The sequence below is a fragment of the Schistocerca americana genome, chromosome 2 (genome assembly GCF_021461395.2).
Source record: "Schistocerca americana isolate TAMUIC-IGC-003095 chromosome 2, iqSchAmer2.1, whole genome shotgun sequence".
NCBI classification, from domain to species: Eukaryota; Metazoa; Arthropoda; class Insecta; order Orthoptera; family Acrididae; genus Schistocerca; species Schistocerca americana.
The window spans coordinates 625,068,572-626,222,004 of NC_060120.1; the positions used below are offsets into that span (position 1 = coordinate 625,068,572).

General features: G+C 43.4%; 2 non-coding genes and 2 pseudogenes across 2 annotated transcripts; 1 reads left to right on the top strand and 3 right to left on the bottom strand.

Moving 5' to 3' along the window:
- Window positions 1–3,346: 3,346 nt before the first annotated feature.
- LOC124597631 lies at window positions 3,347–3,464 on the bottom strand (annotated as a pseudogene).
- A 122,976-nt stretch (window positions 3,465–126,440) lies between these two features.
- Window positions 126,441–126,514, bottom strand: Trnat-ugu. Its single transcript has one exon. It is a non-coding gene; the product is annotated as a tRNA-Thr (tRNA).
- A 246,518-nt stretch (window positions 126,515–373,032) lies between these two features.
- LOC124596883 lies at window positions 373,033–373,150 on the bottom strand (annotated as a pseudogene).
- A 508,489-nt stretch (window positions 373,151–881,639) lies between these two features.
- On the top strand, window positions 881,640–881,713 carry Trnat-ugu. The gene has a single exon. It is a non-coding gene; the product is annotated as a tRNA-Thr (tRNA).
- Window positions 881,714–1,153,433: the final 271,720 nt, after the last annotated feature.

Below are 1,153,433 nucleotides of genomic sequence, written 5' to 3' on the forward strand. Positions count from 1 at the left end.
TGTCACGTCCCACGGCCTGGAGCCTCACACAGATAGCCCTCTCGCACGCAGCAGGCCGTGCCAGCCTGCCTCGTCAGCAGCTGATGTAGCGCGGCTTAGCAGTATTGCCTACGGCGCAAGGTCGTCCTACGTATGGGCTGTGCTGAGCCTGACAGTGCACGGTGTCCAGTTGCAATGCGTCGCTGCTGCCGTTCTGTGGGTTGAGGTTCATTTTCCAGTCACTGCCAGGAGAGGTCTCGAGCTCGTAGAAAATTAATACAGGTACTCTGCTACCTACGAAAAGTATCTGACTCATGGAGAACTGCATCCTCCACCAGAGGATACCCGCAATCCGAGTACTTGCTTCCCTGCCATTATTAATCAAAGGTACCTTTAGTGGGACACTTACGACAGGTCTGGAGATGGTCCATACCCTGATATTGCCACAGTCAAATCTGTCGTCACATACATCTATAGAACCGCACTTGATCGGGTTTGCCTTTACTAATGCTACGCCCTTTCTCATGCGATTCACACTCCTCCAAAACCTTCTCGCAGCTGGGCATCTGCTGTAGCGGAAGGTTAGTTGCAGGTTAGTGCCAGCCTGCCTCGTCAGCAGCTGATGTAGCGCGGCTTAGCAGTATTGCCTACGGCGCAAGGTCGTCCTACGTATGGGCTGTGCTGAGCCTGACAGGTTAGTTAAGTTCTTTGTTCAAGAACATCTCACAGAATTTAAGTTTTCCAGGTCGTCAGTGAGCGCCAAAGTAGTGTTCATCGATGCTTAAGATTCTCAGTATGTTCATTACCGGCTCTTCCGAAGTTGATTTCTGCACATTCTGCCACTTTGAATCTAGTGGTATGGGTTTCATTCAACCGGTAATTAGTCAGAATGTTTTATTTAAGCTTAAGTTGACCTTCTGTGTACAAAAATGGGTAATTGCACATATACAGTGTCGTACCGAACTAATCCTGCGCCCTTAGCAACACTGTCAAAGATATGTCCTCGCCTCCTTCCCCTCCTCGGCCCCTTTAAAATTACCTTTCTGCAAATTTTGCAGATCTTGTGACTGTTGAAACTACGCTCACAACCTGTTGCAGTCAATGACCTTTTGTTAAATAACCTCAAAGCTATTCTTTGAAGCCGGCCGAAATGGCCGAGCGGTTCTAGGCGCTACTGTCTGGGGTCGCGCGACCGCTACGGTCGCAGGTTCGAATCCTGCCTCGGGCATGGATGTGTGTGATGTCCTTAGGTTAGTTAGGTTTAAGTTCTAGGGGACTGATGATCTCAGAAGTTAAGTCCCATAGTGCTCAGAGCCATTTGAACCATTTTTGATAACATCAAAATAACAAACACATAAATAAGGCTGATGCTGGTGTTGGTCGCGTGAAACATGTAAAAATAACAGTGGCCTCACAACACCAAATGCGTGACAATGCAGCCGATGACCAACGGCAGAGCATACATTTGTTTACTCGAGGGTTCAACTTAGATGAAGACTTTGTAGTTGACTATGCGCACAAGAACTCCAGTAACGTAGTTATTCACCCTCCGAAGCCGTATTATTGAATTATTGTTTACTTACACAGCAGATGGTACAAATCGGAAGTTGGGAGCAGCAAAAGTAGTGAATATCCCCCTTTCACCTTTTTTGCATTTTTCCTCCACTGTGGAGTCTTCCGGCAGTCTTCATTTGGAAGAAATTGGAAGTATTCGGTGTAGCAGCATATTGGATCCAGCAACTGCTCGCAAAACTTTCGGACCCTGCAATACGAGCGGTGTTCAATAATTAAAGCAACACATTTCTTTTCGGTCAGTCTCGACTGAAAAACTGCAGAATTTGTTATGGGACATCGTGGAATATTTCCGCTTCAAACCCTATAGTTGCAACAAATTCCAATAGGTGGCGGTGCTAAGTATAACCTTCGAAATGGTGCCGATAACAGCGGTGCGTTCCATACAGAGAGGTATCACTGAGTTTCTTTTGTAGGAAAACCAGAGCACTGCAGATATTCATAGGTGCTTGCAGACCGTCTTCGGATACGTGGCAGAGGACAAAAGCACGGGGAGCCGTTGGGCGAGGTCATCACCGCAACGAAGTCGCACAAACCCATCCTATCTCCCGCGTGCCGGCCAGCCGCACACAGCTGTGACTCCTGCAATGTTGGAACATGCGAACACTCTCATTCAAGGTGATTCGATGGATCACTGTCAAAAAAGTCTCAAATGGCTCTAAGCACTATGGGACTTAACATCTGAGGTCATCAGTCCCCTAGAACTTAGAACTACTTAAACCTAACTAACCTAAGGACATCACACACATCCATGCCCGAGGCAGGATTCGAACCTGTGACCGTAGCAGCACCGCGGTTCCAGATTGAGCGCCTAGAACCGCTCGGCCACAGCGGCCGGCGATGAATCGCAGTCAAACACCTCGCTGCTCAACGGGACGTGTCTGTTGATAGTGCTGACACACACTTCCTCGAGCTGCGGTACTCAAAAATGTGTGCCCCCTCGGTTCCTTGCCGCCATAAAGAGCAGCGAAGGACCATCTGTGCGGATTTACATGCGCGTTTTTTGTCGAGCATCGTCATAGACGATAAAGCATCGGTTCATCATTTCGAACCGAAAACAAAACGGCAATCCATGGATTGGTGCCCTCCACCTCTCCTCCTAAGAAAAAATTCAAAGGCGCATCCTCAGCTGGTAAAGCCATGGAGACAGTCTTCTGGGACTCTGAAGGGTTTCTTTTGCGTGATGTCCTCCCTCATAGTGCAACGATCAACTCTGAAGTCTATTGTACTACTCACAGGAAATTGAAGAGACGACTTCAGTGTGTTCTTCGCCACAAAAATGGAAACCAACGTCCTTTTCTCCATGATAATGCAAGGTCCCACCCAAGTTTGCGCACCTAAGAGGAGCCCACGTAATCATTGGACTGTTCCTCATCATCCACCATGCAGACCGGATCTCGCACCTTGCGACTTCCACCTGTTTGGCCCAATGAAGGATGCATTCCGCGCGAACCAATACGTGGATGAAGGGGAGGTTATTGAAGCAGCAAGACGCTGGCTCCGACGTCGACCTGTATGCCCATGCGAGCATACAGGCTGTCGCATTGAAAGAAGATAATGTTAGAAAATAGGGTTTTGTAGCTGAAACTCCTCCCGCACAGGACATGAAAGCCCAAAGGTAACGACTGTCCGCCGTGTCATCCTCAGCCCACAGGCGTCACATGATACGGATATGGAGGGGCATGTGGTCAGCACACCGCTCTCCCATCCGTAGGTGAGTTTCCGAGACTGGAGCCGCTACTTCTCAATCAAGTAGCTCCTCAGTTTGCCTCACAAGGGATGAGTGTATCCCGCTTGCCAACAGCGCTCGGCAGACCGAATGGTCACCCATCCAAGTGCTAGCCCAGCCCGCCAGCGCTTAACTTCGGTGATCTGACGGGAACCGGTGTTACCACTGCGGCAAGGCCGTTGGGTTGTAGCTGAAAGAGAGGGGAATAATATGGCGTATTTTAATCCAGAATAAAACCAACCTGCTTTCGGAAAAAAGTGCTGCATTACTTATTGAATGCCCTTCGTACTGTAGCGAAGTAATAGTAAGAACACGATTGCTGAAGATGAGGGAGCTATGTAAGTGACAGCTGTGCGAACCATGTGCACTGTTGCCACTAAACCATGTTAACAACAACATCTTTTCGGTTATGGTCGTTTCTTTGTGATACTCCTTGGACAAAATGACACTGTGACTTGGGTGTGAGTTTTCAGTCGCGAGCCGAGGGGAAGGTTTATTTTCGAGGCAGAAAGTACGAACACGAGGGACAGAAGAATTCACTTGCCTCTCGCGGCTGCTACTCCAACCGTCTCACTTTCTGGATTTTTATTCCGGTCAGGTTTTGTTCCCCCTGTGTGCCACCGACGTTGGCGGGAGCCCATCTCGCCACGCCCTCGGTACGTCCCTGTTCGCATATTCTGCCTTGGAGGAGTACAGTTCCCGAGCCGTGCTTCTGGGTCTTTGGTCTTCAGTTCGGGTATCAGCTGTGTCAGCGACAGTCCCGTGTGGCGTTGTACCTGTATGCAGCGTGGCGAGTGGCCGAGCGGGTTCGACGAAGGAACGTGGGCCGTTGCTGCGGCGTGTTTAGCCGCTGTAATGCAGATCCGCTGCTGACGGTGATTGGGGTTTCTTGGGTATGTGAAGGACAGATTTCCTTCGTATCTATTGCATGTAATTCAAAGTTAATGAACCGGAGTCGTTGAAGTGTTCATCGGTGGGTTTTGTTCATGATAATTGAATACCCCTGTGCACTGAAAACTATCTTGGCTGTTTCAGTTACCTTTGATCTTGCTGCCTGATATTTTGACGGCATTTAAGGGAGTACCGGTTGGCTCTGAGCACTATGCGACTTAACTTCTCAGGTCATCAGTCGCCTAGAACTTAGAACTAATTAAACCTAACTAACCTAAGGACATCACACACATCCGTGCCCGAGGCAGGATTCGAACCTGCGACCGTAGCGGTCACGCGGTTCCAGACTGAAGCGCCTAGAAACGCTCGGCCACACCGGCCGGCTAAGGGAGTACTAGTGACGCACAACCAATAGACATGAAGCCGTGTTTAATGCATACCAAGCAGTGCGTAAGTTTGTGACTGTGGTTCAGAAGCGGGCCGCAATATTTTCCCTGATTCCCTTTCTATTTTAATATTTTATTTGTTGTTTTAGAGGTTGTATAATCAAATATTAAGACCCACTGTCACTTATGTTAAGTCTGCTTAACGTTAGTTTGTGCCGCGTAGAATTAAAGGTTTACTGATAACTAGTTGGGTTAATATCCTTCTGTATCTGTTGCGTCAGAATGCTGTCTACCGCTGATGTGTTTATGTTTCAGATAACTGACGGTGGTCGACGCGAGAAGCTCCGATCGGGGTATCACGATGGAAGAGTGATAATTAAGGACCTGGATCGGTGTCTATGGTTACGTTGTTAACGTGGGGTAATTCCATCTTGCCGGTGGAGCGTTGTGGTTTTCCGCAAGCTTACTTGAAGATCAAAGTTGAGTATATTTTTATTTCACCTTCTGGTCCGTGCATCTCCTGTATCTGTTAGAACCTTTCCCTTTGCTCGCGTCCATCACTAATTTCTCGTAAAGTTGGGGCGGTCCCGTGTTAAAACGATTTCATATGCTATTATTATACTGAATGTATTACAATACTGTTAATTTTTCAGAAATTTTAAGACGAATTGTGGAAAGATCTGAGCTTATTGGACTTAAGTGGATTAATGTTCTTAGCCGGGTGCTGAGGTACATGAAAACCAGTTACTATGTTAATTGAAGCATGTTTGAGATTTGGCTGATTGTGGTTTTATGAATGTTGTTTTATTTAATGAAAGTTGGTTAAGCAAAGTTTGAAAGATCTGAGTTTGTTGGACGTAATGCATTCTTTAGCTGTTGGAAGTAGTCGGAGTTTTGATGTGAGTCATGTGAAAAACAGTTCCATCTAAGCCGGCCGGAGTGGCCGAGCGGTTCTAGGCGCTACAGTTTGGAACCGTGCGACCGCTCCGGTCACAGGTTCGAATCCTGCTTCGGGCATGGATGTGTGTGATGTCCTTAGGTTAGTTAGGTTTAAGTAGTTCTAAGCTATAGGGGACTGATGACCACAGCAGTTAAGTCCCATAGTGCTCAGAGCCATTTGAACCAAGTTCCATCTAAGTCATGAAGTTTGTGTGATTTAGTTCACTCAGTCATATTTGATTAATGATGGTTTTATGAACATTGTTTTAATTAATGAAACTTGGTTGAGACAATTTTGAAAAATATGTGGTTATATGAGGCAAGCCCCTTTCTATTATCGTTGCTACTGTTAATTTGGTAAGAGCAATATGTTTGTAGTAAAGAAGTGTGTGGCAACTACAGACTGGTTGTGTGTTTAATTTTGATGTATCGAAAGAGTTCCACACATCACAAGGTAATGACATTCCAGGTTACATTCAGCTTTTGGTTTGCATATTTGGGAGAATATTCGGCATACTACTGTTTTCTACGAGGGGTGTTCAGTAAGTAATGGAACACTTTTTTTCTGAAAACAGGCTGGTTTTAGTCAGGATTCCAATACACAATGTTATTCCCCACTCTTTCGGCTACAAAACTCTATTTTTGAACATAATCTCTGTTCAATGTGACGGCATTACGCCACCTTACTAGGACGGTCTGTACGCTCGCATGCTACCACTCTACTGGGCGACGTCGGAGCCGCGTTGTTGCAACAGCAACTTCCCCATCATCCACGAACTGCTTCCTGCTGCCTCTTTCATTGGGTTAAACACATGGAAGGTGTGAGATCCGGGCTGCATGGTGGATGAGGAAGAACAGTCTGATGAAGTATTGTGAGCTTGTCTCGAGTGGGCAGACTTGTATGAGGCCTTGCGTTATCATGGAGAAGTTTTGCTGGGAGCAGCACAATACACTTCCGCGTTGAGGGAGCATGAGGGAGGACCTCAGAATAACCCCTTCGGAGTCCCAGATGACTTTACGGCTGTGGGTGCAGCTTTGAACTTTTTTCTTCCTGTTCGAAGTGATGAACCCATGTTTCATCGTCTATGACGGCATTCGACAAAAAATTGTCACGGTCAGCCTCATAACGCGAAAGAAATTTTTCACAAATGGTCTTTCGTTGGTCGTTACGGTCTTCTGTTAGGCGGCCGAGGAACCCAGCGTGCGCAACCAAATTGGTGGACGGGTGTGGGTCAGCACTGCCAACAGGGACGTTCAGTTGTGCGGCGAGATGTTTGGTTGTAATTCGGCGATCACCTCTAGTGAGAGTGTCCGCACGTTCCAACATTGCAGGAGTCACAGTTGCGCGCAGCCGTCTTGCACGCAGTGGATCCGACAGGTTTGCGAGATCTTGTCTCCCAACGACTTATAGAGTTTTTACTCAGTGCCAGGTCTCCGTAGATATTCTCCAAGCACCGGTGAACATCTGCGATGCTCTGGTTTTCCGCCAAAAGGAACTCAATAATGATAGTACTCTGCGTGGAACGTACCTCCGTTACAGACGCCATTTTGAAGGCTACGTATGGCGCCGTAACCTATCGGAACTTCATGAAACTATAGGGACTAAAGAGGGAATATTCCACGATGTCCCACAACAAATCGCCCATTTTTAAAGCGAAATTAGCCGAAAAAAAAGTATTGTATTACTTATTGGACGTCCGCTTTAAGTTACCTATTACGTGGGTAAATTACGTTAACTCAGGATTCAGAAAGTCGATATATATATGCATTTTTCAGGAAAAACTGTCATTTGAATCAATGTGTGGCTGCTAAGTGGTACACATGACGGCAACTCGGTTAACTGGCTTCAGTGAGACAAATCGGTGACTAATGACGTATCTACATCATGCGTTTAGGTGTGTTTATTGTTCATATTCCAGTAATTTACATGAAACGCTAGCGAAAGCCGACTCAAGTGACGCACTGGCATCGGAAAAAGAAACAGGGATTGGCTATAGGGCACTAAGAGTGGAACATCGCACTAGACATCGTAGTCCGAGGTTCTCTTTAACCGCGAGAACAAGAATTCTGACGCCAACTTTGGCCCTGCATGCGGTCCTCAGACCTGATCCGCAACGCACAGCGCACTGGGAAGGCGCCCGGAGACTCGCAGGCCAGCCCCGCTCGCGGCCGTGCATTATTCAGCGCCGGCCGCCGGCGGATCAAAGTCGTTTAGAGCAAGTTTGGAACCGCTGCGACACACAAAGGCCGCTCTTTCCCAGGCCGCCTCTCGCCCCCGGCTCGCCCTTCAGTACACAAGCTGCCGCCACGCCATAAAGAAGTTCCAGCAGCCGATAACGCAATTAAAACGCGCTGAAAACAGCCGCCGCGAAGGAGGGGCGGGAACGGCTTCCCGAATATTTTAACGATCGACGTCGCGGGTGTCTGACGGTGCACTACGGACTCTATGCTAGTTTCAGTGCGAAGGGAGTTTACTGCCTCTCTGACCCCTTCCCACAAATAGAGCATACTGTCACCACTAATTTTAATGTGCTATGTATGGATACCTATGATTTTAATTTTAATATAATAGTAAAAAAATGTCCGCCTCTGTGGCAGAGTGATCAGCGCAACAGGCCTCATGCAGGGGACCCGGATCCGCTTCCCGCTACTGCTAGTGATTTTCCCTTGGTGGGACGGGCAGAGTTGCACTCAGCCTCGCCATGCCATTTGAGGAGCCATCTGATAGACAGGTAGCGGCTCCAAGTTCTAAATGTCGCCAATGACCGGGATTACGGTTTGCTGACCCCGTGAACCCCCCCCCCCCCCCCCCCCTCTCACCAGTACTGCATCTCAAAACGTTACCACTGCAATAAATTGAGAACTACTAACACTGCAGTGTGCTTCCTCACCCCAGCCAACGTTCAGTGGGGTGAGGAAGCACGCTTCTGACGTTTGAGCTAAGTACAGCTATTGACATGGTACACACGTATCGTGAATAATTTAATGATTATAAAGAATCCGCCTCGATTGCAAATAGAAACCGGCTGTTGACCTAGGTTTCGGCGCGGTAAACCACGCCTTCTTCGGAACACACTAAACTACAAACTTCCTAAAGAGGCATGGTCCAGTATTAATACAGAACGCCCAAAAGGGCAAAAGACTCGCATAAAATGTAAAATAAACGGTACATGCGTCCCATGTCAATAGCTGTACTTAGCTCAAACGTCAGAAGCGTGCTTCCTCACCCCAGCCAACGTTCAGTGGGGTGAGGAAGCACGCTTCTGACGTTTGAGCTAAGTACAGCTATTGACATGGTACACACGTATCGTTTATTTCACATTTTATACAATAACTTGAGTTCATAATTTCAATGATGGATTTTTAAATTTCTATTTTTTATGGAGAGAGGTTTCTTTTATTTTTATCGACTCGTATTGGTGTATAATCGATGTCTCTGCTTTTTAAATGCCTATCGCGGGGAAAATGTAGATCGGCCCTTCCACTGTCGGAGAATCTGCCTTCCTTTTTGTTACTATGGTTCTGTAAGCTACGTGTAAGTTAGGTTCTGTATGCTAAATTGCATGAATAATTATTGTAATATCTCATATGTAGCTTGTCTGTCATTTCAGTTCCATCACCTATCCAATTTTCCTCATGCAAATAATATTCATTGAACTTCTTGATTTTTATTTGAGGCTCCACATAAGAAAATTTGGTGACGAATTGTTGAAGGCGAAGGACCGAACGCTAATCGCGTTCTCTCGTGGCATATTTCTTTAAATGAAACCAAAGACTCGCTGAGATGTTTCGTAACGATCAGTTTTCAGTAACTTACTTGCTATTCCTGTAGTAAGTTGATCGGTCACCTGCCATCTAGCAAGCGCGTTAATCAATGTTCTCACTGGTCTGATACGAAAGCAGAGGAAGAGGGCACATTTGAGGTAAAAAGAACTAAATAAATGTTAATTACCTCTTTTGCAGCTAACTATAAGACGAACTATATTATATTTCTCGCTGCCATGTTCAGTGATGCTTGCTTTCTCGTAAAAAACCAAGAATGTTCAAAAAGGCAGCCCCAGCTGAGGATGATGCGGCACTCGGTCGATAACTCACGGTTTTCAGGGCCCGATCGTGCGATATGCTTTCTTTAACTTTCAATATAATAATAATTTTTGAATCTTCTTCTTCTTCCGTCATGCGTTAGGCTTTCCCTCAGCCTGTTGCAGCTACACCTGGTCCTTCCATCGTTTTGCAGGTCTTCCAACGATTCTTTTACCTTGCGGAGTATATCGCCAAAAATGTAGTGCTAATCTTGATTTGTCCATTCGTAACAGATGGGATATCCATTGTTGTCGGTATTCGTCAACCTTACTGTTTATATCGAAAATATTTAATTCCTACCTGACATCTGTATTTCTTTTGTAGTCTAGCTTGGTGTATCCTGCTATGTACCTGAGGAATTTCATTTCATTGGCTTGTAATCTTATTTTATCTTTCTTTTTCATTACCCAAAATTCACTTCCACATAGTAATGTTGCTACTGACAAAACTTTATAAAATTTTAGATATGTTTACGTTCTTACTTTACGTTGGAGGGCTCTTCTGATAGTGCCATTTAACTAGTTAAATTTCTCAATTTCGTCTTTTTGATCTAGGTCTGCTGTACGACAGCATGGTTCCTAGAAATTTGAATCTATCTACTTGCTCTACAACCTTGTTGTCTATAATTATTTTTGTTCTTACTGGATTTTTTCCACAGAAAGCCATGGCTTTTGTTTTTTGTATTGATAAGTACATATTATATATCCGGAATGTTTGGTACAGTTCGTAGGAAGCTCTCTGCAGTCCATCTTCATTATTCGAAATTAACACTTGGTCATCTGCGAATAACAAAGTCATAATGTAATCTTTTTGGTTGAAGTTATATGTGTAGTTCTTTACTTTCATTCTCCATTGCCGTATAATGTCGTCAATGTATACAGGGTGTTACAAAAAGGCACGGCCAAACTTTCAGGAAACATTCCTCACACACAAATAAAGAAAGATGTCATGTGGACATGTATCCGGAAACGCTTAATTTCCATGTTAGAGCTCATTTTAGTTTCGTCAGTATGTACTCCAACTTGATCAAATTGTAAATTTTCACAATCAACATGTGTGGGCTGACGAGAATCCGCACGCAATTGTGCAATCACGTCATCAACACAGATTTTCTGTGAACGTTTGGGCAGGCAATGTTGGTGATGTCTTGATTGGGCCCCATGTTCTCCCACCTACGCTCAATGGAGCACGTTATCATGATTTCATACGGGATACTCTACCTGTGTTGCTAGAACATGTGCCTTTACAAGTACGACACAACATGAGGCTCATGCACGATGGAGCTCCTGCACATTTCAGTCGAAGTGTTCGTACGCTTCTCAACAACAGATTCGGTGACCGATGGATTGGTAGAGGCGGACCAATTCCATGGCCTCCACGCTCTCCTGACCTCAACCCTCTTTCATTTATGGGGGCATTTGAAAGTTCTTGTCTACGCAAACCCGGTACCAAATGTAGAGTAAGCGTTTCCGGACACATGTCCACATAACATATTTTCTTTCTTTATGTGCGAGGAATGTTTCCTGAAAGTTTGGCTGTACCTTTTTGTAACACCCTGTATATTAAAAAGCAGTGGAGAGGGGCTCCAACCTTGACGAACTCCTAAATTGATAACCATTGTTGTTTCTTCATTATCCCCAATTATTTGGATTCTTGTATTAGCATAGAGCTTTTGAACTAACTGTACAATTGGTATCGGTGTACCTCATTTTATTAAAATTTCCCGCAATAGTTGTCTATTTACTTTATCAAAAGCCTTTACATAATCGACGGATAGGATGTGCGTTTCTTTATTGAATTCCTTATGTTTTTCTATAAATTGCTGTAGCATATATATACTGTCTGTACAGCTTCTCCCCTTCCTGAATCCATTTTGTTCTTCTGACAGCAGGCACTTCATAATGGGTTTTAGTCTTTCGGTTATTATTCTAGCATAGTTCATATACGCCGTATTTAATAGTGATATACCTCTATAATTTTCGGGTTTTGAGCTGTCTCCTTTTCAAATATTGGTTTTATGAGTGAGATCTTTCATTCTTTTGGTATTTCCTTTGTTATCCAGCAAAGATTAAAAAATCTGAAGGATCTTTTTTTAAATGCTACTGAAGAATATTTTATTAGTTCGCTGTTAATGCCATCACTTTCTACTGCCTCTGGGTTCTTTGTACATCTGAGAGCATGTTTAATTAAACTAAAATATATAACATTTGTTATGAAAACTGGACATATTTGTAACGGGGAATTATCTGCTATCATTGTTTATATCAAATACGCTTATTTTCTGTATGTCGATCAAAGTGACCAACTTTTGGCAATGTCTCCCATCTTCATCTCTGTTAAGCAGTACAATAAATTACAAATGTGTTCCTGTGTTTGCAAACCTAAGAAAAATAATTTAAATACAATACAAAAGTTGTACAACGTACTACCCAAATCTGCAAAACTTAATCTATGCATCAGAACTCGATGAACCACGGAAGTCGATAGACACCTCCAACGGTCGAAACTGGGCTGTAATGTCATAGTGACGTCAAAGAAAGCTATCACTGAGGTAATCCTAACGTTCGCACTGTTTGAGAGTTGTGAGGTGCCAAGAGCATGGGGACTAAACGAACCGAGGAATGGGGTCGGCGTGCTCTTTTTCGGATGAGAGCATATTCAGTTTGACTAGGGTTTCTGAAAATACTCTCACACAGGGAGAGGGGGACACCTAATGCACCCAGGAACACTGTCCAACATGATCGTTTTGGAAAGGGAAGGAAGATTACGGTTTAACGTCCTGTCGATGTCGAGGTCATTAGAGACGGAGCACAAGCTCGGACAGTTTCAAGAATGGGGAAGGAAATCGGCCGTGCCCTTTCAAAGGAACTATCTCGGCATTTACCTTGAGCGATTTGGGGAAATCACGGAAAACCCAAATCAGGACGGCCGAACGTGGATTTGCAAATGCGAGTCCAGTGTGCTAATCACTGCGCCACCTCAGTCGATCGTTTTGGAGGTCCGGATGCTATTGCGTGGAGAGGGATAATGTTGCATGGATGTATTGACCGACAAATCTTTGAACACGGTACAATCACCGGTCAACATTGTCACACTGTACTATCTCCCCGTGTGGGTGTTTAAGGGTCGCATTCGGCCTTAGTCTCATTTTTACGGAAGGATGACAATTCGCGACCGTATTGAGCAGCGTAGGTGGATGACGTCTTGGAACAAGAGGATATTCAGCGAATGGACTGGTCTGCCCGTTCCACCGGCTTACATCTCATCGAACATGTGTGGGGTGCGTTGGGAAAACGTGCTTCAGCAAGTCCACACTCATTAACAACCGTGCAGCAGTTATCAACAGCGCTGGAGGAGGAATGGACCGCTCTCCCAACCTTGTGGCCAGCATGGTTGATCACACACTCAACTGAGAAACATGTAATGACTTTTGTAATGTAGAAGGGACCATCATAATTGCGATAAAGTGTCATTTCCATTTGTCTCATTGCGTATTTCTTTCACTTATCTTTTATGCTATACTGTAGGAGTTCTTTCTACGTTGGGCCAGGTTTCATCGAACTATGTTACGTGGCAGCGACACTTCACGTGTGAGTTACTTTCGTACTTCAGTTTGCACACCAGTATATATATAGCGTAGTTCTATAATAAAATAATAAAAAATATTAAAATTTTTAAAAAATTGATTGGTATAAAACTCCTGCAGCGTTATAGACTGTGCTCTACACATGCTAACGGATCTGAAATATAAAACAAGTTTATATATACAGATATACAATAGGTGGACAAAAATTTGGAATCAGCAGAAATAGAAGTTGTTGCCAACCCGCCTGGGTAGCCGAGAGCGCTAATGCGCTGCTTCCTGGACTCGGGTAGGCGCGCCGGCCCCAGATCGAATTCGCCCGACGGATTAACGACGAGGGCCGGTATGCCGGCCAGCCTGGGTGTGGTTTTTAGGCAGTTTTCCGCATCCCGCTAGGTGAATACCGGGCTGGTCCCCAATTCCGCCTCAGTTACACGACTCACAGACATTTGAAAACGTTCCCACTATTTTATGACTTACACTAGACGCAGACAGCTGGGGTACACTACTTCTGTCCTGGGAGGCTCGGGGTGGCGTCAGGAAGGGTATCCGGCCACCCTCTGCAATTAACGCTGCCAAATCCGTAGTAACAACGCCGACCCCGCGTTGGAGTGGGACAGAGGCCCCGAGAAAGAAAGAAGTTGTTCCCAGCTGGGCACACGTGGGAAAGCCTAGAACGTTATATTTTACTTTTGACATGAGCATAGCTGCTCCAAAATTCTGACTATTGCTTTTTAGCAATATAATTTCACGATTTAGCAACATTTCATTCAGATGAAGACACCCCTAGTAGGCTTCGAAACCTAGGTCAATGTACCTACCGTTTATGGGTAACCGGTTGGCTGTTTAATCCTATGTCTAAACTAGTATACGTTTGCTCAATAACAGCCATGTTCAAAACTGTAATAATAATGATATATTATTATTATTATTATTATTGTTATTGTTGTTGTCGTTGTTGTATTTCAAGATTTTATATGATTTGCTCACATCAGTTCTTAGTATATAGTACAGCTTTACCAGCAAAAAATTACATTTGTCAAAAAATATCAGAAGAACTTGTACGCATTCTTGTTTAAACAATGATGGTAGCAACGAATGTTCAGAAATTTAATAACTTCTTAATTTATACGGTATAAAATCGAAGTGTGTCTCGCAATTGACAGTATTTCACTTAGCTTCAAAATTGTGAAGAAAGATCTATAGACAATGAATCTGCGAGCATAAAAATGGATGACTGCTATATCTTTCGGTTGTTTCTACCTACGTTCGGGTAAGTCAGTCTCTCAGTTACTGTTTTTTCTTAGTGTAGCATCTTTCTCCTTCCCTCCGTTTCCCCTTCCCTCCTCTTCCTACGGTTTCCCGCATCCACCTCTGCACTCAGCAACCGTGTCATATTTGTTTGGGAGCAGGTTTGACCAGCCAGTGAATCGTTGCAATTTCAGACGCCCTGTAACCTGCGCCCAGGGGAACTAGTACCACTGAAATTTGCGTCCAGAACATGTCGAGGGAAAGTCCACTAAACTTCCCGTCCGAACTACACAACGTAGTCTGGAGAAAGAAGAGACGGGGGCTTCTACGTGGTGTATTCATGAAGACGACTATATATGATCCAATAAGAAGTGTCATGTCAAAATTTTTACAGCCATAAGTGAACATAATTTATCTTAGTTTTTGTCAGAGGAATCACAAAATTTATACGCAGGACCGGATCTTTAAAAACTTCAAACGAAAGCATAGAAATCAAACTACAAACAGGAAATATATAAACCTTTTCTCCTATACCTGACAGAGCGTTCTTCAAGTTAAATATTAAATAGGAGGGTGTGCTGAAAAGTAATGCCTCCGAATTTTTCAAGTGAAAACCCTTAAAGATTTTTAAATAAAACGAACGTTTTTAACAATCTACATCTCATTCTTCGTGTCTATATATTTATTTCCCAACATATTCACCTTGGCGACGAACACATTTCTGCTAATGAGAAATCAGTGTAGAATACTTGATGTTCTTGACGGAGCCACAGCCTCGCTCCTGCTTGCTCCGCTTCAGCACTCTCAAAGTGAAGTCCTCGAAGGTGTTCTTCAAGTTTTGGAAACAGATGAAAATTGGATGGCCAAGTCGAGACTGTAAGGAATGTGATAGATGACAGTGGAACCGCGGCGTCTAATTGTTGCACATGTCGCAGCGCTCGTGTGTGGTCTGACATTGTCAAGGCGAAGGAGAGACTGCTCCGCGTGAGGACCAACTCTCCCAGTCCGGAACTCGATTGCAGCACGCTGTTTCTCACGCACCGATACAGTTATGTTACACACCGCTATGTTACACGCAGCAATTCGGAGCCGTCTACCGGCAGAGAGCTGCAAATATGTAAACAAGAAAAATAAAGCTGTATCATGGTAATAACGTTTGTTTTATTTTCAAAGCTTTAAGAATTCTCACATAAAAAATTAGGAGGCATTACTTTTCAGCATGCCCGCGTATGATATGGTCCATATCCGTGGATTAGCGTATGGTATATATAATCTACAATAAGATGCAATGTCTTCCTAACTAAAAAGCCATGAGAGTATGCAGCAATAGGCGACAGTAGTTTTTTCTAATTTGTGTTAACGCCCCGATATGTCAAGGTAGATGGTGGGACTATCGAAATGTGTACGACACGTCTAAGAAGCGAGAAGTTTATTAAATCCAGCATTCGGTTAGATGGACTAATCTGATGAGAGCTGTCTGCTTTGGCAGACTGCAAGAAGCCATAAGCGAACTGGCGACGGACAGTCGCCATTTCATTTCCCGTTTCAGAGCTATGAGCCGAAGCAGCGTGAGCAAATGAGTTACGACTGACGCCGATTCCCAGGACGATGCCTGGTCCTTTAGCACTTGATGTTCCCCAGGGAAGGTTCGTGACTTGAAGAGTAAACAGAGTTGCGTTGAGACCGTGGGATGCCTATGCAGTTAACTGTGCGGCGTGTGTCGTGAGGAAGACCATGCGGCATAGGGAGCAAATCTTCGTGCGATGTGGAGACATCATTACTGACGATGGTCATCTCTTCCACTGTGTAATCAGTGACCTTGTCGATTCTGCGAGCGTTTTCAGGAGTAAATACATCAACTTAATCAAATATGGATAACATTCACCTAATAAACATCCAAGACTGATTGTAAATTGCCTGGCTTTTGCAGATGACAGGGCACTGATTAATGATTCTCTTGAAATGGTGACAATGTAGGTAAACTGCCTCAGAAAACAGGCCGCCAAAGTGGGTCTTCAAGAGTCGCTGGAATAAGAGAGTTCTTCACCAACATCAAAGAAGTTAACAGAGAGATGTTAGCAGATCAGGCAAACATCAATAGCCGACCGCGGTGGCCACATGGTTCTAGGCGCTGCAGTCTGGAACCGCGCGACTGCTACGGTCGCAGGTTCGAATCCTGCCTCGGACATGGATGCGTGTGATGTCCTTAGGTTAGTTAGGCTTAAGTAGTTCTAAGTTCTAGGGGACTGATGACCTCAGATGATAAGTCCCATAGTGCTCAGAGCCATTTGAACCATTTTTGAAACATCAATAGGACTGAGAAATTTAAGTATCTCGGCGAATGGATTGAACCCAATTTATCAGAGGAAACGTCATTATCCATGAGAGTCAACAAGTTAGAACTAGCCTATCGATTGATATGAACGCCTACAACAAAAAATGCCTGTCACCTAATCTGAAACTTAAGCACTACACGTCAGTCATGGACCAGAAACCCTGTATGCCATGGAATGTCTTTTCATGAATCAGAGAGGTCTGATGGAGAAATTGGAAGTCAGAGAGAGGAGAATCCTCAGGAAGATCCTAGGCCCGGTAGAAGAAGATGGGGAATTTAGAAGGCGACGTAACTCGGAGCTCTACGTACATATCGAGATATCGAGAGGCTCTATGACTGTGAAAAAAAAAAATGTAGCTTTCTATAGCCATGTTGCAAGATTGCCTCGAAACAGACAAAACAAGAAGGTTCGCACCACTTGGCTGACAAAAACTGAAAAGGACGTTAAAGGACTGGGAATAACTGATCTCCAGAACAGAACAGATTGTGAGATGTAGCCTGAAGGAAGTCCGAGGATTTCAGAAAAAGCCCCGAAGGAAAGGTGCCCCCTGGGCAGAAGAAAGGAGGGAGTTACATCAGCAGAGGATGCGGCAGTACTGTGCAAAGATCAAAGCCCAACAGTTGAACATGCGTGGTTCAAAGTAGGCCCATTCGAAACAAGAAGAAAACATCCAGGAATCCGCCGTGTTGCAGTGTTTCAAATGAAAACGTCTTATATCCCGTAGCCGTAACATTTAAATGGACCGATTATGACGAGACGTGCCTTGATAGCAATACCGCTTAGGTATGCTGTAAGACTTCTATTGGCGGTGCAGATGTAAAGTTGTCCGGCGCAAAAAAGTTCACCAGAGTACGGTAATGACGTTCACCAGATTACAGCAATGAAACCCACAACTGTAATCGCTCAATTAGCAGTTGTCTTCATATCTACAGCTAATTACATTTATATAGAAACCATGTCACGACAAAAAACAACAGATGTCTTCATATCCACAGCTAATTACATTTATACAGAAATCATGTCACAACAAAAAACAATTTATACATATTATAAAGATGTATATGCGTATGTGTGTGTTTTTTAAATCTGCTCCTAAGCCGCTGCACCGATTTCAACCAAACTTGGTACACCTGTCCCTTACTGTCAGGCAACGGGTAAGAACCACACAGTCATAGTTCAGCAGACGTGACGTCATAAACTCAGAGATACGTGGAAAATTGCCACATTGTGCATGACGTTTAACTTTATTACTTCTTTTCTACTAGCTCTATCTGCAACACATTTTGGCGACAATATCCACATATGCTGCTAAAAAAGTACCTACATAAATGTATCACTGTACGACATATAGTTTAAGAGATATGGCGTCATAAACACTGAGAAACGTGAAAAATGCCTTATCATGCATGAATTTTCAATAAATTTATTCATTACTACTAAGACACTGCTACAATCGAGTCAACATGCAGAAATTCCTGACATCTGATGGCGCTTTTGACATCTTTCAACGCAAGCACAAACGGCTGTAGGGGAAAACCATAGACGTGTATACAGCAATTCACGCACTGCCACAGAGCCGTTTACAAAATTGCTTTGCAGACACGCGAATCAGCTTCGCCCAGCGTACACAAATTGTTCGAAATCACGTTTTTTAATTTGGGTACTTCACTTATACATTGTATTTTATGCATATTTCTTTCTACTAGCGTTTCATAATTTCAAAGCTGTTTTCCCGAATACATGGAAACAATATTTTTTCAGTATAAGAATTTTTAGCATATTGCAGCCCCGTCAGAACTGTGATAGACTAATATTTTGAAGAATCAGCCTCCGTTGAACAAATTTTCTGGTCTTTACCAGGTTTCGGCTAAATTAATCTAGCCTTCTTCAGAAGCATAAAATTACTATAACATGCCAGAGTAAGGCACAGTGAACATTAAAATTAATGCCCATAGTACCGTGGTACCACGGTACTATAGGTTTTAATTTTAATGTACCACGGTACTATAGGTTTTAATTTTAATGTTGACTGTGCCTTACTCTGGCATGTTATAATAATTTTACGCTTCTGAAGAAGGCTAGATTAATTTAGCCGAAACCTGGTAAAGACCAGAAAATTTATTTCTTCAAAATATTAAAATATTATTTTTTCAATATTTCATTGCAAACACAGTTCGTTTTTTGTATTCGTTTCGAAAAGAAAATTTCAAAAATTAATGTGCGGGCAATGCCGGATTTGTCAGCTAGCAGGTAAATAAAATCTGATATAGATATGTATTCCAGTGTCATAAGGTCTCATGTCATGATGTGCTTATAGTTGGTTCACAGCCATAGGATTAGTATCCGAAATCCTCTTTCGAGATCTGTTTCCTGTTTACAATCATCTTTCACTTGTACATACTCTGCCATTAAGATTCCTCACTACTTGCTTCTAAGGTTTAACGTTATATCACGTTTGCAGTGTAAAAATGTTCTTACAGTACATCTTCAGGAATTTATGGAATCTTTTCACGCTGTTCACCAATACGCCTGTGGGGCCTGTTTTGGGGTTGGAGACCAGACATCGAGGTCATCGGTCACATCGGGTTAGGGAAGAATGGGGAAGGAATACGGCCGTGCCCTGTCAAAGGAACCATCCCGGCATTTACCTGGATCGATTTAGGGAAATCACGGAAAACCTAAATCAGGATGGCCGGACGCGGGATTGAACCGTCGTCCTCCCGAATGCGAGTCCAGTGTGCTAGCCACTGCACCACCTCACTCGGTACCAATATGCTATCATCTCTGACGACAAAAGTTATTGACTGACGGTGACGTTCAAACTGAAAATCAAGTAACAAAATAAAAGCCGTAGAACATTTACACCTGTAGTTTTATTCATGGTCTTGCCATGCTGCGATAAGGAAATCAAATTAAGTTTTATCAACCATAGCAAAAAACAGCGTGAATTTAATAAGAAAGGATATAGAACTAATCCGCTGAATTACAGATCCAAATCACTAACGCCAATTTGCGGTAGGATATTGGAACATATGTATACAGTGTTCGAACATTATGAATTGCCTCCAAGAAAACAGTTTACTTACAAATAGTCAGCGCGGATTCATAAAATTCAACTAGCTCTTTAATCTCACGAAATAATGAGTGCTATCGACAGGGGATCTCAAAATGATTCCGTATTTTTAAATTTTCGTAAGATTTTTGACACCCTTCCTCACAAGGGACTTCTAGTGAGATTGGTTGCCTATGGAGTATCACCGCGGTTGTCCGACTGAATCCGCGATAGGTCACACTAACTGACAGAAAGTCTTTGAGTAAAATGGTTCAAATGGCTCTGAGCACTGTGGGACTTAACATCTGTGGTCATCAGTCCTCTAGACTTAGAACTACTTAAACCTAACTAACCTAAGGACAACACACACAGCCATGCCCGAGGCAGGATTCGAACCTGCGACCGTAGTAGCAGCGCGGTTTCGGACTGAAGCGCCTAGAACCGCTCGGCCACAGCGGCCGGCTAATCGCGTAAAACAGAAGTAATACCCAAAGAAATTTGATGGGCCCTCTGCTGTTCCTGAGCTACATAAACGACATAGGATACAATCTGAGCAGCCCTATTAGATTTTTTGCAGGTGATGCTGTCACTTACCGCCTTGTAAAGCCATCGGATGATCAGAACCAAATGTAAAATGATTTAGACAAGATACCTGTATGGTGAGAAAAGTGACAAGAGACTCTAAATAATAAAGAGTGTGAAGTCATCCACATGAATACTAAAATGAATCCGTTAAATTTCGGTTACACGATAAATGACACAAATCTAAAGGCTGTAAATTCAACTGAATACTTAGTGATTACAATTACGAATAACATAAACTGGAACGATCACATAGATAAAGTTGTGCGGAAATCAAATCAAAGACTGCTATTAAATGGCAGAACATTTAGCAAATGCAACAGTTCAACTAAAGAGACTGTATTACAGGCCGGCCGGTGTGGCCGTGCGGTTCTAGGCGCTTCAGTCTGGAACCGCGTGACCGCTGCGGTCGCAGGTTCGAATCCTGCCTCGGGCATGGATGTGTGTGATGTCCTTAGGTTAGTTAGGTTTAAGTAGTTCTAAGTTCTAGGGGACTGATGACCACAGATGTTAAGTCCCATAGTGCTCAGAGCCATTTGAACTGTATTACACCAAGCCTGTCCACCCTCTTGACTGATGTCCCTGTAGTTTGGTCCTTTGATACCCCAAACCAACCAAACTCTTCTGCAGTATAGTGTGGTATCCGCATCAGATGGAACTGACGGAGGACGTCGAAGAAGTTCGAGGGAGGGCAGCTCGTTTTGTATTATCGCGAAATGAGAGAGGGAGTGCTGCGGACATGATAGGTGGACTGGGTGGCAATAATTAAAACAAAGGAGTTTTTCATTGCTGCAGGATTTTTTCGTCAAATTCCAATCACCAACTTTCTCCTCCAATATTCTGTTGGTGGCCACCTACATAGGGAGAAATTATCATAATAATATAAGCGAAATCAGAGCTAGCACAGAAGGATTGAAGTGCCCTTCTTCCCTACGAACCGTTAGAGAGTGGAACGGTAGATAAATAACTGAAGATGGTTCGATTACTCCTCTACCAGGCTCTTTATTGTGAACTACAGAGTAATTGTGTAGATGTCAGTGTAGACTGTGGTGGTCTATAAAATGTCGTAACTGTAGAACATCGTAAAATATAGAGAGTAGGTCGTTAAATAAGAACTCTAAAGGAGAAGAAAACGCAAAATAAAATGCGAGTGAGCTTTCACTCTGATTGTCCTCGAAGATCGTGCTCTGTCTGTCTGTCTGTCTGCAGGTAATTAATTAGTATGAAAAAACCACTTGCGTTTGCACTGTGATTAATTATTCAAGCGCAAATAGCAATTACACGGTGTCGCTGTGCCGCAGCATTTGCCGGAGAGGCAAGCCGCGAAACTGCGGATACCGCCCACGGTCGTTTCAGTTCGCCAAGAGCCGCTGATCTGTGGCGTAGGCGTTGCAGCCGGCGAGGTGTGGGCGTCATCCGCAGGCCGTGTCCTAGCTACCAGCACCGAGCAGCCCGGCCGCCCACGCGGCCACGAGTGGGCGGTCTGACAAAAGCGCCGCCAGCCTGTCTGCGTGGCGCTCTCCGCAGCCCACCCCTCTGCACTTACATTAGTCGCGCCTATGTCACATACAAGCTCCGCAATGAAGTTAGTGTATTACTGTACCACTAGAAGCGTGGACTGATCCGTTACGGTAGTGTAGCGCATCAGTTGGGTTCAATGAGTGGCTCTATAGCCGAGTCCGCGCCGGCACGGTAGCTCAGCGTGTTCGGTCAGAGGGTTAGCTACCTTCTGTAACAAAAAAACTGAGTGAATGGATCAACGTAGAACATAAACGAGTGTCATCGACGTACGCCCCAAACAAATTCAATGAACAATATACAATACCGGCCATTAAAATTGCTACACCATGAAGATGACGTGCTACGGACGCGAAATTTAACAGACAGGAAGAAGATGCTGTGATATGAAAATGATTAGCTCTTCAGAGCATTCACACAAGGTTAGCGCCGCTGGCGATACCTACAACGTGCTGACATGAGGAAATTTTCCAACCGATTTCCCATACACAAACAGCAGTTGACCGGCGTTGCCTGGTGAAACGTTGTTGTGATGCCTCGTGTAAGGAGGAGAAATGCGTACCATCACGTTTCCGACTTCGACAAAGGTCAGATTGTAGCCCATCGCGATTGCGGTTTATCGTATCGCGACACTGCTGCTCGCGTTGGTGGAGATCCAATGACTGTAAGCAGAATATGGAATCGGTGGGTTCAGGAGGTTAATACGGAACGTAGTGCTGGATCCCAACGGCCTCTTATCACTAGCAGTGGAGATGACAGGCATCTTACCCGCATGGCTGTAACGGATCGTGCAGCCACGACTCGATCCCTGAGTCAACAGATGAGGACGTTTGCAAGACAACAACCATCTGCACGAATAGTTCGACGACGTTTGCAGCAGCATGGACGATCAGCTCGGAGACCATGACTGCGGTTACCTTTGACGCTGCATCACAGGCAGGAGTGCCTGCGATGATGTACTCAACGACGAACCTGGGTGCACGAATGGCAAAACGTCATTTTCTCGGGTGAATCCAGGTTCTGTTTACACCATCATGATGGTCGCATCCGTGTTTGGCGACATCTCTGTGAACGCACATTGGAAGCATCTATTCGTCATCGCCATACTGGCATATCACCCGGCGTGATGGTATGGGGTGCGATTGGTTACACGCCTCGGTCACCTTTTGTTCGCATTGACGACACTTTGAACAGTGGACGTTACATTTCGGATGTATTACGACCCGTGGGTCTACCCTTCATTCGATCCCTGCGAAACCCAACATTTCAGCAGGATAATGCACGACCGCATGTTGCAGGGCCTGTACGGGCCTTTCTGGATACAGAAAATGTTCGACTGCTGCCCTGGCCAGCACATTCTCCAGATCTCTCACCAATTGAAAACGTCTGGTCAATGGTGGCCGAGCACCTGTCTCGTCACAATACGCCAGTCACTACTCTTGATGAACTGTGGTATCGTGTTGAAGCTGCATGGGCAGCTGCACCTGTACACGCCATCCAAGCTCTGTTTGACTCAATGCCCAGGCGTATCAATGCCGTTATTACGGCCAGAGGTGATTGTTCTGGGTACTGATTTCTCAGGATCTATGCACCCAAATTACGTGAAAATGTAATCACATGTCAGTTCTAGTATAATATATTTGTCCAATGAATACCCGTTTATCATCTGCATTTCTTCTTGGTGTAGCAATTTTAATGGCCAGTTGTGTACATTAGTACGTTTATTTACGCTACGTGCACTTAATAATTGAATTACACATAACTTTGAATGCTGTATGTTCTTCTGCGGTGCTCTTGTGTACAATGATGGGAATGCAGTCTTTAGTCCTCATGCGCTTATACAGGGAGATTTATTGATGGTGTTACGAACTTTCAGGGATGACGCAGAAGGGTCAATGTGTCAATTTAAGGTCAGGGACGCTGGTCCAGAAACGAAGGAGTCAAGAGTTATGAGGAAAAGTAAGAAAAAAGATCTAGTAAACATGGGCTCTAAACTTCATACTTTAAGAGCTATGAGCACTTTTTAATCTTCGCTAATGTGAAATAGATATCTTCTACTGAACAAGTGCTCGAACCTTTTAAGGTGAGCATTTTGGAGCCCGTGTTTTCTGGCCTTGTCTTCCTACTTTGGTCTACATCTACATACATTCTCAACAAGCTACCATACGGTGCATGGTGGAGGGCACCAGTACTAGTCATTTCCTTTTCTGTTCCACTCGCAAACAGATCTAGGGAAGAGTGACTGTCTAGAAACCTCCGTATTAGCCCTAATTTCGAGCATCTTATCTTCGTAGTTCTTACGCGAAATGTATGTGGACGGCAGTAGAATCGTTCTGCAGTCAGCCTCAAATGCCGGTTCTCTAAATTTCTGCAATAGTGCCTCGCAAAAGAAGCGTCTTCTTCCCTCCAGTGATTAGCATTTGGGCTCCCGAAGCATCTTCGTAATACTTGCGTAGTAATCGAAGCTACGTTTAACAATTTTAGCAGCCAGTCTCTGAGTAACTTTGATGTCTTCCTCTAATCCGACTTGGTGGGGATCCAAAACACTCGAACAATACTCAAGAATATGTAACTCTAGTTTTCTATACGTCGTCTCTTTTATAATTGAGACAAACTTTCCCAAAATTCTCCCAATGAAACGCATTCGAGCGTTCGTCTTCCATATTACTTAAAAACTCTTCGACCCAGTTACGTATCTGGGAACCTAAACCGTAAGTTCGGACCTTCGTCAACGGTCTGCAGTCTGGCACTGTGTCAAAAGTTTTCCGTAAATCTGGGAACATGGGATCTGCCTGTTGACCTTCATCCGTGATTCGCAGGATGTGACTGAAAAACGGGCAAGCTGAGTTTCGCACGAGCGATGCTTTCTAAATCCGTGTTGATTTGTGAACAGAAGCTTTTCTGTCTCAAGAAATTTATTCTATTCGAACACCGAATGTGTTCGAGAATTGTGTAACAAGCCGATGTTACGGATATTCATCGGTTACTATGCGGCGCTTTTTTCCAGTAGCTTGGGGCGTATCGCTGGGCGAGAGATTCGCGATAAAGGGCCAAGTACAGAGTACTCTCTGTAAAACCAAACTAAGATTCCATCTGGACTTGGAGACTCACTTGTTTTCAACTCTTTCAGTAGCTTCTCTACGCCACGGATGCCTATTTCTATGTACTACACGCGGCAGTCTGTGCGACAGGCAAACGACAATATATCTGTACAATCTCCTGCGTGTATGATTTCTTAACGTGAGATTTAAAATTTTAGCTTCCCTTTTGCTCTCTTCTATTGCGACCCCAGACTGTTAAACGAGTGATGGAGTAGAAGCCTTCGACATAATTCGTGATTTTACTTATGACCAGAATGTTCTCGGGTTTTCAGGAAGATCTTTCGCTAAGTGTCACGGTGGAAATTGTTGTTTGCTTCGCTCATTGATCTAATAGTACCTCCCCCCAAATATGGAAACAGTATCGAAGATAAACAGGTGCTCATAGCTCTTAAGACATGCATTTTACATCCCATACTTACTTGACATTTTCTTCTTGTTTCGGTCCTTACTACCACCTCTGAAAGTTGCCTACTCTACCTCAACAGTACCGGTATCTGTATTCCACTGTCAGGTATATCAGGGCGATTTTCGATTATTGTTGCGTACGACTTCGTCCACAGCGGTAAGGAGAGGTAAACTACAGAGTGGTGTGGCAAATGCCGTTGTAGGAAAGCTGGACAGGAGCAGGACTGCTTAGCGAACAAATTAACACAGCAAACAAAAGATTTGACCAATTCTCGGGTATCCGACCGGGTAGCGTCGTAATTTCTCCACAATATTTCGGCAGACGTACACTCTGCCATCTTCAGGTGGTGCCTGACGAATGCTGTGTTATTCCTTCCGGCTCCCTATATATACTAGCCGTTACCCCCTCCACCGTTCCCCTCCTGGTGTCTTCGGTGCGGCTGGCGCGGCGGCTACTGGAGGTGGTGGGGGAAGCGGCGCCTGGGTCTGAACTGGGGTCTGCAGTCTCCCTGCTGCCGCCGCGGGGGCGCTCATCGATCTCTGGCACCGCATCTTTCTCTCCAGGCTGAGTGCAGGGTTCCAAGCCTGACTAAGTTGAAGGCCACTGTTTTTGTTAATTAGATCGTCCTGTAGTCGGATTTCGATGGCCTCTTTAGAAACGCAGTCCCAGAAGTAGGAGGATTGACAGAGTATTTTTGTTTTTCCACAGTCCACAGTATGGCCAGTTTTTATACAATGGTCAGCCACGGCTGGTTTAGTGGCCTGGCGTAATTCGGTATGGCGCTTGTGTTCGCGGCACCTCTCTTCTACAGTGCGGACTGTCTCCCCAATATATGATTTTCCGCACTGACAGGGAATTTGATAAACGCCTGGTTTTCGAAGGCCTAGGTCATCTTTCACTGAACCCAGTAGAGTCAAGGTTTTTGCAGGGGGTCGGAATACACATTTCACATTGTGTTTCCCCAGGATTCTCCTGATATTTCTTGAGGTTTCCGACAAACAGAATGCACGTCAATGACTTGCGTGGAGAAATTACGACGCTACCCGGTCGGATACCCGAGAACTGTTCAAATTGGAAACTTCAGATCGCAAACAAAAGGTTTACTTAACTTGTGTTTCTACAAACGTATGAAGATTCATTACAAATAATGCCCTGCTTATACAACAGCAATTAGGATGAGGCTCACTGCACTAAGCATGATCGATGTTGTCGTAGCGATAAGGCTCCATGTGCAAGTGGGCTGAGTGGCTGTCGCCAGCCATCCTATATTGCAACAGCCTATGGTGCTCATGGGACAGAGATGCTGGAGGTTTGGCTCAGTGGGCGCGTACCATTGGGTCCGCCAGACCCCGCGCAACCACTATCGGCGTCTAACGGAAACTTGAGATACCTTTGCAAACTGCGAAGATGACCATGGGGTGATATCGACGTATAATATCATACTTATAACTTTTGATTGAGTCATTCCCAGACCATGGTCCCTACCTCAGTTGATACATTTACCCTTCTCCATCATCCACGAAAGTTCGCAACATCGTCACGGAGTCTGTATATGTCTGTGAATGTTAGTAATGCTTAGCAACGCAGTGCTATTTCGATGTAATGTTCCCCACTACATTCTTCCACGCTACTGTCGATAACTCTCTCCATGCACTGTGTCTGGACAGAGCTCTGAAATGCGGCTGCTTGAAAGGATCGCCGGCCAGTCAGAATTTCGAGCAATGAGGTCATATAGATTTGCATTCTCTTGTGGCGTGTGAGCGTGGCCCCATCCGACGGGGAACAGCGAGCGATGGAAGGGCGACGTTCGCCCGGGGGCGCCCCGACGGGAGGTTCAAAAGTGCCATCTCTCCCGTAGTTGTGGTGCAGAGTGTGGTTGACGATGCCGTCGATACCATACCATCAAATACCTTTATGTCTGATCACCATCGCAAGGGGAAATGTTTACACCAAAGAAGCATCAGAGCAACAGCTCAAGATTCGGTGTAACTCGTTAGCATAGAAGAGGGAATCATCGATCTTAAGCCGTTATAGCATCACTTAATAGGGTTGTAAACAGGAATAAAATGAAACGTACGAAGCTCTTTCTACTTAGCAAGGGTGACGAGAAACAGATTACCTGACAGGCCAAAGTGTAAATTTCATCTCCAGCGCAAAAAATGTTACTATTAATGAGCAAAGTTCAACAGTACTGTACTATACGCTTGAACAATCATATACAATCTTTCGCTAGACGAAAGATCCGTACCCAAAGACTGGAAAGTTGCGCAGGTCACACCAATATTCACAAAAGGTAGTAGGAGTAATCCACTAAATTACAGGCCCATATCGTTAACGTTGATATGCAGCAGGATTTTAGAACATATATTGTGTTCGAACATTATGAATTACCTCGAAGAAAACGGTCTATTGACACACAGTCAACATGGGTTTAGGAAACATCGTTACTGTGAAACACACCTAGCTCTTTATTCACATGAAGAGTTGATTGCTAATGACAAGGGACTGCAGATCGATTCCGTATTTCTGGAAGGCTTTTGACACTGTACCACACAAGCGGCTCGTAGTGAAGAGTTCACAGTTCGTAGTAACTGACGGAAAGTCACCGAGTAAAACAGAAGTGATTTCTGGCGTTCCCCAAGGTAGTGTTTTAGGCCCTTTGCTGTTCCTTATTTATATAAACGATTTTGGAGACAATCTGAGCAGCCGTCTTCGGTTGTTTGCAGATGACGCTGTCGTTTATCGACTAATTAAGTCATCAGAAGATCGAAACAAACTGCTAAACGATTTAGAAAAATATCTGAATGGTGCGAAAAGTGGCAGTTGACCCTAAATAACGAAAAATGTGAGGTTATCCACATGAGTGCTAAAAGGAGCTTGTTAAACTTCCGTTACACGATAAATCAGTCTAATCTAAAAGCCGTAAATTCAACTAAATACCTAGGTATTACAATTACGCACAACTTAATTTGGAAGGAATACATAGAAAATGTTGTGGGGAAGGCTAACCAAAGACTGCATTTTATTGGCAGGACACTTAGAAAATGTAACAGACCTACTAAGGAGACTGCCTACACTACGCTTGACCGTCCTCTTTTAGAATACTGCTGCACGGTGTGGGATCTTTACCAGATAGGACTGACGGGATACATCGAAAAAGTTCAAAGAAAGGCAGCACGTTTTGTATTATCGCAAAATAGGGGAGAGAGTGTCACAGAAATGATACAGGATTTGGGCTGGAAATCATTAAAAGAAAGGCGTTTTTCGTTGCGACGGAATCTTCTCACGAAATTCCAATCACCAACTTTCTCCTCTGAATGTGAAAATATTTTGCTGACACCGACCTACATAGGGATGATAAAATAAGGGAAACCAGAGCTCGTACGGAAAGATATAGGTGTTCATTCTTTCCTCGCACTATACGAGATTGGAATAATAGAGAATTGTGAAGGTGGTTCGATGAACCCTCTGCCAGGCACTTGAATGTGATTTGCAGAGTATCCATGTAGATGTAGATGTAGACAGACATGTGCTAAGAAATATTGCGAGGCGTGTTAAAAACCCGCCGTGGTTAGACAACCGTGTTAGAAAGCTGCTACCAAAACAAAGAGGGTTTCAATGCAAATTTAAACGTAGCCAAATTCTCAAGGGGGAAAAAACTGAAAAAAGCCAAAATTGCTGTAAGGAGAACCATGCGTGAAGTGTTCAACGAGTTTTTGTCTAATCAACTGATTAGAGTCGGTCGGTGTGGCCTAGCGGTTCTAGGCGCTTCAGTCTGGAACCGCGCGACCGCTACGGTCGCAGGTTCGAACCCCGCCTCGAGCATGGATGTGTGGGATGTCTTTAGATTAGTTAGGCTTAAGTAGTTCTAAGTTCTAGGGGACTGATGACCTCAGATGCTAAGTTCCATAGTGCTCAGAGCCATTTGAACCATTTTTCAACCGATTAGACAAAAAATCTTGAAAAGTTTTGTTCTCATCTTAAGTCAGCAAACGGATCGAAGCCACCTGCTCTAACACTCTGTGACTGTAACGACATCGAGAAGGGAGATTACAGAGGTAGGGCCTAAATACTAAACTTTTCCAAAACTGTTCGTTGCACGAACATCAAAACGACAGATATCGAAATAAGCGGCCGCTGCGCACAAAAGTAACTGAAGTCGCTCAACGGATGAAAGACCACTGGACCTAACTGGATACCAGTAGTTTTCTACACAGAGTATGCGGTAACTTGCTCTTCTTTTAGCGGCAGTGCACATTGTAGGTCCCCGGAGGAAGGAAGCGTTCTTGATTGGAAAAAAAAGCTGCAGGTCATTCTCATTTTGAAGATGAGTCGTCGAACTATACGCACAAAACTATACGCCTACTCGTATATCTCTGACGTCTGTTTGTTGTAGCATTTTGGAATATGTTTTATGCTCACATATTATGATATTTCTCTAGAATAGGAATCAACATAGGTTTCAGAAACAACTATCGTGCGAAACACAGCTCGCACTGTCCGTCCACGAAACCCAGAAAGCAGTAAAGATGGAGGCGCCCAAATAGATGCCATGTTCCATGACTTCCCGAAGGCATTCTATACAGTTCAACAATGTTTCCTAATGAACAAAATAGAAATATCTGACCAGCTGTGTCGCTGGATTGAAGAGTTTCTAGCAAACAGTGAAACGTCCCCTTTTGAAAAATGATACATGACTGTGCTTAAACTGTCACACAATATTTTTAGCGCAACGCACTCTGACTTTCAATAATCCCTACAAAAGAATGGCCCTGACTAACATTAACCTATACCTTTCACAAATCACTTACCTCACAAAAATCTTTGTTACTCGAACTACTGCAATATAGCGAGCGCCACTACTGCCAGGTAAATAAAAGATTCTAACTACTGAAGGCACTAACTACTGATAGGCATAGTTAGCAAATGAAAGATTTTGATAGAGAACAAATGATGTATTTACCTACAAGTCATAATATATATAGAAGTTCATGACATCCAGTCTTACAAATTTCAAAACTCCGCCATCTCTCTCCCCACATCCACCACAGCTGGCGGCTCACCTCCAACTGCGCAACGCTACGCGCTGTTCACATCCAGCTGCCGCTGCCCAACACTACAATGGCGAGTATTACGACAATGCCAACCAGCCACTGACTGCACGCAGCACAGCCAGTGATTTTCATCAGAGCGCTACGTGACGTTACCAATGTAAAAACCTAAACAGCCTACTTACATAGCCCCCATGCTCCCCACAAAAAAAAATTACAAATTGTTTAGGCAGTGGCCAATACAGATTTGAAAAAAAATTTTCATAATTACAATAACAAAGAAATCAAATGCACACACTTATTGATACAATGTTGGTCAAAAGCTAAAATTTTCTCACAGTCTATAAAGACAGTCCTGATCGTTCATCACAGTAAAATAGCAGTTTTTTTCTCAAAGTCTGAGCAGTAGAAGAAAATGCACAGGGAAGTAGTGGATTTCCATGCAGTCTTGAAGAAGTAGTGTTGTCGTTCCAACAGAAAGACAATGCTGACTCTTGACATGCAGACAGGTAATGGGCCACAACAGAGCAAACCCACAGCAGAGTCAGTCCAAGTTCAAGAATATTGGTAGGTAGGTCATCACAAAGCAGACCCACTGTAGTCCTGGTAGAGATTATGGTATTGGTGGACCACCAGAGGTGCAGACCCACTGTAGTCCTGGTAGAGATTGTGGTATTGGTGGGCCACCAGAGGTGCAGACCCACTGCAGTCCTTGTAGAAATAATGGTACTGGTGAGTCAGCAAAGGTGTAGAGCCACTGTAGTCCTTGTAGAAATAATGGTACTGGTGAGTCAGCAAAGGTGTAGAGCCACTGTAGTCCTTGTAGAAATAATGGTATTAGTGGGTCATCAAAGATGCAGACCCACTGTAGTCCTTGTGGAGATGGCCAGCAGCTATCTGTTGTGACTGTGCAGGTGCACAATCACCATTGAAGAGTCTTTCGGAGAATATAACAAGTCCATAAACCACCACTTGTGCACTCACAAATTTTTTTTTGAAATGTCCTTAGAACCAGCAATGCTGTTATCCAGTCCCTTGCTGAATTATTGACACACGTGCAAACACTAACAGTCCCTACTTCTCACATATTGTCCATTTACTATGACGAACAGAAACGTGTGCAGTGAAATGGAACTTACAAGTTAATAATATGATGAACTGGTATCAATTACAATTTTATAACATAAGAATACAATAACAACGGTACAAAATACATCATTAAAACATAATAATACAGATAACATTTGTAGTAATAGGGGCTTTACAAAAGAATAGAAATAAACATATATATAAGTGTTACAGGAATTATGACATAAGTAAATACATAAAAGATCAGAATAATTATTGAAACATCAACTTCACACATGAGCATTAAAATAGAACATCTTTACAAAGTAAATAACATATTGTTAATGCAAATTATATTTGAGGATAACAGTATTCCTCATCATAGTCCATGTAGCTGAGTATTAGAAAAATTCTACAACATAAGTCTTATCAGATAAACATATAAAGACAGGAAGAACAAAAGTACACAAGGGTACACAAACACATAGTGGGCTAACACAAGGAAAGGACAGAGTTTGTTTTACTGCAGTATTTTGCAAACAAAACTTTCTTTACCTCTCGGAGATCTCCCTTCGTTCTTCATTATTTCCAAAAATTCCTATCTATACCTGCTTTCTGTACTTTTCTCGTATGGCCTCTCAGTGCATTTCTTCAAATTCATCGCAACTCATTCTCTTATAGGCTACCCCCTCTTAAACTAACTTAAATCTACTGAGCTCAGATGCCAAACTAAGGGATGAGGCAATGCAGCAGCAAATTCTTTTAATTTAGAAGGAATAATAGGAAACAACGGAGCACGATGTGAGATAGTAGATGGTTTCGCCTTTTGACAACGTTTACAAATAGACAAGACTCTTCGAATTCTCTTTTCCATATTGTTAATATAACAAGTAGTCCGAAGAATATGACAACATTTTCGTGGGCCAAAATGTGCATAGCTGAAATGAATGTACCAAATGAGCTTATTAACAAAATCGTCAGGAATGCAAAGTACCCATAGCTTGTCATCAACAGTGCAGCGTTTGAACAGTATGTTGTTTCTAACCAGATAATAATGCCGTATCTGAGTGTGTGGCTTTTCATGCCATTTACTTTTGATATCTTTCCAAATCGGATCTTTATCTTGTTCATGAGCAATGTCCTTTAAAGTGATACGTCCCCTTTGAACAATTATACATGACTGTGCTTAACCTGACACACAATATTTTGTTAGCGCAACGCAATCTGACTTTCAAAATTCCCTACAAAAGAATGGCCCTGACTAACATTAAACTATACCTTTCACAAATCACTTACCTCACAAAAATCTTCGCTGCTCAAGCTACTGCAATACAGCGTGCGCCACTACTGCCAGCTAAATAAAAGATTCAAACTATGGAAGGCACTAACTACTGATAGGGATAGTTAGCAAATGAAAGATATTAATAGAGAACAAACAATGTATTTACCTTGATATCATCATATATAAATATAGCAGTTCATGACAAATTTCAAAACTCCGCCATCTCTCTCCCCACATCCACCAGTGCTGGCGGCTCACCTCCAACTGCACAACGCTACGCGCTGTTCACATCCAGCTGCCCCTGCCCAACACTACAATGGCGAGTATTACAACAATGCAAAGCAGCCACAGACTGCACACAGCACAGCCAGTGATTTTCATACAGAGGTGGCGTTACCAATAAAAAAACCTAAATAGCCTACTTACATAGCCCCCACGCTCCCCACAAAAAATTTTACAAATTGGATTGGGCAGTGGCCAATACAGATTTGAAAAAAATTTTCATAATTACAATAACAAAGAAATCAAATGCACACACTTATTGATACAATGTTGGTCAAAAGCTAAAATTTTCTCACAGTCCATAAAGACAGTCCTAATCGTACATAACAGTAGAATAGCAGTGTTTTTCTCAAAGTCTGAGCAGTAAAACAAAATGCACACAGAAGTAGTGGATTTCCATGCAGTCTTGAAGAAGTAGAGTTTCCTTCCAACGGAAAGACAGTGCTGACTCTTGACATGCTGACAGATAATGGGCCACAACAGAGCAAACCCACAGCAGAGTCATTCAACGTTTTGAAGAATATTGGTAGGTAGGTCATCACAGAGCAGACCCACTGGAGTCTTGGTAGAGATTGTGGTATTGGTGGGCCACCAGAGGTGCAGACCCACTGCAGTCCTTGTAGAAATAGCCAGCAGCCATCTGTTGTGACTGTGCAGGTGCACAATCACCATTGAAGAGTCTTGCGGATAATATAGCAAGTCCATAAACCACCACTTGTGCACTCACAAAGTTTTCGGAACTGTCCTTAGAACCAACAATGCTGTTATCCAGTCCCTTGCTGAATTATTAACACACGTGCAAACACTAACAGTCCCTACTTCTCACATATTGTCCATATACTATGACCAACAGAAACGTGTGCAGTGAAATGTAACTTAATTTGAAGAACTGGTGTCTATACAATTATAAATTTACAACATGAAAATAAAATTACAAAGGTACAAAATACATCATTAAAGAACATAACAATACAGATAACATTTGTAGTACAGGCTTTACAAAAGAATCGAAATAACATATCCATCAGAGTTACAGGAATTGTGACATAAGTAAATATATAAAAGATCAGAATAACTTTTGGAACATCAACTTTACACATGAGCATTAAAACAAAACAGAATAAATAATGTCTAAGCATATTTACAAGGTGAATAACATATTATTAATGCCAATTATATTTGAGGATAACAGTATTCCTCATCATAGTGAATGTAGCTTAATATTAAAAGAAGAAAAAATTCTATGAAACTACACAGAGACAGGAAGAAAACAAATACACAAGGGTACACAAACATATAGTGGGATAATACAAAAGGAAAGGACAGGGTTTGTTGTACTGCAGTATTTTGCAAACAAAACTTTCTTTACTTCTTGGAGATCTCCCTTCATTCATCATTATTCCCAAAAAGTCCTGTCTAAGCCTGCTTTCTGTATTCTGTTCATATTTCTTTCAAAATAATTATTTCTGATTGTACAATACTCATTTGGGCCCAAATCTTTTTCATATACCTTCGCAATGCATTCTTTACCTATTCTCCATAGTCAGTTTCTTATATAGTCTACCCCCTCTTAAGCTAACTTAAATCTACTGAGTTCAGATGCTAAACTAAGGGACGAGGCAATGCAGCAGCACAAAATAAGTAACACAAACAGCAATGACCAAAAAAATGGAAAATTGCAAAGCAAGCTACAGTAAATCTAAATTACCAAGCAATGCAACATTACAACTAATATGAGCCAATGTGCAGCAACAAGAAAAATAAATGAGTAGTAAAACTGGCTTAGCAGAGTAACACAAAGTCAAATTCAGTAACACTATGCCTGGCAAACAGCAGTAACTTATACCTAAACATGACATAGCTCAAGCAGAAAAAATATTACAGTAAAAACAACAATGCAGATAAGGGAAATGTATATTCACATCTTAATGTCTATGTAATTAAAGTGGTGCACCACAACAACTTATTGTAAAAGAAATATTACCATGTACTTGAAAAGAATATTATGTATGCAGTTACTGTTACTAGTCCCTTCTTATTGTTCTTTCCTTTCCAAGTGCTCCTTTTTTGAAGAATGTGGATCACAAAATTATTATTTAATAGATCTGTTGACAGAAAGTGTTCACATTAGCAAATGCATTTAATTTTATTTTATGAAACCAATGCTGCAACACAGCTGGAAACCAGATATTAAACAAAATGAGCAATCTCTTAACTACAAAGACAATAGATGTAAAATGTTTCTAATCATTTCATTAGGCATTTTAGTAAATATCATAAATTACGAGCTCCACAGTATGCTTTCAACAAGGAAATGTCAATAGCGAGGACAATGGCCTCCCCTTTCTTTTTTTCTACCTGTGCCGCTGAAAGGCTAATGGCTTAACCTGACACACAATATTTTGTTAGCGCAACGCAATCTGACTTTCAAAATTCCCTACAAAAGAATGGCCCTGACTAACATTAAACTATACCTTTCACAAATCACTTACCTCACAAAAATCTTCGCTGCTCAAGCTACTGCAATACAGCGTGCGACACTACTGCCAGCTAAATAAAAGATTCAAACTATGGAAGGCACTAACTACTGATAGGGATAGTTAGCAAATGAAAGATATTAATAGAGAACAAACAATGTATTTACCTTGATATCATCATATATAAATATAGCAGTTCATGACAAATTTCAAAACTCCGCCATCTCTCTCCCCACATCCACCACTGCTGGCGGCTCACCTCCAACTGCACAACGCTATGCGCTGTTCACATCCAGCTGCCCCTGCCCAACACTACAATGGCGAGTATTACAACAATGCAAAGCAGCCACAGACTGCACACAGCACAGCCAGTGATTTTCATACAGAGGTGGCGTTACCAATAAAAAAACCTAAACAGCCTACTTACAAAAGATGTGGTGATGAAGTTTTCAAAGGCGACTTTCTGAATGTAAAGAATACTGAAATTTTTCTCTAGGTTGCCTTCTGTGTTACTTTTCTCAAGCCCAGTCAGTGCGCGTGACAGTGCGTCCGCAGCAATGTTCTCCTTGCCGGGAACGTAGACTATTGTGAAGTGGAATTCTTGCAGAAACAATGCCCAACGTTTTAACCTGTCATGATTTAATTTTGAAGACATAAGAAATTGTAATGCACGATGATCACTGTATACTTTTACGTGTTTACCAGAAAGAAAGAAACGGAATTTGTTAAATGTTCAGTAACGGAATAATTTTTTTCAGATTTTGTTAGAACTCGGCTAGCAAAAGCAATGGTTTTCTGAACAGTAGTGTCATTTTCTGTGGCTTCTTGAAATAAATGGGCACCAAGACCGACTTTAGAAGAATCCGAGCTATGGCTGAAATCTTGTGACAGATCTGGATGAGCTAGTATTGGCACGTTAAGTAGCGATTCTTTCCAAGAATTGAATTCCAACTGTGCTTGTTCGTCCCAGCTCCAAATAGTATTTTTTCCAGTGAGAGAACAAAGTTTTGTTGTAACTAGAATTTGTATATTCAGAAAACGACGGTAAAAATTTACGAGACCTAGAAAACTGCGGACTTGTCTTTTTGTGGATGGAACTGGAATGGCTCTGATTGCTTCTAACTTTTCAGGATCTGGCTGAATGCCTTCAGAAGAAATAATATGTCCCAAAAACCTCACCTTTGACCTACCGAATTCAGACTTTTCCAAGTTAACTGTAATTCCAGATTCTGCAAAAATACGTAACAAACTGTTGAGGATGCGATTATGTTGTTCCCATGAAGCTTCTGCTATTAGAATATCGTCCACATATAAGGTGATGTGACGTTTTAAGAACTCAGGTAATATGGAATTTAGCCCGCGAATGAATGCTGCCGAAGAAATGTTCAAACCAAAAGGAAGTTTCCGAAACTGATAACAAACGCCGAAACAAAGGAAAGCTGTGTATTTTCTACATTCTGGATGAAGTTCCATCTGATAAAAGCTGGATCTGAGATCAATGGAAGACAACACTTTTACACCATTAAAATTTTGAAGAAGTTCTTCCAACGTTTGCGGCCTGTCTGATTCAGGAATAATCATAGTATTGATTTGTCTCGAATCTAAGACAAGCCTGATCGATCCATTTTTCTTCTTAACAACATGTAATGGATTGTTGTATGAGCTTACTGCAGGCTCAATAATGCCCTCGTCAAGCATAGATTGTACTTCTGTTCTAACACGGTCCCTATAATGCGCCGGAATTACGTGTGGTCTAACACAAAATTTAGTATGCTCACGAACACGAAATTGGTATTGAAATCCCTTGATTGTTCCTGTTTTGTGAGTAAAAACTGTGGAATGTGCTTGTAAAATCTCAAAAAGGTCCTCCCTATTAGTGTCATTACAATTCTCAATTGTTTGAATTTTATTCTGAATTAACTCATTACTATCAAATGCGCCGTCGATATCATCCCTGTCAGTACTTGCAGAGTGATTGTTAGTGTCAAGTTCCGTCGAAAATTCCGAACTGTTGTCTAACAGGAGGTAAAGCCGATTAATTTCTTCGTCATGGTTTGAGAGCCAATCTTGAAATTTCAAAGCTACTGACTTACCTTCTTTTTCTAAACTTATTTCAGCATCGTGAAAGTTTAAGATTGCTTTGTATTCATTCAAAAAGTCTACTCCCAGTATAATTTCCGTCGACAGTAATGGAACAATAAGAAAGTTCATAGAGAAGCTGTGGCTTTGACAAAAGAATTCTAAGTTGGTTTGTTGGCGTACATCTACACTTTTTCCAAAGATTGCACCTTGTAATTTAATCTTTCGTAACGGAAATGTGGGGCAATCGTTCGATTTGTTGCATTTGCTAAAGGCTGTTTCACTAATTACTGAAATGGGACTGCCAGAGCCAAGTACTGCCGTAAATTTTACGTCATTTACTGTGAATCACAGGATATGCAATGTTGTTATGTTTTACGTCATGTTCTTGGAGTAAGATGTCCCTAATGTCTTCCATTTTTACGTAATTACTAGCTACGGCAGCTGCGTCGTTAGTTTCATACGTACGTTTTGTGGCTGCCAGCGGTATGAGTCATTGCCTATTGTCTCTTTGTTGGCGCGCGTCGTTATTGGGGTTTGGAGACGTAACTTCTACAAATTCACCTTGTCGAGAGGGCCCTGCCCTGTTTAAATCCCGCCAGTTCTGATGCAATTCAGGTCTGTCGTTACGATCATAACGTCTGTCGTCATGTCGGTAGATTCCATAGTTTCTTTCTTGTCGGTCACGTGGTGGAGAATTTCTCCCTGAATCATAACTGCGCGCTGGACCGTTGCGTCTAAAGTTATTCTGTCTCCCTTGATAATATTTATTTTGGTTCCCATATTGTCTGTTTCTCTGATTGTCTCTGTGATAGTCATTACCGCGGAGAGGTGATCTTTCCCTGTAATTATTACTACTCTGCCAACGGTTGTCATACGGGTGGTGTCTGTTTTGGTCACGATTTGTGTTGTGAGAATAGCCTTGTCGTGTCCAGTTATTATTTCTTTCATCGCGGAATTGCGACGGATGTGACCTGTAGTGATTGCTTTCCTGTTTTCGCATCCCGCGACTGTCTGTGCCAATTTCTAATTCTTGTAAGAGTCCCTGAAAAGCTTCAATGTCATCTTTGCAACGTCCTGCTAAAATAATATTTCTTAAATGTTCAGGCAATTTCATTAAGCAAATGCGGATGAGTTCTGAAGGGCTGTATGGGTTTGAAAGATATTGATTCTTATGTAACATGTCTTCAAAATATTTGACAAGACTGGAAAATTCTGATTGTTCAAAGTGTTTCATCATCATGATGCTATGTTTTACTCGGTCTTGTGTAGCTTGAGACCAATATGCTGAGAGGAAGGCATGGTAAAATTCTCCTTCACTGTGACAATCGTGAGTGACCGATCGCATTCTTACAGCTGGTTCATTCTCTAAATAGCCACACATAAATTCTAATCTATGCTCTAATGACCAGTTGGGAGGAAAACAATTAAAGAATTGATGGAGCCATGCTTGTGGATGAATGTCGTTGCCAGAATTCTTAAATGTTTTGAATTTACGTGTAGTAATGAACAGCTTATAGTCAAAATCATCATGTTGGCGAGTCACATGTCGGTCATTGTTACGTCGTTTCGGCGGTTCCATCTCAAAATTCGGTATACCTTGCCAATTTCTTTCACAATTTCCGAAGTGTCCTGTGTTATTATTTTGTGGTTGTTCCGTATTTCCAAGTCCCTCTTTCCATGTTGGAGCGCGAGTGTCCTCTGAAATATGTAATTTGTGTATTACTTGTGCCAACTGATCTTGTACTTCCCGGATTTCTCTTTTGTGTTGCGTATTAATTTGATTCTGATTTTGTTTGAATTTCTTAATTTGTTCATACTCGTCTGTGTCAGTGATGGCTACAGGTCTTGTGTCATTCAGATCATCATCTACCTTTGTAGATAAGTTAGTGAACTGATCCGAAAGTTCGGCTACTTTCTCCGATAGTGTACTTATTTCCTCAGTGTGTTTTTCTGAACCAAGTTTCAGAGTATCTACTGTGTCCTTTAAGTTTACCTGAGTTTTTGCAAGTTGCGTAACCGAATCGGTAGATGCAACTGAGTCAATTTTAGCTTGTGTCCTGTCATTTCGGATTCCTGAGGCGAGCTGTTGCCGAGCGATCGATCGATAATGCTTCCCTGTTCACTAATTGTTTCACTGCCTACGCCATTGTTTGCCGCCCGCTCCATTTCCCTATGCACAATTACCAAATTACTATGTCTACTTAATTGCAAGCGCAGCTGCGAAATACTTGGTGCAAATCTACATGCATGTCACAACTGTTTTACTGTACAACAATGAAAAACTACAATTACAAAGGAAATTCTCTCTATGATTACGCACTGGCAATAAACAAAAGCTACACTAATTACACAAACTAAAAGAAAAAAATCAGAAGATTCCAGTGAGGTATCCTCGGCTAAGGGTCGAAATATGAAACGTCCCCTTAGAAAAATTATATACGACTGTGCTTAAACTGTCACACAATATTTTTAGCGCAACGCAATCTGACTTTCAATAATCCCTACAAAAGAATGGCCCTGACTAACATTAACCTATACCTTTCACAAATCACTTACCTAACAAAAATCTTCGTTACTCGAACTACTGCAACATAGCGAGCGCCACTACTGCCAGCTAAATAAAAAATTCTAACTACTGAAGGCACTAACTACTGATAGGCATAGTTAGCAAATGAAAGATTTTGATAGAGAACAAATGATGTATTTACCTTAATAGTCATAATATATATAGAAGTTCATGACATCCAGTCTTACAAATTTCAAAACTCCGCCATCTCTCTCCCCACATCCACCACTGCTGGCGGCTCACGTCCAACTGCGCAACGCTACGCGCTGTTCACAGCCAGCTGCCGCTGCCCAACACTACAATGGCGAGTATTACAACAATGCCAACCAGCCACAGACTGCACACAGCACAGCCAGTGATTTTCATCAGAGCGCTACGTGGCGTTACCAATATAAAAACCTAAACAGCCTACTTACAACAGAACACAGCATGTCATTCTGAATGGAGAGAAGTCTTCACACGTAAAGGTAAATTCGGGCAGGCCCCAGGGGAGTGTTATACAACCATTATTTTTCGCAATACATATAAATGATCTCGGAAGTTCCACAAGGCTTCTCGCGGTTACGGAGAAGTTGCAATGCTAGAAAATTGCAGCAACATGTAAGAAGACTTCCAGAGCACCGAAGCTTAGCGCAAGGAGAGCAATTAGCCCAGAACATATACCTGCAAATACGTAGACGTAAGGATGGTTTACTGTATGATTACAAAATTGCAGAACAATCACTGGAAGCATTAACTTTCATAAAATATCTAGGAGTATGCTTGTGGAGAAATTTGAAATAGCGAGTAAGGCAGATGCCGGACTGAGATCCATTGGAAGAATCCTCAGGAGATATAGTCCATCAACAAAGGAAGTAGCTTACGACACTCGTCCGATCAATACTTGAATATTGTTCTTCAGTATGGGATCCATACTAAATAGAAGTTGTAGAGGAAACAGAGAAGATCCAAAGAAGAGCAGCGTGTTTCGTTGCAGGTTAATTTAGTAAGTTCGAAAGTGTCATGGAGACCCTCAGCCATCTCCAGTACCAGACGCTGCAAAGGGGGGAAACGGGGGGGTGGGGGAGGTGTTCGCATCACAGTATGATCTTCTGTTGAAGTTCAGAGAGCGTACGTTGCTAGAATAGTCAACCGAAATATTGCATCCTCTTACGTACATCTCGCGAAAAGACCACGAAGATAAAATCAGACAGATTCGAGCCTACGTAGAGGCTCAGTAGCAGTCGTCTCCTGCGAACCATTACTGACTGGTACCGGAAAAGGGTGAAGTGACACGGCTGCACAAAGTACCTTTCTCCACACATCGTGACATGGCATGTGGAGTAAAGATGTAGACGTATGGATACGGATGCAGATGTCAATCGTCGGCTTGTTTCGAATGTCGCGAATGAATACGTACGGTGTACATCCTCACCACGGACAGGAGATCCAAGCCTTGAAAACAGATTATTTATTTTTTTCCTGGGCATCAAGGTGACACCAGCTTCTAAACAATGTGAATTTTTCTTGCTTTTTCGACTTTACGGATGAGGCTATTTTACAAAGTTAACAATATTTGATGTCCCGAATCTCCACCAGAAGGCGCATGAAAATCCCCACTACATTCAAGAACATCATCACGAGGAAAGATTTTCGGTAAATGTTTGGCCTTGGAGGTGTCCGTGACAACTTGATTGCATTTTTCATTCTACCTCATCGATTTAACGGACAAATGTATTTACAGTTTTTGCAAGTGTAATAACCGTACTGTTGGAAGATGTTCCTTTCCTCACACGTCGAACGATATAGTTATAAGAATTGTGCTCCACCGCATTTCAATATGGTTGATGAGCGCTGGTCGCATGGTCTCGGTAGTCCCCGATAATGGCCACCAGGATGGCCCGATTTATCATCACTGGCGTTTTTTGTGTGAGTTTTTATGAAAAACAGCGTCTACCAGACACCAGAGCTGATCGAAACAAATTTCGAGGCCATGACAATCTTTCTGGCCACTCGTAGAATGTTCTGGAGGGTGCGCCAATCATTTCTTCGACCCTATTAACTTTCTAGCGATGTTGGAGGCAAGGAATTTCAAGATTTTGCTGTGATTTCAGAAGAGTGTTTATAATTCAGTTCCTGTTTTCTCTTCCACCTTAGTCTACGCTAGCCGATGTATAGTAATACTTACGATAACTGTCTAAACATCATCAAAATTTAAAACGGGTGACAGTTAAATTTCATTATTAATAAAATTGCACTTTACGGTAACACATGCTGACAGTCTTACTTTTAGCGTGGTTGGTTTAATGACCATGCTTTATTCAATAAACAGAACAAAAAAATCGAGTCTAATGTAATCAGTCATGTATGGAAAATTAAATTTTGTCTAGCTTTGACTTCAGCTACAACAAGTACCTTCAGCTAATTTAATCAAAAAATGGTTCAAATGGCTCTGAGCACTATGGGACTTAACATGTGAGGTCATCAGTTCCCTAGAACATAGAACTCCGTAAACCTAACTAACCTAAGGACATCACACACATCCATGCCGGAGGCAGGATTCGACCCTGCGACCGTAGCAGTCGCGCGGTTCCGGACTGAAGCGCCTAGAAGCGCTCGGCCACCGCAGCCGGCAATTTAATCAGCAGCTGCGATTCTTAAGGTACCAGTTCTTAGCAGGGGCTAGTTTAAATGCACACAGTTCCACGCTCTCGTCACTGATTGGCTGTCGATTTAACATCGTAGCTCCACAACGGTGCGTTTTCAACATGTGGTTTCTCGGAGCAATTTTGTTCGATTTGGCATCCCCTATCCCGCCCTGACCTTCTAATGAGGCAATTTTTTTCTCCATCCAGTATAAACTTCGCAATAAATATTTCTACCAGCCTATCATTTGTATACTTTGTGTTTTTTGTAATCAGAAACCTGTTTCTGAACACTCTTTTGACCACAGGATACCACAACGTAAAAACTAAACCATCATTCTCACTACAGTTCAGCAGAACGAGGTGACTCCAGTCACGAACAGCAGTACGAGGCTTTTGTATACAGTTCAGTCTGTCAACATGCCTCGAAGGGCAGCATCGCGCATTGTCACTTTACTGCAAGAAGGGCCGTTAGTACTGGAAGTTGCCCTCCGAAATGGCATACGGAGCAGCGGGTGCAACATTCAACCGCTATTGCAAGTCATGCAACACTGAAGACCTGGCCTGTAGTGATTTCCCGCAATCAGCAACACTTCATTGAATGAAATCTTCTCGGTTTTCTAGCCGTGTCATTTCAAATAAAACACTCGAGCTTTCTTTGGCTATCTCCACCATTGTCTCCAGGATTGAAAACACCGACTGCCGGGGCTGACATGACTTTCCGCTTGTGTAGGCACGATTACAGCATCTGGCACCAATCAGAGAGGGCCGAGGTGACTCGTGCTGGGAAGACGAGTTGGGCAGATCGCAGCAGTTCCAAGCCTTGATATCCAAAGACGGGTACAGAGCCTGCGGTGTGTGTCACAGCACATGACACTGCAAGTCTTACGACCTGCAGAGTTTGTTTCCTGTAGGGAGATAGTTACTATTTGAGACAATTTAATACTTCATAGCTGCGCATTTAAATAGACTCACACTCTCGATATTCATTGGCTACATTGTCATTGACATACTCATTTGCTCCCTGGACTCGGATGTATGTCGCGATGTACATCCAGCAAAGCAACTAGAGTGATACCACAAGTTCCTTGTGGGGCCCATATTTCCCGCGGGCCGCAGTTCCACATTGGGCCAGAATTGCTATGAGCTGCCCAACTCACCTTCTACAGACACGTAGTATCGACCCTCTCTGATTTGTGCCACATACTACAATCGTGCCTCCGTAAGCGCAAAATTGCGCCAGCTGGGTAGCCAGGCGTATTTACTCCTGATGACAATAATGGAGGTAATCATCGAAAGCTTGAGCGTTTTATTCAAAATGATGTGGCCTGAAAACCTAGAAGATTTTCTCTGGGATGCCGCAGCAAAAGACTCCGAGGAAAAACTTAATTCTTTGACCATTACTTTGTTATTATTATTTCTATTAATGTAATGAGATACAAATTTTTAATCAATGGAAACATGTAACAACTTTGAAAAATTAAAACACGACCTGTTACATAAATATAGAGAGTAGGTCTAAAGGATGCAATGAATTTAGTAAAGGAAGGTCAGCAAGCGAAGCTGTTGATCGCTACCAAAAATTCGCAGCTCAGATACTGAGCAGAATGCAACAGAACTGTGTGCTGCCGATCTGGAGGCATCTGGAAGAGCTGTGTAGCATGTCAGTGGAAATTGTAAAATAAAAATCATTGTTCAACTATTTATAGTGTGATACCTCTGTGTATATTATGTTATATTTTTACCAAACTGTTGGTAGTAACAGGCCGGGGTGGCCGAGCGGTTCTAGGCGCTACAGTCTGGAACCGCGTGACCGCTACGGTCGCAGGTTCGAATCCTGCCTCGGGCATGGGTGTGTGTGATGTCCTTAGGTTGGTTAGGTTTAAGTAGTTCTGAGTTCTCGGGGACTGATGACCTCAGAAGTTAAGTTCCATAGTGCTCAGAGCCATCGCTAAGGTCTCAGGTTCAAATCCTGCCTCGGGCATGGATGTGTGTGATGTCCTTAGGTTAGTTAAGTTTAAGTAGTTCTAAGTTCTAGGGGACTGATGACCTCAGAAGTTAAGTGCCATAGTGCTCAGAGCCATCTCATCTGTTGGTAGTATACGTAGTTCATTGCCCCAAGGCGGAAGAAATACTTACAGTGAATAAAACGATGTCTATACGGAAATGTGTACATATACACGCCTAAGATGAAATAGATTTGTCTGCTGCGACCATTCGCAAGTAATTAACAGGAAAAGTTTTATCGTAGTAAAATGGAGCAATGCACAAACATAACGTTAACAACGACAAGATGGATATGATGTTGGGGCAAGACAGGGAGCAGTAACCGTGAACAGAATGTGTGCTTGGGGATGTTTCAAATGGCTTCGAGACCAAAATGAAAAATGTGTTGGCCTTCAACTGTCATAACAACAGGCTACAAGATAAGTGCGACAGATTGTCATTGAGTTTGGTGTCAGAGGAGCAGGTAATTAGCGAGGATATTGTTAACAAGAATATTTGCAAACATTTGGTTAAAAGTAAGATCACAATCTGTATCGTGTTGTGTCACACATATTAACTGACGAACCATTAGCCTGATAGCCAGTACTTTCAATTCTGTTGCAACCGGAAATCAGTATGGTCATCTTCACCCCAGCAAGAAATCTTGTGAGTCGAGAACGCGGTAAACAAACTTTCAGGTTTCAATATTCTTCGTGTTGCCTGGAGCAAGTTGAATAGAATCGTAAAACGTAACATAAATCACAGCGAAGCTCTCAGGGAACGCTTGTTTAAATTTTTAGAAATATGAACTGTCTATAATCACCATAAACTGCATATTGTTTTTGTATTTTCAAGACATGTCTGATGATGATCGTATGAGATCCAAACCGGTGAAAATAAAAGTAACTTCTTTTGCGAGCACAGACTTTTAAATTTCACAAATTGTGAATGAAATCTGGAGTGGAAGAAGGAAAAGAGCCGTTCCACTCTGCAGCTGGGGATGCCGAGGCTCTCTGTGCTGTGGCTGCAGCAATCGCCGACATACATCTACATTGCTCAGGACTACCAGTTCGTGATTTCGCCGGATCTCTGGGCAAAGTACACCAAGCTAGCTCTAAACTAATTGACTGGTTGGAAAACGTAGGTACTGATTATTTTCCTTTTGTGTATTTAACTGGTTGTTTATCATTTCTTTGTTTATAACTGTTAATATATACTAAGCCGCGTAGAGTGGCCGCGTGGTTTGAGGCGCTGTGTCACGGGCTGGGCGGCCCCTCCCACCGGAGGTTCGAGTCCTCCCTCGGGCATGGGTGTATGTGCTGTACTTAGCATAAGTTAGTTTAAGTTAGTTTAACTAGTATGCAAGTCAATTAGTTTAGAGTTAGCTTGGTGTACTTTGTCCAGAGATCCGGCGAAATCACGAACTGGTAGTCCTGAGCGATATGTCGGCCATTGCATCAACAGTTTGGTCCCTTAGGAATTCACATACATTTGAACATTCTGGATATATACTAAGACAAAAAAAAAAGACACACCACGAAAAAATATTCGAAAGGGACGTAAATCGGTAGGTGTGATTTACATGTGCAGATAAACAAATTGACACTGATTGCTATAGTTGTTGGATGTCCTTATCATGGATAGTGTGCCAAATTCTGTCCAATTGGCGCGTTAGACCGTGAAAACTCCGAGCTGGTTGGACGGCCTTACTATAATGCTCTAAATGTCCTCAATTGGGGAGAAATATGAAGAATTTGCTGGCCAGGATAGGATTTGGGAAGCACGAACCAATCAGTAGAAACTCTCGCCATGTGCGGCGGGCATTATCTTGCTGAAATACAAGCCCAGTGGTGGTGGTGGTGGTGGTTAGTGTTTAATGTCCCGTCGACAACGAGGTCATTAGAGCCGGAGCGCAAGATCGGGTTAGGGAAGGATTGGGAAGGAAATCGGCCGTGCCCTGTCAAAGGAACAATCCCGGCATTTGCCTGAAACGATTTAGGAAAATCAGGGAAAACCTAAATCAGGATGGTTCGAGACGGGATTGAACCGTCGTCCTCCCGAATGCGAGTCCAGTGTGCTAACCACTGCGCCACCTCGCTCGATTACAGCCCAGGATGGCTTACTATGCAGGGCAATAAAAATGGGCGTAGAATATTGTTGACGTACCGCTGTGCTTTAAGGGTGCCACGGATGACAATCAAAGAAACCGCATTCCTGATTGTTGGGCAGCATGGCAGGCGGCAGTCATATTGATATCTTACCGCTGTCTAGGGCGTCTCCGTACACTTCTCCGGCCTGGAATATCATTGACTGGAGTAGAATTGTCTTCAGTGATGAATCTCGTTTTGACTGTGCCCCGATGACCAGCGAAAACATTCTTAGATGACCCGAACAGCGGTGGGATACCACTCTGTCTGTCGCCCGTCGTACAACCCATGAACTGGGAATAATCGTCTGGGGCGCCATTTCTTTTTGTACAAGATCCCCCTTAGTCACCATCCGGCACACTTACAGCACAGCGGTACGTAGACGAAATTCGACGCCCTATTTTGTTGTCCTTCATGACAACCCATCCTGAGCTTACATTTCAACAACTGCTCGTCTTCATACTTGCCAAACGCTACCTTGGCAGCAGGATAGTAGGATATCTCCCCAATTGAGAATGTTTCGAGCACTGTGGGCAGGGCTCTGCTACCAGCTCTGGAGTTTTGACGATCTAACACGCTGATTGGACGGAATTTGGCACGGACGTCATTGGCAGAACTCTTAGAAGGTGCAACAGGTCTACCAAAGAGACTGCTTACACTACGCTTGTCCGCCCTGTTCTGGAGTACTGCTGTGCGGTGTGGCATCCGAATCAGGTGGGACTGACGGATGACATCGAAAAAGTACAAAGAAGGGCAGCTCGTTTTGTATTATCGCGAAATAGGGCGAGATAGTGTCACAGACATGATCCGTGAATTGGAGTGGCAATCATTATAACAAAGACCTTTTTCGTTACGACGGGATCTTCTCATGAAATTTCAATCACCAGTTTTCTCCTACGATTGCGAAAATATTCTGTTGGCACCCACCTACATAGGGAGAAATGATCATCACGATAAAATAAGAGAAATCAGGGCTCGCACGGAAAAATATAAGTGCTCGTTTTTCCCGCGTGCCGTTCGAGAGTGGAACGGTAGAGAGACAGCATGAAGGTGGTTCATTGAACCCTCTGTCATGCACTTTATTGTGAATAGCAGAGTAATCACGTAGATGTAGATGTAGATGCAGAACTCTGTCAATCTGTGCCAGACCCAATAACAGCTCGCATAAGGGCCAGAGGCAAGCCAACACGTTATTGACTTCTTCAGTTTGCGAGACTCTTTCTCTTGAATAAATCATCGAATTTTTCCGACGTTGTAATCATTCTCTTGTCTGTAAATCTACGTCTGTGTGGCAATGGGGTGCACACGGAGCAGTGCAGAACGGAGCTGCTGAGGCATCATCGCATATGGGCGTCAGACTGCGCCGCTTACACGCGGACCACTTCCCTACCTTTCGGCAAATTCCTTTGTTGTGCGTCGGTGTTTTTGTCTTAAGTGTACTTGTGATTGTCGAAGAGCATCAAAGGTGAAAATTGTTGTGGCTAGACAAGACAGCCTAGACACAATGAGAGGAAGCCGAAAGGCAAGCGTTTAGCGAAAGCTGGATGGCGTGAGGTCTGAAACAGGATACGTAATGAATGCTATAAAGAAAAGTACGTAGCTTCTGGAATACTTAACTTTAATCCATCCTTTTTGGTATATCTGGAGATTGTGGCGATACAAGTGAGACTCTTTAGATACATGCAATGTTACTAATGGCGCCTTGCTAGGTCGTAGCCATTGACTTAGCTGAAGGCTATTCTAACTATCTGCTCTGCAAATGAGCGAGGCTTCGTCAGTGTAGTCGCTAGCTACGTCGTCCGTACAACTGGGGCGAGTGCTATTCCGTATCTCGAGACCTGCCTTGTGGTGGCGCTCGGTCTGCGATCACACAGTGGCGACACGTGGGTCCGATATGTACTAATGGACCGCGGCCGATTTAAAGCTACCACCTAGCAAGCGTGGTGTCTGGCGGTGACACCACAAAATGTATCTAACAAATGGCGAAAGACCAAGCTTGCAGACCAGTGCCATTAAACCAGCAGAAATAAATTACACAATATTTTTGCCTTATCAGTCTTACGATAGGTCTTCCTATTTCGGCCTTTTCTGTGTGGGAACGCAGTGCAGACAGAGTAGTGCAGAACGGAGCTGTGGGGCATCATAGCGTATGGGCGTCAGACTTCGCCGCTTACATGGGGACCGTATGAACTTATCGTCACCGATTTGATCCACACTGACAGCGTGTGTAGGACACGGCTACGATATCAACATGTGTGAGCAGGAAGACGCAGCTCCCAATCGTTTTAGAGTAAATCGGGTTTTCTTGTATACTTTGTATGGCTGCTAGTATTTAAGGAGACCGCAGTAGGGCGAGTTGGCGTATCGTTTCAATAAGCGCGATGTCTCGGGATCGAATCCCGCTGTCTATGCTTCTTTTTCTTTTTTTAATTCTCACGTAAACTTCTCAAGATGGAGATAGTCTACACACGTACACTATTAAAGTAATTCCTCAAAAATGTACTCTGCTGATGCAGTCTGGCTACATTCATTTTTACAGGCAGGTAAGGAACCTCATAAAGTGACTACAAAATTGCGCGTATATCATGGAACAGAATAGAGAGATATTTCCCGTAGAAGATTGTATAAAAATTCAATCTATCGTAAAATGTCAGCTATCTGCACCAGTATTCGTGCTACGCCACGAAACGGTGTGATGACCGAAAACCGTTTATGAATCTAAATCAAGTTTGTTTTGCAATAGACACATTGAAAAAACTATAAAGATGCAAAAATTCGGCGTTCGTTACATGTTCCATATGTCGCAATAATTACTGTTTTCCATATTTCTACGACCAGTGTCATCCTGATTTGTGCAGTGCTTCATATATTATACAGATTACAGATTCTCGTACATGTCACAAATGTAGACAAAATAATATAAATGTCTATCTCCTGTACTTTTTGAATTTCAGTCTCATTACGAAAAGAAATTTCTGCTGTATTGAGCGCACAGATTATGAAAATAGTAAATGACTCATTAGAAATAGCTCATTTTCAGAGTGATGATAAATCTGTTGATTGAATTACATGGGAATAAAAACAATTGTCAGCAGCGAGATTCGATCACGAGGCCTGGCGTTTATGTAACTGAACGCTTGTTGAGAAGGCTGTGGACTCGTTTTTAGCGACAGTACGAAGTACACTGGTTTCCAAAATTAATGCAACAAACCGTTACTTACTCGTCCTGTATCTAATTCACGATATAATCATACGAACTGTGACAAACGATGATGTCAGGGCACCTATAAAACGGAGCAGTGTTTGCCACGTAATCCGAAGCCACAATCGCTGTGTACAAAGTCACACACGGTGCAGTATGACAAAGTGAAAACGTCTAGCAGACTCTCAGTGGTGGAGGGCCATACGAAACAGGACAATCGGAAACTGATGTGGTTTGATGGCTTAATGTCAATCGTTCTGTTCTTTCTGGAATGTGGCTACAGTTTATAGAGATCGAATCTGTATCTCGAAGACCAAGGCAGGGACGGAGTGACATCAGAAAGAGAGGAACGTCATTTGGCTGTGAGGGCGCAACGGTACCGCCTTAATCCCGCGCAGCAACTGGAATCTGACCTCGCAGCATCCACTGGAGGTGTTGTATCAAGACAAACCGTGTAGAGAAGGGTTCGACAGAGTGGTCTTTATTGTTAGAGTCCTGCTGTATGCGTCTTGAAAGACGGGAATGTCTAGAGTGGAGTCCGTCAGAATGCAGCCTGGACAGTCAATGTTCTTTTCACAGATGAATCCCTATTTGGTCAGGAGAGTGATTCTCAACGGATTCGCATCTGAGGGGAATTGCGGAAAGAGATCGATATCGTGGACGAACGCTAGTGGCGTGGGCAGCGATTATGTTGACCACTCGAACACTTCTTCATGAAATTGTACAGGTGAATCGGAAAGGTGTAACTGCTGTCAGGCACCGCGACGAAGTCTTGAGACCTCATGTACGGTTGTTGCTAGGTGCTGTGGGCCCAGACTCCGTATTGATGGACGATAATGCTCGACCTCATAGGGCACGAGTGGTTGGCGTTTTCTTGGAAACAGGAGATCCTGTTCGCATAGCGTGTCCTATTCGCTCTCTCGATTTGAATCCCACAGGGTGTCTCGGATGCACTAGGGAGAGAGGTTGCATCACGTCAACATCCAACAGCCATTCCCCAAGACTTGCGAGCAGCTTCGCAGGAGGAATGGGCGTTAATGGCTCAACATGACTTTGACCAGTTGTCGGAATGCGTGTGCAAGCCTGTTAAGTTGTAAACAACGAAGAACATTTTCGTCTACTGTTCTACATGTTGTATTCTTTACATTCTGTTTAGTTTGGTATCACCTTTTTGTACTGTTTTGTGACAAAATAATAGTAACCTTGCAAAATTTCCGTTTGTTGCTTTAATTTTGGACACCATTGTAGATAAGTAAGCCTATAATTTTCGATTTTGTGAAAAACGTTTCAGAGTTGCGTCTTACTGTTTGCGTATGCTGAAGTCCTAGACGTGCTCCACACAGCCTGTCAACATAAATGAAATGGGTGTGCGGAAGTTCGTATGTTTCCCTTGCTGGCGCAGCGGCGGGCCGTGGCGGTTTCTCGATAAGGAAGTCGCACAGAGATTCGTGGAACTGCGAGGGGCCCCGGCTCGACAGCGTCATCGCCATGGAACCAGTTAAAAAGGTGTGGGGGCCGCCTGCCTGCTATCAGTTTCCTGGCAATGTTCACACGTCACAATAAGCAGGATCGCGAGTATTTAAAAACATGTAAAATAAAAATAACACACACACACACACATATGCACGTACACGTACAACCAGGCGCGTGCTATTATCTAACAACAGTGTAGGTTGCAGTATAACGCTACGGTGATTCCTCTGCACCTCCATTTGACTTCATGCTTTTCTCGCCTTCATCACCTGGTTAAAAGAACCTGACGCCATTCATTGGTTAAAAATAAACGTTTTCACTTACAGTCAAATACAAATACATTACATGTACATCTACACACATACTCCGCAAGCTACCCTGCGGTGCGTGGAGGCTAATACTCTGGCTCCACTTTCGTTTTCCCCGTTTGCGAATGGTACGTGAGAAGAACGACTGGCGATAAACTTCCGTATGAATTCTAATATGCCACCAGGCTCTTGCCGGAACGTATTCTCACGGAATTTAAGCAGAAACCTGCCCCGTGATACGTAACGTCTCATTTATAGCGTCTGACACTCAACACCGTGGAGAATCACCGCAACGCTCTTGCGCTTACCACAAGGTGCCGTGGAGAAATGTGCCGCTCTTCGCTAGCTGTTGTCTATATCTTTTGTTGAGCCTACTGGTTAACGGTCCTGGACTGATGAACAATTCTGAAGAATCGTTAGAATAACTGTTTTGCAAGCCACTTCTTTGATGGCTAAATTACATTTCTTTAAGAGTCTTCCAATAGACCTTACAAGAGGATCACACAGCAGTCGCATTTTTGTAATTTTTTATATGTACGGTACGTGAAGTTCAGAACTCAAATATTAGTACCCCAAAATAGTTCAATGTAACCCTACAAAATCTGGAGAAAATCAACTTTGATGTTTTCCGACCGTTTATAATGCGCTACAGCAAGGTACATTTTGCTCAACATGCCGCATGGCTGTGTGTTACACTGCTCGCCTGCCACGTAGGAGCTTTCATGCCGATCCTGACTGATGAAAATTTTTGAACCGAGGGCATGGAAAAAAGTCAGTAGCGGCCGCGTCTCGTTTCGGTCGTTTTTTTTCATTTTTTTTGTTCAGTTCGAATACTTACGTCATTTTAATACAAATATATGCTAATTAACAGATCTACAATTTCTATTTTTATGAGAAATGCACTTCTTATTATTTCTAATTACATATTGCACACGAAGATCCAGTTTTCATTGCAATAATAAATTCTTAATTACTGATCTTTTAGAAAAGGTTCTTTAGATTTAAAAGAAAACATTACAAATTAAATTCATTTTCATCCTCATGTATTTTAAGCTTCGTGGTAGTGCGCATGGAACATGCACCTTTGCTTAAAATTTTTACAGAGCTGGGAGGCGAATATTCTACCGCACAGCCACATGACCTGTCCAGAAAAACTGACTTTACTGTAGTAGCATACTAAAGACCTTCGGAAAATTTCAAAGTCAAATTTCTCGAGAATTTTTAGACGTGCATCGAACTACTTTTGCTAACTGATATTTGAGTTTTGAACTTCACGTACCACGAATATAAGAAAATTACAAAAATTTAGTTGCCGTGTGGTCTCCTTGTCAGCTTGGCATCTGCTTTTACTACTGTTAATTTTGTGTGCTCATTCCAGATTAGGTCACTCCGGGCGGTTATGTATACGGTAGCGGGAATCAGTGTAAAGGCACGGATATGTGTAGGAAAATTAACATTCTGAGTTGGAATGGTTGGGCACAGTGTATATGCAATAGTATGAGATCCCATATACTGACAGATGACAACCAATATTGTAACAATGTCGTGCAGAAAACAGTTCTCAAGAGATGGAAAATCAAAAATCGGTGTGTATAAGGAAATGGGACTCCCTAATCGTCAAAGCGCCATGAAATTTCGTTATATTCGGCGCACTATACGGACAGATCGAAAATTATTATTTGAGGCATCGAAACGGTTCCTTTTGCGCAAAGACAGGGCCACAGACTGTTATTCTTCTTAAATTGTTGTTGGTTTACAGTTGTCAGTAACTGGTAGACATGTGCGATACATTTTGTCAAATGACAAACATCTTGCTTTCAAAAAACGACTGCAGAAAACTGCTCTGACACCCAAACACAAATAGCCTAGACGCGGATTTGCTGAAAAACATATGTCACGGCTTTAGAATGGGTTAAAGCGATCTTCAGTGATGAAAAGTAGTTTAATGTAGATGGGCCAGATTGATTTCAATATTACTAGCATGCCCTGAGAACAGACCAACAAGTAAGAATGAGCACAAATTTTGGTGGAAGCGTTGTGATTTGGCCAGCCTTCTCCAGTAAAGGTAAATCACGCATTGTTTGGCTGAATACTAAAATGATTTCTTATAGGTACACTGTGATGCTAGAGACAGAACTGATTAGAATGTATGACGACCAAGGAACGGAAGTCTAATGTTTCAACAAGATAATGCACCTATGCATGTTTCTGCTACAACCAAAAAGTGGTTTGAAGATAAAGATATCGTTGTTTCACCCTTGCCTGAAAGTAGCCCAGATATGAAGGGAAACTGCTGTCTCATTAGAACGTACACTCCTGGAAATGGAAAAAAGAACACATTGACACCGGTGTGTCAGACCCACCATACTTGCTCCGGACACTGCGAGAGGGCTGTACAAGCAATGATCACACGCACGGCACAGCGGACACACCAGGAACCGCGGTGTTGGCCGTCGAATGGCGCTAGCTGCGCAGCATTTGTGCACCGCCGCCGTCAGTGTCAGCCAGTTTGCCGTGGCATACGGAGCTCCATCGCAGTCTTTAACACTGGTAGCATGCCGCGACAGCGTGGACGTGAACCGTATGTGCAGTTGACGGACTTTGAGCGAGGGCGTATAGTGGGCATGCGGGAGGCCGGGTGGACGTACCGCCGAATTGCTCAACACGTGGGGCGTGAGGTCTCCACAGTACATCGATGTTGTCGCCAGTGGTCGGCGGAAGGTGCACGTGCCCGTCGACCTGGGACCGGACCACAGCGACGCACGGATGCACGCCAAGACCGTAGGATCCTACGCAGTGCCGTAGGGGACCGCACCGCCACTTCCCAGCAAATTAGGGACACTGTTGCTCCTGGGGTATCGGCGAGGACCATTCGCAACCGTCTCCATGAAGCTGGGCTACGGTCCCGCACACCGTTAGGCCGTCTTCCGCTCACGCCCCAACATCGTGCAGCCCGCCTCCAGTGGTGTCGCGACAGGCGTGAATGGAGGGACGAATGGAGACGTGTCGTCTTCAGCGATGAGGGTCGCTTCTGCCTTGGTGCCAATGATGGTCGTATGCGTGTTTGGCGCCGTGCAGGTGAGCGCCACAATCAGGACTGCATACGACCGAGGCACACAGGGCCAACACCCGGCATCATGGTGTAGGGAGCGATCTCCTACACTGACCGTACACCACTGGTGATCGTCAAGGGGACACTGAATAGTGCACGGTACATCCAAACCGTCATCGAACCCATCGTTCTACCATTCCTAGACCGGCAAGGGAACTAGCTGTTCCAACAGGACAATGCACGTCCGCATGTATCCCGTGCCACCCAAAGTGCTCTAGAAGGTGTAAGTCAACTACCCTGGCCAGCAAGATCTCCGGATCTGTCCCCCATTGAGCATGTTTGACTGGATGAAGCGTCGTCTCACGCGGTCTGCACGTCCAGCACGAACGCTGGTCCAACTGAGGCGCCAGGTGGAAATGGCATGGCAAGCCGTTCCACAGGACTACATCCAGCATCTCTACGATCGTCTCCATGGGAGAATAGCAGTCTGCATTGCTGCGAAAGGTGGATATACACTGTACTAGTGCCGACATTGTGCATGCTCTGTTGCCTGTGTCTATGTGCCTGTGGTTCTGTCAGTGTGATCATGTGATGTATCTGACCCCAGGAATGTGTCAATAAAGTTTCCCCTTCCTTGGACAATGAATTCACGGTGTTCTTATTTCAATTTCCAGGAGTGTATTTCATTGGTCGCGCTCGGAAGAACCCTGTCACTGGAGAGCAAAATCATGCGTTAGCGCACACCCAAAAAGGAAGAGTAATAATTCATTTCTTTGCTGGGAGCGCTCTGTAGAGATCACCTAGATCGCAGGGTACGGTAGAGGGACTTTGACTCCCGGCTCTGAGGGAGAGCAGCCTTAGATGCAGGACAAATAGCTTAGTTTCGTAGCAACCACAGCAGACGCTCCTGGCCACTGGTAACTCTAAGTATGGCGGGCAACAACAGGTTTTCTAAACAGAGTTGTAGGAGGCACACGACCACTACGGTCGCAGGTTCGAATCCTGCCTCGGGCATGGATGTGTGTGATGTCCTTAGGTTAGTTAGGTTTAAGTAGTTCTAAGTTCTAGGGGACTTATGACCACAGCAGTTGAGTCCCATAGTGCTCAGAGCCATTTGAGGCACACGAAGAGCTCAGATTAATATTACTGACTTCAACTTTAAAGTACATGTATCAGCAATTACAGGCTCAACATCCACTCAGCCAAGGTAGTAAGTGCATGGAGTGATTATTTGTGTTGTTCAATCCTGCCTCCTTGATCAATAGTTGGCAATCAAATGGCTCTGAGCACTATGCAACTTAACTTCTGAGGTCATCAGTCGACTAGAACTTAGAACTAATTAAACCTAACTAACCTAAGGACATCACACACATCCATGCCCGAGGCAGGATTCGAACCTGCGACCTCAGCGGTCGCTTTGCTCCAGACTGTAGCGCCTAGAACCGCACGGCCACCCCGGCCGGCAGTTGGCAATCACTGCGCGGCTACCTTCCCTAATTTTTGTGCTGGTTCTTACTTATTCATTCTAGATCCATTATCCGACCTTTGCCAAGGTGCTGATATTTTAATTCATTTGTAATATGTGTTGGTATTTGTCGAACGTAACCGTCAGTCTTTGGTGCACTTTAAGTCTACAGGGACTTTTAATAAATAAAATAGTGCTTATAGTGACTATTCACTTGCATTCAGTATTTCGATGATCACCATATTTTTATCATCTTTGTGAGCCATGTTACAGGTATGCTAGCGTCACCCGTTTTTAATTAATTAATTCAATTCATTAAGTTACCTGTTGCGTGACACCTGTAATTGAATTCACGTGATCCTATGGAACCGGTCTGTTTATCAGTAAGGTCACCTGGCACAGGTCATTCGGTATCCATATGAGTTTCGATTTCTCAGATGTAAATTGACACAAGCATTTGTCGGGCTGTTTTCATGAACAACGGCTCAGTTCCCTCACAGAGTCTTGCCCACCTGTAGTATTGTGCCGACGGGAAATTAACTCTAAAGTCTCTTCTTCGTATCTCTTTCGCACCTACCTTACGTCCACTCTGCCACCCATTTCTGCGAACACACCACTTGTCACAACTAATGTGTTGTTTGTTGGCCTGATATTTGGCGGAAAAAAATGGTTCAAATGGCTCTGAACACTATGCGACTTAACTTCTGAGGTCATCAGTCGCCTAGAATTTAGAACTAATTAAACCTAACTAACCTAAGGACATCACACACATCCATGCCCGAGGCAGGATTCGAACCTGCGACCGTAGCGGTCGCTCGGCTCCATACTGTAGCGCCTAGAACCGTAGGTGGTTTCCTGCACCCGATTAGGTGAATACCGGGCTGATACTCATGTCCCGCCTGTTACACAAACATTTCGCAAACATTTAGAAAACACGTTCACATATTTTCACGCGGGATAACACAAAACTGAGACACATGAGGTACATATCATTAACAATTCCAAATCCAGATTAACATGCTGACTCTGTGAAAATATGGGAAAAGGCCAGCGAAAAAGAAATAATTTTTAATCTGTCAGAAAGTTTCAGTAATAATTACTTTACTACGACATTTATGGTGGGAAGCCTCAAGGAAGGCACTGAACATACCTGCATTCGTCCAGAGTCGGCGCTATTGTCAAAGGAAGCGTAATCTGACACTATCACAGATGCTATGTACACTGATCAGCCAGAACATTGTGACTACCAATCTATAGATAGTACATCCACCTTCGGTACGGATAAAAGCGACGAAGAATCGTGGCATGGAAGCAATGGGGACTTGGTAGGTAGATGGAGGGAGTTGTCACCACGTCTGCACACAAAAATAGAAGTCACCTACTTCCGGTAAATTCCGGGGAGCGGACCAAGAGCTCTGACACCACATTCAATCACATTCCAGGTGTATGCTGTCAGGTTCAGATCTGGCGAGCTGGGGGACCACTGTGTTCCTCGAACTACTCAGTCACATTCCTGGTCTTGTGACAAGGTGCCTTTCTGAAAATGAAGGTATCGGGATTCATCAGACCATGCAATGCTCTGGCACTGCGTCAACGTCCAGTGCCGATGGTCACGTGGCCATTTCAACCGTAGTTGCTGATGTCGTGGTGTTACCATTGGCACACGCATGGGTCGTCGGCTGCGGAGGCCCATCGTTAGGAGTGTTCGGTGCACCGTGTGTCCAGACACACTTGTTCTCTGGCCAGCATTAACGTCTGATGTTAGTTCTGCCACAGTTCGCCGCCTGTCCTGTTTCAGCAGTCTGTCCAGCCTACGATGTCAGACGTTTGTAATGACGGATGGCTGCCAACCCCACGGCGTCTGGACGTGGTTTCGCCTTGGTTTCATCACGCGTTGAAGACACCACAGCACTTATCGAACACCCGATAAGTCGTGCAGTTTCCGAAATGCTCATGCCGAGCCTCCGGGCCATTACAATCTGCCCTCGGTCAGATAGATCGCGCGCCTTCCCCATCCTACACACTGACAGTACGCTCACTGATACTACATAAAACGTGTGTCTGACTAGCGGTCATTCCTCGCCAGGTGACGCTGCTATCGCCTGGACGAGTTTACATCGATAGTAGGTCGCTAGTCATGTTTTGGCACACCGATGTAACATGAATCGACACTAAACGATCAGATTACCAACTACGGACAAGTGATTACCAGCATGCACATATGACTAAGAATATTGATTAGTTATTTTGTGTATACTGGCTAAGAGTGGAGAGGTGATACGGATGGGAGATTCGAGATCCAGGTAATGATTATTTTAAACTTTTTTATCGGTGAAACCTTATCATAGCAGACAATCGAAGTGAACTGTGGGAGACTTCAGAAGAAAGGGCAATGAGTAACTCAGGGGTTCGTATGTCGGTGCGGAAGAGGAACGAAGCAAGCAGTTGCCAAAACTGACTCAGGATTATGCGGAAAGGATTCGTGCGGTGATCAGTCAGCTTAGACATTTCACGATAATGGTACAGCGTGAAGAAGATTCAGGAAAAATGAACAGTGAAATCGTAGTCACCATAGGTATCAAAATTCTACGGACAGCGAATGAGAGAGAGAAAAAGCAAAACAAAACCTCGGTAACAAATAAGTAACTTTCGATGTGGAACCACGCAGCTGCGACGACGAATGTTCTGATTTACATGTTTTGTTAACACTTTTATTTTCAGGGCGAGCTTTTGTTATACGAAATAATTTTACAATATAGACGATGAGGTTACCATATTGGGATTAAAGGTTTTTTATTCTCTCTATGCCCGAGGATCGTTCACCTATATTTCAATGGCTTTGATGTAACCGTCTAATAATGTAGGACGATAAAACAAATAACTTAAGACAGATGCTTCATGTTTGGAGCCGGCCGGAGTGGCCGAGCGGTTCTAGGGGCTACGGTCTGGAACCGCGCGACCGCTACGGTCGCAGGTTCGAATCCTGCCTCGGGCATGGATGTGTGTGATGTCCTTAGGTTAGTTAGGTTTAAGTAGTTGTAAGTTCTAGGGGACTGATGACCTCAGAAGTTAAGTCCCATAGTGCTCAGAGCCATTTTTCATGTTTGGAAGTGATATATCTGTATTTTCTTGTTCTTATTAAGTTAATCTTTAGCTGATAACAGTGCCTCTAAAGCTGTTGACGCTGTCGTATCTATGTGATAACTAGCTATGCCCGAAGCCGTAGGTTGGGGATGCACAGAACTTGGCCCACGGACCGCATGCAGCCAGGCATTCTGAGAGGGCCCGCTTCTCACCGGTCGTTTTTGTGGTTTTCTCGTTTTTTTACACATTTTTCATTCCTTCCCTAAATGGAGAGAGCAGACCCTTGTAAAACTGAGTTCTTTTGTGAAACTTCCTGGCAGATTAAAACTGTGTGCCCGACCGAGACTCGAACTCGGGACCTTTGCCTTTCGCGGGCAAGTGCTCTACCAACTGAGCTACCGAAGCACGACTCACGTCCGGTACTCACAGCTTTACTTCTGCCAGTACCTCGTCTCCTACCTTCCAAACTTTACAGAAGCTCTCCTGCGAACCTTGCAGAACTAGCACTCCTGAAAGAACGGATATTGCGGAGACATGGCTTAGCCACAGCCTGGGGGATGTTTCCAGAATGAGATTTTCACTCTGCAGCGGAGTGTGCGCTGATATGAAACTTCCTGGCAGATTAAAACTGTGTGCCCGACCGAGACTCGAACTCGGGACCTTTGCCTTTCGCGGGCAAGTGCTCTACCAACTGAGCTACCGAAGCACGACTCACGTCCGGTACTCACAGCTTTACTTCTGCCAGTACCTCGTCTCCTACCTTCCAAACTTTACAGAAGCTCTCCTGCGAACCTTGCAGAACTAGCACTCCTGAAAGAACGGATATTGCGGAGACATGGCTTAGCCACAGCCTGGGGGATGTTTCCAGAATGAGATTTTCACTCTGCAGCGGAGTGTGCGCTGATATGAAACTTCCTGGCAGATTAAAACTGTGTGCCCGACCGAGACTCGAACTCGGGACCTTTGCCTTTCGCGGGCAAGTGCTCTACCAACTGAGCTACCGAAGCACGACTCACGTCCGGTACTCACAGCTTTACTTCTGCCAGTACCTCGTCTCCTACCTTCCAAACTTTACAGAAGCTCTCCTGCGAACCTTGCAGAACTAGCACTCCTGAAAGAACGGATATTGCGGAGACATGGCTTAGCCACAGCCTGGGGGATGTTTCCAGAATGAGATTTTCACTCTGCAGCGGAGTGTGCGCTGATATGAAACTTCCTGGCAGATTAAAACTGTGTGCCCGACCGAGACTCGAACTCGGGACCTTTGCCTTTCGCGGGCAAGTGCTCTACCAACTGAGCTACCGAAAGGCAAAGGTCCCGAGTTCGAGTCTCGGTCGGGCACACAGTTTTAATCTGCCAGGAAGTTTCATATCAGCGCACACTCCGCTGCAGAGTGAAAATCTCATTCTGGAAACATCCCCCAGGCTGTGGCTAAGCCATGTCTCCGCAATATCCGTTCTTTCAGGAGTGCTAGTTCTGCAAGGTTCGCAGGAGAGCTTCTGTAAAGTTTGGAAGGTAGGAGACGAGGTACTGGCAGAAGTAAAGCTGTGAGTACCGGACGTGAGTCGTGCTTCGGTAGCTCAGTTGGTAGAGCACTTGCCCGCGAAAGGCAAAGGTCCCGAGTTCGAGTCTCGGTCGGGCACACAGTTTTAATCTGCCAGGAAGTTTCATATCAGCGCACACTCCGCTGCAGAGTGAAAATCTCATTCTGGAAACATCCCCCAGGCTGTGGCTAAGCCATGTCTCCGCAATATCCGTTCTTTCAGGAGTGCTAGTTCTGCAAGGTTCGCAGGAGAGCTTCTGTAAAGTTTGGAAGGTAGGAGACGAGGTACTGGCAGAAGTAAAGCTGTGAGTACCGGACGTGAGTCGTGCTTCGGTAGCTCAGTTGGTAGAGCACTTGCCCGCGAAAGGCAAAGGTCCCGAGTTCGAGTCTCGGTCGGGCACACAGTTTTAATCTGCCAGGAAGTTTCATATCAGCGCACACTCCGCTGCAGAGTGAAAATCTCATTCTGAGTTCTTTTGTGCTCAGTCTAGATGGCATTGGGGCAGGAGCATCCCAATTCGGAATAATAACTTGGTTCACGGCACGATATTTTTGAACTTGCGGCCCCTACATAATCACAGTAAGGGATTTGCGCCCCGCGGTATTAGCAAGTCTGAACACTCCTGCTACAGATCTGTTAATGAAGCCTTAGTGCTGAAATGTTTTCTCTTATGACCGCATCTGAGATACAGGCGAGAACTAAGAAAGATTTTTACGTAGCCTTACGTTAAGAGAAATGACGTTGCCCCCCGTATGCAGCAAAAGAAAGCAATAAAACAGCCATTACTGAGGAGGAAGCAGCTTGAAGCATATTAACTGAAACCGGTGGTGATGTAATTCTGGGTACAAAGAGACTAATAATGAAACGATTTTAATTAATTTCCAAAATTTAGAAAATTAGTATGGTTAGAGATGATCGTGGCTAAATGTCGAAATGAACGACCATTGTTGGAGTGAAAATGAAAGTTTTTCAAGGACGTTACTCTTTTGTGTATTTGCGACATACGCATGCCAAGAAAGGCGAGTTGTAGTATGATACGAAGAAAATCAGCACCCTTTTCGCTTCAATTACTTATACCCATCGCGTACTCCGTAGTTTCCGTAAATAGTTTGTAATAAATGCCGGGATGGTACTTTGAAAAGAACAGGCCGAATTCCTTCCCCGTCCTTCCTCCAATGCGAGCTTGTACTCCATATCTAATAACCACGTCGTCGACGGGAAGTTAAACCCTGACCTTCCTTCAAGCACTATCACCGACATATTCATCCCGAGAGAATCGGCAACTTTATTGCTATTTGAAACTCATCTCATCTGTTCTTCAGTCTCATCTGCACATTTTGAATTACATGACCGTCTCGATCTTTCTGAATCATCTTGTCCGTTTCTGTGTCTTGTGTGTGTCAGAACCTCATATCTGAGTACTCTGATTCATGTTCTGACACAAGAAAACTGGTTGCTGTCGCAACTACTTAGATCTAAAGATGATTCAGAGAGATCGAAACATGCCACGTAATTAAAACTGTGCAACCGAGACTGAAGAATAAATAAGAACTGCTTTCTTCATTCCTTTTCCCTTACGTATTTCTCTGGAGAAAAATTAAAGTAATTTGTCGAAGCTTCTACATTTCGTACTACAGTGTTCCTGTCTCCCATGGCTGCCGGATTAGCAACCCTTTACAGCACTCCACTAAGGCACTTCTGTCTTTCACTGACATCTTCTTGGACTCAAAGCCCGTAAATCTGGAGAATGATGGCTTCTGAAACAGCTTTTTAACTCTCAGAGAAAAATCTCATCTAACCTTTTAATCCACTCTCTTACTTACGACTATCCCCTTTACCCGTTACAGGATTCCTCTACGAGATTTATTACTGTTTCCTAACCAGATATTCATTTCCCTCTTTTCGTGTAAAGTCACTAGCTAGTACGTAATGCATCTGACTTCCGGCTCTCCTCCTCGCCTACGATGTTTATTCAGTTTCCTCCTTATATCCACACCTCTATGAATTTGTGAACTGATTAGGAGAAACGTTAGCTTTATCAAACCCATGTCTCGGAACACAAGTCGGATCTGGTCCCTTGCTTTTGGCGGGCAGTGCTTTTACCAACGGAGTTATTCAGCCACGAGTCACGGTACGCCATGATTCTCTCGGCCTCACAATACTTTCTACTTTTAGCAACTTCCTGTGTATCTTCCTTGAACGACTTGTATGAGTCAGTCGGTGAGAACATTGCTTGATAGTCAAGGGGAGGTGTTGCTTGATAGTCAAGGGGAGGTGTTGAAGTACTGCTTGTACACCAGTTTTCACGTTGGGTAGTTTCACATCAACCTACATTCCGTTGCAGACTGAAAGATTAATTCTCTTCTCGGGAACCCAGTGACGTTTCACTATGGTGCTGAAGTGCTGGTAAGCGACTCGTTACGTAAATGACCATTAGGAGATAAATTAGGATATGTTACCGATAGATTCGGTCTGTTTCGTCAATGCATTTCGTAGATGAAATTATTTTTTTCAAAAAGAATACGTCATCTCCGCCCGCTTCCCCAAAAAAACTCTTTGTTAGTTGACTGTCATCTTTTTCCACAGTAGTAGATTTTTTTATCGTTTTGTCGTAACATAGTAACTAACGTGTAATTCCACATCTCTACTTGGCAAGTTACCTTAAAGGTATATGACGAAGAGTTTATCTACTACCATTATCCTATCCTCCCTTCCCCGTTCCATTCGGGAATAGTGTGCGTGAAGAAAACCTGCTGATACGTTACCCTGTAGGCTCCAATTTCTCTGATTTTCTCGTTGTGGCCATTTGCAAGACGTATCTGGGAAGCAATACGTTTTTCAACTCCACTTGAAACGTACGCCGTTGGGATATCAGCAGTAAACGTCTCCGTAATGCACAACGCTTTTCTTCCATTGGAAGTCGTTGAGCGTCTCCGTAACACTCTCGCGCTTACTAATTGATTGCATGACGAGAGACAGCGCTCTTCGTTAAACATTCTCTGTTTCTTCTATTAATAAAATCTAGTAAGAATCGCAGACTGATGATCAAAACTCAAGACTCATTCCAACAAGTGATTTCCCCGTCGTTGCTTTCGGGGATGAGTTACATTTCCTTAATGATCTTCCAGTGAATCTCAGGCAAGAATCTTTTGTCCCCTACAACTATTTTTTAGTCAAATGCTTGAGCGGAGTGAAAACAAGACTCCTTAGGATTACACAATGAACTTCTGTCCGAATTTTCGTAGCCAAACGAAGGGTGAGAAATGGACAAATGGGGTATCGGTTTGATCATGGTGAGATCATCTTGTTTTGCAGAAAAGTTCAATTGGTTGAAACTAAGAAAAGACTTAATTAGTGATTTGAGGGAAAACTGAAACACTTCGCGAACAGCTGCTGCTAACTTTGTAAATGAGGTGTCGAAAAGTTCATCTCATCGAGGCCTAGCTGTTTTGCACATAAAAAGTGACATTGAAGTGATATCTAACGGTCATAATGACTTCTTTCGAATAAAGTACTAAATTCAGGGCACTTCGAGAACAGAAGCTGCTAGGAAAGCAAATACATGAAGAATGGTCCTGCTTTCGGTACAAAATTTGAAAATAAAACAAAACTGAAAGAAAAGCGGTCAAAAGTTTTTTTGAAATGATATCTCTAAAAGTAGAAAATAAAATAGATTAGAGAAACATTTGCTGCGCCTATGAATGATGCTCGAAAGCATGTACAGCAAATGTGCCGCTTGAGAATTTGAAGTTCAATTTTTAACTTATAATCTTAGAGTTTTGAAGAGGACTAGAGGGTATATCCTGGTGGATTATGTAGAGTTGTGTGCTGTTGTGTGGCCTCGACGTACCTGTCATCTGTGCCCGAAGGTGTACGAATTTTCAATCGACACTTCATTTGGCGTATATGACTTCGAGCATCATGCAAAGGTGCGTCCAGTGTTTCTCTAATTTATTTTATTTCTAACATTTAGACAAATAATTTCAGAAAACATTTGAGCATTTTCTTTTCAATTGTTTTGTGTGGTCATTCCACTCCAGGTCGCCCCGCACATATTCTACCACGTCTCTTATCAGTGATTTATCGTTAGTGGTGTAATCGGACAGTAGCGGAGATCTTAAAGCAGTAGCTGAACTACCAAGTCAGCTGGGCTAGGCTGTGGAAAGAAAGAGACTATTGCCATGCTGAATTAACCATCCTGGCAATTCTTTGAAGTGCACGAAACACCAAAATCAGAACCATGGACGCGAATTTGAGCTTTCGAGCAGCGGTCCAGCGTCGCAATTTTTACACTACGTCTTTGGTTTCGTAAAAAGTAGCTGTGCGCTTTCTGCAGCCAGAAAAAATACAGCACACGTAAACGGAACTTTATCTCAAACTCTTGGCACGTGTAAGCACTTACTGAGTAGCTCTGCTATCTGCTGCGAAGTTCTGTTCCTGTCAGCATTCTAAAGTTTGACTGTTAGTGCTGCTCGTTCACTGCTATTTTGCAGTTCATAGCATACACGTATTACAAGAATTGCTAGCTGCCCCGGAAATCGTCAGACAGTGCGCGTTTGTGTCCCTACGGACGTTCTGTCATCCTCTGCCATAGTCTTCATTGCATAAGTGAAGGGAACTAGCAATAAATTTAAGGGCAGTTCCCCAGGAACGAAGGGCTTACCATTACTGAAATAGAGACCCAGTTACATAAGAGCACGGGAAAAAGGACGGCGGGGAAAGGAAGAGGCTTACTGGCAACGTAGCTAAGGCTTGTGACATCGTGATCACAAACATGATAAAATGAAGCGATTTGTAAGTTTATAGAACCTGTAACTGAAACAAAGTGTGTTGCACAGCAACTATCAGCTTGCTGAGAGATTCTGATACACGAAAAGATAAGTTCAGATGTGAAATTTTATTAACCATGAACGTCAGGTAAAGTATTTAATTGGTGTGCTTTTTTAATGTTTTATTCGAGATAAGTGTGAGAAGGCATTATTCTTCCCAGCTGATTGGGACGAGTTCCATGATCATTTATTTATAGGAAAAGGCAGGTGTGGAAGACAGTTGAATACGTGATGGCAGTTTGTCTAACAGACACACAAGCGTTTGGATTTAATTGCTACGCTATGATATGAATATAAATCCGACAGTGTTTTAAAGAAATTTCGAGCAAAACATAAAATTATTGCTGTCATTTTCGTTATTGCCAAGCAGAGAAACTGACGAAGGATTAATTAGAATAGGGCAAACGACGACACGAAAGAAATAGAATGTCCGGAATTGAGCTCTTAGATTCGATAGATGGCAAATATTCCAAAATTAGTCCCTAATTCCCAATATCTGGAAAGAAAATCGTGCAGAGAGACACATGTTGCGAATGGGTAAAGTTTGAATTTATAATTATTGACGGAAATAAGACAACGAAAAAGAATAGCCAAAATTCAAGTGATGAACTCTAAATGCGAATTTCGTACATTGGGAACATGCTGCAAATTATGTTTGTACTGAGGTATGTAGTGCAGAAGGAAAATGGATTAGCCTCAACGTAGCTTATGATTGTCAGAAAACCAGCAAACAACCACAGTTAACGTCTATATTTCCTTCAGGTAACTGTAGTGACCAGAATTTTAACAGTCTTGTTACCACTAATCAACTGCAAAGGAAATTAAGTAAAATTGCAGACGTTTGAAACCAATAAAAACTCCGCTTGCCTCAAACAAGTATAGTACATGAATATGGATGTCGCTGCCGCCGTTTTCATTTGTACAAGAGACTATGTGCGAGTCTTAGTAGTCGTTATATAGTCAGATTCCCATTACATAAACTATGTCTGACTGGCTGGACCGGAATTTGAACTGCCGTCCTCCCGAGTGCAATGACACGTTGGCTTATGGTAAGGTTCTTGTTAACGGTTATGATCTGTCATGCATCTGAGTATGATGCCACATTACACGTGAGGATTGGCCGTTTCTGATCGAAACTGGTTAAGATAAGTAGTAGGGGCAGCATTCCCTCACGAGTCCCTACAATTCTCTCGAACCCAAACTGATCTTCTCCAATGTCGGCTTCTGTCAATTATTTTCCATTCTTCTACAAATAATTTGTGTCGCTATTTTGGAACCAGAACTCATTACACTAATAGTTCTGTAATATTCACACTAGACTGCAGTAGCCTTCTCTGGCATTCAAATCACACAGTCCAGTCGTATTACTGTGACCACTGAGCCGTGGTGCGCCTTTTCTGGCACACCAGCTCTTTGGCAATACTATCGATTACCCGGCTGTACTACTATCTTTGCCCCTGTTGTGATCTGGCGGTGGGTATTTGCGGTAGTGAAGTTGGTCGCCGGGACTCGCTACGAGGCGCTAGGACGTGCTTGAGGGGCCGACGGAACAAACACGCGGTCTCGGGCAGCGGTGGCGCGGCCGGTCTACCTTGCAAGACGGTCGCGAGTTTGTGGTGGACCTGTCTGATGTCAACTTCGGGCGCTGCTCGTAGCATTGCTTTGGGTCCTGTTTTCTCGGGGAGACCCATCCCTCGAGACCATCTCGAACAACGCTCTCCAAAGTGGTTTTGGTGCCTTCGTTTCGTCAAACGATTTGCGTTGCAGCGAGTGAACTTGTTTGTCGGTTGGCAGCCGGCAGAGTCTGTGTGACTGCATGCAGACCAGCAGTTACTATTTGCTTTAAAATCCGCTGGTTGGATGACTATTAAAAAGAAAAACAAAATTTGCAACCAGTTATTCTGTTATTAGTAAAACTTGTATTTGGTAAAGCTACTCATTTATATGTACTTCCTTATATACGTGCACTTATTGAATGCACTCACTCAACAGTAATTGGTTTTTGTATTTTATCTATTTATTAACGCATATTGATTGATGTTTGGTTGGTGTTTGCCGTGTCTTCTGCGGTATGTTTGTGTTCCAGTTTCTGCGAGTTGGGGTGCGTGGGTGGCTCCAGGTCCCGCTTAGGTGCACAGAAGCTGTGACGTGCCGTCTACTGGGAAGTGACTCCCGGTTGAGCCCCGACGCTTAGGTGTTGTTTGGACGTCTGGTCGGCTGCTTCCGACATTTAAGTTAAGTCACCCTCGCCCAGACCAGCCTGGGGTCACTGCCCGTTTGATGAATATAACCTATTACCTGTGTTGTTTGTTTTTTTCTTTAAAAAAAGGGGTTTTAAAATTGTTGAATATGAATTATTATAGCCAAATGTTGTGCTGGTTGGGTTTTTGGAGGTTCTAAACGAACTGATGCTTTTGGTAAATTACCTTCATATTGTATTTTTTTTAAACGAAGGGTGGTATTTTTTTGTAAATCAGTTTCATACTGTAATTTATTTGAAATCTCTGTGGGTCATCCCTTTAAGTCTGTTGGTAATTGTTATCTGCTGTCTTGCTTGAGAAGCAAGATATCTGTAATATTTTATAAAAGGAGGCTCACGTTGTCTCTTACCTGTTTTGAATAAACAATGAATTTGGTAGTTGTTGTTTAAGGAGCGACATTACAGGGGCCTTGACCTTCCATCCTGGGTGTATTCCTCATCCCCACTTCCTAAGTAACAACCACCTGTCAAAAGCCCGAATAAACACCTTTTGCAGGGCGGACGTGAACGAAGAGAGTGATGTTCTGAAAGTCACCGACAGGGACGTGGAGCCATGCCGACTCCACTGCCGTGGCCAACTGCGCTGGGTTTCTCGAGTACGATCCACGAGGCGAAGAGCTCGATCGAGGTGGTCCCATAGATTCTTGATTGGGTTTTAATTCGGGGAGGGGGGGGGGGGCGGGGGGAGGGTTGGTGTCCGGGAAGTACAGTACACTCATTTTGGTGCTCTACGAACCACGCACGTACATCGCGAGCTGCGTGATATGTTGCATTGTACTGCTGGTACATGCCACGGTGCAGAGGGAAAACAAACTGCATGATCCCAAAGGACAGATGCATACTTGTGCTGATCCACTGTGCCTTCCAGAATGATAAGATCAGCCAGGTAATGCCACGAAAACATTCCAGAGCCCATAATGCTCCTTCCTGCAGCCTGCACCCCTCCGGTGATTGTTGCCGTACATGCCAAATGCCATATTTCCGACAGAGCCTAAAACGTTATTCCTCTGCCGCCACCCATTAGATGTCCAGCTCCTTTGTTGAGGTGCCTTCGTCCCTAATGAACAGCAGCCAGCATGGATGCAGTAACAAGGCATCTGCTGCAGTGGTCCATACGCAGCAATCTTTGCTGAACGTTGAGGATTAACTGTTGGTAGATCCTTGGATAATATGGGCAGTCAGCTGCTCAATGGTTGCACGTCTATTCGCCCGTACAAATCTTCTCAACCGTCGTCCATCCCTGTCATCTATGGACCGTGGTGCATCGCAGTTGCCTCGGCACCAGTTTTGGATAGAGCCATTTTGCCATTCACAGTATACTTTAACCACGGCGGCGCACAAACAGTTTACAAGCTTAGCCGTTTCGGTAACGCTTCTACCCTTGACCGCAAAGCCAATTATTATGTTTTTTTGGGCACCAGATACGAATAAAACGCTCTGTTTCCGCGTTACGACAGCGACTGCACTGTTGTCCGAGTCCCGGCGACACCCTTCACATATCTTCCACTGCTAGTGTTGTCGCCTGCCGTCAGTTAGTGCTTACTGCATGCTGACGACAACATAGGCGGTGGTCACATTAATGTGACTGCACCGTGTATTACAGAGAGTCCATCGCCAGTCTTGCATACGTATCTTGCAAATCTGGTGGAAAAGTTTTGTAATGGCTGTCTATCCTTAAGGATCTCAATAATCCCAAGGCTACTTCATGTGGCTTGTTTCTACTAGGCTCTTTCGGAGCTCTGTCAAATTCCTCTGGCAGTATCATATTTCCCTTCTCATCTTCGTCTACTTCCTGTTCCTTTTGTGTGATATTGGGTTCAACTTCATTTCCCCTGTATAGTCCTACATATTTCATCGACCTTTCAGCCTTCCCTTCTTTAGTTCGAATTAGCTTTAACATCTGACCTTTTGACATTCGTTCGGCTGCTTTTATTTTCTCCAAAGGTCGCTTTCATAGTCACAAATGCTTCTAGCCTTTCATTTGTCCTCTAACCATTCGTACTTTGATATTTTCCACTTTCTGTCAGTCTCATTTTTTCACATATCTGTATTCTTTTTCGCTTGTATTCATTTGCTGACTTTTTATATTTTCCTCTATACTCAGTTAAATGTAATATCTCCTATGTTATCCAAGGGTTTCCAGAAGGCATTATCTTATGCCTCTTTGATTCTCTGCTGCCTTCACTATTTCTTCTCTCAAGGCTGCCAATTTGCCTTCTACTGTATTCCTTTACCCTGTTTCAATCAATCATTGCCTCATGCTCCGTTTGAAATTCTCAACAACTTCTAGTTCTTTAAATTTATTCATGTCCAATATTTTTAAATTTTCTAGAGTTATGGTCAGAATCCGTACCTGCCCCTGGAAATGTTTTGCTGTTTAAAAACTGGTTTCGAAATCTTTATCTTATCGTTATATAATCTGTCAGAAACCATTCAGTGCTTTCAGGCCCCCTTAACGTTTACTTATTTTCATGGTTTTTAAACAGTTGTCAATTTCAAAATTGTTTTCAAGGGACTACACCTTTCTTTCGTTTGCTCAATCCACGTTTTCCTATTATTTCTTCTTCTCTTCTGTTTCCTACGTTCTAATTCAAGTCTCCTTTAAAAATTAAGTTTTCGTCTCCCTTAACTATTTGAATAGGTTTATTAAATACTCACACTCTCTTTCAAACCATTAAAAACATCGCCTGAGCTGTTAAGCATATAACCTTGTTCTACGGCGGTGGGTATTGACTTTGTGTCTATATTGTCTACTATAATGTGTTCACTGTGCTGTTCATAGTAGCTTACCACATTCCTATTACGTTATTCATTAATAGAGTTAAATCTTCATTAACTCCATTTGATTTTATATTTATAACTCTGCTATCAACTGACCGCAAGTCTTGGTTTCCGTACTACATACTTCACCAATTCCCATTATAGCTAATTTGAACATATTCATTATTCAGTTTAAAATTCTGTAACATATCAATCCAATGGAGTACGCCCTTATCACCACTATTTAGTCGCCAATAGCAAGAGTCAACTTGCAAAGTTTTTTTTATTTAGGCGCTTCGGGCATGGCCCTCAACAGAATGTCTGCAAACCATCAGAACTGCCATGAAAGCAGAACTTATACACTGAGGTGATAAAAGTCACGGGATATCTCCTAGTATCGTGTCGAACCCCCTTTCGCCTGGTGTAGTGCAGCAGACGTTGGAAGTCTACTGCCTCTACAGCCGTCGATGATTGCGACAGTATTGCCGCTGCAGGATTTTGGGCACGAAATGACATCTCGATTACGTTCCATAAATGTTCGATGGGATTAATGGCAGGCCATCTGGGTGTCCATATCATTCGCTCGAGTTTTCCAGAATGTTCTTCAAACCAATCGCGAACAACTGCGGCCCGCTGATGTGTCGTACTGTCATCCATAAAAATTCCATCTTTGTTCGGGAAGATGGAAGTCCGTGAATGGCTGCAAATGGCCGCCAACTATTTCCAGTCAATGATCGGTTCATTTTCACCAGAAGACGCCGTTATTCCATGGTTCAAATGGTTCTGAGCACTATGGGACTTAACATCTGAGGTCATCAGTCCCCTAGAACACACGTCCATTCCCGAGGCAGATTCGAACCTGCGACCGTAGCGGTCGCGCGGTTCCAGACTGAAGCGCCTACAACCGCTCGGCCACTGCTGCCGGCTCCGTCCACTCCGTGTAAAGACAGCCAACACCATTGTGGAGTCCCCAATAGATTGCACAGTGCCTTTTGACAACTTGAGTCCACGGCTTCGTGGGGTCTGCTCCAGACACGAACCTTACCGTCAACTCCTACCAAGTGAAATCGGGACTCATCCAACAGGCCCAGGTTTTCCAGTCGTCTAGGATCCAACCGATATGGTCAGAACCCAGAAAAAGCACTGCAGGCGATTTCGTGCTGTTAGCAAAGGAAGTAGCGTCGTTCGTCTGCGGCCATAGCCCTTTAACGCCAAGCTTCGCCACACTGTCCGAACGAATATGTTCGTCGTACGTCCCACATTGATTTCTGCGTTTATTTCAAGTGGTGTTGCTTGTCTGACAGCTCTACGCAAACGCCGCTGCTCTCGGTCGTTAAGCGAAGGCCGTCGGCCACTGCGTTGTCCGTGGTGAGAGGTAATGCCTGAAATTTTGTATTCTTGCCACACTGTTGGCATTGTGGATCGTGGTATACTGAATCCCCTAACGATTTTCGAAATGGAATGGCCTGTACGTCTAGTTCCAACTACCATTCCGCGTTCAAAGATTGTTAATTACCGTCGTGCGGCAGTAAATCTTTTTACCCGTATCACCTGAGCACAAACGACAGCTCCGCCAATTTACCGCTCTGTTATACCTTGTGTACGGCGATACTACTGCCATCTTTATATGTGCATATCGTTATGCCATGACTTGTCACCTCAGTGTACACGACGTGTGATGAGTAAACATAATGAAATTAACTGACAAACAAGTTTACGTACCAGACAAAGCAACTTAACAATAAGCATTGTGTTACGTGTTATCTATAGTAGCAATGGTACTCAACTGGCTGCACACAGCCGTTAAAAAAAGCTAGCTATCGTAATTCTGACCTTGCATTAGAAGTCGACAGACAATTTTTAACAAAATTAAAACCAGAGTACCAGAAGAAAGTGCGAAAACGTGAAATAGTATAAAACCGTTTTAAGGAAAATTGAGAATCACAAAAGTGCTCAAACAAATGTCCATCATTAATACTTACGATACGAGCGTGATATGACGGGAAAATAAGCAAGGGGGATTGAGGGGCATGGTGGGATGAGCACGAAGCAATCCTAGCTCATATAATTGAGACCCAGCGACATTAAGTATTGGCAAATCAGTATAAAGTGAGACCGACTGTAGACGTAATACGTATTTCACAATCACATATATAAGATCAAATAAGATCAAAGAGTAATTTCTTTATTGTCAATGCAGCAAGAGACACGAGTGAATGTGACCAAAATGGCAACAGGGTAGGAGGGGGGGTGGGGGGAGGGGGGGCGAGGAAATGCTTAATGGTGTTATTCCGCTGACGATCCATGGACCCAAAGTGATGACTGCTGTGAGCTCAAGCAGCAAGGAATGTGACAGTATCTTGATGTCCGTGTGGAGGGGCAAGGAAAGGGGCTGTGGTGATGTTCAAGCGAAGTGGACATAGGTATCATCTCCGGACAAGAGCACTTTGAGTATGCTAAAGTAACAGATGGTGGATGTAGACAATGATGTGTGGCCGAGCGGTTCTAGGCGCTTCAGTCCGGAACGGCGCTGCTGCTGCGGTCGCAGGTTCGAATCCTGCCTCAGGCACGGATGTGTGTGCTGTTCTTAGATTAGTTAGGTTTAAGTAGTTCTAAGTCTAGGGGACTGATGACCTCGGAAGTGAAGTCCCATAGTAATCAATGAAAAGCACCAGTTTGCTTTTGTTCTACAATATTACTTTTATTGTACACCGGTTTTCGGCTTACAAGGCCAATATTGTAGAACAAAAGCAAACCGGTGCTTTTCATTTATTATAATGTTGTTCTACCAAGAACCGAAGGAAGACTGTGTTAATATGAAGTCCCATAGTGCTTAGAGCCATTTGAACCATTTTAGACAATGATCTGCAGATAAAGATCATACTATTGTGATTTCTTTGCTGGCTAGCATAAGGTAGAATAAAACACAAGAAGTAATGGTCTTATAGCACTCTTTTGAGGCACGTCCGAAATTACTTTTCCATCTAAAGGTTTGTCTAGGTTAAAATGAACAGTGGAGATCGCAATAACATGTGTTTATTTACCGGATTCGTCTTATGTCAAAGCCATCTTCAGAATTTTTGGGCCCCTATGAATGGTACTGGCGGCTCCACAGTTTTCTCGTGATACCACGGTCGTACACCGTTGACTGTGTACGATCGTACACTGGTGTCACGAGAAAACCGCCAGCATCAGTCATAGCGGCCCAAAAATTCTGAAGATGGCTTTGACATAAGACGAAACCGGTAAATAAACACATATTATTGCGATGTCGACAGTTCATTTTAAAAAAAATGGTTCAAATGGCTCTGAGCACTATGGGACTCAACTTCTGAGGTCACCTGTACGCTAGAACTTAGAACTACTTAAAAACCGAGCGAGGTGGCGCAGTGGTTAGACACTGGACTCGCATTCGGGAGGACGTCGGTTCAATCCCGCGTCCGGCCATCCTGATTTAGGTTTTCCGTGATTTCCCTAAATCACTCCAGGCACATGCCGGGATGGTTCCTCTGAAAGGGCACGGCGGACTTCCTTCCCCATCCTTCCCTAATCCGATGAGACCGATGACCACGCTGTCTGGTCTCCTTCCCCAAACCAACCAACCAACTACTTAAACCTAACTAACCTAAGGACATCACACACATCCATGCCCGAGGCAGGATTCGAACCTGCGACCGTAGCGGTCGCGCGGCTCCAGACTGTAGCGCCTAGAACCGCTCGGCCACTCCGGCCGGCTGTTCATTTTAACCTAAATATAGCATCATGTCGCTGCTCTCCATAGATGACGTTGTCTAAATTTGTAAAGATTCCTCTCCGGTGAGTATGACATCCCGTGTTCTGTTTGCTAGAAATTTTTCAATCCAGTCCCATAGCTGGCATGATATTCCGAACGCTCCTCTTGTGTATGTTTACGATTTGGATGCCTGAGCAGGGAACGACAACACGTAGAAAGGATCTTCTTTAGACGCTGGACGAAGCTCAGGTGGTGACTACGGCGTGCTACTTCACGAAGCGTGCAAACACCGTGCACCGACTCGCGGAGCTGTCTCACCTGGAGCCGTGCGCCGCCGCGGCGTGCCGGGCGCACTGCCCTGTTGCGACTGGTCCCGCGGCAGAAGCATTGCTCGCACCTGCAGACTCGGACGACTGCACTGGCGCGGCGGCCAGCCTGCAGCGGCGCAGCCAGCGCTTTGGGGACACGTGTCGCACCGCCAGCGGCCGCAATTATCTCGCAGCCGCCACGCCGCGCTCACTAGCCGCGCGTCAGCGCGTTACACGATGCGTATCCTTTCTCACGTTCACCTGCCAGCGGCAACCAATCAATATTTACGTCAATACTTGGTTCAAATGGTTCAAATGGCTCTGAGCACTATGGGACATAACATCTATGGTCATCAGTCCCCTAGAACTTAGAACTACTTAAACCTAACTAACCTAAGGACATCACACAACACCCAGTCATCACGACGTCAATACTTGAATGTTGCATCGTTTGCTGAGAGAGTCTCACCTCGCCATCTTCAGGTGTACACCAATAATACACTGGCCAGTCACATTTGGACGATAACCAGTCAAAAGCTTGAGTAGCCCTCTTCTGCAGCGCAGACAGCTGCGAGACGTGCTTGGAGAAAGTGTAGGAGGTAGCGACGGGCATGTGGAGCCACGCCGACCGTAGTGCCGTGCCCAGCTGCGCTACGTTTCTCGGTTGAGGGTCCATGGCGCGTACAGCCCAATCGATGTGTGATAAAATCTTCTCGTGTTGACAGCCGAGTCAATGTTTTGTTCTCCAGCAACGTTTCTTACATGCCATCTGCAGGCGAAGATGGCAAGTCTTCGCCTGTCAGCAAGGTCGCAGTTCGTAGTAATAGACGGCAAATCATCGAGTAAAACTGAAGTCATATCAGGTGTTCCCCAGGGAAGCGTCCTGGGACCTCTGCTGTTCCTGATCTATATACATCACCTGGGTGACAATCAGAGCAGTTCTCTTAGGTTGTTCGCAGATGATGCTGTAATTTACCGTCTAGTAAGGTCATCCTATGACCGGGATCAGTTGCAAAGCGATTTAGAAAAGATTGCTGTATGGTGTGGCAGGTGGCAGTTGACGCTAAATAACGAAAAGTGTGAGGTGATCCACACGAGTTCCAAAAGAAATCCGTTGCAATTCGATTACTCGATAAATAGTACAATTCTCAAGGCTGTCATTCAACTAAGTACCTCAGTGTTAAAATTACGAACAACTTCAGTTGGAAAGACCACATAGATAATATTGTGGGGAAGGCGAGCCAAAGGTTGCGTTTCATTGGCAGGACACTTAGAAGATGCAACAAGTCCACTAAAGAGACAAATTACACTACACTCGTTCGTCCTCTGTTAGAATATTGCTGCGCGGTGTGGGATCCTTACCGGGTGGGATTGACGGAGGACATCGAAAGGGTGCAAAAAAGGGCAGCTCGTTTTGTATTATCACGTAATAGGGGAGAGAGTGTGGCAGATATGATACGCGAATTGGGATGGAAGTCATTAAAGCAAAGACGTTTTTCATCGCGGCGAGATCTATTTACGAAATTTCAGTCACCAACTTTCTCTTCCGAATGCGAAAATATTTTGTTGAGCCCAACCTACATAGGTAGGAATGATCATCAAAATAATATAAGAGAAATCAGAGCTCGAACATAAAGGTTTAGCTGTTCGTTTTTCCCGCGCGCTGTTCGGGAGTGGAATGGTAGAGAGATAGTATGATTGTGGTTCGACGAACCCTCTGCCAAGCACTTAAATGTGAATTGCAGAGTAGTCATGTAGATGTAGAAGAAGATGGCAAGTAAGAAACTTACTGAAACGTTGTTGGAGAACGACACATTGACTCGCCTGTCAACCCAGAAGATTTTATCATCGAGATTCGCCGAGAAAGCCTGCATTCTCATATACCGATCGATGTAGTCTCACAGATTGTTGATTGGGCTTACAGCCAGGGAGTTTGAATTCAAGGGGAGTGCAAACGTGGTCAACGGAAAAAAGGGGTATCGTCCTTGGTTAGTATTCAAAACGTCGTCGGTCCCGGGTTCGAAACCCACCACCGCTTAAATTTCGATTAATAATAACCATTGGAGGCCGAAGACTTCCGGCATAAGAAGTCTCCCCCATTCTGCCAACGGCCACGTCAAAGAGGGCGGAGGAACGGACAGAGGTTCTGGGCACTATCTTGTCCTTCGGGTGGGAAACTGCTCGTAAGGGCAGAAGAATCAGCAGTGATCAACGGCATGAGAATGCAGAAGGCAATGGAAACTACTGCACTGAAGACACATAACGCGTATCCACAAGACATGTGGCCTGTAACTGGAAAAGTGTCACGATGATCTCTCCATTCGCAAAAGATTCTCGAATAGTCCTCCATTCGGATCTCCGTGAAAGGATTGCCAAGGGGGAGGTGACCTTGAGAAAAAGATTGAATAATCAACGAAAGTATAACGTTCTACGAGTCGGGGCGTGGAATGACCGAACGCAAAGTCTCAATCTAGATATAGTAGGGGTGGAAAGAAGACAAGGATTTCTGGTCAGATGAGTATAGGGTAATATCAACAGCAGCAGAAAATGCTATAACGGGAGTAGGATTCGTTACGTATAGGAAGTACAGCAGAGTGTGTGTTACTGTGAACAGTTCAGTGATAGGATTATTTTGACCACAATCGACGCAAACCAAAACTAACAACGATAGTTCAGGTATACATGCGGACGTTGGAAACTGAAGATGAAGTTCTCTAAGGCTATAGACACAGCAATAAAGAATTGCTCAGGGGCCAGTACAGTTGAAGACGAATGCACATATCTAAAAAGGGCAATCACAGAAGTTGGAAAGTAAAACATAGATACAAAGAAGGTAACTGCGAAGAAACCATGAGCGACATGAAATACTTCAGCTTATCGAAGAAAGAGGAAGTACAAAAATGTTCGGGGAAATTCAGGAATACAGAAATGCAAGTTGCTTAGGTTCTACATAAATAGAAAGTGGAGGGAAGCTAAGACGAAATGGCTGCATGAAAAATGTGAAGAAATCGAAAAAGAAATGATTGTCGGAAGGACTGACTCAGCATAAAGAAAACTCAAAACAACCTTCGGTGACATTAAAAGCAAGGGCGGTGACATTAAGCATCCAACGGGAATTCCACTGCTAAATGCAGAGGAGAGGGATGGGGCCTATATGACGGGAAGGACTTGTTTTACGACGTGATACAGGAAGAAAAAGGAGCCGACAGGAAAGATTTAGGTGACGAGGATGAGAACCATAATTTAAAGGAGCTGCGGACAGCTTGAGATTAAATAAGGCGGAAGGCGTAAATAACATTCCATCATCATTTCTAACGTCATTGAGGGAAGTGGCAACTAACCGACTACTCAAGTTGATGTGTGGAGTGTAGTCTGGCGACAAAACATCAGACTTTCGAAAAAATATCATCCACACAATTCCTAAGACTGCAAGAGCTGACAAATGGGAGAATTATCGCACAGTCAGTTTAACAGGTCATGTATCCAAGTTACAGAAGACTGGAAAAGAAAATTGAGGATGTGCTAGATGACGATCAGTTTCGCTGTAGGAAACGTAAAGGCACCAGAGAGGCTATTCTGACGTTGCGATTGATAACGGAAGCAAAACTAAAGGAAAATCAAGACACGTTTATGAGATTTGTCGACCTGGAAAAGGCGTTCGACAGTGTAAAATGGTCCATGCTGTTCGAAATTCCGAGAGAAATAGGGGTGAGCTGTAGGGAGAGATGGGTAATATACAATGTGTAGAAGAGCCAAGAGGGAATAATAAGTAAGAGTGGACGACGAAGAACTAAGTGCTCGGTTAGAAAGGGTGTAAGACAGGGTTGTAGTCTTACGCACCACCTGTTCACCCTGTACATCTAAGAAGCAATTATGGAAATAAAAGAAAAGCTCAGGAGTGGAATTAAAATTCAAGGTGAAAGGATATCAATGATATGATTCGCTTATGACATTGCTGAAAATGAAGAAGAATTGCATGATCTGCTGAATGGAAAGAACAGTCTGATGAGTACAGAACATGAATTGAGAGTAAATCGAAGAAAGACGAAAGTAATGGGAAGTAGCAGAAACGAGAAAAGCGAAAAGTAGATGAAGTTAAGGAATTCTACTACCTTGCAGCAACATAACCAGTGGTGGACGGAGCAAGGAGGACTTCAAAAGCAGGTTAGCATTGGCAAAAAGGACATTCCTGGCCAAGGGAAGTGTGCTAGTATCAAACATAGGCCTTAATACGAGGAAGAAATTTCTGAGAATGCACGTTTGGATCACAGCTTCGAATGGCAGTGAAACATGGACTGTGGGAAATCCGGAACAAAAGAGAATCGAAGCATTTGAAGTGTGATGCTACAGCCGAATATTAAAAATTATATGAGCTAATAAGGCCAGGAATGAGGATGTTCTGCACAGAATCGAAGAGGAAAGGAATATGTGGAAAACACTGACTAGGAGATGGGAGAGGATGACATGACATCTGTTAAGGCATTAGATTAGGGAATACGTTCTTTGGTACTAGAGGGACCTGTAGAGGGTAAAAACTGTAGAGAAAGACAGGGATTGTAATACATTCTGCAAATAATTCAAGACATAGAGTGCAAGTGGTAATCTGAGATGAAGACGTTGGCGCAGTAGAGGAATACGTGGCGGGCCGCAGCAAACCAGTCAGAAGACTGATGACCCAAAAAAGGAGCAGAAAAGCATCCTGGCGCTCTGCGAACAACATACGTACACTCTGAGCTGTGTGAAACATTCCATGTCCTGCTGGTAGATGCCAACATGCCAAACTGCACATAGAGGTGGAAATGCTCCACAAAAATAGATGCATACTTCTGTTGATCCATCGTACCTTCCAGAATGACGAGCTCACTCAGAGAACATCGCGAAAACAACCGCAGACCGTATTCTCCCTCCTCCGGCTTGGATCCTTTCGACAACTGGGTAGGGCGTTTCACGCCATACACGCCAACTGCCATGTGTCCGATGGAGCATAAAACGTGGTTCTTCTGAAAACGACACCTGTCGGCAGTCAGTGGACATCCAGTTGCGGTAGTGGTGTGCAAATTCCGGCCTTCGTCGCCGAAACACACCAGTCGGCATTGGTCCACGGACGAGAAGCCATGAACCAGGAGCCCGCTGCTGAGGCTCATACGTGGACAACGTTAGCAGAACGGTCGTTGTGGAGACACTGTTGATAGCCCCTTGGTTCATATGGGTGGTCAGTTCCTCAACAGTTGCACGTCTGTTCGCCCGTACATCCTTCGCAGCCGTCATTCATTTCTGTTATCTACGGCCCGTGACGCAACACAGTTGCCTCGACACCGCTTTTAGAACCGCCATTTTGCCATGCACGGTATACTTTAACCACGCCGGCACGCGAACAGTATACAAACTCAGACCTTTCGGAAATGTTTGTACCCCTGGCTCGAAAGCCAGTGATCAAACTCTTTTGGACGTCAGATATATTATTCCGCTTCCGTATTACGACAATTTCTGCACCTTTTTCAGTGTCCGCGCCCCCCCCCCCCCCCTTTCCCTCCTCTCCGAAACGCTTTTTGTTCCCTCCCCTGCTACTGCTGCCACCTGCCATCTGCGAGTGGTTATTGCATGTTGACGTTAAATATAGGCGGTGGTCACACTGCATACAGTGTAGTAGAGGATACAGTAGGATGGCATGCCTGCATTTGTAAAAGTATACTCAGACACATTCTTTGCATCTTACGAGACTCACCTTTTCAGTTTTTACAGATTATCGCTAGATGTCGGAACTGAGACGTGACATTACTATTCTTTTCGAATGTGAGTTTATATGGAATGTGTGGTGTCACGGCCAGACACCACACTTGCTAGGTGGTAGCCTTTAAATCGGCCGCGGTCCGGTAGTATACGTCGGACCCGCGTGTCGCCACTGTCAGTGATTGCAGACCGAGCGCCGCCACACGGCAGGTCTAGAGAGACTTCCTAGCACTCGCCCCAGTTGTACAGCCGACTTTGCTAGCGATGGTTCACTGACAAATTACGCTCTCATTTGCCGAGACGATAGTTAGCATAGCCTTCAGCTACGTCTTTTGCTACGACTTAGCAAGGCGCCATTACCATTTGCTATTTATCGTGTGATGCATGTACCATCAGACCGATGTTCACCAATTATGGATTAAAGTTAAGTATTCCAACAGATACGTACTATTTTTGCTAGTCTCATATCCCTGACCTGTTCCAGGCCTCACGCCATCCTGCGTGAGCTTTAACGCGTTCCTTTCGGCTTCACCTCGTAGTGGCTTGGCTGTCTTGCCAAGTCACAACAGAATGTACTTAAACGAGAGACAGGAGAACAGACCACAGAATAGGATAATATCACTGTTGATTTAAATGTAAGAGCTATAAATGATCAGTTAAAACTAGCAAGTTTGTTTAATAATAACTTCTTAAATGCAGTAGGAAGTATAGAGACAAACATTTCGAGAGAAAAATCAATGCAGTATATTGATAAAGCAGCTCACATATAGTTCAATCACACGGATGTCTCACACACCTGTCCTTATGAAATTAAGAAAATTGTATGTTGTCTCAAAACTAAAAGCTCATATGGACTTGATGGTGTTTCCTACAGAGTTCTAAAGATTTGTTCGCATATAAGTACTGTGTTTACAGGTATATGTAATGCATCATTAACTCAGGATTTTTTCAAGAAAGTCTGAAATATGCCTTTATTAAACCCCTCTATAATTAAGGTGATAGAAGAGATGTTGAGACTTACCACCCAGTTTCGCTACTGACAGAGTTTTCAATAATTTTTGAAAACAGCGACGTATTCTAGAATAGTATCCCACCTGAGCAACAATAATGTTCATAGTAACTCACAGTTTAAGTATCAGAAGAACTGCTCAAATAAGAATGCCATTTAAACGTTCACTCATCAAACTTTACAAGCATTAATGACCTGTTGGTTCTTTTCTGTGGCCCACTTAAAGCGTATGACTATGAATCACGATATTCTTCTAGACAAACTGAGGTTTTATGGAACTGATGGTAGTCAACCAATGGTTTATGTAAGATCTAAACAAAATAATACAGGAAGTTGTTGTTAATGACTGAGCAATGGTGATTCTTTTGAATGGGGAGAAATCACTTTTGTGAGTTTCCTCGACGCCCAGTCTTGAGTCCATTATTGTTTCTCATTTATGTAAATGACCCTCCACATAATGTGCAACGAGCAGAATCAGTTTTTTCTCAGATGGCGATAGTACTGTAATCAATCCAAACGTGCATACAGCAACAGAAGAACTGGTAAATAATGTTCTTAAAAGTAATATTAAATGGTTTTCTGAGAATGGGTTCATTCTCAATTTCAGAAAGACACATCATATTCACTTCTACACATACGGAGACACCGCACCAATGATAAGTGTAGCACGTGGTCAGGAAATAAGGATTAGGATAAAAACTTTAGGTGTCCGTATTGACGAGAATTTAAACTGGAAAAACACATCTTGGAGCTCGTAAAACAACTTGATTCAGCCACATTTTCGCTTCGAATATTACAAATATTCCGGAAACACAAATCAGTAAGTTGAAATATTTTGTGTATTTTCATTCAATAATGTCGTAGGGAATAATGTTCTGAGCAAACTCACCTTCAACAAAGAAAGTCTTCATTGCTCAAAAACGTTCTCTAAGGATAATTGGTGGTGCTAAGTACAATGTCATAGAAACCTATTTAAGGAATTGCTCATTTTGACTACTGCCTCGCAGTGCATTTATTCCCTCATGAAATTTGTTGTAAATAATCCATTCCAGTTCAAAAGGAACACTGATGTATATAATTTGTAAGGTGGCAGAATAAATGAAGGTCAGATTCGTACCTTACATGAGAGTTTTATACATCGCAAAGGGAAGGTGAATATGACACATAACGTAATTTGGCGGTAATGAGCAAATTTGCCTAGCAGTACGTAATGCAAAAAGGGATGACACTCAATCGACAGTGATTAACACATCGTTCCTATAATGCATTTTTGAGCAGAAGGTGAAGCAAGCAGAGAGAGACGTTTTTGTTTGGATTTCAGAGGGATGAGGGCAGAGGCAAGGCTGTACTACAGGGGGTACCATGGAAACCACTTAAAGGGATGTCCCAGGCAGAAAGTCAACGACCGACCAGGTGGCTCAGACGGGGAGAGTGAGCATAACGGCCCATCTGAGGGAGGACAGGAAAGAAAGCTTTTAGAAAACTGCGTTTCGGAATTCCAAATTGATATGAAACAAGACCAGTGACGCATTTTCGATCACATGTCCAGTGAGTGGTACACACATGAGAGAATCAATGTACGCATTCAGGCGTCTGGAACGGGCACAAAACGTCCGATTGGCGGAAACGCACTAGGAAGGAGAAAAGAGCCAAAGTTTCGACGCAATTTAATGGTAAGGATCTTGCGATTGGTAGAGAGAGTTTCCACAAAATAAGAGGAACGCTCCTATTGGTCGAAAAAAGCCGTGACAGGAAGAACGAAAGAACCCAGGCGGGGAGACAGTTCGGCTATGAGTAAGGCAAGACGGAAATTTTTGGGGACTCTTCTCTGAACTGGCGTCAAGTGCAGAACGGCGCGCATAACGCTCTGTACGACGCAGAGGAGTACAAAGTGTATGTAGGAGTGGACATGTTTCCCAAGGACAGGTGCATACAAGTGTTGATCCATTGTGCCTTCCAGAATGACAAGAAAATATTCTCCAGACTGTAATGATCTCTCCTCCGGTCTGGACCTTTCCGACGACTATTGCAGGGTGTTTGCTTTCAGACGTTTCACGCTGTACACGGCCACCTGCCATCTGAAAGGGCCACCTGTCGCCAATCAGTTGAGGTCCATTTGCCGTATTGGCGTGTAAATCCTAGGGTTCGTCGGCAGAGACCCATACATAGCAACTTCCGCTGAACGATTGTTAAGGGACACTACTGGTAGGCCCTTAGTTCATCTGGGATCAATTGCTTAACATTTTCACGTCTATTCTCCCGGAAACGTCTCCATAGCCTTTGTCCACTCTTGGTGCTCCTTGTGGTGCGCCACAGTTGCCATGGCACCAGTTATGGATAGCGCCATTTTGCCACGCACGGTATACTTTTTTCACGGCGGCACTAGAACGGTTCACTAACTTAGTTGTTTCGGAAACGCGTCCACCTTGTCCCAACGATCACGCCCATTCAGACGTCAGATAAATCGCTCCGTACCCGCATTGTTTTCCGCGTCCCCTCGAAACGCTTTATATATACTCCACTGCTAGCACTCCCATCTTTCGTCAGTTCGCGGTTATTGCATGTTGAAGTCGAACATAGGTGGTGGTCACATTAATGGGAGTGATTAATGTATAATGGTATGACACAAATTTCGGAACCAGATATTTAACTGTAATACATGTCCAGGGGCATATGTGGATTCCGTCCATAATTTATTGGTTGTGAACTGTAGATTAAAACTGAAGAAGCTGTAGAAAGTTAGGAAATTAAGGAGATCGGATCTGGATAGTTTAAAAGAACTAGTGGTTGTTGAGGTGCTCAAAGGTAGTATTAGGAAATCATTAATTGAAACAGGGAAAAAGAATGCAATAGAACACCAGTGGGTGGCTCTGAGAGATGAAATAGCGAAGGCAGCAGAGGATCAAATAAGTAAAAAGAAAAGCCGAAGCAGAAATCCTTCGATATAACTAGAGATATTTAATTTAACTGATAACAGGAGGCAACATAAAAACGCACCAAATGAACCAGGCGAAAGGGAATACAAAGGTCTAAACAATGAGGCTGACAGAAAATACAAAATCATTAAGCAGGAATCGCTAGAGGACAAATATATAACTAGAGAAGCACTTTTAACTAACGGGAAAGATAGCGCCAACAGGAAAAATAAGGAGGCCTTTGTACAGAAGAGAAGCAACTGTATGATTATCAAGAGGTCAAATGGAAAACTGGTACTAACCAAAGACGCTAAGCTGAAAGGTGGAAGGAATATTTGGAGGGGCTATACGAGGGAAATGAACTTGAAGACAATATTAGAGAAAAAGACGGAAGAGGAACTATACGAAGATGAGACATTTGATACTGCGAGAAGAATTTGATGGAACACTGAAAGACCTAAGCCGAAACAACTCCCTAAGAGTAGATGAAATTCTCTCAGAGCTGCTAATATCCTCGGCAAAACCAGCCATGGCAAAACTATTCCACCTGGTGTACAAGATGTACGAGACAGCGGAAATATCCACAGACTTGAAGCATATAATAATTGGAATTACAAAGAAAGCAGCTGCCGAAAAGTGTGAATATTACCAAACTATCGGTTTAATAAGTGATAGTCACAAAATACTAATACGAATTCTTTACAGAAGAATGGAAAAAATGGTAGAAGGCGACCTCGGGGTAGATCATTTTGTGCTTCGGAGAATATTGGAACAAGCGAGGCAATACTGATTCTACGACTTATTCTATAAGATAGACTGAAGAAAGGCAGACTTACGTTTATAACATTTGATAATCTTGCCTGAAATACGCCCTTTGAAATTCTGATGGTAGCAAGGGTAAAATAAACCGAATGAAGTGTTGTACACAGCTTGTATAAACAGGCAGCAGTCGGAGGGAATGAAGGGAAAGCAATAGTTGAGATGGAAGTGAGACAGATTAGTAGCCTATCCCCAGTGTTTTTCAGTCCGTACACTGAGGAAGGCAAAGAAAAACTTAGAAAAGGAATTAAATTTGGAAGTGTAACACTAAAAATAGGAGATGAGTTCTGCTATTCTGGCTGTAAAATAGAGAGGACGTATAATTTACACTGGCAACGGCAATAAAAGCATTTCTGAAGAACAGAAAATTGTTAACATCTATTATAAATTTAAATGTTAGGAACTCTTTTGTGAAGGCATTCGTCGTATAGAAGCGAAACGTGAATGATAACCAATTCAGACAACAAGAGACCAGAAGCTTTTAAAACTTGGTGCTGCTGAAGAGTGCTGAAGATTAAATGGGAAGATCGCGTAACTGATGAGGAAGTACTAAATAGAGTCAAGGAGGAATGAAATCTGTGGCATAACTTGACGAAAAGAAGGAGTCGGTGATAGGATACGTTCTGAGACATGAACGAATCATCAGCTTAATACTGGAGGCAACGGTGGGGGTAAAAATTGCATTATCTTGTAGCTTTTAAACGGAGGAAGGACTTCTACTATGGAATAAGTGATATTTACAATTTAACTGTTTCTTTTATGTCTTAACAAATTTCCCTGCCCAAATAATGGAAATTTGTGTTATATACCATTAGCTTCCACTATAAACTGTTTTCAACTTATAACTGATTTTTGAAAATACTTCTCCTTGATTTGATTTCACTTGCTCATAATTGGTGTGTAGTAGAGTAATAATGTAACACAGGGACTATTAAATAAAGTATTGACAAGATTTTCTGGATTGCAACACTTCCAAATTTTAACAGAATATTCGTTCCTAGGACCATGACCACGTTCTACCTCGGAACAGTTTTTCACATTTAGAAAAAACTTACTTTTCCAGAGTAATCTCTGTAATTTCAGAGGAAGGTTGCAGCACAGATAAGGTGACTACCATCATTTGAAAATGGAGTAAGAAAGTGTATTAAACTTCTATTACTGGCTGATTAAAGGTGGAAGTCTGAAAGTCTGAAGTGTGTTCCAAAGCACAACACTTTGCCCTACACATTATCATCACTTGGTCCATCTCTATTGACTTTATATTTAACGTTTTTGGCAATCTTTGTATATAACAATACAACGTTGTACTTATTCAGAGTTTTAGTTATTGTCAACGGGAATATCTACAATAGTTTGCTGCCTAAAGACACTGGCTGAGAAGTTTGCACGCAGTTTCGATGCAGTTCTCTCTCTTGCATTCTGAGAGGAGCGAGACTTTTTTAACTACTGGGGACGCGAACATATCCCATAATCACTGCAATACTTCTGCAAAATAGTCAGTATGACTTTAATGTGACACTTCGGCAATCGCTAATGGAATTTTACGCAACCCACCTAATTTCATATTAGACTAGTTTCATTTCAGTCTGCAAGTAATCTGAAACGATCTAATAATTTCGTTACGAGAAATACCCTAAGTGCTGAAAATGTCAGACATGACAGAATATACTTTGAGGAACCTTTTCCAGATGCTCTTGTAAATCAATATAAAACACTGTTGATGGACCGTTGGTAGCAATGACAACGGAAGATTTTAAGAAACACTTCAAAGACGTCACTCTGAGCACTTCTTTGAGAAATCAAATGGTTATCTCATTGTGCTGATGGTACTTCATCATCTCGAGTGTCAGTCAACAGCCTCTCGAGTTAGTGTTTGTTCTGTAAGGTGATAACTGTAGAGCCGTTATATGTAGGTACCCTGCCACACGGTTTCGTCTTCAGCTGCCTTTTATGACGCCACTGCTACAGTAGCTACGGATTTGGGATGTGCGTCTACCTTAAATAACGGACTGAAAGCACATTCTTTTGAAACTTTGTACCATTAGTGAAGGATTTATTTGACGATGCTATCGGAAAGAAACGTGCACAATACTTAGCGAAAACAGGCCTTGAACGAATAGGCAAGCAGCTGAGTAGTTTATAGAATGTAGTTCTGTTGACTTCATGGCGACACGGCTCCTATGGGAGATGATACACTGAAGAGCCAAAGAAACTGGTACACCTGTCTAGCCGGCCAGAGTGGCCAAGCGGTTCTAGGCGCTGCAGTCTGGAACCGCACGACCGCTACGGTCGCAGGTTCGAATCCTGCCTCGGGCATGGATGTGTGTGATGTCCTTAGGTTAGTTAGGTTTAAGTAGTTCTAAGTTCTAGGGGACTGATGACCACGGCAGTTAAGTCCCGTAGTACTCAGAGCCATTTGAACCATTTGAACAACTGTCTAATATCGTGTAGGGCCCCAGCGAGCACGCAAAAGTGCCGCAACACGATGTGGCGCTGACTCAACTAATGGCTGAAGTAGTGCTGGAAGGAACGGACACCACGAATCCTGCAGGGCTGCCCATAAATCCGTAAGAGTACGAGGGAATGGGGATCTCTTCTGAACAACATGTTGCAAGGCATCCCAGATGTGCTCAATAATGTTCATGTAGGGGAAGTTTGGTGGCTAGTGGAAGTGTTTAAACTCAGAAGACTATTCCTGGAGATACTCTGTAGCAATTCTGGACGTGTCTGGTGTCGCATTGTCGTGCTGGAACTGCCCAATTCCGTCGGAATGCACAATGGACATGAATGGATGCAGGTGACCAGACAAAATGCTTACGTACGTGTCACTTGTCAGAGTCGTATCTAGACGAATCAGGGGTCCCATATCACTCCAACAGCACACGCCCTACACCATTATAGAGCCTTCACCAGCTTTAACAATCCCTGCTGACATGCAGGGTCTTTGGATTCATGAGGTTGTCTCCATACCCGTACACTTCCAACCGCTCGATACAATTTGAAACGAGACTCGTCCGACCAGGCTACGTTTCCAGTCATCGACAGTCCAATGTTGGTGTTGACGGGCCCAGGCGAGGCGAAAAGCTTTGTGTCGTGCAGTCATCAAGGGTACACGAATGGGCTTTCGGCTCCGAAAGCCCATATCCATGATTTTTCGTTGAATGGTTCGCACGCTGGCACTTGTTTATGGCCCAGCATTGAAACCAGCAGCAATTTGCGGAGGTTTGCACTTCTGTCACGTTGAACGATTCTTTTCGGTCGTCATTGATCTCTTTCTTGCAAGATCTTTTTCCGGCCGCAGCGATGCCGGAGATAAGATGTTTTACCGGATTCTTGATATTCACGGTACACTCGTGAAATGGTCGTACGGGAAAATCCGCACTTCATCGATAACTCGTAGATGCTGTGTCCCATCGCTCGTGCGCCGACTATAACACCACGTTCCAACTTACTTCAATCTTGATAACCTGCCATTGTAGGAGCAGTAACGGATCTAACAACTGCGCCAGACCTTGTCTCATATAGGCGTCACCGACCGCAGCGCCGTATTCTGCCTGTTAACATATCTCTGTATTTGAATACTCATGTCTAAACCAGTTTCTTTCGCGCTTCAGTGTATAATCAGTATGGTTTCGAACAGTGACACTGTAAGTACGGTGTCCGATAATACTGAATTTTGGGACCGGTGTACACAGTTTGTCATGTTCGGGAGTATCTTAAGTGGCAATTTATAATTTCATACCGTCAGTCTTCGCCACGGATATCAGTAGGTAATTAGACATAAGAAAACGGTTGGTGTGGAACGTATGGAAACAGCGCAAAGAGTACGGCACAGGAGGAATCGTAGACCGGGCACTGCCCCGCAGAAATGTGACCGTGAATGCCGTGCGTTATTATCGCCAGCCATGTCTAATTTTGGCCGAAATAAAGAAAAAGAGTGGTAAGACAGCATCAAGCGAAGTGACAGCACAATCGTGCCTTCTCCTTACCACGTTACAGTGATTGTCCACACCTCGGGGGCATATTTTCACTTTTATTAATGGGTGATTAATCTTTTCATTTCTCAGGATTCCACTTCTTTCGTTCTCTTTATACATTGCCTGACAAAAAGTGAAGCAGCCGGAAGGGAAGGAGGAAACGAAATGAATCTCGGTTAGGAGGGTATGTAATATTATTTCAGTGACTACAAAATCGTGACAAATTTAGAAAGAACTTGTTGGCAATATGAACCCACTTGTCAGTATGACGCTGCATTCCCTCTGGCCTGCATCCATAAACTCAACCGTTTGGAAAGGATGTCCTAAGGCTGTTGTGTCCTACACCTGAGGTAAGAAGCTGGCGCAGAATTGCTGAAACTGCCTTTGATACCCTAGACACTGGCTCTGGCACGGAGCTGACGTCCGAGCAGCTGCGACACGTGTTCTGTCGGAGACATGTCTGGGGATCTCGTAGACCACAGGAGCATCTGAACGAGACGCTGACAGTTCACACAGACACATGCCATGTGTGGACGAGTGTTGTTCTGTTGAAAAATGGCACAACGATAATGTAGCGTGAGAGGTATCACACGAGGACATAGGATGTCTGTACCGTACCGTTGTGCCGTCACAGTTCGCTAGATCACGATCAGCCTTATCTGAAATTATACCCCACACCTACCCACGCCGTGACGAGAAGAGTAATATTGTTTTACATTTCCAAAATACTGGGGGAATGGGACCTCTCACAAGGTCGCTGCCATACTCACCGACTATGATCATCCAGGGCATTGCTCCATACTACCTGCTCATGACGCCATTTCAACTACAAATGTTTGTGTTGGGGCACTGACGCAGGCGACGCATGGAACGGCGTTTCCCCAGTCCAGATGCTAGTGGTGTCACACCAACGGAGTGGAATAGTGGTAGGGAAGTGGGGTTTGTAGGACACTTTTGATATCAAATTGATACGCAAATTAATTAAATTGATCAATTAATCACCCCCGCCCCCACCCACCACCCGCCCACGCCCGTCCCCAAACACACCCATCCAGATGACGTCATGTGTTTTTCTTAGCCTGTACATGTGCCCCAGCCCATCCCCCTCCTCCTCCCCACTCTCCTCTTCTCCAACCTACCCTATTGGAGGGAATTTCGAATTTTGGCGGCAATTTCGAATTTTTGTGGAAATTTCTATGTCCCATGGCTGGGCTGACGTCCCCCCCCCCCCCACTTAGGAATTGGCGGGAAATTAAAATTGGCGGTACCCTTTCCGAGACTCAACCCTGGTCCTCCTGGGCGGAAAGCCGAATTGCACCCCCCTAACACAATTAAACCACCAGAGGCGCTTGGAATTGATGGGAAATTAAAATTGATAGTATCCTTTCCGGGACTCGAACACTGGTGTTCCTGGACGGAAAGCTCAAGTGTACCCGCCTAATACAATTAAACCACCAGAGGCGATTGGAATTGACGGGAAACTAAAAATGGCGGTGTCCTTTCCGGGACTCGAACCCTGATTCTACTTCTTTTTTCTACATCTTTTTCAAGCCGATCCAAATGGGAATAGAGCTCAATAAATACATTTTTCGTGTCACGGGACTGGAAGTGCCGCCATCGTGGATATTTAGAGTATAAAAGGAGGCATGACAGCCGCAACCGATCAGTCTTCCGTGATAGTTGAAAGTGTCAACATGGATTCCTCCGAAGTGTTTAACATGCCTCAGCTATTAGGTAGGAGGACGAGGCTAACCTACCAGCGTTTTGGTTTATGGTTACTACTGGAGAACCTGGACAATCTTGTTTCCGACATTGGTAACATAAATTACACCGAAAATGGTACGCTCCTTGGCAAGAAGAATTTAAATGTGCTTATTCCTATTACAGAGCCGTTTTGCGATAACATTATGGTAGTTAAAATCTGTGATCAAGGGGACTATCAGGAGCAGGTAGAGAAAGGATGATCTGTAATCTTAAAGAGGGAGATGTGTGGCTCATTTGTCATCTACGTAGTAAATTCTTCCACGTCACTTCAAGGCTTGGTGTCAAGGGGAAGTTACCATTTCTCTTACATGGAAGGGACAGTGTGACAGCAAGAAAAATACTGGATAAAACCGGCAAGGAAACAATGGAAACCATTTCGAAGAAATATAAAAATCCTATGGCTATACCATATAAAGTGGAATTAGCCGACGTTAAATTGGATGTTCTAATTGAAGAGTTGCCTGGAATATTGCAGCAGCTACTTGTAGACGATTATTACCTTTCGAATTTAGACATAACGCAAGACTTTTCGGGAATTTTTAATAAAAAGAAGATGTACGACTACCTAATATCAACCCACGACTTCTGCGTGGAAGGAGACCATCAGTGAAGCAGAAATGTGATTGTGACAACGACAAGACAGCTGGAATAGACTGTTTAACGTGGATGAGCTCCAATTGTAAAGGCATATACCAGATTTATATGTCAAATCACAAGTACTGGAGTAAACAAAGTTATCGGTGACAAGCTTATAGATTTTATAAAGTGTCCAGACACGCGATTATGGGAAACTCTTACGCCTTCTTTGGCTAAGGAGCATGGCATTACCAGGCTGGAAGCTACAATATACAACTACAGAATGGATCTTGTGTTCGACCCAGTGCAAAGCTGTTTAAGTGTATTAGACACCACTTTACTCTGTACCAATTGCGTCCATGTGGTGTCAGCTAACTAATAATTTACAGAACAGTTGCTGTGTAGTGTTTAACAACGTCCTGCAATTTGTCTACTGCGGTAATTAGAATACCCGAAAATTGACTGGTGTGCATGTATGTCTGCCGGACATTCAAGACCGAGAAAAGCTTGTAAGTTATGCTCTGTCTGCATACAGCTTTCATTACCTATTTGTAAACTACGTGGAGTTTCTGAACTGTGAGTCCAACAAAGACAATATAAGTATTATGCATAAGTGTTATGTTAAAGCAGGAGAAAATTATTTTTCTCAGTCTAGAACACTGTTCTCCACAATACCGGCCGATAGAGATATCACCGAATTGGGACTGATTCCTACAAATAATGTTATACCCCAAGTCTTAATTAAAAGGACCAATATATCAAACAGACTTAAACCATTCCCCGTTAAAGAAATTACTCCTTTAAGTGCAGTTAATGTATTAAGTGTACAGAAAAGAAAACTGAAATAGAGGACGTTGGAGTAAAGAAAAGGAAGCTGTACTACATGGAGAACACAGCTTCAGCTGGGAAAGGAAGAAGCTATTGCGGATGTGCAGGCCAGGTTTACATACGGATTTAAACACACTGTATATAAAAATTTGATTGCAAAAGGGGGAATACAAAATATTGGCATTTACAGTAAACAGCAATGGGAACTGATTTCGTGTTGGAGCACTGGCACAAATCAATGGAATCGAGAAAGTTTACTATATTAAGGGACACACGAAAAATGTGGTTGAATGGATAGACTTAATTCCAAATTCCTATTTGGATCGGCTTATAAAGGATATTCTATCTACGTGTGGCGAGCTAGATGTTGCCGACCTAGCAAAAGAATAATAAAACCGATGGAATGACTTCATTTAATGGACACTCGTTCGCAAAAATTGTAAACTTAAAGTTCTATAAAGAAATCCCGCAAGAATGTGGAGCAGAAGAGTTGCAGACATACACACAAGAAGACGTGAAACGCTTTAGCCATAGTATCATGGAGGAGATACGAGGAAAAATAAAAATTCTTGAATGCTATCGCCTAGAAGAACTGCAGGAACGAACTGAGCTAATAGTTAAAGCCATAAAACAAGTACTCTACAGGAATAAAATTAGATATGCATTAGAATTCGAGAATATACCTTCTATGTATTTGTCAAATTACTGGTTGGAGAAAGAAATAGATGATTCGGATGTTGATTTAAGTTATAAGTTAAAAATTAAATTCTATAATATTAAAACTAGACCTAACAAAAATAAGGAATGAGTTGTTTTCTGTGTGTAAATGTATATGCAAAAGTTAATAAATATTTTGTACGAGAAGATTTACCTGTCTTATTCGCTAACCGACCAAAAATCCTAAGACATTTCCTATATACAGCGATCTATGTGCATGTATTTCGGATGTAGAAGTGGGTGGTTGGATGACCTTGAGAAGTAATTGAAATTAGGTAGTTGAAAGCGTAGTGACCCCTTTTCTTGCCTATATCAAGCTAGCAGAGCTTTTATAGTTCGTAATTTTTCTCTGCTGGATGGTACAGAATAACGATGATAGAATGTTTGGATGAGAGACGTGAATGGACCCTGAGAGACACAGACCTCCTTCAGACTACCTATATGTAGTTCGGAGATGTGTCGCAATGCAGTAGCAAAATCTTCGTCCTTCCTCCATGCCACGTAGGATGTGTAGTCTTTCTAATTTTCCCAACAAGAAACACCACCGTAACTGTTCGTACTGTCTTTTATACTACGTCATATTGCAGGAGCAGGCTTCGTTTGGCGCTGACCCTACACGTCATACACGGGTGGCGGAGCAACGACATGTTCCCATTTCCACCGAGTGGTCAAAACACGGTCCTGTAGCATTAACTCGGCTCACGCTATTTCTACACGGGTTTCAAAATGTGATAAACATTGCTCTCTCCGACTTCTGGGTAAAACTGATCTCGCTATCAGCTGCGGTGTGTATTACAATACATCGCTCCTTATCAGTGGCGTCTTCCTATCGCTACTGTCCACTGGGTTATGCTGATAATTGCTGCGTAATGATTGACTGACACCATTCTCTTGAGATGGAGGGAGCCTTGTCGGAATGCTGGATATCTGCTACTTGGCGCTGTGGAACATGGGATTAAATGTAGGAACATGGATTCCTCCGAAGTGTTTAACATGCCTCAGCTATTAGGTAGGAGGACGAGGCTAGCCTACCAGCGTTTTGGTTTATGGTTACTACTGGAGAACCCGGAAGTGTTCCTGATTGCTACAGACTCATCCTATATCCATATGCTGCGTGCCCTACAGATGTTTTTATTTTTAATTTTTAATTTTTTTCACCAATAATTTAACAGTGTCTCTTTTTATTTGTGCTACCTCACGAGTATTGTGAACAGCACCTTCGGCGATGGTCAACACTGGAACAGTAATCATGTACATGACTGGAAAATGAATGAACAATGCTTTTCGAAACGGAGCACCCGGACATCCGCTACCCTTTCGGTGGGAAGATGAGATTAACTGTACAGCTAATCACCTTCGAATAACTGCTGGAAGCGTTCTCAATACCGCGAAGTCTTCCAGTTTCCATAGTTGCGATGTCTTCCACATTTTTTGTCAATGAGAAACACCGCGTCTGCGTTTTATTTCTACCAGCCTGTGTTGTGGTAGCTGTATAGTTTAGGTCATTCGATATTCAGTTTTCTGTGAGATCCAGAGGATCGAAAGGTATCAACGTCGGTTTAGCAGCAACTGAGACGGTTCTCTACTTTATGGTATAAAAAGCAATGTATGGCGGTGTACACTGATTGAGTGTGTTACAACTGAAAAAGACAATGTATTTAACTGCTTATGAAGGAGCAATACAGGAACCCCCTCGTGTGACTGATAGTTTGTTGGATATGGCCATCCTACAGTACAGGTGATGAAACTTTACACTGGTCTGTGGAAGTGACTTCGATCATAAACCATCTGCTGCAATGAACCAATATCAGTATATTTAATAGGATCGCCACATATGTTTGGGTGATAGACATGAATGCACCCTGAGAGACACAGATCTCCTTCGGACTACCTGTATGTAGTTTGGTTCTGGTTCTGAGCACTATGCGACTTAACTTCTGAGATCATCAGTCGCCTAGAACTTAGAAATAATTAAACCTAACTAACGTAAGGACATCACACACATCCATGCCCGAGGCAGGATTCGAACCTGCGACCGTAGCGGTCGCTCGGCTCCAGACTGCAGCGCCCAGAACCGCACGGCCACTCCGGCCGGCATGTAGTTTGGAGATATGTCGCAATGCAGTAGCAAAATCTTCGTCCTTCCTCCATGCCATGTATGGTGTGTAGTTTTCCTAATTTTGACAACAAGAAACAACACCTAAACTGCTCGTACTATCTCTTCTACTACCTCGTGTTGCAGGGGAAAGCTTCGCTTGGCGCTGGCCTTACACACACACTGTACATGGTTGGCGGAGCTATGACACCATGTTCCCATTTCCACCGAGTGGTCAAAACGCGCTCCTGCCGCATTAACTCAGCTCGTCCTGTGTCCCCACAGGATACAGAATGTCTTAGATATAGTGCTCTCTGACTTCCGTAAAGGTCAGACTTAAAGTGGAACGATCACATGGACTAAGCTGCAGGTAGGGCGGGGCAGAGACTTAGGAGCAGTTACAAGATGCAGAGGGACTGTCTAAAAAACAGCGCTGGAGTTCTTGGTGTATGGGATCCTTAGCAGATAGATTCGAAACAAACAAACAAAAAAAGAAAAAGGTTGCTCGTTTCGAGATACGAGAGTGGCACGAATATGATTCGCCAGTGGCTGCAATCATTAAAAGATGACTCTACAGGATCCAACGCAAATATGTGATTTAATGGGTAGACTTGATTCCAAATTGCGGACAGCATTTCTGCTTTAAAGCGTAACACTACCAGCGACCCGTGTGTGCCTCTGTAGACTAAAGACCTCTTTTTATGCGCGGTGATGGTAACATAGGCGTTATGATAGCGCGGTCTTACGCGAGATGTATATTATGGGCTGTATAACCCCTCTGTGGTTAGCTTCAGATGTCATTTCTCAATAGTGTTCCTCGAAAAGAAAATTGTGTCCCCTCCATGGATTCTCAGATGTCCTACTTGGCGAGCGTAATCCGACTGCTGACAAAATTATTCGACATGCAAAGTCACTCTCACAATTAGTTTAATTAATTAGCCTATCAAATTGATAGCAATGACGTGCCGCCTGGTGGGTGGAAGAGATGGTTAGGGCACCACAGAATGATTCTTAACAAGCGTTTCTTTTTTTTTTTCGTTTTGGCGATATCTTTTAACGAAATTTCAATCTCCCACCTACACAGGGCGAGACAGGCTCTCACGATTTGTTTCGTAAACGCTATTATGATATAGCATCGCACTGGTAAAAGGGGACCTGCCACAGTGTACAAAACAGCTACGTTCTCTTGAATTATAGCTTGTTGTTGTCGAATGTAAAATGATTGTGTTTTTTCCGACATGTGAGCCAATGACATGAAAGATTGTATTCTCTAATGTTATTTCACGTGCTTGACAGTTTATTTACAGACACTGAACGCAAGAGACGCTCTTAGGTCATGTAATTTGTTCAACAAGCTGGAAGAAATTGCTTAATATAGAAGTTTTTTCTTTGGAGTTTATATTCTCGCCTTTTCTGTACTCTGATGACGCTTTCGAGATAACGAAAACATTCTATGGTTATCAGTAATAGTCGAAATTAAAGTGTTTTCCATCGCAGAACGAGGGGCCTATTGGAGGCGTTTGGGGTCTGCCTACTCTATGTCAGGTCGCCGCCACAGGTGCGCTCTTTAACCATTAGGGGCGGCTCTGTCACTATAGTTTAGACGAATAAGTTGCATTGAGGCAGCCGTCCTTTGGTCTCCTATAGTTTAGTTGACTATACATGCTACTGTGCTGGCGTAGGAGCGTCATCCCAAGGTGGCAGCCAGACGGTGGAAAGCAGAGTGCGGGCAGCGGCCTTAGAAGGTGGTAGCGGGAGCGCGAGACGCTCGGCGGAGCATCTGGCCGTTTCAACAAGCCTGTGCCCCCCCCCCCCCCTGTCACCTGTAAGTGGATGGAGGGAGTGCGGTGAAGGGAGTAGGGGTGGAGGGAGGGAGGAAAAGGGCCTCGATTTTCGGCAGTTTGTGGACGTCTATCGAGAAGAACACGCGTTCAACTACAACCCCCTCTGCAGTCTTTTAGGACGACGATTTTCCACAGTACATGTGCTGCATTATGACCTGTTCATTATGAGTGCTGTTTTTTTTTTTCACGACAATTTAGAAGAGTAACTAGAACTGTGACACTCTTTTTCCATCAGTTGTGACAGCGTGTATTGATTTCGATTACCTGGGCTGCAGGATGGGTTTTGAGCTGGTATCTGTAGCGAACTCTGACGTCAAACAGCGACAGATACTGTATGCTTACAGGTAATACACTTTTTAAACTCCTCTCTGACCAACACCAGCATCTCATGAGTTGAACGCATTTCCCACCAAAAAGAATAAAGATAGTACCTTACACCCCTGTCTTTTTCCTGCCAGCTTGTAGGCGAAGGGTCGAGTTTGAGTGTGTCTGTCACTAGTTTCGATTGGTATTGCGAATTTTTTCGCAGCAGGGTAACACCAGTTGTATAATGTTGCCAATTTTTGAGTTTATTGCGCTTTTATGCCGTCCTTGTGTAGCGCTATGCATATAGTTCTGTAATTAGGCCCAATCTTTGTGATTAATTATGTAATTAGGATCGATATTTGCCTCAGTTTCCCGACCAAAATAAATAAAGTACACTAACCTAACCTTCCTCTTCCGCATCTGGACAGTTTCATGTTTCCATCCAGTAGAATCAGGGTTCGAGTCCTGGAAAGGGCACCACCATTTTTAATTTCCTGTCAATTCCAAGCGCCTCTGATGGTTTAATTGTGTTAGGTGGATGCACTTGGGCTTTCTATCCAGCAGCACAAGAGTCCCGGAAATGGCACTACCAATTTTAATTTCCCACCGATTCCAAGTGCCTCTGGTGGTTTAATTGTGTTAGGGGGGAGCAATGGAGCTTTCTGCCCAGGAGGACCAGTGTTCGGGTCACAGAAAGGGTACTGCCAATTTTAATTTCTCGCCAATTGCTGGGTGGGAGATTGGGGGGGGGGGGGGGGGGGGACGTCAGCACAGCCATAGGACAAAGAAATTCTCACGAAAATTCGGAATTGCCACCAAAATTTCGAAATTGCCGCCAAAGTCGAAATTGCCGCCAAAATTCGATATTCCCGCCAATAGGGTAGGTTGGGGAAGGGGGAGAGTGAGGAAGGAGAGGGGCTGGGGTACACGTGCAGGCTGAGAAAAACGCGTGACGTCATCTGGGTGCAGGGGTGGGTGTGGTCGCGGGCAGGGGTGGCCACAGGGGGGTGGGCAGTGTGGAGATGATTAACTGATCAATTTAATTAATTTGCGTATCAATTTGATATGAAAAGCGTCCTACAAACATCCACTACCCTACTGCTCGGAATAACATAGTGTAAGTAGGCTGTTTAGGTTTTTATACTGGTAACGCCACGTAGCGCTCTGTATGAAAATCACTGGCTGTGCTGTGTGCAGGCTGTGGTTGGTTAGCATTGTTGTAATATTCGCTATTGTAGTGTTTGGCAGTTGGCTGTTAACAGCGCGTAGCGTTGTGCAGTTGGAGGTGAGCCGCCAGCAGTGGTGGATGTGGGGAGAGAGATGGCGGAATTTTGAGAGCGGACGATCTGGACGTGTGTCCATCAGAAAGAGTAAATTTGTAATATTGGATATCATGGACTTATATATATATGACTTTTGACCACTATTAAGGTAAATACATTGTTTGTTCCATATCAAAATCTTTCATTTACTAACTATGCTTATCAGTAGTTAGTGCCTTCAGTAGTTTGAATCTTTTATTTAGCTGGCAGTAGTGGCGCTCGCTGTATTGCAGTAGTTTTTGAGTAACGAAGATTTTTGTGAGGTAAGTGATTCATGAAAGATATAGGTTATTGTTAGTCAGGGCCATTCTTTTGTAGGGATTTTTAAAAGTCAGATTGCATTGCGCTAAAAATATTTTGTGTCAGTTTAAGCACAGTCATGTATAATTTTTCTAAGGGGACGTTTCATATGTCGACCCTTAGCCGAGGATACCTCACTGGTATCTTCTGATTTTTTTCTTGTAGTTTGTGTAATTAGTGTAGCTATTGTTTATTGCTAGCGCGTAATTGTAGAGAGAATCTTCTTTGTAGTTGTAGTTTTTCATTGTTGTGCAGTAAAACAATTGTGTCATGCATGCAGATTTGCACCAACTATTTCGCAGCTGCTCTTGCGATTAACTAGATATTATTTTCAGTGCTATGCTAATATGTCTTCTTATTTTGCTCTTCAAATTGTGTTTTTCTGTGTTATGTGTGAAATATTGTGACAATAATGGCGTGTGAAAAACGTAATACTAGGCTCCGAAGTAAACTAAGAAATGACAGTGAAGACGAAAGCAGTGTGTTAGCGCCACTGTGTAATGAATTAACTAATGTTCAAAGTAGTAATTTGGTAATTGTGCATGGGAAATGGAGCGGGCTGCAAATAATGGTGTAGACAGTGAAACAATTAGTGAACAGGGAAGCATTATCGATCGATCGGTCAGCAACAGCTCGCCTCAGGAATCCGAAATGACAGGACACAATCTTGCAAATATTGTAGATTCAGGTTTTGCGTCCTCACTGTTTTCTCAAATAACTCAAGACACATTTTCTGCTTTTCAAAATGCGAATATTGCCGGTTCAAATGCACTGCCGAATAGCACTGAGGAACATGTTTCAGACACCAGTGCATTGTTATTTCAGTTAATGCAACAAATGGGACAAAGGCTACAAAAGTTAGACACAACTCTTGAACAAAATCAGAAACAAATGGGACAAAATCTTCAAAAATTAGACACAATGGAACAAAATCAGAGACAAACACAGCAAAAGTTAGACATGACGGAAAAAAATCAGAGACAAACACAGCAACAGCTTCAAAAGTTAGACTCAATGGAACAAACGCTTGACAAAACATGTGAAGGTTTAACTGCTGAGTTACTTAAAATCGAATCGAAATGTCAAAAAGTCTGTAATGACGTAAAAACACAAATTTGTGAGCATTTTCAACCTATTTTTTCGCGTCATGAAAATGCATTACAGAATCACGAAGCAGCCATAAAAGAACTGCAAACTATTCTTCATGAAAATCACGACACCCTGCAAGCTAAAATTGACTCAGTTGCATCTACCGATTCCGTTACGCAACTTGCAAAAACTCAGGAAAACTTAAAGGACACAGTAGATACGATTTCAACACAAATGGACACTCTGAAACTTGGTTCAGAAAAACACACTGAGGAAATCAGTTCACTATCGGAGAAACTATTCGAACTTTCGGATCAGTTCACTAACTTATCTACAAAGGTAGATGATGATCTGAATGACACAAGACCCGTAGCCTTCACTGACACAGAAGAGTATGAACAAATTAGAAAATTCAAAAAAATCAAAATCAAATCAATACACAGTACAAAAGAGAAATCCGGGAAGTACAAGATCAGTTGACACAGGTAATACAAGAATTACATATTTCAGAGGACACTCGTGCTCCAATACGGGAAGAGAGACATAGAAATACGGAACAGCCACAAAATAATAACACAGGGCACTTCGGAAATTATGAAAGAAATTGGCAAGGTACACCGAATTTTGAGATGGAACCGCCGAAAAGAAGTAACAATGACCGATAGCGACTCGCCGACATGATGATTTTACTATAAGCTGTTCATTACTGCACGTAAATTCAAAACATTTAAGAATTCCGGCAACGACATTCATCCACAAGCATGGCTTCATCAATTCTCTCATTATTTTCCTCCCAACTGGTCGTTAGGGCACAGATTAGAATTTATGTGTGGCTATTTAGAGAATGAACCAGCTGTAAGAATGCGATCGGTCATTCACGACTGTCACAGTGAAGGAGAATTTTATCATGCCTTCCTCTCTGCATATGGGTCTCAAGCTACACAAGACCGAGTAAAACATAGCATCATAATGATGAAACATTTTGAACAATCTGAATTTTCCAATCTTGTGAAATATTTTGAAGACATGTTGCACAAGAATCAGTACCTGTCAAACCCATACAGCCCCTCAGAACTCATCCACATTTGCTTAATCAAATTGCCTGAACATTTACGACATATTATTTTGGCAGGACGTTGCAAAGACGACATTGAAGCTTTTCAGGGACTCTTACAAGAATTGGAAATCGACACTGACAATCGCGGGACGCGAAAACAGGAACACAACAATTACAGATCACATGCGTCACAATTCCGTGATGACAGAAATAATAACTGGACACGACAAGGCTATTCTTACAACGTAAATCATGACCAAAACAGACACCACCCATATGACAACCGTTGACAGAGTAGTAATAATTACAGAGAAAGATCGCATTTCTGTAGTAATGAATATGACAGAGATAACCATAGAAACAGACCATATGGAAACTAAAATAATTATTATCAAGGGAGACAGAACAACGTCAGACGCAACGGTCCACCGTGCAGTTACGATTCCGGGAGAAATTCTCCACCACAAGACCAACACATAAGAAACTATGTAAACTACCGACAAAACGCCAGGCCTGAATTTCATCAGAACTGGCGGGTTTCAAACAGGGCAGGAATCCTCTCGAAAAGGTGAATTTGTAGAAGTTAGGTCTCCTAATCCCAATAACGACGCGCGCCAACAAAGAGACAGACAATGACTCGCACCGCAGGCAGCCACGTGCGCCGGCTGGCTCAGAGAAAAATAACATAGACGCTAACCTTGAGAAAAATTTGAGCATTCTTTACCAGTGTACCATATACCACATGATAATTCCGTTGAAGCTGGAGCTCTGGATAGTAGGAAGAGTAAAGGCTTGCACCACATTTCACATGTAAAACCGTTTATTGAAATATAATCTGCTTTTTAACTTAGTCTTTGCCATAAAACTTTTCACTTCACGTTACTAGTATGCTTTGTCAGACTTAGAAACTGTTAACATGCAACAATGTTTTGAAGTTAACTATCCAGTCTAGAACCTAGGGAACATATTTAGATAGTAATTACGAATACATTGCTATAGTGAACAGACGACACAGTGTTATTGTGTATGTACATTCTTGCTTGTTAGTTGCACGATTACGTAACGACTATAAGGCTCACATACTTAGAACATATACCGGTATTGCTAACGACATTGTAATGCAACATTTTGGTTTACTTGAAAATACATTCTGGATTTAAAGTACTTTCTGAGAGATACCAGATGACACAGTGGTTAGTTTATTTGACAGCTACACGATTATATCACGACGCTACTAATGTGTGACACAATTTGCATTGTAGCTTTTGCGGTGTATCTGTTTTATCTCTGCACAGCTTTCTGAATTCTTCTGGAAAGGAAAACATGTTTTAGTTGTAACTTTTGTGGTATAGCTACAATGAGACAGCCTTTTCCATAACACAACAATACGTTACATTATAGTACTTTCTTGATCATGGTAAGGTACGTAATAACTACGATATCTATACGCATAGAATTTCACTTTTGTTTGTTACGAGGTAAGTACATTGACTTCTGCAGAACTTTGCTTAGGGAGGACTATGACTACGACACTTCGAGAGAATTATCTTACAAGACGCACAGTTTAGCGCTACAGTACGCGTATTTGAGTGATTAATTGTGTACTTAAAACATTTATTTTTAAAGATTTTTGAATTACAAAGATACAAAGGTTTTCCGTGATATATTTCACTCCATTGCTGTATTCTGGAAGACCTGAGGGTATAATTACATTAATCCTCAGGGTGGTACACGCTTACTTTGTGTACCATGTGTTTGGCAGGCACAAGGAGCCCTAGCTAATATGATATTTACTTATACAATTTTGCACATCGGTACCATATTTCTCTAACACATAAATTACACAGCTATGATCATTTAACTGAGAGAGACAACTTTTTTTACTACATCAGTGACAGATGTTTAAGTAATTACACAGTTGGATAACTTCACACTTATGAAATTGTATTTTGTCTGTACTTTGTGAACTGTTCATATTTTTTTCGGAACCATTATGATACTATGAGAGCTTTGAATGATGTATTTGGTATGGGATCATGATTTTTAAAGTACGTTTGTGGTAGGTGACATTATTGAAATGAGCAGAGAATTTTTTTTAGGTTTTGAAACTATTGCAGAAAGCTAAGACGTTTTTGAGATTTGACTGAGGTATTATAATGTTATTATTACGATGACAATGTGTATTATGCTGTTGAAGTATGTTTATGATCAATAAGCTGCTGCTATATGAGGAATTTGATTATGCTACGTATTTATTATGATAAAATATTCAAGAAGTGTGGACGAAGATGTATATGTGTAAGAAGGTAAGAAATAATGAGTAGTGGCTAGGGACTCTGATTTGTGAAAAAGGATGTTGGAAACCAAGAATTGTACTTCAAGAGTTATGAAATGTGTGTAAATGTGTGGATGTATCACAATGCCGACAAAAATTTTTTGGACACTGTTATATTTATTGGATTTTGTTTCTACAGATTTGTAACGCAAATATTTCGACTTGTGAAATTTTATTTGTATCAAACTGTCACTGTAGCGGAAACTGATGTCGTAAATATTTCGGTAAGAAAGCTAAGTGACTTTGACGTAATGCATCGTGGGCGTCCAGCTGTGCCAGCCGCCTGGAGAAACAGCCATCAGGTGAAAAAAAAAAAGAAAGAGGCCATTATCCTCGCTATTGACATTTCTTTGTAGAAAGCATCGCAAATACGACATGCTTAAACTTGAAAACATATGATTACACTGTGGAGCTCTTAATTTATGATATTTACTAAAATGCCTAATGAAATGATGAGAAAAATTTTACATCTATTGTCTTTCTTGTTGAGAGATTGCTCATTTTGTTTAATATCTAGTTTCTAGCTGCACTGCAGCATTGGTTAAAATAAAATTTAATAGATGTACTAATATAGTTATTTTATGCCTACAGATCCAGTAAATAATAATTTTATGATCTACTTCCAAGAAAAAGAGGGAGCATGAATAGACATTTCCCAACACAGGAATCGCATAAATAATTTTTTTACGATTTGGTAACTCGTCTGCTAGAGTAACTTCTCGTGATGCATCACTCTAGTGTTAAGATGGGACATAGGTATTAAACATGGTCATTTTTACTGTAATATTTTTGTTGCTTGAGCACTGTTATGTTATTGCATTTGCTGATGCTGCTTGCCAGGCATAGTGCTATTAAATTTCACTTTGTATTACTCTGTTAAGCGAGTTTTACTACTGATTTATTTTTCTTGTTGCTGCACATTGGCTCACATTAGTTCTAATGTTGCATTTGCTCTGCTAATTTAGATATACTGCTGCTTGCTTTGCCAATTTGCATTTTTTTGTCATTCCTGTTTGTGTTAATTTGTTGTGTGTTGCTGCATTGCCTCGTCCCTTAGTATATATATATCTGAGCTCAGTAGATTTAAGTTAGCTTAGGAGGGGGTAGACTCTATAAGTCTGTGGAGAATAGGGAAAGAATGCATTGAGAGGTTATATGAAAAAGATTTGGGCCAAAATGAGTATTGTACAATGAGAAATAATTATTTTGGAAGAAATATGAATATAATACAGAAAGCAGGTATAGATAGGACTTTTTGGGAATAATGACGAATGAAGGGAGATCTCCAAGAAGTAAAGAAAGTTTTGTTTGCAAAATACTGCGGTACAACAAACCCTGTCCTTTTTGTATTATTCCGCTATGTGTTTGTGTACCCTTGTGTATTTGAGTTTTTCCTGTCTTCATATGTTTATCTGATAAGACTTATGTTGTAGAATTTTTTTAATGCTCAGCTACATTCACTATGATGAGGAATACTGTTATCCTCAAATATAATTTGCGTTAATAATATGTTATTTTCTTTGTAAAGATGTTTATAGACATTATTAATTCTGTTCTGTTTCAATGCTCATGTGTGAAATTAATGTTTCGAAAACTATTCTCATTATTTTATATATTTACTTATGTCATAATTCCTGCAACACTGATGTATATGTTTATTTCTATTCTTTTGTAAAGCCTGTACTACTACAAATGTTATCTGTATGGTTATGTTATTTAATGATGTATTTTGTACCTTTGTTATTGTATTCTCATGATATAAAATTGTAATTGACACGAGTTCATAAAATTGAGTAACTTGTAAGCATTCATTTCACTGCATACATTTCTGTTGGTCATAGTATATGCTCAATATGTGAAAAAAAGAGGACTGTTAGTGCTCACACTTGTGTTGATAATTCAGCAAGGGACTGGTTAACAGCATTCCTGGTTCTAAGGTCAACTCCAAAAACTTTGTGAGTGCACAAGTGGTGGTTTATGGACTTGCTATATTGTCCACAAGACTCTTCAATGGTGATTGTGCACCTGCACAGTCGTAACAGATGGCTGCTGGCCGTCTCTACAAGGACTACAGTGGGTCTGCATCTTTGATGGCCCACCAATACCATTATTTCTACAAGGACTGCAGTGGGTCTGCATCTTTGATGGCCCACCAATACCGTAATCTCTACCAGGACTACAGTGGGTCTACTCTGTGATGACCTACCTACCAATATTCTTCAAAATTTCGACTGACTCTGCTGTGGGTTTGCTCTGTTGTGGCCCATTACCTGTCTGCATGTCAAGAGTCAGCATTGTCTTTCTGTTAGAAGGACAACACTACTTCTTCAAGATTACTGCTCAGAATTTGAGAAAAAAACACTGCAGTTTTACTGTGACGAACGATCAGGACTGTCTTTATGGACTGTGAGAAAATTTTAGCTTTTGACCAACATTGTATCAATAAGTGTGTGCATTTGATATCTTTGTTATTGTAATTATGAAAATTTTTTTCAAATCTGTATTGGCCACTGCCCAAAACAATTTGTAAAATTTTTTGTGGGGAGCATGGGGGCTATGTAAGTAGGCTGTTTAGGTTTCTATATTGGTAACGTCACGTAGTGTTCTGTATGAAAATCACTGGCTGTGCTGTGTGCAGTCTGTGGCTGGTTAGCATTGTTGTAATATTCACTATTGTAGTGTTGGGCAGTTGGCTCTTAACAGCATGTAGCGTTACGCAGTTGGAGGTGAGCCGCCAGCAGTGGTGGATGTGGGGAGAGAGATGGCGGAATTTTGAGAGCGGACGATCTGGACGTGTGTCCATCAGAAAGAGTAAATTTGTAATATTGGATATCATGGACTGATATATATATATATATATATATATATATATATATATATATATATATTATGACTTTTGAACACTATTAAGGTAAATACATTGTTTGTTCTCTATCAAAATCATTCATTTGCTAACTATGCCTATCAGTAGTTAGTGCCTTCAGTAGTTTGAATCTTTTATTTAGCTGGCAGTAGTGGTGCTCGCTGTATTGTAGTATTTTGAGTAACGAAGATTTTTGTGAGGTAAGTGATTCATGAAAGATATAGGTTATTGTTAGTCAGGGCCATTCTTTTGCAGGGATGATTGAAAGCCTGATTGCGTTGCGCTAAAAGTACTGTGTGTCAGTTTAAGCACAGTCATGTATAATTTTTCTAAGGGGACGTTTCAATAGTATTTGGTCCACAATACAACGAACCTTCCTTGCGGTGGTCAGATGTCGACCGGAACCATGTCGACGAGTATGTCTGGCATGACGTTTCCATGCAGTTCACAAATCTGGATACTGCAAGAGACCAGTCGGCCAAATGGAGACCCACAATGAGGCCCATTTCAAATTCTGTAAGGTGCTGAGAACACTGTCTCACACGAGTATGCATTATCTCCACATACTTCACAGTGATCACGTAACAACTGACGCTTTTCTTCCGCCTTATATTCCATATCAGTCTCAAGTCTTGGTAACATCTTGGTAACAACACCAATATGAACAACACTGACAACACGGAGACACACCGGTTGCCGTTCTACCTGTCGCAGAGAATTGTGACGCTGATCATTTACACTCCCGCCAATATCAAATTGAAAAACGTCGAGAATCGGCTCTACCGCATAGAAATGTGTTACTGGTTATGTCTATTTCTTTCGGAACAGCATAAATGTGGTATCAGTTGAAAGTTTGTGCCATCAACACCAGTGCTGGGAAGTTATGTATCAGACCATAATTTTAGGGACAAATGATTACAGAACTGTCCCCTGAAATTTTCTGACTTAGTAACAGTCAGCATCCCACAAAGAACAGTAAAACAGAGCAGTTACTGTTCAACATTAATATCACATACTTTCAAACTCACAGAAAACGAACAATACTAAAACGTAATGTAAAGTCATCAATGCGCGCGGAAGAGGGTCAAAGAGGTCGCAAAAGCTTTTACAAGCGTTATATGAGAAAAAGAGCGTATTCCAGGGCCGCTGTGCACCGTAAAACCACAACATATCAGCGTTCTGCCTAGAGTTGAAACAAATGACATATTCAAAACCGGAAGGATGGGAGGTTGAAACGAAAGTTAGATGCCCAGTCAACAATTCGGATGGTAGTACAGAGCCATGACTTCGTTGATGGAACCGTGCAGACACTCACCTGAACTGCTTTCAGCAATCCCTTGAAAATCTACATCAGTTTCGCAACTCTGCGCCTATACACTTGGGATCTACTGTTTTAACTAGTGTCATCTGGCTATGTTTTTCGTCCTGTTGCCATGCAAACGATAGGCAACACCTAAGTGTCTTGATCGATCACAGTGCGTTCCGTTTTCCTCAGTCAGGTCTCAAAAATCTGTACGATACCTTATAAAATGAAGGTGTACTACTACAAGTAGTACCGGATTGAGACAAACTAGACGACTACGTATTGAGAGGAGCTAATGACCAACAACGCATTTCCCTTTTTCATTCTGGTGCTGTTGTTGTCGACCATAATAGACATTGCACCTGACGTGCAGTAATTTGTTCTAAAGTACACTCTCAGTAATAAAAAGACGCACCACGAAAGAATCATCCGAATGGGACGAAAATCGGTGTAATGTACATGCAAAGACAACAAATGATTAGAATTTAATAAAAATTGGATGATATATTCAAGAGAAATAGCTTCACAACTTAGGCACGTCAGTAACGTGTTGGCCTTATGCAAGCAGCTACTCGGATTGACACTGACTGACACAGTTGATGGATGTCTCCCCGAGAGATAGCATGTCAAAATCTGACCAACTGGCGTGTTAGATTGTCAAAATCCCAAGCTGGTTTTAGAGTCCCGCCCAGGACGCTCCAAACGTTCTCAGTTAGGGAGGGATCCGGTGACCTTGCTGGCCAAGGTTGGGTTTGGCTGGCACGAAGACAAGCAGCAGAAACATTCGCCGTGTGCAGGAAGGCATTACCTTTTGAGATGTATACCTCGGATGACAACCAAAGGTTCTGCTGTGTAATGAAATGACTCCCTAAACCTTCTATCTTGGTTGTCAGACCGTGTGGCTGGCGTCTCCAGACCTATCTTCGTTGGTCATCAGGGTTCAAGCCGAATGGTCCTGACAACATTGCAAACGGCCCTGTTAGTGTACAGGGGTCAATGGTAGTCGGTGCAAAGAGCGCCGTGAGCTCAGTCCCTTTTCTGTGAGCCGCTCTTAATAGTCCTTGTAGTTAATGAAGCGTCAGCTGTACTTAGAATCGATGACATTGGTGAATACGGGGCTCTGAGTGCCTCTCTGGTGATTGCTCGGTTCTATTGTTCTGTGGTCTCTCTAGGTCAACCACTTCCTTCTTGACGCTGTGTTCAACTATGGTTCACCCATTCCCGCCAATATAGTCGAATAGTGGCATCGCTCTTATTCAAATGTCGAGCGATTCAACGATTGCTCCAAAAGGCTTCTTTGGACCCAACTAAATGTCCTCCCTAAGTACTGACGTATGCGCGTATTGGGGTTCACGCACCTGTCTGCAAGGTATAGTTACTGTCCAACTGAGTACTCGGAATTCAATTCGTAAAGAATTTATGCCCTGGTATGACATATGCCCTGTTTACTATACTTAGCAGCTGCGCGGTAAAATTGCTCTGCAGCGTCACACATTTATCCATCAGACGCCAAAATTCACAATTTTCCATTTCCGTCGGTACCTGTATAAATATCAATTCGTGACCAGTTTGCGTAACTCCTTCGTGGTCTTTTTTTTTTGTCTTACTGTGCGAATAAAAACGAAAGTAATGAGAAGTAGCGAAAATGAGAGCAGCCAGAAACTTAACATCAAGATCGATGCTCACGAAGTAGGTGAAGTTAAGGAATTCTGCTACCTAGGCTGCAAACTAACCAACGACGGAGGAAGGAGGGCCTCAAAAGCAAACTAGACCTGGCCAAGAAAAGTCTACTAGTATCAAACATAGGTCTTAATTTGAGAAAGAAATTTCTGAGAATGTGCGTTTGGAGCACAGCATTGTATGGTAGTGAAACATGGACTGTGAGAAAACCGGAACAGAAGAGAATCGAAGCATTTGAGGTGTGGTGCTATAGAGGTGGACTGATAAGGTAAGGAGTGAGGAGGTTCTGCGCAGAACCGGAGAGGAAAGGAATATGTGGAAAACACTGACAAGGAGGAGGAACAGGATGATAAGACATCTGCTAAGACATCAGGGAATAATTTCGATGGTAATAGAGGGACCTGTAGAGGGCAAAAACTGTAGAGGAAGACAGAGATTGGAATACATGCAGCAAATAATTGAGGACGTAGGTTGCAAGTGCTACTCTGAGATGAAGAGGTTAGCACAGGAAAGGAATTCATGGCGGGCCGCATCAAACCAGTCAGTAGTCTGACGACTCGAGGAAAGTGTGCGTATACATTCAGGCAGGATTTTGCTCGCAAGCTTACAGCGAAGCGCCAAATACAGATGACTGACAAATGGTGACCACCGAGGTAGGTGAGATATCTTCAGCAACACCCTCGAAATTTCTTACACAAAGTGTAGAAAGTTTCCTGGGAGGTTGAGAGCACGATTCTCAGCCTCGAAAGAATTCGACAAGCACAGCGAAAGATAAAAAAAAGCAGCCGCTTGGGAGCACTGGACCTTCGGATTTATAGTAAAAAGGTGTGACCCCTCAACACCGTGACACAGTTTTTTCTCCAAAATACACTAACACATTTTTTAATGTCAAGGAATTCTCGATAATCAGCTATGAAGTTGAGAAATAATTTACTTATTCTACGCAAAATATAAGTTTCGTGGATTACAGTCAAAAGCTTTTTAAAATCCAAAAAAATTAGAAAATATTTAAACCGTCAAATATGTAGATGTCTTGAAAGATGTTGAAAGATATGGCTATATATTAATTATGTTAAAATAGTTGTTGGCTTTTAAAAATACATTGCAAAGGAGATCTGCATAATGTAAACTAAGCTTTTCATTACACTACCTGCACAGGAAGCATTTTGACTGTAGGTCGAGGGGTTAACTAGTGTTATGGGGATGAGGTGGCAATAGATTAGTAGTTACTACGGTGGCTAGGTTATGGTTATTGAGAGGAAATATGAATGCAAAATGCGAGAGGTGGATGGCGCCCTCATGTGAGAACAACGGTGCAAGGAAGATTAATTGTGACAGGTAGGATGAAAGTAAATATGCCTTTCATTGTGTGGGATGAGAAGGCCGTTTGAATTTTTGTTGGGAGGGGATATGGAAGGTGGGTTTGAAGGTTTGGGGTCGATGCATGATGTTGGCAGTAGCTCGACAGCATGCCACGATTGTCGCCTAGATGTGGTGGGGGAGGGGAAGAGGGAGGAAGGAAGAGTGGAACCTAGTGTTTGGAATGTATAGCATATAAGATTATGTTGATTGTGAAAAAAAAGGAAGAGGATTTTGTTGAGATGATAAAATATTTAAGAGCAGGTTAAAATGGAGAGCATAGTATTCAAGGATTTCAAGAGACTTACAGAGAATAGAGAGTCAGACATTCAAGTGACAGCAGCTTAGGAGAGGTTGGATCAGATCAAGCCTTTTTAGATGCTGCAAATGGAAGAGGGATGCAATCCCTATGTTCGGCATTTTAGCAGTTTCGATTACTTAGTTTACAGTCTACGGAGAATGTGAGGTATTTTAGTGAAACAATTGATTGGATAGCATCCTAAAAGTGTTAGATAAAAGCTATGACAGAAATTGTGGGTAGTTTATCATAGGACTGTTGCCTGGGATTTGGAAGGAATATCATACCAACTGTGCGATGGGACTTGAGAGTTTCTAGCAGACAGAACACAGCGTATCATTCTGAAGGGAGCGACTTCTTCAGATGGAAAGCCAACTTCAAGCATGCCCCCCCCCCCCCCAGTGTGTTGTAGAAATATTTCTTATTTCTTTTCAAAATATATGTAAATGACCTAGTAGTTTACGTCGGAAGTTCGATAAGGCTTCTGGCGGATGATGCTGTTGTATACAGAGAAGTCTCGACGCTGGAAACTTGTAGCGAAATGCAGGAAGTCCTGCAGAATACAAACATGAGGACCCTAATGTATGATTACACAACTACAAAACAAACACTAGATGCATATAGTTTCGTAAAATATCTTGGGGTATGAGTACAGAACCTCCTGAAGTGGAATGATCACATCAAATTAATCACGTGTAAGGCAGATGTGAGATTGATCCTTCGGAAGAAACCTCATGAAATGTAGTCCAACAAAGGAAGTAGCTTACAAAACACTGGTTCGAAAAATACTGAATATAGCTCGTCAGTATGGAATAAGTACCACACAGGACCGATAGAGAAAATAGAGAAGATCCAGAGAACAGCAGCACATTTCGTTACGGGTTCATTTAGTAAGAGAGAAAGCGTCACGGAAATGCTTAGCCAACTTGAATGGCAGACGCAGAAAAAGAGGCGTTCTGCATCACTGTGTGGTCTGCCATTAAATTTCCGAGAGTTTACGTTCCTAGAAGAGTGAGCCAATGTGTTGCTTCCTCCTACGTATATCTCGCGAAAAGACCATGAGAATAAAATTAGACAGATTTGAGGTCGCGCGGAGCCCTACCAGCAATCGTTCTTCCCGCGAACTGTACATGATTGGAACAGGAATAGAGGGAAGTGTCACTAGTATAGAAAGCAACACATCATAATGGATGTACGCATACAACCACACCTCTTGAGGCGTACACCACGTGTACGCCCGTCACGTGATCCACACCGGTTCAGAGCGTAGTGCAGGCTGTGTCAGTGTGAGTGGAGCAGTGCAAAGGGGACGATGGCATTCACAGTGAAGCAGCGGGTTTTCTTTGTGGAAAGTTACGTGACAACAAAGTCGTGGAAACGGTATGGTCAGTTGTTTGTTGAGAAATTTAATGGTGTCAAAGTGCCAACAAAAAGTGACATCAACGCTTAGGCCTAGGATGGTGGCCGACTGCCTTTGCTTATAAGAAGCCAAAACACATTCCGAAACCTGTCCGCACACCAGAAGATGTGGCTGCATTTCACTAGAAAATGCTTAGACCTACCAAATCAACCGACGCCTGTCGCAAGAGACCAGCATATCACGTCGATCGTATGAATGAATACTCCATCTCGACATGCACATGCATATCTACCGAGTGTCTGTTGTCCATGCAATAAAACGAACAGATGCTCCTCAGTGCTTCCATTTTTGTGAGTGACTGTTCAGTGAGAAAGCAATGAATGGCTTGGACATGGATCTGTTATTTATGTCTGTTGAGGCCTGTTTCACCTTATTGGTTACGTCAACTCACAGAATCACAGATTCTGGGCAGCGGAGAATACACATAGCTCCCACTAAACACCGTTGATCAGAAGGGTGGGCAATGTCTACACACTGCATTATCGGTCCCATCCGACGCTGACTTCGGTGCGTTACATTTTGAAACCATTTGTGGCAGCATTAACGGAGGAGCAAAGGATCTACAGTTACTTCCAACAGGAACAGCCAGCCGAACTTTGGAGCACATTTACACAATCTTCACGCCTTTCAGAGTTTTTAGCATAGGTCAGTCTGGTCACGGCCTTAGTTGGCTACCCAGGTCACCTGACCTGTCAGTGTGCGATTGTCTTGTGTGTGAAGCCCTAAAGTCTAAACTGTATCGTAACAACCCCTGTAATCTTCAAGACCTGCAGCAGAATATTTCACATGAGACTGCAGCAGTTCCAGCAGTCCAGCTTCGATCCATTCAGCAACTTGCTGACCAGGACTCAAAAGTGCCAAGAGATGAACAGTTCTGCTATAAAAGGAGAGCTTCTGTTGAGTTTGGAAGGTAGGAGACGAGGTACTGGCAGAAGTAAAGCTGTGAGGACGGGGCGTGAGTCGTGCTTGGGTAGCTCAGATGGTAGAGCACTTGCCCGCGAAAGGCATACGTCCCGAGTTCGAGTCTCGGTCCGGCACACAGTTTTAATCTGCCAGGATGTTTCATATCAGCGCACACTCCGCTGCAGAGTGAAAATCTCATTCCAGTTCTACTATAGTCACGTTAGTACTATAATTCCTTTCCTCTGCTGTGTTTGTACCCCGGAACTCTGTTCTCAGGGCCACTTTTATATGCCCCACCCTGTAGACCTAGATACAGAGGAGCTTCTGGTTGCAGTAGGAGGTAAACTGTTAAAATGGAGCTAGGGCGACCATTGGGAATTATAGATTGTAGACTAGGGGCAACGGAATGTGATGTCACTACCGTAATGGAGGAGGTGAACGGGAGGGGACTGCTTAGAAGCGTCGGTGTAGAGAAAATACGCAAGATTGGAGAGGAGAGCGTTGAGGTACACTTGTAGTGGGTTGGAAGATATGAATACTGGTATTGTTGGCAATGACAAAGAAATCTGATAGCAAGAATGGAATGTGGTGAACATAGTTAATTGGAAGCTTGAGAAGGAGACTGCAGTCATGTTAGATCATTGGTTGAGTTCAAGCTACACGCAATGGCATACTTTCTTTCTACTGTTAAATTTATGGAAAAGGGTGGGGTGCAGGAATTGCTCATCAGACGAAAATTTGGTTTAAAAACCACACTGGATAAAAGGAGGGGATGGATGTAGATTTAGGTGTCAGCGAATGTGTCGGGAGAGGATGGATTCGGAAACCTTGCTCAATACTAGGCTGAAGTATACGGGTCTGTAGGAGGAAGTGTCACTGGACGCATTTTGAGTTTAAAGGAAAATAGGATTCTGGAGATTTTCCAGAGATCAGGATAGTAAGATGTATTGAAAATGACATCGTATGAATGAACTTCATCAATAAAGGGTGCAGTCGCTATACGGTATTAGTAAACACGCGCATTTAGAGTGGAGAATGAAATCACGCCAATCCGATGAACTGCGGAGAGGAAACGTGGATAAACCTCGTATACGATACGGTTTCGAATCCAGCATCACTGAAGTTTCCAGACGTAACAGTCACGGGAATATCAGATGCCCGGCGCCGGCCGTGGCGCTAATAAACACGTCTGCAGGGAGAGCGCAGTGCGGCGTGAATGAGGCTGCGCGAGCCGAGTGCTGCACAGCTGCGGCGGATCAGGCGCTGCAGCGCGACGGCCCGCGACTCGCCTCGTCCGAATTCCCGGAAGGCGACGTCACGGGCTGGGTGGGACCGCCGCGCGTGCAAAAACCGGGGGCCGAGGTCGAATTTCTCCAGCAGGCCTTACCAGATTGAGACTAAGTGGGAACCAAAATAAACAATGAAGTCACGCCGCCGCCGGCTCCCATTTGACAATGTTAAGCGGCGGCGGCGGCGGCGGTCGCTGCTATTGCGCGAGGTGGAGACCGGCCTTTCCCGCACAGGAATTGCGAGGGATCAATGACAGCACGGGTTGCAACTGCACACAAGTGCGCCTGTTTTTTGACCTGAGAAATCAAAAACTGACACGCTACTGAGGAAGACAATCCTGTAACTGTAGATCTTAGCACAGGATTAGAGCACAGGATTCCATAAAAGTGTTACACCAACTGAGGTAAAATAGGGGAAGCAACTGAAGCAATTCAAATGGGCTGGTATCAGAAGTAAAACATCAAGTGTATCGATGTATCGAAAAAAATATCATCCGCACAGTGCCGAAGATAACAAGGACAAATAAATGCGAATAGTATCGCACAGTCATCTTGAAACTCATACATCCAAACTGCTAAAAGGAATGATATACGGAAGAATGCCGAAGAAAAATCATGATTTGTTGGATGACGCATAGTTTCGCTTTAGGGAAGGTAAAGTCAGTGGAGAAGGAGTTATGAGGTGGACTTGAGGCTTAAGTTATAAAAGAAAATTTATACAATATAGGAATCATCATCATCATCATCAGTGTTGTGCCTAAAGGCAGGTTTTCACATGGTAGTTCTCCAGGCTGTCCGGTCTTCTCCCATCCTCTTCAGGTCTGCATAATTTCCTCTTCCCTTTATGTCGTCTATCACCTTGTATCTCCTTCTTCCTCTTAGTCTACTCCCACAAACCAATCCTTCCAAAACATCTACTAGCAAGCACTTCCTTCTCAATGAATGTCCCAACCAGTTCTTTTTCCTTTCTCTTACAACCTTCAGCAGACATCTTCTCTCACCTACCCTTTCCAATACTCTTTCATTACTCACTCTTTCCATCCAGCTTATTCTCTCCATTCTCCTCCACATCCACATCTCAAATGCTTCTAACCTTTTTTCATCCTCTCGTCTCAGAGTCCATGTTTCTGCCCCATATAGTGCCACACTCCAGACAAAACATTTGGCAAGCCTTTTCCTTAGTCCTTTGTCTAATTTGCCACATAAGAGTCTCCTCTTTCTGTTAAATTCCTCCTTCGCTATAGCAATTCGAGTTTTACCTCCTGGTGACATCTCAAGTCTTCAGTTATTGTGCTTCCGAGATATTTAAATTCACTTACTTGGCTAATGGTAGCTTGTCCTATTTTAATATTGGACAGTCTGCGTCTTGTACTGATGACCACACTCTTTGTTTTTGCTGTGTTTATTTGCATCCCATATTCCACACAAGCTTCATTCATATCTTTGAGCATGTTATTCACTGTCCGCTCACTTTCTGCCACTAATACCATGTCATCAGCAAATCTTATACATTCTATTCTCTTTCCACCAATACATATTCCTCTTTTCCCATCTAAACTTTTCGCAATAATCTCTTCAAGGTATACGTTAAACAACAGTGGGGGAAAGGCAACAACCTTGTCTAACACCTCGTCCAATGCTGCTTCCTTCTGACATTTCATTTCCAATCCTTATCCTTACTTTCTGGTGTAAATATAGATTCTGTATCAGTCGTCTCTCTTTCCAATCTACTCCTTTCCTCTTCAAGATATCCACCAGCTTGTTCCACTGAGCTCTGTCAAAAGCCTTTTCTAAATCTACAAAAACAGCAATGATTTCTCTACCCTTTTCCATATATCTTTCCCCTATAGTTCTTAGCAGGCCAATAGCATCTCTTGTTCCTTTTCCTCTTCTAAATATAGGAAAAGAAGGATGATATGTACAAGAACCAAGAGGGGACAATAAGAATTGAAGACTAAGAAATACATTCTGCATTTAGAAAGAATATAAGACAGGGCTGCAGTCTCTATCTCCTACTGTTCACTCTCTACACTGAAAAAGAAATGACGGAAATAAAAAAGCATTCAGAAATAAAAGGAACATTCAGAAGTGTGTTTAAAATCGCGCTGAAATTATGTCAACGATATCATTCGATGACGTCCATTGCTATCCTCAACGAAACTGAAGAAGGATTGCAATACTTGCTGAATGGAAGGAACGGCGTAATGAGTACAGAATATCAACTGAAAGTAAACTAAAGAAAGACCCAGTGAAGGGTAGCAGACACGAGATTAGCGATATAGTTGACGTCAAACTTGGGACCGCGACGTAAACGAAATGAAGGAAGACTGCTACCACGGAGGCAAAATCCATATGACGAAGCAAAAAAGACATGAAACGTTGGCTAACACAACCAAAGAGGGCATTCAAGGCTAAAATAATTGTGACTGTAGCTATAGCCAAACAGGCAACCACCTTTTCTGGAGTGTTTTTCAGTGTCTCGTACACCAAATGCTTCATATCCCTCCATAAGGAAACGCCACAGGTCGGGAGTACGTGGTGGACACGTTCTGGCTCACCCCTTCCAATGTAACAATTGAAAAAAAAAAAACATTATCTAAATGTTCTGTGACATCAACGGCAGTGTATGATAGGGCCTGGTCGTGTTCGAACCATAATCGTTGCCTTACTGCTAACGCGACGTTCTCCAACAACTCTGGTATATTTCATGGACGAAGACATGGCAATTTCCTCCACCGAGCTTATTAGGCAGAAGATAATGCCTAATCAGAAGGTCGTGAACAATAACAACCCACACATTTACGATAAATCACTATTGATGGTGGAACATACAAGTTGCCGTAGCATTTTCAACTTCCAGCCATGGCTGTTGTGGCTGTTGAATATTCCTTCTCTTGTGAGTACAGCCACTGCAGTAGACAAAATACACGTCTGGAAGTCAAAGATGTTTATAGTTGGAGTAAATGCCAGTGACAGAATTCCTCTCCCTGGGGAAGGTCATTAACTGATACATCTTGTACCTTCCGATACTTGAATGGATGCATGTCTGTCTATTGCAGGACGCTCAGCACATTGGCGTTGGACGTATTTAGTTTCTTGGCCATATTTAGTTTGCTGGTGATGGGGTTGTTCTCAGTTCGCTGCAACACACCTTCCTCAAACCAAACAGTTGGACACTACCAGGTCTGCCAGCTTCCCGTCGGTCTGGTCTAGGGGATCCTGATTCACGAATACAGCCATCGAGCCTTTAAAATGTGACATTATTTGGTAACCCCCTTCCTGGAAATCGCTCAGCATAAAGGCGCCTTGCTGCATCACGCCTCCCTATGAATAAAATGCCTATCAAATGGTTCAAATGGCTCTGAGCACTATGGGACTTAACATCTGAAGTCATCACTCCCCTAGAACGTAGAACTACTTAAACCTGACTAACCTAAGGACATCACACACATCCATGCCCGAGGCAGGATTCGAACCTGCGACCGTAGTGGCCGGCTAAGATGCCTGTCTGTTTCAGCATTATCGGCCATCAAGAACCTGTAAGCGTGAATACAAACTTTCATGCAAAAATAATGTAACATAAACAACAACAATTTTATAGGTTAAGCCAGGGAGGTATACACAGCTATCAGTAATGAACACTTTCGCTTCCTAGCAGTAATATGTAACTGTGTTGCAAATCACATTCCAATGTCAACGTGTTGCCGGCCGCGGTGGTCTAGCGGTTCTGGGCGCTCAGTCCGGAACCGCGCGACTGCTACGGTCGCAGGTTCGAATCCTGCCTCGGGCATGGATGTGTGTGATGTCCTTAGGTTGGTTAGGTTTAAGTAGTTCTAAGTTCTAGGGGACTGAAGACCACAGATGTTAAGTCCCATAGTGCTCAGAACCATTTATTATCAATGTGTTGCATAAGAAACAGTCAAAACAACTGTGAACGTTGGCCTAACGGAACTCCAGCGTCAAATCTACCCCTAGTGGGTAAACAGTGCACCTGTAATCTTTGTGGCACAGACCAAAATCTCATAGCTGTACAAATTTGTATACGTAATTTTTTACATCCTCTGTACATATAAACAGTGTGCAGAGCAGAGCCGCTGTTCGACCCACAACTGGAGGAATACAGGGGAAGGTTCAGAAAGGGTACATCATGCTCTAAACGGAAACTAAAACTGAAAAACATTAAGGTACATAAAAAACCAAGGACAAAGGCATATATAATTTACTTCATTGATTTCAAGAAGAAGTATAATCGAGTGATAGACAACTCGTAATGGATAGCAGATAGAAGATCTGTAATAGAAGAACTGGACTTGAATTAGAAAACAAGTAACATAATAAAAGCCACCATTACAAACACGTATTCAAAAGTTAAATTCATGGGCAAAGTATCAGACCCATTTCAAAGAAAAAAGGGAGTTAGACAAGGGGAATGGGCTTTCACCATGCATTTGAGAAAGCATCAGAGATTGGAACAAAAATGTGAAGAGTGGAATAAGACTGGGTTACAAAAAGAAGAATTTGAAAATCACCTGCAGTGCCTTTCTAGCTGATGTGCCCCTGTTTGTTGCAACAGTGGAGGAAGCGTAGGAACACATCCTTGAATTAGAGAAAGACGCAACTAAAAAAAGTCTTAACATTTCCTTCTAAAATCATCACAAACACGAAACACCCAAATAAATACTAGAAGTCCAAGAACAAAACATACAAACAGTTAAAGAATTTAAATATGTGGAGAAATGGATGAGCTGGAATACTACAGGACGGAAGGTAATAGAGTGCAGAAAAAGCAAACTTGAATTAGGCTTCCAGTTGACAAAAGAGACATAAAACAAGTAACCCTTTTCATGGGGGTCCAAAATTAAGCATTGCAAAACAGAGATCAAGATAGAAGCATTCTACGCAGCAGAAACCCTAACCATGAACCGCGTAGGCCAGATAGAACAATTAGAACTAAGTGAAAGAAAAATTTTAAGAAAAATCATGGGAACAAAATTTAAGGATAATAAAACAGTATAGTTCAAGAAAGAAACTATTTACAAAAAGTATGAAAAACTCTCAGATACCAACCACATAACGAAAGCTAACTTCATTGGCTGTTGCATATGAAAACTGAAAATGACTTAAGAGAATAAAAAATTACGGAAAAGTTATTAAGTGATAGAACAGCTCGAATAAGTACTAAAAACGAAAATATAAAGTTCCAAGACAAATTTAAAATAAAAAGTCGAAACTCTTCATCTCGGAAAGGGATAGAAGGAAGATGTCAGGGTGAATGAGGAAATAATGGTCACAAAGGAAGAAACAACACACAAGGAAATGATTGATTCATCGTACTCCTAAGAGGATGAAACAAAAGAAGAAGAAGAAAAAGGAGGAGGAGGATAAAAAGAAGAAGAAGAAGAAGATAGTGTGGAAACTATGAAACGGTATTTATAGGTAAAATTGTAGTTTTAAATACATCGTTGTTTTCCTCTGACAGATCACCTTGGACTGCCATAATACGATCGTTCTTTCCTTTTCTTCGTACAAAATAATAGTTTCTCGTGATTGGTCACCTTACAAAAATTTCTTCCACAAGAAAGTGACATCAGTCACGCATGGTTTCATAAATCATGCACGAAACAAGTTTTGTTTAAATAATAACAGGATTTTTACCCAGGAAAACTGCATCTTTCCTACTATGTGCCAAAGATTATCATTTATTTTATCTCCAAGACTGTATTTCATTTATCGTAGTATCTTATTTACATATTTCATGAAATGAGGAGATATCGGACCTGTAACGATTTACCATAGGTCGGAAGAAAACACTAAGCTGTTGCTACAGTATGTACTGATAACAGAAGCGACTGGAAGCGTGACATCTCTGAGATACAAAGGCCATGCACTTACCGTGATAGTCTCTGCGCCTTGGCAACCGAGCGTTCAAATCCTTACCTGCAAAAATAAAACGGATACCATATCAAGACACATTTCGAATTTCAAACAAGGAATAATATTTCAGCTTACACACCATTAACTCATCAGATTCTCTATCAACGTAACAGCAATATTCCGATATAGGCACCCTGGATAGAAAATTACTCACTCCTACGAGACCAGTGCAACACCGTGTGACCCGACTTTCTCTTGATAATGGCTTCATTTCGGGAAGGGAGGGAGCCCACAAGTTTCTTCACATACGACGTATCCAGCTGAAGCCACCCACTGATGATTAGATCCCGTAGAGAGCGCGGAATGGCCGCGCGGTTTAGGGCGCCATGTCACGGATTGCGCGGCCCCTCCCGCCGGAGGTTCGAGTCCTCCCTCGGGCACGGGTATGTGTGTTGTTCTTAGCATAAGTTAGGTTAAGTTAGTTTAAGTAGCGTGTAAGTCTAGGGACCGATGACATCAGCAGTTTGGTCGCTTAGGAATACACACACATTAGATCTGGTGGAGATACCAAACAATGGGGATGCTTGCTATGTTTAACTCGCTGTTCCAAGTAGTCCCGGGCATTTTCTGTGGGATTAGAGACGGATAATTCAGCGAGGCAATCAAGATTTGATAGGGCGCCTCAGCGTTCTTCACAACAGAAAAGTGTGTGTTTGTGGCGCCTAGTGAACATAGCTGTTGCACTCTTGGAAGACGGAGATACTAATTATGAACATGTAGATGAAAGCGCAGCACTTGGTCATCGAGAATGTTGTAATATCCTGGTTAATGTTCACGGTGTCCTGAAAGGGACCAAATTACCCAAAACATCACAGAACCACCGCCGTTATGAGCAGCACTCCCCAAGTTCTTGGACCATCCGTGTACTCGACGCCTTGCATCATCTGAAAAGAGTCAGCTCAGTGACTCGTCTGACCACACTAATCGTCTCCAGTCCGCTATTGTTCAGTTTATGAGTTGTTCGGCCCATCGAAGACGTGCAGCTTCATGTGCCGCTGTGAGCAACTGCAAGATGCCCTACTACAAAAGTCCTTTGCATGTAGTTCCTTGGTTGAGATGGACATGCATTCTCTAACAGTAGCAATTCCTGTCGTGTTTGAAACCGTCTCCGGTCCAGGCACCTTTGGTCCCTTTCGTTGTGGACCTTTGTACGATCATTGTGACATCGCTGCAGGTGGTAAACCATTTCTTGTCGAACACTGAACATCACCTTTGATACACTTTCTGTCGTTCTGTCGCGTCTCCAGGATGACCCATGTTACTACATTTATTCCATAGAAGTTACTGGCACATACACACCACTTCACTGCCATGACTTATAAGGTCCAGTAACGTTGAAGGATTATACGACGGCCTGGTACCTGTTCTACACTACCTACACCGCTCCAAAGTGACCACTATGTTCTCTTAAGAGAGTGACTAGCATTTTCTCCGGTGAGCTTACTATAATAATTGTAGCACTGAGGAGAGCGAGAAAAAAGGTTTCTAAAACGAATGCAAGTTGAATGTAAGTTCGTATCATGGCTACGCAGCCAACGTGATGAAGTTATACCGGAAGTGTACAAAAATAGCGGGCCGGGGTGGCCGAGCGGTTCTAGGCGCTACAGTCTGGAACCGCGCGACCGCTACGGTCGCAGGTTCGAATCCTGCCTCGGGCATGGATGTGTGTGATGTCCTTAGGTTAGTTAGGTTTAAGTAGTTCTAAGCTCTAGGGGACTGATGACCTCAGAAGTTAAGTCCCATAGTGCTCAGAGCCATTTGAACCATTTGTACAAAAATATGGAAACACCAAGAACACAACACATTAGCACGCCTCTACGGTGTAGGAAAGCCACTGGCATTCAAAACACCATCCAGACTTCTCGGAATGGACAAATACAAGTCCTGTACAGTTTTCAAGGGAATCTTACACCATTCTTCCTGCAAAATAGTGGCAAGTTCAGTAAAGACGATGGAGGCGGATAGCGATCACGCAAATTTCTCTCCAAAGCAGACCACGATGGTTCAATAATATTGAAATCTGGTGACTGTGGTCATCAGGAGATGCGACAAATCATTCTCGTGCTCATAAAGCCAGTCCCGAACAATGGGAGCTGTGAGAACAGGGGCATTGTCGTTTTGCGACACAGCATCACCAGTGAGGAACAAAAATAGTATCATAAGGTGGGCCTGGTCATCTAAAATGGTCACACAATCCTTGGCAGTAATATGACCTCGCAGATTAACGAAAAGGCCCACGAAAAAGCACCATATGGCTGTCCTGGGAGCTGTGAGAACAGGGGCATTGTCGTTTTGCGACACAACGTCACCAGTGAGGAACAAACATGGTATCATAAGGTGCGCCTGATCATCTAAAATGGTCACACAATCCTTGGCAGTAATATGACCTCGCAGATTAACGAAAAGGCCCACGAAAAAGTACGATATGGCTGTCCAAATCAAAACCGAACTCCGCCATGTTTCACTCTCGGGACCTAAACCTGGCCAAAAGATGGAGAGACTGAGGTACAAAACTCACATGACCAAATGATATTCTTCCATTGCTCCACAGTCTGATTTTATGGCATCGCCTGAAGATGGCTGTAAGGTTGTCAGCCGAAATATCGTGGAAAGAAGTCGATGAGATCCGGCTGCAATCCCGAAATCTTGTGGAATAGGTTTTCTTGTTATTGGGGATTGCATCACTGATGGGTGGTTTTGGAATTCTAGCTCGCCCTGCAATTTCTAGCTTATGGAGCTCCCCTCATGTTATTTTGTTGCTCACAAGGTATCGCAAGTGTGACTTTCAGTCCTGCAGCGACTTTTGTAGCTCTCCGTCATAATAGTCTTCACCGCCCGTCCATCGCGATTTCTCGAAACACAATTTCGTCTACAGTGAAGAATTTCTCATTGCCCACTCCTTCGGTTTTGTCGGAGAGATCCTGGACAAATTTAAGCAAATTACTGAGTTTATTACGCAAATATACATGGTCCACTTACATTAATGTGACCACTACATATGTTTAACATCAACATGCAATAACCACACACCGATGACAGGTGACAGCAATAGCAGTGGGGGCTATATAAAGCGCGTCGGGGGGACGGGGAAAAAAGTTGTAATATGGAAACGGAGCCATTTATCTGATGTCCAAAAGGGCATGGTCATTGACTTTCAGGACAAGAATGGAATCATTTCCGGAACGGCTAAGTATATACACTGTCGGGAACCGCCGCGGTTAATGTGTACCGTGCATGGCCAAAAGTGACTATCCAAAAACGGCGCCGAGGCAACTGTGGTGCATCACGAGCCATAGATGGCACGAGAGAACAACGGCTGCGGAGATGCGAATGGGCGAATAACGTGCAACCGTTGAGCAGCTAATTGCCCAGATGAACCAAGGGGCAACCAACAGTGTTTTCTCAACGACTTTTCAGCGAACGTTGCTGTGTATCGGTCTCTGCAGCATGTGCCTGGTTCAAGGACACATGCTGACTGTTGTTCTCGGTGACGACGGTTGAAATTTGAACGCCAAAGCCCAAACTGGACGTCCACCAAGTGGGACAGATGGCCTTTTCAGATGGATCACGTTTTATGCTTCAATTGACAGGTGGCTGTTGGCGTGTACCGGCGTGAAATGTCCGATAGCATACACCCTGCAACAACGTAACGGCAACAACATAATGGTCTGGGGAATGTTTTCGTGGCATTCCCTGAGTGATCTCGTAATTCTGGAAGGCACGCTGGATGAACATAAGTGTGCATCTATCCTTGGGGAACATGTTCATCCCTACGGACAATGCTGTGTGTCACACAGTTCGCAATGTTCGTGCGTCGTTCGAATAGCCCCAGGATGAATTTACTGTATTCCCATGACCTCCACACTCACCAGATTTAAACCTGAAGTTACAATTAAATTAATACCATTAGCTGCTGACGGGCGTTGATATATATCAACGGGGATAGTTGAAAATGTGTGCCCTGACCGGGACTCGAACCTGGGATCTCCTGTTTACATGGCAGACTCTTTATCCATCGGAGCCACCGAGGGCACAGAGGATAGCGCGACTGCAGAGATTTATCGCCGGCACGCTCCCCGTGAGACCCACATTCTCAACTCATAGTCTACACACTCCGTTCGTAGTGTCCCTGCCATTATACCCATTACTCGCGGTAGACAATCCACCGCGTCCCGTAAGAGTTCAGGCAAATCGTGTGCATCCGCACTGAAGAAGGTCATCAGACGGTTAGTCTTAACGATATGAAGATGGCATGTCCGAAAGAACAGATGCCATCTTCATATAGATTTAAACCTAGCCAAGAATTTGTGAGACCATCTCGATCGGATGGATCCTAAACCGCCACTGGATTCGGCATGTCTCCACATTCCTCTCTGAACCTTCCTGAGTTTCTTTGACTCTTTTCCAGTACGTCACGCAGCGGTCTGCCATGCAAAAGGGTTTGAAAGGTGGCCTCATTAATATCATTAGGCAGTGTATATTCGGCAGCTTATTGTCTGCTTAGGACGCGTCATTACGAGCGGCTACACCGCTAAGAGTTGTTTGAGCGCCGAGTATTTGGTTGAACGGTCACTGGCCGGCTAGTTGCCAAGGCGTAGCTGGACAAGGTAGATCAGGCGTCGGCCCGAGGAATGCAGCCGGGCAGCCAGGGGCTGATCGGCAGGTTACAACGTGGAAATCCTAAATGGAAGGGGGACAGAGGATGTGGCGACATGATTTCTGAGGCTAGCCAAGATGGCCAAGAGACTGACTATACAATAAAACTTGGGATTCACTGGAAATACCAAAACGGCTTACAGCTTTTTATTTGCGGCAATGGGACGAGCTTACAGAAAATTAAACCAAGGTCATAAACATATTGACTTAGTTATTAACATCTGAAATTATTATTGTGTATAAAATCCATGAGTAATAATGCAGACACGCAGTGCATACGTAAGGCAAGTCATTTTAAAGCTCTTCATATCAGTAGTGAAGAGAACAAGCCACTTTTATTAATAAACCTTTAGATAAAAGTAAACAATTTATAGAATAATATAAAGAAATATGCCTAAATCAAAATTTTTTCATATGAACGTAACTGACTAACGCCAGCATGAGAATTACAGCCTGTGATTCCATTATTCCTATGTCTACTTAGCGATATTTTGATGTTTTAATGTCTCTGGAGAAATCATTTTTAGTAGCGTAGGGTTGCAATGCCAAGAGCTACAAAGTTGCCTATTATGGCATTGCTAGATTTGTAGTTGAATATCGTAATGTGAGGTTACTAATAAACCGAGACTATTTGATGTGTATTATGAAATATACAAATATATTTCGTTCAAGTTTCGCGAATGGTGGCCAGGTTGATAGTCAATGTCGTGAATAGCGCAATAGTGATGTGACATAGTTTTTAAATACGCATGCACGGCAAGGTTAGGTGTCTTTGTCGGTGAGCGGTCAGTTGCTAAGAGCATTTTTACGCCAGATTGCTGCTTGGGTCTAAGTGTGTTATTTCGAACATAGAATACTTACGTGTACGAGAGGATAAAACTTAGAATATTTCCGGAACCCTGAGTGCTGTTGGACTTACAATCTCAACCCAAGTTTCATTGACTGAATATTTTAAAACCGTTTATGGGCAGCTGTGAACTATAATATATTTTATAATGAAATGAACACCCTTAGCTGCTTACAGGCGTTGACATACTTCAACGGGGACAGATGACAATGTGTGCCCCGACCGGGACTCGAACCCGGGATCTTCTGCTTACATGGCAGACGCTCTATCCATCTGAGCCACCGAGGACACAGAGGATAGGGCGACTGCAGGGATTTATCTCTGGCACGCCTCCCGCGAAACCCACATTCTCAACGTATTGTCCCGCACTACGTTCGTAGTGCCCCCGCCCATTATACTCATTATTCGCGGCGCGTTGCTGATTCCCCTAATTCGAATAAATATTTGGTCAAGAGTTTGAATGATCCGCTGCAGACCACATTATGATCCCATGGGATTACTTCATATTGTTTACCTCTTTGTTTTCATTATTCACTTATTGCTTGTTTATTTATTCAGTCATTCTCACTTTCGCTAATGTCTATACTAATGAAAGGGCTACTTGATTAAGCCATATTTCAATGACATAAGAGCAACAGTGTATGACCGACCCCTTTTGATTCAGCAAACCACACAGAAGTTTAAGGTTTTGTCCTTGCCTTCAGTTGATCATGTTGCTGTTACTTGGTCTCGACAGTAGCTGTGATAATCCAGCCCCCTAAGGTTCCAAGGATTACTGTAAATTATATTCTATCTATTATTAATTTTTCGGTCCTGATTTCATAAAATGGAATTCAAAATGTTCTCGGTCAAGCGGAGGTCGTCGGGCGCGAAAGTGTCTGAAGGAACTGTGATATACACAGTGCTATACTTTATCAAAACACACGCAAGCAGCTGACTTTCTTCCCCCTCCCTGCCTGGTCCACAACTCTCTATGAGCTTCACTATACTGCCATATGGCACTTCAGTCGCCGGCCGAGGTGGCCGAGCGATTCTACGCGCTACAGTCTGGAACCGCGCGACCGCTACGGTCGCAGGTTCGAATCCTGCCTCGGGCATGGACGTGTGTGATGTCCTTAGGTTAGTTCGGCTTAAGTAGTTCTAAGTTCTAGGGGATTGATGACCTTAGAAGTTAAGTCCCATAGTGCTCAGAGCCATTTGAACCATTTTTGATCCACTTGAGTCAGTTCATTCGATTCGAGTCAGTTTGGTGTGCCATGTGCCCACTCTATCTGTCACAGTTCTGTTGTGCTTGCTCCTTCTCTCCAGTACAGTTCTATAATCTGTAAGGCGTCGAGATTTTTTATTTACACTTTGCAAGACTGGTTTTGCAGCATGGGGCAGTTTTTGTGTGTGTTTATTTCACTTGTTTGAGATTTAATACACGTGGCATCGAGAGTGACGAGAATAACTCCCTTACGTAAATTTGCATGTTTCAGTTATAAACAGGATGGAAGCATCACTGGAGGGGAAGCCAGTTTCAGTTAGCCAGTTAGCCACGCTGTGACACAATGGCCTGCAGAGACGCAACCTAGTCAAGGTCAAGTGCAGGTGACTGGCACGGCGGAGAACTGGGGGAAGAACAGTATATCACGTGAGCGGCGCGTGAGAACATGGAGTAGTAATAACGGGGGTAACAGACCTGGCAGTTCACTTGAAAGCCAGCCAATTATACGACACTGTGCTGATGAAGCCATTTGCTGATTGGCCAGCCACGGCTACTAGAAATGAAAGAGCGACTGACATTGGGTGTTCCATCCAGTGTACAAACCCACTGTAGAGGGAAGAGAAGCTAAGCTGAGGAACGCGAAACTGCCCAGCGCGACAGTCACTTTCCCTTGTGACGTCATCGACTGTGGACGAAGGACATCCCTTTCTGACGTGACGCCAGGGAAAGGATATAGAGTGGTTTGACCCCTTTGTTCACCAGGCTTCAAAATAAAGTCAAAAGCTGGCTGAATTCTTTTGGTAAATCTCCTGAACGGAACGGAGAACGAAGAGAGCCAATATAGCTAAATTCTTGCGAGAACAGTGAGGGCAGAGTAATACATGTCGCGCCGGCCTTGCACTTGTGTATAGCGATTAAAAGCAGACTAGGGTAAAGTTAACGTTTTTCACTTCACTAAAACGTAGGGCAAGTTTGCTGATATAGAATCATACAGGCTCAGTATAGGATTTTTGTAGATTTACAGATCCGACGACACACGGCAGCAGCCAAGCCGACGACGCTGTGCAATACAAGGTAAGGGATGCAGCACGTAACGCCGAAGATAGCCGCACGGCGAGGCCTCGTGTGGTACGGAGTTGTCCACGCGGGCGAGCTGCACTGTACGCGGAAACTCAGGAGGAACGCTTTAGATGAAATATAGAATTAATAATTTCTGAAAACGAACATCCAGCTATACTATTGATTTGACTGATAAAAAATGTTCAAATGTGTGTGTAATCTTATGGTACTTAACTGCTAAGGTCTTAAGTCCCTAAGCTTACACACTACTTAACCTAAATTACCCTAAGGACAAACACACACACCCATGCCCGAGGGAGGACTCGAATCTCCGCCGGGACCAGCCTCACTTTCCATGACTGCAGCGCCTCTGACCGCTCGGCTAATCCCGCGCGGCATTTGACTAATCGCTTTATGTTTTTCCATGGTATGTGATGAGTGGTTCATATACAATTTTTTTCTGGGTGGTTATTGCGTTTTGTCATCTATATGGGATTACCCCATTGGTCTATCTAAACTAGCAATGGTTTCATCATCAAACGACAGTGCAGAAGCAGAAGAGAAAGTTACCGGAAGATGAGCAAAACTGTGCATTTCAATAGATGAAATAGAAGACTGAAGAAAACGAGGTAGATTGACAGAGTTGATTGTACTTCGTAGTTTAAAAATTTTGTTTCGTGTGGTGTATTTCGAAGAAGGGCTCAATACACAATCCCACATCTGATTTTTACTCACAACTGGAAACGACGACTGCTTATACATTTCTCCAATCACAAAAAAATTAAAGACGTCAGTTGTCAGTGGGCAGTGATTTATTTCAGTGGGGCAAACTGAAAATTTGAGCCGGGCCAGAACCCGAACCCTGGTCTGCTGATATGTGCAGATACGCTGATCGCTAGGCCACCAGGACACAGTGGTCACCACAACCGCACAGACTACCCTAGCGCACCTCCAGTCAAACCCCAATTCTCAACTTGTATCACACGCTACTGATGGGTGCCCTTACTCATTATCCTCACTACTCGCGGTACCTCGGCGATTTCCATAAGAGCTGGAGTTTCATGTGCATCGGCACTCAACGGATCAAATGGCTCTGAGCACTATGGGACTTAACATCTGAGGTCATCAGTCCCATAGACTTAGTACTCAAAAATGGTTCAAATGGCTTTGAGCACTATGGGACTTAAGTTCTGAGGTCATGAGTTCCCTAGAACTTAGAACTACTTAAACCTAACTAACCTAAGGACGTCACACACATCCATGCCCGAGGCAGGATTCGAACCTGCGACCGTAGCAGTCGCGCGGTTCCGGACTGAGCGCCTAGAACCGCTAGACCACCGCGGCCGGCAGACTTAGTACTACTTAAACCTAACTAACCTAAGGACATTACACACATCCATACCCGAGGTTGGATTCGAACACTCAACGGATCATTGGCCGTACATATATGATGTCTGTTCTTTCGAACATGTCCGAAAGAGCAGACCATATATACATAATATTCTTCTGTTACGAAATATTGTTTTTGACCTAATTTAACGTTGATTTCCAGCACTACACATTTATTGATGTGAAATACCAATTCAATACGACGAAACGGTTATGCTAATATAAATACACACGTTTAGTAGCCGGCCAGTGCGGCCACGCGGTTAAAGGCGCTTCAGTCTGGAACCGCGCGACCGCTACGGTCGCAGGTTCGAATCCTGCCTCGGGCATGGATGTGTGTGATGTCCTTAGGTTAGTTAGGTTTAAGTATTTCTAAGTTCTACGGGACTGATGACCTCAGATGTTAAGTCCCATACGGCTCAGAGCCACACTTTTAGTATGATGGACAGTCGGAAGCAAAACGGGACAAACCGGAAAAAGTAAATAAAATTTATTATTTCAAAAGTAATTAGCAAAACTGTTGCCGGTCACTGTGGCCGAGCGTTTCTAGGCGCTTCAGTCCGGAACCGCGCTGCTGTTACAGTCGTGGGTTCGAATCCTGACTCGGGCATGGATGTGTGTGCTGTCCTTAGGTTAGTTAGGTTTAAGTAGTTCTAAGTCTAAGGAACTGATGACCTCAGATGTTAAGTCCCATAGTGCTCAGAGCCAGTTGAACCAAAACTGTTAATGCATTTATCCCACTGTGAGACAAGACGTATTCAGTGCCTTCGTGGAAAAATTTGCTTGCTTACAGAACCATGTTGTACCCAGGCGTGCACTTTTCGTCCGAAGCAAATCAACGGTGACGATTGTCTTTCCTCTGGGCTGCAAAAGCATGGAAATCGGATGGGAGGAAATCCGGGCTGTATGAGGAATCTGTAAGAGCTTCTCATAGAAATTTCTGCAGCGTAACAGGCAAGTCGGCTCCGATAAAGTCGCGATGACCTTTTCCTTTGACTGCCAAGAGCCGCTGCTGATTGAGTTTCTGTGACACGGCGCCACAATTAACGCACAGCGGTACATGGACACTTTGCAGAAATTGGAGCGCGCCACCAAGTCCAAACGCCCAGGAATATCGATGTATGGCGTCCTTCTGCTGCAGGATAATTCTGGCACACATGATTCCAAGGTTGTTTCGGATATGCTGCAGAAGATTCTCTGGGAAGCCATTACACAACCTGTTCTCTCCCCATGCGATTTCCATAGTTTTGGAGCCATGAAGAAAGCCATTTGTGGTCATCTATTTGCTTCGGTCGAAGAGGTGTATGATTGGGTACAATCACGGTCCCATATGCAAACATAAACATTTTTCTACGAAGGCACTGACCGTCTTGTCTCACAGTGGGATAAATGTAATAACAGTTGTGGCGATTACTTTTGGCCGTGATTTTATCTTCCAAGAAAAATTTTAAGGTTATTTATGGAATGCCTCTTGTAGTTAACACATTAACTGCTGACGCAAGCCACTGCGAGTATGAAGTGTTGTTTAGTTTCGTCGAAGGCATAAGAGGAGCCAGAAAATGTATTTAACCCCTGCCAGATCGATTTATTGCTTTCCGAAACACGATGAAACATGAGAGAGGAAAAGAGGAATGCGCCGACGGTGTTTCCCGTATGAGCAGCCCGGCCATTGTGTGTTCCGCGCGGTATCCGATAGCTGGCTGTTGCGGAGGCGCCGATATTCGGCGCTTATTGTGGAGTGCGGTGTTATTCGGTCGCCATAGCGACGGCACTCGACGTCAACGGGCCGCCAACGCGCGTCTGCCGCTGCCGCCGCTCGCAGCAACAGACACTGACGTCACGGCATCGCGTCTGGCGAGGCGTGCAGTTTTTAGTCGCGCCTTTCGTAACGGCGCGCGCGGCGGAAGTCGCTCCAGCGTCAGGTCGCGCGTTGGCGGACAGCGTCGGGTCACCGGCACCCTGCAGGCGACAACGCCCACGAGCCGGGGACGTCCGTTAATTACGTGAGCTCAAAATGCGGGGGGGGGGGGGGGGGGGGGGGCGTAGAGAGGGGCCGGGAGAGGTCTGGCAAAATCTCACGAATCTCATTGCGGTGGGAGGAGGGGGGGGGGCGTCGCAATGAAAATCTCACTTCAACTTTTTAATTCAGAGAATGTATATTATTATGACAAGTAACATTTTGTAGAATGAAATTTTCACTCTACAGCGGAGTGTGCGCTGATATGAAACTTTCTGGCAGATTAAAACTGTGTGCCGGACCGAGACTCGAACTCGGGACCTTTGCCTTTCGCGGGCAAGTGCTCTACCGACTGAGCTACCCAAGCACTTCTTCCTTTCTTTCAGGAGTGCTAGTTCGCAGGAGAGCTTCTGTAAAGTTTGGAAGGTAGGAGACGAGGTACTGGTAGAACTAAAGCTGTGAGGACGGGGCGTGAGTCGTGCTTGGGTAGCTCAGTCGGTAGAGCACTTGCCCGCGTGAAGGTCCCGAGTTCGAGTCTCGGTCCGGCACACAGTTTTAATCTGCCAGGAAGTTTCATATCAGCGCACACTCCGCTGTAGAGTGAAAATTTCATTCTAGAAACATCCCCCAGGCTGTGGCTAAGCCATGTCTCCGCAATATCCTTTCTTTCAGGAGTGCTAGTTCTGCAAGGTTCGCAGGAGAGCTTCTGTAATGTTTGGAATGTAGGACACGAGGTACTAGTAGAAGTGAAGCAGTGAGGACGGGGCGTGAATCGTGCTTGGGTAGCTCAGTCGGTAGAGCACTTGCCCGCGTGAAGGTCCCGAGTTCGAGTCTCGGTCCGACACACAGTTTTAATCTGCCATGAAGTTTCATAAGTAACATTTTGTTTTATATAGCTGATCCTGAGCATAGACAATTTCAAACTGCCCACCAATCTTTACGGCCTCTCTGAACTGCACCGAATGCTCTATACGTGCGTGTGCCCAGGACTCCACCGATCTGAAACAAGTGCCGCACCAATGTTAGGCCGGCCGGTGTGGCAGTGTGGTTCTAGGCGCTTCAGTTTGGAACTACGTGACGGTTACGGTCGCAGATTCGAATCCTGCTTCGGGCATGGCTTTGTGTGATGTCCTTAGGTTAGCTAGATTTAAGTAGTTCTAAGTTCTAGGGGACTGATGACCTCAGATGTTGAGTCCCATAGTGCTCAGAGCATTTTTAAAAAATGTCAGATTTCATTTGGAGAGTTTTCTGTCGCGTCAGTCGAAAGCACTGTGTGTCAATGTGTCAGTCGTGGTCTTCTACAACGCATACAAAGCTGGTGTTACTGTGTTCAAAATGAATTTCTCTCAAAACTATTACAGTGCTTGTATTAAGTAGCATGCCGAGAAGTCGAAACACACATGCGACCAACAAGTAAAAAGTTTGTGGAAGAAAGCTACGCTGAAGTTCACTGACAAGAATTCTCTCGGTGATCATTTTAAACCAGAGACTGAAAAGCTATGTTATCATACGGTTAAAAGCAAGATACAAATAATGTTGTCTTCCATCTGCAAAGCAGGTAAAGATTTAGTGACATTTAAAGTACATAATATACCAAAAAAGGTCGATTTTTAGGGATCCGTGAAAACGGTTAACACTACTACTGTGGAGCCTTTTTGTTCGCCTGTCTCCATTCTGTCCATCCGGATCTTGCTCAGGGTTGTCGCGTTTAAATTAAGGTATTTTCAATCAAATGTTAAAAACATTGTTTAGTATACGTTATAAATAAAATATGGTTTGAAACTTCCGTGCAGATTAAATTTTGTACCGGACCGAGACTCGAACTCGGGACCTTTGCCTTTCACGGGCAAGTTCTCTACCATCTGAGCCACCCAAGCACGACTCACGCACCGTCCTCATAGCCTTACTTTTGCCAGTACCTTGTCTCCTACCTTCCATTATGAAAAACATGGCTTTATTAAAGTGTTTTAATAAATGCTTGGAACAGATTGAACAATTTCATTTTTACGTATTTTACCCGACTGATGGGTAAACCTCGCATCTCATCAATCTCACCAACGGGTGTGAGGGTCCGAATTCTAAAGAAAATGTCTCATGTATTAATGGACGTCCCCTAAGCTCTGCCCACACCTGCTATTCATAGCTGTTCCATTCCACTTGCTAAGAGTTCTACGATGAGATATACGAACCTGACATTCGTTGTGTCAAAGTTGTAACATCAAGTTTTCTCTATAAAGCATACTGTAATTTACGAGCGGCATTTAGCTTTTACTTACAAAGCATCAACAGTGGTGGTTCTGTAAATACTGCATATATGACATAGGAGCGTGGAATGTCAGATCCCTTAATCGGGCAGGTAGGTTAGAAAATTTAAAAAGGGAAATGGATTGGTTAAAGTTAGATATAGTGGGAATTAGTGAAGTTCGGTGGCAGGAGGAACAAGACTTTTGGTCAGGTGATTACAGGGTTATAAATACAAAATCAAATAGGGGTAATGCAGGAGTAGGTTTAATAATGAATAAAAAAATAGGAGTGCGGGTTAGCTACTACAAACAGCATAGTGAACGCATTATTGTGGCCAAGATAGACACAAAGCCCATGCCTACTACAGTAGTACAAGTTTATATGCCAACTAGCTCTGCAAATGATGAAGAAATTGATGAAATGTATGACGAGATAAAAGAAATTATTCAGGTAGTTAAGGGAGACGAAAATTTAATAGTCATGGGTGACTAGAATTCGTCAGTAGGAAAAGGGAGAGAAGGAAACATAGTAGGTGAATATGGATTGGGGGGAAGAAATGAAAGAGGAAGCCGCCTTGTAGAATTTTGCACAGAGCATAACATAATCATAGCTAACACTTGGTTCAAGAATCATGAAAGAAGGTTGTATACCTGGAAGAATCCTGGAGATACTAAAAGGTATCAGATAGATTACATAATGGTCAGACAGAGATTTAGGAACCAGGTTTTAAATTGTAAGACATTTCCAGGGGCAGATGTGGATTTTGACCACAATCTATTGGTTATGAACTGCAGATTGAAACTGAAGAAACTGCAAAAAGGCGGGAATTTAAGGAGATGGGACCTGGATAAATTGAAAGAACCAGAGGTTGTACAGAGTTTCAGGGAGAGCATAAGGGAACAATTGACAGGAATGGGGGAAAGAAATACAGTAGAAGAAGAATGGGTAGCTCTGAGGAATGAAGTAGTGAAGGCAGCAGAGGATCAAGTAGGTAAAAAGACGAGGGCTAATAGAAATCCTTGGGTAACAGAAGAAATATTGAATTTAATTGATGAAAGGAGAAAATATAAAAATGCAGTAAATGAAGCAGGCAAAAAGGAATACAAACGTCTCAAAAATGAGATCGACAGGAAGTGCAAAATGGCTAAGCAGAGATGGCTAGAGGACAAATGTAAGGATGTAGAGGCTTGTCTCACTAGGGGTAAGATAGATACTGCCTACAGGAAAATTAAAGAGACCTTTGGAGATAAGAGAACCACTTGTATGAATATCAAGAGCTCAGATGGCAACCCAGTTCTAAGCAAAGAAGGGCAGGCAGAAAGGTGGAAGGAGTATATAGAAGGTTTATACAAGGGCGATGTACTTGAGGACAATATTATGGAAATGGAAGAGGATGTAGATGAAGATGAAATGGGAGATAAGATACTGCGTGAAGAGTTTGACAGAGCACTGAAAGACCTGAGTCGAAACAAGGCCCCGGGAGTAGACAACATTCCATTAGAACTACTGATGGCCTTGGGAGAGCCAGTCATGACAAAACTCTACCATCTGGTGAGCAAGATGTATGAGACAGGCGAAATACCCACAGACTTCAAGAAGAATATAATCATTCCAATCCCAAAGAAAGCAGGTGTTGACAGATGTGAAAATTACCGAACTATCAGTTTAATAAGTCACAGCTGCAAAATACTAACGCGAATTCTTTACAGACGAATGGAAAAACTGGTAGAAGCGGACCTTGGGCAAGATCAGTTTGGATTCCGTAGAAATGTTGGAACACGTGAGGCAATACTAACCTTACGACTTATCTTAGAAGAAAGATTAAGAAAAGGCAAACCTACGTTTCTAGCGTTTGTAGACTTAGAGAAAGCTTTTGACAACGTTAACTGGAATACTCTCTTTCAAATTCTGAAGGTGGCAGGGGTAAAATACAAGGGGCGAAGGGCTATTTACAATTTGTACAGAAACCAGATGGCAGTTATAAGAGTCGAGGGGCATGAAAGGGAAGCAGTGGTTGGGAAAGGAGTGAGACAGGGTTGTAGCCTCTCCCCGATGTTATTCAATCTGTATATTGAGCAAGCAGTGAAGGAAACAAAAGAAAAATTCGGAGTAGGTATTAAAATTCATGGAGAAGAAGTAAAAACTTTGAGGTTCGCCGATGACATTGTAATTCTGTCAGAGACAGGAAAGGACTTGGAAGAGCAGTTGAACGGAATGGACAGTGTCTTGAAAGGAGGATATAAGATGAACATCAACAAAAGCAAAACGAGGATAATGGAATGTAGTCAAATTAAATCGGGTGATGCTGAGGGGATTAGATTAGGAAATGAGACACTTAAAGTAGTAAAGGAGTTTTGCTATTTAGGGAGTAAAATAACCGATGATGGTCGAAGTAGAGAGGATATAAAATGTAGACTGGCAATGGCAAGGAAATCGTTTCTGAAGAAGAGAAATTTGTTAACATCGAGTATAGATTTAAGTGTCAGGAAGTCGTTTCTGAAAGTATTTGTGTGGAGTGTAGCCATGTATGGAAGTGAAACATGGACGATAACCAGTTTGGACAAGAAGAGAATAGAAGCTTTCGAAATGTGGTGCTACAGAAGAATGCTGAAGATAAGGTGGGTAGATCACGTAACTAATGAGGAGGTATTGAATAGGATTGGGGAGAAGAGAAGTTTGTGGCACAACTTGACTAGAAGAAGGGATCGGTTGGTAGGACATGTTTTGAGGCATCAAGGGATCACAAATTTAGCATTGGAGGGCAGCGTGGAGGGTAAAAATCGTAGAGGGAGACCAAGAGATGAATACACTAAGCAGATTCAGAAGGATGTAGGTTGCAGTAGGTACTGGGAGATGAAGAAGCTTGCACAGGATAGAGTAGCATGGAGAGCTGCATCAAACCAGTCTCAGGACTGAAGACCACACAACAATGACATAAAAGTTATCTGTTCATATTGACCGCGTCATATTGCAAAGTAACTGCCACGTAATAAAACCGACGCTTCAGCCACCTCTTTCTCTAGACTTATACAACGGAAGGATGTAGGAATCACGGTTTTATATACGGCGTGGCACCACACACGTATAACTTTTCTCTGAACTGACTGACCATGGAAGCCGACGGTATTACATACATAACTCGTTTCTACGTTTAGGTACTTATACAGGGTGTTACAAAAAGGTACGGCCAACGGTCAGGAAACATTCCTCACACACAAAGAAAGAAAATATGTTATGTGGACATGTGTCCGGAAACGCTTACTTTCCATGTTAGAGCTCATTTTATTACTTCTCTTCAAATCACATTAATCATGGAATGGAAACACACAGCAACAGAACGTACCAGCGTGACTTTAAACACTTTGTTACAGGAAATGTTCAAAACGTCCTCCGTTAGCGAGGATACAAGCATCCACCCTCCGTCGCATGGAATCCCTGATGAGCTGATGCAGCCCTGCAGAATGGCGTATTGTATCACAGCCGTCCACAATACGAGCACGAAGAGTCTCTACATTTGGTACCGGGGTTGCGTGGACAAGAGCTTTCAAATGCCCCCATAAATGAAAGTCAAGAGGGTTGAGGTCAGGAGAGCGTGGAGACCATGGAATTGGTCCGCCTCTACCAATCCATCGGTCACCGAATCTGTTGTTGAGAAGCGTACGAACACTTCGACTGAAACGTGCAGGAGCTCCATCGTGCATGAACCACATGTTGTGTCGTACTTGTAAAGGCACATGTTCTAGCAGCACAGGGTAGAGTATCCCGTATGAAATCATGATAACGTGCTCCATTGAGCGTAGGTGGAAGAACATGGGGCCCAATCAAGACATCGCCAACAATGCCTGCCCAAACGTTCACAGAAAATCTGTGTTGATGACGTGGTCAACGCTACCTTGTACAGTAGCAACTTCTCTGACGCTGACATTAGGGTTATCGTCAACTGCACGAAGAATTGCCTCGTCCATTGCAGGTGTCATCGTCGTTCTAGGTCTTCCCCAGTCGCGAGTCATAGGCTGGAATGTTCCGTGCTCCCTAAGACGCCGACCAATTGCTTCGAACGTCTTCCTGTCGGGACACCTTCGTTCTGGAAATGTGTCTCCATAAAAACGCACCGCGCCACGGCGATTGCACCGTGCTAATCCATACATCAAATGGGCATCTGCCAACTCCGGATTTGTTAACTTTGCACTGACTGCAAAACCACGTTCGTGATGAACACTAACCTGTTGATGCTACGTACTGATGTGCTTGATGCTAGTACTGTAGAGCAATGAGTCGCATGTCAACACAAGCACCGAAGTCAACATTACCTTCCTTCAATTGGGTCAACTGGCGGTGAATCGAGGAAGTACAGTACATACTGACGAAACTAAAATGAGCTCTAACATGGAAATTAAGCGTTTCCGGACACATGTCCACATAACATCTTTTCTTTATTTGTGAGGAATGTTTCCTGACAGTTTGGCCGTACCTTTTTGTAACACCCTGTACAATAAAAACTTGTTTTACTTATGAATGTGGAATTTTTTAGTATGTTTATTACTCCGTTTTACGTGTTTTGAAGTCAGTAGATTTTTCCTACCTTGCTCCCAGAGGTTACAGTCGAAAAACTCTGTTGCATTATAGTCTTTCGCTATTTTTCGGCTTTTAGGAACTCACTCTATATTTCGATGTATTTGACTTCTTTGCAACTCTCCACTTTCGTAATTCTCAAATAAGTTTTCAGTCATATTTTCCAGTGGCTTCGCCTGTTATACGTTCAGCACTGTATTTCTGTTTTGACTTGTTTTTCATGTATGTTGTGAGTACTGCCAATATCATGGGAGCAATGTTTTTAAGTACTCTGTCGTGTGTGTGTGTGTGTGTGTGTGTGTGTGTGTGTGTGTGTGTGTGTGTGTGTGTGTGTGCGTGTGTGTGTGTGTACGTGTGCGTGTATGACATAGAGGGAAAGGATGTGATTTCGCGATGTAAGCAGTACTCGAAATGCAAATAAAAACAAATTAACACAGATTAATGCATTGCTGAATGCGAAAGGGTTGAAACTACAGTAGAAAGGAGATAAGTTGCGTGAATCTTTACAAAAGCGAAGTTCAAACAACTCAAATGCAGAAAAAATAAAAACGCGGATTACTGAAATCCGAAGAATCGCGAAGGGTCAAACCGCAAGCACGTTTTTGGAATACAACCTCTGTTAGCAACGACAGAAGAACCTGTCGATATGAAAATATAAAAAAAGGAGTAACAAATGCGGTAAGTAAACTGCACACCACAGTCGTAAGTAAAAAAAAATTAATCTAAATGTATCAAAAATATACGACCATGTTTTGTATGCTGCTCTCAGCGGGGGCTCTTCATGGGCGACGTTTCTTCCGTACAGTGATCAGTAACGTTAGACGACTCATCAGATATTCACTAAGTTACTCCTGGCTTCTAGGAAACCCCCTATATGGGACAGAAGTCCAAACACAGCATTTATCGTAGGAAGCTCCAAGCGGATGCGTGGGTCTCATGTCTGCGGTCTGCCGATGGTGGGTCCCGCGGCAGATGCTTGTGGTTCTGCCCTGGCAGCCCCACCGGTTTCTGGCCGCTTTCCGAAGTCGGCTACTGGTTGCTACCAGACTCAGTACATGCATTATGTGTGCAAGGGAATTCCTGTCTGTCAGTAAACAAAGAAAAACACAGCGCACTAGAAAGCAACAACGGATTGCTCAACATACGCCGTACCTTCAGAGTACATATATCCGCATCGTTTAAGTCACATATTTACATTCACTTTTAAAGATCAATGCACATCTATACGTGACATGTTGCATCAATTTTCCAAAGACACATTTTAAAGGTGCGTTTACATCGATATGTGGCGTTTTGCTAACTTATTATTCGCTACCCTCTTCTTATTGTAAAAATCCTTATTTTCTCAGTATTTCGTTCTCCTCTGAGCAACTATCTGTTTCCTTGTAATTATTCTAAAATACTTATTGTCTCCATATTTGTTGTTACTTTTATTCAATCTGTATATTGAGCAATCAGTAAACGAAACCAAGGAGAACCTTCGAAAGGGAGAAGAAGTAAAAACTTTCAAATGGTTCAAATGGCTCTAAGCTCTATGGGACTTAACATCTGAGGTCATCAGTAGCCTAGACTTAGAACTACTTAAACCTAACCAACCTAAGGACATCACACACATCCATGCCCGAGGCAGGATTTGAACCTGCGACCGTAGCAGCAGCGCGGTTCCGGACTGAAGCGCCTAGAACCGCTCGGCCACATCGACCGGCGTAAAAACTTTGAAGTTTGCCGATTACATTGTAACTCTGTCAGAGACCGCAAGGATCGGCAGTTGACGGAAAGAGTGGTGTCTTTCTTGTGACGCGGTTCTGCTGTTCCCTCCGTTTTAAATATGGACTACCGCTTTTAGCGGGCTATTTGTTTACACCTGGAAGTGCACGATGGGGAGTGGCTATAAAGCAAATCTTAATCACCTGCCGATTTGTCTTCTAGTGCCGAAAAACCGGTCGTAACATTTATAAGTATTCTACAGCCAGTGCGGATTATTTATTTCAAAATCTAGAAAAGAGGCTGTGAAATAAACGTCAACAATCCTAAAACAAAAGCAATAGAATCTAATCCAATTAAATTAGGGGACGCTGAGGTAATAAGACTAAAAAACTAATATTAAAAGTAGTGAGTTCTGGTATTCGATATCTGGGCCGCAAAATAACCGCTGGTGGCCGAATTAGGGACGATACACTCTAAGAGAGAATAAAAGTACAGCAAGTAGAAATTATCCCAATGGACCGGAAACGGTTAGATGTGATACACATGTGCAGTCAGACAATTTCAGAAAAACTGGATGATTTATTCAAGAGAAACAGCTTCACATAATGAACAAGTCAATAACGCGTTGGTCCACCAATGGCTCTTACGCAAGCAGTTGTTCGGCTTGGCATTGGTTGACAGAATTGATCCCTCCTGAGAGAAGTAATGCCTAATTCTGTCCTATTGGTGCTTTACATCATCAAAATCCCGAGATGGTAGAAGGGCCCTCTCATAATGCTCCACACGTTCTCAGTTGGGAGAGATCCGGCAAAACTTGACGGCCAAGCATTGTCTTGCTGTAATGTAAGTCTAGGATGGCCTGCCACGAAGGACAACTAAACGGGGAGCAGAATATCGTCGACGTACCGCGGGGCTGGAAGGGTGTCGCGGATGGCAAACAAAGGAGTTCTGCTATGGAAAGAAACAACACCTCAGACCATCTCTCTTGGTTGTCGGGGAGTGTGGTGGGTGAGAATCAGGTTGGTACCCCACCGCTGTCCGGGGCGTCTCCAGACACGTCTTCGGACTGGAAACTCACTGGAATGGTCTTCAGCGATGAGTCCCGCTGCGAAGCGCGCGCCGACGGCCGACGAAGGCGTCTCCTGAGACGTCCGGGCAACCGTGGGACACCGACCTCATCGCCGCCAGCCATACGCCCCGACAAGCAATGAGTGATGGTCTGGGGGCCACTTCTTTTCTTAGCAGGACCCCTTTGTTTGTCATCGGCGGCACCCTTACAGCACAGCGGTAAGTCGACGACATTCTGCTCCCCTTTATTGAGAAAAAAAATAAAATGGTTCAAACGGCTCTGAGCACTATGGGACTTAACTTTTAAGGTCATCAGTCCCCTAAGGACATCACACATATCCATGCCCGAGGCAGGATTCGAACCTGCGACCGTAGCGGTCGCGCGGTTCCAGACTGTAGCGCCTAGAACCGCTCGGCCACCCCGGCCGGCTTTATTGAGAACATTGGGAGCCTGATGATCAGGGCGCTCCAATCGGTTTGGGATTTTGACGCTCTAACGCTCTAATTTGACACGATATTCTTCAGGACATCCAACAATCAATGCCAAGCCGAATGACTGCATATACGAGGTGTGGCTAGAAAAAAACCGGACTAGTACTGGTGAAACAATAAAACGAATGCAATACGGCTGAAAGTCGCGTGGCCTGTGAATTGACTCTCGCTCCGTCTACTGCTCGAGTTTCATCTGCCTCCTGCACTCAGTCTGCCCGTGGCGTCTGTTTTAAGTAGTTGACGTTTTGTCTGTGCGTCGGAAAATGTTGAGTGTACAGAAAGAACAGCGTGTTAACATCAAATTTTGTTTCAAACTAGGAAAATCTGCGAGTGAAACGTTTGTAATGTTACAACAAGTGTACGGCGATGATTGTTTATCGCGAACACAAGTGTTTGAGTGGTTTAAACGATTTAAAGATGGCCGCGAAGACACCAGTGATGACACTCGCACTGGCAGACCATTGTCAGCAAAAACTGATGCAAACATTGAAAAAATCGGTAAACTTGTTCGACAAGATCGCCGTTTAACAATCAGAGCAGTGTCTGAGTTAACAGGAGTTGACAAGGAAAGTGTTAGGCACATTCTTCATGAAAGTTTCAACATGAACAAAGTGTGTTCAAAAATGGTTCCAAAGTGTCTCAAAATTGAACAGAAGGAACGCCGAAGAATGATTTGTTCTGACATCCTGGAAAACATTGAAAGTGATCCCACCTTCTTACAAAATGTTATTACTTTCGATGAATCGTGGTTTTTTACTTACGATCCCGAAACTAAACGCCAATCGATGCATTCGAAAACTCCTGGTTCTCCACGACAAAAAAAAGCACGAATGTCAAAATCGAAATTCAAGGCAATGATGATTGTTTTTTTGACATCAAAGGGATTGTGCACATTGATTGGGTACCAGAGGGACAAACAGTGAATCAGCATTACTACATTAGCGTCCTGGCTACCCTACGTGAGCGAGTACGGAGAAAACGGAACGATTTGTGGAGAAAAAAGTCATGGATCCTTCACCAAGACAATGCCCCAGCTCACAGTGCGTTGTCAGTGAAGACGTTTTTGGCAAAACACAACATTCCCATCTTAGATCATCCACCCTACTCATCTGATTTGGCCCCCTGTGACTTTTTTCTTTTCCCTAAAGTCAAGTCAGCTTTGAAAGGAACTAGATTTGAGACTGTTGAAGCAGTAAAAGAAAAAGCGACGGAAGTAATGTATGGACTTACCGAAAATGATCTGCAGCATTGCTATGAACAGTGGAAAATTCGTAGGGAGCGTGTAGAGACCGAGGAGGAGAGTACATTGAAGGAGATAACATGAAATTGTAAATAATTGTAAATAAATGTTTTTTCCAGCATCAGTCCGGTTTTTTTCTAGCCGCACCTCGTATAAGGGCCAGAGATGGAGCAACGTGTTACTGATTTGCTAAATTTGTGAAGCTCTTTCTCTTGAATAAATCATCAAATTTTCTGAAATTGTAATACTTTGTTTGTCTGTACATGTAAATCACATTTACGGATTTCCGTCCCATTTTCATGACGCCTTCGTGGTGTATCTTTTTTCTTTTTTTTTTTTTTTTTTTTTTTTTTTTTTTTTTTTTTTTTTTTTTTTTTTTGTCTTAGAGTGTACAGGAAGTAGATTGGCTGGAGCAAGAAGAGCATTTCCAAAACACAGGAATTTCTAAACATCGAATATAAATTTATGCGATAGGAAGTCTTTTCTGAGCGTATTTGTCTCGAGGCAAAGAAGTGAAATGTGGACGGCAAATAGTTCAGACAAGAAGAAAATAGAAGCTTTTGAAATGTGATGCTAAAGAAGAATGCTAAAGATTAGATGGATATATAACTAGCGAAGATGTACTTTATCGAAACAAGCAAAAAAGTTTATGATACAACCTGACTAAAGGAAGTGATTGATTGGTGGACACACCTTGAGGCATGAAGAACTCGTCAGTTTGGTAACGAATGAATGGACGTTTCGGGAAAGGGGGGGGGGGAGGCTAGGAAGGTTAAAATTGTAGAAAAAGAAGAAGACTTGACTACACTAAGCAGGTTCAAACTGATGTTGAGTGCAGCAGTTACGGAGGAATGACGTAGCTCGCACAGGGGAGATTAGCTTGGAGAGCTTCAACAAACCGGTCTTCGGACTGAAGACCACAACAACATACTTATTACAATGGGAAATTATTTTTTACAGTCCCCGCCATCCTTATGTCTAAAACTACAAAGCTATGGGTCTTGTTACCTTTTCTAAATTGAATCAAATTTATTTGCTCATTTAAAGTCATATCTTTTAAGTTTCAACTGTTGTATTTGTGTGAAGACCAGTGATGCCATTGTAAATGTATTGTAGCGTTCTGGACACAGACAGCCTCTTCCAGTCATTATTCTTTTCCTTCTTCCAACGTTATAAATGATGTTGATGTGAGAACACATGTGCCGTAGCTGAAATTTCTATGTCATTTGGCCCATCATTTTTTATGAAATGAATTGCTGACAGAAAGAAGATCTACGTCCCGATGCCCACAATCATTTATCACCTGTCGAAACATATTCAGCAGATGGCAAGGGCGTACTACTGTTATTCAATCTACCGTGTCGGATGTACCAAAGCTATCACCGAGAACGAAAGCTGTATTTATATCTATTTGTTTGTTGTTGTTGTTTCTGAATACCGGTGTCGTTCGTTATTTTGCAGGAACCTGTTCTCCGCTTGTGAGTGTCTGAGTTTGCTCATTTTTCGTGGGGTAGTCATGAAGCATCAGTGATGACCGGAATAGAAAAAGGTGTGCAATTATTGTTTCTTTGTTTGCAGATGTATTTCCGCAGTGCCGGCACACTACGAAATTCCTGTGCCACAGTACCGTAGCACGCCATTACAGGAGCCAGCGCAAAATGGTCAGCCCACTCACGCTATAGTATCGTGTAGTGATTTGTCTTCTGTATTTGACGGGGAAGAACGTTGCTAATTCCATACAGGTTGGATGGGGAAGCGCCAATTGTGCTATTTAGCCTACCCCTAGACGCTATATTCCGATCTCTGGTGACCTACAAATGATCATGCAAATTAATTTAAAGGAAATGATAATGTCGTGCAAACGGAAACGTCTTACTGAAATGATAATTAATAGGGGTGGCCCAATCAAGCATGAGAATACGGGTACAACACGATGCACATAGATATATTAAAGAGAAGAGGGATCATCTAGCTGTAACAGAAACAATGAGCTCTCTTACAACAGACTTCGACATATGAGCTAACCCATAAATACAACTGAACGAACTTTTATAAGTGGACAAGGGGTTATACACTCATGTTCAGAAAGAAACAAAACACCTTGAACGAGCAGAGATAGGACGCTCATATTAAAGGACGTGTACATTATTGAGTTCTGCACAAATGACTAGCATTTCACTCACCTTAGTTCGGCATGTTTCCTGTCGCCTAGTAGGCACAGGGTCCGCCGTGGGCCCTGATAACGTGTCCCATGCGTGATGGCATCGACGCGTATAAGGTGCGAAAGGCGCCCTCTGGTAAAGTGATCCATGCTGCACTCATCTGGTTCCAAAGTTCACCTGCCGTGGTTGTCACTGGATCACAGCAGTGCACTCGTCTTTTCACCAAATCCCACACATTTTCGATTGGCGACAAGACTGGTGATCTGGCGGGACAGGGCAAAAGGCTGACATCCTGTGACACCAACAAGGCACGTGTTCGTGCAGCAACATGTAGTTGTTCATTGTCTTGCTGAAAAACGGCGTCTGTGGTGTTGTACAGAAAGGGTATGGTTGTGGGTCGCAGGAAGTCATTCACGTTGGTCACATCTGTCACAATGCCCTGGACACGAACCAACTGTGATTTGTGGCTGTACCCAATAGTACCCTACACCATAAGGCCATGAGCTGGAGCTGTATGTCTTGTGCGAATGCAGTCACAGTCTGCTCACCCTGTCTGCGGCGATCCAAAATACGACCATCATTTTCAAATAAAGAGAACCTGGACTCGTCCAAAAACACCACGTGATTCTTTTCTTGGCCCCAGTCACGACCTTCCATACACTATTGCTGCCTAGCATGTTTCTGCACATTCATCAAAGGTAGGCGGAGAAGTGGACGTCATAAACGGCACCGGACTGTCATCCCTGACAGTGTACGTTGTGTTACACTATTCCACTGTTGCGCCAGAGCCGAGATGGAAGCAGATCTATCCTGCAATGCCATTCGGATGATGTGTCGATCTTCTCGAGGGGTGGTCTGGGTGGCGCGACCTGATCCATCTCGTCGTGTTCTAGGCCTTCCGTGAACCATTCTTCACACACCCGTTGCACTAACGAAGCAATTCGTCCCACACGAGTAGCAGTTTTCCGGATGGATGCTTCAGATTCACTCATACCAATAATAAGCCCTCTTTCAAACTCACTGATGTGACGGTACGGTTCGTGCACAGGTTGCGAGGCATCCTGCACGTCTGCTCATGTCATACAGATTCATTACCTTCGGTTTACAGCGACAGCGAGAGGCGCAGGTACGTTTTGCCGGTAGGTAGTGTTGCTCAGCCATATCGATGTTGACCTTGACCCTGCGCGCTGACATAGTTCAAATGCAGATCATTTCCGCAGAAGATTCTGAAGTACGTGGCCCGTGAATATGAACGTCTTATCTCTAGTCGTTCAAGGTTTTCTGTTTTTCATGAACATGAGTATAATTGTAAACTTTAACCTTGGCACTTGGGTGGTAGCGATAAAATCATAATTATGAGGATATTTCATGGATACGACCAGTGACTGCGGGAGTGGTTAGTTGATTACCGAAGGAACACAAAGTAATAGGTACGAACACTAGAAAGCTCACCAAACAGCGTAATGAAAGCAACTAGCAGGCTGCGGAACGTAAAAACTTTACAACTGGCTCCTGAATGAAGTGAACTAACTTGGTGCCCCTATTCCATCTGTGCTTGAAAAGGTGCCCCATCTTACCAAACTCGCGTAGGGTGAATGCGGGTGGCAGCGGCGGTACCGACTGGACCCTCTAGAGTACATTTCTCTCTCTGTACTCAGTGCTCAAGTGGAGACGTCCTCCTGTCGGACAAAGAGGCTCAGCTCATCAGTCGTCCAACAACAAATCTTTACTCCATTATCTCCCAGCGAGAAATGTTCTCTACCTCAAATGTTCTCTGTCTTAAAACTCTGAGAATTCGCTGTTTCTGTTGGTGCAGGAATCTCGTCGGCCAGTACAAGCAGACATTGAAGTTACGCCCAATGAAATTTTAGTATGGTTAAATAAACTCCTACTCTTGCGGATTTCGTTATTATTCACCAATAGCATTGTGGCACGAGAAGAAGCCAGGAGACTTCTTCCATGATACGATTCTGGGGCTGAAAAATGAGAGCGCTCTCACATAGCCAAGCATCAAAAAGCGCGTGCTCTCTGGAAAATAATGCTACGAATCAGTAGCAATGTTCGTTTTAGAAATTTAAACAGAACGTTATTCCTCAGTGTAGGCACTAAGGCAAGCGGCGGTTCTCACTGTGGACTGTCGAAAGCAACACCTGGTTGGACTCTTCATCCTCCTAAAAGGCTTCTTCGAACAATGTTCTGTTTTTCTCTATAAGATAGCCCTCCCACCCACCTGGCTAGAATCTTCATCCTCCTAAAAGGCTTCTTCGAACAATGTTGTGGTTTCCTCTGGAACATAGCTGTCCCATCCACCGCCTGGAGTACGATAAAGGGAGAACTGAATGCCGTGTCGGTTACCTGATCTGAGACCCATCCTAGGTCTGTGACCAGTTTTATGGTCTAGTTTGTTGCTTTTGAGAAAACTCGTACCTTTAGCTAGCCAGCTGATAGGCTCTCAACTCTGCAGTCCCTCACCATAAAAAGCGAAGTGAAAAGAAGGCAATAAACAGGACAGCCACTGGTGGTATTGAATGTGCTCAGTAGTTACGAAGCAGCGTAAAGGGATAACAACATTAATCAAGGGGAGGAGCAGATAACGTTCTGAAATAATTTGCGCGACAGTTTGAGACAAAACTTTCCACGTAACAGATCGTTATGTGGTGCAGATGCTACAAGCATAGTAAGGAGAAGGTGGTGCTGCAGTGGTATGGTCCAAACTGTTGCGGGAGCGTACTACCGAAATCTCATGATGAGGTTACGGGTATCGGTCGAGACAAAGCGTTGCGGGCGTTTTTGCCCCACGACATCGGCCAGCTCATTGTGCACGAAAGACAGTCATATATGTTGCTTCTTTTGTGTATGAAATTTTGCCTCAGTCGCAGTACTCTTCCGATTTGGCATCCACTGGTTTCTTTCTCGGTCGTCGGCTGAAGAAACCGCTGTGTGGCAGGCAATCCCAGAACGACGGCTCTGTGCTTTTCGTCGTGGAACGTTTCCTGAGCAAGCAAGATGCTGACCTCCAGAACAGTCTCTGCCGAATCATCCACCCCGTTGGCAATAATCCTTCTAAATTAAGGTTGGATATTAAAGAAGAACTATCATCAGGCTTCACAGACTCACCTTGATTTTTTGTGGTGACAACTGAAACATAATCACTTCCCTTCAAATTCTCCGAACGACGTGTACCAGTATTTAGGTCGTACGACTCGCACTTGGGGGAATCGGTGTACAAATCCCCGTACGGCTATCCTGATTAAACCGCGTGAGACAAGTACTCAGGATGGACAAAAATATGGAAACGTCGTGATAAAAGCATGCTTGAACAAAATGCAGACGCTGGCCAATCCTGCAGGTTGCACTGTTGTATTTGATCACGATCAACGGATATGCAATGTCCTCAATAATTTCCACCTGTCAGTCGTGTCCAGAGAAATGTTCTGTGTAGCTGAGTGCATTATGTCGTAGCTGAGTGCATTATGTTGAAGCCCAGTGCATTCAAACCCTAGCCAGGGTAGCCGAAGTGTTTGGTGCCTTAAGAGCCTCCGTATTACAGATTTATACCACATACAGGGAAAGCGAAAAAACACCATCTGGTAAGTCGTAATGTTGACGAAAGAGTACGTTGATTGATCGTGACGGCGGTTACTGAAGAGGATTGGGACGAAAAATAAGTGGGCGATAGCTGGAAAAGTCACTGCAGAACTGAACCTGGTAATAGCGAACCCTGTCAGCACCAAAAGAACACGAAAGGTGTTCCATAACCAGGGAATTGCAGCGCTAAAACTGTTCATCAGTGATGCAAATGCCCATAACAGGGAAACGTGTTGCCGACGCCATAAAATCTGGATTATGGAGCTATGAGAAAAAGTCGTTTGGTCGGGTGAGTCTTGTTTCAGATTGCTTCCAACTTCTGGCCGGGATTACGTCCAAAGGGAGAAACTGGCCGGTGGTTTGGTGATGATTTGGGCGGCCATACGTCGTGGTGTCCCATGGGCTCCATGGTTACTCTGCAAGGTCACACTACTGCCAAGGATTATGCGACCATTTTGGCTGATCAGGTCCAACCCATGGTACAACATTCGTTCCCCAGTAGTGACGCTGCGTGCCAACACGACATGACGCTTTCCACACAGCTCGTATCGCCCAGGACTATTCTCGTGAGTACGAGGATGATTGCCGAAACTCGCCTGGCCACCACTTTCACCAGATCGCAATATTATTGACTCTTTGTGGTCTACTTTGGCGAGAAGAGTGAGCGATCGCTATCCACCATCATCGTTACCTGACTTGCAACTACTCTGCAGGAAGAATGGTATACGATTCCCTCAAACACCCTGCGACACCTATATTTGTCCGTGACTGGAAGCTCTTTCTGATGCCAAGGGTTTTCCAGTTCCGTAACAGGCATGCTAATGTGTTGTGTTTTTGGTGTTTCCATGTTTTTGTGCGCCCCTTGTACCTGAATACGGGCTATTTCGTTACCATTCCGAGGTCGTGATTCGCCCCCTTGATGTCATCATTGATGAGACGATCAACCTTAACCTTACTTCCTCCCTTTTCGATTGTACTTTGCATTACCATAGCTGTAGCATTGATTCAAGGGCACATCGATGACTCATAAAATTAACCGAAGCAGGAGTTACGCACAGTCCGTCGACGAGCTGGAAGGAATTGCATTAGCAGCTTACTGATGTCGCCCCATTATAGCAGTATCGTAACAGACTCATTGATCCTCTTCCTCCGCTTCATCTGGGCCTGAAAAAACCGCCGCCGACGCAAAGCACAGCAAACAACGGAAGCGGGACAGCCATAAACGGCAGCACAGTTGCGTATAAATACACAGATGTCGTCGCTTTCTCGAGTTCAAGATTCACATGCCTGGTAATAGTTGACGATGCTCCAATTACCACATACGCTAGGAATGTGGGGAAGAGTATGCTTGTCATTAGGCCGGGTCCACTTCTTAAATGCTACACATATTCTCTAGCAAGCAATTCCGCGCGGATATTCGTCGCGTGAATTTAACAATGGCGAATTTCGTTCACTAATATGTTTTCTCTTCTTTTTGAATTTTTATAGTTCGTTGATATCCATTGAGCAGAATCGGCAACTGAAGTACACACAAAACCGTACTGAAAAAGTTTTGCACACTCCCATGACTTACACGAGTTCTGAGTGAGTATTTCTTAATCGGAAATCTCTTCCTGAATACTTTTGACCACTACGTACAGTCAATGGAGTAATGGAGGTATTGGTTAAAACAGTCTTGGTCGCAGTTTTATTTTTTTTATTTTTCAGCGACGCGTTTCGCCTTATTTAGGCATCTTCAGGTTATCTACATAGAAAACAGAGAACAAACACATCTATTTAAGAATCGCGATTGCATTGTGCAGACTTGGATAACCTATAAGCATGTATAAACAGATCACCTATTAAAAGAGCAAACACCTTATTTTGGTATTTGCTCTTTCAATAGGTGATCTGTGCCCATCAATGTGCGGCTGCTGCGACGCAGTGTGCTGTAAGTGGTGTACAACGTCTGCCCTCGGTAGCCAGACCACGAGCCACGGTGTGCCGGGCTGCACGTCAGCGCAACGTGCGAGTCGAGGCTCGGTCCGTCTCTGCTTTGCTCGCTACTTCTCGGAAGTACTTGGTAAGCGCGACATTTCATTTAACATTGCGGTGTAGCATTTTCTGTCCGCACTACTTTCTTCAGTTCAGCAAAATCGAGGTGTCAGCGCTGATTGCTCTTCGCTATTTGTTCTTAGTATAAAAAAGGAGGTCCAGTGGCTATTTGCACAAAAAAGGCAATCTGGCGACCTATCGTCACAAGCCTTTAAACTGAATGAGAACGACAGATTATATTAGATTAGGTTCAGTTTTCGTTCCAGAGACCGAAAAAATGAGATGATTCTCGTGGGTGTGGAACATGTCAGAAAGTATAACATAAAAACATAAAACATTTGAGTATAATACTTACTACCCTGATCATTTCTCAGGAGATTGTCAAACTAGGTGAATACAATACGGTAAGCTGGAATAGCTAATATTTACAGAATTAATACGCTGTCAGAATGAAACATTGTTATGCACTATTAATAAATTTATCGTATACAAAATACCTAATCTTGACTGTTGTGACAAAGTACAGTCAAAACTGAAATCTAACAGACATTTTTTCTTAAGCTGGCTTAACGGGAACTGTTAAGATATTCATCAATAGAACAGGAGGAGTTGCCTAACAAAAGTCCTTCAAACCCTGTTTAAACCGTGCTTTATCTGAAACCAAGTTTTTAATGGTTGCTGGCACTTTATTGAAAATCGGTGTTCCTGAATATTGGACCCCTTTTTGGACCAAGGTAAGTGACCTTAGTTCTTTATATGTAGATTGTTCTTATTCCTAGTATTGATACAATGTATTGAGCTATTGGTTGGAAATAGAGATATATTACTTGCAACAAATTTCATTAAGGAATAAACATACTGAGAAGCAGTGGTTAGAATACAGAGTTCCTTGAACAGGTTTCTACATGATTTTCTTGAATTTACACCTGAAATGGTTCTTACTAGACGCTTTTTCACGCTAAATAATTTTGTTCGGTTTGATGAGTTAGCCCAGAATATGATCCCGTATGACATATTAGAATAAAGGTAAACAAAATATGCAAGTTTTTTATATATTTATATCTCCAACATCTGACATCATTCTCACTGTAAATACAAACTTGTTTAGGCGCCTAAGCAATTCTGTGATATGCCCTTCCCAACTGAATTTATTATCATGTAACACTGTAAACCTCTTCGATCTCCATGTCTTCATATGTTATACACATTGAATTAGCTTTCAACCATTTATTAATGTCAGTGAATATTTGATTAGCAGCTATTTCTAAATCTGTAATTGACTTGTTACTTATTGCAATGTTTGTATCATTTGCGAACAAAACGAACTTAGCATCTGGCAGTGTAACAGTCGAGAGGTCATTAAAGTGCACAATAAAAAGCAATGGACCCAAGATGGAACCTTGAGGAACACCATAGTGATTAATTCCCAATCAGATGAAGACTGACTGCTTATTGCACATGTATTTCGCAACGACACCTTTTGTTTCCTGTTAGTTAGACAAGACTCAAACCATTTCGCAGCAATGCCAGTGACACCGTAATATTCTAATTTACTTAACAGAAAGGTGTAGCTCACACAGTCAAAGGCTTTTGACAGGTCACAGAAAATGCCAGTAGCCTCTACATTATTATCTAACGAAATAAGTACATTCTTACTGTAAGAGTAAATAGCTTTCTATTTATCAGAACACACAGAAGGCAAGGATAAGAATTTTCAGTATCTTTTATGTGATATACAGTAGCACGATCGACGGGTACCGCAAATTTGCTATGGAACAGCATTAAAACAACATGCAGGAAGAATATAAAGATTTAATTGAACCATGAAAGAACAAAAATTTACAACGATCGAGAGACGGTATTCATTGTCCTGTACATCAAGAAGTATGTTGTACTAAATGTTCGGGGGTGGAGAATGTGATAAAATTGGTGGTATGAATAGTAAATTTTCTGAAATCATATGCATTATTCCACTGTGTTATGGTGCTGCAGGAAGTGTGCAGCCTGGCTGAGCTCTCTGGCATTCGTACATTCGTGTGTTGTCCCTGCTATACAGAATCGATAAATAAGTTTTATGTTTGGCAGTCAACAATCGACAGCCAAGTTTTATCTCTGACAACGATTATCACTGCCGGTAAAGACTAAACTACGACCACGCCCCTTTCCACAGTATTTATGTCGCCCTCCGACGTCCGACCCTTTAGTCGGTAAGATTCAACAGAACCAGAAGTACCTATGAACGAAGCGTTGGGGACGTAGAAGCTTCATTGACCACAACCTACTACACGGAAGATTCACCAACAACTTTTCAGTGTGTCAGCATGCGTCGAAAAGTCATTTGAAGCTTATATGGTGCACACATTATCACTTTATAGTAGGGAAAGTTGCCCGTATAGGAAATTGCCGTTAGAATTATCGTATACCACAACAACTTCATTCCAACATTCAGCTATAATTATGAGAGACAAAACACTGAAGATCTGTCTTGTAGTGGTCGTACGTAGTCAACAACACCAAATGATAACCACTACCTACAAATTATGACTTGTAAGAAAGGGCACCTGTCACCTATGGGTAGCGCCTTTAATTAGTAATCAAAATGTCTTCCACTCCGGATTCTAACACCTCTACTACTTAAATTTCCAATAAAAATGATCAGTACTGGTGGCGGAAGACTTCCGGCATAAGAAGTCACCCCTCATTCTGCCAACGGTCTTGTCAAAGAGGGCGGAGGAGTGGACAGAGATTCAGGGCACTATCTTGCCCATGGGGTGGGAAAGTGTCCATACAGGCGGAAGAATCAGCGATGATAAACGACATGAGGATGCAGAAGGCATTGAAACCACTGAATTAAAGACTCATAATGTGTATCCACAGGACATGAGGTCTGTAACTGAAAAAGTGTCATGATGAGCTCTCCAACGGCACAAGATTCCGGAATGGTTCCCCATTCGGATCTCCGGGAGGGGACTTACCAAGGGAAAAATGATCATGAAAAAAGATCGAATAACCAACGAAGGAATAACATTCTACAAGTCGGAACATGGAGTGTCAGAAATTAGAGCGTGGTATGAAAGCTACAAAATCTGAAAAGAGAAATGCAAAGGCTCATCTAGATGTAGTGCAGGTCAGTGAAGTGAAATAGAAAGAAGAAAAGAACTGGTCAGATGAGTATAGGGTAATATCAACAGCAGCAGAAAATCGTGTAACGGCAGTAGGATTCGTTATAACAGCAAGGTAGCGCACAGAGCGTGTTACTGTGGATAATTCAGTCATAGGGTTGTTCTCATCAAACCAACACCGATAACGATAGTTCAGGTATACAAATGTCGGAATCGCAAGATGGAGATGAAGAAAGTATATGAGGATATTGAACAGGATATATTCAATATTCAAGGAGATGAAAATCTAATAGTCATGGGAGATTGGAATGCGATTGTAGAGGGAGCGGAAGAAGAAAGCATTACGGGAGACTGTGGGTTTCGTACTAGGAATGAGAGACATCAAGGTCAGGCAGAGATTCCGAAATAAGATACTGGATTGTAAGGCGTATCCAGGAGCAGATACAGACCCAGATCACAATGTAGTAGTGATAAACAATATGTTGGAGTATAAAATACTAGTCAGGAAGGATCAATGTGCGAAGAAGCGGAATACTGAAGTACTAAGGCATGAAGAGATATGGTTGAAGTTCTCTACAACTATAGACGCTGCGGTAAGAAATAGCTCAGTAGGTAACTTAGTCGAAGAGGAATGGACCTCTCTGAAAAGGACAGTCACAGAGGATGGAAAGAAGAACTTACGTATTAATAAGATAACTGCAAGAAACCATGGGTAACAGAAGAAATATTTCAACGGATCGAAGAAAGAAGGAAGAACAAAAATGTTCAGGGAAATTTAGGAATACAGAAATACAAGTTGCTTAGGAAGTAAATAAGTAGAAAGTGTAGAGAAATGGGTCATGGGTGCATGAAAAAAAATGATTGTAGGAAAGTCAGACTGAGCACATAGAAAAGTCAAAACAACCTTGGGTGAAATTAAAAGCAAGGGCGGTAACATCAAGCGTGCAACGAGAATTCCACTGCTAAATGCAGAGGAAAGTGCAGATAGGTGAGATGAGTATAATGAAGGCCCCTATGGCGGGGAGGACTTGTTTTATGACGTGATAGAAGAAGAAACAGGAGTTGACAGGGAAGAGAGAGGGAACCAGGATTAGAATCAGAATTTAAAGGAACTGCGGGCAACTTAAGATTAAATAAGGCGGAAGGGATAAATAACATTCCACCAGAATTTCTTAAATCATTGGGCGGAAGTGGCAACAAAACGACTATTCACGTTGGTGTGTGGAATGTACGACACTGGAAAAGTACCATCAGACTTTCCGTGAAACATCATCCAGAGAATTCCGAACACTGCAAGAGCTGACAAGTGCAAGAATTATCGCACAATCATCTTAACACCTCTCGCATTCAAGATGCTGACGAGATTAAGGAGTATACAGAAGAATGGAAAACAAAATTGAGGATGTTTTAGATGACGATCAGTTTGGCTTTAGGAAAGGCAAAGGCACCAGAGAGGCAGTTCTGTCGTTGTGGTTGATAATGGAAGCAAGACTGAAGAAGAATCGAGCCACGTTCATGGGATTTGGCGACCTGGAAAAGCGCTGCACAATGTCAAATGGTGCAAGATGTTCGAAATTATGAGCAAAATAGTGGTAAGCTATACGGAGAGACGGCTAATATACAACATAAAGAAGAGTACGAGAGAATAATAAGTGTGGAAGCCCAAGCACCAATTAGAAAGGGTATAAGACAGGGGTGTAGTCTTCCGCCCATAGTTTTCAATCTGTACACTGAAAAGTCAATGATGGAAATAAAAGAAAGGTTCAGGACTGAAATTAAAATTCAATGTCAAAGGCTATCAATGATACAATTCGCTGATGACATTGTTTCCTAAGTGAAAGCGAAGATGAGTTACAGGATTTGCTTAATGGGATGAACAAGTGAAGAAGAACTGCAGGATCTGCTGAACGGGATGAACATTCTAATGAGTACAGAATACGGACTGAGAGTAAATCTAAGAATGAAGAAAGTAAGAAGTTAAAGAATTCTTCTACCTAAGCAGCAAAGTAAGCGATGATGGGGGGAGAAAGGAGTACAACAAAAGAAGACTAGCACTCGAAAAAGGGGCATTCCTGGCCAAGAGAAGTCTATTAGAATCGAACAAAGGCCTTAATTTGAGGGCCGGCCGTTGTGGCCGAGCGGTTCTAGGCGCTTCAGTCCGGACTCGCGCTGCTGCTACGGTCGCAGGTTCGAATTCTGCCTCGGGCATGGATGTGTGTGATGTCCTTAAGTTAGTTAGGTTTAAGTAGTTCTAAGTCTAGGGGACTGATGACCTCAGATGTTCAGTCCCATAGTGCTCAGAGCCATTTGAATCTTAATTTGAGGAAGTCATTTTTGGGAATGTATGTTGGGAGCACAGTATTGTATGATAGTAAAACATGGACTGTGGGAAAACGGGAGCTGAAGAGAACCGAAGGATTTGAGATGTGCTAGAGACGAATGTTGAAAATTAGATGGACTAATGAGGTGGTGCTCCGCAGAATCGGAAAGTAATATGTGGAAAACACTGACAAGGAAAAGGGGCAGGATGATAGGACATCTGTTAAGACATCAAGGAATGACTTCCATGGTACTAGAGGGAGCTGTAGAGGGCAAAAACTATAGAGGACGACAGAGATTGGAATACATCCAGCAGATAATTGAGGATGTAGGTTGCAAGTGCTACTCTGAGATAAAGAGGTTGACACGGGAGCGGAATACGTGTCGGGCCACATCAAACCAGTTAAAATACCGGTGGAAAAAACAGAGAATGAAACCGTGTAAGTAGAAAGTACCATTTTAGAAGGAAGTTGGTGGGCTGTATTGACCCACACAATACACAGCCGTCGCCAAACGAACAGCTTGACTTCAGGAAGCCCACAGCGAAGAACAATAAAAATCCCCGACATTGTGGGTTTCGAAGGGATTGGCATAGGAGCGCCTTGAATGAAAACTGAATCAGCAGAATCGGCATCTTTTCGTTGGTGTACGCAGGTTTTGTCTGACGCTTGACGGTCGTCTATGACGAGCGTGCAGATGAGCAGGTTAGGCGGAGCACGAAGGTAGCTTTGAAGTCATGTGGGCTAAATCTTTAACAATATTCAAATATATTAAGCAATTTCAGCAGGTCAGAGCGCATACACTAAATGACACAAGAAGATATCCAGCGCTCAATTTACCAAAACGCAAAACTTAATTTCAAACACAATAGACTACACGATAAAATAGTGTGCTCCTTCGAATTTCATCAACTTGACAATAACGAGGGCAACAGTAAAAGGAGAGCACAGTAATCAGTCATATCCCAGAATACCAAAGCCTAAAACATACCCAATCCAACTCTCACTCCTTAACAGTAAACAAGCAATTAAGAAGAAGACAAAAATCAGCAATACAATACAGCCTCTGCTGGACACACTAAATGGGAACAACAAAATAGTGTTACCACCAACAACTGGACATTGAACCTTTACTGAAAAGAATTTTCAACACAAATTCACAGGGCCCTTCAGTGCCTTCGCCGTAGTTGAAAATAGTGGTCTCTTCGTAACTTAATTTGGTCAGTCCAGCCTAACTTGTGTGCACTACGAGATTGCACGAATCAAAACTGGCACAATGTCCTTACACTGTCTTACCCAAAAACAAATCTCAGCTGACAACACTAGACTCCCAGACACACTGCATTCCCGCAATCCACAAACCCAAGCACCATGTGCTGCTGCAGACCGAAGCAACGCCCCGTGTTGACAGTAAGTGACAGTCAGCCCAGACTGCAAGTCTCTCGTTGCTTTGCTCCACTACTTCCTGTTTTGCTGCATCCAGCCGGCTGCTCTCCTAGGAAGTTGTTAGCTGTGTTATCATACAGCTGGCCATTGTCGAACTCTTCTCCACTGTGGCTACATCAGATGATGAGAATGGCTACCTCGTCCTCCATGCAGGGACATAAAACGAGCGCGGCCAGACGGACGCTGAGACTTGTGCGCTGCTGTCTACAGCTGCTCCGTTGCTGGCACCCAGTTGATGTGACTTCCTTCACTGAGCCATGACTCGTGTCTTCTTTAGCTTCTGGCCCTTAATGCGACAGCGGTCGCCTGTACTCCAAGGCTCCGCTGCTCGCTGCGCTACATCGTGAACCAGCCACTCTGGACGAGGCGCACCCTACACAGCCCGGTGTGGCATGCAATCTTCATCCGCCGCTGGTGGCCGTGGCCCCTGCTGATGCTGCTGATCCTCTGCCGTATAGAAGACTGCTCCTCACTGTGGCAGCACGCTTCTCCACACTTCACCATGGTGCTGTGAACGGCTATTCTGCTGTTGCATGTGCGCTCTGCTATGGTGGAAGATAAATCAGTACTCGGACCAAGAGACAGAGACTGGAATATGACTGTGCCATGAATTGCTGATTCACAGTTCGCTGTTAGTTAAGGACGTGGGACGCTTCTCGCCACATATTGGCGATGGGTTTGTCTTTCAAGACGATAATGCACGAGCATGTCGCACCTCTCACAGGAACACCTTCCTAGGACGCAGGAGAAACAGGATGGAAGGCCTGCAGTGTCTGTTGACATGAACTGGAGTGAGCACATTGTGGACCAACTGAAACTCGTAGTCCTCCTCGTATATTCTATGATTCAGGCGGGCACCTGTAGAAGAGTTGGACAGCCTTGTGCAGCGCCCAGACCTCTTTTTGGACAACGTACAAAGCAAGATCCAGTCATGTTACAAAGCACAGGTTGAAGCATCATGTTATTGGATGTTACCTATCAGCAGATATTTCAAACGTGAAATATCGAGCAGATTGCCTTCATTTCGTTTAGTGTTCTGTTTTAAAATCGGAGTGAAATTGTAAGGTGGCTATAATTTCGCACCTTACAAGAACTCATCCACATATTTTGCCGTGATCTACAAACACAATTAGGAATCATGTGATAGGTTGTACATCGTATATATAAATTAATAAACGAGACTGACATTGTCACGTACGTCTTGTAAATAATTGTTAATGCTTATTGCATGAAAGGTGATGGAGTCTTTATTATAAAAACGGCGTAATGAATGATTGCCTATTGCCTATACTAGTAGAGGTTGAAACGTCAGTAGAGATGAAACGGCAGGCAGAACTCGAGCTCTGGGTGGAAGGCCCGCATAGGTGTTGGTCCTGCTTAAACACAGGATGTAGCTAGACGGACGTCATGGCACCTGAGCTCTGGAGCACAATAGGGTGCCGACCGGCCGCTGTTGTAGTAGGGGCCGGAAGGATAACCGGATAATACTTCCAAACGCTGAAAATCTTGGACGCAGGTGAGAGGAACGAAGAAACGGCACCCCGGAAACCACACAGGCTGTGTTATTTCGAAGGATTTTTACTCAGAAGCATACCACTGTACGAGTATAGGTCTTTCCTCGCAAACTAAAATGTGGTTGGTCGGCGTTCGGAAAAATCTGTAGAGAAAGAGAATATTTCGTGGTTTCGGGAATATGATTCGTTTTCGGAATTACGAGGGTGGGGAGCCGAGCCTTGCTGGGAAGCCAGCGCTGGAGAGACGAGATCTTTCTTTGTGAGCGCCCGTGTGTGACGGTCGCTCGATTTCAGCTTTTGTTGGTACAGACGGACTTGCTGTCTTTGCTCTCATTAGAGTTTATAGTTAGAACAGTTAGGAACTGTACTGTTGCGAACCTATACGATTTTGGACTTCACCTCCGGGTTGGAAGTCGTCGTTGAGTACGCAGCGTTCAGTAATTGAGAGTACTTCTTCTGCCCATACTTACGTTGAGACGTTATCTGAACTCTGCCCTTGTGATTGGGAGTTCGCGTTTCTCGTCTGTAGAACACAGAGAGGAGAAGACAGTATTACAGTATATTCGTCAGAGGACCGTCTTCTGCTGTCCTAGTGTTTGAAAGAGTTTATTTGTGGCTGGAGTTCTCCATCGTCGCAGACGAGTACGAGAACCATCACTTCGACGCACCGGACGCAGTACATACGGTGATATTGCAAATTGCTTCGGCTTATTAGGGCTATAATAGCTAAACAGCTGTGATCACATTAGTTTATTTCCACTGAGGTTCCACACCACCGTAGATCATCTTTGAAAGTAGTGTCTTCTAGTGTCTGGTACGTAGATGATGTCAGTCATTTCGCGTTATTGATATTAGATCGCGCAGTCATAAGAAGGGGCAGAGTTGGGCAATTGATCAGTAACTTATTTAGGAAATGTAAACTTTGTAATATACAGGTTTTTTAATCTACAATAAATATATAAAGAGAAACAACGTTTATCATTTAGTAGGATTAGTGCCTTCAACATTCATTTAGGTTTAGATTGTAATTTACAGAATTAAGAGATCATAAGATCTGCTTCAGGGGGTAGTCAGACAGGGCCAAATCTTCATTTTAGTGTTAATGATTTTCCGTTGCGCACATTCATTTTTACACCCGCCTGGAGTAGCCTCTTGGAAAGTATTCTTACATTTCCTGCTTTCCTTGAATCAAGGCCCACACATGTTAGGAGATATCTAGTATATGTACCAAAACAGACGGAAAAGGCCCATCTTGGTTTAAAGGTACCAACTGGAAAATGTTGCGAACACAGACACTGTTATACTCTACCTATAAAAGAGTATACAGGGAACTGATAGAGAAACTTCATTCACAAAGCCTACAATAATTTGCACCCTACGTCCTAGCTAAATTAGAAAAAATTGTCTTGCACGAACTGACGACAATGTAATAATCCCAAAAGATGCACTATGAGTAGACTACCAAATGTTATTCAAGTGTGATCTTTAAAGCCTTAGAAGTAAGTATGGAGTCTGAAAATGACTGTGGTATGTTCTATACAGTTTGCCTTCAGCTACGTAATCAGTTCCGTCGAAATATTCCAAATATTTACCTCTGAATGAGCTGTTCGCAATGTGTGTGAAAGATGGAATTGTATCCATTCACAGTTTTCGTCGAAAGCGTCTGCGCAAAAATAAGCAAAAATAAGCATGCTCCGCAGCAGTCAAAGTTTCGGCACCTAACTTGATGCTGCCGACTTATGGCCACTCCTCTACCCGCATAATTTTAACAACAAAGAAAGTTTCAAGGAGCTGTAAATTTCGGAAAAGAAACAAACAAAGGATTGTATTTTCTATTGAGATACAATATGTAGTCTTCATTTTTTATGCAGGGACGGGGTTGGTGCGGGGAGAAGGGCGAGGGAGGGGGGGGGGGGGAATTCCGCAAACAATACTTCAACAAACAAATAAGGATAATTTACACACACCAAGACCTGTGTATAGGAGCGATACCCATATAGTTTATTCCATGTGGTATGCTCGATATATGAAGCAAGCGAAATACCATCTGATTGCTAGCAGAATGTAATAATCCTCATTCCAAGGAAGGCAGTCGCCGACAAGTATCAATATTACCGAACCATCAGTTTCCTAAGTCATGGTTGGAAAATACTGATCCGAATTATTTACAGAAGAGTCAACCTCGGAAAATATAAGTTTGGGTAGCAATTAGATGTAGGAATACGCGAGGCAACGGTGACCCTATGCAGTTTTTAAATGATAGACTAAAGAAAAGAAAACCTAGGTTTGCAGCATTTTAGATTTAGAGGAGCCTTTTGACAATGTTACCTGGACTACACTCTTTCAAATTATGAAGGTAGCAGGGATAAACTTGCAGAGAAACCAGACTGCAATTGTAACAGTCGAATGACATGGAAAAGAAGCAGTATTTGAGAAGGTAGCGAGATAGTGCTGTAGCCTCTCGTCGCTGTTATTTAATCTGTACATGTAGCTGGCAGCAAAAGAAACGAAGTAGATATTTTGAAAGGGGATTAACGTTCAGAGAGAAGAGGGGAAAATCTTTGAGATTTACCGACGATACTGCAATTCTGTCATAGACGTTAAAGGAAGATCAGTTGAGCAGAATGGATAATTTCTTGGACAAAGGGTACAAGATGAACATATAAAGAGGGAAACAAAGATAATGGAATGGAAATCGAATCGAAGGAAAAAGAAAAGTTGTGGCGTAACTTAACTAGAAGAAGGCAACGGCTGATGGAGGCACCAAGAAATCGTCAGTTTGGTCATGGAAGGAAGAATACGGGGTAAAAATTGTTGAGTGTGATCAAGCTTTGAATACAGAAAGCAGTTTGAAAGAGAGGTTGGTTGCAGTAGTGACACAAAGAGAAAAGGATTACAGACTAGCCTAAAGACACGTATCGAATCAGGCTTAGGTCTGAAGACTACCACAACAATGGAAGGCTTCCTAATCGAAATTTTCCACAGCATCCCTAGATCGTGTCAAACTGGGAAGGTTATTTAGGATAGACCATTGCCGGTTCCTGTCGAAAGTATACCCAAAACGTGACAACCCATAGGTCATTGCTGTTTTCGAGAATGCTCAATAAACAGATGTACACGACTGATTCTTTTATTGCTGATGTCAGTGTGTTGTAAAACTGTAAAAGGCGCTTATTATGAAATCTTTAGAGAATGGAATTCTCCGCCGTAGGGGGCAACATGGATTCCACAAACAATAATCTTGCGAAACTCAGCTGCCTCTATTCGTCCATGAGACCCGCCAGAGCGCAGTAGATAACTCAGACTGATACCGTGTTGCTTGAATTCAGATAGGCATTCGATTCAGCAGCTCATGACATATCGGAGAAGCTTTGCGGCTGGATTCAAACTTCCTAGCAGATAGATCTTAACACTCCCAAGGGGGTTATCTAGTGGATAGCGTAGAAGTCCCGAGAGATGTTTTGCGCACGATGCTGTTGTATAAAGGAAATTTGTAACGGAAACTGTCAAATGAGGATCGGTGTCCGGCGCACGGACTGGTAGTAGGCCCTCAACATTAATTAATGTAATGTGTAAGTAGGAGGAAATATACATTACTGTTCTATTGCACTATTGGTGATAAATGTTCTCAGAACCGCGAAATATTTTGGAGTACTCGTATGGAGCGACTGAAAATGGAAAGCAACATAAAACTCGTAGGAAAATCGGGTGTCAGGCTGAGATTCATTGGCATAAACCAAAAGAAATGTAATTCACCGACGATAGAGGTATCTTACAAACCCTTCGTTCGCCTTTTCTTGAGTTACTGCTCGTCAGTGTGAGACCCTCTATTAATCCTAGGTTTATTAATTCTACCCGATTATGGGTCGACGGTGACGAGCAGTGCACAGAAATCTGTCGAACGTGGGTTTTCTAAGCTACCGCTGTCAGTGAGTTACTCGTACATTCTTTAGCTCTGTAGAGAAGCGTTTCGTTTCATCACGCTAATGAATAATTCTTAAAGAAACTCACCACTGAACATATTAATGAAGAATGGGAGAGTATTAGAGTCTTCGGAAGGCGGCTATTGGAGCACTGGGAACAAGATTTAATAGATATGATAAAAAGGATTACGTATATAGAACGAAGAATTAGAAAAAGTAATAAGACAGAAATTGGAAGTACACCTAAAATATCTGCAAAGATTGCCAAAATTAGGAGCAGAATATATGAAAAAAGAACAATTGCTAAACGAGAATATAAGAAAGCACATAGAGGAAAGAGCAAGTTGTGACAGATATATAAATAATCTAGAAAATGATATTCATTGACAACAAGTAGTTGCCTATAAAGCAATCATACAATTAAATACACGTGGCAAAGATACATTTATCATTGACATAGTCAACAAAAAAAGGGGAAGAACACTATAAAAGTTTTTGGTATGACCAAAACTTAATGGAACAGGCAGAAAGTTATGAACCTGTGAAAGAGGTGTATGTACTCACATAATCAGAATCAGAATTAGAAGAAGCTTTAAAAAATCAAAAACAGAAAAGCACTTGGAATATACGGCATCAACAATGAGTTATTAAAAGACGACAGAATTCTCACTAAGCTAAGTTTTTCTCATTCCCTACATGTATGCTAGGACAAAGATCACAAGTTATTGTGTACTCAGTTTTTAAGAAAGGAGATAGAAAAAGAGCGTAATAATTACAGAGGAATAACTGTTTTAACAGCTGGATATGAAGTACACACAAAAATTTTAACTGAAAGAACAATTATAACTGAAGACAAGAGAGGATTTAAATTGGGACGAATAATAATCATCATACGCTCATCCAAGAAAGGAGCCAGGTGGCTGATTTGCTTATAGCAATGTCTGTCCAATTTTTAAGACAGAACGCACCCTTCTTCACTGCTGTATTTGTATCTGCATCTTCATCTACATCTACATAGATACTATGCAAGCCACCGTAAGGTGCGTGGCGGAGGGCACCATGTACCACTGCTAGTCCTTTCCTTTCCTTTTCCATTCGCAAATAGAGACATGGGAAAACGACTATCTATATGCCTCCGTATGAGCCCTAATTCTCGTATCTTATCTTCGTGGTACTTCATTGCAATGTATGTTGGCAGCAGTAGAATCGTTTGGCACTCAGCTTCAAATCCCGGTTCTCTAAATTTTCTCAACAGCGTTTCTCAGAAGGAACGTCGCCTTCCCTTCAGGGCTTCTCATTGGAGTTTCTGAACAACTCTCTAACACTTACTGTTGTTCGAACCTACCAGTAACAAATCTAACAGGCCGCCTCTAAATTGCTTCGATGTCTTCCTCCAATCCGATCAGATACGGGTCCCAAACACTCGGTCAGTGCTCAAGAATAGGTCGCATCAGTGTCCTATGTGCGGTCTCCTTTACAGGTGAACCACTCTTCTCTAAAGTTATCTTAATAAATCGCCTCCCCTACCACAGTTCTCACTTGCTAATTCCATTTCACATCACTTTACAGCGTAGCGTCCAGATATTTAAACGATTTGACTGTGTCAAGCAGGTCACCAATAATACTGCAACCGAATATTACGGGGTTGTTCTTCCTACTTATCCACATTAAATTACATTTTTCACATTTGGAGCTAGCTCCCATTCATCACATCAACTAGAAATTTTGTCTACGTCGTCTTGTATCTTCTTACAGACACTCAGGAACATACAAGATGACTTAGATAAAATTTCTAGTTGGTGTGATGAATGGCAGCTAGCTTTAAATCTGGAAAACTGTAACATCCGGAAATCTTATCGAGGAATTCCTTGGCGTACCTGAAGCGCGTGCTTTCTCGGTTCAGAAGACTGCATCTCGTCACCCCTTGTTCTTTAGTTATTGCTTTCCAGTGAACTATCTGTGCGATCTGCCGGTATGATGTCCTGATGGCCCTCATGTCAATGATTCGACCTTTCCCAAAATCCGAAAGAAGGCGATAAGTTGCACGTGGATGTCTTCGGGATATGCTGTGTTGTCATCTCCATTGGAATAGGTCCAGTAACATTAGACTCAATCAATAGTCATCATATTCTCATACCATTCTTAATTAGTAGGAATGACTTTTTTTCTACTGTAAATAAGCTCGCATAAGGATGCAATTTTAAACAACATATCCTAAAGGCATGGGAATACTGCAGAATCAGTTTGGTACCATTTGGTCAAGGTTTTCATTGCGTAATATTTTCCACTTCTGTTAGTGTGATTTTCAGTTTACGCTAGGCAACTAGAGCAAGTATAGTTTTTTTTTTCTTAAAGACAATAAGGAATCACTTCTTTTTAAACTTACATGAATAGGTGTTTCAGGTTTGTACCCATCTTCAGTTTGCTTAATAAGTTACTTTATTTTGTAAACTGCAGCTGTCTTCCATTCTGAATCCAACTGCTACTTGATTCGGTATTACGTGCATATCAGACGCATCTCTACCCACATTGGTGTTCATTTGCTGGGCAGCATTTACGTGACCGACGATGTATAGCTCTCATAATATGGCGAAGAAATAGGAAAAAAGAAGCTACTGGATGCAAAAAGCAAGATAATTGCAGCTTTCAGTCAACTAGTCGACTAGTACTGATGATAAATATGTTTGAATACTAAGCCAATCGAAGACGTGCGAAAGTCAGAATATCGGCATACATAATGCTCAAAAATAATGACTGCTTGCTGTAAAATGGTTCAACTCGACCACAGCGGCCGGCTGCTTGCTGTATTTTATCAAGAAATTTAACACGTTGGTACATTTTTCAACCACCATTGTCAGATATAAAATAGAGTTTACTTTTTACTTAGTATTTTTTTAAATAATTTGACAGATTAATAGTAGATGGCTACTAGCAACGAATTCTAGGAACACAGTTCTAGTGAGAAAAAGAATTAACCACTGAACTTAGAGTTCACGAAATGTTGAAGCACAAAATGTGTACGGACGTTAGGCATGTGTGGTGCTGAAACGTGGACGCAATTGAGACCTCACTAATTTCATCTTAACTTCTGATACGTGGACTCGAAGAGAATATCAAGTGTAAAAGTTCCTCATGGAGTCAAAAAACAGAGTATTTCTGTTGCAGCTTTGTGAAAGGTGTCTCGTGGATTGGGAATACACTGTGATATGGATCTTCGCGGCGTCATTCATTATTGGCACTGTGTTAGTTTCGTTTTACCTGTACCCTTTTATTTGTAAAAAGTACCTGGACCGCTACTATTCGGAAAAAGTGTGACGTGGATGTAAACCTTAACTGTAACTGTGCTATACACTTGTTACCGAATCCGGTTGGAATAAGAAGGCGTTTTTTGAAATAGTAAATGACTTCACAGATCTTCTGAACTCTTGAAATTGTAGTAAATCGTGCAGTATAACACTGAACGTGTCGAGGAAGAAACCGCTATTCAACAGGGTGGCGTTGCTGTCAGGGTTCCTCCGAGCGGTAATCCGTAGGTAGCGGTCATCCACTGCCGCCCTTGGGCGGCCTGAGCGAGGCATGTCTCTCTGTATCTCCTCCATGTCCGAATAACATCGCTTGGATACTTCTCTTGTTGACAGCCCTTCCTGGCGCAAAGTAACAATGCGGACGTGATCGCACCGCGGTATTGACCGTCTAGGCATGGTTGAACTACAGACAACACGAGCCGTGTACCTCCTTCCTGGTGGAATGACTCGAAGTGATCGGCTGTCGGACCCTCTCCTTATAATAGGCGCTGCTCATGCATCGTTGTTTACATCTTTGGGCGGGGTTAGTGACATCTCTGAACAGTCAAAGGGACTGTGTCTGTGATACAATATCCACAGTGAACGTCTGTCTTCAGGAGTTCTGGGAACAGGGGCAATGCAAGACTTTTTTTGATGTGTGTATTGTTTGTTAATCTACTATCTTGCATTCGAAGTAAATGTCCAAAAAACAAGAGTCTTCTTATTCTCATTACATTTGAAATATTTTCTATATATTGGTATATTTCAGCATTATTTCGTAATTTCCAACCTCCTGTTGCGTTTTGTGGTCCTAATATTTTCCTTATAATTCGCCTTCCTAGTGCTTATAATTTATCTAAATTATAGTTTAATGTCAGACATTCGCTTGCATATAGGCACTCTGGCTTCAGTACTGTGATGTAGAGCCTTATTTTTGCGTTTTTGGATAGACAGTTTTCATTGTTGAGGTCTGTGGTGATACCATACGCCCTCCCCACTTTATACAACCTTTCCTCTATTGCAGATATTTCTAAAGCATTTTCTTGGATTATCGCCATTAGATATTTGAATTTTTCTACCCTCTCTATTTAGCCAATATCTGTTTTCAGGAATGTTGTAACAACTTTAACGTTTACTACAAATTTTGTTTTTTCTGCAGAAATTATTAAGCCAGTCCTGCTGGCTATTTCTTCCAGGAGATTTATTTGACTTATAGCAGATACTACATTTTCGGCAAGCATAGCAAAATCATCTGCAAATGCCAGACAATTTATTTCGATCTTTTTGCTTCCTCTTCCTATCTTATAGGTAAGATATTGAGTTAAAGAAGTTTTGAAGTTTTTCGTTCAAAATTCTCACTGTTTCCTCTAACACCTGTTTTTATTTTGAAAGGACGTGAAATTCCTCCCATAAATTTCACTTTACAGACTATATCTGTAATTATTGCACGGATTACGTTTGCCAGTTTAGACTTTACGCCAAATTCTCGTATTATTTGATCTATAGTTTCTCTGTCAATAGAATCAAAAGCCTTTTTGAAATCCACAGACATAGCTACAATGTCCTTTGAATTAAGTAATCTTTGGCGAATTACTGTCTTGAGATTAAGTATTTGTTCTGAGCATGACCTTCCCTTCCTAAGACCGCCTTGATATGACTGTCTAGCGTTGTTTCTATTCTGCTTAATAAAATATTGGAAAATACTTTATACACTACTGGCAGTAAAGAGATTCCTCTGTAGTTATTTATATCCTGTTTATTACCTTTTTTATGGAGTGGATGTATCATGGCAACTTCAATTCCTCTGAAATTTTTTTCTGTTTTCCAGATTTGTCCGAAGAGTAAATTTAGTTCATTTGCTACATTTGGCAAAGACTGCTTCAAAAGTTCACCTGTAATAGAATCTTCCCCACTACCTTTGCTGTATTTGAGGGTTTTAATTACTTCTTCAATTGATTCTATAGCTGGTGGTACATCTTCTTCCAAATTTTCATTAATATCTGAGAATTCCAATCTATGTCTTGGTTCAGGGCAGTTCAAAAGCTGATGAAAATATCTTGCTTAATTCAGAATTTTCAATGTTGCTTAACCAAATTTTGCCGTTTTCATTTTTGAAACAGATATTTGGAGTTTGATAAAAGTTACAGGTATTATTTTTTACGAAGTTTTTGCCCATTTCCAAAAGTTTCGTCTTTTCATAGGCTCGTTTGGTATTTCTGATTAGCGCGGCTGTTTCTTTTCTTTGTTGTTTAAATTGATCATAATCTTCAATTTTCTTTGAGCATTTCCATTTTTCCCATTTTTTTATTCCTCTTTGCTGTGGCTTCTTCGCATATTTCATTCTACCATATTTTCCTTTTATTTTTTATTGACCCAAATGATTTCTGTACAGCGATTATGAACTGCTTTGGCTGTTTCTTGCCAGTTGCCATGTTTAGCCACTTTAATTTCGTCTTGATAGTTTTTAATTGATTTTTTTGTTACAGTAAGTTTGTCTGTATTATATTTTATTGACCTTTGTGACTTTCTTTGCTCGTTACTATGTAGGTGTTTGCCCTAATTTTTAGAGAGGTAATGAACTGAATCAAGTTCACCATTCCTGACTACTTTCACATTCATGATATCCATTGTACTTTTTTTGGGACCCACCAGGTTAGCTGAGAGCACTGATGTGCTGCTTCCTGGACTCGGGTAGGTAGGGCTGGCCCCGGATCGAATCAGCCCGGCGGATTAACGACGAGGGCTGGTATGCTGGCCAGCCTGGAGGGTTTTTTTAGCGGTTTTCCACATCCCACTAGGTGAATAATGGGCTGGTCCCCACGTCCCGCCTCAGTTACACGCTTTGCAGACATTTGAAAGGCATTCGTACTATTTCATGCATTACACTAGACGCAGACAGTTGAGGTATACTGATTCTGTGCTGGGGGGTATGGGGTGGCGGCAGGAAGGGCATCTGGCAACCCCTTCCAACTAACCGCGCCAAACCCGACTGTAATCACACCTACCCTGTGAACAATGTGGGAGGCAGGCGCAAGCAAAAGAAGTCTTTCCATTGTACTTTTTAGCGAAATAGTCACACGATCTTATTTATTATTATTATTATTGTCATCATTACTAAATCCTGAACGACGCAAATCTTGACTCGAAAGATAGAAGACAAATATTGAGTATACGCAAAAACCTAATTGTGGGTGCCGATATAAATCAACAAAAATGAACCGCCAAAATAAACAAAGTTGTTTATAGGTACAAAACATAGTTGTTTCGTGTCATCAACATCTTCAAGCAGAAATCAGTAATGATATCCAAATAAAATAAAAACAACAACATAGAATTAAACGGAATCCATTGAATAATACACGCAAAACACATTGGTGTAGTAGCTTATTGTCATATTCGTATATACTTCAAATAATTCTGAAAAAAGTTCGAGTCTTAAATCAAGTGGTCAGGACATCGAAGTAAATCATAACTGAAATAAAAATTGGCAGAAACAATATTTAGTACCTAGATATCTTCTCTTAGAATTAGAGGCAGAAAAAATGCTGTACAGAGATTGCAACAGTAACTACAACATGTTTTCTATCGCAATAAGACAACTACGGGGGCGTGCTGAAAACTAGTATCTCGAAATCTTTTGTTTGAAACCCTTAAAGATTCTTAAATAAAACAAATGTTATCAACATTCTACGTCTTTTTTTCTCGTGATTACATATTTGCAGCCATCTGCCGCTAGAGGACTCCGACTGTAGCATGTAACATGGCGGTGTGTGTCATAACTACGTCGGTGCGTGAGAAACAGCGTGCTGTAATCGGGTTTCGAATTCGAAGAGTTCGTCCACACATGGAGAACCCTCTTCTTCTCCTTGATAATGCCAGACCACACATGAGCGCTGCGACATCTGCAACAATCCGACGCCTTGGTTTCACTGTCATCGAGCATCGTCCATACAGTCCTGACGTGCCCCACCCGAATTTCATCTGTTTCCATAACTTAAAGAACACTTTCTAGGGCTTCAATTTGATAGTGGCAACGTGGTGCAAGCAGAGATAAGATTGTGGCTCCGTGAACAAATCGAGTATTCTATAGCGAAGGTAGCAATACACTGGTCTCTCGTTGGGAGAAATGTGTTCTTTTCCAGAGTGACTATGTTGTGAAATAAATACTTAGACGTCAGTAACAAATATGTAGAATGTTAATTACGTTTGTTTTATTTAAAAATCTCTTAGAATTTTCACACATAAAATTCGGTGGCATTACTTTCCATCACGCCCTCGTATTTATAAGACACAGGCAGTCAAAACCTTCAGACAGAGAATGGCGTTATCAGGAAACTGAAACAGGACACTGTTCACAACGGGTAAGATGTTCTTAAGGGTCATGGAGATGTGGCTGTGGGGAAGGAGAAAGTAAACCAATTGGTCAAATATTAGTGCCAATGAAGAAGTTCGAAAGGAATGAAGGAGAAATGAAAGCTCGTAAATATTGTTTAGAAGGTGAAAGTGAAAACTCTTGGTGATGTGTGTGTACATAACAGCTTCTTATAAGAAACAATGGTGAGGCAGAACATGACCACTGTCCACCAAGACACTTAAAGCCACCTGCTAGTGTCATGGGCACGTGACGATGTAAGGGAAGTATAGTTGTGGACCAGAGGCGTATGGGGAATCATTAGAGCGACGATAAGGGCTGCAAAGACGACTCGGCAGATTGTCGAGATATTGTATGTAAGAATGGAATCATCAGCCGAAAATAACGTCAGGAAACATATCATTTATGTGAAAAAGTACTCAAATGCCGATATTTCAGTGAACACTAAATACCTTATTTCTTTTATCTCTCTCCTTCTCTTATTGGCATTACATATTTACTTTCCATATCATTATCAGGATGTTAGAATAATTGTTTCTGGTATACATAACTTTTCACTTTATTAATGGCCAAATTATTTAATAGTAAATCCTAATAATTTTTTTTTCGAGAGGGGACTCGTCCTTAGAGAAAAATCTGTGTATCTAACACCAGACACAAAGTTTATGAAATAAACATAAGTAGCCAACGCAGAGATTCAGAAATATCGTAGTAATAATGCAAGTATCCTCGTCCTTTAAACAAACTGAAGCAAGCATGTGCGCGTAGTTATAATTTTTTGTTGCATAATTACACAGAGAACTACATTACTAAGCGGTTAACGCGGTTCATGACACCCGTTCCCAGCTGCAGGGTGCCTATCTAACTGCTCCCAGGATAATAAAAATTAGATTTCCGGTACCAGACTTGGTTCGCTTACCACTTACTGTCTGGCCGTAACAATCACCTACGTATCAAAAAGGTGGGAGTGACGGGGAACAATACGTGTAGCCCACGATGCACAAATATGCAGATTTTACACATTCAGTATTTGAGAATGAGATCACTTAGTAACTTGCAACCAATTTTACACATAATTTCAAACCTTTATGATACTTTTTCTGGCTGACACTCACTCCCCCGCACACACAGGTATGCACAAAATGATGTAAGAAAAAAAGCTTATCGGTTACTACAATTACGCTGGTCATGTAGTAAAAATGCCACATTGGGCATGAAGTTTTAACATATTACTTCTATATTATTAACTTTATTTTCAGCGTGTTTCGCGGACAGTATCCACATATTCCAGTGAACGTATTATGTATATCGTGGAACGACACAAAGTTCAGGAGATAATACGTCATAAACATGGAGCTGCATCGAAACGATACGGCAGTGCGAAATTCAAAATATGTGGCCAAAATACGTGTGAAATATGTTAAATACATGTGGCATGTGCGTACATGGCTGAAGTTGCGGGTTAAAAGATCCTCCTACACCACAGGATCGACTTCAGCCAAGCTTGGTACGCATGTTTCTCATTATCTGGAAAGAAATACTGTTGGGGTAAGAACCACCAATCTCGGGTGGGGATGATGGACAAAGGAGTGCAGGAGAGAGACAGGGGGGAAGGAGGAGATGGACGCAGACACGGGGAGGAGGAAAATTTAACATGGTCATAATCTACTCATGCAGAGGTATAATCTTATTTTAAAGGTTGAGCACAGTAAGTTAAGTGTTACATACAGAAACTGTGTATTTGTCTTGACGCAGTGTAGCTCACAACGCGCAAGTATCCAGACTATTTTCTTCAATCATTTTTTGAGATAGAGAGCACTTAGTGAGTTCCAACAAACTTTACACATAATTTAACACCTTTTCCTAAATTTTCCTCGCTTATGTGCTTAACGTCAAATGTTTAACAAGTTAACTCATTTGTAAAGTAATCTGAAGTTTGTAGTTGTATTATACATGGCAGCCCGATTCTTTAAAGGATCGAGAGTTTACTGGTTTATAGATCATTAGTCTCGTCTTTTTATTCATAAACGGTTTGATGACCACTATCTGGGCGAAACTGGGATGAAATTTTTAAACTTTTTGCGACTGTTGTCGCAATAACATGAAAAGTGAAGATAGCTGTGTCACCATAATTGATAAACTAAGCAGATTATGTGTCAGATTAGTTACAAAGAGACCATTCGAAATGCTTGCGGAGTTAACACAACCCTTATCTGTTACAAGGCAAATTGACTTTTTAAAGTGGTGATGGCTTGATATTTGCAAAGTAATACATTTTGCAACAGCCCATGCTGACCTTGTTCCTTGGACTAGAGGACAGCTGACAGCAGAAGTGGTAAGCACCCGCTATATCGAATTTAACTCTTAAGACCCTTTTAAGAGCAACGTTAAACAGCAAAGGGCACAGTACTTACAGAGGTTTTTTGCCCTTTATCACGACTATTATATGTCACCTTTTTTTCTAAGTTTGCTATCGAAATTTGTGATTAGCGCCCGCAGAGCAAACGTAAAATCTCACATCACGAAACAATCATTGTCTCTGGGAACGATAACGTACTTTCCATCCTCAAAATACTGCAGTAGTTTTTGCACTAATTCTTTACATGGCCATTAAGCTTTCATTTTCAAAGCGAAGCAGTGGACAGGGCAAATGCCATCGATTTGTTGACTGCTAAGGTTAGTAAGTTCCGATACGTGTGATCCCGCTTCTACGATAAGTTGAATAACAATTACTAGCGACGCAGCTCCGAGCACATTGTCCACTCTCATGAAGGTATCTAGTCCTTCTGAGAATGAATTAACGACACCAACGAGGAGGAGGCTCAGATTTGCCTATACAAACGAAAGAAAACAAAACAAAATGACAAACCAATGACAGTTATAACGGAAGCACGGATTTCGACAATACAAGTAGTCGATTTTGGAAATGAAACTATGAGAAGCAGCTCGCGAGAGCAGTTTGGACACGAGCGAGATAACACCAGAGTTCTACGGACAGTCGCAGCACATAAACGTTGTTCGATAAGTGTTTTATAATCCAATATAACTATCTGGCCCAAATATACACTCCTGGAAATGGAAAAAAGAACACATTGACACCGGTGTGTCAGACCCACCATACTTGCTCCGGACACTGCGAGGGGGCTGTACAAGCAATGATCACACGCACGGCACAGCGGACACACCAGGAACCGCGGTGTTGGCCGTCGAATGGCGCTAGCTGCGCAGCATTTGTGCACCGCCGCCGTCAGTGTCAGCCAGTTTGCCGTGGCATACGGAGCTCCATCGCAGTCTTTAACACTGGTAGCATGCCGCGACAGCGTGGACGTGAACCGTATGTGCAGTTGACGGACTTTGAGCGAGGGCGTATAGTGGGCATGCGGGAGGCCGGGTGGACGTACCGCCGAATTGCTCAACACGTGGGGCGTGAGGTCTCCACAGTACATCGATGTTGTCGCCAGTGGTCGGCGGAAGGTGCACGTGCCCGTCGACCTGGGACCGGACCGCAGTGACGCACGGATGCACGCCAAGACCGTAGGATCCTACGCAGTGCCGTAGGGGACCGCACCGCCACTTCCCAGCAAATTAGGGACACTGTTGCTCCTGGGGTATCGGCGAGGACCATTCGCAACCGTCTCCGTGAAGCTGGGCTACGGTCCCGCACACCGTTAGGCCGTCTTCCGCTCACGCCCCAACATCGTGCAGCCCGTCTCCAGTGGTGTCGCGACAGGCGTGAATGGAGGGACGAATGGAGACATGTCGTCTTCAGCGATGAGAGTCGCTTCTGCCTTGATGCCAATGATGGTCGTATGCGTGTTTGGCGCCGTGCAGGTGAGCGCCACAATCAGGACTGCATACGACCGAGGCACACAGGGCCAACACCCGGCATCATGGTGTGGGGAGCGATCTCCTACACTGGCCGTACACCACTGGTGATCGTCGAGGGGACACTGAATAGTGCACGGTACATCCAAACCGTCATCGAACCCATCGTTCTACCATTCCTAGACCGGCAAGGGAACTTGCTGTTCCAACAGGACAATGCACGTCCGCATGTATCTCGTGCCACCCAACGTGCTCTAGAAGGTGTAAGTCAACTACCCTGGCCAGCAAGATCTCCGGATCTGTCCCCCATTGAGCATGTTTGGGACTGGATGAAGCGTCGTCTCACGCGGTCTGCACGTCCAGCACGAACGCTGGTCCAACTGAGGCGCCAGGTGGAAATGGATTGGCAAGCCGTTCCACAGGACTACATCCAGCATCTCTACGATCGTCTCCATGGGAGAATAGCAGCCTGCATTGCTGCGAAAGGTGGATATACACTGTACTAGTGCCGACATTGTGCATGCTGTGTTGCCTGTGTCTATGTGCCTGTGGTTCTGTCAGTGTGATCATGTGATGTATCTTACCCCAGGAATGTGTCAATAAAGTTTCCCCTTCCTGGGACAATGAATTCACGGTGTTCTTATTTCAATTTCCAGGAGTGTAGTTTGTTAGAGGTCCCGCGAATTGAATTCAGAGCATACACGAGACGCGCGTTTCAGCGAGATATTACGTTTCAGAAGGTCGAATTTTAAAGACATACAGAGAAGCAGCTGTATGAATATTAAGAACACAATTGAAAAAATCAGTACTAAGCAAAAAATCGACACTGAAAGATGGGAGGAAAGATAGAGGAGGTGTACAAGGGAAATGAACTTGAAGGTAATATGATAGAAAAGGAAGAGAAATTAGGTGTAAGTGGGATGGGAGATGCGATATAGCGAGAAGAATAACAGAGCACTGACGGACTTAAGTTGAAATAAGGTCCCTGGAACAGACGACATTCCTTCAGAACTGGTGCTGTCCTTGGAAGACTCAGCCATGACTTGGAATGGAAGACGTGTAGTACATACAAAATGTTCTCAGACTTCAAGAATCTGCTTCTTTCTTCTTTTTGCTGTGCCTTTGTCGCGCATCTGCGCAGGATCGATATGGTTATCAACTGATTTGGCATGGTTAATTTAAGGGGTGGTAGGGCGGAATGTGTATACCCAAAGTGGCTGAGTGAAGTGTGATTCATATAAAACCGTGCGCAAGTTTTATAAATTTTTGCGAATCGTGTTACTTAGAAGACCGCGCCTACTCCTCATCACCAATTTCGTCCAAATTTTGGAATATACACAGGATTTGGCCAGAAATGAAAGTGACGAAAATGGGAGCTCCATATGGCCAATCGTTTGGAAAAAGAAAGCATTTTTGATTGGGGTCGGCGCGAGGCATGAGCCATTTACGTTAGCGTAGTTTCCAGGTATCCTTGGCACAGTTGAAAGAGTCTTCTTTTTTTTCTTCTTTTAGTGTTCAACCCTGAGGTTGGTTTGCAGCAGAGTGCCATTCCTCTCTTCTGTCTACCTTCCTCTTCATTTCCACGTATGTGTTACATCCCACGTCATTCATGATCTGTTGCATGTATGATATCCTTAGTCGTCTCCGCCGATTCCTTCCCTCAATAGCTCCTTTTGCTATTGCTCCAATGATGTTGTTGTATCGTAGGATGTGCCCTACAAGTTTGTCTCTTCTTGTTTGGATGTACTCTTCTTAGCACCTCTTCATTTGTTACTTTGTCTCTCCAGATGATCTTCATCATCCTTCTATAGCACCACATCTCCAGGGCCTCTAGCCGTCTTCTCTCTTCTCTTCCACTTGTCCAAGTTTCACATCCGTATAGGGACACACTCCAAACGAAACCTTTCATGATACGTTTCCTTATTTTCAGAGTGATGTTGTTGCATGTGAGTAAGTTCCTTCTCCGATTAAATGCAATTTTGACCTTTTGTATTCTGGTCGCAATTTCTTTCCGGCTTCTACCATCTCTTGTGATTTTGCTTCCCAGGTAAGTAAATTACTGTATCACTTCCAGCTCCTCTCTTCCAATTCTCATTCTCAGAGGTTCTGAAACGTCCCCTTTGAACAACTTATACATGACTGTGCTTAACCTGACACACAATATTTTAGCGCAACGCAATCTGACTTTCAAAAACCCCTGCGAAAGAATGGCCCTGAGTAACATTAAACTATACCTTTCAGAAATCACTTACCTCACAAAAATCTTCATTACTCGAACTACTGCAATACAGCGAGCGCCACTACTGCCAGCTAAATAAAAGATTCAAACTACGGAAGGCACTAACTACTGATAGGGATAGTTAGCAAATGAAAGATATTAATAGAGAACAAACAATGTATTTACCTTAATAGTCATAATATATATAGCAGTTCATGACAAATTACAAAACTCCACCATCTCTCTCCCCACATCCACCACTGCTGGCGGCTCACCTCCAACTACGCAACGTTACGCGCTGTTCACAGCCAGCTGCCTAACACTACAATGGCGAGTATTACAACAATGCAAAGCAGCCACAGACTGCACACAGCACAGCCAGTGATTTTCATACAGAGGTGGCGTTACCAATAAGAAAACCTAAACAGCCTACTTACATAGCCCCCATGCTCCCCACAAAAAATTTTACAAATTGTCTTGGGCAGTGGCCAATAATGATTTGATAAAATTTTTCATAATTACAATAACAAAGATATCAAATGCACACACTTATTGATACATTGTTGGTCAAAAGCTAAAATTTTCTCACAGTCCATAAAGACAGTCCAAATTGTTCATCACAGTAAAATTCCAGTGTTTTTCTCAAAGTCTGAGCAGTAAAATAAAATGCACACGGAAGTAGTGGATTTCCATGCAGTCTTGAGGAAGTAGTGTTGTCCTTTCAACGGAAAGACAGTGCTGACTCTCGACATGCAGACAAGTAATGGGTCACAACAGAGCAAACCCACAGCAGAGTCATTCGAAGTTTTGAAGAATATTGGTAGGTAGGTCATCACAGAGCAGACCCACTGTAGTCCAGGGAGAGATTACGATATTGGTGGGCCACCAGAGGCGCAGACCCACTGCAGTCCTTGTAGAAATAATGGTACTGGTGAGTCAGCAAAGACGCAGACCCACTGTAGTCCTTGTAGACACGGCCAGCAACCATCTGTCGTGACTGTGCAGGTACACAATCACCATCGAAGACTCTTGCGGACAATATAGCAAGTCCATAAACCACCACTTGTGCACTCACAAATTTTTTTTTAATTGTCCTTAGTACCAGCAATGCTGTTATCCAGTCCCTTGCTGAATTATCAACACACGTGCAAGCACTAACAGTCCCTACTTCTCACATATTGTCCATATACTATGACCAACAGAAACGTGTGCAGTGAAATGTAACTTAATTTGAAGAACTGGTGTCTATACAATTATAAATTTACAACATGAAAATACAATTACAAAGGTACAAAACACATCATTAAAGAACATAATAGTACAGATAACATTTGTAGTAATATGGGCTTTACAAAAGAATCGAAATAACATATACATCAGTGTTACAGGAATTATGACATAAGTAAATATATAAAAGATCAGAATAACTTTTGAAACATCAACTTCACACATGAGCATTAAAACAAAACAGAATAAATAATGTCTAAACATCTTTACAAAGAAAATAACATATTATCAGAAAAATTCTACAACATAGCTCTCATCAGCTAAACACATAAAGACAGGAAAAACACAAATACACAAGGGTACACAAACATATAGAGGGATAACACAAGGAAAGGACAGGTTTTGTTTTATTGCAGTATTTGCAAACAAAACTTTCTTTGCTTCTTGGAGATCTCCCTTCATTCATCATTATTCCCAAAAAGTCCTATCTATACCTCTTTCCTGTATTCTATTCGTATTTCTTTCAAAATAATTATTTCTGATTGTACAATTCTCATTTTGGCCCAAATCTTTTTCATAGAACTTAGCAATGCATTCTTTACCTATTCTCCATAGTCAGTTTTTTTGTATAGTCTACCCCTCTTAAGCTAACTTAAATCTACTGAGCTCAGATGCTAAACTAAGGGATGAGGCAATGCAGCAGCGCAAAACAATTAACACAAACAGCAATGATAAAAAATACAAAAGGCAAAGCAAGCAGCATAAATTACAACTAATATAAGGCAATGAGCAGCAAACAAGAAAAATAAATGCGTAGTAAAACTGGCTTAACAGCGTAATACAAAGTCAAATTCAGTAACATTATGCCTGGCAACCAGCAGCAGAAAATGAAATACCTAAACATGACATAGCTCAAGCAGAAAAAATAGTACACTAAAGATAACAATGCAGACAAGGGAAATGTATAATCACATCTTAATGTCTAAGTAATTAAAGTGGTGCACCACAACAACTTATTGTAAAAAAAAATTACCATGTACTTGAAAAGAAAATTTGTGTGCAGTTACTGTTACTAGTCCCTTCTTATTGTTCTTTCCTTTCCAAGTGCTCCTTTTTTTTTTTAGGAATGTGGATTACAAAATTATTATTTAATAGATCTGTTGACAGAAGGTGTTCACATTAGCAAATGCATTTTATTTTATCAAAGCAATACTGCAACACAGCTGGAAACTAGATATCAAATGAAATAAGCAACTATGAAAAGCAAAACATAAAAATATCATTCAATAGTCATGTGACATTTCATAAGTTAGTAGAAATTCTCTCAACTCTCGTAGAAAGACGCTTGTCGTAATCAGGTGTGCAGATGTATCTTTCCAAGTAATGAGTGTGTCGTATTTGCGATGCTTTCTCTAAAGGAATGTCAATGGCGAGGATAATGGCCGCTTTTTTTCTCCACCTAATGGGTTTCTTTTGTCAGACAACTACCTCTCAGCTGGGCGCCAAAACGCATTACGTCAAGGTCACTTACCTTTCTTGCTGAAATATTTACGACGGCAGTTTCCGCCACAGTGACAGTCTCATAAAAATATTTCACAGGTCAAGAATTTGGGTTACAAATCTCTAGAAACAAAATCCTATAAATATAACAGCGTCCAAAAAATTTTCGCCAGCATTGTGATACATTCACGTATACACACATTTCATAACTCTTAAAGTACGATTCTTGGTTTCCAACAACCTTTTTCACAAACCAGAGTCCCTATCCACTACTCATTATTCCTTACCTTATTACACACATACATATTCGGCGACACTTCTTCAATATTTCATCATAATCAAATTCCTCATATATCATCAGCTTATTGATCATAAACATACCTCAACAGCATAATACACATTGTCATCAAAATAATAACATCATAAAAACTCAGCCAAATCTCAAAATCGTCGTAGCTTCCTCCAATAATTTCAAAACCTAAAAAAACTCTCTGCTCATGTCAATAGTGTCATCTACCTCAAACGTACTTTAAAAATCGTGATCCCATACCAAATATATAATTCAAAGCTCTCATAACATCACAATGGTTCCGGAAAAATATGAACAGCTCACAAAGTGCAGACAAAATACAATTTCGTAAGTGTGAAGTTATCCAACGGTGTAATTACGTTAACATCTGTCACTGATGTAGTAAAATAAATGTTTGTCTCTCTCAGTTAAATGATCAGATAGCTGTGTAATTTATGTGTTAGAGAAATATGGTACCGATGTGTAAAGTTGTATAAGCAAATACCATATTAGCTAGGGCTCCTTGTGCTTGCCAGACACATGGTACACAAAGTAAGCCTGTACCCCCCTGAGGATTAATGTAATTATACCCTCAGGTGTTACAGATTACAACAATGGAATGAAATGTATTACGGAAAACCTTTGTATTATTGTACTTCAAATATCTTTAAAAATAAATGATTTAAGTACAAAATTAATCACTCAAATACATGTCCTGTAGCGCTAAATGTGCATCTTGCTGTAAGATAATCTCTGTGGAAGTGTCCTAGTTATTGTCCTCCGAAAGCTAAGTTCTGCAGAAGCCAATGTACTTACCTCATGATAAACAAAAGTGAAATGCTTTGCGTATAGATATCTTAGTTATTACGCTTATTGACATGATGAAGAAAGTACTGTGCTGTAACGTATTGTTGTGCTACGGAAAAGGCAGTCTCATTGTAGCTATACCACAAAAGTTACTACTAAAACATATTTTACTTTGCAGAAGAATTCAAAAAAACTGTGCAGATATAAAGCAGATACAGCACAAAAGCAACAATGTAAATTGTGTCACACATTAGTAGCGTCGTGATATAATTGTGTTGCTGTCAAAGAAACCAAGTGCTAAGTCATCTTTAATCCCACAGAAAGTACTTCAAATAAAGAATGTCTTTTCAAGTAAACCAAAATGTTACATGAAAATCTCATTAGCAGTGCCGGTATATGTTCTAAGTGTGTGAGCCTGATAGTTGTTACGTAATCATGCAACTAACAAGCAAGAATGTACAAATACAACACTGTGTCGTCTGTTCACTATAACAATGCAATCGTAATTTCTGTTTAAAAATGTTCCCTAGGTTCTAGACTGGATATTTAACTTCAAACATTGTTGCATGTTAACAGATTCTAAGTTTGACAAAGCATACTAGTAATGTAAAGTGAAAAGTTATATGGCAAAGACAAAGTTAAAAAGCAGATTATCTTTCAATAAACGGTTTTACATGTGAAATGTGGTGCAATCCTTTACTCTTCCTAGTACGCAGAGTTTCAACTTCAACGCAATTATCATGTGGTATACGTCGGATTCTGTATGGTCCATTGTAAACTAGAAAGAATTTGTGACTCAAGTGTTTCTTCTTATGTGACAACGAATGAGCTTTAACGAGAACTTTCTGACCAATATACAATTTCTTTGCATTTGCTTAACCGTGTAGTTTTCTCCTTTTGTCTGCTGCAGATTTTATATTTTTAAGAGCCAAATCAATTATGTCTTTGTGTCGAAGTTTACGTGTATTCGGGAAAGATACAAGCTCTCTGATTCTGTTCGGTGGTTCTTCATTCTTCAGTACAAGAGTAGGTGGTAAAGCAGTGGAATCATGAGGCATTTCATTCAGCACATTTTGAAATAAGTGTAAATATCTGTCCCAATGCTGATGCTTTCTGTGACAATAAAGTCTGCAAAGCTTATTGATTTCTTTCATAATCCGTTCGGAGGGGTTACAATGTGGTGAGTACAATGAAATAAAAACAGGTTTGATTTTATGGTTGCGAAGCATGCGTGACCAAACAGCAGATCTGAATTGCGGTCCGTTATCTGAAATGACTTTACTAACGTGTCCAACTTCAAGTAAGAAATTTTTAACAAAGGCGTTGGATACAGACCGTCCAGTGGCTTTACGTAACGGTGTGAAAGAAACAAATTTTGAAGTAAGTTCAACAGCGACTAGAACGTACGAAAATCCATTAGATGTTCTGACAAGCGGTCCCAAGAGATCAACAGCAGCAAATTCTTTTAATTTAGAAGGAATGATAGGAAACAGCGGAGCACGATGTGAGATAGTAGATGGTTTCGCCTTTTGACAAAGTTTACAAATAGACAAGACTCTTCGAATTCGCTTTTCCATATTGTTAAAATAACAAGTCGTTCGAAGAATATGATAACATTTTCGTGGGCCAAAATGTGCATAGCTGAAATGAATGTACCGAATGAGCTTATTAACAAAATCGTCTGGAATGCAAAGTACCCATAGCTTGTCATCAACAGTGCAGCGTTTGAAGAGTATGTTGTTTCTAACCAGGTAATAATGCCGAATCTGTGTGTGTCTTTTCATGCCATTTGCTCTTGATGTCTTTCCGAATCGGATCTTTATCTTGTTCATGAGCAATGCCCTTTAAAGATGTGGTGATGAAGTTTTCAAAGACGACTTTCTGAATGTAAAGAATACTGAAATTTTTCTCGAGGTTGCCTTCTGTGTTACTTTTCTCAAGCCCAGCCGGTGCGCGTGACAGTGCGTCCGCAACAATGTTCTCCTTGCCGGGAATGTAGACTATTGTGAAGCGGAATTCTTGCAGAAACAATGCCCAACGTTTTAACCTGTCATGATTTAATTTTGAAGACATAAGAAATTGTAATGCACGATGATCACTGTATACTTTTACGTGCTTACCAGAAAGAAAGAAACGGAATTTGTTAAATGCCCAAACGATAGCTAAAGCTTCTAATTCAGTAACGGAATAATTTTTTTCAGATTTTGTTAGCACTCGGCTAGCAAAAGCAATGGTTTTCTGAACAGTAGTGTCATTTTCTATGGCTTCTTGAAATAAATGGGCACCAAGACCTACTTTAGAAGAATCCGTGCTAAGGCAGAAATCTTGTGACAGATCTGGATGAGCTAGTATTGGCGCGTTAAGTAACGCTTCTTTCAGAGAATTGAATTCCAACTGTGCTTGTTCGTCCCAGTTCCAAATAGTATTTTTTCCAGTGGGAGAACAAAGTTTTGGTGTAACAAGAATTTGCATATTCAGAAAACGACGGTAAAAATTTACGAGACCTAGAAAACTGCGGACTTGTCTTTTTGTGGATGGAACTGGAATGGCTCTGATTGCTTCTAACTTTTCAGGATCCGGCTGAATACCTTCAGAAGAAATAATATGTCCCAAAAACCTCACCTTTGACCTACCGAATTCAGACTTTTCCAAGTTAACTGTAATTCCAGATTCTGCAAGAATACGTAACAAACTGTTAAGGATGCGATTATGTTGTTCCCATGAGGCTTCTGCTATCAGAATATCGTCCACATATAAGGTGATGTGACGTTTTAAGAACTCGGGTAATATGGAACTTAGCCCGCGAATGAATGCTGCCGAAGAAATGTTCAAACCAAAAGGAAGTTTCCGAAACTGATAACAAACGCCGAAACAAAGGAAAGCTGTGTATTTTCTACATTCTGGATGGAGTTCGATCTGATAAAAGCTGGATCTGAGATCAATGGAAGACAACACTTTTACACCATTAAAATTTTGAAGAAGTTCTTCCAACGTTTGCGGCCTGTCTGTTTCAGGAATAATGATAGTATTGATTTGTCTCGAATCTAAGACAAGCCTGATCGATCCATTTTTCTTCTCAACAACATGTAATGGATTGTTGTATGAGCTTACTGCAGGCTCAATAATGCCCTCACTAAGCATAGATTGTATTTCTGTTCTAACACGGTCCCTATAATGTGCTGGAATTACGTATGGTCTAACACAAAATTTAGTATGCTCACGAACACGAAATTGGTATTGAAATCCCTTGATTGTTCCTGTTTTGTGAGTAAAAACTGTGGAATGTTCTTGTAAAACCTCAAAAAGGTCCTGCCTATCAGTGACATTACAATTCTCAACTGTTTGAATTTTATTCTGAATTAACTCATTAATTTCAAATATGCCGTCGATATCATCCCTGTCAGTACTTGCAGAGTGATTGTTGGTGTCTAGTTCCATAGAAAATTCCGAACTGTTGTCTAACAGAAGGTAAAGCCGATTAATTTCCTCGTCATGGTTTGAGAGCCAATCTTCAAATTTCAAAGCTATTGACTTACCTTCCTTCTCTAAACTTATTTCCGCATCGTGAAAGTTTAAGATTGCTTTGTATTCATTCAAAAAGTCTACTCCCAATATAATTTCCGTCGACAATAATGGAACAATAAGAAAGTTCATAGAGAAGCTATAGCTTTGGCAAAAGAATTCTAAATTGGTTTGTTGGCGTACATCTACACTTTTTCCAAAGATTGCACCTTGTAATTTAATCTTACGTAACGGAAGTGTGGGGCAATCGTTCGATTTGTTGCATTTGCTAAAAGCTGTTTCACTAATTACTGAAATGGGACTGCCAGAGTCAAGTACTGCCGTAAATTTTACGTCATTTACAGTAATGTGAATCACAGGATATGCAATGTTGTTATGTTTTATGTCGTGTTCCTGGAGTAAGATGTCCCTAATGTCTTCCATTTTTACGTAATTACTAGCTACGGCAGCTGCGTCGTTAGATTCATACGTACGTTTTGTGGCTGCCAGCGGTATGAGTCATTGCCTATTGTCTCTTTGTTGGCGAGCGTCGTTATTGGGATTTGGAGACCTAACTTCTACAAATTCGCCTCCTCGAGAGGGCCCTGCTCTGTTTGAATCCCGCCAGTTCTGATGCAATTCAGGTCTGTCGTTACAATCATATCGTCTGTCGTCATGTCGGTAGATTCCATAGTTTCTTTCTTGTCGGTCACGTGGTGGAGAATTTCTCCCTGAATCGTAACTGCGCGCTGGTCCGTTGTGTCTAAGGTTATTCTGTCTCCCTTGATAATAATTATTTTGGTTCCCATATTGTTTGTTTCTCTGATTGTCTCTGCGATAGTCATTACCGCGGAGAGGTGATCTTTCCCTGTAATTATTACTACTCTGCCAACGGTTGTCCTACGGGTGGTGTCTGTTTTGGTCACGATTTGCGTTGTAAGAATAGACTTGTCGTGTCCAATTATTGTTTCTGTCGTCACGGAATTGTGACGGATGTGACCTGTAGTGATTGTTTTCCTGTTTTCGCATCCCGCGACTGTCTGTGTCAATTTCTAATTCTTGTAACAGTCCCTGAAAAGCTTCAATGTCGTCTTTGCAATGTCCTGCTATAATAATATGTCGCAAATGTTCAGGCAGTTTGATTAAGCAAATGCGGATGAGTTCTGAGGGGCTGTATGAGTTTGACAGGTACTGATTCTTGTGCAACATGTCTTCAAAATATTTCACAAGACTGGAAAATTCAGATTGTTCGAAATGTTTCATCATTATGATGCTATGTTTTACTCGGTCTTGTGTAGCTTGAGACCAATATGCTGAGAGGAAGGCATGGTAAAATTCTCCTTCACTGTGGCAATCGTGAATGACCGATCGCATTCTTACAGCTGGTTCATTCTCTAAGTAGCCACACATAAATTCTAATCTGTGCTCTAATGACCAGTTGGGAGGAAAACAATGAGAGAATTGATGGAGCCACGCATGTGGATGAATGTCGTTGCCAGAATTCTTAAATGTTTTGAATTTACGTGTAGTAATGAATAGCTTACAGTCAAAATCATCATGTCGGCGAGTCGCATATCAGTCATTGTTAGGTCGTGTCGGCCGTTCCATCTCAAAATTCGGTGCACATTGCCAATTTCTTTCATAACTTCCGAAATGCCCTGTGTTATTATTTTGTGACTGTTCCGTATTTCTATGTCCCTCTTCCCATATTGGGGCGCGAGTGTTCTCTGAAATACGTAATTCTTGTATTACCTGTGTCAGCTGATCTTGTACTTCCCGGATTTCCCTTTTGTACTGTGTATTGATTTGATTTTCATTCTGTTTGAATTTTATAATTTGTTCATACTCTTCTGTGTCAGTGAAGGCTACAGGTCTTGTGTCATTCAGATCATCATCTACCTTTGTAGATAAGTTAGTGACCTGATCCGAAAGTTCGGCTACTTTCTCCGATAGTGAACACATTTCCTCAGTGTGTTTTTCTGAACCAAGTTTCAGAGTGTCCATTTGTGTTGAAATCAAATCTACTGTGTCCTTTAAGTTTTCCTGAGTTTTTGCAAGTTGCGTAACCGAATCGGTAGATGCAACTGAGTCAATTTTAGCTTGCAAGGTGTTGTGATTTCATGAACAATAGTTTGCAGTTGTTTTATGGCTGCTTCGTGATTCTGTAATGCATTTTCATGACGCGAAAAAATAGGTTGGAAATGCTCACAAATTTGTGTTTTTACGTCATTACAGACTTTTTGACATTTCGATTCGATGTTATGTAACTCAGTAGTTAAATCTTCACGTGTTTGTTCAAGCGTCGTGTCTAACTTTTGAAGATTTTGTTCCATTGTGTCTAACTTTTTAAGATTTTGTTCCACTGTGTCTAACTTTTGAAGATTTTGTTCCATTGTGTCTAACTTTTGAAGATTTTGTTCCATTGTGTCTAACTTTTGAAGATTTTGTCCCATTTGTTTCTGATTTTGTTCAAGCGTTGTGTCTAACTTTTGTAGCCTTTGTCCCATTTGTTGCATTAACTGTAATAACAATGCACTGGTGTCTGAAACATGTTCCTCAGTGCTTTTCGGCAGTGAAGTTGCACCGGCAACATTTACAGTTTGACAAGCAGAAAATGTGTCTTGACTTATTTGCGAAAACGGTGAGGACCCAAAACCTGAATCTACAGTATTTGCAAAATTGTGTCCTGTCATTTCGGATTACTGAGGTGAGCTGTTGCCGAGCGATCGATCGATAATGCTTCTCTGTTCACTAATTGTTTCACTGCCTGCGACATTGTTTGCCGCCCGCTCCATTTCCCTATGCACAATTACCAAATTACTACTTTGAACATTAGTTAATTCATTACTCTGCGGCGCTAACACACTGCTTTCGTCTTCACTGTCATTTCTCAGTTTACTTTGGAGCCTAGTATTACGTTTTTCACACGCCATAATTGTCACAATATTTCACACGATAACACAGAAAAGCACAATTTGAAGAGCAAAAATAAGAGAACACATTAACATAGTACTGAAAATAATATCTAGTTAATTGCAAGCGCAGCAGCGAAATACTTGGTGCAAATTAACATGCATGCCACAACAACAATGAAAGACTGCAACTACAAAGGAGATTCTCTCTACAATTACGAGCTAGCAATAAACAATAGCTACACTAATTACACAAACTACAAGAAAAAATCAGAAGATTCCAGTGAGGTATCCTCGGCTAAGGGTCGACATATGAAACGTCCCCTTAGAACAATTATACATGACTGTGCTTAACCTGACACACAATATTTTTAGCGCAACGCAGTCTGACTTTCAAAAATTCCTGCAAAAGAATGGCCCTGAGTAACATTAAACTATACCTTTCAGAAATCACTTACCTCACAAAAATCTTCATTACTCGAACTACTGCAATACAGCGAGCGCCACTACTGCCAGCTAAATAAAAGATTCAAACTACGGAAAGCACTAACAGCCAGCTGCATAACACTACATTGGCGAGTATTACAACAATGCAAAGCAGCCACAGACTGCACACAGCACAGCCAGTGATTTTCATACAGAGGTGGCGTTACCAATAAGAAAACCTAAACAGCCTACTTACAGTTCATATTCTGTTCCTGTACAGCATACCATCACTTTAGTCTTTTTACTATATATTCTCATTCCATATTGATTGCATAGAATTTTTTCCATTGTTCTGAGGACTTCCTCTATATCTTTTTTTGTCTCTGTGACTGTAGCAATATCATCTGCATAACGTAGCATGTCTATCTTCTGCCCATTAATTTTGATCCCCACCTCAGTAATTTCTCGAAATTGGTTAGTTTCTCGAAATTGGCCTATAGCTTCCTGGATGTAAGCATTGAATATAAGAGGAGAGAGAGCACATCCTTGCCTTAACCCTTTTCTAAAATTTGCTTCTTGTTCATGGTGACAGTTCCTAATCACTGCCACCTCATTCTTATAGAAACTATCACACGGATGTCTTTGTACTTTATTCCACTTTTCCTCAGCACTCTGAACATCTCTTGCCAGACAACGTTATCAAATGCCTTTTCCATGTCTACAAAGGCAATACATATTGGTTTATTTTTCTGCAGTTGCTTTTCGATAACGAGTCTCAGTGCCAGAATTGCCTCTCTTGTTCCCAATCCCCTTCTGAAACCAAACTGATCTTCACTCAGCATATCCTCCACCTTCTATTAAAAAAATTATCTTCAGAACTATTTTTAAGAGAATTTTTGATGCATGTGATATTAGGCTTAGAGTTGAAAGAGTATAGTATGCTGATCCGAGGGTCAAGGGGTCAAGTTCCTGTGCGGAACATCTGTTTTTATCTTTCAATTTTTTCTACACTGCAAGGCAAACCGAAATAATGTTCATTATATTGTATTTATTAATACTTTCATAAAATATATTAAATGGAAAAACAAACAAAAATTTGTGATTGTAAATAAAGGGAAATGGATAATGAATAGTAGAGAGTAGTTCACGGAAAAGCCTGAGATGACATTTAGAAAACTGTTTGAATATCACGTCGACATTCCATTCACTTCAAAGCAGTCTGTAAAAAGTAAGTTACGAAACCAGTCATCAGCCTGTAGCAACAGGAAACTCTGAACGCCGGCTGAGTATCGCTCCATTAGGGAGACTATCGTTCCAGAAAGACGTGATACACCACCTGTCGAGGAGGAGGCCGGTCGGAAAAACATATTACAGCCAAGGACGAGGCCAGCGCACACATTGGCAACGAATCGTTCTTTATGTGAATGGTATCTCATAGTTCGTGGATTTTGTTTTGCTGGATTCGCGAAATTTATAAATAGGGACGGCCCTTAGGAGTTGCAATAACACTAATCAAGTATGCAAGAAGAGTGCTAACTACGTGGCTGCAAGGTGATCATCAGTTCCCAACTAGATGCTACAAATAGACAGAGTGAAACTGATAATCAGATATTCGTAGCACTCTCCACACAGGGTTACGCTGTATGCTGGAGCCGTGTGCAATCTCCATCTGCATCTAAATCTACTGCTATATTAATACTACCTTATGGAGGTGTGTGGCGGAGACCAACTCCGGCGCCACTATCATTTCGTTCCTTGTTCATTACATACGCGAATGGCGTGTGGGAAGAACAATAGCTGGTAAACCTTCGGTTGAGCTCTGATCTCTCTCATTTTATCGTCGTGGTCATTTCATGAGATGCATTCGGGAGGAAAGAATATACTGCCGACTCTTCTTGCAACGTACACGCACGAGTATTTAACGGAAAACTTCTCCCTCATGCATAACACCTCTGTCGTAGCATCTGTCACCGGCGTTTGTTCAGCTGTGGCGAAATGCGCCAATCATCTTTGAATCTTTTCTGTTTCTTGTGTTAATCCAGCGTGGTAAGTGTCCCACACTGACAACCAATAACTCAAGAACGAATGTTTTGTAGGCCACTTCTTTCGCGGATGAATAAGATTTCAACAAGACGAATCTTAGGGTGACCCTGCATCTTCCTACAACTAATTTTATGTGGTCCTTCTACGTTAGGGAACTACAAATGGCTATTCCCAGGTGTTTTACGGTTTTTGCTGTTTCCACTGATTTACCGCCAATAGTTTAATCGAACACTAATGGACCTCTTAGCTATTTTTGTGTGCAGTACGTCACATCTCTTTACGTCAAGGGTCCACTGCCAGTTCCCGCATCATTCCTTATCACTCTGCAGCTCTTCCTTCATTTCGCTACAGGTTTCTGACGTTGTAAACTTCCCAGGGATAAAGACACCGTCTGGGTGGATTGCCCCTATTTCGTCTCAAAATCTTCTCCATGGTGGGAGCGCACACTGAAGCAAGTAATATTCTCCAATGTGGTAGAAATACTTACACTGAATGTTTAAAATTCATGGCTGACGCTGGAAAAGAACAGTTCGCAGGAGTGCACATTAAAAACAGAAGGAAGTAAAAATTCGTCATAAATAATTCATTTGAGAAGAATAATTACGTCCACAGCTACAACAATAAAAGAAAAAACCAACTGTATTGCGCATTACTAAAGCTGGTCTGTAGCTCTGAAAGCTCAAGGAGTAGCCACAAAAATCTTGCTGATGTGCTCACTAGAGTATCATAAAATATTGCGCAGCAATGTAAATTTTAAATCTGCTCTAATATATTTTTTTCTCGTCAATTCTTACTCCATAAACGAATATTTATTGACAAGTCAATTCATATGTAACAACAAAAATAGTTACGCAATTAGTATTGACGAGTGATATAAACATTTTTTATTGATTGTAATCCACTATGCTGTGAATAACCAGCATGTAGCCACACCTGTAAGCATATCAGTGTGCGCCAAAACTCCTTCGTCACAATTTTGGAGACTGCTCGCAGTTATTTTCACAGTACGTGAAATGTTTTCACAATTGTGAGTACGAACAACCATTAGCTGTATAAGGCAATGACGACAATGAAAATCTGTTACAGCCTGAGACTCGAAGGATTTTCCACTTCATGCGGGTGGTCGCCTTAATCGCTCTGGCTATCCGCGCACAAATCACAGCCAGACCCAATCTTCTATATATTGTCGTTCGTGCATAACAACTTGTATTCGTATACATATTACGTGATTGCCCTACAGGGGAGGATGTTTTTAGTTTAAAGCCGCTGCCTGATATCGGCGAATAAATACGATATTACAGCACCTGTATTGTAAAGAAGATCGATACCTTGCTTTTTTGGAGATGCAACACTCCATCGTTCTTCTTAACAACACAGGCACAGCAATATCGCATTTTCAGAGTACTCTGATGTAAGGGACTCGAGGTATCCGTTGGCTCGTTGCAGATTAAAAATGTGTTTATGATTTATTCGATTGGTTACGCCAATTACATCCGTTTCCGTGAAAGTACCTTCACGACAGCGGAAAAGCCTGTAATATGCACTAAAAACGATTGATCTGGATTATCGTTGGCGCCACTCACTCAATTCCGAAAAATATGTTAGCAATCTTTTTTTTTTTGAACAACTTTACATGTGGAACGAAATAGACAGTTCATCCACTTTGATGTGACCACGTGTTAAAAGCGTCAGTAAGCGCCTCTTAGAACGCACACGTGCTGGAAGAGCGTCGGTGACTTTCTGGACGGTACCGACGGGGCTGCAAAGCCTTGCCGCTGCGCTGGCGGGATCCGCCCGGTCGAGGTGACCTCACAGATTCTAGATTGGGTTTAAACCTGGGGATGCTAGGTCAGACGTAAGGTCCTTATAGAGATATGCAGCCATAAGCACAATCAGTATAAATACGACTCTAAAAATGCTGATGGGCAGCCTATCAGCATTTTAGAATCATATTTATATTAAATCTGTGCCAGAGGAGTACAGAAAACTCATCCTGGTGCTGTTCGAACCGCGCACTCCGAGCTGTGCGACACACTGCTTTGTGCTGCTGGCAGACGCCGTCGTGCCGAGGAGAAACAAACTGCTTGTAGGGGTCGACGTGGCCCCCAAGGAGGGGAAACGCACTTGTGTTGATCCATTGTGCCTTCCAAAATGTCGCGAAAACATTCTCCACACCATAACGTTCCCTTCTCCGGCCTGGAACCTTATAACGATAGTTGCAGAGCCACATACGCCAACGGCCGTCAGTGCGATGCCGTATAAAACGTGGTTTCACAAGCTGCGACATCGGCGCGAAAAAACAGTGACCCATATATGTAATAAGTTTCCTTTAATTTTCGTCTATGGTTACAAACTTTTTGTTAACAGATTACCGGTTTCGGTCTTTAGTGACCATCATCAGATCTGCAGAAAAAAATGGGAAAAACATAAGTACACTCGCAAACTGTATACAGCTTAAGAACAGTATATAGCCCACAATGAAAAGTAGTACTGGCAAAATTTACATTTGTGCGATTTAAATAGGAAGAGGCACAGCTGTTTCATAAAAATAAAGTCCTAATGTACTGCAGCCATAGTGGCATCGGCAAATTCTAAATGCGGAATCAGCACCAGCATCGTCTGTAGTACTACTGACAACATGACTCGTGCATGTGATGTTATTTATACGAATTTGACGATGCTGGTGCTGATTCTGCATTTAACATTTGACGATGCCACTACGGCTGCAATACATTAGGACTTTGTTTTTATGAAACAGGTATGCCTCTTCATATTTAAAGTGCACAAATGTAAATTTTGCCAGTGCTAGTTTTCATTATGGTCTATGTATTGTTCTTAAGCTGTATACAGTTTGCGAATGTATTTATGTTTTTCCCATTTTTGCTGCAGATCTGATGATGGTTATTAGAGACCGAAACCGGTAATCTATTAACAAAAGGTTTGTGACCATAGACGTAAATTAAAGGAAACTTATTAAAACGTGGTTCATTTGGAAAGGGCCTCCGTCGCCACACAGTGGACGTCAGTAAGCTGTATTGTTGTGCAAATTCCAGCCTTTGCCGCCGATGAACAGCTGTCAGCATGGATACATGGCTCCTGCAGAGGTCCAGACGCAGTATCGTTCGCTGGACGGTTGCAGAAGAGACAATGTTGGTATCCACTTGGTTCATCTGGGCGGACAATTGTTCAACAGTTTCACGTCTACTCGCCCATACACACCTTCGCAGCCATCATTCGGCCCAGTCATCTATGCACTGCAGTGCACCATAGTTGCCTCGGCGCCGGTTTTGTAAGGCACCATTCTGCACTGTGTTCCGCAGAACGGTCGCTGAGGAGACAATGTTGGTATCCCCTTGGTTCATCTGGGCGGACAATTTCTCAACAGTTCCACATCTACCCGCCCATACACATCTTCGCAGCCGTCATTCGGCCCAGTCATCTATGCACTGCAGTGCACCATAGTTGCCTTGGTGCCGGTTATGTACAGCGCCATTCTGCACTGTGTCGCATCTCCCGACACACTTTATATACAATCCATTGCTAGTGCTGCCACCTGTCGTTTCTTAGTGGTTATTGCACGTTGACGTCGAATATAGGCGGTGATCACTGGACCGAGTATTACTTTCTTTACCGGAGTTATCGGAACACCCAAACGCTGCGTTGTGAAAATACTACAATAACATAAAATGAAGTCGTCTGCAAACAGATGCTGCCGCCAGTCAATTGATCGACATGTCTGTTTCAATATAGTGACGTGATGCGCGGTCTGTTATCATCTGTGGAGCAACGGAGCGCGGCGGGCGACGAAGGCAGAGGCGGTGACCTCGGGCCAGCGGCCGAGCGTGCAGGCGGGCGGCGGCTGCCGCGGCGTTTACGACTTTGTTTGCGTGCGGCGGGTGGCGGGCGGGCGGCGGGTGGTCTCTCACTGACGGCGCAGCCGCGCGTTGCGCTGCCAACACCCCGACGACCCGGCAAACGGCGCAGTCAGCTGTTTTAGTTTCACTGTACAGGAACGAAAGCGTCGCAGAAAATGAAATGATCGTATGACATTGATGACCGGGAGTCCCCACCTGGGGAAATTCTACCGCCGAGTTGCAAGTCTACTGAGGTAATACCACACTGGGTTACTTGCATGTCGTTGATGATGGAATGGTGATGAGGACAACACACTGTCCTCGAGTGGAGATGCCGCGCGGGATTAGCCGAGCGGTCTAAAGCGCTCCAGTTATGGACTGTGTGGCTGGATCCGGCGGAGGTTCGAGTAAACAAAAATGGCTCTCAGCACTATGGGACTTAACAGCTGAGGTCATCAGTCCCCTAGAACTTAGAACTACTTAAACCCAACTAACCTAAGGACATCACACACATCCATGCTCGTGGCATGATTAGAACCTGCGACGTAGCAGTCGCGCGGACCCAGACTGTAGCGCCTAGAACCGCTGGAAGAACGAGTCCTCCCTCGGGCATGGGTGTGTGTGTGTGTGTTTGTCCTTAGGATAGTTTAGGTTAAGTAGTGTGTAAGCTTAGGGACTGATGACCTTAGCAGTTAAGTCCCATAAGATTTCACACACATTTGAACATTTTCGAGTGGAGAAAATATCCGATCCTGCGGGGAATCCAACCTGTGCCCGCTGCATGGCAGTCAGACTCGCTGACCTCTCATCTAAGAGGGCTGACAGGGTCGCAGGATGCAGTTACTTATAAAAATCACTTATAAGGTTGAGCGGCACCCACGTGCCTTTCTCATACTGTGGCATCAAGCAGTCAGGCCTGCAAGATGAGTGGTCTGCCAAGCGAGTGGATTCATTCTTATTTATCGAGTAACATGAACTCTCGTACTCACAATTAAGTCACCAATCAAACTCCTGTATGAATAATACGCAACGGAAACACGCATCTGACTATCAGTAATTTACAGAACTCTGACTGTACACTACGCACTGGCAATACCACATTTTCTTTTTGTCTTTTATTTAACGGCTTTTGTCAACACGTGGCCACCGCACTGAATATGAATGGCGCACACATTATAAATTCGGGACATTATGACAACATACAATTCGAAGGAAAAGTCCACCAATCTTTTTCTTTTCACTATCTTATTTATTCCGATAAATTCTCTAACCTAAACACACAAATTCTATAACCTACAACAATAACACATGAGAAATTCCGCCCAGTGGGCATGGCTTTACATTGGTGAATCTCTATATTATGGTCTCGTAATTATTTAACGCTACAGTGCACTTTCTGGATAGGATGGTGGATCTTTTATTATATCTCACACTTCGACTCTCACAATCATCATCACGAAACTTTCCTCCAGATCGAGCGGTACAGAAGGAACAAGCATAACCCACTAATCTTTTGAAACTACCTTGCTACTCTCCCATGCAAACCACACATACCCAAATTACATGACATACATCACACTACAATATGAAATACAAAACACTAAATAGTCACAACACTATCACTTTCAGCTTTCCCACTTCAATTAATATTTGTCCCAGTTTCACATGACACTGCCCCACTTCGTAATTCTACTTTCCTACTATGAACTCTGGAGATATATGCACGTCTTCCTGTGCAATGCAAGCCAAGTAGCGTTGCTGGATAGACGGCCGACTCACCTTGCTTCTCTCTCAGAGTTTGAATCTCGCGTCACAAGGAATCATATCACGCAAAGTAATATTAAGAACGTATTCATCACACACGCGAGTCCTCAACTGATACCATGGACGAGTACTTCTCTTTATCTTTTGTCTCATACACACATAAGCTCAGAGCTTAACTTAAGCACACGGAAGTATTTCAACTTATTGCTACACGTGGTTTTATTGTGACCGTTGGTCACTTCCGAAGATTACTACGATCCCATTAATATTACCTGCCTGACATTTAATTCTCCCCACAAAAGTTCCTGAAAAAGAGAAATTATTATTTCAAACTACTCTTAAATATTCCACATGCATACCATATCTCCACTCTTTTGTCTTTACGGAGCACAACTAAGATAGGTCTTAACAGCACAAGATCCAGCGGCAGAGTGCTGAAACATGGCCGTTCTCGAGGTCCTCTCGCACCTCTACTGAAGTGGGGGAGCACCTTGCTACCGTATTGGTCAGCCACATTTCAGGCGCTCAAAGCTCAGGTAAATTTCATCTCTTTGGTCCCACCAAAGGTGGCCAAAGGATCGTCTCAAAGATGATGATATATTCATATTCACTATCTGCGGTTAGCAGACGACCATACATTCATTCATTTCACAGATCTCACCAAACTGGATGTAGGGACTTACTTTGTGGGAGTGCACATGTGATCAATTAAATAAATAAATTGTCATGCTTTCCCACACTGGTATCCGGCTTCACTGTATTAATTGAAATTGAGTTATTTTACAAAAAAAATGTGTTGTTCTGACAAAAATAATGAAGTATGTTGTACCTATTTTAAATGTCGGGCGGTACTGTACCCTTTCAAGGTCATTGAATGGCGCTTCCGAGTAATGACAGGTAGTAACCCGTCTTATTTCGCGGTTAAGTGAGTTGAATTTTGGTTTTAATGCACGCCATGGCGTGAAGATTGAGAACCTGTGCGCGACGTCCAAACGTCACAGCGGCGGAATCCAGGCGGTCACCGGCCGGTGTGGCCGAGCTGTTCTAGGCGCTTCAGTCTGGAACTGGGAGACCGCTACGGTCGCAGGTTCGAATCCTGCCCGGACATGGATGTGTATGATGTCCTTAGGTTAGTTAGGTTTAAGTAGTTCTAAGTTCTAGGGGATTGACGACCTCAGATGTTAAGTCCCATAGTGCTCAGAGCCATTTGAACCAGGCGGTCTTGGCGCGCGAGACAAATGCATGACGTGTCTTACCGAATGTTAACTGAGAAATGTTTACTCGCGGACAAAGATAAATCCACTGCAGTGCTGCATGTACAAAATAGTCTTCATAAGGGTCACCAGCGTATCTTTCACCCGCGAGATACTGTCAAACTAGTCGCTGCTCCAAATCCAGTGACTAATGTCCCGTAACTATCTAGCTCCACTGAGTAAGACTCTGAAATATCATTGGGAGGAATACCAAATGTGGGCTGGGATGTGACTGGGAAATTGTGTTGAGGAAGGAGACGCGCTAGGGTACTCCATGCATTTCTGCAAAGCTACTTTGCTAGGATGGCGTAGTGGTTACCTTATCTGTCTAGCGATTAGGGGATCCAGGTTCGTCACTTCGTCTGCGTGTATACATCACAGATGTTTGAGACTTGTAAACGTCTCTATAACGATATAGTTCAATTCAAATTAATAACTGATCCCTTTTACCGTCCTCCCAATTCAGATGATGCAGTTGCTGAACAATTCAAGTATGGCTCATACAATTATATCTGGTGGTGACTTCAATCCACCATCGATGTCTTGGCGAAAATACTTGTCTGAAGTAGTTGGTAGGCACACAATATCTTCCGAAATCGTAATAAATGCTTTCTCTGAAAATTATTTTGAACAATTAGTTCAGGAGCTCATTCGAAGTGTAAATGGTTACCAAAACATACTCGACCTCTTAGCAACAAATAATCCTGAACAAATAGGGATCATTATGACGGATTAATGACCGCAAGGTCGCTGTAGCAAGACTGAATACCGTAACATCCAAACTTACCAAAAATAAAGGCAAAATATGTATATCTAACAAACCAGATAAAAGTTCGCTTGATGCCTTCCTAAGGGACAGCCTCCATTCCTTCCGAACTATGAAAGTGTATAATAGATGTGGCTTAAATTCAAACGAATGGTCTCGACAGAAATTGAGAGACTTATACCAAATTAATTAAGAAGAGATGGAACTGACCTCAAGTTACACAAAACGGTCAGGACGCTGAAAGCAACGAAGAAAACATGCCAGCTCAGTGCGAGATACGAAACTCTCTTTCGCGGTGTTACTAAAGACGGTCTTCCGAAATTCCTTCATCAAAGAAGACGAAGTAAATGTCCAAGAATTCGAATCAAGAAGTTCTCACGAAGTAACGAGTGCTATCAACTGGGAATCTTAAATTGATTACATATTTCTAGATTTCCAGGTGGCTCCTGATACCATTCCTCACAAAGGGCTAGTAATCAAATTGAGTGATTATGGTATATCGTCTCAGTTATGCGACTGAGTTCCTGATTTTCTATCAGAGAGTAACGTAACTACGTAGTGACTGACGGAAAGTCGTCAGGTAACACAGAAGTGATACATGGCGTCCCACAAGGAAGTGTTATGGGCCCTTTGCTGTTATCGATCTATAGAAACTATTTAGGAGACAATCTGAGCAGCCCTCTTACATTTTTTGCAGATGACGCTGCCCTTTACCGGCTATTCAAGTAATCAGAAGATCAAAACCAATTGCAGAAGGATTTAGACTAGAAATCTGTGTGACGCAAAAATGCGAATCGACCCTAAATAATGAAAAGTGCGAGGTCATTCACAAGAGTAGTAAAAGGAATTCGTTGAATTTTGGTCATATCGTAAATCATACAAACTTAAGGGCTTTCACTTAAACTGAGTATCTAGGAATTACAATTGCGCACAACTTATATTGGAAGCTCACATAGATAATGTTGTGGGGACGGCAAACCAAAGACTTTGCCTTACTGAGAGAAAAATCAGAAGATGTAACAGGTCTGCTGAACAGAGTGCCCACACTACGTTTGTCCATTCTCTGCTAGAGTATTACTGTCCCATATGGGATCCTTACCAGATAGGATTGACGGAGGTCATAGAAAAAGTTGAAAGACGTACAACTCGTTTTGTATTATCGTGAAACAGGGGAGAGAGTGTCGTGGATGTAGCACGCGAGTTGGGGTGGCAATCATTACAACGAAGACTGTTCTTGTTGTGGCGAGACATTTTCAACAAAATTTAAGTGGCCAAGGTTTTTTTAATTTCAATTTATTGGCGTTCGGGTCGTGTCCATTCAGCCATAGTCATGGCAAGACGTTATGATACCGTACTGGAGACGATTTTCTTGTCACTTAAGACGATACCAACGTAAGGACAAGACGATTTTATTGTTAGTTAAGACGATACGAACGTAAGGACAACACCCAGTCCCCCAGCAGAGAAAATCTCCGACCCGGCCGGGAACCGAAACCGTGTAGAATTCCCGGCTCTGACGGCGGAGCTACCGAGGCGGACCGTCTCCAACGTCTCCGAATGAGAAGATATTTTTTTGACACCCACATACATAGGAACAAATAATCACTGTAATAAAGTAAGATAAATCAGAGCTCGTACGGAATGATATAAGTTTTCGTTCTTTCCGCTCGCTGTTAGAGAATGGAACGGTAGAGAAATAGTGTGAAAGTAATCGAATAGTCCATGGGTATGCTGTCGGTTGCTCATGTCCGTGTAATGTTGGATCAACAAATACCCCGGAAGACATTGAAGAATCACGTTGTGAAAGTGGTTCGATGAACCTTCTGCCAGGCTATGAAGTATGTACATGTACATGTAAAGAGGGACTAACCATTAGATGACACGAGTGACAGACTCGACAGTATAAAAGTAGGCTCGGGGTATTGTGGTGACAGTAGAGACGCAGTAACAGCAGAACGAGTCTGTCAGGAGATCTTAGTGGCGTCGACTAGTCATTACACATTACCTGAGTAATAAATCCGCCGGGAACATTTCAATCCTTTTTAAGTTTCCCATGTCGACTATTGATGATGTGAGGGTGAAGAGGAAACGCGAAGGAACAACTGTTATGATTCTCGTCGTCAGTTGTTATGATGACAGATGGCCAATGCTAAATATAAACATATATCGCAGTTTTGGCAGTGAAGTCGGTAAAGAGCTGGCTGCATCGTCTGTATCTGCAACGACTGAAATAATTGGTAGTCGTTCATCACCATCATCATCATCATTTAAGACCGATTACGCCTTTCAGCGTTCAGTCTGGAGCATAGCCCCCTTATAAAATTCCTCCATGATCCCCTATTCAGTGCTAACATTGGTGCCTCTTCTGATGTTAAACCTATTACTTCAAAATCATTCTTAACCGAATCCAGGTACCTTCTCCTTGGTCTGCCCCGACTCCTCCTACCCTCTACTGCTGAACCCATGAGTCTCTTGGGTAACCTTGCTTCTCCCATGCGTGTAACATGACCTCACCATCTAAGCCTGTTCGCCCTGACTGCTACATCTATAGAGTTCATTCCCAGTTTTTCTTTGATTTCCTCATTGTGGACACCCTCCTGCCATTGTTCCCATCTACTAGTACCTTCAATCATCCTAGCTACTTTCATATCCGTAACCTCAACCTTGTTGATAAGGTAACCTGAATCCACCCAGCTTTCGCTCCCATACAACAAAGTTGGTCGAAAGATTGAACGGTGCACAGATAACTTAGTCTTGGTACTGACTTCCTTCTTGCAGAAGAGAGTAGATCGTAGCTGAGCGCTCACTGCATTAGCTTTGCTACACCTCGCTTCCAGTTCTTTCAATATGTTGCCATCCTGTGAGAATATGCATCCTAAGTACTTGAAACCGTACACCTGTTCTAACCTTGTTCCTCCTATTTGGCACTCAATCCGTTTATATCTCTTTCCCACTGACATTACTTTCGTTTTGGAGATGCTAATCTTCATACCATAGTCCTTACATTTCTGATCTTGCTCTGAAATATTACTTTGCAAACTTTCAGTCGAGTCTGCCATCACAACTAAGTCATCCGCATATGCAAGACTGTTCATTTTGTGTTCACATATCTTAATCTCACCCAGCCAGTCTATTGTTTTCAACATATGATCCATAAATAATATGAACAACAGTGGAGACAGGTTGCAACCTTGTCTTACCCCTGAAACTACTCTGAACCATGAACTCAGTTTACCGTCAACTCTAACTGCTGCCTGACTATCCGTGTAAAGACCTTCAATTGCTTGCAAAAGTTTGCCTCCTATTCCATAATCTCGTAGAACAGACAATAACTTCCTCCTAGGAACCCGGTCATATGCCTTTTCTAGATCTATAAAGCATAGATACAATTCCCTGTTCCACTCATAACACTTCTCCATTATTTGCCGTAAGCTAAAGATCTGGTCCTGACAACCTCTAAGAGGCCTAAACCCACACTGATTTTCATCCAACTGATCCTCAACTAATACTCGCACTTTCCTTTCAACAATACCTGAGAAGATTTTACGCACAACGCTGATTACAGAGATACCTCTGTAGTTGTTACAATCTTTTTTGTTTCCATGTTTAAAGATTGGTGTGATTACTGCTTTTGTCCAGTCTGATGGAACCTGTCCCGACTCCCAGGCCATTTCAATTATCCTGAGTAGCCATTTAAGACCTGACATTCCACTGTATTTGATGAGTTCCGACTTAATTTCATCCACCCCAGATGCTTTATTGCACTGCAATCTATTGACCATTTTCTCCACTTCCTCAAATGTGATCCTATTTCCATCATCATTCCTATCCCATTCTACCTCGAAATCTGAAACGTTACTGATCGTATTTTCATCTACATTGAGCAACTCTTCAAAATATTCCCTCCATCTGCCCAAGGCATCCACAGGATTCACCAGCAGTTTTCCTGACCTGTTCAAAATACTTGTCATTTCCTTCTTACCTCCGTTTCGAAGACTGCTAGTTACACTACAGAATGGTTTTCCAGCAGCTTGATCCATAGTCTCCAACCTGTTTCCAAAGTCTTCCCAAGATTTCTTCTTGGATGCCGCAATTATCTGTTTGCCTTTGTTTCTTTCTTCAACATAACTTTCTCTGTCTACCTGAGTTCTAGTATGTAGCCATTTTTGATACGCCTTCTTTTTCCTTTTACAGGCTGCCTTGACTGTGTCATTCCACCAAGCTGTTTACTTCATCCTACTTTTACACATTACTGTTCCAAGACATTCTTTAGCCACTTCTAGTACTGTGTCCCTGTACCTTGTCCATTCCTTTTCCAATGACTGTAATTGGCTACATTCAACTAACTGGTACCTTTCTGAGATCGCTGTTATGTACTTGTGCCTGATTTCCTTATCCTGAAGTTTCTCCACTCTTATCCTCCTACATATGGACCTGACCTCCTGCACTTTCGGCCTCACAATCCCAATTTCACTGCAGATTAAATAATGATCAGTGTCATCAAAAAATCACCTGAATACACGTGTGTCCCTCACAGCCTTCCTGAATTCCTGATCTGTTATTATATAGTCAATGACAGATCTGGTTCCCCTGCCTTCCCAAGTATACCGGTGAATGTTCTTATGTTTAAAAAAAGGAGTTTGTGATTACTAAGCCCATACTGGCACAGAAATCCAAGAGTTGTTTCCCGTTCCTGTTGGCCTCCATATCCTCTCCAAATTTACTCATAACCTTTTCATACCCTTCTGTTCGATTTCCAATCCTGGCGTTAAAATCACCCATGAGCAGAACACTGTCCTTGTCCTTTACTCTAACAACTACATCACTGAGTGCCTCATAAAACTATCCATCTTATCTTGATCTGTCCCTTCACAATGCGAATATACTAACACAATCCTAATTATCTTGCTAGACACTGTCAAATCTATCCGCATCAGTCGTTCGTTTACATACCTTATTACAACTACACTGGGTTCCATTTCTTTCCTGATGTAAAGCCCTACAACCCATTGTGCTATTCCTGCTTTGACTCCTGACAGGTAGACCTTGTATCCTCCCACTTCCTCTTCTTTCTCACCCCTTACCCGAATGTCACTAACAGCTAAAACGTCCAGCGCCATCTTACTTGCAGCCGCTGCCAGCTCTACCTTCTTCCCAGAGTAGCCCCCATTGATATTAATAGGTCCCCATCTCATTACCATTTGTTTGCCAAGTCGTATCTTAGGAGTCCCTGGTTTGTCAGTTAGAGGTGGGACTCCGTCACCTCCAAAGGTCCGAGGCATTTTGCTCTGATTGTTGCCAGCATCATATTTAAAGTACTGGGGAAGCAGGTTGCTAGCCTTACTTGCCCCGAGTCCTGTTGGGTTTTGCCCCTAATGGTTGAGGGACTAACCAGTGCATTTGGTAGTCTTTGCCGTATGAGCACAAAGGTGACCACGACTCAGAATATGTCCGAGATGCCCAGCCTTATTCCAAAGTAACTGGTATCCCGACTGTCGGGACCACTTACTTGGCCACTCATACGTTGCCCGTGGTTCATGAACTAGGACATGACTACAGGAACCCACACCATGAACCACCAGTCGTTGGTAAAAAATAATATATATTGTACTTAACTTGTGTTACAGGCTTCTTCATATGTGCATACATATATTTACAGATATCTGGAGAGGCATTACTTATGCCATACTCGACTAAGCGTTTTGTTAGAGCTAAGCGTCTTGCTTCCTACCAGCTGAAGGCTATGTTACATTCCTAGTTGACGTCCCGAGCAAGAGTGGACGAGAGCTCACTAGATACTTGTCACAAGCCGCGGAGCAGTGCTAGTCGCGACTCGCGGGTCCAGCGATATCTATTAAGGACCGCGGTCGATTTCTGCAACCCGTAACAAGTGTGGTATCGAACGTTGATACCACAACAACCACAGATAAACCAAGAGAAGGCTGACGTCAGGTGCTGACCGATAGGGCCCATCGAACATTGCGGAAGATGGTTGTAAAAACGCATAGTCAGCGGAAGCAACCACTCGTCAGTTGCAACATTCTTCCAGCAGTCCAGCTACGCAATGACTGTGCGTATGGAGTGAAACGATTGGGTACAATGGTCGAGCAGACATTCCTGCTGTCAGTGCTAAGTGTCGATTGAGATGGTGTAACGAGCGATGCCAGTGGACGATGAATGGCTAGAATCGAGTGACGAATCACGCTATATCCTGTACCAATCTGATGGAAGGGTTTGTGTTTGGCGAATGCCCGGAGAACGTTACTGCCATCATGTGTAGCACCAACAGTGAAGTACGAGCAAGGTGGTGTTACGGTGTTCTTCGTGGTTAGTATTTGGTCCCCTTATTGCGCTTAAGAACGCGCTAAATGGCGAAAGATGCGAACACATTTTACAGCGTTGTGTGCTGCATACAATAGAGGAGCAGTTCGGAAACGACGATTGAGTGTCTCAGCATGATTATGCATCCTGCCGTAAAGTTGCATCTGTGAGGCAGTGGTTTATAGCTTGTGGACAATGGTTTGTGTTACTGAAATGGACTGGCCTACGCAGTGGAAAGCTTTTGGGATGAGTTAGAACGTCGACTTCGCTCCAGGTCCCAACGCCCAACTACACTGCCTTCTGGTTTCGGTTCTCGAGGAAGAATGCACTGCCATTCGTCCGCAGACATTGAGACACATCACTGAAAGTGTCCTCCAGCAGAGTTCAACCGTCGTAAGTCCGCAGCTCGTGGTCTAGGGACTAGCGATGCTACCTCTGGATCGCGACATTCCAGGTTCGATTCCCGGCCGGGTTGGGGACTTTCTCTGACCGGGGACTGGATGTTTGTGTTGTTCAAATGGCTCTAAGCACTATGGGACTTAAGATGTGAGGTCGTCAGTCCCCTAGACTTAGAACTACTTAAACCTAACTAACCTAAGGACACCACACAGATCCAAGCCCAAGGCAGGATTCGAACCTGCGACCGCAGCAGCAGCGCATTTCGGGACTGAAGCGCCTAGAACCGCTCAGCCACAGCAGCCGGCTGTTTGTGTTGTCCTCATCATTTCATTATCATCATCATCATCACCATCATTTCTGAGAGTGACTAGATTGGATTGTGTACAGCAAATGGACTGTGTTAAAATTGGGACTTTGTACGGGCGCTTATGACTGCGCAGTTGAGCGCCCAACGAACCAAACATCATCATCATCAACTGTCGTAAAGGCACATCCCATATTAACTGTAACGGCGTAAAGTCAAGCGCCGGCACGCCAGTCGGGAACGAGAGAGCAGAGAGGGCTGTGAAGAAGACGTCAGCCAATTGCACGCTGACCCACCCCTCTCCAGGACGACAACGCGACAGCAGCGGCCTTAACATAAACGAAGAGAACATAAGCGCAGCGCCTAACTGGCCGCGGCCCAGTTCTACAGAAGCATCAGTGACTAGTGACCTGAATAGAAGAGTTAACTGTATTACTTTGCTTGTATTAGGAGTTGCATTTTCTTAAGAAATTTGCTTATTGTTTATGTCGCCCTTTGCTTAGGACGCATCTGTATACGATAAATTTAAGTACTGTAATCTTTAATTTTCGTAATAAAACTCATTAGTATGACTTGTTTGAATTGTTTGACTAGAGATCCGAGAAAGTAGGTTTCCTAGACACCCCATATTCGACAACTAGGCTTGATTCAACATTCATGTCTACTGATGGGTGTCTGGGTACGTTTGACCACATAATGTATGACAGCATTGAAGGTCAAATGGAGTGGGCGCGTCACATAGCTGGGGGCGATGGATGATAGATGGACCAAGAAACTCCTTTCCTGGATTCCGAGAGGTAAGAAAAGACCCAGAAAACGAGCTAAATGAAGGTGGAAAAAGAACATTAAAACATGAGAAGAACAACATGGCTGCGTATTACTGAAGACAGCAGTGCATCGAAAGGTCTAGAGAGGGCGAATGAAATGCGTGCTGCTATTGATAATAATATCAATATTCATTTCGAGCGCCGGGTAGGGCAGGGTGCGCAGACACAAAGCACCGAGGTGGTAAAAAAAAAAAAAAAAACAGCGATGGGACGGAATGATGCTATATTATTATTAAATATAGTATGAAGTCCCACATCAACAGTTCTGATTCAGACTCTGTGGTGTTTCTCCCAATCACTTCAGTGAAGTGCACCCGTTGCTGCCCTACTACCCATTTCGAGCTACTCCTGTAATATCTTTGAATGAGACGGGGCGTTAAAGTCTAGCGTCTCTTCGGTTTCGCCTTGCTTTATTTATGGAGTGAAGTTATAATACCGACCGATAAATGGCAATCAGTCGCTTAGTGCACTGGTAGATGAAAATGCACGGGTTTGATGTAATCTGGCGAACTAAACGCCTTGAGATAGTTGCGAACTTTGCAAATAAGGGAGTTTGGAAATCCACGGAGAGACCTTCAGAGCTTTTTTGGTAATTCTGTGCTGATATGTTGCGTGTTTGTTTGGATCATTTCATTGTCATGCACGACTGAAAAATGATTTCGACTGAGCACTGTTGTAAAAAATACTAAAGAGCTGTAAATGGGATATTTGATTCCATGAAAAATACCAGTTATGAATCCACTCCTAAGGAATTTTGATTTTACGACGACTGAACATTTATCTGATGCTTTGCAACACCGTCTTTCATCACATACCTACAGATGGTTTACTGAAACTGAAACCAGCTTTGATCAGTGGTGTGCATGTCTTATTGACGGACAGTAAATATATTTAAAACATGCGATCACGCCTTCTTCGTCGCACAATTTTTTTCTCAAAAAGACCAAAAAAGTCTTCACTCCCACTCTACTTTGGAGAAAAGACCACCAGGATCAGTAAATGTATTCAGAGATGAGCTTGAGTGGGTGCAAGCTGCCGTAATAGGTGTGCGACTGACGTGTCCCCTACCACGCACGATTCGTGAGGGGGGAAAAGTGAGCAAAACTGCGGTACAATTTCAGCTGGGCGTCAGGATGCTTTTGGATTTTACAAGAAAGACTGTAGCTTCAGGCAAAATTGTTATTAATACTGCAAGCCTTTAAAGGTAGAACACATGCGGTGCGTCTGATTATTATACATTTTAAAGATGCGGCAATGACAATGCGGCGCTAAGGAGCCTGAAGAGAACCAAGAGGACGAGCGATCACGGGTCTGCGATTACGCGGCAGGGGAGGGGCGAACTACGGCGAAGAACGAGAACGGCAGTGGCGCGTTGCCAAGCGCACATTACATGTCTGTCTCACATATGGATTATCGTGTGTGCGCTCAGGGCAAACGAAAAAAAGTGCACATATTTACAGTCCATATTACTGTCTTTTACAGGGTAAGGAATACAAAAAAAGCTGGAACAAAGATGTGCTTCGTATACAACATCTCAAATAGACATCAAATGAAAAAAAAAAGAGAAAGAAATAGTTCTAGCACGATATGCCTCCGAGTTCAGCAAAAGGGCAAAGGCAACAGAGAAGACTCTTAACATTTGCACTGTTTACGGGGGGAATACCAGCGAAGAAACCACGGCAAGGCACACGCGCTGACGTTTCCAGGAGGGTCATTTAACTTGGACAATCGACTTCGTACAGGAATACCACAGAGTTTTGATGAAGGAAGGCTCCGCGATAATCCACGCTGTTCTTTTCAAGAAACTGCTCGATGTGACGGACTATGATTAGTTAGCAACTTACATTTGATGGGAGAGGATCATAAATCAGGTGTAAGGAGATCACACAAAGTAGGCAAAACAGTCAGCGGGTGACCATTTCTGAAAGCTCTGCTTGTTCGCTGTCAGTTGTTTAATACGATAGACCGTGAATAACATTGACTATTGCTTTATAGGTTGCTATTGCTAAGAAAAAGGCTGCCTTTGTGTGAACATCATAAAAGAAACGAAACTGTTCTATATCGATTTTTATGGTCGTTCTGCGCGCTTGATTGCGCAGTAACAAGGCAGAATGAGGAGGGCAAGTCATATCACAAAGAAAAATGCAATATTATTTTCTCATATTTTTCGACTGGAGAAACGGGCGGTTCGGGCAGTAAGTGGTGTAAATACACGAACCTCTTGTCGATCCCTGTTCACGAGCCTGGGTATTTTGACATTGGCTTCTCAATATATATATTCCTTGCTGTCATTTCTTGTTAACGATATCAGCTTATTCCCAGGAATAAGCAGCGTTCACTCGGTTATTACTCGGCAGAAAACAAACCTGCATTTGGATCGGACTTCCTTAACTCTTGCACACAAGGGCTGCAGTATACTGCTGCATCCATTTTCAATAAGCTACCACTCGAATTCAAAAATCTTAGCAGTAAAACACGCGCTTTCAAATCGAAACTGAAAAGTTTCCCCATGGGTCACTCCTATTCTGGTCGTGCGGTTAAAGGCGCTGCAGTCTGGAACCGCAAGACCGCTACGGTCGCAGGTTCGAATCCTGCCTCGGGCATGGATGTTTGTGATGTCCTTAGGTTAGTTAGGTTTAACTAGTTCTAAGTTCTAGGGGACTAATGACCTCAGCAGTTGAGTCCCATAGTGCTCAGAGCCATTTGAACCATTTGAACTCCTATTCTGTCGAGGAGTTCCTTGAGAAATTAAGCTGATTCTTGTTGTATTGTTGATTGCTTTTACTTAAACTTATGGATTGACTTTTTTCGGGTTCATAAACATTCTATTTTTATATGTTATTACTTTTATGTTGTAATTTCATGTCCTGACACGTTCCATGACCTTGGAGATTTGCTCCTCAATTTTATCTTACGGAACTTGACATGTAAATTAATAAAATAAATAAAACAAGTACCCTCACAGACACCAACCACATCGCACAATATTCCAAGCCTTTATTGGGCGTTTGTGTGATCATGGGTCTTTTCAGACAAACGAATTTGCAGGGAGGCGGCGGAATGTGCGTACAACAGATTTGGAGGACCGGGCTCTGCAGAATATTGAGACGAACCCTAGTACAAGATCCAGGCAGGTGGTCCGCCAGCGTGGTGTAAGCCAAAGTACGATTATCTGCAGCGTATGTGCCTCAACGGGAAGGATTTTGACAGTGGGTTTTTCACTACACCATCACAATTATGTGATTTCTTTCATCAGTCCTCTTTACCGACGAAGCAACCTTTACCAGAACTGGCATCATCAACCTGCATGATCGTCATCTGTGGGCTACAGACAAGGCACGTGGTCAGATCTACCGTGGAAATGATGCATTTTCGGACACATGTTCGTAGAACTTTTTTCCCCATTTCTAGTCAGGAATCCGTCTCTGCAGTTTGTCGGTTTTATTAATGTTCACCCTGTATGCAGATGGTAGTAGTACTGCGTACACAAGATATAAAAGGGCAGTGCACTGGCCATTGTGCTCAGGTGGTTCGTGTGAAAAAGTTTCCGACGTTATTATGGCCGCACGACGGGTATTAACAGACTTTGAACGCGGAATGGTAGTTGGAACTAGAAGCATCGGACATTCCATTTCGAAAATCGTTAGGGGATTCAATATTCTGAGATCCATAGTATCAAGAGAGTGCCGAGAATACCAAATTACAGGCATTACCTCTCACCACGTACAACGCAGCGACCGACGACCTACAGTTAACGATCGAGAGCAGCGGCGGCGGAGTAGATTTGTCAGTGCTAATAGACAAGTAACACTGCGTGAAATAACCCCAGAAATGGTCTGATCAGATGAGTCGATTTCAGCTGGTGAGAGCTAATGGTAGGATTCGAGTGTGGCGCAGACCGCACTATGCCATGGGCACTGTGCAACAAGCTAGTGGTGGCTCCATAGTGGCTGTGTTTATACGAAATGGAATGGGTTCTCTGGCCCAACTGAACAGATCATTCTCTGGAAATGGCTATGTTCGGCTACCTGGAGACCATTTGCAACCGTTCATAGACTTCGGATTCCAAAAAACGATAGACTTTTTATGGATGAAAATTCGCCGTGTCATCGGGCCGCAATTGTTTGCGATTTGTTTCAAGAACATTCTCGACAATTCGAGCGAATGATTTGGCCATCCAGGTCGCCCAAAATGTATCCCGTCGAACATTTACAGGACATGATCGAGATGTTAGTCCGTGAACAAAATCCTGCACCGACAATACTTTCGCAATTGTGGACGGTTGTAGAGGCAGCATGACTATTTCTGCAGGGCACTTCCGGCGACTTGTTTGAGTCCACGCTATGTCCAGTTGCTGCACTACGCGGGGCTAAAAGAGCTCTGACGCGATATTAGGAGGTACCCAAGACTTTTGACACCTCAGTGTAATAGCTTAAGATCAGGCGAACGGCAAGGCCACACTAGTGGGCCTCCTCGAATTCTCGATTAATCCATCTCTCATTAAACGTTTGTGTTAGGTATCTTCGTAAGAATGCAAGAAAAAGAGGTAGCGCCCAGTACTGCATAAAGAACGATAATTGTCTTCTCGCAAGGGTAATGTTCTCCAATAGGGCAGCTTGTCTGCTCTACAGAATTTACTAATAAACAACGCTTTCTAATTTATTCAAAATGTTCAAATGAGTGTGAATTTCTATGGGACCAAACTCCTGAGGTCATCGGTCCCTAGACTTGCACACTACTTAAACTAAGAACAACACCCACACACCCATGCCCGAGGGAGGACTCCAACCTCCGGCGTGAGCGGCCGCACATCCGTGACATGACGCCTCATACCGCGCGGCCACTCCGCACGACTCTAATTTGTCCGCCAACGAGTATCGCGCTATGATTCTGTCATCCACAATTCCTGAACACACAATGATGCTGAAGCAATGCTGATGGCTTGTATCTGGCACCCATAATTTATTTTATTTCCCCATTCTGCAGGGCTCCAAACTCATTCGTAAGTATAATAGAAGCTGTAATGTGCAGGATGTCAGCAATCCATCTCAGGATTCACTGGTAGGGCTGTAAACTGGCATGGTCGTCTTGGGACTTGAGGGCTTGGACATGCTGTAAGTGATGTCAATGAATTAGCCGCATGTGTAGAATTCACCACATTCATACCTTCAGCAGCTCCATTGTTATGCACACTTTCTTCTCAACTATCTACTCGTCGCAAACTCTCGCTCCTACACGTTACCCGACCACGATATTATTGAACTTGGCCTCGTGTGGCCGTCACCGCAAACATACGGTAACTGTACAACAAGTACAGTGGATGGCTAATAGAAGGCATAGTACTCTGAATGCTTTCAGGACAGCTGTGCATGTACTATCAAGTAGTTCAGCTTATCCTCGTGAAATATCACGATGAAAACTCAGGATATGCCGGCCAAAGCGCCCTGACCCGCAGGTGCAATAATATTGTGGTCGACTGTACCTAGGGCGCCAACCGCGTGTTGTCTACTGAGATGCATTGTCGCGAGTGATCGTGTAACAGCAGTCGCAGGAAAAACGTGTTGAAATTTGATCATATGGAAAGAGGCGTTCAGGATGTCATTCGACGTATATGACTTATGCCTGTTGGCTAAACCATCGCAGAATAATATGTTTACCGAGCGAGGTGGCGCAGTGGTTCGACACTGGACTCGCATTCGGGAGGACGACGGTTCAATCCCGCGTCCGGCCATCCTGATTTGGGTTTTCCGTGATTTCCCTAAATAACTCCAGGCAAATGCCGGGATGGTTCCTCTGAAAGGGCACGGCCGACGTCCTTCCCCATCCTTCCCTAATCCGATGAGACCGATGACCACGCTGTCTGGTCTCCTTCCCCAAAAACAACCAACCAACAATAATATGTTTACTATTTCCCGTGAAATCCATTTAACTGTTTGCGTTGTTCACGCTGCGCGAAATCGCTGATCCTGCTCTGATGCCAGCACCACGTAAAGCGATACGTACAGAATGGCTTATGCAGGAGAAGGCGGGGCAACAGCATCACTGTCGGTGGATCAAGTACAGAGGCGAACACAAGCAATAAGAAATGAACGTCACCTGGAAGGCAACATAAACCACACAGTACTGACCGCCTTCCACACAAGTAAAATGGCCCACGCCTCATCCAGAGCCGGCCGAAGTGGCCGTGCGGTTCTAGGCGCTGCAGTCTGAACCGCGAGACCGCTACGGTCGCAGGTTCGAATCCTGCTTCGGGCATGGATGTGTGTGATGTCCTTAGGTTAGTTAGGTTTACCTAGTTCTAAGTTCTAGGGGACTAATGACCTCAGAAGTTAAGTCCCATAGTGCTCAGAGCCATTTGAACCATTTTGAACCTCATCCAGTTTTAACGAGGAACATCTACCATAAAAGTGTGGAATACTTCTTTTAAAAGACCCTTTTAGTAGAAACAGATACCCGGCTAGCAGTTTTATAAGTATCTTAAGGGCCGCGAGGGATAAGCCGAGCGGTCTGGGGCGCTGCAGTCATGGACTGAGCGTCTGGTCCCGGCGGAGGTTCGAGCCCTCCCTCGGGCATGGGTGTGTGTGTATTTGTCATTAGGATAATTTAGGTTAAGTAGTGTGGACTCTGACCACAATCTATTGGTTATAACCTGTAGATTAAAACTGAAGAAACTGCAAAAAGGTGGGAATTTAAGGAGATGGGACCTGCATAAACTGAAAGAACCAAAGGTTGTACAGAGTTTCAGGGAGAGCATAAGGGAACAATTGACAGGAACGGGGGAAAGAAATACAATAGAAGAAGAATGGGTAGCTTTGAGGGATGAAATAGTGAGGGGCAGCAGAGGATCAGGTAGGTAAAAAGACGAGGGCTAGTAGAAATCCTTGGGTAACAGAAGAATTATTGAATTTAATTGATGAAAGGAGAAAATATAAAAATGCAGTAAATGAAGCAGGCAAAAAGGAATACAAACGTTTCAAAAACGAGATCGACAGGAAGTGCAAAATAGCTAAGCAGGGATGGCTAGAGGACAAATGTAAGGATGTAGAGGCTTATCTCACTAGGGGTAAGATAGATACTGCCTACAGGAAAATTAAAGAGACCTTTGGAGATAAGAGAACCACTTGTATGAACATCAAGAGTTCAGATGGAAACCCAGTTCTAAGCAAAGAAGGGAAAGCAGAAAGGTGGAAGGAGTATATAGAGCGTCTATACAAGGGCGATGTACTTGAGGACAATATTATGGAAATGAAAGAGGATGTAGATGAAGATGAAATGGGAGATACGATACTGCGTGAAGAGTTTGACAGAGCACTGAAAGACCTGAGTCGAAACAAGGCCCCGGGAGTAGACAACATTCCATTAGAACTACTGACAGCCTTGGGAGAGCCAGTCCTGACAAAACTCTACCATCTGGTGAGTAAGATGTATGAAACAGGCGAAATACCCTCAGACTTCAAGAAGAATATAATAATACCAATCCCAAAGAAAGCAGGTGTTGACAGATGTGAAAATTACCGAACAAACAGTTTAATTAGCCACAGCTGCAAAATACTAACACGAATTCTTTACAGACGAATGGAAAAACTAGTAGAAGCCGACCTCGGGGAAGATCAGTTTGGATTCCGTAGAAATACTGGAACACGTGAGGCAATACTGACCTTACGACTTATCTTAGAAGAAAGATTAAGGAAAGGCAAACCTACGTTTCTAGCATTTGTAGACTTACAGAAAGCTTTTGACAATGTTGATTGGAATACTCTCTTTCAAATTCTAAAGGTGGCAGGGGTAAAATACAGGGAGCGAAAGGCTATTTACAATTTGTACAGAAACCAGATGGCAGTTATAAGAGTCGAGGGACATGAAAGGGAAGCAGTGGTTGGGAAGGGAGTAAGACAGGCTTGTAGCCTCTCCCCGGTGTTATTCAATCTGTATATTGAGCAAGCAGTAAAGGAAACAAAAGAAAAATTCGGAATAGGTATTAAAATCCATGGAGAAGAAATAAAAACTTTGAGGTTCGCCGATGACATTGTAATTCTGTCAGAGACAGCAAAGGACTTGGAAGAGCAGTTGAACGGAATGGACAGTGTCTTGAAGGGAGGATATAAGATGAACATCAACAAAAGCAAAACGAGGATAATGGAATGTAGTCGAATTAAGTCGGGTGATGTTGAGGGTATTAGATTAGGAAGTGAGACACTTAAAATAGTAAAGGAGTTTTGCGATTTGGGGAGCAAAATAACTGATGATGGTCGAAGTAGAGAGGATATAAAATGTGGACTGGCAATGGCAAGGAAAGCGTTTCTGAAGAAGAGAAATTTGTTAACTTCGAGTATAGATTTAAGTGTCAGGAAGTCGTTTCTGAAAGTATTTGTATGGAGTGTAGCCATGTATGGAAGTGAAACATGGACGATAACCAGTTTGGACAAGAAGAGAATAGAAGCTTTCGAAATGTGGTGCTACAGAAGAATGCTGAAGATAAGGTGAATAGATCACGTAACTAATGAGGAGGTATTGAATAGGATTGGGGAGAAGAGAAGCTTGTGGCACAACTTGACCAGTAGAAGGGATCGGTTGGTAGGACATGTTCTGAGGCATCAAGGGATCACCAATTTAGTATTGGAGGGCAGTGTGGAGGGTAAAAATCGTAGGGGGAGACCAAGAGATGAATACACTAAGCAGATTCAGAAGGATGTAGGTTGCAGTAGGTACTGGGAGATGAAGAAGCTTGCACAGGATAGAGTAGCATGGAGAGCTGCATCAAACCAGTCTCAGGACTGAAGACCACAACAACAGTGTGTAAACTTAGGGACTGATGACCTTAGCAGTTAAGTTCCATAAGATTTCACATAAATTTGAACAGTATCTTAAAGAAGAGATCATTTAATACCTGGGAATGGATGTGTGTGATGTCCTTAGGTTAGTTAGGTTTAAGTAGTTGTAAGTTGTAGGAGACTGATGACCCCAGCTGTTAAGTCCCATAGTGCTCAGAGCCATTTGAACCATTTTTTCTAGTTCTGTGCTTTGTCGGTTGCTTCCAGCATTCTCCTCAAGGCTTCTCTTTTCATTTGAAGAGGAAAATTCTACGCCAAAGTGTGCCCTGATTTTCGAAAGTGTTCGATACCTGTGCCGGAAGCTATCATTCTTCCACTTTCTCGTTTGTCATTATGTGTAATGGTGACGCTCCATCAGTTCTTTAAAATCAGTTTATGTCTTCCTGTCTCCTTAAATTGCTTCCTGTGTTTCTGTTCTACAGGGTGAAAAGTATTTAAATCGACAAACTCTGGGAGGTTGTAGGGGACATGAAAACAAATATTTTTCCTTAATGTCATTTTTTCGTATGAGGATTATTTAAACCGGCGGAGGCCGTATAACGCTCGTCAGTTGTTAGAGGCCGTATTACGATCTGCAGTTGTTAGATGGCGTATTACGCTCTTCAGTTGTAGGCTACTGCTGTCCACCAGTGTAGCAGTGCATTGTCTCTGTTTACTAATGGAGCGATACACCTGGGGTGAGTACACTAATATGGTTGGTGCGTACTACGTAGCGCACCACAACGGACGAGGTACACAGGGGGTTTATCAACAACAATATCCTAATCGCCGTATCCCGCATCATACGACCTTTGCTGCTGTGTACCAACGTCTGCGTGAGGGACGCCGTCGCACGGTAAGAACGCTGCAATATGAGGAAGCTGTCTTGCAGCATGTGGAGCGGGATCCTTCAATCAGTGCAGTTCTTCGTTAATGTGTGGGTCGGTGTTGTTGGGGACTGTTTAATTGGGCCATATCTGCTACCTAGGCCATTAAATGGCAGGCACTATTACAATTTTCTCGCCAGAGCATTGCCAGAATTGCTGGAAGACGTCCCGCTCCCTACAAGAGAACGCATGTGGTTCCAACATGACTGGGTGCCGGCACATTTCGGTCGTCGTGTGCGTCGATTCCCCGACCGACGGTTCCCAGAAACGTGGACTGGCAGAGGTGGTCCTGTACCATGGCCTGCTCGATCCCCAGATATGTCCCCTCTGGACTTTTTTGTGCGGGGCTAGATGCGCAATCCTGTTTACGCAACGCCTGTTGCACCAGAAGAGGATCTGGTTGCCCGGATAGTAGCAGCAGCAGGAACAATTCAGGATACTCCTGGGGTTTTTGCCCGTGTCAAACAGAACATGATCCGACGGTTTAAGCTTTGTTTACGTTTCAATGGAGGCATTTTTGAAAATCTAATGTAACCGAAATTGGGTTGTGTTAATGTGTTGTCTCTTGGTCATAAAAAAATGGAAAAGTGTTTGTTGGTTTAATTAATTTGCGACCAGAGAAATCTTCCTCTACCGGTTTAAATACTCCTCATAGGAAAAAATGACATTAGGGGAAAATATTTGTTTTGATGTCCCCTACAACCTTCCAGAGTTTGTCGTGTGTTTGTCAACTGAAACTACAACATTACTGTTACAGAAAGGACAGAGCCGGACAAAGCGCCTGGCATGAATGGGCAAAGTAGCCACTTAGTTTTAAACTCAAAAGGGATACATCAGTTAGGGAGACACCAACTGATTTTGAAGAACTGACGGAGTACCACACTTACAGATAATGAAAAAGGAGAAAATATATGAATGATAGCTTCCGGCACAGGTATGGAACACTTTCGATAACCAGAGGAGATTTTGGTGTAGAATTATCTTCTTCAAATGAAAAGAAAAGCCTTGAGAAGAATGATGGATGGTTCAAATGGCTCTGAGAACTATGGGACTTAACATCTGAGGTCATCAGTCCCCTAGAACTTAGAACTACTTAAACCTAACTAACCTAAGGACATCACACAACACCCAGTCATCACGAGGCAGAGAAAATCCCTGACCCCGCCGGGAATCGAACCCGGGAACCCGGGCACGGGAAGCGAGAACGCTACCGCACGACCACGAGCTGCGGACAAGAATGATGGAAGCAACCGGCAAAGCACAGAACTAGAAGTGGAACAGCAGCACAACGGCGTGAACAGGATGCCATACAGCTTACATACAGAGAATGTTAAAAAAAAAAAAAAAGTTCTTGAATGGTGTTCCTGCTCCCGGCAGCGGGCCAGCTGCGACTGGTGCATGCTTTCGCCGACCGCAGCTTTCACGACAGCGTTTTAGAGGCAGTCCTGAGGCGTCGTGATTCAGCCGCTTATCCGGAAGGCCGGCCGCCTCGCCTTGTGAGTCACGCGTGCCGCGCCACCGCGTAGGCACGCGAGCACGCAGCCCAGCTCCGCGCCGCACCATCCGCAGGGCCGCGTCACCTTGCCAAGGGCGGAGCGGACCAACTACACTTCGCACACTTGCCAGCCGCACTCTCCACGCCTGCACGCAAGCCTTTCTTCGCTGTTCCACGGATTTCCTCGCGAATGCTACATTTTCATAAGAGAAATGATTCTGCCACACAGAAATTCTTCTCTGTTGCATTAATCAAGGAAGCTTGAAATTCGGCTCAAAGGAGTCTATAATCTTCCCCTGTAATGGTTCAAAAACGTGTCGCTGTGAGACGTCATCTCGCTTCAAAGAGCGAGATGCCGACACATATGAAATGAAGGCCACAGTCCAAAGTTCATGTTAGGTGTAAGGTCGGTGTCATGCTGGCATCGAATTTCACCACAGTTCCATTCAGTGCCATCGTGGACATGTCACAGTGGAAAGGAACGCCGGTAGACAGGGTTGCCTGCCCTCAGGCGCTAGAGTAGCTGCGAGGCTCCACTCAACTGAATGGGTGTCCAAGTCTCTGACAGCTACATTTTTTAATATGCTGAATAAAGATGTGTGTGTGGCACCGAGCGTGTTGGCGAGCTGAGGTATGTTAGAGGGACCCTTTGCCGTTTTACTCATGTATATGTCACTTTTTCACCCCTGCATTATCGCGCCACAGGGAGGCGCGAAACAGGAGGGATGCAATAACACAAACACCCTCTGTTGCTTCCGATCACGTTCAAATTTCGCCTAATGATTTTGAACAGCCCCTAGTGGTACGCCGGCTGCTGGTGGCCGAGCGGTTCTGGAACCACGCGACCGTTACAGTTGCAGGTTCGAATCCTGCCTCGGGCATGGATGTGTGTAATGTCCATAGGCTAGTTAGGTTTAAGTAGTTCTAAGTTCTAGGGGACTGATGACCTGAGATGTTAAGTCCCATAGTGCTCAGAGCCATTTTTTTAACCCTAGTGGTACACAAGGCCAAAAATTGCTGTCTTGCTGCGCTGCAAAGGGACGTGATCACTTTCAATTGGGATGCAGCCCCACAATGTCCTTAGAGAGGTCTTGCAACGTCCGCCAAATGCAGCAGCGTCAAAAGTTGTCTAGAATATCGGTCTGATGCTCACTCCAATGAGAATGCTTTTCGAGCGCGCTATTGAGGGAATCAACGCCCCAAACGAAGGGCTGATTTCATTGACGCCCTTTATGCCACCTCTTGAGGATTTATCGTATCAATTCTGGGCGATGGTGTGACTGAAATGTTTTGTTTGGCCACGCACAAAAAATCGCGTGAATCTAACGCTTGTGTCAAGGTTCAGGCCTCAATTGCAGGAGGCGTCATAAGAAAGGGTGGAGTGTGGCTAAGAGGACGTATGACAACCTTCCTTCCCATCCTGTGGCATGTCCACGGTGGCACTGGGCAGAACTGTGGTGAAATTTGGTGCCAATGAGACATCATTAACCCACCGTACAGCTCACTGGATCTTCTAAGCTGTGGCCTTATTTCCGCATGTGATGATGTCTCAGGGCACCGCACTTTCGCGCCATTACAGAGGAAGATTGTAGGCATCTTTGTCTCAAATTTCAACCATATGCTTCACAATGGGAGGCAGTTATAGGGTTTTGCGAAAATGGCAACTTTTTTGTGTACATCTGAAAATTTTAATACCACTGGGGTCGTTCCGAAACTAATGCCACTCATTTGCCTTCAGGAAACTGCAAACGGACACAAAACCACAATAATTTTAGCTACAATAATTCTTGCTACTTACTATAATTTCCTCATAGTATCCACCATTCGTTATGTAGTTTTACATCTTTGATGACAGCATTTGGATCTGAAAATATTGTCCTCGTATGCCCAAGGAGATGGTAATCTGAAGGTGCTAAATTAGGAGTATACGGTGGATTGGTAGGAAAGTTAGCTACATTTGGCAATAAGATCCGTGGTCGCAAAACCGATGTAGACTGGACAGTACTGTGCTGCAATGCGGAAGTTTGTCAACTTCTCAGTCCAAATTCTGAAAAACAAACTTTCTGGCTAGACAGTGTCAGCTTATACCGTTCTGAACCTACAGTTGCTCCAAGACACCCAAATGAACCACACCCTGCTTATTCCAGAAGACTGCACTTCATTTTGCCTGCAGACGAATGTATATTTAACTTCTTCTTTGTAGGACAATTAAGTAAGTAAGATAAACGTGTTACTTTGTCACTAGATGAATTTCATTTCAGCTTTGTCATGTGTGTACTCGTTATGTTTTTTTCTGTATTGTGTTGTAGAGAGTAGATTGTCAAATGGTATGTCACACTATTATATTGCTGGGTACGGAATCTGTTTATCATATCAGTGTTGAATCCATTCTCTTAGTTTATTTCTTTTAATGCGTGCATTTGCTGTGCGTTCTTCTGCTTGTTTATGACTTTTGAGCATGTGTCTGAAACTTATTTGTTTTTGTGTCGCTGCTTACTTTACCGTATGTCCCAAAAACGATTACATACTGTAAGCCACATTTCCAGCAGAACAGATGTCCGAGCACGACCACTGACCCTACGAACTAGTCTCAGCTATACGAACAGCACAGCTAACTGCATGCGTAGGCTGGCTTTATGATAGTGCTTCATAGATTAGTAATTTTTTAGAACAGGTCAAAGTAATATAATATATGTCCTTAGTCTACGATTTTGGTTTGCTTGGTCTACAATTTACGTAAACATTAGTGCAAGTAAGTGCGTTTTGAAATGAGTTTATTCTTTGCGAGTGTCACTTTCACCTACTCTTACTTTTGATTTTACAACAGACGTAAACTTGGACTACAGTGTGAGTCATACATAAAAACTGGAGCTACACAACTCTTACATCTTTTACCTTTCGGCAGTTGTGTGGTTAACCTGACTGATGATATATATCTAAAAACAACAGCAACAACGAATAAATCTAAACTTTCTTTGCTTATGAAGGATTATGCATCTAAATGTGTTAATGGCGTCCTTTGGCCGCCTATGTAGACAGTAAATGTCTGTTAAAAAAATATTATTTCTGAAATGAAACTGGAACCAAGTTACTATTTTAGATAATCACGCTTTCACTCCGCAAGGTGCTGATGTCTGTTATATTTGACGTGGTTTGTTGATGTATCAATAGATGATGTCAATTTTCTAGGGAGATATCTTTTTGAGAACGTACAAATGTTACGATTGGCACTGGACACATCAAAGGCAAATGTTTGTGTATTACTTGATGCTGTATTACTCTCAAACCTTAGATGACTGTCTTTCTGCTACTTTTATTTGCCGGACGGAGTGGCCGTGCGGTTCTAGGCGCTGCAGTCTGGAGCCGAGCGACCGCTGCGGTCGCAGGTTCGAATCCTGCCTCGGGCATGGACGTGTGTGATGTCCTTAGGTTAGTTAGATTTAATTAGTTCTAAGTTCTAGGCGACTGATGACCTCAGAAGTTAAGTCGCATAGTGCTCAGAGCCATTTTGAACTTTTAGTTATTATTTTCATGTGTACGTTTACTGTGTACGACAATGATGTGTTTACGTAAATTCGAAATTCACCAGATCACGTGAAGATGAGAAACTGAAGGGTCACCCCAGCTTGGTACACATTGCAAACACATAATAACTGTAGTGACTTGGCAAGACAGCCAAGCCACTCAGAGGTAGCCGAAAGGCACGCGTTTAAGCTCACGCAGACTGGCGTGAGTCTGGAACAGGACAATGTCTTGAGAATTGCAAATAAAGTACGTAGATGATGTAATACTTAACTTTAATCCATAATTGGAGAACATCGCTCTTGTTTATACATAATTACAATCTCAATATAAACTGGTAATGGCGCCTTGCTAGGTCGTAGCAAATGACGTAGCTGAAGGCTATGCTAACTATCGTCTCGGCGAATGAGAGCGTATTTGTCAGTGTAGCATCACTAGCAAAATCGGCTGTACAACTGGGGCGAGTGCTAGGACGTCTCTCTAGACCTGCCGTGTGGCGGCGCTCGGTCTGCAATCACTGACAGTGGCGACACGCGGGTCCGACGTATACTAATGAACCGCGGCCGATTTAAAGGCTACCACCTAGCAAGTGTGGTGTCTGGCGGTGACACCACAATAACTATCCAGCATCGACTGAATGCAGATTAACAGGGCAAGAAAGAATTTAGATTTTGATGGTTCACAAATTATACTGCGATTTACTCCTCACTGCCCTAACGTCGCTTATTTATGTTTCTAGGTGCCTCCCATGTTTGGCATGGCAGGATCGTTTTGCAGTCTGTCTCAAAACACTGATTCTCAGAAACTTTACCATAGCTTGCCTTATGGGAAATGTCCCCTATCCTCTCCCGCTCCCTCGCACTCCCTCTCTCTCATCCCCACCCCCCCCCCCCCCAAAAAAAAAAATTCTGTGTAAAGTGACTAGCTACAGGTTTCCTTAAAAGAAATGGCGTAGCCTCTCCTCCCCCCCTCCCCTCCCGCCCCCCCCCCCCCCGCCGCGGCCCCTAATATACATACACATATACACTTATCGTATTGCCTAGCCTCACTAATTAAATATCTAGTGGTACGTCTTAAGAGTTCATAGCTACCTGTCCCGCAACGAACTTAATATCAAAGAAAGTTTGTCTACAACCCACAGCACCTTCGCAGAACCCTACAGTCGTTTGCAAGTAGCTGACCAGTTTCCCTACAACAGAGTTTGTGTGTCTATTCCATTTCATTAATCTCTTTGGACAAAGGTACACATGTTCAGCACTTCGGCTTCAGTCTTTTACAAAGCAAAGCCAGTGCTATCAAAGCATATAATTTCAGTTCACCACAGAATTTTGTTTTATTTGAAGAAGACATTGAACACAAACAGTAGTTAGTCTGTGCAGGGCTTACAGAGGACCAGAGATCATAAATGAGTACTACAAACAAGCTACATGAATTCTAGTGCAAGTATGAGCTTTCCGGACAGTTCTATCTCGAGGCTCACTGTCAGCTGAAGCGAGGTCGATGAGTTCAGCGCAGATGGACGGCTTCCAAACCGGCCTTCGTGGTAGGGCCGGTTGCCGCTTGCTTAACCCGCCACTTGATCGCCAGCGGTCTGCTCGCGGACAGCTGAACGCCTGACGCGAGGAATCACTGCCGGCGTGAGTCAGACGCCGGTCCGCAGCTGGGGCGTCGCACGTCGGACCATTCATTCCCCACAAAACAGTCCGCATGCTCTCCAGCCGGACGTGAATCAGCCTTCTTAATGGACCTCCGCGACATTCCCTGCCAGTGCAGCACGTCCTTCCCGACTTTGTGACCAGATCTACCAGCGCAGTAGACAGCCAACTCCTTAAGCCCTAATTAATCATGTATTTCCCTCTTTCTTTTCTCCGTCACATGTCTCCTGGACGCTTGAGAGCGTACGTCGAACAAAAGTGTCCAGTTATCTACATCTACATCTGTACCTGCATCTACAGCTCTACTCTGTAGATCATTGTGAAGTGCTCGGCAGAGGGTTCTTCCGAATGTATCACCAGTTAAGTTTTCTTCCCACTTCATGAAGTGCGGGAAGAATGACTGCTTAAAATCCCCCATGCGAGCTGTAACCTGTCTAATCATGTTTATGGGGTCCCTGTGGAAGCAATAAGCAGAAGGCTGTTGCATATTCCTAGATTCCGCAGTTAATACTGTTCTGGGAACTGTAAGTAGATTTTCGCGGAATCATTGCGGTCTACCTTCAAGCGTTTGCCAACTCAGGTTACTCATCGTTTCCCTGAAGCTCTTTCGTGAATCAAACTGACCTGTGACCATTCAAGCTGCCGGTCATTGTATACATTCAATATCCCCCGTTCGTCCTATTTTGTTCTGTAGTTCCAATTTTTTAGGATGGGTCGCACGAGTCTTTTGTATGAGAGCTCCTTTATAGACTGACTGCATTTCTTCAGCTTTCTATCAATGAACCGAGGCCTGCCATCTGCTTTACCTGATATTGGGACATCTGATCATTACATTTGATATCCTCACAAATCGTAACATCCAGATATTTACATCAGTTGAATGATTCCAATTGTGACTCATTTACATCATAGTCATCATCTAATACTACGTTTCTGCATTTTGCGAAGTGCACAATTTTCCATTATTCGAACTTCAATGCAATTTGCGAATATTTCCATCACACTGAAATCTTACTAAGGACTAAATATTTGTACACTATTTTCAAATAGTACTTCATCATGGATAACTGGATCATCTACAAAAACATCTGAGGTTATTTCTGTATGTGTCCAAGGCTCCACATCCGAGATAATATACAGCGTTCTCACTACCAACAAATGCTCAATCGAGTCAGAAATTTCGTTTAATATTGCGATTGGTACTCCATACAATTTATCCTGTGAACCATTGACCTTGCCGTGGAGGGTCGGCTTGCGTACCTCAACGATTCAGAAAGCCTTACTATAGGTGCAACCACAAAAATGAGATATCTGTTGAGAGGCCAGATAAACGTGTGGTTCCTGAGGAGGGGCAGAAACCTTTTCAATAGTTACAGGGTCAGCAGTCTCTATGACTGACTGATCTGGCCTTGTAACATCAGTCAACATATCCTTGCCCTGCCAACGTCTGAAAGCATGGAGAAACTACAGCCGTTATTTTTTCCGAGGGCGTGCAGCTCTACCGTACGGTTAAATTTGATGGTATCCTCTTGGGTAAAATATTCCAGAGGTAAAATAGTCCCCCATTCGGATCTCAGGGTGGGTACTCCTTACGAATATGTCGTCATCAGGAAAAACTAAATTGCATCCATTTATCGAGTAGGCAGGTTAAAAAATTTGAAAAGGTAATTCGAAAGGTTGAATTTATATGTAGTGGGAATAAATGACGTTCAATGGCAGGAGGAACAGGACTTCTGGTCAAGTCAGTACAGGATAATAAATACGAAATAAGACAGAGGTAATGCAGGAGTAGCTCTCATAATAAGAAAAGAGAAATGAGAGTAACCTACTATGAACAGCATTGTGAACGCATTATCGTAGCCAAAATAGAGATGAAGCCGAAACACGCAGTGGTACAAAGAGCCTTGTTCCAAAAAAGAAGCGAAAACGAAGATGTGTGCGTACTGTGCATACCAGAATAGATCATTAAGAAATTGGTGTGGTACACACAGCTATGCCCACTTTGGGTCCCACAGATGCTTCCTGTAGCTGAAACAGTCTGTGTTCTTTAATAATATTCGGAGGGTCTTAGCACAGTTATATGACAACTACTTTCGCACATGACGAAGAGACTGGAACAATGTATGTTGAAATAAATGAAGTTATTCAGATAGTTAAGGGAGAGGAAAATTTAATTGTAATGGAGGACTGGAAATCGATAACAAGGAAAAGGAAGAGAAGGGAAAATAGTGGTTGAATATGGACTGGCGAAAAAGAGGAAGCGGTTCGGTAGAATTTTTCACACAGTGTAATTTAATCCTCGCTAATACTTGGTTTAAGAATAATGAAAAGATGTTGTAGCGTGAAAGAGACCAGGAGAGACTAGAAGGTTTCAGGTAGGTAATGGAATGGCAAGCCACAAATTTCGGAACTAGATTTTAAACTGTAAGGGCAGATATCGAATCTGACCATAATTTATGGGTTATAAACTATTGATTAAAACTGAAGAAATTGGAAAAAGGTAGGAAATTGAAGGGATGGGACCTGGATAATTTGAATGAGCCACAACTTGTTGGGATTTTCAGATGGAGTATGGGAGTATTAAGCAACGATTGACTGAAACAGAGGATATGAATACAGCACAAGATGAATGGGTAGCTTTGAGAGATGAAATAGTGAAGGAAGCAGAGCATCAAATAGGGAAATTGAGCAGACGAAACTGAATATGAACGAATAAAAAATGACTGTTGAAACAAGGTCTCTGTAGTAGAACAAATTTCGTCAGAACTACAGATATCTTTCGGGGAGACAACCATGGTAAAACTATTCTACCAGGTAAGCAAGATGTATCAGACAGACAAAATACCCCCAGACTTCAAGAAGAATGCAATAATACCATTTCCAAAGAAATCAGGTGCTGACAGATGTGAATACTACAGACCGGCAGTTTAATAAGTCGTGACTGAAAAACACTGGCACGAATTATTTACAAAAGAATGGAACAAATGCAGAAGGAATGGAAAAAATGTATAAGGAATGGAAAAAAATGTAGAGGCCAACGTTGGGGAAGATCATTTTGGGTTGCGAAAAAATGTAGGACCACGCGAGGCAATAACGACCCTAAGACGTCTCTTCGCATATAGGTTAAGGAAAGGCAGATCGACGTTTATAGCATTTGTAAACATAGAGAAAACTTTTGACAATAGTGTCTGAAATATACTCTTTGAAATACCAAAGGTAGCAAGAGGCGAAAGGTTATCTAGATCTTGTACAGAAACCAGAAGGCGGTATGATAGTCGACGGGTATGAAAGGGAAGCAGTGGTTGAAAAGGGAGTGAGACAGAGTTGTAGTCTATCCCCGACGTTATTTGATTTGTACATTGAGCAAACAGCAAAGCAAAGAGAAAGTTGGAGAACTAATTAGAGCTCAGCGAGAAGAAATAAAAATCTTGAGGTTTGCCGATGATATTTTAATCCTTTCAGAGACAGCAAAGAACTTGGAAGAGCAACTGAACGGAATGTACAATGTCTTGAAAGGAAAATATAAAATGAATACCTAGAAAAGCATACAAGGATAATGGAATGCAGTCGAATTAAATCAGATTAGGAAACGAGACACTTAAAGCAGTAAGAAAACTAATGCCATGAATTTCAGTTTGAAGAGGGAAAATGACAATGTTAAATTAAATGTTGATGGCACCTGTATTGACTGTGTAACAAATGCAAAATTTCTAGGAATGAATATTGATTCTCAGTTGAAGTGGTGTGAACACACAAACATACTTGCAAACAGAATGTCATCAGCATGTTATGCCCTTAGAATCCTATCATCAGTGTGTAACATGCATGTCTTTTAGTTACATACTATTCGTATGTACATTCAATTCTTAGCTATGGCATTCTTTTTTGGGGAACAAATGCATAAAATATGAACAAAATTTTCAAACTCCAGAAAAGAGCCGTAAGAATCATAACCAAAAATAGTAGTCGAGCTCATTGTAAAGATCTGTTCAAAGCACTGGGGATTTTAACTGCTCCGTGTAAATACATTTAACAGTCAGTTGTACACATCAAAAATAACATTGGTACTTACTGCACAGACAGTTTTGTCCGTGACCATGGAACAAGAGCTAGACTCAACTTACATTTACCAAGAAAAAATAAACATAAAACTCAAAACAGCATTTTCTACCAAGGAATGAAACTGTTCAATAAATTACCAAAAGAGATAAAAGAAATTGCAAAAATACACTTATTTAAAAAGGCAGCTAAAAAGTGCCTGTTTTATACATTGAAGGTTTACTTAGATAAAACAGAGTAGGGGTTTGGCAAAAAAATGTTACACAAATAAACAATAATAATGATTATAAACAATAAAACATCCAACATTCCACATAACACCTTCACACTATGTTTTTTCCCTTCTTTCACCCTTTTCTAGAAAAGTTTACCCCCAAGCTATGCATTGCACAATACTAACACCTCTTCCTCTTTCTGAGCTCAACATCACACTCATTATAGAGGGATGCTGACTCAGTTTTTCAGAATAGCAGATGGAAAGCTGTGGTACAGAAAATGGCCCAAAGATCACCAGGGTGTGTGTGTTTGTGTGTGTAGTGAGTGAAGTGTCATGGAACAATGTGTGTGTGGTGTGTGCAGTGATTGATAGTGAGGCATGAGTGAACAGTGTGGCATTACATTATTTAATAAGTTATTTGTAAAAAAAGTATTGTATACCAGGAGTAAATCTAATGATTGTCTCTAACTAGAAGTTTGTAAGTGTATGTGTATACGAATTATATTATTTTAAATTGATCTAAACTTGTAAATACTTTGACATGTCCTATAACCTTGTAAAAAGAGATTTACGGATGAATAAAGCTACTACTACTACTACTACTACTACTAGATGATGTTTGACTTAACTAAAAGAAGGGATCGGTTGTCAGGACAAGGAGACAAGAAATTGTCCATTTGGCACTGGAAGGAAGTTCGAAGGATAAAAATTGTAAGAGACTAAGGGATGCAAACAGTAAACAGGTTCAAATGGATAGTCCAAATAGATATAGGCTGCGGTAATTATTCACGGACGAAGAGGCTTGCGCAGGATACCGTAGCATGGGGAGCTGCAGCAAACCACTCTTCAGCCTGGAGACTACAACAACAATAACTCCGTGTGATTGTACTTTCGATAGTAAGTGTTGAGGTGGCAGTGCGCTGAGTTACAAATGACCGATATTTAGGGAATAAGAGATGATTGTCAGCATGGGGGCGATTCTATTCGAAATATCTCATTACATTTCAGCTAGAAATATGTTCTTGGATTCTGCAAGGTGGGGCAAATAAGAGCGGCCCGGAGAACGGAGTTTCAGGTTACAAAAAAAAACACGGCACAAGAAAGGAGATACAGTTCTAACCTGACTATAATAGATGTTGAAAGTGGGCACTATTCATCGCTTGGCACTTTTGGGCCTTGGTCAGCAAGTTGCTGGAGCAGATCGAAGTTGGACTGCTGGAATTCCCGTAGTTCGTGAAGACTATGAAGTTGTTGAAACACACCTTAGACTGGAAGGATTCCTATAGGAAGCAACCACACACTGACGGATCCGATGACCAGAGTGGCCAGCTAGGGCCGCGACCAGACTGATCTGCGCTAACAACTCTGTCATTCCGTTATACACGAAGATTATGAAAATGTGCTCCAAGGTTCGTTCGGCTTATGGGCAGTTGCTCCACCCTGTTTTAAGTATGTTGGTGTGCTTATATGCATACATTCACGTCCAGTGGTATCCACTCGTCCGGGTCTTTTATTTACTCCACCCTGTACAATATATTTATATCAATGACATCGGACAGTGGTTTTGCGGATCACTTCCGCTACCTTTTCATGCAGGCGGAAGTGCGCGTGCTTATTTCATACTAAAACTAAACTAAACTTAACTCCTCCCGCACAGGCCATGAAGGCCCAAAGCTACCGACTGGCCGCCGTGTCATCCTCAGTCCACAGGCGTCACTGGATGCGGATATGGAGGGGCATGCGGTCAGCACATCGCTCTCCCGGCGAGACCAGAGCCGCTACTTCTGAATCAAGTAGCTCCTCAATTTGCCTCACAAGGGCTGAGAGCACCCCGATTGCCAGCAGCGTTCGGCAGACCGGATGGTCACCCATCCAAGTGCTAGCCCAGCCCGACAGCGCTTAACATCGGTGATCTGACGGGAACCGGTGGTACCTCTGTGGCAACGCCCTTGGCTTATTTCCTACTACTGGGCACTATTTTTTATATATCTGTGATATATTATAGTTAAAAGAGAGGCTAACTCAACCCAAAGTTCTGTATGGAATCTGATAGCGAGTTTCGCGGCCACCATGTTCTTACCAGACTGTACGAGAGATGTACAATTAGGAAACGTCCTAAGATGAGAGGCAGTCACCTACAGACTACAACAAGACATGATTTTTGTAAGCAGCACCGCAGATGTATTCTTTGAAAAACAGATTAAAACAAACGTCATTTTGATGTGGGAGTATCGTAACAGCCTAAGTGGTTGCCCAACGATTGTTGGTATTAGTGAACCTTAAGTCTCATAATACGTTTTGGAAATAACGAGAACCGCGAAGCAAAAAATGAATTTCAAAGAGACTGAAGTAACTCCAGTTGTTCCTTCTTGGATTTCATCGTTTGGATTAGTAACCACTACACTTCTACTAAGGTTTGAAAATCTTCTCTTTTATCGGCAAAATGTATGTTAATTGGGGCATTAATAGCTTTTTGTTGTACCGGGGGAATCCAGAAAATGGCTTTCCTAAACTTACATTTCGAATCCCTAAAACAAAGATCTACGTTCCATGGAAGCAGCGCTAAAGGCGACAAAAAGCAACAGAAGTCTGGAAAAGAGAAAAATTTGAGAAATTTTGTCACAATGTCCAGGGAAGTGGCTCGACAAATCATTACTCTACAACACAAAATTAGTTATCTATGAGCTGCAGTGTGTTAAGGCGTAACAGAGAAACGATTTCAAAGACATACACAGTGAACACAAGTAAAAAATGTTTACTAAACATATCAAATGCATACCTTAAGAGCTATGAGTACGTGTTGATCTTCGGTGAAACACGTCACTTCTACTGCATGCTTTTTGCTTTGCATGTTTTGGAAGGAGGTAGTATGGACCAAAATAAGAAAAATGTCCAGTAAACTTGGGCTCTAAAATGCATATCTTGAGAGCTATGGCCACTTGTTCATTATAAGAGATATGTTTTACTGTAGCGAAGATGAACAACTGCTATTAAGTTACAGATTTTAGAGCAGACGTTTACTCTACAGTTTTTTTCTTGTCTTGGTCCTTACTACCACCTTCCAAATATTAGGGAAGGTAAGTGCTCATACCTCCCACGGTGCGCATTTTAAAGCCAGTGTTTACTTTTCCTTTTTTTTGGTCCACACCATCACCTCAGAAAGTTTGTCGGTGGAGTTGTGGTTCACCTTCTGATTCACCTCCCCCCTCCCCTCCGACCCCTCCCCCCCTACACGGGTATATCATGAAGGAGTTATGCACACAAATTGATATTCATTCAGGTATCGAGTGAAAATGCAAAAGCGCAAATTTTGGTGATTCTGTAGCGCAATTTCGCCGCGAATCTGGAAGGAATAATAAACAGAGGACATGTCTGTCTTCGCCAGGCCATAAAACTTTCGCGAATTTCATTCTGTTTACTCGGTTGGACAGTAACAACTGCGAAGATGAGAAACATAAACGTAGATATCCCCGGTGTAGCAAAGCAGCTTAAATCACTTGATAAAGGTCCAGATGGTATACCAGTCAGGTTCCTTTCAGAGTATGCAGATGCAATAGCTCCATATTTAGCAATTATATACAACCGCTCGCTCACAAAAAGTTCCGGACCTAAAGACTAGAAAATTGCTCAAGTCACACCAATACCCAAAAAGGGAAATAGGAGTAATCCGCTGAATTACAGGCCCATATCACTAATTACGATTTGCAGTAGGATTTTGGAACATATACTGTATTCGAACATTATGAAGTACCTAGAAGAAAACGATTTACTGACACATAGTCAGCACGGATTCAGAAAATATCGTTCCTGCGGAACACAACTAGCTCTTTATACTCATGAAGTAATGAGTGCTATCGACAGAGGATGTCAAATTGATTCAATAGTTTTAAATTTTCAGAAGGCTTTAGACACCGTTCCTAACAAGCGTCTTCTAACAATACTGAATGCCTATGGAATATCGCCTCAGTTGTGCGACTGGATTCGTGATTTCCTGTCAGAAAGGTCACACTTCGTAGTAATAGACGGAAAGTCATCGAGTAAAACAGAAGTAAAATCCGGCGTTCCCCAAGGAAGTGTTATACGTCCTCTATTGTTCCTGATCTATATTAACGACATAGCCCTCTTAAATTATTTGCAGATGATGCTGTCGTTTACCGACTTGTAAAGTCATCAGATGAACAAAACAAATTGCAAAATGATTTAGATAAGATATCTGTGTGGTGCGAAATGTGGCAATTGACCCTGAATAAAAAAAGTGTGAAGTTATTCACATGAGTACTAAAAGAAATCCGCTAAATTTCGATTACGCGACAAGTCACACAAATCTGAAGGCTGTAAATTCAACTAAATACTTAGGGATAACAATTACAAATAACCTAAGTTGGAACGATCATATGGATAATGTTGTGGGTAGAGCAAACCAAAGACTGTGATTCACTGGCAGAACACTTACAAGGTGCGACAGATCTACTAAAGAGACTGCTTAACCACACTTGTCCGCCTATTCTGGAGTACTGCTGTGCGGTGTGGGATCCGTATCAGGTGGGACTGACGGATGATATTGAAGAAGTTCAAAGAAGGACGGCTCGTTTTGCATTATCGCAAAATAGGGGTGATAGTGCCACAGACATGATACGTGAATTGGAGTAGCAATCATTAAAACAAAGGCGTTATTGGTTGCGACGGGATCTTCTCATGAAATTTCAATCCCTAGTTTTCTTCTCAATTTGCGAAAACATTCTGTTGGCACCCAACTACATAGGAAGAAATGATCATCACGATAAAATAAGAGAAATCAGGGTTCGCACAGAAAAATTTAAGTGCTTGTTTCTCCGCGTGCCGTTCGAGAGTGGAACGGTAGAGAGACAGCTTGAAGGTGGTTCATTGAACCCTCTGCCAGGCATTTAATTGTGAACAGCAGAGTAATCACGTAGATGTAGATGTAATTATACCTCGCACACAGGCACGTGAACATTATGTGCATATGCCAGAATTTGAGAGAGGACGTGTAGATGGGCTCGATATCTGAATAGGAGCGATGCCCTTGTACGGCGATGTTGGCAGAAATGGGTGAACCACGGCCGGAGAGACCGTCAAAAGCGAATATAGACGACAGAACGTGAGGACCGAGCGGACGTCAGAGCCGCTCTCAGAACGTTGCATTCTTCATTATCATCGAGCCGGCGTGCAAGTGGTGCTTCACTGACCGCACGGACCGTTAATAGGCGGCTCGCAGAAAGGGAACTGAGCTCACCGCGCCCCTTGCGCCAACTACCGCCGTACACCAACAAACCAGTTTGCCAGTTAGCAATGGTGTAGGGCACATTCGGCCTGGAATCTCATTGACTGGAGTATAATTGCATTTGAACTGAGCCTCGATGACCAGCGAAGACGTGTCTATAGACGCCCTGAACAGTGGAGGGAGAGACCGGTGACCTCGCTGTTTGGTCCCCTCCCCCAAATCAACCAACGAAGGAGTGGTGGGATATCAACCTGGCTGTAGTTCGCCATACGGCCCAACAACCAGGGCTCCTTGATTGCCATCCGTGGTACCATTACAGCACAGCGGTACGTTGACGATATTCTATGCTCCGTTTTGTTGTCCTTCACCGCAAACCATCCTGGGCTTACATTTCAGCAACCGCACAAGGCGAGAGTTTCTACTGCATGTCTTCGGGATTGCCAAACCTTACCTTGGCCAACAAGGTCGCCGGATCTCTCCTCAATTGAGGACGTTGGAGCATTATCGGTAGGGCCGTCCAACTAGGTCGAGATTTTGGTGATCTAACGCGTCAGTTATACAGAACTTGGCACAGTATCTCTCAGGAAGACATTCAACCACTCTGTCAATCAATGACAAGCCGAATAACTGGTTCCGTAAGGGCCAGAGGTGAACCATGCGTTACCGACTTGCTCAATTTTTGAAGCTCTATCTCTTGAATAAATCATCCCGTTTTTCAGAAAATTGTTATCGTTTGTTTATCTATACATGTACGCCATGTCTATCGATCTAGTTCCACTCATATAATTTCCTCATGCTGCGTCGCTTATGCTGCTTTTGTAACGGGAACGGCACGTTTTAATGTTGCAGAATGACCAGCAAAGGTATTTATTTAATCGTATGGCTAGGGCCCCCCGTCGGGCAGACCGTTCGCCGGGTGCCGGTCTTTAAATTAGACACCACTTCGGCGACCTGCAGTCGATGAAGATGATAGGATGATGATGAGGACAGTATAACGCCCAGTCCCTGGGCGGAGAAAATTCCCCGACCCAGCCGGGAATCGAACCCGGGCCCAGAAGATCGACAATCCGTCACGCTGACCATTGAGCTACCGGGGGCGGACGAGCAAAGGTATTGTCGACGTTTGACTTAAATAATCTGGTGTATTGCACAACGGGAACAGCAGGAGTCCGACAAGGACTGATAATATTCTATAGAGTACTTATTTGTTATATTACGTAGGTAGTGTGTTTAATTTCTGGAAACATTAATATATATTAGTAAGGTTTTTTTCCGATAAACCTCGGAATTGTTATCGTTCATAGTGTTGCTTATATCTAAAACATTTGATTGAAGCAACAGTTTCCACTATTATTTACGTAACAGTTTTAAATCACGAACTTTTTCGTGCAAAACAATGCATAGTATACGCCCACAAATAAGAAAAGATGTGATATCTCCAAGTCGATGTAGGTATGCATTGCCCCCTTACTCGAACAATAAATGGAAAGAGTCAAGCTTCATCAGGACTTCCTCTTCAAAAATAACCAAGCCATATTCTTTCTGAGTTCTTGAAATCAGCAATCTTTCTAGAGTGTTGGCAATCATAACAGTTTTTTCTACTAACGAAAAAGTCCCATAACTTCTTTACCAGTTTTTCCCTTTGATCTAATTACATTCAAAAGAAGCTGTCATATACACAGGATGGCAGCACCTTCAGCGTCAAAATTATACAAAAGGTACAGGATCTTAACCTCGCTGTGAGTATCTTGATATAAGTAGCTTCCTGTATTTCGCCAGTTCAGCGATGTGGAGACAGATTTGGAGAGGCGCCGCGGTATTATTTGTGTGTGCACTACACACCGGAAGCAGCTACTAGGGTAGCAGAGTACGTGTGGCGTGCACACGGGGGTTTTTTAGGTTAGAGGGACCCCCCTTGGGCGAAACGATAAAATACCTGACGGCTTACCAGAGAGGACATTATCATCGTTGATAAAGAACGTCCGTCCTCAGAGACCAAAAACAGGAAAAGTTAACGTAATATTGGTAAACTGCAGGAGTATCCAGGGCAAGGTTCCTGAATTAGTATCTCTTATTGAAGGAAATAGTGCGCATATAGTATTAGGAACGGAAAGTTGGTTAAAACCGGAAGTGAACAGTAACGAAATCCTAGACACAGAATGGAATATATACCGCAAGGATAGGATAAACGCCAATGGTGGAGGAGTATTTATAGCAGTAAAGAATTCAATAATATCCAGTGAAGTTATTAGCGAATGCGAATGTGAAATAATCTGGGTTAAGTTAAGTATCAAAGGTGGGTCAGATATGATAGTCGGATGCTTCTATAGACCACCTGCATCAGCAACCGTAGTAGTTGAGCGCCTCAGAGAGAACCTGCAGAACGTCGTGAAGAAGTTTCGTGATCATACTATTGTAATAGGGGGAGACTTCAATCTGCCAGGTATAGAATGGGATAGTCACACAATCAGAACTGGAGCCAGGGACAGAGACTCTTGTGACATTATCCTGACTGCCTTGTCCGAGAATTACTTCGAGCAGATAGTTAGAGAACCAACTCGTGAAGCTAACGTTTTAGACCTCATAGCAACAAATAGACCGGAACTTTTCGACTCCGTGAATGTAGAAGAGGGTATCAGTGATCATAAGTCAGTGGTTGCATCAATGACTACAAGTGTAATAAGAAATGCCAAGAAAGGAAGGAAAATATATTTGCTTAACAAGAGTGATAGGGCACAAATCGCAGAATATCTGAGTGACCACCATCAAACGTTCATTTCTGAGGAAGAGGATGTGGAACAAAAGTGGAAAAAATTCAGAAACATCGTCCAGTACGCCTTAGATAAGTTCGTACCGACTAAGGTCCAAAGCGAGGGGAAAGATCCACCGTGGTATAACAATCATGTACGAAAGGTACTACGGAAACAAAGAAAGCTTCATCATAGGTTTAAGAGTAGTCGAATCATAGCTGATAAGGAAAAGCTGAACGAAGCGGAAAAGAGCGTAAAGAGAGCAATGAGAGAAGCATTCAACGAATTCGAACATATAACATTGGCAAACAATCTAAACAAGAACCCTAAAAAGTTTTGGTCATATGTAAAATCGGTAAGCGGATCTAAATCCCCTATTCAGTCACTCGTTGACCACGATGGCACCGAAACAGAGGACGACCGAAGAAAGGCAGAAATACTGAATTCAGTGTTCCGAAACTGTTTCACTGCGGAAAATCGTAACACGGTCCCTGACTTCAGCCGTCGCACGGACGCCAAAATGGAAAATATTGAAATAAACGATATCGGAATTGAAAAACAACTGCTATCACTTAGTAGCGGAAAAGCATCCGGACCAGACGAGATACCCTTAAGATTCTACAGTGATTATGCTAAAGAACTTGCCCCCTTTCTATCAGCAATTTATCGTAGATCGCTGAAAGAACGTAAAGTACCTAGCGACTGGAAGAAAGCGCAGGTCGTTCCCATTTTCAAGAAGGGTCATAAATCAGATGCGAATAATTATAGGCCTATTTCGCTTACGTCAATCTGTTGTAGAATAATGGAACATGTTTTGTGTTCTCGTATTATGACGTTCTTAGATAATACAAATCTCCTTCATCATAACCAACATGGATTCCGCAAACAGAGATCATGTGAAACTCAGCTCGCCCTATTTGCCCAAGAAATTCACAATGCCGTAGACACTGGCGAGCAGATTGATGCCGTATTCCTGGACTTCAGGAAGGCATTTGATACGGTTCCGCACTTACGTTTAGTGAAAAAAATACGAGCTTACGGAATATCGGACCAGGTTTGTGATTGGATTCAGGATTTCCTAGAAGAAAGAACACAACATGTCATTCTTAACGGTTCAAAATCTGCAGATGTAGAGGTAATTTCGGGAGTACCGCAGGGAAGCGTGATAGGACCTTTATTGTTTACAATATACATAAATGACTTAGTTGACAACATCGGTAGCTCCGTGAGGCTATTTGCAGATGACACGGTTGTCTACAAGAAAGTAGCAACATCAGAAGACTCGTACGTACTCCAGGAGGACCTGCAGAGGATTAATGCATGGTGCGACAGCTGGCAGCTTTCCCTAAACGTAGATAAATGTAATATAATGCGCATACATAGGGGCAGAAATCCATTCCAGTACGATTATGCCATAGGTGGTAAATCATTGGAAGCGGTAACGACCGTAAAATACTTAGGAGTTACTATCCGGAGCGATCTGAAGTGGAATGATCACATAAAACAAATAGTGGGAAAAGCAGGCGCTAGGTTGAGATTCATAGGAAGAATTCTAAGAAAATGTGACTCATCGACGAAAGAAGTAGCTTACAAAACGCTTGTTCGTCCGATTCTTGAGTATTGCTCATCAGTATGGGACCCTTACCAGGTTGGATTAATAGAAGAGATAGACATGATCCAGCGAAAAGCAGCGCGATTCGTCATGGGGACATTTAGTCAGCGCGAGAGCGTTACGGAGATGCTGAACAAGCTCCAGTGGCGGACACTTCAAGAAAGGCGTTACGCAATACGGAGAGGTTTATTATCGAAATTACGAGAGAGCACATTCCGGGAAGAGCTGGGCAACATATTACTACCGCCCACATATATCTCGCGTAATGATCACAACGAAAAGATCCGAGAAATTAGAGCAAATACGGAGACTTACAAGCAGTCGTTCTTCCCACGCACAATTCGTGAATGGAACAGGGAAGGGGGGATCAGATAGTGGTACAATAAGTACCCTCCGCCACACACCGTAAGGTGGCTCGCGGAGTATAGATGTAGATAGATCCACTCCTGCCGTGACTTACGATAGACCTGCCTAACGCTGTTTGGAATATTGGCGCTGTAGCGTCGTAGGGTCGAGCCGTACTCGTCTGCCTTCATGCCCAGCAGCTAAACTCGTTGCAAAAATAGTATTATCTTGTGATCTTTTAGTCAAATTTATCTAAGTACCAGCAAGTAATGCAAATTTAAATACGCAAACGTTGCAATAAAAGAAAATATTAATAAAATAGTAAAAAGGGTAATGTCCTCCTGAATAATTTATGTAGGTCTACATCAAAACGTTTATACAGCTATGAACTTTTATATTGCTACGAACTTATAATTTACTCGATCAGTTAAAGCCCACACAAATTAAAATGGTTGTCTTAGAAACATTATTTAGACACGAAACCAAAACTGCAAAAATTTTGAAAGGCAGTAAAATTTTCTTGACAGCGTATTTAAAGTGGTAGCGATTCCACAGTTACTATTTAAACAACACTGGTCGGTGAAAAATAGAGTCATGTTTCGTTAAAGTAAAACAAAATATTCGCCATCTTATAAATATGCAAAGTTCACTATAGCCATCAACACATCACAAATTGCCTAATCGTGAATAGATTCCCACAGTCCATTCAACAATAATTCCAGATTTGCTGCCAAAAAAAAAAAAAAAAAAAAAAAAAAAAAGACAAATTTCAATGTTACTCTGCACGTCGCCTAACCTTCGCGAAATGTTAAAGCACCAGCTGGCTTACCGATTGCCAGTCCCATAACACTGGAAATTATTCTGTGAACAAATGCTAGATTACTAGAGCTGAGGCTCGTCGCCCAAAATCAATCACTTCACAGGTACTAAAACCACGTTATGAACTCCCCAACACATCACTTACCTCTAGGACTGCCCCACATAGCATGACCGTCCGACACAGAATGACCTGGAGCTACCGTTCTTTCGAGCTTGAAAGCCATCAGTTTGTCCACCAAAAATCACAACAAACATAAATTACAGAAAGGGATCATCATTTAAAATAAATACAATCTACAGATACAAGCCGGCCGCTATGGCCGAGCGTTTCTAGGCGCTTCAATCCGGAACCGCGCTGCTGCTACGGTCGCAGGTTCGAATCCAGCCTCGGGCATGGTTGTATGTGAAGTCCTTAGTTTAGTTAGGTTTAAGTAGTTCTAAGTCTAGGGGACTGATGACCTAAGATGTTAAGTCCCATAGTGCTTAGAGCTATCTGAACAGTTAAAACATATACGTTAAATGAAAACTGCTTTTCTCCCGAGCCCCCTCGGACCATTCACATTGTCCTAAGTCTAATAGCTGATGAACAATTAAATAAAACACGAAATTTGCACACGCGCCTTTACGATAAATGATAAAGAAATCTAGTTAAAACTTGATAAAAAAAATGTGACCTGTTCAATAGAAGCGTCTCTCTGCGCTCTGTTCAATGGTGGTTTAAAATATCAAGTTCGACTACCACTTTCAAGTGACGAAGAGTCTTTAATATGGGCCAATTTTAATATTTGACTAACTAAATCAGAAATCACGTGATATCCTCAAGTCAATCTGAATATGCATTGCGTCCTTACTCGAACTAGAAATGGACAGAGTCAAGCTCCGTCTGGACTTCCCGTTCATCAATAACCAAGCCATATTCTGTTCGAGTTCGCGAAATCAGGAATCTTTCCGAAGTGTCTCAGCATTTGTACCTTAAGAGCTATGAGACTTCTTCGACTGAAACAAATCTCTTCAACTGCATGCTCTTTGCTTTCCATATTTTGAGCGGAGATACTACGGACCAAAACAACAACAACAAAATATCAGGTGAAGTTGGGCTCTACTATGCATACCTTAAGAGCAATGAGAACTTGTTCATTTTCGCTACTGCAAAACGCATTTTTTTTTTTTTTTTTGCACATTAGCGAAGATGAGCAAGTGCTCATAGCTTTTATGGGACGCAGTTTAGAGCCTATGTTTACTAGACTTTTTGTTTCGATCGATCGTTCCTGCGATATCCATGAATACTGACGATTCCTCCTCGGACAGCCTGTATCCAGGATGTTCAGAAATTCCCATTGCAAACTTCTAGGAGTTGTAGAGAGGAATGAGTAGATAATATTTTGAATAGGAACTCATCTCCGCAAACGAACTGTTTCCGTGCTACAACCTTTTGAAAATATGTTGGTAACGCGACTACTTTTACATCACTTGTTTTATAATTCCACTAATTAATAGGCACAGAAATTGCTCGTGTACTCGTTGGCGGGTTCTCTTCAATGGGATGCAGTGCGGCCTCTTCCAATTCGGGTGTGCGGGGTCTCCTTGGAGCACCACCGTCACGACTGCTGACGGTGAACGTACACTTCTCCAAGCAGTTGTGTAATTTTGGCGAAAAGGGTATGCGATGGCGTCGGACGTTGTAGATAACGATCTTGATAAAGGTGACGAGCAGCTCTTCCATTAGCGTGAATTTCGCCATTCACAAGGTTCACGTCGGAGTATTCTATAAACGTGTTCTCGACCATGTTGCTCTAACACTCCCAGACACGTGATTGAGGCTCCAACCAGGTCAGAGAGGTAAGACAGACGTCAGATGACATCAGCCGATCCGACGTAACACCCCACCACCATGACTACCCTTTTACATACCTGCCTAGCAAACATGCGCGTTTCCGGACATGGGTTCCTATTCAAAACGTTATGTATATACAATCTCCTCTCTACGCGTCATAGAAGTTTGTAACGGGAATTTCCAAGACCCTGTATATGATACTTCGTTATAAAGGGTGTTCATGTTCTTTGTAAGTGTGGAGAATACGACGACTTGGCACATTTGCATACCAATAATTAAAAAGACATGGACAACGCAATAACTCAACCTGTTGGATCAAATTTAAACAAGTGATACTCGGTCCACAATTGATCATATTGAGGTAGGGAATCAATGTTCAGAAATGCATATTTATAGTCTCACGCACATAGCACGCACTGCATAACGACAACGTAGCTAATAGTAATTGTTGAAAGCGACGATCCCCCGGTCTCAATAGACGTATCGCAACGGCGCTTGCAGTTCTGCCGCACTCTCGAAAAAAGACCGAGTGTTTGTTGTACAGTGGAACTGGCAGCAGGTGATAAACAGCGTATTCCCCTGAGCACCAAACAGACTCCCTGTACACAACGTAGCTCATAGCACAGGTGTCATGTGTCGACTTCGCACCAGCGCCTTAACCAGAGCCTCACGCTCACCACTATCCCTAGTTTCATTTGCCCATTGCATCAGACAGCTTTTGATTTTATCATGGTGAGATGTGTTGCTGTGTATAGGGCGCTATGCGTAGTCAAAGATGGAACGTTACTCGTTACGAGAGTTGGCAGACATGCACTTAATGTACAATGCGGCAGGATGTAGTGACCGTAAAGCAGCACTAATGTACAGAGAACGCTTTCGCAACTGCCATCATCCTAAATGGAATAAGTTTATCTCCAAGGGAATCAACCTACAAGAGACATGGTCGTTCATGTCACAGGAGCCAGCCGAGGTTCCCCCAAGGACATGTCTGAGTACTAGACTTTGAGAAGATGATGTTAGACCACGTGGCTCACCACCCAGCAATAAGCACCCATCAGCTTGCCTATGAAACACACACTTTGAAGAATGCAACGTGGAAAGTACTGGTGGAACAGGTATTATACCTCTATCACGAAGAACGTTTGCAACCACTTGAAAAAACGGATTTTGAACCCTGAGTTTACTGCTAATGGATTATCCACCAAAGTGCTGTAGTGCTGTATTTCATACAGTTCGTGTTGTTCACGGATGATACTCCATTCACCCGCAATGGCGTTTTCAACAGCTGCAACAGTCATGTCTGGAGTGAGGACAATCACCACACTACCCACATCAGGGGCCAACAGAAACGATTCTCTGTCACATATGGGTAGGCATTGTCCAAGACCATCTAATATGCCGTACTTGCTGCCTCCCCATCTGCCTAGTCCTAATTTCCTGATGTTCCGACGAGATGATCTGCCATCGTTCTTGGAGATTGTACCCCTTCTTGTCTGTGAAAGAATGTGGTTTCAACACAATGGAGCACCAGCCCACTTCAATATTCATGTCTGTGAGCACCTGAAGAACATGATTGGAAGGGGAGTCCTGTTCCACGGGCAGTGCAATCGCTGGATCTTATTTGATTACTGGGTCTCACACCTCTCGACTTTTTCCTCTGAAATTACATCAAGACTTCGGTGTATGAAATCCCCCTTTAAACTTATGAAGACCAGGATCCAAGCTGCATGTCTCCTGGTACAACAGACACCAAAGGTCTTTGAGAGAATTCAGCAGAGCTTCATGCCCAATTGTGATGCATACAATGACTATGAGTATGCTGTTGTTATGCGGTGTACACCATCTATGTCGCCGGCCAAAGTGGCCGTGCGGTTCTAGGCGCTGCAGTCTGGAACCGCGAGACCGCTACGGTCGCAGGTTCGAATCCTGCCTCGGGCATGGATGTGTATGATGTCCTTAGGTTAGTTAGGTTTAACTAGTTCTAAGTTCTAGGGGACTAATAACCTCAGAAGTTGAGTCCCATAGTGCTCAGAGCCATTTGAACCATTTGAACCATCTATGTCCATAACACAATAAATATGCACTTCCGCTCACTGGTCCCCTGTTCCAGCATAATCGGTTTTCGACCCACTATCACATTTCAGTCTGACCCTAAGAGTAGAGACACCCTGTACAGTATGTGTGCTTTGAATAGATTTCGTGATGTACATAACATTAATGTCTCGGTACATGCGCCTCGGTGCCGCAATTATTCTGATCAGATTGATTTTGCCATACGTCGAAACTCCGAATTATTGTTTAAAGTACCCCTCTGTAGCTCCAGTCTGCCATATTGCGACATCGGCCACTTTTCGAGCCGGCACCGTCCTCAACGTGGTAGTACTCAAGCCAACGCTTGCCTCACCTCACCTCACCCCTTCGGTGCGTGGGGAAAATCACGGATCTCCAGTCACTGTCCGCTTGTTCTCCGGCGGCAGCGTGGGTACCGAAGCTGACCTAGCCGCCTGATTTCGCCTCGGCCCCTCACCCAAGCCATAACTTGCAACTTCGTAACTCCAGTAACTTTAGACGTTTGGTAGCTCGCCATCATTTACGTTATGTTGCAAACTCTAAGGGTCGTGGCAAACGCGTCACACAGAGATGGCCCCTGGTACGCGGCCGGAGTGGCCGTGCGGTTCTAGGCGATACAGTCTGGAGCCGAGCGACCGCTACGGTCGCAGGTTCGAATTCTGCCTCGGGCATGGATGTGTGTGATGTCCTTAGCTTAGTTAGGTTTAATTAGTTCTAAGTTCTAGGCGACTGATGACCTCAGAAGCTAACTCGCATAGTGCTCAGAGCCATTTGAACCAACCCTGGTACGCTATACGAAATAAATATTCGGCCGGTCGGCAATCCGAATTTTATTACTAAAGCGTCCGAAGGCCAATTCGCAAATGTCTGTCATCTCTCTTTTCTTGGGTCTGGGCTCTGATATGGAACTCTGTTTTGCTGTGTGGAGCAATTCTTGCTTTGTTCATTAGTATTGATTCGCGCTTACATTACTTGCCGTCGTTAAGTTTTGTCTCTACTTCGTTCTCTGAGACTGACGTAGCGTCAATGTCGCCTTCCACGCGCTAGGTGGTTCGCGGCAGTTAACTGCTCAATTTGTGTCGGGATGCAGCACAAATACAATAATTAATGGTTAAAAATCAAGGTTTAGTGTTTTATTGGCATAAACACCTTATTAAAATGATGATCTCATAGCAACTGTTCAAACTATGAGAATTGTCGCCAGCAACATTAACTCAGGCTGAGTGATGATTTGGAATTTAAGTCCATGACTCGTAATTCTGAAAGCACTCGGCTTCTGGTGGTATCTCTGTCGGCAGACATTCCAAAGCTACCCAAACTTAGTCTACAATAATTCGTAGTACAAGTATGAAGAAAATTATTCAAACAATATTCTGTGAGCCCGACACCATGGCTATAGCCGGCCGCGGTGGTCGTGCGGTTCTAGGCGCTGCAGTCCGGAACCGCGGGACTGCCCCGGTCGCAGGTTCGAATCCTGCTTGGGGCATGGATGTGTGTGATGCCCTTAGGTTAGTTAGGTTTAAGTAGTTCTACGTTGTAGGGGACTGATGACCTAAGATGTTAAGTCCCATAGTACTCAGAGCCATTTGAACCATTTGAACCATGGCTATACTCCAACGTCAACAGAAAGTAAAAGAAACTATCGAATGTCAAGAGTTCATATATTTCTATTTCCTCGAAGTAGCGACTACGGCATAAGCTATTATGTGGAATCCGAAAAGAGGATTTGTAAACAAGTTGGCCGATTAAGATAACAGTAATTTGGCAACCCCAATGAACGAAGATATATCCCTTTTTGTAAAATCCGGTTTCTTAAAAAAATCGTGATCGCAGTATTCGTTCACCTCGAAATGGTCACTGTATACATTTTTACAATTATTTCAATCGTTGAAATTCCTTTGGCATAAAACTGAGAGAAGAAACGTCGTTAAATGGAGGGAAAAGAATAGAGAATCTCTATAAAGTAGAAGCAAAGGAAAATGCCACGATGACGGGATAGAATTCTGTTGTATGAGCTGCATCAGTGGATGTGAACGTTTTTGACTCTTATCGTATCAGTGCAGTGTATTCTTCATGCTTTCTGTCTCGTTTCGAAAGTTTACAGAAACGTGTTTCTAAGAGTACATGCAGCTACTGTGTATTGGACGTTTTAACGTTGTTTTTAGATAAGGAAGAAAGCTATAGCTTACTGAAGTGACATTTGCATAGTATTGGAAATTGCAGAAAAAAGGCATTAGCTGTCATATTCTGGTGGCACGTTACCTCAGGCGATCCCTTCGGTCATCGCTTGCCAACCTTGCCGAATGGTGCGCCCTGGTGATAGCAAGGATCGCTGTGTCAAGAAGAAATCTTCGGATACCAGTCACTGATTGCTGACTCCTATTTTGAGTGGACCAGAGGTGGGATTCTTCCTACAAGTCGATCAGGGCGCCTGAAGATGGCTAATGTAGCGCTGAAACTGGCTGCTCAAATAAAATAATCAAAGGAAATTTAGTCGGCTGAAGATATTTTGATTCGACATTTTATGAAGAAAATTATTTTTTCCCCAGCACTGTTATGAAACTGATATCGATTTATGTGCACGACAGGTACGTACCTGCAGCGCACTCGACAATGAGATACGCAGTTCATTGCGGTTCTGTCGGCACTACGCAGACGACACAGGTAAACAACAAAGATGTTTAATTAGGTTGACCTAAGCAGGACTCATTGGACGCTTTCCAAATGCAGTTTCAAGGTATCGGCGATAAGTCACCTCTCTCGGTAAGAAAATCACGCTTCTGTAAGAAACGCGGAGAATCGCGTGTGCTTTACTCAATGCGGGGAGAGCTGTTGTTAAGAAACTACATCAAGTGTGTCCGTTACATAAGGAAGGAACAGAAAGTCTTGTCGCTGATGAGCGCAACAATGAACGGGGGATTGTATGTGGCAGACAGCTATACCATTGATGTCACTCTCGCAGCTCGACAATAAAAAATAGCATGATGAACTCATACAAGATATATACAAAGTAAATGTGAAAAATGGAGTCCTGAAACTGTAAAGAAATTAATTACAGATAGTACTGATAGAAGTATGCACATATACATCGAAGGTAAAGATTTTGTTAGCGAAGTATGTGGATCACAAAAATTGCCTAAGACGTCCCTCTTTTATCTTTACTGAAATGAAAAGACAGTAGCTGGTAAAAATTATCCGAAGTGTCTTCAAATATGGCTGGTAACAGAGTTTGGGAAATTCAATGATAAACCATTGATCGGACATCTTTGAAGAATATATTATGCAAAGATGTCATTATGTCCAGATAGCAATAAGTAAGAATGTAAAGCCAGACAATCGTCGGATATAAATATTGGTACCAGATACGTTTGGGAAACCATCGTAATTATTATTACATAAGTTTTTATAAGGATCTGATTTGACTAGTGAAAAAGAATATCACGCCGCATTGTTACATATCGCCTATACTGTGGAAAAGAATCAATTATGAGACAAAACCAACTACAAAGGTGGCACTTGTTGACTTCAGTAGTGTTTAACTGGAAACTAGTGAGCTAGAAGCTCTCTTGAGCCGGGAACAAAACTGAAATGTGTGTGGTTGCGCGTGTGACATCTTGTGTTGCATGTCTGGTGGAGGAAAGTTATTTTTGCCTTGTCTGATCGCACGTCTTCCAAAACTCTTAGAAACTCTAATATTGGGTCCCTTATGTGCTCTAAATCGACATCCATTTCTTACATCACGTTAGCAGACAGTTGTTGTCCTCCTCGCAGAGCCATCAATTATTCCACCTATTAGCTCTCTTCCCCCCCCCCCCCCCCCCCAATTCATGATGAACCATGGACCTTGCGTTGGTGGGGAGCCTTGCGTGCCTCAGCGATACAGATGGCCGTACCGTAGGTGCAACCACAACGGAGGGGTATCTGTTGAGAGGCCAGACAAACGTGTGGTTCCCGAAGAGGGGCGGCAGTCTGGATGATTGACTGATCTGGCCTTGTAACACTAACCAAAACGGCCTTGCTGTGCTGGTACTGCGAACGGCTGAAAGCAAGGGGAAACTACGGCCGTAATTTTTCCCGAGGGCATGCAGCTTTACTGTATGGTTAAATGATGATGGTGTCCTCTTGGGTAAAATATTCCGGAGGTAAAATAGTCCCCCATTCGGATCTCCGGGCGGGGACTACTGAAGAGGACGTCGTTGTCAGGAGAAAGAAAACTGGCGTTCTACGGATCGAAGCGTGGAATGTCAGATCCCTTAATCGCGCTGGTAGGTTACAAAATTTAAAAAGGGAAATGGATAGGTTAATGGTCAGGTGAATACAGGGTTATAAATACAAAATCAAATAGGGGTAATGCAGGAGTAGGCTTAATAAGGAATAAAAAAATAGGAGTGCGGGTAAGCTACTACAAACAGCATAGTGAACGCATTATTGTGGGCACGATAGACACGAAGCCCATGCCTACTACAGTGGTACAAGTTTATATGCCAACTAGCTCTGAAGATGATGAAGAAATTGATGAAATGTATGATGAGATAAAATAAATTATTCAGGTAGTGAAGGGGGAAACTTTAATAGTCATGGGTGACTGGAATTCGAGAGTAGGAAAAGGGAGAGAAGGAAACCTAATAGGTGAATATGGATTGGGGGTAAGAAATGAAAGAGGAAGCCGTCTGGTAGAATTTTGCACAGAGCATAACTTAATCATAGCTAACACTTGGTTCAAGAATCATAAAAGAAGGTTGTATACATGGAAGAACCCTGGAGATACTAGAAGGTATCAGATAGATTATATAATGGTAAGACAGAGAATTAGGAACCAGGTTTTAATTTGTAAGACATTTCCAGGGACAGATGTGGACTCTGACCACAATCTATCGGTTATGAACTGTAGAATAAAACTGAAGAATCTGCAAAAAGGTGGGAATTTAAGGAGATGGGACCTGGATAAACTGTAAGAACCAGAGGTTGTACAGAGTTTCAGGGAGAGCATAAGCGAACAATTGACAGGAATGGGGGAAAGAAATACAATAGAAGAAGAATGGGTATCTCTGAGGGATGAAGTAGTGAAGGCAGCAGAGAATCAAGTAGGAAAAATGACGAGGGCTAGTAGAAATACTTGGGTAACAGAAGCAATATTGAATTTAATTGATGAAAGGAGAAAATATAAAAATGCAGTAAATGAAGCAAGCATAAATGAATACAAACGTCTCAAAAATGAGATCGACAGGAAGTGCAAAATGGCTAAGCACGGATGGCTAGAGGACAAATGTAAGGATTTAGAGGCTTATCTCACTAGGGGTAAGATAGATACTAACTACAGGAAAGTTAGAGACACCTTTGGAAAAAAGAGAGCCACTTGTATGAATATCAAGAGCTCAGATAGAAACCCAGTTCTAAGCAAAGAAGGGAAAGCAGAAAGTTGGAAGGAGTATATAGAGGGTCTATACATGGGCGATGTACTTGAGGACCGTATTATGGAAATGGAAGCGGATGTAGACGAAGGTGAAATGGGAGATACGGTACTGCGTGAAGAGTTTGACAGAGCACTGAAAGACCTGAGTCGAAACGTGGCCCCGGGAGTAGACAACATTCCATTAGAACTACTAATGGCCTTGGGAGTGCCAGTTCTGACAAAACTCAAGCATCTGGTGAGCAAGATGTATGAGACAGGCGAAATACCCTCAGACTTCGAGAAGAATATAATAATTCCAATCCCAAAGAAAGCAGGTGTTGACAGATGTGAAAATTACGGAACTATAAGTTTAATAAGTCACATCTGCAAAATACTAACACGAATTCTTTACAGACGAATGGAAAAACTGGTAGAAGCCGACCTCGGGGATATCAGTTTGGATTCTGTAGAAATGTTGTAACACGTGAGGCAATACTGACTCTACGACTTATCTTAGAAGAAAGATTAAGGAAAGACAAACCTACGTTTCTAGCATTTGTAAACCTAGAGAAAGCTTTTGACAATGTTGACTGGAATAAAATGGTTCAAATGGCTCTGAGCACTATGGGACTTAACATCTGTGGTCATCAGTCCCCTAGAACTTAAAACTACTTAAACCTAACTAACCTAAGGACATCACACACATCCATGCCCAAGGCAGGATTCGAACCTGCGACCGTAGCAGTCGCGCGGTTCTGACTGGAATACTCTCTTTCAAATTCTAAAGGTGACAGGGGTAAAATACAGGGAGCGAAAAGCTATTTACAATTTGTGCAGAAAGCAGATGGCAGTATAAGAGTCGAGGGGCATGAAAGGGAAGCAGTGGTTGGGAAGGAAGTGAGACAGTGTTGTAGCCACTCCCCGATGTTATTCAATCTGTATATTGAGCAAGCAGTAAAGGAAACAAAAGAACTATTCGGAGTAGGAATTAAAATCCATGGAGAAGAAGTAAAAACTTTGAGGTTCACCTATTACATTGTAATTCTGTCAGAGATAGAAAAGGACTTGGAAGAGCAGTTGAAAGGAATGGACAGTGTCTTGAAAGGAGGATATAAGATGAACATCAACAAAAGCAAAACGAGGATAATGGAATGTAGTCGAATTAAGTCGGGTGATGCTGAGGGAATTAGATTAGGAAATGAGATACTTAAAGTAGTAAAGGAGTTTTGCTATTTGGGGAGCAAAATAACTGATGATGGTCGAAGTAGAGAGGATATAAACTGTAGACTGCCAATGGCAAGAAAAGTACTTCTGAAGAAGAGAAATTTGCAAACATTGAGAATAGATTTAAGTGTCAGGAAGTCGCTTTTGAAAGTATTTGTATGGAGTGTAGCCATGTATGGAAGTGAAACATGGACGTTTAATAGTTTGGACAAGAAGAGAAAAGAAGCTTTCGAAATGTGGTGCTACAGAAGAATGCTGAAGATTAGATGGGTAGATCACATAAGTAATGAGGAGATATTGAATAGAATTGGAGAGAAGAGGAGTTTGTGGCACAACTTGACAAACAGAATTGACCGGTTGGTAGGACGTATTCTGAGGCATCAAGGGATCACGAATTTAGCATTGGAGGGCATCGTGGAGGGTAAAAATCGTTGAGGGAGAGCAAGAGATGAATACACTAAGCAGATTCAGAAGGATGTAGGTTGCAGTAAGTACTGGGAGATGAAGAAGCTAGCACAGGATAGAATAACATGGAGAGCTGCATCAAACAAATCTCAGGACTGAAGACTACAACAACAACAACAACAACAACAACAATAGCTCTCTCGTCTATGTTACAGCGGAATTTCTATCGCTCTAATATTGACTGCGCTTGCTACATACCTACGAAAGGCAGTGTCCACGAAAACCCACATATTCTAAGCTTTTTCTTCCCCCAAAATTTATTGCCTTTAGTGTTTCTTACAGCGTTAAGATAATTATCCTTGGACGGCCTAGCAGAAATCGCGTCGACTTCTCCCTTGTTTTGTTAAGGCCTACTAGCTCCCTTCCTCGTTTGTTTCTTCTTCTGCCTCTTCATTCTTTACTCTATTTCTCCACTTTTATTGTTCTTTTACTGTCCTTTGGCAGCACGACATATCAAATGCGTCGAAGTGTTTCTGTCTGGTTTTGCCGCAGTCCACATTTCCCTTCGAAACAATCCTACACTACAGAAGTATCGTTTGGATAACTTCTTCAGTTTCACATTCACAGAACTGATATCTAAAGAGAAGAACTTTTTTGAGTACTTCCTTCCGAATAGATTGATTAATTATCCAGATTACAAGGTATCATAAAGTCTCAAACGAAAGGATCCACTCCAAAGACGATTAAAAGAGAGGGGAAGTACAACAATTCTCATTTGTAATTGAAATTATTGTGAATGCGTGTTATTTTTGCGTCAAATAAAATTATTGACTTTAATAGACTGAATGAGAATTAGCTTCAGGCCATAATGTCATTACTGACTAACGTCGTGCTTGGTGACGAATGAGCATATATACTGGTAAGCCAAAACGTTGTGACCACTGCCCACCGCGACGTTGGATGCCTCCTGGTGGCGTTGTAGGCAAGTAACGCGGTAACAAAAGTATGTAAACGGGGCGGACGAGAACAGCGGATCACTCTAGCGAAGATGTGGGACGCAAATGGGGAAATCCATCGAGACAGGCGACTTTGACAAAGGACAGATTATTATTACTAGAAACCGGATTATATGCATCATAAAAACCTTAAAATATGCATGCAAATATGCATGAAAAATGGTTAAAAATGTATGTAGAGTGTCGACATATGCAATATCAAATAATATAGAAGAACATGGTGATTACTGCGTGCATTATATCTCGAAGTGGAACCTGTGCATATCCTTCTCGAGTAAGAACGCCAGCCACGCGAAAAATCGATACATTTAGCCGGCCGGGGTGGCCGAGCGGTTCTTGGCGCTACAGTCTGGAACCGTGCGACGGCTACGGTCGCAGGTTCGAATCCTGCCTAGGGCATGGATGTGTGTGATGTCCTTAGGTTAGCTAGGTTTAAGTAGTTCTAAGTTCTAGGGGACTGATGGCCTCCCATAGTGCTCAGAGTCATTTTTTTTATACATTTAGAAAGCTAATGTCATTTTCCCCCCCATGAACCATGGACCTTGCCGTTGGTGGGGAGGCTTGCATGCCTCAGCGATACAGATAGCCGTACCGTAGGTGCAACCACAACGGAGGGGTATCTGTTGAGAGGCCAGACAAACGTGTGGTTCCTGAAGAGGGGCAGCAGCCTTTTCAGTAGTTGCAAGGGCAACAGTCTGGATGATTGACTGATCTGGCCTTGTAACAATAACCAAAACGGCCTTGCTGTGCTGGTACTGCGAACGGCTGAAAGCAAGGGGAAACTACAGCCGTAATTTTTCCCGAGGGCATGCAGCTTTACTGTATGATTACATGATGATGGCGTCCTCTTGGGTAAAATATTCCGGAGGTAAAATAGTCCCCCATTCGGATCTCCGGGCGGGGACTACTCAAGAGGATGTCGTTATCAGGAGAAAGAAAACTGGCGTTCTACGGATCGGAGCGTGGAATGTCAGATCACATTAATCGGGCAGGTAGGTTAGAAAATTTAAAAAGGGAAATGGATAGGTTGAAGTTAGATATAGTGGGAATTAGTGACGTTCGGTGGCAGGAGGAACAAGACTTCTGGTCAGGTGACTACAGGGTTATGAACACAAAATCAAATAGGGGTAATGCAGGAGTAGGTTTCATAATGAATAGGAAAATAGGAATGCGGGTAAGCTACTACAAACAGCATAGTGAACGCATTATTGTGGCCAAGATAGATACGAAGCCCACGCCTACTACAGTAGTACAAGTTTATATGCCAACTAGCTCTGCAGATGACGAAGAAATTGAAGAAATGTATGAGGAAATAAAAGAAATTATTCAGATTGTGAAGGGAGACGAAAATTTAATAGTCATGGGTGACTGGAATTCGAGTGTAGGAAAAGGGAGAGAAGGAAACATAGTAGGTGAATATGGATTGGGGGATAGAAATGAAAGAGGAAGCCGCCTGGTCGAATTTTGCACAGAGCACAACATAATCATAACTAACACTTGGTTTAAGAATCATGAAAGAAGGTTATATACATGGAAGAACCCTGGAGATACTAAAAGGTTTCAGATAGATTATATAATGGTAAGACAGAGATTTAGGAACCAGGTTTTAAATTGTAAGACATTTCCAGGGGCAGATGTGGACTCTGACCACAATCTATTGGTTATGACCTGTAGATTAAAACTGAAGAAACTGCAAAAAGGTGGGAATTTAAGGAGATGGGACCTGGATAAACTAAAAGAACCAGAGGTTGTACAGAGATTCAGGGAGAGCATAAGGGAGCAATTGGCAGGAATGGGGGAAATAAATACAGTAGAAGAAGAATGGGTAGCTTTGAGGGATGAAGTAGTGAAGGCAGCAGAGGATCATGTAGGTAAAAAGACGAGGGCTAGTAGAAATCCTTGGGTAACAGAAGAAATATTGAATTTAATTGATGAAAGGAGAAAATATAAAAATGCAGTAAGTGAAACAGGCAAAAAGGAATACAAACGTCTCAAAAATGAGATCGACAGGAAGTGCAAAATGGCTAAGCAGGGATGGCTAGAGGACAAATGTAAGGATGTAGAGGCCTATCTCACTAGGGGTAAGATAGATACCGCCTACAGGAAAATTAAAGAGACCTTTGGAGATAAGAGAACGACTTGTATGAATATCAAGAGCTCAGATGGAAACCCAGTTCTAAGCAAAGAAGGGAAAGCAGAAAGGTGGAAGGAGTATATAGAGGGTCTATACAAGGGCGATGTATTTGAGGACAATATTATGGAAATGGAAGAGGATGTAGTTGAAGATGAAATGGGAGATACAATACTGCGTGAAGAGTTTGACAGAGCACTGAAAGACCTGAGTCGAAACAAGGCCCCCGGAGTAGACAATATTCCATTGGAACTACTGACGGCCGTGGGAGAGCCAGTCCTGACAAAACTCTACCATCTGGTGAACAAGATGTATGAAACAGGCGAAATACCCTCAGACTTCAAGAAGAATATAATAATTCCAATCCCAAAGAAAGCAGGTGTTGACAGATGTGAATATTACCGAACTATCAGTTTAATAAGTCACAGCTGCAAAATACTAACACGAATTCTTTACAGACGAATGGAAAAACTAGTAGAAGCCAACCTCGGGGAAGATCAGTTTGGATTCCGTAGAAACACTGGAACACGTGAGGCAATACTGACCTTACGACTTATCTTAGAAGAAAGATTAAGGAAAGGCAAACCTACGTTTCTAGCATTTGTAGACTTAGAGAAAGCTTTTGACAATGTTGACTGGAATACTCTCTTTCAAATTCTAAAGGTGGCAGGGGTAAAATACAGGGAGCGAAAGGCTATTTACAATTTGTACAGAAACCAGATGGCAGTTATAAGAGTCGAGGGACATGAAAGGGAAGCAGTGGTTGGGAAGGGAGTAAGACAGGGTTGTAGCCTCTCCCCGATGTTGTTCAATCTGTATATTGAGCAAGCAGTAAAGGAAACAAAAGAAAAATTCGGAGTAGGTATTAAAATTCATGGAGAAGAAATAAAAACTTTGAGGTTCGCCGATGACATTGTAATTCTGTCAGAGACAGCAAAGGACTTGCAAGAGCAGTTGAATGGAATGGACAGTGTCTTGAAAGGAGGATATAAGATGAACATCAACAAAAGCAAAACAAGGATAATGGAATGTAGTCTAATTAAGTCGGGTGATGCTGAGGGAATTAGATTAGGAAATGAGGCACTTAAAGTAGTAAAGGAGTTTTGCTATTTGGGGAGCAAAATAACTGATGATGGTCGAAGTAGAGAGGATATAAAATGTAGGCTGGCAATGGCAAGGAAAGCGTTTCTGAAGAAGAGAAATTTGTTAACATCCAGTATTGATTTAAGTGTCAGGAAGTCATTTCTGAAAGTATTCGTATGGAGTGTAGCCATGTATGGAAGTGAAACATGGACGATAAATAGTTTGGACAAGAAGAGAATAGAAGCTTTCGAAATGTGGTGCTACAGAAGAATGCTGAAGATTAGATGGGTAGATCACATAACTAATGAGGAAGTATTGAATAGGATTGGGGAGAAGAGAAGTTTGTGGCACAACTTGACCAGAAGAAGGGATCGGTTGGTAGGACATGTTCTGCGGCATCAAGGGATCACCAATTTAGTATTGGAGGGCAGCGTGGAGGGTAAAAATCGTAGAGGGAGACCAAGAGATGAATACACTAAGCAGATTCAGAAGGATGTAGGTTGCAGTAGGTACTGGGAGATGAAAAAACTTGCACAGGATAGAGTAGCATGGAGAGCTGCATCAAACCAGTCTCAGGACTGAAGACCACAACAACAACAACAACGTCATTTTCTGAATACTTTCTGGCAGAGGTTAGGAAGGGCGCCTTTCTGGGATTATTTTCTAAAAATTTGTAAAATGGGGGACGCATACTGTATTTAAAGAATTGATCCTTCTTTGCTATATTTGTCAGTAACAAGCAGATGCGATGCGAGTGAGTCGCAGCAAAACAATAGATATGTACAGCACCAACTTCGAGATATGTCGCATGCAGAGGGGCACGCTCAAAAACATAGTATTTCATTTAAAAAACAAAGTGCAGTCATGATTTTCCTCGAACAGCATTAACTTTTAATTACTTCTATTGGACCAAAGCATCATTTACAATTTATTTTACATTTTTCTACTATTGTAAACATAAACGACCAAATACTGTAGTAAGATGTTTCTTCGCTCACTCAAAACATTTTTATAAGCAGAAAAGGACCGTTCTGTATCAATTGAGGTAAGCGGGCAGTATTTGAATTTGGGTACTATGTTTCTGGTAAAAGTTCACCTATTCCATCGGTAAAACTCTCAATTTGGCACAAGGATTTAAAGCCGGGGTTATTGTTTAAAATGTTTTCAAACTTTTCTTTAAGTTTTCTTGGGAATATCTCCGGCAATGAGTTCAGTAGAATAATTTTATTCATAAACTGAATAGATTCAATCAACGCCAAATCTTGAGTTTCAAGCTTTTTAATACTTGCAGGTATATGGGAAAAATGAATGCTAATCAGCAATGTCTTCCTTAGTTCCGGAATCATAAAAAACTTCCTTGCACTGCGAACTGCCAAAGCCTCTGCTCTATCGAAGTCGTTTACTACGCCTCTAATGGCCTCGAAATGTTCATTGCAAAACAACACAGCTTCGATCCACGTACCCCAACGAGTTACCTCTGGTTCTAGAGGTAAAGGCACAGTGGTAATTTTTCTTTGTAGGTCTTGATGAGAGAAGGAGCCTTTAGAAAAACGTTCTCTGTGGATGAAATTAGTTTATTTACATTCACAAACATGAAACGAACTTCTTCAGCAAGGCGTTGTACTCCACGACCAAAGCATGTCACACGAACCACATTGGGATGAAATACTCGGAAGGGTTTTCTTGCTTTGATCATACAAGGAGCAGCTCCTGAAATAAACACAAACACCCTTTCATCTGCAGAAGCTTCTGGAAATATTTTTCTAATGCCCTAATTCACAAATCTGACGATCGTAGAATGATTAACTTTTTCAAGATCTTTGCAGCCCGCTAAATAGCAAGAAGAAGGCTCTTCTTTTAAAACACCAAGAATTAAATTTGCAATGTAACGGCCTCAGGTGCCTGTAGTTTCGTCAACTGAAATCCAGATAATGCTGTCCTTGAGTTCATTGCGCATTTCTTCCAGAACATTTACGTAAATTGTCGGTATGTAATTTTTACGCGATGTTGATTCATCTGCAATATTTTGATTTAAGCAATATTTCCGCAGGAAGCCTTTGGGGATAGGGTTTGTAAGTTTGTGAAGAGGAATATTGCTTTCAATGAATGCTTCACGTAGATCCATGTTAAACCGACTTTTATTGTTAACTTTGGACAAATCCCTGCTACTGCAACTTGCTATTGTCAGAAGTTGTTGTCGTGGTCCTTTCTTCTGCAGTCCAGCGATATGAAGACTTATCTTGACATGCTGGACTATTTGAAACTTTTTTTGCACGAAACGCTTCTTTCGCAAACTCGACAATATAAAACAATTTCGTCATATGTAAATGTTCCAGGATGGTCAGCTATCCGTGAAAAGACATTTCTTTTTTCGAGCGGCATGGCGCACAATACGTTACGCACTACACGTTGTAAACACGTTCAACTGTGAAACTTCCTGGCAGATTAATAAAACTGTGTGCCGGACAGAGACTCGAACGCGGGACCTTTGCCTTTCGCGGGCAGGTGTTCTACCGACTGAGCCACCCAAGCACGACTCACGCCCCGTCCTCACAGCTTTAATTCCGCCAGTACCTCGTCTCCTACCTTCCAAACTTCATAGAAGCTCTCCTGCGAAACTTGCAGAACTAGCACTCCTGGAAGAAAGGATATTGCGGAGACATGGCTTAGCCACAGCCTGGGGGATGTTTCTAGAATGAAATTTTCACTCTACAGCAGAGTGTGCGCTGATGTGAAACTTCCTGGCAGATTAAAACTGTGTGCCGAACCGAGACTCGAACTCGGGACCTTTGCCTTTCGCGGGCAAGTGCTCTACCAGCTGAGCCACCCAAGCACGACTCACGCCCCATCCTCACAGCTTTAATTCCGCCAGTACTTCGTCTCCTACCTTCCAAAGGCTAAGCCATCTCTCCGCAATATCCTTTCTTCCAGGAGTGCTAGTTCTGCAAGTGTCGCAGGAGAGCTTCTGTGAAGTCTGGAAGGTAGGAGACGAGGTACTGGTGGAATTAAAGCTGTGAGGACGGGGCGTGAGTCGTGCTTGGTTGGCTCAGTCGGTAGAGCACTTGCCCGAGAAAGGCAAAGTCCCGAGTTCGAGTCTCGGTCCGGCACACAGTTTTAATCTGCCAGGAAGTTTCACATCAGCGCACACTCCGCTGTAGAGTGAAAATTTCATTCTACGTTCAACTGTGTACAAGTAAACAATGGACGTGCGACTAAAAGCTTGGGTAGTTTAATTTAATTGTTGCCAACGCGTACGATATGACAGCGGAGGGGATTAATCGGGGGTGCTGGCGCAGGAGCGTTGACTCTGTCTGCCTGTTCCTGCTCCTCTTCTGTAATGATTTCGCAGGCAGTGGTCTCTCGGTCAGCGATTGCACGCAAGCATGAGATCAGGAGATATACAGGATGATTCTGCGGCGATGCAAAATTTCAGGAATGATGAAGAAGTGTGAATGTATCGGTTTGAGGTAAGAGACCCTAGTCCAGAAACGACCGAGAAATCTATAAGCAAAAATCGTTCTGATACCTCTGACAATGGGATACATGGACCTGTACTGTTGTTGCTAACGTTCAGAAATGGTAGTTGGACCAAAAAGAGAAGAAATTTTAGCCGGCCGTGTGGCCGTGCGGTTAAAGGCGCTTCAGTCTGGAACCGCGTGACCGCTACGGTCGTAGGTTCGAATCCTGCCTCGGGCATGGATGTGTGTGATGTCCTTAGGTTAGTTAGGTTTAATTAGTTCTAAGTTCTAGGCGACTGATGACCTCAGAAGTTAAATTTTAGCTAACACTTTGCATTCGCAAAGAGTACAACACTTGTTCCAAACTTGTACTGATCGACGCCAGTGATATAGACTGGTGTTCTCATTCCAGTAACTGCCATTCTGCGAAGACTGTTCTGTATCAGTTTTACTCACATCACCTGTCGAATTACACACGACCTCTGTAGATGTGTGCATGCTGAAGAGATTATCACTCGTTATTGGTGTATATTAGATATGAGTCTGATACATTTGTGAGTACTGTGGTGATATACGAGACGATTAAGAAGAAGAAGAAGAAGCGTATGATCTATACATAACGGAGTTCCAGATGTACGGATTTTGAAACATTTTATGTGCATCACTCGTTCTATCACTTCTGTAGTACTATTGTAGTGTTTGGATTCCATACCAAGAGGGTACTGAGAAGAGAGAAATGATCATAGATCATAAACACACGATCCTAAGCTACACGATTCTGCACTTAAACACGTTATGAGGATAAAGCCATGTGGTTCCCGAAATATTAGTCACTCTAATGTGGGACATATATGTCCAGTATCTGAAATACACCCACCCTGCAAGTTTTCTGTCCGACTGTGATGACAAACTTTAAGATGATAAAACTGCTTCCTTCTACACCAAATAAAAACATAGTTTCTTTGTGATACATACACAATATAGCTTTCTGGAGGCGTTAGCGCCCGCTGGTCACATTCGATTATGGTTCAGAAATTATGCAGTACTTGCATCAGCCCTACAAAATGATTTCCAGCAATGGAAAATGCATCTTTTGAAGAAACTGACAAATGCGGTGCTTGACATGTGAAATTACACACCTTGCTGCGCTAACTCTGCCAACACTGGCTGTCGAGCAAATGTACACACAGCGTTAACAGTGCCTCACAAACCTCTGTCAGTGACCTAGAAAATGAGTTCGAAATATTTTACGTAAATCACTTGTGCTAAAAATTCTGAAGTATTGTTCCAGTGTTCGCTGACCATACCAAGAAGGTAAGAGAGAAATAATCATGGAACGTAAACAACGGCCAAGGGCTACACGGTTCTGCACTTAAACATGCTATAATGCTAGAGCTGTTCGGTTTTCTGACCTATTAGCTGGTTGCAATGTAACGCTGTAATTATATAGTCCAGGAAACATATTTGCGATACCTGACCTACATTCACCCTGCAAGTTTTCTATCACATTCACTATGGTGAGTAACTTTAAAATGATAAAACTGCTACCTTCTGCACCAAACAAAAAAAGATGTAGCTACTGAAGAGAGAGCAGAGGTGGTTGCCCAGGTATCAAATATCAAAAGAACGCCTACTTCTGCCTTGTGGTCACTGGACTGTTCTGATGGCAACGCTCAAGGCGCTCCCTGGGTGGGTGAATAGTGAACTACTGCTCAGTATACGTTTTGGCGTCCTTTATGACTGTGCAGGTTACAGGCATTGCCTGGAGGAGTGTGCTTGTGTTCTTAAACATCTATGCACACATGTTTATTGCTCGCGTATCATGTCGTTTCTGGAAACCCAGAATCAGCTCTGTAGGAATCAACATGGATTCCGGAAACAACGATCGTGTGAGACCCAACTCGCTTTATTTGTTCATGAGACCCAGAAAATACTAGATACAGGCTCCCAGGTAGATGCTATTTCCCTTGGCTTCCGGAAGGCGTTCGATACAGTTTCGCACTGTCGCCTGATAAACAAAGTAAGAGCCTACGGAATATCAGACCAGCTGTGTGGCTAGATTGAAGAGTTTTTAGCAAACAGAACACAGCATGTTGTTCTCAATGGAGAGACTTCTACAGACGTTAAAGTAACCTCTGGCGTGCCACAGGGGAGTATTATGGAACCATTGCTTTTCACAATGTATATAAATGATAGTAGATAGTGTCGGAAGTTCCATGTGGCTTTTCGCGGATGATGCTGTAGTATACAGAGAAGTTGCAGGATTAGAAAATTGTAGCGAAATGCAGGAAGATCTGCAGCGGATAGGCACTTGGTGCAGGGAGTGGCAACTGACCCTGAACATAGACAAATGTAATGTATTGCGAATACATAGAAAGAAGGATCCTTTACTGTGTGATGATAGCGGAACAAACACTGGTAGCAGTTACTTACGTAAAATATCTGGGAGTATGCGTGCGGAACGATTTGAAGTGGAATGATCATATAAAATTAATTGTTGGTAAGGCAGGTACCAGGTTAAGATTCATTGGGAGAGTCCTTAGAAAATGTAGTCCATCAACAAAGGAGGTGGCTTTCAAAACACTCGTTCGACCTATACCTAAGTATTGCTCATCAGTGTTGGATGCGTACCAGATCGGGTTGACGGAGGAGATAGAGAAGATCCAAAGAAGAGCGGCGCGTTTCGTCACAGGGTTATTTGGTAAGCGTGATAGCGTTACTGAGATGTTTAGCAAACTCAAATGGCAGACTCTGCAAGAGAGGCGCTCTGCATTGCGGTGTAGCTTGCTGTCCAGGTTTCGAGAGGGTGCGTTTCTGGATGAGGTATCGAATATATTGCTTCCCCCTCCCGAGATCACGAATGTAAAATTAGAGAGATTCGAGCGCGCACGGAGGCTTTCTTCCAGTCGTTCTTCCCGTGAACCATACGCTACTGGAACAGGAAAGAGAGGTAATGACAGTGGCACGTAAAGTGCCCTCCGCCACACACCGTTGGATGGCTTGCGGAGTACAAATGTAGATGTAGATGTAGATGTGCACCCAATATATGGCGAGTGTTCTTGTAATTTAATTACTTGATTTGCTTTTGTCTGTCTGTACACGTGGGGATGGACCACATCACTCTTTGTGATGTGATCACCAGTTAGTAGTTCCCACCATTGTGACTTGGGGGCTCTGGGGTCACACAGTAGTTGTCCACAGACCAGGGGACAAGAATTCTAGACACAGTGGAAAGCAGACATGTTCTCTTGAAGATCCCGATGAAGCGTGGTGAGGGTGTTATTTTTTTGTAGCACCGTCCATTTACTTGGAGCTGTTAGTGGGTACTCGTTTTATAGATTCTATTTGCGGCATATGTGTCAGGCTGTTTTTTTCTCGATATATTACTCCCACCCCTAATCTGTAGTACTGTACTCAAAGCAGACTGGGTTTTTTCCTTGATATGTCATTCCCACTGCCAATCTGTAGAACTTTAACCAGAGCAGCAGAAAGCTAGTGAGTCCTTCCTCTCCAGCATAGACTGACTCCTTTTCCCACAAACTAGGTGAGGGGAGGAGGGGTAGGGGTGGCGAGAGGGGAGGGCTGGATGATTTACCAGAGGGGAAGGGTTAATTATGTATCGATTTAATTGATTAGTCAATTGGTTCAATATCAAAGGTGTGTTTGTATCTGTGAAGGGAGTTCCCAGACGGGTGGGGGATGTGGCGGAAATGGGGGAGGGGTGGGGGGGGCTTTCTCAGAAGGATGGATTATCCCCAGGGCGTCATAAATCAACCCTCAGGAGAGAATAAGCCAAGTAGCAGAACAATAGGTTAACGGTGGGGAAGAGGTCATAAATTAATCATTTGCTTGTGAATGTATACAACTTGCACTAACAAAACGCCCCAGAACTGGCTGTGCCTTACTACTTTGGTGGTCCCATTAAGCCATTCTTTAGGTACACTGAAGTTGTACAGCACTGTTTATAAAAAGTATCAGGTTTGCTTACAGTTTGGTGCCAGGTTCCCTGCTCCAATTTTTACCCTATGTAGCCACATTTTGATAACTGTAGGAGATGCTCATCATTGGCTCATGGAAGACGTGCCTCGTTTCTTGAGGTCAACCCTGCCTGAGATGGTAGCCAGAAAGAGGATATGCCGGCCGGAGTGACCTTGCGGTTCTAGGCGCTACAGTCTGGAGCCGATCGACCGCTACGATCGCAGGTTCGAATCCTGCCTCGAGCATGGATGTGTGTGATGTCCTTAGGTTAGTTAGGTTTAATTAGTTCTAAGTTCTAGGCGACTGATGACCTCCGAAGTTAAGTCGCTCAGAGCCATTTGAACCAAAGAGGATATGGCCGCACATGGGAAGAATTTGAAAGGCGGAACTATAAAGCCCCCAGTTTCCCTGTGTTTGGGAAACAGTTGCTCAGTGACTCAGTGCATCTCTCCAGTGTAGCTCGTAGACAGCGCCGATATCTTCTCCACACGAGATGTGCCTGTCTCGTCATTGTTATGCTTGGTCCTTTGTCAAGTTCCTCAGTTCCCGTTAGGCTCTTTATCAAGTTCCTCAGTTCCCGTTACGCTCTGTACATTACTCTGTGGGTGACTACCTGTCCAATACTCGGTGGGTGGACAGCTGTTCAAAAGCAAGGTTTCTTCTGTGCGCTGTATGGAATGTATGTGTGTGTGAGTGCTTCTACCTAAAGTTTAGTTTAAATTTAAGGCTCCATTTTCCTGCGGCTACGTATTTTCAATAATCTAGATTACACAGTTCTGAAAGACCCAATTTCACTGTGCTATCGCCACTAATAAAGTCCTTGTCTCATTTTTCTTTTTTATCTTTGGCGATTCCTCCCATGTGTCAGCAGTTTCCGATTTCCAGGGGCCTCTGTCGTTCCGGTTATCTGGGCCTGGGTTTCTGTCCTCCATTGCTTCCTGTGTATATTCTCCCCTTCTTAGCGCTAACCTTCCCTTCGTTCTTCCAGGCAGCTCACATTTTAAAAATCTTCCTTCCTCCATGTGTCTGTACAGCTGTATCGCTATGTTCTCCAAAGTTTTTCTTATGGGGTACTTTAACACCATTCGCCTCCATACTCCTAATTTTTTATCCCATCTCGCCTCGTTAACTCCAGACTTCTTCTATACCACTTCCACTGTTCCAATTTTTTCTCTAAATTTTCTTGTTTTAGACCACACCTCAGCTTCACACACTGTGAAATATTCTGTTCTTAGTGTACCACCTGATATTATTATTCCATACTATCCCTTGCAAAGTTTTAACAGATCTCTTCACTATTGCTGTTCTGGAAGCAATATCGTTGTATTATGTACTGGATTAATCTGTTAATTCTTCCTCTGCTAATTTTCTTTGTTTTTCCCTCAAATACAAATTTTTATCGAGACAAAAAGGGACTAAGAACATAAGCTGCCAGGCACATTGATTTATATCAATGGCGCAAGTTGGAAATTTGTGCCGAACCGGGACTCCTACCCGGGTCTCCTGCTTATTAGGCAAATGCCCTCACCACTACGCCATCTGGACCAGTGGTCACCACAACCACGTGGGCTATGCTATCACGCCTCCTGTTAGACCCAAATTCTCAACAAATACAACACACACACACTAGTGGTTCAAGTTAAGAATTTGGGTCTAAAAGGAGGCGTTATAGCATAGCCCATGTGGTTGTGGTGACCACTGGTCCAGATGGCGCATTTACCTAATAAGAAGGAGACCAGAATGCCCACTGGGCACTAATATATTTATTGCCTTTGTGTCTTGAATCGTGGTGGCTGTTCTTTCAGTCCTTCAGACATGTTCGAAACAACAAGCACCACATATAAACAAATGTTTATGTTGAGTGATTTCAGAAGGAAAGAGGAACCCTATATTTTGTACGCCACAAGTGCGAATGAAAGAACGAAAAGTGTCAAAATTCAGCCTCCAGATCGCTTTCCTTTATTTCCATGTGATTAGTTACCAGCTACCCATCTTCAGAGCTATTACAAAAATTTATTTTATAATTACAATTACAGTAAATTGCAAATGGTTTAAAAATTTAAGTTTAGAAAGCTTCAAAATTCTTAAGAAATTAGTTATGAAACAAATCTGTGCAATGTGCCACTTGTTGCAGTTACCGAATAACCTGTCGAGTGAGGAACTTAAAGTTCACTGTCATAACTAGCCATACACTGGCCTGCTGCAGCTTTATCACCTCCTTTCTTTCTTTAGGTGCCTGATCAGTGTAACAACTACTACGCTGAAAAGCTCCCTCAACTTGTAGAAACTGCACTGACGTAATACATAATAAATTAACGTATATTAAGCATAAAACCCTAAGCTGGAATGTAATTGCATTAAAATATTTTAAAATAACTTTAAAAATTACCAAAAACTTTTTGTATTATGTTATAGTGATCTTAATTGCTGCAATGTTTGTAGCGCTCGAAAGTGCCCTCTGTCGATTGACATAATACAAGGGTTGCCCAGCATGTAATACACCGCATTTTTTCTTCAACAATTCTTTATTGAGTTGCGATCTGAAGTTTTCCCGGCGTATTTACAATTTGAACAGTTCTAGGGTATCCACTGCATTAAAATGGAGAAATTACGACGCTACCCGGTCGGATACTCGAGAACTGTTGAAATTCTGTATTGAACATAATGAGAACTAGACACACGAAAGAATAGTGTTTTATCAACACACCATATTTTTCCACATTCCACGGTCTTCCTCTACCGCGAAACAAGGGGGTGTATGCCCCGTCGGTATCATTCCTTTTCTGGTTGTGGAGCCAGTGCTTCGCTGCATGAATCACCTCCTCATCGTCCTCAAAATGTCTTTCAAGAACGACATCCTTTAATGGCCCAAAGAGGTGGAAGTCCGAGGGAGCTAGGTCAGGACTGTAGGGTGAACGGGGTAACACCGTCCAACCCCGTTTTGCGATGTGTTCAGCAGTCCTCAGACTTGTGTGGGGCAGATCGTTACCATGTTGTACCAAAACATCTCCTGGGTTGCTGTCGCGCTGAAGTCGCCGAAAGCGCGTATTAAGTTTTGTTAATGTGTTGATATATGGTTAAAGGCACTGCAGTCTGGAACCGCAAGACCGCTACGGTCGCAGGTTCGAATCCTGCCTCGGGCATGGATGTGTGTGATGTCCTTATGTTAGTTAGGTTTAACTAGTTCTAAGTTCTAGGGGACTAATGACCTCAGCAGTTGAGTCCCATAGTGCTCAGAGCCATTTGATATATGGTTCTGAAATAATGGTACCGCACCTTGGCATCAAATCAATGAGAATCGCACCTTCACAGCCCTAGAACACGGTGATCATGACCATATCGGCGGAAGCAGATGCTTTGAATTTTTTTCTTCTGTAGGTAGTAGGAATGGCGCCATTCAACAGATTGTCGTTTCGATTTGAGCTCAAAATGGTGAACCTATGTTTCATCACCTGTGACAATCCGGGACAAGAAGGCCTCCCCTCAGCTTGAAAACGTTGCAAAAAATGAAAACAAAAGATTTTCCGTGCGATTTGTGATCGACCGTTAGACACCGCGGGATCCATCTTGCACACACTTTTGAATATCCAAGAGAGCGGATAGTTGCATCCACACTTCCTTTGCTGATCGAAAGTTGCAGCCCCAACTGCCGAGTCGTAATGCGTCTGTTCTCGCGAATGACGTCAGCTCGCTGCAGCATGTCAGCTATGACAGCCGTGGATGGTCTCCCCGGCCGCTGAAAATCGTGGAGCTCCGCTGAACCGCCTTCTGATGACCTCATTTTCCGTGCCCAGCGACTAACTGTACTTCTGTTGACAGCAGATGCTCCAAAGACTTTGCACAAGCGTTTGTGAATATTCCCCACAGTTTCTTTCTCTGCAGCGAGTAATTCAATGACGGCTCGTTTCTTGTAACGTGCATCACCTACAGACACCATTTTGAAACTGTCCTGCAGCTATGCTACCCGTCGGAAGTGACGGAAACTTGACGCGCTAACTCAGGAGACTAATTAGTACATACGCATCGTTTTGCATTCGTAGCATTGTTTTCGTCGGAGGAAAAAAAATGGGATGCATTACTTTCTGGGCAGCCCTCGTACATAAAAGATGTTCCTAAATGTAACAAATGAAACACTGATGAGGACATTATTATTACTTTATTAAAAACTTTAAAAGAGCTTCAAAACAATCGAAAATGTCTTCCCCTCTTTCCACTTGGCGATCATAGAACCAGTAGCGCACAGGAGTGCCCTCTATGCTCTGAAATAATTCATACATAAAAATGATCCTAAGCGAAACATATATGAAAAATCAGGGCTTTAACATAATTAAACTTTGAGAGAACAATAGAAAATTTCCAGGGTTATCTTCTCTTCCTCTTATTTGGCGCTCTTCGAGTTACCACTGAGCGAGGCCGAACACGGCGCCACTCTGAAGTTTCCTCTGCTGCGTGCAGTTCGCTGTCGCAGCTAATATTTGGTAAAGCTTCGCACCTCATCCCAAAGCAAGGCTACAACAAGTCTTTGAAAATTTCGTAATAATGGAGGAAGAGATTAGTAAGTAACGCCCCGTCGATAACGACGCCATTAGATACGGAGCACAATCTGGGATTAGAGATGGATGGAGAAGAAAAGCGGGCCTGACCTTACGAAGGAACCGTTCCGGCATTTGCCTTAGCGTGTTGGGGAAATCTCAGAAAACCTAAATCAGGATGGCCGGAGGCGGGTTTGAACCGTCGTCCCTCGAATGCGAGTCCAGTGTGTTAACCACTGCGCTACCCTGTTCGTTCGTAATAGTTACTTTGCATGAAGTCACTTTCACCTGGTAGGCATATATTTCTAGCTCCTCCAGCACATTCAAATAAAAACTTTAGTAACTTTGTGTAGCACTTTCATTTGCTCGCTCATCGTTATCTTTCACATGTGCTCCAAATACTGTCCGACTGCTGTGACTGGAATGTTCCTTATACCGGATTTGGAAATTTCGCCCCGTCTGTCATATGACATACCTATCACAGTGTGCACATTTTATCTTGTACATTCAGGAGTTGCAGTATTTATTTTGCTCCGTCGTAGTTGGTCTATGCTTTAATTTCTGTGCCATTTGCCCTTGATTTTGAAATGCGACGGCAATGCTTTTTCGGGAAGATTTTAGCAATTATTTCCGACACACACCTTTTGTATGACAATATCTGCTTGACTCTAGTCTTGCGATTGTCCTTACTTGTACCGGAAAAGTTGTTTTGAATTTTGTTATACATACCACCCATCTCGTGTCACATATGCATTAGCTGTAGCAACTTGGTTAATAGTATCTGTTTCTCTTTGTAATTCCTCTTCCCTGAGGGATCAGTTTCAGAGTTCTGTTGCACAATCGATTAAAGTACGTTCTTTTGTGTTGGACTGGGTTGAAGAACTGCGTAATTAGAGATAGTTGATTACCTCAGTTAGCTCCCCGCCGTTGGTGTTTGCAAGTTTAATGATGTGCCTTTCTGCCGGTGTTAGCTGTTGTTAAGGGAATACCAGCAGGGACTACGAATTTATCGCTCTTGGCGACATGTTGTGCTTCCGTACTTTTCCTTGAAAGGATTTAGTCTGACGTTTGTTAAGCTGTGGTTAGCGATGGTCTAATTGTTCTTTAAATGTTTATGTGGCTTTAAGTGCTGCGCCAATTAGCCTGACACCTATTAAGTTTCGTGTGCAGATGATACGTCATCGTTATTTTACCGTATAGAAGCCCGTCGTTGTTAGTAACATTCGTGGGGAGCGGGTTCGCTTGCCGTATAAGCATATCCGTTGAAGAGACTTGCCTTTGGGTGCGATCCCTTAAATTGTGTTTCAGTAAATATTAATAATGTGACGTAGGTCGTGTTGTATTGCGGCGCATCCGGGACTGAGTGGGTTTACTTCAACAAACTTTTATAATACGTCGCTAGGCATTGGTGCTCACATTTATTGCTTTATCACTAAGTTTGAGTAATTGCTAGCGATTAGGTTTATCTGGCAGTCATTGGTTTTTGAAGTAGGTAAGTACGGCAGTCACTGGGATATCCAGCTGGGATGAAGTCTGTTGTAGTAGTAGGGTTAGTTTGGTTGTTTTATTATTCTTTTTTACAGACCAGTGCAGCTCATGTTTATGGGCCTTAAGACAGTTCTGAATTATAGTGAAGCCAGTGCGCGATATATAAAATATCGGCTAAAGCGGCTCACTTGTCGTATTTAGATGTTGGTCTTCTTCAGCGTACACGACGTCGAGCAGGGTCGCATTTCTAAGTACGTTGTGAAACACGTGTAGCCTTAAGACTTGCAGAGTGGTAATTGGTATGTGGTCTATTTGCCGTAGATGGTGGTTGGTCCTGACCCTGACTGGGTTGTTGTAATTAGATGTCGTTTCAGTATCGTGACAGGGAAAGAGTCCAGTCCTCCACTTAGGTACAGCTCATGGGACCGAGCTGGAGTTACAAAGGTAGTGAACCTCTCCTGCAAGTAGATAAAGAGTTCTGTTGTTGAATTCTCGTTTTAAGCTCCCCGTATTATGACTTATCTGCAGACAGAAAATTGTAGGAATCGCCATAGATTCCGCGAAAAACAAATCGTGTGGAACTCAGCGCGTACTAGTCGCCCACTACACCCAGAATGCAGCAGATACCGGCGCTCAGGTTGACGCCGTGACCCTTGACTTCTGGAAGACGTTCGATACAGCTCCAGACAGTCGCGTGATGAACAAATTGCGAACATACGGAATATCAGACAAGCTGTGTGACTGGTTTGAAAAGTTTCTACCAAACAAAACTCGGCATCTCATTCAACAGTGCCCATAGGTGTTCGTAAGGGAGTGGGGGGAGGGGGGGGGGGGGGGGTAGACCTGGGGGGGAATGGAGTATTTTCAATAATTCCTAAGATGAATGGCAGCTTTAAGTACTCATAAAAATTCCAGTTCGACCTTCTTATAAACCTGCGTAATATCGATTTTTAAATCATTTTCTTGAAAGAGAAATACCTGCTACATATTTTTTTCTCCTAACGGGTGGATGGGTGGGAGGAGGGGGGGGCGGGGGAAAGCTGCCCCGGGTATAAAATCCCTTGACCTCATTCTCAGGTGTACTCCAAGGAAGTGTTATACAACCACTACCGATTAGAATATACATAAATGACCTACCAGGTAACGTTTGAAGGTCCATGAGCCTGTCTTATATACAGGAGCTGCAACGCTAGAAAACTGTGGCGAAATCCAGTAACACCTGCAGAGGGTCGACGCTTGGGTGCAGGCAGTGGCAGTCGTAACGTGTTGGGAAGGTGGAAAATCCCGTTATTGTACCATTGCACGAGTGCCAAACGCTCACTGGAAGCAGTAACAGCCATTAAATATCTGAAAGTAGGGCAAGGAGCTATTTACAGTGAAACGAACGTGTAAAACTAATCGTAGGAAACGCAGATACCACATTCACTGGAAAATCCAGTCCTCAAGTAGTCTACCCACGAAAGAGGTAATCTGCAAAAACCGCGTTCAACCGAACCGATACCTGAATACTGCTCGTCAGTCTGGAAACCTTACCTTATGGGATCAATAGCTGATGATTATTTTGGATATGGGGCGCCGAACTGCATGATTATCAGCACTCTGACGAAAAGTTAGGATGTCATTCTCTTGGGGTCGCCACATACGGAGTATGTCTCCCCTCCAACCACTTTAGCACTGGTGTCAATACGGTGAGGATAGTGGGCGGATCTCTAGCCAAATCGAGGGCTGTTCTGATCGCAGTATACAAGACACGCGTCCCCAGAACAGGGGATTCATAGAGGAAATACAGAAAAGCTAAAGCAGAGCAGTGGACTTCGTCACATGTTCGTTTAGTATGCGTGAGATCGTCACGGAGATGCTCACTCAACTCCTGCGGCAGACGCTAAAAGAGAGGCTTTGTGCATCACGATCTGGTTTACTGTGGTTCAAATGGTTCAAATGGATCTAAGCACTATGGGACTTAGCATCAGGGGTCATCAGTCCCCCAGACTGAGAACTACTTAAACCTAAATAACCTAAGGACATCACACACATCCATGACCGAGACAGGATTCGAACCTGCGACCGTAGCGGTCACGCGGTTTCGGACTGAAGCGCCTAGAACCGCTCGGCCACACCGGCCGGCCCGTTTACTATGAAAATTCCGAGAGTGTACGTGCCAGGCAGTGTGAATCAATACGTGTATTGCTTCCACCTAAGGATATCTCGTGTAGACCGTGTGAGTAAAATTAGAGATATTCGAGCTCACTTAAACGCCTAGCAAAAATCGTTCTTCCCACGCAACACACGCGGTTAGAACAAGAAATTAGAGAAGTGACAGCGGTACACAAAGGACCTTCCGCCATACTCCATCAGGTAGCTAGCTGGGTCTACGTGTAAGTCTAAATTGCTTGAGCCGAGTACAACACTATTTCATCCAGACGTCAAGACAGACTAGACTGACAAGAAATGTGAAGCATCCAGAAAGAAACGAAATTAAACTTCGCGGATTAAGTGGGTATGTTAATGCTATTTCAGTGATTACAAATTCGAGGCAGATTTACAAAGAACTTGACAGTAAGAGCTCAGTTACCAAATGACGTCGATCGCGTGTGCCCTGGATACATGTACTTATCGATTCGGAAGGATGACATAAAGACACTGTATACTCTTCGGAAGCAAGCTGACCTACAACTGTTGTAATTGGTCCGTGATAGCCTCGATTCTGGCACTGGGACGGAGTTTACATTCCAGTCGGTCCCACACACCATTTATCTGGGTCGGATCTGGAGACTTTGTTGGCCACGGTAGATCCTCGACATCACATCATGTGTGGACGAGTATTGTCCTGTTGAAAAATGGGACCACGATACTGTCAATTGAGAGATAACACATGAGGATGCAGAATGTCCGTGACGTACCGCTGTATCACCAGAGTTCGTTCAATCACTGCCAGCCGTGACCTGAAGACATACGCGATGGCTTCCCCCACCCTGTCGCCGGAGTAAGACCACTCTCCAAAACAATGGACTAATGGGACCTCTTCCAACTTCGCCGCCACGGTTGGTCATCCGGGGTACTGCAAAACCACGATTCATCGTTGAAAACAACGTGAAGCCATAGAACTGCAGTCCATACTTGCCGTTCCCGGCACTACTCTGAACGCAGCGTTTTGTGTTGTGTTAACAGCAGGCGATGTTTGGGGCGGTAATGACATAGTCCGGCTGCTCCTAGTATCCGATAAGTGATGCGTGATGACATAGAATGTCACAAACTGTCAATTATTTGACACAGAATGTCACAGACTGTCCATTATTTGTTGTCGGATATCTAGTGCGGATGTGAAGGATTTGCGACGTGCTTTGTGCAGCGATCGCCTCTTTTGATGGCCATACTTGGCTGACTGGAACCTTAACGACCAGTATGCCTGTCCTCAAGTTCCCATGCTGTCCAACATTGGTCCACTGTCAATATCCAAATGCTCTACAAATGTGTAAATTACAAAAAATGGTTCAAATGACTCTGAGCACTATGGGACTTAACTTCTGAGGTCATCAGTCCCCTAGAACTTAGAACTACTTAAACCTAACTAAGCTAATGACATCACACACAACCATGCCCGAGGCAGAATTCGAACCTGCCACCGTAGCGGTCGCGCGGTTCCAGACTGTAGCGCCTAGAACCGCTCGGCCACTCTGGCCGGGTGTAAATTACACGATTCGACTAATGAGACTACCTCATCCAGGTGCTGATAAACTTGCCTCACACGATTACAAAGCATCTCAGTGTCCCGCACAATGATCACGTAACATCTGGTGCTGTCCATGCATCTTATATACCCTATAAGGCCTGGTAACGATACTACACAAGAACACCACTTACGCACTACGGCGGCTGTTCTATTTGTCACAGAGAACTGCAACTCTAGTCGTTTTCACGCCCAGTAATGTGTGTATATGTAAGAACTTACATTGACATCTGACAGGGTCTTCTGGGAGCATAACGTTTTTTGCAAGCAGTGTACAGGGTGTTCCAGAAGTCCGTTAACATTTGAAAATTTAATACTTCACACAATAATTTAGGCGGAGAGGTAAAAATTGATACACGTGCCTAAAATGACATACGGTTGTACTGAAAAAAAAGTGCACCTGACCAACAGATGGCGCTTCATCTGATACAAAAGGAATAATTAACATAACTATTGATTTTTAGCAAAGACGATGTCCTTTATATCAGACGCTCAGCACGTCTGCCATCATTCATCAACAATACGCATAATGTAGGAACAATATTGTGAAGTATACTATACAAGAGATCGGTAGGTATGGTGAGAAACTGTCGTCAGAGACTGGACGGTAACGGTAGACTTGCGGCTTCAGGTAATCTCACATCAAACGATCACACGGATTTAGGTCTAGGGACCTAGGAGGCCAAGGATGGTGGAAGAGGCGGCTCAGCACACGATCCCAGCAAACGATGTGCGCAAGAGATCTTTCGCACGTATAGCAATATGCGGTGGAGTGCCATCCTGCATCCACGAGGTTTCTGTCAGACACAGTACAGATGATGTGATTCTGTACCGTATCGGAGTACTTCAGACTCGTCATGTCGACAGTTTGAAAAACAGCGCCCCGCATCTTCTTGCGATCACGATTGATGCGGTAAGTACACACCACACGGTGATTTTCTCGTCGTGCAATGGGTTTTCCATGACATTTCTAGGATTTTAGGCAGCCCAGATTCTCTGGTGTGGGTGTTGATAGATGCTTGATGTATGAAATGGGCTTCGTTAGTCCACAAGACAACCAGTAGTTATCTGCCCCTATTTTTCATGTGCCCACAACGCAAATGCTCTACAAGTCACAAAATTGGTTGCTAAAAATTGTTGATGACGGCGGATTTTGTCCGGATATGATTGGAGAGTACACCATAACGCTCTCCAAAGAGTAGTGCCTGGAATGCCGGTGAGACGTGCGATTTCGCGAGGGGTGACGCTGCGGATATGAGTCGCTAGGTCTCTATTTCTTCTCGAACTGTCCGAGCAACAGTAACACTTCTGTCTGGTCGCCTACTAAGGTGCCAGTCGTCTAAACGACCCGTAGCTTCTAACTTTGTGATGATTCTCTCTACAGCGACGAATACCTTCGTTATATCGATAGCATCGTAAAGCATCCATTCTGGTAGTAAAACTTCACTAACAGTGCCTTTTCTGACACTCTGTAACAGTAGAGCCCGTTTTCGAGGGCGCTCTGGTAAATTTCCGGGAAAGAATGAAACATTTTTCTGCGTCTTCATGGTTGGTAAGCTTGATTACTCCAAGGATTGTATGAGAAATTTCAACAATGTATAGCAAAAGTTAATTGTTGACAGCCGGCCGCTGTGACCGAGCGGTCCTAGGCGCTTCGGTCCGGAACCGCGTTGCTGCTACGGTCGCAGGTTCGAATCCTGCCTCGGGCATGGATGTGTGTGATGTCCTTAGGTTAGCTAGGTTTAAGTAGTTCTACGTCTAGGGGACTGATGACCTCAGATGTTAAGTCCCATAGTGCTTAGAGTCATTTGAACCATTTTTGAACAAATTGTTGACAGCTGTCTGAATTTTTCAGTGTGTAGCCGCGGTTAAAAGTGGAGAAAATAGAGTTTTGTGCTGTTATTAATCATTTTTATTTGAAGTGTTTGGTCTGCTGCACAAACAAAATCAGATCTGGATTACGTTCATGCAAACTCTGTACCACAATTTGAAGACTGTTTGCTTTTGAATCAATGAATTTAAACGTGGTCGGACAAGCACTGAAGACGAAGCGCTCTGTGGTCATCCAGTTGAGGTCACCAGAAAGGAAACCATTCATGAAATCCATGATATGGTAACGCAAGATCACCGAATACAAATTCGTGAGATATTAGGTATCTCAGCTGAGCGAGAGCTTAACATCCTGCACGGAGAATTGACTGTGAAGAAACTGTGTGCGAAGTGGGTGCCGTGATTGCTCTCAGTAAAGCAGACACACGTCCGGCACAACATTTGAACACATTACACCTACATTATTCTGTGAATCGGTGCATTTTCAAATGTTAACGGACTTTTTTGGTCAACCCAGTGCAATTATTCTGCTTGACTGCATTCACACACCACCTTCCTACCACGTATTATACTACTGGCCATTAAAATTGCTGCATGGCTAAGATGACGTCTACAGACGCGAAATTAAACCGACAGGAAGAAGATGCTGTGATATGCAAATGATTAGCTTTTCAGAGCATTCACACAAGGTTGGCGCCGGTGGCGACACCTACAACGTGCTGATATGAGGAAAGTTTCCAACCGGTTTCTCATACACAAACAGCAATTGACCAGCGTTGCCTGGTGAAACGTTGTTGTGATGCCTCGTGTAAGGAGGAGAAATGCATACCATCACGTTTACGACTTTAATAAAGGTCGGATTGTAGCCTATCGCGATTGCGGTTTATCGTATCGCGACATTTCTGCTCGCGTTGGTCGAGATCTAATGACTGTTAGCAGAATATGGAATCGGTGGGTTCAGGAGGGTAATACGGAACGCCGTGCTGGATCCCAACGGCCTCGAATCACTAGCAGTCGAGATGACAGGCATCTTATCCGCATGGTCAACGGATGGGGACGTTTACAAGACAACAACCATCTGCACGAACAGTTCGACGACGTTTGCAGCGGCATGGACTATCAGCTCGGAGACCATGGCTGCGGTTACCCTTGACGCTGCATCACAGACAGGAGCGCCTGCGATGGTGTACTCAGAGACGAACGTGGGTGCACGAATGGAAAAACGTCATTTTTTCGGACGAATCCAGGTTCTGTCTACAGCAGCATGATGGTCGCATCCGTGTTTGGCGACATCGCGGTGAACGCACATTAGAAGCGTGTATTCGTCATCGCCCTACTGGCGTATCACCCGGCGTGATGGTATGGGGTGCCACTGTTACACGTCTCGGTCACCTCTTGTTCGCACTGACGGCACTTTGAGTAGTGAAGTGGACGTTACATTTCAGATGTGTTACGACCCTTGGCTCTACCCTTCATTTGATCCCTGCGAAACCCTACATTTCAGCAACTGGCTCGACACAGTACGCCAGTCACTACTGTTGATGAACTGTGGTATCGTGTTGAAGCTGCATGGGCAGCTGTACCTGTACACGCCATCCAAGCTCTGTCTGTCTCAATGCCCAGGCGTATCAAGGCCATTATTACGGCCATAGGTGGTTGTTCTGGATACTGATTTCTCAGGACCTATACACCCAAATTGCGTGAAAATGAAATCACATGTCAATTCTAGTATTTTTGTCCAATGAATACCCGTTTAACATCTGCATTTCTTCTTGGTGTAGCAATTGTAATGGCCAGTAGTGTATTTTGGAGGAAGTGACCGGCACCGTAGGTCTTGGCTGAAAATGAACAAAACGAAGGAACGTTTGCTCCCTGGCGTTGGCCTCCTCGCGACTGTCAACCGTACGAGGTGCCGAGTGGGGCGGCGACGGCGGCGGCGAGCAGAAAGCGTGCGAGGGCGCGGCAGGGCGAGGCCACCCAGAGCCCAGCCGCCAGCCGCCAGCCGCCAGACGCCGACCAGGGCACAGGCAGCACCCCCTGTAAAAGAAAGCCTGTCTACGTAGTGCGTGACGTCACAAGATGGCTACACAGATAGTCCTTTCTTCAACAGTTTCACGGAACAGTGCTTGTGAATAGTCGTTCGGCGAGTTTCGCGTCAGTTTACTATTATAGTGAATGGTGTTCCTGCGTTAGTGTACGTGATTTGGTTGTTTAGTTTCTGTGCACTAAACTGGTGATCTGTTTTTCTTGCCTGTGAAAATTTCGTTGCCTGCAAAATGCCGTATCGTTGTTGTGTGCCGAATTGTAGAGGAAATTACGACGGTGGACCAAAAGTAACCGTGTTTAAATTTCCGGAGGATGAAGCAATGAGAAAGAAATGGTTGTCAAGTATTCGCAGAGATAACTTCACTCCTTCTTCAAGTTCAAGAGTAAGTATTTGTTTTGTTTATTTCTTAAAAGAGGTTAAGTGTGCTAACAAAGAATAGGCACTTATGCAGTAAGGAAGGTCAGCGACATTTTGACTAATATATCAGATCTTAACTGAATAAGTGCCGAAGAAAATAGCGTTTCGTTTTCTTGCCCTGGCAATTCTACAGTTTAGCTGGTATAGGTTACATGAATTCTGTATTCTGCAAGTTCAACCAGTATAGCCTAAGCACAGTCATACTTACGTAGTTAAATATCTCAGTATATCTTTATACTTACTGTTTATGCTGCCTGTTGTTAGGAATAAAAGTCGGTTTATAATTAAGTACGTGCACTTAAGATACAGACGATTTTCGATGTATTCTGCTTCTGTATTTGTGTTTCTTTTTGCTGTAAAAGTCTTTAGGAAGTTGCCTGTTCAAAAATAAGTAATGTGGTGTACCCAGAAATTGAAAATGAAGTAAAAACAGTGTCTCAGTCGCTTGTTTTTAATAAATTATTGGTGGGAATTTGAAGTCATTGCAAGGAATGTTACTATTAGGGAATATAGTAGGCTTTAGACTTAACAGTGAACCATAGACAGGAAAAATGAATGAGTACATGAATGGATTAACAGGCCATCACAAAATGCAAAGGGAGAAACTGTGAAAACATATAAAAAATACTTGTGGATTTTACAAATTCTTACTTTCTGGGTCTGGAATTTCAGATACATGCCAGTGGCCTACACAGCTGTCTTATAGATACACAGCTAAAGTACTTGAAAGCAATTGTGTGCTCATGTTTAGCCTAATAGGTAGCACATAAGTGGCAATGTATTAGTTCATCATACTGTCAGTTTTCATGTAAGTTATGAACTGATATCAAAAGCAAAACAGTGTCTATCTGATAAAAAGCACTACCTTTAAGTATTTCATAGTTCTAAAGGTTACACAGTGTTGACAATTACTTTGTATTATTCTGTTACTGTGTCACAGTTGCTTCTTGGATTACACCTGTGTGAGTTTGGTGTCATCATGCTTTCTTGTGTCCGAGGTGTGTGTGTGGGGTGGGGGTGGGGGGAATAGAGCAAGACATTAAGCAAAAATCCCACCCCTCTTGTAAGTATGAGCTTCAAGGCTAACTTATAAAAAAAATTGTCACTGTTATTGAATTATACTACAAACATTAGTCAATGTTTGTAATTTTTGATGGGGAAAGTACTTTCTTCATTTCACCATCTCTTTAAGAGCTTGTTGCCATGACATGTAACTGCATGTGTTTTGATATTTTAGTGTTATTGTTTTATAGAGTTACTATTCCATGGCCACATTTATCACTTGAGCATTCTTCTGCATTTTAGTTGGGAGTCTATTTGTATTTTAGAACTAGAAACTAACTTTATATTCATAAATTGTTTTCACACTATTAATATTGTCATCACATTCAGTTGTAAGCACCTTTTTCATTTTTTATTCATTTTTAATTACAGGTATGTCATGTTCACTTCCACAAGGATGATGTTATTTGGGAAACACAAATTGTGGATGAAAGGACTGGTCAGTTATTAAGAGCCCCCCTTCTCAAACCACGTTTGAGACCAGATGCAGTTCCATCACTACTCCCAAACTGTCCTTCCTACCTTTCAAAGGAAGAAAGTAGACGTGAAGGGCCAGAGGAGAAAAAGCAAAGGCTTGAAAATGAGCAGTTAGCTGCAGCGTTACAATATAGTTTAGCATCACAGAAGGACTATGAAAACACTTTCAGCTTCAGTTCTTTAGAAGAGTTGATGTTGCGTACGAAGGAAGTGGATTTGCCCAACGAGTGGAGTGTGATCGAAAAACACAGTGATTTTGTTTGTTTTTTAAAGATAATAAGAAATCCAGCACCATTAATCACACATTCTGTCGTTATAGATAGTAATTTAAATGTTTCATTGTTTAAGAAAGATGTACAAATTAAGACATTAGGAAAAAGATCTTTTCCTGTAATTGTAACCAATATCCATGAAATTGTCAGTGTACTGCAGGAGTTTTCAGACACAGATTGTGGGCACTCAGAAACTTCTATAGATAGTATTGTAGAGATAGTGAAAGACAGTCTAGGAGTGCTGAAAGACAGTTTACAGGAGAGTGAAAAGGAGATGGTAGACTTTATATATGAACAAGTTAGTCTCATAAATGTAAAGAAATTTAATCATAGGTTTAGTTCTACATTTATGATACTGTGTTGTTTGCTATTTTCAATTTCATCTCATGCTTACAATTTTTTACGTAGCAGCTCATTAATGAAAATGCCACATCCAAGCACTCTGCGTAGGATCTGCAGCAAATTTAATGTGAATCCATCTCACGAAAGGCTTGGGGGAAGTAATTTCCTGTCCTATGCAAGACAGAAATTTCAATACTTGAACAGCGATGATGTCAATGTTGTTTTGAGTGTAGATGAAATTCATCTAAATTCTTATTTGGAATATAAAGGAGGTAGTGTTTTGGGCATGTCATATAACTCTGAATGTGCTGCAAATTCAGCATTTGTATTTATGTTGCAGAGTGTCAAGTCTTTGTACAGGGATGTTGTTCACATTTTACCGGTGAAAACCATTTCATCTAATGCATTATACGATGTGCTACTGGCCATAATAAATGGCCTTGAACTAATAGGCTATAGGGTTTTTTGTGTGGTAACTGACAACAACAAAATCAATAGCAAAACCATGTCAATCTTTTCTCTGGATAAAGCTGTTAATATAGTTTTTAAACATCCATCTGATCCTAATCGCCCACTTTTCTTTTTGATTGATGCCATACACATTGTTAAATGCATAAGAAATGTGTGGCTGAACCAAAAAAATGATGGTAAAGATATGTTTTATCCTCAGTTTCCAGTTAGAAAAGAAGTGGAAGAAAATAAGTTTTCTGTAGCTTCTTTTAAAACACTGAAACAGATTTATGACATAGATTCCAGTTCTTTAGTAAAATATTGTCACACATTGTCTCTCAAATCACTTTGCCCTACATCATTAGAAAAACAGAGCATGAAATTAGTGCTGCAGATATTCAATCGACATGTGTCAGAGGGCCTTGAGGTAGCTAGTGATAAATTTGATTTGAGACATGCACCATCAACAGCAGAATACATTCGAATAATAACAAAATGGTTTGATGTCATGAATGTGAAATCAGTGTTTAAAGGGAAACACAAACAGAATCCTTATATGGATCCGTTGACAACTGATAGCGTTTCTATGCAATTTTTGCTAGATTTTCTAGACTGGCTTGATGTGTGGAAAGCAAAAGGTTTGTCAAGTGGGTTTCTCACAAAAGAAACATTTTTTGCTATTCAGCATACAACATATGCCGTTGTAGAGATTGCTCGATACTGTACTGAAGAGCTAGGTATGAGCTATTTACTGACAGCCAAGCTACAAACAGATGTGCTTGAGCGGCGTTTTGGAAAGTATAGACAGCTTGCAGGTTCCCAATACAATGTTTCAGTGACACAAGTCTATGAAGCAGAAAAGAAGCTTCGAATTCAAAGTGTAATGCCTTTAGTTTTATGTTCTCCTTCCTATGGCAATATCACAGTAGGGGCCATAAAATTTTTTATGTTTTCTGAAGTTGAAGAAACAGACACATTAGACATAGAAGTCAGTGTAACTCAAGACAATGTTCTTTCAGTGAAAGATATTGCAACGTCTTTAACTTTCATTGCAGGCTACTGTGCTCATGCAGTGATTAAGAAGCTGAAATGTGAGAGTTGCCTTAATGAAATTGTGATTGAAAAGGAGTTGCCAATAAACGAACATTTTAGTTTGATACAGAGACTTGATCATGGAGGACTAAAATACCCATCAGACACTATTTTAAATATGATTGTCTACACTTATATTGTCATCAGCAAACTTCTCAAAGAACATGAAAGAGATTTTCTTGCCTGTACGAATCAACGTGCTATTGCCTGTGCAGTAGCACTTGCTACTCTTCACGAAAATGACTTTTTATTATTTGATGGGGTATGCTGCAATGGACATTCATCCCAGGCAATAATGAAAAGTGTTGTTTGGGTTGGTGTCAATATATTTTTAAACAACTACTGTAAAAAGGTTAATGGAAAAAAAATTTCAAAAAACACTCAGCGAAAACTGCAAACTCTTACAACATAACTTTGAAATCTTTATCTTAGATTCTTTTTAAATCATTAATACAAAACCTGTCATCAGTAATATTGCCACATCAACAAATGCCTCTTAAGCTGAACTAGTCAGGTTAATCTGAAACTAGTCAAACTTACCAAATTGTAACTTATGGCTGAGAGTTTGTATAAATATTTTAATATACAGCTGCTAACAGCTATCAACACTAATAGCCTAACGTGAAATTTTTATCAAAGAAATTAATCTTTAATATAAAGAATCTTACACTAATTTTTTCTCAGTTGAAGTTGGGTGGTGAATGCTACATACAGGAGGGAGGAGAGGGGGTGTGGCAGGCAGAGAGGACCAATAGTAATCTTTTTATAGTATGTGAAACCTAAAAATCAATTCGCTTGCTTTTCCGAGTATGACTTAAACCACTTCTTTGCTGCATGCCTTATTCATAGTATTTCTAATTTGTGTAATAAAGTTATGTGGCCCAACATGGCACATGCCTTTGACAATGACAAGACAATGCCATTTTGATCACCTTCCTTTATTATTTTGAGAAAAACTTACACAAACTGTGCTATAGCAGACTCCACTTTTTTTGCAAACAAGGTTACTTTGTTTTGGTGATAAATGGGAGACAAGAGCAAAATTGCTCTATAGTTCTCTACATTCTCTGCAACACTTTTCTTTGTATACTGAAGTTATTACTTTAGCTTGTGATACATGTGAGAAATCTGCCAATTTGTAATGATTCATTAATTGTTATTGTTGAAAAAGCTACTATAGTATTTATGGATTCTTTAGGTAGACAAATTTCGATTTCACATAGTGTTTGTGGTGTTCCTCTGTCTTCTACTACTGTCACTGTTATGAGTGCAGATGTGCATGCTGTGACAATTGCCTCTCTTTTTCTGAGTTTACTACTTTCTCTGCAGCTGTTATAACTGTTGTTTTCTCAACATTTTCTTACGTAGATCATGTTTGCATATATTTTACTACTAATACAAATGGAGAAGCTGGTAGGGGAGGGCTTTGCAGTACTTTCATGGCCTTCTTTGTGTATAATGATTGGCAGGTCTCCTCATCTAATAGTAATGTAATTGTGGAACAGCTCTCACTTCTGTTACAAGCACTATTGAGTGCCACTAATTCTCAGGTTGACTAATTACTGAGCTCTTTAAATAGATACTTGCTCTGTGCCATAAAGTGCCTTCTTGTTAGCTCATCTTTGCTGAGGAGAAAAATATCTGAGGTGGACTCTCAGGTATGCCCTTCTGTTGGCTTTTTGAATATATTTGTTTATAAGAGAATATTAAAAAAGCTTAAGCCTGTCACAATTGCTTTTCACTCACCTAATCTAATTAATGTAACCAGATCATATTCCAACACCACTTGACACATTTTTGCCACATAACATACACTTACAGTTGGTAATTACTTGCAATTTACAGGGTGACCTAATATAATGTGTATATGCATCGCCATTTTTCTACTACAGTGCTTTCATATGCATTCTTCCTACACAAAACTTTATGGTGCAGTGTTTTATTTGCATTCTTTTAGTGTCCCACTTAAAGACCTTCCATTACTACCCTGGAGATTATAAAATAGCAATTTAATCATTAATGTTGTTCAAAATTTATCATTATTATTCCTAAAATTATGAAACTTAAGTCTCAAGAATGTGGTTATTGTTAATGTTTGGCCTTGGTGTCCAGAAGTCTTAATTATTTTGTCACTACATAGTATTCATGCTGTACATCTATCATTTTCTATTGTGAACCACTATAATCTAAAATTTTTCTCATTCCATGTGTTAGTGATTATTGACAAGAGTGTATGGAAGATGAACAAAAGAAATAAATAAATTCATTCATACACAGAATTTTTTTACTTAATTTGCATTCATTCATATCAGCATGGTCAGTAGATGAAACTTGTTTTCCACTTTTAAACAATTACCAGTATATATATTTTGGAATGATGATCTGTTAAAGTATTGCAACTAAATAGAGCTGAACCACCACCCCCACCCCTTTCCCCAAACTTACGGAAGGATGAAGTATCTAAGCCACTGGTGAGTGCAGCCCAAATGTGATGCCAAATGAAGGTAAGTGTTCATTTTTCACAATTATTTCATCACAGGTCACATCACGTCATAAAACTTCTCAACAGATGAAATGAAAGTTTACTTTGTAGTTGAAATTTATTTATGTGCAATTCATGCAAACAGTTTGTTTCAAAGTATATACTTCTTAGTACAGAAACATTCTTTCTTCAAAGGTATTCAGTTTAGAGCAGCGAAATTCTAACCTGGTAATCTGTATTTTGAGACCTCTTGTAATTTCAATACATAATGGAAATTTAGTTAACTTACTGGGAAAAGAGAATTCATTGAAATTTGTATTGGCATACCAAAACTTTATGGCAATACCATTACATACTCATCTCAGGTCAGTGAGATTTTCTTAATGGAAAGAAACTTTCTTAGGGAAAGGTGCACAAACTGAGAAGAGATATCATATCATTCATTAGAACTGCATTTCACTTAAAAAATATTAACAGGAGAAATTTCTTTAAATTTAAAAAAAAAGCATGAATACAAGGTTGCTGAAATGGTGGACTAAAACATATGTAGAACATGTCTTTCAGGGCAGTGTTAGTTTTTGAAACGACTCATACTATTGCTTATTACCAGTGCCTCTCTATAGGGGGTGTTATAATTCGAACACTATTTGCCCAATTTTCGTGTTTCTTTTTTTAATTAACAGGTATATCATCCAATCAGGTTTTAAAATGGATTTTGCTACATAAGGAATAAACAGCGGCAATAACAGTGTCCGTAAAATGTTAGCTGCCAGTGTGCTACTTTGCAAAGTGCCGTCCACATTATTAGACCTGCGTCAAAGTGATGCAATATTTAACTCAAAAAACAGAACAAAACCCCTAAAAGAAAGTCCGCGAGAGCATACGAGAATCTTTCGCGGATGGCTTTCAATCAAAATTTTTGTCATTAAAAATCGTCTTACACAGGAACTGCAAAACGGAAGAATGGTGAATGGTGGTCAGCCATAAAAGATAAATGTATACCGTTGCAGACGTTTAGATTGGCCTTTTCGAGATTTACAATTTATACTACAGCACTTACAGTTTAGGAATGGTATTGGGAAAGTGCACACTGGTGGCAAACAATTGCACTTTGTGTAGCTGACGATCTTTGAACGGCTAACCAGACTGCCATCAAACAAGTCGTGACAATCCCCATTAAAGCACTTTTAAAGTAAACTACAATAAAATGGGTCCATTCATTTGGGAGTTTTGATGCCTCAGATAATGAAAGTTATTACAGCCACTTTTTACGTCGGGGCTAAAAGGTATGCAGAAATAAGTTACAGACAAAAGAACTGGGTCATTTGAGAAAGGAAATCTTGTAATTCATGAGAGAGGTATGTCAGATTTCTTTACGAATTTTCCTCGTACGGTTCCCGTAACAGTCTATTGCTGTGGCCAAACGGACTGCGAGCACCGGCACCAGACTACGTGCGTGACGTCACTGAGCGGGCGCGCAGGCTTTCCTCTATAGGAGGTGCTGGCACAGGCCGGCGTTCCTCGCAGCGCAGCGCCGCGCCCTGCCCCGGTGACTCACTGCGGTGCGTGTGGTCCGCGCTCGCACTGCCGCCGACGCTGCCGCGCCCACAGCGGGACACCACGCACTCCTCTCCCCGTCACGCTGACCGCCTTGGCTCTCCTCTCCCGTTCCCGATTCCTGCCTATAGCGTTATGGCGTGCTGGTTAAGGCATTCGCGGGAAGCGGGGTTCGAATCACCGGCCTACCATTTAATTGTACTTTCGCGTGGTTTACCTAGAACGCCAAAGCCCAACGCCAGGATCGTTTCTTTGACAAAGTCAGCACCGCTTACCTCGCCCAGCCTCGCAGAAGCTTTGTTGCCTCCTTCAGGGTGCAGGACAATTAACAGTGAAACCTGATACGGGTGAAACTATACCACAGCAGTAGAAAAATGTTCCAATGAACATGAGGCCGGAAACGAGACGTTCGTGACATATTTGTCAACGAGTGGTTATGAGAAGCCACTGATTTCGGAAAGAAATTCGGTATCTGAAGAATCCGCACACCTGGTAGTGGACGTTAATATGGAGTGTGTCACCTTTACAAAAAATGGTTCAAATGGCTCTGAGCACTATGGGACTTAACTGCTGAGGTCATCAGTCCCCTAGAACTTAGAACTAGTTAAACCTAACTAACCTAAGGACCTCACACACATCCATGCTCGAGGCAGGATTCGAACCTGTGACCGTAGCGGTCGCGCGGTTCCAGACTGTAGCGCCTAGAAGCGCTCGTCCACCTCGGCCGGCGTCACCTTTACACTGAAGAGCCAAAGAAACTACTACACTTGCCTAATACCACTCTGTAGCAATTCTGACGTGTGCGGCGTCGCATTGTGCCGCTGGAATTACTCAACTCCGTCGGAAAGGAAATTGGAAATTTGTGGTAAGGTTTTAGGGGACCAAACTGCTGAGGTCATCGGTCCCTAAGCTTACACACTACTTAAACTAACTTACGCTAAGGACAACACACACACCCATGCCCGAGGGAGGATTAGAACATCCGCGGACCGTGACAAGGCGAGTTACCCGGGCGGCTACCCCGCGCGGCTCCGTCGGAATGTACAATTGACACGTATGGGGGGTTGGGCTTGGGTTGTTTGGGGAAGGAGACCAGACAGTGAGGTCATCGGTCTCATCGGATTAGGGAAGGACGGGGAAGGAAGTCGGCCGTGCCCTTTCAAAGGAATCATCCCGGTATTTGCCTAGATCCATTTAAGGAAATCACGGAAAACCTAAATCAGGATGGCCGGACGCGGGATTGAACCGTCGTCCTCCCGAATGCGAGTCCAGTGTGCTAGCCGCTGCGCCATTTCGCTCGGTGACACGTATGGATGCGGGTGATTTGAAAGGATGCTTACGCGGTTGTCACCTGTCGGGGTCGTATCTAGACGTACCACGGGAGCTATGTCACTCCAATTGCACACGCCCCAAACCATCTCGAGCCTTCACCAGCTGAAACACTCCCTTGCTGACTTGCAGGGTCCAAGTATTCATGACGTTGTCTCCATACCCGTACACGTCCATCCGCTCGATACAATTTGGAACGATACTAGTCCGACCAGGCAACATCTTGATGCAATAATTGGATCTGTGTCACCTGGCCACCAAGAGCTGTTGCAGGACGATTTGATTCAAGGATCGAGTTACATGGCTCTTTCCGTGTATAGCGATTTTACGACTATGATGACTGGGGCCTGAAGATGGCATCAATGTAATGCCGAAATTGGTAGCACATAGAAGTGCATAAAATAAAATTTTGGTAAATTATTGCGTCAAGAAGTTCATGCCAGCCGTCGTCTCACGATCCATAATGGATCAACGAACACCAGGCAACATGTTTCCAGTCATCAATTGGAAGCGAGACTCGTTCAACACTCCAATGTCGGAGTTTACGGGTCCAGGCGAGGCGTAAAGCTCTGTTCGTGCAGTCATTAAGGGTACACGAGTGGGCCCTCGGTTGCGAAACCAATTGGTGAAGACTGCCAGTCTCGCTAGCGGGATGAAAGCAGAGCTCACCATCTGCAGCATCGTCGACAGGACTGACTGCGGACCTTTGGTACAGAGCCGAGTGGAGGGTCTGAATCAGAGGCTGAGACGGTTCTGCGACCATGTGGGCTGCAGATTCCTCGACTTGCGCCATAGGGTGGTGGGGTTTCGGGTTCCGCTGGATAGGTCAGGAGTCCACTACACGCAACAAGCGGCTACATGGGTAGCAGGGGTTGTGTGGCGTGGGCTGGGCGGTTTTTTAGGTTAGATGGCCTTGGGCAAGTACAGAATGGGCAACAGCCTCAACGGGTGCGGGGCAAAGTCAGGACATGCGGGGACCAAGCAGCAATCGGTATTGTAATTGTCAACTGTCGAAGCTGCGTTGGTAAAGTACCGGAACTTCAAGCGCTGATAGAAAGCACCGAAGCTGAAATCGTTATAGGTACAGAAAGCTGGTTGAAGCCAGAGATAAATTCTGCCGAAATTTTTACAAAGGTACAGACGGTGTTTAGAAAGGATAGATTGCATGCAACCGGTGGTGGAGTGTTCGTCGCTGTTAGTAGTAGTTTATCCTGTAGTGAAGTAGAAGTGGATAGTTCCTGTGAATTATTATGGGTGGAGGTTACACTAAACAACCGAACTAGGTTAATAATTGGCTCCTTTTACCGACATCCCGACTCAGCAGCATTAGTGGCAGAGCAACTGAGAGAAAATTTGGAATACATTTCACATAAATTTTCTCAGCATGTTATAGTCTTAGGTGGAGATTTCAATTTACCAGATATAGACTGGGACACTCAGATGTTTAGGACGGGTGGTAAGGACAGAGCATCGAGTGACATTATACTGAGTGCACTATCCGAAAATTACCTCGAGCAATTAAACAGAGAACCGACTCGTGGAAATAACATCTTGGACCTACTGATAACAAACAGACCCGGACTTTTCGACTCTGTATGTACAGAACAGGGAATTAGTGATCATAAGGCCGTTGCAGCATCCCTGAATATGGAAGTTAATAGGAATATAAAAAAAGGGAGGAAGGTTTATCTGTTTAGCAAGAGTAATAGAAGGCAGATTTCAGACTACCTAACAGATCAAAACGAAAATTTCTGTTCCGACACTGACAATGTTGAGTGTTTATGGAAAAAGTTCAAGGCAATCGTAAAATGCGTTTTAGACAGGTACGTGCCGAGTAAAACTGTGAGGGACGGGAAAAACCCACCGTGGTACAACAACAAAGTTAGGAAACTACTGCGAAAGCAAAGAGAGCTCCACTCCAAGTTTAAACGCAGCCAAAACCTCTCAGACAAACAGAAGCTAAACGATGTCAAAGTTAGCGTAAGGAGGGCTATGCGTGAAGCGTTCATTGAATTCGAAAGTAAAATTCTATGTACCGACTTGACAGAAAATCCTAGGAAGTTCTGGTCTTACCTTAAATCAGTAAGTGGCTCGAAACAGCATATGCAGACACTACGGGATGATGATGGCATTGAAACAGAGGATGACACGCGTAAAGCTGAAATACTAAACACCTTTTTCCAAAGCTGTTTCACAGAGGAAGACCGCACTGCAGTTCCTTCTCTAAATCCTCGCACAAACGAAAAAATGGCTGACATCGAAATAAGTGTCCAAGGAATAGAAAAGCAACTGGAATCACTCAATAGAGGAAAGTCCTCTGGACCTGACGGGATTCCAATTCGATTCTACACAGAGTACGCGAAAGAACTTGCCCCCCTTCTAACAGCCGTGTACCGCAAGTCTCTAGAGGAACGGAGGGTTCCAAATGATTGGAAAAGAGCACAGATAGTCCCAGTCTTCAAGAAGGGTCGTCGAGCAGATGCGGAAAACTATATACCTATATCTCTTACGTCGATCTCTTGTAGAATTTTAGAACATTTTTTTTGCTCGCGTATCATGTCATTTCTGGAAACCCAGAATCTACTATGTAGGAATCAACATGGATTCCGGAAACAGCGATGGTGTGAGACCCAACTCGCCTTATTTGTTCATGAGACCCAGAAAATATTAGATACAGGCTCCCAGGTAGATGCTATTTTTCTTGACTTCCGGAAGGCGTTCGATACAGTTCCGCACTGTCGCCTGATAAACAAAGTAAGAGCCTACGGAATATCAGACCAGCTGTGTGGCTGGATTGAAGAGTTTTTAGCAAACAGAACACAGCATGTTGTTATCAATGGAGAGACGTCTACAGACGTTAAAGTAACCTCTGGCGTGCCACAGGGGAGTGTTATGGGACCATTGCTTTTCACAATTTATATAAATGACTTAGTAGATAGTGTCGGAAGTTCCATGCGGGTTTTCGCGGATGATGCTGTAGTATACAGAGAAGTTGCAGCATTAGAAAATTGTAGCGAAATGCAGGAAGATCTGCAGCGGATAGGCATTTGGTGCAGGGAGTGGCAACTGACCCTTAACATAGACAAATGTAATGTATTGCGAATACATAGAAAGAAGGATCCTTTATTGTATGATTATATGATAGCGGAACAAACACTGGTAGCAGTAACGTCTGTAAAATATCTGGGAGTATGCGTGCGGAATGATTTGAAGTGGAATGATCATATAAAATTAATTGTTGGTAAGGCGGGTACCAGGTTGAGATTCATTGGGAGAGTGCTTAGAAAATGTAGTCCATCAACAAAGGAGGTGGCTTACAAAACACTCGTTCGACCTATACTTGAGTATTGCTCATCAGTGTGGGATCCGTACCAGGTCGGGTTGACGGAAGAGATAGAGAAGATCCAAAGAAGAGCGGCGCGTTTCGTTACCGGGTTATGTGGTAACCGTGATAGCGTTACGGAGATGTTTAATAAACTCAAGTGGCAGACTCTGCAAGAGAGGCGCTCTGCATCGCGGTGTAACTTGCTCGCCAGGTTTCGAGAGGGTGCGTTTCTGGATGAGGTATCGAATATATTGCTTCCCCCTACTTATACCTCCCGAGGAGATCACGAATGTAAAATTAGAGAGATTAGAGCGCGCACGGAGGCTTTCAGACAGTCGTTGTTCCCGCGAACCATACGCGACTGGAACAGGAAAGGGAGGTAATGACAGTGGCACGTAAAGTGCCCTCCGCCACACACCGTTGGGTGGCTTGCGGAGTATCAATGTAGATGTAGATGTAGACAGACAGTCGCGTAAGAAATGAGAATAAAAAATTTCGAGTGATATAATTACGAATTCACAGTATCCGGATTTTTTTTCTTTGGTTGTAGTTCTAAACCTTGATTGTTCTCGAATTTCATGATTCTAGGTCAACGGCAAGTACCCTGTTTTGATGAGTGGGTGAGTTTGCGAGAGCAAAATATGTGATATTTATGGTGATATCTTTAATTGCATTGACTTTTTACGCCGCCGAAGGATCGTGGACTTTAATATGTGACATAAGTTTCAAGTTGATACGGTTATCCGTCCCTGAGAAAAAAGGGTTTGGAACAGTCGGACGACAAAATGATCCTATAACATTCCGTATCTACTGGTCTCTTGGAGTAAAAGTAATTTTATGATTTTAAGTTGTGTTTTGTAAAGATATTATGCGCCTATTTCTACGTAACAGTGGTATTGATCGATAGTTGTTGCTATGAATTACTGTTTTAGTTGTATTAATTTAAAAAGTAATCATTTGCAAAGTAACTGGTAAAGAATAATAATAAATTTCGGTCAGGATTAGGTATATCATCAAATAGACAGTATTATCGCGAGTACAGTTTCCATGAAGTGTTGCTAGTCACTGCAGGTTATTTGGTGATATAATTAACACCACTGCATTCCAAACTAACGTCTTTAGTGTCATGCTAAGTGTGTTTTCTACATACAGCCTCGCACAAGTGCATTTTGCTCTGTTACTGCATAACAATTCTTGCCCAGTGTTTGCGTGGTATCAAAGTCATTACAATAATTTACCAAATTTAAATTTTGCTTGTTTTGAAGCTGGCGAACTTTTTTTGTCCAATCCAAATTCATTCAATGTTTCGTATACAAAATTACGGCTAACTACAGTGAAACATTAACCTATTATCTTTTCTTTACATTTCGATCGTCGTCGTACATATAATGATGACCAGGCGAGGTGGCGCAGTGGTTAGCACACTGGACTCGCATTCGGTAGGACGACGATTAAATCCCGCGTCCGGTCATCCTGATTTAGGTTTTCCGTGATTTCCCTAAATCGCTCCAGGCAACTGCCAAGATGGTTCCTTTTAAAGGGCACGCCCTACTTCCTTCCCCATCCTTCCCTAATCCGATGAGGCCGATGACGTCGGTGTTTGGTCTGTTCCACCAGATGAACCCAACCCAACATAACGACGAGGTGGTAACTGTCTATTTTGTATCAGTAAGCACTGATACTCGTATTCGATGCCATCTTTCATTTGATTTCGGAACATAAGGTACACGTGTAACAAAAACATTATATACAGCGGCGACTATAGGTGCGTTACAAGTTGAATTCCCATGATGCGAAAATATACCGGTATTTCTAGGTTCAATGAAGATAAGCCGTTTTCATAATTTTCTGGGTCGAATTTCGACGAAACAGCACGGTTTATGTTCGGTCCAGTACGGTATACAATTGTACTATGTGTACATATGACGGAAGTATTACAGCAACGCGTATGTGCATGTGGTAGTTCTGTGCAACAGACCTGTGGTTTAACGTACTCAAACTGCTCTGTGCTTCTCCTGGAGTTGTGCTACGCCATGCTGTGGCTCATCATTCAAAAGTTCCTCGACAGGGGCGAGACGTGTGAGGGGCTGTGGATGCGCAGAATGTTGCAGCGCGCCGGCTTGCACCACTGCTGGGCGGGCGCGACGCCGGAGCGTGCCAGACGGCGGGCCGTATTGATTTCTCAAGGCGGCAACAGGTCGCTCTCTCGCTCGCAAGCAGGGGCGGGAGGCGGCAGAGGAACAGACGCCGGCAGACGGAGCCACGCACAAAGGCGCGCGCCGCGCATTTGTATGGAAATGCGGGCACCGCCCACAAAAACAGCGCAGCGGCCGCAGCCGGCGGCTAATGACGAGTACAGCAGTCAGCAGACAGCAGTCAGCGCGGACGGCCAGGCGTCGCGAAGTCCGCGGCGCTGCAGCCGCGGAGGCAGGGAAAGCCGCGGCTGGCTTTCTCCGCACAGCGCACCGGCTGACGCGCATGCCTGAACGAGCCCCTCGCGCGGCGTTAATTGCAAACCTCGTAACAAGCAGCCTCAGAGCGGGCACACGCCACAGGCAGCTGGCGTTTGTACGAGGACCTGCCTGTTTCTCAGAACATGTCCGTGGTCCTAACCTACTCGTTCTCACCTACCAACGGAAAATTAACGGTTGAGCACATTACAGACTGGGAAAAAGCAGTGAAATTAAATTTTCGTTCATTTTGTCGATCTTGCAGCAATCGTTAATTCATTGTATCTCATTTTCAACAGCTTACTCCGGTTCAGTGGTGAACCGCATTACACGGTTCAGTCACATTAACGTGACCGCCGCATACGTTCGATGTCAGCGTGCGATAACCACACTTAGAAGCCAAGTGGCAGTGTGTACACTGAGATGGCGTAAATCGTGGGACACATCCTTATATCGTGCCGCTGTCCATTTCTCCCACGTAGTGCAGCAAAATGGTTCAAATGGCTCTGAGCACTATGGGACTTAACCTCAGTCCCCTAGAACTTAGAACTACTTAAACCTAACTAACCTAAGGACATCACACACATCCATGCCCGAAACAGGACTCGAACCTGCGACCGTAGCGGTCACGCGGTTCCAGACTGTAGCGCCTAGAACCGCTCGGCCATCCCGGCCGGCCATAGTGCAGCAACTAGACATAGAATACCGGCCGAGCGGTTCTAGGCGCTACAGTCTGGAACCGCGCGACCGCTACGGTCGCAGGTTCGAATCCTGCCTCGGGCATGGATGTGTGTGATGTCCTTAGGTTTGTTAGGTTTAAGGAGTTGTAAGTTCTAGGGGACTGATGGCCTTAGAAGTTAAGTCCCATAGTGCTCAGAGCCATTTAACTAGACATAGCATCGGCTCAACTAGTCGTCGGAAGTCCTCAGTAGAAATATTGAGCTGTACTGTCTCTATTGCCGTCCGTAACTGCGACAGTGTTGCTGATGCAAAAGTTTGTGGATGAACTGACCTTTCGATTATGTCCCATACGTATTCTATGGGAGTCACGCGGGCGATCTGGGTGGCTAAACCATTCGCTCGAATTGTCCAGAATGTTCTTCAAGCTCGTCTAGAACAATTGTGGTCCAGTGACATGGTGCACTGTGTAACCTCCCCGCAGAAATGTTAACGAAAAATATGAGCCAAGTGTAACCTCCCTAAAGAAATGTTAAATGGAAATGTGCAAAGCGTAGCCTCGCCACAAAAAATAATAATTAAATGAATTTTAGATATTATGACCTCAGAACAAAATTGGCCCCGATTTATTGTCTGTGTGCAGAAATGCATTCACATTTAATGTTACCACAAAAATTCTATTCTCATTTAATGTCAAATTCGAAACGGAAAAATTCCTAAACACAAAAATAATAAAAAGTTTTGTAAACTGATGAATTTTATGAGGACAGCAGCGCTGACCTTCGGCCCTGTATTCTGAATAAAAGAGCAAAAATTCTTACCTCAATAAAACTGCAATTATATCTGCTCTTAATTAGTCATTTTTCGACACAGCTTCGTGCAATGCTGGCGTATATTTTTTTTTTTTTTGATTCTTGGAAGCAATGAAAATGCATTGGAAATTCTTTAAATTGAAATGAATGCTTTTCTTTAAAAGAGTTGCTTTATATTATAAAAATTATTATTGGGGCATTTTTGAACAAATTAAATTACAATTAACATACATTATTAAATATGCGCAAGGCTGCTTCTTTACCTTCTACAACAATACTCATCCTCCAGAGTCCTGACCAGAGTCGCGAGCAGAGCACACAGCCGACGCATGCCGACTCCCGCCGACTCACGCAGACTACTCCAGACTACTACCCACTACTACCGACTCGCTACTGTCGACTCGCGCAGTCAAGCGCAGACTAGCGACAAGCAACAACTAACGATAAACTACTCTCTGGTCAGAGATTCTGTCATGCCTCGCCCATCGCCGGCAAAGCATACGTCTTACAACTGTCATTTATAGAAATTCCATCGTTGTTTGGGGACATGAAGTCCATGGTCTCCATGTAGCTGAAAATAACTATTTCCAGTCAATGATCGGTTCATTTAATGTAAACACAGGCCACACCATTATGGAGCCTTGCACAGTGCCTTGGTCACAACTCGAGTCCGGGCTTCGTGGGTCTGCGCCACACGTTAACCCTCCCATCTGCACTTACCAAACTGACATTGGGACTCGTCTGACCAGGCCACGGTTTTCCGGTCGTCTAGTGTCCGACTGATGTAGTCACGAACCCAGAAGTGGCGCTGTAAGCGATGTCGTGCTGTTAGCAAAGACACACGCGTCGGTCGTCTGTTGCCATACCCCATTAACGCCAAATTTTGCAGCACTGTCCTACGGATAAGTTTGTCGCCCGTCCCACACTGATCCCTGCGATTATTTTACGCTGTGTTACTTGTCTCTTAGCACTAACAATTAACGCAAACTCTGCTGCTCTCGCTCGTTAAGTGTGTTGGACATGGTGAGAAGTATCCTTAGCACACTCTTGACACTGTGGGTCTCAGAATAATGAAAAAAATGGTTCAAATGGCTCTGAGCACTATGGGACTTAACATCTGTGGTCATCAGTCCCCTAGAACTTAGAACTACTTAAACCTAACTAACCTAAGGACATCACACACATCCATGCCCAAGGCAGGATTCGAACCTGCGACCGTAGCAGTCGCGCGGTTCCGGACTGAGCGCCTGAACCGCTAGACCACCGCGGCCGGCAGAATAATGAAGTCCGTAATGATTTCCGAAATGGAATGTCCCATTCGTTTATCTTGAACTACCGTTCCGCGATCAAAGTCTGTCAATTCCCGTGGTGCGGCCATAAGCACGTCGCTAATCTTTCTACGTGAACCACCTGAGCACAAACGACAACTCCGCCAATGCGCTGCCATTTATACCTTGTTCAAGCGATACTACCGCCATCTGTATATGTGGATATCTCTATCTCATGACTTCTGTAACCTCAGAGTAAAGCACGTCCGGTGTACGCGGAAACAGTACAGTCCTTATCGTAATCCGGAAACGGGGCGATTTATATAACGTCCAAAAGGGAATGATCATTGACTTTTGGGTCAAGGGTGGAAGCATTTCCGAAACGGGTAACTCTGAACTGTTTGCATGCCGCCGTGATTAAAGTTCACCGTGCATGGCAAAATGGCGCTATCTAAAACCAATGCCGAAATAACTGTGGCGTACCATTGACCACAGGTGAAAGCAGGGAACGACGGCTGCAGAGATGTATACGGTCGAACAGACTTGCAACGGCTGAACAACTGACCGCCCAGATGAACCAACTGTGTCTCCTCAACGACCGTTCAGCGGTGGCTGCTGCGTATGGTCCTCCGCAACAGGCCCTAGTTCATGTACTCTTGAGGACTGCTGATCATTAGCGACGAAGGCTGTAATTTGCACGCCAATACCGCAACTGAACGTCCACTGACAGCTCGCAGTGTCTGTGCATGATTTCAAGAGCACCAGGTTGAGTTTACTCCCTTGGCCACCAAAATCTCCAGGTTGAAACCCAATAGATAATGTGTCTGACTACCTTGATCAGACTGTTGGTGCCATGGAACCTCAACAGGGAAACCTTGAACAGCTCGCCATGGCAATGCAGTCGGCATGCCTCCACACACCTGTTGGTACCTTCCAGAACATCACTGACATTCTCCTTGCGCGTCTAGCAGCGGTCCGTGATGCAAAAGGTGGCTACTCAGGCTTTCGACAGATGGTCACGTCAATGTGACTGGACAGTGTATTTCAGAAATAAACTAAAATACCGTGATATTACGTTACCTGATTTACTACATTTCGTCCAGCTAGAACTCCATCGTTCAACTAACTAAGCCCTATACCAGACGTGAACTGCACTAAAGTAAGTGAGCTCGCCAAAGATGGCGTAATATACAGAAATGTTTATACGAATCAAAGACAAATCTTTTGAAACACTGACATTTTTACAGTGATTTCTTATTCTGTATCTCAAAATAATGTCTTTTTGTAACCACACGTATAAAAATACATTTTATGAAATAACGTTTTTTAATTTTACATTTAATTACAGCGAGCTTTGCTGCATGCAGCATCGCGTAGTGGTAAGCGTTGCTGTGATGCGGTTCGCCAGTTTAAACCCGATCACTCGCAATTATTTGTCATTAAGCACACTAGTCTACGTTGCTCCCACTGGTAGGAGCAACCTCGAATCCATACATACCCTTTTGGGTAGCCATTCCATTTCCTAAATTTATTTTCATTTTTAAAATATTTTATACAAGGACGTGCTGAAAAACAATGCCTCCAGTTTTTTTTGTGAAAACTCTTACACCTTTTTAAATAAAACAGACGTAATCCACAATGTAAATCTTGTGCACCTTCAAGGTTTCTCGGCGGATACGTTGAAAATAGTCTAAACGGGTTTGCCGTCGGATCACGTTGTGCAAATTCCACAATATTTCCTCGGATCAGCTGTTCGACGTCTTCAGGTGGTTCAAGCTTGCTGGAGGCTAGGTACGACTGTTAGTATCCGCTCGTCGACGCCCCGTTTGTAGAACACGCGCGCGAAGAATGCGCAGGCGCGGAATTCACGATGCGCAGTGATTTGCAGATGGTGCCATACTCAAACGCCCTCTGCCGAAAATCGCAGAGCGGCTCTCCTGCGAGTGCGCTGTACGCTATGTTTATAACAGTGCGGCCAGACGTCACTCACTAAAAAACTATACTGGACCAATGTTATGACGGGTCTGTTATCGAAAAATCTTGATTTTCACATCGTGATTTAATAGTAGCCAAAGCAGGGTTCCAGGCTGTGCTCAGTTGAAATCCCGCATCCATGTTGTTGAGATCATCGGCCGTACGGATATGTTTTGCTTCCTTAATGACGCAATCCCAGAAAGATGATGCCGGGGATAAAACTTAGCCGCGCGGGATTAGCCGAGCGGTCTTAGGCGCTGCAGTCGTGGACTGTGCGGCTGGTCCCGGCAGAGGTTCGAGTCCTCCCTCGGGTATGGGTATGTGTGTTTGTCCTTACGATAATTTAGGTTAAGTATTGTGTAAGCTTAGGGACTGATGACCTTAGCAGTTAAGTCCCATAAGATTTCACACACATTTGAACTTCTTTCATAAAACTTATTTTCATAAATCATACGATGTCCTGTATTCAGACAGTATTCCGGTTGACGAAGGCGTGTATGGCGGTGATGTTCTTTGAATGTTATTCCCATTTGTTCGTTCGACATGGCAGGATAGAATTTGTTTGGAAATTTTGTTTCTGTTGACCCCATTTTACGATACTGTGTTTTTCCTAGGGCTAGTACCGGCATGTTATATGGATGATATCCCGTAATGTAGTGTGTTTCTTTTTGGTTGACTTTTTCTCCCTATTGGCTTAAACCTTCTTATCTGGAGAGGCAATCTTTCTCCGTTCATCGAGATGCTCTTGCCACTTTCTCCTATTTTCTTGTATTTTACTGAGGATATTAATATATTCTGTTTTTCCCTATTTCTGAATTGTGAAATCTATCAGCTCTCGTGCACCCCTTTAACTGCTCTGTTGCTTGTATGCAGATTTCTCGACGTTAACGTATAATCGACGATTCACTTCTGTAAAAAATCCTCGTCTATTGTCCTATTGTTCAAAAATGGTTCAAATGGCTCTGAGCACTATGGGACTCAACTGCTGTGGTCATAAGTCCCCTAGAACTTAGAACTACTTAAACCTAACTAACCTAAGAACATCACACACATCCATGCCCGAGGCAGGATTCGAACCTGCGACCGTAGCGGTCGTGCGGTTCCAGACTGTAGCGCCTTTAACCGCTCGGCCACTCCGGCCGGCTGTCCTATTGTTAATCACAATTTTTGCCCGTACAGGATGTTTTCTTTTAAAGGCCATTGATTCTGTCTTCTTTTCGGGAATCGTCATTTGGTACCCTTCGCAAACCTTACCTCATAAACCAAATAAATCTATTCTCCTTTGTATGTCATCTCCAATCTCTGCCAGCAGTTAGGGGTCTATTTCCGAATTGTGTCATCAAAAAAAAAAAAAAAAAAAAAAAAAAAAAAAAAAACGTGGATGAAATGCTGCACCCTTGTGTAACTCCTTCGTTTGCGGCTACAGAGTACCATTTGTGTCATAAATTAAAAACGTTTGTTAGATATTGCCGATGTCCTCTTTTGTTCATAATTCACCACAGTTTGTTTGCATCAACATTATCGTGCACCTTAATACAATTACTGACTGTTGAATAGATTCACGTATTATGCTCTCTGTGTTTTCGATTATTTGTTTAATTATAAATGCTGCATCTATTGTCGGCCCGCCCCACCGAAATCCCATTTGTTCTTCGGCTCTCAGATATAGGCTTCAACCTCTTTTTTTCTTTTCCTGCGTAAACTTTGTGTGCGGTGTCAAGTAAGGTGATTCCTCTCTATTGTCCTCACCATTATTACTGTCTCCTTTTCTAAATTGGAAAAAAATATTAGAAAGAATAAAATAAAAGTTCATGCAGTGGGTTTCATATCGCACCCAGAGAGATTACGGTTTCAGATCAGATGAAAGTAATGATAAAGGGTAGTTATTAGTTCACAAGGATAAAGATAAATAAACGTAAATGTCGTGTGACTAGGGCCTCCCGTTGGGTAGACCGTTCGCCGGCGCCGGCCGGAGTGGCCGAGCGGTTCTAGGCGCTACAGTCTGGAACCGCGCGACCGCTATGGTCGCAGGTTCGAATCCTGCCTCGGGGATGGATGTGTGTGATGTCCTTAGGTTAGTTAGGTTTAAGTAGTTCTAAGTTCTAGGGGACTGATGACCTCAGAATTTAAGTCCCATAGTGCTCAGAGCCATTTGAACCATTTTGAACCGTTCGCCGGGTGCAAGTCTTTCGATTTGACGCCACTTCGGCGACTTGCGCGTCGATGGGGATGAAATGATGACGATGATTAGGACAACACAGCACCTAGTCCCTGAGCGGAGAAAAGCTCTGACCCAGCCGGGAATCGAACCCGGACCCTTAGGATTGACATTTTTCGCACTTACCACTCTGCTAGCGGGGCGAACAAGGATAAAGATAAAAATATATTTTCCAGACAATGTGGTACCGACTAATTGAGAAAAGTTTCCCGATTCTCTGATGGGTCGAGTAATGGAAGAAGATGAAGAAGTAATCAGATCAAAACTAATCTTGATCGTCTTGAGCTCCGCAGCTGATTCTTGTTATTATTATTAAGTATGTATTAAGAGGAAAATAATTCCTAGTAGCTGGTAGTGGCTGTGTAGTGAATGAGATGATCATTCTTATGAGTGGAACTGAAATGTCGTTCCCTGATGCAGCCTGAATCAAAGGCTTTCTGATGTCGAAGAGGAGGGACGGAGTTCCGAAGTTCCGGAACTTAAATTTGCTTTATAACAGGATTCGGCGATTAAGTAGGTACAGATTGAAGACGACTGGCTGGTACATGCGCTCCGGAGTAGCAAGTTCCGAGGACTTAAAAGATGCGAAGGGAGCGTTTACGTCATGGTTAAAGGATACTAGGTACGTGTCAGTGTCAGGGGAAAGATTAAAAAACTAAGTTACACGCGTTATGAAGGTTAAGGTGATAGGAAGGTAGCAATAGAATCTGGGAAGAAACGTTTCCTCTTATACAATTAACGAATTAGGGAGTTACATGGAGACATGGCTTAGCCACAGCCTTGGGGACATTCTCAGAATGAAATTTTCACGCTGTTGCGGATTGTGCACTGACACGAATCCTCTTGCCAGATTAAAACTGTGCGCCGGACCGAGACCCGAGCCGGCCGAGGTGGCCGAGCGGTTCTACACGCTTCAGTCCGGAACCGCGCGACTGCTAAGGTCGCATATTTGAATCCTGCCTTGGGCATGGATGTGTGGGATGTCCTTAGGTTAGTTAGGTTTAAGTAGTTCTAAGTTCTAAGGGACTGATGACCTCAGATGTTAAGTCCCATAGTGCTCAGAGCCATTTGAACCAACCGAGACCCGAAGTCGGGAACTTTGCCTTTCTGGGGCAAGTGCTCTACCGATATATTTTAGTGTTTTAATTATGTATACAGGGAGACGGTAAAAGTCAACGGAACAAGTGTCAGAAAAAGTATAACACAGCAACAGAGGTCCAAAGGAATCAGAGTCCCAAATTAATACTGCTGGGTATTTGCATTTTTATTAAACTGGAGTGCCTCCTCTATTTTTGCCGAAGCAAGAACAAAGAATTCACGATACGCAACGGACAAACAAATGAGATCTGCGGTAGACAGGAAGAGCAGCCATGTACGCCACGCCACGCCGCGTCGAGTTACGAGTGAGCTGTGGTTGGGAGGCGGCTGTCCAGGGGACTCGGTGGTCGGGGACGCTAGCTTATTACAGCAGGGCAAAAAGCGGCGGGCGGAAGCTTTGATGCTGAGCTTCGCACTTTCACGCTTGCTTAAATCACTAGAACGTCAAGGCCGTGGACTTCTATTTATGACGCTGCTTACTAACAAGTAGTTACATCTCGTTATAACACAAAGAAAAGAAGAAAGTGATAAACTTAGAATAACTACTGCGCAGAGGCTGGTAATACAAAATGAACAGAAGGAACAACAAGGAAAATCCTCTCCATGCATTCCTGGCATTGTAATTAAATGTAGTTTCTTTCACTAATCATGTAAGCCGGCCATTGTGGCCGAGCGGTTCTAGGTGCTTCAGTCTGGAACCGCGCTGCTGCTACGGTCGCAGGTTCGAATCCTGCCTCGGGCATGGATGTGTGTGATGTCCTTATGTTGGTTAGGTTTAAGTAGTTCTAAGTTTAGGGGACTGATGACATCAGATGTTAAGTCCCATAGTGCTTAGAGCCATTTGAACTAATCATGTAAATAGTGACAAGGACATTTTTGAAACTTCCTGCCAGATTAAAACTGTTTGCCAGGCAGAGAGAAATCGAGAACACTGCCTTTAGGAGGCCAGGGCTCTACCGGTCCCTTTATACATTTGTGTGCGTCAGCAAATCAGCAAATACGAGGCGTGTTTTTTAAGTAAGTACCGTTTTGAAATTAAAAAAAGACATGCTAAGATATCTCAATAATTTTATTTTTACATGAAAGCCTGTACCTTAATCTGTGCGCTGACGCCCTTACAGTGTCATTCTTCTTTGTTTACGTTGTGTACTGAGTGTTTAAAATGCCTCCGATAGTCATGAGTCTCGCCGACTGTAAAGTAAGGGCTGTTATAAGATTTCTTACTGGTAAAGGGCTAAAAGCGATCGATATTCATCGTGAGATCTGTGCAGTTTACGGAGGAAACATTATGAGTGATGAAATGGTAAGAAAGTGGGTGAGAGCATTTAAAGATGTACGCACAAATGTGCATGATGAACAACGGAGTGGGCGTCCTTCGGTCGTTAATGAAAGTTTGGTGCAGGAAGTGGACAATAAGGTGAGAGAAAACAAACGCTTTACGTTTTCCTCCTTGCGGGATGTCTTTCTTAATGTTTCTCGTAGTGTTTTGTATGGCATTGTGGCCGAGCACTTGAATTACCGAAAATTGTGCGCGCGTTGGGTACCGAAAATATTGAAGGATGTGCACAAAACCAAACGTTTAGACAGTGCATTGACTTTCCTTGAGCGGTACCACAACGACTATGATGATTTCTTAAGCCCAATTGTTAAGGACGATGAAACATGGTTGGCCTACATCACACCAGAATCAAAGCAACAGTCCACGGAAATTGAGCAAGGGCATCGTTTTGCTGCAATACAATGCCCGTCCGCGTGTGGGGAATCAGACCAAAGATCTCATCACGTCTTTTCGATGGGAAACTCTAGATCATCCTCTGTACAGCCCCGATCTTGCGCCCAGTGACTACCATCTGTTCCTGTACTTGGAGAAACACCTGGCCGGTCAGCGTCTTCAAGACGATGACGAAGTCAAAACAGTGGTGATGCAGTGGTTAACAAGTCAGGCGGCAGATTTCTATGAGGATGGTATTCAAAAACTGGTACAACGTTATGACAAGTGCCTCAATATTGACGGAAATTATGTAGAAAAGTACACTCCTGGAAATTGAAATAAGAACACCGTGAATTCATTGTCCCAGGAAGGGGAAACTTTATTGACACATTCCTGGGGTCAGATACATCACATGATCACACTGACAGAACCACAGGCACATAGACACAGGCAACAGAGCATGCACAATGTCGGCACTAGTACAGTGTATATCCACCTTTCGCAGCAATGCAGGCTGCTATTCTCCCATGGAGACGATCGTAGAGATGCTGGATGTAGTCCTGTGGAACGGCTTGCCATGCCATTTCCACCTGGCGCCTCAGTTGGACCAGCGTTCGTGCTGGACGTGCAGACCGCGTGAGACGACGCTTCATCCAGTCCCAAACATGCTCAATGGGGGACAGATCCGGAGATCTTGCTGGCCAGGGTAGTTGACTTACACCTTCTAGAGCACGTTGGGTGGCACGGGATACATGCGGACGTGCATTATCCTGTTGGAACAGCAAGTTCCCTTGCCGGTCTAGGAATGGTAGAACGATGGGTTCGATGACGGTTTGGATGTACCGTGCACTATTCAGTGTCCTCTCGACGATCACCAGTGGTGTACGGCCAGTGTAGGAGATCGCTCCCCACACCATAATGCCGGGTGTTGGCCCTGTGTGCCTCGGTCGTATGCAGTCCTGATTGTGGCGCTCACCTGCACGGCGCCAAACACGCATACGACCATCATTGGCACCAAGGCAGAAGCGACTCTCATCGCTGAAGACGACACGTCTCCATTCGTCCCTCCATTCACGCCTGTCGCAACACCACTGGAGGCAGGCTGCACGATGTTGGGGCGTGAGCGGAAGACGGCCTAACGGTGTGCGGGACCGCAGCCCAGCTTCATGGAGACGGTTGCGAATGGTCCTCGCCGATACCCCAGGAGCAACAGTGTCCCTAATTTGCTGGGAAGTGGCGGTGCGGTCCCCTACGGCACTGCGTAGGATCCTACGGTCTTGGCGTGCACCCGTGCGTCGCTGCGGTCCGGTCCCAGGTCGACGGGCACGTGCACCTTCCGCCGACCACTGGCGACAACATCGATGTACTGTGGAGACCTCACGCCCCACGTGTTGAGCAATTCGGCGGTACGTCCACCCGGCCTCCCGCATGCCCACTATACGCCCTCGCTCAAAGTCCGTCAACTGCACATACGGTTCACGTCCACGCTGTCGCGGCATGCTACCAGTGTTAAAGACTGCGATGGAGCTCCGTATGCCACGGCAAACTGGCTGACACTGACGGCGGCGGTGCACAAATGCTGCGCAGCTAGCGCCATTCGACGGCCAACACCGCGGTTCCTGGTGTGTCCGCTGTGCCGTGCGTGTGATCATTGCTTGTACAGCCCTCTCGCAGTGTCCGGAGCAAGTATGGTGGGTCTGACACACCGGTGTCAATGTGTTCTTTTTTCCATTTCCAGGAGTGTAGATTAAGATACAGGCTTTCATGTAAAAATAAAATTATTGAGATATCTTAGCACGTCTTTTTTTAATTTCAGAACGTTACTTACAAAAAATAACACGCCTCGTATCGTCAGAAAAACACAAATTAGGAAAACTGACGGTTCCTTGTGAGCAGATAGCTGGTAGGGACGATGGGAGATGAGCATGTGTGAGGAGCTTCCGGCTCGATGGCAGGGCGGGGGGCAGAGTGGCAGGAGTCGACCACACGACACCTGACCACGGCGTACCCAGCAGCACCAACAAACCAGAAGTCGGCAAGAAGTGACAGTCAAGGAAGCAGATAACTGTGATCATGAAATGCCATCGTGTGAAACAGCAGAGGTGGGTGGGGGAGAGGGAAAATGAGAAACAAGGATAGTGCCGCGTCAGGTGCTACGCCTACCGGGGCTTGAAGAAATTTCAATTGGTGTTACAGCTCGCGTCACATAGGACGGCGCTTCCGCGCATAGGGGGCGGAGCTATAAGGAAGCATGGAGGGATGAGAACAGCGCATGCGCGGCAGCAGAGAGCCAGGGAACACACGTTGCTGAACTGCGCTGCTATGAACAGCAGTCAGGCTCATTTGCCTACGGTACATCGTATCATACCTTCAAATCTATGAGAGGAATAGAACATTAAAACCAGTTTAGGTCATGAGAGAAATATTAATTCAAGTCTTGACGACGTTGCGTCCACTGCTCCATAGATTTACTCTGCGCGACATCGGCAGGCGAGAACAGTTGACCCAGCTTTGTGAAGACGTGAAGTACAATTATTCTCAAATGACAATTGTCCAATTGCTTGCAATCATTATCATTTATTGCGATTTGAGCTGTATTATAAGTTGAAATTTACAACAAAATTAACTTCAAGCACAAACCGAAATCATTATATTTGCTTGGACGCTTCTACTCAATACAATTTTAAAAAATGTGTAATGTGTGTGTGTGTGTGTGTGTGTGTGTGTGTGTGTGTGTGTGTGTGTGTGTGTGGATATAGTTAAGTGTAATCACTGCACGTAAAAAAGAGTCAGTGGTAGAAAAGACTAATGTAAAAGAATATCGTAAAAATGCTCAGTAAGTTGTATTTTTCGCTGTTAACGCGCATTATGAGTGTAAACTAATTAGTTCGACATTACAGTGAGAGACCACATTTATAATCCATTGAAGAAGCAAACAATTAACCAATACCTGCAAATAACTCCAGGGAATGCTGACCCGTAACACCGGAAACTACCGATATATCGTCAAGTAACAGTTACTGTCGTTTTAGGGCGTTATCCAGTTCGTGCCTTGAAAATGACAGGGGTTTACATGTGGAAATATCGGACTTCTGACGAATTGATCCAACTGTATTCTCGCGTGTTATTACAGCATACAACAACAAAAAAATGGTTCAAATGGCTCTGAGCACTATGGGACTTAACATCTGTGGTCATCAGTCCCCTAGAACTTAGAACTACTTAAACCTAACTAACCTAAGGACATCACACACATACATGCCCGAGGCAGGATTCGAACCTGCGACCGTAGCAATCGCGCGGTTCCTGACTGAGCGTCTTAACCGCTAGACCACCGCGGCCGGCAGCATACATCTTGGGAAAACTTTTAACTTCTCCTTGAGTAATATGTTGAACACTATAGCCTGCGCAACTCAAAGGATACAAAGCCCTATTCAAAAAGGGAAATTATTCCGTATGCAACTGATATGTTCACAAACACATTTTTTAAATCATGGGTCTTTAAAACTAAGAAATAGTCTACATCGTAACACCATCGTTACTTATATTTGAGTCAGTTTCCAAAAAATCTGATTGTAAATTTACGATAATAGGTTCAATGCTTATTTCCATCATCACTTCCCTGTCAAATTCTTCTTTCTGAAGCTTTTCAGCAAGTCACACAGACTGTGCCCAAGCTACAGGTGGGATATTGTCTACTGTCTTATGCACAAGAGATTCATTGCATGTTATCTTGAACGTTTTGTTTGTGTCTCCCACATAGCCTTAAAACTTTGACCAAATTAATTCCATGGGGCTACACTGACAGTGACACGTGGGTAAAAGTAAAACTGTGTGACCCATTCACGTGCAAGGAAGTCAAGTTTGTACGTCGTCACGCGACTTGTATAAATTAACGAGCTGCAGCAGATCAGTACTAGTCTGGTTTATACTGCGCTTAATAATTTTATTTTTAAGCCAGGGAAAATTATCCGCTTTTCTCGTGTTTGTACTTTGTGTCTTCTCTGCAACAGTTGAATCACAGCTGGCAATGACCGAATTCGAAGCACAGTATGACAAGAATTGTGAATCACGTCACGCAACTGACGGAGTTCACTTTCCGAATGATAGTCACTGCTGTTTTTCTTACACGTAAAAACAACTTTATTCTCAGAAGCAAAACCAGAAAAAGAGTCGGCATGCTGAATAATTCAAAAAATGGTTCAAATGGCTCTGAGCACTATGGGACTCAACTACTGAGGTCATTAGTCCCCTAGAACTTAGAACTAGTTAAACCTAACTAACCTAAGGACATCACAAACAGCCATGCCCGAGGCAGGATTCGAACCTGCGACCGTAGCGGTCTTGCGGTTCCAGACTGCAGCGCCTTTAACCGCACGGCCACTTCGGCCGGCTGCTGAATAATTATCCGACAATCTATCCCTATGAGAACTTTGAAATCGCCAGTACCATCACTCATTTTTAAGCATATCTTCCTGGAATGATTGTAATTGACCCATATTTCATCAAGATGTTGTTGTTGTTGTTGTGGTCTTCAGTCCTGAGACTGGTTTGATGCCAAGATAATACACTGTTAACCTACCTCCTTCTCTTCTATCGTGAATATATGGGATATAGCTCGTGCTGCACCTATGTCACTTCTTTGACCTAAAAACTCTCTTCTTAACATGTCTGGAACCACCGTCTTTTAAAATTCTTTACACTGGTGAAGCGCTTACCATCGAAGCCAATTTTCTCCTGCGTAACTGTAACATTCATCATTCACATGGAGCACTTTAAAACATCGTTGTTAAAACCATCCATTTGTGTTACAGGTTCCTTGCGGTTTCGATGCTTTCCAGGCGACACGAAACAAACTTTTTCTACGGTTCCTACTGTTCTGACACTATCGTTTGACTCTCTTTACAGTTCTCTTGCCGTCACCACATGGTTCTCGAGTCCGTTCTTGTGTCTTCAGATGTCAACAGTAGGAAACTTGCTTTCAAATTCACGTTTGAAAAAGTTATAAATGCAGTAAATAATCCATCTCGCTTGCTTATGAAGCACTTCACATTTATTGCCGTCACCTGACTCTTTTTAATCTCACTTAAACATTTACAGATAGACATTCACAGCTATACTGCTACAAGGAAAAAAAGAAAACAAGGAAAAAAACTGACAGCTGGATGAATAAATCGGCTGTCTTGAAGTACGGCAACAGTGCAGCATGTAGGAGCGAGATTCCCGCCGCCTAGCTGTAAATCGCTGTTAGCCGCTCGGAAAGAGAATTAATATTATTAGCTGCCAGTGGCTAGCGGAGGAGGATGCGCAGAACGGCTGAAAATTGGTTCGCCTTGCTACATGACGCGGACTTTGGTAATGCACCTCGATAACAGTCGAGCCAACCGCGCCAGGCACATTCCAACTGAGCGGAGATAACTGGCGAAATACGCACAACAGCGTGGATGTCATTCAGTCATTGCGTTTTCATTCGGGAGGAGGGTCCAAAGATCAAGCCACGATTTGTCCATGTATCCGTAAATGTAGGCGACAGGTGGGGAGTCGGAGGCTGGCGTGTAAATATCCAAGAGTTTGCTAAGCAAAAATGGCTCTGAGCACTATGCGACTCAACCTCTGAGGTCATCAGTCGCCTAGAACTTAGAACAAATTAAACCTAACTAACCTAAGGACATCACACACATCCATGCCCGAGGCAGGACTCGAACGTGCGACCGTAGCGGCCGCTCGGCTCCAGCCTGTAGCTCCTAGAACCGCACGGCCACTCCGGCCGGCTGTTTGCTAAGCGTGAGCTCAATTTGTTCATGGTTTTAGACACAAGGCCACCACACAGCACCGGATATTGGTGAGTCAAAGTCCCCGGCCTTCAAGGGAGGGTGGGTGCATTTTATTTGACCTTAAAGATGCTACCAGCCATCATAAGGTACCCCAAAGCGGTTTGTAGGCTGCGGTCAATCGCCGGCGACATCAGAAGGACCTGTGCTATGTGCACCAGCTTTGAAACTACAGAAACGTTGAGATATTCCACACGTTTGAATGCATCAAGGCAACGAAGGCGTTGGGTGATTTGGTGGGCACGTTGGTAGTTGACCACTGCGGTGTGGTGGGTGGTAGACGTAATGACAATGCCAAGGTAGCAGAAGCTCTGGACACAAAGTAGAGGCATTCATCTCGGGTCAGTCCGCAACCAGTTTGTATCACCATAGATTAGACAATACTCAAAGCACTGCCCGTCATATCCCTGTACGTGGAGATCAAATCAAGTATGCTCTTGGCCTCTTCTCATGAGCAGCAACAGGTCATCTGTACAGGCACAACAGTGGAACGTGTATTGTCGCACGGTGAATCATGACAAGTGCGTCATGAGACTTCCAATAAGCGGATTCACGGCGAGAGCGTAGAGGAGCATCAATAGCGGGCATCCCTGACAAACGGAATGGCAGACTGGCAATCTGGCAATACGACCGTTAACCTGGATAAGTGAGCAGGCGCTGGCATAGAGACGCATAGGATACAAGTGAAGGGTACTGGAAAACCCATCCGTTCCATGATGCAAAGAGAAAACTATGTCCTACGAGATCAAAAGCACTGTTGACGTCGACAGCCACCAACGCTGCACGGAGGTTGCACGTAGCCACGAGAGCGATCACATCTCGAGATGCACCAATGGCCGTCTGGGCACTGACGGACCCACCCAGCATCGTTTGTTCAGTGAATATTATACTCGGAAGGCTCTCATGGCAACGTGTTGCCAAACTATGTCCAAGTACCTTCCAGTCGGCTTTGAGTAAGGTTAGGGGGAGATAATCGGCAACCATAGTCCCCTGTGATGTCTTGTGAACTGATGTGAGAATGTTTTCGACAAATGGCGGCGGAATCATGTCGGCAACAGTTAGTTCTTGGAAGATCACAGTCAGTCCTGGCGCCAGAAAATACTGGAGCACCCTTCGTTGTTGCATCCTTGACGTCATCACACGTAATGTCCTCCATCAGCGTTTACGCCTCGACGCCCGAGATGGTGCGAGCGATGTGGAACAAAACTAGTCCAAATCATGAACTTCATGTTGCTGTACTGGTAAATGTGCCGACAGTGAACCATAAAACCAGCCACGATATCTGCCTAGTTGGTGGCCCGATGCCCAATACGAGTGACAAGCCCTGAAACCAGTTGTTAGCAGCCGTATTTCCTGGCAACCACGATGTGGTGAATTGGGTCTTCCCACAACGAAGTGTCTTAATGGCGGCTTCTCGCCACGGGTCAGCGCTAGTAAGAGAGCTTTGATTCTGTTGCAGTCCATCTGAACAGCCAGAGGGGGCAGTTGCATATCACGATCGCGCAGTGCAGAGAGGCAGAATTCTGCAGTATGGCTGTTCCATGCAGATACTTCCCTGCCAAAATGCATAAAATCTCGCCCTGCAGCGTGGTGCATCTTTGGATCCTGTGACTGACTGGCGTCTCGGTAGGAGTGCCGCACTGGTTCGCTCAGTTTGTCGCTGTTTGCGAGCAAGGAGAAGGCGGCACCCCTGCGGCGGTTAGTGAGTTGGTGTTGGTACGAGGCAGCAGCAGGTACGGACTGAGGGGCCAATCTGTTAACATGGTGACCGTTGGGGCCCCTTGGTGTATTCGGAGCCATACGCAAGGTAGCATCCATTATGGCTGAATGGTTCAAATGGCTCTGAGCACTATGCAACTTAATCCGCAGCTCGTGGTCGTGTGGTAGCGTTCTCGCTTCCCACGCCCGGGTCCCGGGTTCGATTCCCGGCGGGGTCAGGGATTTTCTCTGCCTCGTGATGACTGGGTGTTGTGTGCTGTCCTTAGGTTACTTAGGTTTAAGCAGTTCTAAGTTATAGGGGACTGATGACCATGGATGTTAAGTCCCACAGTGCTCAGAGCCATTTGAACCACTATGCGACTTAACTTCTGAGGTCATCAGTCGCCTAGAACTTAGAACTAATTAAACCTAAGGACATCACACACATCCATGCCCGAGGCAGGACTCGAAACTGCGACCGTAGCGATCGCTCGGCTCCAGACTGTAGCGCCTAGAACCGCACGGCCACTCCGGCCGGCCATTGTGGCTGATTTCTGGGTTTTTCAGAGTGCTCCGGTAATTTGCCTTCTGGAATATTCTCGCCGCGTGCAGTATTCACTTAACTTAGAGTTCAGTAATTGCTTGGCGAACGTTACTTTACTTCAAGGACTTTATTAAATCTTGAAAAACCTAAATACCTAATTGCCGAAGCTCTTGACTTCAGTGTCGTAATGTGAATGCTATTTTCTGACAGCCTTGGCTTCTAAGCGGTGACACTGTAATTGCGGCACTTGTCCACGTGTACGTTCTCCTGTATTTCGGCCTGTGGATGTAGCCGGATGGCATCTCGGGTGACCGTTAGCTGTCGCTGGAGTTTTGATTACAGATACAGCTGCTAAACAATTTAAGTCTTCCGGATATTCTGTTTAGTGGCTGGTTTTAAGTACCCGTAAATGCCTTTTCGAGCTTGCTCTGCCTTGTGATCTAACGTAACGAACTTCAGAATCTATTTTCTTTACACGAGTTTACGAACGTATATTGTACTTAAGTTTTCGAACTTCTAAATACCATCTGTAATCCACTGCTCTTGATAGTGAGCTTGACCTAACTGAGTTGCACACTTCATGTAACGCGTTGGACAGTTACCAGACGTAAAGTTGTAAATTTTCCCTCTTTCTCGGAGGATTCATCCTTGTTTGTTTGCAATTTAAATTTGGAACCTTTGCTCAATCCCATCATTTATACTAGTGTGGGGATTTATATAAGAGTCATACGGCCGTTTAAAAATTTGGGTTAATTAACTTGTTGTCTAGTCAGTTTTGAGAGTGGCCCCTGCGAGAGTAAGGGTAACTTCGGCCTACTTCTCGTGATATTAGCTATCTCAATTATTGTCGCTCGTTTTAAATTCCCTTGCGTAAGTGAAGCCTTTTGTTTAAACTGATATTTCTCTTGTCTTTAGGACTGCTTATGTAAGAGAAACTTTCTGTTTATTGTTATACATCAGGTGCAAGAGAAGATTGTGGTTTTAATTATTGTTATGATTGATGGCCTGGGTTCGCCATCTACGTCTCCTATCCTCTGTCAGTCCCATGTTAGGACACTTCACGCAGGCCTGGTGCACTCCACTCACCAAGCCGTCAACTTGGTTTGCCAGATACCCGCGTTCGCACGTAGTCAAAACCTCCGCTCCAAGGCAACGGCAGCTGGGCGTGGTAAGGCGTGTGGTGTTTAATTTCCGCAGCGCATGACTGTGCCACACTGCCTGCCGTGGGAGGAGGATGGTGCTGAAGAAGGCTCAGTGGGCCGAGAACGCCAAGGGCCTGCATTCTGCATCGTGGATAGCACTGACGAGCCCTTGGGAGGCATAACTCCATCCAGGCGACTTGGAGAATGGGCCGCATTGCTTGTATAGTTGTGCACGTCGCCATGTCGAATCTCCCAGATGTCACAGAGGTAAAGGTCGCGTACGGCGAAGCAGAGGAGTTGAAGTGTCATTGTTGGCTCGTACGATTTAAAAAACAACTGAAGTTGCAGCCAAGCAGACAATGTTCGTAGCTGCCGAGAAAGAGGAAAATGATCTCCTCAAAGTAAAATCGAGATCTGTTCTTTCTATGGGAAGAACCGAACTGGTCGTACAACATTCACAATGAGACTCCCATGACGGTAAGTGCCATACTCCTCGTAGGTGGCAGGTACCATGAAACAAAAAAAGTGGTACACAGCAGCCGTTTGAACCCGCACCGCCAGTATGGAGCCGTGAACCTTTGCCCCTGCACTTCCCTCGCTCGGTCGAGTGAGGATTAACGTTACGGTAACAGGAGATACGCATGAAACTTCAAGTTCGATTTTCTTGGGATCCAGTTGCCATTGCATGAAAACCACTAGCCAGTCATTCAGTATACGCCCCTCTACAACCTATAACATACCCTAGACTCATAGAAATCCGTGATTAACAGGGCTGGTAGTCTCCTTGCAGCCGTTTCTGCGTAGTATGCGTTCTTCCAAGAGCGGAGAAATGTGAAGATTGAACCCTATGGCAGTGGTACTGGCACAATCGTGAGTTGGGCGTGGACAGTGCAGTCCGTAGAGCATTTGCCCGCGCATTATAAAAAATTCGGGTTCAAGTTCCGGTCGAACACTCATTTTTAATTTGCCAGGAAGTTTCAAATTAGCCCACACTCCACCGTAGAGTGAAAATTCATAATTGTTTGGTATACAATATGGATAATTTTATCTGCTGTGTCGAAAAGACGTAAACTACTGCTGACAGCACCTCACCTTTAATAAACAAGACATTATTCCATAAGCCTCTAATAAATGTAAATATGTAAATTCTACATCTACATCTACATTTATACTCCGCGAGCCACCCAACGGTGTGTGGCGGAGGGCACTTTACATGCCACTGTCATTACCTCCCTTCCCCGTTCCAGTCGCGTATGGTTCGCGGGAAGAACGACTGTCTGAAAGCCTCCGTGCGCGCTCTAATCTCTCTAATTTTACATTCGAGATCTCCTCGGGAGGTATAAGTAGGGGGAAGCAATATATTCGATACCTCATCCAGAAACGCACCCTCTCGAAACCTGGCGAGCAAGCTACACCGCGATGCAGAGCGCCTCTCTTGCAGAGTCTGCCACTTGAGTTTGTTAAACATCTCCGTAACGCTATCACGGTTACCAAATAACCCTGTGACGAAACGCGCCGCTCTTCTTTGGATCTTCTCTATCTCCTCCGTCAACCCGATCTGGCACGGATCCCACACTGATGAGCAATACTCAAGTATAGGTCGAACGAGTGTTTTGTAAGCCACCTCCTTTGTTGATGGACTACATTTTCTAAGGACTCTCCCAATGAATCTCAACCTGGTACCCGCCTTACCAACAATTAATTTTATATGATCATTCCACTTCAAATGGTTCCGCACGCATACACCCAGATATTTTACAGAAGTAACTGCTACCAGTGTTTGTTCCGCTATCATATACTCATACAATAAAGGATCCTTCTTTCTATGTATGCGCAATACATTACATTTGTCTATGTTAAGGGTCAGTTGCCACTCCCTGCACCAAGTGCCTGTCCGCTGCAGATCTTCCTGCATTTCGCTACAATTTTCTAATGCTGTAACTTCTCTATATACTACAGCATCATCCGCGAAAAGCCGCATGGGACTTCCGACACTATCTACTAGGTCATTTATATATATTGTGAAAAGCAATGGTCCCATAACACTCCCCTGTGGCACGCCAGAGGTTACTTTAACGTCTGTAGACGTCTCTCCATTGATAACAACATGCTGTGTTCTGTTTGCTAAAAACTCTTCAATCCAGCCACACAGCTGGTCTGATATTCCGTAGGCTCTTACTTTGTTTATCAGGCGACAGTGCGGAACTGTATCGAACGCCTTCCGGAAGTCAAGAAAAATAACATCTACCTGGGAGCCTGTACCTAATATTTTCTGGGTCTCATGAACAAATAAAGCGAGTTGGGTCTCACACGATCGCTGCTTCCGGAATCCATGTTGATTCCTACATAGTAGATTCTGGGTTTCCAAAAACGACATGATACGCGAGCAAAAAACATGTTCTAAAATTCTACAACAGATCGACGTCAGAGATACAGGTCTATAGTTTTGCGCATCTGCTCGACGATCCTTCTTGAAGACTGTGAAGACTGGGACTACCTGTGCTCTTTTCCAATCATTTGGAACCTTTCGTTCCTCTAGAGACTTGCGGTACACGGCTGTTAGAAGGGGAGCAAGTTCTTTCGCGTACTCTGTGTAGAATCGAATTGGTATCCCGTCAGGTCCAGTGGACTTTCCTCTGTTGAGTGATTCCAGTTGCTTTTCTATTCCTTGGACACTTATTTCGATGTCAGCCATTTTTTCGTTTGTGCGAGGATTTAGAGAAGGAACTGCAGTGCGGTCTTCCTCTGTGAAACAGCTTTGGAAAAAGGTGTTTAGTATTTCAGCTTTACGCGTGTCATCCTCTGCTTCAATGCCATCATCATCCCGGAGTGTCTGGATATGCTGTTTCGAGCCACTTACTGATTTAACGTAAGACCAGAACTTCCTAGGATTTTCTGTCAAGTCGGTGCATAGAATTTTACTTTCAAATTCACTGAACGCTTCACGCATAACCCTCCTTACGCTAACTTTGACATCGTTTAGCTTCTGTTTGTCTGAGAGGTTTTGGCTGCGTTTAAACTTGGAGTGAAGCTCTCTTTGCTTTCGCAGTAGTTTCCTAACTTTGTTGTTGTACCACGGTGGGTTTTTCCCGTCCCTCACAGTTTTACTCGGCACGTACCTGTCTAAAACGCATTTTACGATTGCCTTGAACTTTTTCCATAAACACTCAACATTGTCAGTGTCGGAACAGAAATTTTCGTTTTGATCTGTTAGGTAGTCTGAAATCTGCCTTCTATTACTCTTGCTAAACGGATAAACCTTCCTCCCTTTTTTTTTTATATTCCTACTAACTTCCATATTCAGGGATGCTGCAACGGCCTTATGATCACTGATTCCCTGTTCTGTACATACAGAGTCGAAAAGTTCGGGTCTGTTTGTTATCAGTAGGTCCAAGATGTTATCTCCACGAGTCGGTACTCTGTTTAATTGCTCGAGGTAATTTTCGGATAGTGCACTCAGTATAATGTCACTCGATGCTCTGTCCCTACCACCCGTCCTAAACATCTGAGTGTCCCAGTCTATATCTGGTAAATTGAAATCTCCACCTAAGACTATAACATGCTGAGAAAATTTATGTGAAATGTATTCCAAATTTTCTCTCAGTTGTTCTGCCACTAATGCTGCTGAGTCGGGAGGTCGGTAAAAGGAGCCAATTATTAACCTAGCTCGGTTGTTGAGTGTAACCTCCACCCATAATAATTCACAGGAACTATCCACTTCCATTTCACTACAGGATAAACTACTACTAACAGCGACGAACATTCCACCACCGGTTGCATGCAATCTATCCTTTCTAAACACCGTCTGTACCTTTGTAAAAATTTCGGCAGAATTTATCTCTGGCTTCAACCAGTTTTCTGTACCTATAACGATTTCGGCTTCGGTGCTTTCTATCAGCGCTTGAAGTTCCGGTACTTTACCAACGCAGCTTCGACAGTTTACAATTACAATACCGATTGCTGCTTGGTCCCCGCATGTCCTGACTTTGCCCCGCACCCGTTGAGGCTGTTGCCCTTTCTGTACTTGCCCAAGGCCATCTAACCTAAAAAAACCGCCCAGCCCACGCCACACAACCCCTGCTACCCGTGTAGCCGCTTGTTGCGTGTAGTGGACTCCTGACCTATCCAGCGGAACCCGAAACCCCACCACCCTACGGCGCAAGTCGAGGAATCTGCAGCCCACACGGTCGCAGAAGCGTCTCAACCCCTGATTCAGACCCTCCACTCGGCTCTGTACCAAAGGTCCGCAGTCAGTCCTGTCGACGATGCTGCAGATGGTGAGCTCTGCTTTCATCCCGCTAGCGAGACTGGCAGTCTTCACCAAATCTGATAGCCGCCGGAAGCCAGAGAGGATTTCCTCGGATCCATAGCGACACACATCATTGGTGCCGACATGAGCGACCACCTGCAGATGGGTGCACCCTGTATCCTTCATGGCATCTTTCCACATCTGGACTGACTCACCCCAATATGCACACGGAGTGCACATTGGTTTTCTTCCCCTCTCTTGGTGCCATATCCCTAAGGGGCCCCATTACGCGCCTGACGTTGGAGCTCCCAACTACCAGTAAGCCCACCCTCTGCGACCGCCCGGATCTTGCAGACTGAGGGGCAACCTCTGGAGCAGGACAAGCAGCCATGTCAGGCCGAAGATCAGTATCAGCCTGAGACAGAGCCTGAAACCGGTTCGTCAGACAAACTGGAGAGGCCTTCCGTTCAGCCCTCCGGAATGTCTTTCGCCCCCTGCCACACCTTGAGACGACCTCCCACTCTACCACAGGTGAGGGATCAGCCTCAATGCGGGCAGTATCCCGGGCAACCACAGTCGTAGTCCGATCGGGGGATGCGTGGGACGAGCTGGCCGTCCCCGACAAACCCCCATCCGGAACCCCACAGTGAGGCCCATTGGCAACAGCCTCAAGCTGTGTGACCGAAGCCAACACTGCCTGAAACTGGGAACGAAGAGATGCCAACTCAGCCTGCATCCGAACACAGCAGTTGCAGTCGCTATCCATGCTAAAAACTGTTGTGCAAAGAACGTCTGAACTAATCTACAGTGAGCGCAAACAAATCGACACAAAATTTAAACGGTTATTAAAATATAAGATTGCCTAGTAAATGCAGTAATGCTGCTACTTGCGCACTGCCGACACACTGCTCGGCGGCGGAAGGAGACTACGCGATTTTACACTATTCAGGTACTAAAACGCGATGCTACAACTCTCAAATACTATAATACGCCCGAAATTTATGAATTAAACAATGCAAGTACCAAAAACACGCAAAGAAATTAAGAATTAAACTATGTAACAAATGAGTGAGCTAGGAGTATACGACTTGCTGCTGCAGCTGCTTATCCAACGGCGGCAGGGAGCACACTGACTGACCAACCGACACCGGCCGTTCAAAACAAAAACAGAAGACAAACGACTACGCGAATTTACACTATTCAGGTACTAAAACGCGATGCTACAACTCTCAAATACTATAATACGCCCGAAATTTATGAATTAAACAATGCAAGTACCAAAAACACGCAAAGTAATTAAGAATTAAACTACGTAACAAATGAGTGAGCTAGGAGTATACGACTTGCTGCTGCAGCTGCTTATCCAACGGCGGCAGGGAGCACACTACGAGCGCATTACGATTGCTTGCAAATTTTGTTTGTTTCCAAATCCTGTAGTGAGAGGGCATGCATAATTTGCTGAAACATTTTACGAAAAACGTTCATAACCTGCTACTAAATGATACTCTTACTTTATTCTGTGCAACCAGTCCGTTAGTATACGTCGGACCCGCGTGTCGCCACTATCAGTGATTGCAAACCGAGCGCCGCCACACGGCAGGTCTAGAAGAGACTTCCTAGCACTCGCCCCAGTTGTACAGCCGACTTTGCTAGCGATGGTTCACTGACAAAATACGCTCACATTTGCCGAGACGATAGTTAGCATAGCCTTCAGCTACGTCATTTGCTACGACTTAGCAAGGCGCCATTACCAGTTACTATTGATGCTGTATAACATGTACCATCAAGAGCGATGTTCACCAATTATGGATTAAAGTTAAGTATTCCAGCAGCTACGTACGTTTTTTGTTAGTCTCATTTCCTTAACCTGTTCCAGACCTCACGCCAGCCTGCGTGAGCTAAAACGCGTGCCTTTCGGCTTCCTCTCATAGTGGGTTGGCTGTCTCGCCAATCCACAATATTTTCTCTGGTGCTTTTGGCAAATACTTGCGATTTCGTTTTTTCAGTGTGTAGCTGGAACCAGGGCAAACACCATTATGTTTTTACTGAGACGCTCAGCGTCGACTGAAAGCGTCGGTTTGTTTCCTGTTACAAGCAAAATGATTTTTATTGCGGAATTGCTCGTACCCGTCCTATAGAGCCGAACCAAAATAGGCCAGTGCGATATTTGTTTCATCGATATTTATTAACAGAGGAAGTAAAATACGAAGATCAATCATGAAGAATAACCAGTAGTCCGGCAGTGTCAACACGTCCCTGGTCCAGGTTGAACGATTCCGCCATGCAGCAGTGCTGCTCAGACGCTGTTGGAGTACTGGCTATTCTTCGGATTTTATTATCCCTGTTAATACATATCGATGAAACAGATATCGCACTACACTAATTTTGAACCACCCTGTCGAATGAGCAAGAAAAATTCTGCTTTAATATTTTTTTTTTTTTTTTTTTTTTTTTTTTTTTTTTTAACGGGAAACAAATCGAATCTTTCCGTCGACAGTGGGCACGGACACTTAGTTTACACCACACTGAGCTGAAAACTACATCTGCTGATAACACTATGTCGGAAGTAGCCGCAAAAGAATGAAATATTGTTTAACAGTAGGCTGCAGTCCGCCTCCATAGCTGAGTGGTTAGCGTGGCCGATAGTCATGAGAGGGGTCCGAGTTCGATTCCGGCACAGGTCGGAGATTTTCTCCATTCGGGGACCGGAAGTTGTGTTGTTAGCCTCATGTACCTGAAATCGGACTCCCGGCCAAAATATGCCATACGCACAATTCAAAAATAGTACATTGTGGCGCTACACCGTGTCTTTTACACAACATATAAAAGTGCAAACCTAATTACTAATCTGATTCTAGTCACGAAAATTATGTATCATATCTATTAGTTCATCAATTTAGCGGATCTTTCGGTGTTATTTTTGTCAGATAAGATGCGATACAATCATCTCGGCACACGCCACTAATTAGGTACATGACAATACGTGAATAATTAGATATGAAAAACTGTAGATGATCTCTATTTTTTTTTTTTTTTTGAGAATTCGGAATGATGAGAAGTCCTCACCTGCAGATGTCAGAGCTTAATAATTTTGGGGTTCGGAATCTACGAGGATGAGTCAAATGAAAACCTTAAGTTTGTAATAACAAATCGAAATTTCACGCCGTTATCCTGTAAGTTGGTAAGCGTGCTATAAACAGCGTGTAGAATGGCCTGTAGGTGGCAGCATAATGCAGATGCACACATACCGTCGCAGTATCAGCATAAGGATGGCCGCCCCACTGGCAACTTGCACCAGGGAAGAACAGCGTTCTGTTATTCGGTTTTTGCGTAGTGCACGCGTGAAACCTATTGAAATTCAGCGACGAATGAAGTTTCAGTACGGTGATGCATGTCTGTCACAGCAGCAAGTCTACGAATGGAGTAGGAAGTTTGCAAATGGTGTGACTTCAGTAGCAGATGCTCCTCGTCCAGGTCAGGCACAACCAGTTGTGACTACACAGAACATGGTAGCAGTTGAAGCCACAGTGAAGGAAAACCGCCGAGTTACACTGAATGACATTGCAGCATGTTTACAGATTAGTCATGGGTCAGCACAGCACATTGTGCATGATGTGCTTCAGTTTCACAAAATGCCTGCAAGATGGGTGCCACGGCAGCTGACTCCTGAAATGAGAGAACGATGTGTTGATGCTTGTGAAGAACTTCTTCGGCGCTTTGAACGAGAAGGTGATGGCTTCCTTGCAAGAATCGTTACTGGGAACGAAATCTGGGTTCACTTCCACCAACCGGAAACGAAAAGAGCGACCAAGGAATGGCGCAATTCCTCATCACCAAAACCAAAGTAGTTTCGAACAGAACCATCAGCAGGGAGGGTTATGCCGACTCTCTTTTGGGACGAAAAAGGCGTCATTTTGGAGAATTACATGCCTAGAGGGACCACTGTCACCAGTGCACCATACACAGATCTCCTAAAAAATCATTTGCGGCCTGCAATCAAATCAAAGCGACGTGGATTGCTGTCAGAAGGTGTCCTTTTGCAACATGACAATGCAAGGCCCCACACTGCCCGTACAACAGATGCAACAATCACAGACCTGCATTTTGAGTGTCTTCCTCATCCACCATACTCACCAGACCTTGCCCCAATTGATTTCCATATGTTTGGACCACTGAAAGACGCAATGGGAGGAAAGAAGTTACGTTCTGATGAAGAGGTACGCCACGTGGTGCACGAGTGGTTGCGCGGACTACCAAAAGAATATTTTTCTAAAGGAACTTATGCACTTTGTAAGCGCTGGAGGACTTCCATTGAGCATGGGGGAGATTATATTGGAAAGTGATACACCTTTGTACCACTTCTGGACAATAAATAATACCTAAAAAAATATTTACGGTTTTCATTTGACTCACCCTCGTAACAGCGCCCCGATATGTTGCTGGTTATGTTCCTGCGTGCTTTGCATGCAAATCGACCCCGCATCATCTATACTTGTAAAACGGGTGAAACGAACTAGTTGCTGACAACAACGTAGGAGACGTGCTCATTGCGTAACTTGTGTAGAACCTGTGGTACCCGTCTTCCATTCTTATTTTTCTCTCTCGGCTCTTACATTTATATTTATAAAACTCAATGTACGATGTATACATTATTAAATCTTCAATACGATTGGCGTTTCTCCTATTACAGCTACCAAACCTATATTCCAGTATTACCATGTCTGTGGGATGCTCTGATTAAAATTTCGAAATTTCGTCGCTAAGCGAGCTTATTTATGGCACCAAAAAAAAAAAAAAAAAAAAAAAAAAGTCATTGCTATAGTCGAAGAATGGAGTGAATATTTGAAAGCTCTTGGACTTCTCTAACATTCTAGCAAGTTGCCCAACAGAAGAAGAAAACAGAACAGAGAAACACGCTAGGGAGGTGCGGCTCTGACCGGAAGCCGTGGCGACTTTCTGCCGGAAATTAGGGGAGGGCGGACGGCGGGTGGGTCAGGCGCCTGCCAGGACCCCACACAGCCCCTGTGGGAGGGCGGCGGCTGCCTCGGGAGGAACGCTGCTGCGCGCTCTGGTCAGGCCAAGCGGCCCACCCCACGTACTCGTTGCGCTTCTGGCGCGGTACAACTCGAGAAGACAAAGCTTCCTGTAATACAATGCAGGTCAGTAAGTTATTTGTTCAAGGACCATTTCACAAGATAATACACAGAACACTGGCAAGCAAAACTAAGGATCTGTTACATGGCGATCAGCTTGGCTTTGGGGAAAGTAAAGGCGCCAGAGAGGCAGTTCTGGCGTTGCGTTTGATAACGAAAGCAAGATTAAGGATAATTAAAACAGTTTCAAACGATTTGTAGACTTAGAAAAAGCGACTGACATTGTAAAATGCAGCAAAATGTTAGAAACCCCAGGGAAAGTAGTTGTAACCTACAGGGAAAGATGGGTAATATACATAATTAGATTTTTGTCTGTGGCTTCGCTCACGTACGGGCATGTCACATGTATTGAAACACACGATGTTACATCTACATCTACATCTACATCTACATCTACATCCATACTCCGCAAGCCATCTGACGGTGTGTAGCGGAGGGTACCTTGAGTACCTCTATCGGTTCTCCCTTCTATTCCAGTCTCGTATTGTTCGTGGAAAGAAGGATTGTCGGTATGCCTCTGTGTGGACTCTAATCTCTCTGATTTTATCCTCATGGTCTCTTCGCGAGATATACGTAGGAGGGAGCAATATACTGCTTGACTCTTCGGTGAAGGTATGTTCTCGAAACTTCAACAAAAGCCCCTACCGAGCTACTGAGCGTCTCTCCTGCAGAGTCTTCCACTGGAGTTTATATATCATCTCCGTAACACTTTCGCGATTACCAAATGATCCTGTAACGAAGCGCGCTGCTCTCCGTTGGATCTTCTCTATTTCTTCCATCAACCCTATCTGGTACGGATCCCACACTGCTGAGCAGTATTCAAGCAGCAGGCGAACAAGCGTACTGTAACCTACTTCCTTTGTTTTCGGATTGCATTTCCTTAGGATTCTTCCAATGAAACTCAGTCTGGGATCTGCTTTACCGACGATCAACTTTATATGATCATTCCATTTTAAATCACTCCTAATGCGTACTCCCAGATAATTTATGGCATTAACTGCTTCCAGTTGCTGACCTGCTATATTGTAGCTAAATGATAAGGGATCTTTCTTTCTATGTATTCGCAGCACATTACACTTGTCGACATTGAGATTCAATTGCCATTCCCTGCACCATGCGTCAATTCGTTGCAGATCCTCCTGCATTTCAGTACAATTTTCCATTGTTACAACCTCTCGATATACCACAGCATCATCCGCAAAAAGCCTCAGTGAACTTCCGTTGTCATCCACAAGGTCATTTATCTATATTGTGAATAGCAACGGTCCTACGACACACCCCTGCGGCACACCTGAAATCACTCTTACTTCGGAAGACTTCTCTCCACTGAGAATGACATGCCGCGTTCTGTTATCTAGGAACTCTTCAATCCAGTCACACAATTGATCTGATAGTCCATATGCTCTTACTTTGTTCATTAAACGACTGTGGGGAACTGTATCGAACGCCTTGCGGAAGTCTGATTCCTACAGAGTAGATTTCTAGTCTCCAGAAAAGTCATTATACTCGAACATAATACGTGTTCCAAAATTCTACAACTGATCGACGTTAGAGATAAAGGTCTATAGTTCTGCACATCTGTTCGACGTCCCTTCTTGAAAACGGGGATGACCTGTGCCCTTTTCCAATCCTTTGGAACGCTATGCTCTTCTAGATACCTACGGTACACCGCTGCAAGAAGGGGGGCAAGTTCCTTCGCGTACTCAGTGTAAAATCGAACTGGTACCACATCAGGTCCAGCGGCCTTTCCTCTTATGGGCGATTTTAATTGTTTCTCCATCCCTCTGTCGTCTATTTCGATAGCTATCATTTTGTCATCTGTGCGACAATCTAGAGAAGGAACTACAGTGCAGTTTTCCTCTGTGAAACAGCTTTGGAAAAAGACATTTAGTATTTCGGCCTTTAGTCTGTCATCCTCTGTTTCAGTACCATTTTGGTCGCAGAGTGTGTGGACATTTTGTTTTGATCCACCTATCGCTTTGACATAAGACCAAAATTTCTTAGGATTTTCTGCCAAGTCAGTACATAGAACCTTACTTTCGAATTAGAACGCCTCTCGCATAGCCCTCCTCACACTAGAATTCACTTCGCGTAATTTTTGTTTGTCTGCAAGGCTTTGGCTATGTTTATGTTTGCTGTGAAGTTCCCTTTGCTTCCGCAGCAGTTTTCTAACTCGGTTGTTGTGTAAGTAGGCTGTTTATGTTTTTTTATTGGCAATGTTACGTAGCGCTCTGTATGAAAATCACTGGCTGTGCTGTGTGCAGTCTGTGTCTAGTTTGCATTGTTGTCTGCCATTGTAGTGTTGGGCAGCTGGATGTTAACAGCGCGTAGCGTTGCGCAGTTGGAGGTGAGCCGCCAGCAGTGGTGGATGTGGGGAGAGAGATGGCGGAGTTTTGTAATTTGTCATGAACTGCTATATATATTATGACTATTAAGGTAAATACATTGTTTGTTCTCTATTAATATCTTTCATTTGCTAACTATCCCTATCAGTAGTTAGTGCCTTCCGTAGTTTGAATCTTTTATTTTGCTGGCAGTAGTGGCGCTCGCTGTATTGTAGTAGTTCGAGTAATGAAGATTTTTGTGAGGTAAGTGATTTCTGAAAGGTATAGTTTAATGTTACTCAGGGCCATTCTTTTGCAGGGATCTTTGAAAGTCAGATTGCGTTGCGCTAAAAAATATTGTGTGTCAGGTTAAGCACAGTCATGTATAATTGTTCAAAAGGGGACGTTTCAGTTGTACCACGGTGGCTCTTTTCCATCTCTTACGATCTTGCTTGGCACATACTTATCTAACGCATATTGTACGATGGTTTTGAACTTTGTCCACTGATCCTCAACACTATCTGTACTTGAGACAAAACTTTTGTGTTGAGCCGTCAGGTACTCTGAAATCTGCTTTTTGTCACTTTTGCTAAACAGAAAAATCTTCCTACCTTTTTTAATATTTCTATTTACGGCTGAAATCATCGATGCAGTAACCGATTTATGATCGCTGATTCCCTGTTCTGCGTTAACTGTTTCAAATAGTTCGGGTCTGTTTGTCACCAGAAAGTCTAATATGTTATCGCCACGAGTCGGTTCTCTGTTTAACTGCTCAAGGTAGTTTTCAGATAAAGCACTTAAAAAAATTTCACTGGATTCTTTGTCCCTGCCACCCGTTATGAACGTTTGAGTCTCCCAGTCTACATCCGGCAAATTAAAATCTCCACCCAGAACTATAACATGGTGGGGAAATCTACTCGAAATATTTTCCAAATTATCCTTCAGGTACTCAGCCACAACAGCTTCTGAGCCAGGGGGCCTATAGAGACATCCAATTATCATGTCTGAGCCTGCCTTAACCGTGACCTTCACCCAAATTATTTCACATTTAGGATCTCCGTCAATTTCCTTCGATACTATTGCACTTCTTATCGCTATAAACACGCCTCCCCCTTCACTGTCCAGCCTGTCTCTGCGGTATACATTCCAATCTGAGTTTAGGATTTAATTACTGTTTACGTCTGGTTTCAGCCAACTTTCTGTCCCTAGTACTACGTGGGCATTGTGACCGTTTATTAATGAGAGTAGTTCTGGGACCTTTCTATAGACGCTCCTGCAGTTTACTATTAGCACATTAATATTGTTGTTCCCTGTCGCATTTTGCCTACTCCTACCTTGCCGCGTCTCAGGAGGCGTCTTGTCGGGCCTAGGGAGGGAATCCTCTAATCTAAAAAAACCCACATGTGCACTCCACACGTACTCCGCTACCCTTGTAGCCACTGCCTGCGTGTAGTGCACGCCTGACCTATTCAGGGGGACCCTACATTTCTCCACCCGATAGCGGAGGTCGAGAAATTTGCTCCCCCAGATCTCCGCAGAATCGTCTGAGACTCTGGTTTAAACCTTCTACTTGGCTCCAAACCAGAGGACCGCGATCGGTTCTGGGAACGATACTACAAATCAGTTAGCTCAGATTCCACCCCGCGAGCGAGGCTTTCCGCCTTCACCAACTCCACCAACCGCCTGTACGAACTGAGGATGACCTCTGAACCCAGATGGCAGGAGTCATTGGTGCCGACATGAGCAAAAATTTGCAGTCGGGTGCACCCAGTGCTCTCTATCGCCGCCGGCAGGGCCTCCTCCACATCTCGGAAGAGACCCCCCGGCAAGCAGACAGAGTGAACACTGGCCTTCTTCCCCGACCTTTCCCGGGTTCCCGGGTTCGATTCCCGGCGGGGTCAGGGATTTTCTCTGCCTCGTGATGGCTGGGTGTTGTGTGATGTCCTTAGGTTAGTTAGGTTTAAGTAGTTCTAAGTTCTAGGGGACTGATGACCATTGATTTTAATAGTGCTCAGAGCCATTTGAACCATTTGAACCATTTGAACCCCGATCTTTCCGCTATTTCCCTAAGGGGCTCCATCACCCTAACGTTGGAGCTCCCAATAACTAATAAACCCCTTTCCCCCGTGTGCCTGCTCGGACCTTGCTGAAGGAGCAGCCACATGTCCACTCATAGGCAGAGCGGGCGATGCCACACGTGTGTGTGTGTGTGTGTGTGTGTGTGTGTGTGTGTGCGTGTGTGTGTGTATGCGGGGGGAGGGGGGGTGGGGAGGTTGCTTCTTGATAGAATAATTTCATGCTTAAGGCTGAATAACAAGTAAAGCCTTTTTGTTCTACTGATTTTTTTTTGTGTATTTCTAACTAGTTTTCCACTTATTAGGCCATCCTCAGGAAACAACTGTTTAGCGTGGCAAACTCATGAAGTTTGTGAGGTCATGACAAGCTTTAGCTTCCTAACCATATAGCTTGTAGTACTATCACACTGTGCATTTTAATTATTTATCGTGTTTAATATAGTTCATTGCGTAATTTATGGTGTTAAAAAAACATGTTTCATTTACAACATTCTGTGCAAGTAGATTGCATCTTTGTTTATAATGTTTAATTACCTATGAACTATTGCCCCTTGTGAACGCTAGTCAGCTGTTCTCTGAAGATGGCCCAAAGAGCTGAAAACTAGTTAGAAATAAACAAAAATCAGTTCATCAAAAACTTTTTACTTCTTATTCAACCGTAAATATGTATTCACTATATTTAATTGTAAACAACATTCAAATTAATCTCCAATTTCACCAACCCCATCGTAGTGATATGTTTCCTCGTAGACTAAAGTCGACGCTATTAGTTTCTCTTTTCCTTTGCTTTAAAACTGATCTATACACTTCGATTTCGTTTGAGTAAATCAGTAACTGATTGTCTTCTCGACGGAAAATACTGTCGCTGGAACTGTGAGAATCTCTGCTGTTTTATATTCTGTAGCTCCAGAGAGGATCTTAACGGCTTCTGTGGTATGTAGCTCTGTGGCATCACACGCTGACAAAATTATTGATAACTTGCAACAGTGCTTATTCTCGCAATATGATTGACGGCCGGCCGGAGTGGCCGAGCGGTTCTAGGCGCTACAGTCTGGAACCGCGCGACCGCTACGATCGCAGGTTCGAATCCTGCCTCGGGCATGGATGTGTGTGATGTCCTTGGGTTAGTTAGGTTTAAGTAGTTCTAAGTTCTAGGGGACTGATGACCACAGCAGTTAAGTCCCATAGTGCTCAGAGCCATTTGAACCATTTTTTATGATTGACGTTTTGTACAACACAAATAAAGAGACTATATCAAATAAATACAGGGAAAAATGCAACAGGCCGGTTTCGAATATCTTTACATGTCTCACTTTCTCATCCCCTCCTCCAACCTAGATGAAGTAGGAGTATCTTAATCCCATAGTTATTTTACACATACACTCCTGGAAATGGAAAAAAGAACACATTGACACCGGTGTGTCAGACCCACCATACTTGCTCCGGACACTGCGAGAGGGCTGTACAAGCAATGATGACACGCACGGCACAGCGGACACACCAGGAACCGCGGTGTTGGCCGTCGAATGGTGCTAGCTGCGCAGCATTTGTGCACCGCCGCCGTCAGTGTCAGCCAGTTTGCCGTGGCATACGGAGCTCCATCGCAGTCTTTAACACTGGTAGCATGCCGCGACAGCGTGGACGTGAACCGTATGTGCAGTTGACGGACTTTGAGCGAGGGCGTATAGTGGGCATGCGGGAGGCCGGGTGGACGTACCGCCGAATTGCTCAACACGTGGGGCGTGAGGTCTCCACAGTACATCGATGTTGTCGCCAGTGGTCGGCGGAAGGTGCACGTGCCCGTCGACCTGGGACCGGACCGCAGCGACGCACGGATGCACGCCAAGACCGTAGGATCCTACGCAGTGCCGTAGGGGACCGCACCGCCACTTCCCAGCAAATTAGGGACACTGTTGCTCCTGGGGTATCGGCGAGGACCATTCGCAACCGTCTCCATGAAGCTGGGCTACGGTCCCGCACACCGTTAGGCCGTCTTCCGCTCACGCCCCAACATCGTGCAGCCCGCCTCCAGTGGTGTCGCGACAGGCGTGAATGGAGGGACGAATGGAGACGTGTCGTCTTCAGCGATGAGAGTCGCTTCTGCCTTGGTGCCAATGATGGTCGTATGCGTGTTTGGCGCCGTGCAGGTGAGCGCCACAATCAGGACTGCGTACGACCGAGGCACACAGCGCCAACACCCGGCATCATGGTGTGGGGAGCGATCTCCTACACTGGCCGTACACCACTGGTGATCGTCGAGGGGACACTGAATAGTGCACGGTACATCCAAACCGTCATCGAACCCATCGTTCTAGCATTCCTAGACCGCAAGGGAACTTGCTGTTCGAACAGGACAATGCACGTCCGCATGTATCCCGTGCCACCCAACGTGCTCTAGAAGGTGTAAGTCAACTACCCTGGCCAGCAAGATCTCCGGATCTGTCCCCCATTGAGCATGTTTGGGACTGGATGAAGCGTCGTCTTACGCGGTCTGCACGTCCAGCACGAACGCTGGTCCAACTGAGGCGCCAGGTGGAAATGGCATGGCAAGCTGTTCCACAGGACTTCTTCCAGCATCTCTACTATCGTCTCCATGGGAGAATAGCAGCCTGCATTGCTGCGAAAGGTGGGTATACACTGTACTAGTGCCGACATTGTGCATGCTCTGTTGCCTGTGTCTATGTGCCTGTGGTTCTGTCAGTGTGATCATGTGATGTATCTGACCCCAGGAATGTGTCAATAAAGTTTCCCCTTCCTGGGACAATGAATTCACGGTGTTCTTATTTCAATTTCCAGGAGTGTATAATGAGCAATTTATATCACATTTTGTTGAAATAGTTTATGGCTTTCCTGACACCCCTTTTCACGTCCACCCTCAGTCACAGGGATGCTGAGGTGTGCTAATTTGTTGAGATAGTGAGCGATACGTGCGCCAAGACTGGTAGAAATTGTTGTCCCCGATCTCCCTCCTGTTATAAAGCCCGTGGGGGGTTAAAGATCATCGGGACCGCCCCAATGAGCGTAGCGGCCCCGAAAACTATGTATTCGGTATTAAATCGGTCGTTATGAAACACCTTTACATTAACGAATTCTTACTCACATCCCTACCTCTATATTTACCCACACAGTGTCGTGCATATACGAAAAATTATTACAGATGCTCCAAAGTTACACTTCCATGTCACTCTCTTTTTACCTCCACACCTATCCCTATTGGATAAGATTTTTAGGACAGCAGTCCTTCTTTCCATATAGTAAGTGATACGTGTGCCAAGTTTGGCTGTAATCGATCCAGTAAGCAACGAGCATGTCTGGAACGTAGGTATATACAATGATTTTTGTAACTACACAGATGTACAAGAGCCAAGAGAGAAGAATTAGAACGGAAGACCAAGTACGAAGTTGTCAGATTAAAAAGGGCGTAAGAGAGACGAAGTCCTTCGTCCATACTGCTCAGTCTAAACATCGAAGAACCAATGACGGAAATAAACGAAACGTTCTAGAGTGAGATTAAAATTCAGGGCGAGAGGATATCCTCAGTTAAAACAACGACCTATTGCTGGTTCTATGGAACTGAATGATCATTGTAATGAGCGTGCTCTATGGATTCACAGTAAATTGAGAAAAGATGAAAGTTATGAGGAATGTAGAAATGAGACTAGCGAAAAAATTTAACATCAAAGTTGAGAACCACAAGGCAGACAAGGGAATTATGCTGGCTCGGAAGCAAAATAACACATGGTGGACGGAGCAAGGACATAAAAAACAGATTAGCAGAAACAAAGGGGACTTTCATGGGAAAAAGAAATCTTTTAGAATCAAACATCGGCCTTAAGTAGGGGAAATAAATTTCTGAAAATGTGCGTCTGGAGCACAGTATTGCATGGCAGCTCATCAGTAACTATCGGAAAGCCGAAAAACAAGAGAATCGAATTTCTTAAGATGTGATGCTATACAAGTATGTTGAATATTAGTTGGAATGAAGATATGATGTGGTTCGCAAAGAGTCGACTGGAGAGGAACATGTGGAGAACATTGACAAGAAGAAGGGACGGAGTGAAAGGACACGTGTTAAGGCATGAGGGAATAATCTCCTTGGTTCTTGAGGGAGCTAGAGAGGGTCAGAAGACTCATGGAAAAAAAAAAAAAACGGTAGATGTTAGATGTGGCCTTGTTGAAGAAACATTTGCCTGAAATTATTTAGAAAAACCACTAAACTAAACTAAACTTCGTCCGAGCTGGTCTTGGGAGCCCAACGGTGCCGACTGACCATGGTGCCGTCCTCAGCTCCTAGGCGTCACTGGACCCGGACGTGGAGGCGCATGTGGTCAGCACATTGCACTTCTGGCCGTTGGCAGTTTACGAGGGAGGAGCATTAGAGGCTATACTTGACTTCTCAGCCAAGTAGCTCCTCATTTTACCTTACAAGGGGTGAGATGCACACTGCTTGCCAACAGCGCCTGGGACACCCGGATGGTCACTCAACCAACTTAGCTTCGATGAGCTGACGGGAACTGGTGTTACTACTGCAGAAGGGCCACTGGCCACAGAAAAATCACAGGAAACCTAAAGCAGAATGGCTGGACAGAGCGCGACCGAGGATCTCTCCGCATTTGAGGTCAGCGTATCAAAGGCATGCCTCAACCGATTTATACCTAGTGCGTAATACTCTCTCGTTCATACATATTTGGAAAAAGATAGCCTGACATTATGAAAAGAGCAGACTGGTCCCTGTGGAGCGCTGTACCTGGTGTAGAACTGCTACCAGGCACTCACGTGACCCTCCACTGCTGAAGTAGGTTACGGCAGCGAAGAGTGTGTGTGTGTGTGTGTGTGCTAGGGCGATTTTTAGAATGACTGCAGTGTGATGGGTTGATGTGGAGGTGTAACGGAATCTTATTTGTATGTGTCCATGACCACACCGTGAGTGAAGTTGCCCAGTTTTTAGTGTATCAACGCAGACTGTCCAACGTGTTTACAAGAAACGATGCACCGCCCACAACCATACACCAAGGCGTAATAACACTCGTCTTGGATGCAATGGACGTTTTTGAGTTGGATAACTAGTCAAAAAGGGCATTGCTCACAGGGAAACTTTAAGCTTCGCATCTTCAAAGGGCTAGACAACACAGTAGCTGGAAAGTATCTAATTGGAGGTGACTAGTGTGGACAAAAGACTCGCGATTATACCTCTTTTTCAAATGATGCTAGGTGTCGAGCGCACCGGCGACGCAAGGAGACGTTTAACCCGTAGTGTGTGTGTGTGTGTGTGTGTGTGTGTGTGTGTGTGGCTCTGTGATGTTTCGGTGGCCGCTTTCGTACTATGCCTTGAGGTTACTGTCAATAGGGGGTTTAATATTTCAATACTTTCGTTGACGAAGTGTTGCCTTTTCTTCTAAATGTTAATGCTGAGTATACTGTGAACAGTTTCGTCTTCGAAGATCACAGAGTCTCTTCACAGGTTGCGCGATTACATTTCTGATCTGAAGAATACTCATGCACAATGTCTGACTCGCTGAATCACCCGCTCTTAATCTCAAAGTATATGTCTGGGGCCAATTGGAACGCGGGTGAAACGTAGCAGTCAACCTCAGTGCTTTTCAGCAGTTGTACGGAATCAAATCATCAATGAGTGGCTGGGTACGGCGAATCAGAAGAAACTTGAGGACCGTCTTCCTCGCCTTTATCAATGCTGGTGGCAGTGTGACATGCTACTGGCGTGATGCCTCTTGGGAATTACGAATTTTTTGCCCGGTGTGAGTAGTTACATACTGTTTATCGGTCAACACTTTTCACTGCACACACTACTCTTGCAGTTAGACGTCTGTAAACAACAGCAAGAGCACTGCTTCCCTGGCCTGCAGCGTCAGTTGACTTGTCCGCTAACTATCATGTTTAATGGGTGACTGACAACGCGTTCGTCACGGCCTTTCAGCAAACACCGTACTTGTGATTTCGCATTCAAACCACGTGAATAGCTTAATGCCTATAACATACACACAGCCTCTTTCACACCATGACGATGCATAAATGATTTCTGAGAGACTCTGGTTAGAGTATTTGGAGGCTCTGCATTCTGTTTTTTCACGAAACTAATATCCGACTTAATAACCATTTTTGTCATTCGCATTCTTCTTGGTTATAGAAATTTCACAAATCTTTGTGTATTTACCCTTGGGCGGTTTCATACATAACTTTGTAGCTCATGTATGTCTCAGTCGAACTTAGTAACAGTAAATGTTGTAGACGGTCCAGTCACAGTAGTGGAGGGGGGGGGGGGGGGAGGGGGGCGGGAACAGTGCAGTCGTTGTCGTAATAAGGAAACGGAGCGATTCATCTGACGTCCAGAAGGGCATGAGCATGGCTTTCGGGCCAAGGGTGTGAGTATTTCCGAACGGCTAAGTTCTCGTGCAGCAGTTGTCACACTATACTATGCATTCCAAACTGGCGCCATCAAAAATCGAGGCCGACGCAACTGTACATCCACGGACGAATAGTCGTGCACCTGTTGGACAAATGACCTCCCAGATGACCCAAAAGGCTGGCTGCAGTGTGTCCTCAACGACCATTAACCGAAAGTTACTGCGTATGGGCCTCTGGACCAGGCTCCTGGATCATGCTCCCATGCTGACTGCCATTCATCGGTGACGAAAGCTGTAATTTGCAGGCCACTACCGTAGACGGATGTCCACTGAGTGGTGAAAGTTGGCCTTTCCAAATGAATCACGTTTTATGCTCCATCGGATAGATGCCGTTAGCGTACAGGGGTGAAACGTCAGGAAACAAACGAGGAAACGGCGGTATGGTTTAGGGGAACGTTTTCGTGGCGTTGCCTGTGTGATCTCATCATTCTGGAATACAAACGGGATCCCTCATGTACATCCCTACATGCAGTTAGTTTTTCCTCGGCACGATGGCATCTACCAGCATGACAATGTGACAGGCCACAGAGCTGTCAGTGTAAGTGCCTGGTTCGAAGAACACTAGGATGACTTTGCTGTACTCCTTTGGCCACCAAAACCGCCGGATGTAGACCTGATCAGGAATCTGTGGGACCACCTCGATCGAGCAGTTCGTGCCATGAACCCTCAACCGAGAAACCTAGAGCAGCTGGCCATGACACCAGAGTGGTCATGGCTCCACATCCTTTTCGGATCTCCCAAAACCTCATGTACTCCCTTCTTGCCCCTGCACGTCTCGCAGCGTCCGCACTGCAAAAGCTGGGTAATAAGCCTTGCGACAGGTAGCCACATTAATGTGACTCGACAGAGTTGTATTATTCTGAGAATTGAACTGTTGGTGAATATAATCATCTGAGAACATTTGCACCGTGAATTAGACATCCCACTTGTGATACTCGATATCTACTTATTTTCTTTTGAGAGTTACAAACGAAACGAAAATCTGGTAATTGTGCTAGGGAATATTAGTAGAAATCAGAAAACGTTTGGCCCACGTAAAATAAAAGAAATGTAATTCTGTACAGAATTCTGTGAGAATTAATAACGAATACTGTTGGCGAATTTTCCGTGTCGCCTGATGATGTTCAATTAAAGAAAACGTTTGCAACGTAATACACGTACCTAAAATAGCTGTGGCAGTTTTTATTACCATTCCTTTTCCTACTACGATCTTCCAATTTCCCATAATTATTAGATTTTCATCGACATTTATACGCACTTTTTCCCGAATGGAGCAATCATCATGGTTGTTTCTCGACTAAATGTCACATGTCCTGGCGATGCGCGCTGCGTGTCTTTGACGCATTGGTTTCCACTGTCTTCCGCACCCCATTCCGTATTGCTGTTGAACTGTCCAAAACATCAGAATTTGGAGCCGTTCGGAACAATTTTTCGGGGTGAAAGTAGATTTAAACAATAATTTAAAAAATCTGCGTCAAGAGGTGTTCATATTGTCGTATTTCCGATTTGTCATTTACAGAACTAAATACGAGCATTCCGAATATCGGACCAGATTTGTGCCTGGATTCAAGACTTCCTAGGAGACAGAGCTCAACAAGTTATTCTTAATGGGACAAAATTTATTTTCGAGAGTAACCCAAATGTTAGTACGGGCGTTATATGGCCCACGAAAAACCTACCAATGACCTGCCGAGTTAATGTCACGCGGAATCGATAATGTACTGCTTTCCGAATTTGGACCGAGGCGCCATATAGCAGGCGGTCATACTGTCTTTGTTGGTCAGTATAAGTCTCACGAAATGACACGACAAGAGAATGGGAGAACGCAAAGTGCAACCGGAGGTTAACCGACAGTAGTTCTTCCCACGCATCATTACCATATGGAGCATCAGAGGGGAGTGGGAGGGGGGAAGGGCAGTTGACAGTTGTTCCAGAATTAACCTTCCGCCGGCCACTGCAAAGTCCCTAGCGAATTATTAGTGTTAATATCCTGTCAGAAAACGATCGTAGTCTATGTGATTAGCTATCTCACAAACTACATTGTTCAGAGAACTGTTCCGTAACTTTTTCAGAATAATAACTGGGCTGCCTTCGTACTAGAAGATCCAACCTCCTTCCAGCAGCCTTTCCACTAATTTTTTATTCGTCAGCTAGCTGCCAACTCGTTTACTTATTCATTATATTAGAGCCTGATATCTAAAAGACAGGCTGCATTCACTCTTACACAGATTATTAGACCTACTGACAACAAGAGTTTTTTCCTGTGCATCGGCAAAGAATTGTAAAATATCGTACATTATTTCATCCAACACACCACAACTAATTCTACCATTAATAAAAGTTATACCTACTACAAAATCTATGATTACTACTACTATAACAACATCATTTCTTGTCTGCCACGGCTCCCTAGTAGCAGGGGACGTTACCCGCGGTCCGAGGGAGCATCGTTGAGATGTGTAGCTACGTGTCGGCCCACGTCAGCCCGGTTCTAGTTCCCTCGGTGGCGAGACACGGTCCCAATGTTTTCCACTCTGGTGTGCTTGCTACGATCACCGTGCGTGCGGAGTTTGTCTGCCGCAATCGTTGACCTCAGCTGTCTTCGCTCCGTTACTTCTCGATCTTCTGTCGCAACACACTGTAGTGCAGCAGACGAGGAGTGTTTGATAAGGTAACGCGCTACCTAAGCATTTCTTTAAATACCGCCGGCAGTATTGTACAACACCTGCCGTTATATCTGGCAACAGACTACCTCCTTGACATCGAGTCTTCTGTGCCGATTCAGTTGCTACCAATCAGTATCAGCAACAACGCCACACAGCGGACTCCCCAAACAGTATGTTCTGGCAGGCACATTCCGAGGCTTGCCTTCGATCATTTCTTTGCAGTATATGGCGTAAGGCCCGTGCACCGTCAAGAAGTGTGGCAATGCGCTTGAAGCATTCGAGTGCCTCATTCCCAGTCGTGTTTTATATTCGGGAAAATATCGTAAGTGCGTCTCACTGTTTGAGCATAATCCCATCCTTTCTGCCATATATAGATGACCTGACTATGAATTTCCTGCTTTCTTGTGGCCTGTATTCCTATTAAATTCTGCAATTCATTACGTTCTTTCTTCACTCAATACATGGTCGCTTTTTTCTAATTTGGAGACCGAGTGCAGCGCTCACTATTATCGGTATGCCGTCATGTGCAGTCATAAAAGCGGGGCTGCGTCCTCCACTCCGGCAATAATTTTAAAGTAACATGCGAGTCCCTCTGCAACGGCTACAAGGAAGCAGTTACGTGGAACGCAGACACGCGAGATATGCGCGGAGCAGAAAGAATGGGAGGAAGCTCCGGCGTTTGCTTTGTTCTTTTACGACGTCGCCCTAAGTGCCGCGATAATGCAGACGTGCGGTAATCTCGCTCTGTCCTCTCTTCTATGTGCAGCGCACGACGGCTTAACAGAATGGTGCCGGCCAAGGCGGATGCGTTGCAAGAAGTTGCTTGTGCTTTAAACGGTGCAGTCTTGAACGCACGTCGCTGTCGCATTCAGCTATTTGACTCAGATGTTGATTTTATACTAGTCAAGGGACGACAGCAGTCACACTTTCCACGATCGAAAATGTTTGGATACGGAATCGATATACAAGGCGTGGCTGTAATATAACGGGACCGATGTCACAGAATCAGTACGCATGCGCCAAAGATGATCGACTAATATCAGTTCAAGCGTGAAGCCTGTGAAGTCGAACGGGGCATCTCTGGTGTCCGTAGACAAATTATTGTGGCCATGGCCTTCATTTGTGTAGGAGTTGGTATTTTGTTGTGCCGGAAAAATAAGTGTAACAATAGAGCAACGAATTGTCGTGGCTTTTCACATGAAACTTAGAAAAGCAGCTACTGAAACCTATGACTTACTAAAAAGAGTGTATAGCGAAAACTGTTCATCACGTACGCCAGTTTCTGAGTGGTTCAGACGTTTCCAAGATGGCGGAGAAGACACTGGAGGTAGTTCACGTCCGAAACGCCCTTCAACATAAAAAAGGACGAAGATATCGAAAAAGTAGGGAATCCGATTCGATCTGATTGTCGGTTAAGTATTCGATCGAATTGTAGGAATCGGCAAAGAATGTGTAAGGCAAATTTTAAATAAGCAATTTAGTATGAGAAAAATTTGTGCGAAAATGATGCCGAAGCTTGGCGTTCTGAAGAAGCTCGTGAAAATGTTTTTATTGACACTATGAATACTACTGGTCATGTTCCTAACATCTTCGAAAGAGTGATAACATGTGACGAATCTTGTTTTTTTCACTTATGATTCACGAACTAAGCGCCAATCCATTCACTGGAAGGACCGAAGTTCACAAAGAGCGAAAAAAGCTCGAATGAACAAATCAAGGTTCAAAGCGATCATGCTTTTTCGATATTCATGGAATTGTATACCTTCATAGGGTTCCTGACGGTCAAACTATGAATCAATATTACTACCTTGAGGTTACTGCTCTACTCCATGAAAAAATAAAAAAAAGCAACCCGAACTGTGGAAAAACAAATAATGGGTTCTGCAGCAAGACAAAGAACCACATTGTTTGTTGAGAGGTTTCTAGCAAAGTACAGCATCGAATTTTAGACCAGCCACCTTATTCGGCTGACCAAGCACAGTGTGACTTGCATCTATTCCCCGAGGTAAAATATGCATTAAAAGTAACAGGATTTAAGTCCGTTGAAGCGGCACATACTATCAAGGATCTCACAAAGGAAGACTCCTAGCACCGTTTCCATTAATGGAAAATTCACATGTTTTAGAAATAAAATGTTTTCCAACAACGGTACCTTTGTTTTGTAGCCACAGCTCGAATATATGGCGTTTCCAATTCTTTCTATTGCAAGGTACAAATGTAACTAGTTATGAATCTACAGAAACGTCTCTCCTTATTCATTTGGAGTATGTCAAGAGTTTGCTTGTAAATCCACTATGCCGTGTAATATTTGAACATTGTGTACCTAAAACACGGATATACATCATTAAGCATCGAAAAAACATCTCTGTAATTTCATTTCCATGGCTCCTTAGTGAAAGACAGAAATTTGTAAAATTCATTGCTTTTCAGTTACTGGAAATAATTTTCAGGAGGCAGTCTGTCGCCTTTTCTATCTATGAAGTACGATTGTTTTCACTTAGTGGCACTCGCACGACATCTATAAAAGAACATGATGACTCTCCCTGCTCTTGCCCGTACACGATAAGTCTTTTATCGTGCTTGAACACAATTAGCTAGTCCTCTACAGTATTCCAATTAGGTAGATACTTTCCGTAGTAAAGCTGTGAGTACCGGGCGTGAGTCGTGCTTCGGTAGCTCAGATGGTAGAGCACTTGCCCGCGAAAGGCAAAGGTCCTGAGTTCGAGTCTCGGTCGGGCACACAGTTTTAATCTGCCAGGAAGTTTCATATCAGCGCACACTCCGCTGCAGAGTGAAAATCTCATTCTGGAAACATCCCCCAGGCTGTGGCTAAGCCATGTTTCCGCAGTATCCTTTCTTTCAGGAGTGCTAGTTCTGCAAGGTTCGCAGGGGAGCTTCTGTAAAGTTTGGAAGGTAGGAGACGAGATACTGGCAGAAGTAAAGCTGTGAGTACCGGGCGTGAGTCGTGCTTCGGTAGCTCAGATGGCAGAGCACTTGCCCGCGAAAGGCAAAGGTCCCGAGTTCGAGTCTCGGTCGGGCACACAGTTTTAATCTGCCAGGAAGTTTCACTTTCCGTAGTATTCATTCGGCAATACACATCCAAGCAGAACCAACTTTACGTGATGAATTTAGGAATATATTGCCCATACACAAAGGGATCTTGAAGTCGAGATTAGACTAATTACAGCGCGCACAGAGGCGTTTAAGCAAACATCCTTCTCACACTCCATACGTTAATGGAACGGGATCAGGTCCTGGTACGAATACACGTGGTCTAGGAGAGCCGGCACAGTTGCTAAGCGTGTTCGTAAAAAACAAAAAAAAACAAAAAAAAAATTGAGCGAAACATGGAAAAATTGAAAAAGAGGGGGAGCGTCTTTCGCTAGTAATCAAAGCGTTCAGGGTCCCGGGTTCTAACCTAGCTGCTGCTTAATTTTTACATCAGATTCGTCAGCAATGGCGGCCTAAGAGTTTCGGAATAAGATATCTCCATCTTTCCGCTAAGACACTTGTCCAAGGGGGCGGAGGAGCGGACAGCGGTTCAGGGCACTCTCTTGCTCTTGGGGTTGAAACTGCCCCTAAAAGTCGTAGAACCAGCAGTTATTAATGGAATTAAGATGCAGACGGCAATGCAAACCACTACATTAAATACATATAAGGTGTGTTCATAGGACATGTGGCTTCTAACTGAAAAGGTGCCGTCATGATCTCTCTATTGGCAAAATATTCCGGATTAATACCCCGACCAGATCTCAGTTGTGAATAAGAGAGCAGGGCAGAGGATGAGCTACTCTGGTCAGTTCAGTGATAGGGCTGTTCTCCTCAGGATCGACAGTAAACCAGTATTGGCAACGATAGTTCAGGTATACATGCGAAGTCGCAAACAAAAGAGAGACGAAAATCTAATAATCATGGTGGACTGGAACGCGGTTGTAGAGGAAGAAAAACAAGAAAGAGTTACGGAGGAATATGGGCTTGGAATGAGAGAGGAGAAAGACTAACAGAGTTCTGCAGTAAGTTTTAGATGGTAATAGCAAACACTTTGTTGAACAATCACAAGAGGAGGACGTGTACTTGGAAAAGACTCGGAGACAAGGGTAGGTTCTAGGTGGATTACATAACGGTCTGAGAGATAGATTACAAGGCGTATCCAGATGCCGAAACAGACTCAGATCACACTTTATTAATGGTGAGGAGTACATTGAAGTTTAAAATAATCGTTCGGTAAAATAAGTATGGAAGAAAGTGGGATACTGAATAATGAGACGTATTTGAAGTTGCCTAAGGACGTGGATACTGCGATGAGGAATACCAGAGTAGATAGCTGAGCTGACGAGGAGTGGACATCTCTAAAAAAGGCAGTCACAGATGTTGGACAAACATAGGTGCGAGGAAGGAATTGCGAAGTAGCCTTAAGTAGCAGATGAAATACTTCAATTACTCGACGAAAGAAGGAAATACAAAAATTTTCAGGGAAAGTTAGGAATACAGAATTGCTAATACATCAGGAGTTAAATAAATAGTATGTGCAGGCAGCCAGAGTGAGATGTCTGCAGGAAAGATGTGAAGAAATCGAAAATGAAATGATCGTCGGGCGGAATGAATCAGAGTACACAAAAGTGAAAGCACCCATTGCTGAAATTAAAAGCAAGGGACGTGTAATTAAGAGTGCAACTGGGAATTCCACTGTTAAACACAGAGGAAAGACCAGAGAGGTGGAAAGCGTACATTGAAGGGCTTTGTGAGGGGGAGGACTTGTCTGGCGACATACTAGAAGAAGAAATTGGAATAGATATTGATGACTCAGGGGATCCAGTATTAGAGTCAGAATTTAAAAGAGTTCCGGAAGATTTGAGACGAAAGAACGCAGAAAGGATACATAAATTTCATTCACAATTTCTAGTAGCATTGGTGTGTGTGCGCGCGTGTGTGTGTGCGCGCCCGCATGCTCTCTCTCTCTCTCTCTCGATGTCAGCCAAACGGCTATTCAAGTTGGGCTGCAGAATCTACGCGAAGTATCGTCAGATTGTTGCAAAAATATCATGCGTGGATTTCCGAAAATAGCAAGAGCAAATAAGGGCGAGAACTATCACACAATCAGCTTAACAGCTCAGTCGTCAAGGTGCTGACATGAATAATATACAGAAGAAATGGAAAAGAATACCGAACACTCTATGGCCATCAGTTCGACTCTAGAAGAGGTAAATGAACCAAAGAGGCTGTTATTAGGTCACGCTTGATAATGGAAGAAAGTATGAAGAAAAATCAAGACATGTTCATTGGATTTGTCGACCCAGCAACAGCGTTCGACAATGTAAAATGGTGCAAGGTGTTTGAAATTCTGAGAAAATCAGGAGTAAGCGATACGGAAAGCCGGGTAATCTATACTACTATACACAGACAAGTCGTTGTTTAACGTTGTAACCAAAAATCCCGTACTTGATCGGTTTTACACGATACTCTAACAAACGATGGGACGGACACAGGCTATATATACTTTTATTATAGGTAATATGTAAGTATGTGTGTAATCATAAACGGAAAAAGTTGTTACCAATAATTTCCAAATGTTCTCGACTGATTTACTCAAAATTTTTACTCTAATAAACGTTTGAACAGACAGGATAAAAAGTTTTCCAATGTACATAACATGTAAATACAGGTGTGACACATAAAGGGGAAACACTGTTAGCAAAGACCTCTTGACTGATTTTCTTCAAATTTTTGCGCGGTGATGTAATAAAATTTCTGTTTTTAACGTATGTAAATGTAAAGGGGAAACGTTGTTACCAGATATCTCCAAAAGTTCATGACTGATTTACTTCAAATTTTTACGCGATACTCTGATGAACATTCAAACGGACATAGGCTACGTATTTTTTTAAACAACGATGAACAAGTTTCCTGTTGAAACGGACTGCGAGAAAGAAATTGCTGTGCTGTAAATAATGATTTCGGTTTCTTTCTCACAATCAGTTTTAAGAATTGGGCAAACCATTGGGCAAATTATTTCTCCCATATATAGGAGGATTTTTTCCGTCGTGTACAAATTGTAGGGATTGATGGATGAGGGGATACGGAACAAAAAGGGTCTAATGAATTTATCTCCGGAAATGCATGGTTTCCGTGCTAGAGACCATTTACTCCATCATTCTCTATTACAGAGACTGCGGTCTAATACGCGCTGTACCATGCAGCCATAGTTACAGTATACATGGCTTCCTCCTAGAGGGTGGTACTGTTCCTCATACGTCATGCCCTGTCTTAGTAATCGATAATGTTGTGCCCGTTTCACTTCTATGGCTGACTCACCTTGTAGTGGATGTGATGCAGCGTTGTACACAGTGGTTCCGTATCTGAATCGGGAGCTAGCCAACACAGTATTTACTTAACGGAAAGGCAAATGGCAACGGGAGGCGGGCAGCAGGGTTGTATCAGAAGACTTATCCCCGCCGACGACAACCACAGCAATCAATGTTTGCAACAGTGTTTCGCCGTTTGTCTGAGGCAGGGTCGTTTCAGGAAGGAGGAAATCAGGAAGGACGTACACGAAATGTTCGGACACCGGAATTGGAGGAAAATGTGGTTAACACTGTGGAAGGCGACCGCCGTGTCAGTACCTGGCAGTTGGCCCACCAGTCCACGGTAAGCTAGACGACCTTGTGGTACATTCTCCACGACAATTGTTACAATCGTTACCACTTACACCGTGTGTAGGGCTTACTAGCGACAGATTTTCTACATCGGGAGCGGTTTTGTCACTGGTTCCTTCACCAGGCAACCACGATTGTGGGATTTGTGCCATCCATCTCATCCAAAGATGAGGCCACCTTTACGCGGAGTGGTATCTTCAACTTTCATAACAGTCATCTGTAGGTTAGTATGCACAACACCCCTGTTATATTGACATCGAATCATCAGGAGGAAACTGTGCATACTGTAACTGTGGCTGCGTGGTACAGCGCGTATTAGACCGCATTCTCTATAACCAAATACGATTAAGGGGAGTTAGAACGGAATTTTTTTTTTCACATTTTCGGATTTTTGTCTCATTATAAAATTTTCAATTTTCCAAATGATATATATCACTTATAAACTCACATAGTAAGTATTTTATTCTATTTTTTAAGTATAATCTACACCGGTGATAACGTAAAAATTTTTACGTGCATTACTTCAAGATCTAATAAAATCGGTAATTTTTTATATAGCAGGCTGTGGATTGCTGTGTTAAAAAAGTTAACAGTGTTGGTCATGCCCAGAAGAGGATGGGCACCAGATTGAGGAATTTGAAACAAACTTTGAGAGACAAGAAACTTTCTGATGGGAAAACAATAAGGGGCAGGCTGAAAGACAAAATGATTGATGAACTACAGCACTATTATGGGATGGTCATTAGAAATAATAATAAGGATTTGTTCAAAATGAAGCAGGCAGAATGGGCTACCTTCTTCCACAGACTGTCAACTGATGAAAAGCCAGTACACCACCTTTGCCATCCTGGACCTGATTCATGGTGCAATTACCGCAATGCCCAGCTAGCCACAAACAGCCATAAACATTCCACCCCAGCAGCAGTCATGGATATCATAAAACCTATTTACAGAGACCTGGCAAATCCTGAATTACTGAAGAAGTGTCTAGATGGTCAGACTCAAATCCCAATGAGTCGTTCAATAATCTTATATGGACTCACTTACCAAAAAATGTTTCTGTTGGTATTAAGACACTAAAGTGGGGGGGTCACTGGTGCTGTTATTGCTTTTAATGATGGCAGCATTGGTAGGGTGAAAGTGCTACAGCATATGGGAATTAATCCTGGAGCAATTACATCAGAAAACTTGAACGGATGGACAAGGTTCGCATTGATAAAGCAGAGTATGCAGCACAGTGGGCCACTAAGGAGTCCGGAAAGAAGAAAAGAAGAAAAAACTTGGGAAAAGATCAAGAGGATAATATACAGTATGGTGCAGGGTGATTCTGAATGACTGAAAATAAAAAAAATTAAGATATATTAAGTGAGTTACAGTGTTTTGAAACTTTAGAAGCCGTTCCTGAAAACTTACATTTTCTGTTGCATTTTTACCTAAATCTCAGAAACCACTTCGAGTAGAGTATTCAAATTTCCAGGGAGTAATAACATACATATCCTGAATCGACTGAACTAAAAGAACAATATAATGTTACATGTAAATAAAATTATTTAGGATAATGTACAAAAAAGTACACGAAGTTTTAACCGTGTAGTTAAAAAATTGTATTTCCGAAATCAGGGACTGAAATGCAATTATTGTAGTTCAGTAGACTCAGAACATACAGTTTAATGTCCCGTAAGGTTTCATGTCAATGGCTACAGTGGTTTCTAAAATACAGGGAAGCCAAATCGGGATGGGGCGTTCCAAATCCCCTTAAATAAATGGTCTCTAACATGGAAACCATGCATTTACGGACATACGTTCGTTAGACCTTTTGTGTCCCGTATACTCTCATCCATCAATCACCGAGCGAGGTGGCGCAGTGGCTAGCACACTGGACTCGCATTCGGGAGGGCGACGGTTCAATCCCGCGTCCGGCCATCCTGATTTAGGTTTTCCGTGATTTTCCTAAATCGCTCTAGGCAAATGCCGGGATGGTTCCTTTGAAAGGGGACGGCCGACTTCCTTCTCCGTCCTTCCCTAATCCGATGAGACCGATGACCTCGCTGTCTGGTCTTCTCCCCGAAACAACCCAACCCATCCATCAATCAGAGTTTGTACGCGCTGGAAAAAATCATCCTATATATTATCTCTCCTTACATAAGTAATTTTAAACAAAATCTATATACACAATAAAGCTTTTTTTTTTTACTTCCTCGCAATCGGTTTTAACGGAAACCAACTAAGTTTATGGCTTATCAACTTATCATTAAGATACTAGTAGGGGATCAGAATCTTTAGAAACTTCGTAATGCTACCCATTCGCCGATTAAAACTATGCAAAACACCGTCATTGAAGCTTCTGTACTCACAGATCCAGCAGCTGGAGAGGTCTCTCTCACACCCCCCTTCCCCAACCATTTATCCATTCATTTCAAGAGAATTCAATACACTGTCAAGGTTTAATCTGCAATAACAGTAGACTGGACTCCATATCAATGAGAGGGTTCGGCAAAAGGAGACGGACAGAGCGAATGGGAGGTAGGGGGGAGGGGGAAGAAACGGACATAGAGAGTGGTAGGGAGGAGATAAACAGGGAGAGAAGGGTAGGAGGTGATGGAGAGAGGAGGAGATGGAGAGACAGAGTTGGGAGGTGATGAACAGAGAGAGGAGGAGGAGGAGGACGACGACGACGAGGAGGAGAAAGTGATGGACACAGAGAGGGGGGGGGGCGGAGGTGGAGGAGATGGGCAAACGCGGGGGTGGGGAGGAAGGAGACGTACCGTCTGCCATGTACTGCACAGTGGTTTGCAGAGTAGAGACGTAGATGAAGACATGCGAAGGTCATCAAGCGAGAACACACTGCTCACAACTGGTGTGTAACATTGTAACGACATCATCCTCGAAAGGATAATATTCTTCTCTATTTTTTCATGGTAATGCAAAGACGACTGAGACATCATGCATCAAATACAATGCTTCTAATTGTCTGTGCGTCATATCCCTGTTCTAAGTAGAGGGTACCAAACAGACGGCACAGTTCCAGTTTGTGGGGAAACTCTGACGGACATTTACAGTGACTGCGCACTTATTCTCTTCCCATTGTATTCTTTTTTTCCGATCAAGCTTAACTTTCGGAGATTAGTTTGTATTAAACCTGACACAGGGGCCATAGGTGACACCAAGATATCGCCCTTTTACCTCAAAGTGTTGCCTCGTCATGTAGTATGTGATGCCGCTTCACACTGTTAGTTACACACAATTACTGATGTTGGCAATAAAAAGTAGTATACTGTTTCCTGAAAGAAACAATAAATAAGCAGGTACGTAATTTACTTTCTCGTGTCCTGAAAAAAACCTTTTAAATTTTTTCAGTTCAGTATAGCACCACGTCCATTGCTTCTTTCTTGTCAAGCTATAGGTCATCAAGGGTACATTTCGTGGGACAGCTGGTAAAATTTAGATGTTTTTCCATATCTTCGAATTCACCACAGTTGCGTTTGTTGTCCGCTACGCCTTTTAGGCCCACTTTAATTAGATTTATTTTATTGTGTAAATTGATGGCGGAGGAGGCACCAAAGAAAGGAAAAGGAAGGAACTAGTGATAGTATCTGCATCGGGAATTTATGCACAATCAGCGGCGACGAGTAAAAATGGGTGCCGGATCGGGGCTCGAAACCAGGATTTGCTGACTAGCAGTTGCGTTACCCACTGCGTCACCCAGACACAGAGTTTATCGAAAATGTGATGACTATCACTGCACTCTCTGGCTGAGTCTCACTCCTGCGTAACGCCACTTGTCTGTGGTCCCCGTCTATATCCTCCATGCTCGCTAATTGTAGATTCCCACTGGAGGTCGAAAATACCTGTAACTGTACATCTGTACTGAAGGTTGTGGATTCATTGCCCATCGAGGCAGATGCACATTTATTTAAGGTTGTGCATTAAATGCCCATTAAGACAGATGCACATTTACATTCGACCTCCAGTGGGAATCTACAAGTAGCGAGCATGGAGGGCGTGAACGGTGGTGGTCTGTGGATAGGTGGCGTTAGATGGGAATGTGATTCAGTCTTGGAGCGTGCCGAGATAGTCCGCGCATTTACGATAACCATTGTGTCCGGGTGGTGCAGCGATTAATGCAACTGGCTAGTAAACAGGATATTGTGGGACCGAGACTCGGTCTGGCACCCATTTTCACTAGTGGTTGCTGATTCCGTGTAAAATCCTGACGCAAATGGTATCACTAGTTCCTTTCCTTTCTCCCATTCCACCTTCAGTTTACATAATATGTATCACAGCTGCGGATTTCGCGTGATGTCTGTTCGTTTGAACATGTCTGAAAGAAAAGACACAAAGCATTCATATAGATTTGTTTTGAGGGCGCTAAAGTTGTTTTGATGCGCTTCGGTGTTTACCAGACCTTTTAGCTTGATGTACTGTCCCTGGTCATCTCTTGTGAGGCAGGTTAGTCCTTTGGGAGTTCATTTAGCACCATACAAAGGAATCCATTGCGGCATTTAAGTCTGTCAGGTCCTCATGAAGCACCGTGTAGGAGGTGCCACTCATCGAAAGTCTCTTTAAATTTTCTTTATGCTCATGTACAGTTCTAATCTGATATTCTGGTTGCTTTATATAGCTTCGCTAGTGGTGTGGGTATCATGAACCCTGTTGTTAACCTGCATATGACATTTAGGATTGTACTGAATTTTTTGGCATGTGCGAATATGGACACTAAAGGACATGAATATTCCGCCGAGGAAAAGCAAAGTGCTTAAGCAGTTTCTCTTAATATAGCTGGTCTGGCTCCCCATTTACTATTGGCTATTTTTCTTAAGATGCTGTTTCTGGCGACAACTTTACGGCACGTCTTCTAGCAGTGATATTTGTACGATGATTTATGATCACGGTACCCAGGTGTATTGGTTTGTCTGTGTGTTGCATGTTGCTGCCATTCCAAGTAACGTTCAGTTTCTGTTTGCCTTTTTTGGACGATGATGGAAAGCACTAACCTGTGTGTTCGAGGGGTTATCACTTTCTAGTAAGTAAGTAATAATAATAATAATACTAACAATAATCACTTAAGGTGACTGTGTAATCGCCGCCCCTGGAGGCCACAGTTTGCTTGATTTCCAAGAAATCACAGTAAATTTGAGCCGGCTGCCAGCGCATCAGCCACTGGCGAAAACGCCGCTCGCTGCAGATGCTCTCCCTAGGCCCTCGCTCCGAAATTTCGTGTTTCACTAGGATGACGACTGTTATTTATTTGTTCGTTTAAATCACGTTGTCATCCTCCTGGAACACGAATGTCGGAGCGAGGGCCCAGAGAGAGCGTCTATACGCAGCGTCGGCGGCGCTTTCGCCAATGGCCGGCGGGCCGCTCAAATTTATGGTGATTTCTTGGAAATCAAGCAGACTGCGCTGCGCCCCGCGGGGTTATCGGCGCGCCGGCTATCGGTGACGTCAGCCGCGCTTCCGGCTCGCCGTGGCCTCTGGTCAATGGGCGCTCGTGGCGCGGCACTTTGCCAATTTCGCCGCTCGCTTCTGTCGGGCTTCCATTCTGTTGCGTTGAAGCGCCTCAGAAAGGAATAGTCCTCGCCGCCATAGCGAGGCTAATCCGAGTCGAGATCGTCGCACAGGCGTGCGCTAGCTACCTCGGCTACGGAGGCGAGTTGACAAATAAGAATGGAACTTTACAAACGTTACTAATGTGGGAATTTCTGTGTCCGATGAGGGATCACTGTCAGTCAAAACCACTTATGACAAGTGTATATTGCAGTAATCATCAACAAAAGTCGTTGTGCTCTTTGCTAAGTGTTGTGACCCCGTGAACCAAGCGTCTCGATCCAGGATGGTTACCAGTTTCTCTTACTGAAGAGGTACACCAGAAATGATGACGATACGATCTATTCACCAACTCGTTGCACTTCCCCTTAGTCTCTTGCACTCTATCTTCTCTTCAGCGATCGCTTTCGCTAGATTTTCTCTAACTCTTCTCGCAATATGTCCAAAGAACTGGAGAATTTTTTGGTCGACATGAGAAGAAAGGACCCTAGAGATAATGAGCAGCTCAATAATGGTTAAATTTGTTCTTCTTTCGGTCCATTTTATGCGCAGCATCCTGCGCCAGCACCAAAGTTCAAATCTGTCAATACTCTGCTTGTCTCTGACCTTAAGAGACACGTAGTCAATAAATTTTGTTTATAAAAACCCATATACTGGCAGTCAACAAATTTCTTGCGTCTGACTGATTTACTAGACCATATGGGAATTTTAAATGAAAGTGTGCGAAATAAGATGACACTCTGAAAGCCTGCGTTTGTGACTTACGTGGTAACAAGTTACCTAACGGTGACTTTCGTAAAGCTGCAGCTCTAACAAGGTGAACACATAGCAATCGGATTTTCGAATTTTTTTTTATATTTATGGTACTTGATGTTCAGAAAGTAGATACCAATCTGCCCAAGCAGTCGAAAAATTGACTTTGAACTTTTCCGAGCATCTTGGCTTCTCTAAATATAGAACGATATTTTGATGGGCCTCATGGCTCTGTGGCAGAATGCCCGTTTACAATATGAGGGCCCGAGCACAATTCCTGGTGAATGAAAATTTTAGAACAAAGATGCATGTTCTACAAGGATTTCCGTGAGGCGTAAAACACATCAAGATGAAACAAATGAATCTGTAATTTTTTAAAATTTAAACAATGTTTAGCAATAATCCTATGGAATACCAGTAACTAAAAAATTTATATTTCCTTTGAAAACCGTAATTTCGTGTACAATACGCAACTAGCAGTAAAAAGACAGGCACTTTTCGTACAAATGACAACTAAATTTATGTAAATTACCATACAGTTGATGAATTTCATCAGATATTCAACTGAACAAGAAAAAAACGCCAAAACTAATGACCATTACAAGACTCAAACGAGCGTTTATCAGCCTCAAGCGCTACCAATTTTTTTCGTCTTTATGTATTTTACTCTTAATGGAAATGATCGTAGATAATGCATCAGTGTTTAAAAATATGCATCGGCCAGGAATGGAATCACGTGGCAAGCGAGCATTTCACCACAGAATCACGTGCCCCATCAAAAGATCGTTCTATCTTTAGCGACTCGGAGAAGTATCGAATAATTCAAAATAGATTTTCTCTAGAATTTTTGAGGGTTGGATCGAACTGCTTTGTGAAACTGATAACTTAGTTCTGAACTTGACATACCATAAATAAAGGAAACTAATCTTTTTCCTGCGGCTTTCCCCTTGTATGCATTCCATAATTATACTGAACACACCTCCATCTCCTCCTCTCTGTGTCCATCTATTTCTCCCTCTGTCTGTCTACCTCATACTACCATCTCTGTCTATTTCTTCCTTCCCCTCTTTTTGTCTGTTTCCTCCATCCTCTTGCACTAAGCATTTCTTCCTTCCTCCCCTCTCCTCTGACCATATCCTCCTCCCACTCTCTTTTCCACCTGCCCACTACCCCTCTACACCCTCCAGCTGCCTCATGGATTTCCCTCTCCTTTCGTCTCTCTGTCCATTCCCTCCATTAACCGTATCAACCTGTCCCCAGCCATTCTCATTGTCACATATAGCCCATGCAATACAGTTCAATAAAGCATGCCAATACTATAGCCACAACATGCCCATCATGAAAGGTATGTCACACATCAAGGTCTTGAAAGTCATTCTTTTGCCCTTGACGTACAGACTGCCATGCAATGCAGGTCGATGGAGCAAGCCAAAATTACCATAACACAACACATCTGTCATGCAGTGCAGCCTGTGTGTCAGGGCCTGGAAAACTGTTTCTTGACGCTGAAATGTAGGCTGCCTGCAAAGCAGGTTGTTTTGGCAGGCCAATACTAGGTTTCGGGTGAAGATGCAGCAGGAACAGTGGACTGTGTACACAAGATCACAGGACCACATATTTTAAATAAAAGAGTCTTATGAGAGTAATAGCAGTCTGACTGAGACACTAGAAGCACTGCGAGGCAGATGTACAGAATATTCAAAGCATTAGGTACAGGCTCTACATCTACATCTACATTTATACTCTGCAGGCCACCCAACGGTGTGTGGCGGAGGGCACTTTACGTGCCACCGTCATTACCTCCCTTTCCTGTTCCAGTGGCGTATGGTTCGCGGGAAGAACGACTGCTGGAAAGCCTCCGTGCGCGCTCCAATCTCTCTAATTTTACATTCGTGATCTCCTCGGGAGGTATAAGTAGGGGGACGCAATATATTCGATGCCTCATCCAGAAACGCACCCTCTCGAAACCTGGACAGCAAGCTACACCGCGATGCAGAGCGCCTGTCTTGCAATGTCTGCCACTTGAGTTTGGAAAGATCTCCGTAACGCTATCACGCTTACCAAATTACCCTGTGACGAAACGCGCCGCTCTTCTTTGGATCTTCTCTATCTCCTCCGTCAACCCGATCTGGTACAGATCCCACACTGATGAGCCATACTCAAGTATAGGTCGAACGAGTGTTTTTTAAGCCACCTCTTTTGTTGATGGACTACATATTCTAAGGACTCTCCCAATGAATCTCAACCTGGTACCCGCCTTACCAACAATTAATTTTATATGACCATTCCACTTCAAATCGTTCCGCACGCATACTCCCAGATATTTTACAGAAGTAACTGCTACCAGTGTTTGTTACGCTATCATATAATCATACAATAAAGGATCCTTCTTTCTATGTATTCGCAATACATTACACTTGTATATGTTAAGGGTCAGTTGCCACTCCCTGCACCAAGTGCCTATCCGCTGCAGATCTTCCTGCATTTCGCTGCAATTTTCTAATACTGCAACTTCTCTGTATACTACAGCATCATCCGCGAAAATCCGCATGGAACTTCCGACACTATCTACTAGGTCATTTATATATATTGTGAAAAGCAATGGTCCCATAACACTCCACTGTTGCACGCCAGAGGTTACTTTAACGTCTGTAGACGTCTCTCCATTGATAACAACATGCTGTGTTCTGTTTGCTAAAAACTCTTCAATGCAGCCACACAGCTGGTCTGATATTTCATAGGCTCTTACTTTGTTTATCAGGCGACAGTGCGGAACTGTATCGAACGCCTTCCGGAAGTCAAGGAAAATAGCATCTACCTAGGAGCCTGTATCTAATATTTTCTGGGTCTCATGAACAAATAAAGCGAGTTGGGTCTCACACGATCGCTGCTTCCGGAATCCATGTTGATTCCTACAGAGTAGATTCTGGGTTTCCAGAAACGACATGATACGCGAGCAAAAAACATGTTCTAAAATTCTACAACAGATTGACGTCAGAGATATAGATCTATAGTTTTGCGCATCTGCTCGACGGCCCTTCTTGAAGACTGGGACTACCTGTGCTCTTTTCCAATCATTTGGAACCTTCCGTTCCTCTATAGACTTGCGGTACACAGCTGTTAGAAGGGGGGCAAGTTCTTTCGCATACTCTGTCTGTGTGTTTGTGTGTGTGTGTGTGTGTGTGTGTGTGTGTGAACTTGCCCCTGCTTGAGATGTGGTGCAACTATTAATAAGCCATGAAAGATATACCAAACCGTGAAAATGGAGAGGGGACGTTCTGAACAAGGGTAACGAAAGTGTTTCCTCCATAACAGAGAGAGATAAACATGTATGAATATAATATTAAGAAAAACTATAAAAATATTTAAAAAATGAATATAAATGCAGTGGGAACCAACATGAGAATGCGCAGGCTTGAGGGTTGCTCCTACAGTGAGAGCAATGCGGAGTAGCGTAGTAGCAGTAGGTCTACACGTAGGTACGGCTGGAGTTAGTCGGCTAACCTCGAGCTCCTTGGAGGCTGTGAGCGACAGCCCAAGTATTATAAACCGGTATTTATTCACTTGCAACAGCAATTAAATACCTTTTATTTTGTGTTGTTTTTATTTAGGTACGCGGGCCAGGGTGGCCGAACGGTTCTAGGCGCTTCAGTCTGGGACCGCGCGACCGCTACGGTCGCAGGTTCGAATCCTGCCTCGGGCATGGATGTGTGTGATGTCCTTACCTTAGGTAGGTTTAAGTAGTTCTAAGTTCTAGGGGACTGATGACCGCAGATGTTAAGTCCCATAGTGCTCAGAACCATTTGAACCATTTAGGTACATTTCTTTCTGTTTTATATCTGTATTGATATCCACGTAATTTGTAACCCATGTATAATACAAAGCATTGTACGTGACCATAAGTATTGGCTATGTAAATTTCATAGTAATGAATTTAATTGAAAAATCGAAACTGACTCGAGACAGGAAGTGTTCCTATGGCTCGTCTCCGAGACGGCTGGTTGCAAACCTGAAGGTGAAAGAAAATTTTGTCACCAGTATTTGGCCGGCAAAGTTGCTAGTAGCGTACACTTCCTTATCAACAGACTATAACCTGTTGCAAAAGAAGGAGAGAGAATGAGAAAAAAAGAGAAGCACAGTTTATTATCAAGTGATACCATTTGACACCACTGATTCGCTCATCAGATGGGAAAGTTAAGTCTGTATTGGTGGCCTGCTTTTTGCTATTAGGAATGGGTAGGTAAGGAAAAAGTTTTATGAGTCAGCCACACACGACAGACTTCGCGGGACAGCATCTGGATTTTTACGTGCATACAGAGGACATCTTCAACATGAGTGTTGTTTGTATATTCATGCAGCCAGTCGTCTATATATTTTGCTTTTAAAATAATATGTACAAGTTTTAGGAAACAAGACACTGAAATCATGATTTACAGTGACAAAATTACTTCCTTACAAGATATCCTAGTAAATCGCATGTTGCAGACAGTTATTACATTCGCTCATTTGCAACGTTACGTGACACGGAAAAGAGAAAAGCGAACCACGTCACTGTTAAGTCGACGTATATTCGACAGTTTTATATAATCAATTAGAGATACAGGAAACGAGTCAAAGAGCTTTACAAATACTACGCAACTAACCAAGCATGAAAATATAATAACAGCTTACCTATTTTATACATATATCTTTACATACATTGACAGTTTCTCACTTTGCTCTTGTTTGTAAAACAGTTTTCAGAAAAACATTACTTTTATATTTTACTTGTAATAAAGGCATCTGTGGAATGAAGAGCGAGTCTTGGTCAATTAATTTTTATTACTATGCCATTCATCTGAAGTCAATGTTTCCTGGCCAAGGTGCCACTGAAAACGCAACCGTTTGTGTTGTGATGTTAACGCCAGCTACGTATTTGACGGTAATTCCGTAGCTCAGTTGCCGCTAGTATCCAATCAATGGTGCGGGATGACGCAGAATGTTGCAGGGATCTATTACTTCCTGTCGAATGGCAGGCGCAGGAGTGAAGAGGCTGTTATGTCCTTGGGGCACAATAAAGCGATCCTCCCTCGTGGTGGTCACACGCAGACGACCAGCACCTTGCTGACGAGTGTTCCAATACTCACATTCCCATTCAGTCCAGCGTCGAAACACTGCCACATCCCATTGCCCCACAAATCTACAGGGTGTTTCAAAAATGACCGGTATATTTGAAACGGCAATAAAAACTAAACGAGCAGCGATAGAAATACACCGTTTGTTGCAATATGCTTGGGACAACAGTACATTTTCAGGCAGACAAACTTTCGAAATTACAGTAGTTACAATTTTCAACAACAGATGGCGCTGCGGTCTGGGAAACTCTATAGTACGATATTTTCCACATATCCATCATGCGTAGCAATAATATGGCGTAGTCTCTGAATGAAATTACCCAAAACCTTTGACAACGTGTCTGGCGGAATGGCTTCACATGCAGATGAGATGTACTGCTTCAGCTGTTGAATTGTTTCTGGATTCTGGGGGTACACCTGGTCTTTCAAGTGTCCCCACAGAAAGAAGTCGCAGGGGTTCATGTCTGGCGAATAGGGAGGCCAATCCACGCCGCCTCCTGTATGTTTCGGATAGCCCAAAGCAATCACACGATCATCGAAATATTCATTCAGGAAATTAAAGACGTCGGCCGTGCGATGTGGCCGGGCACCATCTTGCATAAACCACGAGGTGTTCGCAGTGTCGTCTAAGGCAGTTTGTACCGCCACAAATTCACGAAGAATGTCCAGATAGCGTGATGCAGTAATCGTTTCGGATCTGAAAAATGGGCCAATGATTCCTTTGGAAGAAATGGCGGCCCAGACCAGTACTTTTTGAGGATGCATGGACGATGGGACTGCAACATGGGGCTTTTCGGTTCCCCATATGCGCCAGTTCTGTTTATTGACGAAGCCGTCCAGGTAAAAATAAGCTTCGTCAGTAAACCAAATACTGCCCACATGCATATCGCCGTCATCAATCCTGTGCACTATATCGTTAGCGAATGTCTCTCGTGCAGCAATGGTAGCGGCGCTGAGGGGTTGCCGCGTTTGAATTTTGCATGGATAGAGGTGTAAACTCTGGCGCATGAGACGATACGTGGACGTTGGCGTCATTTGGACCGCAGCTGCAACACGGCGAGCGGAAACCCGAGGCCGCTGTTGGATCACCTGCTGCACTAGCTGCGCGTTGCCCTCTGTGGTTGCCGTACGCGGTCGCCCTACCTTTCCAGCACGTTCATCCGTCACGTTCCCAGTCCGTTGAAATTTTTCAAACAGATCCTTTATTGTATCGCTTTTCGGTCCTTTGGTTACATTAAACCTCCGTTGAAAACTTCGTCTTGTTGCAACAACACTGTGTTCTAGGCGGTGGAATTCCAACAACAGAAAAATCCTCTGTTCTAAGGAATAAACCATGTTGTCCACAGCACACTTGCACGTTGTGAACAGCACACGCTTACAGCAGAAAGACGACGTACAGAATGGCGCACCCACAGACTGAGTTGTCTTCTATATCTTTCACATCACTTGCAGCGCCATCTGTTGTTGAAAATTGTAACTACTGTAATTTCGAAAATTTGTCCGCCTGAAAATGTACTGTTGTCCCAAGCATATTGCAACAAACCGTGTATTTCTATCGCTGCTCGTTTAGTTTTTATTGCCGTTTCAAATATACCGGTCATTTTTGAAACACCCTGTAGATATTACACCATTCGGCCAGCTGGTTAACTGGAGACCCACAAAGAGGCCGCTTTCAAAATCCATCAGCTGCTGATAACGCTGTCTCAGACAAATGAGCTGCATCTCCATTTCCTTCACAGTGATCATTCAACATCTGACGCTTTTAACGCCATTTTATTAGTCTCCCCACAGTATTATTGCACCTGAGAGTGAGGCTGCTTCGGTCAGCCTATCAAGAGCTTTTATCGCGGTTTTCACAAAGACACGCTGAACCACTTGATAATACACTGAGGCGCCAAAAATCATGGGATACCTCCTAATATCGTGTCGGTACCTCGTTTTGCCCAATGTAGTGCAGCAACTCGACGTCGTTCAAAATGGTTCAAATGGCTCTAAGCACTATGGGACTTAACATCTGAAGACATCAATCCCCTAGACTTAGAACTACTTAAACCCAACTAACCTAAGGACACCACACACATCCATGCCCCAGGCAGGACTCTAACCTGCGACCGTAGCAGCAGCTCGGTTCCGGACTGAAGTACCTAGAACAGCTCGGCCAACTCGACATGGCAGCATGGACTCGATATGTCATGGAAAGTCCTCTGCAGAAATACTGAGACATGCTGTCTCTATAGCTGTCCAAAATGCCGAAAGTGTTGCCGGTGCAGGATTTTGTGCACGAGCTGAATTCTCGACAATGTGCCTTAAATGTTTGTGACGATCCATGTCAGGCGATCTGGACGACCAGCACATTTGCTCAAATTCTACAGAATGTTCTTCAAACCAATCGCAAACAACTGTGGGCTGGTAACACGGCGCATTGTCGTTCATGTAAATTCCATATTTATTTATTTATTTAGCGTATGGCTCATAACATCACAGTAAAAATTACAGAAACAACACGATTTAAAAAAAATCACATACGTATAAACAGAGTAATAAATAACAGTTTGTATATAAGGACACCGCCAATTGTAAATTTACACTCACAGAAGACAATCACAAGCAGACGTCCAGCTTGGATAATAAATAGTCGATTGCCTCTTGGGTCGCCATTAGGAAATCCTGTGGGTCACCCTCGTATGCCCTTAGTGGGCATTCCTGCACGATGTGTTTGACCGTCTGTCTCTCAGCGCCACTGTCGCAAGCGGCCGAAGGAAGTTTACCCCATCTGTGTAAGGAGTCGGCGCATCCCCCACAGTTGGCTCTGATGCGATTAAGAGTTGACCAAACTTTGCGAGGGCAATCAAATCCTTTTGGTTTACTAAAGATGCATGGCATACTGTGGCAGTTTGCTGCTGTTCTGCTCTCCCATTCCTCTTTCCATCGGTCATTTATTTTAAAGTTGGTTTGGTGCAGAGCCTGTGCGGTCTTTAGTGGAGGATGCCTAGACCGGAGTCGGTTTCCTTGGATGTCGTGAGTATCTTCATGGATTTGTAATTGAGGGTTGGTCATGATTTTTTGAAATTCTCTAACCAGAGCGTGTTCACGGCGCAGGTTAGGAGGGGCTATGTCACTGAGAACGGGCAGCCACACTGTAGGAGTTGGCCTGATTGTGTCTGATATAATACGCACTGTTGCATTAAGTTGGCTATCTACCATGTGTGTGTGTGTGTGTTTGCTGTTGAGCCACACTGGGGCACAGTATTCTGCCACTGGATACACCAAGCCAAGTGCGGATGTTCTTAAGGTAGATGCTGTGGAGCCCCAAGTGGTGCCACAGAGCTTCTGCAATATGTTGTCGCGTGTTTTAAGTTTCGCTGCAGTCTTTGTCAGGTGTTCTTTGAATGTTAGTGTCCTATCTAGGGTAACCCCAAAGTACTTTGGGTGTTTGTTGTGATTTAGTAATTTCCCGTCTAGATAGACTTGTAGTTCTCTGTTGGTCATTTTGTTGTTCAAATGGAAGGCAGATACTTCCATCATTGTAGCACTAGGTTGTAGCCCCCATAGTTGTTCGGGAACATGAAGTCCATGAATAGCTGCAAACGAACTCCAAGTAGCCGAACATAACGAGAGGACCCAGTCCATTCCACGAAACCACAGCCCACATCAGTATGGAGCCGCCACCAGCTTGCGCAGTGCCTTGTTTACATCTGGCGTCCTTCGCTTCGTGGGGTCTGCGCCACACTTGGACTCTACCATCAGCTCTCACCAGCTGAAATCGGAACTCCTCTAACTAGGCTACAGTTTTGCAGTCGTCTAGGGTCAAACGGATATGGTTTCGAGCCCAGGAGAGGAGTTACCTCTGCGGGAAAGACACTCGCGTCAGTCGTCTGCTGCCACAGCCCATTAACGCCAAATTTCGCCGCATTGTCGTAACGGATACGTTCGTCGCACGTCCCATATTGATTGCTGCTGTTATTTCAAGCAGTGCTGTTTGTGTGTTACCACTGACAACTCTGCACAAACACCGCTGCTCTCGGTCGTTAGGTGGAGGCCGTCGGCCACTGCGTTGTCCCTAGCGAGACGTAATACCTGAAATTTGGTATTCTTGGCACACACTTGACGGTATGGATTTCGGAATATTGAATTCCTTAATTATTTCCGAAATAGAATGTCCCATGCGTCTAGCTCCAACTACAATACCGCGTGCAACTTATGTTAATTAACGTCGTGCGGCCATAATGACGTCGGAACACTTCTCACGTGAAATAGCTGAGTACAAATGACAGCTCCGCTAATGCACTGCCGTTTTATACTTTGTGTACACGATACTACCGCCATCTGTATATATGCATATCGCTATCCAGTGACTTTTGTCACCTCACTGTATATGGACAACTGTCTTGAAATCATTCACAGTGCGATTCATTTTCCTTACTCGCCACTGTACTTGTTTACCTTCATGTCACCGAGTTTTTCCGAAAACGGCTACAGGAGACCTAGTGCAATAATATCGTGGTCGGGTAGCACACACTCTGAAAAGCCTGGTAACAACACTAATGCAGAGTGGTTGTGATACGTCCCCTTAGAAAAATTAATGAATTACTGTGCTGGTTAACCCCTTACATTATTTGATTTTCAAACAGCTGAGCAGAACTGAACGTACTCAGACATTCCCCTCTTTACTTATTCTGATCATCGTTAAACTGATACACAATATTTTTAGCGCAACGCAATCTGACTTTCAATAATCCCTACAAAAGAATAGCCCTGACTAACATAACCTATACCTTTCACAAATCACTTATCCCACAAAAATCTTCGTTACTCGAACTAGTGCAATACAGCGAGCTCCACTACTGCCAGCTAAATAAGAGATTCAAACTACTGAAGGCACTAACTACTGATAGGCATAGTTAGCAAATGAAAGATTTTGATAGAGAACAAACAATGTATTTACCTTAATAGGATTCAAAAGTCATAATATATATATCAGCTCATGATATCCAATATTTCAAATTTACTATCTCTGATGGACACACGTCCAGATCATCCGCTCTCAAAACTCCGTCATTTCTCTCCCCACATCCGAAACTGCTGGCGGCCCACCTCCAACTGCGCAACGCTACGCGCTGTTAACAGCCAACTGCCCAACACTACAATAGCAAATTCCAACATGCCACCCAGCCACAGACTGCACACAGCACAGCCAGTGATTTTCATACAGAGCGCTACGTGGCGGTGGCGCTACCAATATAAGAACCTAAATAGCCTACTTGCAGTGGCTGTTCTACAGATTACTGAAACTCTAACCATTTACATACCCGCCGATGGAGTGTACATGTGCGATGTTACACTGGCATCGGACCATGTCTGTTTTTGTCGGGTGATTTAATTGATTTGAATAACCACCTGCATTTTTGGTTCCCAATGAACGCAAATCTTCTGTGCTAAGACTCAATGTCTTATACGTCTGTTCACGTTTTGAGATGTGGTCGCCTGGTGAACGACTGTGGCGGGGCTACGAACGGTCCACTCGAGGCGAACACGCGACGTCGCAGACCGCACGGCCGGCGCGCGTCACTCGACACACGCAGGCGACGCACGCCTTCGCAAAAAGCCCCTCGCGCTGTGCGCCCGCCGCTGGTGCACCCGTTCCCAGGCGGGGAGGAAGAAAGAGTCTGCGGCCGGAAAGCTGTTTGCGGAGCACTCCGGCACGCAAGAAGGCAGCGCCGACAAATATCCCACCTAATTTATGAGTGAGTTCGCGCTCCTCGGCGGCCAGCGTGTGGCTACGTGTGTGTGTGTGTGTGTGTGTGTGTGTGTGTCTGTGTCTGTGTGCGCTGTGTTTGTGTGTGTGTGTGTGTGTGTGTGTGTGTGTGTGTGTATGTGCGCGCGCAGCTGCCACGCAGGCTTCTGAGTCAGCGGCGGCGCACATGTGTGGCCGGGAATGCCTGCACGCGCTCTAGCTCACGAGCGGCTCAGGCTGCATCACCCGCACCAGTCACTGAGGGAGCAGTACACCGACAACACCGATACCAAAGAAAACCGCCATTTCGCCCGAGACAGGCACCCAATCACTCGCTCTTGGAGTTTTCTCACACTTACCCAATTCATTTCGAAATGCAAGCCGTAACTCCCTATTAAAGAAAATACACTATGTGATCAAAAGTATCCTGGCACCGCCAAAAACATACGTTTTTCATATTAGGTGCATTGTGCTGCCACCTATTGCCAGGTACTCCATATCAGCGACCTCAGTAGTCATTAGACATAGTTAAGAGGGCAGAATGGGGCGCTCCGCGGAGCACACGGGCCTCGTGATTGGGTGTCACTTGTGTCATACGTCCTTACGCGAGATTTCCACACTCCTAAACATCCCTAGGTCCACTGTTTCCGATGTGACAGTGAAGTGGAAACGTGGAGGGACACGTACAGCACAAAAGCGTTGAAGCCGACCTCGTCTGTTGACTGGAAGAGTCCGCCGACTGTTGAAGAGGGTCGTAATGTGTAATACGCAAACATCTATCCAGACCATCACGCAGGAATTCTATACTGCATCAGGGTCCACTGCAAGTACTATCACGGTCAGGCGGGAGGCGATAAAACTTGGATTTCATTGTCGAGCGCCTGCTCATAGCTAAACAAGCCAAACATCACGCCGATAAATGCCAAACAACGCCTCGCTTGGCGTAAGGAGCGTAAACATTGGATGATTCAACAGTGAAAAAACGTTGTATAGAGGGACGAATCACGGTACACAATGTGGCGATCCGATGCCAGGGTGTGGGTATGGCGAATGACCTGTGAACGTCATCTGCCAGCTTGTGTAGCGCCAAGAGTAAAATTCGGAGGCGGTGGTGTTACGGTATGGTCGTGTTTTTCATGTAGGGGCTTGCACTCCTTGTTTTGCGTGCCACTATCACAACACAGGCCTACATTGATGTTTTAAGCACCTTCTTGCTTCTCACTGTTGGAGAGCAATTCGGGGATAGCGATTGCATCTTTCAACACGATCGAGCACCTGTTCAGAATGTACGGCCTGTGGTGGTGTAGTTACATGACAACAACATCCCTGTAATGAACTGGCCTGCACAGGGTCCAGAACTGAATCCTGTAGAATACCTTTGGAATGTTTTGGAACGCCGATTTCGTACCAGGCCTCATCAATCGACATCGATACGTCACCTTAGTGCAGCACTCCGTGAAGAATGGGCTGCCATTCCCCAAGAAACTTTTCAGCACCTGATTGAAAGTATGCCTGCGAGAGTGGAAGCTGTCATTAAGGCTAAGGGTGGGCCAACACCGTACTGAATTCAAGCATTGCCAATGGAGGGCGCCACGAACTTGTAAGTCATTTTCAGCCAGGTGTCCGGATACTTTTGATCACATAGAGTATGTATCTATGGAATTCTCTTTTAGTACACGCCTGGGTTTTGTTTTATTTACGAAACAGGATTGCTCCTGCTTATAATTCGCGAGAAGATTATGAAGGTAAAATTAGAGAGATTCGGGCTCATACGCTGGCTTAAGAGCAATCGTTCTTCCCGAGGATCATTCGTGACTGTAACAGAAAAGGTGAGAAATAACGGTGGTTCACAAAGTACCCTCCGTCACACACCTTTAGGTGGATTCCGTTGTATACATATAGTTGTAGATGTAGATACATACAGTTACACTAGGTTGCGCAACTGATTCACAGAGAGACATTAAATCATCTACATGGTGAGAAATTGCAAGTGATGTTCTACAGGGTTCAGCTACGCTTCCATTACTGACGTTGCTCAATGTTTAATCAGTGACTAGCTTTTAAGGATGATGAGAAAGAATTAATCGATGCTACAGGTGATACTACCGAGCAAAGGAGCATAAAGAAAACATCATGTCACTAGCCTTGTGCATCTCATACTAAATATCTGCTGGGGCCAATGTCATTCGTGTTTTATTGTAAAGTTTTACAACAAAGCCCTACAGCATGCGACTACTACATTCAGTTACGGATTTTAACTGTTGATAGTTGTGGGTGACATGCATACTGTACTACACAAAAGCCTTACGGCTTCAACAATCGTTTATGTCAATATGATGATTTTACGAGTCCATTTTACTTCTCAAAAAACAAATTTATGTTATGTAGTTGAACAAATGGTAGAGGGTTAATGAACCTTTCACTCTGCAGTTCACGGCTGTTATTTTCCAAACCTATCAAATTAAGTGTTGTTAAAGTTATTGACCCTTTTTATGTATCTGAACTTGCTCCAAACTTCGAGAAAACACAGTTTACCAAATTTGGTACTGAAAAAATACATTTCTTTTGATTAAAGTAGTGTACCGAAACGGATTAATAGAACAAAGTAACAAAGTTCCAATTTCATGGGTGTTTAACTGACAGATACGAAAACTGCAGAATTCATATAGTATACCAGTTGAAATGTTCAGGTTCACCTACTTTTAGAATTGAAATAACTGCGAATTTTAGAGGTATATAAATCAGTACGTTACTATATTTTACATATTTTTATTGATTGCTGCCCTACAGGATTATATTTTGGGTTTATTCCTCAGCCATAAAAAGATTAACTACCGCAAAAGAAAGATATTGGTATTTGAGGTTCACACACCTACATTATTTATTTACATAAATGAATGTGTAGATGTAGATGTCCTGGTAACTGTTTAAGCAGTTGCGTGTACTCTCTCACTTCGCATTAACCCACTTATGAAATTTGTTCTCAAAAGACTGCTTGAGTATGAGAGTAAGAGAGATATTCACAAACTTAATACTAGAAGAAACATATGAATTGCACTATCCTCTAATTAATTCATCGCTTATACTGAAAGGAACGTAAGACACAGTTATAAAACAGTATGTGAAACTGTAATGTAAATGAAACGTCTGACATCAGTAACGTTTTCAGCTGTAGTCTGAAGTTATTACTCATTAACAATCTCTTTCAAGCCAAAGAGGAATTCTTGAATATCGATTAGAAACTGCAATCTTAGTGTAATAGATATATTGTAATGGGTGTATGCATTGACGAAAGAATACAAAGGACCAAGTAATAAGGCTCCGCGTATCCCAAGCTTCATCTAGTCTTATTTAATAGATTTATCAGTGATGTGCCAAAGATAAGGATCTAATAAGCAACGTTTACCGTTGATACTAACCTCATGTCTTCAAATCACTTTCCTCGTACGTTCAAGAAAATAATTTATGACACAAACTGCAAACTACTAAATTGGTAAACACAAATGAATTGCTGCTGTACAAAGACAAACCAGTGTGTACAGATTTCTGCTCATCACAGATGGTATCGTCGACGACACATGATGTGAGAATTGAGAATGATCCCATTAACTCAGAGATAGCCAAAAAATTTCTTAGGTGATTGCCCGATAACATACTGCAGTGGGTCATACACAAAGTTAAATTATTAATTAGACTAGGCTGTTCCTGCAATAACTTTATGAAACATACTAAATGCTGTGGCACAGAGATATTAAAATATGTATATTTCACACTTTTGCACTCGGTGATCGCTTACTGCTTTCCGCTTTGTGGTACATGCCACTGAAAAATATTTACTATGCAGAACACTATACTTATGATAAATAAAGACCTCTTTCTTCCGCTACTAGTCATATGACAATATCACTTTTCTGTATGAAACAGAGTGTTTTATAACCGAGGCTTAGCATTTTCCTACAAAAAAATATAGATATCTGTCATCATCAACCACGTCATTCCAATGATATATTTATATTTAGTCAATATATACGTAAAGAATCACACTAGTGTAACGAACATGGGTGTGACTTGTTTGATGTAACTGCGGATATCTTAATATGATATATTTATGAAAATGTGTGCTTAATTTAATTGTGGGTGTGTGTTTTAGTATATCGAGAGCTAAACATATATCTGCAAAGCTTACTGACTCATTTAAAAACATATTGCAAAAATAATTACTTAACATAAATAACGTGCCTCAGTTTAGTGAATACTCAAAAACAGTTTACATTTATATATGTACCTCAAATATTTACAGTTTACACCTAAACTGTGGCTTGATCTATATCTGTGTATGTCGACATACAGCAAAATATCTGTGATCAATAAACACAAAAACAATTTCACATGAATCTTACGAAAAAGTAAAGTTTATCATGAATATTATCTTCTAAAAATGTAAATAAAGTTATTAAAATACCATATTTGTTTCCACAAATCAAGGAAAAGTCACAGAAATAGCTATAATTCCAAAATATGCGCATAGAATGTGAAAAAGGGAAGAACAGATCACATGACGAAGCATAACTATGATACGAAATCACATAGACAAATGGAGAATGTATATTCGATATAGAAAATTTTAGTAATGGAGAAATTCAAATAACAAAAGCAAAGTCATATGGAGTGTGTTTGGAGCTGTAATGAAGCTCATACACCAGTGCATCTGAACCTTTCTGATACAATTACACACATGTGCAATCAGATATTACCTATTAACCACCCCCCACCTTCCCCTCCTCCGCCATTACCAACATTAGAATGAAAAGAACTATCTTTACGCCAGGCCGCAAGACGGGTAGAGATGTGGTTTCTTGAAGTTCATTCAGCATTCTGAAACAATATTTTGACAGTTAACGTGTATTCCATCTACGAGTCATGATTAGTAAGTTAGTGAATTTTCTTGGCTATAAGAGAACATGTACAACTATCACTGGCCATCATTAAAATGAACCACCCAGAGAACAGCGCGTTGCCGCAATCTGGAGTCAGCAGACCGGTGCGGGCTGCAGTAGGGAGTTGTGTAGTAACATGGGTATAGTCGCCGGTCCCTAAGGATGTGCCTGCTGTGGCTCAAATGTTTTTTTAAAAATTTGTAAAAATTACGTTTTAAAAGTAATAAAAATCGCAGAAGGTCAAAATTGGATATCCACAACTACATCCGGTTCATAAATCATTTTAATGAAGTGCTCAAACCTACATATCGTAACTGTGCTTGGTGTAATACGTAGTCGCTTAGTGACTAACCAACGAAATGCATAGGATTTTTGGCGATCATAACAACAAATTGATGAGTGGGTGAAACGAAGAATATAAGCTCTTTACATTAAAACTTATTAACAGAACATCATGAGTCTCATATATGGATGAAGATCGGCTGTTACGAAATATCATTTACTTTAGTCGTTCAGTCTCCAAACTGAACTCATTGTTAACTCTCAAACACACTTTACGATAAACTTCAACTATTTGGCAATAAATATTTGTATTTCTCTTAATAAAATGCAAAAAAATTATCACAGGGAAAAGTTTCAATATAGAATACATGAAATGTATTCATATTTACGAATATGGGCCACCATCAGCTGTGTAAAGGAATGACGACAAAGAAAATTTGTGCCGGACTGCGACTCGAACCCGGGTGTCCCACTTATCGCGAATGATCCCCTTACAATTAGCCTATCCGAGAACGAATCACGGCCACACTCACACTCCAATAAGTCGGCAACCATGTGTCTACAAGACGCATCCGTACTTTCTTTATGTATATTCCTGTACAGGTGAGACACTTTAATTCCCTATACGGGAATATACATAATGAATGTACGAGTGCAGGTTGCAGCACATTGTTGTCTTTCATTATAAAGCTGATGGGTACCCATAATCGCAACTGTGAATACACTTTTTTAATTTCATAACGAATGCAGTCGCCGGTTTTTTTGGACATGCATGCTGGTTCTGACCGGCCGCTGTGGCCGAGTGGTTCTACGTGCTTCAGTCAGAAACCGCGCAGCTGCTACGGTCGCAGGTTCGAATCCTGCCTCGGGCATGGATGTGTGTGATGTCCTTAGGTTGGTTAGGTTTAAGTAGTTCTAAGTCTAAGGGACTGATTACCTCAGATTAGGTTAGGTTAGGTTAGTGTTTAACGTCCCGTCGACAACGAGGTCATTAGAGACGGAGCGCAAGCTCGGGTTAGGGAAGGATTGGGAAGGAAATCGACCGTGCCCTTTCAAAGGAACCATCCCTGCATTTGCCTGAAACGATTTAGGGAAATCACGGAAAACCTAAATCAGGATGGCTGGAGACGGGATTGAACCGTCGTCCTCCCGAATGCGAGTCCAGTGTGTTACCACTGCGCCACCTCGCTCGGTTTTACCTCAGATGTTAAGTCCCATAGTGCTTAGAGCCATTTGAACCATTTGTTGGTTCTGTCTTGAAAAATGACGTGGTTCAACGTACCAGATGTCATGCAGGCGCAGTTCGTGCTTTAATTTAAGAATGATTGATAATGAATTGTGTTAGTAATTAAGATCGAAAACAAGTTTCTGATACACGGAACTCGCTGCTTTTTTCATATATCTTATATCGATTGCGAGCATTTGATCTGTTCCACATCCAGTGCTTTAGATGAAATTTCTTTGTAAAGCACACCCTAAAATTTTATGTTATGTAAGTTGGTTCTGATGCAACATACACACTTACGGCCACTACGTACAATTGCTAGAAGTTACACGCCCTTTTCAGTATTGATGTTTCTACTTGTACATCTTTCTACGGCGTATTTGATTTCTTTTTTAGATTATCCACAGCTTCACTAACATGCACGACAGTCAGAACAACTTCTTATTCGCAAGGATGTAACAGATTTTGTGGAGGCTAGATTCCATGAGCTAATCCTGCAAAGCCTGGTATATGAATACTTGAAAGTTCCTGGCAGATTAAAACTGTGTGCTGGACAGAGACTCGAACTCGGGACCTTTGCCTTTCGCGGGCAAGAGCTCTACCATCTGAGCTACACAAGCATGACTCACGACCCGTCCTCACAGCTTCAATTCTGCCAGTACCTCGTCTCCTACCTTCCAAACTTCACAGTTTGAAGCTGTGAGGACAGGTCGTGAGTCGTGCTTGTGTAGCTCAGATGGTAGAGCTCTTGCCCGCGAAAGGCAAAGGTCCTGAGTTCGAGTCTCGGTCCGGCACACAGTTTTAATCTGCCAGGAAGTTTCATATCAGCACACACTCCGCTGCAGAGTGAAAATCTGATCCTGGAAACATCCCCCAGGCTGTGGCTAAGCCATGTCTCCGCAATATCCTTTCTTCCAGGAGTGCTAGTTCTGCAAGTTTTGCAGAAGAACTTCTGTGAAGTCTGGAAGGTAGGAGACGAGGTACTGGCAGAATTGAAGCTGTGAGGACGGGTCGTGAGTCGTGCTTGGGTAGCTCAGATGGTTAGCCGGCGCGGTAGCTCAGAGTATTCGGTCAGTGAGCCGGTTGGTCTCTGTAATAAAAAAGGACTGAGTTGAAAAATCAACAAACGAACTTGAACGTATGACACGAGACGTCAGCAACGACCAAACACAACGATAAACAACGAACAAAGTGGGAAAAAAATGGTAGAGCACTTGCCCGCGAAAGGCAAAGGTCCTGAGTTTGAGTCTGTCCGGCACACAGTTTTAATCTGCCAGGAAGTTTCATATTAGCGCACACTCCGCTGCAGAGTGAAAATCTCATTATGTGAATACTTCTTATCCGCATTTTCAAATTTTTTAGAAAAATTATTGAAGCAAATGAGATATTTCAGTCAATGCAAGAGGTCAAAATAGCTCGATTATGATTAGTTTCACTTATAACACGATGTTTTAATTAGTACCATTTAATCAAAACGTCGAAAAAGGTACATCTATAGCTCTTATTATACTCTGCCTAGACCAGAGCTTAATTTCTAAAATTTTAGATGTGGAGAATGCACTTCCTCAACCGTACAATGTCCCTCCTCCCCCCCCCCCCTCCCCACATCCATAAAAATCTTGGTATGCGCTCATACACACACACACACACACACACACACACACACACACAGAGTCACGCGCTCCATGCCTCCGCCCATCGCATCACGTTGGTCACCAATTGTCATGTTCACTGGTGTCGGCGCAATTGCAATTTAATAAATGTATACTATTTTAAATCTCCAGTTTCCGCTTACGCCAGTGAGCTTAAAAAAGAAAAGAAAAAGTATCTCTGGGTGGTGCCCGAACGCCATTCCGGCCGAAATGAAGCCTTGATCTAGATAAAATTTAATGTTAGCTTCGTAATCCTCAGACTTCTTTAGCCTGGAATTTTTCTGGTGACTGGTATTTTTTTGTGTTTTTAGCCCTTCCGGCGCCCTTTCCAAATTGGTTCAAACAGTGTATTATAAACACTGCTTGCATGCGAACAGAGACGGTAATTTGCGAAGGACTCCGAATGCAATTTAGATGCACAGAATTATCCACAAAACTGGCCACCACTATACTTTAAATTGTGCGACACTTCATTTGTTTTTACAGTGGACAATAATAAATAAACATTATACAAAAATTTTGTTTCTTTTGTATAGGTTTAAGAACACGCCAATAAAAAGTTCATGGATCTGCAACCGTGCACAATAACCAAGCCAACCAACCACCACAAGAAAAGTATATCCACGGTAGTTGTGGAAAAGCGATTCAAAATCGTATTCTTGTGTGTGTGTGTGTGTGTGTGTGTTTGGGGAGCTCAACGACAAGGTTATCGGTACCCAATACCAAATTAGTAGAAACAGAGAAAACGCAACAAAAGAGACAGAAAGCCATCTGGGACAAAATCGCACTCACTCTCCCCCAATCTCACCCATGATATCCCGCACATTCACAGTGGCTGACATCATGGAAGATAGCTTTAAAATTTTCATATGGTCCAAAACTCTTAAGTAAATGCAAGTGAGAGATGAGGAAAGCTAAAATAGATTTACAGGAATATGTGTACGTGGCTGGTCGACCACCGATACGGTTCAAAAATTGTTAGTGAAGGCTTTTCAAACAAACTTAGGCACATATTACACTGACGACACCGCTATCCTAACCACCGTTATCCTACTTCGGTGCTCTACACAGCCGAAACTACGCATTTACAAACTGGGATTCCCCCTTGGAACACGGCCATTTTCTCGTCCTACACAACACACTAAGCGCCTTACTTTATGTTAAATTCGCCCTGCTAAGGTCCCACATACGATCTTTCGTGAACAGCATGCACCAGTTTTACTTTTCCGTCGGATATAACAGAAGACAGAGCGTAGTCGAGAAGTCGAAGACTCGTTTTTTCGAGTACACTGTAGCAAATGTATGACATCGGCACCTGTTCTAGCCACTGATTGTCCTTTCGTCAGATAATGCTATATGAGTCCGTGAGCAGCTAAATGACAGATGTTTGAGGAGAATGTGATTTTCGCCTTAACTGAGATGCCTGTAAGAAGCTTTACGTCTAGAAAATAATGTCTTAATGTCAATCGACCAAGACTGGTGCTTGACCTCTCTTCCCGCTATCGCCATACCAGACGGCAAGCAGCATTCTCATACTGTGTACACAAAATGCTAGCACTATGCAGAACTGCGGCTTTTGCATTTCATATTTCTCTGCAGGACCGTGGCAGCAACACCGTACTCAACATTCGCTTTAGTTGTTGTTTTTATTTCAATTTAATTACTACTTATTTCCAAACGTATGGAAACTAGTTAACATTTTTGACTGAGTCATGCGACACGAATCATGCATTTCCATATTTACGTGTACGTAACCCTTCCCAGAAGGGTTTTTGTCCTCTTCCGACAACAGGGAAAACTTAATTCGGAGGAGTACTGGGAAATAGGGGGTTCTAAGAAAAGCACGTCACGGAATACAATAAGGACGTAACTTTCTGAGACGCACGGTGTGCGGCAAAATTGCGGTATCCGTGTGTGGCAGTCACGGAACTAGGAAGGAAAAGTCTCGCTTCTATGAGATAGTGTGAGGCAGCAGCTGATGGATGCTCGTTAAGTTTTTTTTTTCCGTCACAGTCCTCTGACTGGTTTGATGTGACCCTCCACAAGTTCCTCTCCTTCGACAAGCTCTTCACCTCAGAATAGCACTTACAACCTATGTCCTAAATTATTTGCCGAGTGTATGCCTGTCTTTGACTTTCTCTACAATTTTTACCCTCACAGCTTCCTCGAACACAATGAAAGCTGTTCCCTGATGTCTCAACAGATGTCCTAGCATACTGTCTCTCCTTGTTAGTGTTTTCCATATATTCCTTTCCTCTCAGATCCGCCGAATAACCTTCTCACTCCTTAGTTTATCAGTCCACCCAATTTACAACATTCTTCTGTAGCATCACATCTCAAATGCTTCTATTCTCTTTTTTTCCAGTTTTGCCATGTTCCTTGTTTCACTACCATACAATGCTGTGCTCCAAACGTACATTCCCATAAATTTCTTCCTCAAATTAAGGCCTGTGTTTGATACTAGTAGACTTCTCCTGGCAACGAATGCCCTTTTTGTCAGTGCTAATCAGCTTTTTATGTCTTCCTTGCTCCATCCGTCATTGTTTATTTTGCTGCCTAGATAGGAGAATTCCTTAACTCCATATACTTCATGGTCATCACGCCTGATGTTAAGTTTCTCGTTGTTCTCATTTCTGTTACATCTCATTACTTTCGTTTTTCTTCGATTTACTCTCAATCCATATTCTGCACTCATTAGACTGTTCATTCCATTCAGCATATCCGGTAATTCTTTTTCACTTTCACTCAGGAGTGCAATGTTATCAGCGAATATCCTTTCACCTTGAATTTTAATTCTACTCTCGAACCCTTCTTCTATTTCCATCATTGCTTCCTCGATGTATAGATTGAATAGTAGGGTCGAAAGACGATATCCCCAACATACACCCTTTTTAATTCGAGCACTTCGTTCTTGGTCATCCACCATTATTGTTCCCTCTTAGCTCTTGCACATACTGTATATTAGACATTTTCCCTGTAGCTTACCCCTATTTTTCTCAGAATTTCGAACATCTTTCACCATTTGACATTGTCGAACACTTTTTCCAGGTCGACAAATCCTATGAACGCGTCTTGATTTTTCCTTAGCCTTGCTTCCAAAGCAACCACAATGTCAGAATTGCCTCTCTGGCGCCTTTACTTTTCCTAAAGCCAAACTGATCGTCATCTAACAAATCCTCAATTTCCTTTTCCATTCTCCCTGTGAATAGTCGTCTTGTTGCCACTTCTCCCAATCATTTTAGAAACTCTGATGGAATGTTTTCTATCCCTTGTGCCTTACTCGATCTTGAATCTTCCAAAACTCTTTTAAATTCTGATTCTAATACCGGATCCCCTATCTGTTCTATATCGATTCCTGTTTCTTCTTCTACCATGTCCTCAGACAAGTCTTCCCCATCATATACGCCTTCAATGTACTCTTTCCACCTATCCGGTATCCTCTGCAATTAAAAGTGGAAATCCCATTCCTCTCTTAATGTTAGTACCCTTGCTTTTAATTTCATCGAAGATTGTTTTGACTTTTCATATACCGAGTCAGCCCTTCCTCACATTTTTCATGCAGCCATTTTGCACCCATTTGGCGTTAGCTTTCCTTCACTTTCTGTGTATGTCATTCGTATGTGACTTGAATTCTGGATCCCGAAAACACCTGAGCATTTTTGTATTTCCATCAGCTTTCCTCTGTTGCCCACTGTTTCTTCGCAATTACTTTCTTTGAAAAACATTTTTATTTCCAACATCTGTGGTTGCTATTTGTAGAAATGTCGATTCCTCTTCAACTGAACTGCCTATTGAGCTAGTCCTTATAGCAGTATCTATAGCCCCATCGGACTTAAAGCGTATATCTTCATTCCTTAGTATTTCCGTATCACACTTCTTTGCATATTGATTCTTCCTGACTAGTCTCTTAAACTTCAGACTACTCTTCATCATTACCATATTGTGCTCTGAGTCTGTATCTACACCTGGACACGCCTTGCAATCAAATAACTGATTTCGAAATTTCTGCTGATAAGGATGTAATACAACAGAAATCTTCCAGTCTGTCTCGGCCTTCTCCGAGTACTTCCTCCTCTTGTGATTCTTGAACATAGTATTCGCTATTAGTAGCTGAAAGCTATTAGTAGCTGAAATGTATGACAGAACACAACTAGTATTTCTTTTCTCTCACTCTTAGTATCAAGCCCGTATCCTCCCTAAACCCTTTCTTCTATTTCTTCCCCTACAACCACATTCCAATCCCCCGTGACTATAAGATTTGCATCTTCCTTTACGTGCTGAATAACCCGTTCAGTATCCTCGAATACTTTTTCTCTTCATCTTCGGCTTGCGACGTCGGCATGTATACCTGAACTATCGTTGTCGATGCTGGTTTGCTTGCATATACTGTACACAAATGCCTATGACGCATTCCTTCTATCTCCTTCGTGTAGGATTTACACGTCTCCATTTACTTGTTACACATGTTAATCAATAACTGTTCATTTTTCGATAAGCAATTAGCATTCCTGTTGCCGGTATATCTTTCTTTCCAATGCCAAAATTATACGATATAGCAAATATTTATGTATGCAGCAAATACAGGGAACTGAAAATATTGAGTTTGAACGCAATGAAACACAAGACGGCGACAGACCAATTGGAAAACATGTTGCGAAATGTCCGCCAGAACCTTACGGTGCATCACCTGGTTTCACGCCTCTTAAATGCGTCACACAAAGCACAGGGCGTTTGTAATTAAATTTGCGCTATTTGGGAGTGCCTCCATGACAAAAGAATGACGTAGTACAATGAAACTTTGTAGGACATCCGTTAGAGAAATTACGAATAAACCGCTGAAAGAAACAAACTATAACTCCAACATGGCAGGCTAACACTAGTTAATTGCATACCATGTTTACGTTTTAGGTTAAAATCGTTGCTCAGTGTGATGACCATCCACGACAGCTTGGAACCGCAACAGAGATCGTTATGCTACTGCCCGAAACAACGGTGAACCATGGAACATTCAGCTGCCGTGACACAGCTCGTGTACTGCTTGAAGATCGCAATTGAGTCTAGCATCCTCAACCGTGGCAACAGCAACTTCATCAATAATTTGTGGCGCAATAGGCCGTCGGCCGCTTCCAGAACCAATTCACAAATCGCCATTTAATTCGAATTTCCAAATCACGTTCTTTAATCCCGGAGCGGAAAGAGGACCTCTCCGGATTCAAAAAAACGGTTCAAATGGCTCTGAGCACTATGGGACTTACCATCTGTGGTCATCAGTCCCCTAGAAGTTAGAACTACTTAAACCTAACTAACCTAAGGACATCACACACAGCCATGCCCGAGGCAGGATTCGAACCTGCGACCGTAGCGGTCACGCGGTTCCAGACTGAAGCGCCTAGAACCGCACGGCCACACCGGCCGGCGCTCCGGATTCCTTTAATGTATCCATATTCGCGAAGAGCAGCACCACTATTGCTGTTGTTTTGACAAAACAACTTTAGAGTGAAGCCCTGTTCACCTTGTCCAGACCCACGTTGACTGTCTGCAACTGTAAGGCACACTGATGCGTGTGTTTCAACCCTATGGTACCATACCAGGAACGGTGCTTAACAGCAAGTCATGACAGTAACACTACTGCTACGCAGATACTGCAGCGCAATTCTGAACATCATTCCTATAAGGCTGGATATTCCTAATGGAAATAGCTCTCCTTCTATACTGGCTCAAGTAGTGAAAGTCTTATTATAATCATCCTGCTGTTATGAAAGCTTTCGTGATTAGCTTAAGATTATGTATTGGTCTCAGCGGCTACGCTCAAAGTTAGGTTTGTAAAATGGCTTAACGTGTCAATCTGAAAAAAACCATTTTGAATATTAAACCACTATAAAGCACCAAAATAACAGCACAATCGACGTGTCCCGTCTTTGGAGCAGGAGTCTTTAGGACAACTAGTAGAGCTCCTTCACTGAAGAAATCTTTCTTCAATTGTGTCCATCTGATTCATCTCCTGCTTCGTCCATGCAAAGCTATAGAGTTTATTTTCCAGAAAAAATTCCATCTCTTCGTGCACTAGTGTGTCATTCCGATTATTATAAGTTAAGCAAGTCTTTAGTCTTCTTTCTCCTACTCCCTATCGTCCTCATCATTAGTTTGCATTTAGGCTGTAGTCTGTGCTGGGTATGTTCTTCTTTTAATAGATCTTCGAATTCTTCCTAACATCCAGCCAAAAGAGCAATGCCGTTTGCAGACTTTAAAATTGGTTTCCATTCCAGCCTTACTTTTTCCTCTTTCATTTCATTGCTTTTCAGACGTACAAGTGAAACAATAGTAATGGTAAACTCCAACCTGAATATCTTGCCTTCCTGACTTCCATCGTTATTACTGCCATTTGCGTATTGTTGATGCTGTATATTACACAATACGTCTGTGTCTGTACTTTAACCTCAACCTTGTTAAGATTATCAACATCCACACTACTTGATCGAAACCGAACTCAGCAAAGATCAGTTTGTGTTCCGAAAAATGTAGGAAAACGCGTGGCAGCACTAACCTATGAGTTGTGTTAGAAGTCAGACTCACGAATGGCAAACCTGCTTTTATAGCATTTGAAGATTTTGAGAAAACTTTTGATAACGTTTACTGGCATATTGGTTACTGACGTACAGTATCTGAAATTCCAGAGGTAGAAGGGGTAAAATACAGCGAAAAGTTATCTACAGCTTGAACAGAACCAAACTGTAATTGTGGGGCATGAAACGGAAGCAGTTGTTAAAAAGGAAATGGGACACGGTTCTTACATCTCCCCCATGATAGTCTGTCTATACACTGAGCAAAAGCAGCAAAGGGAAGCAACGAAAAATTTAGAAAGGTAATTAGAGTTCAGGGACAAGAAACAAAAACTTCACGGTTTCTCGATGAGAAAGTAATTCTGTCAGAGATGGCAAAGGACTTCGAAGATCTATTGAACGAGGTGGATAGTGTCTTGAAAAGAGACGAATTTTGCTATTTGGGTAACAAAATAAATGATGATGGCCGAAGTATAAAAGATATACAATGAGGGCTGGAATAGCAAAAATAGCTTTACCTAAAAGGAGAAATTTGTTGGCATCTGACACAAATTTCAGTGTTAGGAAATCTTTTCTAAATGCGTTTGTCCGGAGGGGAAACGTGAAGGAAAAAATTACAGACGAAAAGAAAACAGAAGGATCTGAAGTGCTATGTTACAGAAGAGTGCTGAAAATTAGAGGGATTGTTCAAATAAGTATGAAACCACCGTCGCGTTGGTAACAGAAATCAGTGTGGGGGAAGGTGGGGGAGGGATGGAGAAGAGGATGGACGGTTGTGAGCCATAGAGGGAGACCAAGGTATGAAACAGCAGTCAGGTTAAATGGATGTGGGTTGGAGTAATTTTGCAGAGATGGAGAGGCTTACACAGGATAGAGTAGCACGGTGAGTTGCATCAAACCAGTCTTTGGACCGAAGACCACAGCAACAACAAGTAGAATGATATTGTTGCGCAGTCTGCAGTCTGAAGTCTGGTTAGATGCAGCTCCCCGTGCTACTCTATCCTGTTCAAACCTCTTCATCTCTGCAAAATTACTGCAACCCACATCCATTTAACCTGACTGCTGTTTCAGACCTTGGTCTACTTACAGCTCGTATCCCTCCCTCCCCCTCCTCACCCCCACACTCACTTCTATTACCAACTCGACGATTCCTTCATGTCTCGGCACGTGTTCTATCAACCGATCACTTCTTTTAGCCAAAATGTGTCACAAATTTCTCTTTTTCCCAGTTTGATTCCGCACCTCTTCATTACTTATTTGAACAACCCATCTGATCTTCAGCATTCTTCTGTACCAGCACATGTGAAAGCTTCTATTCTCTTTTTGTCTTAAATGTTTATCGTCCATATTTCACTTCCATATATGGCTACGCTCCAGACAAATACCTTCAAAAAAGACTTCCTGATACTGAAGTCTATATTCGATGTCTATATTCTGCCAGTCTACATTTTATATCCTCTCTACTTCAGTCATCATCAGTTATTTTGCTGTTCAAATAGTAAAACCGATCTACTACTTAAAGTGTCTCGTTTCGTAATCTAATTACCTCGCACCACCTGATATAATTCGACTACATTCCGCTACATCTGTCTTGCTTTTGTTGATATTCATGTTATATCCTCCTTTCAAAACACTGTCCATCCTGTTCAACTGCTCCTTCAGGTCGTTTGCTGTCTTTGACAGAATTACAGTGCCATCGGCAAACCTCATTGCTTTTATTTCTTCTCTCTGAACTTTAATTCTTTCTTCACATTTTCTTTGGTTTCCTTTTACTTCTTGCTCAATGCACAGATTGAATATCATCGGGGATAGGCTACAACTTTGTCCGACTCCTTTCCCAACCACTGCTTGCCATTCATGCACCACGACTCTTACATAGAAACCAGGCAGTTACAAGTTGTAAATAGCCTATCGCTCCTGTATTTTAGTCCTGACACCTTCAGAATTTTTGAAGAGAATCCAGAGGAAACCTTTCTCTGGGCCCAAAAGGCGGTGTCCTGATTTTCGACCAGTTGCTTCCTTTACTGAGCGCAATATCTTAATTTCTTCCCTGCGACCTTTTCCGTTTCTAAAAGCAAAATGGTTTCATCAGTTTCAGTTCAAATGGTTCAGATGGCTCTGAGCACTATGGGACTTAACTTCTGAGGTCATCAGTCCCCTAGAAGTTAGAACTACTTAAACTAAGGACATCACACACATCCATGCCCGAGGCAGGATTCGAAACTGCGACCGTAGCGGTCGCGCGGTTCCAGACTGTAGCGCCTATAACCACTCGGCCACCTTGGCCGGCCAATCCGTTTCAGTGACATGAACAATAATCAGTATACAAACTTATTAACAACAGTTAAGCATGACTTACAAATAAGCTTTGATAAGAATGTAAAACAAGTGAATCAAATCAACGCAGAAAATGAAATGCAAATTGTGTGGCAGTCAACAGCAAAGACGATATTCACGTTCTGTCCGTAGGTAGATGAAATATATCTACTGGTCCTAAGTGATATCACGCAATTCAAGGAGCTGCATATCACGGCAGCCAATTCGATAAAAGATTAATGCGGTCCGAACTGACGCCTAAGGAGGTGAGGCGGAAAAAAACGTTAAATCAGTTGTTGGGAGGGAGCAGTCTAGGAGAAGGAAGCTCTGCTTCCTAAACTGATTAATCTTCTGTAAGGTACACGGATCGACGCGTGAGACTAGTAAGTGTGGTGTGTGATTTCCAGCCATGATGCCATATAGCGCGACTGTACTCCAATTCGAAGAAAAACATGTGCAAACGATAGATTGCATAACATTAACATTTATTTACGGGATGCAGCATCCTACGACTCTCTGCGAGAGATCATGGTAGAAACAAAGGAATCTCTGAAACTTCCTGTCATATCAAAGCATGAGCCGGACCAGGATTCGAACCTGGAACCTTGTCATTTGTGGGCAATGTGGTTACTGGCTCAGATTCAATTCTCTCCATATCTCCGCCTCATGCTCTCATGACTTCACATAAGTTATGCGTGATTGCAGGCTTTCTCGGCGTATTCCAATGATGAAACCTCGGGTGATCAGCTGAGTGTCGCAACGTTTCGGTGAGTTTCGTACCCATCATCTTCAAGCGAAAATCTTCGTTTGAAGATGGTGGGTACGAAACTCGTCTCACTCGGCTGGTCACCCGAGAAGATTTCAGCATTCACAGAAGTTCTCTTACACGATTTGCGGGACTGGTACTCCTGGAAGGAAAGATATTACGGAAAAATGGTCCTAGACACAGCTTAGACATTTGTTTCCAGAATGCATCGAAAAGACTTGATCGTGAATTGTCCCTGTATAGCACAGTCGGGAAGAGAATTGCGTGGAAAGCGAGGTTCGGGTTACGAGTCCCGGTTCGGCACACAGTTTCGATCTGCCAGGAAATTTCAAAACAGAGCAGAGAGAGATTCACTCTGAAAATTAAGTTCAGCCTATACATTTTGAACTGCTGTACCTCTCAGGAATGGGTCAGAATGCCTTAGTCCGTTATACGGGAAGTGCATGGGTTAATAATAGGTGTCTTAAAATGTATGGATTTCATTTGGTTCTTGTAGCAGGTTTATGCAAACCGATAGGGTTGCAAATATCGTTCTTCCGCTGCACGCCATTTTCGGAGACAATGTGCTGTCTCAAGCCTGTAGTTTGCGCACTGTGATGGAATGCGGAACAACGCGTCGTCGACCTTGGCGCGATATTGGCGGAGTTATTTTCTGTTGCCTTCCTCAGAGTCATCTTACAGTGATGTTAACGCCGTGTAATGTGTACCACGTTACGCAACGGACTGACACTCCCCTAACTTTCGTCCAGAAGAACTATAGAGAATTCTATCCGGTCTTATGTGTACCAGTTTTAAAACAGAAAATTATCTAGTATCGATCGCTAAATATAACATTTTTCGGTCGGCACGACTCTCTTCGGCACAATCATGGTGTCAGCGCTATTTACGATTCGGGGTTTGTTGGTGGTATGAAGGACGCTCACAGGTTCAGTAACTATTTGCACAAAAGAGGCAGACTATCGATCTATCGTCACAAGCCTTTAGAAAGAAATAAGACTGACAGAAGGGAGGGAAGAGAATTCTCAATATCTACTATGTAGTCACATAAGCGACAGGTATTGTAAATTTGCCCTGAAACGACATTACAGAACCTTGCAGAAATCTGGCCGGAGTGGCCGAGATGTTCTAGGCGCTATAGTCTCGAACCGCGAGACCGCTACGGTCGCAGGTTCGAATCCTGCCTCGGGCATGGATGTGTGTGACGTCCTTAGGTTAGTTAGGTTTAAGTAGTTCTACGTTCTAGGGGACTGATGACCTCAGATGTTAAGTCCCTTAGTGCTCAGCGCCATTTGAACCTTGCAGAAAGAATTTAAGGATGTAGTTGACAATGAAAGAGTAAAATACGCAACCGTAAAAAAAAAATTAGTACACTTGGAAAACTTCTCCTGCACTGACCATGAAGGCCCAAAGGTACCGACTGGCCGCCGTGTCATCCTCAGCCCTTATGCGTCACTGGATGCTGATATGGAAGGGCATGTGGTCAGCACACCCCTCTCCCGGCCGTATGTCAGTTTCCGAGACCGGAGCCGCTAGTTCTCAATCAAGGATCTCCTCAGTTTGCCTCACAAGGGTTGAGTGCACCCCGCTTGCCAACAGCGCTCGGCAGACCGGATGGTCACCCATCCAAATGCTAGCCCAGACCGACAGTGCTTAACTTCGGTGATCTGACGGGACCCGGTGTTACCACTGCGGCAAGGCGGTTGGCACACTTGGAAAGACGATGTCGATTTTGATCCGATGACGGCCTATGTCGCCTGGGGGATAGTAGATAGTTTCAACGACCGGCGTCTCTCAACAGATAGCATATAGCATAGTTACCAGAGTGCCATCTGTATCTACCATATAACAGGGAATGCTCACAGCCAGAAGGCTCGTTGTGAAGCAAGCAGGCAACCATGCCATGGAGACGCACTTGTGCTTCCTACAGCCAACTCAGTGGATTTGAGAGTGGTCAAATTGTGGCCTGCCGAGTGTCGGGACGTTCCCTTCGGAGAATTCCCACACATGCTGGACGTGATGCGTCAGTTGCGCACCGATGCTGGGATCAGTGGTCACGTGAACATTCTCACTCTATTACACGAGGTTCTGGACGTCCACGCAACACAGGCGACCGCCAGGATCGTCGTATTGTGAGGGCAGCAGTGGCAGGTCGTACAGCTACCACAGCACAAATAAGAGGGCTTGTAAGCCTAGAAGCGTCAACATGAATTGTTGCGAACCAGTTACTAACAGTGGGATTACAAGCACGCACACACCTAGCCCGCCTCCCACTCACCCCACAGCATCGACGTGCACTCCTCGACTGATGCCGCCAGAGGATCACTTGGAAGGTGGAATGGCGCGCTGTGGTCTTCAGCGGCGAAAGCAGATTCTGCCTGCACCCAATTGATTGTTGTTTGGGCGTACGATGTAGAGCTGGTGAGCGCTGTCTCGTAGACTGCATTCGTCCATGACACACTCGCCCCACTCTTGGCCTTACAGCTCTCTTTCACCTTTGGTATTTCTGGAGGTGACGCTAAACAGCGCTCGGCACGTGCAGTATTTTGTTAAACCCATTCTTTTTGACGTTCTTGCAACAGAAACGTAATGTGTTGTTCCAATGGGATAATGCTCGCCCCCACACTGCTGGAGAAAATCGACGTATTCCGCTAGACGCGCAACAACTTCCCTGGCTAGCATGATCTCCAGATTTGTCTCCAGTCAAGTATGTGTGGGTTATGATGGGACGAGAAGTGACTTTTGCGACTCATCAACGAACAACTCTTACGGAACTACGCGAATAGGTCGAGCAGGCGTGGAATAACGTATCCCAGAACGGTATTCGCCATCTGTACGATCGACTGGATGCCAGAGTCAACGCCCACGTTGCCGCCTGTGGAAGCTTCACCACGTATTAACATGGAGGTTTCAGCATGGGTCGATACCAGGTACCTCAAAACCACTTGTGTTGTTGATCCCTACATCTACATCTACATTTATACTCCGCAAGCCACCCAACGGTGTATGGCGGAGGGCACTTTACGTGCCACTGTCATTACGTCCCTTTCCTGTTCCAGTCGCGTATGGTTCGCGGGAAGAACGACTGCCGGAAAGCCTCCTCGTGATCTCCTCGGGAGGTATAAGTAGGGGGACGCAATATATTCGATACCTCATCCAGAAACGCACCATCTCGAAACCTGGACAGCAAGCTACACCGCGATGCAGAGCGCCTCTCTCGAAGAGTCTGCCACTTGAGTTTGCTAAACATCTCCGTAACGCTATCATGCTTACCAAATAACCCTGTGACGAAACGAGCCGCTCTTCTTTGGATCTTCTCTATCTCCTCCGTCAACCCGACCTGGTACGGATCCCACACTGATGAGCAATACTCAAGTATAGGTCGAATGAGTGTTTTGTAAGCCACCTCCTTTGTTGATGGACTACATTTTCTAAGGACTCTCCCAATGAATCTCAACCTGGCACCCGTCTTACCAACAATTAATTTTATATGATCATCCCACTTCAAATCGTTCCGTACGCATACTCCCAGATATTTTACAGAAGTAACTGCTACCAGTGTTTGTTCCACTATCATATAACCATACAATAAAGGATCCTTCCTTCTATGTATTCGCAATACATTACATTTGTGTATGTTAAGGATCAGTTGCCACTCCCTGCATCAAGTGCCTATCCGCTGCAGATCTTCCTGCATTTCGCTGCAATTTTCTAATTCTGCAACCTAAATGTAATCATTTCATGTGCTCAATATGCACTGTTACAACAATAAATCTTGAATGACATGGAAACCACTAAAAGGGTGTATTATTTTTTCGGCAGTGTATTACAACGATCGACGGACAGGATTCATTGTTCTGTACATCGGGAAGCATTTTGCGCTAAATTTGCAGGCATGGAGCACGTGAAGAAATTGGTGATAGTAATACTACCGAGCGAGGTGGCGCAGTGGTTAGTACACTGGACTCGCATTCTGGAGGACGAAGGTTCAAACCCGCGTCCGGCCGTCCTGATTTAGGTGTTCCGTGATATCCCGAAATCGCTTGAGGCAAATGCCGGGATGGTTCCTTTCCCAGGGCACGACCAATTTCCTTCCCCATCCTTCCTAATCCGAGCTTCTGCTCCAAGGACCTCGTTGTCGATGGGACATTAAAAACTGATCTTCTCCTCCCTCTTCCGGTATTAATCGTGAATTCCACTGTGAGTTGCAACAGTTTTCGACGGAACTGAAAGAAGAATAAGAAGGCTTTATATATTACTGCAAAGTACGTTGGTTAAGTCAAATGGCATGCCTGGAACGAACTGTCCATTTAAAACCGGCTGTTATTGATTTTATGACGGATATACGAGCGCAGGGACGAAAATTAGAATATCTGGAATAAATTGCAGATACATATTTTAAATGGACTTTACTGCACACTACACTGCAAGGCGAGAAAAATTATTTTTGATTTGATGGAGATACTACTAAAAAGAAAGTAGCATTGTAGAAGGGACAAATTATGACAAACACAGTTCAGTTCTCTAAGCTCATTGGCGTTAAAGAAAATGGAGGGTTTAAAGAATCCATTGTGACCTTGAAAGAACTATAAGGATAGTTTTCAAAACGTTTGTGGACACTGCCAATCTTACATCTATTTTCGAGCTGTATTCGAGACCGTTTCAGTTGAAAGCGCGCCTGTCCAAGTACAGTTGTAACATTGATCAGTAATTACGATGAATATCATCCCAGTGCATGTAAAATCATAAGCTGTAAAATAGTTGTTGTTGTTGTGGTCCTCAGTCCAGAGACTGGTTTGATGCAGCTCTCCAAGCTTCTTCATCTCCCAGTACCTACTGCAATCTACATCCTTCTGAATTTGTTTAGTGTATTCATTTCTTGGTCTCCCTCTACGATTTATACCCTCCACGCTGCCCTCCAATACTAAATTGGTGATCCCTTGATGCCTCAGAATATGTCCTACCAACCGATCCCTTCTTCTAGTCAAGTTGTGCCATAAACTTCTCTTCTCCCCAATCCTATTCAACACCTCCTCATTAGTTATGTGATCTACCCATCTAATCTTCAGCATTCTTCTGTAGCACCACATTTCGAAAGCTTCTATTCTCTTCTTGTCTAAACTATTTATCATCCATGTTTCACTTCCATACATGGCTACACTCCATACAAATACTTTCAGAAACAACTTCCTGACACTTAAATCTATACTCGATGTTAACAAATTTCTCTTCTTCAGAAACGCTTTCCTTGCCATTGCCAGCCTACATTTTATATCCTCTCTACTTCGACCATCATGAGTTATTTTGCTCCCCAAATATCAAAACTCATTTACTACTTTAAGCGTCTCATTTCCTAATTTAATTCCCCCTGCATCGCCCGATTTAATTCGACTACATGCCATTTTCCTCGTTTTGCTTTTGTTGATGTTCATCTTATATCCTCCTTTCAAGACACTGTCCATTCCGTTCAGCTACTCTTCCGGATCCTTTGTTGTCTCTGGCAGAATTACAATGTCATCGGCGAATCTCAAAGTTTTTATTTCTTCTCCATGGATTGTAATTCCTACTCTGAATTTTTCTTTTGTTTCCTTTACCGCTTGCTCAATATACAGATTGAATAACATCGGGGATAGGCTACAACCCTGTCTCACTCCCTTCCCAACCACTGCTTCCCTTTCATGCCCCTCGACTCTTATAACTGCCATCTGGTTTCTGTACAAAATAGCCTTTCGCTCCTTGTATTTTACCCCTGCCACCTTCAGAATTTAAAAGAGAGTATTTAATTTTATATACGACGTTCCTGTGTATGTCTCACAAAATCCCTTCCTGGAAATTTATTTGCAATTCAAATTTTCCTTTGCCTTTCCTTTTCATGCCTTTTACAAAGATATTAATAAATGCAACATACTGAGCGTTACTTGGGTTTATTTTCAGTGTAAGTAAAGTAAAAACCAAAAATAAAAAAAGGTTTCTGCGTAGGGATTCGACCCCGCAACCCTTGGATTTCAATTCTACACTCTTTCCGCTGCACCAACCACAGCGCGGAAGGCACATAAATGACTCATGCGCCAAGTGACCTGCGCCAGAAATGCTATTTCTTTTTTTTTTCCCCAAACGCTTGCCCATCTGGAGCTCCCACACCCGTTACTTTCATTTTGTGGCCAAGCCCTGCAAATACCAAAATTTTGGACAAAATCGATGATAACGAGTTGGAGCGATCTCGTTGTCAGTGGTAAGCTCCTATCGCATCAGCAGATTTCGGTATTACCTGTAAATCTCAAGATAACTGCAGGGAGGGACTTAAATGTATGTTACGTGTAGAGTAACGAATCTGACGATCCATCATTCAGCATTTGATAGTAATCAGCCTACATCGTCTACAAGTCAAGTGCGAAAGTATAAGGGGAAGATCAAGGAAGACGAGTTCGTATTAAGAAGGGAGTGAGGTTGGTTGCAGCTTATTGTCGTTGTTGTTCACCTTCTGCGTCGAAGCAGCACTAATGGAAGAGAAGGAAAATTTCGGAATAGATACCGACGTTAAGGTTCGTATACGGCATAGTCCTTCTGGCCTAAAGTAAGGAAGACTTATAGAATCTTCAAGAAAAGTGTATTGCGCGTTCTCGTTTGGATTTCCGTATCATCCAGCAATTTGCGTCAGCTTGGGTCGTGCGCTCTAGTCGAGCCAGAGGCCACGGGTACCAGTGGGCCTATGTGGAGATTAGCTGTGAGCCATGTGAAACGGTACAACGCAGTCTTAAATATGGACATGGAGCAAAAACTTGGACTGGGAGCCTGCTCTGGGCCAGTGTGGGCAGCAGCTGAGAAGTTTAATTGTCGTGCGGCAGCCTTGCATCTCGCGCCGGCTGGCTGGCCGATGGAGTTACTCCACTGAAAGCAGTAGACGGCACGACCAGAATGGAATCAGCCACATTTTCTGGGGGCCAGCGCCGGGTCGTTGGCGCGATGGCCGAGCTGGTTTGGTATCAGTGGGACCAGCTTCTGTGTACTGTTACGTGTGGTGGAGGACAGGTTACTGTTAATCGACGTGAGGCATCCGGGATGAAGCGGCAGTTGAGCGGAAATGAAGACACCTTGAAGGAAGGTCGAGAGTGCCTTCGAGAGTCGAAGTGGATAGCGTGGCAGCGCAACGAAGCACTGAGGGTGGGTGAGGGCGGCCAAAACTGAGTGTGGCCTGTGTCAACGTCAGGCGAACTGGCCGCATCAGCAGACGGTGTTTGTCTTGATACCTCCAGCGGATACGACGGCTGAGGGCGCGGAAATGCTTCCAGAAAGAGAGCTTTCCGTGAAGACGGTTGGAGGGCGCCATATAGTGGCATTTATACGTTATTTCTAACCGTTTAGTATGTGAAACTTCGTGGAAGATTAAAACTGTGTGCCGGACCGAGACTCGAACTCGGGACCTTTGCCTTTCGCGGACAAGTGCTCGAGCGAAAGGCAAAGGTCCCGAGTTCGAGTCTCGGTCCGGCACACAGTTTTAATCTTCCAGGAAGTTTCACATCAGCGCACACTCCACTGCAGAGTGAAAATCTCACTCTCGTTAGTATGTGCTGGCATTCTTGAACTGCCAAGGTTCGAATTGATGAAACATGGCGAGACTGCTCTTTGGCCTGTAATTTCAGGAACAGTGCATTGTATGAATTCTTTTTTATTAATTTTTGATAACGTGGTTAGAAAATGGTGGCCTAAATTCATCTTTAATAATCAGCGTTGATCGCAAAATATTTTATTCGTGGTAATCGGTTTTAATCTTTGAGATCACCTTCAGATGCCTCCTTTAGCGATTTGTGGAGACGGAAAGCGGAGCTAAACATGTGACTGAAGGAACATTCGTCGACAGCTCATGGGCTGAAGTAGCTTAAACAACCTTCTGCAGCTTCTGATCACGTTCATATTTCATCGAAATACCAGAGCGAACAATTCCAACGGGGTCAGATCACGCTCAAAGGGGCCGTAGCCCCACGAAGTCCTGATAGAACTGTTGAATCTTGCTGGGGTGTGTGCCAGCAGTGTCAAAGGTTGCCTAGAACGTCATCTCGTAGCTCATGGCACAGAAAGCAATTGTTTTAAATTTCTAAGTATGTGGGAATCTACGCCTCAAGCGAAGGGTTGGTTTCATTGGCGGCATTTATGGCACCCGCTGAGGGAATTTCGTGTCGATTCTGAGCGGAAGTGTGTACGAAATCTTTTCTTCCGCGATCCACAACGCATAACGAAACTGCATGCTTTCAGTGTTGGGTGTCGAGGTTCGGACCTCCACTGCAAAAAATGGCTCTGAGCACTATGGGACTTAACAGCTGTGGTCATCAGTCCCCTAGAACTTAGAACTACTTAAACCTAACTAACCTAAGGACATCACACACATCCATGCCCGAGGCAGGATTCGAACCTGCGACCGTAGCAGTCGCGCGGTTCCGGACTGCGCGCCTAGAACCGCGAGACCACCGCGGCCGGCACCTCCACTGCAGAGAGAAGGGATAAGAGAGGATGTGATGACCAATCCCTTCGTGTGATACGTCCACCGTGGTGTTAAGCAGAATTGTGGTGAAATTTGGTGCCATTATGACATCATTAACCCATCTTACATCTCAGTTTAGCTTCTGAGCTCCGGTTTTTTTCCGGCATGCGTCGACAGCCCCCTGTTTGAAGCGTCGCCGAGCCCCAGGGTGACGTGGCATGGCGCCACGCTTTTGTATCGTTACAAAGGAAGGTTGAGCCAAGTTTCGGACTTCTGCGTTGCAATGAGAGACAATTACCGTGTTTCGAATAAGTGGCCCAATAAATGTGTTGCGCAGTGCACTCGCTCTGTCGAGCTCGGACCTGCCACAGGGGACTCCGGTTGCGAGGTGCGTATTTCTCCCTAGAGCGCGAAAATGTACGTAGATCATCAGTCCATCGGATGGGACAGAAAACTTGCGAGGAGCTATGGCGGAGCACTGTCTCACCAATGGACATAGCATGAATCGTAACGACACCCAACTGTTAAAACAGGCGCTGCAGTCTGGAACCGCAAGACCGCTACGGTCGCAGGTTCGAATCCTGCCTCGGGCATGGATGTTTGTGATGTCCTTAGGTTAGTTAGGTTTAATTAGTTCTAAGTTCTAGGGGACTAATGACCTCAGCAGTTGAGTCCCATAGTGCTCAGAGCCATTTGAACCATTTTGTTAAAACAGGTCAGCCCATTCTGGAATTCTGTTTTAGAAGAATCTGTAGAGATCCGGCTGCACGATGAACTGATAAATGAAGGGCTTATTTCAATAGTGGTACAAGTTCATTTTTGTTCATTTTGAGATACAGAGTCCTAAAGTTAAATGAGCGCTGAAAAATCAGCAGTTGAGATACCAGAAATATTCAAGCATATGGCTTCTTGCTAGAGGTGAACCTTTCTTTCTGTTAGTTTGGATCATTAATTTCAGAAGCATTGTAGACAGTAATGTGGAGGTAATGGACTTGTACCACTATTGAAATAAGCCCTTCAAATGAAGAAGTGAAGCAATCCTTGGGATCTTGCACTGAGCGTGCTCAAAACAGGACAGGCTGTGGGCAGATTCACTAACGCCATGCCAAATGAAGAATTTAGATCGCAATACGTAGCCGAGTCTCCTCCGCTTCAGTGGCGTCCCGAACCCCATGGTACTAGCAAAGAGACTAAGCACGGTGACTCTTGTGCCACGAGCGCATCCCGAAGATGGCAACAAGGCAACTTATCGAAATAACACACCATTTCCAAGACGCCAGCCAGCTGACTACACAAGAACATGTCGCTCTCTCCCGTCTCATACTACTTTAAATTTTTGCTTATCAATCCGTTTTCTTCTGTTTTAGAAGGATGGTTCCAACCTAGTGAGCCACTCTGTATTGTCTTAGTCTCACTGACTCTCAGTCAAGTGTTCTTAGCAACCTGTTCTAAGGCAATAAGAAAATTGTTCGTGCCCTCTGAGTACTTGTGACTGTGTCTGTATCATCGGCTTAGACTAAAACTAGCACCGATCTGTGGAAGATCGTACCCCTGGCCAGAAGGTTAGCTTAACACATATTCCACTTTTACATTCAAAAGGCCGGCCGGAGTGGCCGAGCGGTTAAAGGCGCTACAGTCTGGAACCGCACGACCGCTACGGTCGCAGGTTCGAATCCTGCCTCGGGCATGGATGTGTGTGATGTCCTTAGGTTAGTTAGGTTTAGGTAGTTCTAAGTTCTAGGGGACTTATGACCACAGCAGTTGAGTCCCATAGTGCTCAGAGCCATTTGAACCATACATTCAAAAGAAGACACGCTACTGCGGCCTCTTGGCGAACACCATTGCGAATGTAAATAACACTGAGCCGTGCGCGGCTCGCGGTCATGCCGTTTATTGCTCGTCATCTTGTTTTTATGGTTCTGTCGCCTCTTTCTTATTCAATTTTTTTGGCGTTACTAAGTTGCTCCTTTGCTTTCCCGTGAGTGGCAGCAGCAGCGCGTATCGATAAGAGCACTGTCGTATTATCTTTGAAGCGACCGCTAGTATATCCGGCTCGTCGTGTGTTGGGTTCAGTAGGGACGGAGCGCCAGTGAGGCGCCGATCGCCATTACTTGCCGACCACTGGCCACACGCGCATGAACATACATGAACTGTCCGAAGGAAGGAGATTGGAGTGGGAACGACCGTTGGTTGGTCGTTCGGTCGGCCGTCTCATCGGGTCTTATGACTGTTTCTGGGCCTCGTCAGTTGGACATCTTGCCGGACGTGGGCCGGTTCCTTCCTTGTGCAGTGATGTCGGGTGGGCAGTGGGCAAGTGTTCCCTCTGCGTGGTTGAGCCCGAGCCAGTGTGCCCGGGTCGCCGTGTCTCCGAGTTCCTAACGGACATCGAGTTGAGTCGGGTTGGAGCTGCAGTGAGCTCCGGACTGCCGAGACTCGCCTGGCCGTTGCCGACACTCATAACTTGAGTGGGGACGAACTATGTTGGTCATTCGGTCTGTCGTCTCATCGGACGACGTGTATTTGACCGCCGACCGCTTATGGAAACTTGTGTGTGTGTCAACTTGTCATTTCTCCTTGTTGTTCCACGGTGATTGGTTTTAGGATTGTCGAGTTCCTGGTGCAAGTGTTACTTGGAACTGTGTGTAGCTTCTGTGATTTCCATTGAGCAGATCAATGCTGTCTGCGTGCTGGAGTAGCCAGTCGGTCGGTTGCGACAGAGAATAGCGTGTGTGTGTTTCCTCGCGATGTTGATGCTTTACGGCAAGGCGTGTAGTTCAATATTCTTGTCTTTTTCATATTTTTCAGTGGTTATTGTGCCTTGGCTGTATTTAGATGCCCATATTTGAAGACTTCGTGCTGCTGGTATCTTCGCCCTCGCTGACAAGTTCGGTTGTCGCGTCGTTGGTCGGCGTATGGGAATTAGGTTGTTGGTCGGTCCTTCAATCGTCCCTGGGTCGGGTTTCCATCCGTTTATTTACTATTACTCTTGGCTGCCTGTCTCACCTAAACGTATGTTAGAGTTACTTCCGCAGGCCGACCTTTGGAGTACTTCTGAGCTCCACTGTTCTGTTGTTTTGGATTGTGATTTTCTTTTAGTCTCAAGTACTGTGCGAGGCCTTCAGCCGTGTATTAATTTAGTTTGTTTAGAGCTGCATGAAACCAGTCTCAGTATGCAGCCTTCAGCCGGACTTCTGCGTGAAATGTTTTAACATAAGGCCTTCAGCTGACGTAAATTAAAATTTGAAAAATCCTTTGTTTAAAACCTTGAGAATTTTCTTGTGTCTGAAATTTCGTTATCCAGGCCCTAAGCCTTGAGTGGTTCTATGTTCTATATGTGGGCTTCAGGCGAGTATTTATGTAAAAGTTTGGTAACTAAGGCCTTCAGCCGTGACTATTCCTTAATATTGTTTCTGAATGCTTCTAAGCACTTGTCTGGTTAAATGTTTTTAGCAAGTAACGGTAACTGATCTTGGCCGCTTTCCATAACTATAATCCTGATCCGCTCTGGCCTGCGGTACCAGATTTCAAACACTTTTATCAGTGTCCGATTATTAATCTCTCCATAGACGGTTATTTGGCTTAGGAATTAAATTGGATGGTATTTCGTCAACTGCTCGTCCCCCAAATAGCCCCCTGTTCCTCCCCATCATCTGTGAGTGGGATGACAAGCGGCGGCATCTGACGGGGAAGGCTGTGCTGTAGGACACGTTCCGCCGGCAGCAGGTATCGGATTGCGGCGCCGAGCCGCCTCTAGTTGGCAGGGATCGCCTTACTGGGCCGTCCACAAGGCAGCCCTGCGCTGTGCTGCGCTGCGCTGCGTTCTGTTGCGCCCACGTGCCTCAGCGCCCTCACTTTGCCTGCCTGCACAGTCCGCCCAGGCTTGATCGCTCGCGATCCACACAGTGGCCAAACGAGGAGGTCTTTCTTTATATTTTCTGTGCATCCACTGAAGTCAGTCCAAGGCTAACGTTGAGATGCTTCTTTTGAATTGGCTGTGACCATTTTCCTCGCTAATCATTTCGCAGTGAGGGCGTGCGTTGCTACTTCTACACTGCTGGTGATTAAACCTCGAAAACCATAAAGTGGCATACAAAAAATGTCCTCCTGACGTGTCGTACACTGCGCAACAAAATTAAAGAATCGCTTTTTCGAAACCCAGTAATTGCCTCCCATTTCTCTAATGTTTGAAATGTGGCTCAAAGGTGCCTACAACATTTTTTTCGTACGGTGCATGAGCGCGGCGCCCTGCGAAGTAACCCTCGGTCACGGTGCTGTTTCAAACAGCAAGGTTTCAATACATGCGAGAAAAGGTCACAGTTCAGAAGTTCATATAGGCTGTAAGGTGGCTTAATGACGGCACTTTGTCTCTGTTTCACCACCACTCTGTCCAACGCCACTGTGGGCGTGTCACACGATAGGAAGGTCGTGGCAGCCCCTCTTATCCACATCCCACCTCTTCCTTTGAAGCCTCTGCAGTTAATTTGAGAACAGCGACGACAAGCGTTCAGATCAGCCACTTTTTTATGGGTGGCCGAGGAAAATATTTCAATCACTTCGCCGCTCAAAATCGACACGAAAAGGCCTCAGTGGATGGCATAAGGATCGCCTACGAGACCACTCCATATTCTTGGGGGCGTTGATTCCCACACATTTCGCGGTCGAAACCGACAGTTCGCGATGCTATGAGCAATAACAAGAAGACGTTCTTGATAATCTTTGACTCTGCTGACAACCTCGGACGATTCAATCCTTCTCTAAGGACACCGTGGGTCAGCAGCCAAATTGAACCTGTTCACTTTCCTTCGGAGTACAGTGCGATCTTGTATACAGGTTCGAACCACTAGGAACCGTTCAAAAGCATTCGACGAAACTTGAACGTGATCCGAAGCAGCAAGGGTACCTATGCTTTTTCAGTCCTCCTGTTTTGCGACCTTCGTGGTATTATCATGGGAGAGTTCAGCATTAACATGTATGTGAATAAAACGGCACGGTGCCCCTTTAACACCTCCCAGTTTGGTAACACCCTCATTGCCTCCCACGTATCATTGCTGAGCAGTTACAAACACTGGGTGTACATAAAGTCCGGGAACACTTTCAGTTATTTTTTGCACAAGAACCAAACATTGTACAGGTATCATACGTACGTCATTTTGAAGAGAAACCCTGAAAGTTTTTTTACACCGCCACAGCTTAGTTTGGTAATTTGCCGACAGTCAACGCTAGTCACAAAAATGCCGAGTTCAGTTGCGGAGCGAGCTTTCTGTGTGTTGAAGTTCGACAAAAACGCGCTAGTCGCAAACATGGCGAGTTCAGGTGCGGAGGGAGCTTTCTGTGTATCGGAGTTCGACAAAAACAAGTGTACTATAGCTGTTCAACGGATGTTTGCAACCAAGTACGCTAAGAAGCCACCAACAAGGAAGGTCATTTACCACTGGTGCGACAAATTCTTTACGACGGTTGCTTGTGCCCGGCAAAGAGAAGCAGACATCCCATTGTGAGTGGAGTGAATGTGGAGTGCGTACAAGAGACATTCATAAGGAGTCCAAAGAAATCGCTGCATCGTGCATCCAGTGAATTCGAAATGGCTCCGTTCATCTTTCAGCGGGATGAGGGCTCCACCCCATTTTCATCGTGAAGTTCGTGGGTACCTGAACACGGAGCTGCCGCATCGACGGATCAGCCGTGCTACAGAAAGGGACAGTTGTTTCATGAAATGGCCTCCCCGATCACCAGATCTCACTCCGTGTGACTTTTTTCTGTGGGGACACATTAAAGATCTGGTGCATGTACCGCCTCCACCACGTGACGTAGAAGAGCTCCAGGAGAGAATACGGGAAGCGTTTGCCACAGTCGACGATGCCTTGCTAGGACGGGTATGGCAAGAATTCGATTACCGTATTGATGTTTGCCGGGTCACTCGTGGTTCGTTTATCGAATGTTTGCAATAAAAAAAAACTTTCACAGTTTCTCTTCAAATTGCAATATGTATGACATCTGTACAATGTTTAGTTATTGTGCAATAAATAATTGAAAGTAAGAAACTTCGACAGCAATTCAGCCTCATGCTTCCTCTAGCGCCTGAGGGTAGACAACCCCATCCGCAGCTTTGCATAACCCTCAGAGAAAGCATGAGGCTGATTTGATTTCTTATGGGTATATTTAGAAACTGCTCAACATAGGCGAATGGGTGGCATTGAGGATGTTGTTACGTTGGTGACAAGGGGGGAGGAGAGGAGCGCTCTTAGACAGACCCTTCGCCGTTTTATACACACGTACGTTAATGCTGCACTCCCCTGTGATCACACCGTAGGACGGCGCAAAACAGAAGGGCTGGAAAAGCACAAGTATTCTTTGCTACTTCTGACAGCGTTCAAATTTCGTCGTATGGTGATTCCAACCAGTAAAAGAGAGTAAAAACTGCTGCCACCTTGCCCTGCACCTCGACAATGACCTTAGAGAAGTGTCAGCAGTGTCAAAGGTCATCAAGAACGTCTTCCTCCTGCTCAACACACTGGGAACTGTGTTCGACCTCGAAATGTGCGGGAATTAACGCCCCAGGGTAAAGGGTGGTCTAATAAACGCCCTTTATGCTACTCCTGAGGCCCTTTCGTGTCGATTCTGAACGGCAGCGTGTCTGAAATGTTTTCCTCAGCCAACCATAGGCAAACTACCTAACCTGAACACTGGACTTCGCGGTTCTAGCGTCTACCACAGAGGCGTCAAAAGAAGGGGTGAAGCGTAAGACCTTCCCATCGTGCGACACGTCCACGGTGACGTTGGGCAGAATTGTGGTGAAACAAAGTGCCCATGCGACATCATGAGCCTAACGGAATCCCAATTCGGTTCCACAAAGGGTACTCTACAACATTAGCTCCTTATTTAGCTAGAATTTATACCGAATCTCTCGCCCAGCGCAAAGTCTCAAGCGACTGGAAGGAAGCGCAGATGCTTGCTTTACATAACAAGGATAAAAGAACGGATCGCAAATTACCGATCAATATCTTTAACATCGGTTTGCTGCAGAATCCTTGAACATATTCTCAGTTCTCATATAATAAGCTCCTGTCCACATATTAGCATGGTTTTAGAAAGCATCCCTCGTGCGAAACTCAGTTTGGCCTTTTGTCCATGAGATCTTGGGAACCATGGATGAAGGGCAACAGGCGGATTCCGTATCCCTAGATTGCAGTAAAGCATTTGACATGGTGCACAGTGCCGACTGTTATCGCAAGTGCAAGCATAGGGAATAGGTTCCCACGTATGTGGTTGGCTCGAAGACTTCTTAAGTAACAGAACCCAATATATCATCCTCGACGGTAAGTGTTCATCAGAGACAAGCGGAAGTGTGATAGGACCGCTGTTATTTGCTGTATACATAAATGACAGGGTAAGCAGCAATCTGCAGCTGCTTGCTGATTATGCTGTGGTGGATGGGAAGTTGTCAATGAGTGACTACAGGAGGATACCAGATGATTTAGACAAAATTCATTGTTGGCAGCTAGCTATAAATATAAAAAATTTAGTTAAAGCACATGAGTAAGAAAAACAAACTCATTACGTTAGTGTACAACATTAATGGAGTGCTGCTAAACACAGTCACGTCGATTAAATATCTAGTCCTAACGTCGAAAAGCAGTATGAAATGGAATAGGACAGTAAGGATTGCGTTAGGGATGGCGAATGATCGACTTCGGTTTATTGGGAGAATTTTAGGAAAGTGTGATTCATCTGTAAAGGAGTCAACATGTAAAACACTAGTGCGACCCGTTTTTGAGTACTGTTCGAGTGTTTGGGATCCGCACCGGGTCAGATTAAAGAAAGGCGCCGAATCAAATCAGAGGCGATCTGGTAGATTCGTTACAGGGATGTAAAAGGTTGGCACAGTAGAGCAATGAAGAATTCATGGCGGGCCGCATCAAATCAGTCAGAAGAATAATGATTTAAAAAATGTTCGAACAACACGCATGTGTTATGGAGATGCTTCGGGAACTCAAGTGGGAATCACTGGAGGGAAGGCGACGTTCTTTTCGAGGAACACTACTGAGAAAATTTAGAGAACTGTCATTTGAGGCTGATTGAAGGACTATTCTACCGCCGCCAAACTACGTTTCGCGTAAGATAGATTAGAGAGATTAGGGCTCGTACGGAGGGATATAGTTGTTTTTCCCTCGCTCTATTTGCAAGTGGAACAGCAAAGGAAATGACTAACAGTGGTACCGGGTACCCCACGATGTCTTGCTGAGTATGTGTGCAGATGTAGATGCAGAAGCCTCGTGGAACCCGAGGGTGATGTCGAAGGGCGCACACATTTGCTCCATTGGAGACGAAGGTTGTACGCATCTTCGAGCCAAACTTGGTACGTATGCGTCGCAACGGGAGGAAATGAGGGGTTTCTAGAAAGCGATCCTCTAATACGGTGTGCAAAGTATATGCTAGGATATTCAGATGATCAGAATTTCAACACAGCCGCACAAAGTAGACAAGAATATAGCCATCTACATTTTGTGTGTAAGGAAACATGAAGCATCAGGTTTCTCCTTTCGAAGTAGCATTGGAATGTAGGTTGTTTTTGAGAAGACGGAGTTATGGCGCTTGTAAGACCACGTGTCGGAATTCGACAGCGGCCGAATCGTGGTCTGTCGAGACTACAGTTTACCGTTTCGCGATACTGCCCTCTGCATTGGTCGCTAAAGCGCAACTGTCATGCAGACATGGAACCGATGCGTTCAGGAGGGTTGTGCATGCAGGATCTAAACGGCAACAGACCACTAGCTGCTGATGGGACAGACAAATTGTTCGCTCGGTCATGCAGAATCATACACCCACATCATATAACTTGTCAGGAAATGAGCTTGTGTGCAGGAAGACAAATATCCATGTGGACTGTGCGACAACTTTGAGGCTTTCGTTGACGTGGCTGCACAGAGAAGCTCGCCGACAGCGCCCAACGACAGCGATGCACACAGCAGAGGCACCACTTCGCCTATTCAGACTTACCTGGTACCGCGCACAACGTCACGTTGGTCGTATCCGTGAGTGGAGGCTCGGAGGAAAGCGAACGTTGTATTTGTCGTCGTCATACGGTCCCGGCACTGAGCGGGATGCTATGGAGTGCCATTTGGTACGCAACACAATCATCTCTGGTTGTTGTAGTCTGAAATTTAGACAAAAGCCATTACATTACGATGCGTGTCCAACCTTCGAGATCCCCGTCATGTAATCTTTCAAGAAGATAACGAAGGACCGATTGTGCTCGTGCTGCCCTGACCTACCTCGACACAGAGCGTGCCCGATTGTGCCCTCGGCCAGCACGCTCACGAGATATCTGAGGGACTGCAAATATCTGACGATGAGTTGCTGACAGACTGGCACATCTCCAACCACCTCCCACTACAGTGACTTAGAGTTGAATCAGCGTGAAATGACGTGTCCGCATCTGTCATTCAAGCTCAGTTCCACTCGATGCACAGGCCACATTAAGGCCGCTGTCCCTTCATGAGGCCGGCCGTGGTGGCTGAGCGGTTCTAGGCGCTGCAGTCCGGAACCGCACGACCACTGCGGTCGCAGGTTCGAATCCTGCCTCGGGCATGGATGTGTGTGCTGTCCTTAGGTTACTTAGGTTTAAGTAGTTCTAAGTTCTAGGGGACTGATGACCTCAGATGTTAAGTCCCATAGTGCTCAGAGCCATTTGAACCTTCATGAGGAAGTTTCGGATTTAGGGCGTGTATGCAAACTAGCGTTACTCCGATGCGGGAATATAAGGACAGACATGTGGGCAAAGGATCAGTGTGGCATTCGTATCTTTCTGACGTGCGTGCGGTGAAGACGGAAACGTGAACTATGGCAACGTTATTACCAAATGCGTCCACACACGACCAAGGTGCTGTTGTTCTTCTCTGGGCTTCCGAAGAACAAACGCCAATAGACATCCATCGGAGAGTGAAGAACGTTTACAAGGCAGCACTGTCTGTCGAGAACCACCATTATGGAACGGCGCTTCTCGTTACGTGCTGGCCGCGATTCGACACAGGACGCCTGTCGATCTGGGAGGCCAGCCTCAACTGACAGATTCAAGTGAGAGACACTGAAGTACGTGCCCTATAGTCGTCATCTATCCCCACGCGATTATGACGCCTTTAGTTCCTTAAAAGAGGTCTTCAAGGGTTGACGATTCTTGTCGGATGAGGATGTGCAGCAGGCAGTTACGGACTTCTTCACTCAGATTTTTCGGCAGTGGATAGATTACAGGTAAGTTAAAATACTGGTCACAGACTCATCGTATCTGAATTCAGTGATCAAGGAAGCTGTGGAAATACAGTTAGCAAACAACCTGCTCAACCGAGATGAGGGTTTCCAGCTGTACAAATCATGGACACCCGTCATTTTACGAATGCGCTCTCAAAGGAAATAGTGTTCTAGGTTTCACTGCCTGGCATTATAACATATGCCATCCATAATAATCAACGAAATACATCTTAAGGACAGTGGATACGCTGACTCTGTGCTTGCTTCTTCTTACTCTTAGATTCGTGAAGTTTTATCTATCACATACAGTATTATCTTTGATGCATGCGAGTTTACTCTACAGGGTAAAGTGCATCAAAATCTTGCATGCGACCCATCTTGAGTATCGATGATAGGCTATCAGCCGAAATATCGGTAATCGATTTAATAATATCCCGGACGCACTCCCGAAAAAATGATGGGCTAAGTGAAACTTCGTTAGTCTTTCCCATCCTTCCTACTCGTAGTTCTGCAGATTTGATAGTCAGCAATTTACTTCTCTTACGAAGCTCAAATTCTACATCGACACTGTTTCCTGATACTGACTCGTGGGTTCGGAGACTGCAGATCCTACATCAACGCTGCTGCTGCTCCCTCACATTCGTTCGTGGCTTCGATGATAGCAGGTGGATGTGGGAGACAGAAGTATTGAATTAAATACAAAACGTAGTGTATTCGTAAACGTGTCACTTTTGGGAAGTTTAATGTGCTGAGATATCTGACTCGGAAACAGCCGCCTGATTTTCCTGTGTAACAGTCAATGAAAGTGATGTTATTCAATGTTTGTTGTGATTGTCAGCATTTATCTAGCGACTACACAGCTTCTTAATAGGCACCGTGTGCTTGCTAATTTATACTTAGCTGCATAATGTGCACAACTGACAGTCGTTCACGGCTGTTTTACCACTAACAAATTACACTGCTACGCGGACCTGGTTCAGAAAAAAACCTACTCTTTTTAAGGGGTTGCATCCCTATCACTCCCCCAGTACCCCAAAGTAGAGACGTTCTCCCAAGAACGAACAAGCAAAATTCTAATGACGATAAGCCCGGAATTATCGTCTTGATGCTACAAAACCGAACATTTCAAATCTATAGAGTACCTCTTTTTTGTATTGCAGATGAGTATTATATCCTTTGCGCGTAAAGTCGTAACGGGGTTGGCCTTGTTACGAAGAAGCAGTAGTAATTGTCAGAGAGATGCTATCGTTTTAATAAGTAAACTAAAATAAAATTGTATGGCATTAACGGCTGAGAGATCTCGAAGGACGGGTTCAGCCGTCTAGTTGGAAAGGTTTTTCCTATGCTTGCCGTGTGCAGGCACCTTTCCTTCGCAGAGCTGTGTGGATGATGGTGTCTATTGTGTGTAGGTGACTGTAATATATAATTTGTGTGTGTGTGTACTGTAGTGCAGCTTAATGTTCGTATTGGAGATGAAGAGAGAAGGGAGAGAGTGAAACCCGTTGCCGGCACATAGCCTTCTCCTCTCGAAGATCACCAAGGGGGCCGCCGAGTTTAACGCCCCCATAAGCGGGACGGATCATCATCAACAGTGTCTCATTCACACAGCAGAAAGGTTTGGAACTGAATCCAGGACACTGACACAAAGGCTGGTGATCAGGGACTTTACGCCACAACTCCTCTTGTTCCCTCTGCAGTAAAGACAAAGGAAAAAATGTCAACAGCATGGGGCGTACCCGGACAGTCACTCATCCAAATACTGGCAACGCCCGGCCGCGCTCAAATTCGATGATCTGACGGGCATCGTTTTAACCATCTCAGCATGGCCGTTGACTCGTTTTAATGAGATTAAAGTTTTAGTTCATATTGCTGGCATGTTCTGTAGCGAGGAAGAGTTAGCGTTTCGCTCTTATCTTGAAACTGCAATAATAAAAGTCTCTTGACATTCCGGAAGATTGCAGCAAGACTTTCGCAGAGGAAACCTGTGTTTTGTTCAGTATAATTACACAGAACAACAATGAAAGAACTTTTTAATGGAAGTGACTTATTTTTGCGCTTTCTAGTGTGCTGACAAACAAACAAGCTATTTCATCAACCACAATTAGACAACTGTCAATCAAGGTTTTAAAAAATGCATTTTAGCGATTTTAATGATATAGTAATAGTATTAAGTTGAAATTTCAGTAGCTGTTGTGGAACTGATTGGCATATACATCGCCTTTCGCAACGTGCCCATGCAGCCATCTCAACAATAGAAATGTTGTATTACAGTTTACAGTTTGTTTTGACTATTCAATGTACTCTCGTACGATGTTGCATAGGCTTAACAAGGGACTGATTCCGACATAAAACAAGTTTTACAACCACAGTATACTGAAACGACTAAACAAGACGAAAATGTAACACAGGATATATGGAGTTAGTATGTTACAAAAATCCTACGGGTAGCATAATAATAAATGATAAATATCTGTTCGTCCACATTTGTGATATTACCAATTCTATTCATATTAATGTTTACATATCTAAATTAACAATAAAATGTTCTTTTGTATGTCCTGCAGATAGAGAACTGCTATTTGTGTAGGTCTTAAGTGCATCCAAACAGAATAGTAGAACAGTTTACAAGCAATAGATTTGGACGTTAGAACAATGTAAACAGTTACACCAGTATTCAGCCACAAACATATAAGAGTGACATATATTTAGAGGCTGAGCAATCCGTATTCTGCTAAGAAGCTCATGAGAATACAGTCAGTTCATTGAACTTCGATCTTCCCCTTGCATTAGATTAGCTGCCCTGGCAGCTATAGCTTGATTTTGCCACTGTTGAATTAGTAGAGCAGTTCATACATTGCTACATCGTTGGATACTAACAAGGTTTGAAGGCTGCTTGGGAACTGATGAGCAAGAGCCCGAAGATTACCAACAAGTCTGTTTGTGTGATACATGTACCGAGGACGTTGTAGGAACATATGGTTTCAATCTTCTTCTCCGGAAACACATAGATGGGTGGCGTGTAAGTTGAGCTGACAGAGGTGTTTGTTGAACTTCCAGTGATTAAATTTCATCCGTGCTGTAACTGTCTTGAAACTCCCTGATGTTTGTGCCTAAATGTACAACGCTAGTTCTGGAATCATGGGATGAATTAGTGCGTGGTGATTGCCTTTGATTTTAGATGTCTACGACGATCTCTCTTGCCAACCCAGGGCAACCACTTGCTCGGCGTGGCCATCTTGTCTTCTTGTCTGCAAGAGGGAGTTTATCATACTTAATAGCTCCATGCAGAGATGCCGGCTTCGCTAGGGCATCTACTTGTTCATTTTCAGGTAAGCCAGAATAGCGTTTCATCCATATCATCACGATGTCAGTTCCTCTGCGCCCAAAACACTACGTCGACAGTTGCTGCAACTGTGGGGTTGGTACAACTATTACAATGGTTTGTAAAAGTTGTAGGGTTTACACACTTTCGCAGATGATGACTATTGTGTCTGCTGTGGTCGTCTGTGCGAATAGTAGGGCTTACTAAACGGCAAATAGTTCGACTGTCGTAATAGTGGAGTGTGGCTCCAGCTTGTATAGGGCGTATTGTTTCCTTCGAGGTACCCAGTAAGCACTACCAGAGCCTACGGTACACTTGGACCCATCTATATACACCACGCACGCATCGTGGTAGTGAGACTGGAATTCCAGTGGCGTTGCGTTAGCTGGGTCCTGGTTCTGAACCGTAACTGGTCCTGCATCAGTTTGCAGAGTCGACGTTTCCCCTGCTTGTTTCTTGGGTCTCGGTGTAGTTCCGTGTTGCAAAATGATTGCTCAGAAAGCTTACAATGTTACGCACGGGTGGTTTTAGAATCTGGAGTTTCTCCAGATTTTTCGGAAAGACTGACAAGACGACGTTGTCGTATGCTTTAGTCAAATTCATGAATGAAACTATGATGTAATTCATCCGAGAGAAATTTAGCTGCGTATCACTAACTAGCTGTAAAAGGATCTCAGATGTCCCTTTTCCTTTTCGAAACCAAAGTTGCATTTCCGGTATTATTTTCTCGTTTCACACCGCCATTCCGCTTAAAAATCCTTTTCATTATCTTCGCCGAACACAGTGATGAGGCGACCTGAGTTTATCATATCTTTTTCCCGATCAGTGGATGGGGACGACGCGACATATTTTCAGTGAGTCGATTTTGGTCTTTTGTGTCCACGTGCTATTGAAAATATTGAGCAGCAGCAGTTTCCCTTTTTATGGAGTGTGTCGTAGCGCTGGGCAATCACTATAATCCGGACCAGGAAAATCACCCTTCCCTTGGGAGAGCATAGTCAGGAGTTCATCCAGCGAATAGGGTTGTGTAACGACGCTGTTGTCCTCTTCATATTCCGTCTCGTCTTCCTTGTCCATTCGTCAGATGGGGTTACCATACACAAGAATGGCTTTAAATGTTCATCGGCGGTCGCTTGATTGATAAGCGATACCAAGACACCATTGTCTCTTTCGGGATCGTTAGTTATTCTTCCAATAGTGCTTGCTCCGGTAGGTTTTGTATATATTCCACCTTCGGCTGATCGCATCTTTGACAGTCTGTCTAGGATGTGCGTTTATTATGATTTGGATTGGCAAGTGATTCGAACCTAAAGTATCCGATATCACTTTGTAATCTTACCCTCCCACACATCACTATTAAATTTTTCTTAGTGTCTTCATTAGTTTCAAAAGCTTCGAGAGGCGTAATATATACAAAAGAAAAACTTTTTACTTATCTTCATTTTCTCTTGTTATTGGCTGCAGTTATTGCGTCTAGGGGAACATACTTGTGGCTGGAAATTTGATTTATAACGTTACGGGTTCCTGATGTCACATTTTTCAACACCATACCGTCTTTACGATCTCCAGTTCTATCACTCCACAAATTACAATATTAGTGATTCAAACAAAAACACGTCTGATTCCATCAGAGGCATGCCTACAACTACTTTCTAAGATACTCACAGTTTTCCAAAGATTTTACAAAGAAAAAGAGTTTATACAATTTTTTTTGACAAAAGAAGAATCATTACCAAGTTATATCATTATTTTGTAAATGAATCCAAAAACAAATTTAATAATTAGCTTCAGATTGTGCAATTATTAATATGAATTTTAAATATACCAGAACTTTTGTAATTTCAAATATTTCTAAAAGAAGAATAATTTTAACTTTTCATACAAAGTTAACAAATCAATTTTTTATACATTTTAGTCTGAAATATAATACATAGTATACAAAATCATATGAAATTCCCTTAATTAAACAACTGAGATAATGTTCACCTATACAAGAATCGATAGTATAAATGGGTATAAATGGTATCGGTTATTTCTATAAAAAAGGTAATGTTAGACGAGGGTGTCCCAGTACAACTTCCCATGTTGTACCGGTAGACAGTGCAGAAGATGCTATGCTCAAGTCCACTGACGTCGGAACTTCATTGGGTCGGATCAGTCGTGTAAGTGAGCCATCATTTAGTATATAAAAGTCTTCAGAATCCAATACATCCACTAGCATTTTCTCCAATGCGTTGGTACTTCTGCAACAGCGCAGTGTATGACGGCCGTAACAGTCACCTAATAGCAGAAGTGGTTTCCTGGTGGAAGCAATGATTGTTGTTAACTATTGTTTGGAAAGTCTGTCGTATGCTTTGTACACAGAGACCAAACTCTAAAGGGGTTCCTTGATCCGCAGGTAGATATCCACCGTTTTGCAATGTACCGTGCAGAGTGCGAGTACTGACAACGGAAAAATGGATATCTCGTTTTATCAACAACGCTGCATCGCCATAGCCATCACCTCTGTCTTCTCTAATGGCACGGTAGCCCTGGGGTGCGAATGGTACGTTCGGTTTTTAACCATCTTTCAGTGACGGCACATAGGTCTACGATAGTTTCGATCAGAAAATATTGAAGGCTGTCTTTGTTTGCTTTAGCGATCTTGCGTTCCGTTGGATGATTTTAGAGGCCAGTTTCGGGTGTAATGAGTGGGATCAGAACGTCTTTGCTTCACATTCAGACCAAATATGTTTGTAGTACTGGAGTGGGCGCTGCTGGTACGCTATATCGTTCATTACAACCATAATACACTGGAAATGTTGTTACGAGGTAGTTCTCAACATCAGTGTGTTGGGTTTTGTAAGTTATCGATGTGAATGTTGAGAAGAGAGCAAGTTATGTTACTATTTAACAATCTTTGGTCTTGGTGTGACACAGTCTTTGCCTCTCCGCAATCCGATACATTCTCAGTTGAAGTACGGTAGGTGGTGGACGTATTCACTGGTGGTGTGTTGAGTTGAGATTTTATCTTTTAAATAAAGAAAGAGCTATTACAAAGGACAGCAAGGATGGATGTGATGTATATTTTGGAAGGCGAGAAGAAGTCTGAGGGAAGACTGCAGCACTGCACAGCTAGTTTGTCGGAATGATTATTGTCAACTAATTAACTTCCTCAGAGCTGAGAGAAAGACCACCCCACTTCCCTAGTCACGCGATAAGATATCAACTAATTAAGCTGTTTGTCTTTTATAGAAATTCTCTGTTAACACAGTATCCTTTTCAAATCATTGTTCACTTTTTAAGAGTAATATTGTTCAGACCAATGCTACGTGTGAATATCACGCGAAATTTTACTCTGTCTTCTTGAATACATACTTCGTTCTAAAATCGTGTCAGAGGAATAGTTAATCTCCTCATTCTCCTGTTTAAAGAAGGTTTAGCATTACGCATTACCACATTGACCCATGCGGTATGCATCAGTTAGAATATAGTTCGGAAATTTTGTTTAAAAATAGAGATCTATCTCAGCCGCTGCCTGCTTGCCGGTCTGGGTGGGCGAGCGGTTCTAGGCGCTACAGTCTGGAACCGCGCGACCGCTACGGTCGCACGTTCGAATCCTGCCTCGGGCATGGGTGTGTGTGATGTCCTTAGGTTAGGTAGGTTTAAGTAGTTCTAAGTTCTAGGGAACTGATGACCTCGGCAGTTAAGTCCCATAGTGCTCAGAGTAGCTGCCTGCTTGCTGTTTGCTCTTCTGCTTTCGAGAAATCTGCAACAACGTTGTCAAGACGCGAGGCGAGTGGAAATTTTGTTTACGGCCAGATAATTGTTTTACTTCAGTTGCGCATTTAATATAAAGACAAGTTGTACTCAGTCCAGCCGCAGTTCAGTTCAAATTAGATTCTGCTTAGTCAAAGGTTAGCTTATGATCTAAAGTTGGATAACAGTTTGTGGATACATAGTTTTTGTAATACGTAGATTTTTTTTTGAGTGGGAGGTATTTTTGAGCTAAACTTCATACAGAAACATGTAAGGGGGAGCTTACATTTGTTGTGATGTCAGTGAGGAGCAGTGTGAAAGCTTCCCTCAAGAGATCAGAGCCGCTGTAATACGAAGATGGTGGCACACTACAGTTGGACTCATCACCTAGACGTACAACAGGCAGCCCATCGGAGAAATAGCTATATTAGATGTTTTAAAAAGAAGAAAGGAAGTAACTGTGAGCCAAAGCATTAATAATTCCAGAGTGACAAAGAGATGTTTAATTTTAATCCGTAATGCAATAAAACCTTTGATCATTTTGAAAAATGAAATAACTTTTCATTCCAGTTTGCTGATTTCCTAATTTTTTTCATCAGTCTTCTGACTGGTCTGATATGGTCCTTCATGAATTGCTCTCCTGTGCCAACCTCTTCATCTCAGAGTAGCACCAGCACCCAACGTACTCAATTATTTGTTGCATATATTCCAATCTGTCTTCCTCTAGTTTTCACCCTCTACAGCTCCCTCTAGTATCACAGAAGTTATTTCATAGTGCCTTAGCACCTATCCTATCATCCTGTCCTTTCTTCTTGCCAGTTTTATTCATAATGTGTTCTTTTCCTAGACGATTCTGTGGAGAACCTCCTCATTTCTTATCTTATCAGTTTCCCTAATCTTCAAAATCTTTCTAGAGCATCACACCTCAAACGCTTCGATTCTCTTCTTTGTTGGTTTATTCACACACCATAATTCGCTTGCATGCAAGGATTCTTTCAGTTTCGCTTCTGATACGACGGCTGTTGGAAAGCAAGGCCCGATCGGGCGCGGAACGGAAACCACAGCTAAAATCCAATGAAGCGCTGCCCTTGCTTGTTGGCCAGTGTCTCTGATGTATCTGTCGATCGCGTCACGTCGCTCTTCTCAGTTCCGAGCGCACAGTGAGCACGTAAAGATGTCTATAAAACATTGTCTCCCGCCAAGTGTGACGGCCTGGTGAGAGGTTTCGCCTGATGTTATGCAGCCCACATAACATAACTGCCATGCGATTCCTTCTTCGTGACAATTCTCGGCCGCACTCTGCAGGGGCATTGAGGAAGATCCTGCAGCGTTTTCGATGCGAATGGGCTATGAAGACAACAATTTTGGCACAGACAACGAGCTATAGACCAGAATAGAGAATCAGGGAAAAGCACTGGTGGCTGCCTTCTATGACAAGTGAATCTGAAAGTTGGTACAACGCTACGACAGATGTCTAAGTCGAAGCGGCGACTATGTAGACCAGTAACTGGAAGATGTAAATAACTGTTGAAAATAAAATAGTTTTAATTTTCACAGTGGTTTCCACTTCACGACCGATCAGACCTTAGCTTCCGAACAGCCCTCGTAGATGAGGAAACGTTTCACAGAGATACTTTTAACATTTTCTACCTAGGTTCTTAGAAATTTCTTCCTCAAATTAAGGCTGATGTTTGATACCAGTAGACTTCTTTTAGCCAGGAGTCCCTGTTTGCCAGTACTAACCTGCTTTTTACGTCTTCCCTGCTTCGACAGTCATGTAGTATTATTTTGCTTCCACAGTATAAGAATTCCTTTACTTCATCTATACGGTGGTTAAAAGTTTTGATGGTAAGTTTATTGCTAATCATATTTAGGGTATTCCGCTTTGCTCTATTAGGCTTTTCAATCGATATTCTACACTGATTAGGATGTTCATTCATTTCAATGGTCCTGTATTTTTTTCTGCACTTTCACTGACAAGGGAGAAGAGGAAGACCTCAGAAACAGTCATCTGATTTGCCTCATATTTAGCAGGTCGCTTGTGTACAACTTAAGATGAATGACTACGATATTTTGGCTCAACACCCGCCTTCTGCCCACTCGCCCCCCACCACTTTTTTTTTTTTTTTTTTTTTTTTTTTATTGGGAAAACTATCCCTAAAGTTCAAGATATGCAATTGACTCAGAATCGACGGTACCGACAGGTAACTGGAAACTCATCGGAAACGCTGCAGGAGCGTCTTCATTGCCCCTGCAGTGTGCAGCCGAGAATTGGCATGAAGAAGGAACTGCTCGACAGTTGTGTTATGTGGACTGCATGACACAGGCGAAATTTCTAACCAGGCCCTCATACTTGGTGGGAGACGCTATTCCCTATGCATCTTTACGTGCTCACTGTTCACTCAAAACTGAAAAGAGCGACGCGACACGATCGACGGGCATACTAGAGACACTGCCCAACTCATCTGTGCTGAGCTTTACCGGATTTTCCCAGTGGTTTCCATTTCGTGACCGATTGGAACTTACTTTCTGGACAACCCTCGTATTATCCATGTCTTCCTATAATTCACACATATTTCTCTGAAAGTTATGAACACTTTGCACTCCTTCACATTGTAGAAAGCTTTTTTACAGTTCGACAAATCTTATGATATCTTGATTTTGGTTAAGTGTTGCAGCCATTATCAAACACGACTTCAAAACTGCCTCTCTGGTACCTTTACCTTTTCTAAAGACAAAACGATAGTCATCTGATAGACCCTCAATTTTCTTCTCATTCTTCTATATACTATTGCATGATCTGTTACGCTGATTGTACGATAGTTTTAGCACTTATCTGCCCTTATTCTCTTTGGGATTGAATGTTCATAGATTCTTCTACGGATCACCTTAGCTATTTCGTTATCACTTCTCCCAATAACTTTAAAAATTCTGAAGGAATATTATATATGCCTCCAGTATTATTTGATCGCAAGTCTTCAAAATCTCAGTTAAATGTCTTCCAAATCGACTCCCATTTAATCTTTTACCACGTCGTCTGGGAGCAACACCCCGTCGTAGAGGCGCCAATGTACTCTCTCACCTATATTTCCTCTGCGTTTAACAGTGGGATACCTCCTGCACTCTTTAATGCTGAGATTGACGCGAGTATTCTGGGCCCCTTCAACAGTTATCAGATCTATCCCGTTGTATTACCCAATAGCTCCACACACTCACGTTTACAAGAGTTGGTGCGGCATGGGTCTCGAGAATCGCTGCGTCTTGTTACCTTTCGCCAAGTCGCCTACCGATACGTTTGCGTCGGTCTGCCAGTAGCCTCCATCCTGACGTCAGCTGCTATCACGGCCTATCCGTCAGAGGAGGCATCAAATAATCCTGAGATTTTCTGGAAGGATCTTGCCACATTGTTGTCCTAAGTCCATCTCGTCAGGACTTGCTCTGGTCGCTACACTGCAGCTAGCTGTCTGCGCGATCCATCAGTATGATCATCCCATGCCCTTCACGCCAATGAGTCGACCTTACCCAAAACCGGAAGATGATTATAAGCAGTGCGTGTACATCATGTGGGCATATTGTGTTGCGATAAAAAAAAAAAAAAAAAAAAAAAATTGTTCGAATGGCTCTGAGCACTATGGGACTTGACATCTGTGGTCGTCAGTCCCCTAGAACTTAGAACTACTTAAACCTAACTAACCTAAGGACATCACACACATCCATGCCCGAGGCAGGATTCGAACCTGCGACCGTAGAGGTCACGCGGTTCCAGACTGATGGGCCTAGAACCGCACGGCCACACCGGCCGGCTCTCCACCTCAGAATTACCAGAACGTTAGAGATATCCAATAGCCGTCACGTACTGAGACAGTTCTGCATTTGAAGGAAAGGCTGTTTCGTGTAGGCTATTGAAAATAAATCCGCATAACGAAGAAATTTTACGAAAGGCGTCATTCCACGGGGCTCTATTTAATAGTTTACAGGGTGAGTCGAAAAGATGCCACAATTTCAGTTGGCTAGGTTTCCTGAACTGTATGTTGTATTTTAGTTTCGTAAATTACATTTGATCGTACAGACATGGAAGTTACAGATGTTTAGTATCCCCTTCTGCGGCTATGCGGATAACATCTAGACAGTAGCTGAATCATCCTCCACTGAATGATGCATGTCTAGCGTCATTGAGTCCACCGAAGCTCTGATACGCAGGTCATTCAAGTCTGTGGAAAGAGGTGGTACGTAAACCGCATATTTCGCGAATCCTCACAAGAAAAAACCCCAGTGTGAGATATCGGGAGATCTTGGTGGCCAGAAATGAAGTGCTAAGTCCTCTTTCCCCATGCGACCTACCAATCGTTGAGGTAGAGATTCAGTTAGGAAACGTCGAACAATCAAATTTTAATAGAATGGAGCTCCGTCCTCCTGGAAAATGTTAACTCCTGAATCTTCATTAATTTGAGGAACAAGCCGGTTTTGCACCATTATGAGGTACGCCACTCCAATAACCGTACCGTTGTCAAAAAAAGAAAGGCCATAAACCTTTATCAACGATAGAGCGCAAATCACGCTAACTTTGGGCCTGTCCCGCCTATATTCCAATGCTACATGGGAATTTTATAGCCCCTAAATCCAAATGTTGTGCCTGCTGACTTTCCCCATCAGGTGAGACGTAGATCATCACTAAAAATTACACGAGACAGAAACAATTCATTTTCTTCCATGTTTCGGAGCATACGGTCATAAAATTCTATACATTTAACCTTTCTGTTGGCGCGAAGAGCATGTGCCAGTTGTAGATGGCAAGGTTTGTACACTAACTAGAACCCCAGTACACACCATACAGTTGTTTGCGGTAGTCCAAGTTCCCTACTCGCTCTACGGGTTGATTTCATTGGGCTATGTTCAAAGCTCAGTCGAATGCGTTCCACGTACTCCTCCGACACACGCGCTCGGCCCGGGCTTTTACCTTTACACAGAGCGTCAGCCAGTTTCGTCAAACTGTTTATTCCCAACGATCAATGCTCTTCCTCGTTGTTAGTTCAACGTTAAACTAACAGCGAAATGCACGTTGTACCACAGTCGCGGACTCGCTTTTACTGATGTTACGAATGCCAAAAGTCTTGTGTTGCGCAGTAGCCATCTCGCTTACAGCCGACTCTGTATACGCTACAGGCAGTGCGGTGCTGGGGAGCTCTAGCGGTAATATTAGAAACTTTACAACACGCTCTTTCATATGTAATTGAGCGAACTCAGGTACAATGTACAGTGTAGGAAATATACTTATCTGAAATCGCGTCCATCTTTTTGAATCACCCTGCATTTTATTCAGCACTACTTCTTTCAGCATGACCCATATTCAAGTGCGTGTATAACAGATGTGGATACATCGTTCTCGGTCGCCGTACAGAAATTGCGCGCCACACGTATGACGAGTTGAGGACGATGTATCCTTATAGATGCACTTGAAAATGGACCAGACAGAAAACTGGTACCGCTGAACAAAGTACAGTTTAAAAATGTAACCCAATACCATGACGTGTTTTTTTCAAATTTATCGGTGCTGTGGTACCCATGCAGAAGAAAATAAAGTTTTGATCAACATGTTCCACAGATATGGAAATACTGGATTGTCACTTTCGTAGCGTTCGGTCAAAGTTTTCACGGTGTAACCACCCTCTAACATATACAGTCGCGACACTCACATTCCTTTGAAAATTGTTACGTCTGAGGTACCCGTGGTCTAGGGACGCCGGCACGGTAGCTCAGCGTGTTCGGTCAGAGGGTTAGCTGCCCTCTGTAATAAAAAAAAACTGAGTGAATGGATCAATAACGAAATTCAAAGGGCGTCTGGGGACGTCCGCCACGAACGATTACAACGAACTATAACGAACAAAATGAGACTAAAAAAAAAAAAAAAGGGTAGCGCCTTGATTCATCATCAAAACGTCTTCGGTCCTGGGTAGGATCCCCGCCACTGCCTAAATTTTGATAAATAATCAGCATTGGCGGCCGAAGACTTCCGGCATAAGAAGTCAGCCTCATTCTGCCAACGGCCTTGTCAAAGAGGGCGGAGGAGCGGATAGAGGTTCAGGGCACTCTCTTGTCCTAGGGGTGGGAAATTGCCCCTAAAGGCGGAAGAATCAGCAATGATCATCGACATGAGGATACAGAAGGCAATGGAAATCACTGCATTAAAGACACGTAACGTGTATCCACAGGACATGTGGCCTGTAATTGAAGAAGTGTCATGATGATGTCTCCATTGGCAAAAGATTCCGGAATAGTCCTCCATTCGGATCTCCGGGAGGGGACTGCCAAGGGGGAGGTTACCATGAGAGAAACATTGAATAATCAACGAAAGGATAACGTTCTACGAGTCGGGGCGTGGAATGTCAGAAGCTTGAACGTGGTAGGGAAACTAGAAAATCTGAAAAGGGAAATGCAAAGGCTCAATCTAGATATAGAAGGGGTCAGTGAAGTGGAAGGAAGAGAAGGTTTTCTGGTCAGACGAGTATTGGGTAATATCAACAGCAGCAGAAAATGGTATAACAGGTGTAGGATTCTTTATGAATAGGAAGGTAGGGCAGAGGTGTGTTACTGTGAACAGTTCAGTAACCGGGTTGTTCTAATCAGAATCGACAGCAGACCAACACCGACAACGATAGTTCAGGTATACATGCCGACGTCGCAAGCTGAAGATGAACAGATAGAGTAAGTGTATGAGGATATTGAAAGGGTAATGCAGTATGTAAAGGGGGACGAAAATCTAACAGTCATGGGCGACTGGAATGCAGTTGTAGGGGAAGGAGTAGAAGAAAAGGTTACAGGAGAATATGGGCTTGGGACTAGGAATGAAAGAGGACTAATTGAGTTCTGTAACAAGTTTCAGCTAGTAATAGCGAATACCCTGTTCAAGAATCACAAGAGGAGGAGGTATACTTGGAAAAGGCCGGGAGATACGGGAAGATTTCAATAAGGTTACATCATGGTCAGACAGAGATTCCGAAATCAGATACTGGATTGTAAGGCGTACCCAGGAGCAGATATAGACTCAGATCACAATATAGTAGTGATGAAGAGTAGGCTGAAGTTCAAACATTAGTCAGGAAGAATCAATACGCAAAGAAGTGGGATACGGAAGTACTAAGGAATGACGAGATACGTTTGAAGTTCTCTAACGCTATAGATACAGCAATAAGGAATAGCGCAGTAGGCAGTACAGTTGAAGAGGAATGTACATATCTAAAAAGGGCCATCACAGAAGTTGGGAAAGAAAGCATAGGTACAAAGAAGGTAGCTGCGAAGAAACCATGGATAACAGAAGAAATACTTCAGTTGATTGATGAAAGGAGGAAGTACAAACATGTTCCGGGAAAATCAGGAATACAGAAATACTAGTCGCTGAGGAGTGAAATAAATAGGAAGTGCAGGGAAGCTAAGACGAAATGACTGCAGGAAAAATGTGAAGACACTGAAAAAGATATGATTGTCGGAAGGACAGACTCAGCATACGGGAAAGTCAAAACAACCTTTGATGACATTAAAAGCAACGGTGGTAACATTAAGAGTGCAACGGGAATTCCACTGTTAAATGCAGAGGAGAGAGCAGATAGGTGGAAAGAATACACTGAAAGCCTCTATGAGGATGAAGATTTGTCTGATGTGATAGAAGAAGAAACAGGAGTCGATTTAGAAGAGATAGGGGATCCAGTATTAGAATCGGAATTTAAAAGAGCTTTGGAGGACTTATGGTCAAATAAGGCAGAAGGGATAGATAACATTCCATCACAATTTCTAAAATCATTGGGGGAAGTGGCAACAAAACGACTATTCACGTTGGTGTGTAGAATATATGAGTCTGGCGATATACCATCTGACTTTCGGAAAAGAATCATCCACACAATTCCGAAGACGGCAAGAGCTGACAAGTACGAGAATTATCGCACAATCAGCTTAACAGCTCATGCATCGAAGCTGCTTACAAGAATAATATACAGAAGAATGGAAAAGAAAATTGAGAATGCGCTAGGTGACGATCAGTTTGGCTTTAGGTAAAGTAAAGTGACGAGAGAGGCAATTCTGACGTTACGGCTAATAATGGAAGCAAGGCTAAAGAAAAATCAAGACTCTTTCATAGGATTTGTCGACCTGAAAAAAGCGTTCGACAATATAAAATGGTGCAAGCTGTTCGAGATTCTGAAAAAAGTAGGGGTAAGCTATAGGGAGAGACGGGTCATATACAATATGTACAACAACCAAGAGGGAATAATAAGAGTGGACGATCAAGAACGAAGTGCTCGTATTAAGAAGGGTGTAAAGCAAGGCTGTAACCTTTCGCCCCTACTCTTCAATCTGTACATCGAGGAAGCAATGATGGAAATAAAAGAAAGGTTCAGGAGTGGAATTAAAATACAAGGTGAAAGGATATCAATGATACGATTCGCTGATGACATTGCTATCTTGAGTGAAAGTGAAGAAGAATTAAATGACAGTTTTGTTGGCTTATTTGGTGCGTTAAATAATGAGGGTATTACATTCTATACAAGTTTCCTACGTTCCACATTCACTGGATTGACTGGAAGTGTAATGAACAAAAGTTCACGTTGCTGAGTAGACATACGGCGTCTTTGTGCAAAAGGTCAGGTCTTCTGAAGTTTACTAGACATTATTTTCTTAAAACAGAAGGACGTTCTTCAATAAATATCTCTAGGTTACAAGAAAATCGTAAACAAATTACATAATTTTGAACGGGTCCTGTAGCCACCTTTCATTAGTCCGGTAGCCCATTTTCACTAGCATTTCTCCTTCTTTTTCTTGTCTCTCTTTCCTCATAACCGTCATAATGGTGCGACTGAATGAATGTGGTTGTGTGTCACGTTGCTAGACGGTGGTGTAATCTGCTGCAGAAAAGTCATACAGATTCAGCAGCAGTTGTACAGAATAGCCAACTCTCGTAGTGGTCAAGTATGCAAAGAGGTTTGCGCTACTTGTGAGAAATCCACCTGCGTTAGGTTGGTGGCGGAAATGGCATTTTTGGGTTTTCCGGGCCACGCGGAGCGTGGAAGACGCTGGAGAAGTAAAAGGGAGGCAGTCTGCCGCCGGTACGGGAAGTGTCCGCAGCTGTGCTCCAGGTGAGCTACACTGATCGCGCGGCGCATTGTTACTTGGCGAGGGGAGAGCTGTTAGCTTTTGGTCTCGCTTTTCAACTCTGAAAGATTGCTTTGCCTTGTCGCAGCAAGGAATGCAAAACTTCGGTCTTTTAGTAAATTTCTATAGCAGACTTGGATCCACCGGAAGAGCGCCACACAAAGGTGTCGATAAGAAGTGAGCACTCGCTTCTGTATGAATGTCTGTTTGCCTTCAGCTGTGCCTGTATAAGCTTTCATTTTTCTAAATATTAATAGCTTTGCCTTCTCGTGAATTTGCCTTGCTTTATGCATCTTTCGTCCGTGGGGAGCCGACCACGTGGTTTAACATTAAGGTTTGTTGCGCTACCGTCATCACTAATTGTCCGGTCTCATATTTGTTTTAAAGAATGTTAGCTGTTCATGATTATGTGATGAGATATTGTTGCAACTTGGCCACGATGCCTAGAAATTGCGTCCCCACAAACCACGTGGGCACGCGGGTGTACTGCGAAACGTGTACCGTTTCACGAGTTATTGCGATCAGTTATCAGGAAACAGCAGTTGTATGAATGATTCACACCAATAATTTTAGGTGTAGATTATAACGGTGTATGCTTCGATGCTTTTCTTTAATGTTTTAGGAATTAATGTTATCAGGAATTGTGTACATACCTCACATCCATATCTTAGGAATAAATGATTTTATATACAATTTTCTCTTGAATTCCGAGGTTACGTTTTTGCACCCAAGCCACTCACCTCGTAGCTTTCCTGTTAGCACAGGTCCAGTGATTAGTTTCCCCTTTTATTTTAAAACAAATGCTTTAGATTAAGTCTTATTTTCAGGTGTGTTGCTGGGAGCTGATCTTCTGCACAGTGTTCATGCATGTACTATTTTATTTTAAATGGTTGATTCTCGTGGACAGTGCACGGGAAATACTATTAATTACATCGCATCCCCTATGAGCGATATCACGACTTACGTATTTTTATGAGTTTTTGGTCTGTGATCAAATTAATTTATCTTCCGACTCGGCCAAACCTTGATTAGTTGTATGGTTAGAGTCGGTGGCGACCCTAATCTTCTCGCGTTAATTTCACAATCAATAAGCATTTCCATTCCCACTCTTAACGTAATAACCCGTAGAAACAGGTTAGTTACAATTTCATACGTCCTGAGGTCGTTAGGGAACTGAAAAAGGACAAATTTGGCACAATTTTTAGTTATTATCGATTTTCATATGACTACATACGCTCCCCATTGTAAAAACAATCTTAAAAATGAATATAAATCATACTATTCGCACTTATCCGATATCGTATTCGTAAGTGTAGCTTGCTGGCCACTAGGAGCGTTGCAGTTGCAGAGTATAACAAAAATGAGCAGGAGTGTTGAGACTGTACACTGAGGTGTCAAAGGTCGTGGGATACCTTCTAATATCATGTCGTACCTCCTCTTTCCCGGCATAGTGCAGCACCTCGACGTGAAGTAGACTCAAGAAGTCGTGGGAAGTGCCCTGCAGGAATACTAAGCCATGTTGCCTGTATAGCCGTCCACAGCTCCGAAAGTGTTGCCGGTGCCGGATTTTGTACTCGAACTGGCATTTCGATTATGTACCGTATGTGTTCGATGGGACTTAGGTCAGGTGATATGAGTGGCCACATCATTGACTCTAACTGTTCAGAATGATCTTCAAACCAAACGTGAACAACTGTGGCCCGCTGGCATGGTGCATTTTCATCCATAAAAATGACATCGTTGTTTGGGAACATGAAGTCCATGAATGGCTGCAAATGGTCTCCAAGTAATCGAATATACCCGTTTCCCGTTAATGATGGGTTCAGTTGGACCGGAGGACTCAGTCCACTCCAAGTAAACAGAGCCCATACCGTTATGGAGACACCACCAGCTTACAAAGGACCTTGTTGACAATTTGGGTCCATGGCTCCATGAGATCTGCGCCACACTCGAACCCTACCGTCAGCTCTTACCAACTCCAATCTGGACTCATCTAAACAGGCTATGATTTTCGTCGAGCGTCCAGCCCATACGGTCACGAGCCCATGAGAGGCTCTGCAGGTAATGTCGGTCGTCTGCTGTCACAGCCCATTAACGCCAAATTTCGTCGCACTGACCGAACGGCTACGTTCGTCGTATGGTCCACGTTGATTTCTGCGGTTACTTCACGCAATGTTGCTTGTCTGTTAGCACTGACAAATCTACGCAAAAGTCGCTGCTCTCGGTCGTTAATTCAAGGCCGTCGACCAATGCGTTGTCTGTGGTGAGAGGATATGTCTGAAATCTGGTACTCTCGGCACGCTCTTGACACTGTGCATCTCGGAATATTGCATTCTGTAACGATTTCCGAAATCGAATGTCCCATGCGTCGCGCTGCAACTACCATTCGTCATCCGAAGTCTTTTAATTCCCGTCGAGCTGCTATGATAACGTCTGAAACGTTTTCACATGAATCACATGAGTACAAATGACAGTTCCGCCAATGCTCTGCCCTTTTATAGCTAGTGTACGTGATACTACCGCCATCTGTAAATGTGCAGATCGCTGTTTGTATCTTAGCCTATAACACTTCACATTTGAGTCGGTCTATTTGATGAGCTGCCTTTAACCCTTAGTAGCGATGAACTTCTTTTTGTTGTTGTGTGTGTGTGTTTGTGTGTGTGTGTGTGTGTGTGTGTGTGTGTGTGTGTGCGTGCGTGTGAGCGCGCGCGCGTGCGTCTGTGTGGTATCTAACTGAAACACTTAATTAAGCCTGGTTTCGAGTAGCGGAAATTCAACATACACTACTGGCCATTAAAACTGCTACACCACGAAGATGACGTGCTAAAGACGCGAAATTTAACCGACAGGAAGAAGAGGCTGTGATATGCAAATGATTAGCTTTTTCAGAGCATTCACACAAGGTTGGCGCCGGTGGCGACACCTACAACTTGCTGACATGAGGAAAGTTTTCAACCGATTTCTCATATTCAAACAGCAGTTGACCGGCGTTGCCTGGGGAAACGTTGTTGTGATGTCTCGTGTAAGGAGGAGAAATGCGCACCATCACATTTCCGACTTTGATAAAGGTCGGAATGTAGCCTATCCCGATTGTGGTTTATCGTATCGTGACATTGTTGCTCGTGTTGGTCGAGATCCAATGACTGTAACACGGAACGCCGTGCTGGATCCCAACGGCCTCGTATCACTAGCAGTCGAGATGACAGGCATCTTATCCTCATGGCTGTAATGGATCGTGCAGCCACGTCTCGATGCCTGAGTCAACAGATGGGGCCGTTTGCAAGACAACAACCATCTGCACGAACAGTTCGACGACGTTTGCAGCAGCACGGACTATCAGCTCGGAGGCCATGGCTGCGATTACCCTTGACGCTGCATCACAGACAGGAGCGCCTGCGATTGTGTACTCAACGACGAACCTAGGTGCACGAATGGCAAAACGTCATTTTTTCGGATGAAACCAGGTTCTGTTTATAGCATCATGATGGTCGCACCCGTGTTTGGCGACATTGCGGTGAACGCACATTGGAAGCGTGTATTCGTCACCGCCATACTGGCGTATCACCCGGTGTGATGGTATGGGGTGCCATTGGTTACACGTCTCCGTCATCTCTTGTTCGCATTGACGGCACTTTTAACAGTGTACGTCACATTTCAGATGTGTTACGACCGGTGGGCTCTACCCTTCATTCGATCCCTGCGAAAGCCTACATTTCATCAGGATAATGCACGACCGCACGTTGCAGTTCCTGTACGGGCCTTTCTGGATACAGAAAATGTTCGACTGCTACCCAGGCCAGCACATTCTCCAGATCTCTCACCAATTGAAAACGTCTGGTCAATGGTGGCCGAGCAACTGGCTCGTCACAATACGCCAGCCACTACTCCTGACGAACTGTGGTATCGTGTTGAAGCTGCATGGGCAGCTGTACCTGCACACGCCATTCTCGCTCTGTTTGACTCAATGCCCAGGCTTATCAAGGCCGTTATTACGGCCAGATGTGGTTGTTCTGGGTACTGATTTCTCAGGATCTATGCACCCAGATTGCGTCAAATCACATGTCAGTTCTAGTATAATATATTTGTCCAATGAATACCCGTTTATCATCTGCAATTCTTCTTGGTGTAGCAATTTTAATGGCCAGTAATGTATTATTAAAATCTCTCTTCCACACGGCAGGCACAACATTCTTTGAAATGCTTTTCGAAAAACCTATAACCAATGGCGATTTCGCATCGGAGTGTAGCTGGCTCGCGGCCCGCGTGTGCAGGGGCACCGCACAGAGGAGCCCTGGGACGTGCCGGCCGGCCGCCGTGAGGTCAGCGCGCAGGGCAGGGCAGCCCAGACAGCGCTGCCGCCGCCGCCGCCGCCCACGCGTCCGCCAGCCGCCCACGTGTGTGCCCTGCTTTGTTCCGGAGCCACGTGCCCCCTCCCCTCCCTCCCCCGCTGCTCACCCGAAACCGCGCCGCCGCCACGCGAAGCTTCCGCACGTTCCGTGCTGTTAGCTGAGCGCCTCTCCCACTGCCACACATAGGGCGTCCCCAACTCGCTGCAAATATCACAAGGCGAGAATGACGTCACACGATCTCGCCCACACACAGGTGCCGCTAATATTAATGGATTATGTTTCAGTTGTTGGAACGTCGTCTTCTTTTCATCTTTCTGCGAGGTTTCTACACCATGTGGTGTCTCTCGCATCCAAGTTTACATATACTTCAATCGCGCCAGTCCTCTTCTTGCACGACTCTGTCCTGCATCGTACGCCTCAAACCATCGTTCCAATGCAGCCGGGGTTCCCCTCCTTTCCTGCCTCGTGCAGATCTTCTATGCCATATTTTAGAAGCCATCTTTCCTTTGGCATTCTTCTAAAGGCGTCCGTACTATGTTAGCCGTTTATTTTCAGTTGTGTCTAATATATTCTTGGTAACTCCCACGTTTTCACGTAACGCTTTATTTTTTATTTTACCTCTTCTTATTACGTCACAACTTCATCTCCAAAACTCAATCCCTATTGGCTGTAATTTCTTCTCATTGACTCTGGAGACTTCCCCTCAGTCGAGCAGCATACAGAGCAACTATAGTTTCGTGTAAAGGGTTTTCAAACTTTTTACATAGTTTTATTCCAAATAATTGTTTAATTTCTACTTTTCCCTTTCCTGTTTCGCGCTTTATTTCGTCGTTGCATCCACTTTTATCCGAAGTAACTGTCACTAAATATTAATATGATCGACTACGCTATACTCTAAATCCATCATCCATAACAAGAGCCTTTTCTATACCTCCGACAACCCAGTATTCATTCTCTTTAAACTTTGCCCCACGTTTCGTAGAAAAAAGTAGTTTAAAGAGGGCAGGCGGCAAGCAGCTTTCTAGTCTCATTCTTTTGGTAACCTGAAGTTTATGTGATAGTAACTTCCTAACTTTAACGCAACAATTACTATATTGTCTGAAAACAGTTTTCTAACGGCTTGTACAAAACATTTATAAATGTTCTGTTTATTCATTGCTTCCCACATCCTAGAAAGTGGTACGCAGCCACAGCTTTCTTTTGCAAGTCTATGAAAACCATGTACATCCAAGTTATGTGCAATTCTCTTGTCAGTCAGCCGTCTAACGCTGCAGATATTATCAATACAAGATCTTGCAGCCCGAAAGCCAATCTGTTCTTCTATATCTTCAATTTCCCTCTCAGTTCTAGTTTTAAGGATCTAACCATATAGTTGTTGGAATGTGTGGAATAATGTAGACCACATTGTAAGTGGAGCTAATTTTTTGTACACGTGACACGAGATAGTAGGGCAAATCAGTGCAATCACTGTATGATTCTTCATTCAAGCGCACTGGCATGTTTCTGTGTATTCAGTGACTTGTTTCAGTAGGGTTGATTCAGTCGGAATTTGGAACAGGCCAGTGTAGTGGAGTGGCGTTACTTGGAGTAGAAATAGATATGACAGACAAGATTAATGTAGACTGGTAAAGCAGGGGAAATGTGATGAGAGGAAAAATATTGGTAACATGGATAAAGAGATTGCAATTAGCAGTTATTAAAGAAATACTACTCTGATTAAGAGCGGCTCAAATATATAAAGTTAAGGCACAAATAACAATAAAATCTAATTATCACTAAGATGTTTCAACTTAGGTCTCGTAATTTTCAAGAGGGACAACTCTGAAAGTCATCAGCTATATCGCAAAGGTATTGCAACAATAGCGACAGCTGATAATGTGAACGAGAACTGCTTATGTTTAAATGGTTGCCAAATAAACAATGACTATATTTCGCTCTTAATTACGAGGGACGTTTGAAAGGTACGTGCAAAGTCCGAGAGATGGCACCAACGGCGCGTGTCGAGGTCATGTCTAGTTAGTAGCATCTTTGGAAAGAACGAAACCAATTTTCTGCCACATTGGTCTATTTCTTTGTGTTTGGCATTCGTGTGAGTCAAGGAAGTCGAGTGATTGTCAAAAAGTGGATGAAAAAGAATTTTGCATGGTGATTAAACATTACTTTATGAAAGGCAAAACGTCTCAGGAGACTAAAGAGAAGCTTGATAAACATTACGGTGACTCTGCACCTTCTATTAGAACAGTTTATAAGTGGTTTCAAAATTTTCGGAGTGGCCATATGGGCACAAGTGATGCTGAACGTTCTGCACGCCCTGTGGAAGTTACGACTGCAGAAATCATTGATAAAATCCATGATATTGTGATGAATGACAGAAGAGTTAAGGTGCGTGAGATTGCTAGTGCTGTGGGCATCTTTAACGAACGGGTACATAATATTTTGCATAAACATTTGGACATGAGAAAGCTATCCGCAAGATAGATTCCGCGATTGCTCACGCTTGACCGAAAATGTAATCGTGTGAAGTGTTGCAAGGATGGATTGCAGCTGTTCAGGAAGAATCCGCAGGACCTTAAGCGTCGTTTCGTCACTGTGGGTGAAACATGGATACGTTACTATACTCCTGAGGCCAAACAACAATCTAAACAATGGGTTACCAATGGAGAATCTGCACCAAAAAAGGCGAAGACTATTCCTTCGGCCGGAAAGGTTATGGCGACTGTCTTTTGGGATTCGCAAGGGATAATCCTCATCGACTATCTGGAAAAGGGTAAACTTTTACAGGTGCATATTATTCATCGTTATTGGACGCTTTGAAAACCGAGCTGCAAGAAAAAGGCCGGCGATTGGACCACAAAAAAAGTCCTTTCCCATCGCAACAATACACCAACACACACCTCAGCAGTTGTGGTCGCAAAATTATTGGAAATAGTATTCCAGCTCGTTTCACACCTCCCCAATTCTCCAGACTTAGCTCCCTCGGACTACTATTTGTTCCATTTGAAGAAACGGCTGGCGGACAAAGATTTTATTCAAACGAGGAGGTGACTGCAGCAACTAATAGCTATTTTGCAGACTTGGAAAATTCCTATTGTTCGGAAGGGATGAACAAATTAGAACAGCGTTGGACGAAGTGTATAAGTCTAAAAGGAGACTATGTCGAAAAATAAAAAAAGGTTTACCCCAAACACGTAAGTAATTTTTATTTTTCCACGGACTTTTCAAGCGCCCCTCGTATATAGTTGCATGCATACAACACAGTGTCCCAGAAATATTGCGACAAACTTCGAGGGCTTTTACTGGGTGTCTTCAGGAACAAATCGAGGATAGGAACCCATGTCTTGAGACGTCATCTACCGAAGCTACAGAGCGTTGAGCCTACAGGCGCCTGCACCAGCCAACACGCCACCCCTTCGGCAATAAACGTGGCTTTGTACGCTGACGGACCATAGGCCAAACGTGTCATAATGTTTGTGATCGCGGCCCACGGTCACGATCGGGAGCCAGCCGCTGCGTAGAAAGGCCTTGTCTCCTGTGAATGCGGCGCTCTGTTTCTCGGTGGATGATGGTTGGACACAGGTTTCCATCCGCAGTTTATTTGTCTCCTGAAACCCTCTAAGATCCCCAAGGTTTTTTGGTATACAGGAAGAAAAAATTGCTGGTGGAAATCCGTGTCCGACATCATCGTTCACCAAGGCAGCAGAGCAGCGCATTCATAGGAGACGAGGCCTTTTACTCAGCAGTTAGCTCCATCTGCTCCACTAGCGATCGTGGCAACCAGTCGAGATCACTGAATCACTGAATCACTGAATCACGTTGTGCGCCAGCGTACAAAGTCACGTTTGCTGCTGAAGGGGTGGCCCATCGGTAGTTGCCCGAGCCCATACCTTGTTGTGCTTTCACTGAAATTCAGCGGGGAGGGATGTTATCCTGCCAGTTTAGCGGCGGACTACAATTTGAATACCGTCATGTAATCTTGTTCTGGGAGAGGTTTATATGTGGTTCTACGTTGTTAATTTAAACTTTGCTTTATCTTTATTGGTGGGCAGCTCATCTGTTTTCTCAATTATATTTTTCTCTGTACAGCGAGAATTGTTCGGTGTATTTGTACGTGTTATCTATGTCTTGAGATATTTTGTATATATTTTCTTGAAGTTACACAACCAGCGTGAATGGCCTTGCACACAGACCAGTGGGCGACGCCAGGGTTTGAGTCCTGTCTCCCGATGTGTTGCTGGGGAATGGGCCAATCGCATCTCATCAAACCAGCTTATTGTATTGTTGTAATTCTTATATTGTTTATTCATGTATCGCAGCACCTTGGGGCTTAATAAATTGTTTTGTAAATGCATGACACACAGATGCTGACTTTATATTTTGTTCCGACCGGTATCGATCATAAAGCATGTTCACGGTCGTCAAAAAATTTATCTGCAGCCAAAGTTAAATGCAGATAAATTTCTCGACGACCATGAACATGGCGTATTACCGAAATATAAATGAAGTCATGCATTTTATAAAGTACTTACAAGCTGATAACTGCCTTGACAAAACGTTTAATAAATTGTGTTCTGTTAAAAAGAATGCTCAGTTTCCCATTGTCCGGTCCTTCCACTTCCCAAGCAGTCACTAATGGCTGCGGTGACGAATGAATCACTAACAGTATAACCTCACATTATACACATATCACACCCTGGTGCCACTGAAGAATTCTTAAAGCTGCGTGGGATTAGCCGAGCGGTCTGAGGCGCTGCAGTCATGGGCTGTGCGGCTGGTCCCGGCGGAGGTTCGAGTCCTCCCACGGGCATGGGTGTGTGTGTATTTGTCCTTAGGATAATTTAGGTTAAGTAGTGTGTAAGCTTAGGGACTGATGACCTTAGCAGTTAAATCCCATAAGATTTCACACACATTTGAACATTTGAAGAATTCTTATGGTTGTTTGATTGGGTTTGCCGACAGTGTCGACCCCGCTCGGCAGTTGGCGCGACGGTTGGTGATATCTTCCCGCGTCGGCAGTGGGCATGCGGAGTATCGGAGCAGCCGAGCACAGCTGCAAGAGCTTTTTCTTATTTGAATTTATCTGCTTTCGGTTCGTCCCCATACAGCGATCTCATTACTGGAAAGACAATACGACAGTTTGATTGAGGGGACTTCCGCGTCAGTAGCGATGATACGAATAGAAGTACAACGCAACATCCAGACACCGAGCGGAGAAAATCGGCCGGTAATCGAACCCGGGCTCCCTCGGTTAGCGATCTGCCGCACTGAAACCACAGCTACCGAAGCGGACCTCAACCACAGCTGACGAGCGGACGTACGCGGCAGCGTCTTGGGCAGCGGTCTGATCGGAGCTTGAAACCAGTTTCTGGGAAGAGGATGGGCCGCTGTTGGCCGCAACGTAAGGACAGCTGCGTCGTACGCTCACAAGGGAAACGTCCCGTCGCACTCCCTTCAGATTTAGTGGTAAAATGGCCCAATGGGTAGCCCATCAAAAGCTGAGCATACGTCGAGCGTGAAAAAGGAAAGAAGGTGTACTGAAGTGTGAAAGAAGAAGCAAGATGGAAACGGTGAACGGTCCAAGCTTAAGATATGCAACATCGAGCGAGTTGCAAGAGGCACGCCATCGTGGTTGTGTGGTCACGGTGTTGGACTGTAAATTGGGAGATACGTGTTCAAATCTCTCTCGTGGGCCTTTTTTCCGACAAAATTATGAATTTTCCGGCCAGTCATTGACGTGTCTGTCCTCCGTCTGTACTCTTAGCAATTTTCGTACTATACATTGGTTACAGAATGTGAGTCATGTGGTAAGAATATATTAACATCGCAAGTAAATGTAATGAATAGTGAGAGCAGGCGAGATACCGCGTAGATCTCCCACAGAAATGAAAACAACAAATAAAGGAGCGTGAACTATATTACAACAAAGCAATTCAAGAGTCAAAACTTCCAATACGGTACGCAAGAGTCATGACATGTAATACTTCTGTAAAATAAATTGGAGGTACGTGCGTCTGGCGGTCCTTTCCTTACACTTCACTGTTGCAAATGGACGATACAGCACGACACAGACACAAATTTGACTACGACGAATAGACACGTCAATGACCGGACGGGCAGTTCATAAAATTGTGGGAAAAAAGCAATATGGGTCACGAGGGAGATCTGAACACGAATCTCCAGCTTTGTAGTCCAACAATGTAACCACACAACCACGACATCATTCTTGAAATTCGCACGATCTTGCACAACTTGAACTTGGAACGTTCACTGTTTCTATTTTGCCTATTTTTTAACAGTTCAGTAAACCTTCTTCCCGTTTTCATGCATTTTTTGTCGGGCTATCCATTGGGTCATCGTACCCCTAAATCTGAACGGGGTGCAATCGGGAGTTTCCCTTGTCAGGGACCGAGCGAGGTGGCGCAGTGGCTAGCACACTGAACTCGCATTAGGGAGGTCGACGGTTCAATCCCGCGTTCGGCCATCCTGATTTAGGTTTTCCTTGATTTCACTAAATCGCTCCAAGCAAATGCCTGGATGGTACCTTTGAAAGGGCACGGCTGATCTCCCTCCCCGCCCTTCCCTAATCCGATGAGACCTATGACCTCGCTGTCTGGTCTCCTCCCCCAAACACCGGCCGGTGCTGTCTTGCCTACCGAGTGAAGGGTTCCTGGACGATTGCTGACAGCAGTGGAAAAACAGTAACTTGAAGGTGCACCGTGGGTGGCCATTGACTGCCAGCATAAGTATGTATAGCGCCAAGTGCACGGGGACGAACCGTTTTCTGTTGTTTGGTTCCAAGAAGTCGGTCCGGCAGTTTGCTGGAGAGCGCCAGGTTACCCTACTCTGGAAACGCACGCCTGCTGAGCTGAATGGCAGCTGGCGACTGCCGACACCGAGAGATCGGCGGTACGCACACGGAAAGTTGTCCCGGGCGGTATAAGTGCTGTGTGTCCTGTACACAGGATTGCTCAAGGAACCTTTGACGCCCTGGACTGTTCAAGTAACCATCCCTCATTCTCTTTATGTATTCCGTGGCGTGGTACGATGACTATGTTTAGTTGTGTACTAGTTGTTATGTTGAAACTGTGCGCCTTATTGCTTACTATTTGTTAACAGGTGATTGCCAACGCACACACTGGCCTTGCTTACCTTCTTCTGTCTCCCTGCAACTTTTTTGTGGGAAGGCCTTTGGAATGAGAGTTATTGATACTGTTAAAACAAAGTTTCTTGAACAACCAATTTTACAGTTTGGTATTACGACACCTCTGCAGATTGATGTGACTATGCTAAGGCTTGTTATAAGCTTACTGTCTGATACCATTCATAATTTTGGATGACATGTGTGTATGTGTGACCAGGAAGGCTATCAATTAGTGTAATAATTTGACTCAAGCCAGCATTGAGCGGTATCTTGTTGCTTATTGCATACTGTATTATGCTGTCTGGTTTAAGTTTTAAGTGTGACATCATGCCTCTTACCTTATTACGTTTTCTAGTATAGTTGAGCCAGAACTCAATTACGAATTGTGAGATTTTGTAAGATGCACTGAAGAGTGATTCGTTTCTTTGTTACCGAACTGCTGGTGATTCTGTTTCTCTCACGGAACATTTTTTTAAGATATTGCAGTGCCAGTGTTGTTAAGAATAACATCGTATTTATTCGTCGATACCCAGCAGCTACTTTCAACTAAAAGTTAGTTAGTTAGTTACGTGTTCCATTGATCAATAGCACGGAAAAACCGTTATGATGTGGAGCGTGTCAAATGCACAAGAACTGCGCACAGGAAACAAGTGTTTTTCTCTTTTTTTTCTACATTATAGTGTTATACCTAAATATTTCTATTATCTACCCCATTCCCTTAAATGGCACAAAATGCATATATCTCCAGATTTATTTACTTATTTTCAAGAATTCATCTATGGTATAGAAGGAGTTGTCAAGGAGGTATGATTTCAATTTGTTTTTGAAACTATTACTGCTGTCTGTCAACATTTTATTTCATCTGGTAATTTATCAAAAAGTTTTATATCAACATATTTTACCCCTTTCTGTGCCAAAGAGCGGTTAAGTAAAGGATAGTGTAGGTCTTTGTTTTTTCTGGTATTGTAATCATGAATGTCGCTGTTGATTTTAAACTGGTCCATGTTGTCGAGAAAAAATTTCATTACTGAGTAAATGTACTGTGAAGCAGATGCCTATAAGATGTGCGACTATGAACCCCACACATTATTCTAACTACTTTCTTTTGAGCAGTGAATACCTTTTGCCTAAGTGTTGAGTTGCCCCAGAATATTATTCCATATGACATCAGAGGGTGGAAGTATGCAAAGTATGTTAGCTTACTAATTTCTACACCCTCAGAATTAGCAATTATTCTGATTGCAAAAGTTGCTGAACCTAGTCACTTTAGGAGACCCAAAATATGACTTTTCCAATTACGATTCTCATATATATGTACACCCAAAAACTTAGTATGCTCTACTCTGGCTACTGGCGTCTTTTAATGTGTTATGTTTATTGAAGGAAATATACTTTTTGCAGCAGAAAATTGGATGTACTGTGTTTTTTCAAAGTTCAGAGTAAGCCCATTCACAGAAAACCGATTAATAACTTTTCCAACGACCTTATTTGTATCATTTTCTGGCCGGCCAGTGTGGCCGTGCGGTTCTAGGCGCTTCAGTCTGGAACCGCGTGACCGCTACAGTCGCAGGTTCGAATCCTGCCTCGGGCATGGATGTGTGTGATGTCCTTAGGTTAGTTAGGTTTAATTAGTTCTGAGTTCTAGGCGACTGATGACCTTAGAAGTTAAGTCGCATAGTGCTCAGAGCCATTTGAACCATTTTTTTGTATCATTTTCTATCGGACTTTCTTTTACTGGATTAATAATTATGTTTGTATCATTAGCATACAGTGTCAGTTCAGCATCTTGTTTCACATAAGAATGTAATGTACGGGAATTACATAATACGTGTACGAGTACAAATTGTGACGCAGGAACGACGACATATGGCAGTCTGGGTTTGGCCGTGCCTCGTGTGAGGTTAGGTAAAGCGGCTAAGGCGACTGCCAGTGTAAAGCGGCAAATATGCGTCCGGAACAGATTTTCGCTATCGTAATTCCCTTATACAGCAGATGATTGATTTTTATTCGCAACTGCAAAACGTTTCATGAAGAATTTTTTGTTCTATTGTTTCGGATGTTGTTATCAATTAATGCGAACCTGTAGGGCTTTTCTTATAATTATTGTGCTCTTTTTAAATAATCCTTTTTGGAAGCGTTTTATTTAATATGTTAGTGATTGTGATCGATAATAGTGTTGTCAATAAATGGTATCAATGCTACAGACACTTCCTCTCCACAGCATATGTTGCTGCTAAATTACACGGCGCCAGTTTGAATCCCAGTTTTTCCCAGTTTTCGATCGTTGCACATCGTCTCTAAAAGAAGCTAAGTAACGATAAAAGAAATGGTTGTTGTAACGATTTAAATAGCTCTTACTGAGCAGACTGCAGCCATCACGGCTGCATACTATGCGGTAACTATTTCTTTGATTATAAATTAATTACAAGCAGATTTAAGATTTACTGCATTTATGGGGCACGAATTCGTGTTACAAATAAGCAAAAGCCGTCACTACGCAAAAATGTAGTGTGACATATAGCGAGACAGAGAAAGGAAAGTCATCAACAAACCAGTTAAAGATTTTAGAAAACAATGTGATGAAATGTGCAAATGTCGAGCAGTTTTGTGAAAACGAAAACCTGTATAGAAATCTTTGGTAATAGTTTTTCACTTACAGGAAGAATAAGTGTACATTTTAGAATGTCTACGTTTGCGCCTGTATAGTCCATTAACAATTACTAAACTGCTATCCAGTGAACCTTTGTCCATCTCCTCCTACCGAAACAACCATTATTATTTGTCCCTTTTCTTTGTGGTTATGTTAACAGAACCATGTAGGAAAATCATCGGAACTTTCTATGTAGTAGCACAATAAAAACACCGATGAGTCAAAACATTATGACCACTAACGACCGCGACGTTAGATGTCGCCTGATGACGTTGTGGCACGTGATGCGGTAACAAAAGTATGTAATGGAGAAAACACGGACGGGGAGTCACCCTAGCGAAGATAAGGCCTGCAAATGGTGAAATCCTTTGAGATAAGCGTCTTTGACAAACGGCAGAATAATATCACGCAGAGCATAACATTATCACGCAAAGCCTGGGAACGAGTATCTCGAAAACGGTGAAGCTGGTCAATGTTCACGTGCCACTGTCGTGAGCGTCTACGGAAAGAGGACAGTGAAACTACCACCAGGCGCTAAATGGTTGGACGTTCACGACTCTTCACAGAACGTGGGTTTCGGAGGCTTGTCTGCTCTGTAAAGTAGGATAGATGGTGATCTGTGGCACAATGCTGGTGCACGCAGAAGCGTTTCGGAGCACACCTTTCATCTAACATTGTTGAACATGGAGTCCGCAACAGACCACCACTACGTGTTCACATGTTGAATCGACAATTACGACTACAATGGGCACGGAACCATCGGGATTCGACCGTTATCAATGGAAACATGTTGGCCCTTTGAGTGAATCACATTTTTGTTACACTAGGTCGACGGTTGTCTCCGCAAACCGCTCGAAACGTGTAGCGCGCTACGGACGCAGACTGGTGGGAAGCGTATTATGCTATGGGAGACATTCTCCTGCCCTTGCATGGAATCTGTAGTAGTAATCGAAGATACGCTGACAGCTGTGAACCATCTGCATCCTTTCATGCTAGATGTCTTCGCCGACGGCGATGTCATATTTCAGCAGTGTAATTGTCCGTGTCACGGAACCGGAACCGTGGCACAGTTGTTTGAGCAGATTACAGTTAACTTACGTTGATTCTCGGCGACAAAATTCACCTGATGTAAATCCTGTGGAATCCATCTGGGTCGCTATCGGGCTTCTTCACCGCGCAGGCGATTCAGCAGCCCTTTATTTACGCGAATTACGTAACGTGCGTGTAGCCATCTAATGCCACATACCTTCACAAACCTACCAACAAACTGTCGGATCCCTGATACGCAGAGTCAGTGATGTAGTTCGTTCCAAAGCCGGACAAACAAGCTATTAGGTATGTGGTCATAACGTTTTGGGCCATCAGTGTGGCGACAACTGGAATCTGAAGCAATGGTGCAGCAACGTGATTGGTGTATGCTGCGTGATATAATAAACATTGAAAAGCCACACACTTACCCTAGAGTTCGGTGTTATCCCATTTCCCATAGTTGTCGGCATGCCCCAGGAAAATGTCTTCACCGTTGGTATAATGAACAAAAAACAGCGCCTGGATCACTATTTTTAATTAATGATGATCGGTTTGTATTGGACAAGTAGATCATCTTCATAAAATCTAGATCTGAAGATGATCTACTGGTCACACCGAAACCAACCATCATTAATAAAAAATAGTGATCCAGACGGTGTTTTGAAGTCATTATCTGGGTTCGAGGTATGTCGTGTTTCTTACCTGGAGAAAAGAAACACAGAATTAATATATTTTCCACTTTTTAAAGGGCTACTATTAGTTCACACAGTGATCGAAAAATTCATTAGTAACCTACTAGTCTTTTTTCCCCTTTTGCAGCTGTTCGAGGTCCGTTAATGATCGGTAACCGCCCACACACGATTTGTTAGAGTTTATGTGCACTGCCTGACAAAAACGTTAGTTATCCAGAAAGGGAGAGGAAACGCAATGAAATTATGTGGATTAGGAGGGCATGTGAATGTTAGTTCACTGATTACAGAATCGCATCAGTTTTACAAAGTACTTGGTACTGTGAGCCCACTTATCAACATGGCATTGCACCTCCTCTGATCTAGATGTATGTACTGATTCAGTTGGGAAGCCGTTGTATCCTCCTCTAAGACAAGCTGTCCCACAACTGTTGTAACTGGTCCTTGGTATCTTTAGGTCCCACACATGTTTTATCGGGGACAGATCAGGGTATGCTGATGGCCGTGGGAGGATCTCAACATCACGCACACGAACCGCTTATGTAGACGAGCATTGTCCTGTTGAAAAGTGGTACCATGCCGCTGTCCCTTGAGAGGTAACACATACGGATGTTCGTGATATACCGTTGTGACGTCAGAATTGCCTCAATCACTATCGGACGTGGCCTGAAGTCATACCCGACAGCTCCTCACATCACGACGCCAAGTGTTACACTGCTATGCCTCTCCAAAGTATTGGAAGAATGGAGCTTCTCCGCAGGCTGGCGCCACAAGTGCTGATGATGATCGTACAGGGTAAAGCTAAACCACGATTCATCGCAGAACAGAACTTGACGCCATTCCATGCTTCCTAGTCACGGTGCCACCCCAAATGCCGCCGTAGGCGTCGTGCTGTTGACCACATCCTACGCACAGAACACTAACTCCCTAGTCTCCTGTGAGTTTTGCGGGATGTTTCAGGGAGTCCCTAACTTGTACTCGAATGGCAGGTGCAAATATGGAGGTGTTACGATGTGCTTGGTGCACAATATGGCGAACCTACTCTATGGTGATCTTGCACAATATGGCGAACCTACTCTATGGTGATCTGGCATTGTCGACTGCAGTTTACTGACGAGTATGACTGGCCTCGTCTTCCCATGTAGTCCAACACCGGGCCACTGTCATACCAGAATGACCGAAAGATGTGGATATGCCACTATTCGACCGGATGGCCAAATGGAGACTTGTTATAAAGTCTCTCAGGAGCTGATGACGCTGACTCACACGCGTACGCACATGCTGCGTTGTCTATGGCGCTTTGTCACGGTTCGCGCGGCTCCCCCCGTCGGAGCTTCGAGTCCTCCCTCGGGCATGGCTGTGTGTGTTCTCCTTTGCGTAAGTTAGTTTAAGTTAGATTAAGTACCGTGTAAGCCTAGGGACCGATGACCTCAGGAGTTTGGTCCGTAGGAACTTACCACCACCAGTACACACACTTCCGTGTCCTTCACAGTGATTATTCAGCATCTGGCGCTGTTCGTGCCCCTTGAAGACTCTACCAGACCTCATAATAACAATAAACACGAACAATACTAACGCTTCATGGTGGACGTTGTACCTGTCACTGAGAATTGTAATTCTAAATTATTTATATACACGCCCATGGATTGTATGTGTACGAGGTTACAGTAACATCCGACTATGTTTTCTGGGTACACTTGTTTTTGTAAGGCAGTGTATGTTGAAGCATCACACGTCTCGTTATACTAGTTCCTAGTTCCTATTACTACAGACTATTTTACGACTGATAGTCTATCATTTGTGATACTACATACGGTTAATAAAAAACAACAGCAACTTAATAATAACGATGGCAAAACGCCGGTTTCTCTACATTACAACTCCGGAATTGGTTTTGTTCGTGCGAGCGTACTAGTTTCAGAACTCTCGACTGCGTAATTGAAAATCTTTGTCAATTAATCACAGGTGGAAGAGGGTAAATCTGCAGTTTCTTATAAGTTACTAAAATGAAACATGGGACGGTTTGCAGGAGACATTGAGACGCCCTGCTAAACCTGCAGGACAGGACAGGTAGTTTAAATTGTGGCCAAAATAAGCGACTGTCAGTTACACTCGAACCTACAACTTTATTTATTTGACGAAACATTACAAGATCCAAGAAAATAAAAAAACAGGGTTAATTTTTGGAACTTAATCACTGGCTGAATAAGCCATACAATCTCATGCCTTAAGGGAAAGACCACTTTAATTTAAAATCGGCTGAAAGCGAATAACTTAGAACGCAAACCACAATAAGAAATTTAAAAGGCAGAAGGCCTTATATTAAATCAGTTCTTTCAATTAGGCTGAAGGCCCAAACAATCTTAAGAGCGCCGGCCGAGGTAGCCGAGCGGTTCTAGGCGCTACAGTCTGGAACCGCGCGACCGCTCCGGTCGCAGGTTCGAATCCTGCCTCGGGCATGGATGTGTGTGATGTCCTTAGGTTAGTTAGGTTTAAGTAGTTCTAAGTCTAGGGGACTGATGACCTCAGAAGTTAAGTCCCATAATGCTCAGAGCCATTTGAACCATTTGAACCAATCTTAAGAGCAAAACAACTTTAATTTTTTTAAAAATCGGCTGATGGCCCATCTCTTAAGACTCAAACCAAAATTAAATTTTTAAAAGGCAAAAGGCCTTCCTTAAAACAGTTCTTTAAATTAGGCTGAAGGCCCAAACAATCTTAGGCCTTAAGGGCAAAACAACCTCAGTTTACAAATCGGCTAGAAGCCATACTAATACAAACAACAGGAACAAATAAGAAAAGGCAGTACACCCAAAGGCACTGAGAAGTTTCCGAGGGTCGGCCGGGAATTCAAACACTAACGCTCGCTTACGTGAGACGGGTAGTCGGCCCAACCATTCTTGGTCTGACGTAAACCAACCGACAGACAGTCAACGCACCCACCGACAAGATAACTTCTGCTCCATCTGACCAGCACACAACAGGGAGTTCAATGGAACAACGTAGAAAGTATTGGGGCCCACAACCAATTGTACATTGAGCTGTCAAACTACACACCGTGCTGGACAGCAACAACATGATGAGGAAAATACACTGCCTGAATTTTCGTCAACGGCCAGGGCAGGTAACCGGAACGTTAACGGCTACAAGGCAGAAGATTCCGGTGGTGCACTTCAATTGAAAATAACCAAGTACAGTTTAAGTCCACCAGAGGGTGGCTAAAATTTGCCAACTTGAAACCACACGTTGCTCGCGGGAATGTCCCAACAGCCGACAACAAAATCCAAGTGGCACAATGTGAAGAGTCGTGACTTGCTGGTAGATAAAGTCAAAAGTCAACTTTCGTGTCCAGGATTGGTGAGGCACAGACCTCATAGCAATGGGAACAGCACCACACACTCCGACACCACATAGAGGCCGCCAGCGGGCCTGGCCAAACTACTTGCCGCAGAGATTTCCTCGCTGCTCCACGCCAACCGACCAACTGGTCGCACACAGCACAGCTGGAGACTATAAGCGCCAGGCCAAAAATAGTACACGGTGCGATTATCTATACACACCGCTGCTGCCACTCACGGAGAGAGAGGATAACAGCAGAATCGCAATAACTGTGGGAGACTTAAACACAGAATAGCAACCAAGGCTTAATCCAATGCATAACATGAGTCAGCCACGGCTCACACACTTTACATCAAAAGAAAGGAAAGACTCCAGTCCTAAATCTAATGGAAACAATTGAAATTACAGCGGCCGCTGCACTAATAAATGTACCATTGTCTGTTATCCGGACACAAAGCTAGAGGGTATTATGATTTTTCAACTACGTCTGCACAATTGTATTCAGTTTTTACATATTGTGGGTAATTTGAGAGAAGCCTTAAGCTGCAATGAATACTAATTTTCAATTTTATTAATATTAACGAGAAAAGTTGTGGTCCTCTCACATGTTCCTATGACATACTCAAAATTAGTTCTTTAATGTTAACGTGAACAGTTATTGACCCGTTTATACGTTTCCGGCAAGAAACCGGAAATCCTTATGTGCCTGAAGTTCATTATACTTACAGAAGTATGTACTGCATTCTACGTGTCAAAAAGTTTCCACAAGGAAAGGCACTCATGAGTGTTGCTGACTTCTGAACGAGACCATGTTATTTATAAGCAAATGTTGACGGTGTTCAGATAACAAGCAGCTCGAAATTTATTTAGAGTTCCTTTATTAAAAAGGTACCGTTACCGGTTTCTAATCATTACAATTCATTGTCAGACTGCTTTCATGCTTTCATTAGAACTTGTGGTGCGTTTTTTATTGTTTAGTTGTCCTAAAATATAAATAATACATAATTATAAGCACGCCACACACAGGGTTGGGTTACAGATTTGCACTGGGACGTGACTTACGTGAAATGTCGGTCTGGAGTACTTGTTTTCATAGTTTTCGTCCAACAAATGATGTTCGTAGTTTTGTTAGTAATGGTACCTTTTGAATAAAAGAACTCAAAATAAGTTGGTGGCTGGTTGCTGTCTCAACACCGTCAACATTTGTTTTCAAATAACAGCTGCGGTCTCCAACTGTATCATCATATGATAAAATTGCATTTTATTTATATTTCAGAACATGGGAAAAGACATTTGATACAGTTTGACGTGGACGAGCTATGGGTCGTTGAAAGTGGAAGGAGGGGGAGGAGCGTGTGGAGGGTAAGGAAAGGAATAAACTTGAACCTGTCTGTTCGTTACGTACAACAGGTGAGAGCGACGTGTTGTATGCATAAGCTGTTACACAATGAAACCAGCTGCTGTCGTCGTTAGTGGATTTCTTATCTTGGAGGGAAGATCGCTAGCTTTTCAAAAAGATTAGAGAACAGCTAATTAATGAAGACGTTATTGTGAAGAGTAGATGTGGTAGACGAAGAAGTCACCGATGAAGATGATATTCAAACTGGTTTTGAGGATGATCCAGCGATACAGCCAGAAAATGGGCCGACTTCAGAAATCGGCCCAACATTACGCGGCACTCTGGACGAAGTAGGGGAGAGGAAAAGTTCTTCCACAGTGGTGCCCTCTTCGAGTAGCCCAATGCACTTCCCCTAGAGTGAAAATCACTAACGTATTGGCACACAAATAAAAAACAACACAGTTTCGAGAAACTTCTCGAAAAGACGCTGAAACAACATGGCAGAAAAGGAAGATGCAACAAAAAAGAATAAGTGATCAATTCATTGCAGTGCAAAAACAACATATAACTCTACACGACGCAACGCTACGAATTTGGTCCATGTCTTTTAAAGCAAAAATTGATCCAAACAACGACATTCAAAGCTTCCAAAACATGGCTGCAGCACTGTAAGAAGAAAAACAACATCGTTTCTCGTATAATCACGCATAAAGTTGGCAGCAGATTTGTTGGTGATGGCGCTGATATAGATGATGAGTTTCTTAAGGAAGTACGGCGTTTTAGTGAAGAGTATAACTTTACACCAGAGCAGATAATTACTGCAAATCAGTCAAGATTTGCTAAAACGTTAGTTCTAGGCGAACTCTTGATGTTAAGGGAGAAAAGACGATTTACGGTGCCGTGTGTTCAGTTGCAGCGACCACCTAGTCATACATGACAATGCCTGCTATTGTAATGGATGACGCCCTTCTCCCAAAACGTATGTTCTTATCTCGGAACCTAGTGAAAAATTTTCAACAAGCATGAAACTGGAATTATCCAATGTGAAAGCATACTAGGAAATCGCCAAACATTACAAAAATTGATTTGGAGGTGTTCCTGGAACAGGTGTTACCGCCGGATTTGCACGACAGACATAGATTTTTTTTGGGTGATTTTTGAAGAGCAAATAAAGATGATGCTCTATCCAATGAGACATTTCCAGCACATGTTTAATTTCACAAGAAACTGATACCTGCAAAATGAACTGGATTGCTACAATTGGAGGATGTTTTCTTTCTCCGTCCATTCAAAATTACGGTATGGCTGGTTTATTTTGGGGAAGGGATCAAACAGCGAGGTCATCGGTCCCATCGAATTAGGAAAGGATGTTGAAGGAAGCCGGCCGTACTCTTTCAAAGGACACATCCGGGCATTTGCCTGAAGCGATTTTAAGGAAATCACGGATTGAACCGTTGCCCTCCCGAATGCGAGTCGAGTGTGATAACGACTGCGCCACGTCGCTCGACGTATGGTATGGTTCATCACGGATACACTAGGTAGTCCACAGCACGTGGTCTAGTGGCTAGCGTTGCTGCCTCTGGATCACGGAGTCCTGGGTTCGATTCCCGGTCGGGTTGAGGATTTTCTCTGCGCGGGGACTGGGTGTTTGTGTTATCCTCATCATATCGTCATCATCATTCGTGATAGTGGCTCGATTAGGTTGGGGGAAAAATTGGGACTTTGTACGGGCGCTGATGACCGCGCAGTTGAGCGCCCCACAAACTACCAAAATTCATCATCACAGATACGGTAGTGGTATCGTTCACTGTTAAAGCGAAGCGAAGAGAAAAGAGAATAATTCCTTCGCATTCAGTCGTTTGTGCACTTCTAGTTTTCTACAGATAGTTTCACAACTTTGTCCTGATTTGTTTTCTTCACACGTGATTTCACCGATGAACATCGAGGATCATTACAGACACGATCCTAATACTGTTTCGACAATGGTTTACAAGAAGAATGTTTCAAAGATGACTCTGTTCAGCTTGTCTTATTCGATGTGCTCACTGTGAAAGATGTTTACACTTAGACCACGGATTATATGTCCACTGCGCTTGAATTGCCATCGGTGCGCAATGCAGTTTATTTCCATTATTTAAACGTTACTGAATGCATTTGCTCGTCCAACATTTAGCCGCGTTTGTACTAATCTGAATGAGGAATCCTGTTTTTATGTGTACTCATATCTGTATTTGCGCAGCTCGTAGCTCCTGTGTTCCTTGCCCCCAGCGGCTCTAATTTGCATGGTATGCATATTTCGATGTCTGCTATTCAATGCATTAGGCTATTTAGACTCAAAATGTCACAGATAATTTTAAAACTAGGGCAGCCAGTAATTATATAAAACTGATTGGCCATTAATACAGTGTAACACAGGTTCTTACATATAGGTACTAACCTTTAAAACAGAAAACTGAATGAAAAGGCCCATAGTCCGCAATAGCTGTATTTACTGAAGTCGATTACAGACTCATACAACCTGTTTCGCAACTTTTAAGTTGCATCTTCTGATGTATACGATGCTACGTCGTTTGGTAGAGGGAGTTATAACAAAATGTTGTATAGCAGGCCTGACCCTTGGTGTGGCTAGGCAAAGCACTCGCGATGTTCTATCCCTAAGAACACTTAACTCGACCTAAAGGAAAACGAAATTATGGTTTCAATTATTACCGAACTCACAGTTATTGCTTTCGACTGCGGCATAAGTTGCTCCCATTTCGCAATGGGCCGCACTTTCTCATACCGCCTTTCCTCGCCATAAGACCTGCTTCCTCTAACAGCCTTTCGGATACCACAGCCTGTCCTTACACACACTGGGGAGAAAAAGAGGATGTAGCATTGTGTAGTATACCAGGCATTCGCCCACTAACAAGAACTACTAAAACCAAATACAAATGATATTAAAGTACGGAAACGTATCTGTTATACCACCCTTCAAGGCCATTTACATCTACATCTACATCCATACTCCGTAAGCTACCTGACGGTGTGTGGCGGAGGGTACTTTCAGTACCTCTATCGGTTCTGAACCCTTCTATTCCAGTCTCTTACTGTTCGTAGAAAGAAAGATTGTCGGTACGCCTCTGTATGGGCTCTAATCTCTCTGATTTTATCCTCATGGTCTCTTCGCGAGATATACGTAGGAGGGAGCAATATACTGCTTGACTCCTCGGTGAAGGTATGTTCTCGAAACTTCAACAAAAGCCCGTACCCAGCTACTGAGCGTCTCTCTGCACAGTCTTCCACTGGAGTTTATCTATCATCTCCGTAACGCTTTCGCGATTACTAAACGATCCTGTAACGAAGCGCGCTGCTCTCCGTTAGATCTTCTCTATCTCTTCTATCAACGCTATCTTGTACGGATCCCACACCGGTGAGCAGTATTCAAGCAGTAGTCGAATAAGTGTACTGTAACCTACTTCCTTTTTTTCGGATTGCATTTACTTAGGATTCTTCCATTGAATCTCAGTCTGGCATTTGCTTTACCGGCGATTAATTTTATATGGTCATTCCATTTAAAATCACTCCTAATGCCTACTACCAGATAATTCATGAAATTAACTGCTCCCAGTTGCTGACCTGCTATATTGTAGCTAAATGATAAAGGATCTTTCTATGTATTCGCAGCACATTACACTTGTCTACATTGAGGTTCAGTTGCTATTCCCTGCACCATGCTTCAATTCGTTGCAGATCCTCCTTCATTTCAGTACAATAACAATGGAAAATTGTACTGAAATGCAGGGGGATCTGCAGTAAAACATTCGAGTACAAGAGATGTCTGAAAGTTAACAGATGTAAGCAGACGAGAAGCAGAACTCGCTGATGAAAAAATACCCTGTAACAGACGATTATGAGCAATCCGTGTACAAGAACCATAAATGAGGTATTGCCGAAAGTAGAAGATACTATTTATTGTACGTTGTTCCCTTAATCACCATAGAAATGCAAATGCAGTGCTGCAGTGAAGTGATTAAAGCGCAGGGGAATGCGACAGCCCGTGGATAACATCTGGGTAATGTGATCATAGTGGCTTTTGTTACTGGGCTACTGCCGAGAATGACGTAGCGTGTCCACGCGTTACGCTTGGAAAATTTGGAAATTTGTGGTAAGCTTCTATGGCACCAAACTGCTGAGGTCATCGGTCCCTAGACTTACACACTACTTAATCTAACTTGAATTGACTGACGCTAAGGACATCACACACACCCATGCCCGAGGTGGGACTCGAACCTCTGATTGGGGGAGCCGCACGAACCGTGACAGGGAGCCCTAGACCACGCGGCTACCCCGCACGGCGCGTTACCCTTGTCAGTTGTGGTTACTACTCCGTTCTGCTGTGTTATAATCGCTTCATTGAAACTCCAGGTTTTCACTTGAATGACAAATAAGGAAAGAACTTGCGACAACACAGCAACTTCTATTTTTGGTACCATCTTCAAAATTACTTTATATACAAAAGCTACATTTCCGAACATGAATCCCTTATCAAAATTTTACCTACTAAGTCCCCTCTACAGCACCTAGAAGCCTGTAATAGGAACTGCGGAACAATCCGTACACCTCTCACACGTTAGTCTGGAGAAAGTATTTGAAATGGGGCTTATCATTTCCCCATCTATAAAACCCGTTTCACAGTATTAAACTTTTCTCACCAAATAATTTTCGTCTTCACGAATAAAAGAGATTTGTGTTTGACAGTACGTCGACACACCGAAGATACGCAGAATCTGTTAAAATGTTTAGTTAAACATGATAAGTACACTACACTCTCTCCGGTATAGAATGACTACATTTCGGAGTGTACACTGTGAATACTCTTCTCTCGCTTCCCATTAATGGCACCTACGCGTATAAAGTATAATCACCTAATCGGTATTCGTCACACGCAAACAGAGTCGTTTACATTTATGAATTTGGACGTTTCTCACTGTCTGCATAAATAACTTTCAAAAAAATTCCACTTAGCTCTCCCAAAACAGTCGACAATATTGCTGTTCTTTGGGAATCTAACAAAAATTGCTTATTGATAACTGGCGGTCTGTTGTTTTAAAGGGTTTCATTCTCGCCAGAAACAAAGGCAAGAATGAATGTACCCTGTTGGTAGACACCACGTGTGAATACGGAAGAAGAGCTGTAAATACTTGTTAGTAATCCCTGTACCTCAAGTTTTCATACTCGGACCAGTGTAACGTTTCCACACTTGGCTAATAGACGGTCCAAGTACATGAATGTCGTCACCAGTCAAAAGCCTGACTAACCATATTTTAGTCCGCCCAGTTAGCCGAGCGGTCTAACGCATGGCTTTCCGGAGTGGGAAGGAGCGCATGGTCCCCGGCAAGAATGCGCCCGGCGGACGTGTCGAAGCCCGGTGAACCGGCCAGTCTGTGGATGGCTTTTAGGCGGTTTTCCATCTGCCTCGGCGAATGCGGGCTGGTTCTCCTTATTCCGCCTCAGCTACAGTATGTCGACGATTGCTGCGCAAGCAAGTTCTCCACGTACGCGTACACCACCATTACTCTACCACGCAAACGTAGTGGTTACACTCGTCTGCTGTGAGACGTTCCCTGGGGGAGGGGGGGGGGGGGGGGGTCCAACGGCACAATAACCCTGGGTTCGGTGTGGGGTGGCGGAGGGGTGAAGTGGACTGCGGTAGTCGTCGTGGGGTTGTGGACCACTGTGGCTGCGGCGGGGACGGAACCTCTCCGTCTTTTCTAGGTCCTCGGTTATCACACAATACAACCATACTTTGCATCGCGAACCGCTGCGAGACGCGCAAGTAGAGTCAGTGAGGTTCTGAAAGGTACCGGCAGGCACGTGGGGACGCGTCGATCCCAGTGCCGTGGCCAGCCGCGAGAGGTTTCTCGGTTGAGGATCCGTGGCTTGAACCCCTCGATCGAGATGGCCTTACAGATTCTCAACTGGGTTTAACTTCGAACTTCGCACTTATGCTGCGAGTGTGTGACACGTTGCTTTGTATTGCTGAGAAAAAAAATTGCATGTTAGGGTGGATATGGTCCCCAAAGATGGATGCATACTTTTATTGATCCATTGTGCCTTCAAGAATGACGAGTTCACTCAGGGAATGCTCTCTGGCCAGGACTCTTCCGACGATGGTGACAGTGCGTCTGCTGTCAGATGTTTCAAGCCGTACGCACCAACAGCCATCTGTCCACGGAGCACAAAACGTGATTGATCCAGAAAGGTCGCCTGTCGCCACTCCGTGGACGTCTAGCTGCTGTAAAGGCGTCCAAATTCCAGCCTTCGTCACCGACGAACAGCAGCCAGCATGGGTGCGTGAACCATGAGCCTATTGCGGAGACCCATACTCAGCAACGTTCGTTCGGTCGTTGAGGAGATAACGTTGACAGCCCCTTGGTTCATCTGGTCGCAAAGTTGATCAACAGCAGCAGGTCTGCTTGCCCGTACACGTCTCCACAGCCATCGCACACCCCAGTTGTATACGTTTCATGTTGCATCAGTCGCCTCGGCGCGAGTTTTGGATAGCACCATTTTACTATGCACGGTATACTTTCACCACGGTGGCATGCGAATAGTTTCAGAGCTTAGCCGTTTCGGAAATGCTTCCGCCCTTGGCCCGAAAGCCAATGAACATGTCCTTTTGGACATCAGACAAATCGCCCCGTTTTCGCATCACGACTATGACAGTACTGTTTACAGCTTGCCACCGAAATGCTTCATATACCACCCACTGCTAGTGCTGCCGTCTGCCGTCTGTGAGTGGTTATTGTGCGTTGGGTCCAACATAGGCCGTGGTCACATTCATGTGACTTGACCGTGTATCATGAATATAATTTGAGAATCAGCTTAAGAAATTACAGTGTCACAAAATACTCTTATAACGTCAACATGGTTTATGTCAGTTTTTGGTAGAATACGATAATAAGAAAAAAAGGAGACACTCATGGTTAGTAACAGTAATTTCTCATAAAACGTCTCTGAGCCTATGTTCAACTAACAACTGACCGAAATTGCATGCGATGTTCACGTGTATATCACAGAAAAAAAAAATTACAGAAGAGGTGTTTTTCTTCCAAGAGTGCTACACGGAAAAGGTATGTAGAACAGTTTCTGTGAAGTCTGGAAACTAGGGGACTAGGGGAGAGGTACCGGCAGACCTGAAACTGTGAGGATGGGTCGCGAGTCGTACCCGGATAGCAGAACTGCAGAAAAACCACGCAACATCATGGTATCTCTGCATCTGAGATATTACGATCAGTGTTTAGGTTGCAGAGTCAAAAAAGAAGAAGAAAAAAAACGAGAAGAGACAGACAGCTCAGCCAATAACGGTAATAGCGTTGAGCGACAGACGCAGGCAACCGCGTTTCGAGTCCCGGTCCGACACACAGTTTCAATCAGTCAGATTCAATCAACCCAGTGAATTTATCTCATTGTTTGTAAGGGCTAGCGAAGAGGTCAATTTTTAAACAACTTGCTGCGGGAACCACTGCCGTCGAATACCACTTCCTAGACGCAGTTTGATGACAGACATTCAGCGAAATTTGCCAAGACACACAAGTTTTCACGAACTTACGATAGTGTACGAAGTGTTCCAGTGAGCAGTATAACTGCTGGCCTCGTGAAGGACATAGAGTGGGCTGTATATCTTTATAACTGTATACACGGTACGCCGTCTCTCCGAAACTTTCTGAAACTGTCTGTATTTCTGGAATATTAGCGACGTCAGCACAGTAACTACCTTGGCAGCTTCAATTAATAACTTTAAACAACAGATGTGCATTTGACCAGTCAGTTGTACGCAGATAGTGTTAATTAGTGCGAACGAGCTGTGTTTCAACGCTGTAGTGTTAAAAATCGCAATGGAGCAACGTCTGTAAATCAAGTTATCAAGACATTCTCCAGAATGTTTCGAAGAAGAGAAAAATATGTGCAAAGTTTGTCCTGCACACATTGACCTCCTTGAGATGCAAACCGCAGATACTTGTTTTCAGAAAAAAAAAGCATCACGGGTGTCGAGACCCGATCTTATTTGTTCGCACCTACCACAAACCGCGAAGTGCAGAATAGGTCTATGATTGTTCACCAAAAGCGAAGAAGGAGCGAACGTGACTCGCAAGTTGAACAATATTGCAAAGAAGGGATTTTCTCATAGTTTTCACGTGGTTCTATGGCACATCTGTGCGTTGTACTCAAGGATGTATTGCAGGGGGAGAGGATGACGCGTGAAACTATGTGGAACTTCAGAAGCATTAAAATCATCATCTTCACTTTTCTCAATTTTTTTTTTTTTGCTAACCCAGATCCGAAAGCATGTGTCATGCGTACTTGGCTGGCTAGTATCATACCTTCAGAAGACACAAGCAAATTAAATTATCATCCTTGTTGATTTCTATATTACTACTGGCACTGAATTCTACATGTGAGCTCTTAAACTGAAGTCAAAGCGAGATACTTGGAAGCTGACCAGACAAATGTGATGCAGCGACGAGTGTAGAAAGGTTTGTTCGTCGATGAGAACAAATTTTTGCTTGGTGTCAGTGGGAGTGCGCCGCCGATGAAGAAGTCGGTATAATTAGAGTGTATTACTTACGTCAACATGAGGCGCAATATTGGCCTGTGGGAAGCTGTCTCGTAAAATGACCTTGCACTTCTAGTACCTGTTTGGAACGCCGAACAATGTCGTATACAGGTAGAACATCATCTGGCTTCTAATATCCAGTCATTCCACCGATATGAAGACTAGTTCAGAATAGGTTAGCGATATTACCTGTGTGACAAATACGCGATCTGAACAAAAGCATTCGGACACCAGTTATCGGCCATTAAAGTGGTGTGTCACCCCTCACATCTACGACCGTTCGAGATGTGCTGGGGACACTTTCAGTGAGGTGTCTAAACATCTGCGGTGGAATGAGAGCTCATCATCCCTCAAGACCCGAAACCAGAGAAGGCAGTGATGGTAGACGTTGCGATCAGGAGCGAAATCGATGCTGTAACTCATCCATTGAGTTCAGACCGGGACTCGGAGCAGTATAGTCGTCTTCAGGAATGTTACCCTCCACAAACCATTCTCACAGATGCTGTTTTAGTACAGTGTGTACTAGCTATACTGTAGCTATACTGTACGCAGTAAACAATCCCGTAAAATGTGTTTATAGCCTTCTGCGTTTATCGTTTTTATAAGCGCAATAAGGAAATCACATCCTAACTATGAAAGACACCCGCATGCCGTAATACTACGTCCTCCGTACTCACTCTAGGCAGATACCTATAGAAAAGACATATTGAAACTTAAATTTATATTCAGTGTTTACATATTTCTCCTTTCAGAAACAATTTCCTTGCTGCTGCCAGTATGCATTTTATATTCTCTCTAGTAAGGCTGTGAACAATTACTTTACTGCCCAAATAGTAAAACTCACCTACTGCTTCTGGTGTCTCTTACTCTACTCTACGTCTCTCAGCTTCGCCTGATTTAATTCGGCTATATTCCATTACCGTTATATTGCCTTTGTTGGCGTTCATCGTGTAACTTCTTTTCAAGACATTATTCATTCTACTCGACTGCTCTTCCAAGTACTCTCAGTTCCCTGAAAGAATTACAACGCCAGCGGCAAATCGCAAAGTTTTTACTTCTTCCCCAAGAATTTTAATTCCCTTTCCAAATTTCTCCTTGATTTCCTTCCCTGCTTACTCAATAGACGTTTATATAATACATAAATAAACGTCATTATTTGGTGTCTTAGCTAGAGTGATGATTGTCCTTTTTGTGAAAGAGTATTTTTGCGTCGTGCTAGAGTTATTTTAAGGCACAGAAATTTTCAGACGAGAAATACAAACATTTCTCCCGGAAGGTGTGAGCATCGTGTATTGACGCCTTTCATCCCCAGAGACTCGAGAATTCGCAAGTACAGGGTGTCTCAAAAGTTACGCTACAACTTCAGAGTGTTGCAGCACGCAAACTAAGTAAGATATTCGCGCCATATTTAGCTTACGTGACAGACAGACACAGAAAGTTTTGTTTGTATCTGTTCCAGGTTCTCGCGAGTGAAACATAATGAAACAGTCCAGGAAATGGCTCAATGTGGAGAATGGTTTATTCAGACCAAATCGGACAGGCAGGTTCAAAGCAACTTCCAACCACCATGTAGGAACCATCCACAGTCGTGGACTTCGACTTGCCGGCGGTAAAGAAATTTTATGCAGACAGGAGGTTTTAATCTGAAATATCATACTGGACAACCTATAACAAATGAAGCCGACACAGAATGGATACGGTTGGCTCCTAGGACGTTTGACATTACACCGATGGGTTTCCTTCTATGGGGGTACGTCAAGGACGCCTGACAAACACATCAGTGATTTAAAGAACCGAATCGTTGCTGCCATTGACACAGTTGGTGCGGATATGTTGCGCCTAGTGTGGATGGAGTTTGAATACTAATTGGATGCTGTGCGTGCCACCAAAGACGCACATCTTGAAATTTATTGAAAGGTATAAAGACTTCGTGAGGTAGTGTGTCACATGTGACAAACATAGTGTGACTATCTTAATTAGTTTAGACGCTATAACACAATGAAGTTGTACAGTACCTTTTGAGGCACCCGGTACAACATCTCGGGGGAATGACTGTGAAGAGCAGTGGGTCATGAATAAGAGCAGTACGAGGCAAAAGAGGATGCCATGGTCAGTGAGAACTGTTGTCTGTGGGTGCTGAAGTGAAAAAAGTATGTGGCCACTGAAGCCAACACAACTAATGACCATTGAAACTATCCTTTAACTCGTCGTAAATTGTCGATCTTCCTTGTGTCTGTATCATATCAAGTAGGAACGTATTTTGGATTGAGCAAATGCTTCAAATGGCTCTGAGCACTGTGCGACTTAACATCTGAGGTCATCAATCCCCTATAACTTAGAACTACTTAAATCTAACCAACCTAGGAACTTCACACACATCCATGTCCGAGGCAGGATTCGAATCTGCGACCGTAGCAGTCGCGCGGTTCCGGACTGAAGCGCCTAGAACCGCTCGGTCACAGTGGGGGGCTGGATTGAGAAGTGGAGATGGAAAATGAGAAGGTGTGTATGCCGTATACTCTAGGTATCTGTTACAGGTTACATTGAATAACGGATATGGAAAATGAAAAGCAGGTACATCTTGTAGGCTACGTTGAGCATTAGAGATAGAAAATGACAAGCGGAACTGACTTTGAACTTGTGAGCGACGTATTAGAAAGTTTAAGCATCGGTCGCACAGGCGTATGTCAATGTTACCTGTAAACCAAGAAAATCTAATTGATGTCTGCGAATACACATGGCTGTAGTCATTAGTCCACTTACAAGGGAACCTCCCCATCGCACCACCTCCGATTTAGTTATAAGTTGGCACAGTGGATACGCCTTGAAAAACTGAACACAGATCAATCGAGAAAACAGGAAGAAGTTGTGTGGAACTACGAAAAAAATAAGCAAAATATACAAACTGAGTAGTCTATGCGCAAGATAGGCAACATTACGGACAGTGTGAACTCAGGAGTGCCGTGGTCCCGTGGTTAGCGCGAACAGCTGCGGAACGAGAGGTCCTTGGTTCAAGTCTTCCCTCGAGTGAAAAGTTGAATTTTTCATTTTCAGACAATTATCAAAGTTCAAGCACTCACACATAATCAACTTCGCTCTCCAAAATTCCAGGACATGTTCAGATTTGCTTGGACATATGCAGGATTTGACAGTCTACACACGGAAAAATTTGAAAACGTTAAAAACATATGTTTTGACAGAGCACAGGGAAAACTGTGCGACTGTGAAACTGTTGCATTCATTTGTTGCAGTTTATGTGACAAACTCTTATGCTTTCATCACTTTTTTGGGAGTGATTATCACATCTACAAGAAAAACTAAATCGGGCAAGGTAGAAGAATCTTTTTACCCATTCGCCAAGTGCACAAGTTAGGTGGGTCGACAACATATTCCTGTCATGTGACGCACATGCCGTCACCAGTGTCGCATAGAATAGATCGTCTTCCAATGGAGGAATCGGTTGACCTATGACCTTGCGGTCAAATGTTTTCGGTTCCCATTGGAGAGGCACGTCCTTTCGTCTACTAATCGCACGGTTTTGCGGTGCGGTCGCAAAACACAGACACTAAACTTATTACAGTGAACAGAGACGTCAATGAACGAACGGACAGATCATAACTTTGCGAAAATAAAGAAGTAAACTTTTCGCTCGACGGAAGACTTGAACCAAGGACCTCTCATCCCGCAGCTGCTCACGCTAACCACGGGACCACGGCGCTCCTGAGCTCACACTATCCTTGATGTTGCCTATCTTGCGCATGGACTACTCAGTTTGTATATTTTGCTTATTTTTTTCATAGTTCCATACAACTTCTTCCTGTTTTCTCGATTGATCTGTGTTCAGTTTTTCAAGGCCTATCCACTGTGCCAACTTATAACTAAATCTGAGGGGGGTGCGATGGGGAGGTTCCCTTGTTAGAATTACACTACAGTAGGTTTTGGTTTCCTTGGTTGTCGTGTTTCCCCAAAACCTGTCCTTCTCTACGTACTCAAACCGAACTGCTCGGCTCGAATAGCTTGACTGTCAGCGCGCAGTGAGCTGTGAGTGGCGTTTGGCAATAGCTGCGGCCCTGCGACAGCGACACGGCGAGGAAGAACGCCGCCGCCGCGTGTCGCCCTGTGAGAGCGGGCTGCGCTGTCAGCGGCGGCGGCGGCGGCCCGCTGTCAGGCTCGCAAGTGCCTCTCCGCCGGCTGCGGGCGACGCCTGAGTGGCAGCTCCATCGATCACACCGCCTCGGGCGCCTGGCTCTGGTAATGACCGTCCGCCAGGTGGCTACTCCATACTTCATGCGCCGCCGTCGTCCGCTGCGACCCGAGACCTTATAATAGCACCATTTCCCACTTGTTGCTGCTTTTCTGCCTCGTCTTCCTCCGTCCGTCTCACAATTACACTAGTTAAGCCAGTCCCTCGCTCAGGAAATAACCGGTGGGGGCAGATGCAGGAATCCGGCATTGCTCATCTAGGCAAGCTCCTTCAGCAGGTGATTTGCCACTGCCTTCCTAAAGGCTGTTACGAGGCGTCAAGTGCGTATGTGTAGCGTCGATTACTGTGACGAGTGTTCGCAAAGTATAGTGCTGAGTTTTTCAGGTTACGTATGAATGTGATAGGGTGAAAGCTGGTGCCGTCATAGGCTGGTATGGCTCAAATGGCTCTGAGCACTATGGGACTTAACATCAGAGGTCATCAGTTCAAAAAGTGGTTCAAATGGCTCTGAGCACTATGGGACTTAACGTCTGAGAACATCAGTCCCCTAGAACTTAGAACTACTTAAACCTAACTAATCTAAGGACATCACACACATCCATGCCCGAGGCAGGATTCGACCCTGCGACAGTAGCGGTCGCGCGGTTCCAGACTGAAGCACCTAGAACCGCTCAGCCACACCGGCCAGCTGTGGTCATCAGTCCCCTAGAAATTAGAACTGCTTAAACCTAACTATCCTAAGGACATCACACACACCCATGGCCGAGGCAGGATTCGAACCTGCGACCGTAGCAGTCGCGCGGTTCCGGACTGAAGCGCCTAGAACCGCTCGGCCACAAACGTGTATGGTGGGGACATGTGAGAATATACAGAGGTACATACACTGCAGGTGTAGTCAAATTCAGGGAAATGTAAACAGGCATAATATGGGGCTGCGGTCGGCAACGCCGATAAAAGACAACAAGTGTCTGGTGCAGTTGTTAGATCGCTTACTGCTGCTACAATGGCAGGTTATCAAGATTTAAGTGAGATTGAAAGCGGTATTATCGTCGGCGCACGAGCGATGGAACACACCATCTCCGAGGTGATGATGAAGTGGGGATTTTCCGTACGACCATTTCACGAGTCTACCGCGAACAGCAGGCATAAAATCTCCGACATCGCTTCGGATGGAAAAAGATCCTGCAAGAACGGGATCAATGACGACCGAAGAGAATGGTTCAACGTGACAGATGTGCAACCCTTCAGCAAATTGCTCTAGATTTCAATGCTGGGCCATCAACAAGTGTCAGAGTGCGAACCTGTTCAAGCTTGTGGAGGCTCTGTAATGGTGCAGGGCGTGTGCAGAGGGAGTGATACGGGACCCCTGATACGTTTAGATTCGTCTCTTGCGGGTTACACGTACGTCAGGATGCTGTCTGATCACCTGCATTCATTTATGTCCATTGTGCATTCCGACGGAGTTGGACAATTCGAGCAGGACAATGCGACACCAAACACACACACACACAATTTCTACAGATTGGCTCCAGAAACACTCTTCTGAGTTTGAACACTTCCACTGGCCACCAAACTCCGCAGAAATGAACATTATTGAGCATAGCTGGGATGCCTTGCAACGTGCTGTTCAGAAGAGATCTCCACCCCCTCGTACTGTTACGGATATATGGACATGCCTGCAGGGTTCATAGTGTGAGTTCCATCCAGCACTACTTCAGACATTTATCGAGTCCATGCCGGTGTTGCGGCACTTCTGCGTGCTTGCGACAGCCCTACACAATATTAGGCAGTTGTACCAGTTTCTTTGGCTCTTCAGTGTATAAGCTAATGTAACTTTTACTCTTTGGTAGATAACTGAATAAAATTTTATACATGTGGTCGTTATGTTACTGGCAAAAATATAGCTCTTTTTGACCTTTTTCGTCAGATAATATGATTAAGACGTTGCTGGATACTTGCAGAACACATATTACTACATGAGGAACATTTTCTCAAATTGAAAGGAGTGTACTGGGGCACACTTGTATGACGCACCAGTATAAGATGAGAATATTAATAAATTAAAATCAAACTAGTATACTATAAACGATGAATGTCTGTGATAGGTTCGGTAATGCGGATCGCTGACTGCGCGCGACCGCAGAGCCAAAGATACTCTACTGATTTGCTAGAGTAAAAGAACGCTTGGCGCACAGTTGTAGGTAGCTGTAAGTGAGGGAAAGACGATGGAGTAGGCAGTCTTTGTGGTGTGCTGTGTGAAGCCACCAAGAGTTAGATTAATTTAGGTATGTCAATATTGTTGAACATGGAAGCAGAAGTCTTCATGCAATCAGTTTTCAGCAGCGCATAAGTATAGATGAGTTGGCTGATAATTTGTAATTTTTGAGTAACCCCAGGAAGGAATTTGTAATTGTTGAGTAACCCCAGGAAGTTCGCAAACGGTTTTAATAAAAAGGCTAGTTATATATTTCATTTAAGGTCCTGCGGCCAAGCTGGTAGTTGTACACTGCTATAGTCATTTTGTGTGGTTCGTGCTCGGAGTTGTGTGCAACTTCCTCAGTTATATCCACTGGTCCATAAATGCATCATATACGTAAAGACATTCCCTAGAAGAATTGAAGTGCCAACTTGTGTCAGCAACAAAAACCATTTCCCGAAGATCAATTTATCTATTGCGTTCAAATGACATAAGGCGCCTTTTGACGGTGGGGAGCCATGCTTCAGCGTTGCACGTCATTTGAAAGCTTTATATTCAAGATTCTACGCCGATCACCGACTTTTCGGTCACATTCGACCTGACGTTCCGGGATCTGTGTAATCGTCGTCGCTGTAATCTTAATCACGAATTAGGTCGTACACTGTTGTATACATTCTATGCGTTTCAGTCTATTCTGGTCATTCTTTCTCGATGTTCTGAGTTTCTGGGTAGTAAATGGTCGCGTCTGCTTAATGATAAGTCTCACTAACGCCCCTTATCACCAAAGTTTACCTCACTTATGTCGAATGTTTCAAAACATTTTATCGTTTTAGTTCGTTATGTCAGAGCAAAGATCGTGATGAGCCAAAGTGTCTAGAAACATACTGTAGTACCAAAGCTATAATACTTGTCGAGAGCATTATTACTTGAAAAGGCAAAAACCAAAGCTTCAGCATTGCACATTAAGACACTCGTTGTGATTCTTCGTCCTGCAACACATCTGCGTCGCAAGCAGTCATTCTCCAGTCGTTGTCTCACTCGCCCTTGCGGCGTCACTGCAGATAGTAAATAAGACACAAGACGCGGCGCAGGAGATCAACAGCTTTAATGAAACGAAATAAGGAACCCTCCACTCTAGACGTAATTAATTAAAACTGGTGCTATTCTTATGCTGCCTTACCACACGTCCATTTTAATAGTCAATATCACTGTTCGCCTGTGTTTACGAGCGTGTGAGAATAGTGCTCTGCAGTCGTCTTTAGGCTTCACTAACGTTAATGAAGAAGGAGGTACAAAAATGTTCGGGGGAATTCAGGAATGCAGAAATACAAGTCACTTAGGAATGAAATAAAGAAGAAATGCAGGGAATATAAGGCGAAATGTTTGCATAAAAAATGTGAAGATACCGAGAAAGAAATGACTGTCGGAAGGACAGACACAGCGTATAGAAAAGTCAAATCAACCTTCAGTCGAATTATAAGCAAGGGGTGGTAACATGGGTCCCATGGACATTCCACTATCAAATCCAGAGACGAGAGCTGATAGGAGCGTTTCCATGTGTGGCGGGTGGAGGAGTGTGTTATCTGTGGCTTTACTAATGATTTTTTTCTGAGAGTAGACTCGGCTACGGAAGGACGTATTTTCAAAGGAGGTGTACTTCTATTGTTCAGAAAAGAAACGACAGCCACCATTGCTGTGAGGTATAAGAAAATATTAATTTTTGTCAATATACGCTCTTCCAAGAAGCTGGATATATACTGTAATAGTTGAGTACTGAGAAGAACGTTTTTATGAAATAATAATTGTTATCTTAAAAGGTAAAATTCTTCTCAGTTCTGAAGTGAATACTATGCTCATCTTTCCTCCTCTAGTAATTACGATACAAAATGCATGGAAGCAGAAGACTGAGGATTTTGAATGCGAGGTAGTACTGTGTGATCCCTCTTTAATAACACGGTCTTTTGGAGTGGGCATATTCTCTTTTGTGAAAAGCGAAAATCCGTGGAACTTGTCCTACCAACACAGACTATCATAGTTGTTCATAATCTTATCCGTCTGACTTGCTCTTCAATAACAGCGTCAAGAATTTTTCAGAGCTACATTACGACGCAGATCTTAGAGAAGCTGTTTCTTACGCTGGCTGCTAAGAAGAACATTAACCTTGGGTGCGCTCGATTGCACTCCGGAGACGCCACGCATTACTGCAAAATTAATAATTTACTCTTTTTCAGTCAAGAAGACAGTAATTAAGATCCACAACACTAAATATTTTATTTTTCATGAAAAAATCAATTTCAATTTTCATATTAAAAAGTAACACCAAAGGACAGATTTATTTAAATCATTTAATACTAGGAAGGAAAGACGACCTGGTAAAAGTAGGGAACAGTACTTAAATCATTTTTGAAGCGGAAAGTTTGAGGCTGCCTGTCTGTGTTTTTTTGTTGCTCTTATCAGAAGAATGAAAAAGAAAATTAAGGATGTGTTAGATGACAATCAGTTTCGCTTTAAGAAAGGTCAGGTACTAGGGAGGCAGCTCTGGTGTTGAGATTGATAATAGAAGCAGGACTAAAGAAAACTTAAGTCACGTTCATAGGATTTGTCGACCTGGAAATGGTGCAAGATGTACGAAACTCTGAGAAAAATTGGGGGGTACGCTATAGGGAAAGACGGGTAATGCACAGTATGTACAAGAGCCAAGAGGGAACCATAAGGGCGGAAGACCAAGAACGAAGTGCTCGGTAAAAAAGGGAGCAAGACACGGATGTTGTCTTTCGCCTCTACTGTCCGATCTACACATCGAAGGAGCAGTGAAGAAAATGAAAGAAAGCTTCAAGAGTGGAATTAAAATCCAATGCGAAAGGATATCATTAACAAAACTCGCTGGTGACACTGCTATCCTCTGTGAAAGTGAGGAAGAATTACAGGATCTTCTGAACAGTCTACTGAGTACAAAACATGGAGCGTAAATCGAAGAAAGACGAAAGTAATGAGAACTAGCAGGAATGAGAACAGCGAGAAACTTAACATCAGGATTGGTGATCACGAAATAGATGAAGTTGGAATTCTACCACCTAGGCACCAAAATAACCCACGAAGGACAGAGCAAGGAGGACATAAAAGACAGACTAATATTGGCAAAAAGGACATTCCTGTCCAAGGGAAGTCTACTAGTATCAAACATAGTCCTTAATTTGAGGAAGGCACTTTATGAGAATGTGCGTTTGGACCAGAGTGGTACTACCAGTATCGTAGTGAAACATGGACTGTGGCAAAACCGGGAAAGAAGAGAAGCGAAGCATCTGAGAAGAATGTTGAAAATTAGCTGGACTGATAGGGTAATGGAAGAGTAGATTCTGCAGAAAATCGGTGAGGAAAGGAATATATGGTAAACATTGACACAAGGAGGGGAAAGGATGGTACCAGATACCATCTGACAGGTTTTTACCTTTCCTCGTAACAAGCTGATAATAATAGAATGTATGGAGAAATAGGGGAATTGGTAATGCTTGTGATGGGAGATGAAAATTTGTTAGTGCTAGCTCACCTGCACGCTGTTGTAGGGCAGGGAGTAGAATAAGGGGTACATTAGTTGTAACGAAGTCTCCGTTCCCAGATCTCAAGAGAAGACAGTATCTGGAAAAGAGTAGTGTAGAAGAAGATATCAACTGAACTACTTGTGTACGAAAGAAGAAAATGTAATAATCTTCGGAAACTGGTGGGAAGGCAGCAGTATAGGTTGCTTAGGAATAAAAAAAGGAATAAACTGCCTTCATTTTTAGTAGTAATAAATGAGCAACAAAGGAGGCAGCCTCGAAAACTCGTTCGACGAATAGGCCTAATTCAATATTGCTTATCAGTCCGAGATTCATACCAGACCGGTCCATTTCGAGTTTCGGTACAGGTCCATTTACTAAGCGCGTAATCGTCACGCAAAAGCACAGCCAAACACTGCGAGAGATGTGTTTTGATTTACCGTGCAGGTTACTGTTAAAATTTTACTGTTATAATTCCGAGAGTGTACGTTCCTAGAAGAGTCAGCCTTTATTGATTCCTCCTAAATGCATCTCGAGAGAAGACATTGAAAGAAAAAGTATAAGAGAAATTCGAGCTGGCACAGAGGCTTACCAACAACGGTTCTTCCCGCGAACCATTACCAACAGTAAAAGGGAGGAAGTGAGACTGGTACACAAAGTATTCTCCGCCACACACCTTAAGGAGGCTATCGGAGGATAGATATAAATGTACACATTAGCTGCCTTGTATTACTGATTTGTGTTCCGTCATGTATCTATTCTATGGTTTATTAATTAATTTTATGCTCCATGGATCATTTATATGATTAATCGAAATAATAGGGAACGAGTCATCATACATTTATATCACACAGTCATATGTAAATATGGCTACATGCTGACCGTTTGCAAAATGTGTTAATTTACTGATTCGTTTTTTTTCTCAAGATTTGCAATGATTCAAAGTTCAAATGATGTTGAACTGTTTTGTTTAACTGTTGTGTACATAGTTCCGCGTAGTCAGCGCGTACACAACTTCCCCACTAGAGCGCGCCCCGCTAAGCACAACAGCGCAGGCGTAGCGCTCGTCCGTCTCCGCTCTACGAGATGGCGAAGCCAAAGACGGATCAAATTCTGCTTCCGCCGATCCGCGTATTAATATGTAACGCAGCCAATGAGATTGCTGCTAACGTATAACCTTTTCTCCTCGCGGATCACACTCGCGCAGTGATACCTGAACGCTCGAGGTATTATAACGAGTGACAGACCTCCGATTAGTCGACAGTATCCTCCGCACTGGCTGCTATCCTCAGGAGTGGAAACACGCCGAGGTCGGCCCCCATCCGAAAGCCTGGGAAGGACCCTCGTCTCCCGAGCAGCTACAGGCCCATCAGTTTGCTGCCAGCAAAGTCTTTGAAAGGCTGTATCTCTGCCGCCTCCTGCGTCACATCAGGGAAGAACGTCTCCTACCGGACTAACAATGTGGTTTTCGCCCTGGACACGCAACAACTCACCAACTGCTTCGCCTCGTTGAAGAGGCCCTTGATGCCATCGAACGGCGGGAATATTTCGGGGCCATCTTCCTGGATGTTTCACGGGCGTTCGATTCTGTATGGCATAAGGGGCTTCTCTTCAAGCTCCTGGATTTCGGTGTGCCCCTTCCGCATGTCCGCCTCTTAAAATCTTACCTCGCCGACAGAAGATTTCATGTGCGCACAGAGGACCTGTCGACGCGCCGCCGGGTTAGGGCTGGAGTTCCCCAAGGCTCCGTCCTCGGCCCCATACTGTACATCCTGTATATCGCAGACATGCCGCGAGTGGAGAGGTCCACTTCGCCCTCTACGTGGATGATACGGCGATGTACACGCGCAGCATGAATGCAGCTCTGCTCCAACGACGCATGCAGGCAGCGGCTGATACACTTAGTCAGTGGCCAGGAGGTGGCGCCTCAGCTTCAATGGGGCTAAGACGCAAGCCCTCCTCATCACCAAGAAGCATATCCCAGCCGACCTACCGCAGATCACCGTCAGGGGAACCGCTGTACCTGGGGGCACTACCCGCTAAGTACCTGGGTGTGACGCTGGATAGTGGGCTCACATGGGGACACCATATCGACGACATCGTCAAAAAGGTCCGGGGTAGAATGACTCAACTCTACCCCTTTCTCAATCCGACACCTGCGCTCCCGCCAGAACTGGGTGTTGCGCTCTATCTTACGCTTATACGCCCGCTTATCGACTACGCCGCTGTGGTTTGGGGCAATGCTGCAGCGACCCACGTCGACCGCCTGCAACGCCTTCAGAACCGGATGCTACGTCTGGCATTGCACCTCCCTCGGGACTTCCCGCCGGACGACCTTCACCGCATCTCCAACATCCCTACTGTTCGAGACAGGTTTCGTCAGGCTGCACGGCTCTTTTACGAGAAGACCGCGCAGTCCGAAAATCCGCTCCTTCGAGCCCTGGGCCACCGGGTGCAGCGTCTTAACGCAACCAGGTGGCCCCACCTGCTTCGCGACCACTGAGTTGCCAGCACGTCCAGAACACCGTCCCAGCAGACTGACAGGAAGTCAGGCCACATCGCACGCTCCGTCAGTTTGGAGGAATAGCCTTCCGGCCTAGACTCCACCGACCCACAGGGGCTCATCTGTCCCTGTCAGGCAGCAGCAGCAGCAGCAGCGATTAGTCAGTCTGCATTTGTCTGCACCAGTCTGTACCAGTGTGCATTTTTCTGTACCAGTCTATAGTCAAGTTTCAGTCCGCGCCTAATAAGATTATCATATTCCTGTACATAGCCACGAAGATAAATGAATAGACACTTTGTCAAGTATCAGCGACATGTGAGAATAAGATTAACGTACCAAGACCAAAGGAACTTCAGATTGTCAATTGTAAACAGCATCCAGAATCGAGTTACGTACTGTCTATATTTTTTATTATTTTAATAAATGTGTGTGAAAATCAATCAAGTTCTGTTTAAAGTTGGTCACCGTCAATCTGCTACTCTAAGCGTGCAAGTGGCATTTCTATCGTCTGACCTAACGGCATAAGATAAACACGCCACGATAAGACCACGAGACATATTGCTGACACTCGCCTACTTCGTTAGAGCGACAAGTCAAATAATCTGATGGTGTGTGTGTACCGAAGGTCTTACAGTACGCACACCGCATTAACAATGCGACTTTTCCACTTTAAATTCTCATCATTGGCGTAGAACCTCTAGATGTTTAGAACTGAATATGGTATGGTTTTTTGAAACTGAGATTGAGACCATTTGCTGAAAACCATTCAGTAATACTTTTAACGGTATTATATACCACTTCTTGTGCTGCTATGTGAATGTTTGGACTGTTTACAATAATAGTGTCGGCTGTAAACATAACTACTTCTGCCCGTTGCATGTTACATGAAAAGTAGTTTATGTAGGCTGTTACAAAAAGGTACGGCCAAACTTTCAGGAAACATTCCTCACACACAAAGAAAGAAAATATGCTATGTGGACATGTGTCCGGAAACGCTTACTTTCCATGTTAGAGCTCATTTTATTACTTCTCTTCAAATCACATTAATCATGGAATGGAAACACACAGCAACAGAACGTACCAGCGTGACTTCAAACACTTTGTTACAGGAAATGTTCAAAATGTCCTCCGTTAGCGAGGATACATGCATCCACCCTCCGTCGCATGGAATCCCTGATGCGCTGATGCAGCCCTGGAGGATGGCGTATTGTATCACAGGCGTCCACAATACGAGTACGAAGAGTCTCTACATTTGGTACCGGGGTTGCGTAGACAAGAGCTTTCAAATGCCCCCATAAATGAAAGTCAAGAGGGTTGAGGTCAGGAGAGCGTGGAGGCGATGGAATTGGTTCTCCTCTACCAATCCATCGGTCACCGAATCTGTTGTTGAGAAGCGTACGAACACTTCGACTGAAATGTGCAGAAGCTCCATCGTGCATGAACCACATGTTGTGTCGTACTTGTAAAGGCACATGTTCTAGCAGCAAAGGTAGAGTATCCCGTATGAAATCATGGCGGTGAATCGAGGAACTACAGTACATACTGACGAAAGTAAAATGAGTTCTATCATGGAAATTAAGCGTTTCCGGACACATGTCGACATAACATCTTTTCTTTATTTGTGTGTGAGGAATGTTTCCTGAAAGTTTGGCCGTACCTTTTATATCTGTATATTTATCTTCGGGTTGCAAATCTAACAGACGCTGTATGTATTGTGTGTGACTCGAGGGCTTAGTGCACAAGTGTTACGCAAATTTTCGGGATTTAGTTACTGCTCTTCACATGTAGCAATCATTTATTAATGTGACTAGTCCTAAGAGGCATCGTTATTCGAAGGTGACGCTAAACAGTAGGTACTCTATAAATGGGAAAGTGACTTCAGAGACTGGACGGAACAAGGGCTTACGACATTCAATAGAACCAAGCTTAGTAAAGCTCTGACGTTAATTCTTCATCAAAGATACATGACGAGCATTACTGTTATTCTAGTCTATGTGACCGTACCGTGACTGACAATTACATCATGATCAGATTTTTGATACCTTATTATATACATGCGTTAACCATCGATTTAATGTACAGGAGATTCATCAACGTAAATAGTACTCCTACAATTGAGATACATACAATACGTCAAAAAATTTAAGTTAATCTTAATACAGCCTGCAATGCAACGAAAACTTTCTCCTCGTTTAAAAATTCGGTGACCGAATGGAAATATTTTTGCACAACGACAGAATGTAATAGTTTTTTCAGTAAACCTAGTTCCAGACTGTGAAAGATTTTTACTTTCAATTTATTATAAATTTTTACAGCCATGTAATGCAGAGTTTGGGGGTAAAGTTTTAATCTATGACGTAGTAACGTGAATTTGTCTTTGATTTTAGTATCACACACATGTCGAAAACTACTTTCTATCAATAATTCTGGATTCTCATGTATAAAGATAGAGAATTCATAAACATAAATACAGAGAAAAGTAAAAATATTTAGATTCCTAAATAGTGGTCCGCATGAATCGCTAGCTTTAATATTACAAACATTTCTAATAATAGTTTTTGTAATAATAGTATCCCATTTATACTACTTGCATACCCCCAAACGATTATTCCACATCTTTCACAGATTGAAAATAGCTGTGATAAACAATTTTACTAGTGTCCAAATTACTTGTGTAGGACAACATTGTCATTGAAAGTTCAAGACTGTTTAACTTATTTCCCAACTAGCTTATATGAGAAGACGAAGACAAATTATTTCGTACAAATATTCCCAGGAATTGATAGAATATGTTTAGCTAAATTCCTAATTTTTATAGGTAATTTGGAAGTTATTTGATTTAGATTTTAGCGTTAGTTGTGAGTTTCTCATGTTTAATATTAATCCGTTTGAATCAAAATGTTCTAAACAGTTTAGGGTGTCAATGACTCTTTGGGGAATTTGTTCTGTACTCTCACCTTCAATAAGTACAAATGTGTCGTCTGCAAATTATATTGAGTGAGGCGTTATACTAAGGTATAAAGCATTTACATAAATAAAAACTGGATTGTACCTAAAATCATCCCTGTGGGACTCCCTGTGAAATAATTGTCCAGTCTCAGAAACAACTTCCTGTATTTAACGTTGCAACTACTTTTTTCTTTCTGTCTTTTAAATATGATCTGAACCCTTTCAAAGAACGAATGTTTACTCCATATCTTTCTAATTTGTGGAGCAGTAGAAACTTATTTACATAGTCAAAAGCTTTCGTAAGGTTACTGAAAACTTCCGTGAGTTTTTGGCACTTGCCTCAAGGTAAGCAAATTTTCTCAAAATATTTTTTGATGGTGCATATTGTACTTCTGTCTTTCTGGAAGCCAAACTGATTTTATGTGAGGATATTAGATTTCGCTACGAAATTTGGATGTGGGTTTGCAACAATCTTCATAAATACTTTTGAGAAGGTTGAAGGTTAAGAGAAGACTTAAAGGTCTAAAGTTTCCTGACTCATCCTTTGAGCCTTTCTAAATAATGGCTTTACTTCAGCATACTTTAGAGCATCTGGGATGAATCGTTCTTGTCCGCAGCTCGTGGTCTAGTGGCTATCGTTGCTGTCTCTAGATCACAGGGTCCCGGGTTCGATTCCCGGCCGAGTTGGGAATTTTCTCTGCCTGGGGACTGGGTGTTTGTGTTATCTTCATCATTTCATCCTCCTCATCATTCGGGACAATGGCTAGATTGGAATGTGAAAAAATTGGACTGCGTAAAAATTGGGAGTTTCTACGGACGCTGATGACCGCACAGTTGAGCGACCCACAAACGAAACATCATCATCATCAGAATCGTTCTTCAAGTGACTAATTAATTATTTCAGGGAGGGATCCTGATATTGTACCAGAAACTGATTTAATTACTATAATGAGTATTTCATCCCATTCAGTCGATAATACTACTTTTTATACATCCTCAGTCGTAATTCTTTCAAATATAATCAGAATTTGTCTGTAATTCTTCATGCTTTCCCGGGGAGGCGTTGTTATGTTGCATAATCACGTTTCTGCCGGTTACTCGCGTCTTTCCTGCACGATATATCAACTGCGTGACTCGCAGTGTTCCTCAGGTGCTGTCTGATACTCATTCCAGTGTGAAGCGAATCCGGTATTTATGCCTATGTTGCTCTAGACGATCCGTCCGCGGTCCGTGGTATGCGCCGACCAATAGTAGCGATTGCAGCGTTCTCTTCTAGCCGCGGCTTTTTCAATCTAGGTACGCGTGCTTGGTTATTATCCGTTGTCGATCTTGCTGTATTAAGTTCTGAATAACGTCCAATCTGTGCCAGAGTTTTATCTTCCGATTGTCGTCATTTAACTCCTGCGATGTAGGATGTTCTGTTGGTGTGCCGTGTTAGGTGGTTCTTCCGGAGACATTACCCGCCAGGAGCGGCTGCAGTATTATTTTCAGGCCGATGGTGTTCCAATTGCCCTTAGAGACTCTGAAGAACGTCCTCAGGTATTGTGTCTGTTGTCTGAGGTACCACTTCACCTGTATCCTTCGTTACACGTACTGGGATGCTATCGCCAACTCCATCTTCAAGCTTGTGTGCCTTGGGGTCGCTTTCAGGAGGTCGAGTGCCGAGTTCCAAGCCGATCTCAGCTGGAAACCGGTGTCACGTTTAACGAGATTCTCGGTGACCTTAATCTCAATAGATTCTTTAAAGAAGCTGCCCCAGTATCTCGATGGTTGTGTTAAAATCTTGGCATCATTATACTTCATAGAATGATCAGCATAATTCTCCTCAGACATAAGATGAAAAGCGTGTTCCATCCACCTGCCAAGATGAAGTTCTGCTCGGGAGTGTGAAGAATGACCTGCGTCTACAGAAACCGGGCGTTTACCACGTACCATGTGGATGCGGTATAGCATACATAGGCCAGACGACCAGGACCGTTGACATCAGGTGCAAAGAGCACCAAAGGCACACCAGACTGAGACAGGCAACCAAATCAGCGATTGCCGAGCACTGTTTAAAACTCAATCATTCTATGAAGTATAATGCTGCCATATTTTTTACACAAACATCGAGATATTGGGACAGTTTCATCAAGGAATCTATTGAGATTAAGGTCACGGAGAATCTCGTTAACTGTGACACCGGTTTCCAGCTGAGCTCGGCTTGGAATCCGTCATTCGATCTTCTGAAGACGCAACAGAGGCAACATCATAACCCCAAGGGACACAAGTATGAAGATGGAGTTAGGGACAACAGCCCAGTACACGTAACAAAGGACACACGTGAAGTGGTACCTCCGACAACAGACACAATATCTGAGGATCTTCTTCCGAGTCTCTAGCTGCAATTTGAACACCATCGGCCTGAAAATAACACTGCAGCCGCTCCTGGCGGGCAAGGTCTTCGGACGGAACGCCTAACACGTCAAACCACGGTAGCAGAACGTTCTAAATCACAGGAGGACTTAAAGGACGACAATTGGAAGACGAAACGTCTAGCACGGCTTGCACGTGACTCAGACCTTAATACAACAAGACTGACAACTGATAATAACCACAAAATACGCGCACAGCGTTCGGAACAGCCACGGCTAGAAGAAAACGCTACAGTCGCTGCTATTGGTCGGCGCATACCACGGACAGAGCGCCTGACGCTGCACGGACCGCAAACGGAGCTACTAGCGGAACATACGCATAAATATCGGACTAGTTCGACACTGGAATCAGTATCAGACAACACTTGAGGAAGACTGCGCGTCACGCAGTTGAAATATCGTGCTGAAAAGATGGGAATGACCAGCAAAAACCCGATTATTCAACACAGAATTTCGTTGTTATTGTGATTGAAGATGACGGATTGCGCGTTATCTAGATAACCACTTACATCAACATCTGATATTGATGCATTTACAAAAGAACTAGCCGGCCGCTATGGCCGAGCGGTTCTAGGCGCTTCAGTCCGGAACCGCGCTGCTGCTACGGTCACAGGTTCGAATCCTGCCTTGGGCATGGATGTGTGTGATGTCATTAGGTTAGTTAAGTTTAAATAGTTCTAAGTTCTAGGGGACTGATGACCTCAGATGTTAAGTTCCATAGTGCTCAGAACCATTTGAACCAATCCTACAGCACGTCTGTGAACAAAACTCAAAAAGTCAAAGAATATCAAAATTTAAGGATACTAAATTTCTATATCTACACAGGTGTTGCCATTTGAAAGAATATACAAGGATGGTACATTATTAACTATACATAAATGCCATTTGTGAAGCAATTATTTGTATTACTACCAGATGTGACTGCATGTCATTAAAAGGTTGCACTATTAAATATTTGTTTCTTTAGGAAAAAATAAACTTTTAAAATTGCTGAAAAGACTGTAGATGTTAAACTCTGCTCGTTCATTCAGCATGTTTTTTGGTGATTTTTCTTTGTGTAAAATTATTTCTAATTGTTCTAGGTAATTACATTTTCTACCATCATTTTCTTCGTGGCTGTTTAGCTCATATTTTATGTCTGACACTCTTAACCCTTGAAACCCTACTGCCGACCGGGGTGGCCGAGCGGTTCTAGGCGCTACAGTCCGGAACCGCGCGAGCGCTACGGTCGCAGGTTCGAATCCTGCCTCCGGCATGGATGTGTGTGCTGTCCTTAGGTTAGTTAGGTTTAAGTAGTTCTAAGTTCTAGGGGACTGATGACCTCAGAAGTTAAGTCCCATAGTGCTTAGAGCCATTTGAACCATTTTTTTGAAACCCTAGTGTTAAGGAATATACTTCGGTTTTGATTCATGTGCTTCAGATTTTCGCCCTCTATCAGCCGCTCAATACTAGGTTTCTATTTCTGAAAAAAACTCCTGTAATATAATTTTAGAATCATTACTTGAAACTGAAACGCGTGCTGTTGTCTCAGTAGTCATCCGCGCTAAACGTCAAACTGCAGAGACAGACCAAAGTAGACGCAGAATACAGTGCGTTCCTTGAGCACCAAATGACTTTTGGGTAACAATTTCATTCATTCGCTTCCCCGGTAGCTAATGGATCGTGTCGAAAGAGCTGCGTTCTTCCGCGCGACTGAATCTTACTTCGGCTGCATGGATCGTCACACTTGTTTACAGGTGAGCGCGCCTCGTCGCTTCTGCGTTGTTTACCTCCTCCGTGGTAATTACAGGCGCCCAGCGCGTCTCGGCAGCTCTTGGAAAACAGGCGCCACTTATCCGGGGAAATACTGCCGCCCGTACTGTGCGGAAGCGTCTGGGGCTCGTCTTCGCGTCGTTCTTGCAAACTCACACGACTCTCACGTATCTCACACTTACACTGCAGGGTTAGCACAAGTGTTTGTGACCCAGTTATTGACTTTCGTATCCGTACGAATACTCGCACGGATACACACTGACAAGGAACCCCTCGAGTGCGATGTCGCAAGCTCAATCTTTAGTAAGCCTTATTTGAGAGTGTTGTCTTAACAATTATGAGCCGGCCGGAGTGGCCGAGCGGTTCTAGGCGCTACAGTCTGCAACCGCGCGACCGCTACGGTCGCAGGTTCGAATCCTGCCTCGGGCATGGATGTGTGTGATGTCCTTAGGTTAGTTAGGTTTAAGTAGTTCTAGTTTTCTAGGGGACTGATGACGTCAGCAGTTAAGTCCCATAGTGCTCAGAGCCATTTGAACCATTTTTAACAATTATGACAGGAAAAATATTAGCTGCAAATGACTCACTACATGCCTCAGGAGGGCCACGGAAAATGAGTGCCCGGAAGGTGCGGAGATCAACCTTCTATGGGATATATGCATTACACTTCACAAAATGAACATCGTCGACATTCAAGAAATGTTCAGAACAAACCATTAACTTGCGCCATGAACACGAATGAAAATGGCGCGCCACAGTAATCACGCAGGTTCGCACCATCAAGATCGAAGGCGAACTACTTGGGAGTTACAAACCGTGCAGGACGTTCAGCCAGGTATCCACTCTTAAAGAATGCATACAGATTCATATTGATGCAAAGGGGTGATGAGAACCGAGGGAATGTGTTGGGCGAATGCGAAACGATCTGCCGTGTAGCTTATCGTGAAACTGGCTATCCTTTAAAGCATAGCTGCAGACGGAACGATAATACGAGGGACGTTTGAAAAGTCCGTGCAAAAATAAAAACTAATTACGTGTTTGGGGTCAACCTTTTTTATTTTTCGACATAGTCTCCTTTTAGACTTATACACTTCGTCCAACGCTTTTCTAATTTCTTGATCCCTTCCGAATAATAGGAATTGCCCAAGTCTGCAAAATAGCTATTAGTTGCTGCAATCACCTCCTCGTTTGAATAAAACCTTTGTCCTGCCAGCCATTTCTTCAAATTGGGGAACACATAGTAGTCCAATGGAGCCAAGTCTGGAGAATAGGGGGGATGTGAAACAAGTTGGAATCCTATTTCCATTAATTTTGCGACAATAACGGCTGAGGCGTGTGCTGGTGCATTGTCATGATGGAAAAGGACATTTTTGCGGTCCAATCGCCGGCGTTTTGCTTGCAATTCGGTCTTCAAATGGTCCAGTAACGATTAATAATATGCCCCTGTAATAGTTTCACCCTTTTCCAGATAGTCGATGAAGATTATCCCTTGCGAATCCCAACAGACAGTTGCCATAACCTTTCGGGCCGAAGGAATGGTCTTCGCCTTTTTTGGTGCCGATTCTCCATTGGTAACCCATTGTTTAGATTGTTGTTTGGTCTCAGGAGTATACTAATGTATCCATGTTTCATCCACAGTGACGGAACGACGCTTAAAATCCTGCGGATTCTTCCTGAACAGCTGCAAACAATCCTTGCAACACTTCACACGATTCCTTTTTTGGTCTAGCGTGGGCAATCGCGGAACCCATCTTGCGGATAGCTTTCTCATGTCCAAATGTTTATGCAAAATATTATGTACCCGTTCATTCGAGATGCCCACAGCACTAGCAATCTCACGCACGTTAACTCTTCTGTCATCCATCATCATATCATGGATTTTATCAATGAGTTCTGTAGTCGTAACCTCCACAGGGCATGCAGAACGTTCAGCATCACTTGTGACCATATGGTCACTCCGAAAATTTTGATGCCACTTATAAACTATTCTAATCGAAGGTGCAGAGTCACCATAATGTTTATCAAGCTTCTCTTTAGTCCCCTGAGGCGTTTTGCCTTTCATAAAGTAATGTTTAATCACCACACAAAATTCTTTTTCGTCCATTTTTTGACAATCACTAGACTTCTTTGATTCACACGAATGCCAAACACAAAGATATAGACCAATATGGCTGACACTTGGTGTGCGTTCATTCCAAAGATGCTACTAACTAATCATGACCTCGATAAGTGCTGGCGGTGCCATATCTCGAACTTTGCATGGACTTTTCAAACGTCCCTCGTATGTTTTTATAGGCACGGAAAAACAAACATCGAGGTTGGCTTTGTCCAATGGTTCCTGGTGGTATGAATTGCAAAGTCACACACTTTTCAGGAGCGGTAGTTTACTCTTAAGGGGTATGATTTTTACGCGCAGACCACGAATCAAGCAAAGTCAATTTATTTTGACCAGCTATTGGCCAAAAGCAGCGCTCATACCATAGTTGCAAATCTCTTACGCACATTTCCCCCCCCCCCCTTGCTTGCTTTGACGTAATGTTGTCTTCTGCCCTTGGAAGATCACGCACACGAGGAAGAATCGTAGGAGGCAGAGAATCTCAAACTTCTCGCAGCACAATAAATAACTTCCCAACCAATTTACCATCCAGATTAACAGTCGGAATAATTGTATAAGAACGCGTTAACTTTTTGATATTAGTTGATCTTGATACAACTCTTTTGGTGCCTCTAACGTCCAGGTTTTTTTTTTTTTCTTCGTATGCATTTCCTCTTCAAATCCCGATTGGTCAGAGTTGAAAACAAATTCCTTACTGAACGATGGGATAAGTCTGTGTACCTCATCCAGAAATTTTCGGGCCGATTCCTCAGTTTGATGTGCATCGTGAAGTTGCTTTGTTTGAAATTTCGTTATCTCACGTCTTCCAACTATGTAACACTGTTTGAAGGTATGCAGCAATCATTCACTACTTCCTTTGATATCCCTGTAATCTACGTCGTGCGCAGTTAGATATGCACAACGTAGTAGACCACTATCATGCACATCTTGTAAATTGTACCGAGCATCTTTGAAACGCGAAAACACGTTTTTGTAACAAGTGCCCCTTGGCCTCCCTTGAATCTACGTAGTTTATCTTATGAACTAGAGATCATATTGCTGCGGACTTATTCGAAATCTGTTAATAATTGTTTCTTTACTCTGCTGCGGATGATCTTCCATGTATGTAATGATGTTTAGTACCCGCTCCTTGTGAACGATTTTCTTTTACTACGTTTCACTGGAGACGGGGTTTGTGGCTCCCAGTCTGACAAGGATGATTAATTACATGGTTCGGCACATGTTCAATAACACATTCACTTGTTAAGCTCATACATCGTCATCATGTACTTTGTCCGCATAGTAGCGCGTATACGACACCACACGTTCCATATACGACACCACACGTTCCACTGGCTCATGTTACAGAAACTCTAATATTTCATCTGCTACTTCTTTCTCACTCTGTGAAATTCCTTGAGTTCCTTTCTGATGAAATGTCATATTCTTAATATTCTGTGGTGTCACCGCAAGGCACCACACTTGCTAGGTTGTAGGCTTCAAATCGGCTGCGGTCCGTCAGTACACATCGGACCCGCGAGTCGCCACTGTCGACGCTAGGAGACCGAGGGCCGCCTCTCGGCTGGACTTACGAGACAAGCTAGAGCTCTGGCCAGTTCTACAGCCGACTTTAATAGGAATGGTTCACTTGTTATAGCTTCAGAGATCTCATGTGCAGAGACGCTAGTTAGCATAGCCTTTAGCTGAGTCAGTAGCTACGACCTAGCCAGGCGCCACATACAGTTTATGCATTGACAAGTGATCTATATGTGTGAAGAAATTAGAATTGTAAAGAAATATTCGCTGTTCAGTCTATAAACGCACTTGTAAATGTTATTGTACATTGACAAGATCGACGTTCACCGCAGATGCTGGATTAAAGCTAAGTATTTAATTGTATTCCTATCTGCTACTTTCTAATCACCTATCAGATGTTCCAGATACATCCCATCAAGTATAGTTCATTGATCCTAACGTCAGCCTACATGATCAACGCCTGCAAATAATGGCCACACCTCGTGATCAGACCAAGAGTCAAATTGCGTGACTCAGCCAGGTCACCCTTTTTCCACGAGGCCCATAATTCCGCCTCATACATAACATATTCCGACACTGTTGTTGTATATATAATGCAATGTTTGCTTTGTTTATCGCTTCCATTGCTCTGCTCTGGATCCACGTCACTAGCACTGTAGCACGGTTCTGAGTTACTCGTGGAATAAGCAGTTCAACTACGCTCCGTAGCCTCATGCTGGGCTCACAATTGGATACCTCCACTCCCGCCACCGTTGCAATTAGCAGCCATTGTTGTGATTGCATGGTAGACAATATGCGGTGCGTCGAGTGCCGTAAACACCACTGGCCTTTTGCGACCTCATACTCAAGGGGTTCCTTGTGAATATAATCTATAAAACATATTACACTACGTAATTGCACGTCGTTTCTAAGAATGCTGTGACCGAAATAATAATTCTTATCTCTTTTATAAGGTGCTATCAAAATGTTTCTGCTTGAGGGAGTTGCTGCAGCTTATATAAATGAAGCGCGGCTCCGATGCGGGTATATAGGCACCGAAATGTAGGCAAGGGAATAGTGTGGCAATTGTGTCTTTCCGACATGCGTGCGGTAAAGGCGGCAATGTGAGCTATGGCAACATTAATATCAAATGCGTCCAAACAGGACCAACATGCTGTTATTCTTTTCGTGCCACGTCTGTCGAAAACCGTCGTTGTGGAATGGTGCGCCAAGTTCCGTACTGCTTCATGATAACGCATGTTCCCATACCGCAAATGTGGTAACGCAGAAGTTACGTCAACTTAAGCGGGAGAGACTCGAGCATCCTCTCTAAGGTCTTGGTCTCTCCCTACGGCCTACGCGATTATCAGGCCTTCGGTCCTTGGTAGTCGACGATCCTTGTCGGACGAGGACGTGTAGTAGGCAGTTACGGACTTCATCACATACCAGGACACCGTGTTTTATCAAACGAGTATCTTCAACCTAGTGCATCGGTGGGATGATTGTTTCAACGCTCACGGCGATTTTGCCTGATTGGCATGCCGATTTTGGACTGTGCGGCCTTCGAACGGAAACTTTTTGATCGCCGTTTATATTGTGTTTCACAAAGTAAAAGGAAAAAAAGATTACTTTATATCTGTTATAGCTTATTAAATTCACCGGCTAATATTCGCTTGAGTCTATTAAGGGTAAGATACAAAAATAAAATTTAAAAATTTTAAAAACCTGAAGAAAGCAGGTATCGACCTCCTACAGACCGTATTCTGCACATGGAGAATATTGTGTTGTGTACAGTACGGAAAAGTATTGAATAAATGCTGTCGTTCCAAATTAATACTTGCTTCGCATTTTACAGTGCTTGGCAAATGTTAAGTTCTTTACATTGATCTTGTATTTACCGACAGAAATACGTTTTTGTTCTCATTAAAGAATAATCACTCAGCAGACATCTAGTTACGCTGAGGTCGTGTAAGCCGGCCGTGGTGGCCGAGCGATTCTAGGCGCTTCCATCCGGAACCGCGCGACTGCTATGGACGCAGGTTCGAATCCTGCCTCGAGCATGGATGTGTGTGATGTCCTTAGGTTAGTTAGGGTTAAGTAGTTCTAGGGGACTGATGACCTCAGATGAGGCGCTACGGTCTGGAACCGCATTACCGCTACGGTCGCAGGTTCGAATTCTGCCTCGGGCATGGATGTGTGTGATGTCCTTAGGTTAGTTAGGTTTAAGTAGTTCTAAGTTCTAGGGGACTGATGACCACAGCAGTTAAGTCCCATAGTGCTCAGAGTCATTTGATGACCTCAGATGTTAAGTCCCATAGTGCTCAGAGCCATTTGAACATTTTTTTGAGGTTGTGTAAATCACCCGGAAATTGGCGTTTTTACAGCAGTGGATTCTTTTTGAGTTCGCGTTAAGCAGTGTAGTGCACTGGGCAGTAACGTGTATAGTATCCTACGCAATGTGGAGACTATTGATATTTCAGAAATGGATCGGCATTTCGACGCAGTGGTCTCTGCTTGTAGATGGAACGTGAGCGGCGAGTAATGCAGGGGTTCTCTTATATCCATAATTTATGTATTAGTAAATTTTTCCGGAAAGTAGCTGTATGGAGTGTAGCATTGTAGGGAAGTGAAATGGGGAGAATGAATAGCACATACAAGCAGAGAAAGGAAGCTGTTTAAATGGGTTGCTACAGAAGAATGCTGAAAATTAGATGAGTAGATCGAATTGTTGACGAGATATTGAGTCGAATTGGGCAAAAAGGGAATTTCTGGCACTGATTAAAATAAATGATCGGTTGATAGGATATATAAGGAGGCATCAAGAAATCGTCAATTTGATAATGGAATGAAGTGTTGGGGTGAAACCTGTAGAGGGAGACGACGGCTATTTTGCCTAATTCAATTCAGTGTCTCCTCATTAGTTACTCTATCTACCCATCTCATTTCGAAAACTTTTATTCTCTGCTATTCATCGTCCACATTTCACTTCCGTATAAGGTTACACTCCTTACAAATACACATCTCTTCCTTACACTTAAAATATGAAAGTAAACGAACTCTTCCATTATCCACCCGGCACGTACCATCTACCACAAGTGGAAACTACCATGTAGAAATGTCCATCAATTCCTGAAATATCAGTGGTCTCCACGTAACGCGAGATACGCTGCACGTTACTACTCAGTGCGCTTGCTGCTTAACGGGTACTTAGGAAGAATCTTCTGCTGTAAAACTACCAATTTCAGGTAGTTAACACTACCTCCCCCCCATGAACCATGGACCTTGCCGTTGGTGGGGAGGCTTGCGTGCCTCAGCGATACAGATGGCCGTACCGTAGGTGCAACCACAACGATGGGTATCTGTTGAGAGGCCAGACAAACATGTGGTTCCTGAAGAGGGGCAGCAGCCTTTTCAGTAGTTGCAGGGGCAACAGTCTGGATGATTGACTGATCTGGCCTTGTAACATTAACCAAAACGGCCTTGCTGTGCTGGTACTGCGAACGGCTGAAAGCAAGGGGAAACTACAGCCGTAATTTTTCGCGAGGACATGCAGCTTTACTGTATGACTAAATGATGATGGCGTCCTCTTGGGTAAAATATTCCGGAGGTAAAATAGTCCCCCATTCGGATCTCCGGGCGGGGACTACTCAAGAGGACGTCGTTATCAGGAGAAAGAAAACTGGCGTTCTACGGATCGGAGCTTGGAATGCCCGATCCCTTAATCGGGCAGGTAGATTAGAAAATTTAAAAAGGGAAATGGATAGGTTAAAGTTAGATATAGTGGGAATTAGTGAAGTTCGGTGGCAGGAGGAACAAAACTTTTGGTCAGGTGATTACAGGGCTTTAATACAAAAACAAATAGGGGTAATGCAGGAGTAGGTTTAATAATGAATTAAAAAATAGGAGTGCGGGTTAGCTACTACAAACAGCATAGTGAACGCATTATTGTGGCCAAGATAGATACAAAGCCCATGCCTACTACAGTAGTACAAGTTTATATGCCAACTAGCTCTGCACATGATGAAGAAATAGATTAAATGTATGACGAGATAAAAGAAATTATTTAGGTAGTGAACGGAGACGAAAATTTAATAGTCATGGGTGACTGGAATTCGTCAGTAGGAAAAGGGAGAGAAGGAAAATATGGGTTGGGGGGAAGAAATGAAAGAGGAAGCCGCCTTGTAGAATTTTGCACAGAGCATAACTTAATCATAGCTAACACTTGGTTCAAGAATCATGAAAGAAGGTTGTATACCTGGAAGAATCCTGGAGATACTAAAAGGTATCAGATAGATTATATAATGGTAAGACAGAGATTTAGGAACCAGGTTTTAAATTGTAAGGCATATCCAGGGGCAGATGTGGATTCTGACCACAATCTATTGGTTATGAACTGCAGATTGAAACTGAAGAAACTACAAAAAGGTGGGAATTTAAGGAGATGGGACCTGGATAAACTGAAAGAACCAGAGGTTGTAGTGAGTTTCAGGGAGAGCATAAGGGAACAATTGACAGGAATGGGGGAAAGAAACACAGTACAAGAAGAATGGGTAGCTCTGAGGGATGAAGTAGTGAAGGCAGCAGACTATCAAGTAGGTAAAAAGACGAGGGCTAGTAGAAATTCTTGGGTAACAGAAGAAATATTGAATTTAATTGATGAAAGGAGAAAATATAAAAATGCAGTAAATGAAGCAGGCAAAAAGGAATACAAACGTCTCAAAAATGATATCGACAGGAAGTGCAAAATGGCTAAGCAAGGATGGCTAGAGGACAAATGTAAGGATGTAGAGGCTTGTCTCACTAGGGGTAAGATAGATACTGCCTACAGGAAAATTAAAGAGACCTTTGGAGAAAAGAGAACCACTTGTATGAATATCAAGAGTTCATATGGCAACCCAGTTCTAAGCAAAGAAGGGAAAGCAGAGAGCTGGAAGGAGTATATAGAGGGTTTATACAAGAGCGATGTACTTCAGGACAATATTATGGAAATGGAAGAGGATGTAGATGAAGACGAAATAGGAGATAAGATACTGCGTGAAGAGTTTGACAGAGCACTGAAAGACCTGAGTCGAAACAAGGCCCCGGGAGTAGACAACATTCCATTAGAACTACTGATGGCCTTGGGAGAGCTACTCATGACAAAACTCTACCATCTGGTGAGCAAGATGTATGACAGGCGAAATACCCCCGGACTTCAAGAAGAATATAATAATTCCAATCCCAAAGAAAGCAGGTGTTGACAGATGTGAAAATTACCGAACTATCAGTTTAATAAGTCACAGCTGCAAAATACTAACGCGAATTCTTTACAGACGAATGGAAAAACTGGTAGAAGTGGACCTCGGGGAAGATCAGTTTGGATTCCGCAGAAATGTTGGAACACGTGAGGCAATACTAACCTTACGACTTATCTTAGAAGAAAGATTAAGAAAAGGCAAACCTACGTTTCTAGCATTTGTAGACTTAGAGAAAGCTTTTGACAATGTTAACTGGAATACTCTCTTTCAAATTCTGAAGGTGGCAGGGGTAAAATACAGGGAGCGAAAGGCTATTTACAATTTGTACAGGAACCAGATGGCAGTTATAAGAGTCGAGGGGCATGAAAGGGAAGCAGTGGTTGGCAAAGGAGTGAGACAGGGTTGTAGCCTCTCCCCGATGTTATTCAATCTGTATATTGAGCAAGCAGTAAAGGAAACAAAAGAAAAATTCGGAGTAGGTATTAAAATTCATGGAGAAGAAGTAAAAACTTTTAGGTTCGCCGATGACATTGTAATTCTGTCAGAGACAGCAAAGGACTTGGAAGAGCAGTTGAACGGAATGGACAGTGTCTTGAAAGGGGGATATAAGATGAACATCAACAAAAGCAAAACGAGGATACTGGAATGTAGTCGAATTGAGTCGGGTGATGCAGAGGGAATTAGATTAGGAAATGAGACACTTAAAGTAGTAAAGGAGTTTTGCTATTTAGGGAGTAAAATAACTGATGATGGTCGAAGTAGAGAGGATATAAAATGTAGACTGGCAATGGCAAGAAAATCGTTTCTGAAGAAGAGAAATTTGTTAACATCGAGTATAGATTTAAGTGTCAGGAAGTCGTTTCTGAAAGTATTTGTATGGAGTGTAGCCATGTATGGAAGTGAAACATGGACGATAACTAGTTTGGACAAGAAGAGAATAGAAGCTTTCGAAATGTGGTGCAACAGAAGAATGCTGAAGATAAGGTGGGTAGATCACGTAACTAATGAGGAGGTACTGAATAGGATTGGGGAGAAGAGAAGTTTGTGGCACAACTTGACTAGAAGAAGGGATCGGTTGGTAGGACATGTTTTGAGGCATCAAGGGATCACAAATTTAGCATTGGAGGGCAGCGTGGAGGGTAAAAATCGTAGAGGGAGACCAAGAGATGAATACACTAAGCAGATTCAGAAGGATGTACGTTGCAGTAGGTACTGGGAGATGAAGAAGCTTGTACAGGATAGAGTAGCATGGAGAGCTGCATCGAACCAGTCTCAGGACTGAAGACCACAACAACAACAACACTACTTCAGAGTAATCAGATGTCTGAGTGATTATTCTTACTTGTGAACATAACTGTATTGATGACAGTAGATAAAAGATCTACATAAGGAAGTCAACCTTTGCTAATCACTGTAAAATGCTTGACAGTGAGTTCATTTCATACATCAGCGTTTATCACGGTTTCATTTGAATTAGTAGTCTCTAGGTTATTTTGACCATGAAGAATATCTGTTCAGTACATTCTTAGATACTAATTTTGGAATCTCTGTTTATGTTATCGTGCGGTAAAGGGCACCTTTCTTAAAATGGCTGCCAGATCAGGTAGTGTAGGCAGCACTTATGTTCCGCTCTCCCGCGTGGCAAAAATTTGTCACCACTCGCGCTATTATCATCTGTGAACATGTCATGACATCAATTAGATCAGTGTATTGTGGTGTCACACATTTTAAAACTGCCTTTTAGCCCATACAAGCTAAAAAAATTAGTATTTACTATCGTATCGAAGATGAGGTCTTTAGAGACGAAGCACAAAAGATAGCGCAAAAATGAAAGTGGCCGTTTCCTCTTCCATCCTCACATTCGTGGTGATCAATTCAGAGGAACCACGTAAAACCTATAACTGGTTAATTTCAACGCCCACGCCTCCTGTAAGCCGAGTCCAGGGTCCTAACCACTGGTCCAATTGTTGCAGTTTGTGTTTCACAGTAATGTCCACCACTACAGTTTCGCCATAGCCTACCAATGAATCGAAGCCTTGAGTATGTCCATTTCATTCTTCTACCTCATATTTATGTTCTCTGATTTTCCTGTTTTCTAAAGTTAGCGTTTACTGGTTTGAGACCTATGTATCTTTCTTTGTTGGACTGCTCCAACTACATGCTAAGCAAATAGCCCAGTTAAACTGCTGAACAGGTACGAATTCGAGCTATAAGTTGGTGGAAATAGAGGATGTGGGTTGCAGCAGATATTCGGAGATGAAGAGGCTTCCTCACGACAGACTAGCATGGCGAGCTGCATCAAACCAGTCTACGGACTGAAGATCACAACAGTTGGTCGTTCTACTTGGAGAGACAAAGGCACAAAACGGGCTGAGTTGCGCTTGATAGAGGAGACAAGATGTAAGAACGAGGAGATTTTTTTAGGATCTGCCATCTCCCAACCTAAAAAAGAATTCGAAGAAGCAAATTGGTGCAAGGTGTTTGACATTTCAGAAAAATAGATACTAGCTATACGGTAAGAAGAGTAGTATACATTATATATAACAAGAAGAGGGGATAATGAGACTGAGAGGCCAAGAAGCGACGGATTAAAAAGATGTAAGATAGGGATGCCGCTCTTCCCCCTCGCTGTCCAACTTGCACGTCGTAGAAGGAATTGTGGAAATTAGAAAATGTTGAGGAGTGGGACTAAGATTAAGACTGCAAGGTCCCAAATAATAAGATTCGATAATGATATTGCTCTCCTCAGTGAAAGTGAGGAGGAATTGCAGGATCTTCTGAATGGAATGAATAGTCTAATGAGCACAGAATTGAGAATAAACCGAAGAAAGATGAAAGTAATTTGGAATTCCAGGAACGATATCTGCGATAAATTTAATATCAAAATCGTAGATTAAACAAGTCTGCTACCTTGGATGGAAAATAACGTGTAGCGTACGAATCAAGAGGGTATGAAAAGCAGGGCAGCAGAGGCAAGTAGGTTATTTCTCACTAAAGGATGTACACTAGTACCAAACATTGGATGAAGAAATTTCTGGGAATGTATACAGCACAGTTTTGTACAAAAATGTATCATAGATTGTGGCGAAAACCGAAAGTGAAGATAATTGGTAAGACAATAAGTGAGATGGTTCTACATCTGCATCTATACTCCGAAAGCCACCTTGTGGTTTGTGGCGGAGGGTGCTTTGTGTATCAATTTCAATTCCCTCTTTTCCCGCCCCAGTCGTGTATGGTTCGCTGGAAGAACGATCGCTGATAAGCCGCCGTGAGATAAACGTAAATCGAAGCAAGATATTGGTTGACTCTTCTAGGAACTTAAGCTCTCAGAACTTTAGACCATACTGTGATGAAGAATTCTCTCTTGTAGCTTTGCCACCGGAGTTCGTAGAATCATCAAGCGAAGGAATATGTGGGAAACAAAGACTCGAAAATGAGACAGGATGATAGAGCATATGTTAAGACAATGGAGAATAACTTCAATGTTACTAAAGGGCGTCGTAGAAGACTAAATGTCCAGAACAAGACTGAGATTGCACTGTATTCAATAAATATTGGAGAACGGTGGGTGTAAGTGTTACTCTGAGACGAAGATTCAAAATGGTTCAAATGGCTCTGAGCACTATGGGACTTAAGATCTGTGGTCATCAGTCCCCTAGAACTTAGAACTACTTAAACCCAACTAACCTAAGGACATCACACACATCCATGCCCGAGGCAGGATTCGAATCTGCGACCGTAGCAGTTGCGCGGTTCCGGACTGAGCGCCTAGAACCGCTCGGCCACCGCGGCCGGCCTGAGACGAAGAGATTGGCGCAAGAGCATAAGACATGGCGGGTCGCATTATTCTAGTCAGAGAACTGATTAAAAAAAAATCGTTCAGTTCATAAAGCGTCCATTGCGAAATGCAAAGCACAATACTAGGCTTTTTACTAGTATCAGTAGCGAGAAACGTTACGTAATGTAGGTAACACAATAGGACTTATGATTACAAGCGTCGCATTATTTGAGTTTGTACACAGGAAGAGTTGGGGTTTTCATCACGCTCAATACCTAATGAAATTTGACGTCTTAGCAAGCAATATATGTGGAGCTAATAACATGACGGTCACGGGAGCCATGCTTCAGCCGCTACCCTGCACGTCACATTCGCGGAACCTGTCTCTCCGGCGAACTGTTCCTCGTATTCGCCAGTCCAATAAGCGTCCATCGGCTGGCAGCCATTGCGTTTCCTAGAACGCAATGTGGTCCAATGCACACAGTAGCCGACGGGGGAAGCAAATACAGCAGTCCAGTGGGTTTGTCCCTTAAAGCCTCTGTCCACTACGCAAACTCGCTGCAGCAACCGAGAGCAGCAATTCCGCGTATGCTCTTTTATGTCGACGAGCGCTGCTTGCTGGCTTCTGGATTTACTTAAGAGCACTAGGAGGCAGATTGGAATCTGCGACGAATTAACTGTGTTTGTGTTACGGGCGACAAAACGGCTGCTCATTATTCCTATAGCAAGAATTTATCTGTGGCCAAAAATTTCCCACTAGTAGAGACATTATCAAATTGGTAAAGTGAAACATGCGGTTGTCAACGAACTGATAAGAAATCGGCGCTTTGGACACTTGCGAAATCTGAAATTTCCCTGTAGTAATATCGTGATATTGAGAGCTGAATTCAATTAATTTTCACTTAAGGACGCGTGAAATGTAATACTCATTGAGCTTTATGACTTCCAAAACAAACAAAAAAATGGTTAAAATGGCTCTGAGCACTATGGGACTTGACATCTGATGTCATCAGTCCCCAAGAACTTAGAACTACTTAAACCTAACCAACCTAAGGACATCACACACATCCATGCCCGAGGCAGGATTCGAACCTGCGACCGTAGAAGTCGCGCGGTTCCGGACTGAAGTGCCTAGAACCGCCCGGCCACCGCGGCCGGCTTATGACTTTCGGTAGAGCAGATTACATCTTACGTTTGATAGCCAATTATATTGTTCGATAGCCAAATGTCGTTGTTGTGGTCTTCAGTCCTGACACTGGTATGATGCAGCTCTCCACGCTACTCTATCATGTGCAAGCTTCTTCATCTCCCAGTACCTACTGCAGCCTACATCCTTCTGAATCTGTTTAGTATATTCATCTTTTGGTCTCCCTCTACGATTTTTACCCTCCACGCTGCCCTCCTATACTAAATTGGTGATCCCTCGATGTCTCAGAACATGTTGTACCAACCGATCCCTTCTTCTAGTCAAGTTGTATCACAAGCTGCTCTTCTCCCCAATTCTATTCAATACCTCCTCATTAGTTATGTGATCTACCCATCTAATCTTCTCAGAAATTGATACATGTACTTATATTCATTTCAAACATCAATTTTTAACCATATGGTATGCAGAGAAGATGTTGACAATCGTCACGCCATGTGCTTGCCGTCGCGAACCGTCAGCGCGGACGCGCACTGCTGATTCAAATGGTTCAAATGACTCTGGACACTATGGGACTTAACATCTGAGGTCATCAGTCCTCTAGACTTAGAACTGGGTAAACCTGGCTAACCTAAGGACATCACACACATCCATAATCATAGTTAAACAGTCATTTCTTCTTCTTCTTCTTGTTCCTCTTCTCCACTTTCCGTTCTGGTGCCCCAGATTTTAATGAGAAGCACCATACTTCGTTTCCTCTTGAACGACACGAGGTTGGCCACAAAAATATATGTTTTAACTATGTATTCGTTTTTCTGATGGGTTTACTAAAACGCGTCTCGTGCCGCATGGGGGAGATCCTGGTAGATGATTCAACGGTGTTCTACGGACGCGGGAATCAGCAGTGCCGGCCGCGGTGACCGAGCGGTTCTAGGCGCTTCAGTCCGGAACCGCGTGACTGCTACGGTCGCAGGTTCGAATCCTGCTTCGGGCATGGATGTGTGTGATGTCCTTAGGTTAGTTAGGTTTACGTAGTTCTAAGGCTAGAGGACTGATGACCTCAGATGTTAAGTCCCATAGTGCTCAGAGCCATTTGAACCATTTGAACCGGCAGTGCGCGTCCGCGCTGACGGTTCGCGACGGCAAGCACATGGCGTGACCGTTGTCAACATCTTCTCTGCGTACCATATGGTTAAAAATTGATGTTTGAAATGAATATAAGTAAATGTATCAATTTCTGAGAAGATATCAGGCCTGTACAGACCATTGCACGTTAGGTCAACGTCTTGTAAATATAAAAAGTGTTATTTATACGTGTGTTAATTACTTCTACTGAGTAGCGTAATAATTGTAAAACGAACAAGACTGAAGTTATTGCAATCAGACTTATTTCGAGATAACACTTAAAAGTCAATGACTGATGCATTTCATGAAAGAATAGTTCATTTAAACTTTCGTTGATCATTGAAAGCACCTTTGAAGTTATTAGTGACAAAGATAATTTGCAAATATTGGTCACGACGGAATATATATCGTAGTCTTATCTATTTGAGAAGAAGTGACTCATTCACGCTTTTGAACCACTAGAAACAGTGAAAACTTCATTTCCTTAAATTGGCTAACTTTGAACAATACAGTGAAACAGTTTCAGTTTACTGCTTGCGTGGATATTTGATCTTCGTGGTAATTTAAAGGATAGTCTTAGAACAATACGGTTACGAGCGAGTACTTCCAGCAACAAAAAATGGTTCAAATGACTCTGAGCACTATGGGACTTAACTTCTGAGGTCATCAGTCCCCTAGAACTTAGAACTACTTAAACCTAACTAACCTAAGGACATCACAAACATCCATGCCCGAGGCAGGATTCGAACCTGCGATCGTAGCGGCCGCGCGGTTCCAGACTGAACCGCCTTCCAGCAACAGAATCTGTGAAGCTTACTTATAAACAGTCGCAGATTACAGGTGTGTTTGACAGTCAAGTGGGCATAGTAGTTTTAAAGAGTAACAGATCATACGTTTTCATTGAAGATATTAACTCACAATTTAAGAGGGAAAGAGTTTAAAGTAGTATATTTTGATGTTACGCGGCCTTGTTGTGAAATAGTGTCTGTGGCCGACAGAAATTTAATGACGCGATGTGTCGTTATTTTAGTCAAAAGGTGAAAAGCCATTATTACACGACGACGATGATTTATTTGGAATTTAAAAGGCAGTCCCTTCTCAGCTAGGCAGACTAAACGATCCTGCTATATTTAAGCGGAAATTGGAATTCATTTCCCGTTAAGGAAGATATAAATTAATTACGAAGAAATTTTCTTATGAGGTGTGGTCCCGCCGATTAACGCGGTCTTTTATATCAACGAAAGAAAACATTTGAAGAATATTAATTTTTAATACATCTGAAGAAAGAGTGTAACGTCTTATCATATCCAGAATATTCCAGCCTGGCTCTGTGCGTCACTGAAGACACAGAGACATTCAATTATGCATGTTATATCAAGCGAGAGACCACGCAGCAACTGACGAATGTCACCGTGGCTAGTATCAGAACGTGTCACCTACCATCTTAGGCTATTTCCTGTCTGGTACAGTTTTCATATTTTCACCGGAGTTACGATGTCTCGTTTCCGTTTCGGTTTGTACTTAGTTTTACAGTTACTCTTTGAGAATCCATTCTTTGCAGATGTTCAGTCCTCTTTCTCGTATTTTGCGCTACGCTGTATATGTTAGGTTCATGTCTGATATCAACATTTGTGCCTGTTCTTTTGCATGCCTTGACAATTCTCATAAACCTCATATTCGTACCCTGGATACGTATTTCTTCCTTCGATGATTCAGTTCTGTGTAGTAGTGTTGGCAGAACACCTGACTTAGAAAACTATAACGGCGTATGTTCACAAGTTACTTTTCTGTTGTCTGCTGATCGTTTTACAAATATTAACTCATCCACTTCATCTTCTACATCTTTACCGTAATCATACCTTATGTCACAGCCAACAACGTTTTAGTTTTCTACACTGAAATTCTTAGGTTATGTTTGTAATACGTTTTATTCTATTCATCAAGAACCAATTGCAGGTCATTTTCATTCTTTGAAATTAGTGTAAGACCGTCAGCATAAAGACATACTTTAAATACTGACAGATGCTTCAAGTGTGCCACAGTCCATTTACTTTAAAACTGCACCTGCGAATAGCATCGACGATGTAGTTGAAATCCATTTCATTCGGACAGTATAAAAACCAGCGGAGACATGCTCCTCTCGAGGCACGAAAAAGGCGAATATGTTCCTTTTTAAAAGACTATGACAGAAAAGAGGGGAACCAGTTGCTTCAATCCTCATTTCGGTTTTCACACTACAAATTTTGGCCAGCAAATATATTCGCGCTCCCTTAATACAGAACATTCAAAACTACTTTCTGTAGTTTCATACTCACCATCGCTCGCTCGCTCTCTCTCTCTCTCTCTCTCTCTCTCTTCCACTGGATCCTTATTCTCCCATTACTTTACAGCTTTACAGCATATCCCACATGATTCCGACCTCCGAATTTTAAACGACGTAATCCTGTGAAACGAAAAATATTAAAATCAAGACATTCCACCATTATCACATCTAGGACTCTCACTGAAAATGTATTCAGTGCAATCGATGAATGGAAACGCTGTTGGTAATAAAACTATCGTCCACAATGTCTGATTCCCTGCATTCAGCAGAAACACTGTGGATCTGACAAGAGTTGCGCAGTCTGGACCACCCTGAACTGCATGCGAACGGACCATGGAAGATGTGCAGACGCTCTCTACAAGTGAGGCAAATCTTCATCATCTTGTGACTGTGGTGCGGAATGGCAGACAGTTGTTCATGTACCAACATGTCCCGTACGTGCCTAAAAGTACCCTTTCGAAGATTTCCTGACATTGACGAGTGGTGTGATAATCTACCGAAAAGATCTGGTTGTTCGCCTGGAGCCGTTGTCATTTGTGTTATATTATGCTGGAGATCTGTGTTGAAATTCTTGTGATTAAAACACACATAATGTAGGCTATACGATAAATAAATAAACAAAGCATGATTATTCCCACCAGACCTCTCTGATCGTTCAAATACCTACGGTAATACTTAGAACCGATATGGAACAGTAATAATATATGCAGTCAGCGCCACTGAAGAGTTTATAGTTGCTGGCAAGGTTCTGGGAAAGAGGAGTGCAGCTGTGTATCTTTTAAGGGAAGTGAAGACGAATTCTACGGCGCAGTTCCAGTGTAAGTGGTGCTTATCGAAAGGGCCTAGCGGAGGACGTCGATGTAGTTCGAGGTGCGCTGATCGCGTCGTGCTAAGTGTCTACTGCATGCATCAAACATAACGTGAATTATCATGAACTTAAACGAGAATACGTTGACCTCTCGACATCATACTGTGTAATTTTAGCATAGTTATGTTGAGGTCGTGTTGTTCACAATAACTGGAGGTTACGAGCTAAGGTAAAGGACACCAAGGCACGGTCCCACAGTGAGTTCCTCTCCTCTGCCAATCTCTTCACCTCAGAGCCCAGCGTCCTCGATTATGTTGTAGTATATGACGTTTGTCTTCCCCTATGGCTTTTACCCTCTTCATCTCCCTCAAGTAGGACACAAGATGTTCTTTGATGTCTTAACATGACCTATATTCTGTCTTTTTTTTCTTTATTTTCCAGATGTTCCTGTCCTCGCGCACTCTACGGGCGGCCTCTTCGTTTCTTACCAGTCTACCTAATCTTCAACATCCTTCAATGGTATCACATCTCAGTCGCTTCGAATCTCTTCTTTTCCGCTTTTTCCAGAGGCCGTGACTGAACTCCAGGAACTTGCACACAATCAATTTCTCTCGTTCTATCTGGTGGAACTGGGTAGGGGACATAGAATCGTGCAAAATATTCGAGATGATCACACACCAGAGTTCAGAGTTGTCGTGTTACCGCCATAAAATGACAACCAATCAGCTAAGATCCTGCGGTAGTTTGTCCTGTATAGGTGAAAATGTTTTGGCGTGTTTAGAAGTGCAGTATTGTCCCACTAAGCTGCTACTGCGTTAGTTTACAAAGAAGAGTACAGTTAACATGGTTGAGAATGAGTCCACCAATGGAGGTCTAGTACCGCCCCCGTCAACATCAAAATATTGTCTCCGGAAATGGTCGTAACCCAGCTGAGAGAGCATATTGGATTGAAAAGTGTGGATTAATTTTGGTTTTCAGGTATGTCGTCCACAATGTCTGATTCCCTGTATCCAGCAGAAATCCTGTGGATTTGATAAGAGTTGCGCCATCTGGACCACCCTGAACTGTACGCGAACGGACCATGGAAGATGTGCAGACACTCTCTACAAGTGAGGCAAATCTTCATCATCTTGTGACTGAGGTGCGGAATGACAGACAGTTGTTCATGTACCAACATGTCCCGTACGTGCCTACAAGTACCCTTTCGAAGATTTCCTGACATTGACGAGTGGTGTGATAATCTACCTAAAAGATCTGGTTGTTCGCCTGGAGCCGTTGTCATTTGTGTTATATTATGCTGGCAAGCTGATGTAAGCTGATGGTGGATCCTTAATTGTGTGGGCTGTGTTTACATGGAATGGACTGAGTCGTCTGGTCGAACTGAACCGATCACTGACGAAGTGATTACGTTCGGATATTTGGAGACCAATTGCAACCATTCGTGGACGTCATTTTCCCAAACAACGATGTCATGTCACCGGGCCACAATTGTTCGCGATTGGTTAGAAGAACATTCCGGACGATATAGTGATCTGGCCACCCAGGTCGCCCTACTTGAATCCCATCGAGCATTTATGGAACACAATCGAGAGGTCAGTTGGTGCACAGCATCCTGCACCGGCAACACTTTTACAAGTATAGACGGCTATAGAGGCAGCGTGGCTCAATATTTCTGCAGGGGACTTCGAATGAATTGTTGGTCTATACCGCCGGCCGGTGTGGCCGATCAGTTCTAGGCCCTTCAGTCCGGAACCGCGCAACTGCTACGGTCGCAGGTTCGAACCCTGCCTCGGGCATGGATGTGTGTGATGTCCTTAGGTTAGTTAGGTTTAAGTAGTACTAAGTCGAGGGGACTGATGACTTCAGATGTTAAGTCCCATAGTGCTTAGAGCCATCTGAACCATTTGGTCCATACCACGTCGAGGTGGTGCACTAGGCGGCCAAATGCTGGTCCATCGCAATATTAGGAGGTGTCCAGCAATTCTTGTCACCTTAGTGTACGCCGTACTGTTAAAAAGTTAATCCTGTATAGTGAGACTGGAAGCCAATGAAGTACGCGCGTGGCCTTTCACGGCATCGGGCGATGTTTACTTGCTCACTAACGAGTAGTCAACAGCAATAAATGGTAAGACAAATATTCTCGTACGGTGCGCGGAATATTAAAGACATCACCGTCGGCGCTCCCGTACCGTCACTTGGGACGAGCTGTGAATGTAGGCCACTGTGGCGGCGAACGCCGTCCTGGAAGCCATAAACAGCCGCGGCGGTGGCGGGTGTCGCGTTACATCGAGACCTCGCCGGCGACAAGCAGCAGGCCGGGCGAGACGCGGGCTTTACGACGCGCGCCCTGTGTCGCTCGTTATGCGCTGCGTCTCCGACTCTCCCAGGCGCTGCTCTGCCCACCGGCCGTGCAGACGGGGCTGGACTTCCACTGCTGCCAGTGACAGGCCGCTCGAAATCAATACGACGCCGATACTGGCGCGACAGACGCGAAGCTGTTCAGCTGCGCGTCTGGGGCGGGAGGAGCATTCGGTAAGAAAACTGATCTGACGGTACGTATACCTGATTTACATAGCGTTATCTCCGGAGAAGTACGAGCTCACCGCTTCTCAGTTACAACTTGCCCAATGTCGTATAAAACTGCCTTCACTTCCAAGGCTGGCTTGAACATCACGGTGGTTACTTGCATGGTCCTACAAGAAGTGGTATGTCCTTGCCTTCCTCTGACCTTCCTGAAGCGAATTACTAGCCCGTTACAAGAGGATCGAGCTTAAACTGGACTCTCACCCGCGTCGCGACTTGGCATTGTTAACGTTAAGAAGTCAGTCATTGTCTGACGGGAAAGAGGTGAGAACTGAAAGAAGAAGCCCTAGACCGACTGGAGAACGAACCGTGGACTTTTTGACATATAGTCTGGCAGTTAGCTACCTACTCTGTCTGATCAAAAGTATCCCGACAGCTACTTTCTTTTTGTCATCACTCTTCTGACTGGTTTGATGCGGTCCGCCAGGAATTCCTCTCCTGTGTAGCACTTCCAAACTACGTCCTCAGCTATTTGTTGGATGTATTCCAATCTCTTATCTTCTCCCACAGTTTTTACCGACTACAGTTCCCTCTAGCACCATGGAACTTAAGCCCTGATGTCTCAACAGACGTCCGGCCAATCCTGTCCCTTCTTCTTATCAGTGTTGTCCATAGTAGTCCTTTTATCACCCATTCTCCGGAAAAACTCTCATTCCCTTCCTTATCAGTCCACCAATTTTCAACATTCGCCTGTAGTACATCTCAAATTCTTCGATTCTCTTCTGTTGCGGTTTTCCCACACTTCATGTTTCACTACCATATAATTCTGCGCACCAAACATACTTCTTAGAAAATTCTTCCTCAAATTAAAATCTGTCTTTGATACAAGTAGACTTCTCTTTGTCCGGAATAACCTTTCTGCCAGTGCTAATCTGCTTTTTATGTCGTCCTTGCTCCGTCCGTCGAGGGTTATTCTTCTGCCTAGGTGGCACAATTTCGTAGCTTCGTCCACCGCATGATCCCCCATTCCGATGTAAAACTTCTCGCTATTCTCGCTTCTGCTACTTCTCATTACTTCCGCCTTTCTTCGATTTACTCTCAAACCATGTTCTGTACTCATTAGACTGTTCATTCCTTTCAACACGTACAGTAATTCTTCGTCACATTCAATGAGTATAGCAATGTCATCAGCAAACTTCATCATTTACATCGTTTGACTTTGAATTTTAATCCTACTTTTGAACGTTTCTTTTATTTTCGTCATTTCTTTTGCGGTGTGTAGTTTGAACAGTACGAACGAAAGATTACGCCCCTGTCTTACACCCTTCTTAATCCGAGCATTTCGTTCTTGGTCTTCCAGTATTGTTGTTCCCTATAGCGTACCCCAATTTCTCTCACAATTTCGAACGTATTGCTGCATTTTACACTGTCGGACGTTATTTCCTGGTCGACATATCCTATGAAGGTGTCCAAGGTGCCTTGATTTTTCTTTAGTCTTGCTTCTATTATCAACCGCAGGGACAGAGTTGCATCTCTCTTGCCTTTACCTTTCCTAAAGCCAAACTGACCGTCGTCTAACAGATCCTCAACTTGAATGAAATTTTCACTCTGCAGCGGAGTGTGGCTGATATGAAACTTCCTGGCAGTTTACAACTGTGTGCCGGACCGAGACTCGAACTCTGGACCTTTGTCTTTCGCAGGCAAATGTTCCTGCGAAACATTCCCCAGGCTGTGGCAAAGCCATATGTTTGCAATATCCTTTCTTCCAGGGGTGCTAGTTCTGCCAGTTTCGCACGAGAGCTTCTTTGAAGTTTGGGAGGTAGGAGACGAGGTACTGGGGACGTAACGCTGTCAGGACGGGTCATGAGTTGTGCTTGGGTAGTTCAGTTGGTAGAGCACTTGCCCGTGGAAGGCAAAGGTCCCGGTTTCGAATCTCTGACCGGCGCATAGTTTTAATTTGGCAGGAAGTTTGAGATCCTCAACTTCCTGTTAAATTATTTTGTACATTGTTCTTATCAGCAACTTGAATGCATGAGCTGTTAAGGTGATTGTGTAGTATTTCTCGCTCTTATCGCCTCCGTTACAGTCCACTCTTCGGCTTTTTGACAGCCTGAACACTGCTGTGGACACTTTCAATGAGGTGTCTGTCTGTGGAGGAATGGCAGCGCGCCGGCCGCGGTGGTCTCGCGGTTCTAGGCGCTCAGTCCGGAACCGCGAGACTGCTACGGTAGCAGGTTCGAATCCTGCCTCGGGCATGGATGTGTGTGATGTCCTTAGTTCTAAGTTCTAAGTTCTAAGTTCTAAGTTCTAGGAGACTGATGACCACAGCTGTTAAGTCCCATAGTGCTCAGAGCCATTTGAACCATTTGAATGGCAGCGCACTCTTGTTCAAGGGCCAAAACCAGAGTAGTTAGTGCTGTTGAACAATGGAGACGACTTTATAACTCATCTTAGAGAGTTCCACTGGGTTTCAGTTGGGACTCTGGACAGGTCAGTCCACTTTAGGAATGTCATTTTCAACAAACCATTGCCTCACTGGTGTTGCATCACGACAGGGTGCATTACAATGCTCATATAAACAAATATCGTCTCCTAATTGTTGCTCTACTGTAAGCAGTACTCAGTGCTGTGAAATGTGTTCAAATCCTTCGTGTTTACTGTTTCCCTAAGCGCTATAAGAAGATAACACACCAACCACTAGACGCACGCTCATACCGAAACACCACTTCCTGCTTCAGGTAAAGTTTCCCAGACATTCGCCAAAACCTAACCCTTCCATCGGATTGCCAAGTAGTGTTACGTGATTCGTCACTCCAAATCACTCGTTTCCAGTCATCCACGTCCTGGGACGTCGCTTAGTACGCCACCTCAAGCGTGGTCTGCACAAATGTGTAGGTTATGAATAGCTGTTGGATCATTGTATACCATTGTACCCCATTCTTTTTAAGGTCCTACACAATATCATTGTGTGACCTGGACTGCTTGTAGCACTTTGGAATTCGAGAGTGAGTCTTTCCTTTAATTTTATGAGATTTTTTTTACAACCACCCTCCTAATGCTCGACGGTCCCTGTTCCTCAGTACATGAGGTCTGTCTGGTTCGCTTTAGCTGTGGTTTTTATTTCGGGTTTCCACTTCTCAGCATCAACAACGGTACACTAGGATCCGTTACTCCTGTGACATCCAATGAACAGTTCACGTTCCAAGTCACTGACTCTTTCCGACCGACTTATTCTGCTGTTACTACCTCTCCACTGACAAATACTCCCTGTCTCCATTTATACTGGCGGGTACACCTCTCGTGACATCTAGTGGTCAATTCTACACTACATAGGCTTATCCGAAAACTTTCGGACTGATAGTTTATGTTAACTCCAACACACACAACCACACGACTCCATATCTTAGGTTGTTAATAAATCCTAGCTTTTTCGCGCTATACTCGGCATCCTGGTGGTGCGAGAAAATTTCATACCAGTGTTTCAAAAGATGGACCGCGGCCTGACAATGTAGATGTGGAGCGCAGTATCATATGTACACTGATGCTCATAAATTAAGGAAAATTGCAGAATGTGGTGCCACACAACGTGGCACTACACAAAACTGGCGCTAATAGCATAGGCACATAGGGAATACACACGACAGATCTGTAAGTCCACGGTATTGATGATAAGTTGAGAAAACCGTCCCGAAACACATGTGCTACAAAACGCCACTGTTTCCTGCGCATATACCCCGACATCAATATGGGATATGATCACCATGCACACGTACAGGCAGGGCACTCCATTCGCCTGATATCTTCTGTTTCACTGTACTCCTCCACGATGGCAGCTCGGTGGGGCCGTGCGTTATCATCCATCAGGAGGAAGGTGGGAGCTACTGCACCCTTGAAAAGGTGGACATACTCGTGCAAAATAACGTCCCGATACACTTGACCTGTTGCAGTTCCTCTGTCAAAGACATGCAGGGGTGTACGTGGCCCAATCAAAATCCCACCCCACATCATCAAACCACGACCTCCATAAAGGTCCCTTTCAAGGTCATTAATGGGTTGGTACCTGGTTCCTGGTTCACGCCAGATGAAAACCCGGCGAAAATCACTGTTCGGACAATACCTGGGACCACTGTTCCAATGACCATGTACTGTGTTCTTGACACCAGGCTTTACGGGCTCTCCTGTGACCAGGGGTCAGTGGAATGCACCTTGCAGATCTCCGGGAGAAAAACCATGTTTGTTCAGTCGTCTGTGTGTCTGGAGACAACTGTTCCAGTGGCTGTGGTAAGGTCCCGAGCAAGGCTACCTGCAGTACTCCGTGGCCGTCTGCGGGCACTGCTGGTGAGATATCGGTCTTCCTGTGGTGTTGTACACTGTGGACGTCCCGTATTGTAGCGCCTGGACACGTTTCCTGTCTGCTGGAATCGTTGCCATGATCTTGAGATCACACTTTGTGGCACACGGAGGGCCCGAGCTACGACCTACGTGTTTGACCAGCCTCTAGTCGCCCTAGTATTCCACACCTCATACCGTCATCAATATGTGTTCTTTGAGCCATTTTCAACAAACAGTCAGCATTAGTACGTCTGAAAACGTCTGCACACTTACTCGCTGTACCGTACTCTGACATGCACCAACACACTTCTGCGTATGTTGACTGCTGCCAACGCCACCGTGCGACTGCCGCAGATCAAATGCACCGCATGGTAATACCCTGAGGTGATTTAAACCATCAAACCGCCCACCATAGCGTTGTTTCACCATGTATCAGCATTATCCTTAATTTATGAGCATGAGTGTAGATGAATCAACACTGGGTGAAAGCAGGAAAAGAAGAGAATTGAATAACCTGGAACGTGATGTCACGGAAGGATGCAGAAAATTAAGTGGTTTGATAAGAAATGAGGTCCTCCGTAGAATCAACTAGGAAACAATTCGTCAGAAACACTGTCTAGAACATATGAAACGATGACAGAATAAAAACGTTGTGACCCACAGATCCTGGCAGCCAATCGATGCAACTACGACCTGGGTCCCCGGCACGAATCCGCCTGGTGTGCCGGCCAGCCTGTGGATGGCTTTTAAGGCGGTTTTCCATCTACCTCGGCGAATGCGGGCTGGTTCCCCTTATTCAACCTCAGTTACATTGTGTCGGCGATTGCTGCGTACACACCGTTTCCAAATTCGCGTACACCATAATTACTCTACCACGCAAACATTTGGGGCTACACTCGTCTGGTATGAGACGTTCCCGAGGGGTCCACTGGGGGCCGAACCGCACAATAACCCTAGGTTAGGTGTGGGGTGGCTGTGGCCTATAGTGGGGTTGTGAACCACTGAGGGCTACGGCGGGACGAAGCCTCTCCGTCGTTTTTAGGTCCCCGGTTTAATACAATACAATACGACCTGAGTAAAACCACAAACGTTGAAGAACTTAGGTGTAATTGTAGATGACCAGTTCAACTGCCCAGAAAGTCCTATTACCCCATGCAGGAAGTTCCGGCTGTCATTATGGAACACAGAAGTTTCGGAACGTATTTCCACCGGGTGTTGTTATTATTGTTATTGCGTAATTCAGCTCAAAGACTGGTTTCATGCAGCTCTCCATGCTACTCTATCCTGTGCAAGCCTCTTCATCTCTGAATAACTACTGCAAATTACTTACTGCTATCTGCTTACTGTATTCATCTCTTGGCCTCCCTCTACGACTTTTACCTCCACACACAATTCAAATACTAAACTGGTGATCACTCGTTGTACCAGAATGTGTCCTATTAACCATTCCCTACTTTTGGCCAAGTTGTGCCTCATTTTTTTCCCTCCAATGCTACTCAGTACCTCCTCATCAGTTAGGCGATCTATCCACCTAATTTTCAACATTCCTCGATAGTACCACATTTCAAAAGCTTCCATCCTCTTATTGACCAAACTGTTTACTGTCCACGTTTCACTTCCACACGTGGCTACGTCCCAGACAAATACCTTCAGGATAGGCTAACACTTAAATCTATATTCAATGTTAACAAATTTCTTTTCCTGTCATTCCTATTGTACATTTTCTTTCCTCTCTACTTCGAACATTATCAATTACTTTGCTGCCCAAATAGCAAAATTCATCTACTACTTTTGGTGTCTCATTCCTAATCTAATTATCACAGTATCAACCGACTTCATTCGACTACATTCCATGCTTTGCTTTGCTTTTGTTGATGTTCATATTACGTCGTCCTTTCAAGACAATGCCCATTCCGTTCAATTGCTCTTCCAAGTTGTATACCGTCTCTGACAAAATTACAATGTCATCGGCAAACCTCAAATTTTTTATTTCTTCTCCCTGAACTTTAATTCGTCCCCCGAATTTTTCTTTGGTTGCAGCTTGCTCAATATACACACAGAATAGAACAGGGGATACGCTACAGCCCTGTCTCACTCTCTTCTCAGTCACTGCTTGTAAATAGCCTTCCGCTCCCTGTATTTTACCCTGCTGCCTTCAGTGAACATTGTCAAAAGCTTTCTCCAAATCTACAAAAGCTACAAATGTAGGGTTGCCTTCCCTTAGACTATCTTTAAGATAAGTCGTAGGGTCAGTATTGCCTCGTGTGTTCCTACATTTCTCCGGAATCCAAGCTGATCTTCTACGAGGTCGGCTTCTACCAGTTTCTCCATTCTTCTGTAAAGAAGTATTTCGCCCGTCTCTTACATCCTGCACACGAGGTTAAATAGTTTTCTCATGGCTGGCTCTCCCTAGGATGTATGTAGTTCTGAAGGAATGTGTTCTATTTCATGGTCCTTGTTTCAGGTTAGGTCTTTCAGAGCTCTGACAAATTCTTCTCACAGTGTCACATCTCCCATGTTATCTTCATCTATGTCCTCTTCCCTTTCTGTAACATTGCCTTCATGTTCATTTGCCTTTACAGCCCCTGTATATACTCCTTCCACCTATAAGCGTTCCCTTATTTGCTCAGTATCGGTTTTCCATGCGAGCTCTTCATGTTCATACAGCTGCTTCTCTTTTCTCCAAAGCTTTCTTTCATTTTCCTGAAGGCGGTACCTAACTGTTCCCTAGTAATATATCCTTCTTACCCTTCCTTTCGTTCTCTACGTATTCCTGCTTAGCCTTTTTGCTCTACCCGTCAATCTCATTTTTTGACGTTTGCATTCCCTTTCGCCTGCTTCACTTTCTGCATTTTTACATTTTCTCCTTTCGTGGAGTGAATTAAATATCCCCTGTATTATCGAAGGATTTCTACTAGGCCTTGACTTTTTCCGTATTTAATTCTGTGCTGCCTACACTACTTTATCTCTCAAAACTACCTGTTCCTCTTGTACCCTAGTGTCAACTGTTGCTTAAGACTCCCTCTGAAACTCTCCACAACCTCTGGTATCCAGGTCCCATCTCCTCAATTTCCCATATTTTTGCGATCTCTTCAGTTTTAATCAATTCACCGGATATTAAGAGTAAATGCGACGAATCACTTGCTCTGCCGAACCTCCACTATTGGAACATAATACAACATGGCACAAGTAGTGAAAATATTTGGATAGAAGTAACCCCGAATGCCTGTATTTATTACATCAGCCACGTCCGTCTTTGAGACAATGTCAGTGTTTCACTTGCCTAGATAGGACGGTTGTGATCAAACAAGTTACGTGACTGCCATACACTACGTCTGCTTCGTTGGCTACAACATCGCCACGCAGATCAAGTACTAATTATCTCATCATAATTGCATCACAAGGTCTCACTTATCTACTGTCTTAGCGGTGCCCACACGCAAAATAAAGCATTCGCTTACTCATTCTCTGTTGCTGCTATATGCCTCTGCAAGAAGTTTTTCTGTGCTCTAAGCCCAGTAAACTGAAGCACTTCCTTTTGTCAGTCTCTTAACAGTTCCTAAACAATTAATTTATACGGCCATTCCTCTCTGCCAAACAGTGAATTTTCATTCTGCAGCGGAGTGTGCACTGATATGAGACCTTACGGCAGATTAAAACTGTGGGCTGGACCGGGACTCGAACCCGGCAACTTCGAAGCAAATGTTTACATCCTCTCCCACTTACACATCTTCTCGTTTCTGAGTCGGTTACGGAACTTACTTTCCCATCACTCTTGGTTATTTTGCTTGTATAACTTCCCATTTATATCCTTATCCAACTTTTTTGTTGCTGTAGTTATTGCTGTTTCCACTGTCTATGTCATACTTATCTCCAATTATTGGATTACATGTTTGATGTAAGACCTTTTATAATATGTATGTGGTAATAAATGTAATATAAAATATGAAAATTGTAGGGTAGATGTTAGAGAGAACCTAACAGGCCTAATCTTGTCAGGAAAAAGTAAGAAGTCAATAAGTAAAATAAAATAAAAATAAACAAACACACCTCTTCGTAACGTCTCCTCGATTTTCCCCTGGTAATAACAGCTCTGCTGTTATACTTTTTGATCCATTTCCTCTCCGTCCACTACTGTATCCTCGAAACATAGCGCTCCGTCTATCAGATGCGCAAGGTTTTTTCGAGAACAGAGTACTGTACCCCATTAGGTATCGCTCTACTACGACACTTTTATTTCTACGAGGTGCTCCATTTCCTCAGAAATACTTCGAGGAATTGTATAGAGTACTAACGAGGAGAAGAAGGCAAGCGCCATAACCCGAATTCCCAGAAACTTCATTCAGTGTAAGAGGAACCAATATAAGCGAACCCCGTGTCTCGGCGTATCCGTAGATACTCGAACTTTTCTGGGAAAACAACCGTAATTTAGAGCCTTTCAGCGCAATCGAAACTCAGCCCAAATAGTGGCCAAGTGGTTGCGACGCGGCCTCTCACTTTCGAGTCCCGTATTCGAAACCAGAATTTTGTTTTTATTTAATTAATATAATTTTTTCATTTATTTACCCATTACCTAGAAGGTTACTATATGAATTTTTCCTAAGTTACAGGATACAAGGGCATTAAATTAACTGTAAAATTACAACTTGATTTCACAACAAGTGTCATATATTTTTAAATTCTCATATTCTTATAGCTCATTCTTACATCAAGTCTTAGTTCTTATATTTTATCCTTATGTTTATTTTTCAGGAAGATTTGGTGCATTTACTTTGCTCATACCGATGGCAGAAACATTGGAAACAGAAATTCCGAAAACCACGAGCATCGCGGGAAGTTTGAATCGCCTCAGCGACGTTTCTTCGTACGAAACTCACTCGAGAATGAAACGTCATTGAGTTCGGATGAAGATTTCACACATTGGAAATAATTTCGCAGCAAACCAAGCATAATTGACAACTTTTTCGAACATAGGCGTTTGCAGTTGATTGCAAATCGAGATACACTACAGGAATTTCACCGAAAACAAATTCAAATAATTTTTCCTTTCATTTATATTTAGGGTCCTGTACCACAGTCGATAAGAAAAGAACTCTTATAGGACCACTTTCTTGTTCGCCTGTCTGTCTATCCGACTGTCAAAAACCATTTTTTTAGGAACGGGGAAACATATCAAGTTTAAATTTATGTCACATATTAAGATCTATGGTCTCTTGGGGATGTAAAATATTCAAGTTTATGCCAATGCAGTCCAAAGATGCGGCCATTTATGTTACATATTTTGACACTCGCAAACTCACTCATCAAAACCCGTATGTTATTTTCCGTGTGCCTAGAGTCGTAGAACTTGTCAAGGGGAATGGTCTGACGGTAAAACTAAAGGAAAAAATCCTAAAACTGTTAATTTGTAATTATATCACACGAAAAGAATTTTCTTTTCATTCGTTATCCGACTGTCTGTCTGTCTCTTTGTTAAGACCCGTTCTTCTCATAAACGGTTAGATGCACCAGATTAAAATTTACGTCGTGTACTAAGGTATATATTTCCTTGGCGGTGTAATAAATGTAAGCTTCGAAGTCAGTGCAATCAAAAAATACATACATTGATACTTGCAAACTCACTCATAAAGAAGTAAAGGGTAGCTGCCTTTGGCCTAGAAATTATAAAATTAGGCAAAAAGCAAGGCTTTACAGTAGAAATAAGGAAATATCCGAAAATTCTTAATTTGCTATTAAATGATACAAAAAATTTTTGTCTTTTGTTGTCGACTGTCTGTCAAAAAAATGGTTCAAATGGCTCTGAGCACTATGGGACTCAACTGCTGAGGTCATTAGTCCCCTAGAACTTAGAACTAGTTAAACCTAACTAACCTAAGGACATCACAAACATCCATCCCCGAGGCAGGATTCGAACCTGCGACCGTAGCGGTCTTGCGGTTCCAGACTGCAGCGCCTTTAACCGCACGGCCACTTCGGCCGGCGACTGTCTGTCTGTCGGTCTGTTAAGGGTCCCTTTTCCCAGGAGCGAGTAGAAGTATCAAGTTTAAATTTATGTCACACACTTAGGTCTGTGGTTCCTTGCTAGTATAGAAAAATTACGCTTCTAAATCAGTGCAGTAAGAAGATACGCCTATGTATGTCACATAATTCGGTACACGCAAACTCAGCCATTACGACCCATAGGGTACTTCACGTTGACCTAGAATCATGAAATGTGTCAAAAAGAAAGGTTTTACCGTATAAACACAGGATAAATCAGAAAACTCTTAAGTTTAATTGTATCACATGAAAAAATATTTCTCTTCTCATTTGTTATCCGACTTCAAAGTTAAAGTTAAAAAATTCTCGAAAGTCTTGAAATTCAGGGACCGACGCTTCCCAGTATCAGTGTGGATAACAGGCAAAACCGTCCAGATTTTCGATTCCCTGGATGGATAAACAGACTATATAAGAAGGGTTGTCGAAAAGTTTCTAGCCTAAAAAATAAAGAATGACAAAAATTTCATAACGCCAATTTATTTTTCAATATAATACAGGTGTAGACTAATACGCTTTCGGGTACGCTTAAATAATCTCTGCAAACCATTCAAATAAAAGGTCTTCAAATTCGAGTCCAACCAAGCGTTCACAGCACTAATCACTGCATCATCATTGTCAAATCGTCGACCTTTGAGGCCTTTGTTTAGGTTTGGGAAAAGAAAGACGTCTGAGGGGGCCAGGTCTGGAGAATATGGCGCACGACGTAACAATTCGAACCTCCAGCCACGCAGAGTTTCCAGTGTCGCGAGGGCTTCGTGCGCCGGTGCGTTGTTCTGATGCAAAAGAACTCCGCACGCCCCGCGCCTTTTTTTTATTTCTCTCTTCTCTCAATCGTCACATGAGCGTGCAATAGTATGAGGCACTGACAGTTACGCCCTTTTGCAAGAAATACTCCATAATTACCCCTTCTGCATCCCAGAAAACCGATGCCATCATCTTACCGGCTGATTTTTGCACCCAGAATTTGTTTGGGGATAAGGGATGAAGGATGTTTCCATTAGCGTGGCTGTTGTTTTGTCTAAGGATCAAAGTGGTGAACCCACGTTTCGTCCACTGTCACACACCTTGCAAGAAAGCTGTCCTCATCCACTTCAAATTGGAGGACGATTTCTTCACAACACTGCACACGCTCCCGTCTCTGATATCCATTCAAGCCTTTAGGAACCCTCCGGGATGAAACTTCTCACATTCCCAAAATATCCACAGCAATGTCTTGAGCACGCCCATGGGAGATTCCAAATGTGGTTTCAATGTGCTGTAACGTTGTTCGACGATCCGGCAAAATCGTATCGTGAATTGCAGTCACTGTTTCATCAGTGGCAACGGTGGCAGGCCTTCAGCTCCTTGGCGCATCTTCCTCACTCGTTCTTTCACTTTTGAAGTCGGGCATCCAGTTTTCCACTGTTGCATAAAATGGAGCAATGTGTCCTTAAGACTATTCCGCAAGTGCCCCGCAATTTCGTTGGGCGTCATTCCCTTCACATGATGATATTCAGTCACACCACAGTTCTTGGTTCTCTCGATATTTGCCATTTTGCTTACACTACGGTATACAACGCATCCTAGTGGCAAAACTAACGAAGGTGTAACCGCGAAATTTTTCTTGCATGCCCACAAAGGGTCACGTAAAAGTAGGTGGTGTTGTTTGTGCGAGAATTACGTTAACTACTGCGGGCTAGAAACTTTTCGACCGCCCCTCGAACGTAAGTTTATAAGGAAACCTCAGTACGCGAGTCCTACCGGCACGCGGATAGTTTTCTTTTTTACTCTTTCACCAGTCATAAAAACTAGTAAATGTTATTTTACTATACATTGCAAAACATTCTTGTAGTAACCTCCTATGGACATTGGCAGATAAATGAAAAATAGACATAAAAATAATTATCTAGTTTCGAACACAGGGTGCAAAAATGGGAAACCGCAACGCTAGCCACTGGGCAACCACTTTAGTTGAACTATTAACACGGTAAAAGACACATAAAAAAAATGATCAAATGTGTGTGAAATCTTATGGGACTTATTGACCTACCTGTCGATAACTATCCAGTACCATAAAATTATTTACATCCGCCTGTATGGCAAGGTTCTCACAATGGCATCAAAAATAAAAAGCCATACTGCATCACAGAAACTGTCCTTAGGATCATTTAGGTTAAGTAGTGTGTGAGCTTAGGGACTGATGACCTTAGCAGTTAAGTCCCATAAGATTTCACACACATTTTTTTGACTCTACTTCTTTAACTCTCACACTAATATTGATAGTTCTGACGTAGTTTTCCTGTACAGGAGGCTTACGAGATTCAGAACACACATGATACAGTCACCTAATGTCACTTGGTATCCTGTATTTACTGGCTGTACCAAAAGAACCATCTGACTGATCCACACGGCCTTCCTTTCCGCACTACAGGCTCTAAGTATACGACTTTCCGACAAGGAGTACTGGTGGAGAATATAGTTTAAAGATGACCGCACGACAGCAGTTCTCGTCCTAAATCATGGCGACGTGTTTCTGGAAAGCGGACAAGTCGAGATGTACCACATAACAAGCAGCCGATGTAGCATGATTTCACTTCCGTAAACTTTTTCTTGTTACACTACGCCAGAAATGTTGTTTACGAGAACCCTGCACAGCCGCAATAAACCCTGTCTGTATAAAAACGATTCACTGTCCATCACACATTTTTGATTGAATATAACAGAACTTGCTATGCAGATGCAATTTATGTAACGAATACGATAGTCATGAAGTGAAGCAGCTCTTGTAGAGAAATACGGAGAAAACAAATGTTTATGTGAGAGATAAAAAACCGCAGTTCGATTTTCGAAGAAAGTAATGTTGCAGAATCACCAAGAACCAATGATGAAATAATCTTTATTAACCTACCTTATTGACCTACCTGTCGATAATTATCCAGTACCATAATATTATTTACATCCGCCTGTATGGCAAGGTTCTCACAATGGAATCAAAAATAAAAAGCCATACTGCATCACTTTACTATTCAGGCAGTGTCCAGTAAGTGAATCTTTTAAATATTGCATTTGCTACTCTACCGCACGTTAACAGTTCGCAAATACCTAGCAGGGTGGCAACAATACGACCGCTAAAAGGGGCACGTAGCGAGCACTGTAGGAAAGCGATAACTTCTCGCGCTATATCTGCACCTACGTGATTACTCTGCTATTCACTATAAAGTGCCTGGCAGAGGGTTCAATGAACCACCTTCAAGCTGTCTCTCTACCGTTCCCCTTTCGAACGGCACGCAGGAAAAACGAGCACTTAAATTTTTCTGTGCGAGCCCTGATTTCTCTTATTTTATTGTGATGATCATTTCTCCCTATGTAGGTGGGTGCCAACAGAATGTTTTCGCAATCGAAGGAGAAAACTGGTGATTGAAATTTCATGAGAAAAAACGCCTTTGTTTTCATGATTGCCACTCCAATTCACGTATCATGTCTGTGACACTCTCTCTCCTACTTCGCGATAACACAAAACGACCCGCCCTTCTTTGCACTTTTTCGATGTCATCCGTCAGTCCCATCTGATGCAGATCCCACACCCCACAGCAATACTCCAGAATAGGGCGGACAAGCGTGGTGTAAGCAGTCTCTTTAGTAGACCTGTTGCACTTCTAAGTGTTCTGCCAATGAATCGCAGTCTTTGGTTTGCTCTACCCATAATATTATCTATGTGATCGTTCCAATTTAGGTTATTTGTAATTGTAATCCCTAAGTATTCAGTTGAATTTACAGCCTTCAGCTATGCAGTTCAACACTACCAATGGCTTTGCCTCACAAACTACCCAGTTTTTGCATATTGAAGGCTCTCAGCATTGTGCAGCCGACACAAAACGCAAGCAAGTGGTCACACGATGTTCCGTAACAGAAGTAAAACTTCGGAAATGTGTATATTATTAAAGAATACACCGTCTACATCATAAAAACTTTAACTGATAACTGGTTTCAGTCAGCTACTGGGGAAAAGTGGCTTGCTGTGCAAATTTCATTAATGTTGGACACACTGTTAATTTGCTGTAAGTGATCTAAAAACGATTAAGACCTGAAGTGAATTATATTCATTGAAATGAAATGCATGTATCAATGAAATCAATCAAGATACAGTTTCAAGAAAGAATGTCATTGGAAATCTTTCAGGTACGCTGAATCTACAGTCTAAGAAACCTGTTTCTCTACATCTACATCCACACCCATACTCCGCAAACCATCGCACCACTACTAGTGATTTCCTTTCCTGTTCCACTTGGCCGGTCGCGGTGGCGCTGCGGTTCTAGGCGCTAAAGTCCGGAACCGCGGGACTGCTACGGTCGCAGGTTCGAATCCTGCCTCGGGCATGGATGTGTGTGATGTCCTTAGGTTAGTTCGGTTTAAGTAGTTCTAAGTTCTAGGGGACTGATGACCTAAGTTGTTAAGTCACATAGTGCTGAGAGCCATTTGAAACACTTTTTTTCCTGTTCCACTCGCAAACAGAGCGAGGGAAAAACAGCTGTCTATATGCCTCCGTATTTGCCTTAATTTCAGGTAACTTACCTTCACGGTCCTTACGCGAACGTCCGTTGGCGGAACAGGAATTGCTCTGCAGTCAGTCTCAAAATTTCGACTCTCTAAATTTTCTCGGTAGCGTTCCTCGAAAATAACGTTGGCTTTCCTCCCGTGATTCCCATTTGAGTTTCATTAGGATCTCCGTAACACTATCGTGTTATTAGAACCCACCGATAACAAATCTAGCAGTGTGTCTGAATTGATTCAGTGTCTTATTTTAATCCGATCTGGTGGAGATCCCAAAAACTCTAACAGTACTTAACAATCAGTCGCATTAGTGTCCTATATGGGTCTCCTTTAGACTCTCCTAAAATTCTCCCAATAAACCAAAGTCGAGTATTTGCCTACCCTACTACAGTTCTTAGAATCTCAGTCCATTTCATATCTCTTTGCAACGTTACGGCAGATATTTAACTGACGTGACTGTCTCAAGCTGCACACTACTGATACTATATTCGAACATTCTGGGTCTGTTTATCTACTCATTGCCATTAACTTACATTTTTCTACATTTAGAGCTAGCTGCAACTCATCACACCAACGAGAAGTTTTGTCGAAGTCATCTTGTATCCTCCTGTCACTCAACGACGGCACCTTCCCATACATCAAGACATCATCAGCGAAAAGACGTACGCTGCTGCCTACCCCGTCCGCCGGATCATTTATGTATCTAGAAAGAAACAGCGGTCCCGTTACACCTGTGACAAGCGAAAATCTGTGCCGGATCAGAACTCAGATCCACACTTCTAGCTTTTCGCGAACACCTATCTAACCACTGGGCTGTCTGAGGCGCTACCCGACTCAAACTTCCACTGTTATTGATGTTTCCACCAATTACTTCACAACACTGCTACCAGAAGTAATCCAACGAGGTATACGGAATTAACAGCAAAGGGGGACCATTCAACATTCGCCGTCCGTGGGCCGACGAGATTTCACCGAACTAGGAGGGTCCACTAACCATGTGCGCGCCACTGAAGAGAAGAAGAAAACCTTCAGAATTGCTCTAAGCGGAGACATATTTTAGAAGCGAATTAGGTACTTCAACTTTGCTTGGACTACTGCGTTTCATGAGGAGATTATAACTGGAAGGGAGGCAACACACGTCGCTTGAAAACGCCACAGAGTGCCTACACCCTGCTGCTTCTCAGGGGCATCAAAAGCCTTAAACGAGTCCTAGTGCGTCGGGAAGCTTCAACGAAAATTTTGTCTTTAACAAAAGTTGATCCACGTGTCGTGCTCTATCATTTCTAGTCATTGATCGTGGCAAGATTTCGATCGTTCGGTAGTACTTGGTCCAAAATCGCACTTAAAATGCATTCTCGTTTTTTACCAACTGGCATGCGCGCCATCGACATACATAGCAGAGTCTAACAGAGTGTACCAGTTGTCAAGTGTTTTCTCTCGCCCTAGTAAATTAGTCTCAAATACATAGAGGTTGTAAGACCGGGATATACTCTTTCGCTCCTACTCTTCAATCAATGTATCGAAGAAGCAATGATGCAAATGAAGGTTCAAGAGTGGAATTAAAATTCAAGGCGAACGGATATCAATGACACGATTCGCTGATGACATTACTATCTTCAGTGAAAGTGAAGAAGAATTACAGGATCTGCTGAATGGAATGAACAGTCTAATGAATACAGAATATGGACTAAGAGTAAATCGAAGAAAGACGACATTAATAAGAAGCAGCAGAAATGAGAACAGCGAGAAAATTATCAGGACTGATGATCACGAAGATGAAGTAAAGGAGTTCTACTACCTTGACAGCAAAATAACCATTGACGGACGGGGCAAGGAGGACATAAAAGGCAGACCAGCACTGACAAAAAGGGCATTTATGGCCGAGTGTAGTCTACTGGTATCAAACATAGGCCTTAATTTGGGGAAGAAATTTCTGGGTATTTGCGTTTGGAGCGCAGCATTGTATGGTAGTGAAACATGCACTATTGGAAAACCGGAAGAGATAGAGTTGAAGCATTTGAGATATGGTGCTACAGATGAATGTTGAAAATTAGGTGGAATAATGAGATGAGAAATGAGGAGGTTCTGCACAGAACCGGCGATGGAAGCAATATATGGAAAATACTAACAAGAGGAAGGGACAGGATGATAGGACACCTGTCAAGACATCACGGAATAACTTTCATGGTACAAGAGGGATTTGCAGAGAGTAAAAAATTTAGAGGAAGACAGAGATTGGAATACGAGAACATCCAACAAATCACTGAGAGCGTTTGTTGCAAGTGCTACTCTGAGATCAAGAGGTTGGCACAGAAGACGAATTCGTGGTGGACCGAATCAAACAAGTCAGATGATGATGAAGTCTCATACTCCTTGACATATCGTAGGAGAACGATGCGGGAGACCAGCACCACCGGACTAGGCAAGGTCCTAGTGGACGTGGTTTGCCATTGCCTTCCTCCGACCGTAATGGGGATGAATGAGGATGATGAAGACGACACAACAACACCCAGTCATCTCGAGGCAGAAGATAATCCCCGACCCCGTCGGGAATCGAACCCGGGACCCCGTGCTCGGCAAGCGAGAACGCTACCGCGAGACCACGAGCTGCGGACACTAGTCAGAAGACTGATGAAAAAAAATTACCAATTTCTATGTCTGGTAGCCGCGAACAATTACGGGGCACCATACATGAGTACAAAGGTAAGTCCCATGCCATTCAGCTGTAGAACACGGCAGAATATGTCTCCCAAGGGAACCTCCCCATCGCACCCCCCTCAGATTTAGTTGTAAGTTGGCACAGTGGATAGGCCTTGAAAAACTGAACACAGATAAATCGAGAAAACAGGAAGAAGTTGTGTGGAACTATGAAAAAATAAGCAAAATATACAAACTGAGTAGTCCGTGTGCAAGATAGGCAACATCAAGGATAATGTGAGCTTAGGAGCACCGTGGTCCCGTGGTTAGCGTGAGCAGCTGCGGAACGAGAGGTCCTTGGTTCAAGTCTTCCCTCGAGTGAAAAGTTTATTTTCTTTATTTTCGCAAATTTATGATCTGTCCGTTCGTTCATTGGCTTCTCTGTTCACTGTAATAAGTTTAGTGTCTGTGTTTTGCGACCGCACCGCAAAACCGTGCGATTAGTAGACGAAAGGACGTGCCTCTCCAATGGGAACCGAAAACATTTGACCGCAAGGTCATAGGTCAACCGATTCCTCCACGGGAAGACGATATATTCTATACGACACTGGTGACGGCATGTGCGTCACATGACAGGAATATGTTGTCGACCCACCTAACTTGTACACTTGGCGTATGGGAAAAAAGATTCTTCTACCTTGCCCGATTTAGGTTTTCTTGTGGATGTGATAATCACTCCCAAAAAGTGATGAAAACATAAGAGTTTGTCACATAAACTGCAACAAATGAATGCAACAGTTTCACAGTCGCACAGTTTTCCCTGTGCTCTGTCAAAACATATGTTTTTAACGTTTTCAAAATTTTCCGTGTATAGACCGTCAAATCCTGCATATGTCCAAGCAATTCTGAACATGTCCTGGAATTTTGGACAGCGAAGTTGATTATATAAAAAATTAAACTTTTCACTCGTGGGAAGACTTGAACCAAGGATCTCGTTCCGCAGCTGCTCACGCTAACCACGGGACCACGGCGCTCCTGAGCTCAGACTATCCTTGATGTTGCCTATCTTGCACACGGACTATTCAGTTTGTATATTTTGCTTATTTTTTCATAGTTCCACACAACTTCTTCCTGTTTTCTTGATTGATCTGTGTTCAGCTTTTCAAGGCCTATCAACTGTGCCAACTTATAACTAAATCTGACGGGGGTGCGATGGGGAGGTTCCCTTGTCAGTCCTGGTATAATTTTATCTTGGCGGATTCTACGGTATTGGTACATAGGCTGCACGAATATTTGTAGAATCCGTTACGAATATCGGTTCCTGCAATTTAATCGGTAACAGCCTTTCAGTGTGTGCCACCTGAGATCTTTCAGTATTCTCCCACTGAGGCAAATAAGGCTGTGACCAATAGCGCAACATTTTTTGCACGCCCTATGTGCCTGCCTTAGCTCACTATTCTGCACTGGTGTGCGAAATGGACGAAAGCAACTTTCGCATGACGTGTCGCTGCTGAGTACCATAGCTCGATCAAAATTAGAACATAAGTAGAAAAAATGCTATAATAGAGCGCATAAGATAACTTAAACAAATACACAATTAAATGAACAGAAATGACATTTTCATTTAAATAGGATAATTTCACTGAAGTCAATCCAGGATATTACAAATGGCGAGACATGGTTCTGGATAGAGTGCCTGGTCACCACGGACGGCAATGCATGCTGTGCAGTGCGCTCCCATGCTGGCCACGAGTTTGGTGAGCAGTTCTCGTGGTAGGGCGTTCCATTCCTCCACCAGCACTGTTGAGAACTGCTGGGTGGTCGTTGGTGGGCCTGGATGTGCTGCAATACGTTCGACACCTGCTCGATGGAGTTTAAGTCGGAGGACTGGAGAGGCCTGTCTATTCGCCGATTATCGTCAGGACCACCAAAAAGATGATGTCTGATAATGTTCTTGGGGGCGTTACGTGTTTCCACCTGTCGCTGTATGAGGGTAGGTTTCATTGCGTATTACATTCAATTATCTTCTGCACCATATTGTTGCAGTTATCTCCATGTGTGATTTAGTTTCATCGACCTATGCTACTTGGCAATGACGTATCCTGTGTAAGTTACTTTCGCCCTCAAGTTCTGCACACCAGTGTAGTATAGCCAACACAACTACCTCAGTTACCATCTGTTTTCTCAATTAAAATAAATTCGCAATTTGCTGTACCTATAACTGAGAATTTTATCCTCATACTTCTTTACATCAAGGTTTTTGTATCATATGATAAATTATCTAGTCAAAGGCTAAAATACACTCCTGGAAATTGAAATAAGAACACCGTGAATTAATTGTCCCAGGAAGGGGAAACTTTATTGACACATTCCTGGGGTCAGATACATCACATGATCACACTGACAGAACCACAGGCACATAGACACAGGCAACAGAGCATGCACAATGTCGGCACTAGTACAGTGTATATCCACCTTTCGCAGCAATGCAGGCTGCTATTCTCCCATGGAGACGATCGTAGAGATGCTGGATGTAGTCCTGTGGAACGGCTTGCCATGCCATTTCCACCTGGCGCCTCAGTTGGACCAGCGTTCGTGCTGGACGTGCAGATCGCGTGAGACGACGCTTCATCCAGTCCCAAACATGCTCAATGGGGGACAGATCCGGAGATCTTGCTGGCCAGGGTAGTTGACTTACACCTTCTAGAGCACGTTGGGTGGCACGGGATACATGCGGACGTGCATTGTCCTGTTGGAACAGCAAGTTCCCTTGCCGGTCTAGGAATGGTAGAACGATGGGTTCGATGACGGTTTGGATGTACCGTGCACTATTCAGTGTCCCCTCGACGATCACCAGTGGTGTACGGCCAGTGTAGGAGATCGCTCCCCACACTATGATGCCGGGTGTTGGCCCTGTGTGACTCGGTCGTATGCAGTCCTGATTGTGGCGCTCACCTGCACGGCGCCAAACACGCATACGACCATCATTGGCACCAAGGCAGAAGCGACTCTCATCGCTGAAGACGACACGTCTCCATTCGTCCCTCCATTCACGCCTGTCGCGACACCACTGGAGGCGGGCTGCACGATGTTGGGGCGTGAGCGGAAGACGGCCTAACGGTGTGCGGGACCGTAGCCCAGCTTCATGGAGACGGTTGCGAATGGTCCTCGCCGATACCCCAAGAACAACAGTGTCCCTAATTTGCTGGGAAGTGGCGGTGCGGTCCCCTACGGCACTGCGTAGGATCCTATGGTCTTGGCGTGCATCCGTGCGTCGCTGCGGTCCGGTCCCAGGTCGACGGGCACGTGCACCTTCCGCCGACCACTGGCGACAACATCGATGTACTGTGAAGACCTCACGCCCCACGTGTTGAGCAATTCGGCGGTACGTCCACCCGGCCTCCCGCATGCCCACTATACGCCCTCGCTCAAAGTCCGTCAACTGCACATACGGTTCACGTCCACGCTGTCGCGGCATGCTACCAGTGTTAAAGACTGCGATGGAGCTCCGTATGCCACGGCAAACTGGCTGACACTAACGGCGGCGGTGCACAAATGCTGCGCAGCTAGCGCCATTCGACGGCCAACACCGCCGTTCCTGGTGTGTCCGCTGTGCCGTGCGTGTGATCATTCCTTGTACAGACCTCTCGCAGTGTCCGGAGCAAGTATGGTGGGTCTGACACACCGGTGTCAATGTGTTCTTTTTTCCATTTCCAGGAGTGTATTTTTACGTTCGTGACGAGTACAGCTTACATCTCCGAACCTTAAGTGTCACCTGATACTACAGACCTACAACTATCCTGTACGAACGCCATTACGCTAGTTAAGACATTCGCCTCTCATTCGCAAGAGTGTCAGGTTTGAATCCCTGCACCTATAGGTACGCCGCAGCCTCTGTAAATAGTTTAAGGTAAAAGACGAGTTGAGTTCTTCAACAGGGGATGATGTCCTCGTCAACAGGACACAACTCAAAACTCCCTTCTTCATCCTGAGTGTATCAATATGAGCAATGTTAAGGTGACAGCCGAATCGAAATGTTTCTGCTCCACGACAGGGATTCACGTCGGAATGGTGTTTCCGCCGACAGGTGGTCTTATCCACTGAGATGATAGACGTGCGGAGAACGGTCTGAGCAAACGCCGATATCTGATTACCATCCAGATTGTCTTCATGTGAGTTCGTGAGCTACTGTGGGTTTTAGAATTGTGTCTGTGCTCGTTAGGTACAGACACTGTAACAGAAGTAGTTACACATGTGCGTACACCGCGACTTCAGACAATGTGCTGGCCTGGCTGACTTATTGCTTTTTTTTGGTCATCAGTCTACTGACTGGTTTGATGCGGCCCGCCACGAATTCCTTTCCTGTGCTAACCTCTTCATCTCACAGTAGCACTTGCTACCTACGTCCTCAATTATTTGCTTGACGTATTCCAATCTCTGTCTTCCTCTACAGTTTCTGCCCTCTACAGCTCCCTCTAGTACCATGGAAGTCATTCCCGCATGTCTTAACAGATGTCCTATCATCCTGTCCCTTCTCCTTATCAGTGTTTTCCACATATTCCTTTCCTCTCCGATTCTGCATAGAACCTCCTCATTCCTTACCTTATCAGTCCACCTAATTTTCAACATTCGTCTATAGCACCACATCTCAAATGCTTCGATTCTCTTCTGTTCCGGTTTTCCCACAGTCCATGTTTCACTACCATACAATGCTGTACTCCAGACGTGCATCCTCAGAAATTTCTTCCTCAAATTAAGGCCGGTATTTGATATTATTAGACTTCTCTTGGCCAGAAATGCCTTTTTTGCCATAGCGAGTCCTTGCTCCGTCCGTCATTGGTTATTTTACTGCCTAGGTAGCAGAATTCCTTAACTTCATTGACTTCGTGACCATCAATCCTGATGTTAAGTTTCTCGCTGTTCTCATTTCTACTACTTCTCATTACCTTCGTCTTTCTCCGATTTACTCTCAAACCATACTGTGTACTCATTAGACTGTTCATTCCGTTCAGCAGATCATTTAATTCTTCCTCACTTTCACTCAGGATAGCAATGTCATCAGCGAATCGTATCATTGATATCCTTTCACCTTGTATTTTAATTCCACTCCTGAACCTTTCTTTTATTTCCATCATTGCTTCCTCGATGTACAGATTGAAGAGTAGGGGCGAGAGGCTACAGCCTTGTCTTACACCCTTCTTAATACGAGCACTTCGTTCTTGATCGTCCACTCTTATTATTCCCTCTTGGTTGTTGTACATATTGTATATGACCCGTCTCTCCCTATAGCTTACCCCTACTTTTTTCAGAATCTCGAACAGCTTGCACCATTTTATATTGTCGAACGCTTTTTCCAGGTCGACAAATCCTATGAAAGTGTCTTGATTTTTCTTTAGCCTTGCTTCCATTATTAGCCGTAACGTCAGAATTGCCTCTCTCGTCCCTGCACTTTTCCTAAAGCCAAACTGATCGTCACCTAGCGCATTCTCAATTTTCTTTTCCATTCTTCTGTATATTATTCTTGTAAGAAGCTTCGATGCATGAGCTGTTAAGCTGATTGTGCGATAATTCTCGCACTTGTCAGCTCTTGCCGTCTTCGGAATTGTGTGGGTGATGCTTTTCCGAAAGTCAGATGGTATGTCGCCAGACTCATATATTCTACACACAAACGTGAATAGTCGTTTTGTTGCCACTTCCCCCAATGATTTTAGAAATTCTGATGGTATGTTATCTATCCCTTCTGCCTTATTTGACCATAAGTCCTCCAAAGCTCTTTTAAATTCCGATTCTAATACTGGATCCCCTATCTCTTCTAAGTCGACTCCTGTTTCTTCTTCTATCACATCAGACAAATCTTCACCGTCATAGAGGCTTTCAATGTATTCTTTCCACCTATCTGCTCTCTCCTCTGCATTTAACAGTGGAATTCCCGTTGCACTCTTAATGTTACCACCGTTGCTTTTAATGTCACCACAGGTTGTTTTGACTTTCCTGTATGCTGAGTCTGTCCTACCGACAATCATATCTTTTTCGATGTCTTCACATTTTTCCTGCAGCCATTTCGTCTTAGCTTCCCTGCACTTCCTATTTATTTCATTCCTCAGCGACTTGTATTTCTGTATTCCTGATTTTCCCGGAACATGTTTGTACTTCCTCCTTTCATCAATCAACTGAAGTATTTCTTCTGTTACCCATGGTTTCTTCGCAGCTACCTTCTTTGTGTTTATGTTTTCCTTTCCAACTACTGTGATGGCCGTTTTTAGAGATGTCCATTCCTCTTCAACTGTACTGCCTACTGCGCTATTCCTTATTGCTGTATCTATAGCGTTAGAGAACTTCAAACGTATCTCGTCATTCCTTAGTACTTCCGCATCCCACTTCATGGCGTATTGATTCTTCCTGACTAATGTCTTGAACTTCAGCCTACTCTTCATCACTACTATATTGTGATCTGAGTCTATATCCGCTCCTGGGTACGCCTTACAATCCAGTGTCTGATTTCGGAATCTCTGTCTGACCATGATGTAACCTTATTGAAATCTTCCCGTATCTCCCGGCCTTTTCCAAGTATACCTCCTCCTCTTGTGATTCTTGAACAAGGTATTCGCTATTACTAGCTGAAACTTGTTACAGAACTCAATTAGTCTTTCTCCTCTTTCATTCCTTGTCCCAAGCCCATATTCTCCTTTAACCTTTTCGTCTACTCCTTCCCCTACAACTGCATTCCAGTCGCCCATGACTATGACTTGTTCGTCCCCCTTTACATACTGCATTACCCTTTCAATATCCTCATACACTTTCTCTATCTGTTCATCTTCAGCTTGCGACGTCGGCATGTATACCTGAACTATCGTTGTCGGTGTTGGTCTGCTGTCGATTCTGATTAGAACAACCCGTTCACTGAACTGTTCACAGTAACACACCCTCTGCCCTACCTTCCTATTCATAACAAATCCTACACCTGTTATACCATTTTCTGCTGCTGTTGATATACTCATCTGACCAGAAATCCTTGTCTTCCTTCCACTTCACTTCACTGACCCCTACTATATCTAGAATGAGCCTTTGCATTTCCTCGTACTACCTCTTCTTCACGTCGCGTTTCCGTCCCCTGGTGGAATGAGGCTTGTAGAGACGCTATCCGTGGTCGACGTGGTTTACGCACCTTTCGCCGCCATCCTACGTTGCCGAATTGTATTGGATACAAACGACTCCGAGCGCAATGCCGTAGAGTCATCAAAAACGGCAAAAAAGCTTGTTGGGCCTCTTTCACCAGCTCCTTTAACAATTTTTTTCCCTCTTCTGTCGTCTGGGGTGGCCTACGCCGGCTGTCGGGCATTAAGGCCCACTCCTCTGTACCTGGCCTGACTTCAGGTAATGAGGTCCTTGTTGATCCTGTGGATGTCTCCAACGCCTTCGGCCGTTTTTTCGCGGAGGTTTCAAGCTCCGCCCATTACCACCCTACCTTCCTTCCCAGAAAAGAGGCAGAAGAGGCTCGGCGACCTTCCTTCCACTCGCTGAATCTGGAAAATTATATTGCCCCCTTTACTATGCGGGAACTCGAACGTGCACTTGCACTGTCCCGATCCTCTGCTCCGGGGCCAGATGCCATTCACGTTCAGATGCTGGCCCACCTTTCTCCGACAGGCAAAAGCTTCCTTCTTCGTACCTACAATCGCGCCTGGACCGAAGGTCAAGTCCCCATGCGTTGGCGTGACGCCGTCGTTGTTCCTATACCCAAACCCGGGAAGAATAGACACCTTCCTTCTAGTTACCGCCCCATTTCTCTTACAAGCTGTGACTGTAAGGTGATGGAGCGTATGGTTAACGCTCGGTTAGTTTGGATTCTTGAATCTCGACGGCTACTTACCAATGTTCAATGCGGCTTTCGTCGCTGCCGCTCCGCTGTTGACCACCTTGTGACCTTGTCGACATTCATCGTGTACAACTTTTTGCGAAAGTGCCAAACGGTAGCCGTGTTCTTCGATTTGGAGAAGGCTTATGATACCTGTTGGAGAGGAGGTATCCTCCGCACTATGCACAGGTGCGGTCTACGAGGTCGCCTGCCCCTTTTTATTGATTCCTTTTTAACAGATCTAAAGTTTAGGGTACGTGTGGGTTCCGTATTGTCCGACGTCTTCCTCCAGGAGAACGGAGTGCCTCAGGGCTCCGTCTTGAGCGTAGCCCTTTTTGCCATAGCGATCAATCCAATTATGGATTGCATTCCACCTAATGTCTCAGGCTCTCTTTTTGTCGATGACTTCGCGATCTACTGCAGTGCCCAGAGAACATGCCTCCTGGAGCGCTGCCTTCAGCGTTGTCTAGACTGCCTATACTCATGGAGTGTGGCCAATGGCATCCGGTTCTCTGAAGAGAAGACGGTTTGCATCAACTTTTGGCGATATAAAGCGTTCCTTCCGCCATCCTTACATCTCGGTCCCGTTGTTCTCCCATTCGTGGAAACAACTAAGTTTCTAGGGCTCACACTGGACAGGAAACTTTGTTGGTCTCCGCACGTCTCTTATTTGGTTGCCCGTTGTATACGTTTCCTTAATGTCCTCAGAGTTCTTAGTGGTTCATCTTGGGGAGCGGATCGCACTGTCCTGCTTCGCTTAAATCGGTCCATAGTCCGATCAAAGCTGGATTATGGGAGCCTCGTCTACTCGTGTGCTCGGCCATCCCTCTTACGCCGTCTCAACTCCATCCACCATTGGGGGTTACGTCTTGCGACCGGAGCATTCTACACTAGTCCCGTCGAGAGTCTTTATGCTGAAGCTGCCGAATTACCATTGACCTACCGGCGCGACGTACTGCTTTGTCGGTATGCCTGCCGGCTGTTGTCAATGCCCGACCACCCCTCTTATCAGTCCTTCTTCGCCGATTCTCTTGACCGTCAGTATGGGTTGTATGTGTCTGCCCTGCTGCCCCCTGGAGTCCGCTTTCGTCGCCTGCTTCGACAATTAGATTTTGCCCTCCCTACCACCTTCAGAGAGGGTGAGAGCCCGACGCCACCGTGGCTCCAGGCTCCGGTTCATATTTATCTCGACCTCAGCTCGCTCCCGAAGGAGGGTACTCCGGCTGCAGTTTATTGCTCACGGATTGTCGAACTTCGTGCGCGACTTGCCAATCACACCTGTATTTACACTGATGGCTCCAAAACTGACGATGGTGTCGGCTGGGCCTTTGTCGTCGGGGCCGGCAATTTTAAATACCGGCTCCTCGACCAGTGTTCCAGCTTTACGGCCGAGCTTTTTGCTCTCCATCAGGCCGTTCAGTATGTCCGCCGCCACCGCCATTCATCGTATGTACTCTGCTCTGATTCACTCAGTGGTCTTCAGAGCCTTGGAGCTCCATATCCGGTCCATCCCTTGGTGCAACGGATCCAGCAGTCCCTCCATTCTTCTGCTGCTGATGGCTCTCCTGTCAGCTTTCTGTGGGTTCCTGGCCATGTAGGAGTGCCTAGGAATAAGGCTGCTGATGCTGCAGCCAAGGCTGCAGTCCTCCTGCCTCGGCCAGCCTCCCATTGTGTCCCGTCATCTGACATTAGTGGGGTTGTTTGTAGGAGGCTTGTGTCTTTGTGGTGGGATACTTGGTCATCACTTCAAGGAAACAAGCTCCGGGCAGTAAAGCCGTTCCCAACTGCTTGGACAACCTCCTCCCGACCATCTCGGCGAGAAGAGGTCCTTCTGACCAGGTTGCGGATTGGGCATTGCCGGTTTAGCCACCGCTACCTGCTCTCCGGTGACCCAGCCCCGCAGTGCACTTGTGGTCATGCATTAACAGTGCGCCATGTTTTATTGTCGTGTTCCCGTTTTAGTCAATCTCGTGTTGTGTTGTCTCTGCCTTCTTCTTTACCGGGTATTTTAGCTGATGACGCTCGAGCAGCTGCTCGTGTTCTTCGTTTCATTACTTTGACTGGCTTGTCCAAAGACATCGAACTCCTTCACTTATTTTATCTACATCTTTGTAAGAACTTTCTGGTGTGCCCCAACCCCCCCTTGAGTTTTACTAGATTCTATGTGCTCTAACAACTGTGACTGGGCGCTAATGACCTCAGTAGTTGAGCGCCCTTACACCAAAAAAAAAAAAAAAAAAAAAAAAAGCTATTACTAGCTGAAACTTGTTACAGAACTCAATTAGTCTTTCTCCTCTTTCATTCCTTGTCCCAAGCCCATATTCTCCTGTAACCTTTTCTTCCACTCCTTCCCCTGCAACTGCATTCTAGTCGCCCATGACTATTACATTTTCGTCCCCCTTTACATACTGCATTACCCTTTCAATATCCTCATACACTTTCTCTATCTGTTCATCTTCAGCTTGCGACGTCGGCATGTATACCTGAACTATCGTTGTCGGTGTTGGTCTGCTGTCGATTCTGATTAGAACAACCCGGTCACTGAACTGTTCACAGTAGCACACCCTCTGCCCTACCTTCCTATTCATAGCGAATCCTACACCTGTTATAACATTTTCTGCTGCTGTTGATATTACCCGATACTCATCTGACCAGAAATCCTCGTCTTCCTTCCACTTCACTGACCCCTACTATATCTAGATTGAGCCTTTGCATTTCCCTTTTCAGATTTTCTAGTTTCCCTACCACGTTCAAGCTTCTGACATTCCACGCCCCGACTCGTAGAACGTTATCCTTTCGTTGATTATTCAATCTTTTTCTCATGGTAACCTCCCCCTTGGCAGTCCCCTCCTGGAGATCCGAATGGGGGACTATTCCGGAATCTTTTGCCAATGGAGAGATCATCATGACACTTCTTCAATTACAGGCCACATGTCCTGTGGATACACGTTACGTGTCTTTAATGCAGTGGTTTCCATTGCCTTCTGCATCCTCATGTCGTTGATCATTGCTGATTCTTCCGCCTTTAGGGGCAATTTCCCACCCCTAGGACAAGAGAGTGACCTGAACCTCTATCCGCTCCTCCGCCCTCTTCGACAAGGCCGTTGGCAGAATGAGGCTGACTTCTTACGCCGCAAGTCTTCGGCCGCCAATGCTGATTATTTATCAAAATTTAGGCAGTGGCGGGGATCGATCCCGGGACCGAAGACGTTTTGATTATGAATCAAAGACGCTACCCCTAGACCACGGGCTACAGATTGACAAAATCAGGACGCGCGGTTGTCCGCTGACGCTGTGTCCTCGGCGGCCGGTTTCGGCACGCGCGTGGCACACATTGCTGCGGGAGGGGGAGGGTGGAGCGGAGGGAGTGGTGAATGCAGCGAGAAGAGGAGCGGGTGGCGGGAGGGGCGCGGCCGGCAGAGGAGCCCCCAGACGCAGACGCCGCGCCAGGGTTCAGGGACGGCCGCCCGCCGCCCGCCGCCCGCCGGCCGCGGCGACAGGCGGCTTCGCGCACGGCCGCCTCAGGCTGCGACGCCAGGCCGACGCGCTCCACGTCGTCACACCGCGTGGCGCCCTCGTCCACGGCGACGCGTCTCGTCATTGCGACAAATTCATCGACCTGATTCTTGTAACCACTGGTTCACACCGCAGCGAACACAAGCGAATATGCATCACCACTTTCTCGTTTTCGGTTCGCAAGTGCTCACTTGCGTTCCACTGGCTGTTGGCCTTTCAGCGAGTCAAAAAATGTGTGTGAAATCTTATGGGACTTAACTGCTAAAGTCATCAGTCCCTAAGCTTACAAACTACTTAACCTAAATTATCCTAAGGACAAACACACACACCCATGCCCGAGGGAGGACTCGAACTTCCGCCGGGACCAGCCGCACAGTCCATGACTGCAGCGCCCAGACCGCTCGGCTAGTCCCGCGCGGCTTCAGCGAGTCGTCAAAGTGTGAACATATGCGGGGTCTCCACTTCAGCGCTCACTTCGCGGTGAACAGTCCAAACAACGTTCGCTTTCCAAACGCAATGCAAGTAGCTTCTTGACACGGAGCTCTTGTGAAAGCGAAACTGTAGTGGCTGAAGGTGGTCAAGTCAACTATTTGAAATTCTTTTCGGCTAGGTGGCTTTCTTGGAAGTATCATATACATGGTCTTGTCCAGAAACCGAACGTTGCTCTCTTCACTGTAGAAATGAGTCCCCCTGTCTTTGACACTGACACGCACGATATTGCTTCCTGTCACTCCACTATCACATTTGACTTTACATTTTGGAGGAACTCCAATCCCTGAAAAGCGTGCTAGGCTGATCTTGAGTGTCAGTTCGCGGACTTCGTGGAGATCTTTCTTCAGGTATCTCGGGAATTCTAACTCTGCCGTCACTGTACATATATTCCATCAAGGGATATGTTGTTGGTAATTCAGAAGAAACTGCGACATATGTTCACTGAACACAGACGAAAAAGCGATATACACTCCCATAAGAGTAGTACACGTCCAGCAAAACTGAAACAATTGAGTGATGAACCTCAAATATTCTGATTTAATTTTAAACGATTTGGCCGACCGGTTCTAGGCGCTTCAGTCTGGAACCACGCGACCGCTACGGTCGCAGGTTCGAATCCTGCCTCGGGCATGGATGTGTGTGATGTCCTTAGGTTAGTTAGGTTTAAGTAGTTCTAAGTCCTAGGGGACTGATCACCTCAGATGTTAAGTCCCGTAGTGCTCAGAGCCGTTTAAACGTTTCCTTGTGGCACTCTGCTTCTGCTCTCTGCTCGCAGTAGTTCAGAACTTTTCTCTGTAATGTTATTGACTCGTATACCGACATTTTTCTTCTTTTAATACGGTAATTCTTTAATTATGTTGTTCATAAATTTTCTAATCGGCCTTTCTGGTTCATATTATCCGACGGAACTTGTTAAATACGAATAAATAAACTAAATAAAAATAAGTGCTATACAGGTGTGGTTTCTGTTCTTTCGGACACGCGGCGTATCCGAAAGAACAGACAACACCGTCTTAATCCGCACATGTGTATCTGTACATGACGAAAGAAATTTCCGACTTTTGCTGCATTCGGATCTTGAAATAATTGAATGGCGACAAAAGAAAATTTGTGCCAGACCTGGACTGGAACCCGGATTTCCCTTTTTACTCGAACGGTCGGGTAAAAAGGGAAATCCGGGTTCCAGTATGGAAGTGAAACATGGACAATAAATAGTTTGGACAAGAAGAGAGTAATAGCTTTTAAAATGTGGTGCTACAGAAGAATGTTGAAGATTAGGTGGGTAGATCACGTAACTAATGAGGAGGTATTGAATAGGATTGGGGAGAAGAGAAGTTTGTGGGACAATTTGACTAGAAGAAGGGATCGGTTGGTAGGACATGTCCTGAGGCATCAAGGGATCACAAATTTAGCATTGGAGGGCAGTGTGGAGGGTAAAATTCGTAGAGGGAGACCAAGAGGTGAATACACTAAGCAGATTCAGAAGGATGTAGGTTGCAGTAGGTACTGGGAGATGAAGGAGCTTGCACAGGATAGATTAGCATGGAGAGCTGCATCAAACCAGTCTCAGGACTGAAGACCACAACAACAACAACAACAATCCCGGTCTGGCACAAATTTTCTTTTATCGCCATTCAGTTATTTCAACATCCGAATGCGGCAAAAGTCGGAAATTTTTTTCGTCAATTATATAACTAAACGCTTTGTTTTCGCGCCTTAAGTACCTTTGTTACTGCACGAAAGTAGTATGACGGAAGTGAGGCGTGGTATTTACTAGTATTACGAAAAACATGGAAGGGAGGTCCCACCAATGTAACTTTTTTTTTTAACAACAACCTGTTTATTTAACAATATATTATCCAGAATTTGTTTTCTATAAAAATTTACAAATTTGTGAAACGAATAAGCTTTTACAAGAGAAATCGAAACAAGGACAATATGACAATAATTACAAGAGCCCGGACCTGCAGCCCGCCCGTTATCGGGTGAAACAGCGGTGTTTACTTCCGCGCTGGACACAGTTTCCCTTATGCAATGCGCAATGCGCAAGAAAACATAAGTAATGTTGAATGACAAGTGTGCTTCAATTACTCAAACAGATGTAGTTATTTTTTTAATTTGGAAACTGTATGTCGAAAGGTTCGGGGTTAAGATGCGCACCTGTGCTTAAAGGTTAAACAAATTAGCAAACAATTATGACAATGATAAGGCTTGCTTCAAAGCTAGCAACCTTTTCATTTCAATCAGCAACCAATGTACGACTGGATCCCAACCCGTCTGTTTTGAGAATCTTATTCTGACTAAAGCCCTGGTGAAAGCTGGCTGTTAATATGTCAAAAGTTAAATCGCTTCTCAGTTATGAAGGCCGCTCTGAAGGAACGTTTTTAAACATTACGTAAGAGCACTTAATACAAGAGAACTCACTCGGCAGAACTACAAGATCCAGTTAAAAATTCACGAATAATGACCCGGTCTTTCAGCTTAGTACAACAGGTAGTTGAGATTATCTCAAATGCAATTACAATCGAGGAACTGAACCGGTTAACATCTAAATTTAACAACAAGACCCCTGTTTGTTTAACGGGAACCTGTGCCTTGGTACAATTGTTCCGACTGTATTTCCGACCAGGAGTTGATTCATTAAAACATTAATGATTCGTTATAAACTAGAAAGGAACGGCAATATAATATCAGAACAAATTTTCAAACGACAATTAGTGTCTAGTACAATACTACTGTCTATATTTACGACCAAAGAGCCGACCGAGTAAAACTCTGAGGATCGGGTACAAACCAGAAAATAATTAGGAGGTCGGGTAGACAATGACACCAACCACCACCAGGATCACAGACTGTTGCCCCCCTCCCCCTCTTTAAGAGTAAGCAGCTCCATGGATCCACGGTGCGTCGCGGCGGTTACTGAATGGTGCCGATGACAGCCAGTTACAAGGGACCAGCCGGGCCACGAGCGGTCGTCCGACACGAATGTTGCCAACCAACGGACGGGATGTCGGCCTGCTACTTGTAGTCGACGCTGACCCCGGTGAAATACCCCGGTATCTTTTCTCTGTGCAGGCCCTCCTCGCGTAGCTCGTGGCTTCGGCCGATCGGACCTCGTCACCGCCTCTTGTTGCAACGCTATCGTCAACACCCAATTTTGGTGCCTCTCCACCCGTATATATACCGGCAAGCAAAAAACTTCTAATGAGACAACCCACAGATACCAACTATTCCTCATAGATATTGGCAAGAGGGATATTCGATACTACCCTTGAGCAAGTGACGCCAGACAGAATAATCTACTAACTTAATGGCGCCACGGCTCAGGAAGGATGGACCAAAGGACAATATAATGCAACAAACAGAAGAATGTAAATTTCACAGGTGCTCACTGGATCCGTGAGAATCACAATACAACATGCAAAATTCAAGAATAAAGTGAAGATGATGATTAGGAAGAAACTTCCGAAGCACTCAGTGTTTCAACAGGAAAAATGAGGAAGTAGATCATTTCATTACGTGCTTCCTTCTGGAGGGAAAGTAGGTTATAGATCACGAGCTGGACGATGGATGCAATGAAACAGATGTACTTCAGACTAGCATAACAGTTCCCAGACGCTAAGAACTGGGACGTAAGTCACAGCCTTCCTTCAGCTGAAATTGCTGCTTACTAATTGAGTGTCCTGCTTGACAGTCTTATCCTCAACTGCAGTGAGTAGGCTTCGCAAATCATCTACCAACAGACTAGTACATATAAACTTTTGGAACAAGATTCAGGAAGGTTGGAGTTGCGTTGCATTACTGTGTAAAAATTCACCCCGTGTTTCTTTTCCTGAACACTTTCATCGTTTTTTCACCAAATGCGCTCTTGCCATATAAAAGAGTCGTCTTTAAATATCACTTACATAGTGATTATCGCTAGTATTGTAGCGAATGAAACCTAAATGATAATGAATTTAGTGCACTAAGTAAATGAGTAAGAGACGCTACTCTCGCAGTGCTCGCATATTTCGATGCTCCCTCTCTCGTTTACCGTTCCTCTTGGAGACTTGTTGAAACGCAAGTGAATGGACTGAACACTAGCAAATTGCTCTGCGGATGCTCGTTCGCTTGTTTTGTCCCTATTAGCTCCAATGTAAAAGAGATGCAAGAATTTGTCCTCAGCGCTTCCCACCGAAGCCATCAGACCGTCTCCTGGTTCCCATTGCAGAGGCGTCGCAGCCGGGTGGAGCGCCATGCTGTAAGTGAAGTATTTACTGTTTCTGACGCATCTGCTTGTTTACGAAACGATGTTAAAAATGAGCATATATCAGGGGTGACCAGTTCAAATGTGTGAAGCAGAATCAGATGAGCGATTCTGGAGCGAGGAAGCTGAATTACATTTTTAAGGCGATTGCATCAAGCACAGACAATTTTATTGACGAATATATCGCCGATCTTCAGTAAGAATTGGTGATACGGAGTAATACTTCAAAACATCTATGAACTATGGTAGTATGATGCGAAGCGTGCAATTCTTTGTCATATGGCGAAACATACAGTTGATAAGTCACTATTAAAATTTATAAACCATTTCGAAAACAACGGACAGCAACGTGTGGAACTGTAGTTTACCTCATTTTTTCTCTTCTTTTTCTTCATTAATCTAAGCCTGTAATTGAAGAAGTGTCATGATGATCTCTCCATTGGCAAAAGATTCCGGAGTAGTCCCCCATTCGGATCTCCGGGAGGGGACTGCAAAGGGGGAGGTTACCATGAGAAAAACATTGAATAATCAAAGAAAGGATAACGTTCTACGAGTCGGGGCGTGGAATGTCAGAAGCTTGAACGTGGTAGGGAAACTAGAAAATCTGAAAAGGGAAATGCAAAAGCTCAATCTAGATACAGTAGGGGTCAGTGAAGTGAAGTGGAAGGAAGACAAGGATTTCTGGTCAGATGAGTATATCAACAGCAGCAGAAAATGGTATAACAGGTGTAGGATTTGTTATGAATAGGAAGGTAGGGCAGAGGGTGTGTTATTGTGAACAGTTCAGTGACCGGGTTGTTCTAATCAGAATCGACAGCAGACCAACACCGACAACGATAGTTCAGGTATACATGCCGACGTCGCAAGCTGAAGATGAACAGATAGAGAAAGTGTATGAGGATATTGAAAGGGTAATGCAGTATGTAAAGGGGGACGAAAATGTAATAGTCATGGGCGACTGGAATGCAGTTGTAGGGGAAGGAGTAGAAGAAAAGGTTACAGGAGAATATGGGCTTGGGACAAGGAATGAAAGAGGAGAAAGACTAATTGAGTTCTGTAACAAGTTTCAGCTAGTAATAGCGAATACCCGTTTCAAGAATCACAAGAGGAGGAGGTATACTTGGAAAAGGCCGGGAGATACGGGAAGATTTCAATAAGGTTACATCATGGTCAGACAGAGATTCCGAAATCAGATACTGGATTGTAAGGCGTACCCAGGAGCGGATATAGACTCAGATCACAATATAGTAGTGATGAAGAGTAGGCTGAAGTTCAAGACATTAGTCAGGAAGAATCAATACGCAAAGAAGTGGGATACGGAAGTACTAAGGAATGACGAGATACGTTTGAAGTTCTCTAACGCTATAGATACAGCAATAAGGAATAGCGCAGTAGGCAGTACAGTTGAAGAGGAATGGACATCTCTAAAAACGGCCATCACAGTAGTTGGGAAGGAAAACATAAATACAAAGAAGGTAGCTGCGAAGAAACCATGGGTAACAGAAGAAATACTTCAGTTGATTGATGAAAGGAGGAAGTACAAACATGTTCCGGGAAAATCAGGAATACAGAAATACAAGTCGCTGAGGAATGAAATAAATAGGAAGTGCAGGGAAGCTAAGACGAAATGGCTGCAGGAAAAATGTGAAGACATCGAAAAAGATATGATTGTCGGTAGGACAGACTCAGCATACAGGAAAGTCAAAACAACCTTTGGTGACATTAAAAGCAACGGTGGTAACATTAAGATTGCAACGGGAATTCCACTGTTAAATGCAGAGGAGAGAGCAGATAGGTGGAAAGAATACATTGAAAGCCTCTATGAGAGTGAAGATTTGTCTGATGTGATAGAAGAAGAAACAGGAGTCGACTTAGAAGAGATAGGGGATCCGGTATTAGAATCGGAATTTAAAAGAGCTTTGGAGGACTTATGGTCAAACAAGGCAGAAGGGATAGATAACATTCCATCAGGATTTCTAAAATCATTGGGGGAAGTGGCAACAAAACGACTATTCACGTTTGTGTGTAGAATATATGAGTCTGGCGACATACCATCTGACTTTCGGAAAAGCATCATCCACACAATTCCGAAGACGGCAAGAGCTGACAAGTGCGAGAATTATCGCACAATCAGCTTAACAGCTCATGCATCGAAGCTTCTTACAAGAATAATATACAGAAGAATGGAAAAGAAAATTGAGAATGCGCTAGGTGACGATCAGTTTGGCTTTAGGAAAAGTGCAGGGACGAGAGAGGCAATTCTGACGTTACGGCTAATAATGGAAGCAAGGCTAAAGAAAAATCAAGACACTTTCATAGGATTTGTCGACCTGGAAAAAGCGTTCGACAATATAAAATGGTGCAAGCTGTTCGAGATTCTGAAAAAAGTAGGGGTAAGCTATAGGGAGAGACGGGTCATATACAATATGTACAACAACCAAGAGGGAATAATAAGAGTGGACGATCAAGAACGAAGTGCTCGTATTAAGAAGGGTGTAAGACAAGGCTGTAGCCTCTCGCCCCTACTCTTCAATCTGTACATCGAGGAAGCAATGATGGAAATAAAAGAAAGGTTCAGGAGTGGAATTAAAATACAAGGTGAAAGGATATCAGTGATACGATTCGCTGATGACATTGCTATCCTGAGTGAAAGTGAGGAAGAATTAAATGATCTGCTGAACGGAATGAACAGTCTAATGAGTACACAGTATGGTTTGAGAGTAAATCGGAGAAAGACGAAGGTAATGAGAAGTAGTAGAAATGAGAACAGCGAGAAACTTAACATCAGGATTGATGGTCACGAAGTCAATGAAGTTAAGGAATTCTGCTACCTAGGCAGTAAAATAACCAATGACGGACGGAGCTAGGAGGACATCAAAAGCAGACTCGCTATGGTAAAAAAGGCATTTCTGGCCAAGAGAAGTCTACTAATATCAAATACCGGCCTTAATTTGAGGAAGAAATTTCTGAGGATGCACGTCTGGAGTACAGCATTGTATGGTAGTGAAACATGGACTGTGGGAAAACCGGAACAGAAGAGAATCGAAGCATTTGAGATGTGGTGCTATAGACGAATGTTGAAAATTAGGTGGACTGATAAGGTAAGGAATGAGGAGGTTCTATGCAGAATCGGAGAGGAAAGGAATATGTGGAAAACACTGATAAGGAGAAGGGACAGGATGATAGGACATCTGCTAAGACATGAGGGAATGACTTCCATGGTACTAGAGGGAGCTGTAGAGGGCAGAAACTGTAGAGGAAGACAGAGATTGGAATACGTCAAGCAAATAATTGAGGACGTAGGTTGCAAGTGCTACTCTGAGATGAAGAGGTTAGCACAGGAAAGGAATTCGTGGCGGGCCGCATCAAACCAGTCAGTAGACAAAAAAAAAAAAAAAAAAAAAAAACTCTCATCCTGCGCAGGTCAGAAAAACTTGCGTGCGACTGTTTGCTCGAAGAGGAAAAATTTTGCATTACTGCCCTTTTGTTCCTGCAATGAGTTTCGCATGCTACATTCCATCTTCAGTAAAGACTGGTTTATTGACTGCTACCGTTTTACCGATCTAATCTATTACGACTTATGAAAGAAATCGAAATCTTGCATCGTTATTGCCAATGGAAAGTTCTGGATATGCGTTGTTGTTGTTGTGGTCTTCAGTCCTCAGACTTGTTTGACGCAACTCTCCATGCTACTCTATCCTGTGCAAGCCTCATCAACTCCCAGTACCTACTGCAACCTATATCCTTCTGAATCTGTTTAGTGTATTCATCTCTTGGAGTCCCTCTACGATTTTCACTCTCTACGCTGCCCTCCAATACTAAATTGGTAATCGCTTGATGCCTCAGAATATGCCCCACCAACCGATCCCTTCTCCTAGTCAAGTTCTGCCACAAATCTCTCTGCTCCCCAATTCTGTTCAATACCTCCTCATTAGTTATGTGATCTACCCATCTAATCTCCAGCATTCTACTGTAGCACCACATTTCGAAAGCTTCTATTCTCTTCTTGTTTAAACTATTTATCGTCCACGTTTCACTTACATACATGGCCACACTCCACACAAATACTTTCAGAAATGACTTCCTGACAGCCGGCCGGAGTGGCCGAGCGGTTCTACGCGCTACAGTCTGGAGCCGCGCGACCGCTACGGTCGCAGGTTCGAATCCTGCCTCCGGCATGAATGTGTGTGATGTCCTTAGGTTAGTTAGGTTTAAGTAGTTCTAAGTCCTGGGGAACTGGAGACCTCAGCAGTTAAGTCCCATAGTCCTCAGAGCCAATTTTTTATTTTATTTTATTTATTTATTTTTTTTGCTTCCTGACTCTTAAATCTATACTCGATGTTAACAAATTTCTCTTCTTCAGAAACGCTTTCCTTGCCATTCCCAGTCTACATTTTATATCCTCTCTACTTCGACCATCATCATTTACCTTGCTCCCCAAATAGCAAAACTCCTTTACTACTTTAAGTGTCTCATTTACTAATCTAATTTCCTCAGCATCCCCTGACTTAATTCGACTACATTCCATTATCCTCGTTTTGCTTCTGTTGATGTTCGTCTTATATCCTCCTTTCAAGACACTATCCATTCCGTTCAGTTGCTCTTCCAAGTCCTTTGCTGTCTCTGCGACAATTACAATGTCAGCTGCGAAACCTCAAAGTTTTTATTTCTTTTCCATGGATCTTACTTCCCAATCTGATTTTTTCTTTTCTTTCCTTTACTGCTTGCTCAATATACAGATTGAATAACATCGGGGATAGGCTACAACCCTGTCTCACTCCCTTGCCAACCACTGCTTCCCTTTCATGTCCCTCGACTCTTATAACTGGCACCTGGTTTCTGTACAAATTGTAAATAGCTTCTCGCTCCCTGTATTTTACCCCTGCCACCTTCATAATTTGAAAGAGAGTACTCCAGTCAACATTGTCAAAAGCTTTCTCTACGGCTACAAATGATAGAAACGTAGGTTTGCCTTTCCTTAATCTATTTTCTAAGATAAGTGGATATGCGTTATACGGGGTGAAAATTATTTAAGCTGACAAACTCTGCAAGGTTGCACGGGACACTGAAACAAATATTTTTCTCTAATGTCATAATTTCCTGTTGGCATTATTTGATTTGGTAGATGGCGTATTTTCTCTTCAATTGTAATGGCTGATTTGTTACTGTAACGGTTCCGGTAGAGGCATACTTCGCTCTTAAATTGTAATAGCAGTTTCGAGTTCACATTTAGTTGTACGTCTTGACCCAGCACGGTACTCGTTTGCTAATGGGGCGATATATCTGGAGTGGATAGGCTGATATGTTTGATACTTGTATTGTATTGTATGTTAACCGGGGGCCTAGAAATGACGGAGGGGCTCCGCCCCCGCAGCAGCCGCAGTGGTCCAGAACCCTACCACGACTACCGCAACCCACTTCACCCTTATGCCGCCCCACATCGAACCACTCTTTCAGGGTTATTGTGCGGTTCGGCCCCCGGTGGACCCCCCAGGGAACTTCTCACACCAGACGAGTGTAGCTCCTATGTTTGCGTGGTAGAGTAATGGTGGTGTACGCGTACGTTTAGAACTTGTTTGCGCAGCAATCGCCAACATAGTGTAGGTGAGACGGAATGAGGGAACCAGCCCGCATTCGCCGAGGCAGATGAAAAACCGCCTAAAAACTGTCCACAGACTGGCCGAATCACCAGACCGCGACACAAATCCGCCGGGCGGATTCGTGCCGTGGACCGGCGCTCCTTCCCTCCCGAAAAGCCGTGCGTTAGAACGCACGGCAGACCGGGCGGGCCTGGTTGATACTTACTACATAGCGAACTACGAGGGCAGTTCAATAAGTAATGCAACACATTTTTTTTCTCGGCCAATTTTGGTTGAAAAAACTGGTAACTTCTTGTGGAATATTTTCAAATATTCCCGCTTCGTCTCGTATAGTTTCACTGACTTCCGACAGGTGGCAGCGCTGTACGGAGCTGTTAAAATGGCGTCTGTAACGGATGTGCGTTGCAAACAACGGGCAGTGATCGAGTTTCTTTTGGCGGAAAACCAGGGCATGTCAGATATTCATAGGCGCTTGCAGAATGTCTACGGTGATCTGGCAGTGGACAAAAGCACGGTGAGTCGTTGGCAAAGCGTGTGTCATCATCGCCGCAAGGTCAAGCAAGACTGTCTGATCTCCCGCGTGCGGGCCAGCCGTGCACAGCTGTGACTCCTGCGATGGCGGAGCGTGCGAACACACTCGTTCGAGATGATCGACGGATCACCATCAAACAACTCAGTGCTCAACTTGACATCTCTGTTGGTAGTGCTGTCACAATTGTTCACCAGTTGGGATATTCAAAGGTTTGTTCCCGCTGGGTCCCTCGTTGTCTAACCGAACACCATAAAGAGCAAAGGAGAACCATCTGTGCGGAATTGCTTGCTCGTCATGTGGCTGAGGGTGACAATTTCTTGTCAAAGATTGTTACAGGCGATGAAACATGGGTTCATCACTTCGAACCTGAAACAAAACGGCAATCAATGGAGTGGCGCCACACCCACTCCCCTACCAAGAAAAAGTTTAAAGCCATACCCTCAGCCGGTAAAGTCATGGTTACAGTCTTCTGGGACGCTGAAGGGGTTATTCTGTTCGATGTCCTTCCCCATGGTCAAACGATCAACTCTGAAGTGTATTGTGCTACTCTTCAGAAATTGAAGAAACGACTTCAGCGTGTTCGTAGGCACAAAAATCTGAACGAACTTCTCCTTCTTCATGACAACGCAAGACCTCACACAAGTCTTCGCACTCGAGAGGAGCTCACAAAACTTCAGTGGACTGTTCTTCCTCATGCACCCTACAGTCCCGATCTCGCACCGTCGGATTTCCATATGTTTGGCCCAATGAAGGACACAATCCGTGGGAGGCACTACGCGGATGATGAAGAAGTTATTAATGCAGTACGACGTTGGCTCCGACATCGACCAGTGGAATGGTACCGTGCAGGCATACAGGCCCTCATTTCAAGGTGGCATAAGGCCGTAGCATTGAATGGAGATTACGTTGAAAAATAGTGTTGTGTAGCTAAAAGATTGGGGAATAACCTGGTGTATTTCAATGCTGAATAAAACAACCCCTGTTTCAGAAAAAAAAGTGTTGCATTACTTATTGAACTGCCCTCGTACAATGGACAAGCAGCAAAGCGGGTTTATCAATAGCAATATCCTGAACTACATACCGCGCATCATTCGACGTGTATTACTATCAACGTTTGTGTGGCACGGGGTTGTTTATCAGATTACCTAGATGGGGACGAAGTCGAACAGTGCCAATTATGCAACTTGAGGAAGCTGTCCTGCAGCATATGGAGAAAGATCCGTCCACCAGCACACTCGCAATTGCGTCTAGCACGGGGACGAATCAAACGAATGTAACAAACGTCATTCACGAGAAATTGTTATTTCCACTTCATTCACAGCGTTTGCACAATCTGAAACGAGACCATTGTCCATTTAGAGCACTTTCCACAGTCCTGGTGAAGGGAGACTTTAGGTCGCAATGACAAGAAATAATTATATGGACCAGAAGGACAAATCATCTACGCAATTCTTCTTTTAATTACTCTTATTTTCTTAATGAAATGTAATTAAATCAAATAATCTGAAACAGTATATATATTCAATTTGAGAGTGAGGACGCCAGAGAAAACCTCGCTGCCATGAATTAAGAACGAATTAGGAGTAGTTCCTTAATAAGATAGGTATATGGTAGCGGAAATTTTTCTACACACTATAAAGGAAGAGTCACGGAGTTCAACAGCATCCACTATGGATAAAATTCAGATAGTTATATCTCTGTGCTGAGCTCTTCTTGCCGTGGCTGTTGAGCCCAGGCATACATCACGCACTGTCAGTCGTGAGTTGTCATTTAGCGGGACAGTATGGAGATGGGAGGCAAATGTCGCTTCGTATTATGTATAACTGCAAATGTGCCTTTTGTTCCGACGTTAAAAGTGTGTACTGCCATGAAGTGAGTTACAGAAGGAAAAAATGCGCATCAGAAATTATTTCAACTTTAATGCACTTTTGTCATATGATGACATGGCTGGAGACCGTGGCTGTTATTAGAAGACAGCACATTTCAAACAAAATAATCTACTACAGAAGATATGTTGATGATACAATCTTGCTTTTTGATGATACAAACAATGAAATTGATACATTAGCAGCAGATCGAAGCAAAACGCACAAAAATATTAAATTCACAGTTGAAGATGAAACTAATAAAAGCATTAACTTTTTTGACCTGAAGATTTACAATAGTAACCATATACATCAATTTGGTATTTACAGAAAACTTACCACCACAGATGTCAGTATTGAAAACTCATCTTACCACCCCCGCCAACAAAAAATGGCATATTTCAGAGTCATGGTACACCGAATTAAAAAAAAAAGTACCAATGAGTGACACAGACCAACAAAATGAAATCAATATAATTAAAACAGTTGCTCATAATAATGGATATAAACCCATAATAATAGAAAAACTCCACAACAAAATGCAAACAAAAACCACAGATACACTTCACAGCAATCCACACAAGATGCACTCCGAGCCTAATCAGTGTGCCACAGAAGCCAAACCTAAATATCCTACTCTCCCATACATAGGCCCACTATCAAACCAAATAGCAAACTTATTTAAAAAGTTTAATATCACAATCAGCTTTTCCACTATTAATAAATTACGACAAAAAGTAATCCTTGATGTAAATACCTCCAAGAGACCCTACGGTAAATCAGGAACATACAAACTCAAATGCAATACATGCCCAAAATTCTACATTGGACAGACAGGCAGAAGTTTTGAAGTTATATACAAAGAATACATTGATGCTTTAAGGCTTGACAACTTAAACAAACCTGCATTTGCAGCCCATATTGCTGAAGAAAACCATTCAGTGAGAAACATTGAGAACAACTTAAAAATTTTGCATCTAGCAGAAAAAGGAGCCACTATTAATATACTAGAAGAAATAGAAATACACACACATAAAAACAGCACCCCAGACTATATCCTTAATGAACAAATCGAATTAGCTAACACCCCTTTCATGAAAAATTTCCAAAAATTATTTTCCACCCTCCAAAGCAAATAATATTCCTACGCCTATCTACAGATCAAGTAGCAAATTTTTCTGTTACTACAATTCTCATGACGCTAAATGTAAATAAATAATGTACTGTCTTACCTATACAGTACTCAAAAATGGAACAACTTTATAATTAATGTAACAGAATTCGCTCGAAAACTCACAAAATCAATGTCTCTCTGTACTACTGTAAAAGGCGTCTCAGTTGCATAAGTGAATATATGATATTTTCCCAAACATGGGACATCTTTATAATGTTCGACATATCATAGCACCTTTGACACTCATCTGTTTGTAAGCACTTTGTATGTATCAAAACATGTGGTGCATGTTAGAAATCTATTCTGTGACAAATCTGAAGTGTTCAGTGAGAAAAATTTATGTGTGAACGATAAGAATGCAGTGGGAATGTATTCACATCTGATGGACGAAAACTATGAAAACAAACTCTCCAAACCGACATTTCACACAAGTCACATCCAATGCAACTCTGTAACGCATGTAACTGCACGAGACTGAACTTCTGCACAGGATCCGACGAACAATTCATACGTCTCCTCTTAGACAAAATAAGAGATAGAAGGTATTGTCATAACTTATCACAATAGACAACAGTTCTGTATAATAATAAAGTAAATACTCTGTAGGGAGCCGGTTCAATTACGCTGCGGTTGGGAACTAAATTATGGTATTCTAAGACTACATCCACAGGCATCACAACTTCCCGTCACCCCATTTAAATATAGACGTATACTGTCTTTTATACAATTAAATAACATGTCTTTATTACCCATTTCTATAATTTAATTGCATTTTTATTAGATCCTTCTACACCAGAACACTGTTAAACGCATCCCATATTTCCATTCTCTGTGCCGTTTGCAGGTGAAGGAACATAGTGGCGGTCTTCAACATCAAACGTCCACAACACTCAGATTTGGAGAGTGTTTAATTCACATGCCACATTTATTCGTGCTGATCAAGTGAGGTTCTACGTGAATGTGTGGGCAGGTGTTGTTGATGACTCTTTAGCTGGGCCATATCCCCTACTTAGGCCATCAAATAGCAGGCATTATTACAATTTCCTCGCCGGAGCTTTGCCAGGGTTGCTGGATGAGTGCCGCTCGCTACAAGACAGTGCATGTCGTTCCAGCGTGACGGAGCGCCGCAACATTTCAGACTTCCCGTGCGACGGTTTCCAGAAAAGTGGATTTTCAGTGGTGGCCCTGTACCATGGCCATCTACTACTTTGACCCCTCTAGACTTGTGTAGGTGAGAGATGGACTACATTGTTTACAAAACCCCTGCTTGAATTAGAAGAGGATCTGGTTGCGCTGATAGCAGCAGCAGTAGGAGAAATCAACGTCACTCCTGCAGTCTTTGACCGCGTTAGGCAGAACATGGCCTGCCGGTGTAACCTTTATTTACAAGTGAATGGAGAGAACTTTGAACGTCTACTGTAATTGAAGTAATCGTGTTGTGTTAATGTTATTATCTCTTGGTAATAAGAATTAAAAACTGTTTGTGTCGCTTTTTTTCCGCTGTAAGAAAGATATGATCTTTTCGTAAAGTGGTGCCTCGCAGGAAAACAATAAGAAAAACTTTTCAGGTCCCATCCATCCTCCCAATATGTTGCTATAAATAGTTTTCATCCCGAAAAAAGTCCCTCTACGGTCTAAAAAAATATCACAGGAAAATATTAGTTTGGTAAAAAATATTTGTTTTGGTGCCTGTGTAACCTCCCAGAGTTTGTCGGTTTAAGCAATTTTTACCCTATATAGAGATTGTTTTTGGAGGAACAGCAAATAGCAGCAAGTCCCCGACCCCGACGCCTTAAAGAATCTAACTCTCAGGTATAAAACAACTTCAAACATCCAATTACTTTACAAATAAGCTGTTGTGTTAGATGTTTGATGCTAAGCAGGTAAGTGAGGAAAGATTCAGAAAATATTTGAAATTACGAGTATTTTTAAAGTTTGTTGAAAGTCGCTAAGTCCTCTAATTATCAGGCAATGGATGAGTAGTCTGGGTGACTTAAGCTCCGCTTTAAGTAAGGGCTAGTTGCCCGCCCAGCTAGCCGCGCGATCTAACGCGCTGCTTCCCGAGCGGGAAGGCGTGCCGGTCCCGGCACGAATCCGCCCGGCAGTTTAGTGTCGAGGTCCGGTGTGCCGGCCAGCCTGTGGATGGTTTTTAAGGCGGTTTTCCATCTGCCTCGGTGAATGGGGGCTGGTTCTCCTTATCCGCCTCAGTTATACTGCGTCGGCAATTGCTGCGCAAACATTGTTTCCACGTACACATACACCATAATTATTCTACCACGCAAACATTTGGTGTTACACTCATCTGGTATGAGACGTTCCCGGGAGGGAGGGGGGGGGGGGGATGGTCCACTGGGAGCCGAACAGCGCAATAACCCTGGGTTCGGTGTGGGGCGCCGGTGGGGTGGGTGGACTGCTGTGGCCTGTAGTGGGGTTGTGAACCAATGAGGGCTACTGCGGAACGAAGCCTCTGCGTCGTTTCTGGGTCCCCGGTTTAATACAATACAATCCAAAGGCTATTTTCTCACGCATCTCAACGCTTATGACGTCATTTCTCCTGAACTACGTGTCCGCAAAATGTGTTGTGAACATAGTAGGAAAGAGGTAATACACTAAAACGTTATGTCTGATGCTGAAGTGTTACTGCATGCACAGCGAAAATTTAGTACACGATAAACTTTTTTCCTTTCATAATTTCGTGGGGTGAGTACGCGAGAAAATGTTTCACAAAAATTTGAAGTAAGTGTAAAGTTGGTTCGAAGTCGCTAAGTGCTCTCAAATGCTGCATGAATATAGACTGGGTAATTTGCCCACCGTGGATTACAGTGCCTCTGGCTGTATACACAGCTTCTAATGTCTTATTATGTTAAACTTCTAACGTGATATAAAACGTCTTAGTGTGTTATGTGGTGTATTGTAGGGAGTCTAGATTACGTCAGGAGGACGTTGAGAATATAGGCCTATTACAAGACACAAATGATTAGTAATTCATGAAAACGTGAGCATGGCAAGTACTTGACTTTGGAAACAATTTTATCCTCAGACGACTTGTATTTAATACTGTGGCTTGCACTTCGTTCATTGCAGAACGACACCCCGGTTTCATAGAAGAGTACAACTGTATATAGCTTGATGTTCAATCCTGAATAACTTTTCTATTAGCACGCAACCGAATCTGAGCTAAGACGATGTCGCCGTAAGGGATGCTTACAAGTGGTCGTTGATTTTCAGAGCGACTGGGCTGATTACGTAGAGACTGGGCAGAGCGGGACTGTGCCCGGACGTAACTTTCCCGCCTGCGGCGGCATTCGGCATTGTAGCGTGTCTCCGACGACGTTTCCGATTCGTTGGCGCGTCTGGCAGTGACTGTCTTTAGTTGTGGTGCCGTCGTGAGGTACCTGTTTCTGCAAGAGACCTCGTCCTGCGGACGACGCTACAGAGTAGATTAAGGCTGCGTTTCGGACCGTTCAATTCGGTCAACAGTTAAATGAAATATTGAATATCAAAGTTTGTTGTCCCTGGAAGCCGCCAGATAGGCAACATGCGACTAGGACCCGTTGACCATATATCGGTTTAGGTTCAAATGGGTCTGAGCACTATGGGACTTAACATCTATGGTCATGAGTCCCCTAGAACTTAGAACTACTTAAACCTAACTAACCTAAGGACAGCACACAACACCCAGCCATCACGAGGCAGAGAAAATCCCTGACCCCGCCGGGAATCGAACCCGGGAACCCGGGCGTGGGAAGCGAGAACGCTACCGCACGACCACGAGATGCGGGCATCGGTTTAGGCTTTTAGTGATGTTATGACCACAGATGTTAAGTCCCATAGTGCTCAGATCCATTTGAACCATTTGATGTTATAAGGTAGTAGCACAGACTAAACAGAATAAAAATTCCACAGAACATGAGTCCAATTTTTATTCTTTATGGGCATACAGCTGTTGCAATCGAGCTCAAACACATACTCATAGAAAGTCTTAAGTAAATGCACTTGGTCGTGTTCGAAGTTGTTTCATAAAATCCATCTCCGACTACAATATACTTTCGAATCGTCTTGACAACAGCACGTGTAGCTGAGGACAGCACTATCCATAATCCGACCCTCTCTTTCGTTCAAATTTTTAGGGGGGCAGGACCTTTCAGTCATGCCGACGAGTAAAAATCTAAAGAGATAAGGTCCAGGGACAAGAAAGCTGCATACAAGGCGATGCTACAAAGAGCAGACAAAATCCCAATGAGCAAAGGGGACAGGGAAAGAGAATTAGACATAATTAACGCTTTGGAAAAATAAATAGCAAAAAAGAAAGAAATTTATCGTTTTTGGAAGAAAATAATAATACCATGAAGTGTATAACCAGCCTACCTTACGTGGGTAACTTTTCTCAAAAAACAGCAAACCTACTTAGGTCACATAAAGTGTAAGTAACTACCTCCACAAACAACAGACTACAACAGAAACCAGCCTACACCTCAAATAATCGAAAACATAAACTATCAGACTCAGGAATATACTAAAATATGTAAAACTACTACGTAGGACAAACTGCCAGGAATTTTTAAATTAGTTACACTGAACACATCAACTCTTTTACAAATAACCAATTTACAAAATCAGCAACAGCAACATATATAAAAAACGCTGCACAGCCATTCGAAAACATAGTAGAAGATCTTAAGACACTCCACCACTTCCAAAACTCAGATACAGTGGATTTAATGGAGGATCTTGAAAGTTTTGTGCACCACAAAAAGCAAGGAGAAAAAATTCTGAATGAGAAACTTGATAGTGAATTGGTTAACTTTTATCAAATTTTTCTATTGGATATTATAGCTATAGTAATTTTCATAAATATGTACATTTGCTCAATGTAATCCAAAAACACTGTGACACCTCCGCCTGTGTACAAACCCTGTGAAACCATAGTGTCGTAATATATTTGTAGCATGTTTTGATTACTAAAACAAACAGTGTAAGCCATGATTTGCGTGTGTGTGTTCAAATGGTTCTGAGCACTATGGGACTTAACTTCTGAGCTCATCACTCCCCTAGAACTTAGAACTACTTAAACCTAACTAACCTAAGGACAGCACACACATCCATGCCCGAGGCAGGATTCGAACCTGCGACCGTAGCGATCGCGCGGTTCCAGACTGTAGTGCCTAGAACCGCTCGGCCAAAACGGCGGGCCGTGTGTGTGCGCCATTCTGTATAATGGAGAAGGCACAATCTTTGTACGAGGGTTGGAGCATAAATGGTAGCAACTAATTATTCACAACCGTTGCAAAAGAGTTACATGTTTGCACCTATTACTGTCTTTCAAGGTAGTCACCAGCGTTGTGTAGAATCCGTTGCCAGCGAAGTGGAAGGCGTAGTATACCGTTAGCTGAGCCTGTCCTCTTGATGGTGCGAATGGAGCGGTCTACTTGCCTGTCGAATCTCTGGAACAGTTTTGAAGCGAATGCCACGAAGTGGTTCCTTCATGTTCGGAATCAAATCAAAGTCACAAAGATTTAAGTCTGGGGAGTATGTTGGATGGTATAGTACTTGCTAGTCCCATCAACAGAACAGAGCAACCACAGCTTGCTCTGTATGCGCCGGCACATTGTCGTGCAAAATGATGGGTGGGTTGCGCAGAAAGTGTCTCCGCTTCTTTCGCAAAGTTTGTCGCAGGTGATGCTCCAAAAACGAACAGTAATACTGTGCATTGACTGTCCGCCGTGGAGGAACGTAATGCGTTAGGATAACACCATCACAGTCGAATCACCATAACTTTCACCATACTGGGGCTCTGACTCACTTTCAAGTTTCGCGGCGACCCATAATGACGCCATTCGTTGTATTGGCGTTTCAGTTTTGGCTCGTACCACGTGCCCCATGTCTCACCCAGTGTTACGATACGGCGTAAGAAAGCCTCTCCTTAGCGCTCATAGCTGCGTCTCAGCAGCGTCGTAACGCATCCATTTCTGTATTTCCGTCAAGTCATGCGGAACTCATCGTGATGCAATTTTTCGCATGCTCAGGCGTTCCTTCAGGATGCGAAGCACAGTCGTATGCGCTAATCCGGTTTCGTGGGCGAGCTCAAGAATCGTATGGCGTCGATCACTGTCCACTAACGCGGCAATAGCATGCACGTCTTCTTCAGAGACGCTAGGACGAGCTGCCCGATGCATGTCTGCCACAGTTTGCCGACCTTCGTTGAAGGCTTTTACCCAACGTGCCACTGTTCTGTACGGCAATGCCGATTCCACGCACGCCTCTTGAAGACCTTGATGACACTGTGGTGACTTATGACCTCTGGCAGATTCAATCTTGATCCAACTCCGTTGTTCCTGTTTCGAAAACATAGTGACACCGTTACGTTAGACCGCTCGTTCACAAGTGACTGAGTTTCCCTCGATTGTGCGCACGCCTGTGACATGTGACGGGTGAGTCCATTTGCTCGGGGGTAAGGTAGGTGTGTCAGCAACGTGTACTATCAGATTCCATTGCACAGTGTCTCCACAGCAGTGTTGCCACTATTTAAGTACCAACCTACGTAAATAGACAAACAAAAGTACCATTTATAGCATTATCATCTAAATACATTCCAATATTCATTTTGTACCATTTCCGATTGTAGTACAATCTCAAAAAAAATCTATAGTTCAAGAGAGGCAGAAAATTACAGAATCAGGCATCACCAAAAATATTCATTTGAAGAAATGCACTTGAAAATGAGAATAGATTCTCGAAACACATTACGCTGAGCCTGGAAAAATAGGTAACTGGTGCAACATTTCATCAGTTAAATCACGTGTATTCGTGTTTCCTCTGAAATGCCTGGGACTGCTGCCGTGCTCAGCAGTTACATTTGACTGAAACTTGCAAATGAACAGAGTGTAGCTGAAGTAGAAGACGTTATTTAGTTGGTAGAACATTGATATTCAGTAAGCTTACACAGAATTTCTACACGTATCGGTTTTCCAGGTACAAGAGAGTGGTGGACACGGCATCTGTGCATACCATTTACAGAACGTTCAACACATTCGAGAAGGAAATTAATGTAGACGATTGGAATTTTGCCGCTGGCCAACTGCAAACCGAGTAATCCCATTAATACTGCTTAGTAATGAAGCCACTTCCACTCGTAACTGTATAAATAACGCTTGTTATTCACATTGGTCGTCCAACTAAAACGCACATTGTCGTGTATCCACGGGAATGACAGTCAGGTCTCAAGAATTAACAACAGGAGACAACTTCACGAGCTTAACAAGGGAAAAGTTACCAGAGCCCGCCAGCAGGCATAAATAAAGTTTCAGATGCTTAAAGGAATCTTCCAAGTTGGTGGCTCCAGAGGAATGCCAGCCACACTTAATAAATGTCACTCTAACTGTAAATATCATTCCACAGTGAGAGTAAGAGAGGGATAAGTGAGAGACTCTCTGGAAAGGGCACATATACATCAAGAAGAGCAAGTCCAGGAAATGAATTTACAACAGACGTTAAGGTCAGTCCACTCAGCTTTTGAAGAACAGTGCGTAATTGGAGCCAATGACTTGGCGAGGGCCCCCCAACATTAAGCCAAAGTCAGGGACTGGCGGTCGCGAAGGGGGAATTGATTACAACTCTGATAACAGACGCTCTGAAGAGAGAGTCATGAGTCAGTCAGTCTTGGCAGTTAGAGCAGACAGTAGTAGAGCATAGGTAGTACAGGTGGATGCTAGTGGAAGTGGATAGAGAACAGAAACAACCAGATAGTTATTAGCTGAGCACTACTGAGCAGAGTTATCTGCAGTGGTTTGGAGCACCAAATGGGATTCTAGCTGGGTAGCTGAGGAATCGTGTGTGTGGTGTCGTACCCACGACAACCACTGTTCGTAATGAACCGAACGATGCTACTCAGTCGCCGTCTCTGTGTAGAGACTTGGATACAACTCATTTAGAGCTAATTTGTACTATGTTGTGGATGTTCTCTGTATAAAGTCAGTATTAGTACTCAGTACTAATTCCAATCCTTACCTTTTGTAATAAGGGAATTTTAAGAAGACAGTCAGGTCGAGACTCACTCTCACTTAGGCCAGCCGAGTATTTCTCTTTGCTGCCGAACCACGTCGCCCAATCCTAAGCAACACTCACGTTTGGAACGCGTCAAAAAAGCTTAACTGGTGCCAGAGGTGTAGACAGAAAAACGGAAGGTTTATTAAGCCAGGTTTCTGCAGCAAACAACGGGAAGTTGTGGCGACTAGCAAATCGCAACGTTTGGGACGCGACGATATGTCTTTGTGGAGATCCATTTTCAGTAAAGCTTTCTCTGTAAATGTGTAATGTGGTACGGTAGAGAATCAGTTGACTGGGCCTGTTGTGTTATAGCATCGTGTTGCATGGCCCTTATCCAAAAACTTTACTTCATCCAGTTTATCATTACGCCACCGCAACAGTTTTATTTTTTCATGGCACAGTCATTTTGCATCTCATACAAAAACATTGAACTAACATTTCAGGACAGATAACGTAATCATTGAAAATTCTCAGTTGTGAGTAAAGCAACTAGCAGGGATTTTAATTTAGGAGAAAGTCGTATAGAAATTGATGGCGCTTTCAAAACTTACAGCGTTATCGGAAGAGTTTCCTTTTGCTACAAGGCTGGGTATATTGTTCCAGTATGACGAGACCTCTGTACTTTCTAGTCGTTATGTAACGTATCATCTAAACCTGACATTTCCTCAAGATGGGTTGGCAAAAATGGCCGCGTTTCTCGGCCATCACGTTCTTGTGTAAATCTGGGTGACGTGATGTATCACGGATTGTGTTGCTGGAAGCTGTCTGTTACAGTAAATATTTAAACTATGCCTGTTTTTATTTTCTATGGACAAATCTAGAAAATTAGTGCTCTTATTTTTGGTATTCAGCTGTGAATACGAGTAAACGTTCTTTATCCTGACACTCTGCAGTTAGGAAATCGTTTACCGTATGCTCTGCAAGAAGCAGCGGATTTTCCCTTGCAAAACTCGTACACAAATACCGTATCAGCACACTCAGTATCTATAAATAAGTGCGGAATGGTTAAATGATACAGAAGAACTGGCAAACACTTTAAAACGAGGACGTTAAAACACACACAAGAGAAGCCATAAAAGGGTAGACCAAATCTAAAAACTGGTCCCAGACCGGGAAAACCTGAAGAGAGACCTCAACTACAACCACACTGCTCCTGCTCTAGGAGTAAAATAAAAACCACTCTCATGGAGGAAAAACTGAGGACCAGTTCAACCACCCGTGAACCGTCTGCTAATATTAAAATTGTGGAATCTGGAAGACTATATTTTGCATGAAGGAACAAAAGAAGGGGACATTCCACCAATATATGGGATACCGTCAACCTGGCTCTACAACCACATTGTGGGGGTGGTTCGTTACGCAAGACAAAACAATGAGTGAACCTGGTATGACTAATGCATGGACGGCGTAAGACAGTGGACTCCTTCCGGGAGGAGCAGAATGAAGAGCGCCAAACCGGAATACTCTTCTTGATTGTGTGGAGTTTATTACTGAGAGCAGCAGCGCACCAGATGTCATTCCACTTTTCGACAAAGAGAAATTTGACGTAGATCCGCACATCCGCAGCTGGAATCATGGAAGGGAATGAGGGGTAAGTATCTGCTTCTCCAGCCAAACGGTCATCCAGTTCTTTCCCTGGGATACCCACATTGAGTTGGGATCCAGAGAAAGACAATTGAGCAGGCGTCATGGCCATGGGAAGAGATAAGGTCATGGATAAGGGCGACAAGAGTAGCATCAGTCGATTTCCTTCAGGCTGCTCGTTGAGTCGGTACGTATTAAAACACTGTGAAGGGAAATCTGAGTAACAAAATGGAGTGCCATTTTAATGGCTAGCAGCTCTGCTGTGAACACATTACGTGACCCCAGCAATAAATGGTGTCCTAACCCAGTAGTTTTTAAGACGTGAAAACGGATCGCAGCTTATCTGCTATCTTAGAACCCTCAGTACAGAAAATGGTAGCACCGTGCAACGCTACAAGGATGGAATGTACAAGATGCTGCAAGACCATAGGGGTGACAGAGACCTTAGGACTCTGGAATAGGTCCATCCTAATCCGTGGTCTAGGCATCATCCAAGGGGGTGGGACGGGTGGGATGAGTGGAGATGGGGATTACGACAGAGGGATGTGAGATGCGTTCCAACTGGCAGTCCCACCCATGGGCGGTTATCAGGAGGAGACATCCCTCGTTTGTGAAGAGGATAGGGTATGCAGGATGGTCAGGGAATTGGTGAATGGCGATTGCGCAAGAAACAAGGAGTTGTTTCCATCGTATTTATATAGGGGGAATCCCTGTTTCTGTGAGGAGACTGTCAACGGAACTAGTGCGAAAGGCACCAATAGCCAGACGCGCCCCACAATGGTGCACATGGTCAAGTATTTTCAAGAGCTGCCGAGCCATAAACCTGACTACGATAATATAGTCTGGACAAGACTAGAGCACGGTGAAGATGGAAAAGAGTAGCACAGTCTAGAGCCCAAGAAGTGTGGGCCAGGACGCAGACAGCATTAAGCTTCCACATGTATGTATGTCTTCATTTGGCGAATATGGGGCAACTACATCAGTTTTGTATTAGAAATAAGGCCCAAGAAACGGGACTGTGTTACAACATCTAGGAGCTGGTCGCCTAAATAAAGTCTTGATTGGGGTGTATTGTGAGTCAACGACAAAAATGCACAACCCACGTTTTGGAGGGAGAAAAGTGGAGGCCACGGGAGATGGCCCATGCAGGGACCTGTCAAAAGGCGCCTCGCAGCCAGTGCTCAGCAGATGCTACCGAGTGGTAGCTGCACCAGATGCAAAAATCGTCGACATACAACAGAGGTTAGAAGTCCATTGATGGGTATATGGAAGAGTGTGACACTTAACACAGAACCCTGTAGGATACCGTTCTCCTGAATTCGAAGGGTGCTGAGTGAAGCGCCTACTCGAATCCAGAGGAGCTAGTGGGATAATAACTCGCGGGTAAAAGTGGGAACTGGGCCGCAAAAGCCCCAGTCATGGAAGGTAACTTAAATGTGTCGTATGCCTTATGTGGGTCAAAGAAGACTGCGAAAAGGTGCAAACAGTTAGTAAAAGCCTGTCAGATTGCTGTTCCAATCCGAGTATATGGTCAGTTCGATTTCGTCCTTCCAGGATGCCACACTGATATGGAGCGAAAGACCCCGAAATTCGAGTACCCAAAATAATTAGAAGGTAACCATCCTCTCAAGCATTTACAAAGTACATCCGTCAGGCTAATCAGGTGGTAGCTGCCGAGAGGCGCTGGGACCTTCCGAGGCTTAAGGACAGGGATAACTATACTGTCTCGCCATTGCGAGGAGAAGGCACCTGTGAGCCAAATGCAATTTAAAACTATGAGTAGATGTTGCCTCTGGACAGTGTCCAAGTCTTGGATCACCTGGTTGTGGATGGAATCCAGGCCTAGGGCTGTACCATGTGAAGAGGTAAAAGCCTGCAAGAATTCCCATTCAGTGAAGGGTTGAGCTTAGTGGAGGTGGAACAGAAGGTGTCTGCTCAACTTGGCGTTTCTGTCGGAGAAAGGTAGCAGTATAGGAAGAGGATGCCAATGCTGTTACAGAGTGTGTCACGAGGTGTTCCGCAAGGACGAGATCACCTTGGAGGATAACGCCCTGGACACTCGACTGCCCTGGCGGCCCAGAAGGCTATGGAGCGATGAAGAATCATATGTCCCCAGGGAGGAAACATAGCGCTCCCAGCGTTCCTTCTTACTCTGCTTAATACGGTAGGAAGCCTTTGCATGGAGACGCCTAAAAGCGAGGAGATTGGTCTGTGAAGGGTGTCGTTTAAATCGCTACAGCGCCTGTCGGCAGTCCTGGACAGCGACTGCCATGTCCACCAAGGTACTTGTGGGTATGTGGGTATGGGGACAGCAGTGCCAGCTGCAAGGAGAATAGTGGCAGAGACGCCCTGCACGACTGCAACAACGCAATTCGAGAGAGAGAGGTGCTGAAGCGCACAGCAGACGCATATAAAGGCCAATTGGCCCTGCAGAATGCCCAACGTGGGAGCCTGTCTGCCTGGCGGTGGCAGGGGAACGATAGAATCACTGGAAAGTGGTCACTGTCACAAAGATCATCATGGGGTCACCAAGAGAGCAGGGGAGCAGATCGTGAGATCCATAGCAGTAAACGGGCCCTGAGCAGCACTGAAGTGAGTAGGAGAACCGTCGTTGAGGAGACACAAATCAAAGTCTGTAATAAGTTGGTCAATTAGAAGACTCCTATCCGTCGAAGTGGCACCCCTTCCCCCCCCCCCCCCCCCCCCACACACACACACAGGTGGTGGTGTGCATTGAAGTCCCTGAGCAAGAAATTTGGGGGAGGGAGACGCTGTATTAAGGTAGGCAGTTCAACATAAGTGGCCTACATGGAGGGAGGTAGACATTGCAAACGGTGATTGCTGGAGTCGTTTGCCCGTTAGCCACTATTGCTTCCAGATTGGTACTAAGTGAGATCCAGTTGAGGTGTGGCGCCTTATATCGCTCCTGTCAAGAGCCTGTGTGTCGGCAGAATGACTCATGGGAGCACAGTGACAGATGGTCTGAAGCGGTATCAGTCGAGTACGTAGTTCTAATTTTCATCTGCTAGAGGACAGTAGTGCACAGAGACATTCAAGAAACAGGCCGAGATAATGTTTTTACGAATTGATCTGTTTATTTCTTCAAGTTTTTCTTATTTATTTATGTTTGTACAGTGTTGTATATGCTTTTAGTGGTGTGAATGATGCGTGAATATGGTCTAAAGTAAATATGTGGATCATTGTTCTACTGATGAACGCTGTACGAACTAGTGTGAGAAAGTTTTAAGACAAGTGTAAATGCAGACGACAGGGAATTTTGTATCATATGTTACGCAAGTTTATCGTAAAAGAAAAGCTAATTCGAGTGCAAATGAAAACAGTTAATAACGCAAAGTATAAACAACATATGAAAATGTTAAATATTTATTTCGGGAAAAAGTACAGTTCGAAAGTGTGTTATTTGTTGATTGGCTTGTCATGAAAAGCGCGGACTAACGCGGGAGAATAATGTTTTTCTATTGGCCTTAAAGAAAACTGACCAATCAGAACGGAGTCTTCTTCGCGCGTTTTTTCTCCTGAAAATACAGAATGCTTACAGCAGTCTAAGGAGTCGTGTGTACTATGAGCTCTAAAGGAAGCTATAATTTGCCGGGTTTATTTGTGCTAAATATTTCATATGTTCTTTAAAGTGAAGGCGTATTTATTCTGGTGTGTTTGTTAGAGAGTACGGATTTTTAAAGTAATTTTGTGTATGAGAAAAGACAGTAATTTCGCATGGCATATTGAGCAGATCGGTGACTAAAAACTTTAATGCACTAAAGTTTTTAGTCACCGATCTGCTCAATTTGCCATAATATATAATATACCATAATATATGCCGATAAACTTAATAGTATGGCGAGCATTTTCATGTAGTAGCTATTCAGATTTCGGGAAATACGTTACCATAAACTTGCTAACGTGAATGAAAGGTTTGTGCATGACTGTGTTAAGATTAGCACGGGCTTGGCAGTGAACGTGTACATTATCAAGGTTCAGAATATACCGAAGTTTTGCCAGTATTTCCACCTTTCATTCAAAATTAAGTCTTTTTCCCGATTCTTGGAATAGAAACGTTATATGCAACCTGGTGCGAGTTGTAGTACGGTAGGTTTCTGCTCGGCTTTTCTACTGGCGATCTGGTGCAACGAGTTCACAGGTAGGTGCAGCTAATGGACGAAAGTAACCGCGCCGCCGCATAGTCGCTAATGACATCGGCGCGAATCAAAGCGCAGATCCCTCCAGATGCTATCGCGGGGTCGGCATAGGTCCGACCGAAGGTCCGATAAGAACTAAACATTGGAGAGTGGTTATCATGGAACTCCGTTTCTTGAAGAGCAAAACAGGATGCAGAATACAAGGAAACAAGGTGGTGTACTTCAGGTAGGTGACAATAATATCCGATGCAATTCCACTGAAATACTGTGTGGCAAGAGTCTAGATTAGACATAATGAAGCCGAGGGGAGGTCATGTGAATCAGTCAGTACTCATCACTGACAAGGGTGGGGAGACATCTGTAGATAAGATGTCAGATTCAGGTTGTGAAGGAGGAGATGGCATCTCTGGGAAAACTGGGGGATGGTGGTCCATGTCCTGGGACTTATGTTTCTTTTTCTTCCCCTTTGGATGTGGAGGAGGGCATGGCACAGAGCGAGTTCCAGCCTGAGAGACGCCAGGGTGTAGGGTCCCGGGGGTGGGGGGTGGTTTCCCCATCACTGGCAGCTGCTGAAGAAGGGGGGTACTTCTTTGCCCATGGAGGGCGTGAGATTCCCAGAGGGGAAGGTGCGGGAACTGCAGGGGAGGGTGAGGGGAGGGGAAAGGGGTATGGGGCTGGATTAAAGAAAAGGTAGGAGGGGAAAAGGATGTAACAGAGGCAAATTTTGAAGAGTGGAGTCTGTCATATTTTTGGCAACCCTCAGCACAAGATTGGTAATCCAAGGACTAGTAGTCTTGGATCTTCATTTCTCTCTTGTAAGCTGGGCAAGCTAGAGAGCAAGGAGAGTGGTGGTCATGAAAATTGACACACACAGATGGCGGACCACAGGGGTTTCCTTCATGGAGTGGGTGTCCAAAGACACCACACAGAGGGTCCACTGTACAGCAGGAACACATATGCCCAAAATGTAAGCACCGAAAGCACCTCAGGTATGGTGGAATGTACAGCTTCACATCACATCTACAGCACACAAACTTGACCTTCTCTGGGAGGGTCTCCCTCTCGAAAGCTAGAATGAAGGCATCAGTATCGGTGTGATTGTCTTTACGACCCTGCCGCACACGTCAAACAGAATGAACACTGCATCTCTTTATTTTAGCCCAGAGTTCCTCATAAGCTGCAAGATGAGGTCCTTATGGAAAATCTCTCCCTGGACCATATTCAGAGACTATTTAGGGAGAATAGACACCTGGACATTGCCAAGACGATCATAAGCATGAACAGCTGCAGATTGGGCGGCAGTAGAAGCTTTGATCAACAGGGAGCATCCCAAGACAGTGAGCCTGGCCCTCCCCCCATGGTGTAGCCAGGGAAGGGAAGGCTGCTGGGTTATACAAAGCGGCATTCAATGATCCTCTACTACTTGTAGAGATGCAAATTTGAGAACAGGCAGATTTTTGCAGCTTGATATGCTTCTTGCGCCAAGCATCCACCCCAATACTACCCATCTGATTAGGGATTCTTTCCAGCCACAGCAAGGGCTGTCTGGTACAGCAGTCATTGCTGGGAGTTCTGATGCTCCAGGAAGACAAGCAACCACTCCTTGGCATATATGCAGAGGAAACTGCTCAGGTATCAGTAGTGTGAACCCTGTGTTGTCAGGGGACTCAGCCAGATGGTTACATAACAGCCCCATCACACTGACTGGATACACCTGCTGGTGAGCTAGCAGGGCAGAGGGGGCTACAGTGGGGAATGAAGAGGGGAAGGAAGGGGGAAGAGGAATCGACGCCATAGACGCTAGGCAGGGCGTTATTTCCCAACTGGTTCACATTAAAAGCAGAAAATTTAGAAGTGGACGTCAAACCTCAAGTGGGGATGTAGATACCAAAAAAGATGAAAGAAAACAGGCAGGGGGTACAAAACTGCAGGCAATACAGGGATCTAGGTGAAAAGCCAGGTCGACACAAGTGAGAACAACGAGAGAGGAGTAGAAGGGGGCAGCAGGAAAGGAGTGAGGGTGGGGAGGGAGGGGCATGGTGTAGGAAATGCAGCCAGGGAAGGAAGAATGGGCTGCAATAGCTCAGGGCAACATGTGTGCCATGCACAAACTTACAAAAGAACCATGAGCCCCTGGGGAGAAGGAAACAACTGAAGCACTGACCATTGTTGGGCCCATGTGAAACCGAATATAACAGCAATCAGTGAGTCAGCTTTTCGTGAATGTTCATATACATAGAAGTGCCAAGGTCCTTGCCACAGCAGAAGTAGTGGCTCTGGTCCCAAGGCTGACTACAGCTGGGAGAGAGGTAGGTTGACCACATGCCCCTTCATATCTGCATCCAGTGATGCTTATGGTGTCAGGACGACACGGCGGTTGGCGGGTACCTTTGGGCCTTCTGAGGCCTGAGTGCATCATTTATGATGGGCAAACATCGACAGATTATCGCTTGGCCACCCATTCGTCGGGTAAGGTAAGTCTTAACACTGTAGGATCGAATGCAGTGTGGCAGACGTGTTGCGCTTGAAGCCATCAATAGACGTGAATACTGTCAAACGCATAGCGAGAAGTTCCATTTCTGTTCCATTAACATCAAGGGTAGGTTGAAGTTTAAGAGACTAGTCACGAAGAATCAATGTGCAAAGAAGTAGGATATGGACGTACGAAGAAATGAAAAAAATACTCTTGAACTTGTCAGGAGCTATACACACTGAGATAATTAACAGTTCATTAGGCATTCCAGTTGAAGAGGAATGAACTTATCCAACAGGTGGTCAATCACAGAAGTTGGAAAGAAAAACATAGGTACAAAGAAGATAACTGCGAAGAAATCATGGATAACAGCATAAATACTTGCAGGTATCGATGAAAGAAGAAAGCACAAAAATGTTCTGGGAAACTCAGGAATACAGAAATACTGGCTGAGGACCAAAATAAGTAGGAAATAGAGGAAAAGCTAAGACGAGATGGCTACAAGAAAAATGTGAAGAAACAGAAAAAGAAGTGGTTGTCGGCAGGACTGACTCAGCACACAGTAAACTCAAAACAGCTTAAGGTGACATTAAATGCAAGGGTGGTAACATTAAGAGATCAATGGGAATGCCACTGTTAAATGCAGAGGAGAGAGCGGATAGGTGCAAAAAGTACACTGAAGGCCTCAATGAGGATGAAAAATTGTCTGACGGCGTGATAGAAGGTGAAAAGGAATCAACAGAGAAGGGAAACGGGACCCAGTAATAGAATTAGAATATGTAAAAGCTTTGGACGAGTTAACATCAAATTATGCACAAGTAATAGTTAATATTTCATCTGAAGTTCTAAAATCATTCGGGGAAGTGGCAACAAAACGACTGTTCACGTTAGTGTGTAGAATGTATGAATCTGCTGATATACCATCTGACTTTGGAAAAACATCATCCACACAATTCCGAAGTTTGGAAGGGCCAACAAATGCGAGAATTATCGCTTATCTGCTCATGCATCCAAGTTTATGACAAGAGTGCTGTACAGAAGAATGGAAAAGGAAATTGAGGATGTGTCAGATGACGATGAATTTGACTTTAGGAAAGTTAGGGGCACCGAGTGGCAGTTCTGAGGTTGCGGTTTATAATGGAAGCAAGACAAAAACAAAAAAAAAAAAAAAAATCAAGACACGCTCATAGGATTTGCCGACCTGTAAAAAGCGCTCGACAATGTAAAATGGTGTAAGATGTTCGAAATTCTGAGAAAAATAGGGGTACGCTGTAGGGAGAGACGGGTAATATGCGATATGTACAAGAGCCAAGAGGAAAAAATTAGAGTGGACGACCAAGAGCGAGGGATTCGGATTAAAAATGGTGAAAGGCAGGGATGTAGTCTTTCAGCCCTACCGTTCAATATATACAATGAAAAAGCAATGACGGAAATAAATGAAAGGTTCAAGACTGGGATTAAAATTCTAGGTGAAACGATTCCCTGATGACATTGCTGTTCTGAATGAAAGTAAAGAATAATTACATGATATTCTGAATGGAATGAACAATCTAATGAGTACAGGATATGAACTGAGAGTAAATGGAAGAAAGTAATGCGAAGTAGCAGAAATGAGAACATCAAATAAACTTAACATCAGGATTGACGGTCATGAAGTAGATAAAATTAAGGAATTCTGCTACCGAGGTAGCAAAGTAACCAATGGCGGACGGAGAAAGGAGGACATCAAAAGTAGATCAGCAGTGGAAAGAGGACATTCCTGGCCAAGAGAAGTCTACTAGTATCAAGCGCAGGTCTTGATTGAAGGAAGAAATTTATGAGTATTTACTTCTGGAGTACAGCATTTTGTGGTGCTGAAACATGGGCTGCGGGAAAACCGGAACAGAAGAGAATCGAAGAATCGAAGTTTTTGAGATGAGGTGCTACAGAAGAACGTTGAAAATTAGGCGGACTGAGAAGGTAAGGAATGAGGAAGTGTCTACAAAATCTGCGAGGAAAGGAATTTTAAGAAAAATACTGACAAGACATAACTGGATGACAGGACATCTGTTCAGACATCAGTGAGTATTTTACATGGCACCAATGGTTCCCAAACTTTCTTAAACCATTTCCCCTGAGTGCAATTAGACATCAGCTAGTACCCTCCTTCCTCCAACTCCCCCCCCCCCCCCCCCGCCCCCCCGATGCTGTCCGTTTCCCTCTCCCTTCACCCGCATTATCACAACTTTAGCAACATACTTAACTGTAGAATGAAAGGCTTTTCTTGGGACACTTTTATTTTTAAAATTATGAATGATGGATGATATTTATTGTGTGTGCGTGTGTGTTAGAATGAACGACGAAGGAATTGATGATGTATCTCAAGTGCTACCTACAACTCCTCCGATAATAAACCTAACTATCCACAGTGTGGATAGACACTTGTTACAAAACGTACTTCCCCTGTATTACTCCTCTCCACTGTGGCACTTGCTTGACCTGCACACTGCAACCCCACTTAAGATCAACCAAGTTAAAATGTGTGCACTACATTTATTGTTCGTAAATCACTTGACCACTTCATTCCATAGATCTGAACCGGCAGATATTGGAAGACTTCAGGCTGTTAATGCTTAATGTCAGACCATAGCCACTAATAGTAATAGTAATAATAATAATAAAAATAATAATGTGTATAGCACTACAGTGGCCCTTACCTAGTTACTGCTGTTTCGTGCTATCAATTAATTCAGTTATTTGTTTCGAAGCAATAATGAAGCAATTTCTGGACTACTGCGGGTACTGTCTACAACTTGGAGAAGACAATTTCTTGAGATCCTTACCATTTATTACGTATAAGCCTCATTTTTATCATTAGCGATGTACGGGACTAAGTACAGCAAATGTGCCTAGTGGGTGGGCTATGTGAGGAACCTATATCTCCATCTCATTAATGGTATTAATTGAGAAACAGTAATTATTGATAACTTATATATTCAGTATTAGAGTCTTACAAAATTGCGATAATAGTAATGATCTTTTGAAAACAATTTAGTTTCGGAACTGAAAAAGTACCTAATCTTGTAATTTTTACCACTCAGAAAATTTCATTTTACCCCTCCGGGTTGGTAACCACCAGAGCAACCTGTAAAGGTAAAAACTTAGAGGAAAACGGAGACTTGAATACATCCAGCATACAACTGAGGACGTCGTTGGCAGGTGCTCCTCTGAGATCAGACGATCTGCACAGTAGAGGAATTCGTCACGGGCCGCGTCAAATCAGTGACAAGGCTGAAGACTCGAAAAAAAAAAAGGCATAGTGTCTCTTGTTTGATACAGAAGTGGTATCATAGTGGCAGACGTTCCTCCCCACAGTTTCGAGGCTCTGCAGTGACGATTCTGAATACGGTTTCCTATCCTCAGATTGTTTCTCAAGACACCAGATACAAGTAAATCTGTAGTGGACAGTTTCGATGACATACATGTTTTGCATAACTGATGTGATGCGAATTAACAGTTTCGTGGCACATACGAATTATCGCCCCACCCAGCAGTTTGCACCAAGTTGGCTCATGCGTTACAATTGCGGCAGAATGGGGTATGTTTGTGCAAGTTGAAGTGGCGGATTCAAATGGTTCAAATGGCTCTGAGCACTATGGGACTTATCGTCTGAGGTCATCTGTCCCCTAAAACTTAGAACTACTTAAACCTAACTAACCTAAGGACATCACACACACCCATGCGCGAGGAGGATTCGAACCTGCGACCGTAGCGGTCACGCGGTTCCAGACTGAAGCGCCTAGAACCGCTCGGCCACACCGGTCGGCAATGGCGAATTCACCTGAGTGCCAGTGTCGAACCGCCACGGGCAGCAGATGGCGAAACTTCGGTGCGTCGCCGGGTCCATGCGTGGCGCGACGGCCGAGCCTGTTGGGGCATCATCGTGGCTGGCCCAGGAAGAGCCGGTGTCAGGGCGACTCCCTATAGGTAGCATAGCTGCCGTCGCCATCCGGTAGGAAAGAATTGGAGTCGACCAGCGAAAGAAGAAACAGCTAGCAAGTTGGAGCTCGAGAGTGGCCGCCTGGAGACAGAGCTGGAAGCGTAGAAGAGCAACAAGGCTGTCGGCCCGACAGAGGGCCAAGGCTGGATGTGGCTCGCTGCCAACACGAGGCATCGTTCCGGCTGCAGCAGCTGATGGTGTTTACCCTCGTACATACAGGGGATACGGCGCAGCTTGGAACGAAAAGTACCAGCTGAAGTGTGTTTTCCATTACGCCTCGTGGAAGTCAGTGTACAATGGCAACTCGTGCTATCTTCCAGAATGAGATTTTCACTCTGCAGCGGAGTGTGCACTGATATGAAACTTCCTGGCAGATTAAAACTGTGTGCCCGACCGAGACTCGAACTCGGGACCTTTGCCTTTCGCGGGCAAGTGCTCTACCAACTGAGCTACTGAAGCACGACTCACGCCCCGTCCTCACAGCTTCTACTTCTGCCAGTATCTCGTCTCCTACCTTCCAAACTTTAACAGAAGCTCTCCTGCGAACCTTGCAGAACTAGCCAGGAAGTTTCATATCAGCGCACACTCCACTGCAGAGTGAAAATCTCATTCTGGAAACATCCCCCAGGCTGTGGCTAAGCCATGTCTCCGCAGTATCCTTTCTTTCAGGAGTGCTAGTTCTGCAAGGTTCGCAGGAGAGCTTCTGTAAAGTTTGGAAGGTAGGAGACGAGATACTGGCAGAAGTAAAGCTGTGAGGACCGGGCGCGAGCCGCCGGCACGGTAACTCAGCGTGTTCGGTCAGAGGGTTAGCTGCCCTCTGTAATAAAAAAACTGAGTTAATGGATCAACAACGAACTTAAACGGATGTCTGACGACGTCCGCCCCGAGCAGATGCAACGAACAAAAGCGAACAAAATGAGATTAAAAAATAAATAATAAATAAAAAGTTGGTAGAGCACTTGCCCGCGAATGGCAAAGGTCCCGAGTTCGAGTCTCGGTCGGGCACACAGTTTTAATCTGCCAGGAAGTTTCGTGCTATCTTGTCGTGCAGTATCGTTGAGCCTGTGCTGGTATGCTTACGTAACCGAAAGTTCACATTGTTGAAATATAGCAAGGCTGCTGTTAGCCCAAGAAACTGTAGAACAGAGCCTTATCTCATTTTACATCGTTGAATTTTATTTCAGGGATAAGTTGGCTATTGTCGATGTTGCTTTCCATTGTGTCCTTGCTGCAGAATGTACAGAGTGAATCAAAAAGAATTACTCAGTTTACAAAAATCATAACTATTATGTTATTTGAGGTATGTGCGTGAACAACATTCTGTAGGAAATAGCAAAGTTTTACATGGTTCCCGCTAGGGAGCAGCAGTCTGCGCCCACTTCAGTTCTAGTAAAAATGGCGCCGGGACAACAGAAAGCGGTATGTGTTCTACGTTTTGCGCAGTGCGGGTCAGTAACAACTGTTCATCGTGACCTTCGTACTAGGTATGGTACGGATTCTCCTGCAGCACAGAGCATTAGACGATGGCGTGAACAATTCCGAGAAACAAGTTGTTTCTGAAAAAGCTAATCGCCGGGCCGTCCCCGAATGTCTCACACAGACGTCGAACACATCCGCCGTAGTTTCACAACTAGTCCACAGAAATCTGTTCGCCGTGCAACTCAACAGCTCAATATGCCACCGACGTCAGACTGGCTTGTGAATAGTCGACATTTACGCATGAAACCATACAAAATACAGCTACTGCAAGCTCATCGAGAGGTTGACAAACAACAACGTGGTGGTAAGTTCCTATGGGACCACAATGATGAGGTCATCGGTCCCTAGGCTTACATACTACTTAATCTAACTTACGCTAAGGACAACACACACACACCACCCATGCCCCTGAGGGAGGACTTGATCCTCCGACGGAACGGGGGGGGGGGGGGGGGGGGAGTGAGGGTGAGGGGCGGGAGGCAGCCGCACAAACTGTGCCAAGGCCAAGGCTCCTTAGACCGCGCGGCTACACCACGCGGCAACAACAACGTGTGGAGTTCTGTAATTTCGTTCTTGGCAATATGGTGGATGACAGTTTTCTTCCATGCATAGTGATTAGTGACGAGGCAACATTTCATTTAAATGGAAAGGTGAACTGTCATAACGTGAGAATATGGGACACGAAACAACCACATGAAGTTGTACAACATGAGAGGGACTCTCCAACATTAAATATGTTTTGTGCAGTTTCACGGGAAAAAGTATATGGTCCATTTTTATTTCCCGAGAACACTGTTACAGGAAGCATATATCTCGATATGCTTGAGAACTTTCTTTTCCCATACTTGGAAACTGATTTGAACGACCTATATGGTCTATTTTTATTTCCCGAGAACACTGTTACAGGAAGCATATATCTCGATATGCTTGAGAACTTTCTTTTCCCATACTTGGAAACTGATTTGAACGACCAACAGGATGGAGCACCGCCATACTGGCATCTGGAAGTGCAGGAATTTTTAAATCAAAGGATTACTTATGAATGACTTCCTTCAGGATAACGACATCGCACGACTAGACTGGCCAGCATGTTACCCGGAAATGAACCCTATAGAACATGCCTGGGATATATTGAAAAGGGCTTTTATGGACGACGTGACCCACCAACCATTCTGAGGGATCTACGCCGAATCGCCGTGAGGAGTGGGCAATCTGGACCAATAGTGCCTTGATGAACTCGTGGATAGTATGCCACGACGAATACAGGCATGCATCAATGCAAGAGGACGTGCTACTGGGCATTAGAGGTACCGGTGTGTACAGCAATATGGACTACCACCTCTGAAGGTCTCACTGTATGGTGGTACAACATGCAATGTGTGGTTTTCATGAGCAATAAAAAGAGTGGAAATGATGTGTATGTTGATCTCTATTCCAATTTTCTGTACAAGTTCCGGAACTCTCGGAAGCGAGGTGATGCAAAACCTTTTTGATATGTGTAGTATCGATTCTTCAACTGCTCCTCCTCCTCCTCCTCCTTCTCATCCTCCTCCTTCCCGTTCTTCTTCTTCTTCTTCTTCTTCTTTTACTTCTGCTGTTACTCCTGCTGTTAATGATTCGTATTCTTCTTTAAATGCTGTCTGTGATCTTGTAGGAATTAGTCTTATTGTCCCCTATTGTAGACCTCCGATGTGAAATGTACGATAAGCAATGACGTCACGGCTGTTGAAATTTTCTAGCCCTGCAACTTTATCGACTTTAGGTCCACGGACGAGGACTACGGTAACCTATTTGTAGGAATTCTGTTACCCTGGAAACAAACTAACGCATCGCGGACAATGCAAGGAGGATAAAAGAAGCAGGCTAGCACAGGCAACGAGGGCATCGCTCGATAAACAAAGTTTACTAGAATCAAACATGCCTTTGCATACAGGAAGAAATTTCTGAAAATGTTTGCGTAGAGAATAACGTCGTACGTAAGCGAATCATGGACTGTGGAAAAGCCAGAAAAGAAGAGAATCGAAGCTGTTGCGATGTGACGTTACACGTGAACGCTGATAATCGAGTGGACTGATGAGAAAGTTAGAAAAAGGTACAGAATGTGAAGACGCTGATGATGCAAAAAGCAGATGTTCACTGCTCAGGTGGTCCTCGGAAGAACAATCGCGTTCCACTTGTATGCTAGATAGTGTCCATATCCGAAACCCATTTCCTAGCATCTCGTCTTTCTCTACGTCTCACGGAAGTGTGTGAAGTGGTTAAGAGACTGGACTCGCACAGTCGCGGGTCCTGTCTTCGGATCTGGGGGCATTGGGAGGGGAAGAGCACATGGCTTGTTACTGGCTCCCTTTCCCCCAAATATAATTTGTCGGTATCCCCACTTTTAACGTGTCACAGATGCTCAGAATTTAATACAGTAATAATTTATAGCATTTTTTAAAAGATTAAACCCTCATTTGACTGCAAGTACCATATTTATCATCTGTGCTGTTTAGACAAAGGTCGTAATACACAGACAAATGGCGGCTTACTCTTTTAAGAAACGTTGAATGACTGTGTCGCCGGCCAGAGTGGCCGAGCGGTTCTAGGCGCTACAGTCTGGAACCGCGCTGCTGCTACGGCCGCAGGTTTGAATTCTGCCTCGGGCATGGATGTGTGTGATGTCCTTAGGTTAGTTAGGTTTAAGTAGTTCGAAGTTCTAGAGGACTGATGACCTCAGAAGTTAAGTCCCGTAGTGCTCAGAGCCATTTCACTGTGTCTCAACAGCATCGAAAACTTTTTAATTTATAATATGTTGTTTACATTACTGTTAACACATCACTTCAACATAACCTCCAAGCAACCATAGTCCAGAGTAGTGCATAATGTGAAATGCATTCGCCAGAAAATTTAAGATTTACTTGTTAAGCTGTTGATTCAAGAACAATAAAACGAACCAACGTCATAATTTATGCGACATAAAAAGTGTTATACTCTTACCCGTACGGTTGTGCACACAATTTGGAGGCTATGGCTATGGAAGTATTTAAATGAGGGTTGTGGTGGTGGTGGTGGCGGTGGGGAGGGGGGGAGAGGCTGCTTGCTTCTATCGTTTCTGATTAATTTCAGAAAAATCATTCTTCCTGTTATTTTTTGTGGAGGGTCTTTCCTCTAATGTCTTCCCTTAACTTACCGCGCTTTGACTGTCCCCCGTCGACGCACGAACCATGCGGGATCCGTTGTTAGCATAAGGCATTGTCAGTTAATGAATGGCCACCTTTATCTGGCTGGAGTGCTCTTGGTAGACGGTCAGGCCACAAGATCATTCAAGTGAGTTAGCAAGTGGAAATTACACTGTGTTGAACATAGCCTGTAATTTTCTAGAGATTCGAAGTTACGATGCTGTTTTATTCTCCGAAAGGCACCTGAGAGATTGGGAAATGGATATACGTAAAAATATAGTAAACCGTTCTGGGGGGGGGGGGGGGGGCGGAGTTCCATGACTCCCGTGAACCTCCCCACCCCCCGGCCCCTTCCCTGGATCCGCACCTGGACACGCATTCGGGAGGTGCAGCTTTAGAATACCCTGCTAGTCATCCATATCGGGAGAGTCCCATGAGCTTCTCAAGCCAAATGCCTCGACTGATCCCACTAACCAACATTGTTGCTGTACTTCAGTTCATTCTTCAACAAGACGAGCTTGTACTTAGCTCCTATTTGCCTAGTCATCGGCAAGACGTTAACGCCCATAATTCATAGTTTCAGTTGAATCGATACTTGCCTCTTTGTAAGATATATAACGTTTCTTTGATACAGTACGTTTACTGTTTGTTTCAGGTGGCCCGAAAACGTCCACATTTGGCCATCGCTTCAGGGCTTACGGAGCGTTCTGGGGGCTATCACTTGTCGCTGGCTTTAGGAAGATCCTGACGGCTTGTGCAATAACCAACAGCTTTCTGCTCTGGTTATTAAAATCGAAATGGCTGACACTATTTGGTAAAACACAACTGTTTTTCCTAACAAATGGAGGTACTCATGTCTCTGTCTGAAATCTGATCTCTGTATCGGAAACTACACACACCAAAAAAGGCTTTACATCACCCCGTTTCCTAGAACTCCTGAAGATAGACGTTGACTGTGGATATCGTATCACAGACACAGTCCATTTGACTGTTAAGAGATGTCACTAAACACGCCCAAAGATGTAAAAAACCATGCACGAGCAGCGCCTATTAGAAGGAGGGGGTCCGACAGCCGATAAGTACTAGTCATTCCACCAGGAAGGAGGTACACGACGCGTGTTGTCTGTATTTCAACCATGCCTAGACGGTCAATACCGCGGTTCGGTCTCGTGCGCATTGTTACTTTGTGCCAGGAAGGGCTCTCAACAAGGGAAGTGTCCAGGTGTCTCGGAGTGAAAGAAAGCAATGTTGTTCAGACATGGAGGAGGTACAGAGAGACAGGAACTGTCGATGACATGCCTCGCTCAGGCCGCCCAAGGGCTACTACAATCGTTGGAGACGTGTTTGGAGGCAACCCGGTCAGGCTGAACGCCTTAGAGACAACGTCCGGCGAGTGCAGCAAAGTGAAGGTTCCCTGCTGTTTTGGGGGATGGCATTATGTGGGGCCGACGTACGCCGCTGGTGGTCGTGGAAGACGCCTTAACGGCTGTATGATAAGTGAAGGCCATCCTCCGACCGATAGTGCAACCATATAGGCAGCATATTATCGAGCCATTCGTCTTCATGGACGACAATTTGCTCCCCCATCTTGTGAATGACTTCCTTCAGGGTAACGACATCTCCAGACATGAACCCTATCGAACATGCCTGGGATGGATTGAAAAGAGCTGTTTATGGACGACGTGACCCACAACCACTCTGAGGGATCTACACCGTATCACCGTTGAGAAATGGGACAATCTGGACCAACAATGCCTTGATGAACTTATGGGTAGTATGCCGCGACGTAGCCTATAGGCATGCATCAATGCAGGAGGACGTGCTACTGGATATTAGAGACACCAGCGTGTACAGCAATCTGGGCCACCACCTCTGAAGGTCTCGCTGTATGGTGGCACAACATGCAATGTGTGGTTTTCATGAGCAATAAATAGGGCGGAAATGATGTTTATGTTGATCTCTATTCCAATTTTCTGTACAGTTTCCGGAACTCTCGGAACCGAGGTGACGCAAAACCTTTCTTAATGTGTGTATATTTTCTGTTATTAATCATCATAAACGTGTCACCTGTCTTGCTGTGGAATTTTGGTGTTAAATACCCAAAAATGCTGGCAGTTCTACGAACATTAATTTCGATGATACATTTAGGTGCTGCTTTTATCGATATGCTTTTGGCGTCCCTCCATATTAATTCACGGTAAGAAAACGTGCAGGGATGACGTAAGTCTAGACGCTATATCTGATAGATCTGTTGCAGACAAATGTGCAATGAACAAGACATTTCGTCGAGAATTACTGACTACGAACGTGGGAAGACATGGGATGCAAGACGCATGCGTCACAATATATTGGAGACGAGACAGAAATTGGTCTTTGGGTCAGTCGTTCCAACGTCAGTCGTGCAGAGAAATGATTTTCAGTGTCACACCGACCATGTTGCTACATATGTAAACCGTTGGACAGGACGACTACAAATGTTTGACCACCGGACGTGACGTCGCCTCCGCAGAGCCATCCTGAGCAATCAGCGGACTAGTCTGAGTCAGATCGCTGCCGATTTGAATGCGGTGCATCAGGATCTCATATCTATAAGGACTGTACGGTGGCAAATATACCGCGTAGGTTTCTGCAGCCGACTGAACATTACATTTAGTGCTTTCTCATGACTTTTCTCCACTCACAAGGGGACCGTGCCTATTGTTCGTTCAAATTTATGGTCTATACGGGGCTTGACCAGAAAGACAGAAGAGGGAGCTCCAGATAGCCAAACATTTAGAAAAAAAAAGTCACTTTTGGCGCCGGTCGGGCGAGCCATGTTAGCTAGTTTTCAAGCAGCTGTTGGCGCAGTGTAAAGAATACATAGCGATAATCTGAGAGTCACGGGGTCGAGTCCAAATGTCGAAGCTTTTTTCTTTTTTTCTTTTCAATTTTTACGTTACTTACACTGCAGATAAACCAAAAAAATGCTCAATATATTTTATTAACGTTTTTACAAAAGGTAAGAAAAGGAGAGGCAACGGAAAACTTCGGACAGTAAATAAATTTCCATAAAGAAATTGTAAGGCGTACGCGAGGATTTCTTATATAAAATTAGATACTTTTATAGTTTCTCAGTTGTTTATTTATACGTACTGGGAAGATATTTGTCCAGTTTGTTTGCAATGCCAAATTTTCCTTTGTCTTTTACGAAAATGTTAAAAAACACAGTATACTGAGTATTATTTCGGTTAATTTCCAGTGCAAGCTACGCAAAATCTGGTGAAAACAAAAAAAGATGGAAAATGTTACCGTATATGGGACTCGATTTCATGGCACTTGGATTACTGTCCTGTACTCTTCCCGCGGCGCTTATCACTGCCTGGAAACTCCTTTGCTGGTAGATGGCTTATGACGCGCCCGATAAGCGTCAAAAATGTTATTTTTCTAAACGCTTAGCCATCTGCGGCTTCCACTTCTGTAACTTTCATTTCTGGCCAAGCCCTGCAGATACCGTAAATTTGGTCGAAATCGGTGATGGCGAAAAGATGCGGCCCCTTCTCAACTATTACCTGAGGGAGTTGCTATATTTAGTAATGTTAAGTCCCATAGTGCTCAGAGCCATTTGAACCAATACGCGGTAGTGTTATAAGCTGCACGTCTTCAGTGGACCAAACGACACAAAGTGGGTAGTGGCTGACCGCTGACGTGTGGTACGATACGACGAAACACCATTTTGGCTCTTTTCCAGTGATGTAACGCGTCGGGTACACAGATGGATCAATGAGGCATGTAACTCGCCGTGTGTGGAGCTTATATAAGGGACTGTAAAAAGTTTCCCTTCGGAGGCCGTACAGTCGAGAATCGGTATGCCAATCACCCAAAAACCGTGTCCTGCTGAGTGGAGAACGTAACTGCTTGCCGCACATCCTCGTCCGGCAGGAATCGCCAACTCCTCAATACCTTCTTTACGGCACAGAAAGGGTGCTAATCGCATGGGAAGAGATCAGGATTATTGGGCGTATTTCTCTCACTTGAGTGAGAAGGGGGATGTGACTCGCCTCTGGCCTCTCAGTTCGCGACCAGCACGGAACTTAGCGCACCATTCCATAATGACGGTTTTCGACAGACATGCTGCTCCATAACACATTCTTCTTTCTCCGACGAAATTCTACCAGTGTTTCTCCTTCGGCAGCCTAGAAAGGAGTAACAGCACGTTGGTGCTGTTTGTGCGTATTTGGCAACGTCACCGGAGTTCACGTTTCCGCACGCCCATCGGAGACACACGAGTGCCACACTAAGACTTTGCCAAGATGCACACCGGATCGTGCTGTGTTGCATGCACCTTGCAGCAACGCTCTCAGCCAGAAACTTTTTGATCACTCTTTGCAGTTCAGGCCGATGGTGAATCTGTGATACCTTGGGCATGTTTTCCATAGCGTGAGTTGAGCTCACTCATCCACGTTACCGAAAGTGTAAAGCAGGCTGTTTGTTCCGACGTTCTCGGCGAAACTATTTGCTGTAGACACTATAGCCCTGGAAGATGGTAACTGCTGTTTTCAGAGGAATGCACAGAGATGTTCTTTGTTTGACGAACACTCATACTTTGAATAATTGCTTCACGGAGTTCTTCCCGGGTCACATTTGTCAGTCTCGAGCTTTGACGACTTCTTCCGTCATCGTCGCCGTCAGAAGATCTCTCAGGAAGCCGTTATGTACATTAGTTGGCCGAATTATGACACAGAGACATCAAGGAGCCATGGAACTTTCATGTGCTACCAAAGATAACGACGATGTCTGTGACTGAAGAACATGGGCACCGATCTGATTTCGTAATACGCTGGACGATTCAATTGATTTCTCTGTTGCCTTACAGCGTCAAGTGCCCGTTTCCATGCACCACTAGGGGTGTAGCCAGTCTCGTTTTGTTTCACATACACTACTGGCCATTAAAATTGCTACATCAAAAAGAAATGCAGATGATAAACAGGTATTCATTGGACAAATATATTATTCTTGAACTGACACGTGATTACACTTTCACGCAATTTGGGTGCATAGATCCTGAGAAATCAGTAACCAGAACAACCACCTCTGTCCGTAATATCGGCCTTGATACGCCTGGGCATTGAGTCAAACAGAGCTTAGATGGCGTGTACAGGTACAGCTGCCCATGTAGCTTCAACACGATACCACAGTCCATCAGGAGTAGTGACTGGCGTATTGTGACGAGCCAGTTGCTCGGCCACCACTGACCAGACGTTTTCAATTGGTGAGAGATCTGGAGAATGCGCTGGCCAGGGCAGCAGTCAAACATTTTCTGTATCCAGAAAGGCCCGTACAGGACCTGCAACATGCGGTCGTGCATTATCCTACTAAAATGTAGGGCATCGAATGAACGGTAGAGCCCCGGGTCGTAACACATCCGAAATGTAACGTCCACTGTTGAAACTGCCGTCAATGCGAACAAGAGGTGACCGAGACGTGTAACCAATGGCACCCCATACCATCACGCCGGGTGATACGCCAGTATGGCGATGACGAATACACGCTTCCACTGTGCGTTCACTGCAATGTCGCCAAACACGGATGCGACCATCATGATGCTGTAAACAGAACCTGGATTCATCCGAAAAAATGACGTTTTGCCTTTCGTGCACCCAGGTTCGTCGTCGAGTACACCATCGCAGGCGCTCCTGCCTGTGATGCAGCGTCAAGGGTAACAGCAGCCATGGTCTCCGAGCTGATAGTCCTTGTTGCTGCAAACCTCGTCGAACTCTTCGTGCAGATGGTTGTTGTCCCATCTGTTGACTCAGGGATCCAGAAGTCGCTGAACGATCCGTTACAGCCATGCGGATAAGATGCTTGTCATATCGACTGCTAGTGATACGAGGCCGCTGGGATCCAGCATGGCGTTCCGTATTACCCTCCTGAACCCAACGATTCCATATTCTGCTAACAGTCATTGGATCTCGACCAACGCGAGCAGCAATGTCGCGATACGATAAACCGCAAACGCGATAGGCTACAATCCGACCTTTATCAAAGTCGGAAACGTGATGGTACGCATTTCTCCTCCTTATACGAGGTATCATAACAATGTTTCACCAGGCAACGCCGGTCAACTGCTGTTTGTGTATGAGAAATTGGTTGGAAACTTTCCTGATGTCAGCACGTTGTAGGTGTCGCCACCGGCGCCAACCTTGTGTGAATGCTCTGAAAAGCTAATCATTTGCATATCACAGCATCTTCTTCCTGTTGGTTAAATTTCGCGTCTGTAGCACATCATCTTCGTGGTGTAGCAATTTTAATGGCCAGTAGTGTATTTTGATTTCAACGGTTACTTTGTTGGCAGAATCCCAGAAGGTAGATGCATGGGATAATATTTGCGTTTCTTCCTCAAACACAGTCGTATGTTCGTTGGCTAGGCTGCGTTCGGAAACAGCAGATTTGTCGAAGCCGCGATATTTAATGTGACGCCGGTGCTCAGTCCAGCCTGCTGGAATACTTCTTATTGACGAATATAACTGGCATCACATTCACGAGGTATTTTATAAATTCTAGGAACACCGACACCAGGACTTTTACTGGGCGCAGCATCTCTTTAATTTTCTTGGGTGGTCAGAAAACGGACTCAGTGTTGTATCTGCCCAGTATAGTATTTATCGTACCTCCGAAGGAAGTAAGGAATGCTTTGTGCTGATCGTCTTTTGACGATTGAGTATCTCAATGCTTTTGTTTCTTAGAGATGGTTAACTGAACATCTCGATCGCTGTAGCTTTTCTTCTATACCTATATCTATACTAATAATAAAATTGTAAAAACTTCGTGTCCGTTCATTTTTGTGTTTGAACAGACTAATCTCCAAAACTACTAGACGAATTTTCATGGGGTTACCACAGGTAACTTGAGCGTAGCTCGGTGCAACGTTTAAAATTTACCTCGTCAAAATCGGATGATGAAAAAAAAAAAAAAGAAAGAAAAGAGACAGTGATTTAAAGTTTTACCGAAACCCGTCGTGTCTGTCTGTCCGTTTGAACACGCGTATTTCCAAAACTAGACGATTTCTCGTGGGGATTTCACAGTTTACTCGCGCGTAGCTTCGGGCAACATATAGGCGTTGTTTCATCAAAAGAGGAAGATGAAAACAAAAGGATATCGTAATTTAAACTTCTATTCGGCTTAGTATTTCGGATATTTACCTCAGTGACGACATAGTAAACCAATAGGTGGCGCTGTTAATTTCGTAGAGCCAATAAATGGCGCTGTTAGCTTTTTTTTACCTCAGTGTCAAGTATTTTCGGAAGTTTACGTCAGTGGCACCATTAAGCGCCACAATCTTATCATTACGAATGGAAACTAACATCGAATTTACTTGGCTAGAATTCACTGATATATAGATGTCGTTTTGTGTATTAAAACTAAACGAAATCGCTTTGCTTCCTTCGGTAGGTTACATTTATACAAGGTGTAACGGGTGTTAGTGCAGATATTTCTATAGAAGATTGAGGACGGTGTACTTAAAAACATTACATTAGTATTTACATTTGCATCCTAATAATTATAGCCATTACAAGTCGTATGTTTTTATGTTTGTTAGCACTTCCAAGTGCCTGTTCAAATGTCAAATGGTTGTGAAATCTTATGCGACTTAACTGCTAAGGTCATCAGTCCCTAAGCTTACACATTACTTAACCTAAATTATCCTAAGGACAAACACACACACCCATGCCCGAGGAAGGACTCGAACCTCCGCCGGGACAAGCCGCATAGTCCATGACCGCAGCGCCTATACTGCTCGACTAATCCCGCGCGGCCAAGTACTTGTGACAAGAGCAAGTCATTAATATTCATTTTCCCCTCGGCAGTTGGTCAGGTGTGGACGCAGAACGGGTAGTCTATTCAGTCTGGTGTAGTGCTCCTAGTAGGGCAGTACGACCATGCAGAAAACATCAGGTCGTAAGGCTCGATACGCCCTGTATACGGGTTCTTGTCTAGGAGCAACGAATTCCTGACAAAGTGGTTCTGTAAGGGTTCTGATTTTACCGACTGAGATGCGGAACTCTAAAAAGGTTCTTCTTTAACAACCGTTGCAAAACATGGAATAAAAGAAATGGCTCTGAGCACTATGGGACTCAACTGCTGTGGTCATTAGTCCCCTAGAACTTAGAACTACTTAAACCTAACTAACCTAAGGACATCACAAACATCCATGCCCGAGGCAGGATTCGAACCTGCGACCGTAGCGGTCTTGCGGTTCCAGACTGCAGCGCCTTTAACCGCACGGCCACTTCGGCCGGCAAAACATGGAATAAGTTTCTCAAATATCTGATCAGAGAGGTCGACATTATCTCTGATAGTGCATGGAAGTTCCATGATGTCTCTATGATATAATCCTGAAGGCCTACTGAATACTCTCCTGATGGCCGCGCGGAGTGGCCGCGCGGTTCGAGGCGCTATGTCACCGGACATTATTAGTTCATCGCCACTGAAGCAAACATGAAGGACACATGTCCGACAGAACAGCATCCCTCTTCCATTTATCTCTTACTCGCGAATTATTAATTCCGTTCGGACATTATTAGTTCGTCGCCACTGTAAGAAACATCAAGAAGACATGTCCGACAGAACACACACCGCTCAAACATCACGGATTGCGCGGCCTCTCCTGCCGGAGGTCGAGTCCTCCTTCGGGCATGGGTGTGTGTATGTGTGTGTTGTTCTTAGCATAAGTTAGTTTAAGTAGTGTGCAAGTATAGGGACCGACGATCTCAGCAGTTTGGTCCCTTATGAATTCACACACATGTGAACATGTATTCATGATGATTACGACGGAAGAAGTCATCGAAAGCTCGAGAATGGCAAATATGATGCGACAAGAAGTCCGTGAAACATAATCTAGAATGTTGCCGCGAAAAACTACGTTCTCTTTACTCAGGCACCTTATCACACATCGACAGACCAGCTAAATCACCCGGCAAAAGTCCCGTAGAAAATGTCGGAGACTCTTTGGAACAATGGAACAAATGCAGCAACCAACATCACTACACTTTATTAGTTCTACGCAATCTGATCATCAGTGACTGGATTCAGCTGGTTATGGGGTAGCTGGGAAAACTTGCTGAACAGAGGCCATTATAAAGGATAGTGGCTTGGTACTACGTTATGTCTCCGCAATGGTTATAAAAGTCTGTCGGTAAACTGAAGAGCGAGCGAGCGAGTCCCCACTCTGCCTACCCAGCTACGTCACAAGGCCCAACTACAGGTTGTTTCACAACGTAGTGCCGGGCCTGCCGCGGCGCGCGCTTTAAATATGTTTGCGACGCCGTGTACAGATACGTCCCGGTTCCGTTTATTTTTAGACAAATGCGTTAAGACCATAATGAATACAAAAGACGATAACTTCTCCCGAAACACAACATTATACAGTAAATGATATTAACATAAGAACAGAAGTCAGGACTCTACTACAAACATAGAACCGAATGCCTGTTCATGTGAATGTATGTTCCTCTATTGTTATTCGTAAATCAAACCCCATATAATGCAAGCAATATGTAGAATTTAAGAATTGTTCTTACTTTGTGTTTCTACTAAACGGTAGAAGTTTTCTTTGAAGGGCTGCATTGAAACTTAACACTTCTAACAACACGAAGATTGTTTAAAAAGTACCAGGAATTTATAATTTTGTTTGTTTTATTAGTCCGATTTGTACTACTTTTTGTCACTGTCTTCGTAAAAATGTCTGTTCTTTTGTCAGCTGTCAAAAAGGTTACATGTGTTTTGATAGCATCAACGATTCTTTGTTCTGTAAAAGACAGATTAGAGAATCTGTATTAAATTTTTTTTTAAGAATGGAATAAAGTGTATGAAATATTTAGAAATGTTAAATATTACTTTTGGTGAGTCTGTCATGAGTAAACCAAGGGCATACACGTGGTACAAACATTTCAAAGTAGGCCTTAAAGGGCAGCGATTTTACAAGCGTCGATGAGATTAAAAATGCACAGTTAAGAGACCTATGAACTATCCCAAGGAAACAGTTCGTAAAGTGTTTCGGGAATTGGAAAAATCACTGGCATAAGTGTATCGTATGTAATGGGGAATGTTTCGAAAGAGGATAACATTGCTGTAGAATAATAAACAAAGTTATTCCCAAAAAATAAAAATTAATGTGTGATCGCACCTCGTATGTCAAACCTCTTACTTAGATGTCCAGAATCAGTGTACATGTTTCGAAGAAAATTTCAGCTGTGTTTAGAGCAGCTAATGCGCACATGTTTTAAGCAACATGTCTTCGAATCAGGCGAGTAGTAACCGAGATAGAGATTTAGTAACAGAATACATTCAAATGCTGCTGTTCCACAAGCATCAAAGGTTTTACGTGATTGTGAAACTGTATATAACGATGGGTTTCCTCCCGAAATTGTTAGTTTTCTTTCGTGACGATTCCAGTAAACGACGCAACTTATTTCCGCGTTCCTTCCTTATGCGTCCTACTGATGCGAGGCTGACCCTTGCATAAAATTGCAGCCGTTTGATTTGGACTGGTAATATTAGTCAACAGCTCATTTTGTGTCGCATCTTTAACACACGTAATAACATTAGAGACGATCGAACGCTCGTTACTGCGCAAATACCTCCTCTTCTTCGTATTCTGCACATTTTCTTGCAATGCTGGGCGATTATCCATCATTTCTGGATACCGAAGTATATCAGTGAGTATATAAAGTTAACTGACTGACACTGGCTGCACGGCGATCTAAGGCGCTAGAAAGGTAAATGGCAACTGATTTTGGGTGCCCCTGTAGGCCGGTAGCAGGGTTCTTCCGCGAAAGGCCACTTTCCACGCCAAAAGTGTTGCTCGCTCTTGAGTTTACAGACAGACTATAGCATAGTGACGCCTGCATATTCCCTATTTCGTTACTGAGGGAGTAAATTAGGACTTGAGCACTGTGTAAATTTGAAGTCCTTAGTATTTCTACAAGCACCCTAGTCTGCAAATTACGCTATTCAAATGTTTGGGTGCGAAAAGGAATGCAACAGCTTTAAGAGAATATGTCTGACGGTATGCGGGGGTGATTGTCGAAGTGGAGAGGACTCGGCAGCTTAACAAGTAATTCTGCGAGTACTCGCGGAGGCGAGAGCGCGGCCGAGGCAGCATGTTTTGAATAATGCGGCCCTCCGGAGAGGCGGAGCGATAACAAGGAGGCTGGCGGGCTGCGAGGCTGCCAGTGAACGCCACGAGGGCTGCATCAGAGGCACTCCTCGCGCTAATTGGCGCGGTCGCTGCCCGCCGCCGCCGCAGCCGCCGCTATATATAGTCCGCGGGTCAGGCGCACAACCCGCAGGCTGTACAACCCTGCGTGCAGCTCGCGGCCTCCGTAAATGCCTTTCGGACACGCACCTACACTCCTGACATGCCCAGGCCAGGGACGTGTGCCCTCCGTCAGGACCGTGAGCCCACGACGTGCCCGGGGGCGGAATGGGGGTGGAGGAGGGGAGGTATGCCTCACCTGATAGTCTACCTTGACTAAAAAAGTATACCACATCTTCGTACACTGAAGAGTCAAATAAACGGGTACACCTGCCTAATATCGTGTACGGCCATGACCACGCAGAAGTTCCGCAACACTATGTGGCATAGACTCGACCATCTCTGAAGTAGTGCTGGAGGGAATTGACGCCATGAATTCTGCTGGTCTGTCTATAAATCCGTAAGAGCACGAGCGGGTGGAGATCTCTTCTGAACAGTACGTTGCAAGGCATCCCAAATTGCTCAATAATTTTCATGTCTGGGGAGTTCGATGGCCAGCGGAAGTGGTTAAACTCAGAAGATGTTTCTGGAGCCACACTGTAGCAACTCTGGGCGTGTAGGGTGTCGCATTGTCCTGCTGGAACTTTCCGTCGGAATGCACAATGGATGCAGATGATCAGACAGGATGCCCGCGAACCTGTCACCTGTCAGAGTCGTATCTAGACGTATCAGAAGTCCGATATCACTCCAACTGCACACGCCTCACACCATTACAGGGCCTCCACCAGATCCAACAGTCCCCTGCTGACATGCAGGGTCCATGTATTCATGAGGTCCACCCGGTCGATATAATTTGAAACGAGACTCGTCCAACCAGGCGACGTGTTTCCACTCATCAACAGTCCAATGTCGGTGTTGACGGGCCCAGGTGAGGCGTAAAGCTTTGTCTCGTGCAGGCCTCAAGGGTACACGAGTGGGCCTTCGGCGCCGAAAGCCCATGCCGATAATGTTTCGTTGAATGGCTCGCACACTGACATTTATTGATGGCCCAGCATTGAAAACTGCAGCAGTTTGCGGAAGGGTTGAACTTCTGTCACGTTGAACGATTCTCTTCAGTCGTCGTTGGTCCCGTTCTTGCAGGATCTTTTTCCGGCCGCAGCGATGTCGGAGATTTGATGTTTTACCTGATTCCTGATATTCGTGGTACACTCGTGAAATGGTGGTACGGCAATACCCCCACTTTATCGCTCTCTCGGAGCTGCTGTGTCCCATCGCTCGTGCGCCGACTGTAACACCACGTTCAAACTCACTCAACTCTTGATAATCTGCCATAGTAGCAGCAGCAACCAATCTAACAGTTGCGCCAGACCCTTGTTGTCTTATATAGGCGTTGCCGACTGCAGCACCGTATTCTGCCTGTTTACATATCTCTGTATTTGAATACGAATGCATATACCAGTTTCTTTGGCGCTACGGTGTAAATATGTTTAGGCCTAACACTACACACAGGGCAAACACCGCATATTTTAGGAAAGCATCAACATCCATTTTCTGCAGTGTACTTGACCCGCGTCGCGAACTGACCTATCGCGCCAGACTTTCGTGCGGCCTTATCTAGTGGGCGTTCACGGACGGCTTCTAAGACGTCCCTCGCGAGCTCGTTGTGTCGCAGACAGTCCGCGGAGGAGAAAGATGGTTCATCGCTGGAAAGCTCGTGGGGCGTGCGGAGCGCCTGGCGGTGCGGGGTTGGCGGCTGTGCTTCTGAGGACGGGCGCGCGGGCCGCGTTCCGTCGTAGCTGGTGGTACAGCTGAAAGAGAGGCCTTTTCCACCGCAGCCTAAGGACTGGTACTGCAAACCGCCGTCTGTGCCAGAGTTCTATTCTACCTGTCGCCATGGGAGCACAAGCTGCATGTTTACGTCTCTCCATTAATACCCCGTGAGAAGATTTGAAGGGGCCTGCTTACATTTACCACTACAGGAGCGGTGGTGTGACTGCAGTTACGACACGTTAAACCAGCCGAGTGTCTTGCAAGGTTCACCAGCTTGGGCGATGCTCGTTAGCTAGGCGGACCTCTGAGAGAATCTGATACCGAGTAATTACAATCTCGTTATTTAAATCACTTGATTTGTTTGACAAGATTCAGCCTCGCGTGGTAAGGTTTCCTTATAATTACATGCTTGATGTTTATTGCGTTGGTCCTTTGGTGAGAGAAGTGAATGAGGACATACAGCCTCACATTCAGTTAATTTTGCCGTTGTGTACAGTGTAAAGTTTTGGCGTGACTTTTAACGTTCCATCTGAGTTCTCCGCAGGAGTTCCTTATCGAGTTCAGCCAGCCTGGGCTCCCTGAGCTGCTAATGGGATTCTTTTAATAATCCCGGTAGTGCGTATTTTGCAACCAAAAATTTTCTACTTCTTGCAAATGCAGCAAAACTTTGTTAACTTATAATAGTTCTCTATTACATCACCTGGCACCAGTGACTCTTTACTTGCTTTTCTTATTTTCGTGGAGATGTGTACCGTCTATGCAACTAACTGAAGGCAGTTTGTTTATTGCCATACGCGTTTCGCTTCATTTATTTGGGAAGCATCATCAGTGGCGATTTCTAGCGCTGTTAACTCATGTGTGTGCTCCTGGAAATGTATTCGTTAATTTCCATACTCCAGCTGGCCGATTTCTGGCGTTCTTCCAACCACATTCGTCACATCGCATATGTCACTTGCGCTTTCCATTTTGTGATCAACATATGTTGCCAACACCACACACACGAAAACACACATATGTTGATCACTAAATGGAAAGTGCAAGTGATATAAGTGATGTGACAAATGTGGGTGAAAGAACGCCAGAAATCGGCCAGCTGGAATATGGAAATTAACGAATACATCTCCAGGACCACACACACAAGTTAACAGCGCTGGAAATCGCCACTGATGATGCTTCCTAAGTAAATGAAGCGAAACGTGTATGGCAGTAACCAAACTGCCTTCAGTTAGTTGCGTAGACAATACATACATCCACGAATTTAAAGCAACTAAGGGAAAGACGGAAAACAGAAAAAAATGACGATGTTTTTCTTATATTGTTAAACAAAGTATTATTGACGGAAGGAGAACAATTAATTCCTAAACCTAACACCCAGAGTGTTAGATTCAGCTATTTATTGGCACGCTATATTGCGTGTGTTAATTTATTGTGTTTGTAATAATAGCCTTGCGTATGTTTTTAGAACCAGTTAGCTTCGTCTACTTGGCTACGTTCCTGTGCAGTGTCACAGTTCCTCCCACCCAGTGCGAACGCTTGTAAACCAGGAGATTGCTCCGAGTATTTTGTAAAAGCTTCACCTTCAAATTTTTTTGTTGCAGGTGTATATATCTTTGCTAAAACATTCTTTAAATTGATTTAAATGTCACTGGATGTGCCCCATTAACGTTCACTATGGTGTTACCGAGAGTTTATGTAAATTATTTCACGCACTGTTAACAGCTTTTAAGGTGGTTGTTTGGTGTTATTTAAAGGCCTACATCGTTAAGATTATGTAACTTTACCCTCAAGTGCTCACTGGTGTAAGGTTACTTCGCAAATTTGATCATATCTAAGTCTTTGCTTGGCAGTGCTCTCACTCTTTGGTTTCGAGGGCCATCCTTTATCACTTTGATGATTTGATAAATTATGTGGAATTAAGTAATTTTAATAAGTTGTAGTTCAAATGTGTATTAATGAATGATGATCAGTCCCCATTCGTCCAAGCCTTCCTTGTCCTTCCTGGTAGAGGCGTAGTGAGGTGTGTCAGCACTGTGAAGTGCATGGCAGACGGTACTTCCCATTGTAAAGCTCGAACAGAATAGCTTAAGACAGGGGCAGAAATGCAGTTTCTTCGTAAGCGTTGGGCAAGTCTACCCTTTGCTCCGAAGGGCCGGACGTCACGGTTCACAGTTACCTACAGACCTACACACTTCGCGCGTTTTGGTTGCTGTCTCTTTATCATGCAGCATGATACCTTAGCCTTCCGGCATCACAGTCTTCCAGCACCAAAGTCTTCAGGCACCAACAGTGCAGAGAAAGTTTTCGATAATCAGGCAAGTCTGATCTCATTTTATAGCGTCCTGGCCCAGACGGGCCAATCAGGACCGACCGATAGCCGTGTCATCCTCTGCTTATGGCGTTATTCGAATGAGATATGGAGGGGCATGCGATCAGCACAACCCTCTCCCGGCCGTTGGCTGCTTTTTTGACCTTGGAGCCGCTGTTTCTCTGTCAAATAGCTCCTCAATTGGCATCAAGAGGCTGAGGGGACCCACGTTCAAATCCTCCCACCAAGGGAAAATTTCGGGAAGCACCGGGAAACGAACATAGCAGCGAGACACGCTGACCACTGAACTACAGAGGTCCTCTGTCATCATAAGCAATGCCATTAATTATTTGTCGGAAGAGGCAGACGAAGAACCGAAATCCTCATTAAAAACTATGCTTAACAGGTTTAGTTGCTAGATTAAGAAAAGGCAAACCTACGTTTCTAGCATTTGTAGACTTGGAGAAAGCTTTTGACAATGTTGACTGGAATACTCTCTTTCAAGTTCTGAAGGTGGCAGGGGTAAAATACAGGGAGCGAAAGGCTATCTACAATTTGTACAGAAAGCAGATGGCAGTTATAAGAGTCGGGGGGCATGAAAGGGAAGCAGGGGTTGGGAAGCGAGTGAGACAGGGTTGTAGCCTCTCCCCGATGTTATTCAATCTGTATATTGAGCAAGCACTAAAGGAAACAAAAGAAAAAATCGGAGTAGGTATTAATGTCCATGGAGAAGAAATAAAAACTTTGAGGTTCGCCGATGACATTGTAATTCTGTCAGAGACAGTAAACGACTTGGAAGAGCAGTTGAACTGAATGGACAGTGTCTTGAAAGGAGGATATAAGATGAACATCAACAAAAGCAAGACGAGGATAATGGAATGTAGTCGAGTTAAGTCGAGTGATGTTGAGGGTATTAGATTAGGAAATGAGACACTTAAAATAGTAAAGGAGTTTTGCTATTTGGGGAGCAAAATAACTGATGATGGTCGAAGTAGAAAGGATATAAAATGTACACTGTGAATGGCAAGGGAAGCGTTTCTGAAGAAGAGAAATTTGTTAACTTCGAGTATAGCTTTAAGTGTCAGGAAGTCGTTTCTGAGAATATTTGTATGGAGTGTAGCCATGTATGGAATTGAAACATGGACGATAACTAGTTTGGACAAGAAGAGAATAGAAGCTTTCGAAATGTGGTGCTACAGAAGAATGCTGAAGATAAGGTGGGTAGATCACATAACTAATGAGGAAGTATTGAATAGGATTGGGGAGAAGAGAAGTTTGTGGCACAACTTGACCAGAAGAAGGGATCGGTTGGTAGGACATGTTCTGAGGCATCAAGGGATCACCAATTTAGTATTGGAGGGCAGCATGGAGGGTAAAAATCGTAGAGGGAGACCAAGAGATAAATACACTAAGCAGATTCAGAAGGATGTAGGTTGCAGTAGGTACCGGGAGATGAAGAAGCTTGCACAGGATAGAGTAGCATGGAGAGCCGCATCAAACCAGTGTCAGGACTGAAGACCACAACAACAACAAGAGGTTTAGAAGGACGACTAGCTATTCCATGCGCTCAATAGAGAGAAGAAGGGAAAACAGATAGCTGCATGAACTTCACAATGGTTCACCAGTACGGAAAAATGTAAAAGAAGAAAATGAACATTTAATTTTTACGTAATACTGCTGAACAGTTTCTCAGGTTGTAACAGTCCAGCATAGTACATTATAAATAATATTTTTTATTTCTCAAATATAAAGTAACATAGATTTATCAATTCATGTGCATTTTTATAAAGCGCAGTTTAATTAAAAATTCTACTCTTATAATGTTGATGTGTAATTATAGGACTCACTGAGATGCCGTAAGGCAAAGAGATCTGTAGAGATTAGGACTGGCACGTTTTCCTAACAATAACTGAAAACTTGGCATTCGCGTACCATCGTTAGCAGCCGGTCTTAGCCGCGATACGGGCTCTTAAACGGCGGACTGCGCTCGTTAGCATTTGCGAAGCGCGCCATAACAGCAGGCCAGTTCTCGGAAAGGTGACACTCGTGGCTTGCAGTGAAACTTTGCCAACGGTTTACGCCACTGCACAATATTAACGAGTTGTCGCAAACTCGGAATTGAAGCAGTGCTACGTCACTGCCGCCACCAAACAAAAATGGCTCTGAGCATTATGGGACTTAACTTCTGAGGGCATCAGTCTCCTAGAACTTAGAACTACTTAAACCTAACTAACCTAAGGACATCACACACATCCACGCCCGAGGCAGGATTCGAACCTGAGACCGTAGCGGCCTCTCGGCTCCAGACTGTAGCGCCTAGAACCGCACGGCCACTCCGGCCGGCCGCCACCAAACAACCTATTACATTGTTATCTGGAACAGGTCTTTATCCGAATATTATTACTCGCATGACCGAGTATCATAACAGAATTTCATACAATTACAGGTAGGCGACATTACACGCGGATACATTACCCGCATTGCGCATATATACTATTTTAGTTTCAAGTACAGTGCTGTCATGCGTTAACAATACAGGAAATCAGTGATGCGTTAGCGCATCTCGATGCTCATCTTCTGTTGTGTTTGCCGAGATATCAGGTCAGCAGAGTTGTGAAGTTGCACTTTACCTGGTCCATATTTAAAATGTCAGGTGACTGGAAGGAAAGAGTGCCTGTCGAGGGAAAGAAGTGTCTTCCAAGATTGTATTCATTATAAACAAAGTTAGAACTTTGGATCGCTATGAGAAGAGTGAGCGTATCGTTGGCATTCGGCGTGCTTTGGGATTTACTGCATCCACTGGGAGAACTGTTTGTGACAATGCGGAATCATTTCGAAAAACTGGCTTAAGTGTAACTAGAGTAACCAAATCTCGCACGGAGGCGATGTAAATAATGAAATAAAAAGTTCTAAGCCATTGGACTGAGCTCCACAACCAACAGTACGTGCCTCTCTCTGTAGCTGCAATTCAAGCTAAAATCAAGAGCTTGTATGCAGTTTTAACGAAAGAAAAGGACGATACGGCATATTTCTCGGCCAGCTGAGGCTGGTTTGAGCGTTCGAACCATTGTTTTGATTGCACAACATTAACATGACAGGAGAGGCAACTGCAGCAGAGGAAGTTGCAGCCGATCAATTTAGAATGAGGCTCAAAAACGGTGACAGAAGAAGGCTATAATGCGAACCAGCTTTTCAACCCTGATGAAACGGGTTTATTTTGGAAACGAATCCTTGGCTGTACGTTCACTTCTACTGCAGAAAAAACAGCACCTGGATTTCAGGCTGCCAAAGGCGATGCACCTTTCATTTCGGAGGAAATGCTGCAGTGGATTGAAAATTAAAGCTTCTTGTTATCTACCATTCCCGGAATCCTACGCCATTATAGTGTTGTTAACAAGAGCCGCTGGGAGTTCATCGGAGATGGAACAATAACTTCAGTGAATTAAATTTTTAAGTGTATAAATTTCGCATTAAAATACGTTTGACTAAAATGATAATATTTATTTTGGTTAAAAATACTAAGAAACGCTGCTATTTTAAACTTAGTATGTGAATAAGCGAGAACTCAACCCCATATTTTACACATAAAATTACTCTCGATTTGCGCGAATTCGGTACGAGCGGCGATTCCGCGGAATGTAACTATGTATAACGAGATTTACCTGTCTACAAAGTTTTGTTCCTTTGAAACAATTATGAGTAGATTTAAATCAATTAACAGCCAGCCTGCATAATAACAGAGCTTCAGCCTAGTATTCTTTTACTAGTTGTACCCGTCCTCACTTTGATGTGGATGAGTCTGCTTTAATGGAAAAGAAAGAAGAGAGAAAGCACAAGTTTGTAATACGCATCGAAATTGCATATACGTCCTAATCTCTTTCTCTTCCTTGTCTCTGTCTATCTCCCGCTCCCCCTGTTTTGTCCCTCTCCTCCTCTTTCCCCCTCTGTCCATCCTGTCTTCCCTCTCTCTCTGCGCCGGCCGCTGTGGCCGAGCGGTTCTAGGCGCTTCAGTCCGGAACCGCGCTGGTGCTACCTTCGCAGGTTCGAATCCTGCCTCAGGCAGGAATATGTGTGATGTCCCTAGGATAGTTAGGTTTAAGTAGTTGTAAGTCTAGAGGACTGATAGTGCTTTGAACGAATCTCTCTCTGCCCATGTTTTCCTCCCCCCCCCCCCATTCCCACTCTCTCTCTCTCTCTCTCTCTCTCTCTCTCTCTCTCTTTCTCTTTCTCTCTTTCTCCTCCTGGCCCCTCTCTCTGTCCATCTCCTCGTTGTCGTTTTCTATGTACATTTCCTCCCACCCCTCTGTCCATCTCTTCTTCTCCCCTGTCTCTGACCCGGAGCTTTGTTTATTGTTGTTGCAAATTCAGATTCTGTAGTAGTATCCTAATCATAAATCAATAAACCATAAATACAACGTTATGTTTGCTAACAACGTTTCATTATTATATATTTATAAGAGTACATACTCCATAGGTGTTTAAACGTTGATGCGTATATATATATATATATATATATATATATATATATATATATATATATATATAAACGTCATGTCAAAATTTCAAAGTAATCGGTCAAGAGCTTTCAAAGATTAATGGTTTTAAACAAACATTTATGTTTTTATAATGTTTCCTTTTTTATTACATGGATATTACAATATATACTATAAATCAAGAACTTACAGAGATACATAATTTTGAACAAACGAACATTTACTTCTTTATTTATATAGTTTTGAAAGTAATTGTTTAATTTAACTTGAATGCAGGGACTAAACAAATATTCAGAGAAATTTGCTTATACTTCCGTATTATTATTATTTTTATTTGTTGATCGCCTGATGTGCAGTATTTAGCTTTTGTCGACTGTTGATACTTCATAATTAGTTTCAGTAGTTTGAATGTTATGATTTCCTGATCTGATTGTTTTTATTGTGGTCTTCAGTCCAGAGACCGGTTTGATGTAGCTCTCTTTACTGTAAAGCTGCATGCCCTCGGGAAAAATTACGGCTGTAGTTCCCCCTTGCTTTCAGCCGTTCGCAGTACCAGCACAGCAAGGCCGTTTTTGATCTGATTGGCTAAATGGTTCAAATGGCTCTGAGCACAATGGGACTCAACTGCTGAGGTCATTAGTCCCCTAGAACTTAGAACTAGTTAAACCTAACTAACCTAAGGACATCACAAAGATCCATGCCCGAGGCAGGATTCGAACCTGCGACCGTAGCGGTCTTGCGGTTCCAGACTGCAGCGCCTTTAACCGCACGGCCACTTCGGCCGGCTTTTTGATCTGATTAAGTCATATAAAAATAAATTTGTGATGGTAAGTGTCAGTAAGCTGCGACGGCTATGTATTGACCTGTTCAAGGTCATTTCAATGTATATCACAGATAACAGTATTTTTATAGTATTAAAATTGTTACGTCAAAATTTGAGCACAATCATTCCGACATGCAACAGTCAGTAATTGCAGGGAATATATGCATCAGCAGGCACAGTGCAAAATTAGTATAATCGAGTTGTGAATGCAGTCGTAGATATACACTCCACTGCTGCAATCAACTGATTTTACAGTGAAGTTTGTCCGATTGGACTGGCGATCATATCATTTCAGAATTATCGAACTTCATTCCAAGCAACTAAATTAGTCAGCAAGTATTAATATTTATTTCTATTATAGATCAATACCAACTTTAACCTGTTTATTAGTTGATAATTCTATATGAAATATATGACTGTTTAGTGCGTTGTCATTGCCGTCCTCTATAGTGAGTTGTATATGTTTCCCCATTCAATTCGGCAATAATCATAAGCGTGAGCCTTGCATCTACAATTCGCGATCACACGGCCAAGTCGTGTGCAGTGGGGGACGCTACGAGGAGATTGAAATAATTTTGACGTGATGTATATTCCTTATTATTGTAGTAACGGAAGTTGCCCCATTTTTGTTTTATGAGATTTCCGTGTGACACCACGTATTCGACCTTGATTTGCTTTGATTGATCCTTTGTTTATGCAATTACTTCTTTTTCGGTCCTCTAGTGAGAAAATATTGGTTACAGGAATGCGTGGTGTCCGAAAGAACAGACAACACGCGTTCATATAATTGATCTGCCTCTATGGACAACAAACCCACCTTCTTCAGTGCAAATGCACTATTACGTCTGACCTCCTGCGGGAATCTCCAAGTAGCGAGCATGAAGAACGTGGGCAAGGACTGTGGATAGGTGGCATTAGGTGGGCGTGTGGGTCGGCAGAGGGACATCCGAGATAGTCTGGGCAGTTTCAGTAAACACCGTGTCTGGGTGGCGCAGCGCTTTACGCAACTGCCCCGTAAGCAGGAGATCCTGGGTTCGAGTCCTGGTCCGGCACACATTTTCACTCGTCACAACTATTTCCGCGTAACGTCTGGATGCAGCTGACGCCAACAGCACCTTATCTATCTTTTCTCCCTCCTCAACCTTCAGTTTAAATAAAACTATTGGGTCTGAACGTCTATATTAATCTATTTATTCCTTGTTCTAACGTAATCTATTAAGAGAATCGTCTGAAACCGTGCTAGCTGTAATCCTCAATTTATGTTAGATACGCATTTGTGCGTATGCTTCAGCCGTCGAAACGCACCAAGGTAGTCGATCATAACAGAGCCCCACCACTACAGCCCAAGCTAGTTTGTCTTCAGTTTCCCACGTATTAAAATTTATTCCCGTTCCACTCGCACACAGAACGGGAAGACTAATTATTTAACCCTACAATGCATATAAAGGGCCTCGGAGACACTTAAAAGTCTTTCTTTATAAATTTTCCTATAATTGTTGATCTGATTTCGAACTTCTTTCCCTTATTCTTCCACGACCCTTTTCGCATCCGTCTTATCGAGTCTGAACTAAACTGTTCTTCAGGTTTCTTAGCAAAATTCAAAATATTTGCCGAAACACCACTAACGCCTTTGCAGGATTTCATAAGCCACCTTACAGTTACACATGTTCTCTATTCCACATTGACTTCTACATTTGTTTATGAGCAGTTATTAATTCAACAACAACCGTAGTAGTGGTGGTGGTAGTAGTAGTAGTAGTAGTAGTAGTAAGAGCAAAAGTAATACAAATCACCCTTATTTATTGCAGATGTCGCTATACCTTTGAGCTTTTTGCAACCATACACTTAATTGTGGCACAGTACTGTTGTGGTGTGCTGCTATTGTCACTGTCATGGTTAGTTTAGTTTGTTTGTTGCTCCAATGTCGGTATTGTTACCATCATGATCGGTTAGTTTTGCATCAGCTGTTGTTTCAGTGACATGTATTTTCTTTGGGCTTCATAAAAAAAAAACAATAGAGGCAGTACATGCTACTGCAGCTAAATGTGTAGAAGTGTGGGCCGCGCGGTTTGAGTGGGCCATGTCACATATTGTGCGGCCTCTCCAGACGTGGATTCGAGTCCTCCCTCGGGCATGGGTGTGGGTATTGTTCTTAGCATAAATTAGTTTAGGTGGTGAGTTTAGGGACCTATGACCTCAGTAGTTTGGTCCCTTAGGAATTCACACACAATTGAACATTTTAGAAGTATGAAACCGGAATTTCCCTCTAGATCGTGCTAGCCGTCGGTGTAGGGCCCGTGAGACCGCGTCTGCAACGCCATCTGGTTCCTGTAACGGCTGACGACGAATTCGTGGCGGGCCGCATCAAACCAGTCAGAAGACTGATGACTCAAACAAAAGGAAAAAAATGGAGGCAGCTGAGACTGGAAGCTGCGTTTTATCTTAAGATTCGGTATTCTTACGTTTTGGGTTTTCTGCCAATGGTTAGCAATCCAAATGCTTAAGGGCTCAGACTGGAGTAGCGGATGCTGTAACTGTAAACACTGTCTCTAAGATCAAAGCCAAACTGAAAATGCTGATCGGGAAAAAGTTTCACCAATACAGGGTTGCATGAAGTTGGTCAGGCTTAATTTCAGCGACGACAGAGTAACTCTGCTGTACAGCGAACGCTCGAATGCCGCCCCTCGCTTGGAGCACGTGGGTGGCGCCCGCGGGAGCTACTTTTACGATCACGCAGAGAAAAAGGAAAAGAAAAAAAAACTTTCAAAAAGTGATGCAGCCATAAATGTCCGCTGTGGACGCAGTGGTTCATGCTTCCAATCTCTACAGACTATTTTTTCCTTTCATTTCCGGACGATGTAACCTTTAGTTCGTGTTGCGAATAACACAATTTGTCGACGCTGTGTAGTCCTTAATGTAGAGTGGATGGTGCTACTAGCTGTAGAGACACTCAAGTTTGTCCTTATGTATGCTTAATTTTTTTTCTCTTCCTTACTGTCGTGTCCAGCGAAGCGTAGGGTGGGTGCACGTGCCTACATCGCTTTAAAAACAAAAATCTTTCCAACCAAAACCGCATTCTTCCGCGCCAGACGGATAACCGTATCAGTTGGAAGAAAGTCAGAATATGTCGCGGCTATTGACTAGAAGGAAGTGTGCTCAGAGCTATTGACTAGTAGCAAGTGTGCCCAGAGCCATTCGCCGTGAAATCTCAAAACTATTTCTCCATTCTGCGCGAAATTAACGTGATTACCCTTCCCATCCCTCTGCATCGTTTATATCCCAGGAATGCTCACGTGCTGCTGTATATAAGGCGAAGAGGGAAGAGGCCGACAGTGCCGCAAGTAAAGCCAATAAATATGCCAATTATCTGGAGAAGGCAGAAAGGAACACAGTGAAATCCCGGTGCAAATAAATCGGCAAAGTGATCAAGATATGGGCAGAAAAAATATATGCACAGTTCTAGGATAGTACAATAAACATTGAAGAATGGACGAATCATAAACATAGAATATTTACGCAAGCTAACTTCTCACAAACAACAGTGCATAAAGATTGGAGAGGAAAGAACGTTCCATCAATAACGCCTGGTGAAGTTCTAAAAATGTGAGATATTTGAAGAATGCCAAACCTCGGAGGCCAGGTGGAATAAATACAAATGTGATAAGGTATCATCAATGGTTCTATGTAACATCTTTTTGAAAATATACAAAGCATGGACAAAAATATGGAGACTCCAAAATTACAGAACATTACCATACCGAACACGGTGTAGGAAAATAGTTGGCATTCAAAACAGCGTCGGTTAGTCTCGAAATGGATAAATACAGGTCCTATACGGTTTTCTATTGTTCCTGATCTATATTAACGACATAGGAGACAATCTGAGTAGCCGTCTTAGATTGTTTGCAGATGATGCTGTCGTTTACCGTCTTGTAAAGTCATCAGATGATCAAAACGACTTGCAAAATGATTTAGATAAGATATCTGTGTGGCAACTGACCCTGAATAAAAAAAGAGTGAAGTTATTCACATGAGTACTGAAAGAAATCCGCTAAATTTCGATTGCGTGATAAGTCAAACAAATCTGAGGGCTGTAAATTCAACTAAATACTTAGGGATTATAATTACAAATAACCTAAATTGGAACGATCATATTGATAACATTGTGGGTAGAGCAAACCAAAGACTGCGATTCATTGGCAGAACACTTAGAAGGTGCAACAGGTCTACCAAAGAGACTGCTTACACTACGCTTGTCCGCCCTATTCTGGAGTACTGCTGTGCGGTGTGGGATCCGCATCAGGTGGAACTGACGGATGACATCGAAAAAGTACAAATAAGGGCAGCTCGTTTTGTATTATCGCGAAATAGGGGAGTAGTGTCACAGACATGACACGTGAATTCGAGGGGTAATCATTAAAACAAAGGCGTTTTTCGTTGCGACGGGATCTTCTCATGAAATTCCAATCACCAGTTTTCCCCTCCGATTGCGAAAACATTCTGTTGGCACCCACCTACATAGGGAGAAATGATCATCACGATAAAATAAGAGAAATCAGGACTCGCACGGAAAAATTTAAGTGCTCGTTTTTCCTGCGTGCCGTTCGAGAGTAGAACGGCAGAGAGACAGTATGAAGGTGGTTCATTGAACCCTCTGCCAGGCACTTTATTGTGAATAGCAGAGTAATCACGTAGATGTAGATGGTTTTCAAGGGAATCTTACAGAGTAACAATTCTAGAACTACACTCCTGGAAATTGAAATAAGAACACCGTGAATTCATTGTCCCAGGACGGGGAAACTTTATTGACACATTCCTGGGGTCAGATACATCACATGATCACACTGACAGAACCACAGGCACATAGACACAGGCAACAGAGCATGCACAATGTCGGCACTAGTACAGTTTATATCCACCTTTCGCAGCAATGCAGGCTGCTATTCTCCCATGGAGACGATCGTAGAGATGCTGGATGTAGTCCTGTGGAACGGCTTGCCATGCCATTTCCACCTGGCGCCTCAGTTGGACCAGCGTTCGTGCTGGACGTGCAGACCGCGTGAGACGACGCTTCATCCAGTCCCAAACATGCTCAATGGGGGACAGATCCGGAGATCTTGCTGGCCAGGGTAGTTGACTTACACCTTCTAGAGCACGTTGGGTGGCACGGGATACATGCGGACGTGCATTGTCCTGTTGGAACAGCAAGTTCCCTTGCCGGTCTAGGAATGGTAGAACGATGGGTTCGATGACGGTTTGGATGTACCGTGTCCCCTCGACGATCACCAGTGGTGTACGGCCAATGTAGGAGATCGTTCCACACACCATGATTCCGGGTGTTGGCCCTGTGTGCCTCGGTCGTATGCAGTCCTGATTGTGGCGCTCACCTGCACGGCGCCAAACACGCATACGACCATCATTGGCACCAAGGCAGAAGCGACTCTCATCGCTGAAGACGACACGTCTCCATTCGTCCCTCCATTCACGCCTGTCGCGACACCACTGGAGGCGGGCTACACGATGTTGGGGCGTGAGCGGAAGACGGCCTAACGGTGTGCGGGACCGTAGCCCAGCTTCATGGAGACGGTTGCGAATGGTCCTCGCCGATACCCCAGGAGCAACAGTGTCCCTAATTTGCTGGGAAGTGGCGGTGCGGTCCCCTACGGCACTGCGTAGGATCCTACGGTCTTGGCGTGCATCCGTGCGTCGCTGCGGTCCGGTCCCAGGTCGACGGGCACGTGCACCTTCCGCCGACCACTGGCGACAACATCGATGTACTGTGGAGACCTCACGCCCCACGTGTTGAGCAATTCGGCGGTACGTCCACCCGGCCTCCCGCATGCCCACTATACGCCCTCGCTCAAAGTCCGTCAACTGCACATACGTTCACGTCCACGCTGTCGCGGCATGCTACCAGTGTTAAAGACTGCGATGGAGCTCCGTATGCCACGGCAAACTGGCTGACACTGACGGCGGCGCCATTCGACGGCCAACATCGCGGTTCCTGGTGTGTCCGCTGTGCCGTGCGTGTGATCATTGCCTGTACAGCCCTCTCGCAGTGTCCGGAGCAAGTATGGTGGGTCTGACACACCGGTGTCAATGTGTTCTTTTTTCCATTTCCAGGAGTGTATATGAAAAAAGGTAAAAAAAAGGTAAATTAGTTACAAACTATGGAGTGCGCACACTTTATTCAACATGTAAACGTCACTACAGATATTCGTATTTACGTTATGACATGCTCGATACGCCTGCCATTATTAGCGATGATGTGGCGCAGACGAATATCGGAATTCTGCGTGACCTGCTGAAGTGTCGGAACAGCGATGCTGTCGATGATCTCCTGAATGGCTGTTTACAACTCAGCAATGATTTTGGGGTTATTACACCTTGTCTTTACTATAGCCCCACAAAAAACGAGTCGTAAGTGTTCAGATCCGGAGAATATGGCGGCCAATCGAGGGCCATGACAGTGGCCTCTGGATACCTCAGAGCAAGACTGCTTTCCCTAGGCGCTCCTCAGAGACATCACTCTCCTGATCCGATGGGGTCGAGCTGCGTCTTGCACGAACCACATCTTGTCGAAGTCAGGATCACTGTGGATAACGGGGATGAAATCATCTTCCAAAACCTTCACGTACCGTGTCATCAAGGAATATCGCACCGGTTATTCCGTGACTGGACACTGCACACCACACAGTCACACGTTGAAGGTGAAAAGACTTCTCGATCGAGAAACGCGGTTTCTCAGTCCCCCAAATGCGCCAATTTTGCTTATTGGCGAGCCCATCCAAATGAAAGTGGACTTCGTCGCTAAACCAAGCCATCATGCGAGGACTAAGTTCAATCATGCCCCGCGGTCAACCGTGCAGTTTGAACGTCCTAACGCAAACCGTTAAGAAGTTATGACGATTTTATTTCTTATAGAGCAGTAATTGTCACCTGTATATCCCTCTTCCTGCGAAACAATCAAGTAAAGATGGTAGCAATCACGCACCCTTCTCTCCAAAGCAGACCACAAAAGCTCAGTGATACTGACATCTGGTGGTGGTCAGTGGGGATGCTACAATTCATCGTCATGGTCACGAAACCAGTCCTGGACGATGCGAGCTGTGTAAACAGGGACCTTGTCGTCTTGGACCACAGCATCACTGTTGGGGTATAAATAGTGTACCATGGGATAAACCAAAATGGCCACATAATACCACCCAATGATGCGACGTTGCGTAGTAACGATGGGACCCATGTAATACCACGTATGGCTGCCCAAGTCATCGCCGAACTCCGGCCGTGTTTCACTCTTGGGATGTAAACTCGGCTAGAAGTTGGAAACAGTGTGAAACAAGACTAATCCCGCCAATGATTTTGTTCCATTGCTTCGGCACCACGGATTCCTGTTGCGAACATTTGCGTCAATGATGAGTGGTTTTGGAATTCCAGTTTGTCCAGCAACTTCCTGCTTCTGGCGCTCCCTTCCTGTCATTTTGGTACTAACAGTGTTCGTGAGTGCGACATTCGGCTCTGCAGTGCTTTTGCACCTGTCGTCCTCTTATGTTTCGTCATGATCCTCGTCAATTACCGTATGCCACGGTCACTCAGCCAACTTTCGTCCGCGTTGTGATTTGATGTTGTTTTTCGTCTTTCTCTGTATGCAGTACAAATCTTCGCTATGGCGCCTCTTGAAACACAAAACACTTCGACTGCCTTGGTTACGGAAGCAACTACCATATGGGCACCAACAATTTGCCTACGCTCGAATGCACTGACCTCGACATGCACTTAGAGCTACACAGAACACTGTACTCACAACGACGGACACTTGCAAAGGACACTGTAGCACGATTCTTTGCGTATGACACGGTCAGTTATTCTGCTGGAAGATGTTATCGCAATCGGAAACGACATCAAGCACGAAGGAACGTTCACACAGTCCATGGTACCTTCGATTACTACCGTAGGTCCCGTGGGAGGCCAGATGAAATTCCCCCATGACGTCAGAGGCGCGGTGCATATTTAGAGTTGCCAATCGCCTGAATGACGGCGCATCCAGAAACGACCATGACAAGAAACGTGGTTCACCGTACCGAGCGACACTTTTCCATTGGTCAACGGCAGTACCTACTGAGATTTCGGCTGAGAACCATCCATTCATCTTCAGAGATGACTGAAAGGTTTTCAGCCGAAATATTATCTGAGGAAATTATATGGATACAGTTGCATTCCCGTAACGTTACTGAACGATCAGTACGCCGCAGAAATGTGACGATCCGCTAAGAACGTAGATTTGCCGGTCTTCAGCTTGTACTGAGAGTAGGTCATGGGCTGACTACTGCCCCGTTCCTACACATCTGTGAAAAGCACCCTTATCTGTCCTGAGTTCAGCTTCTGACAGGCTTCTGTAAATAATACACATCACTACTTTGCAACCATGCCATTACGTTTCAGTAGTATTCACGCCTGTACACATCTGACTTCTTTGAAATTCGAATTATAACATTGTTATTTATGTATCTGTTTATTGCATACCATGTGGAGTAGTTTTTGTCTCCCAAGAATCTCAACAATTATGAATATTAGTTTTAAAGTGATGGACAAATAGCATGCATGTAATTTTTATATAACACTGATGACATTGCGTCAATACACAAAAATACATCACTATTCAGTGAAAAAATTTGCATCAGTATGCCCCAAACGATGTCGTTTTATGCAATCCGCAATGTTATATTTGGCTTTCCAGACCCAAGGGCGAATTTTTCATATTCTGTCGTTCGGTACGCGCAAATTGTTAGTCCTACAGAAATAAAATGAACTGGATCTTTTTTCTTCGAAATTCAGTTTAGTTAAATTTTTTACTGGGATTCGCTTTTGCTGGAGGCCACAGTTTTCGAGTTATTCAAGACAAATAACAAAAGAGACTTTGAAACACACCCCCACTGCCACACTCAGCCCCCAACGGTTAGGATTTCTACGAGCGGCGTTCAATAAGAAATGCACTACATTTTTTTCTCGGCCAGTTTTGGTTAAAATAATGCTGAATTTTGTGTGGGATATCGTGGAATATTGCCGGTTCTGCCCCTATAGTTTCAAGAAGTTCCGATTGGTGGCGACGCTATACTTAGCCATCAAAATGGCATGTGTAACTGAGGTGCATTCCAAGCAGAGAGCTGTCATTGAGTTTCTTTTGGCGGAAAACCAGAGCATCGCAAATATTTATAGACGCTTGCAGAATGTCTACGGAGACCTCGCAGTGGGCAAAAGCACGGTAAGTCGTTGGGCGAGGTGTCTGTCATCATCGCAAAAAGGTCGCGCACACCTATCCGATCTCCCGCATGCCGGCCGGTCGCAAACTGCAGTGACTTCTGCAATGTTTGAACGTACGGACACTCTCGTTGCAGGTGATCGTACGGAGCGAGGTAGCGCAGTGGTTAGCACACTGGACTCGAATTCGGGAGGACGATGGTTCAATCACGCGTCCGGCCATCCTGATTTATGTTTTCCGTGATTTGCCTAAATCTCTTCAGGCAAATGCCGGGATGGTTCCTTTGAAAAGGGCACGGCTGACTTCGCTCCACATCCTTCCCTAATCCTCTGAGACCGATGATCTCGCTGTTTGGTATGTTCCCCCAAAAAACATCCCAACGTCCAGGTGATCCACGGATCACAAATAAACATCTCGCTGCACAACTGGACGTCTTTATTGGTAGCGCAGACACATTCATCCAACAGTTCGGGTGCTCGACTGTGTGTGTCCGTTGGGTTCGTCGCCGCCTAAAAGTCTAGCAGAAGAACATTTATGAGCATCGAAGGACCATCTGTGCGCAATTTCTTGCGCGTTACGAGGCTGATCGTGACAATTTTTTGTCGAACATCGTCACAGGTGATGAAACTTCGAAACGGAAACAAAACGGCAATCCATGCAGTGGCGGCACTCCATGTCTGTTCCGAAGAAAAAGTCCAGAGCCGCACTCTCAGCCGGTAACGTCATGTCGACAGTATTCTGGAACTCTGAAGGTGTTATTCTGTTCGACGGTCTCTCTCTTGCTGAAACGATCACCGGGAAACTGAAGGAACGACTTTAGCGTGTTTGTCGACACAAAAATGCAAACGAACTTCTCCTTTTCAATGACAACGGAAGGCCTCGCCCAAGTCTGCAAGCACGAACTTCATTCGACTATTCTCCCTCATCCACTCCGCAGTCCAGAGCTCGCACCTTCCGCTTCCATATGTTTGGCCCACTGAAAGACGGGCGCCTCGGTAACCAGTACGTGGAGGGTGGGGAGGTTACTGATGCGGCAAGACGATGGCCCCTACGTCGGCCGGTAGAGCGGTACCATTCTGGCATACAGGCCGTCCCAGTGAAGTGCCCAAAGCTGTCGCATTCAACGGAGATTATGTTGAAAAATAGGGTTTTGTAGCCAATAGAGTGAGGAATAACTTGGTACATTGGAAACTTGAATAAGGCGAACCTACTTTCAACAAACAAGTATGTTGTTCACGGCAATTCCTGCTGCCACCATACAACAATTTGCGACTGCACGAATTGTTTCCCACATTCGATCTTTTTTTGGTCTTCATTGACTTATTACGCCCCGGCTTAGTCGAGCATTTACAAATTGTAAAATTGACTTTTGTGCTAATTTTACCTAATAATTTTGTTAATTTTAACACAAAGAAATAAACAATTACATTGTTATATTCGTCAGACCTTCTCACTATGAAATTACTGTGCTTGTAAACGTTTGGACTGAATAACCAACGCAATTAGATTTAGCGTAATGTTTAAAAACGTCGTTTTCTTTCATTACCCTTACGGGCAAGTTTAAATTAATAATGTTAGAAATACCCAAACAGCCGACTATGCTGATGGTGTAATAGACCCATCAATAGAGACAAAAAAGTCGAATATCGGGAAAAGTTCGTGTAGTCGGAAATTTTTGTACCATAGTAGGGGGGGGGGGGGGGGGGTGCCACGAACAACATACATGAAATTCTGATTGGTGAGAGATTTACATCTACAACTACATCTACATGGATACTCTGCAAATCACATTTACGTGCCTGTCAGAGGGTTCATCGAACCATCTTCACAATTTTCTATTATTCCAATCTCGTATAGCGCGCGGAAAGAATTAACACCTATATCTTTCCGTACGAGCTCTGATTTCCCTTATTTTATCGTGGTGATCGGTCCTCCCTATGTGAGTCGGTGTCAACAAAATATTTTCGCATTCGGAGGAGAACGCTGGTGATTGGAATTTCGTGAGAAGTTGAGTATGGTGGCGGAGGTGCGTTTGAAGGTCACTTTTGTAAGTTTTCTCGAATGACTCGAAAACCGTAGCCTCCAGCAAAAGCGAATCCTAGTACAAAATTTAGCTACATTAAAAAGGTTCTGTTCTCTTTTTCTGTAGGTCTGTAAGTTTGCACGTATATGAAATTGTCGCGCGTGGTTTTTGTAAGGCCAGATATAACATTGCCGGTTGCAGCAAACGACATCGGTAGGGGCAGCTGAATCACCGAGTATGAAGGTTTCCAATTTACTACTTGAACATTTACATCGCCCAATAATTACCACAAGTTAAGTGATATTGGCGTAGCAGCTTGAGTACGGGCGCTTACCGCCGTACGCCGCTATTAAGATATAGTCCGGCGTGGGGCTATGGCGAACAAGCGGTCTGTGTGCAGCGCTCCCCGGAGTGTGAAACAGAATCTTCCGCTCCGCGGGGCAGTGCAGGCCGCAGGGCACGCACTCGCTGCCCACGAGCGTGCTGGGCTGGCGTGGCCCCACCGCCGCCGCGGTGCACCCCTCGCCGCATCACAAACAGACTGTACCGCCGGCGATCAGCACACCGCCTGTTACAGCCGTTTAATCTCACCTTCTTTGGAGGGCGTCGACTCTTAAATTCTTCCCTCTTTCTCATGCTGAACAACACTCTACCGACAGCAAAGACATGGATAAACCACGGCACGTGTAACACGTACCATAATGTTTATAGTAACCTCAGACGTTTCGAACATGATGCACTCACCTACGATGAAGTACTGTCCTAAATAATCTGCATGTATATTCAGTCAGCTCTTGATAGTGTTTCAAAGTCAAGCAAAGATTGGAAACTTGCTTTAAATGTTCATAAACGTAAAAAATATCCAGTTGTTGTTGTGGTCTTAGTCCAGAGACTGGTTTGATGCAGCTCTCCATGCTACTCTATCCTGTACAAGCTTTTTCATCTTCCAGTACCTACTGCAACCTACATCCTTCTGAATCTGTTTAGTGTATTCATCTCTTGGTCTCCCTCTACCATGTTTACCCTCTACGCTGCCCTCCAATACTAAATTGCTGATCCCTTGATGCCTCAGAACATGTCCCGCCAACCGATCACTTCTTCTAGTCAAGTCCTGCCACAAATTCCTCTTCTCCCAAATTCTATTCAGTACCTCCTCATTAGTTATGTGATCTACCCATCTAATCTTCAACATTCTTCTGTAGCACCACATTTCGAAAGCTTCTATTCTCTTCTTGTCCAAACTAGTTATCGTCCATGTTTCACTTCCATACATGGATACACTCCATACAAATACTTTCAGAAACGACTTCCAGACGCTTAAATCTATACTCGATGTTAGCAAATTTCTCTTCTTCAGAAACGCTTTATTTGCCACTGCCAGTCTACATTTTATATCCTCTCTACTACGACCATCATCAGTTAATTTTCTACCCAAACAGCAAAACTCTTTTACTACATTAAGCGTCTCATTTCCTAATCTAATTCCCGCAGCATCACCCGATTTAATTCGACTACATTCCATTATCCTCGTTTTCCTTTTCTTGATGTTCATCTTATATCCTCCTTTCAAGACACTGTCCATTCCGTTCAGCTGCTCTTCCAGGTCCTTTGCTGTCTCTGACAGAATTACAATGTTATCGGCGAACCTCAAAGTTTTTTCTCCTTCTCCATGGATTTTAATTCCTACTTCCTGCTTGCTCAATATACAGATTGAATAACATCGGGGACAGGCTACAACCCTGTCTCACTCCCTTCCCAACCACTGCTTCCCTTTCATATCCCTCGACTCTTATAACATCCACCTGGTTTCTGTACAAATTTTAAATAGCCTTTCGCGCCCTGTATTTTACCCCTGCCACCTTCAGAATTTGAAAGAGAGTATTCCAGTCAACATTGTCGAAAGCTTTCTCTAAGTCTACAAATGCTAGATACGTAGGTTTGCCTTTCCTTAATCTATTTTCTAAGATACGTCGTAGCGTCAGTACTGCCTCACGTGTTCCAACATTTCTACGGAATCCATACTGATCATCCCCGAGGTCGGCTTCTACCAGTTATTCCATTCGTCTCTAAAGAATTCGTGTTAGTATTTTGCATCAGTGGTTTATTAAACTGATAGTTCGGTAATTTTCACATCTGTCAACACCTGCTTTCTTTGGTATTGGAATTATTATATTCTTCTTGAAGCCTGAGGGTATGTCGATTGTCTGATACAGCTTGCGCACTAGGTGGTAGAGTTTTGTCATGACTGGCTCTCCCAAGGCCATCAGTAGTTCTAATGGAATGTTGTCTACTCCCGGGACCTTGTTTCGACTCAGGTCTTTCAGTGCTCTGTCAAACTCTTCACGCAGTATCATATCTCCTATATCATCTTCGTCTACATTCTCTTCCATTTCTATAATACTGTCCTCAAGAAGATCGCCCTTGCATAGACCCTCTATATACTCCTTCCACCTTTCTGCTTTCTCTTCTTTGCTTAGAACTTGGTTTCCATCTGAGCTCTTGATATTCATACAAGTGGTTTTCTTTTCTCCAAACGTCTCTTTTAATTTTCCTGTAGGCAGTATGTATCTTACCCCTAGTGATAAGTGTGGTGTCACCGCCAGACACCACACTTGCTAGGTGGTAGCCTTTAAATCGGTCGCGGTCCGTTAGTATACGGCGGACCCGCGTGTCGCCACTGTCAATAATTGCAGACCGAGCGCCACCACACGACAGGTCTAGAGAGACGTACTAGCACTCGCCCCAGTTGTACAGCCGACGTTCATAGCAAAGGTTCACTGACAACTACGCTCTCATTTGCCGAGACGATAGTTAGCATAGCCTTCAGCTACATTTGCTACGACCTAGCAAGGCGCCGTATACAATTGATAATTAATATTATGAAGCATGTACCGTAACGAGAGATGTTCTACAATTGTGGATTAAAGTTAAGTATTACATCATCTACGTACTTTATTTACAATTCTCAAGATATTGTCCTGTTCCAGACCTCACGCCAGTCAGCGTGTAATTAAACGCGTGCATTTTGGCCTCCTCTAAAAATACAGTGTTGGCTCTTCTGCCAACACTACAAATTGGCGACGAGGATTTAACGGTCGTATTGCTCTAATTTACTGGTGTCATGGGTTCGCCACAATCTCCAGATGTACTGTCCGAATTTTATCGCTTGCAGAATCAGCAGACGCAGGCGTTATTGGATGCCCTTGGACAGTTCGTCCAGGGTCAACGTGCAATGCAGAACGATGTGGCAGCCGCCGCTCCACCGCTACCGCAGCCACAACACGCAGTTGCACCGCCTTTTCGTCAGTTTGATGCGGCACTGGAAAGCTGGACGGAGTGGTCACGCCAATTTGGATTCCATCTCGCCGCCTACAGAATTCAAGGTAATGAGCGGCAGCCTCACTTATTATCATGTGTCGGTGTGTCCACCTACCGTGTGATAGTGAAATTGTTTCCCTGACGCGACGTAGCAACTCTGTCCTACGACGAAATTTTGTGTGCATTAGATGCATATTTCAAGGAATCAGTCAATGTAGTTGCAAAAAGGTATACGTTCTTTGGTACAAAACGTACAGCCGGTCAAATTAATCGGGAGTGGGTTGAACTTTGCAAGGCCTTACTAGGGATTGTGCTTTTGAGTGTGAATGTGGACTCCCTTATTCAGATACTATGGTGCATGATGCAATTGCACAGAACGTTTCTGATGTTCGTATACGGGAGTAAATCTTGAAACTAGTCAAACCCTCCCTTCAACAAGTGATAGACATATTGGATAGGCAAGACACACTTGACTTTGCTCAGGAATCATTTGCAACTTCGCCAGCCGTGTGTCACATTAACCGGCCCGCCGGGCGAGCTGCACGGAACTGTAAACAGCCCTCGTGCCCGTCCGCGCAGCTGCCGCCACGCTCTCAACCACGTGCCCTGCGGCAGCAAGCAGATGCAGTACTAAAGTCATGCCCTCGGTGTGGTACTAGACATTCGCGTGACAATTGCCTGTCACGCCAAGCTATTTGCTTTTTCTGTAATAAAAAAGGACATGTTCAGAGTGTTTGCCAGAAAAAGCTCAGATCAGACATTCACACCCATTCCAGGCCCTTTGCTTCGCGCCGGAATCGAAACAAGAATACTCAGGCTCGTGAACCTTCGCCCATGGACATTCATGTCGTTAATTCCACTCCGCCCAGTGCCACTCTCTCTAAAAGTGACTGTGTGCGTCCCACAAACAGTGTGCATCGACGTCGCCGGAAATCACGTCAATTAGCAAGTGATTCTGTACCAGTGTCTGTTCAAATTGCACGAGACAGTCACTCTTGTCGTCAGCAGGACAATAAACTTTTTGTAGATTTGGAAATTCATGGCGACGTGATCCCATTCCAGCTCAATACCGGAGCTGCAGTTTCACTAATCAATCACGACACGTACAAACAACTGGGCACACCTCCATTGCGTGCCGCAAATGTTAAGTTAAATAGTTATTCCGGTCAGAATATCCCTGTGTTAGGACAGTGCAGGCTTCTTGCCACATACAAGGGACAAACAAAACTTGTGTCATTTTACGTACTTCGTTCTTCTTCTGCAGTGAACTTGTTTGGTTTAGATTTATTTCAGTTGTTTAACTTGTCTATAGTCAATCAGGTCCTATCAGTGAACCAGACTGTGCCTTCAGCCAGTGTTTCTAGTCTATGTGAAGAATTTGCAGACATTTTTGCACCGGCCCTTGGTTGCGCTAGGAACTGTAAAGCACATTTGGAACTGAAAGTAAACGCGTACCCAAAATTTTTCAGAGAGCGCAATGTTCCCCACGCATTGCGTGATGAGATGGCAAGAACATTACACGATTTGGAATCACAAGGTGTGATTGAACGTGTGCAGGCTTCTCTCTGGGCCTCACCCTTAGTAATTTTGCCAAAACCTTCCGGAAAACTGAGACTTTGTGTGGACTTCAAAGCTACAGTGAATCCACAACTAGTGATTGCAACTTTTCCTTTACCCCGCCCGGAAGATCTTTTTGACAGACTGTGCCTGGGTCAATATTTTTCGAAATTGGACCTAGCAGATGCGTACTTGCAAATGCCGGTGGACGAAGAATCCCAGCGAGTTTTGGTGGTTAACACGCATCTTGGTTTGTACCGATTCAAAAGACTGCCATTCGGGTGTGCATCCGCCCCTGCATTGTTTCAGCAATATCTGCAAACTGTTTGTGCTTCGGTCCCTACTGCAGCAAACTATCTGGACGATATTGTGATCTCTGGAAAGACGGAAGAAGAACATTTAGCCAACCTCCGAACATTATTTCAGGTCTTGCGACAAAATGGTCTTCGCTTGCGGAAGGACAAATGTGTGGTTTTTGCTCGTGACTTACCATATTTGGGACATGTAATCAATGCCCAAGGCATACATCCCAGTCCAGAGCACCTCCGTGCCATACAAGACTTGCCTTCGCCGCAGAATTTGAAGCAGCTACAGAGTGTGCTGGGAAAAATTAATTATTACCATAAATATATACCACATGCCTCTTCCATTTCAGCTCCGCTTCATCGCTTACGCCGTAAAGGTGTTCCGTTCGTCTGGACGACGGAATGCAAACGCGCCTTTCGCCAGTTGAAATCGGCGATGCTTTCAAATACTTGCATTACGCCATTCGATCCCCAGAAACCCCTTTTGTTGATGGTAGATGCATCGAATTTCGGGATCGGTGCTGTGGTTGCACACAAAGATGGATCGCATGATCGCCCTCTTGCCTTTGCGTCCAAATTGCTCTCCTCTGCGCAAGGAAATTATTCACAGATCGAGAAAGAAGCTTTGGCTCTCGTCTTTGGTGTTACTAAGTTTCATGATTTCTTGTATGGTCGTCACTTTACCATCATCACAGACCACAAACCTTTGACATCGCTTTTTCATCCGAACAAGCCTGTACCTCCACGTACAGCGCAGAAATTCATTCGCTGGGCTATTTTCCTCTTGCAGTACCGCTACGATATCTTGTATCGGTCCACTGCTAAGCACGGAAACGCCGATGCGTTGTCCCGTTTGCCTGTTGCTGAGGATAGAGCATTCGATTCTTCCGAACTTGCTTGCATGTTCACTGATGCGGAAACCGATGACGTGGTCGAATCGTTTCCGATTGATTTTCATCGTGTAGCTACAGCCACAGCTGCTGACCCTGTCCTTGCTACCATTTTGCGTTTTGTTGCTACGCAATGGCCCTTGTCAAAGTCACGGATCGAGGATCCGTTGGTTCGCCGATTTTTTGCTCACAAGGAGAGACTTTTTGTTCGATGTGGTGTTTTGCTGTTGCGTTCTGATAATGATCAGTCCAGGGTCGTGGTCCCACGTTCGTTACTGTCCTCTGTCTTACAGCTTCTCCACCAAGGACATTGGGGTATAGTGCGAACGAAACACCTTGCTCGTCGGCACTGTACTTGGTTCGGAATCGATGCTGCGATTACGAAAATGTGCTCTTCTTGCATGGCGTGTGCCGAACAACAATCCGCACCACCGCGGAAATTCTTTGCATGGCCGAAAGCCACTTCCCCTTGGCAACGCTTGCACATAGATTTTGTTGGTCCATTCTGGAATGCTCGATGGTTGGTTGTGGTAGATTCATTCAGTAATTTTCCTTTTGTTGTCCGGATGTCTTCCACGTCGTCATCTGCCACCATCCAAGCGTTATCCGCTATCTTTTGTATTGAAGGTCTTCCACAGACAATTGTTTCCGACAATGGCCCGCAATTCATGTCCACAGAATTTCAGTCATTCTGCAAGGCCAATGGTATTCAACATCTGACATCCGCGCCGTTTTCGCCTCAGTCAAACGGTGCCACTGAACGATTGGACCGGACTTTCAAGTCGCAGATGTTGAAGTTGAAAGAGTCGCATTCTCGGGAGGACGCGTTGTTGCTCTTTTTGTCTTCGTATCGCTCTCAGCCCCGAGATGGTCGCTCGCCGGCTGAGTTGCTCCACGGTCGTCCTCATCGAACCTTGATGTCTTTGCTGCATCCGCCGCATCAGGTTCCTGTGCAGCGGCAGCCACCTGCTTTTGCTCCAGGCGACGTTGTATACTATCGCAACTATCGCGGTTCACGGCGTTGGCTCGCAGGGCGCATTCTTTGCTGCCTCGGCCGCGCTATGTATTTGGTTTTGGGGGCCTCTGGTGAGGTGCGTCGGCATCTCAATCAGCTGCGCCTCTGTCGTCGCACGGGTTCCAAACCTCACGCCAGTCAGCGTGTAATTAAACGCGTGCATTTCGGCCTCCTCTAGAAACACAGTGTTGGCTCTTCTGCCAACACTACAATAAGCGTCTCTACATCCTTACATTTGTCCTCTAGCCATCCCTGCTTAGTCATTTTGCACTTCCTGTCGATCTAATTTTTGAGACGTTTCCTTTTTGCCTGCTTTATTTACTGCATTTTTATATTTTCTCCTTTCATGAATTAAATTCAATATCTCTTCTGTTACCCAAGGATTTCTATTAGCCCTCGTCTTTTTACCTACTTGATCCTCTGCTCCCTTCACTATTTCAACTCTCAAAGAATTCTTCTCCTACTGCACGTCTTTCCCCCATTTTTGTCAATCGTTCCCTAATGCTCTCCTTTTAGCTCTCTACAACCTCTGGTTCTTTTAGTTTATCCAGGTCCCATCTCCTCAAATTCCCTCCTTTTTGCAGTTTCTTCAGTTTTAATCTACAGTTCATAACCAATAGATTGTGGTCAGAGTCCACATCTGACCCTGGAAATGTCTTACGATTTAAAACCTGGTTCCTGAATCTCTGTCTTACCATTATATAATCTATCTGTGATCTTCCAGTATAGTATCCTATGAAGACAATATCAGTAAGGCACGGTTGGATCCGGTCAACTCATACAAATACCAGGACTTAATACTTTCTAGGTATATGAAATGGAGTGAACACATAGGCTCAATCATGGGTAGGCTCCGGTTCGTTAGCAGAATACTGGGGAAGTGTAATCACTCTACAAAAGACATTGCTTAGAAATCAGTCGTGCGACCGGTTCTAAAATACTGCTCAAGTGTATGGGACCCGCAGCAAATAGCATTAACAGAGCATATTGAGCGTATACAGTGAAGGGTAGCACGAATGGTCACAGGTTTGTGTGACCCGTTCCACAGGGATGCTGAAGAAACTTGAATGGCTGTCTCCTGAAAACAGACGTAAACTACCCCGAGAAACCCTTCTTTCGAAGTTTCAAAGACCGACTTTAAATGACTACTCTAGGAATATACTACAGTCCTCTACATATAATTCCGTAGAGATCGAGAATATAACATTAGAGGCCGCGCAGGATTAGCCGAGCGTTCTAAGGCGCTGCAGTCATGGACTGTGCGGCTGGTCCCGGCGGAGGTTCGAGTCCTCCCTCGCGCATGGGTGCGTGTGTTTGTCCTTAGGATAATTTAGGTTAAGTAGTGTGTAAGCTTAGGGACAGATGACCTTAGCAGTTAAGTCCCATAAGATTTCACACACATTTTATGACATTAGATTAAATACAGCAGGCACAGGGGCATTCCAACAACCAGTCTTCCGGTGCTCCATTCCTGAACGGAATAGGGAAGACCCTAATAACTGTTATAGTGGGACGTACGTTCTGCCATGCACTTCATAGTGGTTTCCAGAGTGTAGATGTAGATGGAGAATTCCTGCCTTTCGCGTTGCACAGGCACAACCAGTACCTCTGCAGTTTCAGACAGACCACTATCACCGTATGACGCACCAGAACGTTGTTCGGGCGTGAGACACGTGCTGTATCGGGTTTAGACGAAAATAAATTAGACAGATCAGCAGTTACTACAAAGAACAGCTAAGAAGAAAAATAAGTCTGTGGAAGTAATTAATGAATATATGTTCCAGTTGCCAAAGGTTTTTTTAGTATATAAATATATATATTGAGCCTAAAACGCGAGATGACATAGAGCTGATGGGACGATTGGGTTGTAGTAGCCGAGATGAATGAGAAGATATGAATGTGAAATTAACTCGCACACAACGAGGATGATCAATTAATTTATCCCTTAGAAACAGTTGGGATTTCTCTGCTTACTTGCAGGAGAGGTTCGTGTACGTTTTCTAGCGTGTTTTGAAAGATTGTTTAGCATCTTGTAAACCGATATGATTTTATTCAGGCATGCCACCGTGGAAGACTTCGAAGATATAGATCAGTGCAAGTAAACAATGAACTATTGCCGTGCACCATCTTGGTACAACATTTAAGTCTCTATTACTAGATTAGCGTATATTGTTGGTAATTGTGTCGCCATAATTTTTGTCGCCAGCAGTTGCCTACCCGTATTTCACCCAGTGACGAGGCTCAAATGGTTCAAATGGCACTAAGCACTATGGGACTTGGACTTAACATCTGAGGTCATCAGTCCCCTAGACTTAGAACTACTTAAACCTAACTAACCTAAGGACATCACACACATATTTGAAGAAAACTTCACACAAAGTTTTAAGTATAATAAAAAACCAACAGCAAAATCTGTAATATAGAAAAATGTTCAGAGCTATTTTATCACTTGCCTATTAGGGTGTATCCTTAACGTAATCCCTTTGCAACTTTAAATCCAGATGAGGGAAAGTTATGTATTTTTATGCTTGCTGTAGATTTTTCACATAGGTTCTGAACTGTTCTACTTATGACAGGATTAATATTAGTTGATTTTAAAGCATTGCAGAAACTGCAGAAGGTATAATATCAGATGCTTTTTCTATGTCTACAAATACTAAATGAAGAGACAGATTTCGAATATTTTTCTTTTCAAGCATTTGTTGCAAATGAACTATATATGGTCTGTAGTTGATTTTTCTGGTCTGGAGCCAGGTTGTTCTTCAGCCTGCATTTCCTTAAATTAAGCTTCTGCAAATGTTTAATAATCCTTCCACAAAGTGTACTAAAATATTAGTCACAGTTGTTACCCTAAAATTCTCATCTCTTTTACGTTTCTTGTGAATGTGTTACGTAAATCATCTTATTGGATGGTCTCACCATTTAAACATATTTCGAAAATGTTTCTTAAAAGTTCATACAATCTATCTGTACCACATATTTTAACAGTTCAATCGTTTTCTTCAATTCCTGCATGTTTTCCATTATATAAAGTTTTGTTTGAAACTTCTACTATTTCTATATCCAAAGAAATGCCTCCACTATTTTCTATTATCTCTGGTTTGTTATTAATTCTATCGAAAAATTCTTCTCTGTTTTCTACCAAGCCTTTAAAATACCTTTACCAAGACTGAACTCAAATACATTTAATTCTTTACGCTCTTTCAGAATGTTTCCTCGATATTTTCTGTATCCTCCACACTTCTGAATTTCTTGTTCCTCTAATGAGATTATCAGTTTTATTACAAGTCTGTTCCCAAGTCATAATCATTACTTCCATCATCATTTTTTCCAATTTTTGCCATTTGCGCTCTTAATTCTATCTTGCTCTGAATATTTATGTATTTTTAAGAAGCGAAATATGTATTGCCATCCTTAGAAAGCTTCGAAAATAATAGAAGCAAAATGCTTATGATTATTGCACAAACAGCCTTTTATTTAGTCTCAGAGGTGGGCCTTACATGATCAAGTGATATTAATTGTGCTGGCGTAAGCTGGCGCCAGGCCTCTGGGCGGCAAACAGCTTGCGAGAAGATCGATAATATACGCTGGAGACAGCGAGCCTATCAGGAGAGAGGCCAAAGACAAACTTGCAAACAACGCGCCGCAACGCCCTCTCGACCTCCAGTTATTAGATCCCTGCCGCGGACAGGAGGGCCCAGTCAGTCATTCAGTGAGTCACCGAGTCGAGTCTTTAGTCGCAGCCCAGTCGCAGAGAGAGTCAGTCAGTACCCAGCGAACAGAGCAGTGTACTTAGCGTGACTTGTACTTTTTCAGCAGTGAGGCTAATGTGAATTGTTACGGAGAGCCTGTACCAAAACACCTGGACTATCTTAAGTAACTTCTTGGTCTTATGAATAAAGAACCCTGTTAATACATGCATGCAGTCTGTGTTACAGAAAGAAGATACCGGCTACCAAACATCCTCTCCTTGCTTCCAATGGTACAAGCCTACAGTGACAACGAGACAAAAGTAACAACCATACCCAAAGTCACGCCACTGTGGCAATCCTGTATTCCGTGTCACAGGCCAGTGTAGCTGCAGGCGCCGCCGCCCTGCCGGAGATGGGGTTGGCGCCGCCGGCTTTTTGCCGCCGTCAGCCCTGGGCGTTCTGTTCCATTCCGTTCCTCCGGAGACGAGCGCGGCCCCATTTCCTGGCCGCTTCCCGTTCCACGGGCCACGGCCGCGCCGCTACCTGCCCCAACACCCCTGCTGTGCAGCTCGCCTTCACGCCGATAACTTGTTATCATTGCTACGACGTCTACTGCCAGCCTATTGGCACGTTCGAGTGAACGGACGTAAACTCAGAATTAAAAAAAGAAACCGCAACAATGGCCATACTTAAACCGTCTCAGCAGCCGAGGACGATAATACACACCATGCAGACGACTAGGATCCTGATGGGGGAAGATTTTTCATCACAGTGTATTGCTCCATAAGTTGGAGTAGATGTAGTGGGGTGGGGCTCATCAGCAGCAAGTTACCATTAAATAATACATGTCTTTGCAGCCCCTTCGACCAACGGATAAAGTCCCACAACTTTGACTCCATACGGTACCGTTGTGCACAATGACCGTATATTAGGATATGGAAAGATAGGAATACAGCATTCAGTCACAATCCCATAGGTTTTTTTATCATTCTTCAGGATATGAAAAATGATTAAAAACCAATGGGATTGCGACTTCCTTATAACGGATGAAGTTGTTTAAGGGGCATGCACACGTTCAATATTTATTGACAATACTAGTTTGTTAAGCCGTCAGTATACTGAAGCGAGCTCACACAGTTAATAATACTGAAAAAATTGTCAGTTGCCAACGTGATGTTACAAAGTTCAGAGCGTATGCTGCAGTTACACTGAGGTGACTCTAGTCACGAGGTACCTCCTAATAGTATGCCGGACTTTCTTTTGCAAGGCGTAGTGCAGCAAGTCGACGTGGCATGGGCTCGACAAGTCGTTAGAAGCCCCCGGTAGAAATATTGAGCCATGCTGCCTCTATAGCCGTCGATAATTGCGAAATGTTGCCGTTGCAGGATTTTGTGCACGAACTGACCTCTCGACTATATCCCATACATTTTCGATGGCATTCATGTCGGGCAAACTGTGTGTCCAAATAATTCGCACGAACTGTCAAGAACGGTTTTCAAACCAATCGCGCCCGCCGGGGTGGCCGAGCGCTTCTAGGCGCTTCAGTCTGGAACCGCGCGACCGCTACGGTCGCAGTTTCGAATCCTGCCGCGGGCATGGATGTGTGTGATGTCCTTACGTTAGTTAGGTTTAAGTAGTTCTAAGTTCTAGGGGACTGATGACTTCAGAAGTTTAGTCCCATAGTGCTCAGAGCCATTTTTGAACCAATCGCGAACAACTATGAGCGGGTGATATCGCGCAATGCCATCCATCGTTGTTTGGTAAATGGTCTACAAGTAGCCGAATATAACAATTTCCAGTCGATGATCGATTCAGTTGGACCAGAGGGCCCAGTCCACTCCATGTAAACACAGTCCACATCATTACGGAGCCACCACTAGCTTGCACAGTGCCTTGTTGACAACTTGGGTCTGTGCCACAATCGAACCCTACCGCTAGTTCTTACCAACTGAAATCGGGACTCATCTGACAGGCTACGATTTTCCAGTCGTCTAAAGTCCAACCGATATGGTCACGAGCCCAAAAGAGGCGCTGCAGGCGATATCATGCTGTTAGCAAAGGCACTCGCTGCTACAACCCACTGAAGCCAAATTCCGCCGCAGTGTCCTAACGGATACGTTTGTTGTACGTCAATCACTGATTTGTATGGTTATTTCAAGCAGTGTTGCTTGTCTGTTAACTATGACAACTCTACGCAAACGTCGCTGCTCTCGGTTGTTACACGAAAGACGTCTGCCAATGTGTTGTCCGTGGTGAGAGGTAATGCCCGAAATTTGGTATTCGCAGCACACCCTTGACACTGTGGATCTCAAGAGTATTGATTTCCCTAACGAGTTCCGAAATGAAATGTTCCATGATTCTAGTTAGTTCTAACCATAATACAGCGTTCAAAGTCTGTTAATTCCATAGTGCGGCCATATCACGTCGGAAACTTTTCCACATAAATCACCTGAGCTCCGCCATTGAATTGTCCTTTTATACCTTGTGTATGCGATACTACCGCCATCTTTATAGGGTATCTGCACATCGCTATCCCATGACTTTTGTCACATCAGTATATGTTAGCTACAGGTTGCAACCAACAGAAAACAACAAAAAAGAAGAAAGGGGTCTGAGAGAGGTTGAAAAAAAGGAGCAACTGTTTACATGTTAAGTTACTGACTTAAATTAGAACCATTCATTTCGTAAATCATTTTCCGATGAGTTCTGTATCATTCGACTACAGCTGGTGTAGATAAAACAGAAGAAGCAAAATACATTAACAAGAGAGGCAATCGCAGGCGACGGTTGGCCGTCCGAATGCTCGAAGCACACACAATCTGTAAAATTGTATAGAAACCTGTGAATCAATTATATTTGCCTGGAAAGGATATGTTAAGGCAATTAACGCAAAACTTTTTTTTTACGTTTCGTGATAATTTGGTGAAATCGACGAGCATTTCGCAAACGTCTTACTAGTCATTGCAGACATATGACGTATTTCTCGAAGTGGAAGAGTTTCTCCGATTTGCTTTATAGTTCACCAACCTACATTTTCAAATTAATAAAATAAGCAGTGTCATACAGAATCCTTCGCTTAGTATCTTGAAGTGGTATACACAATTTTTACCATTGCATATGCATATTAATATTGCTTTGTGTTGAAAAAATACTCAAAAAATTAAATCTGAGGTAGGATATGCACGAAGGCGGATTGAACACTAACGTCGTGTGACTGGTTCATAAAGCTGTGTCAACATCTGAATAGAGAATACTGCCTCAAACCGTCAACACATGACGGCACGAGTTCACTGCGTATTGACAATACCGAGAATATTTTGAGGGCCATCAGTAGTTCTTGTCAAGATTTCTAATATTGACAACATCACAATATGCGCCCTCAGACCGACACTGTATTGACGGTTTGACAATTATTGAACGTGCGATTACCCCTTTAAGCTCTGTAGCCTCCTCAATGCTATTCGAGGTGAATAGGCTTTGCACCTTCACTCCCAGTGTCAACCTATGCGTTTCTCTTTAGTCATCGACAGTTTTCTTCTGTTTCTGTTTGCTGTCTTCACTCAAGATTATGGTAATATACTCAGGTTCTTTGACAAATCTGCGCTAACAGTCCTATGTCAATTTCGCACCCGCGCAATTCGAGATCTTTAGTTACCATATCACAACTCTTTCCATGATTTCAATCACGGCTCTTCAATCAACATATTATTTGTCTGAAATATGAAGGTAATCTAATACGGTTTCACTCTGCGTGCGTATGAACTTCTTGTGTTTACCAAACACACCCATCGTCTAACATATAAATGTGGCTGAAAGAGGGAATCCTACAGTGCGTTATGGGGTGTCTTGCTTGCACGCAACAATACAGCCTCGTCACATGGCCAACTGGGATTAAAGAACAGCTACGGCGAATGATGGCAACACAGATTAGCAAAAATTTACAATAATTTATTAACGGGAACTTTACATTATCCTGTAGTATGAAGATGGTCCGTGGCAACAGACCAGTGTTCGCTTTCACTGATCTGTCTTGCTCTGGTCTACGCCTGAATGCAGTGAACGATAGCTACGATGACTTTATTTTTTTAAGTTTTTGTTTGCTTTTAGGGAGAACCCATTTCATCAGATACAATTATTACACGTGCAGAGACAAACAGAAAATTTGTCATGTATCATTGCGAAATATAAAGCATACTTAAATAACATAAGGAGTGAACAAAGTAACTGGCACAACTGCTCCGTTTCAATAATAGCCACGAAACCTTAACACAAAATCGAATGACAAAATTGAAATTCCTACTTTAGCCGCAACTGCGAACTCAAACACATTCAACGGAGACAAGTGAAAATTTGTGTCTGACCAGTGGCCACCTTAGTCACGTCGGCATGTCCGAAACAAAAGATACAATACGTATACATATATGAGCCTTGATGGAAATTAATCATTCTGTGCAGATGCACTCCTCGTCCGACCTCTTACGCAAAACCGCGCAGTGGGCAGTGGTCACTAAGTATATAGTATGCAACACATTGGGAATTTGGGTTGGACGTGAAGCGTGCTTGAATAGCCGAAGCCGTTAAGCCAACAGCTTGCATAAAGCGGGAAATCCGGGTTAGAGTCCCGTCCTGCACAAATTCTCTAATAATAACAAAGAGCGTATGGCATTGGTGGCCGGGAGACCCCTCACGGGGCGGTTCGGCCGCCGCTCCACAAGTTCTTTAACGCCACTACGGCGACTTGCGAGTGAATGAGGATGAAATGCACACAACACCCAGTCATCTCGAGGCAGAGAAAATCCCTGACCCCACCGGGAATCGAATCCGGGACCCCGTGCGCAGGAAGCGAGAACGCTACCGCAAGACCACGAGCCGCGGACTTGTCGCCACTGAATTAGTTTCAGTGCCGGATTGCGGCTAACGTCGGAATGTCAACTTCGTCTTGTATACTGGTATATACGGCTGAAGGATGAAAACAAATGGTGCTCATATTTTAAAGTTCCTTTTTTACAAAGTCCTATTGAAATCAACGGACCTATTCATCGCTACTCGAAGAGAAAAATAATCTTCAGTTTTTAAAATATTGGATAATTTATTTGTTATTTTATGATGCTATTTATCACATTCTATTAATATACGTTCAGTGTTCTCGTCAATGAGGCAAGAATCATAGCTTGGAGAAGGAGTTAAATTAACATATGTCTCATTGGTATTCATGTGACCTGCTCTTAGTTTGTTTTAAGCAACAATGCCTCTTCTCGTGAGCTCCGAAAGGCCAAGCGTGGCGTGGAATCCGTTGCTCAATCGCCCAAGACCACGTGCTACGACCACTAACTTTGTCTATTCCTGTTTTGCTTGGTTGGCGAGTCCACTATGGAAATTACTATATGGTCGGGGTACATCGGTGGGCGGTAGGTGTTGCACCATTTTCTTCAGTTGTCCCTAATTCCAGCGCGTTCCGATACGATCACTTGTAGAGTTTCCAGTTGGTCTCTTCTTGGCGGGACTGTACACACGGTCCTGATGCTGCCTGGAGGTGCCATGTGATACTGTTTGAGTGTAGCTGTGTGTCGGATTATATCCACGCTTCGCGGGTAGATGTCTCGGAACTGTTTAAGTGATGTATGGCAGAAGCGTAAAACAGGTGATAATTTGTGCGCCCTCTCTTGGAGGCTAGCCTTAACTCGGTAGCACGTGAGTACTATACAGCTCGGTGCTTTGCTATGTGAGGCTGTGTTCCGTATCTCCTGGAAGACAGAGAAGAAGTCTTCACACAAAAATGTTTAAAAGCAGCACGGAACAACTGTAGTTCGTACCACGCACCACACTATGTCACAACTGCATGTCATATAATTACGAACTTTCAGTATTCAATGAATTTTATCCACAGTGGATGCTGTTGAATTCCGTGACTGTTCCTTTATAGGTTGTAGAAAAATTTCCGCTACCAGTCACAATAAAAGGTTATTTAATTGTCACACGGCCGGTTTCGGGCTTGCGCCCATCCTCAGGTGTTTATATATTCACGCACATGTTTATATTGCTGGGGATCACTGTATAAGTACAAAAAAATTATTTGCTGGTGACTAAACAGATAAAACTGGGACAATTGTAAGTGGCAAGGCAGCATTTGACGAAAATATATCTGTACTTACATAAAGATGAAGCATCATTATTATAGTTACGCTGTTATGACAGTTTTTCTACACCCTATTTCAGTATTCATGCTTACCAATGCCGAAGAAATATTCTGTAGTAATGAGATAGTCTTTATAGTGTAACTGCTCTACTACAGTAACTTCATTTAAAATATGTTCTCCACTGGAACTTATATGGTGCGGTCAGAAGAGCGGGCTGCCAAGGCAAGGTTGATATCTCGCTACGAAACCACGAGTAAGCGTAGTCTCTTCCTGTCACACGCAGCGACGAATGAGAGGAGATCGGAAGTTTTTCCATACGCCACCGCATCAGAGTGCTTGCTTACGTCCGAGCGCACTGCCGCTTAACCCAGTGAGCATCGTCTCTCTATCGAACAGCAGTGCGATATTTGTGTTAGAGTGAACTCTGCGTAAATGTTCATCGTCAATTGTACTTTTAGTCAAGAGACTAGTACCTCATGATGAATCAAACTGTACGATAATGTTCGGTGACAGTAATTAATACTCCTGACATTCCTGTGGACTTGGATTGTTACAAAGTTAAGTATTCCATCTTGTTCATGTCACAATAAAGAGAGAATATTTTAGGTGTTGTAGTATCGTGTTCGCCTCTTGCAGGAGTAATGCTAAGAACCCACCACTGAGCTGACGATTGTTATTTCATCCCTCACATCTTATGTCACTGACCTCGCGATGTACACGATATACGTGTATGTCGTAATGGACTGTAGACAAGGTATTTTGCAAGTAGTTCTTCTTCCAGTCTTTATCCCGTACTCGTGGGAGGTTGCGGCAACAACACGGCACTTTTGCGCAGGGGGAACCCACAAGTAACCAGCGGCGTCGCAGCGTCGAGTGAAAGTTTGCCCGCAAATCCGCCAGCGGGCAGAAAGAAGTAACTCTGTGATGACGCAAGTTGTGCAGCGCCGCGTCACATAAGTGGCCGTTGCAAACAGCACGGTGGCGTACTGGGTAGACAGGTAGATGCGTCTGAACTACTGTAATCAGGCACATCCCTGCATGATCACTAATTATGGTGGGGGTGGAATACGATATACGGTTACGACTTGGTCCATGGACAGGGTACATAATTATATCGTCTAGCCTGGCAATTTATCGACAGAGCGGTATGGTGTACGGTGGAAGTAATTGAAGTCACAGAAGCAAGTCGAAGTGTGTATAACAGTCATAGGACTCACGTGCATTTCCGGGAGCCCGGAGCTACCTTTACCTTTCGAGGAACACCTTGAGCGCATGGTCGCAAAAGGCCAATGACGTTTACGGAATTCGACGCCCCACTTATTGTCTGCCATGCAACCACAATATTGTGTACTAATAGAAACAGGGGATGGGATTGGAGGTATCCGATGGTGAGCACAGCATCAGGCTGCGGAACATATTTGAACTGTTTAGTCGACGAAATGGTTCAAATGGCTCTGAGCACTATGGGACTTAACTTCTGAGGTCATCAGTCCCCTATAACTTGGAACTACTTAAACCTAACTAACCTAAGGACATCACACACATCCATGCCCGAGGCAGGATTCGAACCTGCGACTGTAGCGGTCGCGCGGTTCCAGACTGTAGCGCCTGAACCACTCGGCCACTACGGCCGGCTTTAGTCGACGAGTAGCTCACAATAGTGCTACAGCATTAGTGGTGTTGGTGCAAAACTGAGCAATGGCAACGATAAACTAAGTAAAAATTGCACTATGTCTACAACAACAGTTGCCAAAGTTGATATTACTTCAGAAAGGAACCCAAGACATTTTGCAGAGTGAGAAAGAACTGCCAAATGAACTATTAGCGTTTCTACAAGATGAATCAGTGCAATGTGTGGTGTCTTGTTTGTTTGGTGGTTTTGTTTTAGGGAGCAAAAAACAACTGAGGTCATACGCGCCCAAGTCAAAACTATAGAACGCAAACACAGAGACAAGGAAAACGACTATGTGTCAATCCCAATGGAAAGAATAGGAGACATCTAAGCAAGGCACGTGGAAAAAGGGTTAAATAACACCATAAAAAGTGGAGATCCAAAAACTGAAATTAAATGGCCTTCACCATATTGCATCAGCGGATAAAAAGTAAAACGTGGGCGACAGCCCGCGCGTCATTTGCTAAAACAGCTGATAAATCAGATGGGAAACCCAAGATTAGTAAAAAAAAGGGCATTCCAGCAGGTAGTGGCGGACAGTTAAAATTTGGGCGCAATGCGTACAAGTGGTGGGGCAGCGCCATTGAGCGAATGACGATGGCTGAAAAGGCAGTGCCCAATAGGCAGCCGAGTTAAAATAATCTCCTCCCGGCGGGAGGGCCGAGAGGAGGTCGTGCAAGGCGCCGGGAGAGGCTTATGAAGCCCAAGCTTATGCCTGTGAAGGGAGGACCATTGGCGATGCCAAAGGGACACCACCGCCTGACAGACGGCAACGCAGAGATCATCGGAGGGAATAGAGGTACTCACGGATTGAGGTAAGATGACTGCAGCGTCGGCAGCCTCGTTTCCTGGCAGACCGACATGACCAGGGACCCTCAGAAACATGACAATGGCTCCACCAAGAGTGAGCAAATGACAGTTTTCCTGGACCCGCTGCAGTAAGCGATGAGCAGTGTACAGCGCACAGAGTCTTTGGAGGGCGCTGAGTGAGTCTGAGCAGAGGACAATTGGGAAGGCTGTGTCGCCGGATGTACTCCACGGCCTGATACAAGGCGAAAAGCTCGGCTGTAAATACTGAGCAGTGGGTCGGAAACCGATATCGAAAGAGACGGGTGCCAATGACGAATGTACACCCGACCCCACGGTCAGTCCGAGAGCCATCAGTGTTTACAAAAGTACTATCGTACATATCCATGCGAAGGTCGTGGAACTGGAGGCGACAGACCGAGGATGGAGTAGTGTCCTTAGGAAGCTAATGAAGGCCAAGGTTAACATGGGCCGCTTCACGAAGCCAAGGTGGCGAAGGGTTCACACCCATCGGGAAAGTTGCAGGTAGCGTGAAATTAAGCCGCCGTAGCAAGCGGCGAAAGCGGAAGCCAGGAGGTAACGGGGAAGATGGACGAGTCCCATACTGACGATCTAAGGAATCATCAAAGAAGAAGGCATATGAAGGGTGGCCACGCATGGCTGACAAACGGCATGCACACCTGCTGAGGAGAAGGTCACGGCGGTAGGACAGTGGTAGTTCAGCAGCTTCAGCGTACAGACTCTCAACCGGGCTGGTGTAAAAGGCACCCGTGGCCAAACGGATGCCACGATGGTGGACACTGTTGAGACGGCGTGCAGATGCATAAACAAAGCACCCATAGTCGAGTTTCGAACGGACATGTGGGGTGTCTTATACGTCAACTATGTGGACAATGTACATGAGGATTACATTGATGAGGATGTGCTCTTAACAAGTGATACTAAAACTGGTGTCGAGACATGTAGTTCATCATCCTTCTCAGACAGGGGGCCACAAATCTCGTCTCCAGTGAAACGTAGTAAACAACAATTGTTGTGCAAGGAGCAGGTACTAAACATAATTGTGTGCAAGGAAGATCATCTGCAACAATTGTGAACAGATTCAGAATAAGTTGGCAGCAACATGACCTCGCAGCGCATAAGGAAAAATACGGATATTCAAGGGAGGACAAGACGCAATTGTTACAAAAAACTGGTGTTTACGCGCTTCAAGAATGCTCGATACAGTTTACAGGATGTGCACGATAGCAACCTGCTGCGTTATGCACATCACACTACGTGCGAAAATCTGTGCTAGAGGACTGGAAGACTTAAGATAAAGAAATTTCTAACAAGGCGTCAGCTTCACGATCCACAGCGACTGCGGAATCCGTCCGAAAATTTGTAGATGAGGTACACAAACATATCCAATCGTTCAGTAAGGAATATGTTTTGAACTCCGACAAATCGGGATTTGAAGAGAAATTACATAAGAAAGGAACCCCGGAAATTAGAGGTACCAAGAGCGTTGGAGAGTTGTATCAAGATCAACTAACATCAGTGCCTTAACGTATTCGTATATAATTATATCGATTGTTAATCAGGATGGTAATTTGCCTGGAAAGTTATTTACTGTGCTGCGATAAGTTAGAGGTGCTTTGCCCCTACGATTCTTCCTCGTGTGCATGAAATTGCAAAGGCAATAGGGAATATTTACCTCACAGCAAGGGGCTTACGAGAACTGCAGCTATGGCATTACTACTGATTTTGGTCAATAATTGGTTAAAATAACTCCATTTTACTTGATTCCTGGTCTATTTATAAGAATCATACTCCTTTAGAGCAAATTATCCCTCCTGAAAAGTGCGTGACACTGCAGTTCATACTACATGGAACCAATGGAAAAATTCAGCCTCTAGAAGCTTGTTTTTCCGTGCCTATAAAATATTATCGCACTGTCTGCAGCTACGCTAAAGAATAGCCAGTTTCACGACACTCCACGACATAGTGTTTCCCATTCGGTTGCATGCCATCACATTTCATCAGTTCTCGTCACCCCGTTACAGCTACATGATTCTATATGCATTCTTTAAGAGTAGATACCTAGCCGAACGTCCACTTGCTAAGGAGTTCCCCTTCGACCTTGATGGTGTGAACATTTATGATCACTGTGAAGTGCCATTTTTCATTCGATGTTCATGGTGCAAGTTATTGGTTTGTTTCGAACATTTCTTGAAAGTCGACGATGTCCATTTTCTGAAATGTAATAGATACATCCAATAGAAGTTTAATCTCTGCATCCCCTCTGACATTCATTTTCTGTCGCCCTATTGATACACATTCTGAGTGATTAGCAGCTAATATTTTTCCTGTCATAATTGTTAATACAAACTTCCATACTAGCCTTACTAAAGATTGAACTTGCAACATCGCACTCAAGGGGTTCCTTGTTAGAGGGAAACTATGAATGATTGTAACACTTGGTTGGGTGGAAAGACTTAGGAATACAGGCGTTCAAGATTTTATTTCTATTATTTATGATTCTTCTGCCGTGGCAGTTAACGAAACCCGTTTTGAATTACAGCAAGACGTGTCCCCGTGACATGAACATACACTGAAGCACCAAAGAAACTGGTATAGGCATGCGTATTCAAATACCGGGATTTGTAAACAGGCAGAATACGGCGTGCCCGGTCGGCAACGCCTATAAAAGACGACAAGATTCTGGCGCAGTTATTAAATCGGTTATTGCTACTACAATGGCACGACACAAAGCTTAACGCCTCACCTGGGCCCATCGACACCGAAATGGGACTGTTGATGAGTAGATGGACGTCTACAGGTATGGAGACAACCTCGTGAATCCATGGACCCTGCATGTCAGCAGGGTACTGTTCAAGCTGATGGAGGCTCTGTAATGCTGTGGGACGTATGCAGTTGGAGTGATATGGGATTCCTGATACGTCTAGATATGACTCCGACAGGTGACATGTACGTAGGCACCCTGTCTGATTACTTGCATCCACTCATGTCCGTTTTGCATTCCGACGGACTTGGGCAATTCCAGTAGGACAATGAGACACCCCACACGTCCAGAATTGCTACAGACTGGTTCCAGGAACATTCTTCTGTACATCTCATTTCTGAACGTCGCGAGCTTCGACTGACCAAGATCCAAGGCATTTAACAAATTTAGGTTTTGACATAGGTTTCGAACCTGTTGATATTTCAGATCGGTGGTCTTGTAAATTGCAAAATAGTAGCGACACACGCCGGATTAGCACGGGTAGCACTATCTATCTACGGCCAGACAAGTTCTCCCGCGTAGCGGTAGTAAATTATGCACATAAAACTTCTTTGTGAACCAGTCTATTTACTGGTGAAAACCTTCTTAAAATCTCCAAGATAGTTCCTGAATCAGCTACCACAGAGAGACAGAAAACTACGGCGAGAGACTTTAAGTTTATAATAGCATTATATATATGTATCCACATGGAATGTGGAGAACAGCCAACTAAAGTAACCCACTGAGAGATTGTAATATCGCCGAGAGACGGTTTAGTAACTCTGCATTTATGAGCCTCAACGTCAAACTGCTTACAGTCTCATACGAAAGCAACAGTTCTTTTTTTTTTTTTTTAATATGCTCGATTACAATGTTTGTAATACTACATAATGTATTTCATGTGTCTGAGTGTGTGTGTGCGTGCGTGTGTGTGTGTGTGTGTGTGTGTGTGTGTGTGTGTGTGTGTGAGAGAGAGAGAGAGAGAGAGAGAGAGAGAGCGAGAGAGAGAGAGAGAGTGTGTGTGTGTGTGTGATGATGATGATGATGATGATGATGAGAGTAGGAAGAGGGTGAAATCCGGTGCCGGCACACTACAAACTATGCACCAAAGCGGCCGCGAAGCACAACGTCCCCACCCGACGGACGGATCACGATCAACAGTGTCCCATGCCCTCACTTCATGAGAAACTGCGGAGAGGTTTCGTATTTAAAACAGGACATTGACGCAAAGTCTGGTGATCAGGAACTTTACGCCACCACCTATCCTCCACTTTCCGGCCAAATACTGACAGCGAAAATTTTTTCCACCACCAGGATTTTATGAAAGCAAGTGTGTGACTAAATAGCAAAATAGATGGCACAGTCACAATTAGATGAAATAATCACTTTATTGGCCTGTTTTTCTTCGTGATGTCATTTTCGAAATTTCATTTTTATTAGATTATCCTTTCTATAAGGATATTAAAAAACTTTTCAAGTGTAGATGAAGACACCAAATGGAGAATTTCAGCAAACAACAGCCATTGCTCTATCAAAACAGTGATTTTGCACGTAAATATCCTAGAGCACTACCACTTTCGACAGTGCTGGTCAATGAAAGTCGTATTATCACTTACGAAGAACATGAATTGTATCATTTTACTGACTATTAGAGATTCGGGTCAAGTTTCAGACGTACACTGCCAAATAGCTTTGTTAACTATCAATAAAATTATCAATGAAAATATATAATAATAAAAACACCAATTCTAAAATCCCTCTCCTTCATCCTTAACAGCTTATCAGAATTAGATACCAGCCACGTACGGAGGTACATAACAAACAAAGTTTTTCTCGCTCTGCAATAAACAAAAACACCCAGAAGAATGTCACTTGAAACCGCGACCGAAACGTCGGTAGTTTTACATAATGAAAATGCGGTCACAAACCCAGAAAAATTTTAGTATGACAAAGGCCGTGGAAACCGACGTTTATAGTTTTGTAAACTACTGTTATTCTTAAGCTGAAGCAAGACGTTCTGCAACCAACAATATCAAACGAAAAAAAAATGTTTAAATGTGTGTGTATTTCTAAGGGACCAAACTCCTGAGGTCATCCGTCCTTAGGCTTACGCACTACTTAAACTAAGTTATGCTAAGAACAACACACACACCCATCCCCGAGGGAGGATTCGAACCTCCGGCGCGAGGGGCCGCGCAACCCATGACACGGCGCCTCAAACCGTGCGGTCTGTCGAACGACCACAGTGTTTTCTCTGATAATGGATTCTTCAGTTGAAATGAGCTGTTCATGATAGTGATGTCTTCACTACGAGATGGGAAAACTACTAAATGGCAGACTGCAACAAGGGACCGCGCTGGAAATTAACGACACCACTGAGAGTGTTCTGCAGATAGCTTACTGTGTCCGCCTAGCCAAACAACGGTCTGGTTCCTAGAGTTCACTTACAAGTGCATAAACAGTTAACATACAACAGCCTAGAGGATAAGATATACAAAAATGTAGACCGCACTGCCCAGTCCGCTACACAAAACAGTCACGCTTCAGTCACAACATTCATGTTGTACAGTACTGGAGGGGACTAGCAAATTCCGTTAAGACTCAATGAAGGGAAACTCCTGATCTACACCTCCACGCGGTAATCGAGTTAGAGTGGGCAATGTCACTTCATGTGATGGCCAGCGTAGACAGAAACCGAGGGATGACCGGCATAAGTCATCATCCCTGCATTTGCTGGACAGGGCACCCTCTTATCTCGGAAATGAGAAATAATTTCCAAAGGCGGAAGAACCAGCTGATGGTCAACGGCATAGGATGTGGAAGGCAACAGCAAACCAACACATTAAAGAAGTACGGTTATCCCAATCTCCAGCAGTAAAGCATGCCAGAAACTTTTGTAAAATTTTCCGGAGGTAAAATAGTCCCCCAATCGGATCCCCGGGAGGGGACTGCAAAAGGTACAGACAGGATGAAGGAAAAGAATCCCAATTTTAACTTAGCAACTTGGAATGTGAGAACGCTGCTCAGTGCAGCAAAAAAGAAACCCTGAAACTTGAAATGGAACGACTGGAAATCGATATCCTAGGGGTATCGGAGATGAGATGGCCCCATCCAGGTGATTTCTGGTCAGAAGAGTCATTCACACCGGAACTGACCAAGATAGAAAAGGAATGGGAGAGTTGGTATAATTTTGTGGAAAAACTATGGCTGACGTGTCAAGGGGTATGTGCAATATAGCTTTCGAATAATACTAGTCAAACTTGAAACTAAACCAAAGGACACTGTGATAATACGAGTATGCATGCCAACATCCAAAGAAGAAGATGCAGACGTTGACGAAATATACGAAGAAATAAGTAATGCGATGAGAAATGTTAAGGGAGATGAAAACCTGATTTCCGTGGAGGACTGGAATGCGATCGTGGGTGAAGGACCGGTGGAAGGAATTGTTGGCATATATGGACTTGGAAGAAGAAATGAAAGAGTAGATCGACTAATCGAGTTCTGCCTGAGGCACCAGTTAGATGTTGCAAACACACTTTTCCAACATCACAAACGAAGAAGATACACATGGAAGGCCCCTCGAGACCTGAAGAGACAGCAGATTGATTACATTCTAGTGAAAACACGATTTAGGAACCAGGTAAAAGATTGCAGGAGCTATCCATCTGCACCTGGTCCTTACGAAAAGCTCACCCAGATTCAAATGTCTGAAGAAGAAGATAGTAGAACTTAAAAGGGAACTACAAAAACTGAAAACCGAGGAACTGGCAAAGCGCTATGCTCACGAAACAGACAACCTAGCTAAAAATTTTCAACATGGTGGAATGAATGAAGACTGGGATCAAATTAAATCTGGTCTACATAAAGCAGCAGAAAAGATAGTTGGAAAAACTAATCTCAAAAACAAGAGGAAATGGATTACAGCAGATGTTATTAAGATTATAGAAAACAGGAGATTATACAAAAACGCAACGGATGAACAAGGAGCCGGCCGAAGTGGCCGTGCGGTTAAAGGCGCTGCAGTCTGGAACCGCAAGACCGCTACGGTCGCAGGTTCGAATCCTGCCTCGGGCATGGATGTTTGTGATGTCCTAAGGTTAGTTAGGTTTAACTAGTTCTAAGTTCTAGGGGACTAATGACATCAGCAGTTGAGTCCCATAGTGCTCAGAGCCATTTGAGCCATTTTGATGAACAAGGAAAAGCTGAATGCAGAAGACTAAGGAACTTAGTCAATGGAGAAGCTAGGAAAGCCAACACACCAATTTCGGAGGAAGTAATAGGAAGAGAACAGCAAGCAGAGGAAGAGGACAAGGGAGATGACCTTCTGCAAGAAGAATTTGTCAAAGCTCTAAGAGAACTACGGGATAACAAAGCAACGAGTATTGATGACATCCCTCCAGAACCAATAAAGAATGCTGGTGACAGCATCAAAACGATGCTGCATAAACTTATTAGGTCCATCTATAACACAGGAAAGATATCGACAGACTTCCAGAAATGTATCATTATTCCTATACCATAGAAGGCAGCAGCAACAAAATTTAAACAGTACGGAACTTTAAGCCTAATATCATAAGCATCAAAAATTCTCATAAAAATAATTCTGAAGAGAATTGAAGACAAGGTGGAGAATATGCTGAGTGAAGATCAGTTTGGTTTCAGAAGGGGATTGGGAACAAGAGAAGCGGTTCTGCCACTGAGACTCCTTACCGAAAAGCAATTACGGAAAAGTAAACCAACTTATATTGCCTTTGTAGACCTGGAAAAGGTATTTGATAACGTTATCTGACAAGAGATGTTCAGAGTGCTGAGAAAAAGTGGAATGAAGTACAAAGACATCCGTGTGATACTCAGTTTCTACAAGAATGAGGTGACAGTGATTAGGAACTGTCACCAGGAACAAGAAGCAAATATTAGGAAAGGGGTAAGACAAAGATGTGCTCTCACACCTCTTTTATTCAATGCTTACATCCAGGAAGCTATAGACCAAGTTCGAGAAACTACTGAGGTGGGGATCAAATTTAATGGGCAGAAGATAGACAGGCTACGTTATGCAGATGATATTGCTATAGTCACAGAGACAAAAGAAGATCTAGAGGAAGTCCTGAGACAGTGGACAGCATTCTATGCAATCAGTATGGAATGATAATGAACAAGAAAAAGACTAAAGTGATGAATGCAGTACAGAAGCAGAATATGAACGTCTGAGAATGGGAATTGGAAGAGAGGAGCTGAGAGTGGTATAGGAATTTACCTATGTGGGAAGCAAAATCACAGGGGATGATAGAAGCCGGAAAGAAATTTCGAGCGGAATACAAAAGGCCAAAACTGCATTTAATCATAGGAGGACCTAACTCACCAGCAAGACCATCAGTCTGAAAATATGGAAACGTATCATGAAAGCTTTCGTTTGGAGTGTGGCCCTATACGGATGTGAAACTTGGACAATGGGAAGAGAAGAGAGAAGACGACTAGAGGCCCTGGAGATGTGGTGCTATAGAAGGATGATGAAGATCAGATGAAGAGACAAAGTAACAAATGAAGAGGTGCTTAGAAATGTACAGGAAACCAGATCTCTGTGGAGGCACATCGAAACAAGAAGAGACAAACTTGTAGGGCACATCCTATGAGACGACAAAATCATTGGAACAATAGCAGAAGGAGTACTGAGCGAGGAAGAGGCGGGGGTGACCAAGTATATCACACATGCAACAGATCTTGAATCATGTTGAATGTAACACATACGTGGAAATGAAGAGGAAGGCAGACAGAAGAGAGGAATGGCGCTCCCCTGCAAACCAACCTCAGGGGTGCAGGGGTGAACACTAAAAGAAGAAAGGAAGACAAAGGAGGGGTACCGAATGGGTGCTAATAAAAGAAAGGCTTTCCGAATTAAGAGTTTGAATATCTAGGGATTATTCCAGCCAGCACTGTCCTATTTACATTTCAAGTTTTATGAAAAGCAGCAAGATTCTTATGAGACGACCTCCGAGTGGAGCGCCACAGAATCAACGTGCTTTAGCGATCTCGAAGAACACTTAGGCAAATCAGGGACTCGGTATGGAATGTCGATGGTTGTGTCAGTCCGGCTCCAGCCGTTATCGTTGTCGTCACATAATGTTAATACGTAGTTTGATCAACTGGGGGATGCAGATCCGAGACTGCACTGAAACCTAAAAACATTGATAATCTAAAATAATCGTGTTCTTACCAGAAATTGTTGTTCACTGTATTTAAAAAACATGCTACACATTCAAAAAATTCATTGTATTATTAATCGACCACGATATTACTGCAACTGGGAGTGACGGCGCTTTGGTCTCCATATTGCGAGTTTTTATTATGTTTCATGAGCACACGCTGAAGCACTTGACAGTACAAGCACAACTGTCTTGAAATTATTCACAGTGCCATACGTTGTAATTTGTCACCACAGTACTTGTATACTGTAAAGTAGCCGTGTGTTTCCGATAACGGCCACAGGAGGCCAAATGCAGTAATATCATGGTCGGGTAGTACTTACGTGTTGTTCACTGGAAACAACAGGTTGGAAATTATCATCTTTTGGCTGCTAGTCAAACACGTAGATACGAAATCGACTGCAGATGGGTTACAGCGTAGTCTCCATATTTACCTGAAAACAACAGAAAGATTTTTCAGAACTGTATCTTCTTCTGGTGGTAAAACGTGAGTCATACATAATATAGGGCTAGCATATATTGGAATGAAAACAAGCTTACTTTCTATATTTCAGAATGAAAAGAGACAAAAATTTCCATGTTCGAAATTAGAAAAGAGGATACTTTACTCAATAGCCACCCATCGACATTAAATTACACAATAACAATGGAAAAGTGATCAAATGAGCGCAATTTACCATCCGTAATAGTTTTCGCTTAATAATTTTCGGGAATCATTTCTGTACGAGCGTTAGGTGAGGGTAACGACCTAAAAAAAATCTATAGTCATAAAAACACGATGTAACACAGTTTTATCCCAACAGATCCAGAATACTACAGTAGTGATATTTAGACTGAGAACAATCCGTGAACTTTGCTAGACCCAGGCAGCTGAGGAAGAGGCGCTTAACTGTTGGAGAGCCAGGATAGTTACGAGGAAATGCTTCTGCCTTCGTACTCAGTGGTACCGATCGTCTCCTGTGGTAATGACACGCAGAAGTAACAAGGTTCAAAATGGTTCAAATGGCTCTGAGCACTATGGGACTTAACTTCTGAGGTCACCAGTCGCCTAGAACTTAGAACTAATTAAACCTAACTAACCTAAGGACATCACACACATCCATGCCCGAGGCAGGATTCGAACCTGCGACCGTTGCGGTCGCCCGGTTCCAGACTGTAGCGCCTAGAACTGCACGGCCACTCCGGCCGGCGAAGTAACAAGGTTTCGTAAAAGCTTAATAAAGTGACTTTCATTTTCAGAGCTGGTGCGTATTTGTAGTAACGAATATGAAATTAAACTGAGCTTGGCAATGTCCGGCAACAGCACAACGTTTGCGGCACTGCAACAGTTGTAGTAATGCCGGCAACGTCCATAACGTTGCGTGCGGACTTTTAACAATCGCTTATTACATCATTCAGTTTTGCCAACGTCGGACGTTGCGCTCGAAACTTGTCGCATAATTTATCTCTGAACTAAAGTAAATCAAAATTCAGGACATTTTAACAAATTTAAAAATTACTTCTGGACGCATGCGCGGAAAAACGCGGACATATGGTAGCCCTAGCATAATAGTCTATCCTAAAAGTAAATATACATTCTAATCATAAAAGAATATTTTAATTTTAGGAATTGCGTGGCACACATATGTCCCCATCCATTTTATTTAATTATCATAATCGGCATTGATTATTAACTATTTTCACTATATCTGTAAATGGCAAATGAGAGCATAAACCAAACAGAAACGCATAGTGTGCATAGTGATTATAAGACGTCTATATCTAAATACATATAATTTATTACTCTCCGATATCATAACACGTCACCAGCGCACTTCCTCTTGTTTACGGATTGCCTATTGGCCCCTTTTGTGAGTGTACCAAATGGTGTGTTAGAAATATAATCACATTTTAAGTTACAAATTACAATAACGCAATAATAGGGGTTGTCACTTTGTTGACCAAATGTGTTAAAACTAGGAACTGTATGTGTCTTCAGGCAGTGTAATTCAAGGCGCGCAAATTATCCAGACCATGTTCACCCAGTCTCTGAGAATGAGAGCATTAGCTACTTCCAACAAATTTTACTGATAACTTCAAACCTTTTCGAAATATTTCCTCGTTGACACCCGCCACAAAAAAAAAAATTACTAATTCTATTCGCAAGACTTTTTGCAGTCAGTACCCTCGTATAACACTGAATATACCTGCAAAATTATATCACTGTACGAAACATCGTCACTTAAATGTTCAGCTGTTGTGATGAGATACAATGTTATATTAATAACATTGCCACGTCGAAGACTGACATGAAACGTAACTAACATACTTTTTTTTAAAGTTATTGTTTCGTACCATATCAGATATCAACTGAAAATACTCTATGCATTTCTTATATGCTGTATACAGATACCGTGAAGATGTTAATGGAAACCGGTTGTAATAATAAAACAAAAGAAATCCTGACAGCTACGTATCATACACTTTCTCAAGTACATAACAGCTGTTGGTTCAAAATGGTTCAAATGGCTCTGAGCACTATGGGACTTAACAGCTATGGTCATCAGTCCCCTAGAACTTAGAACTACTTAAACCTAACTAACCTAAGGACAGCACACAACACCCAGCCATCACGAGGCAGAGAAAATCCCTGAGCCCGCCGGGAATCGAACCCGGGAACGCGGGCGTGGGAAGCGAGAACGCTACCGCACGACCACGAGATGCGGGCAGCTGTTGGTAGAAGCCAACAAAATGTGTAACCTTCTGACCAGCATAGATAACTTTAGCAATCGTTTCTCATTTTTTCAAGATCGCCAAACAATGCACAGTTTCTTTCAACCCACATGTTGACGGCTTGATGTAGTATTAGTGACGGAATACTGTCGTCGAAAGTGTCTTACTCCATCAGGATTTTCTTATCACATATTTCAGAGTGGAACTTGAGTATGGCAGTACAGAAAGGTTGATTAACTGTGGTAGTACAATTTACTATTGACTGTATGACGAATTTCACTATTGGTGACAGAGACGCAGAATGGCTTTTATTTTATTTGACGTCACGGTAAGTAGATTGCCGTGTAGGCTGTTGCAAATAATTTTATGATACCTGAAGATAAGGTCGAAACCGGTAGTAAACAAAGAGCTATTTTATCAACAGTTCTTGGCGGTTATGTGAGATGAGACTTCTTTCAAATATTATGCTATTTTTTGGCTAATGTTTTGATCTCTTTGTTAATAAAGAAAGTAATAAAATTCGGAATAACTAAGCGGAGAGTATAATACGATGCGTTGTATTCCTAATAACGACGTTTTCCTTATTCTAAGGCTCTGCTTTCCATCCAAATGGGACACGGCGAAGGATCGGAGGAAGCCGGTACGCCGCCCCGGTGCTCCTCGGCCAGGCGGTACACTTTTCTTTGCAGCAGGCACAATAGTAGCCAGGGATGACAAAGAACGCTCTTAGTCCGGGCTGCGCTAATAACAAAGAGGAGGGGAGCGGAGAGCAGGCCGGTACCAGGGGTCGCTGGTACTCCCCTGGTACCGGTAAAGGAGACTTAAGGTGAACTAGTACTCAAAACAACTGCTAAGTGTCCTGCTGAGAAAATACAACTGACACACTCTAAGACACTGAAGTAAACATTTCTCGTACGGGCAAGTAAACGCTGATTTTTCGTAACCACTGATACTTTGAACAATCTATATTTATGGATTTCTTTCTCGTTGTTGTGGACATACAGGAAACCGAATTCCACTGACACAATACCTGAGGCTGTTCATGGATAATTTCTGAGTATTTTGGTATCCGGTGGCTCATTGTGTTGTTGGACAATAAAAGTTTAGTCATGGTGGCCTATTTTCATGGACAACTTGGTACCAGACTTGATACCAATGGACATCTCCTGCTGGGGGCATGTGAAGAGCCTAGTTTACGAGACTTCTGTCCCTGATCACATGGACATGGTTGCTACGACTATCACAGACACAGAAGTAGAACGCCCGCCTCCTGGTATTCAAAAGGGTATACGACGGTCGATGGTGCGTCGCTGTACACGCTGCCGTGTTCGTTGTGGTCGACTTTCTGAACAATAACTGCAAGGAAATTGCTTATTTTACGACCTGTACTGTACACTGACACAGCACATTGGACTGCAGTAAAAGTGTACGTATTTCGTCTCATGGTTGTTGCATTAGTGTTGGACGTTTCGGTAATTACGTATTAGAAGCTTTTTCACTCTGTTTCATAGAAAGACAGGTAACTGAGGTAACAAGCCGATTATAATCTATAGCGAGCCACCGGAAACTACGGGGCCCCATACATCACAATACTCCGAAAATATCCCCGAACAACCTCTGACATTTTGTCGGTTGAGTTCCGGATCATCCAGTATACGATGCACTTCATTGGTGTCATCAATCTTTGGGAAAAAAAAAAAAGAGTTTCAAATGGCTCTGAGCACTATGGGACTTAACTTCTAAGGTCATCAGTCCCCTAGAACTTAGAACTACTGAAACCTAACTAACCTAAGGATATCACACACATCCATGCCCGAGGCAGGATTCGTACCTGCGACCGTAGCGGTCGCGCGGTTCCAGACTGTAGCGTTTTGAACCGCTTTTTTTTTTATTCCACGAAAACAGTAACAAAAATGGCTACAATGAAAGGACATAAATAAGGTGACAGATAATTGCAGTCATAAATTACAGCATTCAAAGAATGAGTCTTTAGCAGTAGCACAATTTAACACCTTCACTGTCACCTTCAACTGGTGGCAGTGCAGCATGCACATTCTCTTCTTCTGCAGCCTGAGGTTCCTCATCATCATTTCCCAGACCCAAATTAATCATTCAGTAAATCCTTGATGTGTGTCCTTCCAGGGTAAATTACGTGGACAGAAGAGAAGTCCGGAACTGCGACATCGCAAAATATTTCACTGCCTTGTTATTTTTGTCAGTTCCAGCCTTCTAAACGCATCATTAGGGAGTATAAAATGTTCGTTTATATCAGACACCAGATGTTTGCCGTCATATTCTCGTATCTGCTGTACTACTGATTTGTTTTGCATGTGTGTCTTGCAGGTGAGGTTAGGGTCGGGAACGTGACCCAAGCCATCCCCTCTCTACCAGGAATCCAGTTCCTAACCTATACCCATTCTGTTGAAGACAGTTCGGAGCATGTTACCATATTTCTTATTGTGATTCTGATACTAAAGTGTTTTCTCGAATTCATTTTCCATATACATCTTCTATTCAATATGTTCATCGCTCATAATAATGTTAAAAACATAACTTGTATATTTGCCCATTAACCGAATCACTGCGTTATTTTTTGCCTGAGGGTAGTAACTTTCCTCTGGTCTGAAGAAAATGTTAGTCGGTACATTGTTTGCTGAAGTTCTTGTTATTTGAGCAATTTTCTCCCTGGTCCACCTCCAGCTGATAATCCGATCTCCACATGTGTAACGATGAGGCACACTATCAACGAGGTTGCATTTGCTGCAGAGGTTTGTGTCACTTAAACCGATGGCAAAGAGACGCTCATTAGTGCTGATGATGTTATTGACTACCTTGTACCACGCTGTTCTCACGTCAGACGAAAGAACATCACTACTGATGATTTTCCAGACCACATTCCATGCTATTTCAGCATATTTAGTTTCTATGTTATTTTTCCTTTCATGTTTCCGTCTTTCAGCTAAAATCGCCTTTGCTGTAACGTTTGTGGAGTTTAAAAGCTTTTTGCTGAGATAACTTAGTTCAAGATAATACTCCCTAATATGTTTTAGCTTAAAACTTATTTTTTGTATATTTATCGGCGGCTCTACACTTTCTGGCCTGACAATATCGTATAGTTTTGCTGTAATGCACCCTGGATCATTACACATTACGCTCCATGTTCGTTTGACATACAATGCCATCGCTTTAGACTTTATGTCGGTTAGACCCATTCCTCCATTGCTTGGATCCAAAACTGCTGTCTTCACTGGCACTCGAAACAATTCCCCTTTCCACAAGAACTTTGCTAAGGTGGACATGATCGTCTTCGCCACCATTGATGGAATGGGGAGGACCTGTGCTATGTAGTAGGCGTTGGATAAAATATACGTGTTGATAAACAGTATTCTCTGGAACTGGCCTATGCTACTTTGACAGTTTTCAATCAAAGCTCCCTTGATTTTTCTTTCCACCTCACGCCAATTTATTGCTATCATTTTTAAAAGGGGAGTTGTCAATGCCATTCCAAGAGCTTTGTGTTCATTAACATGGTTCGCCTACTCAATGGGCAAGTTAGCAGGCCGCTTTATATTTAGAAATTTACTTTTGTTTTCATTTACCCTCGCACCTGATGCGGAACAGTATTTTGCAAGTACCATCCCTATTTGTGTCACATCTGTTTGGTCTCTGATGATTACGCCTACATCGTCCGCGTAAGAACCTACCACGGTCTTTGTTCCTTGAATGGTAATGCCTGCCAACGTGTGCTGTAGCTGTCTCAAGAAAGGTTCCAGCGATATAACGAACAGGAGCATGGATAAGGGGCTTCCTTGGGTAACACCCCTTTTTATTTCAATTTGTTTTGTCAGTTGACAGTTAACGGAGATTTCTACAGCAACACCCATTGCCATGTTCTTGATGATATCGATGGTTTTTGGCAGGAAGTCCATTCGGCGCATTGTCTCTATTAGGTGTTTGTGATTAATTTGATCAAATGCCTTATGGAAGTCTATGAAAAGCAGTCCACATTTTATGTTACTTGCCTGTGCTAGAGCAATGACATCGCGATACAAAGCCGCAGTTTGTAAAATCGTCCTTCTAAAAGCACAAGTCTGCTGTTGGCCTATGATGTCAGCGGTGCATGGTATAAAGCGCTTGTTAATTACTCGAGCTATAATTTTATAATCCGAATTTAAAACCGAAATCGGCCGTAGGTTGTTTACTTTTTTGCAGCCTCTGTTCTTCGGGATCAACACGATTTTGCATTGTTTGAACCCTGCAGGCACTGACTTTCCCTGTAACACTTCATTGACAATTCTCAGCCACCCCGGCCGGCAATCTAATGGCAGTCTACACTTCTTATATTAACAGAGATCACCCGAAAGTATTGCCTCGTGTGAAGAAAAACGCGCCTTGTCTCCATATTTTGTGTACCTCATCAAAAAAGAAACAGTGTAGATTTATTTGTTTTCTACTTCCTATCTGGTCGCACATTAATAGCAAATGAAAGATATCTGTTGGTAGACCTACCTATACACTTATTCCAACGTGATTATACCTCTAAGAACAGATCAAACATGCAAAACATATCGCTCCCAGTGCTATGAAACGTCCAACAGCGTTTCTCCGAACAGTGTTCTAGCCACGATTTGCTGTGTAATAACAGTAATAATAGCCACAGAAGTAACCGACGAAGAGCTTCCTTCAATTAAGACGCCCAGAGAAGAAAATCAGGACCGAAAGGAGATACTAAGTTATTTCAAGGAAGTGGCAGACGTACAGAGAACTGACGTGTGAGGGCTACCAGGGGAACGTAGCCCTTGCCTGCTAGACGCGACTGGCGCCCCTGTGTGTTTCAATATTTGATATGCATCGTTATTCAATGTGGGTTTAATAGAGTCTAACTCATACAAATCATACAAACAAGCAGCACTTAGGTACATCCTCCAGAGACTTAACACAGCACCACCAGAGAAGGACAACTACCAAATAGATACTAATAAGTATTACGAAAAGCCACAAACAGTGTATGCAAGGATAACTTAGTAACAAAGCTAAACAATAAAATAAAGAAACACAAAAGAGTAAACACCAACTTATCACCAACACAAGGACAGAATATCAAACAAACACAACAACAGGAACAAGAGAAGCAAAGTGAGAAAGAAAAAGCGAACAAATGATAGCATACAATGACATACAACCACAAATACACACACGGAAATGTAATATTTTCAGAAAACTAGGTATAAAAATAACACAACAATTCAATTCGAAAATACTTCTCAAAAGCAATAGAAAAACATATCTGTGTCAGAAATAAGAAACCTATCAACTAAAATGTAATGCATCTGATGGAAAATATATAGGTCAAACCAAGAGAACGTTTCACATAGATACAAAGAAAATGTAAGAGCGTGGAAGTCAGAATAAATTATTCAACTTCTGCTTATCACTGACACCAACTCTGACACAAAATTACGTCTAGAGACACAGATATGGAAATTTTAAGGATAAACAATAAAAAACACTTTCTCACCCTACAATAAAACTACCATTCATAAAACCAAGACGAAGAAGAAACAAATCATAAATGATCACAGCAATCTGGCAGACAACACACTTATTATTGTAATATTAAATACAGACATATGAGCACGCTTCTGTCTACCTCACTGCCTCGCTACCAACCACCCCCGCCCCCCTCCCCACACACCGGTCCACTCATTTCACGTCGCGATAACTTTTCGATCTCGACCTCTGCTAACAACTACGAAGGGGCAGCGGACTTTTTAGAATAAGTAAACAAGAGGCAACAGCACCGGATGTAAAATATTGGCCATCGTCACAACGAAATACTGTTTTTAATCTATAAATGCCAAGATTTAGATACGTGTGATGTATTTCCAGACTGACCACAGATGATGCTTTATAAATAAAAGTGAAACGCATCTGGTGAAAAATTCTCTTTAACTGCAATTAGCTTAAGACGGAAAAACCAATAATTTTAATATCTACTGCTGAAGAGTGCCATGCGAACAAACATATCACACTACACTTGGCTGCGCAGGTATCGCAGTCTAAGAAAAAGATCTTAATTACTGACCTATTATCGTAAAAAGATGGTATAACTCAAATGTAACAGAGATACTCAAGGAATTTCAACGGGAATAGTTGAAAAAAAGTGACTTTTTAAGGGAAATTTGCTGGATAAATTCAGAGAACCAGAAGTCAAGGAACACTTTGTAGAAGTTCTGCTGTAATGAGAATAACTCAAGGCAGATTACGGTATGTAGAGAAGCAAACAGGTAATTAATTTTTGTCTCGCTAAAATTTCGAAAAGCTAATGTTATTTGTCCATACTGTTACTAACAGCGACAAACGGACACAAAAACGGAAGTAGATGCACTTCCTCAAACCGGGTCGACGTCTCCTAAACGTAACGAAAGTGTAACAAATTGTTAAATTGCATTGCAGAAATAATGAATGTAACTAATTTGTAGACCTTCTGGTTACAAATAGCGAAACCCCAATCTAAAGAAGAAAAAATAATGGTTTCTCGTCAAAACAAAAGCTCGGAGAGCAGTCTACAAAAATCAATATTTCGTCATGGAAATGATCACGGCAAAACCGGCACTGCGCCGTTTTCATTTACTATTCTTCCATCATGTCCTATCTAGGGCCAAACTTTTCTCTCTAAGTAACTACTACATACGACGTCTTCTCTAATGTTTTATACGTCAGTCTCTACGATTTTTCTACCACAGTGTTCGTTTCAGCACCGCGTTAACTGTTCTTGGATGCCATAGCAATGTCCCACAAAAGCATCCCTTTCTTTCATTGAGTTTATTCCCCACTCTTTCTCTCTAGTATTTCTAAATCCTCAGCTACTTAATTTAATCAATTTAAGTGCTTCCACTTTTTTCTTCTCCATATTTCCGATGGTCTGTTTCACTACCATAGCATCTTTTGCTCCAGACGTATAATTTCAAGAGTTTCTTCCTCAACTTTACATCAATATCTGATATTAGTCAAGCTCTTTTTCTGAAGTCTATTTCTGATATATTTCTTGGTTCGACCATCCAGCATAATCTTGCTTCCGCATAAGAGAATGGCTTTACGTACTCCACTACTTTGTGGTTCCCCATTTTGAAGATGACCGACTAGTTAGTCTACTTTTATCTACTCTACGTCCTCGCTCCGTGTATCCTTAAGCAGTTCATTTCATCCAGTGCCCGACTTATATATACAGCTCTCAATGAAAGTTTCAGGCTGATCAAAAGTTCGCCGCGGAATAAGCAAGCAAATAAATTTTTTCAAGTAATGTAAGGTTTTACACTAGAATTGTTATAATTATTAATTTTTGGCATTTTTTTCAAAAATGAGCTCTTAATACTAACTATACAATTTATCAACGTAATGCAGACATGTACACATCAGGTAGCACACAAAGAAGTCTTTGTTATTTGGTACATTAAAAAGTTTCAGCGTTTTATTTTTCGCATCATCTGCAGAGGACATCTTTAGGGGAAAGGAATGGGGGGGGGGGGGGGGGCGGTGAGGGTGTAACATTACGGGTATTCGGCGGGGCGGCCAAGCAAGGTGACCAGTGGGAGCGGATTTTTCCCAGGCGAGTTCACACACGAATGGCTGAGGCGATTGGAAAAGACACAGTGACTATATTGAACGAAACATAAGATGGATATTGTATTTTCAGGGAAACTACAGTACACACCCCATAAAAGTGACACAATAAAACCAAATAGACCATAAAAATCGCTAAATAAAGACGAGCTCAGTGCAACTTTAAGAATAATTGTACGATAAGTATTAATGAAGTTGTAACTTTTTATGAATCAAACACACAATTATGAATACTACACTGAACAACATAAAATAATAACGACTAAACCACTGCAGCGTTACATCGTACGGAGTATCAAATGAAAGCTGATGAAAACGGCAAACACTAGAAGTGGCTACATTTCAAATGCTGCACATACACTCCTGGAAATTGAAATAAGAACACCGTGAATTCATTGTCCCAGGAAGGGGAAACTTTATTGACACATTTCTGGGGTCAGATACATCACATGATCACACTGACAGAACCACAGACACATAGACGCAGGCAACAGAGCATGCACAATGTCGGCACTAGTACAGTGTATATCCACCTTTCGCAGCAATGCAGGCTGCTATTCTCCCATGGAGACGATCGTAGAGATGCTGGATGTAGTCCTGTGGAACGGCTTGCCATGCCATTTCCACCTGGCGCCTCAGTTGGACCAGCGTTCGTGCTGGACGTGCAGACCGCGTGAGACGACGCTTCATCCAGTCCCAAACATGCTCAATGGGGGACAGATCCGGAGATCTTGCTGGCCAGGGTAGTTGACTTACACCTACTAGAGCACGTTGGGTGGCACGGGATACATGCGGACGTGCATTGTCCTGTTGGAACAGCAAGTTCCCTTGCCGGTCTAGGAATGGTAGAACGATGGGTTCGATGACGGTTTGGATGTACCGTGCACTATTCAGTGTCCCCTCGACGATCACCAGTGGTGTACGGCCAGTGTAGGAGATCGCTCCCCACACCATGATGCCGGGTGTTGGCCCTGTGTGCCTCGGTCGTATGCAGTCCTGATTGTGGCGCTCACCTGCACGGCGCCAAACACGCATACGACCATCATTGGCACCAAGGCAGAAGCGACTCTCATCGCTGAAGACGACACGTTTCCATTCGTCCCTCCATTCACGCCTGTCGCGACACCACTGGAGGCGGGCTGCACGATGTTGGGGCGTGAGCGGAAGACGGCCTAACGGTGTGCGGGACCGTAGCCCAGCTTCATGGAGACGGTTGCGAATGGTCCTCGCCGATACCCCAGGAGCAACAGTGTCCCTAATTTGCTGGGAAGTGGCGGTGTTGTCCCCTACGGCACTGCGTAGGATCCTACGGTCTTGGCGTGCATCCGTGCGTCGCTGCGGTCCGGTCCCAGGTCGACGGGCACGTGCACCTTCCGCCGACCACTGGCGACAACATCGATGTACTGTGGAGACCTCACGCCCCACGTGTTGAGCAATTCGGCGGTACGTCCACCCGGCCTCCCGCATGCCCACTATACGCCCTCGCTCAAAGTCCGTCAACTGCACATACGGTTCAAGTCCACGCTGTCGCGGCATGCTACCAGTGTTAAAGACTGCGATGGAGCTCCGTATGCCACGGCAAACTGGCTGACACTGACGGCGGCGGTGCACAAATGCTGCGCAGCTAGCGCCATTCGACGGCCAACACGGCGGTTCCTGGTGTGTCCGCTGTGCCGTGCGTGTGATCATTGCTTGTACAGCCCTCTCGCAGTGTCCGGAGCAAGTATGGTGGGTCTGACACACCGGTGTCAATGTGTTCTTTTTTCCATTTCCAGGAGTGTATATCAAAAGTTACAGACGTTTTTATAAAAGACAGATATGCAAATATGCCACAGCCATAAGTCCTCCACACGTACGCATAGCATGAAAACAGCATCAGTTTCCTGGAATTACATAGTTCCACTCCTATTTTTCCCAGGTAATGATGACTTACACTTTGCAATTAGTTATACTTTAAATAATTGTTTATGCAAACGACCACTGATAAAAGTTACATTAAATCGCTATGGAAGTGCGAATAATAAAAAGTAAAACACTTGCTGAAAGAACATGTAGCCAGAGGGCAAATGGACGCACTTTCTTTGAGTTTGCCATACTCTTTTTAGTAATTTAAATGTAACTATATAGTACTGAAAATCTTGATATAAGCATGTTTACGAATTCTGCTAATAACTTACGTAATAATGTGTTGCTTGCGTAATGAAAAGTTGCAAAACGACGGTAATAATTGTGACATAATTCCAAAATTACTCTTACACGTGCAAATAGCTTTATTTCTGAACGGTGGTCTTTGTTTCAATATTTAGCATGGTCCAGTAGTGTGTGATACTACGGGAAGTAGTGTATTTAAGGGCGTGCAGCAGTGTACACGTTGTCTTGCTTCTTTTGTTCATAGCCTGTCATCGTTAGAGGTTTTCGTCTCTTGTGACTGGTACTGTATTGGCGGATGTGCTGGATATGGAGTGGAGATAGTCCTGGCAGTGAAGTAGCCATGCTAGCTAAACAGTTGCAAAATACTTCTGTGAGGGCTGGCTTCTTAAATTTTCACTGGAATTAGAGTATTTTACAGTGGTTTTCTGTGAGTTTGAGCGCCTATAAGAGCTTCATTTGTGGGACTAAGGAAGCTGAGAACTTCAACTATTTTGCTACTGTTAATATTGAGACACGCGTACGATGGACTTGTTTGATGTTTTTCGCAGTGGTTATTTAGGATAATGAACTTTAGTTTTATACTCTGATTAATAGTGAGGAACTGTGCTATCGGACTCATAATGGGCTATTAAACGAACTTTGCACGCATGTGTACCATTTCTGTTGCGCTACTGCTGTGCATTAATCATTATTTATGTTTTCATCTGAATCCGCACTTGTGTAAGGCCACCATTCGAAACGTGTGAATTATTTGCTACAAACGTTAAATAGAGTCAGATGTAAACTACCAGTACTTAGTTTCGACAACATTAACAATCCCGCGGAATTTATTTATCGGTTTATTTATTTGTAAATTATTTTGCTAACCTGCCGGTTACATTATAATGATTTAATGCTCATTTCTGTAAATAAGCGACTTATTAAGACACAAAGGAACTTTCGACACTTTAAACAAATTGGCAGACGAGGTGTCACGAAAAGTATTGACGGCATACCTGACTGACTTTCATGATTAAGACATAAACCAAATGTGTCCCATTACGAGATACATGAGGGTCGTTCACGATTAGTGACATTTACCGAATGTGTCCGATTACCCTCATCCTATACCGCCTGCGCGTGGACAGGTCGACTTCTTAGTTGCAATCCGCCACGTGCAGGACTAGGGGGATCAGGGTACACCAATGAAGACTAAAAAGCACCGGAATTGACGTAGGTTAGTAGTAGTTGTAGCTCTAGATATAGAAATTAAGTTAGGAACCTGCAGCGACAAACAGTCTTGGCCAGCCCAGTGTCTGGGGCACGCTCATCGGGATTAGCTCGATGAGCAGGGCCTAAAGCAGTAGGTTTATATCTATGCTGACACACCTGTAACGCTGCAGGCAGTTAGGAATTAACTAGTAGGAAGATATTAACAATTAGTAAGTAGATTTTAGCTGTAGTCTGCCTATTGTCTTCTAGTAGTCTGTCTGTAGCTTACAATAATTAACATAGCATAATATAATAATAATAATAAACAGAAATAGCTGCTGAACATCATGTATGTAGATTAGTTAAGACCCACTAATCACTAAGGTAGTGGGTTCTATTGTATAAATATTATTAATGTTGAATAAAGAATTTAAAAAAAAAAAAAGAAAGAAAGAAAAATGTATGGACTGGGTTACGACCGGTCCCTACGGTAATGAAGTGAGCCAAGCTAATAGTCTAGGCCGTGGATTTCCAGTGCCAAAAGTGGATTATAAAACCGCTGGTGCAATCGTAAGGCGAGTAATTGTGGCTTCCGTTTACTGCACGAAGTGGCTCGCTGCTGATCGGAGAGGTACTGTACATTGACGCCTGGTGTGACGTCATGTTTTTGGAAATTCGAGCGCAATTGGCCGCTGTCGGTTGTCGTCATACAATACCCCTGCCGTTCCATGTCAGAGGCAGGTGCTCTTACTGTACAATTTCGGAAGTCAGACGCCATTTAGTTTAGGTTTTCCTCTTTCTGATTGACTTTATTGTCTTGTATGGCAATCTCTACAGCCTCTCTGTACATCCTGTCACATTACACTATGTGATCAAAAGTATCCGGTCACCTGGCTGGAAATGACTTACAAGTTCGTGGCGCCCTCCACCGGTAATCCTGGAATTCAATATGGTGTTGGCCCAGCCTTAGCCTTGACGACAGCCTCCTCTCTCGCAGGCATACTGTCAATCAGGTGCTGGAAGGTTTCTTGGAGAATGGCAGCCCATTCTTCACTGAGTGGTGCACTGAAAAGAGGTATCAATGTCTGTCGGAGAGGCCTGGCACGAAGTCAGCATTCCAAAACACCACATAGGCGTTCTTTAGGATTCAGGTCAGGACTCTGTGCATGCCAGTTCATTACAGGGATGTTATTGTCTTGTAATCACTCCAGAACAAGTCGTGCATTATGAACAGGTGCTCTATCGTGTTGAAAGATGCAGTTGCCATCCCCGAATTGCTGTTGAACAGTGGGAAGCAAGAAGGTGCTTAACACATCAATGTAGGCCTGTGCTCTGATAGTCCACGCAAAACAACATGGGGTGCAAGCCACCTCCATGAAAAACACATCCACTCCATAACACAACAGCCTCCGAATTTTACTGTTGGCACTACATAAGCTGGCAGATGACGTTCACCGGGCATTCGCCATACCCACATCCTGCCATCGGATCGCCACATTGTGTACCGTGATTCGTCACTCCACACAACGTTTTTCTACTGTTCAATCGTCCAATGTTTACGCTCCTTTCACCAAGCGACGCGTCGTTTCGCATTTACCGGCGTGATGTGTGCCTTATGAGCAGGCGCTCGGTCATGAAATCCAAGTTTTCTCACCTCCCGCCTAACTGTCATAGTACTTGCAGTGGATCCTGATGCAGTTTGGAATTCCTGTGTGATGGTCTGGATAGATGTCTGCCTATTACACATTATGACCCTCTTCAACTGTCGGCGGTCTCTCTCAGTCAACAGAGGAAGTCGGCCTGTACGACTTTGTGCTCTACGTGTCCCTTCACGTTTCCACTTCACTATCACATCGGAAACAGTGACCTAGCGATGTTTAGGAGTATGGAAATCTCGCGTACATATGTATGATACAAGTGACACCTAATCACCTGACCACGTTCGAAGTCAGTGAGTTCCGCGGAGCGCCACATTCTGCTCTCTCATGATGTCTAATGACTACTGAGGTCGCTGATATGGAGTACTTGGCAGCAGGTGGCAGCACAAAGCACCTAATATGAAAACGTTCTGATTTTGGGGTGTCCGAATGCTTTGATCACGTAGTGTACCTGGTTCTGCCTATGATCTCTTGGCTGTAAACTATATTCCGTTATAGCTACTCATTTCGTTTCTCGCTTTCCAGAGTAGCTTAATGCTCGTCTGTTCGTTTCCCCCTCATATCCTTAGTACTATCGACGTGGATCAATCCGCATCCATACGGTATTCCGTAAAAGCCTACATTTCCTATCGGTTGGCCAGCATGCATGTTACATCTTACATGTGTCGTAATATGGATAAAGTTATGTAGTTCTTATTTCTTTGTTTATAGAGATATCTCAGCTGTCCCGGTAAGCACTGAAGTCCCCACGCCTCAGTACCCTAGCACACCGCTAGATGACCCAAAACAAAATGGCACTGCCCATTTGCCTTAAATCTGCAAACAAACAAAAAATTGAAACTTCCTGCCACTTTTAAACTGTGTGCCGGTCCGGTATCTTTACCTTTTAGACATTCTGGAACCCAAAATAAAGTTTCGTAACATTTTTTTTTTTCATGTGATCGTTAAGACTTTATGACTATCTCTCATGCAGTGATGTGTCTGTTTCTCAAGAACTTTCCTATACAATGACATCTTTAATGAATTATAAAATGACATTAGATTCTGCAAGCATCTGAATGCTGCTGTAAACGGGGAGGCTGAGGCAATGTGGTGACCTTAAGGAATAAAACAGTACAATTGACACATCGTTCAGACTTACTGTCTCTAGCTTTACCACTGGAACTAAAATAGTATATACATTCAAATAATTGTTTACCAATTTTTAACACATTTATGTCAGCAACAATACTTTGAATATCTACACAGTGACCACTTTGCCCCAGGATCCTGGGTGAGGTGGTGCCTTGGTGAAAAAATGAAAATAATACTAAATAATTGCTTCTACACTTAAACTAAAACATAATTCAGTGTAGTAACTAATTTTAATACAAATACGGGCTATATACGCCAACAAAAAGTTACTGAATGAATGAAAACATTAACACAATAAATGATGATAATAAGCAGTCCGTCTTCAGGCCTCACGTGGCCCGTCGGGACCGTCCGGCCGCCGTCTCATCTTCAGATGAGGATGCGGATAGAGGGGACATGTGGTCAGCACACCGCTCTTCCAGTTGTTATGATGGTTTTCTTTGACCGGAGCCGATATTATTCGGTCGAGTAGCTCCTCAATTGGCAACACGAGGCCGAGTGCACCCTGAAAGATGGCAACAGTGCATGGTGGCCCAGATGGTCGCCCATCCAAGTGCCAGCCACGCCCGACGGCGCTTAACGTCGGTAATCTGACGGGAACCGGTGGATCCATTGCGGCAAAGCCGTTGCCACAACATTAACACAAACAACTTAAAAATAACTTTTTGAAATTAAATTTAAGATTTTCACACAACAGCTTCTTAGTCAATTGCAGAAATCGTTGCATGAGTTTACTTCCTACATTTGTTTGTACAAAAATCACAAGTAAAATCCTCGCAGTCATCATAAACACCACACCAACACACTCTTCATAAGACCATTCACAAGATGAGCAACATATCCATCCTTCGACCATTTGTCCTTGAGAGAACACTTATACAGTGTTATTCTCTTCATTTTTCATCCTCAATGCTTGTATCCTCCAGAGTAGAAGCTTTACTCCTCTTGATGTTCGTCTCTCTTTGCTTATCTCAAGCAGCAAGTTTCCTCCACGCTCTATTTGTGGTGCTCATTCTTCTTCATTCGATTTTCCTTTTGTTTTGCTTCTTTCAAATTCTTCTGTTTAGTCAGCTGTTGCTCGTATGGACTGCTTGTTAGGAAGGCAGCTGAAGCCTCTTTTCCTCCTCTGCGAACGAACTTTAACGGGTTTAGGTGGCTGGCTGATATCTTCGCGAGTAGCCACAAAAGAAGAACTAAATTGCGGTGACATGAATTGGTTGGTTGGCTGATGTGGGGGGAGAACCAAACAGCAAGGTCATCAGTCCCATCGGATTTGGAAGGATGGTGAATGAAGTCGGCCGTGCCCTTGTAAAGGAACCATCCCGGCATTTGCCTGAAGTGATTTAGGGAAATCACGGGAAACCTAAATCAGGATAGCCGGACGCCGGTTAGAACCGTCATCGTCCCGAATGCGAGTCCAGTGTGCTATCCACTGTGCCACCTCGCTCGGTGGTGACGTTGGAGCTGGAATATGTGGTGGATTATTAGAGGTTGTAGATGGAGCTGGTTGAATTTGCAGGGTTTCTGTATTGGAAAACATAGACCTATCTTCAGGGTTAGAGGTCTGTCAATAGGCAAAGAGGCGGCAAAATCTACTTCTTTAAAAATATTAGGGTTAAAGGACTGATGACACATTTTTTAAATCCATTAATGGCTGTTATATGTGTTACCGTCCTCAGATATGGTTCTCCAAAGAGTCTGATCACTCGCTACTGGTTCGCTGCCCGTCCAGGATTGTTGTGGAGAAACTCCTCTATAGCAGACACATAAAATATGTTAGGTGGAAACATGAATGACACATCCAATGGCTGCAATTTATGGCTGTAATAAGGAGGAATTGTAACTGTTGTCATTTTGTTTTCCTTTGCATGCATAATGACGTCCAGATTCTTGGTGTGTGTCATGTGACCATCCAATATGAGAAGGGCAGGATCCTTGTCTAATGGCTTAGTATCGCTCAGGAAATTGTGAAACCATGAAGAAAAAGTTACCAGTTGCATACAGCCTGAAGAATTACAAGAAAATAATGATCCTGGTGGAGCACCATCTGCCAACTCGGCTTCCATCCGGATGAGACGGGAAATAATTATCGGGGGGTGAAATGTCCCCCAGCGGACATACAAGTGATTGCTGTGGACAGAATGCCATGCTCAGCATTTCCTCACAAGACGAGCATCTTACTCGATTTTGTTTGGCAGTCGTTAAACGTCTCATCGACTTTAAAGATTCGATGAGGCGGAAACTGTTTGTTATCCAAGAGGGTTTTTAATATGGAGTAAAAATTATCTACATTAGGCTTGTTGAAGGCCTAAGTTTTGGCGACAGATGTCGCTTCAAGTGATCGCAGTGTCGGTTCTGGATGACGACTCTGGAATCTGTAGCACCAGTCTTCTCCAGCAACATCAGTTTCTTTGTTGAAAGTATGTTTAATTTTATTTTTATCAGCCAGTTGGAAAGAAAGGTTTCTGACATCTTTAACTGTGAAGCCAAAGGACATTGTTTCCATTTTCAAAATATATAGCCTCCTAGTTACTTCTCCTGTTCAGAGGTGAAAACAGGTCGTTTTGAACAAAGGATTTTTTTGTCTTCGATTGTGTCATTGTTGACTTGTCTCTTTAATGTCATTCTGGGAATACTAAATATTTTACTTGCTTTCTTGCAGCTCATTTCGCCACTTCTCACTATCTTAACAGCCTGCTGAATTTTTGTTGGACTCCAGCACTGCTGTGAAGCCCTGCGAGGTCAATTTCTAACCATTTAAAAATTATCTGTAAGAGAAAATTCAAGTCCCCTTCAAGAAAAGCGGAATCTCCTTGCCCTAAATCCTCACAGGCTAGAAAAAGATGGCTGCAAGATGTCTAATACATTTCAAGATCTCGAATCATAGAGGACTTAAGTTAGAGATGCAGCTCTCCCAAGTAAATGACATTTAATGATACAATAAACGTGATCTCTTACTTCAATTCTTCAGAAAATCGATTTTTCCCGTTATCTTCAAAACAGCACAACAAATCAGCTCACCAGACATTCAACTGTCGCTTGGAATAAAAGCAGGATACAGTATAAAATTCCACAGGGAGATAGCACCAGCGACTGGTGAGATATTACAGGGATACCACACTATCCCAGGGGATCACTATACACCCAGGGGATCACCATACGCAGGTTCAAATGGCTCTGAGCACTATGGGACTTAACATCTTAGGTCATCAGTCCCCTAGAACTTAGAACTACTTAAACCTAACTAACCTAAGGACATCACACAACACCCAGCCATCACGAGGCAGAGAAACATACGCAGGTTTCCGCCATGTAACGCCTTTCATATGTCCACGGACGAGCCCCCAATCATTCTGAGGTATTCCATTACTTGTTGAAGCAATTCTGGTTCACATAATTTTCTCGCTCTGCCTGCTAAGGCTTTTATAACCTCATGTTCCTGTCGCGGATGGTGATTTCAATTCAAATCTAGGTAACGCCCTGAATGTATGAGTTTTTGACATATTTTGTGACTACCAGCTCCCTTCTTAAAAACTGACATCTCCAAAAAATGTACTGTCTGCCTCCACCACCGGTGAACATAGGGTGTTCCGAAACACCCGTCACAAACTTCTAAAAACGTAGAGGGGAGTGAGTACATAATATTTGGAATAGAAACCCATGTTCGGAAACGTATCGTTTCCGTTCCACGACGGTTTCAATTCAGATGTATAAGGCATCCACGTCTGCTGAGGTATGCTATAGGATAGACAGGATGACGGTACTACGTTAGACGGCCACTTGGTGGAACTTAACGTCTACCTTGCTGTGAGACCAACTCAAAGCCTGTGCGCCTCCGACACAGATCTGATGGCAGGAGTTCTGGCCGATACACTGGAAACTGCAGAGATGCCAGGTAGGACGGAGAGCAGAACATGCTTCGTAGGTACAATGCCTGTAAAAACACTTGTGGTTGCCAAATCGAGCCGCTGTAGTAATGCATCAGTACTGTTCTGTACGTACAGTATGCAGGGTTCTTTTTTATTTTGGAATATTGTAAACACGTAATGTTTAAGTTTTAACACAAACAAATGTTCTTAAGTGATAAATGGATGTTTCGTTATGTTTCGTTTCGAATTGTTACCTAATAATTGTACTGCGTCACACCTAATTCATTTCCTCAAGGAGAGGTGGATGACTTAAAGATTTGAATTGAAACCGTCATACAACAGAAACGGTACGTTTCCGGACATGGGTTCCTATTCAGAATATTATGTACTCACTCCCCTCTACAAGTCGCAGAAATTTGTAACAGAAATTTCCAAACACAATCTGCACGCCGGCTTTGTTCATGTGTTTTGCCATGCGAACGTGTCGCTCAGTTAATAGAATCGGGTATTTGGCTTTGTAGTGTCAGTTTCCAGAGCCAGCCAAACAAATATTATCATGAACAATGTGGCACCAAAAGGTTTAAAGGATCCACCCATAGCGATTACAAGAATTTTATTTCAAAACTTGTCGTTCCATTTATCGTACGTTGTCACGAGGTAGTATTTTAAAAAAATCTCTTTATTGTCGGCAGAGATAAATCCTTTTATCTGTTCCGAAACATTTACACATTAATCGTGGCAAAAAACTACAGCACATCTGAAACTAATATTTTGTAAGCGAAATATGTCGAATCCGTTCATCTAAGAGCTCTATCGGCGAACATGTGTTCGTAATAATGCTGTAAAATTTTTGCGACCGAGTAGGTGGTGAGCCGATTGCAATTAATAATGGCCTCACAGGGACGTCTTAGACAATGCATATAACCTCACTGGTAGAGCAACTGAATCAAATAGACGTTTTTCAGGAGTCAGTTCGAATGAGGAGACTTTTACCAATCGCACTGCAGCTGTAAGTTCAAAATGGTTCAAATGGCTGTGAACACTGTGGGACTTAACGTCTGAGGTCATCTGTCCCCTAGACTTAGAACTACTTCAACCTAAGTAACCTAAGGACATCACACTCATCCATCCCCGAGACAGGATTCGAACCTGCGACCGTAGCAGCAGCGCGGTTCCGGACTAAAGCGCCTAGAACCGCTCGGCCACAGCAGCCGGATCCAACTGTAAGTACTTTATCAATAAAGTCATTACTCAGCATCTTGTTGTTGTTGGTGGTGGTGTGGTCTATAGTCAGAATGGTATGATGCAGTACTCCATGCTAGTCTATCTTACACAAGCCTCTTGATCCCCGAATAACTGCTGCAACTCAATTCTTTTGAATCTGCATACTATGTTCGTCTCTATATTCGTGTTCTATCAACCGATACTTCTTGAAGTCACGTTGTGCCACAATGCTTCCGCCCCCCCCCCCCCCCCCTGCCCCATACCCGCCATTCTCTTCAGTGCTTCCTCATTAGCTGCGAGATCTACCAATCTAATCTTCTGTTTTCTTCTGTGCACCAAGTTTCCAAAGCTTCTGTTCTCTTTTTGTCTAAGCTGTTTATCGATCTGCTTTCACTTCCGTACATGGCTACACTCCGTACAAATATTTTCAGAAAAGACTTCCTAACACTTAAATCTATATTCGATGTTGATGAATCTATCTTATTCAGAAATTCTTTCCTTGCCATTGCTAGTCTACATTTTATATCCTCTGTACTTCGGCCATCATCAGTTATTTTGCTACACAGGTAATAAAACTCGTTTACTACTATCAGTGTCTCGTTACCTAATCTAATTCACTCAGCATCACTTAATTCGATTAAATTCCATTATCCTGGTTTTGCTTTTGTTGATGTTCATCTTATATCCCCCTTTCAAGACAACGTTCATTCCGTTCAAATGCTCTTCCAAGTCCTTTGCTGTCTCTAACAGAATTACAATGTCATCGGAGAACCTCAAAGTTTTTATTTCCTCTCCGTGGACATCCTACTTAAAATTTTTCAAACAATGGTTCAAATGGCTCTGTGCACTATGGGACTTAACACCCGACGTCATCAGTCCCCTATAACTTAGAACTGCTTAAACCTAACTAACCAAAGGACATCACACACACATCCATGCCCGAGGCAGGATCGAACCTGCGACCGTAGCGGTCGCTCGGTTCCAGACTGAAGCGCCTAGAACCGCTCGGCCACTCCGGCCGGCCTGAAATTTTTCTTTCGTTTCCTTTACTGTTTATTAAATGTACAGATTGAATGACATCGGCAAAAATCTACAACGCTGTCTCACTCCCTTCTAACCACTGCTTGCCTATCACGCTCCTCGACTTGTACAATTCTGATCTGATTTCTGCGCAAGCTGTAAATGCCGTTTCGCGACTACTACGGTCGCATGTTCGAATCCTGCCTTGGGCATGGATGTGTGTGATGTCCTTACGTTAGTTGGGTTTAAGTATTTCTAAGTTCTAGGGGATTGATGGCCTCAGATGTTAAGTCCCATAGTGGTCAGAGCCATTTTTTTCTCTGGCACGATAATGAAATCAGAAGTAAGAAGAACTCTTGTGAAAACATTTCTCGTAATTGATCCTTGTGGATTATAACCATTGTGGAAAGCCAACAAAGCGGCGGACCGATAACATCAAGTACACCATGCCCGACGCTGTTTTAAAAACCGGAGATTCCAGCAACAGAGCGAAATGGAGGAGATGTAGTGAAACAGTGGACGCCATATTTGGGGGTCAAACACTAAGAAGGCGAGAGACAAGGACTGAATAGTGCCACCCTCTGGCTGCCACTAACGCGGGACTGGGTTGCACATTATGCCAGTGCGCCGTCCGTCCAAACGGCACCCAGCACACGGCCGTGCCTGCGGAAAGCCTCGAGACGGCTTTCACTGCAACCCAGTGAGGACCGGTGGCGTTCAGGCGGCACAGACTGTAACCTTGCAGCCGGCCGGCACTGCCCACTGCAGTGGACGCCTGCTGCGTCGAGTGTGTTATAGTTGTGGGGACTCTGTAAACACTGGCGCCTTCACATCTCCCGGACACGACTCGAGGTCTTCGAGACAACCACAGCGAGAGTTTCAGTCAATTTATTATTATTATTATTATTATTTTCATAGGGCCACATATGTTTTGGAAAATGGACACCGCGTTATTAATTTCTGCAATGGAAGAATGGTCTATCCCATGGAACATACTCTGGAAAATTACAAGGGCAAGACTCGTCTGAAAACAAGATGGATCAATACAGTCACAGTGCTGAACGCACCGTTTCCCGACATGACTGAAATAAAGGAAACGAATGACGTGGAAATGTTTTACTGTGACATTTTGGAAAAAAAGGTTTTCCAAAAACAATATTTTAGAAAACTGTCAACTGATGACCAAACCCAAGTCAAAACTACACCGTTGTCATGTTCATTACAATAATTGCTGAAAAATCTCTTTAGTTATATGAAAGTACCTAAAGAATTTTTCAGAATTACTGCACAGCTCTTGTAAATGTGAAGCACCCACACGAATCAATCACGCAACGATCAAAAAAAGCGAACGTATACAACCCCATCAACTTACAGTCATTAAACCACCAATAACTATTCTCATATGAGGAACAGAAGAATAAGCAATTAAAGACTGCAAAAACAAGTAAATCTAACAATAGCACCATTGTAGATAATCGCTCCTTATCTTTAATAGGTACCCGCCTTCCGAGACATGGTCGCTAACTCTTACCTGTGTGGTGGCGCTCGACTCGGAGGCAGGCCGGTTCGAATCCTGGTGGGTGACACTTTTACTTCTGGTATTTCACCGGCAAGGGGAGGAGATGTGCTGGCGTAAAGTTTCTCGTCGCCAGTCTTTGCGCCACTGTCCTGCATTAAATTCCAAACTTCTCCGCAGTGTCTGGAGCATGTGACACCGTTAATGGCAATCCGTCGGTCGGATAGGGACGTTAAGCTCGTCGGTCGACTTGGTGCTTCTCAAGACGAGTAGGCTATGTGCCTGCACGAGGTTTCACCCCCTTCCTCGTCTCATCGCCTCCAGCATGAGTACATCGATCACAGTCACCTATCCTTAACGGCACTTACGCACACTGCTCTCTTACTTCAGCTGCGGACCCACAGGATACAGAAAACCTTTCCTATTAGGCAGCTGGACCTGCACCTCGGGGTCTACGAACGATTTTTGCCAACCTACTTTACTTTACTTTTTTAAAAGGCGATAAACTAAAATTTAGAAATGTACTCTGCAAAGCGCAATGAAGTGTATCCCACAGGTTACTTATCATAGTACCTTATCTTAGGGTTACTTCCGTTCCAATGCCGTATGGAGTGCGGGAAGAAAGACTGCCTAAATTCCTTTGCGCGTGCTGCAATTAGTCTGATCTTTTCTTCACGGTCCTTACTGACGCTATACATATGGATATGATGAATATTTCTAAATTCTTCACTTATTATTTGCTCTCGAATTATGCTTTCGCGAGATAATTGGTGCCTATCAGTAAGCAACTCAGATTTTATAACGTTTCTGTGACGCCCTCCGCCGGCCCCTGTGGCCAAGCGGTTCTAGGCGCTTCAGTCTGGAGCCGCGCTGCTGCCGCAGTTACAGGTTCGAATCCTGCTTCGGGTATGGATGTGTGTGATGTCCTTAGGTTAGTTAGGTTTAAGTAGTTCTAAGTCTATGGAATTGATGACCTCAGATGTTAAGTCTCATAGAGCTCAGAGCCATTTTGTCGCCCTCCTGTGAATCAAACAAATACATGGGCAACATTCCAGGATGGGCGCGTAAGTCATTTCTCAGTAGTCCCTCTTTTATATTACATTTTTCTCAGTACCCTTCCAATGAACCGAAGACTTTCACCTGCCTTACCTACGAGCTGCGAAAATTCTGAGTTTGCTGTTAGTATTGTCCATTAGCACGTTAATATAAGTCATGTCAATGGCCATGCCGCGGTACATGCATCGCCTTGCGTCAGTTCAACGACATTAAGCACCGTAGGGCGTGATCAATACTAGGACGGGTGACCGTCTGAAAACGGCACATGCTGTCGGCAACTTTATCTTTACTGTAGAGGGGCGATGAAACGCGGTCGCATGAAGTCCCTGATCACTAGTCTTTGCACCAATGCCCTGCATTAAATTCCAGGCCTGACCGCACCGTCTCTTGTGAGGACATGCAACACTGTTGATGGTGATTCGTCCATCTGATGGGGATGTTAAAGTTTGCGGCCCGCTTGGTGCTATTGAAGAGGTATAGGCTACGTACCATCTCCCTTATCTCATCATAATCCAACACTTGTCAGCCCTATCCAACTATTGATTATGCCAAGTTATGAGCCAGCCGTCACTCGGCTGTTATCAAAGACATGAACTATGCGGTGCGAATATATAATCGCTCGACTGTGTAAGAGGAAGAGGAGGGGAAGGAGGACAGTGACAGAGTGGGACAGAGACGGTAGTCAGTAAGAGGTGATGCCGTGGTCACCGACAGAGAGGACCAGCCGCCCCTCTGCGACTAGAGGCGTGGCAGCCGGTACCATGACGGGAGTCTTATCAGTTGGTAGCAGCGCCGAAGGCCTAGATGATGATGCATGGATTTTGAACACATCCACCACGAATGATTAAGATTGGAGCTGCTGATCGACTACGTAGTGTAAGCAAACAGTACGTTAACCTACCGAATCTTCAAATACGTTGTGAAGATTTAAAGCACGGGTATCGATGTATTGTCACACCACTGAGCAGGTGTTTATGTTCGAGAACATAAGTGTATTACATTTTACCTATATACAAAACAATTAGTGCGCTCGGATAATGATAGTTAAAACTGCTAGTAGGACGAGCTGCTCCGAACCTTAGATATTATTTACCATTACACCTCGTTAATGTTAAGACATAGATGAGAGAGACGATACTATCGCTATTGAGGACCTGGCCGGTCAAAAAAGGAGGGTACGTACTAAGAGGTCAATCTATTGTTTCAGTGTCTAAAGGTAGGATCGTATGTGCTGTATATGAAACTGTCATTTGGCAGCTGACAGGAGTGGCCGAGCGATTCTAAGCGCTACAGTCTGGAGCCGCGCGACCGCTGCGGTCACAGGTTCGAATCCTGCCTCGGGCATGGATGTGTGTGATGTCCTTAGGTCAGTTAGGTTTAAGTAGTTCTAAGTTCTAGGGGACTCATGACCTCAGAAGTTAAGTCTCATAGTGATCAGAGCCATTTTTTTGCCATGTGGCATAAGCGTGTTAATAACAAACGTCCTTATTGAACATTCTGCAGTATAGTAACAGAAATATTCATTCTGTTTTAAGCTCATTTGTTTAAGGCTAATTTCAGCTTGCATTTTTTAACATGGGGGATAAATCAGTTCAATACGTTTTTCATTATGAAAATGTTTTCATGTTTGTGAAGGTTGTTAGTTTCGTGTGATTGCTTTTGTTTACAAACATCTTGAAGATAGCTTTAGCATTTTCTCATACAGTCCTTGTGGTAAAATGTTAGTGCAATTTGTAAGGTGTCAAATTCATTAAAAGTTATAAGCACTAACAGTACTGTGGTACAGCATGGTACAATCGTTCAGTAATGTTGTATTTATGCCAGGCTCCTGCGTGTGAAATAAAGTGTTTAAAAGTATTTCTTTGAGAACCAGTAATCATCCGGTATGTTCCTCTCCCCAAAATCCGAGTTTCTTCCAAACTCAACGTACATGAGACTGTACTACATTCCCTCCCATTATAGTCACCTACACTTAAAAGTTAAACATAAACAACAATACACAACACTCATACTTCCCGAAGGATGATTGCCTATGGGTGTGAATGATAGAAAACACTTTCGCAATATAGGCGGCTGAACCTGCCCTGCGGGGTCTCCCACACAATCATGCTATACGAGTTTACTTTACTTTGTCTCATATCATGAACAGCAGGGGTCCCAGCGTACTGCTCTAGGGCACCCCTGAAGTTACATTCACGTTGGAACTTTTTTGAGAGACTGAGAAGGGATGAAATGAAGGGAGCTGCAGCCAGTCGTGCCGTGCAAAAGTGGAATCGCCGTATACACGGTGCCGCTTAGATGACTGCCGCACAAGTGTTAAAAGGAAAGCAGCTGGTGTATGGACACTCGTGTTCTTAAGGAGCTTCACATCAACACCTGAAGGTCTATAAACTGAGAAGGGATGGTTAGAACTGCGGAAGGAGATACATCACTATCGCAAATGGAAGGCAGCAGCCAAATAGCCACTGGCCGGACACTGCGCAAACTGGCTGGCCTGGCAGGCGTTGAGCAGAGCACAATTAGAAGACGCATTATCCAGGCAAAAAGTGAGACAGTGGGGCTTCCGAACAGGTGAACTGAATCTTGACCGTCGACAACGAAAGACCACAAGGCACATGCTTCAGTGCCATCTATACCGAACGTACAAAACAGTGGATGATCTCTAGCAACCGACCCGAGTGACGAGGAATGATGCGACGTTTCCACCAGGAATAATATGAAGAGTAAAGTTAAATCTCATGTATCGTGTTTTCTCGTGTAAATTTAAAGACGTTTACGTTAATTTGATTGCTTCATCTCAAGGATCAACAAAACTCCGACCGAACAGGCCATGAAGGCCCAACGGTACTGACCGGCCGCCATGACACGCTCAGCCCAAAGGCATCACTGAATGCAGGAGCACGACGTCAGCACACCGCTCCCCGTCCGCAGCTCGTGCTCCAGTGGCTAACGTTGCCGCCTCTGGATCACGCGGTCCCGGGTTCGATTCCTGGCTGGTTGGAGATTTCCTCTGCCTGGGAACTGAGTGTTTGTGTTGTCATCATCATCATCATCATTATCATCATCATTCGTGACAGTAGCTAGATTGGATTTCGTAAAAACTGGACTGTGTAAAAACGGGGACTTTGTACGGGCGCTGATGACCGCGTAGTTGAGCGCTCCACAAACCAAACATCATCATCACCCCGCTCTCCCGGCCGTATGTCAGTTTCCGAGACCGGAGCCGCTACTTCTCAATTAAGGAGCTCCTCAGTTTGCCTCACAAGTGCTGAGTGCACCCCGCTTGCCAACAGCGCTCAGCAGACCGGCGGATGGTCACTCAGCCCGACAGCGCTTAACTTCGGTGATCTGACGCGGACCGGTGTTACCATTGCGGCAAGGCCGTCGGCCTCAAGGATAAATACTTAACAAAAACATACGTTTAATTTCTGTTGCAACAGCCTTCATATAAAATAAAATTAAAGCAATAACAGCCCTCCGACGCAAAAATTAGGACTTTTGACCTGGTTTCGGCACTACTAGGAGTGCCTTCATCAGAAGTAAAACTTTCAAACCCGCATGTCATGTATAAAATAAATATCACAAAATTTTTGAAGTAGAATACGTGGAAGGCAAGCCGCTAAAGACTTTTCACAAATGCCGAGCTACAGGTAGCATCAGACTTCTGATGAAGGCACTCGTAGTACTACCGAAACCAGGTCAAAAGACTTAATTTTTGCGACCAAGTGCTGTTATTGCTTTAAGTTTACTTTGTAAACGGTCGCTGGCTACGCAGCCATGTTTAAAACTTTAAGATTTCTTCATAAAAATTTATTTAGCAGTAGCTGGGAATTCTGATGTCTAAGCGTCAAACTTGGGCAATGGACTCTTGAAGAAGTGGACGAATTTTGCTACCTTGGAGCTAGAAGGAAAATGCAAAAAGAACATACCAGACGATGCAAAGCTGAAAAAGAATTGTCAATAAAAAAAACTGCTAACGACCAAAAACTGAAAATTAACATGAAAAACTTTATAAAAGCTGGATTTGAAAGGGTAGAAAAATTGGGCAGTGGAGAAGACAGAAATAAAATAATAAGTTACATGAAAACTGTTGACGATCGGATTGATTGATAAAGTAAGGAATATAACGGCCAACAACAGAAATGCGCAACAGAGAACACGTATTACAGAGCGAGTCACTGCTGAAAACCGAAGTCGAAGCGATGGCGGAAGGAAGGAGTCACAAAGGTAGATCTGTGTATGAGTACAGTTGTTGTAGAATGCAGCAGTTATGCTGAAATAAAGAGCATGAAGATACCTAGTTACTTCGGGAAAATATTTGGCTTCCTAGCATAGATCATCATTTTTTTCCATATTAGGCAGCTGATAATAATACGGCAAAATACACACATCAAAAAAAGTTTTGCATTACCCAGTTTCCCAGAACTCCTGAAGATAGACGTTGTCTGTGTATATTATATCACAGTCCCAGTCCCTTTGACTGTTCGGAGATGTCACTAAACCCGCCCAAAGACGTAAACAACCATGCATGAGCAGCGCCTATTACACGGAGAGGGTCCGACAGCCGATCACCTCCACTCATTCCACCAGGAAGGAGGTACACAGCTCTTGTTGTCTGTAGTTCAACCGTGCCTAGACGGTCAATGTTACGGTTCGATCGCGTCCGCATTGTTACTTTGTGCCAGGAAGGGATCTCAACAAGGGAAGTGACCAGGCGCCTCGGAGTGAGCCAAAGCGATGTTGTTCGGACATGGAGGAGATACAGAGAGACAGGAACTGTCGATGACATGCCTCGCTCAGGCCATCCAAGGGCTATTACTGCAGTGGATAACCGCTACCTGCGCATTATGGCTCCGAGGAACCCTGACAGCGACACCACCATGTTGTATAATGCTTTTCGTGCAGCCACAGGACGTCGTGTTACGACTCAAACTGTGCCCAATAGGCTGCATGATGCGCAATTTCACTCCTGACGTCCATGGCGAGGTTCATCTTTGCAACCACGACACCATGCAGCGCTGTACAGATGGGCCCAACAACATGCCGAATGGATCGCTAAGGATTGGCATCACGTTCACTTCACCGATGAGTGTCGTATATGCCTTCAACAACACAATCGTCAGAGACGTGTTGGGAGGCAACCCGGTCAGGCTGAACGCCTTAGACACTATGTCCACCAAGTGCAGCAAGGTGGAGGTTCCCTGCTGTCTTGGGGTGGTATTCTGTGGGGCCGACGTACGCCGCTGGTGATCGTGGAAGGCGGAGTAACAGCTGCACGATACGTGAATGCCATCCTCCGACCGATAGTGCAATAATATCGGTAGCATATTGGCTAGGCATTCATCTTCATGGACGACAATTCGCGCCCCCATCGTGCACATCTATTGAATGACTTCCTTCAGGATAACGACACGGCTCGACTAGAGTGGCCAGCATGCTCTCCAGACATGAGCCCTATAGAACATGCCTGGGATAGATTGAAAAGGGCTGTTTACGGACAACGTGATCCACCAACCACTCTGAGGGATTTACGCCGAATCGCCGTTGAGGAGTGGGACAATCTGGACCAACAGTGCCTTGATGAACTTGCGGATAGTATGCCACGACGAACACAGGCATTCATCAATGCAAGAGGACGTGCTACTGGGTATTAGAGATAGTGGTGTATACAGTAGTCTTGACCACCATCTCTGAAGGTCTCACTGTATGGTGGAACAACGTGAAATGTGTGGTTTCCACTAGCAATAAAAAGGGCGGAAATGATGTTTATGTTGATCTGCGGTTTTTCTGCGAGAGGGATCGTGAAAGTAGAAAATGTGCTTTCCGAATGAGCTTAGTTTTACAAGTTTCCTGAGGGTGATATATCTGTGTTATAAAGCATGTCTGGGCTCTTCTCCCAAACACCAGGATTGATTTCAACCAAATGTGGTACAGAAACAGCACACCTCACGAGTGGGGTTTTCCATCTCCTAGGTCCAACAAGAGCGGAGACACTGGCAAAACGTGTTTTTTTCAGCCCCCACTGTATAGGCCGCCCGTACGACAGGCAAGTTGTATGAGAACAGGGTGACCTAGAAGAGCAAGAAACGGTTTTCCAAGTCCTGATATGAACACTGCCCTGCGTGACAGGCATTTTGTGTTGGAGTAGTATCGTCTGCTTCACTTGGTGGCCTCTATGCCAGGGGCAAATAAATTATTTTCAAGCCCCTGATGTGTGACCTGTTATGTATTACAGGTGTGCTGTGAGCATAGTATCGGCCTGATTAATTGTTGGGGCTACAACATGATGATGAACATGGCTGGGGACATGTTGGAATGGATAGAGGAGGCGATGGACAGCGAGGAGGAGGGTGAAATGGACAAAGAGAAAAGAGGAGAGGGAGGTATGTGAAGCAAGTGAACGTGTAGAGGGGTAGTGGGCCAATGGAAGGGGAAGAGGGGATGTGGAGAAGGAAAAAGAGAGAGGGACGAGTATTTAGTCACTAGGAGGGGGGGAAAAATTGTCATAGAGATGGGTTGGAGGAAACGGACAAAGAGAGGGGTAGGAGGAGGTGAAGAGACAGAGAGAACTGGGAGGAGGACATAAAGAGACAGAGGGAGGAGGATAGGTGGACGGGCAGAGGGAAGAAGAGATGGACACAGACAGGGGGAGGAGGAGGTGTGCTCAATATAGATGTCGAACGCGACGCAGGCGAAGCTGGGGAAAATAGTAGTAGGATTCATAAGCGTCAAACCAGCAGCGAGATCTGTTCAGGTCCTTTTCTGGTTTCAGAGTTTAAAAAACAACTGCTTAATGAAAGGAAGAGGCTATAGTCCGATTTTCTCGAAAAGGTGTACAGTTTTGTTACAGATACGATAGTTATTTGTGGCGTATTCTGTACCTCTTAGCATTTTACCAATGGGCTTTCCTTGCTAATTGCAGTTTAAGTCGCTTGAAAAATATAATTGTAGGAGGGAAAAAAAACAAGAATTACTTGTGGCCGTGTGTAATAGTTATGACAACTCCGTTCTTGCTGATAAATTAAGCAGATGAATATACCTTATTGACTAACATCACTGTGATTACTTCCTATTTCCTAAAATTAATGTTTATGTTACTGATACATTGTCTGGTCTTCAGTCCGAAGAACAGATGTAGATTTTCGCACTAGACTACCCTGTCCAAGCCTTTTCATCTCTGGATACTGCAGTCAGAGTCTTGGTCTCCGTCTCTATTTTTACCCTCCACACTCCCCTCATTAACCTAACCGACGATTCCTTGGCGTCTCAGCATGTGTCCTATCATCCAGTCGCTTCTTTCAATCAAGTTTCGCAATAAATTTCTGTTCTCCCCAGTTCATGTCAGTACCTCCTCAGTAGTTATTAGACCCACGCACCCAATCATCATCATTCTGCTGTAACACCACATTCCAGAAACTTCTGCTCTCATGTTGTCTGTGTTTATCGTTCACTTTCCAGTTCCGTACAAATATTACCGATAAACAGTTATAGATGTGAAAAAGAAACAAGACTTTTTTGGGTTGACACAGCAAAGTTCATTAATTCAGAATCTCCGTGAGAGACTCTTGCGTAGTCTGTAATAACGTGATATTCAAAGCAGTCCTTTGCCTACAACAGGTATTCCGAGACAGTGTTTAACGGGTAGCCTCTGCTGCCTGCCGTCAGTTTCGTGCACGCCGGAGATCCGGAGAGAAGTTCGCCCGCGCAGGCGCCGTAAAAGAGGTGTCCGATTCTAATCTTATCGCCTGCCATAACAACGTAATGGCATCATTTGCTACGACAAGAAAAACGAGATAAGTCCGGCTACAAACGGGGCAAATTCGCCGTAAACTTCTTGCTTCTCAAGTTAGACAGCAAGAGCGTACTCAAACCATCGTAAGGCCCAAGGGCTGACCTCTCATCTCTACACAAAACGTTGAAATGATAGGCGGCAAGTGTTTGACGCCAGTAACCTACTTTCTATAGTAAGATCGCTTAAATACTTATTTATTTTCGACCAACTGACAATGAACATACACACATAAAAAACAAGTTTTGCATCACCTCGGTTCCGAGAGTTCCGGAGCCTGTACAGAAAATTGGAATAGAGATCAACATAAATATCATTTCCGCCCTTTTTATTGCTTATGAAAACCACACATTGCATGTTGTAACACCATACAGCGAGACCTTCTGACATTGTGGTCCAGATTGCTGTATACACCTGTATCTCTAGTACCCAGTACCACGTCACCTTGCATTGATGCATGCCTGTATTCGTCGTGGCATACTAACCACAAGTTCATCAAGGCACTGTTGGTCCAGATCGTTCCACTCCTCAACGGCGATTCGGCGTAGATCCCTCAGAGTGGTTTGTGGGGCACGTCGTCCATAAACAGCCCTTTTCAATCTATCCCAGGCACGTTCCATAGGGTTCATGTCTGGAGAGCATGCTGGCCACTCTAGTCGTGCGATGGTGTTATCCCGAAGGAAGTCATTCAAAGTCATTCACAAGATGTACACGGTGGGGGCGCGAATTGTCGTCCATGAAGAAGAATGCCTAGCCAATATGCTGCCGATATTGTTGCACTATACGTCGGAGGATGGCATTCACGTATCTTACAGCTGTTACGGCGCCTTCCTTGACCACGACAGGCGTACGTCTGTCCCACATAATGCCACCCCAAAACAGCAGGGAATCTCCATCTTCCTGCAGTCGCTGGACGTTGTGTCTAAGGCGTTCAGTCTGACCGGGTTGCCTCCAAACACGTCTCCGACGATTGTCTGGTTGAAGGCATATGCGACACTCATCGGTGAAGAGAAAGTGATGCCAATCCTGAGTCGTCCATTCGGCATGTTGTTGGGCCATCTGTAAGCGCGCTGCATGGTGTCGCGGTTGCAAATATGGACCTCGCCTTGGACGTCGGAAGTGATGTTGCGCATCATGCAGCCTATTGCGCACAGTTTGGGTCGTAACACGACGTCCTGTGGCTGCACGAAAAGCATTATACAACATGGTGGTGTTGCTGTCAGTGTTCCTCGGAGCCATAATGCGTAGGTAGCGGTTATCCACTGCAGTAATAGCCCTTGGGTGGCCTGAGCGAGGCATGTCATCGACAGTTCCTGTCTCTCTGTATCTCCTCCTTGTCCGAACAACATCGTTTTGCTTCACTCCTAGACGCCTGGACATTTGAGAGCCCTTCCTTGCATAAAGTAACAATGCGGACGCGATCGAACCGTAGCATTGGTTGAACTACAAACAAAAAGAACCGTGTACCTCCTTCCTGGTGAAATGACTGGAAATGATCGGCTATCGGACCCCCTCCGTCTAGTAGGCGCTGCTCATGCATGGTTGTTTACATCTTTGGGTGGGTTTAATGACACCTCTGAACAGTCAAAGGGACTTTGTCTGTGATATAGTATCCCCAGTCAACGTCTATATGCAAGAGTTCTGGGAACTGGAGAGTGCAAAAGTTTTTTTTATGTGTGTGTTTTGTAACAAAAACAGCAAAGCATGTCGAAACCGGTTGTCGAAATTAAAATATTAAGTATCTTTGCGGTCTTGGGCGTAGAAAGTTTTTTTTACCAAGTAAAACAGAGTGCCCATCCTCATTTATCAACATGAGAAATTTCACCTTGTTTGATGTCCGCCTCGAGGTATGTACTACGCCAGCAAACGGGAAGTCAGAGAGATGATCAGATGTTCCTAGGTAATGACTGCTGCCATTACTCGCCAGACTATGGTACAATAAAGTGTGTGTTGATACTCAAAGGTGCCAAGTTTCAAACTGGCTAAGATTTCTCGAACATATTTGACACCTAGAAACCAAACGTCAGAAGGATAACCAGCTCCCTTGATCATGTCAATGGACTTTGGAAAGATGGCAGAGGTAAGGATAGATAGTCAAAGAGTCTGTTCTCCTTGAAAGTGAAAACCTTATTGACGAAATAATCAGCAGTATACATCACAAAAATAAATGCACGCGGTGTATTTTCCTGAAGTGAAGTTCTATCATTCTTTTGACGAATTCGTTTTAAGAAGATGGAGGTAAAGCCTCTCGTAAAAGAATAAAACAAGGGACCTGCTTATGCCTCTGGAGTCCTCAACAAAGTATACAGGAATGGAGAGCGTCCTGCTATTATTTGGACTGTGACCAAGTTACATTCCTAGACTAGTCATTTTCATTAAAGCCCCATTTACTAGTGCAACAGCTGCCTGAGTGTTTAAAGTTTTTTCTCTTGTTTTTTCAGCTCCTTTTCCCGTACTAGGTGGTTTTAAAAGATTTATTTTTTCTCAAATGCTTCAAATTTTGGCCTACAAATCGTTGATGGCTATATAAGTGTCGTAATTCCTTACTTACCAATCCACAGCACATACTTTGAAAGAAATGCTACATTATAATACAGAAGGTAACTGAAAGAATACGTAAATGGGACTCTTTTATTCAAGGACAATAGTTAGACTGAAGTCATCGCGTTTCATGGCGGTCTCCTTGACATTATAACAGGTGGGATGTGGTTCTTAGAGAGATCACAACGAATGGCAATGCATGCTCTGCTACGTGCACCAATGCTGGCCGCAAGGATGGCAAGCAGTTCTGTTAGTAGTGCGTCCCATTCTTCCACGATTGCGGATGACAACTGCTGGATGGTCGTTGGTGCATGTGGACGTATTCCCAGAGCATCCCACACATGCTTGATGAAAATAAAGTTGGAAGAATAGGCAGACCAGTCCATTCGCCGAATGTCCTCTCCTCCATCTGCTCTGTTTGATACGATAGAACATTGTCATTCATAAAAATGAAGTCAGGAACAAATGCAACCCCGAAAAGACGCGCATGGGGAAGGAGTACAGCTTCACAATGAACATTAACCGTTGAGTGTACCGTGTTCAAAGATTTTGAGGTCGTTACGCCCACGTAAATTACGCCTCTCCACACCACAGCACCTGGACCGCCATAACGGTCATGTTCGACAATGCTGGACGTCCCCTCATACTACGAGAGGTAGGAATACGTAATGCATCCAGGAACACTGTCAAACATGATCGTTTTGGCGGTCCAGGTGTTCCAGAAGTGTCCCAAAAACGGTTATGTAAAATCGAGCAAGGTTTGTCACTCAGGTTTACCACACCAACGGACGTCTATCTGATGTAGAGGAATACTACCATGTCAAGTCAACAGTAAAAATTATGCTCTCGTTACTTCCCCAACATAATTTTATGAATGTTCCGTCCAGAATGTGTTATTTTATTTCAGAAGATTTACACATGATTTTTAAGAAACCTAGAGAAAGAATTTTTGACATTTAATGGAATAAGAAAAGAATATAGCCGAAACGGCTGGCAGAACAACTACAATACACTACCTGATAGTAAGTTTCTATCACCATATATGAAATTATACGTATTTAAGGTCAGTGAATAAAGTTACAACATTCTGTCTCTCTCGTTTACTTCTGAACAATCGAGCAATTGCATGAAAAGACCATTTTTGGTGTTCATCAGTGTGAGTACTGCATTGTACGCTCAGGCAAAGGACAATTGGTATTTCAAATGGATGCGCATGAAAGGAATTACCAATAAAAAAAAGTATGCAATATGAGACTTCCTGAAACTATTATTTCCGACCTGAATATAAACTCCGACAGAATTCGACTATCTTGCTATTATAGTAGTAAAGTAACGAAGCTAAGTCTAGGAAGAAAAGGGCAATGTATGATATGTGAAATTGTATTTATGTAAACGATGTAATGTGGTTAATTGAAATATCTGCTGAAAAGCAGAACAGCAAACAAAAGTGTTCTTTGGATTTATTGTTCTGACAACTCATGAAGTAGCTGATATTACACAAGACATTGACATGCGTGACCGAGATATGTCTTTCCTCCAAGAACCGCACCATAGGGAGCGCTAGCAGTTTAGATAGCCATGCACACTTGTTGACAGAAATCCAGAGGCGCTTAACAGCCAGGTCGCAGTAGATTCCAGATGACCCTTAGATATCTCACCTGCTACATAAACGTTGCCAAGAGTTCATTGTGGCTACATTTATAGACGAATAAAGAAGTTTTGCTCGTCTTTTACGATTTGTTTATTTTATTATAGCGTACTCCGAATGCTCTATACCAGTAGCTCCCAACCTATCTTGGACCGTTACCCCTGAACGAGATCACATAATATCCAGTATCATCAATGAAATGTTTTTTAATTATTTTTTATGTAACTAATGGTAAACAATATTTAAATAACAACCAAATTAAGGTAACGTAGCTTGCAAGTTTTTAATGATGCAAAAAATGCGTGAATGGTTACTTCTAACAATTTTTTTTAATATTCGGTTTGGAGTCAGCCAGTGAACATAGTGAGACTCAGAGTTCATTCGATTCCTATATTTTGTATTCATTGTCATCATCGACGAATACAAACTTTCACATCTGGAAGTTATGCCGAATGGAATTAAACCAAACTTGTAATTATTGTGTTGTCTTTCCGGAGTCAAGAAATTGTGCTTTGCTAGAATTTAACTATATGAAAATATTCATTCATTTCAGTGGAAAATATCCGTAGAAGACAGGTAATTTCTAAATCATAGAAATTGTTGTCAATAGAATGTATCATTGTTAGAAATGTTTAGTAATATAACCACATAAACAAGAAAATAAATGTACGTGTAGAAATGTCGTGGAATGCTGTTGGTAAATGAAGCACCTGACACGTCTGAAACCGAAAGTTCACAATCACTGTGTATTACCAGTTTTGCTAGACAAGGAAACCATTGAAAAATTAAGAGTTGCTCGGCTAGCGACGCCAGACGCATGATGGAAATTGCTGGAAAACAAATGGATCAGGGAAGACAGCGGAGTGGGAGGCTTAGTTAGATTTGCAATGAAAATTAAATGGGGACGGGCAAGACGTGAAGCCAGACGAACAGATGGCAGATGGACAAAGAAAGTTTTTGCTGAATTCAGAAGGATACGAAAAGATCAACATTACAACCTGATGGAAGTCGAGTAATTCACTTCAGGAGACTTGTAGGAGCAACATGGAACAGATGAGAAATCGAATTAACAGGTAAAATTTTTACTGGGGAAAGCGAACTGAAGACTTCCACTGCAAGTGCGATGCACTTGTCAACCGCATACGACGTGCTACTATGACCATAGGGCTAAATGGTGGTGAAAATGTTCAAATGTGTGTGAATTCGTAAGGGACCAAACTGCTGAGATCATCGGTCCCTAGACTTACACACTACTTAAACTAACTTATGCTAAGAACAACACACACACTCATGCCCGAGGGAGGACTCGAACCTCCGGCGGGAGGGACCGCGCAGTCCGAGACGGCAATGGTGGTGAAGACCGGAATGCATGTAAAAGTCTAGGGGTCCTTTATCCAGCAGTGGGTGTGCAATGGGCAGTGATAAATTGATGATGATGATATTATATCAGAAGCATTACAACGTATACAACATACGCTAAGTGTGTTTACCGTCTCTAATGACCTAGATGTTGAGGAGACGTTAACCCTTAATTTTCCTTTCTCCTTCCTAGGCATCTGCACTTACTGGCTACGCCCCTGAGACACAGCGGGGCAGAGGCACTCTGTGGCACATGTATGCCATGTGAGTTGCCTTACACAGTCATCTGTTCCGTCACTCATCTGCTCCATGTGAAAGGAGTGGGATGGAGCAAATGATTCGTTTCCAAAACACTTTTTTCTGCTCACAAACACTCATTCGTGAGGCCATATGATGAGCTGCTTGAATAAAGAAGCAGCGGCATTGTCACAATTCATCTACTTGTAATAATGACAGGAAGGATTGACGGTATGCTGGTCACATGTCCCATGATCATAGACTGTTCCTTGTAGTGTCTTGTGGGCAGCAAACAGCCAGTCGAAAAAGAATTAAAGCCTAATCTCAGAGTAGTGTTTACGTCTTTATTTATTACCTCTGCATTTCAGTTGCAACGCAACCGATGCTCAGTTAAATAAGGAAATGCAGCTTTCAATTCTTGTTGGAAATCACTTTATCAGTTTACTGGAGCAGGTAGTATGCAGATGCAGCACACTTGGTTAGAAAACCCTGCTAATTCGGTGAAATATCGTAGTACCACGAATCAAGTGAAAAGGCGCCTAACGTCGAAAGCAGGTGCCAGCGAACATTTTGTCTGTAACTAACCCAGTATAAACATATATTACTACTATTACTACAATAATAATGATAATTGTTATTATTATTATTATTTCTTTCTTTCCTTTCTCAGACGTTATGTCTGGTTAAAAATGGAAAGTGACGCGGACCTTGATCAAGCGTGACTTCCTTTTAACTGTACGGTATATGTTACATTGCATTTAGGAACTTTCGGGTAAATGAACATGTATCAATAATCACAGATTTCTGTATATATATATATATATATATATATATATATATATATATATATATATATATGTTTGGATGTAGCTGTATTTCGTTGATGTACTGGTGATATTGTGTGGTATGACTCCTGTAGTTGATAGTATAATTGGTATAATGTCAACTTTATCCTAATGCCACATGTCCTTGACTTCCTCAGCCAGTTGGATGTATTTTTCAATTTTTTCTCCTGTTTTCTGCTGTATATTTGTTGTATTGGGTATGGATATTTCGATTATTTGTGTTAATTTCTTCTTTTTATTGGTAAGTATGATGTCAGGTTTGTTATGTGGTGTTGTTTTATCTGTTATAATGGTTCTGTTCCAGTATAATTTGTATTCATCATTCCCCAGTACATTTTGTGGTGCATACTTGTATGTGGGAACGTGTTGTTTTATTAGTTTACGTTGTATGGAAAGTTGCTACATTGTCATGTCTTGTGGTGTATTCTGTATTTGCTAGTATTCTACATCCGCTTGTGATGTGATCTACTGTTTCTATTTGTTGTTTGCAAAGTCTGCATTTATCTGTTGTGGTATTGGGATCTTTAATAATATGCTTGCTGTAATATCTGGTGTTTATTGTTTGATCCTGTATTGCAATCATGAATCCTTCCGTCTCATTGTTTATATTGCCTTTTCTTAGCCATGTGTTGGATGCGTTTTGATCGATGTGTGGCTGTTAGATGATACGGGTGCTTGCCATGTAATGTTTTCTTTTTCCAATTTACTTTCTTTGTATCTGTTGATGTTATGTGATCTAAAGGGATAAAGAAGTGGTTATGAAATTGCAGTGGTGTAGCCGATGTATTTATATGAGTGATTGCTTTGTGTGTTTTGCTAGTTTCTGCTCGTTCTATAAAGAATTTTCTTAAATTGTCTACCTGTCCATAATGTAGGTTTTTTATGTCGATAAATCCCCTTCCTCCTTCCTTTCTGCTTAATGTGAATCTTTCTGTTGCTGAATGTATGTGATGTATTCTATATTTGTGGCATTGTGATCGTGTAAGTGTATTGAGTGCTTCCAGATCTGCGTTACTCCATTTCACTACTCCAAATGAGTAGGTCAATATTGGTATAGCATAAGTATTTATAGCTTTTGTCTTGTTTCTTGCTGTCAATTCTGTTTTCAGTATTTTTGTTAGTCTTTATCTATATTTTTCTTTTAGTTCTTCTTTAATATTTGTATTATCTATTCCTATTTTTTGTCTGTATCCTAGATATTTATAGGCACCTGTTTTTTTCCATCGCTTCTATGCAGTCGCTGTGGTTATCCAATATGTAATCTTCTTGTTTAGTGTGTTTTCCCTTGACTATGCTATTTTTCTTACATTTGTCTGTTCCAAAAGCCATATTTATATCATTGCTGAATACTTCTGTTATCTTTAGTAATTGGTTGAGTTGTTGATTTGTTGCTGCCAGTAGTTTTAGATCATCCATGTATAGCAAATGTGTGATTTTGTGTTGGTATGTTCCAGTAATATTGTATCCATAATTTGTATTATTTAGCTTGTTGGATAGTGGGTTCAGAGCAAGGCAGAACCAGAAAGGACTTAATAAGTCTCCTTGGTATATTCCACGCTTAATCTGTATTGGCTGTGATATGATATTATTTGAATTTGTTTGGATATTAAGTGTGGTTTTCCAATTTTTCATTACTATGTTTAGGAAGTGTATCAATTTAGGATCTACTTTGTACATTTTCAATATTTGTAGTAACCATGAGTGGGGTACACTATCAAAAGCTTTTTGGTAATCAATGTATGCTTAGTGTAGCGACCTTTGTTTAGTTTTAGCTTGATATGTCACCTCTGCATCTATTATCAGTTGCTCTTTGCATCCTCGTGCTCCTTTGCAACAGCCTTTTTGTTCTTCATTTATAATTTTGTTCTGTGTTATATGTGTCATTAATTTCTGTGTAATGACTGAAGTTAATATTTTGTATATTGTTGGTAGGCATGTTATGGGGCGATATTTAGCTGGGTTTGCAGTGTCTGCTTGATATTTAGGTTTCAGATAAGTTATTCCATGTGTAAGTGTATCAGGGAATGTGTATGGGTCTGCAATGTAGCTGTTAAATAATTTAGTTAGATGTGAATGTGCTGAGGTGAACTTCTTTAGCCAGAAATTTGCTATTTTATCTTTTCCAGGGGCTTTCCAATTGTGAGTAGAATTAATCGCTCGGGTGACTTCATCTTGCAAAATTATCACTTCAGGCATTTGATATAAACATATATTACTACTATTACTACAATAATAATAATTATTGTTATTATTATTATTATTATTGGTGCGAATATTATTAGTGTGATGTGTGAAGTCAGAATATGCACTACATCTCCTACATTTTATGACGTAAGGTTTTATTGTAAGCCTGATCCCGTTTGGTTTGCATTGGACTGCTCCATATGCCGTAGTAAGGACACTGCCGCAGTGTTTTTAATCGTTTGACAAGGGGTATTTACCTGCTGGAATATTTTAAGCGCGGTATCCCATTTAACCATCGCTACCAAATATCAGCCGATCCAAATATTCCTAAATAAACGCGTCATTGCGAAATGATAAAGAATTTCAACACTACAACCAAGACTGACTGTTCCTTCGTATTACCACTACTATTATTATTGTTATTATTATTATTGTTATTACTATTTTAGATCATATTGTCTTAGACCAAAACTGACCAGGTAGATGGTAAGTTCCTACGGGACCAAAGTATTGAGGTCATTGGTCCCTAGGCTTACCCACTGCTTAATCTAATTTAAACCAACTTACGCTCAGGACAACACACACACCCATGCCCGAGGGAGGACTCGAACTACCGACAGAGGGAACCGCGCGAAGTGTATCAAGGCGCGTAGGCATCGCGGCAACTGATCAGATTCAGGGTGTCTGTGTAGATCCTCCACAGTATCACTGAAAGTGGTGACCTGTAGTATGCAGGTGTCCATCGTCGCAAGGAGTGTGTTCGTCCAGGAGGCCTAACGTGCACGTGGTTTCTTTGGATCATGCACCTGCAATCCACAGTCTGTTGAGAGACTTTCAGGTCGTCCACTCCTCGCTGTGGGGTGGAGACAGTTGTCCGTAGGTGTTGGCCAGTAAGTGACTGAGGAGCGGGGCTCTTTCTTTCCGCAAGCAGTCTTGTGCATTGCTGTTATCAGTGAGGCTATCTGTGGCACACAGGAAACTTTTCCTAGATTTAAGACGTTGATGGGCTGGCAGCTGGCTGAATAGCGGGTTTTTCCCCGAAGTTAATGCCTTTTTTATTCCTTACTGGCCGCCACTTACCGGTTGATATCCAGTGGTACAATACCACAAAACAGTGCAGCTTGTCTTTGGGTGTTGGACTCAGGCAGCATTTCATGATACGGCAATGTTTCATTAAGAGATATGTCAACTTGCTTGGCATGACATGACTTATTCCGTACGATGATGATGAAGATGATGATGATGTACTAAATTTTAAAATCTAATGAAATGGTGAAAACAGAGATTTTTTAATAGTCTAGACTGGTGAACAAACCATAGTCGAATCCTTTCTATTCTTAGCCATCAAAGTATTTCATTGGGAAAATTTCACTTCAGAACCAAGATTTTAGGCTACTCAATAAAATATTAGCAATATTTTCAAAACCAGTAAAAAGTCATTTTTTTACAGAAATGTCTTGGAAACATATGAATAAACGAACGTTTTTAGGAGTTTTCTGTATTGTGTTTTGATATGAACGAAATCAAACCGCACACGGAATTCGCAACATTTTTGCAGCCCACGCCGTCTGGAAGCTGCAGCAGCTGGCCCGACGATTACGCAAAAGGCAGGCTGCCGGTTCAGACGACCTTGACTTTTTTCTCCCGCTCCGGCTGACCTTTGAGGCGTGAAGAAAGAGCCGCCGGCCGCCGGCCGCCGGTCGCCACCTGGGCTGAACCGGTGAAAGGGGGCAGCAAGGCACAGGACGGGCCGCCCCCAGCCAAGGGGAACCACACCGCGCGCCTCCACACGTCGCGCTTACGCCGCACACGGCGCTCACTTAAACCCGGCCAGTCTGCACGTAATACACAGCACGAAAAGCCGTCTTCTTCTCAATACACGCGAACGATGTACAGGGTGAGGCAAATAAAAGTGGCTCGGAGAGCTTCCAGGTGTACTCGTCCTAAGATCAACTTGATATGCCGGTCCCTTGCGACAGGCGTCGAGTTGATTTGGTAAGACTCTGAAGCATTTTCTGGTGAACTGCAACTACATTTCCTGGTGTGCGGGCACGTATCGAAACTTTTTTTTTTTTTGTCATGTTCCAAACAGATCCTGTCTGATGCCATTTTCGGGCTAAGCGTTGCGTGGAACTCCTTGCTGACAGTGTGACACTAATAAACCTCTCAGCAAACAACTGACCACACCGTTTCCACGACTCTATTGTCACGTAACTTTCCACAACGAATACCTGTTACTCCACTATGAGTACCATCGTCCCCTTTGCACTGCTCCACTCACACTGACACACCCCGCACTACGCTCAGAACCGTTGTCGATCACGTGGTGGCAGGCGCACATGTGGTGCGCACATCACGGCGTGTGGTTATACGCGTACATTCACGTTGTAATGGTTCATTATTTATGTATCTATTACGGCACTCCAACCCCAGTTCTCGATACCAGTAATATCGTACTACTTTCCCGCGAAGTAACAGACCTATTTTTGTGACAATATTCACATTTGGTTTTATTAATGTATAGGTACTCTGATATATCGATATATTATAGTGATATGGTTCTTGTGTGTATTCATTTCTGTGAGACTGTCATAATCTTTGACTTACTTGTAACCGTTTTGGCACGAATGCGAGCAGAGCTATCTTTGTTTCACTTTGCAGAAGTTAAGATGTTATTTCGCTTTGTAAAAGAACAGTCAAGTCTTCTGTGGGGTTAAAGTGAAAATTAAATATATGAAGATTGATACAAAACTGTTTTCTTGATGATGAGCCAATTAAGAAGAAGTATATGTGAATTTACAAGAATTTTAATAAAAATGTGGATCGTGAACACCAAGTCAAAAATTATTTCTACCATACTATTGTTCTGATCTGGGATTGTTTGATGATTAAGAATTTTCTGAAAAACGCATTTGTTAGGTCTTCAAATATTGCTAAAATACAGATCTGGATCTTCTAGCAGTCAAAGTGGAATCAAATGTTCAAAGGGTGAAATGGCTTTGAGAACTATGGGACTTAACTGCTGTGGTCATCAGTCCCCTAGAACTTAGAACTACTTAAACCTAACTAACCTAAGGACATCACACACATCCATGCCCGAGGCAGGATTCGAACCTGCGACCGTAGCAGTCCCGCGGTTCCGGACTGAGCGCCTAGAACCGCTAGACCACCGCGGCCGGCAAAGTGGAATCACCCTAGAATCAACAAGATGAGCCATAACAACTTCGACGAAATCTACGTGGGAATCCATTCCAGATAAGAGCCAGAATTAATGACTTTTTTACAGTGACTTCATTATTTCCATTCTAACGATACCATCCACAGTCAATAACTTTGTTGTTGCCCGATAAAGCGAACATACGCTGCGTGAGCAACATTGTTAATCTGATTTCTAACCTACTTTGCAAGTGGTGGTATTGTTAGAACGTCCAGTTGTATCCACTCGTCCGGGCCACTTTTTTTTGCACCACGCTGTACTAGATGGACTCATTAAACACTCTGCATATGCTGTTCATAAGAAAGCCTATCGGTGGAGGATCGTAAAGAAATACAGAATATCTCACATAATTCACACATTTTCTATGCACACTGTTCATCTTAGCCAGGGAGCTACATCTACATACATACTCTGCAAGCCACCGTACGGTGCGTGGCGGAGGGTACCCCGCAGTCAGCCTCAGATGCCGGTCCTCTCGGTGATGTCTCTCGAAAGGAACGTCACCTTTCCTCCAGGGATTCCCTTTCGTGTACCCGAAACGTCTCCGTAATACTTGGGTGTTGTTCTAACCCACCGGTAACAAATCTAGAAGTCTGCCTCTGAATTACTTAGATGGCTTCCGTTAATCTGACCTCGTACGCATACCAAACATTCGAGCACTTCTCAAGAATAGGTCGCGCTAGCGTCCTATATGCGATCTCCATCACGGATCAACCACACTTTCTCAAAATTCTCCCTATAACCCGAAGGCAACCATTCACTTTCCGTACCACAATCCTAACATGCTCGTCCCATTTCATGTCGCTTTGACCAGATATTTAAACGACGCGACTGTGTCAACCAATACGCTACTAGCGCTGTATCCGGACATTACGGGTTTGTTTTTCCTATCCAGCTGCATTAGCTTGCGTTTTTATGCATTTAGATCTAGTTGTCATTTATAATACCAACTAAAAATTTTGTATAAATCATCTTGTACCATCCTGCAATCATTCAACTTCTACGTCTTTCCTTACACCACAGCATTATCAGCAAACAATCGCAAATTGCTGCCCACCATCCGCCAGATCATTTATGTATATAAAAAATAACAGCTGTCCTATAAACGTCCCTTGGACACTCCTGACGATACCGCTGTCTCTGACAAACACTCGCCGTCGTGGGTAACATATTGGATTCTGTTACTTAAGAAGTCTTCGAGCCAATCACTTATCTGGGAACCCATTCCGTACGCTTCTTCCTTCGTTAACAGTCTGCAGTGGGACACCGTGTCGAATGCTTTCCGGAAATTTAGAAATATTGAATGTGACTGTTAACTTCATCCACTGTTCGCAGTACATCGTGTGAGAAAAGGGCAAGCTGAATTTCGCACGAGCGATGCTTCTAAGGCCGTCGTGATTCGTGGACATAAGTTTTTCGGTCTCTAGGAAAATTAATATATATGAACTCAGAATATGTCCAAGAATTCTGCAGTACATCTACATCTACATCTACATAGATACTCTGCAAATCACATTTAAGTGCCTGGCAGAGGGTTCATCGAACTACCTTCACAATTCTCTATTATTCCAATCTCGTATAGCGGGCGGAAAGAATGAATATCTATATTTTTCCGTACGAGTTCTGGTTTCCCTCATTTTATTGTGGTGATCGTTCCTCCCTATGTAGGTCGGTGTCAACAAAATATTTTCGCATTCGGAGGAGAAAGTTGGTGATTGGAATTTCGTGAGAAGATTCCGTTGCAACGAAAAACGCCTTTCTTTTAATGATGTCCAGCCCAAATCCTGTATCATTTCTGTGACACTCACTTCCATATTTCGGGATAAAAAAATGTGCTGACTTTCTTTGAACTTTTTCGATGTACTCCGTAAGTCCTATCTGGTAAGGATCCCACATCGCGGAACAGTACTCTAAAAGAGGACGGACAAGTGTAGTGTAGGCAGTCTCCTTAGTAAGCCGATGTTAACGGTATTGGTCTGCAATGTTGCTGGTGCGTTCTTTTCCACTGTACCCCTTCTTCCGTCGTTGTTTCTCTTTGACCTGTAGCATGGTAGCGGTTACGTTATCCACTGTTTGAGTTAGCACAGGGGTGAAGAGGTGGGGGGGGGGGGGGGGGGGGAGGGGGGGCGCAGTATGCATCGCGCAGAAGCAAATGCGTTTCTGCTGACGTCACTGAGGAACTTGTCGGCGGTCACACCTTTATTATAGCTTTCACGTAATTACTTTTGTTCAGTGAACGATTTGTAAATAAAGGTATTCTGAGTCTGCATAAGCAACGCCAGGTTGTGGCTGTAATGCTGACAGTCGTAACACAAAAGGGAGAAGTAGTTCTTCGTGCATTCTCTCGCAATGCCATTTTGCAAAAGATTTTTCTGTCGAAATATCCTAGAAACGGCGCTATGAATGTTACTAACGTTGGAATATACTTTCCGTATTTCGAAAAATTCATTATGTTAGAGGATTGATAAAATTGCTAAATTTACCACGGAAAGGAGTCCTTAAGATATGTGAACGATAACACACCAGGTGAGATAGTAGGAGGGAAGGAACGTTGTAGCAAACTTGGGATCCCTGGGTAGAGACTTAAGGAAATTTTTCACCATCAAAAAAAGTATTGATAAATGTACTGAAGCTATCACACATCAGATGAAGTTAGTTAAAAGCACGTTTAGCGACAATATTCATCCAGAAATTATTACATTTTACACCAGAACGCGAACATTTATCCGTCTGGACTGTCATCAAAACACAAGGTAGAGAAAGCAGAGGTCACCATCGCAAAACGATAGGAGGTATTTGTTTTGGCTGTAGGGAAGAACTGGACAAAATTTAAGTAAATCAAGTTGTGTGGGAACCTATCTTAGTAGCGAAAGTGAGACATCTCTGACAGTGTTTGACAAAATTCGAACTCCCGTTACATAGCAAGATTCACATTGATGGTGCCAAGACTCGGCTTACTTTCCATACCATATCCAGCTTTGACGAACGGATGGCTCGGTGAGTTAACCCGCTTGTGTTTCATGTAAACTTCATTTTGCAGCGCGCTTAAGTTCTCGAACTAATTTCCTGTTATATCCGTGAATGTAAAGAACTTGGATCAACACTTTCTACCAACTTTTTTGCGGCAGTTAGATTAGCTAATTCAAATACTTTCTAGACTTAAGGCACTTTAACCGACAGTATCCACCAATCAACTGAATTTTTTCAAATTTCTGACGCATATTAAATGAAATTATGTTTTGTGTACTTATCTTACTTCTCAGTAATACTTTCTTCAGAGTCAGTTTAGAAAATCACGTTCTCGGTTCCGACATTCACTTTGACAGCTATCTGCGAAACCAAACTATTTTCCGGGTCTCGATCTCTGCACGTTTTTCGATATGGTAGCTGCTTGAATTCTTTAGGTACCAACGTGTTAATGATGCAGTAACGTTCTATCAGTAACAGAACAGCAATTTCATTTCACTGTTTCAGCAGAAACTGAAGCATTTAAAAAATACATCGTGTAGACATGCAGCCCACATGTTTGAGCGCTATTCCCGAGTCTGAGACCGTTCCTTCGGGGCTTCAAAGTGTCAGTCAATGGCAGCACACAACGCTTACTGCCCGAATTTAAATTTTCTATCGATGTTGGATTTAACAATGTGGAGTTTGTCATGTTAACGGGCAGTGGTATGGAAATGTCGTATGTGGTCGCATTAAAGATATTAGAGTGGATGTAATGCACTAATTTAACAGAGGACAGCCGCGCGGAATGGCCGCGCGGTTAGAGGCGCCATGCACGGATTGCGCGGCCCCTCCCGCCGGAGATTCGAGTCCTCCCTCGGGCATGGTGCGTGCTGTTCTTAGCATAACTTAGTTTAAGTAGTGTGTAAGTCTAGGGACCGATGACCTCAGCAGTTTGGTCCCTTAGGAATTCACACACATTTGAATATCATTGTTTTTAACAGCGGACAGAAGAAACGACATCGCGACTGATTTACGTAAAATGTTTCTTTTGTTGTATTTTTGATATAACTGAAAGAATGGTCGGTGGTAATGGACTTAGGTGTATGAAACGTAGTATTATAATTTCAACAGTATGTGTATAAGAGCTAGAAAACATAGCAACTGATATTTGTTAAAAATAAAATTCCAAACTTGTCGTAAAATTTGAGTTGAACTATTATTATTCCATATTTTCTCAGGCAATAATAGTACAAGCTAAAAATAATTATTTTATCCGTCGTCTTATCGATTAGGGCACATGGCAACATGATTATTAAAAAACGAATACGATCAGCGGATGAGAGATTTACTGCTAAATGAACAGCTGCATTGTCTAAAATTAAGTAAACTGTGACAAAAATTACTAGTAGTTACCTTAAGATTTCAACGTTGTACAATGACTAGCAAGCCCTTAACAAAGAGAAAGAGGCCGATAGTATCGGATAATAAAATTGGTGGTGAATAACAAGACGACGTCACACAATTTAAATACACTCTAAAACAAACAAACAAAAAAGGAAACGACGCACTACGAAGAAAATATCCGACTGGGACTAAAACAGTAGATGTGATGTATGCGTACAGACAAGCAAATTACAATTTCATAACAACTCGGTGATTTATTCAAGAGTAAGAGTCTCACAAATCGAGCAAGTCAATAGCGCATGGTCCACCTCTGGCCTTTATGCCAGCAGTTATTCGGCTTGGCACTGATTGATAGAGTTGTTGGATGTCTCAGTGAGGGATATCGTGCCAAATTCTATTCAATTGGCGTGTTAGATCGTCAAAATCCCGAGGTGGTTGGACGACCCGGCGCGTAATGCTCCAAACTTTCTCAACCGGGGAGAGATCCGGCGACGTTGCTGGCCAAGGTAGGGTTTGGCAAGCACGAAGGCAAGCAGCAGAAACTCGGGCATTCTCTCGCTGAAATGTAAACCGTGGATGGCGCGTAGGATATCATCGACGTACCACTGTGTCATAAGAGTGCTGTGGATGAAAACCAAAGTGATCTTTCTATGAAAAGAAATGGTACGTCAGACCATCACTTCTGGCTGTTAGCCGCATGGCGGGCGACAATCAGATCAGTGCTCCACACTGTCTAGCGCGTCTCCAGGCACTTCTTCGGCCTGTAATCTCACTGTTGTTGTTGTGGTGGTGTTCAGTCCTGAGACTGGTTTTATGCAGCTCTCCATGCTACTCTATCCTGTGCAAGCTTCTTCATCTCCCAGTACCTACTGCAACCTACATTCTTCTGAATCTGCTTAATGTATTCATCTCTTGGTCTCCATCTACGCTTTTTACCCTCCACGATGCCCTCCAACGCTAAATTTGTGATCCCTTGATGCCTCACAATATGTCCTACCAACCGGTCCCTTCTTCTTGTCAAGTTGTGCCACAAACTCCTCCCCAATTCTATTCAATATCTTCTCATTAGCTATGTGATCTACCCATCTAATCTTCAGTATTCTTCCGTAGCACCACATTTCGAAAGCTTCTATTCTCTTCTTGTCCAAGTTATTTATCGTCCATGTTTCGCTTCCATACATGGCTACACTCCATACAAATACTTTCAGAAACGACTTCCTGACACTTAAATCAATACTCGATGTTAACAAATTTCTCTTCTTCAGAAACGCTTTCCTTAACATTGCCAGTCTACATTTTATATCCTCTCTGCTTCGAAGATCATCAGTTATTTTGCTCCCCAAATAGCAAAACTCTTTTACTACTTTAAGTGTCTCTTTTCCTAATCTAATTCCCTCAGCATTACCCGAATTAATTCGACTACATTCCATTATCCTCGTTTTGCTTTTGTTGATGTTCATATTATATCCTCCTTTCAAGACCCTGTCCGTTCAGTTCAACTGCTCTTCCAGTCCTTTGTTGTCTCTGACAGAATTACAATGTCATCGCGAACCTCAAAGTCTTTATTTCTTCTCCATGGATTTTAATACCTACTCCGAATTTTTCTTTTGTTTCCTTTACTGCTTACTCAATATAAAGATTGACTAACATCGGGGAGAGGCTACAACTCTGTCTCACTCCCTTCCCAACCACTGCTTCCATTTCATGCCCCTCGACTCTTATACCTGCCATCTGGTTTCTGTACAAATTGTAAATAGCCTTTCGCTCCCTGTATTTTACCCCTGCCACCTTCAGAATTTGAAAGAGAGTATTCCAGTCAACATTTTCAAAAGCTTTCTCTAAGTCTACAAATGCTAGAAACGTAGGTTTGCCTTTCCTTAATCTTTCTTCTAAGATAAGTCGTAGGGTCAGTATTGCCTCACGTGTTCCAATATTTCTACGGAATCCAAACTGATCTTCCCCGAGGTCGGCTTCTACCAGTTTTTCCATTCGTCTGTAAAGAATTCGCGTTAGTATTTTGCAGCTGTGGCTTATTAAACTGATAGTTCGGTAATTTTCACGTCTGTCAACACTTGATTTCTTTGGGATTGGAATTATTATATTCTTCTTGAAGTCTGAGGGTATTTCGCCTGTCTCATACATCTTGCTCACCAGATGGTAGAGTTTTGGCAGGACTATCTCTCCCAAGGCTGTCAGTAGTTCTAATGGAATGTTGTCTACTCCCGGGGCCTTGTTTCGACTCAGGTCTTTCAGTGCTCTGTCAAACTCTTCACGCAGTATCGTATCTCCCATTTCATCTTCATCTACATCCTCTTCCATTTCCATAATATTGTCCTCAAGTACATCGCCCTTGTATAGACCCTCGATATACTCCCTCCACCTTTCTGCTTTCCCCTCTTTACTTAGAACTGGGTTTCCATCTGAGCTCTTCATATTCATACAAGTGGTTCTCTTTTCTCCAAAGGCCTCTTCAATTTTCCTGTAGGCAGTATCTCATTGACTGAAGTATAGTTCAGTGATGAGTCCCACTTCGAGTTGAGCCCCAATGACCAGCGAAGGCGTGTCTGGAGACGCCCAGCATAGCAGTGGGATAACAAGCTGACTATCGTCACCATACAGCCTAACAACGAGGAATGATGGTCTGTAGTGCCGTTTATTTTCATAGCGAGACCACTTTGGTTGTCATCCACGGCATCCTTACAGCACGGCGCTACGTCGAGCGCCCTACGTGTCTGGGAAATTGCAACGAATTTGTAGAAGAAACCGCATACAAGATTCTACTGTCACCAATCCAGCAGTACTGCAGCGCCGGGAGCCCTTGTCAGGTAGATATGGCAGCATGTATCGAACAAATTCAGCAAATGGCTGCTGGGGTTGTAGCAAGCAGGTACAGCCCATACGAAAGTGTAACAGATACGCTCAGGAAGCTTCAGTGGCAATCTACGGAAGAAAATCGAACTTGCTATCGCGAAACAGCTTTCAGCAAATTTTGAAAACGAGGAAGACTGTGCAATAAGTCTGCTATCTCCCACGTAGATTTCCGGTAACGAGGGTAAAGTAAAATGGCCTACTTGGCAAGCAATCTTCCGATGTTTGGCGGAGGGTACTTCTGGAACCAATATTATATTCGCCTTTTCTGTTCCATTCGTGAATGGTGTTGTTGAGCAACGACTATAATCGTCTGAACGAGCTCTAATATCTCTGCTTTTTCTAATCGTGGTTATTCCGCGACATATATGTTGGAGCGAAAGGCTATTTACAATTTGTACAGAAACCAGAAGGCAGTTGTAAGAGTGGAGGGGTATGAAAGGGAAGCAGTGATTGGGGAGTGAGACAGGGTTGTAACCTCTCCCCAATGTTATTCAGTCTGTATATTGAGCAAGCAGTAAAGGAAACAAAAGAAAAATTTGGAGTAGGAATTAAAATCCATGGAGAAGAAATAAAGACTTTGAGGTTCGCTGATGACATTGTAATTCTGTCAGGGACAGCTAAGGACCTGGAAGAGCAGCTGAACAGAAAGGACAGGGTCTTGAAAGGAGGATATAATATGAACATCAACAAAAGCAAAACGGGAATAATGGAATGTAGTCGAACTAAATCGGGTGGTGCTGAGGGAATTAGATTAGGAAATCAGACGCTTGAAGTAGTAGAGGAGTTTTGCTATTTGGGGAGCAAAATAACTGATGATGGTCGAAGTAGAGAGGATATAAAATGTAGACTGGCAATGGCAAGGAAAGCGTTTCTGAAGAAGAGAAATTTGTTAACATCGAGTATAGATTTAAGTGTCAGGAAGTCGTTTCGGAAAGTATTTGTATGGAGTGTAGCCATGTATAGAAGTGAAACGTGGACGATAAATAGTTTAGACAAGAAGAGAATAGAAGCATTTGTAATGTGGTGCTACAGAAAAATGCTGAAGATTAGATGGGTAGATCACATAACTAATGAGGAGGTATTGAATATAATTGGAGAGAAGAGAAATTTGTTGCACAACCTGACTAGAAGAAGGGATCGGTTGTTAGGGCATATTCTGAGGCATCAAGGGATGACCAAATTAGTATTGGAGGGCAGCGTGGAGGGTAGAGATCGTAGAGGGAGACCAAGAGATGAATACACTAAACAGATTCAGAAGGATGTAGGTTGTAGTAGGTACTGGGAGATGAAGAAGCTTGCACAGGATAGAGTAGCATGGAGAGCTGCATCAAACCAGTCTCTGGACTGAAGACCACTACAACAACGTATGTGGGAGGAAGTAATATTTTGTCTTAGTCTTCTTGGAACGTATAGAAGTTGGAAAAACATGCAGAAACCGCGAGAAATGCATTCTTGAACATAAATGCAGATGCTAGACAACTCTACAATTTGTGATGTTGCATTTGACCACGAACGGAACATGTGCAATGTCTTCATTATGCTGCAAATATCAGTCGTGGTTTCTGTGCAGCGAATGCGTTATGTCGAAGCTAAGAGACTTCGAGCATGGGCAAATTGTTGGTGCATATGGTAGATGCTTCCGTAACCGAGGTAGCCGAAGTGTTTGGTGTAACCATCATCTGCAGACACAATGGGGACGAAAGTGTGTTTGAGTGATTGTGACGGAGGGTCACTGAAGAGAACTGTGACAAAAAATAAGAGAACGACAGCTGGAAAAGTCATTGCAGAACCGAAAGTTACACTCGCAAACTCTTTGAGCATTAAAGCAACACAAATGGCGCTCCACAAGCAGAGAACTGCAGGAGAGCTGGAATTCCTCAGTCACTCATCTGTGAAGCAAATGCCTGTAATAGGAAAACTTGGTGCCGAAGCCATGAAACCTGAACTAAGGAGCGACGGGAGGAAGTCATTTGGTCGGAAGCGACTTGTTACAGCAGTTTCAAGCTTCTGGCAGAGTTTACGTCCCAAGAGTGAAACAAGGCGGGGATTCGGTGATGGTTTGAGCAACCATATAATGGTATTCCAGCGACTCCACTGCTACTCTCCAAGGTCGCATCACTGCCAAGGACTATGTGACCGTTTTGGCTGATCACACCCACCCCATGGAACGGTGTTTGTTCCCCAATGAACAGGGCCCCTGTTCATAAAGCATCAGGATCAACTGTCGCATCTCCACTTGCCACCACAGTCACCAGATCAGAATATCGAGTCTTTGTACTCTGTGGAGAAGGTTACGCGATCGCTATCCACTTACATTATCGTTATCTGAATGAGCCACTGTTTTGAAGGGAAAATGGCGTAACATCCCTTTAAAAACCACACAGGACCTATATTTATCCATTCCGAGGCGACTGGAAGATGTCTTGAATGGTAACTATTCTCCTACACCGTATTAGGTATGGTTGTGTTGTACCTTGGTATTTACACATTTTTGTCCTTCCCCTGTATTCTTCCTGAATTCTGACAGTTAACCTCTGCGTGATCCACTCTGCCTCCTTTGTAGCGTCTGAACTGTAATTTGCTTTGCAACACCCTAACGGTTTCGCGCTTGCTAAACGATCCTCCGACGGAAAGCGTCGCTCCTCGACGACACACTGTCTCCTCTGTTAATCCAATCTGATAAAGATGTCCTCTCACGGGACATGAAAAGATACGTGGACGAGCAGCTTGGGACGTCACAGCATGGAATTACTCGTGCCACTACACTGCGAAGCGTGAAAGGAAGAATCGGCCATATCAGATTTTTGCCTCATGGGGAAGAACGTGGATAATCAGATGCAGCATCGGTTTTACATTATAATCAGAACATAGAAGACGCCATATTGCTTTAAGGCACACATAATTTAACTGTGTATTTGGTGGCTTTTTCCTTACAGCGTTTGTGGTATGAATATAAGCTGTTTGAAAGCACCAACATACTGAGGATCTTCCAAAAATGTGTAGTTTTAGATACGAGTTATAATAAAACGAAAGGAAGCTGCACAACAGTAGTTAAAGGCTTCCCATATATATCTGTTATAACTTTAGTACTACGAAAGTATATCGGTTCAATGCTATAGCACAATGCTGACCTATCAAAAGCGCGTACTTCACGTACAATTTGTCATTGTTATATATCAGATAATGACATTTGTAGTTACAGCCCTTACACATTGTATACCACACAGTTGAGGCGCTAATGCCATACTGAAGCTGTAGAACAGTTGATACCATCGTAAACTGTAAAGAGAAGGCAAGTTTCCATCTAGCTACACTCCAATTTTTTCATATTTTGTTCTCAAAACGATTCTGGGTCTTTGGGTTGGGTTGGGTTGTTTGGGGGAAGAGACCAAACTGCGAGGTCATCGGTCTCATCGGATTAGGGAAGGACAGCAAAGGAAGTCGGCCGTGCCTTTTCAAAGGAACCATCCCGGCATTTGCCTGGAGCGATTTAGGGAAATCACGCAAAACCTATATCAGAATGGCCGGACGCGGGATTGAACCGTCGTCCTCCCGAATGCGAGTCCAGTGTGCTAACCACTGCCCACATGGCTCTGTACTACTGGGTCTTTTTTATTAATTTAACAGAATCTGAAATAGTTCATGCTGTTTGTTATAAATAATGTACTTGAATGAGATTTTCACTCTGCAGCGGAGTGTGCCTTGATATGAAACTTCCTGGCAGATTAAAACTGTGTGCCGGACCGAGACTCGAACTCGGGGCAAGTGCTCTGCCATCTGAGCTACCCAAGCACGACTCACACCCGCCCTCACAGCTTCACTTATGCCAGTACCTCGTCTGCTACCTTCCAAACTTCACAGAAGCTCTTCTGCGAACCTAGCAGGACTAGCACTCCTGGAAGAAAGTTTTAGTCTCCCAGGAAGTTACAATAATGTACATGCTGCAATTCATGTTTCATAGGACAACGATTGGAATGTTTCCTCGGTGGCCTCAGTGCCAGTCTGCGTCAGAAAGGAAACACAAGTTACACACTGCTATTCTCTTTGTTTTAGGGACTGCCACGTATTATATCTTGTCGGTAAATATCTTGTTCAATGATGGTGAGTAGGTTCCAAACAATCTCCTCTTCCATTCGAGTAAAATTACGAAACGAATCTCGATCTTGAAATCTATGTGACGAAGTACGTTACTTCAGAGCGACAGAAGTCAGTACAGCATCGAGAATATGGATATTACACATGAGAAAACTGACATTAGGCACTACAAGTTACTATACTCGATTTAAGACTGGAAATGTTATGGAGATTCAATTCGGTTAACGAGTAACCTTTACTGGTACGTGTCTCACACCATTGTGCAGCATATGAAGTTCTCCCCTACAAGCAATTCGCTATGCAAGTCCAGAATCTTCTTCACGATTTTCTTCTCCCTTCAATGGAGATCGCTACAGGATTAACGCAACTACATTCACGAAAAGAAAAAGCGCAACATCAAAAAGTAATTAATGCAGAATATTGAAATTTCCGGAAGACGCTTGTATAGGTAACATATTTAAAGTGATTAACATTGCAAGATCACAGGTTAATGTAAGCGCGAGTAAGCCATTGCAAACGTGAAGTTTTGGTACGTTAATAACCGCCAGAATGTTGAATGCAAACATGCATGCACAGTGTTGTACAGGTGCCGGATGTCAGTTTGTGCGATGGAGTTGAATGCCTGTTGCACCTAGTTGGTCAATTCAGAGATGGTTAATGCTGTTTGTCGATGACGCTGAAGTTGTCATGCGATGCTGTGCCGTATGGGCGCGCTCGGAGACAATTCTGGTGATCGAGAAGGCCAAAGCAGCTTGGCCACTTCCGTAGAGCATTTTGGTCACGGACGGCAGCACAACAGGTCGAATCACCAGACTGACATACAAATTTGCAGGCAGGGGGCGTGGGATAACTACGAGACTGCTCCTGCTGTTATACGAAATTGCACCCACATCAAGTCCAGGGTGTCTAGCAAGCAGAGAAATTACTTGCAAGCCCTCAGCTGGCTTCCTTTTAACTTACATGATCATCATTGGTACCGAGGCAGAAGCAACTTTCATCAGAAAACACAACAGATTGGATTGGATTGTTTGGGGGACGAGACGAAACAGCGAGGTCATCGGTCTCATCGGATTAGGGAAGGAAGACGGCCGTGCCCTTTCAAAGGAACCATCCCAGCATTTGCCTAGAGCGATTTAGGGAAACCACGAAAAACCTAAATCAGGATGGCCGGACGCGGGATTGAACCGTCGTCCTCCTGAATGCGAGTCCAGTGTGCTAACCATTGCGCCACCTCGCTCGGTCACAACAGACCTCTACCCTGTCGTAAAATGAGCTCTAGCTTGATACCGCTGAAGTCGCGAATGGCGGTGGTTCGGGGTCAGTGGAATGCACGCTACAGGGCGTCTAGCTCGGAGCTGTCCTCGAAGTAGCCGATTTGCATGAGTTCGTTGTGACACCATTGTGCCAACTGCTCCAATTATTGCTGCAGATATAGTACGATGCGACAGGGTCGTACGCCGAACACTACGGTTTCCCTCTCGGCAGTGGCACGTGGCTGTCGAAAGTCCTGTCTTCTCGCGACTGTGCATTCTCGTGACCGCCATTGCCAGCAGTCATGTACAGTGGCCAAGTCTTTCTATTATATCGCAGAAAAACATCCAGCTTCTCGTAGCCCTATTACATAACCTCATTCAATCTCTGTGAGGTGTTGATAATGGTGTCTTTGTCGCCTTAAAGGCATTCTTGACTAACATCACTTCCAACCGCAAAGGTAATTAACGCCCACGAGCGTTAACAGCCCTTGTTTAAGGCAAACTGTAAGGTGTCAGGCAAATCCAACACCTTCCATGAAAACCCTGACATGATAGCAAATCCGGCAATATGTCACATAACTCCGAATAAATCCTGACATTAAATTTACCAAAGTAATACAATCAACGAGTGAGCAAATGGAATACCACAGACTAACACAAGAACGTCTAAATGCATGTCACACCTTCCCACCGTGAAACAGACACAGTTCCGAGAGGAGAAACGAGAACAGAAGCCGAGAGCAGAGCCGTGTAGGCTAGAAGGCCCTACGATAAGAGCGGGACAATGAGACACCCGCAGGCTGGCCGATCGCCAAAAGGTCCATCCCCCAGCCCATGTTTAAAGATAGAGCCCTCCAGAAGAACAGTGTAGGTCTTACGATGACACTAAAAGGGCCACACCAGCTGCAAGTTTTGGCGTGAGACTATACGCGTCTCTGTAACGCAGCAAACATTAAAAAAAACATTGCTGCACCACGAAAACTATAACATTTCTCATTGGATAGACAGAATTTTTGTAGGCAGAGCTTAAGGTTAACACTGAGATGCTGATTGGTCAGTTGAAAACACAGCCAGATACCTTTTTCTTAAACCAACTTCGGTAAACAGTAGTAAGGATAAGTTCGAGAGAGTTGCTACTGAGATGGCGAGGTATGTGGGGCTGCGCCGCCAGCCGCCCCTGACGCTGCCTAACCACCGACAAGGTAATGAACGCACGCGATGCCGCATAAGAGCACATAAGGCTTCAATCAGAACTGCAGAAGTCTCATCTGTTACATCCCCTTTTGACGTAATACTAGTGTCGATCGTCAATTAAACTTCGTGGTATTCACATTTGCTACTTGAAGTTAAAATCTGAAATGCAATGATTTTTCTGTTATATAATTATTGACAAGCCACATCAGCCACTGTAAGTTATGACAAGTTGAATAAACAATTAATTGAGGGTCACTGTAGTCCATTTTTGATAGTTTTCTCTTTTATGAAACTTAATTTAAACCTAGATTATAGATGTGATATGGCATAGGTCATCCTTCGATCCATTATAGAACTTGGAAACCCAGTCAGGAAATATTCGATCACACTTTAGTTGAACGCAGTTGGCTTTTATCATCCTGTATTAAAATATTTCCTTTTGTCAATAGTGCAATTTATAAACAATGTTTTGTGAGTAGAATAAAAATTCCAATGGTAAACTTAACTGCTTTTCCGACATTATTTTACCAGCTAGCTGAAAATAGGAAAGCCTTGAAACCCTCCCACTAAATTTAGTTAGTATTAAGATTCTTTTACAGGGAGTGCAGTGGAGCTGACGCTGAAATCATTAAGTATTTGATTATATCATCGCTAGTCTCACTGAACTCTTCTGAACTCTACATGTCATGTGTGGTCTGCCGTCTCCTTACCAGCAACAGGCCCCAGGTTAAAACTAGTCAATTCCCTAAAAAACACGCTCAGAGCGTCGTTGCGCGAAAGTGGTAGGGAGACAAGACTTAGAACAGACAGACACCACGCAGAATGTTAGAAAACTTGATTTGCTTCCTCACTGTGGCTCTGCTAAAACGAAATCTGAATAGACATCATCTTTCAGATGTACAAACACATCTACCAACTTTCGTGTATGTCTTAGTGTTGCGATTTTCTCCCGCCGGTGTATTTTACGCGCGTTCATTTTCGTACACAATCGCGTGATTAGCGCACCAGATGTAGTCGACAAGTGCCACTGGAGAGCGCTGCGGTCGCAAATAACGGTGAGGAGCGCGCTCTGTGAGATGTAACAGGTCGCTTAAAGAGCGCGCGGAAATCGCGACGCACACCGCGTCCGGTGGGCTTCCCTATGAGAAACGCGTCCCGCATGGAGATGGCTTATAGGTCCCAGACGGATGAACAATACTCAAGAGTCGGTCAGCATTTTGAATGTTACTTCTTTCGCGGATTAATTATATTTTCTTAACATTCTTCCAGTGATTTCCAGCCTAGCGTCTACGACGCCCACAACTGGTTCTGTGTGCTAAATACTCTTTAGATGGGTTACTCGTTTATATTTTAGGACTGTTACTATTTTAGTCCATTTATTGCCAATACTATAATCGAAAATTAAATTTTAAAAAGTGAAAAAAGTAAGATGTAGCGCATAAATAGGCGCAGAAATTTCTGAACGTCATGTTGCGATGTTTGCCACTGTAGGACAGCTCGTTACACACCACTTTACTGCGGATTTGTTTTCGGCCGGATGTATACCATCTGCGTCTCAGTTTCGACAACAAGAGTCTCATTACATGTTCCAAAAACGAGAATGGAGTACAAACCAGTTGTAATGCAGCTGCCAGATTTAGTTATAATCATTCTTCCTATCTACTGCACCGCGATATGACATGCGAAATGTTACCGCACAGTTACATGGGTGGGAGTGTGGGATGAAACATAATTACTGAGACTAATTAAAGCGACCCGCAGAGCTCTGCCATTAGCAAGTTTATAATAACGCGGGATTCTATACTGTGGAATAATTAACGGCAATGAGACTGTTGGTGCGACTCATGCATGCACTCCAACGTATGTGGTTGCGTGGCAATTTTTCCAGAAAGAGTAAGCGCAATTGCAACAGGGGATGTATTTCCAGAGTCTCGTGATTTGTACAGTTCTAAACATCTAGAAATAAGAGAAACGAAAAACTGTTTAATATACAGGGTGTCCTCGGAACAAAGGTCAATATTGATGGAGGTAACAGAAATGGTCAAAGAGGTCGTACAAATGTACGCTCCAATTCGAATATTTTACCAGGTAGAAAACATTTAGTGAATATTACGCTTTCCGTTAGAGTGCCCGTTTGCTCCGAACATGAGGGCTTTGAATATACACTGCTTCACAAAAAAAGTGAAGCACCCAGAAAGGTAGGAGGAAACGAAATGAAAATTCGCGGCTTAAGAGAGAATCTGATGTTATTTGAATGATTAGAAAATCTAGTCAAATTTACAAAGAACTTGGCAGCACCGGCCAACTTATCACAATGACGTTGCACCCCGTGTGGCCTGAATGTATGCACTGATTAGGCTGGGAAAGATGTCATAAAGATGTCATAAAACCGTCGAATCTGGCATATGACTGTTGTAACTAGTCCTTGGTATCCTAAATACTAGCATTGGAACAGAGTTGAGCCGGCCGCAGTAGCCGAGCGGTTCTAGGCGCTTCAGTCCGAAACCGCGCTGCTGCTACGGTCGCAGGTCCGAATCCTGCCTCGGGCATGGATGTGTGTGATGTTATTGGGTTAGTTAGGTTTAAGTAGTTCTAAGTTCTAGGGGACTGATGACCTCAGATGTTAAGTCCCATAGTGCTTAGAGCCATTTGGATTTGGAACAGAGTTGACGCCCGACCTGCTCCCACAAATGTTGTCCCGGGGACTGGTCTGGAGTACTTGCTGGCCACAAGAATACCTCAAAATCACGCAGACAGTTCACTGAGACAGGTGCCATGGTGGTCCTGCATAAAAATGGGACCACGATACTCTCGCAGGATGTCTTTGAGGTACCGTTGTGCCTTCATGGTTCCCTCAGTTACTGCCAGCTGTCACCTGAAGTCTACCTGATGGCTCCTCATAAAATGGCGCCATGAGTAACACAGCTGTGCCTCTCCAAAACATGGAAAAAACGAGACCTCTTCAAGGCCATTGCCATCCGGAATAGTGCAGAACTACCATTCATAGCTGAACGCAATGTGACACCAATCATCAGCAGTCCATTCTTGCCGGTCAAAGCACCACCCCAAACACAACAGTTTGTGTTGTAGTATTAACTGCATCTTACGCTTGGGGCAGTAATTTCCTAACCCGGCTGCGTTAGTCTCCAACCAATGGTGCGGGAGGACACAGAAATTTGGAGGGAGATCATTACTTATTGTTGGGCGGGGGACGCAGCTCTGAAGCGTTCACGATGTGCTTGGTGCACAATACGGCGATTGTCCGTTGCGTTGGTCATATGTGTTCGACCGCAACCTTGACAGCGAGTACGCCTGCTCTGACGTTCCAAAGCAATCATTATAGATCGGGCCATTGTCTTATGCGAATTCACCAAAAATTTGAATACTGCACGATGCGACCAGCCGGCTAAATGGAGACCCACAACGAGGCCGCTTTCAAACTCTGCCAGGTGCTGATAACGCTCTCTCACACTATTACGCAGCATTTCCGTGTCCTTCACAGTGTTCATTGAATATCTGACTCCGTTCATGCCCACTGTATAACCTATGAGGCCAGGTAACAACACTAAACACGAACAACACTAATGTACACTGGAGCCGTACTACCAGTCACAGACAGTTGCAACTGTAATCATTTACATACCCGCCGACGGTGAGAACGTGAGCGAATTTACACTGATACCCGGCCATTTGGGTGCTTCACTTTTTTGTGAGGCAGTGTATTAGTTTCAGTGTCGCTTGTTGTGAGTGTAAGAGCGCGAGCGACTGCGAATCCAGGGAAGTGAAATATCAGGTGACTGTTATATTCCAAAACTAGTCACGAAAAATGCTACACGTTTTGAGTAGCGCCCACTATATGTATATGGCTTCTGCACTACAACTGCTACTGCTGCTGTCGAAGAATACTGTTGTGGTCTTCAGTCCGAAGAGGGGTTTGATGCAGCTCCCAGTGCTACTCTATCATTTGCAAGTCTCTTCATTTCCGAATAACTACTGTAACTTAATCCTTATGAATCTGCTTACTGCATTCATCTCTTGGTCTCACTATGATTTTTACTCCCCACACTTCCCTCCAATACTAAATTAGTGATCCATTGATGTCTCACGAAGTGTTCTACCAACCGTTTCCTTCTCTTACTCAAACTGTGACACAAATTTCTTGTCTCCCCAGTTCTGTTCAAGACCTCATCATTAGTTGCGTGATCTACCCATCTAATCTTCAGCACTCTTCTCTAACACTACATTTTAAAAGCTCCTACTCTCTTCTTGTGTGGACTGCTTATCGTCTCACGGTTCGCTTCCATACGACACTGCACTCCAGACACATTCTTTTATAAAATACTTCCTAACGTTTAAATTAATATTTGACGTCAACAAATTTCTCTTTTTCCGAAATGCATACAATTTGTATTCTCTCTGGTTCGGCCGTCATAAGTTGTTTTACTGCCCACATAGCAAAATTCATCTACTACTTTTAGAGTCTCGTTCCTAATCTAATTCCCTTGGTATCGCCTGATTTGATTCCACTACACTCTACTACCCTTGTTTTGGTTTTGTTGATGTTCATCTTATAACATCCTTTCAAGACAGTGTCCGTTCTTTTCAACTGCTCTTCGAAATCCTTTGCAGTCTCTTACATATCTACAAAGTCATCCAACAGATCTCAAAGTTTTATTTCTTCTCCCTGAACTTTAACGCCCAACTCCAAATTTTTGTTTGGTTTCCTTTACTGCTTCCTCAAGTAACATCGGGGATGGGCTACAAACCTGTCTCACTCCCTTCTCTACCACCTTTCGCTCTCCGTATTCTACCACTGTTACCTTCAGAATTTCAAAGGATGTATTTCAGTCGACATTGTCGAAAGATTACTCCAAATCTACAGTTGCTATAAATGTAGGTTTGCCTTTCCTTAGACTATCTTATGGTAAACGTCATAGGGTCTGCATTGCCCCGCGTGTTCCTACATTTCTCCAGTGTGCTCCCTGCCGCCGTTGGATAAGCAGCTGCAGCTGCAAGTCGTATACTCCTAGCTCACTCATTTGTTACATAGTTTAATTCTTAATTTCTTTGCGTGTTTTTGGTACTTGCATTGTTTAATTTTAAATTTCGGGCGTATTATAGTATTTGAGAGTTGTAGCATCGCGTTTTAGTACCTGAATAGTGTAAATTCGCGTAGTCGTCTGTCTTCTGTTTTTGTTTTGAACGGCCAGTGTCGGTTGGTCACAGTCAGTGTGCTCCCTGCCGCCGTTGGATAAGCAGCTGCAGCAGCAAGTCGTATACTCCTAGCTCACTCATTTGTTACATAGCTTAATTCTTAATTTCTTTGCGTGTTTTTGGTACTTGCATTGTTTAATTCATAAATTTCGGGCGTATTATAGTATTTGAGAGTTGTAGCATCGCGTTTTAGTCCTGAATAGTGTAAAATCGCGTAGTCTCCTTCCGCCGCCGAGCAGTGCGTGAGCAGTGCGCAAGTAGCAGCATTACTGCATTTACTAGGCAATCTTGTATTTTAATAACCGTTTAAATTTTGTGTCGATTTGTTTGCGCTCTCTGTAGATTAGTTCAGACGTTCTTTGCACAACAGTTTTTAGCATGGATAGGGACTGCAGCTGCTGTGTTCGGATGCAGGCTGCGTTGGCATCCCTTCGCGCCCAGCTTCAGGCAGTGTTGGCTTCGGTCACACAGCTTGAGGCTGTTGCCAATGAGCATCACTGTGGGGGTCCGGATGGGGGTTTGTCGGGGACGGCCAGCTCGTCCCACGCATCCCCCGATCGGACTACGACTGTGGTTGCCCGGGATACTGCCCACATTGAGGTTGATCCCTCACCTGTGGTAGAGTGGGAGGTCGGCTCAAGGTGTGGCAGGGGGCGAAAGACATTCCGGAGGGCTGAACGGAAGACCTCTCCAGTTGGTCTGACGAACCGGTTTCAGGCTCTGTCTCAGGCTGATACTGATCTTCGGCCTGACGTGACTGCTTGTCCTGTTCCAGAGGTTGCCCCTCAGTCTGCAAGATCCGGGCGGTCGCAAAGGGTGGGCTTACTGGTAGTTGGGAGCTCCAATGTCAGGCGCGTAATGGGGCCCCTTAGGGATATGGCAGCAAGAGAGGGGAAGAAAACCAATGTGCACTCCGTGTGCATACCGGGGGGAGTCATCCCAGATGTGGAAAGGGTCCTTCCGGATGCCATGAAGGGTACAGGGTCCACCCATCTGCAGGTGGTCGCTCATGTCGGCACCAATGATGTGTGTCGCTATGGATCGGAGGAAATCCTCTCTGGCTTCCGGCGGCTATCTGATTTGGTGAAGACTGCCAGTCTCGCTAGCGGGATGAGAGCAGAGCTCACCATCTGCAGCATCGTCGACAGGACTGACTGCGGACCTTTGGTACAGAGCCGAGTGGAGGGTCTGAATCAGAGGCTGAGACGGTTCTGCGACCGTGTGATTCCTCGACTTGCGCCATAGGGTGGTGGGGTTTCGGGTTCCGCTGGATAGGTCAGGAGTCCACTACACGCAACAAGCGGCTACACGGGTAGCAGGGGTTGTGTGGCGTGGGCTGGGCGGTTTTTTAGGTTAGATGGCTTTGGGCAAGTACAGAAAGGACAACAGCCTCAACGGGTGCGGGGCAAAGTCAGGACATGCGGGGACCAAGCAGCAATCGGTATTGTAATTGTTAACTGTCGAAACTGCGTTGGTAAAGTACCGGAACTTCAAGCGCTGATAGAAGGCACCGAAGCTGAAATCGTTATAGGTACAGAAAGCTGGCTGAAGCCAGAGATAAATTCTGCCGAAATTTTTACAAAGGTACACACGGTGTTTAGAAAGGATAGACTGCATGCAACCGGTGGTGGAGTGTTCGTCGCTGTTAGTAGTAGTTTATCCTGTAGTGAAGTAGAAGTGGATAGTTCCTGTGAATTATTATGGGTGGAGATTACACTCAACAACCGAGCTAGGTTAATAATTGGCTCCTTTTACCGACCTGCCGACTCAGCAGCATTAGTGGCAGAACAACTGAGAGAAAATTTGGAATACATTTCACATAAATTTTCTCAGCATGTTATAGTCTTAGGTGGAGATTTCGATTTACCAGATATAGACTGGGACACTCAGATGTTTAGGACGGGTGGTAGGGACAGAGCATCGAGTGACATTATACTGAGTGCACTATCCGAAAATTACCTCGAGCAATTAAGCAGAGAACCGACTCGTGGAGATAACATCTTGGACCTACTGATAACAAACACACCCGAACTTTTCGACTCTGTATGTGCAGAACAGGGAATCAGTGATCATAAGGCCGTTGCAGCATCCCTGAATATGGAAGTTAATAGGAATATAAAAAAAGGGAGGAAGGTTTATCTGTTTAGCAAGAGTAATAGAAGGCAGATTTCAGACTACCTAACAGATCAAAACGAAAATTTCTGTTCCGACACTGACAATGTTGAGTGTTTATGGAAAAAGTTCAAGGCAATCGTAAAATGCGTTTTAGACAGGTACGTGCCGAGTAAAACTGTGAGGGACGGGAAAAACCCACCGTGGTACAACAACAAAGTTAGGAAACTACTGCGAAAGCAAAGAGAGCTTCACTCCAAGTTTAAACGCAGCCAAAACCTCTCAGACAAACAGAAACTAAACGATGTCAAAGTTAGCGTAAGGAGGGCTATGCGTGAAGCGTTCAGTGAATTCGAAAGTAAAATTCTATGTACCAACTTGACAGAAAATCCTCGGAAGTTCTGGTCTTACGTTAAATCAGTAAGTGGCTCGAAACAGCATATCCAGACACTCCGGGATGATGATGGCATTGAAACAGAGGATGACACGCGTAAAGCTGAAACACCAAACACCTTTTTCCAAAGCTGTTTCACAGAGGAAGACCGCACTGCAGTTCCTTCTCTAAATCCTCGCACAAACGAAAAAATGGCTGACATCGAAATAAGTGTCCAAGGAATAGAAAAGCAACTGGAATCACTCAGCAGAACGGGATACCAATTCGATTCTACACAGAGTACGCGAAAGAACTTGCCCTCCTTCTAACAGCCGTGTACCGCAAGTCTCTAGAGGAACGGAAGGTTCCAAATGATTGGAAAAGAGCACAGGTAGTCCCAGTCTTCAAGAAGGGTCGTCGAGCAGATGCGCAAAACTATAGACCTGTATCTCTGACGTCGATCTGTTGTAGAATTTTAGAACATGTTTTTTGCTCGCATATCATGTCGTTTTTGGAAACCCAGAATCTACTCTGTAGGCATCAACAAGGATTCCGTAAACAGCGATCGTGTGAGACCCAACTCGCTTTATTTGTTCATGAGACCCAGAAAATATTAGATACAGGCTCCCAGGTAGATGCTATTTTCCTTGACTTCCGGAAGGCGTTCGATACAGTTCCGCACTGTCGCCTGATAAACAAAGTAAGAGCCTACGGAATATCAGACCAGCTGTGTGGCTAGATTGAAGAGTTTTTAGCAAACAGAACACAGCATGTTGTTATCAATGGAGAGACGTCTACAGACGATAAGGTAACCTCTGGCGTGCCACAGGGGAGTGTTATGGGACCATTGCTTTTCACAATATATATAAATGACCTAGTAGACAGTGTCGGAAGTTCCATGCGGCTTTTCGCGGATGATGCTGTAGTATACAGAGAAGTTGCAGCATTAGAAAACTGTAGCGAAATGCAGGAAGATCTGCAGCGGATAGGCACTTGGTGCAGGGAGTGGCAACTGACCCTTAACATAGACAAATGTAATGTATTGCGAATACATAGAAAGAAGGATCCTTTATTGTATGGTTATATGATAGCGGAACAAACACTGGTAGCAGTTACTTCTGTAAAATATCTGGGAGTACGCGTGCGGAACGATTAGAAGTGGAATGTTCATATAAAACTAATTGTTGGTAAGGCGGGTACCAGGTTGAGATTCATTGGGAGAGTCCTTAGAAAATGTAGTCCATCAACAAAGGAGGTGGCTTACAAAACACTCGTTCGACCTATACTTGAGTATTGCTCATCAGTGTGGGATCCGTATCAGATCGGGTTGACGGAGGAGATAGAGAAGATCCAAAGAAGAGCGGCGTGTTTCGTCACAGGGTTATTTGGTAACCGTGATAGCGTTACGGAGATGTTTAGCAAACTCAAGTGGCAGACTCTGCAAGAGAGGCGCTCTGCATCGCGGTGTAGCTTGCTGTCCAGGTTTCGAGAGGGTGCGTTTCTGGATGAGGTATCGAATATATTGCTTCCCCCTACTTATACCTCCCGAGGAGATCACGAATGTAAAATTAGAGAGATTAGAGCGCGCACGGAGGCTTTCAGACAGTCGTTCTTCCCGCGAACCATACGCGACTGGAACAGGAAAGGGAGGTAATGACAGTGGCACGTAAAGTGCCCTCCGCCACACACCGTTGGGTGGCTTGCGGAGTATAAATGTAGATGTAGATGTAGATCCAATCCGCCTCCGTAGCGTAGCGGTAGCGTTACCGCCTACAACGCAGAGGGCCCGGGTTCGATTCCCGGAAGGGGACTGGGTGTTGTGTGTCCATCATCATCATTGACTCGCAAGTCGCCGATGTGGTGTCACCTAAAAAGGACTTGCAATACGACGTCCGAACTCCCCCGAATGGGGTCTCCTGGCCAACAATGCCATACGATCAGTTCCATTTTCCAGGATCCAAACTTGTCTTCCCCGAGTTGTCTTCCACCAGTTTTCCCATTCTTTTGTGTTGAATTCTTGATAGTATTTTGCAACCATTTCTTGTCAAATCGATAGTCCGGTAATTTACACACCTAACAGCACCTCATCTCCTTGGAACTGGAATTATTACATGCTTCTGGAAATCAGAGTACTTCGCCTATCTCATACATCTCGCACACCAGATGGAAGAGTTTTGTCTTGGCTGGCTTCCTCGAGGTTATCAGCAGTTCTGACGGAATGTCGTCTATTCCAGGAGCATTGTTTCCACTTATGTTATTCCGTGGTCTGTCAAATCGTATCTCCCGTCTCATCTACATCCTGGTCTATTTCCATATTATTGCCTTCATTTCCCTTGTATAGACCTTCTATATACTCCTTGCAACTTTCAGGTTTTCGTTTCTTCTTTAGTACTGGTTTCCCATCTGCTGATATTCCAGCACTTGATATTCATGCAACTGCTTCTCTTTTCTCCAGAGACTTACCATCATCACTGTCTAAAATTGGCGTGGTACTGTTAGTATGGTACACCAACGAGTTGTTGCACTTACGAGGTGTATCCGTCTATAATGTGCTTCCTTGCTGTTTGTTCTCCACTTGTTTTCTTCGTTCGTATTGTTGTTTTCAGTTGATGTAGCAGATCTGTGTACTGCACCTTGGGACGCACATACCTGTTGCAATGTATAACTAACGAATGACTGTGGTCATAAAACCAAAAGCCAATAAATAAAAGAATGGAACAGGGAATATCCTACTGTGGAATTTCTGATCATTTCGAGTACCTTTTCCTCTCAGAGTTTTTCACACATAGCATGACAGAAGACGGCCGCGGTGGCCAAGCGGTACTAGGCGCTGCAGTCAGGAACCGCGAGACTGCTACGGTCGCAGGTTCGAATCCTGCCTTGGTCATGGATGTGTGTGATGTCCTTAGGTTAGTTAGGTTTAATTAGTTCTAAGTTCTAGGCGACTGGTGACCTCAGAAGTTAAGTCGCATATTGCTCAGAGCCATTTGAGCCATTTTTGCATGACAGAAACAGGTTGTTCAGTGCACGAATTTCCGTTTTGCTCACTACTCAGAGACGTAATGTCAAATGAGACGCTACTGTACTGGTAGCACAAGCAGTGAAACGGTTGCAGCTCACTGCGCAAATCCAGTGGCCACGTCAAACTGTAGCCCTGCTATAACTGGCTGTGTGAGTCTGTTTTAAGGTGAGTTGTAGGCAAGGGCCAGGCTAGTAAAGCACTGTAATGTCCAAGCCAGTCTTTGGGTTTTGGGGCAGATGCACGTCATACACTGGAACGTCACATTTAGAAACCAGTGGGTCGTCCTATTATTTAATTTTGTGTGTTATTGTTCTTCATTAATACGAATAATATTATAATTTGTGGATGCTGGCTATTGGACGACCAATGAACTGTTGTTGCTCCGAAGAATAAGCTACAGGTCCTTTCTTACTTGATTCCTGCTGACACGCGCGGGCGATTATACCGTAGGGGCTGAAAAATGTAACCTCTATTTTTGGCAAAATGCACGCTATTTTAGTCGAAATTCGCATCGATTTTTGTTTTTTAAATGATAAGACACACAAATTTAAAAAGTTGTCACGCTAGAAGAGCATGATTTACTGTTAAAAAAAGTGCTGATTGGAAACTTTTCCACTGGAATGTTTACTTTTGCAAAAAACTTAAGGTTTTTTTGTCAAAAGTGGCGTTTGTATTCCTCTTTTATTGTAGATGTATTTAAGCTTTCAATAAATTATTGCTCTGTTTGGAAGTACAGTAGCAGCATTTTCCCGACGGTGAATTGAATGCGTCTCTGATTTAAGGTATTTCTCGACATTATTTTCTTTTCCCGCCCAATTCGACGATTACATGGTACCTCCTGGTGTCTTGAGGATCCAACCAATCCGCGATAGACCAGGATGAGTACCTTCAGTCCTTTTAAAATAAGGAAAGAAAACGAGCAACGCACGATGCGAAGCATTCCGGAACGGCTATCGCGCAACTGCTTGTTGAGGTTGGCGGAGTATTGTTAGCGAGGTAGTTCAGGCCCGACCTCTAGAGGCATTAGACGCAACGACAGTTCAAAACATCCGCCACCTAAAACTGGCACGTTAAGTGTCCGCATTACACGAACTTTAGAACTTAAGATAACAAACAAAAGCACGAGTTTCTTTGTTCTAAACTGCTAGTTCACACGGCTGAGTACTACGTAGCTTTACGCGGCACGTATCTGAAACAGAGTATTCAACCACACACAGTTGTCATGGCACCAGAACATCGAGCTCACTGATAAGCCGTTGCGTTCGTACACTTTTTACTTTACAAACAAGTTCTTATGCACATTATGTTTCTAAACTGGCCCACGCCAGATGATGTACAACACCAGGAACAGAAAATTTGTTACATTCTTGATATTTATACGCAGAAGATAAGGCTATTTCAAACTATCCCTGATAAAACAGTTCATCTGGGTACAATTCACTACGAAATAGCGTCTGATAGGTAATTTCACGTTTTCAAATTTTGATACAGAACGTGAATTTTTCTGGTCCCTATAAGATAACTCCACTTCGGCATATAAGTCGTCAGTGTTACTGGTCAGGACAAAGAAAAATTACGAATCACTTAAACAGAAAATTGATTGTAAATACATAAAACTGCAATCAGTGACTTTTTTTGAATAGTTATTATTATTCCCTGAACCGATTTTCGAACCTTTTCAGGTTCATATTCAGATGGTTTTCTGGAAGTTACAATACTATTTTTTGCAGAATGCTGGGTGCTGGCTTACGACAGTACGGGCGCTTTTGTTCTTTTAGTGTCCATCCGTCTGCTTCCATTTTCATGGCCAATTGGTACATCGCTTCACACACTTTTACAGAATCTGTATGCATTTACACTGTGATAGCGAAACTTCGATTAGCAACAACAGGTACAAAGTAACTACAAGAGAAACCAAAATTATATATTTCTCGCTATCAGGTCCGGACAACAGAGCTTTTATTAACAAAAGCTGGTGATAAAACGAGCGCTGGGAGACAGATTCGCAGCAGCGATTTAATATCTTCGTCGACAAGGATTATTTTCGTTACAAATGAGTATAAAAAAAAAAACAATTTGTGTTCTGCCTTACGGCAGGTCTAGTCATGGGGGGAGCCTCGTCAGAGAGGTCCACCGCATGAGTGCCTAGGGAAGTGATTCCAGTGGTGGTTTCACGTTGCCTTCCACTGATGATGATCATGAGATGATAATGAGGACAACACAACACCCAGTCCCTGAACGGAGAAAATCTCCGACCTACCCGGGAATCGAACCGGGGCCTCTTGGCCTGACAGACCGCCGCGCTGATCACTCAGCTGTCGGGGCGGACAAATGAGTATAAGAACACTTAATTATAAATGAAGCAATGAAGCAAAAATTACACACATCTACGTAGAAACAGTAATGGATAGTACACCACATCAATAACCGAGACGCCACTCAAACACGCGAAAGCAAAGAAGCAAGATTAGGGTGCGATGTTCCATCGACTACAAGGTCGTTAGAGAAAAAGGGCAAGCTCACACTGGTGATGACGGTGCCCTTTTTAAGGGAATCATCCCGGGCATTAAGTTACCGATATAGGGAAGTCATTCAACTTTACGGGGCAGCGACGCTACATCGAAGAGGTCAACAAAAAACATGTCGGATCATGTTATTCGCGGCATCAGCGTGAGGGCACATCGCGTAGTGCTAAAGGGACTCTTAGGTGATTTCTTTTAGTCCGTCGCACTACCGTTCACTGCAAGTTTCATTCCGCTTTTTTCACTTTTTCCAAAAATTTTAAGCTTGATCCTCTCAGCCCCTCCCCCAGCGCCCCCTGCGGACCGTGGTCCACGTAGCTGCTAAGTAGCTGTCAGTAGCAGCTCCACGTGCGCTTGCCTTCCAGCCGGCCGGTGCTCTGAGCGAGATGTCGGGTGACAGCCAAGAGACAAAGGCAGCCAGGCAGGCAGGCCGAGCTGGGAGGCGGGCGATCCGGCGCGGCACGGAGCGGCGCGTCCTTCCCGGGACATCGATCCCTGTGCCCGGCGAGGCTTGCGTAACCCCGCCTAGCCTCTGGCTCTGGCTGTAGCTGTAGCTGTACCGCTGCCGCGGCTCGCTTTCGACACAGCTGTGTGTCTGTCTGTCCCTCAGCTCCGCTCTGCTCTGTTCTCTCAGACTCACGGCCAGTACTCTCACTGCTCGTGCGCTGCCTCTCGTCTCGCGCTAACCGCTCAAGTCTACTCGCTACGCAACAGAGACGGCAGTCTCCTGGGGGAGACACACCTTCTACACTGAAGGACGTGGGAAGTACTGCGTCACGAGAAACCACGCTTTGTGGACATGTCTATCATTTATGGAGTATTAAATGATTCTGCAGGAACGAATATACTCTTGTGTTCCTTGTGGCTTGGAAGGCACCAACCTTCGAATGCCATATTGCTGGCTGGAGACTGGTACGCCTTCTTCCTCTTCTCCACTTCATGGATTAGGCGTTCCTGCCACACAGTTCTCTCCAGCGTGTCCTGGGTCGTACTCGGTCTGTTCTTCACCTTGGCATGTAAACTAACACTGTCTAGCGAGGTCTGTCACCTTCCATTCATTGTAAGTGATCGGTCCAGATTAGCCTATTATTTAATATTTTATTACGCACTCATTCTGCATTTAATTCTTCCCTAAAATCTTCACTTCTTATTGCATCCAACCTCGTCCATCTTCAACACTTTTTAAAAATCTCATTTCTGGTGACTGTATTTTACTCAATTGATTTTGAGTCGGCATCTTGGCTTCACTGCCATATAGGAATGTGAATAGAGCCATTACCTTACGAAATTTCACTCCCGTTCTTTTCATAACTTTATTCTGAAAAATTCTTTAAATGCTACATCATACAACTTCAAATTTGCTACCTTTTTGCTCAGCGTCCTTGTGATTATAAAAACTTATCTCACAGCCAAGATACACTACTGGCCATTAAAATTGCTACACCACGAAGAAGACGTGCTACAGACACGAAATTTAACCGACAGGAAGAAGATGTTATGGTATGCAAATGATTAGTTTTTCAGAGCATTCACACAAGGTTGGAGCCGGTGGCGACACCTACAACTTGACGACATGAGGAAAGTTACCAACCGGTTTCTCATACACAAACGGCAGTTAACTGGCGTTGCCTGATGAAACGTTGTTGTGGTGCCTCTTGTAAGGAGGAGAAATGCCTACCATCACGTTTCCCACTTTCATAAAGGTCAGATTGTAACCTGTCGCAACTGCAGTTTATCGTATTGCGACATTGCTGCTCCCGTTGGTCGAGATCCAATGACTGTTAGCAGAATATGCAATCGGTGGGTTCAGGAGGGTAATACGGAATGCCGTGCTGGGTCCCAACGGCCTCGTATCACTAGCAGTTGAGCTGACAGGTATCTTATCCGCATGGCTGTAACGGATCGTGCAGCCACGTCTCGATCCCTGAGTCAACAGATGGGGACATTTGCAGGACAACAACCATCTGCACGAATAGTTCGACGACGTTTGCAGCAGCATGGACTATCAGCTCTGAGACCATGACTGCGGTTACCGTCGACGCTGCATCACAGACAGGAGCGCCTACGATGGTGTACTCAACGACGAACCTGGGCGCACGAATGGCAAAACGTCATTTTTTCGGATGAATCCAGGTTCTGTTTACAGCATCATGATGATCGCATCCGTGTTTGGCGACATCGCGGTGAACGCACATTGGAAGCGTCTATTCGTTATCGCCATACTGGCGTATCACCCGGCGTGATGGTATGGGGTGCCATTGGTTGTCACGTCTCGGTCACCTCTTGATCGCGTTGACGCCGCTTTGGACAGTGGACGTTACATTTCAGATGTGTTACGACCCGTGGCTCTATCCTTCATTCGATCCCTGCAAAACCCAATATTTCAGAAGGATAATGCACGACAGCACGTTGTAGGTCCTGTACGGGTATTTCTGGATACAGAACATGTTCGATTGTTGCCCTGGCCAGCACAAAATCTCCACATCTCTCACGAATTGAAAACATCTGGTCAATGGTGGCCCAGCAACTAGCTCGTCAGAATACGCCAGTCATTACTCTTGATGAACTGTGGTATCATGTTGAAGCTGCATGGGCAGCTGTACCTGTACACGCCATCCAAGCTCTGTTTGACTCAATGCCCAGGCGTATCAAGGCCGTTCTAACGCCCAGAGGTGGTTGTTCTGGGTACGGATTTCTCAGGATCTCTGCATCCAAATTGCGTGAAAATGTAATCACATGTCAGTTCTAGTATAATATATTTGTGCAATGAATAGCCGTTTATCATCTGCATCTCTTCTTGGTGTAGCAATTTTAATGGTCAGTAGTGTAGTTACAAATTACCAATGTTTGCGGCCGTCCCTGTTCAGATTCCGGAATAACTGCTGCATCGCCTCCAGTGGAAGAATTTCGAAAAACCGTGTCGAGTACCTCTGCTTCGGTGGTGGTGTGGTCGGTGAGGCTGGAGCGTGGCGCGGCTGCGGCTGCGGCTGCGGCAGCGGCCGGTGCAGGCTGACGGGCCCGGAAGGCGTGCAATTTCCTGCGGGCCCCGGGCACGGCCCGCGGACGTGCCGCCTCCCGCTGAAAAGGCGACGGCTGCCTCTCAAAAAGCGAACGCTCGCGCGTAATTTCTCGCCAGCTGTCCTCTGGCGCTCTGCGCCGCTCGCGTGCACCCACCACGCCGCGGTAAAAAGTTTTCACTATAGTGCGCACGGGGGACAAAATCGTCCCGCATGCGAACACAACAGCACTAACGGGTCTAGGAATGTCGCAGAAAACATTCAGAGGCGGGGTTCCTGCGAAGCACCACTTTGGTTGTTGATGACGCCAAGGATAACCTCTGACTTGACATAGCAGCGAAGAGGTACAATTTCCTTCAGACATTCGCCTCTAGCCAGCTTCGTGATAGAAGTCAAATATACACTAAGCTGACAAAAGTATTGGGATAATGATAATAACGTTGTAAGTAGGCTGTTTAGGTTTTTATGTTGGGAACGTCACGTAGTGCTCTGTACGAAAATCACTGGCTGTGCTGTGTGCAGTCTGTGGCTGGTTCGCATTGTTGGAATATTTGCTATTGTAGTGTTGGGCAGTTGGATGTGAACAACGCGTAGCGTTGCGCAGTTGCAGGTGAGCCGCCAGCAGTGGTGGAGGTGGGTAGAGAGATGGCAGAGGTTTGAGAGCGGATGATCTGGACGTGTTTCCATCAGAGACAGTAAATTTGTAAGACTGGATGTCATGAACTGATATATTATGACTTTTGAACACTATTAAGGTAAATATATTGTTTGTTCTCTATCAAAAGCTTTCATTTGCTAAGTATGCATATCAGTTGTTAGTGCCTTCAGTAGTTAGAATCTTTTATGTAACTGGCGCTCACTGTATTGCCGTAGTTCGAGGAACGAAGATTTTTGTGAGGTAAGTGATTCATGAAAGGTATAGGTTATTGTCAGTCAGGGCCGTTATTTTGTAGGGATTATTGAAAGTAAGATTGCGTTGCGCAAAAAATATTGTGTGTCCGTTTATTGATGTAGAATAAGTAAAGAGAGAAATGTCTGAGCACGTTCATTTTTACTCAGCTGTTTGAAAATAGAATAACGTAAGGGGTTTACCAACACAGTAATTCAAAAATTTTTCTAAGGGGAGGTTTCAACGTATACATATGAACGGAAGTATCGGTACACAAGGCATAAAGGGCAGTGTATTGGCGGAGTTGTCATTAGAACTCAGGCGATTCATGTGAAAAACATTGCGCCATGATTATGGCCGCACGATGGCAATTAACAGACTTTGAACCCTGAATTGTAGTTCCTGCCAGACGCACGCGATATTCCATTAGAGAAATCGTTAGAGAATTCAATATTTCGAGATCGACAGTGTCAAGAGCGTACCGATAAAACAATTTTCAGGCATTACCTCTCACCACGGACAATGCATTGACCTACAGTCTTCACTTAACGACCGAGAGCAGCGGCGTTTGCTTAGTTGTCAATGGTAACGAACAAATATCACTGCGTGAAATAACTGCTGAAATCAATCTGGCACGTACGACGAACAGTGAGGCGAAATTTGGAGTTAATGGGCTATGACAGCAGACGATCGATGCGAGTGCCTTTGCTAACAGCACCACATTGCCTGCAGCGTCTCTCCTGGACTCGTGACGATATCGGTTGGACCATAGACGACTGGAAAACCATGGCCTAGTCAGACAAGCCCTGATTTCAGTTGTTGAGAGCTTACGGTAGGTTCATGATTACCAATTTTGCACTTCCTGTCAATCTCATTTTTTAAACGTTTGTATTTCGTTTCGCCTGCTTCATTTGCTGCAGTTTTAAATTTTCTCCTTTCTTAAATTCAGTATCTTTTGCGATATCCAAAGATTCCTTCTAGGCTTCGTCTTTTTACCTATTTGATCCTCTGCTGCCTTCACTATTTCATCTCTTAAAGCTATCCATTCGTCTTCTACTGTATTTCCTTCGCCCTTTCTAGTCAACCGTTCCCTAATGCTCCCTCTGAAACCCTCAACAACCTCTAGTTCTTTCAACGTATTTAGGTCCCATCTCCTTAATTTCCTACCTTTTTCTAATATATCCAGTTCTAATGTATAGTTCATAACCAATAAATTATAATCAGAGTCCACATCTGCCACCTGGAAATGTCTTACAATTTACAGTCTGGTTCCTAATTCTCTGTCTAACCATCTTCACCTACTATTTTTCCTTTTCTTCCCTTTCCTACTATCATTTCCGCCCCCCCCCCCCCCAATCCCCTCCCCAATTATCAAATTTTCGTCTCCTTTAACTATGTGAATAATTTCTTTTATCTCATCACACATTTCTTCAATCTCTTCATCATCTGCGGAGCTAGTTCTCATATAAACTTGTACTACTGTGGTAGGCGTGGGCTTCGTGACTATCTTGACTACGATAATTCACTGTGCTGTTCATAGTAGCTAACCTGCATTCTTATTTTCTTGTTCATTATGAAACCCACTCCTTTATTAACCCTATTTGATTTTGTATTTATAATCCTGTATTCACCTGACATGAAGTCCCCTTCCTCCTGCCACCGAACTTCACTAAATTCCCACTGTATCTAACTTCAACCTATCCATTTCCTTTTTTAAATTTTATAACCTACCTGTCCGGTTAAGGGATCTAACATTCGACGCTCCGATCCGTAGAATGCCAGTTTTGTTTCTCCTGATGTCAACATCTTCCTATATAGTCCCGGGGACTATTTTACCTCCGAAATATTTTACCCTAGAGGACGTCATCAACCTGGGGAAAAACTACGGCTGTAGTTTCCCCTTGCATTCAACCGTTCTCAATACCAGCACAGCAAGGCCGTTTTGGTTGATGTTAAAAGACCAGATCAGTCAATCACCCAGACTGTTGCCCGTGCAGCTGCTGAAAAGGCTGCTGCCCCTCTTCAGCAACCACACGTTTGTCTGGCCTCTCAACAGATACTTGATGTTTGATCTTTGTCAGCAATATCCTTTGTACCAGTGACTGCTTTTTATGTCCGCCTTGCTCCGTCCGTCATGGGTTATTTTGCTACCTAGGTAGGAGAATTCCTTAATTCCATCTACTTCGTGATCACCAATTATAACATTAAGATTCTAGCTGTTTTCATTTGTGATACTTCTCGTTACGTTCGTCTTTTTTCGATTTACCCTGAGTCCATATTCTGTAGTCAGTAGAGTGTTCATTTCACTCACAGATCCTGCAATTCTTCTTCACTTTCACTGAGGATAGCAATGTCATCAACAAGTCTTAACATTGATATCCTTTCATCTCGAATTTTAATCCAACTCTTACACCTTCCTTTAGTTCTGTCATTGCATCAGATGTTTAGATTGAACAGCAAGGGCGAAAGACTACACCCCTGTCTTGCAATCTTTTTAATCCGAGCACTTAGTACTTGGTCTTCCACTCTTCATGTTCCCTCTTAGTTCTTGTACATATTGTTTATCACCCGTTTTTCCCTGTAGCTTACCCTTATTTTTCTCAAGATTTCGAACATTTCGTACCATTTTTCGCTGTCGAACGCTTTCTCCAGATAGACCAGTCCTATTAAAGTGTCTTGATTTGGTTCAAATAGCTCTGAGTACTATGCGACTTAACTTCTGAGGTCATCAGTGGCCTAGAACTTAGAAACAATTAAACCTAACGTAAGGACATCACTCACATCCATGCCCGAGGCAGGATTCGAACGTGCGACCGTAGCGGTCGCTCGGCTCCAGGCTGTAGCGCCTAGAACCGCACGGCCACTCCGGCCGGCAAAGAGTCTTTATTTTTCTTCAGTCTTGCTTCCATATCAACCGCAACGTCAGAATTGCCTCTCTGGTGCCTTTACCTTTCCTAAAGCCAAAATAATCGTCACTACAGATTAGTTTTCTTTTCCTTTCTTCTGTATATTATTCTTGCCAGCTACTTGGATGCACGAGCTGTTAAGCTGATTGTGCCTTAATTCTCGCATTTGTCGGCTCTTTCAATCTTGGACTTGCACGGAAGCTTATAGACAGTTGTTTTTCCCTCGCTATATTTGCGAGAGAAAGGAAAGGACTAGTAGCGGTATGTGTTACCCTCCGCCACGCACCAGTTTGTTGAGTATTTGCGTGGCAGTAGGTATATAAGAAGCCTACTGACGACTACTCGATTGCACACCACGTCCTGTCGTACTTTCCAATGGTGAACAAACACAAATGGTTCAAATGGTTCTGAGCACTATGGGACTTAACATCTGAGGTCATCAGTCCCCTAGAACTTAGAACTACTTAAACCTAACTAACCTAAGGACATCACACACATCCATGCCCGAGGAATGATTCGAACCTGCGAAACCTGCGAACCGGCGAAACAACACAGTTGAAGCAAGTGGTCATAATGTCTCGGCTCATCTGTGTTTTTTATATAATCTTCCTTCAATTTTGGCTATCCTGCTTAAATTCTTGCAGAATTAATAATAACCGACAGTCTTGTACCTTGCTGTTAGGTAATATGTTACTTGACCTTCAATGCCGTCGCGTTAGGTTTCAGTACTGCAGGCGCCAAGTGTCTGTTTAGCGGCGTCGGTGCAGTGTCGCGGTAAGCCCGCGCAGCCATCGCTCTGCCGTGTTGTTGTGCCGGCGGCGTATTCAATTTGAATAGATTAGCTTCGACTGGCCGCTCCCAAGTGGGACAGCGGAAAGCGCAGCAGGGTGAACGACTGGACTAGTTACAGTTCCGCCCCTACCGCAACTTCCGCATGCCAAGCAAAAGCTCGGCTCTCTCTACGAAGAAGGTGATTTCTAATTCCGGCGGTCGATCCGAAAGCAGCTTGTGTAACGGCAATAAAATAGCCATCAGAATCGCCATGCTCAGCAGACAAATGACTTATATACAGGGTGGTTCACTGATCGTGACCGGGCCAAATATTTCACGAAATAAGCGTCAAACGAAAAAAACTACAAAGAACGAAACTTGTCTAGCTTGAAGGGGGAAACCAGATGGCGCTATGGTTGGCCCGCTAGATGCCGCTGTCCTATGCCAGACGGATATCAACTGCGATTTTTAAATAGGAACTCCCATTTTTTATTACATATTCGTGTAATACGTAAAGAAATGTGAATGTTTTAGTTGGACCACTTCTTTTTCTTTGTGATAGATGGCACTGTAATAGTCACAAACATACGGCTCAGCCGGCCGAAGTGGCCGTGCGGTTACAGGCGCTGCAGTCTGGAACCGCAAGACCGCTACGGTCGCAGGTTCGAATCCTGCCTCGGGCATGGATGTTTGTGATGTCCTTAGGTTAGTTAGGTTTAACTAGTTCTAAGTTCTAGGGGACTAATGACCTCAGCAGTTGAGTCCCATAGTGCTCAGAGCCATTTGAACCATTTTTGAACCATACGGCTCATAATTTTGGACGAACAGTTGGTAACAGGTAATTTTTTTAAATTAAAATACAGAACGCAGGTACGTTTGAACATTTTATTTCGGTTGTTCCAATGTGACACATGTACGTTTGTGAACTTATCATATCTGAGAACGCATGCAGTTACAGCGTGATTACCTGTAAATACCACATTAATGATGTCCGTCAACCTTCCTCCCATAATGCCGCAACATACATTAACCCGCCAAGGTCACTGATGTTCCACTTGTCGCAACCATCGTGGATTTTCTGTTACCCAATAGTGCATATTATGAAGGTTTACGTTACAGCTGTTGGTGAGTGACGCTTCGTCGCTAAATAGAATGCGTGCAAAAAATCTGTCATCGTCCCGTAATTTCTCTTGTGCCCAGTGGTAGAACTGTACACGACGTTCAAAGTCGTCGCCATGCAATTCCTGGTGCATAGAAATATGGTACGGGTGCAATAGATGTTGATGTAGCATTTTCAACACCGACGTTTTTGAGATTCCCGATTCTCGCGCAATTTGACTGCCACTGATGTGCAGATTAGCCGCGACAGCAGCTAAAACACCTGCTTGGGCATCATCATTTGCTGCAGGTCGGGTTGACGTTTCATATGTGGCTGAACACTTCCTATTTCCTTAAATAACGTAACTATCCGGCGAACGGTCCATACACTTGGATGATGTCGTCCAGGATACCGAGCAGCATACATAGTACACGCCCGTTGGGCATTTTTATCACAATAGCCATACATCAACACGACATCGACCTTTTCCGCATTGGTAAACGGTCCATTTTAACACGATTCATGTATCACGAAGGAAATACCGTCGGCACTGGCGGTATGTTACGTGATACCACGTACTTATACGCTTGTGACTATTACAGCGCCATCTATCACAAAGCGAAAAAGGTGGTCCAACTAAAACATTCATATTTCTTTACGTATTACACGAATACGTAATAAAAAATGGGGGTTCCTATTTTAAAAAAACGTGGTTGATATCCGTTTGACCTATGGCACCGCCATCTACCGGGGCAACCATAGCACATCTGGTTTCCCCCTTCAAGCTAGACGAGTTGCGTCCTTCGTAGTTTTTTCGTTTGGTGCTTATTTCGTGAGATATTTGGCCCGGTCACGATCAGTGGACCACCCTGTATACAAGATGTGCCCCCCCCCCAAAAAAAACCGACAAACATCAAGGACAAATTCCTTATAAAGAAATAAGTAAAAAATGACTAATAAACATGGTCTCTAAAATGCATACATTAAGAGGTATGAGCACTTGTTCATTTTCGATACTATGAAACAGATTTCTTCTACTGCAAAAGTATTTGCCTTCCGTATTTTAGGAAGAGGAAGTATAAACCAAACAAGGAAAAACGTCTAGTAAATATGGAGTCTATAAAGCATATCTTAAGAGCTATGAGCACTTGTTCATGTTCGCTGCTATGATACAGATCTCTTCTACTGAACAGGTACTCATAGCTCTTAGGGTACGCATTTTAGAGCCCGTGTTTACTGACACTTTTTCCTTGTTGTTCGTACAACTCCTCACAAGAAACCTTTCTTTTACATTCCCGAAGAATACCCTCTCATGCTTCCATTGCAGTTTCGTCCAGAGCAAGCACGCTCTCGAATACAGCGCTACTACTTGAACTCGGCGATGCCGTGGTGAGCCTGTGCCCTCGCTCAAAAGTCATTACTGCATTGCTGTCGTGTTCACATTCACACATTGACCTTTAGGTTAACAAGAACTGTTTCTGCTTAATAACAAATACAACATTAAAAGAAATGAAACAGATTAGTGCGCCTGCTATATACAAGACGATTCGAAAAGAAAGAACAGAATTCAGTTGTTTATTACAGACAAACTACGAAAGATAGAAACACATTGCGCATGTCACTGGACAGAGGAACGTTCAAAGTGTTATGTTCGCACAGACGCTATACCATACACTCACCGTAAGCACTCAGCGTTGCTCGAGAAACATCAAAACGGTGGTCCATTCCATTCCACACACGAATCAACAGGTCCCTGTTATTGAGTCGACAGTTCCAACAATTTGATTTCTCAGCTCTTGAAGAGCGGCTGCCATAGGAGGGACAAAGACTCTGCCTTTATGTACCTCCACAGAAAGAAAAAGAATCGCAAGGTGTGAGGTCTGGTGACCTGACAGGCCAAAAGCGTTGTCAACCACTTCCAAACCATCGTTGTAGGATGGTGTTGTTAACGCCGCATCTCAAGGTAAAAGTGAGTCGGGGTGGCGTCATACATAAAAATGAAATCACTGGTGTCTTCGTGGAGCTGAGGTAACAACCAATTTTGCAGAATGTCCAGGTATGGCATTCCTGTTACAGTTTAGTCCGCAAAAAAGAAAAGTCCATAAACTTTGTTAACAGATACGGTACAAAACAAATTCAGTTTCGGTGAGTCTCTTTCATGTTCACTGACGACGCCAGGATTTTGTGACCCCCAAATTCTTAAATTATGGAGGTTTACTTTGCCCGGTAGATAACGTCGCTTCGTCCAAAGAGATGAGTCGTTCGGAAAATGCTTCCGTTGCCGTATCCTGGAGAACTAAAATGGAGAATTAGTACCTTCTGTTATGGTCGCCGGGACGCAGTTGCTGCAGTAACTGTAACTTGTAAGGCTTCATACGCAGGTGCCGTTTCAGAACACGCCATACCGTTGTTTGAGGAAATTGAAGTTCTTGGCCTGCTTGACTTGTGGGCTTTCGAGGGCTCCGTGTGAACACTCATCTCGGGTACGCTCGACAATATCATCAGACGTGCGTGACCGACCAGTGATATTCCCGTTGCATGTGTAACCAACTTCCTAGAATTTCGTATATCTGTCGTAAACCTGCTTGTGCAGAGGTGGCTTCGTGTTGAATCGACGGCGGATTGCGCGTTGCACTTGAACAATGGATCACTTTCGCGCAAATTCCAACACACAAAATGGTTTCTCTTATGGTGCTACAATAAAATAAAATAAAAAAAAAACAGCGCAGTTGTGTCAAAACTCGTGAAACTTCCTCTATCCGGTGACGTGAGCAGAGTGTTTCTATCTGTCAAAGATTTCCAAAGCCTGAAATCCATTTCATAGTTGTTTAATGCGTTGTTACAGCACACAAATATGTGTGAAAAAGCCACCCGATGAATCGGCTTCTTTGGTTGGTTGGTTTGTTGGGGGAAGGAGACCAGACAGCGAGGTCATCGGTCTCATCAGATTAGGGAAGAAAGTCGGCCGTGCCCTTTGAAAGGAACCATCCCGTCATTTGCCTGGAGCGAGTTAGGGAAATCACGAAAAACGTAAATCAGGATGGCCGGACGCGGGATTGAACCGTCGTCCTCCCGAATGCGAGTCCAGTGTCTAACCACTGCGCCACCTCGCTCGGTCGGCTTTTTTTTTTTTTTTTTTTTTTTTTTTTTTTTATGGGGAGGGGGTTGAGCTAGGAACAAGGGGTAAAAAGTTTTTGGTCTAGCCGGACCAGCGGCCTTTTGCATAGCCATTCCAACATCTGTCTTAGTGTGGCTATGTTACATTACGTCTATATTAAGCAAAGTTTGAAATGGAGCTGGCACCCACGCGAATCGAGTAATTCCTTTTGCAAAAGATTTCAGTTGATCTGAAACTATTGCACAGCTAATGGCGCCATTTGGCTGTGCACTGTTCGAATTTTACATGCAAAAACTTGCAAAAAAACACGTTTTTATGTGAGTTTTTTGAAGGGCTCCAGTTATATATTTTCAACTTTCAAATTTTGTCAGAAGGTATACAAACATATGTCATTAGTGGTCGTCCCGTTGTTTTTTGAAAGCTTTATCCGTTACCACACAGTCCGAAACACAATGAAAAAAGCCATGCCGGAACAGTCGTCGCCAGAGTTAACAAAAACCAACACCGGTTGCCGAGTCGTTGCGCTCTAATACCAACATGATGCTAGAGTAAAACTTGGGAACCAGAATGAAAAATGTTCGTATCATAGCAGAAAAAAGGCGAATATGTCCAGGGTAGAGTTAGGGCTATAAAAGAAGGGAACTAGCTTTTCGAGCTATCTGGCAGCTTCAAAGACATTTAAATCAGATCACCTCGACATCCTCGCACATTTTTACGAGTTAACCCTACGTCTCCAGCGCAGCGAGCTCTCTTAGCTGCAAGGTGCTGGCACATCTGCATCTTGCAATTAATAGACTGAAATCCCTTATCCTGTGGCCGAAATCAGATGATTCGCCAAGCATAGAAAACAATGTGATGGCTCAAAAGCTACATGTCATACCTAAAAAAGTTTTTTTTCTGAGGGGAAAAAGTATTGGAGGCGTATTTGCCCGAACCTACCTCCTGTTATATGTGTGGTGAGGGAAGTATGAACAAACAGACACAAATTTATGTGCTTGTAGAGAGTGGGATGCATCTATAACAGGAAGTATACGAGAGTGGGGTTGCATCTGTTATAGGGAGCGTCCCAGAATGGGGGTGCATGCATCCTAGACTCAAAAATGCCTGGTTGGATAACATGATGGCATGTGTCGTGTTGTAAAAAGTAAACTTTCATGGCCAGAAATGTCACAATTAATAAAATGTTCCGGACTATTATGCCGTGGTCGAATTGATTTCACACTCAAACTCAACGTTTCGTCACCATCTGCAGAGGAGGTGTTCAAAGGGGATCGTAGCTTCTTTGAGTGTCCGATTGACACCTTGGCATGTTACTGACAGCAGCTTCTGAGCATATGCGTGACGCCACATGTTTTGAATACACGAGCGCAATTGGCCGTTGTGGACTGCCGTCGTCCGCTGTTGCTATCACCCCATAGTAGAAGAATGGTACACGTCTTTTTCGGCACCAGATCCCAGATGTCATTCAGTTTCATGCCCTCTTCCTTCCTATTGAAATTTCTGGGGTGTTTTACAACGACTAGAAGAGTATAAGGGCAATTGCAGAAGAGGAGAGATTGACAGATCAGCTGTTGCGGAACGTGGTTTGCAGGCAGGATTCAAGTACTGACGGCTACAAGGGGATACCATGAAAGCTATACGTGGAGGCTATAGAAATCGTAAAACACACCAAGAGTTTCAGAAGGAAGGAGGAGGGCGTGAAACTGAATGACATCTGGATTCCAGTGCTGAAGAAGATGAGTACCAGTCTTCCATCGTGGGGTGATAGCAACAGCGGACGACGGTAGTCGACAACGGCCAATTGCTCTCGGGAATGCAAATCACGCGACGTCATACCACTGCGCAGAAGCATAGTATACGGAATTTTGCTACAGTCAGTAAGTACCAAGGTGTGAATCGGACACCCAAAGAAGCTACGATCCCCCTTGAAGATGTCCTCCGCAGATGAGGACGGAACGTTGGGTTTAAACGTGAAATCCATTCGACCATGGCATAATAGCCCTAAACACTTTATCAATTGTGGCATGTGTCATGTTATACGAGATGACATCATTTATCGTTTGCTTTACTAGACAGGATGCATTGTATTACATGACATGGGTACTAATGCTAACACATTCAAATGCGCGAACATGTCAAGATAATTTGATCAAATGTCTCTGGAGCTATCAGACAAGCCTAAATGCTAGTTCACTTCTTTTACATCCCTAAGTCTGTACAGGATATGTTCGTCTTTTTTGTGCTATGATAGAAGCATTTTTTATTCTGGTAATAGCGCGAATGTCCTCATCACATGCAAAACTGTAGATCACGGGAAGTCGACATGTCATTGTAGCTATGGCCATTTATAATTGCAGCGATAAAAATGGTTCAAATGGCTCTGAGCACTATGGGACTCAACATCTGAGGTCATCAGTCCCCTAGAACTTAGAACTACTTAAACCTAACTACACTCCTGGAAATGGAAAAAAGAACACATTGACACCGGTGTGTCAGACCCACCATACTTGCTCCGGACACTGCGAGAGGGCTGTACAAGCAATGATCACACGCACGGCACAGCGGACACACCAGGAACCGCGGTGTTGGCCGTCGAATGGCGCTAGCTGCGCAGCATTTGTGCACCGCCGCCGTTAGTGACAGCCAGTTTGCCGTGGCATACGGAGCTCCATCGCAGTCTTTAACACTGGTAGCATGCCGCGACAGCGTGGACGTGAACCGTATGTGCAGTTGACGGACTTTGAGCGAGGGCGTATAGTGGGCATGCGGGAGGCCGGGTGGACGTACCGCCGAATTGCTCAACACGTGGGGCGTGAGGTCTCCACAGTACATCGATGTTGTCGCCAGTGGTCGGAGGAAGGTGCACGTGCCCGTCGACCTGGGACCGGACCGTAGCGACGCACGGATGCACGCCAAGACCGTAGGATCCTACGCAGTGCCGTAGGGGACCGCACCGCCACTTCCCAGCAAATTAGGGACACTGATGCTCCTGGGGTATCGGCGAGGGCCATTCGCAACCGTCTCCATGAAGCTGGGCTACGGTGTCGCACACCGTTAGGCCGTCTTCCGCTCACGCCCCAACATCGTGCAGCCCGCCTCCAGTGGTGTCGCGAGAGGCGTGAATGGAGGGACGAATGGAGACGTGTCGTCTTCAGCGATGAGAGTCGCTTCTGCCTTGGTGCCAATGATGGTCGTATGCGTGTTTGGCGCCGTGCAGGTGAGCGCCACAATCAGGACTGCATACGACCGAGGCACACAGGGCCAACACCCGGCATCATGGTGTGGGGAGCGATCTCCTACACTGGCCGTACACCACTGGTGATCGTCGAGGGGACACTGAATAGTGCACGGTTCATCCAAACCGTCATCGAACCCATCGTTCTACCATTCCTAGACCGGCAAGGGAACTTGCTGTTCCAACAGGACAATGCACGTCCGCATGTATCCCGTGCCACCCAACGTGCTCTAGAAGGTGTAAGTCAACTACCCTGGCCAGCAAGATCTCCGGATCTGTCCCCCATTGAGCATGTTTGGGACTGGATGAAGCGTCGTCTCACGCGGTCTGCACGTCCAGCACGAACGCTGGTCCAACTGAGGCGCCAGGTGGAAATGGCATGGCAAGCCGTTCCACAGGACTACATCCAGCATCTCTACGATCGTCTCCATGGGAGAATAGCAGCCTGCATTGCTGCGAAAGGTGGATATACACTGTACTAGTGCCGACATTGTTCATGCTCTGTTGCCTGTGTCTATGTGCCTGTGGTTCTGTCAGTGTGATCATGTGATGTATCTGACCCCAGGAATGCGTGAATAAAGTTTCCCCTTCCTGGGGCAATGAATTCACGGTGTTCTTATTTCAATTTCCAGGAGTGTAACTTATCACACACATCCACGCCCGAGGCAGGATTCGAACCTGCGACCGTAGCGGTCACGCGATGCAGCGATAAGTTGGCCGAGGAGACCTATGAGGTGGTCAGTACCTTGTCCCCTTCACTGACCCGTCTGAGTAATACATCTGAGAGTCAGTTACGCCAACAGGAATGATAGTCGTTCTACAGCAGCCGTTAAAGCAGGCCTGCTATTTGTGCTGAGCGTCATCTGCTGTTGGTGAATCCAAAACTATGCACAAGGTGCAGGTCAGAAGTCACAGCAGAGGCTGCTGTGACTAAACGGTCTGACAGCGTGATGTATGGCGTAGAGGGGCAACTAAAGCGAATGTCAACTTCGCTTGATTTAGAGCGTTCAGCGCGCCGTGTTCCGCAGAGCATCGGACCAAGTGCTGTATTAGCGTTTCAGATTTCTTCTCGCGTTTTGTGGAAACAGTTAGCGGCGCCAGCTCAACGTAGGTGGTTGCGTATCATTTTTTAAATCATGGGTACCCGCGTCATAAAACGTTAATTACAACATACTATGAACATAAAGCATGGAGATCCACAGCAGATTTAGCTCATATGTTCGCTACCAGTACTAATTTAGTAAAGCGTTGAAACCAATTTCTTCGTGGCTTTTAGAAACGCGTTTTTCTTAAATAGTCTTAAACATTGAACTTATGTAACTGAGCCGTGCGTGGCTCATGTTCGTCCCATTTATTATGTAACATCTTGTTTTACCGTACGGCGACCTCGTCATTTTAAATTTCAATTACTGGTGTCACTGAATTACTGTCTTGCCTAACCGTGAGTGGCACCAGCAGCGCGTATCGATATTTGCCCTGCCGTATTATCTTTGGTGGATGGCTATGACTTCACGATAGTCGTGGGTCTTAAAGCAGTTGAAGATCGGAGCTGGAGTCGTTGAGTCGGAGAAGGACCAAGAGGGCGGTCGGGACGCAGCACAGTGCAGTCGGGGACGGAGACCCAGTGAGGTCCGCACAGCCAGTACCATCGGGGACGACCGTTGGTTGGCCGTTCGGTCAGTCACCTCATTGACGACGTGTATTTGGGTCGGTTCCTTCCTGTGCAGAGATGTTGTCTGTGTTCCCTTTGCATGGTTGGGTCCGAGCCAATGTCTTCCGGACGTCGTCCTTCCGAAGGAAGTCAGTTCGAGACGGACCAGCTGTGCAGTCGGGGACGGAGCCCTGGTGAGATCGGCACAGCCAGTACCGGTGGGGACGACCGTTGGTTGATCGTTCGGTCGGTCGTCTCATCGACGACGTATATTTGGGTCGGTTCCTTCATGTGCAGAGACTTCGGTTGTGTTACCTCTGCATGGTTGGGTCGGAACCAGTGTCTCCAGGACGTCGTCCGTCCGAAGGAAGAAAGTCAGTGAGTGGGAGACGCACCAGCAGTGCAGCGAAGCAGTAGCCGCGGACGGAGCAGCGGTACAGTCGGTCGGTTGGCATGGAGTAGTTCGACGGCTGAGGTGTTGTTGGAAGTTGTGGGCGCCAAAATTCTGTGTGTCGTTGTATTGAAATCACGTGGTCGTTTTGCTGGTTGCGTCGAGCGGAACTGATTTGGTTGATTGGTCGGTCGGCTGTCTGTCGGTTGGGTTGCCTTCCGATTAAGAGATTGTTGGCCAGGCTACCTGTCTCGCCTAAGCGAGCGTTAGTGTTAAAATTCCAGGCCGACCATTGGAACTTCTGAGCGCCGTTCCGTGTCTGTTACATAGTAACTTCCCTGTTTCAGTTTTAGTTATTTGGTTGATGTGTGGCCTTCGGCCGAGTTTTACATATCCTAAATTAATATTCTTGTCTTGCCCTTAAGGCATGAGAATGTTGTTCTTAAAGGGACCATCGGCCGAATTTTACACCAAATCTTTTAGGTCTTAAGCTGTTAAATTATTGTGCTGATGTATGGCCTTCAGCCGAGTTTTAATATCTCTTGAATTAATGTTCTTGTCTTGCCCTTAAGGCATGAGACTTGTTCTTACAGTGTCCTTCAGCCGAATTTCATATCTCTTAAATTAATGTTCTTGTCTTGCCCTTAAGGCATACGGTTGTGATGTTTTTGTATGGGGCCTTCAGCCTAATTTTCTTCAATTGTTTTAAGGTAAAGCCTTCTGCTGTTGCCGGCCCGGGTGGCCGAGCGGTTCTAGGCGCTACAGTCTGGAACCGCGCGACCGCTACGGTTGCAGGTTCGAATCCTGCCTCGGACATGGATGTGTGTGATGTCCTTAGGTTAGTTAGGTTTGAGTAGTTCTAAGTTCTAGGGGACTGATGACCTTAGAAGTTAAGTCCCATAGTGCTCAGAGCCATTTGAACCATTATTGAACCTTCTGCGGTTGGATTGAAGCACTTCTTATTGCTTCATATGCGGCCTCCAGCCGAGTTCCATTAAGATTAAAGTGCTAAGGCCTTCAGCCTGTTTAGATTGAAGATTTAGAAAACATTTTTGGGTGACACCTCCAGAAGAACCTTCTATGTCAATTTCTTACTTAGGCCTTGCTACTTGGATTTTGAATGTGACCTTCAGCCGATCTAAAGTTAATCAAAGGAGACCCATTGCAACTTTGAGTGTTTTGCATTCTTGTGTAATATTGCGTGTGGACAAATAAAGCTTGTATGTTGAGTGCAACTGACAGGAACTCTTTTTGGCGCCTTTCCGCAACCTAACCCGCTCTGGCCTGCTAATCCAGGCATTTCAGTAACCACTAGACATCGACAGAACGTTCCCGAAATTGGCAGACAGATCCCACAACTGGTTCGAAAGATTCTAACATTTCATTTGTCCGCGTATTCCCCAAGCGTCTGAATTATTCCAATGTGCATGTTAATGACGAATAACAAAAATGGAACAACAAGAAAGACTAATTAATGTTACAATATATGACGTCCAGGTCTGTTTACATCTTTGGCGTAAAATTTAAAAAACAAGGAGGGAATGTTGTAGCTTGTTCTTTTTATTCATCTTAAACTTGATATCCATTTCGCCGTCATTTAATTTTTTGTATAGTGGCGTGAGTGTCCTCCTCGAACGCAAAACATTAGATCAAGGAATCGTGTATCGAAAAAAAAGAAAGAAAATGAAGAAGCCCGGAATCACAAACTTCGTAACACGAACCGGTGCAAGCAAACAGAAACCACTGCTGTAGTTGACAGATGACATGTTCTTCTGGTTAAAAAATAAGAAAATTTACAACTGCTGATTAAATTGAGATATATTCTTAGCAATTGACAAGGATTTAAGATAAACGATACAAGGGAGAAAAAGATGAAAAGTAAGAGAAATAAGAATAGCAATGTGCTAAATCATATTTCTTGACAGTTTACTGTCGCATTTATTTTCATAATGGTTACCGGTATCTTCCAGTTACAGATCATCATCAGATCAGTCGTATTACAGAGCAATGAGACAGTTTCAAATGGCGTAGAGGCACAGTGTGCAGCAGTTGAATCTGACTGACTGTTCTCCAGTCACGACTGATCTGATGATGATGATACCTAACTGAACGAATCCAATGCTCATTGTGAAAATAAGGGCGACAGTAAAGTTAAAAAAATATTAAAATAATTCAAATATCACAGGTTTTCTCCGTCTGATAGCATGTAAAGTTTTCACAAATTTGTTAAACATCAAATTTGAGAACATAAGTATAATACCTATAAAAATTCATATCCAGGGAACAAGAATGCATTAGATCACTGAAACAGAGAAGATACACTGATAGGGCATTTTTAATTACCAAATATTTATACATGTAAATAAAACTTTACTGAATTTGAGGAAAAATGCTCGTATTTAAAGGATTAACTTCTGTTTTAATGAGTCTATCACAGCTGTGAGTTCCGTCGGACATCGCTGCTTTGGCTGGAAACGCGTTATCGACGTTCGAATTGCAAATGGAACAGGTCACAGTTCCGTAATTCTGCACCAAGGGCAACGCGGTTTACTTTTCACGGGATTTTTAGAGTGTAATTAAAGGATTTGACCCGCATTATTACCAATTTTACTATGATTTTACAATTTTACTCAAAAATATGAAACATTTACTAATGTTAATAATCTCCATTTAGAGAGGATTTGTCATCAAGAGATTCTATAAATTTTCCCTGTGACGAGAAGGAAATGTCCACGGAAGAACAGTGGGACCCTCCTGTTAGATACGCATAATATTTCGATAGCAGAGCGGATGTCGTCACCAAGCGCACTGATCAACAGATATGTGAATCTCTGACGTTGATCTGTCAGTCAGCAGTTGCTATTAATATTATATTAATGATTCTTAGGTCCAATAGTTCATAGCAGGGAACAAGCATTTGATAAATGTCCAGGTACCTACGAGTGTAAGCAACAACTCACTATTAAACGTAACCAAAGAGCTCACACGCACACGCACACACATACACACACACGCACACGCACGAGCGCACAGAAAGAACTTAGCATGGTGGAAAAGTGTATGTACAGTTTGTATCCTTTGATGAAAATCGTGTTCAGTACTAGAGACAAATCAACAGCTTCACACCAGCAATGAAGCAAGAACCAAAGGCGCCTAGCCTAGGTAATAATCGTTTGTTGCTTACAACAATAGAATATGTAAATTGAGTCGAAAAGCATCTTTATGCAGCTGCAGACAGCCGGCCCTGACTTAAATACCATTTATACAACTATAAATATGACCGCCACGGTAGCCGCGCGGTCAGCGAAGCGAATTAGCCCAGGTTGGATTCCCGGTCGGAAAGGAGATTTTCTCCGCTTGGGGACTGCGTGTTGTGTTGTTCTTACGTTCGTATCGTCATAACTGACATTACACTGTTGCGATGGCTTAATGGGCACAGCCTGTAAGCCAATAAATTAAAAAAAATAATTATAAAAAGTAACTGAGGATTGACAGATTAAGAACATTAAATAATGTTACTACAACCATGTCGAGCGTGTCCTGTGAACAACTTAATTCCATGTTAGCCGCGGTCTATGGCGCCTTGCACGGTTCGCGCGGCTCCCCACGTCGGAGGTACGAGTCCTCCTCGGACATGTGTGTGTGTGTGTGTGTGTGTGTGTGTGTGTGTGTGTGTGTGAGTGTGAGTATGTACGTATGTGTGTGTGTGTGTGTGTGGTGTGTGTGTGTGTGTGTGTGTGTGTGTGTGTGTGTGTGTGTGTGTTGCCCCTAGCATGTTACATTAAGTAATGTGTAAGCCTAGAGACCGATGACGTCAGCAGTTTGGTCCACAAACTAATTCCTTATTACATAAATGAACAATTAAAAAATAGTTCTTAAATCAGCGGCGCGGAACATAATGTTACTACAGTACTCTGAAAAACTTAACGAGATAGATACAGTAATGCGTAATATTAACAACGTGGGGTCAGTGTGGCTATAACGCCAAATCGTACAGGCCGTGCAACAAGAGGCAGGCGAAGGAAGGGAGGAAAAAGTGTGTCAGTCAGCGAAATGGGCGGATAAGGGGGAGGGGAGGGGCGGAGGGAGCGATCGCCCTCTCCGGGGGCTGAAACTAAATTCAAATCAAATGGTGATTTTTGTAATCTACACCAAAGTTAAACGCACGAATTTAGTGTCTCGGTCAGTTGATTTAGTCATTTAATTCAGTAATCCTCGAGCCACCTTATTTTCTTTGCCCAAGAGAATATACTACCTGTACAAGTGACTTGTGTTCCCCCTCCCGTTCGAACTGTGGGCCCCCAATATTAGCTGGGCTTCCCGATCTGTCACAGCAGCACGCTTTACAATTATAATTTTCAAAATATGAGTACATATATATTTATGAACTAAACTAGCAAAAATGTAACTGTCAACAAATTAAGAACTACAGTTATAAAAGCATTTTATTCTAATTTCAGTGTATTTACTTTTAATTTGCTTATTAACTGTGTGTTTACAAAAGACTTACGAGCTTGTTGTTGTGTGTTAACAATCAGAAGAAGTTACTGAGAAAAAGGTTGTGAATGCTACACATTTCAAGAAATTTAAAACTTTTTTCCTCTAAAATAAAACATGTTCATACAATTGTTTGATATTTTTAAGTATCAAAACAGCTTAAAACAGTTGTTTTTGAAGAATTTTTATCCTTAACTTTCAAGGACAGGACCCCTGAGTCTTCCTTCTCTTCTAGGCAACCTACCCACCCACAAAACTTCATTAATTCGCCCCTGGTGAGCGAGCAGTTACGACGATGCACTGTGGTGGTATTCTTCATTACAACGTGGCTCGGATGCAACATGTAGGTGGCTTCACACGAGGAAGAATCATCGTGGAACTCGAAGAAGGACGAAATGTGACAAGTGTAGGCCAGGAGTTCGGTACTGCTCACAGTACTGCTTAATGCGCATGAGGAGGGTTCTGAACCACAGCCACTGCTGTCCGAAGGAGCTGGACCAACACGGTCAACCACAGGAAACGATGGCCGCTACAACGTGCAACAGGCAAGAAAGGACCCACGTCAAACAGCGCGTGCAATTGTCGAACATGATCATTTTGGTAGTTTGCTGTGGTATGGGGAGGCATAATGTTCCATGGGCGTACTGTCCTCCAAATGTCTGAACATGGTACACTCATAGGTCAATGTTATTGACACTACTCCTTCTCCATGTGCGTCTTTTCAGGGGGCGCCGGCCGGTGTGGCCGAGCGGTTCTAGGCGCTTCAGTCTGGAACCGCGCGACCGCTACGGTCGCAGGTTCGAATTCTGCCTCGGGCATGGATGTGTGTGATGCCCTTAGGCTAGTCGGGTTTAAGTACTTCTAAGTACTAGGGGACTGATGACCTCAGAAGTTAAGTCCCATAGTGCTGAGAGCCATTTGAACCTTTTTTTTTTCAGGGGGCGTTAGGCAATGACTTCATTTTTATATATGACAAGCCTCGCTCGAGTGCATCCAATAGCCCCAGTGGAGGAGCTCTAGGAACGAGAAAACATTAGGCTCAATAGAATAACCAGTCCATTGCCCCGACTGAAATCCCAGCGCTTAGGGGATGCGTTGGGAAGACGTACTGCAGTAACACATCCGCATGTTCCAACAACCATGCAGAAATGGTCAACGGCGCTGGTGGAGGAATGGATCGCTGCACAACAAGAACTTTTTACCGACCATTTGCCGGCCGCGGTGGTCTCGCGGTTCTAGGCGCTCGGTCCGGAACCGCGCGACTGCTACGGTCGCAGGTTCGAATCCTGCCTCGGGCATGGATGTGTGTGTTGTCATTAGGTTAGTTAGGTTTAAGTAGTTCTAAGTTCTAGGGGACTGATGACCACAGATGTTAAGTCCCATAGTGCTCAGAGCCATTTGAACCATTTGAACCGACTATTTGGCCAGCATGTGAGCACGTTACAGAGCATGCATTGGCATGTCCCACCTTTTGTAATGTCTAAGAGACGTCAGCATAAGTATCGTCTTCGGATGAAGTGTCATTTCTGTTCGTCTCATTGCGTATTTCTACTGTCCGTACTATAGTGCAGCATTTCTTTGTAGGTGTGATCCAAGTTTCTTCGATATATGGTACTTGGCAGTGCCACATCATGCGATAGTTTTTTGATCCTTATGTTTTGCACACCAGTGTACTTGTCTGGGAATGATTAAGAGCTGTTTTACTTTTTTTGGCTCATCAGTCTTCTGACTGGTTTCATGCGGCCGGCCACGAATTCCTTTCCTGTGCTAACCTCTCCATCTCAGAGTAGCATTTGCAGCCTACTTCCTCAATTATTTGCTGGACGTATTCCAATCGCTGTCTTCCTCTACAGTTTCCACCATCTACAGCTCCATCTAGTACCATGGAATTTATATTCTGTGACGTCGTAACAGATGTCCTACCACCCTGCCCTTCTTCTAGTCAGTGTTTTCCATGTATTCCTTTTCTCACCGATTCTGCGGAGAACCTCCTCATTCCTTACCTATCAGTCCACTTCATTTTCACATTCTTCTGTAGCACCACATCTCAAATGCTTCGATCCTCTTCTGCTTCGCTTTTCCCACAGTCTTATGTCCCACTGCTCCTGTGCTCCAAACGTACATTCTCAGAAATTTATTCCTCAAACTTGTGATCTCAATTCTATGTTTGATACTAGTAGACTTCTCTTTGCCACGAATGCTTTTCTTTTTGCCAGTGTTAATGTACTTTTTATGTCTCCCTCGCTTCTTCCATCCTGGCTTCTTTTGCTGTCTAGGTAGCAGAATTTTTTAACTTCATCTGCTTCGTAATCACCAGTTATGATGTTAAGTTTCTCCCTATTCTCATTTCTGCTACTTCTCATTACTCTCGTCTTTCTCCGATTTACTCTCAGTCCATATTCTGTACTCATTAAACTGTTCATTCTGCTCAACAGATCCTTTATATCTTCTTCAACTTCACTGAGGATAGCAATGCCATCGGCGAATCTTAACATTGATATTCTTTTACCTTGAATTTTAATCCAACTCTTAAACCATTCTTTTATTTCCAGCATTGCTTCTTCGACGTGTGGATTGAAAGACTACATCCCGGTCTGGTCTTACACTCATTTTAGGCCGTGCACTTCGTTCTTGGTCTCCCACTCCTATTGCTTCCTCTTGGTTCTTGTTCCTTCTGTATATCACCCGCCTCTCGCTATAACTTATCCCTGTTTTCTCAGGATGTCGGATGCTTTTTCCAGGTCGACAAATCCTACTCATTTTTCTTTAATCTTTCTTCCATTATCAACTACAATGCCAGAGCTGCCTCTCTGGTGTCTTTACCTTTCATAAAGCTCAACTTATCGTCATCTAACAGCTCTTCAATTTTCTTTTCCGCATATATAGACTGTGCACTTGAGGGAATGTGTGTTGAGTAAGGTTTGCGACTCAGCAGTGTCTACATACCCATCATGCTTGCAGATGCACAGTCTATACAGCACCGTAATTTATTGAACTTCTCACAAGGGGAGCCCGCCAATTGTGAAAGTCACATTCGATTCATACTGCGCATAATAAAAGCTCATGGCCAGAGGTATAATGTGGCAAAGCACCAAGATGCACTTCTCAGCCGTTGTCGAGAAAATCGACAGTTAAAAGAAACCGTTGTGGTGAAATACTCTCCACGATTAATAACTTTCTACAGCGTTGTGGCACAGCGGTAAGCGCTCGGGTTCGTAATCCGAAGGTCGCCGGATCGAATCTCACGCCATGCAAATTTTTTTATTATTAGTTTTTTGTAATTCAAATATATATATATATATATATATATATATATATATATATATATATATATATATATATATATATATACTATTAATGAATTGTTTATGCACGTTGGTGAAGGCGGATCGCTCTCCAATTGTACCGCCTCCATTTTTCCCTTTTTTTAACAGGGTGTACCAAAGCTCTCCCGTCCGCACTGATTTTCGACGATGTTATAGGTTGCGCTAGGGACCGCATCTACCTTCTTTCGAAGTTAGCACGCAACTACGCTGTTATGTGGCGGCTCGTTTCGACCCATTGAACATCTGTCCCTCAAGTGTAACGAGCGAGAAACGGAGTTTATATTTCTTCCCTGCCACAGCAAATTTGTGTTCGTGGGGTCTCTACTCTAATTCGAACGTTTGACTTACGCTATACTTATTCGTTTCGGAATATCGTTTCTACGTCTTCCGTTAACTATACGTGGATAACATTATGAAGATAATTAATAACATTTGTGAAATACAACTTTTATATATATATATATAGCAAACTTCGTCCCAAGGTTCCCATGTACATTGGTACCTTTAACATTCAGACCCTAATTCAACCTGGAAAATTACACAACTTAGTAACAGAGCTAGACCAACAAAAAATTAAGATCTTAGCGTTACAAGAAACTAGATTCACGGATGAAAATACAATAGACTATGGAAACTATCGCATCTTCAAGAGCAAGACTGACAAACGAATTGCCAATGGTACGCCACTCCTGGGCATGGCATTTGCGGTGCACAGAAATATATTAGGCTCAATTAGAGAGGTCTCTTCCATAAATAATCGCCTCATGACCATGCGTATCCAGTGCGCCAACAAGAAATACACATTAACAAATGTTCATGCACCCACAAACATAGACAACAAAAAACGCCAACTACAAACTGAAAAATTCTGGACTAAACTTGAAGATGTCATGGCCAAAATTCCCCGGGATGATATCAAAATCTTAATGGGAGATTTCGATGCACAAATTGGCAGAGAGAAAGAACACCAAAAAACTGTAGGAAAATATCCAGCACACAGATTCACCAACAGAAACGGACTGAGATTTATTTAACTATGCCAACAAAATAACCTAAAACTAATGTCTACATCTTTGAGAAAAAAACCTAGAAAACAAAAGACCTGGAGGTACCCCATACAAGAGATCGGCGAATATCAGATTGACCACATTGCCATCTCCTATTTCGTACAGAAAGAGATCCATGATGTCCAAGTCCGCAGAGGGGCGAACACTGACTCAGACCACTACTTAACACGCATTAAAGTGAAATTCACCCCAAAAAAATTCTATCCGAAGAAAACACACATGATGAAATTTGACACACGAACAATCAAAGAAACCAATCTGAAGGAGGAGTGGGAAAAGGAACCAGCTGACTCTTGGGAAAAATTTCGAACAAAAATTACAAAGAAGGCAAAAGAACTGATCCCATTGAAAAAGAACACAAAACACCCCTGGTGGGACTCTGGATGTGAAAAAGCGCTGGAAGAAAGAAAGAAAGCCTTTCTGAAGTATAACAGTAAAAAATCCCCAGAAAATCTAGATCACTTCCACAACACCAGAAGACAAGTGGCAAAAACAATCAGACAAGTCAAGAGGAAGTACCTCAAGGAACAGTGTGAGTCTATTGAAGAAAATTTCCGTAACTATAATGTACGAGACTTCAATAAGACCTTTGCTGGGAGAATCAATGGATACGGCTCACGAAATCTATGTTTCAGAAAACCAGATGGAAAACTAGCGCTCACAAATCGGGAAAATTGTGAGGAGCTGGCAAGATACTTTTCCGGACTCCTCGATTGCCCTGAACCTTCTTCAAGATTCCCTCAAGAAACTGCTATCTACACAAATCCAGAATCCCCACCACCTACACTAGAGGAGATCCAAAGACATATTCATAGACTGAAAAACAACAAGGCATCCGGAGAAGATAATATCACTGCAGAACTACTTAAAAATCTTGGACCAAATTCCCTCAAAGAACTCACTCAAATCATCACAGACATTTGGCAGACAGAAAAACTACCAGAAGATTGGAAATGCGCCCTAATTCATCCACTGCATAAAAAGGGAGACATGGCAGATATAAACAACTATCGAGGAATCTCCCTTCTCCAAGTCACTTATAAAATCCTCTCAGCTTGTCTTCTTCAACGAACACAAGAACAACTCGAACACAGTATTTGTGAATACCAAGCTGGCTCTCGCCCTCACCGATCCTGTGCAGAACAAATTTTCAATTTGAAGACAACACTAAAATACAAAGCAGTCAGAAACAGTCCGATCATTTGTTCCTTTGTTGATTTCGCAAAGGCTTATGATTCAATCGATAGGCAATCTCTCTTTATTATCCTTGAGCAGCTAGGACTCGATCCGAAAACCCTAAACCTTATCAAAGAAACGCTCACAAACACAACTTCTAAGATAAAATTCCTGGGTGAAATATCAGAGCCCTTCATGATCAAAACCGGCGTCAGACAAGGTGACGGCTTGTCTCCACTCCTCTTCAACCTTGTCTGAGACAAAGTCATCCGAGAATGGGAAAAAGAACTGAAGAATCAAAATTACTGGAAGCCTATACAACTAGGAAGATCTAAAGATGGTATTAAAATTTCATGCTTGGCATTTGCAGATGACGTGGCCATTCTAGCAGAAAACGAGACCACAGCAATTAAACAGATAGACATTCTCAAAGAATGCGCCTAAAAAGTTGGGCTACAAATTTCCTTCCAAAAAACCAAATTCATCTGCTCAAAATTTGAAACCCAAAAACTGACTACAAAATATGGACAAATTGAGAGTGTTCCATTCTTTAAATACTTAGGCGAGGTCCTAGAACCCACAGGGGGAGAGAAAACTGCACAAAAAGTTCGACTGCAAAAACTGAAAAGAGCATATTGGAAAACCCACAACATTTACAATAAAAAGTGTCTCTCCATTCACTCAAAAATACGACACTACAATACAGTAATCAAGCCCGAAGCACTATATGCCAGCGAAACACTCACACTCCATAGAAAAGGCGACCTGGAAGGCATCCTGAAAGAGGAACGCACAATTATCAGAAAGATTCTTGGCCCAAAAAGAACGGAAGATGGATACAGGTTACAGTCTCGGAAAACTACAGAAAATTTATCTAACCTCGCCGCAGACATCCGGAAAAGAAGACTAAAATTTTACGGTCATATCCACAGACTCCCAACACCCAGACTCTCCCACAAAATTTTAATATACATTGAAAAATTGAAAACCATACCCTGGATACAAGAAACCAAAACAGATCTAGCAAATGCACAAATAAATTCTTCAGAAGTTATAAACAGAAATGTATACAGGCAAAAAATCAATAGTTGCAAAGTACAACCCGAGAATGAAGTTTGCAAGAGACAGGGGACAAAATGGACAGAGGAAAGAAAGAGAATTCATGGGGAATGAATGAGAGAAGTTTGGAGAATTAAGAAATTGAATCGGAAAAGCTTTGCGTGATCCGTATGGGTCCAATCGCACATAATAATAATAATAATAATATACATATATATGAGAACAATTAATAACATTTGTGAAATACAACTTTGTTTGCGGAAAACATAATGATGTTCGAAGTCGCCAGTTATTCCACGACAAACGACTTTCAACAACTTATTATATGCATAATTGTTGCAACTGATTGCCGGGAATTGTATATATATATATATATATATATATATATATATATATATATATATATATATATATATTTGAATTACAAAAAACAAATACTAATAAAAAAAGGTTGCATGACGCGAGAGTCGATCCGGCGACCTTCAGATTACGAACCCGAGCGCTTACCGCTGCGCCACGACGCTGTAGAACGTTGTTAATCGTAGAGAGTATTTCACCGCAACGGTTTCTTTTAACTGTCGATTTTCTCGACAACGGCTGAGAAGTGCATCTTGGTGCTTTGCCACATTACACCTCTGGCCATGAGCTTTTATTATGCGCAGTATGAATCGAATCTGAATTTCACAATTGACGGCCTCCCCTTGTCAGTGTTCCAAAGGGCGCCCATTTACCCTTTAACCCTGACCGTTGTACGTAATGAGGATTTGGAATGTCAGGTCATTTATACTGTACTATATATCTGACTCCATTTAAGGGTTGTTCTGCTCATTTAATTGGGGATATTTGTCCTTTTATGTACGCCATCCTGTGCTACAGGCTTGCTGGCACACCTATATTTGAAGAGGATGTTCTATTTCTTGCCATATTCCAGGGATGCACTATTTTAACATATTTTAACCTCATTTATGAATCCTTTGTGGACTCACCCCACGTTAATAGTGCGGATAGATTTTTTCATTGAGTTATAATTTTACAGACACATCTGAAGAAGGGACATAGGTCCTAAAACAGGATCGTGTTTTCCTTTTGAGATAAAAATGCATTTTACAGCTGTAGCCGATTTTATCATTGATGATAAAATTTCGTTGTTTGTTATCCCTTCTGCTCTTGGAATTTCAATGGCCAGCACCATAGCTACATGTTTCAGTATCTGTTATTGAGGAGTGTTACTCTAGCATACGAGACGAAACTGGAACACATTTCGTAAATAACGCAACTTTTGCGGTTGATCTTTCCAGTGGTTCATTGGAATGATAATGTACGATGTTCACATTCAGTATCTTAGGGTTGGAACTTAAATACGGACATTGCGAACTGAGAAACGCTGTGGGATTCTCCAGCAGTGAGAGCTGAGGGTCCCACCTCGGCCAGGTAAGTCAGCGCGCGTGGGCCCCTCGACGAGCCGCACTTGCACCGGCGTACCGCTAGCCGCAGTAAACTTTGGCGCGCCAGCAGTTAACCTTTCCGACTGGCCGATAACCGCCGCAGCGCAACTCTTTGCGTACGTGGGCCTCACGAATTTCAGCTCGCACGCCAACTTACTGGGGCTGCGTGCACTAAAGCACGAGAGACGCTAAGTGGATGGGATACTGGTACCGTCCGGCCGTAAAAAAGGCCTACTCGATACAGAGACCTGCCGCGGCTGTAGGTCCGACAGCCAGCAGGGAGGTCGTGCGGACGAGAACGAGCGCGCAACCTTTACCCTTTCCCACGGCAATCGCGAGTCGTGTCCAAAATCCACAGAACGATAGCTGCGTGTACTTATTCTCCGCAGACTGCAGTCTACTTTTGAACAATTTGTTGCCACAGTTACGATGGAATGCTGGAAAGTATTGCCTTCGAATTTTTTTATGTGAAGACTCTTAAAGCTTAAAAAAAACCTTTATGACTATTCTACATCTCTATTCTTCATGTCTATATACACTAATGGCCATTAAAATTGCTACACCACGAAGATGACGTGCTACAGACGCGAAATTTAACCGACAGGAAGAAGATGCTGTGATATGCAAATGATTATCTTTTCAGAGCATTCACACAAGGCTGGCGCCGGTGGCAACACCTACAACGTGCTGACATGAGGGTTTCCAACCGATTTCTCATACACAAACAGCAGTTGTCTGGTGAAACGTTGTTGTGATGCCTCTTGTAAGGAGGAGAAATGCGTACCATCACGTTTCCGACTTTGATAAAGGTCGACTTGTAGCCTATCGCGGTTACGGTTTTCGTATCGCGACACTGCTGCTCGCGATCCAATGACTGTTAGCAGAATACGGAATCGGTGGGTTCAGGAGGGTAATACAGAACGCCGTGCTGGATCCCAACGGCCTCGTATCACTAGAAGTCGAGATGACAGGCATCTTATCCGCATGGCTGTAACGGATCGAGCAGCCACGTCCTGATCCCTGAGTCAACAGATGGGGACGTTTTTAAGACAACAACCGTCTGCACGAACAGTTCGACGACGTTTGCAGCGGCATGGACCATCAGCTAGGAGACCATGGTTGCGGTTACCCCTGACGCTGCATCACAGACAGGAGCGCCTGCGATGGTGTACTCAACTACGACCCTGGGTGCACGAATGGCAAAACGTCATTTTTTCGGATGATTCTAGGTTCTGTTTACAGCATGATGATGGTCGCATCCGTGTTTGGCGACATCGCGGTGAACGCACACTGGAAGCGTGTATTCGTCATCGCCATACTGGCGGATCACCCGGCGTGATGGTATAGGGTGCCATTGGTTACACGTCTCGGTCACCTCTTGTTCGCATTGACGGCACTTTGAACAGTGGACGTTACATTTCAGATGTGTTACGACCCGTGCCTCTACCCTTCATTCGATCCCTGCGAAACCCTACATTTCAGCAGGGTAATGCACGACCGCATGTTGCCGTTTCCCGCACGGGCCTTTCTGGATACAGAAAATGTTCGACTGCTGCCCTGGCCAGCACATTCTCCAGATCTCTCACCAATTGAACGTCTGGTCAATGGTGGCCGAGCAACTGGCTCGTCACAATACGCCATTGAAGCTGCATGGGCAGCTGCACCTGTACACGCCATTCAAGCTCTGTTTGACACAATACCCAGGCGTATCAAGGCCGTTATTACGGCCAGAGGTGGTTGTTCTGGGTACAGATTTCTCAGGATCTTTGCACCCAAATTAGGTGAAAATGTAATCACATGTCAGTTCTGGTATAATATATTTGTGCAATGAATAGCCGTTTATCATCTGCATTTCTTCTTGGTGTAGCACTTTTAATGGCCAGTAGTGTATTTATTTCTTAACATAGCTATCTGTTTCATGCAATGAGAGACCAGTTTGCTGATACTGTCACTGCAACTTCAACTCTGGTTGCTTCGTTTCATCACTGTCAACCCGAAGTTGTCGAAATAGATGGAAGTCGTATGGGGTCAAGTCGGGTCTGTATGGAGAATAATATACGGCACTGAACCTTAGGCGTCGCATTGTTGCAGCACTCGCGTGTAGTCTGGCATTGCCAGAGGATGCTCCAAGCGTAGATGAACTCTTCGAATTCTTTCTTTCAGTTTTCTGAGGGTTTCTCACGCACCGACATAGTTACGTTACACACCGCCTTATACACTACGAGTCGGAGCCCTCTAGCGGCAGAGGGCTGCAGCTTGCATCATCGAAACGGGCAAGTCGTCCCAGTAATACGCATCGACCGATATTGACAACACAATAAAAAATTCGAACGCATTACTTTTCAGCAAGCCCTCGTATCCGCATTGGCGATGTTTAAAAACAAAGTAAAAACACGAGATCTCAGTTTCTCCCGGCGTATACAATGTTCAGATAACTTACGGGAATGCGGATGGGTGATGTCGACGACAACCGCCGATAATTCGACAGGAGCACATCCTGCAAGTGACCGCTGTGCAGGCGAATTTTAAACCACGGTTTTCACAGAAACTCCGTAAAGATGACGTACACACACACACACACACACACACACACACACACACACACACACACACACTTTAAACACTTGCGCCATCGCAAACCGAAGATGACCGATGTCAGAAGTTATCGATAGTGAAATTACTACTCAAAAGTCGAGGTAGCATAAACTCTGTCTTTTTTCGACAAGTGATACAGCAGGATTCCACGCAGAATTCAAACAATAACCACCGTTTCTATTTGTAACGTTACTCGCTAATTGAATTTCAACAGCTTCCTTAATAACACTATCCCAACAGCCGGAAGTGCATACAAGAATCTCCTTGTCGTCATACTGCATAGGGAGACAGGTGCTAACACAACGTCCTGCAATGGTGGATTTGCTCGGCTGTTGAAGCGAGTGTCACGCTTATGCTCAGGATACCAGTCCTCCACAGTCCTGACAGTCTGAGCAATACACGACATGCCACAACAGGTTATTTTTTTATTAGAGTTTTGAAATTGTCCGAACAACACCTTCTGCATATATTTACACTGTCCAGTCACATAAAAATGACTACCTATCAAAAGCCTGAACAACCACCTTTCGCAGCGCAGACCGCATCAAGACGTACAGGAGAAGTCAATGTGGTTCTGGAAGGTACTGACAGCGATGTGGACAAGTGACGACTCCAGTACGATAACCAGCTGCGCTAGGTTGCTCCCTTAAGGATACATGGTGTGTACTTCTAGACAATGTAGTCCCACATATTCTTCATTGGGTTTCAATCCGGGGAGTTTGGTGGGAATGGGAATATGGTAAACCCATATGGTGCTATTCGAACCACCCAAGTGCACTGCGAGCTGTGTGTCACGTTCCATTGTCTTGCTGGTAGATGCTATCGTGCCGAGGAAAACCTAACTGCGTGTATGGGTGGACTTGGTCCCCAAGGATAGTTGCATACTTCTGTTGATCCATTGTGTCTTCCAGAATGAATAGATCAGCCACCAGCCTGTACCTTTCCGATGACTGTCGCAGGGTGTTTGCTTTCAGACGTTTCACTCTGTGCACTCCAACAGTCCTCAGTCCGATGGAACATAAAAAGTCAACCACATAAAGTGCCATCTGTCGAGCCGGCCTGAGTGGCTGAGTGGTTCTAGGCGCTACAGCGCTACCGCTACGGTCGCAGGTTCGAATCCTGCCTCGGGCATGGATGTGTGTGATGTCCTTAAGTTAGTTAGGTTTAAGTAGTTCTAAGCTCTATGGGACTGATGACCTCAGCAGTTAAGTCCCATAGTGCTCAGAGCCATTAACTGGCCACCTTTCGCCAGTAGGTACACGTCCAGCTGCGATACTGGCGCGCCAGTTCCAGGCTTCGTCACTGATGAACAGCAGTCAGCACGGTTGCATGAGCCAGCTTCTGCAGCGGGGGCTCGTAAGCAGAAACATTTTACTCTATAGTTCTGAGGAGATTGTTCGTTAGCCCTTGGCTCATCTGGATGGTCAGTTGCACAACAGTTGCGCGCCTGTTCACCTGTACATATCTCTGCAGCCATCGTACACCCCTGTCATCTATGGTCTGTGGTACACCACCGTTTGCCTCTGTGCCGGTTTTGGATAGCGCCATTTTGTGATTCATTGTGTTGTGTTGGCTGAAGAGCCAACACCGTGTTACTAGAGGAGGCCGAAATGCACGCGTTTTGACTCACGCAGGCTGGTGTTAGGAGGGAAGAACTATACTGACATGAGGTCTGGAACATGACAAGGAATGAGAATTCAGAAAGCGGACGTAATTAGTTTCATACTTAACTTTAATCCATTAATGAAGAACGTCGCTCTTGACGGTACATGATTCACAATATTAGCTGTTGGTAACTGAATATGGCGCCTTGCTAGGTCGTAGCAAATGACGTAGCTGAATGCTATGCTGAACTGTCGTCTCTGCAATTGAGAACGTATGTAGACAGTGAACCATCGGTAGCAAAGTCGGCTGTACAACTGGGGCGAGTGCTAGGGAGTCTCTCTAGACTAGACCTGCCGTGTGGCGGCGCTCGTTCTTCAATCACTGATAGTGGCGACACGCGCGTCCGACGTATACCAACGGACCGCGGCCGATTTAAAGGCTACTACCTAGCAAGTGTGGTGTCATGCTTCCACCATGGGCCCAAAAGCCAATCGTCATCCCCATCTGGACGTTAGATAAATCGAAAAAAATTGTTCAATGGGTCTAAGCAGTATGGGAGTTAACATCTGAGGTCATCAGTCCCCTAGACTTAGAACTACTGAAACCTAACCAACCTAAGGACATCACACACATCCATGCCCGAGGCAGGATTCGAACCTGCGACCGTAGTGGTCTCGCGGTTCCGGACTGAAGCGCCTACAACCGCTTGGCCACCGCGGCCGGCGCTCTTCTGTCCATGCCGTCAAATACAAGTTAATCCCCAAAGCAGGATGAAGCTGTTACCGAGTTAACAAAATAGCGTCTAGCGATTCGGCAGAGTGACGGGCCAGACGGCGTGGGCAGAGTGGTTGGTCTCGCCTTGTCGCCTTCGCTTCGCCACGTCGCTCCGAGTCGCGCGCTGATGCGACGGGAGAGCGACTCGCTCGGGGCGCCGCACCAGTCCGCGCCTCTGCCGTATCTTTCGGTTTTGTCTCTCCTTTTTTTCATTTCCGACGTCACTCGCCTGGAAACGGATAAGGCGCGACCGCGGGAGGGATCGCTCGCAGCCACTGTTCCGCGGCGGCAGGCGATCATTCGGAAACGAAGCGCGAGGGAAGCGAACGGCTCGCGTATCTGCGCTGGCATCGCTCGCAGCGGCCGCGACTCGGGGGCCGCAGCGTTGCCGCGGGCGCGCCAACACTCACAGCAAATAGAAGCGACGACTTCGCTACGTTTTCTGACATACCGGTAGACATGTGTTTCACTGGTGTATGATACTCCATTTACTAAATGGGGACGAGTATAGGGAAGTTCTCAGTAGTTTGGCCTCGAGGCTAAGGCGCACGGTATTTCGCCGTTTCCGACAATAGTGCATAAGTACTGAATGATTTCAACGAAAATATCGAGGAAAAAATTAGTACACCTGGAAAGACTATGTCGATTTTGAGCTGATGATAGCATATGCCACCTGGAGCATAGCAGACGTACTTATTATACAACGGTGTCCAAAATTAAAGCAAAAAACCGAAATTTTGCAAGATTGCGTTTATTTTGCAACAATACATTATAATCAGGTGATAGTAAAGTAGAAACATTATAAAGAATACGGAGCATAAACAACTGCAATATGCTTAACAGCAGACAAAAATGTTCTTCGTTTTTTCCAACTTAAAGGATTTACACACACATTCCGACAACTGATTAATGCGCTCACTACGGAGTGTGACCACTTCTGGCAGCAATACAGGCCTGAAAAACGACAGGGGCATCCTGTGAATGACGTCATCAATCTCACGTTGAGGCAGTATGCCCATTCTTCCTGCAGCGCTGATTGCAAGTCCTGGAAAATGGTTGGTGGATGCTGACTTGATGCGACCCACGTCCCTAGTGCATCCTAGACGTGCTCTAAGGAATTCAACTCGAAAGAGCGAGTAGGACCGCTATGCGTGCAATATCATCAGATTACAAGAAAACATCCACCACCCGTGCTCTATCGGCTCGAGCATTATCGTCCAACAATTCGAAGTCCGGGCCCACAGCACCTCACAACAACCGCACATGAGGTCCGAAGACCTTGTCACGATCCCTGACAGCAGTTAAATCTTGCCGATTTAACCGTCGAATTTCATGACGAGGCGTTCGAGTGGTTAGCATAATCCCTGTCCACACCATTAGGGATCATCGTCGATATCAGTCTCTTTCCACAACTGTTGGGTCACGAAATCGTGTTCCACGTTCCTCCATATGCGAATTCGTCGGGAATCAGTGTCCAGACAAAATCGGGACTCATCTATAAGAAGAACATTGGCCCACTGTGGCATGTTGATGGCTCCACTCTAGACGTTCCCTTCTGTAATGATAATGACTGGTTTGTTGGCCGCTCAACTGCGCCATCATCAGCGCCCGTACGAAGTCCCAATTTTTACACAGTCCATTTTTTTTTTACACAGTCCAATCGAGCACTGTCACGAATCATGATGATGGTGATGAAATGGTGAGGACAATACAAACATCCAGTCCCTGGGCAGAGAAAATCCTCAACCCGGCCGGGAATCGAACCCTGGACCCCTTGATCCAGTGGCAGCAACGCTAGTCACCAAAGTTCCCTTCTGTAAAGACGCGTCAGAGGTACACGTACAGCAGGTCACCTACAATAAAGGCCACTCTGCCGAAGTCTTCTGTACAGCGTTTGCCTCGCAACAACGCGTCCAGTGGATGCTGCGAGATCAGATGGCAGTTGCCGTGCAGTACTAAGGCGGTACCGTCGTGTCCTTTCTGATGTTACACATGGTCAGCCCCCTCCTCGTCTTCGGAATAGTTTCGATCTCTATAAACTGCTGCCACATCCGAAAAAGAACAGAACGATTCACATTAAACGATGGGGCCACATCAGTTTGCGACTGTCCTGCTCCGTTCTTCCCATGGACCTCCAGAGAGCCTGGTGGTCTTCTCTGTGGCATACTGCACCGTCTGTGACGCTGTACACAGCGATTGTAGCAAAAACTACCCCGTTTGATAGATGCCCTGATCTCATCACTGACGTAGTTTTCCGTGGACCAGAATGCCATCTTCCGTGGAGGACACGATCGTACGGACATCTCTTGACAGTTTGTATGATTATATCGTGAATTAGACACAGAACGGGGAAATATTGGTTTATTGCTTTAGTTTTTGGCACCAGTGTAATTTCAACGTCGTCCGCCAACAGATAGCGTGGTGGAAAAACTACAAGAACGTAATCTATGTCTATCCTTTAATAGGGAATGCTCAGAGCCAGAATGGTCAGTGTGGTGCAAACGTGTGAAGCGAGAAGGCAACCCTGCCACGGAGATGCACTCGTGCTTCCTGCAGCCAACTTAGCGAGTGTGAAAGGGGCCAAATTGTGGCCTTCCGAGTAGTGGGGTGGTCCTTTCGGATAACTGCCACACAAGTTGGAAGTGCTGCGTTGTGCAAGGATGCTGGTATCAGTGGTCACGTGAACATTCTCACACCCGTAGAAGAGGTTCTGGACGTCCATGCAGCACAGACGCCCGCCAGGATCGTCGTATTGCAGGGGCAGCAGTGGCAGGTCCGTACTGCTGCCACAGCACACATGAGACGGCTTGTGAGTCCAGACGTGTGAACACGAAATGTTGCGGAAAGGTTATTAGCAGTGGGACTGCGGGCACGCACACCTCTAGCCACGACATCGATGTGCACGGCTCCATTGGTACCATCAGAGGATTACATGGAAGATGGAATGGCGCGACGTGGTCTTCAGCGACGAAAGCAGATTCTGCCTGTACGCAAGTACAGACGTAGACCTGGTGAGTGCTGTCTTGTAAGAGTGCATTCGTCCAAGACACAATGGTCCCATCCCAGTCCTCCTGGTCTGGGGTGCGATAAGCTACAACACTCGTTAACCTTTGGTGTTTCTGGAGGGGACGCTAACCAGCGCTCGGTTCGTGCAGAATTAGTTAAATCTATTCTTTTTCTGTTCTTGTAACAGCAAGATGGTGTGATTTTCCACACGCACATACTGTTGGTGAACCTCAGCGTGCTGTATAAGACGTGCAGCAACTTCCCTGGCCAGCAGGGTCTCCGGACTTGTCTCCAGTTGAGTACGTGAGCGATACGATGAGACGAGAAGTGACTCGTGCAGCTCGTCAACTAACAACTCTTATAGACCTACGTGAAGAGGTCGAGCAGACATGGTATAGCATTTCCCGGGACAGTATTTGGCATCTGTACGATCGACTGGATAGCAGAGTCGGCGCCTCCATTGCCGCCTGTGGAGGCTACGCCATGTACTAACATGTGTGTTCCAGCGTGGGTCGATAACTGGCACCACAGAATCGCATGTGCTACTTTAAATGTAGTCATTTCATAAATGATAATTAGTTGAAACCTTCAGCTGCCGACTGGTGTTGTTGATATACCTCGATGGAGACAGCTGAAAATGTGTGCCCCCGACCGGGACTCGAACCTGGGCTCTCCTGCTTACATGGCAGACGCTCTATCCATCTGAGCCACCGAGGACACAGATGAATAGAGCGACTGCAGGTACTTATCCCTTGCACGCTTCCCGTGAGACCCACATTCCCAACTGTCCACAATCTACATACGTAATGTACCTAATAGATATTTGCCCATTCACTCATTACTCGCGCACACCAGGTGACGATTCCCGTAAGAGTTCGGGCAACCTGTGCGCATTCGCACGGACAAAGGTCAATAGCTGGGTAGCCTTTAACTATATATATGAAGATAGTAGTTGTTCTCGAAAGAACAGATACCATTGATGACAGATTGTGTACAGTTGGGAATGTGGGTCTCACGGGAAGCGTGCAAGGGATTAGTCCCTACAGTCGCTTTATTCATCTGCATCCTCGGTGGCTCAGATGGATAGAGCGTCTGCCATATAAGCAGGAGATCCCGGGATCGAGTTCCGGTCGGGGCATACATTTTCAGCTGTCCCCATCGAGATATACCAACAACACCTGTCGGCAGCTGAGGGTTTCAACTAATTATCCTTTATTCTAGAGAAGCTGCAGGGTCATCAATGGTATCTGTTCTTTCGAGAACAGTTACTGTCTTCATATATGTAGTCATTTTATCTACTCTATATATACTGTTGCAATAATAAATCTTCAGTGAATTTGAAACCATTAACAGGATGTACTAATTTTTTTCCGCCAGTGTATTTCTCAGACTTATTCAACAAGTTAGTACTTCAAACCTAACCGCCACTCTTATACTTGTAAATACTTACATGTATCTGCAACAGGAGAAGGGACGAAGTATGGGCAACATACGCTCGTACACTCTCCTTGGGTGACAACAGGTATCATGTGCTTTAAGTCCCTTAATAAAGACTAAACGGCAATAACAGCTGAAAAAGTAAAGTTAAATATAGAAGCATTGAGATTTATGACTACGAGCAACGTTCGAATCTACCTCGTTATGTTAACTTTTGTTTATCAAAGGGCATATTCTGTAGAGCTGCTGTAACTGGTATAGTTCGAGCAGGTAACCCCTCGTTGTTAATGAGTCTCGATTCACGAAAGTGCGTCACAAAGTTACAAAACACCGCGAAGTTATTCGGGAAATTTGCTAAGTCACACGACTTTTCAGATGCTACATTTTTAAAACCGAACAGATAAACCCAAGTTCTGCGAACGCTAAGTATTAAACGACACTTTTTTCACTAAAACGTTCTAAAATTGAATACCATGGAGTCCTTTTGCCGCCGAGTCTTCCCAAATATACTGCGTCCGTCCCTACCGTCATTTCATTCTATCATTTCAACTTGAACTCTTATGTTTATCCGTGTCTGCGTAAAACAATATGGGACTGTAAACCCGCCTTTGGTGCAAACATTCTTTGTTTATTTATTTCCCCAAACTAATTGCACGGAAATACCGCCATCATCAATCGGCTTTTTGATTCTTTTTATTTTAAAGTCATTGCATAATTTTTATGTCTGTTGCCGTTTTTCGGTACACAGCTTGTCAGGTTAGTTGATCGGCTTTTAGTTGCTCTGCAATCACAGAAAAAGGATAACATTCAATCTTGGCAGTAATTCATATGTTACTTACTGTCGACTATTGACAAAAAATGGTTCAAATGGCTCTAAGCACTATGGGACTTAACATCTGAGGTCTTCAGTCCCCTAGACTTAGAATTACTTGAAGCTAACTGACCTAAGGACATCACACACATCCATGTCCGAGGCAGGATTCGAATCTGCGACCGGACAAGCAGCGCGGTTCCGGAGTGAAGCGCCTAGAACCGCTCGGCCACAACGGCCGGCGGCTATTGGCAATAAGTTCGCGAAATATGTTTTCAGAACAACGAAAAGCCAACCAAGTAACAAGGCATGGTGTATGCCGAAGAAACGTCAACAAACATTGGGATTATGCAATGGCTTTCAAATGAAAAGAATAAAGAAACCCACTGATGATTGCGGTATTACCATGCAACTAGTTTAGGGAACTAATAAAACAAAACGTGTTTGCATCAAGGCAGATTCACAATTCCATATTATTTCACCCAACATTAGCTGTAATAATGAAATAAACAAACAGAAATTCTCCAAGGATAATTACACTTTTCATTGCGCGCTTTCATGCCGATTAAAATGATATATGATAGTTCGCTATACCACAAATAATTGTTTAAACTTATTAATTATAAATGTTTTACACTGTCTCATCTTTAACGTGTTATCTAAGGAGTGACAATTATTGAAATATATGAAATAAAACCGTCACGACTTCTGAACGGTTTGCGTTTCTTTTTTTTTTTTTGTCATCATTCTACTGACTGGTTTGATGCGGCCCGCCACGAATTCCTTTCCTGTGCTAACGTCTTCATCTCAGAGTGGCACTTGCAACCTACGTCCTAAATTATTTGCTTGACGTATTCCAATCCCTGTCTTCCTCTACAGTTTTTGCCCTCTACAGCTCCCTCTAGTACCATGGAAGTCATTCCCTCATGTCTTAGCAGATGTCCTATCATCCTGTCCATTCTCCTTATCAGTGTTTTCCACATATTCCTTTCCTCTCCGATTCTGCGTAGAACCTCCTCATGATTACCTTATCAGTCCACCTAATTTTCAACATTCGTCTATAGCACCACATCTCAAATGCTTCGATTCTCTTCTGTTCCGGTTTTCCCACAGTCCATGTTTCACTACCATACAATGCTGTACTCCAGACGTACATCCTCAGAAATTTCTTCCTCAAATTAAGGACGGTATTTGATATTAGTAGACTTCTCTTGGCCAGAAATGCCTTCTTTGCCGTAGCGAGTCTGCTTTTGATGTCCTCCTTGCTCCGTCCGTCATTGGTTATTTTACTGCCTAGGTAGCAGAATTCCTTAACTTCATTGACTTCGTGACCATCAATCCTGATGTTAAGTTTCTCGCTGTTCTCATTTCTACTACTTCTCATTACCTTCGTCCTTCTCCGATTTACTCTCAAACCATACTGTATACTCATTAGACTGTTCATTCCGTTCAGCAGATCATTTAATTCTTCTTCACTTTTACTCAGGATAGCAATGTCATCAGCGAATCGTATCATTGATATCCTTTCACCTTGTATTTTAATTCCACTCCTGAACCTTTCTTTTATTTCCATCATTGCTTCCTCGATGTACAGATTGAAGAGTAGGGGCGAGAGGCTACAGCCTTGTCTTACACCCTTCTTAATACGAGCACTTCGTTCTTGATCGTCCACTCTTATTATTCCCTCTTGGTTGTTGTACATATTGTATATGGCCCGTCTCTCTCTATAGCTTACCCCTACTTTTTTCAGAATCCATAAAAAACAGCTTGCACCATTTTATATTGTCGAACGCTTTTTCCAGGTCGACAAATCCTGTGAAAGTGTCTTCATTTTTCTTTAGACTTGCTTCCATTGTTAGCCGTAACGTCAGAATTGCCTCTCTCGTCCCTTTACTTTTCCTAAAGCCAAGCTGATCGTCACCTAGCGCATTCTCAATTTTCTTTTCCATTCTTCTGTATATTATTCTTGTAAGCAGCTTCGATTCATGAGCTGTTAAGCTGATTGTGCGATAATTCTCGCACTTGTCAGCTCTTGCCGTCTTCGGAATTGTGTGGATGATGCTTTTCCGAAAGTCAGATGGTATATCGTCAGAATCATATATTCTACACACCAACGTGAATAATCGTTTTGTTGCCAGTTCCCCCAATGATTTTAGAAATTCTGATGGAATGTTATCTATCCCTTCTGCCTTATTTGACCGTAAGTCCTCCAAAGCTCTTTAAATTCCGATTCTAATACTGGATCCCCTATCTCTTCTAAATCGACTCCTGTTTCTTCTTCTATCACATCAGACAAATCTTCACCCTCATAGGGGCTTTCTATGTATTCTTTCCACCTATCTGCTCTCTCCTCTGCATTTAACAGTGGAATTCCCGCTGCACTCTTAATGTTACCACCGTTGCTTTTAATGTCACCAATGGTTGTTTTGACTTTCCTGTATGCTGAGTCTGTCCTTCCGACAATCATATCTTTTTCGATGTCTTCAAATATTTCCTGCAGCCATTTCGTCTTAGGTTCCCTGCACTTCCTATTTATTTCATTCCTCAGCGACTTGCATTTCTGTATTCCTGATTTTCCCGGAACATGTTTGTACTTCCTCCTTTCATCAATCAACTGAAGTATTTCTTCTGTTACCCATGGTTTCTTCGCAGCTACCTTCTTTGTACCTATGTTTTCCTTCCCAACTTCTGCGATGGCCCTTTTTAGAGATGTCCATTCCTCTTCAACTGTACTGCCTACTGCGCTATTCCTTATTGCTGTATCTATAGCGTTAGAGAACTTCAAACGTATCTCGTCATTCCTTAGTACTTCCGTATCCCACTTCTTTGCGTATTGTTTCTTCCTGACTAATGTCTTGAACTTCAGCCTACTCTTCATCACTACTATATTGTGATCTGAGTCTATATCTGCTCCTGGGTACGCCTTACAATCCAGTATCTGATTTCGGAATCTCTGTCTGACCATGATGTAATCTAATTGAAATCTTCCCGTATCTCCCGGCCTTTTCCAAGTATACCTCCTCCTCTTGTGATTCTTGAACAGGGTATTCGCTATTACTAGCTGAAACTTGTTACAGAACTCAATTAGTCTTTCTCCTCTTTCATTCCTTGTCCCAAGCCCATATTCTCCTGTAACCTTTTCTTCTACTCCTTCCTCTACAACTGCATTCCAGTCGCCCCTGACTATTAGATTTTCGTCCCCCTTTACATACTGCATTACCCTTTCAATATCCTCATACACTTTCTCTATCTGTTCATCTTCAGCTTGCGACGTCGGCATGTATACCTGAACTATCGTTGTCTGTGTTGGTCTGCTGTCGATTCTGATTAGAACAACCCGGTCACTGAACTGTTCACAGTTTGCGTTACGACCTTCAAGGCCCCGGGGTGTGATGAGATTTGGAATGCGCACGTATGGTTTGGTTTAGCGACAAGCCCACTTTCATTTGGATGGGTTCGTGTGTATGCAAAATTAGCGCATTTGGGGGACTGAGAATCTGCATTTCGCGATCGAGAATATCTTCACCCTCAACGGGTGACTGTGTGCTGTGTACTGTCCGTTCACGGAATAATCGGAGGCATATTCCTTGACGGCACGGTGGCTACTGAACGGTACGTGAAGATTTTCGAAGATGATTTCATCCCCATTATCCAAAGTGACCCTGATTTCGACAAGATGTGATTCATGCAAGACAGAGCTCGACCCCATCGAAGCAGGAGAGGAGCACTTTGAGGACCGCATTCTGGCTCTGGGGTACACAGAGGCCACAGGCATGGGCCTCGATTGACCGCAATATTCTCCAGATACGAACACATGCGACTCCTTTTTCTGGGGCTATATTAAAGACAAGGTGTACAGCAATAACCTCAAAACCATTGCTGAACTGAAAACAGCCTTTCAGAAGGTCATCGACAGCATCGACGTTTCGACACTTCAGCGGGTCATGCAGAATTTCGCTATTCGTCTGATCCACATCATCGCCAATGATGGCAGGCATATCGAACATGTCATAACCTAAATCCGAATATCTGTAGCGACGTTTAATGTTAAATGAAGAGTGTGCACACCGTAGTTTGTAACTAATTTACGTTTTTTTATAGTTCAATAATTGTCAACCTGTTGCATAATTAACATAATTAATTAATAAAAGTCCACATGATTGCGTAGTACTGTCTCTTAATTTTCTTCCACGTTCAAATTAACTATTGAGAGTTTCTGTGAACTCACTGTAATTGACATTGTAATAGATTAAATAAGTAATTAACTTCTTTCGGCTATAGCGACTGTGCAGTTATTGAATTACGCCAGTAATGAGGTAAAATGATAGTGCTCCTGTCTGGGATTACATGACATCTCTTTTGTAATGACCGTAATTTTTATATCTGCGTAGTGAATTTTCAAACAATTGCGCTAATTAATGTTCTTTATTTACCATAAACTCCTGAAAGAGAAATTGTATAATACTGCCGACAAAAACAATAAGTCTTTGATTAAACTGTCTTTAAAATAACATATCTGTCATTTGCGTAGCATCCCTTTGTAGTGTAATGGCAGCAACCATGAAATATATGCCAGTCCGCCTCGTTAGTTGCGCGTCAGTGCAGCGGTTGCCAACCGAAGGGGTCCGGATTCGATTCCCGTCCGGGTCCGAAATTTTCTCCGTTCGGGGACTGGGTGCTGTGTTACCCTAACGTTCGTGTCGTCATAAGTGACACTAAGATGGCCGTATGGGCACGACCCGAAAGCCAGTCTCTGCTCACTCTTGAGTCACGCGTTCCTCTCTGACGCCTCACCACAAAGGGTTCGTCTGTATGACATTCCAATTTGTTGCAGGAGTTGACAAACTATGCATTTCTCAAGCGACCTAAAACAATTTTTTAAATAATTTTTAAGCTTTTTCAGCAGTAACTGTGGCTTCACAACGGAATTTCGTTTTTGTTCACCCTCGGTCGCATTCAGCAGTGGAGACTTTGCCATCTATTGTAATTAGATATATCCAGATTACGCGAGAAAACTGCGCTGAAATGGTGCACAGCAAAAGGAAACTCAAGTGATCAAGTGTGTGTGAATTCCTAAGGAACCACACTGCTGAGTTCATCGGTCCGTAGACTTCACACTACTTAAACTAACTTATGCTAAGAACAGCACACACTCCCATGTTCGAGGGAGGACTCAAACCTCCGACGGGAAAAGGGGAAACTCAGTCAGTTACAGTGAGAGCACAATTATGAAGTAATTACAGCCGTGGTTTACCCAGTGTGCAGAGCAGTGGAAGACACAGTTTTGAAAAGCCGTGGTTACCAATAACAAAGGTAACACGACACGAAACGCTGAACTGACGCCTCGTATGTAAAAGTGGAGACTTAGCCGAAGTTTGTTCCGTCTGTAGTTGATGACGACGGGAGGCCAATCAGAATGTGGGACCAAAAGCTAGCCAGGATTTAGTTCACATTTTGTAGCCAGTGTGGTCGCGGTCTGTGCCGCCAGCGATCAGCCAACTGGTACGGTAACTCTCAACAGCAGAAACCAACAAATCAACGATTAAAGTTTAATCTGAAAATCTTTTACGGACTTTGGGGTGTTTCTTCGCTCAGGCCATAAGAAAACGTCCTAAACCTTTCGTTTTCGTTGCTAATGAAAATATTTTGCACAGAATTATCGAGTCAGAAACTGGTAATATCCGCTTACTTCTGCACATACATGCATTTATGAAAATGTTGGAGGCGGTTGCAGAGAGAATAACCAAAGGAACTTGTAGGTTGTGTTACTGGTTCCCACCTACACATTAATTTGCCATGGTAGATATCATCCAGTGCATTCAGAACACAGTGACTGAAATGTGCTTCAGATCTATTACACACGAACCAAATGTTTCCTGTTATTCGCATTTTGTAACGATTCTGGAAGCACGTTCTGGTGAGTACCAACTGTAAAACATGCTGGCAGAACATATGAGCCTACCAAAAGGTCATTTACGGCGCCTCACATTAACCAGCTGTTGGCGTCTAGCCTCATATGTACATTAAGGGTTTTCCTCCGCCCAAAAACGTTGCGCGAATGAACACATGCATAAAAACAAGCGAGAAATAATTTAATAATTGTTATGATGTCTGGCTTGGAAACATGGTATAGTTTTCTTTCTTTAGTAATTAGAAGAGGCAGATCACGTTTAGATACCATCTTTCCCCTAAGCCAGATCATGAAAAAGAGATTGGAAAGGAACCTAAGCAAGCATTTGGTTTGTACAAATCTTGAGTGCCACTAAAGATATTGTCCAAGGCGCTGTAGTCAGGAGAATTGCCAAAAACTTACATAAGAAGTACCATAAACCTTTAAAAGTCGGCAGAATATCGTTAAAGTGGGGAAAGAAATTTCTAGAGATAGTGTCAGAATAACTAAAAGGACTGAAGCAGGCCTGCTTTAACGGCTGCTGTAGAACGACTATCATTCCTGTTGGCGTAACTGACTCTCAGATGTATTACTCAGACGGGTCAGTGAAGGGGACAAGGTACTGACCACCTCATAGGTCTCCTCGGCCAACTTATCGCTGCATCGCGTGACCGCTACGGTCGCAGGTTCGAATCCTGCCTCGGGCATGGATGTGTGTGATAGGTTAGTTAGGTTTAAGTAGTTCCAAGTTCTAGGGGACTGATGACTTCAGATGTAAGTCCCATAGTGCTCAGAGCCATTTTTAAACCAAGGTTGCTGTTCGTCTCCTACACTCTTGAAGATTCATGTGCAGAAGGCCGTGGATCTCTGTTGTAGGATGTGCATGGGCATGGCGGCTGAAGTAAGAAACCAGTGTATGCTTACACTTTTCTATGCTGATGACCAGGTCCTTGTAGCGAACGATGAAGAGGATGTATCTAACATTCTTAGGAAGTTGTTGCAAGAATATAAAAAGTGGCTTTCGAGACTTAATTCTGAAACGACGGAATATCTAAGTTGCGGAGAGGACGGAAACAACCTGGACATTGGCAGATATCAAATTGAAGTATGTAAAGAGTTTAAGTATCTGAGTAGTATCCTATCACGTAATAGACGATGTGACAGGGAGATCCAGCATCGGATCAGGCAGGAAAGGGAACCTACCCAACAACAGTTCAAACCTGTAATTTGGTCCTCAAACATGGGTTTAAAGGTTGAAATGCGATTATTCCATCGTGGAATAAATGATAAGTTGTGGGAGTGAGTATTCAGAACTCGCACAAAGAAATAAAAAGAGATCTGGAACTTTAAATAGGGACCATTTGAAAAGGGCATCCATAACTTTCCAAGTTGACCGTTTAAGAAAGGAGGAAACAACAAAAAATGAACAGACCCATTTTCGTGTTACGGTTAGAATAGAAGAAAGACATTGTTACGACATGTCAAAAACTGGAGGATGACAGATGGCCAATGAGCGCACTTTCATGGCGGCCCCATGGAGGGAAATAGCAAAGGAGTAATCAAAGGGTAAGCAAGAAGCGATGGAGATAAGAGATACAGAAGAACACGAGGGTGCAAGGCGAGATGGTGGTGTTTGGCGACAGAAATGAGGGATGAGGGATGCGGCAACAGCTGTGGGGCCCTCGCGTCGAGACGAAGATTAACTCGAAATTGATGGTTTTTTTGAACCGGTGTTAGTTTGAGCATTTTTCTTGTTTTGGCATGAGAAATCTACTTCCAAAGTTTTCTGATAAGCCATATACAACACAGAATGATCCATACGTATCAAAAATCTTCTGAAACCTAAGCAGGTGGATAAAGAGAAATCTAAAATGAAGTACTATGAGTTAGGATTCAAAATGGTTCAAATGGCTCTGAGCACTATGGGACTTAACTTCTAAGGTCATCAGTCCCCTATAACTTAGAACTACTTACACCTAACTAACCTAAGGACACCACACACATCCATGCCCAAGGCAGGATTCGAACCTGCGACCGTAGTGGCCGCGCGGTTCCAGACTGTAGCGCCTAGAACCGATCGGCCTATGAGTTAGAATTCCGCCTCCGTAGCTGAGAGGTCAGCGCGGCTGACTGCCTTGTAGAAGGCCCGAGCTCGATTCATGGTACTGCCACGGATTTTTCCTTGGTGGGAAGACTGGTACGGGTTGCACTCAGCCTCGCGAGGCCAACTGAGGAGCTACTCGATAGATCAGTAGCTGTTTCAATGTCAAGAAAATCGACAACGATAGGGAGAACGGTGTTCTGACTCCACGCCCCTCCATAGTGCATCCAATGACGCCTTACGCAAAACATGACACCGTGGTTGGTTGTGCGCGATTCGCCGGTCTAGTGACAGAACGCGAAACTATATCTGGAGAGGGGGAAAACCTGCGAAGCTATGTCATCAACAAGGCGGTCATTTTGGAAGCCGCTCTCTTCGCTGCATCTCTTAAATTTGAAATGGATTGGGGATTACACAAGAAAACAATGGGGTATTTCATTTGACAAGTTATGACGCATTTGGCATAGAACAAGACAAACGCTACAGAATGTGCTTCACGTGTTGCCCAACACTTCGTAAGGCGATTGTCATTCACTATTCCCTTCCCTCATGGTCTTTAACTAACTCATGTACAGGAATACGAGCACAAGTGTTAACAATTTGCTTCCTAAAGTGTGCAGGTTTTTTTTTCTGCACTGTCTTCACATGCCCTTCAGACAGAAACGTAATAAACTTAAATTCGTCGAATGTAGCGGCCACTCCACCGGTGCAGTACGACTTTTTTACCTCCAACTGGATGTCCAGATATGAGCAGGCGGCTATCCCGTAATGAGGTGGTGATGAAAGAAAGCTGTAAATGTCTTCAGACAGCAGCGACGGCAGCAAATCTTTGTCTGACGACTGCAGCTAACGAGCTACTGTTTTTGTAATGTGAATAAAGCGCGGGCCAACAATACAAGAACATATTCCATAACAAACCACACCGTGATGATTCAACTACCTTAGATTAATGCTGGCCGTGAGGGCTAACATCTGATTGGTGTTTATGGTTCTGTTTGTTTAGTTCTTCGTTCACACAGAAATTAACTTCGACCATAAATGGTATTTAATAGGGAAAATGACAGCTTTCCTCAAGCTTACATCTCACCCGTTCGACAAGCTGAGCCAGACGATCTGAATCGTCCTCCATGAGGTATAACATCTGTGTTTTTATGAAGAACGCCAATTTTCGAGTGGCCAGAATTCTCGTTACTGGCGTGCTGCTCGCTGCACTTTGCTGCAAGATGCTGGGAATACTGCGCTCTAGACTCTAAAGCGCCCTCTAAACAGTCGATAACAACGTACAGTTTCTGCTGAAGCGTAATAATATTGAATGACTAGTGAGATTGAGAAGGGTGCACAATAATATTGAGAATCTCAAAAACTTTTTAAATATTTTGCACTGCCCGCCAGTGGGCAGTATTGACAATCCCCTTGCCAGTCTACAGATTGTGGCTATCAGTGTGTTCACCGTTAGTTTTGTTGCGGTGTTGAAAATTAGTTCAAAACAAGACGAAAGAGCGTTATAATTGGAATGCACCGAAATGTATAAATAGTTTTCAGCATTATGGGATACTAGAGCAGATGAATACAAAAACGGAAATATTACGAATGAAACGTATGATTTGCTGCTCAGGAAATACGGTGAAATCCCACGATGGACGACAATGAACTAACGCAAAATTATGAATATAAGTACACATAGCTATTTATGTATGTGTATACATTACCTACCCGAATATAATAGTCTAGTGTACGTTTTGTCTCGTAACACCACATGTTTCCATAACTATGTCTCAAATACTTTACGGTGAAACCGTGCTTGTAAATTTAAAGTCTTCGAAAGAACTGCCAGTGGCGAGGTACTGTAGCATAACGGATAAACAGATAAACTCTAAAATTGTCGTTTTATATGTAAACAAATTGCTCTGTCTGAGACGTATCACGTTAAAAGAAATACATTTTTGTGGGTGACACAAAAAACATTATATCCCAGAGAACAACTGATGGTTATCTACTCATTCTTTGTTGCACGTACATTACTTCTACACTTAAAACAGCCTACTATTATACAGCAACTGCTGAAGGCATAGTATTGTCTCACTGCGGTCAGTCACGTACGAACAGTCTTATATTTGGCTAAACGGGGAGGTTAGCAGAATCATGGGAAATGACTTCTAGAAGTATAGCGGAATTTTGTATTAAGTAAAAGCCCCTTACTCCATACTCCAAGAGAGGGAAGGGGGGTGGGGTGTGTGAATGCCTATGTATGGGGACGACTATGTATGTTGACAACGCTTTCTAGTAAAGTATCAAATGTTGTCCATCAACAGAGAAAAAGTTATGATAATCTTTTTTTCTGTCCAGCTCAGTTTTATCAGCAAGTTTTCGTGAGTGATCTTTCACGATGCTTGACCAATGTTACATGCACCTTTTTTCCCTCTTGCAACGAAGTTATCACAGCATCAGTCTCGTTATTGTCATTATCCCGAACCACACTATTATACGGCGATCTAGGGAGAGCGTCAATAATACTGCACAATACTATTCTACATTATTATTGATTGCCTAGGAGGCGCTTTACTGAACGATGGCAGAACAGCGATTGATGTCACTTCCTCCGTAGCTGTTTCCGATCATCCAAATTTCTGTTTGCTGCGACACAGCAGTTTCACGGAATTTCCCGAGAAGTTTCCCCATCGGACTTTAGATATTGGCGTTGGTTGATACTCTTTGTGAGAACAGAAGTGATCCTCTCTTGTGATATAAGGAAGATCTCAGTAAGCTGGGCTTGGGTTAACGTCATCAAATTTCACGTCACGTGTAAGGAAGATACATGAGTCGTAACTCGAAAATAAATAGAGCTGAGCGTGAATGAAAGGCACCATTCTCTTACGCCCTTCATTCTCTGTCTGCCTGATATCTCACATGAAACCCTTTGCACTGGAAAATTAAGATCCGCTTCCTAAATGACGGCTTCCAGATTGGTCACCATGTTCGTAACACAGTCTCATAGCTTTCCTTCCTCACCCAGCTTACACAACTTTACATTTATGTTTATACACTTGTTTTTTTTGTTTTGTTTTGGAAGGGTCGTTCCACACTTATGGATCATCCAGAATAAATGGAAGAATATAACAGAAGAAAGGTTGCTTCGCTGAACGAGATAAGACATAGATACAAAAAAAGTGGCATATTTTAGGTGTCACGCAGCTTGTCTCCACCGTACCGCTAGGCACCGATTGGATCGCCCCACAGCTACATACAGGAAGTGGTTGGCGAGTTAGACGAGTTTTATCATCCGCTCTTCGATAGGTTTTCACAGTGCCTAATCAAAAGAAGATGAAGGAATGACGAGGTAGCAATTAACCTTCGCCAGTGATAGTATTGCAGGCGGTGTCGAGATGTAGACAAGGACGCCTGATGCGACGAGTACTTGCCTCGAAGACAGTCTAGGAAGCCCTTATCTAAAACAAAAATTAGATTCTGTACCCACAAATCAACCAAATGACAATTCAAGCTGGTGTGTAGAATTTATGAGACTGGCGAGATACCATCAGACTTCCGACAAAACAGCACTCACACAACGATAGAAGGTAAGAGCTAGAACTATCACACAATCAGTTTAACGTCTCACACATCCAAGTTGCTGAAAAGAATAGTAAGCGTGAAGAATGGAAAAGAAAGTTGGGGATAAGTTAAATGATGCTCATTTTGACTTTAGAAAAAGGTAAAGACACCACGAAGGCAGTCCTGATTTTGCCCTTGATAAGCGAAACAAGACAAGAAAAATCGAGACACGTTCATAGGATTTATCGACCTGGAAAAAGCATTCGACAATGTAAAATAGCGTAAGATATACGAAATTCTGATAAAAATAAGAGTAAGCTGTAGGGAAAGACGGGGAATATACACTACGTACAAGAACCAATATGGAGCAATAAGACTGGAAGACCTAGAACGAAGAGCTTGGGTTAAAAAGGGTAATACAGGAATGTACTATTGTTGAATCTATACATCGAAGTAGCAAAGACAAATAAAATAAAGGTTCAAGAGTGGGATTAAAATTCGGGGTGAAAGGATATCAATTCGTTGATGACGTTGCTATCCGCAATGAAGATAATGAAGGATTACAGGACGTGTTGAATGCAATGAACAATCTAATGAGTACAGAATACAGATTGAGAGTACATCGGGGAAAGACGAAAATAATTAGTAAGTAGCATAAATGAGGAAAGCGACAAACTCAACTTCAGAATTGGTGATCACGAAAGAGACGAAGTTAAGGAAATATTCTACCTTGGAAGTAAAGTAACCCAGAGGGAAGACGCAAGGAGGACATAAGGAGACCTACTTTGGCTAAAAGGTCATTCCTAGCCAAGAGTCGACCGCTGTGGCCGAGCGCTTCTAGGCACTTCAGTCTGGAACCGCGCGACCGCTACGGTCGCAGGTTCGAATCCTGCCTCGGGCATGGATGTGTGTGATGTCCTTAGGTTAGTTGGGTTTAACTAGTTCTAAGTTATGGGGGACTGATGACCTCAGATGTAAAGTCCCATAGTGCTCAGAGCCATTTGAACCATCTGAACCTACCCAAGAGAAGTCTGTTAGTATCAGTCTTACCCGTTAACCCAAAGAAGAAATTTCTGAAAATGTGCGTTGGCAGCATAGTACCGTATAGTACTAAATCATGGACTGTGGGAATCGAGGAACTTGAGGACTGATGCTACAGAAGAACGTTGTAAATTACGTGGTCTGATGGACTGATAAGGTAAGGAATGAGGACGTTCTGCGCAGAATCGGAGAGGATAGGAATATGTGAAAAACACTGACAAGAAAAAAGGGACGGGACGATAGCATATGAGTTAGGACATCAGGGAATAACTCCCATGGTACTAGAGGGAGTCGTAGAGGGTAAAAACTATAGTGGGGGACAGAAATTGGAATACATCCAAAAAAAACTGAGGACGTAGATTTGAAGTGCTACTCTGAGATGAAGAGGTACGCACAGGAGAGGAATTCGTGACGGGCCGCGTCAAAACAGTCAGAAGACTGATGATGTTCCCCCTAGTACTCCATTCGCGGAAGATGTGCGGGAACAGTGTAGAATTCACAAAGTTTTTCGCCTTGAGCACTACGCGAGTCGTACGACCAAACAAATAAATATTAGTCGTCTTGGAACGTCTCTCCTCAAACTGTAAGAGGAAGTATGTCCAAAATGTTCAAATGTGTGTGAAATCTTATGGGACTTAAACTGCTAAGGTCATCAGTCCCTAAGCTTACACGCAACTTAACCTAAATTACCCTAAGGACAAACACACTCACCTATGCCCGAGGGAGGACTCGAACTTCCGCAGGGAAGTATCTCTGTGGGGTGTGTTCCATAGGAACTTATCGAGCACTTCATGGATATACTCACGCTAACCAAACAAATTAGTAAAGAACCTTGGGGCTGCCGACTGACTTGTATGTTTATTCCAGTTGGTAGGGATTATATAATTAAGAATATTTTACAACAGAGTTTTCTGATTAACGTCTTTGAGAAGAAGCTATCACGTCGTGATTAGCACCCTCCGGGACACTCGACAGTCTCTGTCCGTCAGGACATGAGGTGTGACTGGTCTTGGTTTAGCTGTGGTTGCTATTTCGCATTTAGACTTCACAACAATCGACCTCAATGGCTTCAGAATGGTTGAAATAACCCTGATGGGTCCGTTAGCCAGAAGGCGTCCAACGACCAAGTCCACGTTCGTCAATGAACCGATCCATTTTGTTGTTGCTGCTTCTCTGCTGACAACACAATACTCCCCGCCTCCTCCTACACTGGTGGCTCCCACTCTTGTGACCTCTAGAGGTCATTTAAATAAGGGTGTCCGGATAATTTTATCAGATAACGCACTTGACATGTTCGAGTTACGTTGGGACACAGGTTTAATTCCACATGATCGTACGACAATTCTAATGTCTATAAAGCGCGTTTGAAAGCGAGTGCACCCACGATGAAATGCCTTTTTTCATGTAGAGAAGATTTATCGTGACTATACAGAGAGAGGCTTTTTTCACCTGCCGCTTTCGCCAAAGAGGAACCACATGACAATTTGAGTTCCCCCTCATTTGCCTTTTCTTTCTCCAATATTCTTTCATTTAGGCTAAATATCATGACTTCCTACGTAATAGGATGCAATAATACAGCAGCGATTCTGCGTGGAATAGATTAGACAGGTTGTTGGTGGGTTCCTGGAGGTATCTGGCACCAGATGTCTGCGCACAGCTCATGAAGTTGCAGTAAAATACGGACCGCTGGTGTGTGGGGGTGAAACTGGAGCCTGATGGAGTACGAGGTAAGCAGATCAGGCGAAACTGATGACCAAGATATCAGCGGGAGTTCACAGTCATGCTCCTCAAACCACTATAGTCCTATTGTGGTTTTCTGGCACGGGCATTTATCCTTGTGGAAGATGTCATTGCCTTCGGGGAAGACGTCATGCATGACGTGATGCAAGTAGTCCGAAATGGTGTTCCCGTAGTCTACAGCTGCCACGGTGCCTTCGATTCTACCATAGGAGCCATGGAATCGCAGGTGAATGTCCTCTATAGCAAAATACTGCCGTCTTTGGCCCAGGTTGGTGGAGTGCTACATGTTCTGAGGATGATGGAGTGCCAGGACACGTCCGACAACCTGATGTAGCAAAATAACATAACTCATCTCATCAGGCGACACATTTCCATTAATTCACAGTCCAGTCTCGAAGATCTCGTGATCACTGCATTCCTAATTGACGATGTCGTTGGGTCATCACGGAAACAGTAGGGATCATTTGCTGCGAAGCCACATGCTCAACATCGTCCGCTGGACGGTCTACTCCGAAACACTTGTGCCTACACCAGCATGCACTCTGTTGTCAGATCTGCGGAATATCGCCGCCTGTCCTCCTTTACAGAGAGCACCAGCCGTCGACCTGCGCTTTTTGTAATGAGGCGTGGCGTCCAACACCTTGTCGCCTATTCGTTAATTCGCCGTCCTTTAACCTCTTACGACGGATGCTCACGACAGTAGTACAAGAACAGCCGACCAGCTTCGCCGTTTCCGGAATGCTCTCTCTAGACATGAGGCCATAATAGTCTGTCGAAGTGGTTTACGTCAGAGTATTTCCCCATTAGCGGCCCAAATAGCTGCTAGAAAGATTCTCCATTTATCTCTGTTCTGGTTGTACAGCTTCCAGTGACATTAATGTAAAACTTGTCAGACGCCTTAGTAACCACCTTTTGCAGTGCGGACCGCTGCGAGAGGTGCAGAAAGAGAATAGTGAGTTTCTGGAAGGTACCGATAGGGATGCGGAGCTATGCCGATTCCAGTGTCGTGGCCAGCTGCGTTAGTTTTCTCGATGAGGCACCCATGGCGCGAACACTCAGATTGAGATCGTCCCGCACATTCTCGACTGGGTTTCAATCCGAGGAGTTTGGTGGCCAGCGAGTACGGTAAACTCATCCTGTTACTCTTTCAACAACGAACCACACACGTACACTGCGAGCTGTGTGCATCTTGCATTGTCCTGCTGGTAGTTGTCATCGTGTCGAGGAAAACAGACTGCATTTAGGGGTCGGCATGGTCCCCAAGCATGGATGCATACTGATGGCTCTCGATCTTCCACCACAATCGAGTCCACCAACATGAGGTGGCAAATATGAAGTAGCCAACGAGGTGGAAACGTGGTTTCTACTATGCCAAGACTGCTTGGTAGCTACAACAGGAAAACATATTAATTAGCAGGAGTACAAAACAAGAAATTATTTATTACCCTACTTTGCTGTAGTCCATGATCAGTTGATTGATAATTATAGAAGACGCGACTAGACTAAGCTTCTGTAGAATGACATAATTTACAAGTCACAAGTCTTGCAAAGAAGAAAAAGCAGAAAGGTGGAAGGAGCATATAGAGTGTCTATACAAGGGCGATGTACTTGAGGACAACATTATGGAAATGGAAGAGGATGTAGATGAAGATGAAATGGGAGATACGATACTGCGTGAAGAGTTTGACAGAGCACTGAAAGACCTGAGTCGAAACATTGCCCCGGGAGCAGACAACATTCCATTAGAACTACTGACAGCCTTGGGAGAGCCAGTCCTGACAAAACTCTACCATCTGGTGAGCAAGTTGTATGAGACAAGCGAAATACCCTCAGACTTTAAGAAGAATATAATAATTCCAATCCCAAAGAGAGCAGGTGTTGACAGATGTGAAAATTACCGAACAATCAATTTAATAAGCCACAGCTGCAAAACACTAATGTGAACTCTTTACAGACGAATGGAAAAGCTAGTAGAAGCCGACCTCGGGGAAGATCAATTTGGATTCCGTAGAAATAATGGAACACGTGAGGCAATACTGACCCTACGACTTATCTTAGAAGCTAGATTAAGGAAAGGCAAACCTACGTTTCTAGCATTTGTAGACTTAGAGAAAGCTTTTGACAATGTTGACTGGAATACTCTCTTTCAAATTCTGAAGGTGGCAGGGGTAAAATACAAGGAGCGAAAGGCTAATTACAATTTGTACAGAAACCAGATGGCAGTTATAAGAGTCGAGGGACATGAAAGGGAAGCAGTGGTTGTGAAGGGAGTGAGACGGGGTTGTAGCCTATCCCCAGTGTTGTTCAATCTGTATATTGAGCAAGCAATAAAGGAAACAAAAGAAAAATTCGGAGTAGGTATTAAAATCCATGGAGAAGAAATAAAAACATTGAGGTTTGCCGATGACATTGTTATTTTGTCAGAGACAGCAAAGAACATGGAAGAGCAGTTGAACGGAATGGATAGTGTCTTGAAAGGAGGATATAAGATGAACATCAACAAAAGCAAAACGAGGATAATGGAATGTAGTCGAATTAAGTCGAGCGATGCTGAGGGAATTAGATTAGGAAATGAGACACTTTAAGTAGTAAAGGAGTTTTGCTATTTGTGGAGCAAAATAACTGATGATGGTCGAAGTAGAGAGGATATAAAATGTAGACTGGCAATGGCAAGGAAAGCGTTTCTGATGAAGAGAAATTTGTTAACATCCAGTATAAATTCAAATATCAGGAAGTCGTTTCTGAAAGTATTTGTATGGAGTGTAGCCATGATGGAAGTGAAACATGGACGATAAATAGTTTGGATAAGAAGAGAATAGAATCTTTCGAAATGTGGTGCTACAGAAGAATGCTGAAGATTAGATGGGCAGATCACATCACTAATAAGGAGGTATTGAATAGGATTGGGGAGAAGAGAAGTTTGTTGCACAACTTGACTAAAAGAAGGGATCGGTTGGAAGGACAATTTCTGAGGCATCAAGGGATCAACAATTTAGTATTGGAGGGCAGCGTGGAGAGTAAAAATTGTAGATGAATACACTAAACAGATTCAAAATGATGTAGGTTGCAGTAGGCACTAGGAGATGAAGAAGCTTGCACAGTATAGAGTAGCATGGAGAGCTGCCTCAAATCAGTCTCAAGACTGAAGACCACAACAACAACAACAACAAATCTTGTAGTGACGAATTAATCTTGAATGTCGAATCCGTTGAATTTGAAGACTAACTTGGAACGGAGCTACAAAGACTTGATGGGCGCAATGACTGAGCTGCATACGATGACTAACATCGGCGCTGGCTGACCACTGAGCGCAGCTACGAACTGTAGACTGGCACAACTGCACTACTCTCGTACATGAAGTGGCCTAGAGGCGCCTGGCGACGAGCATAAGTACTGCGACTGGCTGTGTACTCTTTGGCTAAGACAGCCCTTCTTCTGTTCTGTTTATCGAGAGAATCGCATCCGGCGGATCGATCTCTCAGGTGGCGGTGTGGTCGTATGACTGACGACATCACACGTACTTGTGCTGATTCATTGTACCTTCCTGAATGACAAGATCACCCAGTCAATTCCATCAAGCTTCGAACCTTCCGACAATCGTTTCAGTGTGTTTGGTTTCAGACGCTGCGCACCGTACACTCCAGCGGCCATCTGTCTGATGGGGCATAAAACGTGATTCATCTGTGAAGGCCACTTGTCGCCACTCACTGAACGTACAGTTGCGGTACTGGTGTACAGACTTCAGGCTTCGTGGCCGACGCCGATGAACAGCAATCATCATGAACCAACCAGCTGCTGTGGAGAGCCATCGCAGCACCGTTCACCGAACGGTCTTTGAGGGGAGACTGTTGATGGGCCGTTGTTTCATCTGGGCGATCTGTTGCTCAGCTGTTGCACGTGTATTCGTCCGCAAACATCTCCGCACCAGTAGTTAACCCCTTTCGTCTATGGCCCTGCTGCACCACTGTTGACTTGGATTTTCTGTTTGGGATTGTGCCATTTTGCCACGCACCATATACATTAACCAGGGCGGTACGCGAACAGTTTACAAGTTTTTCCGTTTCAGAAATGCTTTCATTTTCGGCCCGAAGGCCTATGATCATGATCTGTTGGACATCAAATAAATCGCTCCGTTTCCGAATTATGGCAATGACTCTACTGTTTTACACGTCCCCCTGACACGCTTTATATATGCTCCGGTGCTAGTGCTGCCACAAGCCGTATGTGAGCGGTTATTGCAGTTGACGTCGAACATATGCGGTGGAGACATTAATGTGACTGGACCGTGTAAACTTTCCGTGCTGCTTCACCTGCTAATGCCATCTGGCGTCGTTCAGTCTTATTTTGGTTCATCAGCGTATATTCCCCTTTCCATGTGCGTGGTGATAGCGCATGGATGCTACTTTTCAGAAATAAAATCTTTTATAATACTATACAAAGTTCCGAACAATTTAAAGAGGTATGTGGAAATGCCGTGTGGCTAGGGCCTCCGGTCGGGTAGACCGTTTGCCTGGTGCAAGTCTTCCGAGTTGTCGCCTCTTCGACGACTTGCATCTCGATGGGGATGAAATGATGATGATAAGGACAACACAACACCGAGTCTCTGAGGGGAGAAAATCCCCGACCCAGTCGGGAATCGAACCCGGGTCGTTAGATATGACATTCCGTCGCGCTGACCACTCAGCTACCAGGGGCGGACAGTTAAAGAGGTGAAAGAAAGAAAATTAAACAATTGAAACTATGTTTTTTCTGGTGGCGAATGATTCCTGTGTAACTAGATATGTTGATGAATGATTAAGGACGTGCAAAAGACCTTGATGGCATGTTTCCGATGCAGTGGCTGTATTACCAGTGATAGGGGTCCAGATGGCAATGTGTATGTAGACGGCTACGTTGACAGTTGATGGCCACTTCCTGGTGGTTGGGAGGGACTGAGATATGTGGATGGTGAGATGCTGGAGGATAAGTCTGGATATTCTAATACCGGGAGTTATGTAGGATCTTTATCGATAGCTGTACGTAAGGGACCGTCGGTAATCTTTCTTGTTATTTCAATCCCTTATTTGTGATTGCGAGCGTACAGTGTTGGTCCTCAGCCATGAGCAATTTATAAACTATATAAAGCTTGCTAAAAAAACAAAGTAGATGAAATATGTACATATTTTTGAAGTACTCAAAGCAAGCAGCTTTACAATGAAGATTTTAAGTGCAACATTGGTGTCTTTTATAATGCAAAAAATGATGAGAGTCTTTAAGAAAAACGAAGCACTACAAGTCGTCTCCCTAATTTGTAGGCAGTGAATAGCACATTATGACGGTTATTGAGGGAAAGTTGTTTGGAAAGCATATGGGGATGCGAAACATAGTCAGAAGAATCTCGAACGAAGCTTATTGAAAGTAGGGAAAGAAAGTGGGTTAGAGCCCTGATGTGGAGAGGAAAATAAGGATTCTGTTAAAGCAGGAAGGAAGGAGAGATGTTGGTGATTCCGTAGTCAGCTAGAGGAAGATGGTTAAGATTTCGTTGAGTTACAATGTGGAGAGCGTGTAGGTGTAATGTTGTAAAGTAGGGGGAATGACTGGGTACAAATGCAGTAGAGAACAAACGTCGATAATCAAGGACAAAATGATAAGGCGGTTGGTGTCAGGTTCGCATGATGAGTAGAAAAACCGAAGCGTCCCGTGTGGGAGAGTGCGAGGGGAAAATTAATAAATTCATGGAGGGTCCTCGTTAGGGAGGAGACGGTTCGTAGGAGAGGGCTTAAGGGGTAAGCTTATGAAAGGTGTGAGCGATGAGGGTATTATTAGTAGGGGCATTTTACCTGATACAGAATTTCACAACTTCTACCCTACTCTGTAATCTTACGAAAACGGTATTGTTGCGAATTCGAGAAACGTCGACTGGCCATTGCAGCGACGAGATGCTTTCTCGCAGCATGGCGATCACGAAGGCCGCGTTCTGACATCTCCCGGTGGATGGCTCCATCATTCGTTTCGGTATGCGATTTGAAACGTCGCGGCACCATGCCCCAGTCGACGGTAAGGCTTTTCAACGCAGCTACTTCCCACTGCTGAGAAATTTATCTCGCAAAAATCGAGAATATGCCGGTTCCATCAACCAAAGTTTCTTTGGTTAAACAGATTCTCACTTGTACTCATAAAACTCAGTGATTTCATATAATGTGTACTACGGTAACACAAGTTTGATCGTTCAAGTCGAAACAATCAAAGGGCCTATCAAGTGCCGTACAGAAAAAACTAAAGCATTCCTGAGAGCTTGAAACCTGAACAATTGAAACCAAAACTTGCTAGGGGCATCGCCAATGAAAGGCATACTTCCGCAGACATAGAAATGCGATGCAGGCCATATTATGTTTGAACTCACAGGAACTTCCATAACAATGTGCACTTTCCAGTTGTGTGAAAGATTCATTATATCGCAAGTGTATATGACCATCTTGATTGCGCCTTACTAATACGCATGATGCTTTTACACAAATGGGTATTTAACATTCCATTCTTCCAGCATTCAGAATAGCGCATGCTGTGAAACGAGAAAGGATTTTCTGCTGGTGGTAACATTCAAATGGTTCAAATGGCTCTGAGCGCTATGGGTCTTAACATCTATGGTCATCAGTCCCCTAGAACTTAGAACTACTTAAACCTAACTAACCTAAGGACATCACACAACACCCAGTCATCACGAGGTAGAGAAAATCCCTGACCCCGCCGGGAATCGAACCCGGGAACCCGGGCGCGGGAAGCGAGAACGCTGCCCCACGACCACGAGCTGCGGACGTTTGGTAACATTAGTAGATTCTCAAAAGAATGCATTAATCATGAAATCGCCCTTCTATACTGGATGGATATGCCAATAACATTATGGAGAACCCGCTCCTTCCAGACGACGGTGCATGTTCTACAGTCAACACTGACTGAGCTAAAAAAAGGGAAAAAAGATATTTCTTATAATTTAAACAACAGCAATGACTATTTGTCACACAATCTTACTGCCTTATTAACATGGACCTTTCTATTGTTTTTCCAGACGTGTTGCCCCACTCCATATTGCAGTACATGTTCTGTCTCATGGTTCAGAAAATTTTTTTACATCTCATACACCCTAAAGTTTTCTGTAGTTCTTCAAATGTCATAAGAAACATGGCTTCCCCTTCGGCATACTCTTATTCCCAAGTGCAGTGCCGGAATTGCATTTTTAGTATCTCCATCCATTCTTCACCGTTTTGATGTTCTTCGATTACCTCTTCAACTTCCTCCTATACATTTGTGTATTATTCTCGTTTCCAATGTAGTGGCCGCGCGGGATTAGCCGAGTGGTCTCAGGCGCTGGTCCCGGCGGAGGTTCGAGTCCTCCCTCGGGCATGTCCTTAGGATAATTTACGTTAAGTAGTTTGTAAGCTTAGGGACTTATGACCTTAACAGTTAAGTCCCATAAGATTTCACACACATTTGAACATTTTTCCAATGCAGAGTTTCATTTTTATTCTCTTCGTGCTGAATACTTTACGGATGCCTAATTCTAACTCTGTTAAATTTTGAACAGTTGCTCTAAAGATCTGATTACTGTACATTGTGTGGACTTTACAAATTAAGAAACAAAGAATCTGACTTCTTTGTAGGTCGGATAGATTTTCTACATAAAAAATTCTTCTACAGAAGGTGTACGTGTACCGTCCGCAGTGGTGTGAGGTCAAAAGCTTCTGAAGTTTGAGAGCACGGTCGAAACTTTGGATAAGTCAAGACAATCGAATCGCCTACAGCATAACAGCTCGGGAAAATGAACAGTCGTACTGCATCAAGGTTGGACTGGCCGCTGATTTAAAAGCCATACTTCAAAAACAGATTGATTTTATTCCTCGTAATATAACGCGTTTCGGACTTGGCCATCTTCAGACATATGTTAAAAATACGAAAGATAGATGGAAATTACAAAACTGAATCAGAACAGTGAAATACAAGAACAACTCTCAATTGTACACACGAGGTACTTGAGGATAAAGCATGCGTACGAGGAACACGCTGCACGTATGTGTAAAGTTTACAAGATGTGCACGTAACAATCATAAGCAGGCTAGTAAGAAAATCATAACATGTAACTTAGAGTTGTAGAGCTCTTACCAGCCGGCCGTAGTGGCCGAGCGGTTCTAGGCGCTTCAGTCTGAAACCGCGTGACCGCTACAGTCGCAGGTTCGAATCCTGCTTCGGGCATGGATGTGTGTGATGTCCATAAATTAGTTAGGTTTAAGTAGTTCTAAGTTCTAGGGGACTGATGACCTCAGAAGTTAAGTCCCATAGTGCTCAGAGCCATTTGAACCATTTTGAAGCTCTTAACAACTCGACTTAAAGACTCTCCAGCTCCTTAGCCCCAGTACGAGTTCACTTTCATCCGCCAGGAAAACGTACTCTCTCTGTTCTAAAAAAATATTGTTTTCATAACCTCACTTCCCCATGCTGACGAAACTGGGATAGGTGATTAATAGACATTTCGTATAAAGCGAATGACGCTCGAAAGACTCGATGTCTTATCGGGCTAATAGAATCGAATCAAGCTGAACGTACAACGGAGGAAATCGGTTTTCCGAAGATTACGTTTCGTTTCCCGCAATCTATGCCGCACATAAACGCAGTGAACTTGAGTACACAACGAGAGAATGAAACCAAAGCGACACACTGCACCGTGGAATGAGTGGCCGGCGCTAGCTAGGTATGGCGCTTATCGCTGAAACAACCAGTTTTAGATTATATCGCTTTTTTTCCACGCCAATTTAAACTAAGTGTTAAAACGGTTCAAAGCAACCGGTTTCTGATATAACCAATTTCCAGTTTTTATTCCCGTCATTTTCCAGAATAAACGGAGGAATCGAACAAAGACTCAGTTTCAAGACACATAGAATCAAAATATTAAACTAAATAGGCAAATGAAAGAAAAGTTAGTGCATCCAACGGTCGCTGTCTTTTTTTTTCGAAAAGAGATAATTGACTGAAAAGTACAAAAAAAAACAGTATTCTGCTATCGATTCTATATTTTTTACAAACTCTGCTCAAAAATCATTTTGTAATCGAGGATGATATCACTTTCTGGATATTAGGACCAGTCAGCGCTAAAGGGTGAAAACTAAGCTTAATGAACTGTGTTGCAAGATACATAGAATCAAAAATTTAAATTGAATAGGCAAATAAAAGAAAAGTTAATCCGTCCAACGGTTCGTGTTAATTTGTCTGTTTTCAAGGGATACAAGCAGATAAGGGCCTATTATGTAAACACAGGCAGCAGATCAGATACTTTATATTTTTCTTGTATACCATGAATGAATTATTCTTAAGTTTTTGATTTATTACTTTTACCATAATTTCCTTCCTCATTTTTATTTTATAGGAAAGGCAGACAAATCTTTAATTTTTTAAGCAAATGAAACATTGTACTTTATTTCTGTGTCACTTCGTAAAAATATTTCCGGACTAGGTTTGGTGCCAGTCTGCAATTCAGCGGGTGTCAGGCGACGACAGCGAGAAACCACCGTGTAGACCAGGTAAATGCCATGTGACGAGGGCCTCCCATCGGGTAGACAATTCGCCGGGTGCAAGTGTTTCGAGTTGACGCCACTTCGGCGACTTGCGCGTCGATGGGGTGAAATGATGATGATAAGAACAACACATCACCCAGTCCCTGAGTGGAGAAAATCTCCGACCCAGCCAGGAATCGTACCCTGGGCCGTTAGGTACGGCATTCTGTCGCTCTGACCACTCACCTACCAGCCAGGGGTAGACTGTGGACCAGGTGGGGGCAAGTCTTGCACACTGCACGTACACGTTTACCTTTCAAACCACGACACATGGCGACGGGGACGTTATTGTCTCTGTAATGTTTTACTAGCTTTGGATTGATCCAACAAGTACCCTTTAGCTACTGCAAGAAACAATTTCCACCTCACACTACTACAGAAGTCAGACAGACGCTCCTAATGTACCAACAAGAACTCTTTGAAAAACATTCAGCAACATATATCTTCTGGAGTCGCCCACTGTAACGAAAAGATCTTACGTAACTAGTCAAATACTTGGGTACTGGAGTATTGATAGTTAGTGTAAGAAAAACATTAAACGAACAAAAAATATTATTTATTGCAAAAAAGTTCTGAGAAATCAAGTGAAACTCTTTCTTATAACTTAATAAATTTCCGGGTTCTTTTCGGAACAGTAGATTGCCTCTTATGGATAGGAATGCTATTATTTTACAAAGTATGGAAAGGTTCTTTTCTCCCTTTTCTTTAAGAATGTTATTTACTCCGCATAATGGCTGAGAGCCGTGCCTACACAACTTGAATAACTTTTCTAGGTACGATCAAGGCTGTCGGGTAAGAAATGTAATGGAGTGTACTGCTATCGAGGACAGATGGGGCTCGCATACGCTGTAGCGCACAATACCGTGAGCTGCGATGACAGATGCCTACGTCGCTCGCTGCTGACAAATAACACAATCTCTTTCTATTTGGATTGACCTTCGCCAATCAAACTCTCCTTATGCCTTGATGAAGTCAAGGACTCCCATCCGCCCCTAGTCTAACTATTGGCGTGGTACACTGGTCAGATAACCAGTCCACCACGATGCCACTCAATATTCGCTCACAGGCATTTAACTAGTACTCTGTCCGTGTTCACACCGCACAGTAAGTGTGGCAGCCAACACAGTGAACAGTGCTTAATCGTGAGCGACTCAAGATAGAGTATCACTCCGATTCGCTAACGACAAAGGTGCTCTCCCAGTGAATTACCGAGGAGAGACTTTGTTCCTCGCTCTTTGCATACACGTACGAGCGCACTCACTCTCGTTAAGTGTTCCTGCTCCAAGAGCGACAATGAAACGGCCCCTTTTTCTAGAAAAATTGCAAGGGTATATCATGCGCTGTCTTCCCTCATTCCTCTGGCTCTTTGTGTCAGAAATATTCTGCCAATCAGCGTTGCTCTTTTAAACAGGAGAATGACGTTTCATTCAAGTCGACAAATGCCGAAATATGTAGTATCTCCGTTAGGCATATACTGTTCTCCTGAGAAATCTCTGTAACTACGCAATCGGTCCGTCAAAAAATGCGTCTTCTGGGCGCTCCCACACAATGTAGCGGAATTTGCTTTTAAGCCGAACACGGGGTCGTTATCCCTTTGCTCTGGCAAAAGCTGTCCTCTCTCTGGGCGGTCACTCTGGCGGAAGTAGGTATGTGTTGACTCACCCCTCTGAAGGGACAGGCCTCCAGGTGGGCGGGCTGGTTTCCTCTTTAGTACGAAAATTCCTGTGGCCATCATGTTCTGTACTCCAGTCTCGACTTTTCAACCTCGGTGCACACTTGCGATTTACTTATTAGACTTGCATATCGCTTACATGAATTCATACAAAATTGACTCTACCTTATCGAGTTTGGGTTCGAATGAAGCGTCTTGATGTGCAGAATACGATTGTGAGGATGAAATATGTAAGAAATGAAGGTCAGGAGACCACGCCACCTTACAATTCTTATGCCATGTGTTTGTTGCTCGTTTCCACCAGTATTGTTATTAAAAATAACACTGATCGCTTTTATCACTTTCTATAGTAACGCAATATGCCAAACCAATTCTAATTTTACGTATAAAAGTTAGTCTTTTTTGAAAAAAAAAAATGTATATTTAAAAACAAAAAATTTTTGCACTGCTGTGGCTAATCGATATTTCGGTTTTTTTACTTGGTTATTAGTAAAAAATAAAGAATAACTGTTGTAGCCAAGATCAACCAAATACCGATAAATACCGGCAGTATTCATCTTTTGGGTCTACAGCTCTTGTCTTTCTTTCAGTGTTTGCAGTTGAATTATGGGTTCTGCTTTTATGCAAAAACACTGTTTTCTTAATTTTTACCCAAAACAGTTTCTGAAACTCTCTGCCAAAAAATGGTTCAAATGGCTCTGAGCACTATGGGACTTAACATCTGAAGTCATCAGTCCCCTAGAACTCAGAACTACTTAAACCTAACTAACCTAAGGACATCACGCACATCCATGCCCGAGGCAGGATTCGAACCTGCAACCGTAGCGGTCGCGCGGTTCCAGACTGAAGCGCCTAGAACCGCTCGGCCACCACGGCCGGAACTCTCTGCCATCATCAGTGGTTGTTGTTTATTGAAATTTGTAAAAAGTTACGTGCCAGGTGGTTATAATTAAACTTTCCCTATTTAATACGTTATAACACGGAAAGTAATAACCGTACAAGTACCAAACTTGGTAGCATTAACGTCCAGAGTATTGGGTGCATAATTTTCATGCGACACAACGCCATCATCCAGTTCTAACTACGGCCGCCAGGTGGCGTGATCAGTCATTGTGATTCATAGTCTCACACACCTGACAAGTCTCTGTGCACTTTGTGACGTATAAACATGAGCTTGGACATTATTGGGCGTTATTGGTGAAGCACTATTATCAAAACAACAGTAATGTTGCAGCTGCACTTCGAGAATATCGCAGGCTGAAAGATTTACAGAAGGGTTCTCTTCCACCACCTACTGTGTGGAACACGAAGAAGAAGTTGGAATCAATTGGAGAACTGGGCGTCACTCTGGGAAGAGGCCGACGACCGGTTGCTCCATTGGTGGTTGACGAAATCGAAGTTGCTATGGCAGACAACACTGCGCGCAATTCCCAATCGTCAGGCAATACACGTGCTGTGTCGCCACGGTTGAACATACTGTGCTCCACTGCATGGAAGGTGTTTCGAACTATTCTCGAATGATATCCGTACAAGATCCATATTGTACAACAGCTTGCACCACAGGATGCACAACGACTTGTTGACTTCGCTCTCTACTTTCTCGCAAGGATTGAAGTTGAGGAGGGCTGGCCCTGGACCATCCTATGGGCAGACGCTCATTTTTCTCTGAGGGTGAGATGAACACACAAAATTGCCCAGTGTGGGCGTCTTGACCTCCAGTCACTGTGCATGAAGTTCCTCTGTATAGTGAAAGTGTCACCGTGTGATGTGGCTTCAAACAAAACAAACGAACAAACTTTCTTTAGGACTCACTTGGTTAAATCGGTTACAATCTAAAATATGTTCACTCTTTACAGTTTTCAATAAACTAAATCCACTGATGATGGCACAGAGGTGCCGAAACAATTTTGGGTAAAAATAAAAAACAGTGTCTTTGCATAAAGGCATAACCGGTGATGTAGAACTGAAATACCGGTATTGGTCTCAACCGGCCGGTTTCTCGCATCTCTGCAGGCACGCCACGTGGCTGCCAGAGCAGCAGATCTCCGCAGCTGTAGCTGGCTGCACGGCGCAGCGCCGGCCGGCTGGCCAAATGTCAAGGCGACTGCCGGCTCAGCTGCCACCGCCAGAGGCAGGGCTCCCGCCGCGCCCGCCTCAGCTGTGTCGCCGATAGCCCGCCTGCAGGCCGACGTTCGCACTCGCGCCGCTAGGCGGCTCCTGCGTGCCGCCATCCCAGTCCACCCACACTACACTTTTACGCGACACGCGACTGCCGGAGAAAAAATCCAATTTCGAAAACAGCTTCTCACTGTCGTATTCGCATGACGTTTTCCGGGCGTTAGGTTGTATGGCTTGGTGTAGCGTGTGTTGCTTTTCACGCCTAATCTTATTATGTATAAACCTCAGCTAGCACAAAAATGTAGCTTAGTGGTAAAGAGCCATACCAATGATCGGCATCGATGTCCAGACATTTATACAACTACGGCTAGCACTGCACTATGGCGTTCAAACCAACCTTCGCTCAATGACGGCTTTACCATTTTTCAGTTGCCTTACGTGAACTAAGTCTGTAAAACCAGCTAGGGTGATCACCTATTCCGTATCTTCCCGGTTCTCCCTCATTATAACAAGTTGTTTTAATCCTCCCGGCTCCGTTATTGTCCGTCTGTTTCTTCCGTATATTTCGTCAGTTCAAAAAAATGGCTCTGAGAACTATGGGACTTAACTGCTGAGGTCATCAGTCCCCTAGAACTTAGAATTACTTAAACCTAACTAACCTAAGGTCATCACACACATCAGTGCCCGAGACAGGATTCGAACCTGCAACCGTAGCGGTCGCGCGGTTCCAGACTGTAGCGCCTAGAACCGCTCGGCCACTCTGGCCGGTTATTTCGTCAGTGATCACTGATATTTTAACAGTTCGCCGAAGTACTATCCATAGTTCAGAGTCACTGACCGACCGATCTCGAAAAGTTTTCGACAATAATCGATACTATTGTCGACGTAGTCTTTTTACTGTTCGTGCTTCTGAGGAAAGAATACTGCTTGCCTCAAGGGAATGCGAGACTCTAATTTGTTTAACCTGGTGTCACGTGCTCGAACTAAGGCAAAAGCAATTGTAAAAAAAGTTTTAGCTCCAAGAAATGTTCAGAACTTCATTGATCTCTTGAAAGATCCAGCTAAATCAAGCATCTTTATCTCGGTTCCCAGACGATGTCTTCGGCCACAAAAACAGAAAGATGTTCTCTCCGTTTGTAAAGTATTTGGTTTGTGAAAAGGGAATAAGAAATACGCTTCTGGGATTTACTGAATAGGCTGATGAGACAACTAATGCTGTCCACAGTGTGAGTAATTCTTCACTGAACTTTCATAACTGCATACTGTGCAGATAATGGAAATTTAAATTACGAGAAGTATAATTCACTAAACTGTTGCCGGCCGGAGTGGCCGAGTGGTTCTAGGCCCTTCAGTCTGGAACCGCGCGACCGCTACGGTCGCAGGTTCGAATCCTGGCTCGGGCATGGATGTGTGTGATGTCTATAGGTTAGTTAGGTTTAAGTAGTTCTAAGTTCTAGGGGACTGATGACCTCAGCAGTTAAGTGCCATAGTGCTCAGAGCTATTTGAACCATTTTTAAACTGTTTCTAATAGATACAAAGCATCTGATGAAACCAAATGCGCTAATTACATAACGCATAATGTAACAAAAAAGTAATTGTTGCATTAGGTATAGATATTGAAATGCCTCTCATGGAAAAGTACGGAATTTCTCTGCATCACCCATTCGAAGAAAACGAGATGTAATTGTGTAATATCCCTTAAACTCCATTAAAATCATCCTCAGATGTTGGTCATCTGTCGTAAAACCATGATCAAATGTTGGTGGCCCAGAAATCAGCTGTTCATATTTCTTCAGCACAATAAAATGTAGTTATCAACATTTTCGTAATATTTTTAATAAAGGAAGTGTACGAATCCTTATGCAACACAGTGAACGTCGCAAGGAAGAGAAGAAGGAGAGGAATGTTTAAAATTTTATCTACGCTGGTTCATGTATTTTAAACTGTTTCATTAGACCAACCCAGATCGAACACGACAAAAAGTCTACTTGATTACTTATATGTTAATGACATTAGTGAACACACACTCAAATACTGACCATGAGCGATTTTTAACCTAATATATTCTGATTCGTATTACCAAAAATCACACAGTTCTTACAGTCTGAAAAGTTTTTTTTTCATATTTTGTGAAGTATAGTTTTTATAAAGTACTTCCTCTGTGTTATTTGATTATTAATTAATAACCTGTTTTCTATTCTGAGGAAACGTACACGCAAATTATAGTGTAATTTGGAGAGAAAGTACCTAATGTGTAGACTATAATGCTAATTCCTTATACACTGACAGTTCGAGGTGTTCCGTTTGGCCTATTAAATAAGTATAGAGCTTTAATTCAGTGTAAGAATTGATAATGTCATGCTATTTTCAATATGTATTACGACTGAATCTAAATGCAGCTGAGATATGTAACACATATTCTTCTTTTTATCCTGCATGTGCTTATAGGGCTGCGTATTCGGACAGCAATAAATGAACATGTATTACTTTTCAAAATTATAGACATATATTACCCGCTACAAAAAACTTTAAAATTTTTAAAGTCTGTCCTCAGTGTTTTTAATGACTTTAATACTGCAATATGCATTGTCTCTTAGCAAAACTTATATACTCTTGTTTGTGTTTCGTATCCCGGTCCCACCAGAAGACGGCCGGTAAGGTCAGAATCAGTTGAAGAGTAATAACACAAAAACTTTTAACAGCTAGGTGTGGCTATTTTACAAGAATCCGCCTTTTATTTCACCTGTGCCACAAAATTTTAATAAAAATGTGTAAAAGTAAATAGAAACCTGAGAAACCGATCACTTTCAAAAACGGTTGAGCGTTTATACGGGTGCGAATATAGATTGTGGAAAATGGAACGCAGAATCGACATTGGAGTGATTATACGACCAACCAGAAGCTATACTGCGAAATCCGTTAACGATAAAAAGGATTTTGGAGCCCCGACTAAACGGATTACCAATGGGTGCGACGATAGATCGCTCAACGTTGTCTTACAGGGGGAAGTGACGGAAGGGGTGATTCTGTACACCCCATGTTAGCGTGGGCAGCACACGACTTCAACGATTGCAGTTTAGCATATCAGGACTGCTTGCATTGATTTCGTTTCATGTCACGGTATCATCGTTTATTTCGTCTCAATCGATCCATTCAGTTCAATGCAACGCACTTAATTTCGTATCATTTTTAAGTTACTTTTTATACCACTAAGGTTATGTATGGTTCATTGTGCAGCAGTTCGTTTGCAAAACTTGAGATGAGCGGCTGTAGCTATCGTCCTCAATTCAAAAATTAGTACTAAATTGTTAAAGTCGTATGGCATGAACGGCTGGGGGCCCCAAAGGGCAGGTTCAATTGGCAAGGGCAGTAGTAGGGAGATAGCGGCATGAGGACACTTTTGATATCAAATTGATATGCAAGTTAATTAAATTGATCAATTAATTCCCCTCCGCCCTGACCACGCTCTCCCCTGCACCCGCGACCACACCTACACACACCCCCACCTCTGGATAACATTAAGTGTTTTTCTCAGCCTGCACATGGGCCCCAACTCCCTGCCCCCCCCCCTGCCCCCTCACCTCCACCCCTTTCCCCCAGCCCTTCCCCATGTACCCTATTAGCTGGAATTTCGAATTTTGGCGGGAATTTCGTATTTTGATGGGAATTTCTATGTCCCAGGGCTATGCTGACAATATCACTCCACCCAGGACTTGGTGGGAAATTAAAAATATCTGTACCCTTTGCAGGACTCGAACCCAGGCCCTCCTGGACGGCAAGCAAAAGTGCATCCCCTCAACACAATTATACGACCAGAGGCACTTGGAATGGATGGGAAATTAAAAGTGGTGGTGCTCTTTTCGAGACTTGAACTCTAGTTCTATTGGATGTAAAGCACAAGTGCACCCTCCAACTGTCCAGATGCAGGTTGGGAAAATGAAGTAAAGATAGGTCCTAATTATGGAATTAATCATAAAGATTGGGCCTAATTACACAACTATATGCTTAGCGCTACACCAGGAACGCCTAAAATAGCAATACAGCTAAAAAACTGACGATACCATACAACTTGTGTTACCCTGCTGGGTAAAAATTTCGCAATACCACTCGAACCTAGTGACAGACACAATCAAACTTTACTCTTCAACTATAAGCTGGTCGGAAAAACGCAGTGGTGTAAGGTACTATCTTTATTCTTTTTGACTGAAAATATGTTCAACTGATGAGACAGAGACGAGTGTAAAAAGTATATACTTGTAAGCATACAGCTGAGGACAGTATCTATCATTTTTTGACATGAGAGTTCGTTACAGATGGCTACTCAAGAACCACAAGCGTCGAAAAAAAGCTACATGTCTTCCAGGAGGTGTTCCATACGTTGACCGTAGGCACGTTAGTCGCTCGGGGAGAAGTCGGCATCGATCCTTTAGTATTGTATAGCGACGCAATTTCTGTGTTAAATCGTCAATGTGAGGGTGCGAGGTTACAGTAAACTGGCAGTGGAACATAGGAAAAAAGCTACATGAATCCCAGAAGATGTTGCATACATTGACCGTAGGCGCGTTACTCGCTCGTGTAGAAGTCGGCATTGATCATTTAGTATTGAACAGCGATGCAATTTCTGTGTTAAATCGTCAATGTGAGGGTGCGAGGGTTACAGTAAACTGGCAGTTGTGCATCGGAAAAACGCTAAATGACCCCCAGGAAATGTTTCATGCAGCCCACATAACCGAAGCCAATATATGCTACTACAACTGATCGAGAAGATCATCACAGTTCTAATTACAATTCAAAATTGTCGTGCAAAAACCAGCACTCGTAATGAACGGGACATAATAGAACACATGTACTGGGGGAAAATCGTCGTTCGAAAAGACTGCAGAGGGGGCGGTAGTTGAATGTGCGTTCTCCATGAGAGGCACTCACAAACTGCCGAAAATTGAGACCCCCTCACCTGCCCTCATCCCTCCCCTCCCTCCATCCATCCACTTATGGGGAGGACACAGGCTTTTTTCAAACAGCCAACTGCTTCGCCGCGCTTAGCACTCTACCGCCCTTCCGCCTTCACCGTGGCTGCTAACCGTCTTGAGGCGACGCAGTTATGACAACACAGCAGCACGTGTAGTCAACTAAACAATATGAGCTAAAAGAATGGCCACCCCAAGTGCAAATTGTTCATCTACAATATAGCAACACCGCCCCAACACGCCGACTCCCTGGTCAGGGGGCGACCACCCAATGACTAGGCACGCTCCCAATGCCCCCAATAGGCCTGTCGTTCAGCAGTGGAGAAAACTTTTATCTAATGTCAAGGTAACTCTTTCTTGCAGCCTATTAAACGTGTTTCTTGGACAGACTGGACCCCTCTGGAACAACAACAAAATTCTGGCGAATGCTCCAGATCACTTTTTCAAACAGCTAGCTGCTCGGCCAAGTGATTTTTCTGCAGCCCACTACCACCCCTCTGCAGTCACTGGTCTCACCAGGCCTCCCGGTATCCTCCGCGGTCACTTGCGGTACACAGCCTGCCTTGAGCACCCCCCTCCCCCCCGCCCCTCATTGAAGCGAGCTGTGTTCGGCGACCATCCATGGTAGACTCGGCCCCCCCCCCCCCACCCCCTCCCCCAGCGCCCGCTGTTCTGGAGTACAATTGTATTTGACGTCTATGCATCTTCTACAATCAAGCATCTATTAAAAAAGGAAAACACAAATGCAGCGATAATAAATGTCCTCTTTCTATTTTCTTTTAGTTTTAACAGTAAAATCAGTATAGCTTTTACGTTCAACTGCAGGATACAATTCACATCTCATTATTTTGCGACATCCAGCGAAGTGTACCACCGCCGATTACAGATGATCAGCAGCGACAAGTCCATCCAGCGTTAAATCAGGAAAATTCTTCGACTATTTTGCTGCGAAAAGTACCTATCACCGCAGAATGTCCTCGTTATTTCGAAACTGTCATCAGAGTAAAGAAAAAGCGAGAATTTAAACTCCGAAGAAAGAACATTTATACTAAACAATTTCTTTCAGCTTGATGGACAAATTGCCGGCCGGTGTGGCCATGCGGTTCTAGGCGCTTCAGTTTGGAACCGCGTGACCGCTACGGTCGCAGGTTCGAATCCTGCCTCGGGCATGGATGTCTGTGCTGTCCTTAGGTTAGTCAGGTTTAAGTAGTTCTAAGTTCTAGGAGACTGATGACCACAGATGTTAAGTCCCATAAAGCTCAGAGCCATTTGAACCTTTTTTTTATGGACAAATTAAACGACAAGAGAACCCTTGCGTTCAGTGTCTGTAAATAAACTGTCATGCACATGTGTATTATAAACATTTCAGACACGTGAAATAACATTACAGAATAGTCTTTCGTGCCATTGACTCACTTGTCGGAAAAATCACAATCATTTCGCGTTTGACAACAAGAAGCTCTAATTCAAGAGGATGTAGCTGTTCTGTACGCTATGGCAGGTCCCCTTTTACCAGTGCGATGCTGTATCATACTAGCATTTAGGAAACAAATCGTGAGAGCCCGTCTCACCCTGTATAGGAGGGAGATTGAAATTTCGTTAAAATATATCGCCGAAAAAAAAAAATAATTCTGTGATGCCCTAATCAGCTTTTCCACCTGCCAGGTGGCACGCCATTGTTACCAAGTAGATAGGATAATTAATTAAATTGATCATGAGAGTCACTTTGCATGGTGAATAATTTTTTTTTCAGCAGTCGGATTACAGTCATCAGTTAGGTCAAATGGGAATCCGTGGAGGGAAGCCGATGTTCTTTTCGAGAAACACTGTCGAGAAACGACATTTGAAGCTGACCACTGAGGGATTCTACAGCCCACAACAAATATTTCGCGTAAGAACAGCACTATTAAAAACATGATCATAACGACTATGTTACCGTTACCCTGCATAAAAAACAGTCTTGAGTCTACAGGCACACCAGCGTCGCTAAAATCATTAACATTTCTGGTAGATATGCGGTCCGCGATTTGGAATCACGTCTACCATTCAACCCATACTTGCATTGGATACAGTAGAGACGTAGTTTAATGATTACAGCATGGGTGAATCATATTCGCGCCACTCTCATATCTCGAAACGAGTAACCTTTTTCGAACCTATCTGCTAAGGATCCCATACAATAAAAACTCAGCACTGTTTTTAGACACTCCCTCTGCATCTTGTAGCTGCTCCCCAGTCTCTGCCCCGCTCTCGCTGCGCCTTCATCCATGCGATCGTCCCAATTTAAGTCAGACCTGAATGGAAGTCAGAGAGCGCTGTATCTAAGACCTTCTGCATCCCATGGAGAAACAGGATGAGCTGAGGTAATGCGACAGGACCGCGTTTTGATCCCTCAGTGGAAATGAGAACATGTTGTCGTAGCTCAGCCAACTGTGTACAGTGTGTAAGGCCAGGGCCAAACGAAGCTTTCTCATGCAAGACGAGGTAGTAGAAGAGATAGTACGAGAGTTACGGTGGTTCTTCTTGTTGGTAAAATCTGGAAGATTCCACATCATAGAGGAAGGACGAGGATTTTGCTACTGCATTGCGGTACATCTCCAAACTACATACAGGTACTGCAGTCCAAAGGAGATCTGCGTCTCTCAGAGTGCATTCATGTCTTTCACCCAAACATTCTCTCCTATCTCGGTATTTTGCACCATCCCAAGATAAAAAGCTACGAACTATAAAAAATCTGCTAACATCATCCGTTAGAGAACTTGATAAGATATTACCGCGTACCTGTCATGTGATATATCTGAAACAAAAAGAGTCTGCTTTCCAGCATTGACCATATCTGGTGATCCTATTAAATATACACGTACTGGTTCACTGGAGGAGGTGGCTCGTGACCAAAGTCGTTTCCCAAGACCAGTGTAAAGTTTCGTTACCTATACTGTAAAAAGACCATATCCAAACGACTATCAATCACATGAGAGCGTTCCTGTATTATTCCTTCATAAGCAGTTTAATACATTGTCTTTTTTTGGTTGTACCACATCCAGTGTACACCGCCATACACTTCGTTTATGCCAAGACTTAGAGGTCTGTGTCAGCTGCTGATAAACCGACATTAACACGTTTTGATCCTTTGGCTCTCACAGAAAGCTGAACATCGCATGGCGTAAACTACACAGCTACCACAACATAGGCTGGTAGAAATAAAACAAAGAGGCGATGTTTCTCATTGACAAAAATGTGGAACACATCGCAATATATGGAAACTGGAAGATTTTGCGGTATTGTAGAGCGCTTCTAACAGCTATTTGAAGGTGATGACCCGTACAGTTAATCTCATCTTCCCCTTCGACAGGGCAGCGGATGTCTCAGTGTTCCACTTCGAAAAGCATTGTTCCTTCATTTGGCAGTCATGTACATGATTACTGTTTCGGTGTTGACAACCGCCAGAAGGTGCTGTTCACAACACGAGCGGGGTAGTACAAATAAAAAGAGGTACTATCTTATTGGCGAAAAAAAATTAAAAAAAGAACATTTGTAGGGCATCGCAGCATATGGAAATAGGACGGGCCTGCAGCTTCCGAACAACTGTATGAATGAAGATGATGACCGCTACATTTAATACCATGCTACAAAGCGACAAGTAGCAGATATCCAGTGATCCGCCAAGGTTCCCTCCACCTCAACCAAGTGGTGTGGGTTAATCATGCGGTAATATACAGCGTACCCAGCGGACGGTCGGGATGGGAAAGACACCGTTGATATGGGATGATGTACTGTAATACACACCGCAGTTGACAGCGAGAGCCGGCTGCTGTGGCCGAGCGATTCTAGGCGCTTCAGTCCGGAACCGCGCTGCTGCTACAGTCGCAGTTCGAATCCTGCCTCGGGCATGGATGTGTGTGATGTCCTTAGGTTAGTTAGGTTTAAGCAATTCTAAGTCTACGGGACTGATGACCTCAGATGTTACGTCCCATAGTGCTTAGAGCCATTTTTTGACAGCGAGATCAAATTTAGCAATTTTACCTGTTGTTCGGTAATTTGAACGCCAGTCAGTGACACGGTAGAACGCTTTCCAATTTCTACATCATCGCTAAATCACCCCTCCACTACTTTGCAAGTACAATGGAGCTACATGACTTTGCAGTACATCCAGCGTCCTATACCGATGCAAAGAGGTTATCTACGTATTTCCAGAACTTCGATCATTAAGCAGATTACGACTGGCAATATTTCCCTGTGTAGATGGACCCACAGAGTATTGTCGATTCGTAGGATAATGTCGGAGATTGACAGATCCCTCCCCAACATTGTAATTGACCAATCCTTCCTGCAACACTAATCTTACCTAAGGCACTCGTCCAAAAGCAGGTTTGTAGTCATTGTACATGTTTGCTTGCTGCGGTGTTCACGAGAATATACGGTCGCACCAGGACCGGGCTCCGGACGGTGACGTGGCAGTACTGAGAGGGAAGACCATCGTGTTACAGCTCTGGCGAATCGTACTGAGTCTGCAGCAGCAATTCGAGCAGCTGTTGGCACCACAACGAACTGTTACAGTCGGTTACTTCAAGGATAGCTCCGAACCAGACGCCCTGTTGCATGCACGCCACTGACCAAAAACCACCGACATTTGCGATTTCAGTGGTGCAAGCGAAGGGTAATTGGAGAGCAGAGTGAAGATCTACTGTGTTTTCTGATGAAAACTGGTTCTGCCTCTGTGCTAGAGATGGCCATGTATGACTAGGAGGAGGTTAGTTGAAGGCCTGCAACCAACCTGTCTGCGTGTTAAACACACTGGACCTATACCTGGGGCTATGGTCCATCGTGCGATGTCGTGTGACAGCAGGAGTACTCTCATGTTTATTCTATGCACCCTGACTGCAAATGTGTATGTCTATCTGTTCACTCGACCAGCTGTGCTGCTATTCATGAACAGCATTCCAGTGGGTGTTCTCCAACACGGTAACGCTCGGCCATCCTATATAGAGTGTCGACATGTTACCTTGGCCAGCTCGATCACCAGATCTGTCTTTAATCGAGCACATATTGGACATCATCGAACGAAAACTCCAGCGTCATCCACAAACCGCATTAAGCGTCCTTATGTTGGCTGACCAAGTGCAACTCCATGCCACAAACTCACACCGGGCACCTGTATAACACAATGCACGCACGTTTGCATGCTTGTAACCAACATTCTGGTGGTTACAGCTGATATTAACGTACCAGAATTTCACTTTTGCAATGGCTTATCTCGCGCTTAGATTAACCTGTGATCTTGCAACGTTAACAATTAAATATATTACCTAGAGAAATATATTCCCGACACATCATTACTCTACATTAATTATTGTTTAGTGTTGGTTTTTTTTTCCTTCAATGTATATACAGTGTGATCCATTAATAGTGACCGGGCCAAATATCTCAGGATATAAGCATCAAACGAAAAAACTACAAAAAACGAAACTCGTCTACCTTGAAGGAGAAAACCAGATGGCGCTATGGTTGGTCCGCTGGATGGCGCTGCCATAGGTCAAACTGATATCAACTGCGTTTTTTTAAAATAGGAACCCCCATTTTTTTACATATTCGTGTAGTACGTAAAGAAATATGAATGTTTTAGTTGGACAACCTTTTCCGCTTTGTGATAGATGGCGCTGTATTTGTCACAAACGTATGAGTACATAGTATCACGTAACATTCTGCCACTGCGGACGGATTTGCTTCGTGATACATTACTTGTTTTAAAATGGACCGTTTGCCAATTGCGTAAAGGGTCGATATCGTGTTGATGTATGGCTATTGTAATCAAAATGCCCAACGGGCGTGTGCTATGTATGCTGCTCTGTATCCTGGAGGACATCATCCAAATGTCCGGACCGTTCGCCGGATAGTTACGTTATTTAAGGAACAGGAAGTGTTCAGCCACATGTGAAAAATGGTTCAAATGGCTCTGAGCACTATGGGACTCAACATCTTAGGTCATAAGTCCCCTAGAACTTAGAACTACTTAAACCTAACTAACCTAAGGACATCACACACACCCATGCCCGAGGCAGGATTCGAACCTGCGACCGTAGCAGTCCCGCGGTTCCGGACTGCAGCGCCAGAACCGCACGGCCACCGCAGCCGGCGCCACATGTGAAACGTCAACCACGACCAGCAACAAATGATGATGTCCAAGTAGGTGTTTTAGCTGCTGTCACGGCTAATCTGCACATCAGTAGCACACAAATTGCGCGAGAATCGGGAATCTCAAAAACGTCGGTGTTGAGAATGCTATATCAACATCGACTGCACCCGTACCATATTTCTATGCACCAGGAATTGCATGGCGACGACATTGAACGTCTTGTACAGTTCTGCCACTGGGCACAGGAGAAATCACGGGACGATGACAGATTTTTTGCACGCGTTCTATTTAGCGACGAAGCGTCATTCACCAACAGTGGTAACGTAAACCGGCATAATATGCACTATTGGGCAATGGAAAATCCACGATGGCTGCGACTAGTGGAACATCAGCGACCTCGGCGGGTTAATGTATGGTGCGGCATTACGGGAGGAAGGATAATTGGACCCCGTTTTATCGATGGCAATCTAAATGGTGCAATGTATGCTGATCTCCTACGTAATGTTCTACCGATGTTACTACAAGATGTTTCACTGGATGGCAGAATGGCGATGTACTTCCAACATGATGGATGTCCGGGACATAGCTCGCATGCGGTTGAAGAGGTATGGAATAGCACGCCACGCCCGCACGTTCACCGGATCTGACGTCCCCGGATTTCTTTCTGTGGGGAAAGTTGAAGGATATTTGCTATCGTTATCCACCGACAACGCCTCACAACATGCGTCAGCGTATTGTCAATGATGTGCGAACATTACGGAAGGCGAACTACTCGCTGTTGAGAGGAATGTCGTTACAAGTATTGCCAAATGCATTGAGGTTGACAAGCATAATTTTGGGCATTTATTGCATTAATGTGTTATTTACAGGTAATCACGCTGTAACAGCATGCGTTCTCAGAAATGATAAGTTCACAAAGGTACATGTATCACATTGGAACAACCGAAATAAAATGTTCAAACGTACCTACGTTCTGTTCAAAATGTTCAAATGTGTGTGAAATCTTATGGGACTTAACTACTAAGGTCATCAGTCCCTAAGCTTACACACTACTTAACCTAAATTATCCTAAGGACAAACACACACACCCATGCCCGAGGGAGGACTTGAACCTCCGCCGGCACCAGCCGTACAGTACATGACTGCAGCGCCGTAGACCGCTCGGCTAATATCTCGCGGCCCTACATTCTGTATTTTCATTTAAAAAACCTACCTGTTACCAACTATTCGTCTAAAATTGTGAGCCATATGTTTGTGACTATTACAGCGCCATCAATGACAAAGCGAAAAAAGTGGTCCAACTAAAACATTCATATTTCTTTACGTACTACACGAATATGTAATAAAAAATGGGGGTTCCTATTTAAAAAAAACGCAGTTGATATCCGTTTGACCGATGGCAGCGCCATCTAGCGGGCCAACCATAACGCCATCTGGTTTACCCCTTCAAGCTAGACAAGTTTGGTTCTTTGTAGTTTATTCGTTTGACTCTTATTTCGTGAGATACTTGGCCCGGTCACGATCAGTGGACCACCCTGTATAAATGATCTGGCAGAAGATGGCGGAAGCTCCACACGGCTACTCGAAGATGAAGCTGTTGTTTACAAAAAGGTAAAAATGCCAGAAGAGATAAACGATTTCGAAAGTAATCTCCAGAGGATTGACGAATTGTTTAGGGAGTCGCAATTGACACTGGACGTAAATAAATGTCACGCATTGTGCACAAGTAGGAGAAGAAATCCACTGCTTTACAGCTACACCACTGATGACAAATTCTGTAAACAGTGTCCACCATACTATATCTGTAATGAACTATCCTGAGCAACCTTAAGTGGAATGACCACATAAAACAAATAATCGGTAAATCAGATGCTAGACTGAGAATCATAGGAAGACTCTTAATTAAATATAACTTATTCACGAGAGAAGTGGCTTACAAAGCACTTGTTAGAACGATTCCTGAGTACAGCTCATAGCCCTGGGATCAGTATCAGGTAGGACTGATATAGAAGATAGAGAAGATGCAATGAAGAGCGGCGCGTTTCAACACGGCATCGTTTAGTCCGTGCGAGAGCTTTACAGTGATGCTCAACGAACTTCAGTGGCAGACAGCACAAGTGATGCGTTATGCATCACGGGGAGGTTTATATTGAAATTCTGCGAGAGTACTTTCCGGGAAGAATCAGACGACATACTAGTTTCTCCCATACACGCCTCGTGAAATGACCAAGACGAGAAATTACAGCTAATACAGAGGTTTACCGACAATCATTCATCCCATGTGCCATTCGCAAGTGGAGCAGGGAAGGGAAGATCAGAAAGTGGTTCCAGAAGTACCCTCCGCCACACACTGTCAGGTGACTTGCACAGTACTGATGTACATGTACATGAACATGTCTAGATTACTTGAGGGAGGGACAAGCTACAACTGCTATCGTCGCGTGTGGATTGTTTTCATATGCACAGCAACACCTCTCGAAACTCAGCACCTATTCCTCCTGTTCTCCGCTTTCCTACAACTGTACTGGTGCTGAATTTACTTTGCAGACGCTGACTGTGCAGCGTGGTGCACGTAGCTGCACGAGCCGCCGGAGGGAGCGACACCTATCAGCGCCCGCCATTTATGCCGGCGGTCGCGTAGATTAGATAAACAGCGACCGCGCAACGCGTCCGCCCGTGAGCTGCACGCCGTCTGGCCAACAGTTAAAGCTGAAGCTGAAATCGCCCAGAGCCTCCCCTCGCCCAGCCTCGGTATCTACCGTCTCCCACGTCCAAAATGCTTCCTCTTAAGGTCAGTCCTGGAATTTCAGTTGGCCACGGGGAGCTACGATTCGAAAGGACGTCCACCGCCGCCATACTAGTCATTCAGACGACGCGGTACATGTGCGATTTTTGTGAAAAAAGTCGCCTACATTGCTCATTATACACCATTACACACTGAGATAACAAATGTCATGGGTAGCACATACAGAGGTGGTGGCAGTATCGTGTACACGAGGTATAAAAGGGATACGCATTCCCATAGGTGTCATTTGAACCCAGGTGATTCATGTGGACAGGTTTCCGACGCGATTATGGCCGCAGGAAAGGAATTAACAGACTTCGAATGCGGAATGGTAATCGGAACAAGATGCTTAGGACATTCAGTTTCAGAAATTGTTAGGGAATTCAATATTCTGAGATCCACAGTGTCAAGACTGTGCCGAGAATATAAAATTTCTCACCACGGACAATGCAATGGCCTACAGACTTCACTTAACGACCGAGAGCAGCGGCGTTTGCGTAGTTGTCAGTGTTAACAGAGAAACAACACTCAACGTGGGATGAACAACGAACCTATCCAATAGGACAGCGTGACACAATTTGGCGGTAATGGGCTATGGAAGCAGACGACCGACGCGAATGCCTTTGCTGACAGCACGACATCGCCTGCAACGCCTCTCCTGGCCTCGTGACCGTATCGGTTGGCCCCTAGACGACTGGAAAATTATGAACTGGGTAGATGAATCCCGATTTCAGTTGGTAAGACCTGATGGTAGCGTTCGAGTGTGGCGCAGACCCCGCGAAGTCATGGACCCAGATTGTTAAAAGACACTGTGCAAGCAGGTGGTGGGTCCATAATGGTCAGGTTGTATTTACATGGAGTGGAATTGGTCCTCTGGTCCAACTGAAGCGATTTCTGTCCGCAAATACTAATATTCGCGATAGCGAACTTTTGACAGCCAGTGTACGAGTGGTGTCACGATGACACCACAGTCTCCCTCGTAGATACTGAAAGGTGCTGGATGTCATCTACGGGAAATAATGACTGCGTTTGTCTTCAGAAACTTCAGAGACTTGATTCCATTTCTTACTTGAAATGACGAAGAAATCCCGATCGTTGGACACAAAACAATGATCTGTCGTGGGAAAGAGGTGAGTTATGGTGGTGAATATTATTTGTCTGTGCACCAGAACTTATAGAAGGTACAGTCGACAAAATAAAACTGTTTGCATGTCTTGATAAGCTCGGGTACCTTCGGTTGTGTACAGCTCGCACCTGTGAGAATACGACTCACACCGGCAACGGCTGCAGAGACACATATAACACATGTTTAGCAGTGTAAGTGTTCTTTTCTTGTTGTTGTTGTTGTTGTTGTTGTGGTCTTCAGTCCTGAGACTGGTTTGATGCAGCTCTCCATGCTACTCTGTCCTGTGCAAGTTTCTTCATCTCCCAGTACCTACTGCAACCTACATCCTGCCCGCATCTCGTGGTCGTGCGGTAGCGTTCTCGCTTCCCACGCCCGGGTTCCCGGGTTCGATTCCCGGCGGGGTCAGGGATTTTCTCTGCCTCGTGATGGCTGGGTGTTGTGTGATGTCCTTAGGTTAGTTAGGTTTAAGTAGTTCTAAGTTCTAGGGGACTTATGACCACAGCAGTTGAGTCCCATAGTGCTCAGAGCCAGCCTACATCCTTCTGAATCTGCTTAGTGTATTCATCTCTTGGTCTCCCTCTACGATTTTTACCCTCCACGCTGCCCTCCAATACTATACTGGTGATCCCTTGATGCCTCAGAACATGTCCTACCAACCGATCCCTTCTTCTAGTCAAGTTGTGCCACAAACTTCTCTTCACCCCAATCCTATTCAATACTTCCTCATTAGTTATGTGATCTACCCATCTAATCTTCAGCATTCTTCTGTAGCACTACATTTAGAAAGCTTCTATTCTCTTCTTGTCCAAACTATTTATCGTCCATGTTTCACTTACATACATGGCTACACTCCATACAAATACTTTCCGATACGACTTCCTGACACTTATACCTATAGTCGACGTTAACAAATTTCTCTTCTTCAGAAACGCTTTCCTTGCCATTGCCAGTCTACATTTTATATCCTCTCTACTTCGACCATCATCAGTTATTTTGCTCCCCAAATAGCAAAACTCCTTTACTACTTTAAGTATCTCATTTCCTAATCTAATTCCCTCAGCATCACCCGACTTAATTCGACTACATTCCGTTATCCTTGTTTTGCTTTTGTTGATGTTCATCTTATATCCTCCTTTCAAGACACTATCCATTCCGTTCAATTGATCTTCCAAGTCCTTTGCTGTCTCTGACAGAATTACAATGTCATCGGCGAACCTTAAAGTTTTTATTTTATTCTCCATGGATTTTAATACCTACTCCGAACTTTTCTTTCGTTTCCTTTACTGCTTGCTCAATATACAGATTGAACAACATCGGGGAGAGGCTGCAACCCTGTCTCACTCCCTTCCCAACCACTGCTTCCCTTTGATGTCCCTCGACTCTTATAACTGCCATCTGGTTTCTGTACAAATTGTAAATAGCTTTTCGCTCCCTCTTTTCTTATTGTTACCATTTTACTTACCTTTTGATTTTCTGTGACTGCATTTAGTTACCGCATACTCTTTTACATATACACCAAAATTACTTTTATCTCTGTGAAACGCGGAGATGTTTCCGCCTCGAATATACAAATTAGAGCAGAGATATACACTGATGAGACAAAAGTCATGGGATATCTCCTAAAGACGTACCGCACCTCGTTTTGCCCAGCGTAGTGCAGTAACTCCACGTGACATGTACTCAGCACGTCGTCACTTTACAAGTCGTTGGAAGTCCCCTGCAGAAATATTGAACCATACTGCATCTATAGCCGTCCATACTTGCGAAAGTATTGCTGGTGCAGATTTTGTACAAGAATTGACCTCTCAATTGTGTCCCTTAAATGTTCGACACGACTCATGTCAGGCGATCATGGTGGCCAAATCGCTGGAATTGTCCATAATGTCCTTCAAACCAATCGCGAAAAATTATGGCCCACTGTCATGGATCAATGTCATCTATAAAAATTCAATAGCTGTTTGGGAATATGAAGTCCATGAATGGCTGCAAATGGCCTCCAAGTATCCGAACATTACCGAGGACCCAGCCCATTCCATACAACCAAAGCTTACACAATTATGGGCTACCACCAGCTCGCACAGTGCCTTGTTGACAACCTGGGTTCCTAACTTCATGGTGCTCGACGCCACACTCTAACCATACAGTCAGCTCTTACCAACTGAAGTCGGGACTCATCTGCCCAGGCCACAGTTTTCCAATCGTCTATGGGCCAACCGATATGGTCACAAGCACAGGAGAGGCGGTGCAGGCGATGACGTGCTGTTAACAAAGACACTCGCGTCGATCATTAGTTGTCATAGCCCATTACCGTTAACTTTCGCAGCACTGTCCAAATGGATACGTTCGTCCTACGTCCACATTGATTTCTGTGGCTATTTCAAACAGTGTTGCTTGCCTGTTAGCAATGAAAACTCATGTAAACGCCGCTGCGCTCGGCCGTTAAGTGAAGGCAGTTAGCCACTGCGTTGTCAGTGGTGAGAGGTAATGCCCGAAATTTGGTATTCTCGGCACACTCTCGACACTGTGAATCTCGGAATATTGAAGTCCCTAACGATTTCCGAAATGGTATGTCCCGTGCGTCGAACTACAACTACCATTCCATTTTCGAAGTCTGTTAATTCCTGTTGTGTGGCCATAATCACGACGGAAATTTTTCACACGAATCACCTGACTAGAAATGACAGCTGCGCTACTGAACTGCCCTTTTATTCCATGTGTATGCGATACCACCGCCCTGTGGATATGCGCCTATAGCTGTCCCACGACTAGTCACTTCAATGTACAGACAAGTGGTAACCGCGACCTGTATTTCCACAGAAGCAATTAAGACTCGCGACCCCTCGATACCGTATTTTTTACACTGTATTGTTTGCTAACGTGTTGCAAGCGTAACACGGATGCAGCCGAGGTATGTCGGACACAACACGCTGCGCCACAGACGAGTATACAGCCAAACGTTATTTACTGCCTGGATATTTAAGTATACGCAGGCCAGTTTGTTGATTTCAGTACGCTATCCCAATGAAGTGGTCCAGTTCCAGCAGGACCACTCACGGCTCCTCACGAGTCGAATCTCTCAGCAAAGGTTTTCGCAAGAAGCTGATGTCGACGTTATCGACTGGCTTGTTCGAACGCGGAACTTGAATCACACTGAAAATATGTTAGCCAAAATGAAGCGTCACATGAACTTACTCTGTCCGAAATCTGCCCCTGAAACTAGTTTTGGATACATGGGAGAGTATCGCGAACGATGGAACATATTTCCAGAGGCCGACTGCCTTCACGCCTTGTCAGATGATGCGCGTAATTGATCCCAGTTGTGCGTGAACCTCACAGTAACATCATCCCCTATGCGAAACTTTCCTCTTTTCACATTACTCCACTTTATATTAGAACGTTTCATATGCAATGCATGTTTGTTATATCATTGTACTGTACATTTTATTTATTGAATTCGCGGTACTTGACACTCATACATGTAAATTTTAAAAAGATTCAAACTAGTGAAACTGGATAGAAATAGAAATGGTGTCTTAATACGAAACAGTGAAAGGAAAAAACTAACATGAGAACCGATAAACCCAAAAATAATAATAATCTCTTTCTTATCCCTCTCGAACATTTTCGCCGTCTATTCTACAAATGAAGTGCAGTCAGGGCAAACAAAGCTCTTTTTCAAGTTACCATTCCTTGGGAGCCCAAGGAGAGCATTCCATGCACTGTGCCCATTTCTCCACGTTATTCTTCACAGAAACCACCACTGCGGAACATACATTCAGTGTCGTCTTCTTCAGGCTGTACATCTGAAGCATTTCCCTCAATCACACACATCAAAAATACTTTTTCATCACCCCAGTTCCCAGAACTCCTTAAGACGGACGTTGACTGTGGGTATTGTATCACAGGCACAGTCCCTTTAACTGTTCGGAGATGTCACTAAACCCGCCCAAGAATGTAAACAACCATCCATGAGCAGCTGCTATTACACGGAGGGGGTCAGACAGCTGATCAGTTCCAGTCATTCCACCACCAAGGAGGTACACAGCTCGTATTGTCTGTAGTTCAACCATGCCTAGACGATCAATACGGCGCTCCCATCGAGTCCGCATTGTTACTTTGTGCCAGGAAGGGCTCTCAACAAGGGAAGTGTCCAGGCGTCTCGGAGTGAACCAAAGCGATGTTGTTCGGACATGGAGGAGATATAGAGAGACAGGAACTGTCGATGACATGCATCGCTTAGGCCGCCCAAGGGCTACTATTGCAGTGGATGACCGCTATCTACGCATTATGCCTCCAAGGAAACCTGACAGCAACACCACCATGTTGAAAATGGTTTTCGTGCAGCCACAGGACGTCGTGTTACGACTCCAACTGTGCGCAGCAGGCTGCATGATGCGCAACATCACTCCCGACGCCCATGGCGAGGTCCATCATTGCAACCGCTACACCATGCAGCACGGTACAGATGGGCCCAAAAACATGCTGAATGGACGGCTCAGGATTGGCATCACGTTCTCTTCACCGATGAGTGTCGCATATGCCTTCAACCAGACAATCGTTGGAGACGTGTTTGGAGGTAACCCGGTCAGGAACGCCTTAGACACACTGTCCAGCGAGTGCCGCAAGGGGAGGATCCCTGCTGTTTTGGGGTGGCATTATGTGGGACTGACGTACGCCTCTGGTGGTCATGGAAGGCGCCGTAACAGCTGTAAGATGCTTGAATGCCATCCTCCGACCGATAGTGCAACAATATCGCCAGCATATTGGCGAAGCATTCGTCTTCATGGACGACAATTCGCGGCCCAATCGTTCAAATCTATTGAATGACTTCCTTCAGGATAACGACATCGTTCGACTAGAGGGGCCAGCATGCTCTGCAGACATGAACCCTATCGAACCTGCCTGGGACAGATTGAAAAGGGCTGTTTATGGACGACGTGACCCACAAACCACTCTGGGGGCCTACGCTGAATCGCGTTTATGGCTCGGAGGAACCCTGGCAGCAACGCCACCATGTTGAATAATGGTTTTAGTGCAGCCACAGGACGTCTTGTTACGACTCAAACTGTGCACAATAGGCTGCACGATGCGCGACTTCACTCCCGACGTCTACGGCGAGGTCCATCTTTGCAGGCACACCATGCAGCGTGGTACAAAAGGGCCCGACAACATGCCGAATGGACCGCTCAGGATTGGCATCACTTTCACTTCACCGATGAGTGTCGCATATGCCTTCAACCAGACAATCGTTGGAGACGTGTTTAGAAGCAACGCGGTCAGACGCACTGTCCAGCGAGTGCAGCAAGGTGGAGGTTCACTGCTGTTTTGGGGTGGCATTATGTGGGAGCGACGTACGCCGCTGGTGGTCATGGAAGGCGCCGTAATGGCTGTACGATACGTGAATCCCATCCTCCGACCGATAGTGCAACCATATTGGCAGCATATTGGCGAGGCATTCGTCTTCATGGAAGACAATTCGCGCTCCCATCGTGCACATCTTGTGATTGACTTCCTTCAGGATAACGACATTGCTCGACTAGTCGCCAGGATGTTCTCCAGACATGAACCCTACCGAATATGTCCGGGATAGATTGAAACAGGCTGTTTATGGATGACTGACCCACCAATCATTCTGAGGGATTTACGGCGAATCGCCGTTGAGGAGTGGCACAGTCTGGACCTGAAGTGCCTCGTTGAACTTGTGGATAGTGTGCCACGACGAATACAAGCACGCATCAATGCAAGAGGATGTGCTAATGGGTACTAGAGGTACCGGTGTGTGCTGAAATCTGGACCACTACCTCTGAAGGTCTTGCTGTTTGATGGTACAAAATGCAATGTGTGGTTTTCATTATCAATAAAAAGGGCGGAAATGATATTTATGCTGATCTCTTTCCCAATTTTCTGTACAGGTTCCGGAACTCTCGGAACCAAAGTGATGCAAAACTTACGAGTGACTGGAAGATTGTTTCTTTTTTTTTTTTTTTTTCTTTTTCTTTCCCAAGAAGAGAACTTCCACTTCTGTCTCCTTTGATACCGCTACAGCTTTCATCCCTTTGAACTGTTTCAAACCAACGGCCCCTTTGCGTACACTAGCCACTGAGCAGATTCAGAAACTATTGCTTTTACTGTATCAGGTGTCTCTTGATGGGGGCTAGCTGGCCGGATACAAACTGGTCTTATATTTACTCCATAGTTTGCATCGTGTATGTCAAACTCCTGGTTTATTGCAAAGTCATTGTGTCTTGAGTATATGCTTGTTACACTGAATATCGTCGTGGTATACCTGCTAACCCTAAGAAGTGTTTAGGTGAAAAGCTTAAATTTACACCAATAAACATAATTTTGAATTGAATTTTGAATCATGTATTGTTCATAGTTAGTCGTGTAAATAATGGACATCATTGAATAATATCTCCTATAATTGCAAATAGTGCTCCGATGGATTTTCCAGAAACCTTTTACAGCATTTTCCACTGTTTCTGCTCTCAAGTAGGCCGCTCCAAGTAACCTCGTAATCAAAAACGAGGTTGAGAGATGACGTGGGTTATTTGTCACCACGATTCTATTTCTTCGGGTAGTACCTTTTAAACGATCCCATGAATTGTACATAAGGGGCTGTATTTTATTTATAGAATGAGGTGATAAACAGATGATATGGACAGGTTTTTCTCTTGCTTTGTGTATCACAAAAATACGATATGATGCCCATCATGTTGTAGCACAACAGGATAATCAAAACATCGCTTCGCAAATTTCACTAAATTGTAAAACCATTCAGTAAAAATATTGGTCTGAATCCATCTACTAGGCTGACAAGATTAAGTCACCCTAATATAATGTACCGTGTCCTAATATGCGATACTGTCAAGTATTAGTCGTGCCATCGCATACTAGGAGTAAGCGATCTTACGCTATAAACCTAGCCTCATAGTTGCGCTGTTCTGTTTGAACGACAATTCGTTACAGGGAATGAAAGAGTACTTTGTGAAGAATATCGTCATGTGAATTTCCTTGAAAAAGCTACTCAAGCTTCAGATATTAAAGCCATACAAGCAGATACACTCAAAAAATTTGAAATTCAAACACTTAAACTCAAGGATTCTCGACAGTGTCCAGCTCCGTAATGGTCTTATCGTCACTGCCCTAAACTTCAGGCGCTGTGAGGACTGAGTTTTGACATCTACCAGCAGAGCTCAGCTCTTAACGTCTTGGGTAAGTTAACAACAGTGTCAAATCAGAAAGTAAATAATCATTTTCTCAAATAAAATTATAATTGTAGTAAGCCAAAGCGTAATGCATTCCGTCATCTGACGTCTGTAATTTCAGACCCTCTATGTTCTACTTTCCTCGATAGTTACGGAGAGACGAATCATACTTTCCGTTGCTAAACTATATTGTACGCTTATTCTGTTAATTGTAAGGACGTGCAGCTTCGTACCTCAAACTTCCTGGCAGATTAAAACTGTGTGCCGGACCGAGACTCGAACTCGGGACATTTGCCTTTCGCGGGCAAGCGCTCTACCAACTGAGCTACCCAAGCACGACTCACGCCCCGTCCTCACAGCTTTACTTCTGCCAGTACCTCGTCTCCTACCTTCCCAACTTTACAGAAGCTCTCCTGCGAACCTTGCAGAACTAGCACTCCTGAAAGAAAGGATATAGCGGAGACATGGCTTAGCCACAGCCTGGGGGAAGGCAGGAGACGAGGTACTGGCAGAAGTAAAGCTGTGAGGAGGGGGCGTGAGTCGTGCTTGGGTAGCTCAGTTCGTAGAGCGCTTGCCCGCGAAAGGCAAAGGTCTCGAGTTCGAGTCTCGGTCCGGCACACAGTTTAAATCTGCCAGGAAGTTTGATATCAGCGCACACTCCGCTGCTGAGTGAAAATCTCATTCAGCTTCCTACCTGCTTATCCCTATGAGATCATTACATACGTCCAACCGAATTTTAATACATATTGCCTGACAGAATTTAAACGTTTTATTCAGACTCATTACATTAAATAGCTAATTTTTCTCAGCATATTTGTAAATTTACTTCGAGACCACAATTTTTGAGCTCGTCCTTAAAAATTTATTATTTTAACTAAACAAACACTGTTTTTAGCCTTGTTTCACAGTTTATTATTGATGTTATTGCCCAACCAAGGTTTCGGGTATAAGCCCATTTTCAAGTACAATACTGATTCCCAAAGATGATAATACATAGATAAACATGATGACAAGGCAAAGATAATCTCAACTTCTTAGATATCGATACAAATTTGCAGTCAGAATGCACGGGATAACCAAGGGTGTGCTCCTGCTGTTACACTGATCCCATCCAAGACCATAACTCCAGGTGCAGATCCCGTGTGTCTAGAGCGCAGAAGACTTGTTGGTTGCAGGCCTTCAATTGCTCTCCTCCTAACCAACGCACGGCCGTCACTGCCACCGTGGCAGAACGAGATTTTATCACAAAACACAAGAGACATAAACTCTGCCCTCCAATGAACTCTCGCTTGAAACCAGCGAAGTCGCATATGAGGATGGTTTAGGGTCAGTACACTGTACCTCACAGAGCTTCTGGTTCGGAGCTTTCCCTGAAGTAACCGATTTATAGCAGTTCGTTGTGTCATTGTGGTGCCAACTGCTGCTCAGTTTACTGCTGCAGATGCAGTACCATGCGCCAGAGCCGTAAGCCGAACATGGACGATGGTCTTCCCTCTCGGTAGTGACACGTGGCCCTCTGGAGCCCGATCTTCTTGCGCCCGTACATTCTCGTGATCACCGCTGGCTGGAGTCATGTACAGTGACTAACACTCCTTCCTAGTCTTTCCGCAGTATCGCAGAAGGGACATCTTGCTTCTCGTAGCCCTATTATAAGAGCTCGTTCAAACTCAATGAAGTGTTGATAATGGCTTCTTTGTCGCCTTAAAGGCATTCTTGTCTAACATCAAGTGACCACGTCCAACCTCAAAGCTAACTAACGCTAATGACCGTTACAGAGTATATTTAAAGCAAACCTCCTTTGCAGCCTCATAGTGGCGCTACTAGTGCCAATCTTACGCGACTGGCGCGAAATGTGACTACACATCATCTTTCAGTGCAGAAACACGCGTTTTTTTTTGTTTTTTTTTTTTTAAAAAGAGCCGCACAACTCCTTCTTGGTGCTGCGACTTTCTTTCCATCGGTGAATTCGTTACAGCGCTTGCTTCAACAACCTGTCAAAATTTGCCGGTGGTGATCGGGCTCTCCCTGTACGTGACTAAAAAGGTAGGAATGACGAGTGAAGCGCAGTCGCAGGCAGGTGGCGTGCCGTATAGCTGCGGCTGTCTGCAAGGACGGGCGGCGTGAGGCGAAGGTCGCGCTTGTGACGTCAGCCAGCCAGCCAGCGGTACATGCACTTTCGCTTTTGTGTCGGATCGCAATTCAGCGTTGTTACGCCCCAGGCAGGCGGGCCCTTCCCGGCGGAGACAGCGGCTGCCCGGCCGGGCACGTGGCGTGGGAGGCGGCGGCCGCCCGCCTGCGCCTGCCTGGGTCCGGGTGCGGGTGCGGGTGCGGGGTCGATACGCGGCCCCCGCTGCCTGTCGCCCGCTGCCTGCCCGCCGAGCGTGCGGACTACCTGGCAGTGGAGCGCCGTGCGCAGGCATCAAACAGGTGGCTCCCATCGCGCTCTGCTGTGCCCAATACGGAGGCGGTGCGTACGTGACTAGCTGCGTGACGTCACACAATTTGGCTGAATTAAATTCGGGACTTATCCCATGAGCATTAGAGCTGCGAAGTATTCTGTATTCTCGTCCTCTATAAACGAGCAAGCGTGTCTATAACTAATTTCATTATACAAGGCGTAATGGGTATGAGTGTAGGTTATTTTATTGTTGGCTGAGGACGGTGTACTGAACATGAGGCCAGCATAAGTACACTGAAGAGCCAAAGAAAATGGTACACGTAGAAGTGCCGCAACACGTCATGGCATGGACTCGACTATGTCTGAAGTAATACTGGAGGGAACTGACACCATGAATCCTGCAGGGCTGTCCATAAATCCGAAAGAGTACGAGGGGTGGAGATCTCTTCTGAAAAGCACGTTGTAAGGCACCCATACGCTCAATAATGTTCATGTCTGGGAAGTTTGGTGGTCAGCGAAAGTGTTTAAACACAGAAGACTGTTCCCGGAGCCACTCTGCAGCAATTCTGGATGTGTCGGCTGTCGCTTTCTCCTGCTGGAATTGCCCAATACCGTCGGAATGCACAACGGACATGAGTGGATGCAGTTGATCAGAGAGGATGCTTACGTACGTGTCACCTATCACAGTCGTATCTACACGTATCAGGAGTCCCACGTAACTCCACCTGCACACGTCCCACATCACTAGACAGCCTCCACCAGCTTGAACAGTACCCTGCTGACATGCAGGGTCCATGGATTCGTGAGGGCGTCTCCATACCCGTACATGTCCATCCGCTCGATACAATTTGAAACGAGACTCGTCCGACCAGGCAACGTGTTCCCAGTCATCAACAGTGCAATGTCGGTGTTGACGGTCCCAGGCGAGGTGTAAGGCTTTGTGCCGTGCAGTCATCAAGGGTACACGAGTGGGCCTTCGGCTCCGAAAACCCATATCGATGATGTTTCGTTCAATGGTTCACACGCTATCACTTGTTGATGGCCCAGCATTGAAATCTTCAGCAATTTGTGGAAGAATTGCACTTCTGTCACGTTTAACGATTCTCTTCAGTCGTCATTGGTTCCGTTCTTGCAGGATCCTTTCCGGCCGCAGCGATGTCGGAGTTTTGATGTTTTACCGGATTCCTGATAGTCACGGCACACATGTAAGATGGTCGTACGGGAAAAATCCCCACTTCATCGCTACCTCGGAGATGCTGTGTCACATCGCTAGCGCGCCGACTATAAAACCACGTTCAAAAATGTTCAAATGTGTGTGAAATCTTATGGGACAACTGCTAAGGTCATCAGTCCCTAAAACCCACGTTCAATCTCACTTAAATCTTGATAACTTGCCGTTGTAGCAGCAGAAACCGATCTATCCACTGCGCCAGATACTTGTTGTCTTATATAGGCGTTGCCGACCGCAGCGCCGTATCCTACCTGTTTACATATCTCTGTATTTGAATATTCGTGCTTAAAACAGTTTCTTTAGTGAAACTTCCTGGCAGATTAAAACTGTGTGCCCGACCGAGACTCGAACTCGGGACCTTTGCCTTTCGCGGGCAAGTGCTCTACCAACTGAGCTACCGAAGCACGACTCACGACCGGTACTCACAGCTTTACTTCTGCCAGTACCTCGTCTCCTACCTTCCAAACTTTACAGAAGCTCTCCTGCGAAACTTGCAGAACTAGCACTCCTGAAAGAAAGGATATTGCGGAGACATGGCTTAGCCACAGCCTGGGGGATGTTTCCAGAATGAGATTTTCACTCTGCAGCGGTGTGTGCGCTGATATGAAACTTCCTGGCAGATTAAAACTGTGTGCCCGACCGAGACTCGAACTCGGGACCTTTGCCTTTCGCGGGCAAGTGCTCTACCATCTTTTTTTTTTCTTTTTGACTGCAGCGCCTCTCTCTTTTTTTTTTTTTTTTTTTTTTTTTTTTTTTTTTTTTTTTTTTTTTTTTAATCCAATGTCAGGCTTACCACCTTTGCTGACATACATGTTGTTGTACTATCGCATAAATAGTGTCTACAAAGTCCATATGTTGACAAATAGTGGCTACTTAGAAAATTAATTAATTAATGAAATGAATAAAACTGAAAATTCCCAAATGAAAGACATGAAGACATTGCGGATAGTACAAATACAAAGGAAACATGCTCCTGTAGCAATGAAATGAAATTCGTGTCGGGGGCGACACCTGCTCACGACCCGACGTTCGATAGAGCAAGAGAGCCATCTATCGACTCGTTCTCCAGACGTTGGTGTAAGACTGGGTTGTCTTCTCGAAATGAACTAAGCGTCCGTAAGTGTGATCGATGTCTATCTCGGCTTCTTCGTCTATCTCATCTCTCACCCGTCACACCCCATCTGGCCGGCGGGTCGGTAAATGTAAGTCGCAAGTAATTAGCGAAGTCTTGTCTATATTTCTTATGCTGTTGCAGCTTCGTGTGTCCATCCAGGAGAAAATGCCAAAAATCAATTTTGTCCTTTTCCGATTCGTTATACACGTAGCCCACCACCATTCCCCGCACCCATGTCACTGCATTGGTTTTTTGGACCGGGAAATAATATTCTTGGGGGAAAAAAAGCGTGTCTGATGAAATTGTGTGAGGGGCGGAGCGTAACAGGAGTGCCAATATCTGTTGTGCCAAGTGCCACACTGGAGCCGTCCCACTACATGTTAAACGATGTTCATCAGTGTCCACTGTTGCGCAGCCTAAACATAGTGGAGTGTCTGCCAAATGAATCGCGTGCCGCCGTTGATTCGTTGCGAACTTCCTATTTATCACCACATACCATGTTGAGCGTACCGACGTTGGGAGGTAAACGTTCCGTATAACGCGCCATATCTGTCGCCAGTTCTTGTCTGGGTACTTCTTTTCCAGGGTATTCCTGGGGCACCGGCGCAGTAAGAGTTGGTATACGTCTCGCTTCGTCGGTAGTCGTGTTGTTGGGAAGAAATCTCTGACATAGCTAAGCTCCAAAAAAAAAAAGACTTGAAATGTGACAGCTTCGGTGAAATATGGCCCACATCGACTGGGGGCAGCATTGAAGTGGGCGCTAGTACGTCGGCCAACGCACCCGAGATATTGCGAAATTGACCGCGCCACTGTCGGAAAATCGTACTGACGAATAACGCCCGTGCCTCTTCATATACGTTCACTAGACCAAGTCCACCCTCTCCAGGTGGTAGCGTAAGCGTTGTGTATCGGATCTTAAACAGGTGTCCCACACTCACGTAGGTTCCGAAAGTTGCTTGTATCCGTGATGCCATTGTGCGCGTCAAAGGCAGGACATGCGCTTCGTGAGTGAGTCTCGGTGCTAGGTATACGTTAACATAGGTCACCCTCTGAATCATATCCAACGCTCTTAATTTCTGTAACAGCACCACTGTCCGCATCAGCTTCAATATGCGTCGGTAGTTATCCGCTGCTGTCCGCTGCACATCCGTGTGGAACGTAATACCTAGGCATTTTATGGTCTTAACCAAGATGAGCGGGCCTTCCTCCCCCGGTTGTAATCCTCGACCGACATTCATGCAGCGTGTTTTTTGTAGATTAAGCACGCTTCCTGCCGCCATCCCATATCGCTGTATCCATGCCAACGCCGTACGTACTTCTTCGCCTGTCCGTGCCACCAGCATCATATCGTCAGCATAAGCGCGGCAATGAAAGGTCAGTTGTGGCAACGGCACTCCCTCCAACCGTCTTCGGAGACCATATAGACAGGGTTCCAAAGCCATTGCATACAAAAATATCGAAAGGGGGCAACCTTGACGAACTGACCTTGAAATAACGATGTAGTCAGTGCCCCGCCCATTCACCGAGACCTTGGATCGTACGCCGTGTAACAGTCGCATGATCACTAGGATGAAGGCCTGTGGGATTCCCAATCTGCCCATCACCGCATGCAAAAAGGTATGATCCACTCTGTCGAATGCATGATCGAAGTCAATAGCGACGAGTGCTCCGCGCACTCGGCATGCCGCTGCTAACGCGATGATATCTCGGTAGTCACTGAGCGCCGTATGTACGTTGCTCTTACCGCCGAGGCAAGTTTGATCTATGAGGAGTCTATCAGAAAGTGAAGACCGCAGGCGAGCCCCAAGGATGCGCGCGAAAATCTTATAGTCGCAGTTCAAGAGAGTGAGTGGTCTATAATCTCCTGGATTTCTGCCACCGCGTGGTTTGGGTATTGGGATGATGATACCCTCCGTGAATTCGGCAGGTATCTCAGTCTGCGGTAACAGGAGTTCGTTGTACATCTGAATCCAGGTCCGTCCCATGAGGTATGCAAAGGCGCGGTAAAATTCAATTGGGAAGCCGTCCTGTCCTGGGGACTTGTTCGGAGCCCCCCTGGCAATTGCGTCTGTCAGCTCGTCCTCTGTTATCGCTGTGATGAAAGTCTCTGCATCCAGTGGTGGTCCTCTATCTGGCATTTCCGAGATGACATCATGTAGTGTCTCGTGGTTCACATGTACAGGTCCATATAACTGGCGGAAATAGTCGGTAAACACATGCGCAATATCACGCTGGTGCACAACTTGCTGGCCAGTTTCAGAGATTAGTTCCCTGATCAAAGTCCTGCGTCGTCGTTGGCGTTTCACGTACCACGTGGTGCATGGAGGGGGTTTCGGCAGCAACTGTGTCCGCCAGTCTCGCCCGGACCATTATACCTTCCATTCTTAGTCTCGTCAGCTGTAATAACTTGGCTTTTATCCTGCGCATGGCCGTGTGCCTTTCCGGCGATGGTTGTTGGGTCATCAGCTCCCTCAGTGCTGTAAAATAAAAATCAGCCGTTGTGCGGTTCCACTGCGATTTGTCCTGCCCGTATCGTATCAACGTTCGCCGTAACGTTGGTTTTGCGCATTTAATCCACCACTGGAGAACCGAGGTGTATGCTCGTTGACGGCGAACGCAGGTCTCCCAGGCCGCCTCTATCGACCGGTGACATTCAGTGTCACGTAAAAGTGCACAATTCATTTTCCAGTGACCTTTACTCCGCCATATCTTCTGACGCGTTAGTGAAATCGTACAGACGTACGCCATATGATCCGTAAAAGCCGCTGGCCAGATTTCGGCATCCAGTATCGTCGTCCGTAGAGCGCGTGTCACGTACACTCTATCAAGTCTACTCGCCGAGTGTCCCGTGACAAACGTATAACCCGGTCTGTCACCATGCTGCAGTTCCCAGGTATCCAGAAGCGCCATTTCGGTAATCAACGCACGCAGTTCCATGCATGGCACATAATGAGGTACTTGGTCCTTTTTGTCGACGACACAATTAAAGTCGCCGCCCACTATATAGTTATCAAAGCGTCCAGCGAACAACGGTGCTATCTCTTCGGTGTAAAAAGTCGCCCTTTCTCTTCGTTTTGTGGAGCCAGATGGTGCGTATAAATTGATGAAACGAACGCCGTCGACAGTGATCGCTATGCCGCGTGCCGAAGGGAGAGACCTGACGTCCTCCACTCCTATTCCTTCCCTGGTGAGAATCGCCACACCGCATCCACTTTCATCGTGCACTGAATAATATGCCTCGTAACCGTAGAACTCTGGCGGCGATGTGAAACGCACTTCTTGTAGGAGTACAATATCCACGTCCGCAGCGCGTAACATATCTTTCAGCATTTGAATTTTAAGCGGTGTCCGTATGCCATTAATGTTTATCGTGGCAATGCGGTACGCCTGGCTTGTGTTCACCAGTTGTAGGGCGGTGTCATTAAGCGTCCATCTGCACCCCCGGCGCTCCTCAACACACTAAGTTGGTCAACATTTCCCGACCCCTCCCGGCCTCTGGCCAGGACTGTCCTCAATCGTCGCGTTCGCATTTTCATCCTGTTCCTGTTGGTCCATTTCTTGCGCCCAGTCCCCCAGCATATTTCCGGAACTGGTCGAAGGATGGGAGGTAACGTTGTCATCGCTCTGATGTTGGACAGTTGTCATCTCCACTTCCGCCTTCCGGTTACCAGAAGGAGAGTTCAAGTTATCGTCGCTTTGTAGTTCCTGCATCGTCATCTCGGTATCTGTTGAATCCACTGGTCTCAGGTCGATACTGTCGTTGTCGTCCACAGTCCCCTCGGGACCATGGCTATCGTCAGCAGAAGTCAGTCGACGCTTCTTTCTTCTCTTCGGCGAACGCTGTTTCCGTTGCCTTGCTTCCGCATCGGCTGTTGGGGTTGCATATCCTCCGTCTTGGGCCTGGTCTATCACGCTCTCGGTGGAAGCACTGGCAGCCACCACGGATGAGCCTGGAGCGGCCGTCAGCTGCATCTCTTCTGTGGTGTCCTGTGTCTGCTGTGGTGGAACCGGTGGTCGGAGTTCCAGCCCGTTGGCGTCCATGTTCTCTACAGGGGGCAGCTGCTGGTGCCCATCGGAAGTCTCCCTCACATCGCCTCTCAGGGCTTCCACAAAGGTCAACGGTAAGACAGTCGTCGGTTGTGGCGCCTGAACGTCATCCCGTGGAGTTTGCACTAAACGTCGCTGGAGGCATTCCGAGCGGACGTGACCTTCTTTCCCGCACCCCGAGCAAGTGCGAGGTTGCCCATCATAGATTATAATCGCTCGACAACCTCCTATGTACAAATAAGACGGGACGTGCTTGCGCAGTTCTATCCGTATTTGTCTCACCCCATTTAAAACGGGGTACGTGGTAAAACTCGTCCATTTTTCGGCCACATGGGATAGAACTGTACCATATGGTCGAAAGGCGTCGGTAACAAGTTCAGACGGGACCTCAAACGGAAGTTCGAAGACTCGTATAGTGCGGATCCCCATTCCCGCGTGATCGACTGTAACCGCACCAACATTCCCGTCGGCATGACAGAAACGATACCCGTTCGGTGATCGTTGTAGAAGTCTTTCGCAAGCAGCCTCGTCAACAAGTTTGACATAGACGACGCTTGAAACGAGCGATAAATTGATTCCCACGATTTCCCGTGGATCGATTTTTACCTCTTCTCTGAAGAAACGTTCAATCTCGTGTGCCTTTGGTCGTGTATAGTCGTTCGCAAAACTGAACTTCAAAGTCGTTTTTCTGTACGAGTGTGCCATCTCGTTCTAAACTCACAACACCGCACACGCGAAGCTGCTCCGGCGTAAACAAACAGGCGCGCGCACCACAGCGCGGCCGGCAGGCAACACGGTCCGCACTGTGTCACTGCCGAAGGCAGACTACCATCTGAGCTACCGAAGCACGACTCACGACCGGTACTCACAGCTTTACTTCTGCCAGTACCTCGTCTCCTACCTTCCAAACTTTACAGAAGCTCTCGCAGCGCACACTCCGCTGCAGAGTGAAAATCTCATTCTGGAAACATCCCCCAGGCTGTGGCTAAGCCATGTCTCCGCAATATCCTTTCTTTCAGGAGTGCTAGTTCTGCAAGTTTCGCAGGAGAGCTTCTGTAAAGTTTGGAAGGTAGGAGACGAGGTACTGGCAGAAGTAAAGCTGTGAGTACCGGTCGTGATTCGTGCTTCGGTAGCTCAGTTGGTAGAGCACTTGCCCGCGAAAGGCAAAGGTCCCGAGTTCGAGTCTCGGTCGGGCACACAGTTTTAATCTGCCAGGAAGTTTCATATCAGCGCACACTCCGCTGCAGAGTGAAAATCTCATTCTGGAAACATCCCCCAGGCTGTGGCTAAGCCACGTCTCCGCAATATCCTTTCTTTCAGGAGTGCTAGTTCTGCAAGTTTCGCAGGAGAGCTTCTGTAAAGTTTGGAAGGTAGGAGACGAGGTACTGGCAGAAGTAAAGCTGTGAGTACCAGTCGTGCTTCGGTAGCTCATTTGGTAGAGCACTTGCCCGCGAAAGGCAAAGGTCCCGATTTCGAGTCTCGGTCGGGCACACAGTTTTAATCTGCCAGGAAGTTTCATATCAGCGCACACTCCGCTGCAGAGTGAAAATCTCATTCTAGTTTCTTTAGTGCTTTGCATTTACGTCATTTGCACACTAATAATTATAGCTATTACAAGTTTTTAGGTTGCCAAGTACATGTGGCAAGAGCAAGCTGTTATCACGTATCGATACCACACCATGGCGTAGCAAGATTGGTAACGGTATGGCGAGTTTGCTTCTGACGCCGACAGAGGTCGCGCGGGACCCAGTGGTATGCGTCCTCTGTGCCAAACCACCGGCAGCTCTGTACCACGAGTACCCTCTGCCGCCGCGGTATAGGACGGCCGGTGGCAGTCTCTCAGCGCACTTCCAAAAAAATGGTTCAAATGGCTCTGAGCACTATGGGACTTAACTTCTGAGGTCATCAGTCCCCTAGAACTTAGAACTGCTTAAACCTAACTAACCTAAGGACATCACATACATCCATGCCCGAGGCAGGATTCGAACCTGTGACCGTAGTTGTCACGCGTGTCCAGACTGTAGCGCCTAGAACCGCTCGGCCACACCGGCCGGCGCGCACTTGCACTTGGAGCCACTACGCTATGACACCTTCGTTCGTGTTTAGGACAGCGAGTCCCATCCCAGTTGCTACTGTATGAGCTAGATTCTAGCTCTTGCTGCTTATCTGTAATCAGTCTTGGTTCGCTTCGAGAATTACAAGATAAGTAAACCTTCTATCTGTTGTGTTAACTTTTTCACTAATAGTTTCTGCTACCGTACAGCTTTCCTACGACCTCTCCTTACCATCGTGTGCAGTGTCGAACACAACAACACAAGCCATTAGTGCCTATTTTAAAAGCCGGCTGCTGTGGCCGAGCGGTTGTAGGCGCTTCAGATCGGAACCACGCGGCTGCTACGGTCGCAGGTTCGAATCCTGCCTCGGGCATGGATGTGTGTGATGTCCCTAGGTTAGTTAGGTTGAAGTAGTTCTAAGTCTAGGGGACTGATGACGTCAGATGTTAAGTCCCATAGTGCTTAGAGCCATTTGAACCATTTTTGAGCCTATTTTCCCCTGGGCAGTAGGCCAGATGTTCATCTGTGGACGTGCAGACTCAAAACTGTTAGTCTATACCGGTACACATAGTCCATTTAATGGTGCAGTTACGACTGTGCACAAAAATCAGGTAGTAAATTATGTGTTATGTTTGTGGTCTGACTGTTTGAGACGGAGAAAAGAGAACCAACATACCGACGCCGCGACGCGTGTATGTTAAAGTACATACCACATATAAAAATATCTTCACTTATACCCGTTACACCCTGTATTTAGAACATTTCTAATATGTTGTCTATTTTTCAGACGCAATTCCACGTCTTTTTTTAAGTATGACTGGTTTAGAACTCGCTAGATCATCTTCAGATCTATGTTCTTGTGCCAGCATCCTGTCGTGTCTGTATCAAAATTGATGTGTAGTTCTAATAGAGACACGACAGGTTCCTGACGCAACATCATAGCTCTGAAGATGATTCAGCGAGATCGAAACTAGTGATAGTATAAGACAAAATATGGCACTGCGACTGAAAAGTAATTGATATATTAAAAATATTTTAAATATCAATACAGTTGTTGTTCTCTCGCGACGAATATGTCGGCTATAGTGAATTTCATTACAGTTTTATGATCATTAAATTGCACAGAAAGACGTTATTTATATATGTATGATATCATATGTTAGTTCAGATACTGTGTGTTTTATTATTTTGTCTGACGTACTCCTTGGACGGTGTGCGCGGACGGTGTTCGGCAGCAGACATCCCTACGTCATCAGAGACGGAGGTGTTGTCAGGAGTACCCCAGGGAACCGAGATAGGCCCTCTCTTATTTTCTGTATTTAAAAATAGTCTGATGGTTAGGCGAGCATCACTCTGCGACTTTTTGCTGATGATGCTGTGGTGTACGGAAAGGTGTCGTCGTTTAGTGACTGTAAGAGTATACAAGATGGCCTAGACAAACTTTCTAATTAATTTGATCACTGGCAGCTCCTTCTAAACGCGGAAAAAAATGTACGTTAAAGCAGATGAGTAGCGAAAAAATGCAGATGAGTAGCGAAAAAATGCAGATGAGTAGGGAAAACAATCCCACAATGCTGGAGTACAGCCTTAGTAGTGTACGGCTTGAGACAGTTACTTCGATTAAATATGTTGGCGTAAAGCTGCAAAAGCGATATGAAATGGAACGAGCACATAAGGATGGTACTAAGGCTGTCGAATGGTCGACTTCGGTTTATTGGGAAAGATTTAGGAAAGTGTGGTTGATGTGTAAAAGAGGTCGAATATACAACACTAGTCCGACCCATTTTTTAGTAATACTCCTTGTTTGGGAGTCCCATCAGGTCGAATTAAAGGAAGGCATCGAAGCAACTCAGAGGCAGCCTGCTAGATTCGTTACCAGAATTTTCGAACAACATACAAGTACACCTATTACGGAGATGTTTCGTGAACTTAAACTGGAACCCCTGTAGGGAAGGCAACGCGCTCTTTTCGAGGAACACTGTTCATAAAATTTAGAGAAAGGGCATTTGGAGCTGACTGCAGACAATTCTATTACCGCCAACGTACATTTCGTGTAAGGATCGCGAAGGTAAGAGAAATTAGGGCTCGTACACAAGCATATAGATAGTCGTTTTTCCCTCGTTCTATTTGCGAGTGGAACAGGAAAATGGTGATAGAAGGTAACCTCCGCCATGAGCCATGCGCTGTCTTCCCGTGTATGTGTGTATATGTAGTTGTGTAGTTGTAGACAGCAACTGCCAACGGTTTACGGAATACCAAGGACGATCACGAAGAACTACGCCACGAGAGCTTTGAATAAAGACGAAATACAAGATTGCCAATAAGAAAATATACTCAGAACACTCGCAGAGCCGATAGTCGGGTTCAAGCTTAACTTTTGATCATATAATAATCCGTACTGAATCATATAATAAATGTTGATCGTTATTTGCAACTGCTGAAAATTATTTGGAAGTTGATAATAATAATAGAAATAATTAAGTACGATTTTAAGGACACTACAGTATGTCACAATTGGTGCCACCTTTCAGCTCCCAATAGCAATTTCCATTATACATTTTATACGCGTCATTGCGTTCACACAAGAATAATGCGGAACCGGTGCGTTGAAACTCTGAATGTAGCAAGGATAAAGTACAGGAGCGAAAGGTTAACTACAGATTGTGGAGAAACCAGACGAAGGATATTAAAAGGAAGCAGTAGGGGAGATGGAAGTGAGGCTGGGTTGTAACCTACTCCGATGTCATTCAGTTATACATTGAGAAAGTTGTGAGGCAAACCAAAGAGAAATTTGCAAGTTGAAGTAGTATAAATATAAACCTTGAGGCTTGCTGATGATATTTTAATTCTATCAGAAACAGCAAAGACATTGGAAGAGGAGATAAATAGAATCAATAGGGTCTTGGAAAGAGGGTATAAGAGACACCTAAACAAAAGTAAAACAAGTGCAATGGAATTTAATCGAACTATATCAGGCGACGCTCAGGGCATTACGTCAGGAACGAGACTCTGAACGAGGCAAATGAGTTGCTATTTGGGCAGCAAAATAAGTGATGACGACAGAAGTAGGGAGCATATGACATGCTGACCGGTAACAGCAAGAATATTGTTTCGAAAAAGAGAAATTTACAAACATCTGATATAAATTTGTGTGTCAGGAATTCTTCTCCTGCGGGTATTTGTCTGGGGCAAAGCCTCGTACCTAAGTGAAACATGGGCGGAAAGCACTTGATATAAGAAGAGAATGGAAGCTTTTGAAAGATGGTGCTACAGAAGAATAACTAGTGAAGAAGTACTTAACAGAATTGAGGGGAAAAGAAATTTATGGCCAAAATTAGCTGAAAGAGGGAATCAGTTGATAGGGCACATGCTTAGGCTATAAGGAATCGTCAGTTTGCTAGTGGAGGGAAGAGTTGGGCAAACAATTCTAGAGGGAGACCAAGGGACAAATACAGTAAACAGAATCAAATGGATGAATGTTACCATCTGGGGTGAAAGTGATGTTTCAATGCGTGGTTTTGAGTAGGTAGTCAGTGATCCATAACATGCAAACCAGTGCAGTTTATAGGGAGGAGGGAGGGGGGAGGGTACTGTGTGCTCGGTACGCAGAGGGTTGAGGTGCCAGTAGCATGCTGGAAATGATATTAGCTGAAGACAACAAATTTATTCCCGCGAAAATGTGAAGTAAGGTGTTTTGCGTGCTTTTGGCCAAATGACTTCGAACTGTTGTCCGGTTTTGACTTTTTGGAGACGTGTAGAGTTTGCTGGAGGCGGAATGTGAAAGTTTGGCGGTGTACATTTCCCACACCAGTGGTCGAGTGACGAAATCATTCTGAGGTAGTCTGACCGTTAAGCGTATTTACAGTATTAATTGTGTAGAAGTAGTGACAATTTAACACTGTCTCCCTGGTCAAAACGAGACTGGCTACTCTTTTCTGGCCTGACTTAACAGTGTAACACGGCAGAGGGTTACTCGGGGTCCTCCAACAAACGTCTCGGACTGAATCTGCAGAACTGTACATCACGTAATTCGTATCGCACGCCGCACACTACTAAGACTGCGTGGATTCTGTTTGGAACTTTGACGACCTGACCTCACAGAAGATCCAAGAAAGCGCAGAAGAAACGTTGTAAAATGTGTCGTGCTCTTCAGTGAGAGTATATTATTATTGACTAGCAACATAGTCGTAATAAATAAGTATGTTGAAAAAAGTTAAAGTATTTACATGCACTCAGAGAGAGAGAGAGAGAGAGTGGGAGGGAGAGGGAGAGAGAGAAACGACGCTCCAAAAAGGAATTATCCGAATGTGACGGAAATGTGTACATGAGATTTACGTGTACAGAGACACAAATGATTCAAATTTCAGAAAAAATTCATGATTTATTCAAGAGAACTTCACGAATTGAGCAAGTCAGTAATACGTTGGTCCACCTCTGGCCCTTGGCAAGCAGTTATTCAGCTTGTCACTGACCGCAGAGTCGTTCGATATCCTACTGAGAGATATCGTGCCAAATTCTGTCCAACTGGCGCGTTAGATCGTCAGACCACCTAGATGGTTTGAGGGCACTGCCCATAATGCTCCAAACTTTCACAATTTGGAAGAGAATCGGCGACCTTTCCAGCCAAGGAAGGATTTGGCAAGCACGAAGAGAAGCAGTAGAAACTTTCGCCATGAGCCTGTGGCCATTATCTTGATGATGTGTAAGCCCAGGATGGTTTGTCATGAAGGGAAACAAAGTGAGGCGTAGAATATCGTCCAGACACGTCTTCGCTGGTCATCGGGGCTCAGTTTGAAGGGAGACTCGTTACTGTAGACAATTCTACTCCAGTCAATGAGACTCCAGGCCGAAGACGTATGCTGAAATAGAGGTAGTATTCTTGTCTGCTGTACTGCACTGACATGCTGTGTACGGATTTTAGGAAAGAAGTTCCCTAAGGTAGCGGGGGAAAGCATTGGACAAAGTTATAGTATGTTGAAAATGTTACGGCGTAATACATAGGCATCATACAACTCTGCAAATCGAAAATGATGTTACAATCATGACTTCTAGCTCGATGTACTACACATCGCTCTCTCTCTCTCTCTCTCTCTCTCTCTATATATATATATATATATATATATATATATATATATATATATACGAGGGTGAGTAAAATGAAAACCTTAAATTTATAATGATAGATCGAAATTTCGCGCCGTTATCCTGTAAGTTAGTGTGCGTGCTACAAACAGCGTGGAGAATGGCCTGTAGCTGGGAGCATAGTACAGATGCACACATACCGTCGCAGTATCAGTATGAAGATGGCCGGCCCACTTGCGACTTGCACTAGGGAAGAACAGCGTTCTCTTATTCGGTTTTTGCGTAGTGAAGGTGTGAAACCTACTGAAATTCATCGACGAATGAAGGTTCAGTACGGTGATGCATGTTTGTCACAGCAACAAGTCTACGAATGGTGTAGGAAGTTCGCAAATGGTGTTACTTCAATGGAAGATGCTCCTCGTCCAGGCCAAGCACGAGTTGTGACTCCACAGAACACTGCAGCAGTTGAAGCCGTAGTGAAGGAAAACCGCCGAGTGACACTGAATGAAATTGCAGCATGTTTACAGATTGGTCAAGGGGTGAGCACACCACATTGTGCAAGATGTGCTCCAGTTTCACAAAGTGTCTGCAAGTTGGGTGTCACGGCAGCTGACTCCTGTAATGAGAGAACGACGTGTTGATGCTTGTGAAGAACTTCTTCGGCGCTTTGAACGAGAAGGTGGTGGCTTACTTGCAAGAATCCTTACTGGGGACAAAGCCTGGCTTCACTTCCACCAACCGGAAACGAAGAGAGCGAGCAAGGAATGGCGCCGTTCCTCGTCACCAAAACCAAAGAAGTTTCGAACAGAACCCTCAGCAGGGAAGGTTATGCTGACGCCCTTTTGGGACGAAAAAGGCGTCATTTTGGAGCATTACATGCCTAGAGGGACCACTGTCACCAGTGCATCACACACAGATCTCCTAAAAAATCATCTGCGGCCTGCAATCAAATCAAAGCGATGTGGATTGCTGTCAGCAGGTGTCCTTTTGCAACATGACAATGCAAGCCCCACACTGCCAGTATAACAGTTTCAACAACCACAGACCTGCATTTTGAGTGTCTTCCTCGTCCACCATACTCACCAGTCCTTGCCCCAAGTGATTTCCATATGTTTGGACCATTCAGAGACGCAGAGGGAGGAAAGAAGTTCCGTTCTGATGAAGAGGTACGCCACGCGGTACATGAGTGGTTGCGCGGACTACCAAAAGAATTTTTTTCTAAAGGAATTTATGCAGTTTGTAAGCGGTGGAGGACTTGCATTGAGCGTGGGGGAGATTATGTTGAAATGTGATACAGCTTTGTACTACTTCTGCACAATAAATAATATTTAAAAAAATATTTAAATGGCTGCACAAAATGTAATCGGGACACAGTACAAATGTCCGCCATTTTAACTGTGGGATGCTCGAGACAGCTGTGTTCATGGCATTTAAGCTTTGTTTACAGTATCATGACAAACTAAATACACCCAGGAAGCAGCAGCACGAAACAGTATCTGGGTGCTTGAGGCGGCAGGCTGAGTGGCGCGGCTGTGACGACAGAGTTAACGAGCCGTCAAGATTACCGCTTTCGGCCGCAGGTCGTAGCGCGCAACACACCCGTAACAGCCGCACAGCACACGAAGTGAGAGAGGCACTGCCATTACACGTGCTCCTAACTGTAGACGCTTGGACGTACAGTCGTGTCCAAAAGTTAAATAAACTTCGATATCCCTTAAACAAGCAACACAGATTTTCTTTTCTTTATCGACTACTGCATTCCCCTTATGCTGGGGAGGGCGTAAGACGCTCGAAGGAGCCACGCTTCCGCTCTTCTGCCTAACGGCGTTAAAATACATACAGCCGTCACTGTATTTGAACCATCTACACCATCACTGCCTGTGTTTTATTGTGAATCATCAAAAGGAATAATTTTTATTGTATTTTGAACATTTTCATGATCTAATCTTCCTTATCTTATTCTCTTGATCGCTATTCGAGATATACGGGATAATTATAATTGAAGTGCAGCTGCTCACGTAGATCCAGTGGTTGCTATAATTATCGTATGGCAGTGAAACTTGGTAAATGTGCTAACTCATTGATGCGAAACAGATTTATGCTGTAAAAAAACATTAGTTTCAGTTGTGGCCACCAGGAGCAAATCTGGCGCTGTGCACTGTCATTTGAGAGGCCATAACGAGATTGAACAGTACAGGTATCGAGAAGCTAGATCATGCGCTGTTTTAAAACTTTTTTATATGGACAGCAGCAATAACAGTGCTGCAATGAAAAATTATAGTCTACTGAAAGGTCTGAGGAGAGGCCTGATGTCATTAAATGGTTTAAAGAAGGTGGCAATGAAATTCTAAAACATGGATGAGCTTGGTGTGGTAGCTGGAAGAGGAAGGCATCCTACACTAGTGGGGGCTATTGACGAGGTGGTTGTTGCTGTAACTGACCACGCAGCACGACTCCTGGTGGTGCTAGCGCTCGTGCAGTAATACGAGAATTGTCCATCCCAAGGTCAACAGTATGGAAAGTTATGCGGCCTATATTACACAGGTGCCCGTACAAGATCTAGACGGTCCAGTAACCGCAACATGATCCGCAGCAACGTTCTGAATTTGCTCTTCGAAGTTCATGAGTTGTGGCCAGGCATTACTCCTTAGAGTGACAAGGCACATTTTACACTACAGGATAGGATGAATACAAAGAATTTGGGGCAATGTTAAATCGTGTGTTGTGTACGAAGAGCCAGTGCACTCGTCGAATGCGACAGTGTAGTGTGGATTCAGAATCGTCTTTATTCTCGCCCGTTCTTCGCCTGTCAGGCGTGTCGTAATATCTGCACATTATACGGACTTCATTGCACAGCACGTGCTTTCTGCTTTGGAATAGTGTAACTGCGTGGAAACTAATGTTTTCATGCAAGATGGGGCAACACCTCATGTTGCTAGACCAGTGAAAGATCTGCTTAATTCAACCTACGACAGCCAGCCGATGTGGCCGAGCGGTTCTAGGCGCTTCAGTCTGGAACTGCGCGACCGCTACGGTTGCAGGTTCGAATCCTGACTCGGGCATGGATGTGTGTGCTGTCCTTAGGTTAGTTAGGTTTAAGTAGTTTTAAGTTCTAGGGGACTGATGACCTCAGATGTTAAGTCCCATAGTGCTCAGAGGCATTTGAACCATTTGAACCAAGTTCGACAAATGTTTTATCTCAAGATGTTTTCCAGACGCATGGTCTGCAAGATAACCTGATCTGACTCCGTGTCACTTTTGGCTCTGGGGATATCTGAAAGAAAGCGTTTTCCAGGGACTCGTTCGGCCTCTACCTTATCTGAAGGCCAGTATATAGGAACAAGTTGCTCAGATTCCATTACAAATGCGTGGAGCAACTGTAATCACGTCGTTTTACGCATGCAAAATCTAGTCGACGTCTCTGGTACTCATACTGAACAAACTGTGTACGCAGTGGTTAATAATAAAATCAACCTTATGTTTCTGTCACTTGTTTTACCTTTCCTGCCACGTCCAGTTCCTAATCCATTATACACTGAAGAGCCAAAGAAACTGGTACGCCTGTCTAATATCGTGTAGGGCCCCCGCGAGAGTACGAGGGGGTGGAAATCTCTTCTCAACAGCACGTTGTAACGCACCCCAGACGTGCTCAATAATGTTCATACCTGGGGAGTTTGGTGGCCAGCGGAACTGTTTAAACTCAGAAGAGTGTTCCTGAAGCCACTCTGTAGCAATTCTCGACGTGTGGGGTGTCGCATTGTCCTGCTGGAACTGCCCAAGTCCATTTGAATGCGCAGTAGACATGAATGGATGCAGGTGAACAGACAGGATACTTACGTACGTGTGACCTGTCAGAGTCGTATCTAGACTTACCAGGGGTCCCACAACACTCCCACTGCCCACACCCCACACCACGACACAGCCTCCACCAGCTTGAACAGTACCCTGCTGACATGCAGGGTCCATGGATTCATGAGGTTGTCTCCACACCTGTACACGTCCATGCGCTCCGTACAATTTCAAACGAGTCTCGTCCGACCAGGCAGCATGTTTCCAGTCATCAACAGTCCAATGTCGGTGTGTCGTGCAGTCAACAAGGGTGCACGAGTGAACCTTCGGCTCCGAAAGCCCATATCGATGATGTTTCGTTGAATCGTTCGCACCCTGACACTTTTTGATGGCACGGGATTGAAATCTGCAACAATTTGCGGTAGGGTTGCACTTGTGTCACGTTGAACGATTCTCTTCAGTCGTCGTTGGTTCCGTTCTTGCAGGTTATTTTTCCTGCTGCAGCGATGTTGGAGGTTTGATGTTTTACCGGATTCCTGATATTCACGGTTCACTCGTGAAATGGTGGTAAGGGAAAATCCCCACTTCATCGCTATCTCGGAGATGCTCGTGCGCCGACTGTAACACAACGTTCAGACTGACTTAAATCTTGATAACCTGCCATTGTAGCAGTAGTAAGCAATCTTAACAACTGCGCCAGACCCTTGTTGTCTTATACAGGGTGTTACAAAAAGGTACGGCCAAACTTTCAGGAAACATTCCTCACACACAAATAAAGAAAAGATGTTATGTGGACATGTGTCCGGAAACGCTTAATTTCCATGTTAGAGCTCATTTTAGTTTCGTTCTTCCACCTACGCTCAATGGAGCACGTTATCATGATTTCATACGGGATACTCTATCTGTGCTGCTAGAACATGTGCCTTTACAAGTACGACACAACATGTGGTTCATGCACGATGGAGCTCCTGCACATTTCAGTCGAAGTGTTCGTACGCTTCTCAACAACAGATTCGGTGACCGATGGATTGATAGAGGCAGACCAATTCCATGGCCTCCACGCTCTCCTGACCTCAACCCTCTTGACTTTTATTTATGGGGGCATTTGAAAGCTCTTGTCTACGCAACCCCGGTACCAAATGTAGAGACTCTTCGTGCTCGTATTGTGGATGGCTGTGATACAATACGCCATTCTCCAGGGCTGCATCAGCGCATCAGGGATTCCATGCGACGGAGGGTGGATGCATGTATCCCCGCTAACGGAGGACATTTTGAACATTTCCTGTAACAAAGTGTTTGAAGTCACGCTGGTACGTTCTGTTGCTGTGTGTTTCCATTCCATGATTAATGTGATTTGAAGAGAAATAATAAAATGAACTCTAACATGGAAAGTAAGCGTTTCCGGACACATGTCCACATAACGCATTTTCTTTTTTTTGTGTGTGAGTTTGGCCGTACCTTTTTGTAACACCCTGTATAGGCGTTGCCAACCGCAGTGCGCTATTCTGCCCGTTTATATCTCTCTGTATCTGAATACACTTCAGTGTATGTGGAAACATTTCTACACATTTCGCTTGTTTGCACAGCGCCAGATTTGCAGCTGGAGGACAAAAGTTGAAATAATTTTTTTTCAGCCTAAATCGTTTCCGCAATAACGCTATAACATATCTACTAACTTTCTGACAATTCATAATTACAACCCACTGCTGACCTCGGTGAGTAGCTGCACTTTACTTAGAACCACCAGGTACAACTGTCACAGAATAATGACCACACAGACTTCTTCAAATATATGTTCCCAAAATTTATGCACCGTAGTTTCGCGGGGACTACGTCCTCATCCATCCAAGGATTGCCCATGAATTTCTGTTAAGCTTTTGTACTGATTACATCAACTTTTAAGAACCTAGCAGTGCATCTCTGAATTCGTTCGGTGTCTGTTATCATCCTTACTCCATAGGGACTCCAGACACTGGAACACTACTCTAGAATTGGTCGCACCAGCGTCTTGTACGCGATTTCTTTTATAGTTGCATTACGTGCTTGCCCAGAACACTTCGAATAAATCCAAAACTTCGGCACGCTTTCCATAATAATGATGATTTACGTGATCATCCTATTTCATATCATTTCTTAGTATTACCTCTAAATACGATGCAATGTGCTCAAAACCTTCACCAGTAATCTTGTAATCCGAAAGTGTCGATTTTGTTTCCTTTTTATAGCTATTGAACCTCATTTAAAGAGAGCTGTCATTTACTACACCAAGTGAAAATTTTTTGCAAACTTTCTCCGATTCATTACTATGGTCCAACGACGATACTTCCCTCTACATAATATCATCGTTAGTGAACAATCTTACGGTACTCTAGACCCTGTCTGATGCATCGTGTACGTATATTGAAAGCTTTAGAGATCCCTTTACGCTTCCATGGAACACATTTGATGTTATTTTCGTTCCTCTGAAACATTCGCCGTCCAGTATAACGTACTAGGTTCTATTGGTCAATTATTTCTCGAACCAATCACTTATAAAGGACGATCAAAAAACTTTCAGTTCGAAGGCCGTACAGTCCAGAATTGGTACGCTAATCGGGCAAAATCGAGCATTGAGGCAATCATCCCACCGACGCACCAGGTTGAAGATATTCGTTTGGTAAAACACCGTGTTCTGTTGCGTGAAGAAGTCCGTAACTGGTTGCTGCACATTGCCTTCCTCAGGGATCGTCGACCTTTTAACGTTCTTTTGGGGACTGAAGGCGTGATATTCGCATGGGGAGAGATCAGGACTACAGGGCGTGTTGTTGTCCGTAATGGATAAAGCTGGCGTCCCAGACCGGCTCCCATCTTGTGCCGTATCGGGACCAGCAAGGAACTTGGCTCACCATTCAACAACGGTGATTTTCGACAGACATGCTGCTCCATACAAAATCTCCGTTGTCTGATGAATGTCTACCGGTGTTCATTCTTCACGAGCACAGAAAAGAATAATATCAAGATAATCCTGTTTGCACGCATTAGTAATGGCGTCGTCATAGTTCACGTACATGCATTTACCACATGCACGTCAGCAAGACACGAATGTCACACTACTCCTTTGCCTACATGTCAGTACTTGTATACCCGCAACGAGGTCGCACTACAGTGAATATCCGCTGCAGCAACGTCCTCAAACGGAAACTGTTTGATCGCCCTTTTATATTTGCGAAGATACTCCCGTTTGATCGTGTCTTGAGCGTACGAGAAAACAAAATATGGTTCAAAAATGGATCAAATGGCTCTGAGCACTATGGGACTCAACTGCTGAGGTCATTAGTCCCCTAGAACTTAGAACTAGTTAAACCTAACTAACCTAAGGACATCACAAACATCCATGCTCGAGGCAGGATTTGAACCTGCGACCGTAGCGGTCTTGCGGTTCCAAACAAAATATGACTGATTCTAAATGAATAGCAGAAAATTGAGTATGTGCTACAATATTAATTTATTTCTTTAACCATCATCAGACTCAGATAGAGAGACTGTTTTTCGGTTTTTAGTCTTAAATACAGGGAGCGAAAGGCTATTTACAATTTGTACAGAAACCAGATGGCAGTTGTAAGAGTCGAGGGGCATGAAAGGGAAGCAGTGGTTGGGAAGGGAGTGAGACAGGGTTGTAGCCTCTCCCCGATGGTATTCAAGCTGTATATTGAGTAAGGAGTAAAGGAAACAAAAGAAAAATTTGGAGTAGGTATTAAAATTCATGGAGAAGAAATAAAAACTTTGAGGTTCGCCGATGACATTGTAATTCTGTCAGAGACAGCAAAGGACTTGGAAGAGCAGTTGAACGGAATGGACAGTGTCTTGAAAGGAGGATATAAGATGAACATCAACAAAAGCAAAACGAGGATAATGGAATGTAGTCAAATTAAATCGGGTGATGCTGAGGGGATTAGATTAGGAAATGAGACACTTAAAGTAGTAAAGGAGTTTTGATATTTAGGGAGTAAAATAACTGATGATGGTCGAAGTAGAGAGGATATAAAATGTAAACTGGCAATGGCAAGGAAATCGTTTCTGAAGAAGAGAAATTTGTTAACATCGAGTATAGATTTAAGTGTCAGGAAGTCGTTTCTGAAAGTATTTGTATGGAGTGAGCCATGTATGGAAGTGAAACATGGACGATAACCAGTTTGGACAAGAAGAGAATAGAAGCTTTCGAAATGTGGTGCTACAGAAGAATGCTGAAGATAAGGTGGGTAGATCACGTAACTAATGAGGAGGTATTGAATAGGATGGGGAGAAGAGAAGTTTGTGGCACAACTTGACTAGAAGAAGGGATCGGTTGGTAGGACATGTTCTGAGGCATCAAGGGATCACAAATTTAGCATTGGAGGGCAGTGTGGAGGGTAAAAAACGTAGAGGGAGAACAAGAGATCAATACACTAAGCAGATTCAGAAGGATGTAGGTTGCAGTAGGTACTGGGAGATGAAGAAGCTTGCACAGGATAGAGTAGCATGAAGAGCTGCATCAAACCAGTCTCAGGACTGAAGACCAAAACAACAACAACAGTCTTAATGTTTTCTGATTTGTTCCCATCGCATTTTTTTACTGTATAGCTTTAGGATTTTCAATTATGTTATTGTTGCAAGTTAAAAGATGGCATCTACATTGTGTTTACACCTCACCCTACATGTGTAAGATGTTTGTCAATGTTGAAACTTCCTGGCAGATTAAAACTGTGTGCCCGGCCGAGACTCCGCTGCAGAGTGAAAATCTCATTCTTTGTCAATGTTGTTCACCAGTACTGCACCTTCTTTGATGACGTCAGTCATAGTCTGATTTTGGTCTTATAAGCCATAATCCGGTTACCGAAATATACTAATACTGTACAATCTGAACAATTCTGTGCTTGTCATATACAATGAGCTGACAAAAGCCATGGGATACCTCCCAATACCGTGTCGGAGCTCAATTTTCCCGGGGCAGTGCAGCAACTCGACTTGGCCTGTAAATGGTTCAAATGGCTCTGAGCACTGTGGGACTTAACTTCTGAGGTCATCAGTCCCCTAGAACTTAGAACCTAACCAACCTAAGGACATCACACACATCCATGCCCGAGGCAGGATTCGAACCTGCGACCGTAGCGGTCGCGCGGTTCCAGACTGAAGCGCTAGAACCGCTCGGCCACACTGGCCGGCACTTGGCCTGTACTAAACATATCGCTGGAAGTCCACTGCAGAAATATTGAGCCAAACTGCCTCTATAGACGTCCATAATTGCGAAAGTGTTACCGGTGCAGGATTTTGTGCACGAACTAGCCTCTCGATTACGTTCCATAAATGTTCCATGGGATTCACGTCGGTTGATCTGCGTGGCCAAATCATTCACTCGAATTGTCAGGAACGTCCTTTGAACCACTCGGGCAGAGCTGTGGCCTTGTGAGCGGCGCATTGTCATCCATAAAAATTCCATCGTTGTCTGGAACTGGCTGAAAATGGTCTCCAAGGAGCCGAAAATAACTATTTCCATTTAATAATCTGTTCAGTTGGACCAGAGGACCCCGTCCATTCCATCAAGCACATTCCAAACCATTACGGAGCCACCAACAGCTTACACATTCCCCTGTTAACGCTCGAACCCTACCACCAGCTTTTACCAAATGAAATTGGGAGTCATCTGACCAGGCCACAGTATTTTAGTCAACTGGTGTCCAACCGACATGATCACGAGGCCTAGGGTGATGTGCTGTTAGCAAAGACACTCGCGTTGGTCGGCTGCTCCCATGACTCATTGACGCCAAATTTTACCTCACTATCCTAACATGTTTCACATTGATTTCTGTGTTACTTCACGCACTGTTTCTTGTCTGTTAGCACTGACAACTGTGCGCAAACGCCGCTGCTCTTGGTCATAAAGTGAAGGTCGTCGGCCAGAGCGTTGTCCGTGGTGAGAAGTAATGCCTGAAAACTAGTATTCTCGGCATATTTTGACGCTGTGGATCTCGGAATATTGAATTCTCCAACTATTTCCTAAATGGAATGATCCAAGCATCTATCTCCAACTACCATTCCGCGCTGAAAGTCTGTTAATTCTCGCCGTGTGGCCATAATCGCATCGGAAACCTTTTCATATGGATCACCTGAGCACAAATGACAGCTCAACATTGTGTAGGCGACACTACCGCCATCTGTGTTCATAGCAGTGTGTAATTATGAAGTTACTCTACAAAGCAGGGACGCAAGAATAAGTTTATACGTATCAGAGACTTCAGTGCAATGCCTGTACCAAACCCAGACCTTTTCGCTTTGCCCACATTCATCTCGTCAGAGACGTAAGAAGTAATTTTAGATTCGCTGCCGAAGAAGTTCCCCGAGACGGGATCCCCGCCTGTGCCTGGTGGGGGCCGGGATATCGGCGGCTGGCGGCTAGAGTTTGGCGGCTCGCCAGCTCGTAAGCAGGAATCAGCGCACGAATTGATTCCTGCAGATCCACCGGCTGGGCTGCATCCGCCAGGGTCGCCCACCCAGCCAGCAGAACCACTCTGCCTTCCGTGCACGAAACTGCTTACAGAAAACAGCGCCGCAAGGTTCTTTCTAAACGTCTACGAACGATACTCATACGTGACTTCCGACGCTCACTTTGAGGGTGATCCAAAATACAGTAATGACAAAGAGAATGACCAGTAAGCGATTTCATAAATTCACCGTAGCTTCACTTACATTCTGTCAGAAAACTCAACACTCGTGTAAAACAACTCAAGAAGTCTTGTATTGCGGCAGCCGCACTTCAGGTTTCTGCCACGAAAGTGCAGCAGTCAGAAGTTAGGCAAGACGGCAACAGGCGTCGAGAAAGTATATATTGTTCTTAAAATGCGTTCACATCAAGCTTACGTGAGTGCGCAACAACATTTCAGAACGAAATTCACCAATGGTCCACTATGTTTAACTGCATTTGGTAACGGTATGCGCAAGTTAAGTTTCAGGACGCCTTTCCATGGGGTAATAAACGGGCCGGCCTGCAGTGAGTAAAGAAACGGTTGATACAGAAGTCGACGAACAGAGCAAGCAGACAGCTGAACATACCACAACCGACCGCTTGGAAGATCTTAAGAAAACGACTGAAGCTGAAGCACTATCGCCGGCAATTGCTGCAAGCCCTGATTCGTCATGACAAAGTCGAACGCTTTGAATTTTCGGCAGAGTGGCGACAGCTTACGGAAGAGGATGGATTTTGTGAAAAACTCATTTCCCGTGATTAAGTAATATTTTCTGTGAATGGTCTATCGAACAGGCACAGTGTGCGAATTCCAGGGACAGAGAATCCCCACGCTATCGTGCAGCACATTCGAGATTCACCAAAAGTTAGTGTGTTCTCCGTAGTTTCGCGGTTTAAAGTTTATGGTCCCTTTATCTTCTGTGGAAAGACCGTTACAGGACACATGTACCTGGAGATGCTGGAAAATTGGCTTATGCCACAGCCGGAGACCGACAGTGTGGATTTCATTTACCAACAGGATGGTGTTCCACCCCATTTCCACCATGACGTTCATGAATTCTTAAACGGAAATTGAGACACCAATGGATCGGTTGTGGCGGGACCGATGATCTGCAGTTCATGTCTTGGTCCCCATGCTCTCCCGACCTAACCACACGCGATATTTTTCTGTGTTCTTACGTCAAAGATTCGATGTTGTGTTTAATGCTCCCCTACGAACAGATGTACCACATCTTCGAACTCGCATCAACAGTATTTTTGATAGGAACATGGGAAGAACTTGATTATCGACATAGTATCTGCAGAATCACTAACGGCGTACAATACGGATCATTAGTAACATGTTAAAAACTTTCTGAGTTTTCCTATGTGTGTGCCAAGTTCTGTGAGAACATGTGAAATAAAACAGATGCAGCAAATCTGTAAAATTGCTTCAATCATTTATAATAAACCTGTATACCTGTAATACGATGCAGCTTTAGTTTCGATTGGTCAGCTTGGAATTTGTAACAGCCTTCAGTCCTGTGTAAAAGTTCAAGGTGTTTCACAAAGACTAATTCAATTTCACGAAATTATATGTTGATATAAGATTCAAACATATGGTAAATTTTAACTAATGTATCAAAACTAAAATTTTACCTTGGCACCAGTTGTCTGTTGCCAGTTCATATGCTTTCCGGTAGGGTCTCCCTGGAGCAGATAGCTCGACCATTCGGTCATCTCACTTCTTCCACATGTTTCAGCAGGACTGAGCACCACCGCATTAGCACCTAAATAAGATACTGTCTTAACAATGAGCTACCTCGACGATAGATCAGCCGTAATGGGTGTACACATCTTGCATTGCACCGTTCCGTTGGCCTCCAAGGTCGCCTGATCTCACCGCTCTGGTTTTCGTGTGTGTGTGTGTGTGTGTGTGTGGAGGGGGGGGGGGTGAAAGCCTCAGCATACGTGGCTCCCCTTCCAAGGACTTTGTACTTTTGGTAAAATACGACACTGCATAGCAACATCGGTGAACGTCGTGACTTCAGACATGCTCACAAAAGTATGGGACGAGTCTAAACAGTCGCTTGGATGATTGGCGTGAGTGTGGTGGGCGACACACTGAACATTTGTGAAAGGTAAATGAAAACTTTGAACCTAAACCTATTGTAAGATAGCTCAATTTTATATAAAATAAAAATTTTGTCATCTCATGAGTAAAACAAAATTCACCGCAAGTTTCTGTCCTCGTTCATGTGTAAGATAGACTTTTGAATCGGATGAAACGCACTGTATTTCGAAAATGTACGTGAGAGTTCTGAAAAGTAATGCCTCCGGATTTCTATGCGAAAACTCATAAAGCTTTTTAAATAAAACAAACTGTATTAACGTTTTACTTCTTTACTCTTCAAGTCTACTTATTTATTTCCAAAGATAGTCACGCTTGCAACGAATACATTTCTCGCAATGAGGGACCAGTTTGTCGATACCGTCACTGTAGAATGTTTCACTTCGTTGACAGAGCCACAACCTCACCTCTGCTTGCACCGCTTCATCACTATCCAAGTGAAGTCCTCGAAAGCGTTCTTTAAGTTTTGGAAACAGATGGAAATCGTATGGGGCCGAGCCGGGACTGTATGGCCGATTATCTGTGACAGTGAACCCAAGGCGTCAGATGGCTGCCGATGTCGCTGCGTCTCGTGGGAGATGCCTGAAATCTGATATTCTCGGCCACTCTTTACTCTATGGATCTCGGAATATTAAATTCCCTAACGATTGGCGAAGTGGAATGTCTAGCTCCAACTACCATTTCGAGCTCAAAGTCTGTTAATTCCAGTCCTGCGCCCATAATCACGTCGGAAACCTTTTCGCATGAATCGCCTGAGTACAAATGACAACTCTGCCAATTCATTGCCCGTTTACACTTTATGTTCGCGATACGACCGCCATCTGCACATGTGCGTTTCGCTTTCCCATGATTTTTGTCACCTCAGCTTGGTTCAACACGGCGTTGAGAGTGAAAACTCCACAGACGACTCGAATTAATCACGAATGCTTGCGTGTCTGTAACATTCGGCTGTTTGACCATGTCATTCTCTCTCATGCTGAGTTAGGATGGATTCGACTGGATAAGTTTTTTATATACAATGAGGGATTTTTTCTCATTGGATTACACTGAGTGTCCCGTTGGCTTTTTACCGTAACTGTTATCGATAAGTAAGCCGGTGTGACACACAATGTAAACCAGTGAGAACAAATTCCTTACTGAATATAAGAATCGTAGTTACGTGGATCACATCACGCTGGATAATGAATATCTGAGATACACTTAACTGTGATGCTATCAATGGAACCGTCCACACCAACCATACTGTGAATACAAAATACGTGGCTCGTGAAAATGAGTGCAGCCCGAAACTACTCATCCACTAAACAAACAGAAGCCTTGGTGTTCAACATTTGAAAATGTCTTTTCTTCGATATCTGAGACCAGCAAAACGCTACTTACTGAAACCGTACATTTTCCAACAGTAATCCCTACGTCATTCTTCGCCATCCAGCTTGCTGGGTTGTGTCTAGCTACTTTTTCCCGACAGTATTAGTTGCACGTTACTGATGAAGAGTTGGTTGCAATGCACCTCATGTATGGACCTATCAAATGCAAAGGGAGGGCGGCAGAAGGCCGCTATACTGAGCTGTTCCCGCAGCGACCCCAACCACATCAAAGTACTTTTGCAATTTTTGTCATGCTATGTTGCGGATTTGGTCCCTGTGTGGAACAATCTCTCTGCATTTGTCAATCTATCGCAATGCAAATACAACTACCAAACATTTGAGACTCGTCACTATGTTACCCCCTTGAGCAGATGTTACAATTTTTTAGTTTCTTCAACAGCCACACTGATACATGTCATGCCAATACGACGTTACAATGAAACGAAACCCAAAGTCGATGAAACTGCTGTAATATATACTGTCTGACCAAATAAATGAAGCACGCAGAAGAAATGTTCGGATGTCAGTGTAACTTCATACACGGTGAATAACCTAAAACTCGCACCGCAAGTATTGCGGGAATGGAAATTGGAATTGACGTGTGGCTTTCACGGAATGAATTGCTAGTCAGGGGGCTTGTATTGTTAGCCAGTCAACAGATTGTAATACTACTTAGAATGCTTATTTCTTGGGGTAACATTCATTTTTTAAATGGAACAATGCCTAATTAACAAACTAAATTAAATACTAAAAAATAAATATAAATAAAAAGTATATAAATATAAATAAAATAAATATAAATAAATATAAATAAATAAAAAAATTAATATTAAAAAATAAATATTAACAAACTAAAAGTATGGTAAATTAGAATGTCAGTGGTGTTTGTTGCAGGATTCTAGTGCGAGTCGTTGAGCAGATATAGTATTTTGAAAAATTTGCACATTGATATTTTAGTGTGTCATTCAGCCTGCGTAGTTGCTAGGTAGGAAGTTGTCATTTTTGCTAACAGTGTGCTTGTGAGTTCCTTCAGTGCACTGCGACTTGCCTGTCCATGCAGCTCTTGGTGGACTGAGATATGATAGGGATGGAACCTATGTCGATGGAGAATGCGTAGGACACTTCCCTGACTCATGCCACTTCCTCGTGTCATTGCGTGGGAGCTAATGTGCGGGACAACTGCAACGGTAGCAAGATCATTAATTTCCCCCCGCCCCCTTCCGTCGTCACTTGTTTCCTTCTGTTACGTTGTCTAGGTGTTATACTGCCACTTTCACATAAATGGTTGAAGAGATTCATAAATAATTGCCGAGATGGTTCACGTCTACTGGGATATCTTGTCGCATACGCAGTACGAGAACGAACCGAATTCTCCCTGCACTCTGTACACAGCATGAGAATGTCGGCTTTTTCTGCACCGGTAAATCCCATCGTCCATTTACAACCTATTGCTTCGTATGCCACACACTAATGGACTAGCAAGTCGCAATGAGTAAAGGAACGCACAAGCACACTGTAAGCAAACATAACAACATCGTACCTAGCAATTACGGAGGTTGAATGGAGCAAACTAGTGTCGGTTGAAACGTCCCCTTTGAACAATCATACAAGACTGTGCTTAAACTGACACACAATATTTTTAGCGCAACGCAATCTGACTTTCAATAATCCCTACAAAAGAATGGCCCTGACTAACATTAACCTATACCTTTCACAAATCACTTACCTCACAAAAATCTTCGTTACTCGAACTACTGCAATACAGCGAGCGCCACTACTGCCAGCTAAATAAAAGATTCAAACTACGGAAGGCACTAACTACTGATAGGCATAGTTAGCAAATGAAAGATTTTAATAGAGAACAAACAATGTATTTACCTTAATAGTGTTGAAAACTCATAATATACATAGCAGTTCATGACATCCAGTCTTACAAATTTCAAAACTCCGCCATCTCTCTCCCCACATCCACCACTGCTGGCGGCTCACCTCCAACTGCGCAACGCTACGCGCTGTTCACATCCAGCTGCCCAACACTACAATGGCAGACAACAATGCAAACTAGCCACAGACTGCACACAGCACAGCCAGCGCTACGTAACGTTGCCAATAAGAAAACATAAACAGCCTACTTACTCGGTGTAGAAACTTTTCAAAATACGGTATCTCGTAAACAGTTCGCACTATAAATATGCAATAAACAACAATAACATGATAATTTACCCTACTTTTAGTCTGTTAATGTCAATAGGCATTGTTCTGTTTAAAAATGCGTATGTTTGCTCAAAAAATTACCTTTCTAAGTATTTGTTTGTTGGTTGACAATGTGAGCAATATGAGCCCCTGACTACCAATCCATTCTGTCAAAACCGTACGTCAATAGCACTTTCCATTTCCGCAGCATCTGCGGTGCAAGTTTTAAACGATTCACCTTGTATAAATGATGAGAGTGGCAATTCTTTGTGACATGTAAATTAGCCAGCTCTCTACTTTAGTGCTGCTCGTGTTTCAGGTCGTTACCAAGCCAGGTAGGGTAATAAAGGACGCGAAGAGCGTCAGATGTTGGGTGATCACTGTGAGGGATACGGAGATGTCATGTAATCGTGTGAGACAGCGTTATCAGCGTTATCAGCACCTGACAAAGAGTTTGAAGGCGGCCACATTGAGGGTCTACAGTTGGCTGCCTGGTCGAATTGCACACTATCCAGATTTTTGTCCCAGTATCCCGATATGGGACTGCGCGGGATGTAAGGGTAGGCATACTTCCAAGGTACCAGTTGACCAAGTCTTGACCACTACTACGGAGGATAGCCATCTGTACACGGTACATCGTAACCCCTTTGCAAGTACGCCTGCCATCTGAGAACAGCCAATGAACTCCCCGTAACCTTCTGGTTGGAGACTTCCAGCAACCGGACTAGGGAATTACTGATCAGTGCGTAGACTACCGTCAACAACACAAGCGACTGCGTTTGGAGTGGTGCCGTGAATTGGAACATGGACTGCTTATGAATGGCGTAGCATTGGGTTCAGTGATGAATCGCCGTTCCGCACTACTTAGGATGACCATGGTCGGTAAGTATGACGGCGACCTGGGGAGAGGTCACATTCTTCCAACGTTTTGGACAGGCACAGTGGTCATACTCCTGGCGTCATAGTCTGGGGATGCATCGGACTTGACTTCAGGTCATGGGTGGTAGTGATTGACGGAATGTAGGATGAACTGTCGCTGAAAGGCTGGCCTAAGACATTTTACGTAATTGGATAATGAAGAAATATTGTGCTAGGAAAGTAAAAATGAGAAGGAACTAAGTGAAACGGAACCAAGTTACGTCTACAAAATTACGAGTTGATAACATCAATTGATTTGGAGCACTTCGATGGTGACAAAGAGGTATGCCGCTCAGTGCTTGTCAGGTTATGAATCATGTGATTCCCGCGTAGATTCAAGATTTCTTCTGCCAATTACATTTTGATTCACCTCTGGCAATGGTCCACGACTGGGAACAAATCAAAGTGCAGTGGGGTGCAGATTCCACATAAAACTAAAGGTCTCCTCTGTAACTAGAAACATGAACACTTCCGAGTTCGTAAAAACGCAACAGTAGTTTTCGTGGTGAAGCACTGTGGTGTAAAAACCAGCGTTCAGCTTGATAGTGTAGTTTTGGATCACAGCTAGCTGATTGCACTTGTATTGTATTGTATTGTATGTTAACCGGGGGCCTAGAAACGACGGAGAGGCTCCGTCCCCGCCGCAGCCGCAGTGGTCTACAACCCCACGACGACTACCACAGTCCACTTCACCCTTCCGCCGCCCCACACCGAACCACTCTTTCACGGTTATTGTGCGGTTCTGCCCCCGGTGGACACCCCGCCCCCTCCCCCCTCAGGGAACGTCTCACACCAGACGAGTGTAACCCCTATGTTTGCGTGGTAGAGTAATGGTGGTGTACGCGTATGTGGAGTACTTGTTTGCGCGGCAATCGCCGACATAGTGCAGCTGAGGCGGAATAAGGGCAACCAAACTATCCACAGACTGGCCGGCTCACCGGACCTCGACACAAGTTCGCCGGGTGGATTCGTGCCGGGGACCAGGTGCTCCTTCCCAATCCGGAAAGCCGTGCGTTAGACTGCACGGCTAACCGGGCGGGCTGATTGCACTTAGACCATTACAAAACAAATTCTGATAACATTAACAATATCTAATCATCAAACACAACACTAAAAGAAGAAAGCAATTATTTTCCCGCTACACAGAGTGTATCAAAAAGAATCTCCTATTTGACATGTCTATATTTCTGAACCTAATAAACACATACCATGAATTTTGTTTTTTGAGGAACGGGAAACTCAAAAACTTTTTTTCACACCTTTTCATATATGTTCAATATGCCCCCCTAGAGATGCACGGCATATGTCGATGCGGTATTCAAATTGTTCCCACACTGCAGCGAGCATGTCTTCGGTTACAGCCGTTATGCGATGTCTCAGCTCATTCACTGTTGTTGATAAGGAGAGTCTTTTATAAACCCCCACAAGAGCTAATCACATACAGTCAGGTCCGGTGACCTTAGAGACTAATACTGTCAGGCTCAATCATTTGGTTCAGTGCGACAGATCCATCGTTCAGTAATCCTTTGATTTCAAAATTCCCGTACTTCCAAATGCCAGTGTGGCGGTGCCCCATCCTGTTGGTAAATGAAGTCGAACGAATCAGTCTCCAACCATGGGAAAAGAAAGTTCACAAGCATATCGAGATATGCGCTTCCTGTAATAGTATTTGCTCCTTCCAACAGTACGATGATCATGCACGTATCTCAAATAACATAATAGTTATGTTTTTTTAAATGGTATGATTTTTTGTTACATCCTGTATTAATAAATCAGAGGCTATATTCTCTAAAAGCATTCATGTGCTGTCGCGATTTAAGCTTAGTTTCTATGATATCTGTAAACTGGGAATTCTGTGAGTCTGTCGGGTCCCTTAACTAGTGCCTTTTATTGTGCAAATATCTCGGTCCCTGCATATAAGCAATACACACTGGGTGCCTATCTATAAGGGACAGCGAAATGGAAACCGAACACCCGTCACAGCGGCACCTTGTATTGGTTCCATTCAAAAGTAATCACCAACGCCTTAAAAGACAGGACAACGATGACGACGAAGAAGAAGAAAAATATGAAGAAGAAGAAGAAAGTTCATGTGTTTTAAAGGTCCATGAACTAAGAATTTTTTTAGTCTGGTTTTGCACTCTAATAATAAAAATGGTAAAAATGTTATTTAAAAAAATCTTCAATTTTAAGGTCTAGTAGTCCGTAAAATGCAGTATAGATGTTAATCAGGACTGTGGCAACTGACTAACAACAGTTACCAGTATCCAAAATGACTATCTCGAGGAAGCCAATCAGACTGTTTCTTCTAAGTTTGACTTGTTAACCAGACAGTGCAATAAACCTTCTAGTGAGAAAATTGCCTGTCGGCAGTACATTCACTGTCACGGCTGTTCGTATATCGTAACGCTGTTGACATACGGACCGTGCTTTCGAACGCCACCGTTGAGCTTGCCGAGTTCAACGTGCCACTGAACGCTCAGAAACGGTGTGACTTGTGCATACGATACCTCTTCACCACGATATTACCTCACTTGGGCTATCGTGGCCGCTATCGGAGACTCGCGGAAACATTACAGTAAACAATCACAGTGGTGACAAAGGAAAAGGCGTTGTACTCTGAATGACTTATAGACGGTTGCCCGTATATTATCAACTAGTTCATCGTGTCCTCGTCAACTATAACGACAAAAACACATGACAGGCCGAGTGAAGTGCCCTCAGTCAGACGTGCAATAATACTGTGTCGACAGATACCTGTGCCTCAAAGTGGTAGGCGCGATGGCAGTGCGCTCCAACGGCAATTGTCGGTCGTATCTGGCTCATAAATCACATTGTTTACAAAATGGACAGCCGTAAAATTCCTATCTCAACTCTGTTAAAAGACATATTTCCTCCCTTGTCCATGTGCTAGTCACGTTGTTCTTTCTACAGGGTGGTCCATTGATCGTGACCGGGCCAAATATCTCACGAAATAAGCGCCAAACGAAAAAAACTACTAAGAACGAAACTTGTCTAACTTGAAGGGGGAAACCAGATGGCGCTATAGTTGGCCCGCTACATGGCGCTGCCAGAGGTCAAACGGATATCAACTGCGTTTTTTAAAAATAGGAACCCACATTTTTATTTCATATTCGTGCAGTACGTAAAGAAATATGAATGTTTTAGTTGGACCACTTTTTTCGCTTTGTAATAGATGGCGCTGTAATAGTCACAAACATATGGCTCACAATTTTAGGCGAACAGTTGTTAACAGGAAGGTTTTTTAAATGAAAATACAGAACGTAGGTACGTTCGAACATTTTATTTCGGTTGTTCCAATGTGATACATGTACCTTTGTGAACTTACCATTTCTGATAACGCATGCTACTACAGCGTGAATACCTGTAAATACCACATTAATGCAATAAATGCTCAAAATGATGTCCGTCAACCTCATTGCAATTGGAAATACGTGTAACAACATTCCTCTCAACAGCGAGTAGTTCGCCTTCCGTAATGTTCGCACATGCATTGACAATGCGCTGACGCATGTTGTCAGGCGTTGTCGGTGGATCACGATAGCAAATATCCTTCAACTTTCCCCACAGAAAGAGATCCGGGGACGTCAGATCCGGTGAACGTGCGGGCCATGGTATGGTGCTTTGACGACCAATCCACCTGTTATGAAATATGCTATTCAATACCGCTTCAACCGCACGCGAGCTATGTGTCGGCCATCCATCATGTTGGAAGTACATCGCCATTCTGCCATGCAGTGAAACATCTTGTAGTAACATCGGTAGAACATTACGTAGGAAATCAGCATACATTGCACAATATAGATTGCCATCGATAAAATGGGGGCTAATTATCCACCCTCCCATAATGCCGTACCATACATTAACCCGCCAAGGTCGCTGATGTTCCACTTGTTCAGCCATCGTGGATTTTCCGTTGCCCAATAGTGCATATTATGCCAGTTTACGTTACCACTGTTGGTGAATTACCTTTCGTCGCTAAATAGAACGCGTGCAAAAAATCTGTCATCGTCCCGTAATTTCTCTTGTGCCCAGTGGCAGAACTGTACACGACGTTCAAAGTCGTCGCCATGCACTTCCTGGTGCATAGAAATATGGTACGGGTACAATCGATGTTGATGTAGCATTCTCAACACCGTCGTTTTTGAGATTCCCGATTCTCGCACAATTTGTCTGCTACTGATGTGCGGATTAGCCTCGACAGCAGCTAAAACACCTAATTGGGCATCATCATTTGTTGCAGGTCGTGTTTGACGTTTCACATGTGGCTGAACACCTCCTGTTTCCTTAAATAACGTAACTATCCGGCGAACGGTCCGGACACTTGGATGATGTCGTCCAGGATACCGAGCAACAGACATAGCACACGCGCGTTGGGCATTTTCATCGCAATAGCCATTCATCATACGATATCGACCTTTCCCGCAATTGGTAAACGGTCCATTTTAACACGGGTAATGTATCACGAAGCAAATACCGTCTGCACTGGCGGAATGTTACGTGATACCACGTACTTATACGTTTGTAATTATTACAGCGCCATCTATCACAAAGCGAAAAAAGTGGTCCAGCTAAAACATTCATATTTCTCTACGTTCTACACAAATATGTAATAAAAAATGAGGGTTCCTACTTAAAAAACGCAGTTGATATCCGTTTGACCTATGACAGCGCCATCTAGCGGGCCAACCATAGCGCCATCTGGATCCCCCTTCAAGCCCACGAGTTTCGTTCTTTGCAGCTTTTTCGTTTGATGCTTACTTCGTGAGATATTTGGCCCGGTCGCTACCAATGGACCACCCTGTATAGTATACACACAAAAAATTCCAGTATCCACAAAAATTTTATAAGGCAAAAAGGAAAGTATCGTGCCCACTCAATATGGACATCGGATTACAAAAGTTCCGTTACAAACAGTTCGTTACAAATTTGCAACAGTTCCCCATATAAGATAAAAATCATTTCATCATAATCATTTTTAGTAAAAATGTACAACATGTGGAAAACAAAACTTAAAATAACCTTGTGCCAAATATCTTACTGCAAATAGTGCAAGCTGTCTTGCAGATAAAGACAATCGAACAAACTCATTCCTCACAAGGAGTGCGCCTACCTAACACACACTTTTGTTAAACTGATAAGAAAGTACTAGAACCTATTAGAAAATGCGAATGTTAGTAAAAAATGTTTGGATTCAATGAGACTCGAACCAGCAACACATCACCTGATACCTCACAGTTCTGCCATTCTTGACCATTACCCTACACCGACAATGAGTGATTTACGACCAAACTTTGCACCTTACTATCTTCTAAAAGCTTTAATTGTAAATATATTATTAACTGACATTTCATTATATTAAGTTGTATCGAGAACAGTATGTTGCCTTGAAACGGCATAGTTTCATAATACACAAGCTACAGTAATTCTTTAACCATCAACATAACGTTTCCCGTCATTTTCTTACAACAAATCATAAAATTAACGACGGGTTTTCGAGATATCCTCAATTTATTGGTGCTTAGAAACTGCAAATACACACATGGGCTTCAACTGAAAGTATGCGACTTACGCGACGTTCTTGCATCTAATTGGTCTAAGTTCCAAGACACGTTCAGAATATCAGACATGCTAGATATTGCTCGGCACATTCATGTGTTTTTTCCGCGCTATGGCGTCAGAAACTCGCCACGCTCAACATTCGAATGCGCACAGTCCGAGTGCCGAAGGCTCAAAGCGCAGCGCGCTCACTTCCGAGGCAAGAACGTGAACCGGTCAACTATGACTTCCTGTTTCTGTATCCTTGCTAGATACCCGCTCGCCTAAAGGTCGCACTTGAAGGGTGGCGACAACGAAAAATTCCATCCTCTGTGTTTCGTACGATCTCCGTCGTATTAGAATTGCCGCTGGACGGTAATATGGATCGCAACAAAATGCTACAGACTTCCGTACGATACGTCTAAACAGCCTCAAAACAGACGAGGTTTCGTAAGAGACAGCCTAGTCTTGTGAACATGCTCACATTCACGATGAGTGGGAGACCGATGTACTATGTCCACGATACCACTATACGGTGTGCTCTAACATACAAAATGAAGCAGCTGTTAATTTCCCTATGGGCGAGAGGTGCATGGAGCTGAGTTTAGAGTACCACGGTCGAAAAAGAAGGAATCACTACCACGGTGATGTTAAGCTTCGACAATTGAGAGAAGAGCATCGCAATTATGTACTACACGCAGAGCCACCTGGTACAAGAACGACCAAGACTGGTAAGGTCAAATGAGTAATAATTTGCTGAATTCTGTATTCTGGAGCACAGATGTAAAGAGGAACGTCAAATATGAAATCGTTAAAACTGAACAATACTCCAGGGCCCGTTGGGACCCTTGTCAGATTCTCTACTGAATTTGCGGCTGACTTAGCCCCTCCTCTACTTATAAACTAACGTAGTTCCCTCGAACAAAATACTGCGCCCAGTTGTTGAAAAAAAGGCATAGTTCACACCCGTCTACAAGAAGGGTAGTAGAAGTGATCTACGAAACTACCGCCCACTATCCTTGACATCGATTTGTTCTACAATCATAGAATATATTCTGAGCTCAAAGATAATGAGGTATCTTGAACAGAATGACCTCCTCCATGGCAACCAGCATGGGTTTCGGAAACACCAACCATGTGAAACCCAACTCCCACTTTTACCAAGTGACCCACTCAAAGCTTTCTATCAAGGCAATCAGGTATATGCAGTATTTCTAGATTTCCGAAAAGCATTTGACTGAGTAACGCACCTACGCTTATTGTCAAACGTACGATCATCTGGGATATCAAGTGAAATTTGTGACTGAACTGAGGACTTTTTACTATGGAGGAGGCAGTACGTTATCTTGGCTGGAGGGTCGTCGTCACGGTTGTGGCCCACGGAAGTGTGCTGGGATCCTTGCTCTTAATGTTGTATATTACAGACCTTGGGGACAACATTAATAGTAAAATCAGGCTTTTGCAGATGATGCAGTTATCTATAACGAAGTACTATCTGAAAGACGCTGCATAAATATTCAGTCAGAGCTTGATAAGATTTCAAACTGGTGCAGAGTTTGGCAATTTGCTCTAAACGTTCAGAAATGTAAAATTTTGCGCTTCACAAAACGAAAACAACGTAGTATCCTATGACTATAATATGAGTGAGTCACTGTTGGAATCGGCCAACACATACAAATACCTCGGTGTAACACTTTGTAGGGATATGAAATGGAATGATGCATAGGTTTTGTCGTGGGTAAAGCGGGTGACAGAGTTCAGTTGATTGGTAGAATACTGGGGAAGTGCAATCAATCTACAAAGGAAATTACTTACAAATCACTCGTGTGACCCGTTCTAGAATATTGCTCAAGTGTGTGGGACCCTTACCATATACACTATAAGACCAAAAGTATCCGGACAACTCCAAAACACACATTTTTCATATTAGGTGCAGTGTGCTGCCACCTACTGCCAGGTACTCCATATCAACGACCTAACTAGTCACTAGACATCGTGAGAGAGCAGAATGGAGCGCTCCGCGGAACTCACGGACTACGAACGCAGTCGGGTGATTGGGTATGACTTGTGTCATATGTCTGTACGCCAGATTTCGACACTCCAAAACAATCCTAAGTCCACTGTTTCCGATGAGATAGGGACACTTACAGGCCGACCTCAACTGTTGACTGAGACCGCCGACAGTTGAAAAGGGTCGTAATACGTACAGGCAGACATCTATCCTGACCATCATACGGGAATTCCAAACTGCATCAGGATCCACTGCAAATACTATGACAGTTAGGCGGGAGGTGAGAAAAATTTGATTTCATGGTCGAGCGGCCGCTCATAAGCCACAGATCACGCCGGTAAATGCCAAACGACACATCGCTTTGTGTAAGGAGCGTATACATTGGACGATTGAACAGTGGAAAAACGTTGGTGGAGTGATGAATCACGGTACGCAATGTGGCGGTCCGATGGCAGGGTGTGAGTATGGCGAATGCCCGGTGAACGTCATCTGCCAGTGTGTATAGTGCCAACATTAACATTCGGAGGTGGTAGTGTTATGGAGTGGTCATGTTTTTCATGGATGGGGGCTTGCACCCCTTGCTGTTTTGCGTAGCACTATCACAACACAAGCCTACATTGATGTTTTAAGCACCTTCTTGCTTCCCACTGTTGAAGAGCAATTCGGGGATGGCGATTGCATTTTTCACACGATGGACCACCTGTTCACAATGCACGGCCTGTGACGGAGTGGTTAACGACAATAACATCCCTGTAATGGACTGGCCTGCACATAGTCCTGACGTAAATCCTACAGAACACCTATGGGATTTTTGGACCGCCGAATTCGTGCGAGGGCTCACCGATTGACATCGATACCTCTCCTCATCGCAGCACTCCGTGAAGAATGGGCTGCCATTTCCCAAGAAACCTTCCAGCACCTGATTGAACGTATGCCTGCAAGAGTGGAAGCTGTCATCAAGGCTAAGAGTGGGCCAACACCATAATGAATTCCACCATAATGAATTCCACCATTACCGATGGAGGACGCCACGACCTTGTAAGTCATTTTCAGCCAGGTGTCCGGATACTTTCGATCACATAGAGTAGGACTAAGAAGTGATATTGAACGTATACTTAAAAGGGCAGCACGAATGGTCACAGATTTCTTTAATCGTGTGAGAGTGATACAGAGCTACTGAAGGAACAGAACTGGAAGACTATTGAAGATAGACATAAACTATCCCGAGAAAGTCTACCAATGTCTTTAAATGATGACTATAGGAATGTACTATACTCCTGCAAACAGAGGCATTCAAACAATCATTCTTCCCGTGATCCATACATAAAAAGGAAGAGCAAGAAACGATAATAACTGGGACGTACTCTCTTCCATGCACGGTGGTTTACAGTGTACAGATGTAGATGCAAAAAAAAATGGTTCAAATGGCTATAAACACTATGGGACTTAACATCTGAGGTTATCAGTCCTCTTGACTGCGAACTACTTAAACCTAACTAACCTAAGAACAACACACACATCCATGCCTGAGGCAGGATTAGAACCTGCGACCGTAGCAGCAGCGTGGTTCCACTCGGCAACAGCGGCCGGCGATGTACGAGGTCAATTCAAGTTCTAAGGCCTCCGATTTTTTCTTCTCTGGACTGGAAAGAGATAGAAACATGCGCATTGTTTTAAAATGAGGCCGCATTCATTGTCAATACGTCCCAGAGATGCCAGCACCGTACGGCAGATGGAATTTTACCGCCAGCGGCGAGAATGAGAACTGTTTTAAATACTTAAAATGGCGATGTTTTCCTTACCTGAACAGCGTGCAATCATTCGTTTTCTGAATTTGTGTGGTGTGAAACCAATTGAAATTCATCGACAGTTGAAGGAGAGATGTGATGATGGAGTTATGGATGTGTCGAAAGTGCGTTCGTGGGTGTGACAGTTTAATGAAGGCAGAACATCATGTGACAACAAACCGAAACAACCTCGGGCTCGCACAAGCCGGTCTGACGACATGATCGAGAAAGTGGAGAGAATTGTTTTGGGGGATTGCCGAATGACTGTTGAACAGATCGCCTCCAGAGTTGGCATTTCTGTGGGTTCTGTGCACACAATCCTGCATGACGACCTGAAAATGCGAAAAGTGTCATCCAGGTGGGTGCCACGAATGCTGACGGACGACCACATGGCTGCCCGTGTGGCATGTTGCCAAGCAATGTTGACGCGCAACGACAACATGAATGGGACTTTCTTTTCGTCGGTTGTGACAATGGATGAGGCGTGGATGCCATTTTTCAATCCAGAAACAAAGCGCCAATCAGCTCAATGGAAGCACACAGATTCACCGCCACCAAAAAATTTCGGGTAACCGCCAGTGCTGAAAAAATGATGGTGTCCATGTTCTGGGACAAAGAGGGCGTAATCCTTACCCATTGCGTTCCAAAGGGCACTACGGTAACAGGTGTATCCTACGAAAATGTTTTGAAGAACAAATTCCTTTCTGCACTGCAACAAAAACGTCCAGGAAGGGCTGCGCGTGTGCTGTTTCACCAAGACAACGCAACCGCACATCGAGCTAACGTTACGCAACAGTTTCTTCGTGATAACAACTTTGAAGTGATTCCTCATGCTCCCTACTCATCTGACCTGGCTCCTAGTGACTTTTGGCTTTTTCCAACAATGAAAGACACTCTCCGTTGCCGCACATTAACCAGCCGTGCTGCTATTGCCTCAGCGATTTTCCAGTGGTCAAAACAGACTCCTACAGAAGCCTTCGCCGCTGCCATGGAATCATGGCGTCAGCGTTGTGAAAAATGTGTACGTCTGCAGGGTGATTACGTCGAGAAGTAACGCCAGTTTCATCGATTTCGGGTGAGTAGTTAATTAGAAAAAAAAATCGGAGACCTTAGAACTTGAATGCACCTTGTAGATGCAGATATATTATCTACAAGAAAATTTTTGAAACAATTAACACTTAGCGAGAAGAGATTTGGAAGCAACATTAGAGTGTGGCCGCACTGGAAATGATTTCAGAAGGAAAAACAGTGACATGTCTAAGGTAGATCACGTTCTAAAAGAGCGTAAGACTACACAGGGAAGTGTGGAGATAGATAGAGAGAGAATCCAAACGAAACTTCTCCTTTGGTATCAGTACTTAGAGAGGCAGTATGGAAGTAAATGTCCGAAAAGTGCAAATGGGTTCTGCCAGAGAGAATGACACGCGAAAGATCCACCTAGATACGAATATGTTCGTGAGGTGATGGTCGTAAGAAGACTACAAGAAAGGACCTGACAAGATAGGAGGCGGAGTGGAAGTCGGGATATTAGAAGAGGAGACTGCTTAGACCACTCCCAAGCAGAATTATATTTCCATTGTCTCCAGACGTACATACGAGTACATAGGATGCCCAACAGTTCTCGCGTTTGTTGAGTAAACTCTTACGTCAAGTGCGTATAATGCAGGGCTCTCAGTGAAGTGTGTTGTGAAATGCTTTAAACAGCACAACACTTCAGTCCTAAGGTTACGTTGAAGTAGCATATCGCCGTGTTATACACAAGCGGGTCATGTGGGTAATTGCATATGAATGGTTCGTCGACACTGTTTGTCTGGTGGTGTTTAATTGCACAACGCTACAATGATAAGAACCACTATGCCAACTTCCGTATTTGTGGCCACAGACAGATCTTCTTTTCTACCAAAATATTTGCGCCGCATTACCCGCATCATTAACAGTGATAAAGCTGTGGAACGAATTAAGTCCTCTGGAAACGCACTATGAAGTGTTGATTGAAGCTGGTATCCAAACACTAGCGCTATATCGTTTGAGTAACTACAGTAACGAACACTCGGGATACAGTAGAGGCCCCCAAGTGGCTCACAACTCTTTTGTGAATACATGCATGGCGAGCATGGGGGCCCCAAGACATTGCAGTACTTCTTCCTTTCCCGTGCTGCAGCCCTACCCCCTGACTATATCTTTTGTCGGATTTGGTATCGTGGACATATTCCCTGCTGACGACCTAGCTTCCTTGTAGGACATTGACTGTTAACAGTTCCTTTATTACAGGATAATCCACGAACGGTTTCGCGACGATTTAATTGAATCCTCAGGTGTACACATCTACGAAAAAAATATGAGAATTATAAAGTACAATAACTGTTAAAAATGAGGTAAACAAGCCAGAAATACACAGCAACAAATACATTAACAACAAAAATGTTAACAATAAATAAATAGTATAATAATCGTTCCCCTATCTTTCTGATTTAATTACACATTCTAATTCGCATTATACATTTTAAAGATGTATACACCTGAGGATGTGGTAAATTATGAGCCTGTAATAATGGAACTATTCACAGCTAATGTGGCTACCATGAGTTTTTATAAGATTTTAATAGTTTTTTAATTTTAAAAATATTTATATTATGTGTGTAAGCTGTGGATGCCCAAGCCGTAAAATCATATGTTCCGTTATGAAAACTCACCATGTGAGCTACCACTTGTCAGCGTCAATTTCGGAAACGAGCGCTCTCCCCGACCCCTGAAGTGCGCTACCGTAATTAAGAAACGCATACTCCAGAAACTTAAGGTCTCCGATCGCCTGCCATATTTTGAAACTCCCAGTAAGTACAATAGTTTGCGTCCTATCTCAGTAATATCGACTTTTGCCAGATCGTAGACAGTAGCTTGAGGATTCATTCTCTCGCGTCGACTCCTGCTATCGCGCAAGTAAATTAGACAAAGTGGAAGATAGACCCTTCCCTCTCGTAGCTCCTGCAGCACGTCTTTGAGGACCTCTATTATCTTCCCCCGGACGGTGAAGTAGCATCCTTCTCTGACGTCTACCGGTGATACGACTCCGGTTTAGAAGTCTGGGGAGAAGGTTACTCTGGTGATACCGGAGGTGTCAGATTCTCCCATGCCATCGGATACCGAATCTATGTTCGTTGCCGTTCCACCCCCACTCGTGACAAAGGAATTTCAGTACTCAAATATGAAAGCAAGCAGGTAATCTTCATGTTTAAATATATTTCTTTTACTACCAGTTTATATCTAAAGAAACACACAAAACACAAGATTAAAGCAAAATTTTGCATTCATAGTAGAGTATAGCACTATGCAAATTGGAACGTGGAGAGATACACAGTCCAACATTACATTCACTGTACTCTTATGCTCGCATTTATTTCCTGGTGACCTGAAGGAGAATCCTTTACAACAACACAATCTGTCGAATTAATAAGGTAAACGTACGCAGCAACTCATCTTCAAAAAAGACTAGAATTACTACAATTTTCAGATGATTTGAAATCTGAATCGTCATCACAGACTTCGTTCTCATCATGTGAAGACCCGTCAAGAGATTTGTAAACCATTTTCTCTAAAGGTTTTTCCTCTTCACTGCACATTTTGAACACGAAACCATACAAAACAAACGAAACAGAGAGAACTAGAAAGTCACCTAACGCCTACTAAGCAAGAGACAATAACGAAGGCTTCAAAAACGATGAATTATTGTTCAAGTAATACCGCTATTGTCTTCTACGAAGCCTGCAGACTTCAAAGATGATTCCGCGAGCCGTAAAAATATGTTAGAAAGCGTGGAAAAAATGGTTCAAATGCCTCTGAGCACTACGGGACTTAACATCTGTGGTCATCATTCCCCTAGAACTTAGAACTACTTTAACTTAACTAACCTAAAGACATCACACACATCCATGCCCGAGGCAGGATTCGAACCTGCGACCGTAGCGGTCACGAGGTTCCAGACTGAAGCGCCTAGAACCGCACGGCCACACCGGCCGGCAAAGCGTGGAAACATCGTAACTGGCATGACGTAATATTACGTGCGTCGCATATTCCCATTTCACACAAGTGCCGTAATATTGTCCGCCGCGTGCTAAGAGTCTCCTATGTGATCACCAGTGCCGCTGGAGTTGCTTTCCTCTTTTCTACAGGCGCGCTCCACCAGCGGCTGTGTCACAATGAATAAAAGACATTACAACAGCTATTCAGAACCGTGTGGGAAGGCCCTGTAACGTCTGGAGTGACATCTTCCACAGGCTGCCTTCGCCACTTTTTAGCGGCTCTGTGCAAAGGCCCGTTCGAATACGTTCATTGTTTGTCATTCCCCTATCCTAACATTACCGTAACGCTGAATTATATAGTCAACCTGTCACTGACTGGGAATTGTTTCAGGCATTAGACTCGTCATACGATAAGGCACCTGGCCCCGACTCGATACACAATCAGGGGATCCCCGACCCTGCCAGTTTGACGCTACCTCCTCTGCTAGCCGCGTCCGTTAGCCTTCTTTTAATTTGCTTTGCATGCTTTAGGATGTGGCAGGCCTTTTTTCTACAGCACCCCATTTCCTCTTTTAAGAGTAGTACTCAGATGAGGCTAAGACCTTACAGATTCCATACCATTGATAGTAACCGCTGACGAAAGAATAGTTGAACATATTTTCATGATTATTCCGTGAGAGTGGATACCATCTTTAACACTTTCACTATAGCGCATCAATGGTGGGACAGTTTTGGGAGGAACGGCCTCCATCGCATGTAGTGTCCCATGGGACATTCGCCTGGCCCGGCTCATCTACTGATCTAGTTATTTCTGTCACCATATATTAGTACTGTCGGTCCAACTGACAGCTACTATTACGAATGTCTCAACTGGAGAGACCTGGTCAGTACTGTTTTCAGTGCATCGAATTTACCACTACTAGACACTACCACAATTCGATCATTTTTCTGACGGATGTAGCCAACTACAGGTTTATCGAGGGATTGATGACCTCGCTGTAGCTTCCTATCCCCCCTCCCCCTCCCCCCTCACCACACCAATCCATTCACCACAATTCGATCAAATTTCTGACTGAGATCACCTGTCTCTTCACCAACAGACTGATGACATCGCTGTAGCTTTCCCATTCCCCCAGTCTCCCTTTCCAGCCAATAAACATGGTAGAAGGAAAATACGTAAACGCATATGTTCAAGTTTAGAATGTATGACAAAGCGGCAATAGAAATGGGGGAATTGATTTATTTTTATTTTTATAAGTATCGTAAGTGAAGTTCAGAACTCAAATGCAAGGGGCGACCGGAAAGTCTCCGTTTGCAGGCCGTACAGTCCAGGATCGTTGTGCTACTCAGGCAAAATCGTCGTGAGCATTGACGCTACCACCCCACCAACGTAGCAGGTTGAAGATACCCGTTTGTTACAACACCGTGTCCTGTTGCGTGAAGAAGTCCGTAACTGCCTGCTGCCCATCCTCGTCCGACAGCAATTGTCGATACTTGAAGGAGACACATTTTAAACACTTCTATTATGGTCGCTGGAGAAGAAACATTTTTGTCACTCGATGCTCAGCAACTCAATTTCATTTATGCGTTTCGAGTAAATTCGTCTTCAAAATTTATTACAGTGAACATACCAAATGAGGTAAGGTGCTTCATTTACCCAGTACGTCATGTGTGAGTCACTAATTTCATATTACTGTCACTATAAGGCTCTGACCACTATGGGACTTAAATTCTGAGGTCATCAGTCCTCTAGAACTTAGAACTACTTAAACCTAACTAACCTAAGGACATCACACACATCCATGCCCGAGGCAGGATTCGAACCTGCGACCGTAGCGGTCGCGCGGTTCCAGACTGTAGCGCCTAGAATCGCCGGGGCACCCCGGCCGGCGTCACTATAAGTCACACCTTATCTTCAAGGGCGCTTTTAAGGGACCGAAGGCGTGATAATAGCATGAGGAGAGACGAGGACTACCGCGAGAGTGCTTGTGGGTCTCCCACTTGAGTTGGCGTACTTCTGCGCTACGAGTTTTGCCATATGAGATGAGTGTTATTGCGACCGATGTACGTCCTTCGACAGCCAAGAAAAGATTAACAGCACGTCGCTCTCATTTAGACGCATTTGGTAAGAACGTCGCCATAATTCACAATTCGGCATTTGTCGCACGCACGTCGGAAATACACGAATGCCACACTAATCCCATGGCTACATGTCGGTGCGTGTAAAACCATATAGAAGTTGCGCTACGTTGAATGTGTGCTGCAGCAACGCCCTCAGTCGTAAACTTTTTGACCGCCGCGTGTATCAGCAGCCGGAAACAGTAAGATGCAACTGTCAAAAATTCCCGGAAAATCAATGTTCCGAGTTTTCTGAGCGTCTTAAATATCCTAAAGCAAAGTCAATTCTTTTTCGGTGGTCGGTGTGGCTCGGTGGTAGAAAGTTCGGCTACCATGTGAAGGGCTTGGGTTCGATTCCTAGCCAAACTCAAATTTTTTAAGCGCAATCTATGTCCTACAATCATTTCTGTGAAAAAAATATCGGTAATGCTCTAGGCTCATAATCGGTGGTACGTGTCTTATTTCGGTCATTATTTTTTTCGTTTTTCCCCTCAATTCGATTAAATACAAAATTCAACAAATATATTCTAATTAACATGCATCTGTCATATTTATGAAAAATTAATGTCTTCTTATTTCTAACTAGCCGATCCTAGCCACGTGTTGCTGTGGCTCAGTCTGGTTAAAAGAAAAAGAAAGAAAAGAGACAGCACAAGTTTATAATCCATATGGGAATTGTATATACATTCTAATCTCGTCTCTCTGCCCATCACCTCCTCCCCCTTTCTATGACCATCTTCTCTTTCCCTTTTTCCATCTCCTCATGTCCACTTTCCCTGCCTATGTCCTCCTTTCCGCTTTATATGTCCATTTTCTCCCACTCGTCTGTCCATCTCCTCCCCCCCCCCCCCCCCTTTCTCCCTGATCTGCAGCCTTGTTTGTTGTTATTGCAAATCCATATTCTGATTCATATTCTGTAGTAGTAATCTAATCATAATCCCATAAGCCACAAAAATTAATTTCCTATTTGCTAACAACGACGTCTATAGCAGTAATACGTAAAAATTTGAAATAAATCGGTAATTTTGGTAATTACGTTTCCTCTTTGTATCTTACATATTTATCTATATATTACATGTATAATAAAAATATGCTCATATTCGAATGCAACGTCGTGTCAGAATGTCAAAGCAATATAAGAAGAACTTTCGGAGATGTAAGATTTTGAAGACATGAAATTTTAAATTTTTATTGATGTACATGCGATGGCGGTGCAGTAAATACCGGGTGATCAAAAAGTCAGTATAAATTTGAAAACTTAATAAACCGCGGAATAATGTAGATAGAGAGGTAAAAATTGACACACATGCTTGGAATGACATAGGGTTTTATTAAAAAAATAAAGTTCACAAAATGTCCGCGTGAAAGATCTCTTGCACGCGTCGTTTGGTGATGATCGTGTGCTCAGCTGCCACTTTCGTCAAGCTTGGCCTCCCAGGTCCCCAGACCTCAGTCCGTGCGATTATTGGCTTTGGGGTACCTGAAGTTGCAAGTGTATTGTGATCGACCGACATCTCTAGGGATACTGAAAGACAACATCCGACGCCAATGCCTCACCATAACACGGGGCATGCTTTACAGTGCTGTTCACAACATTATTCATCGACTACAGCTATTGTTGAGGAATGATGGTGGACATATTGAGCATTTCCTGTAAAGAACATCATCTCTGCTTTGTCTCACATTGTTATGCTAATTATTGCTATTCTAATCAGATGAAGCGCCACCTGTCGGACATTTTTTTAACTTTTGTATTTTTCTTTGGTTCTAATAAAGCCCCATGTCATTCCAAGCATGTGTGTCAATTTGTACCTCTCTATCTACATTATTCCGTGATTTATTCAGTTTTCAAATTTATACTGACTTTTTGATCACCCAGTATATAAAAATATGCATGTATTCGAATGTCGTGTTATGTCGAATCTCAAAGAAATTAGTGAAGAACTTCCGGAGATATAAAATTTTGAGCAAATGAACATTTACACTTTTTATTTACGTAGGTTGTTACAAAAAGGTACGGTCAAACTTTCAGGAAACATTCCTCACACACAAATAAAAAAAAGATGTTATGTGGACATGTGTCAGGAAACGCTTAATTTCCATGTTAGAGATCATTTTAGTTTCGTCAGTGTATACTGTACTTCCTGGATTCACCGCCAGTTGGCCCAATTGAAGGAAGGTAATGTTGACTTCGGTGCTTGTGTTGACATGCGACTCATTGCTCTACAGTACTAGCATCAAGCACATCAGTACGTAGCATCAACAGGTTAATGTTCATCACGAACGTGGTTTTGCAGTCAGTGCAATGTTTACAAATGCGGAGTTGGCAGATGCCCATTTGATTTATGGATTAGCACGGGGCAATAGCCGTGGCGCGGTACGTTTGTATCGAGACAGATTTCCAGAACGAAGGTGTCCCAACAGGAAGACGTTCGATGCAATTGATCGGCGTCTTAGGGAGCACGGCACATTCCAGCCTACGACTCGCGACTGGGGAAGACCTAGAACGACGAGGACACCTGCAATGGACGAGGCAATTCTTCGTGCAGTTGACGATAACCCTAATGTCAGCGTCAGACAAGTTGCTGCTGTACAAGGTAACGTTGACCACGTCACTGTATGGAGAGTGCTACGGGAGAACCAGTTGTTTCCGTACCATATACAGCGTGTGCAGGCACTATCAGCCGCCGATTGGCCTCCACGGGAACACTTCTGCGAATGGTTCATCCAACAATGTGTCAATCTTCATTTCAGTGCAAATGTTCTCTTTACGGATGAGGCTTCATTCCAACGTGATCAAATTGTAAATTTTCACAATCAACACGTGTGGGCTGACGAGAATCCGCACGCAATTGTGCAATCACGTCATCAACACAGATTTTCTGTGAACGTTTGGGCAGGCATTGATCGTGATGCCTTGATTGGGCCCCATGTTCTTCCACCTACGCTCAATGGAGCACGTTATCATGATTTCATACGGGCGGACCAATTCCATGGCCTCCACGCCCTCCTGACCTCAACCCTCTTGACTTTCATTTATGGCGGCATTTGAAAGCTCTTGTCTACGCAACCCCGGTACCAAATGTAGAGACTCTTCGTGCTCGTATTGTGGACGGCTGTGATACAATACGCCATTCTCTAGGGCTGCATCAGCGCATCAGGGATTCCATGCGACGGAGGGTGGATGAATGTATCCTCGCTAACGGAGGACATTTTGAACATTTCCTGTAACAAAGTGTTTGAAGTCACGCTGGTACGTTCTGTTGCTGTGTGTTTCCATTCCATGATTAATGTGATTTGAAGAGAAGTAATGGTTCAAATGGCTCTGAGCACTATGGGACTTAACATCTATGGTCATCAGTCCCCTAGAACTTAGAACTACTTAAACCTAACTAACCTAAGGACATCACACAACACCCAGTCATCACGAGGCAGAGAAAATCCCTGACCCCGCCGCGAATCGAACCCGGGAACCCGGGCGTGGGAAGCGAGAACGCTACCGCACGACCACAAGCTGCGGACAGAAGTAATAAAATGAGCTCTAACATGGAAAGTAAGCGTTTCCGGACACATGTCCACATAACATATTTTCTTTCTTTGTGTGTGAGGAATGTTTCATTAAAGTTTGGCCGTACCTTTTTGTAACACAATGTATATACACACAAAAATTCAACTTTCTTCGCAATTATAAATTGTTAATTACCGGTCTTTTATAAGTGATAGTTAATAACAGACGCTTAAATCAAAAAAGGAACATTACAAATTATTATTTTTTCATCTCTACCTATTTTACACTTCACCGAAACTCTCGCACACCATGTACCTTTGTTTAAAAATTTACGACAGTGGGGAATGGAGCACATGCCCCACACGTGACATGTGAGCATTGTACCATTGAGCCACACGCCCCATCGAAAAAATTGCCTTGATTTAGAGTATCACATACTCTCGGAAAACTTCAATGTCGATTTTCTCGAGAAATTTTGAGTTGCATCGAATGACTTTGAAACTTCACGTACCATAAATGTTGTTGTTGTTGTGGTCCTCAGTCCTGGGACTGGTTTGATGCAGCTCTTCACGCTACTCTATCCTGTGCAAGCTGCTTCATCTCCCAGTAACAACTGCAACCTAAATCCTTCTGAAGCTGCTTAGTGTATTCATCTCTTGGTCTCCCTCTACGACTTTTACCCTCCACGCTGCCCTCCAACACTAAATTGGTGATCCCTTGATGCCTGAGAACATGTCCTACCAACCGATTCCTTCTTCTAGTCAAGTTGTGCCACTAATTTCTCTTCTCCCCAATCCTATTCAATACCTCCTCATTAGTTATGTGATCTACCCATCTAATCTTCAGCATTCTTCTGTAGCGCCACATTTCAAAAGCCTCTATTCTCTTCTTGTCCAAACTATTTATCGTCCATGTTTCGCTTCCATACATGGCTACACTCCATACAAATACTTTCAGAAACGACTTCCTGACATTTAAATCTATACTCGATGTTAACAAATTTCTCCTCTTCAGAAACGCTTTCATCCCATTGCCAGTCTATATTTTATATCCTCTCTACTTCGACCATCATCAGTTATTTTGCTCCCCAAATAGCAAAACTCCTTTACTACTTTAAGTGTCTCATTTCCTAATCTAATTCCCTCAGCATCACCCGACTTAATTCGACTACATTCCATTATCCTCGGTTTACTATTGTTGATGTTCATCTTATGTCCTCCTTTCAAGACACTATCCATTCCGTTCAACTGCTCTTCCAAGTTCTTTGCTGTCTCTGACAGAATTACAATGTCATCGGCAAACCTCAAAGTTTTTATTTCTTCTCCATGGATTTTAATACCTACTCCGAATTTTTCTTTTGTTTACTTCACTGCTTGCTCAATATACAGATTAAATAACATCGGGGAGAGGCTACAACCCTGTCTCACTCCCTTCCCAATCACTGCTTCCCTTTCATGTCCCTCGACTCTTATAACTGCCATCTGGTTTCTGTACAAGTTGTAAATAGCCTTTCGCTCCCTGTATTTTACCCCTGCCACCTTCAGCATTTGAAAGAGAGTATTCCAGTCAACATTGTCAAAGGCTTTCTCTAAGTCTACAAATGCTAGAAACGTAGGTTTGCCTTTCCTTAATCTAGCTTCTAAGATAAGTCGTAGGGTCAATATTGCCTCACGTGTTCCTATATTTCTACGGAATCCAAACTGATCTTCCCCGAGGTCGGCTTCTACTAGCTTTTCCATTCGTCTGTAAAGAATTCGTATTAGTATTGTGCAGCCGTGACTTATTAAACTGCTAGTTCGGTAATTTTCACATCTGTCAACACTTGCTTTCTTTGGGATTGGAATTATTATATTCTTCTTGAAGTCTGAGGGTATTTCGCCTGTCTCATATATCTTGCTCACCAGATGGTAGAGTTTTGTCAGGACTGTCAGCAGTTCTAATGGAATGTTGTCTACTCCCGGGGCCTTGTTTCGACTCAGGTCTTTCAGTGCTCTGTCAAACTCTTCACGCAGTATCTTATCTCCTATTTCGTCTTCATCTACATCCTCTTCCATTTCCATAATATTGTCCTCAAGTACATCGCCCTTGTATAAACTCTCTATATACTCCTTCCAGCTTTCTGCTTTCCCTTCTTTGCTTAGAACTGGGTTGCCATCTGAACTCTTGATACTCATACAAGTGGTTCTCTTTTCTCCAAAGGTCTTTTTAATTTTCCTGTAGGCAGTGTCTATCTTACCCCTGGTGAGACAAGCCTCTACATCCTTACATTTGTCCTCTAGCCATCCCTGCTTAGCCATTTTGCACTTCCTGTCGATCTCATTTTTGAGACGTTTGTATTCCTTTTTGCCTGCTTCATTGATTGCATTTTTATATTTTCTCCTTTCATCAATTCAGTTCAATATTTCTTCTGTTACCCAAGGATTTCTACTAGCCCTCGTCTTTTTACCTACTTTATTCTCTGCTGCCTTCACTACTTCATCCCTCAAAGCTACCCATTCTTCTTCTACTGTATTTCTTTCCCCCATTCCTGTCAATTGTTCCCTTATGCTCTCCTTGAAACTCTGTACAACCTCTGGTTCTTTCAGTTTATCCAGGTCCCATCTCCTTAAATTCCCACCTTTTTGCAGTTTCTTCAGTTTTAATCTACAGTTCATAACCAATATATTGTGGTCAGAGTCCACATCTGCCCCTGGAAACGTCTTGCAATTTAAAACCTGGTTCCTAAATCTCTGCCTTACCATTATATAATCTGTCTGAAACCTGTCAGTATCGCCAGGTTTCTTCCATGTATACAACCTTCTTTAATGATTCTTGAACCAAGTGTTAGCTATGATTAAGTTGTGCTCTGTGCAAAATTCTACCAGACGGCTTCCTCTTTCATTTCTTACCCCCAATCCATATTCACCTACTACGTTTCCTTCTCTTACTTTTCCTACTACCGAATTCCAATCACCCATGACTATTAAATTTTCGTCTCCCTTCACTATCTGAATAATTTCTTTTATTTCATCATAGATTTCTTCAATTTCTTCATCTTCTGCAGAGCTAGTTGGCATATAAACTTGTACTACTGTGGTAGGCGTGGGCTTCGTGTCCATCTTGGCCACAATAATGCGTTTACTATGCTGTTTGTAGTAGCTTACCCGCACTCCTATTTTTTTATTCATTATTAAACCTACTCCTGCATTCCCCCGTTTTGATTTTGTATTTATAACCCTGTATTCGCCTGACCAAAAGTCTTGTTCCTCCTGCCACCGAACTTCACTAATTCCCACTATATCTAACTTTAACCTATCCATTTCCCTTTTTAAATTTTCTAACCTACCTGCCCGATTAAGGGATCTGACATTCCACGCTCCGATCCGTAGAACGCGAGTTTTCTTTCTCCTGATAACGACGTCCTCCTGAGTAGTCCCCGCCCGGAGATCCGAATGGGGGACTATTTTACCTCCGGAATATTTTACCCAAGAGGACGCCATCATCATTTAACCATACAGTAAAGCTGAATGCCCTCGGGAAAAATTACGGCTGTAGTTTCCCCTTGCTTTCAGCCGTTCGCAGTACCAGCACAGCAAGGCCGTTTTGGTTAGTGTTACAAGGCCAGATCAGTCAATCATCCAGACTATTGTCCCTGCAACTACTGAAAAGGCTGCTGCTCCTCTTCAGGAACCACACGTTTGTCTGGCCTCTCAACAGATACCCATCCGTTGTGGTTGCACCTACGGTACGGCTATGTGTATCGCTGAGGCACGCAAGCCTCCCCACCAACGGCTAGGTCCATGGTTCATGGGGGTAGGGTACCATAAATATAGAAACGAAATTCGTTAAGTCCGACTACCGTGTTGTTTTCTTGAAACATAATAGGTGTGTGCACTACAGTACAACTAACGACAATACGAAATGTGGTAACTCCAAGCAGCAGCACAGCCCATAAGAAGAGTGTTGTACGATGTTGCGACATTCACCATGAGCTCTGTTGGAGATGAGCGCCATTATCCTTTCAAGTGACCTTCTGAGCACCTTGGGGAGGAAGACTGCAAGCAGAGAAGAGCTTCCGATAGTACTGTATCTCAGACATGGTCCGCGCGCCGATTTGTTTGGTGTTGATTATGCGTGACTACGCGATGAGTTGTGTGTGTTAAAGTGGTAGCGCCCGCAGTGTGAAATCATCGTCTTTTCAATAATATAACAACGTACAACAGGGCCAAGGATGTGGTGTCTGTAATCTCGAGTGGACTCAACTGCACTGAGAGAGACATAGGCTTCTCTGCGTCCTCTTAAAGTCCCGCCACACTATAAACAAGTGCTCCTTTTTTCGAAAGCGTTCTTATGGATGTTTACCGCAAAATCAAAACACGTCTGCTTTTTCCTTGCAAGATAAACTGGCACTCACTGGGGAAGAGAACGGTTCTCCACTGACGTGCAATCCAGCGTACGGGTTGTAGTGCTTACTAGCAAAGTGCCATCCTTTGATGGCCAGTGTGCGTAACACTGTTCGCCTCGTGACCACTTACCAGCTTCTAATGACTTCTGTTATGGATAAGTCGTTCTGTTACGGGAATTTATGATGGAGAGTCTCTTGGGAAACATCTGGACGTTCCGTCCCAGAGCGAGGATTTTGTTGTTTTCTTAGAACACTTCTGAGCACAGCGATGAACATTTCGTTTCAGACTTTTGTTTGAAGTGCTTTCGAAGATTGCCAGGGAGCAACAGATTTCGTTAGGTGTCCGAAGAAAGGAGCGGTGCAATTGTTGTTCATATCACGATTCATTATGAAAATTTGTTTGCTGCTTGGAGCTAATAGTTGCCACCGACAATCGAAGCACAGTAATGTCGCCTGCAGACCTGAATGATGAGGCCTGCCGATTTCGAATTTCAGTTTCAAAGCCATCTATACTTCTATACCTAACCGCATCCTAGTACTGGTAAGATATTTTAAAACTAACGCTACAGAATGTCAAATGGTTCAAATGGCTCTGAGCACTATGGGGCTCAACTGCTGAGGTCATTAGTCCCCTAGAACTTAGAACTAGTTAAACCTAACTAACCTAAGGACATCAAAAACATCCATGCCCGAGGCAGGATTCGAATCTGCGACCGTAGCGGTCTTGCGGTTCCAGACTGCAGCGCCTTTAACCGCACGGCCACTTCGGCCGGCCTACAGAATGTCATTCTCTGTTGACTTATCCAACAACAAATCTCCACCCTTGGATATAGTACCAGTTATTAACATATACAGTATTATCTCCGTAGCTTCGGGGTGATCTGACTGCCTCTTTACTTATAGGCAGCATCAAACTGAATTTTAAATGTGCCACTGGTGTGTGTGTGTGTGTGTGTGTGTGTGTGTGTGTGTGTGTGTGTGTGTGTGTATGTCCTATGTAGATATAAAGGCTGAAGCTGAACACCATAGTCAAAATTTTAAAGGCTCATCAGGAATTTCGCTATTTTGGTGTAAGGGACCGGTAGCCTCGGCTCATTACAGAGTAATAATGTAATTATGATTTTTCGCGCCGAGTAGCCGCGCGGTCTAAGACGCCTTTTCACGGTCCGCACGGCTCCCCGCGTCGGAGGTTCGAGTCCTCCTTGGATATATATATATATATATATATATATATATATATATATATATGTGTGTGTGTGTGTGTGTGTGTGTGTGTGTGTGTGTGTGTTGTCCTTAGCGTAAGTTAGTTTTTAAACTAGATTAAGTAGTGGGTAAGCTTAGGGATCGATGACCTCAGCAGTTTGATCCCACGAGACTTTACCACAAATTTCCAAATTTCCTAATTATGATTTATTCGGCTTGTTACCCTGTCAACTTCGTTTCTGTGAAAATACCTGCACAACAGTGAAAATGCTTGTGTCAGACAGATGCAAAAGTACCGTGATATGGCTGCCGGCGTTGCGGAAACAGTTCAACATAGCATCGCCGTACCGCCTTTAGATTGCATTCAGTGCATCCAACCGCGAAGTGATTATCTATCGACTCATCGTCATCAGGGTATCTGTATTGTTGTGTATCACTGCTAAAGTACAACTTACGCTTCCGGAAAAACAAACCCGACACAGAATCTAGTGGTACTGAATGAAAGCTTGAGGACGAAGAATAGAGAGGTCATTAAATATTAATCTTGCCCACAACTACCATAAGTACCGTTGAGGGTCGGTAAAATATTAATGCATCGTAACTTATTCTTCTTTTGGTTCACAAGAGAACGAAGTGACATCTACATAGCTTTTAGTTCCAACCTTCATGAATAACTGTCCGCATTTAATTTTAGATTCTTTTATACTTTCATTACCCATCTTTGAACAAGGGAAGGTTCTCCCATATTGCCTCTTATCTCAGCCATCAGCGCACGTAATTTTCGAAAGTCTCCACACCTTCGTGGCGACAGCCACGATTACCTTTAAAAGTCTTGAACGAATGGTATTCCAATGACGCTAGATGCGTGTTGGAACGCAGAGGACAGAAGACTTGTCATCATGGTTTTGCTATCTCTGTGATGGTTTGCGCACTCACGTGACGTTTTATATTGTCATTCAGTCTTGAGAGTTTGTAAATAACAGCACTGCCTCTTGCTATGGAAAGCTCATGGCACACAGTTGATATTTAATTTCTTGGCTGTATGAACCATGTCAGCGATATGTTGGAGTTTTGTTGCACCCACTGCTATGGAGCGTTTGACTCGGTGCCCCACTGCAGACTCATAACTAAAGTACGTGCATATGGGATTGGTTCCCAAATATGTGAGTGGCTCGAAGACTTCTTCAGTAATAGAACCGAGTACGTTGTCCTCGATGGTGAGTGTTCATCGGAGGTGAGGGTATCATCTGGAGTGCCCCAGGGAAGTGTGGTAGGTCCGCTGTTGTTTTCTGTCTACATAAATGGTCTCTTGGATAGGGTGGATAGCAATGTGCAGCTGTTTGCTGATGATACTGTGGTGCACGAGAAGGTGTCGTCGTTGAGTGACTGTAGGAGGATACAAGGTGACTTGGGCAGGATTTGTGATTGGTGTAAACAATGGCAGCTAACACTAAATATAGATAAAGGTAAATTAATGCAGATGAATAGGAAAAAGAATCCCGTACTGTTTGAATACTCCATTAGTAGTGTAGCGCTTGACACAGTCACGTCGATTAAATATTTGGGCATAACATTGCAGAGCGATAGCAAGTGGGACAAGCATGTAATGGCAGTTGTGGGGAAGGTGGATAGTCGTCTTCGGTTCATTGGTAGAATTTTGGGAAGATGTGGTTCATCTGTAAAGGAGACCGCTTATAGAACACTAATACGACCTATTCTGGAGTACTGTTCGAGAGTTTGGGATCCCTATCAGGTCGGATTGAGGGAGGACATAGAAGCAACTCAGAGGCGGGCTGCTAGATTTGTTACTGGTAGGTTTGATCATCACGCGAGTGTTACGGAAATGCTTCAGGAACTCAGGTGGGAGTCTCTGGAGGAAAGGAGGCGTGTTCTTTTCGTGAATCGCTACTGAGGAAATTTAGAGAACCAGCATTTGAGGCTGACTGCAGTACAATTTTACTGCCGCCAACTTATATTTCACGGGAAGACCACAAAGATAAGAGAGATTAGGGCTCATACAGAGGCATATAAGCAGTCATTTTTCCCTCTTTCTGTTTGGGTTTGGGAGTGGAACAGGGAGAGAAGATGCTAGATGTGGTACGAGGTACCCTCCGCCACACGCCGAATGGTGGATTGCGGAGTATGTATGTAGATGTAGATGTAGAGGGTCGGTCAAACCGCTTTTGGTCATTCGGCAGCACTCCCAGCTAACATGTTATGACAAATCACCACGCATCTGTGCTGATATACATTTTAAATAAATCTATCTTCTCCCCAAGGTTTGTTTTAACATTTCAGTGCTTTACTGGAGTGGCCGTCACGAAATTAAATACCTCAACGTCACACCTGTTCATACCTTTGTTGCCACATGCACTAACAGCGCAGTAGGTCAGCGCCAACCGAATGTTCATTGTTTCCGTGCAATACCAAGCGTTCTAGTGTGGTTTCCGTCTTCCGTGTGTTTGGTAGTGACCGTCATTCAGGAGCGAGGCCTACACCGGTCGGTGTGCGTAATGGGCGACAAAATATTCAAAAACAACTACGATTGTCCTATCGAACGTATTGAAGATCTTTTTTACTGGTCTGCCCAACAGTGAAGAAGGCAAAAATACCATAAATTTTGCGGACGTTCATAAAATGACAACAAAACCTTGTGGTATTTCAGAATCTAGTTTATTTCATATTAACAGTGCAGTAACATCAGCAGAATCTCTAGACGTGAGCACGCATTTTGATTATTGAAGAAAGGGGTGTAAATGAAAACTGAATTTGACGACTCTGAGAAAAACTTGGTGTGCAGAACTGTACTTTGATGCTATGACAGCTAGAAAAATACAGAGTGAGAGAGACAAAACTTATCGTTCTGGCTCAGAGACCTCCGCTCTTCGTCTTCAACGCTCACTTGGTTTCTGATCCAGAAAGTAAAATGATGGACAACATTTTTCAATTGAATGTACAGATATTGCAGCAGCAAGATCGAAGTTTTGTGTAAAATTCATTTACTGCGAACTGAGGACGTCCTGTAATATTCTTCGATAAAACTTTGGTTCCACGAAAACACACGCAAAAACATATTTTACTCGACTTCAACAGAAACATTGGTCTGAAGTACCCACAGTTACTTTTGTATAACGTATATAGGTGATCTGGATGACGGGTGCAATGACGAAGATTCAGTAAGACCTGAAATAATAATCTGTCAATCTGTCATGAGGTACGGAATATTCTCGGTCGTATTAAGGAGAACCATAGGCACTAAAATTCTGACGACGTCATACAAGTACTCGCGGGCTAGTCTCTCGTAAATAAAATGCGTTTACACATGACACGACATAGTAATGATGTCTCAGACGTTACCAAAATTAATTTCATAATTTTGTTAACAACTTCCTCGTTGAAAGTTCCTACTAGGTCCAAAAGAACGCAGATTCATCAGGGACGACTTTTTTCGTTACACAGGCGGAACAGCTGGACAGGTCTTAAAGTATTTAATTTTTTCTCTCGGAATACTTCCAAGTTTTCACGATAAATATGTATCACATGCATCGATAAACTTTGAGAATGTTCCTATATTACTTTTAATCCAATTAAGTCAGTTGTGTTTTTTCCACAGATTGAAATAACAAAATAAATTTTTCTTCAAAATTTCTTGTAACGTTAATTTTTATTTGTTTATTTATTTTGCAGCAGTTGGCACGAATTTTCTTTTGGAAAGTACGCCATATTATTCTAGACTAAAAATAGAGATGTCTAATACTTTTTTCGTAACTTATACTAACATCTGAAATTATTACTGACTGAAAGCGCTGTAGGACGGTGAGATGGCGTTGAGATGGCTAATTTCGTGGCGGCTGCTACAGGCATGGTCCTATTGGGCGTGGTATGTCGTTGCCTTCCTCCGAACTTTAAGGGGAAGCTAGAGTGAAACACGAAGTCCAGACGATGGGGCTTCTTGGCATTTTTCACATTAACCAATCTATGCCGGGAATGAAAGAAGAGATGACAAGAAAAATGTTTGAACTGGGTAAGGTTTGAACTTCAGACCTCTGTATTGATAATGCGACACTTATCCATCCCTTTATCTGTCGAATCACCGCAAAAGAACTCTCACTTTGGCAACCTAAAAAAAATGTATTTCATCAGCCTTCAATGGCAGTTAATCGGGTTTTCGCCTTCGGAATACAGAAATGTTGTCGCAAACCATTGGCTAATAATGTGTCAGTGTCTGCCATCTTCTCAAACAAGCCATGCCCAATTATAGTGTATTGACACTAGACGTAAGGTCAACACAACGTCACATTTCTTGGCCCAGCACCGGGCGGTGAAAATGAGGTTGTGAAATACTATCCGTGACACAAAAAGTCAAAATATAATGTCAGAATTATGTAACTAGCAATCACAGAGTCTATTAATGGCTAAAGCAAATTTCATAACGAATGTTATTGATAAAGATAGTATGATAAATACGTGAGAAGTGAAACAACAGAAAAAGAGTCGTCCCAACATTTCAAAACGTCGATATTTATTTTCTAGCGAGTATATGTTCATACAAACGTATCAGACAATATCTCTAAGGGAATAATTAGGAGCTATTTGCCTTATCCGTTGTGTTTTTCGTTTCTTTCTAACAACCAAGTAACGTCAAAAACAACTCCCTCTCCAATAGTGATGACTTTTTCATATTAAAAAGTTATTTAAAGAAAATTGCTTTATCAATTTACGTTCGCTTCTATTCATAGACAGCGTAGGCTTTTCCCCCTGTCCAGATATTGTAAAACCTAAATCTTTTCTTCGCTTTCAGATATATGACCTCTCTTGTGGACGAGCCTTAAGTGAAAAAAATATTTCAGTCGTCGTGGAACATTTGCACTGTGTGACGAAAACAAATAATGGAATAAAGACTAAGAAGACGCACAACCACAAAATCCACTATCCACTATTCAACTTGAGTAAGAGCGGTGGAGACTGGTCAACTTCCGATTTGTTTAGCGTATAGCAATACAAACTTAAATGCAACTTACATACATGAACAGCATAATTTTACAAAATAAATGGGCCCAAAGGACTAAAGCTACAAATTAACATCTAACTTTTCAGTTAATTAATGGACTGCCTCTGTAACTTCAAAGAAATCTTCTAGATTTCCAGAGTTAGCTCGTCTGCTACAGTTTATTACAACGTGTTTGATGATCTGATGTTAACTGCCACAGTGACATTGAGAAGATAAAACCTTTATCCATCGGTGGAGGCTTTCTGCACAGATGCATGGCCTGTAAGAATCCTGTTAACTGTTTTCCATGCACATTGTGGTAATTCCACGCCAGCTGGTCTTGTGCCAAGTCTTATGAGAGTCTGATGTTCCTCATGGACTCTATTATTCCACGTTTATGACGACTTTCTGCTCATATTGAAATCCACTGCTTATAGTGTTTTGCCCGTATGCTAGGTGACTGTCCTCACAATTGTATTCTGCACATCATGACACTTCATTCGAACCCAGACTCAATAAGGTAGAGTCAATTTTGTATGAATTCATGTAAGCGATATGCAAATCTAATACGTAAATTGTAAGTGTGCACCGAGGTTGAAAACGTCGAGGCTGGCGTACACAACATGACGGCCACTGGAATTTTCGTTGTAAAGAGGCAACCAGACCGCTGGGAAGCCCATCCCTTCAGAGGGGTGAGTCAACACACACCTACTTTGGCCGGAACGACCGCCCAGAGAGAGGACAGCTTTTGCCAGAGTGAAGGGATGACGACCCCTGTGTTCACATTAAAAGCAAATTCCGCTACATTGAGTGGGAGCGCCCAGAAGACGCATTTTTTTGACGGACCAACTGCGTAGTTACGGAGTTCTCACAGGAGGACAGTATACGCCTAACGGAGATGCTACATATTTCCTCATTGGTCAAGTTAAACGGAATGTCATTCTCTCGTTTAAAAGAGCAACGCTGATTGGCGGAATATTTCTGACGCAAAGAGCCAGAGGAGTGAGGGAAGAATGATATACCCTTGCAGAAAAGGAAGCCGTTCTGTTGTCGCTCTTGGAGCGGGAACATGTAACGAGAGCGAGTGCGCACATACGTGTATGCAAAGAGCGAGGAACAAATCTCTCCTCAGTACTTCACTGGAAGAGCACCTCTGTCGTTAGTGAATCAGTGTGATACTGTATATTGAGTCGCTCACGATTAAGCATTGTTGACTGTGTTGGCCGCCACACTTATTGTGCGGTGTGAACACAGACAGAGTACTAGTTAAACGTCTGAGAGTGAATATTGAGTGGCATCGTCGTGGACTGGTTATCTGACCAGTGTACTACGCCAATAGTTAGATTAGGGGCGAATAGGAGTCCTTGACTTCATCAAGGCGTAGGGAGAGTTTGATTGGCGAATGCCAATCCAGATAGAAAGAGATTGTGTTATTTGTCAGCAGTGAGTGATGCAGGCAGCAGTCGTCACAGTTCACGGTATTGTGCGCTACAGTGTATGCGAGCACCATCTGTCCTCCATAACAGTACACTCCATTACATTTCTCACGCGACAGCCTTGAGCGTACCTAGAAAAGTTATTCAAGTTGTGTAGGCGCGGCTCTCAGCCATTCTGCTGAGTAAATAACATTCTTAAAGAAAAGGGAGAAAAGAACCTTTCCGTACTTTGTAAAATAATAGCATTCCTATCCATAAGAGGCAATCTACTGTTCTGAAAAGAAACCGGAAATTTATTATTTTATAAGAAAAAGTTTCACTTGATTTCTCAGAATTTTTTGCAATAAATAATATTTTTAGTTCGTTTAATGTTTTTCTTACACTAACTAGCAATACTCCAGTACCCAAGTATTCCACTAGTTACGTAAGAATATAGAATATTTCTGTGTCTTTTCCTTACAGCGGACAACTCCAGAAGATATTTGTTGCTCAATGTTTTTCAAGCAGTTCTTGTTGGTACATTAGGAGCGTCTGTCTGACGTCTGTAGTAGTGCGAGGTGGAAATTGTTTCTTGCAGGAGCCAAAGGGTACTTGTTGGATCAATCCATTGCACAACTTGACAAAATAAAACCCACACACTCACAATCTGTATAATGTCATTACAGCATACCTTGGGCTGTATGTATCCCCTGGGTGGTGCTAAAAGATTAACAAATATGGGGACCAGCAGTATCTTAATGTTAAATTCCGCTGTTAGCAGATTCGACGACACTCCCCCCCCCCCCCCCCTTCCTCCACGGACCGACGAACCTCAATGTAAATCGCCGTTTGAAATGAACTATGGTTTTGGATTCTGACATTCCGTTCTGTCCAGGACACAGGTGTCAAGCATAGTTTGTTACGTTATTACAACATTTTGTGAGATGTAAAGTTACTTTCTACTGTAAAGAAAGATATGCGTGGAAACATCACCTGTGGCAATTGCAGATAAACTGCAGACGAAAATTCTTCTTCCATTTTCTGTCAGACTTACGGTTTAAATGATGAATGTCAAAGTTCTTTGACTGTAGGAATGACGTTAGGAAGTAGCAGTGCCCGTACCTGGCAGCCACATATGGTAGTCGGATGCGAAGCAGCCATGTGGAAGACTTCTTTATTTACGTTGGCAGTGCATGGTGAATACTTACAAGTAGAAGACACTCGCCAAGTATCGCTGCCAGCTAAGCCGAGAGGAGGTGCCGTGTTCCCAAAGTCACGACTAATGAAACATCTCCTGCAATCCCGGACCAACGTACTTCGTTCAAACGAAGAAGCATCTCCATGACATTTTTGGTGTGTGATCGTTTTACGTACGAATTATTTTTGTTTTATTCCGAATTGTTCTTCTGTGAGCTACACGAAGTAGAGACAGCTTCGCAAATACTGGTTTGAGCGAAAAATGATCCCTCAGTTTCCGATTCTTTCCAGCAATGTCTGTAAGCCGTTTGATTTTCCGTACACGTGGAAAAGTCAGCCTAGTCTGTACGTCGCTGGTATCCGGACAGCCCATGTTGCGAACAACAAGAGGATCGCAAAGCAGAGAGCGTGGCACTTGACGTGGCGCGTGGGAGGCGGCGCCTGTCGCGCCCACGCCTCTCCGTGCCCTCCCCCCCACCCCCGCCACCATCCACCCCCACCCTCCCTGCCACGCCCCTGACGAGCCACGGCGCGCCGCACGCGGAAGGCGCCAGCAGAGCTGGGCTCGCAGCCGGCCGGCGCCTCGCACGCACACACACGCAGCCCGCCACGCGCGTCGCGTCCCTGCTGTACTGTGCCAGCCGTGTCGGACGATGGCGCACAGTATCCAACAGCGTTACTTCTGCAAGGTTCGCAGGAGAGCTTCTGTAAAGTTTGGAAGGTAGGAGACGAGGTACTGGCAGAAGTAAAGCCGTGAGGACGGAGCGTCAGTCGTGCTTGAGTAGCTCAGGTGGTAGAGCACTTGCCCGCGAAAGGCAAAGGTCCCGAGTTCGAGTCTCGGCCCGGCACACAGTTTTAATCTGCCACGAAATTTCAGCGTTAAGCATAGTTTACACGACGACAGTGGGTTGCGCCACTTGTTGCGTGGAATGTGTTGCACGCAAATGGTTTTATATTTGACTGTAGACACGGCGAAACCAGTATCCACTTCAGTTTCGTCGTTTTTTGGGTTCCTGAGTCGCGTCTGAAATGAAAGTTTTGGCAGCTGCACGTCGCACGAATTGTGATGGAGTTAAAGCTTCTTGCGTGGAATCGCTGCATAAGAAAAAAATAAGAAACGTGTTTCGATTCGTGACTGGATGAGGAAAAGGCATCAGCTCGGTTGCTCAGCATCAAATGGTTCAAATGGCTCTGAGCACTATGGGACTTAACATCTGTGGTCATCAGTCCCCTAGAACTTAGAACTACTTAAACCTAACTAACCTAAGGACATCACACACATCCATGCCCGAGGCAGGATTCGAACCTGCGACCGTAGCGGTCACGCGGTTCCAGACTGACGCGCCTAGAACCGCACGGCCACACCGGCCGGCTGCTCAGCATCATTGCTGAAATATTTGTAATGCAAGACCCAAGAAGTTCTTTTAATTATCTTAGAATGCCACCAGAACTGTTAACGTTTCTTCTAAATAGAGTTAATTACGAGATAAGGAATAAGGATACTTTAATGCATGAAGCGCTGTCGCCAGAACTGACATTACATATCACATTGCTTGCATTACAATCGAGAACACTCGGCAAGCTATAAGCAGCGGTTTTAGTTGATGATGACGCTTTTTCATTGACACCGATAATTATTAACATTAACAGTAATAATGATTAACGTTAAGAGCAGTAATTATTCGAAGCTGGCCGCATTAAGCAGAGAATGGTTTGCAAACTACTCTCTTGAAGACAGATCTGTACAGTGGCAAAAGTCAAACATATGTTAATGGGGAGCACTGCTGCGACGTTTTAAATAGATGAATATTGAATAAAGAATGTAGCTTCTTGATTTGTGTAGCCTTCCCTCCTGTCAACAATATTCCTTAAAAAAAGAGTCGGTCAACTCGAACGGTGGAATTTTACTCTTGTAGACAAGAGCATTTCTACAGATGGAATTACATTTGCTTGTATTTTCTTAATTCAGTTTTATATGTGCTGCTAATTCAATAAATTTTGCCCTGCAGCTCACATATTGTCAAACTATCTACGTTCTGATAGCACGTGAAGATCTCACGAGCAGCAATATGTTGGTTATTTTTGTAATCAGCATCACTGAAATCCCACAAACACCCATGCGAAGCATAGATATCCAAAAAGTGAACATTATTCTCCGTTCCCCATTTCATATTTTAGTTTGTCTACACTCTACGAACACAAATAACCTCAAAACTCATGCAACTAGGGTCGCCAAAGCTGGAACTCGCCGAAAGTGTTTAGTTTCTCTGACGAGTTGCGCAAACGCGCGGCGCGAATGCGCAGTGGCCGGTAGCACAGTTGCCTGCAACCTAGTGTCGTCGTGTAAACTAGGCTTTACTCGTAGACTATTTGTTACAGGTTGCAACATCTCTACCGCTCGTGAGATCAGATTACCTTCTCAAAGAGATGGCGGCTATAGCTGAAACAACCGGTTTCAGGTAATACCACTTTTTTTCGTCTCCAGTTTAACCTGATTGTTAAATCCGCTCAAGATAACAGTTCCCAAAACAACCGAATTGCGTTTTTTTCATTGCTATTACTTCCAGCAATAAATGTAGACTCAGGACAAAGACAGAAAAAGTGTAATGCAGATGAAGGAGTCGGAGATCTCTATCGATACGAGTTTGACTCTGTGGCAGAAATCGGTCTCAGTGCGTCCAGTAAAGATGTAGAAGATGGATGTGGGGACGGCGAGAGTGGAAGGTCACAAGTTGTTGACTTTCTTGCATCATCACTTACGGATGGTATCAATTTATCATCCTGTATCACCCACAAAATTAAGGGATCAGTTATTACCCCATGTTTATAGCACATCAATAAAATTATAGATATACCAATCAAATTTACCTTCTCTTCCAAGGGATATTGCGGATCTGTTCTAATTATGTGACGTAGCAAGTTTGTTGTCCCTCTTGCCCTTTTTAATCTTTTACAGCAAATGGAGTATTGTACTTCACTGCTACTGTACTTTGTAAAATACTTCCAAACCATGGCTAGTGCCATTCTGCAATACAACCTACGACCGACGACGACAGCTACAAACTACCGCATAGACCATGTGGGGGCATGTCTAGCACACTGCACGTACACACGTACCGTCTGACAGGCCACAACTCACGGAACAGGCATATTATTGTCTCAGCTACGCAGTACCGATTCTTATGTCATGTTGCTAGTTTACAACTGTTGACATTGTTATTAAAATGACACTGACCGCTTTTCCCATTTTCTATAATGGTCAAGTGGTTCAACGAATTGGAAATTTTACGAATAAACACCACTCGTTCATAAAAAAGATTGTTTTAAAAACCAACACCTATCTTTCCTAAAAAAAGTTTAATTTAAAAACCAAAAATTTTAGCACGGCAGCCTTGGCAAATGGATATGCCAATTTTTTACCCTGTTATTAATAAAGAATGAAAAAAAACCTATTGTAATCGAGATCAACCAAATATCGAAAAATACCGGTTATACAGAACTAAAATCCGGTTTTAACCTGTTGGTTTTTCACATCCCTGGACCTCGTGTCGTGGCCAGAACATTAACACAACATTTCCTATCTTACGCATGTTAAGTGATCTCTTATAATGTTGGCCACCAGCTTACATTTGAATTAAGAACCGTTTACAGTAGCAGTGTGTACATCACACTCAACTACCATCAACTATTTATAGCGTCGTGAACAAGGTCAGATCCTTCCGATTTATGTTAAAAGTCCACGGAAGCATTTTTTGCAAACTGAGTCGTCAGTATTCTGACTGGTTTGATGCGGCCGGCCACGAATTCCGCACCTGCGCTAATCTCTTCATCTCAGAGTAGCACTTGCTCCTTACATCCTCAACTGCTTGTTGGATGTATTCCTATCTCTGTCTTCCTCTATGATTTGTACTCTTACGGTTCCCTCTAGTACCGTGGAGGTTATTTGTTAATGTCGTAACGCATACCGTATCACCTTGTCTCTTCTACCTGCCTGTGTTTTCTATATGTTCCTTTCTACGACGATTCTGTGGACAACTTCGTCATTCTTTATCGGTCCACCTGATATCTAACATTCTTCTGTAGCGCCACGTCTCCTCATTTCGATTCTCCTCTGTTCCGTTTTTCACATTGTCCATGATTCATTATCATACAGTACTGTGCTCCAAACATACCTTCTCAGAAACGTTTCCCTCAAATTGATGCTTATGTTTCATACCAGAAGATTTCTCTTGGTCAGGAATGCGCTCTTTGCCTGTGATAGTCTACTTTTTATGTATGCTTCGTCCATTACGGGTTATTTTGCTTCCGAGACAGCAGAATTCCTTGATTTCGTCTACTATGTGATCAACAGTTTTAGTGTTAAGCTTCTCGCTGTTTTCATTTCTGCTACTTCTCATTATTTGCGTTTTTTCTGATTCATTCTCAATCTGTATTCTGTACCCATTAGACTTCATTCTATTCGATAGATCTCGTAATTTTTCTTTGCTTTCACTGAGGTTAGCGATGTCATCAGCGAATTTTATCATTGATATGGTTTCATTCTCTGTTTTAATCTCACTTTTGCACCTTTCTTTTATTTGTCATGCTTTTTCTATGTACAGATTGAACAGTAAGGGTGAAGGACTGCATCCTGTCTCACATCCTTTTTAATCCGAGCACTTCGTTCTTGGTGTTACAATCTTATTGTCCTCTTTTGGTTTTTGTTCATATTGGATCCCCTTCTGGTTCTTGTACGTATTGTATATTACCAGACTTTTTCTATAGTTCACTCCTATTTCTCTCAGAATTTCGAACATCTTGCAGCATTTTACATTGTCGAACCCTTTTTCTAAGTCGATATATTCGATGAACGTGTGTTTATTTTTCTTTAGTCTTGCTTCCATTATGAAGCGCAACATCAGAACGGTTTCTCTGATGCTTCTACCTTGCCTAAAGTCACATAATAAAATACGTTAGTATGCTACATGGACTACGTGATCATACAATAGAATCAGGCAAATGACCAACATTTCAACTTAATAGGGTGAAAAAGTAGTTACTAGAATAGGAACTATTATTACTGGATGTAATGTCCACTTGTTATGCAAAATACCGGTTTTCCACATAGATCCAAAAATGTTTCAGCACCTTTGTGCCGTGGTCGTTTTTTTTTATTCAAATCTGTAAAATGTGAGCATGTTCTATGTGATTATTAAGGTACGAAAATTACACCTAAAACAGTGTTTGTTTGTTGTTGTCATTACCTGAACTTTACATTATACCGCTATGCAGGATCCGCTGTCAATTATCTGATACTGATAGCTCGTCATCTGCAACTAACTGGCGTTAATGCGAATTTGGTTGTCGAGTTTACACATCTCTTTACATCTAAACATAATTTTGATGTGCAAGGATATTTCTCTGAGAGTGAAGCCTAAAGTGATTACAACGAGCGGTTATAGCTGGCGTCAGACCTGCGCACGCTCTAGACAGCGAGGAATTAACCGCGACCAAGGCAGTGGATATAATTTTCTTCAGTTCCAGGAAAATTAAAATCGTTACATCCCGGTTTTGTTCCTCTCTTTCTGACTGTGAGAGAAACTTTTGTGCTTATCACAAAGAGTTTGCTTTCCCGCATTATTAAAATCACAGACAATCGACACATTTTCAGAAATTTTCCAATTTTTAAAACGGATCTGGGAAGAGGGCTTATTCTGTCTTTACATGTGTTCAATTTTGTGATCATTTGTTTTAATTCTATTTACATTTAATTTTTTATCCTTACTGAGCACAGTCACGTACTTTCATAGTGAGCATTGTCCACGACTGCGCTGAACAGGTCGTAAAACATTTTCAATAAATATAAGGCACAATATAAGCCTTCTGACGGTCAGTACGAGAACTTTACGAGGCAGATAAGAAAATAAAAAATATTGCCCAAATTATAAATTGCGAGACTCATATTACATCATTCATTGACCAGTTAACAGCCACGGAGCTGATCCACTGTGGCATAGAGACTGATAATGATTTCCATGCTCTGAAAACTTCTGTCTAGAATACATCTATTTCTGAACCTATCCGAAGAAAGACCGATATGGCGAAGTGCGGTGTCTACTGCACTTGCATTGACAGCAGCCGAGATCCGACTCCCGTTTATCATCCAGATTTAAGATTTTCGTAGCTTTCCTAGACCGTTTAAGGCAAATATTTTTTGTTATTTTATAAAGAGGAGAACGTAGCTGATTTTCTTGTTCAAATGTGTGTGAAATCTTATGGGACTTAACTGCTAAGGTCATCGTCCCTAAGCTTACACACTACTTAACCTAAATTATCCTAAGGACAAACACACACAACCATGCCCGAGGGAGGACTCGAACCTCCGCCAGGATCAGCCAGCTGATTTTCTTCCTCATTCTTCTTTAACCCGTGCTTCTTCTCCAACCTCATCGTTGCTGGAAAGGCAACATTATTCTTCCTTTCTTCTACATCTACATATATACTCCGCTACCCACCAAATGGTGTGTGGCGGAGGGCACAATTCGCACCAAAGTCATATTCCCCCCCTCTATGTTCTACTCGCGGATCGCGCGAGGGAAAATCGACTGTCTGAACGCCTCAGTACGAGCTTTAAAGCTTTAATTTCCCTAGTCTTTGAGTGATGATCATTGCGCGATTTGAAAGTTGGTGGTAATAATATGTGCTCTATATCCTCGGCGAAGATCGGATTTCGGAATCCAGTGACCAGTCCCTTCCGTTTACGGCAGGGGTGGCCGAGCGGTTCTAGGCGCTACAGTCTGGAACCGCGCGACCGCTACGGTCGCAGGTTCGAATCCTGTCTCGGGCATGGATGTGTGTGTTTGAACCATTTGTACCTCTTCGTTTAGCGCGCCGTCTACCTGCAAGTGTGTCCCACTTCAAACATTCTATGAGATTTGTAACGCTCTCGCGATGACTAAATGTGCCAGTCACGAATCTTGCCGCTCTTCTTTGGACCTTCTCAGTCTCTTGAATCAGATCCAACTGATAAGGGTCCCATACAGACGAACACGACTCTACGACTGGACGAACTAATGTATTGTTAGCAATTTCCTTTGTTGAAGGACTGCATCGCCTCAGGATTCTACTAATAAACCGCAATCTAGAGCTCAACTTGCCCTTTACATGGGGATTTTCGCCTTGTTATACGCAGTAGGTTACACTTAAGAGAGATTACTGCCAGTATTAAACCACGCCTTTATTTTCTGCAAATCCTCATTGATTTGTTCACAACTTTCGGGTGATACTACTTTCCTGTAGACTACAGCATCATCGGCAAGCAGTCTAATGCCGCTGTCAATACCATCAACCAGATCGTTTATGCAAATCGTAAAAAGCAGCGGACCTATTACGCTGCCCTGGGGCACACCTGAAGTTACGCTTGTTTCTGTTGAAGTCATCCCATTCAGGACGACATACTGCTCTCTGTCTGTTAAAAAACTTTCTATCCAATCGCATATGTCATCGGATAGACCGTAAACGCGCACTTTTTGGAGCAAGCGACAGTGCGGAACAGAGTCGAACGCCTTTCGAAAGTCTAGAAATATGGCATCAACCTGGGAGCCGGTATCTAGAGCCTGTTGTATATCATGCACAAAGAGGGCCAGTTGTGTCTCGCATGACCGCTGTCTCCTAAAAGCGTGCTGGTTTCTGCAGATGAGCTTCTCACAGTCTAGAAAGGTCATTATGTCTGAACACAAAATATGTTCCTTGATTCTACAACAAATCGATGTCAGTGAAATTGGCCGGTAATTATGTTTCTACCCTTTTTTATAGATTGCTATCACCTGGGCCTTCTGCCAGTCCCGTGGAACTTTCCGCTGTTCCAATGATCTCTGATAGATGATGGAGCCGGCCGAAGTGGCCGTGCGGTTAAAGGCGCTGCAGTCTGGAACCGCAAGACTGCTACGGTCGCAGGTTCGAATCCTGCCTCGGGCATGGATGTTTGTGATGTCCTTAGGTTAGTTAGGTTTAACTAGTTCTAAGTTCTAGGGGACTAATGACCTCAGCAGTTGAGTCCCATAGTGCTCAGAGCCATAGATGATGGATAAGAATGGTGCTATATTTGTAGCATAGTCAACATTTAATCTTACGGGGATACCGTCTGGACCATATGCCTCCCTGCCGTCTAAGGATTTTAACTGTTTTACAATCCCAGATACACTAAACGCTATGTCAGCCATCCGTACGCTTGCTCGATAATTGAAAGGGGGAACGATGCTGCAGTCTTCTGCCGTAAACGAGTTCTTGAAAGTTGGGTTCAGATCTTCGGCCTTCGGTTTATCATCATCCTTACATAATAAGGCAATGTGACTGCGGAAGCTAGCTCGTTATAGCGTCGCCAACAGCATTTAGTTTTCTCCGTATAGAACCGACGGTAATACTACTAAGAAACGCTTGCCTTGTTTCTTTTTAATGGAACTCACAAACAACGCTAACATGAAAAAGGCAGCGGGGCGTCCGGGTATATTTCTGCGAACTGTAACTCATATTTGCAAGATGAGTTCCCAGTAAATTACCTATGTTAAAGCTGGATATGCTTAGCGGAGAGAAAGATATGCTACGTCATCTCCATCGTGACACCGCTCGACATCTCATAGATCGCCGATACCCGCTACGATTCGATGTGGCATGGCAGCTTAGATTCCAAAGGTGGGAGACACCATGTCGGAGTATCTCTGCAACAACACGTAGACGGCTCCAAGTTCCATTTTACAAGGGAACGGTGAAAAGTAATGCCACTATTTATGTGAAAACTCTTAAAGATTTTTAAACAAAACAAACGTTATTCACATTCTACATCATTATTCTTAATGTATACATATCTGCAACCCTCTGCCGCTCGAACGTTCCTAACTGTAGCGTGTAAAAGGGAGGAGTATAACGTAATTATGCCAGAATGTGGGGAAAAAGCGTGCTGTAATCCAGTTTCTAATTCGGAGAGTTCGTCCACACATGAAGCACCGTCTCGTTCAGCATGACAATGTCACACCACACACTAGCGCAACGATATCAGCAACAATCCGACGCCTTGAACTCACTATCATCGATCATCCTCCACGCCGTTTCGACTTGGTCCCAATCGATTTTCATCTGCTTCCAGAACTTAAATAACACCTGCGAGAATCTCACTTTGATAGTGATGAAGCGGAGCGGCCAAAGGTGAATTTGTAGCTGCATCAACATAATCAAACATTCTACAGTGATGGTATCGACAAAGTGATCTCTCGCTGAGAGAAAAGTGAGTATTGTAAATATGTTGAGAAATAAATATGCAGCTATGAAGAATAAAGATGTTAATAAGATTCGTTTTATTTGAAAAGCTTTAAGAGTTTTCACTTAAACAATTCGGCAGCATTATTTTTCAGCACGCCCTCTTACCATCCATGACGACGATGGATTGTTCCAAGCAGTCCCAGAGTTTTCAATGGGGTTCCAAAATGACGACTCGTATGTGATTGACCGTAAAGGCTGATCGTGTCACGTAGCCCCTATCTTTACGTATTGAGGTTAGGAGTAATTGTCATCTTCCAAGAAAAAGCTTGCAACGTTATGGTTTCCGTTAAAGTGGGGTGAAAACTGGAAAACCGGCGAGCAGAACAGATCTTATAAAGCGAAACAGATAGGATAGGAAATTTAGCACCCCTTCGACGACGATGTCATTAGAGGTTCAGTAAAATCTCGATTTAGGCAAGGTTGGGGGGAAAATATCGGTCGTGCCCTCTTCAGAGGAATCATATAGTTATAATTGATTTGAGGAAATCACGGAAAACCCACATCTGGACGGCCAGGCAGGAATTTAAATTCCGTTCCTTCCAAATGCAAATCGAGTGCCTTAACACTGCACTGGTTCGGCAGATATAGCCGATATAATCGATATAATCCACAGTAACTATCTCCTCAACGAAATGACCCATTTCCGCTCAATTAAAAATTTTCGGGACAAAGAGAGTCTCCTATAATTTGAAAATATTTTTCAATCAGTCCTCCCAGAAAAATAACTCACGTCTACGGTATTCGGCGATGCGTAACTCATGTCTACAGTAAATGTGGCGATGGAAATCATTCATTTATCTAACCATTACGCCCACTTCGAGAGACAATGAATAGAGCTTTCTTGTTCACCATTCTGTTCTAAATGTGAACGGGATAGAATTCTCACCAGAATGATCTTTAAGAATATGATCAGGAGGACCAGACCAGCATTGGCTTCCTGCATCATATATACACACTCTATCTGACAAAGAAAGTACACGTACACACCATCGGTGAGTATGTAAACGATTAAAGTGCAGTTCTCTGTGACGGGCAAGAAAGCTACCAGATTACATTAGTGTTGTTCATGTTCAATGTTATTATCAAATCTGGTAGGGCATATAAACGTCGTGGACTAATTCAGCTGGGATAGGTTTTGAGCATATGTTACACGAGTTCAATTTCCTCAACAGCTACACTTACACTATCATACAGTACAAGGTTGCTATGAAAGGAAACCCGAAGTCGATGAAACTGCTGAAATACAAACCGCCTAATAAAATAAATCAAGCACCAACGATAGAATGTCAAGTTAACTTCATACATGTACACCATCAGCAGATATAAACATGATTAGAGCTGTAATTCTCTCTGACAGGTAGGGCAGCCACCACTCTGCAATAGTATTGTTCATGTCTAATGTCGTTACCATCCAGGTACGGTAAACATAGGTGCTAACAGCGTCAGATATTGAAGGAACGGAGTTGCCTCGTACTCGTGTGAGACACCGTTATCGGCACCTGAGAGAGTTTGATAGCGTCCTCATTGTGGCTCTCCATTTGACCCACTGGTCGAATAGAGTAGAATCCAGAATATGACATTGCCACAATGTTGGACTGCATGGAAACATGAGGGCAGGCATACTCGACCGTGTCTGGACACCAAAAGCGAGGATCGCCATATTGTGCACCGAGCAGATCGTAACCTCTTCACTTCTGCGTTTGCCATCCGAGCACACGTAACGGACTCCATGCAACATTTTGAGTCTTTCGCATCATAGGTTGAGGATAGCAGCAGCCAGACATAGATTTACCGTCCCATGTGTAGGTTACTGTTAACACCCGAGGAAAAAAGGCAGCGTTTGGAGTGGTTTAGTGGGCGGGAAACATGAGCCGCTGAAGAATGGCCTCGTATTGTGTTGAGCGATGAAACGCAACTCTGCACTACCCCGTATAACCATGATCGGGGTGTATGGTGGCTACCTGGCGAAGGCTTGTCTTTCCAACGTCTTGGAGAGTCGCAGCGATGTTGCTCCTTTGTTGGTGTAGGGAGCCATCTGGTATGAGTTCAGGCACGGCTGGTAGTGACTGAGAGAACTATGACGGCACGACGGTACGTCACAGACATCCTGGGTTCTCATGTGTTAGCTCTGGTACACGGTACCGTGGTGCCTTTCTTTACCAGGATAACTGTCGTACACACATAGCACGTGCCTCTAGGAACTGTCTGGGTGATGCTGAGGTACTCCTGTGGGCAACAACATCCCAAGATATGTCTCCAATAGAATATTTAAGGGACCAGCTCCAACAAAGACTCCGTTGGTTGGTTGGTTGATTTGGGGGAGGGAACAAAACAGCGAGGTCATCGGTCCCATTGGATTAGGGAAGAACGGGGAAGGAAGTCGGCCGTGCCCTTTCTGTGGTGTCACCGCCAGACACCACACTTGCTAGGTGGTAGCTTTTAAATCGGCCGCGGTCCGCTAGTATACGTCGGACCCGCGTGTCGCCACTATCAATGATAGCAGACCGAGCGCCGCCACACGGCAGGTCTAGAGAGACTTACTAGCACTCGCCCCAGTTATACAGCCGACGTTGCTAGGAACGGTTCACTGAGAATTACGCTCTCATTTGCCGAGACGATAGTTAGCATAGCTTTCAGCTAAGTCAATTGCTACGACCTAGCAAGGCGCCATTTATCCTTTGCTATGTATCTAATGAAGCATGTACAGTAACAAGACCAATGTTCACCAATTGTGGATTAAAGTTAAGTATTCCAGAAGCTACGTACTTTTCTTTATAGCATTCATTACGTATCCTGTTTCAGACCTCACGCCATCCTGCGTGAGCTTATAGCGTGCATTTCGGCTTCCTCAAACAACACGGTGTTGGCACTTCTGCCGACACTTCACTTTCAAAGGAATCATCCTGGCATTTGCATGAAGCGATTTAGTGAAGTCACGGAAAACATAAATCAGGATGCGAGTCCAGTGTGCTAACCATTGCTCCACCTCGCTCGGTCACCGACTCTGTCCCAGTTATAGTTCCAATATATCAAGGAACACCTGCAACAGCATATCTCAGGAGAGTATACAACAGCTTTATGACACCATTTACAACTGAAACAGAGCTTGTATCCAAGCCAGAGGGAAGCTGATAAGTGCGCTAATACTGCCAACTCCTCTGTAAATTTGGCTCCCTTCTGTATTCACTGAAATTACATCACATGCCCCCTCACTTCGTTTCCTCTTCCCCTTTTGGTTGATTCATTTTTTTTTTCGGGCATTGTATCTACTCTAAGAACATCGTGGGGCTGCAAGCCCATTAAACGCGATTTGATACCTTTGGAGTATAGTGCGACCGCAATTTTTGTAACCTGTAGGACGAAATTAGAACGATATCCGAAGCAGCAAAGGTTTCATGCTTGCCAGTGCTTCTGTTTCTCGCCTTCCTGTGGAATTATCATGGGATGCTGCTACATCGTCACGTTTGTGGACAAAACCGTAAAGGGTGACTCTAACACCCCCGGCTTGGCAACAGTCCCTTTTACCAACATGCCACCCTTTCTTTTGACGTATCTCCGATGGAGGTCAGAACCGTGACACTCATATAGTGACACGCAACCTAAGGCGTGTAGAAGGGGTTGCCTAACCCTCAGGAGTTAGAGCAGCCGCAAGAAAAAATTAGTGTCGAAATTTTCAACAAGTACATTTTTTAAAAAGTTCTCAACAAAGATGCGTGGGAGGCAGAACTGTGATGAAATTTGGTGCCAATGTGACATTAACCCGTCTTAATACTGACATGAACTTCTGAGCTGTGGCCTTCTTTTCGCATGTGTCCAACACCTTATTGTTTGAAGCCCGAGTATGAAGACGGAGGGCGCCATGCTTTTGCACCATTACAGAGGAACGTTGTAGGGCTCTTTGTGTCAAGTTTGAAGCTTATGGGTCGGATTGGGAGACAAGTGCAGGGTTTAGAAAAGGTGGTCCTTTCATTTTCTTGCACAGTTTATTTCGCGAACTTCGTACAACAGTCTGTTATTCAAATGTCTCTGAACTCTAACTCTGACATCCCAATGCATATTTTCTTTTATGGAATATGTGATTAATGCTGTAGACTCATTCAGAAGATACTGCAACATCCACTCAGTAAACATTCAACAGAAAAACTATTTGCATTTGGCTAAAAATTCCATTACCATTGGACAGAAATATATGCACTATTGCGAAGCTTCTATTTTCAGTAACTACCAATTTAACTGAAACACCTGAGTGACATAGCGTAAATTTAAGTTGCAAGGTTTTTATGTAATGCGCCCTTTGTTCTCTGTATAGATCCCCTTCGCAGTAGTCCAGAGCATTTCGCAGTAATGTATGAGTAATTTTCATATTTTGCCGACAAAGGCAAAAAAGAAAATCCTGGTGTCAGGTCCTGAAGACCACGCGACAGTCGACAGACCGCCGTGTTATCCTCAGTCATTCATCATCGGAAGCGGTATGGAGTGGCATGGGGTCAGCAAACAGCACTCCCGGCCGTTTTCACGATCCGACATTAAAGCCACTACCTCTGAATCACGTAGCTCCTCGCTTGTCATCACGAGGGCGAGTGCAGCATGGTTCAGCCCTGTCAATGGAAAATCTCTCGCAGTACTGATAATCTGGAATGAGGGTTTATCCTGTTGACCACTCAATTATGGAGGCGAACTGCCGATGATCTCTTCTCTTATTGTTTGTCAACATTCTGCGAATGTTGTGTGGCATCATTATATGAATCAGTAGCTTTGATGCCACTAAACCTGAGGGAAAAAATGAAATACAGTAGAATCAAAATGGTATGAGCATGGCGCTGAATTATCGACAAGAGTATAAATGTCGTGGTCCATACAGCGGTCTTTCGGATTTTCTGAGTAATAGTTGGCGAAGGGTTCAGTTCTTAAAATATTATAATGGCATTTTAAGCTGCCGGCCGATGTGGCCGAGCGGTTCTAGGCGCTTCAGTCTGGAACAGCGCGACTGCTATGGTAGCAGGTTCGAATCCTGCCTACGGCATGGATGTGTGTGATGTCCTTAGGTTAGCTAGGTTTAGGTAGTTCTACGTTCTATGGGACTGATGACCTCAGATGTTGAGTCCCATAGTGCTCCGAGCCATTTGAACCACTGAAGCTGCCGGGGATACTATCACACAAACATATAGGGGGGGGGGGGGGGCGCAAACCCCCTCCCTTCTTTAATATTTAAAATATCGGAATGTGAAATAGTTGAACATTTATTTGTTCAGACAGCGTGATGGGCTACACGTTTGCTTTCTACACAGAAAATCGTTCGTATACAATAGAAACTCTATTTCGTACTAATGATAGATGATGAGGCTTGGCAGGGACACCGTACAACATCTATGGTACATTTTTGTTCATCAAGCTTTGGGCCACGTCGCCCGTAATGCTTGCCACGACTTCCTTACGAATGACTAGGACACTTTGGTGAGAACCACGTTACATAGCAAGCTGAGTAACAAACCCGTATGTAATTGATATCTGTTAGTTTTACTTGCTTATATCTAATTTTTCCCCGCCGCAAATACCTTTGCATTTATCGCATCATGTGGTATCTCCAATAAAAGATATCAACATTTAACATACCTCTTCCAGTAAAATGGTGAGCAATGTTTTCTACGAACAATCAGCTCTCTTAACTTGTTTACACACGTACTGTGCCCCTTGAAAATGACGTCATTCTTCGCGGAACAGCCTCCTGGAGTAGGCTTGACGCACGAGTCCTGGCGAGCCATGAGCAGATAAGCCATGTAGCTGTCCAGCACGCACTGGCGGCTGTGAAGCGCACAGCTTCGCGAAGCGGACGTCGCACAAGCGTACAGTGTGAACTACTAAGAGCATGCAGGCTACTGGAAGACACTGGATTCATGGACAGACATATTAAGCTCTTGGACTCTAAGTGTTATTTTGCAAATAAAAAGTTGTCCTGATGAAAAACTGCACTAGTTACTTGTTTTTTCATGATTAGGAAACCCCGTTAAAAGAATTTATTCTCATTTTCAAGTAAATGTTGATTTTCTGTCTTTCTCGCAATGTAGTTGTCTTTTGAGGTTATATTGCAATCGGAAAATTGAACATATATATATATTCATGTGTGATTTTCTGCTGACTAATGAATTACCACATAAATTTTTTTAAAGATATTGGCATATGAGGAAGTGTACATTTTATGAAAATTGCTACAGCTGTTATATGCAGGAGAAAAATTTGATAGAATAACTGATTCAACTGATTCACCATGTAGTTTATCTTTCAAATCTTTTTTACCTTTGCAGACTGGCTTTAAATCGAGGTGAAAAAGTTATCAGTGACAAACTAGATGGTGTATCAGTTGAATCAGTTATTCCATCAAATTTTTCTCCTTCGTATAATAACTGTAGTAATTTTCGTAAAATGTACATTTCCTCATATTTCGGGATCGAAAAAATATGTATACGATAATTCAGTAATGAGCAGAAAAATACAATGGAAACGTCACAGAAAATACACTCCTGGAAATGGAAAAAAGAACACATTGCCACCGGTGTGTCAGACCCACCATACTTGCTCCGGACACTGCGAGAGGGCTGTACAAGCAATGATCACACGCACGGCACAGCGGACACACCAGGAACCGCGGTGTTGGCCGTCGAATGGCGCTAGCTGCGCAGCATTTGTGCACCGCCGCCGTCAGTGTCAGCCAGTTTGCCGTGGCATACGGAGCTCCATCGCAGTCTTTAACACTGGTAGCATGCCGCGACAGCGTGGACGTGAACCGTATGTGCAGTTGACGGACTTTGAGCGAGGGCATATAGTGGGCATGCGGGAGGCCGGGTGGACGTACCGCCGAATTGCTCAACACGTGGGGCGTGAGGTCTCCACAGTACATCGATGTTGTCGCCAGTGGTCGGCGGAAGGTGCATGTGCCCGTCGACCTGGGACCGGACAGCAGCGACGCACGGATGCACGCCAACACCGTAGGATCCTACGCAGTGCCGTAGGGGACCGCACCGCCACTTCCCAGCAAATTAGGGACACTGTTGCTCCTGGGGTATCGGCGAGGACCATTCGCAACCGTCTCCATGAAGCTGGGCTACGGTCCCGCACACCGTTAGGCCGTCTTCCGCTCACGCCCCAACATCGTGCAGCCCGCCTCCAGTGGTGTCGCGACAGGCGTGAATGGAGGGACGAATGGAGACGTGTCGTCTTCAGCGATGAGAGTCGCTTCTGCCTTGGTGCCAATGATGGTCGTATGCGTGTTTGGCGCCGTGCAGGTGAGCGCCACAATCAGGACTGCATACGACCGAGGCACACAGGGCCAACACCCGGCATCATGGTGTGGGGAGCGATCTCCTACACTGGCCGTACACCACTGGTGATCGTCGAGGGGACACTGAATAGTGCACGGTACATCCAAACCGTCATCGAACCCATCGTTCTACCATTCCTAGACCGGCAAGGGAACTTGCTGTTCCAACAGGACAATGCACGTCCGCATGTATCCCGTGCCACCCAACGTGCTCTAGAAGGTGTAAGTCAACTACCCTGGCCAGCAAGATCTCCGGATCTGTCCCCCATTGAGCATGTTTGGGACTGGATGAAGCGTCGTCTCACGCGGTCTGCACGTCCAGCACGAACGCTGGTCCAACTGAGGCGCCAGGTGGAAATGGCATGGCAAGCCGTTCCACAGGACTACATCCAGCATCTCTACGATCGTCTCCATGGGAGAATAGCAGCCTGCATTGCTGCGAAAGGTGGATATACACTGTACTAGTGCCGACATTGTGCTTGCTCTGTTGCCTGTGTCTATGTGCCTGTGGTTCTGTCAGTGTGATCATGTGATGTATCTGACCCCAAGAATGTGTCAATTAAGTTTCCCCTTCCTGGGACAATGAATTCACGGTGTTCTTATTTCAATTTCCTGGAGTGTATTTACTTGAACAAATGCAATTTAAAGAGAGAATGAATTCTCGAAAAACGTTGTGCTAAGCGAGGAAAAAAAAAAAGCAAGTAACTGGTGCAATTTTTCATTACACGAATCATGAATAACATAGTTGCAGGCTTTCCTGAAACATCAAATATGATGAACGAAATTAGAAAACAGTCGTTCTGATGTAGTTGCTGACACTGATAAACAAACTGGTGGAATATGGTACATGGACAGTTTTATAAATGTGATGTCTACTTCAGGCACTGACAGAAGGCAACAGCCCTGCTGGAACAGCTTAACGGAGAGCGCGCTAGTATACGTGACATGGAGGTGAGCCACACCTGAATCGAACCCGCATGGCAGATTAAAGAGCGGCGATCTGGTGCACCGGCCATCCTGAGCGCGTTTTCTAGGGAGAGGAAGGGCAAATTCTTGTCTGGTCCAAGATCTCCGCCACAGAAAATACGGTGTACAGTTAAAATACGCTAACCTCCCACGATTCGCAGACAGACTATGCATACGATTTGCCTTACTTCTTTTAACCGACGACCGTATTGACTGGTCACAAAATTAAAATTAAAATAAATTCGCCGAACCATTAAAAACTCTGGAACTCGTGCGACAGCATGAACACTAGGGAAGACACACAGTCGGTAAAGGGAAGGACAATATTTGTACGACGTATTTAGTATCTGATGACCATACACCGTCCGTCGAAACGTTCCGAGACTGATTTTGTTCCTGCAATATAAGCGACGGCAGCACAGTGACTGTGGTGGCAACTTGAACTAACAATTGTAAGCAACAGACGTACATTCGACCGGTCATTTGTGAGAAGGCAGTGTCAAGTAGGGGACATGCGAGCGTATTGTGTCCGCGTTGTTCCGTCACAACATCTCTAAATCAAGCAGAGAACAGTATGTGTGAAGTCTGTCCCGCATACCTTGACTCCGAATATAAATAACGACTCGTGGACGCGTAAAGCGCATTGATTGAAACGCAATCCGTGGACAATTTTTCCCTGGAAAAAATTATCATGAATGACGAAACTTAGTATTATCAATATGAACCTACAACAAAACGACCAAACGCAGATATTCACATGAGGGGTCAACCCTTTGACAACATAACCGAAGTTCAAACCAATGTGTCGCACGAGTTGGACAATATCCCAAAGAAAGGTTTTATTATAATTTCATATCATAATGTCATATTCAGGCGACATCACGCGCACCTAATAGGTTCTAAACGCCGAGCATAAAAACACGATTTTCTGGTGCTCGCAGCCCGGGCTGTACTCGTGATAAAAAGGTAGGGTCAGGTGTTTTGATAGCCCCTGGGGTAGGGAGCGTTTGTGTGTCTAACAGGAGGATCGCCTTGGTGTCACTGACCTGCAGTAGAGGATCAAAGTATGAACACTACACACTTTCTTCTGCTTAGGCAAATGGAGCAAATCGGTTGGTTCTTTTTCCATTATATATGGTCTACACTGGGTTTGTTGGGACTTACGGAGGCACCATTATTCCATGGGCGGTTCCTCGGAAATCCTCACAGGAAAGGTTTTCTACTGTACAGCGTGGTCCATTGGTCGTTACCGGGCCAAATATCTCACGAAATAAGCGTCAAACGAAAAACTACAAAGAACGAAATTTGTCTAGCTTGAAGGGGGAAACCAGATGGCGCTATGGTTGGCCCGCTAGATGGCGCTGCCATAGGTCAAACGGATAACAACTGCGTTTTTTTTAAATAGGAACCCCCATTTTTTATTACATAGTCGTGTAGTACGTAAAGAAATATAAATGTTTTAGTTGGACCACTTTTCTCGCTTTGTGATAGATGGCGCTGTAATAGTCACAAACATATGGCTCACAATTTTACACGAACAGTTGGTAACAGGTAGGTTTTTTTAAATTAAAATACAGAACGTAGATACGTTTGAACATTTTATTTCAGTTGTCCCAATTTGATACATGTACCTTTGTGAACTTATCATTTCTGACAACGCATGCTGTTACAGCGTGATTACCCGTAAATACAACACTAATGCAATAAATGCTCAAAATGATGTCCGTCAACCTCAAAGCATTTGGCAATACGTGTAACGACATTCCTCTCAACAGCGAGTTGTTCGCCTTCCGTAATGTTCGCACATGCATTGACAATGTGCTGACGCATGTTGTCAGACGTTGTCGGTGGATCACGATAGCAAATATCCTTCAACTTTCCCCACATAAAGAAATCCGGGGACGTCAGATCCGGTGAACGTGCTTCGACGACCATTCCACCTATCATGAAATATGCTATTCAATACCGCTTCAACCGCACGTGAGCTATGTGCCGGACATCCATCATGTTGGAAGTACATCGCCATTTTGTCATGCAGTGAAACATCTTGTAGTAACATCGGTAGAACATTACGTAGGGAATCAGCATACATTGCACCATTTAGATTGCCATCGATAAAATGGGGGCCAATTATCCTTCCTCCCATAGTGCCGCACCATACATTAATCCCCCAAGGTCGCTGACGTTCCACTTGTCGCAGCCATCGTGGATTTTCCGTTGCCCAATACCGGTAGTGCATATTATGCCTGTTTACGTTACCGCTTGGTGAATGACGCATCGTCGCTAGATAGAACGCGTGCAAAAAATCCGTCATCGTCCCGTAATTTCTCTTGTGCCCATTGGCAAAACTGTACACGACATTCAAAGTCGTCGCCATGCAATTCCTGGTGCATAGAAATATGGTACGGGTGCAATCTATGTTGATGTAGTATTCTCAACACCGACGTTTTTGAGATTCCCGATTCTCGCGCAATCTGTTTGCTACTGATGAGCGGATTAGCCGCGGCAGCAGCTAAAAAACCTACTTGGGCATCATCATTTGTTTCAGGTCGTGGTTGTCGTCACATGTGGCTGAAAACTTCCTGTTTCATTAAATAACGTAACTACCCGGCGAACGGTCCGGACACTTGAATGATGTCGTCCGGATACCGACCAGCATACAATGCACACGCCTGTTGGGCATTTTGATCACAATAGCCATTCATCAACACGATATCGACGTTTTCCGCAATTGGTAAACTTTCCATTTTAACACAGGTAATGTATCACGAAACAAATACCGACCGCACTGGCGGAATGTTACGTGATACCACGTACGTATACGTTTGTGACTATTACAGCGCCATGTATCATAAAGCGAAGAAAGTGGTCCAACTAAAACATTCATATTTCTCTACGTACTACACGAATATGTAATAAAAAATTGGGGTTCCTACTTAAAAAACGCAGCTGACATCCGTTTGACCTATGACAGCGCCATGTAGCGGGCCAACCATTGCGCCATCTGCTTTCCCCCTTCAATCTAGACGAGTTTCGTTCTTTGTAGTTTTTTCGTTTGATGCTTATTTCGTGAGATATTTGGCTCGGTCACTATCAATGGACCATCCTGTATATTGGCCATCAGCAGCGGATCAAAATCCAGCAGAGGACTCCAAGACGGCTACGCAGAGCAAATGGCTGAAAGTTTTACGATTTAATCCTAAGATCCCGATCTCTGACAATACTGAATATTTGCTTGACATCTTTATCCGTTTCCAAGATGCAGAAAGTTCAAACTTACCCTACTTCTACCCATAAAATCCTCTATGAGACGAAATCTAAATAATAAATAATTCAGCAAAGAGTTCAAATTTTATCGATACATTCACTAGGCAGTTATCTAGAAGATTCATCTCCCTCAAAAATATTTACCTGTTATCGAGTAATACCCAAAAACTCGTCTTCTGGATACCAAAAACAAGCCACAGATTCAGAGACGACAATGCACAACAACTGGATGTAATATTTACAATGTATTCCTAAGAACCCGATCTCGAACAACCTTCAAAATTTTCTTCAAATTTTATCCGTTCCCGAGAAACAGCGTTTCTAAGTTACCCTACTTATACACGCAAAATACGAACATAAAATTCAATGTGAGGCGAAAACGTAATTTATAAAGTGACGCAGCACCGTGAGATATGGTATAAAGTGTCTCCGTTTTCATCTGGGAACCCCGTGTTATAGTACTGAAGCACATGGAATTTTTTATTTATTTATTTACTTATTTTTTTTTTGCACCCAAAATCCGGTCTGAGATGTAAAATATAGATTTGTGTTATTTCAATTTCGCATAAGTAAACCAAAATTTTAGTGACCCGTCAAGCTCTTTTTATGTGAGTGATATTCCCTGCTATGGCGGGGAAAAAAAGACTACTAGAGAAAAATGCCCATAGCGGAGCACAAAAAAATGCGAATATTTTCCTGTTTATTTAAAAGACTCTGACTGAAAGGTGGGATTCCAGTTGCCTCATTCTACCTTCCTCAGCACCTTTAAAATTTTTCCTTAAAATATTGGCATGAGAACAAATTAGAGCCTTTTTGTGCTGAGAGAGAAGACAGAGGCAGAGGCAAAGATATATAGAAGTAAGAAATCCTAGACGTTAGTAGACAGTGGTAGTGTTATAAAAAGTACGAAGGAGACAATGGCAGTCTGAGAGAAAGAGAGGGTCACTGTGTCAGTGGAACATAGTTGACAGTGACGGAACAATGCTAGGAAGAGAGTGAAAGAGACAATGCCAGAGGGTGGGCTGGGGGGGGGGGGGGGGGGGGGGGAGGAAAAAAGAGAAATTGAAAGTCGTTGAGAGCCAGTGATAATGACAGAGAGAGTGTATGACAACAACAACAACGAGGAATACAGAGATAGTACCAGTGAGAAGAGAGAGCAGCAGTAGAAAGTAAGGAATGAGAGATTAGCAATAAGACAGGGAGCAAGACGGAGACAGCGATAGCGAGGGGAGACTGTAGTACTAGGACAGAAGGGGACTGCGGCTGCGACACAATGACAGAGATAGTGAAAGAGATAATGAGAATGAGATGAGAGTGAGTGAGAAAGGGCAACTGGGAGTTGATACGGGTGACTTATCCGATGGACTAGTGGGTGTGCGTGAGTTAGAGTTAGAGGAGCTTGTGGGAGTTGCATGCAGAAAAAAAAGAACTGAATACGTTCGCATGCCAAAATTTTTGGGAAAATTTTTAAGGTGCTGAGGAAGATACAATGAGTCAGCTGGCACCTCACCCTTCAGTCCGAGTCTTTTAAAGAAGCAGGAACATACTCACATTTTGTCTGCTCCGATAGGAGCATTTTTCCGTTGGTGGTTATATGAACGCCCTGTGCGTTGTTCTCAAATGGGAGGAATCTATTTAGAACACCTAAAGCTTTAAAACCAACATCCTAACATTTCCTATTTTTTTTTATTAATCCAGTCTCGAAATATTTTGGACTGATGGGGTCTCCAACATGTTCACGACTGGTCTATTGTTCCAAGCGTCTCAGCGGATTAGAAAACATCCTAGGTATCCCAGGATGATTACACACACATCTTCAAGCTTCATGACTACTCTATAATTCTCACTTAAGTGCCTGGCAGATAATTCATAGAACCACTTTCAAATTAAATCTCGAATAGCACGTGGGAAAAATGAACATCTAAATCTTTCCGTGAAAGCTCAGATTTCTCTTATTTTATAACGTTGGCCATTTGTCCCTACGTAGGTGGGAGTAAACAAAATATTTACCCATTCGAAGGAGAAAGTCGGCGACTGAAATTTCGTGAAAAGATCTCGCCGCAACGAAGACGCCTTTATTTCAATGATGATGCCGCAACTTACGTATCATATCTATCACACACTGTCCCCTATTTCACAATAATACAAAACGAGGCGCTGTTCTTTTTATTTTCGGATGTCCTCGGTCAACGCTATACGGTAAGCAGCATAAGACAGACAAGCGTTGTTTAGGAAGTGCCTTTTTTGATTTGTAGCATCTTTTAAATGTTCTGCCAGTAAAACGCAGCCTTTGATTCTCCTTTCCTATAAAATTTTCTAAACGATGGTTGCAATTTAAGTTGTTCGTATTGTAATCCCTAAGCATTTTTACCGGGAATTTAACGGACTGTATAGAATTCAAGTGGATGACCTCACAAATGAAAGGAAATTAAATGATCGTGTGGCGTTGTTGGCTGGGAGGCACCATCCGGGGAAGTTCGGCCGCCGGGTTGCAAGTCTTATTTCATACGACGCCACATTGGGCGACTTGCGACTCGGTGATGATGAGATGATGATGAGGACAACACACCACCCAGTCCACGGGCGGAGAACCTCTCCATCCCGGTCGGGAATCGAACCCGGGCCCACTGCATGGTAGGCAAACACGTTTCCACTCAGCTAAGCAGGCAGACGATGACCTCATACTTTTTATTTTTCAGAGTCAGTTCCCACTTTTCGCACTATACAAATACCTTATGTTTCCGTTTTTTATTTAGTTTTGGTCTTCTGATAACTTTAATAGGCAGTTAGACTTTTCTCTTTGCCCTTCCTCCTCATAGCTGAGATCTATTAAGACACACGCATCAGTTAAAGTCAAATGAACATGTATAAAACAGCAAGAAATCAAAACTGGTAAATTCCTACATGCACGTCATTTTTAAAGATCACAACACGAGGTAATGCAATAACTCATTCATTCCGCCTACTTCTGCTTTCAGTGGATGCAAAATTTGTTTATCTGAGGCTCCTAAATTAAAGCAAGAAAGTAGTCACTTGAAACCTTTGTAATTATATGTAATTATTGTACTTCTTGGTAAAGAACCACAAGATGGCGTATAATTATAATTAGGAGCGCAGCGTGTAGTAGCGATTAGCACTTGTTTTCCAAAGAAAGTTTTTTAGCTGTGATGCACTGTACGCAAATACGTACTGTGACAAATACCATCTCTGAGTTGTTTTTACACATACTGCATTACGGTAAATAAGAGTTGACGAACTCTATTGCACATTATCATGGTGACTACTCGTAAGCAATTTTGAATACTGGCGTCTTCACAAACAAAAACTGAGTCTCATCAGATATTAAAAAGGGGAGTTCGGCGCTGAAATTAAAATACACACGATAGCTGCAACGAGTGAAATTACGTCGCGCTACAGACGAGAATGTGGCTGAGCCTGTTAGTGTTGCAACAGATCCTGTTATGCACCTACTCCTGGAACTAAAAATGAAATAATTGCTATGATACAGGGAATAGGTACCATGAATCAGGAAACAGGTGCTATGAAACAGAGACAGTAAAGTATGAATAGGCGGTTAACGCCAGCATCATCTGCAAACGATAAGAGAAGATTGCTCATTTTGCCTTCTAAATGGTTTTTATAGATTAAGAACAGGAGAGAATCTATAACACTTCCTCGGGGACAGCCAGATATCACTTCTGTTTCACTCAGTTTACTTCACGTCAGTTACTGCTAACTGTGGCCTTTCCGATGGGAAATCATGAATCTAGTCGTACAACTGAGAGACTGCACCACAGGCATGCAGTCCGATTAAATGTCGCTTGTGAGGAAGTGTCAAAAGCCTTCCGAAAATCTTGAAATGTGGAAAAAACGGTGCAATTAAGTGAATTTTGTCGAGGTTGTATTGTGAGAGGTTATTAGCCCTTCCAAGGATTGTTCATGGATAACGAAAAGTCCACTTTGCACGCTGTTGGCGCCGGTAGTTCAAGGAATGTGGAAACGTCTGTCGTCCTGGTTCCGGACGGAAATCGTAGACGCAGTCCCACGCATAGAGTAAATATCTCTGGAGTGAGCATTGCGTTCTGCGCATGTTGTCAACATTAAACCTGGATTGTCGCGTGTTTTCGGGACTTCACTGTGCGTGTGTGCTTTCCGCAGAGTTTGAAGTTTATAATATCATGAGTTTTTGTTGTGTTTTCACAGTTTGTTGATAGTGTAATAGCTATGGTGAATTACTGTTGTTGCTACGGATGCAAAGAAAAATATGTGAAAGGAGGGATACTAACTTTTCATGGGTACTATGTTTAAAAATATCGAGACGCATTATAATTAAGGCTTGATTCTGTAGACCTATTTTTCTACGATTTTATGACTACATAATAGATATTACGGCTCGTATAAAAGCTTACAAACAATCGCTTCCTCTCGTAAATTTGCCAGTGCAATAGGAAAGGGAATGGTTAGTTGTTTCAGCAAATACTATCCTCTATGCATTTATCAGTGACCTGTAGATTGTGAATATAGATTTGAAAGACGGGAGACAGATAAATTCAATAGAGTGGGAGTCTGTAATTGTCTTCGTATAATATGTGTATCCAAACCTTTTTGTTTACTACAAAGGTACAGTAGGAGACCATGTTAAGTGTGTCTAGGACATGGAGAATGATTATTTGTGATTTATATTTCAGTTTCCCGAAGGATGAACAACGAGTAAAGATGTGGCTCCAGAAAATAAGGAGGAGCAATTTTGTCCCCACAAAATATTCCGAAGTATGTTCAAAACACTTTGAAGAGCAATGTTTAGACAGAGAAAAATTTGGACGTGTGTGGCTGAAGGTAGATGCTATACAAACTATTTTTAATTTTCCACCGCACCTACTACCAATTTCTGCATTCAGCTTAAATACATTTTCTGCACAAATCAAATAAAAAACACGATAGTGTGGCTAATCAAAGTACACATTCATCTTCTTTGGTGTATTTTGCCTTCAATTTATTTTCTTCACCATTTTATCAAGAAGCGTAAAATATTAGTAAACATGTCCCCAAACTCTTTCATTTGTGTCACTTTCCACTTCCCTTAATGGTGTTATATGGGTTGACTGTTGCAAGACCAACTGTATGTGCTTTACAGTACATTTATTCTCCGATCGCCTTTTTTTTCCTTTCTCACTCAGTCTACTATTTATTTAATAAACTGGGAGCAAGTACGTAAAATGCGTTAAATAAGCACTTCAAAGTATCACCAGTAAGAAAAATTGTGCTTTAAGTCGCAAAAACGAGAAAATAAATACGCAGAAATAGCAGAAAAAAGGACGAATTAGCAGGGATATAATCGCTAATGTGTGGCAAATTTGGGACACTTGCAAAAGTACTAGCGTACTGTCAAGTCGTTTTGCGAGCCATCACATCAAAAATGCACGTCAGACTCTGTAATACTATAAAGTTCCATATCATACCGAAAACTACCAAAAATCGAGTGCATCTGAACTGTGACACCTATCGCAAAAAAGCAGAATGCAGTATCACTTGCCCATGAAAGTTACGTAACTTGTTTATTCCCGGTATCAAATGGATACTGTTAAAATGTCTGCGCAACATATATAAATAATCCACGAACGTACGAAAAGAATCCGTCTGTACTAGGGATGGAGTGACATTCGAAATATACAGGGCGATATACGGACAAACACACGACGTCCCGAGAACACGTGACCAGGCCGGCAATGTATGTTAACAACACAAAATCTGTTCTGCGCATGTGAATGCTCACTCCAGAGATATTTACTCTATGGTCCCACGCAAATAACTACATACAATGAGCAAAAAATGCGAGTCGTAGCTTAAATTCGGATTTATGTTACAATCGAAGTGTCGGCACCAAGCTGGGCTGTAAGTGAGGGCTGTGGCACGCAGGTCTTCCTGCCACAACACTTCATATCCCAACTCCAGTGGTTGGAACTCTGCGCGGATGCGGATAGCTCTGCGGATATCATCAGTAACAATTACTTTTCGGATAAAAGCTCATGCCGACGCGGATATCCGCAGGTATAAATAAATTGTATCTTATGGAACCTATCAAGAATTTGACAGGCAATATTGTATGTGAGATTTATGTTCTTTCGGGCATGTAAAAAAAAAAAAAAAAAAAAAAAAAAAAGAACAGACACCATTTTGATCCTGCATCCATTATGAATCAAGACAGGAAGGAATTAAAGACACCAGCTGCCAGTTTTGATTTATATCAAAGGGGCTACTTGTAAATTTGGGCCAGACAGGGGTGCGAACCCGGGTCTCTTGCTTACTAGGCAGATACACTGACCATTACGCCATCCAGACACAGTTGTCACCAAACCGCACAGACTAACCTACAACCCCATACTCTACCCTAGCCATCCATGATATAAATCAATGCCCACTGGCAGCTAACGTCTGAAATTCCTTCGTTTATTGAGTCTATGTTGTATTAAAACGTGGTTATGATCAGCCTCTAGGTCCATAGTCAATGGAATGTAAATGACGAGGGCCGGCTTAAGCAAACTGAAATTGATGCCAAGCGCAAGCCTACTGTCACAACTCTGGCGGCGGATTAAAGTGGTTTACAAAATGTTAATAACTGCTTATGGGGTTGCGGATACGGATAGTATTTGTCTCACTCGCGCCGACCTCTATTGATAGTATAGCGAAAGAAGCAACGGTGCAAAAATGTGATTAGTGAAGAGAATATGACTTGCCACAGCATCAGTGATGGTAGTTTTAAAGTGCGGAATCGAGCACAAGAAAGACGGAATTAAGTAAGGTTTAGGCTAAACTTCCCGTCAACCACGAGGTTAGCGGAATGGACGAGAATGGGGAAGAGAATTGCCCGTGTTCTTATCAAACGAACAATACTCATGTTCGCGCCAAAGCAAATACCGTTAACCTAAATCTGAATGACCGATCAGTGATGTGAGAACTGTCCTCAAATGCACGCCCAAAGCCTTGAAAAGTACGCTATCTCTCGCAGTCGGACAGCAGATATCTAAGCTACTGAGCAGCGACATATAGCAGAGCCCAAGAGATTATAGGCGCAGCACAGTACAACCGTAAAAGTCTGGCTTTGTTCAGCAAATGGTGGACCGCAAAGGGTGCCTCCATAACATTCTGCTGTCGTTCTTACGTGGTTACGGAGATACGATTTTCCAGAAGAACAAGCACACACTTCTGGTGTTATACAACACACTCTACAGCATTTTCATCAACTCATCTGGTCAATACTACCACGAAAAACAACACACTCTACAGCATTTTCATCACCTCATCTGGTCAATACCACCACGGAACTTTTGTGTGAGACATGTTCGGTGAACATATCATTCAGTCTGCATTACCAGCAGCATCACTTCTTCAACAGCTAACCGTAGCAAAGAAGACGAATTGAATCACGTCCACAAGGTGTATAATAAGTCGTTAAAGCAAGAGCCGACAAGTACGAGAACTACCGCACAATCAGGTTAACAGCTCATACATTCAAGTTGAATAAGAATAATACACAGAAGAATGGAAAACTAAGGATCTGTTACATAACTAAGGACCTGTTACATAATAATCAGTTTGGCTTTAAGAAAGGTAAAGACACCAGAGGGGTAGTTCTGGCGTTGAGGTTGATAATGGAAGCAAGACAAGATCATAACATTTGTAGGCCTGTAAAAAGTGGTCGTTAATGTAAAATGGTGCAAGATGTTCGAATTCTGAGAAAAATAGAGATGGCCATATGGAAAGAGGGTATATTTAATTTACACAAGAATTAAGAGGGAACAATAATCCTGGAAAACCAAATACGAAGTGCTCCGATTAAAAAGCGTGTAAGACAGGGATGTAGTCTTTCACACCTACTGTTCAACTAATACATCGAAGAATCAATGATGGAAATAAAAGAAAGATTCGAGAGTGAGATTAAAATTCAAGGTGAAAGAATATCAATGATAAGATTCGCTAATGGCATTGCAATCCTCAGTGAAAGTGAAGACGAATTGCAAGATCTGTTGTATGGAATGACCAGTCTAATGAGTACTGAACGTTAGCAGAGACTAAAACGAAGACAGACTAAAGTACTCAGAAACAGCAAAATAAGACAAGTAGCAACTTAACATCAGATTTAACAATCGTAAGATACACGAACTTATGGAATTCTGCTACCTAGGTAGCAAAATAAACTATGAGGGACGAGGAAAGAGGACATAAAAAGCAAACTAGCACTGGCAAAGAGGTCATTTCTGGTCAGCCGGCCGCTGTGGCCGAGCGGTTCTAGGCGCTTCATTCTGGAACCACGCGACCGCTACGGTCGCTGGTTCGAATCCTGCCTCGGGCATGGATGTGTGTGATGTCCCTAGGTTAGTTAGGTCTAAGTAGTTCTAAGTTCTAGGGGACTGATGACCTCAGATGTTAAGTCCCATAGTGCTCAGAGCCATTTGAACCATTTCTGGTCAAATGAAGTCCACTAGACTCACACATAGGCCTTAATTTGAAGAAGCAGTTTTTGAGAATGTTCGTTTCGACCACAGCATTGTCTGTTAGGGAAACATGGACTGTGGGAAAACCCGAACACAAGAGAGTATTTGAGATGTGGTGCTACAGAAGAATGTAGAAAATTACGTGGACTGATAAGATAATGAATGTGGTGGTTCTGCGCAGTTTCTCCACAGTTACCGTTTACGTCTTGTATATATCTGAGACGGACTTGTGATTTTACGAAAATGCGTGCGATGCCACACATTTACTTTCCCGGTATTTAATATACATTTGAGGAACCTCGTATCCACGTATACGTGGTGAACTCCAATTTGCACTGTAAGGTCTGCCAGATGATGACGATATGGCGATACTAAACATAGCAGAATAAAGTGTTATTTAATAGCATCTTTCGGTGATACAGTATAGTTGAATCACATCATGAAGACGACTGGTACAAATATAGAAACATGGGCAGCATGTGCTGTGGATCGTTTACTACAGAGGAAAACTACATCAACAGCAATGAAATTGTTTGAAGGGGATCGCCGCAGAGATGAAGATGCCAAGGGGTGAGCAAGAAAACTCGGTCAATAGTTAACCTAACCTGTCCTAAACCCGCACTCCAACCATTCAATACGACTTGCCTGCGCCCATGTTTTGTGGCAGCATTGGTTTGTTCAGTTATAGAAAACACATCCACAGGCTGAGTTGAAATGTTCATTCTGTGCAGGAAGAAGTTATGCGTATTCGGAATCGAGTTGCAGCCGACAATGACAGTGATACAGTACATAAAAGAAATGTATTATTTCTTGAAGCTTCCTCTGGTTTCACTCGACTGCTCATTCGTTCTGTACTCTGCAGTAAATTTATGTCCTTAATTGTACACTAGTGGAAAATAAAACAAAATTTCTTACTGCGCACGCTTTTTCTTTTAGTCATCAGTCTTCTGACTGGTTTGATGCGGCCCGCTATGAATTCCTCTCCTCTGCTACCTTTACGTCTCAGAGTAGCTCTTGCAACCTACGTCCTCAACTATTTTCTGCATGTATTATAATCTCTGTCTTCCCCTGCAGTTTTTACGCTCTACAGCTCCCTGTACTACCTTATGTCTTAACAGATGTCCTATCATCCTGTCACTTCTTCCTGTCAGTATTTTCCATGTATTCCTTTCCTCGCCCTGCGACCGTCGTCGTCGGCTGCAACTCGATTCCGAATACGTATAACTTCTTCCTGCATAGAGTGAACATTAAACTCAGCTCATAGAAGTGTTTTCTATGACTGAACAGACCAATGCTGGCACAAAAACTGCACGCATGCAAGTCGCATTGAATGGTTGGTCTAGTGCGGGCCGCGATGGATTAGCCGAGCGGTCTGAGGCGCTACAGTCATGGACTGTGCGGCTGGTCCCGGCGGAGGTTCGAGTCCTCCCTCGGGCATGGGTGTGTGTGTTTGTCCTTAGGATAATTTAGGTTAAGTAGTGTGTAAGCTTAGGAACTGATGACCTTAGCAGTTAAGTCCCATAAGATTTCACACACATTTGAACATTTGTCTAGTGCGGGGTTCTGAGACTATTGACGGAGCTTTCCTTGCTTGTCGCTTGGCCTCTTCATGTCTGCGGTGTTCTCCTTCAAACAATTTCATTGCTGTTGATGTAGCTTTCCTCCGTATTAAACGATCCACAGCACATGCTGCCCATGTTTATATATTTATACCAGTCGTCTTCATGATGTGATTAAGCTTGTACTATATCACCGAAAGATGCTATTAAACAATACTTTACTCTGCTATGTTTAGTATCGCCTTATCTTCATCATCTGGAAGACTTTACAGCGCAAATTGGAGTTCACCACGTGTACATGAATACGACGTATCTCAGATATATATTTAATACCGGGGAAGCAAATGGGCCTCCAGTATCGCACGACATTAGCATAAAATCACAAGTCTGTCTCAGATATATACCGGACGTAGACGATAACTGTTTATAGCGTACCACATTGGTGTAGGGGAAGTCGAGACAAACATTTTTGTGACACTGGTGGCCTATAAACCCAAAAAACTATCTCAAACTAGCCTACAAATGTCATCTAAACTACAGCACATGTGCGCCATACGAGGAAAAGCAAAAGATTTTTCACTGTGTTACGCAAAAAGTAATTGCGTTTCCAGTTCGAACTAAACCCTCACAAGCACAGTCACCTCGTAGTAAGAAGGCCGACGAAGCAAAACTGTTTAATGGTTGATTTTACGCTGTTAAAATCCACGAAAATGTGAAGTAACATTTGCATAAACGCCAGTTACGCTCTACAACTTGTTTGCGTCGAAGCCAGTGGCATAAGAAGGCGAGAAGATATTAAAAAGTCACGCGTGGTACCCAAGTGCTGTAGCGTAGGTGGCTTTTATATCAGTTTGGAGCTGTTTCCCGGTTTGATAGAACGCGAGTGTTTTATCAAATTGTTTGTCTCGACTTCCCCCATATCACTGTGGTACGTTGTACACAGTTATCGTTTACGCTCTGCACACTTTCCACACTGTGAAACATACAGAACGCAACAGATGTAAGTGCAGATATTTTCATGTGTGACACCTTAAGATATACACATCAGTGTGACAGTTGTTTTTTTTTTCTGTGACGAAGTCTTCCCATAAAAACCATAAAAACGTCACAAACTTTACGACCTGATGTTTTTTGCATTGTTGTAGCAGCACCATTAAGTGAACTACGCCTGTCAGTACAGACTAACCGTTTGATGTCCACGTACCCACTCTTCAACAACCTGACCTGCAGCCCAGTGGAAGATGGTTTGCTCTTGCCGCATGTACTTGGAGATACAAACCAACCTGAAGACATACTACTCTTAATGACTATAATGCTTAGTCTACAAGTGACGTAAATACTTGGGATGTTGTTTAATACAGCACCTTCAATCACCAGCAGAAATATTTGCACTTGTACCTGTCACATCCTGTATATTTGAGGTACATAGTAACCACCGACATATGGTTCGTGCCAGTTTAAGCTTGTCTTTCATATAATATACTGAAGCTGTCTAGCACGAGTTAAAGTACTAAGGTAATATAAGCTTCATTTCTACACTAAGATGGGGTACAAAATTTTATGAAAACTATGTTTTAATTAAAAACATATTAGGATTTTCCGTTGTATTTTATGCCCTTATAGTTGTGGTGTAAAGTAATTTCTAGTTCCATAAATTTTAAAAAATTCAGCAGTCCAGTTGAATTGTTGCCAATATAGCTATAGAGTGAATCGAATAGCGATAAAATGAATAGAATATATATTCTATTCATCAAGAAATATAACCTTACGTTAAACGTCTAGCACAAAAGGCAAGCATCGAAGTTATAAACTGTATATTTCTGAGGCAGCGTAACTCATAGTGCTAGAAATGCGCAGAGTATATTCATCCATTATTTGAGAACGAAAGCAGTTAGTCTCTTGCCAAATTTTTTAAAAGCATTTCGGAACTTTTTCTCGTTGATACATCCCCACTCCCCCCCCCCCCCCCCCCCCCCACACACACACACAAAATAATGAAAGAAAAAAAACGCTTACTACATTCTAGCTATTCGTGTAATAAAACCTCAGTGCCAGATATGGCGTTTTAATTTATTGGTATTCGCAATACATTTTGCGGACACTATCCACATATACCGCTGAATGTACCCGCAAAATTATATGATTGTAGGAGAGACTGTGTAGGAGATATGACGTCATAAACATTGAGATGCGTGTGAAACTAGGTGTTTCATACATTCGAACATTCGAGTCTTTAACGAACGGGAGGGGGGGGGGGGGGGGAGAATGGTTCTTCGGTACTTCTTCTACATACTTTACACGCGATTTTTCCTGTAAAGAAGGAAGTTCCTAAAATTTTTGGTTAGCTTGCTCCTCAGCACTCAGCACACATGTACTTCGGATAGTCCCGCCAACTCTCTGAACCACAACAGTTACAGTTTTTTTCAATTTACGTAACCACTGACACGAAAAGTCACCTCACCTACGAAAACCGGTCATCTTTTTAACGTTTCGTCATCATGCACATTTCCTATCGTATTTGCAAACTCGACACGTTTGAACCGGTTAGTCTCTTCGATTTCACAACGAGGTCACATTATGTATGCATGCAGTTGCAACCTATTTCGCATACCATCATGAACGGTTGATTTTGGAATATCAAGTTGCACATCGCATCGAATGACATATGTCTTCCGGGTTCAAATGCACGACTGACGAATACGCTCGACGTTTTATCCAGCGGTGTATGGTCGTCCGGTTGCTCGATTGTTTTCGTTACTGCTGGCCGCCTTTAACTTACACGGACTCTCCTCATAGGCGTGATCAAAATTTCGGGCAACTACAACGGATCAGCATCGCTTCTGTCTTAATAATAATATTTACTTCTTCGTTCTACGAGATCATCATGTGGCAAAAGGTCAGGTATCTTCGCATATAATCGTGTTTTGGTTGCGTAACAAGACGTACACTGATCAGCCAGGGCAATTATTATCACCGACCTATATAATAAACTCGTCCAGGCGGTAGCAGCGTCACCTGCCGAGGAATAACTGCTAGTCACACACACGCACGGTGCGTGCAGTATCAATGAACCTGCTGTCCGTGTGTTGAATGGGGAAGACACGCGATCTATCTGTGTTTGACTGAGTGCAGACTGCGATGGCCCGGAGGTTCGGCGCGAGCATTTCGGAAACTGCACGACTTGTCGGGTGTTCGAGGAGTGCAGTGGTGAGTGTCTCCAACACGTGGCGGAACCAAGGTGAATCCGCGACCAGACGTCGTGGGGTTTGGCGGTCACCCCTCATTACGTCGTAGGCTGGCCAGACTGGTAAAAAAGGACAGGCGGCGAACTGTGGCGGAATTAACAGCAGACTTTAATGCTAGGCAGAGTGCAAGTGCGCCTGAACCACACTGCACCGAACACTCCTAGCGATGGGTCTCTGCAGCCGACGACCCGTGCATGTGCCAATGTTAACACAACGACATCGGCATCTACGACTGAAAAGGCCACATGACCCGCACTGGACGTTGGCGCGGCGGCAGAGGTTTGCATGGTCTGATGAATCCCGATACCCTCCATCATGCCGACGGGAGGGGGCGAATCCGTCGTTTTCCAAGGGAACAGCTCCTTGACGCCTGTACAGCCGGATGGAGACGGCTCAGTTATCCTCTGGGGATCTCTCTCATGGCATTCAGGGGCCCAGTGGAGCTCGTTCAAGGCACCATGACGCCAAGGAGTACCTTACACTGGTTGCAGACAAGGAGCCCCTTCATGACGATCATGTTTCCTGACGGCAGTGGCATTTTTCAGCAAAATAGTGCGCCATGTCACAAGGCCAGGAACGCATTGGAGTGGTTCGAGGAACACCGCGACGAGTTCCAATTGATGTGCTGGCCCCACAATTCGCCAGATCTTAACACAGGAATACAGTAATATAATCACTTAGAAATGAAATCAAGCGGAAGTGTGGGTAAGCTGAAACAAAATTATTGCACTGGAATGTGAAAAAGGCGAAATGGACATTAGAAGGACAAACACAGAATATAGAAATTCAAAATACTTTTCGGTGAAATTAAAAGTGACCTCTCAGTCTCCAGCAACGCGTCTTATCACTAGACAACCATATCCGACTAACTTCCGTCGTACTAGAGGTAGCCTAATAATAATTAAAAAAACCTGAATGTCATAAAGCAGAGTTCAAGAAAAATTCTGGAACAAACAGGAGGGACTGGTTTGGAATAAATCTAACAAATAATTGAGGATGCTGGGTGAGGTGCTCTGAGACAGTAGAGAAAATCATGGTGATCCGTCAAGCCAGTCATAAGTGTGATGAACGTATCCCCGTCTCCTCCCAAATACAGAAAGAGACACTTGGCGCCGCGATTTTTCTTGTGTGTGCGAAGATCGCAATTTTAAGTAAATAAAAACCTCCTGTCGACATAAATCTGAATATGTTTGTTGGAGATGCATAAAGACAAATTACTATATTTATCGACTAAGGACTTATCACGTTGCTCCAGGCTGTTATTATTTTCGAAAAATCTGTACGGAAATTGCTCCCTATTTGTTTATTCTACGGTTTGTTTAATTTCTTATGTTAATCTCGTGTACTACATATTAAACATGGAACACGGAAAACTTACGGTATGTTTAACGCACAATTTTCATTTATTTTCGACTCTACAGAAATTAAATGAAGGAATGCAAATGGAGAACATAAATACACCCACATATAAATGTTGCTTCATAAATTATCATTTCATTTCTGTAAATGGCAGTTTTTTAATACATACTATTATTTTTATTGATGTTCGCCGGTCATCATCCTTTCAGACAGCCTCCGATACATGATATTCTACAAATTACAATCAGAAAATTTTCTTTTACAAGTAAAAGACATATCTAATGAGACTCACGCATGCTCATTTTAAGCACGTGTTGAAATAATGAATGTTATAAATATTTTAAGTTACTTCGTTATTTTTGCAGCCGATAAAGTGTTGAGTATATGTTTATGTAAGGACGCATAATTGGTTGCAATCAGCGTCTTCATCCGTGCGGATAGTTCCTGACCAAACAGCACAAAAAACTGCAATGTATTGGTTGTGCCCTGGTACCGCAGAGCTGACAAAAGTTTGAACTGCTGGGATATTCACGTCCTCTCTACCAGTAATATCTTAGGTAAGCGCAGTTATGAGAGCGAGGAGTGAACGCGTAGGGCGCCAAAAGTGTTAAAATTCCATACAGAAAAATAGAAAAGGGATAATGAATAGAATCGAATGGGTATTTTTCATCCCCAGCGACGTTATTACAGATGGCGTGCAATCTCGAAATGAAGTTGGATGGGAAATGGACCAACCCAGCATTTCCTTTAGTTGATTTAGAGAAACTATGGAAACTCCAAATCTCTTTCAACTACATAAATCACGCAATAAAAATAAGGAACAGCTAATAATGTTAGATACGTCGAAGTTTCATGGAGCGCAGTCATTCTATATTCTTACATGATTCAGTAGTATCTAACCGAATTTATGTTAAAATAGAAACAGTTTGCACGATGATCGATCAAACCATCTAAAAGTAGATGAAAGCAAATGGTTACTTCACAGCTGGATTCGAAGCTAGTCGTTTCGTTTGAGGGAACACGGAAAACGGCTGTAAGCTGCTAATCCATGTAATGTGAGAACTATGATAGCAAGGTTTTCTTAGTCTGCAGCTACAAAAAATAATTAAATATTCCAGATGTGCACGTCGGAACATTCTCTAAAGTCGTACAAGGAGTTATCAGAAGTTCCCATAAATCCGTAACACAACTATCAGAGCGATTTCATGAGTCGCCAACCGTGTTACACCATATTAACGTGACTGTAAAAATTAGGACCACTAACATATACTTACTACACATACTCTAGACCGTATAGATGAAAATACTGGTTTTCTTGCATTTTTTTCTAGTGACGCTCTATTTTTTCAGCTTACTGAATGGATTAGCTGTCGATTCTTCTTGAGCAGTTTGTGTGCCCGTAAGTAGATGTTCCACACCACAACATGAACCTGCAGCTGAATGATGTTTCTCTAGAAACTGAACGTGAGGTGTCCGCTACAGAATGAAACACTTAACAATCCTGAATCGGAAGTGAGAAGCCTGGTCTCCGGTCGCTATGCTCTCCAGCCGTTATAGCGCTGCAATTTTATTTTATCCTTTGGATACGTGCAGGACTGATACTTTACGTCACAAATTAATCAAATATACACTCGCAATAAAGGGTGAAGAACACAAGACGCTGTTCTTGTTTATAATTCAACTAGCCGAGTACATGGCATCGCCCGGATATGTAGTTATTCCAGTCTTTTATTAGTCCATCTTCTTCTCCCCCTCTATATCCAGCTCCTCCTCCTCCCTCTTTCACCATCTCCTCTTCCCCCTCCACCTGCCCCCTCTCCAGACTTCTCCTCCTCCTCCTCTCTGTCCATCTCTTTCTCCTCCCCACTTTGTCCATATACTCCTCCTTCCTCCTCTCTCCGTCCATATCCTCCTCCCCTCTATCTCTCCCCCCTCACTTTCCATCTTCCACTCCCACCTCTCTCTGTCCCTCTCCTACTCCTCCCTTTCTCTATCCACCTTCTCCACCCACCCCCCTTTCTGTCCATACCTCCTCTATTCTTTCTCTGTCCATCTCCTTCTCTCCTTTCTCTGCATCTGTTTCCTCCTCTTCGCTCTCTCTCTATCCATTTCCTCCTCTTTCCTTTCTCTATCTGTTCCTTTCCTGTTTGTCCATTTCCTCCTATCCCTGCATCTCCTCCTCACCCTCTATCACTTTAGGTGCTCGCTCCTTCTTCCCCCATCTCTCTCAATATTCTCCATCCCCCTCTCTGTGTCCATTTGCTACGCCCCTCTCTCTTTCTCTTCCTGCCCCCCTCACTCTGTCCATATCTTCCTACTCCTCCTCTCTCTCCATCTCCACCTCTTCCCTTTCTCTGTCCATCTCCTCCTCATCACCCCTCTCAGTCAATTTCCCCCCTCCCCTCCGTCTTTCCATCTTTTGCTTCCCTCTATATGTGATCATCTCTTCCTATGTTGTCTCTGTCTATCTACTGCTACCCTGTCTTCTCTCGGCATAAAATCTCTACGGCAACAGGAGATTACTGTTTCCCACCCCCCATAGAATTTCTTTCTGGGCAGTAATTAGTATATCTAGTTTGGTTGAAATCGATGCAGAGGTTTAGTAGGAGCTTCTAACCCATAGCTTTGCCTGCGCACGCACATGTCACATACATTTCACATATATTTAAGATATTTCGGACACATTTGTTCACTTTGTTCACCTATATCTCTAGGGAATACGGGCCTGCAATTTCGTTGTCACGCATATCAATTTTATATCAGCTTAACTATGTGTCGTACAATGATATAATTTTGTAGGTAAATTCACAGCATATATAGATACTGTCTGCGAAATACGTTGCGAATGAATTAGCAGAAGAGAAGTAATAAATTTAAACGGTACGCATGATTCCGCAGTTTTTATCTCGCATCTCAGTATATAAAGTGATATCTCATGGTCTATGTGTCGTTCGATGATATAATTTTGTAGGTACGTTCAGCAGCATATATGGATACTGTCTGCGAAAGTGTTGCGAATAGCGTTTTTAGCGAAAAATTTAAACGTCGTACAAGATGCGGCAGTTTTTCACGCACCTTATGTTTATGGCCCCATATTCCCTGAACATTGTGCCGTACAATGATATAAGTTTGCGGATACATTCAGTGATTTATGTCAATACTGTCTGCAACATGTACCGCGAACACATTTAGTATGTGAGAAGAAATAAATTAAAACGTCATTCCGTATGTGGCAGTTTTACTGCATGGACACCGAGAATCTAGAAAGCAATAAACTTTTTTTCTCTGATAACTTTGTGGGTATTGTCAGCAAGTATAAGTTCGTTATGGTTTGAAACTGTGTGAATTTTGTCTCAAGTGTTCTCATTCTCATATGCTAGATGAATAATATCTGGTTATTCGTGAGTCATGCGCTACACTTCTTTTTCACCCTCACCTCTCTGATAGATACGTGGTTCTTATCGTAACACTGATTCTTCTAAGACATTGAGCGTGTATCAAGTTTGACCGAAATCGATCCTGTGGTTTAGGCGGAAATGTGGAACGTACATACTCGTATATCCGTATGTACGTCCATTTTCATAATATGTACGGACTTGTTCTTCATATCTTTTCCACTTCCCACTCTTTGAATTTCTGAAGCGTTCACACCACCAGAACCGAATAGATAACAGAGACGATATTCATTGCCATCCAGCTTCTTTCTAAGCGTTTATGCGAGTAGAGAGCCGATAAACATCAACTACGCAGTTTACATTTCTTCGCTCCTTGAAACTTCTTCAGAAACGAAGACTGCACTAAAGAAGCAGTCACCGTTAAAGAAGATTTCCTCCTTGGTAGAAGTTCCGACCACGGCGCTTTTGCGGACCGAAATGAGAATAAATTTATGAATTGCCAAGTTGGAACTCACCGGAGCTGCCGAGGGGGAGCACTACGGATGGGGGATGGGGATGGGGTTGGGGTTGGGGTGCAGAGAATTTAGTTAAGAAGTTGGAAGCGCCGGCGTTAGCAGCAGCTGGGCCCAGAATTCCGTCGCGCTGTTCACAAAAGACGAGAGCGGGACGAAACACCGGCTGTGAAATGCAGCGGATCTGCTTTAAGCTGCTGCAAAAGCCCTGCCGTAATGAGCGAGAGACTGTCACTCGACTCCACTAATCTCTTTCGCACTGATTTGATTTTTCTTCCTCCGTATTATTCCACAATTCGATTGGGCATTCGAAAAACAATTTGGCACTTTACTGTCATTGAGAAGGTGGATACGTCAAAAAAATGAAAAAAACATTTTTCTGCACGAATAAAAATTTCTTTCCCACTTAATTGCTGTTGGCCATCGGCCTTGCCCCAGTGGTAACGCCGGTTGCCGTCGGACTACCGAAGTTAAGCGCTGTCTGGCTTGTCTAGCATACGGGTGGGTACCTTCCGAACCTGCTGAGCGCTGTTGGCAATCGGGACCGGGGTGCACTCAGCGGCGGTGAAGCTAATTGAGGAGCTACTTGACTGAAAAGTAACGGCTCCGGTCACGAGAACCGACAACGGCCGGGAGAGCGTGTGCTGACCACATGCCCCTCCATATCCACATCCAGTGACGCCTATCGGAAGGGGATGACACGGCGGTAGGTCGGTACAGTTGGACTTTACGAAGCCTGATCGGACGGAGTTAGTTGTAATTTCTATTGAACCCAATGCGTGTTTTGTTTCCATTCCAAAGCTGTTTCACAGAGGAAGACCGCATTGCAATTCCTCCTCTAAATCCTCGCACGAACGAAAAAATGGCTGACATCGAAACAAGTGTCCAAGGAACAGAAAAGCAACTGAAATCACTCAACAGAGGAAAGTTCACTGGACCTGACGGGATACCAATTCGATTCTACACAGAGAACGAGAAAGAACTTGCCCCCCTTCTAACAGCCGGGTACCGCAAGTCTCTAGAGGAACGGAAGGTCGAAAGCATTGGAAAAGAGCACAGGTAGTCCCAGTCTTCAAGAAGAGTCGCCGAGCAGATGCGCAAAACTATACCTATATCCCTGACGTCGATCTGTTGTAGAATTGTAGAACATGTTTTTTGATCGCGTTTCTGGAAACCCAGAATCTACTCTGTAGGAATCGACATGGATTCCGAAAACAGCGATCGTGTGAGACCCAACTCGCTTTATTTGTTCATGAGACCCAGAAAATATTAGATACAGGCTCCCAGGTAGATGCTATTTTCCTTGACTTCCGGAAGGCGTTCGATACATTTCTGCACTGTCGCCTGACAAATAAAGGAAGAGCCTACAGAATATCAGACCAGCTGTGTGGCTGGATTGAAGAGTTTTTAGCAAACAGAACACAGCATGTTGTTCTCAATGGAGAGACGTCTGCAAACGTTGAAGTAACCTCTGGCGTGCCACAGGGGAGTGTTATGGGACCATTGCTTTTCAAAATATATATAAATGACCTATTAGATAGTGTCGGAAGTTCCAAGCGGCTTTTCGCGGATGATGAGAAGTTGCAGCATTAGAAAATTGCAGCTAAATGCAGGAAGATCTGCAGCGGACAGGCACTTGGTGCAGGGAGTGGCAACTGACCCTTAACATAGACAAATGCAATGTATTGCAAATACATAGAAAGAAGGATCCTTTATTGTATGATTATATGATAGCGGAACAAACAATGGTAGCAGTTACTTCTATGAAATATCTGGGAGTATGCGTACGGAACGATTTGAAGTGGAATGATCATATAAAATTAATTGCTGGTAAGGCGGGTGCCAGGTTGAGATTCATTGGGAGAGTCCTTAGAAAATGTAGTCCATCAACAAAGGAGGTGGCTTACAAAACACTCGTTCGACCTATACTTGAGTATTGCACATCAGTGTGGGATCCGTACCAGGTCGGGTTGACAGAGCAGATGGAGAAGATCCAAAGAAGAGCGGTGCGTTTCGTCACAGGGTTGTTTGGTAAGCGTGATAGCGTTACGGAGATGTTTAGCAAACTGAAGTGGAAGACTCTGCAAGAGAGGCGCTCTGCATCGCGGTGTAGCTTGCTGTCCAGGTTTCGAGAGGGTGCGTTTCTGGATGAGGTATCGAATATATTGCTTCTCCCTACTTATACCTCCCGAGGAGATCAAGAATGTAAAATTAGAGAGATTCGAGCCCTCACGGAGGCTTTCCGGCAGTCGTTCTTTCGGCGAACCATACGCGACTGGAACAGGAAAGGGAGGTAATGACAGTGGCACGTAAAGTACCCTCCGCCACACACCGTTGGGTGGCTTGGGAGTATAAATGTAGATGTAGATGTACTGTAACTAGGGGTTCGTGTTTCATCCACAGCCACATAATGACGCTAGATTATGCTTTAAATACGATCTTCGAATGTCAGTTGACGAGCGTTTTCGGTGTGGTGTTAGCAAATGTTGGACGCTTTGCTCACTCATAGTCATACTCAGAAAATTCAGAATAAATATATTATGTGGATTTTGCCAAGAGCAAAGCAGAACTTCTTGCTGTTCACTATCTATCCACACACATTTAGGTTACGCTGAACAGTCTTCAGTGGGTTGGCTCTGTGGCGAGACAGAACAGCTGATCTCGGACACACTGCTGACGCTATCTGAAGAAATGCGTGCGCAGCGCGCTATCTTTTCAGACAATACCCATCTTCTGCAGTACGGAGGTTGCGACAGAAGATCGAAAGCTAAGCAGGGAAGGCAGCTGAATTCAACAGCTGCGACAGAAGGAAAGTCAACACCACATGCACGGCATCGTGACAACGTGAGCTGTGTCTCGCCACCCAAGGAACTAAAACAGGGTAACGTGGGTCGGCGTGTGGCTGCGCTCCTGACCGCCATCAACGATGCTTCCTCGGAACTAGGGTATCATCCCCTGCTGCCAGAGAGCCAACAAACAATGGAAGAGGCAGATGCAACCACAACACACTCTCCACAGCACCCAAAGAATCGGCAGGATATGGAACGGAGGGGATGGGCGGCGGGGTGGTATTAAGCTTTTGTTTGTGCATTGTGGAATGTGAAAGACGAGAAATAGTTTTTTAAAATTATTATTATTAACAGTAATACTAGAAATAGTTTTGGTGATGGGAGGTAGTATTGTATAGTAAGTAATAGTATACAGCCCATAATTCGTGTAAGGATCAATACAGCCTGCGTTTAAATTATAGGCAACAGACTACAATGGAATGAATAACTAAGTAAATAAATATTGTATTATAAAAAGTACGTAATGTGGAATTAAAGACGACGAAAGTTGGGATTATTGTCATCAGACACACAAAACCACGTCTACAAAGAGTATCCCTTAATAGCACATTTGGATGTTCATGCTGCTACAAGTTTTATGCAGCCCAAATGATATTTCATCTACAGCTGAGATGGGATTTTTACATTGTTGTATTTTCTGTGAAACGAAATCTTAGATCTCAAATCGAACTAAAGCTTTGTGAAACGTTTTCTCGGTATGTTAAATGCTATTTACCTTTTTATGTGTGTTTCTGAAGAAACAATTTTCAAAGTACACAGTGTTGGTAAATTCCAGTTACAAAGTTTCTTAGACTTGTAGAGGAGACTGATTACACATTTTTTTGAATATAAACCCACGACCGGAAACGTTCCGTTTCCTCTCTACACACATTTCGATAGACGTATTTAATTCATCGACTTCTGTTGAAGCAAAGAGTACTTCGGATTTGCATGTTGTTGTGATATGCAGCAGACTAGACAAGAATTATTCCCGACTTCAGAAACACTTCGAAACAGCACCTCTACCCTACACCTTAGGGAGCAGACGACTTCTCTCCCATGTCTCACGATAGCAATCAGTTGTTCCCTCTTTGATTTTAGGAGCTGCAAACAGTTCCTCGAAATTTCTTTTAATATTCCACCCTTTCTGCCAGTCAGCGTCAGGAGCAGAATTCATGCATTTCCATCGGCCAGTTCCTGCTACAATTTATTTATTTAGTTATTTATTTATCGCATGGCATTATAATAAATCACATAATGAACATAAACAAATAATAACATTCATAAAGAATCTAGGTTACAAATATACTTATTGAACCATCAGTCGTATTCAGGAAGTATTTAGAGTGCCACGCGTAGGTTCTTAATGGACATACTGCACTACACGCTGGACTGTCTGCCTTTCTGCTCCGCTGTCACACTCCGGAGGTATGTGAACCATGTTACATGTTCGACTATTTTTTTATCATATCTGAGGCGCTTCCAAAGATATTCACTGCGACGTGCAGAATATAATCGCTGGCGTACGGGTCGAAAGATGAAAAAGATCAGTCTGTTTTGGAGAGTGGTCTCTGGACAGCGACGTCGAGTTCCGCTGGAAGCGCGAGAGAAGTGTGTGGAGTGGGCCTGCAGGCGAAGCGGACGGGACGGACAGTGTGTGGACTCCGTGCGGGTGTCGACAGCGGGTCCGTGGTGTGTCAAGCAGGGCGCACGGATCGAGGGTCTTCATCGCAGACGAAGATAACCGCACGTGAATGTCAACTACGTTGGGCATAAATACCGTATACCGACTTTTGGAACTTTCGAGGCATTGCGACCACCTGAAGAGAGGGTTCTGGGTTATAGTCCAACTACAAGAAATGGGCGTGTTGAAAAGCGCGGTAGAACTGCGTTACTTCTGTTAGAAACGTGACGGGATATTGAGAAACTTGTTGATCAAATGATTCTTGGAAAAATGTGTTTTAAGGAACTAGAGTGATCATTTGCACAACTTTCAATGAGGTACGGCGAGCTGACTCGTAATTTCCGGTGTAATAATAGAGGCACCTTGTTTATGTTGAGGCCAGACAGTCGTGTCATGAGTACGTTTGAGAAGCTGATCGGTCAAAGGCACAGGTAAATGTAAGTAATTATTTGTTTGTTCAGATAGAAGATAGAGGTGGTTAGCTGTGTGTAAGTGTAAATTCGTTCAAAGGGCAACTATTTTTACTGAAAGCTATCTAATTTCCGTCAAATTATAATTTGCAGGTTTAAAAAATTTTATATGATTTTAAAAACGTAAAATTCTTTTGCAATTTTAAAATGTTGAAAATTTCGAGCAAACAAGGTGGTAACGGGCATTTAATAGATAATGGCATTAATTGATAGCGGAAGGTTTCACACTTGTATCTGTTGAAGATTTTAAACGTCTTAAACTTAATTTAAATTTTGGTGGTCAAAGAAGTTAAATATTATATATGCCATTCGACAGTTCACATATAATTGATAATTCGAGTAAAATCGAATAATTTTCTTAAAGTACACCTATGAAATATTAATTTAAATTGTAATTATCAACTACCTTGGTAGAGTACGGTGTGACTGTTCAGCTATCGTTGTTTTTGTGTGTTGGGCTGCTGAGTGTTAACAAAATGTCGAAGTTCCTTTTCACTTTCAGTATATCAATCTTTCGCTCCACCCCCCTTCAAAGCCGTGTCTCTCTACCTGGTTCAGTGTATTTAGTTTCCATCTATACAGTGGGTCCGCAAATCTGCCACGGTTGCTTCTAACTCGATTTAGAACTGAGTCTTGAAATTTTTGCGACGTAGAGAGTATTCCATGATGTTTCGGGATTGCAGCCGGATTACATCGACTTCTTGGCTTGATATTTCGGCTGAGGACCATTCACCCATCTTCAGGTGAGTGTTTTGCATTGGAGATTGCTAGTTCACATCGCTAACTTTATACCAAAAATTGGTGCGGAGATGCATGCGCAAATTATTAATTTCGACATCCGAATTTTAATTCTGCGAGTGCGTATTCGAACAGATAGCGCGCATGTAGTATCATCATTACGCATGCGGCTGCGAGCTAGTAGATGGAGCAATATTCGAAGAGGGCCCGAAAGTCGACAGAGCTGCCTTTGCGCGTGCCTCCCCGCCTCAATTTCTGGGTTAAAGTTAGCAATGTGAACTAGCAATCTCCAGCACAAAACACCTGTTGTGGCTGAATGATTGTCAGCCAAAATACTCGTATCTTGGCAAAAAGTGAACGTAATCCCGCTGCTATCCCGGAACTTCATGGAATACGATTTAGAACTACCCAGAATTTTCTTGGGAGGTCTAAACCAGTTGGTTTTTCATAGAAACATCGGAATTTCTTAAGATCCGCAGTTCATCTTCCCAGGCTTTCTTCCAGTACTGTACTCTATCAAAGTTTTATTTTCTAAGCATGTACAGACAGCTCCCTCTAATGACAGTTTCTAGAGAGGAGTCGTTTAATACTTACATAATCAGAGAACGAACGAAAAGGAAATTGTTGATTGTTTTGAATTGTTCTACATTATCTAAGAAGTGGCTGTCTTTGCAGTTGTGATGAAGGTATATGACTTATGACTAGTAGCCACAAGGTGGGAGTACTGTTAATCATGCCGGAAATCATTCTCATTGTTTGATTTAGTTCGATGTCTGTTTTCTTGTTGTGCGGGCTGTTAAACCAGATGGGACAACCGTGTTCTGCTACTGAATAAATCCAGGGTCGAAGTTGTTGTTCGTAACGTAGCCATAGTAGGCCGAACTCACCCCCCCCCCCCCCCCTCCCCTCCCCTGTATTATCGATTTTGTTCCTGTCGCAGGCGTATGACTGACTGGCCCGACCGCCACACATTTATATTACTATAATTACGTGAGTATTCAACTTTTCACGTATTTACCTTCCATTATGGTTTATAAACCCCATAGATCGCGTATGCCAGTAGCTCCTCCTCTAGTTCGCAGTTGGTAGCACCTGAAGAGGAAGCTTTAGGCTTCGAAACCAATCGTCCAATAAATAAGAAAGTACCGACAATTGAAGCGGACTTTTTATTCTATTAACCAGGTGTAAAGATAACAGGTCACTAGGTTGTTATCTTCAGGTTGGTCAAAGCTGTCTTCTGCACTGTACTGGATTCAGGCTTTGACGTACCCAACAGACAAGGGCGAAGCCCACCGATGCGGCCCGGAAAGGATATCTTACATAATAACAGGTGGGAGGAAGCCAATGGTATACAGGGTGTCCGAAAAGACTTTCCCTGATTACATAAATTGATAACTCAGGCTAGAAGTAAGATACAAATTTGAAACTTGTGTCGAATTGTTTACAACTATCGAAGTTTTTTTCTGTTTTAGGTTCGCAAAAAATGGCTCTGAGCACTATGGGACTTAACTTCTGAGGTCATCAGTCACCTAGAACTTAGAACTACTTAAACCTAACTAACCTAAGGACATCACACACATCCATGCCCGAGGCAGGATTCGAACCTGCGACCGTAGCGGTCGCTCGGATCCAGACTGTAGTGCCTAGAACCGCACGGCCACTCCGGCCGGCTTTAGGTTCGCAGTATCTATGTAGTGGATGAGGTGCAGTGCCCAAGAAGCCATGTTAACCACTCAGGAGAAGGCACAGTGTGTCCTGTGGTACCATGAGACACGATCACCAACCACAGTGCAGAGACAGTTCCAGACAACATTTGGAAGGAATCCACCTGATGTCAAGAGCATTAAAGCCTGGTATGAGAAGTTCAAGAACACAGGATCGGTTGCTGACCTTCCGAGGTCTGGTCGACCAAGAATCTCAGCAGACAGGGTGGAAGCTGTTAGGCAGTCTTTTCTGCAAAGTCCGAAGAAGTCGGTGCGCAGGGCCTCACGTGAATTACCGATGCCAAAAAGCACTCTCCATGACATTTTACACAAACGTTTATTGTTTCGTGCATACAAAGTGCAAATCGTTCAGGCCTTGTTGCCCAATGACGGTACATGTCGATATGACTTTGCGGTCGAAATGCTATCACGTATTGAGGACGATGGTGGTTATCTCAGACGAATTGCCTTTTCCGACGAAGCGACCTTTTTTGTCCGTGGAGTAGTGAATCGCCATAATGTGCGCATTTGGGGCTCACAAACCCCTGGCGAGGTCATGGAGTGCACCAGAGGCAGTCCAAAGGTGAATGCTTGTTGCGCGCTATTGCACGATCAAATTGTCGGGGCACTCTTCTTCGCTGAGGCTACCATCACAGCTGCAGTGTATCTGGACATGTTGCTACTGTATGCTGTTCCTCAGCTGCTTCAGTATCACCCCGATGTCTTGTTTCAGCAAGACGGTGCACCGCCTCATTGGGGTTTGGACGTCCGTGCCTATCTCGATATGACCTTTGAAACGTCCCCTTAGAAAAATTTATAAATTACTGTGATGATAAACCTCTTACATTATTTTATTTTCAAACAGCTGAGCAGAACTGAACGTACTCAGACACTTCGCACTTTACCTATTCTGATCAACACTAAACTGACACACAATATTTTTAGCGCAACGCAATCTGACTTTCAATAATCCCTACACAATATTTTTAGCACAATGCAATCTGACTTTCAATAATCCCTACAAAAGAATGGCCCTGACTAACATTAAACTATATCTTTCACAAATCACTTACCTCACAAAAATCTTCGTTACTCGAACTACTGCAATACAGCGAGCGCCAATACTGCCAGCTAAATAAAAGATTCTAACTACTGAACACACTAACTACTGATAGGCATAGTTAGCAAATGAAAGATTTTGATAGAGAACAAACAATGTAATTACCTTAATAGTGTTCAAAAGTCATAATATATATACATATCAGTTCATGACATCCAGTCTTACAAATTTACTGTCTCTAATGGACACGCGTCCAGATCATCCGCTCTCAAAACTGCGCCATTTCTCTCCCCACATCCACCACTGCTGGCGGCTCACCTCCAACTGCGCAACGCTACGCGCTGTTAACATCCAGCTGCCCAACACTACAATAGCAAACAACAATGCAAACCAGCCAAAGACTGCACACAGCACAGCCAGTGATTTTCATACAGAGCGCTACGTGGCGCTACCAATCAAAAAAAACCTAAACAGCCTACTTACACCTTTCCTGGGCAATGGATTGGTCGTGATGGGCCAACTGTTTGGCATCCACGCTCTCCTGACATTACCCCATTAGACTTCTTTTTATGGGGTTATGTCAAGGACGAGGTCTAGCGAACACGTGTACCAGATCTTGAAACCCTGCGGCAACAGATAACCACAGTCGTTGAATCGATCCCTCCGGTGATGTTGGCTAATGTGTGGAAGGAAATTGAATATCGCCTAGGTGTGCTACGTGCTACCAAGGTTGGTCGTGTGGAAGTTTACTGATGTGTGAAAAAAACATCGATAGTTTGTAAACAATTAGACACCAGTTTCATATTTGTATCTTACTTCTAGCCTGAGTTATCAATTTATGTAATCAGGGAAAGACTTTTCGGATACCTTGTATAACAGAAACTTGATTCCGTTTGAGGAGACAAGGCTAATCGCTAATCTGGTAAGTGCAGATTCCAGAACGCACCCTATTCTCAAATAATTATACAAACATGACACGAATAAGAGGCGTGTTGTGTACATAGTTCCGCGTAGTCAGCTCATACACAACTTTGCCACTAGAGCGCGCCCCACTAAGCGCAACAGCGCAGGCACAGCGCTAGTCCATCTTCGCACTACGAGATGGCGCTGCCTTAGAGATGGACCAAATTCTCCTTCCGCCGATCTGCGTATTAATACGTAACGCAGCCAATGAGATTGCTGCTAATGTAGAACCTTTTCTCCTCTCGGATCACACTCGCGCAGTGATACCTGAACGTGCAAGGTATTATAACGAGTGTACAGACCTCCTATTAGTCAGTCTGCATTTGTCTGCACCAGTCTGTACCAGTCTGCATTAGTCTGTACCAGTCTATATTCAAGTTTCAATCTGCGCCTAATAAGATTACCATATTCCTGTACATAGCCGTGAAGATAAATGAATAGACACTTTGTCAAGTATCAGAGATATGTGAGAATAAGATTAACGTACCAAGATCAAAGGAACTTCAGATTGTCAATTGTAAACAGCATCCAGAATCAAGTTAAGTAGGGTTTATGATTTTTATTATTTTAATAAATGTGAGTGAAAATTAATCAAGTTCTGTTTAAAGTTGGTCACCATCGATTTGTTACTCTAAGCGTGCAAGTGGCATTTCTATCGTCTGACCTAACGGCAGAAGATAAACACGCCACGATAAGACCACGAGACGTATTGCTGACACTAGCCTACTTCGTCAGAGCGACAAGTCAAATAATCTGATGGTGTGCGTACCGAAGGTCTTACAGGACGCACACCACAAGGCGTCAATGTAAATAAGTGAGCGAGTCGTTACCTTTGATGACTTGGATGTTGTCGCCCATTTGGAAGCTGACGGTGACGCCCGGGTTGACGTGGAAGTGCACGACGTGCTGCTGCGCGTCCGGCGCGCAGGAAGAGCCGCTGGAGGAGGAGGAGGACGAGGAGGAAGAGGACGCGGTGGACGCGGCCGAGGAGGACGACGACGACAGCGGCCCGCCGGCCTCCTCGAACGGGTGCGGCTCGAAGCCGGGCCCGAAGTGGAAGGTGGCGGCGCCCGGCAGCGCGGCAGGCACCCCGCTCGTGGGGTACGTCCAGTGGTGGATGTGGTGGTGGCCCAGGTTGAGCGTGACGCCGCCCACGTGCAGCGCCCCGTAGCTGCTGGTGCTGGTCGTGGTGGTGGTGGTGGTGGTGGTGGTGGTGGCGCTCTGCTTGGCGCCGGCCCTCTGCGGCAGCTGGTGGTGCACGCACCCCGACGGGGAAGCGCGCTGCGAGCGGTCTGCGCCGGTGGAGCTGGAGCCGCCATGCTGCGCCATGTCGATATCAGGCGCCCTCACCATCCGGGGCTCCCAGCGCAGCGGGCCGAGTCCTGTCGGCACACGACCACGCCGATGCCACTCGCCATCAGCATACACTACACTATCGCGAAAACATACAGCGGCTGACAAAATAGTGAAGCACTCGAAAGGCGTGGTCGGACGTCGTTGTAACTTCACACTCATACACACATTTGGTGGGTATGTAAATAACGTGGAGTCGGAGGTAGAATGGCCACCAGAATACAATAAAATTGTTTGTGTTTACTGTTGTTACCAATTACAATGAAATGAACACCCTTAGCTGCTTACACGCGTTGACATACGTCAACGGGGACAGATGAAAATGTATGCCCCGACCGGGACTCGAACCCGGAATCTCCTGCTTACTTGGCAGACCCTCTATCCATCTTTTTTTTTTTTTTTTTTTTTTTTTTATCCCTATGTTTGGTCGTTGCGGGACAATACGTTGAGAATGTGGGTTTCGCGGGAGGCGTGTCAGAGATAAATCCCTGCAATCGTGCTATCCTCTGTGTCTTCGGTGGCTCAGATGGGAGCCGGCACAGTAGCTCAGCGTGTTCGGTCAGAGAGCTGTTTGGCCTCTGTAATAAAAAAACTGAGTCCAAGGATCAACAAACGAACTTGACTGGATGTCATGTGACATCCGCAAGGACCAAACACAACGATCAAACATGAAAAAAAAAAGAAAAAAAAAGAAAAAAAAGAAAATGGGTAGAGCGTCTGCCATGTTAGCACGAGATCTCGGGTTCGAGTCCCGGTCGGATCACACATTTTCATCTGTCCCCGTTGACGTATGTCAACGCCTGTAAGCAGCTAAGGGTGTTCATTTCATTGTAATTTCATTCTAACGAGCTGCACGGTCACCGATGAACAGATACCATCTTTATATATATATATATATATATATATATATATATATATATATATATATATAGTTAACGCTCACCGGTCATTTGACCATCTTCTTCTTCTGTGCGAATGCACAAACAGTGCCCGAACTCTTACGGGAATCGGCAACACGCCTTGAGTAATGAGTATAATGCGCGGGGGCACTACGATTGTAGTGCGGGACAATACGCTGAGAATGTGGGTTTCGCGGGAGGCGTGCCAGAGATAAATCCCTGCGGTCGCGCTATCCTCTGTGTCCTCGGTGGCTCAGATGGATAGAGCGTCTGCCATGTAAGCAGGAGATCCCGGGTTCGAGTCCCGGTCGGGGTACACATTTTCATCTGTCCCCGTTGACGTATGTCAACGCCTGCTGTAAGCAGCTAAGGGTGTTCATTTCGTTGTAATTTCATTCTAACGAGCATGGTCACCGATGGTATCTGTTCTTTCGGACATGTCCGAAAGAACAGATACCATCTTAGTATGTATGTTGTTACCAAATCTGGCAGCATATATGACGGCGTGAACAGCATGAAACATACAATGATGACTGGATCACTGTGAAGGACGCGAGAGGTTGCGCACACGTCTGGGCGAACTTTCAGAGTTTGAAAGGGGCCTCATGTGGGTCTTAATTTGTGCGCAAGACGAATCATGCAATATCCACATTTGTAAAGCGTTTGGATGTGACAGTGGCTCGATATTGCACTACATGGGAATATAGGGGCAGGCATACTCGTGTGTGTGTGTGTGTGTTTGTCCTTAGGATAATTTAGGTTAAGTAGTGTGTAAGCTTAGGGACTGATGACTTTTGCAGTTAAGTCCCACAAGATTTCACACATACACAAACACACACACACACACACACACACACACACATAGTGACTCCTCCATACCTGCAGCTGCCATTCAAGGACATGTAATGGAGTCTCTGCACATTCTGTGTCACTCCACACCATTAGTCGGAGAATAGCAGCAACCGGACTAGGGAATTACCGCCACATGCCTGGGCTGCTGTTTACAACTGAACACAAACGACTGCATTTGAAGTGGTGCCGTGACTGGGAAACATTGACTGCTGATAAATAACGTCCGATAGTGTTCAGCGGTGTATCGTGGCTCTCCACTACCTGATCTGACCTCTGCCAGTGAGTACAGTTGCACCGAGCGAGGTGGCGCAGTGGTTAGCACACTGGACTCGCATTCGGGAGGACGACGGTTCAATCCCGCGTCCGGCCATCCTGATTTAGGTTTTCCGTGATTTCCCTAAATCGCTTCATGCAAATGCCGGGATGGTTCCTTTGAAAGGGCACGGCCACTTCCTTCCCCATCCTTCCCTAATCTGATGAAAAAAATGGTTCAAATGGCTCTGAGCACTTTGGGACTCAACTGCTGAGGTCATTAGTCCCCTATAACTTAGAACTAGTTAAACCTAACTAACCTAAGAACATCACAAACATCCATGCCCGAGGCAGGATTCGAACCTGCGACCGTAGCGGTCCTGCGGTTCCAGACTGCAGCGCCTTTAACCGCACGGCCACTTCGGCCGGCTAATCTGATGAGACCGATGACCTCGCAGTTTGGTCTCTTCCCCCGAAATCAATGCAGCCAGTACGGTTGCAACCTTGGGTGGGGTCCCTTGCTTCCAATGTTTCGCAGAGGGACAGTGGTGGTACTCCTTCCGCCGTGATATGGAGAGCTATCGGGTATGACTTCAGGACACGACTTGTGGTCACTGAGGGAACACTGACGGCACAACAGCACGACACGGACTTCCTGCGTTTTAACGTATTACCTCTCATGTGATGCTATCGTGGTAACTTTTTTCAACAGAACACTGCTCAACCATACATGGCACTTGTATGTATGAACTGTTTGCGTGATGCTGAGGTACTCCTGCGTCCAGCAAGATGGAAAGATCTGTCCCCGACTGGACGAGTGTGCGACCAACTTATTCGTCAAATTTGTCCCAGTGCCAGTAACCAGCATATCAAGGACCAGTTAGAATAATTATGGGAATACAACGGCTTCATGACGTTCTTCCTAACCGAATCAGTGTCTGCATCCAGGCCAGACGGGATGGTAGGTCAGACTGATAGTGGGGTAATACGGCTAAGTTCTCTGTAAATTAAATTTGTTTATAGAATAAAATATGAGATAATTTGTAATCCACGAAATTACATCACATATACTCTCAACCCGTGAAGTGTCATTTCGTTTCCTTCTTCCCTTCTGGATGCTTAAGTATTTTGTGAGACAGTGCAGTTACAATACTGAAAAAAGTTTTAGTTTTTACACTGGTTATCGGGAGAAAGAAACCGAGAGGAACCAGCGCTAGTATTCTGTAGTATCCAACCACTGTACTGACAAATGGAGTTATTCTTGCGTGAGGAACGCTGATATGGTTTTATAACCAACGAGGTGAGAAACGTACCAAGCCTGCCTTTGCTTGTCGAATGCTGGAGTTGAAATTCCCCCCCCCCCCCTCCCCCCAGACATTCTCTACATGCTCTACTACCAGTTTGCTGGGTTTGGCTGGAAAGAACAGAGTTTTAACAACGCGGTGGTAGCAAATGAGATAGAGAGAGAGAAAAGCTGAACTGCTCACATGTTCAGAAGTTAAAGTTACCATGCTTGCTACAATGGCCAGCTGATCGTCGTTCTAACAGATTAACTCATAGCCTATTATTACACAACCAAGATGTGTGCAAATACGATGACAACGGTTTCTTTAACGTCCAGACGTCATCGTCTTTCGAGCACTGTCTCGAGGAGACAGGCCCGGTTTCTTAAAACAGCGCAGCAGATCATTTTCCAGTCCCGTGCTGAACGCCAGAAACCACCGATCTTGTACTACCCGGAAAGATTTCTTCGTTTTGGGCTTCAGAAGAAACCGCCCCGGTATCGAGACGGACGTAGGACCACGGCCAGTGGTCACTCAAAGCATGTAAGAAAAGTCTCAAGGACAGACGTGTTGGTAGTGATTGTAGGCATAAAAGGGCAGGGCATGGGTACGCACAAGCGATTTCCAACCACTGAAGCTATTCTTAGTTGGGGGATGTTGATGTGCGATAAATGGAGATTCTGCGCAGGAATCTTAGGTCCAATAAAACATATCCGCTTATTCGCTAATAGAATGCAGAAACATGTACTTTCAGGACGACATTGTACAATAGTATCACTTGTTTGACATGAGTTTATGCAGCAGTACTGCCCACCCTGTGCACCCTCGCCCAAAAAGCCTGGTCATCTCACCTCAATCCTGTGCAGCATATCTGGGATAGGCAGCGAGATGTGACCGCCTTGTACCTATCTGCTTCTAATTTGCATGAGTTGCGAACGGTGCTTGAGCAGTTATGGACTAGATCCGCAATGTTTTCATTTCCTCGAGGAGTCAGTGGCATGCAATGCCACCCCCGGTTGTTATGGCGAAAGGGTATGTCTCTAACTCAGTTGCTCATGTGTACGCAACCATTACTATAATGATTGTAAATCTTCCACTAATTTATGAACTTAGTATTCGTACTACGGTCTACCTATCTTATTCTTTTTATTTTACTGTATATTTCGAGGATTTCTTTCTGACATTACACAGATTATGCTGTCTGATGCACTTTCAACGGCACTTCCTCCAGCGAATGTTCCCCAAGCTATCCAATTATTTTCTTTCAAGGAGTTTGTGTAGCCTTTCGAAAGCTATACAAATTATAAGAGCAATTTAAGGCGAGACCACAAGCACTGTGTGTTTTAATGATGCCCTGTTAGCAATTGGGCTGCACCGGACTCAACGCCGTTTTCGACGTATACTACCTGATCAAAAGTATCCCAGCACCTATTAGTGGACATTAATATGGGATGCATCCGCCCTTCGGACGGCTGAATCCTACCGGGGACACTTTCCACGAAACGCTGACATCCAACTGCCTGTATTGACACACGATCCATGTTGCTACACAACATATTATGCGACGTTCTAGTATGGACCCACAGTGGAACAGGTCAGTGGCAGCAAGCAGTAAGCAGACGAAAGAATCAACACATTTGTGTCTGTTAACGTCCTGCAAGAGAATACGTTCAAAATATTAGTTGTGCCTTCAGTGAACAGGGAAAGCAACAAAAACCGTTTTGTACGTTTAGTCTTTTTCACGGCGAAAGTTAGTTTCCGTAATGTTCTTCTGGGTTTTGGACCGCGTCATACTGTAAAATGAATCAACTACATACGATTCTCATCGTCATTTGTGCTAGTGGTCGAAGTGTCGGTTCACCATTTTAGGAAATGGTGCGGTCTACGGCCCACAAAAATTTAACGGCGAAAAATGGTTTTTGTTCTACAAAGACATTAAAATTTCGGAATACACGTTACTGATGATGCGCATATGCTGCCGCCAGCGGCGCCAATAGTCAATCTGAGGGCGCCATAATTCAGCTGAAATCGATCTAACAGTTCCATAAAACGTATTCTAGGTTATCTTGTTCACAAAATAACATTAGTCGCTGCAAGACAGCCATAGTTAAGATACATTTAATATAAGCAAAGAAGACTGAAATAACGTTTATTTTAAGACATTCAGAAATGAAGAATGTGGATACATTTACAGTTTAGATACCCTAAATTAATGTGTGAACACATTCATTTCAATACTACTGTACGTTGCAAAATACTGTTACGTATGTGTATCAGTTTGAACTGTAGAGCAGCACTGATGTGAGGGGAACTCAAAAAGTAACTTACACATGCCGTCCCACGCTATGACCGCTGTGCAAGAAGAGTGGCGCATCGTCAGAGCAGAGGACACGTCCTGGACTTCCTACAGATACAGCTGTGCTGTGGTAAGGATGACAGGTGTGTCACAGCGTGCGAGTGAAATGGCACGTCAACTTTAGACGTACCCTTACGTCGAAACACGCGGGACAGTACGATTCTCGTGGGCAAAACGTCTAAATTTCACACAGATTCACTGTAAAATTATATCAGAATGCGGACCAGATACATTGTAGCGTCCAGCCACAGTGACATGGTGTAAACAGCTTGACCATGTCGCACAATCGTGGCTGATCGGAAAGGCAGGCCATACACACTGACTACGGACGACAACGTCCATGAAATCGAGCAACTGATTCGCAACAGTCACAGATTTTCTAACCATGAAGAGAACGTTCATATAACGGTTCTTTTGTGGCTCTGTGAGGAAGTACCAACTTCTCTCATCTAGGAATTGAACGATTTGTAGAACGTTCTGACTGTTATTAACGGAGACTTCGTGGCTACCTGTAAGTTGCAAAATAGTGTAATGTATCTGTGTCACTCTGAAGTGAAGTGCAGCATTTAAAAAAATCACTTTTCCTGCGAAAATAATGGGTAACTTAATTTTTGAGATGTCCTCGAAAATTAAGTTGTAATAACCTGAAGCATAGGCAGGCTTCCCAACTGCATTAGAAAACTGTTGACACAGGTGATAGGATAACATTACTGCCGGTACCACTCAGCAATCTCCTACTTGTATGCAGTACCTCATGTATAGCACAGACCTCTGAGACGCGTTATGAAAACATGCCGCGGAATGACAGCGAACACTAACCAACAAACGATGCACAATTTCCAATAAACACAAACGATTCTTTCTTTTCTGTTACAGTATACAAAGAAGTAACCCAGACTGTTGGCAATATATATATATATATATATATATATATATATATATATATATATATATACTCCTGGAAATGGAAAAAAGAACACATTGACACCGGTGTGTCAGACCCACCATACTTGCTCCGGACACTGCGAGAGGGCTGTACAAGCAATGATCACACGCACGGCACAGCGGACACACCAGGAACCGCGGTGTTCGCCGTCGAATGGCGCTAGCTGCGCAGCATTTGTGCACCGCCGCCGTCAGTGTCAGCCAGTTTGCCGTGGCATACGGAGCTCCATCGCAGTCTTTAACACTGGTAGCATGCCGCGACAGCGTGGGCGTGAACCGTATGTGCAGTTGACGGACTTTGAGCGAGGGCGTATAGTGGGCATGCCGGAGGCCGGGTGGACGTACCGCCGAATTGCTCAACACGTGGGGCGTGAGGTCTCCACAGTACATCGATGTTGTCGCCAGTGGTCGGCGGAAGGTGCACGTGCCCGTCGACCTGGGATTGGACCGCAGCGACGCACGGATGCACGCCAAGACCGTAGGATCCTACGCAGTGCCGTAGGGGACCGCACCGCCACTTCCCAGCAAATTAGGGACACTGTTGCTCCTGGGGTATCGGCGAGGACCATTCGCAACCGTCTCCATGAAGCTGGGCTACGGTCCCGCACACCGTTAAGCCGTCTTCCGCTCACGCCCCAACATCGTGCAGCCCGCCTCCAGTGGTGTCGCGACAGGCGTGAATGGAGGGACGAATGGAGACGTGTCGTCTTCAGCGATGAGAGTCGCTTCTGTCTTGGTGCCAATGATGGTCGTATGCGTGTTTGGCGCCGTGCAGGTGAGCGCCACAATCAGGACTGCATACGACCGAGGCACACAGGGCCAACACCCGGCATCATGGTGTGGGGAGCGATCTCTTACACTGGCCGTACACCACTGGTGATCGTCGAGGGGACACTGAATAGTGCACGGTACATCCAAACCGTCATCGAACCCATCGTTCTACCATTCCTAGACCGGCAAGGGAACTTGCTGTTCCAACAGGACAATGCACGTCCGCATGTATCCCGTGCCACCCAACGTGCTCTAGAAGGTGTAAGTCAACTACCCTGGCCAGCAAGATCTCCGGATCTGTCCCCCACTGAGCATGTTTGGGACTGGATGAAGCGCCGTCTCACGCGGTCTGCACGTCCAGCACGAACGCTGGTCCAACTGAGGCGCCAGGTAGAAATGGCATGGCAAGTCGTTCCACAGGACTACATCCAGCATCTCTACGATCGTCTCCATGGGAGAATAGCAGCCTGCATTGCTGGGAAAGGTGGATATACACTGTACTAGTGCCGACATTGTGCATGCTCTGTTGCCTGTGTCTATGTGCCTGTGGTTCTGTCAGTGTGATCATGTGATGTATCTGACCCCAGGAATGTGTCAATAAAGTTTCCTCTTCCTGGGACAATGAATTCACGGTGTTCTTATTTCAATTTCCAGGAGTATATATATATATATATATATATATATATATATATATATATATATATACTGTAGTGTCACCGCCAGACACCACACTTGCTAGGTGGTAGCCTTTAAATCGGGCGCGTTCCGTTAGTATACGTCGGACAGGCGTGTCGCCACTATCAGTAATTGCAGACCGAGCGCTGCCACACGGCAGGTCTAGTCTAGACTCACTAGCACTCGCCCCAGTTGTACAGCCGACTTTGCTAGCTATGGTTCACTGTCTACATACGCTCTCATTTGCAGAGACGACAATTTAGCATAGCCTTCAGCTACGTCATTTGCTACGACCTAGCAAGGCGCCATATTCAGTTACTAACAGACAATATTGTGAATCATGTACCGTCAAGAGTGACGTTCATCATTAATGGATTAAAGTTAAGTATCAAACTAATTATGACCGCTTTCTGAATTCTCATTCCTTGTCATGTTCCAGACCTCACGTCAGTATAGTTCTCCCGTCTTCACGCCAGCCTGCGTGAGCTAAAACGCGTGCATTTTGGCCTCCTCTAGTAACACGGTGTTGGCTCTTCTGCCAACACTACATATACATACTATTCGTTCGAATTTATACAGGATGTAGACGACATAAAATAAATATTTAGTTGCAGTACACATGGCCCCTGAAGAAACTTTCTTATGACGCAAGGAACGATTTACACAAAAGATAGTTTAGCATGCTAATTACAGCAGCGGCACTCGCAGGAATTGCTCAAATGAGCCACCATTTGTCGGTATGCACGCAGTATCTCGTCGAGGACAGGTTACCTGGGTGGACAGGACACAGGCCCTCTGCCGATCCGTCTATTCCCGAAGGTAACTCTCAGATGATTCCTCACAGCAGTGCCGGAATGGGCTGGCGAACTATCCAGTTGGAAGTACTTCTTTTGTCTAACATTCAAAGGTTGACCCAACCAATATAGCCAACCACACATACACAGAGCAGTTCTGAATGTCAGTACACAGTCCCAGTCACCGATATCGACAACAATTTACGTCAGTCCGACTAACAAAATGTTCCCTAACACTGCAAGCTGACTTCAGAGATCATATGTTTGTTTTGATATTCACTACCTCCTGCATTAATTTGGACGAATAGTTTAGGAACACACTATATATATATATATATATATATATATATATATATATATATACGTTTAATGATATTTCGTATATATTCGAAATATCATTAAAGGTAGAAGGGTAAATACAGATACTGAGGTGTAACGTCCTTGTCGTTTCATAAACTGTTACGCAACAAGCCGGACGTAACTACATCAGATGGCCATGGGACTCTCAAAAAAGTACGCTACAAAAAATTACGACACAGAAAATGTGCCATCATAATGACTACACACAAAAATGAGAGACGATAACGACATCCTGTAACTCTCCAAATTTCTATGTAACATTCTGGGTGTAAAATTGTGCTAACAGTTGAGGTGGGCAGTTAACTCAAAACGTAACTAATATCTTAAGAAAGTGTCCTGTTATGAACAAAATGATGTAAGCTAAGCACATCAAATACTGTGATCTATTTAACACGAAAAAAGTTAAAATAATGTCTCTACATCACGTTTAGTAACAATTAACATAACAAAGGCAATCAATTAAGTAAAAATCTAGACCGCAAGTACCAGATTAATAACGACCAGTAGAATACATTGATTTAAAAATCAGAGAAATAGGTATTAGATTACACTGAATTCGATTTAATATCCCGTAGAAGACGAGGTCTTCGGGACGGAGAACATGTTCGCAATGGGGAAGAACTGAAAAAGGAAATCGGTCGTGTTCTTTTGAAACAAACCATCTCCACGGTTTCCTTAGGCAACCTAAGTTTGGATGAAGATGAGGATCTGACCTTCTGTCTTCCCAAACGCGAGTCCAGTGTCTAATCACTGTGCCACATCACTCGGCAGAAATAGATATTGTATTCACTAAGATAGGTCTCAACAAACATTTACGAAACAATACCTCTCGCGATCAAATAGTGAGTTGCTATATGTGACGCCATCAATGTATAAAATCAGAGAAAGATTCTTCTTCTTCTTTCGATTTCGGCCATCTTTGGACCACGTTCAACAATTCACTTGCCCGGCTTTTTGATCTTTTTTTCTCTCTTCCCAATATTTCCTCATCATTTTCGAGTGGTTCCTCCTCCGCTCTTCCGACCATTTCCTGTTATTATTCTTTAGTTTCGTTTCTTCTGGAAAACACTTAATTTCGTTCACTATTTGTCTAAACTTTTCCCTGTCCCTGATTGACTCACGGGTGACATTAAAATAGGCCAAATCCTTTTTCACCATCTGTATCCATTTATTGTTGGTTTTTTCGTTCCTGTTACTATGTTCAAACACTTTTCTTGTTAGTCTGTTTCCATCCATCCTCGACAGGTGACCATAAAACGTTAGTCTGCGTTTACGCATTGCCTCACTCACTTTCTCAATAGTTTTGTATATTTCCTTATTACTCTTTAGCTTGTACTCTTCTCCAATCTTTCTCGGTCCTAATATTTTTCTCAAAATTTTCCTTTCTTTCTTTTCCATGTTTTCTATTTCCCCCTTTTTGTTAAGAGTTAGGCACTCCGATGCATACAGGCATTCTGGTCTAATGACAGTTTTATAATGTCTTAATTTAGCTTGAATCAAAATGTTTTTTTTTGTTATATATGTCTTTGGTTTTTTGAAAAGCAAATTCCATTTTCCTTGCTCTCGCCTGGTTTGCACTCTTGTCTAAACCATTCACTTGAATTATTTCACCTAAATACTTAAATTTTTCTACTCTCTTAATATTGCCGTATTTAGTAATAAGATTTTTCTTGTTATTTCTATGATTAGACATATACACGGTTTTTTCAAATGAAATCTGCAGTCCAGCTCTGGCCGAAACTTCTTGTAGTTTCTCCAGGTAGTTCTGAGCTATTTCTTCGTTTTCTGTAACTATTGCCAGATCGTCTGCAAAAGCTAAACAGTCCACTTCTATTTTTTCTTTTTTTGTTCCAATTCTGATGTCATTCTTGGTGCCTTTTAGTTCTTCTTTCCATATTCTCAATATCTTTTCCAGTACGCAGTTGAAGAGGATTGGGGATAAACCATCACCTTGTCTAACACCTGTTTTAATTTCGAACTTCCTTGAAATTTCACCCATAAATTTAACTTTGGCCTTACTGTTTGTTAGCGTCTGTTTGATAATTTGAATTGTTTTCTTATCGACCCCAAATTCTTCCAATACTTTCAGTAATGTTTCTCTATCTACCGAGTCGTATGCTTTTTTGAAATCTACAAATACTATTGCAAATCTCTGGCCTCTTGAGATTCTGTAACGAATTAGTGTTTTCAGGTTAAATATTTGTTCAACACAGGATCTACCTTGTCTAAAACCTGCTTGATATTCACCTATTTTTTTATCCAGAACTGGCTCCACGATTTGAAGTAATTTCCTTGACAAAATTTTGTATCCTACTGGTAGTAGCGAGATCCCTCTATAATTATTAACATTCATCTTATCCCCCTTTTTGTGTAGTGGGTGTATCAGGGCACACTGCCAGTCTTCAGGAATTCTTTCTTCGTCCCAGATCTTCTTAAACATATGTTCCAAAACTTGTGGGAGGTTGGTATCCATTATTTTTAGGATTTCTGGTACTATGGAGTCTTCACCTGGGGCTTTATTGTTTTTTAGACTGTGTATTATGTGTTTTATTTCTTCAGCGTCTGGAGGTTTTGACTCGGTATTAGTATTTCGGTGGTTTTCAAAACTCATTTTATCTTTGGGTGGTTCACAATTTAGTAGATTCTCGAAATATTTTGCTAATATTTCACAATTAGTCTTGTTTGTCAAACCTAGCTTGTTCTCTTCATCTTTAAAACATAAATTTGGGGATTGGTATTTGGTTAGCTGTTTTCTAAAAGTTTTGTAGAAATCTCTAGAATTATTTCTTTTAAAGTCTTCCTCAATCCGTTCTAGGTTATCCTGAAATTGTCTTCTTTTTTTATTACGGAAAAGCTTAGCTGTTTCTCTTCTCTGGATTTTAAAATTGTCAAGATCTTGAGGATCTTTTGTGGAGTTCCATTTCTGCCACAATTTCTGTCTCTTCTCCAGGTTCTCATCACATTCATTGTCCCACCATGGATGTCTTCTTACTCTTTTCACGAGACAATTTTCTTTTGCTATTTCAACTATTTCGTTTTTGATCTCCTCCCATCCCGCTTCCTTATTTATTGTGGATATGCCATCGCTATCTTTGTGCAATGCTCTTTGAAACCGTTGTTTAATTTCTTCATTTTTTAAAGTTTCTGTGTTATATTTTGGAATTTTGTAAAAGGTTTTCTTCTCTTTTCGAAATGGGAGTGGTCTGAATTTAATCGTAGTCAAATAGTGGTCTGAATCAACATCAAGGCTTTTCAGCACTTTAGTGTTTTGAATTTCTTCTTGACAATGAAGTGAGATAGCCACACGGTCAATTTGGAATTCTCCGAGAAGTGGATTTGGTGATCTCCATGTTTTAGTTTTTCGGCTCAGCTTTTTGAAATGTGTTGTCATTATTTTCAAGTTGAAATGCCTACATACCTCTATAAGCCTTTCTCCATTTTTTGAAGTTCTTTTGTGACCTGGGAAGAGGCCTACTGTTCCATGGTATTTTTTCTCCCTTCCTATTTGTGCGTTAAAATCGCCTACTAACATTTTTATGTTCTTCTTTGAGCATCTATCCAGTTCCATTTCAAGTATCTCCCAAAATTCTTCAACTTTCTCCGGGTTATTTTTGTTGTCCTGGTTTATGGGTGCATGACAGTTGATTATAGAGTATCCTTTGTTTTTACATTTAATCTCAAGAATGGATAGTCTCTCAGAACTCGAGTAGAAGTTAGTAACTGAATCTAAAATTGAGTGATGTACCAGAAATGCTGTTCCCAGGTATGGCATTTGTTTCATTAAGATTTTACCTGGTTTTCCTTTAAATAAACGATAGTTTTCAAAATCTAAAGCAGTTTCATCTAAAAACCTTGTTTCTTGTAATGCACATATTAAAATTTCTTTCTGGTTCAGCTTTTCAATCAATAATTTCAATTTTCCTACTTTAATTAGAGAGTTTACATTTAGGGTTGCAAACATAGTTGCTTTCTTAAATTTCAGTGTTGAGGGCTGCATACATGTTGGTTGGGGTCCTCCAAAATACTTTGACCCCTTTGCATTGTTTCTACGAACAACGGAGGATTTGCCATTCGGTCTACCTCTTGGAGTAGTGTCTATCTTTGACGACGTTCCCATCATGCTTTGCAGTAATTGTTGGATAATAAATTGGGGGATCGGGTTGCCCCGAATCCGAAATTAAAACCAAGGTAGTAAGCCCTGGAGTTAGCTCTTCCGCTCTCTCTGCCGTTGGGAAATTGTTCCTCTTCCGCCATTGAGACCGTTGGCTGGGTTATTATTAGTAGATGCAATAAAATCGAATTTTTTCTGAACAGTTTTTTAGTTCAGAAATTGTCTACATGGGATAGCTAGTGAGCTAGTACTGGACTAGTTTACAGATATGGATCCAGGTTCAGATGATGAAGATAATTATTATTATTGGTACATCAATACACCTTCTATTCATTTTGTATAGTTTACAGATATGGATCCAGGTTCAGATGATGAAGATAATTATTATTATTAGTACATCAATACACCTTCTATTCATTTTGTAGATGTATTTTGCGAATCCACCGCTGTTGTGTTACAGGTACGAAAAAATATCTTCTCACAACCATTTCGAACCTGTTAATGACATGACCAGTTTCAGTGTATTCGTGCCCCATTTTGAAACGTATTATTATCCGCTTGTCTTTCCATCAAACTGGAGATACTAGATCTGTTCAAAAAATTTCGGAACATTCCTAATTTCGCACCAATGTTTTGTTGGAGCGAATTACTGTTGGCATACCCGCACATGCCTGTGTTTACTGTGTAAGTGCCGGAAGTTTCACTGTTGTATGTCTGTTAGTTATTGTTCAGTGATGCACTGAGTACAACGATGTGTCGCACAGTTAGTGAATTTCGAGATGGCAGAGTTTGAGGAGCAACGCGTCTGCATTAAATTTTCCGTGCAGCTTAAGAAAACCTTTGCAGAGACACACCAAATGATCCAGGGAACCTAGGATGATGAGTGCGTAAGCCGTACTCAGTGTTACGAATGGTTCATACGATTAAAAGGATGACTGGACGGAAGTTAAATACGCTCCTAGTTTAGGACGCCCTTCGACGTCTACCGACGACACTCTTGTTAGAAATGTCACCGAAATTGATTGTACGAGAGATTGCAGAAGAATCCAGCACTTCAGTTGGAACATATCACCAAATCCTGACACACTAGTTCGTCCCACGGCTCATGAGTCAAGACCAGAAAGACCTTCGCCTCGCAATCTGTGAAGAGCTTTTGGATCGCGCAAATGAGAACGAGATGTTCTCTAAGAGAATCAGGCGTGGGCCTACAGTTATGATGTTCAATCTTCACAATGGGTCGGGAAAGGTTCTCCAAGAATACAAAAAGCTCGTCAGATCAGGTCAAATGTCAAAACCATGCTGATTGTTTTCTTTGGCCTTGAAGGATTAGTTCTTCATGAATTCGTGCCCCAGGGACAAATAGTTAATTGACGGTACCATCGGGACGTGTTGCGATGCCAGTGAGAAAATGTGAGAAGGAAATGGCATGAAATGTGGCGAGACAATGCATGGCTCGTGCATCACAATATCGCACCTCCACACTCACCCACGATGGTGCGTGACTACTGCACAAAAAACGAAATCTCCAGACCTGCTCCCTGCGGACTTTCTTATTTCCATAACTGAAAATCCCGTTGAAAGGAACAAGATAAAAGACAAAGACGAGATAACAGAAACTTCGATAAGGCGCTTCGCGCGATCTAGCAAGACTTCTCCCGGAAGTGGGAACGGTGTATCGATTGTGAAGGAGAATACTTCGAAGGAGATCATGCACAATAAGTAAAAGGTAAGAGTGGGAAATTTCCGTGGACAAAGTTCCGGAATTTTTTCAACTGACCTCGTATTCTCAGTTCCCACAACGTACCAGTTTCTATTCAATGGAAAATCAAAGAAAATCAATGAAAAAGGTATTACATTACATTAGATACGGTCTAATGCACCGTCGACGATTATGTTACACAATGCCCAGTTCGACTGAAAAATAAGTGCTTCATAATACTGTTGCTACAACTTTGCTGTGCACTGCTGACGTCAACCAAAATAAACATAAAACAGTTCCAAATTACACAAACACACATCCCGTCCTTCCCCAGTGCGTACATGTGCTTCTTCCCAAATGATGCCCTGAAATAAATCTGTTCTAAAGTAGGGAACTCAAGAGAGAAGACTACTAAAGTGTTGCAAATTTATGAAGCTGGCTGGCCACTAAACAAAAAGTTACGGAGCCATCCACTCTGAAGAACGCTTAATGTCTTGAAGCCAGACCTGCTTCTCATGATCCGTCTTCTAGGTTAACTGTGGATTCAGGGGAACTGCAGTTGCTGAATCACAATCATGTACTTCTAAAGAGGATTGTTGTAGCTTAAATCTAACCAAAAAAAGCTTGAGGGCTTTATTTAAAAGAATCAATAAAAAAACAACAAAACCGAACTATATTTAAATAAGAAAATTTAATTCACATACAAAATGTTACGTAGCTAGGCTGACACAAATTATTGAAGGCACTATTTACTCTCACAAGCATTGGCTGGTTCAAACGGCTCTGAGCACTATGCGACTTAACTTCTGAGGTCATCAGTCGCCTAGAACTTAGAACTAATTAAACCTAACTAACCTAAGGATATCACACACATCCATGCCCGAGGCAGGATTCGAACCTGCGACCGTAGCGGTCGCTCGGCTCCAGACTGTAGCGCCTACAACCGCACGGCCACTCCGGCCGGCTCACAAGCATTTATTTTACTAATATTGTGTTGTACCTTTTCTTACAATATGAGAAGCACAGGCAAGCAACACTTAAACTTACACTTTATGTACAGTAAAGTACGATTTAATTCTTTTTGAAACAACGTAGGAATTTGTAGATATTTTAATTTTTTGGCTATTTTCTCTCCTAAATTATTTCTTAATTTTGACCAAACAAGCCCCTAGTGGGAGAAGATTCTCTCAATGGATGCCGTGCTGGCAGGGCAAGACTTTTCACAAAAGTGATCAACTCTGTAGGGAAGTTTCCTTTTTTTCAGCTCCATTATCTTCCACCATGCTGGAACTGTGTTACAGTTGTATCAGGAAAACAATCGCAATCAGCAAACCTCAAAGACGTAATACTTGCGATTCACCCCTGGACGCATCTCTATGAGCCGGTTCTCTCCACTTTCTTCCTGTTGAGAAGTTAATGAATCTTGGATCTTACATATTAGCAAGATACTGAAAGGGGGATAGTGCTTGTTCCTTTCTTTTTTCATTCTGTTCTTACAGAGTTCTTCCATATCGGGACTTTGTAAAAGATCGATCCATAGCTCGAAATTCAGCTAAAATAAGCTCACCTTTATAATATGGATCCGATGTTGGAACAAGCAAAAGGATCTCGACAAATACTTGATCTTTACAACCATGAGCTTAACCAAAAGACTGTGATAACTGTGCAAGTCTCTGGCTGCAAACATGAGAAAATTAAATCCACCATTTTTGCCTATATAATTTATCAGTTATTTCCACCAATAGAGTAATTGTAAGAATGGGTTAGTGGTTCGAATAAATTAATCAAAAGAGTTTAAATTGAACTATTTGATTATCAATTCGAAAAAAATCCCAGGAAACAGTAACACCGAAAACAACAACTTAACCCACTGGGTTTTTTAAATGCTCCGGTTTTTCCCAACCCTGCCTCTAAATAATATAAATATTAAAGAAGTCGTAAAGTGTTGGCATGAAACAAACCTTATATGAAAATAAAACTGTCAACTTTATTTCTTTGTAGCACACTAAAGGTGACTAACATAGTTAGGTGAGATAAGTCTGTTTAAAAACTTTGGTAAGAAATAATGAGCTTCAAAAGTCGAGTATATGTAAATCTTACGTGCGAGATAACCAGCAGATAGCATAACTGCATGCGAGGAGGAAAAATTACAGTAAAATTCTGCTACGGCAGACAGTTCTTCCCTACCACGAAGTTACAGTATATTTCAATGTGTGCGGCAACCATAGTCAAAGCGTACACATAATGCTCGCTTGACGCCTATACTTTTAGAACTGACGGTTTGTTAACGGTGATCTCGAGTGTGATTAAAGACTGATATTTCTCGGACGTGGAAGGGAAATTACAAGGTCATCAAAGGCCGAGTATAGCTCGGGGTAGGAAAGGAAAGGAAATCGGCCGTGCCCTCTCAAAGGAACCACTTCAGCATTTGGGTGAATCGATTTAAGGAATTCATGGAGAACCTACATCTGGATGGCCATCCTCCCGAATAAGATGCCAGTGTCTTGACATTACGCTACCTCTTTCGGTCATATTTGTAGTAGTATAACTGAAATTTTTAAATCCTATACAATGCATGTATTCAGTACAGTCGAGGATCGAAATATAGGCAGAATAGACAATAAATATCTCGAAACAGAACGCTATAACTCATCAACTAAAACTGTGAAGGAACTGAAGCAGCGCTTATAAAAGTCAACAAACGCCGACGGCAATGATGTGCACATATCTAAAAATCTACTCTCTGCAGAAAAAAGGGCAAACAGAGCGAGGAGACGCGTGGCCCATCTCGGCAGCAGGAATTCCTAAGGGCAACCACTCGGCAATAATCCCCAGATGAGCTTCTTTTACGACGTCTGCGCGCTCCATAAAAGTGGCCCCGAATGGCTCAGCTTGCCACCATTACGAACCTTTTCTCTGCTCTTCGGAGAGACCACACGGCCCGTACGTGACCGAAGCACACCCATAGTATCCACCTGTAACAGAAACTTAGATACGTCGTTGTATGGTTTAAAGAGATTCTGAAGCAATGGTAGTGGCTGCCCACAGGGACACAATGGATTCCGCAAACAGAGATCTTGCGGAACTCAGTTCGCTCTGTTCAAAAAATGGTTCAAATGGCTCTGAGCACTATGGGACTTAACATCTTAGGTCATCCGTCCCCTAGAACTTAGAACTACTTAAACCTAACTAGCCTAAGGACATCACACACATCCATGCCCGAGGCAGGATTCGAACCTGCGACCGTAGCAGTCCCGCGGTTCCGGACTGCAGCGCCTAGAACCGCACGGCCACCACGGCCGGCAGTTCGCTCTGTTCCTCCATGAGATTCATACAACTGCAGGTAACGGCGCCCAGGCTGATGTCGTGTTCCTTGACTTCAGGAAGACATCTGACACCGACCTGTACTGCCCTTTAGTGAAAAAAAAAAAAACGAGCTTACCGAGTGTCGGACTAGATTTGCGACTGAATTCAAGATATCCTTCCAGACAGAACTCGACACGTCGCTCTTAACGGAACGAAATCGACAGATCTGATGCGGTTGTCTATAACAAAGTAGCTACACCAGAAGCCCGTATCAATTAGCAGAATGACCTGCAGACAATTGATCAACACTACAGGCTCTGTGATTTGACCCTGAACGTAAATAAATGTAATACATTGTGTGCGGCCGGCCGGAGTGGCCGAGCGGTTCTAGGCGCGTCAGTCTGGAACCGCGCGACCGCTACGGTCGCAGGTTCGAATCCTGCTTCGGGCATGGATGTGTGTGATGTCCTTAGGTTAGTTAGGTTCAAGTAGTTCTAAGTTCTAGGGGACTGATGACCTCAGCTGTTAAGTCCCATAGTGCACAGAGCCATTTGAACCATTTTCTGAACATTGTGCGCACACACAGGAAAAGAAATCAACTACTATACAACTGCACTACTGATGCAAAAATGCTGCATACGATATCTACCGTAAAAATCTAAGAGTACCTACAGCGACCTTTAAGTGGAATGGCCACATAAAACAAATAGCAGGAAAAGCATATCCTTGACCGCGATTCAAAGGAAGAATCTTAAAGAAATGTAGTTCGTCTACGAAGAAGTGGCTTACAGGGCGCTTGTGCGACAGATTATTGAGAGTTGTTCATCAATCTGGGATCCTTACCAGGAATGACTGATAGAAAAGATAGAGAAGATAAAATGAAGAGTGGTGCGTTTCGCCCCGGTATTTTTTAGACGGTGCGAGAGCGTTACGGTGATGTTCAACGAATTCCAGTAGCAGACGTTACAAGAGAGGTATTGTGCATCACGGAAAGGTTTACTAATGAAATTTCAAGAGGGCGCTTTCCGGAGAGATACAGACAACATTTCACTTCCTCTAGCATACATCTCACGGAATGACCGCGGCGAGAAAATAAGATAAATTAGAGTCAATACAGAGGTCTAACCACGATCATTCTTCCCACGCGTCATTCGGGAGTGAAAGAGGAAAGGGGGGATCACTTAGTAGTACCCTCCGTCACACATCGTTAGGTGGTTTGCGGAGTATGATGTAGATATAGATGTTTTTAAATATACTTGCTTTTCGGCAACAAGTTCATCACAATTTGTTTACATTCGCTTTATCACAGCTATCGCAGCACACACTGTTCCGCAATTCTGGTGTTGTAATCAGTGCGCAGGAAAGTGTGTGTTCTGTCCACTATCACCAGTAACCACAGTTCCAAACTTTTTGTGTCTTTTAACTGCTTAGTTTAATGAGGGGTATGGTGGTGTCTGTAGCCGAGGCCGTTCAGGCGCACTGTGCGGCAATACTGACTCGGAAGTAGCTGGTTCCAGACCTGCTTTTTATTGCTAGTATTTCCCTAGTAAGGTGTGACTCATCCCCCTCCCCTACCACCACCTTGCCCCTGAATTTAATGACAGTATTCTGGGTTAATAACTTAATCTCATACGTTTTGGGCACTGAATCCATATCTTACTTCATTTGTTTTTTTCTATCACGAACTGTTTTGTCACAGCGTCTTCGTTATAAAGGAGGTAATTCCCACACCAAATGTCCGAGAGGTGTCAAATAAGTAATGCAATACACTTTTTTCTCGCCCAATTTCGGCTGAAAAAATGAGGAAATTGCTGTGGGACATCGTGGAATATTCCAATAGGTGGCGACGCTATATGTAGTCTGTAATAGAAATGGGTTCCAACTGTAGAGCTGTAACTGAGTTTCTTTCGGCGGAAAACAAGAGCGTCGTAGATATCCATAGCCGCTTGCAGAATGCCAACAGATACCTGGCAGTCAACAAAAGCACGGTGAGTCGTCTATCATCATCGGTACACGGAAGGAGCCACCGTGAATGATTGGTGTAGAGAGAACACAATCGGGCGTACCCTGAACTAGCATCAACGGCTAATCCTACTACCACCGGGAAACATAGGAGAAAAACGGCAAACACACAAAACTGGACCTCTTGGAGGCCAAAAATTGTGACGACTTCGTTAAATACTGAAGGTCTGTTAAGACAGAAAGAGTTCTTACTATTAGACAAGTGCATACAACATTCATGGGACACTTTGGCATTGCAAGAAAACACAGAGGGGATAAACCACCGTAGGCCAAAAATTGATGGGATGAAGATGGTATTAGAACGCCTACATGAACAAAATGGTAGTACTACCTTTACATCACGGACACAAACAACGTTGAAATTTTAACAACTGATCTACAGCCGTGTACTACAATGAAGAGCCAAAGAAACTGTTACACATGCCTAATATCGTGTGGGGCCCCGTGAGTACGCATAAGTGCCGCAACGCGACATGGAATGGACTCGACTAATGTTTGAAGTAGTGCTGGAGGGAATTGACACCATGAATCCTGCAGGGCTGTCCCTAAATCCGTAAGAGTACGAGAGGGTGGAGATCTCTTCTCAACAGTACGTTGCAAGGCATCCCATATATCCTTAATAATGTTCATGTCTGAGGAATTTGGAGGCCAGCGGAAGTGTTTAAACCCATAAAAGTGTTCCTGAAAGCACTCTTAACAATTCTGGTCGTGTGGGGTGTCGCATAGTCCTGCTGGAATTGCACAAGTTCGTCGGAATGCACAATGAACAAAAATAGATGCACTTGATCAGACTGGATGCTTACTTACGTGTGACCCGTCAGAGTCGTATCTAGACGTATCAAGGGCCCCATACCACTCCAACAGCACACGCCCCACACCATTACAGAGCTCCAACAGCTTGAACAGTCCCCTGTTGACATGCAGGGTCCATAAATTCATGAGGTTCATCCGCTCGATACAATCTGAAACGAAACTCGTCCGACCATACATCATGTTTCCAATCATAAACAGGCCCAGTGTCGATGTTGACGGACTCGGGAGAGGCGTAAAGCTTTGTGTCGTGCAGTCATCAAGGGTACACGAGCCCATATTGATGATGTTTCTTTGAATAGTCCGCACGCTGATGATGGCCCAAGCATTGAAATCTGCAGCAATTTGTGGATTGGTTGCACTTTTGTCACGCTGAACGATTCTCTTCAGTCGTCGTTGGTCCCATTCTTGCAGCACCTCTTTTCCGGCCGCAGTGATGTCGGAGATTTAATGTTTCATCGGATTCCTTATATTCACGGTACACTCGTGAAATGGTCGAACGGGAAAATCCCCTCTTTATCGCTACCTCGGAGATGCTGTGTCCCATCGTTCGTGCACCGACTATAACACCACGTTCAAACTCACTTAAATCTTGATAACCTGCCGTTGTAGCAGCAGTAAACGACCTAACATCTGCGCCAGACACTTGTTGTCTTATATGGACGTTGCCGACCGCAGCGCCATATTCTGCCTGTTTACATATGTCTATACTAGTTTCTTTGGCGCTTCAGTGCATTACGTTAGTATACAAACTACCTAATACTGATTTTACCTTCAAATAACTTTTATAATAAAACATCACGATTGTAGTGGGAGATTTTAACTGTCAATGTGTCAACTAGGGATACAACTTAACTGTTAGAAATGGAGAGGAACTAGAAAGTGGGACAGAAAGAGAATGACTGAAACTTATTTTTGATTCTAAACTAAGACCATCATTTAATAGCGGCAGATGGCAAACGGGGTATAACCTTGACAACATCTTCATCATTGAGAACATTGCTCACTATGTTAAAAAAACAGTACAAGAATCTTTCCTCAGGACGCAACATTGCCCTATTTCTTACATAGTTTCTGGAGTTGTCCAAGTAGAAAGTGTATCCTTCAAACAACGTTTAAACTTCAAGCAAACGAAAAGGAAGGCTTTCAGAGAAGAACTGGATCTCGAAGTTGATAACAAAGAAACAAACACAAAAAACTATACAGATTTTGTCGAACTTTTGGATGTAGGCCCAATTTATATCTGGCCTTCACTCAAGCTCACAAGATCTTTTGAGCGACCATCGTAGCAAGAACAACGCAGATCGTTTCTCAGCAGATACAACTGAAGCGAAAGAATAACTTCTCCGAAACGTAGATGAACAGGAAAGGGGAAAAATTGCTATTCGATCTGGATATGAAGCAGAACACTTGAAGAGCGGGGTGGAAGCTAATAAGAAATCTTAGCAATGATTCTATGCGCCCACCGTAGAGTACAAATGTCACCCCAAACTATATAGCTCACCAACTGCTACTGAATGGCAAAACAAGACAGAAAGCGGCTAGGGTGAGTCTCAAAGAAACGCAGGGCGAGAGAGCGAATCTCTTGAAAATCCATTCTCACCTGACAAACTAGCAAGATCAGTGCGAGAACTGAAAGAAAATAAAGCGCAGGGCCTAATGACATACAAACCGAACAAATAAAACAATTTCATCCAAAAAAAGTGAATGGCTTATGAGGATGATGAACTCACGTTAAACATTTCAGATGCCCAAACTGTGCAGGAAAGCACACGTAATAGCATTATCAAAGCCTGGCAACGATCCAATTGAGCCAAAAATGTCCGAATCTGCCACGTATGAGTTATTTGAAAGCACGACTCTGTCAAGAATAGCAACCAAAATCGATACGAAAGTTGTCCCTGAACAAGCTGGATTCAGACCAGGTTGTAGTCAGATACTAAATATGAGTCAACACATTGAAGAACGATTTGAAAGGAAATTGATAACTGCGGCTGTTTTTGTTGACCATCGTGATGATAAAGTAAACCACCAACGACTCCTCACTAAAGTCTACGAAATAACACAGGATATTCGACTGACTTACAAGTTAAGAGGCATGTTGCAGAATAGAAGATTCTGTGTAACTCTCCAAGCGAAGAAAAGCAGATGGAGAAACCAACACAAGGGAGTTTTCTTTCCCTTACTTTGTACAATACGTACACAAATAACCAACCACGTGAGTCGGAAATAGAGAGATTCATACATGCAGAATACAGTACCATTACTCTTCAAGGAAGAACATCTGAAAAGGTTGAAAGAAAACCGACAGAGGCTTTGCATACCTTGGGGAACTACTATGAAGGAAATCAATTGCGACCTAATCCAGAGAAACGCAAGTGCGCACATGCCACCTGCGTAATAGAGAAGCCTCACGCCAGTTGGAAATAGAACGGAAACGAGTTAAAATAGAACACTGCACCAAACCAAAATACTTGGGAGTCAACCCCACAGCGTACACTGTCTTTTAAGAAATACTGAACCGATCGAAAAGGAAAATTATGTGCAAGAAACAAAATTACATCTAAACTGACCGGTTCAACATGGGAAGCATAACCTGAAGTTCTTCGATCATCAACATTGGGACTGTGTTTTGCAGCCAGAGAATACGCGACACCAGTGTAGGAGATGTCTAGTCACTCCAAACAAGTAGACGTCCCTTTAAATGAGGCTGTCAGATTTGTCACCGGATGTCTGAGGCGTACACTAGTCCACAAAATCTACCCAACTGCGGCCATACTAGCACCAAATATCAGACGCAGAGTAGTCAGTGAAATAGAGAGGAAAAACAGGTAATAGACCTGCGGCTCTTAATGTGTAGCCACCAAGCAGTTCCAGCTCATCATAAGTCAAGGAAGAGCTTTATCCAAAGGACTGTGCCGCTAGAACGTCGACCTGAAACCCGCCGCGTACCTCTATGGTTGAACTCTCTGCAAAATACAAACCTGCACTCCAAAGAGGGAATAACACAATAGCAGCAACTACGGTATGGTTCAATCCACAGCAATAAATAGATTAGGAATAGGAGTCTCAAAATGCAAAATAAACATGGTTAAGTGGTAAGATGACCAGCGAGAATCTGACGATTGAACGTTTGCTAACGTGCCAAAGGTTGTGGTATGTCTGCAAAGAGGAAGATCTATTTTTTTACAATGACAAAGCCATTAAAGATCCAGAGTTCTGATGAAGACAGTGTAGATGTTCTTGCCTGGACATGGGAAAGAAATTAAGTATCACCCCAACAAGGTCGCACATACCTGTCCGATCTCCCTTGTGCCGGCCGACTGCGCACAGCTGCGACTTCTGCAATGTTGGAACGTGAGGGCACTCTCCTTCGAGGTGATCGACGGATCACAAATAAAAACTTAGCTGCTCAATTGGGCGTCTCTGTTGGTAGTGATGACACACTCATCCACCATTTGGGGTACTCAAAGGTATGCGCCCACAGGGTTCCCTGCCACCTAAGAGAAGGCTATAAAGAGCAACGAAGGACCATCTGTGCGGAATTGCCTGCCCAATACGAGGATAATCGTGGAAATTTCTGTCGAACATCGTTACAGCCGTCACTTCAAACAGCAGATGAAACATCAATCCATAGAGTGGCGCCACACCACCTCTCCTCTAAAGAAAAGCTCAAAGCCGCACCCTCAGCCAGTAAAGCCATGGCGACACTCCTCTCGGACTCTGAATGTGTTATTCTGTTTGATGTCCTACCTCACGAGCGATTGAAGAAACGACTTCAGCGTGTTCGTCGCCACAAAAAAATGCAAACGAACTTCTCCTTCTCCACGGGAATGCAACTTGTCACACCAGACTGTGCACCTGGAGAGGACTTCACAAACTTCACTGCACTGTTCTTCTTTATCCACCCTGTAGCCCGAATCTCGCACCTTCCGACTTCCATCTGTACGACCCAATGCAGGATGCACTCCTCGGGAAGCACTACGTGGATGATGGACAGGTTATGAATGCAGCGAGACGTTGGTTCCGACGTCGAACAGGAGAGTGGTACTATGCGGTTGTACAGTAAAATGTGATAAGGCCGTCGCATTAAACGGATATTACGTTAAAAAATAGGGGTTTCCAGCCTAAAGAATGGGGAATAATATGTTGTATTGGAGTCGTGGATAAAATCAACTAGCTTTCAGAAAGAAATGTGTTGCATTACTTTTCTAACGCCCTAGTAAGTAGAATGAAAAATTATTTAATTTTTCAGTATCAACAATATCAACAGAGTTTTTACTGAAGAAAACACACGAAAAAACATTTTTATTAAAACTATTTTTTGTCCATTGGCTTACATTTCCTTTCTCTTTTCTGATTAAAACACCTAATACAAATTTTCCACTTATGAACTGCCTGCTGTGTTTCTCGGTGGAATGACCAGCAGTAGTTGCCGTCCTGTCAGTATTCCAGCGCCCCTAATACCGCCTTCCCAACACTTTTCTTGTCATGATGGCATAAAGCTCACGCTAGTTCTCAATAACGTCACTCTAATCTGCAGGGAAACTCACCTTGACCTGAGGCTCTTCAAACAACGTTACTTCTTTCCATTTTCCAGCATGTCGGCTACAGTATAAATATGACGTGGGTGCCTTTCACTGTCTAGTAACGTAATACCACCCTCCCATAATGATACAGAAGCCTCTCTCTCACTCAAAGTCATTTTTCAAGGTTCGAATTTAACTTCACTTTTAGAATGTAAGGTCTATCAAAAGCCCCTTCGGTAATCGATACTACCGTTTTCAGATGGTCACTCATAAGGTGGATCAGCAACGTCACCGTATGTTAACGATTATGGCAGCGAGAAGGCCCACAGTACAAGCCTCACCATGACGCCTAGCTCAAACACATGATCATCAACTTCATCTTATAGACTGGATATGAGGCTGGTGAGGTAGTAAATTTGGTTAGTTTGCATTGTTGTCTGCCATTGTAGTGTTGGGCTGTTGGCTGTTAACAGCGCGTAGCGTCGCCAGATTTTTGGGAAGTTTACTGTTGACGGAAGTATTTTTGATCTAATGGCAAGAAACGATGCTGACCTTTTTGAAGATATTTACATTGTGTAAGTAGGCTGTTTAGGTTTTCTTATTGGTAACGCCACGCAGCGCTCTGTATGAAAATCACTGGCTGTGCTGTGTGCAGTCTGTGGTTAGTTTGCATTGTTGTCTGCCATTGTAGTGTTGGGCTGTTGGCTGTTAACAGCGCGTAGCGTCGCGCAGTTGGAGGTGAGCCGCCAGCAGTGGTGGATGTGGGGAAGTTAGATGGCGGATTTTTGAGAGCGGATGATCTGGACGTGTGCCCATCAGAAACAGTACATTTGTAAGAATGGATGTCATGAACTGCTATATATATTATGACTTTTGAACACTATTAAGGTAAATACATTGTTCTCTATCAAAATCTTTCATTTGCTAACTATGCCTATCAGTAGTTAGTGTCTTCAGTAGTTTGAATCTTTTATTTAGCTGGCAGTAGTGGCGCTCGCTGTATTGCAGTAGTTCGAGTAACGAAGATTTTTGTGAGGTAAGTGATTTGTGAAACGTATAAGTTAATTTAATCAGGGCCATTCTCTTGTAGGGATTATTGAAAGTCAGATTGCGCTGCGCTAAAAAATATTGTGTGTCAGTTCAGTGTTGATCAGAATAAGTAAAGAGAGTGATGTCTGAGTACGTTCAGTTTTGCTCAGCTGTTTGAAAATCAAATAATGTAAGAGGTTTATCAGCAGAGTAATTCTTAAATTTTTCTAAGGGGACGTTACAATTGAACATGGTACAATTGACGCAAGAGGCAGGTGTAGTATCAATGATGACAAAAGTAAAAAGGCTACTAAAACAAGTAGAAGGATTTACGTGTTTAGTAAACTAGATGAAGAGTGCTGTCATATCTCAAGGAGGCATTCGGAACGTTTTGCTCTGGGCAGGAGAATGTATCTTCAAAGGAATACTTGACTGTGTATTGAGCTGATATGTACCTACTAGAACAGTTCATGAAGGGGGTGATCTTCTTTGTCATAACGTCTCTGTAAAGAAATTTGTAAAGAAACAGCGACACACAATAGATGTAAGACAAAGCTTGGGACTATACAAAGAGAAATACTGAATGAAACACTTTTGGTTGCAAAATGGCAAAGCGTGAAGCTATCAGCGATTACCGTAACAGAATCTTATAAAATGACCTTTCAAAAAATAGACAGAAATTCAGATTATGTTACAGACTGCCAGCGGCATCAAGGAGTGGAAAAGTTTCTCCACGTTCTGCGCTGAGGCGTGAGCTTTAAACACCTTGTCACCAACTCGTGGTTTCACCTGCAACCATTCTCTGTAGATGCTCACGGCTTTAGCACGCGAACAGCCGACCAGCATCTACGTTTTTGAGATGTTTGCCCCATGCGCTGGACCATTGTGTCAGTCGGTTTCACTTTTATTATTTATTATTACAATTATTATTTATTAACAAGTCCCACACCAAAGAGAAGCAGAAAGAGCAAGGGTCGTTAAATCAGTCATGTTCGACCTGTCAAACGTTTCACAAAGTCGTCAGCTATGCTCGCGTGTCACATTTAAAATGTGCTCTGGCTTAGTCTTGCTGGAACCATAGTTTGCACAGACGACAATCGTACAATGTCCAGGAGATTCGTAAGCATAGTATGTGGAAAGTGTTGTTGCAGGAGATGATTAACATTCACTCCTGTCCAATTGTTCATGAAAAAATTTGTAATCATATGAGGCTTCTGTGTGACCCATGCTACTTACAAGTGCAAAGAAATTGAGCACTCCTACAGTCTACGACAGCATCAAGGGGCACACGTGTAGCTCGCTCTCCAGCAGCGTCCCCCAAAGTCTATGAGACCTGTGCCCAAAGTACGTGTCACCGTACGCCTCCTGCTTGCAGGTGTAACACTAAACCTTTCGCTCATCGTATCCTCAAATCCAGATTTTTCTCAAATCGCGTTGCCCATCGACAACATGTTTAGAACGAAAACGTTCTGTTTCTCACAAGCGTAGATAAAGTGCAGTAAAGGTGGAAAACAGATGCTGTTATAAAACAGATGCTCGAAATTCAAGCACGTCTTTCATTGTTCGTCATCTCTGTGTAATAGACAATAATGTCAGAGACCTCACGCAATGCATCCAGCACCTCCCATATAGCCGAAACAGCTGGCAATGCACACAAAGGGTTTAAAAGCAGAACAACAACAAACTAATAGATGGCTTCGATGCGTAGCGTTCTATGGCTAGTGCACCTCACGAATGCGGTAACTAATAAACTTTTGTCAACGAGGACAACAATAAAGTTTTTAGCCGGCCGAAGTGGCCGTGCGGTTAAAGGCGCTGCAGTCTGGAACCGCACGACCGCTACGGTCGCAGGTTCGAATCCTGCCTCGGGCATGGATGTTTGTGATGTCCTTAGGTTAGTTAGCTTTAACTAGTTCTAAGTTCTAGGGGACTAATGACCTCAGCAGTTGAGTCCCATAGTGCTCAGAGCCATTTTTGAACAAAGTTTTTAAGTTTTGGGCATCTTCATATTTTCGCGGCCCAATGATTATTCCATAAATTTCGAGCGCGAAGTCGCGTAAATTTCACTTCTTCTTCCAATATTTTGGCGGTATACCATCCAGGCATCTTGAGAGTCAGCCGAGATAAGTTTCTAAGTATTGTACTCCAGTAATGATCATTGTCTTCTTCTTTCAATGGCTCATACCTTGTTACTGCAACTATTACAGATTTTTTATTACTCTTTCTCAATTTTTTTCAAAACTGTGCAAATTTCAAAATTTCATTAAAATATCCTGCATATACTTTTCACTGCCAGTCGCTACAGTAGTGTCTGGAAACAGTATTTACTTTAGTTCTGGATGTAGCAATGGATATGAGTGCCAAACGACCCCCTAAGACAACAAAGGTAGTTATATTTTGCTATACCATTAAAATGATTATCATTTACTATCCTTCGGCTTGTTTATTCCTAAACACTCGATCTCCTTGTTACAAATTTCGACACCTCTCTCTTTCTCTCTCTCTCTGACACACACACACACACACACACACACACACACACACGCACACACACTTACGGAGAGGTCTTTTTGCTGGACTAACTAGCTACGCAACCATTCCTTCATTTAAATTCGCAAATTTCTTCCCTATGAGCTTCAACTTAAACGTAGCATCGTATAGAATGAACTGTTGTAGTCAGCAGTGTCCATTACGTCATTGTTCGCCGTTTAACGTGATACATGCAGGAGGGTCGTTTCAGAAACCTATCGTACCTGCGTCGTCAAGCAATGTCAATTCACAATGTGGAGCACATTCTTGATTTAATGACTAAAAAGGCTGTTGGGAAGATGTTATTTCACAGTCTTTAAACATGAAGGATTTAAGAACTTAACGTATTAAGATATTGTTGGGCATTATGCTGCAAGAATTTATTGTTTTCATGTCACAGGAAATCAATGCTATTGCGATGGATTTTTTATTTATTTTTTTTGGGCTTATCAAAGTAAATCTGTTTTATCGGGAAATAGGTGAAATGCAATAGCAAAAAAGGTTATGAAGACTAAGATCTTCCGAACAAACCTTACCCCATTTTTTCAAAAATTATTTTTGATTAGAAGAGTTCAATGTTTGGCAATCGTATTTGTCATCATTGCCTGGAGAGCCTTCGACAATTCAAACAGACAAGCAATTTGGACGTCGGCTTTACATGTGTGCATCTAGAGGAATACCCCTCCCCCTCTTTTCCGTGTCATTCATTATTTACGTACTTCATTTTGCATGACCTTTCTTTGCTGGTATGTATGGTTTCGACATAGAGTAAATTCCATCAGCATCGATAAAAAGAACTGTATGACTAGCAGCTTCAAACTTTCTTATGTGGGTGCCTATAGCGGACCTTCTAAATTTCTTATTTTGGCCTGAAGTCTCTAGTATACGACAGCGGTTCGGCTTCGTCGCCCAGCCTTAGTATCGATATGGAGCAGAGGTCAGTGCCTCATATCACGGCCTTAACTCGCTTCCGCCACAGCCGTTGGCATGTCACATGGGCCTTTCCACTGACGCAAGAATGCTAGTAAACACGGTAAAACCCGCGACCCTGCACTCGTCCATCAGTTACTCATTATTTCATTGAAGCCTTCCTTTTATTCATGTTTGCGATTCAGACTGCTCCCTTGATTGTGTACGCTTACCACGACTTTTGCTACGCCCTGGACTTGACACAAGGCTAACGGTTCGATTAGTGAACTTCACCGTCATCGACCACATGAACCACTTGTTTGTTCCAGGGGTCGCAGCATCACTGCCAGAACGAGTGACAGGGACGGTTCGAGAACATACATTACCACACCACACAAGCGACATACTGTTTGGCGACCCCCCCCCCCCCTCCCCCCGTCATTCCCCCCTTTCACCTCGTACTCTTCAACCCGTGTCAGTTTTTGCTAGTAGTTGTGATCTTGCCTTTGCGCGCCCTGGCGTTTCTCTCTCTCTCTCTCTCTCTCTTTCTCAGCTTGGCGCCCCAAGTGGCGGTTACAAATTGTCATACCTCCTGAATACAGGGCTGTCAGAAACAGTCTGAAAAACCTACAAGGGTTTCCAGGAGACGTCATGAAGAGAAATAATTTTTAGGAAAAAATTCGATACTTTGCGCTGTTTGCGTATTATTTAGCATTGAAGTTAGTCAACCAGGTCGTCGCGCGCAAATTCAAGCCTCCTGCCAAACGTGGTGTCGCCAAACGTGTTCTTCGGTTTCCTCAAACATAACTTTTGCTCACCTATCTTAGATTTACGACTTCCGGAAAAGGCATATTTTAAATGGCCATGTGCAGTTCAAGAAGTGCTAACTCACAGACAGACAGCTATCTGTGCCCTGACGCATTTTAGCGTATGCAAGTGCTTGAATTTGCGCGTTTAACGCTAAGTTCAGTGCAAAATAACTCATAAACCGCACAACGTATCGGATTTTTTTCTTAACAATTATTTCTCAGCACAACCTCCCCTGCAACACCCTTACAGGCTTTTCAGACTGTTTCTGATCACCTTGTAGACGTCTTACAGTTGTAGCGCAGCTGGCGCACCTCTCAGTTGGCACCCCAAGCGGCGGCTTGTGCCGCTTGGGCCTAAAACCGGTCCTGGCGATTGATCATAAACTGCGTTGCACCTACCCAGACTCGGATAGAAAAAAACTACTCTCAGTAGAGTGATGAAACTCAGTCCGAACAGGCCTCGGACGGCCTTTACACTCAAGGATGGGAATAATTGTTTCACATTAAAAATTAGAGTGGGAAATTGTATTTGCTACACGCCTCTACTACAACCACTTGGTTTCTGAACACATTTACTTTTTAATGAGCCGCACGGTGAGAGAAAGTATGGCTTTTGATTATGACTAAATCTTGTAAACTCTGATTAAATACTAGCATCCATGAGGTATGTGATCAATTTATGCATCACCACCATTATTCTAAACATTGGTTACATAAAAGTAAATGTAAATTCCCTGTACCACAGATCTGATCTGAAGGTGCTATAAAAGCGAAACGTGTAATCAGGAGCAATAAAAAAAAATTATAGCGACCAAGACAAGAGTGAGTTATTGAACTGGAAGATGTGTTTATCACTGTTTTACTGTTAAGTCTGTGGTGCAGGCTAGGGATGTTGATAAAATATCGATATATCAATATCGAAATGGCAATATCGAGTGGGAATATGAAGCCTTAAAGCTTTTTGAGCTTTCATCACGTCCAGCTTTTCTCTTTGACTGTGTGAAGCAAGGATAGATGACACGAAGAAGTCCGACTGCGCTGGGGTGTGGCGGTGTGAATGGAATAACAAAGACATCCTGTTTGAACAATTTTTAACGCTACTAGTGCGCTATTTGTTCACATCGGCATTCTTCAAAAACAGTTCCTGAAACAGATGAACAAAAATCTAAATGACAAGATTGGTCTTTGCCGTGGGAGGAGACGTGCTAGGGGGAAATGCTGACGTAATCGGCGCTCGGTGCTACCAACAGAAACTGCGACGTTTAACTTGACCACGCAATTTTGACACTACAACTGCTACGTCGCTGGTGTTTGCAGAATTCAAAAATGGCTATGAGCACTATGCGACTTAACTTCTGAGGTCATCAGTCGCCTAGAACTTAGAACTAATTAAACCTAACTAACCTAAGGACATCACACACATCCATGCCCGTGGCAGGATTCGAACCTGCGACCGTAGCGGTCGCTCGGCTCCAGACTGCAGCGCCTAGAACCGCACGGCCACTCCGGCCGGCTGCAGAATTGAAAAAACAGGGAAGACGACATGAATTGTTCCAGACAAACCCGATATATGACGAAACCGAACGACGGATCCATCGGACACCTTTTATTGTGACACTTACCTGCAATTACCATTGTTAGCAAAGTGATTATCGCCAAGCGTGAACGTGCATCGTTTTCCTTTCAACTCTTGGCTCTAATGGGGATAAGCAGGCTGCTAGCTTGTTGATATACAGAATATCTAATAATAAATCAATATTTGAATGTACAGCTCTAAAACCGGCTGTATATTTACAATGTGCAGCCGATTTTTTATTTATTTATTTATTTATTTATTTTTTTTTTTTTTTTTGTCGGGACTTCACTATCTCTTCCGTTGATGTATCGATAATTTTTTTTTCGTTACATCGAGTGCCGGATATCGATACATCGGATTCCCGATATTCTTAAAACATACGCACAGTTCTAGTGCAGGCCCACCACAGGACTAAGCCTGACTGCAGGCAGAGCGTAGGCTTTCTATTCGCAGCGGCACTAGGAGGGGGAGAGGCCGCGGTCCCATTTTTCTGGCCGCCTTTTAACCCCATGTAAAACGATCGGTACGCGTTTTGACAGCAGGTTGAGTGGACCTGGGTTAGTCCTCGATGGACTGGAATGTCGAAAACGTCCCTGTCCGGAAGTGTACCTCGTACCTGCAGTGCCGTAGTCCAGCCCTCTACCCGCTACACCACAACCATCACCACCAGCTATTTGTCATTCTGGGATGCTCTAATGGACTGCCTGCCAGCGGGCCACACGTATGTAACTGCTGGAGACTGTATTTTCCCATGTTACCGAGATACGTCTTTTCTGTAACCCATCATCACAGTAGATGGAGACCTGGAATAGCAAACCATGACGGCTGTACTAAACGACAGTCTACTACACATTTCGACCCAGGGAGATTTGTGACGCCAATGCTTCAAATGATTCCACAGGAAGCTTTTGATTATAGTTTGTCGCAGCCCTGTAATGTTTCGGCCAATAGAGGTTACTTTGAAGAGAAACGCAGGTATGTTGTTTATATCTTATATCTTCTGTTTTATTTATTTTATGATATGATAAACCGAATGATTTATTATAGTCCATTTGTATTTCAACAACTCAATTAAATTTCAAGTAAAAATGTTCCAAATTGACTTTCCATTGCATGATACAGAATGATCCACGTATAACTGTGGTGTCACCGCCAGACACCACACTTGCTAGGTGGTAGCCTTTAAACCGGCCGCGGTCCGCTAGTATACGTCGGCCCGCGTGTCGCCACTATCAGTGATTGCAGACCGAGCGCCGCCATACGGCAGGTCTAGTCTAGAGAGACTCCCTAGCACTCGCCCCAGTTGTACAGCCGACTTTGCTAGCGATGGTTCACTGTCTACATACGCTCTCATTTGCAGAGACGACAGTTTAGCATAGCCTTCAGCTACGTCATTTGCTACGACCTAGCAAGGCGCCATATTCAATTAATATGAATGTATTCTGAACAGATAAGATTGTGAATCGTGTACCGTCAAGAGCGACGTTCATCATTAATGGATTAAAGTTAAGTATCAAACTAATTAAGTCCGCTTTCTGACTTCTAATTCCTTGTCCAGACCTCACGTCAGTATAGTCCTTCCCTCCTCACGCCAGCCTGCGTGAGCTAAAACGCGTGCGTTTCGGCCTCCTCTAGTAACACGGTGTTGGCTCTTCTGCCAACACAACAATAACTTTGCAGACATCGTACTTAGCAATAAATATTCAGTAGAGTATTTAAGAGTTTAAAAAAAAGTAAGGGTAACAAGGACCATTTTTTATGGTCCCGTGCATCAGTTGGTAAAAACGGAACCCTTATAGGATCACTCTGTTGTCCGTCTGTTAAGACACCTTTTTTTTTCCTCAGGAACGGATACTCGTATAAGTTAAAATCTATTTCACGTACTAAGAGTTATGGGCCCTTGGCGGTGTAAAGAATTTAAGATACTAAGTTAGTGCATTCAAAAGATACGGCCATTAATGTCACATATCTAGATACTCGCAAAGCTAATGACCAAACTCTGTAAGTTACTTGATATACAGTGCGGTAATATTCATTCTTTTTTCAGTCATCAACTACAAATCTGGTTCAAATTTAATTCATACGTAATCATTTTAATTTTAATTTCGATTTTCATACGAACTACTAAATTCGCGTCTGACGGCAATCTCACTTAATTACGATTGAATACAATGCCGAAGATGATCCAGTCTTCTACATACACAATTTTTCCTGCCTTAAGGATACCGATGATTTAGTGGTACGTTTCGGGTCGTTTTTTGGGGGCGTGGGATATTTATTAGCCAAATTTCTGTTTCTAGTTTCGACGGGCATTTAAGTCCCTGGACTAAATTTCGAAATTCCCAGTGGTTTGAAGTGAATTACCAGACCTCAATATCTAGTAGTCAATTTCTATCATAGTTACGTTACTTTTGCTATTATAATTTAAAATCTGCGCTCCTAGAATCGCAAACATTTCTCTCGCTGATCTTTAAGCTTCGATTCACGGAACTGGAACATTATTCAATAAGGATTTTTAAAAACTTTCAAATAATTGATATTGCTAACAAAATTTTGAATTAGATCATTCTCCAAATTCGTGGATTTCCTGGAACCTATATTTTACCGGTATCGATATTGGTAACGCAAATATTGTCGAGTTTCTCGTTTACCGGTATGGATGAACTACTAATCTGTCTACATAATAAAGTTTGTGCGCAACCTTCAGAGCGTGAGCTCTACTCGCACTTGGCCAACTTTAATTAATGGAAAGCCTGTACTGCAACCAACACATTGACTGCTAGGAGACAACACGAAGAGTACAGCAATAAATATCTGCCATGTTCACTGTTGTCTCATTTTGAATGAGAGAGGTTCTCACTAGAAACAGCTAACAGTATTGTCTGCCGAATTACAGTAGACGGTTAAGGAGCAGGCTTGAGATATGAACGCGCGGTTTCAATTTCCGGCAGAGTTTCGTTACGCGCCCGGTATAACTCTGGAACCCTGCGGTCCGTAGCTTATTTCCCCCGGGACCAATATAGGGACTTGCCGCTTTCCCACCAATCCGTTTTGGTGGGACTCTTCTCCATCCAGATTCACGTGCCCTTCCTTCGCTTACCGGCAACCGGGCACCAGGAAGTATCTGGTGCGCACACACACTTCTTCATCCGCTAGGGTCGCAGGTTCGAATCCTGCCTCGGGTATGGATGTGTGTGATGTCCTTAGGTTAGTTAGGTTTAATTAGTTCTAAGTTCTAGGCGACTGATGACCTCAGAAGTTAAGTCGCATAGTGCTCAGAGCCATTTGAACCATTTGAACTTCTTCATCTCATCGGCTACCAACGCCTGCAAGGGTAAAAGTAAGACTTCGGGCTGCAAAACTTGTGTTCTCTGGCCTCTGTCAACTTCCTTGAATAATAGATGTACTACTCGTAGCCAATAATGAATGCTTTACTTCGTCCGTTTCGCTGCGTTGTGTCTAAATTGTTTTTCTATGATGAGCGATGACAATGTTCGTAGTCCATTCAGGGAATTACGTTCGACTGCTCCTCCCAAGAAAAGTTTATAGTTCGCAGAAAGGACGGATCAACTGTAAGAAAGTCTTGTGACTCTGCCGCGGGAGGGAAGAAGATCTTACTCCCTTTTACTGCGACAAGTTATCAACGGAATGGAGTTTTTTCTCTGCTCCCGGAAACCTAAACAAGGATCAAACAAAAATGAGCGGACTGTAACTACCAGAACACTGCAATCGGCAAAACTAGTAGCGTGTCCCTACTAACGAAGTAATGTATATGATTTTCGCTCGTTGAAATTGCTGAACTCCTTAATAACGTTTTAAAAGGAACGGAGTGTGCTTATGTGAAACTGTCGACAATCTACATCTACACGACTACTCTGCAGTTCATACTTGAGTGCCTTGCAGAGCGTTCATCGAACCACATTCACTCTCTCTCCACCATTCCAGTAACTAACACTGAAATCTTTCCGTGCGAGTCCTGATTTACGATGATAATTTCTCCCTATTTGGTTGGGTGTCAACAAAACATTTTCAGATTCGGAGGATAGAGCTGGAAACTGAAATTTCGTGATAAGACCTTGCCGCATCGAAAAACGCCGTTGCTTTAATGATTGCCATTGCAACTCGCGTATCAGATCTATAAAACTCTCGCGATACTATAAAACAAGCAGCCTTTCTTTGAACATTTTCTGATATCTTCCGTCAGTAACATCTGGTAAGGATCCAATACAACTCAGCAATACCCTAGAAGAGGACGGAGAAGCATAATGTAGGCAGATCTCTTTAGTGGAGTTATTGGATCTTCTAAACGTTCTGCCAATAAAACATAGTCTTTCGTTTGCCTTCCCCCACAACGTTATCTATGTGATAGTTCAAATACTAGTTACTCGTAATCGTTATCCCCAGGTATTTACTTGAACTGACGGGCTTTAAATTTATGCGATTCATTGTGAACCGATATTTAACGGATTACCTCTAAAACAATCTACAATGACATGTAATCAAAAGCTTACTGCGTACACTATGTCACAAAGATATTTGGGTACACTCAGAAAAAAGAATGTCAGCGTTGTCTCCTATCGCAGTAAGCACGAATAAAATCCAGGAAAACCGTGAGCTAGACACTCGGATTGGTCATTCCACACAGCTCACAGAAACATGGTCAGATGTCTACAGTCTCAAACTGCCTCTTAATTTCGTTCCGTCTGATAAGACGGCGTTCTTCACTACTTAATATCTTGTGCAGTTACGTCCTCTTCTGCATATGTACGTCCCACAGTCGTCGATAATCTGTTTCACATATCCTAAAGTTTCCCAATCCTATAATTACTATCCTCGACTGCTGTTCCTCAATGCCTCGGTAGCCGTACCACAATCCTGTCACGTTTTCTGCAGAGGGTTTTCCATAGACTTCTTTACTTGTATGTTCTTTCTAGTAACTGCGTTTTTATACCTTTTCTAGGCAATTAATTTTGAGCATCCCTCAGCATGACGTCTCGAACACTTTAGTTTCTTTCGACACCAGTGATCCCAATATTTACGCTTCACATCCATAATATTCCATCCTTCAAAGTTACAGTGCCAGATAATTCTTCCTGGAAGTCATGTCTATTATATGATTCCAGTAGAGTTCTCTTGTCTACGAAAGCTTATTCCGCCAGGACCAGTATGCTTCGAATGTTTCCATTGCTTTAGTCATAGAAACCAGCACTCTCCCAGCTCTTCTACATACTTGCAGTTTCAGCGCCTATTAAATCATTATTCACCTTCTAGTATTCTTCATCATATTTTTTTTACATTTTTTTCCTTTCTTCATTCTTATATGAATTTTCTTTTCAAGTAGACTAACGACTCCACTTTACAGTTAAAAAAAAACTTTTTATTATTCCATAATAGCTACAATTGGTTATCTACGCGTGACTAGTTACGAGAGGATCCATCACCTCACAGTACATGTGTAGATTAACTAAATGTCATACAGATACGCAGACGTCGTCTCCAAGTGGTATTCACGGCATATGTGTCTTCATAAAAGACATTACGTCCCGAATCATCTGACCTGTGACAAGCTGCCATCTGAAAACTTTGCTACTGTCAAACAGGAAGATAATTTTCTTAAAGTTTATAGAACCTGCGCTACCTAAAGTAAATGTAATATTATTTTTACAGTTTCTCTGATGTTTGCTCACTTTCCACCGGGAGCATCAACACGAAATTGATATTTGGTTTGCTTCATGATTTATTAATGTCCTGAACTTATCTGCACTTTCTTTGACGTAGAAGTTAAATAAAGATACCAATAAGCTGCCACCCCGTCTGGTATCCTTATACTCTCCACATTCGGTGTTTGTAGGTAAAATCTCTAGCTTCCAGGATTTAGAGTTGCAGCGACCTACTTTTCGGAAGGAACGAGCACTAATTCCTATCCAATCATGTCGACGCACGTTTTCCACTGTTTTACTAAATTACTTCAGAGAATGCCAAAATGATTCCTTCAGCAGGGAGACAGCCAATTCCTTCCGTTATTGTAATGCAACTGAACTCATACTCCATCTCAAAGAACCTCTATGAAGACAAGGACATTCAATTCTAAACTTTCTTCTCTTTTCTTTCGAACTCCTTGATCTGCCACAAAGGTAAAACGAATTACACATCTCACGAACTGCAGGAAGGGATCCAAATTTTCGTTATTATTTCTTCCATTACAAAACACAAACTGACGAATGCTTCTCCGATAAATATCTGTTTACCTAACGCCAACTCCTCTTCGATCAATGCACCTTCTGGGCCTGTTTACCTATGAATCCTTGAAGTCAGCAGTTTACTAGAGTGAGAAGTCATAATCCTACAATTCTGACATTTACGTACTCAGCAATGTGACAAGATAGTCAAATTAAATGTTTCCGATTGCAGGTCGAAGAAAAAAACCCGAAGGCACGTCCACTCCTCGCAGCGACGAGCTCCAAAGCCGTCTAACGTTAACCTAGGTTTGACAGGTGGACAAGCTTCCAGCGCTACCCTCGCCGAACATGTCGACCCTGTTATCGCGGATACTTGGTTTCTGTGGCAAAGCAGTCACACGTCACAGTGACATATGCTGGCAGTAGTTTATTATGGAGTATGGAGCGACGCCAAAGAGAGGGTGAAGAACGTCTTCCATAGTGATTAAACATGGTTTCACTGGTTGTGTTTTAGGAAGCAAGCAATCAACTGGTTATGTGGGCCTACTTTTAGGTTGTTTTTTTCTGCATACGATATCCAGACAACTGATTGTTTTGGTTATAGGCAATAGTCAGCGAAGAAAACTCATATCTATTATTTGCTAATGAATTTACTTTGTTCTATGCACTATTGATAAAATTGCTTCGCAGTCTCTTCCTTCACCGTGTTACAGTGTTAGTGCAAAACCATCAGAGCACGCTGAGAAGACAGCGTTAATCGGCTACCATGCGAACGTCACACCATTAGGAGATAAAAACGAGCAGTAAGAGTATAAGTCGCATTTTTTTTTTTTTTTTTTTTCTGTCGGTGGTTAGCAGTATCGGAACCAACTGCTGCTGGTGACGGCCGCCTTTTGGTAGTACATGACGTCTCCGTGCTCCTCTTATTACTAACAACAGAAATGAGAAACGTGACTTAATCTGTTACTATTTATTGTTGTATAAAGTAAAAGCAGTTCCAACACGGTGCTAAAATTTCTTATTAGAAGATTAGTCAGGGAGAAAACGGACTAGCGGAGCAACAGGAAGATGTAAAATGAATACATTAAATAAATCTGCCTAGAGTTAGTCTTTTGTTAATCACTATCGAGGGCTAAGAGAAAATTCTCGGCCTGGCACAAAGATGGCTTTTTTATCAGCAATTATGTGCTCTTTTGTGTTGGAACGTATTTCACTGCAACATATAAGTCAAGTATCAACAACATATGAGGATCACTCACCTGTTCAGTCGAACAATGTGTAGCAGTGATAGCCACAGGAAGTTTTAATCGATTCTAACTCGATCTATATACTGAGTTATTACTGCAGATGAGGTGCCAGTAATGAAACAGCAACCAAAGAAATGAGTGGAAGCTTGTGCGCCTAAAAATTACACCTCATCTTACGAAAATGTTATGGAATGTGTTTGCAAAAAAATTCGACACTGTATTAATAAAACAGAGAGAAAAGGTAAGATGGTGGTTTTAATGCTTCAGGTGTAGTACATAGTCTCACCCACCTGAGTACAATGCACACGACATACATACACCACCATGTGAAACTGTTAGAAAATTTCTTCTTCGGAATGTTGTTCAACTCTTGCGCCAAGTTGGCTTGAAAGTCGGTTATGTCGTTAAGGTAACTTGCCAGTGAACGCCTGGAAAAATACTTACAATTTTAATATATTTTACATGGCTCCATCAAAAGAAGGTGGACTTTATGTAGGATGAAAATTGCAGGACAATAGAAGTGTTTCTTGCTGACCATTTTGATGTACAGTTAATCACATTAGCTCTCACATTTACTTTATTACAACGTTTTTTGTGAAGTTCAGTTACACAGCGTTCCATACTTGGAATCTATTAATTGACTATCTTACTTGGATGCTTGAAACTTTAACTACACATTAACAACATGTCTGTCTAAAAATCAAACATCGATCATGTCATTTCAAATATTAGTTTTTATCTCGAAAGGTTTACATCTGATAATCAAAATTAAGGTTAATTGTTATAATTAATGAGTATGTATTTTCTTTAATGTTGATAGTACATTAATGTCTGTAGTCCCCTTTCCTCTTAATAGCACCCTGAAACAAATTTCAGACCTGTAGCTCAAATAGATTTTTTTGTGCCTAAAATAAACATGTCAGAAAATTTAATTCTCGGGAAATTCACTTCAAAGTTATACACTCCTGGAAATGGAAAAAAGAACACATTGACACCGGTGTGTCAGACCCACCATACTTGCTCCGGACACTGCGAGAGGGCTGTACAAGCAATGATCACACGCACGGCACAGCGGACACACCAGGAACCGCGGTGTTGGCCGTCGAATGGCGCTAGCTGCGCAGCATTTGTGCACCGCCGCCGTCAGTGGCAGCCAGTTTGCCGTGGCATACGGAGCTCCATCGCAGTCTTTAACACTGGTAGCATGCCGCGACAGCGTGGACGTGAACCGTATGTGCAGTTGACGGACTTTGAGCGAGGGCGTATAGTGGCCGGGTGGACGTACCGCCGAATTGCTCAACACGTGGGGCGTGAGGTCTCCACAGTACATCGATGTTGTCGCCAGTGGTCGGCGGAAGGTGCACGTGCCCGTCGACCTGGGACCGGACCGCAACGACGCACAGATGCACGCCAAGACCGTAGGATCCTACGCAGTGCCGTAGGGGACCGCACCGCCACTTCCCAGCAAATTAGGGACACTGTTGCTCCTGGGGTATCGGCGAGGGCCATTCGCAACCGTCTCCATGAAGCTGGGCTACGGTCCCGCACACCGTTAGGCCGTCTTACGCTCACGCCCCAACATCGTGCAGCCCGCCTCCAGTGGTGTCGCGACAGGCGTGAATGGAGGGACGAATGGAGACGTGTCGTCTTCAGCGATGAGAGTCGCTTCTGCCTTGGTGCCAATGATGGTCGTATGCGTGTTTGGCGCCGTGCAGGTGAGCGCCACAATCAGGACTGCATACGACCGAGGCACACAGGGCCAACACCCGGCATCATGGTGTGGGGAGCGATCTCCTACACTGGCCGTACACCACTGGTGATCGTCGAGGGGACACTGAATAGTGCACGGTACATCCAAACCGTCATCGAACCCATCGTTCTACCATTCCTAGACCGGCAAGGGAACTTGCTGTTCCAACAGGACAATGCACGTCCGCATGTATCCCGTGCCACCCAACGTGCTCTAGAAGGTGTAAGTCAATTACCCTGGCCAGCAAGATGTCCGGATCTGTCCCCCATTGAGCATGTTTGGGACTGGATGAAGCATCGTCTCACGTGGTCTGCACGTCCAGCACGAACGCTGGTCCAACTGAGGCGCCAGGCGGAAATGGCGTGGCAAGCCGTTCCACAGGACTACATCCAGCATCTCTACGATCGTCTCCATGGGAGAATAGCAGCCTGCATTGCTGCGAAAGGTGGATATACACTGTACTAGTGCCGACATTGTGCATGCTCTGTTGCCTGTGTCTATGTGCCTGTGGCTCTGTCAGTGTGATCATGTGATGTATCTGACCCCAGGAATGTGTCAATAAAGTTTCCCCTTCCTGGGACAATGAATTCACGGTGTTCTTATTTCAATTTCCAGGAGTGTATTTAATCTATGACTTATCTCTGTTGTTCCAAATACACACCAGTCGCATAATCTTCTTTATTCACATGTTCCTAATCTTCTCTCTTTCCTTTGTTGTTTCTCCTTGTTAATCTGGCCTCTTTAGTTTAATTAAGGACCCACTTATCATCTTCAGCCACTCTCATGGAGTCAATTGCCAACAGTGATTATTTCATATTAAACCTAGAATATATTCCTAGCATCTCTAGACCCACACACCTGCTAACTGCCCCACATTAAGACAAATTACAGGCATAATAACTTTCGAGAATTATGAAACAACAGCAACTCAAACTACAGAAGAGGTTATAAGGACCCTCAAGGACACATTTGTGGTATTCCTGGTTAATTGTCTGTTCTCCAGGGGTACATTCACGTTCCACAATACCGGTAGAACAGAAAAAAGGCACCAACATTGTCTTCACCTTCGACCGACTTTGTTGTGTTTTTTTCGGTCATGGTGAACCTGGAGTCTTCCACTGCGAAAACTGCACTTTGGTGTCAGGATCAGGGGACTGATGACCTCAGATGTTAAGTCCCATAGTGTTTAGAGCCATTTGGGTTTCAGGATCATATCCAAACACCCATGATTCGTCACCTGTAATTATCTTATTTAACAAATCTGGGTCATTTTTAGTCCGATTAATCAGTTCTTGGCACACTTCAAGTCGGTATTGTCTTTGGTCACTTGACAACACTTTTGGAATGAATTTTGCGGACACTACGCATGTTCAGATCTTCAACTAAAATTTACTGAGCTGCCTAGAAACTTAAATTGAGTTCATCAGCCATCTCCCTAATTGTAAGCCTATGATCAGAGCGCACTAAGTCGCGAACTTTCACAACATTTTCATTTGTTTCTGAGGTGGAAGGATGGCCGGACCGTGGTTCATCTTCAAATGATTCGCGGCCATTTTTAAATCTCTTGAACCAGACAAAAACATTTGACTGGCTCATACAATTATCTCCAAAAGTTGTTTTTAATAATTCATAAGTCTCAGAAGCTGATTTCCCAGTTTTAAAACAAAATTTCACACAAACTCGTTGCTCCGTTTTTACGTCCATTTTCACGCAGACAGAATCCGGCAACAAGCCCTAACAGACCCGCACTCAACCAGCTGCCACAACGAACTGAAGAAAGGAAACGCAGTTTCCTGTCAGAGGGCGTTCAAGGACAAGGCAATGACTCACTCCCCACCCTCCGTGTACCTGCCCGCCAAACCAGTAAACAGTAGCGGATCATTCTCAAAACTTTCCAATCACACCTCGTACATTTTCAGGAAAACTTCAGGTGTTCGCTCGTTTACTTGTCGATGGTTTTGCATATAATATTTCTTGTGATAGTAGAAATTGATAAACAAAAGTAAATTCAATAACAATTCATGCAAATATGTGCGTCTTTTCATCATATTACCTTTTAAATGTAACATGTATGGAATAATATTACTAGTATTGAAAAAAATGTAAATTAAAAAAAAAACATAATTGGAACTCGATCCAGCTGTAAGCTTGCTTAATTATTCATGCACTACCACACTAAATACTGTTAAACATACTTTTATGCTCTGATAGTACTCCCCACGGCTATTGAAGCAATCAATGAGTAACAGAGATGTTCTTTTCATAATTCGTATTAATAGTTGCAAAATGCATGTGTAACTCCACATATTGCCTACGGTGAAGATAGAAATTGAATTAGCTGTTCACTTCTGTTTGTGAGAAGGTTTATTTTTCTGTGTATTTGACACATCAGCCTAGCAGGGAGGCAGCGGAGGGGAGCAAGCAACCGACCGTCGGCACGGCCACAAATGTGTAGCTTAAAGTGTGCTTGAGGGACGAAGCTGCCTCCACCCTCGCTGTTTCCTCCGGCCCTCTGGCGAAGGGCTGGCCATGTTAACGCGACGGGAGGTAGCTTGTCAGGCAGTGACAAGCGCTCGAACAAAGATGCCAGTGCGAGAGGTAAGTGAGGGAATGCCTCTTTTACTTAAAAAGGCGGCCGTTGGAGGTCTGCCGCAGTAACTGAAAGGCACAGTACCTCAATGGCTGCTTTGGAACGTGGCTAGAAAGACGGTTAGCTTCTGCCCTTGTACCCGCAAATAAAAAGTCTCTCTCTTGCGGACGCTCTGTCGAATTCTTGAAACTTCATGGTGGCGATTGTCGCAATCTCGATAAAACTTATCTAGAAATTGGATTGCGCTCGGAATCATAACCATATTGGTGGATGACTTTGAGATTTCCCAAAGCTAGAGAGAAGTTAGAATTTGACACTACTGGCCATTAAAATTGCTACACCACGAAGATGACGTGCTGCAGACGCGAAATTTAACCGACAGGAAGAAGATGCTGTGATATGCAAATGATTAGCTTTTCAGAGCATTCACACAAGGTTGGCGCCGGTGGCGACACCTAAAACGTGCTGACATGGGCAAAGTTTCCAACCGATTTCTCATACACAAACAGCAGTTGACAGGCGTTGCCTGGTGAAACGTTGTCGTGATGCCTCGTGTAAGGAGGAGAAATGCGTTCCATCACGTTTCCGCTTTGATAAAGGTCGGATTGTAGCCTATCGCGATTGCGGTTTATAGTATCGTGACACTGCTGCTCGCGTTGGTCGGGATCCTATGACTGTTAGCGGAATATGGAATCGGTGGGTTCAGGGGGGGGGGGGGGGGGGGGTAATACGGAACGCCGTGCTGGATCCCAATGGCCTCGTATCACTAGCAGTCGAGATGACAGGCATCTTATCCGCATGGCTGTAACGGATCGTGCAGCCACGTCTCGATCCCTGAGTCAACAGATGAGGAAGTTTGCAAGACAACAACCATCTGCACGAACAGTTCGACGACGTTTGCAGCAGCATGGACTATCAGCTCGGAGACCAAGGCTGCGGTTACCCTTGACGCTGCATCACAGACAGGAGCGCCTGCGATGGTGTACTCAGCGACAAATCTGGGTGCACGAATGGCAAAACGTCATTATTTCGGATGAATCCAGGTTCTGTTTACAGCATCAAGATAGTCGCATCCGTGTTTGGCGACATCGCGGTGAACGCATATTGGAAGCGTGTATTCGTCATCGCCATACTGGCGTATCACCCGGCGTGATGGTATGGGGTGCCATTGGTTACACGTCTCGCTCACCTCTTGTTCGCATTGACGGCAGTTTGAACAGTGGACGTTACATTTCAGATGTGTTACGACCCGTGGCTCTGCGAATCCCTACATTTCAGCAGGATAATGCACGGCCGCATGTTACAGGTCCTGTACGGGCCTTTCTGGATACAGAAAATGTTCGACTTCTGCCCTGGCCAGCACATTCTCCAGATCTCTCACCAATTGAAAACGTCTGGTCAATTGTGGCCGAGCAACTGGCTCGTCACAATACGCCAGTCACTACTCTTGATGAACTGTGGTATCGTGTTGAAGCTGCATGGGCAGCTGTACCTGTACACGCCATCCAAGCTCTGTTTGGCTCAATACTCAGGCGTATCAAGTCCGTTATTACGGGCAGATGTGGTTGTTCTGGGTACTGATTTCTCAGGATCCGTGCACCCAAATTGCGTGAAAATGTAATCACATGTCACTTCTAGTATAATATATTTGTCCAATGAATGCCCGTTTGTCATCTGCATTTCTTCTTGGTGTACCAATTTTAATGACCAGTAGTGTAGTAAAGACTCACTCTGCTTTCTATCTCCAGGAACGACAGTCTTGCTGCTGTCTTTCAGGTCGTGCGCACGAAGAAGGGTCCCAGACGCTGTTAACTGCCGCAAGTGCTCGGCGCGCACGCAGTCACGAGGACTTGAAGTTATTTGGTGAGATTCGGGCAGTAATACTTTTCTGTGGTATAATTCAGAGGGCGCGGTGTTTGTTAACTTTGCAGAGTTGGTCGTTTCGGTAACTGACGACTGCATTTAGTTGTTTGATTTTCAGGACGCATTTTGCAATTTTGAACGGTGTTTGCTCTTCAAAGTTCACTATCCATTAGCACTTTCAGACATGCTTTTGGCTTGACCATTTCTAATATTCATTATGCAATCCCAGAATTAGTACCAAGATCGGAGTTAAACATATCTGTTTCTTTAATTTTGCGTTCATTATAATCTAGCTGAAGGCTTTTCCACTTGAATACATCTTTCATAACCATGCATTTTCATCAATAATTAGATGGCTCCCTTAACTAATATGTGTTGTCGTGTTGTATCTGAGCTGTGTATTTGATGCATGGCTATTAACTTTTAAAGATGAGCCTACCCCTGTTAAAGTCAGATTTAATAAGACGTTACCGTTGTGTGACATGTTTCATTACCTTTAAAAATTAAATTCGCATGCTTGCATCGAGCTTCACTCCATTTTCTGATCATGGGTATTTTAATTTTGCGTCTCAGGGCTACAATCACAACCACCCCACATCACACAGCGATCCACCGATTACGGAGCTTGAACACTTATCACATGACCACCACTAGCTCGTGATCACGATCGCAATATGTAAAATTTCTCTTGCAATTTACTCGAAAATACTTAGGTAACACACCTTACTACTTGCACATTATGTTGTCCTAATGGACTACTAAAATTGTACAAAGTCTGATATAAATCCATCCGATCGTCGCAGCCTCTCCTTGTAAGATTCTATATGTAAGATGTATGACGGAATGACAATGTCGACAGCACGCTTCAAAATTTTATTTTCTTCTGTATGAACTTTCCTGATCTCTTCTCTGTTTCCTTCACAGCTTAATCATCGATATGACTGAATAAATTCGAGGGTAATTTGTTTTTGGATGGTTTCAACCTTGAACAAACATATTTTTTCTATTTTACTACTTACACATGTTTCGCCAAAGTTGCAGCATCTTCATGCTTTATTTTCTTTCCATTAAACAACGGAATAAAATTGCTTTCTACGATCTGAACATATAGAATTACAGTTTTTAAGTTACGTTCTCTCACAAATTTGAACATAGATATTTTTTATTTATGCCTTGTTAACATATGTCGTGGTTACTGTGGCTTTCTGTATTTTGTTTTACAGCTGTATTTTTTGTCTGCGTTCAAATTTGTGAATAATTTAGTAACTGAATTTCTATATACTGTATACAGACATCAAAAGGCAATTTTCCTGTTATTTAACAAAAATAAAGTAAAAACTGATGATGGTACAACTTCAGCGAAACATTTGTTGTGGGAAAGAAGAAAAATGGTGAGTTTGTTGGTGGCGGAACCTATCCAAAATCAACTTTATTTGTAAACAAACACAGTCACCAAAGTGATTTTCAACTTCAAGACGAGAGCTTTGGGGGTATGCTGCACCTTTGTCTCAATCAATTCTCAGCTACTGTTTTCCTTTCACGTCTTCGTACCGTTGTAACTGCTGTTTGCGTTCTGTAGGTCATTTTCCTTTTTTTATGGAGGGGCAAGGGGAGGGAGTCATCAGACTTCTGTTTTTATACATACCGCCCTAATTCCTCTCTGCCTCAATCTCTTCATGTCAGAGTTGCAGGCCGGTCGGAGTTGTCGAGCGGTTCTAGGCGCTACAGTCTGGAACCGCGCGACTGCTACGGTCGCAGGTTCGAATCCTGCCTCGGGCATGGATGTGTGTGATGTCCTTAGGTTAGTTAGGTTTAAGTAGTTCTAAGTTCTAGGGGACTGATGACCACAGCAGTTAAGCCCCATAGTGCTCAGAGCCATTTGAACCATTCAGAGTTGCACCTCCATCCAAAGTTCTCAATTATTTGTTGGGTGTAGTGTAATCTTGCACGACAGTCTTTATCCTCTACAGCTCCCCCAAATACCATGGAAGTTACTTTTTGATGGCTTCACACCGACCTATCCTCGTACCCAATCTTCTTGCCAACGTCTTGCCCAAGTTCCTCCTCGCAGATACTATGGAGAACTTTATTTGACTGACTTTTGCTGTCAGTCCATCATCAGTATTCATGCGACAGCATGCTTATCAACATGTTCCAAAACGTCTTGCATAAAAAGGAGATTTTCTGGTGCTCATATCACGGGTTCTATTGGTAATAAAAAGATAGGGTCAAGTGTTTTGGATAGCCCTTGGGCTAGGGACCATTTGTGTAACCTGCAGAAGGATCGTCTTAGTGTCACTATTCTACAGTACAGGACACAATATGAATATTACACAGTTACTTCTCCATAAGCAAATGGAGCAAATCGGTAGGTTCTGTTTGCATCTGATGTGGTTTAACGTGGGCTTGATGGGAAATGTAGAAGCATCATTAGCTCATGGGCTGTTTGTTGGAACCCCAATAAATGTTTTTTTTTTTACTATATTTTCGCTGTCGCCTGCGAACCAAAATCCAGCCGAAGATTCCAAGATGGCTATACACAGCAAATGACTGCAATATTTACGATATCGAATAACGTTGAAAATTTTCTTGATATGATTGGTTGGTTAGTTTAAAAAGGGGAGGGGGGAAGAGACCAAACTGCGAGGTCATCGGTCCCTTGTTCCCGGTAGAACAATTACCCAAGGGAAAGAAGAAAACAAAGAAGACGTACGGCACAATAACAGGAGAAAGGAAGAACGATAGAAGGACAACAAACACTACAATGGACAAAACAAGATAAGAAAACCACAGAGACACGCAAGAAACACGGAGAAGAGATTAAAAAACAAGAAAGCAGATTACCATGACTGACCATGAGAAAAAAAAAAGGAGAAGCCAGCCACTCTGCAACACGTTGAAACCTCCACCCTAAAAGTCCTAGGTTGGAGGACACAGACGGACAAAGGACATGCGCTAAAACTCAGATCAAATGATAAAAGCCACCCTCACGAGTAAAACGTAAAACTAAAGCTGCTGTTGAGGCATTGTCACCCAACACCGAAGATAGTGTGCTGAGAAAGTTAAAAGTCCGTCGCAGAGCGGCTAAAAGTGGGCAGTCCAGTAAGAGGTGGATGACTGTGATTTGGGAGCCACAGCGACACTGAGGTGGGTCCTCGCGACGGAAGAGGTAACCATGTGTGAGCCACGTATGATCAATAAGGAGCCAACAAAGGACAACTGATTCCCTGTGAGAAGCCGAGAAAGACTTCCACACATTTGCAGTCTGTTAATGACATGCAGTTTGTTGTGCATACTTGAAATCCCCTGCTATACTCGCAGGACAGGACAGATAGTTTAATTTGTGGAAAGGGGCTAGAATGAGTGGGTGTCAGTTGCACTCAAACATACTACTTTATGCGCCAGCCGGTGTGGCCGAGAGGTTCTAGGCGCTACAGTCTGGAACCGCGCTACCGCTATGGTTCCAGGTTCGAATTCTGCCTCGGGCATGGATGTGTTTGATGTCCTTAAGTTAGTTAGGTTTAAGTAGTTCTAAGTTCTAGGGGACTGATGACCTCAGATGTTAAGTCCCATAGTGCTCAGAGCCATTTGAACTATTTGAGTCATACTACTTTATTCATTTGACAAACATTACAAGAGTAAAGAAAATATTAAAAACAGAGCAGGCCAAACATTAATTTTATAATTTAATTCGCGGCTAAATGCGCGATTTAATCTCACGCCTTATGGGCAAAACAAATGTAATTTAAAATTGGCTAGAAGCCATACATAAACAACAAGGACAAATAAGAAAAGGCAGCACATCAAACGGCGCTCAGAAGTTTCCAAGGGTCGGCCTGGAATCCAAACACTAACGCTCGCTTAGGCAACCCAGCTGACAGACAGTCAACAGACCAAGCGACAGGATAACTTCCACTCCAGCCGACCAGCACAAAACAGGGAGTTCAATGGAACAACGCAGAAGGTATCAGCGCCCACATAGAATTACACATTCAGCTGTCAAACTACACACCGTGCTGGACAGCCACAACACGACGAGGAAAATACACTGCCTGAGTTTACATCAACGGCCAGGGCAGGTAACTGGAACGTTAATGGCCACAAGGCAGAAGATTCTGCTGGTGCAAAAAATGGTTCAAATGGCTCTGAGCACTATGGGACTTAACTTCTGTGGTCATCAGTCCCCTAGAACTTAGAACTACTTAAACCTAACTAACGTAAGGACATCACACACATCCATGCCCGAGGCAGGATTCGAACCTGCGACCATAGCAGTCCCGCGGTTCCGGACTGCGCCTGCTGGTGCACTTCAATTCAAAAATAATTAAGTCAAGTTAAATTCCACAGGTCGGCGTCTACAATTTCGCCAACTTGAAACACACGCTGTTGCTCGCTGGAATGTCCCAACAGCCCACTACGAAATTCAAACGATACAATGTGAATAGCTGGGGCTGGCTGGTAGGCTAAGTAAAGACTCAGCTTTCATGTCCGGGATCGGTGAGCCACGGACCTCGTAGCAATGGGAACAGCCCCTCACACTCTGACCGCACATGGACGCCTCCAGCGGCCCCAGCCAGACATGCGCCACGGAGACTTCCTCGCTGCTCCACGCCAACCGACCAACTACCCGAACACAGCACAGCCGGAAACTATAGGCGCGAGGCCAAAGATAGTAAAAGGGTGCGAATATCGATACACGCTGCTGCTGCGACTTGCGTAGAGGGAGGATAACAGCATAGTCGCGATAACTGCGGGAGACTAATCACAGAATAGCAACAAAGGTTTAATGCACATAACACGAGCCAGCCACGGATCAATACTGTTATGCTACTACGTCTCCCAAAGCTGTAAAACCTTGCGGCGTAAGAAAGACCGCAGGTTAGTTTCAGAGGTTCCCATCTCCAGGAGCGGTTTCCGCGTAGCCTGTTTGGCCAGCCTGTCAGCAAATTCATTGCCTGGGATTCCGACGTGTCCTGGAGCTAACACAAACACCACTGAACGACTGGATCGTTCCAAGGCAGAGATGGAATCCTGAATGTTCTCTACCAAAGGATCGCAAGGGTAGCACTGGTCGACAGCTTGTAAGCTGCTTAGGGAGTCAGAACAGAGAAGAAACGACTTACCAGAACAGGAATGGATGTACTGAAGTGCAATAGATATGGCCACAAGCTCTGCAATTAATACTCTGCACCCAGTGGGCAATGAATGCCGTTCAATATGGCCTCTGTGGACAAAGGCGAAGCCTACATTACCATCAGCTATTGAGCCGTCGGTGTAAACAACTTGAGAGCCACAGAACACGTCAAGACTCGAGAGGAAGTGACAGCGGAGAATGGTGGGGTTAACGGAGTCCTTAGGGCCATGCAAAAGGTCCAGACGAAGCTTCGGCCGAGGTGTACACCGTGAAGGTGTACACCGTGAAGGTTTGTGAATGGACCTCAGGTAGAGGTGGTAAAGGGAAGGACTCCAGTTCGGAGAGAAGGGATTGCACGCGAACCACAGTCGTGAGCCCTGACCTGGCCCGCCAATGCGAAAGACGAACTGCCGCGGGTGGGAAAAGAGATGGTAATTCTGAGACTACGAATGTGTGCAACATAACTGGCGAGCAGTTGCGCACGTCGGATCTGCAATGGAGGGACTGCGGCCTCCACCAGGCCACTGATCACTGGACTCGTTCTAAAAGCTCCCGTCACTAGACGAACGCCACAGTGGTGCACTGAGTCGAGTAAACGCAAAGCTCAGGGCGCCGCCGAACCGTAAACCAGACTCCCATAGTCAAAGTGGGATTCAACAAGGGCTCTGTAGAGGTGCAGCAGCGTAGAGTGATCTGCACCGCAGTTGGCGTTCCTCAGGCAGTGGGGAGCATGAGGTGCTGCCAGCACTCCCGCTTATGCTGACGGAGGTGTTGTAGCCAAGTCAATCGTGCGTCGGAAACCAGTCCTAAGAATCGATACGTCTCCACTACAGTGAGTGGATCGTCGGTAAGATAAAGTTCTGGATCCGGATGAATGGTACGACGCCGACAGAAGTGCATGATGCACGACTACACAGCTGAAAACTGGAAGCCGTGGGCTAGAGCCCATGACTGCATCTTGTGAATGGCTCCCTGTAGGCGCCGCTCAGAATCTCCAATAATGGAGGAGCAATACATAATCCAGAAGTCATATGGATACAGAGAAGAGGAGACCAATGGCCCTACAGCTGCTGCTAGGCCGTTAATCGCTACTAAAAATAGAGATACACTCAATATGGAGTCCTGCGGAACGCTATTCTCCTGAATACCGGGGAACTATGAGAGGCACCAACTTGGACACTGAGCAACAGCAAGTTTTGGTTAAAAATCTGGAGCAGGCCCCAGAGACCCCACCCATACAATGTGGCAAGGATATGATGTCGCCAGGTCGTGTCGTATGCTTTACGTAAGTCAAAAAAGATGGCAGTCTGGAAAAGGCTGTTCAGATGGCAGACTCGAGGGACAGATTATCAGTGGTAGAGCAACCCTGGCAGAAATCGCCCTGTCATGGAGCCAGTAGACCACATGACTCCAAGACCCAACATAACTGCCAACACACCAAACGTTCCAGCAGCTTACAGAGAACGTTGATGAGGCTGATGGGCCGATAGCTATCCACATCAAGCGGGTTTTTACCGGGTTTTAGCACCGGAATGATGGTGCTCACCCGCCATTGCGATGGAAAGATGCCATTGTGGCGTTTAGTGAACGAGAGGACTTTCCATCCATCGTTTGAGTGTGTGAAAGGCTTGGGGTAGTTCTCCGATGCAGAGGCTCAAGCACAGAGCTCTGAAAAGTGCTCGGCAATCGCGTTTGCGTCGTTAGAGAACTTACCACTGATGTTACCGCCAGGGACACCTGTTGCGGTCGGGTACCCAAAAAGACGTTTGATGTTCATCCAGGCTCGGGAAGGTGAAGTATGGCACCCAATGGTCGACACGTACCTCTCAAAACACTCCTGTCTCTGTCGCTTTATAAGCAGGCGAACGTGGGTACGGAGCCACTTAAAGGCTATTAGGTGCTTTAGAGAAGGGTGCCGCTTATGTCGCTGTTGAGCTCGCCGACGCTCTTTAATTGTCTCAGCGACTTCCGGCGACCACCAAGGGACTGTCTTTCGCTGGGGGCACCCTGGAGAACGAGGGATCGCGTTTTCCGCCACAGAAATTATAGTTGTAGTAACCTGCTCGATCACAACATCGATGACACGTCGTGGTGGAGCTTCAACGGTGACAGCAGAAGTGGAGGCTACCCAGTCTGCTTGCTTTGTTTAAAGCCCATCTTGGTAGGTGTCCATGGGCATGGCGCCGGGGGAGTGACAGGAAGATGGGGAAGTTGTCACTACCACACATGTCGTCATATGCTCTCCAATGGTTAGATGGGAGAAGGCCTGGGCTGCAAATTGATAAATCAATGGCCGAGTAACTGCCATGAGCCACACTGAAATGTTTGGCAGCCCCTGTATTTAAGAGGCAGAGGTCAAGTTGGGACAGTAAATTTTCGACATTTCTGCAACAGCCAGTAAGCATGGTGCTACCCCACAAGGGGTTATGGGCGTTATAATCTCCCAAAAGTAGGAAAGGTTTAGGGAGTTGATCAGTCAATGCAGCCAATACATTCAGGGGTACCGCATCATGTCGAGGGAGATATACATTGCAGACAGTTATTTCCTGCATTGTACGTATCGTGACAGCCACAGCTTCAAGAGGAGTTTGAAGGGGCACAGTTTCACTACATACCGAGTTAAGGAAATAAACGTAAATTCCACCTGACACTCTATTATACTCACTATAGTTCTTGTAATATCCCCTGCAGACGTGAAGTGCAGGGGTCGGCACTGCTGGGAACCAGGTTTCCTGGAGGGCAATGCAGAAAGCAAATGCAAAGCTTAACAGTTGTCTTAACTCGGCCAGGTGGTGGAAAAAACCGCCGCAATTCCTCTAAAGTATAACGTAATCGTGAGACTGGGAAGAAATGAAACACTCAATGAGGCAGTCTATGCCTCGAGTACACCTGCTGCCACCAACTTATTTCCTGAACAGGCTATAACCATTGTGTCTGAGGATCTGGCTAGATCAAGGTCCTCAGGGGACGCCAGAATCTTCACCTCATCCTCAGATGCAGAGCTTGTAGAAAGCAGTGGTGTGATTGCCACCGCAGTTCCCTTGGTCTTGAGGGTCTTCTTTCTGGATTTCTCTTGCTGATCCTTGGGTTTCTCTGGCTGGGAGGGCTTCACTGGTTCAGTCTCTGGGACTGAGGACGATTCTGAAGCCCTACAACCAGCTGCTTTTGGGCACTTCAGCCACTGGTGGGTGTCATCTTTCCCACTAGCAGAAACCTGGGAAGGGAGTGACTCAAGGGACCTCTTCCTAGCGAGAGGAGCCACAGAAGACTTACGTTTCTCTGGCTGGTTTGGGAGACAGTGCTCCTGAGGTAGGTGGTTCAAAAATGGCTCTGAGCACTATGGGACTCAACTGCTGAGGTCATAAGTCCCCTAGAACTTAGAACTACTTAAACCTAACTAACCTAAGGACAACACACACATACATGCCCGAGGCAGGATTCGAACCTGCGACCGTAGCGGTCGCGCGGTTCCAGACTGTAGCGCCAGAACCGCTCGGCCACCAGCGGCCGGCAGGTAGGTGGTGCTGGAGCAACAGGGAGGGAAGTGCCTCCCACCATTAAGGGGGCAGGTGAAGGCTTTGGGCTCTGGGGGCCGACTGGAACTCGCAGAACTGATGGGGCTACAACTGTTCTCGTAGCGGCGGCATAAGAGGAGGTCACAGCCGCAGGATGTAGGTGCTCAAATTTCCTCTTGACCTTAGTGTAGGTCAGTTGGTCCAGGGTCTTGTATTCCATGATTTTCCTTTCTCGCTGTAAAATCCTGCAGTCTGATGAGCAAGCGGAATGATTCTCTCCACAGTTAACACAGATGTGAGACGGGGCACATGGAGTATTGGGATGTGATGTGCATCCGCAATCTCGACATATGACGCTGGGAGTACAGTGAGAAGACATATGGCCAAACTTCCAGCATTTAAAGCACTGCATTGGGGGAGGGATATAAGGCTTTACATCACACTGGTAGACCATCACCTTCACCTTCTCAGGTAATGTATCACCTTCGAAGGCCAAGATGAAGGCACCAGTGGCAACCCGATTATCCCTCGGACCCTGATGGACGCGCCAAATGAAATGAACTCCTCATCGCTGTAAGTTGGTGCGCAGCTCGTCTTCAGACTCCAAAAGAATGTCTCTGTGGAATATAATACGATGTACCATATTTAAGCTCTTATGAGGCGAGATGGTAACGGAAACATCCCCCAAAATAGTTCAAACAGCTGTGAGTACTATGGGACTTAACATCTGAGGTCATCAGTGCCCTAGGACTTAGAACTACTTAAACCTAACTAACCTAAGGACATCACACACATCCATGCCCAAGGCAGGATTCGAAAATGCGACCGTAGCGGTCGCGCGGTTCTAGACTGAAGCGCCTAGAACCGTTCGGCCACAGCGGCCGGCAAACATCCCCCAGTTTGACACAAGTGAGTAATGCCCGTGACTAGGCAGAGGATGCCTTTTTTATCAAGACTGTCCCTGACCGCATTTTGGACAAGCCCTCACTCTCCCCAAACTTTTCCTCTAAATGCTCTACAAAAAACTGAGGCTTCATCGAGACAAAGGAGTCCCCACCAGCTCTCTTACATAGGAGGTACCAGGGCGAATACGGTTCGCTGCCATTCTTAGCCTGGCATTCCTCCTATGGTGTGACCAGGGAGGGTAACGATTTAGGATCACACTTCCTAGAATTGTACAGAGACTTGGAACACTTGAGCATGTGATGACATGGTACGCTTCATTGCGCGTCATCCGCCCTGATGCCACCCACTGCGTCCAGGGACCCTCCCTATGGCCGCCATACAGCTGCAGCAAAGGCCACCTGGCAGGATGGCCATTGCTGGGAGTCCAGATGCCCCAGGATGATGGTCATCTACTCCTTGGCACACATGGGGAGCTAACGGCGCAAGCATCAGCAGAGAGATCCCTGTGTAGTCAGGGGGCTACAGCCAACAGGGTACATGGCGGCTCCACCACAGTGGACTGGCTACCATGCTGGGTATGAGGTGCAAAGAATTCCATGGTCATCGTTGGCGCAGAAAACGACACTGCATAGTGGATGGAGGAAAACGCACACAGGAAGGTGTCCTCGCTCAAGAGACGGAGGATGAGCGGGACTGCAATGCCACGACGAGAAAGTGGGTTAAGGATCTCAATGCAAAATGGATACAATGCACCATGTAACACGCCCTTCCCCAATTGGCTCGCTCTTCGGGAAAATTTTGTAAAATGGAGGTCAAACCATACAGGGAACCATCACATAAAGGCCGAAAGGTGTGACCCTCCTTTTAGTCGCCTCTTACGACGGGCAGGAATACCTCGGGCCTATTGTATACCCCAGACCCGCAAGGGATTTTCCTTTCCGGACATAGAGGTTCAGTTAATCTACTCATACACGTAAAATATGCACGTAAAAATTAAGTAGATTGACTGATGACGGATATACCAGTGATTGAATGAAATTGACGGGTAAACTGAATGAATGACGATACATTTGTGTAAATTCATGTGTGGTTCCTGAGAAATCCCCAAACAAAGTGGTTTTTCACCATTTTTTTCGCCGTCAGCAGCGGACCAAACAGTAGTCACGGATTCCAAGATGGCTATGTAATTTTTTATGATACATTCCTAGCATTCCGGTCTCGAATAACTTTGAAAATTTTCTGGACGTCTTTATCCGTTTCAGTGAGAAAGAGGTGCAAATTTACATTACTTGTGCACGTAAAACGCAGTGTGAGATGAAAGAAGTGACGTAGCAAGGTGAATTGATGTAAAGTGTCTCCGTTAAGATCATAAGTTTTCTGGGAACTCCACATTATAGTACTCATGCACATGCAAAATTTTCGTGCACGTAAAATCCGATCTGAGGTGTCAAATTAGTTCTGCGTTATTTCTATTTCACATAAATAAACTATCAAAATTTCACTGACCCATCGAGTTACTTTCATACGAGTAAAATGCCGAGCTAAGGCAGGGAAAAGAAGGGAAACAAAACAAAAAAACCCAACGGAGCACAAAAAAGGCTTCTGCTTAAGAGATTATGACTGAAAAGTGAGGTACAAGCCATCTCATTCTACCTTCCTCAGTACCTTTAAAAGTTTTCCCAAAAATATTGGCATTCGAATGTACTCGCGCTTTTTGGAGAAAAGGAGAAAGTGGTATCGGTAAAGAGACGGAAAAGTAATAAATACTGGAAGATAGTAGACAGCAGTTATGGTTAGAAAGAGCGAAGCAGACAATGTCACTGAGATAAATGGAGGGTCACAGTGGTAGTGGAATATATTGACAGTGAGGGAACAGTGTTAGGAAAAGAGTGAAGGCTCGGTGCCAGTGGGAGAGGAATAAAAAGAAGGTGAAAGTGGAAGTGGATGAAAGCCAGTGGTAATTAGAGACAGAGTATATGACAATGGCACTGATGAGGAAGAGGGTGACAGTGAGAAGAGACAGTAGTACTAGCACAGAGAGAAGGCGACTTTGGCTTTGAGACAGGAGACAGTATCTGTTGCAGAGCCACAAAGACATAATGACAATGAGTGGGTGAGAGTGGGCAATTGGAAGTGGATGAGCATAACAGACTTACAGCGATGGACTTGTGGGTGTGAGCGAGTTACAGCTGGGGCAGCTTGTGGGAGTGAAAGGTGACTTGCATGTCAAAAATAACGACTATGTTCGCATACCAACATTTTTGCGAAAATTTTTAAAGGTGCTGAGGAAGGTAGAATGAGGCAGGTGGTACCACACTTTCCAGTCACGGGATCTTAACAGAGAGGAGCATATTCGCCTTTTTTGTGCTCCGGTAGGAGAATTTTTCCGCTGGTGGCTATACTTCGTTAATTTATGAACCGCAGCCCCATCACGGAAAAAACAGTATTTAGTCTGACGTGTTTCTCACTAGGGGGCGGCCGAGTTATCGAGCGGCGCCGTCGCTGCCGCCTCCGGCGCGCGGTGCGGGGCACGGTGGCCTTTGCGAGGCGCCGGGCTGTCGCACACGTCACAGCCGCCGCCGCCGCCCCCGCCGCCCACCTGCCGATGGCCACGTGGGCCGCTCTACTGCGCTCTGAAGCAACAGCGTCACGCCGCGCTGCGTGGGAGACACGTGCAACGCAACAGCCGCCGCACACGGCGTCACGGCAGTTCACTAATTACGCGACGGGGTGTGTCAGAAACGACGCTGTATGTTGCTCCTGGAAACAGCTGTCACCGTAACCACAGAGCGGGAATACATATCCAGTGAGCGTTCAGATCTGCAGAACACAACAGTATGCAAAGGTCACGAGTCTCCGACGTAACTAATGCGCGCAAGCGCTCCGCAAATTTTGAGTGTAATTACATCGCCAGTACAGGCAGATTTCGTTCAAACAGTACCGTATATTTTGTGCACACGTCTTGTCAGCAGCTTAACAATTTGTTTCCGATATCTGGGATGAATTTGGTTTAAGACTTCGGAGATATAAACTCAAGGGTATTTCGCTTGTTTGCAACAAATATAACAAGCCCGGATTTCGCTACTTCTTTTCTAGGAAAAAAAACAAACAGATATCTGTCTCAGATTTTTAGTTTTTGTACTGAACTTTATCGTTGTGCTGAGTTTCTGTTTTAATAAACTGTCCTATGGTGGCACTGGGAAATGGCTTACTACTACGTCACTTTCGAAGTGTTCCGAAAAACTGTCGGATATGGGCCTATGACATTCAGCAAATCCGTGAACTATCAAGCCTTTAAATATTTTTATGAACTGCATTCTTTCGTTTTTATTTTGTGGCACAAGCTTATTAAGATTTAGTCATCCATAGGGAAACTAAAATACGCTGAGGTGACAGAAGTCATGGGATAGTAATATGCACATATACATACGGACGTAGCACCGCGTGCCCAAGCTATAAAAGGGCAGTACATTGGCGGAGCTGTCATTTGTACTCAGGTGATCCGTGTGAAGAGGTTTCCGACGTATTGATGGCAGCACGAGGGAATTAACAGGCCTTCAACGCGAAATAGTAGCTGGCAAATTCGATATTCAGAGATCCACAGTGTTAAGAGTGTGCCGAGAATACGAAATTTCAGGCATTACCTCACTCCAATGGCCGACGGCCTTTTCTTAGCGACCGAGAGCAGCGGCGTTTGCGTAGAGTTGTCATTGCTAACACACAAGCAACACTGCGTGAAATAACTGTAGAAATCAATGAGGGACGTACGAAGAACGTATCCGTTAGGTCAGTGCGGCGAGATTTGGTGTTAATGGGCTATGGCAGTAGAGGACCGATGCGAGTGCCATCGCCAACAGCACGAAATCGCCTGCAACGTCTCTCCTAGGCTCGTGACCATATCAGTTGGACTCTAAATAACTGGAAAACCGTGGCCTGGTCAGATGAGTCCCGATTTCATTTGAAAAGTGCTGATGGTAGGTTTCGAATGTGGCGCACACCCCACGGACCCGGCCGGTGTGGCCGTGCGGTTCTAGGCGCTGCAGTCTGGAACCGAGCGACCGCTACGGTAGCAGGTTCGAATCCTGCATCGGGCATGAATGTGTGTGATGTCCTTAGGTTAGTTAGGTTTAATTAATTCTAAGTTCTAGGCGACTGATGACCTCAGAAGTTAAGTCGCACAGTGCTCAGAGCCATTTGAACCATTTTTGAACACCCCACGGAGCCATGGACCCAAGCTGTTAACAAGGCACTGTGCAAACTGGTGGTTGCTGTGTTTGGTCTAAATGAACCCATCATTGACTGGAAATAGTTATGTTCGGCTAGTTGGCGACTATTTGCAGACATTCGGGGACTTCATGTTCACAAACAATGATGCGCCATCTGACTGGGCAACAACTGTTCGCGATTGGTTTCAGGGACGTTCTGGACAATTTGAGCGAATCATTTGGCCATCAAGTTCGCGATATGAATCAATCATTTATGGAACATAGTTGAGAGGTCAATTTGTGCACAAAATCCTACACCAGCAACATTTTCGCATTTATGGACTGCTACAGAGGCAGCATGGCTCAATATTTCTGCGGGGGACTTCCAACGACTTGTTGAGTCCACACTACGTTGAGTTACTGCGCTACACCAGGAAAAAAGAAGTCCGACACGGTATTAGGAGGACTTTTGTCACCTCATTGTAGTAATCGCACAGAATCGTTCACCGCATCACAGAAATTTTATAACTGCTGCATAATAAGTACAGTGGTTTGAAAAAGTGAATAACACGATGCAAATGACTCAGAGGGTCTTATATAACCCATCCGCAGGTGAACCTCACTGTAAACAAATGGTTCAAATGGCTCTGAGCGCTATGGGACTTAACATCTGTGGTCATCAGTCCCCTATAACTTAGAACTACTTAAACCTAACTAACCTAAGGACATCACACACATCCATGCCCGAGGCAGGATTCGAACCTGCGACCGTAGCAGTCGCGCGGTTCCGGACTGCGCGCCTAGAACCGCTAGATCACCGCGGCCGGCTCACTGTAAACATTCAACGGATTTCCTGATAGCACAGTCCCACACTATCGAGTTCATCCAAGTTTTGTCTGGCATATACAAGTGACCTACATGTTAAGCAAAGGGATAATCGATATATTACTCATCTCCTTCGTAGTGGGCACCACAGCCAAGAATATATAATACGAAGACGGCATTTTTCCACTTAGTCTATATTTATTTCTCCTTTGTCACATAAATATTTTCGGCTTATTCAGCTGTTATCGAGTGTTTAGCTTGAATGTACCATATGTTCTAAAATGGTAGCATATTCGCAGGATGTGCTACGGTTCGTTTTGGTTGACAGACTGTGCTGTTCCTCTTGAGGTCATAACTCACTGTTCAACAGTGTTTGCTTTCACGAAAATAGGTTTCCAAAGGCATTCTGCTTTGATCAAATACAGTTCCCTCCTTTTTCGGGTATACATGTTTCAGCGGAGTGTCACCATCGTAAGTGGGATTTCATTATTTTCTTAAAATAATGGAATAATGGTAATGGGGGTACCACAAAATTTGCAGATAACAAATTTTACCAAAATAGCAGGTATACTCCAGGCGACCGACAACTACATGAACATCAGTATGCGCTGTCGAACAAATAAAATGAACCCACCGATGATGCTGAAATTTCACCGAAACATGTATGGGTGACACAGGTGAAAACTATTTGCTGGAGGTGGAAACCTGTTCAAAAGCTATTCACAGAATTAAGCAAAGGACTTCCTTACTCCATTATTATCCTTCTGGCTACACATCGCTTCAGTATTTAATAGCTATGTGTCACGAGAAATCGCTAAATGTACATTAGAATACAGATAGTTGTATACTGCACTATTTACTCGGCAGACATCACGGAGAAGACACAAGGTGGCCTTATGAGAACAGCTGCTAGTTTACATTGGGAATAGCGATTCTACACGGGCGGAAACTATACGTGAGGGTATCAGTTATACTATAAGGGGAGAGAGAACGAAAAATTCACTATAGCTTTTGCCGCATTCGTTCTTCCAACGAGGGAGTAATCCATTACTACCAAAAGAATAAATGTAAAGGTGCCACAGCCACGTGACATCTGCAACACGTAGATCACCTTCAGAAAGATGTGAACAGCGAAAGAACCGAATATTTTTCCATATATGTCTCACAATACACCGCAAGAAGTGAGAAAGACATAGGCTTAACGCATAGTTGATACGTTCTTATCTCGTAATGTTCTCGTACAATGTGCTCGAAAAGAATAAAAATTATTCCACTCTATGAAACACGTCATCTTGAGGCATTAGTGTCGTGTTTCTCAAAGATGACCAAAGTAACAGAACTAGCGAAGAAAGATTCTTGCTCCCAGTGACTGCACAAATCTAGCTGAGTAAGAGTATAAACTTACCGAATGTCAACTTTCGTTCTGTAATGCAACTGGCAGTAACGAATAAGTATCAGAAATTTCAATAGGTAACAAACATCATTTCTTTATCCATGAGCGTCTGATTCGATACCGTAAGCCTATCAGTGAAGAGGGGACAATCACAGGTGTTGAACCATCACAAATTAAATTGCAATGAATTGAAATTTCGTTAGCATATTCCAAATGATTTACTAGAGATGAATATTAGTTCGAAACCCACAGCAAAACAGTCAGATTAAAACAAATATTGCGCAATATTGCGTGTAAAGTTACGGGGAATAGAATAACAACACAAAAAGATGTTTCTATTTTATTTGAGATATTTTTCGCAGCAATAAATCCGCTTAAATTTCTCTACGTTGTCCGAAACTCTTCATATCGACGCCGCCTACAGCTGTGCAACTGCACATTGCTGTGATGAAACTGGCACCGAAAAACTGAAGAAAGATTTTTCAACATTTTTCTATAAACGCAGTGAAATCAGGTGTTTCACACGCTTCATATTCAATGTATAAATCATACTAATATCTACGTATACTTCTTTCGGCTCTTTGAACACTGTCGAAGCTATGTGGCTGTAAAAGTTTAGTAAATGTATTAAATACGGGCAATAGGAGCTTCGATTGATTAGCGCACGGCGCAACAATTCAACGAATTCAGTCACGAATAAGAAATAGTTATTTTTCACTCCATGATCTCTATCCACATGCCTTTCTTTTACTGCTACGCAAAAATATTATCGGTATTCCTTAGAAAGGAAAATATGATGGTACAGCAGCAAGTGCAGTAAATCAGAAAGTGACGCAACAAAGACGTCTTCTGGGTGACAATAACGCCATCCGACTGCAACAAGCGATTCAGATTTTTTATGTTTCGTCTATTTCTGTTGTGTAACTTCGCCATTTGCGAGTGCCTCGTATCACTACGCCTGTTTTGCTCTTTAGGCGGGAAGAAATACCTAATGAACGAGCAACGAGCGCACAGACATCTACGAGAGCTAAGGAAGCTGCAGCCCGCGGCCGCCTCTTGGTGGCGTTGTCGACTGACCTTGGGCGAGTAGGCGCAGGTGGAATGGACCGGAGCGGCGCGGCGCGGCTCGGCGTCACGTGGAGGGGGCCAGCCAGCTGTTGTGTGGCTGCGTCTGCGGCAGCGCAGCGCGCGGTGCTAGGCGAGGTGAGGTGAGGCGAGGCGAGGGCGCGCGCCCCGTATGTTTACAAACAGCGGTCGACCCGTCGACTGGGCGGTCGACTGCGCGCCGCCCGCCGCCGCCTCGCCACGGCACACGCCGCCGCGTCGCCGCTGCGCCATCTCGCCGGCGCGCCACCTCGCGCCTACCGACCGACAATCGATTACTCTCGCACGGCGTCCGCCGTGGGCGGACAGCTGGCCGGGATCAACGCGCTCCCGTTATCGCCGTCTGGCTCAGGTACCCCTGATTACCAGCCGACACCCCACCCACCCTTGTCTGCCGCGTGCACAACTCGTGGCCGCTAGGGGTCTCCGTGCTCTTGGTTTCCTTCCCATTTTGTAAAACCATCTGCACACGCCCCGGACTTTCGAAAGTCAACGTCGCGCGTGCCGAGTATAACGTGCTGCCGAACGCTCAGAAACAATGCGACTTGTGTATACGATACGTGTGCGTCAACGTGGTATAGCTTGGGCTGGCCAAACGATGCTCGCGTTCGAACGCGCTGGATTTATCGATACGGTGCAGCGTTCGATACAGTATCGAGATTGTTCGAACAATCACGTGAAATTTCACTTGCACAGAGCCAGTACAAGTGGGACACAACAAACCACGAACTAGCCACAACAATAAGCTATGGCTTTGCGTAAAATCTGACAGTTTCGTAAAACACTGCTGGAAGAAACAGCATTTAATCCTACCTCTGCGTAAACTCTCACTGCGCTTCATCAGATTTACAATAAGAGTTCTCATACAGTATCAGTATCTACGGGTATATAAAACTTCATGCTGATTTATAAGTAAAAGTAATAAAGACGAAAAATGTTGCCCTCCAAAAACTTTTATGCGTATGGAACCAGTATAATATTTTATCTGTTTATGAGAGATAGTAATGATTTACAAAGTAGGTTGCAAATCAGCAGTTCAATCCCTCTTCGCATAGTAGAACAACAGATAAAAACACTAGCAGATTGTAGTCGCTTTGAAACCAAGACGACACCAGATGAAACAATCAAGACAATTAATCAAATATTAAATGCCAAACAAACGAAATATATTGTAAGAAAGTGACTATAATTTTTATAGCGAGAATGAATTACAGCAGCAAAACTCGTCACATAGATAGCACCAACAGACGTCAGTAGATTGCGGGACGAGGGAGATCATAATTGCAATATTTTATTCATGTATTTATTTATTTGTTTACTACTTGCCTTTGATACGTAAGACCTGTTCCCTAGAAGATATTTCGGTCTCTGTTTCACTGTTACTTCTATTACTAAAATCCACAGTGTATTCAGTCTCTGTTTCACTGTTACTTCTATTACTAAAATCCACAGTGTATTAAACACGCTAAGACAGGTCGTCGTGATAGTACCGACATAAGTCGCTAGAAGGCAGACCGACCAAAAGATCGAACAGAGCCCGGGATTTCCTAAACTGTGACGTAAACTGTTCGAACAGTTCGAGCCGTGTTCGCAAGCAGCCCTAGGTATAGCCTACGCGATCGCAGCGCGCTCCAGCGGCAGTTGTCGACTGTATCTGGCTCGCAAACAACACTTTTTACGAAATGGACGAGCGTAAAATCCCTATCTTAGCTCTATTAAAAAGCACATTTCCTCCCGTGTCCATACACTAGTGATACTGTTCTGTCTATAGTACGTATAAAAAAACTGTTGAAGGCAAAAACAGAAAATATCATGCCCAGTCAATAAGGACAATGGCTTATAAAAGTTCCGTTACAAATAGTACGATATAAATTTACAATAGGCCTACACACAAGATAAAAATTATTCCATCATTCTCACTGTTTAGTGAAGCCCTAAGCATATTCTTCTTGATCATCGTTTCTATTCAGTAGCAGAATCCTTACATCGTATGAAACACAAAACTTGAAACAAGAGAGTGCAAAATGTCTTACTGCAAGTTCTCGAAGCTGTCTTACAGATAAACCCAAAAGAACAAATTCATTCCTCAGAAGGAGCACCGGGTGTGATGCGGCCTTTTCAATATCCTTCTGTAGCACCACATCTCAAATGTTTCGATTTTCTTTTCAAGTTACCCCACAGTCAATATTTCACTACCATACAATGCTGTGCTCCAAGCGTACGTTTTCGGAAATGTCTTCCTCAAATTAAGGCCTATGTTTGATACTACTCTTCGTCAGGAATTCCCTTTCTAGCAGTGCTAGTTTACTTTTGATGCCCACCTTGCTCTCTCCATCACTGATTATTTTGCTGCCTATGTAACAGAATTCCTTCATCTACTTCGTTATCACCAATACTGAAGTTACGTTTCTCCCTATTCTTAGTTCTGCTACTTCTCATTACTTTCGTCTTTCTTCGATTTATTCTCAGTTCATATTCTACACTCATTACAGCAATCCATTCGAAAAATCCTGTACTACTTCTTTACTTTCACTGAGGATAGCAATGTCATCAACAAATCTTATCATTGATATTCTTTCACCTTGAATTTTAATTCCACCCTTGAGCCTTTCTTTTATTTCTGTCATTGCTTCTTCGATGTACAGATTGAACACAGGGGCAAAAGGCTACATCCCTGTCTTACATCCGTTTTAATGCGAGCACTTTGGTGTTGGTCTTCCACTTTTATCGTTTCCTCTTCTCTCTGTTTCTCCCTATAGGTTACCCATATTTTCCTCAGAGTTTCGAACGGTTGCACCATTTGACAGTCTCAAATGCCTTTCCAGGCCGACAAGTTCTATGAACCTGTCTTGATTTTTCTGTAGTCTTGTTTCCATAATCAACTGCCTCGTCAGAACTGCCTCTCTGCTGCCTTTACCTCTCCTAAAGTCAAACTGACTGTCATGTAACACATCCTCAGTTTTCTTTTTCTATACTTACATTACATCGATTATTGTAGAATAACTTCTATGAAAATAATAAGAAAGTACCAGAACCTATTAGAAAAAAAAAGAAGGTCAGCCAAAGAAATTTTTGAATCCAGTGAGACATGAACCAGTAACACATCACCTATTAGTGTAAAGTACGGTTTTGCTACTCATTATGCTATACCACCTATAAATGATTGATGACACACTTCCTATGTTATCATCTCCTGCAAGCGTTCATTGTAGATACATTATTAACTCACATTTGATTACAATAAATTGTACCCGAGAACAATGCATCTTTGATGGATCCTCAGTGGGTCATTGCCGTGAATTGGCATACTTTCGTAACACACAAGTTACAATAATCGTTTACTCATCGATATGATATTTCCTGTCATTTTATCACAACATATCATACAATTCACAATGAGTTATCGTGAGATTCTCAGTTTGCTGTTGCTTAGGAATGGCATATATTTATATATATATGGGCTTCAACTGAAAGCCCATATGTCGTCTTGTGACCATACTGAAGAGAGATGGCGGTCTTGCAACTCATTGGTCATGTTAAAACACGCATTCAGAATATCTGACATGCTAGATATTCCTCTGCACATTTGGAAAGACTCCCCAACATGCTTTTTCGATGCTATGATGTCAGAAATTTGGCATTCTCAACGCTCAAGATTTCGAAAGCACGATCCACGTGCTGAAAGTTTCATGGCCTGTATATCTCAGAAACGGAGGGGAATGAGGAAGTTTGGGGTGGTATTTGTGAGAAGTGTAGGTGGCAAGATTAATGTTTTTTATCACGGGAGATCGACAAAAAAATTTTCTTAATCCGTTCCTTGTAAGGTTGGCTGTTAGAGATCAGAAACAGAGCGTGTACGTGTCAAATGTTGCGGGTTGCATACTTCACATATCAAGGCGCCGCTGTAGCATCAGTGTTAACGGGCTCTCGTCGTTCCCGCTATAATTCCGCGAAGATGACGAATCCGAGAACTGTGGCGCTGCAGTTGCTGAATACTTGTCGACTCATTCTCCCTCACTGAAGCATGAAGAAGTGTAAGGCTCGTCGTGACTTACTATTAGTACAGAAGGGAAGAACTCGACCTTGCTGCTGTAGACTAGCACTGATGAGGCGAAATGACCGACTGTCGGGATCAGATGGTCTGTAATAAAGCTATGTTTTGTGAGAAGGTGTAAGACGAAAATTAATTGATGTAAAGTAGTAATGCAAATGCGTTCCATTAAACGAGGAGTGATGTCCAGAATATGTTTCATGCTATAGTTAATGCTTATGGCGAAAAACGTACAAATTTCTTGCAGTACAAACGAAATGGTTGTGTTATCCTTTATTTCACCTCCACAATGAGAAAGTATATTCGGCTGGTGCGTAAGTTCGTAGCGTTTTCATTTTGCATGTTAGTGTTCCGATTGCTATGGGTTTATTTATCGATTGTCATTCTTTATTTGTAGTTCACTGTTGCTATCTGAGTTTACATATTGTCAGTTTGTCATTTGGAGATAGTGAGTGGAGCTGTGCACGCTAGAAAATGGAGTGCCAAATGGAGAAATCGGAACATTTCCTACGTATTCTGTTTGATTTCAGCAGAGGGTGACAGCACCAGAGAGAGCCGGAAACATTTGCGCCGTGTGTGGGGATAATGCCGTTGGACAGAGCACGGCAAGAAAATGACTTTTTTTTCGTTTTAAGGAGGATAGTTTTCACATTAGTGACTCTCCATGTTCAGGAAGACCTTCGGGGTTTGATGAAGATCGTTTAAACGCATTACTCTATAATGATCCATGTCAGTGTACTCGAGAACTGGTAAAGCGATGAACTGTGATCACTCCACCATCATGTGACATTTGCAAGCAATGAGGAATGTTCAAAAATCGGACGAATGGGTACTATGCGCTTTAAGCCAAAATCACAAAAATCAGCAGGTGGCCATATGTGCGTTTCTGCTTGCCCTCATCAGTTGGCTCGTGAACAACACCGAGTCGTTACTGGTGACGAGAGGTGGTGTATTTATGCTAACGCAAGGAAAAGAAAGATATGCTTCAGTCCAAATAAAGAAACTCCCGTAGAAAGACCTGTGCACATCCACAAAAGATAATGTTAGCGCCTGGTGGAACAGCGACGGAGTGGTGTACTATGAATGGCTTCCCCAAGGTATGTATTGTCAACAAGTGAGACGTCTTGCAGATGCAGTCCAAGAACAACGACCAGGAAGACTGCTTGAAGTGAGGTTACTCCATGATAACGCCCGCCCGCATTCTGCTGGACTAAAAAAAAAAAAACACTGGACAAGAGTTTGGCTGGGAAGTCATACCGCACCCATCTTATTCACCTCATCTTGAGCCCTCAGATTTTCACCTTTACTGCTGTCAATCGAACAGCCATCGAAGAACTTCCTTTCCGGATGAAAATATGCTCCGAACATGTATCGACGAGTACTTCGCCACAAATCTACAGTCGCGGAATACAAAAGTTATTCCCAGTGTTGGCAGATTGTTGTAAATAGTGACGGAGAATATATGACTGATGAATAAAGTCTCTGATATCTGTATCTGTTGTGTTTATTAAACTTATGATAAAACGCTACGAAGTTCTGCACCAACCCAACGTCCTGCGTCGAAAGAAGACATCGCGGTTATATCCGTGAGATCAAAACATGCGCTATATCTACATTCTTTGATGATGGCAACTTGCGTTTATAGGCTAGCAGCGAGTTATGGAGCGTATTATTCATTTCTGTCATTTTTTCGAAGACTGTCATAAACTTACTTTAATAATTAATCACCATTTAGAAATTGCACTTCATCCTCGTTTCATGTTTTCTGATACTGTCGTTACAAACTCGGTAACGCTTCGAAAGTGTTTATATGTCAGCGTAATAGCTGCTAGACATTTCCTGAATATTAATATTAAAATAAATTTACAGCAGTCTTCGAAAAAGTTTTATACATATAAACGTGTATATACAAACACACATTCACACACACACACACACACACACACACACACACACACACACTTATACATATACAAGGTGGTCCATTGATAGTGACCAGGCCAAATATCTCACGAAATAAGCATCAAACGAAAAAACTACAAAGAACGAAACTCGTCTAGCTTGAGGGGGGAAACCAGATGGCGCTATGGCCGGCCCGCTAGATGGCGCTGCCATAGGTCAAACGGATATCAACTGCGTTTTTTTAAATAGGAATCCTCATTTCTTATTACATATTCGTGCAGTACGTAAAGAAATATGAATGTTTTAGTTGGACCACTTTTTTCGCTTTGTGATAGATGGCGCTATAATAGTCACAAACGTGTAAGTACGTGGTACCACGTAACATTCCGCCAGTGCGGACGGTATTTGCTTCGTGATACACTACCTGTGTAAAATGGACCGTTTACCAATTGCGGAAAAGGTCGATATCGTGTTGATGTATGGCTATTGTCATCAAAATGCCCCATGGGCATGTGCTACGTGTGCAATGTATGCTGCTCGGTATCTTGGACGACATCATCCAAGTGTCCGGACCGTTCGTCGGATAGTTACGTTATTTAAGGAAACAGGAAGTGTTCAGCCACATGTGAAACGTCAGCCACGACCTGCAACAAATGATGATGCCCAAGTAGATGTTTTAGCTGCTGTCGCGGCTAATTCGCACATCAGTAGCAGACAAATTGAGCGATAATCGGGAATCTAAAAATCGTCGGTGTTCAGAATGCTACATCATCATCGATTGCACCCGTACCATATTTCTATGCACCAGGAATTGCAAGGCTACGATTTTGAACGTCCGTGTACATTTCTGCCACTGGGCACAAGACAAATTACGGGACGATGACAGATTGTTTGCACGCGTTCTATTTAGCAACGAAGCGTCATTCACCAACAGCGGTAACGTAAACCGGTATAACATGCACTGTTGGGCAACGGAAAATCCAGGATGGCTGCGACAAGTGGAACATCAGCGACCTTGGCGGGTTAATGTATGGTGCGGCATTATGGGAGGAAGGATAATTGGCCCCCATTTTATCGATGGCAATCTAAATGGTGCAACGTATGCCGATTTCCTACGTAACGTTCTACCGATGTTACTACAAGATGTTTCACTGCATGACAAAATGGCGATGTACTTCCAATATGATGGATGTCCGGCACATTACTCGCGTGCGGTTTAAGCGGTATCGAATAGCATATTTCATGACAGGTGGATTGGTCGTCGAAGCACCATACCATGGCTCGCAAGTTCACCGGATTTGACGTCCCCGGGTTTCTTTCTGTGGGGAAAGTTGAAGGGTATTTGCTATCGTGATCCACCGACAACGCCTGACAACATGCGTCAGCCCATTGTCAATGCATGTGCGGACATTACGGAAGGCGAACTACTCGCCAAATGCAGTGAGGTTGACGGACATCATTTTGAGCATTTATTGCATTAATGTGGTATTTACAGGCAATCACGCTGTAACAGTATGCGCTCTCATAAATAATAAGTTCACAAAGGTACATGTATCACATTGGAACAACCGAAATAAAATATTCAAACGTACTTAAGCTCTGTATTTTAATTTAACAAAACTACCTGTTACCAACTGTTCTTCTAAAATTGTGAGCCTTATGTTTGTGTCTATTACAGCGCCATCTATCACAAAGTGAAAAAAGTTGTCCAACTCAAACATTCATATTTCTTTACGTACTACGCGAACATGTAATAAAAAATGGGGGTTCCTATTTTAAAAAAACGCAGTTGACATCCGTTTGACCTATGGCAGCGCCATCTAGCGGGCCAACAATAGCGCCATCTGGTTTCCCCCTTCAAGCTAGACAAGTTTCGTTCTTTGTAGTTTTTTTCGTTTGACGCTTATTTCGTGAGATATTTGGCCCGTTCACGATCAATGGACCACCCTGTGTGTGTGTGTGTGTGTGTGTGTGTGTGTGTGTGTGTGTGTGTGTGTATTCACTCTAACCCGTCATTTTTTTATGTACAAGGTGTATCAAAAAGAATCATACGATTTGGCACGTCTATATTTCTGAAACTAATAAACATATAAAATAATTTTTTTGATGAACGGGAAACTCAAAAAGTTTTTTTCTTACCTTGTCATAGGTGTTAAATATGCCCCCCCCCCCTTGACATGCACGACTTATGTCAACGCTGTATTCAAATTGTTCCTAGACTGCAGCGGGCATGTCTTGAGTTACAGCTTCCACAGCTGCTGTTATGCCATGTTATCAGTTCATTCATTGTTGTTGGTAACAGCGGTACATAAACAGAGTCTTTTATAAACCCCCACAAGAAATAATCACATACAGTCACGTCCGGTGACCTTGGAGGCCAGTAATGTAAGGCTGAATCATTTGGCCCAGTGCGACCGATCCATCGTTCAGTAATCCTTTAATTTAAAAATTCCCGCACTTCCAAGTGCCAGTATGGCGGTGCCCCATCCTGTTGGAAAATGAAGTCGTTCGAATCAATCTCCAGTTGTGGGAAAAGAAAGTTGTGTCGGCAAATAAAAATGGAACATACACCTTTTCCCTTGAAACTGCACAAAACACATTAAATTTTTGAGAGTTGCTCTCATGTCGTACATCTTCATGTGGTTGTTCCGTACCCCATATTCTCACATTATGACGATTCACCTTGCCATTTAAATGGATGTTTCCTCGTCACTAAACATTAATCGTGGCACAAAACTGTCATCTTCCATCTTGCCAAGAACGAAATTACAGAACTCCAGACTGTGTTGTTTGTCACCTTCACGGAGAACTTGTAGTAGCTGAATTTTGTATGGTTTCATGTGTAAACGTCGTCGACGCAACACATGTCAGACGGACATCGGGGGCATGTTGTGCTGTCTAGCTGGACGGCGAACGGATTTCTGCGGACTCGTTATGAAATTATGGTGGACGCATTCTACGTCTGCGTCAGACACTTGGGGGACGGACCGGCGATTTGCCTTTAGACAAACAACCAGTTTCTCGGAATTGTTCATGCCACCGTCTAATGTTCTGTGCTGTAGGAGGATCCACAACATACCAAGTACGAAAGTCACGCTGAACAGTTATTACTGACCCGCACTGCGCAAAACGCAGAACACAAAACGCTTTCTGGTGTCTCGACACCAGTTTTACTAGAACTGAAGTGGGCGCACACTGCTGCTACCTAGCGGGAACCGTGTGAAACTCGTGAGTTTGCTGTTTCCACCAGTACGTGGTTCACGCATATATCTCAAATAATGTAATAATTATGATTTCCTTTTTGATACGCCCTGTATAATAACAGTCTTGCCAAATGGTTTTTTGGGTCATTTAGGCAAGTCGGATATCTTGTCATTATCATAACTGTGTGAAATAAATGAAAAGTAATTTACAGTATAATGACAAAAATTTCTTTCACAAAGGTTGTGTACGTAGCGAGAATGCCGCAAGGCCGCGGTTATATTAGTGAATTCGTGTAGTTTTCTGAGCGAGTAGAGCCCACTTGTGCCCGACAATACACTCAGGAGACAAGTGAGTAGCGGCGGAGATTCACCAGTCGAATCTACAGGCTCAGGGAGTCTGCGAGTTCGGATACGATTCAACGACTCGCTGGCGAGCTTAAAGCGAGTATACGGAGCTCACTTCTTATCCTTATTTGGCTGGCTAAATGGGGTGTATCAAAAGGTGTGGTACGATTTGTAGTGATTGGTAGATGGATACTGTGTGAGCGTATTTTGCTAATAAAAGTATGTTCGAAAACGCTTCGCTTGCATGCTAGCGTCTCTGAAATGTGTAGGAGGACGTAGGCAGTCTGGACCGTGAAAACCAGGCAAGGATAAAGGAGACATTGGAAATTGTCCTGCAGCATGGCGCTCCAGCTCACTTCGACCACGTGATTCATTGACATTCCAGTGGCACTTTTGGCAACTGATGAATTGGACGTCGAGTCCAAGTAGCCCATCCCTCTTGTTCACCAGAGTTGACTTCTTTTTATCGTCTCTTTGTCCAGTATTGCCACAGCGTCATTGTGGTTATTAACGGATTCGGCACGGTTAGTTTAAAGGGTGGCCGGATGCCCTCCCTACCACCACCCCGTTGTCCCAATAACGCCCCCTCCCCCCTTTCACCTCACGGGACTGATATGTGCATTTCAACTGTCTGTGTATAATATTGTCCACGTGAAAGTGTGCGAACGTTTTCTAAATGTTTGCGAATTGTGTAACTGAAGTGGAACTTTGGTACCAGCCCGGTATTCACCTATTGAGATGTGGGGAACCGCATAAAAACCACATCCGGGCTGGCTGCCACATCGGCCCACGTTGTTAATCCCGAGGATGTATTCGATGCGTGGCCAGCGCACCTCCTCAGGGCTATTCGGGGAGGGGGAGGGGATCACGCGCCAACCCCGACCCCACAGGAGTTTCATTTCTGGTGCCACATGAAAACCCCGTGTACGAAATACTTGTGGCATCACCACAAGATCTTGTGGCGCGAACACAAGAAGCATCTGGAGTCATCCGTTGCAATCCAAGGGTTCCGCAAGACATCATCAGACGAAAAAGAAGTTTATGTAGCTGAATTAAGCCGATGTTTACTGACATCAGGTCAGTCCGAGGCACATTTGCGCGGATTTATTTTCGAATTTTTTTATTTTTTCCGTCAGATTTTTCTTGTTTAAGCTTAGACCACTAAAGCGGGAGGGGGGGGGGGATGTTGCATTGTTACTAAGTCACAGGAAATTTTACAACTCCATATGCTACTCAAAGGAAGTCATAATTTATAGATACGCATTAGTTAATTACAATTACGAGGCGGGACCCGGGAATTGGTACCAGATGGAACTGTAATTTTACATGGGTTTAGTAATCTAGGGTTAAAATAGTTTAGTTTTGTAACATAGTTATTAAAGTTTAACTTGGCATAAACTGTCCTAACACAAAATTATATTTAAGAGCACAAAATAATTTTATATAGGCTCAATTCGAGTGCGTAAACGTGCCCCGGCAATGGGGCAGACGTACACGCCTATGGGGGCACGTTTACTCCCATCACTGAACACAATAATCACAAAGCAAAAAACACTACTAAAATTTTCAAAATATGTTTTATTAAAAATAAACAAAATTAAAATCTCACTGATACCAATTAACATTAACAGTATAAAACATCAAACTTATACTGGCAGTAGGCTGGTCCCGGCGGAGGTTCGAGTCCTCCCTCGGGCATGGGTGCGTGTGTTTGTCCTAAGAATAATTTAGGTTAAGTAGTGTGTAAGCTTAGGGACTGATGACCTTAGGAGTTAAGTCCCATAAGATTTCACACACATTTGAACATACTGGCAGTAAACAAATTTCTTGGTGAACTACCTTCTGTCAGCGTAATATTGACTACACAGATTTTGAATGTTAATTAAAAGCCAAATCACCTTCGTTGCTGAGTTACAGCTTGGACACACAAAAGCTTATATTGTTGCTGTGGAACAATCGTTGTGAGCCCACATTTTACATCTGCGGCACTAGACTCATTCTTCCTTTCTCGTCTATTGATTGTATTGTTTCAACTAGTAAATACAAAGGCAGTTTTCATTTTCTTCATCAGACTGCTGCCGGCTGTAAGAAAAAGGAAGAAGAACTGGATGGGACATTCGCTGAGACCGGAGTGCTTGCTAACAGACTCTTTGGAATGACTAATTCGTGAGAGGAGATTGAGAGGAAGAAGGAGACATAAAGGGAACCGGAAATTACGCGGACCTGAAGAGGATTGCAGCAGAAAGGATAGCAAGGAGTGTTCCCTAATGAAAACCTGTCTTTGGGTAGAACACTAATGATGACGTCAGAAGGGGGCCTGTCCACATTTTTCCTTTTTCTTGCTTTTAGCAATTTCTTGCCCTTAGCAGTTCATATAATTAATCGTTTCTACTTGAGGTTCATTAGGTTCAATTAGCTAGTTAGCATTTCTACATCTCATTCTCCTGTGTCTTCATTTTTTTAGATTGCGTTTCCAGCTGGTGTAGTCTTAAAGTTTACTCGACTGAGGCGTCAAGATTTCAAGGCTAAATAGTACGTAACACTTCTACAACAGAATTTGTAAACGTGACCCATCGCTATGTTCAAATTAGTTCCGAAACTACAGTATTAACTTTCAGGCTTTCATATTTTACAAATGTACCATGTAAAGTACAATAGTCGCCTGCAAACGAATTTATCTGTTGTCAGTTCTAACAAGTATACTCACTAGGAGCTTCGTTATTTGAGTAGGAAAATTTATTCACCTTGCACAAAGAAAAAAAAAACATATATCTTCTTCGGACTAAGACGTTTATCCAGCTGGTCCATGAAGGTTGCGAGAGCGGTCAGTAGCTGACAGTACTAATTTTCCACTGTCGGCAGCGCTCTAGCAAGAAAGACCCGAGAAAAAAGCTCTGTGTGAACGTGCCCCGTGCGTTAATGTGCCCCAGTCTAACCTTCATTGTCTCCTGTCCTCCTTGACTAGCTTGTGTGGCCCAAACTGCCCGTGTCGTCCTCCATATGTCAGAGATGCGAGCACTCAAACAAAGCGTTTTCGAACATAAGTTTGTCAGCACAAAATTCTCACATGGCACCTATCCACCAATCATCACGCCTTGTAACAAACCTTCTGATACATCCCGTTTATATCCACAACTATATCTACACATAACTAGCCACCTTACGGTGCAAGCAAGAAGGGCCGTAACGGTAGTACTACCATATTTTCCCTCCTTCCTTGATCCATTGAATGGCGTTTGGGAACAATGAATGTCAGTAATTTTTTTGAAGATCATGCTGATGACTGGCATCTGGAATACCTTACGATGCTGCAACGAAAGTCGGTTACACATAGCCATAGGGCAAGCTTCGTGGCATCCACAGACTTGAGGATCGTATATCAGTGGAGACTTTCAACACGAAACCTACATTGAAGCGGGTGTACCTCACTTATATTAGAAGTGTGGATGCTGACGAATTACATCATTCACACGGTGCTTATCAAGAACACAGTCGTCCCCACAGACATTGCAGTGTTCCCTACATCTTCATTCGTCTACCAACGATATACATTGCTGTGAAGACAATGGCGTCCATCCTCGCCCAGTATAGCAAAGATATCCAGCGGATGTCACTATAGACTACTTCGCCATGACGACCACAGCACAACATTTTGTACATCCATGCCTCACTTCAGGCTATGCACGCTACACAAACAGCTACCACTGATGTCCATTACCATTGAAACCGTGGCGTCCCTCCTCACCAGTGCTAGTAAAGCAAAGACCTTCTTCACGACCACTAGACAACATTATATATGGAGTACTGGCACAATTACTTTTTCCCTTTCCACTCCCATATAGAGAGAGGGAAAAAGGACTGTCTATACGCCCCTCTACGAGTCCTAACTTATCTACATCTACACCCATACTCCGGAAGCCACCTGACGGTGTGTGGCGGAGGGTACCTTGAGTACCTCTATCGTGGGGGTCCTTATGCTGGATATAAGTCTGTCCCAGCAGAATAGTTCTCCAGTCAGCTTCAAATGCCTGTCCTCTAAATTGTCTCAACAATGTTCTGCGAAAAGAAGGTCGTCTTCCCTCCAAGGATTCCCATTTGAGTTCACGAAGCGTATCTGTAATGCTCGCATGTTGATCGAGTGTACCGTTAACAAATCTAAAAGGCCGCCTCTATCTTTAGTCCGACCTGGTGCGGATTCTAAACACTCGAGCAGTACTCATGAACAAGTCACATAACAACCACACTTTATTAAAAATTTTCCCAGTAAACCGAAGTCGACCAATCACCTTCCCTACTGCCGCCCGTACGTGATCGTTGCATTTCGTATCTCTTTGCAAACTTACGAGTAGATATTTAAATGTCATGACTGTGTCAAGCAGTACACTATTAAAGCCATACTCATACATTACTAGTTTGGTTTCCCTATTCAAGTGCGTTTACCTTTTTTCTACATTTAGAGCAAGCTGCTATTCATCTCTTCAACCAGAAAGTTTGCCTACGTCATCTTACATCCTCCTACAGTCACTCAACTATGGCACCATCGCAGACAACACTGCATCATCAGCAAAAAGCCGCAGTCGCTGTTCACCCTGTTCACAAGATCATTTATATACAGGGTGATCAAAAAGTCAGTATAAATATGAAAACTTAATAAACCACGGAATAATGTAGATAGAGAGGTAAAAATTGACACACATTCTTGGAATGACATAGGGTTTTATTAGAACAAAAAAAAAAGTTCACAATATGTCCGACAGATGGCGCTGGACAGCAAAACTGCTACCGTGACAGGTGAGAGGTACGCCGATGTGTTACAGAATCGCATCATCCCCAGCCTGGCTGATAAACACCTGCTGGAACGTACGATGTTTATGTAGGATGGCGCTCCACCCCAAATTGCCAGACGCGTGAAAGATCTCTTGCGCGCGTCGTTTGGTGATGATCGTGTGCTCAGCCGCCACTTTCGTCAAGCTTGGCCTCCCAGGTCCCCAGACCTCAGTCCGTGCGATTATTAGCTTTGGGGTTACCTGAAGTCGTAAGTGTATCGTGATCGACCGATATCTCTAGGGATGCTGAAAGACAACATCCGACGCCAATGCCTCACCATAACTCCGGACATGCTTTACAGTGCTGTTCACAACATTATTCCTCGACTACAGCTATTGTTGACGCATGATAGTGGACGTATTGAGCATTTCCTGTAAAGAACGTCATCTTTGCTTTGTCTTACTTCGTTATGCTAATTATTGCTGTTCTGATCCGATGAAGCGCCATCTATCGGACATTTTTTGAACGTTTGTATCTTTTTGGTTCTAATAAAACACCATGTCATTCCAAGCATGTGTGTCAATTTGTACCTCTCTATCTACATTATTCCGTGATTTATTCAGTTTTCAAATTTATACTGACTTTCTGATCACCCAGTATTACGGGGTGGTTATAATTGAACTTTCCATATTTAACAAGTTATAACACGGAAACTAATCACCGTACGAGTACCAGATTTGATAGCATTAATGTCAAGGACATGGGGAAGAGAAATAATGCAAATCAACTCAACTGAAACACTTTTAATGTGCTGCTACGGTGAATCATACCATTATGTACCGGTGACATTACTACTACAAAAGTGGCTCAATACGGCGCCCATCCGTGTCCAGAGGAGTCTGAAAGTGCAGGATTGCATTCTGGACAGCAGAACTAAGCCTGTTCCTAGGTATGCTGGCAACATCTCTTGATATGCTGCGCTTCAGATCAGCACAACAAGTGTGAATTTCCCCTGGTGAGCCCTGTTCTTCAGGTAGCTCCACAAACAGAAATCACAGGGAGTGCGTTCAGATGATCGTGCCGGCCTAGCATTTGGAAACGATCGGCTGATAGTTCGATCGTTTCCAAGTGTGTTTTTGAGAAGCAGGTGAATTTCACGAGCGATGTGTGGTGGGACCCTATCTTGCATGAAACCTGTTGAGTTCAAAGCGTGTCTCTCCAGTAGGGCGGGTGTGACATGCTGGCGAAGCATATCGCAGTAACGCTGGCCAATCACACTGCACGTCTTTGGTCCTTCAGCGCCAACCTGTTCAAAAAAGAATGGGCCAATAATGTACGTATCCACGAAGCCGCACCATGCAGTGACACGTTCACCATACATATGAACTTCATGCACAGTGACTGCAGGTGAAGATACCCACACTCGGCAATTCTATGTGTTCACCTCACCTGTCAGAGAAAAATGAGCTTTGTCTGTCCATGAGATGGTCCAGGGCCAACCTTAGTCAACTTCAGTTCTTGCGAGAAAGTAGAGAGCGAAGTCAAAACGTCGCTGTGCGTCCTGTGTGCAAGTCGTTGTACGGTGTGGATCTTTTACTGATACCATTTGAGAACGGTTCGAAGCAGCGGACCACGGGATCTTCAACTATCGTGACACAGAACGCGCACTATCTGACGATCGGAAATTGCGTGCAGCGTTGTCTGCCACAGCAACAGCGACTTCACCAACAACCTGTGGTGCAACCGGCCGTCGAAGTCTTCCCGGAGCGACGCCCAGTTCTCCAGCTGATTCGAACTTCATCGTGGTCCGCACAGCAGGTGGAGAAAGAGGACCCTTCCGTAGTCCATTCAGCTGGCGATGTTCTCGAAGTGCAGCTGCAGCATTACTGTTGTTTTGATAATAGAGCTTCATCAATAATGTCCTGCTCCTTTTGTCCAAGCTCATGGTGATACGTCGACAAGTGCACTGCGACTGGCCATTGAGACTATGAATCACCTTGTGGCCATAATTTGAACTGGACGGTGGCGCTGTGACGCAAGGAAATCATGCACCCCATACTCTGGACATTTATGCTACCAATTTTGGTACACGCACGCTAATTACTTTCCGTGATATAACGTGTTAAATAGCGAAAGTTTAATTATAACCACCCGTTACATACTAGTATCACACTTTCCTGGGGCACTCCTTTGTCTCTGGTGAACACTCGCCGTCGAGGACGTTTTACTAAGTCTTCGAGCCTCTGACACATCTGGAAACCTATTCCGTATACAAGTACATTTGTTACAGCCTGCAGTGATGCACCTTGTCAAGCGTTTTACGGGCATTTAGGAGTATAGAATCTGCCTGTTGCCCTTCTTCCATGGTTTGCAGAATATCATGCGATAAAAGTGCAAGTTGAGTTTCGTACGAAAGATACTTTCTAAAGCCGTACTGTTTTGTGGTGAGAGGCTTTTCCGTCTCAAGGGACTTTATTATATTTCAACTGAGAATATGTTCAAGAATTCTGCAACAAATCGATGGTAAGGATAGTGGTCTTGTAAGTAGGCTATTTAGATTTTTATGTTGGTAACGCCACGTAGTGCTCTTTATGAAAATCGCTGACTGCGCTGTGTGCAGTCTGTAGCTGGTTGGACTCACTGTTGGAATATTCGCTAATATAGTGTTGGGCAGTTGGATGTGAACAGCGCGTAGCGTTGGGCAGTTGTAGGTGAGCCGCCAGCAGTGGTGGATGTGGGGAGAGAGATGCCAGAGTTTCGAGAGGTTACTATGAGCGGACGATCTGGATGTGTGTCCGTCAGAAAAAGGAAATTTGTTTAATTGGATGTCAAAAATGTGATATATATTATGAGTTTTGAACACTATTAAGGTAAATACATTGTTTGTTCTCTATCAAAATCTTTCATTTGCTAACTATGACTATCAGTAATTAATGCCTTCAGTAGTTAGAATCTTTTATTTAGCTGGGAGTGTTGGCGCTCGCTGTATCGCAGTAGTTCCAGTAATGAAGATTTTTGTGAGGTAAGTGATTCATGAAAGGTATAAGTTTTTGTTAGTCAGGGCTTTTCTTTTGTAGGGATTGTTGAAAGTCAGATTGCGTCGCGATAAAATATTGTGTGTCAGTTTAGTGATGATCAAAGTAAGTAAAGATAAAACAGTCTCAGTACGTTTAGTTTTGCTCAGCTGTTTGAAAATCAAATAACGTAAGAGTTTTACCAGCACTGTCATTTTTTACATACAAAGGGGAAGTTTCAGTCTGTAATTTTTCGGGTCCATTCTTTTGCCCTTCATCTACAGATGATGGTTGAAATGATCGCTATAGCAAAAATCTACTAATACCAGTATTGCTGGCCCCTATTTTGAACACAACCGAGGTAGAATCTTACTACACGTCGGTCAGAGGGCTGAAGATGGCGTGGTAAAACACTGAAACTGGTAGCCAAATAAAATAAGTTTGAAAACTAGACGACTGAAAGGCGTTTAATTTGACATCCTATATCGAACAGCCGAGTCCCGCAACCATCTCTAAAAAGATGGACATGCAGAGGGTGCATAAATGTTATTCGTGTTTAGTGTTGTTACCATTCTGGGTACGGTATACAAGAAGCGTGGACAGCATCAGATGTTATCACTGCGAAGGACGCGGAGATGTAGCCTAATCGTGTGATAGAGCTATCAGCACCTGGAAGAGTCTGAAAGGGGCTTTGTTGCTGGTCTCCATTTGGCTGGCCGATAGAGTCGTGCAGTATCCACCTTTTTGGAGCATTCGGGTTATTATTATTATTATTATTATTATTCTCGTGCCAAAAGCATACACAAAACACAGTTTATACTACTATTGACAGATCAACATAGTATATATAATGTTTGACCAAAACTGGGCCACTTCCAGTACATTTTCCGTTGCCTGGTGAAGGTCATCTTCTGTGTAGGTGGCTGCACACAGTTGACAGTGAAGCATATGTTGAACAGTCTGTTCTTCCCCGCAGTCACATAGCGTTTTGTTTTCTTCAGTATATCCCCATTTTGCCAGTTTAGACAGTGATGTGTCTACTCCTGACATCAACCTAGTCAGACTTCCAGATTGATCAATTATAACTTGACTGGGATAAAGATTCTGAAAATATTTTCCAACCAGCAAGGTGAGATGTCTCAGCCCTCTATAGCTGCAGCCTGCCTTCTTCATCAGTGGATGTTAGTTTCTCCGATGTTCTGAGGAAACTTTTCCTTGACCTTAGTCGCTGTGATAGGGTTATTCATGGGATGCGTTTTTTCCTGCTCCAATTTCGTTCTTTCCCTATTTGCTCCTATTTCTCTTCGAACAGGACGTTTTGCAATTCCTGCAACGTGGTGGAGCCATTGGACTGGAGTTGACTTTAAGCAGCTAGTTATAATTCTGCATGTGTCGTTTATGGCAATACCCACCCATCTGGCATGTGTTGACATATACAAAACAGGACAGGCACAATCTGCAGCGGAGTAGCATAATGCCATTGCAGACGTTCGGATGGCATCAGCTTGGCTGCCCCGCTGTGATGCGGCCAGTTTTCTCACTAGGTTGCTCCTGGTGGAGACTCTTGATACTCATGCAATATTCTTGGAAAGTTTGATAACTGTCGAGTGTTATTCTTAGGAATTTTGGAGTGTCACAGTGTTCCAATTGAACCTCCGACCATTCTATCTTTAACCTGAGAGTGGTTTCCCTATTTCTCAGATGGAAAGCACACACTTGTGTCTTGGATGGGTTTGGTTTAAGCTGGTTTATTCTGTAATGAGGCATTCGGATGTGGTGCATCGATGTTGGACTGCATGGGAAGTTAAGGGTAGGCACTCTCGTCCTCAAGATTCCGGTCGACCACGTCTGATTAGAGCTTATTGTGGAAAATCACATTGCAGCGCCTTCACATCTGTGTTTGTCATCCAAGAACAAGTAATGCATTCCCTGCAAGGTTTTGCGGCACCACACAAACCGCTGCGTTTGGGGTGTTGCCGTGACCGTGTAGCATAGATTGCTGATAAACAGCGTGGCGTTGTGTTCAGCCATGAATCCCGGTACTGGTGCTGGTTAATATGGCGGCGACCTGGGGACAGGTCCCGTTCTTTCAATGTTTTGGAGAGACACAGTGGTGTTCCTCCTAGCGTCATCGTGTGCTGAGGCACCGAGTATGACTTCCGATCAAGGCTGGTAATAGTGGTGGGAACTCTGACGCACAATGTAAGTCAAGGACATCCAGCGTCCTCGTGTGCTACCTCTTATGTGACACTATTGTGGTGCCTTTTTCAACAGGACAATGCTCATCCACTCATGGCACGTGACTCTGTGACTTGTCTGCCTGATGTGAGGTACTACCGCAACCATCAAGACTGCAGATATAACATTTATGAGACTAGTTCTGACGCCAACTCCGTCCCAGTGTTAGTATCCTAGATATGAAGGACCAGTTACAACAGAAGTGGGCCAGCTCACCTCAGGAGAGGATACAATGGCTTAATAACACTTTCCGAACCGCATAAACGCGTGCTCCCATCCCAGAAAGGGCGCAGAGTGATACTGATAACTACCAAGTTCTTTTTTTATTTATTTTTTCTACTCTATTTTATAATCACTCAAATATCACATATCCTCTTAACCCGTGAAGTTCCATATCGGTTCCTCCTCTCCTTGTGGGTGCTTCACGTTTTTCGTCAGGTAGTTTATGCCTATCACATATATTCTATACAAATTATAAAGGTAGTTGCTTGTAATTTAAGAGAGTATTTCGGTTTAACCACAGATACAGTGTTAAAATCTGATCACATTGAAACTGACGCATTTCGGAAGAGGAAACTTCCGTCTTCACACACACACACACACACACACACACACACAAACACACCAACAGATATCACACATACCTCATCTAATGAAAGCTATAAAACTGTTAATAAACAAAAAAGTTCAGACAAAGTATTTTTATCTGTGAATTTATTGTAACTTCTATTCACAGAGATGTTCTAATTCATGTGATGGCGTATAACTGATGTTATAAACTTCCTTTTCCGAACAGCGACAGCTAGAATGTGATTACCAGTCTCCCCACTGAATACCACAATAATATAAAAATAACATCACAGGTACGGGCGAGCCCATAAATTCATTTAAATTATAAAATTACAAGGCTATCTCGTTTCCATTCAGCTGTAGATGAAATTAATGTGACGAAACATATATTTCGATTCCCAAATAATTCTTTCTGTAAAGGACACGATTTCTGTTTATTTTTATGGATTTACTGTCGTTTCAAATAAGGAACAGTTTCATTTTTGACTGTTAGTTTTGCTTCCAGTTCCGACGGTTGCAATTTCGACCGTAGCGTCTTTTTCAGGTGGTAAATTCAGTGCCTAATCACACGTGAAAACAATTTAAGTGTCCTCTGGTGTGTATATACTCAACAGTTCTACGGCTTCTTCAAGTTCATTAACGCTGCACACAGCTTTATACATGTTCATACTGTCACAGTAATTCAGCGACCAAATGAAACGATTCCATGGTCGAATCGTGGTGATCTGAAATAAAAGTAGCAGACAAATCAAAGTTTTTTTTTTCTAAGAAAGGGGTTATTTTCGTAGGTCAGTACAAAATTTACCGCCTGTAATCTCACTGTATTGAGCAACAGAAATCTGTGGTGCCTGGTCAGGACTGAGGCGCAGTCGATCTTTGACCTTCGAAGAGAAAGTAATCTTGCAGTGCTCACGGAAACAGCTGGCTAACTCGATACTGAGGGCAGCTAAATGACATTAAGAACAGGCCAGCTCTAGGCAGCTCCTGGAAGTAGAATGACCGTAATGCTACAGGTAGACCGGATTCGGTCGTCGAGATCGGTGGGACAGGAGAGAGAGAGAGAGAGAGAGAGAGGGGGGGGGGGGGGGGGGGGAGGGGTCTGTGCACGCAGCACCTGACACGTGGAAAACACTGCGGCAACTTCAATGTTGCTGAGCACTTATACGTGTTGCGGCAATCTTAGTGGGCTGTGTCAATGTTGCTGAGCACTTATACGTGTTGCGGCAATCTTAGTGGGCTGTGTTCGCCGCGTTGATGATGTACCGAGTGGTATGGCAACGAAACTTGGTAGATATGCAAATGCATTAATCCGAAACCAACTTACGATGGAAAAAAAATAGTTCCAATTTTTGCCACCAGGTGCAAATACGGCCCTGTAGACTGTTTGTATGACGGTGTGAATCCACACCTTACAGTCACTTTCGGCGAATGCGTTGGCTCTGTGCACAACACGCAGTTTAACGGCACCCCAAATTCGGTACTTCTCTGTATTCACTGCACCCTGTACTGTAAAATGTGCCTCGTCACTCCACAGAATATTGCCCAGTCACATGACACCCACTTAAATTCATTCCAGAAAGTGAAGATCAAATGGTCTTTTATAGGATGTGTGATTATCACGGCGACAATGCTCGCTCTGCAACGTGCTCGCATGCAGGCTACGAGGTTGGTAAGGAACTCTTGTGGTAGGGCGTTCCATTCATCCACCAGCGCCGTTAACAGCTGCTGGATGGTCGTTGGTGCATGTGAATTGGAGCATGTGGACGTGCGGCAGGCAGTACGTCTCCCAACGCAACCCACACGTGCTCAGTGGACTGAAATGGAAATGAGCGTTTGGCGTCATTGGCCGGGAGGCCCCTTACGGGGCAGGTCCGGCCGCCTTGGTGCAGGTCTTATTACATTCGACGCCACCTTGGGCGACGTGCGCGACGGATAGGGATGAAATGATGATGAAGACAATACCCAGTCCCTGAGCGGAAAAAATCCCCAACCCAGCTGAGAATCGAACCCGGGCTCGTAGGACGGCAACCCGTCACGCTCACCACTCAGCTATCGGGGTGGACCTCAGGGGACTGAGTCAGGGGAACGGGCAGGCCAGTACATTCGCCGAATATCTTCCCGTTCCAAAGGCTCCTCTACCTGCGCTACTCGATGCAGTCTCGCATTGTCATCTATAAAAACGTAGTAAGGCACGAACCCATCCCTGAAAAGACGCAAATGGGCAAGGAGTATAGTCTCACAATAACGTTGATCGCCGAGTATACCGTGTTCAAACATTCGTAGCCAGTCCTCCCATGCAACATTATGTCTCCCCACACAACAGCTGACCCACCAAAACTATTATGTTCGATAGTGTTTCCGGGTGCATTACCTGTTCCCACTTTCGCCATATGAGGTTACATCTAGCTCTGTCGAACACGATCGTTTTCTCTGGAATTGCTTCCCTAATGTATTTCTTTTCTGAAGCCTAACTGATCTGGTGTACATAATCAACCTTTCCGCTTTTTTAATTCTTTTTTCGTCAATAAAGGAGACATTCTCCCACACATGTTATACGAATTTGCAGAGTATAATGTAGATACAGGTATAGAACGTGAGATGGCAGTTGTTCAGGCACGCGGAAAGCTGATGTACAATTTGGCTCTCGCATCAGATCATCCAGTTCCTGCACTTCCCATTACTTTCAGAAAGTCAAAGAGAATGATTGCTTCCTTTCTGGGGTTAAAGTGATTCAGTACTCTGTTAAACTCTGGTACGTCACTAGACTGACTCTGTCAGCTCCTCTACCACTCTACTCTTAAGTTACTGCTCTCCTGTGTTGTACATATTTCGATGTGACACTGCAATCTAGTTGCCATTCTTCTGCAGTTGACGGAAATTTCACTTCTTTGACTCGTATGTCAATACTTTTACTTGGGAATTTCCCAAAATTACTTTTAATCCGAATATATGCAGCGTTAAATTTTTCTGGGACTTTTTCTGTGTGAAACGTAACAGGCAGAAGTCCTATTGCAGCCGCTTGACTCTATACGTAGAATAAAACGCTAATTTAATTACATAAATACGAAAGACCCGGAGACCGAAACATGGACCACGACCATAGAACATTCGAAAGAAACAAGATCCACGACTTCGTGTGAGCCGGACATTTCCCTTGTTAGTGGCAAGGTTATTTCAATTCTTTCGAAATTTACAATCAGTCTATCTTCTAGTAAGAGAAGTTAGAATGACTACTCGCGAAAGATTAGCACAATCACATTAAAGCGTCAGATGTTTACCGTACACTCCCAACGTCGTGTTAAAATCAAAGGTAACGCATATTATGTAGTTTTGATACCGGTGGGTATCGATCATTTAATTACAACAAATAACTTTTTACAGATCGATTTCTTTGTAAGCGAAGTACTTTGTGAACTAAAAATTTAGTAGTCAATTAACAAAAACGCTAAGCTACGTTTCTTTTATAAAGCTGTTTTCAATAACGTTTTCATTAAACTTTTTATTATTTGCTCAAAAGCTTGTGTAAAGTAAAACAAAAAAACACTCGTTGACAGTTACGGAAATGATTGGATTCTTTTATAACAACTGTAGGATCTCTTTCCTTCTACCTCGCTCTAGGCGGAAAGAGATGTAGTAAAAGCAAGTCATGTGGAGGCGCTTGTAACGAAGCGACATGTTTGGACTGTTGTAAGCGAGAGACATGTTTATGCAGTTGTAGGCTCAAAATGGCTCTGAGCACTATGGGACTCAACTTCTGAGGTCATTAGTCCCCTAGAACTTAGAACTACTTAAACCTAACTAACCCAAGGACATCACACACATCCATGCCCGAGTCAGGATTCGAACCTGCGACCGTAGCGGTCTCGCAGTTCCAGACTGTAGCGCCTAGAGCCGCACGGCCACTTCGGCCGGCGCAGTTGTAGGGGGTTGTACTTCTGTGAAATTTGTTCTATCATTGTGAAAATGTTTGCGTGTTTATTATGAAATAAATCAAAAGACAAAAACTTAGGGGTACGCTTCTTATTTACTAGCAAGAGCTATCTTGATAACCGGAATTGAAACTTTGTAGATAATTTGTTCGAGCTGGGAACGTTTATGCCAACAGTCATACTCTGAAGATGACAACAGAGCTAACATAAAACCACCTAAGTACCAGATTTATAATGTATAAACGTAAGCATGGCTATTTTCAATTTTACGGAACATTACAAATGTTTCTAAAGTTAATTCTTCATTGAAAATATAATCGCTGTTGGAAGAGCGACACCGTACTGTGAAAGAATGTTGGCACTATTATGATAAAGTTACGTGTTATTGAGCGGTATACGGTGGATTGCACTATAAATAAAACTAGTTACACCATACACTGTGTAGCTAGCTACTATTTCAAGGCATCCAGGTTTCTTCTACCACGAAACAATTAAGATATACTATCACTGCCTTAAGTGGACAGGAGAGAGCTATGGCTAAATATAATCTATGGAAAAGACAAGCCGAAGGAAAGACCGGCACTAGCGGTCTACGTCAAAGTGATAAGCGTTTACGCCATGCATGAATGCCAATTACCGACAGAATTAATAGGCCCTGAACTGATAATCACAACTTCGATTATAATAGCCCCGGGGGCTAGCGGAAAGGTCAACCGTACGCAGTGAGCGGATAATCACAACTTCGACTATAATAGCCCCGGGGGCCAAGGGAAAGGTCAAACGTATGCAGAAGTTAGGTTTCGGGATAGCCTCACTGCCTAGAAAAGTGGAAGGAGTGGGTTGGAGTCACACCTAGGACATGGATATGAGGTGTAAGTGTACTCTTAGGTGAATGTGCTGTCTTCGATCTTTTTCTACAGTGCATTAGTATTGTCTCTTTGTGGCTTATGCCGGCCGGTGTGGCCGAGCGGTTCTAGGCGCTTCAGTGTGGAACCGCGCGACGGCTACGATCGCAGGTTCGAATCCTGCTTCGGGCATGGACGTGTGTGATGTCCTTAGGCTAGTTAGGTTTAAGTAGTTCTAAGCTCTAGGGGATTGATGACCTCAGAAGTTAAGTCCCATAGTGCTCAGAGCTATTTGAACAATTTGAAACACACGTGCTCATATCGCAAATGTCGTTACGCAGAGGTTATACCAGCTCAAGTGTGAGACATTCGAGCATCCTCCCTTCAGTCCTGATCTCTCCCCATGCGGTTGCCACGCCTTCGGTCCCTTAAAAAAGCTCTTGAAGGGTCGACGAGATTTGCAGCGGACAGTTACGAAATTCTTCACGTAGCAGGACACCGTGTTCTACCAAAGGGGTATCCTCAACCTGGTGCGCAGGTGGAATGGTTGCCTCAGTACTCACGGCGATTGTGCCTGCTTGGCTAGCATACCGATTCTGGACTGTACGGCGCTCGAACAGAAACTTTTTGATCGTCCCTTATATATTAATAAGCGGGCACGTACATGATGCAAATTACAAGAAGTGTAACCGAGAGGGTTATGCCATGAGGAGAGTACTGTAGTTAGCAACACATGAAGTCGATCAATTTAGTGATTCATTTTAAAATCACATGAAGGAATACGCATTAGCGGCCGCTATAAGCAGTTCGGCGTTTCCTACTGGTTTTGCTGTTGTGAGATGTGAGGTTCACTTTTGTGCGGCATTTGTACATTTTTCGGTTCAACACAGTTAAGTATTGCATAATATATTGAAATTGTTTGGAAGATATTGCTAATTCTTTGGCTGAAGTATTTTATGGCGTGAATTTTCTATACTTTTAAAAATTAATTTTATAACATATGAACGATTAAGTCGTTCTTGATCGGGAGCCAACCATCTTATACTCTGAAAAATAAGGTCATCTACCATGGAACACGTGATATTTGCAAATGAAGCATGTTTCTTTAATGTCTTAACGACTTTGTCTCCCTTGAAAACAGAAATTTGTTTTAGTTTCCATTAGTTTTTATTTCAGAATGTATCTAACTTCTAAACGGCTTCTGATAATACTTCTGCTTAATTTTATTTCATTTACTGATTATTTGGTTTGCAATACAATAATAACGTAACATATACATTACTGAACACAAATTTTTCTCGATTGCAATACTTTAAAATTTTAGTAGAATATCTATTCCTAGGCACACGTCCATACTGTACCTTGGAACATGTTTTCACATTTGGAAAAACCTTACTTTTCTCGATTAATTTCTGTAATTTCAGAAAAAAGCTGTACGGAGTGAATACTAAAATTAAAAAATGGAATAAGAAAACACATTGAACCTCTATCACAGATATCACAGAGCTGACTATAGGTGAAAGTCGGAAAAGAGTTCCAAAGATCAACAATTTCCCGAACTGCAAATTCGCACGAGTTCCTATTTAATTAACGCGTGCATCAGTTTCATAAGCCACTAAGACTGACTGCTTGTTACTGTCTTCTCCCTTACTGAGCAATGTTCCTATACGACAATGAGCATAATTTTAGTAATTTTAGTTTTCCTTAATTTACCTACAATACGTTATCCTAAAACGCATTTAATTTTTTTATAATTATTTCACCGTAACATGATACAGAAATACAAGAGCGAATGAAAATGCACCACTGAAACATCTAACAAACAGATTTTACGCCGGCATTTGTCAAAAGCGTAGAATTTCAGGTATGATTAAATTCCTAAAGGTCTCAAAAGGCTGATTAGAAGCTTTTAAAATGAAATTCTCTTGTATGTGCAACCGCATATCTATGTAAATAAAACAATCAGCTTTTTGACTTTTTTTTTCAAGTAGTATTCACCTTGGTGACTATGTACTGTATATATGATAAAAATGATTATATGTTATCACATACACACTATGCCACAAGTAGTCCTCCCCATAAAGGGTGCCTTTAAGAACTGCTAAAACCTTGATTGTTTTATGTACCATAGATCCAAAAGAAATTAACACTAATAAACAATACATAATGAATTGGGGAAACACTAACAAAAGAGAGCATAATAGTTTCCAGAGTAACACATCCGAAATTCTCGAAGGAGATGATATATACCTAGTGCTATTCAACAGTTCACTCACCAAAAAAAGATATGCGCAACAGAAGAAAGCATTGAGGATCAAATGAGCACAGGTTAGAAGAAATATAAGACTGCTATCCGTTGCCTGGCTTTCGCTGGCAAACTTTCTGACTGCAGGTACTCATGGCCAACGAGATTACAGCGATAACTCGCTGGAAGATAAATTATGAAGAGAGAGGGGAGAGTTGCTTATAATGTACCGGCCCCTAAATTGTACCACTACTATAAAATTTGTACCTGTTGTACTAACCGACATTTAGAGAGGTCAGTGTGAACTACGTGTTTCTTGGAGTCGTATTGACAGCTTTGAGAGCTGTGTGTTGAGGAACAGCTCGTCTGAAGACAGTGTTGATCTTCTTGTAGTTACTGTTGCAAGGTAAGGAAAGGCAAGTTTCAGATATTGTACCGGTACAGTTCAAAAAAATTGCTCGTATACTGAGCTTCAAAATGAGTTTAGCATTATTAGCGCAAATGCGCGGATGCAGCGAAGTTTCTAATACTAAGTTTTAATTAAATCATATTTTGTATTACAGTACAGCAACAGAAAGGCGTTATGGAAAGTGGAAAACAGGTGAATAGCATTTAGCTGTAACAGTATATCTAAATGGGGGTCAGGGATTCAACGAATGTGCATGCGTGTAAAATGTGCCTCAGCCAACAATTACGAGGCATGCTGGAAACAAAAATAAAAATGCAAAACGGTATCTAAAAATTTTTGGCGGTAAAAAAAAAGTGTCTTCCAACGAAGAAAGTCATTTGGGAGAACATCTGAAGAGATGAAGTTCGATTTATGTGTTCGATTTATGCATGTCGGGTGTAACAAACTGACTACCCCATGATTTCAATGCAGAATAAGCCATGGCAGGCAAAAAGTGATATAAATGTGTCCATCCAAGAACTATCATCGAATCCGAGGGAAATTAAGAACGTTCCAAGTAAAATTTCAAGGCCTAGCCAAGAAGCCTGTGAGTTGTAGACTAGGCTATGTTAAAAACAACAATAATAATAATAATAATAAGCTAATTAACAGAAGCAAAGGAAAAGAAATCTAGAACTACAGCTTCGCTGGTAAAAAAGAAGTGTTTGGAGACTTTGCAGGGAAGCCACCTGAAAAACTCATTCGTGAAACAGACTACTGGCACGGCGAGTTGAGCAAGGAAGATTGAATGAAAAAAAAAAAAAAAAAAAAAAAACGATCAGATGCATGACAGGCAAAATGGAAAGAAGTGGAAAAATTGTATTGCAGTGCCTGCAAATAGTTGTAAGAGCTAAAATACGGAAGATTTCCTTAAGCTTAGATATATCTTCAAGCCCATGAACATGGTTTGTAAGATATGACAATTTATGCACACACTAGTACAAATTAGGAAACCAAATTCCTAATAGGTATCACTTGTAAATGTTTAGAAAATTAAGTGTAGTGTGTTTACTTTTCTCAGTGTCTCCATTCTTTAAGTCAGATACCAAGAACGATGTCATGCAATGAAGGCTGGCACTGTTTAAGTAATTTTGTAACTTACTGTTTAGGTTGAATGAAATCTCAAAAGTGGCACAATTTAGTCAGCTCTTCCATATTTCGAGAGTTACATCAAGCAATAATCGAAATTCATTATAGTAAATAAAAGTAGAATATAAATAAAATTGTAACTTATAGTATGTCAGGATGGTCATACAAGACTGCCCAGAAGTGCTCTCAGCCGAAAACAATGCTACGAATGCGAAACGTTACGTATGTATTATTTGAAGTCTCCTAGCGTGAGCGCGCCAAGTTTCCGCCACTTCCGACAGAGGGCGTAGCTGCAGGACAGTTTCTAAATGGCGTCTATAGGTGATATACATTGCAAGCAACGTGCCGTCATTGAATTTCTCACTGCAGAGATAGAAACTGTGGGTAGTCTTCACAAACGCTTGAGCAAAGTCTACGGAGCATCTGTTGTTGACAGAAGTCGAGTCAGCCGCTGTGCACGGAGGGTAAGGTCATCAGAAGGCGGTTCGGCGGAGCTCCACGATTTGCAGTGGTCGGAGAGACCATCCACGGCTGTCACACCTGACATATTACAGCGAGCTGATGTTGCCATTCGTGAGGACAGACGCATTACGACTCGGCAGTTGGCGCTGCACTCTTGGACATTCGAAAGTGTGTGCAAGATGGGCCCCGCGTTGTCTAACGGTGGATCACAAACCGCACAGAAAAATCATTTGCCTTGATTTTTTGCAACGTTTTGAAGCTGAGGAGGAGGCCTTCTAGTGCTGGATTGTGACAGGCAATGAAACCTGGGTTGACCATTTTGACCCCGAAACAAAACGACAGTCGATGGAATGGCGCCATTCCCACTCCCCACGGAAGAAAATATTCAAAGCAAGTGCTTCCGCCGGTGAGGTCATGATCACCGTGTTCTGGACTGTGAAGGTGTGATCCTGATTGATTTGATGCCACGAGGCGGTACCATTATTTCAGAAGCATATGTCAACACATTAACAAAACTCAAGACGCGCTTCCGGCGACTTCGGCGCCACAGCAACCGAGGAGATGTTTTGCTACAACAGACTAACGCTCGGCCCCAAACAAGTGTGAGGACTGCTGAACACATCGCAATACGGAATTGGATAGTGCTACCCCATGCACCCTACAGCCTTGCCCTAGCCCTATTGGACTTCGACTTGTTTGGGCCATTAAAAGTGCCATTTGTAGAAGACATTTTGAGGACGATGAGGAGGGGATTCACGCAGTGAAGCGTTGGCTCTGCCGTCAGGACAGGAATTGGTATCGATAGAGAGTACACCTCCCTGTTTCGCTCTGGAGAAAGGTACTAGAACAGGATGAAGATTACATGGAAAAATAGGGTGATTAGATAAAACACCATTCTTTCGTGTGTGTAATTCTCATTACGTTCAATAAAGAATTGTTGAAGAAAAAAGTTCGGTGTATAACTTTCTGGACAACCCTCATACAATCAAACTGATCCGATAAAGCTGTAAAACGTGGAAGAGCAATGAAACTGAAATTTGCATTTGATCTAATGAAGAACACACACAGAAGGAAAGACGCAAAGAAAAGTGCACTAGAGCAGTAATGAAACAAGTGTGCTAATACCTATAAAAAATTCCTAGGATTATGTTGCGGAAAAGCCAACTGAAGAATCAAAAATAAAAACCTGAAAAAACCAAGCTTCAGGCAAGACCGATGGCAGAAGTCTAAAAAATGCGGCAGATTAGCAGCCACCAATTTAAAATGAAGGATTGCATCTTTGCCCACATCTCATGACTTCATGGCAACGCTCACGAGAAACAGGTATTCAACTTCTTTAACATGCTCAGCAGAAAACGCATTTAATATGAATATTGCCTGGAATCACCAATAAGGACTTGAAGGAAGCGAACATAGGCGAAACGAAAAAAAAAAAAATACATTTTGAAACAAATAGCTACACATATATGACGCATTTCAGAATCAGAGAAATACGAAAATGCAGAACGCAACTATGATCTGTAGTAAGATTAAGCTCCCATATTGCCAAAGTAATTGTTGCTTACACTGAGGTGATAAAAATCGTGGGATTACTGCTAATATGGTGTCGGACCTCCTTTCGCCTGGTGTTGTGCAGCAGCTCGTCGTGGCATGCACTCAACAATGCCGATCACTGTGGCCGAGAGGTTCTAGGTGCTTCAGTCCGGAACCGCGCTGCTACTACTGTCGCAGGTTCGAATCCTGCCTCGCGCATGGCTGTGTGTGATGTACTCAGGTTAGTTAGGTTTAAGTAGTTCTCAGTTCTAGGGGACTGATGACCTCAGATGTTAAGTCCCATAGTGCTTAGAGCCATCTGAACCATTTTTTGACTCAACAATTCTTCGGAAATCCCCTGCAGAAATACAGAGCCATGCTGTCTCTATAGTCGTGCACAATTGCAACAGTGTTGCTGGTGCAGGATTTTGTGCACAAACTGGCCCCCCATAAATGTTCGATGGGACTAGTGTCGGATGATCTGGGAGGCCAAATCATTCGCTCGAATTGTCCAGAATGTTCTTCAAACAAACCGCGAACAATGTTGGGCCGGTGACGTGCTGCACTGTCATCCGTAAAAAGCCCCTTGTCGTTTGGAAACATTAAGTCCATGAATGGCTGCAAACGGCCGAACATAACCATTTCTGGTCAATCATCGGTTCATTTAATGTAAACACAGCCCACACCATTATGGAGCCACCACCAGCTTGCACGGTGCCTTGTTGACAACGTGAGTCCGTGGCTTCGTGGGGTCTGTGCCACACTCGAACACTACCATCAGCTCTTACTAGGCCACGGTTTTCCGGTTCTCTAGTGTCCCACCGATACAGTCACGAGTCCAGAAGTGTCGCTGCAGGTGATGTCGTGCTGTTAGTAAGGGCACTCGCGGCGGTCGTTTGCTGCAATAGCCCATTAACCCGAAATTTCGCCGCACTATGCTGACAGATAGGTTCGTCGTGCGTTCCACATTGATTTCTGGGGTTATTTCACCTGGTGTTGCTTGTCTGTTAGCACTGACAACTGTAAGTAAACGCCGTTGCTCTCGATTGTTGGAATTCTCGGTTCCGTTTCTAGCAGTGATCGGTTCAGTTGGACCACAGGACAGAGTCCATTCCATGTAAACACCGCCCATACCATTACAGAGGCACCACCAGCTTCCCAGTGCCTTTCGACAACTTGGGTCCATGGCTTCGTGTGGTTTGCGCCACACTCGGACCCTACCATCATCTCATACCAACTAAAATCGGGACTCATCTGACAGGTCACTGTTTTCCAGTCGTTTAAGGTCCAACCGATGTGGTCAAAAGCACAGGAGAGGTGCTGCAGTCAATTTCGCGCTGTTAGCAAAGGCACTCACGTCAGACGTCCGCTCCCATAGCCCATTAAGGCCAAATTTCGCCGCACTCCCCTAACGGATACGTCCGTCGTATGTCCACATTGATTTCTCTAGTTATTTCACGCAGCCTTGCTTGTCTGCTAGCAATGCAACTCTACGCAAACGCCGCTGCTCTCGGTTGTTAAGTGAAGGACGTCGGCTACTGTGTGTCCGCGGCGAGAGGTAATGACCGAAATCTGATATTCTTGGCACAGTCTTGACGCTGTGGATCCTGTAATACTGAGTTCCCTAACTTTCCGAAATGAAATGTCGCATGCGTCTAGTTACAACTACCATTCTGCGTTCAAAGTCAAGTCTGTTAAATCCCGTCGTGTGGCCATCATCACGTCGGGAACTTTTTCACATGAATCTCCTGAGTACAAATGACAGCTGTGTCAATGCACTGCCCTTTTATACCTTGTGTTCGTGATACTACCGCCATCTGTATACTGTATATGCATTCCGCTATCCCATGACTTTCCCCACCTCAGTGTATAAATGAGCGAAAACCGCCCCCTCCCCCCCCCCCCCCCCACACCACACACACACATAGGCACACGAACGATGATCAAAAAGCAGCTGTGACCTGTGGTCCATACCGAGTAATACTCTGTGTACAAGTTACTTCACAATTCCTATTACATGATTCTAAAAACTGTAGGGGGAATTTAGTAGATAATGTTTTGATAAGGAATCCATATGCGGAAATGTACTGTTTGAATATAAAACAAATTTGAAGGTCGGATCACTTTCAAATCTCCCACATCACGACATCCACACAAATTGACAAGAAGGCGCCGTCGTCAATCTGTTTTCTTATTGAAGGATCATCATGCTAAAGGGGATACGTAATAAAACGTAGCTTATCCAGAATAAACTTCATTCAAGTAACGTGAACATAAGTATGCACAAACTCCACATGAAGACTTGCTCTTGACTTTTGGAAAGTAAATTATCACCTAACATGATGCAAAAATTAAAAAAATATACAATGACTTCTCTGAATATTCTTGGGTGAAATGCTAAATGGGCTAAGTCCATCAAACAAGTTTTGTAATATTTCTACCTCCAGTAATCACTGTATTGTACAATTTTCGCACAATTCACTGTAAAGTTGTTTATGTACCTGAGGTAGGTATTCCGTCATACTTTTGAGATCTCTTTTCTGCTCTGAACACAGTCCTTTTCAACCAATGACGTGAATGAATGTTATCGTTTCGAAGTCTTCACTTCGCCACACTTTTCTCAACACTCTGTTTCGTCAAAGCAATTATTATATTTTTTATTCTGACTTACCCCAGTGGTGGTGATTTTAATCCATGAGACAGAACTTATGCTATCATTAGTTGTGTTAATGATCATATCACCTGCTTAAAGTCCATAAAATAACTGTCTCTCATCTGACCAACTTTAAATGGTTGCTTATTGAGAACTGTTGCTATAGTGTTCACTAAATCATCAGGAACAAGATGTTTCCTCAACTTCGGTCCTTTTTGGAGTAACCAATTTTTCTGTTATTTCCCTTTGATGAATTATTTACATTGTTTTCCCCGTCCTTTGTACCTCTAGCACAGACACGCAAGAGACAGGCTATAAAACGGTAGGAACAAGCGGAAATGTACAATATCTACGTCCAGTATAGTTAACACATTCTGTACTTACACCATTTAGTATGAAAAAGTCATACCATCCACTGGTCTTCGTAACACCTTCATGAGGCATAATTAAAGATAGCACTTTTATTATGTAAAAGCGCTGTTCACGTAACAACTAAAGAAGTAGAAAATACAGTTTATACAGACCTGCCGCTTAGGCCCTTTACCATGATAACCCTTCAACTCTGTCGTCGTCCGAGTAAAGCGAGGGCTGCGAGAAAGTGGTATGTTCACAACAACAGGGGTTGGCTATTGTGTTCTCCGGACGAGCCGCACTCTTGACTTTGATTAGGGCGTTCTTCGTCACGCAGGAGAGAACCAGACGACGAGTAGTCAAAACATTGCCCATTCCAAGGGCTCCTGTACAGCACACAGGTTCTAACCGTGTTGTCTCCGCTGTGTGCGTACCGTGATGCGGAAAGTGATCCCATCTTCAAACTCACTTCCAAACGGTATATTCCCGAACATGGGTTCCTTATCAAAACTTTATCTACAAAGCCCTCTCTACAAATCACAAAAGCTCGTAAAAGGAATTGTAAACACATTTTATACCCACGTAAGCAATTGATTTGACCCCTCTTCACGGAGGTCCTGTTACAATTAGCCGCCGCGACATATTTACTGAAAAAAAAAGATTATGGTGGAACCTGAACAGTACCCATTACGTTCAAGCATCTCATCATTAAGCTCGAAGACTGTGAAATACACCCAATAAACTGCTTATGTGCCTAAATGTTGTTTTCGGCTGAATGGAATCCATTTGCTCATTAGTGGCAATGTTATCTTCCTTTTCGTTTTGGGCTGATACAGCAGACAGGGAATGCCCACTACGATAGACATCAAGAATGAGAAAACACGCCATTAGGGCAGTGCTCTGAAGCGATGACTTGGTTCGAGACGATCACACCACATTCTCCTCCCTGTTCTAACTTGGGAAGGTTGTACGATCACTGTGATCTGCCGAGTAAACCAACCCATTAATAGTCACCTCAGGGTGTGTGGCGGAGAGTACCTTCGTTGTTCCATTCGTGAATGGTGAACGTAAAGAACGATAGTCGGTAATTCTCTGTATGAGCTCTAATCACTCAGATTTTCTCGGCGTGGTCTTTTCGCGAGTCATATGTGGGGGAATTGTAACATGACTCATATTGGAACTAAGCTCTCGAAATTTTAACCGAGAATCTCTTCTCGGCGCGCGATGACTCTCCTGCAGCGTCTGCCATTGGAATTTGTTGAACCTCCCGCGCTTCCTAAACGAACCCGTGACGAAACACGCCGTCCCTCATTGGATCTTCTCTATTGATTCTATTAATCCTACCCAGTAACGTTCTAAACTGACGATCAATAAACAAGAATCGTTCGAAAGTGTGTTTTGTAAACCAATTTTTGTGTGGATGAAGTTTATATTACCATGAATCTCGGCTTGGCATCCAGTGTAAGTCAGCCTGGACGGTCGATGCTGTTTATTTCTTTACGGGTGTCACTGTCTCCAGTGATTTGTTCATCAATAGTGTAATGGAACAGCAATGGTTCTCACAGCTTGTTTATGCGCAGTACGTTACGTTTATTGGCGCTGAGAGCCAACAGCCAATCCCCGCTCAAATAGTCGATCCTCTGCAGGTCTTCCTGCATTTCGCAACTGTTTTCTGCTGTTTCGCCCTTCATACAAACAACAGCAACCTGTGCGGACAGCTACATACAGCTTCCGACAGTATCCACTAGATCATTTACATAATATATTGGCCGGCCGGAGTGGCCGAGCGGTTCTAGGCGCTACAGTCTGGAACCGCGCGACCGCAACGGTCGCAGGTTCGAATCCTGCCTCGGGCCTGGATGTGTGTGATGTCCTTAGGTTAGTTAGGTTTAAGTAGTTCTACGTTCTAGGGGACTGATGACCTCAGAAGTTGAGTCCCATAGTGCTCAGAGCCATTTGAACCATTTGAACTACAATATATTTTTAACAATAAATGGCTCTTTAACATTTTGTTTGGATACTTCCAAAGTTTCGTCCCGTTAAGAACAACATTGGTATCTCGCTAATAGTTTCAGATATTAAAAAATGATAATATGGAGCTTGTGAAAGTGCATATAACTAGGCCTCCCACTCAGGGAATCGTATGGGTCCATATAATGCTGTTATGATTGGCATGACGCATTCTTTATTTGGACAACTTCCGCAGACACATTCCCCATCGAGAAAGCGGGAGTACTTGGTTCCGGTGAGTCACTGTAAATGATTCCTGGCAGCGGTGGTCACGAGAATATACGGTCGCAAGGAGAGCGGGCTCCGGACGTCCACGTGGCACTGGTGCATCGTACTGCACCTTCAGCGGCAAATTGAGCAGCAGTTGGCACCACAGTGATACAACGAACTGTTACAAGTCGGTTACTTCAAGAAAAGCTCCGAGCCAGACGCCCTGTAGCGTGCATTCCACTGACCCCAAATCACCGCCTTTTGCCACTTCAGCGGTGTGAAGCGAGAACTCATTGGAGGGCAGGGTAGAAGTATGTTATGTTTTCTGATGAAAGCTGGTTTTGACCCGGTGCCAGTGACGGCCTTGTGTTGGGTCGAAGGAGGCCATTTGAGGGGCCTGCAACCAACCTGTCTGCGAGGTAGACATACTGGACATCTACCTGGAGATACGCTCTGAGATGCGATTTCGTATGATAGCGAGACCACTCTCGCGGTTATCCACGCATTCTGATTGCAAACTTGTAGGCCAGTCTGGTGATTCGACCTGCTGAGCTGCCATTCACGAACAGCATTCCAGGGGCTGTTTTCCAGAAGGATAACGCCAGCCCACATACCGCTGTTGTAACCCAATATGTCGACACGTTGCCTTGGCTTGCTCGATCACAAGGTCGGTCTCCAATACATGGGACGTCATCGGACGACTAGTCCAGCGTCGTCCACAGCCAGCTTTAACCTTCCCTGTGTTTACTGAACAAGTGCAAAGGGGATTGAACTCCTTCCCACAAATTGACATCCGGCACGTGTACAACAAATGCATGCATGTTTGCATGCTTGCATTCAACATTCTGGCGTTTACACCGATTATTAATGTACCAGCTTTTCACATTTGCAATGCCTTATCTCGCGCTGACATTAACCTGTGACCTTTGCACTGCTGATCACTTAAACAGGTTACCTCGATAACTGTACTCCTGAAATTTCATTAATCTACTTTAATTACATTTTGGTGTTGCGATTTTTTTCTGTCACTGTATAATACACCGTAGCTGCACTCTTCACAACACAGTTCCACAAGCGTTACTCTACTACTATTTTTATCATCATGACTAATTATGTCTTTCAGCTATCGGTGTATTGCGATTATTATTATTATTCAGATATAGGCGGCTACTGGACCACGCCTGATGTGAAATTTTGTCATGCTTCACATTTCTTCCATCTTCTCACTATGCATTTTTTTTTCATTCTTCCAATCGAGTTGTTCGTGTCTTGAATTTCTTCACTTACTGGCTCACTTTCCACTTGAGTACTTCATGGTTGAATGCTTACCTGCCTTGTATAGCAGAGACTGTTATACCATCATCCTTGAGATTTATTCTCACTTCGTTGATCCGCTTCACGGTTTTAATGCTTTCGTGAACTCCAAGATCTGTTTGGTTTGTTTGGTGTCCGGCATTATGTTGATCTGCCTGTAAAATTTCACCAAAGTTTCTCCATGTCATGTACTATGTTAGATATTTGTTCAGTCTCTTGTTTACTCCGCAGTCTGTAGACTTTTTCTGCCTTATTGGACGCTAGGATGTTTCTGATGATTCTTCTCTCGTGTTTCATGATATTTTCTTGTACACCTTTCCGATCCACGAGCAATGTTTCTCATGTTTATTAGGTTTCTGGCTTGATGAAAATGTTATTATGTCTCAGTTTTACATTGATAGGGATCTTTTTTTCAGAGATCTCTGGTTTCCAGACTGCTCTAGTCACGTTTTTATTTCTCAGTTCGTGATCTTTCGCTATCCCACTTTCCTATATCATCACCTCAAAACACTTCAATTTGTGGACTCTCTTGATCTCATCATATTTCCTCGTGATCTTTATTGGCGCATATTTTTGGCCTGACAAGTATTCTTATTGCCACCTTCTCATTCAGGATCTCGGTTTGCTTTATAGCAGTTGCTCTGTTAACTATGATCATCAGCGAATGCCAGACGGCAAATATCTACTTCTTTGGTTTTCCTTCCTAGCCTGATTGGATAATAAAGTGCCTGTATCTTGAGTTCTTTTTCCCAGCCCCTGAAAACTTTCTCTAGTAATATAGTGGTGAAATACCATCGGGCTGTCTCACTGATGTTCTAATTTGGAAGGACTCTGATAATTCTGCAACGAATTTAATTTAGCATTTGTTGCATATTAGTGTCTGTTTGATAATGTTCACTGCCTTCTCGTCGAGGTCCCTCTCTTCCAGTTCGTGCATCAGAGATGGTATATCCATAGAGTCGTATGCCTTTTTGACCTCTTTTATTATCAGCACCATTGTTGGCCGTATCGATGGATACCTGCAAAAAATCGCTGCTATTACCGCTGGATAAACGGTGCCGTTGAAATCTTACGCGTTTCACAAGTGACAGTGTTGGCTTGAATAATGTAGAAGAAAATCTGTGTTTCTATTTTATTTGTAGGCATTCACTGACAACAGTCGACTAGTTGTTGACATCTGAGAATATCATATGCGACACGACCCCATTTACAAACTATTAATTATTCATCATTATTCTGCATCTCCAAGATCAGCTCCAAAGTGTTCAAGGCATCTACACCATTAGCGGACTGGGCAGATCAAAATTGGAAAACAGAAAATAGAGACCTAGACCCGGAATTGAACTAGCAAACTCTAGCGTTTTAAGACAAAACACTACCCACTGGACTAACTGGATAGCACAATTACACAGTGCCGAATGAAGTACAACTGATTACAGGGTTACCAAATTGCGTTTGTTTGCCATTCAAATCCGTTATGCATATATTGTCAACCTTAATGAGCATGCTCTGATTCATGTTGCTCTTTAATGAAAGTGTTTTCAGTATATTTTCTGGAAGGCATCCGGCACTATTTTTTTCTTTTTGCTCCTCTTTCAGAGCGCAGTTGTTTCTATTTCTTTAACTGGATGAGATTACAGTTTTATAGGATTTAATATCACGTTCATTTCAAAAATACTCTCGACCACTGTCATCATCATTGACTTTAGGAGTAATATAGTGACTGCCGCGATTAGCTGGTGTTTTTTCTTTTAAAAGGCAACTTGATAACTCCGTCGAACTTTCCAGAGGTAGTACCAAAATGCTCTTGCACCAGGAGCAGAGAGGCTTATCCTTACAAAATTTTGTTTGGTTTCTTCCATCGGAAGATTAAGGCGTTTCCTTAAGGACTGAACATCATTCTTTAGTCCAGGAAATTCTTGAACATTTTTGTAGAAGACTACTGAAAACACTGAAATGTTGACAACATTTGCAGCCCCCCCCCCCACCTCTCCTTTTCCTCGTACGCTTTCAACCGTGTCAGTTTCAGGCACTGACTGTGATACGACAGTGTACAAGTCTTGCACTTGGTTGCCCCTGACGTTGCTCTCCGCTTGGCGCCCCAAGGGACAGCTAATAATTCTGATATGTATTACGCAGAAGTCTTACCACCGTGGTGTTCGAAACACAGCTATAGCTCTCAGTCTGTGCGGACATTTTACTGGTGATCGCAAGGCAGAAAGGATCTACTCTGGACGGACTGCGCTGCAAGCTGTGGGTAAGGAAACTTACCTTAATCTTACACATGTTTTGCCAAAAGCCTGTGATCATTGCTGTTATTTATGTAATCACTCAACATTACAGCCACTTCTAGGCGCATTATAATCGGAGAATTTCTATCACTTGGTATTCGGTGTTCTTAACATACATAACGACTAATCGGTATTTTGACACGTATTCTGACCCACATATTCTTCCTTTTTCAGTCTCTTATGGCCTTTCTCAATGTGTTTTTCATTGTCCTTTTACACTCAAGCGCCAAAGAAGCTGGTACAGGCGTGCGTATTAAAAATACAGAGATATGAGAACAGGAAGAATGCGGCGCTATGGTCGTCAACGCCTAAATAAGACAACGAGTGTCTGGCGCAGTTGAATCGTTCAACGTGACAGAAGTGCAGCACTTCCGTAAATTGCTGCAGATTTCTATGCTGGCCCAACGACAAGTGTCAGCGTACGAACCGTTCAACGAAACGTCATCGATATCATTGGACTGTTGATGACTGGAAACTTGTTGCCTGGTCGGACGACTCTCGTTTAAAATTGTATCGTCCGAATGGACGTGTACGAGTATGCAGAAAATCTCATGAATCCCTGGACCCTGCATGCAAGCAGGGGACTGTTCAAGCTGGTGGAGGCTTTGAAATGGTGTGGGGCATGTGCAGCAGGGGTGATATGAAGCCCCTGATACGTCTAGATACGACTCTCTGAGGTGACATATACATAGGCATCCTGTCTGATCGTCTGCATCCATTCATGTCCATTGTGCATTTCGATGGAACTGTGCAATTCCAGCTGGACAATGCGGCACGCCACACGTCCATAATTGCTATAGAGCGGCTCTTCTGAGTTTAAACACTTCCTCTGGCCACTAAACTCCTGAGATATGAACATTATTGAGCATATACGGGATGCTGTGCAATGTGCTGTTCCGAAGAGATCTTCACCCCCCTTGTACTCTCACGGATTTATGGACAGCCTCGCAGGATTCATGGTGTCAATTCCCTCCAGCACTACTTCAGACATTAGTCGAGTCCATGCCACTTACAAGGGAACCTCCCCATCGCACCCCCCTCAGATTTAGTTATAAGTTGGCACAATGGATAGGCCTTGATAAACTGAACACAGATCAATTGAGAAAACAGGAGGAAGTTGTGTGGAACTATGAAAAAATAAGCAAAATATACAAACTGAGTAGTCCATGGGCCACATAGGCAACATCATGGACAACGTCAGCCCAGGAGCGCCGTGGTCCCGTGGTAGCGTGAGCAGCTGCAGAACGAGAGGTCCTTGGTTCAAATCTTCCCACGAGTGAAAATTTTACTTTATTTTTGCATAGTTATTATCTGTCCGTTCGTTCATTGACGTCTCTGTTCACTGTAATAAGTTTAGTGTCTGTGTTTTGCGACCGCATCGCAAAACCGTGCGATTAGTAGACGAAAGGACGTGCCTCTCCAATGGGAACCGAAAACATTTGATCGCAAGGTCATAGGTCAACCGATTCCTCCACAGGAAAACATGTCTGATATATTCTATACGACACTGGTGACGGCTTGTGCGTCACATGACAGGAATATGTTGTCGACCCACCTAACTTGTACACTTGGCGAATGGGTAAAAAGATTCTTCTACCTTGCCCGATTTAGGTTTTCTTGTGGATGTGATAATCACTCCAAAAAAAGTGATGAAAACATAAGAGTTTGTCACAAAAACTGAAAATAAAAAATTAAACTTTTCACTCGATGGAAGATTTGAATCAAGGACCTTTCGTTACGCAGCTGCTCGCGTTACCACGAGACCACGGCACTCCTGCGTTCCCAGTGTCCTTGATGTTGTATATCTTCCCATGAACTACTCAGTTTGTATATTTTGCTTATTTTTTCACAGTTCCACAAAACTTCTTCCTGTTTTCTCAATTGATCTGTGTTCAGTTTTTCAAGGCCTATCCACTGTGCCAACTTATAACTAAATCTGAGGGGGATGCGATGGGGAGGTTCCCTTGTTAGTGCTGCGGTTCTTCTGTGTTCTCGCGGGGACCCTACACGATATTAGGCGGGTGTACCAGTTTCCTTGGGTCTTCAGTATATAATGTATTAGCAAAGTTTACGAGTCTTGCATTGCTGATGTACGCGTGGTCACGCATTGTGTGCCTTCACTATTTGTCCATGCATATGCTTACATTGTGATTCGGCTCACACTACTATTTTCGTCACAACATAGATTTATTCGAAACTGTTGTCAATGATTTTACACACACCCTGCACACACCCTGCACATCTTTCTCACTGTCACAGTATCATCTTTTCGTTTGTAACAGTCTGAGCTATGTACCTAACACGTGGTACATAAACATTTTCTTTCAGCGTCTGAGGCAGATTTGAAGCTGTATGAATCTACTATATGCGTGGCAGTTGCAGAGAGACGTTCTGTTGTGCAAATTATTGATTAATTGTGTTGACTCATTTCAGGAAAATGAGCATTAAGATAGATTATTAATGCACATTGCCTCACCAACTGGTACACATAGTATCTATCTTCGACAACATGGACTGCTCAACATGCATATATTTACGATACGCTGTCTGCTCTCGCCGCAGAGGGTAATAATTTTGGGCGCCTTCTGCAAATAACGGTAGTTTAGTCGTATTATGTCTCGTCAGTTTTGCTCAACTCAAGAGGAAAGCGCCGAGCTAAGAGAACTCACCATTATCATCATGTGCGAACTACGGGCACGCGCTTGCGTCGGACGAGAATCTAATGAAGATCTTTCGATCCTGCTAGGAATGTCCCTAACTACTCTTTTTCCTTTCAGAAATGGCTATTAGAAGATAACGTATTGTAGTATTAATACAGCGTCTTAGTTTCTCCTCACACAGCAAGTACCACAGTCCAGTCAAATTACTGTGAAACTCATTTCATATTAAAGGAAAGGGTACACCGTTGCAAGGTACAGCTGCGGTCTTATAATATGCGTCCCTAAATATCTGTTTGCACATCTTCGAGAAATCCGTGAGACTCATGAAGAAGTCTGATATCTCGAATCAAAAACGGGAGTGGCGTCAGTGCGTTAACTGTGGGCGGAGGAGCCGTAAGGTGTAACGACGCTAACAATTGTGAGGCGGTTGGTCAGATGAAGAGACGGGAAAAGAGCATTTAATGGTCACTGCCGCACTTGCCAGGATGTAGAAGAAAATGAACTTATTGAATATAACTACCAAATCATGGCGAGAATGATAGCCATAATTTATTACAAGCTATCTGGGTTCGGTATTGACAAAACTCAGTAGTCACCAGCATGGATTACGTTTCTTGTAGCGTTACAGCACGATAAATTCGAAGATATAAACTAAACTGCGGGAGACTGGTCTCAGATTTGTGCCTTCCACATATTCCATAACTAGTGAAGCACTGGATCCAGTGAGTGTAGTACTTCAGTCCCACACTAAGGAAACGAAGCAGATTGAGAAAACATCATTTAAACTGAAAGGCCTAAGAGAAACAAGACAAAACAAAAAAATACGAAACAGTCCCACTGTAACCAAGTTCTTTTATTCCTTACTGGTTTCGATCAAACTCAGTGATGCTTATTTAAGGACAGTTGTGATCAATGCTTACCTCACGTTGAACGAAATATTTGGCATTCACCGACTCGGGACCAAAGCATCACCTTTCAACCTAACCTAGACCTCGGGCTTCACTACTGATCAATCTGTCGATGGTGGAGGGGGGGGGGGGGAGGTGGTCCAATATCACATTACAGGCAACTACATCGCCTCTCCTTTCAGTGAAACGCCAAGTGTGAATTTTTTAGAGCAATTTAGCTTCTTCACTGATTTCTTCGACCATAGTTGCGTTATACACCCCTAGTGTGAGACATGCGTTCTTAGAGCATAGAACGAATGTCTAATAACAGATGGCACTTTTAGCTGCTATTTGTGACTTATAGTTGCGACTTGTCGCTGAAATAGCAGTCAGATTAGATAGACTGACACAGTGTTCTTAGAAAGAAGCCAAACGGCGTTGAATGTTAAAAGCTACTTTAAGTTGCTGCTTGCGATTTCAGCTGTGACTGATATCGCGGCTGGATACTGTTAAGTTATTACTGTGTCCACCCCCTTAGCTGAGGGGTCACCGACTGCCATGCAACGGGCCCAGGTTCGACTCACGGCCGGGTCGGGAATTTTCTCGGCTCGGGAACTTGGTGTTGCTCTCATCCTCACTTCATCATCATCATCGACGAGCAAATAGCCCAATGTGGCGTCAACTCAAGACTTGCAACTCGGCGACCGATCTCCCCCAGTTGAGGACTACCGGCCATCAATGCAATGACTACGGCCATTTCATTTCAATTATTATTGTGAAAACTGTGACTTCTAGTTACTATGATTTGTAACAGGCACGTGAGTTCTCGCCCCTGCCGGCCGGTGTGGCCGAGCGGTTCTAGGCGCTTCAGTCTGGAACCGCGCAACCGCTACGGTCGCAGGTTCGATTTCTGCCTCGGGCATGGATGTGTGTGATGTCCTTAGGTTAGTTAGGTTTAATTAGTTCTAAGTTCTAGGAGACTGATGACCTCAGATGTTAAGTCCCATAGTGCTGAGAGCCATTTGAACCATCGCGCTCTCCGCTAGTTGGCAGGCAGAACATGCGGGGCACGGAATCTGGCGGCGAGATGCCCTCGGCAGCAGCAGCCGTTACGTGTCCCTGAGGACGATTATCTGCGGCCGACACGCGAAAACGGCAGGAAGTGGCGGACAATGGGGGCGGCGGAAGCTCGCGACGCGTCGCATCCGACAGCCGCCAAACGCCGCCATTTCCCGCGGCGCCTTCACCACGCCACGAACCGACACAGGTGCTTGACATCGCCGCGCGCTAGCACCCTGACCGTGGACACCGATCTGAAAGGAACACTGGCCAATCCCGCACATCGCACCACTTTCAACGGGAGGAGCTCTCGGAAAGCTCACTTCCAGCCAAGTACATACCTCAGAAAAATAGATGCCGTCCTGCAGCTCGCCTCTGTTGTTAACGTACGATAGCACTGTGCGGAAAGAACTATCGAGGGGAGGAGATACGTCAGCAAAGAAGTTCATTATTAGTAGACCTTGCACCAGTATTCTTACTGAGATCTCTATCTTTACTGTAGTATTTCATGGAATGATGTCATACGGGAGTATTCTCTCGACCTGGAAGGCCCGTCTTCGTCATCAATAAAACATAAATGACACTGCACTTTTGCCACAGCCAACTTTATTTTCTATACGGTGCGAGAAATGGCAACTCAGTGAATAATGAAATTACTAAAAGGAATCCGCTCTAATTCGTTTACATAGTAAATCGCGCAAATCTAAAGGCTGTCAATTCAACTAAATACCTAGGAATTACAACTACGAATAACTTAAATTTGAACGGACACGTAGACAATATTGTGAGGAAAGTAAAGAAAAGGCTGCGATTTAGTGGCAGCACACTTAGAAGATGCAACAGATCCTTTAAAGAGACTGTCTACACCAGTCCCGTCCGTCCTATTCTAAAGTACTGCTGTTACTTAGTTGGTTGGTTGATTTGGGGGAAGGGGCCAAACAGCGAGGTCATCCGTCCCATCGGATTGGGGAAGGAGGGGAAGGAAAGTCGGCCGTGGCCTGTCAAAGGAACGGTTCAGATGGTTCAAACGGCTCTGAGCATTATGAGACTTAACATCTAAGGTCATCAGTCCCCTAGAACTTAGAACTACTCAAACCTAACTTACCTAAGGACATCACACACATCCATGTCCGAGGCAGGATTCGAACCTAACTGATGCGCCTAGAACCGCTCGGCCACACCGGCCGGCCGTCAAAGGAACCATCCCCGCATTTGCCTGAAGCGATTTAGAAAAATCACGGAAAACCTAAATCAGGATGGCCGGACGCGGGTTTGAACCGTCGTCCTCCCGAATGCGAGTCCAGTGTGCTAACCACTGCGCCACCTCGCTCGGTAGTATTGCTATACGGTGTGGGAGCCACATCATTGGATGGGGGGAGACATCGAGAAACTTCAACGACGGGCAGCTCGTTTCATATTATGGCGAAATAGAGGAGGGAGTGCCACGCATATGATACACGAGTTGTGGTGGCAGTCTTTAAAACAACAGCGTTCTTCTTTGCGGTAGGATCTTTTCACGAAATTTCAATCACCAACTTTCTTCTCCGAATGCGAAAAAAATTTGTTGGCGCCCGCTAACATAGGGAGAAAATATCTTTTCCATAAAAGAAGAGAGTCAGAGCTCTTACGGAAAGATTTAAGCGTCCGCTTTTCCTGGGCGTAGCTCGAGAGTGGAAGGTACAGAGATGGTTCGATGAATCCTCTGCCAGGTAATTAATTGTGAATTGCAGAGTAGTCGTAGATGTAAATTTGCTTATTCGAGGTATGCTTCCACTGGATGATAAGCCCACAACTTTTCAGTACTGAAGAAAAAGGATAATTTCCGTCCTTCTCAATGGCACTGATATAAAATTCAGCTACAGTGGTTACCTGTTTCGGGCTGACCTGTCCAATTTCAAATCACACACCTTGCATTCAACCGCAATAATTCGTACAAATCAAATGGCTCTGAGCACTATGGGACTCAACTGCTGAGGTCATTAGTCCCCTAGAACTTAGAACTAGTTAAACCTAACTAACCTAAGGACATCACAAACATCCATGTCCGAGGCAGGATTCGAACCTGCGACCGTAGCGGTCTTGCGGTTCCAGACTGCAGCGCCTTTAACCGCACGGCCACTTCGGCCGGCTAATTCGTACAACACGGTGCCAAAGTGCACAGCAAATTGTACAGTGGGCAACAAGTACCCTCATTGATCTTAGAGTATGCGTCCGTTGTTAGTGACTGACACAACCAAACTAGTAGCAACGTACGTATAGTCTAATATCAAAGAGGGTACTTGTTGCCCATTAAACACTTTGATGTGACCTTTGGCACTGTATTGTATGAATAATTACGGTTGGTAGTAAGGTGCGTGGTCTGAAAATGGGCGGGTCAGACCGAAGCCGGTAACCACTATAGCACACTAGAGCACAACACAAACTGTGATGGACGAAATAAAAAATTATGCAGTTTCCTCAGCAGATTTAAATACCTACATTTAAAACTCAGTAGGGAAGTTGCCAAGCAGCTAAATCTTCTTCTCAAGGGCTTCAGCTAATAGTGTTAGACCATTGTCTCAGTAACGAAAAATGATTTGGTTGAGAAATTTGTCTTGACCACGCCGCTGGACGTTTCCATTCTTCGCTTCACAAAAATTGGAAAAATTAATGAAAAATATATTGTTCTTCACTCATTTCATTCAATGTTTGTCTGACATTATAGTCATGGTGCCATGGGACGATATTCCATGGTTTCTGGAAACCACTGATGGTATTGTTTCTTCGTCGAAACTGTATTTATACAGGATGTAACGGCTATAATTGCAGGTATTTCTGTTGGTGACTGAGAACAGTGTACTGAACAACGTTACATCAGTATTTACGTCATTCTCAGACTAATAATTATAGCTCTTACAAGTTGTATGTTTTTACGTTGAGTAGTACGTACAAGTACATGAGGCAACAGCACGTCATTAATGCGTATCTTCCGCTGGGCACCAGATAAGGTGCTGAGGCATGGACGCGTGAATACAAAGTAGTTAGTCTATACTGATAGGCGTAGTCCACTTAGTGGTGAATTTACGACTGCACAGAAAACATCAAGTAGTAAATTATATGACGTTTTTGAGGGAAGACTGTTCCAAGCAGAAAAAAAAACAATCAACACACTGATGCGTGTACATATTAAAATGCCACATATAAAACTATCTGCACTTATACCCGGTGCATCGTGTACAATTTGCAATAGATTAGGGAGACAGAGTTCAGCTTATAAAGTTCCACTTCAAACAAGACGTCAAAAACAAACTCACACACACTTGTCAAGCTTGAATTCCACTGGTGTGGTGGTGGTTCAAACAAATAAAAGAGCATACGAAAAAGACTGGAAGATGAGAGTGATATTGGAGCTATCAATCTGTCCGATCAGCAGACGGCGACTCACCCCAAGGAAACGCTGACGTCGAAACCCCGTAGGAAGATCGCCACTAGCTTCCGTGTTACCTGAACAGAACTGTTGGCGCTCTGACGTCAATTTGTGAACTGCGCTGTCAGTGTCAGGGACATACGGCGATAGAGACGAACATGCTCGAAAAACTGATAGTGGGGAAAGGCGCGTTTTACGAGCACTTTCAGGAAAAGCACTTTAACAGAACTACTCGTCCTGAGGTCTGAATGCACCCAGCAATATATATGTCGAAATGTTACAAAACAAACTAAAAACGAATAACGCATTCCATTCTTCCCATAAGAAGGCAGCTGCAGATTGCAATTCTCGAGCCTAAGAAAAAATACAAATATGTTCTCAACACACACACACACACATTCACTACGAGAAAGTGATAGGATCTGCTACAAAGGCACGATGAAAAGCTCTCAGCCTAGCATAGAGATTGCGCTGACATCTACAAAATAGATACGCTCTAAATTGCATTTTGATTCTTTTTTCCTGGAGACTGTAGTTCGTCAGTTATCTTAAAATTACCATTCATTTTTTGCATAAACAACTATGGCTCTAGAGCAGATATCAAACAAAATGCTCTACTTTCAACGAACTGCATTCCAATAATAAACTGAAGAGGCAAAGAAACTGATACACCTGCTTAATATCGTGTAGGGCCCCTATGACCACGCAGAAGTGCCGCAACGCGACGCGGCATGAACTCGACTAATGTCTGACGTAGTGCTGCAGGAAATTGACACCACGAATCCTGCTGGGCTGTCCATAAATCCGTAGGAGTACGAGTTGATGGAGATCTCTTCTGAACAGCACCTTGCAAGGCATCCCAGATATACTCAATAACGTTCAGGTCCGGGGGGTTTGGTGGCTTGCGGAAGTGTTTCAACTCAGAAAAGTGTTCCTGGAGCCTCTCTGTAGCAATTATGGACTGCTCTAATTGTACAAGTCTGTTGGAGTGCACAATAGACATGAATGGATGCAGATGATGAGACAGGATGCCTACACATGTCACCTGTCAGAGTCGTATCTAGATGTATCAGGGGCCCCATATCACTCCAACTGCACACACCCCACACCATTATAGAGCCTCCACCAGCTTGAATAGTGCAATATTTCTTTGTGCCCAATTTCCCTTAAAAAGAATAAAATACACAGTGAAAGTTAATTTGCATGTTATCTTTAGAAGTAATATCTTCGAAATGATGATATATGAAAAATGTTTTTCATATAAAAGTTGATATGTAACTGATGATAGTAAAAACTGTGTAATCAACTTCAGTAACGATTTGAACTTTTGCAAAATAATCCACTACCATTACCTTACTTTGAAAAATGAAAACTTTTGTTAAAACCTAAATTAAAGAAGCGTTCAAGCCACATTCATTCCTATGTAGTAAAGATGGGTTTTGAAATACGATTTTTGGAAAACAAACAGTACGTAAGGTGCTGTCGGAGTATTTTCAGTATACTTGATTAAAATATCCAAAAATTCATTAGTATCCTAATTGTTTATTTTACTTATATTTGTTTTATGTTTTAAATTGTTATTGCATGTTTTACATTCATTGTCTTTTTTAGTTTACCTATTCACGTACGTGTATTCTGTTAACTGAAAATAATCAGTATCTCATTATTACAATAGAAAACAATGACAATAATGATAATCTGTAAGGAAATGCTTAAACATAAACTTTTCTAACAACATGCACATAAAATGAACCGAATTTTTCACGTAAAATACATGAAGGAGAAGACGCTATAAAACAAAATTCAGCAAAATTTCAAATTGTCAACGATGATCCGCTAAATATCGTGATTTGTGTCAGGCACATTTCAGTACATCGGTAACCATGGCCAAGAGAACCGATTATGTAATGCAGCTTGATTGAATCGTTTCACAAGCGGAGACTGACATATATCATAATCATTCAACAGAACTAGATCTGAAAATCCAAGTTTTTCCAGCATCGTACGTCGTAAACATTCCACTGCCGTACCTGTGCCACCGAGCCCTTTGGGATAATCTGAGACAGATGTCAGCACTGCGACGCCCAGTGTTGAACTCACATGGTTTTCTTATGGATGGCTGAGGAAAACACTTCAGACACACCGCCGCTTGGAATCGACACGAAATGGCCTCAGGGGATGGCATAAAGAGCGTCAACGAAACAACCCCTTTCTTGCGGCATTGATTCCGACACTTTTCACGGTCGAAAACGACATTTCACATTGCGACGAGCAACAGGTAGATGTTCTTGCGAACCTTTGACACTGTTGACGCTCGCAGACGACCATTCTCTAAGGGAACTGTGGGGCTACATGCCAGATTAACGTGATCGCATCCCTCTGAAGTGCAGCGTGACCACAATTTTTGATCTCGTGAACTTTTTAAAATCGCTAGGGACCATTCAAAAGCATTCGACGAAATCCGAACGTGCTCCGAAGCAGCTTATGCATTTTCAGCCCTCCCCTTTCGCGCCTTTCTATGTCCTGATCAATGGGAAGGAGGAGGGGGGGTTGGCACAGTGACACACGATTGAAAAGAATGGCAAAGGACCCCTCTAAGACCGCCCAGTTTGGTGGGACCCCTACACCTTTATCGAGAATTTTAAAAATGAGCCTTTACAGGGACAACCTGAAAAGCGGTCCTAAGCGCCTGCAGGGAGACATCTCGAATCAGAGAGATGTCAGGGGTTGCCTGTCTGCAAACACCTAGGACTACTTTGCAGCTTCTCTCCGTATCCGTACAAGCACATTTATAAAATGCTCAACAAAACAGGGTGGGTGCCGTGGAGAGCATTGTGCAGCGTACTTATATGATGTGACGTGCTCTAGATGTTCTCCAGTAACCTTGTAATCGGATACTTACAAGCTCTTTCTGTTTGTTACACCCATTAACGTTCTATAAGCGGTCTTCTGTTACAGATGAACGACACTTTTCTTAACATTTGTTCAATAAACTGAGGTCCAGCATTCGCCTTCTGAACTACGAGCCTGACGTGCCCTTTTCACTTCACATCGCTCTGCAACGTTACGCGTAAATATTAGGTATGATTATGTCAAGCAGCACCCAACTAATGCTGTACTCGAAAGTTACAGGATTGTTTCTTCTACTCAATTGCAATAATTAACATTTTTCTACATTTAAAGCAAGCTGTCATATATCACACTAACTGGAAATTTTGTCTAGGTCATCTTATGCACTCCTAAAATCACTCAACGACGACACCTTTCCGTACATCACAGCGTCATCAGCAAAAAGCTATAAATTGCTGCTCACCTTGTCCGTCAGATCATATATACGCCTGCCTACAGGCACCTAGGACTGCTTCACAGCTTGTCTGTGTTGTTGTATGGGGAGGGGGGGGGGCGGGTGAGAGAGAGAGAGAGAGAGAGAGAGAGAGCGCACTCCTGATGATACCTTTGTCTCTGATGAACACTCGCTGTCATGTGAGAACCTAATCCGTACGTTCGGACATTCGTCAACAGCCTGCAATGGGGCACCTTATCAAACGTACCAAGATGACAAAATAACCCACGACGGACGGAACAAGGAGGACATTAAAGGCAGACTAGCAATGGCAAAAAGACCATTCATTGCCAAGAGAAGTCTAGTAGTATCAAACATATGTCTTAATTTGAGGAAGAATTTTTGAGAATGTACATTAGGAGTACAGCATTGTTTGGCAGTAAGATACAGACTGTGGGTAAACCGTAACAGAAAAGAATAGGAGCATTGACGATGTGCTGCTACAGAAGAATGTTGAAAATTAAGTGGCCTAATATCGTAAGGGATGAACAGGTTCTTCGCAGAATCGGCGAGGAAAGGAACATAAGGACAACACAGACAAGAACAAAGGACAAGATGATAGGACATCTATTAAGGTATCAGGGAATAATTTCCATGGTACTACAGGGAGCTATAGAGGGTAAACACTACAGGAACACCGAACTGGGATACATACAGTAAATAATAGAGGATGCAGGTCATAAGTGCTACTCTGAGATGAAAAGGTTGGCACACGATAGGAATTCGTGGCGGACCTCCATGTCCTCCATGTGGGAGTCTCTACGGCAGTCAACTGACAGTATACTTGTACGATCCTCCTGCGTAAATGATTTCTTAAACGTGAAATTTAAAACTTCAGCTTTCCTCTTGCTGTCTTCCATTGCCATCCCACAGTGGTCGACGAGTGACCGGAGAGATGACTATGATTTGCTTAGTGGTTTCACGTATGATCAGCATTTTTTCGGGTTCATGACAAGACCTTTCTTGCCCCACTGCATTCCTCAGTTCATGTCCCACCAATACTGTATATTACAACTCCTGGTAAGCGTTTCTCAAATAATAGCTGTTTCTGCTTTGCACAGACTTTTGTAACACCACATTTCCAGACACCATCAGTCTTTTCCCCAGCTGTCCGACTGCTTACGTAGGGGTGTACCTAAACGTACCTCCGCGTGAGTTCGAAAGAACGTCTGCTCCCGTCTTCTACGTGTTCCATGTAATTTGCGAAGCCCGGGACTTCGTTAGGCGACATGAAAACTCCACGGCTCGAAAGGAGACATTTTACTGATTGATTTGGATCAGCTTCTCACACACGCCTAAACATGTGAAACAGTTTTGACAGGGGTCGTCAGCCTCTCTTTGAGCGACAAGCCAGGTGAAACTGAATGCTGCTGTCAGATAGGTTAAATGTTTCTATATCTGCCTACAAACAGAGAAATCACACGTCGCTAACAATCTAGCTTTAAAATCGTAACTGATTCCTTGGATCTAATGCAAGAAATTTCTGCGGCGTCTGTATATACAAGAGTCAGTCACACAGAAACAAATACATCAGTTTCTAGAATACAACACAGTCTATTTCAACTCTCACAAAGCTAACCATAAACCTTCTCGGGACTTAGTATTAGCCAATCAAATAGAAAGCTGCTCCTGAAAGCTAAAATACACTGATCAGCCGGAACATTATGGTCACCCATCTAACAGCCGGTATGTCCGCCTTTGGCATAGATACCAGTGGCGACGCGTCAAGGCCTTTGATCGGTCACCGGAGGGAGTTGGCATCACATCTGCACACACAAGACACATTATTCCCGTAAATTTCGGCGGCGGGGCGGGGGGGGGGGGGGGGCGAGGAGCTCAGACGCCAGTTCAATCACATTCCAGATATGTTCGATAGGGTTCAGTTCTGACGAGTCGGGGGGGGGGGGGGGGCAGAACATCAATTGGAACTTGCCACTGCGTTCCTCGAATCATTCCATCACACACCTGGTCTTGTGACTTGGCGCATTATCTTGATGAAAAATGCCACTGCCATTGCGAAACATGATGGTCATGAAGGGGTGTATGTGGTCTGCAACCAGTGTATGATACTCCTTGGCCGAAAGATCACCTTGTACGAGCTCCACTGGACCCATGGATGCCCGCGTTAGTGTTCCCCAGAGCATAATGCAGCCGTCGCCAGCTTGCCTCCGTACCGCAGTACAGGTGTCAAGGAGCTGTTCCCCTGGAAGACGACGGATTCGCGCCGTCCCATCGGCGTGATGAAGAAAACACTCTGCCACTGCACTGACGTCCAGTGCTGATTTTGGTGTCCCATTTCAGTCATAGTTGCCGATGTCGTGGTGTTAACTTTGGCACCTGCATGGGTCGTCGACACTCATCACAGTACTCATCGAACACCCGAGAAGTCGTGCAGTTTCCAAAATGCTCGTGCCAAGGCTCTGGGGCCATCACTATCAACCCTCGGTCAAACTCAGATAGGTCGTGCGCATTCCACATTGTTGTACACATGGACTGCACGCTGACTGATATCACATGCACCGTGTTTGTGTCTGACTATCAGTCAGTCCTCGCTAGGTGACATTGCTATCGCCCGAGCGGGTTTATATGGATAAAAGGTAGCCGATCATAATGTTTTGGCTGATCATTATATACGAGTGTGAGTCAATAAATAAGTCGCAAAGTGCGATAGAGACATCAGAGCCGTGTTACCAGCCTTAAATTTACTTTCCTTTTCAACATAGTTCCCTTCTAAACTTAAAACATTTATCCGATCGCTATACAAAGATTTGTTTAAAGCCTGTAGCACAGAATGACCTCTCAGGATAAACGAGGGATATTCGGAAAGTAAGTTCCGATTGGTCAATAAATGGAAACCACTGTGAAAATCTAATAAATCTTTGCACATATGTGTTCGACAGTGTCTCTAATATCCCTGTCGGTTGCATCACTTCGCTCTTTCCAGTTCTGAGCACATGCTGAGCACATAACAATGAGTAGAAAATAGTATATCAAATGGTTCAAATGGCTCTGAGCACTATGGGACTTAACATCTATGGTCATCAGTCCCCTAGAGCTTAGAACTACTCAAACCTAACTAACCTAAAGACAGCACACAACACCCAGCCATCACGAGGCAGAGAAAATCCCTGACCCCGCCGGGAATCGAACCCGGGAACCCGGGCGTGGGAAGCGAGAACGCTACCGCACGACCACGAGATGCGGGCAAAATAGTGTATCCCGCCAAGTATGAGGTCCTGGTGAGAGATTTCGCCTGCTGTTATGCAGCCCACGTTACAGAACTGTCATACGGTTCCTACTTCTTGACAATGAAAATGCTCCTGCAGCGTTTCCGATGGGAAGTGTTTGATCACCCGCACTACAGCTGGTAATTGGCTCCCTCTGTGTTTCACCTTTGCTCACATCAACTACTGGCTATGAAGACAACATTTTAGCACAGACAACGAACTATAGATGAACTTAGAGAATTGGCGGGAAGCACAGGCAGCTGCCTTCTGTGACGAGGGTATTGGAAAGTTGGTATAACGGTGCGACAGATGTCCTAGATGGAGCGGCGACTATGTAGATAAGTAGCTGGAAGGTGGAGCCAACTGTTGCAAATAAAACATTTCTGATTTTCAATGCAGTTTCCATTTTGCGACTGATCGGAACTTACTTTCTGGACAAGCCTTGTAACATGGTTATTTGGTTCCTTAAATTGCTGCAACCCACACGATCGATGTGTGCTGCGGATAGAGAAATACACTTAGACGAGGAAACGATGTGTCATCAGTGAATAACCTGGGCAGCCAAGACGCGTCTGCAGTCTTTTTTCTCTGTTGCTGAATTTCTGTATATAAGTGAACAAAAATCCCAATGAAATACAGCTCTAACCACATACGGCACGAATTTCGCTACGGACGTGCTCTGCGCACATTCCCTCGGCTTACAAAACTCCCGGTGTTCTAGTCTGGTACACACTCATACCACACCAGCCACATTGATCTAAAAGCATATCATTAACCATTGGCCACGGAAAACTGTGTATCGGCTATCTTCCACGCGACAGGTGCTGCCACCTTCTAGATACGTATAGGCGCAAAATTTAAAACGATATGTCGTATTCAGGCGTTTGCGACTTATTTATTGACTCAACCACGTACCTCGTCTAAACCACATCGTTCTCGCCTTCGAGAATCAGAATTACTGAAAGTTCTGCACGCCCTACCATACAGCACCCCGCTCACTACACGTCGAGGGGTCATAACTGTGATTGCCCCACATTTCGAGTACAGAACAACTCCAAAAAATTGTTTCCCATTCGGCCTTTTAGTCAATAAGCACACCAGCTGATAGAGTTTCGCCTCACGGATGGGCATTCGTATTGGACCTACCTCCTTACTTCCATTTCTCAGCTTTCTGTTGCCTCCTAACAAGGACTTCTTGGAAGCGTCATTTTCACTGACACCGAGGAAACCCATGACATTTACGCCAGCGCAGCAGCTCTGAGAAGAGTACTGTGCGAGCCATCCCAAAGGCACCTGTGCCCAGCTCAAGGAAGTCCACCCACCTGTTAACGGAGTGTTGACAAAAGAGGCGTCTGACCTTTCGCGCTAGCGAACAACAGAAACGCAGGCGATCTCCCATTGAGAAGAAACTGCACTCCTGGCGCTGTGATTCATCCGGTCACATCTACTGTTTGTAAGGTCACTACCTGAATTAAAACTCTGGCTGATTAGTTTACTAACGTGAAAGTTAGTCCTCTTCATACACGAAAACAAGTTATTACAACATAGTCTTTCAGTCTACTTATTCATACACGCAGTTTCTCTCATAGAAGAAGGGTTTCTTCACATGTATCATTTCGCTTTATACACTGAAGAGCCAAAGAAACTGGTACACATGCCCAATATCGTGTAGGGCCCCAGCGAGCACACAGAAGTGACGCAACACGACGTGGCGTCGATTCGACTAATGCCTGACGTAGTGCTGGAGGGAAATGACATCATGAATCCTGCAGGGCTGTCCATAAATCCGTAAGAGTGCGAGCGGATGGAGATCTCTTCTGCACGGCACGTTGCAAGGCATCCTAGACATGCTTAATGATGTTCATGTCTGCGGAATCTGGTGGCCTGTGGAAGTGTTTAAACTCAGAAGAGATTACCTGGAGTCACTCTGTAGCAATTCTGAACGTGTGGGGTGTCGCATTGTCCTACTGGAATTGCCCAAGTCCGTCGGAATCCACAATGGACATGAATGGAAGCAGGTGACCAGACAGGATGCTTACGTACTTTTCACCTGTCAGAGTTGTATCTAGACGTTTCAAGGATCGCATATCACTCCAACTGCACACGCCCCACACCATTACAGAGTCTCCACTAACTTGAACAGTACCCTGATGACATGCAGCGTCCACTAGATTCATGAGGTTATTTCTATACCAGTGCACGTCTATCCACTCGATACAATTTGAAACGAGACTCGTCTGACCAGGCAACATGTTTCCAGTCATCAACAGGCCAATGTCGGTGTTGATGGGCCCACGCGAGGCGTAAAGCTTTGTGTCGTACGGTACGTGAGTGGGCCTTCGGTTCCGAAAGCCGTTGAATGGTTAGCACGCCGACACTTGATGATGACCCAGAATTCAAACCGGCAGCAGTTTGCGGAAGGTTTGCGCTTCTGTCACTTTGAACGATTCTCTTCATCATCGTTGGTCCTGTTGTTGCAGGATTTTTTTCCGGTCACGGTGATGTTGGACATATGATGTTTTACCGGATTCCTGATTTCACAGTACACTCGTGAAATGGTCGTATAGGAAAATCCCCACTTCATCGCTACCTCGGAGAGGCTGTGTCACATCGCTCGTGCGCCGACTATAACTGTCTCCTCCCGAACAGCCCATGAAGGCCCAAAGGCACCGACCGGCCGCCGTGTCATCCTCAGTCCACAGGCGTCACTGGATACGGATGTGGAGGGGCATGTGGTCAGCACCCCGCTCTCCCGGCCGTGTGTCAGTTTCCGAGACCGGAGCCGCTATTTCTCAATCAAGTAGCTCCTCAGTTTGCCTCACAAGGGTTGTTGAGTGCACCCCGCTTGCCAACAGCGTTCGGCAAACGGGATGGTCACCCATCCAAGTGCTAGCCCAGCTCGACAGCGCTTAACTTCGGTGTTCTGACGGGAACTGGTGTTACCACTGCAGCAAGGCCGTTGGCGCGCCGACTACAACACCATGTTCCAACTAATTTAAATCTTGATAACCTGCAATTGTAGCAGCAGTAACCGATCTAACAACTGCGCCAGACACGTGTTGTCTTATATAGGCGTTTCCGACTGCAGCGCTGTATTCTGTCTGTTTAAATATCTCTGTATTTGAATACGCATGCCTATACCAGTTTCTTGGCGCTTCAGTGTATGTCTCCCTAGTTTCGCCCCCTTTAGTGACATTGCTACACATATCAGAATAATTTTACTTTTTCTGTTTTATCATCTCATATCCGTCAGTAATTTCATTGACGCTGTTGTTAAGAAGATTGCTAATTCGTATGGTGAAACATGACTGTGAGCGGCAAAAATTATTCATGAAAGGTGTAATACAAGTCAAATGCTTCCTACCTGATTTATTTTTTATTATTTAAATAATTAGTGATAAAGTTGCAGGCTTTCCTGAAACATCTAGTATGATGAACGATAATAAATGATTTATTTTTTTCAGTGGGTTCGCTAAATAAGGCTAGTAATAGAATGGTTTCATGTCTCGTATTCCTAAATCTGATTAAGTGCTCGGCCTTATTCACGGTTAATGGCATCTTAAAAACTTGAGAGAGAGAGAGTGAGAGAGAGAGAGAGAGAGGGAGAGAGAGAAAGAGTTCACTAGTGGGCAACATGTTAGTGATGCTAGTGACTTAATGCAATGATTTTGTTCGGAAAATGTATTATTTTGTTATGAACGAAAACATTGCTTCTTCCTGGTAATGTCATTGACGTTGCTAGAGCATTCAGTCCTGTGATGCCTACATTACCCGGCTGGAGAAGTCTGTCTGCCATATTGTCGTTAGGCAATGGGTTGCGATCGATCTGTGCATGATGAAGCATTATTCACTAACTTCTGCTAGTGAAGCTTATGTCGTTGACTGTAACAGTATCTGAAGCATACCATAATACTGCAATATCTTATTAGACGACCCCCAGATAACAGATAATTACTTCCATCAAATACACTCAGGATATTTCAATCGTTCTTGAGTTTTTCTGCAGAAGGGAACAGAAAATAATGACTAACTTATTGAATTAAAATTGTGAAAAGCTATTTACTGGGTATATCCTGCAGGAAATTTACAAGCGTTTGCAAAATCATTTCAGAAATACAATATTGGTCACGCTCTACACGTCTCTCCGCTGTCAAAATAGTCCACGTGTAGTACGCATAGCGTAGAAGCAGAAAACCCAACATTCGACGTCCTGCTGAAAGAAGTACATGTGCGGAACTTTTCTTTATGACACTGAATGGTTGCATAAATGCTGGTAAGCACTGCATCACTTCATGTACTTAGTACTGTATATCTGTTTATTTGCATTTCGCTTTAGGGTGAGAAGTAAGTGACCTTGCTCACGTTGGTTTCAGTTTCCACTTTAGGTGTAGCTGCGTACTTCGTTTGTAATTTTTGACATCGGTAGCGGTATGTATGAGCAAACAATCTCAGTTAATGGTGTGCTTCCGGGTGTTCTGCCAAGTTATTGTTTCCATAAAACGGAAACAATAACTCGGCAGAACACTCAGAAGTACATAATCAATCAATCACGCCGTGAAAACCTGTGATTTGAAACGATGTCAACTTTTTGTAAGAGGCGCCTCCATTCTACAGGACAGTTCGTTTTAAAAATAGCATCTTATTTATGTCTCTGTATTCATGGTTGGTATCAAAATGGATAACTAAAATATCAGTGAAAAAACATAAAGCAGAATCAGTTTTCTTTTCAGTCTTTCAGACGCGATCTCTGAAATAATACAACAGAATTGTCACAGTTCCGGTCTTCTTCAGAATTTTGAAATATCCGTTGTAATACATTCATTTTGATACAGAAAATATTTTGATACGCGTTACAGTGAAAATGCGAGGGATACTATACTACGAGAAGAACTGGACAGAGCACTGAAAGACCTAAGATGAAGCAAGGCTCCTGGGGTAGAGGAACATTCCGTCGGAACTACTCACAGCCTGGGGGGAGCCAGCAATGACATCTGTTGAGCAAGGTTTATGGGACAGTAGAAAGGTCCTCAGACTCCAAGAAACAATTCCAGTAACAAAGAAAGCATGCGTTGACAGGTGAGAATATTACCGAACTATCACTTTAAAAGCCACGGCTGCATAATACTGACACGAATTATTTAGAGAATAAGAATGGAAAAACTGGTAGAAGCCAACATCGGGGACGAGTAGTTTGGAATACGAAGAAATTTAGGAACACGCGAGACAATGCTGACACCACGACTTCTCTTAGAAGATACGTTAAAGAAAGGCAATCTTACGTTTATAGCATTTGTAAATTTAAGGAAAGCTTTTGAGAATGTTGACTGGAATACTCTCTTTTAAATTCTGAAGGTTGTGGGGGTTAAACAGAGGGTGCGAAAGGCAGTTTACAATTTGTGTAGAAACCAGATGGCAGTTATAAGAGTCGAGGGCCATGAATGGGAGGCAATGGTTGAGAAGCGAGTGGGAGAGGGTTGTAGCCAATTCACAATATTATTCAATTTGTGCATTAAGTAAGCAGTAAAGAAAATGCAAGAAAAAATTGAGAAGGAATTAAAGTTCAAGGAAAAGAAATAAAAACTTTGAGGTTTGCCGATGACATTGTAATTCTGCCGGAGACAGCACAGGGCTTGGAAGAGCAGTTGAGCGGAATGGACAGGGTCTTGAAATAAGGATGTAAGATGAACATCAACAAAATAAAAAAATGGATAATGGAATATAAGACAATTAAATCAGATGATGCTGAAGGAATTAGATTAGGAAACGAGACACTGAAAGTGGTAATGACTTTTGTTATTTGGGCAGCAAAATAATTGGTGATGGAAGAAGTAGATATAAAATGTAGACTGGCAACGGCAAGAAAAGCGCTTCTGAAGAAGAGAAATTGGTTAACATTGGATAGAGATTTAAGTGTTATGAAGTCTTTTTCTGTACGTATTTATGTAGAGTGTAGTCATGTATGGAGGTGAAACATGGCCGATAAACAGTTTAGAAAAGAATAGAATAAAAGCTTTTTGGAAATACTTAAGATTATATGGGTGGACGACGTTACTAATGAGGAGGAAAGAAATTTGCGGCATAACACTACTTAAAGAAATGGTCGTTTGATAGGACACATTCTAAGACAAAAAGGGATCACCAGTTTAGTATTGGCGCGAAGTGGTGACGCTTAAAAATTATAGAGGGAAACCAAGAAATGACTACTTCAAGCACGTTCAGAAGGATGAAGGTTGCAGCAATTATTCGGATGTGAAGAGGCTTGCACGGGATAGAGTAGCATGGAGGGCTACATAAAGCCAGTCTTCAGACTGAAGACTACTACAACAACGAAGTGACTCTTCGTGGACGCCACATTCTAGTTAGGCAAGGAACGCAGTTACCATGATCTTTGGTCAACACACTCAGACAGCTACAATTCGAATCTAATTTAGGTAGAGATCACTGTTGATACAGCAACCTTTCTTCAACTTTATCATCGCTAAACAATGGCCACATAGCCTCCCTGTATAGCTACAGGACAGCTTCTGAACCATTAGAAATAGTGAGAAACTGTCGTCAGAAGTAGCGTATCGGCGTCTGCGTCTCGTTCCGCTGAAGACGCTGTGGCCGGACAAAGAGAGCGTGTAGGCAGGCCGCGCCGCGAGACCTTGGCCTTGGGGAAGCTGCGCAGCGCAGCCGCCCTGGGAACTGATAGCCGCCGACCTCGTGTCCCGCCAACAGCCAGTCGCGCAGTGCAACAACCACAAGAGCGCTTCACGACCGAGTGCCGATTACACTACCTTAGGGCCTGCTGAGCCTACGAGGTCATCACGCAGAGTACGAGAAAGCTGGAAACTGTACTTGACTATTCGACCAGTGTAAGCAGGGACGTAAAAAGAATCACTTATGTGGTTCCGCAAGGCTCTATCCTAGGCCACTGTGCATGCCCCAGTGGAGGAGAAATTAACTAGCAGCACTGAAATACTGGGGGATTACCATCATCAAAATCACATGAAAGCGAACCCAGCAAAATTTGCAATTCCCATACGAAGAATAAGGAAGCCAAACGAGAACTGTGCTCCAGTATATTAGGACATGTGTTTATAAAACAGATCTGATGATTGTCATTACAGACCGAAACCGGTACTCTGATGATTAAAAAAAAAATGTGCCCATAGACGTGAAGTAAAGGAAATTTAACTCCCAGATACTCAGGCTTGAAGTTGGACAGCACTCTGTCCATTGCAATTATCCGGGCTGTTATGCCGTGGTCGGTTGATGAAATCTGTGGTGATTCCCAACGTTTCGTCTCCGACTGCGGGAGACATCTTCAAGGGGGTCCGTAGCTTGATGGAAGGTCCAACACACACACTGGCTCGCTACTGACTGCCGCTAAATTCCGTGTCCGCGCGCCCCCGCACCGCGGCGTGACGTCACGTGTTTTGAAAACGTCAGTGCAATTGGCCGCTGTCCGTCGCCGTCGATCGCCGTTGCCATCACCCAGTAGTGGACGGGTGGTACACATCTTCTTTAACACCGGCATCCATATACCGTTTAATTTCACGCCCTCCTCCTTTCGGTTGAAATTATTTGGGTGTTTAGCGATTTCGATTGCCTCCCTGTAGAGCCTTTCGTAATATCTGCTCGTGGCCGCTAGTACTTGCGTCTCCTCGAAAAGAATATTGTGGTTCCCTGGCTGGAAAGCATGCTCCGCAACAGCTGATCGTTCCGTTTCTCCTCTTCTACAATTTCCCTTGTTCTCTTCCAAACGTTTAGACACAGTTCTTTTAGTGGTACCCACATAAACATCACCACAGCCGCATGGGATCCTATACACTCCAGATTTTTCCAATGGTTTGCGACCGTCCTTGGCAGGCTTAAGGTATTCCTGTATCTTCCTGGTGGGCTTGTAAATTACGGTAATTTTCCGCTTCGTCAAGATCCTCCCTATTCTTTCCGTTACATTTTTAACAAACGGCAGGAAAACCTTAGATTTTCCAGTAGCCTGTACGTCAGTATGATTTCTGCGTGGCTGCCTCAACGCACGTTTTATTTCGGCGGACGAATATCCGTTCTTCCTTAGTGCATTGTGGAGATGTTCCATCTCAGCGTCGAGCAACTCAGGTTCACAAATATTTCTAGCTCTGTCCGCTAACGTCTTGATAACACCCCGCTTCTGTTGTGGGTGGTGGTTCGAATCCCGGTGCAAATAACGGTCCGTGTGCGTGGGTTTGCGGTACACTGAGTGGCCCAAACTACCATTTTCGTTTCTAAAAACAAGCACATCGAGGAAATGTAATTTGCCGTCTACCTCCTCCTCCATTGTAAACTGAATTCTCGAGTTTATACTGTTCAGATGTTCGTGGAACCGGCTTAGTTCCTCCCTACCATGTCTCCACAGCACAAACGTGTCATCCACGTATCGGAACCATACATTTGGTTTCTTGCTGGCAGTACCTAAGGCCTGTTCTTCGAATTTCTCCATAAAGAAGTTTGCAATTACGGGACTTAGGGGGCTTCCCATAGCCACGCCATCCGTTTGCTCATAAAACTGTTCATTCCACTTGAAGTATGTGGTCGTCAAACAACACTTAAACAGTTCTAAAATATCGGCAGGAAAAATTCGATCCAGCTGTTCCAATACATCATTAAGTGGAACCATGGTAAACAGCGATACCACATCGAAGCTGACCAATATGTCCTCCGGCTGGACCACTATGCCATTCAATCCGCTGATGAAATGTGTGTCGAATTCTTTATATAAGAGTCCGAACGGCCCACATGTGGTTTTAACGGCGTAGTCAAAAACTTGGCGAACGAGTAGGTGGGCGAACCAATGGCACTTAGTATCGGTCTTAAAGGCACATTTTCTTTATGAATTTTGGGCAATCCATAAAGCCTCGGTGGTAGCGCAACCGAATTGCAGAGACCTTTCTGTACACTCTCTTCAATGGAGGACTTTTTTATTAACCGCGACACAGTTCTGAGAACGTTGTTAGTGGGGTCCTTATTCAGCTTCCTATATGCTTGCGGATCCAGCAGATCAGTAATTTTTCTCTGATAGTCGGCCACATCCATAACCACCGTTCCGCTTCCTTTGTCAGCTGGGAGAACCAAAATACTATCGTCGTCATTCAGGAGTTTTAAAGCTCTTCTCTCACCCACAGTTATATTACTTTTCGGCGGTTTTGCATTGGCTAATATTCTCACTGTTTCTATACGGATTTCTTCAGCTGTTACAGAATCCACACTGCGAATTCCTGCTTCTACACTGGCTATAATTTCTTCCATGGGCACAAAACGCGGACTAACAGCAAAATTTCCTCCATTGGCAAGCACAGATGTCTCATCGTCAGATAACGAACGTTTGGACAAATTGATAACGGTCCGGGAAATGTCTAAATGCCGAACAGTCTGATTAGGTAGCAAATTATCAAACTTTTTCTTCTGTCTACTAGACGTCGTCAACATACGCTTCCCCATGGTATCATGCAGTAGTCTGTCAATTTTATCTCAGTCACCGCTTCACAGTTTATTACTGATCGTAATATGGAGAGACATTAACTTACAGTTTGTGCTTGCCAAGTCCCGTCGGGTCTGCTGAATGCGCTCTCGTTGTAAGGCCTCCTCAGAAGAACGGATATTCGTCCGCCGAAATAAAACGTGCGTTGAGGCAGCCACGCAGAAATCATGCTGACGTACAGGCTACTGCAAAATCTAAGGTTTTCCTGCCGTTTGTTAAAAATGTAACGGAAAGAATAGGGAGGATCTTGACGAAGCGGAAAATTACCGTAATTTACAAGCCCACCAGGAAGATACAGGAAAACCTTAAGCCTGCCAAGGACGCTCGCAAACCATTGGAAAAATCTGGAGTGTATAGGATCCCATGCAGCTGTGGTGATGTTTATGTGGGTACCACTAAAAGAACTGTGTCTAAACGTTTGGAAGAGAACAAGGGAAATTGTAGAAGACGAGAAACGGAACGATCAGCTGTTGCGGAGCATGCTTTCCAGCCAGGAAACCACAATATTCGTTTCGAGGAGACGCAAGTACTAGCGGCCACGAGCGGATATTACGAAAGGCTCTACAGGGAGACAATCGAAATCGCTAAACACCCAAATAATTTCAACCGAAAGGAGGAGGGCGTGAAATTAAACGGTATATGGATGCCGGTGTTAAAGAAGATGTGCACCACCCGTCCACTACTGGGTGATGGCAACGGCGATCGACGGCGACGGACAGCGGCCAATTGCACTGACGTTTTCAAAACACGTGACGTCACGCCGCGGCGCGGGGGCGCGCGGACACGGAATTTAGCGGCAGTCAGTAGCGAGCCAGTGTGTGTATTGGACCTTCCATCAAGCTACGGACCCCCTTGAAGATGTCTCCCGCAGTCGGAGACGAAACGTTGGGAATCACCACAGATTTCATCAACCGACCACGGCATAACAGCCCGGATAATTACAATGGACATGATATTTCCGGCCGTGAAAGTCTACATTTTAGGACAGCACTCTGTCACTTAAACACCACTGTTTGGACACTAAGCAAGAAATCAGGAATAATATCATTCATAAACTGACCAACACAAAATGGGGTGCCGATCTACAAGTGCTTCGAACAACAGTCATTGCACTCAGTCTGTCAGCAGCTGAATATGCTGCGCCTGTGTGGAATAATTCTGCCCGCGTGAAACACATTGATGTGGTCGTAAATGATCACTGCGCACCATATCACAATGCTCGAGGCAGAAAGAGATCTACCCTCTCATAGGGATAGCTCCCCCCCCCCCCCCCCCCCTCCCTCAGTATACGGTGGCAGGTAGCTGCCGAGGTGTCGAGGAAGAAACAGATGATAGATAATCATCACCCTCTACACGGCCACCAACAACAGCCCAGGCGGCTTCACTCAAGGAAGAGCTTCGGTTGGACGCCGGCCGCGGAGGTCTAGCGGTTCTAGGCGCTCAGTCCGGAACCGCGCGACTGCTACGGTCGCAGGTTCGAATCCTGCCTCGGGCATGGATGTGTGTGATGTCCTTAGGTTAGTTAGGTTTAAGTAGTTCTAAGTTCTAGGGGACTGATGACCGCAGATGTTAAGTCCCATAGTGCTCAGAGCCATTTGAACCATTTTTCGTTTGGACTTCAGAGCCAATCAACCTCACCGTCGAAGAGGGGAGACTACATCTATGGAAGCAAGCAACACGATATCCTATCTGAAGAAACGCCTTGCGGCTGAAACTAACAAATCCTTCACAACCTGGAAGGCTCTCAACAGGCAAATATAACATTGCCCGACAGGGCTATTTCGATGCGAGAACTACTATATGACTGTGGGACTGTCCAATTGACGACCACCTACTGACATACCCAAACCTCAGCACAAGTTGCACACCACTATATTTACAGTTAGTTAATGATAAGGCCATCTGTGTATCTGATTATTGGACAAAACATATTTAAACTTCAAACTTTATTACAGTTGATTTTACTACGTAGATTTTAATGTATGGTGTTCTGGACAAGGAAAATAAATAAATGTCTCATTTGTCTTAATCACCCTAAACAACTTTTTGTCCAGCAGCAAAATAAAAAAAAATCAAGCGAGCTAGCCGAGGACTTCGATTGTAACGAAGTCACGAATAGCAGTACGTCTCTTTTGAACAGCCCTCCATTAATCAACTTCTTTCCCTACAGCCTTCTTCAAAAACATTTCACAGCATACCATTCATGTAAACATGACGATATTAAAAACGTACGTAACCCAAAACTAACTCAGTCGTTCTGGCAGACACTGCAGATACTCGGGAGTAAAATAACACGTCCATTTGCTGGAGTCGACAGTAAACAAATGGAAAAAACACCGGCCATTCAGTCAACCGTCTTCGGTTGAACGTTTCTGTGAGTACAATTAATGTCCGCAACGCTGCCAGCAAAATTTTTATCGCCTACTCAATGACATAAAAACATCTGACAGCCTGCAAAGTTATATTTCAAAATAAAGCGAGAAAGCTTTCACCGTGATAACACCTTCTCTACACCGTAGAAGAATTTCTTTTTACCTGTTGCTTAAAGGGTGGTGGCTAATAATAACTAATTTACATTTGTATAAAAAAGCTTGTAAATGGTCAGCTTGTCGCCATATTTACAAATAAATATACATTCTCAATATAAAATGACTCATTCCACATCATTATGATTAATGATGCATTTGAGCCATGGAGCGTGAAGGGGTGGAAGGCACACCTCGAATGAACACGATTTATACAAACTGGTATCCAACATGTCCCTAAATTTGAATTTTGTGCGCAAGTAACTACGACTACACTGAAATACCCTAATGTGTCTTTCCTTATATCTCTGTGGCAAGTAGCTGGGCGCTCAATAGCGTGGTTAGTTGCTGGTAAGCATGTCCTAGGAAGTTTGAGGAACGATCTGAAAATAAAACATCAATGTCTATGTTTACATCTATGCCATGCACGCCACCTTGCGGTGTGTGACGGAGGATACTTCGTGTGCCTCCTTTCCTGTACCAGTCCAAACAGTTTCTGGTAAGGCTCCGTGTGGGTTCGAATTTTCCTAATTTTATCTTCATGGTCGTTTATTGAGATATTCGTAGGAGGAAGCAATATACTGGTTGACTCTTCTAGGAAAATACGCTCTTGGAACACCGTAACGTGAAGCACAATGCCTCTCTTACAGGACCTGCCACTGTAGTTGTTTGAGCATCTTTGTGACGCTTTCGTGCTTACTAAAAAAACCTTAACGAAATGTTCTGCTCTTCTTTGGATTTTATCTATTTCCTCTATTAGTTCTTTCAAGTATCGATCGAACGAGAGTTTCGTAAGGTACTCCCTTTGCCCATGGACATCATTTTCTGAGGATTCTTCCAATGAGTCTGAGTTTGGCATCTGTCTTACTCAAATTAATTTTATATGTCGTTGCACTGTGCACATGCTTCTAGGTATTGCATGTACGTAACTGCTTGGTTCAAATGGTTCAAATGGCTCTGAGCACTATGGGACTTAACATCTGTGGTCATCAGTCCCCTAGAACTTAGAACTACTTAAACCTAACTAACCTAAGGACATCACACACATCCATGCCCGAGGCAGGATTCGAACCTGCGACCGTAGCAGTCGCGCGGTTCCGGACTGCGCGCCTAGAACCGCGAGACCACCGCGGCCGGCCACGTAACTGCTTCCAGTGGTTGTTCTGCATTTATCTAATCATACAATAAAGGGTCTTTATGTCTATGTATTCGCAATATGTTACACTCCTTGCACCTAGCGTCGATCCGATGCAGGTCTTCCTGCATTTCGGTGCAAGTTTCTAGCGTCGCTAGGAACGTCTAACGTTATCTATTAGACCATTTACACACTTTGTGAAAAGTAATGGTCCTGCATACCCGAAGTTGTTTTCACGTCTGAAGACTTCTCTCCGTTCAGGATGACAGGTTGTGATCTGTTTGCGAGAAACTCTTCAGTCCAGTCACACAGATGGTCTGATATTGCGTACACTCGTATTTTGTTCATTAGGTGATAATGCTGAAATGTCTCGAATGCCTTGGAAGTCAAGGAACACGGCATCCATCTGGGCACCTGTGTCTACTGCAGCCGCACGTGCAGCAGCATCGATCGCTCACATAGAAGATGCCACGTTACTATAGGGGAAGAAGGCGTACCCGCCCAACAGTCTATAAAGCAATAGAACAGAAGTAGCATTTGAACGACAATGTGTTACTATATGCAGCTTACAGTATTCACAAATTTTTTACTAAAAACAAGATAACAAATGTTCCTCATCCATCGTACTCGCCAGTCTCAACTCCGAGACTATACAGAAACTCCAGACATTCGCAGAACCCGTTTATTCTGAATCTGGGGAACTACGACCACAACCGTAGATGGAAACATAAAAGACCAAAAGACATACTCATAAGGACCTAACATCTATGGCCAAGCACACGCCGGCCGGAGTGGCCGTGCGGTTCTAGGCGCTACAGTCTGGAACCGAGCGACCGCTAAGGCCGCAGGTTCGCATCCTGCCTCGGGCATGGATGTGTGTGATGTCCTTAGGTTCGTTAGGTTTAATTAGGTCTGAATTCTAGGCGACTGATGACCTCAGAAGTTACGTCGCGTAATGCTCTGAGCCATTTGAACCAAGCCAAGCACACACAAACACAACGGTACAGGTGAACCCCTGTTAATCAGACGCCATTACTGGATATCCAGCTGGAATACACTGCCGAATAACTGGCACCACGCAGGGAAGCCGTACCGTACACTGCATGCAGACAAGCTCCACACATCTCCCACACAGTGAGATGATCTATGGCCGATCTCCCATTACTATATAACGATCTTGATTGTTCTAGGAATGTAGCGGCTGCAGCCACTGGGATACATCGCCATGGCTTGCCACGGTAATGATGCATGACACCCTTACTAACAAGTCCAACCTTGCATGAACTATCGCAGCTAGAAAGCCACTACTGCTCTTACTACCCATCCTACTGTCGCAAAGGTTTTTTTCCCACGGCACGAGCCTTGGCACTTCTTTCCCTCTGCTCTTCAAATCGCTACCCTCACTCGCGTTTCGTCCACTATCTATCACCTGATGGACCGTGTTAATGCGTAGTCTTACCCAGATGCACGGATAACATCACAGCCCAGCATCTTGTGATCCACTTACTAGATAATTAACATGTTGACGGAGGTGACAGTAGAACTTTTGGTTTGGTCACCACGTTGGTGCGGGCGTGGAAGAGCCCCATCTCTATTAAAAAAAAAAAAAAAAAAAAAAAAAAAAAGAAACTCAACTCCTTATGACTACATTCTCTTGTATCAAGCTGAAAATTAAGTTGAAGGGACGAATACTTGATTCGGAGGAGGAGATTTAAGTGGAATCGGCACTTAAGATAGAAAGACTTCCAGGATGTAGTTTAAAACTGGCAGAAAAGTTAGCATCGGTGCCAGAAGGGGATTATTTTCAAGATAATGAAGCAGAATCAGATACAAGTAAAATGCAGTGATTTTAATGGGTATCCCCTAAACTCAAGTTACTAACATCGCCCGCCACCATTCAGAAAAAGCCGATTTCTTAGCAGCCAGATGAGTTTGGAGAGAAACAGTCATGAGATCATTTGTCTGAATACGTAAGGCTAGCTATAGTCTTTTCAACAACTGTTGAAAGACGCAAGGTATAAAATTCACTTAAGACCTGGTTTCACCTTTCGGTCAGTCCGGGGCCTCGAAGTTTTGCTCGCGCTCTTCCTGCCACATGCAAACACATCTATCCATCTAGCAAGGTGCATTACGTTAAATATTCCACCCATCTCAAGGATCACGACTATCATGTCCAGATGAACTGCTTCTGAGTTTAGAGTCTTTATCGAATTGAACAAAAGCGTGGATCAATGTTCTTACCACGACAGCATGCCTCAGACAATAACGTTGCCCCCACTGATCTGTTTTCTTCAAGCAATGTTTGTGGTGTGTTTGTCCACCAATATTATTTATCAATACAGGCACAATCCGTGTGTGTTCAACCCCTTACGCAACAGTCTTCGCTCAATTACTATGGGAGCCTTGAGTTTGGTTGTACATGGATTTATTTGGACGGTGAACCATTCCAACGTTGGAACACGGTTGGCCGTCACGCACGATCAAGCAGATGATGTGTAGTACAGTCTGTGAATAATTGTGCCGCAAATTCGTACAACATAATGGCCATACTGTAAATACTATAGATGATTTGAATACCATTCAATGTCTTATATTTCTATAAAAATTACTTTGAGACTGACCTTTCTGCGAGTCGAGTGGTAGGGGCAGACGCCAGCCAATCGTAGTTGTTCCTCGAGCGCCGTGTGTTCGTTGTGTTGCCTGTTTCGCAGTGGTACGTACAGGGTCTTCTCAAGCGTAGGTGGCTGCACGCTGGCGGCGCTGCCCAGGGCCCCTGCGATCTGTCAATGACAAGATTATTTTATTACAACTGAAATGAATCACCCATTTCAGTAATCGATAGCGATATAACAAAAATCGCAAAACATACTCCTTGGTAATACACCATGAAGTGAATACTGATCTTCTAAATGAATTACGTCGAAGGAAATGCAGGAGAAGCGAGAAATCGGAGTCACTCTAAGAGAGGGGCAGTTATTGCACTGAGCTTCAGTGAAGACAGTAGACGCCTGACAATATGATTTGCATATGGTGTCGCCACAGAAACGTAGACGCTCGTAGATGTGGTGCCACTGTAGCAGAATATTAAGGATGCCGACATTTTTGAGGCTATGTATGAGTCAGCACGCGACATGAATCTTGCATGTGGGAAACTCCGTCCTGTGGCCACTGACGTCAAACCGCCAGCCGTAGAGTTTCAGCAGTGACGTGTCTCTCGCCTACGAAATCAACCTAGGCCTTAACTGCGAAAGTACTTTTCAGTATTCGCCACTTTACTGATCGAAGATCACTTTGAAACGAAAGAGGAGTATCAGTGATAGGAGCAAGAGCGAAATCTGTATATTCCGCCCAGCTTTGTAGTATTAATCATCGCTGGTCTAAAGGCTTTTTCGAGGTCTATGACGTGGATTCCGTAAATCCCTTATCACAGCTCACTTTCGTCCGTAGCTTGGTGACAGATTACCACTAAGTGTCTTTATAGTCATCAAAGATTGATCTTTATCTCAAGAAAAAATGAACGGCTATTCCCTCCCTGGTATTCTGAAGTAAGAAGAGAGAGAGACTGAGTCAATATGTAACGGATGCTGGCTGATGTGGCACCAATAACAATAATAAAACACGCATGATGTATATGTTGAGGTCGTGTTACAGGACACTTCTTGTGAATCTAAGTACGCACTGTGAAGTTCTGTTGAGATTCACTGCCACAATTCTTTGTCGTGGACCCTTTATGGCAGATTTCTGCGCCAGGCCACCAAACAATCGTGTCCACATCTGGGTTTTATTCAAGGAAAGCACCACGCTGAAAGCTGACTCATCTACTGCGCTGCTGAAAGAACGCACTGTATGTACACGAAGCACAGTTACTGAAGTAGTTTTTCGGAAAGAGTTTTACTTGAAACACAAAATTAAACACGACATATTTTGGATCGAATGTTTTTTCGCTATGCAATTTTTCTCAAACGACTGCAGGAAATTATTGGTTAAACATATCTGATTGTTGCAAACTGTAAATCTCACATCACATGATGAGGTGGTTATCGTTTCGTTATCGGTCATATGTACTGGAATAATTCAAAGCAGAGTAACTCACTGCCCATTGTTCGAAGAATTTGCAGTGAATTAAGGGTGCGAATTGCTATTGCTGATGTGAGGGAAGCAGGAACTGGCAGTCTGAAACTGGCTGAAATTGTCTCAACCACTTGTAAAGTATTTCAAAATCTTGTGAACTCATGCGCAATAAATTTCTGAATCTAATTCAAGAACATCGTGTCCATGTCTTTATGATTTATAGAAGGCATAAATCTCCTTCTCGCCAGTGGAGATTCGTTTACCAGTCTTCTGTATAACTTGAAAGTGTCCAGATAAATAACAGGCTAGCACAGTATCGTGTTTGCATCCCTGTTTGACTCAAGGAAAGCAGAAAGCTTAAATTTGAGTCATATGCTCTGCTGCTGCAACACTTTCTTTATATACCGGGTGATCAAAAAGTCAGTATAAATTTGAAAGCTGAATAAATCACGGAAAAAGTTCACAAAATGTCCGACAAATAGCCCTGGACAGTAAAACGTCAGTGACTGCGCATAACAATCGTCATGCTTGGCCTCCCAGGTCCCCAGACCTCAGTCCGTGCGATTATTGGCTTTGGGGTTACCTGAAGTCGCAAGTGTATCGTGGTCGACCGACATCTCTAGGCATGCTGAAAAACAACATCCGACGCCAATCCCTCACCATAACTCCGGACATGCTTTACAGTGCTGTTCACAACATTATTCCTCGACTACAGCTATTGTTGAGGAATGATAGTGGACATATTGAGCATTTCCTGTAAAGAACACCATCTTTGCTTTGTCTTACTTACTTTGTTATGCTAATTATTGCTATTCTGATCAAATGAAGCGCCATCTGTCGGACATTTTATGAACTTTTGTATTTTTTCTTTTTTTTTGTCCTAATAAAACCCCATGTCATTGCAAGCATGTGTGTCACTTTGTATCTCTCTACCTACATTATTCCGTGATTTATTCAGTTTTCAAATTTATACTGACTTTTTGATCACCCGGTAAATGAAGCACAGCTCCAACTGGTGCTGCACTTTACTTTATACATAAAGAATTCAAAACCACAGGTTTTTGATTCACATGTTTTTTTTTCAATGCAGTTGTTCCGAAACTATTGCAATCAACTGGACGTCATCTAAGGCGATGTATATGTCCCTAACCAGTTATCCAACTGGGAAAAAGTGCAGGGCAGCGTTTCGCTTCTGGCGAGTCTCATCATTGAGAGGTGGATGCTAGGTTAAAAAGGCAGAGTGGAAATAAGTAACCCAGCCGGGATTCGACCCCACAACCTTTCGGTACTTAGTGCGAACGCTTTACTGTTAGACCACTACACCAGATACAAATTGGCCCACGCTTTCCGCTCTCACAAGAACTGCTGCTCTCTCAAGTTATGGCGGCTGCTCGCTAGGTGGCAATGGCGTCGTTTCACGACTTAAATTCATCATGATTCAGACATGTTGTGCGAAATATTTGTAAATTATATACAAAAACCTTCCTCGTGAATCAGTGCATCTATTAGTCACAACCGAATCAAAATCCCTATAGCAGTTCCTGAGATTAGCTTGCACATACAGACAGACGCAACGAGGTGACTCAGTTTATACATAGAGTGTTAACTGCCTGAACAGGAATAGGGGAAACAGCATCAGGATACAGCAGCCGAAATACTGGGCACGTCTTTATCACCGCTTTTTGACTGCTAATAACAACAGACCACCTGCTGCTAAAACTTTATTTATCTACTGAATGCAGAGTACCATGTCAAATGATTTCAATCTTAGTAGTCGAGCACCAGTATTAAGACTGAAATCATATGACACGATACTCTATATTCTTTTATCTCGCAATCTGATGGTGGGCTGTGCCCAAAACGTATAAATAAAGTTGTAACGACAAGTTGACAAGCAGCTATAAAACAGTGATAAAGACTTGCCCAGTATTCACATAATGGATGCAGGCCTCAAGTTAAAATAGCAGCCGGAATACCATAGCTCCTAAAATGTGCTGCCAAGGGAGACCCGAGGTATTATTTTTTTTTTTTTTTTTTTTTTTTGGTCATCAGTCTACTGACTGGTTTGGTGTGGGCCACCACGAATTCCTTTCCTGTGCTAACCTCTTCATCTCAGAGTAGCACTTGCAACCTACGTCCTCAATTATTTGCTTGACGTATTCCAATCTCTGTCTTCCTCTACAGTTTTTGCCTTCTACAGCTCCCTCTAGTACCATGGAAGTCATTCCCTCATGTCTTAGCAGATGACCTATCATCCTGTCCCTTCTCCTTATCAGTGTTTTCCACATATTCCTTTCCTCTCCGATTCTGCGTAGAACCTCCTCATGATTACCTTATCAGTCCACCTAATTTTCAACATTCGTCTATAGCACCACATCTCAAATGCTTCGATTCTCTTCTGTTCCGGTTTTCCCACAGTCCATGTTTCACTACCATACAATGCTGTACTCCAGACGTACATCCTCAGAAATTTCTTCCTCAAATTAAGGCCGGTATTTGATATTAGTAGACTTCTCTTGGCCAGAAATGCCTTTTTTGCATAGCGAGTCTGCTTTTGATGTCCTCCTTGCTCTGTCCGTCATTGGTTATTTTACTGCCTAGGTAGCAGAATTCCTTAACTTCATTGACTTCGTGACCATCAATCCTGATGTTAAGTTTCTCGCTGTTCTCATTTCTACTACTTCTCATTACCTTCGTCTTTCTCCGATTTACTCTCAAGCCATACTGTGTACTCATAAGACTGTTCATTCCGTTCAGCAGATCATTTAATTCTTCTACACTTTCACTCAGGATAGCAATGTCATCAGCGAATAGTATCATTGATATCCTTTCACCTTGTATTTTAATTCCACTCCTAAACCTTTCTTTTATTTCCATCGTTGCTTCCTCGATGTACAGATTGAAGAGTAGAGGCGAAAGGCTACAGCCTTGTCTTACATCCTTCTTAATACGAGCGCTTCGTTCTTGATCGTCCACTCTTATTATTCCCTCTTGGTTGTTGTACATATTGTATATGACCCGTCTCTCCCTATAGCTTATCCCTACTTTTTTCAGAATCTCGAACAGCTTGCACCATTTTATATTCTCGAACGCTTTTTCCAGGTCGACAAATCCTATGAAAGTGTCTTGATTTTTCTTTAGCCTTGCTTCCATTATTAGCCGTAACGTCAGAATTGCCTCTCTCGTCCCTTTACTTTTCCTACAGCCAAACTGATCGTCACCTAGCGCATTCTCGATTTTCTTTTCCATTCTTCTGTATATTATTCTTGTAAGCAGCTTCGATGCATGAGCTGTTAAGCTGATTGTGCGATAATTCTCGCACTTGTCAGCTCTTGCCGTCTTCGGAATTGCTTTTCCGAAAGTCAGATGGTATATCGCCAGACTCATATATTCTACACACCAACGTGAATAGTCGTTTTGTTGCCACTTCCCCCAATGATTTTAGAAATTCTGATGGAATGTTATCTATCCCTTCTGCCTTATTTGACCGTAAGTCCTCCAAAGCTCTTTTAAGTTCCGATTCTAATACTGGATCCCCTATCTCTTCTAAATCGTCTCCTGTTTCTTCTTCTATCACATCAGACAAATCTTCACCCTCATAGAGGCTTTCAATGTATTCTTTCCACCTATCTGCTCTCTCTTCTGCATTTAACAGTGGAATTCCCGTTGCACTCTTAATGTTACCACCGTTGCTTTTAATGTCACCAAAGGTTGTTTTGACTTTCCTGTATGCTGAGTCTGTCCTTCCGACAATCATAACTTTTTCGATGTCTTCACATTTTTCCTGCAGCCATTTCGTATTAGGTTCCCTGCACTTCCGATTTATTTCATTCCTCAACGACTTGTATTTCTGTATTCCTGATTTTCCCGGAACATGTTTGTACTTCCTCCTTTCATCAATCAACTGAAGTATTTCTTCTGTTACCCATGGTTTCTTCGCAGCTACCTTCTTTGTACCTATGTTTTCCTTCTCAACTTCTATGATGGCCCTTTTTAGAGATGTCCATTCCTCTTCAACTGTACTGCCTACTGCGCTATTCCTTATTGCTGTATCTATAGCGTTAGAGAACTTCAAACGTATCTCGTCATTCCTTAGTACTTCCGTATCCCACTTCTTTGCGTATTGATTCTTCCTGACTAATGTCTTGAACTTCAGACTACTCTTCATCACTACTACATTGTGATCTGAGTCTATATCTGCTCCTGGGTACGCCTTACAATCCAGTATCTGATTTCGGAATCTCTGTCTGACCAAGATGTAATCTAATTGAAATCTTCCCGTATCTCCCGGCCTTTTCCAAGTATACCTCCTCCTCTTGTGATTCTTGAACAGGGTATTCGCTATTACTAGCTGAAACTTGTTACAGAACTCAATTAGTCTTTCTCCTCTTTCATTCCTTGTCCCAAGTCCATATTCTCCTGTAACCTTTTCTTCTACTCCTTCCCCTACAACTGCAATCCAGTCGCCCATGACTATTAGATTTTCGTCCCCCTTTACATACTGCATTACCCTTTCAACATCCTCATACACTTTCTCTATCTGTTCATCTTCAGCTTGCGACGTCGGCATGTATACCTGAACTATCGTTGTTGGTGTTGGTCTGCTGTCGATTCCGATTAGAGCAACCCGGTCACTGAACTGGTCACAGTAACACACCCTCTGCCCTACCTTCCTATTCATAACGAATCCTACACCTGTTATACCATTTTCTGCTGCTGTTGATATTACCCGATACTCATCTGACCAGAAATCCTTGTCTTCCTTCCACTTCACTTCACTGACCCCTACTATATCTAGATTGAGCCTTTGCATTTCCCTTTTCAGATTTTCTAGTTTCCCTACCACGTTCAAGCTTCTGACATTCCACGCCCCGACTCGTAGAACGTTATCCTTTCGTAGATTATTCAATCTTTTACTCATGGTAACCTCCCCTTTGGCAGTCCCCTCCCGGAGATCCGAATGGGGGACTATTCCGGAATCTTTTGCCAATGGAGAGATCATCATGACACTTCTTCAAATACAGGCCACATGTCCTGTGGATACACGTTACGTGTCTTTAATGCAGTGGTTTCCATTGCCTTCTGCATCCTCATGTCGTTGATCATTGCTGATTCTTCCGCCTTTAGGGGCAATTTCCCACCCCTAGGGCAAGAGAGTGCCCTGAACCTCTATCCGCTCATCCGCCCTCTTTGACAAGGCCGTTGGCAGAATGAGGCTGACTTCTTATGCCGGAAGTCTTCGGCCGCCAATGCTGAATATTTATCAAAATTTAGGCAGTGGCGGGGATCGAACCGGGGACCGAAGACGTTTTGATTATGAATCAAAGACGCTACCCCCTTTTTTTTTTTTTTTTTAATCTCATTTTGTTCGCTATTGTTCGTTGCGTCTGCTCGGGGTGGACGTCTAAGACATCCATTTATGTTCGTTGTTGGTCGATTGACTCAGTTTTTTTTTTATTACAGAGAGCACGTAACTCTCTGACCGAACACGCTGAGCTACCGTGCCGGCACCCCTAGACCACGGGTCTTTTAGTAGGCCTTATTTTACCCTTGTCAGATTACCAGTGTTCATGGCCCTTTATCAGAAACTGATACTTTGAAATTTTAGTCGTATGTTAGTATCGTAAACTTTTTAATTGTTTCTACTCAAAGAGTACGCCTCTGTTACCGTTATATAAACATGAAGGTACATAAAACAAATGTAGTATAATGTTTGTTCGTGAGTGTAGAACCTGACTTTTCAACGTTTTTTTTGTGATATCTGTTACCTTTATTGTTACAAGACGGTAATTTAAAGCAGTCTGACTCATACTGTGTCGGTCGTCATCACCACTGTTATCAAGTAACAGCCACCTTTGCTTTTTTGTTGCCTCTTGGAAAGTAATTTTTGTTAAAATATAAGTTTTTTTACACTGTCTTTGTTCACTTTCTGAATGTCTTCTCACTGTTGAGTATAATTACAGCATCATCGGATCCCTGTTTTAGTATCTGCCTACTGGCCGCCGCGTCATCTTCAGTTAATGGCGTCATTTGGAGGCAGTTTGGAGGGCGTCAGGTCACCGTTCGCCCGGCCGTTGTAGGCTTTCCAGCATTTAAAGCCACTACTTTTCATTCAAACAGTTCTTCAATCGCCATCGCGAGGCTGAATGGACACTGTCACAGTCGTGAAAAAAATAAAAACAACTACAGCCGTCCTTATGATTTGATTTGATTTTATTTTGTCGCTACCAGTTTCAACGCTTCAACTAAGTTGCAACATAGTAGTAGGCAGTTGATGATTGGAGTGCTGACACATTATCTGCGTATCCAGTAATGCTGGCAACTGATGGGTTATGCATGCGGATCATATCAACCTGTACCGCATCAAAAACAGCCTGAATATGATGCAATGAAGCGTTGAAATTCGTAGCGACAAAATAAAATAAAATCACAAGGACGGCTGTAGGTGTTTTTATTTTTTGTCGGGATAGTAAACGGCCGCCGTCCCAGAGACCTCCTGCTAAAAGGATGGACATACAAAAACTGTTACAGTCTGTCCACAACGGAAAATTCCCTGGCAGAACCGAGAACTGAAACTGGCTCCTCCGCAAGGGAGTCAGACCGCTGAACTGCGGAGGCGGACTAAACGTTTCTATAGACAGACAATACACAGTTAGGGAACAGCTTCAGTCCCTGCTGATGCATCTTAAATGATACTATACCACTACCAAGAGAACAGCTCGTCGTTTCACTTGAGCCAAAATGCCTGTTTCCGTAGTTATACTGATATGCATTTCATTTCCTAGACTGAGATCTTTTTTGAAGCACTGGGGAACGCTCGCATTGCAGTTGTCACATCCACAATTCCCAGCTCTTTAAGTTACACGCACACATACGATTTTGACGATGATGATGATGTTGGTTTAAGGGCTCTCAACGGCATGTTAACCAGCTGGCTTGTAGAAAATGAATTAGACGCTTAGTGAGAAAAAAGTTTTCCTCTTCGAGACTGGCCTATAGACGCTTATTAAGCACTTGAAAGACGGGCGCACTGCCAATGATAACAGCGACAGTGTTTTCTATCAACGTATTAAAACGGATAATAAAAATCACCCGTGGGAGCGTGTAAGTCTGCATCTTGACTCAGTTTCATCACGCTTGAATAAAACTGTAATATAGTCGTGACATAAAATACTAAATTAAAAGAGACTTGACTGAAGAAATTGCTAAACGTTATTCCACGGTACTTTTAGCTGGCTAACCACTCATTAAAACAGCGAAAGAGCCAGTCACTCTAAAAACGAGTAGATATGGATGTTAAAAAGTTTTAAATAAAAACCTGGGTCTCAGTTTAATACGAATTCAAAGAAATGGACCCACGGTCAAGATCATAAAAATGATGAAATTCGTGGCTGGCTTAGTTGCTGTCTAAAAAAGGAGAAACCTGACTCTCTTAGAAACATTGCAATAACTTGGGGAGTTCTAACAACGCACAAAATCTTACAGACTTTTTCACACTTATCTACGGTTAGTTAAAACAGTGGACAAATCTTTATCAAGAAAAATTTCTGCCAGAAAGTCGGGCATACCATCAAAACTATTTCAGAGCAGTTACATTTGCGAGATACAGTGTCTAAAATGTTATTGTGAAGTGAAAATGCCATGCGACCATTGCTTTACGCCTGCAGTAACTTTCAACTTCGCATGGACGATGCTGGGAGCGAAGGAATAGATAAATTCTGTACAACCGCTTCCAGCACCCTCTCCGTTAAGTACGTGGATACTGTGCATGACGTACAGAAGGCTTTACCAACGGGAACACTATGGACCACGTTACTGTTTCAGTATCATGAGAAATCCCCGACTTGTCGATAGTCAACAGCGTTCTCTAGGAGCTTTCATACGCCACACCTAGCGGCCGGGACGGAATAACTGGCCTACGGCGATCGTGCCGATGATGTGCCACCCTCCCACCACCACACGGCATAACTGCATTGTACAGGAGGCGAGTAATAATAAACAACCCGCTACTGTATACCTCACCAACTACTGCCGAATACTTTGATTGTCCCCAGCGTGCGGACAACATCGACAGAACGATCTGTCAGTAGTCCGTTTTCATGATCGACTTGCTCAATCCTCCATTGCCCATAAAAGCGAATATTCAACATCGCTAGGAGCTGTCAAATCATCGACATCATTTGTGACCTTCTTATCTGTGAATGTCTAAAGTAAAAATGTCGTCAACCCGAAGCCTGGACTGAGCACCATACGCATTGTCCTGTTGGAAGTGGTAAGCAGTTGTCTTCACACTAACTTCCCAGCCAGTTACAAGGGACCTACAGTCTAATGTGAATTCTGAACCACTATGCAACCTGGCGTTTTTCACATTAATAAACATTACCAGGGGTTAAAGAAGTGATAACTGACAGATAAAAATTCTTTGAATTATCATATATCTAATCCCAGACCTTTCGATCCATGGTCGGACGCCTAACCGCTTTTTTGTATTTTATTGATTTACAAAAAGCTATGCGGTTTCACAGATGATAATACGAGCTCATTCATTATCATCACATCCTTTAAATAAAATAAATATTCTAACATTACATAAAAAACCTTGTATCCATTGCATTCTCAAATATATCCTCAAAACAGTCTGCACTTTTAGTCTAATTTCTTTATCATTTTACAAGAGAATTTTCCCACTGTCATGTTCGAGCAGATGATGGTGCTGCTCGTTCGAATACAGACTCTTCTGAGCCATAAAAGTTCTTTCTGGAACTTCACCACACTGTTTAAGTGAAGGAGTTTTGCTTTGTCTGCATAACTTATTTGAGTGCGACCTTTAGAAAGTTTTGTGTCCGTATTTTCTATTTGGGCAGCTTACTTATAGTAATATGTTCATTGCATAACAATTGCACAGCGTGTACTAAGGACTGATTCATCGAGACAGACGGCCTAGCAGAGATGCACCGATGGTTTAAATTGCTTCAGTAAGATTGGTTCAAAACAATAACTTGGTAACAAAGCTTAATAATGGATTTTAATGGGACAACTATTCTGACTGGGAAAAGTATAAAATCATAGGAAAAAAAGGTTCTCGAATTTATTTTCTCTATTTCAGGTTCATAATTTACAATTTCTAAGGAAAGTAATTACTTTATATCCAAAAGTGTCAATTAAATGATTTGTTTCATTTACTCTAGACAACAGTTGTACATCTGATCTAAAGCAACTGTAGCAAACAAAAGATAACAGCATTTTCTCAGAACCTGAACAGAGATATCATTTGATATGTTAAATAAATTCACAAAGTTATTGACTCATTTTGCGATACACAGAAGTATTTTCTAAAGAATCTTGTACACCTGCTCGACCAAAATTGTACACTCATGTACAGAGAAAGCCGAACACCTTAAACTACTAGAGACAGAACGTTCATATTGTAAAGAAACTGGTTCTCTACTTCGGAAAAAAACCTTTTAAATAATAAAACATGACCTATACAACGAATCTGACTACACTGTTAGTCATGGACGAAAAAAAAAAAGGCATAGTCTTTGTCAGAACGTGCAGAATCTTATGTGGGACCAATAAGACGTCAATTTTAATCTAAATATGGCATGCCAATGTTTATGTAATAAAAAAATAAATTAGGTAATTCAGTACAATTATAATACAGATGCGATAAATCACTTTAACGGGGGCCAAATGAACAATTAAAGTTAATATAATTCCAGTAAACCTGCAAAAGGAAAACAAAATTATTGTAGGGGCCTACATAGACATCGCGCATCTGCTAGATGCCCACGAAATACGAAATTTTGTTTTGAAGCTGACAGCCAATGACAAAATAGGTTCAAAAATACTCAAGTAGTAATAGCGGGCAGCATCAGCTGGTAATATACTTAATTATATAGTAGCTAATTTTATTGAACAAAAAATAAAATATGTACTCCCTCCAAAAGAAGTTACACACAAACATTAAAATAAAATTATGATGAGCAGCAAAATGTCTGAGAAGAATTTTGAAAGAAAATTATTAATTGAACTTTAATTTGGCGGGTTTTCAGCACTGTCAACAAGACGAAATAATGGAAAGAATATTTATTGGAACTAAACGAAAGTGAACCTTGATATTGTGACAGTATCTTTAAAATAGATAATTTACTGCAATTGTCTTTAATTTTGAAACGAGAGAGAGCGTAATAATTTTCTTTTAATGTCTTAACTGTTGCTGCAGGCAGTGCGATGACGTCACTGGTGGTCCGCGCGGACGATATGTGAAGTTAATCACGGTTCGTGGCGTGAAGATAATGTTGGATCCTCCTGTTTCATTAATATTCCAGTTACGGCGGTGGTCCACGTCTCCGTTGTAGTCGAATCAGCTGGCAGCACTGGCGCGATAAAATAGTTCCAGTGTGTGCGTTGTCGTTACGCGCGCGACGTTTTATTATTAAAAGTCTATTAACCACGCGGTGCCGATAGGTCGGAATTGTGCAATGTCTTTAGTATTTACGATATATAGCGGGTTAATGCCAATACTTCGCTCAGTTCTTTCACCGTGTTGCCACAGGAAAACAGTCACACGTGTTTATCATTATAACAGTCCGTTCAACCTCAGTTCAATTTACGTCGTCGTCTTTAAGACAGTTTGGATGGTGTAATAAATGTTTCTTGATCAAATCACAGCACTGTTCTTTTACTTAACATTTTGGTTTGTTCCACTATCACGCAATTCTAACAGTTAGTATCTCCACACGACAATGGTGTCTGGTTCACGGCTAATTGTCACAAGTTTACACAGTATGTAAAATCGTCACCACAATCACTCGATATTCTTTTCATGTTTTACTGTTCACTTAATAATGCACGGTCTCCTATTAACACAGCGGACGCACTGTAATTAATTGTTCCTCCGCGTATCACTGTCTTTCACGCCGAACTTTGCAACGTTTCTCCTCCACCCGCGAACCGGCCATGATACCACAACCACTCGCACGCTCTCTATCGATAGTCGTTCGCTCTCTCTCTCTGACACCGTACTTCTCCTAGCCTAATCAAAGATTTACAAAGCATATAAAACCAGAACATTCATATTCGTACAATATAAAATATAAAACAGTAGCAAAATGAATGAAGAAACAATGTGACGTATTAACAAATAAAGAATAGTTGAAATAAATGATACATACGTGCTATGACAAGGTAATGCACGAAAGAAAAAAAATATTATCGACTTTCGGAGAAAACAATGTCTTTACATCTGCCCCCCCCCCCCCCTTTTATCATGAGATGTTCCACAGTACATCTTATGATAAAATGTCCTTACACATATAAGCCATATGTTACAAGTGATTTGTTTATATTTAACTTTGGCACTTTGTCAGCTTTGCATTATGTATTGTCAATCAACATTAAAAGAGATGAACTTATCTAAAAGGAAAAAAAAATTACGTAACTTTCACATATTAAGCAAAACATATCTCTCACTGAAGCAAATAACTAATTCATTACACTAAGGAAATTTGACCATAATGAAAAAGAACAACAAACATTATGTGCTCAGTTCAAGAAAATATATACAGCTACAATCATACACTACGAACCTGAATATATACACATAAGCATTTGTATTTTCCCCACTCAAAGTCTTGTCGTTGTATTATTGTTTTTAATGCTTGCTCTCTCTCTCTCTCTTTTCACGTTTTAACCACAGAGTCATATTTTTTATTTACCCTCACTGTCACAGATACAAAATAAATATGGTATATATTGCCTGTCAAATATCAATTGCACATATCTCATATATATATATATATATATATATATATATATATATATATATATATATATATAATCTTTTGGAGTAAGCATTCCCTAACTGTGTGTCATATAATTTGTAAAATTGCAGATTACCACATCATATTGTCTGTGTTCTTTGATATAAATTGGTTTAATTTGTCACAATATGGTCACGATTTAAAATTTCATGGGCTGACATATGTATACATAAAGTTTATCATCTTACCATCTCATTAACATTTGACCCTGTTCAGTAGTTACAGGTCATATTCTGCTTCTTACAAAATTATTTACTAACCAAATATCCAACTAAGGTTTCATCTTCATTGCACTATAAGGCTTTAAATCCACTATATTTTTAAGAGCAAACTTCTTTTTCGATTTTGGGTAAACCAGATAAAATGCATTCAGGTGGGTATACCAGCCACGTCAAATGGACCTTTGCACACATCAAAGAATTTAGAAATCTCACTATTTATTTCTTTAGACCTATCATATGTTTTAACTAAAATTAAATCCCCTATTTTTAATTAAACTTTTACTTTGTCATCATGCTTTTCTTCCTTTCCAACAGTTTCTTCTCTACCAGCTCTCTTACTCTTTTCTTCTTTTTGTTCCAACTTAATTCCTCCTTAGTAGGGAAAGATAAGTTTTCCTCCACCAAACTTTTCTGTCTCTCACCTTTCATATCTCCTGAGAAGTAAACCCTGTTACATCATGAACAACAGTATTCATAACCTCTTCAATATTTCCTACTATATCTCCCCAAGAACTGTGGTTACTGCTACAGTAGGTACGGCAGAATCTGCCAATCTCCCTCATATAACGTGCTTCGGGGTTCCCCTGTGTGTGATATGTTGAATTGTAAATTATTGTAACTCCCTGATTAGTAAGACCTTCTTTCCACTTCTTACATGCAAACTGTGACCCATTGTCAGACAATATGGCCGTAGGTTTCCCAAACTTCACAAAATAATCACCATCCCATTTGCTCAAAATGGCTTTCCCAGTAGCTTTACATAACGGATAGAGTTTTAAAATTTAGAAAATGCTTCAAAGACCACAAAAATGTACGCATAACCTCCCTTAATCTTCGGCAATGCACCATAAAGATCCACAGATAACAGTTCCATCACATAATTTGGTTTAGTACTTTGCATAGGAAGCTTACATGTTTGATTTGTAACTTTTGCTCTTTGACATTTGTCACAGGTTTTGATTCGGTTGTTCACTCTCCTTGCTGTACACACTTTCCCTTAATTTCTGTACACATTTCTTAGCACCTACATGCCCAAAACTCAAATGCATATAATCTATTATCTCATCTATATACTCCCAAGGCCAACACACTTTCAAAATGGCTCTGAGCACTATGGGACTTAACAGCTGTGGTCATCAGTCCCCTAGAACTTAGAACTACTTAAACCTAACTAACCTAAGGACATCACACACATCCATGCCCGAGGCAGGATTCGAACCTGCGACCGTAGCAGTCGCGCGGTTCCGGACTGCGCGCCTAGAACCACGAGACCACCGCGGCCGGCAACACACTTTCCAATCATCCGAATTTTCATCAGTTCGCCTAAACAATACCCCATCATGAATTTTGTAATATTTTGGCAATTTGTTACTAACATTCCTTTCCAACTCACGTTTCACCATCTTCCATATTTCATCCTGATTCTGGTACCTTCTCATGTTTTTACAAATCCCTTCAGTTTTCTTTTCCCCTTGAAAACCTTTTATATAAAATAATTTTACATGTTCCTCATGCACATCGTACCCTACCACATTACCTTCACTCAACGGTAACCTGGATAAAGCAACTGCAATTTTGTTCTGTGTATCTTTAACATACTTTATCTCAAGAGGAAACTGTTGTAAGAACAAAGTCCATCTTCTGTCTATGTACCAGCCGAAACTTTTTAAAAAATATAAGGGCTCTGTGATCAGTACAAATGATAGTTTTATTTCCCCATAGGTAATCTCTAAACTTTTGAAATCCCCAAACTATTGCCAATGCTTCACACTCAGTCACAGTGAATTTCTCTCATATCTTGTCAATGACCTACTTCCAAAGGCTGTGGCCCTATTATCTTCATTCTCCTCATCCCCAAAATTTTGAAACAATTCCACTCCAATACTGTACCCACTCGAATCAGTCCCCAAACAAAATGGTTTACTAAGATCAGGTTGGTGTAAAATCTTTTCCTCTTTCAAAGCTTCCTTAAGTTCATTAAAGGCTTTCTGACACTTTTCTGTCCAAACATAGTTCACTTTAGGACTCAATAACTTATTCAAACATGGATTGTTAAAAACTTGTCCTGAGACAAAATTAAGGTAAAAATTACACATACCCAAAAATGATTTCAACTCTTTTCTATTTCTCGGAGATGGACACACTTTAATTTCTTTCATTTTGTCTGGACCGACTTTAATAGCAGTAGTTGACAAAATTCTACCCAAAAGATTTATCTCCTTGAGAACAAACTCACACTTTTTGAGTCTCAGGGACATGCCCCTTTTCCTTAAGGCTTGAAACAACTCATTTAATAAACAACAATGTTCTTCCCATGACTCCGTGGCAACTAATAGGTCATCCACGTATATTGTTAGTTTTGAACTCAACTCTGGTCCTAATAGTTGATCAAGGGCTTGTATAAAAACAGATACACTAATAATCAGCCCAAATGGGACAACAGTGTACTGATAACACTTCCTGTTTACCAAAAATGCTGTATACTTCCTATATTCCTTGGCAAGTGGCATCAGCCAGTATCCGAAGGTCAGATCGAGACTACTAAGATAGTTTGCTTCGTGATACCTCTGTAACATCCCCTCCATACTCTCTGGACTAACAGTTTCTCTCCTTAGCACTTCATTTAACATTCTGGCATCAATAACTAGTCTCACACTACCATCTTTCTTGCTCACAACGACCAAAGGTGAATTATATTCACTCTTCCCTCGCTCTATAACACCAAAATCCAACATCCTCTCAATCTCTTTATTCACCACTTCCCTCTGTGCGAACGGTATCGAGTATGGTTTTTTCGAAAAAGGTTCATGCGGTTTGATATCCAACTTAGATGTAAAATTCTTTACTCTTCCCAGTTTGTCAGAAAAAACATCTCTATTTACCCACAAAACTTCTTTCAGTTCTTCTTTCTGCCATTCATCAAATCCTTCAACTTTAGACATTTGGTTTCTCCATTTCGTCAATCATTTGTATCCTCCTCACTTCTATAATCCAAGTTCAGCTTAACATCACCCAAACTAGCCCCTACAGGCATCATCTTCACTTTCAACTGCCCTAATAAGTGGTCCTTGTCTATAACCAATCCATCAAACTTCTCACTGATCCTTGATCCATCACCCTCAAAATTAACAAAACTTTCTCCACGATTTATCTCTGCTTTGCACTCTGTCAACCAATTCATGCCCAATATAATATTCACTGTTAACCCAGGTACTACAAAAAATTATGTACTAGACCTATGCCCCCAACCTCAAATTGCAGAATTATTTGATGTTCAATAACCTTGCTTAATTTCCCTGTAGCACCCACTATCTTCAAACCTACTAAAGGTACATTCATCACTTCATTATGCTCCTTTACGTTATTAAATAAACTTTCAGAAATAGCACTAATTTCGCTACCTATATCCAAAAGATCTTTTTCTTCCCCACCATACATTCCAATTCTCACAAAAGGTTGTTTAATCTTATCATCCTCATCACTACTTTCTTCACGTAACAAATCCTGCTCAATTTCACTATGAATCCAGTCATCACAATTCAACTTTGAGCCTTCATTACCTTCTAAATATTTCTGAAGGTCACAAACACCTACTTCATCCTTATCATCAGTTGCTATTCCTACATCTCTATGAATAATAAAAACATTAACTTCTTCCTCATTAATTACTCTCTCTTTATGGTTCAAAGCATGTATATTCATCGCTTCTCCATTGACCTCAGAAATTGACCCTTCTCCTAGCTTAACATCTTTTCTTAAATCATCACATTCATGGAAAGCACCATTTTCACTACATTCTTTCTCTCCTCCCCTACTGCAACCGTTACTCATATTCTTCCCTTGACTATTATCACTAGCATTTTGCAGTATCTTCTGTTCTTTTATCATCCTCTTTGGCTGCTCTTCATATTCTTCAACTCCCTCATACATCTGGGAAAATCTTTCCATACATGGGTCCCCTAATTCCTTACCATCTCCACCATTAACTTCAGGTCCAATTTCTTCAATCACCAGACCATGATGACTACACACCCTATCACCATAATCATTACTAATACTATTACACATCACTGTATCCCTTACATTACCATGGTGATTTGAAAATTCAATAGGCCCTAACCTATGACCCACCCCAGCACGGGCCATCACCATAGCAGGGTTCCGTTTCCTTCTCATGACTCCCCTACTGTCTGATAACCTTGGCTATTTCCTCTGAAATTTCCTCGGCCTCTTCCTCTACCTCTAACATTTACTTGGTTCACTCTTCCTATTCTATCCTGATTCTCATGATGACCATCTACATGCCCATTTTCATTAAATGAAGAGCCCACTTGCCACCTATCTACATCCCTCACACTGTTCAGAAATTCTTTAATAGTATTAACATTTCCTATCAACCCACATCTTCTATTAGGAGGCAACTTCCCTATCAATACTTCCATAGTGTCTTTGTCACTCCATGGGCTGTCCAAATGTTTCAGTTTACAGATCCACTTCTCACAATATTCTCTCATATTCTCCCCACTCCTCCTATCATACCATGGGGCCTTCTTAAAAGCTTCTATGATATTACTTTGTTTTTCTTTCAACCAGTACTCTCTCAAAAACGCTGACACAAAATCCTCAAATGTTTCATATTTTTCTGGTGCATCAGCTCCCCAATCTAAACCTTCTCCCTTTAAACAAACACTTGCCCTGCTTAGCTTATCTTTTTCTGTCCAATCTGTAAAAAACTGACCCCTCAAACCATTCACAAAGGACACAGGATGAACGTCTCCATTAGGATCAAAATTTATATTGTTGAAACTACTCCCATCCTTTATCTGCACTACTATCGGTGATACAGTAAACTGCTTATCTTGTGCCGTCTTTCCTAAACTCCCTACTCTATTCTCAAGTGGTCTCTTTAATATCTTCCACTTCTGTCTTAGTCTTTTGCCTATATTCACGGAAAATTCCTTTGCAATAATCTTTAATTTCCTCCTTCCCTTTCATACATTAGGTAGCTTGGGCTTTACTGTTTTTATCCAAGCGTTCTACACTTTTCTTTACACTGTTTTCTGCTCCTTATTTAACTCAAACTCTGTCTCTTTAAAAGTCTCTTTAACATCATCTTTAAACTTCTCAAAATCTTTATTAACATTTGACTTAAAATACATAATTTTCTTTTCCAATTCCTGTTTAAATCCCTTCAAACGTTGTTCAAACTTTTCATCTAGCCTTTTAATTTTTTCACCCATTTCTTTGCTAATAGCTTCTATCTTGCCACCCAGTCCCTTTTCCATTTCCTTCATATTCGTTAACAGCAATGCTAACATACTTTCTACTCCTCCCTTCTCATCTACTTCTCTTTTGACACCCGATTATAATTTAATGGCTGTCCCCATGTCTACTTTTTCCATAACAAATTCTGTGTCTTTTTCCTCATTTTCTTTATCTTCCCACATCCGAAAAAAAGTCTCCGAGCACTATGGGACTTAACTGCTAAGGTCAACAGTTCGCTAGAACCTAGAACCACTTAAACCTAACTAACCTAAGGACATCACACACAGCCATGCCCGAGGCAGGATTCAAACCTGAGACTGTAACGCCCACATCTGAAAGCTAGCTACTCTTTCTCCCTCTTTGATCGTCATGTTGCCCACAAAATTAAATACAATTAACCCAAGCACACAAGATGACTCTGTCAAACTCTGAACTCGTACCCAAAGACTGCAAAAATTCCACAAGACAGCATCGAAACAATACTGTAATGACGATAAACGTAAAATATGTACTCCCTCCAAAAGAAGTTACACACAAACATTAAAATAAAATTATGATGAGCAGCAAAATGTCTGAGAAGAATTTTGAAAGAAAATTATTAATTGAACTTTAATTTGGCTGGTTTTCAAAACTGTCAACAAGACGAAATAATGGAAAGAATATTTATTGGAACTAAACGAAAGTGAACCTTGATATTGTGACAGTATTTTTAAAATAGATAATTTAACTGCAATTGTCTTTAATTTTGAAATGAGAGAGAGCGTAATAATTTTCTTTTAATGTCTTAACTGTTGCTGCAGGCAGTGCAATGCCGTCAGCGGGCCGGCCGAAGTGGCCGTGCTGTTAAAGGCGCTGCAGTCTGGAACCGCAAGACCGCTACGGTCGCAGGTTCGAATCCTGCGTCGGGCATGGATGTTTGTGATGTCCTTAGGTTAGTTAGGTTTAACTAGTTCTAAGTTCTAGGGGACTAATGACCTCAGAAGTTGCGTCCCATAGTGCTCAGAGCCATTTGAACCATTTGACGTCAGCGGTGGTCCGTGCGGACTATGTGTGAAGTTAATCACGGTTCGTGGCGTGAAGATAATGATGGATCCTCCTGTTTCATTAATATTCCAGTTACGGCGGTGGTCCACGTCTCCGTTGTAGTCGAATCAGCTGGCAGCACTGGCGCGATAAAATAGCTCCAGTGTGTGCGTTGTCGTTACGCGCGCGACGTTTTATTATTAAAAGTCTATTAACCACGCGGTGCGGATAGGTCGGAATTGTGCAGTGTCTTTAGTATTTACGATATATAGCCGGTTAATGCCAATACTTCGCTCAGTTCTTTCACCGTGTTGCCACAGGAAAACAGTCACACGTGTTTATCATTATAACAGTCCGTTAAATCTCAGTTCAATTTACGTCGTCGTCTTTAAGACAGTTTGGATGATGTAATAAATGTTTCTTGATCAAATCACAGCACTGTTCTTTTACTTAACATTTTGGTTTGTTCCACTATCACGCAATTCTAACAGTTAGTATCTCCACACGACAATGGTGTCTGGTTCACGGCTGATTGTCACAAGTTTACACAGTATGTAAAATCGTCACCACAATCACTCGATATTCTTTTCAGGTTTTACTGTTCACTTAATAATGCACGGTCTCCTATTAACACAGCGGACGCACTGTAATTAATTGTTCCTCCGCGTATCACCGTCTTTCACGCCGATCTTTGCAGCGTTTCTCCTCCATCCGCGAACCGGCCACGATACCACAACAACTCGCACGCTCTCTGTCGATAGTCGTTCGCTCTCTCTCTCTGACACCGTACTTCTCCTAGCCTAACCAAAGATTTACAAAGTATATAAAACCAGAACATTCATATTCGTACAATATAAAATATAAAACAGTAGCAAAATGAATGAAGAAACAATGTGACGTATTAACAAATAAAGAATAGTTGAAATAAATGATACATACGTGCTATGACAAGGTAATGCACAAAAGAAAAAATAAATATTACCGACTTTCGTGGAAAGCAATGTCTTTATAATATTCACAGAAAATGTACATTCCTATGTTCTGCCGAAACGATTAGCATTTCAGTCATCTCAGTTCAGCATGTGTCCTTTTGCCTAGCAGGCACAGAGTCCGCCATGGGCCTTGATAACTTGTTCCATGCATGATAGCATCGACGCGTATAAGACGCGAATTGTGTATTGTGGTATAGCCATCCATGCTGCATTCACCTGGTTCGACATTTCATCGGTGGTGGTTGGCGTTCGCTCACAGAGCTACACCCGTCGTTTCACCATATCCCCACTTTTTCGATTGCCGACAAGGTCGGTGATCTGGCGGGCCAGGGCACGTTTCACAGCAGATTTTATCCTGTGACTCCAAAAAGGCACGTGTTCGTGCAGTAACATATGGTCGTGTATTGTCTTGCTGAAAAATGGCGGCTGAGGTGTAGTGCAGGAAGTGAGTGGCTAGGATATCAGGATGTCATTCATGTATGTCACGCTGGTCACAATGCCCTGGACACGCACCATCTGTGATTTGTGGTTGTACCCGATAACACCCACACCATAAGGCCTTGAGTCGGTGCGGTATGTCTTGTGCGAATGCGCTCCCGGTCTGTGGCGAACCAAAACGCGGTCATCATTTTCGAACAGAACCTACTGATGCCGTCTAGCATGTTTCCGCTTATTCGTCAAAGGTAAGCGGAGAAGTAAGCGACGCACACGTGACCCATGCCGTAATAAACGTTGACGAACTGTCGCCTCCGATAGTGTGCGAGTACGATGTGTCACACTGTTCCACTGTTGCGCCAGCCGAGCAGTACGCAGATGTGTCTTACAATGGCACTTGGATTAGGTGTCGGCCTCCTCGGGAGCTGGTCTGGGTGGCGCGACCTGATCCATCTCGTCGTGTTCTATGGCTTTCCGTTCTGCACACACTCGTTGCACTGCCGAAACACTTGGGCCCACACAAGCAGCAATTTCCCGGACGGATGTATCACATTCTCTCATGCCAATAATGCGCCCTCTTTCAAACTTACCGATTGAACGGTGCGATTCGCGCACACGTCTGAGAGGCATTCTGCACGTCTGCTCAAGTTACATTGATCCATTACCTCCGGTTTATAGCGACGACTGCCGCAGGCACATTTTACCGGTAGGCGGTGTTGTGCCTCGACATTGATGTTGACCTTGAAACCGCTGGCCGACATGGTTCAAATGCAAATCATTTCTGCGGAACATATTAAAGTACAAGTACTGTGAATATGAACGTCCTATCTCTATTCATTCAAGGTGTTCTGTTTTTTTGTGAACACGAGAGTATCTGAGGTTCCACTGCATTGACGCAAGTCTTTCTGTCCCATGTGAACCCAATCTGTTTCGGAATTTTGTGTGAATCAATGAGCGGACCAGTTGCGTTCCGCCGCAGCTGATGCTGGTGGCACATTTGAAATCGTGGTTGCCAAAGTGCACATAAGTTGCTTAGTGCACAGCCCTCAGCACCAGCTCGATGGAACCAAATGATCAGCAACATCCCATAAAATATGCTTTCGAAAAGAAATTCCACAAAATTTGCCGCAGTGTTTCCTGAATAAAGTTGAAGCAAATTACTTCGTATTGCTACGCAGTCCATAGCTTGACTTCCCTCATTTGCAATAAGAGCTCCTCCCTTATACCATAGATCCGTAAGATTTGCTACTAAGTGGATAATTTTTACGTTTCACAGCAGATTTTGTCATTGGTCTTCTGGAGAAAATATTTTACTCTGCTTCAACATTGTTTCTACACTAGCCGAAACTACAGTAAAAAGCTCAGGCACTTCCGACAAAGCGTTATTGTCTGCAGTAACCACAAAGCCTCTCCCAATATCTGTTCTGTATTATTCTCTAGCACGACGGCCTTCTCGGCCTTGTTGAACTGCGCACTGGGACAAACAATCGTTTCCAGTGTAACTTCCTTGCTCTTCAACAACCTATCAAAATACATGGCTACAGCAGCTCTTTCGAGATGTATGTATGACAAATAATGTACCGAATTTGTGTTTCCTCTTAGCCTCCAGTATTATATTGGGAACATCGTACTCAAAGAATCAATTGTCGTTTTGGCAACACGGTTAAATTCATGAAGTACTACAGAGGCGCAACATATTTCATCAGTTGGCTGGTGTACGCTGCGCAGCCTATGCTGGCAATATGCGGTTATCGTTGGTGTAAAATGTTACCTGAAGCCAGCACATTTCGAGCATTGTCTGTTATAACAGCAACGTACGTTTCGTTGTGTATCTCCATTGATAGTGTCAGCAACAGTTTCCGGACAGTATTAGGCAGTTTCCTTTTGCTCTCCACGACAAATGGTCACGTAAAATATTGAAGCCGGAGTGGTTGTTATGAATTTAACCACACCACGCCATGAAAAACTGTCCAGCCACATATACCCGCACAACGCATAAGCAAAGCAGTCACTGGATCGAATATTGTTCTCCAGCACCTAACTCTTGCACAATCGTTTCCCGGTCTAGGGGCGCTTCGCTACCCCAAGACATGGCGGTCTTGCGGGTTGCATACGAGGGCGTGTAGGAAAGCACTGTCTTCGAATTTTTTATGCGAAAAGTCTTAAAGCTTTTTAAATAAAACAAATGTTACTAACATTCTACACCTGTACCCTTCATGTCTACATATTTGCAGCCATATGCCGCAAGGGAGGTCCGAATTGTAGTGCGCAACATGACGCTGTGTGTCGTATCTACGTCGGTGCGTGAGAATAGCGTGCTGTAATCGAGTTTCAAATTCAACGAGTTCGTCCACACATGGAACACTCTCCCCTCCAGGTAGACCACACACAAGCGCTGCAACGTCTTCAACAATCGGATGCCTTGGGTTCTACCTCCGTACCAAGGAACATAGAATAAAAAAGGTATGCCAGATTGGCTTAGTGCGCTCTCATTGGTCAGCGACTTGTTACGTCACCCGGCAGCCAGGCAACAGCAGTCTCCGTTTGTAGAATTTGAAAGATTGCAAAATAACTGTTTTCACGTCTCTTCTCTTCTTATATAACGTAAAGTTTCGCGCTCACAGGGTTGAACACACTTCATGTTAATATTATATACAAGGTTTCCGAAAGAAATGCGTTAAATATTAGTAGCAATGATGATATATCGCCACGCAAAACTAGTGGCCGATGTTCGCATCCGCATTCATGCTCGTGTTTTAGGCATCTGACTACGGTAAATGTTTTACAGTTGGGTACTGCCTCTTTTACAGGTGTTTTTGTAAATAAAAAGATAGTAATCTTCGAACTTACCGTACAAAGCTGATGCAGAAGCTACGTCGAAGATGCTGAAGGCGACGCTGACCAGAGCCGATTCTTCCTTGCCGAATTCCGTTTCATTGCATCAATTTTGGCTCTTTTGTTTAAATGTCTAATCCGTATAAAAGTTCTTGTTCTGACATATAACTGAACTATTTTGCTATTAAGTTCGGGAAACTTCGCACTTATATGATCTGCTAAGGTTGCAATGACTCTATTACAATGAGAAATACTTGATCCATGAAAAGCAGCAAATATAATTTCTAACTCACGTATTTTAGCCAACCAGTCAGTAGAGGGAGAAATGAGGCCCCCTTTTGAAATAATGGTAATCCAGTCTTGCTTCAGACTTAATTCTGTATCAACAACACACTGCCCTGCTGTATTTCCCAAGGAACTGTCAACGTTTTTGCACTTGAATGCTACGTATCCTGCTAGATATTTTAGAGCATCGTCGTTCACGTCTTCACTGGTACACACTGAATCACTGAGCTCGAAATCTAAGAGCAAGTTTTCGTCATCTGTAGCGACGTCAAATGATTTATCAGTTACTCTTATACATAATTCACTCGAGAGAAAACGTGCAAAATCTTCCTCAGTTTCATCAGCTGGTGTCGGGTAGTTTTCAGAAGCAGAATTCTCATTTCTGTCCTCTGAAGTCGAAGCACCAGAAGACAAAGGTATTTCACTTGCACTTACAGTCAGTATCAATAAACAAATTCTGTTTTTCACCTCGAAAGGAGTGGGATTGTTGTAGAAGACACCAAGGCCACGGATTCTGAAAAAGAAATTTTCCAGACAATCTTGATTAAGTCTGGCTGCCAATATATAAGTAGCTCCGGAATTTTTCATATCATTGTAAAGTCCAAAAAGTGAATTTATTGATATAATGAGTCCCTTCTGAAATGGGAGAAGACTGTTTCTTTTTCCTACTCGCATATTAGAGCACATTTCAAGAAATCTTTTTAGAGAGTTTTCCTGACTTCTGATATGAAAGCCGTAACCACTTCTAAGGGGAGCTTTCTCATCTTGAGGGTATCTCGAATTCAGCACATCGAAAACATTGTTCACGAGCTCAATGAAGCTTCCTTCGCGATCTTTATGCAGAACATATCTCACAGCTTGGACAGTGCGACGTGAAAATATCTGTACAGCCCTTCGGACATTCTGACGATCACGTCCACAAACGTTAAGATGAACCTCCGATATGTGGTGATTGATCGAAAGATCGCCTTTCTGATGTCGAAGAAGATCTTCTATAACCATTTTTGTTATCACAGTACCATCAGGCAAAGTGATTCCGTCATCAAGAAAATAATTTCTTAATAACTTTTCTGCTATGATCAACAGGGTTTGAAAAGAATGTCTTGGATGTAGACACACCATTTTGCTTCCACACATTCATATTTTTTGGTCCCATGTCACACGTAACAGCTACGATACGGATTCCTGCTGTTTCAACTTCTTTTATGACATTCTGCAACAAATCATTAGACATTGCAACATCAAAGTCATAATACACTGGCTGCTTCCATTTTGAAAACAAGCTGCGAACCATGACGACTTGGACATTGTTGTGTGGTCCGAGTACTACATCGTCGGACGAATCGTAAGTCACACGACCGTCAATGCTCATCTCGTCGAAGCTTAGGACACCAATCGCCTCTAATGATGTGAACATTTCTGATCTACTTTTAATTAACTCCAAAACTGGTTTCAAAATACCTGGTCGGCACTTGAACTGTTTCGTCCATGTCTGGAGTGTTGACCTGCAGGGAAAAGGATAATTCTTCCTCCTCAGGTAGGCATATGCTTTAGGAGACAAAGCTCTCAATGTGAGAGCATTTGCAATGTCCTCTGAGCACCACTTTACTTGCTTCCTCTTCTTTAACAGACAACGAATTTGTCCTGGTGTGAAACACTGAGAAAGTGTACTTCTCACATCCGAGCATACACATTTGTACTTCTTAGTGTGAGACACATTAGGTTTTATAGATGTAGCTTGCTTTATAACTTCTTTCATGGACTTAATTCTTTGTTCCAGTCGAACATTTTTAATCTTCAAACTAACCAATTCTTTCTTCAGTGCTTGAATTTCCTGGTCTTTAAGTGAAATTAGCGGATCAGTAAAAACGTATGTGTTGCTGGATTTGTCCGGCTTACTTTTCTTGGGAGATAAAGTTTTCAACGTTGAGAGAGCTCTTCTTTTTACTGTTCTAGTGTCACAGCGACGTTCTCTCTCTGTTAGAACACTACCGGTAACATTCGCGGTGCTGAGACCTGGAACTTCGAATACATTTCCGTGCCAGTTTGGTATTTTTAGAGACGGAACAGCATTATCCTGTAGCAGTTTCCGTGTAGGAAGACCTAACAATTCATTCTGCAAGTCTCGTTTGTAATCGCTTTCACAAAAATGTTCAGAACAAACTCTTGCATTATTAACATTAATTTTGTCCTCTCGTTTACAACGAGCAATCCACTTACGCTGTAGTTCAACATCTTTTGGAAAACGATGATAAATTACGCCTTCAGTCTTACGTCCACTATTACTACATTCAGCAACTGCACAATACGACGTATTTGTAGATATAATTCCAAGAACGAAGCTACAAGACTCACGGAACAATTCCTTTCCAAGTGAACACTCGGCAGGACAAGAATTACACACAAACTAACGTGTAACACGAATTCACATGCACGCCTTCACTAGAAACACTGAGCGACACCGTTGTAAACAAACTGCAGTAGCTGCCAGGTGACGTCACAGCTCGAGATTCATCATGGCGGTTAAAGGCGTGAGAGGTCGCATTTGCACTCGTTCCATACCAATGTTGCATTCGAATACGCACGTACTTTAATTTACGTACTGTATACTGGTTATTTGTTAAAATCACCTGCGAGAAAGAAAATGCTCTGCTGTAAAAAATGTGGGTCCGTGTTTCCATTGTCACAGCCAGTTTTAACTACGATAGTGGGGCATTTAAACCACTAGAAGACTGTTTCTACCATATATAATACTTCTCATTATATACATTTTTAAACATAACTTCTAAACACAAAAATGAGCTGTTTTGTTTTCTTCCTCGCAGACGGTTTTCACAGAGAACTGGGAAGTTTTATTTGTGACTTATCGGTTTATGCTTAGAACACTAGTACAGAATTTGACTTTAAAATAAGAATAAACTAGGCTCAAGATCAGAGACGAGGGTAAGGAGAACAGGAGGAAGAGACCAATGAATATGGCTGGAGGCCAGAAACAGGGAGGAAGAGAAGGTGGAGAAAGAGGAGATGTAAAAAGTGGATATAGGGAGGCAGTACGAGGAGCAGGACAGGGAGAGGGGGAGGTGGTGATGGACAGTGAGTAGTAGAGGAGGAGTAAATTAACGAAGAGTGGGAGAAGAAAATGATGAACAGAGACAGGGGGAGAAGATCAGGACGTGTATCCAATTCCCATACGTACTACAAACGTGTGCTTTCTTTGTTCCCATTTAACCATAGTGACTAACCAGAGTGATCCACAACAGCACATGGTCGGGTACAACTAGTTTCAGCACATAATATTACCTTCCGGATTGAAATAATAAAGTAATTGCATCTTTCCGCATGCGAAAGACACGTTACCACTGAAAATTGCTGGCAGATTAAAACTGCGTGTAAGTCCAGAAATCGAGTCTGTAATCTCAGTCATTCCCGGGAAATTGCTGTATCGGCTGAGCTATCCAGGAGCGACTCAGGATCATCCATCAAAGCTTCACTGTGAGGTGAGGTGAGAGTACTAGCGGACGCGAAACTGTGAGGGTGACTTGTGATTCGTGCTTGGAGACGTCAGCGACAGAGCAACTGCCTGCAGAAGGTAAAAGTTCCGTGTTCGAGTTTCGGTTCGGCACACAGTTTTAATGTGCCAGGAAGTTTTGTATTAGCGCACACGCCGTTGCGGAGTGAAAATTCATTGTGGACACGTCACAACTGTTATTCACGCTTGAGGAAGACTGGAAAGTAAATTCTGCGTTTAATGTATGGTAACGTGGCGGAATGGCATCCCTGAAGATTACACGCAGTAATAGCAGCAAAAGATTGTTGACAAAGGTCCCAGCATACACGTTAGGTTCCCAGACGTGTGAGTGGTTCGAAGACTTTTCAAATGATAGAACCCATTATGTGCTCGTCGACGGCGAGTGTTCATCAGAGACAAGAATATCGTCAAGAGTTCTCCAGGGAAGTGTGCTAGGACCGCTCTTATTTTCTATGTACTTAAATGACCTACCGGACAGGGTGAGCAGCAATCTGCGGTTGTTTGCTGATGATGCTGTGACGTACGGTAACGTGTCGTGGTTGGGAGACTGTGGGAAGGTACGCGTACAAGAAGACTTATACAACATTTCTAGTTGGTATGATGAATGGCAGCTTGCTCTAAATGTAGAAAAATCTAAGTTAATGCGGAAGAGTAGGAGAAACAATCCTGTAACGTTCTAATACATTAGCAGGGAGCTGCTTGACACAGTAACATCTATTAAATATCTAGGCGTAACGTTGCAAAGTGGTTTGAAATGACATGAAGACGTCAGGTTTGTAGTAGGGGAAGCCAATGTTCGACTTCGTTTTATTGGGAGAATTCTGGGAAAGTGTAGCTCGTCTACACAGGTAATAGAACGCTAATGCCACCCATTCTCGAGTACCCTTTCAGCGTCTGGGATCCCCACCAGCTCGGATTAAAGGAAGACATCGAAGCAATTTAGACAGGTTGTAATGTTATGTGAGCCTCACTGTCCCCTTTACTTTAACTAATTTGTGTCTGATTTTATTCTGAGAGGCTCAGTAACGTATGTAAATACCGTAAATGTAAATTTCATTGAAAAAGTACTTGAAGTGAAGTGAAGCGCAGCTGGACAGCAAGAAACTCTTTAGCGCGCAATCCCAGCAACGATAGTAGTTGTGAATCTTTGAGTATGGACTCTAAAAAAAAGACAATAGATTTATTAAAAAAAAAGAGGACTGTTAATCTTTATCTTGTGGAAAGAGGACGTGTTGCTAGGCCGTCGCTCAGAACGTATTGTTACAGTTAATGAAAATCGATATTTTAGTGATAAAACCGAGTAAGGTATGTGTAAGAGTTGCCGAACATTTATGTATACAAATTTTCTGGAAGTGAAGAATAGAAATATCTTGTTTTTCGAAAAGGAGGTGACTTCATTGTCGTCTCTGCCTACCAAACGACAGAATTGTAAGTGTACAAAGTTCACTAAAATACAGGAAAAGAAATGCATTTCTATAGTTTTCATTCAATAAGTAACAACCTCTCATAATTTATTAATTACAGTAATTGGATTATGTTCTTGTACAATAGTATGGTGCTGAACTCCACTGGCCGGCCGGAGTGGCCGAGCGGTTAAAGGCGCTACAGACTGGAACCGCACGACCGCTACGGTCGCAGGTTCGAATCCTGCCTCGGGCATGGATGTGTGTGATGTCCTTAGGTTAGTTAGGTTTAAGTAGTTCTAAGTTCTAGGGGACTTATGACCACAGCAGTTGAGTCCCATACTGCTCAGAGCCATTTGAACCATTTGAACTCCACTGACCAGTTTTGATGTAGCAGGACGTGTAGTTTGAACGAAGTGTGTGTGCCAAGCAATCTCCTTTTCTCACGAAAAGCAGATCGCTGTTTGATCGTATTTACTTACAACAGTGGTCCCTTAGGTATGAAAAGCTACGAAAACTTGGGCTCAAAGCTATCCGCAATACGGCCAAGTAACTAACAGAGAAGTATTTTAAACCTTAAAGAACAATAGCTTCCTCCAAATTGTAATACGTCACCAACTGGCGCAGAAGCTGATCACTCAAAGAGGCAGCAACCAAAATTCAGGTACCAGTTACGACTTAAAGTAAAAATCTCAATCAAAAATCAATCTCCCTCTCTCTCTTCCAAACACATATATAAATATTCATATTATTAAGATAAGTCATTTTATAAGGTGCTGCAAGATTTGTTACAAGTAGGTTTGAACAAAATGCGAGTATTACGGAGATGCTTTGTAAACTCATATGGGAATCTCTGGAGTGAACATAACGTTCTTTCCGCAGAACACTATAGAGAAAATTTAGGCATCCGGCATTTAAGACTGACTGCAGAACGATTCTGATACTACCAGAGAACATTTCGCGAATGACAACGAAGATAAGATGAGAGCAATTTGGGCTCGTATGTAGGTATATAGACAGTTGTTTTTCCCTCGTTCTGTTCGCGAGTGGAAACGGATAGGAAACGAAAAGCAGCGGTACGTGGTACTCTCCGCCATGCGCACTACAATGGCTTTCGGAGTATGTACACTACTGGCCATTAAAATTGCTACACCAAGAAAAAATACAGATGATAAACGGGTATTCATTGGACAAATATATTATACTAGAACTGACATTTGATTACATTTTCACGCAGTTTGGGTGCATAGATCCTGAGAAAACAGTACCCAGAACAACCAAGTCTGGCCGTAATAACGGCCTCGATACGCCTGGGCATTGAGTGAAACAGAGCTTGGATGGCGTGTACAGGCGCAACTACCCATGCAGCTTCAACACGATACCACAGTCCATCAAGAGTAGTGACTGGCGTATTGTGACGAGCCAGTTGCTCAGCCACCATTGACCAGACGTTTTCAATTGGTGAGAGATCTGGAGAATGTGCTGTCCAGGGCAGCAGTCGAACATTTTCTGTATCCAGAAAGGTCGGTACAGGACCTGTAACGTACGGTCGTGCATTATCCTACTGAAATGTAGGGTTTCGCAGGGATCGAATGAAGGGTAGAGGCACGGGTCGTAACACATCTGAAATGTAACGTCCACTGTTCAAAGTGCCGTCAATGCGAACAAGAGGTGACCGAGACGTGTAACCAATGGCACCCCATACCATCACGCAGAGTGATGCGCCCGTATGGCGATGACGAATACACGCTTCCAATGTGCTGGTTCAAATGGTTCAAATGGCTCTGAGCACTATGGGACTTAACATCTGAGGTCATCAGTCCCCTAGAACTTAGAACTACTTAAACCTAACTAACCTAAGGACATCACACACATCCATGCCCGAGGCAGGATTCGAACCTGCGACCGTAGCGGTCGCGCGGTTCCGGACTGAAGCGCCTAGAACCGCTCGGCCACACCGGCCGGCTGCTTCCAATGTGCGTTCACCACGATGTCGCCAAACACGGATGCGACCATCATGATGCTGTAAACAGAACCTGGATTCATCCGAAGAAATGACGTTTTGCCATTCGTGCACCCAGGTTCGTCGTTGAGTACACCATCGCAGGCGCTCCTGTCTGTGATGCAGCGTCAAGGGTAACCGCAGCCGTGGTCTCCGAGCTGATACTCCATGCTGCTGCAAACGTCGTCGAGCTCTTCGTGCAGATGGTTGTGGTCTTGGAAACGTCCCCATCTGTTGACTCAGGGATCGAGACGTGACTGCACGATCTGTTACACCCATGCGTATAAGATGCCTGTCATCTCGGCTGCTAGTGATACGAGGCCGCTGGGATCCAGCACGGCTTTCCGTATTTCCCTCCTGAACCCACCGATTCCATATTCTGCTAACAGTCATTGGATCTCGACCAACGCGAGCAGCAGTGTCGCGATATGATAAACCGCAATCGCGATAGCTAGAATCCGACCTTTATCAAAGTCGGAAACGTGATGGTACGCATTTCTTCTCCTTACACGAGGCATCACAACAACGTTTCACCAGGCAACGCCGGTCAACTGCTGTTTGTGTATGAGAAATCGGTTGGAAACTTTCGTCATGTCAGCACGTTGTAGGTGTCGCCACCGGCGCCAACCTTGTGTGAATGCTCTGAAAAGCTAATCATTTGCATATCGCAGCATCTTCTTCCTGTCGGTTAAATTTCGCTTCTGTAGCACGTCTACTTCACGGTGTAGCAATTTTAATGGCCAGTAGTGTATGTAGATGTAGTGGAGGTCCTATCAACTGTCACTCACATAGCTACCGTCGACCGACCATGGATGCCTGAAGCTTTTTACACACACATTCTTTCTCGTAAAGCACGGTGATACGCCGTTTCCATACCGCTACGAGAACACCCTTGCGAGACGTCGGAGATAACAAGATGCTGGTCTGTGCCGCCGTTGAGCTCAGCGCCTGCACGACACAGTCCTCTGATGCAGCTCTTGACGTGTGTGCTGCTGCACAGCGTGTTCCTTGTCTGCACGTCAGCGTGAGGGAAGCTGCACAGCGCGGGCAGCGGAAAGGCGGCTGTTGCGCGAGCGAAGTTGGCCCCACTGGGGTGGGGTGGGAGGCAGCGCGCCCCGCTGCTCGTATGCAAACCGGGTTATCCTCGGCTACGTGCGTGGAATCTGTCCGCCACCGAGGACAACGGCAAACTGCCGAGAGCATTCCTGCCATTCTAAGCGACAGTGGCGACGTCGGTTCGCGTCGAAGCTCGAATAGTTTCAGGAAAACTGCACAGGTTCTTTGTGTTTCAGCGCAGTCCGATCTGGTAATATTCGCAGATAAAATGTGTACTACTGATTACAGCATATTCCTTCTTTCTTAGTCGAATGTGGAATATAGTTCTACAATCAGTGAAAAGATTAATTCTGCAAAATGAAAAAACTAACTCAGTAATATTCCAAATTTTATATACCACATGCGAGTCATTTAACATAAAAAAGAGCAACATTCACAGAGTCGTTACAGTAATCATCTACATCAATAGACACGAGACAACAGAGAAAGTTTCCAATATTTTCAAAATCAAATTGTACTTGAGTAACACTGATATGAATGCACACAGACAAGGAATATTGCCGTAGGGAGAAACAGATACCATCTCGTAAACTTTTTATTGTGCATCACAAATGGTATTATAACCTGTTTCGACTCATCATCGTCATCAGATGATCGGTTTAAGAAATAAAGAAAAAGAAATACCAAAATACTAGAAAACTACATCATAAATCGAGCTTCTACACACGACTACACGTATAAATAGCCGAGTCCTTTATATAGCAACTCTTTAACTGAACACGTAATCGTGCGTCTGTGGCCTGTTCAGTCGAAGAGTTACTATGTAACGGGTTCGACTACGTATAGCTGTGTACAGAAGTTATTTTAGTTTACAATTTAATTTTCTAGTATTTAGTTATCCCTTTTTCTTTCTTTTCTAAACAGATCACTTGTTCGCGACTTGGTAATACGTCGAACCCGTTTATGATAACATTTGTGTGACCTGCGAATGTGCTGTGGGTTCAGTTCATTATTTTCATTGCCGAGTGTCCCAAAATGTTTTAACGGTTTAATTGTGGCTGACCACCTTTGGGGAATTAATTACGTACCTCTATATGACAACGACACACATTTCGTCCTCACAAGCCTCAGGAATTTTGTTCTATTCGTTTCTACTTTTATTAATCTTTCTACATTTTCTAAATTCTCCTGTGGAGCCTTTTCTGAGTGGCCAATAATTCCTCACTTGTTTTGAATTTAGGAACTTTTTCATACATTCTTCAGTTTTTATTTTGTCACTTCCTTGACAGTTTACATTCTTAGTATTAGTATAACAGGTTGGCTGAGAGACGCATGTTGGGGAGGACAGGGGTCGAGTCTCACATAGGACATCCGGGATTATGTCTTTCCTGATTCTCAGACCAACATCGGTTGTTCAGCAAGGCTATGGACTGCTCCCTTCTCCAGACAAAATACTAAGCTCTTATTTTAATTACATGTATTTTTTCCTCTGGTTTCGTTGTGCCGTTTCAGCCTAAGCAATTCAAATAACGATATATCATCAAATGCTGATAAAATAAAAATGAAGAGGAACTAAAGCAAAATATTTGGTTTTTAGGGTTCCTTTACCTCAGTCGACAAAAACAGAACCCATGTAAGATCTTTTTGTTGTCCATCTGTCTGTCCGACTGTTCAGACTTCTTTTTCTCAGGAACGGTATATGAGTATCAAATTGAAATTTGTCACTTACTAAAGGTATACGGTCCCTTGGTGGTGTAAAAACTTTAAGCTTCTAAGTCAATGCAGTCAAAAGATACGACCGTTTAAGTAACATATTTTGATACTCCCACACTCTGACACCAAAACCTATATGGAACTTCCCGTTGATCCAGAGTCACAAATTTGACAAGAAGCAAGGTTTCACAGTACAAGTAACGGAAAAAATCCGAAAATGGTTAATTGGTAGTTATACCACATATGAAAATATTCTTTGCCATCTGTTGTCCGTCTATCTTCTGTCCGTCTGTAAGACACCTCAGGAACGGGCATAGGTATCAAGGTCAAATTTATGTCAGGTACTAAGGTCTACGGTCACTTGGCGGTGTAAAACATTTAAGTTTCTACATCAATGCAATCAAAAGATATGGCGATTTAAGTCACATATTTTTGCTACGCGCAAACTCACTCATCAAAACTTAGAAATAACCTATCTGTACACATGTCGGGCCAGATAAATCTCGCAGTGAAGCGCGTGCCGGCGATCCCGGCGTGCCGGGATCAAATAGTTGTCGGACCAAAGAATTTTTTCAGTCTTCGTTTTAATCTAGCCTTCACCTCTAAATGATGTGAGGAGTCGGCAGACACATCACGTTGCTCGGATTCCGCGTTAAACTTTAGCTCTCCTTTCCCCGGCTGCATAACGGGTAGGTTATGGGTAGGCAAGTGGCCGAAGTGGCGGACAAAAGATAAAACTTGCACCAGGCCACTCAGCCGCATGAACTAGTAATAGTAATAAAAAAAATAATAATAATAATAATAATAACAATATCCAACATGCTAAATAACACCAATTATGGATATAATATTACTGGAACATATCAACACAAAACCACACATTTGCTATACATGGATGATCTAAAACTACTGGCAGCAACAAATCAACAACTCAACCAATTACTAAAGATAACATAAGTATTCAGCAATGACAGAAATATGGCTTTTGGAACAGATGTGTAAGAAAAATAGCACAGTCAAGGGAAAACACACTAAACAAGAAGATTACATATTGGATAACCACAGCGACTGCATGGAAGCGATGGAAAAACAGATGTCTATAAATATCGAGGATACAGACAGAAAATAGGAATAGATAATACAAATATTAAAGAAGACCTAAAAGAAAAATATGGACAAAGACTAACAAAAATAATGAAAACAGAATTGACAGCAAGAAACAAGACAAAAGCTATAAATACTTATGCTATACCAATATTCTAATCAGAATCGACAGCAGACCAACACCGACAACGATAGTTCAGGTATACATGCCGACGTCGCAAGCTGAAGATGAACAGATAGAGAAAGTGTATGAGGATATTGAAAGGGTAATGCAGTATGTAAAGGGTGACGAAAATCTAATAGTCATGGGCGACTGGAATGCAGTTGTAGGGGAAGGAGTAGAAGAAAAGGTTACGGGAGAATATGGGCTTGGGACAAGGAATGAAAGAGGAGAAAGACTAATTGAGTTCTGTAACAAGTTTCAGCTAGTAATAGCGAATACCCTGTTCAAGAATCACAACAGGAGGAGGTATACTTGGAAAAGGCCGGAGGTACGGGAAGATTTCAAATAGATTACGTCATGGTCAGACAGAGATTCCGAAATCAGATACTGGATTGTAAGGCGTACCCAGGAGCAGATATAGACTCAGATCACAATATAGTAGTGATGAAGAGTAGGCTGAAGTTCAAGACATTAGTCAGGAAGAATCAATACGCAAAGAAGTGGGATACGGAAGTACTAAGGAATGACGAGATACGTTTGAAGTTCTCTAACGCTATAGATACAGTAATAAGGAATAGCGCAGTAGGCAGTACAGTTGAAGAGGAATGGACATCTCTAAAAGGGGCCATCACAGGAGTTGGGAAGGAAAACATAGGTACAAAGAAGGTAGCTGCCAAGAAACCACGGGTAACAGAAGAAATACTTCAGTTGATTGATGAAAGGAGGAAGCACAAACATGTTCCGGGAAAATCAGGAATACAGAAATACAAGTCGCTGAGGAATGAAATAAATAGGAAGTGCAGGGAACCTAAGACGAAATGGCTGCAGGAAAAATGTGAAGACATCGAAAAAGTTATGATTGTCGGAAGGACAGACTTAGCACACAGGAAAGTCAAAACAACCTTTGGTGACATTAAAAGCAACGGTGGTAACATTAAGAGTGCAACGGGAATTCCACTGTTAAATGCAGAGGAGAGAGCAGATAGGTGGAAAAAATACATTGAAAGCCTCTATGAGGGTGAAGATTTGTCTGAAACAGGAGTCGATTTAGAAGAGATAGGGGATCCAGTATTAGAATTGGAATTTAAAAGAGCTTTGGAGGACTTACGGTCAAATAAGGCAGAAGGGATAGATAACATTCCATTAGAATTTCTAAAATCGTTGGGGGAAGTGGCAACAAAACGACTATTCACGTTGGTGTGTAGAATATATGAGTCTGGCGATATACCATCTGACTTTCGGAAAAGCATCATCCACACAATTCCGAAGACGGCAAGAGCTGACAAGTGCGAGAATTATCGCACAATCAGCTTAACAGCTCATGCATCGAAGCTGCTTACAACAATAATATACAGAAGAATGGAAAAGAAAATTGAGAATGCGTGCCGGCCGCAGTGGTCTCGCGGTTAAGGCGCTCAGTCCGGAACCGTGCGACTGCTACGGTCGCAGGTTCGAATCCTGCCTCGGGCATGTATGTGTGTGATGTCCTTAGGTTAGTTAGGTCTAAGTAGTTCTAAGTTCTAGGGGACTGATGACCACAGATGTTAAGTCCCATAGTGGTCAGAGCCATTTGAACCATTTCTTTTGAGAATGCGCTAGGTGACGATCAGTTTGGCTTTAGGAAAATTAAAGGGACGAGAGAGGCAATTCTGACGTTACGGCTAATAATGGAAGCAAGGCTAAAGAAAAATCAAGACACTTTCATAGGATTTGTCGACCTGGAAAAAGCGTTCGACAATATAAAATGGTGCAAGCTGTTCGAGATTCTGAAAAAAGTAGGGATAAGCTATAGGGAGAGACGGGTCATATACAATATGTACAACAACCAAGAGGGAATAATAAGAGTGGACGATCAAGAACGAAGCGCTCGTATTAAGAAGGGTGTAAGACAAGGCTGTAGCCTTTCGCCTCTACTCTTCAATCTCTACATCGAGGAAGCAATAATGGAAACAAAAGAAAGGTTCAGGAGTGGAATTAAAATACAAGGTGAAAGGATATCAATGATACGATTCGCTGATGACATTGATATCCTGAGTGAAAGTGAAGAAGAATTAAATGATCTACTGAACGGAATGAACAGTCTAATGAGTACATAGTATGGCTTGAGAGTAAATCGGAGAAAGACGAAGGTAATGAGAAGTAATAGAAATGAGAACAGCGAGAAACTTAACATCAGGATTGATGGTCACGAAGTCAATGAAGTTAAGGAATTCTGCTACCTAGGCAGTAAAATAACCAATGACGGACGGAGCAAGGAGGACATCAAGAGAAGACTCGCTATGGCAAAAAAGGCATTTCTGGTCAAGAGAAGTCTATTAATATCAAATACCGGCCTTAATTTGAGGAAGAAATTTCTGAGGATGTACGTCTGGAGTACAGCATTGTATGGTAGTGAAACATGGATTGTGGGAAAACCGGAACAGAAGAGAATCGAAGCATTTGAGATGTGGTGCTATAGACAAATGTTGAAAATTAGGTGGACTGATAAGGTAAGGAATGAGGAGGTTCTACGCAGAATCGGAGAGGAAAGGAATATGTGGACAACACTGATAAGGAGAAGGGACAGGATGATGGGACATCTGCAAAGACATGAGGGAATGACTTCCATGGTACTAGAGGGAGCTGTAGAGGGCAAGGAAGACAGAGATTGGAATACGTCAAGCAAATAATTGAGGACGTAGGTTGCAAGTGCTACTCTGAGATGAAGAGGTTAACACAGGAAAGGAATTCGTGGCGGGCCGCATCAAACCAGTCAGTAGACTGATGACCAAAAAAAAAAAAAAAAAAAAAAAAAAAAACCATATTGACCTATTCATTTGGAGTAGTGGAATGGAGTAACACAGAACTAGAAGCACTCAATACACTTACACGATCACAATGCCACAAATATAGAATACATTACATACATTCAGCAACAGAAAGATTTACATTAAGCAGAAAGGAAGGAGGAAGGGGATTTATCGACATAAAAAACCTACATTATGAACAGGTAGACAATTTAAGAAAATTCTTTATAGAACGAGCAGAAACTAGCAAAATACACAAAGCAATCACTCATATAAATACATCGGCTCCACCATTGCAATTTCATAACCACTTCTACAACCCTTTAGATCACATAACATCAACAGATACAAAGAAAGTAAATTGGAAAAAGAAAACACTACATGGCAAGCACCCGTATCATCTAACACAGCCACACATCGATCAAGACGCATCCAACACATGGCTAAGAATAGGCAATATATACAGTGAGACGGAAGGATTCATGATTGCAATACAGGATCAAACAATAAACACCAGATAGTACAGCAAGCATATTATTAAAGATCCCAATACCACAACAGATAAATGAAGACTTTGCAGACAACAAATAGAAACAGTAGATCACATCACAAGCGGATGTACAATACTAGCAAATGCAGAATACCCCAGAAGACATGACAATGTAGCAAAAATAATACATCAACCACTTGCCATACAACATAAAATAATAAAACAACACGCTCCCACATACAAGTATGCACCACAAAATGTGCTGGAGAATGATGAATACAAATTATACTGGAACAGAACCATTATAACAGATAAAACAACACCACATAACAAACCTGACATCATACTCACCAATAAAAAGAAGAAATTAACACAACTAATCGAAATATCCATACCCAATACAACAAATATACAGAAGAAAACAGGAGAAAAAATTAAAAGATACATCCAACTGGCTGAGGAAGTCAAAGGTATGTGGCATCAGGATAAAGTTGACATCATACCAATTATACTATCAACTACAGGAGTCATACCACACGATATCCACCAGTACACCATCGCGATACAGCTACATCCAAACGTATATATACAACTATAGAAATCTGTAATTATTGATACATGTTCAATTACCCGAAAGTTCCTAAATGCAATGTAACATACACCGTACAGTTAAAGGGAAGTCACGGTTGATCAAGGTCCGCGTCACTTTCCATTTTTAACCAGACATAACGTCTGAGACAGGAAAGAAGAATGATAATAATAATTATTATTATTATTGTTGTTGTTGCGGTCTTCAGTTCAAAGACTGGTTTGATGTAATGATTATTGTTGTTGTTGTTGTTGTTGTTGTGGTCTTTAGTTCAAAGATTGGTTCGATGCACCTCTCCATAATATTCTATACTGTGCGAGCCTCTTCATCTCCGAGCAACTACTGCAGCCTACATCCATCTGAATCTGTTTTCTGTATTCATTTCTTGGTCTCGCTCTACAATTTCTACCTCCCCCCACGCATCCTCCAGTACTAAGATGGTGATCCCTTGATATCTCAGAATGTTCCCTACCAACCTATCCCTTCTTCTAATCAGGTTGTACCATAAATTTCTTTTCGCCAATTCCATTCACTAACTCCTCATTTGTTACGTGATTTACCCATCTAATCCTCAGCATTCTTCTGTAGCACCACATTTCAAAAGCTTCTATTCTCTTTTTCTCAAAACTGTTTACCGTCCAAGTTTAACTTCCATACATGGCTACTCTCCAGACAAAAACATTCAGAAAAGAGTTCCTTACACTTTAATCTATACTCGATGATAGCAAATTTCTCTTCTTCCGAAATGCTTTTCTTGCCATTTTATATCCTTTCTACTCCGATTATCATCAGTTATTTTGCTGCACAAATAGCAAAACTCATCTGCTACTTTACGTGTCTCACTTCCTAATCTAATTTCCTCGTTTTTCTGTTATTGATGTTCATCTTATATCCTACTTTCAGGACACTGCTCATTGCATTCAACTGCTGTCTCTGTCAGAATTACAATGTCATCGGTAATCTCAAAGTTTCTGTTTCTTCTCCCTGAACTTTAATTCCTAACCCAAACTGTTCTTTTCTTTCCTTTATTACTTGCTCAGTATATAGATTGAATGACGTCAGGGATAGGCTACAACCCTGTCTCACTCCCTTCTCAACTACCGCTTCCCATCCATGCCCCTCCACTCTTATTACTGAAGTCTGGTTCCGTAAAAATTGTAAAAACACCACTAGCCATTAAAATTGCTACACCACGAAGATTACGTGGTACAGACGCGAAATTTAACCGGCAGGAAGAAGATGCTATGATATGCAAATGATTAGCTTTTCAGAGCATTCACACAAGGTTGACGCCGGTGGCGACACCTACAACGTGCTGACATGAGCAAAGTTTCCAACCAATTCCTCATTCACAAACAGCAGTTGACCGGCGTTGTTGTGATGCATCGTGTAAGGAGGGGACTGATGACCATAGGTGTTAGGTCCCATAGTGCTCAGAGCCATTTGAACCCAAGTCGGATGGTGCAGCCACGTCTCGATCCCTGAGTCAACAGATGGGGACGTTTGCAAGACAACAACCATCTGCACGAACAGTTCGACGACGTTTGCAGCAGCATAAACTATCAGCTCGGAGACCATGGTTGCGGTTACCCTTGACGCTGCATCACAGACAGGAGCGCCTGTGATGGTGTACTCAACGGTGAACCTGGGTGCACGAATGGCAAAACGTCATTTCTTCGGATGAATCCAGGTACTGTTTACAGCATCATGATGGTCGCATCCGTGTTTGGCGACATCGCGCTGAACGCACATTGGAAGCGTGTATTCGTCGTCCCATACTGACGTATCACCCAGCGTGATGGTATGGGGTGCCACTGGTTACACGTCTCGGTCACCTCTTGTTTGCATTGACGGCACTTTGAAGAGTGAACGTTACATTTCAGATGTGTTACGACCCGTGGCTCTACCCTTCATTCGATCCCTGCGAAACCCTACATTTCAGCAGGTTAATGCACGACCGCATGTTGCCGGTCCTGTACGGGCCTTTCAGGGTAGAGAAAATGTTCGACTGCTGCCCTGGCCAGCACATTCTCCAGATCTCTCCCCAAATGAAAACGTCTGGTCAACGGTGGCTGAGCAACTGGCTCGTCACAATACGCCAGTCACTACTCGTGATGAATTGTGGTATCGCGTTGAAGTTGTATGGGCAGCTGTACCTGTACACGCCATCCGAGCTCTGTTTGAGTCAATGCCAGGCGTATCAAGGCCGTTATTACGGCCAGAGGTTGTTCTTCTGTAGTTTTTCTGTAGATTTTTTTTTTTTTTTGTCATCAGTCTACTGACTACTTTGATGCGGCCCGCCACGAATTCCTTTCCTGTGTTAACCTCTTCATCTCAGAGTAGCACTTGCAACCTACGTCCTCAATTATTTGCTTGACGTATTCCAATCTCTGTCCTCCTTGCCCTCTACAGCTCCCTCTAGTACCATGGAAGTCATTCCCACATGTCTTTGCAGATGTCCCATCATCCTGTCCCTTCTCCATATCAGTGTTTTCCACATATTCCTTTCCTCTCCGATTCTGCGTAGAACCTCCTCATTCCTTACCTTATCAGTCCACCTAATTTTCAACATTTGTCTATAGCACCACATCTCAAATGCTTCGATTCTCTTCTGTTCCGGTTTTCCCACAGTCCATGTTTCACTACCATACAATGCTGTACTCCAGACGTACATCCTCAGAAATTTCTTCCTCAAATTAAGGCCGGTATTTGATGTTAATAGACTTCTATGGCCAGAAATGCCTTTTTTGCCATAGCGAGTCTGCTTTTGATGTCCTCCTTGCTCCGTCCGTCATTGGTTATTTTACTGCCTAGGTAGCAGAATTCCTTAACTTTTTTGACTTCGTGACCATCAATCCTGATGTTAAGTTTCTCGCTGTTCTCATTTCTACTACTTCTCATTACCTTCGTCTTTCTCCGATTTACTCTCAAACCAAACTGTGTACTCATTAGACTGTTCATTCCGTTCAGCAGATCATTTAATTCTTCTTCACTTTCACTCAGGATATCAATGTCATCAGCGAATCGTATCATTGATATCCTTTCACCTTGTATTTTAATTCCACTCCTGAACCTTTCTTTTATTTCCATCATTGCTTCCTCGATGTACAGATTGAAGAGTAGGGGCGAAAGGCTACAGCCTTGTCTTACACCCTTCTTAATACGAGCACTTCGTTCTTGATCGTCCACTCTTATTATTCCCTCTTGGTTGTTGTACATATTGTATATGACCCGTCTCTCCCTATAGCTTACCCCTACTTTTTTCAGAATCTCGAACAGCTTGCACCATTTTATATTGTCGAACGCTTTTTCCAGGTCGACAAATCCTACGAAAGTGTCTTGATTTTTCTTTAGCCTTGCTTCCATTATTAGCCGTAACGTCAGAATTGTCTCTCTCGTCCCTTTACTTTTCCTAAAGCCAAACTGATCGTCACCTAGCGCATTCTCAGTTTTCTTTTCCATTCTTCTGTATATTATTCTTGTAAGCAGCTTCGATGCATGAGCTGTTAAGCTGATTGTGCGATAATTCTCCCACTTGTCAGCTCTTGCCGTCTTCGGAATTGTGTGGATGATGCTTTCCCCGGCCCGCATCTCGTGGTCGTGCGGTAGCGTTCTCGCTTCCCACGCCCGGGTTCCCGGGTTCGATTCCCGGCGGGGTCAGGGATTTTCTCTGCCTCGTGATGGCTGGGTGTTGTGTGCTGTCCTTAGGTTAGTTAGGTTTAAGTAGTTCTAAGTTCTAGGGGACTGATGACCATAGCTGTTAAGTCCCATAGTGCTCAGAGCCATGCTTTCCCGAAAGTCAGATGGTAGATCGCCAGACTCATATATTCTACACACCAACGTGAATAGTCGTTTTGTTGCCACTTCCCCTAACGACTTTAGAAATTCTGATGGAATGTTATCTATTCCTTCTGCCTTATTTGACCGTAAGTCCTCCAAAGTTTTTTTAAATTCCGATTCTAATACTGGATCCGCTATCTCTTCTAAATCGACTCCTGTTTCTTCTTCTATCACATCAGACAAATCTTCACCCTGATAGAGGCTTTCAATGTATTCTTTCCACCTATCTGCTCTCTCCTCTGCATTTAACAGTGGAATTCCCGTTGCACTCTTAATGTTACCACCGTTGCTTTTAATGTCACCAAAGGTTGTTTTGACTTTCCTGTATGCTGAGTCTGTCCTTCCGACAATCATATCTTTTTCGATGTCTTCACATTTTTCCTGCAGCCATTTCGTCTTAGCTTCCCTGCAGTTCCTATTTATTTCATTCCTCAGCGACTTGTATTTCTGCATTCCTGATTTTCCCGGAACATGTTTGTACTTCCCCCTTTCATCAATCAACTGAAGTATTTCTTCTTTTACCCAAGGTTTCTTCGCAGCTACCTTCTTTGTACCTATGTTTTCCTTCCCAACTTGGCCCTTTTTAGAGATGTCCATTCCTCTTCAACTGTACTGCCTACTGCGCTATTCCTTATTGCTGTATCTATAGCGTTAGAGAACTTCAAACGTATCTCGTCATTCCTTAGTACTTCCGTATCCCACTTCTTTGCGTATTGATTCTTCCTGACTAATGTCTTGAACTTCAGCCTACTCTTCATCACTACTATATTGTGATCTGGGCCTATATCTGCTCCTGGGTACGCCTTACAATCCAGTATCTGATTTCGGAATCTCTGTCTGACCAAGATGTAATGTAATTGAAATCTTCCCGTATCTCCCGGCCTTTTCCAACTATACCTCTTCCTCTTGTGATGCTTGAACCGGGTATTCGCTATTACTAGCTGAAACGTGTTACAGAACTCAATTAGTCTTTCTCCTGTTTCATTCCTTGTCCCAAGCCCATATTCTCCTGTAACCTTTTCTTCTACTCCTTCCCCTACAACTGCATTCCAGTCGCCCATGACTATTAGATTTTCGTCCCCCTTTACATACTGCATTACCCTTTCAATATCCTCATACACTTTCTCTATCTGTTCATCTTCAGCTTGCGACGTCGGCATGTATACCTGAACTATCGTTGTCGGTGTTGGTCTGCTGTCGATTCTGATTAGAACAACCCGGTCACTGAACTGTTCACAATAACACACCCTCTGCCCTACCTTCCTATTCATAACGTATCCTACACCTGTTATACCATATTCTGCTGCTGTTGATATTACCCGATACTCATCTGACTAGAAATCCTTGTCTTCCTTCCACTTCACTCCACTGACCCCTACTATATCTAGATTGAGCCTTTGCATTTCCCTTTTCAGATTTTCTAGTTTCCCTACCACGTTCAAGCTTCTGACATTCCACGCCCCGACTCGTAGAACGTTATCCTTTCGTAGATTATTCAATCTTTTTCTCATGGTAACCTCCCCCTTGGCAGTCCCCTCCCGGAGATCCGAATGGGGGACTATTCCGGAATCTTTTGCCAATGGAGAGATCATCATGACACTTCTTCAATTACAGGCCACATGTCCTGTGGATACACGTTACGTGTCTTTAATGCAGTGGTTTCTATTGCCTTCTGCATCCTCATGTCGTTGATCATTGCTGATTCTTCCGCCTTTAGGGGCAATTTCCCACCCCTAGGACAAGAGAGTGCCCTGAACCTCCATCCGCTCCTCCGCCCTCTTTGACAAGGCCGTTGGCAGAATGAGGCTGACTTCTTATGCCGGAAGTCTTCGGCCGCCAATGCTGATTATTTATCAAAATTTAGGCAGTGGCGGGGATCGAACTTGATTATGAACCAAAGACGCTACCCCTAGACCACGGGTACCAATGTTCTAGTATAATATATATGTCCAATGAATACCCGTTTATCATCTGCATTTCTTATTGGTGTAGCAATTTTAATGGCCAGCAGTGTAGTCTTTGCCCTCCCCCCCCCCCTCCCCCCCAACCTTATTTTACTCCCTCAACCTTTATGAGTATTATTGGTATATATAATTAAGTGTGTACAAAACCCTCAGAGCTGGAGTTCTACTCGCACTTGTCCGTTTTCTTTTTTTTTTTTTTTTTTTTGTTTTTAATTATTCTGTACTCCAAGCGGTAGGGTGGTCTGTTTGAGATTCGGCCAATGTAGCTTCAGTTCATTTCAGTCAAATACCGCGCGAGCCAGAAGTAGGTCGGAAGTGGGTCCCCATTTTGCACAAACGGAGGGAGACTATCAGTTCTGGGATGTCCTCACAGCCACCTCTTAGAAACTTTGGTCGGAACCAGGGGAAAGGAAATATATTTCTTTTATATCCACTTACTGTTATAAAAATTTATAAATTTGTGTTTGTGAATGTATTGTCCACGTGCTGTATTTTTTCTTCACTCCAAGTAGTAGAGCGAGGTGTTTTAGTCCCGGACCACTACTGAGCTTCGGTTCTTTTCAGCCAATCAGCAGTTGAGCTGGTAGCGGAACACAAGGAGGTTTCCAATTGCGAACAGATGTGAGTAGCTCAGCAGTTCCGGTATTTAGTTGACAACGAAGGAAAATCTCTCGAAAACCTCGGTAGGAGCTGGGGTTTGAGACTACTTTAATTAATATCCAGGGAAAAGGCATTTCATAGCCCAGACAAAAATTATTATTCTGTATGTGTGTTGTCTATGTGCTTGTATGTTATTGTATAGAGTGTTGTGTTGTGTGATATACTGTAATATGTACAAACAAATAATATATACTGTCGAAAGACTCTAAAATGCTGCGAGGAACGTTTGTACAAAAAAACAATTTTGTGCCACAAGGAAGCATTGCAACTTATAATATGCAATTTATCACTCAATACTTTCCAGTTTTAACTAGTGCTGCATATTGGTACAGCTTTCTTTGTAACACATAAGAATATTTTATCCTAGTGAAAATCTTTTTTTTTTTTTTCGTTCTCTTAATCTTCAGTCCTAAGAATTTAAAATGCTTGACCTCACTATACACTTGATCATTGTGCAATAGCAAAACATCGTTTTTACGATAGTTCTGAGTCAGTAACTGTGTGCCCTGTCTACTTGCAGTGAGACGGCAATCTGTTCTCTATAAACCATGAGCTGATATTACCCAGTACCGTATCCATTGAATCATTTACGTTGCAATTCACATCCTTCACAACGACGAGTGACCTGCAAATAAAATGTTTTTCTTAATTATCTGATACATTAGTGTCAGGTCATTCATCTGCATAAAAGGTCGTGGGCCTAGAATAGAACCCCATGGTGCCATAGGTAGATTTCTCATCTGCATCTTGTGTGTTAGATACGACAAGAACTATTAGCTAGCTTTACTCCTAATTCCATAATGCTCGAGGTTATTGAATAATACCCTAGCCCTTTAATAGTTTCTTTTATTCTCTATATTGGAAGGTCTCAAGACATTAGCATGTGATTTCGAAGATCGTTTATTTTTCGTGTTGTTGTCAAATACAGTTCTCTTGGCGTAACAATTACTTTACATCAGCGACAGATGGGATGAGGTAGATGGGGACAGAGCTGACAAATGCCTGTGAAGATCTCAGTCTATTTGTTCCTGCTGTTTCTCTGTTGATCATCTAAAGTGCGAACAAGTAGCGGCTTCGGCATGCGCCTAACGGGTATGCAAACATCGTAAACGTCTCGTCTTACACGATCCAGTCAGACTCAAACATACGTGTAGCACACCAAATACAGGTTTCGTCCGCTCCATGTATAGCATATTATCTCTCCGCGCTCTTTGCATTTTCAGAAAATCAGTCATCAGATTTATGCATTGGGAATTCCAATGTTATATTGTGTTTTTCACTAACATATAATTTTGAAGCAGTGGTTCGAAAGTTTTAATAGTACTCTGCAACAGAAGTTTTATGCAAGGAATCATCATATATATCACTGCGCCATCGTTTAGAATGTTTGCAATACCAGCACTTGAAACCATACACTACTGGCCTACATTATGTGTGATCCAAAATTCTCATGTAATTAAATCATAAACAACACCTTAGGTTCCGTGACAGGTGTCCTCTTTCCTAGATGACCAGGAAAGAAACTTCTCTGGAGGTGGCGAAGTTTTGACAAGATTGTAACGGTATGCGAGATGACGCGGTACGAGAACTAAAACATTCAACCTATGTCACGATGTCCTTGAAAATCTTCCAAAGTCAGTAAACTGCCGTTATTGTGAAGAGACATTTAGCTTCAATGCGTTCTCTTCAGATCGGGTGAGGGTAAATATCAGATAGAATTCAGTTTCCTTTTGAGGTGGTAAGACTAGCCATTTGTACACTGTGATAGTGTCCCGTTACTGCAGTAACAAAAGTTAGCCTGCGTCCCTAGGCGGAGTTCTACATACCGCCCATGAAAATTGATAGGCGGGTAGCGCAAATGTTGTACCTCTGACTTTCAATGAGAGGCAAACTGGCAGAGCTGAGAAAACGGCATCTGAGAGCCGTGTTAGACCAAGGTGACTCTGATAAGCACGAAAAAGTAACAATGAATGAAAACCAGTTATGATGGGGATCGGTGAACACTGTGTAGGACTGCCACAATGAAACAAAAAGCTAGTACGATAAAAGTCATGACTATTTAGAACAAACATTTTCTGCGATCAAAGTCCCAACTAGGTTACACAGACCAAATAACCACGGACAAGCGAAAATCTCTAAAGCTTTTATTACGATTGCCAAGCGAATGGTGCCGCGACCAGGCAATATGCACTAAAAGTGATACTACGATAGTAACATGCCCCAAAGCGGTTCCATCAGTAGATTCAGTTTTTCTTATGATTTGCCTTCGTGAGAGTCATATAAAAGATAAATAGTAATTTCCATTTGGAATTTTATGTTGTTATCTTGTACAATACTCATTTTAAAAAGAATTTAAGCTAAACAGTCTCCATCACACTATTACGTCGTTCCTCCCAAAGAAAGTTTTCAGATACGGGACTCCTTATTACGTAATGGAAGTAGCGGTTTATGGTGGGGCAGCAATTTCATGGAATTCTGTGGACGGTATTTCTACTCTCGAAGGGATAATCACGGCCAAGGACAATGCGGTCGTTTCAAATGAACCTGTGCATCCGACGGCAGACTGTGATAATTTGGAAGCTGAATACGTTACAGCATCTGAAATGAGACATGACTTTGTCGGACGAACAAAGAGCGAAGTGGCCCTGTATTTAAGTCATCGAAAATACATCCGGCAGGAACGATCTTCAAATTGCCGCCTTGCTATGCAGGTACATTTCTCCATGGTTACTTTGAATCTCCTCTAGCGCACGCAGGATTGCTTTTGTTTAGTGGGCAACGTGCAGTTCCCACCCACTCCCACACCTCCCCTATCTCCTCGATCGCAGAACCACTCAGGCGACCCTCTCATGTCAACGAGGCGTCCAAGTCTATTGCTCCCGTTTTGGTCTAGTTGTTGGAAGAATCTCTGTGATTTCTGTATGATCTATTTTACTAAATGGCATTCTTGGGCGTTCAGTTGCATCTATCAGCAACATTTTCACTCCAGACAATAAGTTATTCACCCCTAGGAAACACCGAAGTAATACCGTATAACACGGTTTCTAGCCTCGATAAGGGCCTCAGTCCGGCGGGGAATAGAGTCCACAATTTTCTTCAGATATGCCACATCTCGCTGAAGTCGCACATTGATGATGAGTTGCCGAATGCCAGGGATGTTAAATGCTGCATTTCACCCGCTCTTCTAACAGATATTTTCTACGCGAGTGCTATATGGTGGCTTAGCTGGCCCGTCAAGATACCGCAGAGTGCCTAAGTGTTCCGTCAAACCACGAACGTACAGTATAAGCGCTGCCTACGAACACAACGGTTGTTATCCTGAAAGTCGGAAGTGCCCACAGTATACTCATCATGAACGTGTAAAAGAAAGGCCACACTTAGTTAGAATATCGAAATAGACATTCTGGTTCACCTTAATGGTAATCTCAATGAAGGCGAACAAGTCATAGTACACCCAAAAGTATCCCCGCAAATCTCAGACCTTGACCACAGCCTCCAAACACAGCGCTATAATTGGGCTGTCAGTCCACTCGACGAATTGCTACATCTGAAAAGAGGCAAAATCGTCAGCTGTCCTTCCACACTCCCCAAGTTCTGTGTTTGTTCTGGAACTGTTTAAGACGGACCTGCATTCAGTAACAGCAGCAGTTCCTGTCGGGTTTGAAACCCGTTGTCACCGACACGGCGTGACGGTGGCTCCGGTCCCTGTTGGTTACGATCATTTTACGACCGTGTTACATGGCTGCGAGTGTTGCACAATTCCTTGTAGACACGTTGGTCAGTCCGCGTCGATACACCAACATATCTGGCAAACTCATTCATGGCGTTATTGTGAGTACACCCAAACACGATAGTTCCTTTATGCTGTCCACATCCAGAACTGAGTGGTCAGCGCAGCGGACTGCCTTGCGATGGGCCCGTGTTCGATTCCCGGCTGGTGAAGCCACTCTTATACGGTCATACGCCACGAATGTAAATAAGTTCTTTAATATTTTTATAACAGTGGATTATTTAAAAATAATCATTTCAAAACAATAAGTAGTGTACTAAGAAATTCTAGACGTAAGAAGTTATAGTTACGCAGCTCTTGTTTTGTATAAGTCTATAAATAGTCGAGAAAACAGTGTCTCGCTCTCGTTTGGTCATTTTGTCTCAGCTCATCTTGTTTCACGTTGTCTGTAATGTGTTCGCTTGCGTGAGCGCTTATTGTGAAAGTATATGGTGTGAAAGTATTCAGAACTTTAATTTCAGAAGTGCCTTCCACCTTATTTAAAAGCAATTACTTTAGTGAAAGGGAAAAATTTAAATATTAAAAAAACTGACGACTAATTTTTTATGTGGATTCAGGGAAATAGGGAGTTTCAGTGGACAGGAATTAATTCAAATCTTAAACTGTGAGAACTTTATTTTCGATCGCTACATTATTCAGCGCAGCGATCGACATTTCTTCATCAAATCGAACAAAAGTTAACAAAGGCATAGGATCTTTGACTGCCCGTAGTAGTGATCATTGACTTTACGGTAACCCGCAAAAAGGGCTTTTTACTTGGAATTAATTTACTTACAGGAGTTAAAATTAGTTTGGAGAGTGCTTGCTTGACGATTACGGTCGTAATTCATTGATTAAACCATTAAAGTTAAAGAGAGAAAGATACTACGAAATATTCAGTTCCCCGCTCGGGAACTGGGTGTTGTGCTGTCTTCATCGTCGTATCATCACCATCGACACGCAGGTCACCGAAATAGTGTCAACTGGAAAGACTTGCACCAGGCGTCCGGTCTACCCGGCGAGATTCCCTTGCCACACGACATTTCCCTTAATTTCTTTCTGCTAATCGTGACGTCTTGACGTCGACCCCTTTTACTGCGTTGATTCCTTATAACAGACTGGCACATACACACCACTTCACTGCTAAGATGCTATGCGTCATGTATGAAGGGTCACCTGTCTCTCTCTCTCTCTCCCGCCCTCTCTCTCTCTCTCTCTCTCTCTCTCTCTCTCTCTCTTTCTCTCTGTCCATAATCAACTAATTGGAGCCAGCCGCTGTGGCCGAGCGGTTCTAGGCGCTTCAGTCCGGAACCACGCGGCTGCTACTGTCGCAGTTTTGAATCCTGCCTCGGGAATGGATGTATGTGATGTCCTTATGTTAGTTAGGTTTAAGTAGTTCTAAGTCTAGGGGACTGATGACCTCAGATGTTAAGTCCCATAGTGCTTAAAGCCATTTGAATTTGAACTAATTGGAAAGTCATGTGCATGTCAGAAGATTGAGCTATATCACTCATCTACATCTACATACATACTCCGCAAGCTACCATACAGTGCATGGTGGATCGTACCTTGCCCCACTACTAGTTACTTATTTTTCTGTTCCACTGGCAAACAGAGCGAGGGAAAAACAGGTCTATAAGCCCCCCTACGAACCCTACTTTCTGTCCTCCTACCTTCGTGGTTCTTACGCGAAATGTACGTTCGCAGCAATAGAATCATTTGCAGTCGGCCTCAAACTCCGGTTCTCTAAATTTCCCCAAAAATGTCTCGCCAAAAGAGGGTGTTCTTCCCTCCAGGAGATTGCAATTGAGTTCATGAAGCATGTCCGTAATATTTGCGTGTTGATTGAACCTACCGGTAACAAATGTAGCAGCACGCCTCTGAACTGCTTCGATGTCTTCCTTTAATGCGACCAGTATGGATCCCAAACCTGACGTGCTCATTCGATTTCATATAACTTTGCAGTGTTATATCTGGACAGTTAATCGATGTGAGTGTCTCTAGCAGCATACTGCTAATTATTCGAACGTTATAGGATTGCTTTTTCTACTCATCCGCATTGACTTATATTTTTCTACATTTACAGCATGCTGCCATTCATGACACATACTAGAAATTCTAAGTCACTTTGTATTCTTCTACAGTCACTCACCGGCGACATCTTCCCATACAACTCAGCGTCACAGCAAAAAGCCGTAAATTACTGTTCATACCGTTTGTCACTATGTATTGTACATACTAACAGAAAAAAACTGTAACAATGTATTGTACACACAAACAGAAAAAAACAAAGAGAGACGATTGGAGCATGGCAAACACATGTTATTAACCAGTTAAGTTTGAAAAACGTGACACAGAAAAGGATTATAAAAGCTAGATAAAGATCGTCAGGATTTACACCCAGCTCCTCTGGAATACGGGACCTGTTTTCTTTCATATCCTTCGATGAAATGCACTTACATCATTCCCTTGCTCACTTACGAGCTAAAAACGATATAATTACCGTCAAATCTAAAACAACCACGTATCAACTGCAATTTGTTTTCTTGCGAAGTCATATTCTGCGGAGTGGTCAGTAATTTCCTTGCAAAGCAATGTTTGACCTCTGCAAAAACAATTTATATCCCAGTATCGCAGCAGCTGCAGACACAACGAAAAATAAATCTTATCAGCTTCTCAGAATAGCTTATAAATGCCATCCCTGTTTCGGGTCACTGGCTGAGTCTCGCTCACGGATAAGCCATTCATACAGCAGCAAGTTAAGAGCTGAGTCGTGGACATAGTCCATAGCACGTGTCGAAAGCACTATCGGGAGGCCAGTGGAAAATGCCAATATCAACAAGTAAGCGAAGCACACGTGGGGAATGATACAGAATTTCGGGGGTTCACAGTTCGCAGAACTCGTCGTGCATATTCGAAACATGGCCAGACCTATAGCTCCACAAGCAGATAGTAAACAGCGCCAGCTTATTGTTCAAATGGTTCAAATGGCTCTGAGCACTATGGGACTTAACATCTATGGTCATCAGTCCCCTAGAACTTAGAACTACACTCCTGGAAATGGAAAAAAGAACACATTGACACCGGTGTGTCAGACCCACCATACTTGCTTCGGACACTGCGAGAGGGCTGTACAAGCAATGATCACACGCACGGCACAGCGGACACACCAGGAACCGCGGTGTTGGCCGTCGAATGGCGCTAGCTGCGCAGCATTTGTGCACCGCCGCCGTCAGTGTCAGCCAAAGTTTGCCGTGGCATACGGAGCTCCATCGCAGTCTTTAACACTGGTAGCATGCCGCGACAGCGTGGACGTGAACCGTATGTGCAGTTGACGGACTTTGAGCGAGGGCGTATAGTGGGCATGCGGGAGGCCGGGTGGACGTACCGCCGAATTGCTCAACACGTGGGGCGTGAGGTCTCCACAGTACATCGATGTTGTCGCCAGTGGTCGGCGGAAGGTGCACGTGCCCGTCGACCTGGGACCGGACCGCAGCGACGCACGGATGCACGCCAAGACCGTAGGATCCTACGCAGTGCCGTAGGGGACCGCACCGCCACTTCCCAGCAAATTAGGGACACTGTTGCTCCTGGGGTATCGGCGAGGACCATTCGCAACCGTCTCCATGAAGCTGGGCTACGGTCCCGCACACCGTTAGGCCGTCTTCCGCTCACGCCCCAACATCGTGCAGCCCGCCTCCAGTGGTGTCGCGACAGGCGTGAATGGAGGGACGAATGGAGACGTGTCGTCTTCAGCGATGAGAGTCGCTTCTGCCTTGGTGCCAATGATGGTCGTATGCGTGTTTGGCGCCGTGCAGGTGAGCGCCACAATCAGGACTGCATACGACCGAGGCACACAGGGCCAACACCCGGCATCATGGTGTGGGGAGCGATCTCCTACACTGGCCGTACACCACTGGTGATCGTCGAGGGGACACTGAATAGTGCACGGTACATCCAAACCGTCATCGAACCCATCGTTCTACCATTCCTAGACCGGCAAGGGAACTTGCTGTTCCAACAGGACAATGCACGTCCGCATGTATCCCGTGCCACCCAACGTGCTCTAGAAGGTGTAAGTCAACTACCCTGGCCAGCAAGATCTCCGGATCTGTCCCCCATTGAGCATGTTTGGGACTGGATGAAGCGTCGTCTCACGCGGTCTGCACGTCCAGCACGAACGCTGGTCCAACTGAGGCGCCAGGTGGAAATGGCATGGCTAGCCGTTCCACAGGACTACATCCAGCATCTCTACGATCGTCTCCATGGGAGAATAGCAGCCTGCATTGCTGCGAAAGGTGGATATACACTGTACTAGTGCCGACATTGTGCATGCTCTGTTGCCTGTGTCTATGTGCCTGTGGTTCTGTCAGTGTGATCATGTGATGTATCTGACCCCAGGAATGTGTCAATAAAGTTTCCCCTTCCTGGGACAATGAATTCACGGTGTTCTTATTTCAATTTCCAGGAGTGTACTTAAACCTAACTAACCTAAGGACAGCACACAACACCCAGCTAATTGCTACATGGAAATTTCTGGGAAGATATCTTTGGTAACGTGTCAGTGACTCAGTGACCCCGTAGTTTGTAGCCTTTTCTTTATCGTTGTTTCATTTCTTCAGGCTGACGCGAATGCCTAGTCGTGGCAGATCATACCATTGTTTTTATGTTTTCTGATGTCCCTTTGTTGCTTGTGTATCTTTTCTTTTCTTTTCCTTTTTTTTTTTTTTTTTTTTTTTTTTTTTTTTTTAGGGTATAATAAATCTACGTTGTTTACGGTTATATTGAACGAAGGAAGACTTGGTTAAACGACCCGTCGACATCGAGGTCATTACAGACGAAGCACAAGGTCGGATTGTGTCAAGGATGGGGAAGGAAATCGGCCGTGCCTTTTCACTGAAACCATACCGGCCTTTGCCTGGATCGCTTTAGAAAAATCACGGAAAATCTTCACCTGGATGGCCGGACGCGGGTTTGAATTGTCGTCCTCTCGATTGCGTGACGAGTGTGCTAACCACTACGCCACCTCGCTCTGTCGGCTGTATTATCTTATTATTATCTTCTTGGAGATGTGATCAGTCTATGCAAATAAATAAACGTTTGTTTGTTTTTATGCCGTGTTGTATAACATGAGAAAGTGTTTATTGCCTTTTAGTGCTTATAATCTGCAAAGCCGTCACCTGTAATTTAATGGGGTCGTACTTCAACATAGGTGCAGAAAGTTGTATGCAACTGTGATTAAACACTTGCTTCCTGAGTTGTAATTTAGTTTAAGCATTTATAACAACAGGGTGAAACTAAAGCACCTAACCCTCGGTGCTACACTTGTTGCTCATCTACAGTACCATCGCAGCAGATGGCTTACTGGCAGTTCCTGATCTTAAACATTTGGACGTCTCACGGTTAATGAAGCTCCTGTTGCGAAATTCTCCGTCTACGGCCTAACCTAACATTACTCACATCTATGCGAGTAAGTTCCCGATCGCGCGGGACAATACTGTAAAATTTCTAGAACCGGATTTCCGTGAAATCCATAGCACCCCCTAAAAATCCGAAACCCGAGCCTTTGAAGTTTTTATGTTTCGTATCGTTCTTAATGAAAACAGCAGCCTTTTATTTCAAGAATATCAGCTGAAAAATTAAAATTTTAAAAATTGGTAGCTCAGTTTGAAAAGAAACGAGTAATTCAAAACATTTACATAATAACTGCATATTATGCAGCTTTCATCGCAAAACAGTAACCTTCATTAATTAATTATTATCGTTGCCATCACAACCACAGACCACCTATTACTTTAGTGACATATCACCGATGTTACACAAGTGCTGTGTCAAATAACGGTAAATTGGCACAGAAAGCGAAGCGGATAGCATGAAGCTCGATGGTTTGGAAGGAATTAGAGACTTTTTTGTCTGCATGAAAGACACTACGCTGCTGGTAGAGCTCTTTTACAAAAACGGTGACTGCGCGCCAGTAGCCAAAAAATGGTTCAAATGGCTCTGACCACTATGGGACTTGACATCTGAGGTCATCAGTCCCCTAGACTTAGTACTGCTTAAATCTAGCTAACGTAAGGACATCACACACATCCATGCCCGAGGCAGGATTCAAACCTTCGACCGCAGAAGCAGCGCGGTCCCGGACTGAAGCGCCTAGAACCGCTCGGTCACAAGCGGCCGGCGCGCCAGTAGCCCTGTAGAGGTTCCGGACATTCAAGGGTATGAAAAAAGGCATTGGTCCGACGTCTGGGTAAGGATCTAGAGAAAATGATTACAACATTAGAAAAGACAGGTCCTTTGACGTGCAATGTGGCAGAGGGAGGAAAGCAGTTGATCCGACCTCTGTCGAAGATATTGGAACAGCAATGTAGGAGGGGTCAAGCGGTGGTGTGCAGACTTGCAGTACACGGGAAACTGCCCGAACGTTGGACACGCCTGCGAGCACGGTGCATAAAATCCTATTGAAACATCCTGCATTGCGATCGATACAAAATCACCCATGTTCAGGAGTTGATCCCGCAAGACAAACGTTCGCTCCCATGGACGTGGACAATGAATGGCCATGCAACATTCTGTGGACAGACGAAGCCCACTTCCGTCTCCAAGGACATGTCAAAAAATAATGTTTGTGAATTCCTAATGGACAACCTGCTGAGGTCATCGGCCCCTAGACTTACACTTAACTTAAACTAACTTAAGCTAAGAACAGCACACACACACCCATGCCCGAGAGAGGACTCGAACTTTCGGCGGGAGGGGCCGCGCAATCCGTAACACGGCGCCTAAAACCACGTGGCCACTCCGCGTGGCAAGGACATTTCAATACGCCGAACTGCAGAATATGAAGAACGGAAAATCCACACGCTCATCAACCGGTAACACTTCATTCTGCAACGGTGTTTGTTTGATGCGGGTTGACAGCTTTGTTTATCGTTCAAAAAAATGTTCAAATGTGTGTGAAATCTTATGGGACTTAACTGCTAAGGTCATCAGTCCCTAAACTTACACACTACTTAACCTAAATTATCCTAAGGACAAACACACACACCCATGCCCGAGAGAGGACTCGAACCTCCGTCGGGACCAGCCGCACAGTCCATGACTGCAGTGCCTTGTTTATCGTTGGGGCATAATTTTTCGAGGAGATGAGTCCTGTGCATCCTGTTACCTGTACCGTCACTGGTAAACGCTATGAGAGTCTTTTTCGCACCTATGTCACTCCAACACTTCAATAGCGTGGACGTAACTGTAGGATCATTTTTATACAGTATGGCGTTTCTCCGCACATTACACAGCCAGTAAAGCGGCTGCTGCAGATACATTTTAGAAATGCTTTAATTATTAGCAGATAATAATTCTCTATACCCTCATCGTTCAGATCACTTGATCTTAATCCGCATGACTTCTAGCTGTGGGGTTATCCAAAAGATGTTGTGTTCAGCACTCCAACTACGAACGTAGCTGAATGGAAAGCATGCATTGCGCAACGTATTCTGAACGTGACTCCCCGAGACACTCCGAACGGTTCTGGAACATGTTTTTCGATTTCAACTTGCGGCAGAAAACAGTGGACAGCATACTGAACATTCTTGTGCCAGTCTCACAATTAGTAACCGACGTTATTTTGCTTTTTAAGCGTTTTTTGGTCCAAGAACGATTACAAACCGATGTCATTTTGCTTTTTATGCGGTTTTTGCACTCAGGACAAAAACCGATTCTTTCAATCCGAAGTGGTATGACGTTGGATGGTCTTATCTAACTAATAGTGCCACAACTGTTGATTCCCAAATACGTGCAGTCATATAGATTGAATAGTACGGGTGGTGCAATGTGCAACTCAAACCACAGTCGTCGTATTAGGAATCATCTGTTATTTGTAGCCCATTCCATTTACGTTAAGATGCTTACAGAGCCATCTATGTGCACAGTATAAAAATTCTAGTTGCACAGTATAAACATCTGGGTTCATTGGGAGGCCCAGTAGTCCGATAAACCCCAAAGAAGCGCTCTTCCGCCCTCACGGAATTCCTAGGAATGGAACAGCCTTTCAGTACGGAGATGTTACAACTTCTGCTCAGGCTAAAGACGGATGTATCAGATGGCTTATGACTTATAATTCTAAAGTAATAATATATTTGAACATTCCGTAGTACGAGTATTTATAATTTTTATTATTGGTTGGTTCAAATGGCTCTGAGCACTATGGGACTTAGCTTCTGAGGTCATCAGTCCCCTAAAACTTACAACTACTTAAACCTAACTTACCTACGGACATCACACACATCCATGCCCAAGGCAGGATTCGAACCTGCGACCGTAGCGCTCGTGCGGTTCCAGACTGAAGCGCCTAGAATCGCTCGGCCACTCCGGCCGGCTATTATTATTTGATAAATCTTTAATTACCGTTCTGGCTTGTGAAGCCAACCAGGGGAGGGCAACTTAAAACGTGCCATCCATGTCATTCCAGGGAGAACATTTTATGGTGCCCTCCGAGTTGGATGGCAACGAAACATAATGCTCCTTCGTGAACTCCCCCTGTCTTTTTAAGCTCTGGACGTCAAACCTTGGCCAATCTTTAGAACAACAAAATGTAACATGAAGGTTTTTAGAAACATAATAATAAAGGAAAAAATTTTCCTGTACGAGTTCGCGATCATTGTGAATATTTTCTGAATAAAACCTTCTGGGTCGCTTGTTATACTTCTTTTTGTACTTCGGGGTTTCGGTTACTGCCGTCGTCACATCAAAGTTTAAAACTTGCAAAAACAGGTTCTTGATGCTGACACTGAACCTTGTTTTAAGTTATAAGATTTAATCTGATGATGTCAGTAGCAATCTAGACGTTTTTATTCACAAAATATTTAGAGACGACGGCGCTGCTTATTAAGATGAGCGAACGATGCGAAACTCCGTCTGTACGGAGCCGTGCTATTGTCTCCCTTGGATCAAGTCATCGCTCGCTTCCTCTCTTATGAGATCTCAGGCTCCCTGGGCGAATCCACACACTGCGATTTTCAGAGTATTCATTTTCGTAAGTGACCACCAGGTCAACTAACTTTATTGCGTTTTTAATGAATACACCTGATAATGCTGTTTGCAAGTTTAGATGCTTCGACGCAAATATATATTTTAGTACCTTCGCTTATTTTTAGTTGCTTGACATGTTCGCATAATGAACATGGTAGCAGACCGAATATATGGGTGTTTACGAATTTAGTAACGATTCTTCCAACGTCTCTTTTGTTTATTATAACATTACTGGCTCTTACTGTTTGTAAGAGTTAAATTATGCATCTACTAGAACAGTCACACCTTCTTGTAGGAAGTGTACCCCGTTACCTTAACTAATTTCTCTGCAACAGGCAGATTTTCATTAAGGACAGATCCTCACACTAGACATCAAAAGTGGCGCCAACTTTTTAGCTGAAGTAGCCTACGCACCAGGGGCGTTTCGCTTCAAAGCCAGTGTGGCAGAAAGAGGTAACGATGCGAAACCTCCTTTGTGAGCGTTGGTATCGTAACTTAATCGGATCTGAACCTGGTTCAGACTCAACCGTAAGGTCTAGTGCTGGTGGGACACACAACGAATTTAAACACGCAGAGAAGAACACAGCTCTAGCATTGAAACTTAATGAAGGGAAGCACAATTTTACTATTTAATTTACTGGAAATGAAAAGGGAATTATTCACTAATGAAATAAGAGTAAGAAGCAAATTTTAGCTAGTTGGTTTATTACCATAAAAACAAACTTGTGGAATATTGATTAACCACATAATATAAATTATTTAAAGATTTTACTTTACAATGTTGAATATGAAGTTTCAAGAAAAGTTACAAAGTACAGGAGGAAGGTGGAATTAGCTGCTCGTGCGTTTTAACATAGTGCCGAATGATTGTCTCGCCTCTTGGTTGCCTACAGTGGCTGATTGTTTCTTAGATGAAGGGATAAGTGAGCCATGGATCTGAGGATCCGCTCATGGACTGCAAGTACGCATCCTAATTACCGATGGGGTTCTAATATCCGATCTCCTATCTTGCCGGTGCTCCGTTTATGCTCATCAAAATCATGCACGATCTGCCTGCCCGCAGTCATAGCGCAGATGTTCACAGTCCGTTGCCCCGGAAACGACTCTTCTATTCTCCCTTGTTCAAAGCTGCCTTGCCGTTACTGTCCCACCCAAAGTGTTGCGAGAGAAAATCATCTGTTAAACAGATTTCCAACGTTCATTTGAAGTCACAGAGCCGTAGACCACCTGTGCCTCCTATTAAGCAGCTAGTCTCGCTACGGAGTCCGCGAGAAAGCAGGAATGCTGGGCGAGAGGCTAATTCCTCACACTTCCAATGTGCCCTTAGTGCTAGGATTTTACCCGGAACAAGTCCCGCCCATTCACTCCCATCCACGCCTATCCATAGTGTAAGGCCCTCCCCTAAACAGCCTCCAGTTCCGCAAACTGGAAGCTACATCAAAGTAGTTATCGTCACAGTCCAACACATGTTACACTGTGATGAAATTCAGTAATGATAAGAAATTTAAGTTTTTCTGGATAGTAATATAATATGAATCTGCATTATTAAAGAAATAAAAATATTTATAGAGAATTGAAAGCATCGCCAGCAACAGAATGCAAAAAAATAACGTGATGTTATTTAAGGGCAATAAGGACAGATTTTCATTAACTAATTCACTTATTATAATACATTTATTTGAGGGAAACAGAAAAGCAAACATACAATGCGAAAACAATGGTCTTGAATCTGTCATGTCGGTAGTGAAGCCACGGACGCAGTCGAATAATTCTGTTGTCTGAAATCAACTTCATACAGAAATAAGTCAAAGTCGTTTTATTTATGTAGGATCTCATAGTAGTTCACGAAAATTAAAGAATTATATAAGAATGCCATAAAGTAGAAATGCCTAAAGAAAGCAGTAAGGTATTTGCTTATATGACATATTTCGTTAGTATTTGCATGAGTAATAGGTGAATTTTAACTTGTAAATTCTTCCAATGCCATATCTGCGCATTATAAACGAGGTTGTAACGAATTGTGGTTGTTTCTGTGTGATTAGTGTCCTATATGCTGTTGCAGATGTCCCAGGGAAATAATCTGTCGTTATTCTTTGTCCTGTCTGTTTTTAACGAAAAGATTTATTAATTTCGTAAATGTGATTCAAACCATTTTTAAAAATGATAATGATGATGTGTTTGTTTGTCACAGAGCAGTTATGGAGCAAATAAATGCTGCAGTGTTTCACGGCTGTAAAACGTCCTTCATACTATGCTAGTTCTTCTTCCACCCCTAAAACTTTTCAGGAAAACTATTCAGTGAATAGCATGCAAAAACAGCTTGGATCGATCTAACGAGAACAAAGCATTTGTGGTGCCCTCTGGAAGTATAGTGAAGATTGGTGCTTGGTTCACATACACTGTCTGAGTTCTGAAACTTAAGTGTCAAGTATACTGTGGTTCCTCTTTATCCAAGCAAATTATTCTTTGAAGGTAGGTTTTTCCTGTTTTACCTTTGGGCGCTTTTTCTCACATAGAAGTATGTTTCTTCATAGGCTATTCATCTGAATACTGAGTTCTCGTATTTAAAGAATTCAGTGCTAAATTGTTTTCTCTTATGTTTGCTGTGGAAGTACCTGGCAGAGCTGAGGCCAATTGCACACGTTTTTTGTAACGTGTCTTTTAACTATCTGGCAAAATTTAAGACCTAGCAAGATATTAATTTAACATTCACTCCAAGTGCAGGCGAACGCGGTAAACCACGTAGGTCAGCTGAAACGATGCCCAGGCGTCGAACAAAGACCGGGAAAACCGGGGGGGGGGGGGGGGTGAATGGGCAGGACTTGTTTCGGAGGGGTGAGTGGCCGGGACTTGTTCCGGGTGAAATCCTAGCGCTAACGATTCCCACTTCCCACACTCCCACTCTGTGTTGGCCGTTTTCGGAAGAATACCCAGTCGGCGGAGTTGAATTCGACACACCAAGGACGAAGCGCCGTATCGTTCACCAGAGCGAAGGGTGTTTCGTGGCCCGATTAACAGCGCACAGTGCCTGTCCCAGCCGCGGTCACTGGCCTGCTCTCCACGCAACAATTCCCAGACGGACACTTGGGGGGTCACTTCCGCGAAGCCGCCCTGAGCCATACCGTTAGCCCGTCCGTCCTCAGCGCCCGTGAAGCTCGTGGCTCGCTTCCAGATTCAGAGGGTAAAGTTATCAGTGCCAGGTTATTTCGAGTGTCCGTTGGAAAATGAAAATCTATATGATCAATCAACGTTATACAAATAAATATTTGTAATTGTTAATCCCATGTCTGCGCCCATGTAACCTACTATTGTCTGATCTCACTATGCAACTGAAAAAATGTGAAGGGTGATTGATTATGATAAGAGACAGGCCAAATGGCTTGTCGCTTTTCAATGATATATCCTATATCTAGGAACATGAAAATATCGTGTAAGTGATAGTGCGAAATGGGTGGTTTATAGCGACATAAAGGGAAATCGGCGGTTTTTAAGAAATGTCGCGTACTTTGGTATTTTTTTGTTTCGTGAAAAACTGCCGTAAATCTGAAGACACCAGTTTACTAACACTGGTAACTGATAGTTACCTTATGTTGAAATTGGATCTTGATTCTTTTTCCTCAAGACAAAGGTTTGCATGTAACAAAGAAATAACCGTTAAGACTCCACGTAAAGAACTGGTGCCTTAGACGAAAATACGTTACTTGCAACGAATTTTATTCCAGTATAAGTTTTATCCGCCAACGTTTCATTTCCCAATGGTTTTGCACAGCAGATCCGACCAGAAATGATACCTTTTGGAGAGAGCTTGAATGTGGTGTGCCAACAATACAAAAACACACATCACTGTTGACAAACTGCAGTTTTCGGCGCGAGACTTGAGGAAGATTTGCAGCGCTGATTGTAATCGAAAGTAGTAATAAGGATTTGTGATCCAGTCAGTGTTTATTTGTTCATTATAACAAAGGAGAGCATGATTCCTAAGACATGGCCACAATTATGAGATACACTGCATATTTTAAGTACGCAAATACAAATATGAAAACTGTTAAATACTGCACTTTACTTCTGGGAAAAAATAATAAGATAGCACCTACTCAGTTTATTATCATCAGCCAACTACAGCACAGGACGTCCATAAATATAATTTAACTGATGCGTATATTTTAAAGATAATACTAAAAAATAATCCAGACAAAAATTCTATAGATGACAAGTAAGCAATTAGAAAACAGAACCATAAATAACAAACAAATAACGCTAAAATTGACCATAAGATAAAACTATTTTTTACTGTCCGTACTTACACGTATTTTGTTGCAGTTTAGTTACTGTTTTAATTGTTATCTTTTGTTTCAGAAATTTCTAACCACTTATTCCGACACTACAGCATACCTTACATCATGTTACTAGGATTTACAATCATGGGAAACCTTTCGATAACCTGTTCAGAAAATGGAGACACATGTTTAGATTATGCTTCCCATTAGGGAATACCTCTCTCTAAATGCAACATAACGCAATCTGTTCAGTGTCATTGTTTTAAATGTGGAGGCAATCTTCATTATTTTGCCGTTGACGTCTCTTTTGCTCCCGATTAGGCGCTCAACTGAGCAAAGGATACCTCCGTTGCCTAGTTGTTTTTAGCTGCATAGTCAATTTTACTTATCACTAAGTGAAACTTCCAAGCATATGGAACAGATTTCCAGATATATAAGTAGCTCGAAGATTCCTTGAGTAGCAGAACCCAGTAAGATGTCCTCGAGGGCGAGTGTTCGTGAGAGACTAGGGTATCGTCGGGAGAAGCGCAAGGAGATGTAACAGGGCTGGTCCTATTGTCTGTTTACATAAATGACCTAACAGATAGGGTGAGCAGCAATCTGTGATTCTTTGCTGACGAGGCTGTAGTATAAGGGGCAGCATCGTTGTCGAGAGACCGCAGAAGGATACACGACGACTTAAACATTGTTCAGATGTGTGTGAAATCTTATGGGACTTAACTGCTAAGGTCATCAGTCCCTAAGCTTACACACTACTTAACCTAAATTATCCTAAGGACAAACAGACACATCCATGCCCGAAGGAGGAGTCGAACCTCCGCCGGGACCAGCCGCACAGTCCATGACTGCAGCGGCTTAGATTGCTCGACCAACGCCGCGCGGCACACGACGACTTAACCAGATGTTCTATTGCGTATAATGGTTCAAATGGCTCTGAGCACTATGAGACTTAACTTTTGAGGTCATCAGTCTCCTAGAACGTAGAACTACTTAAACCTAATTAACCTAAGGACATTACACACATCCATGCCCGAGGCAGGATTCGAACCAGCGATCGTAGCGGTCGCGCGGTTCCAGACTGTAGCGCCTAGAACCGCTCGGCCACTCCAGCCGGCTTCGTATGATGAATGGCAGCTTGCTCTGAATATGTAAAAAATGTAAGTTAATGCAAAGGAGTAGGAAAAACAATTCCGCAGTGCTCGAAAACAGTATTACGTTGTGTTGCTTCGCACAGTCACGTCGGTGAAATATGTAGGTATAACGTTGCAAAATTATATTAAATGGAATGATCATACCAAAGGAGACTCCGAATACAAAACTTGTGCGATACATTCTTCAATACTGTTGAGCCTTTGAAATACCATGAGGTCAAAGAAGATACAGAAGCAAGTCAGAGGCGTGCTGCTGGATTTGTTACCGGTAGATTTCGATCAACATTTCGAGTGTTAGAGATACTTCGTGCACTCAAATGGGAATCCCTGCAGGGAAGAGGGTCCTTTATTCGCGAAACACTATTGAGTAAATTTAGAGAACAGGCTTTTGCACCTGACTGCAGTACGATTCTTTTGGTACCAACGTACATGCGCAAGGACCACCGAGATATTAGATAAATGAGGCCTTGAGGCCTCCTAGGGAGGCACATATAGAGACACGTTTTTCCCTTATTCCATTTCGAGTCGAACAAGAAAGTAAGTTACTAGTAATGGTACAAGGTTCCCTCTTCCATTCTCCATATGGTAGCTTGTAGATTATGTACTCGTATGTAGATGTAGAAAGAATTGAGATCGGTCTCTTTTTTTGTGGCAGTCGAGCAGGACGGAAGATGGAAGCACGATCGCATTTGTATCTGGTTTAGCAAGAATACATAAAAGTTTCTATAACGTACGCCTATATCAGTTCAAAATATCATCGCTCATCAAATGCTACTCTGCGTTACCGAGTGCGAACAGAGGCCAGCTCAGCAGTCGGGAAAATGAAATAGGAGGGGCAATAGGAAAGACTTTAGTTTGATGTGTTATAACACTGGCGTGGAATAAACGGCTGTTGAAATGATATCTGCTGCTCGCAGGTTCATTACGTTCGCCCAGAAACATTGGGGGGAGAGTCGGGCATGCTGTGAGAGCGATCTGCGGGCGTTATCTGCATCGCCGTGGGCGCGACCCGACCGTCGGCCATCTGCGCTGGCAGCCGCTCCTCGCAGCCCGGCCACAGATAAGCAGCCGAATCTCCTGGCTGCCCGTCGCTGCCTCGCCGGCTGCCGATACTGGCGGCTTATCGCCTCCTCTGTCCCCAGTGCGCTACCGCTAGTACTGCGTGAACTGCCCTGCATGTAGTGTGGAGTCGCTTCATCCATCTCCAACAAATATTTCATTGCATAAAATTTGGTTAATAGAATATCTACAACTGCATATTGTGGACTCAGATAACAGACTGTTTCAGTAGTAAATAGTTTTATTTACTATTTTCGAATAGAAGCCCCTCTTTAAGTGAATAAGACTGTAACAGTACTACGAAAATGGAGAAACTATAAGAGAGATCGTATACCACGTAACACATGTTTAGTTATAATAATGGTGGGAATTCACTGCCCAGCTCCGCTTTGTCTTCTTGCTTTGTTTTCTTTTATGAATAGAAAAAAATGTACAATTAATATTCTCATTTGTAGAGCTTCTAACTTATTTAAAGTATATTCCTACAGATGCTTAAGTGGTTTGTCTTTTTTTGAGTCATCAGTCTTCTGACTGGTTTGATGCGGACCGCCACGAATTCCTTTCCTGTGCCAACATTTTCGCTCAAAGTAACAATTGCACTCGACCTCCTCAATAATTCGCTGGATGTATTCCAATTTCTGCCTACCTCTACAGTTTTTACACGCTGCAGGTCCCTCTTGTACCATGGAAGTTATGCCCTGACGCCTTAATAGATGTCCCATCATTCTTTCTATTCTTCTTGTCATTGTGTTACATATGTTCCTTTCCTTGGCAATTCTACAGATAACCTCCTCATTTCTAATATATGAAGATGGTATCTGTTCTTTCGCAAATGTCCGAAAGACCAGATACTGAAAGGGTACAGTACCACCCGACATTGAAAATAGGTACAACATACTTCATTATTTTTGTCAGAACAACACATTTTTTTTTTGTAAAATAACTCAATTTCAATTAATACAGCGAAGCCGGATACCAGTGTGGGAAAGAATGACAATTTATTTATTTAATTGATCACATGTGCACTCCCACAAAATAAATCCCTACATCCAGTTTGGTGAGATCTGTGAAATGAATGAATGTATGGTCGTCTGCTAACTGCAGATAGTGAATGTGAATATATGATCATCTTTGAGTCGATCCTTTGGCCACCTATGGTGGGACCAAAGAGATGAAATTTACCTGAGCTTTGAGCGCCTGAAATGTGGCTGACCAATACGGTAGCATGGTCTTCCCCCCACCTCGGCAGAGGTGCGAGATGACCTACAGAACGACCATGTTTCAGCACTCTGCCGCTGGATCTTGTGCTGTTAAGACCTGTTTTAGTTGTGCTCCGTAATGACAAAAGAGTGGAGACATGGTATGCATGTGGAATATTTAAGAATTTTCTCTATTTCAGGAACTTTTGTGGGGAGAATTAAATGTCAGGCAGGTAATATTAATGGGATTGTAGTAATCTTCGGAAGTGACCAACGGTCACAATGAAACCACGTGTAGCAATAAGTTGAAATACTTCCGTGTGCTTAAGTTAAGCTGAATTACTAGCGTGTGTACAATAAGTTGAAATATTTAAGAAATAGCGTGTGTACCATAAGTTGAAATATTTAAGAAATGGCGTGTGCAGGACTTGAAATTAGAGACGAGTACTTCCACGTGGTGAGTACTGTGTGAGTCTCAAACTGTGTATGAGACAAAAGATAAAGAGAAGTACTCGTCCATGGTATCAGTTGAGGACTCGCGTGTGTGATGAATATGTTTTTAATACTACTTTGCATGATATGATTCCGTGTGACGCTAGATTCAAACTCTGAGAGAGAAGCAAGGTGAGTCGGCCGTCTATCCAGCAACGCCACTTGGCTTGCATTGCACAGGAAGACGTGCATATATCTCCAGAGTTCATAGTAGGAAAGTACAATTACGAAGTGGGGCAGTGTCGTGTGAAACTGGGATAAATATTAATTGAAGTGGGAAAGCTGAAAGTGATAATGTTGTGACTATTCTCTGTGTAGTATGTCATATTGTAGTGTGATGTATGTCATGTAATTTGGGTATGTGTGGTTTGCATGGGAGAGTAGCGAGGTAGTTTCAAAACATTAGTGGGTTATGCTTGTTCCTTCTGTATCGCTCGATCTGGAGGAAAGTTTCGTGATGATGATTGTGAGAGTCGAAGTGTGAGATATAATAAAAGATCCACCATCCTATCCAGAAAGTGCACTGTAGCGTTAAATAATTACGAGACCATAATATAGAGATTCACCAATGTAAAGCCATGCCCACTGGGCGGAATTTCTCATGTGTTATTGTTGTAGGTTATAGAATTTGTGTGTTTAGGTTAGAGAATTTATCGGAATAAATAAGATAGTGAAAAGAAAAAGACTGGTGGACTTTTCCTTCGAATTGTATGTTGTCATCATGTCCCGAATTTATAATGTGTGCGCCATTCATATTCAGTGCGGTGGCCACGTGTTGACAAAAGCCATTAAATAAAAGACAAAAAGGAAATGTGGTATTGCCAGTGCGTAGTGTACAGTCAGAGTTCTGTAAATTACTGATAGTCAGATGCGTGTTTCCGTTGCGTATTAATCATATAGGAGGATAACTTGTAACTTAAGTGTGAGTACTAGAGTTCATGTTACTCGATAAATAAGAATGAATCCACTCGCTTTGCAGACCACTCATCTTGCAGGCCTGACTGCTTGATGCCACAGTATGAGCAAGGCATGTGGGTGCCTCTCAATACCATCGGTGACCATGCAGCTCGTTAGGATGAAATTACACTGAAATGAATATACCTAGCTGCATACAGGCGTTGATATAACTCAACGGGGATAGTTGAAAATTTGTGCCCCGTCCGGGGCTCGAATCCGGGATCTAATGCTTACATGGCAGACGCTCTATCCTTCTGAGCCACCAAGGACACAGAGGATAGTGCGACTGCAGGGACGTATCTCTGGCACGCCTCCCGTGAGACCCACATTCCCAGCTTATTGTTCCACACTATATTCGTAGTGCCCATTATATTCATTACTCGTGGCTTGCTGCCGATTCCCGTGAGAGTTCGGGCACTGTTTGTGCATCAGCACAGAAGAAGATGGTCAAATGGCTATGGCTGATGCACAAACAGTGCCTGAACTCTTACGGGAATCGGCAGCAAGCCACGAGTAATGAATATAATGGGCACTACGAATATAGTGTGGAACAATAAGCTGGGAATGTGGGTCTCACGGGAGGCGTGCCAGAGATAAGTCCCTGCAGTCGCACTATCCTCTGTGTCCTTGGTGGCTCAGAAGGATAGAGCGTCTGCCATGTAAGCAGGAGATCCCGGTTTTGTCCCCCGGACGGGGCACAAATTGTCAACTGTCCCCGTTGACTTATATCAACGCCTGTATGCAGCTAGGGGTATTCATTTCACTGTAATCCTCATTTCTTACCTTATCAGTCCTAATTTACAACATTCTTCTGTAGCACCACATCTCAAAGGTTTCGATTCTCTTCTGTTCCGTTTTTCCCACAGTCCCAGTCTCACTACCGTACGAATACAATGTTGTGCTCCATATGTGCATTCTCAGAAATTTCCTCACCAAGTTAATGCCTATTTTTGATACTAGCAGGATTCTCATGGCCAGAAATGCCTTTTTCGCCAGTGCTAGTCTGCTTAGTCTACTTCCTGATCCCCAATTGTACGAGGGCCGTTCAGAAAGTAACCTCCGGTTGATTTAAAAAAATACACCAAGTTAAATAAAAATATTTTAATATATACATCTTACAACTACATCTTTGCACTATTTTTCTACATAGTCTCCATAGCGATTGAGGCACTTATCGTATCTCTTCACAAGCTTTGAAATTCCTTCTGCATAAAAATCACCCGCTTGTGCCTGGAGCCAGCCTGTGACCGCATCTTTGAGCTCTTCGTCGTCATCAAACCGCTGTGACCCGAGCCATTTCTTCAAATGCATGAAGAGGTGATAATCACTTGGCGCCAGGTCTGGGCTGTAAGGTGGATGGTTGATAACGTCCCACTTGAAGGATTCAAGAAGGGCCGTTGTTCTGCGAGCAGAGTGAGGACGGGCGTTATCGTGCAAAAAAAAACGATACCGGAAGTCAGCATACCACGGCGTTTGTTCTGTATAGCCCGTCGTAACTTTTTTATTGTTTCACAGTACACGTCTTGATTAATGGTCGTACCACGTTCCATGAATTCAACCAACAACACCCCTTTGGCATCCCGAAACACCGTTGCCATCAGTTTTCTGGCAGAAAAATCTTGCGAGGCTTTTCTTGGTTTGGTAGGCGAATTTGAATGTGCCCACATCTTTGATTGTTCTTTTGTCTCAGGGTTCACGTACTTAATCCAGGTTTCGTCACCGGTCACGATTCTGTTTAACAATGGTTCTCCTTCGTCCTCATAACGTGACAGAAAGTCTAATGCAGAGGCCATTCTTTGAGTTTTGTGGTGGTCGGTAAGAATTTTGGGCACCCATCGTGCACAGAACTTACGGTAACCCAATCTTGCTGTCACTATCTCGTACAAGAGAGTCTTAGAAATCTGTGGAAAACCAGTAGACAACTCCGACATTGAGAAACGTCGGTTTTCACGAACTTTTGCTTCAACTGTCTGAACGAGTTCGTCAGTCACTCCTCTCTTCATCATGAACGTTTTCTCGTCCACTTTTAAATAAACGTACCCATTCACGGACAACTCCTTCACTCATAACTCTTGGTCCGTACACGGCACAAAGCTCACGATGAATAGCTGCTGCAGAATATCCTTTGGCTGTAAAAAACCTTATGACAGCACGCACTTCACATTTGGCGGGGTTTTCTATTGCAGCACACATTTCAAACTGCCACAAAAACTAAACTAGCGCAGGTACGACGTTCACTCGACCACGGCTTGATGCCGACTGACCTGTTGAGTGCGTGAACGCACAGATGGCGTCGCTACTCCCCCCACAACCCGCACTGTGACCAATCGGAGGTTACTTTCTGAACCGCCCTCGTAATATTAAGTTTCCCGAACTACATCTACATGGATACTGCGCAAACCATACTTCAGCGCCTGGCAGGGGGTTCATCGAACCACCTTAACAATAATTCTCTCTTATTCCAATCTCGAACGGCGTGGAAAAAAAACGACACCTATGAGAGCTCTGATCTCCCTTTTTTATTACGATGATCGTTTCTCGTTATAGTTCGGCGTCGACAAAATATTTTCGTATCCGGAGGAGAAAGTTGGTGATTGAAATGTCGTAAAATGATTCCGCCGGAACGGAAAACGCCTTTGTTTTAATGATGTCCACTCCAAATACTGTATCCTGCCAGTGACACTCTCTCCATTATTTCTCGACAGTACAAAACGTGCTGCTTTTCTCTGAACTTTCTCGACGTACTCCGTTAATCCTATCTGGTAAGGATCCCAGACCGCGCAGCAGTACTCCAAAAAACGACAGACAAGCATAATGTAGGCAGTCTCTTTAGTAGATCTGCTACATTTTCTAAGTGTTCTGCCAATAAAACGCATGCTTTTGTTTGCCTTCCCCACAACATTTTCTGTGTGTTCTTTCCAATTTAAGTAGTTCTTAATTGTAATTCCTAGGTATTTTGTTGAAATTATGACCTTTAGATTTGACTGATTTATCGTGTAACTGGAGTTTGATTGATTCGCTTTAGCACTCATGTGGATTACTTCACACTTTTCAATATTTAGGGTCAACTGCCAATTTTCGCACCATATAGATATCTTTTCTAAATCGTTTTGCAGTTTGTTTTGATCTTCTGATGACTTTACCCGACGAAAAACGACAGCATCACCTGCAAACAACCTAAGACCGCTAATCAGAGTGTCTCCTAAATCATTTATACAGATAAGAAACAGCAGAGGGCCTATAGTACTATCTTTGGAAACGCCTGAAATCACTTTTGTTTTACTCGATGACCTTCCGTCAGTTCCTAGGAACTGTGTCCTCTCTGACAAGAAATCACGAATCCAGTCACATAACTGAAACAATATTTGACAAGCATGCAACTTCACTACAAGCCGCTTGTGTGGTAGAGAGTCAAAAGCCTTCTGGAGATCTAGAAATGCGGATTAAATTTGAAATCCCTTGTCAATAGCACTCAACACTTTGTGATCTAAAGAGCTAGTTGTGTTTCCATGTTCTCATTTCTGCTACTTCTCATTACTTTGGTCTTTCTTCGATTTACTCCCAATCTACATTCTGGGCTCATTAGACTGTTCATTTCATTAGACACATCCTGCAATTCTTCTTCACTTTCACTGAGGATATTAATGTAATATGCGAATCTGGTCCTTGATATTCTTTCACCCTGAATTTTAATCTGTCTCTTGAACCTTTCTTTTATTTCCCTCATTGGTTCTTCGACATAAGATTGAACAGTAGGGGCGAAACACTAGATCCTTAGCTTACACATTTTGGATACGAGCACTTCGTTCTTGGATAATGTATGTCACATGTAACGATCCCTTCCTCCCCTTCTCTTGGTCCATCTCCCCCCCCCCCTCCCCAGCCAATCTCCTCCTCACCCTTACTCTGATCATCTCCTCTTCCTCCTCTCTCCGGACACACCTTTCTACCCCATTTCTCTGCCCACTCCTCCTTGCCCCCTTCTCTCCCCATCTACTCCCCCCTCCTCTGCTCATCTATTCCTCCCCATCCCTCTCTGCTGTCTCCTTATCCCCTCGTCTTCATCCATATCTTCTCTCCATTCCCTTGCTGTTCATCTTCTCCTCCCCCCCCCTCTCTCTCTCTCTCTCTCTCTCTCTCTCTCTCTCTCTCTCTCTCTGTCTCCTCCTCCCCACCACTTCCTATCCATCTCCTCGTGCTCCCCTCACCCCAACCACCACCTCCTCCTCATCTTTCATTATTCATCTCCTCCTGTCCCCGCCCCCTCCACATAATCTCCTCCTCCTCTCTCTGCCCCCCCCTCATTTCCTCTCTGTTTGTTCATCTGGGTTCCTGACCTCCCTCCATCCCCACCTATGTCCATTTCAACCTTCCCCCAGACAGGCCCATCCCCACATACAGTCCTGCTAATCAGGTTCCGCAGAACGATGCGAAACCCCCTGTGTGAGAGACAATATGGCTACTTAATCGGATCTGGTCCTGACACAACCGTAAGATCTAGTGCTGGTGAGACACACAACGAGTTTAAATATGCAGAGAAGACCATAGCTCTAATATTGAAACTTTATGGATGGAATCACAATTTTACTATTTAATTTACTGCAAAAGATAAGGGAATTACACACTAATGGAATAATCATCAGATACAAATTATAGCTAGTTGGTTTATTACCATAATAACGAACTTGTGGAATATTAATGAACCACAAAATATAAATAATTTACCTATATGTCAGGAAATTGAAAACTGTGTTCTGCCCCTGATGTATAAGCTGGTAGATAAAATCAAGTCGATACTACACCAACGTAATATGCCTGACATGCAGGGCAGCCTACATTTTGCGGCCTGGAAAATCGTTTTTTGCCCCTGACGTGTAAGCTGCCCTGCAGAGGCAGGTTGACTTGGTATGCTGATACTGTTCCCACTGTTTTGCAGGGCAGTCTATAAAGCAGAGGTTAAAGAAAACACGTTTATGCCTTTATCTCCGCTTCTACCGGAGCTAGGAGGTTATAAATCCCACAATCTCGATACTTGCGAGGTCTGCTATATCTGTGAAAAATTTGGCTGAGATCGGTTGAGAGGTTTGGGAGGAGATCCCAGACATATACACACATACTCTCCTTGCTTTAAATCTATGCCAGTACTTGACATGAGGGGATGTCTTATCTCAAAGAAACCTGTCCTCACTAGCATTAATCTATTTATAATATGAACAATATCTTCAAAATACAGTGAAAAGATACCTTTTGATGACTGGCTATGAAACAAGATGAGGAAGGTTATTATTTCTGCAAGATTCTTGAAATTTTTTATCTTTGTCATGTCTGCATATTGTGGAGTATTCAATGTTAATATAAATAGCAGCACCTTCCCTCCAAGAGGCAGTTCTATTCTGTACGATCGTAATAGGTGTGCTTTCAGTGCTAAGTGTTGGACTTCATTAAACGCTACTTTCAAATTTGGGTCTAACTGTGGTTATGACTTGATACTTTGGTAGAGAAACGCGTACATCATTGTGTATCCAATTAGGCAACGTAGAAGCTGTTGCCTACATAACCAGGAACCGAAATACAAGCAGTACTTCATTAATAAGGTCTGGATATTCAAGAGACCAATTAATTTCGAAACGGCAGTAAACCAGATGCACATCAGACTTCCATCAGCGTTTTCCAGAGATGCTGGTCAGAACCCAACAAAATGCCTGGAAGAGTACGATCGAGTCGTCAAATACAGTATGCAAGTTGATAAGATGTGTTTCACACATGTATAGTTTTACTTAGATCGAGAACAAAGAAGAGAAGCTCGATAGCTGGGAAAAATTCAAGGCCATAATCAGGGAAACATTTGGTGTCAATCAGCAATAAGTCCACTTAGTGGAAGAAAAACTGAAGAACAAGGCCCAGTGCCATTGTGAAACGACACAGTCTAATATAGAGAATGCTTTGGTCCAATGCCGCTTGTCAGAAACCGAGAAAATCTCACAGTTGGTGAAAGGTGTCGCAAAAGACGTGACCCAAGCTCTTCTAGTATAGGATGTCACAACAACAGAATAATTCATCTAGTGGTGCCAGCGCTTCGAAGACGTGTTACAGTAAAGGATCGGACAAATGAGGTATGATCCACTCCCGAATGTGATCCTTATGTCAGTTGTGGAAGAGCGCCACGACGTCGCCTCTCTCATATGGCAAGTAGTACGAAATACAGAAGGCTTAGGCAGCCAGAAATGTCGAGCGGGGTACACAAGGGTTAGTAGCCACGAATGTCGGCCCAATGAGTCAGGAGGTAAAAGTCACCGCTCGACGTTATTGTGACACTGTACTCCTTCCCAATGTGCGTATTCCAGTGGTTCGTTCGATCTTCACCTCACTTTTGTGGATGACAACGCTCGAACACATCGAACAGCGCACAGTGAGCTCTCGGTTGGTTGGTAGGTTGTTTCGGGGAAGGAGACCAGACAGCGAGGTCATCGGTCTCATCGGATTAGGGAAGAACGGGGAAGGAAGTCGGCCGTGCCCTTTGAAAGGAACCATCCCGGCATTTGCCTGGAGCGATTTAGGGAAATCACGGAAAACCTAAATCAGGATGGCCGGATGCGGGATTGAACCGTCGTCCTCCCGAATGCGAGTCCAGTGTCTAACCACTGCGCCACCTCGCTCGTAGTGAGCTCTCGGAATGAGACGACATTCAGATAATGGACTGGCCTGTCCGTTCCCCCAACTCAAATCCCATCAAGCACGTAAGGGTTGCAGTGGGGAGATGTATTGCAGCATGTCCACGTGCAAAAACGACCATCCACCAGTTGTCAGCTGCCCCTGTAAAGGAATGGAACGTCCTACCATCTACAAAAACCTTACCCAACCCATACTAAGCTTTGCTAACGTAGCCTGATCTACATATCCCCAAAATTTTGCCTCTCCATGAAAGTCCTCGAACGCCATTCTCTCTCTCTTGTGCCCCATATCCATCTTACTTCTTATACATTTATAGCCTAGCAGTTAATAGCCCCCCTTTCTTCTCACATCCTAGATCATCTTCGCAAACCACGTACATCTTATAACTCGAAGTTCATAACCCAATTGTCTCCCCAATTGTCTCCAACCCTGGGCTACTGCCATGCCTATAATTACACGTCCCACTCTCGCTCCTCCTCGTCAGGTTATCTTGTTGTAGGACATGGGCTTGAACTGCTAGCTATAGTCCCCATTTCCTTTCCTTAGATCAATGTTACATACAATGCCTGTCCCAGCCTACCGACTCACCTACGTTCCTTTCTGTTCAGACTCCATTTATACATCCCTATTCACAACCGAGAACCCCCCCCCCCCCTCCCAGAAATAGCGACCCATTTATCTCTGTCGTCCTATTGTCCCTTATTCCTAATCACACAGGATTTATTGGGAGTTAGCCTAGTGAGTGCATTATCGACATCGTAGCACCAGCCACACCATCGTCATCTTGTTTTGTAGCAAATCATCAAAAGGAATATTTTTTACTGTATTTTATGTTTTAACAGAAAAAACTGTTTATATATTTCAACTGCAGTTGGCAATTCTTTTCGAAATGACTGCGTCTGAAAACCGAGAAGATATATTATAAATAGACTGGTGCAGGAGGAGACAGGTTTCATCAAGAAAACAGATCTACTAGTGTCAGGTTGTGAGGTAACGGGCGAGTCGCGGCGCCCTGAAAATATTCTAAGTTCGGAGGAAGCAGTGGCCGCACGGGGCGCTCGGCCAGCCGGGGCCCGGCAGCAAACACGTCGTGCTGAACGTTAGCCGGACGAGAGCGTTAGCCCCAGCGCGTGATCCATCGAGCACACGGCTGGGAATTCCTTGGTGGCGCTGTGCGCCGGGAGGGTCAAAGATGGCGGACTTGGTGAAACCTTAATGGCAGACATTTCACAGTTCGTACAGAAATTAATAGCAGCCAGATGAATCATGATACCTCAAAAAGAAACATGTACATTACCATTATTTGCACGACGATTCTGATGGTGTAATCAGATTTTCAATATCTTTATTAGTTTAAAGTTTAGTATCTGACTGTAAATTATACAAGTAACACCTAGCAACGAATTTACGAAATCTAAACGCTTCATCCGATTTCGTCGATCGACGTATCTTTAGAAAGCTATTAGTGCAAACCAAAATTGATATAAATTACAGTCATGTAACTTGAATGTCACAGGAGTTATTGGAGGTCAATGGCCGTTTACTATCGATCGTGTGAGGCAAATGTTCAAATGGGTGTGAATTCTTATGGGACTTAACTGCTAAGGTCATCAGTCCGTAAGCTTACACACTGCTGAACCCAAATTATCCTAAGGACAAACACACACACCCATGCCCGAGGGAGGAATCGAACCTCCGCCGGGACCAACCGCACAGTACATGACTGCAGCGCCTTTGACCGCTCGGCTAGTCCCGCGCGGCTGTGTCAGGCCACAAGTACTCCACAATGACAAGAAGAAACGGTAGCAGCATGCTTATAAATATATTTATTCGTCTATGTCTTTGTTTATATCCAATATATATATTACTCATGAAGAAATTGGTTAAATATTATTGTGTTTTAGAAAGCACAGAGACATTAGGATACTGGCCTACCTTTTGTTCTATTCCTTTAACATATGTTTATTTAATTTGTTTATGTATCTAATAATGTGTGTTAGAGCGTGTTTATGGTCCAGCCATAGGAATATTTATTTAATTTCAAGTTATTTAAATGTAAATCCAGTATTTCGAATGCGTTTCATTATGTTTGTGTGCGTGCGTTGAATTGAAGACATGGCACGAGCGCTTTAGCCAATCACAGCGCTCGTGAATGCGGAGACTGGTTGGAAGCAAGTTAGGGAGGGAGGGCAGGTGAGGACGGCAGAGGACACGGGGAGTGGTGGACGTGACGGCGCGACGGACGCTCGGTCGCGGCAGAGACTTGGAGAGTGTGGAGCGGTTTGCACGTAGTCGCGGCAGATAGAAATACTTTGGAGTGCCGACTTGTGCACTTGTGAGATCTCCGTGGCTTCTACAGTGAAGACGTTGTGTGCGTTTAGAAGCGAATATCTCACGAGCTACACTACTGGCCATTAAAATTGCTACACCAGGAAGACGACGTGCTACGGACGCGAAATTTAACTGACAGGAAGAAGATGCCGTGATATCGAAATGATTAGCTTTTCAGAGCATTCACACAAGGTTGGCGCCGGTGGCGACACCTACAACGTGCTGACATGAGGAAAGTTTCCGAGCGATTTCTCATACACAAACAGCAGTTGACCGGCGCTGCCTGGTGAAACGTTGTTGTGATGCCTCGTGTAAGAAGGAGAAATGCGTACCATCACGTTTCCGACTTCGATAAAGGTCGTATTGTAGCCTATCGCGATTGTGGTTTATCGATTCGCGACATTGCTGCTCGCGTTGGTCGAGATCCAGTGACTTTTAGCAGAATATGGAATCGGTGAGTTCAGGAGCGTAATATGGAACGCCGTGCTGGATCCCAACGGCCTCGTATCACTAGCAGTCGAGATGACAGGCATCTTATCCGCATGGCTGTAACGGATCGTGCAGCCACGTCTCGATCCCTGAGTCAACAGATGGGGACATTTGCAACACAACAACCATCTGCACGAACAGTTCGAAGACGTTTGCAGCAGCATGGACTATCAGCTCGGTGACCATGGCTGCGGTTAACCTTGACGCTGCATCACCGACAGGTGCGCCTGTGATGGTGTACTCAACGCGAATCTGGGTGCACGAATGGCAAAACGTCATTTTTTCGGATGATTCCAGGCTCTGTTTACAGCATCATGATGGTGGCATCCGTGTTTGGCGACATCGCTGTGAACGCACATTGGAAGCGTGTATTCGCTATCGCCATACTGGCGCATCAGCCGGTGTGATGGTATGGGGTGCCATTGGTTACACGTCTCGGTCACCTCTTGTTCGCATTGACGGCACTTTGAACAGTGGACGTTACGTTTCAAATGTGTTACGACCCGTGGTTCTACCCTTCATTCGATCCCTGCGAAACCCTACATTTCAGCAGGATAATGCACGACTCAATGTTGCAGGTCCTGTACGGGCCTTTCTGGATACAAAAAATGTTCGACTGTTGCCTGGCCAGCACATTCTCCAGATCCCTCAGCAATTGAAAACTTCTGGTCAATGGTGGCCGAGCAACAGGCTCGTCACAATAAGCCAGTCACTACTCTTGATGAACTGAGGTACCGTGCTGAAGCTGCATGGGCAGCTGTACCTGTACACGCCATCCAAGCTCTGTTTGACTCAATGCCCAGGCGTATCAAGGACGTTATTACTTCTAGAGGTAGTTGTTCTGGGTACTGATTTCTCAGGATCTATGCACCCAAATTGCGTGAAAGTGTAATCACATGTCAGTTCTAGTATAATATATTTGTCCAATGAATACCCGTTTATCATCTGCATTTCTTCTTGGTGTAGCAATTTTAATGGCCAGTAGTGTATGTTGTTGTTCATAACTAATTACGTGTAGTAGGAATCTATTGTTTCCCTGTTGTTCAGCTTATATTTTATGTAATTGCTGGACCATCGACACCAATAAGGGTTTTGCAGAAATATACCGCATTCTTAAAAGGACTTCTAGTATCGTATTCATCATATAAAGTCGTTAAGATAGTACCTACAGATTTTATTTAATTGCAATCTTTCATTTATAAATTTATATGTTACAGTCATTATTCGCTATTGCCGAGTGATAGAAACCTTCGTCTATTCGACTCATGTGTGTATTCTTATCGTATACTGTAGCCTCAGCAGTATTTGGCCTGTAATGCGGCAACTACGTATCCCAGCCCCTAGACAGCGTAACCAGCCAAAACTTTCAATATTGCAACCTTGAGTCTCAGGGTACGTAGTTGAGGGCCACCAGACCTCATTTCATTTATTTTATTATTGATTGAAAGCCCGCAAGGTATTAGTACAGATTTAAAGAATACTTTCCTAAAAACATCGTTAGCAAATTAATCGTGTACTGTGGGAAGTCCGGAGAACAACAAATTAAAAGCATTTCAAAGGTTCTAGTACAAGAGGATATTAAATGTAAAGTAGACACATAAAACATGCAAGAAAGATGTACTAGGCAAAACAGATCTCTACAAGATTTACTGAGATATTTGCTATGGCATTCAAGAATAGTCAACTGGCGCAAGAAGAAACATTACAGGGAAAAAATTGTAGGCATAGACAAAGGTAAGAATACGAGATTGCAGTGCGTATGTTATTCCGAATTACGATGCAATGTTCCTTCGGACATGCATGCATGTATTCACGCATGTATATCCGAAGGAATATTGCATCGTAATTCGGAATAACACAGGCACCGCAATATCATATTTATCCGCCGACACCGGGAAAGCGACCTTCAAGAAAAATGTCTCCCCTGAACGGGAATATACGTAATGGATGCTACGAGTGCAGGTCGTAGACACATGGTTGACGACATACGGAAGTTTGGGTCTTGCCGTGAATCGTGCTCGGATAGCCAAAAGGCAAGGCGACCGCTCGCGATAAGCGGGAAATCTGAGTTCGAGTCCAGGTCCGGCACAAATTTTCATTGTCGTCATTCCACTATACAGCTGGTGGATTTCCATAGGCGCAGCTGCGAATACACTTCATTTCAAGGCAAGAATATTCTAAACGGACTATGAATGATTGTGAGAGATGAAAAGAATAGGAAGAAATGTAAAGAAGGTATCAAACCAGTTTAAAGACTGATGACAATAGGGCAGTAAATTATCATCACGATAACAGAAAAAAATGATTCGAAATGGAGGAATATCAGTGGTAATTTAACCTCGTTGTTATTCTATACGGAACACAAGCTCAGAATGTGCTACGTTCTGATAGAAAACTGCCCGCACTGTCAGCGAAGAAACCGTCCCAGAATTCGTCCAAACTGATTAAATAAAGACTGGAGAACCAAACTAAGGATGGTAGGAAGGGCATGTGAACACAGCGTCTCCGACACGTGTATCACATGTCCGCTATTATACTTCGTCCTTATACCAATAATTTAGTTTTATTCATCTGTGGATCAGTGTTACAATGGTACATGCACGCCAGATTAAGTAAAAAGAAACATAAGGGCGTTAAAAAAGTATTCCCTACTTTGAACGGTACTAGTATGGACCAAAGCAAGAAAAAACATGGTGCCTAAAATGAATACCTTAAGATCTATAAACTTGTTCAATAGAAGAGATGTGTTTCACAGTAACGAAGATGAAAAAGTGCTCATAGCTCTTAGGGTATGCATTTTCGAAACCATCGTTACTGTAATTTTTGTCTTGCTTTCGTCCACACTACCACATTTTTGCTTTAAGATTTTCTCTTATAGGTACTATATTTTCTGTAGATGTAAAGTAAAGCGTGCTATACTGGAGACTGAAGTTCTTTGCATTGTATGCGAATAATGCATGTAAAATACTATGAACATTTTTTATGACGTTAAATAATTTTCTCGTGACATTTTGTATTTAAAGATATTTGTGTGTATAAGTTGTTCAAGCTGATGTAGATTTGACAATTTAGAAAATGGCCACTCTTAGGAACAATGTACGAAATAGGTTTTATGTAAAAGCGAGTGTGCTATTGTTTAAAACGAAAGTGGCTCTCGGGAATGGAAAAGGTGACAAGGGCGAACTGACGCGCTACCTAGAGCAAGCGCGGCAGGTAAGTCACAGTCTATAGGCAGCAGTGATTGAGGCAACACCTCTGTGGAGCAGGACAAGCTTTGCCTGAAAATTTGCACAGTTGCCTCGGATGAAGTCTGCAAACGGCTTACGGCATTCCTGCTAGTTGTTGGGCTACTGTATGTAAAAATGAACGACGCCAAGAAGAGAAACTGAGCCCATAGAGGAAGAAACTTGCAGGCCGTACTGTGGGTAGTGTAGTTGTCATAATTGTTCGCCCACCCAAGCCTACAGTCATCAGATAAGATTCTTTTTGTATTTTTACTTTTTTACTGCGTGAACCATTAATTTAAACTGTGCTTTAATAATAATTTTTGAAATTTAAAGTAACTGGTTCATCCTGTTATTTCAAAAAAATGGTTCAAATGGCTCTGAGCACTATGGGACTCAACATCTTAGGTCATAAGTCCCCTAGAACTTAGAACTACTTAGACCTAACTAACCTAAGGACATCACACACACCCATGCCCGAGGCAGGATTCGAACCTGCGACCGTAGCAGTCCCGCGGTTCCGGGCTGCAGCGCCAGAACCGCACGGCCACCGCGGCCGGCTCCTGTTATTTCATCCTAATCATATACCTATATAGGGTTCCTTTCTGGTTAATCCGAGTATCCTGTTTTACAGACTTATGAAGCGCCAAGTTAATATAAAAAGACACCATTTAAATTATTTTTTTGTTTTCTTAACTATTGCAAAGCGTTATAGTAAAAGGTTGCTTAAGTAAAAATGACTATACAGAGTTAGTTCAAAGAGTAATAGCTTTTGAAAGAAAATTCCAGTAAGAAAGTTTTTTTCTTGAAGTGAAATGTTCAGTATAACAAGTGTGTGCTTTAGTATCGAAGCATTTTGGTGTTTTTTTGTTATAGAAAGTGATTTTCCAAATGTCCCCGCCAGCCAATTTTTTTAGCTTTCTTGAAGTTATCTACTGGGCTCTTTTTCTTTTAAAACGTAATGTAGTAGTCAAAAAGAAATTCCAGTGTCTGCACCAACATTGTTTACATGGAGTAACATTTATTTGAAGAAGCAACTTAAACAGTAGCAAGAAAATCGGCAAAATTCATACTTCTGCTTTTCCAATACTTCTCTGTTTCATTGCCTGGATAGGCTGGCGACCATTAGTACATATTTTAAACCATTAAATGAACTTGAAACTGAGTTGTCCTATTTTCAGCTGTGTACTTTATTTGGAAACTAAAATAAATTTTAGTAAGAGAGTTACACGTGGCTTTTCGGTGACAGGACTATTTGTTCTGTTCGGGTATAGTACATATGGCAACATAGAGACAGGGTTTCCGTTATTTAGGTAAAAGCATACTAAATTACAATAGTAGTGGTAGGGTTATTACCTGAATAAACTGAAAGAACCAGATGTTGTCGATGGTTTCAGAGGGAGCATTAGGCAACAATAGACTGAAACTGGGGAAAAGAATATAGCACGAGACGAATTAGTATTTTTGAGAGATGAAGTAGCGAAGGAAGCAGAGATTCGAATAGGTAAAGATACAAGGCCTATAGGGATCCTTGGATGTCACAGGAGATACTAAACTTAATTGATGAAAGGAGCAAATATAAAAGAGCAGCTAATGAAGCAGGTAAAGGGAATACATACGTCTAAAAAAATTAGATGGACAGGGAGTGCAAAATTGCTAAGCAGGAATGGCTGTATGACAAATATAAGACTATAGAAGCATATATAACTAAGGCAAAGGTAGCAGCTGTATAAAGAGCTCAGCTGGAAAACCAGTATTAAGCAAAGAAGGGAAAACTTGAAGGTGGAAGGAGTATAAAGAGGGGCTACACGAAGGAAAAGAAGGCAGTATTATAGAAAGGGAAGAAGACATAGATGTAGATGAGATAGTAGATATGGCACTCTGAGAAGAATTTGACAGAGTACTGGAAGACCTAATTCGAAACAACACCCCTGGAACAGACGACATTCCCTCACAACTATTGATGTCCTTGGGAAAAAAGCCACAAAAAAAACGATTCCACCTGGTGTGCAAGACATAAAACAGGTGAAACACCGTCAGATTTCAAAGAGAATGTAATAATTCCAGTTCCAAAGAAAGAAGTTACTGACATGTGTGAATATTACCGATTTATCAGTTTAATAAGTCATAGCTGCAAAATATAAACACGAATTATTTACAGAAGCGTGGACAAACTGGAAGAATACGACATCAGGGAGAACCAGTTTGGATGTGGGAGAAATGCAGGAACATGCAAGGCAATATTGTCCCTACCACCTATCTTAGAAGGTAGGTTAACGAAAGGTAAAAATCTGTTTATATCTCTTGTAGGTTTTGAGAAAGCTTTTGACAATATTGACTGGAATATACTCTTTTGAAATTCTGGAGGTAGCTGGGGTAAAATATAGGAAGAAAAACGTTGGGTGAAATATAAGAAGAAAAACGTTATATATAATTCGTGCAGGAAGTTTGCCGATGACATTGTAATTCTGTCAGAGACCGCAAAGGACTCAGAAGATCATTTGAATGGTACGGACAGTGTCTTGAAAGGAGGATGTAAGATAAACATTAACAAAAGTAAAAGAAGGGTAATAGAGTATAGCAGAATTCAATAAGGTGATGTTGAAATAATTAGAATAGGAAACGAGACACTTAAGGAGTAGATGAGTATTGCTATTTGGGCAGCAAAATTCCTTATTATAGACGAAGTAGAAAGGATATAAAATGTGAACTTGCAATGGCAAAAAGAGAGTTCATCAAGAAGATAAATTTGTTAACATCGAATATAGATTTAAGTGCTAGGATGTCTTTTCTGAAGGTGTTTGTTTAGAGTGTAGCCATCTGTGGAAGTAAACTTGGACTATAAACAGCTCAGTCAAGAAGATAATAGAAGCTTTTGAAAAGTGGTGCTACAGAAAAATGCTGAAGATTAGATTGGCTGATCATACAGGGTGTGGTAGATAAGTAATGAGACTGGCCGCCGCGCGGCGCCCCAGTCGCTCGCAGGGCGGTCTCCACCTGTACGTCACGTGGTGGGGGATCTGAGCTAACAATAGAACCGGTTCGCAGTCGCGTCGGAGCTCTGGTGCAGTGAGGGTCGAGCTTCGCGTATTACGTTGTTTGTGTGCCCGTGACACTTGTGAAAACGCTGAAGATGGATCGCTCGATAGAACAGCGGTATGCAATCAAATTTTGCTTTCGTTTGGGCAAAACTGCTTCAGAAACTTTTGCTATGATTACGGAGGCCTACAAAGAAGACTCCCTATCAAGAGGTCAAGTGTTCCGGTGGTTTAATGAATTTAAAAATGGGAGGGAATCCGTTGAAGACATGGAACGATCTGGACGCCCTTCAACGAGTCGTGTGGATGAAACGGTGACCAAAGTGAAAGAACTCCTGGACGCCGACCGTCGTTTAAGTCTCAAAATGATCGCCGATGAGGTCTCCGTGAATAAATTTACGGTTCACCAAATTGTTACGCAAGATTTGATGATGAGGAAAGTTTGCGCAAAATTGGTTCAAATGGCTCTGAGCACTATGGGACTCAACTGCTGAGGTCATTAGTCCCCTAGAACTTAGAACTAGTTAAACCTAACTAACCTAAGGACATCACAAACATCCATGCCCGAGGCAGGATTCGAACCTGCGACCGCAGCGGTCTTGCGGTTCCAGACTGCAGCGCCTTTAACCGCACGGCCACTTCGGCCGGCGCAAAATTGGTTCCCCAAGTCCTCACCGCCGAACAAAAGCAACAACGAGTGGACGTTTGCCGTGAGATGTTGAATGATTTGGAAAATAATCCACAAAGAGTTTGTCCCTCAGGGGAAGACTGTCAATGCCGAATTCTACAAAGAAGTCTTTCAGCGATTGCACAGAGCCGTCAAACGGAAGCGACAGGACCTTGCTCAATGCTGGCGTCTCCACCACGACAACGCTCCAGCGCACACAGCGTTCCTCATGACCTCCTACTTGACCCGAATTGAAGTTTTGCCACAGCCACCATACAGCCCTGACTTGAGTCCTCCTGATTTCTTCCTATTTCCGAAGGTCAAAAGATGCCTGAAGGGTCATCGTTTCGACGATATTCCGAACATCCAACGTGCTGTCACGAAGGCACTAACTGGGATAACTCAAACGGACTACAGTGGGGCCTATGAAGCTTGGAAAACGCGCTGGCAACGTTGTGTCGACGCCCAAGGCGAGTACTTTGAAGAATATTAACGTTTTGTACAAACTGGATCAATAAATTTGTTTTTCTACACTGAGTCTCATTACTTATCTACCACACCCTGTATAACTATTCAAGAGGTGAACAGAATTGTGGAGAAAAGAAATCTATGGCACAGATTGACTAAAACAAGGGGTTTGTTGATAGGACACATTGTGAGATGTCAAGGGATCACCAAGTGATTATTTGAAAAAAGTGTGGGGAGGGTGAAAGTTGTTGAGGGAGCAGGTTCAGAAGGACACAGATTGCAGCAGCTACTACGTGATGAAGAGGTTGCACAGGATAGCACAGCGTGGCGAGCTGCATCAAACCAGTCTTCGGAATGAAGACCACAACAACAACAATACCACCGAGTGAGGTGCCACAGTGGTTAGCACACAGAACTCATATTCGGGAGGACGATGGTTCAAATCCGTGGCCGGCCATCCTGTTTTAGGTTTTCCATGATTTCCCTAAACTGCTTCAGGCAAATTCCGGGATAGTTCCTTCGAAACATCACAGACGATTTGTTTCCCCATCCTTTCCTAATCCGATGGGACCAATGACCTCAGCTGCCCCTACCAATGGGTTTTATGCAACCCTCAATGTCTTCAAATACCCCCCACAAAATTTTCATACTCTCTCGCTGACTACATGCTAACTATTAGCGCTACAGAAAAATGAATGGGAAATTTTTGTAGGTAGTAAAATTTTGTACTGGGATACGTTTTTGCTAGACGTTTTCGAATTACTCAAGAAAAAAGTATAAAAGTGACCTTCAAATGCATTTTTCTTGAAAAACTTGGATACTGTGGGCTCCCACAAAAATGTATCTCAATACAAAATTTAACTAAAATTCCCAAAAAAAAAGGATGCGGTTCGTTTTTTCTGTAGGACCAACAGTTTGTGTGTAGCGAAATGAGAGAGTAAAAAATCTCGCATGTTGTTTTTTAAGGCAGTGTGGGTTGCATAAAACCCATTGGTAGGGGCAGCTGAATCACCCTATATATTTTTTCTTCCCTGGTAAAATTAATTCCAATGTAGATCTTATTCCATGATCGCAGACAGTCCTGCTTGTGCAACAGTATCTAGATTTGATATTCTTTTTGAGTCTGCAGTCAGATCACACAATCATCTGAAGACAATATTTCTGCTGTTCACCTTGCTGACTTTTTTAGGTGAGAACTCATCTACTACTTTAAGTGTCTCGTTTCCCAATCTAATTCCATCAGCATCATCTGATTTAATTCGACTACATTCCATAACCCTTGTTTTGGTTTAGTTGGTATTCGTTTTACATGCTTCTATCAACACACTGTCCATTTCTGTCAACTGCTCTTCCATGTCCTTTGCTGTCTCTGGCAGAATTACAAGTCGTCGGCAAAGCTCAAAGTTTTTATTTCTTCTCCCTGAACTTTAATTCTGCCTCTAAATTTTTCTCTGGTTTCCTTTAATGCTTGCTCAGTGCACACACTGAACAACATCGAAGATAGGCTATCACCCTGTCTCACACTCTTCTCAACCACAGCTTCCCTTTCATACTCCTCGACTCTTATAACTGCCATCTGGTTTCGGTACAAATTACAAACAGCCTTTCACACGTATTTTACCCCTGCCATCTCCAGAATTTCAGATAATGCATTTCAGTCAACATTTTCAAAGGCTTTGCCCAAGTCTACAAATGCTATAAACGTTGTCTTGTTTTCGCTTAACCTATCTTCTAAGAGAGGTCGTAGGATCAGTATTGTCTCACGTGTTCCTTCGTCCCTCCAGGGTACAAAGTGATCTTCCCCGAGGTCAACTTCTGCCAGTTTTTCCATTCTTCTGTAAGAATTCGTATTAGCATTTTGTAATCATGGTTTATGAAAATTATATTGTGGTAACATATGCGCCTGTCAGCTTTCTTTCTAACTGATATTATTGCATACTTCCAGAAGTCTGAGGGTATTTCGCGTATATCATACTACTTGCTCGCGAGGTGGAATAGTTGTCATGGCTGGCTCCGCCAAGGATATCAATAATTCTGAGTGAATGTCGTCTGCTACAGGGGCCTTGTTTCGACTACACTGCTCTCGTTGCTTTCAGTGTCTGTCAAATTCTTGCCGCAGTATCGTATCTGGCTCTGAGCACTATGGGACTTAACATCTGAGGTCATCAGTCCCCTAGAACTTAGAACTACTTAAACCTAAGGACATCAGACACATCCATGCCCGAGGCAGGATTGGAACCTGCGACCGTAGCGGTCGCGCGGTTCCAGACTGTAGCGCCTAGAACCGCTCGGCCACACCGGCCGGCAGTATCGTATCTCTCACCTCTTCTAACTACGGTCTATCATCCTAATATGCTGCCCTGAGGAACTTGAAGAAAGAGTCCAGAAATAATACTTACATGGCACAGATTTTGAATAGTGCATTTTAAGAAATTCTATGAAAATTAAGTCTCTATAGTAATTGCTGCTCTCGGACATCACACAATGGTCTATGGGCAAGGGTCTATCGGGATCCCTTGCGACAAGAATCGCACCCGGCCACTGAAACGTAAACCAGGATGTACAATTTTCTCTTAAACTGGAGCATGCGAAAAGAAATATAGAAGTAAGAATGCGGACAAGCGGACGTGTGGCAATTTCCTCTTGCAAGAAAATTTTGCAAAGAAGGGCAAGTCATTTCCTTAGATGTTTATGGCCGCAATCTCAAGGTGAAAGTCTTGTCAAGATCTGGTGAACTTTAGAGACACATTCGAATTATTTCGTACCGCTATAACTTTTAACTCCCAAATGATTTCCACATAAAATCTAATGCTCGATTTGTTTACATTATATTTCCACGTTACGATAACACTTGCCTATGTTTGTAACGAAGTCGAATTAATAGTGTCACTGCTTGCGCTCGAATATCCCATGCAGAAGCGAGGTTCGGACACACGTCTTAGTTTCTGACCCCTTTCGCTCTACTCTCTAGCCAACCGCTCGTGCAAATGAGTACGTGGATAAACGACGGGCAGAGAATGAACATAAATGTCTTTTACAGCGCTGTATTTTATTATTAGGGTTATTCAGGAATGTCCATAAATGTAAATGCACAGAGTTAGAACTGCGGTAAATGACTACGTCAGTCCCCAGAGCCACTGAGATTAAAAACGACGTTGTATTTACCCTCAGTGACAATACTACTACTGAAGGGAATAAGACAAACCATCTAACTAATAAATGAACCAGTAACATAAAATGCAATTAATTTTCGCAAAATGCGATTTTCCTTACGTCAACAGGAGCTATATTAAACTCTACGCAGTTAATGCAGCTAAGTAATGAGAAAGTTTATTCTTACACTGAAATAAGACCATCGCTGACTGTGTCGCTTAAAACAGAAATTAACGCAAATTTTAAAGGATTTCAATCAGAAAGATTTAGAGACAGATGTAAAGAAATCGTAAGTTGTATTCGCAGGAAAATTAAAACATAATTTGAACAAGAAGTAATGGTGTGGATCTGTAAAGCTTAGCCTTTCACCTTCTGTTACGTGCAGGACAAACGTCGGATCGTAGACAGACACTGCAAGAATGTAGGATCTAAAAGAGTTGTCTCGCAGCCTGATGAAAGAAGAGTAGTTTCATGTTGAAGGTTACTCAGTTCTTCATTCAGCGTTTGAATGAGAAATGAATTATTTTAGCCTAAACAAATCGGCAGGAGTCAATAAGGTACCTTCAGAGTCACTGAGTGCGGATGAACATTAGAATGTTCAGTCTGATATATCACACCTGTAAGTTCTTCACTACACGAAAATACTGATAACAGGAAGAAAAGTTGAGAGCATAATGGTCGAGGATCAGTTTGGTGCATCAGAGAAGAACGCAGCTTGCTTTTACAAAGTAACTGATGGTATGCACAAGGTCCTCTTTTGGCCTTACGCCTTTTTAATCTGTACACATGCGACCTTTTTGTTCGCACAGGATCAATGCTTTAGGAAAGCTGAAGCAACCGTGACATCGGACTACAAGACGTTGGGTGAATACATTACGTGATCAGAAATATGCCGACACCTATTGGGAAACATTACTATGGGATATGTCAATCCTTCGCCTGTGTGACGGCTGAAATCTGGTTGGGACACTTTCAATGAAACGTCTGAATGTCTGTGGAGGATTGGCAGCCTATTCTTCCTTAAGAGACGCAACCAGAAAAGGTAGCGTTGATGGACGCTAGGAACTGGGGCGAAGTCAACGTTCCAGCTCAGCCCAAATGTGTTCCAGTGGGTTCAGGCCGGAACTTAGGGCAAGCCAGACCTTTTCAGTAATGTTATTGAGCACAGACCATTGCCTCGCAGATTCTACTTCATGACAGCGTGCAGCGACATGGTGATACAAACAACCATCGCCACAGAACTGTTCCTCTACTGTACGCAGAACACAACGCTGTAAAATGTGCTATATCGTACCGCATTTAGCGTTTTCTTAAATGAACCACACCCAAACCACAAATAACATCCCCTACATTAACGCCATCTCCTCCGTATTTCACTGTTGGCACTGCACATGATGGTAGGTAATGTTCTCCAGGAATTCACCAGACCCAAATGCTTGTATCGGATTGCCACAGGCTACAGCGTAGCTCATCACTCCAAACCACTCGTGTACTATTTTATTTATTTAGTTCATTAACAGTACAGAGTAACCCACCGCCTTGAAATGTAAGGTGGGTGGGATACTTTTGAATCTAATAGCAAAGACTTCTCATTGTTACAGTCTTATTGGTATACAGTTGTTAATGTTTTTTTTAATAATATAAAGAACATAATATATAAAGATTTCTCTGAGGCTACAGCGAATTGATTGCTTAACAATTGTTAAAATGGTTCCATATAACTTCGTACTACCTACTTGATGAGAATGTAATTTATATAATGCAAATGTCAAAGAAAAATTAAAAAAATAAAATTTAACAAAATGAGCGTGGTGAAAATAATTTGCAGTATGTAGCGGGAAGCAAAATGCTGTATTTGGATGTGAAATACAGTCTAAGTAGCATGTTGATTAATAATGGCCTATTGCTGCCTATTTCAGATGAGAAGGTCTCGGTACAACCTCGAGCTATTCTCATATGAAATGGTTTATGCTAATGTATGTTTACACAGATTATACAGATTAAATGCTGATTGAACACTTTATAGGTGGAATATATGAATTATAGCTTTACATGAGAAATATAAGTACATTTGTAACTTGTTGGTAGACACAGAATGTAGTTCATTCTACTTGAATCCATTGTTCCTTAAATAACTTAATATATTTCTGATATATAAAATTAATTGATTGTAGCTTTGAATAGAGAAGAGAATATACTTCTGTCTGCACACAATAAGATGAGCAATACATTACTGCTCGTGCACAGTACACTTTAAACACTATGCAGTATGTCAATGGGGAGGAGGAGCCTCGGAATAAAAGTTCTTCGAGCCTTTTCCTCCCAAGCGACCTTACCTTAGTACTACAGTCTTAGTATGTGGTGCCGGTGTTTATTTGTTTTATGACTGTTGTGTTGTTTGTGACATGCAGTGTCATGCATTGTTGGTTTTGGTCCCTTACATGTTGATCCCTTCTGAGCCCTGTTCACTTAGTGTTCCTTCCTCGGTTTCGGAATCTGTGGTCGTGTTTGTGTCCTCCCACGTGGTTTGTTGTGTTGTTTGTGCTTGTCTACGCCTCCTTCCATATGGGTTCTGGCGCTTGTATTCTTCGTGCAGAGTGTTCGATACAACATCGGGTACGCTATTTATTGTGTTCCAGTCATCGGGATTACGTATTATTCTGGCGATGTCATTGTCGTTCTGTATAGGTCTCACTTGTGCTAGAGCGTTGCACAGCAGTGTAACATGTTCTGGTGTCCCAGTTTCCCCGCATACGCATACTTCATCGTTAGTTAGTCCCATACGGATTAAATGTACCGGATACGGCCAGTGGCCTGTGAGGAAATGGACCATCCCCCGGCTTTGCTCGACATGTTTCAGTTGTAGTCTTTCGTGTACATCAGGAAAGAAAGAGTGTACTCGGCAACCCTTGTCGGATGCATCCCACTCTCTCTGCCATGTTCGAATCCGCCATTGTTTCATTTGTGTATTGTTCATAATGTTGGTTTGCGTAATTTCGGTGACTTTATCGAGCCTGTCCCTCTTAAGTCAGTAAAGTGCAGCTCTATAACGTATTGTTATGTCTATATGACAGGTCCCCATCACAACGAAAATTACCTCTAGTGACGTGGTGTTGAAGGCTCCGCTCATTCTCAGGAGTACACTTAGTTAACCTCGTATTGCAATTGTCTTGTTAGTCTGTATGTTCAGTCTGTGAGCCCAAGGACTTGCGGCATGCGATGGGTTCAAATATCGCAATGTGGTAGGTCCTTATAGTCTTAATAGGTAATTTGTACTGAGTTGTGTTTAGTCTTGCTACTTTGTGCATAATTTTGGAGGCTTTGCCAATTGTCAATCTTATATGATGGTTGAAAGTCTGTTTTTCGTCTAGATACAGTCTGAGATAACGTGTTGCTTGCTTCTTCTGTAGTGTCCCTCTCAGCAGTAAATAAACAGTTTTGTTGGGAGCTATTTTTAATTCATTTTCTTTGTACCAACTGTTAATTTTCTGAAGCAGTTGCGTGCCTTTTGTCTCTAGTTCCGCTCTCAAGTTGGCTGATACCACTACGAGCAGGTCATCTGCGTAAGCCACCACACCTCTTACCCTGTCGTCACTGTCCAGCGTGTTCAGCAAGAGCTCGATTGCGATATCCCAGAATATTGGTCCGCAGATCGAGCCCTGTAGACATCCCTTTGTTATTCTCTTGACAACCTTCCATGTATCAGCCCTCCACTCCGCCACTCTACCTCTGCAGTAGTCGAGGAGGCTATTGTAGAAGGAAGCTGATAGCCTTATTTCCCTTAACCTCGCGAAGAGGGACGGCCACCACAAGTTGTCAAAAGGCCCGGCTATGTCGATTAGTATGGCGGCCGTGTATTTGACGCTGATGCTGTTTGTAACTGTCAGTGCTTGTTTGACTGCGTCTTCTATTGATCTACCTTCCCTGAAGCCGAATTGATGGAGCGTTAGGCCGAGAAGGCGTCTGTGCGATTGTAAACGGTCCTGTACCTTGCTGAGAGTGTTTAAGAGACAGATCGATCGTTACGTTTGGGGGTCTGTTGGCTCTTTTGTCTTGTGATTTCCTGATTATTACTACATTAGCAGTTTTCCAGAGGTTTGGAATTCTGCCTGTTAGTAGTGCCTCGTTGAGCATGTTAGTAAGAAAAGGTGTGATTTGTGTTACTGTTTCTTTTAATGTTTCTGAAAGTATTTTGTCTGGGCCGGGTGCTTTTCGGTTTTTAAGCCTGCTGATTGCCGTCGTGACTTCTTCTTGTGCGAATGGCATGGTTACACTGTCACTGATGTATGGTTGCCTCATGCTCTCTCTTAGGTCAGCGTGGGTTCGTCATCTGGGAGGAGCCTGATCAGAAGATGTTCTGCTGTGGTTCTCCATCCTCTGGTCATTGTGCCGTCAGCTTGTTTCAGTGTTGACAGAACTGTCGGTGCCTTAACTCGTTCTGTTTCTATCTTGAATGGTTGTCCCCAGATGTCGTTCTGCAGCTGGGTTTTTACAAAATCGGTCCAGTAGTCTTGCCTTGTGGTCTTTAGTTGTTTTTGGTATTTCTGTTTAGCGTCACGATACAGATCAGATCTTATCTGTCTTTGAGGAGCTGTCTGCTTGTTGGTGGTACTTTCTTTTCTCCCGTGAATCCTTCCTTACTCTTGCCAGTTCTGTCGACCACGGTTGCTTCTGTCTCCACCCAGTTTTTGCTCGTGGTATAGCTGCTTCCTGCGTTCTTTGTAGGACATCTGTCAGTACATGCGTTTTGTAATCTATACTGCTTTGAACAGTGTGTAGTGACGACGCCTCAACAATATCTCGAACTTTTTGCCAGTCGGCTCTTCCTATGAGTAAATGCTGCTGTTCATGGTCCATGTTATGTGTATTGATATATCTATCCGTGGTTATGACGATTGCGTTGTGGTCGTGTACTGTCATCCGCTCTCCAGTGGTGTCGGCCATTACACCACCTCAACAGTCGCTTAGCATTGACTAAGGAAATGCGTGGATTATAAGGAGCTGTATGAAAATTATACCTCCTTCTTTTTAACTCCCTATGCACAGTCATTGTGTTAAGTGGGCTACTGGTAGCACTTTGATACTTTAGAGTGATTCGTTTCTCTGGTTTCATGCTCGACGGCCCCCATCCGTCAGTACATGATATTAACATGATCTTGATTTAGCTGCGGTTGTTCCCTCACATATCCAATTTACAATCGCGTCAGGGACAGTCGCCTTGAGCAGCTTTAGGAGGGTTGAAATGTCCCTGACGGATTTGTTCAAAAATGGTTCAAACGGCTCTGAGCACTATGGGACTTAACATCTGTGGTCATCACTCCCCTAGAACTTAGAACTACTTAAACCGAACTAACCTAAGGACAGCACACAACACCCAGCCATCACGAGGCAGAGAAAATCCCTGACCCCGCCGGGAATCGCACCCGGGAACCCGGGCGTGGGAAGCGAGAACGCTACCGCACGACCTCGAGCTGCGGACACGGATTTGTTACTGACGCCCAATGACTGGTACACGTTCGAAGTCACTGAGCTCTCCTGACAGAGCCATTCCACTGATAGTGCTCTTCTACTGACAACGCAATACTCCCACCTCCTTTTATACTGACGACTCTTACACTCGTGGCATCTATTGGTCAATTCTGCATTACATGCGGATTTTAGGCTACGATTGATCGGATGGTATAATTCTTTCCGATCGAATCCTCAAAAGACCTTTTAATCAGCTTCCCCTCTGCGAAAAATCAAACAACCCAAAGTCACATTTAGATCTCAGACTCTCCAGTATTGCAACACTCGAAAATATCTAGGTGTGACCCAAGACAGGTCATCGACATAAAAAATTCTTTTCCGGACTGTGTAATCTACATCTAAAACTCAGAACAATATACTTCATAAGTTAACAAGAACCATCTGCAGTTCCATTCAAACAGTTCTCATATCATCATCTGTAGCTTTTTCCATAGTCACCTGCAGAATACTGAAAAGTGCTCACACCAAAATAATTGATGCACAGTCCAATCAAACAATACGCTTCACTTCAGGGTGTATTCGTCTCACAAAAACCCACTCGCTACCAGTAATTAGTAATATTCCACCACCATCCACAACAAAATGGTAGTCATTGCTAAATGTATGGGCAAAAATAAAAAAACAACTCATAATTTTCATTATCAGAACCCTAACGATCGAGGTGTACAAAACAGTCTCGACGCACGGCAATCAGACTGCAGAACAGTCATTTCAACATGCAAGATGACTGCGAGAGAAGCCAGTTTCCTTGATGCATCAACAATTAAAACTTCGTGAGAGTGACCAAAAGGTTTTCATCCAACTCGAAGGCTCTGGTGCAAACAGAACTGGATCAGAACTGACTGCGGAAAGTGTGGAACATTGCTACACCATTGGGGGTGGAAATCCTCTCCTCTATGTGACTGCGTGGAAGAGCAGCAAATAGTACAACATTTGAATGCTGTCTCATCACTCAGAAGGACAATGGAAGACCTTTACAATTTGTCTACAGAAGCTTATGACTGATTTCAAACCAGCTATTAAGGCAATGAACCCATTCTGAACTCGAGATTGTTTGCATCTGAGTCGAAATGTACATATTTGTTACAAATAGTTGTCTAGTATTTTCTCCTGTCGTCATACGATCAATAAATATATCTTGCTTTTAGTCGTGATAGCTTCATGGTGTTCGTGAAATGAGTGAAAACCTACTTTATACCAGAGAATATTAAAATCTAAGTATCAAGAAAAGACAACTTCGTAGTAAAAAGAGTGTTAGCAAGCGTTATATTGTACTCTCACCTTTAACTTTTTGTGTGGAAGACGTAATGAAATTAATGAAAGTGCAAGACAACAGGTATCAGTGATTAGCTTCGTTGAGAACATAACCATTCTATAAAAATTGAGGACAGTCGACTGATTTGTGTGTTGAGGGTTGCCTGCTGTAACAATATTTACTATGGTGAGACTGGCCACGGCGCACGCCCTTTTGCAGCACTCTTCTAAGTCGTTGCGTAGTTTTGTTAACCACACATGTGAGTGCGGGATATATCATTCAAAATTTCCTTATACACTGCTAAAAGTCGGTTGGCGGAACTTCTTAGGCAACAAGTAACATCAGCATACCACGATGCAGTATCAAGGAGACATTCTTTGCTGTGACACAGTACAGTACTCTCTATCATGAAGTCGATCAACTGCGACCGAAACTGTCCATCAATAGCGTCGATTCCCAAACTTCATCACTGCGCGGGGAGTAAGAAATTATATTTGGCACCTGGTTTCTTGTTTTTATGCGTCTTTCTTCTTAAGTAACGTATGCATTATCATCCCGCACAATACAGAAGTTGCCACGGGGAATATTCTGCTCCAAGTTGTCAGGGCGTTGTGTTTCATTCCTTAGAGAGAATCGTTAAAAGACGTGGAAACGGTCTGAAAATTGCAAACGAATTTATCAGTTATTAATAACGGAAATAAAGTTCTTCTAATGCGACAATGACCACAAAGAACTTATTTGAATAATACAGGATATATGGCTTATCTATTCCTTATTAATTACAATACTGTACGATTACTGCCATTGTCAGATCTGGTAATCAACTGAACTCACATTTAATCGGCATTAAACTTTGTTTCAGAGTTTTTATGTTTCACGGGTGACATTTTACAGTTTGTTGCTACTTTTTATCTTAATTACATAATCATTCACCACAGAGAATGGTGCTGGGGTAGCGCTCACGAAAACTAGCTGGTTGATAAAGGGAAAACCTTTGAAAAAACAACTTGGGAACACCTACGACAAACAGAAGAGTTCCAGCATAAAAAATAAAAACAAGTATAGTCTTAGAAGCAGCAGTAAGTTATGTGCAACTCTAATATTGCTATCACTACATTTCTTTAACTTCTGTTCACCTAGCTGTGGTTGCGATCTGTAATTCTAGCAAAAAAGCGTTTTCAGGCCAATCAATTGAACGCTTCGATCTTCAAAGTTATGAAAGCGTACAGAACTGGTCCATTCTGTGTAATGATAGATATTTAATAATAGCTGTTTTACAACGATCAGAGCAAACAGAAGCATCAATTGAATGTACAAGACTCCGCATTGGCTATCCGTAGGGATATCATGTACCACGTTACGTGAATTTTCAGCGTACTGTATGTAACGATACACCATTTTCATTAAAACAGTGGAAGGCTTATGGTCTGTAGAATAAGAAGTAAAATATTTGGTTCAACTCTAATGTAGTCTATAACTACTATAGTTGAAACTGCTCATGATGTTAATATTTGCACCACTGACACATGTTTACTAATGTAGGCCTTATGTCTTCCATATACATAACTTCCAAAGGTTGTTCCATCATTTCACTTGCTTACAGGAAAGATAATTAGATCTTTATGAAATAAAACAGCACAGATGAGAGATATGAATCATCAAATGCACAATAACAGTAAAAATATTTGATGTGTGACTGTATAGTAAATCGAACGAAAAACGCGGAAGTGAATGACTGTACATAACACATTACCATGAAAGTTATTTGTTGATAAAACTGAACACTTAGTGTTTCATTAAATTTCAAACACAAACTAATGTAGAGAAGGTAATCAAAGACGGACGCCACAATGAAGCGTGCTTAAGTTCCATCTCAACCTGCAATTTCCATTTTGCTTAATGTCGTTGGCGACTCTTGGAACGTTCAACCAAGGATGAAATCAACACATACGGGAAGGGCATATTTAAAATCGAGATTCGAATCTGACCTCTTTCAGAGGCAGTCACGCTATCTCCATAGCTTCCTCCCCTCCACTGCTCACTGCTACTGCCCCCCTCAAACACCATCGCCCCCCCCCCCAATCTCCGTCCTCCCCCCAGTACACACAGTCGTAAATCAACTGTCCTCGAGATCAAACAGTCGTTACTTTTTTTTGCATGTGCAATTTCAGCAAAATTGCCGGGCACCGGTCCCCTTCCTTTTACACTAAGTGATCAAAAGTATCCGGACACCTGGCTGAAAATGGCCTAAGTTCGTAGCGCCCTCCATCGGTAATGCTGGAATTCAATACGGTGTTGGCCCACTCTTAGCCTTGATGACAGCTTCCACTCTCGCAGACATACGTTCAATCAGGTGAAGGAAAGTTTCCTGGGAAATGGCAGCCCATTCTCCACGGAGTGTTGCACTGAGGAGAAGTATCGATGTCGGTCGGTGAGGCCTGGCACGAAGTCGGCGTTCCAAAACATCCCAAAGGTACTCTATAGGATTCAGGTCAGGACTCTGTGCAAGCCAGTCCATTACAGGAATGTTATTCTCGTTTAACCACTCCGCCACAGGCCGCGCATTATGAACAGGTGTTGGAAGATGTAATCGCCATTCCCGAATTGCTCTTCAACAGTGGGAAGCAAGAACGTGCACTAAAACATCAATGTAGGCCTGTGCTCTGATATTGCCACGCAAAACAATAAGGGGTGCAAGCCCCATCCATGAAAGACACAACCACACTATAAGGCCACCCCCTCCGGATTTTACTGTTGGCACCACACACGTTGGCAGATGACGTTCACCAGGCATTCGCTATACCCACATCCTGCCATCGGGTCGACACATTGTGTACCCTGATTCGTCACTCCACACAACGTTTTTCCAGTATCCAATCGTCCAATGTATACGCTCCTTACACCAAGCGAGGCGTCATTTGGTATTTACCGGCATAATGTGTGGCTTATGATCAGCCGCTCGACCGTTAAGACCCTCTTCAACTGGCGGCAGTCTCTGTCAGTCAACAGACGAGGTCAGCCTGTACACTTTTGTGCTGTATGTGCAGACATTTCCACTTCACTATCACATCGGAAACAGTGAACCTAGGGATATTTAGGAGTGTGGAAATCTCGCGTACAGACATATGACACAAGTGACACCCAATCACCTGACCAAGTTCGGGGTCCGTGAGTTCCGCGGAGCGCCCCATTCTGCTCTCTCAAAATGTGTAATGATTAATTAGGTCGCTGATATGGAGTACCTGGCAGTAGGTGGCAGCACAATGCACCAAATATGAAAAACGTATGTTTCTGGGGGTGTCCGGATACTTCTGATCACATAGTGTATATTCTTCGTAGATCCTTCAATTCATTCGACGTTTGAGTACCAAATCTGGCGTCATCGCTATCAGTAACTCGCAGAATGGTGGTGCCCTGTATGCTTCTTCATACATAATTTCCCACGAGGACTTGTAAGAAAATGTTGCGTTGAACTTCAGGAGGTAGAAGAATGCATTGGTAGTGGGAAAGGTAAACATTCAGAATTCTCCCGAACAGCTGTTGAAGGACGTGGGCAACAACATCGGGAATAATATAGCTCTGAAAACACGTAGAACCGGCACAATACGTGCAAGTTACATGTCCATGAAATGATCCACGAATCAACACCTTATTTATGTACAAAAACTTATGTTCCATTTTCTACTACTTGAAAACGTTCAAAATTATGAGATATTTGCAATAGATTAGAAACAAGCTTCCTTGCATTTCAGTTATTACACGTAACTTTAAAACTTAAATTTGCAACAAAGTCTAACATTTCCCTAAAAGATGTCTCATCCCGTGACTAATCGACTACTGTCAACTATAATCGTTGTTTAAAACATCTTTCTTAATTTGCTTTTTACAATCCCTTACAATTCCAAAAATATTTCGCTGCTGAATAGAACTAATGAGTAATGTGGCGCAGTTATAAACATAGAACTGTTGGAAATCCCGGTCTGTCAGCCAAAATTTTGTTTATCTGTTGCTTCTATCATAAATGCTGACATGAGTCTTTTAGGGAAAAGACAGCGATTTTTCCTCAGTTCTACTCAAGAGGGCATAAGTACAGCATCTGTAATGAATAATCTGCCAACAAATATCTGACCAGAGAAGCACCACACCCGCCCTAAAGTTGACGTAAGGCAATATGATTTTACACACTACTGAATAATTCCATGTATCACCAATCATTGTGTGTACCTTCACTGTTCTTATCTATTAATACATCTACGTTGTAGCCAGTCTCATTTTATTGCAATAATCCGTAGCTCTTGTCTTTTGCTAAGCTTTTAACACTTTCCTGGTCACGCGTACATATGAAAACTGGAATTGATTTAGTTTAATGGAGTTAATGTATCATCACTATTAAAAATAACTATAGATAGTGTAAGACAGTTATGAGAAAACATATGTTTGCTGTATTAAACCGAACTAACCTAAGGACATCACACATATCCATGCCCGAGGCAGGATTCGAACCTGTGACCGTAGTGGTCGCGTGGTACCAGACTGTAGCGCCTAGAACCGCTCGGCCACCGCGGCCGGTCATTATGCTCTCGTCCGTTTTCTATTGGAATATGAAGGTACGGAGGAAGGTAGAATTTTTCCTGAAGAACCAAAATGCAGATTTACACAACCAAGGTTTCCGCCAAGTCATTCATTTTCGGGAGAAATTGTGACATTCAACAGTGAATATAGAGAGGAGGATTGAAACCACTACCAAGTTTATGTTCGTGGCTTGATTTTTCGAAGTTATGGTTAAAACTTCACAACTACCCCTCATAAGATCAAAACAGAAATAAAAACACCAATGGACAATGCGTGCAAAATAAGTAAAGTCGTCATCAACCAGAGGAGTTGTCTGAACACCTAAGTGCCTTGTTTAGCATGCCTTCATGAACACTGCACGTCTTTGGCTACCACTGATGTAAGAAAGATCTCATCAAGTAAATATACACGAGATTATTAGTTTATCCATTCCTGGGTGAAGCTGATTCCACAAGCGTTGTTCAGTTAGTGAAAGGATGCCCCAGTTGCTTATTTTAGAACTTTATTAGGTTCACAAGACTGGTTTCGCCCTTTATATAAGGCCATCATCAAGTGTATCTAGAAGTTAAATACAATTAGTGAAGAACAGCCTTGATCGTACAGTCACTTATTAAATATGTGACCGATTTCGGCCTCTAGTATTAGGTCATCTTCACATAATGCACTGTAAAGATAAATATTAAAAGTGCTGAGTTACGTAGGGAGGTTCAGAACACATTAAAAAGAATATACGTTAAAATAATGTATTGCTACCCATCCGGGTGACGATGATGACGCTTGGAACAGCTGTGCTGACTCCAGTCGCGAAATGCCTCTGATGGCTGGGCAACCACAGCTTAAATCGAGTGAACGAGAGCATGCATGAGCCGCATGACGTTCAGTCAGCCAATGGGAGGCTATTTAGATGTCCTATGTTAAGACTTAAACATCAATTTTTAAAAATGTACATAGACCCTTAAAAACAGAAGCGTCAATACCCTATGGGTAATGCATACATTGAAAACAGTTTTATAAACATTAAATATTAAGCCAACGTCATACCTGTAGGTTAAACTGTAATCCAGAACGCAGCATGGAGGCAATAATTAGCATTAAAGTTAAATGTCAAACGACGTTGCTTCTCTACAGCATAACTTTCAGATACACTTGGTAATTGTCTAATATAAAGGTAGAAACCGGTCGTGTGAACCTAATAAAATTCTACAAAACAGCAACTGGAGCGGCTTTCCATTAACCACATACACAAGACCTTAAATTTAACGTGGTGTACTAAGTACGACGAGGACTTTTTTTTCTTTTTTTAGACACGCGAGTTGCCACAGGAGAAAACTCACGTTAATCCCCGGGAATGATCCTGTGAGCAATCATGAACCTTCGAAGTTATAATTTGACACCTGCAAGCCACCAAGCCATAGTAGCCACATGATGTAAAACGTGGTACTGGACCAGCAAATATACACACTCGCAATTCTTTGGAAAATTTCTCTGTCGATACGCTTTCATTCTTCCCTCTCGCTGCCACACCTCTCCAGCTTTCACTAGTAACCTGCGCAGCAGGTAGTCAGATTGAACTTGGTACTTACAAGTTCAGGCGATCTCCGGTTCGCAGCCGGTGATTACGACTGTACAGTACACCGAATGACGACGTAAAGCCTATTACACGCTTTTTCTCCGAGTTCGATAACACGTCCAGAATTGCGAGCCGCTATAGAGGCAACCGCATGAACGAGACGAGAAGCTGGCAGCGGAGCGGTCCTAGCCGTGTTGTTTACGCCGGTATAACGGTAACTGCCCGCTAGCAAATGGTGAAAGACGCCCGCTGGCATTAAAGGCTGGCGAGGCGGAGGCACGTCCGCGGGCGACGCAGTGCAGCGGAGAGCCGACGGCGACCACCTCACGGCTTATCTGCCGGCACCTTCAAAACGCTGCAGGCGAAAGTAGCTTCGCTACCTTCACTCTGACTCCCAGCAGTTCCTATCCTTACACCGTGATATTCTGGTACATTCAGCTTCGCACCTTTACAGCTGCTTACTCCCCAGCACAGGAGGAGGTGCGGAACGAAACCTGCTGTCCTCTTGTTTAGGGATACAGTCCCAGCATTCGACAGTAGTGATTCAGCGCACCATGAAATAGTAACAGTGTTTTGATTCCCCGCTCCCCCTCCAATACGGGTCTAGTAACTTAATTACTGCGTTATCTCAGTCAGTGGCTGGTTCAAAATCCAGTGATGGAGGAAATGTTCTCCTCTGGGATTTAGCTGACAAGTGGACAAAAAAGTAGTCAGCCTCAAGAGACAATAGGTCATTACCGCCTCTAGCCTTGCTCGTGGGCCATAGCACAGAATTGAAGGAAGGCATCCCTTAATTGTCTACCACAGTGACACACGAGTTTGAAATTTTGCTCAAACGTGCATACGACTTTCCTCTGTAATGGTGGAGCCACCCGCGGTGGCCGTGCGGTTCTAGGCGCTTCAGTCTGGAACCACGGAACCGCTGCGGTCGCAGGTTCGAATCCTGCTTCGGCAATGGATGTGTGTGATGTCCTTAGGTTAGTTAGGTTTAAGTAGTTCTAAGTTCTAGGGGACTGATGACCCCACATGTTAAGTCCCATAGTGCTCAGAGCCATTCGAACCATGTTGTAATGGTGGAAAAGTGTGGAGTCTGCAACGTCATCCGTGGGGTCGAAGACCCTTCAAACAGCAAGGTGTCGACACATGCGAATAAACGGCCTGAGCCGAAAAATTCGTGTATCTCGTAAGATGGGTTAACGATGTCACATTGGCACCGAATTTCACCACAGTTCTGCCCAACGCCACCGTGGACGTGTTACACAATAAGGAGGTCGTCACCTTCTCTGTTATCCACATTCCACCTCTTGTTTTGACGCCTCTGCGATGGAGATCAGAAGCCCGACGCCCAGCGTTTAAATCATGCGGTTTTCTAATGTGTGGCCGACGAAAACATTTCAGACACACAGTCGCTCAGGCCTCAGACAGTAGCGTCAACGGCAGCAATGAAACCACCTATTTCCTTGGAGCGTCGATTCCCACCATTTCGCGGTCGGAACCGACAGTTCGCACTGCTATGAGGAGCAGGATGACATTCTTGACAACTTTTGACACTGCTGACACCCCCAGACATTTCATCCCCATTTCTCTAAGGATACTGTTGGGCTCCGTCTCCACTGAATGTGATAACACGCGTTTGGAGTGCAAGACGACCGCAATTTTTTCCTCTGATGTGCAGGAACCGCTAGGGGCCATTCAAAATCATTCGATGAAATTTGAATGTGATCTGAAGCAGCAAACGGTGTGTATGCTTATTCAGCACTCCTGTTTCGCGCCGTCGTGTGGCGTTATCATGCAGGTGTGCAACACTGGCGGCACATTCATAAATAATATAGCAAAGGCAAATGCAAGATCCCCAGTTTGGCAACACCCTCAGTGCAACCCACCCACCTTTACTGAGAATTTGAAAAATGTACCTGTACTGAGATAATCTGTGAAGTAACTCTAGGAATCTTGTAACTGATGTGTGGACTCAGAGTGCTGACAAGGGGTTGTCTACTTGTAGGCGCCTAGGACTCGGTCACGAGTCGTCTCCATACACGTAAATTTATAAAGTGCTCAACAAAGCTGCGTGGGTGGCACTGAGGGTGTTGTTGAACTGTGTGGTCTTAGAGCAAACCTTTACCATTTTACTCACACAAGTGACAATGTCGCACCACCTGTGATCAACCCACAGCAGGGCACGAAACAGGAGGGCTGAAAATCCATAAGCACCATTTTCTGCTTCGGATCACGTTCAAATTTTGTCAAATGGTTGTGACTGGTCCCTATTGGTGGCAACCCATACACGAGAGCAAAAACTGTGGTCGCGCTGAACTTCGAAGTGTTGTGATTATGCAGCCCCACAGTGCCCTTACAGAAGGGCTGAAACGAGTGGGGGTGTCTGAAGTGTCAAAGGTTGTCAGGAATGTCGTCCTGCTGCTCATCACACTCTAAACAGCCGTTTCCGAATGCGAAATGTGTAGGAATCAACGCCCCAATGAAAAGGGTGGTTTAATTGATGCCCTTTACGCCACTCTCTGAGGCCTTTTTGTATCGACTCTGAGCAGTGGTGTGTGAGAAGTTGTCTTCCTAGGCCACCCATAAGACGACTGCGTGATTTCAACGCTGAGAGTCGCGGTTCTGACCTCCACTGCAGAGGCGTCAGAAGAACGGGCGCAATTTGGATGAGAGAGGGAGTGACGCTCTCCTTATCGTGTGAGACCCGTCCACAATGGCGTTGGGCGGAATTTTGGCGAAATTTGGTGCCAATGTGTTGTCATTAACCACCTTAAAAGACACATTAAGTTTTCAGCTCTGGGCTTTTGTTTTAGACGTGTTGACACCTTGTTATTTGAAACGTTGTCGAACCCGAGGGTGACGTCGAAGGGTGCTACCCTTTCTCACCATTACAGAAGAAGGTCGTAGGCACCTTTGCGCCAAATTTCAGATTGCTGGGTCGTAGTGGGAGACAATTACACGGTTTCGAAAAGTGATCCGTTGATTGTGTTGCGGGGTGTACATGCAAGAGTACACATGATTCTTCATGTGCGCAGTACCCAGCCAAAGCCACTCGATGACAATAAGTCACCATACAGATACCAAACTGTGGCGATACTCATTCCTAAGCTTCACTCACTGTTCCAAATAGTTACATTTTCTATGGGATTAAGACTGGGTAATTTAGCGGGCCAGTTGGGTATGATGCACTGTCTGTGAGCTTGTCAAACGAGGAACATACACGTAAGTAGTAGTACGAGGGGGATGCCAGGACAGAGTGCAGTGTCGCCAGATGTAGCCAAGAGGGCGGCGATGACGTCATCCAAGATGGCGGCTGTGACATCAGCTGATGACATGAGTACCATTATCCAAGAAGGCGGCTTTTGGCGGGAAAGAGCTACAGCCCCCTGGCGGGATTTTTGAATTTTTGGCGGGAAAGTGAATTATGTGCTTCTACGGGTCACCCGGCAGTCCCCCGCCCCCTTTCCAACTTTTCACATGATGTCACAATCTCCTCTTGAAAGATGGACGGGAATTTCGAATTTTGGAGGAAATTTTACTCTAAGAGCTTACTTGTGCAGCTGATGGGAGTTAATATGGTGTTTCCCCCACCTGAGACTGCTAATCATGTCATTCACTTCGATTAAATTTGCTAAATTTGTTGAAATTTATTATCTACAAATTTCAACAAATTTATACAAATTTAAACAAAATATATTCGAACTGAATGACATCATGAGCAGCCTCTAGGGGGCAACACCATACTAAATTCCATCAGCTGCACGAGTAAGCTCTTAGAGCAAGATTCCCACCAAAATAAGAAATTCCCGCCATTTTTCAATAGGATAATGTGACATTATGTGAAAAGTTGGACATCATGGTGGGGGACTATCAGGTGACCAGTAACAGCACATAATTTTATTTCCTGCCAAAATTCAAACTTCCCGCCAGGGAGCTGTGGCACTTTCCCACCAAAAGCTGCCATCTTGGAAAACAGTACTTGCATCATCAGCTGACGTCACGTCCGCCATCTTGAATGACATCATGAGCTGTTGCTAAGTCTACAGGCCGCCATCTCGGATGACGTTTTCGCCATCATCTTGGATACATCTGGCAACAATGTACTCTGTCCTGGCACCCCCTTCTCCCTACTACTTGCGTAAAACCTTGTGAACACGGTATTTGTGATACTGAAAGATGAGAGTGTCCACAGTGTGCTCATAACGAAGGAGCAAAAGAGCGGACAACAGTTGGTCACGAAGAATGTTGAAATAAACGTCCAGTGTCGTTTCCACAGTGCGAATGAGCCCAAGTTATGATACACCTCCAACACAGAATTACATCTGATTTCAACTAAATCTTCACGCACTACATTTTAAACTCCTTACTGGGCCATAACTGCTTATTTCCTTAGTTGGGTATAAAATTACGCATTTTCGCTTAACACAGAAATCGGTTTTGCATGCAAATATTTTATGTTCTAATTATTGCAATTACTAGGAAACTAGTGGAGGTAGGTACAGTAATGGGGCCAGAATGCAGAAAGTGGCCTACGCGTACTTTTTTCCTGTAACAGTGCCTATGTCTACTGAGAAGTGGTCAGACTAGTTCTAATTTTCAGTTATACCAACATTTCAGGTGGAAAACGTAGCTAAATCCTCCTGCAGTAAGTGAAACAAAACATTCATAAATAAAATATTTGGTGAGAATGTACCAAGGTGACAACGAAGCTTCAGATGTGCTGACTGGAATGCTGAGAAACAACACAGAAGAGCCAAAGAAACTGGTACACCTGCCTAATATCATATAGGGCCCCCACGAGCAAACAGTAGTGCCACAACACGATGTGGCAAGGACTCGACTAATGTCTGAAATAGTGCTGAAGGAAAATGACACCATGAATAATACAGGGCTGAAACTTCCTGGCAGATTAAAACTGTGTGCCCGACCGAGACTCGAACTCGGGACCTTTGCCTTTCGCGGGTAAGTGCTCTACCAACTGAGCTACCGAAGCACGACTCACGACCGGTACTCACAGCTTTGCTTCTGCCAGTACCTCGTCTCCTACCTTCCAAACTTTACAGAAGTTCTCCTACGAACCTTGCGAGCTTCTGTAAAGTTTGGAAGGTAGGAGACGAGGTACTGGCAGAAGCGAAGCTGTGAGTACCGGTCGTGAGTCGTGCTTCGGTAGCTCAGTTGGTAGAGCACTTGCCCGCGAAAGGCAAAGGTCCCGAGTTCGAGTCTCGGTCGGGCACACAGTTTTAATCTGCCAGGAAGTTTCATATCAGCGCGCACTCCGCTGCAGAGTGAAAATCTCATTCTGGAAACATCCCCCAGGCTGTGGCTAAGCCATGTCTCCGCAGTATCCTTTCTTTCAGGAGTGCTAGTTCTGCAAGGTTCGCAGGAGAGCTTCTGTAAAGTTTGGAAGGTAGGAGACGAGGTACTGGCAGAAGCGAAGCTGTGAGTACCGGTCGTGAGTCGTGCTTCGGTAGCTCAGTTGGTAAGGCACTTGCCCGCGAAAGGCAAAGGTCTCGAGTTCGAGTCTCGGTCGGGCACACAGTTTTAATCTGCCAGGAAGTTTCATATCAGCGCACACTACGCTGCAGAGTGAAAATCTCATTCTGGAATACAGGGCTGTTCGTAAATCCGTAAGAGTACCAGGGGGTGGAGAACCGTACTGCATGTTGCAAAGCGTCCCAGATATGCTCAATAATGTTCATGTCTGAGGAGTTTGGTGGCCAGCGGAAATGTTTAAACTAAGAAGAATGTTCCTGGAGCCATTCTGTAGCAATTATGGAAGTGAAAGCCCTTATCGATTGAATGGTTCACACGCTGACACTTGTTGATGGCCCAGCAATGAAATCTGCAGCAATTTGCTGAAGGGCTACACTTCTGTCACGTTAATCACTTACGCTTGCTTTTTTACACGAAGCTTTTGTCTGTAATCATTGTTTGTCGCATCCCCAATAATTTAACAATCACTGCAGTTGCAACAAGATTTTTGATAGAGCATAACAATCGCCACGTGGCATTTAGATACCCAAACCATACATTTAGTATTGCTTTAGGAATCAACTCTGTCTCATTTGTAACTAGCTATACACAAAATGAATAACTTATCAGTCAATGGATTCCTGTTTGTATTCTGTCCTTTAATTTGTTTTCGTCTGCCTAATATTATCTACCTACCTGTTCATTATTCGTTTGTATTCCTCCTTCTTCCTGCTCTGGAATATCCAGTGGATAGAATAGCTAACTCGTTTCCTGGGGTACAATGATTCAGCTATGAGCAAACTAGAGTTGTTCAACAGTTTCCCTGACTGTTCATGACCTGTTGCACCATTTACCTGAGCAACAAGCTTTGCAGCAACTATGAGTAATTCGTGCACCTATTGGTGCAAAACGTCACTAACGTGCTCTGATCACAGCTGTCTGTGCACACGCAGTCTGTGAATATCAAAGTCATACTCTGTGTATAACACTGTCGATATATTGTATTACCTATGCAGGTAATGCTTTGCGATTGCAAAATGTGTATGGATATTTGTTATATGTCCTAATCGACTTTCCCCAACCACTTCTGTCCATGTCCTCCTCACCCCTCCCTTTGTACATCTCTTCCTCCTCCCCCTTTCTCTGTCAGCAGTAAGTGTGTACACTGAGGACACTTGGCACATTTTTAATGCACAACCCTTTTTATGAATTAATTAAATAACTTAAATCATATTATAGCTATAAAGAATTTTGATACAAAGATTTTTTGTAGAATAAAAAAGTCTTCATACAGATAATCTTAATAAATTCCTTTGGTAGTGTATCTTTTTTCAACTCCAAAATTACTATAGTCAAGCCAATTAAGAAGAGCATGTCCAGCAATAAAACTCCCAGTAAAAATTACAATAAGATCCCCTTTCCATACAATTTCTTTATAGTACCTAAAGAAATCACCATGCATATGCAGTGGATAAAACATTTTATTTTTCTTACTCTTTTCTTTACCATTATTAAGTATATGTGCTTCCATATTTACTTTACCATTAAGAGATGAAATCAAATTCAACAGAACTGATGATGAAATAACAGGATGCTCTATTATAGACACAAAGTTATTTTCTTTCTTAATGGTTTAAAATCAAAAATATTTGTCATATAATTATCAATTAATTTTTATCAACTTTTCCATCGTAAGTCAGATAATCAGTACCATCAGCTATCCAGAATGGATAGCTTCTATTTTGTTCATTACTTATTAAAGATACAAAAAATTACTAAACCATTTCTATAACAACTGGTGAAGTCAATCAAATTACCATTCTCATCAGTTACAATTATGTCTAATTCCCGTACAACATAATGTGGGTCATGAATTATTGGTCCATCAACTCCAGCATTAGGCTTGAATGAAGCAATAATAGTAGTTTCTTATTGAAAACGATGAGTATACCTCACAAACATTCCATCAGGTATATTAAAATTTATACTGATTTATTCAAATGGAATAAAGTTACGAAGATGATTAGGAACAGCTCTTTTATCTGTTTCAATAATTCTCTTTCTAAATCCAAACACTTCCAATACTATCTTTTATGTCCCCATAGAACTTAACATCACTCCAAATAATAATTCTATTTACAATTTCATTTGCTTTAAAGCGAATATTTGACTTTTTTAATGAATACATTTTTCCAAGCTGCTTCAAGAATTTCTACTGTTTCTACATCACAAAATAATATATTATTTTTTTGTCCAATATTTGGAGTTAGAAATGTTATATACGCAACATTATTAAAACTTTTCATATAGGTGCAGTCAACCTGTCTTCTTTTTCTGAGAACTGATGACTTGCAACTCAAGTTGAAAAGGTAAATATTATTAAAATTCCATTTAATTGAATGAAAATAGACTGGGAAACAAAAATAAGAATTCCAGAGAAGAAATAAAAAAATAAACACAGACAGCTTTTACCTTGTTCTATTTGATGTGTTGTTATAGGTCCAAGTGGTTGTGGAAAAACTACATTAATGACTGACAATCATATTCTAGTTCCAGAATGACTGAACTGGTATAAGATAAAAATCACTTGTATGTTTATTCAAAAAGTTTAGATCAATAAAAATACCAAGAATTTGTAAAAATGTGTACAAAAGTTGAACATAAAAATAATGAGAATTTACTATATTTATTGACAACAATTATGAAATTATACCACTAGATCAATGGCAAAATAATTTACTTGTACTATTCGCTGATGTCACTCTTGAAAATCAAGATGTAGTCAGAGAACATTTTACTAGAGGAAAACACAAAAGAATAATTTTTCTAATCAGCTTAGACATATTCAAAAGCACCAAATCAACTACTAAGAGATAGTATTATATTTAAAAATATTTTTAGACAAAATAATACAACTTTAAATCATATCTGCCATGAGTTTGTCAGTGGTCATTTAAAGTCTGATGTTTTTTAAGCTATGTGTAGTAAATGTTGGAATTATCAGTTTAAATTTCTTACAGTAGCTATGACTAGGAAATGTAATGAATAGAAATATAGATATTGTGTTACAGATATTATTAAATGAGTTCTTAAAAATATGGTATTGCATATCTATTAGACAATGATTATGGTATTTTACATCAAAATCTAAATGATATTCAAGAAGCTCCTCATTATTTAAAAAAGTTTGAAAAATTAGAGATAGCTGAAACTAAGTATGGTAAAAATTACACAAATTGTTCATGGTCTATGTATGAAGTTACCTGTGGACCATCTACTTGTGGTTGCTATTTTTTGATAAGTGTCAAAGCAGAAAATATTATCATATTAATTTTCATAAATCCACAGAGACAAAATAAATGTCACTAAAGGTTTTTTATCCTTTGTAAATTTTTTTGAAATATGACCCAGAGGCTGTGAAACAGAAAAAACTGAAGAACTGAAAGAAGGATTCAAGATTTGGAAAAAGCAACCAAGAACAGAATATGAAAAATATAATAAAGAAGAACAACCTGTTATCAATACAATTGAAAAAGTTTAAGAAGGAACAGAAGGATTAGGCAATAAGATGCAGTCTTTGATTGCTATGGTGTTACATATTCTGAAAGCTATTGAAGCAAATAGACAAGTTGAAAAACAAATTGCTCCTTATGATCAACATCATCATGAAGAATTTGGAGATGTACCACAAATTAAACAGTATGATATTTCTCAATGTAAATATATGCTAAATGAAACAGAATTACAAGATTTATTGACAAAATATAAATAAAAGGTTAAAGATAGAACAGAGATAGCTCAAACTCAGGTTGCTGTAAAAAAAATGAAGGAGTGTGTTGTTAGAAAAATAAATATAATCGAAATAATGTTATAGTATATCTGTAGTGAAGACACAGGTTTTGGATAAAGACCTGATGGTACCTTTAAATATATTGGTAAACTAAAAGTAAAATTTGATGAAACACATTAACAGCTGGTGATCAGACACATGGTACACATGGACTAATGAAACGTAACTAAAAACCTCATTACTACACATGATATGGTTAAAAAATTTGAATGTCCAGACTTACCAAATTTTGCAGATTTTTGTACCATTCAGGAGCATTATTTTCCAAAAAGAATCCAAATAAAATCAGGTAAGGGTATTTGATATAACAAATTGATAAAATAGACTTTCAATGATTTTTTTTCAAGAGTTGAGGAAAAGAAATCGAAATGATTCACTGGCAATGAGGATAAGAAAAGAGGTGAAGGCTTAACAAAAAAATATACAGAAAAACAAATTAAATATGTTTGGATGAATGATGTTAGACATTTAAATGATAGATTAACAGTTACTCATGGAGAATAATTAGCTGGAAATAAAAACTGTTACAATGAAAAGTGCCAATAATACAAATGTTAACAAATACATTTAGTGACCTTATTATCAACAATCCACAAGGAATTCCATATTTGATTAGATCTTTGAATAACTTCTTGCACACTTAGGAAAAATGAAAAATATGGAAAAGGATTAGTTAATACTTTAATTAGTCAACTACCATTCGAAATGCATCTCCCTGGTTATAATTATTGTCGTCCAGGAATAAAATTAGAAGAAAGATCAGCTAGAGGCGATCAAGGAATAAATCTGCTAGATGAAGCTTGCAAATAGCATGGTACTGCATACAGAGATAATAAAGATTTAGAAAAAGAACAATTAGCAGACAATGAAATTCAACTAACTGTAAAGGAAAGCTTCGGTTGGAGGAAAATTAATGACAATTGCAGTTAGAGGAATAATGTATGGAAGGAGAAAATTAATTTTAGGTTTAGATGTAGATGATAATGGTTCCTGACTGTAAAAAATATAAATCCTTATAAAAATATTTATCTGTATAGATGAATAAGTTTAGCATTGATTATACTTTGCTACCTAATGACAAGGTTAAACCAAAATCAATTAAAATTAAACTCAATTCTAAGCAATTAAATAGTATTGATAATTTAATATCTGATGCACAGAAAAGAAAGAGAGATACAAACGAAATTTCAAGAGCCCATCAGGGCAATATGTAATTTGGTCATAATTTTCTTGTAACATTAGGCATTCCTGTTGTAAAAGGATTATCGAATACCTACCAAAAAGAAAGAAGGTTCAGGACTAACAAAATATGAAGAAGGATTTCTGCCATTACTTTTGGTGGCATTACAATATTTAACTCCTGCTGGTTTACTAGTCGGTACAGTAGCAAACACAGTAATAAAAAACACAAAAAGATCAAGAACTAGAGGAACAAAAAAGACATAATTCAGCAATGGGGGAGAAAGCATGTGTTGGAATTTAAAAAATGCAAAAAATAATCTGTACGTACCCTAAAGCATTAAGTGATTTTGATATAGAAAAACTGGCTAAGCAATGAAAAATCAAATACTTTTGTGGTATGTTTATGATTAGTGAATTACCTGGACAAAGTTCTAAAACTGCTTCTACCACTGCTAATCATCCTAGAGAATATGAATCTGGAATAGTTAATTTAGATCCACTTGATCATGTAATAAACACAAAAAAATTGTGTTTGAATCAATTCTTTGTCTTCATTTTTTGTTGTTGTTCTATTTGGATGATATATATCAGTAATATTTTCACATTTTGAGACCAAATACGATTGTCTGAAAGGTTACTGGTTTATATAAGATTAAATTTATTAAATTATACATTTTGTTTGATTCTATAGACTTCAATGTTACTAGATATTTACATACTAGTCTAAATTGTTATTAATTAACAAATTTAAAGACTTTAGTTGACTTCCAGTAAATCTGTCTTACCTAATGCACAATGGAGGCTTGTTTTGAAGCATTCTTCTTTGATATGTACTCGTGTATTAATCATACTCAAATTTATTATCAAATAATCATAAAAACTTCTAAAATCAGTATTTACAGTTGGTACAACATGTGGTTGCATTCTGATAATTTGTTCTACAAACAATTCTTTTCATCTTTTTAAGTTTTCAATTTCTTCTCTTCTTTTCTTTAGCAAACAAATAGCCATTTGTTTATCGATTTGTAAATCTTCAAATTTTCAGTTGTTGATTCAGTTTGTATATCCCATATTTTTGAATATATAGTAAATCTTTTTTAGTTAACCATTTTGCAAATTTTTCAACAAGACAATTATTTGATCTAAGTTTAAACTTGTATAGTCCAGTTTCATTGAAAAATTTGGTTCTTTCTTCATTATAAGTCACACCCAGTGAATCGCAGGGTCTCAATATATTTTCATATTGCACTTTACCACCACTATCTACATGTTTTCGAATTGCATCATCACTATCTTTATACTTCAGTATCTCTGCAACATCCTTAGCTTTAAACCATGGATTACATCTCTATCACACAAACATTTCTTTGTTATTGTAAATAATTCTGCTGTATCCTGCAATATATTCATTGAAGATGCTTTGGCATAAAATGTAATTAAAGTTGGTACATTTTAATAGAAATTTTATTAGATTTTTATACTTATTAATAAAATTTTTATCCATAAACATATAGCGCAGTATAAAAGTGTTATCTGGATGACGATGTACCTGAAATTCATAGTTCAGTTAACTTATGAAAAGTGAATTATTTGAACGATCTAAATAGACAAGGAATATGTATTGTTTATGAATACGGTGAGAAACAGATGTAAGTTACTTACTATGGAGCTCGAAGTTTATTCCTGAATTTGGATCAGTTTCTCTTAAAGTAGTAACAGAGACATTCCATATCCTCATCATCATATTTCGCTTAAATAAACATCCTTTCAACTCAAGAAAATTTCCTAGTGTATTTAAAACCATAGTTGTCATAGATATCAGAAATAATTGGAGCTAGTTCCTCCCAAGGTTGAGCGACTACCACAATTTTGGATATCCTTCATACATTTCACAAATAATTTGGGCTAGTTCATCTCTAGGTAGATGATCTGACACAATTTTATTAATATCTTGGTGTTTGCTTTAGTTATGAGTTCTTAAGTGATGATAACAGGTAGAATATATTCTGGTGCTGTTAGAATACTGGAATATAATTTACTTTTAATTTCTTCATTATTGAGATCATGTTTGAGTAGTAATGAATTGATTTCTTCCTAAACAAACCCATCTATACAATATTTTATGCCATCAGATTTCTTATTGTATAGTTCTTTACTTTCATCAATTCTGATGCACATAAAAGCAGATTTAAACTTTTCTTCGATGACATTATATTGATACATTTTCGAAGGTGCACATAGTAAAATTTTTTGTCTTGATGCTCTCCTGTATTGTACACAGTTAATCTAGATTTCATTCATTTGATTGTTGTTCCATGAACCATAAAGAAATGATCTTTTTGTAGATTACCAGATGTGATGATGTATATTATACCATTCAACTCTGTTTTTCTTTCTTTCGTCGTTTACCTGTCTTAGCTCTTCAAACTTTGCTTTCTCTTCTTATTGCTGTATCACAAGTAGTTGATTTTGTCTTTCACATACTTTTGGTTTATTTTCTAATTATATAATTACCTCCTGAGATTGAATAACATTATATTTTTCTATTTCAAATAATCATAAAATATATATATAATAATATTTAATTCCACTAGCAACCTTGTTTCTTAAACTCCTAGCAAGTTCTTAAAGTAATCAACAAGCAATAAAATACATGTTTTTTAAATAAATTGTTAGGAACTAGTGTTTTTGCTTTATTCTGAATGTATTCATATTCCGAAGGAAGAGGATTATCATATTTTAGTTCAGTATATTCTAAGTTGTAATTGTTTCAAGATTTAATAATATTTGAGTTAATTTCGTTATTTACTTCTGCCCTTCTGCTTGGACGTCCTGTCATTCCATAGTGAATAAGACACGAAGTATGATTTGTAATCAACACATTCTTTTCCTCAAATAATGGAAACCAAATATCTTTAAGCAAACTGCCTGAATTTAACTGATAATTGCTCTTTTGAATTAATTCAAAACTATTCATCATAGGTGCTTCTGGACTAGATGTATATGGAATTGGTTCCATTTAAAGAAAATAATTTTTATTAGTTTTTTTATATGATCTTATTAAGTTTAAAGAGACTAGTACCACACCCTCTGAAATTCCATACTTGAGAAATTATAAATTATTTATCTCCTCTTTTCTGGAAATACATTATTGCACATTTTGATTCAGATTGGATTAAGGTTAATTATATCAATAATCAACTGTTCTTGTGTACAGATATCCAAAATATTAATATAACTGTGCCAATATATAATTCTTAAGGTTTCTGTCCTTCTTTGGTATAAATTTACTGAATTAAAATTAGAAATAGGTCTTAACATTTCTTCGAGATTTCGATATCTATCTTCAATTATATACAATTGCCCCTGTAAATTTTTTTGTTGTGCTTCTAATACATAGTAATTATATTCAAAGTATTCATCAAATAATTTTCAAAGAACAATGTTGGTCTTCAATTCCGATTGAATGTTTGAGGAAAAACGTGAGGTAATAAGGTATCTATTTCTCTGTTCCTTTCTTGTACTATTTCTAAAGCATTACCAATTATGCCATTTAAATTTTCTGTGTGTTCATCCTCAATCTTGATTATACTTTCCAAGTGAGTTATTTGAGTTCGATATATCTCCTTAATTTCGCATCCTCCATGTCTAAAAACTGATGATAAAACTTCATGTATAACCCATTTTTAAAATTTTTGTGGTCCTCCTTTGGTGATTTTAAAAGTACAGAATAAAGGCCTCCTTCATTGAAGTAAATGGTTGATTTTTCATTTCCCTTCAATACTTGCAATTGGAGCGGTCAGTCTTTTCTAATGTAATAGGAAATACTCAATGTTAACAAATTTCTCTTCTTCAGAAACGCTTTCCTTGCCTTCGCCAGTCTACATTATATATCTTCTCTAGTTCGAACATCAAATAGCAAAATTCATTTCTACTTTTAAGTGCCTCATTTCCTAATCTAATTCCCTCAGCATCACCCAATTTAATTCGACTACATTCCATTATCCTCATTTTGCTTTTGTTGATGTTTGTCTTATGTCCTCCTTTCAAGACACCGTACATTCTGTTCAACTGCTCTTCCAAGTCCTTTGCTGTCTCTGACAGAATTACAATGTCATTGGTGAACCTCAAAGTATTTATCTCTTCTCCATGGATTTTAATTCCTACTCTGAATTTTTCATTTGTGTCCTTTGCTGCTTGCTTAATATACAGTTTGAATTACATCAGGGATAGGTTAGAACCCTGTCTCACTCCCTTCCCAACCACTGATTCCCTTTCGTGCTCCTTGACTCTTATAAATGCCATCTGGTTTCTGTACAATTGTAAATAGCCTTTTGCTCCCTGTATTTTACCCCTGCCACCTTCAAAAGCTTTCTCTAAGTCTACAAATGCTAGAAACGTAGGTTTGCCTTTCCTTAGTTTATCTTCTAAGATATGTCATAGGGTCAGTATTGCCTCGTGTGTTCCATTTCTACAGAATCCAAACTGATCGTCCCCGAGGTTGGCGTCTACCAGTTTTTTCATTAGTCTGTAAAGGATTCATGTTAGTATTTTGCAGCTGTGATTTATTAAACAGACAATTTGGTAATTTTCACATCTGTCAACACCTGCTCTCTCTGGGATTGGAATTATTATATTCTTCTTGAAGTCTGAGGGTATTTTGCATGTCTCATACATCTTGCTCACCAGATGGTAGTTTTGTCAGGGCTAGCTCTCCTAAGGCTATCAGTAGTTCTAATGGAATGTTGTCTTCCTTTTCCTAGTATCGAATTCCAGTCACCCATGACTATTAAAGGTTCGTCTGCCTTCACTATCTGAAAATTTCTTTTAACTAAGCATACATTTCATCAATCTCTCCATCATCTGCAGAGATAGTTAGCATATAAACTTGTACTACTGTGATAGGCATGAGCTTCATATCTATCTTGGCCACAATATGCATTCACTGTGCTGTTCATAGTAACTTATCCACACACCTATTTATTCATTATTAAATGTTCTCCTGCATTATCTCTATTTGATTTTGTATTTATAACCCAGTATTGACTTGACCAGAAGTCTTGTTCCTCCTGCCACCAAACTTCACTAATTCCCACTATATGTAACTTTAACCTATCCATTTCCCTTTATAAATTTTCTAACCTACCTGCCCAATTAAGAATTCTGACATTTCGTATTTCGATCCATAGAATGCCAGTTTTCTTTCTCCTGACAAAGACCTGAGTAGCCCCTGCCCAGAGATCCGAATGGGGGACTAGTTCACCTCTGGAATATTTTACCCAAGAGGACGCCATCATCATGTAACCATACATAAAGCTCCAAGCCGTTGGGAAAATTTACAGCTGTTGTTTCCCCTTGCTTTCAACAGTTTGCAGTACCACCACAGCAGGGCCATTTTGGTTAGTCTTACATGGCCAGATCAATCAATCATCCAGACTGTTTCCCCTGCATCTACTGGAAAGCCTGCTGCCCCTCTTCAGGAACCACACATTTGTCTGGCCTCTGAATATATACCCCTCCTTTGTAGTTGCACCTTCGGTATGGCTATCTGTATTGCTGAGGTACGCAAGTCTCCCCACCAACCTCAAGGTCCGTGGTTCATGTGGGGAGAAGAAATAATACAACTAATTACAACAGATTAATAAAAGATCACTTAATTAATTAAATCACATAATTTACCTATTCCTACAAGGATTCCCAATAATATGAGAAGCAGAACTCAAAACTACAGTTAAAAATCTTGTTATTAGAGGCTACAGTAAATTAAATAAGTCATAATTAATTAATTTAATTATTTTACAAGATGCTCTATTTCATCAAGAATTATTCCAAAAGACTAAAACAAGACCAAAACGTGTACATAATATAAATGTTTGTTACAGATTTGACCAGGATGTTTATGGACAAACTGGACCATCAAGATAACAAGAAAATGAGACTAGATAAAAACTAACCATTCAGTAGTAAGCTGTTTGAGCAAGAAAAAGAGAACAAACTGTCGAAAAACGATTTATTTGAGGTTAAAGAAGTAAAATCTAAATTTAATGAAAAAATTAAATCTTGGTATGTTGACTAGAAACTCCTTAAAATGCTAATAGTAATAAACTCGATACTGTTAGTGAGATAACTGATTATATAACGAAAGCACTTAATCCTATAGTAGAAATAGCTAATTTTAGAAAAGGAGGTGAGGTGAATATACCAACAGAAAATTCAAAAATATTTAATCCAATTTCTACAGGACACAAAGCATCAAATAATACTAAAGAATCTGTTCATGTTTTGTGCAATAAAATCTGAGAGACATTAACATATGATGAACCTGCTGATGTAGGAAATACTACATTTCATATTCAAATGTTAGCTATTCCAAGAGGTGGCAAATGTAATTAAATAATAAATTAAGCTGATGATAGAAAGACTAAAGGAATTACTAGAATTAATAATACAGATAACCTGTATTGTCCTAAAGGAATAATAGTTGCATCAACACATCACATAGATTTTATGTTAGGCAAAGAATTAACTACTTGTGAACTTAAGAAAATTAGAGGAGATAAATGCAAATTACATAAAGCATTGAACAGGACATTATGTAACCAATTAGGCGAATACAATGGAGGAGCATTTACTCCAGGTGATTTTAAAAAATGATGTGCAACTATTGGATATTCAAATAAATGTTGTATATGCTAAAAATTTCAATTCAGTTATCCATCACAGTTCTGTGACAGCAATAAAAATACATCTCCATAAAAATCACAACCATTTTGATGTATTTAACTGTTTGTCAGCATTCTTAGGGTCATCATATTCCTGTGATAAATGTAACAGCGTGTATAACAACAAGAATGAACATAAATGCAAGATAGAGATAAAAATGTGTATTATGCAATTGTACAGTACATAACACTGCAGAAAATAAGATATATTATGAAAAATGTAATATATGCTCCCCCCCCCCCAATGAACCATGGACCTTGCCGTTGGTGGGGTGGCTTGCATGCCTCAATGATACAGAGAGCCGTACCGTACAGACAAACGTGTGGTTCCTGAAGAGGGGGAGAAGCCTTTTCAGTAGTTGCAAGGGCAACAGTCTGGATGATTGACTGATCTGGCCTTGTAACACTAACCAAAATGGCCTTGCTGTTGTGGTACTGCAAACGGCTGAAAGCAAGGGGAAACTACAGCCGTAATTTTTCGTGAGGGCATGCAGCTTTACTCTATGATTAAATGATGATGGCGTCCTCTTGGGTAAAATATTCCGGAGGTAAAATAGTCCCCCATTCGGATCTCCGAGCAGTGACTACTCAAGAGGACGTCGTTATCAGGAGAAAGACAACTGGCGTTCTACGGATCGGAGCATGGAATGTCAGATACCTTAATCGGGCAGGTAGGTTAGAAAATTTAAAAAGGGAAATGGATAGGTTAAAGTTAGATATAGTGGGAATTAGTGAAGTTCGGTGGCAGGAGGAACAAGACTTTTGGTCAGGTGAATACAGGGTTATAAATACAAAATCAAATAGGGGTAATGCAGGAGTACGTTTAATAATGAATAAAAAAATAGGAGTGCGGGTAAGCTACTACAAACAGCATAGTAAACGCATTATGGTGGCCCACGCCCATGCCTACTACAGTAGTACAAGTTTATATGCCAACTAGCTCTGCAGTTGATGAAGAAATTGATGAAATGTATGATGAGATAAAAGAAATTATTCAGGTAGTGAAGGGAGACGAAAATTTAATAGCCATGGGTGACTGGAATTCGGGAGTAGGAATAGGGAGAGAAGGAAACATAGTAGGTGAATATGGATTGGAGCTAAGAAATGAAAGAGGAAGCCGTCTGGTAGAATTTTGCACAGAGCATAACTTAATCATAGCTAACACTTGGTTCAAGAATCATGAAAGAAGGTTGTATAAATGGAAGAACCCTGAAGATACTAAAAGATATCAGATAGATTATATAATGGTAAGACAGAGATTTAGGAACCAGATTTTAAATTGTAAGACATTTCCAGGGGCAGACGTGGATGCTGACCACAATCTATTGGTTATGAATTGTAGATTAAAACTGACGAAACTGGAAAAAGGTGGGAATTTAAGGAGATGGGACCTGGATAAACTGACTAAAACAGAGGTTGTACAGAGTTTCAGGGAGAGCATAAGGGAACAATTGACAGGAATGGGGAAAAGAAATACAGAAGAAGAAGAATGGGCAGCTTTGAGGGATGAAACAGTGAATGCAGCAGAGGATCAAACAGGTAAAAAGACGAGGGCTAGTAGAAACCCTTGGGTAACAGAAGAAATATTGAATTTAATTGATGACAGGAGAAAACATAAAAATGCAGTAAATGAAGCAGGCAAAAAGGAATACAAACGTCTCAAAAATGAGATCGACAGGAAGTGCAAAATGGCTAAGCAGGGATGGCTAGAGGACAAATGTAAGGATGTAGAGGCTTATCTCACTAGGGTAAGATAGATAATGTCTACAGGAAAATTGAAGAGACCTTTGGAGAAAGGAGAACCACTTGCATGAATATAAAGAGCTCAGAAGGAATCCCAGTTCTAAGCAAAGAAGGAAAAGCAGAAAGGTGGAAGGAGTATATAGAGGGTCTATACGAGGGCGACGTACTTGAGGACAATATTGTGGAAATGGAAGAGAATGTAGATGAAGATGAAATGGGAGATATAATACTGCGTGAAGAGTTTGACAGAGCACTGCAAGACCTGAGTCGAAACAAGGCCCTGGGAGTGGACAATATTCCATTAGAACTACTGACAGCCTTGGGAGAGCCAGTCCTGACAAAACTGTACCATTTGGTGAGCAAGATGTATGAGACAGGCGAAATTCCCTCAGACTTCAAGAAGGATATAATAATTCCAATCCCAAAGAAAGCAGGAGTTGTCAGATGTGAAAATTACGGAACTATCAGTTTAGTAAGTCACAGCTGCAAAATACTAGCGCGAATTCTTTACAGACGAATGGAAAAACTGATAGAAGCCAACCTCGAGGAAGATCAGTTTGGATTCCGTAGAAATGTTGGAACACATGAGGCAATACTGACTGTTAGAAGAAAGATAAAGGAAAGGCAAACCTACGTTTCTAACATTTGTAGACTTAGAGAAAGCTTTTGACAATGTTGATTGGAATACTCTCTTTCAAATTCTGAAGGTGGCAGGGGTAAAATACAGGGAGCGAAAGGCTATTTACAATTTGTACAGAAAGCAGATGGCAGTTATAAGAGTCGAGCGGTATGAAAGGGAAGCAGTGGTTGGGAAGGGAGTGAGACAGGGTTGTAGCCTATCCCCAATGTTATTCAATCTGTATATTGAGCAAGCAACTAAGGAAACAAAAGAAAAGTTCGGAGTAGGTATTAAAATCCATGGAAAAGAAATAAAAACTTTGAGGTTTGCAGATGACATTGTAATTCTGTCAGAGACAGCAAAGGACTTGGAAGAGCAGTTAAACAAAATGGACAGTGTCTTGAATGGAGGATATGAGATGAACATCAACAAAAGCAAAACGAGGATAATGGAATGTAGTAGAATTAAGTCAGGTGATGCTGAGGGAATTAGATTAGAAAATGAGATACTTAAAGTAGTAAAGGAGGTTTGCTATTTGGGGAGCAAAATAATTGGCAATGGTCGAAGTAGAGAGGATATAAAATGTAGACTGGCAATGGCAAGGAAAACGTTTCTGAAGAAGAGAAATTTGTTAACATCGAGTATAGATTTAAGTGCCACGAAGTCGTTTCTGAAAGTATTTGTATGGAGTGTAGCCATGTATGGAAGTGAAACGTGGACAATAAATAGTTTAAACAAGAAGAGAATAGAAGCTTTCGAAATGTGGTGCTACAGAAGAATGCTGAAGATTAGATGGGTAGATCACATAACTAATGAGGAGGTATTGAATAGAATTGGGGAGAAGAGGAGCTTGTGGCACAACTTGAGTAGAAGAAGGGATCGGCTGGTAGGACATGTTCTGAGACATTGGAGGGCAGCATGGAGGGTAAAAATCGTAGAGGAAGAGATGAATACACTAAGCAGATTCAGAAGGATGTAGGCTGCAGTAGGTACTGGGAGATGAAGAAGCTTGCACACGATACAGTAGCATGGAGAGCTGCATCAAACCAGTCTCTGGACTGAAGACCACAACAACAACAATGAAGAACGCTTCAACAATTACCAAGAAGTTTGTGATTTAGTTTGTAAATGTGGAGAATGTAAATATATATACAAATATCTTTATAGCTGCAGTCACTGTATCAAATGCAAGACTTAGATTATGAGATAAGGTAGGAAAAGATATTATATATTTTGGTACAGGCTGTATATTATACATCGATAATGGCGAAAATACTGTGTTAGGTGAATGGACTGAAGAATTAGCACATAACTAAATTAGAGTTGGGTTTCAGCTGGACCTAAAAGTTATTATTATATGATAAAAATTGAAAGATGAAAATAAAGGAATTCACTTTAAACTATAAGAATACTCAAAAGCTGAATGACAATGAAGATTAATTGAGTATGAAGTGAGAAAAGACTACAACCAAGTAACTAGAGATGTAACTATTAAAATTTTAATAAACAAATGCTTAAGAAACAATTCTCATTTCAGTACAATAAAAGAATAGTTCCAGAAAATTATGATACAGTATGACACAGGTTTTAAATTTTATTAATAAATTTTATTCAATATAAATGGAAGCCTTACTGAAGAAGCTCAACAACACTAACAGTACTAATTTGTTTAAAAGTATTAGTGAGCCATAAGTAATTTTTTTTATATAACTTTACTGGTTGTGAATATTTGAATACTAGTCATGGAGAGAAAATATACTTGGAACTGAAGAACGAATTTAAAATTATTTTGCAAGGCAGCTATTTGAAATTAATTAGTAGTTGGACTTTCAGTATTTTGAAGGAGGGGATTCTGAGCTGAGATATAAAGGAACAAGGAAATTAAAAATAATGGTAATGAATTTTTGCTCTGATTTTTTCACAGTAATATAGTGTACATAAAAATCTTCATACTGAAAATCTGTATAAATATAGTTAATTTACTTAATTCATAAAAAGAGTAGCATTAATACATGCCAGGTGCACTCAACATGCCCACTTACTACTACTGTCTACCTCCTCCTCCCCCTTTAATTAGGAATTGAAATCTCTTAAAAAGATTGGATAAATCGGTTATGACCATTGGTATACAGGGTATGAGAGAGACCTCTCCAGCTGCTGGATCTGTGAGGGTAGTAGCTTCAATGACAGTATTTCACTGCGAGTGAGTAGGATTATGAAGTTTCGGACGACTCAGATGGTGAAACATATGTATAGTGTCCCTCCAAATGTTTATAAGAGTAACGTGTAGAAGCTGAAATAAATTGGTCACGAACTTATCGAGATTTTTGTTAAACAAAGCATTATCTTTATATAGGGTGATCAGAAACAGACCAAAAAACTTGCAAGGATTTTGCAGGGTAGTTTGTGCTGAGAAATAATTGTTAACAAAAAATATGATATGTTGCGCCATTTCCATGTCAATTACCATTGAAAGTAGTCAACGAGGCCTTTGCATGCGCATATTCAAGCAGCAGTGTTAGCTGTTCTCATAGCGTAGATGATAGTACACGAGACGGCTCAGCCTTTGGTTGGGTTTCGATGCTTACTACCGTTCCATGAATTGCTCTCTTGTTCGGTTATAGGAAACCAAAGAAGTGCACGTTTGGCGACACTGTCTCTGGCGGCTCACTTGAATTTCTGCGCGCAACAGCGCGAGTGCTAACTCCAATGCTGATTAATTCGGAAATGGCGCAACGTATCGAATTTTTCTTAATAATTATTTTCAGAACAACCTACTTTACAACGTCCCCACTAGCTTCTCAGACCGTTTCTGACGCCCCTGTACAGCAATATAGATGTCAGAGATATGTACAATCTCCTGAGTTTTCGCCAGGATGTGATGGAGAGCTATTTTGCTCATTATGCATCCCAAGTGCATATAAAAAGTTGAGATAATAGTGCCATAAAACATATAATACAACAACATGCTTTTATAATATTAATGACTGAAACCTCCTGGCAGATTAAAACTGTGTGCCAGACCGAGACTCGAACTCGCCATCTTTGCCTTTCGGGGGGAGGGGGGGGGGGAAGGGGGGGGGGGGACAAGTGCTCTACCAACCGAGATATGCAAGCACGACTCATGACCCGTCCTCACAGCCTTATTTCCTCCAGTACCTCGACTCCTACCTTCCGAACTTCAGAGAAACCCTCCTGCGAACCTTGCAAGACTAACACTTCTGGAAGAGAGGATATTGCGGAGACATGGCTTAGGCACAGCCTGGGGGACGTTTCCAGAATTAAATTTTTACTCTACAACACGTTTCACACAGTTTTAATCTGCCAGAAAGTAGGATATCAGCTCACACTTCACTGCAGAGTGAAAATTTTATTCTGGAGATATTAGTGATTGTGCATGTGAGAGCTACAAACACTTCTGGCCTAGGTATCTTTTGTTCAATGTACTCTTTATTACTTACCATATGTGTTGATGCTATGTATTGATCAGTACTACAGCATGACCACGTGTAGAATAATATCAACACACACAGTAATAAAGCGTATATTGAGCCAAACCTGCCTAAATCAGGACTGTTTGTAACCCATATGTGCAACGGGAGAACATGTAAGATGCAAGTGCTGCAGACAAACGAAAAAGTATAGTTTAGGCCTTTAATGATGCTCGAAGAATTTGAGGCGAAACTCGTCTAGCAAAACAAATACTGCCTTCGTTCTGTTGCAGACAGATGGTCCTAACTTAAAGATCATTCATGTAAATAGCAACTGACGATTGAAAAATCAGCAACATTAAAGATGAGAATACTATTCTGCCGATTGGCAGCATTTACTCCTGCCAAAGACGCTTCTTTTGAAATTGGTTTCTAGAACGCTGTTGCAAATCTTTATATCTTCTTCGAAATCAAAAGAGCTGTATACTATACCGTATTGGTCATCCACCGTACTCTGTAATCGACAACAACATACCTTCTCACCTGTGAAGATGATGATAACTCTCGGTCAAACGTATCAATGGATTCCCGGCATTTTCCATTCACGTTGCCTTCCGCTCATCTGTCGGTTTACGAGACATCAACCGAAAACAACCGTCAAACTTTTTATTAGTAATATCTTTGTGAGTACTATCAACAATGAATAAACCCAAAGAATGCATATAATTTAACGAATTAATGGACTGTAGTGCATGTTTCTCACGATATCATTGCGCACATAACATTTTAAATCCATTTGATCTGCACTGTTGTCATTTGGACGTTGCTCCTCTACAGCATAATGTAAGTTTTATACTCTATCTGTAATTACGAGCGTGTGTAAGCCTTGTTTTTTCACCTTCTGTTATACACAATGTTTATATATCATATTTATGGCAGTTTTCCGAATCACTTGAAAATCGCCAATTTAAACGCCAAAATCGGTAATGAATAAAATTCTCGACGGCAACTGACAGGGTTTTTCGTTAATTAATTAATAACGATCTCGCTAACACTCAGTTCCTCCGCTATCGATATCACAGGAAATCGCAGATTGTGAGCCACAATCAGTCTCACTTCCTCAATGATGGCTGTCGTTAGCCTCATTGGTGATAGTCTATAGTACGATGTCTGTTCAAAAAAAATTCCCGAACATTCGTAATTTCGCGCCAATGGTATGTTGGAGTGAAATGCGGTAGGCATCCCTGCACACGCCTATGGTTAATGTGTAACTGTCGGAAGTTTCATTGTTGTATGTCTGTTAGTTATTATTCAGTGCTATATTGATTAGAATGTTGTATCGCATAGTTTGTGAATTTCGAGATGGCAGAGTTTGAAGAGCAACGCGTCTGCATTAAATTTTGCTTGAAACTCAAGAAAATCTTTACAGAGACACACCAAATGATGCAGGAAGCACAATGTGATGAGTGTTTAAGCCGTGCTCGGTATTAAGAATGGTTCACTCGGTTTAAAAATGGCCGGACGGAAGTTAAAGATGACCCTCTTTCAGTGCGCCCTTCGATGACTAGCAATGACGCCCATGTCAGGAACGTCAACGAAATTGCGCGTGCCAATCAAAGATGATTGTCCGAGACATTGCAGAAGAATGCAACATTTCAGTTGGATCATGTCATGAAATCCTGACACAGCATCTTGGAATGCATCGTGGTGCAGCCAAGTTCGTCTCACGGCTCGTGATTCAAGACCAGAAAGACCTTCGTCTCGCAATCTGTGAAGAGCTTTTGGATAGAGCAAATGAGAACGAGATATTCTTCAACAGAATCATAGCTGGTGGTGAAACGTGGATCTATGTATATGATGTTAGGACCAAGGTTCAAAAAAAATGGTTGAAATGGCTCTGAGCACTACTTAAACCTAACTAGCCTAAGGACATCACACACATCCATGCCCAGGCAGGACTCGAACCTGCGACCGTAGCGGGTGCGCGGTTCCAGACTGTAGCGCCTAGAACCGCTCGGCCGCCCCGGCCGGCGGCCAAGGTTCGATCTTCACAATCGGTCGGGAAAGATTCTCCAAGACCAAAAGAAGCTCGTCAGGTCAGGTCAAATTTCGAAGCCATGCTGACAGTTTTACATGACTTTGAAGGATTAGTTCGTCATGAATTTGTCCCACGGGACAAACTTAATCAACGGTACTACCGGGACGTGTTGCAACGCTTGCAGGAAAATGTGAGAAGGTAACGGCCTGAAACGTGGCGAGACAATTCATGTCTCTTACCCCATGATAACGCACCCGCACGTTCATCCCTGTTGCTGCATGACTGTTGCACGAGAGAGGAAATCTCTGTGCTGCCTCATCCTCCGTACTCTACAGACATGGCCCCTGCAGACTTTATTTCCAAAGTTGAATACCCCGTTGAAAGGGCGAAGATTTGCAACGATAGACGAGATAAAAGAAAATTCGCAGACGGCACTTTGCACGATCCCGCTAGAGGCGTACCAAGACTGCTTCCGTCAATTGAAATGGCGCTGGGAGTGGTGTGTCAATTGTGGAGGAGAGTATTTTGAAGGAGACTAACTACAATGGCCGGCCAGTTTAGCCGAGCGGTTCTAGGCGCTTCAGTCTGGAACCGCGCGACCGCTACGGTCGCAGGTTCGAATCCTGCCTCGGGCATGGATGTGTGTGATGTCCTTAGGTTAGTTAGGTTTAAGTAGTTCTAAGATCTAAGGGACTGACGACCTCGGATGTTAAGTCCCATAGTGCTCAGAGCCATTTGAACCATTTTTTTAACTACAATAAATAAAAAGTACGCGTAGAAAAAGTTTGTGGACAGAGTTCAGGAAGTTCTTGAACAGACCTCGTATATAGTCTGTGGTCGATGTATGTAACATTCTTATGCAAATCTTAAGTCTAACTGCGTGGAGTGAAGATGCTGCTTTCAAGCTTAACAGCTTCGCTGATTACGAGAATGAGCACTTGACTGGGACTGCGACCTGGAAACTAGTAATAAAAAAAGAAATACGAGGTGTAAATAAATTACCTTCACGAATGTAGACTTGAATAACTGCTTTCAACATTTGATAATGTAATTCATTTTTTTTCAGATGCAGAGATTCGACGAAATACGTGGACGCCAAAGGAGAAATCCCAAAGCGTAGCCTGTTTCATAGAGAGAGTCCGCTACGGAACTGTAACGAAGTTTTCTGGCTCATTATGAAAGAGAACCGCCGTCTGGACCAACTGTCTGGGCTTGTCGTACGTCATTTATGGAAATAGGTAGTGTTCTCCAAACATAGAGGGCGGGTTACCTTCTTGTTTCGGACAACGTGGACTAGGTACGGCGGGTGTTTGCAAGGAATTGTCAATAGCAGCGCAGCACCTATGGCAGCCAGAGAGTTGGAAATGCCACAATCGACAGTGTGTAACTTCTTGTATAAGGAATTCCGTCATTATACCTACAACATCCTGCTGTGTTAGTTACTAAAGCCGATGGACAAATCTCTGCGTGAACAGTTGCAGTCGGCCGGGGTGGCCGTGCGGTCCTAGGCGCTACAGTCTGGAACCGCGAGACCGCTACGGTCGCAGGTTCGAATCCTGCCTCGTGCATGGATGTGTGTGATGTCCTTAGGTTAGTTAGGTTTAAGCAGTTCTAAGTTCTAGGGGACTGATGACCTCAGAAGTTAAGTCCCATAGTGCTCAGAGCCATTTGAACAGTTTGCAGAGGATATACTAGTCACAACTGACACAAACAACGACTTCTTTTTTTAAATATTTGTTTCTCCGATGGGTAAACTTTTCATGCATCCGGCAAAATGAACCGTCATAACGTCCACATATGTGGATCAAGGTACTTCAGGTACACGTCAAATCGAGACTGTCCCAAGGCCAATGTGTAGTGCTGACAATTGTATAATTGGTCCGTTCTCATTCAGCGACTTTATAGTCAACAGTGATGTTTGCTAGACGTATTACAAGAGTATGCTAAGACACAACTAGAACACTTGTAACCTGAGATCATGTGCCAGTAGGATGGGGCATCACCTCACTGGACACTAAATGTCTGTCAATTCGCGGAAGAAAAGTTTCCAGATAGGTGGATTGGATACAATGGTCTTATTAGGTGCCCGCCATGATCAGCTGATCTCACACCAATAGACTTCTCCCTGTGGGGTTCAGGTGTACCGAACAGAGTTTATAGACCAATATGCGTGTGCAGTGTGCATAACTACAATACTAGGAGAAAGGATGATCTTCACTGTTCAAGATTAAATCTAACTTTGGCACAGAAAGGGGTGAACTATACTGGCACTAAAGTCTTTGGTCACTTACCAAGTAGTATCAAAAGTCTGACAGATAACCAACAAGTATTTAAGAAGAAATTAAAAGAATTTCTGAATGACAACTCCTTCTACTCCATAGAGGAATTTTTAGATATAAATTAAGAAAAAAAAGAAAAAAAAAGAAAAAAATATTTTAAAAAATAAAAAATTAAATAAAAAACACAAAAAATAAATAAGTTGTTATATTAACTTAAGTATGTTGTTAAATTAACTTAATTATGTCATGTATTGTAAAATTTGACTCGTTCCACATCATTACGAAATATCGTATTCATGATCCATGGAACTAGTATTAATTTAATCTAATCTAATCTAATCTCTATGCCTTGAAGACATGCAGTCGCAGTTCACTTGAACATGTCTCCATGGCGTTCCTGGAACGTAGGAGAGAAACTGAATACCAACTGGACGTTGTCCGTGCCACTAGCGGTCTCCACACTGACGTATATTGTGCAAAAGTGAAGTGTAATCCAACATCTGTCTAGTCAACAAAAGATGATCGCGATAGTTTAAACCATTTATTAGTTAAATAGTTTGGAATGGAAAACTATTTGAAGTTTTTATCATTGTTTTTGCATGTAAAATGATACAGATGGGCACCTCGAGTTGCAGTACCTAATGGACATTGAATTTATTCCGTGCTTCGACGTCCTGGCTTGGAGAAGCCGGGCGCGCCATCCAGTAAGAGTCCACCGTGGCAATGAAGATGATGACGTCACACAACAGAAGGCGATGAGTTACCTCCGAAATCGCCCTTGTCATTCAGTGTCAGACCTCGCGCAAGTAACGTCGAAATAAATGTTTGTGCGCAAACTGAACACGTGATGTTACTTTACATTAACTAACTGCATAGGAAGGCGAAATATAATTGTTTTGAGAAGAAGTACTTTTTGTTCATTTACAGAAAATTGGAAAGGGTTCAAGGTTTACAGATTTCCTGCACACGACCCAGCTGCTACAGTGACGAAGTCGAAAGAAAGAAGAGTGCCAAAGCGGTCCACACACAAGCAAATTTTACAGGTGCAAAAGTTCAGAGTTGAGGATAACAGCACTTCCAGTCTAGACGAACATGTACTATTATAGATCTACATGTACGTACATAATACTCAAGCCACCGTAAGGTGCCTGTCTAAGGTAACCCTTACCACTATTAGTCGTTTCCTTTCCTGTTCCACTCGCAGATGGAGCGAGAAATAAACGACTGTCTATATGCCTCCATATGAGACCTAATTTCTCGTATTTTATCTTTGTGGTCCTTGCACGAAATACATGTTGGCGGCAGTAGGATCGTTCTGCAGTCATCTTCAAATACCGGTTCTCTAAATTTTCTAAATAGTGTTCCTCCAACAGAACATCACCTTTCCCCCAGGAATTACAATTTGAGTTTCCGAAGCATCTCCGCAACACTCGCGTATTGTTTTAATCTACCGGTAAAGAATCTCCAGCCCGCCCGTGAATTGCTTCGATCTCTTCCTTTAATCCGTCGTGGTGCAGAACCCAAACACTTCAGCAATACTTAAGAATAGGCCGCACTAGCGTCTTATAAGTGGTCTCCTTTACAAATGGCCCACACTTTCTTAAAATTTTCCCAATAAACTCAATAAACAGAAGTCGACCATTTGCCTTCCTTCCCATAACCTCACATGCTCGTCCCATTTCACATCGCTTCGGAACGTTAAGTCCATATATTTAAACGACGTGACTGAGTCAAGCAGCACACCACTAATGCTGTATCCGCACATTAGGGGCTGTTTTTCCTACTCATCAGCATTAACTTAAGGTTTTTCAACGTTTAGAGACAGCTGCCATTCAGCACACCAACTATAAATTTTGTCTCTGTCATCATGTTGGGGTTGTTTGGCGGAAGAGACCAAACAGCGAGGTCATCGGTCTCATCGGATTAGGGAAGGACGGGGAAGGAAGTCGGCCGTGCCCTTGCAAAGGAACCATCCCAACATTTGCCTGGAATGATTTAGGGAAATCACGGAAAACCTAAATCTGGATGGCCGGACGCGGGTTTGAACCGTCGTCCTCCCGAATAGTCATAATGTGCGATCCTACAGACACTCATATTCGATTCCTTCCCAGACACCACAACTTCACAAGAAACAACCGTTGACTGCTGCTCACACTGTTCGCCAGATCGTTTATGTATATAGGGAATAAAGTCCTGATGAGTGAAGAAACAAAACTTTATGAATTATTTTGTCAGACGTTGAAAATCATTTGTTATCAACTAGTACAGTTTTCAAGTTGTTAATATACAAATTTGTAAAGATAATTTGTGTACACCCTGTATAAATAAATAAAACTATAAAAAAACAATGAAGGGAAGCAGCGGATTCCCTACATAAAAACAATTGTTGAGCAGCTACGAACCCATACACGAATTTCTCCGCCTAAAGTAACAGAAAAGATTATGAAGTCACACATTTCAAAAACAAAAGTGAGGCAGAAAGTGGCAGCCGAAGAACAGACATCGGAGGGCACACCTTAGTCTTTTTTTTTTTTTTTTCTTTTTCTCCAGTTCATTTCGACCACCAGAGCAACGTACAATTAACACAGTGCGGTGGCAGCTGTTGCGAATCTGCCGCAGTTACATAAATATAGCACTGAGGTCGAGGCAGATAGCAGTAATCACGGCGGCACTTCCCGGAAGGCGGCGACAGCTGAGCGAGCAGACACGGGACGCGGCGCGTGGCACGTCGCACGTCCCCTTGGCAACAGCGCTCGCCTCTCCAGCCAGCGGCTAACTTCACGCGAGCTCCGCGGAACAAGCAGTGGGGCGAGTCCTTCAGCTCCGTCTCAACCAGTTCACCTCCTGGTAAGACAAGTGGCCCCTAAAGGTGAACTTTTCAAAGGCCCAGGTAGTAATTATACGGCGAACCACCCGCAATTTGCGTTCCTAGAGTTCTGCATCACCATCTACAACCGTTCTATCCATTTAACTAACACATTAAGTATCTTCGACTAATTATCGACTGTTAACTAACATCAAAATCCCGAATGCCCACAACATACTAAAACAATTAACTCACATCATTATGGCATTCCTCTACCATCCTCCCCAACGAAAGGCCTTCATCTGATCTGTCCTCTCTTATGCCAATGGCGCCAGGAAATCTACTCCTCCAAATTTCTATCTCTACCTCCAAATCATCGAACACCGTGCTCTCTACCTGGCTTCCAAAATTTGCTTTTCTTCTTCAATAAGAACCCAGTATCTTGATGTCCGCCCTCTTCCCTTCATCACTGGACACTCTCGAATCTCCTACACTTCCCGAAAACTTGACATCAACCACCCTACCGCTTAACCTTGATTTCCAAACCCCATAATCTGTTCCACCTACAGCAGCATGTCCCTCCAACCTGTGTAGTTTCCATAATGTATACAAGCAAATTTTAATTACACCTCTCGACCTGACAGCAAAATCAGCCACGAAATCAACCAACCTTTCAGATCTAATAAAAACCTTTTCTAGCTGTCAGGGCTGTTCCCTTCCCCATTCCTTTCCTTTCGTTTCCAACAGTTCCTTTTGCGTCCCTCTATCCAATCATTCCATTACCTCTTATTCCCCTTCCCCCCTGCCCCAGCAGTCTGCCACGTAAAACTCCACACCTCATCCTCAAAATCACGAAAAAAATTCACTTAACGTACATCTTTGCTAGCTACTCCCCTGCATATGTCAGTGGCAAGCTAAATAACATTTTAAAACGGTCTCTGATGAACTTCCTACTGACGAACCCTTACGCAAGAGACCGTATAGATGAGAACATTAACATAACCTGCAGAAGAGAAACTCATTGCAGACAGAAACCAGAAACACGGAATTCTTTATTTAATGTTGGAAGGCTATAATTAAAATGGTGTCTCGCGAACACAGTTGTTTTCCTTAAAAAAATGCAGGATTTCCACCTATCTCTGTTACATTAATTTATCTCCACTTACCCACTTACACATTGTCGAGGTACAGTATGAGTAACACTTTAGTACCAAGAGTAGCACAGCTGCCAACATAAACCATTACTGAACGAACTGGAAGTAAAGGTCAGTTCCTGACATGTTTCCACGATCTTCCTCATAGACACTGAACATCTCAGTTGTTAAATGATTTGTTATCAGGAATAAAGACTATTCCATCATTATTTTTTCTACAGTCAGATGGCTTTGTTGTTTCTTTTTTTATTTGCTATCGGCTTCGAAGCAAGTAAATAAATTATCAATACAGCGGAGTCGAGAAACAGCCTTTACTCTCCACAGCAAAGTGCAGGATGTGTCCGTAAATGTTTTCTATAGTGCTTCCCATTGATGTTGAAGGATGCGAGGCAGAGGAACCAGATAACGTAACGATTCGTGGTATCAGTTTGTTAACTTTCACTATGATCTGGGAGATCAGGGGCCCACGAACGTACTATGAAGGCATAATAGCGCTCTGTTAGACATTTGTCGATCCATATACCATTACCTCCCGGGGAAAATTCATCGTTCCCAGAGTAGACCGTGTCAACTGGGGAAAAATTCGTGATAGAATTTGTCTAACATACTTTCCACATGGCTCAAATACCCTAGAGAATTAGTCGAAAATAATCCCCGAGCCGTAACACTGTTGCCAACACAACGCCTTGACTTCTCGCAGCAGTAGTTGCAGAACGTTTATTCTCCTGTGTTTCTCATCAGACTCGCCTGCTTCCATCTTCGTGAGATGCACATACGTTTCATAGAAGAAGCTTATTCACACACCCCCTTTGGATGCAGTATGATCTCGTCATCATGAAGGTCCAGGATGCTTGCTTGTCCCACCCTCCCCCTCCCCCAGTTTATCTGAACGGCGATCATTTTGGCTTGCATTTATACACCCTTGTGGTCAACGTCTGTCTCAGACTTCGTCAGATGGTGCTCTGTAGAGTCCATTCACAGATACATGTTCACCATAGAGCTTATGGGCTTTTCTGTTTCATAAATACTTCCTTCTTGATCAGATGTTGGACGCTAATCCCTCTTTTCCATTAAGCAGTTTCCTTGAAAAGTTATATCAGTGAGAGAGATGTGCATGCATCACTTGTCAGTTCCCTTGTACAGAGTGGTGAAACTGTCCCTTTCAGTCGAGTTTTATGCAACCTTGCATTTACAATACGTAAAATAGTGATGCACTAATGATTCCTGCTCTCTTCTAGACTACTAATCTCACGCACATTATACCACTCTAGAAAACGATCGATTGTAATCAGGGACGATCACAGCAAACAGTCGCGTATCAATCTGTATTTTATTTCAGATCCAGCTAGATTTCAGCTAGAATATAGCCATCATCAGTGCTAAATGGTATAAGGAAACATAGGAATCAGATACTTGAATTGATTATATCGAAGCATTTACACTGAAGAGCCAAAGAAACTGGTACACCTGCTTAATATCGTGTAGGGCCCCGATGAGCACGCAGAAGCGCTGCAACTCGACGTAGTATGGACTCGACTAATGTCTGAAGTAGTGCTGGAGGGAACTGACACCATAAATCCGTAAGAGTACGAGAGGATGGAGATCTCTTCTGAACAGCACGTTGCAAGGCATCCGAGATATACTCAATAATTTTCATGTCTGGGAAGTTTAGTGGCTATCAGAAGTGTTTAAACTCAGAAGAGAGTTCCTGGAGCCACTCTGTAGCAATTCTGGACGTGTGGGGTGTCGTATTGTCCTGTTGGAATTGCCTAAGTCCGTCGGAATGCACAATGGGCATATGGATGCAGGTGATCAGACAGGATGCTTATGTACCTGTCACCCCTCAGAGGCCGTATTTAGACGTATCAAGGGTCTCATATCACTCCAACTGCACACGCCCCACACCATGGACCTCCACCAGCTTGAACAGTCCCTGCTTACATGCAGGGTCCATGGATTCACGAGGTTGTCTCCATGCCCGTACACGTCCATCCGCTCGACACAATTTGAAACGAGATGTGCCCGACCAGACATGTTTCCAGTCATCAACAGTCCTATGTCGAGGCGCAAAACTCTACGTCGTGCAGTCATCAAAGGAACACAAGTTGGCCTTCGGCTCCGAAAGCCCATATCGGTGATGTTTCGTTGAACAAATCGCACGCTGAACTTGCTGATGGCCCAGCACTGAAATTTGCAGCAGTTTGCGGAAGGCTTGCACTTCTGTCACGTTGAACGATTGTCTTCAGTCGTCGCTGGTCCCGTTCTTGCAGGATCTTTTTCTGGTTGCAGCGTTTTGGAGATTTGATGTTTTACTAAATTCTTGATAGTCACTGTACACTCGCGAAATGGTCGTACGGGAAAATCTCCACTTCATCGCTACCTCGGAGATGCTGTGTCCCATCGCTCGTGCGGCGACTGTAACACCACCTTCAAACTCACTCACATCTTTATGATCTGCCATTGTAGCAGCAGTAACTGATCTAACAACTGCGCCAGACACTTGTTGTCTTATATACGCGTTGCCGACCGCAGCACCGTATTCTGATTGTTTACATATCTATGTATTTGGATACGCATGCCCATACCAGTTTCTTTGGCGCTTCAGTGTAGCAGTTGTACAGAATGAAGATCACATGGTACGGCAAACATACCGTTTAGCAGTGAGTGGTACGGACCCAGAAAGAATGTGAATAATGTGAATATACATATTCAGATTGAACGCGACTGTTTGCTGTGTTCGTACCCCATTATAATATTTTCACAGTCGCTGAGCACGGTTCCTAATTGAGTCCAACCTGAGGAAGGATCGACTTTTGTCAGAACTTGGGTTGCATGAGACGATATTTTAAGACAGCAAGTGGATCACCTTGCGTATCTGTTTCGCTAGTACATATCACGTAAGCCCAAACATTGTGACCACTGGCAGCTGCGAAGCTGAATGTCACCTGAAGGAACTGCGGGCGCTTAACACGGCAAGGAAAGTGTGAAAGTGGAACAAAGACGAAAAGGAGAATCCTACTAGCGACGAGACGGGCGGAAAATGTGTAAATCCAGAGACAAGTAGTTTTGACAAAGGATAGAGTGTTATGGCTGGCACATGAGAACTGGCATCTCGGAAACGGTGAAGCTGGTAGGCTGTTTGGTTGCTACGGTAGCACCACGGAAAGTGGTTGAAGGACGGTGAAACTACGAGTACGCGACAAGCTGCTGGGACTTCCACGCCTCATGGCAAAACGTGGGGATCGGTGGCTTGCCTGATATGTATAGCAGAGCAGACATCGATCTGTGGCAGATGTGCCGAGAAAGTACAATTGTGATGCCGGCATAACTGTTTCGGAGCACACCGTTTAGCGCCCCTTGTTGAACATAGGGCTCCGCAGTATGCGACCTCCATTGGGCACGGAATTATCGGGACTGGACCGTGAATCAATGAAAACATGTCGTCTGCTCGGATGAAATATGTTTTTGTCACATAAAATCGATGGTCGTGTTTGAAATGCCGCCATCCAGGTGAACGGCGGCTCGAAACATGCAGGACGATGGTAACAGTATCATGTGATGGGGAACGTTCACCTAGGCTTCCAAAGAACTCTTGGTCGTAAACGAAGGTACCATGACAGTTGTGGACTACGTGAACATTATTGCGGATCACCTGTAATCCCATCATGTTTGCCTTCTCCGACAACGATGGTAACTTACAAGTTACAGCAGGATAACTCTCCATGTCACAGGGCCAGAATCGTATTACAGTGGTGCCAGTAACATGACAGTGAACTCATGTTGATGTCTTGGCCACCAAATTCAGAACCCGATGGAAAACACCTGGGACGCTATAGGGCGCCAGCTCCGAGCCTACAAACCACCGGCCTGTACTTCATGCGAATTACGTGACCTGTGCGTAGACATTTCGTGCGACATACCTGCAGTAAGCCACCAAGGACTTGCAGAATCCAAACCGCGCAGAATCACTGCACTATTTGTGGATCAGCACGTTGTTAAGCAGGTCGTCATAGTGTTTTAGCGTGCCGTGAGCTACATAATTCGTATATCTTGAAAGCAAGGACTTGTAGAATCCAAACCGCGCAGAATCGCTGCTCTCTTGGTGGATCAGCACGTTGTTAAGCAGGTAGTCATAGTGTGATAATTTGACTAATCAGTGTATTTTCAAGACTCGATTGTGTAAGTGTAATCGAAATTTGGGACAAATAAGTAGAAAGAACACCGGTCCTCTGCAAACAGAACACAGGAGTATGGGTTTTTGCTCCATGCAGGACGGCGACGATATTTTTGTTTTGTCGTCCGTTACCTTCATGTTGTCTTACACTGTTTACCGGTAGCGTCTAGGCGTGAAAACCGCAGAAGTATGCTCCTGAGGTGTTAGAGCAGCCAATGACACACGCAAAAAAGCAATTCTGCATAGTTTCGTAATGTACTCACAAACATATAAAAAGTTCGAGATGTGAGCTGACAGTGTTCAAGCAGATCGTAAAACTTAAACTCCGTCCACAGGCCTGCCGGGAAGATCGGTACCGACCGACCGCCGTATCATCCTCCGCCAGTGGCGTTATCGGATGCGGTACGTAGGGGATTGTGCTCAGCATAACGCTCTCCCGGCCGTTGTCATTTTTCAGGACCTGAAGCCGCTACTGTTTGGTCAAGTAGCTCCTCAGTTGGCATCTTGAAGCTGAGCGCACCCCGTTCCCGTCCGTTCACCAAGAAAAATACCTGGTAATACCGGGAATCGAGCCCAGGTCCTCCGCATTGCAGTCCGCGCTGAACACTCTGCTACGAAGGACGACACAGAAGCATATGAGCCTCTTGAAAAAAACGTAGATACCTGGAGTCGTTGAAGGAGCAGTTCTGTCCAGTACTCGTCAAATACCCAATTTTATTTGTGACGAGTGGTTTATTGTTGGTTCAGCACGTCACTGGTGAATCCTTTTCTAACAGGTCACTGAAGCCATATAATACGTACGCCCCAAATAAACGCTTCTTCTTCTTCGAATGCTGTCTATTTAATGAAGAGTGACAATCATCATGGGGCATTCTCTCTTCTCAGTTGTTCTACCCGAAGTGGCAATGACCGAGATTCTGAGCCACTCTCGAAGATTCTGCGTGTACGAAACTCTTCTCCGCCCACGCCAACGCTTCCCTGCCATCTCTCCCTTAATGACCAGCTGCATGTGGCTGTACTTTTCGCTTCAGAAATGCGTCCAAAATATGCTGTTTTTCTACGCTTCCGCGGTAGTTAGGATATCAGTGTTTTCATTACCGCGGTGAACTACTTTGCCGTTGGTCAAGTGATCTGCAATAGGCGCTAAGTCACTAAGTAGTTAATAAAGCGGTATATGCTTCGTTTTATTATGAGGAATAAAGGCAGTTTTATTATTGCTTCTTTCGTACTGAGCTGGAGGATGTTACGGCATGTTAACTGAATATACTTGCGGTGGAGTATCACGTCGAACACATGTTACAGCACCAGGGTGGACCTTGTGTTTCAAAGTATTTACGACGAACGTCTAGAGATGATAGAGCACGTCATCGGGAACAATGTCTTTTAGAGTCAAAATGTCCATGACGCCTTCCGGCGACGCTAGACGCCATTTATTATTGGTTATGCCCCTGGGAGGTGGCAGGTTGTAGCCACGCTGTGGCATTCGTATGCAATGTGCGCTGCCTAAGCCAGTCATCTGCGCTGTAGACAGTATGAATATGCAGGCTCCGCTAGTTCGGTGATACTTCATCGTCACAGGACCAGCAAATTCAATAAAACTACGCATAGCGTTGCCGCAAAGCATCAGGGAACATTTAGTCTATAACAAAAGTTGTTCCCCATTACGTGAGCTGTCATCATTAGACGTTTGGCGTAGAGACTTTGAAACACCGTGTATACACCTCCACCAGCGACAGTATTCTTTTCGATTAATTTCCCTGGAGATTATCTTGTTTCATGACTACATTTTTTGGGTTGTTGTTGTTGTTGTTGTTGTTGTGGTCTTCAGTCCTGAGACTGGTTTGATGCAGCTCTCCATGCTACTCTATCCCGTGCAAGCTTTTTCATCTCCCAGTACCTACTGCAACCTACATCCTTCTGAATCTGCTTAGTGTATTCATCTCTTGGTCTCCCTCTACGATTTTTACCCTCCACGATGCCCTCCAATACTAAATTGGTGATCCCTTGATGCCTCAGAACATGTCCTACCAACCGATCCCTTCTTCTGGTCAAGTTGTGCCACAAACTTCTCTTCTCCCCAATCCTATTCAATACTTCCTCATTAGTTATGTGATCTACCCATCTAATCTTCAGCATTCTTCTGTAGCACCACATTTCGAAAGCTTCTATTCTCTTCTTGTCCAAACTATTTATCGTCCATGTTTCACTTCCATACATGGCTACACTCCATACGAATACTTTCAGAAATGACTTCCTGACACTTAAATCAATACTGGATGTTAACAAATTTCTCTTCTTCAGAAACGCTTTCCTTGCCATTGCCAGCCTACATTTTATATCCTCTCTGCTTCGACCATCATCAGTTATTTTGCTCCCCAAATAGCAAAACACCTTTACTACTTTAAGTGTCTCATTTCCTAATCTAATTCCCTCAGCATCACCCGACTTAATTAGACTACATTCCATTATCCTCGTTTTGCTTTTGTTGATGTTCATCTTATATCCTCCTTTCAAGACACTGTCCATTCCATTCAACTGCTCTTCCAAGTCCTTTGCTGTCTCTGACAGAATTACAATGTCATCGGCGAACCTCAAAGTTTTTATTTCTTCTCCATGAATTTTAATACCTACTCCGAATTTTTCTTTTGTTTCCTTTACTGCTTGCTCAATATACAGATTGAACAACATCGGGGAGAGGCTACAACCCTGTCTTACTCCCTTCCCAACCACTGCTTCCCTTTCATGTACCTCGACTCTTATAACTGCTATCTGGTTTCTGTACAAATTCTAAATAGCCTTTCGCTCCCTGTATTTTACCCCTGCCACCTTTAGAATTTGAAAGAGAGTATTCCAGTCAACATTGTCAAAAGCTTTCTCTAAGTCTACAAATGCTAGAAACGTAGGTTTGCCTTTCCTTAATCTTTCTTCTAAGATAAGTCGTAAGGTCAGTATTGCCTCACGTGTTCCAGTGTTTCTACGGAATCCAAACTGATCTTCCCCGAGGTTGGCTTCTACTAGTTTTTCCATTCGTCTGTAAAGAATTCGTGTTAGTATTTTGCAGCTGTGACTTATTAAACTGATAGTTCGGTAATTTTCACATCTGTCAACACCTGCTTTCTTTGGGATTGGAATTATTATATTCTTCTTGAAGTGTGAGGGTACTTCGCCCGTTTCATACATCTTGCTCACCAGATGGTAGAGTTTTGTCAGGACTGGCTCTCCCAAGGCCGTCAGTAGTTCCAATGGAATATTGTCTACTCCGGGGGCCTTGTTTCGACTCAGGTCTTTCAGTGCTCTGTCAAACTATTCACGCAGTATCATATCTCCCATTTCATCTTCATTTACATCCTCTTCCATTTCCATAATATTGTCCTCAAGTACATCGCCCTTGTATAGACCCTCTATATACTCCTTCCACCTTTCTGCTTTCCCTTCTTTGCTTAGAACTGGGTTTCCATCTGAGCTCTTGATATTCATACAAGTCGTTCTCTTCTCTCCAAAGGTCTCTTTAATTTTCCTGTAGGCAGTATCTATCTTACCCCTAGTGAGATAGGCCTCTACATCCTTACATTTGTCCTCTAGCCGTCCCTGCTTAGCCATTTTGCACTTCCTGTCGATCTCATTTTTGAGACGTTTGTATTCCTTTTTGCCTGCTTCATTTACTGCATTTTTATATTTTCTCCTTTCATCATTTAAATTCAATATTTCTTCTGTTACCCAAGGATTTCTACTAGCCCTCGTCTTTTTACCTACTTGATCCTCTGCTGCCTTCACTACTTCATCCCTCAAAGCTACCCATTCTTCTTCTACTGTATTTCTTTCCCCCATTCCTGTCAATTGCTCCCTTATGCTCTCCCTGAATCTCTGTACAACCTCT